The 975175-nt window shown below is 31.0% G+C and overlaps 3 protein-coding genes, 1 long non-coding RNA gene and 1 pseudogene across 7 annotated transcripts; 4 read left to right on the top strand and 1 right to left on the bottom strand.

Annotated features, from left to right (window-relative positions):
- The first annotated feature begins 380 nt into the window (after positions 1-380).
- Positions 381-499700, top strand: LOC142327038 (uncharacterized). 4 transcript variants are annotated; one of them, XM_075369804.1, is made up of 10 exons: positions 426-522; positions 69382-69473; positions 274354-274534; positions 358626-358994; positions 471831-471926; positions 476257-476484; positions 481801-482136; positions 489849-490025; positions 492550-492627; positions 496457-499700. In XM_075369804.1, exons 3-10 carry the CDS (start codon positions 274358-274360, stop codon positions 496508-496510), a joined length of 1515 nt encoding a protein of 504 aa, XP_075225919.1. In that variant the 5' UTR covers positions 426-522; positions 69382-69473; positions 274354-274357; the 3' UTR covers positions 496511-499700. The 4 variants fall into 4 exon arrangements, with proteins under 4 accessions (XP_075225920.1, XP_075225922.1, XP_075225918.1 ...); XM_075369805.1 differs by lacking the exon at positions 69382-69473 and having other exon boundaries at positions 381-522; positions 274357-274534; XM_075369807.1 differs by lacking the exon at positions 69382-69473 and having other exon boundaries at positions 383-522; positions 492550-492618.
- Positions 499701-522632: 22932 nt separating this feature from the next.
- Positions 522633-534779, bottom strand: LOC142326599 (uncharacterized). Its single transcript, XM_075369186.1, has 2 exons — positions 533997-534779; positions 522633-522909 (listed from the first exon to the last, which is right to left on the bottom strand). The coding sequence occupies exon 1, from the start codon at positions 534684-534686 to the stop codon at positions 534243-534245; it is 444 nt and encodes a 147-aa protein (XP_075225301.1). The 5' UTR covers positions 534687-534779; the 3' UTR covers positions 522633-522909; positions 533997-534242.
- Positions 534780-536673: 1894 nt separating this feature from the next.
- Positions 536674-593055, top strand: LOC142326855 (low-density lipoprotein receptor-related protein 2-like; annotated as a pseudogene).
- Positions 593056-599859: 6804 nt separating this feature from the next.
- LOC142325954 (uncharacterized) lies at positions 599860-618340 on the top strand. Its single transcript, XR_012756634.1, has 4 exons — positions 599860-599980; positions 602660-602760; positions 605906-606073; positions 618247-618340. It is a non-coding gene; the product is annotated as an uncharacterized LOC142325954 (long non-coding RNA).
- A 198659-nt stretch (positions 618341-816999) lies between these two features.
- On the top strand, positions 817000-818175 carry LOC142326624 (fork head domain transcription factor slp2-like). The gene is made up of 2 exons (XM_075369218.1): positions 817000-817221; positions 817297-818175. The coding sequence occupies exons 1-2, from the start codon at positions 817000-817002 to the stop codon at positions 818131-818133; spliced, it is 1059 nt and encodes a 352-aa protein (XP_075225333.1). The 3' UTR covers positions 818134-818175.
- The last annotated feature ends 157000 nt before the right edge of the window (positions 818176-975175 follow it).

The raw sequence follows: 975175 nt of genomic DNA, 5'->3' as shown, positions 1-975175 counted from the left end.
ATTCCTACTATTCGTTTATTTACGTTCCACGCACAATATGAGGTTATATTTACTCCAACATAACATTTGGTGTAACTTTTTAAAAGTAGTACCACACATGCATCGGTCCACGAAAACAGATGAAAAGAGAAAAATACATATAAAAAAAGATTTTGGCACTCTGAGTAAACCATCGACAAATTACAGTTCAATTAGTGTATTTATAATACTAGAATAGATCATTATCTGACAGAACCCCTATTCAAAAGGGTGGATGAACCACGCCCTGACAGAACTTTCATCAACTGTATTCAAAGTGTTACGTTGGCAGCAATGATGATGGCATTCGTTGTCTTATGTAAATTCTGCAATGAGATTGGTGGATGATATCACGTGACCGACTCCGTGTTGAGGTGGGGTTGTAGTTCCAAACAACGCATCAACCGACCGGCATAGTGAAGTTTGTGCAAGGTAGTGTATGCGTTGTGTTGTAGTGTTTTAAGGCTTTTTTAAAATAATATTCAGGATATTCTAACTTAACAGGTATGTTATTTTGTTTATAATTGATTTATTTTATTACGTTTTTTTAAATTTGTTTAATAAAATGTTCTAATTTCATGTACTTTTTGTGTAAATCGAGAAAACATGTTTTGGCTTTGTTTTCATGTGGCCCTCTGCTGTTACGTAGTCGGACATGCATCTTGTACACCATGATTTTATTTTATAATCATTTAAAATTTTATGTGATTCGGTGATTTCAATACGTTGATGCTAGTAGTTTTTACAATTCTGTAGGCAGTATTTTTGCTGATTTCTCCTTTTTTTGTATTAAATAATACCCTCTTCAGTACTAAAAATAAATGAAAATTAAGTTTGAAAAATTAAAAGTAACGAGTAAAGTATTTTAGGATTAAAATTCAGCGAAAGTATAATATTGTGACACAGATTTCTTATTTTTAACTATTTCACAAATAGTTGCAGGTTTTTATGTTAGATTATTCTTCAATTTAAATTTTTGAGTTGAAAGAAACACCAGAATGTTGGATAGGCTGATTTATTTATTATTGCATTAAATTATGAGATCACCAAAATCTTGGTTGTTTGTGATTAAATCTGTGTAAGTTTTAATTAATAATGATGTAAATTTTATGGGAAGATTTGCTTTATGGTAAAAATATAAAATGAATTTTTTACAGTTTTTCTCTGATGCCTGATGAAAGTTGGAATAATTTTACAGTAAAATTAGAGGTGCCCACGGATAGCAAGTTTGTTACTTATTTGATAGCTTTGCATTGTTATATTTACTATTTTTTGGTACTTCGGTCGTGTTTAACATGTGTCGCTGTAAACTGTTAATTTTCAGCGGGGTAATTATATTAACAGAGATATGCGTTCTTTTATCTATTATAAACTGATGTAGTTTATGCAATGTGTTATTCGTGGTCGCATATTTATTATAAAAAATTCTACTTTCATTTTCCGTATTTTTATTTTGAAATAATGTTATGTTACTTGTAATTTAAAATATCTCCTATTGTAAGCATTATTTTTTTATCTCCAAACGTATGGCAGCGTTTCATGTTTGGAAAATGAGAACAACCTGGAATAAGAATTCAGGCATTTGCTTAGATTTAAACTCAGGCTATAGGAGTGGCCAACTAAGCACTTAGGTGGTCTGCTCTTCAGTATTGTTATTTATAAAAGGAGTTTTGGGTTTTCATACTTTTCACTTAATTTTAACCAGCCTTCTTCCTTGCTTCCCCCACCACTTTATTACGGTAAAACTACCTCTATGAAATTGTAATTTATATACCCAATCCGTATTTATATATATATATATATATATATATATATATATATATATATATATATATATTCTCGTTATTTCATTAATTTTATCGAAATTCTTGTTTACATCCAGTAATAATTTTCAAGGTGTAAATGGAAAATGTTTTATAAATATTGTTTTTGTCGCTCATATATAATAAAGTACATTTTAATGCTTTTAAAAATATTAAAATTACGTTTAATTAAATGAAAGTGTTTATTTTATTTATATATTTTTAATTATTCTATTTGTTCTTTTTTAAAAGATAAAAATGACTCATGTAATTTTTGCGTCATCATTAGTAATTACTTTTATCTATAACATTGCGACATTGTTCTTTTCTGCTTAACCATATGTTTTGTATTTTTTATTGTTAAAGCAATATTTAATCGGTTTATAATTATCAGACAATAGTTTTTTATCAGTTAGTAACAAGCTAGATATTTATATTTTTATATGTATATGATTTTCTTTAAATAACTTCTGATCTCAATCGTTTGCTATATTTTAATAGTTTCAAACGATTTTTTTTGTATCGATTGAAATTGTCCTGCATACCAGTACTGGTTACAAGGCTCACACACAAACATGTCACTTCAACAACCGTTTCGATTGACAAAAAAAAAATTCAAAAAAACTTTTGTTTTTTAACAACATTGAATGAATAGAAGTTGTTTAGTAGAAGATTGTTATTTTTTTTAGACTACAAAAATAGAGTATTAATGAATTTAGTTACAGACTTTTTTTTCGCAATTACCCATTGGAATTTTTTTACAATTTTACTTCGATGTGGTATTTCAGTTGTTTCAGGATGTTTATCTGTTTTATATATTTATATAACACATATATAATAATCTTCCATGTATAGGTCATTACAAATTGCACGGCAATCTCTCGGGAGATGATTCTTTAGCCAAAAATAAGAAAAAAAGGTCATATAAAGATAGGTCAGAAAACTGTAACGTGTTTCGGCTCGCGAAACATTAGCTGTGCTTTCTGCCCCTTCTGTGAAATTAACCGTATTAAAATTATTGGGGTAAAAATGGAGGTGTAAATTTGGTGCTTCCTTATGATCTAAGAAATTGTCCCAGACCTCTATCTTACTTAGGTTTTAAGAAAAACGGGTTAAAACACGAAAAACTTTTGTCGAAAAATACACTTTTTTAGGGTTGGAATAAAGTAACTTTGTTAATTTACCAATATACAAATAAAAGTTTACGGTTAAACTTTGTAGAGAATTTAATTCTGAGAAAATTGATGTAAATAACGTCTATTATAATTAAACATAAATTTGAGAAGTTCAACTTAATAAAAAATAAAACACACAAAATGGAGGAAAAGTGATATGATTTTAAACAGAACATTTTCATCAGTTGTTGCACAACATGATGTAAATGAAACAAATAGAATACTTATCAATTACAGAAAAAATGAATAAAAAATAAAAATCGCTTACTTTTTGGTTTTTTTCTAGAAATTATTAAATATCAAAATGGTTTTAGTGTTAAAGCTGTGCAAACTCTTCTTCAAAGGAGTTGCTCAATGCGGCCGCTGTTCTGTAAGTCTGTAATCAGACTTCATTTCTTAGTTCATTTTTATATTCTTGTACTACTTCTGGCCACAAATTAATTACATCTTTAACTGTCTAGGTAAAGTTTCTTGCCAAACCCAACAACTAATTTGAAATTATGGTAGTTTTTAAGTTAACTTTGTTGCGAACGATTTTTTTTTTAATGTAATGCGATTAAACTATTTGTTTTATAAATTAAAATGTACTTAATACTTTTTTTTTCGATTGATATTTTAAAATTCCATTTAAATATTTTGGAACATGTTTATTGATATTTGGAATGCTTAATAATAAAGATCTCTTAGGATTGTTTATGCTAAGCTTTGTTAAATATTATGACTACATAATCTTAATATTTTATTTATGGTATGGTATTGCATTAAGTGTTAACGAATGAGTCATCAAAGATAATATTTATTAACAGTATATTAATATTATATGTTTATACTTTGATATGATTAATTACTTGTATATGATATTACTCATTTTACTGTTATTACCATAAAAATGTGATTATGTGTCACAAATGTTAGTTAAATTCTTTTACACGGCCTCAATAGTACCACTTCCCCACATTCGAGATTGGTTTTGTACGTTATTTAATTTGTTGTAGTGTCTCTAGAATGAATGAAGTATCGTTTTTTTTTGTTAATTTAATTTACGAAAAGCATCTCTGTTCGATTCACAAGATTAATTATTCATGTTATATTATTGAAATAATTAGCTTTGTAAATGTGATTAATTAGCGAGCGCACACGCACACATACGTATATATATATATATATATATATATATATATATATATATATATATATATATAGAGAGAGAGAGATTCACAAAGTATTTAACGATCTTTCAGGGTTTTTTGTGTTTTAAACATACATTGTGAGATATGTTTTTTTTTAATAAACTTATAATTTCTTGTTTGTTTTTAGTTGTGTGGACTTTATTCATACCATTTTAGTCTTAATCAAATTCTTTACAGGTTTCATTTTTAAAACTTTTATGTGTTAATTACCTTAACAAAGCTTTTGGTGCACCAAATGTAATATAGTGTGTTTTTCGACCCAAATCTTAAATTTGTTTACCTTCCAGATTTCCCAAATAATATTACAAAAGGTTTTAAAAACTTACTTTATACTTTGCGGAGCCGAGTGAATCGTCAGGAGCTGTGTTTCAACAAACTTACCGCCAAAAATTCTCTCTCTCTGTGTGTATATATATATATATATATATATATATGTGCGTGTGTGTGTGTGTGTGTGTATATATATATATATGAGTGATGACGGAATTTCTCAAATTCGAAACAGCAAAAATTCCCGTACCCAATTTTTGTCATTTTTTTTATGCCGACTGCTGTCGGATTGTCTGCGACCCCAAAACCCCGCCGTTTTGCAGATTTTACAATTTTTTACGCCCGTTCGGGTGATCTTTGAAAACGTAATGGTTGAATATTGTATTGTAAGCCGATCTTAGTAACTGTGCAAAATTTCATCAGCAATTTTAGGAAGTATGTTAATTTAAGGATGCAATATTTGAGGACAAACGTGAAAAAAAAAACATTGGGTGGTAAAGAAAAGTAAGTAAAAACTCTGAGATCTTTTCTTTCCTTTTTTATTTATTTTTTTAATTTTTCAGGTCAGATTTCCTTTAAAACAGTAAATTTACCCCTTAATTTGTATCTTAACCATCACAGTTTGGCTTACTTAATTTTACTGAAGGTGCAGAAATCAGGAAGAAATCTTTCGGCAGCCAACACTCGCTAACAAAGCTTTTCCAAATCTATGTTTGTATTAATTTTCTTATTTATTGTCACAGTAGAACATGTCCTTCTTTCTTTTTCTGTTTAGTCTCCGGAACCACCGTAACGTATTTCTTCAGATGATGAATAAGGAAGGATATGTATGAATATAAATGAAATGCAGTCTTGCACAATCTCAGGTCGACCAGTCCTGAGATGTGTGCTTAATTGAAACACAACCATCAAATAACACCGGCATTCACGGTCTATTATCGAATTTGTATAAAGGTAACTATTCATTATTAGTTCACACGACCAACCCGGTGAGTTGGCAGAACATGTCCTGAAAATTTGTTACGTTCTTCGTGCCTGTCTGTATATCCTGTGGGGTCAAATCGAACCCAAATCTTATGGAACATTTTTTGTTTTTTATTTAGCAGTTACGTGTCAAATCTACTTTCTGTACAGGTTCAGCCAAAACAATAAAAATCACTATTATTAATGTAATCATTAATAACTAAGTTTAATAATAATCATAATTTTTATTTTCATTTATTTAATAAAAGTATTAATTTTATGACATTAAATATAGTTAATTGTTGCATTCGTAAGAGGAATTTTTAATTACAATTAGTTGTAGCTTAAAAATTTAATTCTAATGTATTATTTCCAATTTTTAATTTTGTTCAACATAAGGTTCAACGGCAGGAAGGTTTTGCAATCCTTCGGCGTTTTTCATTTTATTATTTTTTTTAAATACTCAGTTGCTTATGCCATTAAAGAGAATTTATTAATAATTAATATTAGAAAGATGATTAAAAAAACAAACCAACATAACAGCATTTATAGACTTAGAAAATAACGTAGACTGGAATCAAATGTTAAGCAGTTAAAAAAATTAGGGTTCAAGTATAGAGAAAAATTGCTAACATTTACAGGAGCGAAACAGCAACAGTAATCGAAGAACATAAAAAAGAAGCCGTAATAAAAAAGGGAGTCCGACAAGGATGTTCCCTATCCCCGTTACATTTTAATTTTTACGTAGAACTAGTAGTTAATGGTGGTAAAGAACAGTTTATATCCGGATTAACAGTGCAAAGTGAAAAGATAAAGGTGCTACGATTTGCTGATAATATAGTAATTCTAGTTGAGAGTAAAAAGATTTAGAAGAAACAATGAACGGCATGGATGAAGTCCTACGCAAGAACTACTGCATGAAAATAAACAAGAACGAAACGAAAGTAATGAAATGTAGTAGAAATAATGTAGATGGACCGCTGAATATAAAAATAGGATCAGAAAAGATTATGGAGGTAGAAGAATTTTGTTATTTGGGAAGTAGAATTACTAAAGACGGACGAAGCAGGATCGATATAAATTGCCTAATAGTATAGGCGAAACGAGCTTTCAGTCACAAATATAATTTGCTTATATCAGAAATTAATTTAAACGTAGGAAAACGTTTTTGAAAGTGTATGTTTGGAGTGTAGCTTTATTTGGAAGTGAAACTTGAACAGTCGGATTACCTGAGAAGAAAAGATTAGAAGCTTTTGAAATGCGGTGCTATAGGTTAACGTTAAAAATCAGATTGGTGGATAAAGTCACAAATGAAGAGGTGTTGCGGCAAATAGATGAAGAAAGAAGCATTTGAAAAAATGTAGTTAAAAGAAGAGACAGACTTATAGGCCACATATTATGGCATCCTGGAATAATCGCTTTGATATTGGAGGGACAGGTAGATTGGAGAAATATTGCACGCAGACAACGTTTGGAATATGTAAACCAAATTGTTAGGTATATGGGATATAGAGGTTATACCGAAATGAAACGACTAGCACTAGATAGGGAATCTTGGAGAGCTGCATCAACCCAGTCAAATAATTGAAAACAAAAAAAATTAATGATTTTTGTATAAGGTATAATATTATTATTTATTATAAATTAATTTATATTTTGGGATGTCGTACATCTGAAACGTTTGTCGAAGGAATTGTTTGTATTTTTTTCCTCATAAAGAGTATATGAATAACAAAATGTGGGAGCAGGAGAGGGGTTATCGCATTTTTATCAACTGATAACATAAAATGAAACTTGTGATTCATAAAATATTTTAGTTTGTATATGACTTATTTGTGTTGTAAAACAACAACTTACGTTTTGCTGAGTAACAAAATAAAATTTTGTTTCATTATTAAAAAAAGATCTGTTGTGGACACCACATGACTTCCTTGTACGCCTATTAAATTACATGTAAACATTTTTAAAAAATTAAATTTACATTAAATTTTATTTCATTAATAACTTCTGATATTTTTTTATTTTTTTTATTTTTATTGTTATTGAATTATTTATTGTAAAAAAAGTTACTATCATAGGTTAATAATTGTTAAATAAATATATTTAATTTAAAAAAAAGATGAAGTCGGATTCACACCACTGTACCTTCCTCATGTAAGATCCAAATATTTCATTAATTAAAATTTAATTTGGCTATAACTCTGGAACCAATGAAAATAAGTATCACTTATGATAGATTATTGAAATCTGTCAATGAAGGCCTATTACTGCAGTTAAGAAAAAGTCCAAAATCCAAATATTTTGGATTTTGGTGTTTTTTGACACTTTTGATTCAGTTGATTGCAATCAAAAGGAGAGTTGCACAACTAGATGTTACAACAGTCCTATATCCAAAATTTGAACATTCTACGGCTAATCGTTTTGGAGGTACATACGTACGTACAGACGTCACGCCGAAACTAGTCAAAATGGATATTTCCGTTGAAATCTGAAAACCTAAATTTTTCGCGATCACAATACTTTCTTCAAGGAAAAAAAATACTTTCAATACTTCGTACAAGGAAGTAAAAAACAGGAATGGTTGTATAACTTTTCCGGCTTTCCCCTTGACAGATTTCAAATACTCCATAAGTTTTTAAATGTTAGTGACTTAATTATGCAATATTTTGATTGCAATTGCAAAAAAATATCAAAAAGTTCAATAATAAAATTTGGGTCGGATGTGATCCCTCATGATCATATTATATTGTGCATGTTAAAAATATAATTAAACAAAAATATCAAAATTCTTAGTAAAAAACTTTTGGGACTCGGTTGACCGTCTAGACCAAATTATGTTTTTATCAAAATTTTACTCTATTTAGATTAATTGGAGGTAAAAACAAAATTTTTAGTACAAAGTTTTCGGTTACATTTGAATCCCTGCTAAGCAGTTATATTACATTGCATTTTTAATAAACGGTTTTCTGATTTCAACGGAAATATTCATTTTCACCATCCCTGAATATCCAGTTTGATTAGTTTTTGGAGTGACGTACGTACGTATGTATCTCGCATAACTCAAAAACGATTAGCCGCCGTAGGATGTTCAAATTTTGGATTTAGAATTGTTGTAACATCTAGTTGTGCACCTTCCCTTTTCATTGCAATCAACGTGACCAAAAATCTCCAAAAAAGCTCAAAAGTAAAAAAAATTAGAATTTTGACGTTTTTCTTAACTGCAGTAATAAGCCTTCATCGAGAGCTTTTCAACGATATATCGTAAGTGGTACTTATTTTCTTCGGTTCCACAGTTATAGCCAAATAAAAATTTAATTAATGAAATATTTTGATCCTACAAGGGCAATCATGCACATCGGTTCGAATTCGACTTCATTTCCTTTTTTTTTAAATTAAATATACTGATTTATTAATGATAAATACCTGTGATTGCAAAAAAAAAATAATAATTCAATAATAACAATAAAAAAAATGGAAAAAATCAGAAGTTATTAGTGAAATAAAATTTTGTGTACTTTTAAAAATGTGTATATGTAACTTAATAGGGTACAAGGAAGTCTCACCTGGTGTCCACTTAGATTTTTTTTATTAATCTTAAATTTTAAATGTTTTGAAAAAAATGAAGCACGGGTCCCGTTCGGCTTGTTGTTTTTTTTGGGGCTTGAAGTTTATTTATCGAAATAATTTATTTACTTCAGTTAGTCGCCCCGATTTAGTGCATTGCTGTGCAATTTGGCTAAAAAAATTGTTTACTAAATATATACGTACAGTATGTATGGGTACAGTGATATATCGATAGGGTAAAACAGGTCGAAGTTGGATTATAAACCAGATATTAGTATAATGAAATTTGTGCCAAATTTTAACTTAATTAAAACAAATAGTTTTCGAGTTGTGAGGAAAACCCTGTTTACAAATAATGTCGAATGTCCCCCACCCCTATGTCCGATTGACTTAAACTTTGGAATTTTAGATAATTTAATAAGGACCACTTTCATTGTCCTGAGCTCAATTTTCTACGACTATCAAAAAAATTAGTAGCGAAATGACCCCTTCTGCTTTTTCTAATTTTATCAAAAATTTGTCGCTTTATATGGAAGTGAAACTTGGACAATCGGAGTATCTGAGCAGAAAAGATTAGAAGCTTTTGAAATGAAGTGCTATAGGAGAATGTTAAAAATCAGATGGGTGGATAAAGTGACAAATGAAGAGGTATTGCGGCAAATAGATGAAGAAAGAAGCATTTGGAAAAATATAGTTAAAAGAAGAGACAGACTTATATGCCACATACTAAGGCATCCTGGAATAGCCGCTTTAATATTGGAAGGACAGGTAGAAGGGAAAAATTGTGTAGGCAGGCCACGTTTGGAATATATAAAACAAATTGTTAGGGATGTAGGATGTAGGGGGTATACTGAAATGAAACGACTAGCACTAGGTAGGGAATCTTGGAGAGCTGCATCAAACCAGTCAAATAACTGAAGACAAAACAAAAAAAAAATCCAAAATTTAGTATTATTAATCCTTATATGTAGAAATTTTTTCAATAATTTTCGAATAATTTATGTTGAGCCAGAACAGGGATATTAATCAAAATACAGACCAACATATGTACGTACATATATACATCTAACGGAAATTTCGATTACTTTTTCTTATATATTTGAGCTGAGATATTTTCAAAAGCAATAAAGGTACAGCCGGGAAGGTTAAAAATTTTTTTTCTTTAGTTCTGCGTTTTGTTTCGTTATATATATTTTTTTGTTCATAAGAAGATATGAATTATTATATATTAATATACACGTTTAAGATTTCATATATGTAACATTTGACGCGTGAAAGTATCCCACACTAATATTAAAATAAAAAAACATTTTTAAATTTTTATATCTTAAAATATTTTTAAGTTTATTTAATGCTGTTAACGAAAAACAGGTAGTCAAATAGGCGAAAGAAACAACACATTAAGTGTTAATGGTTTGTCAGCAGCATTAACACTTTTCTCTCCCTTTCTCCCACTTTAAAGTTGTCACAAACGTAAACCCACTCTTTTGCTGTTTATTATCTTCAAGTTTTTTCCTTTGTTATGTTTTCCATATCGATGAGGTTCTCTTATTAATCATTATATATTTTATAATTATAGTTTCATTTTTTTTTTTTTTTTTGCTTGATTGTCAGTTAATATTATTTATATATATATATATATATATATATATATATATATATATATATATATATATATATATATATATATATATATATATACACACACACACAATTTAATTTATGTTGTTACATAATAATGTGTTGCACGATTTGAATTGCATATTTATAAAATCATTCAAATTTTTGTATATAATAAGATAAGTAAATTAGGTTACCTTCATGATTAATGCTTTTATTTTTCCGTATTATGTTTGAACGACTGAACCGATTTTAATGAAACTTATGTACACTGGCGGTTCGCGTACAGGCACTCTGGAACTGCATCACCTCCTATTTCCACTAGATGTTTTCGATAACATTTAATATAATTTCTTAATTCTTTCTTTATACTTGTACATTATATAATCCTTAAGCTTAATGTCAGAACGCATCCTCCAGTTTATGAAAAAGTGACTTGTATTGAACTGTGCTTCACGGTTCCAGCAGCGTGGTGTTTGGCTGTTGTGCGCAAGCGCACATTGGAAGCTGCACGCGAGGCTGCGTGGGAGAGAGAGGACTGTCGCTCCGGCAGTGCCAACCCTAGCGTGCAGGTGGTAGTTGTTTTTTTAACTCTGCGTGTGAATGAAACATATTATCCTTGATGAGAATTTTTTGTTGAAGGAACATCTACCGTATGTAGCAAAAAAGGCCGCTGATGCTTTTTATGGAATCCGTAGAGTCATTCATCCCGATTGGGGTTGAATTACCGTACCATGCGAATCCATTACAAAGGTTATTATGCTGTGTGCTGCGCCTGGTCTGGGATCACCGCATGGCTTTTAGGTATTGCGCGAACACTTTGCTGCGGGCCCAGCGACTCCACTTGCTGGCTGTTATAGGCGGTTATAGAACAGTCTCGCGGGAGGAAGTCTGTGTTATAGCCGGAGTCAAACCAATAGATATCTTAGCTAATGAGCCTAAGGAACGCTACATTTCCAAGGTAAATAACCGATTGACGTCAGAAAGAAAGCAGGAGATTGAAGACCGGAGCCTTGCGTCTTGGCAGGTCAGGTGGGACGAATCCCCCACAGGTCGGTACATGGTATATTTCCCATAGTGTCTGATTTAGGTGCGATTGGATGGGCACAGTTTCTCTCCGGGCATGGTACCTTTCGGGCGAGTTTGGCTAGGTTTCGTTTGGTCGATTCGAGTCAATGCCCGGATTGTGGGGCTGATGATACAGTGGACCATGTCCTCTAGGTTTGTCCCCGATATGAGGTCGAACGTTTACGAGCTGTTAGGGAACTTGAGAGAATAAATTCCTTTCCGGATCTCCTTATTAACTGGATGATCCGCGATGAGTGATCTACAGTGGCTGGTTTTCTTCGCGCCCTTGCAGTATGTAGGTCTGGAGAGGGAGTTTAATCGAGGTATCGATCGTGGTAGGATCCCGAGTGGCTAGGTTTTCAGCTTAGGCATTGGATTGGTTGGGGTAGACGCATCGGCATTATGCCATGGTTACATTGGTATTGTGATTCTAGCTACGAGCCGCCACTGCTTATATGATTTAAACTTTAATCGTGTCGTTAAATTATAATCCTGTATTTAGTAATACCTTGCCTTCATCCCTATGAATATGTTTGCTATGAAACGCTTTATAAGGTAAACGAGGGTTGCGTCCTCTTCAAGCAAACTTTTTTCAAATATTTTTTTTTTCGTGGAAGATTCGTTTTAATCGATAGTTTTTAGGAATAAAAAAAAAATGAAGTAATTTGCAGAAAGCGTTTGTATAAAACAATTTTTACTGTTTAGTATGTTGGATATGCAGCATATTATATAAGGAAGCATATGCTAATCGGGTCAAATTTTACATATTAGGGCTTTTGCAGATCCTGACGTTTCTGACTCTCTAAACCATAAAAAAATTAATTTAACATCGATAAAATCCGAACGAGTTTTTGTACGTACATGTGCATGTCAGTTTGTGTTGGTTGTTTTCGCAGAAGGGTTGACCGACTTAGATGAAATTTTGCATGATTTCTATATATATATATATATATGGATCATTAATGCCATTTATCTTTGGTCACAATCGATCAAGAGGCTGGAAGATAATTTTTTTCATATAATTTAATGACCCTTAGACAGCTAAGATTTTCTGATGGTATTAGATCTTATTCAAACCCCCATAAAGAGTTGGGGGCTTAATTCAAAATTACATTTTTGTATTAATTTGCTTTTTTTCGTCAGGTATCGTTTGGTTGATATCTTCAGCACGGTGAAACGAATTTATTAAATTTTGTACGATGACTTCTGCGTATAAATGCTGATGTTTAAATTTTGTTAGTCAACCGGGTGGAGAATGCTGTATTTCTTCGGAGGCTTATACCTTTTGGTTCGTTTGTGTCCTGTTCCAAGTAGTAATTTTGCTTCTGAATTATAGTCCTCTTCTGTGGCCACGATTGTATAACTTTTTAGAGTTATGTAACTGTTAATCAGTTAATTTTTTAATTTAAATAAAAGTTTTTTTTAATGATTTGTTCGCCGAAGTTGCGTTCAGGAAAAACAAAATTTCCATAGAAAGATAGGTTAAGCAAATAAAAATAAAAAAAACTTATAGGTGGAAAATGTTTTTTGAATCGGAACCCCTCGTGTTTATGAACTGGATATATACATTATGAGATCAGGAACGCCATTAATTTGAACGGGGGGGGGGGGATAAGTTTATTGTTACTTTCTTAATAAAAAATTTCTTCTTTTGCATGTTATAAGGACTTGTCGCTTCATGACAAAAAATGTTTGTCCTAATTAAAAATTACCTTTTCCACAATGTCATATTAGTTAAGTAAATATCGTCCGGCGCAATGTTTTATTAATTTATTTAATCTTATTGTTAAATAAAAACAACAATTGGATCAATTTTCTCGATGGATTTCCAACCTTTTGTGTGGTTGGTTAATTAATGACGCTTATTTTATCGTAGTACTGATTAGTTTCGGATAAGTCAAATGTATGAACATCTACTACAATATATATGCTCTCTTGTAATGTTAGAGTTTTAGTTTGTGCAGTCACAATGTAATACCGAGCTTTTGTAAGAGGTTGTTTATGATATTATTACAGTTTGGCTAGCAATGATTTGGATTATACGAACTTTTTCAGTTTACTATTAAATTCGTAGGAATAATACTGGTGATTGATGAAACGACCCGTATCATCATCCTTCAGCGGTTTCCAACCGTTTCAGTTCTACGGACCCCTTATAGCCTATAAGTTTTCTGACGGACCCCCCTCAAAAGTTTCCTACTTAACGTCGATCAACTTAATGTAAACTCATTAAATATCTGAATAATGCAATGAATTAAACATCTCAAGAAATGATAGCGAAATTACATTTCAATTTTAGGTTGTAAATGTGTCTGAGAACATAGCATAAAAATGAACATAATTTTATTTTGTCCCTGAAAAATATTTTTCGGGTTGTCGTAGGGACGGTTGATGTTTGCATCTGCCAGTTTTCCGAAGTCTAGTTCAATTGTAGATCCTCGAAGTCGGAAATCTGGTTCCACATTAAGGTTATTTCTATACTTTTTTTTAAGTAAGCAAATGGTAGTAAGTATTGTAATGAAGTCCGGGAAACATTTGTGTACATCGGTCGTGCATGCAACCAAAATTGCAACAGGGTCACGGTAGGAAAAACAATTTTCAAACTGGAATCTTACAATAACTTTTACAGCCTCTTTTTATTTTGACGGGAAGGCTATTTGCTGTCACCATGAAGGGGTTTTTCATCCAGTTATTATTTTCACTGCAGAAGGAAAATATTCCCTTAATTTCAATACAAATGACTCGGTTCGCTTTTAAAAACTACTTTTAAAATTTAAAGATTTTTAATATATTTTTTATTTATTGTTATTGAATTAATCTTAAAATTTGTTTAATATCGGAGGTTAATAATTATTAATAAATGGATATATTTAAATTAAAAAAAAAAGGAAATGAAGTGATTCGAACCGATGTGCTCTCCCCTTGTAAGATCGAAATATTTCATCAATAAACATGTTATCTGGCTATAACTCTGGAACCAGTGAAAATAAGTACTACTTTTAATTTATAGTTTGAAAGCTCTCAATGAGGGCTTATTACTGCAGTTAAGAAAAAGTCCAAAACCCAATTTTTTGGGGTTTTCGGCCTTTTTGGACATTTTGGTCCAGTCGATTGCAATTAAAAGGGAAGGTTGACAAGTAGATGTTATATCAGTCCTAAATCCAAAATTTCAACATTCTAAAACTAATCGTTTTTGGGTTTTGCGAGATACATACGTACGTAAAAGACGTCACGTTGAAACTAGTCAAAATGGATTCAGGGATGGTCAAAATGGATGTTTCCGTTGAAATCTCAATAATTCTTCCTGTACTTCGTACAAGGAAGTAAAAAATAATATTTGTTTCATGAAACTGGCTACAGGGAGTTTTGTTCTCGGCAGGCTATTACTTAGGAACCCACCGGGTTGGTCTAGTGGTTAACGCGTCTTCCCAAATCAGCTGATTTGGAAGTCGAGAGTTACAGCGTTCAAGTCCTAGTAAAGCCAGTTATTTTTACATGGATTTGAATACTAGATCGTGGATACCGGTGTTCTTTGGTGGTTGGGTTTCAATTAACCACACATCTCTGGAATGGTCGAACTGAGAATGTACAAGACTACACTTCATTTATACTCATACATATCATCCTCATTCATTCTCTGAAGAATTATCTAAACGGTAGTTACCGGAGGCTAAACAGGAAAAAGAGAAAGGCTATTACTTAGGGAAAAAATTAAGCAGAACCTCATCGTTCGCGTAAAAAAACGCGATTGATTCATGACACTGCATTTTCCCACCCTCTTCACTAATTGTAACCTAAATTAAATCGTATCAGTGACCTGTACACAGAAGTTATATAAATTTCATAAAAATCGGTTTATCCATTTTGAAAATATCAATTAAAATGATACTGACAAACAAAAACCAAAAATGGGCATTTTATCCCCCCATCCCGGAATGAAATTGCAAAATTAGTATAAAATGAGATTATAATGTAATGTAATTATCTAATTAATAAAAAAAGTAACTGTATCCAGAAACAATAAAACAAAAAAAAAAAATTTTTCCACACCATTTATTAGGGTTTGAATAAGGTAGCATACTATTAGAAAGTATCTGTTAGCTACCTAAGGAGTACAAAATTATTTACCCTTTGAGTACAATTTTTAAATACGGGAATAAAGGGTCCATAACTTCCTGCTCGCTTGACTGATTGTAATCAAAACTAAAAGGTATCAATGCTCCTTATGTATAGAAATATCATTGTGGCAAAGTTCATCCAAATCGGTAAATTTAGTCTGGATATATCGAGTAAAAAACATGCAAAAAAATAAAAAATATGTTTTTTTATTTGGAAAATTTTCCAATGTAAAAAATTGTTTTTCGGTAAGAGATCGTGAAACATTAAGATCTACAGACACCCCGATTTGCAAAATTGTAACAGATAGCATATTTTTTCTTACCTCTACGGCTAGATATATAACAGAGAAAGTAAAAACTGTAGAACCTTTGATAAAAAGTATATTAAAAAAATTTGTTTAGCAAGGATCCTCCTGACCCCGAAGGGGAAGTTCCCGCCATGTGACGATTCCGGTCGCCACGCCACTCCTTCGTAACTAGCCCTGACGGGCTTTACCGGAAGTCCTCTTGTGAACCCACAGAGTGAATAACAGCTTGGCCTCTGTCAGGATGCCACGTATTCATTTTTGGTACACCTACGTCTGTATACTTGAAATAAAGCAGAGACCACCACAGATTGTCAAATATCCCAGATATGTTAAGGAAAATCCCCAAGACATACCAAGAAGTACTATATTCTTGACGATGGTTAAAATTAGTAAAACAACATCTTCTATCCCCTTACCAGGGTGAAAGCCTTACTGATCTTCCATCAGTAAGGCTACCACAGATTGTTAAATACCCCAGATCTGTCAAGGAAAATCCCTAAGACATACCCAGAACTACTTTTCTTGATAATGTTGAAAACTGGTAAAATTCCGTTTCCTTACCAGGACGAAGCCATATTGATGCTCCATCAATAAGACCACCACAGATTGTTAAATACCTCAGATATGTCAAGGTAAATCCCCGACATACGACATACCCAGAACTACTATTCTTGACAACGCTTAAAACTCGTAAAGTAGCATCTTCTGTCCCCTTACCAGGACGAACGCCATACTGATCCGATATCAATAACCGTTGCTTTATCAACCTCTCATTGACATGCAAATATAGTATCTTCTCGAAGACCTTACTAATAACCTGCAATAACGTAAAAGGTCGATACAGATGTTTTGTTTTCCTCAGTAACTTAAAAGTTTTTTGTCCTGCATTTTATAAAAAAAAATATGCGAATTTTATGTACGCCACCTTTGCTTATAGTAAAAAATTCCATACAATTTAAATTCTATATAATTATCCTTTTTTCCGTAAGACTTATTTTGAATAAATTTCTGAAATTTCTTCAGTTTTTTTAAAGCTGTTGTTTAAACATTACAACGGAGCGAGTCTGGTTTCGTAAGGAAGATCAAAAGGTCATAAAAGATCAAAATGAAATATTTATTGTTACATATTGGTGTTGATTGTTTAAAAGTTGAACCTTTTTTTTAATTATTTTTATTTACAAATTATTTATTTTTTTATAATAATTTTACACCGAAAATTATGGAATACATTTAGAAATATAAGTGGCTTGTATCCATTATGTTTAAATAGATGAACATTATTATAACGATAATAATGGGTATTTTTTGTCTTTTAACTTATTTATAATTTACAAGAATTATATAGATGGAAAATAAAATTACATCGATTAAAAAAGTATCTAGTTTCTAAAGTTGCTATCGTAAATATTTAAGTTATTATCGTAAATAAATAACTAAAAAAGAATAACAACGTGATTTTTGAATTTTGAAAACTAATTTTGTTAATTATTTTTTAACACGACGTTCAGTATCATTCGGTAATCGCTTTACAATTACATATTCTTTTCACATAATTATTCTAGCGAGAGTCGGTGCATTTAAATGCAGTTTAATAAGTGCATTCTCCTCGTCCTTGAATTTAATGTAGGACTGGACGCCCTTAAAATATTTCTGTAATACCATATCTTGCCAACTGTTTTACATCCGACAATAGAGTCGCGCGGCTCGGCAAGGCCAAACTATAGGGTCGACGAAGCAAGAGGGGCGCATGCATGCGATTCAATACAATAGCCCGTGTCACCGGTTAGGGTCGGGTGTAGAGTAGCGGCCGAGTGAGGTTGAACGGGGTGGTATTCCGGTAGGGGAGACCGACGAAGGCTGTTCCCTACCCCTTGTCCCTTTAATGCCACTGCAACGCATGATTCACTACATCGCTCGCTTACTGGCTTACTCGTTCACTTGCTTCCGGTTATTCTGACTGCACTACCTTCACTTATTTTATTAATAAAATTTCTTACACTACTACGGTTTTCGTCGGGGTAAATTTAATGTTTGTTTATTTAGCTATTTTTGTTGCGTTTAAAAAAATATTCTTTCGTTTTTATCGTTGAAAGTTAATTACCCCTAAACTTCACGGGGAGTTTATCAAATTATCTAACGACAAAAGAATCACTTAAAAAAATTATTGCGGGTCGATGCCACATGGCGATACGTTATTTCTATGAAATAATGGAGGCTACCGGGTTCAATTCTCTTGGCCAAAGATTACCTGCCCGATTTAGTAATTATTACTTTATATTAATGAGCTGTAAAAACACAAACGTAAGAGGGGATTTAAATTTTAAATACATCAGTTTTGATTATGATATATTTCATTTCTTAAACCGTTAATTTAAAAAATTAAATTATTTTCCTATAATCTTAATCTTATATGTCGAAAATAATTCTTTCTTAAAAAAATATTAAATCCCTGACATTAGAGTGATTGTTTTATTTTACCTATGTTATTTTAGAAAGGCGGCTTTTATGAAAATGAATCTAATAGTTTCTTTCGATCCTACCAGTAAAACTGTATGTGAGATTACTATATAAGCAAACTAAAGCAAAAATTAAATCCCGTTTTTCCAAACTTGTTTGAAACTTATTAAGTTAAGAATACTGATTAAAAATAAAATCATATATTTGGTTTTGTTTTTATCCCTTTTCGTAATTACTCGTATATTAATTTTATTTAATATCACATTTATGTAAAAGTGTCCCGGAAGCTGTTGGCCAAACTTAATGAGCTGATTCAGTATATCAAACAAGTGCCTTTCTCGCTTCATTTTTAATAATTAATAGCTTAGTAAATATTATGTTTTATTAGATAAAATGTTACGCTGTTTATTGTAATCAAATGATTCTTTCTTTTATCAAATTTGTTGATTAACGGCTGAAATTTTTAAAATGGACGCAACTATTATGCAGTCTGACAATTTTGTAGGTTTTCGTTTACTAATAATACAAAATATTTTGACTTATTTTTAATTTAATTAGTGAAGGAAGTAAAAACAGTCACACATTTTTGTTACATGCATAAATTTCTGCAATTCACTTTATATATTTCAGCTGTTAATCAATCAATTTGAACCAATAAGGTATCATTTTGTTTTACAAAAAAAAAAACAATCGTTTTTAGTTGAAATATATACAAAAATACTTATTTTATATATGTATATATATTTAGAGAGAGAGATTACAGTTTTCATTCTAAGAAGAAAAAAAATAGTTCGAATAAGGTTGTTAGAAAATACCAAAAGTGTAGAAATCTCATTGTTGTTAAAAATTAAAAAAAGAAGATATGATTTGCAAAATATATTTTGGTTTATTTCAGCCTTTTAGTGATGCTTTAAAATTATTTAGTAAAGAGATTTATTTTCTTTCCAAACATAAAAATCTGATGTGGACACCACATGACTTCCTTGTACGCCTATTAAATTACATATAAACATTTTTTTTAAAATGAAATGTTCATTAAATTTTATTTCATTAATAACTTCTGATATTTTTTCATTTTTCTTTTTATTGTTATTGAATTATTATTTATTGTAAAAAAAAAATTTACTATCAGAGGTTAATAATTGTTAAATCAATATATTTAATTTAAAAAAAAAGATGAAGTCGGATTCAAACCAATGTGCCTTTCATGTAAGTTCCAAATATTTCATTAATTAAAATTTCATTTGGTTATAACTCTGGAACCAATGAAAATAACTATCACTTATGATAGATTATTGAAAATCTGTCAATGAAGGCCTATTACTGCAGTTAAGAAAAAGTCCAAAATTAATTTCGTTTTTGGATTTTGGGCTTTTTTGGACACTTCAGGTTCAGTAGATTGCAATCAAAAGGGAAGTTGCACAACTAGATGTTACAACAGTCCCAAATTTAAAATTTCAACATCGTACGGCTAATCGTTTTTGAGTTATACGTACGTACAGACGTCACGCCGAAACTAGTCAAATTGGATTCAGGAATGATAAAAATTTATATTTCCGTTGAAACCTGAAAACCGAAATTTTTCGCGATACTTCCCTTATTTCGTACAAGGAAGTAAAAATTGATTTTTTTTTGCGTAAGATTTCACACTACGTCTTGTGACTTTGGGTACAGGCCTATTTGAAAAAAATACTAAAAATTTGTTAATTCATTGTAAAATTATTTTACGGTCAGAAGATCCCATCGTAAATTTGATAATGTTTTCTTCCATTTTCGTAATTAAAAAATAATTTATTTACTCTTGGTTTGACGATACTTATGTGTAAATATGTTAGGTATTACAGTCATCGATTTTTAACACCGATCACTCTAGAAATGGTATAGCTATTCTCAGGTATAGTATAGCAAGGATCAGAATCGCTACATAAAATGAGAAATGAAGTTGTTTTTTCGTTGCTTAGGTTAATAATACACTTTTGCTTATCGGCATACCAGACTATGCAAAAATCCATGCGATATCGAGTTCTACAGGCAACACTTTTGATTACCATAGAAACTGGCCGTTTAGTGAACATGACTACTCTTAGGGACAATGACTTTTGACCGATCGATGCCTTTTGTATCTTAGATATTTATACGTGTCGCAGCTTTATTAAAGGCTGCGACAGGTATTGCAAAGTGGTAAATTAATGTTTTCGTTCTGTCGTAAAACGATATGTGCTGTTATATATTATACTGCTTCGACTCGGCAGGCGAAAGGATATTAAGTGTTATACAAACACTGCAGTGTTTATTTATTCACGTAGGCGTAATGAAAAAAAAAATAATATTTTTCAATCGGTTAATGATATTTCTTTTTATTTATTTTTCGATTTCATTATGTCTTGAATTAATATATTTCGAACGGATTTCCAACATTGTAATTTGTTGGCTGTCCGTTTTGTTTGCATTTAATCATCTTAAAGAACGAATTCAGTAAACCGTAGTTTGTCCAAAAAGTTCCGGAATGGGTTCTTTTTATGTTTAATAGGGTTTTAAAAAATTCTATATTGTAAAAGCGATGGAGATAAGTTGTATTGTTTTTGGGTGGAGATGGAATAATCGTAAAGGTAATCGGAGCACCGAGAGATCCTATCTTTGTACATATATTTTGACAGGCAGTTTTTTAAAAATCTTTTGTAGTTAACGTAAATATTTTACAAATTAAATTTTATTGGATCAACGGACGCCGTTTTGTACGTAATTTGTTTATCTTCAACCTATTAAAGCGCGTGTGATGTGAATAATAGGTAATATGTATTTATCTAGCACAGTTATGTTATTTACTCGGTTCAATAGAAATTTAACTCTTTACTCTTTAAAATAAGATCTAGCGGTATTTATGACAATAAGTTGCGGTAAATGTTACACTCTGTTTTTAGTTTATCGGTCTTCTTAGTCATCGTATGTAGAATAAGACACGTTCTTTGTCTTCAAAAATTCTTTTTTTTCCGCAAATGTTACATACTATTCTTAAAACATACAATTGCAGAATATTGTTTTATTATTTAAATATTCATTGAGTGTTTTATGACGTAGTTTTTTAAATTAGTATTTACAGTTAGTTTTTTTTACAATTCACAGTGCTTCAAAGCTTGTGATTGGGAATATGAAATAAAATTTTGTAGCTATGAATAATGCCATGCTTGATCGGGATTCGAACACGGGACCTTCGGATGATAGCTCGAGATGCTACTACTCCGCAACGGAGACAGGCAATTTTAAAGATATATTTTTCAGGAGTTTTCTTTTCATTCGATTTATCTTTCTTTTTTTATTTCAGCTTATGAGATCCTTGAGGATAACTTTTATTTATTACTAGCAGACCCGGCAATGCTTCGCTATTGCCGAAGAGTGGGAGAGAGAGAGTATAAATGAAAACAATTTAAAATTTGATAAAAAAATTTAAAAACTGAACTTAAGTAGTTAAAATTTTACCTTTCACTTATTCTCCTTCCCCTTTTCCCTTCTCTCTCAACCCTCTCCCAGTTTCTTTTTTACCCTTTCCCGTTTTCCCCTTTTCTCTTTCCACCTTTTGCCCGCGCGTAAATCGGTCCATTACTTTTTTGGTTTTTAGCGGACACACATACGAACATCCCTTTTATATATATATTTATATATAGAATAAAAAAAGTCTGTTTCGTAAATATCTCGACACCGGCCCCACCTAGCGGGTATAGTTTTTGCAAAAATATTTATTTTCACGTAACTAATATTCATATTCTGAATATGAACCAAATCGATCCATAAATATAATTTCTAAATATCTCAATCCCAGCGCCATCTAGCGGGTTCATTTTTTGCAGAGGTAATTCTTTCCATGTAAGTAACATGTATTCTGAATATGTGGCAAATCGGACTATAAATACAATTTTTCGAAATATTTCGACTCCAGCGCCACCTAGAGGATCCAAACTAATTCAGAAACCTTACCCGGCATGCCTCCAACCATTCCCCAAAGTTTCATCGCTATCGGATGAACAGTTTAGGAAGGCATAACATTCAGACAGACAAACATTCATTTTTATATATGTAGATTTTTAGAGCAATTAAGAAAAACGTGCATCTCGTACAGAGAACAGACTTGTTGAAATAAAACATTTTAAAAATCCACGACGAAAAAATACGTACAATCTTGAAATAATTAAATAACTGTATTTCTACTTTATGATCCTCTGTGACGTAATATTGCTTTTAAGACTGTAAAATTGAAGATTTTGATTAACTGTCCTGCGTGACTATGATGATAACTAAAGCTTACCTATGCAGTCCACGGATCTCGCACGACGGTCAATCTAAATATTAAATTTTATTGTCATTAAAACAAAATCACAGTGTCGCAGAGGATTATAAACTAAAAATAGAGTTATTTAATTGTTACACGTTTTTTAAATTTTATTTTTTATCTATTTTTAAAGGTTAATAGGCTTGTTGCCCAACAGTAAGACTTGTCTTACTGTTGGGCTGATGATGTTACCTGCTCTGAGATAATACCTAGCATACCTATGTAATGCAAAAAACCGCATCAAAATCGGCCCGACCGTTTTAGAGAAACACGTGTGCTGTAGTGCCCCCTGGTGGCCTATATCCGTTAAGCTAATCTAAGAACCTGCTCTGAGGTGATAACCTATGTAATGCAAAAAACCGCATCGAAATCGGTCCTGTAGAGGAAAATGATAACACACTCGCACACACACAAGCTCTTACCCCAAACGCATATACCGTCTCCGTTCCGTCATGGGTAAAAAATACTCAGGAGTTAAAATTCTATTCCTTTTAATTAGTATTCTTTTAAAATTTCAATAAATAAATCTAATTAATAAATCTTATACTGATTTAATCAGTTTTGGTGGAAAAACGAATTTACCAAGAAGAAAAATTATTATCATCTCATTTCTAGGTCTGATTTTAAAGTACACGCACCGGATAGGAAAATTAATTTCTGAAATATTGTTAAAATTACCAAGGCCATGGGTAACTTTATGGATCATCATTGTTTAGCGAATTGTGTGGGCATATACCTTGATCGACCGGGAAGAAGTTCAACGATCGGTTGCCATAACGGGAATTTTTAGTGTCGATCACGTTTATTTAAATCGCGGAATAAATCACTTTCACATTTCCTATGTTAAAAATGACACCCGAAAACAGTTCAGGTGTCTTCGCCAAAAACCATGTGCGATTTTACTCTTCGGCAGTTCATTTTTGAATACTGTTCCTGGACAAGTCCGTTAATTGAACACTAGCGATTTAATTATACCGATATATTGAATAATTATTACAAAAACATTTTCTAATAATTGATTTATAAACAAAACATTTGAATTATTAAAATATTAATTTTTCATTGTTTCTAACCCATCGATATGCAAATAGCGTCGTGGTCCCTTCAACTTTTATAACATTCGAATTTGAATTAGGGTATAGTTGTACACGAGGTCTGTTCAGAAAATAATCGAACATTTTTAATTACGCACCAACGGAGATATTTAGTGACGTGTGGATGGCAGCAATGTGTTCCTCCTTTGTAACCACATGTTCTTGGATTGTTTATATCTCGTTTAGTTTTCATTTTATTCTTATTAGACCCACCGGGTTGCTCTAGTGGTGAACGCGTCTTCCCAAATCAGCTGATTTGGAAGTCGAGAGTTCCAGCGTTCAAGTCCTAGTAAAGGCAGTTACTTCTATACGGATTTAATATTAGATCGTTGATACCGGTGTTCTTTGATGGTTCCGTTTCAATTAACCATACATCTCAGGAATGGTCGAACTGAGACTGTACAAGATTACACTCATGCATATCATCCTCTGAAGTAATACCTGAACGGTTATTCCCGGAGGCTAAACAGTATAGAGAAAAAGACGTTACGCCCAAACTTGTCAAAATGGATTCAGGGATAGTCAAAACAGATATTTCCGTTGAAATCTGAAAACGGAGATTTTTCGCGATCACAATACTTCCTTTACTTTGTACAAGGAAGTAAATAATGTATAATTATGAATAGTTAATACTGATACTTCAATAAAATAAGACTGTATATTTTTTTGTATAGAGGATAAACATGATTTTATTTTGTAATAATAAAAACATGTCCATTACGAATGATCCTCTTGAATTTATTATAAATCTGCCATCAAATAAGGAGAAAGGGAAATGTTAGTCGAAGATTTTACTTTCACCCTGATACATTTGCATGATTGTGTGTCCATCCGTCCACGTGTATTCACATTTATGTGCACTCCGTATATTAATCCCGTGCCTTACGTGTACGTGCATACGTTACTTTTAAAATCTTATTATTTTTAAGTGCCTTTATATCTTTACTGAATCTTTGTAGCTTAAATGCGTTTTCTAATATACGTATTATATTAACATTTATATTAATTTCTACAATGTAAATAAGAATTGTATATTCTATGTGGAGTCTTTACTACCATTTAAGAGGAAAATAGCAGTAAATACATTACTGTAATTTTATAATTTTTATTTACTAAAAATAAAAAATCGTATGTAGACCCAACACGTGAGTTCCTTGTATGCTTATTAAATTACATATACACAATTTTTTTTATTCATTGAAAAGTACGTAAAATTTTATTTCATTAATTAATAACTTATGATTTTTTTTTTACAATCAGAGGTTACTAATTATTAATAAGTCAATATATTTAAAAAAATAGGAGATAAAGTCGGATTCGAACCGATGTACCTTCCCTTCCTCTTGTAAGATAAAAATTTTCATTAATTAAAATTTTATTTGGCTATAACTCTGGAACCAATGAAAATAAGTACCATTTATGAGATATCGTTGAAAAGTTCTCAATAAAGGATTATTACTGAAGCCAAATATTTTTTGATTTTGGGCCGTTTTGGACATTTTTAGTTCAGTCGATTGCAGGCAAAAGGGGAAGTGTACAACTAGATGTTACAACAGTCCTAATTCCAAAATTTCAACATCCTACGGCTAATTGTTTTTGAGTTATGCGAGATACATACATACGTACGTATTTTAGACGTCAAGCCGAAACTTGTCAAAATGAATATTTTCGTTGAAATCTGAAAACGGAAATTTTTCGCGATCATAATACTTCCTTTACTTCATACAAGGAAGTAAAAATTTGTTAAAATAAAGTACTTACAGAGAATAAAAACGAATTGACGAGTTAGCAGTTACCCGACTGTTTTGGAATATTGCTAAGAACACATTCAGATGGCCAAAAAAAATCTTATTCTGATTATAATATTTTTGGACGTTTTGAGGTCTAGGTTCAAAATCTAAATTATAAAATTTAGTGATGTAATGCATATTTATTGGTGCCTCTTGTTGGCTTTAATTTAGGGAACAATTTAAACTGAAATCTTAAAATTTGCTATGTTCACTTTTGTATTAAGGGAATTGTTTCTAAAAATCATAACAGGTGTTAGCGGGGGAGAGAATTTGGGGAAGCTGTAATTAGAACATTTTTCTGGTACATTTTTTTTTAAACTTATAAGAAATAATTGTTTCATTAGATATATCTCCCCTTCAAAAAATAATATTGAATAATTTTTGGTTTATAAAAATTTGTTTTTATGAGCCAAATAAAATTTATAAGTAATTCTGTTACTAATAAATTGATTTTTATAAAGTTTTTGATCAATCCCTCACCTCTGTTCAGTCCTAGAAAATAGTCGCTTCAGAATTCAGGTTGTAGCTCTGTATTGCAGGATATGCGCTGTCAAACCACGGACGAATCGAAGATATCCGGAAAGAACTAAATGTAAAAAGCATATCGGAAGTGATGAGTTTCTCAGTCTTAGACGCGGCATTCTAAAATATGCCGTAAGAAAGATTTTTTAGAATATTGTGGGGAGTTTTAATGATATTAGAACGCCCGAGGAACAGAATGAAGGGCCGGTTCGTTGCACGATGACTATTTTTTTTTTTTTCATTTTAACTCATTACTTTTATAGCTTTGGAATAGGATAACAAGTATAAACCGGAATGCTCTTGTTAATGATAACGGTTTTTGCCGATCCAGCGAATCGAGATTTGTTAAAAGATTTTTTTCATTTTCTAAATGAGATGTAATAATGATTATGAGACGAATAATCGTCTCGTAAAGATAAAGATAATTATTTATTTGTATGAGAGAGTTAGGGGGAAGGAGTTACGTACTTGTACAAACAATTTTAAAAATAAGAGGTTCATCACTTTTCCAAGAGTTGTGGGAGAATCGCGCGCAACGAAAATTATTCGCACGTTGACATTTGTGACGATTCCGCACCTTAATAAAATAACAAAAAATAATATAAACAAAATAAATCTTAAACAAAAATCTTTATTAAATCTTAAATTTATTTTAAATTAATCTTAAATTTTATTAATTCTTAAACAAAATATTACTTTTGTTACTTTAATAAATTTAACGTTTTCTTTGGCTTAGTCTTATGGAATCTTTCAGCTGTACAGAATAGTCACTACGGTTGTAACTGTAAGCGGTGTGCCGTTTCATAACATTTTTTGCCGAATGAAGGTCTTATCTATATCAAGATTGATGGACGTAGATCTAAATTACCGAAGTAGTTGGTCTAGTGGTGAACGCGAACCCCCAAATCAGCTGATTTGGAAGTCGAGGGTTCCAGCGTTCAAGTCCTAGAAGCAGTTATTTTTTACATGGATTTGAATACTAGATCGTGGATACCGGTGTTCTTTGGTGGTTGGGTTTCAGTTAACCACACATCTCTGAAGTATTATCTGAACAGTAGTTACCGGAGGCTAAACAGGAAAAAGAAAGAAGAATAAATCTTTTCCAAATATTCTGAAATATTATCTTCTAATGATAGTGTTCTGAAGTACGTTTTATTACATCTAATAACTGAAAATTGTTATGATTTTCATAATATTGTATTTTGGTTTTAACATAATAAATGTGGGCAAACATTATTACGTAATTATTAGTGATAATTTTTTCCAAAATTTTAATAAATTTTTTACTTCGTTGTACAAAGTAAAGGAAGTATTGTGATCGCGAAAAATTTCGATTTTCAGATTTCAACAGAAATATCCATTTTGACGATCCCTGAATCCGTTTTGACTAGTTCCGGCGTGACGTCTGTACGTATGTATCTCGCATAATTCGAAAACGATTAGCCGTAGAATTTTGAAATTTTTGATTTAGGACTGTTGTAACATTAGTTGTGAACCTCCCCTTAATAAAACTTCATAAAACTTCATTGAGAGCTTTTCAACGGTATATCACAAGTGTAACCAATTTTCAATGGTTCCAGAGCCATAGCCAAATAGAATTTTAATTAATGAAATATTTGGATATTACAGTGGGTAGCATATCGGTTCATATCAGACTTCATCTTTTTTTTTTTTAACTTTTTATTTTTTTAATTTAAATATATTGATTTATTAATAATTATTAGCCTCTGATTGTAAAACAAAAAAATTCGATGAATAATAATTCAATAACAATAAAAAAAAAAAAATTAAAAAATATCAGAAGTTATTAATGAAAAAAAAGTTTAAAAAAAATGTGTATATGTAATTTAATTAAAGGCATAAAAGAAAGTAATCTTTGGTTGACATCAGATTTTTTCCCTTTTAATTCTATCACCAGAGAAACTGTTAGGTTTCAACCTTTTACTTGTACAGTAGTGTCGATTATTCGGATTGACCTTTGCAAGGCCGAATCCAGATAATTAGAAAATTTAAAAAAAATGTATAACATAGTGTTATATATTAATTTCTTAAAAATTACACAAAAAAAATTACGGTTCGGTTAATAGAATAAAACATGGTGACCAAAGTCCAGTTAATAATCAAAAAATTCGTTTAAAAGCACTGTTTACTCTTTGAAAAAATTTTAATTTGTAGTTGCTTTAATGTTTATCTTCGTTTATGAGTGCTAAATTGCGTAATCGTTTTAAACAAAAAAAAATCCTTGTTGAATCGGATACTTTCTGTCGCTCCAACCAGTCCATAGCGATTACTCATGAGCATTTTCGTATGACGGCCCTGGAGGCAAATCATTATATCGTAGTTCATGTTTGACCGATTAATCTGTTTCCTTCAATCTTTTTAGACGTTAATTTTATAATTAGTTTAATACAGGCATAAATCTACGTATGTTTTCTGCTGTACGAATTTTTACGTTAAGTCAATTAAAAATCCCACTAAAAAGAAAGATCGATAAAAATACATTCCTATTGAAGCGAAGTTGTTTTATTTGAATTCGGTGAGTAGTTTTTTTTTTTAGATGTAAGTGGTCCGGATAATTGGACATCCGGTAAAATTTGGTTCGGATAATCGATTTCCTATTGTATAAATTTCAAAATCATCGTTGTCAGAAAGTTATAATATATTTGTTACTTATAAAAATATATGGATATCGAAGCATTTCTCATCTTAGTATAACATTTATGTGTCCGATTTTTATTTGCGTGTAAATAATTATATACAAAATACTTTGTTTAGTTGTTAAACTATGTATTTTATTTTACACAACTTAGAAAATTCAAAAGTAAATTACCTGTAATAGATTATTATTTATTTATCTTTCGTTCTGTGGATGTTTTTATTTCTGTTTTCACGCTTTGTAAAAAAAAGTAATTATTCTTTTTTTTCATTTGAATTTTTTAATTTTATGTTCAACTAATTTACGGTTACTTGGAGAATCGATTGTCATTTTATTGATCGGTAATCTAATCTAGTTCGTAATGTTTTACTATTGAAATTCTTCTCTGTAGAAATTACGTGACCTTCTTTAAAAGATGTTTAATTTAGTTTATAATGCAACTAACAAGTTTATCGGAAGAAATTAAATTATTACTAATTCAGTTTTTTTTTAAGAAAAAGGTAAGCTAGTTTATTTGCATTTTAATACATAAAATTTAATCGGGTCGAAAATTAAAGAAAACAGGTTGTAACCGATATATAATTATATAAATTTCGTTTCTTTTATTTCGTATCACCTTTTTTTTTCTTATACTTGATACCTCTTCTTACACTTTAATTCGTGTTTTTTCTTACTGAGGGCTTCGGATGTTTATATTTTTTGTATATACAGAGTGTTAATAAAATATGGGAACATTTAAATAATTTTTCAACACAGTTAATGTAGAAAAATCAAGTTTAACAAATGTTCGTACCTAAGAAGATTTTTTAATATTTTTTTTTTATGAAATCATCGAACATTCAAGGCCAAACGAGAAAGGATAATTAACAATTTTTAGAAGAAAAAGATAGAGTTGCGATACATCTTTTTAAACAACATTTAAAAAATGTTGGGGGATTGGGTACCGAGCCGGGTCCTGCTGCAGTCCCGATAGGCGAGGACATTGCTTCAACTGTGGGATTGCGGGGCATCTACGTAAGGCTTGCCCAACGGAGGCCAAATTTACCCTTTGTAATTCTCAGCGGCATTCTCTCGGAGGACGCGGCTGCAGGACCAAGATCAAATAATGAGGTGCTTTTCCTGTGTTTTCGGGAAAACCTGTGATGGAACAGCCTTGTCCAGGAGGAGTGGGCCGCTTATGTGTCCCGCTGCTGGTGATTGGTCCCGTATTGTTCGACCGAACTTCGATGAGAGGGCAAAGAAGACCGTTTTCCCGGTGGGGAATCCCTTTGGGGTTCCTCATTTGAGACGTGGCATCAAGACGGGAGTCCCGGTGGGGAATCTCTACGAGGTCCCTTCATTAGATGCATTGGTTTGCTTGAAATTTCTCCGACCACCACCCCATTCGGTCGCCCTAAAGCATAAGACCGAATGTCTGTGTCACAAACGGCTACTGAGCCTCGAAACAGTTTAGCGACCAGTGTCCTAACTAGCTCCTAGAGCTAACCTAAAATTCATTAAAGGCATGGCGATTAATTAATACTGAGTCCCGGCTGTCTGTGGGGGAACGTCAGTTCTCGACTAGGCAGTTTGTGGCGATGGCACTCCCTGGAGCTGTGTTCATGCTTGGTTTCGGGTCTGGCTCCAGGGGAGGAATAAAAACTGATGAAATTAAAAAAAAAAACTTTTATCTAATAAAAGTTTTTCTACGACCATGCAAACCAAAATTGTGGGCATTTAATATTTTACTACGGCTGCTTTCGTAAGTAGATACTCAAGTAGCAATCTCAACCAAAAAATAGATTGTTTTGTGGTAGAAGTATTTTGTTAACAATACATTTAAGAGGTATGTTAACCATACTATTTAATCTATTTTAATCTAGGTGTGAAAAATATTAAACGGCTACCATTTAGAGTTTTTATATTATATTTACAACCTTTATATTTAAAACTAACTTCCCGGTTGGAATTTCTTACAGAAAGGACTATAGTAATCTGTTACTTATTGCGTACATAGCCTTTTTCTTTATGAATGACGAATGTAAAGGATCCCAGGTATTATCTTATGAATGATCCAACATCATTTATTTTCTCGAAAATGAATGATAATTATACAGTCATCACTGTAGTGAATGGATTGTAAAGTTCGCTTGTGTGAGATGGATTTCGGCGATCTTGGTTTGCAACGATAGCATATATTCAGCTCGGTTAATATCTTAATAATAGGAAATAACTTCACGCACGTGTTGCATGTACATGAAAATGAATGTGCAGTTATAGGAATAATTCTGTTTATTCACCTAAAAGATTACTGTTATGGTATCTGGTAATAATGGAAATTGCTGGAATATGATGGTAGCTTATGGCGTATTAAATTTTAATAATTTCTCGATAGACGATAAGAAGGGATTATCCGTCTCGACTCCATCAAAGTACAGGAGATCAAAGCCATCCAATAGATAGGTAGCTTAAGGTTTCCTTCCGGGATCTTTCTTTTTCTGTTAAGCCTCTGGAACCACCGTAAGGTGTAACTTCAGAGGATGAATGGGGATATGTATGAATGTAAATGAAGTGTAATCTTATACGGTCTCAGGTCGATCATTCCCAACCCACCGGGTTAGTCTAGTGGTGAACGCGTCTTCCCAAATCAGCTGACTTTGAAGCCGAGAGTTCCAGCGTTCAAGTCCTAGTAAGGCCAGTTATTTTTACACGAATTTGAATACTAGATCATGGATACCGGTGTTCTTTAGTGGTTGGGTTTTTCAATTAACCACACATCTCAGGAATAGTCGAACTGAGAATGTACAAGACTACACTTCATTTACACTCATACATATCATCCTCATTCATCCTCTCAAGTATTATCTAAACGGTAGTTACCGGAGGCTAAACAGGAAAAAGAGAGAGAGAGAGGTCGATCATTCCTGAGATGTGTAGTTAATTGAAACCCAACCACCAAAGAACACCGATATTCACGATCTAATATTCAAATCCGTATAAAAGTAAGTAACTGCCTTTACTAGGACTTGAATTTTATAACTCATCCAGGGATCAGGCATCATTTTCTGTCTCGAAATCGACAGTCGAGTTATTTTTACTCGGATGAAAGGAAACGTCTTTACGATCGATGATTTTAAATCGAATAGGTTAAATATAAGCCTCCACAAATATATATTTCTTCAGAAGTGAAAAAAATAATTAAGAGAAATACAAGATTTTATAAATCGACAACTCGCCCGTTCTCGAAATCGTGTGGCACGTGGAAGTATCCATCCGTAAACAAGAACAGATATTCGGATGCGATTGCCATTCGGTTACATCCTGATAACTACAAAGTTTTATTTGATCTTAAAAATTACTATTGCACATTATATATGTATATATATAATTTTTTTATAATATAAAAATGCCATGAGATCAAAAGTATTTTTCTACCGGTTTATATTAATAACGGGTAAATTTCATTCGACAGTATTTTTTGTTGAACTTTCAATACGAATTGACCGTTTAATATAACATGAAATGTTACTTGAACGATTCATTGTATTGCAAGTGATAGAGATATAAAAGTGCATTTTAAACGGGCGTACGGGATGTTACACAGTTTTAGGTTAAAGAAGGTGGGGAAGTGTGATGGCGGACTGGATTCGATTGGATGTCGGGTTCTTGTAGTGTATATTAATATTTGATAGTGGCGGTCGAGATGACGATCCGTGACCGGTTTCTCCTTCTGGCACGCAACCGGCCTGTTGCTGCAGCTGTAACGGGTCGTTCCATCTGTCTTTAGTTGTTGCATCGAATAGTGCTGCGATGCATTTGTAATAAAAATATTGATAACAGTATTACTTCGATCGTATGGTATTTAAGATATTGTCGATGTAGATAATTAGAACGAAAACCGGTTCGGCGATAATCGGCTACGATCGTTTTTTTTTGTTCTATTTGTTTATCTAACGGAGTTATACTGTGTTCAAATATGAGATGAATTTATTTTTGCTAGCTTCGAAAATAGTTGATCCAATAACAAGAGCAAAAACACTGAATATTTTCAGCAGAACGTAGTTGCTTTTGTTTTCTTAAATCGGTATCGTAGAACCGGTTATTTCTTTTTTTCACTGTACATTTTTGTTTTTGATATCATGTTTCATTTACGGTTCATGTGTACAATAGTAACGTAATATAATAGATTATTTTTAATATCGGATTAAACTTCATTGTTTATTTCGTAAACTAAATGCATTATTCGGTTTGATTTTGCGGTTATGCGTGTGTATTAGACCCGTGATTTTTTATTAACAAGAATAGTGTATAACTAGAATGAAGTTCACATATTCGAATTTTTCCAAGATGCTGCATGAGTCGCGTGCAACTAGAGAAAATATTTGTATATTCACTCCAGTATCCAAACATCACGAAACAATTTTAACAATAACGTACACTACGGTTTTATCTGTTACCGCTGATTTTTGTTTAACCTCCGGGTCCACTGTTAGGTATTGTTTTAGAGGATGAGATAAATAATTTGTAGCGTGTTTGAAAATGCCATGCCTGACCGGGATTCGAACCCGGGACCTCCGGATGAAAGGCCGAGACGCTACCACGGAGGCCGGCAAACCTCTGATTTATTTTTTCGGTACATCACAACTCAAAATATATTTACGTGTGATGTGGTTTTCTTTTAATTAAAAAATCAGATGTGTGGGCACCACATGATTTCTTTGTACGCCAGTTAAATTTCATATACACATTTTATTTTAAATGAAAAGTACATAAAATTTTATTTCATTAATAACTTCTGATATTTTTTCATATTTAAATTTTTTTTACAATCAGAGGTTAATAATTATTAATAATAATATATTTTAAAAAAAGTTAAAAAAAAATTATGTATATGAAGTCGGATTCGAACCGATGTGCCTTCCCTTGTAAGATTCAAATATTTCATTAATTAAAATTTTATTTGGCTGTAACTGTGGAACCAATCAAAATAATTACCACTTACGATATATCGTTGAAAAGCTTTCAATAAGGACTTACTACTGCAGTTAAGAACAAGTGGAAAATCCAAATTTGTTTGGATTTTCGATCCAGTTTTTGGTCCAATTTTGTTTGGATCGGTCAGTCGATTGTAACCAAAAGAGGAGGTGCACAACTAGATAGATGTTACAACAGCCCTAAATCCAAAATGTCAACATTTTACGGTTAATCGATTTTGAGTTACATGATACATACGTACGTACCGACGTCACGAAGAGACTAGTGATAATAGATTCAGGGATGGTCAAAATGGATATTTCCGTTGAAATTTAAAAACGGAAATTTTTCGTGATCACAATATTTTTTTGTACTCGTACAGGGAAGGAAAAATAGTCTGCTATTTTCCTGTATTGTATTAAGTAAGAATCGGAGGTCACGCTTTATCTTATAATTTACTCGGCTTCTGATCGGACTTTTCCCTTCGTATTTGATGTTACGTGATAAGATAGCGAGCTTCTCTCTACAGATACAAGGGATGTAATATCTACAGAAATTCCTTCTCGATTCGGAGTAAGAATAACGATATAGTTATGGTTTAGCTAAAATTTCCAAAACACCACCTAGGGAAACGGATAAAAAGTTAGAAACAATAAACCGAAGACAAATAATCCCCAATCTGAAAGTGTTCTTCAAATCATTTTCGAGCAGTAGACATCCATTTCGACCACAGCATCTCGGAAAATCGGAAACCTTACTCAGAATAGGAGTAGCACATTATTGAACGATCCTATATAAGCATAAAATGAACCTGTAACAAATAATTCAAATTTTTATTTGTGTGAAATGTTTATTATATATTTACTTTTAGACCTATATTTATATGAACTTTTTTTCATTGTTTGATGAACGGAATACGTCTATAAAATATGACAGAAATTTCCTACCGCGCGCGCGCACACATACACACACACACATAACCGATGCGCACACATACTACACAATATTCCAAAAAATCCCTTTTAAATTTTTAACAACTGAAGAGGAATATTTTAATCAAACTTTTTATAGCTCTTCTCCCCCATATCCAATCTTTCGATTTTGGAGGAAGCTGCAGTTGGGGAGAGATTCAAATTAATAAGTTTTTGTTCTATTTAATATTGTAACGCTCGTTTATTATATTTTTGTCTGGTTAAATGAAATATTTTTAAATTTGTTTGTTGTCTGTTGACTAAATTTATATAAATTTTCTCAGAATTTAATTTCTATAAAATTGGTTTTTATGAATTTAATTTAGTAAAATGTGTTTACATCAAATCTTAAAACGCATTTTGAATGGAATTTTTTGGACTTTGAAATAATTTTCTCGGAAGTTACAACAGATATAGTTTTATGACCTGGTATACTCAACGTTAAAAACCAGAAACCACATAACTTTATTCTTAATTTGAGTCCCAAGAATTTCAGTAAGTGTTTATTTTATTCTTGGAGTAGAAATTGGGGCGAAATATGTTGCTTAACTACAAAATCGTTCCGTGTTTATATATATACATATATACACAAATACATATTCATGCGCACGCGCACACACACACACACACAGAGAGAGAGAGAGAGAGGTGTTTTTTAAAGGTGAGCCCAAACTCTTTCTTTTTCCTGTTTTGCCACCGGTAATTACCGTTCAGATAATACTTCAGAGGATGAATGAGGATGATATGTATGAGTGTAAATGAAGTGTAGCCTTGTACTAAAGTCTCGGGTCGACGATTTCTGAGACATGTGGGTAATTGAAACCCAACCACCAAAGAACACCGGTATCCACGATCTAGTATTCAAATCCGTGTAAAAATAACTAACTTTTCTAGGATTTGAACGCTGGAACTCTCGACTTCCAAATCAGCTGATTTGGGAAGGCGCTTTCACTACTAGACCAACCCGGTGGGTTGAGCCCAAACTCTAGGAAGTGTTAAGTGAACTCAACATACTGAGAAAAAATGTCCAGTGAACGTTGTTCCGTAAACGAATATTTTTCTATTTGTCTGCCATTTTGTTTTTTTAAGAAAAAAATTATTTTTCTAGAACGGTTGAAGATATCGCAATAAAATTTTGTACTTATTTTAAACTAATATTTTTTTAATTTGAAAAAAGTAATGACACAATTCGATGACAAATTTCAAAATGGCTGTCCTAAGATATTTAAGATTTTTCAATCTTAAATATCTTAGGACTTATTAAATTTATCAAATTGAGTTGTATTATAAAAAATTATGAAGCATTTGATTGTGAACAGAACGATACCTTAGTCGTAAAAATCCGACAGCAAACAACAGAGTTACTGCAAAGATTAGGCCTCAATCGATATGGCGGCCATCTTGTTTTTTTATTATTGTGACTCACTTGACAAGTAAATCAAATTTTCTGATTAAAATTGCTAATAGAAACCACGATAATAAAAAAAACAAGATGGCCGCCATATCAGATTAGGCCTACTTTTTGCAGTAACTCTGTTGTTTATAATCGGATTTTTTCGAATAACGTGTCGTTTTGTTTCCAAAAGAATGCTTCATAATTTTTCTAATATAACACAGTTTGATTAATCTAATAATTCCTAAGATATTTAAGATTGAAAAATTGAAACGATTGTCATTTTGAAATTTGTCAACGAAGATTATCGTTATTTTCTTCCTATTAAAAAATTTTAGTTAAAAATAAAGTACAAAATTTTATTGCCTTATCTATAACCGTTCTGAAAATAATTTTTTTTCTTAAAAAACAAAATGGCGGAAAGAAAGAAATATATACGTTTCCGTACCTATATGTTCACTGAACATTTTTTCTTCAGAATGTTAAGTGAACTTAACATTTCCTAGAGTTTTGCCTCACTTTTAAAGAACTCTGTATATACATATATTCGCGCGCGCGCACACACACACACACACACACGAGTTCAGTATATGTATATTTATATAATTTTTTTGAAGAATGTACAGGTTAAGAAAAAGTAAAACTGATAATATTATTTCCATTTTTTTTTGGATGCAGTGATAAATGGGAAATGTGAAAATTAAAGTTGACGTCCAAGAGGAGGAAACAAATGTAAGAAGGGGTTATGCTGCAACATTCGAGTCGAATGGAATGAATAACTCGTTTGGTGGTACATCGTACGGTGTGTCATGCATTTTTTATGTAGCCCTTTATTATTATACTGAAATGGAAAAAGAGGATGTTGGAAAACCCTATGAGTTTTCCTGGCCTGACTTCAATTTAGGGAAAAAATCCCTTTATCATTCCAGTCAAATTTCGAATAACTTCTCATTTCATTTGTTTCCCCCATGACGTATTTTGGTGTGTTTGCATTTATTTATATATTTTTTTCTTTTTGTGAAAAATTCTATTACTGGTGAAAATTTGTATAAAAAATTTCTTCCTGCAGAATTATATTTCTGATAGAATTAAAGGAATAAAAATAGGTATTTCTTATTATTTATTTGTCTACTATAAAATTTAGAAAATTAATATTTTTACATTTTCCCCAATTTTGTTATTTTTTTCACTTTTTGATTATTATATACTAAATTGAATCGGAAAAGACGTATTTGAAATAACTCTATTTTATGGGTCCGGACATAAAGTGACATCCGCGGAACCGACTTTTTTCTCATAAACATTGTAGAATGAATTTTTCTTACGCGGTTATAAATTAAATATATTTTCTAATTAAAATAACTGATGGGGGCCCGTCCAGATCTTAACAAATATTTTTCATCGTGTGTTCGCTTAGAATGCGCTTTATCGTAATACTTAACAGGGATTTTGTAGAAGTGTTGTTTTTACTGGAAGTTTTGATCCTTTTCTTGTGATTTTGCTTTTCTATAAATTGAATTTAGGTAGAATTGCTCGTGAATTAATTACGTCTGATGAAGAAATATTTCTCGAAATTATGTTGAAAATGGTACTGGTATTCGATTGTCTACTTCAATTAATCAAAAAAACTAGAATTAATTCAATTCTCAATTGGAGATAGTAATTTTTATCTTGACGTACATTAAAATATGACGTAGTGGCATAACAATATAAAAAATGTGTGTTACGTACATTAAATATTTATTATGGATGAATTATACATAATATAAAAGACAAAATTATACGCAGTATATTTTATCTTGTTAACGCCGACCCTCTGTGGGTAGATCTTTTTTTTTATTATTGTACATCCTTTTTCTATCCCTTTTCCTTGTTGTTGATCCCTTCTTTTTCGGTGGTATCCTGTTGGGTTTTAGGTAGAGGGCACTGGATCCGTACTAAAATTATGCGTCTTTTGTATTTAATTTTAATGGACGCGTTCTTCCTATAAACCTTTTTTTTTGTTTTATTCGGATGTCGAACAAAATGCTTAACTAAGTACAAGACTGAGATACGTATCGGATAGAATAGGGTTTCCAAATATATATCCGTAGTATAAATTAATTTGATGAATAAGTCTGATGAGATCTCCTTTTAAGTTCTACGATACGCAGCGACGTGATCTTTCTTTTTCCTGTTTAGCCTCCGGGAATTACCGTTCAGGTATTACTTTAGAGGATGATATGTTTGAGTGTAAATGATGTCTTGTACAGTCTCAGTTCGACCATTCCTGAGATGTGTGGTTAATAGAAACCCAACCACCAAAGAACACCGGTATCCACGATCTAGTATTCAAATCCGTGTAAAAATAACCGATTTTACTAGGACTTGAACGCTAGAAATATCGACTTCTAAATCAGCTTATTTGGGAAGACGCGTTCACCACTAGACCAACCCGGTGGGTTTACAGCGACGTGATCTACTTTTCAAATTCTTAACTGATAGGCCTTGAACTTGATGGTAATAAACGATTTAGCCGAAAGTTGATAATCAAGTTTCATTATTTAAATTAAAATAACGATCGTCTTGTTTAATAAAAATAAAGAAATATTTTCTTCGGTGAAAACTTGACACACGAAATCACGTGTGTCGAGGACTCGGTCAAAGTTTTTGTACGATCCCCGAATAGGAAACTTCGACTTCTGATCGTTATACAGTGAGAGTCGCTCCTACCGGACCGCACTGATATCGAAATCGAATTATTACTACATCTAACTAATTCATTAGCAAGAATTCGTTGATCATCCGGTCACAACCGTAGAACACCATCGAAATAAGAAGGTTTATAATATCGGAAAGCGAAGGATGTCCATTGAAGAATCGTAAAATTATATAACTGAACTTCCTCTCAACGGTTGTATTAAAATCCTCTCTTGTTAGCAAATGATAGTGAATTTTCGATCAGAAATTCTGCCTTGAACACATCCAACGAATATTTGTTACAACGAATCGTTTTTCTTTCGATTGAACCAACCTAGAAAAAAATAAATAAAATTTTTTTTTTTTAAATATATATTTCTTATGTTCTACTTTTTAGTCCCATAAGTTTATTCTTATACGTTTACTTACTTATAAATTATACTTATAAGTTTATACTTAACTGCGCTAGCCCACAGTTTGAGCGTATTTAGCGACAGATTGGATCGGCACGTTTTATGGTGGGTGAGTGCAATCAAAACATAAGGGCTAAACGATTTAATTTCCATATAACCAAGATCCGGTCGATCAAGAGTGTAGCCGATCGTTAAACAGTTAGCTCTCCACCTACTGATACCTACGCCGTTTGAATCGTGAAAATCGGACGAGTGGTTGCCGAGATATGGTGGCATCCCCCTTTCCAATTTCCGAACGGCGCCCCGGGGCACTTGACAGTATTATCATACGTCGGGTATCACTGGGAACGGATGGGGCATCGTTGAGGGGGGTCAAAAAAAATTTTAAGAGCGCTAGGGCTGACCGTTTTTGAGTTATTTGCGATTTTCGTCCGAAAATTCGGTTAAAAAGTACTAAATTTTCCCATAGCTTCGGTCGCTACTGTACAGAATTTCGCTACGTGTGAGAATTTTAGAACCAAACTTACCGAAACAGGCTAGGTTACCTTTCATTAAGAAAATACGCATGTAAACAAGGTTGCATAAGTTTAAGTGGCATTTTTTCACTTAGCAACTTAGGGGCATCTTAGCGACTTGAAAATGTTGCTAAAATGTGTTGTCATCAGGAACAAATCTGTATGCAAAATTTCAGAGCGATTGGATAAGCGAAGTTCTTCAAAATTCGGCTGAAAGGTTCCGTACCATGAATCTCGCACGTAGTCTAAGAGCTATTTAATATAAGAGTGGTAATAAAAGGGTAATTTTAAAGAACCTTTACTCACACCTGTAATTGTTTGGTGGGTAAAAATATCAGACTGACTAATCATTTACTTAATCGGTTAGATCTATTGATATTTACCAATTTACTTTAAAAAGTAAATAATTTAAAAAAAAAAAATAATCAGGTTTAGTAAAAATAAACTTTTATCTGTGTTTTGATTTGCTTAATATTTACCTAATTCACTTTTTTTTGTGCATAATTGACTTAATTTTATATACGCTGTTTTCGCTACAGTACTTAATTTTGTACTAATCTTGAAGCGTTAAGTGATAACGGAACTCTTAAGTAATAAAACAAATGTTACGGTAGGTTAAGTATTAATGTAGGCTTAGTACCGTGAATAAGTACCTGCAAATTCAAATATCCGATTTTAAAGAGCTTTGGAAAGCGTAAATTTTTACGTTTTACAAATTGATTTAATATTTGATTTCCTAATAATTATTTTTCTATTAAAAAATATAAACAAATTCTTACGTGAAAGCGAATAATTTTATCAAGGCTGTATATTACTTCCAAACATGTATATTACTTCCTTTTAATATAATTTTTTTAATTTTATTCAACAGATTTTATTATAATTAAATCACCATCATGTACAAATCTTAATACGGCTAATTATAGTTTCCCTGTGGTGTAGAACGGGTGTATATAGTGTATTGTTTTTAGCGGAAACGGTTAAATTTATTTATTTTTATTTTATATAATTTTCTACATTTTTTTTTAATAGCTGTCACGCTTACAAAGCCATCGAGACAATACCTATTATCGTATATTTCTCTGCTAGTAATGATGTTCACTCATCATCATTACTACATATAGTGAACATCCAGGGTCGGTTATAACCGACCCTGGAGTGTAGAAAAAAACGTTATCACTTATAATGCTGAAAATGGCCTGTATTGTTTACGATTTACAGCTGTCCATTTGGCTCATTGAAGGAAATAAAGGAAGATTATTTTCACTTTTTAAATTTTGCTATTAAACTTGATGTGAGAATGCTTGATTATGTTTAGAACTGTGCCCGATCACAACTTAACAGATATTATAATGTACGATGTTATATAAATAAATAATAATGATAATAGTAATAAAATGTAATGAGTTAAACTTTAAGATAGGGAAACGCTATTTACCAAAAATTGGTCTAGCGGTTAACGCATCTTCGCAAATCAGCTGATTTCGAGAGTTCCAACGTTCAGATCCTAGTAAAGGCAGTTATTTTTATCCGGATTTGAACACTAGATCGTGGATACCGTGTTCTTTGGTGGTTGAGTTTCAGTTAACCACACATCTCAGAAATTGTCGACCTGAGACTGTACAAGACTGCATTCAACTTACACTCATACATATTATCCTCATTCATCCTCTGAAGTTAATACATGACGGTTATTCCCGGAGGCTAAACAGGAAAAAAAATTACCAAAACCGGAGAATTGTCTTATTTCGGTTGTAAGATTACAAACAACCGGCAGAGTATCGCAAGAAAGAGGAGGACTGACAAACACCTTCCTGTGTCAACTACACATCTATGACTTCCAAATGTAGCCTTAAAAACATCGGTTTGGAACAAAGCGTTTTTTAAAATGAAACGTGTTTATAATAATAGTAATCTAACATGTATTAAATATTTTTAGAATTATTTTTGCGTGTTTCTATAAGAAAAACAGAGGTAAAATGGTAAAAACCTTTGAAATGCCTTTCGAGACGAATTTGAAAAATTTATGTGAGTCGATAAAATAGAGCTAAAAAGATATAAATTCGAGTAGGAAAACAGAAATTTTTGGCAGAATTTTGTAAAGTGACGAACTAGTCGGTGGGCTATGTTAAAATTGTAACAAGTACGATTTTTGTTAATTTGGTAATGGAGAGCCGTGTAGAAAATAAAAACTGTAGATAAAGATAAAGATTAGAATATAAGAAATAAATAATTGAGGATATTCTTCTAGTAAATATAAGGAGGCTAACTGATTAGCATAGAAGAGAAAGGAAAGAAAGGAGAACATCAAATTAGTCAACTGGTTGAAGAAACAAAACACTTTTAAAATTCCATTTTATTTTAAGTACAACCTCGTGTAATATTATTCTTATTAATATCTTTAATTTTCAAGAATATATTGGTACTTAAAAAAAAGTGTGATGCTGAAATCGTCATTGCGAATTCTGAGGAATCCAAATGAGTTCATCGATTCTTTCAAAGAGGTTTTCTATGTGTGGTAATAAGACTAGTCATACATTACTATATTAAAAATCCTTCCGTTTAAAAATGATAAATTTATGGCAGATATTGTAAATGACTACATGTTAAAAATATTGTATTTTTAACAATAGACATATTATTTCCTGGTACAGTCAATTATTATTTTAAATTATATATATTGAATTATTAGCGTTTAAATAGTACTTTGCCTCGATAAACTATCGCTTAGTAGAAAAATTACTTTAAAAAATTATGTTTTTTGTCTTCAACCTTTTAATTTAGAATTCCTAAAAAAAATAGTACAGCCTCCCAATAGAAATATGAACTATGTAAATAAAACAATCCATTATTTGAATAAAAGTTTGAGGTACTGGATCAACGTTAACAGTTTCTCAAAATGGATGATGCTTTGGTGAACTTAAAAGAAGTTCATCAGTAGTCCGTATTCATAAATAAAATTTCATGAAAATCAAATAAAACTATAACATAACTGACTTTTTTTTGTCTTCAGTCATTTGACTGGTTTGATGCAGCTCTCCAAGATTCCCTATCTAGTGCTAGTCGTTTCATTTCAGTATACCCTCTACATCCTACATCCCTAACAATTTGTTTTACATATTCCAAACGTGGCCTGCCTACACAATTTTTTCCTTCTATCTGTCCTTCCAATATTAAAGCAACTATTCCAGGATGCCTTAAGATGTGGCTTATAAGTCTGTCTCTTCTTTTAGTTATATTTTTCCAAATCCTTCTTTCTTCATCAATTTGCCGCAATACCTCTTCATTTGTCACTTTATCCACCCATCTGATTTTTAACATTCTCCTATAGCACCGCATTTCAAAAGCTTCTAATCTTTTCTTCTCAGATACTCCGATCGTCCAAGTTTCACTTCCATATAAAGCCACACTCCAAACATATACTTTCAAAAATCTTTTTCTGACATTTAAATTAATTTTTGATGTTAACAAATTATATTTCTTACTGAAGGCTCGTTTCGCTTGTGCTATTCGGCATTTTATATTGCTCCTGCTTCGTCCATCTTTAGTACTTCTACTTCCCAAATAACAAAATTCTTCTACCTCCATAATCTTTACTCCTCCTATTTTCACATTCAGTGGAACAACTGACAAAAAAAAAGCAAAAAATACGTTTTTTATACCTATACTTCAATGTAATCGACAAATATATAACTGATGAGACATACTAAATTTAACAAGATCATCTCATTGGTACATGAATGTCTTCGAGTCCAGAAACTACAAAATATATATATATATATATATATATATATATATATATATTTTGATTCCATTCCTTTACGGGAGTTTTAATTTAACAAATAAAATAATTAAAATAAATTTTAATAAATTATATGAAAAATTTATCCACCTTTCGAGTAAAATTTCGAGTTTCTGGCCAATAACATCCCCGTATACTTCTGCTCCCTTGATCGATTATGACTAAAATTACGTGGCATCAGTGCTCCATATCCAGAAATCACTGCTAAACTTCATTCAAACCCGTCCATTCAGTTTGAAAATATCAAGCAAAAAATATGATGTGGATACCACATGAATTCCTTGTACGCCTATTAAATTACATACACACATTTTATGCTGCAATTCATTTAAACTTATTTTATTTGAAAGTGAGATACGATCCTCCAATTCTTTAATAAAATGGACAGTTACACAGTAGCATTGCGATGGACACCTCATTGCATCAATTTTGTTTTGAGGTGTCCGTATTAGCATTTTGTATTAATTTTGTTTCACGTCGCTCAAGTAGTTATGTGGTGTAAGTGAGAACGTGTCGGATCCGTAACCACGCACATCGGTGAATCCGACTTCATATACATTTCTTTTTTTTTTTTTTTGAATATACTGATTTATGTAAAAAAAATTGAATTTAACTGAAAAGTACATAGAATGCAATTATTTATTTAAAAGATTTTTTACAATCAGCGGTTAATAATGATTATAAATCAATATATTTAAATTAAAAATAAAAGTTAAAAAAGAAAAGGAGATGAAGTCGAATCCGAACGGATGTTCCTCTGTTCCTCCCCTTATAATATCCAAATACTTCATTAGTTAAAATTTCATTTGTCTATAACTCTGGAATCAATAAAAATAAGTATCACTTATGATATATCGTTGAAAACCTCTCAATGAGGGCTTATTATTGCAGTGAAGAAATAGCCCAAAATTCAAATTGTTTTGGATTTTGAGCTTTTTTTTGGACAGTTTCGGTCCAATTGATTGCAATAAAAAGGGGAGGTGCACAACTAGATATTATAACAGTCCGTAATCCAAAATTTCAACATCCACGGGTAGTCGTTTTCGAGTTATGATACGTACATACTTACAGACGTCACGCCGAAACTAGTCAAATGGATTCAGGGTGGTCAAAATTGATATTTCCGTTGAAATTTGAAAACCGAAATTTTTCGCGATCACAATACTTTCTTTATTTCGTACAAGGAAGTAAAAGATGCCAACTTAAGATACATCCTTGCGGTAATTTTTAGTACTAGAACTGTGTTTTTTTAGGGGGGGGGGGAGTTATGTCAAGATTTGCAGTAACCAGACTTAACAGAATTTCCCTTTATAGTACGTTACATGTACGGAAAATAAAATAATGAATGTACTTTATACATGATGATGTATGTATGCAGTATGTTAAACAATTCATTTTTGTAACTTTTCTTAAATTGACAAAACTCGTCTCATATTCGTCAAATTAGAGATCGTTAGCTGCACCCTTTTTATTTTATGTGATCGTTTTATTTTGTGAGCGGCGTATAGATTTTTATTCTATAGGAAGTCTATTCACAAGCGTTCCGTATACTTAAAGATAACAGCTTATATTAGTAAAATTACTAATATAAGCTGTTATCTTTTAAAAACCCTTTCTAATCCTTTAGCCGTATAGATACATGTAAGCGATACAGACCCGACTTATCCGAATTATACGTATTCCGATTGTGGACGCACCTTTAATATTATACCTATCGTACAGTCGATTCGACTAACTTTGTTTCCCTAAGTATTACAACACTTGTATCCAACGCTTGTGTAACATAAGTAATTGAGACCGCAAAGCTTTCTATATATAGTTTTTTGTTACGGTTTATTTGTCTGCCCTATAAATGAAATTGTTTTTATGGTTCTCGGTTTACGTTATGATTTATTTACGAGTATTTTTCCTTCGGTTAAAGATAGTTATTTCGATCTTTATTTAGATTAATTCAGTGTTCGTATCAGGTTTTATGTGGTTTTTATTATTTATGTCGTAAAGAAAATAGACTTCGGTTTTACAGTGTTCTGCGTTTATTATTTTGTGTGGCTCAAATATATATATATATATATATATAGTTACTTATAAAAGTAGAACGATCTCGGTTGGAATACGGTAGTTAGTTATCGTTTATATTACATTTTTCTATCAAGGTATAATGAAATTTATTAATTTTTTTCAATTTCCTTCATATTTGTCTTATAAAATAGGCTTTATATATATATGTGTGTGTGTGTGTGTGTGTGTGTGTGTGTGTGTGTGTGTGTGCGTGTGCGTGTGCGTGTGTGTATTATTTAAAGATCTGGTTGGAATTAATAGTACGAATGTTTATTAAATAATATTAAAATTTTTATCATTGGAGTTATTTTTTTTAGAATTTTTAATACTGCATAATGCCTTTTATGGTGCTGATAAATAAAAATTGATAAAAAACGAAAATTTGTTGAAATCATATATATATACACACATACACGTTTCTACACACGTACATACAGAATATTTCTAAGATGGTGGGCTGGCTATTCTTGTTCGGATAATATACATGTAAAACTAAACAAAAAATATCGTTGAGAAAAATGGCAATTTCTCCTTCGTTCTCCCGCTTGTCCACCATCTTTTTATTTTTATATAAAAAATTATATCTCAAGTTCGGATAGAGGAATTACATTAATATCTATCTGGTAAGCGTCTTTGTAATAAAATTTTAAAATTAGAAAAAAATCAGCTTTGAAATAACTTCACGAATTACAAAATGGCGGCCGTTTTTATCTTTCATTCCGTGATATCTCCATAAATATAAGTTTTATCAAAATGTATGTTAATACGTTAACAATAATACTAGAATTAACAATAAATAAAAACGATTAATATTTAATCGAATTGAACGTAAAGTGGAGGGCATGAATATAGATACAAAATTACATCAATTTTCTGCCACAGCTCGGCTATTTGTTAACCGAATTTAAAAATTAAAATGTCATTTTGTTCAAATTAAAAGGCTTAGTATTTTAGCAAATAACTAAAATTTTGATAAAACTTATATTTTTGTAGATATAACGGATCGAAAAATAAACGTGGCCGCCATTTTGTAATTTTCGAAGATATTTAAATCCTGATTTTTTGCTAATTTTAAAACTTTATTACAAAGACGCTTACTAAATATTAATGTGATTCCTTTATCTGAACTTGAGATATACATTTTTATATAAAAATAAAATGGCAGACAGTGGGAGAACGAAGAGAAATGCCATTTTTCCTAAGGATATTTTTTGTTTTACTTTACTAGTAGAATCCGAAAAAAATATAGCCAGCCGACCATTTTAGAAACACTGTATATATAAATGCGAAGTCCGTCTTGCCTGTTCTTACATCAACGTGAGAACCAGCCGACCGATTGCTTTCAGATCGTCAGGATACGTTAGTGTTATCCCAGGGCCCAGGGAAGGTTTTAAAGTCATAGATCGAGGCCCTACCCCTCTTGGGGGTTAAGATATAAAATATATTCGTTAAAGAAACCAAAATTAATCCTTTTACTTCATTATATTTTTGTCACGGTGGCAACAGAAATATAATGAAGTAAAATGATTATTTATTTATTTTTTTTAATGAGTATCTGAAAAATATTTAATATTCCCACAACAGTGAGGATAACGTACGCGTTGGAGTTGCAGGGGCGGAGCCCTCTGGCTATTTTTTTTTGTATAATAAAGTCAGAAAAAGTGATTGTATTAAATCGATTATTAGTTATGACATTTCTAAATTGGTATGACATTTTTTTTGAATGAAAAATATTTTTTTTAATTTATTAAATACAGAACCACGCATATATATATATATATATATGTATATATATATATATGTATATATATATATATATATATATAGAGAGAGAGAGAGAGAGAGAGAGATCGTCATAAATTACGGGAATCTTAATTCCCGTAATTTATGCGTTAAAATAGAAAATAGAAAAATTAAATTTTAAAAATCTTCCTATTTCGAAAGTTTGTTGGTATGAAATTATCACTTTTCAAACTTCTCAGCGGTAGCCTCCCATGGGAGCAACACAAAATTTTTAAATGGAAAAAAGTATGATTATGCCACATCATTTTAGAAAACGCTGAAAAACATAATGGACGTAAAAATCTTGCTAGTTACAACCCAACAAGAATGTTTGCTATTTAATATTTTTCATAGGTAATTTAGAAAAGATCTTCAGTACCTCTTAATTTACTGCTCTACTGCAATGAAATGTTGAAAAATAACAAAATTTAATAATTGCGGCCACAGAAAAACGGATCTGTTTTTCGATTAGTAACGGTATTCGAGACCATTACTTTCTGTGTAGTAAGCCCCTTTTAAAACTACCATCAAAAATATTAATTGACGGCTATCTCGGGTAGGGGTTTCGAAGCCCGATATTTTTGCGTGAAATTTTTTTGTATTTTACTGCCCTTTTATATGACGATGTTACAATCCTACATTTTTAATTCAAAAATTTTCAGTTTTCTCTGATCGGACCTCCGGGTTTTTGAATATAAGAATATCCTACTGATAGAAAATATCATTTCGAGGTTTTTTTCTGAATTTTATTTGTCTACATTTAATTGTTTAAGGGTAGCCATCATTTAATGAATGCATGTGAATGTTAATATCTTTAGATCAATGGATTGATGCAAATAGTAATACTATTTGCTTGATATATTATCATAATTTTTAATTGTTTTCTATCCTGACATAAAGTAAGTAAGCCTAACTGATTTAAAGAACTTAATTTAAATTTTAATTGAAAAATCTTAATTATACGTTTTAACCATTTTATTTGCCCCGTTTTCTAAATAATTAATTCATCATATAAACTCAAAGTTTGTCCGTGGGAATGTAGAGTGAATTTTTGTAGCGTGTGAAAAAATAAAAGCCGATATAGATTTGAACCCAAGATTTACCGGATGTAAGATAGACGCTACAAAAGCGGGCGAAACTTTTACAACCACCAACCATATAACCTTGATCGGTCAAATTTTAGTTCAACTTATTTTCAAGAGGCTTCCTTTGTTTGAGGTACAAAGATTTTTCTTCTTTTTTTGTAATTAGCCTATTGTCTTAATATAATACTGATAAATAATTAAATTTTTGTTATCATATGTAAATAATGTTTATTACACTTAAGCGTAAGTTTCAAATAACTAAAAGTTTTTTTTTCATATACCAATCGATTGTAGGGTATTAGATATGTTATGTAAATCGCTTCTGTTAATGACAATCGATCTATAAAGAAAACATTAACCATCTCATGTAGCCATACAATTAAGAATGAGGAGGTATGTGGTTTCCCTGTACTCTTAATTGATCTGAATGTACAATTGCTCATAATTATGTCTTGCGTACTGAAGTACAAGGAATATTTAGTTTTACATTATTTTAGTCTGTCTTACATGGACTGGATGTTTAACGAACTCTCAAAAAAATAACAAGTAACTGGTATCTCTTAACGATCTATTTATAAACGTCACATAGATAAAAGGAATGTTAACAAGATGCTGTAAAGCGATAAAAGGTGACTGTATACATATATTTAATCATTTGCCACAAATATTTAATATATATGTTGCGAGTAAAGCCCGAAATTGTACAATGCCGACGTTGTACAACATTTTTTGGACAATGCTAGCATTGCACACCTTGTTTACAAAGTCTTCTTCCTTGTACAATTACGACATCGTATAACGCCCTGTGTACAATGTGAAATTCACACATTTTTATGGACATTGTACAAACTCCATTGTAGATTGATGACATTGTACAACACTGTCTGTGCAAAGTTAGTTTTAATAACAAATGTTAGGTTAGGTTACTTGTGCCGATAAAAATTTGTAGGTTATGTTCGTTCGTAAAGTATTTTTGCGTGTTCGTATGGTTATCTTTTCTGTTTAAAAATGATTCCTGAGGAGTCATTTATGTTAAAAATGAATGATTTAGAAGGTAAAGTTAGCGGGTTTTCAATAAAAACAGAAGGATTATAAACTTATAAATGAAGTGATGGGCGCTAAAACTCGTGAAGGGAAAACACCAACGGACTGCGGGCGAATTAAAAGGACACGTTTGTTAAAAAAAGGAGATAATAATAAATTAATTGTACCCATCAATAAATCAAGTAACAATAATGCAAAATTTGTGTGTAATTTAAAACTGTTTGAAGCAATTAAGAATGCACACATTGAAACAGAACACGGAGTAATTTACAAGTTAAAATATAACTTAAAAAAGAAGTGTGTTAATATAACAAGAGAAAGTATAAAATAATATTCTAATTAATTGTCAGACTAGTTCAAAAAATCGTGTTAACTCTAAAAAGGAAATTGTTAACCCGATGGTTTTTCGACGAAGTTAACGCCAGATCTAACCAGATTAAGAACGCAGATTTATCTTTAATTATCAAAACCACTTAAGCAAATTTGTGAATCTTTGTGCACAGAAAAGTAATAGATAGAGCTGCTGAAGTTTCGTATCATCTAATAGATATATTTTGCATTACTCGGGCACTATCAGTTTTATAGTTCAAAAAATTACTGAGAATTTGTCAGAAGCATTATAAAAGAGTTGAAATCTATCTGACCAGAATTAAAAATTGTCCGTGTTAAGCTCAAGACATTTTGAGAGCCAAAGAAATGGTAGAGAGGGCAATCGCGATCTAGATGACCAACCACTGGTAAATGTTTGACCTGCCCATAGATTTTTAAGTAGCTGCAGTAATTTAACTTGCTAAAAAGTAATTTGCGATTTTGTTAACTAAAAAATAAAATGGGTTTCATGCCATTTGTCATACTGTTAGAAGAAAAGCTAAGCTATGACTTGCTTCAAGTAATTTGCCTAACACAATTGTTGAAAATTTAAAATAATGATGAAATTAAGAAAATTCATTGAATTAAATTGAAATTTTACATGAATGGCAGGATGCTACTGTAGTAAAGAGATTTATCTAACTTGATGGTAAAGGACAATGAAAATGACAGTTAAGTAACATAAAAGAAATTGAAAATCATGAGTGGAACGCGAACGTTGCTGCAGTTGAACAGCAAAACATAGATGATTATGCTAATAATAATTTTGCAGTAATTGAAAGAAGACAACTCAAAACTCGTTTCAGAAATCAGAATCAATATTTCGAGAAATCAAAATTTGATCGTTAATAGAGTAAACAAACGGACTAAAAGAGTCGAGTAAGAAAAAATGTCCTCCAATACACCAGTTGGAAACATTGTTACTGTACCCGTTCCTTCTTTAGACAAGCGTGATTATAGTAATTCTATTGGAGTATTTATGGAAATTTGTATAGATAATTATTATAGAATTGGGACGGCAACTGGAATTTTATCCTCAATTATTTTCTGGAAATCCAATACTGTTTAGCAAATAAAGTCATGTCTTGATTGAAGAAGTTCCACAACATAGCTCCGCTTTGTGGACAGCTAGCAACATGCAATTGAAATTTGGAGGTCAGGGGTTTACTAGATGTAATTATAAAATGAAATGTCTCAAAACTTTACAGTATACAAATAAATAATAACTAAATCGGAAGTCTAGTAATTAGAAAATGTTAAAAAAAATAATTTTTAACTTCTTAATAGATAATAATTAATAATAATAAAACATTTATTCATTACTTCATTTTGTGATATTTCACAGTTATACCATAAAGCGAAACCCATTTCGACTTTGTACAAGTGGGTACGTACATCGTTAACATGACACAGAGAATACTGTCCGAAGCCCGTAAAAATGAGTAATTTCGGACTTGTACAAACAGGGTATGCAATGCTTACATTCACCAAGAAATGTTCAATGTCTAGCTTTGCTTGTGAGTATGTTTATTTACGCGCGCGCGCACTTTCTCTCTCTCTCTCTCACATAGACACACACTGATAATGAGAGAGAGAGAGAGAGAGAGAGAATATGCATGTGTTTAGCTTTAATTGGAAGGGAAATTAACTGTTTTTTTGTCTGCCTGAAACGGATTACGTATCACTAATCGCCCGTATGGGATTGCGGAGAGAACTGGAGTGGTGAATAATGTTGCTATGTAAGTGATCGCATTTTTTCCAAGGTTGAAGTAAGATTTCCCGCCTTTTATCTTTATTATTTGGTATTTTCCCCTCCTATATATACTTCAGATTTGTTTTCATAAAATAATAATGTAAATTAAAATATATATATTTATGAAATAAATAAACGACATTGAATGTGTGCAGTTTTTATAGTTGGTTGGTAGGTTCGTGTTAATATAAAGCGTAGTTGTTAAATATATACATATATATTTATGGTTAATATTTGGCGCGTCTTCTTTTATATCTTGATTTCGTTTATAATGAAGTGTCTGTATATAGTTGCAGTGTTAGGTCGTCTATATGTAGTTCTCTATCTTTTTTTTTTTTTAATATTATGTTTTAAATTCATTTTCTATTTTTTGCAAACCGGTTTTAGCTTATGTATATACATTGTGGCATGAACCGAACCCGCGCAACAACTGGTCGCTACTTGTAAGAACAGAACGGAAATACTACTACATCCATATGCTATGCCTCTACACTGACGTTATCCCTTAACCCTTCTAGTTTTTTTTTTTCATTTTATACACGCACGCGGGTCCACGTTTAGAGAGCAAGCGAGTGAGCGTTACTGAACTATTTATTTGTTTCTACTCAGATTTTTAATCTTTCCAGCTGTCGAATTGACGTTTATTACTAAATTATTGTTAAATTTAACCGCACATACGCGTTTATCTTTTTCCAGTCGTGTATAAATTGTATTTCCATAGTTGTGATTAGTTTCGATAATGCGCTTCAAGTGTCTATAATTATTTACTTAATTCTATCTCTCCCTTCTACTTGAAGGTTTTACGAGGAGGTTGCCATCTTTTCATGTCTAGCCGTTTCAACCTGAACTCGATAACTTCGCTTCCCCACGTATTTAAACAACTTTCATATTAAAATTACTGACCTTCGCTAAAATAAGTTGCAAGTTACCCATTTTTTTTCCTCGGAGCGATTTGAACGTTCATCCGGTATTGGGATGAGGCGAATCCATTACCCTGGATAACCTTATGTCATATAGGACCGGATGACGTAAACAATCTACATCCCGGGTTACTATTTGATACAAATAATTCGGTATTATCTTCTAATTAAATCGATATCATAACGTAAAGTATTAAATAAAACAAAGGATCATCGCGGTACGTATTTTCATTGGTTCCAGAGTTATAGCCAAATAAAATGTTAATTAATGAAATATTTGGATCTGACAAGGGGAAGGCACATCGTTTCGAATCAGACTTTATCTCCTTTTTTTAACTTCTTTTTTAATTTAAACATATTGATTTATTAATAATTATTAATCTCCTTACCTTTGTTATGGAGATTATAAATTTAGTCATCCGTTGTTCCAGACCATTATCATCGGAGGGTTTTAAGTCGATTTAGAGAAAACAGAAAGCCTTGGAATAGGTATTTGATTACTGGACAAAGTAAAACTAAAAAATAAACTTAAAATGAGGTTTGGAGTGAGGAGTAAATGTTAAATTATTATTAAACGAAAAAGAGTTTATTTGAGTGGGACATCACGAGTCGGTAACATAGCATGTGGTGCATAAGTGAAACCCCGAAGGTTCTTCACCTGGGAAAGGCAAAACACTTTATCAAATCATCTATTTGATGAAACCGGGAAGTGGTAGAAGGAAGAATCAGCATGAAATGCGAAGAATGTTTGGAATCAAGAAGAGATTCACTACACCTCCGAAAGGTAACTCTTTGCTTCTCCAAGGTGAGTCTCTTTCTCACATGACGTCACAATAACTCTGGTAGTTTTTGAATATTTCTAACTTCGTTCTTTTGCGTGTTTCCCTTTAATTAGAACTCTAAATTAATTACCCTGAATCGAGCTTAGTTTTAAGTAAATAACAGGATTAAGTTCTTACATTTATTATGAAGTAAATCTTAATGTATCATTCTTAATTGTTAGATAAACACCTGGAGTAAATCGATAACTATTTTTCTTTCCTTGTACAAAGTAAAGGAAGTATTGTATTGTGAAAAATTTCAATGGAAATATTCATTTCGACTAGTTTCTGCGTGACGTATGTGTGTATGTGTGTATCTCGCATAACTCAAAAACGATTAGCCGTAGGATGTTGAAATTTTGGATTTAGGACTTTTGTAACATCTAGTTGTGCACCACCCCTTTTTATTGTAATCGACTGATAAAATAGCCCAAAATCCAAACAAATTTGTATTTTCAACTTTTTCTTAACTGCAGTTATAAGCCTTCATTGAGAGTTTTTCAACGTTATATCATCGCGGTACGTATTTTCATTGGTTCCAGAGTTATAGCCAAATAAAATGTTAATTAATGAAATATTTGGATCTGACAAGGGGAAGGCACATCGTTTCGAATCAGACTTTATCTCCTTTTTTTAACTTCTTTTTTAATTTAAACATATTGATTTATTAATAATTATTAACCTCTGATGTAAAAAAAATGTACGATAAATATCAATAATAACAATAAAAAAAATGAAAAAATATCAGAAGTTATTAATGATATAAAATTTTATGTAATTTTCATTTTAAAAAGACGCGTATATATAATTTAATAGACGTAAAGGAAGTCATGTGTTGTCCATATCACTTTTTTTTTTGCTTTTATGGAAAGGTTTCTTTTTATTTTATTTTCCGATTGTTTCGTACATTATGATTTTTTGGGATCGGTTCTCGTTAATATTTCTATTTTTTAAATCTTTGGATTTTCCAAAGTTTCAGTTTAACAAATTGTGTGCACTTTTTTATGTTTTTGATGAATTTAGTTTTTTAATCCGGTTCTTTCGCAATTCCTTGAAGGAAAGATTTAAGTTGAATTTCCGCCGTAGAAATCCAAATTATTCGCGAAAGGTAAACGGTTGATTCCTTTTCTCTCATTCCTAGAATTACGGGACAGATTTTCAATGTTTGTAAATGAAGATTTCAAAATTAATTATTTTTTCTAAAAGAGTTCTGAGAGTGATCGATGATTGTCCATTTTCTGTCTGACTTCGGTTTCGATCAGAAATGAGTGGGGCATTTTGCCGATAAAATTAATTTCCGAGTAGGTATATTGGTGATTTAAAAAAATAAAATGTAATTTTATTAAAAATAAAAGGCTTAATGTTTTAGGAAGAACATAAATATTGATAAAATTTATTTTTATGGAGATATAACGGATTGAAAATAAACCATTTTGTAATTTGCGAAGGTATTTAGTCCTGACTTTTTGCTAATTTTAAAACTTTCTTACAAAGACGCTTACCAGATATTAATGTGATTCCTTTATCCGAACTTGAGATATAAATTTTTGTATAAAAATAAAATGGCAGACAGTGGGAGAACGAAGAGAAATGCCATTTTACCTAACTAGAATCCGAAAAAGTATAGCCAGCTCACCATTTTAGAAACAATTATATATATATATATATATATATATATATATATATATATATATATATATATATATATATTCGAAAGGAGATATGTGTAAAAACCTTATCAGTTATGCCAAGAAACATGGGTAAAAATTTGTTTAAGATTGATGGAGTATTTTTTGTTTGTGCCGAACAAACAAAAACTTCCACTTTATTTAAAAGTATAGATATAATTTAAGGTTAATTAAATTGTATTACAATTAAATTAGATTAATTCGTAAAGTTATAATTGGTTAGTTGATCTTAATTTTTTATATTTATTATTTTTATAATTATTTAAATATTTCTTTATTCATTTATTGTTTATACTTTTCCTTTTAATATAATAAAAGCATTAATTTCCTTAATCGTTGTATAATTCCGTAATTTAACTATAAAAATTCTAATAATTGTAAATATAGATAGTTGATTACAACAGGATTGTGATTAAAATCTTATCGTTATATTTCTTTGAACTGTTTATTACGCGTTGGCCTATCTATAATTCGTAGGAAGTATCAAGTTTTAGTGGGATTTTAATTACTCTTATTGTAATGCAATTTAAATTTAATTATTCTACCGATATCAAAAAACTTGTCTTTCTTATTTCCTTATTTGTTATACGGTAATAAATTTGAATTTATGTATTCGATCAGTAAATACTTTCATTTTTTATATGTATATGTTATTACAAATCCTTTTTTTATGAACGTCTTGTATGATTCATGAAGCTTTCATTCTTTTTTAATCGGAGTGTAGGTCTCGTAGAATAAATTACTTGTAACTGTTTATGACACAGCTCTTTATTCTGAGAATTTTCTAAACTCACCATTATTAAAACTTTATATTCTTTTGTTAAAAATATATTTTTGCATATATTTATTTTACGGTTGTGCTTTTCAATATCAATCCCCCTTTATAATTATCGGTCGAAGCAGCATCCTATCTCTGGGTGGAAATTTCTTGCTACAACAATCCGTCTTTAAGTGGTTTGGCAACGAGTTGATATATTTTAGCGGCATTGAGAGTAGAATCTATGTTTGAAAATATTTTCCCTCGAAGCTGTTTTCATTTAAATGAAATATATCCAGGTTGTTCAATTTAAAATAATAAAACGTAAGTTAGTTAAGTCTGTATAAATTATAGCTTATTGTTAAACAATTTACAGAGGTATTGAAAATATGTCGATCCACTTTTATGTAATTGTCAACCAACACGCTTGACCACGTTCCTGGCTACTCGTGCAAGCTGTACCCTGTCTCTTTTCTGAATGGCATCGGTAATGTTTGTCTTCAATTATTACAGAGTGTATGGATCGCTTCTATAAACAATTTCTTTGAAGTAACCCCACCAAAAGAAGCCCGGACTAGTCAGATCAAGGAATCTTGGTGGCCACAATACTTTAGAAATGATTCTTCCACCGAAAAATCGTTTAGCATCTCTATAGTAGAGCGAGCTGTACGGCAAGTGGCACCGTTCTGTTGCAACCAGCGGTCACGCTCATCCTCTTGCAGTAAGTCTATGAATGTTGGATAACTTCTTCATAGATGGCAGCATCTACAATTTAAAAAAAAAGAGTCCTGTTATTTTCCGCCTTACAACCTCACACCATATGCCAATCTTTTGTGGGTGTAAGGGAGATTCAAAGAAAATGTGCGGATTTTTAGTACCCTAGATCTGGTAATTCTGTCGATTAACATACCCACCAAGGTTAAATCACGCTTCATCTGTGAAAGACACTATCTAAAATTCCAATGTTGCCTCTGACGTTCTTGAAGAGTTTACAGTAGAGAACCATTTAACTTAATCGGCATTAGTCAGCTCATGGAAAATCTGCGTTCGATACGGATAACATTTCAGCATTCTCGCCTCACTGCACGGCTGAACCTAGTGAAATGTGCTTTTCCTGCCTTAGTCTCCGCAAAAACTGATGAGGAAATCTTGTAACTGCCGCTTTAATGTCTTATACGACGAGTCGTTAAAGCTGATCTGTTTCTGTCTAAAACAGAACCTGTTTCACGAGATTTTTAACTATTGAATATTACTTTTCACTGGTGCTTCCTTTTCAAATTTCTCTTTGATTATTTGGACACACATGAGATTTCATCTTTAATGACGAATATATGTTCTTCAACAGATAACCGCATTTTAACAAACAACACGATTCGCAACCTTGTTTAAAAGTCAGTGCTCGACACAGACTGGCAAGACTCAGATGTGCAGACAATAAACAGTCCTCCCTACACCAGGTCCAGTCGTACCATCCTCTACATTATACCATATTATATCGTTAATAAATTAAAATTGGCTGATGTAACTGTTGCTATGGAAACGTCCTGCCTTCATACATACCTCATTGCGGTATTTACCCATTTCACACTGTTGTATGTATTTTAACAAAAACGTACATGTAGTGTAAACTACTGAGTGATGGGTTCTCAGTTGAAACACCTGTATTATTTAAGCGCTACATTTTTTTGGTTTTTCCTAGAACATCTAATTAAAAAGTCGAAAATGAAAAATTTCCCCGTCTCTTCTGAAAATATGCATTAAATTTTACCGCGATAAATGCTCTATATGTAGGTAGATACCTACTGACAAAGTTTGAATGAAATCGGTTCATTCTGGTTTGATGATATTTAGCTTTAAAATTTAAAAGCAGTGCGACGTGGTACGTACATCTATATATCTATTAGAAAAAGGGTTTGCGCGTTTTGTTTTTGTCTTAATGGATTCCTGAGGGTGTGAAAGATTTAGATTTGTTAAACATCCAGTAGGTGATTTTTTTATTTACTTTTCCTTATATATAACCGGGAAAGAAAATTCACCTCAAAATAGATCGCTTTTTGTAATAATTAAGTTTACATAGTGGTTTTTTTTTTGCACAAAAACGATGATTAGTTATCTCTTTTTTCCAATTTAGAAATGTTTTAAATCTAAAATAAGAAAGAAAAAACCTCATAAGGGACTTCTTAAATAGATATATTGATCAGTGATCAGGCGTATTATATTTCATAATATTGAATAGCGTATATTATTTTATACCAGTATTATATTGTTAATAAATTAAAGTTGGCGGGCGTAATTGTTGCTATGGGAACGTCTCTCATTTCCACAAATACCTCATTGCGGTACTTATTTCCATAGCAACAACCGTTCATAATAAACGTTCATAGCAACGAAATAATAGATTATTTACGATTTTTTCTTTTTTAAGAGCTTCATAACAATTGTTGAAAATAAATAATCGTGTATATATGAAACTATTATATAAATCTATAAAGATTTCAAAGTACGATAAAGAAATAATCAGAATATGTATAAAAGATCGATTCAATACCGATTTGAAAGACTTTGAAAAATCAGATTTTGTCTGAATCAGACTTTGAAGAATAAAAATATAGATTGCCTTTTGTCTTCAAAGTTCAAAATCATTTATGTCACATAAAGATGTTTCGGCTAGCCAAATCTTTCATTTCTTGTAATTGTAAATTTTGTATGATCTTGTTAAATGATTTTTGTGTCTAAATTTTTTGTGTAAATGTAAATTTATGGATTACAGTCCTAATGTAAATGCGTTACAGTTACGGTGACGAAAACTTAAACTTTTGAACTTAACTAAGTTTTTATTTATTAACAAAAAACAGACTAAAACGTGGCAGAAAGATATAATTTTTTACAAAAACAAAAATCATTTCAGTATTGGGAAATATTTAGAAACAAAATCAATTATTAAAATAAAAATAAAACGATAATCTAATAGTATTTCAATTTCTTTTGTTTTGTAATGAAAATCCTAACTCCCGTAGGGGAAGCACCCGTCTTTTGACGATCCCGGTCGCCACACTACCCCCTCCGTTCCTAGTTGTCTGGGGCTATACTGGAGGTCGTCTTTTAGACCTGCTAAACTGTTAACGCAACATAGTCATCAGTTTGGCTTCTTGTCAGGATGCCACCGATTTAAATACCTCTGCAGACTTTTCCATCAGTATATTTACGCAACTTTTCATACTTTTTATTATCTTTGTATAGCGTCTTTCAACCACGACGACCTACTTACTATAACTTACAACCCTCTACTATCAAATTAATTCATTCGTTCTCAAAGTGGGCGACAACTTCCCCTCGTGGGCGCTGGAGACCTTCGAGGGAGTTTTAGAAGGTCCACAGAAAATTGGGGGCGTTCAGGCGGTCTTGGAAGGCGATGGCTGGTTAAAAATAAAGGCCAATATTATGTTTTTTTGATATTTCTGAGTAAAATGCAAGTTTAAACTTAAATAGGATATGCCACGTTTAAAAACAATAATTGCAATTGTTTTAGGACACAATTTTAAAAACAGTAATTCAAATTATTTTTTTTAACAGATGGTAAGTTTAAACATTTTGGGGCGCTAAAAACTTTTTGATTCTCAATGTAGGCGGTGGGCGAACAAATTTGAGAATCAGCGAATTAATTGAGTGGTTCCCAATTTTTTCCGAGTCGAGGCGCCCTTTTTCAATTAATTTTTTTTCATGGCGCCTTACCCTAAGTAAAAGTATGACTACTCGAAAAAGATAAAAATAAATAAAATTCTTGTATCTTCGTTATTTTTTTACTTTATTAACATTAAATTAATAATTATAAAAGTCTTGGTTAATTAATTATGAAGCTTTTACAATATTTCGCGGCGCCCCTGTGAAGAGGCCGCAGCGCACAGTTTCGGAATCACTAAATTAACCGGTTCGCGGAACCGCAATCCCCGCGCCATCCTTTAACACCGAAGGACATTCCCATATCTTACTTAAATTAGAATATGCCCTCTGATCATTACTTGATTGAGGCTTTAAATATCAGAAATACTATCCTCATACCAACAAAAAAAATGTTGATCGCAACGACAATTTTTTCCTACAATTCTATTTAGTAGAAGTATTTCTGGATAAAGTTTTATTTTGTATTTTTTGTGATGACATCGACTATGAAGCTGCCCCGCTGTTGGAGTACTGTCCTCTCCATAAGATAATACGCCATCTAGCCATTTTCCTGCAAGAAATTTTGTTATATATCCATCTTATTAGCGAAATACATTATATCACATTTTATTTATTTTTTTTAATCAGTAATCAATTCAACGGTTCTACTGATTTACAGATTTTATTACTTTACAATATATATTTTGTTACTTACAGATTCTTACATCCAATATATCGGTTTATAATGTATATAAATGTAATAATTCAGGACTGAAATATTTTTTATAAAAAAGTGCATAACTGAAAAACTGTTCTTTCAAAAATACTCAAAATAGAGTGAGGGGATTTAGAAAATATCATTTACTGAAAATTTATTTTGAAATATTTATATTTTTTGAGGGGAATTTTTATTTTCATTAATGTAAATTAGAGTAAGGTTGAAAAATAATTAAACAAGTGTGCTTTTCTTCGATTAAAAAAAAATTTCAGGCATATGACAAGAAATTATAAATGTTTAGGTAAACAAAGCGATTGTCGAATCTCTTATTGTCTCATTTTTTTTTTATCACAAATAGGTGAAAAAATATATTAATCATCAAAATTATCGGTAAAAATATAAACTTCAATATATAGAAACAATTAAACGTGATTGTATGAAATTCACGAGTAAAACAATGAACATATTTTAAAAACGTATTGAAGAAGAAAAAAAGTTTAGTTAAAAATATACATTTATTTTTTGTTCACGCTTTGTCAACAATTTTAAGTTACTATTTTTACGTGTGTTCTGTGTAATATACTGAATATTTACACTACGTTTTAATACTCGGTGTGATGTGTTATTATCGCTGCATGTCACGTATATTTTTGTTTTATTCTCTTAGTTTTATGTACTTATTTTTTTGTTTTCGTTCAGAGGAAGTGATTATATTACTGAGTTGAATTTCAAATACTTAAGCCTTTTATTAAATTGTAAATATATGAATCATTACGATAATAATTACAATTTCCTTTTGCTTTTATACTAGAATAAATTAACATCTTGTTTTGTTAATTACATTCCTTTAATTAAGTCATTTATATAAATGAATTGTTGACACGCTTTGGGATTATATTATCGTATCTTATTCAATGAAATTTAGTAAGCTTTTAATTTTATTTCGTTAATTTTTTTATGTTTGCACAAACATTTCTGGTATTACCCGACTTGCCTGAAGATGAGTAGTATATCTTGATAGCGTGTTTATATTTTTCTTTGTAATATGACATAACACCACCAATTTTCACAAACATTAAATGTTTTTTTCTGTGTTTCATGCAAGACAGTTGTTAAAACTGGCTTAGGCCGACTGCTAAAGATATTTTCTTTGGTATGGAAGTATTATCATAAGTTTGGAATGTTTTAAGGATAAATTTATCAATGTTCGATTTAATAAAGCTGTAACCACATGCATTGCAGTATTTTTAGGTTACTCAGCATCTACAAGGATTTTTTTCACATGGTTGTTGAACAAAATCATATTAAAAGAACTACCTTATTGCCATTTAAATTCAACCATCCGCTCCAAAAAAAATACCTATAAATAATAAAATGTTTAATGACTGATTTTAGGTGTAAAGAATTCTGAATATTATATCTTTGTCACGGTTCAAAAAAAAAACTTGGTTTTCTGATAAAAATTAACAATGTCTATGTTGGTCGTTCCTTTCATGCAACGTTTTTATTGTTTATTTCAGCGTAATTGTTTATTTTAAATCTGGAATGTAAAATTATTGTGCGAAACTATCAGACTGATTTTGTTGAAATTGGGCGTGTTGCTTTATCATAACAAAAAGTTCTTTGAGGCAAAATCTGAAGGTCCTATGTATAAGTACTCGAAAAAATTCCAAAAAAAATCTTGTTTCTTTTTTCATGGTTTTGACAGTATTGCTATTTTTGAATCAATGTGTTTTTCGATTTGCAACCGATCATGTGTGTAAAATTTAATAAAATTTTTTTCTCTCTTGATCTTTCTATAAAATGAACAGTTAACTAGTTACCTAGGGAAATAGGAGGAAAAATGGATATTTTTGAGATTTTTTTACATTTTGTTTAATAAAAATTTAAGTACACCTTTTTTAACTGGCGCATAACGAAATAATCATTTCTGACGATATTCCGGAAGCATTAAAGCAAAAATTAGCGATCATATAGAAAATTTTCAACCCAAAACAGATACCGTCTGGACTGTAATGTTTCTGAGGTAAAATGGATCCCTATAATAATCGACTGTATCGATTATCAATCTTTTGATAATGCCACGGCCTTTCATGATAAATCTGAGGATTTTCTTATCTCCGTACTCTATTGTTTTGGCTGTTAATGTATTTAGAAAAATGAAATTTCGCTTCATATAAATAAAAAAAACATTGTCTAAAACGCACACGCCACCGCGAATAACGTTTGAACCATCTGCGGTTTCGAAGTCGCCAGCTAAAGTTAAATTTTTCGAGTATTACCCGAATTCAATTCGGGAATAATTCGAGGTTTATTTTGTAGCCTTGTGAAAACAACGCCGACCTAGTCCAGACTGTCAAAAAAATTTTCCTGTGTGACTTTCTTGAATTACGTAAAAGCGACTGAAGACTATCATGCAGACTGTCATCGTGTAACACTGAGGACGACCGCTGCTTTTACGATCGGCTACAATTCCTGTTTCACGAATTTTATAGTGTTTGTCGGCTTATTTGGTACCATATTTTCGGGAAAATTTGCAAAACAACAACATTCAGAATAATTAAATAATTTTCCATAATAAATATACGGTGGGTTTATTAAATATATGTTTGTTTAACTTTTATACTACTGACACAGACGGAAAGACTATTCGCGTGATCTATTCGTTTTGATCTCGTTAAGTACAATCTTTGAAAAATATCTTCCTCGTTAGCAACTCGACAAACTGCTTACAAGTGTAGGATCGATGTCCGTTTTTAGTTGCGTGACCTTTTGTACGCTTTGTATAAATCTATCGTTATCAAAAAAATAGATTAATTCAATCTCAGACTACCGTTATTTTAATTTACTTAATTTTTTTGTTTTAGAAATAATAGTCTTACCGTTGAACTAGTATTTAAAATAATATTAGGAGAATGTAATTATTAGAAACATTTTATACCGGAAGTACGATAATATATTAAGACAGTCTCGCCATAATGCCGGTGTCCAAGAACCAGTTGTCTTTTTCTTTATTTATGTTTTTAAGAGAATGTAGGGAACATTTATTTAGTATATACCGTTACAGCAATTTATTTGTTTTTCTTTTTAATTTTATCACCGTACGTTTAGTTGATTATCCTTTTAAATCTATAGATAGATGGATGGATAAATTATTTTAAAAAATTATAATAAAATGAAATAAAGGTTAGTAAAGCTGTATAAATTATTACTAAGCAATACAAGTTTCTTTGTTAATCGTTTCCTTTTATAGGTTCATTGATTTACACTTTAAATAATAATAAAAAATAATGTACGATGAAATATGTAAATAAGGTATATCGCGTAGGCCTAAGGCGTTTTACATTGATTACTCATTAAGTGTTATTTCGGTGGGTTTATTAAGGATGACACGCCTTAGCACCGTATTTTTATTTTCATTTCTTAACAAAAAAAGAAACAGGTGTCATTTTTGACTCTATTTAATTTATTTAAATCTAGTCAAAAATTTATTTCAATTGAAGCAAAAGGAGGGTAATTTTATTACGATTTTTGTATATACCTAGAGCCCCCTCTCACTTAAAGTTTTTACAATTCCTGGGATTATTTTGAAAAATCATTAATAAATTATACATGTACGTATTGTAATATCGCTTCGTTGGGGGTCCTGTATAAGCTGCTATATTTCATGCTTACCTTTTTTCCTATTGTTTCTGTTTAAAAAAAAAAAACCATGTCGTCAGTTAATTTGTTCTGCGACTTCCCATACAATATACGGTATATAATTACCGTCGTATATTGTAAGACCGAAATTATACATAACCCCATAAGGTGATACATGTATGGGTCATCTTGATATAACTTTCCCGGCTTCAACTGGAAAGTTATAAAAAACTTCCCGATTTTTTCCCAGTTTTTTTTTTTTAAAGTTTATTCCAAATTAAAATCAGATACTTATTCATAGTTTCGTGAATGTAAGTGTAACGACCTAAAAAAAAAGAAATAAAAAAACAATTAAATATTTATTTTTTGGTTATGAATTCGGTTACAGAAAAAATATCGTCTTTGTGGAAGAGAAAAATAATTTACTGGAGATATATAAGCTGAGTAAAGTTTCAGTAAAAATAAAGAGATTATTTTTGGATATTTATTCGTCTTTTCCTCCCATAAGAAGACCATTGGTCTTGCATAGAATAAATTAATTGACCATCTGAGGAACGTAACATAAAAAAAAAAGTCGAAACCTTTCCATTTCATAAGAGTGAAGCCTGAAAATTGATTTAAAAATATATTTGGATGGAATTTAGAATTTCCTTCGGTTTTGCAATGGATTAAAAAATTTTTTTTAAATTTTCACAGATGAGTATGATGGGGTTTAAATTGTTAGTTTCAGTCCAGGGTTGTCACAATGTATATAATGGTGATTTCAAAATAAACTTGTAAATTATTATTTAGTATTCTTGAAGCCCCTATAGTCGTTTCCGGTCCAGAGAGCCCGCCGTCGGAAATTATATGGTTTTCGTCTTCCTGTTGATTCATTTACTCGTTCAGTTTATTTGTGGATTCAGTTTTATAGTATAGGGATTCTTTTTAACCTGTTTTATTCTCTTCCTTTTATAACATTTAATTTCGTAAGGTTTTAAGTAAAATTTAAAATCAGGTATTACTATTTTTATTAAATTAAATTACTTATTATATTGATAAATTCTTATATTAGTCTTAGGTTTTTGTTATACCACCTTTCGGATGTTTAATGAGGAGTAGCTGGATGAAAATTCCCGATCCATATTTCTAATCTAATTTATCTAACGATTTTAAAATATTTAGTTTAACTTAAATCTTAGTTTTTTTTAATCTACGCCTTCGTTTACAGTTATTCTGTTTTTACTTCAGTTCGTTCCTCAATTGAATTGACCGATTTAGATTGCCTGTGTCAACTGTCCTTTTTGTAACATATTGCCAGAAACTTTTCTCTTTTCATGTTATTATTCTACATGATGCGTAGCATTTCTACGCTGGTATATGTTAAGACTATCGTAAACAGCTACAATTCTTATAAATATATTTTTTTCTTGATATGTAAATACAGTCGATTCTCCATATAATGAAATCGAAAATCCCGAGAAAAAATTAGTTTTTTCGACAAATTACAACCTCGTCCATGAGTTGCGCCACTTGTTACGTTTTCAATAGCCTTAGTATTGGAAGGTTTTCTACAGATATAACAATTATAAACAAAATCAGTTTTGTAGGTTGTGACTAAGACTTCATGAAAGTTTTACAACTTTTTGAGATCATTCAGATCTCAAAATGAAAAGCCAAAGACAAAGGAATGAAAAGCCAAAGACAAAACTTGAACTTTTAAATACCATTTTTCTTTTATTACATATGATTGAATTAATAATAAGAACGTGAAAGAATGTACCTGGTAATTAAACAAGTGAATTAGTAAATGAGTATTCTAGACGATTATAAAATTACTTTTTAAAAATCTGTTTTAAATAATACATAAATGTTTTCTAATGGATACGGTTTATTATTAAAATTCAGTATTCTTATTTATATTTTATATGGAAAGACAACTTATTTCTTTTTGAAAGAAAAAGGCAACTTTGTACACATCCTTATTACTTCCTTTGAAACCGGTTTGTGTATATATATATATATATATATATATATATATATATGTATATATAATCTTTTATCATATTCAGTCTAAAAAAGTGTATTTTATTTAGCTGTGTTATATTAATTTACATTAAATAACACAGTATTTCCTTTTCTCATGGGGGATTCAATTATGTATTTCAGATTATTATTTTTACCAACCCATTATTTGCGATTGCATTAATTTTATTCGTTAATCCCGTAAACAGGAATACTAGTCGATTAGAGGTTTTTTTTTTGTAATTAGTTGAATTCTTTGTCTTACCACAAGCAGTTTGATGCAACCCTTGACTCGTAACGTAACAGGGAAAATAAAAAGGATATTTACAGTTAAAGGATTTTTAATACGAAACTCATTTACGGTAAATTATTTTTAATTCCATTTATTATTACTATGTGTTTATTTTATATTTACGTTATCTTTTTTGCTATTTAATCCTTTTATTAATGGAGTTATCTAACCTACGGTAATTATATTATTCTAAACGACCCAGTCTTTATTAGTTAGAAGTATGAATGTGTTTTTAATATAGTAATTAGAATGATGTTTTGTTTAACATGAAGGTACGTCCTCGTTTATTTATTGCCAGTAATGATACGGTCCTAATCTTACATCGTAAAAAGATACTGGTATCTTATTATATAAGATAATGTATCGTTATTACATTACATAAACTTTCAATTTTCTAAAATAAACAAATTTTTCAAAAAAAAATTAAGAAAATACTTCTATAACGAAATGATTTGTTTTGCCTTATGAGGCTACCACACTCCCAAGAAAGACAGCTTTTAAAATGGCCGCCATTTTGTTTTAGGGTTATAGTAACCTTAAATTTTTTAAAAATAATTTGTCAGCCATAGCTTTGGCATTTAAAATTTTGGGGTTGCTCCTCTTTGGGCCGCTTGGGATGTGGGGGTTATAGTGATAAATGTATCGTTTCCAGGTAATAACATTTTCTAATTACATTTTTTAACTGTTGAAATTTTATTTAATGGCACAGTTTGTTAATTAATATCCTGTATTTATGTAATATTACATTATAAAAGAGTGCGTTAAAAAATTATACCCTAATAATGTATCACATAATATTGATTAAAAGTTAAAATATAATATGTGTATGCTTTTTTTGTGTTGAAATATTTATTATTTATTCTATACCATTGATTCTCAAACCTTTTCGTTTTTAAACGTGACATATCCTATTTGTGAGTTGAAACTTATATTTTATATGAGCCATTAAAACGCATATTTAATCGCACTTGTAAGTATTTTTATTTAAATTGCTTTCAAAAAAATTACAATTTTATCTGTGTAGTTATATTACAACAATAGTGATATTCAGTATAACAATTCGATAATTAAAAGAAATATTTTAGTTGAAAAATTACACTTACATTAATGTGAAGGATGAATCTGATGTGCTATAACGAGTATGTTAATATCAGGCTCGAATTTACTTAAAATCAGCTGTAAGTCCCCGCGTTCGGTAACATCAGCCGATTTATCTTTTTGGTTAGCAACGTTGCTCCAGCACTAAATCCACTTTCAGACAAATACAATAGGAATGCTGCCAGAAATCGTTGATCAGTAGATCATAATTCAGGGTACAGTTGCGGGATTGGCTTTCGCAGCCAAAATTCTTGGTAGCCATACATAATTTTTGTCTTTTTTTAATCAGCCATCGCCTTCCTAGACTGTCCCCAATTATCGGGCCTTTACCGCCTCCCTAAAGGCCTCCAGCGCCCACAAGGGGGCGTTATTGCCCACTTTGGGAACGAATACTCTATACCTTTACGAAAATCGTGGAAAATACGTGTATTCTATTTAATGATTGTAATGAAGTTAAAAAAATAGACACCAGGATTTTCGTACGACTCAGTATGCCAATAGTGCTTATAATTTCTACCTTGCTGGTAATGATACAGGTTTATTTGACATCTGTATGTGTCATATCATGACGGTGATACAGATTTCTGTGGAAGAAGATGTCGGCTTCTTGAGGAACTTTTTATCCTATTGTAGTATGTGTGTATATATATATATAAACTCACACACACAGTATGTGATTGGAATACAACGTTAATCTTCTGTAGTATGAAATGTGATTGAAAAGTTTTAAGATTGGGCTTTTTATTTCAAAATAGCAGTATTTACAGGCTATGTTAATGAACATATTTTTTGTCTTTCAAAGTAGTTCCCTTCTGACTGAATAGTCCACATCGACTCCAACGGTATTTCCACTTTTTGAAGCAGTCCTGGAAATTTTCTTTCTTTAGGGTAAATACCCCAGTACTTCTTAGGCGCATGGTTGTCTTTGTTGAGTCAAATCGGTTCCCTTTCAGAGAAAATTTCAATTTAGGAAACAGAAGTTGGCAGGATCTAAATCGGATAATAGAGAGTTTGCGACCGAGAACGCACAATGTACGTTGTCGTGGTGGAAGACCCAGTTCTTGTCTCGCCAAAGTGCAGGCCTTTTCTTCCGCATATTTTCGCGCAAATGTTGAAGGAGACTTTCACACTATTGCTAGTTGACTGTCTATCCCTTAGGGACAAGTTTGTGACGCACATTACTCTTAGAATCTAGTAAACCACCAACATTGTCATCACCATCGACCGACTTTGTCGCGTTTTTTTCGGTCGTGGCGAAGTTGGACCATTCTGCTGCGATGATTGTGCCTTTATTTCTGGGATCATACCCATAAACCCATGATTCGTCGCCTGTAATTACCCTGTTTAAAAACTTTGGGTCGATTTCGACTCGATTAATCAATTCTTGGGAAACTTCAAGTCGGTGTTATTTTCGCTGGTATGACAATTTCGGAAAGAATTTCGTGATCATGCACCGCATGATCAAATCTTCAGTTAAAATTGATTGAACCGCGAAGAAATGTAAAATCAGTTCATCAGTCATTTCCCTTAATTGTAAGTTTACAACCAGAGCGCATTAAATCGCGAATGTTTCACTATGTTTTCGTTGGGTTTAGTGGCGGATGGCCGGCCGGGCCGGGGATCACCGCGGTCATCTTTGATTATGTTAACCAGATAACATTCGACCGACTCAGACATTTATCCCCGAAAGTTGATTTTAAGATTTCTTTAGTCTCTGAAGCTGATTTCCCGGTTTTCAAACAGAATTTCACACAAACTCGGGTTTTTCATCCAGGATGTCGCTCCCTACTGAACAAAGATATCGCGGTGATCCTTTCAGGTAGTTTCAAGGACGAAACAAGCTTTCCTTTCCACACCCGCGAGCAAATCGACCACCTCCTATGGAGCAGTAGTGGCACCTGTCTTAAAACTTCTCAGTCACACCTCGTATACCCATCCGTTAATTTATCTGATATGGAGTAATTTTAGTTCTTGTATATTACTTTAATTTACAATGTAATTTATGATTTTTTTTATTTGTTACAGGTTTGTCTTGCATCACGATTTGAAGAACTTAAAGGATATTTTAATATTTCATATATAAGGAAATTAAGAATTGGCTGATACGTAGTTTAAAGGTGTGTTTGTTAACATTATTTTAAAAGAAGGTTTCGCCAATAAATTCCAGAAACTGTACAATTTAATTCCCGGAATGCACTTGTAAAATTTAATTAATGGAACTAAGTTACCGGTTACTGTAGTCTTCTAAGCAGCCCCTCTTCAGCAAATCTATATAGATTTGGACGGTAGACGAAGTCTAATTTTGTAGAATATTTTTTCGGCAATACTCTTTTAAGTTCTTTACCACATTATTCTGGTTGTCAGGAAACCTTCGTTCTTTTAGCCGAGTCTTTTATTTTTAGAACAATTAGAAATCACAGGAATCTAAGTCGGATGAATCCATATTTTGTCCAAAACATCTATCGTCTTGATGCATCCCAATGGGATACTTCATTTACCTGGCTAGAATTCAGTTCTTCCCTCCTGACGTGCGCGTGTAATTTTTTCATCAGCCGTTAAGCACCCAATTAATTTTCTGTCAGATCGTACTCGATTAATATTTGCGTGAATTTTTGTTTTTAGGCGCCAATTTACGTGGTCGTCTTCAATTCTTCTTGACCGTCTTTATCTCTCATTATATCATTCGAAGACCATCGACTTTTTTCAGGGCATCCACACCGTATCATTTTCAACATATCAAATCTGTTCCCCAACTTTTAAGGAAAATGTATTATTTGACAATTATTTTAAATTTTGATCACACGCTTTTTCGCCAGAGTCTGAACAAGTCAAACTCTGGCGAAAAAATTCAGAAAGTTTGTAAAACATTTTGGATTTTGATTTTTTTGGTCCACTCGATTGCAATCAAAAGGGGAGGTGTACAACTAGATGTTACTACAGTCCTAAATCCAAAATTTCAACATCCTACGGCTAATCGTTTTTTAGTTACGCGGGATACATTACTTTCTTTACTTTACAAAAGGAAATAATAAAAAAGGACCTTACTTATTACTAGGGACAGGGTTAAATTTTAAGCTCTGTCCGAATATCGGGAAAGTTTAATAATATCGTTTATAGTTTTTTTCTTCTACGTATGATACCAAAAAAAAAAAAAAACGCTAAATATTCTAAAACACATTTAAAAAATTATTTTCCCTACTTTCTTTTAGAGATTACGACCTGGAAGCGTATGATTAAAGTAAGAGAATTTTATATTTATAACGAAGCCATTTAAATTATCTCATTAAATTATCCTTTGCCAGTCGGTTTGCTGTTACAGAGGGTAACTGCCGTATTACTAAGGTGGTAATACGAGAAGGTAACAGGAAACGGCAGAGGGGTTAAGTAATGCTTCTAGAACACTTGTATCCGCTACATTTTAACGACCTATTTTCGTAGGTACATAGGTTTATGTTTCCATTACTATACGAAGAGACGTTCTCGCTATATTCTTCAGCTTTGCGTTAAATTTACCTACTTGTAATTACAAAGAATAAAAAAAGGTGTGTTAATGAATAGGCTCTTGTAATATAATTCTGCAATTTCTAGTATATTACAATTCCTTAACTTCGTATGATACCACGTTATTCACATTTATCCTAAATAATTTTCAATTTCGTCCTAAGAAAGAGTTACAGAATCTTATCATTTTCATTTTATCATAGGTAATATTTCGTGCGCGCAACTAAACTGATGATTAATTACGATGATATAATCAATCGATTATACTTTGAATATCGATTCATATTACATATTTTTACTTCCTTGTACGAAGTAAAGGAATTAATGTTTTCGCAAAAAATTCCGGTTTTCAGATTTCAACGGAAATATCCATTTTGAACCATTCCTGAATCCATTATGATTAGTTTCGGCGTGACGTCTATACGTACATATATATATGTCGTATAACTATTAGACGTAGGATGTTGGAATTTTGGATGTAGGATTATTATATGGTAATATCTAGTTGTGCACCTCCCCTTTTGATTGCAATCGACTGACCCAAAAATGTCCAAAATCCAAACAAATTTGAATTTTCGACTTTTTCTTAACTGCAGTGATAAGTCCTTATTGAGAGCTTTTCAACGATATATCATAGTGGTAATTATTTTCATTGGTTCCAGAGTTATAGCCAGATGAATTTTAATTAATGAAATATTTGGATATTACAAGGGGAAGGCACATCGGTTCGAATCGGACTTTATCTCCTATTTTTAACTTTTTTTTAATTTTAAATATATTGATTTATTAATAAATATTAACCTGTGATTGTAATATAAAACATATCACAATAAATAATAATTCAGTAATAATAATAATAATAATAATAATAATTTTTTTTTAAATAATAGAAAATATTAATGAAATTAGAATTTATGTACTTTTAATTTAAAAAAAAAATGTGTATGCGTAATTAATAGGCGATGTCATGTGGTGTTCACATCAGATTTTTTTTGTTACGTTGACCTAGGACACTAAAAGCATAGTTCACCGTGTTAGGAGTTCTGGCTTTAGTAGTATAAAGAAGGGCTGTTTTCCCTCGATGTTGTTGAACGGCTGTACTCTTGCCGTAGGGGGTTGACAGACACTCGGAGTTGGAGATACTTGATTGAATCCATTCTTGGAATCTTATGTGTGTGTGTGTAATCTCATCCCCCATTCTCTTGTATGAGTTGCCTTTGTGTGCTTTGATCGATACCAGATTAATATCAGCTGCGATTGTTCCCGAGAGAAGGAAAGAGGTTTTAGACGACTGTTCGGCGACCCCAGGGCACACATACGCCCTAACACACACATCCTACTTACATGTGGAATTGTATTCTACTGTAAAAATCATCCTATATTAAGTTTGTTAATCTGTTTAATGAGAATAAGTCATAGTTAATTAATTAAATTGCGGGTTGCAATTAATATCAGTATTTAACAGCAAGTCATATTTTCCACCAATTTTAAATGGTATTTTATTTTAAAATACCATTTAAATGAATTCCACCCTTCCCTGATCACGTGTTTTAAAAATTCCTGATAACTCTTGTTAGTAGTTTAATAACGTATTACTGTCTATTTTCTAGTAATGCTCTATATTTATAATTATACATCTTTGTATTTTAAACAAAAGTTATTAATTTAAATAGGATAACAATTAAAAAACAGAAATTCCTGTAAATGAATCACGAATAAATTACTGTTACATTAAATTATTATCTGTTGATGTGAAACAAATTTATCAAATATGCTATTATTGCAACAATATATGTAGATTTTCTTACTATGTTTAAATTTTGATTTATTCTCCAATTCTATTTAAGTACAGATATGACAGTAGCTTTTCTTTTAATATTATACGTATAAAAATTTAGTTTTATCACACTATTAGTACATCTAAATAACGAGCTTTACTAAACGGTTACTGAAATATATTGAAAATAAAACAAGATTCTCTCCAAAAATCGTATTATAATTTTCATTTTAAACCTGAACATAGTAACCGTTTCTATCGTCAGACAATCATCTTCAATAGGCACTACCGGTAAATTATATATGTACAAAAAATTTATTAAAAAAGTAAATTAAATAAACCACAAAAGAAACAATAAACAGTAATAATTGTCAAAGAGGGAGTACATATAAAATATAACACTATAAAATATTTTTCTCTGACTTAATAGGAATAATAAAAAATAAAAGTAAAAAAAATAACATACAAAGAAATATTTACATTTTAGGCAATCCCAACAGATATTGTAAATTTAGTTAAAAGTATATAACCATTTTATTTTTATTTGAAACATTTTCTAAAGTATATATTGATTTTTTCCTTATTTCGATTATTTTTCATAATAGTAGATATGGAGATGATTCCAGGTTTTTCATATTTTTACAACAAAAAAAAACTAGTATAAATTTCAAATAATTTACCATTATGACACTTCAGTCGTCTTAAGTGGATGAAAAATAATTTTCATCCACTTAACTGTTAATTTTCACTTATTCTAAAAAAAGTACTGCCCAAATTTTTTTTTTATTTAATAATTTTGAATTTTCATAACTATGTGATAGCGCTTAATTAATCCATTAATAAAAAAAACTTAAAGTACTGTAAAAAAAAGCAACGTAGTAAAATTTTAGTACAAATTTTTATCAATATCTTTAATTTCTCATTCTTTATTTCAACATTTATTTTACCAAATTTTAGATAATTGTAAATTAAAAACAATTTTAGAAAATGTTTTACAAAATTAATCAGCTACAAAAATTATAACTTCAATTTTTTAAATATACTTTAAACTATAATTATTATAAGTAACTTATATAACTGAAAATTGGGAACTTCACAAAATTTAACCTTTTACTTTAAAAAAAGTCAGAATGTAAATAAATCCAAATGGCAAAACAACAGCACTACATACCGGATTTAATTTACACCACTCTCTAATCACAGTATTCGGTGGAAAATAATTTTTTAAACACAAAAAGGGGTTGTGGTTGCAAAATCATTGCAATTAATACTGAACATTAAGAAACTTACAAAACATTACAGAACTTCATAAAATGTAACCTTTCACTTTGTAAAAGTCAGAATGTAAATAAATCCAATTGTCAGAAAAGCACTACCTATCGGATTTAATTCAAACTACTCTCTAAACACAGTAGTCCGTTAAAAATACTAATTTTAATGTAATAACAACACTAAGCTACGACGCAAGCAATTGATATGCAAAAAGCAACAAAATAAAAAAAAAATTCCTAGAATCCGATCGCAGCACCAACTACCGGGTCTGACTGATATGCCAAAAATTAAAAAAATCTAAACGCGATCGCAGCGCTGCCTACCGGATTCAGTTGTAAACCTTAATCATCCCAAGATCAACAACAACATATAAATAAATAAATTAAAAGAAAAAAAAACATTTTCTATCGGATCAAATTGTGAATCTAAACCATTTTGAATCCCCTTGAACGCACACAAAAATTTCATCAAAATCGGTCCAGCCGTTTAGGAGGAGTTCAGTGATATACACACGCACACAAGAAATATATATATATATAAAGATAAATTTATAAAAAAATGTAAGTCTTCTGTAATTTCTTCAGAGGAACAATTTGGTCAGTACAGCACCCGAAACTTTGAATGATTTGAAGAATACAGGTTCCAATACAAGGTTTGAAAACAGTCGGGCTCCACCTTGAAAATATTAGTTACAGTTGGTTAAACGACCTTGTTACGGGTAATGTATTTTGCCAGGTTTTTAGCGTTACCCGACAACACCGATACGAGGTGACCGTAACTTCGTTTCTATTTTCTTTTTTTTTAATTTTATGTTTTTTAGTCAAGCAATCGGAGGCAGATGCAGCTAGTCGCGTCGCACGTTCAATGTCAATGGGTGTGGTGGTTAAGCGGGATCAGGTCAAAAGATGAACTAGGATTAGAACCTTAGAATCTTGACTTCGAAGTCAGCTGATTAACCCGGTGATTAGCCAGCATACCGCATGATGATGATGTCTTACAGAATTTCTGATTAATTATCTTTTAATCTAAAGTGTCTTTTGGACTTTGGAGTTGTGAATTAGTCATTCGTTTTGCTAAACACATAAAAGTTTATAGAACGGATTTTTATTTTTAAATCTGTGTATTATTAATCTTTTAAAAATTATTTACTTTGTTAATTATATTATTAGGTTTCGATTACTTGTTATCTTGTTAATACTGTCACTGTTATTCTTTGTCAAAAAACTTTATTTATTTACTTATATAATTTTTATATTATCTTTTATTAAGTTCATTGACATTCGACCAATAAAAACACTTGAAAAATGTTACTTAAGTGTCTACTTATAAATATATATATCTTAATCTAGTTGTATTTTAATAATGTAATAATGAATTTATTTAAATTTCTGTAACTTGTGGAATGATAAATTGTAATTTTTACGTAGTTTTTAAATTTATGGAGCAATTTGAAAAAACACCATGTTTTGTTCTATGAGTGTAGAATTTTTCAAATAATTGAAGTTTTTTATTTTTTCATTATAGTTTTCCTTATTTTCGAATAAATAAGAAACATGTACGTGTTTGTGCGCGCTCGCGCGCATTGTGTGTGAGAAAGATGGGGGTTATTTTAGACCGTTCTTGTATTAATTTTGTCTTTGTTATTTAATTGCTATTAATTTCGAAGCGACTTGACTTCCCCTCGTTTATTTTCTACTACCTCCTAATTACTTGCAGCTTCTTATTTGAACGCCCCTCCTTCCGTTCATGTGTTTCTTTTCTCTCTCTCTCTCTCTCTCTCTCTTTTTTGTTAGTTTCCCCTTTTCATGTTAGCTGTCTGTTTGTATTGTTAATATATTAACATTCCTTTTTATACTCAATTATTGTTAGTTTATTTTTTGATGTATTGCTCTTTACATCGTTCATTATCGATTTACAAAATGTATGGAATGTTTGTTTTTTGTTGATTTTTTTGTGCCAGATTCTCCTCCAAATTTAATAATTTTATCATATAGAGTTTTTTTTTTACAAAAGCTTGGTTTTCTTTCATAAACTTTGTAAGTGTTTTAACTTATATTATAAAATTCAAATGAAATCAACATTATAATCTGCTATAAAAATCACAACTATTTCTTCGTAAAAATTATAATTTAAATATAGTTCTTGTTTCTTTTTCTGTTTAGCCTCCGGAACCACCATAAGGTATTATTTCAGGGGATGATATGTATGAATGTAATTGAAGTGGCCTTGTACAGTTTCAGGTCGACCATTCCTGAGATGTGTGGTTAATTGAAACCCAACTACCAAAGAACAGTACATAATCTAGTATTATCTAGTATCGGTATACGATCTAGTATTATAATCCGTATAAAAGTAATTGCCTTTACTAGGATATGAACCTTAGAATTCTCGAATTCGAAATTTCTAGTTCAAATCCTAGCTATAGTTCAGGATTTAGTTATCCTGAATGATAATCATTTATATTTATATTACGAAAAAATATTTTTTTATGGTTATAAAGTAAAAAATTAAATTATAAGACGGACAATTAATTTCGGTATGGACAAGTATATGGATTTAGTAGTGCTTGTTAGAGAGGGACAGACGGTTAGCGTTCGTTTTCATATACGGGATGTTCATTGATCGAAATCCGACCAAACTTGTTATATTTTAACACTAATGGCTTCTTGATAACTATCCCCGGCCATCATTCCAGTCGAGATATAATTAATCAAATTTCCTGGTTCAGCGATTCCTTCATGTAACAAGCTATACCGTCGTTCCAGAAACCGAGACCTCTTTACATGCCTTTATTAACAAAAACTGTATTAGATATTCGGATTATCGTACGAATGAAACGATTAGTAATTTAAACTTCCCCTCCTTCCAGAAAAAAAATGTACGTCTTGTATTAAGATTTGTTTTTTCCCGACGACCACTAGATTAGTATTTTGTCTTTGTGTATCCGCCAGATAGAAAACAAAAGTCTACGACAGATTTTAGGGACGCTTGCCCATTTAAATTAAAGGGATCCAGTGATCTACGAGTTTCCCGTATGTTTAACATGGAACCGACGGGCATCCGACAAAATCCTACCGGCGTGGTAAGGATACAGGATGAAGAACAGAAGTAGATGGTGTTAAAGGTGCGATCTACCCGCACAAAAACTTTGAAACAAGAATCGATCTCACACGAAGGAATACTCAGATCATAATGGATTATATTAGGTCCAGGGAATTAGACCGAAATTTTTCGGTAGATTGGGTTATTTTTTTACCCAGAATGGGAGTATCATATGTCATTTTATCAACGGTTTTGCGTAAACTTAAATTTAAATGCAACATTCTTAGATGCTGAACCGGTCGAAATTCGTATTGTATAAAGCAGGACGTATTCATATCTGGTAAACTTCAATCGTCGGAACCGCTAATTAGAAATTCTAAAAATCCGACCTTATTAAATTTTGTAAACTTTTTTTTGTTGTTTGTGTCTAGCGGATTACGTATTAAATAAAGCAATTTATATTTGTAACATGATGAATTTTTAACTTAATTTTTTTAAATAAAATAAGTTCGACAAGCTTTCGTTTTTTTTTATTCAGGCATTTCTATAGTACGGTAAGTTTATTTTTCATTTCGTTGAATTCAGCGTATTAGATTGTGATTATATTACGATTTGTGAGTCTAAAAGGGTGGAATGGAATTATTAGGTTACTTACACTTGGCGCTTTCATTTTTATGCTTGCACTTTATTCGTTCAAGTGTGTTTATATTCGTATAGCGCCGGGATGTGTGGGTGAAGAATTCATAGTCGTCGTCGTCTCGTCACGTTCACCTTTTCTACTGTCGCCCACAACCTATTACCTTAACCGCATCATCTCTCATCTATTATATTTTCCTTTCACTTTTTTCACTCTTTTGTTTGGTTCTTTATCAAATAATTTCATTTTATCTTTCGTTACTTTTATTTTAATATTTCTTGTTCGGTTTTTAAAAATTTATATCGTTCTAAAAAAAGTTAATTTTGTTGATGCCGTAATAGATTTCCGTCTAAATGAATAATACTGACATGTTTCTATTAAGTCATCGTAACGGATATTAAGTCATAATAGCGACTGGTGTCGAGTCACTATTTCCATCCGAATAAGGCATAACCGTTCTGAAAAATGTTTCTAGGCCGAGCGTACTGAAGATAACTAAAAATAATGTAGTTCTCCGCCCTTTAATTCATTGAAATATTCATATTTTGCCAAACCGACTAAGAAATGTAGGTGGTGTATTTAGCTCATTAGTCCACCGGGCTGGTCTAGTGGTTAACTCGTCATCGTAAATCAACTGATTTCGAAGTCGAGAGTTCTAAGGTTCAAATACTAGTAAAGGCGGTAAATCAGAAGGCGGAAGGAGGCTAAACAGAAAAAGATCATCAGAGAGGTGTTATATTACGAATATCGTTACTTTCAGAGAATGTATGATTAGAGCGTATTATACCTTAGATGATTTTCATCTGTCTTTCGTAATGCAGATGTTTTAACGAATTAATTAATGTATTTTGTAGTTAAACATTATATCTATAATTTAAATTAATAAGGGTGAATAAAATATAAAATAATAAAATAATATAAAATATAAGGGTGAATATAATTTAAAACTAATAAGGGTGAATAAAAAAATACATAATTTAGCATACTTTTTTGTGGCCGATTTGATAAGAAACCTCTCTAAAAAAAATGAATGAAAAATATCCCCAATTTCTTCGAAATATTTTCTTAAATAATTTTTTTTGAAATTTGCTTAGTGGTGCTAAAAATGTGAGCAGCAGTTTAGTATTTTACAATTTAAAAATAGTGTAGGTAATATAAGTCTAATTGATTTCCCTCTGCAAAGTTCGGAGTTTTTTCCTCACTCTCTTGGCTACATATACACGGGAAAGTAGGGTATCAGTCAAAAATCTCTCTTTTTTATTTATTTTTTACTTCGACGTTCGCACTCTAATGAGTTCGTCAGGAAAAATAAAAACATACATTTTTTCGGATGTATCTATATATAAACATAGATATAAGTCAGTGATTCCAAAACTGTGCGCTGCGGCCTCTTCACACGGTGCGCCGCGAAATATTGTAAAAGCTTCATAATTAATTGAACCAAGTTTAAAATTATTAATTTAATATTAATAATGTAAAAACGTAATGAAAATACACGAGTTTTATTTATTTTTATCTCTTACTTACTAATAGTCATACTTTTACTTAGGATAGTGCGCCATGGAAAAATTTTAATTGAAACAGGGTGCCGCGACTCGAAAAAGTTTGGGGATCACTGAGGTAAGTTTAGAACTCAACGTTGTGTGTTTTTCAAAAATGAATTTTATTACAAAATAAATATTACAATAATTATTAGATTGTCCACTCTGAATATTATTAACAGTATAAAGTATTGAATAAGAACTATAATTCAACTATACATGGATAAATACAGAATTTTACGTTAACGAAAGTCTTAGTTGTTATTTTACAGGACGATGTGTTGTTCATCGAACGAATTATATTTTAGAACTTTACACTTCGAAACCTACAGTAGAACTAAATAAAAATTGTATTATTTAGATAAAAGGCTGCAGCTAGCATACATTCCTAAACGTTACTAATAAATATAGGAATTAATTGATGACCAGGTGCTTGTGGCAATTGTTTTACCGATGTCAGCTACTTTTTTGTCTTCAGTCATTTGACTCGTTTGATGCAGATCTCTAAGATTCACTATGTAATGCCAGTCGTTTCATTTTTATATACCCTCTACATCTTACATCCCGAACAATTTGTACAGTTTTTCCCATCTACATGTCCCTTTCAGAATTAAAGCGACTATTCCAGGATGCCTTAATGTATGGCCTCCGTCTCTTCTTTTAAATATATTTTTCTAAATGCTTCTTTCTTCAATTTTCTTCTTCATTTGTCACTTATCCAAGCTTCTAATTTTTTTTTCTCATGTACTTCGATCTTCCATGTTTCACTTCCATAAAAAGCTACGCTCCAAACATATACTTTCAAAAACGTTTTCTTGACGTTTAAATTAATTTTTGATTTAAACAAGTTATATTTTTGACTGAAAACTCGTTTCGCTTGTGCTATTTGGCATTTTATATCGCTTCTGCCTCGTCCATCTAGTAATTCTGCTTTCCAAATAACAAAATTCTTCTACCTCCATAATCTTTTCGTATTTTTATATTCAGTGGTCCATCTATATTATTTCTACTACATTTCATTACTTTCGTTTTGTTCTTGTTTATTTTCATGCGGTAGTTCTTGCGTAGGACTTAATACATGCCATTCATTGTTTCTTCTAAATCCTTTTTACGCTCGCTAGAATTACTATGTTATCAGCAAATAGCGTTTTCATCTTTTCAGTTTGCGTTGTTACTCCGGATCTAAATTGTTCTTTAACATCATAGAACTGCTAGTTCTATGAAAAGATTAAAAAGTAACGAGAATAGGGAACATCCTTGTTGGACTCCCTTTTTTTATTTCGACTACTTTCTTATGCTCTTCTATTATTACTGTTACAGTTTGGTTCCTGTAAATCTTAACAATTGTTCTTCTATCTCTATACTTGAACCCTACATTTTTTAAATATTGAATATTTTATCCCAGTCTATATACTATCTTCAGCTAATTACCGTACTGTAACTTATATATATATATTTACGATCAATTTATCCTGTTAAAATTTATGAAAACTTTTGTAGTGGATTAGGGATATATGCAAATTTTTATTATCGACTTCTTACTTAGATGGTTTAGGAAAAAAACGTTTTTAGCGAAAACCGTACTACTTAAATATTTTAATTTATTTTCTTTGAATAATATTTATATCAAAATAGCTGTAAGAGTAAATCTTAAAATCGATCGAGAAACTAGTTTTCGAAATATAACTTCACTACGTCAGTCCTAGGAAAATAAAGCACAACTCCTTTCCCTTCTTTTTTAAATATATGTAGTAAGTATTTTCGGTTCGGGCAAAACGTTTTGGATGTTAAATGAATAATAAAATCTACTTTACCTCGTTTCGGGGAACTTAAAATATTCTTTAAAGATTCTAGATTTAACTTATATCCAATTTTTCAATCTATCTTCGTATATTGAACACAGATTGATAATAAGTATCGTTCTACCATTCTTGGTCAATACGTAGAAATAAGTAATAATCTTTTCGAGCCGAATGTAGAGGAAATATGAATTTTGTATTACGTGCTTATAAATATATAAAGGATTAATGCTTTGTATGCCGGCTTGTTTGAATAAACAGTAAACTAAAACCGTATTACTTCCAGTGAAAGCGGTCGTTTAGTTGTAACCGAACGGTGGTTGTATCTTACGACCGTTTATCGGTGTTCCAGTGTGTATCCGAATCGAACTAGAGTCCGGTTTCATTGCGGTAGAGAATCGTTTCGCCGAAGAGGGGACCGTCGAGGTATATTATAAGAAAGATAGGTGAATACGTTCGGCCTCAGCCGCACCACCACGCCCTATTCTGCTGTCCTGTTTCCCCGGCGTTACAAAGTAGAAGACTCGTTCGTATCGAGTCGGTCCGACCGACAGGCGGCCGCGTGACTCATCCTTCGTCCTCTTACCTCTCTATATCCTTGCTCTTCGAGTATACCGGTCACTGAACCTCCTCTCTACCCCTCGCGCTTACTTAACAGCGCACACTACACACTCCTACGTATACAGACCCGCATTCACAAACATAATAGACTATATATATTTATATTTTGTGTAAAGCTCGCTCCACTCCAGGTGAAACTGTGTTCCTGACGACGGTCTGTTGTTAAAAATGTCTGTTCAGTTAATCTCTTATTTATTCTTTTTAACTTAGCTTCATTTCGTTATTTATTTTACTTCAGTTGATAAACAAATAAATTTTAAGAGAACGTGCTCTTTTTTTAATAATTTTTTTCTGGAAATTTTGTGTGTAATATATATATATATATAAAACAAGTATTACCAATAAATCATTAAATTTGTTTTCAATTTTTAAATTTATTGTTTTTTACGATGAAAAATGAAGTCATTGTATTTAATAACCTGATAAAAAAACATTCTTATAGTAACATATGTTTTATCACTTTTATCAGTCATTTGACAGTTTTGACTTATTTCTCTGTTGTCTTTGTTCTGTATTCTACTTAATATTCACATTTGTTTAACATAACATTCTGTGTTCTGTTACCTTTTATTATCTTTATATTTGATACTTTGTAAATTTCCCAACTGTATACGTAAAAAAAATTGGGATTTATAATTTTTTTTATTTTGCTACGTTTTTAGGTCTTAAGAATTTTTATTGGCTATAAATTTCTTTGCGTATTCAATGTATTTATTTATTTAGGTGATTAATTCATTACATAAGTTCGAAGCTTGCAGATAAAACTACGATGTAGAAATGTATAGTGTGTAATAAATAACCAGGTTTCGAACTTGGATGAAAGGCTGTACCACATAGGTCAAACTACCAAAAATAGGTTAACTATGTTTAGATATATGAAATCTTTATTTCTGTATTTAATTTATCATGAGCGGTTTTAATATATAATTGTGATATTAGGTCGGTTGCTTTTTTATTTTTTTTATGGTCAACTCTGTTATGTTAAAATAAAATTCCAATGAATGAATATTGAGGAGGTATATCGAAGACGGTCGGTTGAACTTTGTAAAACAATTTCCTCGTGCTTTTTAGCCGCCTTAGCTGAGACGGATGTAGACCAAGTTTCTGATGAGTGAAAAGTTTATATATTTTCTAGCATTTTAAAATTAATTTGTTTATTTCCCACATCGTTTTTTATAAATCAGAGTTTTGGGTGAAAAAAGTTTTTATCCTTAATCGGGAAAGGGTAATATGTTTCCCGTTGATTAAAATACGAATTCTGTATTTTTTTTTGTTCTGTTCAAACTTTCTACTCGTCATATTTTTCTTAAAATTTTTTCGGTGATATAATTAGACAGTTATACAGTATATTATATATTAGGAAACGTATGGTAATTGGATGAAATTTTACATGTCGGGGATTTTATAAAACTTGGCGTTTTATGTCCATCCCCTCCTGTAAAAAAAAAGAAAAAACCCCATTTGTAGGACTTTCCCGTCAGGCGGCTTTTTTTCTGATGCATGGCTTACATACACAATTTAAAATATTTATAATTTTATTTAAATGTAATATCTTTTGTTTATTTAAATATTCATTTATTTTATTCTACCGGTCACATATGACGTCACAACATAACAGAAGTCTTTTTTTTTTTTAATCCTTTTTTTAACACCCCCGAAGTGACCGGTCCTCGCCGTTAAGCTTTAACACAATCACTTCAGGGTGTCGTGGCGGTCGTCTACCCCCCTGTCTTGCCCTCTCCTAGGGCTTCCCATCGGGGTCCCACAAGCCTCATCAAGATGCAGTAGCCATCCCTTCTGGACGGCCACTACACCCTTCAGCTAGTGGGCTGAACATAACAGAAGTCTACAGCAGCTGTACGTCACTGCTACACTAGCGCTCCTTGTGGTGAGAGGGAGTAATATTGTCACAGTACACTCCCTTAGCCACTAGGTTATTTAGAACATTTTTAGGGATGGAGGTGCGATTTTGCTAAAAAAATTGCAAATATTATTTTTTTAGAATTATGCGAATTTCGAGATATTGAGATGATCATACTTTACAGCCTAACCCCCTTAACCTTTAAAGTTGAAAATTAATGACATCAATGACCCTTATACAGAAGTAATCTGACCAAGATTGGTCAAAATCGGTTCAGTAGTTCTGAAGATATAAGGCAATTTAGAGAGCCACACCGAACATACACACGTTTATATCCGGAAAATTTCCATCCGGTTTTTGTTTTTTGGTTCCTTAGATATCAAAACTTCAAGATCCGCATATAGCCAATTGAACCGATTACAACACTTTATTTTCTAAACCTGTTTCTGTGCTATAACGCTAGAAGGGAAAGTAAAAAACACAATTTTAACATTAACAATTCTAGAAGGATATTTGTACCTATTATATGTGTCGTTTTTTCTTTGCTTGATATCTACAGACTGGCTGAACCGATTTAACGAAATTTTACACAATTTTTGTATGTGGGGCATTGATACGATTAAATTTTGATCACAATTTTCGTCAAGGGAACAGGGAGATGCGGCCTTATGGGTTCCTTATACCACAATTTTATTCAGAGTAGGTAAATTTTTTCATATAATTAATGGCTTTTAGTTATCATACTTTTTTGTTGGTATTTGATCTTATTCAAACCGGCATAAAGGGGTGGGATAAAAACCTTTTTTTAAATAATTTTTATGACTAGAAATATTACATTCATGTACTAATTAGATGATTCCATTATATTAGAATGTCACTTTGGATAACTTCATTCAGGAACGTGGATAACACTCATACATATCATCCTCATTCATCCTCTGAAGTATTATCTAAACGGTAGTTACCGGAGGCTAAACAGGAAAAGAAAGAAAGAAGGAACGTGGATAAACCTTTTATTTTTTCGGTCAGTTTTGCTCGGTATCTTCGGAGTGGTTTTTTAAAACTGTCAATAATGACTTTATTATTGTATGGTCATTGATGCCTCTTCATTTTGGTAACCAGATTTGTATTACTTTGATGATAGTTTTTTTTATATATTTTTTTCCTCTAGACGTACGGATGATATTATTCCCGGTAAACCGAGATGAATTTATTTATTACTTTTTTCAAGAAAATAAGTAACGTAACGTTAAAACTAATTTTTATTTCATTTTACATTTTATGCATCGACTACCAATTTTTGTGTTTTAATTTTGTTTGGTTTCATTTGAAATTTTGGAATTTATACATTCTTTTACAAGTAATAAAAATGCCTTTTATTCTGAATCACGCATACTTGTATGTGGTTTATATAAATTGTCTGATTTTATATTTAGCAGATATATATTAAAGATTTTACTAGAAAATATATTTTTTTAGCTTTAAATTTATTCGTAACTTATCCGTAATTTTTATCAGGAAAATTAACCGTTAAATGTCATGTAATGACTAAAATTTATAATTACATTTCTTTGCGTAATAATAATAATAGTAATAATGATTTATTGTTATGTATATCGATCGAATTACGCCTAATTGTCTTCGATTGGTATATTTACCGGTAAGGAAGTTTTGTAAAGAAAAAACATTTTTATTTAATTTAATTTTTATCGTATTTTTTTTTCAAATGAATTTTTTTGTAAAGTTTTACCCAGTTAAATAAAGTATGCGTTATAAAGTTAAGTAACTTTAAATATAAATAAATATTAACTTACCGTATTTTTAAATCTAAATTTCGAAAACTTATTTTTCCGCCAACAGAAGAATGGCTTTATCGCATTTAAAAAGGTCCTACTAGCTTTTACTACCGGTACACGAAAGCACCCGGTCACGAGTCGTTTTCTACTAGTGTTTATTACACGCCTCTCTTTGTGAACATCTGGGGTTTCAATTTCATGACCGATCGGTTTTGGTCGACCGGAAAAATGCCTTACTTCAAAATTATTAAATATACATAAATCCTTGGTAGTTTTTAAAATGGCGTTTTTTATTTATTTATATTTAAGTCAGTCGAATTCGGATTGAGATACGGTATTGAATGTCGAAAAAATGTTTATTTATTTGTAGTACGCCCTGTTATCACCGGTCAAAACATCTGATTTAGAGTAATTTCAGGAATTCCTGCTTAGTTCATTTTTTTTCTAATTTTTTTAGAAAATTAAACTAATCTATCGAGACATTTATATTTTTACTTTATTTCTGGGAAAAGGGAACTCAATTCTACCGCAAAAAAGGATAAATATTAAAGGTTTTTTCAATTTTTAAAAATTTAAACATTTATATATATATGTTTAAATTTTATACATTCCCTATAACGTAAAAATTCCAACGCGGGATCATACATCTAAATCGGTTCAACCGTTGAGCTACTACGGTGTAACATATAGATTTACACATTTAGATACATTCCACTCATTTCTGGGCGGTATTGTAAAAAAATCTCTTAGAGATGTTGGTACATTAATACTCTACCTTTCTTTCTTTCTTTTTTCCTGTTTAGCCTCCGGTAACTACAGTTTAGATAATTCTTCAGAGGATGAATGAGGATGATATGTATGAGTGTAAATGAAGTGTAGTCTTGTACATTCTCAGTTCGACCATTCCTGAGATGTGTGGTTAATTGAAAACCCAACCACTAAAGAACACCGGTATCCACGATCTAGTTATTCAAGTCCGTGTAAAAATAATTGGCTTTACTATGACTTGAAAACGCTGGAACTCTCGACTTCCAAATCAGCTGATTTGGGAAGACGCGTTCACCACTAGACCAACCCGGTGGGTCACATTAATACTACCTAACCCCCAAAAAAAGTATTGCTTTCGTAAATATATATATTTTATACGTTTAACCTAAAACTTTTTAATTACTTATCAAAAAATATGAAGTAATGTGATAACAAATTTTCAACGATTATTTATTTCAGATGCAGGAGCGTAAAGTTTTTACAACAAATATTGTTGGAATTAGTTTTTATTTATATATTATATTTATTATTAGTCTTACTTATTTTATTGCTGTTTATTAATCTACAAAGTAGAATAATAAATATTAAATTTTAAATTAATCCTTTATATTGAAATTGTAACAAGGATTATTATATTTTCTTTTGTGAGGCGCTGAAATAATGACCTAAGCTTTGTTTTGGTGATATTCTCATGACGATTGTCTTGGATTTGTAATATTGTAATATAAATATGTTTATAGTTACATCCGTTAACTTAATATTCTTATTATACTGTGTTCAATGTAAGAACTATCCTTACTGGTGATGGTAATAGTGAGATTTTACTGCAGCGTGTGCGATTGTGTTACGGCAGTAATTGAACGGGTAGCCCACCGGGCTGGTCTTTCCACTTGAGTTGATTACATGTATACAAAATGCTTTCTTGTAAACAATAACAATTCCTTAACCATTGACGACTAATGCTCTGATTGGCATTATGTACAGGCCTATAAAAATTTATAAATGCAGATAGAATTGAGGTCTTTCGTCACGATTATATTTAGATTAGTCATTGGTGTTACACTGTGTTATAAAGAAATAAACTTTAGTTCAGTTTATGTCGTATTCAGTGAAGCTATTCGGATAAGGTTTTTTTGCGGTATATTGTTTTATAATTACTCATTGTTTTTCGCAAATTTTTTTTAATATATTATTTTTGTTCGTGTGATATTGTGCGGTTTTATTATGGCAGAATTTAAATCTGTAATTAGGAAAAAACTTTGGATTCAAGACGCAAAGTTATCAATAAAGTTTATGATTTTATGAAAATAAAAATAAGCTCTAAAAGTAGGCAAATGAACAGACGACAAATCTATAATTGGCATTCAGATATGCGAAGAAAGAATCTGCTGCTTGTGGGATATCAAGAACACGGCTTCAAAAACTCAGAAGAGAAAAAAGACATGATTCTTCAATCAATATCCCAATCGTATTCTTCCAGCACGTCGAAAAAGTATAAACGACGTTCGAAACCTGTCAGTGGACTGGACAGTTTTGATTTAGGTTTACTTAAAAGAACAGTTCATGAATTTCATTCAAAGAAGAATGAATTACCTACTTTAAAAAAAATAAGTCAAGAACTTCAATCGTTTGTTGATTTTAAAGGCAGCGAATCAACTTAGCTATTATTTTGAGAGTTAGGTTTCAAACGGCATAAAACTGAAAATAACAGAAACTTTAATTGAGAAATTCCATATAAGGTGGAAGAGAATTGAATATTTGCAGGTGGCGGCTAAATACAGACGAAGGAATGGTACAGTTGTTTATTTGGAAGAAACGTACGTTTTAAGCTCGCATTGTTCGACAAAGTCGTGGTCTGATGGCATTGTTGAGGGACTTCATGTGCCAATTAATAAAAGTTATTAATAGAAATTCACGATGGAGGAGAAATCGGTTTCATTTCGAACGCATTACTAACTTGGAAAGCCAGTTCGAAAAGTGGCGACTACCATGGCAACATGAATATAGACAATTTCATGAAATGGGCGCGTGAAAAATTGATTCCAAATCTTCCACCAATGTCATTAGTAGTCGTTGATAACGCCCCTTATCACAGTACAGGTATTGATAAAGAGCCAAATTCTAACTCTAGAAGAAAAGATATGACCGATTGGCCGGAGAAACTCATATTCCGTATAGTTCAAAAATGCTGAAACCACAGAAAATTCAAGTAAGCTTTTGTTTTTTATTAAAAATGAAAATTTAGTACAAAAAAAGGCTATAAAAGAATTAAATACGTATTGTTTATAATTAGTAAATGTAAATATGATAGTTATTACCGGGTACAATATGATAATGAGGAATACTCGATTTGATACACGGAGTTGATGTTTTCAGGCCGAGTAGTAATACGCAGTTTGCTCGTGACGTCACAAGCTCGTACTACTTTTCTTTTTACCTCCGAAACCACCGTTACGTATTACGTCAGAGAATGAGATGAATGACAATTTTTGTAATAAACAAGATATTGTAATCCAAGATATCGTTAGATATTTTTTAATTTTTGTAGCGTGTGAAAATGTTACGTGTGACCGGGATTCGAATTGGGGACCTTCGGATGAAAGGCCGAGACGCTACCATTCGCGCCACGGAGGCCGACAAGCTCGTACTTTGGGCGGGCGTAGTATAACTCTTAAAAGTGAATCGAGTGTATTAAGATATGATAATAATTCCGAATACAGGTTCTCCTCAGGGATATTTATATTTTACAAGATTTGAGTAATATTTTTACAAATATTAAGTTTAATTATAATAATTTTTGTTTCATTCTATAAAACTGTTGATGTTGGAAAATAAAATGTAATTACTTGTTTTTCAAGGTACGTCTTACATCAGGTTGCCTATTGTAATCTTGATAGGATACGTAAATGTCATTTGGTAGATTTAAACGAATCATTTTTTGTTATCGGTTATATTGCAAAAAATCGGCATTTAATTATCTTTTTTATCAATGGAAATTACTATTTAAATGATAATATTAATATCTTCATCCAATCTGTGTAGTTCTACGGTAACATAAAGGTTCTAAAAATCAGTTTAATTAATCCTTTGTTGATTTTTTCAGTGGATTATTTTTAATTGTATTTTAATGATGAACATTTTTTTATACAAAACTGATCAATAAAAGGTTATTTTTTTATTATGATTTCATATTTAATTTTACACAGACATAGTGTGTAGTTTAACAGAGAATGATTGTGGAAAATTTTAAAAACCTTGGCATGAGATCGGCTGGTTTAAAAGCTAGGTGGATGACCGTTATAAAAACTAGTCAGTCGGTCTCTTTATGATTTCAGACGAAATCTTTCCTGAGATATTAAGCAAAGGAGAGGATAATTAAACTCCACCTAATAACTAAACTTAAAAGGTTTCCTGTGGTACAGAAAATAACATTTTTAAACTTAAACGGTTAAAATATTCTTTCGGAAAATTTTATTATGTCTTGCCTATACATAACTATCTATAACTGCGCCTTATAGATTTCTGATTATTATTTATGGATTTTTTTTGTTGAAATAATTCAGGGGGAAAAATAATATATAAACAGTTATTTGTTATTTAAGTAGAGTACGTACTTTCTTGGTAAAATAATGAGTAGAAAGCTTTTACGCAGTTAAGTTCATCGGGGCATGAAAGGAATTATAAATTATTAAAGGAAGTTATTTTAAAGATTTCTTTTCATAAATCATTTGGTATTTCTTAAGGTCTGTTTTTAATACCGAGGTAGTAAATAATGGTTAAATTTTTTACGAGCAGGTGCAAATAAGTTGTTTTTACCATGTTCGGTGAAGCGATGACTTGTTTATTGTTTTTTTTGTTTTTTTTTTTTTTTATGGTTTAACTATAAAGTCGAGTTTGATTTTATATTATCGTATTTTGATCTATTCTCGTATAGCTTATTAATAACGTTTTTTTGTTCCCGTGGAAATTTATAAGTACAGGGTACGGCAGCATAATTTGCTGATTTGAAAGGGTCAATAAAAACAAAGATGTTACAGTTATCGTAATTATTTTTCACCGCATGATACTACATTCGAAATTTACTTTTACTTTATTTTGAAAATTGTATCCAACAAGTGGCGCTCCCCATGTACAATAAACTGATCTACCGTACGGATTTATCCATAGGGAGCCTATCTACCAGATATTTTCACTAAATAGACTTGACTTTTGAAATCCTGCTTCCTCGGTACAAAGGACCTAGCAGAATCAGATCTCTACGCTTAGAACCGAAAAGAGATCAAAGGTAAGGAAAGAGACGTGTAGTAATAGAAACGTTCTGTCGACTAAGAAACCCACTCCTGGGGAGCTTTAGGAAGTCCTCTCCTGGCATCAGGTATCTTTCTCTTGGCGGATCGTGAATGAGAGTCGCACATTACCTTACTGGCTTTTCCTTGACCGATTTAAACTCGTGCTGCAACAAATTAATTTTCTTCCGGGAATTAAACAGCCGCCATATAGGTATAGGATTCTAAAAGTAACAACTCCTATTCTTGGAATTGTAACAGGCGGAAAGTATCCGATTAGAATATAAACCGTTCGGCCAGACCTTTTAAGTTGTCAGTTAGCTGATACCCGGCTTCAATCTTTCAATAAATCGGGTTACCAAGAATATGAACAAAGGTAATTTTAAAGATGACTAATCGACAAAAATTGTTATTGTAACAATTTTTTCCTTCTCATGCTAAAGACAAACCGTGAACAGTTATTGGTTTACTTGAGAAAAGTCCTCGCCGCTACTCAAATTTTTGCTGTTCGTATCCGACTTAATTGTATAAATAATTTTTTCAGACCGAAAGGATTTTGAGAAATCGAATAGTACTCTTAATAGCCTTAAATATCTACCCTGAAGAACAATAATTATCACGCCTCGTATGGCAAACGAAGCGGTTTCCGGTTACATGTGGATTGCTCATCGGCATCCCATCACCACCGAAATAGAAGCGCCTACCGCAAATGTAACGACTTACTGTTGTTTTTACAGGAAGTCATCGTATATTGAACATTATTACTTTCAAAGGAAATTACTGTAATTGATTTATGTTATTTCTCAGGTGCTTCAAATCACAGCCACGAGACAGATGCATTATTGTAAAGTAATAGATTGACCTATATTCCAGTCCGTTATAAAACATTTCATTTGATAAATTGCTTCGTCCCGGTCGAGAAAGATTATAGTATATTAATTTTTTTTAAATTTAAACCACCTGATTGGATAATTTGTACGTTTTTTTTTAAGTCTACGTCGTTTAATTTTATACTTATTTTATAGCTTCATCGAGTGACGTACAGGATAAAGATTTTATACGGTTTTTAATTATTATAAATTTTCTGCAAGTTAATTTATTACTAGATGAACGAACGGTATTATATGACGACCGTCGACAACAGATTGTTGTCGAATCGCAAGATCATCCGCATAACATACACCGTGATAAAGATGATCTCACCGTGTCCAAGCGGTCGGAACGGTTTACGATTTCACGCCGGTTTCGTATCGCAACGCCACGCCACCACTACTAGTTCTTTCGATTCGGCTCAATTAAAAGTGCTATGTGAAACGGTGTGCGCATTAAATACGTTCCGCTGATTGACATTTTTAACTTGCGGGTCTCTTTTTTATATGATGTATTTTTAATCATTATTACAGAATTTTAGTGGTGTTTTTTTTTAACTTACGTTTTAATGATATCAAGTGTCATTTAATATCATTAATTGATAGATATCTGGTTATGTTCTCCTGTTTATTAATAAAAATAATTGTTTTTTTTTGTTTTGTTTTTTTTTATTGTAAAATTTAATCTGCAAAGTAAAGAATTTCATCCGTCAGTTTTACATTGTAGATGCATCTTATAGATGGAATTTTTAGGAATTTATGCTTAACAAAACAAATTGAACATAAAATTTATATTTAATTAACTTTCTTAAAATGAATGTTTGGCTTAGCGGTGGAGAAGTTTCCCTTCTTACACGAGCTAGATCATTCGGGGCTCAGCGGGACCGGTTAAATTTTAATGTAAACGGCTTTCGATACCATCTCTCGGTCTAAAATTCTATTTAATAAACTAGAATAGGTGCTAAAATAACAGGAATAACATATTCCTATTTACAGATAAATGAGCTACAGGTATAATATAAGATATTGGGATGCAGCCGCCTACGGACTCAAAGGTACAGTAGATATCTTGGATTTCTGAATTACACCGATCGATCGACCGGTATTACATCGATGATATCTGGTAATACCATATCGATCGTTTAGAAAATGAAAATTAATAATGTATACAGATTACTATACTTTCCCGTCTGGCGCTATAGCTTTAGAAGACAAAGTATTGTAATCAGTCCAATTTGGGAATATGTGGTGTTCACCGCTGGATCATTATGTTTTGACACCTACGGAACCCATAACCCGGATGGAAATTTTATGGATGTTCGTGTGTGTTCGATGTCGCACCCTAAATCATGTTTGATTTCCAGAACCACTCGACCGATTTTGACCGATAATTGTTAGAAGCAGGATAATAATCTAATTCTACACATCACATTCAAGAATGTAGTATACGGTTTTTAAGCACATTGTTCTTAAAAACTATTCGGTTCAAACAAATAAATAATAAAATCAAATCAAATAGCCCTTGCTTTCCGCCATCTTCTGATCACTACTGAAAAAACCACTATACCGCTTTCATATTCCTTCCACCTACTAAACTAAAAAAGGGAATGAACAAGGAACGTTCCATACTCACGCGGATTAACTACTTTCCACCAGCACGCCAGGATCGGCACTACATGAGTGACAGTGCTGTCTCTCCCTCGCAGCCTCGCGTGCAGCTTCTTGAGTGCGCATGCGCACAACAGCCATCACCACGCCGCGGGAATTGTGAAGCGCACAGTTCCATACAAAGATTTTTGTATCGTTTTCATAAACTGGGGAATGGCTACTTATTAGGGGAATAGCTTAAGGATTATATATTGTACAAGTACAAAGAAAGAAAGAATTAAAGAATAAAGTACTCATGATATTTAAATGTTATCGATAATATCAAGTGTGAATAGGGGGTGCTGCAGTTCCTCAGTGCCTATATGCGAGCCGCCACTGTTTACGTATCCTTTTAATTCCTTCTTTTTCGAGTACAGTTGGTGTTGTTATCTCCCCAAAATACTTAATTTTGCTTACTTTGTTGTTTTTTCTCCCTTATCAAAGATTATGTCTTCTATACAGTTATTATCATTGGCTATAAATTCCTTTTTTTCATAGAAAATTTCTAATATTATTACGAGGGTTATTTTTTTTCAAGGTCCGTTCGGTCACGAAATTAAAACCACAGTGAAAATAAAAAATGTTTAATTGTAACAAGTACTTACATAGTTACGCTATTTCTCTACATAGTCGCCACTCCGATTTAGACATTTGTCGTAGCGTGGTACCAACTTTCCAATACCCTCGTCATAGAACGGAACCGCCTGTGTTTTCAGCCATGTTTCTACGCTGGTCTGCAGCTCTTGGTGGAATTCATGGAACCTGGCACGACAATCACTGCAGCCTCATACTGCGTGGCTCTTACAACGTCTACGAAGGGCAATTCAGAATAAGCGGAGAGGAATGTTGTCATCAGGTATTGTCTTTATCCATCACAATGCTCGGCCGCACACTGCAGCTGTAACAAAGAAGCTCCTGCAGCGTTTTCGTCGGGAAGTGTTAGATCACCCACCTTAGAGCCCGGACTTAACTCCATCCGATTTTCACCTCTTTGCTCACATGAAACTCTTGCTAGGAGGTTAACATTTTGGCACAGACATCGAGCTGCAGACCAGCGTAGAAACATGGCTGAAAACGCAGGCGGCTCCTTCTATGACGAGGGTATTGGAAAGTTGGTACCGCGCTACGATATATGTTTTCGTAAGTGTTGCTAATTAACTGATTCAATTTCGACTAGTGTTGTTTGTGTAAATGTTTTGTTTATAACTATTGTATTATTCACTTAAAAGTAGTACTTAAAAATGGATCTCAGGGAGGCTCCAAACACTTGTAATATAAAATAACCGAAACGTTATTTACGCGTTTAAAAACAAGTTATGGAAGAAAAATGTATGAAATATTAGTGAAATTAGTTTGAAAACTTTCAGTCTTTCGAAGATTAATGACATACCAACAAAATAAAAATCTTAAGAAACTAAACCCTGATGTTTGAACGTTTAGTTCAACATTTAAGAAGAGATTTTTTAGAAAATTAGGAAGAATAACCAAATTTCTATGAACATTTTTCTCTTTTTTTAAATATTTTGGGTTTATAAATGTAAATTGACTGAATTGAAAAATAATTTACTAAAAAATGCAGTACACGAAAATTAAGAAGATATTAAAAATTTCATTAGTTACTTTGTTTAAAAAATATTTTTATTAAGATCTTGAATTTTCAACACGGTGGCCCTCCACTATCATAGTTTTATTTCTGTTTTTATTTTATTTCTTTTTTTTTTTTACTTATGTCAGTTTATAAATAGCTTTCTTCTTACACTATTAGTGTTAACTGGTTTCTTTCCGTTTAGTACTTTTTTCCTTTGATTTTTAGTCTCTTTTTTAAATTTTTTTAGACTGTTGCCTTTTATTTATGAAATAGTTTAAGGTTATTTCTTAGTTTTCTTTTTGTAAAGGCTCTTTTGGTTCTTTAAATATTTATTTACAACTTGTAAAAAAAAAATCTTTAAAAAAAACATGATAATTTTTGGGATAGAGCCTCCACCCCATCACACTTAATACTACTGCTCCATGATCGTTATAGTTCTACCATTTCTGTTTTACTCTTCCTTTACGTGTTAGTTTTTTTGTTGTTTATAAATAGCTTTTTCCTTCGATTATAATAGTGTCAACTGTTTTAAGTTTTATTTTGACTTTTACTTGTTTAGTTTTTAGTTTATTCTTTAAGATTTTTTTAAACAACTACCTCTCTTTTAATTATGAAATATTTTAGTTTAATTTTAGAGGTGGGGGCCCATCTCCACCATTCCATTTTGTTACACCTCACAAAGTTGCCGATAAATTTTAGTTAGTTTGAGATTTTTTGGCAGTAAACACCTAATCGCTGAACGCACCTCACAACTCGCAGAATTTTCTATTGAAGCGCACATTTCAATAATTCACAACGATAAAAGTAGAAGAATCACAGCCCCCCACACGCTACGACAGCTTGATGCGTACTGAGTGTAAAAAAGTTTTGACGCCAAGATGGCGGCTGTATCCCCATTCATTTCCACGCTAGACGCAAAGGTAAGTTACTTTCTGGACCGCCATCGTATTTTACCAAGAAGATTATACATAGTCTTCTTTTCTTATTAGCGTAAGGTATTAATTGATTAACGTTTGTGTGTGTGTGTGTGTGTAATATATTGAGTATCAAAAAGAATAACCCGATTTCAAAGAGATATATTTCACTATTGAAAAATGTTTAAAATTTCACTTATGTTACAAATGTCCTCCTATTCTAACGGATAATATGAAGACGATAACTGAATTCTTCCGTAACGCGTTCCACACAGTCTTCCGTTACCAGAAGTTGCTGCGGCTGTAATCACGGTTTTCAGTTCATCCAAATCATCAGGTAATGAAGGAACGTAAAAACGTTTTTCGCATATCCCCACAAGAAAAGTGGCAAGGCGTAATTGTAGGGATCTCGGGGGCCAAGAGTTTAGTGCCAATTTTTGGGCTCCCGTACACTCTATCCGGTGTTGAGGCGATGTTTCTTTTATAAACCGACGAACTCTGTCGTGCCGATATTGCGGTTCCCAATTTTTCTAAAAAATGAATTCTTTGCAGTTTTCAGTTAGTTTTGAATAAAGCCAATCCTGCACCATCTCGAGATAAGAGGCTCCTTTTTACTGTATTTCATTCAAAAAAGAAAAATTCATAAACCTTTGTAAATGAAACCTTACAAAAAAAAAATAAATAAAAAACTTGATGAATCCTCGCTCCTGCTATACAGTCGTGCGGATTCTCAAGTCTCCGTATGTCAACATTGTGACGTGAATTTTTACCGTTTAAATGAAATGTTGCTTCATCACTAAAAATTAACCGCTATAAGAACCTATCTACTTCTGTATCGACTAAGAGAAAATCGCAGAAATCTTTACGTTTTTTGTCATTATCACGAAAAGTTTATACTTGTTATCGGTACGGCGTGAAACTCGAGCGTCATCTTAATACGCGCCAAACGGTCATATGAGGAATCGCAAGTTCTCGGTCCGGGTGACGGATAAATTTTTTCGGGTTTCGTTGAAAAGTTTCTTGAATTCGTTGTAAATTTTCCTCTGAATTGCGCGGTCGTTTTAGACACTCCGAGGTCCTAAACACCCCGATTCTTCAAATCGTTTATACTAGCGACGAATTTTTATTCCCGATGATGGATCATTTCTAAAACGCTGTCGAAACGTTCGACTAACTGTTATTACGGAATCTATTTTGTTAAATTATGTAATGAAAAACGCCTCTTTTGTATAGACGCCAATTTGTTTATGACTCCGGTCGGTGTACGTTTGTGCACTAGTATTGCAGCCTGGTGGCCGGTATTTGAAACTGCAGGATGCACACTTTCAACTATGCAAATTTTATTCACTGTCCGTGTGTGCTCACACGTGAATATATTGTTTTGAAGCCGGGTCATACTTTGTGTTACACTCTGTATAATACATTTTTTTTTTTTTTTAAATAAAATATTACGCCTCATTTTGTTAAGAGTTTTTTCTTTTTATTTATTTTCTTCGAGTCGTAATTTTTTGTTATTGTACTTTATGTAAATTGTACGCTTATTATTAAAACAATAATATAAAATATTATAATTTTGTAATTTTAATCACGTATGTTAAAAATATTTATTTGTTTTTTCTTATTATTTGTTTGTATTATTTGCAATTTAAAGTTGTTGGCAATATTATTAAAGGTTTTGTGTTTTATGCATCTTCTTTTTTTTCTTTTAACAAATTCTTTTCTTTTATAAAATTACCCTATTGTTCATGGACATACGCGTGCCCATTCTAACTTCCGCTTTTTTTTTTGTTTTGTTGTTTTTTTTTATTAAGTACTTATGTTATAAATACAGGTGTGCTGTGATGACAGATGTTGCCAATTATTATTTTTTTTAATGGACTCTACCCGTTGTTGGATACCTTTTTCTGATAATGTATGTCTTGTTTAATCTATCCTATATCCAGATCTCCTAGGGGAAGACACCCTCCAACCATCTTCTCCGTTTCTAGCCCTGATTGGCTTTACCAGAAGTCATCTTTTAAACCTCGGTATATGACATCTCTCAGTCGCCTCGGCTCAGGATGCCACCGACGTGAATGCTATGCCACAAGTGACACCCATAGGTGTAACTATTACAAAAAAAAAAAAAAAAGATCTCTACTCTCAAGCTCAAGCAAGACTGAAAATTATAGTCGTCGAAGGAGCTGATCACTACCTAACCGAAACGTAAAGTGAGTTCACATGCGGCACAAACGCAGAAAAACACAAAAATAAAACTAGTAACTAAACAAAGTAAGCAGGAACAAGACCGTGCAGCCCCATTGATTCCCTCCGCAATCCGTTCCCTAGCTAAATAGTGCAGAAATTCTGAAACCGCTGACCATTCGGCCCGCTCCTTTTAGTTTTGACTGATGTCAAGTGTTGCTCCAACGGTATCCAGTTCACAAATTATTGCGGTTCATTCCAGATCGTATTTGGTGGACTCGTAGAACACCTGGAAGGCGTCCAGCACCCTACACTGCGGGCACAGACCCGAACCCGGCCAGTCCCGAATACACCAGGCCAAACCCACCCATAATACCCCGTGATCGGTAAGAAACCGAGTTACGTACTTCCTAGGGGAAACTCAGGCGCCCTGCAAGCTTCTAATGTTTGGGAAGAGATTGTGCGTATACGGTTTGTAATCCAATAACCATGTTGCTGGATATCCCGAATCTTTTCGGAAGTTAACTCGCTCAGCTTCCTAGCAACATACCGTTCCTGTCTCTCAAGAACTAGAATATACATCCCAATCCCGTAGGGGAAAACCACTCGCCTTGTGACGCTTTCGCTATCGCCACCCCGTTTATAGCCCTGATGGGATTTAACGGGAAGCTAGAATATAGCAACAATGCTAGCGACAACTTATGTAATATTAAGAATAAACAACCGGATATCGTTTTGTTTATTCGAAATATTCAAAATAGACGCCATTTTTTTCTTTTTTGAAGACGAAAAATTATAATTGTTTTAAACCAATAAAGGAAACGTGTCAAATAATTTTGAAACCAGATAACAAATCCAGTTCGGAAATAATACACCTGAAATTTAATCAATAAAATTATATAAATACTTGATTTATTAGGTGTTTAGTATAATAAGATGTTATTTATTTGTTTTTATAATAAAAAGTAAGGCGTTGAATATTAAAAAAAAAAAAAAAATGTATAGTTGAAGATGTGAGCATTCGTTTATTATTAAGTAGTAGATATAATAAAAAGGTAGTAATTATATCGCATACATATTCATATATCACGACAGTATCATGCCTAAAAGACATGCTGCTGCTGTTCTCCGCTGCCTCCTTGATAGCTGCTACATTCAATGGCCCGTTGCTCGTTCGTTACGTTACTTTAAAGACATCGTCTTCATTTTAAGCCTCTATCTTTATCTCCCCTCGATTTTCTACCACCGTTTTTCTATAGTTTTTCTTCTTTTTAATCATTCTCTACAACATCACCCTTTTCATTATTCTTCATTTTTAACAGCACGCATATTACCATATTTCTGATATAGAGTTTTTATTATCCTTTATAAATTATTTTACTTTTTTTTCTATATAGCTATTTATGTGTAGAATTTTTTTTATAGTGTTATATAACTCAAGGCTTATGTTATTCTTATTTATTTATTTTTAATTGGCCGATAGATTGAAACGAGATCCTGTTTTATTGGACTCTTTTTTAACAGTTCGTCTGTTGATTTATGTGTTTTTATGAAATTTTCTAAGAACGTTTCTTTGGTTGTTAAGCAAAATTATTTTTTGTGTACCGTCAATATACAAAAAAAAAATTATAAATAGTCCGTTTATAAATTATAAACGAATTATTTATAATTTTTTTTTTGAGATTATATAATGGTAATAGAGAGACATTTTTTTAGCGTCTAGCCACTACTGATGCAAAATCAACATTCGGGTTTCCGTCTTCGTTTTAATACGGCCTCTTTACGTTCCACATTATTTCCAACTTCTCTCTTAGCGGTTGCAAGTTAGATAATTCTCTGTAATGTTTTATTATATCTTCTAAGTTTATCGTTTGTCTAACGAGACGTTCTATTATAATAAGGCATTATATATTTCTTAAAATTCTATTAAATATTAATTAATGTTACATTAGGTTGTGATAAATTTTTCCTATATAATAATCATTTTTCCCTCATATCTTATTTAAATATGAAGTCTATATATATCTGTCCTACTAAAGGACATTTGTATGTGGATGTGCATGTGTGTCCGTCCGTCCCTCTTTGCTTAGCACCGGAATGTATAATTACTAGCGGAAAATGTGTCATGGTGATCAGGTGTATACTTGTGATATTATTATATATCGATATATATGCGAAATATATATTAATAATATATTTTTACTTCCTTGTACGAAGTAAAGGAAATATTGTGATCGCGAAAAAGTTCGGTTTTTTAGATGTCAACGGAAATATCGATTTTGACCATCCCTGAATCTACTTTTACTAGTTTCTGCGTGACGTATGTATGCACGTATCTCGCATAACTCAAAAACGATTAGCCGTAGGTTGTTGGATTTTCAAAAAAAATACAAAATCAAAGACTGGATTTTGGATTTTTTTTAACTGCAGTAATAATTCCTCGTTGAGGTTTTCAAGATATGTAATAAGTGGTAATTATTTTCATTGGTTCCAGAGTTATAGCCAAATGAAATTTTAATTAATGAACTATTTTGATCTTATAAGGCACATCGGTTCGATTCAGACTTCATCTCCTTTTTTTTAGCTTTTTTAAATTTAAATATATTGATTTATTGATAATTATTAACTTTTGATTGTAAAAAAAATTTACGATTTATAATAATTCAATAATAACAATAAAAAACAAATATGAATAAATATCAGACCTTATTAATAAAATAAAATTTGATGCACTTTAAAAAATGTGTAAATGCAATTTAATTGGCGTACAAGGAAGTCATATGTTGTCCACATCAGATTTTTTATTTATGTGATTGTTTTTCTTCATAAAATAATGAACTATAATCAAAAAGTAGGCACCGGAATGTACCGATCACTAGCGGAAAATCCCGATTAGTTAGTATCATCAATTTCTAGAGTTAAATTTCTAATTTAAATTTCGTTATATCAATTTTCATCATTCAAAAAAGTAATCAATTTTGGACATCTAATAATCCCATTCCGACACGCCGCTCGCCCGGAGGGCGTGCCTGCGGCATGCCTCTGAAGCTAGTATATATATATTTATAAAAAATTAAAAAAAGCTACTAAAAAATAGTCACCTGTAAGATGCAGTTGTATCTACTCGAAAAATGAGTGACGTCTCGTCTTCAGTGACTTTTATTTAGATTTCAAAAGAAAGCTACCTATTGTAATGGGTACCATGATACGATTTCCGGAAAATTACGACATATCTTCGCATTTCACATCCCCCAGATCCCAAAATGACCGTCGTCGCAAAAGTTTATGTATATTTCACTTTCTTGTGGACATTATAATTGCCGAAATTTTGCGCCAATCACTTTCAAATTGTCCCTTAAAAATAACCCGTTCCATAATCTCGGTTGAGTTCGGTTAACGGGCAAAATCGAACCGTGGGGGTGGAAAGGGGGGACTTTTTCGAAAAAACCAAATAATGTTAAAACTTTCTTATTAAGTAAAATATCGAATTCGTTTAAAGTTCCTACTATTTCTTGGATAAGGGCCTAAAACTTTTATAAGTAATGTTTTTTCATATCACCAACCATTGTCCCAGGGGGTGGAAAAAATATGGTTTTGAAGACAAAAAATCATACCTTCCTTAATAGTCACAGTATTGATTGGGTTAACGTGGTCGTTAGTCCTCTGAAAATTACCTAAAACTTTTATCTGTAACAATTTTTGATTGATCTACCCTTACGGCAAGGGATGCCCAAAATATTGTTGAAATTGTAAGAAGATGGTACTTGTCGTACGCTAAACAAATTAAATATTTTTCACATGCAACCGTTGTTGTATTGAGTACATTTGAAGTTTTTCTTAATTTAAATGTGGAAATAGTTTTTATCCTCCTATTTTAGCACCGGTGAAATCTACTTCTGCCTTTCGGCGTCCCGAAAGGGATTTTTTTTTGCAATGGCTAAGTTCCAGAATAAATTTCATTCGGAACTATTCTGATTTGTCGCATTTCATTATTTCAATTTTATTATGTATATCTCTTTGTCTAATTAAATAAAATTGTCGAGCTAATGCTATTCATATTATAAGGGTATAGTTTTGATTTAGTCCCAAATAAATATTAGACGAAACTAAAGCTATTAATTTACCGGAGAATTAAGTAATAGTTTATTATCCATTCAAAAGTATAAAGTGAAATATCATTTGTAAAGTATAAATTAGGTAAAAAAAAATATATATATATAATTTATAAATTAATTAATCGATAGAATTTTTGAAAGGGTTTTTGTAACCGAAGGGATGCCGAATTATTAATCTAGGTTTATAGATATTTGTACAGCGTGAAAAACCTTGAAATGCTTTTGTCAAGCGTACATATTATGTTACGCGCGCGCGCTGGTGTATTTTGATTGTACCTTCTTTGGATAGAAATCAAGTATGTCAAGTGTAGTGTAATTTCCCACTTATTATTTTGCGTTTATTGTTAGACGAACGCGCGCTGTAAAACTAAACGACATTATTTGGCCCTCGTTAACATTTTAATATTCATTAAACGATAGTATTATCTTAAGCCTCCATCGTATCGGTAGTGGTAGCATGTTAATAACACGTCTTAAGTTATCGAGTCGGTTGTTGAATATTATTTGTAATCTATGTAAATTTCTTATTTACGAAATAATTTTTATTTTTAAGTTGTTGTTAAATTAAATTGATATATGTGAGCTCTCGTTAATGTGTTAACACGGTTCTTTAAGTATTATCTATTCATAGTTTTGTATAGTGTCCTTCATCGGTAAAATTTTTATTTATAAAAATATTAACGTAGTCTCCGAATTCCATTCTCCAATTTATATTCCTTAAAAGTAAACACGCTTTACACATACGTAATTGCATTCTATTTATTATTATTTTCTACGTCTTTATTTACCTATCTATAAAGAGAAACTCGTGTAAAAATTATTTTTTAAATTATTTCTTACACGGTAATGCCTACTGATTAAACCACCTCTCATATATTTGAGGTATAAGTCGCTTAATTTAGGTGTGGTCTACGGTTTTTTATGACTTCAAAATATCATGTCATAATAGAAATAGGTATAGGCCTATTAATTAGTTCTTTGTTATAGGTGTAGAATATGTGAAACACGTGAGGTATTAGGTGCACCGTTCGCTGTAGTTTTCTCTGAGAGTATGATATTCATTGTACAAAGTGAAGATATCATTTGTTTGACCTACACATTTTGATGTGCTCAATAAGTTGATATAGAACAGTACATTTGCCGCCGAACCCACCGGGTTGATCTAATGGGTGAACGCGTCTTCCCATATCAACTTATTTGGAGGTCGAGAGTTCCAGCGTTCAAGTCCTAGTAAAGTCGGTTATTTTTACACGGATTTTAATAGTAGATCGTGAATACAGGTTTTCTTAGGTTGTTGGCTTTCAATTAATCACACATCTCAGGAATGGTCGAACAGACTGTACAAGACTACACTTCATTTACACTCATACATATCATCCTCATTCATCCTCTGAAGAATTATCTAAACGGTAGTTACCGGAGGCTAAACAGGAAAAGAAAACGCAGTCGCCGTCACGTAACTGCGAGCTTGGAATGTCGACATTTACTACCCAGCGTATCATTAATTATGTTCATGCTACTAAGAGATGACTAATCATGGTACGCCTATGTTTCACAGAACAGTAAGTAGTACGGGCTGATCATCCAAGCTCGCCTTTACGTGGCGGTTACTGTTTATTTGGATATGGGATTACGCGTGGTATTTTTATTACTGGAGTTAAGATTGGATTCAGTCCCCCCCTCCCCTGTATTTTACCAGCGTAAAGGGGCTTACCTCAACAACGTTCAGCTCTTCGTTGCCATTCTTATTTTTACTTTCCCGGAATATAGCGATTTATACTGCTATAGCTGCAACGGGAAAGTATACAGTTCGGTAAAAAAAAAAAAATAAATAAATAATACTCTTTTTAAGTTTTATGCCTTAAGGAAACACAAAAAAAATATCTAAATAAATTGTAAGTAATCTGAGAAAACACAGTTTTATTCCAAGCTCTCAAGTCCAAACAAATCTATTTTTGCCAGATGGACGTTTGTGCGTATATGTTAGCCTGTGTTTCGTCTTATAACGCGGATCCTATGACGGTTTTCTTAATTTTTATTATGTATTTTTTTTTAAATTGTATAATTTAATAGGCGTACATGAAAGTTATGTGGTATGCATATCAGATTTTTTTAAACATCCCAAATTGCCAAAAAGTTTTTATTTAACATTCCTCCCTTCCATATTAATAATTTAATATTATCTCTTCATTAAAAAAAATACTATTTATTTTTCTTTAACTACGTACTTCCGAAAAGGAGGTAAGGGAATTTTTCATTTTTTCTACATCAATAAATCTTCAAACCATTATAAACATTTTGCGCTTTCCAATCCAATGATCTGTGGTAACAAAATATACTTTTTAATTATTATTTTTTTAATAACCCTTACTGTTTAATATTTCTTGAAAAACAAAAAACAAAAACATTTTTACTCCCTTCCTTAAAAATTACAACTTCTTTAATTTAGAATTATGGCTGTATCTTAATAATATTTTTTTAACAATTTTAAAAAATTATTATTTTTTATTTTTCTTACCACCGCTTATGAATTATTTTCTTAAAAATTAATTTCAACCGAATGCGCTCTCCCTTGAGTATGGAACCTCCAAAATGAATTTTTTTTTTTTACCCTTTTTCAAGTTCTAATTCTTTTTCTGTTACAGTCTCCATACCACCGTAAGACATTACTTCAGAGGATGAATAATATATATGAATGTAAATAAAGTGTAGTCTTGTACAGTCTCAGGTGCACCATTTCTCAAATCAGCTGATTTGGAAGTCGAGAGTTCCACCGTTCAAGTCCTAGAAAAGTCAGTTATTTTTACAAGGATATGAATACTAGATCGTGGATACCGGTGTTCTTTGGTGGTTGGTTTTCAATTAACCACACATCTCAGGAATGGTCGAACTGAGACTGTACAAGACTACACTCATACATATCATCCTGTGAAATATTATCTGAAAGATAATTACCGGAGGCTAAACAGGAAAAAGAAAAAGGTCCATCATTCCTGAGGTGTGGTTAATTTTTTTCAAATTAAAGAATGAATTGTATAAGTTGACCATCTTACCCGGAAAAGTTAAGAAATTTAATGCCGGTTTTTTTTTTATAAGTTCATTTACTTTTCTTTTTTGTCTTTAATGAACAAAATATTATTTTCATACTCATTACTGATCCTTAAAAAAATTTTTATCTTATTTTTGTAACTTAAAAACACCCCTTCTTTAGAAAAAAATAATTTTTTTTATAGTAAAAACATAATTAAGAGAAGGAAAAAATAAAATTATATATTAATTTAACTTTGCACGAAACATTTAAAAAAAATTTAATCTGGGTTCAATTCTAATCGTGCTAAAATAATCAAATGAACGATAGTTTAATGCTTGTGATTCTAAAATAAACATAAAATTCTTCAATGCATCATAATGCCTGAAAAATAAACTTAGAAATGATCAATAAAAAATACTAATTTTAACTGTATTTTCCAATAATAACAGTTATTAACTGTCGTTAATTATTACTTAAACAAATATGGGAAAGGTATATTTAATGATCCGGATTTATTGTTTTTAATTAATTATCTTATTCAGTACTTAACGAGTATTAATATTACTGTTTTAATTATATTTTTTAAACCGTTTATTATACAGTTATTTTAATTTCTATATATGTTCATCGAATTTAAACAGAAATGGAAAAATTTAATTAAAAATACGTTTTTAAAAATCCAGATTTATTATGAGATTAGATATTAGTTTAAGATCAATCCGTCAGTTTTTGTATTTAAAAATAATTACTAAGGAAATGTTCTTATTTACACATACACACATGTAGAGAGAGAGTAAAGTAGTGAGAGAAGATTAACAAAATATAGGAACCATTAAATAACTTTTCAGTCCTTAAACATGGAAAAATGAAATCTTACGAATCCTCGTACCTGAAAACGAACTATTTTTTCGAGACCGTCACATCTCTCAAGTATCTAGGAAGGAGGGGGAACTAAAAAATTTAAAGGAATTAAACATGTTTCAAAAGTGGCCTATAGGAAAGAGACTGCTGTACAGTGAAACTCTAAAAATATACAACTTAACAAATGCTCCTATTTCAAAACAATCTATTTTTATTTTCAATGACTTTTTAAATATATGTGTCTCAACCTTATTCTTACCATTAAAACGTTTTGAGTTGCTATGCCAGAGAGGTTTGGTAATGGGGTAATTTGATATCTCAAAAAAAAAGATCGTTTCAAGGGTTATATTTCATTTTTTGTGTTTAACTGTTGAAAAGTTAAAGCCATAGCTGTACTGGGTGAGCAACATAAAACCGAACCCATAACGTAATCGTTGAAGAATCGGTAGGTTATGGTGGAATGAAATTTTATGAATGATACGGATAAATTAAACAAAAAAAAAAACATAAAACGTAATTTAAATGTTGCATTTATTTACCTTATTACAAAAGACGTTCAAAATGATCACCCTGGGCATCGATGTACTTTGGTTCTCGACTGATCATATTGAGAGTCGTCTGGTGCAAAACGTTGTTGTCAATTGAGTTGATTTCTCGATGGATGTTCACCTTCAGTTCATCAATATTGTGGGGATTTAATGCATAAACTGTCTCCTTTTACTAGCCCCAAAGAAAAGAATCACAAGGAGACAACAATGGGGAACGTGGAAGTCACCGTCCTCTGCTGACAGCACGTTGTCTGTCTCCTTCAGTTATTGCACTTTTACGACAAAATGTGTATTTAACGCCAGATTGTTGGGATAACTTGCGTAGCGATTTTTTTTGGACTGGCTATAATTCTTTCAGTATCGACAATGGCCTGTGGAGTCCTAACGGAAGGTATTTCGTTTTGCATTTGAAACCGAACCTGTTGTATGCCGCTTTTTAACTAAAATCGTGTATGCTACTCTTCACTGGGATACAGGGATTCGGAAATTTTTCTACGAATACTTGACGTGATTCTTCAAACGATCCAGAACGAATATAGGCCTCAACTGTAGCTATAGCGCTGGAATGAATAAGGCATTTTACACAAACACAACTGCACTCACAATACTGCAGTGCAACAAAACGTATAATGCACTGACATGTAACAACCTGACAAACGGCAGCAACAATCTGTAATAATATATACGTACATTAGTCGCGCTAGTTGTGTGAGAGTCTTTCATAAATTGTGTTGGGTAGCGGTTTCATTTTGGGTTCATTTTTATATTGCTCACTTTGTATATGTATGTATGTATTTTGGTTTGCGGGAAAACAGTTCTAAAAAATGTACGGTACACGTTTGTTAAGTTTTGTAAAAAATAACAATTTTTTTTTTTTAAATTATATACACCTGAAAGCCTGGATTTTAATCTACAATTCTTCATAGTTTCTGCCTACATTAAAGCACTTTTATCGTGTAATCAGATTCTGCATTCCAGCGTCATAGAAATCTGCTGCCGGAGAGGATAACTAATTCTGAACGGCTATTTTGACGTCGTCATAGTTGTCCTGGCTCTGACCGCTGAGGTTCTGCTATAAATAGAGGAACAAGTGGTAGTCACTGGGCGCCAAGTTAGGACTATACGATAGGTGATCAATTTGTTCCAAGCCGAATGACGCAATGAGATCTTGGGTACGGTGAGGCAGTCACGTTTGGCCGAGCATTGTTGTGAAGCTAGTCGATTCCCGTGGTGAGCATGCCACCGTCTTATGTTCCGGATTACGCGACGCAGTTTAGTAAGCGTATTACAGTATCACGGCATATATCTTTTCACCCCGAAGCAAAAAATCAACAAGCAACGCCCAATAAAATCATGTGCACAGTTGACATTGCTGATGATTTTTTGAACCGACGTTGTTTGCCTTAACATCACTTTCCTGGGGAGATATTGAGTGTCTCCATTGCATGGCTGTTGTTTTGATTCTAGTGTAACGTGAGACACCGATGTATGGTCACCGCAAACAATTCGTCCTAAAAACTGATCGTCTTATTTCTATATTTCGTAATAAAAGTAACATAGCTAAACGTTTATTTTTGTGGATATTTAGTACCCAGTTTGAACACAGCTTCCGGCAATTTAAGATTATCGAAGCAATTTCATGGAGAACTCCTCATGGAATTAAAGGCATTATATATTGATGAAATTGTAAACTGTCTTATTATCACGGACTTTTCCATTAATTTTTTGCACAAGGTCATCAGTAATGACACACAGTCGCCTACTCTGTGACACCGTGTAAATTTGAACGGCCCTCTTTAAATGCCTTAACCCATTCTCACCATTTCATTAGACAAAGCTTTATCCCCATACACTTCGCTAATCTGTCGTTGATTTTCGGCCGCTTTCCTACCTCTTTCATTTAACAAACGAATTATAGTACATATTTCAATCTGTGGCACTGTATGTAGTCGTAGGCGTTTCAACAACGTACAGGAAACGTAAAAAAGACAATTTATTTTATGCGAATTTGAATATTAGATCGTGGATACCCGTGTTCTTTGGTGGTTGAGTTTCAATTAACCACACATCTCAGGAATGGTCGTACTGAGACTGTGCAAGACTATACTTCATTACATTCATACGTTTCATCCTGTGAAGTAATATCTTAGGGTGATTCCGGAGGCTCAACAGAAAATGAAAGAGACGGAAACATAAACAACGACTATCACTTAATGGCGCCTGTAACAAGCCAATACAAATAGTTACTCTTGCGCGAAATGGCGATTGCCGTGCTAGAACTGACCATATCAAAACTGTACTTAAAAAAAATTTACCTCGTAAGTACGTATTATGTTGACCTGTTTTTTTTTATTTTATTTTTTTTTAGACAGGACTAACCCGAAGGGTTATTCTATGGTGTTAAACTCGTCATCACAAAATCAGCTGATTTCTTAAGTCGACAGTTCTGAAGTTCGAGTCCTTGTAATAGCAGTTGCTATTATATGGGTTTGAATACTAGACCGCGATACCGATTTTCTTTGGCAGTCTGGTTTCAATTAACTTGTGTTATAGGAATTGTCGACCCGAGTCTGTTTCAAACTATATGTTTAACCGGTACATTTTTACACTTACACTGCACCACGTCAGGCCTGGCAAACCGGTAGCGGTAGTCGAATTTGCCATACACTTACACCCAAGCCCGGCAATGGCTGGAAACCGGGCAAAACAACGTGGTTAGACTAGAGGAACGATTTTGTTTTTTTATTCTTGTATCATAACTTCTGAAAATCGGTCATCGATTCCATTTAATTTCGGTAAGAATCTGTCATCCGAATAGGGTTTTATGTTCATCGCTGTAACATAATTTTTTAATTGCATACTCGAATACAATTATTTTCTTCCTAAAAAATAAAATAAATTTTCCTTTAATGCCGAAAAAATAGATTAATTTTTTCGGGCTTTTTTTTAGATCTTAAATTGTTTAAATTCGAAATTTCTAAACGCTGGACAAGTATGTTAAACCAGCTGTTTATGGGCTCAATAACGTTTTCATGTAGTTTTTTTTTGTTACTGCGTTCTGTTAACAGTAAAAAGATAAATTCTTCAGGAAAAACCTTAAAATATTCCTTTTTTGCAGTAAATAATAATTAAATCTTAGTAAATTGTTATTGTATATATTTTATTTTCTGTTACTTTTGATTTATATTGAATTTTATTACTTAATAGGTTATATTTTATGTGTAAAAATTCTAAAAACCTGTATTACTAGTTATACTTAGAACGGTGTAAACTTTGCATAAACTGTTTTATTTCTAAACGAATCTTTCTTTGTTGAACGATACACTTTACTAGTAATAAGGTCACAAAGAACAACAGTGTCTCAGTATAACAAGGTATATGACACACGAACAGTATTATTCTGTAAGAGAATAAAGTAATACGGTTCAGTTAGACGTGAGCGTGTTGTACATGCACGATTTTCTACTTGTACGGTTAACGATTAAAATACTGCATGCTGCATCTTTATGAAATCATCGCAATACATCAGCATCAGTACAACTAGCCGAATGATTTTTCCATCTTAAAATTGCATTGTAATCAGTGTAGCTCTTTCGTAATCGGTTGTCGGTTTAATTTTTTAATTTACCGTTATTTTTCTGTTTATATATTTTACCGCTTAATTTTCCTTTGCTGATTTATATTCTTTACTATTATTTATTTAGTGACTTACCTTACAGCATAAATTTTACTGCGTTTTTTAAATTTAAGTATAGACAGTTAAAATATTTTATATAGCCACATGAATAAATAAGACGTACGTTGTAATTCTATCGAATCCTTACGTTATCAACGTAAAGGAAGGAAAATTATTATTTTCCTTCCTTTACTATTCAAAAATGAATGATCATCCATCAAAGGAATGAAAAAAAAGAGTATTCTGAGGTTGTAAGAATATATTATAAATCTTTCACAATCTGCATCCATTCGGCCTATTTTCTCTCCGTAGATAACAGTATTTTTATACCCGGGTTAAAAATACACTTTCCCGGCAATAAAGTTATACTGTTAATTATTCTATAATTATGGTATTAGCATATTATATAGGAAAAAATGTATTGATCGAGTAAACCTTGGATTTACGTGTATCGGCCTGTTAGTTCCTTGATATCGATCCATGCCGTTTAATTTTCGTCATAATAGATCAAACAAGGAGATACGGACTTCACGGCTACTTTGTCAAAACTCCAAAAAAAGAGTACTTAAATTTTTTCACAGTTTAATATCCTTTAAATAGCAAAGATACTTTTATATATTGTTGGATTTCATAATAACCTCCAAATAAAGCTGGAGCGAAAAGTCTTTTTTTTCGTTTCTGGACTGAAATCATATTCCTGTAAAAATTAATTGATTCATTGATGTCATTTAATTTACGCCCCATCGGTCAAGAGGGTTGGAGATACAGTTCCCATGGGGGTGTTTCTTTTTTCAAAATTTCACTCAAAGATTAGAATAATATTTTAATATTAATTTTTTTTTGCATAGTTATTATGTACTTCAATGTTTTATTTCATTAATTCTCTCCTAAGTAGTTAGCACTAACTTGGCAGAGTTGCTGATTTTTTTACTTTATATTGATTAAAAAAGAACTATAAATTAACTTTAAATTGTTGGTTTATTTAATAACATACTTTCTCCCTTTTTCTGTTTAGCCTCCGGAAATATCGTATCATATTACTTCAGAGGATGATATGCATGACTGTAAATAAAGTTTAGTCTTGTACAGTCTCAGGTCGACCATTCCTTAGATGTGTGGTTAATTGAAAAACCCAACCAGCAAAGAACACCGGTATCCACGATCTAGTAATCAAATCCGTATAAAAGTAACTCTCTTTACTACGTTAAAGACTCTGAACTTTGACAAGTGTTTCTTACACTTGTAAATCAGTAGAAATAATAAAAGTTCAACTGATGTGTTATTTTTTATTCAATTATTCATAAAATGAATTATGTACCGAGTGAAACATGCCATGCCTAATCTGACCTCGAACCCGGAACCTCCAGATGAAAAAGGGAGAGGTTCCTACTCTGCCACGAAGATCGGTTATAATCAAATAAGCAGATTTGCGATGTCGAATTCACCACCAGACCAACCTGGTGGGTTATTTAATATAATAACATACTGGTTGTCAAATAAGAACTCCGCTATTTTTAATTAAATTTACCTTATTACATTTAGAATTTCAAATCTATGTATCATTAAATAAAGATACAAAGTCTAATTTTTTTTTACTTAACGTAACTAAATATGAACACCGTTTACATTCCTATAGACGTTAAACCGGTAATCCACTTCATTCCACTGTCAGGGAAGCACATCTGCAGTAATCGTTACTGTTGCTGCTATTTTTTTAACGCAGGTCGATGTCTTACGTATCCCCAGAAAAAGAAATCAACCGGTGTCAAATCGGGACTTCAGCGGTGGCCGGGCGATGGGAGGTTCTCTGCCTCTTCGGCCTTTTAGGAACCTGTCGTCGAGCGCACTCCGAACAACTTCTGCACGATGCATAGGTGCTCTATCTTTTTGGAAAATTTGGACCTTCCTATTTTCAAACTACAGAAACACAATAACTCGTCCAAAGCATTTGATAAAAATTCAGTTATGCAAGATATCACAGCTGACAGTTACTTTTGATTAATTGATGAATTCCACCGATTCGTATGAATTTTCTGAGCCTCATATTCGACAACTATGGCATTTCACGGTTTCTTTAATATAAAATCACGCTTACTCAGAAGATAAAACCCACCGGGTTGGTCTAGTGGTGAACGCGTCTTCGCAAATCAGCTTATTTCGAAGTCAATTGTTCTAAGGTTCAAATCCTAGTAAAGGCGGTTACTTTTATACGGATTTGATTACTAGATCGTGGATACCGTTTGTGTTCTTTGGTGGTTGGGTTTCAATTAACAACACATCTCAGAAATATTCGACATGAGACTGTACAAGACTACACTTCATTTACACTCGTACATATCATCCTCTGACGTAATCCTGACGGTGGATCCGGAGGCTAAACAGAAAAAGAAAAAAAAAAAGAAGATCTTTAATAAATTATTTTTAGTTACGTCTCAATATTATGATGAGCGTTTTGCAATTAAGGGTAGGATTTTGATATCGATATACTTAGCAGTATACAAATAAAGTTGCCCATCTTCATAAAAAGTTGCCGATAGGGCTACGCTAAACTTGTTCTTTTATGAATTTGATCGTGTAAGTCGAACTTTATTAACGTTCCGTGGGGGTGAGTTTTCTAGTCATTAATTACTGAAAAAGGAAGTATAAATATTTAGTTTCGTTTCCTTTTTGGTCGTTTTTGAGACGATATAATAAGTGCTGTTTACTAGATAAAAAAATTGTTCTTCGGGAAAGTTATTATTTTTGTTTGAGTTTAAGCTAAGGGGTTCAAGATTATCTGCGGGTAAAATGAGGAACTTTATAACTCCTTTATCCAGCCACTTAACGAATAGGTTATAATCGACAGTTAAGTAAAGAAAATGTGAAAGAAATTTCATAAGAGTTTTCTCTCTTTTAACGAAATTATAATAATAAATTTTTACTTCCCGTTTGTATAGCAGCTATAGCTGCTATACAGAAGGAAAAGTATGGTGATCGGTCAAAATAAAGGTTATCCGGTTTTCACCTAATCTACGGGGGAATTGATCCCCGGTCAATTCGGTCTAGGTGGAATTGATCCCTAAGGACCCTAAAAAATCGTAAAGTGACGACATACGTATGTATGTTGGCGTGTAAATCGCCTTGTATCTCAAGAACTACTTGACCTATTTTCACCAAACTTGGCTATAATATTTCTATAGTAGGGGCATTGATACTATTAAATTTTCAGTTCAAAAGTTCAGAGAGTGGAGGTATAGGGGGAGAAAACGAAATCGTCTCCAGATTTTGAAAAATTAAGGTTTTATATATATATATATATTTTTTTTTTAATAATTTTTTGAATATTAATAAACAACTTTTGTAAAAAAAACTTTGTTAAACTTCACCTCCACCCTTAAAAAAATGGTGTTCTGTTTTGACCTCTTAAATCACCTTACATCTCCAGAACTACTCCATCGATTTTGACCAAACTTGGTCAGATTACTTGTATATATGGGGCATTATTGCTATTAAATTTTAATTCTAAAGGTCAGTGGGTGGGGGATACAGGGGGAAACGAAATCGTCTCCAGATTTTGCATAATTAAGTTTATTTTTTATAATTTTAGGAATATATTAATAACGTAAACAACTTTTCTAAAAAAAAAAAAAAACATGTTTTGCGAAATTTCACCCCACCTCAAAAATAGTTTTAATTTTGAATAATTATTGCAGGCTGTACAAAGGGGTGATTTTCGATGCAGTTTTTTCTATTGGCTTCTCGTTGTGCCAAAAAATATTCCTTTACAAAATGGGAGCTCTAATACCCACCTATCGGCCCGGATCCTGAAAACCCCCATTTTGGGTTCGCACTGAAAGTTACGAAAATAGTGGTATGGGGTATCGATTTTCGCATTTTCTAAGGCCGCTAAACTTGTTTTTTTTAAATATTTTTGTAAAAAATGTTTTGCTAAATTGCACCCTCACTCCATAAAATAGTAATAATTTTGAAACGTTGTAGAATTTTGTTGCAGTTTTTTTTCTATTAGTATCTCGTTGGATCCACAAATTTGTTCCCCATCAAAGTGCGGTCTTAACCCAGCTACTCCACACCCCACTTAGCTGCTGTTCCCAACAGAATTTTTTTAACTATAACACCCACCTTACGGTCCGCAATAAAAGATACAAAGGAAGTCGTGTGAGTTACCAGTTTACACCATTTCAAGTCTGCTGAACTCGAATAGATTATTAATCTTTTTATTTCAAATCTAACCCCATTCCAAAAATTGTTAATATTTGAAGTGATGTGGAAAGGGGTCTAGTAGGTGGTTTTTCTTTTTGTATACATTCTAAAACTATAAATCTAAAATCAAAATCTACAATACCTAAAAATGTCCAATGTAATAAGATGAGAATTTTATTAAATTTAATTTCATGTTTTTCCAATTAGTTTTGACGTACTAACGTGTATATATATGTGAATAATTAAATTATCGTTAAAACACTTGTCTCTTTCCTGATTTTCACTGCGGAATAATAGGATTGGTATATAAAAAAATCTTACAATCTATTAAAAATAATTTAAAATTAAGAATTTTACATATTTTTAAATTACTACCCGTTCCTCTCCGAAAAGGTAGCTGCCGGGCCGGCCGGCCCGGTGGCTATTAATTGTAAAATTTCAAATAATTTTGAAATTATATAACAATTTAATCCAGATGCCTTTCATCTGGAGGTCCCAGGTTGGAATCCCGGTAAGACATGGCATTTTCACACCCGCTATAAATCATTCATCTTATTCTCAACCTAACGGTGGACCCGGAGGTTAAAAAAAAGCAAATATACGTGAACATATATTTATTTTATAAAATATTAAAAGTTTCAATAAAATTTAAATTGAAAAATAATGTTTGTGACATTATTCGTTTCGCTTTTTGCTATCAAACTTGTTCAATTTTCGGTCCATAAGCATTCTACAAACATTAAACTTTCCTTTCTTTTTCCTGTTTAGCCTCCGGTAACTACCGTTTAGATAATACTTCAGAGGACGAATGAGGATGATATGTATGAGTATAAATGAATTGTAGTCTTGTACATTTTCAGTTCGACCATTCCTGAGATGTGTGGTTAATTGAAACCCAACCACCAAAGAACACCGGTATCCACGATCTAGTATTACAAAAATTAAACTGGCAGATAGTACCGCCACGCTTCGCGAATGATATAGAGTATGCGCGCGCGCTTTAGTTAGAATCATTGAATTAAATAAACAAAAAATATTATATTTAATTAAAATGGTAAATATTTTAAATTAAGTTGTGCGTGTGAGCCGTGCATCAGAATAAAACCACGTGACGGGAAAGTCCTACAATTGTGTTGTCAGCTTTTTACAAGAATGCTTTCTCGGATCGTGAAATATAGTCTAGACCGTGATACTTTTTCTATTTTAATTTAATTTAATTAGGCTGTATTAAATAATTGCGTAGATAATTTTTGTAACGATTTCAATATCTCACCATAAGGCTGTTATTTATTTAAAGTTAACTGTTTTTCAAATTCCGTCTTATCTTATTATTTTTCGATAACCTTATGCGTATATATCATTTATATTAATAAATAATTTTTATCTTTAAGTAATATGTAACAAATAATTAATGATTTTTATTTATTTGTAATCTTTATAAATTAGTCTATTAATTCATTATTTATTTTTAGTACAGTATTTTATTATTGAATTTATATGGCTAATATTTTCCTTTTTTATCTACAACGTTAATCATAGACTTTGAATGTATATTGCGTAGCAATATTTTTTTAATAATTATTTCGTTTATTTTGTATTTAAAGGAATGAAAAATAACTCCATCCATTTTGTCTCTTGTTTCCCTTTGATACGTGTAAAATTTGCACTACATGTGTTATACAATATATTTTCTTTTCTTTTTCTATACCGGTTTATTATTTCTTTGCGAATTATGATAACAACATAACAAACACTATTCCCTTAATTATTATTATATATTAAATCTTTAAAGCCTTGACTCATTTTTGTTATTTTTTTAAATATTTTTTTATTGTTTATTATAAATAATTGTCTTTAACAGTTGTGTTAGCAGTTTGGAATAATAGTCATTACTTATGGTAACAACGGTTGGTTGTGTAAATATATATATATATATAGACACAGGTGTTAATAAAGAATGAGAACGCTAAAATAACTTTTAAACAGTTAAACAATAAAAAATGAAATTAAGAAAATATTTTTTGTTTCTTTATGTATGAAACCACCATACCTATGCCCCCGTGAGGGACTGACTACTCATTATGTGACATATTTTAAAGGCCGTTAAAAAACAATTTTTATATTAAAAAGATATAGGCTATAAAACTAATCAAATTTATGCCTAATTAATATTTTTCATAGCTGGTTCAACATTCCCGAATTATTGGACTCTTACCGAAAAATAAATCGTTTTCATGCAGATGTATTTATGAAATTTTATTTTCTCAGTGTTTTACTATCTAGTACTTATTTTAAAGAGATACTGTAGATCACCTTTGATACTAGCTGTAAAAGATATTAAATACCTACCATTTTGTTTAGGATTTTATATCAAAGTGTTGTTTTATAATGCCCCTTAAAATAATGGTAGCAATTTTATAGTTTCGATCTAAAATGGTTGAGTTACCTTAATGGGGACGCACTGGGGGTTTATAATTTGTTGGTCTTGTACCACAAACAAAATTCCCCAGGTAGAGGAATATTTTGTAAGTTTAATTTTAAATTAAATGTTTGAAAAGTTATTTAAGGGTACTATACTTCATTAACATATTAAGGGAAAAAAATATATATATATGTACACGAGGTGTGACTATTATTAAATAACGAGATTAATGCTGTAAAAATTTTATTTTTAATTTATACAAATTTAGTTATCATCCCCTTCAATATATACCTCTTTTCTATCCCTACAACGCTCCATGCGAATTTTCCATTGTTCGAAACAGTGGTGGAAGTCTTCTTCCGTGAGCTCTTTCATGACGCGTGCCGCTTTTTCTTTCATTGCTTTAACCGTCTCAAATTTTGTTCCTTTTAATGCAGATTTGACCTTGGAAAACAGATAAAAGTCACATGGTGCCAGGTCAGGCGAATAAGGCGGATGGTCTAACACTGGGATGTTATACTTGGCTGGAAACGTCTTGACAGATAATGCAGTTTGAGCCGGTCTGTTGTCCTGATGAAGAACCCATGACTTGTTCTTCCACAATTCGGGTCGTTGTTTTCTTATTTTTTCACGGGAGTTGAGCAAATACGTCAAGGTAGTGTTGATTAATATTTTGACCGTCACGAACCAAGTGAAGATACACAATCCCATGAATATCGAAAAAAACAATCATCATCGCTTTTAATTTTGATTGCTGATTTGCGGTCTTTTAGCTCTCGGTGAATTTGGAGCTTTCCAATGCATAGACTAACGTGTAGTTTCTGGATCATAAGTGAAAAACCAAGATTCATCACATGTTATCACTCTTTCCAAGAACTTTGGAACATTTTCAATGGCATTCAAAGTGTCAGAATTAACATTTTTTCGAGGAAACATCTTGACAGACAATGCAGTCTGAGCCGGTGCGTTGTCCTGATGAAGAACGTATGACTGACTTGTTTTTCCACAATTCGGATCGGTTTTTTTCTTATTTTTTCACGGAGTTGAGGAAGGATTTTGAATAAAGACAAGAATATTTAACCGATGGTCCGATCGGATCGGATTACCAATTTTTTCAATGTTTTTATCCGTTTTTGAGGTGGAAGGGCGACCCGGGCGAACATCATCTTCAACGTCTTCTCAGCCGTCTTGGAAACTCTTAAACTACTCAAAACCCTGCGCACGTGATAAACATTCATTGCCATATACGATTTTTTATTTTTAATAAAAGTTAAGTTTCAGTAGCGCTTTTTCCAAGTTTCATACGAAATTTCTCAATTCTTCGCTCTAATAAAACACTTGTTTTTTCGGCAAAACAAAAAAACAGATGTTATCTAAACGTAGACCACGGCCAGACTAATATATCTACAAAAACTGGAGTGGCAACAATCGAAAGCGAAGGCTTCACGCTACACAGCTGTCGGTCGTATGAATTTGGCGCGTGCGCAGTTCTGTTGCAGTATTAGTCTCGTTATTTAATAGGCACACCTCGTGAATTATTTAGAATAGTGTATTACATAACGGAATGGAAACGTCTCTACCTTACATCTTTAGGTGCCAAGTTCGAATCCCGACCAGACATGTCATCTTTCTTACGCTACAAAATTCCATTTCCATATCCCAAATAATTTTTTCCATATTCTAACGATTTTTTTTTTAGAGTACAATGCTTATAAAAGATTTTTATGTTCGTACATATACGAGGCTTTTTTTTAAACAAATTTATTCTCACTTGAAAGCTTGGATCGTAATCTACAATTCTACATAATTAACACCTATATTAAGGCACTTGTATCGTTTGATCAATATCTGCATTCCTTAGAGGATAACTATTTCTGTGCGGCTATTTTGATCGTCGTCGTCGTCCTGGTGCAGACCGCTGAGGTGCTTCTTTAAATGCAGGAACAAGTAATAGTCATTGGGTGCCAGGTCAAGACTAGACGGTGGGTGATCAAATTTGTTTCCAGCCGAATGACGCGAAGAGATCTTTAGATACGATGACCCACGTATGGCTAAGCGTTATCGTGAAGCAGGACGATTCCCTTAGTGAGCGTGCCACGCCTTATGTTTCGGATTACGCGATGCAGTTTAGTCATGGTCTCACAGTATCACGGCATTTAACTTTTCACCTCGAGGCAAAAAATCGGCAAAAAACGCTTCCTCTCTATTGCAAAACATGCATGATTTGCCACAGTGTGCGCTGTTAAGACAGTGTAAATGATTTTTTGGCCTGACGTTTGCTTGAACTTCACTTTTCAGGGAGATGATGAGCGTCTCCATTGCATGGATTTTGTTTTGGTTCCGGTGTAATATGACACCCGTATCTCGTTATCGGTAACAGTTCGACTTAAAAATTTATCGTCATTTCTGTGTTTTCTGATTTTTGATACCCAGCGTGAGCACAACTTCCGATAATTTAATTGTACAATTTCGTAAAGAATACTTTTTGAAATTAAAATATATGATAAAATCATAAACCATCTATTCTCACGGACTTTTCCATTAACGTTATGCACCAGATCATCAGTAATCACAGACGGTAGCCTGCTCTGTGCCACATTTTGTACATTTGTACGGCTCTCTTTAAATGCCCTAACCCATTTATTCACCGTTCCATCGGACATAGCGTTATCCCCTTACACTTCACTAATCTGTAGATGAATTTCGATCGCTTTCGTACCTCTTACATTTAAGAAACGAATTAAAACACGTATTTCACAATCGGCGGCATTATTTATACTCAAAGGCATTTTATTCACTCATAGTAAACTGTAAACGAAGACTGTCAATCATGTTCTCGTATCTCCAAACTGGATGGTCCGATTGGGATGAAATTTTGAACATTTCAGTTTATGGGGTATTGTTCCCAAACGGCTCCTTTATCTCAAAATTTTACTCGAAGGATAGGTAATTTTTTTTTACATAATTTAACACACCTTCGTTGACACATTTTCCCATAGTGTTCGATTTTATTTAAACTCGGTGAAAAGTGATGGGGGCTAAAACAGTATTTTTAATTACGATTTTACGTTTTTAAAACACCTTTAAATAATTACTTTTTTTTTAGTTAAGCAGCAGGACTGTTTGTATAGTTAGTAAACTAGACTTTCTTTCTTTCTTTTTCCTGTTTAGCCTCCGGTAATTACCGTTCAGATAATACTTCAGAGAATGATATGTATGAGTTAAAATGAAGTGTAGTCTTGTACACTCTCAGTTCAACCATTCCTGAGATGTGTGGTTAATTGAAACCCAACCACCAAAGAACACCGGTATCCACGATCTAGTATTCAAATCCAAATACTGACTTTACTATGACTTGAACGCTGGAACTCTCGACTTCCAAATCAGCTGATTTGGGAAGACGCGTTCACCAGTAGACCAACCCGGTGTGTAGTAAACTAAACTGTTCGTTTAAATCCCTCTTTTTCCGACTATCATTCATTCATATACTATGATTCCGTTTCATATGAATCAGAACCCGGCTTAACTTTCTCGGTGAAGTTGGGGAAGTTATTCTGCTAATTGCCGGCTATTCTTACTTTTTAGGAATTTATAATTGTTCCTTTTGCATTCTAATTTTAATATGTTTTCTATTCTTGAGAATGTTTGTTTATATTATGTATATGGTTACAAATTTTCCTGAAAACCGTTTATAAAGTTTCAGTTTGTCATTTTGATTTAACAATTTTTTACGATTTCGCTCTGCTCTATAATAATATTTATTTTTATTATTTTAATTTTTTTTTAATGATTTTATAATCTGTTAAGTATATAACTAACGTACGATTAATAGTATTATTGATATATAAATATGTTATCTCGGGTAGTAAGTTATGCCAAATGAAACAAACTTATCTCTCTCTCTCTCTCTCTCTCTCTCTCTCTCTATATATATATATATATATATATATATATATATATATATATATATTTGTGTGTGTGTGTGTGTGTGTGTGTGTGTGTGTAAACCTATTCTACTTTCACAGTCTTACGTAATCTTTTACAGCTTTAAGAATTCCGATCGGTGAATTAGAGATATTTTATTTAAAAAGTTAAAAATTTTACATCAGATTTTAATAAAATTTCTTTCTTTCTTATTATTCGCTATTGAAAACAGACGTTCTATAAGTCTTGAGGTAGAAGTTTTAGTGTTATGTATTTATTGTATATAAAGTTAATTTATTACGTCATTATATTGAATACGAACATATAAATAAAAGAATTAAGGTAAAAGAGAATTAGAATCTTTTTTTCTTTTTTTAAGTTAACCTTTATAAAATTAAATTCAATTTTTATCATTATTTTTATTTTTTTATTAGATAACACGCTTGGCTTTTTATTATTATATTCGGTAATTAATCAGGACGGTAATCTTTCTTTTTATGTTATTATTAACTAAATGTTACTATAATAGTTTTTTATAGTTTTGTTATTCTTGCCAAAGGTTTTTGTTTTGTCATTGTTAAAAGCCCATGACTATTTCTAACATCATAATGTTTATTATCGATACAAAATTTCATGCTGGTATTTTCGTATCTAAAAAACGGGGTGCGGTTTTTAACTTATACTTTTTACGTCACACGTTCTCCAAGTATTAATTCTATTCTAATCATTAAAGCAAAATTTTTTTAGTAGATATAATCGTGAAAAAAATTGAATTATACGATTTAAAAATAAAATTTTCAAAATTCCTTTTCGATTGTTTTTATTGTAGTATAAATTCTGTCCCGGTACATTGTTTCCAAATTTCGTGATCTTCCTAAATTTACATCCATTTATTACATTTAATATCGATAGTCTGGAAATAGTAAGGCGCTGCAGGAATTGATCGCACACGAACACCGCGTGTTTTGCCTTGTCCTCTCCGCAACAGCCGCATTTCGCCATCCGTCCTAACGTCCGCGGCGTAGGTATGTATTGAAGCATTCGTGACTGTGTTAACTGATCCCAAGGATAAGTTTAGTTGAAACTGTGTGTACTTGAATAAGAGAATTGCCGTTTAATCCGTGCTTTTTTTATTCATAAAATAAATTCAATTCTACGACCATCGAGCGTCTCCGTCATTTTATTTAGATTTCAAATTGTAATCGAATTCATTTTGTTCTACGGTCCCAAAGATAACAAATTTCTCACAAACACCTGTTAGTTCCTTGAACGCGCTTGTTTTATCTGTGTTGTTAAAATAAATAACACATTTTCATTTTTGTGAGATAAATTCAATTTGAACGTAAACAAGAGTTAAATGAAATACAGTAAAAAACCTGTTTTTGTCATCTCTGAAATGATTCGGCGTAATACAACTGTGAGCTTCTGCTGGATTCCCAACCATATTGGAATTTCAGGAAATGAGGCTTGTTTCCAGCTTCTTTTCATAAATCTTGTTGTTTCTGATGATCTTGTCTGTTTTCTGTAGAGGTTGATCCGTGATGAGTGACAAAGCGAATGGAATGTAACTTCGTCCTGTTAAGAATACTGTATCACCTTGGAGCACCTCATTCAGGAATAACTGTCGAAAGGAGGTTATTATTCGCCGTTTGCGTATACCGCATACTAGGCTGACTCGTGGATATGTCATGACTCAGACCGATGCACCCGTTTATATTCGCTGCGACTGCCAACTGACTCTACAACACATGTTTGTGGATTGTGTGATATATTGTGCGATATTGCGTCGGAAGTTTAAACTGGGGGCTAACTTCCGAAATATCTTAGCAAACAATTAGACGTCATTGTAGAATCTTTTACGATTCTTGAACCGTCTGTTTATATTCAAATATTTGATTTTTACACTCGTATCTTTAAGCTATTTGTGCCATTTATTTTGCTTTTAGAATACGGAATAGACGTTAACCTTCGTGTCTGTTTCTTTTCTTTTCTTTTCTTAAACGACACGCCTATATACGCATTTTGCTCTGTTTTCCTCTGGGTTATTTCGTTGTTGTATTATTCTTTTTTCCCCATAAATATTAATGTTTTTTTCTTCGAAGTAGTATTTTACATAAACTATCTAATAATTCAGACGGATGTAGTGAAACTGTTAACAGAATTTAGATTTAGGTCACTTGTCTGTCAAGAGTTAATTTGAATATCTACAAAACAATGATTGTTTTTTTATTTTTTACATTTCACAAAAATATCTCGTATACACACATTTAGTAAAATTTCACGTTTTTAGTTTATTATAAGCTACCTCTTTAAATTGTGTATTCTGATTTAAAAAAAAAAACAAAAAAAAAACCTTTAAAATACATCTCATATAAATGATAAATAAATAAAATTAAAATTTCGTATTTTTGAAATAAAATAGGTTTCATTAATGGTTTCCTAACATTTGTTCGATAACTATATTATTAAGATATATACTATATTTCAGTTTTTAATCAAATTTTATTTGGGATTGGAGGAGTGCTCGAAATAAAGTTCACTCGACTTCAAACTTTTTTACCCGTGCTTGTTTGCGACTACTTCTACTATCTTCAACTACTTTCTACTTATCGATTTCAACTTCTTTTTTTTTTCAAAATAATGAAGCATTTTAAAAGTGGAATCGGTTTTTCCATTTCCCTTCTTTTAAGAATAGAATGGAAATAATAGTTTTTTTAAATTATTAATTTAATTTACTTAAAACATTTTGTGAATAGGCTCGCGCCTATTCACACAAATGTGTGTGTATGGGTGTGTGTGTGTGTGTATGGAAGTTCCTAAATAAATTTTCAACTGTTAAAGATAAAAAATGAAATTTAATAATTACTTCATCCTCGAAACTATTTATTTCTCGATTTGAAACTCCGTACCCCAAGCATCCAGGAGGAGGCAGCTCAGCATTTTAAACGCTGCATTTAAAATTTTTGCATTTAAAATGGAAAAGATAAGATTTTTTCTGTTTAGCTTCCGGAACTACTGTAAGGTCAGGTAGTGCGCAGGAACATATACGCATCTAATAATCTCTTGCAGACCTGTTAGCGTGCCCGACACTGCCTAGACGCCCTTAAATGGGGTTCCTCCACCTCTATAAAAAAGTGGATCAGGAGATATAAGGTTTCCGTAACTAAACTTTTATTCAAAGAATATATACTTTTTTTTTCTTTTTAGCCTCCGAAACCACTCTAACGTATTACTTCAGAGGATGAATGACAATGATGATATATATGAATGTAAATGAAGTGTAGTCTTGTACAATCTCCAAGTCGACCATTCCTGAGAGATGTGTAGTTAATTGAAACCCAACCACCAAAGAACACCGGTATTCACGATCTAATATTCAAATCCGTATAAAAGTAAGTAACTGCCTTTAGTAGGATTTGAACCTTAGAACTCTCGACTTGAAATCAACTGATTTGCGATGACGAGTTCACCACTACACGAACCCGATGGGTTAAAAAAAAAGGGTAGGGTTGTAACACATTATCATAAAGGTTATTAAAAAACAAACATTTTTACGTTAAAAAATATAGGATTATACAAATCAAAATAAAATTGTAGACGTCTTAATATTTTACGTCACTTAGTTTTATAAGTGGAAATGTAATACCTCCTTAACAGTTTGGTGGGGGGGGGGGGGGGAATTAACCTAATACTCCTACCTAAAGACGATCTATTTACTGGTGTGAGATCACAACACGCATTCCGCAAGCATCCATGAGGTAACAACTCAAAAACTGTGGGTGGAAACGGTGGGATTGTTACAAATAATTTTAAACCGCATTAAAAAATAAAAGTTTTTCTTTAAAAACTTAATTTACGACAACCCTGATCAAATTAGCCACCATTTAATGTTTTAATCGTACAAAAAATAGATAGTTTTCAGATAGTAACATTTGTTAACTTTTTTTTTTTTTTTTAAGTGCTTGTTGAACAGTTATTTATAGGGGATTCTACGGATCTCTTTTGAAAATAACTGCGAAAAATAATTTTATTTTCGTAGCGTTATTATCGTAGTTTGGCCGGCTTTCTTGGCGCAAGTGGTAACGTCTCGGCCTTTCTTCCGGAATTACCGGGTCTAAATTCCGGTTTTTCATGGCATTTTAATACGTAACATAATTGCCATTTCATCATACCTTCTGAAGCATTTTTTTCTTCCTATGGTAGTCCTGGAGGCTAAAAAAAGTGATAGTCTGGAATATTTAGATTTTTACTTCTTTGCACGAAGTAAAGAAAATCGCAAAAAATTTCGGTTTTAGGATTTCAGCGGAAATATCAATTTTGACCTTCCTTGAATCCGTTCTGACTAGTTTCGACGTGACTTCTGTACGTTCGTATCTCGCTTAATACAAAAACGATTAGCCGTAGAATGTTGAAATTTTGGATTTAGGATTGTTGTAACATCTAGTTGTACACCTCCTCTTTTCATTGCAATCGACTGGACCAATCAAAAAAGTTCAAAACCCAAAAAGTACAAGGTGAATCATATCGGTTGTAATCAGACTTCTTCTCCTTTATTGTAATTTTTTTTTAATTTAAATATATTGATTTATTAATAATTTTTAACCTCTGATTGTAAGTTAAATTTTACGATAAATAATAATTCAATAACAACAATAAATACAGAAAAATCTGTAGTTATTAATGAAATAAAATTTTACGTACTAATCATTTTAATAAAAATGTGTATATGTAATTTAATAGGCGTACTAGGAAGTGATGTGGTGTCCACATCAGATTTTTTCAATCCTTTCTACGTTTGGTTTCCATCCCAATTGGAACCTTCTGTTTACACACACACACACACACGTATAATACACACCTACACGTCTAGAAAGGAGGGGTGAGTGATAGAGAGTTAGATAAATTTATATAACTGATAATGGTCGAATTTGAAAATAATGAGTAAGACATAGACGTAGACTGTTGTACAATAGTATTCACTAAAGCCTTTCACTGTCAATGAAGGGAATTCAGAAATAATTGCATATTACTGTCTGTTGTTTAGAGGTAGCAAGGTTTCGTTTTGAAAATGCCACGGTCGAATTTAATTTCCGTCTTATATTTAGAGCCTTCTTTCGTTTTCTGTTTAAGTACAAATTATAATTGTAAATAATGCCGACATTTATCGCAGAAATCAACGAAAAATTCTAATAAGAGATTATTTTATATAATAGCAACTTAAAAATGAATTGTTAATGCAGTTCTTTTTACGTATTTATTTATTTTTAATTTATAGTCGTTATTGTAAAATGGTTGTTGATTTTTTTTCTTACTGATTATGTTAATTTAGTCAGATTGAAAATGCAATTTTTTATTTAAATCACCGAAGTTTATTGTTTTATTTAAATTTTATTACTCTTCTCATTACAGATAATTAAAAACCCATTGTTATTTTTATTAAAGAGTACAATAATCTAATTAGAGAGTAATTAAATAAAATACTTTTAACACAAACTGTTTTGTTTTACAAATAGCTGTTTCACGGCAATGTAGTTATCGTATTCTCAAATCACGTATCAATTTTAAAATGAAATTTTTTCGATCAAAATATTTTATAATGAATTTTTAAATATTAATTATTTCACCTGAAAATCTAAATCTTTTTCTTAAAGAAAAAATCTATTATCTTTGTGTTAGTACTGACTATATTAGTCGTAACTAAAAAAAAGTACAGCTTATTCCAACTAATAATAGGCTAAATCGAGTTGTGGTTTTTTTTTTAGGAGGGTTGACAAATAAACATTTTGAGATGACATCCAATTATATTTGAATTGATTCTTATCGTATTATTTTTCACTGAAGCGCCCTTAATAAAACGCTACGCTTGTCATCATTATTAAGTATTTATGCTTACGTAAATTAATTTATAAAGTATATCAAAGTCTTTTGAACCTTCTTCGAAAAGTCACGAATTTTCTAGATGCGAATTAAATGCTATTTAATTTCATGCTTTCATGCTATTAGCATGAAAGAAGTTAATTAATATTTACAATAATTTTATGGCTCGTTGGTATGATAATATAATTAATAATTAAAAAAACCCACTTACCAATAATTTTATTATACGAGGGTTATTTTTTTCAAGGTCCGATCAGTCACGAAATTAAAACCACAGTGAAAATTAAAAAAAAAAATTATCTGTAACAAGTACTTACGTAGTTACGCTATTTCTCTACATAGTCGCTACTCCGATTTAGACATTTGTCTTAGCGTGGTACCAACTTTCCAATACCCTCGTCATAGAACGGAGCCGCCTGTGTTTTCAGCCATATTTCTACGCTGTTCTGCAGCTCGATGTCTGTGTCAAAGTTTTGTTCTCCTAGCCAGCGTTTCATGTGAGCAAAGAGGTGAAAATCGGATGGAGTCAAGACCGGGCTGAATGGTGGCTGATCAAACACTTCCCAATAAAAACGCTGCAGGAGTTTCTTTGTTACAGCTGCAGTGTGCGGCCGAGCATTGTCATGGAACAAGACAATGCCTGATCACAACATTCCTCTCCCCTTATTCTCATTTACCCACCATACAGCCCGGAATTGGCTCCATCCGATTTTCACCTCTTTGCTCACATGAAACGCTGGCTAGGAGGACGAAATTTTGGCACAGACATCAAGCTGCAGACCAGCGTAGAAACATAACCCACAGTATTCAAGCGCTTTCGGAATATAATTCCGAAAGCGAATTATATCAGGAAGCTTAAAATATTTATATTATATTCTTAATAAAACTAAAACTTCATTTACATATGTAAACTATACAAAATATAACAGTGGTCGTTTTGTGTTTAAAATTGCGTCTTCTTAACATCATCATTATTAATGTCTCTACCGTTATGGTGGAGTGTACTGGAAAAGGTATGGTCACCCGCCGGGTTGGTCTAGTGGTGGACGCGTCTTCCCAAATCAGCTAATTTGGAAGTCGAGAGTACCAGCGTTCAATTCCTAGTAAAGGCAGTTACTTTTATTCGGATTTGAATACTAGATCGTGAATACCGGTGTTCTTTGGTGGTTGGGTTTCAATTAACCACACATCTCAGGAATGGTCGACCTGAGACTGTATGTACTTCATTTACACTCATACATATCATCCTTTGAAGTAATACCTGAACGGTAATTACCGGAGGCCAAACAGGAAAAGAAACAAATAATTCTCTCTATTTGCCGGTTATGAATTTGGAATTATTTCGTGCGATTACGTTTTAGATAAACGATATGTTTTATTATCATATCTATTTTATATTTAGTTGTGTATTTTTTAATTCCACTCTGATAAACGTTTTACTACGATTTACAATGATCCACCCAAATAAATGCTGCGGTGATAAAGGTTCCTTTTTTATCCTTAGAGCTAGCATATCTACCTATTCTATATGTTCTGTAGATCACCCATGTGATCTATAGAATATATTATGTGTTGATCACAGTAAAATATTTATTTTTTTATATTAGACGTAGTCTGTACCCACATCCTAGTATTTTTACGAATTAAAATTCGTTATACGTATTATATTTGTCAGTTAAATATTTTTTTTAGAAAAAATAAAGCTCTAATTAACTATTTTACTCAAATTTACATAGGAATTTTTATAAGAATTGAAGGTATATATTTGAAAATAAAAAGTCTGATGTGGACACCACGTGACTTTCTTGTACGCCTATTAAATTACATATACACATCTTTTTTAAATGAGAAGTGCATAAAATTTTATTTCATTAATATCTTCTGATATTTTATCACATTTTTTTTAATGTTCTTATTCATGTACTATTAATAGTTAAAATTTTTTACAATTATGTTATATATTTATAAATAAATATATTTAAATTAAATTAAGAAAAGTTTAAAAAAAGTACATTAAGTCGGATTTGAATCGATGTGCCTTCCTCTTGTAAGATCCAAATATATCATTGATTAAAATTTTATTTGGTAATAATTCTGGAAGCTATGTATTATATTTTTGAAAAACTCTCAATGAGGGCAGTTAAGAAAAAGTCCATAATCCAAATCTTTTGGGCTTTTTTTGGACACTTTTTGTTCAGTCGATTGCAATCAAAAGGGGAGGTGCACAACTAGATGTTAAAACAGCCAAAACCCAAAATTTCAACATCCTACGGTTAATCGTTTTTGAGTTATGCGGGATACATATGTACGCATAGATGTCACGCCGAAACTAATTAAAATGTTTTCAGGGATGGTCAAAATGAATATATCAGTTGAAATCTGAAAACCGAAATTTTTCGTGTTCACAGTACTTCCTGTGCTTCGTACAAGGAAGTAAAAAGCTGACAACAGTGTTAGGACTTTCCTCTCACATGGCTTTTTATGATGCACGGCTTATACACACATTTTAGTTTACAATACTCGTATTTATAATTTTATTTAAATATAATATTTTTATGTTTATTTAATTCAATGATGGTAACTAAAGCACGCGCGTGCATGTCGTATTTCATTCGCCGGGCTGTGGCAGTACTAGCGATTATTTTAAATACTTTTTTACTTCCTTGTACGAAGTAATGGAATTATTGTGATCGCGAAAAATTCACTTTTCATTTTTCAACGGAAATTTCCATTTTGACCATCCCTGAATCGATTTTGACTAGTTTCGGGGTGACGTCTTAACGTATGCGAGTTTGTATGTACGTACATATGAATAACTCAAAAACGATTAGCCGTAGGATGTTGAAATTTTGGATTTAGGACTGTTGTAACATCCAGTTGTGCCCCTCCCTTTCTGATTGCAATCGACCGAACTAAAAGTGTCCCCAAAAAACCCAAAATCCAAAAAAATTGGTTTTTGGGCTCTTTCTTAACTGCAGTAATGAGCTCTTATTGAGAACTTTTGAACGATATATCATAAGTGGTATTTATTTTGATTGGTTCCAGAATTATAGCGTAATAAAACTTTAATGAATGAAATATTTGGATCTTACAAGGGCACATCGGTTCGAATCAGACTTCATCTCATTTTTTTTTTAACTTAAATATATTGATTTATTAATAATTATTAACCACCGATTGTAAAAAAAAAATTACAAGTAGTAATTCAGTAATAACAATAAAACTTGAAAAAATATCAGAAGTTAATAATGAAACAAAATTTAATAGACGTACAAAGAATTCATATGGTTTCCACATCAGATTTTTTACACATTAAATATTACTTATTTATTTATTTGATTCTACCGCTCACCTGTGATATCACAACATACAGGCGACTACAACAGCTGTACATCAGTGTTAACAATAGTGCTGCTTGTCGTGAGACGGTTTATTTAGTAATGACGCACTCTGGCTCACTTAGCTACTGATTTCTTTAGAGCATTTTTGGTGGCGGGGTGCGATTTTGCAAAATATTATTTTTTAATTTAAACAAATGTGCCTAAGAAAATTATTAAGCGAAACGAAGGTCACTGAGGATGACCTTGCTCTACAGTCTCATCCTTTTGATTTTTTGAACTGAAATTTTAATGGCATCAGTGCCCTATATATAGAAGTAATCTGATGTAGTTTGATCAAAATCGGTCCAGCAGTTTGATGTTATAAGGATTAGAAAACCTAACACACATACATACGAATATCCGGAAAATTTCCAACCGGTTTTTGTGTTCGTTAGTGTGAAAACGTGAAGATCCGGTGAAAACCGCATAAGCCCAAATTGGACCGATTACAATACTTTCCCCTCTTATGCTATAGCGCTAGACAGGAAAAAAGCTTTAATATGTTGAAATATGTATAAAAATAAACCTGAAGGTTTTCTTTCGGCAAATATGTATACAGGATGTGAATAAAGTATGCGCAGTCTTAAATAACTTTGCAATTGTTAATCATAGAAAATTTAGTAAATGGTCCTATCTCAAGATCGATCTATTTTTTGTAAGGGGTCACAGAACCCCCCCCCCCTAAACTAGTTTCAAGGGAGGCAAATCGAAACATTTTAATGAAATGGGTGGTGGGTTGTGATCCATCTTTTTTTAAAGGGCATTGAAAAAAGTTAATGTAAAATTTAGGGCCATGACGTCTGTTACTAAAATAGTGGTCATTTTAATATTTTTCTACACCTCTAGTAGTGGTCTCATACAAAAAAGAAAATAGATAGTTTCTGGAGTGGAGCGTATTAGATAAATTTAATTTTTCTATGTTTAACGGTTGTAAACTTACATAAGTATTCCCATATTTTGTTAAAATAACTTATAAAACTTGTGTTTGCAGTTGCTGTTTAAAGCTCTTCCGGTCGTCATCCTTGAAAGACTACTGATTAAAGATGAACCTTGGAAAGCTTCTGAATTTTTGGCTTAATTTTGGTAGTTTTAAGAGTTATTTTGTTATCACCAGTTTATATTTTTTTCTTCATATACTAACATCTCATTAATATACTATATTATAAAACCGTTAACTGTACCGTTCATGCACGGCGTTACATCGTATCGTATCGATCAACTAATACAGCTGTATAAAAGGTTTGACTCATTTTCTTATTCTTTTTATATCGTCTGTCTGTCTTATATTACGTATAGGACGGGACGTATTATTATACGGTTTATGTTGTAAAACTCAATATGGTTATTCATTGTACTCGTACATTTGAAACGGTACCTTTTATTCCATTGTATTATTTGATTAAGCGTGACCGGACGCACACATGCGCACACGTTACAAGACATTAGTAGTAGGCGAAATCGGTTTTTAATTAATAACAAAGAATGTAACGTTATTACCTTTAGGGGGTTGAACGTGTTTATTATATTATCTTCTTTGGGCTTGTTCTTTATTTACTTTTTTCTTTATACGATTTTTCTCTCGATTATTACGTACAGTTTTGGTTTTTAATTCATTTGTGTATTCGTAATGATAAAAACTACAGGTTTTGTGTTTATGTATTCATTGTATAAAAATTAAATCTTTAGAAGAGGTTTGATAATGAAAAATAAAATGAAAAGAGTTCGGTTATTAATTATTATTATCGCAAACATGTAGAGCCTTAGCAGCTGCTATATGTCTCCCAGTCATAGGGAAAAATGTTTGTATTTCTACTGATATATCGATTCTTAGAACACTATTAGGATGATTCATATCTGCTCATTGTATTCATTCCGAACAGCTGAATAAATAATAATACAAAAACACAACAATTTATTCCTATTAAAATTTTTAAAAATAACATTAAATTATTTTTCTTTCTTCTAAAACCGATGAGTTTTTTTGTGTGGTGTGTATGTAACAAAAACTTAATTTGTAATACGTAAATAAATTAAATTCTCCCTAATTATAAGCACTTCGGTTCCTCGTAAGACATTGAGACATCCGAGATTAATATCATACCGAATATCGCGGTACTCGGCTGTATATTATATAGCCTCTTATAACGGCGTGTAGGGAAGCTTACTTGTACCGGTGTATTGCCGGCGCCTAGAGAACAATTAAATAATTTACGTAAGGGGTCATTTACAAATTACCTTTGCTGCTTGAGGGAAAAGGGTATTTAAAGCTACATCTCGATCAAGGTGTTGGTTATATATACAGTTTTTGTAAGCAAAATTTTATGAATTGCGTATTTTTTTTTAATACTAATTTTATGAAAAAATTTATCTCTGTATTATGAGGTTTAAAATACGAAAAAATCTGTTGTTTTCCAATTATTTGACTTTTCTGTAGATATACGTCAATCCATTAGACACACAGTAATTTAAGCCTTCATAAAGAACGTAATAAGAAATTTTCTTCCGCTTACCTAATATCTGGTTTTTAATGTTATCGATATTCATATCTTTTTTCTTGATGAGTTCAAGAAACACATAAGCTTGAAGCTTGTGCGTGGAATATGGAAATGTAGCGCATGAAAAATGCCATACCTGACCGAAATTCGAACCCAGAACCTCCGGATGAAAGGCCGAGACGCTACCACTCCCCCCACGGAGACCGGCATATTTAGTTTTAAAATTAAGTGATATAAACAGCTATATATCCATCTCCAGTAGAAAATGGATTCTCATTTCAGAAATTAATTGTCGACAAACCGTGGAACTTGTTAAAACAAATTGTACATCTTTCATTGAAATATAGTAATCTCTTCGGATCATGGAATAAATTTTTTCTTTAAAAAAATTTTAACACCGGTGCAGGTATCGGAGAGAAAACAAATTTCTTGAGAATTGGCCTGAATCATCCTCACTGAACCTTATAAATTTTAAGTATACACTTATGCAAACAATTTTTTTTTCTGTTTAGCCTCCGGGAATCTCCGTCAGATATTACTTCGAGGATGATATGTACGAGTGTAAATGAAGTGTAGTCTTGTACAGTCTCAAGTTTACCATTTCTGAGATGTGTGGTTAATTGAAACCCAACCACCAAAGAACACCGGTATCTACGATCTAGTATTTAAATCCGTATGAAAGTCTACTTGGATTTGAACATTGGAACTCTCGACTTCGAAATCAGCTGATTTACGAAGACGCGTTCACTACTAGACCAACCCGGTGGGTTTATTCAAACAACTTTACCTTTGATCAAACTAACGTACAATCGAATATTACAGATTACGACCGATAAGGTTAGCATTGAAGAAACAGGAAACGGGTGATCGGTGAGAAAGTACCGGCCGAACCGCCTGCGCAGGTATTACGAATCGAGACAAAAAAGACAGAAGGGATACCTTAAAGATTTCGATAGGATAGTGGGAATCTATCCAGTCCTTAAATTACTTCGGAGATTTTTGGTTATCTCTTCTCGAAACGGAAGCATTCGATTAGCGATCAAAGATCGTGCTGAGACCGATTCGAATGTACGTCCCAGAATATATATATAAGTACTAATATAAAATAATTCCAGAATTTTCTGATGTTTGGAAGCGTCCAGCCGAAATATTGACCTCGGAGATCGATCCGATAATCGGGTATCCAGGTGACCGACCGGTGTGGGTAAAATGAGAAGAGGCATTACATTCCATTATATAGAAAATTGTAAGAGTGGATTAATTTGGACTGAATATAAATATAATAGGGGAAAAAACAATAGTTTCGGGTTGATGTCTCATTAGAAAAAATATAATAAATTAAGTACTCGGAAGGAAATATGTACTGAGGAAGTAAAACTAGCATAACTATTAGGAAAGAGCTCTTAAAAAACTGTAAAGATTACCGATCGGAGAAAGAACGAACCCAAGGAAAAAGATATTTGCTAATGTTTTGTTTATGTTTTAACATGAATCGTAGACAGTCAAAAAACTGGATAAGAAGTATTTTGAATAATTTGGTATGTATGTGGTTTTGGGAATGAATGGAGAGTAAATAGAATGATAAAAACGAACAAGTATCTAGGGGAACAGGACAGATGAAAATTTAATAAAGACAATAACGACGACCAAGAGTCTTGGTCGGAAATGTCCTACGTAGAAATCGCCGTCAGTGAAAAATATCATAGATAAAGAAGCGAAAGTGAGAGAAAGAAGACGAAGGATTAGGATGCTAGAAGAAATAATAATAAAGTAAGATAACACGGTGAATCACGAAGAAAATAGATAAGACATTAAGTAAACCTGTCAAAATATGTATTCATCAAAGGATAAGAAATCATGAACTTTACTCCGATAGAAAAAACAACGTTGTTTCTTAATGCCACGTGTAAAATCTTTTCTTTTTACGAACCAGTCTCACATTAATTCATCAAGGATATATACGATATAGATCGGGGTTCTTTTTCGAAAAATAGTCGTCATTTGTACGGTAGAATGTCTTTCACATTTCAGCGGTATTAATATATGTATTATTGGTATATTGAACTCTGTGAGGACGAAAAAGGAAAACCATGTTGTCCCCTAGCTTTTCTTATTGGTACCCGACATAGGAACCCATCAGGTCGGTGTTGTGGTTAGTTCGTCATCGCAAATCAGATGATCTCGAAGTCGAAAGTTCTGAGGTTTAAATCCTACTAAAAGCAGTTACTTTTATACTGATTTGAATACTATATCCGTATGTTGATAGATACCGGTGATCTTTGGTGGTTGGGTTTCAATTAACCACACGTCTAAGGAATGGTCGACCTGAGATTGTAAAAGGCAACATTTCAATTACCTTCATACATATCCTCATTCATCTTCTGAAGTTTTATGTGTAGCCTCCGGGACCACCTTAACGTTGGTTACACCCTAGAGTGAACAGAAAAAGAAGGATGTGCCCGACAAAGGGGCTTATAGTTTTTGTTCGAGTTTAATCCATTTTTTATTTTTTTTTGGAATGATTATTTTTTATATCGGATCGCAGTGTAATGGTACTGACAAAATAACTAGTTTTATAGTCATGCCATGCCATGTTTTTTTTTGTCATTTAAACAACTTTAAAAAAAAATATATTACTGTTTTGCTGTTTGTATATTAATAAACATCTCTCTTCTTTGTAGCTCTTCCTCTACCACCCTCTGTTTTTAGTTTTATTTTTATTTTTTTTTGTGAGTTATATTCGTATAAAATGAATATTATATCCGGTCATTGTTCGTAGAAAATAGTGTTATGTAAAGTACTTTAACATTCATTCATAGTAGAAGTTTTTTTTTTTAATTTTTTGTTTTGTTAAAAATAAAATCATAATGTACTCTCCTCTGTCATTACCATTATTGTGACTAAAAATCACTTTTAGATAACCTATCTATTTTATTGTAGAATTTTTTTTACTATATTATGCATTGTAAATAAACCGGTTTGAAATTACTGCTTTACATTTGATTTCCTCTCATTTTTTTTTAATATTACTTAAACGTGTCAAAATACATTCCCTTTATCATTAAATAAACCACAGCTACAGCTGATTTACGGAAGTGCACTCCAGTAATTATGAGATTATTATATCATTATTTAATAATAAATATCCTGCAAGTTTTGCTTGTTATGGTATACGAATTACAATGCCTAATTTTATTGTTACGTTGGCTATATTTAAATAGGTTTTAGGTAATTTCATAAGAAAGCTAAGCTACCTATTGTAATGGGTTCCATGATTCGACTTACGGAAAATTTCGATGTGTTTCACACCCCCTACATCCCCAGACAACCAAACCACCGTCAGTTCAAAAGTTTCTATATATATATATATATATACCACTGACGGTGGTTCAATATATATTTCACTTATGCATATAATATATTTCACTTGTGGACACGATAACTGGCGTAATTTTGCGCCAATCACTTTCAAATTGATACATAAAATATAACGACCCAAAATCTCGGTCGAGTTCGTTAATTGGCAAAATCGGACCATTTGGGTGGAAATGGAAAGACTTTTTCAAAAAAACAAAATATCACTATAACTACTTTATGTAAACTATCGAATTCGTTTATAGTTCGTACTATTCTTTGGATAAGGGCCTAAAACTTATATTTGTAAAAATTTTTGATATCACCAACCATTGGCCCAGGGAGGTGGAAAAAATGCGGATTCGAAGACAAAAAAAATCATACCTCCCTTAATAGGCACATTATAGAATCGGTTTAAAGTAGTCGTTAGTCCTCTAAACATTACCTAAAACTTTTGTCTGTGACATTTTTTTGATATGACTAACCCTTACGGCACGATATGACCAAAATGTTGATAGAATTGTAAGAAGATGGGGCTTGGCGTATGCTAAACATGTGAAACTTTTATTCACATGAAACCATTGTCGTATTGAGTAAATTTGAAATTTTTTTTAACTTTCAGGTGGAAATATTTTTTATCTCCTACTTTGCACCGATGAAATCTTCCTGTCTTCCGGCGTGCCGAAAGGGATTTTTTAATATGTTTGTAAGCTTTTAATAGGGTTTTCCCCACTTAAATAATAAAAATGAATATATTCAAATGATTTTTTATTTTTTTATTTTATTTTTTTTATTTAAATATATTGAAGCGTAATTACAAATTATTTTGTCTTGCATTTGCGTTTTATTTTCGCTTATCTTTAAATCTTTAAAGATAGATAAATAAAGGAAGTAGACTGCATCAAATTTTAATTTTAAAAATAGAATGATATTTATGATAATTTAATTAATTTCTGTGTTTTGTTAACATTTCTTTCACAATTATTTTTATTTTGTCTATCTTTATAATGCATATATATATATATATATATATATATATATATATATATATTTTTTTTTTTTTTTCTTCTTATAATTAAAGTTTACAATTATTTCTTTACTTATCTAATTAAAATTAAAACAGTTAAATTTATGAATATAGTTGATAACACATTTTATAGTTTTGCTGTTATATTTTGACTATTCATTTCTACTTTCCCGTCTGTTTTTAATTTGTATCAGACCGAAATTTGAGATATAGAATCCATAATTATCAATGTTATAAGCCTCCCCTCCTACTCACTCCCTCTCACTATCTCTATCTCCCCCCCCTCTCACTCACTCTCTGTGTATGTGGGTTATGGGTGGGTGGGTGTTTGCCTCAATTTAATTTGGGGTGATGATAGGTACTATGACAAGGAAAGAATCGATGAATTATTGAACTATATAAGATAAATCTGTATAATAATAATAATTTTCTTATACTGCGTGTACATAATGTGTTGTTTCCCATAGAAAGAGATACGTTACAGTATTTAATGTTTCTTATGGTCGGCTCTACTTTCGATTGCTTTCTCTGTGCATAATGATGCCTTCTGTACAGCTATTGGTCCCTTTGGTGAACTGAGTCAATTTTCGCTTGAATATCGTGTTTGTGAGCTCGCCATACTAAATTATACCGGTACATTTCGGTTGAAGATGAGATAACGTTAAACCTCATATCTCATTATTTTCCTAGTAAGAATCCGCGCGGAATGATCTTTATTCGTATTTTACATGTCTTAATGTGATTTACGACCGTTGTATTACGGCATGTAACATATATTATTAATGTTCATTATAATACCGCTTATCTCCGTGGCGGATCGGTAATTTTACTGGCTTTCAATCAGAGGGGTTCCGGGTCGGAGTCTCCGTCAGAGGAATTTTTCTGTAACTACAACATTCGTCACCAGTAACTGTTATATGGCCTATTTTTACTATATAGATAAATATTGTTAAGCTTATCGTTGAATAACGTCTTTTTAATTTGGAAAAATATCCTTAAATAGTGTGTTTTTTATTATGAAGATAATATATTGCTTTTATTATTTCCGAATTGTATTCTCTCTGGAATTTATACAGGATATCTCACTAAGGGAAATAATTCCAGAACATGTACTATACTTTAACCAAAAATAAAGAAAAAATATTATAAAACATAGAACCGAATACTTTTCGTTTTCGAGTTATAGGTTATAGATAATGTCACCACAATTTCTTCTCCAAGATTAAAATATAGCCGTACTGAAATTTAAGGAATTTCAGTTAATTAGTAAATTTGAATTTGATGATTTCATGTAATGTTTCAGTTATATAAAACCAGTCGTAGAAATGTGTCTACAATAATTAAAAAATAATAACTTATTTTTTTTAAAGTTATTGTACACTATTTTTTTTGCCATAATTCGGTCCTTTTTATTTATAATAAAATTCACAATTTTTTAAAACTTTTTTGATGTCGTTATTTAGATAATTTTTCTCAGAATTAAACGCTTTACATATTTTATTGCAAAATTTTATTTCTTTACTGGCATATTAACAAAGTTATTTTACATCTGATTTAAAAAATTATATTCTACAACCCTAATTTTTTGTGTTTTATATTAATTTTCTCCGTCGGGACAGAAATTGGGGCGAGATATAACTAGAAATTGAATCGTTCCTTTACCTATCTTTATACTAACGTTTGTGTTTATTTTTGGTCTTCTGTTTCTCCCGCACAATGATTTTTTTTAAGAATGATAATTTAAACTTATTAAGAAAATAATAATTGTTATTTTTTAGTACATTAATTAATCATCTTCATTAATACATCTAATTAAAAATTAGATGTAATAAATTTTTAACAAAACAATTTACGTTAGATTTAATGCAATATTCTGTGGTACTTTCTCGGAATCCGACAGCCACTTTTTTCAATTTCTTTCTTCCAAATCGGTGAATATTTTGAAATATATGAAGAGAAATTATAAATATAATCTAACTAAACTTAACCTACGGTCGCTAGTCAAGGTTAGCGACGGTAGGTTAAGTTTAGTTAGATTATAATTAATTACAATTTATAATTATAAGCTTAACGTTTATATTGGAACTTTGTCAGGTACGTCTGCAAGACCTAAGTTTGAATGATATCGACGAGTAGAAATAAAAAAATAGGTTATCCAGCGAAGGTTAAGTTTGGTTAGATTAAATTTATAATTTCTCTGCAAATACCCACTGATTTGGAAGAAAAAAGTATAATACGTAACGAAAAAAATCCATTGCCGTGGAAAACAGAAAAGACCCTTTATTTTCACTGTAGAATATGTGCTGAAATTGTTTCTGTTTCTTCGTTAGACATCCTGTATCTCTTTACTTTTATTTAAAAGATCTTTATATTTATTCTTAGTCATTTGTTAATTTATAATTACAAATTATAATATTTTTATTCAATTTAATTACTAATTATATTTATTTCTTTTGTTTTCAGGTAAATAGTGCTTTTTTCGTAAGTAAATTAATTAACTTTATTTTTATTATCTTAAAATAATTTTTTTATATTTATAAACACCGATACATCTGTATAATGTTTTGATATTTTTAACAAACAATTCTCATTTATGTAAGTATCAATTTTTTTATTTCCCGGACAAAAGTTTTATGCAGCTTTTGCATCGATTATAATACTCGGAACGTTTTGTAAATCTCTACGTTTCATGACCCCATCTAAACGGAAGAAAAAAAAACATTGAAAATTCCTGAAGGATGTAAGTATTTATATTGTTTGTATTTTGATAAACATCTCCGAACTGCCTGAATATTAAAACCTAAATATTCCTATATAAGGAACATTGCCATTAAATTTTGAACTTGATCACACAGTATTTTATATTTTTTCTAGGATTATAATTAATTGCGTTATTTTCTGCTCTTCCTAGCATTGTCACTCTTAAGATTTGTAGTTAACGCCTTTATTTTCAAATCTACGATTACCGCTGAGCTTTCATGAGTTGGGATCGTCGATTAAATAGCGATTTTAAGCTCTTTCCGCTCGCCACCGCCAAAGTTGTGTAACCGTTAGAGCGGGTAAGACAAAGCAAAAGAAGCCATGATAATATTGATGGAGAGTTGGAGGAGGTATTTATTCGACGATCCCAACTTGGGAAGTCTCGGTGTTAAAAATAGTTTTGAGAATGAAGGTACTCTGAATCCCGTCAACTACGAATGTTAAGAGTGGCAATGCTAGGAATGGCAGAAAATACACTCAAATCAATTAATATCTCATTTTTTAGTAGGGACATCGTAGAAACTTTAAATATTGTGGTAGTAATATACGAATTCGTTTGCTATACTGAAATTTTAAGTCGATTAAACTTTTAGGGTTAGGATATAATTAGCTTAATTGTTATAGTTTTTTTTTTTTTTTTTTTTTTTTTTACCGGATTACTAGAAACTTATGTAACATACAAAAAAATACTCTTCTACTTAAGTTCCAACAACTGTTAAAGTTTGGACTTGGTCCGACAACGACGTACGGCCGGACTCAAAATAACGATTCCTTTTTATTTTTTTCTAAATCAGTTCCAATCATTAAGGCCAGCGCACCCTTTTCTATGCATGAAATCTTAATCGGATTAGTTTTAGGGCCCTAGGGCCTTAAAACCGCTCATGTCTAGACATGAGCGGTTTAGGCGATATTAGATTTTTGGTTATATCATAAATCAGATTTTATATTGTCAAAGCGTAAAATGTTTTCTTAATAGTTAATTATACGACGACATATTAATTTTAAGGATTCTGGAGCACACCAGGAAAAAAGATAAAATCGGAATCCCCTTTTTTAAAAAATAAAAATAAATTAGAAATTGTTTTTGTTACGTAAAATTATATTGCTTTCTGTCAACTTTACATAATAATAGTACAGTGATTAACATTTAAAACTCCTATGGCGTATTTTAAATACAAATCTTAAAGGACGAAGCTGGGAAAGTTATTCGTTGTTTTTTTTACTATCTTTTACGAAGTAAACAAAGTATTGTGATCGCTAAAATTTCGGTTTTCAGATTGAAATATCCATTTTTACCATCCCTGAATCGATTTTGACCAGTTTCGGCTTGATGTATCCACGTCGCATAATTCAAAAACGATTGCCCGTAGGATATTTAAATTTTGGATTTAGGACTATTGTAACATCTAGTTGTGCACCTCCCCTTTTGATTGCAATCGACTGAACCAAAAGTGTCCTTAAAAAAGCCCAAGAGATTTGGATTTTGGACTTTTTCTTAACTGCAGTAATAATCCCTCGTTGAGGACTTTTTAACGATATATCATAAGTGGCACTTATTTTCACTGGTTCCAGAGTTATAGCCAAATAAAATCTTAATGAAATATTTGGATCTTACAAGAGGGTAGCACATCGGTTCATATCAGACTTCATCTGCTTCTTTTTTTTAGATTTCTTTTTTAATTTAAATATTTTTAAAAAACTTGTTTAAATACAATATAAAATATATTAATATTTATATATATATTTTTTATTTTTATATAAAAATATAAAATAAATAATAAAATATAAATGTTTAATATTAAATATAAAAATATTTTTATTTTTTATATATAAATATTTAATTTTATTTTTTATTTAAATATTATTTTAATAATTATTAACCTCGAATTGAAAAAAAAATTGCAGTATATATTAATTCAATAATAACAATAAAAAAAAGAAAAGATATCAAAAGTTATTAATGAAGTAAAATGTACTCTTCCTTTAAAAAAAGTATATATATATAATTTAATAGGCGTACAAAGAAGTCGTGTAGTCTCCACATCAGATTTTTGTTTTATAATTAGTTATAAAAATATTTTTCTATAAATTTCATTTAAAGTACTCTGGGTTATTAGAATTGTTGATATAATTATTGCATACAAAATTTAAACTGGTAGAAATCAAAAGATTTAAAAATCCTTTGATTCTAATCAAAGGAGTTAAGAATAAGTTTGGTCTGTGAAGGCACAGTAGTTATGTTTGAAAAGTGAGTTGTGATCGACAGTAGAAAGGTATTTTCCGTTTTGAAACAGAATTTTATTTTACTGTACAGTAATAAATGAATCTTCAGAAGTTTTCCTTCGAATCTAACTTCTCGATATCAGTTTTCTGAATCTATCCTTTCAAATATTAGTCTCCTTTAATGTTATTGCTATTGTTGAATCGGTTAACTTTCAGTTTTATTTCTCCATTTTTTTTTTTTATATATATTTTTTTCCTTAATGAGAATAAAAGTTACAGGAAGAGCGTTCCACATAGATTCCCCTCTATCAGTAAAGAAACTTTGTTAAGTCAATCCCTTCCGATTAAAAGGGGTTTCTTTATCGAGGTTTGGTTCGCGATAATTCAATAAACTTTCCTTCGTACTAAGAGGCAGTCTTTATTATTATTATTATTATTATTATTATTGTTAAGGTCGGCGTTTACTTTAGGGTGACACGTTTCTGTTACGATGAAGCCTTTTAAAAGGTAATTTTGTTAATTCATTATCCTTCGCTAGGCGAGATGGATATGTCAAGCCGGCGGGACAGCTTTGAAAATACAATCTGTGTAAAATTAAAAAAACATTTTTAAAAAAATGTTAAATTTTTTTCATTCGAGTTAAATTGTGATTTCTGCTCTTCATATTGGAACCGTTCGTAGTGCAGTTGTCTTTTTAACAAACCCTCGGTTTATTTATTTTTTTTTAATTTTCTCTCGTAAAATAAATTTCACGGTTGTATCGACAATCTCAAAGATGAAAACTCCGCCGTGAGAATGGCTTCAACAGTAAACGCTGACCAATATACGAGGCTCGGCTAATACATTTTGCACATATATGTAGCATGGGAATGAAAATAGATATTGGAATGAAATAAAAGTACAATACTTTAGCAAAAAAGTACAGTATTTATTTTTCAATATGATTCCCGTTTACACAGATACACTTTTCGCAACATGTGACAAGTTTTTGCATTCCGTCACTGAAAATTTCTGGCTGTCTTTATCGGATCTAAGAGCCACAGTTTCCTTCACCTCATCGTCGGTGGTATAATAATTATCTTTAAGATCCCTCTTGAGATGAGGGAAGAAATGGAAGTCGCACGGAGCCAAATCCAGCAAGTACGGTGGATGCGGAATAGGTTCAAACTTTACCTTGCGGAGACCCTCTGTAGTGACGTGCGATGTGTGAGGCTGGGTATTGTCGTGTTGTAAGATTATGGGCATGGTGGTCTCTCGAACGCGACATACTCGAATGAGTTGTCTTAACGTCGTCTCAACGTACCGTTCAGAGTTCATAATCGTCCCATGTTCCAGATACTCGGTCACATAAACGTGTTTGGCGTCCCAAAACACCGTCAAAATGAGTTTCTTCGCCGAAGCTTCAGTTTTGAATTTGTTTGGTTTTGGCGATTCGTAATGTCTGTATTCTACGCTTTACTTTTTTTCTTCCGGGTCGTAATGATATACCAAACTCACAATGTTGAAGTTGTGTCCTTCGATAGGATAGCGCTGTAAACGTTCTTCGCAACATTGGACACGACGCTGCTTGTGTTCTTCAATCATCTTGCGCGGTACCCATCGTGCACAGATTTTACGGTAACCCAATTGGTCAGTAATATGGGGTACTCGTTCTTTAGATATGCCTAACTGAATAGCGATGCGTTGCTGAACGATTCGCCGGTCACTTTGAGACAAATCGTCTACCTCCTTTGATGTTTCTCGTCAGTCACAGAAACCGGTCGTCCGCTGCTAGGTGCGTTCTCAATTGTCGCTTTACCAACTTCACATTCGCGAAATTTCAACGCCTACCTATTCACAGTACTCCTGTTAAACGTACACCGCTTTTAAACGATGAAGAATATTCGTAAGATTTACATTTTCTGCTGTTAAAAATTTCATCACTGCTCGCTGTTTTACCCTGTTGACATGTTGACCGTACTCGACTCCATTTTAACTGCTACTGAAAACAAACGGGTAAACGGATTTCAATGCATTATCACAGGTTTGTAAAAAGGGGGTTTTAGCTATCATGTGCTGCCACGCCCAATTCGATAATACCTTTTGTCTCCGTGTAGCACGCTAGTGTGTAAAATTTACCAGACGAGCCTCTTAATTACCGTGTCTGTTTATCGTATATTAATGCAGCGATCTTTCTTTTTGAAACATTTATTTTTTTTAAATCTTAATTCGTATAGGCCGGTTATTTTTTACCTAATGCTAGATATCACACGCGTCTGAAATTTATCCCCATAAGGTTGGAAAGACAGGAATGGATCCGGTTAGACTTGAACGGGATTTCCGATCGATTCCTACAATAAATTCGTAACTTCCCCGCGAATATTTTAAATGAATCGCTTCTAGTTAGGGACTTCATACAATCGCTAACTTAAAAAAGTGTGCAACAAATCGACAAATAACAATTAAAACCGAATGTGTCCGCAAAAAATTTCAATACTTGATCTTTGAAATCCCGACAGATTTTGAATGTTTATTTTTATTTAACGATATTCCTAGCCGCATGCGTATCTGGTGAACATATTCGGATGCAATCTTCGCGGATCTTTCTCTTGTGGAACGTTCAGAATACCATGATAAGCGTTATTAACACGATCCCCGCGTATCATCAACAGTTCTCATCTTCTCTATTTGTTTATAAAATTTCATTCGGCCTATCATTATTTGAGTCAACGAAAGGTTCATCGATCTTTTTTTTAAAAGTAATACTGCGATAAAGTATCTGACGAGGGCGATACCCCGATTTTCTTGCGGTAATTTTATTATTCTCTGCTTCTTACAGCGATAGCATATCATGTGACGACCTTGAAACCATTTCGGGGTTTATCTGTCAAAACGCGCATCGATTGAATCGTATGAAAGGATATAAAAACCCGAAATTAGATTCAGCGTTTACACTAAAATTTTACTATAATAGCGAATATATTTCCATCGACCGGAAAGGATACACCTTTCAACAGTGTGGTTCACAAAACCCGAATTCATTGTCCGTAGAATAAAGATACTTATACATCATTCCCTTTTTTTTAATGTAGCACTTTTTCTAAAAATTCAGAACTCTGTTGGTAGAAGATTACCGGAAATAAGGTTTAAATAACAATTTCTCAATTATACTCTGTGAACGGGTAAAAAAATACTACTAACAACATTTTGTAGTTTTTGCACTAATAAACATCATTTGTAATTATTAGCTCGATTGTTCCACATCACAGGCTTTATTTGCACGAAACTCCCTCACAATCAGCCCATCGAAATCACCCCTAATCGTTAACGAAACGCAAACTGCTTCCGGCCTGAATGGAGTCGTGAACGAAAAAAAATGTTTCGAACAAAACAATCTAATAAAAAATTACGGACACGCCTTAAGTTATTTTTAAAATCTTATTACAATGTATTTTTTAATTACGATTTTTTTTTTTTTTAACTATTATAGGAAAACGAGATCCAGAATTTTCATTACAGGATTAACATTTATTACAGAAACCCAGGCGGCGATTTTTTTAGATAGCGTATTCAACATTTAATCGTTACTTTTTTACTTAAAATTAAAATAATGAAAGTTTGAAAACGGGTTTTTTTTCTTTTTTTTTTATAAATGATACTACTTTAAGGTAAACTCTATATAAATAAAGGTATATATAAGGTAAACTTTATGTATATATATATATATACATATCTTTATTTTATTTTTTCTAGTTGACCTAGACCTAGTATTCAAATTTGTATAAAAGTAACTGCCTTTATTAGGATGAGATCTATCTCTATATTTTTTAAACTTGTAAGTAATGATCCGTTTAACTCCTTTATTCCTATTATCGCGGAAATTTGAATGTACTTTCAATTTATCCACTTACTTCAGAGTTGTACGAATATTTACCGTAATAATCGAAGCGAGTGATCGTCGGTCGATTAGAAAATGGACAGAATTAATATTATAATAATCGCATAATATTATTTGCAAATACATATTTTAAATAAAAGTGTAAGGCAAAAGATAATTGTTTAATTAAATGTAGTAACCGTATATTTTCCAATACTATACTAAATTCTACTTTTGTTAAATACTAGCTGTATATCATTACATAAATATACCTTTTGAATATAGAATTTTGCATAAAGATAATAAGAGTCGGTTAATTAATTATATAGCTGGCCTCATTGGCGCGAATGGTAGCGTCTTGGCCTTTCACTCGGAGGTCCTGGGTTCGAATCCCGGTCAGGCATGTCATTTTTCACACCCGCTAAGAAACATTCATCCTATCCTCTGCGGAATGAATCGCTTGACTGCGGACCAGGAGGTAAAACAAACAAAAAAATTATATAATGTAGATGCAATTAGACGTGGAAATTACTCATAATGCAATGCTGTAATTAACACGACGTTAACGTACGATATCGATTTTATTTGTTTGCAGTGTTCTACTTCATTTCAGTCATCGACTTGCTTATTTCATTGATATTTCGCAACTAGTTAATTGTTTCACGTTAAAATAATATACACACAATTTTATATATAAATATATATATATATATATATATATATATATATATTAACAACCTTGTCACGGTTTCACCCGCACTATATGGTTACTTGCATTTCCCGTCGCGAACAATTTTTTATTTTGTTTTATGTTTTTTAGTCAATCAAGCAACTAGAGACAGTTGCAGCCAATCACGTCACACGTGCGATAACAGTGGCAGTGACTGCTGTATTCATTTAACTAATGTTTGTAAGTATAATAATGATTAATAAAAGTTAAACCTTGCTCCGTTTATAAAAAACTATCGGTGTATTATAATTTCTTCAGAGCAAGAATTTGGTCAGTAGGGGACCGTAAAATTTTGAGTGATCTAAGAATGTGGGTTTCAAAACAGTCTGCTTCCTTAAAAATAATAATTTTAACTAGTTACCCGTACTTCGTACGAGTAAAAATGTATTTTGCCCTATTTTTAGCGTTACCCGACAAACACCACTAGGAGATGACCGTACTTCGTTTCTCATTTAAAAAAAAATTTAAATACTTTTATATTTTTAGTTACGTAACAACCGTTGGCAGAGATGCAGCAGGTCGCATCACAGCTGTTGGTTGAGCCGCCGCGCAGTATACTGTCGCAAAACGAAACTTAAAAAAATGAAATTAAAAAAACCGATAATGTTTTTAGATATTTATCTGAAGAGTTGTTTTTAAGCCCCAATCTAATGAATATCTCTTGTAATATAGTCGTAAATATGGAAAATTTACAATCATTGTTCAAATCTCTTTTTACCTTTCTTCACTTCTTTCAAAGTTGAATTTCGAAAAATATAGAAATTGGTTTTTAGATTCCACATGAAGATTACGAACATCAAAAAACAGGTTAATCATTTGTTGCGGAGAAATTAACAAAAAAAAAGTAAATTTCAATATTACTCCATTTTTACCCTTAAAATTTGGATTTTCAAAAAATCCTTTCCCATTGTGCACTTACACCGGAAGTAGAATGTGCTACAAATTTTCATCAATTTATCTTCAGTAGTTTTTGCTAGGCATTGCTTATGAATCATTCGCAATATGTTGTTTTATATATGTACTAACTGTGGAGGAGGGCTACCGGAGCTAGGCCCTCCTGGTGTGACGTCTCGAAATGGGATTATTAGGTGTCCAAAATTGATTACTTCTTGTGTAAAATTTTTTTTTTTTTTGAATGATGAAAATTGATATAATGAAAGTTAAATTTAACTTTAGAAATTGATACTAACGAATCGGGATTTTCCGCTAGTAATCGGTACATTCCGGTTCCTACTTTTTGTGTATAGTTATTTATTTTATGAAGAAAAACCATCACATAAATAAAAAAATATTAACGTATATATATATATATATATATATATATATATATATATATATATATGATATGTCGGTATGTATTTTTTTTTTTTTTTACCTCCGGGTCCACCGTTTAGTATTACTTCAGAGGATGAGATGAATGATTAGTAGCGTTGAAAATGCCATTCCTGATCGGGATTCCAACCCGGGACCTCCGGATGAAAGACATGTGTTATATAATAATGTAACAAGTATACACCTGACCACCACGAGACGTACTAACGAATCGGGATTTTCCGCTAGTGATCGGTACATTCCGGAGCTAAGTTAAGGGACACACACAGACCCACCTAAAATGCCCTTTAGTAGGGCAGGATACACACACACACACACACACACACACACACACACACACACACACACACATACACACACACACACACACACACACACACACACACACACACACACACACACACACACACACACACACGCGCGGACGAGTATATACAAATATATTCATATGTAGTGTATTTAGCCAAATTGCAACATTTTGGTCGACGAGATTTCGTTGTATGAGGCTTACCCCGTTTAGAAATAATGTTGAATATCCCTTACTCCTAAATCCGATCGAATTAAATAAACGAGACTTAACAAGTACTTCCAACGTTGTATTGCTGTTTTCTTCGATCGTTATAAAAAAATCAAACATTTTAAAATGCGAAAACTAACCCCTTTTCCAGATTTTATTACTATTGATGCGCCGCCATATATAGAAAGTTTTTTGATAAATTTTCGAAAAATTTACTTTAATCCATTGGGGGATACTTAAAATGCAGCCCTACAGTTACGTACATCTTAGCGAAATTTCTATAATTATTTGGGTTTATCAGACTAAGAACGTTTGAAGTGTCAAAATGTATTAAAAACCTCGATACCAATAATGTTGGCCGATCTGTGTTGTGTATTTTCCCCTTTATAGCTTTACTGTAGTAGCAGCAGCAATAGAGATCTGTAACCGGTTTAAGTAATAAATAAAAAAACTCTACGTGCATCTGTGATAAGTGGATGTACATTTCAATGTTATAGAAATTTTATATACTAATAATGTTGAGAAACTATAATAAAATTAAAAAACTATATATATATATATATATATATATATATATATATTATGATATTATTTGGTTGGACATTGAGGTTATTCGTGATATAACATAAACATTAACATTATTCCAGTATAGCCGCTGATGTAGAAGCAAAGCAGTAGAAAGAAATCTTAAGTCGTGATTCGTATGATGCCGTGCTCATCGTTTCTTCGATCTTCTTGCACTTTTACTTATTAGAAACAATACGAGTGCATCGTCATTACACGTTTCTTTTTTTTATATGTTATTAGTGAAAAGGTTTACTTATTTTTTTAAGACTATCTACAACTATAACCGCGTATCCAGGTGTTTCTTTTTATTATTTATTTTAACAGCGATTACACATGCGGATTTAATGTTGTAGAACTATAATTAAAGATCTCACGCGAAAGATTTAATTAACAGATTGTTGTATTATATTTAATTATTATAATAATAAATATAAACGTACAGATGTAGATGTATTTTTAAGTAGACAACATCGGTAGAGATATTTTATAAAAAGTATAGTTTTTTAGTTCCTAATTTTTATATACGAGCGGTAAAAGAAGATGCAACTGACCTTAATTTCTTTTTTGCTTTCTACTATCGGTATATTTTCCCGGTTTATTAAGCAAAGACATTACGGTTAATTGAATTTAAATGGCCGAGGTACTCTACAGCTCTTGAAATCCGTTATTCCTACAGCATAGCAATATTTAATTTGTTATCGTTTACTTAAACGTTTCGATCATATAATGTCATTATTAAAACCGGATTGGATTTAAATATCACGTTGTATAGTACATTGGATATGTGAATACAATTTATTACAACTATCTAGCCGGGGAACTCTGCGCCCTGGCCCCTCGACGCGTTCATGTCCTCTTGTTTGCGAGAATATTAAAGTATTTTACAGAAATATTTTAAGAAAATAAATATTAGTGCGTAGAGAACATTTTGGTGTTCTATATATAAAATAGGCTTAAGGAGTGAGTAAATATAGAATTTAATAGAAATATAATGTTAAACGCTAGCCATATTGGTAACAGCGAGTTGGCTTGGGGACGCCGTCTTCTTCGTTTAGTGTTGTGTGTTCATCTGAGGTTATATTAGTTGTCAGTCCAGCTGCTGTTATTGGCGCAGAGCGTACCACATGATGCGCCGGCCGGATGCGCGCCAACGATTCTCTCTCTCTCTAAATAAAGAATACTTGTTTTTTACTTATAAATATTTACTAATAATCTTTCTTTTAATAAAGTAAAAACATAATTAACATATAATAATAATAATAGTAACTAAATAAAAATACAAATATAAAATTAATTGACTAAGGACTGCTTCTAGTGGTAGAGAGTCGGCTGAGAGAGAGAGTCGCCGTACGCAACCGCCCGGCGCGCCACCATTGTTCCGCTCTGCGCCTATAGCAGCTAAAATAATAATGTGAGCATATACAACAAACAAACCCACGCATCATCTTTTTTTATGGAGAATGATATCCAGACTTGGTAAAATGATAAAATGCTTATTGAATTAAATTTTTTTTTAATTACAAACCCGGCAAAGGTTTTTTTTTATTCTTATACGCTGCAGGGTTTTTGAATACTAATGACTATATTTTTATTACGTAAGATGGATCAAATCATTTATAAAATACAAAATTGAAATGATTTTAGAAATAAAATTCTACAAAATTTTCCTAAAGGTTCTGATATTTCGGTGATCGATGGCGTCAAACTTATCAGTGTTTACCTAATGTATAAATTAATATCATGTTGTGTAATTCCCTTATAAGGAAATATTTTTTTAAATTTTGCGCTTTAATATAAAATTATTTATCCTACCGGGTCGGTCTCGTAGTGAAATCTGTCATTACAAATCCGCTGATTTCGAATTCGAGGGTTATCAGGCTCAAATCCTATTAAAGATAGTCGTTTTTATTCGGATTTGAATACTAGATCGTGGATACCGGTGTTCTGTGACGGTTGGGGTTCATTTAACCACACGTCTCAGGAACGGTCAGCCTGAGACTGTTTACACGTTTACCGGTAAATTTACAGTTACATTTCAGTCGCTGAGGATTTTAATTGTTGATGCGACAATTGTTGTACCTCAGTCATTTTAATTTTCCGTACTGTCTTTAAAAAAATCTGTTTAATGCTATTTGAAGAAAACTAATAAACTTTAATAAATCTGTTAACGCCTTACGCTTATCTGTAGGGGTTTAAAACGATTAAGATTTCGCGTACAGAATACTTCAGCGTAGTTCAGTAATTAACGGTTTACGCCGGTTTAGAAATTTTATTCCGCTGTGGGAATGTAAAAGCTCTGCCAGCCGCCTCCAGGAAAAAATCTCTCCCTCTTATGATACAGGGGCCGGATCTAAACCATATTGTATGGTATACACTGCATGATCACCCGGGTGCTCTACTATTCGAATCTAGATGAGTAGAAGGCGTCACCAGGGGGGGATTGACGAGCGACGACTCCGAGGAGCCCCCGCCACCCGCCCCCTAGAAGTTAGCCTGCCTTGATTACCCGTCATCGAACTCCATGTCCCTATCGATGCGCATCTCCTCAGCCTGTCATCGCCTCTCCTAATTGCCTTTTTTCCTATCATTGTTGCGATCGTAGTCGAAACACATTCCCATTTGTCGCTATTGTGAGCATCATCTCGATTATATTGTTGGCCCCCTCCACACCCTGTTCCTTGAGCATTACTCTTAAGTCGCGCCATTTAGGGTAAAAGAACACCACATACTCTGCTGTATCAAGCCCGCCACAATCATGACAGCGACTTGTATTGGTTCTGCCTATCCTGTACAGATATTCTCGGAAACGTCAATGTCCAGACAGGAACTGGGTTGGTTCGTAGCCTGTGTTACCTTGCTTTCGCTCCACCCAGTTCCTGACATCGCTTTTGAACCCGTAGGTCTACCTTCCTTTGTCTGAATCTCGCCATTTGTCAGACCAATCCATGTAGAGACCGTCAGTTGCTTCCTTTCTGTCCCGTCCGGCCACTGTTGACGCTCTAATTTTTGCTTGTAGGTCTATCGGCGGCATCCCAGCTATAACCGATGCCGCGTCGGCACTGATTGTTCGATACCCCGCGATAATACGTATATTTAGCCTACGTTGTTGCATAAGCAAATGCCTGTTTAGAAATATTGTAGCTATTAAAAAATATATATATTTTAGATATGGCCGTATAATCTCTTTTTCGGATCGAAAAGGAATTTATATTATCACCGAAGTTAGAACTTATATCGATGAATTGTTTTCCAAATCCATAAATTTGTAGTACTTCGTTTTGGAAATGTTTTACAAAAGGGCTTATACAAGCCCTTTTGTACAATTAACAAGCTTGTAAAACAAGCCTTTTTGAAGATGTACAATTAATTCTTTTAAAACAATGTTTAGTTGATCTTCTAAGTCAGATCAACTTAAAATTTGAATTCTGTAAATAGCTGATAGTTCTTGATTAAAGCAGTTAAAATTCTAAATGGCTTTAAAATAATTTTTTTTTATATAATTCAACTAAACATCTTATAATTAAGTTTAATTTATTTTAGTTGTTTTTACCTTATTGATTATAATTATATTTACTTAATTAGGTTTCTGTTAATGATTTTTGAGTTTGACGTGGCTTCATCTAAGTAGGAAATCATTTATTTGATGGTTGTGCTTTGGTTTAGACTTATTTTGTGGTAAATACTACTCCCTCTTGTCCGATTAATTTCAAATTGAGTGCCATCAATGCCTTAAGTATAAAGTTATTTGTGCTAAATTTCTAGTTTTAATGTTCAGTCAGTCCAGAGATATTTATTAAAATACAGGTGAACATACATCCTTCCGGAGTTTTCTGTAGTTTTTTTTTTTTGTGTAAAAAGGATCATGAAATGCCAAAATTTGAAGAAAAATAATCCTCCGCCCAAACCTTTATGATGTTCATAATTTTACTTAAAATGTTAGCTGCTGTAAGAGTTAAATTCCTGTTGCCATACCGGTAAAGTAAGAATATATTGCTAATAATTTGTGTAATATTAAAATACTCAAAAAAAAATCTAACTTCCTGAATAGATTGTTTGATGTCATTATGACATTGTGAGATCGTTTCCTTAATACTGTTTACAGAAAAAATATTTTAAATGTAAAACTTTAATATCACTAACTGGATGCTGGTCTTAAGATCATATTGTATGAAATTTTAAAATTAATTTTTTAACATTGTATGCAAGTTGATTGGTTGGCCATATTTTATTTAATTAATTAGTTTTTGTTCGTTGGTTAAACATGGCATACTTTGTTTCATTCATCAGCACACGTAGATGTTGATCTCTCTCTCGCTCTCTCTCTCTCTCTGTGTGTGTGTGTGTGTATATATATATATATATATATCTATATATATATATGCCATTTGTATTCATAGAATTTCACCAGACTCGACGGTAATTACAGAGTTGTATAATGTACATCTCTCTTTTTTGTCATGTTGTCATGTCGTGCACTCATTATAAGTGGTCGTAATAATTCCACTCGGTCAGCAGCGGCTTTTGTATGTATGACTCATATCCATTTACTACATTACTCGATCTGTATACTCTTTTTAAACCCCTTTTTGTTTTTTTTTTATTTCCTTCCTGAATTTATAACTATGCTGTGTTGTTGAATTATTTGAAGTCACGTGCCATTTTTTTGGTATATTTATCCAGGTTAATAATTATTTTACTTCTTTGTTCTTCGTTTTCTTTTATACAAATGAGTAAAGTATTAGTTATTACAGTATTTATATTAGACGAGTATCAAATCGGAGTATAATAAAAACAAATTCTGATATAAAAAAATAATATTGAAGTTACCATTATTTCTATTAGGCTAAAATAATCAATCTCGTTTTTTATATTTCTCAAAAGTTTTTATAACAGATCATTATAAGTTAAAGTTCGAAAAATCTACAAATTATTTTTTAAATATTGATATGAAGATTACACACACTGAAAGTCAAGTTGATATCTTCATTTGTTACAAAGAAATTTAAAAAAAATATATAACTGCGTTAAAAAATAATTCAAAAATACATTTTTATTGTTTAAATTTGGAATATAAAAAGAAATCTTGTAATTGGTTCTTAGCTAGATATTCATATGTAAAAAGCACACAATGTTTTCAGATTTCAACGGAAACATCCATTTTGATCATCCCTGAATCCGTTTTGACTAGTTCGGCGTGACGTCTGTATTTCGCAAACTCAAAAGCGATTAGCCGTAGGACGTTGAAATTTTGGATTTAGGACTGTTTTAACATCTAGTTGTGCACCTCCTCTTTTTATTGCAATCGACTGAATCAAAAAAGCCCAAAGTCCAAAAAATTTGGATTTTGGACTTTTTTTTAATTGTTGTAATCAGCCCTCACTAAGAACTTTTCAACGATATAGTGGTACTTATTTTCATTGGTTCCAGAGATACAGCCAAATAAAATTGTAGTTAATGAAATATTTGGATCGTACAAGGGGAAGGCACATCGGTTCGAATCAGACTTAATTTCCTTTTTTTCAAGTTCCATTTGTTTTTTTTTTTTTTTTTTAATTTAGATATATTGATTTAATAATTATTATTAACCTCTGATTGTAAAAAGGTGTGTATTCAATGTAATAGGCGTACGGGAAAGTCATGTGGTATCCACATCAGTTTTTTTTTTGTACTGGATTCAGCAAAATAATAATTTTACATACCGAAAATGAGTAATCTAAGATCCCCCTTCCCGGAAATAGATTATAAAATTATTTCTTTTATTATCAAGCCTTATAATGATATTTATTGTGGTAATTTTAACGTTTAATATTATTTTATTAAAAACCAAGTGTTTTTTTTTTGTTTTATTATGAAAGAGCTTTATGAAACCTGCTGTGGTTATTTACCTGATGGAAATTAATAACGTATGAAAAGATGCCGTGCTTGACCGGGAATCGAACCCGGGACCCTTCGCACGAAACGTCGAGACGCTACCTACTCAGCTACGGAGGTCGCCAAAAACAGCTGTTATTATTTTCATTTTCCATACATATAACAATTTCACTTATAATAATAATAAATCATTCCGTGGAATAAATCGGTTACACATAATTAAATTTTTATTATTAGTCAAGAACATGCATTTTAAATATTAAAAACCAAATTTTTAGTTACATATCTAAATTATGGATAGAACTGTAATTAAAACGGTTACTCTAATTGTGTTAGCAGTGGTTATATTTGCTACTATAACAGTGATTAATGGAATCCTCGTTCTTTTTGTAACTGAAACCGTTTTGAAACATATTTTAAGCTACGTACGTAAGTTTTGTTGACAAATATTGTTATATTTATTGTTCATTGACATAAATGTAATATTGTGTGTAGTTGAAGTTAAATATTATAACAATAATTAGTATTATGTGCAGACGTAAACAGTTATCCATTCGTTATGTTTATTATCTATCGTTCATGTCGTTGGATTTTAATTACGTTTTTCTTTTCATACGTATTATTTTGTTCTTTAACCGTAATGCGAAGTGAATTTGATAAGGTGAGAATGAAATTAAATTAAAAATTAAATTTTATTCGGATTAGGCTTTTGTGTATTGCACCAGAACGGTACATCATATATATACTAAGTTCTTTTGTATTTATTCAGTTAATTATGTACGGTATAATATAGTAACAATATTTACTTTTAATTTTTAAAAGTCCTTAAAGGCGTTGTCGCGTAAATCCTGTTTATTACTATTGTTCTTTAGTTTGTTTACTCGCAATAATATGTTTCTATTTATATTTCTTAACTTATCCGGTACAGTTACGTAATAGATTATTTAACATCGTTATAAGGTATCCAAAACTAAATAAATTTGTTATATATTCGGGAACTTATCGCCCTGAAGTATGTACATTGTATCGGTCGTTAAAATTTTAAATTACGGTCGTTTAAATTTTGTACGGCCTACATAAATGCTCAAGGAAAGTTGAAAAATTCATATATATCGTAAAGCTTGTCCATCGATGGCGTGTAATTTTTTTAATTAGTATAAGAGTATTTATTGTACAGTTAACGCATAATAATTATAATAATGAAATATTTAGATAACTATAGTTATAATTATCTGATAAATCCGTGTAAAAATAAAGATAACGCGGTTTTTCGGGAAAATTTTATTTTATTTCTCAACATAATCTCTTTCAAGTTTAAATACACATAGTCCAACGATCGACAAGTTTTTAGATTCCCTACTTATAATATTATATTTTGATATAACTTTATCGTTTCCCGTAAATCTCCTTTCCAACAAGCCGCTTCTTCATATTTGAAAACAAATAGGAAGGTAGGGAGAATACGGAGAGTTTCATAGCATAATTTTACTTTCGCAGGTCAAAATCCGTTATATGCTCATAACGCTTAAACATTTTTGTATAAACTTTTACTGTTAAGGCACGATTGCAAAAGGTTTTAAATGACTAAAAGAAAGTTTTGGTTAGTATTTGTATATTATAAAAATTGTACCAAAAAACATATATACAATTTAGACTATTCAGGTGGCCAATAACCAGCTATATCCTGAAGGATTATCTCAAACGGGTTTGTACCTGCTGGAAGTCGATTACGCCACATAAATTCACACGGATAACTATTTAGCATCTGTGAACGATTACTAAAACGGCGCCTACAACTTGATTTAGTCACATCCCACATCCTCTCCACTGTATTGGTGCGGACGCCTGTACCGGATCAGTAAAATTTTGACTATGGTTAACTGTTTGGAGATAATACTCTTTGTTAGCGTTTCTGATTCCGTTGTAGGATTTCCATAGATAGACATGATTAGTCATCCAGGTGAAATCCTTTCAATTATTACCGGCATAAGTGAAGCAAGAGATGTTTTTGATAGCGTACAAGAAACTCTTTAGTTTCCCGAAAAATTCCTCCAAATACTCATTGTTGTTTTGGTACTTCACCAACATTGTACTTATGTTTAGCAAATATAGATTCATCATCTCAAAAGTAAGACCAGGACCACCTATTACTAGTGGCGTTGCTAGTAATTTTGCGGCACATACCTCTCGCAAATAGTTATTTCAATCTGCAACTGTGTTGCGGTTAATTCCCGGTTCACGTTCGCAGAACTCTCGAGACGTAAGATTGAGGCTCAATCAATAGATAAACATGAAAATTCTATCATACCCTAACCTTGAATGGTCCAGTCTAGTTTTAGAACGCAGTTGAACTGCGTCCTAAAACTGTTCCAAAAAATTTGTGTCCGCACAAATTGTTTGCACTACGCCACATTTCACGACTGTCAGTAATGCTAAGAGTCATTTCGTGAACATTGTCACACTGTTTTTTGTTAAGTAAATTATTTATTCTTTGGAAAACTCAACACACTTTTCTTTAGATTTGCCCAACTCGTACAGTCCAAAATATTGATAGGCAAATCCACGATTAACACGGTAAGTACTAAGACAGAACTAAGTAATAGGCTTAAGACTGAATCGTTATCATTACTAAGGTTTACCAGTTACGACTGGCGACGATGCGAAGACCTACTGTTATCAATGAATAACTAAGATAAGATAACAACTCTAACCGAAATAGCTTAAAATTTTTATTCTTAAGTCAGTTAGAATAGTAACTAAAAAAACATTGTTTAACAAAGTATTTAGTTTATAGAAAAATGTTTAAGCGTTATGGGCATGTAACGGATTTTTACTCATTCGCAATCGCAGATGAGCGAGCCTGTGCGTTGTCTCTGTGAAAAAAGCCTTTTTTTCTTCAAATGCGGTCTGTTCTTTTAGAAGATTTCCTCGTTTAGACAATCCAGTAAAGTCGCATAATACTGCCCGGTTATCGCTTTACTTTTCTTCAGAAGTCTATGAATATTATGCTACTACCATCACAAAAGAGATCGGCAATCATCTTTCCCGTTGATGAAATGGTTTCAACTTCTTCGCACTTGTACCCCGACCCTGACTGATCTTCAGTTTCAGGTAGGTAGTGATATATCCTTGTCTTCATCAACTGTTGTGAAATGGCGCAAACATTCTTCGCGATTACCTTAAAACAGCCCAGAACTGTGCTTAAAAATGTTTGCTCGGTCGTGCATTTGATCGATGGTAAGCAAATAGGGCTCTAATATTGCGGAGATTTCGTATAGGTAAAATACGATATATTCCTGTAAAATACGATAGATCCGTTCATTTGAAATGTCTTAGTAGTCTTACTCCGCTTTCAGACTTTTATTCTCCATCATGCCTCATAACTTGAATTTTTTATAATTCTTTCTTTTCCTGTTTTGTCTCCGGGAATTACCGTTCAGATATTATTTAAGAGGATGATATGTATGAGTGTAAATGAAATGTAGTCTTTTAGAGTCTCAGGTCGACCGTTCCTGAGATGTGTGATTAATTGAAACCCAATCATCAGATATCACCGATATCCACGATATAGTATTCAGATCCGTATAAAAGTAACTTTAGTAGGACTTTAGCCTTTAGTAGGATTTGAACCTCAGAACTCTTAGAGTTTGAAATCATCTGATTTGTGATTACGAGTTCACCACTAGATCGGTGAGTTAATGAATATATACCTAAATATTTAAATGTTCTATTTCATTTTCTTCAATTTTTTCCTAAGTAGTAGACTATCGAGGGCGAAACCCTCTGTAACCAAAATTAAGTAACTGTTTGTAGATTTTTTAATATTTTATGTTCCTTTCTTACAACGAACCGCTGTCAAGATATTTTTCAGTAGCGATATTTTCAATAGAGTTCTTATTGAAATTGAAAACAAGCCAAATCAATTCCAAGCCAAATCTACTTAAAAATTCATGAAAATTAGTTTAAAGTTAACTGCACGCTAAGAAAGGATTTTTTGAAATTCCGACTTTAAAAAGGGAAAAATGGAGTAACGATGAAATTTACTTTTTTTTTATTTTATTTCTTGATAAAATTAATAAATCAGCCTGCTACTAGTGAGTGTAATCTTCATGTGAATAAACGGATTTCTAGATTTTTGAAATTCGAACAAAGAGGTGAACAAAGGGAAACAGATATATATTTATTTGAAAACATTTTTCGGGTTTTTTAGAATTGCGATTTTTTTAAGGGGTGGGAGGTATACGGCGGTGTGGCTTAACCATAAAAACCACTGCCACCGTTACTATATGTGTGACGGGCTACACCTGTCTCCAGTTACTTGACTAAAAAACATAAAATAAAAAGATTGACTGCTATTGGAACCGCAAGTAACCATATTGTACGGGCGAAACAGCGACGGGGAGCTAGTTCAGTTATATAACTGTAATTATTTAGAGTGCCTGAAGGCTCCCTCGGATTATTTTAACATTTTATAAACATTGTACAGATCTGGGCTAAACTTATTTGTTTACTAAATGTAATTTACTGGATTAGAGTGACGCCATGAAATGCATATTTTTATTGCAGTAATACACATCACTGTCCTTTCGTTTTAACGGTATAGGAAATCCTGCTGTCAAATACTCAATTTATGTTTACGTTTATAATAAAGGATAAAATAAAAATTGTTTCCGTAATAAGTTATGAAGTATTACAGAAATGATCAAAAGATAAATAACGGCTTAACGTCAAATTCATTACACAATAATTATTTGCAGATACAGCTGTAAGAAGAAAAACATAGTTTTTCGATTTATATTGAAGAAAAAACGAATGAATCTGACTTTAATTGGAGTTATAAGCAAAAATGTTTCTTTTTTATATCGGAAACCGGTTTTTATAATCCTCTGAATTACAGGTGCAAACGCATTTTACTGTCTGACAGGACAGATGTACTTTTTTCTCGTTCTTGATTTTATGGTTCTCTGGCAAACAATCCTGCTCGTATTTATATATATATATATATATATATATATATATATATATATAGTTTTTTATATTATTACGTAACTTCATCTTCGTTGTTTTCAGCGAGGTGTTTTGCATCCAAATTTTGATTCAGAATTGAGAAATGTATTTATTCAGGAATTTTTTTGTAAAAGATCTTTGTTATTTAAATACTTTTTTTTTTAATGCCGTCACATTTATATCGTGTCATTTATGACATTGATTTTTCTGTTCATGCATTTATGCGGACCGTACCGGTGCTTTGAAAAAAAGATTACGGATAATAACGGATATATTACTGATAACGGATTCGATATAGTTGTATGGATGTGCACTTGAAAAATTAATAAAAATTATGTGCGTCGATGAAAGATTATCCGTATTATAAATTACGTAGGTCTGTTTGTTACGAAACTTAGCATTAACTAGTATGTTTAGCGGGCAGCGTATTGCTGTACACAAGGCTGACGACTGGCTTACTTCGCTGTTAACTACCTTTAGACAATCCTAACTCTGACAATATATTGCGTACTATATAAGTACACGGAGCTATACGAAATGTTTTCGTAAAGGAATGACTATTTAGTCTTGTACAGTCTCAGTTCGACCATTCTTGAGATGTGTAGTTAATTGAAACCCAACCACCAAAGAACACCGGTATCTACAATCTAGTATTCAAATCCTTGTAAAAATAACTGACTTTACTAGGACTTAATAACACTGGAACTCTCGACTTCGAAATCAGCTGATTTGGGAAGACGCGTTCACCACTAGACCAACCCGGTGGGTTGTACTTGAATCTCCAGACCTGCTTGTATAAGCGCGCGACTGTTAGTAAATCATATATTTGGATGAATAATTGGGTCTCCCTCACCGAACCAGATGACGGGTGTAAACAGCAACAGTGCAATTCACGCGTCCTTCAGATGGATCCAAGGAGTTTACTGTTGCCGAGTACACAGTTAGGGAGGATGTAATCATGGAACTTGTAAAATTGGTTGGATAACGAGAGAAACGATATGCTCCAAAGGGCACTACGAAAATAGACTAACTATCAAAATAGAACAAGTTGTATTTCATGTTTCTTCCAAGCAGTAGGCATCCGTTACTTCTCTCCTTCATCCATTACTATGTCGTCGGAGTATATTTACTGGACACAGAAGCAGCGCGTTACCGATAATTTTAGCATAGACTGGCTCCAATACATGCTGTTATTAGATTTTCCTTCAAAAATTAAACTTAACATGGTCCGTTTACATACGTACATATCTTCGGCGTTTTGATCCATGTAGGGTCTTCGCTTTTCAACATTCCTTCCGAACGTCTCTTTATTCCGTTTCAAGTTTCCATTTTTTTATGTTCATCCTCTTTTCATTACCGTTTTTCCTCGCTTTGTTTTTTGTCTTCGATCACTCCGACATACCTCCGATTTACGAGCGACTTTACGGGGAACCCATCCCCCGAGGATGACCGGCCTATCGCAGTTTTTGGGTTTTTACTTAAAACCAGTTTTCAGGATAATCACAAAGCTGTTTTTAGTATCTTTCTGACTCGCGCTCTTCTCCGTACTCGTTTTCCAACAGTCTTCCATCTTTCCAGGTGTCTGTTCCTAACAGTCCACGTCTTATATTCCAGTCTTACTTACATCGTTATAATTTTTTTTAAATTTTAAATAAATAACTTTCTATTTAAACATCAGAATTTTTTTTTTGTTGTTGGGGAGGGGTCTTGATAACTTAGTATAAATGAGCCTCTTCAATGAATTGATCCTTACCGTTTGAATTTTCTTCTTTTTTGTTTAAGTCGTCATTATTTGGTTTACCGATTAGATAAATTTGGTATTTTTTTTGACGGACTTTCTTAGAACAGGACGTTATTGTACCTTGCTTAACCAGCGGGTCTGAAGCTTTATTATTATCTTTTTAAATAATAGCTGAGAGCATGTAAATTTTTATTTTATACAAATTTTGAGGATCACTAATATTAATGTCAAATTTTTTCGTTGGGAGTTGAAATTTTTTAAAGAAATTTGTGTACTTTGAATCCTCGTTTCATTTATCTATACTTATACGAGGGATATCTCAAAACTAAAAACCGCTGTGAAATTTTTCTCCTTAAGGTTGGCGAACCTGTGTCGTTCATGGCCACGCAGGTAAATATACATACTGCATTGTTATATGTAAGTTGTCGCGTTGTAGTATCTTCGATTATATGTGAGTTAATACGTTATAAAATGAAAGGAAAATCGATGTTGCTGCCGACAGTGAAATACGTGGAGTAATACGGGTTTTAAACCATCAAAACGTTAAGCCGGCTGAAATTCATAGGCGGTTGATTGCTGTGTACAGTGATAATGCAATGAAAGAAAGAAAGTTCGAAACTGGTGTGAAAGGTTTAGAAATAACAGAATTAATGTGTACGATGAAGAACGTTTGCTCTGGATATTCACCGAGGATTTTTTGAAACGCGTCGATAATAAAATCAGAAAAGATCGTCGCCCAACGATTTCCGACCTGGCCCTTCTTGATGTTTCAAGATCTGTTATCAGTCGCATTGTTCATGATCATTTAGGCTTCAGAAAGGTTTGTGCTCGTTGGGTGCCGCACGTCTTAACAGATCCTCACAAAAAAATCGGAGTGGGATCTGCTTTGGAATCTTTGATGCGCTACACAGAAAAAAGATGACGAGTTCCTTAATTCAGTTGTTATCGGCGATGAAACATATTCGTATTACATGCCAGAGAGAAAACGGCAGTCAAGTGAATGGCTGGTTCCTCAATCACCAACAAAGGTCAAGCCACAGCTATTTGAACGCAAACTGATGGCCACAGTCTTTCGGGATTCGGGATTTCATGCCACGTGGAACGACTATAAATCCAGAAGCCTACTGCGAAACTTCACGTAAGTGGGCATGACGCACCGTTCAATATCGGCGACGTGGGCGGCTGACTGACGGCGTCGTCCTGCTGCACGATAATGCACGTTCACATGTTGCATGTCCGTCAAGTTATTTACAGAGAACATTTGGATGAAAAATTTACGATCACCACCGTATAGTCCGGACTTAACTCCTTCTGATTACCATTTGTTTGGGAGATTGAAAGAATTTTTCAGCGATACGCAATTCGCGGGTGACGATGAACTTAAAAATGCTATTAATCAGTGGCTTAATGACTGGCGGCAGAAGAATACGACGAGGTTATATTAAAGCTGGTCTATCGCTACGATAAATGTCTTTCAAGTGGCGATTATATAGAGAAGTAGTAAAAGGTTTGTAGTTTAAGAGAAATAAAAAATATTTATAAAGTTTCCAGAATAAATTTTTTTACAATGAAACGGTCTTTACTTTAGAGATAACCTCTCGTAATTTACGATATAATTCATTCCGTCTTCTACTACATTTTGTTGAAACGTAATTCTTGTCTTAATAATTGTGCGGTGTATTAAAGCAGCGTTATATCTCATCTTACATTTAATTGGTGTGATTATCCTGTCTAAATCGTTAAGTTTAGTTATCCGATAAAATTTTAAGATGTATTCGAAGTGCTTTTTGTGTCAGTTGTAATGAGAAGGGCGTTTTAACCTTGACACTTTAATTTGTAATTCTGTCCGGCGACATTCGAGCAGCGAGCAATAGATAGAGAGACTATATCGGTAGGTTACCGGTGGAACGCATCAAGGACTTTTTCTTCAACTTATTATTTGTTTTACGAAACTAAGATAAATGAGAAGAAAAACGAAGGATAGCTGCATGATGGTGTTTCCGGTGCAATAAATGTCGCGTTAAAAATCTGTTAAATTTATACGTAATAATCGTATCTTGTTTGTCGCATAACTCTACCAATGTATTCGATTAGACCGAGATTTTTTTTTTAACGGTGAACTATCTGCATTCCTCTCAGGGAAATCTGTATTTCAATACTGTTTATATGGATATTATTTTTACTTCCTTGTACGAAGTAAAGGAACTAATTGTGATCGCAAAAAATTTCGGTTTTCAGATCTCAACGGAAATATCCATTTTGATCATCCCTGAATCCATTTTTACTAGTTTCTGCGTGACGTCTGTATGTATGTATATCGCATATCTCAAAAATTATTATCCGTAGGATGTTGAAATTTTGAATTTGTTGTAACATTTAGTTGTGCGCCTCCTCTTTTGGTTGCAATCGACTGAACCAAAAGTGTCCAAAAAAGCCCAAACTTCAAAACAAATTGGAATTTGGGATTTTTCTTAACTGCAGTAATAATCCCTGATTAAGTGCTTTTCAACGATATATCGGCATATATATATATATATATATATATATATATATATATATATATATATATATATATATATATATATATATATACAGCCAAATGAAATTTTAATTAATTAAATATTTGGATCTTACAAGTTAGGGGCATATCGGTTCGAATTCGACTTCATCTCCTCTTTCTCACTTGTTTTTTATCCTGATATATTAATTTATTAATAATTATTAACCTCCGATAAATAATAATTCAATTACAAATATATATATGAAAAAATATCAGAAGTTATTAATGAAATAAAATTTTATGTACTTTTCATTAAAAAAAAAAATGTGTAAATGTAATTTAATAGGCTTACAAGAAAGTCATGTGGATCCACATCACATTTTTTTGTCTTTGTTTCGTAACCGATCTTGTGATTTTAGATATCTGCTTTTAGGTTTCCTCCTCCTGTTGTAGTATTTGTTACTTAAAGAAATGTGTGGGATTTTGCGAAGAGGAACATTTATTCACAGAAATCTCGTTTGTGCTCGAATAACTGCGCCAAATGATACTCTCGCACGAGAGAGTTATTCAGGATAACTCTTTCGCATGAGACCTTCAAGGATTATGTTGTTAACGCGTACCCTCAAATTCTGAGATTTGAGGTCTTTTTTTATAGTAGAAACATTACGTCATTTCTCAATTATTTTGCGTTAACAGATTCTTAGGCTGATATCTTTTATGTAGCTGTTTCGATCGAATCATTTCGATAATCGAGTCGCTATTTTGTTCAATTATTCAGCAATACAACGAAATCTTTGTCTCATTTACGAAGATATATATAATTTTTCCTGTTTAGCTTCTGGGAATCATCGTCAGGTATTACTTCAGAGAATGATATATATGAATGATTGTAAGTGAAGTGTAGTCATGTACAGTCTCAAGTCGATCATTTCTGAGGTGTGTGGTTAATTGAAACCCAACCACCAAAGAACACCGGTATCCGCGATCTAGTATTCAAATCGGTATAAGTATAATCGGTAAAAGTAACTGCCTTTACTAGGACTTGAACGTTGGAACTCTCGACTTCGAAATCAGCTGATTTGCGAAAACCACTAGACCAATCCTATTCCATATCTCAGGAACGGTTGAACTGGGACTGTAGAAGACTACACTTCATACATATCACTCATACATATCATCCTCTGAAGTATTATCTGAAGCTACAGGAAAAAGATCGGATCAGATTACCAATTTTTTTCAATATCTTTATTTGTTTATGACGTGGAAGGGTGAACCGGGTGAACCTCATCTTCAACGTCTTCTCGGACATCTTGGAAACGCTTAAACCACTCAAAAATCCGCGCACGTGATAAACATTCATTACTATTTACATTCTTTTTTTTTTTTTTTTAATAAAAGATCATTTTCAGCAGCGGTTTTTCCAAGTTTCATGTTAAATTTCAGGACTATTCTTTTCTCCAATAAAACACTTATTATTTTTCCGGCAAAACAAAAAAGTCATCCAAACGAAGGCCACGGCCAGACAGAAACTAGAATTGCAACAATCGAAAGAGAAAGCTTAGCGTTACACAGCTGTCGGTCGTACGAATTTGGCGTATCCGAAGTTCTTCTGTAGCAGCATTAGTCTCGTTATTTAATAGGCACACCTCGTAATAGGATTGTTTTGACACTGTGGATTACCTCTTCAGAAAACTGATATCGTAGGCGCCGCGATCGTTTCGTTTAATTTGATGAAGGAATTGTAACTTATACGATTGCAAACGAAGCCGCTTATTAAAAATGTTGTGAATATTGAAACGAGGAATTTGCAGGTTGTGACTAGTCCTTCTGATTGATTAACTTTCCAGGAATTGCAGTGAATGCAATTGTATTCACGATTCAGTCTCGTTACCAACTGAAACTTTTGGACATGAGTTTTGGTTTCCACTTCACTACGCTTTGATCCGCATCCTTGGATTCCGTACACACTTCGTATCACACAATATTGTACCTCTTTTTTGAAACTATTCACCATCCCGTAGATGCCTTGAATTGATCATTTTCTAGAGATTTGGTTACAGCTAGAGCTTCGCTTTGTTACATCGGTTCAGATTAGTGCATATCCGTTGACCTTGTATTAGTGAACCATTCTCAAACGATTTCGTTAATTTCCTCGTTTCCTGTTTTCTTTGTTTTCCTCTTCATTAAACCATTTCCTTGTACCCATTCATTCATTATTTTATATTTCCGTTTTAGCGGTCATAAATTTTCGTTTACTCACAGCTAAATCGCTTCATTATTTCCCTTACAGTTTGCTTTTTTTTTTTTTTTTTAGGTTTGATCTGTTTAACTTTTTTTTCATTACGTGACAACGTTTACTGTTAAAAACTTGGCAACAAACTCGCTTGCTGACGTAAATATGTCAGTAGATTGTGTTGTAGTGTCAGTAGGCCTAACGAAAATATTTTTAGATTTTTCCTTTTGTTCTTCCCTCTAACTGTTGGTTTGGTGTATTATACACAAAGGTTCTCAGCCTTGACAATGCGAAAAGGAATGCCGTTTTTACTGTCTTACACCTTTTTCACTACCTGTCTAGTCACCGTTATTTGCACTTCTTTCAAAAGGTGTCTCGTAAGTAACCGTTAACTGCGCGGGGTAGGCGAACATGATGTAAGCTATGAATAATGTATTGTAATGCACTTAAAATAAATTTCTCTGTTGAGGATTATTCTCAAAATATTTCCGTATTATACACGTAGTTTCTAATGAATTCTTCAATTATTGGTTTCCGTTTCTAAGTTTTACAGATTCCGTATTATGCAAAATAATTAACGCTGTATAACTTTCTTTGCCGGGACCATGGAATTTGTCCACAATGGGCCAGTTTCCGCCATATCCACGTTTCCGGTTGGGTTAACTTTTACTATATATAGTAAATGATTACAGAAAAAAATGTTGGAGGCGGCTGTCTGTTCAGACATATTCTATTAATTTCATTTATTTTCTTACTGTTCTGTTGTAATTTATTTCATCTGTAAATATAATAAGAATTTTAAACAGTTTACCGACAGTAATACGTATATTTTTATGCATATTCGTTTATACATTTAATAAAATTCTCTATATCAATTAGAATTGAGTAAATCATATACGTATGGTATGGATTCGCTTTAAAAGAAATTACTTTCTTTCCTTTATTAAAATTATATTACATTGTATGTACGTAGTTTTAATTTAATTTATTAATTGCTCTTATCGAAGTTTATCTGCAGGCATTGAGGGTCATTTAATTTTGTTAATGTAACAAACAATAAGTAATAATTAAATCTGTATAATGTAATAAATATTTTTATATCAAATATTTTAAATAGAACAGGAAATAATTTTTCGAAGTTGTCGTATGCAATCGATGTAAGAAAAAAATAAAATCAGACATTTCTTTTTATATTATTGTCGCAATTGATTTTATCTGTATAAAATTGATAATTATATCGTTGGAAAGGAAATTGGTAAATGTAATTAGTTAAGTATAACGTAATTTAAAATTAATATCGTAATTAAATGGCTCAACTATTAACATTGTTATTCGTTCACATAGATTAGCTTTTTACAAATCGATGTAGAAGTATATTTATGCTGTTTTATTGTTTGGTAATGGTTGCCGTTGTAATGTTTTATGGAATATTCTGTCTATGATTGTTAGTATTTTTTCATATTCGTACCTCTTCATCCCTTAGTGATTTGGTAAAAATATTATTTTTGTCTACCAATTTACTCATTGAAAATGAAGTAAAAGAAACACGTGTGTGTGTGTGTGTGTGTGTGTGTGTGTGTGTGTGTGTGTGTGTGTGTGTGTGTGTGTGTGTGTGATATACATTTAAGTAAAAAATTGAACAATACATATTGCTATTTGAGTTATTTGAACAGAAAATTTATTTTTGACAATGTTTTATTTTATCCAAGCACTTCAGTGTATATATATATATAATATTGCGATTTATTCCCTAAATAATTAAGTAATAAAAAAACTTTTATTCGATAGAATGAAATCCTCAACGGGTAAGAAAAGTTAATAAAACTATAATAGTGTAGGTTTTTGTTTTTTTTCCTCCCGAAAAGTGTGTTAATAAAATTTCCATTGAAAATCTGATATTATTCACTTTTCATAGACTTCAGTAAGTATTTTTTTCCAATTGGATTTTTATTTTTTTGCCTAATCGTCCAGTCCCCCCGCTTCGATATATATATATATATATATATATATATATATATATATATATATATTAGGTGATTAATTTATCACGTAAGGTCAATACTTGTTTGAAATATTAAAAGAGATATATTTATAGTTTACGAGAAACGCCAATCCCGACCGGAATTCGAATTTAGAACTTTCCGGATGAAAGACAAAGACGGTTTTATTTTTATTAAATTTTTTTTTTACTTGGATTTAAAAATACTTGTATATATGATATCATTAACATATTGTAAGTAACCTTACCTATGACGCCAATCGCCCTTATAATCGGCATAACCATTCCCAAGAATTCGATGACAGCTTGCTATGTAAAGTGATGAGCGAAGTGGTTGTTCGTTTATTTATGGAATAAATTTATACAGCCCTCAAAAGTTATTCCACGATTTAATTTACCATAGGATTAGTAAAAAAAAAAAAACTGTTTTTTTTCTTCCAGACGTGTTCTTATTTTATTATCTGTTTGTGTAATATAAATCAACAAATTAACTTTTTTTTTTCCGTAGAAAAACGATGTACCGTTTACAATATTTTCAGTTCGTAAGGGAAAAATCAAAATTATAGAACGTTAAATTTGTAGTCGATAGTAATTTAAAAGCGTAGTTTTTTTTGAAAATGTTAAATATAGTTACAAATTGTGGAAATCGGGGCAAACTTTTAAGGCAGTTTGGAAGGTATCCATTAGTTATTAGCTATTACAGTTCAGAAACTGGGGTAGAAGGAAAGTTTTTCTTCAGAACTTTTTCCTCATTCCATATTGATGGCCTAAATTTTATTCACTTAAAAATAAATATTTCAAATAAAAGTACAAGTAAATAACAACAAAATAGTAATATAAAGGTTAAAATATATTTATACACGTATAATAAAAAGAAGTCCTAGATTGACTGTTAGGAGTCGTCTACAAAAACACTTCTCCTAGACATTGTGTATAGATAGAGCTCGTTGTAGTTTTTTTAAGGGGAGAATCTACCCAAAAAAGTTTTTTCTTTAGAACTGGGAATAGGAAGTTTATACTCGGTCAGGTTATTTAGCGTACAGTGTAGAGTACTCTTCTATATTTTTAGATAATTCACTACAACCCCTAAAATAGGGGTTGGGGTGAAAAAACAGTTTCCCACAAGAAATAACGTATCTCATTTGTTGCTTAAGTTAAAAACTTAGAAAAAATAAAGAGAAAAAATAATGTAGTGCTTTGTGTATAAACAAAAAAATTATATATTGTAGAATTTTTGTTACTAATTTCTTAAACAAAAAATAATTTTAATTTCAACCTCTTCTCGTAATTGTATATACAAGAGGATTATCACATGTGTACACATGCTCTAGACAAATATTTTCTGTACAATATAAAAAATAATCATGCAATTATCTCGATTACAACTGATATTATAATTTTTTTTTGGTGTTAAGAAAACAGAGAAATTAAAGTTTTCGGAAAAGAGAGGTTATGATTGCCCAAGATAATCAGTTGTACCGATTGTTTGTCCTATGAACTTCAAAGTGGCGTAACCTGTAGTATAAAATGCGAACTAAATAGAATAAAGATCCAGGTTTAAAATTGCGAAATATTCATATTACTATCATTTTTCGTTCGTGAGATGAATTTCGTATTTTACACGGAGAAAATACAAAATATTGCCATGGTAATAGGCTTATATTTTATTTTATTAAAAATTTTGCGGAGAAGAGAAAATAATTACACAGTTAAAAAGAGCACATCCTTAGAATATAAAAAAAACACTAAAAAAAATTCTACAAAATTTGTTTTATTGTATCAAGGGTAGCTCCCCTTTTTAAAATCTTTTACGCAAGCTTAAAAATTCTTTAGTTCGTTTTTTTTTTTTTTATCTGCTGTCCTGAGATAATTAATAATTAGTTCAATTCCAGGGGGATTTTTTCCCCAGGTTAAGCAGCTTGTAATGGAACGTTGTTGCTTGCTCTTTTATAATATTTTCCGCGTTTGATTTGTTAAATCGATCGATCGATCAATCAAACTTGGAGACTTTCCAACTTTCATTTCTTCTCTAAGTACGGTAATAATTCGTATTTATGGTATAAATTATTAATAAGGGAATAAATTATTCCCTTATTTCGTGGGAATTAATTATTAATAAGTTAATCGGTGCTTGATAGTCATTAAACGTAATAAAAATTAATTTGTAGCGACGATCACGTTATTTATAATATTATAATTTTAATAAAATGATAAAAAATTATTAGAAATTTATTTCGTCATGCCTTGAATAATTATTTCCATTATTGTATTCTTATTTATTCCTTTGTAAAATCATAAAAAATATATTTACATCTAATTATTATAAAAACGTTTCCTCGAATTTTTCGTATTTAAATTATATTTTATATATACGTATGTGTGTGTGTATACATATATATATATATATATATATATATATATATATATATATATATATATATACAATTACAAAACAATATTGTCTTGTTTTAACGATATAAGAGAAAGGAAATTTATACCCATGTAGATAAGTAAAAAGAAATAATAAAATAACGGAGCTTACAAATCAGTAGAATAAAAAGCGAATTGTAGTTTTTATTTACTACCACTAGGTAATATTTCCGGCTCGTTACACATCAAGTACAAGAAATAATATACGGTGAGGGGAGAGAACTTAAAAGCAAACTTAACATTACCTAGTTAACCGTTAAATGTAAGCATCGACCAACTTAACCTATTAGTATTACTGTAGTCGGAGTAATATTTGTGTTACATGGTTGTCAAACTTAAGTCTTTTCACTGATGGCTATTTCACTAATAAATTACCATTCGTTCAGTTTCTTACTGAACCTTAACACCGTTTATTATTAATTTTATGATTATTAAATTTTTAAAATAAAAACTTAATTTTAAATATTTATATAAGATAAACTTTCTCTTTTTGTACGGTTAATAAATTATGTATGTTAAGAGCCCTCCGGCGATGGATATTATTATAGTAAAATCTCCTTATTCGCGGGGGTTAGAGACCATAAAAATACCGCGAATGTTAAACGGAACTAATCTCATTTAAGGAGGAACGGTTAAGTTCTATGTAAAATTAAGAAAAATCATGCGTACTCCCTTAGCGCGATGTTATTGACGAAATACAGACGGCATCATTAATTATAAGCACCGATTTAGTACAGTAGGTAGGTACACTACATTCCAAAGGAATGTCACATTCGTGACCACTACATTCCAAAGGATTTGGTAGAAGTAATTGGAAGTGAAAATAATAATGTAGTTTTATAAGGCTTCAAAAAAGTCTTCTCCTGTCAGAAATTCTTTAAACCTAAGGAAGGTGAGATATGATTTTAGTCTGAATTTTGAAGTCTGAAAATAAAATCGGGAGTTCAGAATACAAAATGTCGCAGAAGTGGAAAGCCTCTCTAGGAGAAAAACTGAAAATTATCTCATTAAAATAAACATGGGCCAACCAGAGGACGTCTGGATGTGAGTGTGGCGTCCCAGAAGGAACAATTACAGGGTGGATGAAAGAGTAAGATAAACATAGAAATTTCGTAGGCACAGTTAAAAGTTGGTCTGTAAAGAAAAAACTAATTAGGCGTAAATAAAGATATCTTGATGATTGTTTTTAACAGGTGGTTCTTAATAAAACGAAGTGAAAGTGTACCATTATCTGGACCGGTCATCAGGGCTCAAGCTGTAAAGTTATAAATATTTGCATGGGATCGATGATTTTAATGTATTTGATGGGCTGGTTTTCTCGGGGAAAGCTCGGTCAAGTGATAGTGAATCTGCAGAACGCTTTTCTCAAGAATTAAACAAAGTTATATTGATAACAATTTAAACGAACGTACTGACTCCCGTAGGGGAAGACACCCGCTTTGTAACGATCATTTCACCCGCTCCGATTCACTCCCTTCCTGGGCTTTACCGAAGGTCGTCTTTTAGACCCTTTATAACTAAAACGCATCATAGTCATCGGTTTGGCCTTTTTTCAGGATGCAAATACCTAGGAAAACGTATCCATCAATGTATTTACACAACTTATTATCGCCTTCGTTTGACTTCTTCCAACCACGACCACCTACCATAACTTAAAATCCACGACTATCAAATTAACCGATTCGCGGAACCGCGATATTCGTACCTTTCTATAACACCGACGATATTAACGATTTGAATGACAAAGATTAACAGTGTAGATTAACAGTGAACCAAATTTCAGAGTGCACATCTGATAATGATGGATTAGATGCGATGCTGTCCACACAAAAAAATGACATTGAAAAAGAAGTAGAAAATGACATTTGAAAGTTGTAAAGAAGTGCTGAAAATGACTGTGGCCGATTAAAACGTACCGGATATTTGTGAAGTGTAACGCTGATAAAGAAGGTGATTTAGTGGATGGAACCGGAAACTGAATCTAACCGAATTCATCTCCTCCATCTTTCTTTCTTTTTCGTGTTTAGCCTCCGGGAATTACCTTTCAGGTATTATTTCAGAGGTTGAATGAGGATGATATGTACGAATATGAGTGTAAATGAAGTGTAGTCCTGTGCGGTCCAGTTCGACCATTCCTGAAATATGTGGTTAATTGAAACCCTACCACCAAAGAACACCGGTATCCACGAATCTGGTATTCAAATTCGTAAAAACGTTAAAAGGCCTTTACTAGAACTTTGCTGGTACTCTAGACTTATAAATCATCTGATTTGGGAAGACGTGTTCACCACTAGACCAACCCGGTGGGTTAATCTCCCTCCTCCATCTTACTGCAATCAAACAATACTCGGAGAAAAATCGTAGTGCATTTGTCCGTCAAACAAAAGTTACTGATTTTTTTTTAATATACTATGCAAAATTAATTATTGTAAATTGTGAGCACAGTTGCAGTACTGGAATAAATAGCATACCTGGTGTGTAATTTTTAAAAGACTGTATTTTTTATTACGGTAAGTGTATTGTGATCTATTAGTGCAGGAGTTTCTCCCTTCTTCACCACCGCGGGATCGATTTTATTCGTCACTTTTACGGTCACATTTCGATATAACGCGTTGGTAAAGCATGTCCCCCAACTACTGCGTTATATCAGGCTTATACTGTGTATATGTATAAAATTGGTATGTATGTATGTATGTATATATATATATATATATAACCGGATCAGTCCTTTACCTCGATCTGTATCATCTGTTTGTGTGTTTAATACGTTTCAACGAGTGGACCGATTTTTAGTGAAAATCATCAGACGAAATTATTGTATTATATGAATGGGTTCAACCTGTAGTCACTCGGACTATTAGATTTTTCCGGTCCGGTGACAGGATAAGTAACAATGCTCGAACAAGGTTTCAAAAGAACTGGTCTTCACTGTATTACAATAAAGATGCGGTGTCTTTACCGGTCACGGAATCCTGGATTTCAGTTAACCGGATCTGACGTACAACTACAGAATTGAGTATGAGGATGCAGGTATTACGGATAAGACAAGCAGTTCAACGAACATTAAAATCCGTTCGTTTTGTTTTGAATTGAGCTGAATTTTGAATTTTGTTTTGAAGAAATTGAGTTGTATAACAAAATTTAAACAAAATAAAAAAAACGATATCGTCGATCGTAAAAGATTACGGAAGGTTTAACTGGTGACAAAGTTAATCATCTGTAATAATATGCACCGATTGAAGGGACTGGTCATCGTTGATTTCCTTTATTTCATTAGTTCTCAAAGTAGGCGATAACGCCCCCTTGTGGGCGCTGGAAGCCTTCAGGAGGATCCACAGAAATTTGGGGACGTTCAGGCGGTCTAGAGAGGCGACAGCTTATTAAAAACAAGGCAAAAATTATGTTTTCCTGATATTTCAAAGTAAAATGTATGTTTCAACTCAGAAGTAGGATATTCCACGTTTAAAAACAATAATTGTAATTTCTGTTTTTAAGAGCGATTCTTAAAAATAGCAATTGCAATTATTATTTTTAACGGATGGTAAGATTATAAATTTTGGGCAGGCTAGAAAATTTTTGATTCTCAATGTGGTCGAAATGGTTATAGAATCAATGCTCTATTACTCGGTTTTTTCCACGTTAGAGGGTAAACGTTGAAATTATCTTAATCGAAAACCTTACCTAAGATTTACATATTTAATTATGAACCGGTAATAGGGCGATACTGTACAGTAAAAAGAGAACGGTCTCTGAGACAATCTAAAATTGTTGTAAAGAATGATTTACAACGGAGCCGCTCACAGACTGTTTGTAAACGATGTTCAATGTGTCCAGTAACGAAGGGGAGAACACACATTCAGCCGCGCACGCTCGGTGGTTCGATGACAGAAACTTCCCCTCCATTGGACTTCTCCGTCACCATTTGCCTTAAGAAAGATAACAGACTCCATTTTGAAATAGAAAATTCTTGAATATAATTTTTTGTTCTACTTTCATCCGATAGAAAGTTATTTTACTGAAAAAAAAAAAAACATTCCATTAAACATTTCTGGAATTGCATTTGGCCGTTACTGCATTATAAATAAACAAACGTAGTGGCGAAAGGTCGAGTTAATAAAACAATTTAAGATTGGCGTCGTTCGTTCAATTAAACATTTTGAAGGTAAAAAACAACGGTTTACTCGGGGAAGAAGTTTTTAACGATTTCAGTTCAGAGCATGTTGCAAGGCCTCTTCCGGGCAACATGCATCCAACCCACCCACAATTCATCGGAAGATGGATCCATCCGAAAATACGAACCGGCTGCTTTAGAAATATCCATGCCCGTTTTCGGAATCGAATAGGTTGTACCGACCGTAACTGAAAACCGTACCGCAAGAACTCCCTACTGGAATTAATCACTAAACTTAGTCTTAATCCTGATTAAAATTATATTTTTGTCTTTATTTTCACTAATAAGATAGTTTCCTTTTAAAAACGACGGCTTTATTTGAGAGTACTCAGATTTATATTAATGCCAGTCTCCTTGGCGCGAGTGATAGCATTTCGGCCTTTCATCTGGAGGTCCCGGGTTCGAATCCCGGTCAGGCAAGGTATTTTCACACGCAAAAAAAATTGTCATTCATCTTATCCTCTGAAGTAATACCTAACGGTGGTGCCGGAGGTTAAAAAAATGAGATTTATATAAATAGAACACGTTTAAATTTTACCATTTGTATTGGTGCAAAAACAAAATTGCGAAAAATCATAATTTCCATTTAAAAAAAAAAAATAATACATCCATATTATACTGTGAATATTAATGTTTTGAGGCAATCGCTTTACTATCAATGAATTGTTGTTGTACAGGGTACAGTCGGTTGATTTTCCCATAGATTAACCGTATATATTTTTAATGTCGTCACGGCAATGAACTTCATGTATATATATATATATTTCACCTTGTAAACGTTTGTCCTTGACGATAACAATTTATTCGTCTTCATAAAATTCACCGTGTGGATCCGTACAGTAGACAATTGTCTCATAAAAATTACATTATACAAATTAAACAACAATACTTGAAGGGAAATAGCCGCGGAAATTAATTAATTGTAGCCGAGAGTTTCCCATGAAAACACCTAAATTCAGATCGAGTAGTTGTGTAGCTCTTTGTATACACTCACCCACAGCGAGAGAGAGAGATGAGTGTTTGAGTTTATAAAATGGTGAGCTCTACTTTTTCGGATTCTACTTGTAAAATTAAAAAAAAATATCCTTAGGAAAAATAGCAATTTCTCCTTCTCCCCCTGTCCGCCATTTTGTTATTTTTATATAAAAATTTATATCTCAAGTTCGGATAGAGGAATCGCATTAATATTTGGTAAGCGTCTTTGTAAGAAAGTTTTAAAATTAGCAAAAAGTCAGGACAAATACCTTCGCAAATTACAGAATGGCGGTCATGTTTATTTCTCAAACCGTTATATGTCCATAAATATAAGTTTTATCAAAATGTATGTTTTTCTAAAATATTAAGCCTTTTATTTTGAACAAAATGACATTTTATTTTTTTAAATCGGTTGACAATAGCCGTGGCAGAAAATTGATGTAATTTTGTGTCTGTTTTCATGTCCACCACTTTACGTTCAATTCGATTAAATATTGTTATTATTTATTGTTAATAATTGTATTGTAAATTAGTATCAAATTAAATAATAATTTTTTCACAATAATAAACCTAATAATTAAAAACATTAAACAAACTACCTGTGATTATCTTACTTAATTGTTGTAGAACATTAGGTATCCTTTTTTTATATATATAATCAGTTAAGAATTATTAAAAGTTATAAGAGATATTCAAAATGTCCATAGTTAGAAATTACCCAAGTCTCCAGTCTGTTTCTGAAAGATTGTCTGATGGTTACTTTGGAAGGTACCTTGAGGATGCTTTTCGCTCCAGATACGCTGGTTGTGATAGTTTTAAACACCATCTCTATTGAAAAAAGCTTCATTTTTACATGATCAGCTTTCCAACCCCGTAGGGGAAGACACCCACCTTATGACGTTACCGGTCGCCACACCACCCCCTCCGTTCTTAGCCCTAAGGGGCATTACCGGAAACCCTCTAACTGATTGCATCTCGTACATGGTCAGCAGTAATAGTCGCTGTATAAAATATTTCAAAATTGAAAAATTAATATCAATTGTTTTATTATGTAATATTAAATTTTATTGTGGCCTTATCAATTTGTTGGATATGACAATTGCTTTTTACTTGTTTTTTATTTTCGAGATGTTCTACTATCTCCGGTTATTTTGCGGTGTAAAACGATTGATAACCACCTTTCTTACTCGGACTACGGACGTATCTACAGCACCGCATTAATTTAAATACTACCGTATAAGCTGGTCGCTTTCACGTTATTCGATTGCAGATTCTTACAAAAAGTAACGTAGAGATTAATGTACATTGTCGAATTACTCATAAACTTTTCTCTTTCGAAAATTTAACTAATAATTATGTAAGTGTTAGATCCTCCCCACTCATTTTGTACTTAACAAATTAGCTATACAATAAAACCGATTTTATAAAAAAAATAAATAAACATGAAGTAAAGAAAACTTTCTCTTTTCTAAATTTTCCGATCGATCTGAACATTTTAAGACATATTCCTTTGCTTCTATTATTTTCTACAGTTTTTTATAAGATTTAAAAAAAGAACTGACCAATTCGCTTATTATAACACGCATAGAAATGAGGAATAAAGAGCATAAAAATGAGTTTGGGGCACAGATCGGCCAAAACTGGCGCTCTAGCTCATTTTCATTCAGTGTAGCTCACGACTTAGACGTGATAACGCGGTGATTCATGTGTTTGTGTTTAGAGTTTGTCGAGATAGATCGATTTAAGTAATGACAAGTGTATTTTGGACAATGTTTATGTGCAAAAAATTAAAGTAAACATGTTAAAAAAGTGTAAAAATTCAATATGTCAGCCTCAGTCCGTGCAAAAGCCAACCGGAAATATAAATTACGTATATTTGGAAAGGGGAGGTTGTAGCCACACACAGGTACCCCAATGTCCGGTGCCGAGCGAGCGAGGCTTTCGGGAGCGGCGCGAGCACCTCTACAGCTGCTGTACCGGAACATACAGACGTATATCTAATGAAGATAACTCCCATGCATATCTCGAAGACGTCTTATTTCAATCTAATACACTAAAAGTGACTCGCCGACGTAAAGAATGACCAATTTTATCTGTAGATTTAGCCAAATGAAGGAACTAGAATTTTCCATTGGAGTCTCATTTTTGTTCAAAAAAAAGATGGTAGCTTTCCAATTTAACCACAGATAAGTTGGTTGGTCTGTAGCTTGGAGGAATTTCATCCAAGGTCTGTACGTTTCACGTTAATATGTCACGATGGATGGGGGGGGGGTTGTGTCGGATTCGTGCGCCCCGACACAACTGTACCCGTTTTTTTGTTTGGTAGAAACGACTAGCAGAAAGAAAACTTATATTAAGCACATTAGAGCTATCGTTCTCCAGTTAGATATCTTTCAGATCAACCTATTCCCGAAAACGTCTCGCAGCATATTTAACGAAATATCGGTGATGTGCCCAAGTTGCTCCATCTTGTTGGTAATAAACTCCAGCAGTTTCTTCCTCGTTTAATCGGCCCACCCGATAAAAGGTTAAATGACTATATCACAATGAGGTATTCTAAGTTTACTATTCTGGAAGTACTGAACGGTTATCCGCTTACCTGATCGAAGCACACTAAACTCCAGCTTTCTCGTCATCTTACAGTCAATCAAGATTTCACGACGATTATTTACAGTTCACACCCGATTGTTCTGACTGTCGTCTAAAAAAAAATGTTACATCGAAAATATCTTCCTTTTTATTTATAAAATTCAGAAACCGATGACAATATTCAACGTGTTTAGGAAAATCTGTATTCTATGAATGATGTTCTGCAGTTATTTTATGCGGATGTAGTTGTAAATATTAGTCGGTGCTCTTTGCGTTCTACTGCTTGAGATTTCTCATTGTTGTTTCTATTTTGTCATAGATTTTGAGCTTTGCTGTCAGAAATATCATTCAAAATTTGCTCTTATCAGGTAAATGGTCTTCTGGACTAGGTCGGTAGTTTTTTTGGGTACTTATCGATCAGATTTCGTAGAGCATAGTGAGTGATATGGGACATCGATGTCTGGTGACGTTAGATGAAACATTTCCTTTACGTAATTACCACTCCGATGAAGTATATTTTCAACCAAACAAATGCCAGAATGTAAGTCCGAAAAACTTGTAAATGGACGAAAATTTCACCCACTGGAAATATCGTAGGGGATGGCATCGGCTTTGTGGCGATTCCAGTTGCCAAATCACCTCCTCCGTTCCTAGTTCTGATGACGCACTGCAAAGAAGAGAGTAAGAATAAACGTAATATTCAACGGGTTGTGAAAATAAAAAAACTGTGTTTACAGTGAATCATGAAAATATGATGTGAACATAGTCGGTCGTTAGTTTCACTGCTTTCAGTATCAAAAATTAAGACCCACCGGGTTGGTCTAGTGGTGAATGCGTATTCCCAAATCAGCTGATTTGGAAGTCGAGAGTTCCAGCGTTCAAGTCCTAGTAAAGTCAGTTATTTTTACTCGGATTTGAGTACTAGATCGTGGATACCGGTGTTCTTTGGTGGTTGGGTTTCAATTAACCACACATCTTAGGAATGGTCAAACTGAGACTGTACAAGACTACACTCATACATATCATCCTCTGAAATATTATCTGAAAGATAATTACCGGAGGCGGAGGAGGATGACATGTATTTGTGTAACATGTCATCCTCCTTCATCCTCTGAAGTATTTCTAAGCGGTAATTACTGAAGACTAAACAGGAAAAGGAAAGTATAAAAAATTAAGTTGAATTGTATTCCATTATTTGAGATGTAGTTGCCTTTGTTTAGAATGCATAATTATAAGCTCGGATACCCTGCCGTATAATATTAGTTATATCACAATTAAAAGTTAGAATTTTATGATTAGGTAATCAATCAGCGATTCAATTTTTTTTTTAATTCATGATTTAGTATAAATGAAAATTCTGCAATTTCTCCATCCTAAAAACTGTCGGTGTTTATAATACACAGTAGATTTTTTTTTTTTAGACACCTTTCGTAACTATTTTATAAAATAATTTTTCTATATTATCATAATCACAATCATTGTTAAAAACTGTTAGGCCTGTTTGAATAATTTCCATCTTTAATGTTCGTGGAATGAATTGTAATGCTGTAGCAATACGATATGCACGTAACTATGATATCAATATTTTCAAGGTTATATTATTAATATAATAATAATAATAATAACGCAGTATTACAATTATAAGATAAATAACCGTTAAGAATTAATGTTTGGTCTTAATGCGTATTAGTGATTTCCTGTGTTCGTAACTTTTTACCTTGACGTAATTTAAACGGATCATTTATATGTTAACGCATTAATGTTAGAAAGCACCGCTTATTAATATACATTCATTAATGGTTATTTCATTTCAAAAAAATGTCTGGTATTTCAGTAAAGTAATAGTAGTCGTGATATTCGATAGACGAAGGTTATTATTTTATAAAGAATATTTTTGTAATGGCAGTTAATTATTTGTTGTTAATTCGCTATCGATTTATAATCGACAAGTAACTACTACCACCAGTTGAGTTTCTAGCTCGTGCCGTATATTTATGTCGCTTAAAATATTTTAGTGTAATATTTATTTACATTTCATTGTACTTTACACCTTATAACGGTTCTTTCATTGTCATTTCTTTTTCCAATGATAGTTGCAATTTTTTTATTATTATTAATTGATGTTCTACATAAGATATATTGTAAGCCGAAAGAGATTGTTAATTATAGGGATAACTAAAATAATGTAACTTTCCTTTTATGTGCGAGTTATATTTCTCCAGATAGCAGACTTCATTACCTAAATAGATTTCTATTAAAAATAAATCGTTTATACTACGATGATTTTTTACATTTTAAGTTCATTTAAAGCGTGTAAATCACAAAAACCTATTTCTGCGATTTCGAAGAATTAATCCCCACTTAAAATTTCAAAAACAAAAGTTCCTCTGAAAGATAAAAAATTTCATTCGGCACGCCGGAAGGCGGAGGTACATTTCACGGGTGCTGAGTAAGGGATAAAAAAGATTTCCATCTTAAAGTTAATAAGAACTTCAGCGTACGACAAGCCCCATCTTCTTACAACTATAGTAACCCTTTGGTCGTCCCTTGCCGTAAGGGTTGGTCATATCAAAAATTGATTCACACAAAAGTTTTAGAGGACTAACGACCACTTTAAACTGCTGATTCGATACTGTGTCAAAGGAGGTATGATTTTTTTTTGTCTTCGAAACACCATCTTTTCCATCCTCTGGGTCAGTGATTGGTGATATCAAAAAACATTACTTGATACGTTTTGGACCCTTATTTAAAGAATAGCAGGAACTTTAAAGGAATTCGATATTTTAGTTAATAAGAAAGTTATAGCGATATTTTTTTCCTAGAAAAGGTCCTCCGATTTCCATCCCCATAGTCCGACTTTGCCCATTAACGAATTCGACCTAAATTTTGGATCGTTATATTTTATGTATAAATTTGAAAATGATTTGCGAAAAATTACGGCAGTTATCGTATCCACAAGAAAGTGAAATATATATATATATATAAACTTTTGAACTGAAGATGGTTTTTTGGGGTCTGGGGATGTGAAACGCGAAGATATGTCGTGATTTTCTGGAAGTTGAATCATGTGCGACTCCGGAAGTCGGACCCATTTCAATAGGTAGGTAGCTTTCTTATGAAATCTACCTAAAAAAGTTAAAATGAGTTTATATATGCGACTCTGGCTACCAAGGTTTCGCTTTGTTATATTACCATTTACTCAGAAAATTGTTAGTAAAACTTTAGTTTTAATAACTTCCGGTAATTCACTTAATTTCGAATAATTATATTCTTGGGTATCGAATAACATTGTTAGCTGATTTTCTTACAAAGAATGTTAATCGGTGTCATTGAAATTTTTATTTTAAGTGGTAGCCGATATTATTAACTTTCCATCGTTTAAATAATTATATATAAATTAAATAAGTTATTTTTTTACAGTTTCTTGTTAAAATAAGTTACGTTATTAATGCCGCGTAAATCACGTACTAACAATAGAACAGGCATAGATTTAAGTAACTATTACCGTAAATAAAAATAAATAAAGTTATTAAAAGAAAAATTATTTTTTCTTTAGTTTGATATGAGATCCAAAAATAACTTTGAACAAAATGCAGCTTATCAATTAAAAAAAAAACTTTTATTTATATTGAAAAATTACGTCGAACGTCAACTTATGAAAATTATGATAGAACCCAAATATCTAATAAATAAATAATCAGCAACTCAAGAGTTATTAGATAAGAACTGATATGTAAAATTCAGTATATTTATTGGATGAATCTTAATTGTCTATTCTTTAATGGAGTTTTGTTAGATTTATGCATAACAGTGGCAACAAATCATTCAGCAAAATGGTTCTTCAGTGAACATTTTTCCGAACAAATAAACAAACATACATTTGTAAAGACTTCGATTTATTTTAGATGTATTATGACGTCCGTTTTTAATAGGGAAGTCTCTCGGTCTCGTCATTGTTTTGTACAGTCACAGAGTATAAAACAGAGGATCCCAGACTTCAATAAAAACACCCCTATGAACTTTACATAAACTCAGGACTCCAAAATAAAGTGTTTCAAGTAATTAATCCATATCCGGAGAATCTTTCATCTGGTGTTCTGTCTGGTGACAGGTCCCTTAACTCAGCTCTATCTTCATTGATTTCTGTCCCAAGCCTTCTCCTTCATCTCTTTGTATTTTCCGATCTTTACGTAATTTATTAATTTCGTCTTTTTTCCTTACTTATTTTCTCCTTCTGCTGACTCTTCCTCTGCAGTTGTGAAGATTCCACTTCCACTAACTACATATCCTAACTTGTTTCCTTTTCTTTTGTGTATTTCCCGCATAATTGCTATTTCTTCTTTAATCTTGTTTATTATTTCTTTGATGCGAACATCTTTCCAACTTTTTACATTCTTCTCCTTATCCACATCTCAAAAACCTCAAAAATCCCAGACCACCCTCTCTCTCTTCTTCATCGTTTATGCTCAAGTCCATACAATAATAGGACAGTACATATATAACATTTGAGTAACCTCTTCCTTAACTCTTAATGCATGGTAATTCCCTTTTCGTAAGGAAGGCTTTTTTGCCATCGCTGTCCTTTCTTTTCCAAACCATTGCGTTCTTCCAGTCATCCGTCACCACAGTATCCAAAAATCTGTAATTTTTTTACTTTTTCTATTCTTTCTACACTTATCCTTATTACTAAATCAAAAACCAGAACCTAAGAACATTCCCGAACCAGTAGTGAAGGAGTAACGCTCTGCCCGCAGAAACTTTATGCACATAGATAAATAAATCTTTCATTCCGATGGGTATATAATAATACATTACATAAATCACGACAGAAGCGGATAGATTTGCAAGTACACAGATAAAAACAGGAAATGCGCCAGCATTGACTTTGATCGGAAAACCGTGATAAAATCTTTTAACAGAAAACCATTGGAAAATAGGTATTAATTATAAAATTAAAAATACCTGCAGTAAAGTCCTATATTAATTATTTTAAATATAGACTTATGAAATAATATTAGGGTAAATAAATGAAGATACTAAATAAAAAAATTTTGGCACCACATGTATATCTTTGTACGCCTATTATTAAATTATATATACACATTTTTTTTGCTGCACTTCATTTAAATTTATTTCATTTGAAAGTGAGATACGATCCTCCAATTCTTTAATAAACTGGACAGTTACACAATTGCATTGTGGTGGACACCACATTGCATCACTTTTTTTTGGTGTCCGTATATTTTGTTTCGCGCTTAAATAGTTGTGTGGTGTGAGAATGTGTCGGATCCACCATGCAGACATCGGTTCGAATCGACTTCATATTCATATATTTTTTTTAAACTTTTATTTTTAATTTAAATATATTGATTTATTAATAGTCATTATTAACCTCTATAAAATTTTTCTATTAAAAAGTACATAAAATTTTATTTCACTCATAACTAAGGATTTTTTCTTTTTTTTATTGTTATTAATAAATCATATATTTAAATTTAAAAAAAACTTAAAAACAATATATACATGAAATCGTATTTGAACCGATCCCTTGTAAGATCGAAGTATTTCATTAAATAAAATTTTATTTGGCTATAAGTCTGGAACTATAAGTCAATGAAAATAAGTACCACTTATGGTATATCGTTGAAAAGCTCTCAATGAGGGCTTATTATTGCAATTAACAAAAGTCCAAAATTGAAATTGTTTGGATATTGGGCTTTTTGAGTATTTTTGGTCAAGTCGATTGCAATGAAAATGGGAGATGCACAACTAAATGTTATAACAGTCCTAAATCCAAATTTTCAACGTTCTACGGCTAATCGTTTTTGAGTGATAAGAGATATATACGTATGTACAGACGTCAAGCCAAAAGTACTCAAAATTGATATTTACATTGAAACCTGTAAACCAAATTTTTTTGCGGTTACAATACTTCTTTACTTCGTACAAGGAAGTGATTATTTCAAAATAATTCACAATTTAGGAGGCGCTGTTGGAAATTAGTTTGATCATATATTTATGTTTTCATAGAACAAAAAATTCAGCTTTTTTTAAAATGTTTAATGTTTAATATATATATATATATATATATATATATATATATATATATATATATATATATATATATATATATAACAGAAGCATAATAAGACACTTTCTTGTAGGACAAACTATTGTGTCGAATTATACGAAAATAGTTTCTGGTTTGACAGAGGTGGTGAATATTGTTATTTTTCTTTAGAATAAGAATATTTCTTTAGAATATTCTTTTTAACAAAGATACAACAAATCCAATGGATAGGTAGTGGTGGGAGTGCGCCGTACTGTAAGATTTCTTTTCGATAAAAATCTGTATATGTTGAGAGCTGAACGTTTCCTTGCGTACACTTTTACATCGGCGACTCATATTTATATCAAATTACTTTTCATTCAGATATTGGAAAACCTTTTGAGAATAAGCTCATGCTTTGTTAAATCCTTCGTCCATCCTCAACGTTTATTATGGTATAAGAAAATATCCGACTGAACTATAATATTTCATCAAGGTAGGTAAGATAAATTAACGAAAATATAAACGTTAGAAAAGTATAAGGCTAGAGTTTCCTATTTGAAATTTATAAGACTCAGGCTGGATTTAGATAAATTTCAACCTGCATATTTTAATAAAATCGTTTAAATCTGTCCTTTCATGTCGACCCATTTGTGAGATTTCTATGTATAAATGTACTCTGTTTGTTGTTAGTCGTTTAAGGAGCTTTCAGTCAGAAATACAGAAATATAATTTGCTTTCATCAAAAATTAATTTAAACGTCAGGAAAATATTTCTGAAAGTATAAGTTCGGAGAGTAGCTTTATTTGGAAGTGAAACTTGGACGATCGGAATACCTGTGAAGAAAAGATTAGCTTTTGAAATGCGGTGCTATAGTAGAATGTTAAAAAAAATCAAACGGTTGGATAAAGTGATAAATGAAGAACCTATTGCTGCAAATCGATGAAAAAGAAGAGTTTGGAAAAAAGAAGAGACAGCCTTATAGGCCACATATTAATGTATCTTGGAATAATCGCTTTGGTATTGGAGGGACAGGTAGATGGAAAAAATTCTGCAGGCAGGCAACGTTTGTAATAAGTAAAACAAATTGTTAGGGATTTAGGATGTAAGGAGTATACCGAAATTAAATGAGTGGCACTAGATAGGGAATCTTGGAGAGCTGCGTAAAACCAGTCAAATGACTGAAAACAAAAAAAAAAGTCGTTTAATATGTCTTCCGTTTTCTTTTGTTTTTATTTATGACGGCTTCACAACCCTGGATCCCTAATGTAGGCTTACAAACCAGCCGCGTGCTTATTTACGCAATATATTGCCACTAACGTTTCTCTTTTCTGTTCGTTAAAAAATTCTTTCCTCATCATTTAATGTTCTGTTTAATATCAATTGCAAACGTATATCATAAATTAAAGCTTGTCACCTATATATAAACTGAATCCAAGAATAAGTTTATTTTTTTATTTTCTCTAGTTTTAGGTATTGATCCGGCTGGTTTATTTGTACTACACTGTGAAGCAATATCTTCCAGGAATAAGTCATCGATTTCGTAGCCGGTGAATGACTCATTGTTATCATTTGGTAATATGCGGCAGTCATATCCGTTTGCGGAAACTTTTGACTATAGAAAGCAAGCAGTAGTAACCGCACATGTTTAGCCGAATGTTTTATTTATTTACGTTTTTTTAATTATGTGTTTTTTGTTGTTGTCGGGTATGTTTAAATTCACTTATACGGGTTTTTAGAAAAATATTTTAATGTTATGCGGTTGAATGAATGCTTAACAAATGTTAATTACTGTATTTGCGTGTCGTACTACATTTGTTTAGAGAAGGTCTTATATTTAATATATTGATATATCGAACTTGTTGGCTGATTAAATCGTCAATTCCTATAAAAATATGTTATGTACCTGTCACAGACCTTATTTTATTTATTTATTAATTTTTTTTTAAATTGGGGGATATCCAGTAAACATTTCTCATTCGTAACTCATGATAATGAAATGGAACATCTGTAACACGAAATATTATTACAGTTTGACTCCAAACAATTTTTGTGCGTGTATATATATACAGAGTGTCCCATATAAAACGCAACCCAACCTTATATTGGTAGGCATTGAAATAATAAAAAGGCATGTGTAAATGTAATTTTTATTATTACCATCCATTACCTTACATTTAGAGTAAATGTTGGAAATGGCCGCCATCTTCTTGAATACAAGTTTCAATTCTTTTTACAGCATTTCTTGCAACTTTTTTCAAAGTTTGTGGCTGGATATTTAATACAGCTTCTTCAATATTGACTTTCAATTGTTCAAGGTTTATTGCTGTAGCCTTTTTCTTTGAGGTAACCCCGTAGAAAAAAATGCGCCGCAGTCAAATTTGGAGATCGTGATGGCGACAAGCCTCGACCGATAACACGATTACCAAAGAATTCGTCAACGAAGTCAGAAGTTGAACCTGCGTAGTGCGATGTCGCACCGTCATGTTGTAGCCAGCAGTGTCTGTCTTCCTCTTCCAAGAGTGCGATGGACTGGAATAAAATATCCTGATATCGTTCTGCATTAATGGTGTACTCGGAAAAAATAAGACCGACTATTTTCTTCCGCGATATCGCGCACGTCCAACTTCTGCGGGTGTAATTGTTTTTCGTGATAAAGGTGGGGATTTTCAGCGCTCCAAATTCTACTGTTTTGGCTGTTTACGTAGCCATCCAAATGAAACCGTGCTTCATCTGTGAAAAATAACGAATCCATAACATTAATTCCCTTACGCAGAAATCGACGGAACCGTTGAAAATATTGTAGCCGTTTTTCTTTGTCGGCTCAAGAAGTCGATGAACCGTTTGAATGCGATAAGGTCGTAATTGTAATTGTTTGGTCGCCCGATGAACAATTGATTTAGACAAATTAATTTCAGCAGACAAACGTCTGATCGATTTATTTGGCGAGGCGAGTAATCGGTCTTTCATTTCAGTGACTGTATCTGTATTCAACACTGACGCACTGTTCTGTTATTAACAGAACCGGTCTCTCTAAATTTTGCGACTAACCTTAATACTGATGTTTTGTTAGGAGCTGGTTTATCCAGGTACTTATGGCCGGGAAAATTATCAAACTATTTTGTCACCTTTTATTGAAAGATTACTGTTTAAAAATCGATAAAATTATTTTAATATCTTCTATAAGATAACTACAGTCAAGAGATTAGTTTTCTTCGTTCGTAACCTGTAGAGTTCTTGTAAACATAAACGCTCCCTTTCAAACAGGTTTTTGTTTCATCATTACAAAACAATATTTTCCACCCTTCAGGTCGTATTTTATATATATTAACTTCTTTTACAATTCCTGTTAAAACAAACTGATAACCTTTCCTTCCCCAACAATTCCCTGTTTACAGTCACTATCTTTATAGGAAAATAATAATGTTATCGTATAAATTTATTTTAAGTTTTTTGACAATAGTTCATAAAATCAAGGAAATATTACAGAAATTAACTATATTATAATATTGTGTAATGAGCTAGAGTGGAATATTTTGATGTAAAAAAATTTACTTTTTTTCTGAGCAATTTCTCGTATGTGTATGACACATTAATTGTGTCAAATGTATGTGTGACACATACATTCCATTGTATAATTTATTAATGCCAACATCTGGCAAGTTTATCGTGCGACATCGTAAGAATTCTATGTAATGACTCGTTAAGTTACTAAAGGATCAGTTAACCCTACACTATATTCTGCTTGATGTAGTTAAAAACATTAAAATTAAAAGCGTTTATAGAAATGTTTCAACTACTATTATTGTATTAAAAATACTGTTTAATGATTAAATCGGATACGGTATCAACGATACTTGTCGGCTCGTTGTTGTACTTTTTAATATTTTGTATAGCGACCAGTGGCGACTCGTAGCTAAAATTAGTGAGGATGCTGCTGCGAAAAGGTTTTTTCTTTGCCCTTTTCAAGGTCATGGTTAAAGTTTACTGTAAAATAAAAAACAAACAAAAAGTGAATCAAGAATAGCTGGAAGCAGGATAATAATCTAGTTCTACACTTTATCACATTCAAGAATATGGTGGTACACATTCAGTAAGCACACAATGTGCTTAAAAATTATATTCGGTTTAATCGAAAATAAAATGTTAATGCAGATAATATTTTTTTGTGTTATTAGATAATAACTTAATAAAATGTCCGCTTAAAAACACTATAGTCCAATGGTACTTAATTTAAATTTCTATATACATAAACAAAATACATAATTAGTTTTTACTAATTTCCGTCTCTTTAGCTCTTCCAGCGTGTTTTTGGACAGATTTGGCAATCAATGAATCCTTGCCTTCCGCCATTTTCTGATCACTACTGAAAAAGACAACAAACAAAGTACATGAAAAAGCTTTCATATTGTTTCCTCCGACTTTACTAGAAAAGGGAACGAACAAGGAACGTTCCGTACACATGCGGAGTAAAAAAAAACTACATTCCACCACCACGCCAGGGTCGACACTGCGAGAGCGACAGTGCTATTTCTCCTTCGTAGCCTTGCGTGCAACTTCCTATGTGCGCACGCGCACAACAGCCAAACACCACTCCTCTGGAACTGTACAGTGTACAGTTCTATACAAAAATTTTGTACCTTTTTCATAAATTAGGGGACGGCTACTGACATTAAACTTAAGCACATCGGTTCGAATTCGACTTCATTTCCTTTTTTTTTTTTAACTTTTTTAATTTAAATATATTGTTTTATTAATAATTATTAACCTCTGATTGTAAAATACTTCTTACAATAAATAATAATGCAATGAAAATTATGATAAAATATATATATTTAAAAAATCAGAGGTTATAAGTGAAATAAAATTATATGTACTTTTAAATACGTGTGTATGTAATTTAATAGGCGAAAAATGTAATTTAATCACATTTTTTAAAAATTAGAATGAGCTGATACTTTTACAAAAGGAGACAATAAAATAACGAAAACTCGGTCTTCATTCGTAGAATTGCTCATGAATTAATTTTAAATTTAAATCCATCTTGCAATTTACAAATTCCATTTAAAATGTAAACATGTTAATTTTTTTTGATAACCTTACTCTTTAGTATTAATTGAAAACAAGACATTAGCCAAAAATGTTCATTTCTTAGAAAATTACAACTTTATCTTTTTTTTAAACAATGAAAATTTTTTTTTAAATTTATTATTACCGTTGGGATTATTTTCTTAAAAAGTAACCGAATGTTTCTTAAATATTGGGAGTCCCCATAAAAAAAAAATTCCCAGTTGCAAATTGTTAATGATCATAATGTATGATATTAAATAATAAGGTCACTAAAATATCTTAATTACCCTCCCCTGATGGAAGAGCTTAAAAATATTAAAAAATCAGAAAAATTTCGTAACCAAGAAGTTTTTTCAAAATGAATTTCATAACTTTCCCGGCTAAACCGGTCAAGTTTTGCAGTTCATCCCCGTTTTATATTGGTAAAATGTATAATTAATATTCTATTGAAAAACAAACCTAATATTCCACAAATAAAAATCATTTAGTTTTATTTGAAATCATCTCTAACGAACGCTATCTGAATGATAAAACCGATAAATAGGATTATCGAGGGAAGGAAAACTCGCCATGAGAAAACAGTTAATATGTCATGTCATTTGATATAAAATGTAACTTTGTTAGAAGAAGAGTGTAGAGGTTGTAATTTAATGGAAACTGTGGATATTTTTCATCGACGGTTAGGCAGCATGTTTAAAAATTTTATAAGTGTTGTTGAAAACACAAGCGCTTAATTAATTAATAACCCAATTCTTTATTCTTATCAGAATTTTTGTACTGTTGCTACTTTAATGTTTTTTACACGAGTGCAAATAAATGGCGTAAACAATAGATGTATAAAAATAACCTAAAAGAGATAAATTAGTTAAAAAAAAAAATAAATAAATAATATAATAAATTAATAAATCACTCCTACCAAGAGGAGTGTTATGATTTTTACATGAATCCCCCTAATTCTAAAACTTCTAAAGAAAATGAGATCCTATAATAAACTGTAGAAATCGCTGACTTACATATTTTACTATTCTGAATATATTGTTGTTTAAAAAAAAGGTGATTGACTTTATATAAATACTAGTGTATGCAATAAAACACTTGATAATACGGTATAATTATTTAATTTATAACATGTAAAAAAACATTTATCCTATCAATCAAGCGATATAATTTCTTCGCTCCGGAAAATCGAGAACGGGAATATTACATCACATGTGTTCGTAAATTATTTTGCGTTAACCGTCATAAATATATTCTGAAAAAAATTTCATTTCCTTTTATAAAGAAAAATACATTCAAGGCATGACTAAAAAAAATTAAGCATCTGGAGGAATTCGCCTTAAATGCGATTCTGTTCAAAACTTTTTCGGGAGTGAACCCGGATTTGTTTTTAACAGACTTCTATGTATGTTGATAGATAATTATTTTATCAGGTTGATAAATCTTAATGATTTTGGCATTTTTTAATAGGGAATGATCTTAAATAGGTCACTTAAAACGGGAATTTGATTGGGATCGGACCAATACTCGGCCATTACTGGACGAATAAAGAAAAAAATGCTCTTATTGGGTTTACATACATTCTTCCACTTATCTTCCTCAATTTTTCAGAAACGACTTGATGGGTTTTCATAATCTCCTTTTGATTTGTTATAAGACTATTTTTCGATCCGTTGCAGACTGTGTGAATATTTATCTTGCGTAATTTTACCTTTTACGAATGTGCACAGTTTATTCAGAATCGAATGCACCAAAATCGATATCAAATGAACCGATAGGAGCCCGCCTACTTGTCCAGGTACTACGCCCAGTATAGCTTTTATGATTTCCTTACTTGCATTTATCAATTTTTACAGTCCCTTTTAGTTTTTTCTACATAATGTTTTCTCAAAGTAGAAGCGGGTTTGATATTTTTTTATAATTAACATTTTAATACCTATATGAAAAAAATAATAACATCAAAAGTAATAAAACGTAAATGAAAAAAATAAAAAATAAAACAAAGCATCGAACCAAACAAGTTAAAGTTTCGAAAACTAACTAGTTTTACGGATAGATGATATTGATATGAAGTAATGTTTACTCTGTCACGCTTTGATACATGACGTTACATTTTACTTTTTACTTCCTTGTTCGAAATAAAGGAAGTCTGATCTCGAAAATATTCAGTTTTTAGATTTCAATGGAAATATCCATTTTGACGATCCCTGAATCCATTTTGACTACTTCGGGCGTGAAGTCTGTACGAATGCGTTTCTATTTCGCATGACTCAAAAACGAATAACCGTACGATGGTGAAATTTTGGATTTAGGACTGTTGTAACATGTAGTTGTTCACCTTCTCTTTCGATTGAATCAAGTGTCCAAAAAACCAAATCCAAAAAAAAATTGGATTTTGGATGTTTTCTTAACTGCAGTAATGAGCCCTCGTTGAGAGCTTTGTAACAATATATCATGAGTGGTACTTATTGTCATTGGTTTCACAGTTACAGCCAAATAAAATTTTAATTAATGAAATATTTGGATCTTACTGAAAGACACATCGGACTTAATCACATTTTTTTAACTATCTTTTTTAATTTAAATATATTGATTTAATAACAATTATTACCTTCACATTGTTAAACAACTTTTACGATGAATAATAATTCAGTAACAAAATAAAATTTTGGAATCAAATTTTATGTAATTTTCATTTTAAAAAATCTGATGTGGACAACTCATGACTTCCTTGTAAGCCTATTGAATTAAATTTACACTTTTTAAAAAAATGAAAAGTACATAAAATTTTATTTCATTAAAAACTTATATTTTTTTCATAATTTTTATTTATTTTTGGTTATTGAATTATTATTTATCGTAATTTTTTTTACAATGATTAAAAAAAAAGGATCTGATGTTTGATTCGTTCCGATGTGCCTTCCCCTAAGATCCAAATATTTTATTAATTAAAATTTTATTTGGCTATAACTATCTGGAACCAAATAAAAATAAGTACCACTTATATATCGTTAAAAAGTTTTCAAAGAACGGTTATCACTGCAGTTAAGAAAAAGTCAAAAATCCATTTTCTTTTTATTTTGGGCCTTTTTGGACACTTTTGGTTCAGTCGATTGTAATCAAAAGGGGAGGTGCACAACTACATGTTACAGCAATCCTAAATCCAAAATTTCAATATCCTACGGCTAATCGTTTTTGAGTTATGCGAGATACATTTGGACGTACGTACAGACGACACGCCGAACTAGTCAAAATGGATATTGCCGTTGAAATCTGGAAAACGAAATTTTTCGCGATACTTCCTTTGTTTCGTACAAGGAAGTAAAAATGTGTATATGTGACTTAATATGCGTACAAGGAAGTCATGTGGTGTCCACATCAGATTACTGCAGTTTGGCATTGATTTTTAAATTAATTATTTTTTACTTTTTTTGTGTATTTGAAGTGTTTTATTTTTAGGTACTTTTTCTGTAATATGAGATTTATTATTTCTTTGAGTAGATGTTGTGACATATTTTTGATCAAAATTTACTGTTATGTGAAAATTTATCTATCTAAATACTGGTTTTTCTCTACATATTTTTTTTGTATACTTTATGTTAATATTAATTATTTATTTTGAGATTTTAATGTAATTTCAATAAATGTGTGTGTGTGTTATTTTTAATCGCAGTTCTATATGTATATTAATCTTTTAGTCGGCTGTCGACCTGGCTTTTCGTTTATTCTTTTATTTTCACGTTCTATACTTCTCGCTCTTTTTTTCCGGTTTTAATTTTATGTATAATAAAGTGTAAGGTAAGAGAGAAAAAAAGCTGTTAGATGTCGCTTGTTGTCGGACCGGTTTTAAAGGGAGTATTACCATTTATGGTTATATTAAAATGTGTATATATACTTCTTTGTGTGTTGTAGTATATGTATAATGTTCATAAGTAATATCCTTGCAACCATTTTATTAATATTATCTTGATCGTGTTATCTGACTTCATATACAAAAAGCCTTCTAAATTTTTTATTTATTAAAAAATTATCGCCAATTTCGGTTTTTTTCTGTTTTATCTTTCTTTCTATTTGACATTGAATTTTGGCAATTATATTATTTAATATAATTGTAGACTTATAAAGGAAATTTTTCGGTTTTATTATGAATTTAGTGTTAGTGATAATTACATATAAAAAAAGTTTTGTAGATAAATTTTATTTTGTCGTACCTTGAAAACTTCTAGTGTTTACAATTAAGTTTTCATAAACTATATTTTTATAATTTTCTTGTTCACTCAACTGTACGTACGGTAATGCAGTATTGTTATGGGGAGAGGGAGAAGTTACGTTCTGAATGATACGCAGAATTTGTTTTTGTTTTATGATTAGTATTGTAATATTCGTATTAGTGCAGATTAATGTAAAATTTTATAAAAGTAAACAAAATTTTTCATATTTTCTTTCTACGTATTCATCATATTTTTTTTTTTACAATAATCAATCCTGCTTATTATATAAAATTTTATTTAACATATTATTGACCTAAAATTTTTCCGATGATTTCATTGCGTATGTCAAAACATATATAATGCTCCTTTTATTTGAAAATTGCATTGACAACAATTAGTTTCGAATTTAGAACCGTTGCTGTTTGAAGAAAATCTGTCCCGTCGGCGGGTCGTAGTTTCTTTATTCGGGCTACGAACGTATTATTTAATAAAGTACCTGGTTTACTTAGAGCTGGGGTAAGAATGTTACCGTTGTTCGACACGAACATGAGGTGTTGTGGATCCCGGAGCAATTCAATTATAACCGATCTCCGTGACTGAATGGTAGCTAACACTTCTTCCTTTTTCTTCCAGAGGTTCCGAGTTCGAGGTCAGCTCAGGGATTGCATTTTTCACTCTGTACATAATTAATTTTATAAATAATTGAATACAAAATAACTCATCGCTTGAAATTTTATTATTTTTTACTGATTTACATGTGTTAAAAAAAATTGTCAAGGTAAGAGTCTTCACCGTAGTTAAGATATAGTTATTTCTATAGGAATTTGAATAATAGATCGTGGATACCGGTGTTCTTTGGTGGTTGGGTTTCAATCAACACACATCTCAGGAATAGTCGATCTGAGACTGCACAAGACTACACTTAATTTATATATATATATATATATATAATTTATATTCATATATATTATATATATATTTATAATTTATATTTATATATATCATATATATATATATCATTCTCATTCATCCTCTGAAATAATACCTTACGGTGGTTCCTGAGGCTAAACAGAAAAAATTCTTCAACGTTATTTTAAATTGATGAATATCGTAATTTATAAAAATTACCGCCGGTAACTTGAATATTTTGTTTGTATTGATTCTAATGTGAGGAAATAATTCTTTTAAATTATCTGTACAAAGAGGAAAAAGTAGTAATAGTAGAGCGGCCAATCCTCAGTCTATCTCTCTCTCTCCGACTCTTTGCTTGTGGGTTCATGGTTGCCAAACTATTTCTGTAAGTTCAACATCACCAAATGTAGAATAAAATGATATAAAGTTTGATGAGACCAAAACTTGTTTTGAAATCAGGTTTTCAGTTTTTTTTTTATAGCGTTTTAAACTCTAGTGCATATAATTTTGCGTCGAGTAATTAAACTTTTCATAATTTTTGCACATTTAAATAATCTGTAATTATCGTCCTTTTGCTTTTAATTAATAAAAGAACTTGTTGATATTCGACATCTTTTTACAGTTTCCGTTCACACGTCATTCATATATGAGATTCTAATCTAGGGACGTTCTAGAGTGTATTGTCATTTTATGTTTCTTTTTAAATTTATTTGTCCTATATAAATAATAATTTTTATTAATCTACACCGATGTATTAATAAAATAAAAAAACACATTTCTTTTAATTTAAGAACTTTTTGTTCGAATTTTAGGTATTTTTAAGTGCTATGTTTTCTCTTGTGTTGAAAATTGCATTTGTAATGCCGTTACGAGGTATTATTAGAAAAAATTTACCAGAAATGGAATACTTTTTCATTTATTTACAATTTTTAATGTTTTGCTTTTCCGGCTAAATACACATTATAACAAAAATATATAACTATAATTACAAAGAAGGTATAGGCTAGTTGGGTCAAATTTTTCCCTCGTCAGGATTTTTTTAGATCTTGACATCCCTTACCAGTAATAAATACAATTTTAGCATTAAAAAATTAAATAACAAGCGTATGAATGTTGGTCTACTTTTTTCTTGATATTTCCAGTCTGGATGGACCGATTTGGTTAAAATTTGTTACGATGTTTTTTTTTATATGGGGAATTGATAGCGTGTAATTTTTATGTCAGTTGGTCAAGGGGGTAGGGAAATATGGTCCTTGGTGTCCCGAATATCAAAGTTTTTACGAGCAGTTAAATATTGAAAACCAGAATCAATCTCATTGACAACAGACATTCGCATGACCGCTAATCTTATCACTTTTAACTACTAGTCTTGCATTAACAACAACAGTACGATAGATAAGACAAGCATAACGTTTTTTCACTGCAAACACCTTTGCTGTTCACAAATAAACTACCCTAACTGTTTATGAATGAAATTCAGGACATTATTTCTTTCACTTACAGTCTTAACAGTAATTCACCGAAAATAGTCGTCACCGTAATAGCGTCGAACTTGTATGCACTAGAAATTCGCTCTTTCATTGACCTCCTCGCGGATATTTCCGCTTCAAACTCGCATAATAACTCCTCGCTTAGAACTCTCTCGCACACTACTCATAGACTGACAGTCAACTGGTCTTCCCCGGCGTATTTATACTCCTATCCTTTTTGCTTGCAGGACCGGATCCCAGTTGAACATGGGATCAACTGCCCTTTCATTCCCATGCATTGCTAACCTGAGTCCGGTAACTCTTCTCACGGACCAACATCTGTTTAGGTGTGTGTGTTAGTGGGCAATATTACAAAGAACGATTGTTAAACGGATCTGTTAGCTTTCTGAAAGAGTTTCTTTTCACCCCTTTCTGGATATCTTCCATTATGATATTTTCTACTACTTTCTTTTTAATCGGCAGGAATCCGTTACTCAGGTCCGTTATTCCGGTCTTGTTACAATATATTACGTTTTAATTTTCTTCCTAAGTAGTAGTTATCGAGAGCAAACTCCTCAATAAAGCCAGACTTGTAATTCCCTGACGTCTTATTTTTTATTCATTTATTTTTATGAACTACTTTTTACAATTTTTAAATTTATTCACAAAAGTTTTTTTTATGAATTCCGGTTCATGTTTTTCTGAAGCGTTTCGCTTTGTGACACACGTTTGCCCATATTGATACTGGTCAGCAAACGGGCTATACACATACGAACATGGTTGTCAAACATTGTTCGTTCGGACCAGATTTCCTTTTCCTCCCTCTCTGTTCGAATGCAGCGATCATAGTTCGTGAACTAACTCGGTCTTCAATCGAGTTGGATTAATTTTTATTCCGTGTTTCAATAATTTTTTTTGTCGGATTTATGTGGAGCGAATGAACCAGAATACTCCAGACCCCGAAACCAACGTTAGTTCAAAAGTTTATGTATATATATATATTCACTTTCAAATACATAAAATATATCGACCCAAAATTCTCGTTAGAGTTCGATTTGCCCATTGTCTATGGGGGTGATAATAGTGGGGGGGGGGGCTCTTTTTCCGAAAAAAAAACAAAACATCGCTATAACTTTCTTTATTAAGTAAAATACCGATTTCGTTTTAAGTTCTTACCATTCTTTGGATAAGTGCCTAAAACGTATCTAAATATTTTTTTTTTATATCAACAATCATTGGCGCAGGGGAGGAAAAAATGAGGTTTCGAAGACAAAAAAAAAAATCATACCTCCCTTAATAGGCACAGTATCAAATCTGTTAAAAGTGATCATTAGTCCTCTAAACAATATCCAAAACTTTTGTTGAAAACAATTTTTGATATGACCAACCCTTACGGCAAGGGATGACCAAAATATTGCTGGAATTGTAAGAAGTTGAAACTTGTCGTATGCTAAACATGTGATACTTTTTTCAAGGGCAACCGTTGTCGTGTTGACTAAATTTGAAGTTTTTCTTAACTTTAATAAGGTGGAAATCTTTTTTATCCCCTACTTAGCACCGGTGAAATCTACCTCCGCCTTTCGGCGTCCCGAAAGGGATTTTTTTTTTAATGTGTGAAGAAAATGGTACACTAACACGGTTCGCCGATCTAAGTTCGGCGAGGATCCCATGTGTATAGTCCGCTTTATATAATCACATCCTTAAAAATTTGTGGCTATGTTTTCGTGAGTTGTATTATGCAGTTAGGTCAACCAAACAGCCATTTATTATTATTATTATTATTATTTCGACGGTAACTTAATAACTATAACTGTAGTTTTATTGTAATGGAATTTAATGTAATTGAATTAGAGAGAATTACAAAGTGGGAGGGGATTAGAGCCAAATCATGTTCAGATCGTATATCATTACGTTATGGAATTGTAAACAGAATCTGTATGTCATATAACATTATTTTATTTCGAAAATGACAGTCCGTCCATTCTGTTTATTAGTTTATTATTATTTTATTTTTTGACAGTTCACTCTGCGGGGTGGCACATAAATTAGTTAATAGAAATTCAGTGAAAAGAAAAGAATAGGCAGTATTAAGAAGAGAAAAAAAGAAAGAATGATTTAGTACCGTAATGTTAAATTCATGTTTTTTTTTACTGGTGATGGACGGGCCTATTACATATCCGTATTTGAATTGACGTACGGTCATTCATGTACATTGATTAAAAAATATCTATTCTTTTTTACGTGACTTTTCGGACGGCTCTATGTAACTCTTTTTTTTTGAGATCCGATATCTTAACGTTCAAATATTTGTTTAAAATTATACTTAGATGTTACAAGAACAATTCTTTTAAATTTCCTTATATTTTTTATTTTTATCACGTGTGAAACACGTTATTTCTGTTATACCGTTTATGTCTTCTAAATGATATCTGTTGTTTATTAAATGTCTGTTGATTATACGTTGGGTTATGATGGTATTCTCTGATGTCTCGTTATTATTTAAAAAGATTGTCATAACAGAATTTATTTTAACCGAACGTTCTTATGACCCTTTCATGGATTTATTTTTTTATTAATCGTAGGTATCTTCTGATAAAATTAACGACGGACTGTTTCATTACTCTAAATAATATTTTTTTCTTATACGCGACGGAACGGGGTTAATTATTGTTTTATATAATAGCAGCAATTTATTCTAATACCCGTTTTAACCTAATTTTCCGATCGACGAATAAAAAGTACGTCTGAAGATAACCGTAAAAAAAACCGCATGTATAAAACACGACTTATTTCTTTTATTTAATCTCTTCCCAGTATAAATTTTTGTTTCTTATATGTTCAAAATTGGTTTGATGTTACGTTAAAACAACTATATTAATTAATATCAATTATGCTTCAATTATAATGGAGTGCCATGAAAGCGAACAACTAACTAAATGTACTAAATCTGCTATCCGACCGGTAGAACGATTTAACCCTATAGCAGTCCCGAATCAAAGATAATATATATTATCATGTAGGCAGCGTTAGGCACCGGAAGCAAGAAATAATAACCCTGAAATCCTGAAATATTTTCCGGACTGACGCGAAATATTGAATCGTTTATTTATAAATATAAATTCATGAGATCTTATTTTACAGGCTTTTCGAACAAAAGTACGGTGTTACTTTCGGTCTCACGATAGGAATTGGGGGATGAAATTAATTTTTTTTACGTTTTCAGGTACGAGGTGTACGAAAATACCATTCACTTGAAATTTATATATATATGCATTAAATTTATGGCTTGAAAATCTCCAAAACCTACTAGTCAATTTGAATAAAATTTAGATATCCTATAGTAGTGTATCTGATGTTCTTGCAAAAATTTGAGAAGATTTTTTGAGTCGTTCTTCAGTTACGCTCAATTTAAGGTCAACAACAAGCAATATTACTTAATATTTCGGTGTGTTATCTTTGTTCTTGGTTATTTTTCATACCGCACTTATGCAGTGAATCACAGTGGTTTAAACTGTGATTAAATCACCAAGTTTAAACACAGAGTTTAAACTTGGTGCTTGTATTTAGGGTCTTCTCGTTGTTTTTAATTATTTTATTAAATTATGGTTATAATAATTTAATTTCCTTACAAACTGAAAATATATTTTAATTGCAAATAAATAAAAAAATTATATCTCTTAGTTTTCTAATTTAATTAATTATTTAATATTTCTCGCAGACTTAACGCGATCTACAATTTTCTAGTAATCATAGGGCCTTGTACACCATCAGTTTAATTGCGCAGTACACTTACGTGTCATCGTAGCTCAATATATGTTTACTTCTTTTATTTTAGTGTCATTTTTGGTTATAGCGATTAATATTAACATGTAGGATAATAGAAAAGGGGTTCGGGAAATAAAATAAAACTATTACGTTATGATTTTTTTCTGTTATTATAATGCTGCGAATTATAAAACTTGTAACTGATTAGAAAAAAATATAATTAAACCTTATTTGCAGTTTTTTTTAGGCCGGGGTTTCATGAGCTGTAATTATTATGTGTAAAAGTGACACTTTGGCCGCTAAAAAGTGGCGGCTCTATACGCCGCATTATCTCAACGCTTAGATGCTAGGATTTCGAGTTGGTTGATTTTACAAGAAGTAATTTATTGCGTTGTGTAGACAATGTATAAAAATTAGTTATTTAATTAATAATAATAAGTTTTAATTTAATTTTGTGGTAATTATAATCTATTAAAAATATTTAAGATATTCTTTACAATTGACAATATGCTTACTCAAAAAAAAAAAAGGATTGTGTAGTAAATTACCGTACTAGTAGGCGAGAGTGCAGCGGTTGTAACTCGCAACTCTTGGAGCCAGGTCTCAACAACAAACTTTCTTAAGAAAAATTTATCTTGTTCTACACAGTGGCAGTATGATCTCGGTAATTATGCTGTGATTTTTACAGCCACTGTTATAAACGCAGAATGAAGCCGTTTCCATTTAACCGGTCGTCGGTGGATATTTTCCCGCGGATGCAAGTAAAGTAGAGCACGGTGGAGCCCATGATCTCCTATTGATATTAAAAGGAATGACATAACATTTAGCGATTTCTCATATACCCGTCAAACTGTAAAGAATGAGCGACAGCGTGCGCAGCGCACAGAGAATTCACATTCTGGAAATGGAAGATGCGTATGTATATTCGTTTATTGCGTATCAGAAGAACGAATCTGTTTTAATCTATGTAGACTGCAGTTCTACGAATTCATATTATATACAGAGGTTCTAGTTAAAACGCAATTCACCGATCAGCCTTCTATAATATTTGAATTGACTGGTCGATTCCCCTACTTTTTACTGGAATGGATTCATCCAACAAGTGAACATCGCGCCGAAGCTGTAGAATGCTACTGACAGCCGTAACAAAGCGATCGTAACCCTCAGTCCATTGTTAGAGAAAAGATGGTGGTTTCTCAAGACCTTTTTTTTTTCTTGAGTCGTATTTTAGCACGCGATCAGTGTTTGCAGTGCAAAATTTTTTTTGCCGTAACTACCGCGATAAACCTGCATCTAACATCTAACATCAGTTTTGAGATTAGCGGATAAATTTAGGGAGACAAGTTCCGTTAATAACAAGGAAACGTGTTTGAATGTAGACACAATCGTTGAAACCACCGGGTTTGTCTAGTAGTTAAAGTCGTCATCGCAATCAACTGATTTCGAAGTCGGGAGTTCTAAGGTTCAAATCCTAGTGAAGGCAGTTAACTTTTGTACAGGTTTGAATTCTAGATCGTGGAGACCAGTGTTATTTGGTGATTGGGTTTCAGTTAACCACACATCTCAGGAATGGGTGACCTGAGGCTGGTACAAGAACCTCATATACATTCATACCTATCATCCTCTGAAGTAATACCTTACAGCGTTTCCGAAGCTAAATACAAAAAGAAAAAAGGAAAGAAGACAGTTGCTGAAATCAAAGATCGATTACTTGTCTCGCCAAAAATTCAATTAGACGTTTGTTAGCTGAAATTACTTCCCTTACGACCATATCGAATTTTCAAAATTCATCGACTTCCTGATCTAGACAAAGGAAACCGGGTAGAAATATTATCATCGGTTTCGTCGATTCGTGCGTGAGAATATTCATTATACAAACTCGATTTTTTTTTCACAGTCGAGGTGTGGTGGTTTCCTTTGGACCGCTACTCCCGCAAGTGAGAGTATGATAATGTGCGATATCACGAAAAAAAAAAATCGGTCCTCTTTTCTTCAAGTACACTGTTACTGCAGAATATCAGAATATTTTATTGCGATTCAATTGCACTCTTCTAAGAGGAAGATCGATACTGCCCGTTCCAACACGACGGTGCAACATCACACTACGCGCATTCAATTTCTGATTTCGGTGACGAATTTTTTGGTGATCGCGTTTTTGATCGTGACTTATGGTCACAAAACTCTCGATGGTTTTGTTTCTTAGCGTATATACCAACCCCCAAACTTTGAAATCAGTTGCAAGAAATACAGTGAGAAGGATGGAAGCGTGTATTCATGAAGATGGCGGCCACTTCCAACATTTATTCTAAAACTTAAGGTATTGGAAAATTTGAAAATATTTTATTTAGTAACTTACAAAGGTCTTTATATATATATATATATCGGCTGACGTAAGTGGTTACGGTTTTATATAGGACGCTTTGTTTAAGAGGATGAAACTAAGAAAAAAAAAAAAAAAAAAAATTTGTGTAGGTTGGACGTACCTTAAAGGACTACGTAAGGGTATCTAAGGGTCTCTATTGAGTACTATCAAATTGAGAGTTCATCTTCACCACTTAGCCCGGCTTAAAATATTCCTGTAATTTTATTTATTAAAGTTTTTATTTCTGTTTTGATTTTTATTTAATGACACTTTTACACGCAGTAATAATTACGATTATATCTACATTCTTCGAAAATGTTGACAGATGTTTCGACATGATTGATTACTCTTAATTAGTATTCTTGAGGGTCTGTTTCTTTTAATTATAAGAGTATGTTCTTGCTGGAAATGAAAGTATTTTGTGTTTACAGTCGCCCTAAATTCCATACTACGGTGAAGGTTAAATCGTACATACATAATCTGTGATCTTATTAGGAAGTTGTGTAGTGTCGCTAATGTTTATTTAATGTTATATATATATAGAGTTAGTCGTCCTGGTTTTTCTCCCCCTTTTTTTTAACAACCACCTTAATATAATAGTCGAATAGTAATTTAATAAAACATTTGAAAAAGTTTCAAAAGTTGAAAAGATTTTTTTTTCATCCTCTTAAACAAAGCGTCCTGTATAAAACTTAAAATAAATGCAGAAGAGACATTTTCTCCCCCAAATTTATTAATTTATGTAATGAAATTTGGCGATAGATGCTGTTCCTTTAATGACGAACATAATTTTGAATAAAATCAGTTTTCGCAAAGAAATCTGTTATTATTTTAGGTAGATTTCATAAGAAAAGCTGCTACCTATTGTAATGGGTACCATGATTCGACTTCTGGAAAATTTCGACATATATTCGCGTTTCACATCCCCCAGACCCTAGAACCACCGTCAATTCAAAAATTTATATATATATATATATATATATATTTAACCTTCTTGTGAACACGATAACTGCCGTAATTTTTTGCCAGTCACTTTCAAATTTATACATGAAATATAACGACCCAAATTCTCGGTCGAGCTCGTTAATGGGCAAAATCGGACCATTGAGATGGAAATGCCGAGGGGAGGGGCCTTTTTCGAAAAAAAAAAACAAAATATCGCTATAACTTTGATATTAAGTAAAATATCGAATTCGTTTAAAGTTCTTATTATTTTCTGGATCAGGGCCTAAAACCTAAATAAGTCAATTTTTTTGATATCATTGACCATTGGCCCAGTAGATGGAAAAAATGGGGTTTCGAAGACAAAAAAGTCATACCTTCCTTAATAGGCAAATTATCGAATCTGTTTAAAGTGGTCGTTAGTCCTCTAAACATTACCTTAAAATTTTCTCTTACAAAAAAATGTATATGACCACCAACCCTTTCGACAAGGGATGAGCAAAATGTTGCTGGAATTGTTGTAATTGGCTTGTCGTATGTTAAAAATGTGAAACTTTTTTCACATGCAACCATTGTTGTTGTATTGAGTAAATTTGAAGTTTTTCTTAACATTAAGGTGGAAATCTTCTTTATTTCCTATTTACCACCAGTAAAATCTACCTCCGCCTTCCGGCATGCCGAAAGTGATTTTTTTTTTATTATAATCTTATTTCAGCATGTACTGAAAACTATATTTTTTAAATCGAAGTAGCTATCTGGCTAGGGGTTTGGATTAAACATATAGATGTGTTTGGGCGTAATATACGATAATTTTTTTTTATTCTGATTAGTACCTTATAATACTGGTGTACATAATTTATATACATAAATCATCGATGATTAAATATGCTACTTTTCCACAGATGGTATAAAAAGGAACTGGTTCAAGCATTTATTTGGATGGATCAACCAAGGGAAACATCGATTAGAGTAGCATCACAAAATATATACAGTTACATATAAAAAGCTACGTACAAAGTAATCCACCATTCAGAAGGCATTAATCAAAATTATTTAAACGTATATTTACGTATGTTTGAACAGAATGCGAAAATTTCATTTTTTGTAATATTATTTCTATAAAAGAAAATATTTTAATTGTATTTTAAACAAATAAGTGGAAACACGTTTTTTTTAAAATTATTAATAATTCATTAAAAATGAACATGGAAGCTTTACAAGCTCTTTCTGGTCAGTCGAAGTATTTTGTTGTTTCATGAAAAAAAAATGTGATGTGATATCACATCACATCCTTATACGCCTATTAAATTACATATACACATTAAAAAAAAAATGAAAAATATATACAATTCTATTTCATTAATATTTTTTCATTTATTTTTTAATTGTTATTATTGTATTATTATTTATCGTAAAAGTTTTTTACCATCAGAGATATTAATTATTAATAAATCATTGTATTTACATTAAAAAAAATATGTTAAAAAGAATAAAAAAAGAGATGATGTCGAACCGATGTGCCTTCCCCTTGTAAGATCGAAATATTTCGTTAATTAAAATTTTATTTGGCTATAACTCTGGAACAAACGAAATTAAGCGCCACTTACGATATATCGCTGAAAAGCTCTCAATAAGGGGGTATATTACTGCAGTTAAGAAACGTCCAAAATCTAATTTTTTGGGGATTTCCGGCTTTTTCGGACGCTTTTGTCCAGTCGATTGTAATCAAAAGAGAAGGTGCACAACTAGATATTACAACAGTTCTAAATTCAAAATTTCATAATCCTATGGCTAATCGTTTTGAGTTATGCTTGATAGATACGTATGTACAGACGTTACGCCGAAACTAGTTAAAGTGGATTCAGGGACGATCGTAATGGATATTTACGTTGAAATCAGAAAACCGAAATTTTTCGCGATCACAATTCTTCCTTTACTTCGTACAAGGAAGTAACAACAGCCAGTTTCGATGAAGTTTGATATTATTATTTTTAAGTTTGTAGAAGCATAAATATTAACACCTATAAGTTAATATTCTGAATTTTCAAAATATCGGCCCACACTATTCATATTTATGGGCACCAAACGATGTTTGACAGCCCAGTTTTTTATATCTCGAAAAATACTTGTTCCGATTTTATTTTCTTCAAATCTATAATGTGGGAGCTTTTGGAAAATATCCAACTAATTACGATAACGTATTTATAATAAATTATTGCCTTTTCATTTTGTATAATGACAATCGATGATGTCAAGCACGTATAATTGTCATTTGTGTATTTTTCATAATAAATGATATTCGATTCTTGATAGGATGTTTATTCAGAAACGTTATTTATTTATTAGTTTTACTTGTAACGTGAATTCTTATTGAACTAAGAAAAATGATACTATTGTGTATTTATGTCGTGTATATATATATATATATTTTTTTTAATAAACGTTTTGTAAGGAATCTAGTATTACTAATTACTGTAGAAGTTTTCTTTTAATCTAAGTTCATTAGTACAGCCTTTAAATTTATTTATTTTTTAATTACTTTTGAAAACAATGCATGTAATCATCCTTGTAATGTATTTACAGTGTACATTATTGTAATAATAACACTGAATACAGGTTATGTTACTTTGTAAGCGGTTTCTTCATGTTTTTATTTGTTTCAAGCGTTCATGTTTTTTAATTTTTATTTTATTTTTTTAATTTTATGTTTTGTTTTAACTCATCTTAAGTCCATTAACGCTCAGCAGGTTGCCGACCCCTGTGCCGGTTTTGTTCCTGTTACACACACTTCTCTAACGTTTAAGCTTAACACTATTCATACTTTTGATGAATTTTTGTCGTGGTCCTTTTTTCTCCTTTCCTCTTTAGTATTGCATGCCGTATCTCACATCACTATTATTTTCTTTTTTTACCAGCTGCAGGGCGTGCCTACGGCACGTCTCTGCAGCTCAGCCTTCCGGGCGGCGTCTCGGAATGGGATTATTAGGTATCCAAAATTGATTACCTTTTGTGTTTTGTGTAAAAATATTTTTTGTTTAATGATGAAAATTAATATAACTAAAGTTAAATTAGAAATTTAACTCTAGAAATTGTTAATAACAAATCGGGATTTTCCGCTAGTGATCGGTATATTCCGGTTTCTACTTTTGGGTTATAGTTTATTATTTTATGAAGAAAAAAATCCACGTAAATAAATAAAAAATATGTAAAAAAAATTTAAAACACCACTCTTAAATTAAACGCATTAAAAGGTAAAACTTAACTTTAGGGCGGTATCTCAGAATGGATTTGACAACAAACTTTGGTGGTGATATGTAAGATTATTTGAAATTCATAGGTCCAAATTAAAAATTTGATGTTTTTGTCAATTTTTCTTATGCGTGTTTGAACTCCACTCTTTATTTTTTTATAAGAAAAAATTAACAAAAATATCAAATTTTTAATTTGAAGCTGTGGCTTTTACGAAATGTGTGACATATCAAAGCTTGTTGTCAAATCCATTCTGAGATTTTTTTTTTTTGTCTTCAGTCATTTGACTGGTTTGATGCAGCTCTCCAAGATTCCCTTTCTAGTGCTAGTCGTTTCATTTCAGTATACCCTCTACATCCTACATCCCTAACAATTTGTTTTACATTTTCCAAACGTGGCCTGCATACACAATTTTTTCCTTCTACCTGTCCTTCCAATATCAAAGCGACTATTCCAGGGTGCCTTAGTATGTGGCCTATAAGTCTGTCTCTTCTTTTAACTATATTTTTCCAAATGCTTCTTTCTTCATCTATTTGCCGCAATACCTCTTCATTTGTCACTTTATCCACCCATCTGATTTTTAACATTCTCCTATAGCACCGCATTTCAAAAGCTTCTAATCTTTTCTTCTCAGATACTCCTATTGTCCAAGTTTCACTTCCATATAAAGCGACACTCCAAACATATACTTTCAAAAATCTTTTCTGACATTTAAATTAATTTTTGATGTAAACAAATTATATTTCTTACTGAAGGCTCGTTTCGCTTGTGCTATTCGGCATTTTATATCGCTCCTGCTTCGTCCATTTTTAGTAATTCTACTTCCCAAATAACAAAATTCTTCTACCTCCATAATCTTTTCTCCTCCTATTTTCACATTCAGTGGTCCATCTTTGTTATTTCTACTACATTTCATTACTTTTGTTCTGTTCTTGTTTATTTTCATGCGACAGTTCTTGCGTAGGACTTCATCTATGCCGTTCATTGTTTCTTCTAAATCCTTTTTACTCTCGGCTAGAATTACTATATCATCAGCAAATCGTAGCATCTTTATCTTTTCACCTTGTACTGTTACTCCGAATCTAAATTGTTCTTTAACACCATTAACTGCTAGTTCCATGTAAAGATTAACATTCTGAGATGCCAAACTAAAATTATTTTTTTTACATTTTAGTGTTGTCTTTCATTTAATCAATAGATAGAAAATATCAAAAATGTATAATTTTAATCGGTTGTTGATTTGTATGATTGTTTTTGTCAACCCACTCATTGATTTGCCATTTGATGAATTTAATGTAAGTTTAAAATCTGTACACAATGAATTCTTCTTTTACATTCAGGTTGTCTTACAAAACAACAGTAATGATTTCAAGATATGTTCTGCAATTTAATATTAAAAAATAAGTTCATATAAAATTGGATCCGATACGACTTCATTTTTGAGTTAGAGCTTGCAAAAAAACATTTTGCCCTGATTTTTATTTAAAAGATAAAATAAAATCATTTTAAAATGTTTAAAATTTTAGTTAAAGGTAAAATTAGATGGTTTCACGTGGTTTTGTTGAGCTGAAAAACTGTATAAATTATATCCCAGACGGATATCATTAGAAACCTACCGGGTTGTTCTAGTCGTGAACGCGTCTACCCAAATCAGCTGATTTGGAAGTCGAAAGATCCAGCCTTCAAGTTCTAGTAAAGGCAGTTACTTTTATACGGATTAGAATACTAGATCGAGGATACCTGTTGTCTTTGGTGGTTGGGTTTCAATTAACCACACATCTCAGAAATGATCGACCTGAGACTGTACAAGACTGCACTTATTTCACGCTCATATCATCCTCATTCATCCTGTGAAGTAATACGTGACGGTAATTCCCGAAGGCTAAACAGGAAAAAGAAATTTTTGCGAAAAATTATGAAAAACAAATTTTTTTAAATGTTTGATATAAAATAATCTTGTTAAATTGTTAATGTAGAAATAGAATCTTGCAAAGAACATTTGTAGAGAATCTAAACGCCGAGAAAATCTTAGAGACACAATGAAGAGAATAATAAATTTGACTTTAAAATCCCCTACTTTAAGGTAGTGGGGGGTTTGTTTGTCTCATACTGAATAAAGGAGTTTTTGCTCATTTTTATTTATTTCTTTTACTTTCTGAATTGTTATTTAATGGTTTTCATTACTTTCTGTATATTCAAATACCGGGTGATTCAAAAAGGACTTCACAAATTTAAAAGCAGATATCATTTTATTGAGGTAACTTACAGGTTCAGTTTAACTTTCATTTCATAGAAAAACACATAAAATTTGTCACCCAACATTTACTTTTGTTCGATCGATACGTCATTCGTTTGTAATGCTTCACACATCCCACATGAATTCGACTTCATTTCGGACTGTACCCAGCAAATCGGGCGTTAATTCGAAGTCTTGGCTGAACAAGATCGGCAGGCAAATGTGGTACATAAATCCGATCTTTAATAAAACCTCATAAAATCTAGCGGGGTCAAATCTAGGAGCCATCTATGAGTTTTGTTTTTTGTAATAAATGTTTGTCATCATGGAAAGACTTTACGGTCACCTTTATGTTATTATTTTTTCACTGGAAGGAAGCGTGTATATATTACTGGAAAGAATACACATTTTTTCCGTTTAAATAAATTAGATTGTTTTGACTGATTGATGGCACTTAAAAAAGAAAAGAATTTATTTTTTTAAAATTGTGAAGTACTCTAATTCTGATTGATATGTTTATCATTGTTGTACTTTTATGTAAATGAATTAATTCTTTAACTTTTGTTTATTTTTCTCTTTGATATTCAATGGGTTTACATTAAGTACCCTTTTTAAAATATGAGTAAGTTTGATAAATCCATCATTTGTTTTCGTTGTTTGTTTAATTTGTTAGTTCGTTAGTAATTAAAGATGTTTATAAAATTTTTAACAGGGTTTTTTAAATTTATATTCTTAATTAGTGGAATTATTGTGAATTAATCGATTCCATTTCTCGTTATCATTAATCCGAAAGAAGTCCGTATTCAAACTTCTGAAAAATTCATTCCTATTAAGTTAGCGAAAAATTTTATTTACTATAAATTTTTTTAACCAGTAAATGATCAAATGACGCGTTTCTTCGGTAATAGAGCCGTTTCCGTTTGAAGAAAATAAACTTTTGCTAAATTTCTGCCTGTTGGAAATTTTTCTTTTAAATATGTACGCGCTGATATATAAAATACAAATAAGAAGAAATTACTGTATCACAGTTAGTTGGAATTCTTTCTCTTTTCCCATTTAGTTATACGGTGTATTATAAAATACACCGTATAACTTATAATTTTGTAAATACAAAATTATAGAATGATCAACTGAAATGTCCACCATTGGGATCTCGAAAACCATAATTTTTTTAGAAACTTTAAACGGGGAAACTTCCCTAGTTTTTCCCCTACATTAAAAATACAGTATTATAATTTTTCAATTAACATCATTATTTCATTATTAGAAACCTTACGTTTCTATTACACGCCGCTGGAACTGTGAAGCGCACAGTTCCACAATAAGATTTTTGTATTTTCTTCATAAACTGGGCGTTGGCTACTGACATTAAGCTTAAGGATTATATATTGTAGACGTATTAAGAAAGAATTAAAGAAAAAAGAACTCATTATATTAAATGCTATCGATAATATAAAGTGGAAATAAAAAGGGGATTGCACTTCCACAGTGCCTGTACACGAGCCGCCACTGGTTTCCATACGTACATATTTTAATATTCCATTTAAGTTTCCTATTAAGCTGTAGACTTTCGAGTATTTGAGTTGCATAACTTTCCCGGTTTAGCTTTGGTAAACAGAAATGGAAAAAATGAATACTTTTGGATAAGTTTTTATATAAATGTGAGATTATAGTACCTGGTACTTTCAAATTGTATTATGTCATATTCATAACAGCTAAAAATTAATTTTTTTATGTGTGTGGAACGAGTAAAAAAAGAAAAGAAAAAACAATTATTTTAGATAATTTCGCAATCATTCTTGTACCACCATTGAATAACCCTTTTATTGTTAATATATTAAGACGTAAAGGTCAGTTCTTTGAAATATATCCTTCAAGAATTAGAATTAATATATTATACTACGGTAAACTATGTGGTGATATTGTCTGTTTATATATATAAATAATAGTAACGGGTTATAGTTGCGTATAAATCTTTTCCTTTGTAACATTTATTCCTAAAATAGTAGAGCGTAGACAAGGCCATCTTCTTTGGATACAAAAATAACGGCCAAGGTCGAAAGCTTCTACCACCATTCCCTAGCGGTCACCGGACGTTCCGTACGTCGCATGAATTATAATTATTATTACATCTGGTCGGATAAAGCGTCTAAATTAATCTTTTGTGTATGTATTAATAATAAAAATTATTTAAGCGTGTTTCAAAAATACTTTACGGGAACTTTCGTATGGTAATTATAAAAAATATTTAGATTACTAGCGATATGATCGACTCTTAATAAACAAACTGAAAAGTTGTACTGTAGCCGTGATTCTTATCTCTGTTAAAAACCGCTTGGCCAAGAAGGTTTCAGTTTTTCAGGTCGTTCACCCACCATTTAAAACGCGTGGGAAGTAAAAAATAAACGGATTATCCACGAAGAGTTGTCATTTTGAATTCTGCGATACTTTTCAACAATCTCGCATACAGATGTTATTTATTAACAGCTGCTGAGTGAAATAAATCTGATACAACAATCTTCAGTAAGACAAAAAAAAATTGATGAAAATTCTACAGATATAGTAAACATTTCGCCGAGACAATTCGTAAAGTTGTTTGTATTTTCAGTCATAATGAAACAGCCGCCTCGTGCAGCAGTATTCTTTAATTGCTAAATTTGAGAAAACTGGCCTGGTGATTTGTATGAAGAACACAACTCTGTCAACATAGAACCAGAATAGCTGAAGACATTACTGCTGTCGCTCTTACCGCGAACTTTGTACAAAGTGTTTGGGCCAAATGGTGCGGCTGTCGCAACAATTGCATCCATAAGACCGTACTCGGTGTCGTACGTTTGGCGATCGGTTTTTAAAATGCAGTCTGGTACCTTGAGTGGTTTTATCTTTTTCTTTTTTTTTTTAAATAAAAAATAATGACGAGACTCATTTTCAATTAAATGAATTCGAGAATCAACAAACAGTCTCGTGTTGGGCTCCCAAAACCATAGAATAGCGTAGATAGCGTCTCTTTGGTTCGTCGCGGCGATGTAATCGGGTCGTATTTTTGATGAAGGTACTGCGATTTCAAACGATACGGAGTGCTGCTTCATGATATTATTATGAAACAGCTTCATGGACTTGTCTGCTATTTTTTCCAACAGGATGGCACTACGAGCCGTCAAACGATCGCATTATCGTATGAGAAATTCCCAGGAGGATTACCTATATGCTGGACAAAACCCATAAACAAGGATTCAGTAAAACAATTCTTGTTACTGCTGCTCGTATGTTGCAACATACTTATTTTTCTTAAGAAGATAAAGCGCCTTTCTTGAAGATCTCAGTTTGTCCAGTATCGAATCGGCCGCCTAGATTGTGCTATATAACAGCTCGTGACTTTTTAATTCTAGGGGTTTTAAAAGGAAAAGTACGCCCGTAATCTACAAATAGTTCAAGCTCTTAAGAATAATGCTAAAGCTGCTAATCGCAGAATAATGGCGCAGTTATGTGAAAACGGGATGCAGAACTTTCATCGCAGAATTTGCAATTACTCGTACAGTTTACATCAGATATTTTGTTCCAGATTTAATCACTAATTTTGTACGGGTCTTTTCTGGGATCCCTTACTTTTTTTGTTATCCAATCACTCATATTTGCATGAAATATAATTATCAAAGTCAATTTCAGTGGAGAAACGCATTTTTAATTATAGAATTGACTTACGATCAGAAAAACAGGTACTTTTTCGTTTCCCCCCCCCCCCAAAGGTTTGCAAGTGTTTCATCAGGAATAAGTCGCAGTAAATATTGATGATTATAATAATAATAACCAGGTTGGAGAAATAACCCAATAATCTGATATAACCATTTATATTAACATTTATTTATTTTATAAATATAATGTAACCAAACTTAACCTTTGTTCGCCAACCTTGACTAATTAACAATAATGTTTTGATTATTTAAATAATAAATAACCGCAATAGTTACTGAAAGACCCCCCACACAAAATATAAACATTAATCTCAATACAAAAGAAATAAGAAAACAAACTTTTAGTAACAAGTGAAAAAACCTACGCAAATAATTCATTTTCAATAGCAACTCTTCATTCAATGGATAGAACGAAAAAATGTCTCAAAATTTGGTATTAAAAGTGTGGTGTCTACGACGCCACATGTATTCACACAAATATGAATCGATTATATAGTACGGTGGTGAGTACCCGATTCACGTTTGTTGTCTCTTCACATTTTTCCAAGGTTTCAGTCCGTCGGGTATGACCATCACCGGGTATGATCCGGATCATGAACAGGGAAATTACGTGGAAATTCCGGTTATGATCCACATTGAAATATTTATCCGACATTATTGTAGTGCCTTTTTCAATGCATGCGGTTCCGATTTTGCATAAAAAAGCACTCATTATCGTCGCGAAAAACTTCTCCGAAAATCCATCGCTGAGGATACAACCTTCCACGATTATATCCTCGAAAAATACGATTCATCAATTTCCACCGTTTTTCTTTTGACCACCTATTTTGCGAGGATTTTTCAATGAGGAATCGGCATAAACTTCACTCAGATCTGTAATAGCATCACAGCTCATTTCAAATTCTCGTTCAGCAAAACGAGTGGTAGCGTATTCCTGAGACCAAGCATAAATGTATAAAATAATCCTCACGAACGACAATTTGCTACCTTCCAACCAAGTTCTCTTTCAGATCCGTTTTTCTGGACGTTTTTCTAAACTTTCGTTTATTTATATACTCAAAAGAACATTTTTTGCATGGATTTTCATAGACGTTTCCTGTTTTATCTTACATATTCTGGTCTTATGAACGATTCTTCTATCTTGAAGAAACTAGATCGGTTTTTCTTTCGTATCAACGTTTATAATAATAGAAATGAATGTCAATTGAGACGACACGATGTGGACTAATCGACAACACTAATGTAAGTAATCGATGTTATAATATTTCGAATTGTAACTATACAGTAATCCGTATTTCAAAACAATGCCGGGTTGGTTTCTGTGATTCCCTCATAAAAAATGGTTTCTCCATTCCAATATGAAGTGAATATCATATTTTACGCATTTTTCAAAAGATTCTTAATGAAATAATAACAGTGAAGTACCTTTTATATTTACGATTGAAATAAAAATACAAGGCAGTTTTTCAAAATAATATACGTGTTTTTATTATTAATGTAAAATTATATTTCTTACTTGAAACACCATATTTCTTCCTAGTTCACAATGGAATTATTTGATAGGTCTTACCTTGGCTTTCGTTAAATAACATGAGAAAGCTTTCGGAACCGTTGATAAGATTAAATAATATAACTGTACTATTTACATTTTATCATTGCCAGTGCGTTTATAGCTTATGATTAAAAAAATCAAATCTATGAAAGTGTTACTTTATTTCTTTCATTAAATTACTGTTAAAACAATAAAATTTCTTTAAACTATTGATATTTCTTTTCAAAATTATGAAAAAATCTTAAAGCAAAGTTAATTTGCAAACATTAACAAGATTTATGCTTATGTGAAAAACGTATTTGAAGAAATAATTTTTTTTTGGAATAATTTACGAAAAGGAAAGTTTGTTAGAACTGTTAACAAAATAATTCTCTGTTATTGCTGCTCATTATTGTTATGACCGACTCATTTTTCTCGTGAAGATAAAGCGATTTCTTGAGAAGATCACAGCTTGTCCAACATCGAATGTTAATATCATTTTTATTTACAAATTCCATTTTATTTGCAACTTAATAACGATTATTTTTTGACGAGACAATTTTTCGAGAAAAATATTTTTTTATTTCTTAACATAATCTTGTTTAAAGTCTATACACTATATTCAGTTCAGTGATGCTTATTTTTTTTTTGATCCTGTACTTAACTGTATGATCTATCCTAGAATGCAAAGTAGGTAGATATTTCAGCCAATACGTTCCAGCAACAGCTTCTTCATATTTAGAAATGAAAACTTTTTGTCAATTTCGCAGAAGAGAAGATGATGTGCCCGTCTTGTTTTAATTATTATCTCAATTAGACGATCCAGGAAAAAAATTCATTATATTTCCCGGTATATTATTTTATCCTTTTCCAAAATTTTGATGAATATTTTATATGTCACATGCATCTCAAAAACATGGTGGAACGCCCTTTCTTTGCAGCGAGTTTCCCGACTTGAGCCCATTGTTATAATTGTTCCTTGGTTTCAGGTCTGTAATGATATGCATCCTTGTTTCTACTGTTATAAAATCAATTACTTGATGTTGGATGGACTTATCAAATACCCTTTATTATTTAGTTTATGTATTTGAGGGCATCTTTCATTACTTCCTTGTACGAAGTAAAGGAAATTTTGTAGTCGCGAAAATTTTCAGATTTCAACGGCAATATGCATTTGACCATTCCTGAATTCATTTTGACTAGTTTCGGCGTGACGTCTGTGCGTATGTATCTTATATAACTCAAAAACTATTAGCCGTAGGATGTTGAAATTTTGGATATAGGACTGTTGTAATATCTAGCTGTGCACCTCCCCTTTTGATTGCAATCGATTGGAACAAAACTGTCTAAAAAAGCTCAAAATCCATTTTTTTGGATTTTTTACTTTTTCTTAACTGCAGTAATAAGCCTTCATTGAGACCCTTTCAAAGATGTATCATACGTGGTACCTATTTTCATTGGTACAAGAGTTATAGCCAAATAAAATTTTAATGAAATATTTTATTACAAGGAGAAGGTACATCGGTTCAAATCAGACTTCATCTCCTTTTATTTTTTTTAACTTTTTTTTATTATTTTAATTCTTTCTTATTTTAATTCGATTTCTTATCGGGTTTTTGGTTTTGAGATTTCAACGGAAAATTCATTTTGACCAATTTCGGCGTGACGTCTGTACGTACATACGTACGTATGCACGTATATATCTCGCATAACTCAAAAACGATTAGCCGTAGGATGTTGAAATTTTGGCTGTAGGACTGTATAAAGTATAATTTATCCAAGAATGCAAAATAGGTAGATATTTTGGCCAATAATTTCATCATTTCGTGTAAATACATTCCAGCAAGTCGCTTCTTCATATTTAGAAAAAGAAAGTGTACCTTCTCGTCTGCAGACGAGTACATATGTCCGTTTTTTTTTGTTTTTTTTTTCATTATTACTTCATTTAGACTATCAAGGAAAAGATTCGTTATACAAGGGATAAATCATGCTTTATTCTTTATAATTTTTTTCCACCTTTTATGTAGGCTATATTAAAAAAGAAAAACTGGTAATTGGTTGCGATAAACCTGAACGTACGTTTTAGGAATGTTAAATAAACACTATTCTTATAAAAAATAATGAATGCTTATTTACACCGGTTACAGACAAATACGAATATTTCAGTCGCAAGGTAACAACAGTTGACAGATAACATCACACCAAGTTCCGATGAATAGCTCTACTCATCTCTGATTGTATTACGATAAATAATAATTCAATAATAACAAAAAAAAAATCAGAAATTATTAATGAAATAAAACTTTATGTGCTTTTCATTTTTTTTAAATGTGTATGTGTAATTTAGTAGACGTACAAGGAAGTTATGTGGCGTCCCCATCAGATTTTTTTTTCTTTTGTTTTAAACAGCTTTCACTTTCAAAGAAAAGTGTCGTGTAATCTAATGACTAAAACGGTTAATCCAAAAATTCCCGATTGACGAAGATGAGAAGAGACTGTTAATTTTTCCATCCTGCGTAAATTCGAATTGATTAAAAAAATTGCTAGTGAATTAATTTAAAGAAGCTATACTTTTTTTAATTCAGTAGTGAGGGAAATTATGTAATGAAAAGGAAAAACCATGTCTTTGTTTTTCTGTTATTACGTGTTTTTTTAGCGTGAGATAATTCGCTTTCAAAAACTAACGCATTTAGTGCCGTAAATAATTTTTTCCAACTTTTATGTAAACTACATTAAAAAATTAAAAAATAACCGATAATTGGTTGCGGTAAACCTGAACGCCCATTACGTCTTAGAAATATCTAATAAACACTATTCTTATAAAAAGTAATGAATGCTTATATGTACCGGTTACAGACAAATACGAATAATTCAGTCGCAAGGTAACAGTTGACAGATAATATCACACCAAGTTTCGATGAATAGGTGATTCATAATCACCTATGTATGTATGTATATAGTCGATTTCATGCGGGGAAAGGTGTTATGCAAGTAAATAAAGTTACCAGTCGTGTCAGTTGTAAATCGTATTCGTAATGGGAGCCGCTTATAAATATTGAAATATCACCGGAATAGAAGCGTCGGTGGCGATGCCTTAGCTTATCCAACAACTACCACCTTTTTAAAACATACCATTATCTTACTATTATTTTGTCCGCCGGTCACGCAACAAATTATAGAAAGAATACCGGAAGCCCATGTCCAGAATCAACTTAAAACAAACTCAACTAGGACACCGCCCATTTCATTTTATATACGTAAGATTTTAACAGAATAGATTTACAAACAATAATATTATTATTATTACTATTAATAAAACTTACATCAACTGATAGTTACAAAGATTGTCAGATTAAAGCGATTTAACTAATCTTCAAAAACAAAAAAAAAGAATTTTCCTTTTTTACTTAACACTATAAAGACTACACGATTAACAATATTTCAATCAAGATACATGCGACATAAACACTTATAAATGTGCTAACATAAGTGTTGTCTTTCATGACTTATCTATTTAAATAATGGTCACGTTATCGGTTCAGTGGTAGTTCACGAGTCACGAGAAGGAAGTTCACACCCAAAATTAAAAAAAAAGAAGGGAATTACATAATTGTGAGGAATTTAGAGGCTGGTGTTACTCGAGCAGTTCGTCAATTCCTGGTCGGTGTATAGACATCGGTCAGTATGGGCCGATCCATAAACGGAACTGACCCTCCTCCACAAATCATTGAAATGACAGACGCCATTACTCGACTGATTTCCATGCCGACAGTAATTATCTCTCCTGATAAGGTAGGATCAAAGACGATAATGAAATTTATCCGTAGGAATCATAAAACGATTCGCAAACTCTTATCTAAACTTTTCAGGAGGTGTGTTATCTTTCCCACATCTAAAATTACTGATCAATTTTACATGTACCAGCTTCTGGGAATATTTTTTTAAATATTATTTCTAATTTTACGGCATAACTTCAAAGACATTAATTGTAGAGGAGAATGTCCTCTACATTTGTTGGTTGAAAAACTTTTCTCTAAAATGCATAGTTTCAGAGAAAAACGTATTTCAAAAACTTTTTAAGTTTTTCAAAAATTTTTAGGAGGGGGGCGATGTTAAAAATCTGGAGTTACGCTTCCCTCATCACCCCTAACGCATGGACAAACGATCAATCGGTAGGTAAGGATTTTTAATTAAAAATACATATTGACTGCACTATTTATTTTCATTTTATAGTATCAATGGGTTTGTTTTTGTAATAAATCGATACGATTGATAAACATACAACCGTGTTTTGGCGTTGCTAATCCGTTTGTCATTTTACATCGGATGTATTCTTATTGTGATGATGATGGTGATTGTACCGTGAGTCGCCGTGTCATCATTCCGTTGTTATATAGTCTGCTCAGAATGTATTATTTGGTTGCAACATCACAGTCAAAGGTTATATATGCAACTGCTGCATATATGCATTGCGACTCTTACTTCTCGGTGTCATTGCCGTTCGATTTATACCGAATCCTGCTGTTTATTGGCGGTTTATTGTTGTATAACGGATGCTGTTTGTTATTATTATGTGAAACGGCTTTGTCTGACCACTGAATGAAATCGTGAATAGTCGGTCGTTCGTTGTCAATTTACAATTCCCGTATTGAACTCGATAAATGTTGTTTCCAGTTTTGATATTTGTCCGATTGTTAATCTGTTTTTCCATGGATAAAGAACACCTGAGGAGAACCGGGTATTTATTTTTTTAGATTTATTAAAACGTTTTTTTATCCTTAAATAAATAAATGTCCTCAAGTTATGTCCTCGACAGAAGGACTATTAAAGAATTAATTGTACAAGTAAAGAATTATGTAAAAAAAAATACTGTATATTATGGGGGTGTGAGGGAGTCAAGATCTCCAATATTTGACTCGATTAGCACACGGTTTGCTTATATAGTGTACTTTTTAGCTATATGATATAGTTTAAATTATTTAAAAAGTACGATTTAAATGAAATTTACTGTAAAAGAATTAAAAAAATTAAGTAAACGATGTAGGTGGGTTTTTGTACCCCGTTATTTGAAGAGTGGAATTTAAAATCATAAATCGATTGATGACGTACAAAAGGAAGAGGTAAAAAAATTGAAATTATTTAAGAATCGTACTTAGCAATGTTTGAAGACAAGAAAAATTTTTGAAATGGGTCGCTCTGGATGTCAAAATTCAGTTTTTTTACTTCCTTGTACGAAGTATTGTGATCGTGAAAAATTTCAGTTTTCAAATTTTAAGGGAAATATCCATTTTGACCATCCCTGAAAACATTTTCACTATTTGCGGCGTGACGTCTTTACGTTCGTGCATATGTACGTAACTCGCGTAACTCATAAACGTTTAGCCGTAGGATGTTGAAATTTTTGATTTAGGACTGTTGTAACATTTAGTTGCGCACCTCTCCCCTTTTGATTGCAATCGACTGAACCAAAAGTGACCAAAAAAGACAAAAATCTCCAAAATTTGGATTTTTTTTAACTGCAGTAATAAGCCACTAATAAGGTCACTTTCATTGGTTCAAGAGGATGCAGCAAAGACGCCTCCTTTGAAGTTTCAAGAAGTGCATCCAAGACGTGAAGTCGCTCCTCGGCCGGATTTCTTATTGATGGGAGAGTATCTTCTACTTATAATTCAATGATGATTCTTTATTAACCAAAATAACCCTCTTTCATTTTTATTTCTTGGAAATTGTTTTGACCGAAGTTTCTTGCTTTTTGAGTAAAAAAAAGGATTATGTAGAAAAGAATTACCCGAATTTTATCATTTAACCAATATGAAAAAAGGTTGCAAAAAAATTGATTTTAGGGAAGGAATTAACTATCTTCCATCATAGTTTTTCTTTAAAATTCTTTAAAATAAATCATCTATTCTGCATCTTTAGGAAAATTAATAATTTTCATTATTCATTTAGTCAATGTTTATCTTGTACCCTTTTTAGCGTTGAGCTTATTAAAAATATATCTGAGTGTTTTATGTTTGTATTACGTCTGCTAATAGATTTTTTTTTTTTAAATTAGTGAATGTTTCGATAATAGTATAATTTAAATTAAGAAAATTTCAGTATAGATGAATGTACAAATGATAATGTTAAATTTTAATTGTACCGCAAGTTGCATTTAAGATGTGTTTGGGTTATCAATTTTTGATGGCTAAATTAGTTAATTAAGGTTTATTATAAACTCTTTCCTCCCGTCTATTTCCCCACGCGTACGTACCATGTAGTTTGACGTTGTTGGACAATAATATTATTATTATAGTCGAGAATTCATGTCGTTACTTGTTCACTTGGCTGCGTTAGTTAATTTATTTTAAACAACTTTTTTGACTGCTTAAAAAAAAAAAATAAATAAAAATGGTTTAGACGAAATAATTTATTAAATTTATTTCAAATGTTTAAAATTCCAATAACTTTTATTAGTTTATTTTATTTTCTGAATTTTGTACAGAAACCGGATCTTTATTTATTGTAATGCAATGAAGTTTATCATTTCTGCAGCGGTCTTGAAAACTTGTATCGTAAAATAAAATGAAGTAAAAGTCTTTGATTTGATAATTTAAATAACCTAAGAAAACTTATTTTTTTCTTTTTTTTTTAAAAACACGTAAATTAAATAGTTTCTAATTATATTTTTTTATCATTTGTGATTGATCCATGTAAAATATCCGAGTTGCAAGTGGCTCTAATCGGAGCTGCTTTCTCTGAAAGTAATGAAATTAAGTCAAAACCTGTGTACAATAAATTCTAAATACAATAAAAGTGTCACTTTTGAATGTTACCTAGCGCGCTTCGCCTTCTTAGTAAGCATGGCAAGGGACACTTGTTATTCGTTTCTAGTTTTTTTCTTGTATCATTAGCCATTAAAACTCGGATAAATGATAAAAATGGCTATGCCATTTTTTGGAGCGACTTTTCTTACATCTGATTCCCTACAACGGTCACGGGATCTCTAACATTTAGTAATAATGGAATGCGTAAAATTATTAAAAACATAAATTTGTTTTTAAGGGCCGTCTTAAAAACGATGATTGGTACCTTACGGGAGAATGACTCTACTATTTGAAAATTTACAGGTGGGCCTAGATAAGATAATTTAGGAGATAAGATCATTTAGGTAAGATCTCCGTGGCGGGATGGGTAGCGTCTTAGTCTTTCATCTGGAGGTCCTGGATTCGAATCTTGGTCAGGCATGGCATTTTTCACACTCTAGAAATTTCCATTCTCATATGGTTAAATGACTTAAGCAGTCGCAGTCGATACCCGCATCTCAGAAAAAAAAGAAAAGAAAAAACAACTTCATCGGTTTGTTGTTTTATCATACAATTGGACAATATATACGAAAAAATACTGTTGAGGCGGAAAAGAAAATTAATCTTTAAATCAACGCGTGATAACTTCAACTTTTACGAACCAATAAGGATGTGACATTTTACTATCTGTTATAAACTAGGAACGTTGCAGCAACGGACTGTAGAACGAGGGGGAGGATAAAATAAAAAAATTCGTTCTTTATTATAAGAATTTAAGTACAGTATTAAATTTAAGAATTCAACATATTGAACCATTTTTTTCAGAAATAATTAAAAATAGAATTAGGTAATGCTTGGAACGATAAGTGAATTTTGTTTGTTAATCGATTTAAATGTTTCCTTTTAAATATAAATGGAAGTGATAGCGAGCTTATCTTATCGGCATATATATTGATATTTGGCAGCAGTTTTTACGATGAAATATTTTTACTGTTTCTTACTATGGGACAATAATTGTCATCTAAATTCCGGATTGCTAAATAAAAATTCATAATTTATCATTTAATTATAAAATTTATTAACGTTTTTTAAAGCATATTTATTTTACTAATAGAATTAGCAATTTTTTTTTCTGCTGAGGCTATATTATGTAGCGAAGTTGAATATCCATTATGACATGAACTTCAGTTGACCGTTTACGAGTTGATTAAAGGATTGTTCAATGGAAACTGCAACAGCAGCACATGTTTCCAACCGCGTTAACTTTCGCCCACTCCGCGGCCTATCTTTAATACTGCCCAATTCAAACGCAAATTTTTCCCAAGCCAACATAGTTGCTTTTCGTGGTGGCGACTTATTAAAGCGTTGCCGAAACATATCACTAATTAGTTTCATTGTTTGATTCGTAGAGTGTGTGACGTTGTAAAAAAACTGTTGTCAACCGACACAAACGAAAATACCGTATGTGTTAAACACATATCCTAACTCATATTTTTCGTTAACTTTAGAGGTGCGGCGACTTCATGGCCACGCCGTACATACGAGGTGTGGCTATTAAATAACGAGACTAATGCTGCTGCAGAAGAACTGCACATTCGCCAAAATCTTACGACCGACAGCTGTGTAGCGTGAAGTCTTTTCTTTCGGTTATTGCCACTCCAGTTTCTGAAGGTATATTAGTCTGGTTTCGTCAGCCTTCGTTTGGATAACATTTGTTTTTTTTGTTTTGCTGAAAAAATTATAAGTGTTTTATTAGGGAAAAGAATTGAGAAATTTCATTTGCAACTTGGAAAAACCGCTACTGAAATTTATCTTTAATTAAAAGACGTACATGTCAATGAATGTTTTATCACGTGCCCGGGTTTTGAGTTGTTTAAACGTTTCCAAGATCGCCGGGAAGACGTTGAAGATGTTTATAAAAATTGAAAGCGTTGATGATTGGTTTTTCGATATTTATGGGATTGTGTACCTTCAAGTTCCTGAAGGTCAAACTATTAATCAACATTACTACCTTGACGTCCTTGCTCAACTCTGTTAAAAAATAAGAAAAAAACGACCCGAATTGTGGAAGAACAAGTCATGAGTTCTTCATCTCAGGACAACGCACCGGCTCACACTGCATTCGGTCAAGACGTTTCTAGCCAATTATAACATCCCAGTGTTAGACCATCCGCCTTATTCGCCTGACTTTGCACCATGTAACTTTTATCTGTTCCCAAGGTTAAGTCTACATTAAAAGGATCAAGATTTCAGACCGTTGAAGCTGTGAAAGAAAAACCGGCACGTTCATGAAAGAGGTCGCAGATGAAGACCTTCAGCACGGTTTCGAATGATGGAAAATTCGCATGGAGTGTTGTAGAGATAGTGGAGGGGTATATATTATAGGAGATAATAACTGAATATGTAAAAATATTTTACATTAGTCTCGTTATTTAACAGCCACACCATGTATATCTTTACGTAATTTTTTAATACAAAAATTGTGTTTGGGAAGTAATGTCATGAATTACTAAAACCTCAGATATGTAGAATTTAACCCGAGTAGCAACTTTTTCCTGTATAATGTACTGTATATATAACCGGGAAAATATTAAATTCAGATTTTAGGATATTTTTAAATTAAAATATAGAAGGGCGAGTTGTTGATATGATTTACTTTTCGTTTAAGTGGTGTTAACCGTATTTGATGAAGGAGAATCTTTTATTTACGAACGACCATTAAAAATAAACGTAATATCGACTAAAATTTAACTCGCGGTACTTGTGTATTATAACTGCGCCAATATATTTGGAAGGTTATAACCAGCGCGACTGGTGGCGAGTAGTTTAACTACGTTCTACTTCCTATCAGTAAGATAAAATAAAAATATTTGTTAAAATTAACGGTGAACTTATATGTAAAATGTGTATTTTTATAATTTGGGATCTCCCACGTTTTGAAGAGAAAGCTGTTAGATTTTTGTAGGTTAGGTTAATCCACCGGGTTAGTCTAGTGGTGAACGCGTCTTCGCAAATAGCTAATTTCGAAGTCGAGAGTTCTAAGGTTGAAATTCTATTAACGGCGGTTACTGTTATACGGATTTGAATACTCAATCGTGGATACCGGTGTTCTTTGGTGGTAGGATTTCAATTAAACACACATCTCAGAAATGGTCGACGTGGAACTGTACAAAACTACACTTCCTTTACACTCATACATATCCTCTAAAAAAATACCTGACGGTGGTTCCGGAGGCTAAACAGAAAAAGAAAAAAGGGTTAGATTAATTTGATTAAATAATTCATTTTCTAGTTTTGTGTTTCTACTTCATTCCTAACATCATAAATTTACAGACATATTATGTATAAACTTCGAACCATAGTTGCGCCGTTATTATACATAAGTACCTTTAACTCCAAAAATTGGAATTTTGAAGCTGCAGTCTTTAAATTATTTATATACTTTCTTTTTACAAATTTATCTGTTGTGTTTATTGTTTAATTTAATAATAATTTGTTTAGAGTACGTAGAACGTAGTTACTGTGCATTCATTGTTAATAATGCGATGGTCGTGCGTGTAGTAAATGAATGAAAATTGTTGGAATGTCTTGCGTCTAGTTGAATCGTCTCGCTTTTTATTACAGAGACAGGCTACGTTGAATAATGTAATGTTAAGAATGGAACTCCGTTCGGGCGGCGAGTAGATTTACTTGCGCATCGCTCCAGTAGAATTGCTGGAATGTAACGCGATAGCTACGCACATCGTCGTCGATCGAATGACTGACTGACTCCGGCGAGGTTGACCTTGTCTTTTCATTAGTGCTACTACTACTTTTTACGTACCGTGTTCACTACTACATCTCGTGGTTTTTCTTCTCTTGTTATTCGTCGTGTATCTATTTAAAGTTTTTGTTTGTTCTTAGTTCTTTGTCCTTTCTGTTTTTTCACATCTGCTCGAACTTCTTTTCTGTTTTATTTCGTTTCATAACGCGCTTGTCATTTGCGTGCGTGCGGTGGCGGTAATGCTGCTGCGGTGTGCTGATCATCGGTCGACATTCGGCGCCATTCTGTCCGGATGTTCTTACTTTTCCAGTATATTCAGTCGACGACTGAATATACTGTATTAAAATCCAAGAGACATTGTCTACACTATTATCGACGTTCTTTCTTTCTCCCTTTTTTTTGTTATAATTTTGCTTTTAACAACATAATAACATGATATTCCACTTATTGAGAGGTTATATAGTTGTTGAGTATAGTTTTGTAATAGTTTCAGAAAGTAATGCACGTAGAAGCTAGAATATGTTCTTAACATGTTGATTCGATCGTCTTTTAAAGATTCTGTTTCTCAAGAAGAAATTTTAGGTCGAAGTATTAGATAAGTTTTGTTTGATTTATTTTTAATTTACTTAAATTTTCTCGATATGTTTTACAATATAGAATTGTTTTCGACGGAGCCCGTCATGTCTTATCGACAAACCAGTTATCAATGAAAAGTGTAGTAAGACTTTCCTGAACGAACATTATTATTATTATTATTTTCTCAATCATGGAGTACGTTAGAACTTCGTCGGTAAGAGGCGACGAAGCCAATGAACTGCGTTTACAATTCCAAACATGACCTAACCTAACAGTAAAATGAAAATGGGGGAAAAATAAGCGTGAAAACATTATATTTTAGTTCAGTTAGATTATTAATAAAGAATATTTTCAAAAAAATATCTCGAATTTTCTTAGACAACGTTTTTTTTTCTATTTGCTGAACCGCAGGACTCGAATATGTCATTTTATTCATTTTTTACGATGACTACGTCGCGATGATAGATATCAGTACTTGATAGCACTAGGTAGCATACAAAAACTTGATAATGTACTTGAAAAATAAAATTTAAAAGAATATATACTATTACTTGTTTTAATAGTAAATGCTGTTATGTAAATGAAAGTAATGAAGATGAAACAATTTCTTTAATTCCCGTCACTTCTTTAAAAGAAAATAAAAGTATTAGTTTACATGAGATTATACTACTTTTATTAAAAAAGGAATAAATAAAAAAGAAAGAAATTCGGTTGGTATAATCGAATTTAACGATAAAAATCGAGGGTTAACAGTTACAAATAAGTGCAATATTACATAACGGATTTTCGATTAGTAAATTTCATTATACAAGTTTTAGTAAAAAAGGAAAAATGTGGTATGAAGTGAATGATATGATTATCAACAAAAAAAATGGTTGTGAAATTCAATTTGTTTGTTCTTTTTTTTGTCTTCAGTCATTCATTTGACTGGTTTGATGCAGCTCTCCAAGATTCCCTTTCTAGTGCTAGTCGTTTCATTTCAGTATACCCTCTACATCCTACATCCCTAACAATTTGTTTTAAATTTTCCAAACGTGGCCTGCCTACACAATTTTTTCCTTCTACCTGTCCTTCCAATATCAAAGCGACTATTCCAGGGTGCCTTAGTATGTGGCCTATAAGTCTGTCTCTTCTTTTAACTATATTTTTCCAAATGCTTCTTTCTTCATCTATTTGCCGCAATACCTCTTCATTTGTCACTTTATCCACCCATCTGATTTTTAACATTCTCCTATAGCACCGCATTTCAAAAGCTTCTAATCTTTTCTTCTCAGATACTCCTATTGTCCAAGTTTCACTTCCATATAAAGCGACACTCCAAACATATACTTTCAAAAATCTTTTCTGACATTTAAATTAATTTTTGATGTAAACAAATTATATTTCTTACTGAAGGCTCGTTTCGCTTGTGCCATTCGGCATTTTATATCGCTCCTGCTTCGTCCATCTTTAGTAATTCTACTTCCCAAATAACAAAATTCTTCTACCTCCATAATCTTTTCTCCTCCTATTTTCACATTCAGTGTTCATCTTTGTTATTTCTACTACATTTCATTACTTTTGTTTTGTTCTTGTTTATTTTCATGCGATAGTTTTTGCGTAGGACTTCATCTATGCCGTTCATTGTTTCTTCTAAATCCTTTTTACTCTCGGCTAGAATTACTATATCATCAGCAAATCGTAGCATCTTTATCTTTTCACCTTGTACTGTTACTCCGAATCTAAATAGTTCTTTAACATCATTAACTGCTAGTTCCATGTAAAGATTAACATTCTGAGATGCCAAACTAAAATTATTTTTTTACATTTTAGTGTGTTTAATTTAAGAGTACTGTTTTAAATATATATTGTTTTATTTTCTACTTTTTAGTGGTTTTTAAAACTTTTTTTTATATATATTTTTTATTTTCTACATTTTTTCTTCATGCGTATATACTTTACAGCTGCGCTAGCGTGCAGGTTTGAGTGTATTTAGCGAAAGATCGGATATGTACGTTTTATGGTGAGCGACTACATTCAAAACATAGGATAGGGCTAAACTATTTAATTTCCGGATAATCAAGATCCGGTCGATCAAGAGTTAAACAGTTAGCGCTTGACCGGCTGCTACATACGCCCCACATCTGATGTGACTTCCTTGTACGCCTGTTAAATTAACTACACAATTTTTTTTTAATGAAAAGTATATAAAATTTTTTCTTTAATAACTTCTGATATTTTTTTGTTTTTTGGTGTTTTCACCGTAATAATTTTTTTACAATCAGAGGTTAATAGTTATTAATAACTCAAATTATATTTAAATTTTTTAAAAAAATTAAAAAAAGGAGATGAAGTCTGATTCGAACCGATGTACCTTCCCCTTACAAAATCCAAATATTTCATTGATTAAAATTTCTTTTGGTTATAAGTTGGTGAAAATAAGTACCTATTATGAAATCGTTGAAAAGCTCTTAATAAGGGCTTATTACTGCAGTTAAGAAAAAGTCAAAAATCCAAATTTTTTGACACTCTTGATTCAGTCGATTGCATTCAAAAGGGGCGGTACACAACTAGATTTTACAGTAATCCTAAATCTAAAATTTCAACATTCTACGGCTGATAATTTTTGAGTTATGCGAGATACATACATACGTATGTACGTACAGACGTCACGCCGAAACTAGACAAAATGGATTCAGGGATAATCAGAATTGATATTTTGGTTGAAATTTGAAAATTTCATGATAATACTTCCTTTACTTCGTGCAAGGAAGTAAAAATTTAATAAGAAATCATTACAAAGGTTCTTTATTATTTTTATAATAAAGAAAGTATTTTTAAAATTAAAAAAAAAATACAAAAAACTATTTGTCGATCTCAATATAAATAAAAATTTTAATTAAAAAAGCTAATAACAGAGTTTCAATACTTTCGTGGCATTGGTTATTTATTCTTACTTGAAAAAAAGCGGACCCGCAGTCCACCGCGATAATATTATATGGTTTATGTTTTATTAACCCACTGGGTTGGTCTAGTGGTGAACTAGTCTTCGTAAATTAGCTGATTTGGAAGTCGAGAGTTCCAGCGTTCAAGTTCTAGTAAAGTCAGTTATTTTCACATGGATTTGAGTACTAAATCGTGGATACTACCGGTGTTATTTGGCGGTTGGATTTCAATTAACCACACATCTCAGGAACGGTTGAACTGAGACTGTACAAGACTACACTTCATTTACACTCATACATATCATCCTCATTCATTTTCTGACGTATTATCTGAAAGGTAATTACCGGAGGCTAAACAGGTAAAAGAAACAAAAGGTTTTCTTTTTTATAAACCACTTAGCTTGCCTCTTACCAGTTGGAATGTATTTTTAGCAAACCGCGTTGGAAAGATTAAAAAATGTCAGACCCTGATTGAAATCATGTGAGAGGAGACGACAATCCTGCTGATATGGCTTCACGAGGAGTTTCAGCGATCACTTGTTAAAGTTAACATTATGGTGGCATGGGCCAACGTGGTTGTCAGATTCTTCCACATGGCAGCAACTATTGGATTTGGAGTTCTATGAAGATGACATACCTGAACGAAGGTCGACGTCTTCAGTTAATGTGATCACTTTAGATGATGAATATTCATCCTTTGTTAGGGTTAAGCGCGTATCAGCATATATTCTTCGTTTTATAAATAGTGCAAAACTGAAAGTTTACAGTTTAAGAATAAATGGATTATTAAAACGAATGAATTAGATCAAGCAACGATCACTCTTGTCAAGACAGTTCAAAAAAGAACATTCATTGATGAGTACAATCATCTAAAAAACGGCAAGGAATTGAGCACACATAGCAAGCTCTTATCCCTGTGCCCATTTACTAACAAAGATGTTATCAGAGTTGGTGGTCGAATATACAATTCAGATTCAAACTACTAACAAAACATCCTACTGTTCTTCCATAAAATCATCACTTTACAAAACTGGTTGCAAAACATGAGCGCATTAAACAGTTACATTTGAGACCACAAGCATTAGTTGCTTCCACTTCGGCAACAGTTTTGGCCTGTTAACGGACGAAAACTTGCAAAACAAATAGTTAATGAATGTTATACGCTTCAGAGTAAAACCAAGGTTCATTCAACAACAAATGGGAGATATGCCCACCAACTGTCTAGACCGTTTCTTAATATCATAGTGGACTACTGTGAACCATTTGAAATTCTGACATCATACACACGAGGATGTAAAACATCCAACAGATACATTTCATTATTTGTTTGCATGGCCACGAAATCTATTCACTTGGAGCTTGTTCAAGAATTAACCGCCAAATCCTTCTTGGCAGCGTTATAACGCTTTATTTCACGGAGAGGAAAATGTTCATGACAACGCAAAGAATTTCGTTCGAACCTCAAACGAATTAAACCAACTTTTATCATCAATAGCACATCTTGAAACGATACTTGATACCCTCGCTGAAGACAATATTACCTAGAAATTCATTCCTCTCAGATCTCCTCGTTTCAGTAAAATCTGTAAAGCATCTCTTGCTAAGAACATATAGTAAGGCATCACTGACATTTACGATTTTATGTAGAACAGAAAGTTGTTTAAACTCCCATCCGTTAACTTACCTTTCTGATTCTTCAGACGTGTCCCCTTTAACCCTGGGCATTTTCAAATAGGTCAGCCACTCACTATGATTCCAGAAGCACATGAAGGTCAGCATTAATTGCCTCAGTAGATGGCATCACATCAATCAACTAACCATGCAATACTAATAAAAACATCATGTAATTAAAGGTAAAAAAGAATTCTTAATATAATGCATCCAACGGAAGTTAACAATGAATTATTCTATCTACTTTTTTTATTATTCTGAAAGTCTGTTGCCGTGCAACAGAATTATTTTATATTTGAATTGTTTACTTTACCTAATTCATTATATTTTTGCTACTCATAGCTGTAAGAAGAATTTTTATAGCGGTTTAAAGAAAAATGTCGCAAAATAATCAAACTGAACCAAGTCAAATATTTAAAGGAATCATAGAAATTAATGGCGAGACTTACAATACAATTCAAGAGATATATATCAGAGACAACATTATAAAGAGGTTGAAAACTGAAATACTTGAATTAAATCACATTCAAGAATCGAAAACCAATATTTTAAAAGATTTAAATGAAAAAAATCGTCGGTTCCAAGAAGACATAAAAATACTAAAAACTGAATTATTTGAAGCAAATGAAAAATATGTTCTACAGGAAAAGGTCATGAAAACGAATAAAAAAAGAATGGACGAATTAAGTGAAGATTATGATGAAGTGAAGGCTAAACTAGAACATTTCAACGAATTATACAAAAAACAAGAATACACTAATGCATTTCTCAGAAGAGAAAATGAAAATCTGAAACGTGATCTACAGGTACAACATTTAGATTCTATTAGAGCAAATAACAAAACGAAGATAGATTTTGAAAAACAACTGGCTAGTTTTAAGCAGGAAATGGTCGTTCATGTCCAGACATCATCGAAAACAACAGATAACAGCAAAGAATCGTATTCTGATAGACCTGTTTCATCAGCCCTGAGTAACGACGTGACCATAGAGGTATTCGAAGATAATTCAGTTGAATTAAAGGAAGATAAATGCATTATGAAAACTTCTGAAAATAACAACAAATTTATAAGTTTACTGCATCATGTGCTTCTCAGAATCAGTTATCATTGGAATCAATGGACAAGGACATCTCCTAAAGTTTCGCATTTCGAAAATTATATTTAATTTAAAATTAATAGTGGCATATGTGACTTATAATACAAAATTCATCGTATTATCTTCAATATATACATCTTGAACTGTTAGAAAACTTCAAAATTGTAATCGTGAGCTACGAAGATATGTATATTACTACTGGATCTAGTGTTATTTTTATAATTTTATACCATGACACACTCAGATGTTTACTTAATTCAACAATTATTTCAAGGACTTCAATAATCTAAATGAAAGTGAAATATTTTTACTAAAATCAAGAAATATGTCTATTTAAGTTGTTCTATTATAATTTCTTGATGATGAAATAAATTGTTTCGTTTGATATTTAATTAATTGTAATGTCTTTTTTTGCGAATATTAATTTAAGATTCTAATTGCTACATGATAGTTGTTATTCAACGTCTTCTATGATAACTGTGTATTTACAATGTTACTTGATCTTACAAATATAAAAAATGAAATACATATACACACCCTAAAAACATTACACTCCTTTTTGGGCAGTCGTGTAAAAAATTGAGATATTACTTGGAAGATAATAATTTTACTTCCTTTTTATTGCAATTGACTGGTACCAAAAGTGACCGAAAAATCCCAAAATCAAAAAAAAAATTGAATTTTGGACTTTTTCTTAACTGCAGTAAGAAAAGAAGCCCTCATTGAGAGTTTTTCAACGATATATCATATGTGGTACTTTTCATTGGTTCCAGAGTTACATCCAAATGAACTTCTAATTAATGAAGTATTTGGATCTTACAAGGGGAAAAAATTGTAAATGTATTGAATTTACAAGATTTAGTGTTTCTTTTTATCAGTATAATTTCATGTGCTCCAAATCATTTGTAATGTTTTGTGCAATATCTTATTTATTGGATCTTATTTATTGGATCTTATCAACATAATTACATTGTTTTTCAGCTTATCACCTATCGCTTTTAGTCGTTTCAGTAATTTTTTATAAACTTACTATTTCAGTTTTACCAAATGAATTTACAGATTAGAAATTATTGAAGGTCTAAGAAAAAAAATCGTTTAATATTTTATAATTGTGATACACAGTTCTGAATAAATAAACTAGCAAAGCCTAATGGATGAAATATTTTCTTTCTGGGTGCCAACTGCTTAAATTTTTTCAAAGTTTGCTTATTAGTATTTTTTTTTTTTGTCTTCAGTCATTTGACTGGTTTGATGCAGCTCTCCAAGATTCCCTATCTAGTGCTAGTCGTTTCATTTCAGTCTACCCTCTACATCCTACATCCCCAACAATTTGTTTTACATTTTCCAAACGTGGCCTGCATACACAATTTTTTCCTTCTACCTGTCCTTCCAATATCAAAGCGACTATTCCAGGGTGCCTTAGTATGTGGCCTATAAGTCTGTCTCTTCTTTTAACTATATTTTTCCAAATGCTTCTTTCTTCATCTATTTGCCGCAATACCTCTTCATTTGTCACTTTATCCACCCATCTGATTTTTAACATTCTCCTATAGCACCGCATTTCAAAAGCTTCTAATCTTTTCTTCTCAGATACTCCTATTGTCCAAGTTTCACTTCCATATAAAGCGACACTCCAAACATATACTTTCAAAAATCTTTTCTGACATTTAAATTAATTTTTGATGTAAACAAATTATATTTCTTACTGAAGGCTCGTTTCGCTTGTGCCATTCGGCATTTTATATCGCTCCTGCTTCGTCCATCTTTAGTAATTCTACTTCCCAAATAACAAAATTCTTCTACCTCCATAATCTTTTCTCCTCCTATTTTCACATTCAGCGGTCTATCTTTGTTATTTCTACTACATTTCATTACTTTTGTTTTGTTCTTGTTTATTTTCATGCGGTAGTTCTTGCGTAGGACTTCATCTGTGCAGTTCATTGTTTCTTCTAAATCCTTTTTACTCTCGGCTAGAATTACTATATCATCAGCAAATCGTAGCATCTTTATCTTTTCACCTTGTACTGTTACTCCGAATCTAAATTGTTCTTTAACATTATTAACTGCTAGTTCCATGTAAAGATTAAAAAGTAACGGAGATAGGGAACATCCTTGTCGGACTCCCTTTCTTATTACGGCTTCTTTCTTATGTTCTTCAATTGTTACTGTTGCTGTTTGGTTCCTGTACATGTTAGCAATTGTTCTTCTATCTCTGTATTTGAACCCTAACTTTTTTAAAATGCTGAACATTTTATTCCAGTCTACATTATCGAATGCCTTTTCTAGGTCTATAAACGCCAAGTATGTTGGTTTGTTTTTCTTTGTTTCTTGTTTGTTCTAGAAAGGCAATAAACTTAAAAAATAAATCCATAAGTTAACCATTAGTAATTCATAAAAAAAAAAAATAATAAATGAATGAGCTAACAACCTGTAGTGATATAAAAAAAAATTACAATGAAATTGTAGACTGTACGGTAAGAGTCTTGCGGATATCATTTCTTCCGCTCAAAAAACAAAAATTTCTGTAGGATAAATAAAATTGTTTTTAACAAAACGATACTGATATCAAAAAAGGTAATGCACTACATTTCTATTATCAAAATATGTTATTAACTTTAACTATTAAATTTTCTTGTTCTTATTTAATCTCTTAACTTCATCCGCTTAACGCTACATACGCTAAGTTAATATATTTATCTGGTGTTTTGGGAGTTTTATAGCATATATATATATATATATATATGCTATACATATATATATATATATATTCATTAATTAATTTTTCCCCCATTGGGGGTCTTACACTTGTTTTAAAGCATTTATATTTATATTTTTTATACATTTAGTAAACCTTGTACCCTAAATACAGCATAATTTTGATTATAATAACATTATTTCTTGGTCAACCGGGACCCAACATTTCTTTCTCAATTATATTACATAATTTTAAGGTTAAAACTTCATTCAATCAAGAAGGTCAAATCGCACACAATTTTTTTTTTATTGAACATTTTTATCATTTTGGCAGTTGTGGGTCACCCACCGGTTTGGTGTAGTGGTGAACTCGTCATCGCATATCAGCTGATTTCGAAGTCGAGAGTTCTAAGGTTCAAATCCTAATAAAGGCAGTTACTTTTATACGGATTTGAATACTAGATCGTGGATACCGGTATTCTTTTGTGGTTGAATTTCAATTATCCACACATGACAGGAATGGTCAATATGAGACTGTACAAGACTATATACTTCATTTACAAATTTACACATCATCCTCTGAAGTAATTCTTTACGGTGGTTCCGGAGGCTACACAGAAAACAAAAGGTAGTTGTGACTCAAACAGTTCTTGTACCTGGTAAACCAAACCAATAAGAACAGTATTTTAAGAACTGTTAGGTATTCAAAATTTTTCTTCTTATTTATTTTATAAGATTGATTTCATGTCGCTAAATATTGTTGGATTTTTGAAGTTATAAAAGCAAAATTATATTTACAAGTTTTATTTAAAATTACATATATATTTTTTTTAATGTATTGTTTCCATTTACAATTTTATTGAACGTAAGGGACAACCCCGGTAAAGTTTTACAAACCTTACCCGGCTTCCTCTCCCTCTCATTAATTCAGATGAGATTTTTGATAATCCTTCACGTTTCTCCATGCAATACATTACTGGAAATTTATTTTTTAACTTACCTTGTTTTCCGTGTTACTTTTCATTACATATTTTCTTATGTTGATTTGATTTCAATTAAGTTCGTTGCAATCAATTCCCAAATCAGTTGATTAGGAATTCGAGAGTTCCAGCGTTCAAATCCTAGTAAAGTCAGTTATTTTTACACGGATTTGAATACTAGATTGTGGATACTGGTGTTCTTTGGTGGTTGGGTTTCAATTAACCACACATCTCAGGAATGGTCTAACTGAGACTGTACAAGACTATACTTCATTTACACTCATACGTATCATCCTCTGAAGTATTATCTGAAAGTTAATTATCCGAGGTTAAACAGGAAAAAGAAAGAAGGTTCGTTACAATCAGTTAATCGACTCTTCTGAACTTACTGGACCTCAACAACTCCTTCAAAATTCGCTTCTGTACCTTCTTCCAGCCGTTATCAACTTTCATAAATCTAGACAACTTGTGTTTGTTTTTTTCTGAATATACTACTTTTTATTACAACTTCCTGTCGAGTGGTCGTCTATCTATGATTTTAATTCATAAGTAATGTAATTTTTTATAATTATAACATAATTATTGTTTTTCATTAACGATTTTTTTAAAATATCAATCTGTTTAGAGTTAAAATTATTAATTATGAATGCCATTCAAATTGAAATTTTAATAATCGCATTTCTTTATTCCGTAATCGATACAAGATGTGACGTTGTTTACCGTAATTGATTTTATTATAATTGTCGTCTGCCTTTTCTAGAATTGTCACTCTAACATTCGTAGTTAAATGGATACGGGTACATCCATTCTCAAAAATTTAATTTTTAACAATAAGTGCTAAAAGTTCAAATTCAAGTACGAATGTTGAAAGTGTGTTCTGCTAAGAATGGTAGAAAATAACACTCAAATCAATAATGATAATCCTAGCGGAAATATAAAACGTAAAAATTTAATAAACTTCATTTACTGAAGTTAACGATGACGTACGCAAAATTGTGGTGTTACAACTGTGAAAGTAAAAGTATTTTGTTCAAAGTTATTTGTTACAAGGTCAAATTCGATCCTATTGTCTTCGCTACATATTATACAAGTTAAATCACAGAATGTAGGAAGTTCATTGATACCAGGAAACATTTTATAATAAACCGGTGTAAAATAGCAAAGGTCCCGAACATTATTAAAAAATTTCGAGAATTGATCGGCTTAACTGTTTTCAGTAAAATTTGTTGACTCGTTTACGGTACATTTTAGAATTTTGATTAACTTTCATAATGAAATATTTCTTAAAATTTCGAAACCGTTACGCCACCCGCCTATTATAGGAACTTTTTTGTGCTCATTGATCTGGGGTTGTAAGAAGAATAACATGTGTAACAGCTTCTGTTATAAACTTATAACCGTCGATTCTCTTCTGACCAATTCACTTAGAGATTACTTGGATAATCGACCGGTTATTTAAAAACGCTTTAAAAAATTTAACGTTAAAGAAAATTCATTTTAATTTCAGTTTAAGCCTAGATTAAACGTAAAATTAGTCTTCAATAGGATTAACATAACGTTTAACCTCGAGAATAGTCGACCTTGCTCGACTGTCTGTGCTTGTGTCTATGTTTCAGCTGCGCGAATTTTGACGTATGTTTTTACTGTCGTACGATACTGTTTTACTTGTATATACAATGATATATTATGCTTAATTTTAATTATTTTATTTAATATTTTATTGCCGGTCAAGGATATACGATGGAATTAATTTAACATTTCATTTATTTAATGCGTCACGAATTCCGTAACCGCTATCGTTAGTCTAATCTATTAATTCATTTTCCCCCAGCTGCATTTAAATATATATTTGTGTTTGTGGCGCACGCGCATTTAATAACCCTCAAGGAGCAGTTTTCGTACTTAAATTATGTTTTAATAAATTCAATTTATTTAAAATGTTAAATTCCTCAAATACTGTTGTTGCGGATTTTTTTTTTTTAAATTTTGAAATTGTTTTTATATCGAACTTTAAATGGGTTTTTGGAAGTTTTTTTTTATTCATGTTTTAATTATAACTGATTGGAGCATCCTTTATCTAATTTCTTTTGCCCCAATTTTGTCGTTTTTAAATATTATAAATCCCTGTCAAAACTCTCTTTAATTGTTGTTGACGATGTTAATATTTGAATAGTTTTTTGTCCAGACATAAAAAATTATTTCCAGATCCAGGAAATTAAAATCTGTGCGTTTTTTTGTTGTGTTATAATAGGAAATATCACGAAGCTCGATTTTATCCTGTAACAACTTTGTCCCAAGTCGGTCTTTTTTTTACCGGATAAGAATTAGAATTCCCTGCCAAGTCCCTTTCAAACGGACAAATACTTAGAACTAAGAAACGCAAAGAAATCGTTGCAGCTTCGTTGGATAGTCGTCGTCTAGCAAAAACCTACAGAAAAAACCGTAAAGAGAGAAGGATCAAGACCAAAGGATAATTGAAAAGATGCATAATAATAAACTGAGGAACTTAAACGAGACGAACAGCTCCGTTCAAACGAGTATCCTAAGTTTCTTTCTGGCAAGATACATTCATCCAGGCCTGTATCATTCCTTTGGAAAATTGGAAGTACGTAAATTGAATTGAACGGGAGCAATACTTAAGGACGATTTCGCTTAAGTATGCGTGACGAGAAAATAATTTTTCCTTCGTATAATAAATACGGAGGAAAAGGATTACATTCTTGGCTGTCAGTCAAATGAGGCGAGCGGTAGGTTTCTTTAACTAAACGCTCCTCAAACTATGTTACTGGAAAATCTCAATCCAATAAGGCTTGATTTTTCATGCAGGCCGTAATAAGACAGTCCCGGAATCGATGTTACAGGCATGTTTTTTTTTTTTTTACTCTGTGACATCAGAGCTGGATAAATGCCCGGTAGAGTAAGGCAGCTCCGATATATTTTTGAATTCATGATCCTTCAGCCTTTTAACGAAAACGGCCTGTGTGTGTATATAAACTCGATTCACCGGCGTCGTCAGTTGTGTCTATTGTACTAGTTTATGTGTAAACGTTTTATATGTTTATAACATTATAAAGTCATATTCATTCATCAATAACTAATTCATTAAAACTTTTACTTAATATAAAAGCAACGAATAACAAGGAAAAATTAATAGAAATTGTAAGGCAGAAGCGGTACACTTCACTCTGTACTCAGACATCCTCATCCTCCGTAAGGGAAGACATTCGCATGGTAATCTCGGTCGTTACACTACCCTTTCCTTTTATACCCATGATACCAGAATTCGTCTTGTAGACCTTTTAAATCTGATTATTATCAAAGTCATCAGTTTGACCTCTGTCAAAATAAGATGACGCCTCTGCAAATGCCTCGGAAGTCATTTCCAAATAGATACCAAAAAAAAAAATAATAAAAATAATAATTTAAATATAATTCTAAGTTTCATGATATCTTTTAGTTTTATACTAAAATGAAAGAAACTAGTTGCTCTATAATGGTAATTAATAATGAATAACATTTTTTTTTGGAGTACACGAATTTAGAGTTAAAGAATAACCCTTTTATTTTAGTTGTAGAAGAAAAGTTTGTTGGCAACGTTTATTTAGTGTTTAATAACATTACCGTTCCGGCTACTGGGACTTAAGTGTGTGTTGTTTTGTCGGAGCATAAAACACACGGGTGTTGTAAACTTTGTTGTCTCATTAGCAGCGAAGCTACATACAACAGTATAGCTCTCTCTTCTCTACCGTGGACGATTTAGTATCGTCAGGGCGCATTAATTTTCTGTTAGGTCGTGTTGTGTTTTTGTTTATTTTGTAGTGAAAAAAAAAAAGTTAGTCGTGGTAAGGTGAAAAAGTGATGTTTTAAATTACTTGTTATTCATTTGCTGTCACTGCCGCATGTTTTTGTTTTTTTAAATTAATTATCTGGCAGAAGTTAATTGTATAATTGTTTAATTAATTATTTTAATTAAAATTGAACATTCAAACGTTTTTCTTAGCCGTATTCGATTAATCGGATCGACAAAATTGTGGAAAGAAAATTTAATTCGTGTTAATCGCCGATCTCTCCCGAAAACGATGACAGTTCATTACAGTAACGAAATCTCACACCAGGCTTCTAAGGGGAACCCACCGGGTTGGTCTAGTGGTTAACGCGTCTTCCCAAATCGGCTGATTTGGAAGTCGAGAGTTACAGCGTTCAAGTCCTAGTAAAGCCAGTTATTTTTACACGGATTTCAATACTAGATCGTGGATACCGGTGTTCTTTGGCGGTTGGGTTTTCAATTAACCACACATCTCAGGAACGGTTGAACTGAGCATGTACAAGACTACACTTCATTTACACTCATACATATCATCCTCATTCAACCTCTGAAGAATTATCTAAACGGTAGTTACCGGAGGCTAAACAGGAAAAATAAAGAAAAAGGCTTCTACGGGAAGCAGTTTTTTGTGCCTTCTTCAGTGAACATAATATACGTCACCGAACCTATCGAAAAGCAAGTGATATTCGATACTAAAAGCGGCACCTTCATTGTGGCAATACAGGAACTGGTCGCGTAGTGAAAATCATTACTCTAAGAGAAAGAGGCTCTGACGAAATCCTCGTGTATCTCAATCGCTTTAACGTTTCACTGCCACATCGAACGAGACTAACAATATAAAACGTTAAATTGTTTCTCCTTTTCTGCGCTTAAATAATACATTATATTCACTAGTACTTTGACTCATCGAGAGGTGGAAACTTTATTTCAGAAGAAATGAATGAGAAACCCACCGGGTTGGTCTAGTGCCGAATTCGTCATCGCATTTCGAAATCGACAGTTTAAGGTTCAGATCCTAGTAAATACAGTTACTTTTATACGGATTTGCATACTAGATCGCGTATATCGGTGTTCTTTGGTGGTTGGGTTTCAATTAACACACATTTCAGGAATGGTCGACCTGAGACTGTTTAAGACTACAGTTCATTTTCATATATATCATTCTCTGAAGTAATACCTCACGGTTGTTCCGAAGGCTAAAAGAAATGAATGAGAGACCATTAATAGTTCTTTGAGATGAGGTTTTCTTTTGATCTTGTAATACTTATGTGTGGTAAGGAAATTAGGTATTATTGAGTTTTTTTTTTGTTGCACAGCTGTTCTTGTTAATCCTTGATAATGTTATTCAAACCTAATCGATGTGTTTTATTTATACGTTTTTAGAGCGTAGATTCCGTCTTTTGTCCATTTATTTTATCCTTTGAAGAATATTGTAGCCGCTGGACCGGTTTATTTTCGTTCACTATTTTACTATTTTCTATTCGTTTTCTATATAGTTTACTATTAATACTTATCGTTAGAAAAATTACGTTCTATTATTCAATTAAATTTTATTAATACAATTTATAATTTTGTTTTTCTTCTAGAGCTTACCTATAGCTAGGTGCTCTATTCAAATTGGATTAAACTTCACCTAAATTAACTCATGAGTATTTTTCTTTAGTCTTATAAATAAATAATTGAAAAGAAATATGAAATATTTTTTTTAACCACCTTGTCTTAAAATTAAATTTTATAAGTGAATGGGTTTAAGTTAGAATTTGGTTATTTCAGTTTGTAAATTTGAAATATTTTAATTATCATTCTTTTGTCATTATTAAAGGAGTTAGTTATAAGAAACACCTTATTCTGTTCTAATCGAATTACTTCAGAATTTTTAAAAAAGTACTTTTCTTCAAATGAGCTTATTAAGAACTGTGTGCGTGCTTATACTCAAGGCCACTGAAATTAATATTTTATTAGTCAGACAATATCTATCGTATATTAGTATTTTTATTTATTTATTCTCTTTTTTTTCTATTAATGTGTCTTTAATTTTTACACTGGGAGGTCAGTATGAACCGATTTGCGCCTCCTGCATCTCGCTAACGCTGTTAGGTTATTTCTAAGAACTTGGATATCAAGATAGCCAATCGGGAACAGCTTTCATTATTTATCTGTATTTTTTTAAATTTTATTTTAATATAAAAATAAGCGAGGTTGAAAGGGAATATTTTCAATTTTTGTGATAGATTTTAATTACTTTAAGCTTTATATAAAAATTTCGAGAAAGTTCGACGATGAGGTTGCCAAGATTTTCAATAATTTTGATTTATTTTTCCAATATTTTGTCACAGTTGTTTTCAATTACACCGTAATTCAGTCGCTTTGACTCCCAATCGGTTAAAATTTTACTGATACAGAAGTAAATATCTGTACGATTTAAAAGATTATATTTTTCTTCTTCAAAAATCTTGGGGGAAAAAAAATCTTGGAAACATTTTGGATTATTCCAAAATCCCTTCAAAATGGTACTTTTTATTTGTTGAATTTATAGTATTTTCTTTTTATAAAGAAGAATACACGTAATTGCATACAGTGTGGATCTTAATAAATGTATTCGTATTTATAGAATGTTTAGCGAACTTATAAACACAAAATTAATGTTACTAAATCGTAATTATTTTCTACTTTTACTTTGAACATATACACACGTAAATTCTGTGTTTTTCGAATCACAGTTGTCGAAATATTTCACCTGATTTTTTCTACCGTATTTAATTTATTATAATGTAAAAACATTTTTTGAAACTTTTTTGTGATGTGATTTGAAAATGATTAAAAAATGGTTCCCGGTACTGTACCTCTAATATTTTTTGCGAAACGTTTTGTAAAACTTAAAAAAAAAATAGGTATTCATTTCACTTTCTTTGTTGCTTCTTTTATGTAAAGGCTGAAAAGCAAACTGTAACAGACTACAGTTGATCAGGTTAAAAAAAAAATTGATGTGGACACCACATGACCTCCTTGTACGCATATTAAATTACATGGAGATATGTTTTTAAAATGACAAGTACAATAAATTTTATTTTATTAATAACTTCTGATTTTTTTTTTATTGTTACTATTGAATTATTATTTATTGTAAAAGTTTTTTTTACAATCAGAGGTTAATAATTATTAATAAATCAATATATTTAAATTAAAAAGAAAGAAAAAGGAGATGAAGTCGGATTCGAACCGATGTGCCTTCCTTTTGTAAGATCCAAATATTTTATTAATTGAAATTCTGTTTGGCTATAGCTGTGGAACCAATGAAAATAAGTACCACTTATGTATGATATATCGTTGAAAAGCTCTCGATTAGGACTCTTTACTGCAGTTAAGAAAAAGTAAAAATCCAAATTGCTTGGATTTTGGGATTTTTTTTGGCACTTTTGGTTCAGTCGATTGCAGACAAAAGGGGAGTTGCATAACTAAATGTTATGTCCTAATTTCAAAATTTCAACATCCTACGGGTAATTACAAATATGATATCATTTGGTCATAGTTGTGCAATCTGTGTATCGGCCCGGATTTTTCCGACCGACCCTAGTTATAATCATATTTTATAGAAAGTAGCTATAGGATACTTTTGTATGAATTTCCTTTTATTTAAAGGAATATTATCGATCGATTCATTTTTTAATAAAGTAATGTGTACCCGCATGATATTTACCGTGGAAAAAATGTAACATTTATTTTGAACAAGATTTAAACTGTGCCCTATACACATTCATTTAAAGAAAATTCTTAATATATATTTTAGTAGTAGAGTAGCAATAGATTATATTTAAATGTGTGTTTTGGCTTGAGAAATTTATAAATAAAAACTTTTTACGTTATGTCATTTCGCATAATATGAACGCACACCAATTTAACACACCAGGGAACGTAGAGTTATTATATTATGCTAAATCTTTATCCATGCACGGATCTTTCGTATGCACTCCTATAATTTATTTTTTGTAACACCGTTTTTTATAGCCCTATCTTTACCCGACGAAGTTATATATTTTGTGAAGGGTGACTTTTGATTTCCCAATGTTGTCGGTAGTAAAGAAAATTGTACCGCTGTATTTGTTTTGTAGGTTTCTATTAGGTTTTTCTTTAAAATCCCGTTTTTAAATTGGTCAAGGTTTTTTTACATGCCCTTAGTACTTTCAGCTAATCATTTTAAAATACACATTTTTTTTGTAATGAGGATCGGATTATTAATGCTGCCGAGGTTGAGCTAAGTATTCCCATTAAATAATATCAATCGAACTAATTTTATAAAATTTTGTATGTTATTTTATACCTTATGTATGTATAAAATATTAATCAGTAATATTGAGCTAAATGTTTTTTTTCTTTTTTGGGGAAACTTACAGGTAATTGACACTGTACAGGTCTTACAGGCAAACCTACCGGGTTGGTCTAGTGGTGATCGCGTCTTCGCAAATCGGCTGATTTCGAAGTCGAGTATTCTAAGGTTCATATCCTAATAAAGGCAGTTACTTTTATACGGAAATGTATACTAGATCGTGGATACCGGTGTTCTTTGGTGGTTGGGTTTCAATTAACCACACATCTTAGTAATGGTCGACCTGAGACTCTACAAGACTACACTTATATTCATACATATCATCCTCATTCATCCTCTGAAGTAATATCTGATGGTGATTCCCGGAGGCTAAAAAGGTCTTACAGGCAAAGTACAATTATACATATACGGGTCATATTCCACTCCATCACATGGCCTTCTGCGGATTCGATTTATAATACACCGGGAAATCAGGGGGTTCCTTTCTAGAAGAAAAAAAACATTAACATTATAGTTTTTGATGTCGTTGCAATGAATTGTATCTGCAAAAGATTTCTATATCTGCAAATATGTTTAAATGAAGAAAAAGAAAATTCAAGGCAAAACAGAAGGTGGGTGTCGTGTATATCATGTAAACTGAATGAGAATATTTTAAGATTTGATTGAGGATAAAAAAAGAAACGAAAATTCTATAAATATTTCCGTGTCGCGATGTACGGTCAATATATTGTCAGGCCTATAGAATTGCGTGTACTGCATTTACTTTACAATTAATATAAAATAAAATAAGTTAAAATTAATATTTATTCTATGAATAAATTTATGACTTCACATATATATATAACTTTTAACACAACTGAATTGATCAGCAGACACAATTTGCTGATGCTTGTGACTTTTTTCGTGTCTAGCCACCGGGTATCACCGTTAGGTATTAGGTATTACTTCAGAACATGATGATGTGTGTGAGTAGTAAGTGAAGTGTAGTCTTGTACAGTTTCAGATCGACCATTTCTGAGATATGTGGTTAATTGAAACTCAACCACCAAAGAACACCCCATACCAAATAGTATTCAAATCTGTATTAAGTTGGTATTTAATATTCAAATATGTATAAAAGTAACTGCCCTTACAAGGACTTGAACGTTGGAACTTTCAACTTCGAAATCAGGTGATTTGTGAAGACGCGTTCACCACTAGACCAACCCGGTGGGTTTGTTACTTGTGACTTAAGTTAATACAAACACGTGCCAGTTCCGTTAATTTCTGTGAATTCGAAAAACATCGGAGCAGCCGATCTACCGGGTATTTATCTCGTCCTGATCTACGGTAGTAATATAAATTGTTTTCTATAAAAACACGGCATTCCGGTGCTGGAGTGACACTGCTCGGTATATGTATAAATCAAGTCTGATGGATCGACTAGAAGAGTAGCTAAGCAGAAGATTGTCGCGAAACATGTCTAGGATGTAACCCAGGATTCTACGTGTCCATCAGTCTTCTGTTCACCTGTAATGAGAAAAACTGAATATCAGAATATTTTTTATCTTGGTAAATTTGTTGTTTTATGCGAATGAACTGACAACTTTTCTTCACATCTCGGTAAAGATAGAATACGTCCTCGTACATGGTATGCCGCGAGACTTAATATAACCTAACTGTTCTTAATATATGTGAAATTATTACTACAAATTATCTTTCTCAATTTTAGATATACTGTCTTTTGTAATTTTATTTGAATTTTGATTTTACAGAAGAATCTTTGACATTTAACGTACACTGTGGTTTTTCTACGGTTATTTTTCAGTTATCTTTTCCCTTCAATGTAATCAGAATTTTCTTAATTATTTACGTAGGCTTAAACTTCTTCTTATGTAGAATTCTTCATATTAAGTAGCATTTCACTTCTTCCTAAAAGAGGTGAAGACCCGTATGACGAAACTATTACAATGTTCTCTTTTAGGAGACGTCCTTTATGAGTGGGTTTTTCCCCTTTACTCTCTTGATATACAGGTAGATGAATAGTACTGCTATTTGAAGAATTCATTTAACAGCTACATCTCTTTCACCTTACACATTTCCTTTTAATCTTAAATTTCAGTTTGCTTTGAGGGTGATGAGAACAGTGAGTGGCTTCCGTTTTTTAAAATTATATTGCGTCGTACGATCATGATATTACTACTACTGCTCTGATCGGAGGTCTACCTCTATGATCGGCAGTAAGTGATTTATTTTTTTCCCTTAATGTGTATATTGGAATCTGTTCAACTGGCGAACAATAATCAATCTCCTTCCGTCCGCAGCTCAGTGAGATGAGGGTGATATATATGAATGTAAATGAAGTGTAGCCTTGTACAAACTCAGACCGACCATTCCTGAAACGTGTAGTTAATTGAACCCCAACCACCAAAGTAAACCGCTATCCAACTGTGTAGTATTTAAATCTGTATAATAGCAACTAACTTTCTCTAGTGTTTTATTTACCATTCATTGTCGCTGAAATTTTTGATAAGTTTATGATTTACCGTTACAAAAAATATAATGCTTAATAAAATGTTAGAAAAAAAAGAATTTTTAATATCCTGATGTGTTTCCAAAAGAAATAGTTCGATTTAAGAATCAAATTGTAATTTTCTGTTTACGATAAATATTTTAAAGCAAAACATCTATTATTGATATAGTATGACAATTTTGGGAAATCAGTGGTAGATGGCAATTTTCCAGTAATTATATGTTTGTATCTTAACACAACAAGATGCAAAAAGCAAAAGCAAAGTATTAAGTGCCATATCGATTGTCAGAGTTTCGCAAAATGATTTATAAGAACGCCTGATAAAAAAATAAAAATAAATAATCTTAAATCCTTGAAAAAGATCAATTGGAGAATCACATAAATTAGTGATTTTTGAGGTCGTTACAAATATTGTATTATCCCCTCCTTAATAAACTCTGGGACAACATCATTTAACACCAGGTTTATAGCACAGATAAGATGAATTATTTGTTTAACAATTTCAATCATTGTTATCAGCAAAGATGAAGTAGAACGGAGTGCGTTTACTTTGAAAGCTTTTTCGTTGTACGCGCGCGCGCACACACACGTACGCGCGCAACTCTATATTTATTTAATAAAATGAATCTACAAACTCTACGTCTGTAATATAGAGTTGACGGAAAAAACCTTTTAGAAAAAATGATATTATTATTACTATACTCAAAATTAATTAATGTTTGATTTAAGCCAATTTAATTTTTCTTTCATCGCAAATTTATAAAAGATGTTTATTTTTTATTTGATGACGGCGGTATCGCAACGAACAAATTAGACGTGTGTAATTTTAATTTATTTTCTTTGCTTCTGTATTCTAATTTTTAATTCTGAAAATACTCAGACGAGTGAAAAAGGGTTTCGAAATTGAAATCCTTTATTGTTAAAATATTCAAATGAAAAAAAAGAAAAGTGAAATGTAATAGAACTTTTTTTTAAATTGCTTTTAGGAGGAGATATTCGTACAAATATATATGTATATAAAATACGTGGAGAAGGCTCGCTAATATTTGCTGTTTTCCTTTATTCGTTTGAGTTAACGATTCGTTTGGACGTCGGACAGTTTCCTCTGATCAAACATCGATTTCGGTCGAACCTCTTTATCGCGTTCCCGTATTAGTCGATGCTTACTTTTCTCCCTTCATATTGAATTTCCTTTTTATCTTATTTTGTTTCATGGTCGTCTCTTTTTCGTCGTATTCTTTTATTTTATATTTATTTTGAAAAAATAACTTGCTTTATTCGAAAAAATATTTTTCTTCTTAATGCATCCTTAGTTGTCGAGTAGTAAACAAATTAAATGAAGAGGTAGATTTTAAATTATGTCTCTCTCTCACTCTCTTTCTATATATATATATATATATATATAGAAAGAGGACATTTGTGCAGTTTTATATATTATGTAATTTTTCGTCTTTAAGTGGGTCCAGATATTATAGTAAATGTATGACAAAATCGTTATATTTTATTGCAATTTATAAAAATAAATTATTAATTTAATTAAAATGCTGAATAATTTTTTATTCGGACCTTCACCTTCTCGTGGAAGAGAGGAGGCAACGATTATTACACGTACCGCTTATAGTAGTATGTGTGAGCCGTTAACGAAGGCCGGGACCCATTATCTCCCGAAGTAAAGAGATCCCCTTCTACAAATGCAAGGAGCCTCTATGGTGGGTGGAGGAGCGATAGAATGCAGGGCACCCTCTTGTCCTTGGAATGGGAAACCATTCCTAAAGGCGGATGAAACTTTCAACGACATAGGATGCGGAAGGTAAGAGTAATTAAAGACTTTTGTGGTATCTCTAGTTCCCTTGGATTACTCTAAGTATGGGAGTTCCTGAGAAGAAATTGTCCGGAGTATGAAGGATGTCGCTCAGGACCGAGAAAAGTGGAGAGCATCCAATTAATACCTTTTTGTATTCCCTCCCCTGGGCCTGACCCACAATTGAGTATAACTCAGCCCAAGGGAGCGTTCAATACTCTAACGGGCCTCCCCATCTATCGGCATGACAGGTCAGCCTGCCGGTCGGATCTTCTATTTATGTCGGCCTCAGGTGTAGGGCTCCAGGTCCAGCTACGCCAAACTTAGTCCTCACCCCTGAAGCCGGTCTTGGTTTTAATTCTGTCTTGCCTCTAGCGGGGAATCCCCAGAAGGAAACTTCCCACCGGAACTACGGTTTTAAATGTCTTTGCCTCAAATGAAGAGTTTCCAGAGAGGATGCTCACCACCGGGACTATGGTCGACTCACCCCAGAAGTTGTCGGGTGCTGATGTTAATCGTTGTAGCAACGAGCTTCCTACTTGGAGTACCCAGCTGTTCTTCGGAACCGGCATAACAAGGCATGTCGGCCTTCGCAGTTGGGGCTGCCTAACACTTCCAGCTAAAAGCCTCTCCTCCGCTCCTCGATATTCTTAGCCCGTAGAACAGACTCCGAGTAGCTACTAAACGCACTCCAACGAGCTGTAGTAATTACTATGTACGAAAGTAGTTACTAAGACTCTCCTGAGGAACGTCGCTGGTGTTAAGTTAGCGATCCCTCCCGCGAACCCCTCCCATTCAGGGCACTGGAACAGCGTATGTTCAACGAGTTCGTGTTCAGTACAATACATGAAGGTAGGGGACTCGCGCCTCCCGATACGGTGGAGGCAACCACGAAAGTTACCATGCCCCGGTGCGGTATAGTAATTAAGGTCACCGTACCTTCTCGAGCACCATAATCGCGGGTCCGGCATCCAAACCCCTCGTCCAGACAGCCTTTTCGTTGGCCTGTCACCGCTCTTGCCAGATGCTATATATCATGTCACGTGCCGAAGTCGCTGATGTCTCGGAATATCTTTCTATCCTCTTCTTGACTAGAAGATCTATAGGAGGAACATCTGTTAGCACGCAGGCAGCATCATAGGAGAATGTTCGATAGGCCGAAATGATCCCCGGTAACGATTGAAACCTGTCATAAGGCTGATCTACGAGAGAGAGCGAGTGAGAATCTTTTATTATAATTCAGAAAATAAATGTTATTAAAAAAAAAATAAATCAATGTAATAGTGATAATTTAATTATAATTAATGAAATTTATTCACAACTATCCTTGTAAGATCTCACTTTTAAGATTACGATGAAATAACAGAATATATTTAGGTAATCAACTGTCAAATTTTCAGTCGGAAGTTTCATAGTGTAATTTTTAACTTACAAAATTACATCATTTGTATATAATTCCATTCTTAAATAATAACTCCATTGAAATCATGTGCATATTTTTAATACATTAAAAAGGAGAAAACATTCCAGTATATATATATATATATATATATATATATATATATATATATATATTTATACTCGTAATATATTAACTGTATAGATAAGAATAAAGCGGTTTTCAAGGTGGGCTTTTATCATTCGTAACGCTGTTATACCCCAAAAATCGTTAATTATGCAAATAAAATTTATATTTTTTTTAAAGAAACAGAAGACAGTGCTATATAAGAAAATAAGATGTCTTCTTTTATCATAACATAATCTCCATAATAGTTTGCTGAAAAATCGAGCAAAACAGGACAGAAAGATCAAAATAATCGCATAAACAGAGGACATCGTAAACAAAAAATTGATATAACAGATTAAAATAATCTCTTGTCGTTTCATTCTTTTTTATATGACCTTCGTTTTCAGGGAATACGGGATAGATGTTTTTTCACCGGTTATTTTATTCTATATGTATTAAATGTTTATTTATATTGACTAAGAAAAAATAAATAAATAACTGTGGTTTTATTTTACCGATTATTATTTATTATATTTATTTATTTATTCTTTTTATTGTTTAACCTCTAAATTTTATCTATATCTGCGGTAAACCATTGCATTGTAAATGAATATGTTATATAAGTAAATGCATAAAAAATACAGACAGCGTATGTTTTATTAACACCACTTAAGTTTTTGTTATATCCATTAAAATACATAGGTTATTATGCGGTTTTACCTTTGTATATCTGCTGTTATATGTACACAATTATACATTATTTAATACGTAGAAATGTATATTATTTATTTGTTTTTACGATTATTTTTTTTAATTTTTTACTCAACGTATTATATTTTATTTACATTTAATTTTCGTTCGTACTACTTTGGTTTTTTTCTTTCTGTTGCAGGTAAGATTGCTTTAACTAACCGATAAATAATCTGCCTGATACAATTTCATTACTGAAACTTTATATTTTGGAATATTAATCTTCCGCAGTGACTATTTTTACATGTAAGTATTAAATTTATTTAAGATTATTTTTACGTAACAATCGTCTTAATAAAAACAATTCGATTCGTTTTATCTTTATTTTCGTAGATGAAAATTATAAATTACGTCATCTTAAAAAAGGATGGTCGTAAGTTAATGGTTTTTGACAGATGGCGAGTTTGGAGTCCGGCATTCTATACAGTTTTGACTATGACTTGAACACTGGAACTCTCGACTTTCAGATCAGCTGATCCGGGAAGACGTGTTCACCACTAGACCAACTCGGTGGGTTTTATACCGTTTTGACTGTACAAGTGCAGTATAAAATGATGGGTAACTACCGTATTAATGTATCATCAATAACAAACAGATTATTGAACATATTTAATTAGGCCATTAGGTATATAAATTTTTCTCTGCGTAAAATGTTTAGAAATGTACTTGAATGTTGTTTTCCATTTTTTTAAGGAAAAAATTAAAAAATAATGTTTTTTTAGTTTAAATTGGAAACATTTTATTGGACATTGATAAAAACAAGTGAAAAAATTAAAGATTTCAAATACCCACGAAGCCGTTTTGAAGAAACATATTTACTGCAGCGCTACCTGGCGGTTTATAACCGTAAAATTAATTAAGAACCTGCTCTGAGGTGATACCTATTTAATGCAGAAAACCGTATGTAAATCTGCCCAGCCATTTTAGAGGAACACATCTACTGCAGCGCCCCCTGGTGGCCCTATAACCGTAAAACATGTCTAAGAACCTGCTCTGAAGTGATATATGTATAATGCATAAAACCGCATTGAAATAGGTCCAGTAGGTTTTGAGGAAAATGGTAACACGAAATCTTCACATTATTTTGTGAAACTCACATTAATCTCACACCAATATATACATTTAGTATAAACTACTGAGTGATGGGGCTTTTTTAAGTTGAACACTTTGTATTTACAATAGAAAGTGATTACATATCTCCCGCTGCAAGTTGTAGAATATACAATTTTTTTTCGTATTGCTTTTGCAATTTTTTTTTTGAATTAAATTTACTAATCAATTTAAACCAATATGAAGGTTGCTTGGTAAGCAAACAAAAAAAGGTAATCTTTTCTACAAAATTGTTACAAGTATCTTAAAATAAGTTATATATTTTTATGAAAATTTGACTGCCGATTTTATGAAAATAGTCTTTAAAAATAGGGTAATTAAATTTAAAAATGTGTTATTAACAGGAAACCACTTTTATTCTCGAATTGTTTTTTACGAAAATTAAAATTTCCAAATTATTTTGGATGTTTAGAACATTTTCATAACTAAATCTGTGTTTCTGTAATATGTGTGACTGCATGTATCATTACATCATGAAGCGATAATGATTTTTGAAAATTTATTTTTGAATATATTGGGTGCGCAACATAAAACCGAACCCAAAACGTAACCGTTGCAGAATCGGTAGGTTATGTTGGAATGAAATTTTATGAATGACAACGGATAAATTAAATAAGAAAACATAAAACGTAATTTGAATGTTGCAGTTATTTACTTCTTTTAAGTTTTACTATTTATTTACTAAGATCATATTGAGAGTCGTCTGACGCAAAACGTTGTTGTCAATTGTATTGATTTCTCCTTGAATGTTCACCTTCAGTTCATAAATATTATGGGGATTAGATGCATAAATTCTCTCCTTTAAGTAGCCTCAAAGGAAAAAATCACAAGTAGACAGCTCTGGGAAACGTGAAGACTACCTACCGTCCCCTTCTGACTTCTCGTTCATTTACAAAGCTGCATCAACGCGATTCAGTGAAACGTTTGATGTGTGACCTGTTGCTACATCTTGTTGTCAGAAGCTGTATTCTTTTTCGTTTTCAGTTAATTGCGCATAGTATTCTTCGAAAACTATGGGGTAAAACTTGTGTATTGATAGTCCGGTCAAAAATTATTGGTCCCGCTATACCATACTGGAAACGGCACACCAAACACCAATTTTCTCACCGTGAAGTGGACGCTCGAATATCTCGTGAGGATTCCTATCTACTTCTGTTATTCTGCAAATTACGTGGCCGGATAAATGAAACTACGCCTCGTTTGACATGAAATACGATGCAGGGTCTATCTGTCCACCAACAATGTTTCTGAGAAGCCAGTTGCAATAATCAAGTCGTTTCGGTTTGTCTGTCTCCTCAGTTGTAACGCGGTACGGTTTCAATTTTAATTCATGAAGAATTTCACGACAAGATGTGTATTTAACATCAGACTGACGGGATAACTTGCGTATGATTTTGTGGACAGGCAGTAATTCTTTTTCAATATCGCCATTGGCCTGTGGAGTCTTAACGGACGGTTGTCTATTTCGTTTTGTATTTGAAACCGAACCTGTTAAAAAAACAAAACGATTGTACCGACACGAACCACCTGACAAACGGCAGTAACATTCGGTAGTAACATATACATCCACTTGTCGCGCTAGTTGTGCGAGAGTCTTTTTCATAAATAGTGTTGGGTAGCGGCTTTCATTATGGGTTCGGTTTTATGTTGCTCACCTTGTACAATCCGGTAGCACTAAAAGAAATTTGAAATTCTTTTGGGGAATATTCCTAAAATGGCAGCCGGTAATATAAAGTTTTTTAACTGGCAAAGTTATTTAATAGTTAGTTATTTTAAAATTGTCCGCACGTGTTAAAATTACGTGTCAAAATTTATTATTGCAAATTATCATAATTGGATAATTTTTTTAAAAATTATAAATACATATTCATAATTTACTGAGAATACGTTGATTCGCTGAAAATGTTAAGAAATGTATTATATTATGGTAATCAGCATATTCTGTTATTGTTTTGTAATCGGCCAGTTGTTGTTATTGTTACAGTACGGTCAGACCACAGGGAGATTGTATATTCCGCCTCTCACAGCCCGTTCAACAACTGTTAATCATGTCCTTATACTACCGCATGAATATCGTATTCCGTCTTCCAGGAACCACTTTCTCTACCAACCCTTTCGGTTAGATAAATTTTAAGACTGTTGGTAGCTTTCGCATACGACTTAAGCAGAATTACTGTAATTACTAAGAGAGAAATACAATGCATCGTCGTCAATAATTTAATCTAGTTTAGCTTAATACTTAGAATTTTTTTCTAATGAAACTGGGAAATGTAATTTTTTTTTTGCGATTATTTATATAGTATATAGTATTTATATACGATTTGTTTGCGGAAGTAAGACGTAGTTCAAAGGTAGCCACGTGCGAGGCATTCCATAATGAATATCTGTATATGTCGATTACAACAATAAAATGAATTCTATCTATTATGAGCTGTTTAAAAAAATTAAAAGTAAAAAATATATATATATAACTACCTAATATTCAGAGATACACGTACAAAATATAAGAAAAAAAAAAAAAAATTAATTTAATCGATCAAATAGAACTCATCGACGAAGTGGAACTAAAAACGGCCTTGTGTTTAAAATATATATGAAGTCTACGTAATTATTACTCTCGTTTCTGAATTTTTATTTACCTTAAATTTTTATATAAATTTGTATTACCTCGTTATCAAATACAGATTTAGATTCATACTTTTGTAAAACATGTTTTTTGTTACTTCTCACTGACGACTGTTTCGTGGCTTCAAAGGCAGGCTTCATCTTTCATTTAATTCGTATAAATATATTTATTGTCGGCTTTTAATTAACAACGCGGTAAACATTAAAGAACATGTTAACTGATTTTAAATACATTTAGGATAATTTTTAAAAGCTAAAAAAAGAAGAAAAACGCTCTTGAAGAACAACTCTTTTTCAAAACGTAGCATTCCGTTCCTATCGATTTCTGTCATAGGATGACAAACTAAATGCATTAAAAATTAATAAATATTTCATCCTAATTATATAATGATATATACTTTATAGATTATGTCAGGAGAGGATAGATATGCTTCTCGATGTTTAAAAAAGGAATTATTTACCTGGATGAATCAAGGGAATCGGTGTAAAACAATGGATCAATGCATCATCAAAATATATAAAACTCTAAAGCCAAATTTGATAAATATTAGCTGTAGAGGCGTGCCGTAGGCATGCCCTCTGGGCGGGCGCATACAAGTCCCATCTTACAATTCCAGCAATACTTTGATCATCCCATGCCGTAAGGGTTGGTCATATTCAAAGTTTTAGGAAATGTTTAGAGGACAAACGATCACTTTAAAAAGATTCCATACTGTGCCCATTAAGGATGGTATGTTTTTTTATCTACGAAACCCCATTTTTTCACCCTCTGGGCTAATCGTTAGTGATATCAAAATTTTTTTACTAGATAAGTTTTATGACCTTATCCAAAGAATAGTAGGAACTAAAACGAATTCGATATTTTACTTAATAGGAAAGTTATAGCGATATTTTGTTTTTTCGAAAAAGCTCTCCCATTTCCAGTCGTATGGTCCGATTTTGCCCGTTAACGAACTCGACCGAAATTTTGGGTTGTTATATTTTACGTATCAATTTGAAAGTGCTTGACGCAAAATTACGGCAGATATCGAGTCCACAAGAAAGTGAAATATATATATAAAATTTTGCACTGTCGGTGGTTTTGGGGTCTGGGGAATATGAAACTCGAAGACATGTCGAAAATTTCTGGAAGTCGAATCATGGTACCTATTACAATAGGTAGCTTTTTTATGCAGTCTACCTAATAATATACTTTTAATATATATTTTGCATATATATAACGATATATAATAATATTAGAAGTATACGCCTGACCACTACAAGACATGTACAAACGAATTGGGACTTTCCGCTAGTGATCGGTACATTCCGGTGCTAAGCTAAGGAGGACGGACACACACGCAGACCAACATACAAATGCCCTTTAGTAGGGTAGGATTACGGTTAGTCGGCCTCGTTGATTAGAAAAAAATTGTTAGCGGTTTGGTTGTTTTTCAGAGTGGTGTGCGTTTGTGGTGTATCGAGGTCACAGCTGCAGTGAATATAGAAAAACTCTATGTGGTTTGCTGTTTGAGGATAGAAAATTGAAAGCGCGTGAGATCACTATGATAACAGGCAACTCTCAAATGAATGGGTGTATCATATTTTACACGTGTATTTGTATAAACGAAAACTGTATGCAAATTGGGTGCCCGCGTTTGCTCACGATCGATGAAAAACATATACGAGTAAACATTTTGTTAACACTGTTCGAGGCGAATACAGAGAAGATATTTCGACTTTTCATAAAATTTGATGAAATTTACATCGTTATCCATGTAAACGATCGTTTGCAGTCGAGGAACTCGCTGAAAAGAAGACTTCAACCGTTTTATCAGAAGGAAAGGTTATTTTATTGACTTACTCTGGAGAATAGTTGAACGATCTTATGCGTGTTTACATCTTTACTGGAACGTCTAAATGAGGAAATAAAAAAAACACAGCATTTGACGAAAAAGAAGATCCTTTTTTCACAAAGGCAATACACCGGTTCACTTTTGTGTAATTGTGAAAGGAAAATTGTTTGAATTACGTTACGAAATTCTTCTCTTTGACGCCCCCTCCCCCAGTCATAGTATAAAATTATCTGATTCCAGATATATATAGAAAATCTTGCTGGAAAGTAATGAGAAAAAAGATTTTGACGTAGTTTGGACTGATTTCACAAATTTGAAAGAAAATTACTTTGAAGACTTTTTACCGAAAAATTGTGTCGTCTTTATTTTAATATGGAGTATCAAGCACTTCTCGCAGTCCCCCTATTTGTTGTGAGACATGTGTGTTTTATTCCGATTCAAATCACTAGATTTTGATTATGTATGATTTATTCAAATTCAAACTTTTGTGTAAGTTTGAATTATCTTTTTGTAGTTCCAACCACTCGTGAAAATATAGTTAAGTTTAAATATTTGAAATGTACTCGTATTATGTTAAATTGAAGCGGTGAATGACATTTTCTCTTTTATTATTTTTGTTGCGAAAATTAAGAACTAATTTAAAATTAACTATTTATTGATTCCTTTTTTCATGTCGGTGATAATTGTAAAGTGAATCAGATTAATTTGGCGGCCCCTTTCGTTTGTATATATATATAGATTGTTAGTGCGTGTCTGACTGCCTGTCTGCCTTGTATATCCCTAATATTGGTTCCATTGGGCTTATCTCTTAGTTCCGTCAGACCACCCTTACTGCCTCAATCCCCTACCCGATCGACTAACCAACCATGTTTTTCTTTTGTAGCTGACGTCATCATGCGGGTTAACAACAGCTGCCTTTATTTCCTTTTCTTACTTCCTCGTCTACGATTGTTTTTCTTTTTCATCTTTAAAGACCCTTTTAAAAGTCGCTCGTTTACTCGTGATTTCTTTCTCCCTCTTTTTCTGTTTTATATTTAATTACGGTTTTAGTTAATTCTGTTACTCTCTACTTAGACAGGAGTAGATTTACGAATCAGTTTTAATTTTGTAGCAACGGATGTAGTTTCGGTTATCAAGTAGGATTTCTTTCTTTATATTACTTTATACTCTTTATATACAGATTTATTATTTATATTAACATTTTTTGGCTATAAATTTTATCTTTTCATTTTGTGTTTTATAAAAAAGCTTTTTTTTTCAAACTGTCGTAAAATAAATGGTGACAGTTATTTTTTGCGTTTATTTAACATTCTTTTAACCTGTGGCAATTCTAATCTGGATTAAATTTAAATTAGATTAGTGCTGTTAATTGAACCCAAACGATTTGAGTAGATCAGTTACGATCGCTATAATTCTTTCGTTTCGTAGCTAAAGGGTATATAACTTTAATGGGATTTGAAAGAGGTCTTGCAGGACCCCAGTACAGATTACCAATGATAGGAGTGACGGGTGCAGTTGTAGATATTATCCACTAAACCAGCCCATCGGTCGGTTTCCGTGGTGCGAGTGATGACGTCTCGGTATTTCATCCGGAGGTCCCGGGTTCGAATCCCGGTCAGACATGGCATTTTTCACGCACACTACAGATCATTCGTCTCATCCTTTGGAGCAATACCTAACGGTAGTCCCGGAGGTTAAACAAGAAAAGTAAAAATAAACCGGCCCACCGAGTTGATCTAGTGGTGAAGTCGTCATCGCAAATCAACTCGTTTCGAAGTCGAGAGTTCTAAGGTTCAAATCCTGGTAAGACAGTTACTTTTATAAGGATTTTAATACTAGATCATGGATACTGGTGTTCTTTGGTGGTTGGGGTTCAATTAACCACATATCTCAGGAATAGTCGACCTGTGACTACAAGACTACGCTTCATTTATATTCATACGTATCATCCTCTGAAGTAAAACTTGACGGTGGTTCCGGAGACTAAAATAGAAAAAGAGACGGAGGTGTACATATTTTTGAATTTACATAAAACTTTTTTTTTTCAATTTACTATTTAGTACTGCCTGGTTAATAGGCAAAAGTTTTGAGTTGCCTATGACTACTTGGATTTTGGTGGTTCCATAACGAAGCAAATATTTTCGATTTAGGAGCATATTTTGAATTTAATTTTTTTTAAACTTTATTTAAAGGTGTTTATTATATTTACTCTTATACACACCTACCTGTTATAATTTATTATAATGAAGTAAAATATTCTATTCGTCTTGAAATGAATCCCTATTGGAATGGTGAATTTTTTAACGAGTTGAAACCTCTTGCAGAAATTCTTTTAAAAAAATCTCATTAAAGCATTTGCAGTGTGGAACTAATTTTTATTCGATCGCTGGATAAATTTTTAATTTAAAAAAAAAAGAATGTAATTTTACGTTTAAATACATCCAATAATTATTTACAGTTCTCATTTTTAATTGTTGATATATTATGTTAAAATTCCATGGCTTAGTTTTAAATTTGTAGACTTTTTTATAAGTTTTGTAAAGGTAATTTTTTAATTATACCAATAAAGGAGAAGTTAAAATTGAAACCTCTTTAGTAAATGCCGGAAAATTATGTGAGCGACTTTTTTTTAATGAAATTTTTTTGTTTAAAAAATTAATTTCTCTTCATTATAGACTGAATAGGGTGATATAAAATATTTTAAAAATTTACGCGATATAATCGATTTCAATGTGTATTACAATCCTGTGTGGGTTCTTTTGTTGCTTTAAGTTCGTTTATAACCAGACTAGCCGGCCGGTCAGGCCAGAATCTGGACCGTCGGCGCTCAGGTCAGCCTGAGCGAATCCCGGAGCCATCTCAGGGGTTCCTTGGGGTCGCTACTCCATGGCCGCAGAGCTCGCTTCGGTCGCTATTCCCATATATCCGGCAGAGTCCACCACGTGGATTCCCGCATTGTACGTTATCATCATGGTTGCGAGAATAATACTGATAAATAATAATTGCAGTATTCAGGCTTTATAGAAACCCGAAAAAGAAACTAAATTAAAAAAAAGATAGAATAAGAGTAACTATGATAAGTTCATAACTTATTTCTTTGCCGTGGTAACAGAAATATAATATTGAAGTAAAAAGATTAATCTATTTTTTCATAATGAATATCTTTAATTTACAACGTTACCCTCCTTGAGGACGAAGAAATAATCAATATTTTAAATATCAAGACCTGTAAATCTAAAAGTAGTCGGTTGGGTGGTTCTTGCGTGATTTGATGACAACCAGACAAACTGTGTGTGTGTGTGTGTGTGTGTGTGTGTGTGTGTGTGTGTGTTTGTGTGTGTGTGTGTGTGTGTGTGTGTGTGTATAAAATAATAACTAAACTCTATTCTTTAGTTAAACAAATATAAAAAAATAAATAAATTAGAAAATTATCCAAATTAATAGAACATTTTCTAATGCAATTCATTAGGTCCACAACGAAACAAAAGCGGAATCTGGTTTGTTTTTATCTTAGTCCTACATCTTGGACGAATCGTCAAGGTTTTCTGCTTTTGTTTTTGTTTATTTGGTTGTTGACCTGATGAATTGCATTAGAAAATTTTTTATTAATTTGAATAATTTTCTAACTTATTTAGTTTATATATACATATATAGATCATCACACATGGGTGATGCTCAATGCGCTAACATGTGTGCTGATACACTCGGGACTGAAAACCTATATACTAGCATTTTGCATGCGTTGACCTTTGTTAGCAAACTAAAGACATTAAGCAAACTAAAAACATTGTCATTTTTTTCTATATATCTTATATGGTATAGTAATACTTAAAAAAAACCAGTTTCTTAAACTTTCTGTAGCGTATGTAATTGAGTTTTTTTTAATTATATACCGATTTTGTGATATAGGCCTACTTCCTGTTGTATAGTAATTAATAATAATAGAATCATTCATGAATCATAGCACTAATGTGTTATTTATGAATTGTTGTAAACACAGCACGCAATTCTAAGAATTTATTTTCTTATTTTTAATCTACTCTCATTCCGCTGTGAAGAATCGTATGTCACACATCGCTTGTAATTATATTAGAAAGTTATTATAGAAACATTTATTGCTGTGTATATTTTACTTAATGAAGTGAACAGATGTGAGTGATTTATTTTTACTGTTTGTTGTGTTGTTTTCATTTAAGGTTTTGTCATAAATTCAGTCATTTAAATTTTTATTATTTCAACACGGTTATTTTCTTTTAAAATGCCCAAGTTAGGGGGAAAAGGTACGGTTGTTCGTAATCAGGTTGAGAGAAATTGTGTTCAATGTTTACAATTTCTTTTTACAAAACAATGCCGGAACTGGAGTAGTGAGGAAAACTGAAGTGCTAAATAAGCGATTAAAGTATCAAAACGAACGTTCAAATGAATTATAGCAGAAGGGAAATCAAATGAAACTGAGAAGCCACTCGTGTTCGTTTCGGCCGAGAAAACGTGTAAATCGCCCCAGTACTTGTCTAATTTAGATTCGTTTGACACGGATGCTTTAAGGCGTTTGATGAATAAATTTTATGTAACCGAAAAATATATTCCTCCCGTAAAGAGAATTATGCAACGAGCCCGCGAAAGTGAAATTATTTTCAAAGGGAGTGAAAGATCTTTAAGGAGAATATTACGTAAAATGGGATTTACAGGGTTATCATAAAAGAATGGTGCGGTTTTGAACATGGTTTAAATTAAAACAGAATTACATACAGTTCATGTTTTTTATTTTTCAAATTTGTCGTCTCAAACATTTTTTTACATAATTAATAAATTTCAATATGTGCGCCCTTAGTCGTTCTTCGTTAACGGATGTCATTGCTTCATTAATCCTGTTTTTTAAGCGGTTTAGGTCGCGCATTTTGTGTATAAACAACGCTTTTGATGTACCCCCACAAGAAAAAATCGCATGGTGTCAGGTCTGGACTCCTTGGAGGCCAAAGTACGGGTCCTTGCCGGCCTATCCATCGATCTCCAAATTTTTCGTTCAAAGCGTCCGTGACGCTTTATAGAAGTGCGGGGGAGCACCATCTTGTTGGAAGTCGTTCAATGTTTTCGAGTTCATCCGGCTGAGGAAAGCAATAATCGGTTAACATGTCAAGATACACAACTCCATTAATTGTTTTTTCAGCAAAAAATAATGGCTCAATTACACGATTTTTCATCGCACCACACCAAACATTAACTTTAGGCGAATCGCGTTGTTTTTCAATAATTGCGTGTGGGTTTTCAGAGCCCTATATTCGTGAATTGTGTCTGTTAACACATCCATTCGCATGGAATGTAGCTTCGTCTGTAAAAATTATATCGTCTAAAAATGATTCGTTTTCACTTATTCTGTCCAACATTTCAACAGCGAAGTTTTACACCATCATCGGGTTTCAATTCCTGCAGTATCTGGATTTTATAAGCGTGTAATTTCAGTTTTTTCCGTAAAACTTTGTGAACTGTTGATTTTGGAATACCTAATTCGACGCTTCGACGGGGGATGGACTTCCCAGGACTTCTAATTGCCGATCGTCTAATTAGTTCAACCGTTTCGTCTGGTACATTTGGTCTGCCGGTTGATTTCTGTTTTTTAACCGATCTAGTTTTTTCGAATCGTTTGAACCAACGGGTTATGTTATTTTTGTGTGGTGGATCTCTTCCGAATTCACGTTGAACTAAAATTACGGATTTTAATTCAGCCATAAATAAAACATACTTTGCTTTGTCTTTATCCGAGAACATAGTAACTCACTAAACTCACCGCAACAACAATACAAGAACTGACGTGGTTACAACTGCTAATAAACAAACTTTTGGGTTGGAGGCTTTCAGAGACACCAATATAACATCTAGAAATTTCCCTACAATCTTCCTATGAATTACTGAAACCGCACCATTCTTTTATGATAACTCTGTAGATGGAAAAAAACAGAAGATAACCGGACAGTACTGTTAGAACAGCGTGACATTAAATTGTAAAGAATGAAATTTTAACGACAAATTTCCCTGTTTGAAAAATAAACATGGCCGCCACTTTTTAATTTGCGAAGGTATTTGCTAATTTAAAAACTTTATTACCAAGATCTTACCAAATATTAATGTGATTCGTCTATACGAACTTGAGATGTAAATTATTATATAAAAATAACAAAATGGCGGACTGTGGGAGAATGAAGGAGAAATTGCCATTTTTCCTAAGGATATTTTTAGGTTTAATTTTACAAGTAGAGTCCGATAAAGTATAGCCAGCCCACCATTTTCGAGATGACATTTATCTAAAAACCTTCTTAGTTATGCCAAGAAATGGGTACACATTTGGCTGCGATTGATGGAGTGGTTTCTTTGTTTATCTTAGACTAAAACCCTCTTCCTCTTTTTATAATAGTGAAGATTGTAAGTTTTTCCTGATAAAATAAGCGAAAGGTTTTTTTTTTAATGAGTAATATATCATTTGAAAGAGACGAATAGAGAAATTTTTTTTATTTTTTGTACGTGATGAGCACTGGTTAATACTACTGGATTCTATTTTAATGTAATTTTGTTATTCAAAGTAATTTTCATTCGAAGTTTAAATAAATTTAGTTGGAAATATTGTGTAAAAACATGCATATGTCTTTAGTACACAATTCCTTAGCTTACGATTGGTAAATCTCTTTAATCCTTTTTTTTATTTTATTTTATTTTTTTTCATATAAAGTAAAAATTCAATCAATTCGTTTAATTTTGATCGTTTGAAGTCTGTCCCATTTTAAGTTTTAAGTTAATTACTCTTTGTAATAGTTTTTCATTTGACTTTAAGAATTCGAAAACTGAACAAGAATGTGAATCTATTCATTTTTTAATTTAAAATTATTCTTTTTTTGTAGTTGTTTCAACTTGTTGATTTAGTTCAGTCTATGTTCCGTCGAATAAAATTTCTTGTAATTCTGTTTGAGGTTATGATTACTTTAAGTTATGTATTTGTTAATATTATTTACTGAAGATAAGAAAAGAAAATACGTTATCGTTATTCGTATTACTTGTTTAAAGGCTACGATTTCAGTTATTGTACAGAAAAACTGTTTATGACAAGTAAATATTTGTAAATCAACTTTCGAGCATTAAACAAATAAGTAAATTTTGTCGGATAAGTAGTTGAATCATAAAGCTTTCTTCCAGTTATTGGTTGTATTGTGGTTACTCGTACCCATTATTAAAATACTACCGAAAATGCAACCAAGATAATAATAACATTAAACATTTCTAATAAATTTAATTTTTCATGGTGTTTTTTTTTGGGTGGGCTTGAATTTTTTTCTAAAGATTTATAAATTAATTAAAAACTTATAAATTAAATTAATTTATAATTTTTTTTTTCTAATTAAAACTTTATTAGGAGGCAACAGTTTTGTAATAGTATAACGGTAGTGTCGTTATTAGAAAAAAATGCCAAAAAATGTGAGGTAGTATAATTTCTATTTATCTACTTGTATATTGGCATTCTTTTTCAATTTTGGCAAAACACGGACGGTATCGTGCTTAGACCTAAACGAACTTTGGTCATAAGAATCTCATGATAACTTGTGATGCACGGGCTGGAGCATTATCGTGATATTTTTTCACATGCCGACAGTCTTTGTTGAATATCAAGGCATGGATTCAATAAAAATAAATTGTTCTTCGTCGGGTAAGAGATGCTGTTCTATGCAAGAGACCACAACTTTTGAAAAATTTATTACTACAATACTTCCGTCCACGTATCACAACTTATCCAGAGATTCTTGGCAAAATACGGGATCGAACAACTTCAGCAGGCTCCTTCGATTTTTTTGGCTCTTTTCTAAGTATAAAATTACGCTTAAAGGAACAAAATTTGAAGACTGAAAACAGATCAAAAGATATACGATAAGGAGACTTACAGTCTTCACTAAAGATGACTAAAAAATGCTTCCACCATCGGTAGGATAAGTATGTTATATAAGTTATTGAACTAAATGTTTTTTTTGCTTGTATTTTTTACTTTTGGAAAAAAAAATGTAGTCGATAAAGTTTTTAAATCATTAAATTGTTTTATCAATATTAGTTTATCGAATAATATTTTATTAGATGAAATGGTAGATTTTTATGGTGAACGAAATGATACATCACATTACTTTAAATCGGTTGTCAGTCAGTCGAGATATAACTGGAATTATTTGATAGAATTCGCAAAAATTATCCATGAAAACAGGCGCAAATTGTTAAAATGCATAACTTCCAATCTGGTTATCTCCTACCTATAAAATGGTAAGGTGGTACCCGATTTCATATTTTATTAAGTTTTTTTTTATATCTGAACAGATTCTGTATTATAACCCGAAATTTATTTAATATGAATCATCTTTTTTTTCTCTTTTTTTTATAACCCTGCCCCCTGGGCCGGATTCACAACAAAGCAAAGCACAGTCCAGGAGGTTGTCTACTCAAACGAGCCTCCCCGTCCGCCAGTCGTAATTCTACTCCGACAGGTCAGCCCGCCGATTAGATCTTTTCATTGCCTGCCTCTAACCCATAGGGCGGGGTATCCAGCCCCGACTATATCGTTCCTGGACTCCACCCTGGAAGCCGGGACTAGGTCTTGACGCCAATGCCTCTAGTGAGAGCACTCTGTGCAGGGCACTCACACCGGGTAATATGTTTCCTTATGTGGGAATCATCCTATGGATTATTAATATTTTGGATCTCTTCTACGAGGTGTGTGAGAAAAATAATGAGATTGGTAACATTGCGAGCAATCTGGCAACCCTGTGTCTACCGATCTGTGCTAGACGGGTTTATTCATCCCTACCACATGCTCAGTACGAGTTTCAACTCCGTTCAGCCAATTCATTATTATTGACAGCGCCATCAGTGAAGTTGTGTGTTACGAAAATGGAGCATCGGAATTTAGAGCGACGTTGTGCGATCAAGTTTTGTGTCAAACTTGGGGAATCCGCGTGTGTGACCTTTGAAAAGTTGAAACAGGCCTATGGGGAATATTGCTTATCAGTAGCACAAGTTTTTCGTTGACACAAATCATTTTTGGAAGGCCGAGAATACGTTGAAGATCAACCTCGCTCAGGGAGACCTTCAACTTCAAAATCTGACGAAAACGTTGAGCGTGTGAGGGTTCTTGTGAGATCAGACCGTTGTTTAACAATAAGGATGACAAATGAACAGTTAGATTTTCACCGTACATCAAATTTTGACAGATGATCTGGATATGCGAAAGGTTTGTGCGAAATTGGTGCCGAAAAACATCACAACGGAACAGAAGGACAATCGAAGAAGCGTGTGCGTTGATCTTCTTGAGAGGATTGACAATGACCAAGAATTCTTCAATCGTGTGATTACAGGTGATGAATCCTGGATATTTGAGAACGATCCTGAAACAAATCGGCAAAGCGAAGAGTGGCACACTCCGTCATCTCCTCGACCGAAAAAATGTCGAATGACCAAATCAAAGATCAAAACCGTGCTGATTTGCTTTTTTGACAGTAGGGGTATCGTGCATAAAAAATTTGTTCCTCCAGGACAAACTGTCAAGCAAGTGTTTTACAAAGGTATCCTTGAAGGGCTCAGGAAAAGAGGGATTCGCGTTAGACAGACACTGCAGCAAGTGGATGCTTCAGCATGACAATGCCCCGTGTCACACGGCCATTTCCATCGGGAAGTTTTGACCTCAAAACGAATTCCCACGGTTCCTCAACCCCTCTATTCACCTGATTTGAGTCCTTGTGACTTTTCCTTTTCCCGAAATTGAAACATGTCTTAAAAGGACGTCATTTTGGAACTCTGGAGAACATTCAAAAGACTGAATGATCAGTTATAAGCCCTACCAGTTGAAGCCTTCCAGAGCTTCTACCAGGAGTGGGAACAACGACTCCGCCGATGTATAGCTGGCTAAGGGAACTACTTTGAAGGGGATAATATTGTTGTTTGAAAAAAAATAAAAACTTTGGTAAGTAAAAAGTCAGTCTCATTATTTTTCTCAGACACCTCGTATGATTTGAGGTACTTTATCTATTTTTCAAGTTGTGGCTCTTATTAAAAATAATATGCGAGTATGGGGGGTCAGTTAGGAACCAAATAGTTTTACAAGTTTTTTTTAGAAATTTATTTTAATACAGTATAATTTTTATGATAAAAATGTCTTTTGGTCAAGGGGGTCAATCTGAGCAAAAACCTTTTGCTAAGAATTTTGATCTTTTTTTTTGTCAATTATATTTTAAATAGTGCTAATTATTTAGTTTATTTTGATAATTGTATCAAGGGGATCAAACCGGACCCAAATTTTTTTACCAATAATTTTGATTTTTTTCCGCAGTTTTGCTCTAAATATCCCATAATTAAATCATTATTATTTAAAAACCTTATTGCGTAATCGAAATAAAAATCTGTCTGGAATAAATCCGGATAAGTTAGGCATGTTTTGACAGGCTTTATTTTTTATCTTATTAATATTTGTATTAGGCAATCCTTCCTTTCTATTATGAAAAATAGAGATTCTTTGAAAGGATGTTTTAGAATTCCGACCGTAGTAAACCCTAACGAACACCAAACTCCGGCCGATATTTATTATTATATTAATGCGTTTAATTACCAGATTAAATTTTAAGATAAATAGAAACTAGATTGTTGTATAAATTGTGTTGACATGTTTTAAAGTCCATAATAATTGATTTTACTCCATTTACATTGTAATGTAAGATTTCTATTTGTACAGATTATTTTGTACGATAACTGTGTATTTATTAATATCGTATTTATTTTATTTAGTAATCGTTTGATTTTATGTATAGCTATACTGCTATATAAATGATAGTCGTCTACCGGATGTGATTTGTTCATGAGTCAATCTGTATTAATCGCTTACTGTTAACGGTATCGAATAGAACGCTCTGCGATACATATTTATTACTACTAATTATTCGTTAATTTGTTTTATTCCTTGTATTTTTTCACCCCGCCCGGTCGTAATATAATATTATTTTTTTAAAATAATGTTTTAAGCTTATTTTATGAACGTGAGTAATAATTTTAACGTTTGTAACTATCATAATTGTGAGTCACGCGTCTCTTTTAAATAATTATTAATGCATTTTATGAAATTTTATTCGTGTATCGCGTATTCTGTATTTTATTATATCGCTATCTTTTTAATGTTGTTGATCGTTTAATTATTCATTTACGTTGAACTGTTGTTATTTATTATATAAGTATCTTATGTGTTTTAAAAGATATATTACCCTATAGTATTCGTGTTCTTTCTTAGGTTAATGTTATTTTAATAAATTATATACATATAACTTCTGATCGAATCGGTGAAATCAAGTTTTAAATTAAACAGTTTTTCGTATTTTGATATATACATTTTTGAAGGTAAGTCTTTATTTGTTAAAACAGTAATACCAATTTTTTTTAATTCGATAATTAATTTTTGTTCTATGTTCTGCAAGTTTTAAATGTATTTATTTATATTTTCTTTTTTTTAATTATTTTGATAAATTTCCTTACTTATTGGAATTCTTATCAAATTACCAAATTAATTACCATACATATATACAGGTATTTACAAAGTATGGCAACTATTAAATAATTTTCCAACTGTAAAACGTAGAAAATAAAAATTTAGCAAATGTTCCTACCTCAAATCGGTACATTTTTCGGTATGCGACCACCACACCGCAAATTCTCTTTGGAAAGGAATTTAAAAGGTGTTAAATAAAACTGATAGAATTTTGGCACATCATTTTAAGGTAAATTAAAAACAAAAACCTTACTTTAGTCTTATTACAAAGTAACTATAAAGGAAGCCATATTCGATTTTTTTCACAGTTAATTTCAGATGTAATCACACTACGATTCATAATGTTTAACCGTAAAAAAAAAAATGCTTAGGAAATTCTCTTCCTTCAAAACGATCAATCTTTTCTTTTGTAGGAAGTAAAGGAAGTATTGTGATCGGTTTTCAGATTTCAGTGGAAATATTTATTTTGACTATCTCTGAATCCGTTTTGGCGTGACGTTTGTACGTACGTATGTATCTCGCATTACTGAAAAACGATTAGCCGTAGGATGTTGAAATTTTAGATTTAGGACTGCTGTAATATCTAGTTATCCACTTCCCCTTTTGATTGCAATCGACTTGACAAAAAATGTCCAAAAAAGCCTAAAATCCAAAAGAAGTTGGATTTTAGACTTTTCTTAACTGCTCTCATTTAGAGTTTTTCAGCGATATATCATAAATGGTACTTATTTTCATTGGTTCCACAGTTATAGCCAAATAAAATTTTAATTAATGAAATATTTTGATGTTACAACATCGGTTTGAATTCGACTCCATTTACTTTTAATTTTTTTTTCTAATTTAAATTTATTGATTTATTAATAATTATTAACCTCTCGTTGTAAAATAATTTTTACAATAAATAATTCAGTAATAAAAAAGAAAAAGTCAGAAGTTATTAGTGAAATAAATTTTATGTACGTTTCATTTAAAAAAAAAAATTATATGTAATTTAACAGGCGTACAAGGAAGTCATGTTGTGTCCATATCAGATTTTTCTATATGAGACCACTCTTTCAGGTACTGTAAGCCTACTTTTGAATCTAGCTATAAAAAACTTAAATAGCCATCATTGTGGTTTGAGTTATTAGTAACCTAATTTTTTTTTTACATAAAAAAATTCACAGAGATATTCTCATTTCTCTTTGTGAACCTTAGCAGTTTTCTTGCCTTTAGAGAAATAAAAAAATAAGATATGTCGAATATATTCGACTTTTTTTTGCACTGAAGTTAAAATTGATCATAAACTAACAGGTCCAAAGAAAATTACGCGCAATTTGCTTTTAAAGTACACTAAAAGAAAATGGTATCAAACGCCAAAAGAAAAAATTCATGACATCGATGGAAATCTTTCAAAACAACCATAAAGCCCTTTATATTTGTGAAAACCGAAATTACTTTCTTGCCAACCGCAATAGATGGTTTCGAATTGGAAACAATTGCTAAATTTAAATTTTCTACATTAAAAGGTTAATGGTTTAAGCTATTTTTCGTACTTAGCGCCGTCTGGAATCGAAAAAAATTTTGATTCTAATTGTGGGATTAATACAAACCAACTATTAATATAAATAAACCGATGCAATCTATCGCAACCAAATTTCTTTTTGAAAATTAACTTTTACGAATGTGGCCACAATTATAAAATCTTACCATAATTTTGAGACCATTCACAAAAATTAGTTCTCAAATTTTTATTTATATATTTGTTAATGAGTCGTTAGAGTGAAATTTCGTATTTACTCCCTGTAAATGTTTTAATTAAATTTTAAGATCTACACAATAGCCTGGGATCTTGTGCATTCTCGTTGCCAGCTTTTTTATTCGTGTATAGTTAGCTATTCGTAATTAAGCAAATGCTATTTGTAAACCTATTTCTAAAATTTGAACCACTTAGAATCGTAACAAAAACAAAAAAACTTTATTATGGGAATTTTGATAACGTTTCCTTAAATCTTCTTCGGTATGACTTCGTATTTAATGATTTATTTGTTTGTTTACGTACGTATACCTATTTGTAAAATTTATACCGCTGAAATAATAAGTATATAACTAATTTTTAAGGGTCAAACTTTAATGGGCTCTATGAAAGAAACAATTTTTTGTTTTTTTCTCCGAAAAAATTTCCAAAAAAATTACAATGAAATTGTAAACCGTACGGTAAGAGTCTCGCAGGTATTTTGCTCAACCCACGGGTTTGGTCTAGTGGTGAACGCGTCTTCCCAAATCAGCTGATTTGGAAGTCGAGAGTTCCAGCGTTCAAGTCCTAGTAAAGCCAGTTATTTTTATACGGATTTGAATACTAGATCGTGGATACCGGTGTTCTTCGGTGGTTGGGTTTTCAATTAACCACACATCTCAGGAATGGTCGAACTGAGACTGTACAAGACTACACTTCATTTGCACTCATACATATCATCCTCTGAAGTATCTGAAAGGTAATTACCGGAGGCTAAACAGGAAAAAGAAAATATATTCCGCTCAAAAAACAAAAATTTCTGTAATATAAATAAAACTGTTTTTAACTATACTGATATCAAAAAAGGTAAGACACTACTTTTCTATCAAAATCTGTTATTAATTTAGAATTTTGTTTAAAAAAAAATATATGTTAAATATATGTAATAGCTAATAATAGTTATACAATAATAGATAACAAACAATGTTTAAGCGTTGCATATAATAAAAAACAGAAAATTTTGTTTCAAAACTATACTGGCCCGATTTCATTTACATGTAATACATATCACGTTTACAGATATAATACAATTCTTATGATTATTCGTTGTTTAATATTCCCTTTCCTTTTTAATAAAATAATGACCTTCACGAATCGAAGATCCGTGATGTAATATTGCAATTATTACTTTGTAATTGTAACCCTCGATTCTTTTCGTATCCGTGGACAAACTTTTTATATTATTATTAAAAGAACCTTTTTTTATTTCTCTATCGATTAGTTCAAATAGTTCTAACTGTAGATTAAAAATTTTACCGATCGAATTTATTTCTGTTTTATGTAATAGATCTTTGTTGCCACATTTGCTTTGCGACACACTTTCCTGTTCCTGTTTTTGTGTTTTATTAGCAGCTATATCTCTTATAAAATATATATATATTTTTTTTTTTTTTTTTTTTTTAATAAAGTGATTGGAATTAAAAAAATTGTTTCACATTCAGTACTTTCATTTACATAAAGATAATTTTCTATTAAAACAAGCTGTAATATATTTTATTTTTTATTATTTGAAGTACGTTATCAAGTGTTTGTACGAGATAATTCGTACATTCAAAGACGCCGTTACGTACTGCTACCTAGCGCCGCGATTCGTCAACCCACCTTTTTTAAAGAAAAGTGACCTATTCGAGTCCCGCGATTCATCAAATGGAAGAAAAAAACGTTGTCTAACAAAATTCAGGTATTTTTTGAGTATTATTTATTACAAATCTAATTAAACTAAAATATAATGTTTTCATGCTTACTTTTTAATTTTTCTACTCATTTTCATTTCACTTTTAGGTCAGGTCATTTTTAGAACTGTAAACGTAGTTGGTTAACTTCTACGTGCCGTCCAGTTCGTGGACTCTTACCGGCGAAATTGTAACGAAGTTCTTGATAACTTCTTTTCTTATCTTAGTTGTAAAGTTAAATTTTAAGATATTTATTATTTTTAAAATCCTTTCTAAGTATCGTACGGTATGATAAACGTTAGTTTTATTAGTCTAGAATTACGTAAAGTTACCTTAATTGACCTGTTTTCTTGTCCGTTCTTGGTTTAATATTCTGATATATATATATCACAGTATCTTGTTTGTTATTTTGTAATTTTTATTATTACCGGTTTGATTTTTACCATTGCTAGCTAGCACGATCTGTTTTATACGAAGCCTGTGCAATACATTTCTACTGACGCTGACTTAGCCAAGATCTATGGAGTACGATGACTTCTTCTCCCCCAACCGTTAGAATATCATTCTCCTCCCTCCTGAAACAAACAGAAACCGCATAATGATTGATGTAGTCAAATGCAACCGTTTACGACAGTGTACACCATAAATCCAACACGTACAGAGTATATATTGTCTGCATACCGGTTCTATGTTGCTAGATCAGTTCAGGGTTTTTAATCGTTATGAATGATGTGTTGGTGGGGGTGGGTGGGTTATGAATTCATCGATAAATACCAAAAAAAATCGTACAGCGTTTTAAAAAAATTACTATGAATTTAAAAAAAATCTTAATCTTTTTATTATATTTCTCATCGAGTTAACTTTATTAAAATATTACAAAACTTTTTATCGAAAACAAAGTCGAGTTCAAGAAATGTCACTAAGCATTGTTTTTATTTATTGGTTGTTTATGAACTAATTTAGATGCTTGATTTTATTTCTAGTCTTGGATGTAAAATTTATCCGTTAACAGAATTTTGTTCCCCAATTAGGACATACGTGTATTTTCTTCGATCGGGGACCCGATTAATAACTGTTTCTTGATTTAGACGCAAAATTCAACCGGTTCATGAAGTTCCCTTTACATACTGATTAGAATCCAGTAGGGTATATGATCGTATATGGTGTTTAATAATATATGTTTTACTATATCTTATTTAATTCTGTTGCGTGCATACGAATATATATATATATATGAATAGTTGTTTAATAACTGAAACCGTAACTATTTAAAATTAACTTTTTCTGTGTTTTTTTTTTATCCTTAGAATTGCTATTTTTTTCTTGCTGTTAAAGGATGTGTATTTGTGTATGTTTAACTACCCCTTACCCCAAACATTAAAGGGGCATTTCCAAAATGGTAAGTAAAAAGGGTAGGGGTGTGACAATTATTTTAAAAGCCATGGAAAAATAAAAATTTTTATGTAAAAAACTTTAAGCTACCAAAACCGTAACTAACATGCGGGAAAAATTAAATACATTTCATAGCTACTTTCAACAATGGCCTTTTCAGTACACCCACGTAGTGAATTCATACCAAAAAATAGATTGTTTCGAGGTGAGCGTTTGCGAATTTTTATTTTTTTATATATTTAACAGTTGAAGAATTAATTATTTTAGGATTCTCCCGTACTTTGTCAATACTCAGAATATTCGTTTACTAAAAAAGAAAAAAGGCGGCGGGCTGTAGACATACCGCTAAAATGTACATCGTTATGTTTCATTACGTATGATTCTGTTTCTATGTTTATGTTTTATGTTTTTGTTAATTGTAACTAAATAACGTTCATTAAATTAGCGTATTAACAAAGAAAAAAAAAACTTTTACAACGAAAAGCTTCAAAATCCTTTCTTTCTGTGTAGTCTCCGGAACCAACGTAAGGTATTTCTTCAGAAGATTATATGTATGAATGTAATGAAGTGAAGTCTTGTATAGTCTCACGTCGACTATTCTTGAGATGTGTGGTTAATTGAAACTGAATCACCAAAGAACACCGGAATCCACAGATCTATTATTCAAATGCGTATAAAAATAACTACTGCCTTTACTAGGATTTGAACCTTAGAACTCTCAACATCGAAATCAAGTGATCTGCGATGACGAGTTCATCACTAGACTAACCTGGTAGGTTGGAGAATCTACCTCTGTGAAAGCAGCAGCTTCAAAATCCTGATTAGCTGTTTTTGAATTGCGATTTTTTAACACAGTTCTAACCCCAATGTTCTCCTTTTTTATCCGTACAACGCAAATATAATTTTAGATAAATCATTCGAGTTCTGCGCGCAGCAGGCCGGTGCCCCACGTGGTCCGCTCTGCGTCAATAACATCTAAAATAAAAATCTGATGTTGACACCACTTAACTTCCTTGTACGCCTATTAAATTACATATACACATTTTTTTTTTAATGAAAAGTACATCAAATTTTATATTATTATTGAATTATTAATGATTGTAAAACCTTTTAACAATCAGAGGTTAATAATTATTAATAAATTAAGTAAAAAAATGAAATAAAGTCTGATTCAAACCGATGTGCCTTCCCCTCGTAAGTTTCAAATATTTCATTAATTAAAGTTTTATTTGGTTATAATTCTGGAACCAATGATATATATATACACACCACTTATGATATATGTTTGAAAAGCTCTCAATGAGGGCTTATTATTGCAGTTAAGCAAAGGCTTTTATGGACACTTTTGGTTCAGTTGACTGCATTCAAAATGGAAGTTTACTGCACAACTAGATGTTAGTTTATATATTTTTTTTATTTGCTTATTCTCTGTTGAACCTAATATGTAAAACATAATTATTTATTTTCTCATTTGCATACACTGACTATTGTGATTATTTTAAAGTCATTCTTACTTCCTCGTAAAGGAGTATTGTGATCACGAAAAATTTCATTTTTCAGATTTCAACGGAAATATCCATTTTCACCATCCCTGAATCTATTTTGACTAGTTTGAACGTAACATCTGGTACGTACTTATGTATTTCGCATAACTAAAAAAAACGATTAGTCGTAGGATGTTGAAATTTTGTATTTAGGACTGCTGTAACATCTAGATGTGCACCTCCCCTTTTGATTGCAATCGACTGAAGCAAAAGTGTCCAAAAAACTCCAAAATCCAAAACAATTTGAACTTTTTCTTAATTTCAGTAATAAGCCCTCATTGAGAGCATTTCAACGCTATATCATAAGTGGTACTTATTTTCATTGGTTCCACAGTAATAGCGAAATAAAATTTTAATTGAGGAAATATTTGGATCTTACTAGGGAAGGCACATCGGTTCGAAACAGACTTCATCTCCTTTTTTCTTAACTTTTTTTAATTTAAATATATTGATTTACTAATAATTATTAACCTCTGATTTAAAAAAAAATAATAACAATTAAAAAAATTATATATATAAAAATAATCAGAGTTATTATTGAAATAAAATTTTATGTACTTTTAAAAATGTGTATATTTTTTAACGATGTGTTTAGAGTAGTATTGTATGTAGATGTATGTGATTATCACTTGTTACTTGGATGATTATTATTATTAATTAGTAAATTGTTTTGGTCGTGTGGTTTAACGTTCAAATAATTAACTAGTTAATTAATTGTGCTCTTTTTTTTTAAAAAAAAAGCATCATATTTTTATTTTGTTTGTTGGGAATTGCGGTTTTGACATATATTAAAATTTGTATAATAACCAAATAATGTAGGTATTATTTTTACCGTTGTCCTGGGTTAAATTGATTTACTTCTTATTTAAAATTTTTTTGTTTAAGTTTTTATTTTTTATTATTTATGCGGAAAAATTGATTCCGTATGCAGCATCCTCCGTGAATTTTGATATTTTTCTGAGTTGTTGAGGCCATCTGAATACAAAAATATGTAATCAAATCTTGGTCTAAAAAAATAGAAAAATTGCTTTTTCGTGCTCTGTTTGGTTTTATATATAATTGATTATCGTATAATTATGAAATTCTGTGCAGTAGTTTATTTACTTAATTCAGGAATTGATACATCAATTTATATCGGAAAGTATAACAGGATTCTGTAAAGTATGACAAGATGATGTTAGATGAGTAAAAATGTTACTTTTTTTACTATACAAATGTATTACAAAAACTGAAGGTAATAATAATAATAATGACGAGTTAACCACTAGACCAGCCCGGTGGGCTTTTGCAAGACGTTGAGGAACAACATCATACGCAGCATGTTTAGAAAACGTCCTCCGTTCACTGTCTTCAAAAAAGGGAATGGCCCATTACGCCATGCTTGAGATGAAGCATTACACCTTTTCATGAAGCACGTCTATTTTGCTTATTAAACCTCGTCTTGGTAAAATTGCCTATTCTTAAAACCAAACATTGTTGACAATTCCTTTTTTGTTCACTCTTTCAGCGAATGCCATTCTTTGTGAGGTTTATTATCAACCGTTAATTTAGGTAACACTGTTATTTTGTACGGATACAATTGCAAATCAATTTTTAAAGCTCTCTGATCAGACCGCCTAGAAATCCCAAGTGTTCCTTTTCTTGTTGATTTACCAGTGCTCCTCAGCAACGCTGCTCTAACAGCTTTGACATTCTGTGGAGGCGAACATCGGCAGGTCGTTCATGCTTACTCTCAAATACTGAACCGTCACTACTACATTTTTCGTAAAGTTTACGTACTGTTTTAAATGAGGGCGACCACAGATTTTGAAAATGTGCAAGAAAACGTCTTTTTGTAAGCACCACACGTCTCGCTTCATTAAAAAACAACAGTTTTTTCGCGGTGTTCAACTGTCAGTCTTCCTTTGTCAGCCATCTTTAAACGATACACCAACAACGTACTTGGAAAGAAAAAACTAATATTCATGAATTGCTGTCAGTTCCGCCAACATAAAACACATTAATAATTATTAACCGAAACAATTATTGCCAAAACAAGTGTTTGATCATTTCGAGGGCCACTCTGTATTTGCATTAGCTTAATAATACTTTTCCTGTAATAATAATTTGAATTCTAAATGTTAAATGTCATTGGGAAGGAATAATTTGAAATTTTTATAATTGGATTTTGACATTAGTGTGGTTAATATTTATTTATTTTTTTTTATTTTTAATGAAATTATAAATATATATATTTGTTATTGTGATATATATTATTAGTGAAATATTTTTTTTTAAATTTCAGTAGCATGGGAGCTAAACAAAGCAAAAGATCCGGGTCGGTGGATATCACAGGGACGCCGAAGAAGGGTGAAGTAGAAAACGGTGCTGCTGTAGAAGGTGGAAGGTTAGAAAGGATTGAAGACGATGACATATTACCCGGCAAAGTAGCGGCCAATGGTACCACACCTCACGTAGAAACACAGGTTAGAATTGAATTAATGCATGCAATAATCTTTTATTTATTTGTTGTTTTATTTTTATAATTATGTTTAAATTGTCTATGTTATTTTTTCTATGTATTTCTTTATATTATATGTGTCCATTTCCGGTATATCATTGTATCACACACTACTAGAAGATAAACAACTTTTATACAAAAAAACAGAGCAAAATAATAATAATTGTAACAATTATCGGGTAATTTTTCCTATATTTCTTTTATATCAGTCATCAATAGAAACAGTAATAGTAAAAATTAATAGAACCCAGAATATCAGCCTACAATAGAATCGTAACAAGCAGCTGATGGTTACAAAAAAATGCATTTGCAATCAAGAAAACTCGTTCTTGTCCATGTAATGACTATACTCACGTACATACACACATTAAAAATGACGTATATCTTATATCATATTACTTAAGCTATACGGATAACAATGAGACATAAAAAAAAAAAATACAAAGAGAAAAAAGGTTAATTCAGCAAAAGAATACAATTTCATAACCTTGAAAACAGCTACATAAAACATTTTAACAATATTATAAATGTCATTTAAGAAAAGAAAAAAAAATCCAAAATTAAAGTCACGGTTGCAAAATCTACGAAAAATGACATGCAATCTATTGTTCTTGTGTTCTATATTTCACGAATATCTCCCCCTTTTGTTTTCAATTTTTTCCCCTTTCATTATTTTTAATTTCTACTGTTTATTTTAAAATATATAATAAATACTATTAAAAAATATTACGAAACGATCAATCGAATTACCACAATATACTAATTTCGAAATATTTTAACCAAATATTCATTAAATTATTTAGAAATACAAGGCATCCAAAGCAAAACGTTTTGTCACGTGAAAATTGACAGAAGTAAAAAAAAAAAAACCGTGATTCAGTTACAATACAAGAAGAAATTTCGTTACGTGTTAACAGCTTGAATGAATAAATCTCTTTACACGCAAAAATAATTTAACAATAGAGGTTACTAAGAATAATTTTTTAAAAAATACTGACACATATTGCGTAGTGGAACGAACCTTCACCGATAAGAAAAAAAAAATCTAATATTTTACGACTGAGACAAGGTGTGGTACCTGCAAATTCTAACATCTAAAATTATTGAATTTTTAGTTACCCAAAGTTTCAACGAAGTTTGTATTAGGTATATGTCATAAGAAAGCTACCTACTGTAATGGGTACAATGATGTGTTTCTAGAATGGTGAGCTGATTATACTTTTTCGGATTCTACTTGTAAAACTAAACGAAAAATATCCGTAGGAAAAATGGCAATTTCTCCTTCGTTCTCTCTCTCTGTTTGCCATTTTGTCATTATTATATAAAAATTTATATCTCAAGTTCGGATAGACGAATCACATTAATATTTGGTAAGCATCTTGGTATTAAACTTTTAAAATTATCTAATAATCAGGACTTAAATACCTTCGCAAATTACAAAATGGCGGCCATGTTTATTTTTCAATCTGTTATATCTTCATAAATATTAGTTTTATAAAAATTTATGTTATTACTAAAATATTAGGTATTTTATTTTAAACAAAATGACATTTTATTTTTGAAAATCTGTTGAGACAAATAGCTGAGTTATGGCAGAAAATTGATGTTGCAATTGTGTGTCTTTTATCATGTCCTCCACTTTACGTTTAATTCGATGAAATATTAATTATTTTTATTTATCGTTAATTCTAGTATTCTAAATTAGTATCAAATTAAGTAATAATTTCTCACAGTGTGAAAATTAGTTATTAATTCCATCTTGCAAATTTTATTTAAATTGATCGGATCGTTATTTGCGTTATTCAACAAACAATCCTGCTAAAAAAAAGTGAGATGTGCTAATTTTCGAATTTAATGATATGAAAAAAATTACTTTAAGCAATATTCCGATTAATTTTTCAATACTCTTAATTAAGTTGTTTGTAGTAAAAATATCAATTTTTTTCTGATTTTCCACGACATTTTTTTCTTTTCTTTTTTTTTTCGTTGTTACCGAATAACAAGTAAGAGAGCATGAAAACTATGGTGAATTTAATATAAATCCCGTATCAATAAGTTCTTATATAATGAAGTTTGGACCAAGAACGAACGGGCTTTACGAGTACTGCCGTTCGGTTCGTTACGAGTTACGCTGATTCAGAAGATTCTCAACCTTTTTATATCTCCTTTTTATGAAATGTTTTACTGCTTCTTTGTAGAACGGTTTTTTAAGGTTGAAAAATTGGAGGAAAAAAATTCATACTACTTTTATAACAGATACTTAAAATCACGATAATTTCAGGTTTTAATTTTAATATTTATTAACTTTCATCTTTTATAGCGCAAGATTATAATTTTAAAGATTTTTATTTAATTGCAAACTGTGATTTCTTGTTTCTTTATGATGTGATTTCAGATGTAGCATTAGCATTAAAAACTTGTTCGGCCACTCGACTGACGTTTGTAGTAGAATTTTCAACTTAAATTTGGAGATGCCGGTTTCAAATCCTGGTGTTAGGGTTGGTAATTTTTCAACGATCTCTTTGCAGAATAACTGGGTAAAAAGGGCAGAAAAAGCAAATAAAATAAAAATTTAGAAGGAAAGTGGAATTAAAATTTTTGAAAGAGTAGGGCCAGAAGGTTTCCAGTTTGGTGAAATATTATATTCAGAATTACTGTTTTAAACATCAAAATTACGAGGTTCTTTTAATAATTAAAGAGACAAATGGCAACAGCGGAAAATCTATTTAAGCTGTTAGAAAATAATTTCTGCTATAGCGTTTTTTGTTTATATATACGTCGGCTCCGCTTAGAACTTAGTTCGTGTTTTGATAAAATTTTTATTTTCTGATGGTGTAGAACCGGTCGAAATTACTAGTGAAAGTTAAAACGGTATGGTAATAAGTCTATTAACCTTGCACATTTTTTAAACATTATCTAAATGGGACAGAATATGTGTCACCGATTTTCATTGTAGCGGAAGACCGGTGTAAGTTTTGACTAACGATTCGCAAAAGCTTATTCGCCAGATAAAACTTTGGAAAATGCCTGAAATTTGTAATGCGAATATCCATTTCATTATCCATAAGCTGAATTACCGCAAAATAAGTTCAAGGTGGGTTCCGAGCCGGTTAACTGAAAATCACATTTGTAGGAACTTAAATGACATCTGTAAGCGGAAAGTAATATGTTTTAATCGCATAATAATCCATGAAGAAACTTGTAAATTTAGATTCATCCATCATTTTGAACCGGAATTCGATCAGAGTATGAAACGGAAACTTCATCCTAGTTCTCCAGGAAAAATTCAAATCCTACGCGTCAGCCGGAAAATTGATGCTAACAGTGTTTTGGGGCTACAAAGGTCCAATTTATTCCGATTATTTTGAAGAACAGCTTTTCTTTTTTCTTTTAACCTCCGGAACCACCTTAAGGTATTACTTCAGAGGATGAATGAGGATGATATGTATGAATGTAAATGAAGTGCAAGTCTTGTACAGTCCCAGCTCGACCATTCCGGAGAAGATGTGTAGTTAATTGAAACCCAACAACCAAAGAACAACGGTATCTACGATGTAGTATTTAAATCTATATAAAAGTAATGTTTTTTATTAGGATTTGAACTCTCGACTTCGAAATCAGGTGATTTGCAATGAGTTCACCATTAGACCAATCCGGTGTGTTTATTTTGAAGAACAGCCATCAACAACAAGTACTATAATGACATTCTAGGAAATAAAGTGAAGTCCACCGGGCTGGTCTAGTGGTTAACTCGTTATCGCTAATCAACTGATTTCAAAGTCGAGAGTTCTAAGGTTCAATTCCTAGTAAAGGCAGTTACTTTGATGTGGATTTGAATATATATATAATATATTTTCGTATATATATAAACATCGTTCTGGAAACTGTTTTGTTTTCGAGTTATAGTAAGAAAAAATGTTGCTTAGTTTTCTGTTATAAAAGTAAAATAATAATGCTGTACTAAAGTTACTACGGACAAAAATTATTAAAGCAAAAATTAAAGGTTTAATATGCAATATTACATGAGAAATTGAAAAAGTGGTTCACAGAACTGTATCTCCAGTAATTTTCGAGAAAATTGTTAGAAACCCCCCTAAAAATACATCAGGCTATTTATTATTTTTTTTACCCACCATTACAAAATTCCAATTTTAAAGTTTTACCATCATTATTATGGAAGCATTACGGTAAAATTAGTTACAAACATTATTCTCTGTAAATTTTCTCTCAATATTTCACTGTTTCTCTCTGTGTACTTCCCAACAATTGTAAAGCGGGTTTACTTTTTTTTGCATGTATACTAAACATATATTTCTACTAAAATATCTTTGTTAATATATTATTATTATTTGTTTTAAATAAATGAAGTTTAAATGTTAACTTTTTTTGTTTATTTAAAATTATTTTTGGTCATAAATTAAGAATGTTTAAACGTGTTTATCAAGGAAGAATTTATCTACGATTTATATTGACCTAGAAAGATCTAGGCCTATTAACCGATAAGATGTTTAATATAAATCAATCTACAGTCACGTTATTAGTTTTGTTATTAATAAATAATTTAATTAAGTACTTAAATATATAGATAAAAGTTAAAAGGAATGTTAGAGTGTTTTGAATTAAATTTTGTAAACTGTTTTTGGTTTTTTTATTTATTAATTTTTGTTATTTATTGCTAATTTGTGATTTTGTGAAAATATATTAATTTACTATCACACAAATTTAAATCCTGCATTTGATGAATTTCATAACCGAGGTGTTCGTCATCGGATAGTCATTCTCATAAACGACAAGCATCTTGTAACTGAACTTAGCAGTGGAATGTTTCAGTAGAGTGTTTTTGTTTTATTAATGATTTATGTCCAGATTAAATAAATTGTGATGTAATATATTTGATGACGTATTGTTGTAAAATTTAGTGCTATTACATTTTTTTAATTATTATTATAGCTGAACAAATTGCGTAAATAATTGTTTTCGCTATCGTCCTCTATTAATAATAGGATAATTAATTATCCTATCGCACTCCAACACTAAACGAGGTAGAAAAAAATCTAACGATTTGTTTGCTCAATGTTGTTGCTGATGAAGAATTTTCTATTTGCTCTGGGAAAAACAACGGAAATACTGATTAAAGAAAATTCCTTTAAAAAAATTTGTACGCAGCTTTTATTTCTTACCGTATTTTTTTCTTTTTGTCTTTAGTCATTTGACTGGTTTGATGCAGCTCTCCAAGATTCCCTATCTAGTGCTAGTCGTTTCATTTCAGTATACCCTCTACATCCTACATCCCTAACAATTTGTTTTACATATTCCAAACGTGGGCTGCCTACACAATTTTTTCCTTCTACCTGTCCTTCCAATATTAAAGCGACTATTCCAGGATGCCTTAGTATGTGGCCTATAAGTCTGTCTCTTCTTTTAACTATATTTTTCCAAATGCTTCTTTCTTCATCTATTTGCCGCAATACCTCTTCATTTGTCACTTTATCCACCCATCTGATTTTTAACATTCTCCTATAGCACCGCATTTCAAAAGCTTCTAATCTTTTCTTCTCAGTTTCTCCGGTCGTCCAAGTTTCACTTCCATATAAAGCGACGCTCCAAACATAGACTTTCAAAAATCTTTTCCTGACATTTAAATTAATTTTTGATGTAAACAAATTATATTTCTTACTGAAGGCTCGTTTCGCTTGTGCTATTCGGCATTTTATATCGCTCCTGCTTCGTCCATCTTTAGTAATTCTACTTCCCAAATAACAAAATTCTTCTACCTCCATAATCTTTTCTCCTCCTATTTTCACATTCAGTGTCTTACCGTATGTACTGAGTGAAAAAAGAAGTAATCAAATCGGGAGCGCGATCCATCAGAATATTGTATGTTGTACGCGTATATAAGGTTAATTTACCATAATATCTTCAATAAGGGTTTTAATAAATTTATTCTTAAATTTTCCTTAACATCAAAGATCAATTTTTACTTCCTTGTGTGATCACTATGTATTCAGACTTCAACGGAAATACCCATTTTGACCATCCCTGAATCCATTTTGACTTAACTTCAGCGTGATGTGTGTATGTTCGTATATACCTCGCATCACTCATAAACGATTAGCCGTAGGATGTTGAAATTTTGGATTTAGGACTGTTGTAACATCTAGTAGTGCTCCTCCCCTTTTGATTGCAATCAACTGGAACAAAAGTGTCTGAAAAAGCCCAAAATAAAAAAAAAGAATTGGGTTTTGGACCTTTTCTTAATCGTAGTATTAAGCCCTTATTCAGAGCTTTTCAACTATGTATCCTAAGCGGTAGTTATTTTCATTGGTTTCAGAGTTATAGCCAAATAAAACGTTGATTAATGTAATATTTGAATCTTACATGGGAAGGCACATCAGTTCGAATCAGACTTCATCTCCTTTTTTTTATGTATTTTTAAAAAATTTAAATATATTAATTTTTAATAATTATTAACCTCTAATTGTAAAAAAAATTACGATAAATAATAATTCAATAATAACAATTAAAAAAAAAAAAATGAAAAAGAAGTTATTAATGAAATAAAATGTACTTTTCATTTTAAAATAATGGTGTATATGTAATTTAATAGGCGTACAAGGAAGTGATGTGGTGTTCACATCAGATTTTTTCACAGTTTAATGCTTCTAATACGTAGGTAAGTTACTTCTTGATCGGGTTTGATCACAATGTCTCCCTTAAAGGGGCATGCTAAAAGCATTTTCTTCTTTTCTGGTTTTTACAAAAGCCACATTTTTGTACTAATCAGATAGTTTGTGTTTGGGCACTTTCTTAGGATGGGGAATAATAAAGCTAATTTTTTTCTTCAATAGTTATATTTTTGCTTAATATCTTGATATTAACTGATTTATATGAAATTCTTTACGATGACTTCTGATTATGGGTTACTGATGCCGTTTCCTTTTTATTATAATTAGTAAAGGGAGTAGGGAGATATACGATCTTCATGATTTCCTTATCCCAAAACTTTATTCAAAGAGTGCAATAAAATTTGTTTACAAGCGTACTGTAATGTTTGCTTAATTTTCCTCCTAAGTAGTTATTAGTCGAGCTTGTAAGAAGTCAAAAGTTTCCCGTTTTTTAATGTTTTTTTATAGGATGTCTATAAAATTTTGGTAAGTGATTTTGTAGTATGCTATTAGGAGTATTTTTGGTGTGTTTATCATGTTTGGTGGGGGGTGGGGGGTGAAGTCTATAAATGTAATATTAAAGTTTATATTTATATTACTGACGATCGTAAAAATAAAAATCGGTATTTATTCGTATTTCGGCAAATTTCCCATTTCTATAGAATTGAAATAATTTTTACTTAAAGTTTTTTTTTTTTAAACTTTTGTTTAACTAATATTAAAATCGCTTTTACTCCCGATGGTTATTTAAAAATGTAAACTAAAGAACCTTTTCTAGATAGTTGTTTACAGGTTAGTCTGGTTAAAGTTTTCTGTGGATTTTTTATCTACAATGACAGATGTAATCATATTGGATTACGTAATACTGTTTTTTTATATGATACATTTTTCACATTGGTACTGTTCCTCATTTTGTTTTTATCTTTTTGTTTCTTCTTTTTTTTTATATTTTATTTGGGACAATAACCTCGTTCATCATTGATGAACGTGTATTCGATCGCGTGTTGTTGCATTTAAATAGCTTGTATGTATTTATGTTCGTGAGGTTTACATGGTTTCATATACATGAAACAGTATGTTATGCGAGCGACAAAACAAATAAGCGTTAGTGATCGAACGATCATGCGGATGACAATGACAATAATATATATTGGTGGTTTTCAGATCTTTACATGGACGTACGCAAACAACCTGACCGTTTATCACGTGTCTCATTTATTGTGCGGCCACAAAATTGATATATATAGTTATAGTTTTTTGTGTCCTCAATAACGTAATAATTTTTTTTTTTTGTACATAAATGTTATCGATTTTTATTCCATTAAGTCCGGCATACTGAAAACTGGAACTGTCTCAAGTTTTACCAAACATTTTGGAAAATTAATCACCTGCTAAACGAATTAATAATAATTTTTATAGAATAAATCAAAGTAATCGAAAATGAAAAAAATCAGATCAAATTTCATATACACATTTTTAAAAGTAAATAAAATTTGTCACTAATATTTACCGATTTTTTTTACATTGTTATTATTGAATTATTATTTATTGTAAATTTTTTTTACAATCACAGGTTAATAATTAATAATAAAAAAATATATTTAAATTAAAAAAATTAAAAAAAAAAGACCTAAATTAAGTCGAATTCGAACCGATGTGCCGCCTTCTTGTAAGATCCAAATATTTCATTAGTTAAAATTTTATTCGGCTATAACTCTGAAACCAATGAAAATAAGTTCCACTTATGATATAACGTTAAAAAGATCTCAATGAGAGTTTATTATTTCCGTAAAGAAAAAGTTGGGCGTTTTTGGTTCAGTCCATTGCAATCAAAGGGGAAGTCCACAACTAGATGTTACAACAGTCCTAAATCCAAAATTTCAACATCGCTAATCATTTTTGAGTTATGCGAGATATATACGTACATACAGACGTCACGCCGAAACTAATCAAAATGGATATTTCCGTTGAAATCTGAAAACAGAAATTTTTCGCGATCGCGAATACTTCCTTTATTTCGTACAAGGAAGTAAAAATGGATAATGAATGAAACTTATCATTTTTTTATTATCTAAGTATAAGCGGTCCTAATAAGGGTTGATTTTTCTGGAAGTAGTGATTTTTGCTGTATAGCTCGGTACCCTAAAAAAAAAAGAAACAAATTGTATAGATATTTTTCACTAAGTAGTTTATTATCGTATATTGTTATTAAAAAAAAAATCATAAACCCTGAGGTTGTTTATTTATTTACGGATTTCCTAAGGTGACCTTTAAATTATACTTAAATCATGAGCAGCTTTTTTTTTGCTTTTAAATCTCGTTACAGTAGGTTTGTAAGTGAGCTATTTTGGAATTATGAAATAATGTGTTAATTGGTACAGTAATTTTACGTAGTAGGGGTATTTTGTGAAATTTCTAAAAAGTTTGGTGAATTTATTTTAGCATATAAAATAATAATGTCATCAGAAATAACACCGTTTTAATATTATATTCGTTGCACATCGTTACCGTTCTGTTAACGTTCCATCGTTGCACAGTGATAGCGTTCTGACCGGGTTCGAATTCCGGTCAGATTATACATTTTTCATAATTTTTTCCATAACATACCTTTTATAAGGTGAATTAATCGTGTTAAAAGACAAGTAATTCCCCGAAAATAAAATAATAACTTCAGTATCTAAATACTTCGTGATTGATAAGTAACTTCCTGTTTTAAAATATTTATAAATTATTTATTTATGGTAATTTTTGTCTCTTGTAATTTTTTGTGTTTGACCTTTAATGTATGACAATATATTTGTAAATTTAATCTGAAGATTGCGACATTCGTATGGAGTTAAGGGAGAATGTGCTGGCTTGGTATGAAAATTGGTCAGATCTCTTTAAAAATATCCTTTGGATTTCACATCAGTAGGTATGTGAACCGTCACAACTGCTACTATTGGACAGAAGAAGATCCTGTCGTTAGCTCTGTAAATATGCAGAATCGACCTCCAAAGTAAAGTTGTAGGATGACTTCGAACAGGATTGTTGGTCCATTCATTCATTGCGGTACCATGAATGCGAAATGTATCTTTGGATTCTGCAAGATGAAATCTGGCCATTTACCAGTGTTTGGAAGAATATTGAAGATTTGATTTTCATGCAAGATGGCGTATCTCCGTCTACAAGTTGCTGTTGTCGTTCGTGAATGGCTGAATGCCCACTTTTCCGAAAGTTGGATGGGGTCGTCCTGATCCGTATGAGTGGCCAGCCAAGAGTCCTTACTTAATACCTTGCGATGTTTTTCTTTGGGATTGGTTAAAGGAGCATATCAACTGTATTAAACCCAAGAACTGGAAGTTCTGAGAAGTTGAAGTTATATGTTGACGCGATTTCTGGGAGGCTCAAGAAACTGGTAGGAAAATCTGTGGTGCCCATATCGAATTTTAAATAGAACTTCATGCTTAACGCTTTCCTCTTGCATCCATTTCTTGTTTATATTATACGTAGTTAATAAATAAGGTATAAGTATTTTGAAATTGTAGCATCCAGTCAGTCCTGTATACTGTTTTCTTTTAAAATTGTGGTATTAAAAATGCGATCGGTTTTCGAATCTTAATATTTGAGGATAAGGGAATTAACCCTCTAAGGATCTTTGGTTGAAAAAATGTCTGATCTTTCGTAGATAGTTTTTCCCCATTCTTAAAAATAATTATAAATTCATACAGATTCAACCTATCGACTTTTTAGAGTAGAAATTGTTTTTAACTCATCTGAATGATAGTGGTAAATTATTATTTTTAAAAGTTATTTTTTTTTGTTTAAAAGTGGTAAATCACTGTCGTCTAAAATAATTTTTATCACATTTTACGATATTTTAGACGCCTAAACTTAGGTATGAAATCGTTGAAAGATTTTTAAACCGGTAAATTCTTTTTTTTTTATATTACAACGATTTCATATTAATAAGTAAGAACATCAGTGAGATCGTAATGATAATAATAATTGGGTAGTATTATAGCGAGGGAAGGATTCTAAATTTTAAGCATAATGCAGATACTAGGAGTAACGTTAGCAACATCGTACACGGGTTTCCTTTATTACTTTCTGGCTACATCATTTTCTTAAAACAATGAATTCGGAGCTTTTGTTTCGTACTTGCCCTGACATATAATCAATACCTGTTTGTTCTTGTCGGAAGGTTTATACTTATATATGAACAAATAACCTTAGTCTCGAAAAAACCTTTTAAATTTTCATGAGAAATCGGAAAAAAGGGACGGTGATTTTTTTATATATATTTTTTAATAAAATTCAGTTTACTTTTTCCTTACTCTCGTCACCTTTTAAGTTTTTGAGTTAACAAAATTGAAATTATTATTCGGCTTCCATAAATTTAAATCGTGCTCAACCACCACATTTAGTAAATGAAATCCAAAAAAATTACATTGAAATTGTGAACCGTGTAGTAAGAGTCTCGCAGCTAAAACTTCTTGCGCTCAAAAAAAAAAAATTGTAATATAAATAAAACTTTTTTTAAAATAACTATATTGATAACAAAAAAGTAAGACATACGTCATTATTATTATCAAAATCTGTTATTAATTTAGAATTTTGTTTTTAAAAAAAATACATATTAAATATATGTAATAGACAATAGATATACAATAATAGATAATAAACAATGTTTAAGCGTTCCATATAATAAGCAAAAAAAAAAGAAAAAAATTGTTATAAAACTCTTACCGGCCCGGCCCGATTTCATTTATTAAACAACGAATAATCATACGAATTGTATTATTTCTGTAAATGTGATATATGTATTGTATTATGTATACATTTACATATGTATACATAATATGTATACTATATACGTATTATATATATACTATATATGTATTACTATATAACTATGTAAATGTATATAATACATCGTACATGTATTATGATACAATTACATATATGTAATATGTAATTACACATATGTACAATTACATATGTACTATATGTAATAGTACATATATTTGATATGTATTTTCTTTAAACAAAATTCCAAATTAATAACAGATTTTGATAGTAGCAATGTAGTGTCTTTTTTTTTATATCAGTATCGTTTTGTTAAAAACAGTTTTATTTATATTACAGAAATTTATGTTTTTTGAACGGAGGAAATGATATTTGCGAGGCTCTTACCGTACGGTTTACAATTTCATTGTAATTTTTTTTTTATCATTGCGTTTTATTAGATTATTCTTTCATTTATTTTATGAATTATTGCTTGTCTTATGGATTTATTATTAAAATTTGTTCCCTTAGAACAAACAAATTAAATCTCACGGCCAATTTTTTTTTGTTGATTAGTCATATCATTCACTTAATACCATATTTTACCTTTTTTAATAAAACTAGTATAATGACCTTTACGAATCTAAAATCCGTGACGTAATATTGCACTTATTACTTTGTAATTGTACTTCTCGAATTTACTTCTGTTTTATTTATTCCTTTTTTTAATATATCTAGTATAATCTCTAGTAAAGTATTAGTTTTTTTTTTTTTTTTTTTTAAGTGATGGGAATTAAAAAAATTGTTACATCTTCAGTACTTTCATTTACATAACAGCATTTACTATTAAAACAAGCAAGCTGTAGTTTATTTTCTTTTAAATTTTATTATTTCAAGTACATCATCAAGTATTTGTACGCTACCTAGTACTATCAAGTGCTGCTCTCTAGCGGCGCGACTTGTAAAGGAACATTAAAAATGAATATAAAATGACATATTCGAGTCCCGCGATTTATCAAATTGAAAAAAAAGTTGTCTAAGAAAATTCGAGGTATTTTTTGAAAGTATTCTTTATTATTAATCTAATTGAACTGAAATATAATGTTTTCACGTTTATTTTTTCCCGTTTTCATTTCACTGTTAGGTTAGGTCATGTTTAGAACTGTAAACGTAGTTCGTTGACTTCGTCACCTTTTACCGACGAAATTGTAACGAACTCCGTGATATTTATTAAAACATCACGGTATGAAAGATTTACTAAACATCCAGTTATGTAACGTAAATATTAGAATGTTATATTGGATGATTAATTATAAATGAATTAAGTCGCTCTATGTTTTCTTTGAACTAAGTGCGTACTTAATGTAAAACAGTTTTCCTTTCGCGGTGATGAATAAAATGCTAGTGCAAAAATTTAAACATAATTATCAAAAAATACAAAATTTCAAGAAAACGATACATTCTTAAATAAAAAAATGGGCCTATCTGTTATTTCCGTACAATAGTTAAAATATAAGCATTATTTCTTATATAATTAAAAATAACCAATCTTAACCTACGCTTGCTGGTCAAGGTCAGCGAGGGTAGGTTAAGTTTGGTTAGATTATATTTATAATTTCTGTGGAAAAATTCTTTAAAATCTTAAAAATTAAAATTATGTAGCGTACTTTAAAAAAAAAATTAATAAAAGGGTAGGTCCAATATGTGGGTTAGAGTTACCATTTTATCATTATCATTTATCATTTAGTTACCATTATCATTTTCTTATTGAGTTTAAATAGTTATTTTTAAAAAAAAAAAAAGCATTTTGGGGGAGAAACAGAAAAGACTCCCATAAATTATATATTTGTATTTCATTACGGTAATTTCTTATTATTCGTGATAAAAAAAATTGATCTTTTTAACAATAATTTTTTAACCCCCACAAATTTTTGACATTTCAGTGAATTCGTCTTTAATAACCGTTTTGCAGCGATAAAATAAAAACAAATAATAATAAATAAAATATAACAAATTAATGATTCTTTTTAAGATACCACCAAAGGGGCAACTTAAAAATTGTAAATAAAAAGAGCAGGGTTGTAAAAACATCATTATCATTTTCTTTACATTAATAAATAAAAATTTTGACGTAAAAAATTTCAGGGTTTGACAATGCTAAACAAAATTATCGAAATGTTATGATTTTCAATTGTAGTTTTCAAAAGCGAACCCACAGTACGGAAAAATAAATCGTTTGGAGTTAGGAGAAATTAATAAATTTCATTTTACTCTGTTTAGCTGTTGGAAGTATTAATTTAAGGATTCCCCGTACTGTGTTAACATTGTGTATATTGGCATACTTTTACCTCTGTTTCTCTTGGACATATCCAAATAAATGCGTTGCAGCAGTGTAATTTTTTCTTTATTCATGGAGCAGCATCACTCTGTAATCATTTCTGAGTAATCAGATTACTCAGAAATTTGATTACTGAGTAATCAAATTACTCAGAAATTTGATTACTCAGTAATAAAATTTCTGAGTAATTTCTCTGTAATCAATTAAATGTACAATTATGTGTTGGTAAAAGTTAAATTAATATTTAGTTATGCAAGTTTTTGTCGCATCGACAAAAATTAAATTAATTAAATAAAATTTAATTAAATTTAAAAAAAAATAAATTTAAATTAAATTAAATTAATTAAAATTAATTTAATCTTTCTTTTTTTAAGTTAATTTCTATTAAACATCTCATTCTAAAAATTAAATAGAGTTTAAAACATATCAGTAATCGGCAACTTTGTTTAATAATTACGCTTTGGTGTTTTCAAATTCTGATATTTCCATACTTTTGTACATTATACATTGGCATAATTTGCGGTTAATTCTGCTTCGCTTAACTTTACGCCATTCGGATATTAAATTATGGCGAATGATAATTTAATCTACGAGCACGATAAATGTTTTAGTAAGTGTCCGGTAGCTACGTAGTCCATTATATAACCACGATGCCTTTGGGACTCTTGTTTTAACAGCCGTTGAATCCAATTCTATAATGACACCCTGTCTGTAAAATGTCATATAAATTTAATGCTTTTAATTTCGATTCCTTTTCGTTTTGTTTATTTAAATTGAAAGTAATTAACATAATTACTATCTCGATTTGTATCTTTCTTTAATTGTTAACGTAACATGCAAAAAATGGTGAACTGATAACTGATTTTTAATGCAATTTGTAAATGATTTTTAGTCATTGATATATTCTTGCGTCTTTTAATTCAAATTATTTAATGATTGGTCGAATTATAGAAAAGCATTATCGAAATTTCATTTCTTAAAATGTATTTTAACAAAAAAATTAAAAGGGGAAAAAATAAAGCTTACGTAAATTTAAATAGTTTTCATTAGAAAATTTTATTTTTATTTTGTTCATTATAGGAAAACCATTTGAAAATTTTCTTCCTTTTGAAATTACAGTTAATAAAAGTAAATTTTCCCCGATTCATTTTTGAAAAGTATTAAACAATAATAATTAAAATATTAAATCTAGAATTCTAATTCTTGTACAAACGAAAACTGGTATTTTACAGCAAAGTTTTTTTTACGTGGTATCCGAATAAATTTATTTTTATTGATTTCAGTGTTTAATAATGTTTTTTTTTCTTTCTACGGCTTATTTTAACGTTTGAATTATGCGGCTGGAACCTGTATCTTATGAGGGTTGTATGAAACAGATTTTCATTATGATATAACAATTCAACCGATCAAATGCCTACTCATTTCAAACGCTCATCGATCAGAATCTGGTATTGTTTAATGTATCGGCTGATTTTACTTCCTTGTACGAAGTTACGGAAGCATTTTGATCGTGAATAAAGTCGGTTTTCAGATTTCAACGGAAATATCCATTTTGACAAGTTTCGACGCGCCGAAGCTAGTCAAAATGGTTTCACGCCGCGGCGTGACGTCTGTACGTAGGTATGTATCTCGCATAACTCAAAAATTATTAGCCGAAGGTTGTTGAAATTTTGGATTTAGGACTGTCGTAACATATAGTTGTACATCTCCCTTTATGATTGCGATCGACTGAACCAAAATTTTCCGAAAAAGCCCTCACCCCTAAAAAAAAATTTGATTTTAGACGTTTTCTTAACTCCACTAATAAGCTTTCATTGACAGATTTTCAACAGGATATAATAAGTGGTACTTATTTTCATTGGTTCCAGAGTTATAGCCAAATGAAATTTTAATTAATGAAATATTTGGATCTTACAAGGGAAAGACTCATCGATTCGAATCAGACATCTCCTTTTTTTTAGCTTTTTTTTATTTAAATATATTGATTTATTAATAATTATTAACCTCTGATTGTAAAAAAAGTTTTACAATAAATATTGATCTAATAATAATTTAAAAAAAAAAAAAATGTGTGTGTAATATATATATATATATATATATATGAACAAAATATAAGAAGTTATTAATGAAATAAAATTTATTTTTATTCAAAAAATTTTACGGAGATTAATAAATCAATATATTTTAATTAAAAAAAAAGGTTAAAAAAAATATTTGTATATAAATTCGGATTCGAACCGATGTGTCCATGGTTACGGATCCGACTCGTTCTCAACTTACACCACATAACTTCTTGATCAACATAAAACAAAATTAATATATAAACTAATATAAAATGCTGACTTACACCACAAAAAAATGTGTTGCAATGTAGTGCCACCACAATGCAATTGTGTAATTGTCCACTTTATTAAAGAATTTTGGAGGATCGTATCTCACTTTCAAATGAAATAAGTTTAAATGGACTGCAGCAAAAAATGTGTATCTGTAATTTAATAGGTGTACTAGGAAGTAATGTTGTGTCCACATCAGATTTTTTGGTAGATTTCATCATATGTGAGTTTTCTAACTATTGAAATCATTAGCAACTGTTTTATTTAACGGTTTTAAAAGATTTTTCCATTCATTTATTTGAAATTCATTTTGTAATACTTCCAAGTATATTTAATAATAAAATTTAAATTCATTACTTCTATTCATAAGTAAACGTGTGTGGAGAAAATAACGAGGATCCATTGTATAAACCAATACATACTGAAAACTGACGAAGCGATACATTTGAGGTTCCCTCCGGGTCGTGGGACGTATAGCAAGCAGGGCAGCCCTCCCCTAGTATGCGTCTGCTAATAGTGCGCCACAACCTTGGGGATTGTACTGTTATGCGGCATTGTGTCGTAAGTTTAACTTAGGGACTGACAGTTGAACTATTCTAGGGGATAATGAAATGTTATCTTAAGTTTTACGGGTTCATAGGGCCGTCCCTATTAATTCAAGTGTTTGAATTACTGTAGTGTGTTTTAGTTATTCTTGCTATTTGTCGTAAAGCAGATGCTAATTTCATTATTTTAATTGAGATATATATATCATCTGGGAGATGATAATGCAGAAGCGTTTTTCGCCTAGAAAAAAAACCCTAGTACGATGAAGTGTCTTTGTTTTCTAAGTTAAAATGTGGTTAAAATTCTCTGTATGTGGTGTTTTGGTTTTTTTTAAATATAATAACCCTTGCTCTTTATTTCGGGTTCCTAGTCGTGGTCACAAGACTTCCAAAACGATTTCTTTAAAAAATATAATATTTCATTAAAGTAAAAAAATAAGTTATCTTTTTAAATACATAGTACAGTAATTGCATTTTACGCTGTACTGTAATATAATAAACGAATTCGACTAAACCAAAAAAATTGCAGTGTAACGTCATTAGTCTAGAATTCAACAGTACAATTGTGGAGGGAAAATACGAGGTGTGGCTATTAAACAACTAGACTAATGTTGTAAACGATTTTATTTTAAATTTGTACATATTTAGTTATTATCCCTTTTAATATATACCCCTCCTGTATCCTTGCAACGCTCCATGCGAATTTTCCATTGTTTGAAACAGTGCTGGAAGTCTTCTTTTGTGAGCTCTTTCATGACGCGTGCCGCTTTTTCTTTCACAGCTTCAACGGTCTGAAATCTTATTCCTTTTAATGCAGATTTAACTTTGGGGAACAGATAAAAGTCAAATGATGCTAGGTCAGGCGAATAAGGCGGATGGTGGTATAACTCAGGGATGTATTACTTTGCTAGAAACGTCTTGACAGACAATGCAGTGTGAGCCGGTGTGTTTTCCTGATGTTGAACCCATGACTTCTTCTTTCAGAATTCGGGACGTTTATTTCTTATTTTTACGTAGTTGAGCAAGGATCTTGAATAAAGACAAGAATATTAACCGACGGTCCGATCGGATCAGATTACCAATTTTACAGATTACCCACGTGGAAGAATGATGATGATGATAACGGTGTTTCAGTGACGCTTATTAACCTCAAATCGCTGAATGAAATTTTTTGTTTAATCAGATAAATATACCTCAATTGATCCTTTACTAGAAAGTTTCATGAATTTTCGACGTCTACTTGTCATGGCATTGGTTGGTACCGTACCATGAAGAATTTAAAGAACTCGAGAAAAAACAGTACAAAGATAACGAACTATTTTAACAAAAAGTGAAACGATATTTTAGTTTAAAAAAAATTATATACAACATAAAAATATATTTACCGTTGTTGTATACGTAACAATACAGTTGTTTATGATTTAAGAACGTAATCCACTTTTTTCCACGAAGGTAAGGTTTCCATATTTTCGGAATGTAACCACCGCACCGCGAATAGCAAGAGATTGCTATATACCTAATTTGATGATCAAAGTAGAATTGATGTAATTTTTTATAATCGGTTATTATAAAGGTCAAACAATTTATTTTAACTTATTGTAAATTACTTTGTTAATGCGACGGTTTTATATTTTAAATATAATTTTAATACGTATACACTGTATTTTATCGGTAATTTTTATTTATTTATTATTGTTATTACTTCTTTTATGTATTTATATATTTTTTTTTTTCACGTAATAATACTGTAAATTGTTTTCATACCAAGAATTAAAAATATTAGTCGTGGAATCATTTTATTGTAGAGTAGTGTAAAAACGTACAACTGAATTGTAAGATCTTACAAAAAATAGTAATAATGAAATCATAGTTTTAATATAAAATAACATTTTTTAATATTACGATGATAAAATTTCTCCTCTTTTAACGAAAACATTTTGTACGTAGAAAATGGAATAAAGAATTTGCAGGAAATTTGAGGACGAGTAATTTATTAGAAGAGAAAAAAAATTGGAATTTGTTGATAAACTTGTTCTTTTGGCAGAAATCAAAATTGCAGTTAGAGAAAGTACTGAATGTCATGAATTTATCACTAGAAAATAAAATAAATAAAAGTAAAAATGGTAATAATGAAGTGTAATAAAAAAAGAAGATGATGAGGAATTAAATATTAAGATTAAGAAATTTTGTTTTTTAAATAAGAAAAATTATTATCGATAGACAAAGTAATGCAGTCAATAAAACAGAATTGTAAAAAGGTAGATGTTTGCTGCAGAAATTGATATTGGAATATATACAGGATTATCATAAAAGAATGGTTTGGTTTTGAACATGTTTTAAATTAAAACAGAATTTGTCGTCTCAAACATTTTTTTTTACATAATTAATAAATTTCAATATGTGCGCCCTTAGTCTGTCGACAAATGTCCAAACGATTCTCAACTTCTCTCCAAACATTAGTTAACATTTCTTCGTTAATGGTTGTCATTGCTTAATTAATCCTGTTTTTTTAAGTGGTTTACGTCGCGAATTTTTTTGTCTATAAACAACGCTTTTGATGTACCCACACAAGAAAAAAATCGCAAGGTGTCAGGTTTGGACTCCTTGGAGGCCAAAGTATGGTCCTTGGGGTGTTGGGCCTATACATCGATCTCCAAATTTTTCGTTCAAAGCGTCCGTGACCGATGTATTGAAGTGCGGGGTAGCACCATCTTGTTGGAAATGAAGTCGATGAATGTTTTCGAGTTCATCCGGCTGAGGAAAGCAATAATCGGTTAACATGTAAAGATACACGACTCAAGAAAGGCCGTATTACACGATTTTTCATCGTACCACACCAAACATTAACTTTAGGCGAATCCCGTTGTTTCTCAATAATTGCGTGTGGGTTTTCAGAGCCCCATATTCGTGAATTGTGTCTGTTAACGCATCCATTCACATGGAATGTAGATTCGTCTGTAAAAATTATATCATCTAAAAATGATTCGTTTTCACTTATTCTGTCCAGCATTTCAACAGCGAAATTGTAACGTTTTACACCATCATCGGGTTTCAATTCCTGCAGTATCTGGATTTTATAAGCGTGTAATTTCAGTTTTTTATGTAAAACTTTGTGAACTGTTGATTTTGGAATACCTAATTCGACGCTTCGACGGGGGATGGACTTCCCAGGACTTCTAATTGCCGATCGTCTAATTAGTTACAACCGTTTCGTCTGGTACATTTGGTCTGCCGGTTGATTTCTGTTTCTTAACCGATCCGGTTTCTTCGAATCGTTTGAACCAACGGGTTATGTTATTTTTGTGTGGCGGATCTCTTCCAAATTCACGTCGAAACGCACGTTGAACTATAATTACGGATTTTAATTCAGCCATCAATAAAACACACTTTGCTTTGTCTTTATCCGAGAACATAGTAACTCACTAAACTCACCGCAACAACAATACAAGAACTGACGTTGTGGTTACAACTGCTGATAAACAAACGTTTGGGTTGGAGGCTATCAGGGATACCAATATAACATCTAGAAATTTCCCTACGATCTTCCTATGAATTACTGAAACCGCACCATTCTTTTATGATAATCCTGTATTTATAGAATGCAGATTAGCAGGGAGAAAAAACAGAAGGGAAACGTTAAGAGGCTTTTGAAATGCAGGTTTCAAGAGAATTTAGATAATTTAGATGGGTTGATAAAATTCGAAATGAAGTGCTGTTAAAACGAATAATGCAAATAAATAATTTTTTCCCCTAGAAGTAAAGTGGCACTTCGATTATCTGAACGTCGATTTTTTTGGTTGTCCAATTATCCTGACTGGTTACATCCCTTATTAGGTAATTAAAAAAAAAATAAAAATGTTGATAGACAATTTATAAAATCCTAATTTCAAATTAAGTTGCTTTACTTGAACAGGAAGAGTATTTTTTATAGATCTTTGTGTCTTCTGTCTGGGTTTTTAATTGCAATTTGTGTAGCACAAAAATTATATAAATTTTCACCTGAGTTAAACTAATTATAAAATCAATCGTTTGAAAAGATCGATGGAAACACATTAATTATGCGACTAATAGAAGAGATTTAAGTCGACCGGTGAACATCGAAACAGCCCAATTTAGCCTAATCCATGAAGATGATGATGTCTATTGAAATACTTCAGTTGAAACTAAATTCATTTGAAAGATCTAAATGCATTCTCGAGGTATGAATTTTTATTGAAAAAAATACAAAATGGCAAACTATCGGAAAATGATGAGACTGAATAGGACGTAGAAATCGTTTTATTTTAGGTAACGTTTTACAGTGTTTGGAATCCTTCGTTCTGTGTACACCTCGTTATAGCGCATAATTATACTTAGAGAAGCTCATTCTGAAAAAATGCTGCCGATATATCTACAAAAATTATGGTTAACAAAATTTTCTATACAATATTTAATACCTTGTAAACAATTTGCCCGATTTTGAAAAACAATATACCATAATACGGCCTCCGTGGCACGAGTGGTAGCGTCTCGGCCTTTCATCACGGGTTCGAATCTCAGTCAGGCATGGCATTTTCTCACACGCTACAAATAATTCACCTCATCCTCTAAAGCAATACCTTAACGGTGGTCCCGGAGGTTAAACAGAAAAAGAAATGCCATAATATAAATTTTTAAAATTTAAAAAAAATTCCTTTCTTTAGCACAATCATATCTTAACAGCAGTGATTTGGTTGTAGACTCGTTTAACATTGTTAAAAAAATGTTTGTTTATTATAATCATTCATTAGGGTGTATTTTCAAATATAATGGATTCATTAATTCATGCATCATAAAAAATAAATAAAGGAAGAATAACTATAATTGGACACCGGTCTGCAGATGTTGGAACGAATGTATAAATAAATATGCTATTTGGATTCCGATGCGATACGGCGCCATATAAAATATTCAGGAGGAGAGGAATCCGGCCTTATCTAAAAAGTTGTAGATGAACACCTGCACACCTGCCACTGCCGATGTCAAATCGCTGAAAAGTTTAAAAAATATCTACAGGTGTTACGGAAACTGAAAATCCTTGTTTTTTTAAAGAAAAATAAAACGAGTTCGATCTTCCACTTCAGATTCATTAGCCAGTACTAAGTACTTAATTATCTGATTCTACTGATTTATCTGATTCGAATTAATTTTATAAATTAATTTTTTCTTCTTTAAATTTTTAGTGGATTTGCATTACCTTGAAGATTCATTCTAATTAATAGTCAGGTGGTCAGGACAGTAATTAATAAGTGTAAGATGAAGTACCTTGACCTTAGATCACGTAGTTCATAGTTGTTTTAATTTATATACGTCAAGCAGATTCTAATGGTGAAATTTCTTTTTGTTCTGTTTGTCAACTTAATAAAAACGTTTTTAAGTCATCCTTAAATATTTTCTTACAGTTCTGTACTTGTATTTGATTTTCAACCGAGTTTAATATTAGGGAGTAGGTTCTCGTTTCGACCCATCTTTATATATATATTCGAAAAATTTAAAATCTTTATACGTGTTTTGTATTTTGATGAGCCTTTATTTCATTCTTCATATCAGTTTTTACAATGCTTGTTTTAATATTCTTTTACTTATTTTTATTAAGACGCTGCTATAAAAAAAATTAATTAATGAGTACATATATAAAATATATTATTAATATATAATTAATATAAATTAGATATATAATTAATATCTAATTTATATATATATAAACTGGTCGAAATGAGAACTACTCTCTTATTATTAAATTCTGTTAAAAATCAAATTCTTATACAGAATTATAAGAATATATTTGAGTTTAGTGTCTGAGGGTGGCTGTAAAGATGAATTAAAAGCGTTTTGAAGTTTACAAACAGAACAAAAAGAAATTTCATTGTTACATCTGGTTTTGTGAACCAAAAAGTTTTACTTCCAAAAAAGTAAACGGTGTTTTATGAATTAAATAAACTCTTTTTTCCGTAAGTCTCTCAGAACTTAAAATACAAATAAAAGTAACAATATTCCAATAAAATAATTTATGCATTTCTAGGAAGATCTGGCCACCCGAGGATTACGTCATCGACGGACTGCTGCTTGGGTGGAAAATATAGTAGATTAAAGTATTTAAGAATAAGGCAATAAAGAAATAAATAAGAAAAAATGATTCTACTCTTTGAGTAAAATTGTGAGGCACCTGTTATGAGATACCATATTACCTTACCCCGTGACCGATTGTATCGTAAATTAAAAAACCCTCCTTACACAGAAATTATCGTTCCAAATTTAATCTAATCTGGTGATATCAAGTTAAAAAAAAAAAAAACAGGTCAGCATACAGACAGTAGGGAACAAATCAATCCGAGCAAAGGGAATTTTTGTTATGCTTTGGGGAATTTTCATTCTGTAGCAGACTGCTTGCTGTTTGGTGTTTTAGATTATGTTGTTCATATACAAACAGAATTATTGGTTTTTGTGCTTTTATAATTCATTCTCAATTAGTTTTTGGTAACCTTGTGAGTTTCTTATTATTCGTTTTCTAATTAATACAATGGATATAATCCCACGAAAGTGGTCAAAAATTGTTGTTCTGTTTCAACACACACAAATGACTCAAGACAGATAGCCAATGAGTGTAGTGTGGGGTTAGATACTGTAAATGAAATCGTGAAAAAATTTAGGGAAAAAGGTTCCGTCTCTCCAAAGAGAAAAGGAAGATATGGACGGAAAAAGAAATCCACGCCTACACAGTATCGATTACTAATAAGAAAAAGCAAAATTAATCCACGATTGTCAGCTGTTGACTTTAATATGGACTTGAGAGCCAGTTGGACTAATGTTTCTGTTATTGCAGTTCGTAGAAGATTGTTGGCAGTGAGAAGGATTACTCGTATACCTAAAGAAAAGCAATTACCGACACAGTTAATGAAGACAAAAAGACTTCAGTTGGCAAAGGAACCTAAAGAATGGACTATTGAGATGAGGAAAAAATATAATTTTTAAATTCTTTATCCAAGGGGAGAGATTAGATTACATTCGTAAGTCAACAGATGAGAAGACTACTACACCAGCACACCTGCAAGAAGCTCCCAAACGCCCAGCCAAAAAGATGTTTTACACGTGAAGGGCCAGGAGCAGTTACGCCTTATAAAGAAAAATAGTCCCACTTATGCAAAAGAACCCAGATCTCATTTTCCAACAGGACTTTGCACCATGTCACACGTCAAATAAAGCTAAAGATTTCTTCAAAACCCAAAAGCTCTCATATCCAGGGAACTTCCCGGACCTGAATCCCATTGAAAATTTATGGGCCATACCAAGAAGAAGACTTGGGAAAATGAATTGTAGGATAGAAACTGATTTTATTTCAGTAATACAGGTTTGGTTTCGAGATGAATGAAAATCATTGTTCTACCGTAGTGGAATCAATGCCAAAGAGGATTAATGAGATAATAAGAAACAAAGGAGACACCATAAACTATTACATTTGAGTAAGTTTGACTATTAAACATATTTTCTTTTAAAAATAAAATTTTCTGTTAAAAATGCTGTGTTCGGATTAATTTGTTCGCCACTGTACATACATACCACGTACGTATTTACATATTTACGTATTATTTATACGTATTTACCTTCCCCAATTTTTAAATGTTAAAATTGTTGTATTTTTATTAGAGGGTCATGAAAAACTCTGTTACTATCCTTTCCTTTACATAGTATACTGCCGGGAAAAAAGAAAAACTTTTTCCTCATTCTTAAACTTCCATTTGTTGAAGTCAGCGCTAATATAGTTAGATTGTAATTTATCGATTAATAATCGATATTTAAAGAAGAATCGATAGAGTATTGTTTATTAATGGTTTATTTTAAACTAAGTTGTTTATTCTTTATTATTCTTTTAAAGAAATTCTATTTTATGCACTACTTAATAATGAAATGGAATTTATGAATGATTTTTGAAGAAAAATAATCTTTATTATATTGATTTTAAACTGGTTACTGTTCTGGTATTATTTCGTTGCTGCTGTTTTATATAGACATTTGCAATAGCAATTTTTTTTTTTTAATCCTTCGTGGGAGTCGTGCCAGTGCGGGCTCGCTAAATACTTTTTGTTAAACGCGGGCACTCTTCTATTAAATTCAAAGTTATTATACCATCTGGTCTTAATTAATTTAATGAAAAATGGCAAATACACGAGCAAGCGCGTGGGAGTGAAAGAAGCAGAGAGAAACCGCTCGCTTTTCGTCTATGCTGAAAAAAATCGAAAGACATTCGGTGTTGAAAAGACAGCAAAGGGGTATTTTATATTCTCTGTATGTATTGTATTACTTAATAAAAATTTTATTGCCGTTTTTTTTGCAATTTAACAGAAGTTATGCATATTTCAAGAAAAAGTTTTTTTTTAATTTTCTTAAAAAAACTTGATGTATCAATTTCTTACTTTTAATTGTTTTTGCTGAAAGTATTGTTATATTTGTATGACGGTCGTTCAATAATTAAAGATATAAATGGCGATATCAGAAAAACTGTTTAGTAGAATAAATTGAACCTGTGTGACGGAGTTTTGGTTTCGGACATTAAGGCGTAATTAATCTGTATTATTTGTAAGAATCACGTACAGTAGAGAGCGAGCACTATTGTGACACGTTAGTTAATAAAGTTATTTGAATACTAGGTCATGGGTACTGATATTCTTTGGTGGTTGGGTTTCAATTAACTACACGTCTCAGGAATGGTCGAACTGAGACTGTACAGGACTACACTTCATTTACAGTTATACATATCATCCTCTGAAGTAATACCTGAACGTTAATTCCTGGAGGCTAAAAGAAAAAAGAAAAGTTAATAAAGTTAAACTCGCAATAAGTTGGAAACGTTTCGGTTTACTCTGAAAAGATCCAATTCTTTGGCATTTTAACGCCCCCTCCCGAATTGTTCAAAGGACTCTGGAAGCTATTTATAAATCGGGGCAAGAGGATTCACGAGATCCCTTTCACAGGTCCCCCCGATCTCGAGCCATCAGTTTATTTTTGGTCCTCAAATACAAAAATGAACGCGACAAGAACGGGGCAAGTGCTTATTAAATGTAGCCTAAAATTTTGTTGAAAAGACATTGTTATTGAATAAATAATAATTTTCGAAGGTCATTTGTCTCTGATGCATTACACAGACGATATGGTTCGTACTGAACCACAGAATTCACGAGTACGTGTGTTTGAAATATAAATACTCGATACTTTTACTGTCTGTTCGAGAGGAAGTTGATCGATTTGCAACTTAGTACAACATAAGACTTAACGACCACATAAACTGTCTAACTGTGATAATGGAGAAGATGCAAGGCGATTAAAGAGGGTTCATGTATTGGACCTAGGAACCTAAGTGATACTCAGGATACGTTTTCATACGATTGTTTATTCTTCTTAAATTGTACACCATCAAAGTATTTTTTTTTTCTTTTTAACCTCCGGGACAACCGATAGGTATTGCTTCGGAGGATGAGATAAATGATTTGTAGCACGTTAAAATGCCGTGCCTGACGGGATTCGAACCCGGGACTATGACCACGGAGGCCGGCTAAGTATTTATGTTAATCATCATTTATGTTGCTAACGTTTTTTTTTTCCTACGTTACTATTTTTCTTTTTATGTTGTGTTTCGTAGTACTGGACATTATTATGATTTTTAGTTCATTTCTGACTGGACTTTTATGTTATATTTGGTTTACTGTTGATTTCTAGAATGTAATTTGGGTCTTTTAGAGAAACTCCTTTATATGTTTTGTAATGTACGAAACCGATTATAAATGTAAGAGATACAAGAAAGAAAGAAAGAAAGAAAGAAAGAAAGAAAAATTGTCTTATTTAACGACTTTTCGTACTTTTAATATTAAATGTTTCAAAAATTCATCTTGGGATCGTTTCTGAATGACATCACCCACTTACTATTTGGATTTCAATATCTCGGGTGTAAGTATTTTTACGAAGCTTACGGTTTTAAATTAATCTCAATGTTTTTTTTTTTATATTATATTCTCGACGTCGAGTAACTGAAGGCGTTAGTGTGATTGGTATCCTAATATCTGTAGGGTTCAAAATCGATATTTTATTCTTCTAACCTTCTATCGCTTTGTTAATATAAGATACATGAAGTTAAAATCTTGTAAATCAAGTTTTTTATTTCCTTATACGAAGCATAGGAAGTATTGTGATCGCGAAAATTTAGGTTTTCAGATTTCAGAGGAAATATCCATTTTGACCATCCCTGAATCCATTTTGACTAGTTTCTACGTGACGTCTGTATGTACGTACGTATGCATAACTCAAAAACGATTAGCCGTATGATGTTGAAATTTTGGATTTAGGACTGTTGTTAACATCTAGTTGTGTACTTTCCCTTTTTATTGCAGACGACTGGTCCAAAACAGCCCAAAATCAAAAAGAAGTTGGATTTTAGACTTTTTCTTAACTGCAGTAATAAACCCTCATTGATAGCTTTTGAACGATATATTATAAGTGGTACTTATTACTAATTTCGGCGTACAAATAAGTTTGGATTTTGGACTTTTCTTAACTGAAATAATAAGCTTTCATTGAGTGCTGTTCAACGATATATCAAAAGTTGTAGTTATTTTCATTGGTTCCAGAGTTATAGCCAAATAAAATTGTAATTAATGAGAAATATTTGGATATTACAAGGGAATGTACCACATCGGTTTGAATCAGACTTCATCTCTTTTTTGTAACTTTTTTTTGTTTATTTTTTTAAATTTTTTTTAAATTTACATATATGATTTATTAACCCATGATTATAAAAAAATGTTTTGCAGTAACCAATAATTCAATAATTACAATAAAAAATTTAGAAGTTATTTTTGAAATAAAATTTTATGTACTTTTAAAAATGTGTATATGTACTTTAATAGGCATCATTACATATATCTTTATATAATAGATTGGTGAGATATCTGATTACTTAATATTAATTGAAAAGTATAATTTAGAATCGTATAATTTTTGGATTTTCTAGTTTAATTTTTGCTTAATTTTATTTAATTATTCTGGAATTTCAGTTTAATTTTATCTATATTAAAGTTAACTACTGAGTAACTGAAAAATATACCCTCACAAGAACAACATATACACTGAGGCACACATGGCCCGATCTTTAATAAATTGCAAAAAATTCTTATCTTTTACTTTATTACTCTTCTGATATATCGGGACAATTCCCTAAGTCTGAGTTTATCTTCATTTCGTTTATTTGTTTTTTGTTGTCAATTATTTATTCGCTCTTTTCTTTGATATGATTCTTCCGTTCTTAATTTGTATTCACGTTCTATAGTTTCAGCAATTGTATAACTGTCCACTTTATTAAAGATTTGAGGATTGTATCTCAGTTTCAAATGATATAAGTTTAAATGTAGTGCAGCAGAAAATTTGTATATGTCATTTAATAGGCGCACAAGGAAGTCATGTGACGTTCACGTCAGATTTTTTGAAATTGAGGTTATAGCTTTTTTATTAATGAATTTGTCAGAACGTCAGAGGTAGAAGGAATTAGTTGGAATCTGTCTCCTCGGTTTTTTCTAATATCAGACGTTTTCGGGTCTCTTGAATTATAAAACTTTGTGTTTGTGTTTTGCCGATCTCTGTGACGGAATGGTAGGGTTTCTGCTTTTCATCCGGAGGTCCCGGGTTCGAATCCCGTTAAGGCATGGCATTTTTCATACACTACAATTTTATATTTCATATTCCCATGCAGAAGCTTTGAAAGCTTATATGGTGACTAAAAATAAGTGTTCGGTTCGTTGTCTTTTGCGTTAAAAGGAAAAAAATCCGGCAAGTGACTGCTATATCTCGAATATGGTGGTGGAAGGGCGAGTGATTGGATATAATAAACTATAATTTTACTTGTATGCATGCAGATTTTATTAATTTATAAAAATACTTCGACCGTAAGTTTTTTTTAAATTTTGATCAATTGATTTCAAATATTTTATAGAGAATGTAAATGCCGTCGTTTCGGTTAAAGTTATTGTAGTCCTAGATTTTTTTACGTCGAAAGTTTTATTTTTCATTGTACAGCCCTACTACCTTTTCCGTTTAAAATTATTGAGATGTTTCTCCTGATGGGGCTCTGTTTGTAGTGATCTCATATCGAAAAAAAAGATCGTTAAGAGGTAGTAGCATTTGCTAAATTTAATTTTTCTTTAACCGTTTAAAAGTCATTTAAGAGGTCTTACTTTGTTAGGTAATATTTTTTTATTTTTAAACGTGTAATTTAAAAAGATTGATTTTTGTTTTTGTAAAATTTCTCCGTTATTACCTTTATAATTAAAGATTTATAAAATTAGTCTCTTTCTTTGTTTATTTGTTGTGGAACGCAAAATATTAATGTGAATTTACCACTTGTTGGTAGTCAGACTTATATATACCCCCCGTCCATTCATTGCTATTATTCAATGTTAGATCTGAATTAATTCGTGTTTATAATTCATACTTGTATGCGAGGTTATTTACGTACATACGTGCGCGCGCGTATGTATGTGAAATGCCAGTGATACAATTAACACGATAGGTCTATGTTGTGTATGTTTTCAATTGTTGGAAGTTCTATATTGAGCCGGTGTTAATGACCGTTAACCGAGTGTGTAGCTATTTAGCCTATTGTTATATTGTTGTTGTTGATTTTTCTTTTATGGAGTTAAAAGCTGTTCAACTAACTGCTTGCTAAGGCTAGTTAAGTCCGATTCATTAATGAAACAAGTTTATATTGATTTTTGTTTTTAATCCTTTTGTGAGCTAACACAATTTTCATTAACATAATTATCAGTTTTTTTCTCTTAAATTAAATAAATTTTCTCTGAACGTATGAGAAAACTTTTTGAAAGTTTTTTTGATTGTTTTTCAGGAAGGGAATTTTAATTTTGAAAAAATTCGTTTTTTATGATCGCCGGTATAAAATGATATTATTGAAAACCATAACCGAATTTTGTTTTTCAAAATTGGATTTTTATTTTACACGTAAGCTCAATTTTTCGCTTTACGATGAAACGTGGTATAATAATTTAAGCGGAAAAATGCTTATGTCGTCGAACGAAGAAGAGTTTTTATTGTTTTAATCTCTCGACTGTTATAAATAAAATCGGAACATAAGAACGGTGTTGCTGTAGATTTGAAAATGGTTCTCAAAGCGGCGGAGAGGGTGTTAGCAATATAAATGAAAATCTGCGATCTCCTTCAGGTCGCCGCTTCCCCTTGAGACCGTTGCAGTCACGTTAAACCCTTAAAAACGGTTAAAGAAAACGTGATAGGCTCAAGATCCACCTTTATGCCTTGACATTTTTTACCGGTTATTCTTTCTTGACACGTTTTAAAAGGTCCTTGAAATTATTTTTATCTGGATTACAGATATATTATTGTTATTTTACGAGTGTGTGTGTGTGTGTGTGTGTGTGTGTGTGTATATATATATATATATATATATATATATATATATATATATATATATATATATATAACAAGAGAAAGAACATGTTATCTACGTAAGGTTTTTTTATGTATATATTTTTTGTAACTTTTTATAAATTTTATTCTAATAAAAAAATATTATTTTGTAAATCTATCGCCAGAATAGAGGGAACGATTTTCAAAACTTTAAGTTTGATAGTTCGTTGATAGAAAAAAAATTACTAAAATAATTTTTGTAAAGCTCTCATAACGTTGGCATAGGAAAATTTGCTTATAAAGCGCATAATTTCGGTTTATAGCTATACTGCTTCAGACTGGAATAGAACCGTAACCAGAAATAGAACCGAAAAGTATAAATTTTAATATTGTCTAAATATTGAAAATTTATTACACTTTTTTCTTATATTTTAATAATTCTTGTAACTATAAAAATATTTTAGTTCGTATACTTCCGAAACAAAACGTATTGTTTTATTTTAACCATGAATTCATCCCACTGAACCGAAGCTACATTATATGTTTAAGAGACGGTGAAGAGGATGTTTGAGCTTTCCCATTTTGTATTCGACTGCATAGAAGAGGGTGGTGACGTGGAAAATTAACGACTGCATTTAAAATTTCTCTCTGTCTGACATCGATTTAAAGGTTATTATCAGAGTGGTCGTTAGGTTCTATGAATACGTTTACAAATTTTTAACCTATCCGAGCCGATTCAAATTTACAAATGTTATTTTTATTAATGCAGTGTTTTCCCATTGAATTCTATTTACTTCTTTAATTTCTTTAAAAAAGTTTATTCTGTTCTTAAATTTCATTCCCTTTTAGAGAAAAAAAGATAAATAAATATTTACCGTATGTAAACGAAGAAAAAAGACAGGTTTCGTAGAACACATCATTCTCCAAAAAGGGAGAATACAGGTTGTGACTACTGTGAACAAAATGAAACGTTTGGTTACGCCTTGGATTGCTTCTGTGGGCTGAAGAGGGACTGTAATGTATTAAAATAACAGGAAGGTTTTGTGCCGCAAACCTCCTGGATAAACTGATTGACAGTGATATAATCTCTTAGAAGGCATCATCTACACCGAGCCGGGCCATTTTTTAAGCAAAAATGGCCGAAGAGGGGTATGAACGATGTTTGGTACTGAGCTGGGTGGGGGATGAGACATCCTGGGTAGAGAGGTAGCCGGGGGGATCCTAGGGGTTGCCACTATTATTGAGATACCCGGGACTCACTGAACTATTCATTGAGTCCTGCAGGAAATAGTATGTCCCTGAGTAAGGCCGAAAGGCGGATATCGGGGCATGTTGTTCAGGAGGGGAGAGGTTTTAGTCGGTGCGAGCTCGACACTGCGACTGCTAGAACTTTCCCCTCTCATAAGGGTAAAAATAAAGGTTGTAATGGAATCGTAATGTTAATCCTTTCTTAGAAGTCGAAGTATTGGTTTTAGTTACCCGAAAATAGTTCCGTTATCCGGTTCGATAGATATGGATGTTGGTTTTTTATTACAATAATAAAGAATAAGCGACTGTTCGTTTTAGTTTAGATTCTAAATTCATAAATATAAATACGAGGGTAAGTGAAGACGTTTAATTCACTAAATATAGGTCTTCACGATTCATAATTGTGGGCGCAAACAGTAATCTGACGGCCTATTTTTAATTCTTGAAAAGTCTTCCGACTTCTTGACAGAGCTTCAAAGATTAATAGTAACTTAAACGGGATTATGCGTAAGCATAATAAATACTTCGAAGCAAAACAGTACAGTTTGATTTTATTATCGGAAAAGAAATCAGTTTGATGTAATCCCAAGATAATTTGTCATCTTAAAAACATTTTATGGGCGATTTTCTTTAGGATTATTAGATTTTTCTTTATGGGCGATAGAAAAACTATGGTTATCATTTATACGAATTACATTCATGCGGTACCTGAAAAGTATAACCCAACAATTTTTATTCTACTTAAAGTTAGACGACTACAATCAATTAGGTGAATAATTTTTTGAACAATTAACGTAGATTTAGAAAATACTAATTTTATACCAAAACATTTTTAAATAAAAAAAAAGAAGATTTCTTCAAAATTCATTAGGCGACTGGAAGCACCTACTTGATAACAAAATTCGATTTATCATAGATACTGTGCTGCCATGGAACTCCTCATGCAAATAAGTTCGCCGAGAGGAAGTGGTCCTTTGCCGATTGCGGTTGGGACATACGAAAGTTACTCGCGAGTTTTTGGTATAAAGACAAAACGCTCCATTATACAAACGATGCGACAACCACTTTGGACTGTACGCCACATCCGTGTAGATTGCTTAAGTTACGCGGTCTTGCATCTTAAATATAAATTACGCAGAAACATTCGACGAATCTTGGATAACGATAAGAAAGTTTTATACTACGTTATTATTTCTTAGGCCGTCATTTACTGTAATGTTTGTCGGCTGCTCGTGCTAATTGTCATGTAGCAGTTTAAGTTTTATTATTCTAATTAAAACTGAAAGTGTAATAACTGTTTATTCATTGCAACAAATGTGTCGTGTCCGGGCGATGATAACGCCGAAGCGTTTTTCGCCCAGAAAACAAAGAAAAAAAATCATTTGTAATTTTATAAACTTTTAATTTTTTTTATTAAAAAGAAGTTTTTTACTAGTAGGGTTTTCGGAATGTGATTATTATTTGACGTTAAACGCATATTCCAATTTTCAATCGCGCGATAAAAACGATATATTTAACATTTCTCCAGATTACAAGTATGCTTGATTTTTTTTTAAAGAGATATTTTAATTATCGTAGACGCATTACAAATTCGTTACCAGAGCTCAAAATTTATATTTTCAGATTCTTTTGTAAATTTTACTTCCTTGTATGAAGTAAAGGAAGTATTGTAGTCGCGAAAAATTTCGGTTTCCGATTTCTACGGAAATATCCATTTTGACCATCCCAGAATTGATTTTGACTAGTTTCGGCGTGACGTCTTTACGTACGTATGTATTATCTCTCATAACTCAAAAACGATTAGCCGTACGATGTTGAAATTTTGGATTTAGGATTGTTGTAACATTTTGTTGTGCACCTCCCTTTTTGATTGCAATCGACTGGACCAAAAGGCAAAAAATCCAAAATCCAAAAAATTAGAATTTTTTACTTTTTCTTAACTGCAGTAATAAGCCCTCATTGAGAGCTTTTCAACGATATATCGTAAGTTGTACTTATTTTCATTGGTTCCAGAGTTATAGCCAAATAAAATTTTAATTAATGAAATATTTGGATCTACAAGGGGAAGGCACATCGGTTTGAATCCAACTTCATTTCCTTTTTTTTAAAATTTAAATATCTAGAGTTATTAGTAACATTTGATTGTAACAAAAATTTTACAATAAATAATAATTCAATAATTACAAAAATGAAAAAAATATCAATAGTTAATGAAATAAAACTTTTATGTACTTTTCATTTAAAAAAAAAAACTGCGAGTGTAATTTAATAGGCGTACAAGTACAAGGAAGTCTGATGTGGTGTCCACATCAGATTTTTTTTTTAATGTTTATTGTTAAAAAGAGAAAAATACAAAAAATTGTTTACGTCCATTACATCTAATTTACGTACCCACAGTTTTATGATACACATATTTGGTTTTTTATGTTATTATTCTTGTGGGATGCTTTTAAGCCTTTAGTTTTTTTTTTTTAAGGAATGAGAAACATTTTTTCGTTTTTATACAAATCGAGCAGATGCGGACGGACCGCTTTTCATCTTTCTTTATCTTATTGTAGTACTTAATCGGCTTTAGTTTGTACCGCCCATCAGAATACGTTTTATCATCATATCTTCGTATTTTCTTTTCTTTGTGTATGTTTTTTTTATATTCTATATTGTCGACAGTCGCTGGTCTGAATGAATATTTTTCAACAAACTCATAATGAAGCCGAATAGCCCTTTCAATTTGAAGTAGTTTTTTCTGTAAATATTTTTTTATTTAGTTAATAAATGGATGAAGAAGTCTACTTAAAGCGTAAGGTTTTTGATTTTTTACATTTTGGACTGTGGTAAATATCAGGTTCAAAGTAATATCCTATTTGGATTTTTTTTTATCTGTTTACGTATTGAGATATCTTTTATAAAAATGTTTGTATATAAATATTGTTTACGTAAAGGATTACGTATCGATATTTGTTTTTCTTTATATCTACGAAGGAAAATTTCATTCTACAATTAATAAATTTTATTTGTTTTATTTATTATTTGGTATATTTATATTAATTTATTTTTTAAATCTGATAACGAGCCGAGGAGTTATTGAGCATGTGGTATATGTTTACAGGTTATAATACATGAAAATATTACGGAGGTATATTTTTTTTAGTTCACAAGAAAAGTATAAACGTCTTAAAAAAAATTTAGGGTAGAAAATGTTCAAAGATTTATTCCATCAGATTTCATGCAGGTTTAAAAAATTGAGAATTTTCGCGTCGCTCCATTTTAAGTGTGTACTATGCACACTTAAAATGGAGCGTTTTTCCATGATTGTTTTTTTTCCATGAGGTACTTTACTTTTCACCTAGTGGACCTATTTCCGTGTGTTTTTTTTTAGAGGAAAGTTTTTAATAGAAAATATATTATACGTTGACTGATTTTATTTTATTTCATATTTTTGTTAACCTCATTACTAGTTTAAGGATCTAATGAATGAATATATCTTTTCCTATGATCGGTACACAATGATAATGTTTTTTAGATCGCTTAAAAAATAGATGGATATGCTACTTCACGGGTAAAAAAAAGATCTTAGCATTTTCATGGATAAATTAAGGGAAACTGATAAAACCTTGGTCAGAGTAGCATCACAAAATGCACAGTTAATTATAAAATTAAACAAATTATATGATAAAGTCAATATTAATTATTACCAGTATAAATATGAATTAATATTATGGTAAAATTCATGAAGATATTAAACATAGAAATTATATAACAATTCAAAAGCAGTAATGAAAATTATTTAAGAAAGAACATAATATTAAAAATTAAAAAAATTAAGGGCTGTTAAATGTTTTAATTAATATTATCTAAAAAATTCATCGATAGTTTTTTTTTTTAAATAAATTTGTGGCATGATTTTTTAAATTATAATCTATTTTAAAAAAATGGTAACAGAAGATTCAGAAGGCCGTTTCTCGTAAGCCGTATTGTGTTGAGGTGGATATTTTCTTTTTTTAAACACGACTGTCCAAAAAGGAGCGTAAAATGTATTTAGGGTGTATGTTTGTTCCACCGCAGCAGCAAAACGGCTGCACCGATTTAGATATATAACCCCGCGTTGTAATCCTTATATTACCGGGAGTGTCATAAGATGTATATATATATAGTAGTGGAGATTTGCCGGTTGACGCACAAACTTTAATGAACTGTGAACTGAGAGCCTATATCACTGTGTAAGGTGGGTTTGAACTGAATGATTCGAAACAATGGAATGAATAATATTACAAAAATAATAGAATTAAATTTGCGTTAAATAAAATAAAATAATATTAAATGTAAGAAATTCTTTTAATAAAGATTTCTGTTTAATAATAAATGGGGGCTTCCCGTGAGGCTAGAGTTGATGCGATTACCTCGTGCGAGGCTGGGCCAATAATCACCATCAATTATCCAATCGTTCGATTTTCAAAATTCAAACGGGGGTATTTGTTAGTACAGAATGATTTTTTAGTCCTGTTACCCAATTTTAAATGCAATTTAAGAAAGGGAAATTTAGGTAAAATAAAATAATGTATTTGTTACTTCCAAAAGAGATTTAATAAAAAGCTATTACTTACATAATTGTTAACGAATATGCTCAAAATGCCAACCCCTAGCGGTTATACACGCACGGACTCTTTTCAGCATATTAGCAGAAACCTTTTTAAGAGTTGCATTGGAAATATTCGTGTTAAGTCTGTAATATTGACTTTTAAGTTGATCAATAGTGTGAGGATTAATTTTGAAGGCCTCGGACTTAATATAGCCCGACAAAAAGTAATCAGGAGATGTGAGGTCTGGAGACCTTGGAGGCTATAAGCCCTTGCTTATTATTCGATCAAAGAACTCTTGCAGAAAGTCCACGGTTTCTCGAGACGTGTGGCATGTAGCGCCGTCTTGTTGAAACCAGCAATACCGTTCTTGAGGTTCCAGGAGGGACACAAGTTGGCGCACAATATTCGTGTATACTTCACCATTTACTGTCTGTTCAAAGAATATGGTTACGACTATACGATGACGAGATATCACACACCACACATCAATTTTTTCAGGATGCAAAGATTTGTCTTGTAAAGCGTTAGGATTTTCAACCGCCCAAAATTCGACAGTTTTGACTGTTCACATAACCATCGAGATGGATCCAAGCTTCATCGCTAAAGAACACTGTGTTTAAAAATTCGATTCCGTTATCGTTTACGAGGGACCTAAACCGACGGCAATATTGCAATCGCTTGTTTAAATCTGGAGGCTGAACCTCTTGGACTAATCGTACGCGATGCGGATACAATTTCAATTTTTTAGCAGCTTTCTGAACACTCGAATACGACAAACCGACTTGCGTGGAAAGTTTTCGTAAACTTTTCCGTGGAGAATTGAGCAATCTTGTTTTCACATTCTCTAAAACGTCATCTGTCAAGCGAGTCGGTCGACCGCTACGTTTTCTGTCGCAAACACTACCTGTCTCTCTAAATCGATTTGCTAGCCTAGAAATTGACTTTTTTTTGGCGGAGGAACACCAATAAATTTAATTTGAAATGATTCTTTTACACTCGCGTACGATTTTGTAGCAAAATATTGTTCAAGAATGAAAACCTGTTCTATGGTAAAAGACATTCTGTTCGTAACACGACAGGAATGAGTACCGCTACCGGTTGAGTAGCGCTACCAACTTCGTGTCACAAAACAAAATTTCCCTTTCTTAGAAAAAAATTACCAGACATTAACAATTGGGTAACAGGGCTAAAAAATCACTCTGTATAATACAAAATCACGATGGAACCAAACCAGAAGAAAAAGAGCAATGTTTGTCGGCGATGTTTTTTTTTCGGCAATCGTGTTTTTTAATTTTTAGTATTTATCTCTTGTTTAACAAACATTTCACATTCATAAATATAAACAAAAAATAGGTTACAATTTTAATTAATAGTATATATATCATTCGTTATCTTATACACCCAAATGCTGTACGGCCTAAAGTAATTACGGCGCGAAAATTATAATGGAACGGAACGCAAGGATAGCGGGAGATTTATATCCCCCTACTAATCGCAAAACCTGAACAGCAGTCTTTTTCTGCTGCGTCTATGTTTTTATCGGGCTGGTATTTGTTTATTTTTATGTCGGGTGTATATTAGTTTTGTTTACGGACGAAATTGTGGATTGCATTCCGATTCTTAACGATCAAATTGAAAATTCGTTTCTTGTGCTGACCTTGGAAAACTAGCAATGTATTTTCTTCTTTCTTCCGGTATGATTCCTTTTCAGTCCGTTCACTGAAGTCCTGTCGGTGCTAGGCCTTTCGATTTACAAGAAACGCACCTGATGGGAGGGTGATATACTGTACTTCCTCAATGTTGGAGGATGCAATGCACTCCCTTTGCCGGAGGAAATCGCACGTGCTACCGGTAGGCCAAAATTTTAATGGACAGGAAAGAAGTACAGTTGGTGAATTAAGGTTTGGTAGAATCTTCTTTGTCCTGCATCGGCTGGACCGGGTTCGAATTTTGAGACGTAGTTACTTCTTTCTTCTATCCTGGCTTTCCGTTTTTCCGGTTGTAAATAATTTACAAACCGTAACCTGAAAAGACTTATCAGCCTTGAAAAGGACAGCACAAGGCAAAGTGCAGGTCCGTATGGAAAATTAGTTTGAAAACTTCCTTGCAGAAAATTATTTCATATTCTGGTAATCCAGATACCTAAGGTTCAATCGGTATCTTTCTGTTTACATTGTTTCTCTGAATTGTTTTCAAATTATTATGAATGAGTGTATTTTTTATCTTCTATTGGGGTTTTTTACTCTTGTACTATTTTCATAATAGTAGTGAGTTTCGCAGGCCTTTCCGTATTTTGAATGCAAGCAAAATAAAATCAACGAAACCAACCAAAAAACATGTGCTGCCTGAGGCAGCTCATGGCTACAATTTTTTGGCTGTTAGTGTAGCTGGCGTAATCGCCAGTTATACTAATAGCCGTAGTTCGGTGTGCAGTTCGGCGCCATGGGCGTTATATAGAAGCTGCTGGTGGTCATTTCGAACACATATTATAACCCTCTCTCAGTGCCAAAAATTGTCTCGTCAAGTTAAATTTGTCACGAGATATGGACTAGCAAACAGCGAGTACATTTTTTTTTTTACCCTTCTGTATGTATATATATATATAAGATTCCTGAAAGGTAAGAATGAATGGTGAAACCGCGTTACCTTGCCTTAAGTAACAAAGGTATTCGGTATTTAGGCCTTTTTTATAACGCTTTACATTATCATTATCATCATCATCATCCCAGAATCGGTAGCGAGAACAGCTTTGTGCCCTATTCGACTTATACTAATGGTGACAGTTATTGTAAAGATATGATTTGCGGCGTATTAAAGCTGTGTAGTTCTGTCTCGACCTTTCTTTTTATTTAATATTATTAAAGCGAGTCGTAATAAAATACAGTTTTATTCCGTCAAAGAGCGACTGTTTAATCCCTCACCCGCTATTCAAGTTATTCCAAAAATTGTTTGGAATATTCTTTCGGTAGTTATGTCTGCTAAGAAAGCAGGTAAAGTCGGAAGAAGGTGAACGATTTTATTTTTTATTTTTTGGAGGGAGTAGTTATTTATTACCATGGTTTTTTTAATATAGATTTTTCCGTATACATGACCTATTTTTTACAATCACTTCATTGATTCTTTGTTTTATGTAATCATTTTATTTTTCTCCCGCTTGTTTACGTGAATGACTATTATTGAAGAAAAAAATTTATAGTTATTCTTGTCCTTATTTTTTATTTTATTATTATTTCTTCTTTTAATAAATTATCCTAGAAACTTAGTAAATAATTTTACTTCCGGCGTATAAGTGGTGGATAATTGAATTTTAAATTAATTTTTTGTTTCGAAATTTCGACTTCTACGCCGGGATTTACATTATTTTAACATACTTATTTATTTATTTTATTTTTATTATTATTTTTATAATTATTATTTCAGTGGATTCAAGAAATCCCTTCTACACCACCATTGAAAAGGGTTGATGAAAAATACAATATTTTTCTTCTAGATCCTGCCGATGTTATTCCTGATGTTGTAAAGGTAATAAGTAGATACATTCTTCGTTGCTGAAGAATAATATGCTTATTCACGATGTACTGTTTTCAGTAGTAAATTGTATTTTATTCCAGTAGTAAATTGTATTTTATTCGAATCATATTATATCGCTTAGATCGCATCAAGAATTGAGTTGCTGTGTAAATTACATGGTTAAAAGAAATCGGTGCAGTTCCTTTTTTACTACGGATCAAACCGAGTAGCTTAATATTTCATGTAGTATTAGGACCTCGATTCGTCTAAATTAGAATAGCAAAACGCCTGTACTCTGAAAAAATTGCATAGTTATTATGAAGATATAAAATATAAACAATTCTAATAAATAGTTGGGCTTCAATTTGAAATAAATACGAGTATATTTACAAAAATTAAAAAAATGAAATAATACGAGTACTTTTTACAAAATGTCTATTTGGAAAAGTAAAAAATAATATTGGTCGTTCACAACTGTTGGAACCTCCAGCTGTATCACAAAGAAATTGAATCGCGCCTTCGGGATTACGAAACATTTCGGAAATTTGAATTCGTGCACCTTTAATTAATTAATTAGTTCCTTTTGTTTTCCTTTGACAGCAGCTTGTTTTATACAAGAATTTGAATCTGTTATCGTTAAACGATTGTTGCCAGCGTTTTAAGTAGAAATTTAGAGTAATTATCTTATTCGGATTAGAATACAGAGTCGTAGTGAACGATCAAAAAATTCAATACTATCATTAATCCTTCAATTTAAATTGTCCTAAATTTAGGGAGGGGGCATCTTCTAGGGGAAAAAATAAAAGGAAAAATTAATTTATATGTAAACTCATTTTTTATTATAAATAATTTTTTTTTTAATGAATTTTGTTTATTTTTTGGTAAAATTAAAAATTTTGAATCACCTTCTAATTCAACTTAAAAAAGGCCCATCACTTAGTTTATATTATAAATGTTAATTTATTGGCAGAAACTTAAATAATAATTTATAGAAGGTGCTGAAAGTAATTTCCATCCGATTCCAACATGTTTGACACCCTTGTCAACATGTTTGACTGTGTTCCTGGCTATTATTGTTAAGCTGTACCCTGTTTATTTCCTGTATGGCATCGGTAATGTTTATCTTCAATAATTCCTGCAAGGTATGTGGATTTTTCCTATAAACTATTTATTTTATGTAAACCCACAGAAAGAAGTCTGGACTAGTCAGATCAGAGAATCTTGGTGGCCACAATCCTTTAGAATTTATTCTTTTACCGAAAAAAACCATGTAACATCTCTTAGTAGAGCGAGCTGTATGGCATGTGGTGGCTGTCCAGTTGCTGCAAGCAGCTATCACGCTTATCCTCTTGCAGTAAGGCTATGAGCTATTCCATTATTTCTTGAAGATGGCAGTATCTACAGTTTTTTTTAAACAAGGGTCCTGTTATTTGTCGCCTTGAAACCGTACACCATACGTCTATTTTTTTGTGGGTGTCTGTTAGATTCAAAGAAAATGTGTGTTTTCGGTATCTCAGGGCCGGTAGTTACCCACCGGGTTGGTCTAGTGGTGAACGCATCTTCCCAAATCAGCCTATTTGGAAGTCGAGAGTCCCAGCGTTCAAGTCCTAGTAAAGGCGGTAACGGATTTATTATATATATATATATATATATATATGGAGAGAGAGAGAGAGAGTGATAGAGAGGAGTTTGAATCATTGCGTGTATATATTTCTTTTACTTATTCATGTGATCCGCGTATTTTAGTTCGTTCGCACGATAACACCATAAAATTCTATATTTTTCTGTTCGTCTGAAGACCTTTTCGTTTTCGAATTTTATCGATCCGTGTAGTTTTCCACATCCTTTGTTACACCACATTTCAAATTGACCTTTTACTTTTCATTTTTTTTTTGTTATCCGTTTTTTATTATCGTCAGAGCCCTATTATTCATCAATCAAACATTTTTCTTTCCAGTCTATGTTTGATATTCCTTTCCTGAAAGAAGAAGGTTCTCTTTTTTTATGCCCCCGTTGGATTTTTTTAAAATTTATAATACATATTAAAAAATAAAAAATAAATAAATTATAAAACCAGAAATTTATACAAATTAGAACAAAATATGTATTATTTAATCTGAATTTCTTCTATACCAAAATTGTTTAAATTTCAATTATTAAAAAAAAAAAAAAAAACAGGACTCGTATATAGGTAGACAGAGGTTAGGTGTTGCTAACCTCGAACTATTATTTATTTTAAAATTTTTTTATATGATAAGTTACCACGTAAGCTGGAAGCTTGTGCTGTGGAAATATGAAACTGATATTTTTTAGCGTTTGATAAATGCCATACATTACCGGGATTCTGACCCGGGACCTCCGGATTAAATGCCGAAACACTACCACCCTGCCATATAGATCAGTAACTGTTTGATTCAATTAGAGTATGTTAAAATATAGGAAATTCTATAATTAAAAAAAAGAGAAAAGTGTTATATTAATAATAATGATAACTGACTTCCCCTGTTGTGTAAATGATCTCACGACGCTCTCGGCCGTTTTATACTCTTTACACATTGTATAGTTATACCGTTTATAAATGATTAAAAATGATGAATCTGAACTACAACTCATTGCACTGTCGTCTTTTTGGAAACGTCCGAATCCTCCTGTAGTAAGCCGTTATTTAGACAGTTTTCAGAGTATTAGATTACGACGAAACTCTCGTAGAAAATTCTCTTACGCCTAATCATTTTTCCATTTAATTTCAATAATCTATTTTTAAAATCAGCGTTGATCAAAAACTGAATTTTTCCACTCGTCAACGAGAGAAGTATTATGTCAAAATTCCACGTTATCAGAAAAGTGAAATGTTGTCTTGGTTCCAAACTACTAGAGGTTATTATAATTTTTTTTTTTTTTTTTTTTGTAAAACTTGTAACTTTTACAAAAACTTGTGAAATTTCAAACGAGGGATTATTCATTCGACTTAAAGGAACGTTTTTTTTGAAGGGTTGATTTATACGCAGTAGAGAAATTTAGAAAAAAACATATGAGTGAAAAAAAATAAAGAAAGATAAAATTCGAAAAAAGTTTTTAAAAATATACTCGTTAAATCCTTTCTTTAATGTTAGAAATTAACTAAAACAAAAGACGCGTAAAATATGTGTACGGTTTATTTTGAGTCGGGATTTCACAGTGTAATATAATAAAAGCATCTCAGGAATTAAAAAAAGTGACACGACTATAATCCCAGTTCCACTCTTCTTCCCTTTGAATTTTTTTGCGAATGTAGCGTGGAATAGTTAAATGTAGATTACTGTTGCTGGGTTTTTTATGCGTGCGCGCCCGCGCGTGTATAGGCGACTTTGAGCTCGGTACCAACTACTACAGTATCAACATTACCACTGCCACCTTGTTTGTGTGCTTATAAATTGGATCATTTTCACAGATATAAGGGAGGATTCTACCGTACTATTATAATAGAGCTGTAGTGAACTAATGTAATGTATTATCCATGCTCTCTTTGTCATTGCGTTCAGGACTTAAGCAAAAACAAATATAATCACGTTTGTTTATTATGTTGGCTATTCCCTAATCCTTTCTACTAGCTTACGTGTAACTGAACTTTTTTCTTGTTTAATTGTCGGGTACACATAAATGTTAATATTTAAAAAAAAATTGTTTATTCGAGATTTATTATAATTTCAGTTCGTTTTAATTTTTATGGTCTGTTTTTACGGAAACGGTTATAGTTAAGTATTTTTAATTTATCCCATGATAACACTTTTTTTAGGACAAAGCGAAATTAAATTTAATTACTAATTGGTCTTTCATTTGTATTAAAATTCATATAGTAATAGTAGAATATAGAATCCGTAGACCGGTAAACCGAATTGCTTTTTCTTTACGGTACAATAGAGAGGCGGTCGACATAGCGGGCCGATTTGAAAATTTATCGTGCTCCATGATTTAAAATAAATGATAAAATCGCCCGATCTGTCGATTAATTTCCCTTAAATAAAACGAGGGAATCATTAATCAGTAAATAAGTAGTACAATGATTCTTACTTCCTTGTACGAACTAAAGGATGTATTGTCTGGATAAATTTCGGTTTTCAAATTTCAACGGAAATATCAATTTTGACTAGTTTCAGCGTGACATCTGTACGTACGTATGTATGTACGTACTCCCATAACTAAAAAACGATTAGCCGTAGGATCTTGAAATTTTGGATTTAGGACTGTTGTAACAGCTAATTGTGCTCCTCCCCTTATGATGCAGTTGACTGACCAAAAGTGTTCAAAAAAAAAACCAAAGTCCAAATTTTTGGATTTTTAACTTTTTCTTAACTTCAGTGATAAGCCCTCTTTGAGAGCTTTTCAACGATATAAGTGGTACTTATTTTCATTAGTTCCAGAGTTATAGCCAAATAAAATTTTAATTAATGAAATATTTTGATCTTAGAAGGGGAAGGCATATCGGTCAGAATCTGACTTCATTTCCTTTAATTTAAATAAATTGATTTATTAATAATTATTAACTTCTTATTGTAAAATTGTTTTACATTAAGTAATAATTTAATAATAACAATAAAAAAAATGAAAAATATCAGAATTATTAGTGAATAAAATTTTATGTACTTCTCATTTTAATTCAACATTTTTTACTGAGGTTAATAATTAATTATTAAGAAATCAATACATTTAAATTAAAAAAAGATATGTATATAAAGTCGGATTCGAACTGATGTGTGCATGGATACGGATCCTACTCGTTCTCACGACACCAGATAACTACTTGAGCGACCTGAGACAGAATTAATAAATAAACTAATATAAAATGTTGATACGGACACCACAAAAAAATGTGATGCAATGTGGTGTCTACTGCAATAAAATTGTGTAACTAACCACTTTATTAAAGAATTGGAGGATCGTATCTTACTTTCAAATGAAATATGTTTAAATGAAGTGCAGCAAAAAATGTGTATATGTAAAGGCGTTTTTTAAAGGCGTTTTTATAGGCGTACAAGGACGTCGTCATCTGGTTTCCAGATCAGAATTTTGAACTTTTATGAAGCGAAATCTCTAATAAGATTGGCGGCTACGATTACTTGGTGGAAACCTGCGAATACAAAAAAACTGCTCGGTAGTGTTTACCGAACGAAAAAAAATATTGTGCTTTCACAACATTGCATATTCAACATGCATAAAGAATTACTGAAAGATCCTTTGACCGAATGACTGATACCATCAAAACCGATCTTAAAAAGATTCGTTATTTATTTCGATTCGTGGTAAACCGTTATTTTCGATCAGTAGATTTGAACGGTACGCGTACGCAGAACATCGAAATGTGCAAAGTAGTTCCATTTAGATTTCGTATTAAGGTTTTATATCATTTTCAGGCAGGTTTTGTTCCATCTGGGACTTCTGCAAGTGCAATTCAATTTAGGTGGTAAAAATGTGGCGTCCGGAAGAAAAATTGTAAATCGAATTTACGTACTTAGATTCACAATTCATTTTTCTACGGAAATCTAGCTATAATTGGAACCTCGTCGGATGAAGAAGAAAATCAAAAGCAAAACTATTATGTTATTAAATATAATATTTAAATATGTCGTAGTATTCGGTCAACGTATTGACGGGATACATAGTGGGAGGTTTAATGCCTCTGCCTTACAGTTTTTATTAATTTATCGCCTTTATTTAGTTTTGCCCTTTATACGTGTAAATTAAAGTTAATAATTATTTTACGAATAATGTTTTGCCTTTATAATATTTCTAAAGTTCATATGTTCAACTATTCATCGACCCAGCCAACTCGTACAAAAGACAACTGAGATGTCGTAAGACGTGTATATACGGATCGGTTCTGGTGAAATTTTGATGGGTCTGAGACTGAGAGTTCACAAAAATATTGGAGGCGCCGATGTTTTACTCTGCATTTGTCCGGCCCTGACCTCACACGGTGGTAAATTAATTTTTTCTATATAAAATTTTGCTTGTAATATCGGTTACGGGACTGTCCGATAACGAAACTTACACTGCCCGGTAAGTGTATAAGTCGATCCTAAGTGGTTTTTTCAATACAGACACGCTGCCTATATCCAAATCCTTTTATTTTATCGGAACCATCTTTGTTATTGGATGTTCCGATCGACCGATAACCTTTTTAAACATCAAATAATACAATTAAATATATTCCTTATAGATTATAATACGATACGATTTAACGGGAGGGGGTTGAGAAATAATGTTACTCCTTCTTGGTAATGCGTTACGTTCTGTGAGTTAGATAAGGTCGGCCGGTATAACTTCGGTATTAGTTATAATTTCCATCGATTTTACAGTTAATATTTTCTGTTATATCTTAGGATAAATATTTTTCATTTGGAATTGTTTACCATAGTACTTTATGGAAATCGACGATTAATTTTGGAATAAATTATTGTATTTTAAATCGTTTTAATTTCTAATTAACATATAAATCACATTAAATTGATTGTCTCGTCATTGACCCATTCAGAAGAGATTGCATTGATGAAGGTCAACGTCAGACGCCGTCTGAATTCATTTTTAATTTATCCTATAATAATTTATTTTAGGAAGAAAAAATTTTCTTTTTTAAAAATGGATCGTTTAATTAATAAATAATAAATACAAAAATTCTATTTTGACGATCATTTGGTTTATTGTCTTTAGAAAAATTAATGAATATTTATAAATTGAAAAAAATCAATTTATATTCATTCTGTTTAGAACGGGAGACTTAAAACTGCGATCCGATGCTAACTATATGTATATTTAGCGTACATGAAAAATGTCATTGTAATTTACTCTACAATGATTTTTCGTGTTAAAAAATGATTCCTTTTTTATTTACCTGTCCTTCAACCGATTATATTCCAATTGATTTAAATTTAGTAGATAGTAATCGGTATGTATATAATTGTATTTTTGTTATCTAATTACCGATCCTTGTATATAAACTATCATCTGCTGTTCTGTCTGGCGGCAGGTCCCGTAAATCACCGATTTTTCCTTCCGTACCTGTCCCATTGTAGTTTTCTGATCCTCACCTCGCCTATTAATTTCATCCTTTCTCTTCCTCGCTTCCTTTCTCCAACTGATACTTCCGATGTGGTTGTCAAGATTCCACTTCTTGTAACGGATTTCTTTTTCTTTGTATACGTGCTATGCAATTACCCTTTCTTCTTTAATCCTGTTCATTACTTCCTCATGTTTCATTCTCTTCGTCGATATTACTATCTCCATCCTTTTTCGCATCGACATCTCAGAACTATAGCGACCCTTAAATAAATTGTCGATCGTTAAATACCGAAAAATTAAATTTAGCTGATGATTCACTCGTATCTCACTCGAAACATCTATTTTTCGATATGAGACCCCCAACTCAAAAATCCCCGTTTTCAGGACCCAACTCAAAAATTTTAAATGGAAAGAGTAAAATTGTGATAAATCATATAAACAAAGACTTTCTGACGTAAAATGCTTCGGATTATGACAACCGTAACTAAAAATTGTTGTCAGTTAGTATTTTTTATATTCTATTTCAAAAGTGATTTACATCCAAAAATTTGCTAAACGGTGAACACCAAGAAGAAAAAAAAACAAATTTTTCTACTTCAAAGCGATTTAATTTTCCGTACGAGACGGCTACGTGTAGTGTACTGTCTGTCACTTATAAAAGTAGCTTCGAAAATATTAAGTGACCGTTAATATTTAAATGACTGAATTTTTTTACGTCAACACTTGTTTTTCAATGCTCTTTAAACTGTTGACTCGTTAGTTCTATTCCTTTTCTATTTAAAATTTTTTAGTTGCTTTTACGCCTCTTTTGGTGTTAAATTGTACTTGCTGTCCGGATCTTGGCTTAATGAGGTTACAGTTTGAAGTGAATAGGCCAGGTAAAGAAGTGTAACCTACCGGGTTGGTCTAGTGGTGAGCGCGTCTTCGCAAATCAGCTGATGTCGAAGTCGAGAGTTCCAATGTTCAAATCCTAGTAAAGGCAGCTACTTTTATACGGATTTGAATACTAGATCGTGGATACCGGTGTTCTTTGTTGGTTGAGTTTCAATTAACTAAACATCTCAGAAATGATCGACCTAAGACTGTACAAGACTACACTTCACTTATATATCTTCCTCTGAAGTAATTCCTGACGGGTGATTACGGGATGCTAAACAGGAAAAAGAAAGGTAAAGAAGTGTGTGTTGTACTACCATTACAAGTACTATTCATCTAACAAAAATTAGTCGACTTTAGATTATAGTCGTTGATATAGTAGTACCATTTGTCATTATTACTACTACAAAAACAACTAGTATAATATTTTTATTTATAAATCGTTCATTATTAATATAAATATTACGACACAAAGTGATGAAATGTAACAGAAAGGCTAATAATAAGGAACCATGCACTAAATTAAAATAGCAGAACGCAGAATGCAAGAAGTTGTAGACTAGCACAAGCGAGTAGAGGTTACTTGTAGAAAAGAAGTTTGTAGTCAAAATTATTTGTAGATCTAAGAAATGCAAATATGTTTAAAATATATATACTACGCGTATAAAAGCGAATCGTGGACGATAAGAAAAAACAAAATGAAAAGATTACCGGCCTTTGAAGCATGTCGTTATATAAGTATGAATAAATCGATTAAATTTAACATGAATTGGTCTTAAAACGAAAAGACATTCGAGAAATTTGTTTCAAAATCTTATACAGAAACAAGGTAAGCAATCAATCGTCATATAGATATCATGGTTTAGTTAATTTGGTATAGAAGAATATTAAACAGGGTAAACCTGTTAAACACAGTGATTGAAATTTTTTAAACTGACAGGGCGTGTTTGGGATTTATTTTATCGAGCTTAAAAGATTAGCTGAGAATAGAAAGGGATGGTGACCAGGCTAAACTATTTAAACGTTTCTTTTAATAGTTTAAAACTTCAGAAAAAGCCACTCCTGTAATTTTTTACTAGTTATTACAATCTAGAACCGATCGGTTTATATTTACTACTATGTGACGCCTTTTGCTATCGATTATCCCTGATCCAGGTTTAATTTTATTCTTGTCGAACAGTATTCTATTCAGGATATTAATGTGGGTGTTTTATTAATCTATTTAAACGTTTTCGACGACTCAATAAAAAGCCACTGCTGTAATTTTTCCTAGTTATTACAACATGAAACCGATCGGTTGATGTCTGATACCTTTTGACGCACTCTGGATCGGATCGAGTATCATCGATTTAGGTTTAATTTTTTTTTGTCGGACTGTATTGTATTCAGGATATTAATACTGGCTGTATTAATCTATTTTTATATTATTTCACTTAAATATCTATCTAGTTAAATGTGTACGTTATTATGGAAAAATATGTTTTAAATTATCAATAATATTAAAAAGAAAAAAGTTTAAAGATTATTTATGTTCGTTTAAATATAGTGTAATATTATAACGAAATATATTATTTTCGGTTACCGATTGAATGATTTGTGCTCTGGCTAGACCCGTATTAGCTTGTGTAATTTATATATATAACTGGGGCCACGGGTTGAGATCATCGAATAGAGTGCAAAAGGTCAAATGGAAACCGATAACGCGGTTGTAAATCCGAGTGCTAACACAAAAAAAAATTTTATCGTGTCTTCCTTCCTATGTAATAATTTATAGGCGCTGAGATTGTATATATATATATAGGCTAATAAAATTTCTCTCGATGTTATCAATCAGTAGAATAAGTACATAGATATGTTTTTAAGGTCATTTAAATTGTGTCGATAGAATTAAAATTCTTTTTTATTTTAAATGTGCGATTAAACAATACTTCGGCATGTGATCCTTTGTAACACGGTGGTAGGTCACACATGCTTTCGTTGAACTAAAGTAAGAATTTAATATTGCTCCGTTAAAAAACCATTTACGATTGTCTCTATATACACGTAATAACATTACTATTGTAGTAAGTAGATACTAGTGCGTGCGTGCATTGTTTGTTAGTTTAGATGTACGTAGAAAAGCCAGAATTGTTTTAACATTTCAACAATCGATGTCGTAAAACGTTATTAGGCTCCATGTTCTTATTATAAAATGTTATCTCTTTTCATTATCTATTTCAGTTTTATTTAATTATTACTTCTATTTTATTTCTGCTATCAGTTACGCTGTTTTCTCTCTTTCTGTTTTTTTGTGGACCTTTTCTGTTCTCCCCCCCAAAATGGTTTATTTCACATTATGTATTAGTAATTGCTCATGTTCTTAAACTAAACTCGGTTCGCTCGCTAACTCTGACTATCGAGCGAAGCGAGCACAGGTTATGGGTGGTTAGATTATATTATAATTTCTCTATAAATACTTCCAAAATCCCACCGATTTGGAAGAAAAAATTGAAAAAAAGTGGCTATCGGATTCCCAAAAAGAATTTACTCATATGGGATGTATTTCATCTTAATTTTTAATCTCAGTATGTAAGTTAGTTACAAAAGAATAACGATTATTTTTTTAATGAGTTTAAGTAGTTATTCTTAAAAATATATATATATGTTTGGGGGAGAAACAGAAAAGACCCTATTTTTTCTGGTAGAATAGATACTCAATTTGTTGTTTTACATTGTCAGTTTCTTCAACCTCTCAGTTTCAACTACTCTCTCTTTTTCCTGTTTAGCCTCCGGTTACCGTTTAGATAATACTTCAGAGGATGATATGTATGAGTGTAAATGAAGTGTAGTCTTGTACATTCTCAGTTCGACTATTCCTATGGTTAATTGAAACCCAACCACCAAAGAACACCGGTATCCACGATCTAGTATTCAAATCCGTGAAAAATAACTGGCTCTACTAGGACTTGAACGCTGGAACTCTCGGCTTCCAAATCATCGCTTTCACTGAAATTGCTCACTGTACAACCTTTTCCTACGGTGAACAATTGAAGGCGTCGCTTGTAAACCTGAATACCTATTTCATTTCATTGTCGGCTTGACATGTCCTGATGAGTAACTAACTAGTATTATTCGGCTCGTTAAAAAAGTAAACGGAAAATTCCTTCATTCTCATTTTTCTTAGAAAATTCGACATGAAATCTTTGTTATCTTAAGAACGATTTCAGGAGCATTACGATCTTTGTCTGGGTTATTATGTAATATGTACAGAAGCCACGTAAAATAAACCCCGCCAAAATTTGGTGTTTTTTTTCTTATTTTAGTTTTATTGTTTTACTGCATATGTTTTGATATACAATCGGCTTCGCCCGTGGTCATACTTCATCCTCCGATTAGAAGAAATTATATATCTTCGCCGAATTTTCTGTGTAATTTATTAGAGATCACAATGATGATCTCTTTTTAAAAAATAACAGTTTTCTTCAACTGTGTACGGAACTTTTAATATTGTATTTAAAAGTAATAATATAACCAATGAAGAGAATACCTGTTTTACTTTTATCTTAATATATTAGCACCCCTACATAATACATGTGTTGTTGCTTTTAAATTTGTATTCTCAAATTGTAGTTTTTTTCTTTTTTAATATTATTATCGTCATGTGATAATGAAATTAATATACAGTAAAATTCCTATAACTCGAAAATTTCTACAACTCGAAATTTATTCTAATTTCCGGCCGTATACGTTGTACGGAAATATGATTCCTTTAAGTCGAACTAAAGAATTTCATTAGTTATTAGTATTAATAATGGCGATGATGATAATGAATGCCAATCGGTTACCGATGTTTTGCAAGTACCCAGCGACGTAACTTTTCGGGATTCCATTTCTATAGACGAAGATTTGGTAGTAGCCAAATACCCTACTGATGAAAATATTGTAATCGTTATGCTTAGCGCAAAGACAAATTAGAATGACACCATAGAGACTGATTTGGATAATGACAATGATGAATTACCTCGAGTACCGCCTCCAACTTTAATGGGATTTACGGATAACATTGATTATGTTCGACGATTCGTTGAGTCAAAAATGATGTACCAGAATCGATTTATTCCGCGGTAGCAGTGTAGATTGACTACATCAGAATCATCAGAATAAACGTCAGACAACTATCAACAGTTTTTTTAATCGTTTTTAATTAAATTCAGTTTTTTTACGAAAGAGCCAATTATTAGCTACTTTTTATTTTATTTTTTATAACTTTAATATTGTTTTTATTTTGCCTGAAAAACTTTTAAGAACACAATCCTTGAATTTAAAACTGAACCGTGTTTTATATACAACAATGATATGTTTTACTATTCATATTAAGTTATAGCCTTTTGTATTTTTCATTTATTAACGATTTTTGTGCAATAAATTGATTATCAGTAAGAAAAAATGTGATTAATGTACAGTATTTTCGAGTACATTTATTAGCAGCCTACATTTTGTTTAGCATCTTCCCCAGTAATGAATGCTCTTCAGGTAAGTTAACTTACTAGTTACTTAAGTACTTACTTAGTTAGTAATATGAATGTAGTTACATTCATACTATATATATACGTACTAACCAGTAGTACGTAGTGTGTACCGTATTTATAATGCTGAATCGTGTCATGTAATAATATTGCTTCGATATAATAAGACTGTATGGAAAAAATGCAATATTCTATTCATTAGCGCTCTACATTTTACGTGACTGAATTTACCGTGGGTAGTAATTTCGTAACATGTATATTTCTTTAACTCGAATTTTCCGTAAGTCGAATCTTTTATATTCCCTTGAATAGTCGAGTTGTAGGAGTTCCACTGTATTTATTGTTATTACATTTCCTAAATCGCTTTCCGTATTTTTATTGATAGGCTTTCCTTCGCTGATCCGTAGGCATTTATTGTATTTGTTTTGTCATGTGTAGAATAGCAGCGAGTGAGCGAGTACAGCTGGGGAAGATAATAATCACCGTTCTGTACGTAACACTCTATACTATTCTTTGAAGGTCATCGGAAGGTCACCTCTGTTCTTTCTCCTGCTGCTGTGTTTCGTTTTATTTTTTGTTGTATCTGGTTTGTTATCCTCCCTCTGTTATTTATTTTTTACATTTTTCTCGTCCTTTCGTTACCTTACCTTCCAACGGTTAAGATGTATTCTTGTTTACATTTTGATTTTACTCGCATCTTTTATCATGGTAAGCAGTTACACCCTTAGGATATCAGTTTACTTTTTCGTGTTTTTTTCTTTTCTTTTTTAAACATTTATTGTTATTTTAGTAGCTGATTTGTTTAATAATGTTTTCTTTAAATCTAAACTGTAGTGTTTTAGTGCTATTTACATTCTATTATTAAATTTAGTCTACGTTTTCTTTTATTCAATTTGTATTTATTTGAGTTACGTATTTTATGGTCTGTTAACGTTTAAATATTGAAAATGGAAATTTAAAATATCAAATTTGAATATTTACTTCCTTTTACGCGAAAAATTTCGGTTTTCAGATTTCAACGGAAATATAAATTTTGATCATCCCTAAATCCATTTTGACTAGTTTCGGCGTGACATCTGTGTGCACGAATGTATTATTTCGCCGTAGCATGTTGAATTTTTGGATTTAGGACTGTTGTAATATCTAGTTGAAATGAAAACAATTTGGATTTTTGACTTTTCCTTTACTGCAGTAATAAGCCCTCGTGCTTTTCAATGATATATCATGGTAAGTATTTTCATTGGTTTCAAAGTTATAGCCAAATAAAATTTTAATTAATGAAATATTTGGATCTTACAAGGGGAAGGTACATCGGTTCGAATCTGACTTCATTTTCTTTTTTAACTTTTTTTGTAGTTTTCATTTAAAAAAAATGTTTTTATGTAATTTAATAGGCGTACAAGGAAGTATTGTGGTGTCCATATAAGATTTTTTTATATCGCCTTAATATTTTTGTAACTTGAAGTATGTAAAAATTTTAATTCTCTTCCAGTATTAAAGTTAACCATTTTTCCATAGAAAAACACTCGCTTTGGCAGATAAACTTTAAAGAAAAGTCATGATTGTTAAAATCTAAACAAAAAAAAAATATACCGTGTTCAAAATATGACGAGCGTTAAATAATTTTTCCATAGTTAAACGAAAAAAATAATAGTTAGACTATTAGTTAGCAGATGCTCCCACCGTAAAACGATTTACGATTTTGTATGAGAATATCGTATCCTTAAGGACCCGTGACAACTCAAATTATCTTAAATGAAAATGTTAGAATTGCGACAAAAAATTTTAAAGGCCATTTATGATAAATAAAAACTTCGACGTAAAAAAACTAAGGTTTATGACAACCCTAATAAAATTAGCGGTCGTATATTAAGGATCACGAGTCCAGTACGTGCCGCCACGTCCAGAATGTATTCCCTCTGGATTCTGTATGCGCTATACCCCACTACACCATCCTGGAGTCGAATTTGTCAGTTACCACCACCCCACCGGCGGCAGCAAGGACACGGGTTATTTTTTATTTTTTGTTTTAAACCGAATAATTTCTGATAATATTGTACGAAAAAACAAAATTTTATATTTTTGAAATATCGTATAATTAAAATTCAGTTAGATTCCGTTATTTATGGTTCATATAAAACTGTTAATTTACCTTTTATTTAATTACTGATTGTTTTTTTATAAATAGAAAAACAATTTTTGCTACTTTTTTTATTAATGCTTTTTTAAACGTGATGGGAAATTAATCCGTTGTACGGTTCTTCTGTAAATTTGTTTTTCTTTTCACCATTCCATTATGTGTTATCCTAGATTCCTTCTTTTTTATTTTTTTATGTTCTATAACTATTGTTCCAATCCTGCTGAAGATGTTCGGATTTGTAGCGCTCATTAAGATTTGATGAGGGTGTTTCCAATGCATCAACCGACAGGATTTGTTTTACAATCTAAATGGAGGAAATACTAGTCTGATAAAGCTTGGTTTTCCTAATCGATTCTCTCATCCGTACAAACACGAAGATTTTAGAAAATTTCACCAAGAAGACCGATTGAAATATCAAAGGGAGATAACTTAGTTGTTGAAAAAATAAAACCGCGGTATCTTTCTCTTTTAAAATATAAACAGGCCATCTGAATGGAAAAAAAATTAATTTTCATAATATTTTCAATGAAATATGTATTGTCCCGTTATTTGTAATGATAATTTTATGTGGAACCGAATCCAGAAAAACTATTATTTACAACTGTTTATAATACATCAATACGTTCTCTGTAACACTTAGAAACTTATTATATATATTAAAAAGGTCTCATTGATAGTTCAATTCTGTTCGTTCTATCGAGCTGTTGAATTTATCATCGTTGCTGCTTTGTGTTCGAATCCTTTTGTATTTCAATTCAATTTGTATCCTTTATACTCATTTGTTACTGCTAATCATATGATTGTGTTCTCTTTGACCGACTTGTCCGTTCAATCCGATAAAATTCCCGCCCGATCTAGTGGTGGTCTGTTCTTAATCTACACAGACCTATTTGTAACAATTTTCTTTCTCTTTATATATATCTCCGTTGCATCACGTTGCCCTCAACAATCATATTTGTCATCAATATAGCAGTCAGCTTTATTATTATTATTATCTCATCGTTTAGCTTTTTAAACGGGTACCTTTTGTCATCTTTTATAATTCAATTTGATCCAATTTCAAGTTCATGGCCGCTGTTTAATATAACTAAAGTAGAATCGTTTTATGTTTTATTTATATTTATTTATACTTTTGTTATTGTTAATACGCGTAGTTGTTTGTTTATTTGTTTAGTACAAACTTCGACGATGTAAAAAAAAGAAGCCATTTTATCCGGATTTTTTAAACTTTTTTACCTGTGATAGATAAGCTAGTCTACTAAGACGTTTAGAGTAAATATTTTTTCATATCTTAAACGAATCGAGTTAATATATGTTTGTTCTTGATTAGACAGTATTTTTAGCCTTATCGATTTATCATTTTATTTATTTATTTACGAATTTTATTATGTATATTAGGTAGTTGTACTAAAATCCATGCCTGGGAACTTTTACAGCTACTCAATAGTTTAAAAGTGCCTCTCAAAACCTTATTCATTCCGAACCACCCGGAGAAGGACCTTTAAAGTTAATATACCACATCACCTAAAGGTGTGTTTCATGGCCCTTAGATGGAATTTATCAGCTTTTTTTTTGTTCAAGGGAATTGGATAAACGTACGATTTATTTTTTTTCCGATCGGAATCTTCCAAGGATCACAAATGCATAGTTCTGACTGCTTATATTTTCAAACTTTTTTCATTCTTTTCCTTAATTTTTCTCCGGTTTATTCATTATTGCTGCTTTCTTTTCGTTTATCTGTAAATTCAGATTCATCCACTGGTTTTTTCATAGCTTGCCTGTTAAAAATTACTTCTTCGGGAATATTTAATAATTTTATATCACTTTCACTTTCTTTAAACTAACTCATTTTGGTTTTCTTTTTTCTAAAAAAAAAAAGTAAATATTTATTTTATTAATATAGTTTCATCCATTTTATATAAATGACCATAAAATTTGAGTATTTTTACTTAGTTGTACGAAGTAAAGGAAGTATTGTAATCGCGAAGAATTTCGGTTTACGGATTTCAACGGAAATATCTATTTTGACCATTTCTGAATCCATTTTGAATAGTTTCTGCGTGACGTCTGTACGTACGTATGCTATGTGTCTCGCATAACTCAAAAACGATTTGCCGTCGGTTGTTAAAATTTTGGATTTAGGACTGTTGTAACTAGTTATGCACCTCTCCTTTTGGTTTGCAATCGACTGGACCAAAAGTGTCCTAAAAAGCCCAAACTCCAAAAATTGGATTTTGAACTTTTTCTTAACAGCAGTAATAAGCTTTCATTGAGAGCTTTGCAAAGATGTATTTTAAATCGTATTTATTTTCATTGGATCTAGAGTTATATTAAAATAAAATTTAAATTAATGAAATATTTTGATCTTACAAGGGGAAGGCACATCGGTTTGAATCCGCATCATCTTCTTATTTTTTACCTTTTTTTTTATTTATATATTGATTTAATAATAATTATTAAAATCTGATTGTAAAAATAAATTTCCAGTAAATAATAATAATTCAATAATAACAATAAAAAAAATATTAGAAGTTATTAATGAAATAAGATTTTTATGTACTTTTCATTAAAAAAAAAAAAAAAAAGTCAGTATATGTAATTTAATAGCCGTACAAGAAAGTCACATCTGATGTTTTCAAACTTTTGGTAAATTTCTTTTAACTTTCTAAGTTTAGAAATATTATTCGAGTTTTGGGTAGTCGATTTTTCTTAACTTACAACTTTTTTTCTACTTTTATTAGATTTTTCTGAGAAATTCTACAGGAGTTTCGCACCATCTAACTCTTCCGGTAAAACTACGGATTTATAATGTCTTAATTTCGCATTTTTTGATTAGGGTGTTTGTTGTATCGTAAATAGAAACAAGTCGCTTCCATTTTTGTTATTTTTTTATTCTTGCTTTTATTTATTTTATTTTCTAAAACATTCGGACTTTTTACCTATAAAATTAAAATTTTAAACAAAATTTTTGTACAAATAATTAAATTTCATGTACAAGAAAATATTAAACCGATAAAATTTGTGTATCATATTTGTTAGGTATGGTTTGAATTCATTTTTCGACTTAACATAAATTTTTTTGTCTAATTCAATGGCTTCTTACCGAGTAAGTAGTGTAGTAAAAAATATAAGCGTTATTTTTATTGTTCGGTAGTTCACCTTTCATTGAGATTTTTTTTAAAGGATTTGCTGAAAATAAAGATTTCACCAATATTTTTGTATATCAGGAAGTAAAACAAAATTAGAAAGAAAACCTTTTCGTTGCAATGAGAATTTGATAACAGACTTCAAAGAATGCGAAGGTAAGTAAGAACTGCTCCCTTGGAGGAACGTAGTGTTATTTCAGCATAAATTATATTAAAACGTGAATAATTCGATTTACCTGGTTGTATTATTATAGTAGTATGTATATATATGATCGCTTTAGTAAAAGGAAGCCCGTAAAATATTGTATACATCGTGTAAGGAGAAGGTTATAAGCCTATCTTTCAATTCGGTCGGATATAGTTTTTCATGGTATCACATCTCATTACAACGTGCGAAAGTGACGTATAAATTATTTGAAACGCAGTGAATTTTTATATTTAATACTTTATTTAAATATTGTATTACATTTATTTGTATTTATGCGGCTTGGTAGCCTGTTTCATATTATTGCCGGTCTTACAAATAAATAAAATTGTATAAGTTGACAATAAATATTGCGTGGTCGTTTTATTTACTTTTAGCGGAAATGTCAGCCTATCAAAGATTTATTTTTCAGTATTAATTAGCTTTTTTTCATTCATATTCTTCTCGTTGTTTAGGTTAAATGTAAATACGAATACGTCGTATGTATTTTATCCGTTCATGTGCATAGAATTAAGGTGGATTTATGGGGAGGGGGTTTCTTATTTTTTTATTTATTTTTCTACTCGGTATTAAAGTTTACTTTAAATAGAATAAACGATTTTTTTTTTCATAATTAATTAATCTATAAATATTTGGGAGAGATAATTTAAAAAATAATTAACTTCTGTAATTGAGCTGTTTGTTAGCCTTGAACGTTAAATATGAATGACACTGGTTGGTTATTAAGCCTATTGTATTTAAAATAGATAACTTTATTATTTTCGCTAAAAAAAAGAAAAGAAAAGAGATACGCGTGTTATAAATTCGCTTTTTTACAAATACGATTATTGATGTGTATCTGTTTTAGAAGAAATTAAAAGAAATCGTGGCCTTGTCTTATTCTATTACTTAATCGGAATATAGCCGTGCAGATACCGGATAGGAAACGGAATTACACGTCTCCGCATCCTCATTCCAGTAGCTCTGGCAGGGTCTCATTTTTATACCCGTAAGAGCCAAAGCCGAAAATAAATTATCAAAGTAAAGGGGAACGGGTGGACGGTTATAAGACGATCCGTCCACAGGATGAAACATGCAATCTCGTCTATAATGTTTAGTAATTTTAGTTTATATGAACGATATACTTTTTTTTTTTTTTGTTGACGGGATAATCCTAGAATAGGCGTAGACTATCTAAAGTTTTAAAGAACACCCTCGTCCGTCCCGGAATTTAGGAAATCTGACTGAGGTAAATTGGTTCGTCTGACTCCCGACGGAAAAAAAATATTTGGATATTTAACAACAATAAAAAAAAGTTGTCTTATTTGCTTCAATTGCCGGACGAGTTTGTTTTTTAAATTTAAAAAAAAAAATATATATATATATATATTTTATCAGTGAATAAATAAAATTCTTATTTTACGACTGTATTTACTTTAAATGTTATACTTCGAAGTGTTTGGCTAAGTAGATTTCCTTAGTGGTATGGTAGCGTCTCAGCCTTTCATGCGGAGGTCCCGGATCGGAATTCCGGTTTAATAATTTTTTCTATCCGATGAAATCTCCATTTCATATTCCTATACACAAGCTTCAAGCTTATATGTTAACGTAATCAAAGATTAGAAATAAAAAAACTTTCCAAATAAGAAAAGATATTTTCTTCGGATGGGATGAGACTGCAGAAATTTGAGATAAAAAATCTTTTTCTAAAAAAAAACGTTTTTATGGATTTTGGATTTAGGACTGTTACAGCTAAGTGTGCAAACCCTTCTAATTGCAATAGACTGAAACAAAATTGTCCAAAAAAAAACAAAATCCAAAACAAATTTGTATTTTAGACTTTTTCTTAACTGCAGTAATAATAAGCCTTCATTGAGAGCATTTCAATGATATATCGTAAGTGGTACTTATTTCCATTCGTTTTCAAGTTATACCCAAATGAAATTTTCATTAATGAAATATTTGGATCTTACAAGAAGAAGGCACATCGGTTCGAATCGACTTAATCTCCCTTTTTTTAAATTAAATTTATTGTTTTAGTAATAATTATTAACCTCTGATTGTAAAACAATGTTTACGATAAATAATAATTTAATAACAATAAAAAAAAAATGAAAAAAATATCAGAAGTTATTAATGAAATAAAATGTGTATATGTAATTTAATAGGCGTACAAGGAAGTCATGTAGTGTCCACATCAAATTTTTTCTTTTCATATCATTACTTTCAGTTAAATGAATCTTCAGAAAGTAAATAACACAATTATTTCCGCTGGAAAGGATTTTTTTGTGACATTCAAAATTTAGAAAAATAATTCGTACAAAAAATACGAATCTCGCTTAATTTTCTATAGTCTACCATTTTCGGATTCTTTTTTCTTAATGTGTATGTTGCAATCTGTTCAAAAGTGAACAATAAGCCAAACCTTCCCCCACCCTTCATTCCACCACGGGGGCTAATAAAATGAGGATGATATGTACGATGTGTAAATGAGGTGTACAGACTCATGCCGACCATTCGTGAGAAGAGTGATTAATTGAACCCCAGCCACCATAGTACACTGATATCGACTGTCTGATAATCAAATCCATATAAAAGTTACTAGCGTTTACTATTTGAACCTCAGATCCTTCGACTTCTAAAATCAGCTGTTAAATAACCGATTTGGGACAACGAGTTAACCAGTAGACCAGCCGGGTGGGCTAAAGCTATTAACCTATTTCGCCCGACAACACCGTCGGATCAGGTTATTTTACCCGTGATGAGATCTAAATTACAGATTACAAATTTTTTGTATTGACAAGGTCGATTATTTTTCAATAAAAATTGTTTTCTCAAGAAAGTAAAGAAGCTACCTTAAAATTAACTTCAATTGTTATGCTTATTTTGCACTCGCCGGACACGGAATCCTTTGGCATCCACCCCGTCCCAATAGGGTTGGCTGGCGTATCGGTATGGGTTTAGCCCATTCGAACGATATCCGTAATTGAAAGCGGGGAATAAAAGGTCAACCAGTAGCGAAAAGGGGTCTGTGATGGTTGAAGAACGATCGAAGGAAATGTTATACGGGATAAATAGTTCTCCCGGAATTTTATTATTTTTTTACGTCCTTATCATAATGATTTTTTTTTTGAGGCAAGTTAATGATGATGATTATATTTAAATGTATCTGTTGAAAACAAATACATATGCACTTCGTCATATTGATCATAACTTTTTAATTTTCAGTTCGATTGGTATTAGGATATGAATAGACTACGCAGTGCACTTTGATAAATAGTTGCGTAAGAAAAATACTTTTATTATCGAAGTTATTTTTAACGTCTAATGTAATATGTTTTATACATATATTTATTTATATTTTGTACTACGCAATATCTGCATACGCAATCTAAATTGTACTGAAAAATAATTGAATTTTTTTTTGAATTGGCTACTGCTAGTTTAGATTGTATGTACTGTTTTAGTTATTAATTTTAATACTCTTGATTGTTAACAGTGCATGAAATCTCAAAGGTTGTACTCCAAGCTCTTTCTGAGTTAACTAGAAAACTTTTCATGGAGATCGTTGAGTTTTAAGAAAATATTTTAAATGGTATTGATGAATAAAAAATTTGAGGTAAGCAAATTTGGGCTACGAAATCCCTAACCAAAATAGCAGTCATCAATGTTTTACTGCTTAGCAGTTATTCAATAGATAATGTAGCAGAGCCCTTGAATATAGTTAAAAAAAATTAAATGGCCCCCATTTTGTCGTAGCCCGATGTTGTTCGCCTCAAAATTTTTGTTTTTCAATAGCCTTTAAAATGATTTTGTCACAATCATACCAGTTTCATCTAAAAATTTTTCGTTATCCCCATCAAGGGCTCCTTCAGCATTTGGGATTGTGGTTGTCTCATACCGAAAAATTAGATCGTTTTGAGATATGTGCATATTCTAAGCGTATATCTATTAGGTAGATTTCACAAGAAAAATTGTAAGGGCACCATGATTCGACTTCCGGAAAATTTTGACATATCTTCGCGTTTCACATCTCCCAGGCCCCAAAACCACCGTCAGTTAAAAAGTTTATATATATATATATTTTTTTTTTTCACTTTCTTGTGGACACGATAACTGCCGTAATTTAGCGCCAATCACTTTCAAATTGTTTCCTAAAAATAACTAGACTCAAAATCTTCGTTCGTTAATGGGCAAAATCGCACCATTGGGGTGGAAATGGAAGACTTTTTCAAAAAATCAAAATATCCCTGTAACTTTCCTATTAAGTAAAATATCAAATTCGTTAAAAGTTCCTACTATTCTTTAGATAAGGGCTAAAATCTTATTAAGTAAATTTTTTTGATATCTCCAACCATTGGCTTAGGGGTTGGAAAAAATGGGGTTTCGAAGACAAAAAAATCATACCTTCCTTAATAGGCACTGTATCGAATCTGTTTAAAGTGGTCGTTAGTCCTCTAAACTTTACCTAAAACGTTTGTATGAAACAATTTTTGATATGATCAACCCTTACGGCAAGGGATGACCAAAATGTTGCTGGAATTGTTAAAAGATAAGACATATGCTAAACACGTGAAACTTTTTTCACATGTAACCATTGTCGTATTGAGTAAATTTGAAGTTTTTCTTAACTTTAAGGTGGAAATCTTTTTTATTCCTTACTTAGCACCGGTGAAATCTACCTTCGCTTTCCGGCGTACCGAAAGAGATTTTTTTTAATTGTTAAAAAAGTTATTACGGTTGCTATACTTTATTAATACAGACGCTGCCTTCTTCTGTTGTGAAACTGTTTACATATGCATGTATGTATAAGATTGGGCAAAAGTGCACATTCTAGATTATATGTTTTTCCTCAGTTCATGCAGGGAGGTGTTTGATACGACTTTGGAAAGTTCTTGCTTCTTAAAGCTATGTTCAACATGTGCTGATAATGCTCAACACTTTTCGGAAAATTAAAAAAAAAAATTATTTTTTTAAAACAGTTTTATAATTTCGAATTTTTTAAAAGTATATCGGTATTTATGTAATTTCAAACAGTTCTCATTACAACGGTTTTTACGATTATAATACAGAATGTTCAAATAGTGACGCAACCTTATGGGAAAATGAGTAAGTTACAATAGCTGTTGAAAGTGATATGCGATAAGTGATTATGCGATTCACATAATTGAATACGATGTTGCATCCTTTTAAATGCATTTTGTAACGTTTATTGAAGCAGTAATACATCATTCATTTTCGCTCTGCAATTCGGGAACGATGTGAGGATGAGTTTTTAAGTAGCATCCTTAAGATATCCCCAGAAGAAAACGTCAGGAGGGGATAAATCAGGAGACCGAGGGAGCCACATCCCTTCGAAATCACTTGTTTATGAAAACGCTGATCCAAGAAAGTCGTAGTATTTTTTCTGCTGAAACCACGTGTACTCCAACCGGTCTGTAGTCATAGTGTTTACAAATCGTTACACCATCTGTATGTAGCTCTTATTGTTCACTGTGCCAAGAAAGAATGTCATGAAGATTCTGCTACGTGAAATTGCATAACAAACACCCATTTTTTGTCCTTGCAGAGGAGACTCGTGAAGCTAATTTGGATTTTCCGAACACCAAATGCGTGAATTCTGTGCATTCACGTATCGATCGCGGTGAAACCGTGACTCGACAAACCGAAACCAACCGTCGAGGTTTTCCCCATCTGGCGTTACAGAGCATATGAACCGCTGACAGAAAGCTGCACGTTTTCCAGTGTCTGCAGATAACGACTGGTGAACAACACGAATTCTGTATTGATGCACCTTTGAACACTTGCGCGATACCGTGCGGGCACTACCGACGGAGAGACCAGTCTGGCAAGAGACGACGCACAGACTTCTTGGAACTAACAGATTATGCAGCTTGCACGTCGATCAACTTTTTCGGTGAAAGCACTTTCGGTCGACCACTTTTGGCTGCATCTGCCACGTTTCCTGTCCCTTGCAACTTGACATACTTGGAGCTTCATCGAAGACTTGTTTGGTGCATCCACACCATAGTTTTCTTTGTAGCCATTCTGGGTTTGGATATAACTAGCATATATAATGTATTTGGAGACAATTCTCTGCCGCATTGCGTAACCTTTTTATCCTCAATTAAACCAGCAAGTATAGTAGGAAACATTCTTCTATAAGGTTGCATCACTTTTTGAACCATATAATTATTATTTAATTTTAATTAAACACTTACAGTTTTGATTTCATGGTGTATTGCGCGATCTTGTTTCTTCATTCTGTAAATTAAAAATCTATTGACCTAATTTTTTAATAGAATAAAAAAATAAGGGCAAAAAGTATTTTATTGACCTTATCCTTACGGACCCTCTGAATTCTTACGGTGTTTTGGTGTCATACCGAAAAATAAATTGCTTCAAGGTAGCGGAATTTACTAATTCAATTTTTTTTACGTTTATCTGTTGAAATGTTCTTAAAGAGTTTCTATACTTTATTAACCCAACATAATATTTTACAACTACCGCTGCTTATGGGTCTAAAATTGCATTACGGTTTTAGTTAAAAATAAGATAAGATATTCCTTATCAAATTAATTTTTTTATCTCTTTGATAAGAAATAGCAATCGGAAATGGTTGTTGAAGCAATCCTTATTAGCGACATCTAAGAGAGTTTTAGTGTCACATATAACTTACGTCGATGAATAATTTTGATTATTTATTAATTTGTAATTTCCGTATTCTTATTTTATTATTTTTTCCTGTGATATTCTGTCTATTGAAACCTTTGTATGTGAAATGACCGATAGCAAAATCGTAACGAATTAAATGAAATTAAATGGGTTTTTTTCTTTCTTATTTTATTATTTAAATAACTTATTTAAGTATACTGGTTAATTTTTGTAGTTTTTTTTGTAATGTGAGTTTTTATAATGAGAGCATGATTCATCCGTATCTTTTTTTTTTGTAATATCTTCATTATTTTATTCATTTATACAAAAGTAATGAATTTTTAAATTGTAGCTGTGAATATATAATGATACCTGTCTATTAAATATTACTATACATGTTTAACTGGTTTAATTGTAGTAAAATTATATATCTTTAATTTTAAAAAATTCTCGTTTTCAAGTTTTTTTTTAACCTGTTTCGCTTTGGACTGACTAAGTACCCAACCTCATTTTTTTTCATTCTTTCACTATAACTTGTTTCATTTACATATTTTAATGAAGTGACACTTAGAAGGTCAAGTTTTACTACATATATGTTAATGAAATTATTTTGTAAATTTTTCCGACCGTAGTTTAATTTTACAAATTTTTAGATAGATTTTAATAAATGTGCAAATCTAACCAAACGATGTGCATACGATTATTCTTGTTGCTTTAGGTGTTATGCTAACTTAGCAACAAATACTGTTCTAAGTAATTAAAAAAAAGTAAATTTTTATTTTCACTACCAATTTGTTTTAAATAAAATTTTTATGTGATGCTTTTTTAATTTTTACTTCCGTGTACGAAGTAAAGGAAGTACTGTGATCGCGAAAAATTTCAGTTTCCAGATTTCAACGGAAATATCCATTTTTACCATCCCTGAATCCATTTTGACTAGTTTCGGCGTGACGTCTGTACGTACGTAGGCCACGTATTTCGCATAACTCAAAAACGATTAGCCGTAGGATATTGAAATTCTGGATTTAGAACTGTTGTAAACGACTAGTTGTGCATCTCCCCTTTTCATTGCAATCGAGTGAACCAAAAGTGTTCAAAAAAAGCTAAAAATTCAAAATAAATTAGGATTTTGGACTTCAACTGCAATAATAAGTCCTTATTGAGAGCTTTTCAACGATGTTTCATAAGAGGTACGTAATTTCATTCTTTCCACAGTTTATAGTCAAATAAAATTTTAATCACTGAAATATTTTGATCTTACAAGGGAAAGACACATCGGCGAGCCGACTTCATCTCCCTTTTTTTAACTTCTTTTTTTTAATTTGAATATATTAATTTATTGTCTCTGATTAAAACAAAAAATACAATAAATAATAATTCAATAACAAAATAAATAAATAAAAATGAATAAAATATGTAGTAAAAAATATATGTAATTTAATCGGCGTACAAAGGAAGTGATGTGATGTCGACATCAGATTTTTTTTTACCATATGATGTGATCTTTCCTATGGGTTGAGTTTTGTTTGGTCATTTATGATCAGCTTCTGACTGCGGTTGTTCCTCCTTTGACTAGAGTTCTTTTTAGTGTCCGTAATTCTCATTCTGTCTCTGTGTGTGGGTGTACGCGCGCAATATATAATAGTATAAAATTTCCAGTTAAATTAATAGTATTTTAATTCACTTAGCTGTTAAATACGTAAAACATTTATTGAAGGTTAATCCACTTTTTATTGTTAAAATGATTTACGGTCTTTTTATAATGAAATGACTTTCATGTTTATCCTTGAATATTCCCTTATTTTATTTATGACTTACTGTTTTAATTTGAGTTATATCCTTTAAACTAAATGGTCTAGGCGATCGGGATACGTACGGTTGGGTTGAAGCAGAAGATTTACTTTACTTGAAAACCAAGGGTAATTTTAGGATTTATGAGGATTGGAGTTTACTTTTTAATTTAACTTTTTGCATTAACTTGACTGAAGGTGATAACCGTTAAAGTTTGATACCCACTCGTTATTCTATCTGTTTTCACTCAAAATAAGAAAACAAAATAACCATCGTAGATTATTTACAGGAAGTCCCCATGAAGGGAATTCAAAATTATAAATAGAAAGGGTAGGATTGGGACCATCATGTTAAAGGGGAGTGAAATACAAAATTGATGTCACAAAGAAAAACATCTGGTAACGACACTTAATCAAAATTAAGTTGGAATTAAATGTGTTTCACCGTTAGTTTTAATAGTTATCTACAATACTTTTTAAATAACTGCTAAACCGTGAAACTGAAAATTAAAATTTATCAAAAGTCCACATCTCAGAACGATCGATGTTTCGGTAATAGTTCATTATTGTACTGTAGGCTACATTTGCCGCAGTTGTGAGAAATATATTAAACGTTATTTTTATTGTTATATTCCGTTTAAATCAATGTGCCACACAACTCTACCCTTTCCCTTTAAAATTTTTTAGTTGCACTCCCACGAGGACATTTGGGTTCTCTCGGGGATAGGAATGTAATAGAAAAACATAATTCGTCTCTTAAGTAGGAGCAACTGCTAAATTTTTCATTTTTGTCTGATTAATTGTTGAAAACTTTATTTAAGGGTTCCCATACTTAACGTATACGCATGTGATTTGTACGTCTGTCTGCTATAATACATGATTAATACAGAAAATCATTACGTAATTACAAATAAAAATATAAAAAAATCTGATATGGACGCCATGTGATTTCCTTGTACGCCTATTAAATTACATATACACATATATTTTGCTGCACTTCATTTGAAAGTGAGATACGATTCTCCAATTCTCTTTAATAAACTAGACAGTTACACAATTGCATTGCGGTGGACACCACATTGCATCACATTTTTTTTGTGGTGTCCGTATCAGCATTTTATATTAGTTTATATATTAATTTTGTTTCACGTCGCTCAAGTAGTTAACGTGGTGTAAGTGAGAACGTGTCGGATCCGTAACCAAGCATACTTCGGTTCGGATCCGACTTCATATTCATATATTTTTTTAACATTTTTTTATTTAATTTAAATATATTGATTTATTAATAATTATTAACTTCTGTAAAAATTGTTGAATTAAAAGGAAAAGTACATAAAATCTTATTTCACTAATACTTCTTTTTCATTTTTTTTCTCTTACAATCAGAGGTTATTAATTATTAATAAATCAATATATTTAAATTAAAAAAAAAAAATATGAATTCGGATTTGAACAGATGTGCCTTCTCCTTGTAAGACCTAAATATTTCATTAATTAAAATTTCATTTGGCTATAATTCTGGAACCAATGAAAATAAGTATCACTTATAATATATCGTTCAAAAGCTTTCAATGAGAGTTTATTACTGCAGTTAAGAAAAAGTCTAAAATCCAACTTTTTTTGATTTTTGGCATTTTTGGACGCTTTTGGTCCAGTCGTCTGCAATAAAAAGGTAAAGTTTTTTATTTATAATTATATATAAATATAGTTATATATATATAGCTATTATAGTTATAATATAACTATATTATAACTAGGTGTTAACAACAGTCTTAAATCCAAAATTTAAACATCCTACGGCTAATCGTTTTTGAGTTATGCGAGATACGTACGAACATACAGACCTCACGCAGAAACTAGTAAAAATGGATTAAGGGGTGGTCAAAATGAATATTTCCGTTGAAATCTGAAAACCGAAATTTTCGCGATCACAATATTTCCTTTACTTCGTACAAGGAAGTAAAAAATTATTTTGTAATTTCGTTTTTTTAAAAATATATGTATATTTTTTTTTTGTTTATTTTATTTCGGAAGTAACGTATTACGGGTGGGTATAAGTTGCATGCAGAATTTTCTTGGCTTTATCAAATTCCAAGTAAATCCCCAATGGAGGGTTATTTATTCATTATATATTGTTAGGCATCATGTGTTGGACACCTTGCTGTGTCTTTGTGTGTTTCAAAATATTATGCGTATTAATACGATGTAGATATTTTTATCTGCTGCTTATAAAAAAAGACAAAATATGAACGGAGTTTGAACCCGGATCCCTTCTTAATGAAAGGGCAGAGTTTATACCAGTTATCCACGGTAATTTTTGTTTTGCGCATTCTTTTCACGGTTTTAGATTTTTTGGTTTATACGCTTTTGTGACACGGTGAAGGTTATTTACCAAGAACTTTACGATCCGTTTTGGATATCGATATCTACTGGATTGAGGATGCCGGCAACATATGATTAAAATTAACGATCACAAATTTATTAATAATAAATATTATTAATATATTATTTAATAATTCATAACTTACTCAAACAAAATAAATGCATTCAATCACACCTAAACGTAATTATGTTAAATACAAATTTTATTTACGTAGTTTCACACAGATTTTATATTCAAAGAAATATAAATAATCCGTCCGTAGTTGATTTTGGAAAATTGTTTATTTTTTATTTTAACCCCGACCATAAAAACAAATTAATTTTGTGTAGGACAGTTATAGTACCCTTTTCGACGGGTTGAATTACGGTTTTTTTTTTCAGCTTACCTTTGAGATTTTAGAATCTCGCTGAAGTGATATTCATTTGTTTTTAGGGGTATTGCTTTCTCGTTGCTTACTTTTCTTATTATAAGCCATTCATTTAGATTTAAGGTCACGTACATTTTGTCTCCCTAAAGATTTCTTTTTTCTTCTTCTTCTTCGACCCTTTTTCTTGGAAAATGAAATAATTTTGTCGTAGTGGTACAAATACGTAACTTGGTCAATTTCTCTAACCTCATTTCGGTATGTTTATTTATTAAAAATTTAGTTAACTGTGTAAATATTTATCGGATAAAATAAATAATAAAAAAAATTTTCGTTTAACTAAATTTAAAACTTTAAATCGTCCGTTTAGACCCTTTAAAAATATGTTTTGAATATTAGATAATAAGGAATATTTGAATTGAATATTTAATTTAAAATTTTTGGATTATGCAGTGATAATGGTGATTATTGTATTGTTTATTTTTATTTCCGCTTTAAATCTGGCATGAGTTTATGTATTTGTATTTTTAATTAATTCTGGGAATATGATGTTTTATTTTTTGATGTTGGAGTACATCCGATTTCCGGAGGAAATGTTACATTTTATTCAAATAACCTTTAATTTACACAATTAAGGTCTAACCAGGTCGAAAGTAAAATTATTTTTTTATATAAACCTATCGTAAAATCTAGTAAACTATAAATATATATCAAACTTATTTTTAAAACGTAATTACATATCTAATTGATTGTTGTAAATGTCGGGATACATTTTTAAACGAGTGAATTAATTTTGAATCCGAAGTTAAGTGTCGAATACTGGATTGGTTTATTAATTTAATAACGGAACGGATTTATTTATTGCATTATTATACCGGCTGAGTAATTTATAACCAAAAGATTTATATAAAGTTTTACGAATGAAATGAAAAAAATAAATTTGTATTTACGTTAGCATAAGTTTACGTAATTACCATATATTTAAAAAAGATTTTTAGCGATCTGCGCATCGATTTACTTTTGTGCTCGAGTGATCAAATCGAGTCACCTGACGCAAACCGTTGTCAGTGTCGTCGATTTTCGGTTGAATGTTCGTTATCATCGAACATTCGTCGATGATATCGTTATCGTCGATAGCGAATTAACATGCCTAAATAAATTAAACCATGTCTCGTCTGACATGGAATACATCATCGGAGATATCTGTCTCATCGGCATCGTTTTTGGGAAGACAGTCGCAATAATTATTATTCACGTTTTGGTTTTTCTGTTCTCTTAAGATGTTTGTTACACGATACGGTTTCAGATTTAAAGTATAAAGAATATTACGGCAAGATGTGTAGTGCACACCCCGTTTGTTGCTATAACTTACGTATAGATTTTTTTGGACTCTGGATTCCTATCTACGGTCTCTGGATTCCTAACGGAAAATCACCTATTTAATTTTACGTTTGAAACTGACCCCATTATACGGCTATTGTGTGCTGGGATACGAAAAATTTTCTGCGATTATTTGACGCAATTTTTAAAAAGATCTAGAACGCACATAAACTTCCGCTAAAATAACCGTTTCCTCGATCGAATAAGGCATTTTAGAAAAACACAACTGCAAAGAATGAAACTATACTGCAATAAAGCACATATAGTTTACAACTAATGGAAGTAGACAAGAGTAGTAACAAACACAAGCGCCTAGTAGTAACATCGACGGTACCAGCGTTAAAGGAAACTCAAATATCTGCATTTCGGGCCGGCTCGGTTCGATTTTAAGTTGCTCACCCAGTGTGTGGGTCCGATCAACCGTAGATCGGGCTTTTTTGCAACCGTAGACCCCCCCCCCCGCCCACCTTAGTTTCTAGTTAGCTCTATCGGCAGTGCCGGCGTATTTTTGGAGGCACAAATACTAAAAACAGAATAGTCCGCCGTGTGGGTCCTCCCATTATCGGAAGTTGTTCGATATTGCTAACGATATATTAAGAACGATTTTTGGACTGGAACAGCTCAAATATATGCGACTACAATTTGTTTTCCTTTTATATCATTAAATGATACATGAAAACAGGATACCTGAAAACAGGCACGTCTTTTTTCTGTGAAAACTCTTTCTTGCACCTCCAATGATGTTATGTGGTGTAGTAGTAGTAGTAGTAGTAGTAGTAAGTGTGAACTTTGAGCCTTTCCGACAAATTTCCACTGGAGTTATTGGCAACCATTTGTTTTAAATGTAATATCTTTTTACGGATCTATCACAGATCCGTTTTGTTGTGTACTTAGGTAGACACGAAATGGGATCAAGAGGGCGAGAGATTTTCCCAGATAATTTAAAAAAAAATTGTTCTTCATATTCCACAGGAAATAATAAATATTGTGTGATATTTTCATACAGATCTATACGAACAGTAGGCATTTGCATCAGCCGAAATTCATTATTTAATACCAATAAACCGTTAACCGTGTTTGTTGATCCGTGAATAGATTTTTGAAATTTGTGATTTTTCGCTGTTTCAAGTTATTTCGCAGTAATATACAATTAAGCATTGTAATTTTATGTTAATTTAGATTAATTTCGGATTAGTAAAATAATATTCATTTTAAATTTTCCCATATTTAAGATGTCCCATATTTAATAATTTAGTACAAAAAGACTCATTCGATTATTACAAACGTTATGTTGCAATGTAATACGCAAATATGCGAGTGCTACGGTTCACGTATTTTATTAAAACATCGATTAATCATTTCGTTTCATAACTTATTTCGTCATTTATAATGCGATTATTAACAGATTATACATTTGTAAATATTTTTTTTATAGTTAGGAATTAATGATAAGATTGATGATTAAAAAAAATTCTTTTAAAAGAATGCATTACGATCGAGATAATTTGAAATTCAACAATTTTTTTTTGGTAACCAATCGATTTTCTAGCGATCGACTCGACGTTTAATGAAATGGAATTGGATAATTTTCATTTTATTAAAACAAATAGAATTAATTGTTTTATAAATACGATCATAACATCACATTTACTGTACGAATAAATACGAATCGTTAACTATTTTAAAAATAGTTAAAAAATAAGATATTTAAAAAAAATATTTACAGGTTATGATAAGTAAATTTTGTAGCATATGAAAAATGTTGAATCTGATCGAACAAAATGTAATAATTACTAAACTTTGAATTAATTACCGTACACAAAAAAAAAAATTGTAAACGTTATTTGTGACAGTAGATCGTAATCGAAAAATTAGTTTCATGAAAATGCTTAATCATATGTATACAATTCTATGTGGACATAAAAAGAAAAAATTGTTTTTCACATATTTCTATTTTATATATTAATATTTATTGGGCGTGTTTTATTGTGTCACCCGCCACGATGTCGTATTTAAATTTTATTTATTCGGTTACGAAAGAAATGTAGGTTACATTTAACCGTTAGAATTTATATATTTATTGCTTGTAATTAATTTTTATTAGTATAGCAATGTCGTTATTTATTTCATTAACATAGATAGCGCGATAGTTCTGAAAAGAAATAATCTGTTTTTATGAAATTCGTTACTAATTTCTTTCAAAATAGTGTTGTTCGAAACAATTTTTGAAACAATGTTATCTATATATATAAAAATGAATGTTTGTCTGTCTGTATGTCTCTTATGCCTTCCTAACCCGTTCATCCGATAGCGATGAAACTTTGGGGAACGGTTGGACGCATGCCAGGGAAGGTTTCTGAATTAGTTTGGACCCGCTAGGTGGCGCTGGCGTCGAAATATTTCGAAAAATTGTATCTATAGTCCGATTTGCCACATATTCAGAATACATGTTATTTACATGTAAAGAATTATCTCTGCAAAAATTGAACCCGCTAGATGGCGCTGGGGTAGAGATATTTAGAAAAATTATATTTATGGACCGATTTGGTACATATTGAGAATATGAATATTAGTTACGTGAAAAGAAATATTTTTGCAAAAACTATACCCGCTAGGTGGGGCCGGTATCGAGATATTTACGAAACAAAAAAACAAATATACAAACAGACTTTTATTCTATATATATATATATATATATATATATATATATGTAAAAAGGCATGTTCGTATGTGTGTCCGCTAAAGACCAAAAAAGATGGACCGATTTACGGGCGCGAAAAAGGGGGAAATGGAAAACGGGGAAAGGGTGGAAAGAGAAAAGGGGAAAACGGGAAAGGGTAAAAAGGAAACTGTGAGAGGGGCGGGGCGAAAGGGAGAAGTTGGAAAGAGAAAAGGGGAAGGAGAATAAGTGAAAGGTAAAATTTATGAAGTTCAGTTTTTTAATTTTTTTATCAAATTTTAAATTGTGTTCATTTATACTCTCTCTCTCTCTCCCACTCTTCGGCAATAGCGAAGCGTTTATATATATACATACATACAGAGTGTTCATAAAGTATGGTAACTTTGATTATAATCACCCGATAATGTAAAAATATATTAAAGTAAGCAACAAGTGGTAAAGTAATGACGCCCAACTCAATAATTTTAGACTGAGGATACTCATGGTATAGCATTTTAAAGGACATCGTAAGATAAACATTTTTAAGTAATACATTTTGGGCTAAGACAAGCCTAACCAAAATGACGGTCATTTAATTTTTTTTCCCCATCTGGTTTATACCGCTTCTTAAAACTGCTTGACGATGAGACACTAAAAAAAATTACTAAATGTGTTCCTACTTCAGAACATCCTATTTTTCAATTTGAGAACACTACATGTGTTGTAATGTAGAGCAGTTTTGTAACCGGTTACGAAACATATTGAATTGCCGGCATTTTTGTTAAAGTTTGTTGTAACCGGAATTTTTACGTCAAATATTTTTCAATACCCTTTACCTCACAACACCCAACCTTTACCTTTTCCATTTAAAAATTTTTATCGCTCCTGTGGTTGCTTGAGGGGAACAGTTTGATGGTCTCATCCCGAAAAATAGATCGTTCGAGGTACGAGCTATTTTCTGTATTTAACTATTCAAAGTTATTTAAGAGTTCCCATACATTATTAAGCGGTACTATATGCACGGGAACCTGGCTCGGCGAACCGTGTTCGTGTTCTATTTTCAACATACATTAAAATAAAAACGACAATCTTCGTCCTAGAAAATTCGACTTTTTTTCTAAATACGGTCCGATATAAATGACAGCATTCCATAATACCGCAATTAGAATTTATTTACGTACGCTTTCCTCAGGAGCACGGAATTTATTGGACTCTCCTTCCCTTTCTCGATTCCTTATGATAACTCTGTTTCAGTGCTTCAAAACTAGAATGAATAAATTTAATTTGCGATTTATTCGTGAGCCACGAGTAAAATAAAATTTATCCCCTGTCGCGGTTTGTTCTGTTCGTCAAATAATCGCTTTTATTTTTTCACAACCACGCGTATTGCCGATAGGGTTCGATAAAATCTGAGGTAAGGTGGATTCATGAAAAGTGCGTTGTACGATATTAATCGAGAGAAATACACCGTTCGAAAGGGAATCTGTGACGAATTACGGTTCATTCTCCACATACAGAGCGAACTCAACAAAAATGTCGACGAACTGAAAAAAAATTCATCAAATACGACGGAAGACCAAGTTCGTTCATTTCTGATATCTGATCGCCAGCGATCCGCATACGGGGGAACAAAAGGAAATTTTGTTCTAACGAACAAAATTCGGCGAACTAGAGTAACTCTACCCATATGTAAACCCGCGTAACTCTCTCTGTACGCGATTATGTACATACATTGTACCGTGTTAATGACAATCTATTTTACACACATAGGTTATAATACGACTGATACAATGAAGTGAATTTTTGGCAACACCCACTTTATATCAGACAAACAAAATTAATTGATTAATATATTATAGCAAACCAAAAAATGTTACAAGATGAAATTGATTTTTAAATCATTTTTTATATGTACAGCTGGGGAATTCAAAATAATAGAAAAAAGGTTTTATGCGAATGTTGTTTCCGGTGTGTTGGTCATTTTATTTAACATTTCTTGTTATGTATCATATGGAAGTAAAACGCAAATCATTATTTCACAGGTAGACGAAATAATAAAGTTCTTTCTGAAAGTGTCACCTAGTTATTTACACATCCACAGCAAGGTGACACAACCACTTTGATACTTCGTATTTTAATTTCCCTCCAGGTTTAAATATTGTGCCATTTTAATATTTTTCTAAGGGAGTTATAATATCTTTGGATCCGCTTTAGATCTCTTTAACGAGGGAAGAAATTCGGTATCTAGTTGTAGTGGACATATCTCGAAAAACGTAAAATGTTTCGAAGTATTTATTAATAATAATCTTTTCGATATTATTGACGTATAAATGGAACTTAGTATTGTGTAATTACGTTTCATTATTTTCCCTACCCTTTTTTTTTATTGACGATATTTTTTTATATCACTTAAAATCTTTTGTCTTACTATAATGCAATTATTTATTTTCATTCGTACGTTCACTTTCATTTACTTTCGTTTTGTTTTTCTTATCTCAATTTTTATTTTTTTTTAATAGTATTCTTACCCTCCCCCACCGTCACTATAATTCTTCTACTTATATCATTTATCTCTTTCTTATTCATCACCCGCATTGCATTGATCAGACCAAAAGAAAGAAAGAAAAAGAGTTCATCGTCCTTCTTTACGTTCTCGTACGTTCTGTGTAGAATGAAGGCCGTAATAATTGTACTGACACAAAAGAGTTTATTATTTATTATTTAGAACTGCGTACAACTCTTCTCTCCCCCCTCTCCATCTCTGTCTGTCTCTCACAATATCTTCTTTTTTTAACGTCTAACACACTGGTCCTTCAATTCTTAATATCTTCCAACTCAATGTCTTCTGTTACTTCAAAAAATATTTCGGTTTGCTTTTATTTAAGACGGATTCATTTTCAAAAGATTTTTATCACTTAAATCCATACATAAATGTGTACATATACGCAGGCTTTTGTAAATATACATATATATTTATTCCCGGCGTTTTGCAAAAGATGTTTCAAAACCTTTTAGCCAATAAACATAAAAAAAAAAAAACTGTATTTAGATTAATATCTCCCGATCGGCTCAACATAGATTATTCGAAAATAGTGAAAATAGTCTTAATAAGTAATAGATGGCATTAAGTTTGGACAACATTTTCTCTATTTAGAATTTCTGTATCGATCTTGCAATTTGTATTGAACTGAAAATTGATTTTTAGTACGTTCTTTACGTACGATCTTTATTTAGTATGTTGAATAAAATTTTACGTCATCGAATTTAGTGGTGGGGTATAATATTTATTCGCAGTTCTTAACTCATATCTCGAAAGTCGTTTTCCAAAAAAAAAGTTCTACAAATCTTGGGCTATTGGGCTATATATATCCCGGCTTTGGATTAATTTTTTTTTAAGCCTTATTGAATAACATTTCATCAAATCGGGTCGAATTATCGAAGTAAATAATTACTTCGATAAATTAACTTTCGAGCCCAAAAAAAGAATTAAGATAGAATATCCAACTATATCTAGTATTAATCTAGATGACGTGGGTAATTATTTTTTTAAATAATAGGATGTAGTGAATTTAAAAAAAGTTTTATAATTTTTTTATATTTTATGTTTAATATTTATGTTTTTGTTGATATTTAATAATGTTTTTTTATATATGAGTTGTAGCTATCAAGCAAGGGAATAAATTCAACATTTTTTAACTCATTCTAATTATTTTTTTAGCAATTTTTCGTTATAATAAAGTATTATTTTGATGTTAAAAATTCAATTTTATCAAGCTCATATCGGAACCAAAATTATTTTACTAAAGATTTTTACTTTTTCCCCAATTATAGTTTAAATAATTAATAATTAAATCATTAATATTAAAACACCTTACGTCCTGTTTGAAATAAAAATCTGTCGCAAAGCTGAGTAAATTAATTGAATCTCTTTGCCTACCAGCTTTTACTAATTAATATTTTTGAAATGAATGTAAAGTACGGATTAACTTTAGTAATTGGAGATATAACTAACCGATAACAGTTGATGATGACTGATTGTTAAATAAAATTTAAATTGTTAAATAAAATTTTTAGTTTCGACCGAGTAACTGACAGATCTTAGCCAGTTGATATAAAAAGATAAGTAAGAAAAAGGAAATAAAAGGAAAAAGATCTTAAGACTTATGTTTTCTCGTATTATTATTTTGTAACGAATTAAAAAAAAAATTCTGGATTTATGGGCGAGTGAAAGCGAGAAAAAGAGTGCGAATGCGTGTGCTCCTTTAATTAGTTTAACGTAATGAGATTAAAATTTTAAATTCCCTGTCATTTTAAAAGCGAACGAAAAATACGGAATGAAATGAGGGAGAAGTATTATTACTGAAGCGTTAAATGACAAAACAAGAAAATAATGTAAAATAACTAAAATAACGAGCAAAGTTTATTGATGAAAAGAACTAACGTAAAATAAGTATATTAACGAGCAAAACAAGAATGTTATATGTCCTTGAAAATTCTTTTCACAAGACATTGTAATAATGAGTATACGCAATTTGTGCGTGTTATTATTATACGTGTTTTGCTGTAGTAATTTATCCCGCACCTGGCGTTGCTGCCTCTTGAGTCACGCTGTATACAGAACGGTTATTACTATAGCTAATAGAGTGCTATGCCCAGTGGTTTTATTATTTTATATAACATAAGGTTGTTTCGTTAAAAAAAAAAGAAGGAAAGAATAAAGAAGATAACATTATTTTAATATCTTGTGTGTAAAGTAGAACATCTGTGACGCGGTACTCCAAAACTATTTAATTGATTTCAGAGCTTTTTCACCAATACAAAGAGTGGTGCAGAGGAAATGAATGTTTTTCACTACTGAATAACTTCGATTGTTTTAATTGTAAAAAAAAAAAAGTTTTACATCAAACAATAATATTTTTATTTCATGTTTGAAATCAATATACCCTAATTATGTTCGGAAAATAATATCAATAAGATGACGTTCTTCTTGTCGGCCGCAAATTCGGAGCCTCTCCTCAAAGCTTTTCACGGCTTTCTCCAACATTTCATTTCTTGCTATAGTTTCAGTTTCTTGCCGAATGGAAATTTTCAGGTCTTCCAGTATGTATGGGTTATTCACGTACATTCTTGATTTCAAGAAGTCCCACAAAAAGAAGTCGCAAATCGATAGATCGGGAGAGCGTGGAAGCCAATAAACATCGCCGAATCGTAAAATGAGATGTCCAGGAAACATTTGTCGAACTATTTCAACCAATGCTCCCGCCGTGTGAGTTGTGGTATCATCCTGTTGGAACCACAATTCTCTCATGTTCACCCGAAGCCTTTCCAGTTCTGGACGCAGGAAGTTGTTTAACAGATCGATCTAGCGCGCTGATTTCACTGTATATGCGGTTTCCCCTCTTCCAAAAATGTAAGGACCAACAATCCCTATCTTGGAGACACCGCACTACACTGTTACTTTTGAGCTGTGGAGAGGTCTTTAGTGTAGTACACGTGGGTTCTCCGACGCCCAGTACCGACATTTCTATACATTAACATAGCCATCCAGATGGAAATTGGCTTCATCTCTCATCAATATTAGGGCGTTTGCATCTTCCGTAAGAAAGGCATTCATTATACCACAAAGTTCTTTGCGTTGCGCAAAATTCCTTTCGGTTAGCTGTCAGATGATCATTATTTTTTTTACGGGTGAAATTTGAGATCACCGTGTAAGATGCGATGAAACGAACGAGAGCAGCGTTACAGCCTGTCGCCTAGCGGATCGTTTCGGACCAGCAAGAACTTGCCTTCTCCCTCTTGTCTACTTTCTCGAGTTCGGACTGAACGGGAAAGGCCAAGTGGTTTTTTCTTCATCATAGATCCAGTACTTTTAAACGCCTCAGCGGAGTATGGTGTTTCGATCTGGAACACCACCTCGACATTCGACATTAAAATTTCGACGGAAAAGACGTTGAACCGTGACCATAGAACCATCATTGTTTCTAAAATACTGTTCGACTGCAAACACACGATGTTCTACACTCCATAGGGACTGAAACTGCGTAGTCTGAGCTGTCCGCCAGAGGTCGCCGAAGTTCAATATCCCCACTCGTCGCTGAGTACGGGCGGTTTAAAAAACATGCGTTTCCTCTGCTCCACCTTGTATAAAGACATAATCACAAAAATAGTTGTGCTGTCAAAAAAAAATTTGAATAAAGCACAGTAATAAATCAAATCTGAGTAAATCGGTACCAGTATTTTGTAAACTAGTTTTCGTTTGCAAAACTCGGAGTTTTTAATTGCCCCAAGTTCACTCATGAAAAATCAATATAATTTTTAGTTAAGTCACTTTGCTTGCAATTTTTATACATTATTGTTTAATTATTTTTTTTTTTTTTACATAATTTATATTTATTTTATAATAATATTTACGGAATGGGTCGCTGGAATTATTCGATAAAAATGCGTTAACAGTTAGAGATAATAAAATGGGATTAGCTTTCCAACTAACGAAAACACATATAACAAACAGTTTTTAACATGGAACTCAAAATTTCGTTACCATAAAACTGTAATAAAGCCGGAAGCACTCTACGAGGAAAAATTCATAAAACTGTAACAAAGATCTACTAGAAAATCTATAAAAAAAAAGAAAGGAAAATTATAACAAAAATATAGGTCCTAAATTTCAAAATAATCGGGCAAAATTAATCCAATCGCTATTTGGATTAATCCAAAATAGCAAACTGTTTACGAATATATAGAAACTGTCGACACGATAGGAAAAAAATGAATTGCATTTTATTCCCATTTATTTAGAATAACAGTAGATTGACTAAACAAATTTTTAATTTCTTCCAGAGTAAAAAAAAAAATACTAAAGAAAAACGGTTCACAAAGTTCAAGAAGACCTTCTTTCTTTTTCCTGTTAGCCTCCGGGAATTACCATTCAGGTATTACTTCAGAGGATGATGAGTGTAGTTTGTACAGTCTCAGTTCGACCATTCCTGAGACATGTGGTTAATTGGATGGAGCCCAACCACCAAATAACACCGTTATCCACGATCTAGTATTCAAACTGGTATAAAAGTCGTTTCTAGGATTTGAACTTTGGAACTCTCGACTTCCAAATCAGTTGATTTGGGAAGACGCGTTCACCACTAGACCAACCTGCTGGGTTAAGTTGAAGAAGACCTGAAACTGAAAGAACTGAAATTAACCAAAGAAATTTTAAAGAGAATATTAAAGATGAAAATAAAATGTTCCAAGAAGCATCAAAACGCAAGAACAGCATAGCTGGGCAGATAGAAAAACAGAAAAAAGAAACAACCGTAAATAAATAAACGTGTTCCAAGGTGAACTATTCGGGGGAAAAAAAAATGTATGTACATCTTTTAGATAAAAACCTTATTCTATATTCTATATGTATTAATAATAATGGCTTAGAAAAGGAAAACTTCTCATTTAACTGTTGTGATGTGTTCTCATGCTTTGATACGGTATGTGTAGAATTATCGCATGACCATTTGAAATTTGTGTACGCATGCAATGTGTATCGATGTGTGGCCAAACATTTTCAATTGCTCTAAAAACTATTTTTCTGTCGAATATTATACGTAAAATTAATTTTTTTAATAAATTACAGACAGAAATCTGGTTCATGGTCGGTTAAATTTTTATCGATTAAATTATTTAGAATACATTTATTATTTTGATATTCATTTCTAAACTATTATTATTGTATTCTTTTGGGGCCAGAATCTGACAGCCACTAATCACGTGTTTCATAGACTCGTTTGTACTCCCACACAAACGGCAATTATCCACGTCGACCGTAGGGTCTTTGACTTTGTGCTTCCGATAATTGAGCGAGCTGACTACCGAATCCTGGATTACAAACGCAAATCCCTCAGTCTCAGAAAACAATGTGGCGTTCTTCAGTCACGCAAAGGTGGCAGCAAAGTCAATCCCCTTATACGGCACCGAGACGGCAAATCTCCCATGAAGCTCACCCGCGCGCCATGCATCCATCGTCTGTCTCTCATCAGGAACCTCGTTCAAGGGGAATACGCATTGTCGCTATGGCGGAGTGGGGTCAGACCTTCATCTCTTCTCACCACCTCCCGATGAAACACGCTGGATTCGCGTCGCCCTTGATAATAGTTTCTGAGGTCCTGCAGTTGTTTCGCATGAACCTCAAGGAAATCTGCGACACCTCTTCCACCCCTGCTTGCTTCTGGACAGATGGAAGCGAACTGTAGAACTGCGCGGGTGATGTGCTCAGTGCCCGGTGAACTCACTTCTAAGAAGCCGGTTAAGCCCCTCAAGCTCCGTTCGCGTCCATCTTAGAACTCCAAAACTGTAGGCAACCAGCGGTTCAGCGTAGGCATTGATACTATTCACTTTATCGTCCCCGCTCAATTGCGACTTCATGACAGCACGCACAGGAGCCTTGAGGCCAGATGTAAGAGCCTCCTTTGCTTGGCCGTGGCTGATTCCCTCATCCTGAATGAAGCTAAACCATTATTATTATTACTTTTTTAAATTTATTTCTAATGAAATAGTATTAGAAATTTTTTTCAACAGTCCTAATTTCATAATAATTAATGTCGGGTGAAAACGGATGGAAATTCCCTTAGGGTATTTAATTCTGTCTTTCAGATTTAAAAGTTAAATTATTTATAATGAAATAAATAGAATATTTACATATATTCTATTATATATTACATAATATTGTATATATATTTGTAAATTTTCTACATAGCATATAAATAATTGTGTTAGGGCTGTCTGTCTCTTATGTGTGTGGGTATAACATTTTATTGTGTTATAATAGTCGTATACGCCCAGGAAATTCTTTATTAAAACAGGTTGGCAGTTTATTTTCTATTTGCTGTTTAAGTTTATTATTACTATTATTGATAATAATAATAATAATAATAATAATAATAAAAATTATTATTTAAGTTACTGTTGACTTTTTTTAAATTTATTATGTTGCTCTTAAATAAAAATTAAAAAAAAACAACAATGTACTTAGTACGAGTACATTCTTTATTAACTTTCATTATTGTAATTGTATGCTAATCAGGTTGGTAACAATGGTTTTCGTTGAGGATGAATACAGTCGTATATTTAGTATTTTTACTTATTGTACACGTATTTATTTGTTCATTAAATCATGTTTTCTCCTCTTTATTTGAACCTTAAAGAAAATACTCAAACATCTGTTTTATCACAGTTATAAATGCCACAATTGATTTATTTGTAAGTAGATTTTTCCAACAATAGTTTTTAATATCCCTGGGTTTATTATTTGTATTTATCACATTTTAATACATAAAATAAAATCTCTTTGGCGATACGTGCGTTTATTAATATTAGTTAGATTTCATATGAAAGCTACTTATTGTAGTCGGTACCATTATTCGACTTCCAGACATATCTTTGCGTTTCACATCCCCCAGACCCTAAAACTACCGTCAGTTCAAAAGTGTATTTATATACTTACTTGTGAACACGATAACTGCCGTAATTTTGCGCCATCAATTTCAAATGGATACGTAAAATATAATGACCCAAAATCTCGGTCGCGTTCGTTAATGGCAAAATCGGACCGTGAGGATTGAAATGGTTTTTTTTTTCGAAAAAACAAAATATCGCTATAACTTTCATATTAAATAAACTATCGAATTCGTTTAGATTTTTTACTACTCTTTGGATAACGGCCTAAAACTGATGTAAGTAAAGTCTCTTGATATCACCAACCATTGGCCCAGAGGGTGGAAAAAATGGGGTTTCGAAGTCAACAGAAATTATACTTCCCCTAATAGGCACAGTATCGATTCGGTTTAAAGTGGTCGTTAGTCCTTTAAACATTACTTAAAACCTTTCTCTGAAACAACTTTTGATATGACCAACCCTTACGGCAAGAGATGACCAAAATGTTGCTGGAATTGTAAGATGATGGAGGCTTGTCGTATGATAAAAATGTGCAATTTTTTTCACGTGCAACCATTGTCGTATTGAGTAAATTTGAAGTTTTTCTTAACTTTAAGGTGGAAATATTTTTTATCCCTTACTTAGCACCGGTGAAATCTACCTCCGCCTTCCGGCGGCCCGAAAAGGATTTTTTTTTTTCTATTGCGAGTGTTTTTAATTTGATTGTATATCACATACGTTGAATGAATTTTTGATTCCGGTTTATAATGTTTGAGTAATTTGTGCTGTCTAATTTTTGCCGCACAATATTTTACTAGAAGCAACATAATTATTGTCTGCTATGCTGAATTGAAATTTAAAACAAAGTCCCTGAGTATAAACATATGCAAGGAGTTACTAACGATTTTATGAAATAATCTTACATATGTTTTCGTAGTATATTAACTGTACAATTTAAACATATTATTATGACGTTTTTTATCGACTGCGGGATTTTTAGACTTTACGGAAACCCTTTGAGGTTATGATTATAAAAAAATACTTTTTAACAGCTCCGCTACGACCTGTGGGACGACTCTAGCTTTCTTCCGTGTAGAGGACTAAATTCTTGAAACGCGCGCAGAGCTGTATGATCGCTCCTTAATCCGTATATCAACTATAAACAGAGTTTCGGTTACTATTAGCGGCTTTTAACTCTACTATGTGAAGATAATATAGGTTTCAATCGATTAAGATTTATACTGGTAATATGTCTCTTTCTAGAGTAGAATTTCTTTTTAGAGTATGGGTACATCTGTTTTCTCTTGTATCCTTACCCGGTCTACTGAGATGGCCTGTATCCCTCCTCAAGGGCTTCGATGTCTCATTGCGAATGAACCCAGACTGGTCCGCCCTCCGATAAAAATTCGTTGCTTTCGGTGAAGCCTTACTGAATACGAGTATATTAGTCTGAGTCTTCGTGGGGCGTGCTGGACTCCCAACTATTCGCAGTTCGAGAATGCCGGTTAGCGAACAATATCCTCTACTGCGGGTTACGATGACCCTTGAATTGTAAGAAGCTGTCTTAGATTGTGTTTGTAGTCAAAGTCGGATGCGGATGATAGCATTCAGCGGTAGGTAGAAGATTGCGTTGTTGACTTCAGGGCTTCGTTGTAATTCAGTAGAGCTCTCAGGGTTAGGTACTTCGGATCAGGTTATGTCGTTGCGCTGGGGAAGCCCGTAAGAACGGGCTTGTATTATGTTTCCTTTTTTCCTGCATTTTATAATTCATGCATTCATTTTTCCAAGAATGGAGAGATAGAATTTTTCATGAAATCTACTTTTAAAGTTTTATTCCAATATAATTTTTTAACAGCTTCCTTTGTAGAAAAGGGCTTAGTTATTTTGTGCTTGTTGGTTATATGTGCTTGGTTATATTGTGTGGTTATAAGTGCTATAGTTATAACTTATTTCACCGTCTGTCAATTTTGTTTTAAATGTTTTTATTCTTCAGTTAAACCGATATAGGAAAAAAGGAGAAAATTTTGTAAAAGAATGTAAAATGTTATCTTAATTAGAATTGTGGGATACTAATAGGGATAATTTTTTGCTTTGTTTTAGGAAACGTCGTTATTGAACGGAGAGCATTCACCAGAGACACCTGAAAAGAAGGAAGGTGAACAAGAAGAGGCGAAAACACCCGATACACCGGCGACAACGGAAGCGGCCGAACCGGAAACCCCGGTCAGCCCGTCGACAGATGAGGGCGCGGTTTCGACACCCGGTACAGATCAAGAATCTAATAAACGAGATACGGCTACACCGACCGATAAAGATGATAAATCAGATAAGAAGAGAAAAGAAAAAACAAAGAAAAAATGGTCGTTTAGGTCGATTAGTTTCTCTAAAAAGGACAAAAGTAAACCCACTGTAGCGAGAGAAGATTCCAGCAAAAACGGTGATCTCGTCAAAGAGGATATATTGGCCGAGGTATGTAAACGTATTTTATTAAGTGATTTTCTCTGTAACATTTTGATTGATCTTTTTCATGATATCTTTATCCGATTATCGATCGGATATTGTTCTCGATCGTTTGTTTTTTACATACTGAAACGGCTTAATCCGATTTTATTCCGTCGTATTTCTATTAAGCGTATACAACCAACCGTTTGTCAAAATTTTATTTTTGCTCTCTACGATCTTAGCAAATAAATCAGAGAAAAGTATTCCGACCTGTAAAAAAATATTATCCGTGCATAATACTTTTTTCTCGAATTTTTTGAGTTTTTTTTACATTTTTTAGTCCAAAAATGTTGTAAAAAAGCTTGCTTGAATACCAGTTTAACGTGTTTTTTTATCAGGCATTGTTCTGCTTATATTTTAGGAACGATTTTATTAGTAAATTAGATATTTGGTCTTGCGCAACAGAAAAACTTTTTAAGAACCTAAACTAATTATTTTAAGATTTTTACGTATAATCGGTTAACATATATCCGGAAGAGGATCGATTAACGAAATTTTATTCGTGCGATGTCCCGGAAATATTTATAAGAATATAAATAATACTATTAATAATTGTTTTTGAAAGGTCGTTTAGCCTTCCCTTTCTTAAAATTTTCTGTATTTACTATTCTGTATTATATTTTTAAACTTTATTAGTGTTTTCCCTTAATTTTTATATAAAATAATTAACAAATCGTCTTGAAACATAATTAAAAAAGACAGCTTTTTAATTATATGTAATTTTGTTTTTCAATGCCCTTTAAAATGATGTGTCACAATCATCTTTGCTATTTTCATTTTAAGTGTTTTCAATATGGGGGCTTGTGGTGGTGTCTCATACAGAAAAAAATGAATCGCCTCGAGATAGAATTTTCTGATTTAATTTTTTTTCGCGCTTCAATGTTGAAAAGTTAATTAAGGATTACCATACTTTATTAACACCCTGTAGTTGCGAATTTAATATTACGTTTAACCAGTTAAAAGAAAATAATCTATAAAAAGGTTGTTATTTTGACATTAAAACACAAGTTGACGCATCATGTTTTTAATTTTATGTTATACCACTGTATTTTATCGGTCATGGAAATCGAGATAATTCGTGGGTAGACGGATCGTCAGATAGGATGGGTAGACATAACATTTGATAATTTAAAAGTCATTATTTTATTTTAGCCTATTATTCTTCCAGACCATTGTTGTAAAAGAAAACGTGTAATTAATCACACAGTAGTACTGTTGTGTGTGTCCATGTGTGTATACACATATAAAAGGAACACGAGTAGTTTATATTATAATATCAACGTTTTAAATTTTGTAATTTCTAAGCGAGTAGTAGTTTCTGGAGAGAAAGATTATTACGAGGTTACCTTTCTTTAATATTCTTCGTGCACGAATTTATCGTTTGTTTATAAAATAATTCTTGTATTATACCTGTTACCCTATAATGATGATTATTAGTATTACATTATTATTATAACCTATTGTGTCTGTTTATTATTTTTTAATGTAATAACACTAATTTAATATATGCTAGAAATATTTGATATAATTTATTCTACTTGCTTTATTCGTAGAAGAATTTTGTTATTTGGGAAGTAGAATTATTAAAGATGAACGAAGCAGGAGCGATATAAAATACCGAATAGCACAGCCGAAACTAGCTTTCAGTCAGAATTATAATTTGCCTGGATCAAAAATTAATTTAATCGTCAGGAAAACAGTTCTGAAAGTATATGTTTGGAACGTATATGGAAATGAAACTTGGAAGAACGGAGTTCCTGAGAAGAAAAAATTAGCCATTGAAATTCTTTTAGAATGTTATAAATCAGATGGGTGGATTAAGTGACAAATGAAGAGGTGTTTCTTCGATGAAGAAAGAAGTATTTGTAAAATATAGTTAAAAGAAGAGACAGACATATAGGCCACATCTTAAGAAATCCTGGAATAGTCGCTTTGATATTGGAGGGACAGGTAGAAGCGAAAAATTGTGCAGGCAGTCAACGTTTGGAATATGTAAAACAAATTCTTAGGGATGTAGGATGTAGGGGGTACATCGAAATGAAACGACTAACACTTGATAAGGAATCTTGGATAGTTGAATCAAACCATTCAAATGACTGAAGACAAAATAGTCAACCGACGGTTAAATATATCGTATAAATTCTTTTTACAAACATTAGTGGCCTATAATCGTAAAACATGTCTTAAGACCCTCTTAAGTGATACCTATGTAATGCAAAAAACCGCATCGACATCGGTTCAGTAGTTTTTGAGGAAAATGGTAACAGACATACACACAAACACAACCTCTTACCCCAAACGCATGTACCGTCTCTGTTCTATTGTGGGTTAAAAAAGAAGTATTCAGTTATATTTGATTAGATCATATTTATCCATTTGGAGTGATTTGCTAAAGTGCTTCTACAGTTAATAAATATAGACACATGTTTCCAGGAAAAGGTTATTACTTCCTTGTACGAAGTAAAGGAAGTATTGTGACTGCGAAAAATTTCGGTTTTCAGATTTCAGCGGAAATATCCATTTTGACCATTCCTGAATTGATTTTGACTTGTTTCGTCTGTACGTATGTACTATGTATCTTGCATAACTCAAAAACGATTAGCCGTATAATGTTGAAATTTTGGATTTAGGACTGTGTTAATATCTAGTTGTGCATCTCCCCCTTTTGATTGCAGTCAGCTTGACCAAAAATGTCCGTAATTGCAGTAATACACTCTCATAGAGAAATTTTCAACGATATCTATGTCATAAGTGGTACTTATTTTCATTGGTTACAGAGTTATAGCCAAATAAAATTTTAATTAATGAAATATTCGGATCTTTGAAGGGGAAGGCACATCGGCTCGAATTCGACTTAATTTCCTTTTCTTTTTTTTTAATTTAAATATATTGATTTATTAATAATTAGTAACCTGCGATTGTAAAAAAAGTTTTACAATAAATAATTGTTAAATAATAACAATAAAAAAAAATCAGAAGTTATTAGTAAAATAAAATTTTATGTACTTTTAAAAATGTGTATATGTAATTTAATTGGTGTACAAGGAAGTCATGTTGTGTCTATATCAGATTTTAAAAAATTATATTATAATTTTATTATGAGGAAATAAAAAACTGAATTAAACGTTTAGAACTTAAGCCAAAATTTCATAGTTTTTTTTGTATAGCCATTACTTATAGAGTTTATCCATTTAGATAACCGTAAGACAGTCGGTCGATAGCAAATCGCTAAGGACACCCTACATGGAACAGGTTCCCACCAACTTAGTTCGGATGTATCGGGCGTCTAGCCAAAATCCGACACACGATTATACTACTAGATAGCTAGCGATCAAGTATGTAAGGAAAAAGGCAATGGGAAAGGTATGATATACCTGCAACGAGATCACGAAGCGACAGAAACTGATTCATCTGAACGGGTGTTGCAAGGTGTTTATCTTTCCACAATCCCTCGGGATAGAGTGGAAGAGTAGGACATATCTAATGATCGAATTTATACTATTGATCGGCTCAAACATAAAACGCAACGATTCTTTTATTCGTATAAAATCAAATCTGTAAAAGCGCTAAGGAAATATATCGACCGTCTCCGGAAATTCTGTGGGGTTATTCTAGCCGAATGATGTACTAGCCTTTTCAGATTCTTGTATGGATAAGAAGGAGGTCAAAGATTCTAGGTATTTTATTTTCAAGGTAATCCAAATTTTTATGAAATTTTAGGAAGGATTGCTTTTAATTGATATTATATCTATATCTAAATTTAACATTTTATATTACTCGAACTTGTAAAATATATTTTCCGAAATTTTTTTCTGTGACAAGATGGTGTGATTTTTATGTCACATCTTGTCACTAGTAATATTAAAATTTAATAAAAACAATAAAGCTTATAAAATTGCAGTCTTTTTTTAAAGATACTTTTTACTTCCTTCTACGAAGTAAAGGAAGTATTGTGATCGCGAAAAACTTCGGTCTTCAGATTTCACCGGAAATATCCATTTTGGCCACCCCTGAATCCATTTAGACTAGTTTCGGCGTGACGTATGTACGTATCCCGCATAACTCAAAAACGTTTAGCCGTATGATGTTGAAATTTTTGATTTAGGACTGTTGTAACATCTAGTTGTGCACCTCCCCTTTTGATTGCAATCGACTGGACCAAAAGTATCCAAAAAAGCCTAAAATAAAAAAAAAAAATGGATTTTAACTAATAAGCTCTCATTGAGAACTTTTCAACGATATGGTAAGTGGTACTTATTTTCATTGGTTCCAGAGTTACAGCCAAATAAATTTTAATTAATGAAATATTTGGATCGTAGGGGAATGCACATCGGTTCGAATCAGACTTCATCCCCTTTTTTTTTAACTTAAATTTCTTTTAAAATTTATATATATTTATTAATAATTATTAACCTGATTGTAAAAAACTTTTACGATAAATAATAATTCAACAACAAAAAACTTTTTATTTTTAAAATAGGTAAATGTAATTTAATAGGCATACAAGGAAGTCATGTGTTGTCAACATCAGATTTTTTTTCTATAGTATCATGATACGAGTTTCTCTTCTACCTGTATTAAGAGTTGAACATTTATTATATCAAACAAATTTATTATTTAATTTAGGATATTTGAATCTAAAAAGTCAATAATGAACTGCAGTTTTTTATGTTCGAGTTATTCGATCGTTTTTATGGCTGTCAAATGTGGACGGTTTGTTTATCTTAATTTCTGTAAGCTCAGGTGTCCGGATTGATTTTGGTTATCGTGTTGAAGATTTATCTCTAAATCGTTTTGATTTAATGGCTATTTATTTTAGGGCGACACTTATAAGTCTCTTAAAAATTGTACGTGGCGCCATGCGCTACCACTTAACTTACCTTGTGTATTATATTTACGGTCGTTCGTTTTTATACGATTGGAATATGATATAGATTTGGTCGACAATAACACTTGACTTAACAGTAACATTACGCATGATTGAATCGCTATCGAATTTTAAGGACGTTATATTTTTGTCCTAGATCTGTGTCTGTGTTTATATATATAAACCCACGTGTAACACTATATGTTGTTATTTATTTATAAATATTTTTCTTAATCGAATTTATATGTTTATAACAAGTACTGCTGTAGAGTCGAATAATATGTTAAGAGGTCATTTTTTCTATTCCTGGTTTGAAGTTAGCGTTTTATCATTTTGTCTTAATTTTATTTCATCTCTATAGGATAGCAAAAGCGTAAAGTTATTATTAAAGTTAGTATTTTAATTCGCAGTATTAAAATTCGTCTACAGCGATATCTCCGTTGTATTCGTTTCATGTCGTTTATAAAGTTTGTTATATGCGACGCCATAACATTTGTGCGAGCTCAGCATAAAATTTCAAAGTACTTGTAATGTTAATCATACTGAAGTAAGCGGGCAATCCGTTGTAATCAAACATGATTGATGGTAGTGATAGAATGATATTTAAAACAATCGTTTTTTGTCATTTTTATTTATTTAGCTGTAAATAACATAGCGGTAAAAATGATCGATCGATTCATGTAATCATTTTGCTAATTTGTGATTACAGAATAATGTATTACGGTCGTAATATTTAGAAAAGTGTAAACAATTTATATTCTGTTAAAAAAATTAGCCTTATCGTTAGCAAAAGTAAGTATAGTAATTATTACGTATATATTTGAAGGCACTAAAACATGAAGTCTGATGATGATTATACAGGTGGGCGAAAAGTCCTTTTACATGTTTATACCATAGTACAGTTAGAGATGTAGATAAACACTGTTGAATATAAAACAATACAAAAAACTGTATATTTTTTACTATTTTTGAGCACAGTGACTATTATTATTTCCCGTCATAAACTAAGTCCTACGCATGTCACTTCGGTTAATGTGGGAAGGACGAGGTAATCTCGATTTAAACCATGGTAGATACTGCTGTTTTCACTGTTGAGGAGCGTTTGGGTGCTTCCGTGTGGATTCACGAACCTTAGAACACAAAGAAGACAATGACAGATATTTTGAGGAACTTCGCAGTGCGGTTAGAAAAAAACTAACGCCATCACGACCAAACATCATTCGCATGGTAAAAGAAAACTTTTGCGATAGGAAATGTTCTCGATGACCACGTAGCGGATGGCCTACGACTCGCACGGAAACTTGTGTCGCTGTGGCGGAATCAATTGAACGATCGCCGATGAAGTCAATCCGTAAGCGATCTGCAGAATTAGACATTCCGAGATCGACTATACGAGACCACATGCGGAAAGACTTGAATGTTTCATGTTTTCGGCCTTCCTCATTGAATGAGTTGCGTGATCGTGATTTGGAACAACGTGTGAATGCTTGTGAATTGCACCTCGTACGCTTCCCATGTTTTCTGACGAGTGTTCGATTTATCGTGGCTCACGAAATCGTAACGTTTTTTTTGACAAAATACAATCCGCACTTTTATGAGGAAATCGAATGCAATCCGCTGATGTTATGATTTGGGCAAAGATTCCGGTAGACCATCTGCTTGGGACATGGTTCTGTGAACCAGCACAGATATGTTCACATGATAATACGTGGTTGCTTTCAGAATTAACGACAAGAGGTATAGTTGACATCGTTACACTTCAACAAGATGGCGCTCCACCACATTTTGCTGTAAATGTCCGTACACGGCTAATTGAACTGTTTTGAAACCAACAAATGAACCTTGAACTTTTGTAACAATGTTATTCACAATAAATTTTTATGTGAAACAGACATAAATGTTGAAATATACGGTTTTTTTGTATTTCATAACAATATTTATGTTCATATCTAACTGTACTGTGCTATTAACATGTAAAGATAATTTTCGCCCACTCTGTATGTGATGCGCGTTGTCCGTAGCAACGTATAAATGTAATCAGAAGCAACGACTGGTTTTCCGTTGTTATGTAGCTTTGTAATGCATTAATAACTATTGTTTACCATGGTTCTATACTCAGCGGCTACTCGTATTTACTTTAATCGCAGTAAATTATGCGAAAACAAAGACCTGATTTCATTGGATATAATACAATGAAATGTGATAATTTTTTACGCTGTCTGATATTATAATTAAACCAGACTGAAAAAAACCTACTTTGCATTTGACATCAGCATTCTTTTATTATTGACGTTGTATATATATATATATATATACACTCACACATATACACACTGTATTCATACCGTAAGGAAACGCACAAATAACTTTTCAACAGTTAAACATTGAAAAATTAAATTTTAAAAGATGCTTCTACCTTGAAGCGATCTATTTTCTGGTGTAAGATTTACATTCCTTTCAAGCACCCATCGGGGAGCAACCCAAAAAATTTAAATTGTAAAAGTAGGCTCGAGAGAGATTCTTTTAAAACGTATTGAAAAAAAGGTTTTATAAAAAAAACTTCTACGATAGAAAGTTCTACTATAACTCCGACCAAAATGACCCACAAAAAAGGTCCACAGTACATCCCAAGTAGTGAAAACAAAAATATTTTGAAATAGGAAAATTTTCTAAGTTTTTGTTCATATGTTTTATTTTGAGCAGTTACTTAGGAGGTACTATAGATAACTTTTGAAAGAAGCTATGAAAATCATGAAATCACTGCCAATTCGATTAAAGTTGTTATATGTTGAACATTTTTATTTTTTCAAATGCCCTTTAAAATGATATGTTACAATCCTAATCTTTCATTTTAAAATCTTAATTGCTCCCCATGTAGGTTTTTGAATGCTTGCGGTGAGGTGGTCACGTTACCGAGAAACGGAGATGGTTTTGAGCGTTTGATAAATTTCATTTTTCTATATTTAACTGTTTGAATGATTAAAGAATTCTCCAAAAGTAATATCTGTTATTATTATGAAACACATGTAATGAACAGTGTAAAGTGGATAGAATTATTAATTAATTGTGGTTAGCGATACTATTTTACGCCTTTTTTTTTTAATTGGATGTTATTGTATAATTTATTATTTAGTATATCACGAGTTGATGAATCACTTGCATTATTCTAGTCATACATTTATTTATTGGAATATTATGGCATAGCCTTTATCCTTCCAGCGCAAATTCTCCTCCCCCAATCTGGCACTTGGTCAAGTCCAATACAACTTTGTTATCTAGACTTTTCGAAGTGATGTCCAGTTAAGCTGATTCATGTTGGATTATCCCGCGCTCTATTAAACAACAGCACCAAAATGAACTGGAAATTTTGAATGTCGTGCTTTTATTGAAGTGAAAAAAGAAAAACTATTGAAAAATAAAATCTGAATATGACGTCCATTTATTTCTGATAATGTACATGGATTTGTAATTTATCAGGTACAAGTTGGCTTAATAAACCGTATTTTATCTTTCTGCTGAGTCAAGAGAGACAGTATATATAATTATTTTTCAACTGTTAATTTATCGCTTTAAAACTATCTCCGGTCCAGCCATTATATTTTCCGGGCCATTACGTTTTTAATGCGTGTAAAGGAGTTCAGGTACTAGACAAGTCGCTTTTATGTGACAGTATTGTTTTTTTCTATCCAATCAATTAAATGTGATTAACGGAGCGAAGGTAGACCGGATATTTTCATGCTTTTCGATAGGCTTGTACCGAAGCGCTCGGTTCGGTAAATAAGGGAGGGACACTTCATTCCTCAGTAAGCCTTATACGGGGTTCTTACTATTACGTTCATAATTGCCGTTCTGGTTTCAGGTATGATTATTTGCATTTCGTGTCGTGTCACCGTTTTTTTTCCTGTTTAGCCTCCGGTAATTACCTTTTAGATAATATTTCAGAGGATTAATGAGGATAATATATATGAGTGTAAATGAAGTGTAATCTTGTACAGTCTCAGTTCGACTATTCCTGAGATGTGTGGTTAATTGAAACCCAACAACCAAAGAACACCAGTATCCACGATCTAGTATTCAAATCCGTGTAAAAATAACTGGCTTTACTAGGATTTGAACGCTGGAACTCTCGACTTCCAAATCAGCTTATTTGTGAAGACGCGCTCACCACTAGACCAACCCAGTGGGTCAGTGTCGCGTCACCTACAACCTTTTTCGCTTACGGCACTTAAACGTACATATAACTTTATAAATATAACTTTATCGCTTTGATATTCAGATTCAGTGCTTTTTCTTTATGGAATTTCCGTCGATGTAAATTATATTTTAGATTTTTTTTCTCTTGTATCTTATGGTTTTTCATTATGTTATACGTGTTCGATCTAAAGTTTTCTCAGGATAAAGCTCTTTAGCAGTTATTATACAATGTTTTTCTTTATAGTTACAGCGTCGTATTTTATTTCTGAAAACGGTTCTATAGTAATGATCGGTTATTTTTTTCTTTTTTTTTAGACTTCAAAAATTAATGTCTGGAGAAAAAATCCCTGTCGGCATGCCGGAAGGCGGAGGTAGATTTCACCGGTGCTAAGTAGGGGATAAAAAAGATTTCCACCTCAAAGTTAAGAAAAAATTCAAATTTGCTCAAAACTACAATGGTTTCATGTGAAAAAATATTGCACATGTTTAGCATACCGCAAGTTCCATCTTCTTACAATTCCAGCAACATTTTGGTTATCCGTTCCCGTAAGGGTTGGTCATATCAAAAATTGTTTCAGAAAGGGTTTTATTATGATGTAATGTTTAGAGAGCTAACGACCACTTTAAACCGATTCGATATTGTGCCTATTAAGGGAGTTATGATTTCTTTTGTCTTCAAAACCCCATTTTTTCCACCCCCTGGGCCAATGGTTGGTGATATCAAAAAACTTTAATTAGATAAGTTTTAGGCCCTTATCCAATGAATAGTAGGAGTTTCAAACGAATTCGATATTTTACTTAATAAGAAAGTTATAGCGATATTTTGTTTTTTCGAAAAAGCCCCTCCCATTTCCATCCCCATCGTCCAATTTTGCCCATTAACGAACTACCAAATTTTGGGTCGTTATATTTTATGTATCAATTTGAAAGTGATTGGCGCAAAGTTACGGCAATTATCGTGTCCACATGAAAGTGAAATATATTTATTAACTTTTGAACCGACGGTGGTTTTTGGAGTCTGGGGGTTGTGAAACGCTAAGATATGTCGAAATTTTTGCGGAAGTCGAATCGTGGTACCCATTACAATAGGCAGCTTTCTTATGAATGCCTAAACTCCCCAACATAGTTGCGGAAAAATCATTTACACAACGTAACCTTCAGATATTTAAATTACTTTTTTATGATTAAATAACCTTTTTTTATTTAAAAGTTAAAATGCCACATTCTGTTATCCGATATCCTAAAATTATTTATTTAATTTTTAATACTTATATTACTCAATTTAGTTATTAATACGGGCGTGGTTTTTTTTTCTCCTATTTTGTTTACAGAAATAAAAAATCTAATTCAGTAATTATTACTATAATTATTTTTATATTGGCTACACAAAATATAGTTAAGTAGTATTGTATTCTCTTTCTATTTACTGATGAAATTTATTACATTTTATTCGTTCATATATTATTTATGTTCGTCTTATTTATTTACGATGACATTTATGTTTGTTTATTACTATATTTGGTATACTCGGTATTTATAATTTATTAAAATGCCCCTGTTATTTCTAGTACCCGTTTGCGAATAATAGTAATAGTAATAATAGCCGGTGAAAGGTTTCAACTTATTTAAATGCAAGAAGTTAGCCTACTGCAGCTAAACATATTTATGTCCGGATTATGTGACTTGTAGTGTGCGGTGTTTGTACGAGTATGTTTATTACACTAAAGGGGAATGGCTAATTATTAAAGTTTTCATCAGTTTAGAAAGTCGTAATATTTTATTGTTATTTCCCTGCTGTATTTTAAACCAAAAGGGCGAAGGGTGGAATTCTTAACATGTTGTTTATGTGCATACTGTTAGTTTTATAACTGCGGCACTAAATGTTCAGTTAAATGTCATTTTTAGCGCTCCTGCTTAAGTACTACGCGCCCGCGATTGTGTGTGTGTCGGATAAATGATTTTTTTTACTTCGGTAAAACTTTATTGCACATTGTATTATTGTTTTACATTTGCTAAGTATTTCAATAATATTGTTTACAAAATCTGCCTATTATTTTGTTTGTGTATATAAATTATACTTTTTACATTTATAAAAATCGATACCGGTAATCTACGTCATTTTTTATTTTGTAGTGCAGTAGCTACTGACCTGTTTTAATATAATTCAGTAGTTAAAAAACCGGCAAATGGTCCCATAACTTTCACGGCTTTGTCGTTAAAGATTTTTATTTCAAATACGCTATAGTTTTTTCAAAATAATTGTGCAATATGTAGATAACAGTTGCGAAAAAGATGAAAATGTTCAATGAAAAACTTTCGGTGTGATTTGAATGACCCCTTTGATTAAATGACGGTTTTACCTTATAAATTGTGCATTATTAAAAGTGTAATTGAGAAGAAATAAAAGTTATTGGTAAAACTAGGTCCCATTTCATTGACCCCCAGTCTCTTGCTCGATAGCTGTCTCATATAACAGTTTTATAACACTCATGACTTGAAAAACAGAATGTATCATCAGGCATTATAAAAAAACATTTTATTCAATAGACCCCCTTTTAAAAAAAAAAAAAAAAAAAAAGAAAAAAAGACGACAGTTTTCATGTCGTCTAGATTAATATTAGATACAGTTGGATTTTTAATCTTGAAAATTAAAGTTTAAAAAAAATTAATGTTTGAAGTTCAGGAGCTCAGCTCCTTGTTTTTTGGGGCTTAGAACTTTATTTATTGGAGTAATTATTGATTTCAATAAGTTGGCCCGATTTGATGCAATGTTATTCAAAAAGGATAAAAATATAGTATAGTTTTCCATAAAAAAAATTCGGTATGTACTGAGATGCCATGTTACTCTATGGAATCGAAAATCATTCCAAAGCTGATGGGATATATATATATATATATATATATATATATATATATATATATATACAGGTGTCCTTTAAAGGTGAGGCCAAACTCTAGGAAGTGATTATACTTAATATACTGAAAAAAAGTCAGTGAACATAGGTCCGAAAACGCATATTTTTCTCTGTGTCCGTTATTTTTTAATTTTTAAGAGAAAAAATATTTTTCAAGAACAGTTGAAGATAAAACAATAAAATTGTGTACTTTATTTTAAACTGACATTTTTCAATAGTAAGAAAAAAAATAACGATAGTCTTCGTTGACAAATTTAAAAATTACGGTCGTTTCAATTTTTCAATCTTAAATATCTTAGGAATTATTAGATTTATCAAATTGTGTTATAATAAAAATTATGAAGTATTTTTTTGTGGACAAAACGGCACATTAGTCGTAAAAATCCGACGACAAACAAGAGTTATTGCAAAAAGTAGGCCTCAAGCGATATGGCGGCCATCTTGATTTTTATTATTATTGTGACTCACTTGATAACTAAATCAAAACCACGCTAATAATAAAAAACAAGATGGCCGCTATATCGGTTTAGGCCTATTTTTTGCAATAACTCTGTTGTTTGTCGTCGGATTTTTACGACTAATGTGTCGTTTTGGTCACAAAAAAATGCTTCATAATTTTTGTAATACAACACAATTTGATAAATCTAATTATTCCTAAGATATTTTAGATTTGAAAAATTGAAACGACCGCCATTTTGAAATTTGTCAAGAAGAGTATCGTTATTTTTTTTCCTATTAAAAAATGTTAGTTTAAAATAAAGTACAAAAATTTTATTTCGTTACCTCCAACCATTCTTGAAAAATAATTTAAAAAAAAATACACCAAAATGGCGGACAGGCTGAAAAATATGCGTTTTCGTTTTCGTTTTGTTCACTGGACATTTTTTCTTCAATACGTTAGCAGAATCACTTCTTAGTGTTTGGCCTCCCCCTATGTATTCTTTAAAGAACACCCTTACATATTCTGTTTAGAAATATCACCCCCCAACTAAATCCGATTGAATTAAATTTTGGAATGTTAAATTATTTAAGCGCTTTCATTGTACTCAAGTCAATTTTCTACGACCGCTATATAAAAAAACGAAAGTTAAAAATGAGTGAAAATTACAGTTACCTTTTTTTAATTTTTTTCCAAAATTTCATGCCAATGATGCCCCTTATATAAATATTTTTTTGAGCCATTTTCGAAGAATTTATATCAAGCCTGTGCGGAGATATTAATCAAAATTCAGACCAACACATTTATATAAATTGTTCTGGAAATTTCTATAAGTTTTTTTTGAGCTTTTGGACTCGAAGGGGGCGCTGAAACGTCGATTTGAAAAAACCTGATATCCAAAATTTTAGCTGAACGCTTTACCTTTATGCAGCAGCAGCAGTAAATCTCTACAGTCTGGAAAGTAAAAATATTAAACCGTATCATTTAATAATTCTTTGTGTCTTTTTATATAGTTCGATTAGCTTTTTTATTGGAATGAAAATTGTGGGATTTGAGGTTCATTACGACTGCGGGAAAACGGGGTACATTTCAATTTTATGAATGGAGCAGAAATTCAGTTTGCCATAAACTTAAATTAATAAATTTATATAAATATTTTGTCAGCCCTGTGCTGCTAGATACTTCTCTCTAAGGAGGCTGCACCAAGGATGCAACTCTATTAGTTCCAGCATCCTCAACAAGGATCTACATCTTTATTATTTGTCATTTCTCGGCCGTTTCTGATAGATTTTTAATAAATAGTGTTTCAAATACCGAAGATAAGTTAGATCGTGTTCTATGAATGAAATTTAGGGAAAAGATCATAGTATTATTTTGTTTTTTTGGTTCATTAAAATCACACTTGTCAAGTTATGGGAAATAAATTTTTTTTCATGGTATCCGAAACCAGAAATTTACCAGCAGTTTCAAGTTTGTACTGCTAAGTAAGATTTAATACTGTAATGTTTAATCACCACCAAAATATTGAAATGATAATAGATTTAAATTTATACGTGAATTCATTATTAACAGTTAAAAAAAATGTACTTTCTGCATACGTTTTTTCTCATACTTCGGAATTTTTTCACCGATAAGTTACTGTAGATTTCATTCGTATGAAAACTATTAAATGTACGATTTACAGGATTTCTTAAACATAGATAGATGTTTTTTTTTTCAGAACCCCCATCCCGAATCATCATGTTATTACATTAAGGCTTTTGTGACGTAACAAGTCGATAGCGTGCGATGCTTTCTTAAATTTTAGATAGGTAGTACACTAAACCGTCGGAATGTTCTATTTATTCTCTTACTACGTGATGGGTAATCTCATTACGTTAACTTTTGTAGAACGTGTATAAGAAATATACTACCGCATTACTGAAAATTAAGTAACTTGAATTACATCTCTGTATTTATGTTAAAAAGTAAAAATGGAAGTACCCCGAAGGAGAGTTTGTACCGTTACAAACAAGGACGCAGAATGACATGTACATCTACTTTTAATATTTAATTATCGGTACGTGTACGTTTACTAAAGACATTTCACACACGCACCTGTGCGTGCGCTGTTTCTCCTTTTTTCTTTTTGTGATGTGATTAACCTGTGTCATGCACGTGGCCTGTGAGTAAAACTTAAATGTCATTTTGATTTTTACAACGCTTTCTTTTCATGCTTAAACAAAATTGTCTATTTCAATCGGACGGTAAACATAACGTTATAAAAAATAATTATTAGAAATGATGACCATTACTCAACATGTTTTTAGAACTTATTTTATACAACTTTAAGTTTTAAAAAATAACTTCGATAAACATATTCGATGCTGTTAAATTCAATAAAGCATTAAACATTAACATAAGCGTTTTATGATTCCTTTGTTTATGATGTTTATATCCGGACTACAGAATGTAAATCACACAGGCTATAAAGAATAGGAATATACAGAGTGAGCAACATAAAACCGAACCCATAACGTAACCGCTGCAGAATCGGTAAGTTATGTTGGAATGAAATTTTATGAATGATACGCATAAATTAAACAAAAAAAAAACATAAAAAGTAATTTAGATGTTGCATTTATTTACCTTTTTGTTAAAAAATATGTAAATCTTTTGTAATATGCTCGACTGATCATATTGAGAGTAGTCTGACGCAAAACGTTGTCAATTACGTTGATTTCTTGTTGAATGTTCACCTTCAGTTCATCAATATGGTGGGGATTACATGCGTAAACTCTCTCCTTTAAGTAGCCCTAAAGTAAAAAATCGCACGTAGACAACTCTGGAGAACGTGGAGGCCACCGTCCTATGCTGACAGCTCGTTCATTTGTGAAAGCTGATGAACGCGATTCAGTGAAACGTTTGATGTGTGACATGTTGATCCGTCTTGTTGGAAGAAACTGTATTGCTGTATTCGTTTTCATTATCATTTAATTGCGCAAAGAATTCTTCGAAAATGGTATCTTTTGGACTTGCAGCTATTCTCCTTTCAATATCGGCAATGATCTGTGTGTGTCTATCTAAAGGAGACTGCCTATTTCTTTTTGCATTTGAAACCGAGCCTGTTGTACGCAATTTGTTTTAATTAAATCGTGTATGCTACTCTTCGCTGGGATACAGACATACGGAAATTTTTCTACGAGTACTTGACGTGATTGTTCAAACTATACAAAACGAATATGGGTCTCAACTGTAGCTGTCCTCTCTGGGACTGAATAAAACATTTTTATCCTGTTTAACCTCCGGGAATTTCCGTTCAGGTGTTACTTCAGAGGATGAATGAGATTGTATGTATGATTGTAAATGAAGTGTAGTCTTGTATAGTCTCAGCTCGACCATTCCTCAGATGTGTGGTTAATTGAAACCCAACCTTCAAAGTACAACGGTATTCACGATCTAGTATTCAAATCAGTATAAAAGTAATAATTGCCTTTACTAAGAGTAGACTAGGATTTGGAATTCTCGACTTCCAAATCAGCTGATTTGGGAAGACGTGTTCACCACTAGACCAACCTGGTAGGTGAATAAGGCATTTTACACAAACACAACTTTTTTTCTTTTTTTTCCTGTTTAGCCTCCGGTAACTACCGTTTAGATAATTCTTCAGAGGATGAATGAGGATGATATGTATGAGTGTAAATGAAGTGTAGTCTCAGTAAGTACATTCTCAGTTCGACCATTCCTGAGATGTATGGTTAATTGAAAACCCAACCACCAATGAACACCGGTATCCACGACCTAGTATTCAAATCTGTGTAAAAATAACTGTCTTTACTAGGACTTGAACGCCGGAACTCTCGACTTCCAAATCAGCTGATTTGGGAAGACGCGTTCACCACTAGGTGGGTTACACAAACACAACTGCCCTCACAATACTGCACTGACACGTAACCACTTGTCAAACGGCAGCAACAATCAGTAGTAACTTATACATCCACTAGTCGCGCTAGTTGTGTGAAAGTCTTTCATATGTAGTGTTGGGTTGAGGTTTCATTATGGGTTCGGTTTTATGTTGCTCACCCTAACTTAACTGCACATGCAGTTATGCAGGTCTTCGTGGTCTTCTCATGTGGATGTCCCGGGTTCGAATCCCGGTCAGGCATGAAATTTTTACACGCTATAAAATTGCTATTTTCATTCATCTCATGCTCTGAAGCAATACCAAACTGTGTTCCCGGAGGCTAAACTATAAATAGTTAAAAAGTTTTTAAAAATTGAATCGAAATGTTTTTCTAGAAATATTGTTAAAATAATTTAATTTCATTTATATATTAGTAATAAATATTATTATATTTAAAGCGCTAACGTCTAAACTTTACAAATGGTAATAGAGAACGTGTTGATAAAGTTGGTTTTGTGCACACCCAGCTGTTGCGTAAATAAGACGCTGTTAGTTTTCACCAGTTGCAGGATAATATTTTTATTTTAAAAAGACTTAGTAAAAAGGGATTCGGTAAAACATAATAGTTGACCGAAGGTGGTACCCAGCTTGGGTTTAACATTCCACGTGGACCGGACCTTTTTGTGAGGACTGACTGTAATGTATTTTTTTACACCTGGGTTCCAGTCCCAGAATACGGTACCGGTGTTGCTGTGAATATACTCGTAGTTTACCGGCTTAAAGTTGTTTTTCCCTTATAATTTGTTTTTTATCAAATTCTGAAGTACTTAAATGATTATTTAATCTTTTTAAAACTTATCCAATTATGATTTTGGTTTTTTTTTGTTCGAAAATTACAAAGAAAAAAATTTTTTTTTCTTCTGTTAAAGTATTATACCTACGAATTAAATCGTTCGATTACGTTTCTTATTATATTTTTAATAAATATATTTGCATTTTATTTGAAATTACTTGATTAAATTTTTTTATAATAACATATTCTTGTTACAGGTAAGACATTCTTTCATAAACTGTCTTCTAAGTATTTTGTAAGTACATCATTGCATTATACAAAATTATTTATCTCGTACAATTTGTCTAATATCTAAAAATGCTTAATTTTTCTAATAGTTACTTCCAGTTGCAATGCTATTGTCGGATTATCAAAAGTGGAATGTTGATAATTCGTCCCTCATGACGTCCATTGAAAGAACAAATTATAACAGGCAGTTTTAAAATATATACCCCACCGGATTTAGTAGTGAACTCGTCATTGCAAATCAGCTGATTTCGAATTCGATAGTTCTAACTATTGTACAGATTTGAATACTAGATCGTGGATACCGCTGTTATGTGGTGGTTGGGTTTCAATTAACCACACATCTCGGGAACGGTCGACCTGAAACAGTATAAGACTACACTTCATACATATCATCCTCATTCATTCATTCATTCAAGTAATATATTGCGGTGGTTCCGGAAACTAAAAAGAAAAAAAAACAGTTTATATATATATATATATATATATATGTGTGTGTGTCTCCATAATTATTTCATAAAACTTAATTTTGTTTCATAAGAACCTTAAAAAAGCTTATAAGTATTGTTGTTAATAATCAAAGTGTGTATACATGTTTCCGGTACCTTTGAACCCATTGATGAAATCTGTTTCGGTAAAAATTCCTTTGAGTGTCATTTCACTCAAGACATCGTTGCCGGATTAGCATTTTCCACATATTCGAAATATTTTCCACGAATGGGTGTAAAGTTAACAGGAAATTTTTATGAGGAAGGAAACACTGTAGGGGATGTTGGGGCATCGCAGCCTATTCTATTTTGTCAATATTCTTTGAAGTCATCATTGAAATGGGATTATCATGATGTAATTGAACACTATCAAAGGTAACATCATACCTTTTTGTCCCTATAATTTCCTTTAGTTTCTTTTTTTTTTTTAATGTGTGCAAATACTGAACGTTGATTATTGTTGTACCTCGTTCGAGGAAATGAACATTAATGGTCCCGCCTGTTATCCAAAAGATTACCTTTCTTTCTTTCCAGTTTAGCCTGCGGTAACTACCGTTTAGATAATTCTTCAGAGGATGAATGAGGATGATATGTATGAGTGTAAATGAAGTGTAGTCTTGTACATTCTCAGTTCGACCATTCCTGAGATGTGTGGTTAATTGAAACCCAACCACCAAAGAACACCGGTATCCACGATCTAGTATTCAAATCCGTGTAAAAATAACTGGCTTTACTAGGACTTGAACGCTGGAACTCTTGACTTCCAAATCAGCTGATTTGGGAAGACGCGTTAACCACTAGACCAACCCGGTGGGTTATCCAAAAGATTACCACCATAATTTTTCCTAACTTCGAATTGTGTGTTTACTTCTTCGAGGCGATCGTGCCATTGACAAAGTTGTATTTTGGGGCTCACTCAGAACTCCCACATTTCACCTTCACTTTCGTAACAGTACAAGAGTTGTGGCACATGTTCATTCACCCTTTGATAACATTTTATGTCGGGTTAAGGTTTTGAGATCCATTTCAAAGAGATTTTTCTTTACCCAAATTTTGTAACGGTTCTTTTTTATAATAATTATTATAAATAAATAATTTTCCAGAACTATGGATTATTATTTAGTTACCTTTTTTTTTGTATATAGCATCTTCATACATTAATCTCAACATTATTTCACGCATGTATATTTTAAATACAGACTTGAATCAACTATTTTTTATGTTTTAATTTTGTATTTTGTGATGCTATTTAAGGTCAAGGTTTATTACGTTTTCCCATGAATTTATCCAGGCCATTGCTGAGGTAGTTCCTTTTTCTTTTTTGTCCACGGAGTAGCATATCTACCAATTTCTGGTGTAATGGTCTACTGTACGTGATGTGTATTATTTTCCGATCAGAATAAAAGATTTATTTCATAGCACTGGAAATTAATTACATTATACAGTTTTGGATCATTGCACACGTTCCTTTCAATCATTCATTCGGTGTCTTCAGATTTATCACTGCAATTGAGGGGATCTCCTACTCCATTATTTTTTATTGCACTTAACGTTCTCCGTTTGGAAACTTCTTCATTCTCTTTTATATTACTGATATCGATTGTGGTATCTTCGTACACTGCCAGAACTCTTCTGTTGGCTTTTTGGAGTCGTATATCATCTTTGTTTACCCATTAATTGGGTAAACAATTAATCCTCTATCGCTTTCCTCTATCACTCGTTCTACTCTTTTGTTTTTACGAATCACAAAATATATTAAGGAAGAGGAATTACTTTCAGGATAGCTTTTGTACATAAATACAAAAGAACTTAGTAACAGTTTTACCCATCCAGAAAATCATAACGAGCAAACATTCTTCAGAGCGGTAGCGAAACGAGATTCGCTCAAAAAAATGTGTTATCAGTTCAAAGAATGTTTTCCCCTGACGAGAATATTCATTTTTCGTTGACCAGATAAAAAGTTTGTTTATTTTCCGCCGTTTTAATAATTTCCCGAATCATCAAACGCCGTACTTAAGAAATCGAGATGAACAAATAATTATCTCTTGGCATAATCGTGATTAAAAAATGTACTGTCCAAGTGCATTCTTGTCCTCGTTTAGTAAAAGTTAATCAATTTTGAATTATGGCAATTTTGTATCTTTTTGAGGTATTTTTGGTTTGATAATTTTAAAAGGATTTGGTTTAATTTTAATAAGTAAAAGTTGTAAATTTTAACGTGTATTCGTTAACGGTTTCTTTTATTTAAAAGCTTATTCACTGTTAAAAACAAAAATCGGGTGAATTTTGTTTCTTTGGTAAATTTGTTATAAAAAAAAAAGTTACAATACCCAATATTTATTATGTTTTTGGTCTGTAATTAAGTAAATTGAATCTGTAATTAAGTTAAGGGTATATTGTTAATGCTATTTACATTGAATACTAAGTTTAAACTTCAGAAGCTATTATTATGTTGTATGTCGGGCGGATTACGTACTCGAAAGGGGGCGGGAAGAAAAGAAAAAGTTTCCTGAAATTCGATGACTAACAAGTTAAGAGTATATCACCCCTACTCAAATCTCTTCCCTCTCCAATTCGCTCGTTCTGTCATGAGTAATACGCCTCTCCTCTCTTCGCCGTCGATGAGTCCCCTAGTGTATTGAACCGAAAGTCGCCAGTAAAAGTCTATTATGATTTTCGTATGAATGGAATTTTTTGCGAATGAAATTTAAAATAAATAATCTGTGGCTTGATTTTTATTTATATTTATCAGTTATTATTTGCTTTTGTTACTTTTGTTTCAACATAAGTTTCGTTTTAGTCGGTAAATTTTGTTGTATATTTCCCATGAGTATTCCATAAAATGATGACCATGCGTCCTTAAAAATGATTGTTCTTGATGAAAAATGTTTCGAAAAATAAAAAATTCATAATACATTGTCGTTGTTGTACAGCTAATTGAATTTATAAAACAATCGTTACCCTTAGAATTCTATTTTAAAATTGATTCCTTACAATTAAACCGTTAACGTTCTTTAGGTAGATTTCATAAGAAAGCTACCTATTGTAATGGGTACCATGACTCGACTTCCGGAAGATTTTGACATATCTTCGCGTTACACGTATCCCATACCCCAAAACCACCGCCAGTTCAAAAGTTTATATATACATTTATATATATTCTACTTTCTTGTGGACACGATAACTGCCGTAATTTTGCGCCAATCAGTTTCAAATAGATATATAGAATATAACGACTAAAAATCCCGGTCGAGTTATTTAATGAGCAAAATCGGACCATGGAGGTTGAAATGGGGGTACTTTTTCGAAAAAAACAAAATATCGGTTTAACTACCTTAAGTAAAATATCGAATTTGTAGTTTGTACTATTCTTTGGATAAGGGCCTAATACTTATAAGTAAAGTTTTTTGATATCACCAACTATTGGCCCGGGGGGTAGAAAAAGTGGGGTTTTGAAGACAAAAAAAATATCATACCTCCCTTAATAGGCACAGTTTTGAATCGGTTTAAAGTTGTCGTTAGTCCTCTAAACATTACCTAAAACGTGTCTCAAAAAGTTTTTTATATGACCAACTTTTACGGCAAGGCATAACCAAAATGTTTCTGTAATTGTAAAAATATGAACTTGTATGCTAAACATGCGACAATTTTTTCCCATGTAATCATTGTCGTATTGAGTAAATTTGAAGTTTTTCTTAACTTTAAGGTGGTAATCTTTTTTAACCCCTACTTAGCACCGGTGAAATTTACCTCCGCCTTCTGGCGTGCCGAAAGGGATTTTTTGAAATTCCTTTTCGAAATTTAATATTGATTTGATAAGCCATTAAAAACTACTCTTCGCGTAAATTTCTTCTTTTAATAAAATATCGCTGTTTTGCTTTTCTAGCAAATTAACCTTAAAACCCTCGTTTTTGGGTGGGGGGGGGGCATAAATCATTTTTGAAAATTGAAATTCTTATTTTGCGTTTGAAAATGTTTTATTAAAAATCACCCAAAATTGGTAAATAACAATAAAATATATTAAAAAATATTTTATTTATATTATTACTACTTCTTTTTTATTCACGTTGTACGACCTTGCACAGCGTGATGAATGAACAATAGAAATGGGTATTACAGTTTTAAAATACTATTTTTTGGTTTTTCAGTGTTTTCCTGAAATAATTATCTACTCGTTTATAAAAATAATCTATTTTAAATACGAGTATATCATCCGTACCCCTTTTCATGTAGTGTCTTTATTACGAATCGCCTTTATTAGAACTACATTCGTTAAACAAAGAAAAAAAATTAACTGAGTATCTGCGGATATACAGGAATTTGTTATATAACCAACCAATAGTATAACATAAACGTAATAAAAGTTATATGGTATTTTCGAAGCTGTGGGGATGTATAGTTGTATAGTATAGGAAAGACATGATTGAAAGTCTTCACACACACACACACTCTCTCTCTGTGTGTGTGTGTGTGTGTGTGTGTATGTGTCTGTTTTTATATAAACCACAGGATATAATGTTATAAATTTACGGTAGAAAGTAATTACATTTTATGACTTTATATAATGCAATTTGTTACGTAAGGTGTACGTCGGCGGGCCATAAAGAAATTATAGCTATCAAGTTCAGTAGGACTTATCGCACACTTTAACATAACGGTAGGATAGAAGCGGGTAAGTGCTTAAGGGCAAAGAGCTTATCTTAAACTCTTGAACCGTTTTAACACGGACGGTCATAAAACGTCCTAAATTCTCTTCTCCCTCCTGATCTGTGGATGATGTGACGCCAGACAGCGCAGTAGACTAAGTTTCTGTATACAGTAGCCGTGTATATACCTCCCTCGTACTTTCAGTCTACACAGTTAGACGACAGTTTCTGGCTAGTGTCAAATATATCGGTGGCGTTGTAAGATTCGTAGTACTTGTAACACCGCACCCTTCTAGTTTATTCCACGTCGTCATTATTTGTCTACTCTTTTTCTTCTCTTCTTCACCTCTTTCTCCTATTCTGGCCCTTAGTTTTGTTACACTGTTAACTCTTGTTTACACTTCATTAAAGTGTCATGTCTATTTAACAACTGTAGTAGCTCCACCGGTTCAAACAGTCTCTTCACACAAGTCAAACTCAAGGATTAGAGACCACCTACTACTGTCCTATGTCTGTGTGTATTTGTGTACTTATACCGAAATAAAATAAAAACGATTTAACTAAAAACTACATCCTCTGCCTTTTTAAAACGTTATTAACGAAAAAAAAACTATCGTTATAGAGTACTTCATAAATTATGTTAACCTTTTAATTTCAAGTACGTTTTGTTAATATTATTATTTGTTGAAATATGACGTGAAAATGGTAGTGTTTTTCGTATGATGTTCTGAATCAGAGATATTGAAATAACAGTTAAAATGACATTTAAATTATTATTTGATATTATATTAGTTTATATGCGTCTTAATATTCCGACGCCTGGCTTTATTTGATTACCCCTTGTAGGGTATTTGCTAAAACCATCGGTAGTTCCCGGACTGTTCCATAGGTAAAGCCATCACTATCTTCCTCTACCGGGGTCCGATATAAGTGTATAAATGATTATATAAGGATTCTAAAGGCGCAGGATTATCCTTAACGGGATATCAGCAAACAACCCATATTAGAGGGATGGTAGCCGGGCTAAGAAAGAAGGATGGCTAACGAGAAAAAGAACGATCGTCTACCCTTTGAGGGACTTTAAACAAAGATTAGGAAAAAGTTGTGTGCTTTATGGCGACGTCAACTAGTAGGTAGTGGCCGTCCAGTCAAAAAATATTTACGGTTAGTTCATTTACATATTTACCCGCAATGTAGTCAACAGTGACGGCTCGTAGCTAAAATTAGTGGTGGTGCTGCTCCAGAAAATTATTAGCTGGTTTTTTCAAGGTCATTAAAGATTTCTGTAAAATAGAAGAACCGAAAAAAATGAATGAAATAGAATAGCTGGAAGCAGGATAATAATCTAATTCTACACTTTATTACATTCAAGAATGTGGTGTCGTACACAATTTTTAAGCACATTGTGCTTAAAAACCGTATTTCGTTTAACCGATTAATAATAAAATGTCAATACAGATAATATTTTCTATTATTATTAGATAATACCTTAATAAAATGTCCGCTTAAAAACACTATAGTCCAACGGTGTTAATTTAAATTTCTATGTACACAGAAACAATTACTTAATTAATTTTTACTAATCACCTTCTCTTTCGCCCTTCCAGCGTGTTTTTGGACAGATTTCACAATCAAAGAGCCGTTGGTTTTTGCCATCTTCTGATCACTGCTGAAAAAACAACTAAACCGATTTAATATTCCTTCAACCGACTAAACTAGAAAAGTGAGAAAGAGAACAAACAAGAAACGTTCCACACACACACACACGCGCGCGGAGTAAAAAAAAAAACTATCTTTCACCAGTACGCCAGGGTCGGCACTGCTATCTCTCCCTCGCAAGCTCGCGTGCAGCTTCAATGTGTATGCGCACAACAACCAAACACCACGCCACTGGAACTGTGAATCGTACAGTTCCGTACAAAGATTTTTGTATCTTTTTCTTAAATTGGGGGATGGCTACTGGCATTAAGCTTTAGGATTATATATTGTAGAAGTATAAAGAAAGAATTGAAGAAAAAAGGACTCAATCGATAATATCAAGTGGAATAGGGGGTGCCACAGTGCCTATACGGGAGCCGCTACTTGTAGTCAAGCTCATTACTGATCGACGATTTTTTATCGACTATTACTAATACGTCGTAACAAATACCTTTTTATCGATTGCTAAAGAGCCATCTAAGATACGTGTTTAGGCTGCCGGAAAAAAAAATCGCTAGCCCGTCCTTAGAATTGTATAGGGTATGTTTAATGTAGAATCGAAATATTAACTGTAAAATCAAATCTCAGCTGATCGAATCTATGCAGGGATAGTGTTGTAATATCCGGTACGGAATCTTCGATCAAAATTTGCTCGTAATTTCTTTTTTATTCTTACACAATTTTATGCAAAGAATAAAATTTGCTCGTTCTATGAAATCGAATGTATGAGTAAATCGTATACAGTTTTGCCCTCAAAGGGATGGAGTGCTGTTTCTAATTCACTTTTAGATTTTAACTTTGGTATTTTTTTTCTAAATATGTTCCGAGTGTGTAAAGAAAAGAAAATTTTTTTATCAATATACTGTACTCTGCCTCAATGTTATTATTTTACTTTCAGATAAACCTAAGAATTTTGTTCTTGTTTTCCCTAAATGTTTTTAAAATATTGGTTCGCATCTGTTACTTCCATTGCTGTGTACTGTGTACTCGTGTGTGTGTGTGTGTGTGTGTTTTATACAAAAGGTTTTTAAAGAATTTCTAAATTATACTTTTAGATAAATAATTAATTTATAAACTGATTATTTCAATAGTTAATAATTCAGTTGTATTGCATTTAAATTGTAATTATTAATCCAAATTACACATAAAAGTAGAAGTTATGTTATACGAGGTGTGGCTATTAAATAATGAGACTAATGCTGTAAAATATTTTATTTTTATATTTGATATATTTAGTTATTATCGCCTTCAGTAGACACCCCTCTTCTGTTCCTACAACGCTCCATACAAATTTTCTATAGTTCGTAACAGTTGCTGGAAGTTTTCTTCTGTAAGCTCTTTCATGACGCGTGCCGCTTTTTCTTACACGGCTTCAGCGGTCTGAAAATTTGTTCCTTTTAATGCAGATTTGACCTTGGGGGGCAGATAAAAGTCACATGGTACCAGATCAGGCGAATAAGACGGGTGGGTGGTCTAACACTGGGATGTTATACTTGGCTAGAAACGTCAAGACGTTTGTCTGTCAAGACAGACAATGCAGTGTGAGCCGGTGCGTTGTCCTGATGAAAAACCCATGACTTGTTCTTCCACAATTCGGGTAGTTTTTTCTTATTTTTTTCACGGAGTTGAGCAAGGACCTTGAATAAAGTAAAGAATAGTTAACCGACGGTCAGATTGGATCAGATTACCAATTTTTTCAATATTTTTATCAGTTTTTGACGTGGAAGGGTGAACATCATCTTCAAAGTCTCGGCCATCTTGGAAACTCTTAAACCATTCAAAAACCCGCGCACGTGATAAAAATTTATTGACATATACTTTTTTTTTTTTTTTAGTAAAAGGTAAGTTTCAGTAGCGGTTTTTATATTTCATTCACGTCAATTCTTTGCTCTAATAAATCACTTATTTTTTCGGAAAAAAAAACAGGTGTTATCCAAACAAAGGCCACGGTCAGACTTTTCTGTCTACAGAAACTGAAGTGCCAACAATCAAAAGAGAAGGCTTCATTCACGCTACACAGTTGTCGGTCGTACGAATTTGGCGCATGCGCAGTTCTTCTGTAGCAGTAATAGTCTCCTTATTTAATAACCACACCTCGTATATCATTAAACGTTAGGTACTTTACCTGTGGTATGTTTGTATCTGTTGTCACGCGAACAGTATTAATGTTTTAAATAGCATTGGTATTAAACGATTTTTAACAAGCAGAATTGTGGTTTGTCGATTTGTCATTCTGTCATCACAGATATGTTTTTTACGCGTTGAATATCCTATTTCCAGACATTTTAATCAACTTTCCGTTTGGAATATAACAGCTAAGGCTTCATTTATGGCTTAAAACTTCCCTACGGTAACACGAATGTATCCTGAAAATTTGAAAGCAATCGCTTGGTTGGTTCTCATAAGATGCTGTTGCAAACGGACTGTTAGAACTCCCCAGAAAAATTCATTTATTTATTAGATAAAGTAACTAATATGATTACAATGTGAAAAATGATAAAAGTACGTGTGTGTGTTTGTTTTAAATGTTAATTCGTTGTAGGTATCGAATTTGATGAATCGATTATGTGTATTATTGGAATCGTACGTTCTTATTTCTCGGGGTTATGCGGTTAGCATTTTATTTTACCTGTTTCATGATGAAATGGTGGAAAAATAATAGAGATTTATTTTATAGGATATCTGCGGTACAAAGAAGTAAATTCGGTGGATGAGTCGAAGGGGTGAAGAAACCCGTATTGCATGATGGAATGATAGTCGATAGTGTCGGAGGGCGGGTCGAGATGCTGTACGTAGGAAATAAAAGATTACTCCAGATTTTCAATGAAGGGGAAAGTAAAGACATTCGAAGGAGTGTTCAGCGGGGGGTGTTGGGTGGGAGAAGAGTTAGAGAGGGTCGGAATTTTGTCTTGAGATAGACGATGTCGCCTATATATAGTACAAAAGAAGGGGGATAGCTACGCGACTAGCCTGATAATAACGGATTCAAAAGGACGTGCGAAGTAAGATAAGAAGTTTACTCAGTCTATATATATATATATATATATATATTTGAGTGTCAAGTTTTATGCGAATTGCTGTTTTCATATTTATACGGTTTGTGTCATTTGATGTACACTGAAATAATTAATTATTGTTTCCTGTCGTCTTTAAGCGTCTGTGAACACGCGTTCGCATATTAAGATTATATTAATTATTGTAGAATATATTCGTACGACTTTACTAGTTAATATTAAACAATATAATACCGGTAACATGTGATATTTTACATGAAATATTTGATTGAGAAGTTATACAGTATAATTTAGGATACTTTGTGTATGTCACTATATTTAAAAAAAGTTTTAATGCACACAACTGTTTTTTTCGACATATTTTCCCTGTTATTTTAATTTTTTTTTAATATAGTCGCTCCGAATGTAATTCATTTATACCATTGTTTTGAAAGAAAGTTCCTGAATTCCTATCTTAAATAAGTCCTTGAGATCACTTTCTTGAAATAGATCTATGCTGTTTCATTGATCCATCCTGTTTGAATTTCACCTCATCGTTGAATTTTTCTAATATTAAAAATTCCTTCCTTGGTCTGAAGATTTATGATCGAATGCCGAATTAAAACCACGCCGGATAAGAGTGAACGTCCTGTATGAGTAAATAAAGCGATGTCGTAGTCGCTTTTGCCACAACGATACGAAGCAACTTTAAAAATGAGAGAATCTCGTCTTGCTTTTCATCTGGAGCGAAAAATTAAATTAAATAGATGCTCCTACCTGTATCCAGGAGGCCACTCGAGAGACAACTCAAAAGTTTTAAATGAAAAGGTAGGATTGCGGCGGACCATTTTAACGAGAATATAACAGAACTTTTGACGTAAAAAACTTCATAGTATGGCCGTTCTATCCAAATTGGCGGCTATTTAATATTTTTTACGACTAATTTGAAAAGTTTTCTATAGTACACCCCAAGTAGCGATATATCGTAAAATAAATTGTTTTGAGATAGAAGGATTTAACAAAAATTGATTTTTGTTACGTTACACCATCGATCAAAAGAGACTGTAGACCACTTTTGAAATTAGTTATGATAAATATTAAGTGCTCCCAATTTTGGTTAGAGTTGAGTAACCCAAAGTTTTTTACGATCAAATTTCTGTTTTTCAATGCCCTTTGAAATGTGTTACATATTTTATATATAACACGTGGGTCATATATTTATAACCCTACTCTTTCTATTTAATTATTTTAGTTAACTTACGGGCTTGAGGATTAGTGGTCTCATTCCAGAATAGTAGATCGTTTCGAATAAGGAGCATTTACACATGTTTTTCAATGTTTAACGATTGAAAAACTAATTAAGGGTTTAATTATTTAATTAACACTTTGTTTATTACATTTTTCCTATTTTTAATACTAGAATCTGTACAAAATATTTGAAATTTCATTTCATTCTTTTTAATGAATATTCTACTGAACAACTTTTATCGTTAGGTCGATATTAAGGATTTCCTATTAATGAGGAAGATTGTGTACCCTCGCGCGTGCGGATTTTTCTTATCTGTCTAATTGTTTACAGTTGGAAACTAATCGGAATAGAATGTTAATGACGTCCGGTGATAGTCTGTTATCTGTTTTTGCTTCCTTATAGAAAATGTTGTTCTGAAAATTGTTAATTGCCCTTTTAAATTTCAGTTAGTTTTCTGATTTTTTTGTTGTTAAATTTTTATAAAGTTTTTGAAAAATCCTGTTAAATAAATTTAAGGGATAATGTACGTAGACGCGCCCCTTCAATTTTTAAAAAAAATAGAAAAAAAAATACATGGAATCACACAGCAAAAATACATTGCTTAGTTTAAACTTTGTAAAACAGTAAAATATTTTTTAAATGTTTACCGTAATCTTTATTATTCGGGCAATAAAATTTTATATTTCCGCAAAGGATGTTAGATAAAATGAATCGATCATAAAAAAATTAAAATTACATTAATTTTGAAAGATGACAATTTTTATTTTTACATTGCGGTCAAATCGGTTCGCAGAATGGCTTTTTAAATGCGAAAACGAAGTTAGATATATTTTTCGGGGTGTATAAATAGTTTCTTTTGAGCTAACAGAAAGAAGCCTTTTAAATATAATAGCATTAATTACGGTATACATAATTTTATTTTGCGCGCCGAATGAAAAGTGTTAGGTAGTGGTCGATGGTTTGTCCGCAGTAGAAAGAGTTTTCTGAGGTGGGGGCACCGGTCGGGCACGTTGCGATTGTTTTAGTTGACGGTGAGGTGGGGTGGAAAAGACAGACTGCTTTTCGTTTATAGTGGTTTTCGTTGGTGGTGTTCGGTTGTATTGAAGAAGAGAGTTTTTGAATGCAGTAGCGTCGTGCAGTCTGCTGCAGGAATGCAGTCGGCGTAGGGTAGACCCTTCTTGTAATAATAATACTAATACGGTATTACTATGGTTCCTTTCTGTTGCGAACGGATCGGTCCGGTGTGTGCGTGCTAGCAATATTGTCTGCAGTCTTCCTGCCTTCCTTCCTCGTTTTCAAAGAAAGAGTGAGTCGAACCGAGAGAGAACGAATAAGAAAAAAATAAGGAAAGTTTCCTTCCCCTTCCATACTCGGGTGTTGTCTCCTTATGCCATCCCCGTGACTCACAACCCATATTGTGTCAACCTTGCCTCGACTTAGCTCCTGCGACCTGTGTACGCTTCACTTCCATCCCACCCCCATCCGTTCCATTTTGTCTCTCATTTTCTACAACAGTAGAACCAAACCTAAGTCATTTGTAGAAAATATCCTGAACTTTTTATCTTCCTCTGTATTTCTATTTTTTCCTTTTCCTTTTTATTTTTTTTTTTTATTTACTAGCTCCATAAAAATATTGTTAGTCGTTTAGTACATTGCAGTTATATCTTCCGATTTATAATAGTAGATATTATACGCAATTAAATAATTTTCTACATTTCTTATGACGTAGTAATTCATTCATAGTATTTATTAATTTCATTAAAAAAAAAATGTCCCATTAACAACGCAATTTGTGTCTAAATTTGTGCTTCTACCGTGCAAGAATTGCTTAATCTTTTTCAACCAAACTTTTATCGGATTCATTTATCCTTATCTATGTTCAGAGTTTGTTTACTTAAAATACCAGAGGTTCGCAACGATTGAATCGTTTTTAAAGTCTTTATTTTTTAATTCCTCTTGGGCCAATTTTAAATATAAATTTTTGTAATTCTCTAGAGAGATCTCCACTCCTTGTAATAAAAGCGAACAATTTAAAGGGATGAAATTGTTTGTGAGGAACAATACGTATTTGTTTAAACGAAATTTCCTTCCTGGTGTTAATAAGAAGTAATGACCAAAAAAAAAAAAAAATCGTGGTATTCACCAACAATTATTGTAAGGTATTAACAAAAAAAAAAAAAAAAAAACAAAAAAAAAATGTTTTTGATTGTTTAGTAATGGAGGTGGAAACAATTTCTAACGTTAAGGTACAAGTTTTGGTTCTATGACAGAACAGAACAGTGAAGGAACAAAACTATGAAAAAACAGAACATATCTTATTTACATTCGTCTAATTTCAATCGATTAAAGAAAATACATTATTTATTGTTTGACTATTGAAGGGAATAATTAGAGAAATACTTATTCATATAATATAATTTAATTATAATTAAATTTTCTAATGAAATTTGTTTAGAATTCCTGAGACAAAACAAAACGTGTTTAAATAAAGTAAAGAACATATAAGTAATATCATATTATCTGTTTATTATTAAAGTAATTTATTTAATAATTAATATTTATCCCATAATGGCAGAAAAGGGAAGTACAAATATCCATTGTTATTTTTATTTTGTCATTTTAGTTCGTTTTTGTATAAATACTAAATTAATGGTCTGATGTCTTAAAATATGATCAGTATTATCATTTCACCGAACCTGATAAAGTTATTCTATAAAAAAACATTTCCATTTACTATATAATTTCTAATGGATTTTAAGAAAGTTACCTGTATTTTATTGTATTATTTTTAAAAAACCAATCAAATATTTTAAAGAGTGTTATAGTGCCTGGTAGTGTTTAGATTTTGTAATTTTACTTATATATTTTGTAATTTATAACAGCGTTTTTGGATTTACAAGTAGTCTATTTGTATTGTATTTATATTAAAACTTAAATGCTTTTATCCCATTACTTAAACAATAAAATTAATAATAAACATTTTGTTTCTTCCCCTATTCTGCGATTATGGCGTAAAAATAAATGACTAAATACAAAATAATTTATTTGTTATCATTTGCGTCTGTTATTTTGTTTAAACACATGTTTTGTGTCAAGCATCCTAAATAAATTTCATTAGAAAATCTAATTGTAATTATATTATATGAATAAATATTTCTCTAATTATTCCCTTCAATAGTAGTGAAATAATAAATACTGTATTTTCAATAATCAATTGAAATTAGACGAATGTAAATATATGTTCTGTTTTTTCATAGTTCTGTTTCTTCATGTTCTGTTCTGTCGGGTCACGACAAGTTATTGTGATGTAACAACGTTGCCGCTATTTTCCACCTGTGCTAGAATAATTTAAAACTTATGTACTCTTTCGATATCTTATGAATTATTAAGTCTGGAGTAAAATTATGTTCGGATGTGAAACATGGACTGTAAAGAAAAATATAAAAAGAAAGACTGGAGACATTTGAAATGTGAACATGCATAAGATCGGAGATATTAAATAAATTTTATCGAAAGTGACTAATCGGATAATAGGTAATCGAAAAATTATCGGAGCTTTCAGAATCTAAAAGCTGGAAATATACTAGAATGGTGTGACGCACATGCTGCAAGGGATCTGTCTAAGAGCAGATAATAACGATCGGCCAAATTTTTATCCAGTAGTAAGATATTATTGCTTACTCTTTTCGTAAATAGTATCAAGTAGTGATGCTAAATTATAATTGCTTTTTTTTCTCTTAAAACTAATTTGTTCGACCTATTTCTTAATATCATTAATCGTCGGTTTGAATTTCGATCTGAAATATAATAATTGAAAATATTTTATTCATTTTTAAGTTTATCTGCTTTTATTTTACCAAGAGATTAATATTGTCTATCGCGTGGCAGTTAACCTATTAAAATACAATATATTAATTGTTTATCAAGGATAAATGAAGGAAGGAAGAGAGAACAAAACAGTCAAATTATATGTAAGAATATTATTTCTTCCAGAACAAAGTCATCTCTTCGTTAGATCATTTGCAATTTTATTATTCTAATAAGACTATTTTTAATAAGAATTGCCGGAAATGCAATTCGTAATAAAATTACGTTTTAGATATTAATAATGAATGAAATACTGCGGCGCCAGAACTTGTAACGTCGTATCGTAGGTAGCATTTAATATATGCCTGTCTGCTTGAATCGATTTTTTAAAAATATATATATGTAGTTATAATCTACAAATAGACCTTTTTTTCAGAGTAATAACCTTACATTACCTTTGAAAAATTATGATAATAATTTGGTTTAGGAGAGTTTGAATCGTAATAAAATAATAATTGGTTGTAATCGAATAAAAAAAAATAAATTCACCCGATTCATTGTAGAAAAATATATACTACGGTTAATTATTGTTCTGAATCAGAAATCGTCTTTCGTTTCTTTATTAAATATATATAAAACTAAGGATGGATTATGTTTTGTTTTTTAATTTTTAATAATAAAAAAAATGAATTTGATCAGCCGCTCAAATATGTTATCGTTCAAATAATAAATATAGTGCAGAAACAAATGATAATGCGATAGGAAGCCTCGGCTTTACCGGATATGCATCTTCTGTAGTCCTAGGTCGGAGGATTTTTGTGCAAGCACCAGAAATGGATCCATAGGCAAATCTGCTCGTGTAAGTACTAAGGGCGCTAAAAGATGCGTCATCAGTGATAGAGACCCGATGAGAAGCTAGGCTTAAATCCTGAGAACCGAAATTGAGGAAAGAAGGACGTGAAGATAAGGAGAAAGGGATAGGTTATGAGAAAGGGACGATTTATACATCGAGATAATCATGGAATGAGACCGACATTCCCATCTAAGGAAGTGATCCAGGTGCCGCTCCCTTAGTCCTAGTAAAGTCAGTTATTTTTATACGGATTTGAATACTAGATCGTGGATACCGATGTTCTTTGGTGGTTGGGTTTCAATTAACCACACATCTCAGGAATGGTCGAACTGAGACTGTACAAGACTACACTTCATTTACACCCATATTTACATATCATCATCATTCATCCTCTGAAGTAATATCTGAACGGAAATTACCGGATGCTAAACAGGAAAAAGAAGAAGTGCCGCTCCCTTGCGGCATTTGGCGTATCATTCATTCCGCCAAACATCGATGAGAGTGTGTGTATCCGGAATAGGATAGATTATTTATCTTCAGCTTTTTTTAATATTTATAAATGATTTTCCTCCGTTCATTGTTACTATTCTGAATAAGACTTTGGACGCAGTAATTATTATCAGACAATAATTAGCTAATAGATTAAGACAAATTCTGTTTACAAAAATCATTCATTCATTGTAATGATTTTATCTAATTTGATATATAAATAAAAATAAGTAATCCAGTGCGGTTGTCAGATAGACGTACCGTTGCTGTTCGCGTGATTAGTTATTCCCATTAATCATGAATATTACTGTTTCCTATAATGTAAATATTTGGACGTTTTTTCATTTAAGTAAATGATAAATTATCGTGGGATGATCGAATCGATATTTCCTTTGTAAAAAGATCAAACCATTTTTTACTTCCTTGTCCTTCGTACAAGTAAATCTGAAAACCGTAATTTTCGCGATTACAGTACTTCGTACAAGGAAGTAATGTAATCGCGAAAAATTTCGGTTTTCAGATTTCAAAGGAAATATCCATTTTGACCATCCCTGAATTCATTTTCACTAGTTCAGACGTGACGTCTGTACGTATGTATGTATGTATCTCGCATAACTCAAAAATGATTAGCCGTATATTGTTGAAATTTTGGATTTAGGACTGTTGTAACATCTAATTGTGCACTTCCCCTTTTGATTGCAATCAACTGAACCAAAAGTGTCCAAATCCAAAAAATTTGGATTTTGGATTTTACTTAACTGCAGTAATAAGCCCTCATGAGAGTTTTTTAACGATATATCATACATAAGTGGTACTTACTTTCATTGGTTCCAGAGTTATAGCCAAATAAAATTTTAATTAATAGAAATATTTGGATCTTACTGAAATCTTTGAATGAATGAAATCTTTGGACATTAATAAAATGATTTCACCACATCTATTTAAACGTAGAACAGGATGAGGGAAATTCAGGATTATTATTTTGCTTTAATTAATATTATATATAAATTCATCGACAAAGAAATATCGTTTCCATCCAAAGAGAATCTTTTGATTTATTTTTAAATAAATTTGTGTTGAAAGTTTTTAAATGGTTCGATAATTTATTAACAATGGTAACAAGAAATATATTAATGTTGTTTCCTGCAACGCGAAGTATTAGTTTGAGTTTAGCTTCCGGGAATTACCGTTCAGTTAATACTTCAGAGGATGATGTTTATGAGTGTAAATGAAGTGTAGTCTTGTACAGTCTCAGTTCGATTATTCCTGAGGTGTGTGGTTAATTGAAACCAACCACAAAAGGACACCGGTATCCGCAATCTATTATTCAAATGGACTAGGATTTGAACCTCAGAACTCTCGACTTCTTCGAAATCGGCTGGTGTGCGATGATGAATTTACCACAAGACCCACCAACCCGGTGGGTTCGGGTGAATTATATACTGATAAACATTCATTCTCTGAAGAGCCGCTTAACAATTTTTGTTCATTCATTCATTCACTGTGTTCTGCCAATAGGCAGATGTTATGATTTTTCTATTTCTTTGTCTTTCTTTTTGCCATAATTCCATTTAGCATTTAAGACCTTTTTCTTCTTCCTTCTTTTTCTTCATTTACCAAACTCTCCATTGCATCCATCACTAAATATTTTTTAGTGATACAATGTCCTAGCCGGTTCATTTTTCTGCTGTCGATTACGTTTAATATTTTGCTTTCTTTTATTTCTCTCTATCACTTTATCATTCATTAAACGATTTTATCATCTGACATTCATTCTACGTCACACCGGCGTCTCAAATGCTTTAAACGCCTTCTGTCTCTCCTTAATATGTACGTTTCAGCTCCATATAGGATGACATTTCAAATAAGCTTTTCATTTTTTTTTGTTAAGCGAACTAATGTAGAAGTAAACTTCTAGGCTTTGATCCCATTGGAAGTGATTTTATTTGTTAAATCGATCACTTAAAAGTGAATTTAAAAACATATTTTACGTGGATTTATGTTTGTTTTTTTTTAATATAATTTACTTAATTTTGATTCTATGTATTTGGCTACTTTTTAAAATTGTAGATTTATATTAAAATACCATCCAATTAAAATTAAATTTCAGCTAGCAAACAATAAAAAATAATCTTAAAAAATTACTACTGTGTAAACATTAAAAAAAAAATAAATAGACTGAACAGATAATGACAAAAGGGTATCAATTAATACAGACATTTAAGTAACTATAAAATGTTACGTCGTTGTTTACGATAAACATATTTTTGAAGTCAATAACCCAATTTTTAATAGTCTATTATTTCATTATCATATAATACGATGAAATAAAATTAAGTAGCCGTGATTCGGTAAACATAAGAAAAAAAAGCTAAATTTAACACGCGGCTTTCTTTTTCTTTCTCCCCCCCCCCCTCTAAAATTAAGCAGTTCGTATCAAAAAGCACTTTACAACGGATCTCCTATACACTTTTAAATTGCACACATACATACTCGCGCGTGTGTGTAATTTGATTTGTGTGTGAGTCTTTAATTACACTAATTAATTCACGTCTATGTATGCACAAATACAACTATGCATCCTCATGCAATATCTGTGTTTTGTATAGCAGTTAACCGAGCACGCTACATACTGCCGCTGCTGAATACGAGCATATTCTATGGTGATATATAACATATATTTAATAAACTTGTTAATGTTTATGTTTTTAAATTAGTGAATTTAAAACATTAAATTTACTAACTAATTGAAAAAGAAAGTGTTTTAATTATTTTAATATATTGACTGTAATAAATTATATTTAAGAAACGTTACAGGTTTACACGAAAACGAGGTACCATGTATAGTATCCAGTAAATGGAAAGTTAAATAAATGAAAAGTAATTAATTGGAAATTAATTTATTCATTAGGCTACTAATCTTATAACTATAAATGAACGTTTGTTTGTTCGTCCCGTTTGGCTTTTTATACCGTGCATCCGATTCCGATGAAAGTTCGGCGAGTTGTGCGCACACCCACGAAGGTTTCTGAATCAGGTTGGATCCGCTAGGTGGCGCTGGGGTCGAGATATTTCGAAAAATTGTATTTACAATCCGATATTTGGCTTATATTCAAAACGTATTGCTTAATTGGAAAAAAATACCTATGCAAAAAATGGACCCACTAGATGGCGCTGGGGTTGAGTTGTTTGGAAAACTTGCATTTATGGTCCGATTCGGCTTATATTTAGAATATATATTAGTTACATGAAAAGAAAAGTGTTTGCAAAATCTATACTCGCTAGGTGGCGTCAGTGTCAAGATATTTACGAAACAAACAAATATACATGCAAACTTTCTTCTTCTATATATATAAAAGGCAGTGTTCGTATGTATCTCCGCTGTAGACTGTTGGACCGATTTACGCGCGGGAAAATGGGAAAAGGAGAAAGAGGAGAAGGGGAAATGGGGAATGAAATAGGGAAACAGAGAAATAGGGTAAGAGTGAGAGGTTAAATTTTGTTAAGTTCAGTAAGTTGTTTTGTAAATCAGTTTTTGAATGTTTATCAAACTTTCAGATGTGTTGCATTTAATTTACTGAAATCTAGCAGTATTAGATTTGAGCATTTCTGGGTCTTCAGCTGTATTATGTAAGCAGTGATTTTCCCTGTTTTCAGTTCTTATTTACTAGTGTGGGGCACCCACAAATATATATGTTTGTCGTGACTTATCAACGCACAGCTGAAATCGCTTAACCTAGGTAGAGTTGAATTTTGGAGGGTAACATTTTTTTTATAATGTAGGCACCCACTTAAGAAGAATTTTGGAAAACTCTTCTTTATGTGTGACAGGGTGAAAACGAAAGGGGGCAAATTTTTTTAAAAAATCAATTGGGTTTTTTGAATTGAATTGAAAGTTCTAATCAAATTATATGAAGCTAAAGGTGTTACATTCGTGAAAATTGGTATTTAAATTTTGATTTGAAAATAAAAATACCGTGTTTTACCGTTTAAAAAAAAATCCAATTTGGGCGAGCAAGGGTAGCCGACCGAAATGCTGTTTATAAATTCGAAATCTCAACAATATGATTGTATTGTTGGAGGCGACTCCGGTCCTCTTTCTTTATGATTTTATAGTTCAAATTCGATGCGAAATATTGTTAATTTATGGCTTGATTAACTTTTACGTGCACACGAGTTTTGATTTATTATTTGCACGGTGCTTTCCGTTCAGTTATGTTTTTCCGTCGTCTGGGTAATTTCATGTTGCGATTCTAATTCGTACATATTATAAACGCCTGCGAAAACAAATTAGGCATATTCGATACGTTACATGTTTTGCCATCTATTGACGAATTGAAAAACTATAAAATCGTATGATAAAAGATAATTTATAGACAATTCACTTTTTTGTATACTGTTCTGTGTAATTTTTTTTTTTTTGTTCTAGTTTATAAAATCAATGATTCGATAAATTTATTGAATTTAATATCTATGCTAGATATTATTAGTATTCATGATTACATATTTTATTCATAATTGATTGATTTTATGTTATAATAAAGTTATATTTTAATTTTAAATTTAGAGGATGACGTTCCGTGTACGTGATACGACAGACGTTTTCGAAAACTCACGTAACTGTCAGCGAGCGCACCAGAAACCAAAATCATCGCCAAATTAAATAGACCAATTTGCCAACTAGAACATTAGCCTTTAATTTATGGGAGAATTAAAAAAAAATCGTAATATTTCTTTGGAAAACTTATTCTGAGTACACATGAAAAATTCATGCGATTGAAGCCGCGGCAAACAATTAAGTTAGTAATTCATATTTTGAAGACCACACATTTATTTATATCGGCAATGCATTATTAATTTTCCTTTTTTTATGAAATTTGTTAACGTAGAATGAGAATTTTTGTCTCTAGTACTTAATGGTATAAATTTGCCCTTGTATCTCTCAGCCTGTAGAAAGCAGTCGTTTTTGGTTTATCCGGTTTCTCCTTTGAATTACTGGTTTGTTCAAAAAGTGATTACTACCGTGTAAAACTTTCTGGTATAAACTCGTACTGAAACGGTTAGTTTTAGGTATTCTCAAAGTATTATCGTTCAATTATTCTCTCCTCCAATATTTCTAAAGAATATTGGTTATTTAAAAATAAAAGAAAAGTCTATGATTGTTTGCTGTAATACCTATAACTCCAAATTATTTCCTCGATAACTAATTCCGGGATGCATCTTGATGTTTTTTTTTTAAGTTATCTTTGCCTCTATCAGCGTTCAGACCTCTTATCTAAACAGCAGTACTGGAAATATGGCTGTTTAAATTTCTATTAGAGAGCGCTTTTCGGTAGTTTTCCTATAATTAACGCCGTTTTGACTTTTCCGGGATTCTTTGTACCATATAGTTAGTTAAGTAATATCTATGGAAGGGTGACTATTTAAAGAATCTTGTACCTGCTGTCAGTTGGATCTTTAATTTCCTGAGTATAATGAAATATTTGATATAACAAAATTGATTGACACTAATGCGCCGCTCCCATCCGCTTAAAAGTATCCCGACCTTCGGGCTAATTGTGGGGTATTGATAGTTGCCCGCTGCTTGTTCGGGACCTTATCTTCGGCTGTTTGGACTTGGGATATTTTTGTTTGTCTCTTACTGAGGCTTTCCCGATGGTAGATATTATTTTATTACAGAATATTAATATGAAATATTTTCAGAGAACATTTTTAGTAATCTGTGCATTTTTTCTGCCTAATTGTAGGAGCGCTGTGTGGTATAAAATATTGTCCAACTAAGACAAAAAAAATCTAAGCATTTTAAAAATATGCTTAGACTGTCGCTAATTTTGGTGTATAAATTATCATTAATGAAACGAAATGATGCTTTCGGGGAGTCGTTGGTATTTGTATTTTAGCAGATCTCTGCTTTACCGCGATAGGTAATGCAGATGGTAGAATTGCTGCGCCACTACCGAATAGAAAACAAAAGTCTCCCCGAAAAGATATACAAGCAGAATCTCCCAATCCTCACAAACGATTTCATCATCAAGGGTGCATAGATCTACAAATTGTAGATTGTATAAATGTAAATTTGTAGAACACATTATAGATGTGTAGATTTTCGTATCCTTTTTACTAATCTATTGGACCTGATACCAGTAAAGGATTGAACAAAAAGGAAAGGATTATATGGTGAAAAATAACTTAATCTATTGGAACCGCAAATAAATAAACCCTATTTGCAGATTAACCTAAAGCTACTATCCTGTCTACAATTCCTCACGAGATCGGTACAATTTTACGCAGTATTGAATCACCACCTTACTGAACCGCTCAGAAATATATTGTGACAGTAATTACCCTTTCCTCCAAAAACGAAAAAGAGAAGAGATACCTGACAATAGATTCAGGCTTCCGGAAAGTACACTATCGTTCATCCGCGAGGGGTTGAATGGATTGTAAAGGTGTAACCTGAATTATAAACAGTTCAGGTAACATTACATCAACAAAGAAAAGACAAATCGTAAAGCATCTGTTATGACTATCATTGTCGGCCAGAATACGAATTACATTGTTTTTCGTTTATGAAAAGATTCCAGTTATAAACTGAAATTATTTTTTAATTTATTAATGAATTTTAAGTTCATGTAATAAAGAAGATTCATTTTTATTTCCTTGTACGAAGTAAAGGAAGTATTGTGATCGCGAATAATTTCGATTTTCAGATTTCAACGGAAATATTCATTTTGACCATCCCTGAATGTATTTTGACTAGTTTCGGCGTAAGGTCTGTTACGTACATACGCATGTATCTCGCAAATCTCAAAAACGATTAGTCGTAGAATGTTGAAATTTTGAATTTAGGACTGTTGTAACATCTAGTTGTGCGCCTCCCCTTTTGATCGACTGGACCAAAAGCTCAAAATCCAAAAAATTGGATTTTGGGACTTTTTCTTAACTGCAGTAATAAACCCTCATTGAGAGCTTTTCAACGATGAATCATATGTGGTTCTTATTCTCATCGGTTCCAGAGTTATAGCAAAATAAAATTTTAATTAATGAAATATTTGGATGATCTTTCAAGGGGAAGGCACATCTGTTCGAATCGGACTTCATCTCCCTTTTTTTAAATTTTTTTTTAATTTAAATATATTGATTTATTAATAATTTCTGTAAGACCATTTTTACGTTAAATAATTCAGTAATACCAATAAAAAAAGAAATATTAAAAACTATCAGAATAATGAAATAAAATTTTATATACTTTTGAAAACGTGTAATTTAATAGTTGTACAAGGAAGTCATGTGATGTCCACATCAGATTTTTAATTTAATTAGAAGTATTATATATATATATATATATATATATATATATACATTCCTTAATTTTTCTATTGTATTAATGGTACAATAATACATTTTTATAGGTATCGGCAGATTCTGATAGGAATTGATGTTTGGCCTTTAAAATTTCTTAGTTTTTGCCCGACCAAGTTCGCTCCCAAAAAAATAGTACAGAAAAAAATAGGAACGCGTTATGTATCTTCGATAAAGGAATCGCAGGCTCTTTCTTATCTTGAACATAATATAATCGATTATCTACAAACAAAACCTTACAATTAAGATTATTGATATTCAGTTTTTTGTCGTTATCGATCATCATTAAAAAAGCTTACTATATACAAAGTAATTCTTCATAGTTAGCGTTTGTATTGATTACGAAAGCGTTTTGTAATCTTACAAACTTTCAAACCATTTTTACTTGTATTAGATCTAGGACTGTATGAATTATTAATTTATGTTATTGTAGTATTAAACGATTTAATTTATTTTAAACGTTTACAAGTTGAAGTAGTTGCTACGTTTATCGTCCTGCAAATTATATATTAATGATAATCAAAAACTAAATGGTTATATTATTCTAAACGAAATTACTTCTTTTTTTTTAACCATCTTAATTTAGTTGTAGCAGCAACAGGCCTCCCACGTTGTTTGTTATCGTACTGTCGACCGGCAATTCGGTATTAATGTTAGTAAACGAGCAGTGAGCGAGCGCTTTTAGTCGTTACTGGCCCGGCCGGGTGCCGGTATTATCCACCGGCTCGTGTGTTACAGCACGCGGCATGGCGCGGCTATGAGAACAGTCTATACCGGCCGCTCGAACGAGCGGGGGTGTTGTCGGGGGTTGGATGTTCGAAACGTCGCCATGGTTACCGTCGCTGGGGTGCGTCTGCCATCGATCCGGACCCGCGTCCGACCCGAAAACAACCCTCGGCCTCCCTCGCCCTCACTTCATTACAGACCTCTACTTTACCCTACCCCATTTTCTTCTCCAACTCATCCCCTTCATCGCCTAGACGATATTTCCCCTCTCGACTCCTACCGGTGTTCATACCACTTCTCCAAGTTCCTGTTGTTTCGAGCCGTAGAGCCTTAAATTGCCGTTGCAAGCGTTAAGGAGAACTCTTTAAGGGCTGCAACAGACCGTCTCGTCTCGTCCACGACCACTCTGCTAGATTACCTACTTACGATTTAAAAACGTACTTTTCTAACTTCGTTATCAAAGCTCTTGTTCTTTTGTACGCCGGGTTTAAGAGTATCTGTTTTACTTGAGGAATTGCGCCACGGATAGAGGTTTTTTGTTATTTCTTGTCGGATATGAAACACAGTCCCGGGCTGTTGAAGGCGGAATTACAGAAGTACCGAGGACACAGTGGCTCTCAGACGTTCTTCGGTTCCCGGAGATCCCTACACAAAATCCACAAGACATCTAGGATAAGAAACAATATCAAGGTTAAATGAAAGGAACGAAGGGTGTAAAGGGAAAATCTACCCGAAGAACGACTACAAGAAAAATTCCGATCGAAGGAGTTTTGTCTATAGGATTTGTAGTTCTTTTAGGTCGTGAATACCCATCCTATTTGGGAGATCGTAGCGGTGTATAAAAAGATTGATATGAACACCACATGACTTTCTTGTACGCCTATTAAATTACATATTCACTTCTTTTTTTTTAATGTGAAGTACATAAAATTTTATTTCATTAATAACTTCTGGTATCGTTACATTTTTTTTTTTTTTTAATTATTATTATTATTGAATTATTAATTACTGTAAAACGTTTTTACAACCAAGGGTTAATAATTATTATTAATGAATCAATATATTTAAATTAAAAAAATAGAAGCGGTTAAAAAAAGAAGTCTGATGTGCCTTCCCCTTGTAAGATCCAATATTTCGTTAATTAAAATTTTATATGGCTACAATTCTGGAACCAATGAAAATAAGTACCACTTATGAAATATCGTTGAAAAACTTTCAATGAAGGCTTATTACTGCAGTTACGAAACGTTTAAATTCCAATAAAAAATTGGTTTTTGGGCTTTTTTGGTTCAGTCGATTGTAATGAAAAGGGGAGGCGCACTACTACATGTTATAACTGTCCTAAATCCAAAATTTCAACATCCTACGGCTAATCGTTTGTGAGTTATGCGAGATACATAAGTACGTACGTGCAGACGTAATGCCGAAACTAGTCAAAATGGGTATTTCCGTTGAAATCTGAAAACCGAAATTTTTCGCGATCCACAGTACTTCATTTACTTCGTACAAGGAAGTAAATAAAACAATGTTGTTTATAAACAAAAAAAAAAAAAAAACAATAATTTGTAGAAAATATATATTTTCTACAAATTATTGTTATATGGTTTCATTAAAATTGAATCATATTAGTGGAATTTATTGTATTTATTTAATTAAGGTTATCTAAATGTGTAGTTTCGTTACCATTACTATTTTTAAAAAAATTAATAACTTTTGTTTAATAAATAGGTCTACATATCACGCAATATATTATTAGTATTTATGTATTACATATTTATATATATGACACACGAAACGTGTAAAAGTTGTAAATTACAATATAATTCTGCACGGAAAGTAATTTAACAATGGATTATTTATTAATTTTGTCACCAGATGATCTAATTAGTTATAAAAAAATATTAATAACAGTTTCGGTTATGAAATTTTCGATGTGATGACTTGAGATTAAGAAAATAGAAGATGGTGATGTTAACTATCTCGTCATTTGCATATAACTTCTCCGCTTATATTTGAACACTTCCGTAGTTATAAAGTTAGACATTTAAAAATTATCTGTAAATGTAATTCTTTTCATTAACAAAAGAAGACAATTTTTATGATTTGTTAAAACAATGAAAATTTATAAATATTTAGCGGAAATTCAAATTTAATCGAATAAATTTCAGACAAAGCTGATTATTTTGCGTTAAAATACGGGAATCTTTTCATAACTTATCAAGAATTTAAACGTAAAAATAAAAAATTTTAACAATTGCTCCTTATCTCTGAACAATACATTTTTTCGTATTAGACTGCCACACCCGTAAATGACAACTCAAAGGTTTTTGAATTAAAAGAGTAATAATCATGACAGCTATTTTAAAAGGCGTGGAAAAACAAAAATTATGACGTAAAAACATAGTTAAGATTGTGTCGTAGTTGAAAGTTTTTTAAGTAATAAAGTTAGTTCGTAACGGCCTTAAAAATAATTGTGTAACAATTTTACCTTGCCTATTTAAAATCTTTTAGCATGTAGGGGTTTGCGGTTTCATACCGAAAAATATACAGTTATGTGGAAGTAGGATTTGCTAAATTTCATTTTATATTTTTAAACTCTTAAAAAAAGTTATTTAAGAGTTACTATAGTTTTTATACCTGTATACACACACACACACACACACACACACACACACACACACACACACACACACACACACACACACAAAGAGAGAGAGAGAGAGAGAGAGAGAGAGAGAGAGACTGCCAGACAGACAGACAGACAGACACATCACATTGGAAAAATATAGATTTTTTTAAGAAAACCATTTTTATTTATTTTAGGTAGATTTCTTATGAAAGTTACCTATTGTTATGGTACCATGATTCGATTTCTAGAACATTTCGACATATTTTCGCGAGACCCCAAAACCACTGTCAGTTCAAAAGTTTATATATATATTTTTCACTTTCTTGTGGTAAAGATAACTGCCGTAAATTTGCCCCAATAACTTTCAAGTTTATACATAAAATATAACGACCCAAAATCTCGGTCGAATTAGTTAATGAGCAAAATCGGACCATGGAGGTTGCAATGGAGAGGGATTTTTCGAAAAAACAAAATATCGCTGTAACTTTCTTAAGTAAAATATCGAATTCGTTTAAAATGTCCTACTATTCTCTCGATAAGGGCCTAAAACTAACTACGTAAAGTTTTTTGATATCACCAACCATTGGCCTGCGGGGTGAAAAAAAATGGGATTTCGAAGACAAAAAAATCTTACCTCCCTTAATACGCACAGTATCAAATCGGTTTAAAGCGGTCATTAGTCCTCTAAACATTACCTAGAATTTTGTCTTAAACAATTTTTTATTAATCATCCATTACGGCAAGGTATGACTAAAATGTTACTGAAATTGTAAGAAGGCTTGTCGTATGCTAAATATTATGCCACATATATTGGAACACATGCCTAATACATAATCTTAAAAATCTGTGAACTTCGAAAATGGGAGGGATCATTTTTATTGACAACTATACTCTGCTTATTTTATACTGATAGTTCAGGGGAAAATTGGATTACGAAGAAATATTTCGCTGTATTTCAATGTCATTTTACCAAGAAAAAAATTATATTATTTGTTACATCCATAATGTATGAAAAAAAAAGTTTATATGAATTGTAATTTCATATTATTTATTAAATGAGTCATTTTCTTTTTGGTTAACAAGTTAATGTCATGAAACATTCTTGTTTTCTCATGATATTAATTATTTTTATTTTTATCATATTTTATTATCATAGATAAAAGGAAAATTATAAATATTTAGGGTATTTTATTTTAAATTAGGTGCAAACAGGTCTACAGTTTTAGGTTTTTTTTTTATGATTAATCATATTCAAATTATAATGTTCAAACGTTTGCGATTCTAAGAGTATATCAAAGGCTAATTAATCGATAATCGGGTTGAATTTAAAAAAAAAATAATTGAAAACGCTTTCTGGTTTTTGAGAAATTATGATTTATATGTACTGTATCGCTTCGCGAAAGAAGCAATGCCACCTATAGCTGGCGGCGTATTGCTGTGCACATAAGTTGACGGCTTGCCTATCGTGCTATAACTATCCTGAAAACTCGACATTGTGTACTGCATACTATGTAAGTACATACAGAGGTATACGAGATGTTTTCGTAAAGGAATGACTATCTGACTGTTCCATCCGTCCTATCAATTTATCTCCCTCGCACGCAGTGTGCACAGCTATACGCTGCCGGCTATACTTTCAAGTCTCTCCTAAATAAAACTGATATAGATATTTCAAAGAATTCTGATTATCGCAAGACTGGTACCCTATACATAACATTTGAATCTTTTCTTAAAAATTTACTTGAAAGTTATTAAAAGTAGTAAAGGACTTTTTTTTATTCACTTAACTTATTTAAGGATTATTTTGTCAGTTTATTAATAATGAACAGTGAACATTATTACGGGAAAATCCCAGTTTATTATGTTAAAAGTGGTAGTTGTGAGATAAGATTGAGGTTGTTTTATTTATATATATATATATATATATATATAGAATGATTTTGGAGGGGTTGATTTTTTAAGTAGTGGAGGGAAGGTTGTCTCGACTGGGTTCGGCCTGTCCTTGGTTCATTTTCAAGGTTGGATTATAACGGGGTTGTTCGTAGTCTTCTAACAGCATAACCGGAGGCATATTATATACAGTTTTTGCAGGGGAAGTAGTTGCGAGTACGGTGGGGGTGATCCCGAAGGGGAACGGTTGAGTGTTTCGTAGAGGGTGATTATTTAACTGCATGTCTGCCTGACCGTCTGTCATGTCTGTCTGTATGTCTAGTAGTCTAGTAATGTTGCAGTCGCCCTGATCCCCTCTCTTTTCCTCCGCTTCATATGGATACTTGTATATATTTCCCTGTGTATCCTCCATCGTATCTATTCCTCCAACCCTGATCCCGCTGACGCAGTCATTATCATACTGAGTCATCGGCGTTGTTTACTATCGTTCACCTGAAGTTCTTTCTCGTTCGTTCACTCCCTCTTTCTCTTTTAGCTGTGCACACCGTCTGATGGCTACCGCTGCGTGTTGAGGGTTATCGATGCAGGCCTTTTCCCCGTATAATTTAAAACGTACTGTTTATTAAAAATAATATTTACGGAGCCTTGTTAATTTACAGTTATAAGTAAGCTCGTATACTTAACATTAAAATCGTATGCATTTTTCCCCTCTTATTAAAATATTTTCATATAATCCTCTTCCATTAATTATTATTATAATAGCCTCTTTCAAAAATCTTGGAAAAAATTGACTTCGTTTAGTTTTGTTGTATTTATTTCATAATTTCTGTATAAATAATTAATTAATATTCGATATCTGGTCTGTCTGTACTACACTGACATCCTTGTAACAGTTTTCAAGGTTTCTTTTATACAATATGTATGTCATACAGATGGTTTTACTTATTTTAAAAAGCTGATGTGGACACCACATGACTTCCTTGTACGCCTATTAAATTACATATACACATTTCTTTAAAATGAAAAGTACATAAAAGTTTTGTTTCATTAATAACTTCTGTTAATTTTTCACTTTTTTTTTTTATTGTTATTATTTATCGTAAACATTTTTTTTTTAAATCGGAGGTTAATAATTATTATAAATCAGTATATTTAAATTAAAAAAAAAAGTTAAAAAAAAGATGAACTCCGATTAGAACCGTCTTCCCCTTGTAAGATCCTAAAATTTCATTTGACTATAACTCTGAAACCAATGAAAAGGCTGTCAACGAGGGATTATTACTGTAGTTAAGAAAAAATCTCATTTTTTTTGATTACGAGCTTTTTTGGTCGCTTTTGATTCAGTCGATTACAATCAAAAGGGAAGATGCACCACTAGATGTTACAACAGGCCTAAATTCAAAATTTTAACATTGTTTTTGAGTTACGCGAGATACATACCTATGTCCAGACGTCACGTCGAAACTAGTCAAATTGGATTTGGAGATTTGTAAAATGTATATATCCATTGAAATCTGAAAACAGAAATTTTTTCCGATAACAATTCTTCACTTCGTACAAGGAAGCAAAAATATTTATGAAGCGTCTTTTTAGTTTTACTGTATTTTAATAACCACTGATACGATTTTAATAAAATCATCACCGTTGAAAAACTTTAATATTCGCAAGCAATGATCGGCTTAAAACTTCTTTTTTTAAAAATAATTAAATAATAAATTTTCCCGGAAATTTTCACCCTATTTTGTATTATGTCAAAGATTTTTACAGAATGAAATTTTAATTACTTATAGTTTCCTACAACTTGATATTATATATTATTGTGTATAGGATATTACGGGAGTTGTTGACCAAACGTAAGGAACTGATTCAGGCCATCAAAATAAAGTTCATGCGGGCAAATGCCCTGTCTCACTTCACTTCTCCTTTCCCTTTCTCCGCCATTTTATGATTTTTCAGTAAAAATTTATACCTTAAGGTTAGATATTTTAACGAATTTTGGTGCATGTGTACCCGACTACATTTTTTATAAAATAAATAAGTTTGAAAATTACGAAATGGCGGCAATTAATTTTTTTTAATCATTAATAGCTTCATAAATATTAGTTTAGTAGATAAAATTTTAAGCGATAATAATCTTTGATTTCTTCAAATTTGTTGGTGTACGGCTGAGATGTGGCTGAAATTGTTAAAAATGGATCGCAAAAAATTGTGCGGTTGAACTATTTTGTGGCTTTGTTTTTCACTCCTTCATTTACTGAATTAAAATTAATTAATTATAATTTCTATTATCTTTTAAGATTAACAATTTATGTAATAAAACATATATAACGGAGATTTGTTATAAACTAGCATCGCAGTCGCGGCTTCGCCCGCACTATATCCTTACAAACGGTTGATTGTGTATTGACCAATAATTTGTCGTTTTAGACACACTGTTATTTTTAAATTATGAAAGTTTTATACTCTATATAAATAACAATATTATTAATAAGTTTTTTTCGATTTTTGTAACTTAATCAAACGTTTTTTTGGATACTTAACTGATTGACCATGGTTAGGGTATTTTGATTTATTTTATTGTAAGTTTAAGTGTGATTTTTTTTTTAAAGAGGACATTTCTTTGGTTTCTCGTAATATACTTTTTTTTTCTTATAAATGAATACATCATATTCTATTCTATCGTATTAAATGAGTTGAGATTTTATAATGTAAACTGTTTAATAAAACTTGATTTTAAATTCAAATCATTTTGTTTTAAGTCGCTTAAATTCCTTTCTTTCTTCTTATGATCCCCGGAATGTTACCACAGTTGAAACCTCACCAATTTCACTACTGTAAAATACATTAAAAAAAACCTGCACATAAATAACCTAAAACTTCTTTTACTAAATCTAATGTCGTTGTATACATCGAGAGATATTGTGAATACTGATTGTCATTGTCAATGTCGATCATGGTCTATGACATCGGCTTCTTATTATTTATTATATTATTAAATAGTATGGAACTAATAACATGTAAACATTACCAGGACAAATAATAATAAAAAACTGTGACATTTTCAGCAAAATCTGAAGTTAAGTAATTTTTGAGTTATTAGGGCATACACAAAATAAAGATAGACTTTTTTTTTTATGTAGATGATATTTACAGAGATTAATGATTAAAAAAAAAAGTTAGTTTTGTTTAAAATTCAGATTTCATTAAGCTATCTCAAACTGTTTTTAAGATAAATTTTTGTTTAAAAAATATAAAATGGTGGACGGGAAAAAATAAAGCGAGATGGGTGGGCATTTGTTCACATGGAAATTTGTTGTTTATTTTTATACCCTGAAACAGATTCTTAAGTTTGGGCCACATTTTCTGGGACACTGTATAATCTACGAGGTGTGTGTGTGTGTTTAAGGATGAACCTTAAAAAGACCTAGGTCATGTTTAACAAATTTACCAACGAAAGAAAGATTTTTGTCTCTGGAGAAGATGAAGATTTGTCTCTGGAGCTGGATCATACATATATCTTTGCCAACGAATGTCAACGAGTGATAGATGATACAATCGAAGAAGTTGTACGACGAGTTAAGCTTGGATGGCAGGCATTCGGGGGAGACTTAACATCGTTTTCAAAAATAAAAACTCACTTTTGTCTTAAAAAGAAAGTTTTCGTTCAATGTATTCTGTCAGTCCGTACCTATCGAAGGGAAACTTGGACATCAACCGTTCGTTCGATCATTGCAGAAGCTGCGAGTAGCACAAACAAATATGGAACTAAGTACGCTTGAAGTTTACTAGACGGGATAGGAAGACCTGTAGGTTGATCAGAGAACAGATGAAAAAACATATCATCATGAAAGTTAAATAATTAAAATGGCGGTGGATAGGCAATTTAGTAATAACTGATAGTAGATTGACTTTGCCACTTGAATGGGTACCACGTAATGTTGAACGCACACGAAAAAGACCTAAGGTTCGTTGGATTTATGTCAAATACATTGGATCGACTAGCAGAAGATCGCATTAGTTGGAGACTTGCTTAAGAGGCCTTTATTTTGCAACGGATCGAAAACGGTAATGATGTATGAAATTTTACTTACTGGTGACGTTTTAATCTTCGAATGGGGCAAATTTGCCCCATTCGTCTACTTCCAATAAGAAAAATTTTGAACAAATTATTTCCAACAAAAAAAAGTTTAAATTTAATTACCCATTGTTAGTGTGATTAACATTAATTTAGTATTTTTATATAATATTTAAAATTATTGTTTTTTTTTTTTTAATCTGTTTAACGACCTAACTAAGTGTACACTATCAGTTTTATTATCATTATTATTTTTACCTCATAACTAGTAAAGTGATAAAATCGGAATGTTTATGTGACATGTACTTTCGTAGTTGTTTTATTGAATGGATTTGATGAATGGACGGATGAACGAATGTATAATTAATTTTGTTTTAATAAATATTAATGTCGGTCAGATCGGTTGGAAAGCCGCCCCCCCCCTCTACAGTGATAATGTTGGTTGTTATGATATGAGTGTGTATCGCATCAGTTGAATAAAACAAAGGTAGATTTCACAGCTGTATTCCGTGCATCTACTCCTACACTATGTTATTGGCCTACCGGAAGGAAGTTTGGTTTATAGTCAATAGATTGTTATTTCAAATTAAAAGTGAATTTAAAAAGTAAAATTAAAAAAAAAGAAAGAAAAAGTGGTATTGTTATTCCATTTAAACACAGTGTATGTTGTCTTTGTCTGTGATTACATTTAATGTAGGTTTTATATTTTATTGATTATTATATTTCTTCTTAGTCCACAAAGATTTTGAAATAAAAATCCTGATTTATGTAATTCTGTTATTTCTATGGTTTTTTTATTTCCGGTTTCCTTGTATTAACTTCAGTATTCGTCGGCCTTTTTTTAGCTGTATATTTTACGAAAAATGTAACATACAGTGTGGGCGAAAAGTTCCTTTACATGTTAATAGCATATTATATGTAGGCATGTAGATTGGTTATGACTACAAAACAATACAAATAACGGTATATTTTTACTTTGTTGAGCAGATAGACTCCCTTATTTTTTTATTTCTCTCCATAAGCTGAGTCCTGCGCATATCACTTCGTTTACTGTGGGAAGGACGTAAGTCTCGAGTTAAACCATGGTGGATATTACTGTTTTCACTGTTGAGGAATGTTTGGTGGCTTCTTTGTGGGTTTACGAACGACAGAACACAAAGAAAATGACAGACATTTTGAGGGACTTCGCAGTGGGGTTTGGAAAACCCCCGCCACCACGACCAACGTTGTTCGCATGGTAAAAGAAAACCTTTGCGATGGGAAATATTCTCGATATACCACGTAGCGGAAGGCCTACGACTCGCACCGAAACTTGTATCGCTGTGGCGGAATCAGTCCAACGATCGCCGATGAAGTCAATCCGTAATTGATCTGCAGACTTAGGCATCCCGCGATCGACTATGCGAGACCACATGCGGAAAGACTTGAATGCTTCATGTTTCCGGCCTTCCTCAGTGAATAAGTTGCGTGATGGTGATTTGGAACAACGTGTGCATGCTTGTGAAATGCTGCTTGTACGCTTCCCACGGGCAAATGGTCAAAAAAACGTTATATTTTCTGACGCGTGAGCTTACGAAATCGCAAGGTCTTTTGTTGGCCAATAGACAATCCGCACTTATGTGAGGAAATCGAGTGCAACCGCTGGATGTTATGATTTGGGCAGGGATAACGGTAAATCTTTTGCTTGGACCTTATTTCTGCCGGTTTTGTGAACCACCTCAGCTATCTTCACATGATTACCACGTGGTTGCTTGCAGAACCACATTTTGCTGTGAGTGTCCGCACACGGCTAAATGAACTGTTTCCAAACCAGTTAACGAACCTTGTACCTTTGTAACATTGTTATTCACAATAAATGTTAATGTTAACCAGATATAAATGTTGAAATATATTGTTTTTTGTATTTATAACAATGTTAATCTAGATATCTAACTGTAATATGCTATTTACATGTAAAGGGAGTTTTCGCTCACACTGTAGGCTAATTAAATTTTTTTGTACGGTTATTTACAAACAATTTTATTGAATTACTGAACGGATAGGGGATGATATGGCGGATTGGTGGGGGTGAAGAATATTAAGAAGTTTTAAATTTTTTATTTTTATCTCGATGGGGTTTTAAGAGATTATGAAATTTTAATGCGTTGGTGTTTTAACTAATTAAAAATTATTTTATTAGAATCACCATTAAAAAGACGGTGGAATAGTTATCTTGTAGAGGGATTTTTTTAATGTAAAAACCTTTTTTTATTAAAATACAAGTATTTTTTAAACTATATTTCCATTAACATAGTTCAAACATTTCGAAGTTAGTTTTTTTTCACACTATTGAATTTTGGTTTATATAAATACAGATGGGATGTTAGCAACATATGGGAACCCTTAAATAACTGTTTTTCAATACATAAAGATCTGTAAATGAAATTAAGCAAATGTCTCTACCACGAAACTATTTATATTTTGGAAGCCCCTTATGGGCTTTTAAATGGAAAGGGAAAGGTTGTGATACTTTATTTTAAAGGGCTGTGATAAACAAACGTTTGATGCAAAAAAATGTTGGGCAACGACAACTCTAATCAAAATGATGGCGACCTAATATTTTTCACAGCTGGTTTCAAAAGTAGCCTACAGTACACACGATATGTAATTTTCAGCATGAAACTATTACTTGGGAAAGTATTGCCGTACCAAACAATAAATGATTTTGAAGTAAGAGCATTTTTAAAGTTTTTTTATGTTTCACTGTAGAACTATTATTTAAAAGGTAAAGTACAATAATTTTCAAACTAGGTGTTAAATTTATTAGATGGCAGCCATTTTGATTAGGGGTACCTTAATCTTTGTTTTTTTTTTACTTAAAATTTTTGTTATTCAGTGCCAATTAAAAACTTTAGCCCACCGGGTTGGTCTAGTAGGTAACTCATCGTTAAGTATTTTCTAGGATTTGAACATTCAGTATCAAATACTAGTAAAAATTAGTTGCTTTTATACGGATTTGAATACTAGAAAGTGGATACCGGTGTATTTAAATGGTTGGGGTTCAGTTAACGACACGTTTCAGGAATGATCTGTCCGAGTCTGTACAAGACTACAACTCATTTTCATGTTATACATATCATCCTTATCTCATCGGGCCACGGGGATTGCTTACTGTTCACTAGTTGAACAGATTGCAACGTACACATGACGGAAATAAAATATAATATTTAAAAATGTTGTATCACAACATACTCTTTATAACATACTCTTTAGGTTTTCCATTTTAAAAAATACTTCTCGGCACGCCGGAAGGCGGAGGTAGATTTCACCGGTGCTAAGTAGGGGGATAAAAAATACTTCCATCTTAATCTTAATTAAAACTTCAAATTTACTCAATACGACAATGGTTGCGTGTGAAAAAAGTTTCACATTTTTAGCATACGATAAGCCCCTTCTTGCAATTCTAGCAACATTTTGGTCATCCCTTGCAGTAAGGATTAGTCATATCAGAAATTGTTTCAGACAAAAGTTTTAGGTAATGTTTAGTGGATTAACGACCACTTTAAACCGGTTCGATCTGTGCTTATTAAGGGAGGTATGATTTTTTTATCTTAGAAACCCCGTTTTTTCCATTCCCTGGGCCAATGGATGGTGATATCAAAAGACTTTACTAAGATAAATTATAGGCCCTTATCCAAAGAATAGTAGGAACTTTAAACAAGTTCGATATTTTACTTAATACGAAAGTTATAGCGACATTTTGTTTTTTTGAAAAAGACTCCCCATTACCACCCCCGAGGTTTGTTGATTTTGCCCATAAACGAACACGACTGAGATTTTTGGACGAGTTATTTTTAAGGAATAATTTGTAAGTGATTGGCGCAAAATTACGGCAGTTATCTCGTCCTCAAGAAAGTGAAATATATATATGTATATAAAATTTTGAACTGACGATGGTTTTGGGGTCTGGGCGATGTGAAACGCGAAGATATGTCGAAATCTTCCGGATGTCGAATCATGGTACCCATTACAATAGGTAGCTTTCTTATGAAATCTGCCTAATTCTTTAACGGGCTTCCGAAAAATAGATCGTTTCGTGATAGGGTAAATTACATTTATGAATGAATGTTTAACTGTTGAAAAGTTATTTAAGGGGTTCCCAAACCTTACTACTTTTATAACATTTTGAAAGTTTATAATTTTAAGTTTTATGCAAATTTGAAGAGAGTTTTTAACTAGTTCAAATTTCGTTAATAGAGTGATTTATTACAATATTTATAGATATTAATCCGTTTCATAGCTTCTACTTAGGTGGATATATATATCGTTTGAAATTTGACTCAGATTAATAATATTTTAACATTAAGACCTATAAAGTATATTATTACGGTGACAATAAAGATTTATGTTACGTTCAATTGTATTTGTTAATACAGGGCAGCAGTGGAGGCAGGATATCGGCCAGAATAAATTTTATTCTGTATTTGGGTATTTGCCAATAGTTTTTTCTTTTCTTTTATTCGGTTAGGGTTGAAAGTATATATATATATCCCCTATTCAATTTAAACTGTGAATAGCTACCTAAATTTATTCTGGTATTCTGGTTTTTTTTTTACCTTTCTGCCTGTGATAGGATAATTTACACATATTGCTACTGTTTTGTGTTTTTATTTATGTATTGAATTTAATATCTAATCGTAAAGTTTTATATGACAATTAAATTGTTAGGTATAGTAATTTATAAATTCTTGTTTTTTTATTTTTAATAAAACGATTTTAGGTGTGTTCTTATATATATAAAATTAAATTGATCTAAAGCCGAATTCGATTTAATGAAAATTTTACTCAGAGAATTATTTATTAATTCATTTAAAAAATGAACAATATATCCCTTGCTTCTAACAGTTTGATTTTTATTAATTTAGATTATTGGTTTAAAATTTTTTTTATTACTTTTCTCTATCTTATATTATATAGTTACCCTTTAAAATTCCAATACTGATTCTTGAACCGGTTAACATCAATGTATTAAACGTAAAATTATTATGAAACATTATTTAAAATCCCCGACTAGAAACACTTTTTCTTTTAACGCATTTATAGAGAAAGAGGTGTTTGGTTTGATATATCTTTACGAAATCATGAGATGGTGTTGCTAGTACATAGTTGCAATCATTTTTAATTTTCCGATATCTCCGCTAGGCTCTGCAAGAAACTAAGTGATAATAAAACTGACGAATAGTGATTGAGAGAATAGAAGATTGAAAGTTTTACTCTGAAGTAATATCTTAACTGTGGTTAAACAGAAGAAAGAGAGAAGATTGAAAGCGCAGGAGATCAAATTAACGAACGATTCGTATTTGAAGTGAATATTTTGGTCTGCGAAATCTGTTCGCAAGACGATTGTCACATTTATTCATTAGTGATCAAAAGCATGAACGAGTAACCATTTCTTAAAAACGGTACGGGGCTGTTTTAACATAGTCGAGAGAAATTTTTTCTCCGTTTCATAATCTGTTAAACGTAGATACATTACAATCGGCCTGAAACCCAGGAACTCGTTTCAAAGAAGGCGAGGAAAGGAGTTAACCAGTCGTTTGGTATGCTCGTGGTTTAATCTTATTCGTCATTCTGGAGAAGTTATAATAACCGTTTATATAATTTTAATAACCGATGTGTAATACCGGGTGTCCAAAAAATAACTACCGGGTGTTTTTAAATTAAATTTACTTCATTACAATTTGAAATGTATTTGTTTTATTATATGAAAATATAAAATCTCTTAATCTATTTTATTGTAATTAGGATTTTTTTAGGGCTTAATGTTACTCAATATGAGCACCGTTTACAGTCCTGCAGATGTCAAACTGATAATTCATCTCGTTCCATAATCTGGAGACTATGTCTCTAGGAATCGCTTTCAGATCGCTGTCATTCTTTAGCACAGGCAATCAAGCGATTGGATTTTTTCTTGGTATACGATGTTTTTTTCGTATCCCCCAAAAGAAGAAATATATCGCGTTAGCCAAGGGATGGCAGCTTCTCTGCCTATCCAGCTTTCTAGGAACTTGCGTTGTCGTTGAGCTCAGTCCTCAGAACTTTATCCTGACGTGGAGGGGCTCCCGTTCTGTTGGAAAATTACGGCCTACATATTCTCAGTTTGCAGAAACGCAAAGTTTTCTAACATGTCTTAGTACACTATGTCCTTAACACTCTTTTCGTGGGGGGAAAAATGGCCCATAATTTTATTATGCATGATATCACACCAGACATCCACTTTCTGACAGGTGCAGGTGAATTCCACCGATTAATGTGGAGTTCCTCAGCCCCATACCCGATAATTTTTGCGATTTACCACTCCGTGAACATGAAATTTCGCTTCATTAGAAAATAAAATTCGCTGCAGTTAATTTTCGTCGGCAGAGATGAATTCTAACATGGTTGTTACAAATTGAAGTCTTCATGGCTTATCGTTAGGTTTGATTTCACGGAGTAGCTTGAGTTTATAAAACGAAGTTTCCCACATCACGATTAGTGCTTTTAGGAATGTCTAGTCTATGAATAACAGTACGAACTGACCCGTTTTGGTTTTGGTTGGAAAGACAATCGAATTCTTACTTTGTTTTCAACACCTGATTTAGGCCTATCCGGCGAGTGTCCTTTCAAAACGCTTTCCTGTTCCCAATAACTGTTCATACCATTTACATATGCTTTTGTAACTTGGAGAATTTTTACGATATACTTTTGTATAATTTCCTTGTACGACTGTCACTGATTTTGTATTTGTGAACCGGTACACGCACTGCACTTTCTCTTGAGGCGGCATCGTGGTACATAAGCCCGAGCTCATAACAGCTTGGCTTATGTTATAGTCTAATATAGGTGCTATCTGTTGGAAATTATGTAAACTAAAATTTAATTGTTATCGCTTCAAGATTACCTATAAAACACTACTGAGTACTGCAAAATAAAAACCATATTCGTTCTTGAAACCCTGGAGTTCTTTTTCGGACATCTGTATCATAACATCTTTCCTGGATAATGTAAATGAGGAAATGAAAAAAAAAAGATTGCATTTGTTTAAAAAGGAAGTTCTTTTTCGTCTCCAAGAAATGCCCCGGTTCATCGTTTTGCTATTGCTATGGCAAATTTGAGTTAACGCTACTGTGCGTTTTAATATCTTCGGACTTTCCAGATAGGAAGTGGCTTGCTGGAAACTGATTACGCAAAATTATGAAATTATTGCCGAAAAAAATCCATATTTTGATCGTACTACAAAAATTGGATCGAAAAGGTTGTGCGCCGTTGGACGACGCACAGTTTCAAGTGTGTATAAACTTGAAAGAGGAAATTTAAGAAATAAAAGAAATTTTTTCCCAAAAATTACGTTTTCTTTATTTTCGTATGGATTTGTGAAACACCCCAGATATTAATTTGTTTCCATCAATTAATCTGTCTCTGTATTTTTTATACCTGTGATGAAGGTAAAGAACCTGAAGTAAAAGAGGGTCAAGTGACCAGACAAGACCAAGACTGTCGATTTTCTTGTTAACTATTGTTTTCTGTACGATGAAAACCGACGGTAAGTCGAATAAAGATAGTCGTCGCTTAAATGGACTTTATTACATGTACATTCCGGACGGGTTGGCATGTCGATCTAAAACAAACTCTAAATTCGGCTCTATGAAAACTACAATAGAAAACTTGTTTCATTCCTAATTTTCTTGTATCGGTCTAGGTTTGGCCATTGGGTTTATTCATATTAGTTGGCTGGTTATTTATTTTTATCTCTGTGTTAGATCGTTTGGACAGATGTTCTTCCTGTTAGAAAAATGTTCATCTTTTAAATGCCGTCACTTAAATTTCGCTGTAGGTTTTCATAAATAAAAAAAAATAACTGTAATTTTGTTTATGTTAATTTTGAGATTATCCTCTTCCAGACGCACGATTGTGAGACAGTGCCATTAATTAAACAGGAAGAGTTGTTTTATATACGAGTAACTTTAAGGATCAAATAAAATTTTCGTTGCTTGTTAATTGATTTAGTTAAAATTAGTTAGAAAATTATTTTATTTAATTTTAATTTTATTATTATTATATTTAATATAATTATTAAATATTTATTATATTTAATACTAGCAGACCCGGCAATGCTTCGCTATTGCTAGATTTGAGTGTGAACACAATTTAAAGTTTAATAAAATATTTAAAAAATGAACATTACGGAACTTTACAAAATTTAACCTTTCACTTTTATCTGTTTTCCCTATTTCCCTTTTACCTTTTTCTCTTATTTCCCTTTTCTCTTCTTCTCTTTTTCCCCTTTTTCTTCCTCCCTTGTTTCCCGGTTTTCCTTTTTCCGCGTGTAAATCGGTCCAGTAATTTTTTAGCCTATAGCGGACACATGAACATTGCCTTTTTTATATATGTATATATATATAAAAGAGAGAGAGAGAGAGAGAGAAGAAGAAATTCTGTTTGTATATTTGTTTCGTAAATATCTCGACACCGGCGCCATCTGGCGAGTATAGTTTTTGAAAAAAAATTTTCTTTTCGCGTACCTAATATTCTGAACATGATGAGCCAAATCGGACCATAAATACAATTTTTCTAAATATGTCCAACTCCTGCGCCACCTAGCGGTTCCATTTTTCGCAAAAATATTTCTTTTCAGGTAACAATATACTTTCTGAATATATGACTCAAATCGGACCATAAATGCAATTTTTCCAAATATATCAACCCCAGCGTCATCTAGCGGGTCATTTTTTTTTTGCAAAAATATTTATTTTCACGTAACTAATATATATTCTGAATATGAGCCAAATTAGATCATAAATAGAGTTTTTTGAAAATCTTGATCCCTTCGCTACCTAGCGGGTCCAAACTAATTCAGAAACCTTTGTGAGCGTTCGCACAATAACTCACCAAAGTTTCATCGCAATTGGATGAATGTTACAGGAACACATACGGGACAAACAAATAAACATACAAATATTCACTTTTATATACGAGTATATATAAGATAATATTTATTAATTAAATAATTAATATTGATTAATTAATTAAAATTTAATTTAATTTTAGTTAAAATTATTTAATTATGAAGGTTGTTAAAAAAAATATTTTAATCGAAATCGATCGCAGATATATTAAATTTAGAAATGAAAAAATTACGTTAAAATAAATATGGAAAATTTAATATATATCGAAAACAGAAATGTTTTACTATTTTACGTCTACTTAATAATATTTATCTGTATGTCTTATGCCGGTGTATAAACGCCATACGTTTGAATAATGTGACAGGTTTTTTTTCCAAATTAATGCTCTTGTATCAGTGACAGAAATGAAGTTTAGCAACGCCATATTATATTGTGTACCGAACTGTTTTCGTATTTTACTACCGCATCATATATCACACATGTGGTACTCGAATCATATAAATGTATAGCTACGTTTCCCGCGCCCTTCAGTGCTTCTTCTTTCACCACCATCGTTACTGACTGAGTATGTATGTTTGCGTGCAGACACTGTTTCAGATTCTTTTTCAGTATTTTTTTTTTTTATTTATTTTTTATTACCCTTCACCACTACGACTAGAAACAGTGAACCCATGAACTTCAACGCTCCTGTAGCATAACGGGTCGGTAGATAGGTCTCGTTGTGTTCTGTCTGTTCGTGATCCAATAAATAATTCCGTTGTACTGATTGATTCCAGCTGCTTCCAGTGTATTTCCTCTGTCTATTTTTTAACTTCCTAGTTTAATCTCTCAACCCTACTTGTGTCTGCATTCATTTTTTTTTATACATATTAAAAATTATTGGCTTAATGGGATGAGATACATTTCTTGTCGCTGTTTTATAAGTTAAGTATTTTTATTCTGTTGTTATTAGAATTATCCTTAGTTCAAACTACCGATTTTTTGTTATCCTTGTTTTACCACGAATGAAATCGTTCATAAAAATAAGCTCTTATTTCTATTTGGATATACTGTAATATTTATTCTTTACTTGTCTCTTAATGTGCCAATATAGTAAAATATAAAAAAAATAAAAGAGAATACTATTAAGAAGGTAATTTTAAATTAAAAAATAAAAGTGTTTTGAAAAATTATCGTTGTCTTTATTTCACTTTAACGGTTAAATGTATTTGAATGCAATATATTATAAATGATTGCCACCACGGTTTCTGTTAAGAATTTTAATCCCGTAAAGGACGTGTATGCTTCACGTTTTCTCATAATTTCGGCATTATTCTGCGAGCAGTAGCTTTAATTTTTACTTTCTTGTAAGAAATAAAGGAAGTATTGTGATCGCGAAAAATTTCGATTTTCAGATTTCAACGGAAATATCCATTTGACCATCCCTGAATCCATTTTTACTAGTTTCGGTGTAACGATTTTACGTACGTATATAGTCTCGCATAACTCAAAAACATTTAGCCGTAGGATGTTGAAATTTTGGATTTTGGACTGTTGTAACATCTAGTTGTACACTTCCCCTTTTGATTGCAATCGATTTGACCAAAAAGTCCAAAAATACAAAAACTTTCAATTTTGGACTTTTTCTTAACTGCAGTAATAAGTCCTCATTGAGACCTTTTAAACAAATTGTATATAAGTGGTATACTGTATATACAATTATGTATACAGATTATATATATAAATTATATCATGAGTGGTACTTATTTTCATTGGGTTCTGAGTTATACCCAAATAAAATGTTTAATGAAATATTTTAATCTTACAAGGGAATTTCTAGTCGAATTTCACTTCATTTCCTTTTTTTTTAATTTAAATATAATGATTTATTAATAATTATTAACCTGTGATTGTAAAAAAAAATTACAATAAATAATAATTCAACAACAAAAACAAAAAAAAAGACATGAATAAAAATCAGAAGTTATTATTAGTGAAATAAAATTTTATGTACTTTTAAAAATGTGTATATGTAATTTAATAGGCGTAAAAGGAAGTCATATGGTGTCCACTTCACATTTTTCTTTTAACCGCTTGAACTGTTTATGAATTATCGGTTAGCATTGTTCCTTTATAAAGCTCCAAATGAAAACGTAAGAAATGTTAAATCGTACTATCTAGGCGGCCGATTGATGTCTACGTTTCGTTAGATAATTCGTCCTGGAATTTTCTTAACCAATAATGCACCCGTTTAACGGCTTGCAGCATAATCTTGCTGGAAATCATCGTCTTATCCGTTTCGCCTGATATGGACCACAATTCATTTAGCATCGTGTTGCAGCGCTCCGCTTCGACTGAACCGCAGCGTTCTCGAAAAAAAGTTTTGTTCCATCACATCGCTGGCCCAACGCGGCTCGTTTTGAAAAGAAATATCGCTCGATAATTATTCTAAATTTTTGGAGCCGTGCACGCAGCTCAGTTGGAAATGGACCTCGTTATTAAGGATAATTTTCTCGAACTAAAAATACGAGTTTACCTACTTGCATTTCCAATAACCAGTCAGTCGTATTGCTACCACTTTGTAAGTATGCGATCCAAAATCTACATAAAAAATAATATTTAGGTAATCTTTGAGATGGCTAATTGTTGTGAACGTCGTAAAAACGACAAATGTGAGTTTTCAGCGACACTTTCAGTAACAGTAATATTTAAAAAAAAAACAGTAATGTTTTTAACCGATCTGAAACTATGTTATGGACTTGATTTTTCACGATTAGTTTTCTCGAATTTAGCAATTAATTTTACGATTGTTGTATGAGACGGTGCTTCATTACGACCGTAAACGGAACGAATTTTTAAAATTGAGCGTTCCTCCATTTGAAGTTAGAAAAGAAATTCTGTTTTGTTTTATGAAAGCTGTTATATAATTTAATTATTATAACTTCCCTAAAACGTTTTCCTATGTAATTAAAAAATATTAAACCCTTAAGAAAATTGTTTTGCATTTAATTTTCATCCGTTAAAATCTTCCAAAATGAATTGTGAACATATTTACCACCAAAGAAAAACCGTTATGCGCTAAAATAAGGGCGAGAGTTTTCATTTAGATGTTAAGATAAACATGTTTCAGTTTTATACTAGAGTTATTCAAAAAGAAGGAGCAGGTTATAAATATTTATTTCTCTATCTATTGTCTTACATTAGAAATAAATATTTAATATCTGCTCCTCCTTTTTGAATAACCCGGTATATACGAGCTTTGTAAATAAAATAATGAGAGTGGTTCAGAAAAACTTTTTATTTACAATTCAATTATACATGGACTCTCTCATCTTCAAAATAGTTCCCTTGGGAAGCCACGCAACGCTTCAAACGGTTTTCCCATTCTTCATAGCAGTGTTGGAACTCAGAAACCGGAATTATCCTTCAGATGGTCGGTTACATTTTTTTCTGTTTTCTACAGTTCCAAAATGGTGTTCTTTGAGGTATTTTTAAAGTCGGGAACAGGAAAAAAGTCGCAGGGACTCAAGTCAGATGAATAAGGTGGTTGAGGAACTACAGGAATGTTTTTCTTTGCCAAAAACTCAATTAAGAGTGCAGTATGATAAGGTGCATTGTCGTCATGATGCACTTGTCTTTGATGGCTGGTCTCACGCGGGCAACTCTTTTCCGTAGTCTTTCAGGAATTTCTCGGTGAACATAATGATTTTACAGTCTGTCCTGTAGACAAAAACTATAAAAGTCTCTGATTCGCGCAACATTGTCATGACCTTTTTGACGTTAACGGTCTTCCAGAGCGTGGATCGTCCGCAATTGATTTCCGGCCATCTGAAAATGCTTTATACCACCTAAAAATTTTGGCTTGTGACAGTGTCATCTCCATACGCCCTTTTCAATTTTTAAAAAGTTTCAGTAGCATTCTCACCGAGTTAAACAAAACTTGATTGCGCAACGTTGCTCATAATTAGTATCACTGATTATCTAACGCACAACAAAAAGCTCGTTTAACGAAAAGTTTGTTTACGTCTCACGTGGCAACAGTAGACTAAAAATATTAATACCTAATATAAATCAGCTGTTCATATAACGATATATTCTTTAGTAACTTTACAGTGTTGCCACTTTGGCTACAAAGAAAAACTAGTCTCATTACTTTATTTACAGACCTCATATATATATATATATATATATATATATATATATATATATATATAATATTTTAACCAATTTTTATTACTAAGTATACATTAATACAGTATTAAAAAAGATAAAAAGAAGTCTTATGTCATTACTCCTTAAAAAACCCCAATTATAACGTTTCTTTATAAATGCATCATAAATTTAGATAAACTATCTATTATTATTGTTATTTAGGTAAATTTAAATTTAATTTTAACAAAAATACTTAAGAGTTTTTGTATTTAACTAATAATAACCTTTGTGTCACCTCTATCCTGATTAATTACATAAGAAAGAACGTACATTATAAGGTGTTAATAAAGATATCATATTCTCGAAAACGTAATTGTTTTCTTTTGCAGATTGTATATTATCATCTGTTTTACCGTATATTAAACCGCTAAAACCTATTTTAGAAATGCGGTTAAATATGAGATGCAAACCTTTAATTTCCTGAAAGGTTGTTTTAATAACCTTGTTTTATCCTATCAGTTTATTTTTATTTAAGTTAAAAATATATCTTAATTCATGTTGAAATAGATTAAACTGCAGTTTACAGAATACTTCAAGTATCGGTCTAATTTCGAAAAATAGGTTTTGAGGTAGGAGCATTTAGTAAATTAAATTTTTTTAACTGTTATACTGTCGAGAAATTATTTAAGAAGTACCATTTTTGAAACTAGCTGTGAAAAAGGAATTACGTTATCGTAGCCGGAAAAATGATTTAGGTTAAAATTTTGTGTTTTAAAACCCCTCTTTAAAATGGCTCTATTCTTTGCATTTGAAATTTTTGAACTGCCTCCCTCCAATTGGCACTTGTAGTGTGGAGGTTGTGTACCGAAAAAAATATCGTTTCGAGGTGATAGCATCTGATTAATTTAATTATTCTATGTTTAACTAATGAAAAATTATTTAAGGTTACTTATACAATGAGGAAACGGGATTTTTGTTTTATATAAATATATATATATATATATATTAATATTGGTTACTTATACATAGATGAAAATGACATTCATTATAAAGAATTGTGGTTTTTTCGTTGTTTCCTGTAATAAAAGAAGGGTTTTAGTATTTTTATGTTAGGTTCGTGCCCTAAATAACATTTTATTATTACATATAAAAAACCGGTATATGTCATAAAATATGCAAATTAGTTATTTTCCCCTTTTTAATATAATATACATAGTTGGTTGACGTCGATGTTATGGAGAGATGATGAAGTTTGTGGGTGTGAAAAAGAGGAGGAGGAGAGGTGATAAGAATGATAAGAGAGGTGGAGAAATGTAGAACGAGAGACAGAATTAAAATCGATTTTGTGATTGCTCTTTACTTGTTCCTTTAATCGTTAAGTATTAGAACAGATAAGCAGAGATTTTGCCGACTTCGGTTCGGTGGTGCTTCGCTTTTGTTCCTTTTACTACATGCGTCGTATCGGTCTCCGGTCGTTTTCTGTTCTTCAACAATTCCCCTCTATTCTACTCTTTTAACAAATCTCTCTCTTTCTCTTTCCTCTTTACTGTTTCAGTATGTGCTTCGCTTGTTTGCGACAACCTACCTTTGCCCAGGATTTGACTTGCGTTCTGTTCCTCTCACGCCTCTTTCCATCCGTTCACCCCATTATTCCAGCATTTGCAACACGTTTCCATACCGGTAGATTCAATGATGTCTGTCTTTACGCTCTAACATCATTTCATTATCCCCCTCCACTACTCTTTTATGTACGTAACACATTCAAGTCTTTCTCGTTTACACTATTATTTCCCTCAATTTTTTTTTGACAACAGAGCAACGTTTGCTATTAAAAAGATGAAATTGGGTTCCTCTCGTTTGCATAAAAAATAATTTGGTTTGATTTTTTTTTTGTTGTGTCCTCATTTGAAACAAAGATTTTCTGATATATTTAAGATATTACTTTTCTGGCTATAGTTCTGTTACTCCTGCACTAACATAAGGGGAAAGTCTAGCTGTGGGCGAAAACTTCAAATATTTTAATAAAATTATCTTGATTGTTATTACGTTTATTTTGTAATATACTCGTATGTTTAGCATAATTGGATTTATCTAAATGGTCTTTCTTTATATTATTAATGTGCTCTTTAGCTCTAATAGAAAAAGAACGGGTTGTCATACCTATCTATTTTAGATGGCAGTCTTCATATTTTAACATAATTTTTATGTAGGAGCTAAAAAAATATCAATAGTGGTAATGCAGAGGTCATTTTTTTACTTATTATGTATTATTTGGTGATACAATTAAAAAAATAAATTTTTTCTTAATTTTTAAATGAGTGAAACGCATGCTCTTAAAAGGTCGGCAGATGTTGCTATACCTCTGATAACCTTTTTAAATAAATTATATATTTTTAAAATATAATCTTTTTTGTTAAAAATTAATCGTGTGTTGTTGGGTAATCATTCTATTATAATACATGGAAATTAAAATACATAAATTCAATACGTAAGTGCTTATATTAAGATGTATCCCGCTTTTATAACTTTTTTTTCTTCAAAGAATAAGGTTGTGTACCTTTAGAAATCTTCTACATATTTTTGGGTGAGTTGTTAATTTCAACAGAAATATCAAATTTAGTTTTCGCGTAATGAGTAATGCGGTGTGTTCCCAATCAGGGTGGTAATTGTGCCGTATCACCCGGCATTTCTTGAGAACAAACAATTTCTCAGGCCTAGAACTGCCTTCGGGGCAGGGTTTTTTGTTTCGTGGTACGGTTTCTTCTTACGTTAGATTTTAAAACTCATCATTTCTTTGCTTATTTCTTCTTCTCCGTTTTGGACTCTGCGGGTGTAGATAATACACATGGATCTAGAATAAACACTAATCTTTTTTGGTGTTTACTGAAAATTACGGTGCCTATAATATAATAGAATAACTAAGTACTTGGTGTGATAAAGATGCGCCCCTTGACCGATCCGGGTTGTAGTTTATATATATATATATATATATATATATATATATATATATATATATATATATATATATATATATATATATATATATACACATTTTAATTACATAGTTGTAACATTTTTCTAGCCTGAGTTCACGAGAATATTAATTATAACTACAAATTAAATAATTGTAGAATGTAAAAATTAAACAAGAAATTATCAATTAACAGGAGACAATAAATAAAAATGATGCACGATCACATGTAAAATTGAAATTTTGGTACATTTAAAAAAATATAATAAAGTAACAAAACTAGAAAAAAATAGGGAATAAACAAACACAAATTTATTTAAAGAAAAAACTTAAGGAACTTCCTTACCATTATTTTGCAACCTCTTCTTTTTTTTTGTTTTACATAGTAGGAGGGAAATCTGCAACCAGACGCCAAGCAGCCCGTACTGCTGGGTGTGTGGGGTTTCCTACCGTACCAGTGACCCACTAAAAACCCTCCCCCTTCCACCACGTGGCAACGGTACTACCCCCAGGTATTTGTCGCCACCGCGCGTGTCTCAACGGGCACTTCTCGTGCTGTTTTTCCATGAGAGGGCATCCAGCGTCGGCGATGGACCTCCGTCGCCCACCTCCAAAGGGGCTGGCCTTCCGCCTCCACTTCAAGGCCAAGCACTACCTTGTGTTCAAACTTGTTCCTACTCAAATTTCTTTAAGCGCTCTTTGGAAAAAAGTCGAACATCTATTCCAACCATCCGATCCCATCTTCTTTGCCATCACCTCCTTAGGTGATGGCCTCCCCATCGAATGGGCTTTCTGCTTCCCATCTTGGATACCGCAGAAAGGTATGTTCAGAATCGTCCGTTTCCTCGCAATACTAGCACATCGTCGATGCACGTCTTGTTCTGGCATGTAAATAGACCCCAAACGATTTATGGCCCGAAAGTCGTCCAGAACCTCAGTTATTCATATAATTGTAGCCCTATTATCAATCACACGCTCATTAGAATATGTTCGTAACAAAGATTTGTTAAGTAGATTGTAATTTATTAAGAACTGGAAAACAAATATTTTATAATGAGAATACGTTATCGATCATTAACCATAATCGTAAGGATTTACTACTTGTAGAATTAAAAACTTAAATAATACATACAGCACGCACCAAGTTTGTATATGAGTAATAGTTCATTAAATAAACGGTCGAGATGCGTCCGAAAATTACAAAAATAAACAATAAAATAACTTGAAAAATAAATGAATTTCCGGAAACAAAAACGTTAAGCCGGCAAAAAAACTAAATATTAAATTGAGGAAAGGTTATCACGGGACAAAAAACAAGAATAGATAAAGAAGAAAAGAAAGAAATTGTAAAAAAGTAGAAGTAAACCAAGAGGAGTAAAGATGGGGCAATTTTCATACAAAAAAAGCATGCAACTGATAAGCAACGAACGGGAAGAAACTAGGCAGTTTCTCTTCTTTTTTTTCAATTCACCTCCACACTTCTTCAGATCGGTTCAGGAGGGAGTTGATCCCGAAATCCTTTTTCTATATTCACAGAAAATATGTTTAACATCGGAAATACGCACACAATAACGTGCGATTTATCCGGTTACATATATATTTTTGACTAAACTGATAAATATAAAGATTATCCTTTTCGAAGGCTACGATGATCGTAAAATGATTGTCAAATAAAAAGCAAAAGCATCGTCCTCCATTTCAAGTTAACAATTCTCACAAATGTTATCTTCCTTTAGTAGGGATCCATACATTAAACGTCACTATAACCGCTATAAGATATATTTTTACTTGCGTTTCTTTAACTCGGCAATGTTTTGTTTCACGTTTGTCCTCAAATATTGCATCCTTAATTAACCATACTTCCTGAAATTGCCGATTGATGAAATTTTGCACAGTTACTAAGGTCGGATGACATGCAATATTCCACCATTACTTTTGCAAACATTTTCTCGTACGGGGTTAAATTAAGGGTTCAGGTGTAATAATTTAACATACTTCTTGACATTGCCTATTGATGAAATTTTGCACAGTATAAAGCAAGTTTTTAAAAATTTTGAAAGATTTTTGTAATATTATTCAGTTTTTCGCTAAACCGTACCCATTAAATTAAAAAAAAAAATTAGTAGAATAAGGTTTTTATAAGTTATTTGCATTTCATAAACTGACTAAATAAACAAAACTGCCTTTTATATGGCTAGTTATATGAATTTAACTTTTTAGTCGGGCAGTCGGGCGCACTAGAACGAGTGAATAAAAATTTAATTATTTATTTAATTTTTTTGGGGAGAAAAAATATATAACAGACTTAAATTATAAAAGATATGAAGAATCGTTTATTTTTTCCGGCTATAGTTTTACTCCCGTTGTAGTAGCAAAACTATAAAAAAATATATAGCAATCGGACAAAATTTTGGGTTCAGAATTTTTGAAACTGTGGATTAAAGAAAGATCCCTTAGTCCAAAAATTACGAAAAAAATAATAGAAATATCCGAAAGATATTCGCAGGTACGTTGTACCGGTGGTATTTTGATTTGTGTATTGTCTTCGAAATTGTTAAACCAATATTTTCTGTGAAAATGGCTCAAAAAAATGTTATATATTTTCAAATTTATTTGATGCCATTAAATTTTGAACACAACTAAAAAAACGAATTGTTTTTACAATTTTGAACTTTTGACTTAGATAATCGACTTTTTTAATGTATGTACCCATTTAAAATTCCGAATTCCTTAATAAATCGGACTTAGTGCTAGGGGATGTGCATCATTATTGCTGAACAATTTTTGCCTCGTATCTTAAAAACCCGTCGACTAAAAAGGTTGATATTTGGGTCTATCCCAACTTGGCCTGATTTTCGACCCCATTGGACAAGGGGCCTTTATTTAAAATATCAATTTTAGGAATCCTTAAATAACTTTTCAACCGTTAAACAAAGCGAAATGAAATTCAGAAAATGTCCTCTACCTCGAAACGATCTTTTTTCGGTATGAGCCTACTACTTGCTGTAAAACTCTGTTTAACGCAAAATATAATAATTAAATAAAATGATTAGTTATTAAAATATCTGATGTATTCGTTTAACTCGGATTCCATATAATACTAAAATACTAGTCCAAATAGTTATGGACAGTTGAAATGGAGATTAGAGCATATCAGCTCTGTGAGATCAAATGATCATAGGTTTGATTCCCGGGAAGAGTCTTATTCATTGTTTTGTAATATTCCATTTAGATTATTTCATTACTACAATGTTAGTTTATTGTGATCGGTTGGCTAATTGAATTTGTTTACCTTTACCACATTTGTAAGCCACTTTTGTTATTTACGTGTTTGTTACCTTTTTTGTTACTGTTTTTTACTGAATTAATTTTTCTGTGCTACCTGCTAATATTGCTATCAACATTTCACTTAGTGAACAGGAAAGGGTCACACTTTTTAACGATGAGGGAGTTTGGTGATAATGAGTTGGGTCGTATAATCAAATATGTGAATTGTCCAATGCAACATGCAACATTTAATAATCGTAGTCCTTTTTCAAAAGGTGCAGTGTCAAAAAACCATAAAACGATTTTATGAAACAGGAAGTATTAATAATAGGGGGAAACCAGGGAGGCCTAAATCTGCTACAACTAATAACAAATCGTTAGAGATTGTGCAAGAATTTATTGAGAATCCTCATTGCTCGATTCGAACAGCGCACCACGAGAACATAACATAACCGTTCAGCGATTCGATCATTAAAGAGTAAAAATGAAATGTTATTTCTCGCGAAATACGAGTAGTTGACCAAATACCTCATCCTGAAAGTTACAGTATTGTATGTGGAATGGTTTTATTTTAAATATTTAGAATACCTTTAAGTATATATTTTTTATAATCTTTTATTTTTTTGTTGCAGGTGAGTTTTAATCTTGCATTCGTTGTGCACATACAGTGGTAAAATAATTCTCATCCTCTCGTAAGTAGCCTAGTTATAAATATTTATATATATATGAGTTAACAATTAATATGAAGCCATTTAAATATGCTGGATGATTTTTTCACCAATTATCTTTAATTTAATAAAAATCATCTGGGTAAAATTTATTTTATTTTCTTTTGTGCTAAATCGAAATTGGATAAATCGGTAACGTTTTCTTGTTATCTCATTATTTTATCTAATCCTAAATTTTAATCCTTAGTTCCTTAAGTTCAATTCGTTCCTTTATTATTACGTCCGATCAGTTATTTCCGGGTCTACTTTAATCATCTCCGGTTACTTCTCTTTGACTATTTTCTTTTTTTCTTCTTCCTTTAAGCGTATTCGTACGGCCTTATGCGACACAATCCCTTCTTGTATTTTTATGATTTTTGAAAAACTTTTTGTCATCTCAATTTTTTACTTCTTCATTCCTTCCATATTCATTCTCTACATATATTCTTGAATTTTATTATTCGCGAATACTGAGTATTTTTAGCACATTTCTTGTCATTACCCGAATCGAAGGTATAGCGTAAGATAGAATCCCTCGCTTAACTGTAAGGACTGAAAATATTTACAATCTGTATACAATAATAATTCATCTCTATTTGTGGAGTTTACTTTCCGCGAATACCGAAACCACAGATATTGAAACCACCTTATCTTAATGGAAAAACGTGGGTTATATTCTTAAATTATAAAGTACTTTATTGTTACATATAAAAAAGAAATCGAAATATCCAATTAATTCTTATTAAATATACATGCAGATTGAAATAAATATTTTTATTTCGATAACTTTTACGTCCAGTTTTTTGTGAAATTGAAATTATGTTTAGTAATACTAGCTTTTAACAAAATTTTATTTTAAAATATAAAAATATTAAAAAATCAAACTGTCATTTTTTTTTGGTGTTCGATCTCTGTAAACTCTTCATGTTACGGCGCCAATGCCGTATCAGGTTGATGTCTAAAATGTATAGAACGTTATAGAAAAGATCAATTTCTGAAACTTTAGTAGCTAACTATCTATTTAAACTAAATATTTCATTCAACGATTTGTGATTAATAAGCATCACTGTTCCTCTTTCGCGTGAGTAGTTGAGGGCATTGTTATTTCTTTAAATCTTTATTTTGTTAGTTTTTAATTTTCTTGAATAGGGTGTTTCAATTAAATCAAAATCTTCGTCTTTAATTTCATGTGATAGCGGTACAATTAACCGGAATAACAATTTAGGTATAATCGTAGATTTATCTATGCCAAAACACTATGTCCGCCTCTGTGGCGCGTGTGATAGAGTCTTGGCCTTTCATCCGGAGATCCCGGATTCTAATCCCGGTCAGGCATGGAATTTTCACAAACGCTACAAGTCATTCATCTCATCCTCTAAAGCAATACCCTACGGTGATTCCGGAGATATATCAAAAGAGCAATGTCGTATAATTTTCAGTCGGGCCATAATTTTCGCCAGCAAGTATTGTTAGAGGACTTTTTAATTTCATCTGCCGATTCCTTAATGTTGGCGGTGCATTCTGTGAAGTCCTAATTTTTCCGGAAATTGATAAGCGGCAAAGGTGTATTGAATTGTCTTCCATTGACCTTAACAATCTGCTGAAAGTACGCCGCACGTAATAAATTTTGAAAACTGCTATACTGTACTTGATGTAATGGCTGTAACAGGAATGCGGTGTTTGATGGCAGAAATAACACTTCTACATTATGATGTAAAACTTTTATCTGTTTTGGATGTCCAGGAACAATATATGTTACGAATAGCGCTTTAAAAGACAGTGATTTTGACTTCAAATAAACTTCTTCTAAAATTCTCAAACGTGGTTACCGCTGATATATTAATAAATTATTAACAATTATTAAAAAGTGCAAATCCACCTTACCAGCAATTAATTTTGACTTCTCGAGATCTTTCAGTCCTTTTATAAAAGAAGTTAAACTTCTTTTTTAAAAAATTAACCGCTCGATGAAAAGGGTTGCTGATGAAATCAAATTGTATGGTTTGATTTCCATAAAACTGACTCATAAAATTCCTTTGAACGCTCTTGATTTAAAGATTTATTAACAAGCGTCCAGAAAATGTAAATACTGTACGATATCTACAGTACATAATTAAAAAAAAGCCGACAACACAGTTGTTCCTGATGCACGGCACACACACATCTTAATTTAAAATATTCATAATTTTATTTAAATATACAATTTTTTCGTTTATTTAATTCAATGATTCTAACTAAAGCGCGCACGCATACCGTATTTAATTCGCGCGGTTGTGGCGTATCAACGGCGACGGTAGGCACTAACTAAACTAATGTAATTTCACATCTTACATAGAACAAATTTCGCTTGTACGGTCGGCAGACTGGTGTAACCGCGAGGCTTAACGTACCAGGTATCGAGTCAACCGGGCGATCTAGTTCGAGATCCAGCCAGACCGAGCAATTTTTTTCACTTCTAATATTATACATTTAATATGTGACGACACAACATATAACAGACGACACAATCAGCTATACGTCAGTGCTACTAACCTTTAAAATATTAACTAAATAAAATAAATGATTAATATTTAAAGTGTAAAAAATAATTTGGTCGGCAAACCTGTAGAATTTCAAAATTCCCGGTCCAAGAGGACGAGAAAAAAGGGAATTTCCCACAGGGAGAAAAGGAAATTTCAAGATGGCGGACTGCGACACTAACGCTTCTTGCGTGGAAATTCAGGGAACTCCACAGAAAAAAGTCACATTCAGGAAACTCCACAGGAAAAGTCTTTTTAAGGCTATCTTTTCCAATGAGAACTCAATCAGTTTGCCCACAAAAACTTTTCGTGATGACCCTCAACATCGCATACGGCAAGTCTCACAGAATTCGCCGGTACACCGGTTTCTCTCACCACCGACTACAGGTTGTGTTATTTCAGGGTAGTTCTCCTTACGATTGGTGTTAGCCTTCGGGATTCACCGTCAGGTATTACTTCAGACGATGAATGAGGATGATGTGAGTGTAACTGAAGTGTAGTCTTGTACAATCTCGGGTCGACGATTTCTGAGATGTGTAGTTAATTGAAACCCAACCACCAAAGAACACCGGTATCCACGATCTAGTATTCAAATCCATATAAATGTAAACTGCCTTTACTAAGATTTGAACGTTGGAAATCTCGACTTCGAAATCAGCTGATTTTCGAAGACGCGTTCACCACTAGACCAACCCGGTGGGTTACGATTGGTTATTCTGCAGCCAAGTAGCTGAAATCCAACATTTAAGCATATTTGCTTGAAGGTTTTGTTTAACATATTAGAAGAATTTGAAGTTGACAATAGAACGTTGAATTCAGTAAAAGAAACCCTTACAAGTACTTTCTCAAAAATATCTAAAAACAAAATTTCAAGGACTATGCTGTCTGAACCTTTTGAAATCAAAACAGGTGTGGGGCAGATGATGGTCCATCGCCCTTACCGTTTATTATAGTTTTGGAAAATTTAATTAGGGAATGGAACAAACAGATGGAAATTTTAAAATAAGAAAATATGAAACTAGGAATTTGAGCGTAAGAATCTCAAAATCAATTGGTTTGGCATTTGTAGATGATCTGGCAATTTTGACCGCGAATATTAAAACTGCAGAAATTCAAATTATTCTTTTGGAAATGTTAGCTGAAAAAACAGGTTTACAAATTTATTTTCAAAAAGCTGAATGTATAACAAATATTAAAAATGCTCCTGACTTTAAAAACCGAATATAGAAAAATGAATAAATCTAAATATCTAAGTGAAACAATTAAACCCAACTCTTTTGACAAAGAATCTAATGAAATTAGAACTAGTAAAATGGATCTTGCGTATCTCTTAACAAAGCATTTATACAATAAAAAATCAATTTCCAGAAAAACAAAATGATATATTTATTAGATCCCGGGTAGGTTCAGATTAAAAAAAAATAAATTAAATATATATGTATTTATTTAGCCTTATAAAGGAGGTCAAATTATTTATCTGCCGGTTGTTTCCTTACATTGTCATAATATTATCGTTTTTAAATTCATATTATTTCATTTATCATCGAGGTTATTTTCGTTCAATTTACATATGCTTATTTTATCTGCGGTTTTTTTTTTAGTGTCGGTAACCTTTTAATTAAATCCCGTATGTATGCTCTTATAAAAAATTAAACTGAGAAAAACGAGAGTCGAATTTAATGACGAAAATTTTGTGTAATAATAATGTGTCGGATTACAACCGACTTATTTTTGAAATAGTTCATGCGATATGTTTCTATCGATGTAGATAGACGATTGTTTTTTACGTAGCTTTATTTTTATGGCTTCAGATGGCGTCTTATTCGGATCATCTGTGTGCTCCGCTATAGATTACACATCGACTTAATTTCGTATAACTTTTATCTCGGAAATATTTCTATAGATATTATATATGTTTTCTTGTTTATCCGTATGTATTCTTTTATATAATCTTTGTTGTTTTAGGCTTACTGTGTATATTATTTAAAGACAGGAGACACGTCATTTGCGGCTTTGATCAGTTGGTTGTCGTCTTACACGTTCTGTACTACTGGGATGTGGTGCAGACTATTGACTGGTGATCTGGCGTCGCGGTTTTTCTCCTTTCTATATTAAATTTTTTATACAGTTAAAAACATTTACATTCGTTTACGCGGTTAATGTGTTTTTCAGAACACCGTGTAACGCTCCTAACTGCGAGCAACTTAAAAGATAGGCCTATACAAAGTACGTAAGATCGGTTATAAAAAGTTTTGTAAGTTTAATTTTAAAAAAATAAATAAATAAATTTTTGTGTTGTTTAACACAAAAATATTTTAAAATTGTATATATAAATTATAAATAAATAAAAATGTATGAAATACCTTTTTGGAATACTCCTCATTATCCTTTTTCTAAGGGACAAAACTTTTGCGGAGATGTTAACTTATTTAACGGTTTTGTCAGTCAAGCTAGATTAAGAAGATGCGCTTATAGAAATACCTCGAACGAATTTCGACCGCGTAATAAGTATGTATGTAATCCCTAAATTAGTTACATTACACGAAGATATGGTATTATTTTTTTTACTTTTGAAGGTACTAAAAAAACTAGCCAACCACTTGTTATATGCTATTTTCAAACTAACAAATATGAAGGATGAAGTAAAGATTTAAAAGCCGATTGAATTAAACGGGTTCAGTATACGAATCGCTTTACATTTTTTCTTTTTTTTTTTGATTGTGTTTAAAGTTTTTCCGTAAACATTATGGAAAAAATAAAAACATGTTTAATAAACCGATTAAGTAATCTCAGATGGGTTGTGAAGTTAATCGGTACAGTCACTGGAAGATTGATGGTAATTCCCCTTCAGACCGTCCGCTGAAGTCCTTTCGGTGCTAGCACTTCATAGGCTAGCGGGAATACGCCACAACAGGGCCCTAGTTGTTTGGAGGGAGCAATGCGTCCCCTTCTCCGGAGGGAGTCACATTGCTGATTTAATTAATTGTAAGTATTTAATTGCAAGGTGAAGATATTCATCTTCTTCTTCGGTGGCTGCCCTTCACGTTGCGTTGCTTCTCTGCTGGGCTCTTCTTCCAAACTCCATTCCGTGACGGCGGTTCGCGTAGGGGGTCTTCTTTCTTATTTTTCTTCTTCCGATGAGCTCTTCATTCTTCTTTAGCCTACATTTTCCGAGACTCGGCAGTAATCGAAATTACATGCCGATAACCTTGTTGTTCCCGTGGTCCTGAAGGGTTGAACGGTGGAAAGTACAGGTTTCATCTTTCTTCGTTCTTCTGTATGCTGTTGGTGGCTGCTTGGCTCGTTCCCTCTTCTTCTTTCTTCAAGGGAAAGGAAATAGGGAACTTACAGTGGGGTACCATGATTCGCGATCGCGGTTTGAGAGCGGCGATCACCTTTTGTCGTAAGAGCGGACTACTCAAATGCATAAGAATTAATCTTCCAGACACATGTGTGTCCGGGAAGGGGTTGGGGGACCCATGTTCTTATGCTAGAGGGGAGATACAAACATATCACCTTATAAATTCTCGGCGCGGTGTACTATTTTTTCAAAATTCGTTAAAAGAGGTGGGGGATATCACGAGAAAAAACAATTCGGTTTTCTTCAAATGCATTTTAGAGAAAAACTTTATTACAGCAAATTTGTTATGTACAATGTTATATTAAAATATTTATAATAAAAATTTTAAAAAATAAAAAATGTTTGAAATTCGTACATTTTAAATATTTAGAGAAGGAAGGATGATTTTCTGAAAACCTATTTTCCTTATTATTTTGTTAAAAAAAGGAAAGATTTATAATTTTTGTAAACTAACCAGATGAATTGTTAAAAGATCCTTCAATTTTCAAGGTTATCAGTTGTTATCTATTACCGGGAAGGAAATCCCGGTTGAAATTTATATTGAAAAACTTTTCCTTAAAATTTCTCCATAAAATATTGTTTCCTCAACCAAAACATCGTGAAATACAGTTTTATCGAGGTAAGTATATAAAACCGTGTTGATTTCGGGTAATAAAAATATCAGGGAAGAATTAAGAACATCGTTTGCAGCGTATCGATGAAAATGTTTAGCCAGAAACAGCTTATCTCTATAAACTCGAGAAATGCCGTGATCTTGTACAGCCAGTGATGAGATGAGATAAAGTGTAGGAATAAGGTGATAATGGTTTAACGGTTGTAACAAGAAGATAAAACATAATTTCTGTAAAATTTTAATTTTATAATACGTACATAGAAAACTTAATAAATGTGAATTAACAAAATTAATATTTTAATTGGTACTCCCATCTAAGTGGGGGTACCCACTTAGCCACTCGTTAATTTAGAGCATTGTTTTGGGGTCGGGGTGCGACTTCGCAGTAAAATATTTTTTGAAAATATTTTTTTTTTTGTTAACAAATGTGTCTAACAAAAATAAGCTCTTAATTAGGCGAAATCTCGAGATAGTGAGGGTGACCTTGCTCTACAGTTTCTCACCCCTTTGACCTTTTAAGTTTAAAATTTAATGACATCAATGTCCCATATGTAAAAGTAATCTGACCAAAGTCGGTCCAGTAGTTCTAGAGATATAAGGTGATTTAGAGTGCAACACCGAACATACGCACGTACGAGTACATATGGAGATTAAGAAAATTTTATCCGGTTTTTTTGGATTTCTTAGGTGTCAAAACGTAAAGATCCGGTGAGAACCGCATATGCCCAAATTGGACCGATTACAATACTTTCCCTTTTAAAGCTATAGCTCTGCTATAGCGCTAGACGGTAAAATAAAAAGGTGTCTTATTACTCGAGGTACTGTTATGATGCCTTCATACACACGCACACCGATTTGTAACATTTCTATTTATAATAATTTATCTATAATAAATAAAAAGTAATTTTTATAAATCAATAATTAGTTTCACTTATAAATAAAGCTTGTATCATCTAGTTTTATTATCGTTTGCAGATACGATAAAATTACACGATTATAAGTATTGATGAACATTTAAGGAAATCATATCCTATATTAGATGAAATTCAAATTCAAATGCATATAAAACTTTTTTCGACGAAAATTAATTAAATATACACACGCACACGGGCTTATATAAGCCCGGAAATAATTTATTTTCGAGTTTATATCTAATGAAAAATTTCGGCCTGATTCTGTCCCCAAGAGTAAAATGAAACCACACTGAAATTTTTGGAATTTAAACACGGATAAATTTAATTGGTTTCATATAGTTTCTGACCTAAAAAATTAAATAAAACATATCAAGTAATTTTCGAAAGAAATTATTGTCAAACAAAAAATTGGATGTCGCAATTTTTTTTTTAGATTTGACTGAATGGCTTCTTTAAATTGCCGGTAAACAAAAAAACAATTGTACAGAAAATTCTGAGAAGAGTTTTGTAAGTATCGTTAATTGAACATAAATATCTGTAGGAGTTGAAGATGTATGACATTTATTGGAAACAAAACATACTGAAATGCGGCAGAAAAAATTTCCGAACGCATGTTTATTCCTTTATTTTTCCTTTGGTTTTCTGGGCTCATAGAATACGTTCTTAAATTATTTCAGTTTCTTCCTAAGATGCTCTGTACGTATGTGTATATATAATTAAGCGATTAATTATAATTGTACGTCAAGATAATTTTCCTTTAATATTGTAATTAAACGATGAAAAACGTTTCTACAAGCACATCACGCTTGTAATTTTGTACATTATTGTAAATTAATACATCTTACACGGTGTATTAAACATTAGTCTTAATTAATGAATTTTTAGGTGATTAATACTGTCTTTTTTCGTAATATTTACAAATAGTTGCGTAATACGGTGTACGTATGTATCTGTTTACGTTTTTTGCAGGTACCGCATAATATCCAATTTTAAATACGGTCGGTCATTAATAAATAATATTTCATACGGAGTCGTAAGATATGGGATGGACTCGTGGTCGTAGAAGTGAGTTATAAGGTCGGATGTTTATTATATGGAGTGATGCCATCAGCTGTGCAGGGGGTAATATTGGGTGTGTGTATGTATGTATATACTGTATACGACCGGTGAAAGACAGCAGCTGGCGCGCAGCTGTGCAGCTGTATACGCTTACTCCCCCATACTGGCGCTTTAAATGCTCTCTCTCATTCACTCTCTCTCTTTTCACCACTATTCATGCCCTGCGCAGACGGTCGGTCAAAGTGTAAATTCTCCGACCGAACCTCGTAGCTCAAAATTAAGCCAATCTACAACCCTGTGTATCTGTAGCTCGTGTTGTTGCAGAGTGATTGTATTGAATATACATATATATATTTTTTTACTAGGTGATTACATTACTCTGGATTCCATTTTTATTTATACCTATCGAAACAAATTTTTTTCTTGTTCAAAATATATATAAAAATGTTATCTTCACAGGTTAAAAAAACCTGTGCAGGTTTTTTAGAGTTATTTTAATTCTTCTCCTGCGTAATCTTTATTTAAATTACATCCCAACAGAATAAATTGCAAAACTAAAGTGAGGCGCAATATCAGTTTGATATAAAAAAAATTGTCATTAGACTGGTTTGCTTTATTGTTTATTCCTTATTCTTCTATGTTAACCTTAACCTCGACATAAATATTATATCCTATAACCTCATTTGTCTTTTTTTTTATTTTTTATTATTGTAATCGTTGTCTTCCTTTACATATTACTTCTCCTCTGCACATCACTTTTTCTACAAATTAACTAAATTTGGTTGATGTATGTAAAGTATAGTCTGTCAGTTTATTTCATCTACAGGCACACGAAATGATCCAACTGATTTGGATCACATGTTCAAAATGACCACCATCACATCTAGCAACTTCTTCAACACGAACTTTTATGTTGTTAATAACTCGACGACGCATATCCTCGGTTATCTCGTTGCACGCCTCAATGACGAGGACTCGCTAATCGTTGATTTACGTACAAGGTTATATCAGTAAAATATGTAGGAGATGTTTAGGGAAGATCTTTTCCTTTAGAAATCCTCAAAGAAAATAATCAAATCAGGACGTTCGGGGGCCATCTCATTCCCTCACCCTCCTCCGTTCTTAGCCATTATTGGCTTAATCGGAGGACATCTTCTAGCCCTCGAACTGATCACATTCCACAGTCATCAGTCGGCCTCGGTACGTTTGGGAGCCAGTTCTGTTCACACGCAAAACGAATAGGAAATCTGTTTGAAATGACATTTGCATTAAAAATTTCACGCAGAAAGTCTACAACATTAGCTGTGTGCGGTCTGGCTCAATCCTGCATGAACCATTCGTTTTCTAATTGAAACCCTTTTTTAAGAAGTTGAGAAACAACAAAATTATTACGTAGTATGTTCAGATAACATTCACCGTTCACTGTCGTTCAAAAAAGAATAGCTCTACTATTACTCCACGACTTGAGATAACGGCCCGTACCGTAATTCAACTTCCTTTGTCAGCCATCTTTGAACTATGCACAAACAGCACACTCCGAAAGAGAACTAACTAATATTCATGAATTGCTGTCATTTCTGCCAACATAAAACACATTAATAATTATTAACCTATACAATTATTGCCAAAACAAATGTTGGATCATTTCGTGGATAATTTTTTATATATAAGATCTTGCCATCAGGCTTAGATCTCTTCATTTTGTATTTTATCGATTCACGTAATTTTCATATCACCACATTCTAAAGAGCATTCTTTTACCCCTGTCTGATTTTATTATTTATCCATGTTTCGTTAAACCCCGCTCTTCAAAAGAAAAAAAAAACTTTAATCGATAGAAGAAACATATTTGATAAACCTCTTGTTTGTGACAGTCTGCTTCTGATCTACTTAATCATATTTTGTAATTTTACTATCTGAATAACAAAATTCTCTTTCTACTAGTAATCATTGTTCTACTATTTTAATCCCTTAATATTATTATTATTATTCCTTTTTTCGTCACATTTTATTACTTTTGTTTTCTCTTATTTCCTTTCAAATTAAATTTTTTGTAACTGTCAATGTATCCCGTTCTGAATATGGTTTAACTCATTTTTCGTTTCTAACAAAGGAACAATACCGTTAGCAGATCTTAATATTTTTATTTTTTTCCTTGAGTAGGTACTCTGCACCTTCGAATTTGTTTTTAGATTCCTCCTTTTTTAGGTAGTTTTCATAAGAAAGCTACCTATTTTAATGGGTATCGTGATTCTATTTCCGGAAAAATTTGACATATCTTCGCTTTTCACATCCCTCCAGACCCCAAAACCACCATCAGCTCAAAAGTTTATATATTTATATATTTCACTTTGTTGTGGACACGATAACTGCCACTGCCGTAATTTTGCGCCAATCACTTTCAAATTGTTCCCTAAAAATAACTTGACCCAAAATCTCGGTCGAGTTTGTTAACGGCCAAAATCGGACCATGGGGGTGAAAATTGGGTGGGTGGCTTTTTCGAAAAAACAAAATATGGCTATAATTCTATTATTAAGTAGAATATCGAATTCGTTTAAAGTTCCTACTATTCTTTCGATAAGGGTCTAAAATTTTATATAACCAACCATTGGCCCAGACAATGGTAAAATAGGGTTTTGAAGACAAAAAAAAATCATATTCCCTTAATAGGCACAGTATCGAATCATTTTTAAAGTGGTCGTTAGTCCTCTAAACATTACCTAAAACTCTTTCTGAAACAATTTTTGATATGACCAACCCTTATGGCAAGGGAAGACCAAAATGTTGCTAGAATTGTAATATGGGGCTTGTGATATGCAAAACATGTGAAACTTTTTTCATATGGAACCATTGTCGTATTGAGTAAATTTGAAGTTTTTCTTAACCTTAAGGTGGACATTTTTTTATCTCCTCCTTAGCATCGGTGAAATCTACGTCCGCCTTCCGGCATGCCGAAAGGGATTTTTTTTTATTTATACAACTTGAAATGTAACTGAAGACGGACGGATATATTGAATACATCCTTTTTTATGCTATTTTATAAATTATACTCCAACTTAACTGATTTAAAATTTTATTTTCTTAAATTTTTATCGCTAATTTTATTTTTTGTCCGATTTTAAAATTTGGTTAAGTGTAACAATCAGAACGCGTGTGATTAATAAACGAAAACTTAAAAAAAAAGGAACGTATTTCTTTTTTCCCCTTAGAAAATTATTCTCTATAACATTTAGCTGTTCTTTAATAGATTCTCTTGGGAACAAACCTACTACCAAAAGGGGATGTACTCGACCAGTCAAAATTTTTAAATTAAATAACGGTATTTGAAAGCGTGTTCTTAGCGAGCGATGTCAGAAACTATTTTTCATCAATAAGGAGGTTATATACTGCGTATAAAATAATACTTAAAAGGTTTTAATCTAATTTTGGGTAGAAGTTACTTTTATAAATTTTGTTGAAATCAATTCGGCCATTCCTAGCCTGATTGTGATGCCCGTACAAACGGTGAAACTGATAAACTGACGAGTTAGTGTGGGGGTATATCGGAACTTTATCCGTTTGTTTCTTATTTGATCTCTATATATTTATAGAGCACTTAATCGTTTTTTTTTTATCGAACCATTAAATTACAATATTAGACACTGAAATAAACACAGCTAATTACATTAATGTATAACATATTATAGTAGCATAGTCGTAAACACACTACTTGGTGAAACTTAACGCACACATACACGTGCCTCCTTGTACATATATATATAATTTTTTTTTCTTCATATTCTGCTACAAAAATGAAGTCTGAGCGAGAAGTTTTGACGTGTAATTTCCTTTTATTAGAAGTTCCGTTCGGTCTGCGATCAAAGTTTTGTTTATACCTATTAATAGGTTTTCGGATATTAATTTCCTTGACGTCCCTGAAATTTATGTTTACTCTTTAACTCTGTATCACGTATGAGAGTTGGAATTTTCGGAACACCGCCAGATAATGTTTACATGTGTTTACGTTTGGTTTGGATTCGTTTATGATATATATTAGAAAATTCCTGCGTATGTTCGTTCGTTCGTGCGCACTCTTGTGTATAATATTTTGCAAAATTAAGCATTTCACTCGTTCCAAGTATTTTTTTTTATTTTTGGTTTTCATAACCCTCCTTCACGTATAATTCAATTTGTTAAAAAGATGGTGACCGTAGAGCGTCTCTTATTTTTTTCTTTCTAAATTTAAAATGTTATTTTAATAGCGACCAGGACTACTACTACGTCGTATAGGTGTTAAAATAGTTCAAAATGTGACGTTTTGTTTTCTTTTCGTTTTGGATTTGATAATAATTATTTATATTATACGTGAGTTCGTATGTATATGTTTAATCCCCTTAAAGTTTTTAGCCTTAACAATTTCCTTCTTAACAATAACTTAAAATAAATAATACACCATTACGGCGAAATTTTTAATCTTTTTGTAATATTTTTCCAAATTTTGTCTCATACTCTAATTAGATTTTAAATTTCTCTTTTATTTTCTCCTAATAATTAGCAGGTCCTACTGTAATAAACACCTCTGTTTCTGATTCAGATGAATTGTGTTCTTTTTTTACAACATTCCCTCCTTTTGTTTAAGCAAAAAAAAAAGTCCTTTGATAGGTTGACGTGCAGAACCACTCTTATTAAAAAATAAAAATACCGAAGCTAAACCCCACTTAATATTCTCGGTAGCAATCTGGAAAAAAAAAATGGAATCTACTACCCATAGATGAATCGCGAAATAATAAACAATCCCCGTATCAAAAAATTGCTTTATGAAGTTCCTTTTGTAGTTTAGCCGGGGACCTAGGTATATTTACTCTGGATCGAGTAACCGGTTGAACATAAAGAATTTTTGTGTCTAATATAAATTAGAAAAACCTTTTGTAATCTAGATGAGATACACTCGACCGAAAACAAATCCAGAGATTTTTAAAGAAAACTTCCACCGATTCCTGGAAGCGTCTAATAAATATCTAACCCGACCGTTATTGATTAGACCCTTAACCCCGCCAGAGAACAAAACCAGATTTTATTATTCTTCTTTTCTGTTTGTCTTCAGTCATTTGACTGGTTTGATGCAGCTCTCTAAGGTTCCCTATCTAGTACCAGTCGTTTCATGTCGGTATACCCTCTACATCCTTAAGAATTAGTTTTACGTATTCTAAACGTTACCTGCATGCACAGTTATTTCTTTCTGCCTGTCTCTCCAATATCAAAGCGACTATTCCAGGATGTCTTAAGATACGGCCTATAAGTCTATCTCTTCTTTCAACTAGGTCTTAAGACCTAGAGTGGCAGCAAATTGCTGTCCTTGACAGAATAAATTTTAATTTATTGACAGGTCATATATTTTAGTATGTAGACGGGGTGCGCCTACCCATTTTAGTAATATATGACAAGTGAGCGGTGGGGCACGCAGCCGAGTGGTATAGCGCACCACGCTTATTCCGCTCACGCAGTTAGTTAAGCTCTAGGAGCTAATTAAGGATATCGGTCGCTAAACCGTTTTGAGGAACAGTAGCCGTTTGTGGTACGGACATTCGGTCGTATGCGTTAGGGCTACCGAATGGGGTAACTATATTTTTCCAAATGATTCTTTCTTCATCAATTTGCCGTAAAATCTCTGCCGATTAGTCTTACGTCGTCCGTTTTTATTGTAAGCTAATTGAAAAAGTAATGGATCTAGCGAAGTAAAAAAAAAGGATGATCTACTCCAAAGAGGCCTCAAAAAAAGATAAAAAGGAACACTAAAAGGATGCTTCAGAGCCTCTCCAGGTAGCGGTGTCCGTTCTAATCTCAATTCATCCGGTATCTTTATCTAGAACGGTAGCAATATATTAATGATCGATGACTTTGTGACGGCCGGCTAAGCTTTATAATAAAACAAATTGCTTTTTTTACCCTTAGAATTTATAGTGTGGGATTTGGTAGCTAATTTGTAATAGAATTATAAGTCGTTCGATAATATAATAAAGGAAGGTTATTATCGGCTTAAGCTTTGTTAAAATATCGTAGAAAACACAACATCCTATACTAAGTACTAATCCTATAAACTGTATTAAATTACTACTACGTATTTACTCGTTGCTTAGCGATTAATGGTGAGTGAGTGACGAATTGTGAAAAACGGATAAAATTTCATAATATAAATGAAATCGTGGTGTTTAATTAATTGAACCTAATAATTGTTTGATTTTATATTTCAGTTTAAATTCCGAGCATAACTGTGCAAACCCGTTTGGATATTATGATTGATATTAATTGAACAGTAATGATAATAACAACAGGGTGTGTACATTTGTTGAAATTATATCTTTATGAATCGTATTTTTTGAGTATTTACGGTACTTATAATAAATTAATTAAATTATATGATATTGTATATTTGAAATTACTTCTTCCCATCTGTTTTATTTTCGCTCAAATAATTCGCAGGTACAAGCTTGTAGGCCGACCTTAATGTTGCCACATTTACTTTATTAAACTCGGCTTTATCTTGCTTTGTTTATTATCAAATAATATTTATAATTTCGGAAGTTTTTAAAGTCATTAAATTTTTAGTTTTATTAAAAGGAAGAATTTTATAAAAGAGTAGATATTCGTAATGAAATGTGTGTATATTTTTTTTGCCTCTGTTGACTTTATAAATGCACCGTGTAAGGTTGTGCTTGTGATGTTAGATGAAAGTTATAAAAAATGAAGTATGCAATTTGTTACTTATGTTTTTTCCTTTTTTTTGGTACGGAGTTATTTTCAGTTTTTAGCATTGAAGTAGATGTATTTGTGTGTATGGGAGGGTGTGTCTTTGTGCACGCTCACGCCCGAATGATATATCATCTGGTGATGTGGATCTTAGCTTTTTTTTCTTCTTAGAAAAAAGAAGTACAATCTGGTATTCCCGTAAGTGTGTTGTTTCTATTACGGTTTTAAATTTTCAAGTATACATTTATTTATTATTAATTGAATTTCTGTAAACTATTTGAGTGTGATTTTTATAAATTTTGTAATTTATTGGAATCTTTACTGTGGGGATCTTTGGACAGTTAATTTTCGGTATTTTTCTACGGTATCATAATTTATTATTATTCTCCTTTTTATTGTTTACTTTTCTCGGTTTTCTAACTTCTATAATTTGCTGTCATAAACAAACCTCATTTAAAATTGTAAAACATTAATAGTATATAGGGTGTCGACTTAGCATTCTTTACAGGATCAGAACAAGAAGCATTCAACCTATTAAACTAAGTGAAAGAAGTAGCTGAAATCAGGCTTGCAGATTTTCTTTTCAAAGACAGAAATGATGACAAGTGCCAGTAAATATCCCAAAAAGATATAGAAACAACGTACGGCAAAATTAAGATCACGGATAATTATAAATACCTTGAAAAAATATTAGAAACTGAACTGAAAAACTGGTGAGACCAAAAAACCCAGATTAGAACTATTAAATTCTTACACAAAAAAAAAAATATTTATAATAAAAAGAACTTTTCTATAGATACAAAAGTAACGCATTATAGCACAGTTGTAAGATCAGTCATCTTGTACCGCATGGAAACTAGAATATAAAATCTGGTCAAGATAGAAAGAAGAATTTTAAGAAGGTCCAATAAGAACACAAAAAGGCCGCAGACTGAGATCAAATAAAGAGATATACGATAAAATTGAAAACCTGGAAGTAACAATAAGAAAATTACGACCAAAATTCTATGGGCACATTGTCCGAGTGAATTAATCAAAGCTAAATGAACAGATTTTCAAAAAACTCTGGAAATTGTAGAGGTAAAGGTGGCTATGTTAAACAGATGATAGAAGAACTCTAAAAGTTGAAACATTACAAAAAATGATTGTCTAGATCGAAAAGAAAATAGAAAGAAAATTCAATTAAGGTTCCTGTAGGTGAAAAGAAAAACTCAGCAAAGGAAAATGTATTAAGAAAGAAGAGAAAAGAACTCTTTGCGTAAATAAACAGTCCGAAAGAATGGAGGACTACTAGAAGAAAATGAAAGAAACTACATATTTGGGTGATCATTGAAGGCTTATCCGCGGAGAAAAAGGTATAGGGTGTCTCACAAAGAAATGCAAATAATTTCAAGACATGTCCTATAAATAAAAATAAATAAAAAAATTTATATAAACTTGGCTCAGGAAACGCTTCTTCGTTTTGAAATTATAGATTGCGAAAAATTACGCCTTCATTTCTGCTTCAAGAAAGCCATCGGAACTTAATTTAAGGGATAAATTTCTATGTTTGATATGTTTTTTGGAATAAAAAATTGAAGAAAAAATAGTTCCTACAACTGAATTTCAAGTAATTTAAAAAAAAAATTGTAAAAACAAAAAAAAAGTATCGCAGAAATCAATTTTTTAGGTTTGAGGTACAATAACTTGCTAAATTTCCGGTAAAAAACATAATTTGGAAACGAACTTTGTAAAGAATTTAATTCTGACAAAATCTACGTAGGTACTCGCTAACTGATGGTGAAATGTTCAAGAAATTTGATTTTTTTTTAATTAATCATCCACATGACACAATAGAAAAGTGATCGGCAATATGAATTTGATGTTAATGTACGAAATGGTACGATTGACGAGCATATTATTGGACCGTTTATTATTAAAGATCATGTTATGGGAAAGATTTAAATATTTTCAGAAAGTAATTTGCTACTTCTTTTATAAAACGTTCCGCTACTAAAAACACAAGAAAAGATTTTTCAAAATAACGAGGCTTTTCATTTTTGTAAAAAAAAACCTGTGAATTTAAGATTTATGAACGACTGGATCGGGCTAGGCCTGCTAGGTCACCTGACCTAACGCCATTGTTTAGTAAGTACTGTGTGTGTAGGTATATGAAATCGTTTTACGTACAAAAGTAACGAGAATAGAAAATTGGTGACAAGAATTTTTGAAATTGTTGTTTCATGCGAGTAATGAGACAAGTTTTTTTTGGCATAGTGGCGACACTGTAAAGTTACTAGTGAAGATATGGTTATATGAACAGTATTTTTAGTCTATTGTCACGTGAGACGTAAACAAACTTTTCGTAAAACGAGTTTTTGTTGTACGTTACAAAAGTAAGTGATAGTAATTACTAGCAACGTTGTGCAATCAAATTTTATGTTAAAATTGATGAGAATGCTACTGAAACCTATTCATAATTGAAAAGGGTGTATGGAGATGACGCTCTGTCACGAGCCCAAGTTTTTAGATGGTTTAAAGCATTTTCAGATGGCTGGGTTTAAGTCCCAGACAACCCACGCTCTGGAAGACCGTTAACGTCAAAAAGTGACATAATGTTGAGCGAATCGGAGACTTGATACGGTACGACCGGCGATTAACTGTCAGATTGATTGCAGAACAATTGAATTTGAACCGTACCACAGTTCAACAAATTTTGACAAACAAATTGGACATGAAAAAAGTTTGTGCAAAATTGATCCCAAAAAAACCTCATTGTTGAATAGAAAAACAACAGGGTGGAAGTGTGCCGCGATCTTCTAGGGCGAATTGAAACTGATCCTGATTTTCTAAAAAAATGTTATTACTGGTGATGAATCTTAGATATTTGAGAACGAAAAAGCAAGAATGAGCAAATCAAAATCATGCTAATTTGTTTCTTCAGTAGTAATGGCATTGTGTGTAAGGAGTTTTTTCCTAAAGGATAGACTGTAAATCAATATGTTTAACGAGAAATTCAGCAGAAAGGAATTGCCCGCGTGAGACCAGCCTTCAAAGACAACTGGATGCTGCATCATGACAATGCACCTTGTCACGCTGCACTCTCAATTAATGAGTTTTTGGAAAAATATCCAAAATAAAAATAATCCCTGTAGTTCCTCAACCACCTTATACTCACCTGACTTTAGTCCCTGCGAATTTTTCCTCTTCCCGACTTTACACCTCAAAGGACACCATTTTGGAATAGTAGAAAACATAAAAAAAATGTAACCGACCATCTGAAGGATATTCCAGTTTTTGAGTTCCATATCTGCTTTGAAAAGTGGGAAAACCGTTTGAAGCGTGTGTTGCGTGGCTTCCCAAGGAAACTATTGAATGTGATAAGAGTCCATGTATATTGGATTGTAAATAAAACGTTTTTCTGAACCAGCCTCATTATTTTATAGACCTCATGTCTTTTTTCATATATTAAGAAGATTTACGCGAGGAATTTTAAATCGAGCGCAATTTTGTGTAAGTAGTAATGTAGAACATTTTGAACAGTATAAGTTTTTTATTTTTAGTAATTAATTTTTCAATAATAAAATTATTTTTGTTTTGGTTAAAATTACAATATAGAATTTTTCTCACGTTTCAGGATTTTTTTCAGTATAAATATCACAAAATTGCTGTTGATTAATAAGAAAATTGTCGCTTATTTAATCGTTAAAACGTACAATTTTTTGATAAATCGTAAAAACGTGGAATGCAATTAATATAATTGTCGGTAAGATCTGTTGGTTAGCATTCTAGGATTTAACGCTTTCCTTCGGTTCAACTGACACAGATATTACAATTTAATCTTTGTAAGTGGTGTAGGCAGTATAATAAAAAAAAACGTAGTGAATTATTGTTATCTGTGTCGTCTAAAGTTATAAGTCTATTGTAATTTACTGTAACGTCTTGCCTCCCGTACAGTTATAAAACAAGAATTATTATCACGATTAGTGGGTCTTTGTAGTTTGTAAGTTGTTCGTCGAGGACTATTAAAAAAACTTTACCTTGATCCTAAAGTTTTCGATCTTCTCTGTTTACTTTTGACTCTGGTTTTAACAGCTCTCGGTCGACCGCCGACTCCTATCGAGGATTATTATTAATTTTTATAGCTTAATAATTTCGGACCGTAATGACTGTAAAAAGTAAACCGGGAAACCCGTAACGGGGTTTTATTGCGCCTGTAAGAAAAATAATCGTAAATATTTCTTGTAGTAGAAGAAAAAATTAGTAACCATCTAAAATAGTAAAAGTTTATTTTATCTCTTATTAAATTGAATAAATATTTAGGTTCTCAGATTTCAACGGAAATTTCCATTTTGACCATCCCTGAATCCATTTTGACTAGTTTCGGCGTATAACTAGTATCTCGCATAACTCAAAAACGATTAGCCTTAGATTGTTAAAATTTAGAACTGCTGTAACATCTAGTTGTGCACCTCCCGTTTTGATTGCAATTGACTGGACCAAAAGTGTCCAAAAAACCAAAACATTTGGATTTTTTACTTTTTCTTAACTGCAGTAATAAGCCCTCATTGAGAGCTTTTCAATGATAAATCATAAGTGGTACTTATTTTCATTGGTTACTGAGTTATAGCCCAATAAAATTCAATGAAATATTTGGATCTTAAAAGGGGAAGGCACATCGGTTCGAATCCGACTTCATCTCCTTTTTTTAATGTAAATATATTGATTTATTAATAATTATTAACCTCTGATTGTAAAAAAAAATTACAATAAATAATAATTCAATAAGAAAAAAAAAGAAAATATGAAAAAATGTAATAAAAAACATGTGTAATTTAATAGGTATAAGGAAGTCATGTAATGTCCACATAAAATTTTTTATTTACTTGCTACTACGAATCGTTCGATCGTTTGTAGATAAGCCGGTTTAGAGATTTAGATGGTCGTGCCAAAGTATTTAGTTATTTATTTTCTTAGGGTCAGTTCACACGGTACGGTTTGGTAGTTTTTTCGCCATCTCTAGCAGTGGTGCATGTATTTAGCATGTATACGTTCAACAATTCGATTTTAACTGTATACGGTAAAATCAACGGTGAATTAACATTGGGTTTTGCCAACAGAAACCGTATTCACCGATTCGATGAAAAAACCGAAATAGTTGATAGTAGCGCTTGTCTCGTAATGGAGCCGTTCAGATGGTTCAGTTTTTGTACTGGACGGACCACTGTAGGCAGTGACAGACCAGTCTGTGTTTGCATTGCATTGATCCAATATTAATTACTCCTGTGAACGTGTTGCTCGAGTGCAGTTTTGAATAAAATGCATTATATGTTATGGCAGATATTAATATAAAAAAATTTTGATCGGTCTGGTACCAGAACGATCTGCAATATGGGATTAGTCTTTAGAATCCTATAAGGACAAACATACTAAAGAATTAGCGTGGAGGGAAATAAGTATTGTGTTAAATGAAGGATTCCAAGCTCTAGAGCAACAGCAAGTTATAGGTAAGCAAATGAAGTCTGAGACATTCGGAAATATTTGAAATATTCCGACTCGTTGTTTCTTAGTCTACACATCATTAATGTTCGGAAAGCGCCAAAGCTATAAATTTCCTTCAAAATAGAATTTATCCAGTATTTTTTATTTTTATTTCTTATCTTTCTTTGACGGCAACGGTAACCATACAAAATAAAATACGTGTTTATATTATTAACATCCATTTTTCAAGATCTTACAACCACGAGTGAAAGAAAACCGATCTGTGTGTGAACACAGCAGTTCGATTCGGTAAAATAAACGATACGGCAAAAAAACAAACCGAAACTTTATCTTGTGAACCGGGCCTTAGCGAGAAAAAATTGCGCCCGAATACCAGTCGTTTTATAATAGATGAATTTCTTTTACATAACAGCGCATGATAAACGGGGGCCAAGTTCACCGTGATTTGAACCCAGAACTTTCCGGATAAAAATCGAAGGTGTTACCAAAGCTGTACTGTGTTTGGCTGTATAAAATTTAAATGACTTGAAAATCATTGTCCTCGTGGAAAATTACTAGGCAGGCCTTGTTTTATAAAATTTTGGTCGCGTTCAAATAGTTCCGATTCAGTCCAATCGGTTGAAAAATGAATTTTAAATATGTACCTGTATAACAGTACGTAGTAGATAATTTTAAAATCGATGAAAAATATGACATATTTTTCGACGCCGAATTTGGAATTTTTTAGCCAAGAGCTTTTATTTGTTTTCTACCTCATAATATTGCTGGAGTTTGAAATAAATAGTTGAGTCCCCCATATTGATTATTTCTGACTTTTACCGTCACCTGTGTGTGTAACCCGCAATTTTTAGACGAATCTAACGATAACTTATTCGTCAAAATCGGTTCAGCTGTTTGGGCTCTAGAATGGAACTAATGAACACCAATATACTCGGCTTGTCTAAAAACGTACCGAGCCTTTGGAGACTAAAATTGAAAATACATTTATTATTATTGGAAAATAACATTATGAGACCCCTTATGTAACGTTTATTCGATGTCATTTTTCCGGCAACACCTAAATTTCGTCGCTGTGGAACTTCTGTGTTTTTGGTCAAAAAATTATGACATGTGGTTTTCACAGGCCTCTTTTGAAACTAATTTAACACTATTCTGGGATTTCTTCTAAGACCGATAGTCTGGCGGTGCCAAGTCCGGTCTTATACGGTTGATGCATTTGATCTTCCAATCAAGTTCTTTGAATTTCTGACGGCTCGCTAAGATATATGCCGTCTGGGGTTGAAAGCGTGTTAGTATACGATACCCTTTCTGTTCATCATTTCAGGCCGTTTCTTTTGAATTGCTATGGGCAGTCGCACTAATTGTCGACATTAGAGGTCTTGTGTCCACCGTTCTGCTTGGCGACAGCAGTTGGACGATGTCCATCAGATCCCACCAAACGCACAGCAATTCTTTCCGGGCGTCAGTGGCCTTTGCCATACACTATGGAGCTTCTCCACGCTTCGACCACGATCTTTTCCGCACATTTTTGTCGTAGTTTATCCATTTTTCATCGCCTGTGATCAATCGCTTCAAGAAATGGCTCGATTTCATTACGTTTCAGTAGAGATTCGCAGTTTGAAATTCGATCGAGTAAATCTTTCCGAGTCGAATCATGCGGCATTCAAACGTCAAACTTCTTTTCTAGCGGCTTTCTCCAATTGGTTTAAACTGTTTGGTGATGGATGTTTTTAGGTCATAGCGATGTCATGACTTTTGCCAAAATACGCTAAAGCGTATCTCGTGTGTAAAAGGCTTAATACTTTTTAAGACCACCTATACGTACAAACACTTGTAAAACATTATCCTTCTTTTTGTTTGATAAAGTCATTTTGGTGAAAATAGATGAATCTGTTCACATTATTTTTAGCCGTATTTGGTGAAATTCTTTTTTTCAATAATATTATTATTAATTAACTGATTGAGGAATAACAGTTAATTAACTGTTGGGGATATTTATTTTTTTTTTAAATTTTATTGAAGTGATAATAAGTATTTATACTACATATTTCTGATTCATACATTTTCTCTTTTGTGGTGACATAAGAGCTTCTGTTTATTTTCTCTATAGAAATAGGGAACGACGTAACTTCTGCAGGTTGGCTTTTTAATTGTATCTTATTCATATTTTTGTGTTTTGTTTCTCTTGAGATTCGGGAATTCAAGTATAAACGTGGGGATTACTTCAAAGCCTTTAAGTTCTGTACGGCGAATAATTTTCTTTATTTGTTCATTTTACGTTGTTTAAAGCGATACTATTTATTTCTTCATTTAGCTACTGGATTATGAATTTTCTAATTATAATTTATGATAAATTATATAATTTATTATAATGAATTGTTAACAAAACTTTAAAAGAAGTGGAATTTTTGTATTAAGTTTGAATTATATCTTTTTTTTTTTCATTATTTTTTTGGACTACCTTGATCACTTGATATTCCACGCTCGAGCGCGAGCGTGTGGGATTATGTTACCACGTAGAAAAATTGTTGATATTTATTTTATTATATGTTTTATTTACTTTAATTTTCCGACTATAGGTGCTGGGGAATAGAGCATAAAGAGAAAATATGGCGATCTGCCAAAGTTTTCGGCATGTCGACTTTTAAAGACGATCACTATTAGTTGAAAAAATACACGAAATATTAAAAATATTTCTGGAAGATATATGTATACTTGGTTAGTTAGCTTGAACTTAATTAATACATTCGGACTGTTTCGATAAAAATTCTTCGAAAATTACTCAAATAAATTTGTGTATAAGGGGCATTGATACCCCTTGGGCGAAATTAAAACGGGGGAGGGGCAGTTTTCGCCATTTTTTATTTTTTGTACAGAAGTTATAAACTATAGCATCAGTACGATGAAAGTAATTAATTATTTAAAATTCCAGAGTTTTAAGGAAATCGGATTTAGGTTGGGGGAATATTCAAAATTTAGATTTTTCCCTATATCTTGAAAACCGATTGACTAAAAGTCTTGAAATTTATTTCAACTAGCTAGCTTTGGCCTGATTTTTAATCTTATAAGAGAGGGCATCATCATTTCTATTATGATTATTTATTAATTTTTTTAATTATGTTTATTTAATATTGAATAATTTTCCGTCGGATTCATACGGATTTGAATACTAGATCGTGGATACCGGTGTTCTTTGGTGGTTGGGTTTCAATTAACCACACATCTCAGGAATAGTCGAACTGAGACTGTACAAGACTGCACTTCATTTACACTCATACATATCATCCTCATTCATCCTCTGAAGTATTATCTGAATGGTAATTACCGGAGGCTAAACAGGAAAAAAAAGAAAGAATTTTCCGTCAGATGAATTAATCGAAGTAAATAATTACTCCATACAGTTTGGAGATTAAACTTTTAATCTCCAAAAAATAAGGAAGTTAGAATTAAAACTTGTAATTAAAATATCAATTTTTTTTACCTTAATTTTCAAGATTTAGTAAAATCCAACTGTACCTTGTATTAATGTAGACGATATGAGGACTTTTTCTTAATAAAAGAGAAGGTTCTATAGACCCGATTTCTGAATTATTTTTAATAATTTCTTATTCTTTACTTATTTTTCAAGATGTTTCCTTTATTAAATATGTTATATTAGGCCAATGTCGAAGAAGGGTGTCAAAAGAGATCTAAATTTTTGACTTTTGTAGCAATTATACTTTCATCATCAGCGATCCTTCCTCTCCCATCTGAGAGCTGATGACCCGATTCATATCCTCCTAGCAATTTCTCTCCATAGCTCATGATCCTCTGTCGTTCGAATCGGTGTGCCTAACGATTCTCCAGTCGCCTCTTCAATTTTGTCCCGCCATCTTTTCGGCGGTCTTCCGCGTGACCTGCTGCCCTCGATTTTACCCTGTACGTCTAGCTTCTCAAGATTTTCGCCGGGCCTACATACTGTACGGCTGAAAAAACAGAGGATGCGCTGGAAGCATATCCACAATGATGCTTTACATACGGTATAATTTTGATGGTAATAACGTACTTCGTACAAGGAAAATAACCAGACTCAATATTTTTTACTATGATTTTGATTTTTTTGCAGTTAAGCGTTAAATACTTAATAATTGTAAGGTAAAAACGTCATTTGACAAAGGGAATCAAATCGGAGACAAATCATTTTCAGCAAAATTTTGATATTTTCGCAGTTGTACTCCAAATATTGGAAAGACATAAATATCTAAAAACGCTATTTTGTTTTACAAATAAAATACAATTATTTGACTGTACGAATGGAAGTTTGGTTCCTTAAATATAGGTTCGTATGATGTCAATTTTGAGGCATATATGAAAGTACATAACGCAACGAGCTTAGAATGATAGCCACCGATGCACGATTGCAAAGTAAGTTACGACACGACCCTCGGCGAGCGTCGTAAACGTCGCAAGATTGCATTAATGGCCATTGTAGAAAATTGCATATCTTATTTTTTGTACGGCTGAGAAAATATTGGAATTATTGATTTAAAACAGTAATAGAATACATTTATGAATGATTTTTTTAATTTAAAAAAAAAAAAACATTAAACAGTAAGTTTTTGCGATAATAAGTTGTTAGTCAGTCATAAATTTAACTTTTCTTTAATATCTACCGGTGTTACAGACATTTCTTCCTCAGAATCTGACATAATTAACAAATGGATAAACAGTGTAATATAAAAACTTAGTTAATTATCAGTGTACTTTCAAATTTACTTTGCTTGGTAACTACTAAATCGAATTAAAAAAAAAAACAGCTGTTACATTAAACAATCAATACCCGCTTCTGACTGGTCAGTGGTTGAAAAGAGTAGGCTTTTGATCGCTTGATCACCTGTATCATAATAAAATTCTGTTTCATAATGACCTTTATTATGATACATACAGGTTCCAGTAGGCGTCCGTGGCGCGAATGGTAGCGTTTCTGCTTTTCATCCGGAGGTCCCGGGTTCGAATCCCGGTCAGGCATAGAATTTTTTCACACGTGCTACAAATAATTTATCTCATCCTCTGAAGCAATACCTAACGGTGGTCCCGGAGGTTAAACAAAAAAAACAAAGGTTCCAGCCGCGTAATTCGAAGGTTTATAATACAACATTAGAAAAATACTTCCATTTGTAGTTATTAAACATAATTGTGAATTAAGTTATTATATTACTAACGCTAGGTTACATAAATAAGAATAGCTGTTGCCGAATAGTTGTGATAATCTATTTAGATCTTTTTTTTTCTTGCGTGATATCGCCACGTAAGCTTGAAGCTTGTGCGTGTGAACTTTTATTTCTGTTTATGAAGTATTTTTTATCTCTATTAAAAATTTTAAATGTGAAGTGCTGTATTTATAACATACATGTTATTTTTGTGGCGAACCAAAATCATCGCGATTCTTCAAACGAATCAAAAATCTATTTTGTAAGAGTATTTAGTTTCCGCATTCTGTTGACATTAGTTAAACAGTTTGTGTAACAAAAATTGGAATCGATTAAATTTTAAATTGTCTTGAAGTTTCTGATAAAAATCCGTTTTTAGTTTTAGACCGTTATTCTTGTATAACAAATCGTTCTGTGAATTATGTACAAATTATATTTTGTCGATCGAATGATTTGTACATCGTCGATGTACACTGAATACAGATTTACTAAAACTTAAAGTTTTGAACCGTTTAAAAACTTATACTTCCTGGTAAACAATTTTCGTTATTTAAAAATGTTATTGCATTTCTTAATCTAATGTCGTATTAACACTAAGAGGTTTTTAGGGTTAATACGAACTAAATTAAGCTTCCTTTGGGACTCCACACTATTCCGTTGATGGCCGAGAATTCTCGTTAAAGAAGCCCGGATATTTCGTCAGATGATCGACCTAATCCGGAGAAAAAAACAATATGTTTCGGTTTATATTTGAGCCGACTCGAATGTTCTGTTCTCTTCTCCAGTAAAAATGCCTTCTATTTCTTAAAATAATGTGGAGGGTGACAGACCCCTGCAGAAGAGCGCTTTAAAATATTCTTTCGGGAGAGTTTATCGATCTATATTTGTGAACTCTGTCCGTAGAGCGTCTTCTGTTTTAAATCCATCGTTTTCCTTTGTTACCGATTCCTTCTTCGATAGAGAGAGAGATTTTTGTTAAATGCGATGGATTTTTAATAAAATAAGTTTTAAAGATACCTAGTACCTTTTTTTTAGTAAACTCTGTAAACCTAGTAAACTTTTTCCGATGTTATTTATGCGGTTCGGTGGTACTGCCTATAGACCTATTCTCCATTGTTCCTATTCGATGATGGCATGAAAAGTCCGGTCCAGGGCTGAAGTCGGGTGAAGGGACCTCATAATAATCCTGTTTATTTCGTTCAAAACACAAAACTGTAGTTTATTCTCTCAGCACTTTTTCTAACATCGTTTTCGGAATTATTCGTGACCACCGGATGCTTCATTTTGTAACTTTAAACGTTGGTATTACATGAATTTTATGACGATCGAATATTTTAATATCGGTTATAAGAAAAATTTGTTCTTTTTTATAATTTAGTCTTTACAATGAAATTTTCGTATTATTATTCGGAATTGTACTCTAAATATTGAAAAATTAAGTCAACGTCTAAAAACCCTATTTCGTTTTTATTGTAGTTAAATAAATTACATTTTTGTAGTTATACATTTAATCGTGACAAATATATTACTATTAACGGGAGGTTAAGTATATAAAAATAGCTGGAGTCATCTTCTTTATGTATCGTACATCGTTATGGATTTAGCCTCGTAATTAGATATGTTCTTTAGGTTAAAAAACGACTGAACCTATTTTTAACGAAACTTGTTATTGGATATGTACATTATTTGTGCTTGGACTCCAGTAACGTGACTTTAAGCCGTTATTGACTTAAGTATTCTTTGAGGAAATTCCTCTTGAAAACGAAGGAACACGAATTTTTTTTATTCTAATCCTTGATAGATAATTAAAATATTTAAATGTAATGCAATCCTCATATATATGTATTTCCTTAAGGCGTTGTTCATTTTTTAATAGTAGATAAACAATTTAATGTCAGTATGTCATGTCGGTTTTTGTACAGACAGAGGACGCTGTGCGGTGTGCTTATATCCCCTTTTATATGTGCATTTACAGATAGCTTAACTTACACATATATATATACATATAATTTGTAATTTGAGATGTATCATTGATAGTTGTTTTTCATTTGCTGTACTTTTGTTACATTCGCCGTAAGGCGACTGTGTACATTTAATATTTGACCTTGTAAGTCGGTTTTTTTCTCATAGCCGCGAAACGAAGTTATTATTGGTTGTACAGTATTACTGTGGTATTTGTGTATACTGCATTTATTTTTTTATACGTATGTGTGTTCGTATCTTGTAAGATGTTACCGCACACCTTCCCCCGACGACGAATGCCGCACTCCCCTTCCGCCCTCACGGTGGTGGTGTATATGTCGAAGCCGCTCGACACTGTCCGTCAGTGTAACTATACTGTACTTAGGTATATAAATATCGCCGTCCATTTTACTGCACTTCCAGTGTTTATTCGTCCGTTATACAGATACTTCGGCGATCTTGATTTTATTCTACTTTTTTTTAAAATAATATTTTAGTGTTTGTAGACAATACGTCGTTTGTTTTAAATCGTCGTTATTATGGACCCTAAAGAAGAACAGGTATTTCAAAATTTTATTTTATTTTTCATTTTAATACTATTTAGATCATTTATAATTTTTTTTTTCTATTTCAGTCTATTTAGAAACTTACATAACATTTTTATTTGCGCATAATTTTAAACCGATCAAAATTTTAATTTATTTTTATTTAAAAAAAAAAAACGATATTTTGTGAGAAATGGTTTTTTCCCGTCGGTCCGGTGGGGAGGAGGACAGAACCGTTAATTGAATCCCAACGACGAAACTCAACATCAAACGTACCGTTAAAAACGTATTTATACCTGGATCTTGTACCACAGTACTGCCAGTTGTAACATTTTTTCGATCGGCTTTTTAATATGTAGTTAATTTGTCGATTAGACTTCAGTGTTAGTATCTTTAAAGAACATTTTCTTGCCATACGTCATCGGTATGATTCCACTTTCAAATCACACTACATTTCTAAACAATTAATTTTTCTTTTTGTATATTAAATTATATCAAATTGCAAATAAAATCTTTTTTTAATTGTTGTTAATTTTCTTCTTTTTTCCATTTATTTTTTATCAAGTTTAAAGCGATCTTTAATTTAAAAAATTCACATTGCTTTAAAAAAATAAAATACCACGTTTTGAATGTCATTTTATTTTTTTTATTTTTTTGTTCGCTTATTAACTTTTGAAGTAATTTTTAAGAACTGAATTTATTATTATTTTTGTTAAGATAAAATAATTAAATGGAATTTCCTCTCTACTCCAATATATATAAAATAGCAATTAGAATTTTGGTGTGAATGTATATTTATATTTTTCAACACATTTTTTTTTGTTGTTGAAAATATATTCAGTATTATATTCAATTTCGGTATATATTTATTTAGAATTACTCATCTGGTTTTATTTTAAAAAAATGTTTTTAAATTACAAACTGTAAATTTTATTCAGGATGAGCATTTAAAAAAAAATTTAACTAGTGTTCCAAACCCTATCGTTAAATGGACTTTAGCGATGTTTAAATTATATTTTATATATATATATATATATATATATATATATGTATATATATAAATAAATTGCATTTCGACGAGCAGAAATAAAAATTAAATGAAGCGACTGAAATTTATAAAAATTGCCTTCAAAAATGTTTTGTTTTTCTAAATTTCTTTTTTTCACTTCCACATAAGTAGTAGTATCCAGGGCTTTTAAAAATTTTTTAGAAATTTTTCTAAGCAAACATTTTGAACGGGACTGCTTTCAGCAACGTCTTTTTTATTACTTTTCACGTGCAGTGACGTTTTGAGTTTATTTTTTCGAAAGAAAACATTTAAAAGGAAATAGTATTTTTTAAGCAAAAATATATTGTTTTACAATCTTTCTATTGTTTGTGTGCGTTTTAATTACCATTGAATAGAAATAAATATATTAATTTTTGTTGTCTTATATCATTTTTCGCAGTCCGAAACGATTGTTAACACGTAAAGCATTTAAGGTAAAAATATATATTCTAGGTTTTTTTTCTCTGAAAGTAATGATGTATACTGTAATGTAAGACTTACGGTAAAGAATTAAAATATTGCTTATGTAACTAAATACCATCCGCATTTTTTTTAGTAGGTTTGTCGTAACGATATGCAGTAGCATGTTTACGTACGTGAAAAAATTGATGGGACTATTATTTTAATAAGCCTGGGACGCGATATTTTTTATTATTCAGAATGACCGTACGATGTTGGAGTAATTTTTACTCAATATGATTTGTCTTAAACTTATTTTGGCACATGATATAATAATTTTTTTCAGATTTTATACGCGGCACCATTCGTCTTTATTTACACACACACACACACACACACACAGGTGATTATTACACACACACACACATATATACAGGTGATTCCACTTGGCACGGCAATTTCTCGGGAGATAATTTTATAAACAAAAAAAAAAAAATTTCATACATACATAGGTCAGAAAACTGTTTCGGCCCTCGCGAAACATTTAGCCCTGCTTTCTCTGGCTCCCTCTGCGAAATTAAACCGTAAAAAAATTCTTTTGTGGTACAAACCGGAGGGGTAATTTCATCCGAACACAAATAAGAATTCCGCACTAGAGATTTACAAATAATTATCTTGTATAAACACCGATAAAAGGCAACAAGTACATATGAATTATTTTCCATCCTGAAAATAAACGGATCGATGTTTTCACTCCGCATAATACTACTTCCGATGTATGCATAAGGCGTAATAATTAGATTTTGTAACATCGGTGCCGATATCTGTATAATATGATGTATTTTATTAAATTATTATGTCGCTAATAATTTTATTTCCGCGCGCGCGTGTGTATCTTCGGTATTTGTTTTTTCGATGGGCTGTCTATCAACAGTATGTAATTTTTTCGAGTCGATTTCTTATTTTTTTCTTTTCTTCAACCCTTTCTTTATTCTTCTCCCTAAGGGTTAAAATGGGATTTCATCCATTTTTTCTGTTGCGGTAGTGGATCGCCTCCTCCCCTTTTTTATATAGCTCTCGCACTCTTTCGATTTTTCTTTACGTTTACCCTTCAACCACTTAACGATTGCTACTTGCTTTTCGACTTATTTCCTCCGGCAAATAGGTAACGGGACCCTTCACCGTACTTTTATATAAGTTACTTACTCTTGACGAGGTATTATTTTTTTCTTTTTATGTTACCGTATTACGGATCCGTAAGGCATTCACTCGTATAACTAATTTCAGATAAAATTGGAACTCGATCATTTTTCAGTCGAATTGTCGTTATCGCCCTTCAACTCCTTATCATTTCAAAAGAAAATCAAAATCTGTTTTCATTTTATAGTCGTATTTTATGATTTTGTTTCGTTGCTGTTTCATAATACAGATCGTACGTAATTTTATAAAAATTTATTTTTGATTTATTCTTTATTGTACCGCTAATAAATTTTTTCTTTGAATGTTTTCCGCATATCTTGCGTGCGTTTTATTTATTTCATTTTCATTGTTTTTTTTTTTTTTGTTTTTTTTTACTACGTTTCAATATTAAGCGAGTACGATTTATTTTAATAAAGCGAAAAATTGTTAAATTTAAATCTGGTCTCAACCACTTTAGCTCGTTAACAACAATGTAATAAGTACTCGTATTACGTTACTTAACTTCCCATCCGTCTATTAAACCGATTTCCTCCACAAATTATAATCTTTATTATGTTGTTGCATTTTACCATCGCAATATTTAAGTTGTGTCGATCATTAAAATTTATAATTATACTAATTTTAATCAAGAAAAAATCATTGTACCTGATTTTGAAAAAAAAATAAATTGAACGTGAAGCTTCCAAAAACGATGAAATTAAAAAATTTTGGAAAGTTATGCGAGTGGCTACCGACGGCCTCGCCTTCTAGACTACTGCTTAGAAGGAAAATGACTAATAAACCGTTAGTTTTAATAACTTCGTGATATTGCTACTTTCGACTAATTTTATATTACATATTCTTGCTTATTGTAATCCCGTTGATTCTTCTTTTTTTTAATTTTAATTGATGTCTGTGTTCAAAAAAAAGCTTTAGCTTTTTTGGGTCTTTTCTGTTTTACCCCACACTGGTTTTTTTTTACGTTATGTAGTATTAGTAGTAATTACTCATGTTTAAACCCATATAATGAAAAGACGCGTATAATGGCAAACCTAACCTATGCTCGCTAGACAAGATTAGCGCGTATAAGTTAAGTTTAGTTACATTATGTGTATAAATATAAAATATATTTATAGGTTTTTTGCGACACCTTCGTCTTACTAATACGTAACGTAAAAAAACTCAGTGTGGGGGGAAAACAGAAAAGACTCCCCCTTTTTTTAACGAAAAAGCTATGAGAAAATTTTTTGAAAAAGTTAGCTTAAAACATAAAGAAGTTTTTGAAAAATAATTCAAAAATTTTTTAATTCGTTTATCGGGTCCTGTGGAACCTCCTTTTTACTTTTTTGTACGAAGTAAAGGAAGTATTGTGATCGCGAAAAATTTCGGTTTTCAGATTTCAACGGAAATATCCGTTTTGACAATTCCTGAATCCATTTTGATTAGTTTCGGCGTTACGTATGTACGTACGTATATATCGCAGATAACTGAAAAACGATTAGCCCTAGGATGTTGAAATGTTGGATTTACGACTGCTGTAACCTCAAGTTGCGCACGTCCCCTTTTTTAGTTGCTTTTCTGAATCAAAAGCATCCAAAAAAATCCAATAATTTGGATTTTGGAATTTTTCTTAACTGCGTAATAAGCCCTGGTTGAGAGCTTTTTAACGATATATCATAACTGGTGCTTAGTTTCATTGGTTCCAGAGTTGCAGCCAAATGAAATTTTAATTAATGAAATATTGGGATCTTACAAGGGGAAAGCACGTCGGTTCGAAAGACTTTATCTCCTTTTTTTTATTTAAATATATTCATTTATTAATAATTATTAACCTCTGATTGTAAAAAAAAATTAAGCTATATAATAATTCAATAATAACAATAAAAAAAATAAATAAAAAATAAAATATTATTAATGAAATAAAATTTTATGTACTTTTCATTTTTTTTAAATGTGTTTATGTTATTAATAGACGTGGAAGGACGTCACGTGGTGACCACATCAGATTTATTAAAAATATTCTCTTGTGTACATTAATAAGACAGAAACAGTTGGATTTTAAGTCTTGAAAATTAAAGTTTAAAAAATTTATATTTTAAGTTCGGGTTCTGTTCAGCCTTGTAGTGTTTGGTGTTTAAAAATTTATCGGAGTAATTATTTACTTCGATAGATCGGTTATATTCGGTAGAATATAGTCAGTTAATTGTGCCAAATTTTATCGATTTAGTTCAATTTATTTTCGAGATATTATGTAAAAACTGTTAAGAATGATGTTGAATATCCTCCACCTATAAATTCAATCGATTTGAAATTTTAAATAACTTAAGAATTACTTTACGTCGTATTAAACCTTAATTTTTTACGACTACTGTACAAAAAGTCCAATATTAAAAATGCTGAAAACTACCCCTTCCTCTTTTTTAATTTTGTCTAAAAATTTTATGTCATGAATGTCCTATATGTAGAAACTTTTTGAGCCTATTTCTAAGAATTTATGTATAACCGATCCGGAGATATTAGTCAAAATACAGGCCAACGAACATACATTCCTACGTCTAATAATTTCTATAACTTTTTTGTGGTTTTTGGATTAAGGCGATCTTGAAAAGTCAACATTTATAAAACCAGATACCAAATTTTCGGCCGATCCTGTACTTTCTTTTTATAGGTATTTTGCTGCAGCAACGATAAAAGCTAGAAAGACAAAATTGTTAAAACCGATTTAATCATGCCGTTCCAGAGCTGGAAAATTTGAATTGTAGAAGAAATTATACGTAATAAAAACAGTAAAATGGAAGACAGAGATTATAAAATATGGAACTTGATAGCTTTTTTTGTTGTTAAGGTATATTTTGAAGTTAAAGGCTGCACAGAACAGGAAAAGAGGATACATGACAGATGACTAAAGCGATGTTAAGATCCTAAGGTTTTTCGACCGATTTCTAACTTATCGGTGAGAAAGGCGTTTAAATTTTACCTTCTACACGAATGCTGGGAAATTTATCGACATCGTGCAGAGTTTACTGTTAAATTAAAAATATTTTTCTCTTTATAATTTTTTATTGAAAACATCGATTTAATATAGAAATATTGAACGTCTATAAAATGTACCGCGATATTCGTGGCACGAACTCGAGAGGCTAGAAGCAACAATTGTTGTTTAATAGCCAGATAGACCCCCATCAATGGACTATGTCCATTAATTTAACTACAAGAATAGGAATGTATACTTACTTGTAGAATATACAATAATACTTAACGATACAACAATAACCCTACTATAATTATATATAGACCTAACTGTTTAAATGTACTACGTCTGGAATATATCCTGTTTATTTGTTAACTACAATTCACTCGCCCCTGAACGTAGCCCACATTGTGAACAGAATGTAAAAGGTATGTCTAAACGGAAATAATAAATTAAAAAATAATTCTCTAGTCATTAGAATTTAATATGGCTGTATATAACTTTTACGAGTTCATTCAGTGGATGTCATTCAATTTTGTTGATTTAAATAATTTGTTCGTTCAGATTATTTACGTAAACTCGCATTCATCGGTTTAAAATAAAAGGGTTGATCGATCAGTCGATACTTTCTATATCGAATAATGTAATTTTAAGTTCTAAATCATCCTTAAACTTTGTACTTGACCGTCTGTAGTTCTAATGCTGCTGAAGGAGCACGGCTAAAAAAGTAAAGTATTACGATCGGCCAAAATTTTGGGTATCCGGGTTTTGTAAGTGTTTGACGTTTTAAGATTTCCTTAGTTAAAAAACAATCTGATATAGAAACTACATGATGACTTCCTTGTACGCCTATTAAATTACATATACTCTTTTTTTTTTTAATGAAAAGCGCATACATTTTTTTCATTAATAACTTATGATATTTTTTCATATTTTTTTTTTTTATTGAATTATTTTATTTATTGTAAATTTTTTTACCATCAGAGGTTAATAATAATTATCAATAAATCAATATATTTAAATTAAAAAAAAGTTATAAAAATAAAAAAAGGAGATGAAATCTGATTCGAACCGATGTGTCTTCCCCATAAGATCCAAATATTTTATTAATTAAAATTTTATTTGGCTATAACTCTGGAACCAATGAAAGTATCACCTATTGTTAAAACAACTCTCAATAAAGGCTTATTACTGTAGTTAAGAGTATCATGTCACTCATGATATAATTGTTAACTATTTGTTACTATATTATAAAAATTTATAAATTGTCTTACGGATGATTAACGTTATGTAATAATCTTAAAAAATGACGTAAACTGTTACAGTTTTATGAAAAGAAGTTACTCGATAATATTACGTAACGTTGCTAATTATATTTGTTAATATTCGTTTTCGATTTAACTGGAATTTATTGCAAGAAATTTACTTAAAGTTTGTACCAGCTTCTCTCTCACCTCTCCCAAATACTGCTTCGAATTCATAAAAATCTTGTTAATTGGGTTGAAATCGGGTTGAAATCTGATGCTCGTTATATTAACATCACTTAGAATAGCCGATCGCGTTTGAATTATTTTTACGATCAAAAATCAAGTAATAATTGACATCGATGTCGCTTTCTCTCCCTCCCACCCTTAAAAAAATTGAATCGTTTAAATTTCTTTATCAGAAAATCGCTGTTGTTAAGTAAGCAGAAACTTGTTTTAATTTTTTTATTTGTTGAATAATTTAAAAACAAATGGTAGCATAGGAAAAACTACTTCATAAAATTAATTGAAACTGTCTGACGTTCGGGTTGATGACATCCCTTATACAAAAATATCTGCTGCGCAAAAACAATTTCTATTTGCTATAACGATATCTTTTTATTTCAAAATGTCGGCTCCGATCGCAACATGTAATGCGGAAGAACAGCTTGTTGTGAAAAGATTTCCATTTTCTGAAGGTGTAAAATCAGCTGAAATTCACTCGCATTTGTTAAAAGAGTATGGTTAAATGGTTATTAATCATGTATATTTTTATAATCACGTAAATTTTATTATCAATCGGAGTATTCTGACTACCCCAGGGTTTTTTCCCTATAATAACTTTATCTAAAGAGATACATAGTTGTAATTTCATGACTTTGGCCTAAAATGATTGAAATTTTATTCACATTTGTGACTTACCCATTTTTTTTTTATAGTTATTGGTGGGATTGTGAGACTACCCCACTTGGTATGAAATATCTTATCTTCTTATTTGTGAAAAACGAAGGTTTTACAAAATATTTTTCTCATTCATTCTTTGTTATTTAATTTTTCCATTGGTTGGTACTCTGCGTTCCAATAAGAAAGAAATTCTGAAGTAAATTTTGACCAACAGAAAGAAAGAAGTTCATACTTCAATGTTTGGTTTCACAAATGACAGACTGTAGTTTCCTATGTTCAAAAAAGGCACAAGTTGGTAATCTTACTCTCTACTCGGCATCATGAGAGGCAAGTGAATGGTGAAGAAAGTGAATACAAACCTGAAATAATACTTTATTATAACAAAACTAAAGGTGTCGTAGGTAATGGAGACAAAATGACAAGAGAATACAGCTGTGTTAGAGGAACCAGTTGGTGGCTGCTAAGACTTTTTATGGTTGTGGTAGATATTGCAGCACTAAATGTATATATTCTGTACACAAAGATTTTGAGTGGCTGGAGGATAATTGGAGCCTACAGAAACTATTCATGACTGAGCTGGCATTTGGACTTGGCAAAGGCTGCATGGGGGAAAGAACTAGAAATATCACCGGTCTTCATAAGGATATACAAGACGCACTGAAAGCATGTAGTATCGAAATTCCAACAGTAATAATCCAACTTCAGAGTTCCAAGTTACCAACACCACAGTGATGTCAAGATTGCAAGAGGAACGAAGATCGAAAAACCAAGATTTTGTTGTGTAATGTCAAGAAACCTGTTTGTAATATACACAGAGAAGAAACTGTTATTGAAAGTGCATATTGTGCAAAAATGTACCTGAATGAACAGTTCAAAAATGCTGTTTGTTATTTTGAGACCAATTACTAGTTTACTGCAATGGCAGAAGTAATGAATACATTTTTAATTTTACAGGTGTCCAATATTGAATTTCTCTTGTGAATGATATAAAATTTAATGTTCTTTGCAACTATCTTCAGTTTAAATACTTTTAATAAGTTGAAAAACTGTATTTCAACTCTAAATAAAGCTTTCATTGAAAATAACAGAATCTAAAAACAAATATTACTCTAAATCACAAAATTGCATCGGGGTAGTAAAAATAACCCGCTTGATAAAATAATGGTGTCAAAAAGCTTGGCAACAGGAGGGTTAAATGGAGTGGAACAAGTGCTGCAGATTTTTATCCTGGCGGAAGACCGGTGGAAGTTTCGATTGCCGCTTTAGAAAACCGAACTAATGATCTTATTTGCAAGGAGAGACGCACAAAAATTTGGAAAATACCTGAAATTTTTAGCGCAAGTCCATTCCATTCTATTATCCATGATAAGCTGAATTACCGCAAAACATGATTTGAGGTGGGTTCCGAGACGTTCGACTCAAAATTATAGACACCTGAATTCACATTCCTATTTGTAAATCGCATTCGATTATTTGAAATTTAAATGAAGTTTTTTAGTGAAAGGTAATGTTTTTAAATCTCATAATAACTTATGATGAAATATTGGTTCATCATTTTGACCCGGAATCTAAACGTCAGTGTATGATGTAGAAACTTCCCCAGAGTTCTCCTGCCAGGAAAAATTCTAAACCTAGTTCTCAGATAATAAAATGAGCTAATCGTGCTGTGGGACAAAGCCCTGGTTTATTGCGATTATTTGGAAGAATGTCGTACAATCAACAGTGTTGTGATGAAAGAAACCCACAATAAGGAGAAAATGAAAACTCAAAAGGCGTAATTCTTCTGCATGATAATGCCCGCCTCCCCCATACGGTTAAAAAAACGCAGAAAGCTATTCAAAAGTTGGTTTGGTAGGTTTTACCACCCCATCCACCTTATAATTCTGACCTTGCACCATCGCTGATCGTTCAGGAATGATCATAGTTGAACAATTCCTTACTATTGGAATAAGAAAGCTCACAGAAAGATGGAACAAGTCCCTAAATGTAGTCTGTCTGGGACTATGTTGAAAAGTTTCATTGTCAGTAAATAAATTAATAAGTTCTCAGTCATTTATCACTTTAATTTTTAAACTGCCTTCAAACATAAATTTATGAAAAACTGTATTCAGCTACTTAATTTATACATATCTCCTACCTTCTGCAAAAAGATATACTACATCTGTAGTCTTTTCACCTGGAGTAAAAATAAAACAGCTAGTGCTCTTCCAATTCTCCAACTCTCTTGAGCAGGAGATGTTTCTTTGATCATGGGGAAAAGTTGTTTTTTTTTTATACAGAGATATACCGTCCAGTAGTTTTTGAATTTTGTGCATTAGAGGGTTTGACTAGTTTGAATTGTAGGAATCAACAATTTAATTTAAATCTTTCTTAATATAACTCAAAGTGCAGTAATTTTTGCATTTTCCCCTTTTTTGGAGTTTCCTGGACAAATTTTTGAAATTTTATTGGCCTGACCGAAAACAAATACGGTCAAGCTGTTCACACATGATGGTCTAACAGACAGACAAACTGACTTTTTACCTTTTTCTATATTAATGTACATGAACTCATGTACTTTGATTAAAAAAAAAAATCACATATAAGTTGTTAGAAACCACACAAAGTCTTCCAATCCTTCATCTACAGGATGATATACTTGTATATTCTATTTTTGAGATATTAAACAGTAAAGATTTTTAAAATTTTTATGGTAACAGCAAATTTTAGATATTTTGTTGTTCTTTTTATAAATTACATACTTTTACTGTTATTTGTAATGTTAAAATTTTGGACTTCACACTCACTGACTATATGTTAGACAATTATTTTTGTATAATTGAAATTTTAATTTTTGGTTATTGAGTGGAAAGTGACGTACGTATGACATCTGGGAGATGTCATCCAACTTATGATGATATAAGTAAAGGAGTCCAGATTTTTTAAAAATCACAATTTAATTTTTGAATAAGCCTTAATTTTTTAGTTCTTTACTTTCAACTGTATCCAATGATATTTTTATTATTTTTTTTATTATAACTTTAACTTTAAATTTACTTGAATTTCTGATCTACAGTTATAAATTGTTGTTGGTTTGTTATTTTTTATAAAAGATTCTGTCTAAATGTGTACATCATTTTATTAAAATATATGATCACAAAAAATGTACATCATACGTGAATTAATCGGTTGTTTATGTCATGGTGTAGCTAGTGCTTCAATGTAACACTAGTTTCTTTTAGTTGTAGCAATTAGACCGTGTCGACCTTCTCATTTTAACACCTCTCCCTCCCTTGTGGAAGTGTTCTATTCTCTAATCTCGTTTCTTTCTTTACCCCCTTCACTTTTCAACTCACTTGAGTTAACAAATTATCTATCACACTTTTTACTCGTTTGTCCTTTGATTATAAAGGTAATTTTGTTTTTCTATTATTATTATTAGTTTTTATTTATCAATAAAAACAATTTTTGTTTGTTTTGTAGTAAAATATTGATTCATTGTGGAAAAAATTTACTGCATAATATCATTGTTGATGTGTTTGAAATTTTACAACTAGCTTCAAAATAATGATGATATCAAGGTTGTTGGTCGTAGCCAAAAAAAGCAACCCTTTTTTGAATAATTTAATTCTAAAGATATCTTTACACCAATTTAAAATGAAAAAAAAAATTCCTAAAACATGATTTCAACCAACTGCTTAATTAATTGCTATTTCCTCATTGTCCTCGTTCACTTTTGATGTATTTGAACCAATGGTTAATTTATTTATCTTATCAGCACATGTTTTTATCCAGAATGTTTATTTTAAAAGATTAAATAAAAAAGTAGTATGTTTTGATAAGCCAAATATCATTACATTGTGTAGTCTTCTGTTTGAAGACTTGGGATAAATCATACTGTATGATGGGATAAAAAACTTAAGCGTTTTTTTGGAATAAGTGGATAGACTTATTCCATAAACTAAGAGTTTATGTTGAGAAATAAAAAAATAATAAAAATAAATGATGGCTCTCATTACTAAAAAAAAAAAAAAAAAAAAAAAAAAAAACCAGCTAACTTATCATTCATTGAGAAATATTAATATTAGTACTGTTTTTGACAGTCTGATCGTTTTATTTTTTTACAAAAATATAAAAGTTTTTCTAAATAAAGAATGGTTATTAGCCAGGATTTAAACAATTAAATCTTATTAATTAAATTAATCTTATTTCTCTGACTTCATTATGATTAACTGTTACCTCCAAATTACTTCTAATTTGGAAAAATATAAGAGAACTTATAATTTGTTAAATTTGTAGTGTTAAGAGTGTTCACTATATGTTGACTGATGACTAAAGTAGGATCTATTTTTATTTCTCTCTCCCGTTGTGATTATACTTTCATTGAATTTATTGGCTCTTCTGTAGTCACAGTCTGTGAGTAACTGTTGTAAAATATTTACGGTGTTTCCCAAACTACTACTCAATGCTTGATAGTTAGCTTAGTTATATGGTGTATGTGTTTGACATATTTTAGTCTGTTTTGTTCATTTCACATTAATCACTCTTGCCCTAATTGTCTGTTTTAACTATATATATATATATATATATATATAGTTAAACTTCCCTTAACCGTACTTCCCAATAACGGACTCCTCTTAATACCCCAGACACTTTTAGATTCCCTGGCAGTTTTATAATGGTATTAGTGGATAAAAAACTTCTCAATAATGGACCTTCTAAATAAAGAACGTGAACAATGAAATTACCTATAAAAACTTGTTCAGTCAATTGTGAAAAACAGACAGCAGGAAGTAAAGTTGTAAATTTCCTTGTTTTATTTTATACTCTATGTTTGCTAATTTGTTTATTTGTTATGAATTGCATCACTTCCCATCCAGATGTTGATGTTTTGATTTCAATCAATAATTCATCATCTAGTGTGATTCATCAACAGTTGCTGTGCAAGTGTATACTGTACATTGAACACATGTAATATTTTTGTTACAGTATAGTACCATATTTTTTCTAATAGTACATTTTTGATACATACATTTACTGTACATTCAGTTATGTTTATTTTACAAAAATCGTTACAACCATCTTTACTGCAATTTAAAATATCTGAAGATCATAAATGCTTGACGTTAAAAGATAAAGTAGCAGTTAGAAATGTCTACGAAAAAGAAAAACTCAATGTGTGTGATATGGCAAAATGTTATTATGTTGGGAAAACTCAGAAAAGCAAACTTATCTTAAAAAGAGCAAACTTGATATCCTAAAGTCGTTGACTGAAAATGAATATTAGTCAAGCAAACGTGCATTTCCTAAAACTCCAAGCATACTGGTTGACAATTTGACTTATGAGTGGTTTTGTAAGGCTCGTGCTAATAACATTACGGTCTCTGGAAATTGGATACGTGAGAAAGCCCTAGAAATTGGTGAAGAACCAGGTTACGATGAGTTTAAAGCATCAGGGCTCGGTTAGATAAATTCCTAATCAGACATAATATTTCATTTAAAAATGTTTGTGGTGCTGCAAATGAGAATTTGGGGTCTGAGTAGGAGGAAATTCTCAGTTAGTAGTTAATTTTATTCTCTTTATTGGTCGATTACAATAGTGCAGTATTTTCTTTTTCTTATTGAAATATGAATTTAAAGAGGACAGTGTCTTATTTTCAGATAGCCATAAAAAAATACTTTGTAATTTGTTTTTAAATTTTAGTTTACATGAAATAAATACGTAATACTCTGTTCAGAGTGGTTTTTTTCATTACAATTACCGGGCATAATATTATAAATAGCTATTAATAATAATACTATTATTATTATAGCTATTTATAATATTAAAAATTTCTCATTGATACTTGCCCTTTTATGAGATTAAATATTAGTTTTTTATGACCATTAATATCTTCTTAATTTTATTGATAATTTTTATGTGATGAAATAGATTTTATTTTTTTGAATTGATAATTACTATGCACAATGTATTTATAATATTGTACTGGCTTTAAATTATTTGTATCAACTGTTTTTTTATCATAAATTTTACATTCACCTATAAGTAAATACATTAAATAAAATAGTATGTATTTTTTATCAAAAGTGAATTTTTTGTATTGCCTATAACTTAAAATTTATTTCATCATACCGATTGATATTGTTTTTAGTTGTTTAATATTGAGAAACTGCTGATTATTTGTAATGACAAAGACTTAAAATTGGTGAAGGAAGAAGTTGTTGAATTATGAAAAACTAAGTCCTCCAGTATCTCTGTATCAAATGTATTTTCATAGACTTTTCCAGAAAGAAACTGAATTTGATCTGGTCAATAGTTCTTTCTATCCATTAGTCATTTCAACAAAAAGAATTAATTTCCATATTTGTATATATTTTATGTATACTGCATATGATATATCAAATTTATATTTATTTTTATCATTTTAGGTGTCTGAAACAGCTGAGAATGTAGCAGCTGCTGCTGAAAAAGCGATCAATGAAGTCGTGAGCGGGAAAGTTATTCAGGAAGTTATTGAAGAATTAGTAAGTTGCATTTGTTTATTAATTTTAAGTTCTTTTATTATCTTTGGAAACCTTGGTTCACACAATCAAATGGTCTAATGAGAAAGTGTTGTTTGCTATAGATTTAAGCATATATAATCCAAATGTAGTAAATAATTCAAAACAAAACAGATTTTACCTTCTAAATTTTTTGGGTTTTAAATTAACTTAAAACACGACTGCTGTATAACAAAAAAAAAAATTAAAAATTATTGTAAATATAGAATATATTTTGAATCCACACATTTTACTCTCCTACATTTAATATTCATAATTTTTTATCGCTTTGTTATCAGCTTCATCGGGGTTGTCTATTGTTCAATAACATTTTGTCTTTTTGTTACATACTTTTAATAGTGATGATACAAAAACACAACTATTTTGTCACTGCTCCAACAAAAAGCAGATGTGTATTGGAGCTGCAATAAATTGTATTATTTATTTATTTATTATAAGTGTTCTAATTTTGATATAAGATCATTAATTTCCGTACTCGCCAATAGATCTTTCCAACAGACATTACTTTACAATTTTTAAAATAATCACTCATTTACTACATGCTCTCGATTCATAACACTGTTTTCCACCTTACAAATGACACACCTACATGTAGGATATATATTTATTTGGTGCAGATCCAAGACCCATCCCCCAAATTCCAAAGTATTTTTTTGAGTCACTTGCTCTACTAGTATGCCTAGGAAAACATTTTAAAAAATTTGGTTCAAAAATATGCAATAAATAAAAATAAATTTTTTCTGTTTTTGTCGAAGGGGGAATTTTGTGGAAAGATTTTTTAAAAAATGTTAAGAAAAGCATGCGTGCATGTTCTGAGCTTATTATAATGTGGAGTTTATTTTTTCAGAGTTTTGAGAAAATTGACCCCCCCCAACAACCAGGAAATATTGACCTCAAAATTTTACCAAAAATTGCCCCATATACGCAAGTCTGCACAAAATTTCATCAAAATCAGTTTATTCAGTAAAATGAAACATTGAGAAATTAAAAAAAAACCATCCCCATTTTTTGTCTGATAGCCGTATTTTCTTTCTTGCAGCATAGATTTAGAGCTATGATGCCAGTAAATTAATATTGGATGTCATTAATTCATAGAAATTGTAATTGTATGTCAGTTTCATAGAGATAACTTGACACATTTTAAAAAGACACGTTTTAAAAAGAATATTTATGCTGACCACAAATGGTATTGCTCACATTATTACAAAACTTCATTAAAATGAAAAAAAAATTAAATATAATAAAAGCTTCTGATTTTTTTTTAGCAGTAATATTGATAGGTATCAGAAGAATCAAGAGCCGTCTCCTGTATTTAATTACACAGTTTAATTTCTTTTGATTGTCATTTTATTCTGTTTGCATGTATTTTACTAATAGTATTAAAAAAAAAGCCAGCCAAGGGTTGCATAACTTTTTTTAGCCTTGCCTTTGACAGACATTTATTTTACGTATGCCATAGTGTTATTAATTTTTAATGTCTTAATTTTCCAGTATTTAGAATACAGTTGTGAAAAAGAGCGAAATGTTCAGTAAAAAATCTCAGTCCAATTTTGACGACCCCCCTTAATCAAATGATGTTATTTAAAAATTATGCAATTAAAAGCATAATTGACAAAAAAAACGAAATTCTTAATAAAAACTGTTTATTCCCATTTGTCTCCTGCCAATATGATGGTTCAGTATTCAAAATTAATACTGTATTTAGAATAGTATAATTACTCAAAATTAAAAAAAAAAATGGTTCCCATTTAGCCCATACATTTTTAATAACAGCCACTACTTAAAAATCAGATGAAATATCAGAAATTATAAAAATGAAAATTAGAAAAATGTTCAAGTCAGGACCTGTAAGACTCCTTTTTTTGGAAAGTTACCATGTCATCTTCATCTACATTAATTCTAGATATACTTGATTTTCAATTTTCAAAATCTAAGTTTAAACAATTATCGATGAAAAGTTTAGTAAAACTTTCTCGAACAAATATTATTATTACTGTTTTCCCAATTAATTAATTTCTAACAAAGTTATTAACTTTATTTTTACTTTGCTGTATTAATATAATTTATTTATCTCATGCTTTGGGAATTTTATGGCACATATTTTATATATATCATTTTTTGTTCAATTATTAAAAAGTTAGTTTTTCTATCGTTTTTGGGGTCTTATACTTGATTTACAAAATTGATATTTATGTATTTTAGTAAACTTTACATTAGGATGTGTGAACCAACTTGTTACCTTACACCATTATTGCATAATGATTATTATAAAATTTTAATTTTGGTAGCGATTTTGAGTGAACCCAGTTGCAGATCGTGGCAATTTGGTTATTTGTTTTATTTTTATAATCCTCTAAAGATTCTTAATCCGAATCTGAAATCAAAACCAAAATCTGTGACAAAAAGTGTTGTTCACACACATAACATATTGAATTATAATGAACTGTTGAAATTGATAATTAAATACCGGCCCCATTCAGATCCCTAGTTTTTGATAACCTTAGGTTTTTTATTAATTATTTTAGTACTTGACCATATCAATATTTTTCAACAAGACTAAAAAATTTGAGTACTGCTTTGGGGCCCCTTGTCCAATGGGATAAAATGAATGAATAAAAATCAGAATGTATATAGCCAAATGTTTGGGACAAATTTAGACTTTTTTGGTCGATGGACTTTTGCGATATGAAGCAATAACTGTTTAGAAATCATGTGTTGGACATCTCCTCACCACCAGATCCAGTCGACTTAAATTTGTTGATCGGAATTTTAAATAACTTAATAAGTATTTTCATTGTATTGAAGCTTAATTTTTTCAATCGCTATTCAAAAAGTCAAAAATTCAAAAGTAATTTAGTCCTCCATTATTTTTAATTTTGTTGAAAATTTAATCCCATCAATACTTCATATACAGAAATGGTATGATCAGTATTCAAAAAATGTATGTTGAGTCAGGTTCTAGAGTTATTAATCAAAATACAGGCTGAACATATGTACATTATCTGAAAATTTCCATAGCTTTTTTTTGTATTTTTTTGACTAAGGGATTGTGAAACATCAACCTTAATACCAAAAGATTTAGCAGATATATTTTCCCTTTACAATTATGATCTTCTACAGCAATAGAGCAATGGTCTGGAAAATGAATCTTTGCTTTAAAATAAAGAAAAGAATCAGATTAGCTGACTGTTAACTACTACTGCCTTCTATGTAGGGTTACAGAGTTTGTTTTATCGTTTTTGTTTCCTAGGTTTCGTGGCCACCATTGATTGTTAAAGACTAATCTACTGTACACATTTCTTGGCCTGGTGATCTTCTATTTTGCATCTATTGTTATTTCACTATAAGAGATACAAGTACATGTAATTAAATAAAACTCAGCAGGTGTCTTGAGACTTGAGGATGTCACTTGCTTGATGTGCCAAGTTTTTGACATGTCTCACTTGACTGAATATTAGGTGTCCTTAAAAGTAGTTAAATAATAAGATAAATCAAGTATCTATTAAGGTTTTTACCTGGTGGCTGTACTAACACAGAACTGACACGAAGCGATTGTAATATGTCTTATGTACATAATACATTGATTTTTTTTTAAGATTGTTCCAAACTATAAAGAACTTTTTTTTATAAAAAAAAATTTATAAATATAATAGATTTAAGTAAAAAACTTAGGTTTATTAATTGTGACAGATAAGATAAGATCTTGTCTCTTGTGACAGACTGTAATGGAAAAGTTTCCCTTTTTTTTTCTTTCATTGATGTTTAACTTAATAATTTTAGAATTCTAGAAACAGAGTCTAATCAGCCTGTATGTTATTGATCCTGTTTTTGTTATGATACTTTCGCAATTGTAAAAGTTTAATATTTTGTTAAGCACATTGAGAATAAGGTCTCTGATCTTGTAAGAATAATTTTTTTATTACTTAGTACACATGATTGTTCACTAAAACATGAAATATAATTTCATATTTATGTTTGAACATATTGAGAGGGTGGATGAGGAAAGATTACCAAACAAGATGAAGACCAAGAATGAAATGGATAAATACGGTGGTAGAGGATGTGCACAAGAGAGGGGATGTGGTGAGAGTAACAGAAAACAGATGGTTGATGGATCGAAAAGATGGAGAAATTTTGTAGAAGGCCCAACCTGAGGAAACTTGGATTAAAGGGGATAGAAAATGATGTTTTATGTTTATAGATTTTTTAAATTTATGAACCAAAAAAGTTTTATTGTTCATAGTTAAATGAAAATTTTGTTTTCTTTATTATTAATATTATTTTTTTTCTTTAGCCGAAACAGATTATAGGAGAAAACAAAGAAGCTGAGAAAGAAACAGCAAAAGAGGAAGCTGCTCCTTCAGAAGCAAAGCCGTCTGAAGAATCTAAAGAAACCTCAGATGCAGTGGTTCCACAAAGTGTACCAAAAGAAAAAGAAGAATCAAAAGAAATTGAGTTGACACAACCTGCTAAAGATCCTATTGTTGAGGAAGTAAAAGAACACCCTAAAGAACCTGAACTGGTTAGTATTGTATAAGTTTAATTGTACATGCATATTGTGCAAACAGTTTTTAGTATTAAACATATCATGTTATCCCAGTTCCTATTATGTTTTGTGCTAAGACTTCATTTACGTTGTCTAACTCGCTCACTATAAATTTTATATTCAATTCAATTTTCATTCAATTTTACACAAGCATAAAAATATTACCTATATATTAAAAATTTAACAATTTTGTATAATAAATTTGTCAGTATTGAAGTAGCTGCTATGTTATTGTATCAAAACTAGTTTAATATATTGTATTGTGATTCTACTGACAATAATTATGATGAATTTATTTCATAAATTCATAAAATACATAAATATTTGACTTTGCCCCCAAAAGCGGACAAGAGCAGAGAGAGATAGGGTATGTTTTTATTAGACGTTTATTAAATTTGTAAATCTCCCTTGATTTTTAAGTAAGTCAAGAGTACTTTGCGTAAATTGAATTGTAGGACAAAATTGTCGTTAATGTGACCAATACTTGTTTTTTTTTGTTGAGAATAGTATTTTTGGTGTCGAAAGACTCAGTCAAATAATGATGTGAATGCATAGTCTGAAGTTAGATGAAGGAAGAGTTTTTGTCTGAAACCTTTGGTGTTCAAGGAAGGCACAGGGATTGTGCTTCTGCAAATCAGTTAATTTGATAGTTGAGGGTTGTAAGTTATGATAGGTGGTCGTGGTTGGATGAGGCCATATGAAGGCGATAGTAAGTTGTGTAAATACACTGATGGAAATGTCTGCCAAGGCCTCTGCATTGGTGGGATCCTGACAGAGCCCAAACTGATGACTGTGATGTATTATCAGGTTTAGAGGGTTTAAAAGATGACCTCCAGTAAAGACCGTCAGGGCTAGGAACAGAGGGAATGGTGTGATGACCAGATCATTACAAATCTTCCCCTACAGGGGTCAGGATGATATTTTATAAGTATAAATTCTACAAAAGCTCTAAAATATCATTTTAAGTTTTATAATAAACTCTACTTAGGCTATTTTGAAAAATTCAAACTACTGTCATTATCAAAAGCTGGTTTAACTCCATATAAATAATTTAACTGTGACAGCTAAGATTTCATGCAGGATTTTCAATCATGCTCTCAAGTTTTTTAACGATTTGATTTAGCTGTTATTTTGTGATGCATAAACACACAGATAATTTGTTAATATATAGTTTGCTTCATTTGTATTTGATATAAAGTCATGTTAAGAATAATCTGTATAACCTGATAATAGAATGTCTATTTAAAGTGCGTGTATGTTATGTTATGTTATCCAAATAGCTGATGTGATGTAATAATTCAAGAGACAATGCAGAATATTTCAAAATACCAGATAGGCTAAAATTCAGTTACCCATTACTAAAAGAATAAAAAAAGTACAAAAAGGGCATTACATGTTTATCCATCAAAACAAGTGTTGGTCTTCTGCCTTTATGCACTTGTGGCAGAATACTGTATACACTGAATTGACACTTTTATTCCATTAAGTTCCTCTTCCCTCACCATTTAAAATCAACTGAATTTGCAATCAACAACTTGAGATGGTTTAGTCACTTGAATTTAAAGAAAACATAGAGTCTTTGATCATTTACTATGACAAAAAACCACACGGTGCAAATCACATGACATACTGTATTTTCTCAAATATAGGTCGACCTCCCCCCCCATTTTTACTTACTTGTACGAAGTAAAGGAATTATTGTGATAGTGAAAAGTTTTGGTTTTCAGATTTCAACGGAAATATCCATTTTGACCATCCCTGAATCCAATTTTGATTAGTTTCGGTATGACATCTGTTTGTACGTACCTCACATAACTCAAAGATGATTAGCCAAAGGATGTTGAAATTTTGGATTTAAGACTGTTGTAACATCTGGTAGTGCACCTCTCCTATTGGTTCCAATCGACCAAAACAAAAGTGTCCAAAAAAGCACAAAATCCAAAAAAATATGGATTTTGGACTTTTTCTTAACTGCAGTAATAAGCCCTCATTGAGAGCGTTTCAATGATATATCATTATTTTCATTGGTTCCAGAATTATAGCCAACTGAAATTTTAATTAATGAAATATTTGGATGTTATAAGGGGAAGACACATCAGTGGAGTCAGACTTCATCTCCCTTTTTTTTTTAATTTAAATATATTGATTTATTAATAATTATTAACCCCTGATTGTAAAAAAAAATTATGATAAATAATAATATTCAATAACAACAAAAAAAAGAATTATGAAAAAATTTATTAATGAAATAAAATTTTATGTACTATTCATTTAAAAAAAATGTGTATATATAATTTAATAGGTGTACAAGCAAATGATGTGGTGTCCACATCAGATTTTTTAATTTAATTTTCAAGAAAAAAGTTGGTAGAATTTTTTTCCACCAAAATAAAATTTTACCACATAAGAAATTAATTAAAAATGTATTATATATATCCCGTATTTATTAATATAAGCCCCGCAGCATATTTTATGATTTTCTTTATAAAATTTCAGGGTGTGGATCTTAATTAAATCATTGAAATGATTGAATGATTAGTACTGCGTGAACAATGTATATTGTATTTAATTAAGTACAATATAATATAATTAAATTTTATAGCTGAAATGTACACTGAGGAATTATGTGGATAAATACTTATGCGGATATGGATATATGTGTAGGATTATGTTATACATACTTTTTATTACACTACTATAATAGTATTTTATTACACACTTTTATAACATTATACACAGTTGCTTAAATTGTATATCTAAATAGAATCGTGTAGGATTATGTTATACATACTTTTTATTACACTACTATAATAGTATTTTATTACACACTTTTATAACATTATACACAGTTGCTTAAATTGTATATCTAAATAGAATCAAAAATTAAAAAAAAAAATTTTAAGACAGTAAAAAATATTGCAAAAGAAATAATGATTGCAATTTTTTAATTTCTATTTAAATTGATTTTTCTATATTTTCACAAAACAGAAATTTCGTTATAAAGCCTACTTCTCAAAAATTCACTCACAACTTATAAACCTTTGAATTGATGCTATCATTATCACTACTGTTATCTGAAATAAAATGTTGTTTTCAGTATTTGATTCTTCCTCCCACAGAATATCATTTTCTGTTCCATTTAACATATTGCTAATGCAGTGTTTTTAAACTTTGTCTAATACTATCTGGTGTTATTGAGTTCCATGACTTAGCTCACAGAAGGTTTCTTATTCTTCCAGTAGGAGCAGTTGATTACTGTTGCTTCACATCCAACAATTACAATTTTTTCAAAAATATCTAAAATGCTTGTTCACAACTACATCGAAAACCTGTTGCTGTGAAGTCATACCACCAGGGGTATATAACTAAATCTGTGTTTAGTTTTTACTTCAGATTTTATATTTTCGGTCAAACGATCCCTGAATTCATCTAATATTAACATAGATCACCAAGTTTTTGAACTTGACTTGTTTTAAGTCCATCCAACCTTTTTCATTTACTTGTACAATAATGTTTTTTGGCAACATTTTTCTTTTTAAAATCACAATAGTGACAATTTTGTTCCCTGTTCTAACACACAAAATTATAACAGTTATCTGTGCTTTTTCATTTCCACTTGTTTTAATTAACACAGATTTTTCACTCTTTGCATTTGACTGTTGCATTTGTAGACTTGTCAAAAAAACAGGAGTTTGTTCAGAATTACCATTTCTTTCTATGGATAATTGCTGTATTCTTAAATTAATAACGTGTATCTATTTCTTGAAAACGGCCTACCTGTGGTCCTCTGAAAGATTTCTGGGAACATAGTGTGGTCTTGGGAGAAGCTTTAAGCTTCTCCCAACGATGTACATTTTTTTTGTTGACATCATATTTTCTGGCTGCCCTAAAATTATTAGACTTTTCAGCTTCACTTATTACTTATAATTTAAATTTTATATCAAAATTTTAGCGAAAATCTTTTACAATTATACACTACTGGGGGAAAAATTACAGAAAATAACAATTTTAAAATGGGATAATAACTTCAAGCTAATAGCTTTTAACTAAAAGTTGAGAACGAAAACCAAATTTTGTAAAGAAAACAATAGAAAAACTGTCAGGAATTACAGTGAAACGGACACTTCTGTGTAAAGGACAATTTCAAAATTCCCAGATGTAAAGTATAGGATTTTAATATTTCAACTTTTATGAAAGTACACCTATCTTTATCTTGCTCATTCTAATCCTAACTATTCATAACTATTAACTGTACATGCAGGTAGATAATAATTCTGAAGAATAAAGCTTGTATTGAATCACTATATTAAGGTAGAAAAGAAGTTACCAAATACTCACCAAAAATAAATGTATAACTATTATTTGAAGAAAAAATTAAAATAAGTGAAATAAAAAACATGGTTTCACAGAAATGGGGAAAATTAAAACATTCACTGGTTAACTTGACTCATCCATTTTCTTTAAAAGTTTTAGAATGTAATTCTGAGTTTTAAATTTACCAATATTCTAATTTAAGAAGTCAGTATCTTTATGAGAATAAGAAATTCCTAATTAGGTACTTTTATTAATAATAATAATAAATAATAGATGATAATAATTGAACAGGACCCATGGTAACTGTATCTTCTAATCCCCTTAAGCAATTGCAACCATACTTAAATCACCCATATTCAGTAACCATAGTATAAAATTTCATAAAAATCCACTTTTAACAATTTTAGCGAAACGATAACTGATATTTAAGTAATTCGACATTTTAAAATTATGTTTTTTGGTTTGAGATGATAATGAAACATCAAAAACCCTGATATCCAAAATTTGACCGTATTAGCAGCGTATACTTCCTTTACGTGATAGTTTTTACTATTTAGTTTGGAAAGTAAAAATGAACCAAAAAGCAATTGCAATTATATCAGTTGATTACTACCCACAGCAGAATCAAAATCTACTTCTTTTTACAGAATTTAAATGTGAATTCGAATGAAAAGTGGAAAGTGACTTAGCTCACTAAAAAAATGATTTATAATATCATTTTTGAGTTGTCAAAATTCAATATCTTAGGATTAATCAGTAAAAACCACGTAACAGTTTTCCATTGGCGATACTGATGGTCAAAATTAGAACTATAAATGATATTATAATATTATATCATAATAATAAAACAAAAATAATATGCATATATTTTAAGTAATATTTACGTAGAGTATATATGTTGAAGAATTATTTTCAGTTTTATTGGGTGGGGTGGGGGGTATTGAAGTGATATAATATATTTAGTATAATTTATTTCAGATCTCATCTGTCACTCACAAGTCAGATGAGCCTGTTGCTGTTGAAAAGTTATCACCTGTCAAGGTCGAACCTCCTGTTGAAGAAAAACCAACACCTGTATCAGAACCAGAGCCAGAAATAAATGCTGCTTTACCACAAGTCATACTACAGGAAGTAATTCCACCATCAGAAGAAATACCTCCCCCGCTTCCAGCCAGTCCACCGCCGACTGAAGCTCCACCACCAACACCTGTCCAGGCAACTCCAACACCCGCTCCAGAGGTTGAAGAACATAAAACTGTAGAAGATAAACAATCAGTAGAAGAACCGACTAAAGAAGAAACACCTGAATGCGATGTAAGTTGTTAGGAATTTTGTTAAAAATTTATTTTTAATTACTGTTATTTTAATATTTTTTTAAGGGCTTATTAATTTTTTACCTGATTGATGTTCTCCATTTCTTTTTTGTTCTCTAAAAATGTTCTAACCTCAGCATAATTACTACTTTGCTCAAATGTATATTATATATACGTTAAGTTTTTGTCTTTCTCTATAGTTTTTAACCAATTACTAACTCACATTAATTATGGATTTCTAAATTCATCTCGAGCAGACTTATATTATTTGCATTTTTTAGTTCATCCTGCCTTCTGATGTTTATATTTTTTTAAATAAAAATTTACCATTATTAGAAATAAAAATAATACACACATGATCTGTTATCGACCTTACATAATAGGGGACAGCTGGGAAATTATGTTACTTGCATGCATTTTTTTTTATGAGCAGTTGAAAGTTTTGTCAAATAGCTTAACTTATTCTATGGTTTTACATATAAATTTTCTGTAGCTACATTATGGTAGGCTGCATATTAATAAAAAAATATTAGTCTCATAAAAGTAAAATATTTAGTTTCTAAAATATTAAAATATTACATGTAGCAGTTGTCATTGTTACATAGAAGTTTCTGTTACTTATAGATTTCATTATCAAAAAAAGTTTATAAACAGTTATTTTTTTTCTGGCTTTCCTGTTCATGTTTTACTTTGATTAAGCATTACACTGCAAACCCATATTTTAAAGAATCTCTTCTTAATCCATAAATCAATCTATGTTTGATACTAGCATTGTTTGTTTTTAATGTACTGCTTCTCAATCATGCCATGTGTTTTGGAAGTCTTACTTATTTCATTAGTTTGTTATAATTTTATATCCTAAATGCTGAATAAATGTTCAGTATTTAGATAATTATCTTGACAATCACAGACAAATTTTTTTTTGGGCTTAATGTTACAGAAAATGACTTGTTTGTTGGTTAAAGTTCAATAGTTAAACTTTTTCAGTACTTTAACTCGACTGATCCTGGAACTTTGACATCAACATCAGTTGCAGAATGTTTTTTTAATGTATATAATTTTTATACATTAAAGATCCTTTTATCCAGTATTTGCATTTTCACTGGTGCATTGCAGGTTATATAATAAGATTTAGAGGGTCTTAAAGACAATCTTCAGTAAACCCCATCAGTACTAGGAATGGAAGAGGTGGTGTAGCTACCAGGATCATCAAAAGGCAGATGTCTCACCCTATGGGAGTAGCTCAGGACAACTGTATCTTTTATGATTTAATCTCTTTTAATGCTGTTTGTTAGTCGCTGACAGAAGTATTTGTGAATTTTCTATTCAAATAGTTCATTAGCAATCATCCAAGTTCGGTATGGATTTAATCCTATATTAGAATTTAACCTTTAGAATTAGTCAGTTACAATATAAAAAAAATAAATGAGAAGGCTATCGAAAAATACCCCTGCTGTGCAGAAGGGAAATCGAGAGGAGAATAGGATGCCTCACTGTAAACAGTCATACAAGTTGTACTAAGTGTTACTACAGGTGATATATATGATTCAAGTACATATATAATAAAACTAATACAATTAAAGTACTTCGGGGTACCTTTGTCTGTCCACATCCTTGTAAATTCACATTCAAGTCATTTAAATGCAAAAATACATCAGCTAAGTAAGGCAACAGCAACAAATATCATTATTCTGTAAAAATATTGAGTATTTTGTTTGTTTATACTGGAAAAATATTATTAATTACTTAAGCAATTCCAATAACCGAGTTCAACACTTTCCCTTTTATAACCATCTGACTTCTGTATGGAAAAGCAGAAATTTTTTTCTTTTCATCTGTTTCATTGCATAATTTAGCAAACAACTTGTTATATAATGGTTGACATTTAATAGAATTAACTGTTTTTTACAGTTTTATTAAAAATTTGAGATTCTCCAGCGTATTTTTTATGGCAAGATCTGGGAAGGAAGCAAGGGTGCCATTTTACCCTTGGTATAAAACGATCTTTTAATTTTTTTATAAATCCACTGTTCTTTCCTGTTTATCTCTTGAATCATCACTACATACTGCAATACATTTTGTTTAATCTATGTTATTGTTTTTAGCACCTTCATAAAAAATATAAAAAACATTGTCTGTTGCGTGACCAGGTATTGACATGTCCGTGATTGATTTGTCTGTATTGTATTCATATCTCACAAAACATAAGAACTGAGATGTGTTTTTCTGCTATGTGTTGATTCATCAAATTGAATACTAAAAAATTCACTTGAACTCATTTGCTGAATTATCTGATTGTGAACATTAGCAGCCATGTCATTGATTTGCCTTGATACTTTGTCTTTAGAAAGTGGAATTTTTATCTATTTTTTTGCTTCTTCCATGCCTATTAAAGCACTTACTAAATCAATTGCAGCAGGCAATATGAGGTTTTTATGATTTTATTGAATTATGCATTTTTGACGTCTTAGCTATTCTTAGTGCTTAGTGCTTCTAGTGTACTTTTATCAGTATGACTTTACAAGTAGATGCTAACTTTCTTTAAAAAAATTCCAAGGGTTTGCTCTTTTGATCTGGATGTTTAGTTTACAAGTGTCGACTTAATTTTGATGGCTTTGCTTTCATCAGATAGGACTTTAAAGCAAACAAGGTGCTGTGATTTTCCATCCAATGAGGTAAAACCATAATTTAGATAACTGTTATTGTACAATCCTGCCTTTTAACCAGTCGATTCACTGGATGTAGATGGCTCTCGTTTTTTTTACATATTTATCCATTTTGCATATGAATCTAATTGAAAAAAAACACGTATCATTTTACCACAAACTAAAAAAGCGAAACCTCCATTATTATTTTCAATGAAACTATGCTTTAAAAAACATAAAAGACGGACGCTTTGCATTCAAAACCAAACTGATATTCTGCAATTCCTTGGACTTCTTCTTACTGCTGAGATCACGATATGTTCAAACATATCATATGCATTTTTGAATTTGACACTCATAGTGAATATTATAGAAGCAGATCAGTTTACAAGAAGTTTGTACATATCAAATTGGAACCTGTTAATTGCCCATGTTTCTATACTTCATACACTCATGTTTGACACATCAACACAGCTAAATAGTTTTAACTAGGTTTCACTGGGTAGGAGTTGGAGGAGTCGCAAAATATTCATTATACTTTTTTTTTACATTTTGGGGGTCTCTGAGCTAAAAAGGATAAGAATCACTGATATAGTGCATTAAATTCTTGTGTTTTCAATTGCATTAAATTTTGTGTTTTAAATTCTAGTGCATTCTTGTGTTTTGCTGACATTCTTAATCAAACATTTTCTTACATGTACTTTTTTCTTCTTTCTTTGTTTAGTAACAAAGTGATCATTTTTGTGTTTAATTCATGGTTGTTTTAGTTCCAGTAGTTATTGATTTTATTTTTTTCAATGTTAATAAAATAATTTGGTGTCTTATGTCTTTTAATGATTGAAACAAGAATAGAAGCGTAAAAAAAAAATTAAAATAAGAATTTTGTAAGTAAAATTGTACAAAATGTGATTTTCAATGGTTTAACTTTACTGCAGGTTACTCCAGTGTTTGTTTTTGTTCTTTTGTAACTCAAATGTCAGATGCTTTGACTTTAGTGATTCAGATAAGTCAATCTTGATAATTCATTAATGTGATATTTCTCTTTTCTAAAAAAAGAAACCTAAGTAGATAGTATTCTTGATGAAACGTGAAGCCTCCTAAAATCATTTCTAATCTGAAGAAATCCTGTCATGAGACCATACATTTTCCTTCTTTGTCTTGTTTCATTATTATTTTATTTATTCTTTTTATAAGCGAGCATATAAATATAAGGTATAAATCTAAAATGTAGGTTGCAATTCAGTACTTTTTCCTGATCTCATTTTGCTGTTGATTATAGCATTCTAGTTTTTAAGGCATAAGATCTCTTTAACTGTTTTTGGAATATTTTTACAAGAAAAAGCTTTTAAACATCTTTTTCCTAGATTTTGCATTTACTGCTACCTCATAAAAAGTGCTACTTTTCTTTATTAACTGCTGTTTATCATAAATGGTATTAATTCTGTTTGTACAAACAAGGTTGTAATGTATATAGAGTATATGCTTGACCTTGTGATTTGTGTATCTGTAAAATGTACATCATCTACAAAATTAATTTTTTTTTAACATTATAACCCTTTCATCCAGGCTATGTGGATTATCGTCAACAATCTGGATGAATGAAAGTCCAGATAAAAATTTTCAAATAATTTTTAATGTTATATTGTCAATATGTGTCTGATTATGGGTTTCCATTGCTGCATTCTGTCACATGAAGAGTGTTCCTACCACACTCCTAAAAAAAATATACTAAAGTCGTAAGAGCTCATAAGTTAGTTTACCGCAGCGTACTTTCCTGGTCATACTGATGACTCCAGTTGTTGAATGTTGATTCTGGTGTACAAACTTGCAAGTGCTTTTGAACTTACCCACAAATTCACAGAGCATATGGCAACCTGTTAAGGTTGATCTCCACTCACCTCAGCTACCAAAATTCAACCTACAAATCGCCCCCATTTCATGAAGGGCCAACGTTGAAGATGTTCCTTGCTGTTGTTATAATTATCTTCATGGTGCTGTTTCTAGTTATCATAGGGTGTAACTAATGACTATTAACATATAAAGTTATGATAACCGTACATTGAATTTTCATTTAAAAATACTAAAATATAAGATTCATACAAGTTTTTATTTGTAAATAGTTTAAAGAATTTTTAACCAATTGTAAAAAAATTGAATGAAAACAATACTTGTTTTAATTTTTTGTTAAAATTTATTACTTACATGTTTATAATTTTGTTATTCCATTAACAATAACCTAATAATAAATTGTAAAAAGTTTGATAAATTTCATTTAAGCAAGATAGTGGTGATATTGTTAAATAGACAAATTAATGAAACCCACCGGTTTGATCTAGTGGTGAACACGTCTTCCCAAATCGACTTATTTGGAAGTCGAGAGTTCCAGCGTTCAAGTCCTAGTAAAGTCAGTTATTTTTACATGGATCTGAATACTAGATCGTGGATACCGGTGTTCTTTGGCAGTTTGGTTTCAATTAACCACACATCTCAGGAATGGTTGAACTGAGACTGTACAAGACTACACTTCATTTATACTCATACATATCATCCTCATTCATTCTCTGAAGTATTATCTGAAAGGTAATTACCGGAGGCTAAACAGGAAAAATAAAGAAAGAAAGACAAAATAATGAGCACATGCAGTACCATTGATAAGGTGAAAGACATTGATATCAATTTATTTATTGAATCTGGTCATAAATATATAAAAGATAATAAACTTACATAAAAAGTTACATATATTTATCCTGCAGAGATTCACATGGGCATCTGTACATAACCTGATGTAAAATTAGAATTAAAACTTAATAAACATTACTAATAATTTAATTATTAATGATAGACTGATACATAACCTATATACAAAGTGAACTTATCAAAATATAGATTACGTAGTTGTATGTGAGAATTATTATCTACTATCTATTATTGTTCAGTTTTTAATAGCCAAGAATAAATAATTAGTGAAATTTTTAGAAAACATAAAATTGAGAGTAAAAATAGACCATACCAGGAACCTTGGGAAAATAAATATTTAATTGCGTATAATAATGGGAAGTTACAGTAAGTAGTGTGGCATACGTACACTTTTAGAAGTATATAAGGAAACTTTGAAAAGCTGCAATAGTTAATTTAAGGAAGAAACAAATTGGTTTATTTCATAAAGTATCCCAAACCCAGTCTTATGCTTTGCATGATTCTTATACCATCTTCTACTTGCTAAACCAAAGAAACCATTTTCTAATGACATTATAATAAAAAAATTTTGCTTTTGAAATGGCAAAGGTTTTCAGAGGTGCTAAGATGGCTGAGATATTTGAATTGGTGCTGCTTTTCAACCAAACTGCAACAAGAAGAGCTATTGATATAGAAGAACAATTAGAAAAGTTATTCATAAGTTTTACTGAAAAAAGCTCCTGCTCCTTGTTTTGTCTTGATGAAAGCTCTGATTTAACAGGTGTGTGTCAGTTATTGATATTTATTTGTGTTATGCAAGAGGATTTTTCTACAAAGAAGGAATTATTTGAAATATGTGCTCTTCATGGCACCATGAAAGGAAATATTATCTGACACCTTAAGAAACACAGTTGACAAAATAGGTGTGTTTAATAATTGTTCTGCAATCATAACTGCTGGTGCACCAGCGGGTAGGAGAGAAATCTGGGCAGTTTGGGTTGCATAGAGAAAATAATAATGTGACTTGTCCGACAATTCATTGTATTATCCACCAAGGAATCTTATGAGGGAAAAAAGTGAAACAAAATAGTTTTTGTAAGTTTTTAAACTTGTAATTAACATAATAGAGGTTGGAATTAGAGTTCTTTTGCATAGAGAGTTAAGACAGTTTTTGGATTTGGAGCAAGTGGAGGTTGCTTCTATATAACCATGTATGGTACAGGAAAGTGTCTGGAGTGATTCTTTGAAATAAGAAAAGAAATTCCATCATCCTCGCAGAATTTGTTTCATCTGACATGATCCAAATAGAAGAACAGATTTTCTTAAACAACCGGCCTTACTAACAGACATCAGTTTTCATCTCTTCAAACTGAACCTATATCTCCAAGGAAAAAAAACAGGTGATATCAGTTTTAATGGGACGTTAAACAAATTTAAGGATTTTCAAATTTTCTTTGCGGAAAATGTCTTGACACATTTTTCAAGCTGTTGCCAACTGCAGAAGAGTTTAAAAATGATGAAATTCATGATTTATCAGATTTTAATGTAAATATAGAAGAAATTATTGTAGACATTAACGAAAGATTTCAAAAATTTGAAATACTAAAAAGAAGTGTCAAGTTATTCAGTAATCTTCTTGCTGCTGATATATAGGAATAAGAAACTCACGTTCAGTTAGAATTATGTGATCTACAAGGTGATACGTCCCTACAAACCAGACAAGAAACAGAATCAAAATTTTTAAGCTGCTGTCAAAGGAGCAATTTCCAAATTGTGAAATTTGGGTAGAAAGTTAATTCAATGTTCGATAGCACTACAATTGTGGTATTCTCCATAATGAAATTCATCAAAAATGTAGCAAAAGTCACCTCACAATTCTTCTCTGCTTTCCCTTTGGAGAAGTAAGAACTATTGAGATGGAGATTGTTGACATTCAGTGTTTGGTGAATGCCGCTGATCAGCCACATTGTTCGCATTAAACTTATAAAATTTTCTTTTTGTTTGTTTATTTGTACTTATATATTGTTATATATTTTTATTTCACTTCTTTAAAAAATTATTACTATAGAAGATTTATAAGCAGCAGATTGTTTTTTTTTACTCAATTAAAAGTCTTAAAACTATGGTTCTTTTTTTTTCTCAATTGAATGCCTTTTTAATCATTGAGTAACATGAAAATGCTAACTTATTATTATGTGGCCTGCCACTGTACTTCTGATGTTGGTTGTTTTCTGTGAAGACTGAGAGATTAGCAGCAATCCCTGTTTGTGTTTTTAAAAATCCCAGTACTGATCAGCCCAAATAATTCAGATATTTGTATGAATAGGAACCAAACAAATGGTGTTACTGTATTTTATTGTCTTTATTATTTTTTTTTTAAAATTAATTAAAGGAGGTTGCTGGAGGTGGTGGAGAAAGTATGGCTGAACTCAATGTAGAAGATAATGCAGTAACTTCTCCAGTTGATACTATTATTAATGAGACTTCAGAGCTGAAATTCTCCGCAGTACCAGAACCACCACCAGTACCAATGGTGAATGGAATAGCAAATGATGATAGTGCACATAAGGTGAGAAAATTTAATAGTTTTTTAAATATAGTTTTTTTTTTAATAATTAAAAGTCGCTTTTATTGAGGATTCTTAGTCTTTCTAATTCATTGTTTATGCAAAAACAAGTACACTTATATCATAAAAAGTTAACATTTTATAGTTACATACTCTTATGCAAAGCACTCTTTAACAGTGTAAAACTTTTTCAATAGGAAGCAAAATAGGGAGTTTAAAAATAAGCGCTTGTTTAAAGTTTATTTTTTCAAGATTGTTCTGTTATTTTTAAAAGCATATGACTCTCTTATACGAAGTAGGTGAAGTAAATTTAAATATTCAGATTTAGTTGATTTGATAATAGGGAGTGTGTAAGGTAAAAACTATAGTGAAAGGCAAAGCTAATAATGTATAAAATTGATAACTAAGAAGATTGTAACTTAAGTAGGATCAGGATTAAAAGATACCCATAGAACAGAAAGGAATGGAGACTAACCAAAAAAAAGTAATGGAATAACAGGCGATTCTAGAAAAGAATTTGTACCTCTCATATTTAAATTACAAATCTTATACAAAAATTACATTTTATTTAAAATTAACCTATTTTTTATGTTTTAGTATTAAAATGTTAATTTTACGTATTTATTTTTACCTTGCATATTAAAGTTACTATATATAGAAAAAAATAAGAAAGGCTGTAAAATAGTAAAGGTGATCAAATTATACGATATGTCTAGTAATAAATTTTGTATTGCTGTTTGTTCAAATTTTGAATGTTTGTTTATTTGTAATTCAAGTTATAAATAATGGTTTGTACACATAACAGTTATCATAAGATATGCTGTCAATGAATTTCTTGTGCCTTGAACTTCTTATATTTCTTAATTTAACATCTTACCTACCATATACATGTATATATAAGTGATGTATAGTAGAAACCGATCAAATATTCATGTAATATAATATATACATAACAAAAAAAAGAATATATAGTTATCCTAAAAGGTTGCATCCTGAAAAGGTTGCAATTTAGCACAATTTAACTGATAAATATTGTTTTTTTATATTAGTAGAATTAGCCATAAAATGGTTAAACCTCTGCAACACAGAACTAGCCAAAAAGAACTTCTTTTAAAAATGTCTTATATGTATTTTTTATATAAGTTCTTTTTGGCTAGTTCTGTGTTGCAGAGGTTTAACCATTTTATGGCTAATTCTACTAATATAAAAAAACAATATTTATCAGTTAAATTGTGCTAAATTGCAACCTTTTCAGGATGACGACTTTTTTGTCAAACGTTTCATTAAAATTGAGTAAGGGACTGGCGTTGATGGCTTTTTATTTCCACTGTGGAATAAAATTGCTTTTATGCTCTATTTAGAAAAATGTTATAAATATGATTTATTTTATTTAGAAAAATGCACCATTTTGTAGGTTTATGGTCAGTTTCTAGTTCAATCATTAATCCATAGTAATTCATCTACCATATCGAAACATAACGAAAAGAACTCCCCATTTTATACAACGCTGAAAAGTGGCTTTTCTTTTTCTGAGGATGTAATGCTTATTCCATCAACCTACAGATTGCACTCTTGCAATAATCTAGACTCAAGAAGTTCTTCCTGGTATTTTGTTTAGCCTTGAGGCACGCACTGGATCATTTAGTTTGTTTTGATATCTGAGAACTATAAGTAGTATCATGATTTTTCTCATAAAGATTTTCATTTTCATTGTCACTAAGCTCTGAAATATTAATATAATCCTTCAGTGGTGGAATCTATACCTATAAGCCTTCATGAAGAATCAGTCTGGCACATTTGGTATTTTTTTTATTATTATTATTATTATATTATATATATATATATCCTTCATTATTAAAATAACTTCTGACAAAATTAGTTAGCCATCATTCAAATTTTCTGTTGCCTTTCATCCACTGAAGTATTTTTTAAATTCACTCTCGATTTTACAACCAAAATACAAAAAAAAAATTATTTATTTACCTTATGACTTTAATACAATATAACAAACATAACAAAATTTATATAATGAATCTTTACAAGATCTACAGTGAAAATTTAACATTTTGTGAAAATCCACTTAAAAACCTAATGATGTTATTGAACAAAGGCTATCTCTTTACCAAGTGTAAATACAGATAAAGGCAACATTCCAGCACCTCACCACTAACTTGTAGAGTTGCCGACTGTGATGTAGTGAAAATATTAAATTTTGGTAGAGGGTGGCAGTTAATGTTGCAGCAACATAAAAATATGATGAGCTGGAATCTTTTTAATAGTTATTGTATTTAAATTACAAGTAAAATGAATAATAAGAAAAACACAGGCAAAATTAATAATGAATTGGTACACACTGTTTCTACTTTCCTTTCTGAATCATAAGATTAGTCTCCTGGTAATCTGATTTTGATTATCAGGAGTCTGTTATATGTAAGTAAGACCTATGTAATAAACCTTTCTAATACAGTTGTATTTGAAAAATGGTTTTAATCTTATATATATTTTTTCTTGTTTTTCTTTGTTGTAGATTATTGATGATATTGTTGATAAGGTTGAGGTTAAATCATTGCCTATTGATCATAGTGATGTAAATGAAGTGAGTACAGTTGAGTATCACAACTAACTTATATTTTTTTTAGATTTTATGGTTGTTATGTCTGATGACTTACCAAGACTTATAGTGTCTATTGACTACTGTAGGTTTACTTAACATTTGCTTCATAACTTGGAGATTTTACAAATTTACATTTTAACACCTTTTTAGAGCCACCCAGGACCTTTATCTTAGAAATAGTTTCCACATTGTTAATTAGACATTAGATCCAATTTGTATTTTTTTTTTTGTTATTTCTTCAGTTTTGTCTTGATTAACTGGTCTATAAAAAAAAATTGAGTGGTATTAATGAAATTATGTACTTCTATTTTAAAATATTTGCAAAAAAGCTGTAATAATTTTTTTGTTATGAGCAATATAACAAAATATGACAAAAAATAATAATCTGAACATTTACTTTATTAAAAAGCCTTTCTAAATATCATTAAATACATGTTATTCAGCTACATAAGCATATGTCAGATAAAAATAAAATAATGATACATACACAAGATGCAATATCATATTCTTATTTCTTCCTTTTATGTGGAATCAAGTTTTTTTTTACAAATCAGCAATCAGTGAGTCATCTTCTATTTCTGAGTTCCAGCAGCTCTGATAATCAATCACCATAGAGTCCTGGTGGAATCTCTTCTTGTTCATCATTAACTACATCAAAATGTTTTAGAAAGATAACATATGTGACTGTAGAAAAAATATTTTTACAGCATGCAACATTTTTGGCTTTGTAGGACTAAGAACTATGAAGGTTATTCAAATATAAAGGGAATTTTTCTGTGTGGACTGAGGAAGAGCAGTGAACATGGTGGGGTTGTTCTGCAGGTAGATATTTGTGGAGGGGAGTAAATGGTCAGCCATGTCTGTAGGTCACATTCCTACGTCAAGTAACAGAATGACTGAGCAGTACCTCCTGCTTTGTCTGTTGTGCAACAAATTATAATCTGATTTCTCACCAATGAAGGTGTCAAATCCTCTGAAATTTTTACTTGACTCCAGGCACAGTTTGTAGATACTATCCTGTCAAAAATTCTAGTGTTTGATTAGGCCAAAAAAATTCAAACCTGTGATTCAGTAGAATAAAAGTCACGAATGTTGTCTGCAGACCAATGATGACAACATTCGGCCTCTTATGACCGTGTAGAAGGTGACTGTTGCATAACTGTCACTGAAATTGCATCAGAGGTGGATATAAGTCTTGGGAATGTGCTCCAATGTTATCAGATACTCTTGGATATAGCAAAGTATCGGCGAGGTGAGTTCATGTCTTCTCACTGAGGCACAGAATAATGTCCAGATAGACATCTGCCAGAAGCCTCTAAATTGCTTTGAGAAAGAAGGAGAGGCATTTTTGGACTGTATTATGACCTGCAACAAAATGTGGCTCCCTACTATACCCCAGAAAACAAGAGAGAAATACTACATAGTGGGAAAAGTGGGCAGGGAACACCTAACAAGACCAAAAAATTCTTGTCAGCTGGTAAAGTTCTGGCAACTATACATTGGGACCCAAAAAGTGTGTTGTTGATTGATTTCCTGCACTAATGGGCGGTAAATGCTGCATACTACTTCCACTTGTTGGGTGATGTTTATCGCAACAAACGATGCCAGCAACTCATTCACGACATTCTCCTCCATAGCAATGCACGGCCATATACAGCAGCTCAGAATTGTGAAAACTCACTAAAATACGTTGGGCCCTCTTGAACACCCACTATACAGTTCCAACTTGTCACCATGTGATTTAAACATGTTTGGTTTGCTGAAAGAAGCTCTAGGAAGGAAAGATTTGAAGGTGATGCCACAGTTGAGCTTCTTGTGTGCAATTTTTTATCGAGGCAGCAATCTTCTTTTTTGATGAAGGGAATAGGAAGCTACCCGTTTGGTAGAGAGAATGTATTTCTATTGAATAAAATCATGCAGATAAATAAGGTAATTTATCTTTAATTTTATCTAATATCAATAAAGCTATGTAAACAAACTATGGTTTATATTCGAATGATCATCATAATTGTTGTAATTTTAATGACTGTTATTAACTTTGTATGGTGAATTTATTAACCAGGTAAATTTTGAATATCAACCATTTTGATGTAGGCACACTGTTCATCAAAAATGAGTTGTGAACCCTGGTCCCGATTTAATTCTTTGTTCAGTAATAGATGACAACATTTTCCCACTTCTATGGCATTGTTAGATTATATTCATTCATACAAAAGAATGCAAAAAGTCAACACAATGGTGTTGACTTTAAAAACGGCCACTTTTTGCCGCAAAAATGTGCATGATGAAGGGCAGAGTGGCAAGCCCAGTATACAGACTGATGAAATCGTTGGAACAAGTGAACCGAAAATGGCGATGTGATTGGTGATTGATGATTAGTGCTCTGGCTGATGAATTTCCGCATGTTGGACACATCACTGTCTACAAAATTGTCGCAGAAAACCTTGGATATCACTAATTGTGTGCAAGGTGGGTACCGAAAATGCTCACCAACCAACACAAAGAGTAGAGAATGTGCAGTGGACGAGCATTTTTGGACCGCTTTGACAAGGTGGAGATGATATGTTTTCCCACATTTTTACTGGTGATGAGACATGGATATCCTATACCAATACAGAATGAAACAACAGTCAATGTAGTGGTGTCATTCAAGTTTTCCAAAAACTAAAAAGTTTAAGCAATTTCCCTACACGAGTCAAAAAATGATGGCTACCATTTTTTGGGATGAAAAGAGCGTCATTTTGGTTGATTTCATGGAATGTGGATCAACAATTAATTACAGCTGACGTGTACTGTGAAATGCTCACCAAACTGAGACGTGCATTTCAAAATCGACGATGTGGGAAGCTGTTGTTCGGTGTACTCCTCCTTCATGACAATGTGCGTCCTCACACCGCTCCCTTTACCAAGAAGAAGATTCAAGATTTTCATTCGGAACTTTTTCACCACCCTCCATATAGTCCTGACTTTGCACCTAGCACAACTACTTCCTCTTCTTGTATTTGAAAAAGTGGCTTGGTGGATAATGGTTTGAAAACGACGAGGAACTCAAGACTGCCGTTGTCAACTGGTTCAATTTCCAGGTGGTAAACTTCTATGCAGAGTGGTTAAAGATACTTGTGCAGCATTACAAAAAGTACTTGAAACTGAATGACAATTATGTGGAAAAGTGAAGTAGATATGTAGTAAACTAAAACTGTAAGTAAAAACCTTTTCTCACGAGTTAATTTTTTAAATTACCAAACGTCCCTTACTTTATGAATATGCCTTGTATATGGCCTGTCTTTTGTATCTTTAATTATAAATACTGTCTTTTCAAGAGAAATCTATAATCTGACTTAACCAGCTAATTCCTGTAATATTTCTACTTGTATTTTTATTGCTCTTTGTGTTCTACTAGATTGCAGTATCATCCTTGTTAGCTAGACAATTTGCTTCTATTCCTGATCTTCCTAACATTACTCAATTAATTCCTATTCTTTGTAATCTTTTTCATCGTCCTCTGATTACTTTCTCCAATACTATATAGTAATTAGTACCAGTGAAATTCCATCTCCTTGTCTGACTCCTGTCAATTTTAAATGGTTTTGAAATATTACCTCTAAACTTAACTGTAAAACTCTCCTTACCTCTATGAGACAAATCTGATTAAGAGTCACTTTAATCTATAAGAGTCTCTTTGATTACTCGTCTAGTTTTATTATGTATCCCTATTTCTTCTAAAATCCTGTTCAATGTTTCCTATTTATCGGATCATAATTTGTCATTATTTTTATTTTCTGAACGAAAAATTTATAATTCTGTTAATTATTTATTGCAGGTCTCTGAAGCGGTTGTAAATACTGCAACTCACACAGATTTACATGCAGAATAAAAGCTTGTATTATTTATTACTATGATAATAATTATTATTAATACGAAAGGCTATTGAAGAAAATAACTTCGAAGAACTGGATAACAACTGAAAAAAAAAGACTCTGAGGCCTATCATTATAATTGTGTTAATATATTGTATTATTTTTTTTTTTGGTCTCAATTAAAACAAAGAAAAGTGAAAATACCCAGAAATGGTGTAGATTATTATTATTATTATCTGTTCGTATATTATTATTATTATATAAATTTAATATTAGATTGTTGCAAATTTTAAAAAATAATAAATATGCTACTATTATAAATTAAATTTAAAAAAGTGTGAATGGTTGAGTTGATGTTGATGAAAAAAAAACTTTTTATATTCAAAATTATACATGAAGTGGTGTTTTTAAAAATGTTTATATATTATTATTATTATTAAGTTTTTTTATATTAGTAAAAAAAAAATAATAAAAATAAAATCCAGACTACTTTTTAGTGAATTTTTTATAGTACCATTAAATACATGAAAATAGTGTTGTGCCTTGGGAACAATTTTTAACACACTGCCCTAGGCTTTTTTCTATTACCGGCTACACCTACCGAATTTATATATAATTTTTTATATTTATATTTAATATATACTACCAGGCCTAAAAATTTGTTAAATTTTTTTTTATAATTTCATATTAATTCATGTATAATAATTTAGTTAAATGGATTATATAAATGAATACAGTGGGAAAAAAGAAGTGAATGGCAGTGGACCAAATAGCTGGTTTGTAATATTTATCCTTAAGATCCAGGCCACATTTTTACGCACATTTTTTCCTAATATCTGTTTATACTTTTTATAACTATATAAACATTTTGATGAAAATATTAAATTATTCTGTATGTTTTTATATAAAATAAACTATGTTATTAATATTTTAATTTATTAAATAAATAAAAACTATAGTATTTTATATGTTTGTTGTTTTTCATTTTATAAATTATTTTATATTAATAATAAAAATTTAATTATTTTTTTTAAGTATTGTGATATGCATATTGTATTTAATCGGAAATTTTGTTGCGGTTAATAATTTTTTTTTTGTTTTTGTTATAAATTTCTGTGTAAAATAAATTTTAAATCATTCAAATTGATTAATTACTCGCTTACTATTTGTATCATTATTATTTTGTAAATTGCAAGACTGGTAGTGAACAATTTATTACAATATTGTATGAAATAAAAAAAAAATAAAATATAAAATGAATAAAAAACAAATGTAAACTTGTATGTAGTTATTATAATTATTAAACATTTAATATTATTATTATTATTAATTTTATTTATCAATAAATAATTAAGTAAATATACATATATAGGTAAAAACAATCAAGCCTAATCATCACATTCGAAATATATATTTACAAATACATATTGAAATCTATATGAATATTAAAATTGTGATGCTTCTTTTTCATTTGGGGGCTTTTTTAGGGCGGGGCCGTTTTCTCTTTCAGAAATATTTTTTTTCTGTAGAATTTAGAATTTTATATATATGTATACATGCATACATGTTTTATACAAGATGTGTTCAAAGCTATACATATTTTGTTTATGGGTTGACAGCAGTATATCAGTGTAACAGTTTATGGTCGATCATTTTATTTTTCAGCGGTTAATTAACTGTATTCAAAGTGTCTGTAATTTATTTATCTGGTTTATACACCATTATAAGTATTAATGTCAGTTTTATTTGCACAGCATAAATATGAATCGCAGATTTCATTCCAGTCGATATAATGCATGAAGCTTTTTATCTTTACATGATCTGGGAATTTTAAGTTAGTAGTGACATGACTTTCTTTTATTAAATTGAATGTTTTTTTATCACTTTTCAAATATTTCAGGTAGCAATACTATAATGATTAAAATTAATAATTTTATATATTTCCATCAACATTGGTGGTATTAATTGGTAACTGTTACAGTCTCAGATAGTGAGTCATTATAACATTATAAGTTGACTCGGCGGTCCTTGAAAGTTTGTAAATTTATTTACAGACACATTAAAATGTATAAACTTCATTCAAGATTTCATTATAACCTGTTACTATTTATATATTTAATTTACTGTAGTATTGCAAAAAAAATCTTTCTGCTTATGTCCTATTTATAAAAATGAAATTTACAATATTACAGATATAGCTTTGAATCTAGTTAAAGGGTTAAATTGACCTCCAAGACAAGATAATGTAATATGCAGTAAAATCTACCGATGGTAGGCACCACTTGCCAAAAAAATAATACAGTATTAAGTAAATGCTGCACTATTTATGGAGGTTTTGTGATTTATTGAATACATTTTGTATATTTAAAATTACTCTTATAATTATGAATTTTATAGACTATCGCAGGGTTTGTTACAATGTTTTATAGTGAATGTGAAATGATATCGATAAATATCGAATGTAGTAAAGCAGAAAAGGGATATAGCTGAGTGTATATTATAGCAAAAGAATATGGATAATGTAAAGGAAGAACAAGCATGAAAAAGAAATAGATAAAACGATGAAATCGGCTGTAAAGAAGAACAGTTTTTATTATAATTATTATTTACATTATGCTATTATTATTATTACTTGATATATTTAATTATTAAGTATATAAAAGTTGCTGTAAAATGCTAGAAATTAAATAATTTTATTATAAGATCTCTGTTGTATTTAATAATTATTATTAAAAAAAAAAGTGATTGAGTGGGGATAAAATCGGCATTAGTATTGATGATTAACGTTGGTTTTAAATTATTTAGAGTAAAACATTTTTGACAGTAATTGAGTTTGGCAGCTTAGGTTTGTTATTTGCTGATGTAATGGCTATTAAAAAGCCATATGTTATGATCAATATAACAATAAATTAATGATCATAAGCTTTTTGTAATTGATTGCCAACAATTTTTTTTTTATATTAGTAAAAAAATTATATTTAATAAGAAAACTATGTATAATATTGCTTGGTATAGTTATTATTATTATTATTATAATTATTATGTATGTCAATTTTTGAAACCTTCCATTTTGTAATGAAATAAAAAATACATTGCATTTGATATACAGTATACAACCTATAAGTATCGTATGAAAATCCCCCTCTCAATCTTATATTGTCTTGTGAATGTGTTTATATTAAAATATATATAATGTTCAGATTTTCATAGAGATAGTTTTATTTTGTATGAAATTTTCCCTTACATAATATATGACTGGGGGGGGGGGGAGACAGTGTTATTCACTGCTTGTGCTGTGGTGAAAAGATGACTACAGTTGTTTGCTGCCAGCATACAGGCTTAAATAACACCGACCACTTGTTATACTACGTAATAAATAATCCTTCTTGTTTATACATTTTTTAAATCTCAAAGAATATTTTAATCGAGGAAGTAATATCACAAATCATTTTTTTGTGAAATTGTAACTCACAAGTCCATCTGCTTGGATTTGGTCTATATTAGTTTCTGTTCTCATTTTTTCCTCTGACTGATAAACAATTGGTTTTTTATAATTATTTTAAAAAATACCTATTAAATTTTAATTTATATGTGTAGTTGTCGTAAACCTATGATATTTTTATTTATTGTATCGTGTCAGTCCAATATAAGAGAAAATTAAAATGAAATATTTTCTGTAGAACATTAATTTTTTATCATTTTTTCAGTCAGGATTAGTTTTGTTCAAGAATGAATTTATATTACTTTATCGCTACTGTATGAAATTAGATCGCTCAGATAAACCGATTACAACCGCTGTTTAAATCCTTCATGTGTTCATCTTGTTTGAACATATTAACCAAAAAGTTAAGGTAAATGAATTAATTTTTGAATTAAATAATAAAATCTCTGAATAAAACTGTTAATTATAAAGTGCTAATTTATAATGTCCATGAAAAGCAAAGGAAACATATAATCGGTTGTTTAATTGGCATTTTATTTTATAATAAAAGAAACTATAATAAAAAAAGAACCATTTTAAGTTAATGTTTCGTACGATAATGATGTCATATGGTGACAGCAGTTATCCCATATTAATGTTGATTAACTATGCGGTAAATGGAATCAAGAAATGTACAGTATTAATAAACAGCTGGCTTGAACTAAACATGATTAACTTTTCATATTCAACTGTTCTTTATACCTTTTTACCTAGAAAAACTCATTGTATTGAAGAAGATTGTTATGGTCATCCATTCTATTTGTTCAAAATTAGATTTTTTCCTTAATATTGTATAAATGAATTTTCAAGGATAACATATCAAGTTGCTTTGTGTATTGTGTTTGGTTTTTCCATAAGATGATATTGTAACAAAAATGTTTTCATAGAATTTTATTTGTACAAAAAATATCAATTGCAATATATCATTTTTTTAATGATAAATTTGCAAAAATGACACATAAATGAACACTTTACACTAAGTGTACATATTGTTGCAGTGCACTTAAAATTGTTTTGCAGTTTTATGTGCAGTACATTAATGCTTATTAATAAGCATTAAAGTTTTACATTGAGCACCTCTAATTACGGTGTTTGTTAACATTTATTCTGATAAGTAATGTTAAGTAATAAACTTGTCGCAAACAACAGAAGCATTACCATTATGAAGTGTATATCTTCAACCAAACCAGCATAGCTACTGCTGCTAATTACTGAACATTAATTGACTTATAGCTATATGGAAATGTAATTTATTACTCTACACTTTTACATCTCACTTCTTTTTTTTTGGAAATAAAAAATTAACTTGATCTTGAAAAAATGTTGAAAAGTAGTTTTTAAAGCATTTTGCCATGAGATTAAAATTACATTACATGTGGGAAATATATTTTTACGGGCATAAAATTTTAACACAGTATGGATTTCTTGATGGGATAGCTAAATAATGTTGTTTATAAAATGGAAGAACATCAGAACTAGCAATACTGAAAACAATTTTTACTTGGTGTTTGTAAGATTAATTCTTTGCAGTTTCTGTTTCAACAGAATGTTTTTTATACATAATGTTGATGTAGTGTGATCCTTAAATGATTTTTAATCATTATAAATGTGTTTTTCAACGTAGAAAAATGATAGCACAATTCCTTGTACCTAAATGTTGGTGGAGGGGGGTGATTTCTCTCTGCTTAAGGCAGAGGTAAATCTGAGAGGGTGAAAAAACACACTGACTCGGGGAAATTGACAATGAGTGTACTATCTCATCTTGTTAAAGCTGTTCCAAGACATTTGATTAGGGTGATAGGAAAACTCAAGGAGACACCACACTTACCTGACTAGTCATTAGACTAATACAACCCACACTGGATCAATTTTTGAAATGTTCAGAGAATCAAAAAAAATTACTAAATAAAAAGATTTGGGAAGAAACAGAAAATCGTTTTTTGAACTTGAATGTTACTTCACTGGCTGATAAAAAATCTGAAATAGTGGAAGAGATTGAGATACATAGCTTAAAAGTGCAGTGCCTAAGTGATGAATGAATTATACTAGAAGTTTAGGTTGGTGAAGGAGGCACGACCATAGGGGAAAAGAAGGAGAAGGTTAGGGAAAGCGAGAGCTTGGGTAGTGTAGCAGGACTGTAAGAATGACTTAGTAAAAAAAGAGCCAAATGAAATTTAGATTACGGTACAGGAGCATAATAAATTCAAGAATTGCCAGAAAAAAACGAACACTTAAGAGCATCAAAGGAATGAAAAAGAAAAAAATAAGCAAAATTGAATTAATAGAGTTTTTTAAAACCTCGGGAATTAAAGTGAAGCCATAAACCGCAGAGCTCATGTTCAGATATTAAAAATCTTTACTTTTTCCTTGCTTCGAGTGTACTCTACTACTAGAATAATTGCATTTGTAGAACAAAACACTACATCATAAAAATCCTTTGCCAAGATTAATATCAATAGGGTAAAAGAGTTTCAAACAGATTGTCATTGTTGCATTACTAAAAGACAAACTTTATTTTTAATGTTTCTGGTTCAAAATTTTTCAAGTCTGTATGAAAAAAGTCTAATGTGTTAAAAAGTTTATGTGTTAGTGATTTATAGTTATGCAATGGATTATTTTATTTCAATATAATCTATATACTATTACACAAAGAGGAGGAAAAGGTTTTTGTTCGGAATAAACAAAAAAAACCCTGATCAATCGCAATCAAATTTTTACCCATGTTTGTTTGTATAACGAGAAGGTTTTTGGGAAAACCTTCATGTTGAAAAATTAAAAATATATATATATATATGTAATAGTGTAGATTTGCCGGTTGAAGCACAAAATTTAATGAACTGTGAATGGGATTTGAACTGATTATCAAGTCAATCATATGAATAATGTTATATAATAATAGCATTAAATTTACATTAAATAAATAAATCACATTAAATTTACATTAAGTCTATATCTATACTATTATATAAAGAGGAAGAGTGTTTTTGTTTATTCAGTATAAACAAAAAAGTACTGGATCATGAAAAATTTTTAAAAATATATATATATATATTTATTTATTTAGGTTAAAATTTTTATATTCAATTTTTTTTTCTTTGTATGTAAACTATATATACAATATAATATTCTTTCAAACTCTGCAAAACACAGAATTAGAGAAACATCTCTTACCTTTAATTTTTTTACTTCATCAAAATGTTTTCGAGCCTAAATCCCATCCTCAGTGATATCTTTTGTAAATTCTTAAACTGTTTACAATTTACACAAGAAAAAAATTTCTAGATTTTTGATATTTGACCTTGAAACGGGATGAAGAAAGGTAAAAAACATTTTGAGCAATGATTATTAATTTTCCTAATCCTGACTATAGTAAATGAGATATTCATTAGATCTGGGCTTGTAAATACTCTTCAAATAAATATTTTAAGATATTTTCAGGTTTTTTAATTCCAATTTTTTTAAGGGGTGTGAAGGTGGTATATGGTGCTGTGGATCAACTTACAGTCACTGCCAGTGTTACTGTACGTGTAACTGGCTGCATCTGCCTCTGGTTACTTGACTAAAGACCATAAAATGAAAAGATTGACCACTTTGGGAAACGCAAGTAACCATATAGCATGGGTGAAGCTAGTGTTTTATGAATAGTGTTACCATACATCAGCATTTGTGAGGACGTACGCATTTTGAGAGTAAAAATATTTGATCGCATAGATTTCCTGATTTCTCTGCATTTTCTAAGCTCAAGTTTATTGTCCTCTGAATGTGGTCTATCTTATTGGTAACAGCGCTGTATGTTACAGAGGGATCGGCTATTTTGGCATGACAATCGCTCTTGTAGCATGTCAAGTCAGCTTTCTTCATTCTATCTGTACCTATGCTTCCAATTTTTTTGCCGACCTTTGCTATGCTAGTGTTTTGTGAAAACATTTAAACGGTTAAATTTATGCACACTATGATTGTATTTATTATTATATGCTTTCATCGTATCAGCTAGGTAAGGACAAAAATTCTACATAGAAAATAGCATTATAAAATAAACAATTTATAAACATTTAATAAAATTAAATAAAATAACATTTTATACATTAAATTTAACATTTTAATAAAATTAATTATTCCACCGTTGCAATATTCAAGATCTTGTTACATAGCCCACAATTTAATTGAATTACAGATATAATTTTCGGTTTTGATATTTCAGATAACCTGCAAAAAAAATGTAAAAAAAAATGTTCATTTAGTGATAAAGAGTAAGGGTATAGTGAACGTGGTCACAGGTCGCATGTAAGTAGACGGTGCTGGTTCATGTGGGTGAGTGCGCATAGTGGAAGCTTGAATCTCATCAGATGTGATTATTTACTCGCATGAGATGAGTTCTAGTAGTAGCAGCAAAGATGATTTTTTTTTATACACAGCTGGTTTACAAAAAAAATTCATTTTCTGTAAACCATGAAATAAAAACAGAAAAGTACATGGAAAAAGAAAAGCACATCCTAAATTGAAAGAAAACCTAGAAAAGTTTTTTAAATTCATGCAAATATTTATGGAAATATTTGGCTATGTTAAACCTAAAATAGAACATCATATTCTAAAACAATGGTGCAGATTATATAAACAACTAATTTTACCTGAAGAAAGACTTTTAGGTACGTACCTTATTGAAATTTTCAGTATATGTATTTTTACTTACTTGTTATCAAGATACAGTGTAACAACTACCGCTGTAGTTCTTTGGACTATTTTTTGTAGGTTGTGAATTATTTGTAACAGTACAGTTACTGGCACTAATGTTGTTATTGCCATCCTACTCGTACTTTGACACCTGTTAAATGATATTTAATTGGTTTTACATCAGATAAATAAACTCTTGGGCATTCATGAGATTAATTTTATTCACACATTTAATTTTTTTAAATTAAAAGAACAGATTAATTTTTATATGCTATCATTTGGTAAAGCACTGGTTACTGTATTGTCATCACGATTAACAAGTAAAACATTAGTTATTGAAGTATCACCACAATTATTGGTTACAACACTGGTTATTGGAATGTAAACAAGTTTATATTTATTCAGGTTTTTGTGAGAGTTGTAGGATGAAGGACTTTCAACATAAGAGGTGGATGGATATGCAATATGTTCCACTACTTCCTGCATTCTACTTGAAAGACAATTTTTTGTAGTCAGGAATTTTTTTATGTGTAGTAATAGACTCTTAAGAAAATGTAAGTCGTCCTCAATGTTTCTTCATATTTCTGATTCTCTTCCTTTTCTCATGCAAGGTTTTACTTTCTGTTGTTTAGTTTCTAACATTGCATCTTTTACTGCACGTTTTGCCCAGTTTTTAATTAAAACATGAATGCTGTTTGCTGTCATAGTTGTTCTCTGACTGTGTTTTAGGCTGTGAATTATTTGTAACAGTAAAGTTAATGGCAATAGTGGATGTTACTGCCACGTTCATCTTCAACAGCTTCATCGCAATGTTCACATTGTTCCTCAATTCTTCAAGTATTGAAATGAATGTTAGAACCAAATCTGTGGATTCGTTGTTTCTAATAGTTCGATTTAAGCTCGACAAGCATGGCTTAACTATGTCTTTTAACAAATACAGAAGTTTAAAATAGGGCCAATTAGGTGTTTCAAATCAGGAGAACCATCTCCTGATTTTTGGTATTTTAATTTTTTATTGCAAATTGATCACGAAAATATTTCCATTTTTTTCTTCAGTTTTACTTTTATAGAATAACATAACCGCTTTACAAAATTACCGACGAGGTCAAGTTTATAATTTTAGAAAATACAATAAATATATGAGCAAGACATGTTGAATGTTTTTTTTATATTGGAAATGTGAGTAATCTCTATCCAAAATTCATTACTCTTAATTTTCGGATATTTGGTCATTGGATCATCATTTAAGATATTCGTATTTAGTTTTAGAATGAGGAACAATACAGTGGGGTGAACGAACAATTAATTGCATACGAGAAGAATTATAGGCTAAGCATATGATACCGGCTGATTGATTTTAAAAAAAATTGCTCGGCAATTTCTTGAAATGTGGAACTGTACTTACATACTTAACATGTGTGTAAGGAACTCAAGTACTTTGGATCCATGATTTTTAATTATAAAAAGTACATTTCTATGGTTTTGCAAGGGGTGATGGACGCACATTGTAGATTTATAGCTATCAAAGTCTGAGGGTTTGGAAAACTAAGTGATGGAATGTTTCATGTATCCCAGTTATACTGGCAAATTCAATAAAAGAGCTATCAATTCCTGAGACAGAAGCCCTTCCCAGCAGTAATGTCAAGGCCCCACTTGTTTTCAATGGAGATGAAGCCTACCTGCTTCTTCCTTTGCCCTGTTCCTTATGCCGGTGCTGTTTTACCCCTTGAAAATGACTTTTAAAAGGTTGTTCTAGCTAGAAAGCCTGTGAACGTGCATTTGGCATTGCTTTACTTAGTGGTGCCTACTTTCCAAATCTATTATCAAAGCTTTGTAAGAAATGTAGTGAAGTGTATTTCTGTCTTGAATAACATAATAATAAATAAAGAAGGAATTGACGACAATCTGCAAAAAGTTAATATAAACCCTTCCACTACACAAAGAATAGTTGTTAGGTCTTCAATTGATTCACAAGCTTCTGAACATGTGTTCAACAAACCTTTACCATTCAAAAAATCCTATTGTGCATAAACAGTAGGAAACTGCAAGTTCTCAATCGAATATTGAAAGCTTCTGATGGTTGACGATTAAAATTAGTTGTAATTATAAATATATTTTGCAAATGTAATTTTGTAAAACAAACACAAAGAAAATACTAATTTATAAAGTGCATACCTTCTACTTTCATTAACTTAGCTCTATGGAAATTGCTCAATATGTTATCCCACTGTGCAGCTCACTGAAATACTAAAGATATTAATAGTTCGGTATAAACTGTATCACAATTCGCCATTTCAAAATAATATTAAATGCTACAGAACTATGAACGTGACGGCTACCGATGAGCAGGAATAGAAAAATAATTACTAGCTGGTTTGCACGGCAAACCAGTGTGCAGGTTCCCCTTTAGTATCTATCATGAGAGGTCTGATTTAAGTGCAATGACACATTTCTGTTGACAGGTTGCGGATTGTCAATAATTTACTACTCTACATTTGTAAAACATTACTTAAATTTCAAAATTGTTTAATTTTTTTTTCAAAATTTATTGTATTAAGTAATTTAGAACTAAAATGATTTAACTTCAGTTATAAAAGTTTAAATTGTTCATTTTATATCACTTGACCTAGCCATTTAATTTGTAGTAGTGTTGCAAATTATTAATTATTGTGTATTATTATTTATTATCGTGAAGTGTTGTATTAGTTTACCATTAATTACAACATTAACTGTTATTAAGTAATTAAAGAAAAAACCGTATCAAGTTTGACTGAATTGAATAATCAACTAAATTACTGTAAATAAATACAATCAAAATTCATTTTAAGATACACTTTAAAGTTTTTTATTGGATGTAATTCTGAAGTTAATACGAAAAAATTTACCTCGTTTTGTTATCGCTGTTTTTCCGTTTTTACAACTATGATTGATTATAACTTAAAGACGAAGGTATTTATCAAGAAACAATTTTTGCCATCATTTTCTCTAAAGCTTTATATTAAAATTATGTATCACATGATCGCCTAAATGTTAAAAAGAAAAAAAATATTCTGTTGTGGATCCAAGATGGCGGACAGAAATTTCAAACGCACAATAACATAGAAATTTCGTAACTATGTTGATCTCCACTTGTTACCTTCTATTTTTTATCCCTCAGTTTTGAAATATGAAGCCGTTTCCATAGTTTAATATCATCCTGTATATGCCGGTCATTATAAAACAGTTGATCATTAATGTGCTGTTCCTAAGAGCGGGAAAAGTTACTCCGATCTCTCGAGAGATAGGGCGGGATATGAAGACCCTTAATCCAATCCTGTTAATGTTTCGTTTAGTTTTGTAATGCTTTCCCTTCGGCTATAGTAATGATTACGACACCAAATTTATCGTAAAATTCCTGTCAGATCCCAGAATGCTTTTCGTTTGCAGAAACCCATCACGGGCGTTTTAAAACGCGTTTAATCGAATTGATACACAGCAGAGTGATAAATATGGGTTGGATAACAATATGTTGGAATATCAAATTTTTATCGTCCTTGATTATTAATACCTAAATTTCAAAGATATTATAAATTTCAAAATATATTATTACCGGAAATATCCTTTTGACCATCTCTAAATGCATTTTGACTAGTTTCGGCGTGACGTCTGTAGGTTCGTACGTACATATGTATCTCGCATACATATAACTCAAAAACGATTAGCCGTAGGATGTTGAAATTTTAGATTTAGGACTGTTATAACATCTAGTTGTGCACCTTTTGACTGCAATCGACTGGACTGAAGTGTCCAAAAAAACACAAAATCCAAACTTTTTGAATTCTAGACTTTTTTTCACTGCAGTAATAGGCCCTCATTAAGAGCTTTTCAACGACATATCATAAGTGGTACTTATTTTTATTGGTTCCAGAGTTATAGCCAAATAAAATTTTAATTAATGAAATATTTGGATCTTAGAAGGGGAAGGCACATTGATTCGAATCAGACTTCATTTCCTTTTTTTAACTTTTTTTTAAATTTAAATATATAGATTTATTAATAATTATTTACCTCTGATTGTAATTTTTTTACAATAAATAATAATAAAAAACCAAAACAAAAAAAAAGAAAAAATGTCAGAAGTTATTAATGAAATAAAACTTTATGTAGTTATCATTTAAAAAAAATGTGTATATGTAATTTAATAGGCATACAAGGAAGTCATGTCGTGTCCACCCCATATTTTTTACTTTTTGTGTACTGTGCGTTAAAACTTGAACTTTACTACGATTGTTGTATCCTAACGTTCGATCTAGGATTAGAGTTATTATGATAACATTTTTTCAATATTCTTTTTAATATTGACTTTTGTAATTGTTTATTATGTTTTTAATTAATAAATATCGTTCTACAATATGAAAACGCATGTGTTTATTTAAATAGACATAACGATGAAAGTACTTATTATGTTATTTATATTCAAAAGCTGTAAATCATATTTGTCTAGGGGTGTGGGATATTCAACATTTTTGTCACATATCTTGAAAACCTGTTGACCAAAAAATTTGAAATTAGGTAGAAATACACGCCATATCCTAGTTTCGGCCTGATTTTCGACCTCACCAAACTAGTGGTCGTTTCGGTATCTACTTTTAATATTTTTCTACATGTTTTTCTTTAACTTAACAATGGTTCAACCGTGTCCTCAGACCTTGCATCCTTAATTAAACTAATTTCCCGACGTCATACAGTGGTGAAATTTTAAATAGCGACATTAAGTCGAGTAACAATAAAATATTCTACTGTTAATTTCATCTATTTCTATATTTTATTTATATATAATACATGGAGAATATCTTAAGGAAAAGAGCTGAATCGATGATGTAGCTATCGATCCGATTGATTTTGATGTAGATTCAGAATGAGTACATAAGGTGGGTGATGAAGCGGATTTTATTTCAGTATATCTAGTGTCATAAATAAACGATAGGCTATTCTTTAAGATAGTCGTGTGTTTGTGAATTCTATCTAAAATTTATTTTTGCGTTCTATTAAGTTATGTTCCGTTCTGTTTTACAAATGCGGTTGCGTTTTGGAAGTTAATTATCATTAGGTATAAGTTTTATTATTTTTTTCTTTCGAGTTATAATCTTGGAGGATAATTTCGTTCCACCGCTCCGTTGCTAAGGAATGTTCGTTCATTGTTTGTTTACTTTTTATGGCTTCTAGTTTCGTTTATGCTTATGTACGATGTGGATCAGCTGCCTTCAGCAGATATGGTAGACGAAGGGTCATCTGATATTGTAGGTTGTCATGTACCGTCCAGGAAACGTGGTCCACTACCGTCGTTGGATAGGGACCCAAGGAGGGCTGCGCGCAGGGAGCTTATTAGAGACCATCTGGCGAACAATCTCTCAGGTACTTCGAGTGATAACGAGAATGTAACCATGGAGTCCCAGCCTACTACTAGTCGGTGGAGGACGATACCCGTGCCAAGGAGGCAATCAGTGAATCGTAGTCCTAGCAGTGGCGACTTACCACTATCGAATAGGCTTAGTGGCCTTCCACTAGAGGATACGGAAGTTGTGAACCAACCTGAGCCAATCAAGCCTCCTCCGATTTTGCTTTACGGAATAAACGACGTTCTGAAGTTGTACGTGCTGCTGGAAGCGGTCGTGTGCCAGAGTGATGACAGCATTCGACTGGTTGGAGGTAAGCAGCTGAGAATAATCTCTAGGGACATCGAGGCGTACAAGAAGATTATACATGATGTTTGGGAGCACGGTCTGTAGGTCATACTTTCACAAGGAAGAATCAACGAGCCTTTCGTGTTGCAATCAGAAACCTGCACCACTCTTTTCCACTGCGGATGATAAAGGACGTAATCGAAGGCCACGGGCATCGGGTGAAGGACTTGATAAATAGACGCCACAGGATAACTAAGGGGCCCACATCGACTTTCTTCGTGTACCTGGAGCCACGGGAGAACAATAAGACCAATAACATCTTTGAATTGGACATTCAATAACATCTTTGAATTGGAGTACATTGCCGATCGCAGAGTGTCATTCGAGACGCCACGGAAGCCTACAGGACCGTGCAATGTATGAGGTGTCAGCAATATGGCATACTAAGAATAATTTGATGAGGCCTTTCCGCTGCGTGAAATGTGGGGTGGGCCATCGGACAGCTGACTGTCATAGAAAGGACAGGAGCATTCCTGCAACCTGCGCCTTGTGTCCGAGAGTCGAACTCGCTAGCCACAAGGTGGCTGATTCTGATTCGGAGTTCTCTGCGGCATCACCAACTTCCGGGCTTCTGCACTGACCAAATTCACGCAACCGCGGTTGAAATTACAGACTGGTTGGGGCCTGTTAGGCTGTCCGTTGTGTATTGCCCTCCGCGGTGTACTGTAACTGATGAGTTGTTTTCCGATTACTTTGCGACTCTGGGTTCTAGATTTATTGCCGGAGTAGACTGGAACGCGAAAGACCCGTTGCGGGATTCCCGGTTGACAAACAGCAGGGGTAGATCGCTGTGTGTTCAAAATCTGAGCCTGGACATGGTATCGGGATTCCAGCCGACATACTGGCCTACGGACCTGACGAAGAACCCGGATTTGCTTTACTTTTTTGTCACCTTGGGTGTATCATCTGCATACACTCTGGTGGAGAATAACTATGATTTATCGTCGGATCACTCGCCCGTCCTACTTACATTGAGCATGACGGTGCTAAGGAGGAAAGGGAGGCCTATTCTTCATACGAGACGAACGGATTGGGTTTCTTGAACGGATTGAGAAACTGACTGACCCGTTTCCACTCGATACCCCTGGGGATATTGATTACGCGACGTACTTTTTGGCGTCGGTCATGCAGGAGGGAGCATGGCTGTCTACACCTGATGATCGTGTAAGGCGACTCAGCCAGAGACAATACTTATCCGAGGGAAGTGGCAGAACTAATTTTCTCGAAGCGGCGTGTACGGCGGAATTGGCAGCGTTTTGGAAGACCAGAAGATAGGACTTTTCTTAATAGGACGGCGCGGAGGCTGAGGAGGTTGTTAAGGACTGTCAGGGACAAGATATTCAAGGAGTACATAGGAAATCTTTCTCACCTGAATGATGCACCTTATGGAAGGCTACAAAGGGACCGCAACGATCATCAGGAACACTTACTGTGTATTACTTATTTTGGGGGTTCCTTAAGGACTCCCTTATCACGTGCTTTTGTCAGGAAATTTACTAATGGCTCCGCAGGAGAACCGATTGTAATTATAATTGTTATCGAGAAAAAAAGTTATATCTATTGTAAATCTACGTAAATTAAAACAACTAAGAATAAAAACTTACTTGTTGGTTTAAATATTTATACAATTAAAAAAAATTGCGGTAAAATTAACATTTTACGAAGATATTAAAAGTATTTAAGTTTTCAAATATGACTTCAAACAACTCGGTTCTATGGAGAAAATAAAAACTAGAACGATAAAAATTCTCAGAAATTATTTTAAAAGAAGTGTGGAAAGATATAGAATCTCGGCAAACATGTAAGCAAGGAAACGAACAAAATTTTACAACGGTAAAGAGACAGCGATTCAGCGAAAGAGACGATTAGAGAATAAGCGTCAAAAATAGCAAGAAAAGAAAGCAAACGAAGTAACATTTTGATAGCAATTTCATTTAATTATGACTAAAAGTAGAAAATAAAAAAAACTTTAAAAAAATGCTTTTCTTAAAAAAAATAATAAATAAACAACAAAACAAATTCATAGTAAAATGTAAAAAATAATTTTGTTTTCAAGAAAATTACTTTTAAAAAAATGTTCTATGCAAGACTAAAAAATCGGATATGGACAACCATGACTTCCTTGTACGACCAAATTACATATATACACATTTAAAAAAAATTAAAATTACATAACATTTTTTATTTATTTATTTTTATTTCATTAATAACTTATTGAATTCTAATTTATCGTAGCACAATTTCAGTAACAATGTGAGCAGTTGTTGGATTTGTTGAAGGCAATCGGAGCGCCTCTCCAGCGGTTCGAAGACGAGTGATATCAAGGCTTAATGAGTTTAGGCAAATGTTCTCCGAACGGATTTAAGACGCTTGCCTCTAAACCAATTGAAGTCAAGGCGGCTGTAGTTAAAGGAAAGAGACAGTGTCTGTCCCGGTATCAGCGCCCAGCACCTGTGCTTATTAAGGCAAAGCGGAAACTCAACGCTGCTTTAAAGGCAGTGGCAGGCCAGCTTAGTCCGCAAGCAACCAGAAGTCATATTCATAAGCTGGAAAGGGGACTCAACAAGAATAATTAAGAAAATTAGAAAGGAATGTCAGGCTGCCCTCCAGACCAATTTGAAAATAAGAACATAAAGAACAGTGGGAAAGTTCTGGTCGTCATAGCGGATGACAAAGAGAGAGTTAAGAATCATTTCAGAATCTGTAGTTAGAAAAAGGCTGAAGGTCAAGGTGCATCAGAAATGTACAAGGAGTCCTCGAGTCAGTGACTATGATGTGGCATTGACCTCACTCCCGAATGCGGATCAGAGCAAAGAGAGAAGGGTATGTTTTTATTAGAGCTTATTAAATTTGTAAATCTGTTTCCTGATTTTTAAGTAAATCAAGAGGACTTACAGTAAATTGAATTGTAGGACAAAACTTTCGTTGTTGCAGTCAACACTAGTTTTGTTGGCGTGAGGATAGTATTTTTGGTGTTTAAGATATTTAACTTAATCAAATTTAAATTTAGATATTCAACTCAAATACAGCAGAATGAATGATATACATAAAATACCCATCAACTAAACTTAAATTAGTATAATAGTGTTAGTAAGTTAGTAAATGTTAGTATAAGAATTTTATGATAAAACAGTTATATTTCTAAGTTACATAAAAAGAACATGCAATTACAAGCTACATAAAAATACATGAAATGTATTTTTATGTAGCTATATAACAAGTGTATACAATTACAAGCTACCTAATTATTTCATGTATATTATTAAAAATTACTGTATATGAGCCAATAAAATCATGTAAATATAATTTGTATATGAAAACATTTATTTGTATATGCATAAAAAAAACATTTATCTCTCTCCAAAGTGGTTAAAGTTAAATATTTAATTATAAGGTTAGGAAAGTAATGCTTATTATTATTTTTGAAAAATTGTATTATTTACATTACATTAAAAAACCAAGAATTCAATAAAGAACAAAATTACAGCTTACTATTTGATTTTTATGAAAATAAATAGAACCTTTACAGTATATGGTCATTTGACTACTTGCTTAAAGGCATGAATATAAACTGGGATTGCATTTTTCTTCCTGTATGAAGTTTTACAAACGGCTATACATAATTAAATAACTTCAGTAAAATAATTGCAAACCCACCAGGTTGGTCTAGTGGTTAACGCGTCTTCCCAAATCAGCTGATTTGGAAGTCGAGAGTTACAGCGTTCAAGTCCTAGTAAAGCCAGTTATTTTTACACGGATTTGAATACTAGATCGTGGATACCGGTGTTCTTTGGTGGTTGGGTTTCAATTAACCACACATCTCAGGAATGATCGAACTGAGAATGTACAAGACTACACTTCATTTACACTCATACTTATCATCCTCTGAAGAATTATCTAAACGGTAGTTACCGGAGGCTAAGCAGGAAAAAAAAAGGAAAAAGAAAGTAAAATAATTGCAACTGAAAAGAAAAAGCAGAGTAAAAAATTGTAAATAATTTCAATGAAGAAATTATTTGAAATAATTGGCTGACTTTTTGATATGAATGTAGTGACAAGGCAGGTATAGGACATCAATACCTTAACCACCAAAATACTAAGTTAAGAATTACATAAAAAATATATTAAAGTATAGAATAAAATTCATTTAGAAAAAACCAGAAGAAAAATGAGTAATTAAAACAATTATGCCCTTATATTTTCTTTCTACCTAGTCACCTGTATAATCAGAGATAACTAAAAAAATTGTCACTTTCTTGAAAATAATTAAAAAATAATGATTAAACTTTTTTGATTGTATTACAGTATTCAGAAATTTGTGTGCCGGTTGTTAATTTGCTAAACATGGTAATGGATCAAAGTATTGAAAATGGATTCGAACAAGTTTTCTTTGGATTTGAATATTCTGTTAGTGTTTATTAGTGATCTAAATATCTAAATGTTTATTAGACAAAATATCTAAAACCGGATCGGTTGATTACACAATAAAACACTTTACACAGATTTCTTTTTCAGGTTACAATTAAGAGACCCAGAAATGAATGCAGTTAACTACAATTGATGTCCAGGAAAAATGTAGAAATATAGGAAACAAAAATAAATTTTAAATTATCTTTTATTAAAATAAAAGTAATTTCTTATTATTATAAACTCTTGAGAAATAAATGAATAATATATCTGCAATAATGGAAAATATTAGTACAAGTAATAATTGGCTTTTATTTCAAGAATTTTCTACAGAATTACAGAAAAAAGAAATTGAACAATGTAGATGTGGATGTCCAATAAAATTTCGTTCAATGATTTTGTATGAAAGAAGATTCAGATTGTTCTGCTGGGGAGATAACACAATTATTATGATCTGAAAAACTAAAAAAGAATAAGTGTATTTTAACTATGATACACAACTGCACATTATTGTTTTCCTAATTCAAAATGCAAACTTTTCTTTTATTACAGTTTCTAAGAAGTATTTTTTTTAGCAATAATAATTAAAGAATTTGACACATCAAACTATAAATAAAATGTTATAGTTCCTGTGAGATATTCATTGTACTAAGGTATTTGTACTTATTTTCAGTAGACAATGGTAGCAACGCGCAAGAAAAAAACATGTATATTCAGTGCATAAATTACATTTACTATGCAAATAATGCATCTAGATGCAATATAAAAATTAGCTAATTCCTATAAAATTTTTGAAAATATTAAGATGTTTTATACTTTTTTCCATTATAAAATTCATTTTAGTTTATACATAAAATTCATCAGTAATTAATTTTATAAAAATTTTGCCATATTGATGTATTCATTTCAAAAAAAGATTACAAAACCCCTCTTTTTTGAATAAAACAATTTTGTAAAATGGAAGATTATTATTTATCTAGAATAGATTTTAAATTTAAAAAAATCATTAAAAAACAAAATTCCATGTAAAAAAGAAAAATTATGTAACAAAACAAATTACGTCATCAGAATTGCCGATCTAGTTGAAAATTAAAAGAAATTTTTTTGAACAGTAATTTACAGAACTGAACTTTAGTTTTTGGAACCGGTATTTATTTTTTTAGTTTTGAAAAGAAAGAAAAAAAAATTTGTAATATTGTATTCTCTAAGACAGAAAAAGGTATTAGCTTGTTAATTAATATCAGTTAAAATTGTTAAATATAAATTGAACTTGGCCATAAATTAATTTCCAGACATAATATTTTTTTATTAAATGGGATATATCAGGTCCGCGCCTTCCCCAACACCAAAGGTTTCACACAAAAATTTTCCCTGTATCTTATTTCAATTAGACCGTGCACTAAAATTATTTTTGATTTTTTCTTTAATTTTCAAATTTAATCAATTTAATATAAATTGATTATCAAGTATTAAATTAGAAATGTGTCTTCAAAGAGGTTATATTAAAATATAATTGATTTTAAGGAAAAGGGAATATAAACGACTATTTATACAATTTCTCCAAATTTATTATTTTTACTGCAATTTTTTTTTAAATAAGGAGAAATTTGTGATTTGTTAATTCATAGTATTGGCTTTTTTCAATCGTATTTGATCTGTTTATGTAAAACAGCCTCACATCTTATTTTCTTTGTGGATTCGCTTTTATTTTATAATTACACTAAGTAATTTCTTAAATAATCATTTTTATGAACAAAATTAAATCCAAAATGTCCCTTTGATTATCTACATATAAACAAGTTTAAGGATACAACACTTCGTAAGATTTTTTTAGCTTCGATTTAAAAGAATCTTCTACCACACCCTAAGCAACTAATGTTACATAAATCTATTTTTGACACCATCACACAGTATTTGAACATAAACTGGTCATTTGCCCAGAAACATCAATGAACTATTACAGTATATCCATCAGGAATCATTTTAGTTCTATTCAAAAGGCCCATCACTATTACCGTTTATAACTCTTACAGGAATGTTAAACTTAAAAATACACTACATTAAACCTTTTGTATTAGCAAACTATATATATAAACCCCCTGATTTGGTCTTCTAGTGTATATGCCCTATCTTGCATGCTGATTGCCCACTGTAATTATTAGCTTATTTCTTTGAATATATTTGCTTTATAAATCATTTTCCCAATTCATGTTAAAGCGAAATCGAGCACTTTCTATTTTCTTATATGAGATTAGAATTTGTCAGTTAATCGGAACCTATCACCTGCTATTAATCATTCTGCACCTCCCACTGTTCACATGTATAATTTCTTTCTAATTATATTTTATAATGTTGATTAAAGAGGACCTCTTTATGGATTACTGAATAATAAGATTTAATTTTTTTCTACAATCCTGCCGATAAAGATAACTTCAATGTTACATTTAGTATTTGCATTGTTTAATACCCCATTTTCAGTTGGACTATCATCGATCACAACTTGAGTCCATTTGCTATTCATCAGTAACTTGCAATTTACAAAATTTCCATTTAAAAATTGAAAATCATTTTCATCAAACATTCTTTGTCTTTGCTTCAATAGTATAATTTATAGAGCTTTTTTTTTATTTCAATTTGTATTGGCCATATTATGCTGTGAAATGCATTCTTAAGAGAATTCTTAAGAGAAGAGGGTAATTAAAGTCTGGATAGTAATGCACAAGCACAAAAGTGAAAAAAAGAAATATGGAAAATACAAGTAAATTCATTATGTTTGAAAACTCTCTGAGTAATTTATTCATTTGAAAAATCTTCTATTTTTTAATATGAAAAAGAATAGAAAAATCGCAGAAGTTAAATTTCTTCAAATCCATAATATTTTTCTGTTGACATTATAAAACTAAAGAAATCTTCTGGATAATTCAAATATTTCCCTAGTTCAATGTTCTAATTTGATTTAATGTTTAGGATTACAGTTTTAAGTTATGTAATTGTAAAAATGCACGATTAGAGTATATTATACAGATAGCAAATTTAATATGCTTTGAAGCAGTTCAGGGTTGTTATTCAGATTCATTCTAGACAAGAAACAAATTTTATTCACTCTGTTGCAGTTCAGAGTGGATTATTTTAGATTCTTGCTTAACAGTAGAACATTTGATATGTCCTGACAGTTAAGATTGATTTATTTTAGATTCTTGCTTAACAGGTAGCAAATCTGATATGCTCTGACACAGTTCAGGGTGTATTATTTTAGATTGTTGTTCAACAATCTGCAGCCCCACTTTCAGACTACATACAGCAGCTGCAGGTTACACTGCTCACCACACATCTACACATCATAACACGCACTCTTCATACCCTCCATACTTACCAGCAACACACCACCACAAAAATTCTACGAATCTTAACACTTCTTACTCAGCTACACTACACATGGTAATGTCATGACACTTTCCTTAAGTTTCGTGGCTGAAACTTAAGGTGTAACCGACCGTGCCGAAAAGTGAATGTCTCTGTGGAGTGAGTCGTGAACGGTGGCCTCCGGGAAAAAGGGCTCACCCGGTTGTATCAAACCCTACCCCCACAAAGCGGTGCACTGCCAGGGTGGTCCATTTTTATCGCCGGTACTCGTGGGACACCTATGCAAGACCGATTTCAAACTCGCACTCGATGGTGATTGACGGTCCACCTAAATAAAACCGCCACCAATTCTGATGGAGATCAGAGTCGATCCAAAGAGGCAGTACAGAAGAAAACCACTGGTGGTGAGCAAGAACGTGAACTACAGAGTTCACCGGCTACACCCACGAAAACCGTGGAAAAAGACCGCCCGACCACCACAGACACTTTGGAACACCAAAGTCACGGAAGTACAGGTGACGTCACATAAACGGACAGTAACATCGTTCCCCGAATTGGAAAGGAAGACCGATAAAAGGATGGGTACACCTCCGCCGACCGAGGAGTCCTTATACAGGACTATGATCGCTGAATCTCTGATGTGCTGGAAAACAGCGACGAGAACGACCTCCGAGCAATTATAAAGCCGTGCAGAAAAGACGCAGACAAACACGTTAGGCTTCAAACCGGGCTACCGCATCCACATCAAGTACGATGGCCTTCTTCGCACCATGCGAACACCAACGACAGACGCCTAGAGATCAGGATCCGTGATAATAACAACCGGAGGGACGACGTACTGAAACGGCTAGGGTCCAGCCTTGGAGATACCACAGTCAGAGAACGCCCGGACGGCGGTCGACTAGTAACCTGCGTACTGAAAGATTTGGACATCGGCTACTGAGGTGGAGATAGCCGTTCGGCAGTGCCTGGATGAAGAGACCCCCGTGCGTGTCGTTTCTCTGCGACCTTCCTTCGGAGAGACCCAGAAAGCCACAATCCTCTTGCCATCAGCAGGTGTCCCGAGATTACTGAAGCGAGGCCGAATAAATTTCGGGTGGCACTCCTGCCGGGTAGAAGGCAAGGAGAAGACCACGAAATGCTTCAAATGGTGGAACACCGGGCATGTCGCCGCCTGATGCGCTGGCTCTGACCGTCGAAGTCTCTGTTTTAATTGTGATGGAGACGACCACCGAGTCGAGGGCTGCAACGCGCCTGGACTGCAAGACAACTGGACACCGGACCGGAGGTGGGGCTGCCCTCACCGCTCCCCATGGTGTAGTATTTTAGATTCTTGCTTAATAGGTAGCATATCTGATATACTCTGACACAGTTAGGGTCTATTACTTTAGATTTTTCCTTAACTGGTAGCAAATGCGATGTGCTCTTACACAGTTCAGGGTGTATTATTCATATCTTAGCTTATCAGGTACCAAATATGATATACAATTATTTTTAATTATAATTCTTGATTACATAGTGACATTGTAAATATCTATGTTGTATGCAATGAATAGTTCTCGCGAGTGGCGGGTACACAAAGCATTTGTACTGCGTCGCGGCCGTTTTCATCATCCCGATATCGTTCATCGGGTTTCGGTTGGGAGGTGCCGTGTATATAAATGTGTCTATATATTGGGGGGCTGATATATAAATATGTTAATGTTACAAATAGTTGTATTTATAATTATTCTATGTTTATTATGTTTCTTTGTCTTTTCAGCTAGCTCATCACTTCACTACCAGTAGCTGAGTCCTCCTTATAAATTAATTAACATTTTTTTTTTAGTATCCTTTTTGTAGTTTAAATTGTTTTATAAAATTTTATTTGAAATATTAATGAGCGGGTTTTTGAAATTACCCTTTTTATAAATTATTTAAATTTTATTCATTTCATTGACAAAATTAATCATTTAAATAAGTTTCAAGACATTTAAAAAATAAGTATATAGAGGCAATTTATTAATTAAATGTAGCTTTTAAATCCGGTTCACGTAGGATATAATATATATTTATTTTTATATATATATATATTTTATTTGATATTTATTATTTTACATAAGCTTTTTCTTAAATTTTTTGGTTGGTGTTAATCAAATTGAAGGTTAGAGCATATTTATATCCAATTACAGTTTTAAAATTTTAAACAATTTCTTTTATTTGAAATATTTTATATTCTGAATATCCCTCTGCTTTCCCCAATCAGCGTTCAGCCACCTGCTTCAAAGAAGATGCATGCTTGCATGTTTAATTTTTTCAAACCAGGGTCAGCTGATTTTAGAGGTGCCATAATAAATTATTTCATTTTATTCGCTAATCTTTTTATTAAAAAAATTAACTTACTTGCAACATTTATTATTTTTTTATTAAAAACATAAGTAGAATGATTATTTGAAAAACATCCATTTAGCATAACAGTAATCCAAATTACTTCAAAATTTAATCATTTTTATATGTAATATATTTGCCTTCCATATTAAAAAGGCATAAACTGATCCTGGTTTTTAGAGTGTAATTTATCTGTTACATATTTTGAAATTGTGGGGGAAATAAGTGATTGGTGTAAATGAAGTGTGAAATTGAAGTGCGATCAAGATCAAAGTGTGAAATTAACGTTATCTTACTCACTAAAAAAATTTACAAACTATAAATAAAAATGAGACTTATAATACAGATTACAATCCACATCTCATCAACTTTTCACTTCATGTTGCATGCTATTTCTTCAAAGTACCAGATCACCAATTCTTTCAGCTGCTCAATGGATTTGACCTTTGGATTAGCCTTGGCGATAAATGTAAAGCTGTGATGCCAAATGGTAAAATATTAAGGTACTACTAATTCTTTACTACATTTTATAATTTCATGATAATAATTCTATTTATTAAAAGACCCTATCCATTTATGTAATGTTTAGCTTCAGTTAGAGCAACCAAGTAGTGGAGCTACTCACTCTGTGGCTTCAACCAGCCATTATCACTTACCTTGTACCAGTGGCCAGGGTCAATGCTAGACTTCCCTGGCTAGTCTAGTGGTTAACTTGTCATCACAAATCAAATGATTTCAAAGTCAAGAGTTCTAAGGTTCAAATCCTAGTAACGACTTTTATATGGATTTGAATAGTAGATTGTAGATACCGGTGTTCTTTCGTGGTTGGATTTAGTACACATCTTAGGAATAGTTGACCTGAGACTGAATAAGGCTACACTCAATTTGCATTCATACACATCATCCTCTGAAGTAATACCTTATGGTGGTTCCAGAGGCTAAACAGAAAAAGAGAGGGTCAAGGCCCTAGTTCAGACCCCAGTTTACATCATCATTAGGTAACTTTCTCTTTCGATACTGCAGTTACTTTTATTTCTAACTTTTTAAAAATTTTAGGTAGATCTGGCATTAAATGTCATGCAAGACACAGAAATTTTGTGTGGCAAATTACAATATAAATGCAATAAAGGAAACATCAGTATAATAAAGAGAAGGAACTTAATAGCGTTATATACGTATCAAGAAATGCCAGTATCTGATCAATGTCTATTTTATCTCAAATATATATACTTTATATAAATATAAACCACCAAAACACAGAAATTAGAGAAGTTAATCTTTCCATATTAATTTCCACTGACTGTTTTTTTCAGTACCCTGCATCTTCAGTCTGTATTAAATTCTATATTTATTACATTGAAACTTATTCTTTTTAATGATTTCTCTTTTTCATCATAAATTATAATGTTACCTATTGTGAAATTTTAAATGATATTATGAACAAAAATTTAGTTTGAAAATATTTATAATTTAATAAAAACTAATACAAATCAATTATAAAAATAAGATAGAATTTGATAGGAACTGAAGGTGCAAGATACTGTGCAAACCGTTTATTGGAAATAAATAAGGTAAGTATAACTAATCTAATTACTGTGTTTAAGGTGTTTATATTTCACATAATGTTAAATTTTATATATATATATATATATATATATATATATATATATATATATACACAAATTTTTACGCATTTTGTCAGTTACAGCAATGAAAATTCATAAGCTTATCATGTATATTTCTTGGCATACGATATTTCAAGAAGACTGTTATTCATATTTTTAACCATTATAATAACATTTTGAGTAATTATCAGTTAACAGTTAACATCACTTGATTTTTTTTCATCATTGTTAATAAAATTGAAATGCAACATGTACTTATAATTTAACTCGATTATTCTTTCTGTAGATGACAATTATTCGTTTATAATGTAAAGAACAGCCATGATAAGCAACTGATTTTGTGAGACTTCATCACATAAAATAAATGAAATAAGAATCAAATGATGGGTGTGACAGTCATCTTTTCACCTACATACCCCCAAATTTTTTAATTATAATAAAAATGAATTTTATGTACGTTTACAGAAAGAGAATGGGTTTTGATAAATGAAAAAAAGCGATATCTTGATTTAACATATTATTAATAGAAGATATACTGTGTGAAAATTTACAAGTGGTTTCACAAGTTTTTTTTTCTTTTTGACATGGAAATTCTGTTTAGTCTTCTATTGTTTTGCTTACTTTGGTGATGAATCTCTTGCATGACAGCAGTTTGAAAATATAATGAATTCATGCTTGCACTTCTTAATCAAAAATTGTTGTAGAATATACTTACAAAGTAGATGGTAATAAATAGTTCATGAATTGTAAATACCAGAGCAAGGAAAGCAAGTGGAAACCTATAAAAAATTGTAAAAATAATAAAATACATGATGCAGTTCATACACTATATAAAACTTAAGTCTGATGTAAAATAACGAATAATATAGAATATTAGTAAAAGGAAGATCAGGTAGTGTACTGATATCCTGTATTGATTTTTGTTACGATTCAACATTATTCTTAGCTGAAAATTTTAGCTCGACCGTGTAGGTTTGTATAACACACATTCCTCGATGCAATGTAGATCTGTTACCACCTATATCAGTGTTTAGTAAGTAAAAATGGACCGCTTAAGCATTACTAATAAATATTTTTAAAAAAAAGTTAAATGCTATCATAAATGAAATGAATTTTATAATTAAAAAAAAAAATATTAATTTCACAAGCACTAATGGAATTTGTGTTATTTTCTTTTGTTTCAGGTAACTCAACGGTTCATTTAATAATCTAAGGGAGAGCTGCCATGTAAGTAACGCATGGAAGCTGTGAGGAAAAAAATGGTTCCTGATTACTCAAATGTAATGTTGAAAGTAGAAAATGATTATGGAAACTAAAGAAAATTTTAGTTAAAATGACTATCACTGTTGTTTCAAATCTAGATTGAAGAAAGGTAAGTACTGTAAATGACTAATACAATTTTTAAAATGTAGCAAAATGTGTATATCTAGAATCGTACATGGTGATTTTAACAAATTTTGGGTGCTGAATTCCAAAATTATAAAATTTTGTGTAATACATCGCACTTTTAGATACGTACGATTTATTTACCAATAAATGCATAATCAGTGTGATAACAATATTTCAAAAAAGTTATTATTTATGTGTATTCATTTATAATTTGTTTAAATCAGGTAAATTTTTGTTTATTCAAATACAGATAAATTGAAATATATTCAATACAGTTTTTAAACGTTTAAATCATTGAAACTGAATTTTTTAAATATGCAGACAAATGTTTTCACTTGCCCAAATTTTCGTGATAAAAGTCTAGGTGGGAGTGTAGGAAATGAATTTGTAATGACATCTTACATACTAAATGTTTGTAGTTTTTTAACAGTTTATTAACAAAGAAATATAGTTTTCATCTTTTCTGTTGCCTAAAAAACAACAACAATGTCTCTGAAGGACTTCCATGTAGCTAATGCACATTCACTAAGTTTATCTTCAAACGTTAAATCCTTAAACATTTTTTTTGATTTGTGGAATGATAAATGTACTCCCCTTGAACTTACCATCACTCAGTTTAGGAAAACTTATTGTTAAATGATTAAATCCTCATCCATCTTTGTCTAGTACCTTTACAAAATTTTTCATCTATCCAAGTTTTATGTGAAATTATGACTGTATGATCTTACCACTCTTAATTAATGATAAATTCTTTACATTTTTTCGCCAGGCATAAAGTTCTGCCAGAATGGCCAGTTCTTTACTTAGTAATGACTTTTTGTACCATGACTAGCCCAAAAACAAAGAAAAACAATATTTTGTAAACCCTCCTTGTAAAGCAGGAAGTAAAGCACAACTTTCAAATCACTGCAAACTTGCTACAAATGTTCTTTGTATTTTATCGCTTCTAATATTGATGCCACGTATTCGTATATTTCTTTCATGTAGACTGTATGAGCTAATGGAACGGATGTCTGTTAATAACCAGTACCTTATAAAACTGCTTTCATGCTAACTTAGTAGAGTCAGTAAACAGATGCCATTCTTCCCGGAATATGATGAAGCTCTTCCAAGCTTTTTCATTCTTCCAAGCTCTTTCATCAGGGCATTGACACCAGTACAAACGCACAATGAACTTCTCATAGTAAAATAAGTTTTATTTTGTGTTCCAAACACAGTAACGTTTGTTTTTTCCACAAAATGATTCCACTGTTTTAGTCTAGACGTCAGACGTTCAGCTTGCTGATTTAATAACTTTAAATCACAAACTATATCATTAAGTTCAAACTGTGAATTTAAGTGAGGAGATTTCTCATTTGACACAGGAAGAAATTTTTCAACATCCACTACATTTTCAGATTATTTTTCTAAAAATGTTGGATTAGATGGTGGTACAGGTACAGGTAACTCCTACCCCCCTTCTGGTACCAGCTTTGGACTGTGGATACATCTGCATATTTTATGAACTTTCTTTTTTTGAATGAAAATTCAAATATATTTGTAATACAAAAGTAGCAGTCTGTGAAGTGTGATCCTTAGGTTCACACCAAACCATCAGTACAGTAAATAGGAGGGCTTGTTGTTTCCCCTTCAACCATTCAGTTACTGAGCACGGTACAGAAATAACATGTGGCGTCCAGATTTTATATTGATCCCTGGGTGCGAAATCAAAATAAAAATTATAGGAAGTTTTTATCGATTCATAAATAAGTCTTTCTTTGAGATTTGTGCGTAAATTTACCTCTAATGTAACAATAATTGCATGGATGATTTGAGCATCATCCACAAACTTTTGCAGGGGCCATGTAGTAAATAAAAATGAGAAAAAAATCTCTTCAGTATTATAAAGGATTTTTGAAAATATAGCAAAACATTAATAACTGTGCGAACACAACACACAGTGTAGATAATTGAAGCTAGACTGAATAAAATTTTAAGTTCTGTAGTAGGCAACAACAGATATCTGTACGACATCATCATACATGTAAATACTTCTCATGATACAATGTATACATAATTTATTTATTTGCTCTTTAATAAGCATGTATGCATAGTGTTTAAAAGTAAAAATACAGAAACTATTCTGAACTGTAACAAGTAGTTGATCAAAATTAATTTATTATAAAAAAATTACAAATTTATGATTTATGTAACACCTTTACATAGTAACACAATTTCAATAGCATATTTGAGATCAGCACCCAAATTACAGTGAGTAAAGTTGTATAACATGTTAGATACAAAATATATCTACTATTTTCTCAAATCTGATCAGAAAAAAACATTTATTTATGGAGTAGCAAGTTAGGTTAAATAATTTGTTATAATATAAAAGTCAACCTTACCAACAATTTTTATTATATCCCTAGCGGTTTGGGTCATTTGCCTAACCTCACACTAGAGATTTTATTGTAATTTAAAACATTAAAATTGAAAACGTAAATAAATATATTAATACTGTAAGAACTGGTCGTCATTGCTGAATGAAATAATGTTACTATAAGTTAGGCAACTTGATAATTATTAATTTAAATAAAAAATCATCTTCAAATTGATATGTTCCTTTATTTTTTTATAAAAAAAATTTAAATAAAATTTTTATAAAACCTTGGTTTTATAAAATTTTTTTGGAAAAATCGAAATTTCAATAAAATGATCAGGGTTATGATTATGTTTATTTTGTAAAATGCGTTTAGCATAACTGGATTTATCTAAATAGCGTTTCTTAATACTATTAATATGTTCTTTAGCTCTAATAGAAAAAGGACGGTTGGTCGGTCATAACAATATATTCTAGACTGAGAATATCACGTTTTAAACTATAGCCACTTTGTCTATGTAAGATATTTATTTAGATTTATTATTATAGTAGAATCGCTGTGGTTTATAAAATTTATATAGTTTGAAAAAATTAACTTAAAAAGTAATAGAAATTTAAATACATCAATTTTTTTTTGAAATTGAAATTACACCACTGGTTGGTCTAATGGCGAACGCGCGTTTTAACAAATCAGCTGATTTCAAAGCCGCGAGTTCCAACGTTCAAATCCTAGTAAAGGCAGTTACTTTAATACAGATTTGAATACGAGATCGTGGATACCGGTGTTCTTTGGTGGTTGGGTTTCAATTACCCACACGTCTCAGAAATCGTCGACCCGAGGCTTTACAAGACTACACTTCATTTACACTCAAACATATCATACTCGGAGATTAAACAGACAAAATGTATATATCAAAGTTCTCCCGACATTTTCACGACCAATTCTACTCGTAAAATTAATGGAAAAAGTTCATATAAACATACGCCCTAAAATGTTTCGTTTGTGAGTAACGGCTAATGAGAAATTTAGCTCGGGTTTCAGTAACCCCGGTGAAAGAAGTCGTACTGAAATTTTTAAGACGTTAATTAAGGGGCAGAATTAGTGATTTCTATGGTGTTTGAACCTAAAAATCAAATAAAATAGCTACCAAAACTATCTGCTGAATTTTTAAGAAATCTTGTCTGAAAATCAATAAATTAGGGTAAAAACCCTGTTTTTATGTTTGACGTACAATAACTTTGTTAAATGGGTAATTAACTTGTAAAACCTTTAAACAAAACTTGTGGAGAATTTAATTCTGAACAGAATGGTGCAAGATAAATCGAATAAAACAAAGAAAGTTAAGAAAAATTAGAATTTTATTTAGAAACAGTACAGTAGATCGTTTGTAATAAATTATGTTTATAATAAATATTTTTAAAAAAATCGCCAGTTTCAAAACACTTCTTGGCTCGCTTCTATATGTTTTTGTAGCTCTTTATAGTTTTTCAGGGCTATCCTTAACTATGTCAACAGCATCCTTAATGCAAATAATTAATTCTAAAAATCATTTCTTGACAGATACCCCAACTGTCCAAGTTTCATTTCCATATAAAGCTATATTCCAAACATAGACTTTCAAAAATGTTTTTCTGACGTTTAATTTTTGATGTAAACAAATTATATTTTTGACTGAAGGCTTCTTTTGCGTGCGCTATTCGGTATTTTATGTCGCTCTTGCTTCGTCTATCTTTAGTAAATCTACTTCCCAAATAACATAATTCATCTACTTCTGTAATCTTTTCTCTTTCTATTTTTATATTTAGTGGTCCATCTACATTATTTCTACTACATTTCATTACTTTTGTTTTGTTCTTGTTTATTTTTATCTGGTAGTTCTTGTTTAGGACTTATCTATGCCGTTCATTGTTTCTTCTATATCTTTTTACTCTCGGCTAGAATTACTATATCATCAGATAATCGTAGCATCTTTATCTTTTCACCTTGCAATGTTACGCCAGATCTAAATTGTTCTTTAACATCATTAACTGCTAGTTCTATGTAAAGATTACAAAGTAATGGGCATAGGAAACATCCTTGTCATACACCCTTTCTTACTATTGCTTCTTTCTTATGTTCTTCAATTATTATTGTTGTTGTTTGGTTCCTGTAAATGTTAGGAATTGTTCTTCCATCTCTGTACTTGAACCCTAATTTTTTTTAAATGCTGAACATTTTATTCCAGTCTACATTATCAAATGCCTTTTCTGGGTTTCTTGGTTTGTTTTTCTTGAATCTTCCTTCTACTGTTAATCTGACTGCTAAAATTCCTTGTCCCTATACTTTTGTCTGAAACCAAATCTGTCTTCTCCTAACACTGCTTCCACTTTCCTCTCAATTCTTCTGTACAGAATTCTAGTTAAGATTTTTGATGCATGACTAGTTAAGCTAATTTTTCTGTATTCTTCACATTTATCTCTTCCTGCTTCTTTGGTATCATGACTAATACACTCTTTTTGAAGTCTTGATGGAACTTCCCCTTTTTTCGTAAATATTACACCCCTGTTTTGATAATCTATTGCTTCATTACCTACACTGTGCAGTAATTCTACAGGTATTCTGTCTATTCTAGGAGTCTTTTTGCCATTCAAATCTTTAATGCTCTCTTAAATTCAGATCCCAGTATTATTTCTCCCCTTTCATCCTCTTCGACTTGCTCTTCTTCCTTTATAACACCATTTTCTAATTCATTTCCTCAGTATAACTCTTCAATATATTCCACCCACCCATTGACCTTTCCTTTCATATTTTAGATCTGTATACCATCTTTGTTTAACAAATTATTTGATTTTAATTTATGTACCACAAAATTTTCCACAACTTTCCTGTATGCTCTGTCTCTTTTACCAATTCTGAACACTTCTTTTAATACACTCTTCTTTTGCTAGTTTGCACTTCCTGTATATACTATTTCTTAATTGTCGATAGTTCATTTTACTTTCTTCATCACTAGCGTTCTTATATTTTATACGTTCATCCATCAGTTGCAATATATAGTCTGAAATTCAAGGTTTTCTACCAGTTCTCTTTGTTCCACCTAAGTTTGGTTTTGCTGATATAAGAATTTCCTTTTTAACATTCTCTCATTCTTTTTCTACGTTTTCTACCTTATCTTTTTTACTCAGATCTCTGGCAATGTCCTCCTCAAAAATCTTCTTTATCTCCTCTTCCTCCAGATGAATCAGTGGTATTCTCAAAATACTGATTCATCTGACACCTTTACTTCAGGTTTTAAAGCTCCAATATACATGTCATTATCACTAAATTATGGTCGCTATCAATGTCTGCTCCATGGTAAGCTTTGCAGTTGACGAGTTGATTTCTAAATCTTTAGTTAACCTTTTTTAGACTTCTAAGATTTCATGCTCTGACTAGTAGAATGTTATTATTTAATATTCTGGTGATCCCTTTCTTAGTAGTCCCCACCCTGAGATCCGAACGGGGGATTAGTTTACCTCCTTGGTAAAATATTCCATTTTACCAAGGAAGGCGCCTCCATCTTTGTTATGAAAATGCAGACAGTTACATTTAATTGGAAAAAAAGCTGCTCTAGTTTTCCATTTCATTCAGCTGCGCAGTACTCAGAAGATTGAGTGATGATGTTATGGCCGTTTAAATCCTCCTGACCTATACCCTCAACATATTCTTAAGGAGCTGTTGACCTCTTTCAGGAATCATTCCTTAGTCTGGCTCTCAACAGATACCTCTCCGATATAGTTGCACCTTCGATTCAGCTACTCTGTACCACTGAGCATTCAAGCCTTGTAACCATCAGCAAGGTTTCATGATTCATAGAGGGATATTACTTAAAATAGCATTTACTGAAAAAGTTATGTTAATTACCAGTTTTTTAATCATTAATTACTGTTTAAAGTATTACTAGGTTCATATACTATTCCTTTAGTTGAACCTTTACAGGCGCTAATGCTTTTATTGCGTATTATTAAAAAAATTGATTGTAGATAACAAATTCATTTTAAATTAAACCCAAATGAAAGAAATATTTTCATTTTGTAATATTACAAAGATCAAATTAGTGCATGTGAATATATAATGCAGATTTTTACACCACCAGAAGCATGCCATATAAATTATGCTTTAAAATAAATACACAACATTACTACTTGAATCGCTCTATAACAAATTGTTTAACAACCCACTTATTTCATTTTGATCATAACTTCTAAACAATAAATACATGTAATACATTCTCGAAAACAAAAATTTATAAAATATATATATTTTCCATTAAAAAGGATGGTGCGTGGGTTTATTTGTTGTATGTCCTCGGATTTTGATTTTAGTAGCTAATGGCGCAGAGCAGTCACATGTGCGCCTTGCAGCTGCACGCAGCGCACGAACGATTCATTCGTTTGAACGTTTATACATCTTTACACGAACGATTTATCAAAAATTATATTTCTGTTTTGGTGATAAAAAAGAAAAAAATTTGGGTAGAACTGTGTTGAAAAATCACAACTTAGGAAACGGCCAAAAATGTTCAGGATTTTGAAGCTTTTCGTTGTAAAAGTTTTTATAGTTGTTGCTATTACGCTAAATTCATGAAGTTATTTAGTTACAGTTGGCAAAATCATGTGTAATGAAACATAAACCATGTAACATTTTCATGGCGGGAGATAGGCCTCTCTGTTTCCTAGTTACAGCTAATAACTGGTTTATATCATGTATTAATAGTAGAAAATCATTGTTTAGTAATGGTAATTAGACAAGGTGTAGTGAAAGTAACAGTCAGAGAATCAGAAAGAGAGTGATGGAGTGAAAGGTCATATCAGCCTATTCGCTCTCTATAAAACAGTATGGGCGTGGGTTTGTTTGTTTGATGTATATGCTGACATTTTTATTTTAGCTGCTACTGGCGTGGAGCGAACCAATGGTGGTGCGCCGGGCGGCTGCGCATGGCGACTCTCTACTTCTAGAAGCAGTCCTTTTTCAATTAATTTACAGATTATTTTAATTTTCTTAGCGTAAATTATTTTTATTTATTAATTTGATTAATAACAGAAAGGAAATTAATAGAAAAAGAAGAATTAAAAGATCTAATTTTATGAAAAAAAGATAAAATTATAAGTTAATATTTAGCAGTAAAAAGAACAATTCTTTATTTACCGGGAGAGGATCGTTGATGCGAATCACGTGGTCCACTCTGTGCCAATAGCAGATTATTTTCATATTAATTAATGCCTCCATGACACCAAATATATTTTCTAGTATTATTCAAACCCCTATAAAGAGATAAAAATCCATTTTCACTTTCTCAGCGGAGAGCGAAAGGACCCCTTAGTCTGTCATCTGTCAAAAAATGTTAATTGCCGAATTTACTTAATTTTGCATATTTACTTATAATTCTAACGTTGTATGTGATTGTTTACTTTATCTCTGACGTTTCCGATTACATTACCGCAGTTGTATTTTTCCTATCGTCTGTTGTTACGTAGTCTTTTAAATTGCGTACTCTGGGACTAGTTCATCTAACTGTGAATCTCTTAAAAAATCTCGTTGATCCTCAAACGTGATCACCCACACGAACAATTGAATGCACATGGAGATATTTGTAGGCAAAGAATCTAAATAAGAAGCAGTTCATTCGCATCTACAGTCAATTGATCGATTTGTACACGAGTGTGGATCACTTGGCGGCAACATGATTTGCATATTAAAATTTTCTAGGTATTGCCGCTTTCTGGCCACCTGAATGTTTTCTTTTCATTTTGGGGTTTGCTGCAAATAATATTAAAAAAAAAAAAAATGTGGTTTATTGTATAAACTACAATTTTGTTTCATGAACAATTTTAATGAAAAAAGTGTTGAAGAAATTTAAAAGGATGTAAATACACAAGGCTTTAAATAATTCTCTAATTATAAAAAAAAAAAAAAAATCATAAATAAAGTAAGTTAGATATGATGACTGACATATAATGGGAAAAGTACTCTGAATTATATTATTTGTTTGTTCCCTATTTCTAACCTTAACTTACTTTTACTTGTATTCCTTTCTATGAACTTTGTGCTTCTTTACTGTGTGTCAGTTTCACATAACCAGAAATAGTGGTCCTGTAGATTTCTATGAATTGTCACCAGAATTATTAGAATTTGTAAAAAAAAAAAAAAAACATAAATTGACAATAATACAATTCTTTTGTTCAAAGAGGCTAACATAATTATGCTTTAAGACCCAGTAACAATACATTAAGTAGATCATGTTAGGAATAAATAGGTATGCTACTTCATAGGTGAAAAAGGAACTGTTCAATCATTGCTCTGGGTGGATCCAGGTAAAACCTTGTTCAGAGCAGCATCACAAAATAAATACGTAATTATAAAATTAAAAATAGATTTGATTAAAGTTTATATTAATTGTTAAGTGTAAAAAAAATTGAAATAATATTAAGTTAAAATACATGATGAAGATGACACTAAATATGAAAAATACCTATAACAATGATTTTCTGCTGGATCCCTAGCCATGCAGATTCTGTTACTAAAGATCAAGTAGTTCATCACTCATGTTACTACTACCAATTTTATTAATTCTGTTAAACACACTCTTCAAGGAAAGTTGCAAGGTGACTGAACTGCTATAGTAGATAATTAACTCCGACCACCAGGTTGGTCTAGTGGTAAACTCGTCATTGTAAATCAGCTGACCTCAAAGTCAAGAGTTCTAAAACTTAAATCTTGTTACTTTTATATGAAATTGAATCCACAATCTAGTATTCTTTGGTGGTTGGGAATCTTGAATTCTGTGGTGGTTAATTAACCACCATGGTTGACCTTTCTTTACTTTTCTGTTTAGCCTCTGGAATCACCTCAAGGTACCATTTTAGAGGACGAACGAGGATGATAAGTATGAATGTAAATGAACCGTAATCTTTTACAGTTCTGGGTCGGCCTAAACTGAAATGTGTGTTAATTGAAACCTAATCGCCAAAGAACACTGGTATCCATAATCTCATATTCAAATCCGTATAAAAGTAACTGCCTTTACTAGAATTTCAACCCTACAACTCTTGACTTCAAAAAGAATGGTAAATCTTAGACTGTACAAGACTACACTTCATACATATCATCCTCTGAAGTAATAATTTATACAGTGGTTCTGGAGGCTAAACAGAAAAAGAAGATAAACTCTGATTCATCAAGGATTCTGTGCTGCCATGGAGCTCTTCAATCCAGAATAACCATCGAGAGGAGGTTATTATTTGCTGTTTGAGAATATGGCATACTGTTCTTACACATTGACACCTAATGAGTCAGACCAATGCACCTGTTTGTGTTTGCTATGACAGACAACTGTGATACACCGCATCCTTGAGGGCTGCATATTATGTGGCATTGCATCGGAAATTTAAATTAGGAGCTAACATCCAAGATATTCTAAGAAACAAAAAGAGGATATTGAAGATTTTGTTGTTTCTTGAAGCCACACATCTATATTCAATTATTTAATATTTATTGTAATACATTTTTTTAGTATTTTATATTGTACTTTACTTTTTTGTATTTTTCTACGTTATTGTGCATTTTGTTGGTTAATTTTATTTTTTGTTTTTCTGTTCTCAAGTTTATTTATCTTGCGCAACTTGATATAGAATTAGTTTATAAGCACTTTGCACAATATATTTTCTATTAACAAGTCAAATAAATCACTTTCGCCTTACGACGATAACCGTTACATATTAGAAAATAAAATAAACACAGTTCCATACGGACATTACAGTATAAACAAAAAGAAACGTAAAATCCCACCCAACAATGACGACAACACTCCGCAAAAGAGACCAAGAACCGTTAACGAAGTGCTCATAGCCCACGGTCATGACGATTGTAGTCCAAGAACCGTAAAGGAAACCCTAGTAGCTCAGGACCATGACTATTGTTAATTTTTTTTATCATGCGGATATATATTGCCTTTCTTTTATTTAAAATAAAACCATTATGTAATAAATTATTGTAAGTGAAAAAAAATTATATGTAAAAAAATATGAAATAAAGTTTATATCTAATAACATAAATGACTTTTAAAAAAAAAACACTAAAAAAAAATTATATTTACTTACATCAATAACTGTCGTCTCCCTCTCTAATGTGGCGGTAGCCCAATACATCTCGTCGACAGACGGGACAAACTCTGCTGTACCTTGCTAATTTTCGCACACAGTCTTCGCAGTATCGATGACTGCAAACCAAAAACTCGACAGTTACCGATTCTGTTAAACAGATTGGACATCTGTCGGTTGATGAGTTTCCATCATTGACCTCAAAAGACTGGCTTGAATTAGCGTCAACCTGTTGTAAAATTCTATTTAGAGTTCTACAATGAGGTCGACTGGGTGTCGAACTACATCCACGTCTGTGACCTCCGGACGACGACACACCCGAACACGCCGACGTCGACATTGATGTCCACGACGAACACGATGATTGGTACTACTACTGCTACTCTGGCCATTATCACCATCGATAATTTCGTGTATTATTTGCAGTTCATTATCTGGTAATGGCGATTGTGGTGGCTGATTGTCATTGTTATTGCTGTTGTTGTCGTCGTTGGTGTTCGGATTGAAATCCGTTGCGGACCCATCGGATTCTGCCTCTTCCTCTGGATGGTTAGATGGTGACGGTGATGATGGTGGTGGTGGAGCATCGTGGTTGAAACGAACAACTAATCTCATTGCCAGTCGTCTCGCCCTCAATATCCCATTCATCAAGTCATTCGACGCGTGTTCGACTTCATTGTGGTCATACATATTTCTCAATATGCGATCCTTAATCACAAGTTAAGTCTTGAAAGGCGCTCATCAACACATCTATCTCATGCTGTACTGTATAATATGCCATTGTGAACACTTCTTCAATACGTAATGTTGACATGTAAAATGTTGAAGTCAGAATGATACTTATATATACAAAAAGAAATATTAAGTAAACAATCTTATCAATTTAGTTTATGTACTGTTTTTAATTGCAGTGCCAGCGATAACAAGTACGCAGTTACCAATTAATTTTATTAAAATACAATTTTAACTGTAGTGTGAGCGATAACAACTATGCGGTTTGATAAAACTTCTTATAAAGAAATAATTATTGCACATAATAATAAAAAAAATTATTAAAATAAACTAAATTTAAAGAAATAATTATTAAATAAATTAAATTTTATACAACTTATCAGCGGAAATAAAACAGTTTGCATACGATAATTTAATCGCGGTTATAAAGTCAACTCTTTGCAAAAATTTTATTTTCGGAACTTGCATTCAGATAAAAAATAATTAGAAAATAAAACAAGTTAATTTTTTAAGAGATAAAAAATATTATTCGAAACTTTATTCATTCTTGCGTTAACACTCAATCATAATGGAACGTTTTTTTTAATGATAGAGTACATACATTTTACAGGGTTACTAGAAACGGCAACAAAAAGATATAACACCGTTATGGCCGCATATGGACAATCCGTTACTTTCCCCCCTGATCAAAGCTATGCATGGGTTCAGGTACGAGGGTATTCATGATATGGTCAGATGTGACCATTGTCGAATACGCTTGTGGAAGTGGGAAGAGACAGACAATCCATATGTGGAACATACACGGCGTATGCCGTCTTGTACGTTTTTCTGGTAACCGTTTAAAATTTAAAACGACCCTTTATGTAAAACAGCCCTTTTCAGGGCCACACTAAACCCCCCGAATCGATCACACATTAAATCTTTAACCGATCTACACATGTGTAGATCGATTAATGATTTATCATTGTTATCGATACGGCCGGTGCCAAGGCCGGGATATAAGAGTGGTAAGGCGGGTAAAAAAAACAATAAAGAAATAAAGATCCTTTTTCTTCCTATTCCTATCCAAACACACGAAATACGGTCAGTACAACAATGAACGTCAAGGCGTCAATAGCTAAAGAGCTTCACCGACAGGCTCGACGAAACTATCCTACAAGACGTGTCGAACTGAAGAATATTTCTGACCTTTTTCAAGCTGACCTTGTAGAAATGGGACCGTACTCTAGATCAAACAAAGGCTATCGATTCATATTGACGATGATAAATTGTTTTTCTAAACTAGCATTCGCCGTAACTGTTAAAACTAAAATCCGACGATTAAACGACTATTACAATCGTATAATATAAATCACTATTCCACACATTCGGATAAAAAAGCATCGATAGTCGAACGATTTAATCGAACACTGAAAACGATGATGTGGAAAAAATTTACCGAATAAGGAACCTACAAGTGGTTAGAATTACTACCGAAATTGATCGCAAAATACAACACCAGTCATCGCACTATCGGAATGAAACCGAAAGATGTAAACAAGCGAAACCAAGCCGCTGTTTTACGGCGATTGAATACGGTACTCTATCGAAAGTCTACGTCACTGAAATTCAATGTCGGCGATCGAGTGCGTATAAGCAAATTTTTTTAATTCGCCAAAGGATATTTACCGAATTGGACGAACGAAGTATTTATCGTACATAAGGTACACGATAATACGCGACCGTGTATTTACACGTTGATCGATGTTCACGGTGAGGTGGTGAGCGGTAAATTTTACGCTGAAGAGCTCACTAAAACTAACGTTACAAATAATGCGTATTTAGTCGAGAAAGTCTTACGAAGAAAAGGCGATAAGCTATTTGTAAAGTGGTAAGGGTTCGACGGTAAACACAACAGTTGGATACATAAGGGGGATTTAGTGCGGTAAACTGATCAGTCTGAAACATGAGGTTGGAACGTCAACAGGCTGGTAATATTACGCTTGAAAACTTCCGACGAATATACAGGGCCCGGGTGTGGAAAGCGAAAAAGGACTCGTCATGGCCCTCTTCTACCGAATACAATCAGATGTATTATCTGCGGACCGTCTTATTGCGGAAAAACAAAAGTTCTATTCAACTTGTTGTTCTCCCCGGACGGTTTAAGGTTGAAAAATATTTACGTGTTTTCGAAATCGCTGTACCAACCGAAATATAAGTTTCTAGAACAAGTCATGACTGGTGTGCCGGAGATCGGCTTTTTTGCATACTCAGAAAACGAACATGTGATGGCACCCGACGAAGCGGATCCGAACTCGATAATGATTTTCGTCGATGTAGCTTGCGAAAAGCAACATAATATTCGCAAGTACTTTGCGATGGGACGACACAACAACATCGACAGCTTTTATTTGACTCAGACATATTCCAGTGCCGGGAAGCACCTTGTACGGGACAACGCAAATCTCCTTCTTATATTCAAACAAGACGATCTCAACTTACGTCACATATATCAAGATCATGTAAATACCGATATTAAATTCGATCGGTTTAAAAGTCTGTGTGGTGTTGCTTGGAGAAAACCTCATGGATTTTTGGTTGTGGATAGGAGAGCGATATCGACGGTGGACGATATAGAGTAGGCTTTGATGTTTTTTTAAAAAAAATCAGTTGATAGTCGGTAACAATGGCAAGCATACACACCTACGAGGACGGTATACCGTACACTAACGCGATACGTTTTAGGCAAAAACCGCAAAACAACTTGTGTTCCAAATATTTTAGCGACCGTCAGATGTTTTGCGGTAACTACGTCTGTCGTAAAGTGAACTACTGTGAAAATAAAGACCCACGATGCTGGCGACATGTAAAAAGAATGAATCGTGATTATCCGTTGGTCGTTCTCTTGATGATTACTAGCGAAGGCAAGATTTTCAATAAGCGTATATGGTTAACATTTTTAGAAGAATGCGACAAGTACGAGATGCCTATCGAACAGGTGATCTACGATAAAAACACATTCAACACAACGGTCCGACACGGATGGAACTTTATTTCAAGATTTAGACCCTCTCCGCTCGTGTACAAAGAGCCTTTATTGGAACTTCGAAACCGTCATGCATCTATGGACTACACAAACGTTTACATGCACATGTTGGAATACGGTAGTCGTCTAGAAGGAGCAAGATGTTGTATAGTGATCACGGAACGAACTATTCCGATCAGATCGCCCAATACGTTGTACCGCTTAGCGTTATCATACAGTAGAAAATGTTTTGTGGACACGGCTTACGGAGTACAATTTACCGACGACGTACCGGAAACATTACCGATAAGACGAGGAGGATTACCGTTCGACATCGTGAACAACAGGGCGCAGGCGCTCTTTCCGGCGAGTTTCTAAACGAAGCGCTACCTACGTTGCGATTATACGGAGAGAGAGAGGCAGTGAGAGAGAGAATAAGAAAGAAACAGACAGACACACACACACACACACACACACACACACACACAGAGAGAGAGAGAGAGAGAGAGAGAGAGAGAGAGAGAGAGAGAGAGAGAAACAGACAGACACACACACACACACACACACACACAGAGTGAGAAAGAAAGAGAGAGAGCGTGTGAGAAAGAAATTGAAACAAACACACACACACACAGAATGAGAGAGGGAGAGCGAGAGAAACAGACAAAAACAGACAAAAACACACACTTACACACACAGACACACAGAAACAGGGAGAGAGATTGAGACAGAAAGACAGGAAGACAGACACACACACAGAGGGGAGAAAGAGAGGGAGTGAGAGACAGAATAAGAAACAGACAGACAGACACACATATACACACACACACGGAGAAAGGGAGAAAAACAGAAATAGACACACACACAAACATACACACAGAGAGAGGAGAGAGAGAGAGTGAGCGAGCGAGAGAGAAACAGACATACACACACACACACAGAGAGAGAGTGAAACAGACAGAGAGAGAGAGAGAGAAACAGAAACAGGCTTAAAAACACACAGAAACACACACAGAGAGAGAGAGAGAGAGAGTGGGAGAAAGAGAGAGAAAAATAAAGACAGACACACACAAAACGCAGAGAGTGAGAGAGGGAGAATGAGAAACAGACTTAAAGACACACACACATAGAGAGAGAGAGAGAGAGAGAGAGAGAGAGAGAGAGAGTGAGCGAGAGAGAACAGAATAACAGACACACACATGCACACAGAGAGTAAGAGGGGGGAGTGAGAGAGAAAAAAAGAAGACACACACACTTTCTGTTTCATTCTCACACACTCTCTTTCTTTCTCTCCTGTGTGTGTGTTTGTCTGTTTTTCTGTCTGTTTCTGTCTCATTCACTCTCTCTGTTTCTGAGTATGTCTGTGTGTGTGTGTGTGTGTGTTTCTGTCTGTCTGTTTCTCTTTCATTCTCTCTCTCTCTCTCTCTGTGTGGGTGTGTGTGTGTTTGTTACTCTTTCTTTCTCACACACTCTCTCTCTCTCTCTGTGTTTGTGTGTGTCTGTCTGTTTGTTTTTAATTCTATCTCTCACTCTCTCTCTTTCTCTTCCTCTGTGTGTGTGTCTGTCTAATTCCCTCTGTGTGTGTGTATATTTGTCTGTTTCTCTCTCTTTCTCTCAGTGTGTGTTTGTGTTTCTATCATTTTCTCTCTGTATGTGTATGAAATTGTTTCTATTTCTTTCACACACACTCTCTCTCTCTCTCTGTGTAGGTGAGTTCGTCAGTGTCTTTCTTTTGGTTTCTGTTCCTCTCTCATTCTCTCTCTGTCTCTCACTCACTCTATGTGTGTGTGTGTGTGTTGTGTGTCTGTCTGTTTCTCTTTCTTTCTCTAACTCTCTCTCTCTCTGTATGTATGTTTCTGTTTCTCTCTCACTCACTCTCTCTCTCTGTGTGTGAGTGTGTGTTTCTGTGTGTCTTTAAGTCTGTACCTGTTTCTCTCTCTCTCTCTGTGTGTGTGTGTGTCTGTTTCTATCTCACTCTCTCTCAATGTGTGTGATTGTGTGCCTGTTTCTTTCTTTTTATCTCTGTTTCTCCCTCTTTCTTACACACTCGCTCTCTCTCTCTCTCTCTCTCTCTGTGTTTTGTGTGTGTGTGTCTGTTGGTCTGTTTCACTCTCATTCTTTATCTCTCTCTCTCTCTCTCTCTGTGTGTGTGTGTGTGTGTGTGTGTGTCTGTATCTAATTCTATCTCTCAATCTCTCTCTTTCTCTCCTCTGTGTGTTTTTCTACTTTCTGTCTGTTTCTGTTTCATTCACTCCCTCTGTTTCTGAGTGTCTGTGTGTGTATGTGTCTGTCTGTTTCTCTCTTATTCTCTAACTCTCCCTTGCTCACTCTCTCTCTCTCTCTCTCTGTGTGTGTGTGTCTTTCTATTTCTCTTTGTGTGTGTGTGTGTGTGTGTGTTTGTTTCTCTTTCTTTCTCACACACTCTCTCTCTCTCTGTGTGTGTGAGTGTGTGTTTGTCGGTTGGTCTGTTTCTGTGTCTCCCTCACTATCTCTCTCTGTGTGTGTATCTCGCTGTTTCTCTCTCTCTCTCTCAGTGTGTGTATGTGTGTGTTTCTATATGTTTCTCTATGAGTGTGTTTGTTTCTATTTCTTTCTCACACACTCTTTCTCTTTCTTTCTCTCTCTCTGTGTGTGTAGGTGAGTTTGTGTTATACACACACTCTCACAGAGAGAGAGAGAGAGAGTGAGTGAGTGAGAGAAACAGAGAGAAACAGACAGACAGAAACACACACACACACACATACACAGTGAGAGAGAGAGAGTAGAGAAAGAGACAGAAACAGACAGACAGACACACACAAACACATAAAGAGAGAGAGAGAAAAAGACAGACACACACACACATACAAAGAGTGAGGGAGATAAAAACAGACAGACAGGCACACAACACACACACATGTGAAAGAGAGAGAGCGAGAGAGAATGAGAGAGGAACAGAAACAGACAGAAAGGCAACAGAAAGGCAACACAAACGCACGTACACACACAGAGAGAGAGAGAAAGAAAGAGAGAGTGTGTGAGATAGAAATAGAAACAAACACACACACTGAGAGAGAGAGAGAGAATGAAAGAGAGAGAAACAGATAGATACACACACACAGAGTGATAGAGTGGGAGATGCAGAAACAGACAGACCGACAAACACAAACACACACAGAGAGAGAGAGAGAGGCTGAGAGAGAGTGAATAAGTAAGAAACAGACAGAAAGACAGACACCCACACTGAGGAGAGAAAGAGAGAGAGTGAGAGATAAAATTAGAAACAGACAGACAGACAGATACACACACAGAGAGAGAGAGTGTGTGAGAAAGAAAGAGAAACAAACACACACACACAGAGGGAGTAACAGATAGACATACACACAGAGAGAGAGAGAGAGAGAGAGAGAATGAGAGAGAAACAGACACACACACACACACACACACACAGAAACAGAGAGAGAGAATGAGACAGAAACAGACACGAAGACAGACACACACAGAGAGTAGAGAAAGAGAGAGAGTTAAAGATAAATTAGAAACAGACAGACAGGCACACACACACACACACACACACACACACAGAGAGATTGAGAGGGAAACAGAGAAACAGGCACACACACACAGAGTGGAAGAAAGAGAAAAAGAAAGAATGACACACACACACACACAGAAACAGCGAGAGATAGAGAGAGCGAGTAAGTGAGAGAATCAGAGAGAAACTGACAGACGGACACACTCACACAGAAAAAGACAGACAGAGAAAAAGACAGACAGACACACACACAAACCACAGAAAGAGAGGGAGAGAGAGAGAAATACACAGCCACACACACACACAGAGAATGAGAGAAAAACATAAACAGGCAGACAGACACACACAAACACATACAGAGAGAGAGATAAACACACACACACATAGAGTGAAAGAGATAGAGATAGTAAGAGAAACCGACAGAAAGACACACACAAACTCACCTACACACACAGAGAGAGAAAGAAAGAGAGAGTGTGTGAGAAAGAAATAGAAACAAACACACATACACACACACAGAGACAAAGTTAGAAACACACACACACTGAGGGAAAGAGAGATTTAAAGAGAGAGAAACAGACAAACATACACACACAGAGGGAATTAGACAGACCCATACACAGAGGAGAGAAAGAGAGAGAGTGAGAGATAGAATTAAAAACAGACAGACAGACACACACACATAGAGAGAGAGAGAGAGAGAGAGAGAGAGTGAGTGAGAGAGAACAGAAACAGACAGAAAGACAGACACAAACACACCCACAGAGACACAGAGAGAGTGAGAGAGAGAGTGTGTGAGAAGGAAAGAGAAACAAACACACACACAGAGAGAAACACACACACACACACCCACACAGAGAGAGAGGGAGATTGATTGAGAGGGAAACAGAGAGACAGGCACACACACACAGAGGGAGATAGAGAAAAAGAAAGACAGACACACACAGAGGGAGACAGAGAAACAGACAGACACTTTCACACACACACACACACACACACACACACACACACACACACACACACAGAGAGAGAGAGAGAGATAGAGAGAGAGTGAGAAATACAGACAGGCAGACACTTTCACACACACACACACACACACACACACACACACAGAGAGTGAGAGAGCGAGAGAGAGTGAGAAATTCAGACAGGCAGACACACACACACAGAGAGAGAAACAGAAAGAAAGAAAAACACAGAGAGAGAGAGAGAGAGAAACAGCCTTTTTCTGTGTGTGTGGGTTCACACACACAGAAAAAGCGAGAGATAGATAGAGCGAGTAAGTGAGAGAAACTGACAGACAGACACACTCACACAGAAAAAGACAGACAGACACAGACACAAAACACAGAAAGAGAGAGAGAGAGAGAGAGAGAGAGAAACACACAGCCACACACACACACAAAAGAATGAGAGAAAGACAGACAAACACACACAGAGAATGAGAGAAAAACATAAACAGGCAGACAGACACACACAAACACATACAGAAAGAGAGAATAAGACAGAAACAGACAGAAAGTCACACAACAAACAGAGGAGAGAAAGTGAGAGAGTGAGAGATAGAATAAGAAACAGACAAACACACAGAGATAGAGAGAGAGTGTTTGTGAGAAAGAAAGAGAAACAAACACACACATAGAGAGAGAGAAAAATATAGACAAACACACACACACACATACACACAGAGAATGAGAGAGAAACAGACAGACAGAAACACATTCACACACACACACACACACAGAAACAGTGAGAGACAATGAAACAGACAGGAAGACAGACACACACCCAGAGGAGAGAAATAGTGAGAGTTAAAATAAAAAACAGACAAACAGGCACACACACACACACACACACACAGAGAGAGAGAGAGAGAGAGAGAGAGAGAGAGAGAGAGAGAGAGAGAGAAAGGGAGAAAAACAGAAACAAAGACACACACACACATAGAGAGAGAGAGTGAGAGAGAAACAAAGAGACACACAGAGAGAGAGAGAGAGTGTGTGTGTGTGAGGAAGAGGGAGATAAAGAGAGAAAGAGAAAGAAACAGACACACAATCAGACACAGACAGACAGAAAGAAACAGACAGACAGACAGATACACACACAGAGAGAGAGAGTGTGTGAGAAAGAAAGAGAAACAAACACACACACACAGAGGGAGTAACAGATAGACATACACACACACACAGAGAGAGAGAGAGAGAGAGAGAGAGAGAGAGAGAGAGAGAGAGAGAGAGAGAGAGAGAGAGAGAGAGAGAGAGAGAGAGAGAGAGAGAGAGAATGAGAGAGAAACAGACAGAGAGACACACAAACACACAGAAACACTAAGAAACAGCGAGAGTGTATGAGGCAGCAACAGACAGAAAGACAGACACACACACAGAGGAGAGAAAGAGAGAGAGTGAGAGATAGAATTGGAAACAGACAGACAGACACAGACACAGACACACACACACACACACACACACACACACACACACACACAGAGAGAGAATGAGAGAGAAACAGACAGACACACACATCTTTTATCTTCTTTTAACACACTTTTTATAGTGCCATTTATACATAATTCTTTTTTTGTAATATTATCAGTATTAGTAGAATACATTTAATCTCACCTATGAAATATTTAGAATTTCTTTTATTAGTATATGTTATGTAAAATATGAAGATACTTAATAACATTTGATTCTTAATGTGCATTTCTTTATATTTTCATAGATCACAGATCGGTAATTCACAACATCGTGAACCTGTTATAAGACATGACAATCATGGTTTAGAAGGGATTGCAATAGATTGGATTGGTGGGAAAATGTACTGGCTTGATAGGCATAGTAAACATCTTGATGTTGCTGAACTTGATAGTAGGAATCGTAAAACACTGAAAGCTGGAATTTCAGATCCAAGAGGACTTGCTGTACATCCTGGTACTGGTTACTTGTATTTTACAAGTTGGCATTTACAGGTAATATGTCACTTTTTTTTATGTAAGTTAGTTCATACTAATTTCATTTTTGTAAAATTTAATGCACTCTTCAACCTTTTTATAGACATTTTTAATTATATTTAATGATAGATGTTTATTTTATAGTTGTGACTAGTACTATTGCTAATTTTATTTATTCAGAGACTTTATATTTCAGTTTAATATTTTGTTTTGTGAAGAATATGCTTAAAAAACATTTTTTTTTTAACTTTATATCAAGATCCTTGTTTATAGAATTTCTATAATAAAAACTTCCAAATATAACAGCGTGATATAAGATTTATTATATTGCAACTAATATTATTAGGTTGAGTTTGAACTTGCCTGCCTATTTCTAAATAAAACAATATCATGTTTTATATTTCATAACATATATATATTATTAGAAATAAATCTGATTGACATTTTTCCCTATCTAATCATTTTTAGTCCTCACAATTATCCTGGCACCGAGTGATCCCACTAGCAGTTGACACTTAATGTCAACAACACATCCATGCTTTAGCCATCAGTCAGTTTATTTAACATATTTGTTTTACTTAATGTTCAGTTATGACAAGGTGTAAATTGACAACTGAAGATTCACTGTGGAAAATATATTTTAGAGAAATAATGCTACAAGAACCGACATAAAAGTAACATTATAAAATGTTTTAGATCTGAGTTTCTTGAATTGGGAATTCTCACTGTCCCTTTTATTCATATTTTTTATTAGAAAAAAATGTATTTTCTAATAAATTTTTTTATTGCCTTTAAAAGAAATTTCTATGAATTTAAGGCTTCATTTAATTCACAAATTTTATTTAAAAATCTGTGCTAAAATTAGTTATAAATCTAAATTGGCTATACATATTAAACTTGCAGCATCTTCAGAACGTAAGAAAACTGCAAATATAGCTACACTGTTATTATCTGTTGTTTTAGGTTTACATGTTGCATTTCTTTCCTCCCTTTTTCACAACAGATCCCTGCAACAAGCTTTTGTGCTATAAAGGCCTAATTTATCATATTGAAAATGTTTAATGGTTAATGAGATATTATTTTAATTAAACATTTTTATTTTTGCAGGCATTTATAGCAAAGATGGGTATGGATGGCAGCAACATGACACGTTTATTTAAACATGATGATGATATAGCTTGGCCAAATGCATTAACAATAGATTACTTCACTGACCGTATTTACTGGGCTGATTCTCATCTTGATTACATTGCATCAGCTGATTTAGAAGGTCGTCATAGACATACTGTACTTAAGGGTGATAAGTTCCTCATGTATTTGCTATTACATTATTTGAAGATTTCATTTACTGGACAGATTGGAATTTGAAAGCAATCAGTCGAGCTAATAAATTTACAGGTATTTATTTATTTAAAATTTTTAATTAATAAAATCTAAATAATGTAATCAGTTTCACAGTTGATTGCTTGGATTTTTCAACTCAACTCCTTTGGAATTCAGCTTTTTTTATCCAGGAAGGAAGCAGTTCATTAATGATCAATTATTTAATAGTAAACAGATAAAATATATATTACTACAAATTACTGTTGCTTCCAGACTCTTAAGAGCTTCCTGAAAACAGATTTTGACTTTCTTGGAAAACCTTTTCATCTCTTCCCAAATTAGTGAAGTGTGTAAAATACAAGGCAGATGCTTACTGAAGTATAGAAAAAGTGTTAAAAATATTTCTTTTAATAACACATTTTTTAAACTTCATAGATTGATTTATAAGTAGAATACAAATAAACATTTAGTTTACATTTTTGTAATATTTGCTGACTATTCAGTATCCATTCTTGTATCCACCTTGAAGGTATTTAATAGATATTCCATATCCATAAGCCTAAGATTACTGATTTTGTTATAAAATAAAATAACTTTAATATATTTTACTTATTGATTGCAGGAGCTGATCTGAAGATTATAAGAAATGCAACACATAGACCTTATGATATTCATGTTCATCATCGTCTAAGACAGTTACATTATCCTAACCCATGTGGTGGAGATAATGGTGGTTGCTCCCATTTATGTCTGCTTAGTCCTGTACCTGGTGTTGATGCAAGTCCTGATGGTTATGATCTTCATACAACTTCACCCAATGGGCCTAATGTAGTTGATATAGTATCTTACTAAAAGTCCTGTTAGTTATATTTGTGCCTGTCCCAATCAGTTCTATCTCTCAAATGATAATAAAACATGTCTTGCTAATTGTACAAAAGGACAACATCGTTGTGGTGGTGGTGATGATAGATGCATTCCTTGGTTCTGGAAGTAAGTAAATTATTATGTCTTTTTTTCAAAGTTCTTGTCCATGATGGTCAGTGATGACATTAATTTAGAATTTAAATTTAACGCAATGATAAACTGAATCAAATCTTATAATAAAACATTTTTTTAAATTTATTTCATAAAATTTTCACTTGTGTTAGTCACCATCCTCAGTGACCAAAGTATATCACTCGATGAGCATGGATGTAAAGGTTACTGGAAATGTTTATGAGCAGATTTTTAAAAACATTTTATTACAAAATTTATTGTTAAAAAAGTTTCAATTTAAAATAAGTTAGTTTTTATTTTTCATTCTTTGTTATTAGTTTTTACTTTTAATTATTACAATTTTCTTGATAAACAGACGTTATTTCTGACCAGAGAGCAATATAAATATCATTTATTCTTTCTTGTAAAATTTGTAAAAAAAATTGATTTAAGTTCAATTAGGTACTTCTTGATAATAAAAAAAAACTTGTCACAGTAATTGTGTCAGAAGGGCGGATTTCTGATTTTACTTAACATTGAAAACACAGCCAAAAATCCTGTTTTTTGGTTCTAACTCTGGTTCTTGTCAACTGATTTGCTTGAAAATCAATAGGGGGCTCATTCCCAATAGGTTTACATCACCCACCAAGTTTTGTCAAAATCTTTAAGATTTGCATCTAGTAGAGCAGACAATAAAATGTTATTATATAGATATAAAATTGAATAAACCAAGTTAATAATTAGTCATAACCATGACCACCTAATTATCTAACTATTTTTAATTATCTAACTAATTATTATCTGTTTTTAATCATTTTACCAGCAATGTGGTTTATCTAAAATTGATGTTTTTATTTAAAAGCTGTCATTTTGTTTCTGTAAATCCTAGAAGGTTAAAATTTTCATAGAACATTTTTAGAACCTCTGTTTAAAGGTCTGTAAAGTTTCGATAGAATTGGTGGAGGAATGGGCAAGTGATACAAAATCGAAAGCGTATACCTCTTGGTGAGACACATTATAAACATTGCATAATTGTGTTCAGGAGACTCCAAAACATAAAGAAGAAAACTTGATACCCACTCCCACCCACCAACTCCTTATAAAATCTGACCAGACACAGTAGAAATTTCAACATATTGTGTGGAAATCCCCCCCAAAAAAATAATATTTACTGTATTATTATTTAAGTATTTCAGTCTCTCAATTAGGATATCAAAACTTAATCATCTAGTGGCTTATAATTAAACATTTAATTTAGTATATATTATTTATTCAAATATTACAAGGGCTGTCTGAAAAGTTTTGGGCCTAATGTAGAAAGACATATTTTTTTTGTCAAATATAGTTTTATTTTTCAACAAAGTCTCTTTACAAGTTGATATATTTTTTCCAGTAATGCTCTAACCTCTTTAACCCTTCCAAATAGTAGCTGGTGTCTTTCTCTGCAAAATAGGCATTTACATGTGCGATGACTTCCTCATCCGATGAAAATCTCTTTCTTCCGTACGAAACTTTAAGGTTAGGAAACATGAAAAAGTTGCTTAGGGCTAGATCTGGTGAATATGGTGAGTGATCAACCAATTTAAAGTTCAATTCATGAATTTTAATCATGGCGACCATTTAAGTGTGAGTAGGTGCATTATCCTGATGGAAAAGTACTTTGTTTTTCTTCAAATGTGGTTGTTTTTTTTTTAATTTCTGCCTTCAGCTTGTCAATTAATTATATGCAATACTGTCATGTTGTTGTTTTACCTTTGTGAAGATAATCGATAAATGAAATTCTGTTACTATCCCAAAAAACAGTTACCATCACTTTCCCGGCTGATGGAACTGCCTTCGTCTTTTTCAGAGCAGGTTCATCCTTCGCAGTCCACTGTTTTGACTGGTATTTCATCTCAGGAGAGTAGTGGTGGATCCATCCATGTTTCATCTCGTTATGAATCTATGCAAAAAATCTGACTTGTTTTGCTTAAACTGCTCCAGCAGGGACTTGAAAATGTTCATTCGAATGAGTTTTTGGTCCAAAGTGAGCAAACGCGGCACCCAATGAGTGGATAGCTTACGCATATCAAATTCTTCAGTTAATATATGACATGTTCTTTCGATATACCCTTAGCCTCTGCTACCTCTCTAACCTTAATTCGTCAGTTGTCCATTACCATTTGGTAAACTTTTTCCATGATGAAGGTGGTGGTTGCAGTTTTTGGCCATCCCGAACACAAGTTTTGAAATTCAAAACTTTTCAGACAACCCTCATACCTAAGATAGTATAAAGAAAAGTATTTTGTATCCTTCACCAGTGTTACATAGGCTGTGTATAGAAAAACTGATAAGCATCAAACCAATCTTATCTCTTAAAATAATTTATTTTGAAAAAAATAGAAGGAAATGTAAAAAAAATTGCACCAGTAGATTGAAAAGAAAGCCGAAAATGTGCCCAAAAACCTCATTTTTGGCTCTAACTCTGGTTTCTGCAAACTGAGTTTCTTGAAAATCATTAGGGTTCTATTCCCAGTAGGTTTACAAAACCCCACCAAGTTTTTGTCATAATCGGTTGAGATTTTTTGTCCAGTAGAGGAGACAAAACAGTTTTATATATATATAAAACATGACTGGATGCAAAAGCAATTTCCAAATTCTGCTAAAAAATATTATAAAGGTAATTTTATTGTCAGGCTTCATCTTATATTGAAGCTAGACTTTTCCTGAGAATAGTGAAATTCTAGTGTTTTTATTTATTTATTTTGTAATTTATTGGCAATTTTAAAAAGAAATTACCTGGTAATATCATTTTTTTTTATTACTTTTAAGACCATAATGGATCACTTTAGTTCTTTTTTTTTTTTTTTTTTTTGGCAAGTTCTTTCTTTTCTTGCTGATTTGTTGTTTTTCAGCTATTCTTTTTTGCCAGTAATTTCTAAGGGTTTCAGATCTTCTTGCCCTTTCTTGTTCAGAGTACACCCGGCTAATTGTATTCTTGGGTTTTGATAGGAATCTTGTTTCTTTATTTTTTAATTTCTCATAGTTGCCGGTTTTCGTTTTTAGGTTTTCACGGGTTATGTCTAATTCCTCCATGTCTTTCTGTACTTCGTATAACCAGTTCGGTCTGCTTTTCTTGTTCCAGAAAAGTTCGATTATCCGTCTGGTCTCTTCCATTCTGAAAATATGTCCTAGAAAGGAAATTCTCTTCTTTCTAAATTTATTAGTTATCGGGATGATAGTTTATAAATCTCTTCGTTTGGAATAATTTTCCAAACCCCGTCTTTTTTAATGTTTTTCCCGATGCATCGTCGTAGAATCTGTCTTTCAATCTTTTCCAGTTTGTCGGTAAACCTTGTCTGGTACGGTCCAAATATGGTTTCGCATCCGTAAAGTATTTCTGGTTGGATAACTGAGTTATAATGTCTTATTTTTGTGTTTATGGACATGCATTTTTTGTTATAGATGTTTTGCGTTTTTATTGTGGCTTTGATGAGTTTATTTATTCTTTCATTCCAGTTTGGAATTTCTTGGAGGTTGTGCGTGATGTTTTCCCCCAAATATTTAAAGTTTTCTACTAGTTCTATGTCATTATTGTTTATTTTTACTTTGCTTATGCATAGTGGGTCTCTCACCATAATTTTGGTTTTTTCGTATGAAATTTTTAGACCGATTTTTCATGCAATCTCTTCCAGTGTTGACAGTTGGTATCTGGCCTCTTCTATATTTTGGGATAGTAGGGCTAAATCGTCCGCAAAGCCTAGGCAATTTACTGAGATACCTTTTCCAATTTTAACGTTGTCTTTATTTAATTTTTTCCAATCACGTATTATAAATTCAAGGGCACAGTTGCATAAAAGCGGTGACAGTCCATCTCCTTGTCTCAGTCCTGTTTTGATGTCGAATGGATCAAAGTACACAATCATATGCTTTCTTGAAATCAATAAAAGTCAATATCATATTTATTATATATAGCAAATCTTTTTATAATTCTCAACATTAAAATTGTTCAAATTCAGATGCTTTAGTCATATGTAATGAACTTAACAAGAGACTGTACAATAATTCTGGCTGATGTGATAGCAGTGGCAAATGGTAGCAAACATATTTATAACAGTTTCATAATTATTTAGTAAAACTTAAAACTTATAAAAAAAACAGACTGGAATGCTTTAGGTATGTGTAAACCTTTATCTAGATAACTGTTTAATTTGTTTGCATAAAGTTTAAGACATTGCAAAAGGAATTTGTGGAGATTTTATCCATATAGACCATACTACCTACATTTTTATATAAATTACAAGTTGGCAATAGTGTCCTCAGAGAAGCCATTGAACTTCACAACTCCCATATATTTCACAATAATTCATCCATAAGTATTCTTCAAATTGCTTAATTTATCATATATATTAATTCAGTTCACTAGTTCATAATGCATGTTTTTGCTGCTACAAATAAAAAAAGATTTGCTCTACTCATACCAGTTTAGGCGCCACAGTTTCAGTATGGAAATTTTGTTTATTAGTGTATCTATATTTGGATGCTTTCTTTGAACTTCTTACTTGTCTTAGGCGCCACAGTTTCAGTATGGAAATTTTGTTTATTAGTGTATCTATATTTGGATGCTTTCTTTGAACTTCTTACTTGTCATCAGTCAATTGCTGTACTTCTTCTTTCTTTCTTTTTCCTGTTTAGCCTCTGGTAACTACCGTTTAGATAATTCTTCAGAGGATGAATGAAGATGATATGTATGAGTGTAAATGAAGTGTGTAGTCTTGTACATTCTCAGTTCGACCATTCCTGAGATGTGTGGTTAATTGAAACCCAACCACCAAAGAACACCGGTATCCACGATCTAGTATTCAAATCCGTGTAAAAATAACTGGCTTTACTAGGACTTGAACGCTGTAACTCTCGACTTCCAAATCAGCTGATTTGGGAAGACGCGTTAACCACTAGACCAACCCGGTGGGTAATTGCTGTACTTCTGGATTCTTTGTATTTTCCATTACTTTTTAACTCATTATATCTAATATATTGTAAATAATCGGTAATGTCTCCAATTTTTTCCTTATTTATTTAAATCATATCCATTCACAGTTTTCTTCTAAACTTTGATTATATAATTAACAGTAGGTGTCAAATGTGTGATCCACCAAATAAGCTCTTCTCATTAGAATTACTAGAGTTTAACTCTTCAACCTATATCTTTATATTTATCTGTAATATTACATTTCAAAAGCTTGTCTACCTTGCCTTTCAAGCTAATATATTTTCCTTCAGCATTCATTTAAATTTGAAGTTATGATATGTTCAATATCGTTTTTTTATTTTTGAAAATCTGAAAATAGTAACCTTGAAAAAATGAAAAACAATATAGAATACTTATTTAAGATATAGAATACATTTGTGGTGTGTGTTGATAATTGAAGTTAATATAAAGTGGACTGTAGAATAAAAACATTTGAATTAAACATACTATGATATTAATAACTTTACTAATAAAAGAATATTGATACATTAAGTGGCGACTCGGCCGTATAGTATGGTTGCTCGTAGCTCACTAACTTATTACTATATGATACAAGAATAGTTCACTCTTCTGCCGCAAGGAAGCGACGCAACATACCGCCCACCAGAAATCGATATGATTTCTCAACTAAATAAAATGTTCGATAATTAATTCACTTAACAAAAATAGTATAAAGACTTAAAAGAGCACAATAATACAATAAACATAAGTAACATAATAATAAACTTATGTATTCTTAAAAAGAATGATAATGAGAAAATTATTAAGGAATAAGAACAAAATATATAAGAAATAAACAATAATAATGTAGAACAAGATGATTATTTTCACATAGGTAATACGGTTATACTGTTTAATTAACATAACATTAGTCACTGGTGGGTAATGGGCATAATTTTGTCACTGGCCTTTTAAACACTCCTAAGGAGTTTCGAACTGTTACCACACGAACTAGATTGTCTGGACCAGGATGAACGTTCTCAACTATTCCCAGCTTCCATTGAAGAGGAGGAATGTTGTCTTCCTTCATTAGCACCAAATTTCCAGGTTTCAGAGATGGTGATTCGGATTTCCATCTAGGGCGTTGCTGGAGCTGAGATAAGTAATCAGCGGACCATCGATGCCAAACATGTTGAACGCATCGCTGAACTAACTGCCACCTGTTAAGCCTGTTTATAGGGATGTCAGTTAGGTTATGATCTGGCAAGGAAGTAAGTGGGCCGCCTACAAGAAAATGTCCAGGTGTCAAAGGTTTTGGGTCGGATGGGTTGCAAGATAAGGCACATAAAGGTCGAGAGTTAAGACAAGCTTCAATCTGAGTCAGAATAGTATTGAGCTCTTCAAACGTAAAGGCTACATTTCCTGTCACACGTCGGAGGTGAAATTTTACTGACTTTACAGCTGCCTCCCAAAGGCCTCCAAAATGAGGGGAATTGGGAGGTATAAAGTGCCACTGGATGCCATTTTCAGATGCAGAGTTTACTATTTTTTGTCTCACGTGGCTAGTATTTAAAAATGAGTACATCGAGCGAAGCAAATTATTTGCGCCCACGAAGTTCGTTCCATTATCGCTATAAATGTTTGAACATTCTCTTCTTGAAGTAAATCTCCTCAGTGCTGCTAAGAACGCATGAGTTGATAAATCGCTGACTAATTCCAAATGTATCGCCTTTGTAGAAAGACAAATAAATAGAGCGACATAACATTTTGTTTTTATCTTTGAATTACGCCCACCATGCCGAATTGTCAGAGGTCCGGCGTAATCTATACCAGAGTTCATAAATGGTTTGTATGTTACCCGAGTGCGATGGCTCGGCAATTGACCCATTAATTGTTGTGACTGTTTTGCCTTAAACCGGAAGCATAATAGGCACTTGTGCAAAATTGATCTGATGACATTTTTACCATTTATTATCCAGTACCTCTCACGTAATTGAGAATGAACCAATTGAGGTCCTGCATGTAACATTCTCAAATGCTCGTTTATGACTATTAATTTAGTTAGATTGGATTTGGGTGGAAGAATAATCGGATGCTTGCCATCAAAATTCAATTGAGATAGTTGCAATCTTTCTCCTACTCTTAAGCAGTTCGTGCTGTCTAGGAATGGATGTAACGAATACAATTTACTATCTTTGGAGATGCTTGACTTGGTGGTCAATTTCTTGATTTCAGTTTGAAAATTAATGTTTTGGGTATGTATGATACAACGTAACAAAGTAGATTCCTTTTCCTTAACTGATAAGACATCTCTATTAATACTATTATCTTTAGTTTTCACAATTTTTTAAAATCTTATACAATAAGAAAGCGTATTTATCATTTTTTGTAAAGACGAAAATGAGTCTGATAAATCTGACAAATTTGTGGTTACCGCAAATGAAGTAGATACATAGCGAAGTTCACTTGAACAATCAGCTTGTAAGTTAGTTTCATCAAAAGGTTTATGATTCCAGTATTCTGACGGTTTGTTCTGGCATTCTGGCGATGCACCCCATCTGCTACTATTTGTGATGGAAATAATGACTGTGGGGATAATTCAGATGAAAAATTCTGTAATTTAACTTGCCCTGAATTAGAATTCAAATGTAAATCTAACGGTCGTTGTATACTTAATGCTTGGAAGTGTGATGGCGATCCTGATTGTAAAGACGGTTCTGATGAAGACCCTGAAATTTGCTGTAAGTATATTATATATAATTACAAAATTATTTTTTGAGTTTTGTAGATATTGATCTCAAACTCTATCTCCTATTTTTGCATGTCAAACTCAGTCACAGGATTAAATATTGTGTTCTATGCTAATCAATCAACTAAAAATCGTATATATAAGCCAACAAATTACAACTTGTTAATATTCAATTAGTAGGGTTGGAATTAATATATTCTAAGAACAATTCACCAGCACTTTTAATTTAAATTAAATATTTAGAGATTTTCTTTATATATTGACAAGCTATTTTAAAATTCTACTTAAATATGTTAATTGTTAATATAAAAATATATTACTCAATGTTGTCTTAAGTTTTTTTTATATTTATCTATAACTAAAGTACTCTATTTGTTTTATATTTTGCAGACAATAGGGCATGTGATACAGAAACAGAATTCTCATGTAAGAATGGCCGTTGCATTCCTAAATTGTGGATGTGTGATTTTGATAATGACTGTGGAGATGATTCTGATGAACCAGCATATATGTGTCGGTAAGTTGTTTTTTTGCATATTATAACAGGCATTTTTGTATTTAATCATATTATATATAATTTATATAATAAAATACATAAATTATATTTGTATTTTATTGCAACTATATATATATTGATTTTTAAGAATTAGTTAAGTAATACACAGAATGGACTGTGCACCTAAAAAAATAAAAAAATAGAGATATTCATTAAAATGAAGCAATTTTCATATCAAACTACAATTATATTCAATTTTTGATACTACAAATATTGAATGTATTTTTATTATATTAAGCATAAATTTTTTTGTAGATTATTTTTAACTTAAATTTTGATATTTTTCCATTTTATTTCAATGATCATTATTATGTATGTTTTCTTTTTCAGACAACGGAATTGTACAAATGGCTGGCAGAGATGTCCTGGCAGATCGAACTATCGTTGTATACCAAAATGGTTGTTCTGTGATGGTAAAGATGATTGTAGAGATGCAAGTGATGAACTACCTGAAAACTGTCCTAAATGTTTAGATACTGATTTCAAATGTAATAATAATAGATGCATACCGAAGTAAGTATTACGATTTACCTTTAAGTGGGTATTAAGTTTTACATTTTTTTAAAAAAACATAAAACTAAGCTATTTAAAAAATAGTTATGTTGTTCTACCAGAAAAAAGCAAAAATAAAATAATATTTTTTGCCATTTATAATTATAAAAAAAGTATAATAACCAATAATAATAATAATAACTTATAAAATATGAGAATGACAAAAGAATGCATAGAATAAAAATAAATATTTACTAAATTATTGATTACCAAAAAATGAGCAAAGAAACAAAGCGGCTGACTAAATAACTAGTCTACTCTTAAAGTAATAGAAAAACTGACAAATTAAAATAATGAACATTGGTTTATCCAATTGAAATTAAAATAAAACTGGACAAAATTTAAAAACATTATTTTACAACAAAGTCCCGAAAAGGTTTAAATAATATTTTGTACATTTAAAAAAAAAATAATTTTGACTTAAATATCATTATTTGCGTAACTATAATTCTAAAACAATCATAAAGAGTGTTAATCATTTTTTTTTTGTTTGCAGGAGGTGGTTATGTGATTTTGAAAATGATTGTGGTGATTTCTCTGATGAACAAGAAGAAATGTGTAGTAAACTTGGTTACAGATCATGTTCTGAATCTGAATTTCAGTGCAGATCATGTTCTGAATCTGAATTTCAGTGTAATAATTCTAAATGCATTCCAAATCACTGGCGTTGTGATCATGATGATGATTGTGGTGACAATTCTGATGAAAAGAACTGTGGCAATTTCAAATGCAAAGTGAGTGCTCTTTATTTTAGTTTCTTTAATAAAGTAATGGAATTATTAAATTTGTATTTGTTTTTTTCAGTCAGTTTGTTGTACATAACATATTTTATTGAAGCATAATATTTTGTTTTAGTCGCAGTTTTTACTACAGTATACAAAATATCAGCTGTGTTAAAGTTATCAATTTCATTGCGTATACAGTTATTTTGCTAACTAAAGTATCTCTGATATAGATTTTTGTTTGGGCTGGTCTGAAATTTGCTATTAATGACAGTTTTTTTATATCTAGTTTCTTATTTGAATTTAAGAAAAATTTTTTTTTTCTATAAGTTTGACACATTTTAAAATCAAAAAAGTATTAATTTTATGTGTCAACAGAATAGTGCTACACTTACTTAGTTATTTATTAAACTGTTTTCTTTATAATTTTTGTTATAATAACATATTTTATTGAAGCATAATATTTTGTTTTAGTCTCAGTTTTTACTACAGTATACAAAATATCAGCTGTGTTAAAGTTAACAATTTCATTGCGTATACAGTTATTTTGCTAACTAAAGTAGCTCTGATATAGATTTTTGTTTGGGCTGGTCTGAAATTTGCTATTAATGACAGTTTTTTATATCTAGTTTCTTATTTGAATTTAAGAAACAATTTTTTTTTTATAAGTTTGACACATTTTAAAATCAAAAAAGTATTAATTTTATGTGTCAACAGAATAGTGCTACACTTACTTAGTTATTTATTAAACTGTTTTCTTTATAATTTTTGTTATAATATATACATTTTTTGCAGAATGGAACATTCCAATGTAACAGTGGTCATTTGTATTGCATCTTACTTCCGTTGTGATGGAGATGTTGATTGTCGTGATATGAGTGATGAAATGAAATGTCCACCAAGATTCCCTAATGGCAGATACTGTCCAGAAAATAAATTTGAGTGCGCTAATAAAATATGTATTGAACATGAAGATAAATGTGATGGAATGGATGATTGTGGTGATGATTCTGATGAAAATTCTGCTATATGCTGTAAGAGAGATTTTTATTTATTGAAATATTTATTTATTCCTAAAGTAACAATAACATTTACTATAATTATTTATTTATTTTTTTTACTTTTCCTTGGTTCATAACCAACTTCAAAAAACAAGTTTTTTAGGTTCACCTCTGTATATATTTATATTGTCACTAACATCTTGAGAACAGATGATATGTCTGTTGAGAATAAACTAAAAATTCATTTAAACTGCATATTACAATCTAAAAGTGATCTAGAAGTGAATTAAATATTACAAATTTGTTAAATAAAAGTGAAATTTGCTTTAAATATCGCATTAAAAAGCACAAAATAATATTAACACCAATATCCAATTGTATGGAATTAACTCAAAACTTTCTCCCTTATTATTTCTTACTTAAAATAATTACTTATACATAATAAAATAATTTTTAATTTTAGTTTGTTTCAAAAACTCCATTTTTTAGATTATTTAAAATGTAGTATTAATATTTCAGACTAATAATAACTAAATGCAAAAATCTCCACTTACATTCAAAATATATGTGAACTTAAAAAACAAAAAAAAAAATCATTAAAAACCTAAACTGGATGTTTTTAATTAGTTAATTAATATTAATGTCAATGTCAACAATTAATTATAAAATGTTAAACAATAGATTATTAATTTAAAAAATTGTATTAGTAGAAAATGTTGTCATTACAAAACAAAAGTGTAGGTATGACATGGCAATTAACTTCAACTTTTGGAATAAATCCTTTTTTATATACGTTAAACAATACATCTTTGAAAAAAAATTGTGTTATTTTATTGCGAGTATTGCTTTTTATATTATCTTCAGATTCTCTTTTCACATGATTCTTTCCTCCACTTCAAGAAACTTTAACCAAGAGAATACTTTTGCTATTGTTGTCTAGGAAGAAATTGTAAAAATATTTGGAATAATACCTATAATCACTTCACCATTATTAATTTAAAAAAACATTTTCCCAATGTATTGTGTTATTGTAGGGGAAAACAAAGGAATTTTCATTTACTATACTGATACCACTTCAGCTCCACCATTCCTCCAAAAGAGTACCTTGGAGAAAAGTAGTTTGAAGGATATCTTTGAAAATTGAATGGTGGGATCATTAATTCTCGCATCTTGAATTCTTAATTCAGTAACACAACAATGTGCATATTATATAATTAATTTAGTTTTTGTAGGAAGGGGTAAAAATTGGGTTAAAGGGTGGAACCAACTTGAAAAAAAATGAATTTTCACCAGATGAAATTCTTTTGCTAAATTAAATAAAAATGACAGTTTTAATTAAATTAAAAAAAATTAACATATTTAATAAAAATGTATGCTTAATTATAATGAAAATTAAAATAAAAAGCTCTAGTAGACAAAACTGCAAAACACAAAAGATGCTTATTTATGCTTCAAAGTGTAATAAAAATTGTTTATAAGAAAATATGCATGTGTGTGATTTTAAACAGCTCTTGGTTTATGAAAAAATTGTATATTTTAGAGGTGAAAAAACCTCAGTTGTACAAATAAAATAAGTATGACCCTAAACCTTACTATCTTAATGATGCAAACTACAAAATAAAATATTAACTAGAAATCACATTTATATCTGTAAATAGGTACATAAAATTATTAAACATAATTAAATTTTTGATTAAAAAAACAATGATTTTTATCAAAATATCTTGCAAAAATCTATAAATTTTTCATTATAGACTCATTTGTTCAAAAACTGATGTAAAAATTTAATTGCATTTTCATTAAATACAATAATATTGGAAAACAATTATTATATATCAGAAAATTTAATCAGTTTTTACTTGAAAAGATACATTAGTTTAAAAAATAATCTGTTATAACTATGAAAATATAATTAATATATAATTACATTTTATAGAACTCAAAATTATGTTATACTGTACCAATATTTGTAGATATTTTTTTTTGAAACAAAAAGTCTTAATTGTTTTTAAAAATAGATTATATGATAATTAACTTGTATTTTTTTTTTTTAGCAACTGTTGTCAGCTGTTCAGCTTGAGGTAGATATCAGTGTGAAAATGGTCATTGTGTATCATTAGAAGTTATTTGTGATGGTAAAGATGATTGTGGTGGTGCTAGTGATGAAAATAATCATACGCTTTGCCAATTACCAGTTCAGATACCAGTATGTGCTGAAAATCAATTCCAGTGTGATAATGGTAAATGCATTCCTGATAATCTTGTTTGTAACTATGCTGATAATTGTGCTGATAATTCTGATGAGAAAGGATGTCGTAAGTATTATTTACTGAACTGTTATTATTATTTGCCTTATCACAATTTATTTAATTTCTGTTACATTTCACTTGAATTAAGAAAATTAGTTATAAAGTCCAATCCCCTAATTACATATTTTTTAATAAAAATCTTCCCATTAATATGCATGGTTAACTTTACCACTATTAAAACACTACTGTACGGTATGTATTACATATTGCTCTATTGATATGTTCTTTACTGTTGGATACTTATTCATACTTTTTAACATTACTAAAAACCATAGAAAACATGTTAAAAAAACTAAAAAAAACATATTAGTCGTATTATAATTTGTATTCTGTAAAATAAGCTGTATAATTTTACTGTCAAAATTCTTTAATCTTTACCAACAGAAGTTTTTAGTAAGTTATAAATGTGTACTACTGTTCAAATGTCTTCCCAACTACTTAATTTAACACTTTTACTAATTTATTGTAGATAGCAGTTTTTCATAGATCAGTTCTTCATAGAAACACGTATTGATTCTTATGAAGTATTAATATGCATGTTATAAAATAACTATAGCATTGGAATGTGCATTTCAATGGATATAATGTTAGCTTTGGTGTTAATTTGTCAATAAAACATTGGAAACAAATTTTAAAACCACCTGAAATGTATTATTCAGAGTGGGAATAAACTGTATAGTAATTTTGGAAAATATTTGAGGTAGTTATTCATAAATAATTACCGAATGTACATTTTTAAATCCCACAGAAAAATAACAATATTATTTTTTACTTGAAATCCTATTTCTGTGCAGGTTATTTTTTAATTTATTGTTAGCTATGTTAAATTCTACTTGTTCACCATTTTTAATTTACTTTTGAATTTTATTTACAGATTATGGAGAGGTATGTCCAAGCGATGGAACATATGGTGGTTGTGAGCATTATTGTAGAAATGTAACCAAAGGTTTTATTTGTGGTTGTTATCGTGGTTTTACTATCCATCCATTAGATTGGATAAAATGCGATGGTAAATAAAAAATATATTATTTATTTATATTTTTTCTACTACTTTTAGACCTATACTGTGTTGAACATTGGGAATGCTAGCATAGAAAACAAACCTTTGACTGTTTGGTAGTGTCAAGATTTGTCATCAATGCTATTACAGCAAAATAATTGTAGTAATACTATACAAAACTTTTGGTGTCTAAAATTATGTGTTTTTAATACCGTTTAAATTATAAATTAATTATAACTGTAATAAAGAAAAAGTGTACTTTGATCAGTAAGCAGTCTACTATTAATACTGATATCCTGAATACCCATAACCTAGAGTAGAGATCTTTCAAGTTTTACAGATAATACTTATGGTGTATCGTAATCGTGTTTATTGGATTATTAAAATTGACAATTTATATTTAGGCCACCAATTTTATGTTCTAGACTCTGCTATTTCTGGCTGTAACATTGTAAAAAATATATTAATATTTAGTTCACATACTTGGTGTTTGAAAAAGAATGTTGCGGTTTTAAATTAAATTTACTTTATTACACTTAGAATTACATGTGCATGTGTTCTACTATATATTTATTACAAGAACAAAGTACAAAGTTTTTACCTCTTAATGTAGCTTGACCTGTATTTACCTTGAATACCATACTCGACAATTATGGTAATTCATGAATCCATCAACATGAAATGTTTTCGGTACTTTCTTTAGACCTACCTGGTGAATGTCCTTTCAAACTGCCTCTGGTTTCCAAAAACTGTTCACACCACATATACAGTGTTTCTAAAATGGTGGGCTGCCTATATGGCTATACTTTTTTGGATTCTACTTGTAAAACTAAACAAAAGATATTAGGAAAAATGCCAATTTCTCCTTCGTTCTCCCACTGTCCGCCATTTTGTTACTGTTATATAATAATGTATATCTCAAGTTCAGATAGATGAATCAGATTAATATGTGGTAAGTGTCTTGGGAATAAAGTTTTAAAATTAGCAAAAAATCAGGACTTTGCAAATTACAAAATGGCAGCCATGTTTATTTTTCAATCTGTTATATCTACACAAATATTAGTTTTATCTAAATTTATGTTATCCTAAAATATTAAGCCTTTTATTTTGAACAAAATAAGATTTTATTTTTGAAAATCGGTTCACAAATAGTCAAATTATGGGAGAAAATTAATGTTATAATTTTGTGTCATAATTATTAGGTCTATTATTGGGAGAAAATTGTTACTTAATTCGATACTAATTTACAAACTAGAATTAAGAATAAATAAAAACAATTAATATTTCATGAAATTGAACATAAAGTGGAGGACACAAAAATAGACACATAATAACATCAATTTTCTGCCATAATTCAGCTATTTGTTAACCGACTTTCAAAAATAAAAGGCTTAATATTTTAGGGAATAACATAAATTTTGATAAAACTATTATTTATAGAGATATAACGGATTGAAAAATAAACATGGCTGCCATTTTGTAATTTGCAAAGGTATTTAAGTCCTGATTTTTTGCTAATTTTAAAACTTTATTAACAAGATACTTACCAAATATTAATGTGATTCATCTATTCATTCGAACTTGAGATATAAATTATTATATAAAAATAACAAAATGGCGGACAGTGGAAGAACAAAGGAGAAATTGTCATTCTTTCTAAGAATATTTTTAGTAATCAGACCATCAGTAATTTTGTTTCTGTGAACCACTATACATAGTGTGCTTTCTCTTATGGTCATATATTCGTACTGAAGCCTGAGTTCAGTACAGCTTAGCCTGTGCAACAATATAATGCAGTTGCTATCTGATGGAGAATGGGCAAACTAGAACATTGTTATCACTTTAAGATTATATATAAAAATGTATTGAGTGCTAGAAAATAAAAATTATTTCATTCTTATAACCCCAAAGTCCTTTTTCAGACACCCATTATTTAGCAGTAATTCAGATAAGAAGTTTCTTCTAATGTGGAAGTTCTACAGTTATCTGCTTCTGTTTTCTTTGACAAAGTAAAAATAATGCTTTATTTGAGATCTGTGATTACTAGTCCAGTCTCATAAATTTTCTATACAATCCTCTGTATTTCTTTCATCTATTAACTATTTATTCTTTCTGTAACGTAGTCTTTTATCTAGACCTTTGATATAACATTTTAGTTTAATTTGAGCAAAATTTTTATGGTAACTACAACTATGTTACCTGCTATTCTCATTTAGCTAGATTTCATAAGAAAGCTACCTATTGAAATAGGTACCATAATTTGACTTCTGAAAAATTTTGACTATCTTCACGTTTCACATCCCCCAGACCTCAATTCTTCATCAGCTCAAAGGTTTATATATACATTTATATATATAAAATTTTGGTTGAATGTGTTAATGAGCAAAATCGGATTATGGTAGTGGAGTTGGAGGCTTTTTAAAAAAACAAAATATCACTATAACTTTCTTAAAGTTCCTATTATTCTTTGGATAAGTTCCTAAAACTTATCTAAGTAAAGTTTTTTGATATCACCAAGCATTGGCCCAGGGGGTGGAAAAAATAGGGGTTTGAAGACAAAGAATCATATCTCCCTTAATAGGCACAGTATCAAATCAGTTTAAAGTGTTTCTTAATCCTCTCAACATTACCTAAAACTTTTGTCTGAAACAATGTTTAATATTTCTAACCCTTACAGCAAGGGATGACCGAAATGTTGCTGGAATTCTAAGGCGATGGGACTTGTATGCTAAACATGTGAACCTTTTTTCACATGCAACTATTGTTGTATTGAGTAAATTTGAAGTTTTTCTTAACTTTAAGGTGGAAACTTTTTTATCCCTTACTTAGCACTGGTGATATCTACCTCTGCCTTCCGATTTGCCAAAAGGGATTTTTTTTTACATCATTTCTTTTGCGTTTAATCAGTCTTCCTTTTTACTTAGCATTTTTAATTTCTTATATGTTATTCCATCTCTTTTTTTCCCAGTTTTTTCTTTAGTTTCTTAAAATTTAATGGACATTTTATAATTTCTAAATCTTGGGCTGAATAATAATAGTCTACACTTTTTTATTTGGTGTATGTAATGGAATCGTTTAAAGAAATTTGCTCTCATTGATTTCAGATTATGATGAATGTGCTCATGGAGCTCATCACTGTTTGCACCTATGTACAAATCTAAATGATACATTTAGCTGTTCATGTAGACCAGGTTTCACATTAGTAGATGGAATCAGTGGTGTCTGCTTTCACTGAATTTTATACAATGTGGACTGAATAACCAATTCCTAACATAGGTCTATCTAAATCATTTTGAACTTTTCAGAACACATTTTCATTTCCTCTTCTCTTCAGACCACCAAAATCACTTTTAGTGTTATCAGCTGTATAACTAACCAACTTTTCCTCAACACACATTTTCTTTTGCTCATTGCTAAGTGATGAGACAAAAACGAATAGAAGTAAAATGATCAAAAACATGTAGACGACTTACTTCACACACAGAAACAACATAAACACCTTGCCCCTGTTGTATTGCCAAATGACTAAGTAAAATAGGTGAGACCGGTAGCCACACCTCCATCAAAATCGACGTCAGCGCTTGCTCCAAGGTCAGCTGAGAGATGCACAGTCGTAAGACAATGTTTAAAAACACAATGTTGAACATATAGGCCTAAAATTTAAAAAAACCCTTCCCAGTCATAAAATTCTCAAACCCCAGACATTATTCTGGACAGAACTAATAAACCAGGACTGTCCGGGCTTATCCGTGCATGTGGTAAGTCTATTTTTGGCCATACAAGGTGGTTAGTTATCATACACCAAATATCTTCAAAATCAAAAATAGTGATTAACTGATCATTTGTTGAATTAAAATGGAATTCCCTATACTTTCTGCGTTCATCCATCATCTGCAATACATTCTCTGATATCCAATGTTTTCTACCAGTTTGCTTTGTTCCGCCTAAGTTTACTTCTGCTGATTTAAGAAATTCCTTTTTAACATTCTCCCTCTATATTCTTCTTCTATATTTCTACTTTATCGTTTTTACTCAGACCTATTGTGATATCCTCTTCAAAAATCTTCTTTACATCATATTCCTCAAGTTTCTCTAAATTCCACCGATTCACCTGACATTTTTTTCTTCAGGTTTTTAAACCCCAGTCTACAATTCATTATCACTAAATTATGGTCATTATTAATGTCTGCTCCAGAATATGCTTTGCAGTCGAGTTGATTTATAAATCTTTGTTTAACCATGATATAATCTATCTGATAACTTGCAGTAGCACCAGGGTTTTTCCATGAGTGTATTCTTCTATTATGATTTTTAAATTGGGTGTTGGCAATTACTTAATCATACTTCAGGCAAAACTCAATAATTTGGTGCTCTCTTTCATTCCTTTTGCCCAGTCCATATTCATCCACAATATTTCCTTCCTTGCCTTTTCCGATGATTGCATTCCAATCTCCAACTATTATTAAATTTTCATTCCCTTTTATGTGTTTAATTGCTTCATCAATTTCTTCGTACACACACACTACCTCATCATCATCATCATCATCATGGGCACTTGTACGCATATAGACATCAACAATCGGGGCTTAGGTTTTGATTTAATCGTTATTTTAATGATTCTATCCTAAGCTTTTTGAAATAGTCTACTCCCTTCCCTGGCTTCTTGTTCATTACAAAACCCACTTCTGCTTACCCTTTATTTGATGCTGAGTTGTTATTCTAAACCTGACCAAAGTTGTTGTTTTCCTCTTCCTACCGAACCTTACTAATTGTAATTCCTACTACATTTGCTTGGAAGCTAAAACAGCTGTAGTTTTCCATTGCTTTCAACTGTGCAGTACTCAAAAAATTTAGTGATTTTGTTGATATGGCCATTTAAGTCCTTCTGAACAACACCTTTTCAACTACTGCAACTACTGCCCTCTTACAGGAATCATTGATTAGTCTGGCTCTCAACAGATACCTCTCCAATGTGGTTGCATCTTCAGTCCAGTTACTGTATATCACTGAGCACTCAAGTCCCCTTACAATCAGCAAGGTCTCATGATTAATAGAGGGAGAGCTTGCTAAAATATATGAGCACATTCATGGTCAAGGTGCAATTAATTAACAATTATTTATTAAGAATTTCTGTCATTCCTTCTAAATTTACTATTTTCTCACATAAAACTATTTCAATAGTATATTAAATTTTGTTTAAATTTAAAAAATTTTCAAAACTGAAGGATACCGGAATACTTTTTATAATTCAAAACTGAGGTATACTAGGAGGTAGAAGCAAGTGTAGGTTTACATATGAGGTCTGTTCATAAAATAAGTGAACTTTATTTTTTTTAATCTATTCTTAATTTTACAGATTATTGGTCCTTGTCCCTTTCAAAGTATGCCCCTCCCCTATTCGCTTTTCCCAGCAGTATTTCCACTTCACAAAGCAGTTCTTTGTAGCCTCATTTGAAATGGCCTTTAAGATCTGTGACAAATTTGCTTTGTCATCAATAGTTTAAAATGGCATCCTTTCATTGCTGATTTTAATTTCAAAAATAAGAAATAAATCATAAGGAGCCAGGCCTGCCGAGTAGGGAAGCTGAGGAAGGACAATTGTCTGATTCTTGGCACAAAGCTGACAAATTGACAAAGCTGAGTATGCAAGCTCATTGTCATGGTAAAGGTAACATGAGTTGTGTCACCATAACTCTGGTCTCTTTTTGTGGATTTTTTCATGTAACCATTGTAAAATGCGTTGGTAGTACACACCCATGCACGGTTCACTGTTTCAACTTGAGGCAAGAATTCAAATGCACAATTCCATTAAAATCAAGAAAAACAGAAAGCATCACTTTGACATCAGATCAAGACTGCATGCTTTCGTGGGGCGTGGAGATCGTTTGGCGACCGTTGTGATTATAGAACTTTTGTCTTGGTCATAGTCGTAAACCCAGCTTTTGTCTCCCATTATGATCCTTTCATGAACGTTTGATCATCATCGGCTTGTCCAAGAAGTCCACCAACAAACATCCACTCAATGTTCTTTCTGCTGTCGGCCATCAAACAAGGAACAAACTTTGCTGCAAGTTCTCCGACACTCGAGCGGCTATTTGCACGCACCAGATCATTGATTTTCTGAACGCGGGTGTTATCAGGTGAATTTGAAGGCCTTTCTGGTTGAGGGTCATCTTCAATCGACTGACAACACTTTTAAATTGTGAAAACCATTTGTAACATTGTGTACAAACCAATGCAGTATCTTCATAAGCTTGTTTCAAAAGTTAAAACATTTCTGTGAAAGAAAAATTAAAAATTTTAATTTAATTTAATTTAAATAAATAAAATTTAATTTTAATTTTAATTTCAAGTCATTTTAATTTTATCAGTATGCAATTTTATTTATAACTTATTTAAACATTTTTATTACAGAAAAACTTCATCATCCATTGTCGTTAGATGTGTTTGAAAACAACTTGTACTGGACAAATAGAGACCTAGGAGAAGTAGGTTAACAGGATAAATTTGGTCAAGGTTTAGCAGTTGTATTAGTTAGAAACCTTATTAATCCTACAGGTGTTAAAAGTAAGAATATTATTAAACGTGTTAAGATCTTATCAAAAAAAAATCTGTGTTGTTTGTCTTTAGATATCTATAAATGTTGACCAGGGAATTTTATAGAGTATAATAGTGATTATTTACAGAAATAGTAGTATTTTCATTTCTAAAAATATAAAAATAATTACTCAAGTAGTGAAGTACTCAAGTAGTGAGTACAATTTATAACCTGCTGCCAATTGATATTTACTTTCGTTTTCTGCAAATGCTCAGGCTATTCACTTTATGAGCATTTGATGGTCGATTATAATGATAAACAAAACAAAAGTGCATATAAAGTGCTTTTAAAATAATTAGTTCAAAGTGTTTTTGTAACTTTCTTTCATAATAAGTTAATCTGTTTTAAAAAAAGTTTTTTTTAGAAATTTTTTTTATGTAATTTGCTTCTGTTTGTCATTACAATTGTTTAAACTTTTTATTAATTGATGAGCAGTTTTAATATATAAAAGATCTGTTGAAAAATTATAATACAGCCTTATGTTGTTTTTATTTGGAAGAAAGTAACATCAAAATGTCAAGCCGCTCTACTCATTAGGTTTCATGTTAATTTTTATTTTTTTACTTTTTTTATTTTTTAAGACAGTAATGATCATACAATTAAATAAATTAAACATAAACAATAAGCTTTATTATTGTTTTCACTGCCACATCTCAGTGAAAAATTATTAAATGGTTGAATTTTGATAACAAGACAATTATTTTCTGCTCAGTAATGTATTTTCAATAATATTAATTATATTCACTCAATATTTTTTTACATGTAAATAGTATGTCTTGGTGGTTAATCAAAATTTTGAGAAATATATGCTGCTGGTTTTACAACCATAGAACCAACAATGCTAACTAACAACTGATGATATGTTATTATTGATAATAAGCAACAAGAATTGATAAACTAAATGGACTTAAATCTCTGGCTTATTAAATATTACTTAAAAAATAGTTATATCTGTAGTTAAACCACAGTATACCACAGAAATCATTACAATACTTCACTGAGTGACCCGTGTTTTAATAGTCCATGTACCCATTTATGTTTGATTGTACCTGGAGGTCATAGATGCAGTTGTCCTGATACACAGAACAGTCAACTTCTATCAGAGTGTGATGCTCGTAAGAATTTTTAGTTTAATTGTTTCCTATAATAATATATTTCTACTTATTTCATTTTTAATTTTATGACAACCTTTTCAGGACACTGTCTTTGTTATTATAATCATAATTTTGTTAAACATTTAACGAAAACTACCGTTGTGAAATTTTATATTTAATATCTTTTTAATCTGTATAACATTAAGAAATTTAATTTTAAAATGGAAAAAATTTCAATTGTTTTATAAAATGTTAAATATTTTTGTAAACAGGAAAAAATAAATTACTCTTATATTAGTTTTTATTCTTATTCAGTACTACTTATATAATTTTTCACCTATTTTTAATGCACGGTCAGAAATGTTAATAAATTTTTTTTTTCTAATTGGTACAAGATATTATTATAAAGATAACACAGGAATGTGTTGGGTGCTACTTGATGAATAAAAATGGAAACATTAGCATTTGTCTGTATAAATTACATAAATCACCTACACAAATCACAAAATAAAATTAACTGGTTAAAATGCAAATGCATCAAAATATTAAATATATTGGAAAGTAATTTAATAATAAGTAAAGATATTAAATAATCTGTTAAATTCAAAACATAGCAATTTAGAAGATATTAATAAAAATTATTGAACTCATTTATTAAATGCATAATAAAGATGCAGAAAATTCACATTTTTTAACTGAGTGAGAGGTAAAAACTATGGTTATGAGAAATAAAATATTTTAGTTTATATTAAATTGGTGGGAGGATCCTTTCCTTTAAATAGATCAGCAGTATATTAAGAATGACAATTGAAGTGTAATAGCCTATTTTTAATAAACTGAGGTATTTTTCTGATTTACATTAAAACAGTATTATAATTTTAACAAAGGTAATAAATAATACAACTACACATCCATCTTTACAGTTTTCATTTCAATTTCACTTTAGAAAAACAGTTTTTTTTGTCTTAATGTGTCACTTCTTACCAAATTGTTTTATCTACTTCTGAAATTATTTTCTCAGTATTTCTCACGTTAATGTCTATATTAGTTAATCTACAGTATGCAGCATTATTTTGTTGTTAAATAACTTCTGGTTGTTAACCCACCAAAAGTGCTTAAGAATGAAAAAGATTGAAAGGAAAGGTAGCAAATTGGAGTGATTAAATTTCCTCTAATTACTTTAGTTGTTCCTTAATTTTAAAAAATTTTTTTTATTGTTTTTCCTTTCTAGTTATTACTTTCAGTAATATATGTATTAGTATTTTATATAAAATATTAATGTATTTATGGGAACAAGTAAGTAATGTTCAAACATTAATGGACGAACAGTTAGTATTACTATTACTCATCAAAATTTAGAGATCTCTGTTAATGCACAGGGTAGAAATGGATGCTGGACAATCCATTATAATACCATTATAATACAAAAAAGTATTATTAATACACTATCTAAACTTTGATAAGTAATTATGAAATTAGAGTATGAAATAATATAAACTCTATCCTTTACAAACTGATGATTTTGCAACACCTGGGATGTTTCATTGAAACTGAAGATTATTTAAGTATAAGGTTTAAGTTCTATCACAGATATTTAATTTCTTGATGTACTTACTAGTGGCTAATGACCATATGTGCTGATTGCAGCTGTGAATATTTATTACAATTAAAGAAATAAATGAGAGTTAAAAAAAAATTTTTATAAATAGAGGGTTTCTTAAGTAGTAATAATAAAATGTGATGAAGATCTGCTAATCTATTAACAAAAATAAAAAAATTATCTTTATTTCTTTTGAATCTTTCTTTATTAGATTGTAATGTTATAAATAGCTAAGTAATGATAACGTGTTTATAGTGTTTCAGCAGCTAATTTGTTTTAATTTTTTCAGCTTCAGAGCCACCATTACATGCACCACGTATATGCAAGTGTCAAAATGGTTATTGTGAAGAAGATAAAAATGGAGATTTGTATTGTAACTGCTTTCCAGAATTCAGAGGACAGTTTTGTGATATTTATATACAGCGTGCCAGAGTACCTACACTTGGAAATATGGCTGCTCTTCTAATACCTTTAACATTGCTGTTAGTTGTTCTTGCTGCAGCTGCTATTTATATTGTTATAAGAAAGAGGCCGTTGTAAGTTTTCATTAATTTTTATTTTAACTATTAGTAAATAACTATTTAGTGTTTCCTACAATTTATATTAATAATAATTTTCATTCTGTCTTAGTTTTCCATCTCAGTTTTTTTTTAATCTGTAAATATACATCGCTAATTAAAACTACAAATAAAATCGTTTACCCCTCTACTTTTCAGAGTACATATTTATGTAAATAAATTATTAAAAAGTAAGGGATGAGGTGGCTGTATTTCTGCATACTCTATGGATGCGCCAAGGGGCAGCAGGTTCTGAAAGTGGCAAGATAAGATTTTAATATCACGTTCCTAAAATAAATTAGATTTGCTGTTGAACCAAAAAAAAAAGGCATTTGAGGACACAATTTAATTAATTTAATAGTAAACACGCCTGTGTCAAAAAACGTTTTTATAAAAATAGTCAACATTCTGGAGATTTTTAAGGTATCTTGAAATAGGGCTTACCAAAAAGAAAATATAAACTTGTTTGGTTTTCCTTACTCAATCCATTTGAAATACATCAAATGTATTACTGTAGTATGAAACTTAATAATCAGTCAGGTTAGCTACATAAATCACGATACAAATGATAGCTGAATGGCTCACCTACCAAGTAAAAGGTAATACTTTCAAAATGTGTTACTTGACTTTAGCATTTTAAAGAATTGCAAAAAATTATTACAACAGTGAAAGGAACTTATTTTTCGGAGTGTTATATGCATTAAACTATGTGTACATAAAATTAAACACTGTATTCAATAAATTTTATTTAACTGAAATTGAGTTACTGGTTTAATTATGTATTATATAATGCGGAATTATATTTTTAAAAATGAAGTACTTTTATTTCTTTATTTTGTGATTACTCTACTTTGTAACAAGTCATTAATGTAAAATGCAGGTAATTAGTTGTTCTTTTCCAATTACAGACCAGTCATTCTACAAGGAGTGATGTTAATTAAACTGAATTTTTTTTTGTCTTTTTTGTCTTCAGTCATTTGACTGGTTTGATGCAGCTCTCCATGATTCCCTATCTAGTGCTAGTCGTTTCATTTCAGTATACCCTCTACATCCTACATCCCTAACAATTTGTTTTACATATTCCAAACGTGGCCTGCGTACACAATTTTTCCCTTTTACCTGTCCTTCCAATATTAAAGGGACTATTCCAGGATGCCTTATTATATGGCCTATAAGTCTGTCTCTTCTTTTAACTATATTTTTCCAAATGCTTCTTTCTTCATCTATTTGCCGCAATACCTCTTCATTTGTCACTTTATCCACCCATCCTGAATACAACCAAATTATAAATAATATGGACATCAAGCCCTGTAAGAAGACAATTGTAACAGTGTAAATATATTCTATGTAATTTATCTTCTGAGAGATGGATTTTAACTATTAGTTTTCAAAACTTTTCTCATTAATGAGAAAGTCTCCTCGCTACTACTCTTTCATTATATACTTGTCTGATGTATGCATTACAATTTACAAAGGTATTTTAATATATCTGGTTCATTATTATTGCTGTAAAAGTTGGGTGTTATTTGAGTACGTTAGGAAACATTTGTTTTGTTGTTTATTTCCTTTACAGCATTTCCTCAATATTCTGTAAGTGTTCAATATTTTGAAAAAGTGCTACTTTCTATTTCTCATATTTTCTCAATCAATAAAAACACTTTTAGCTTAAAAAAAAAACAAATATTAGAATACCTGTTAGAGTAGATGATCAACAAAATGCTAACTTCTTTACCAACTGACCAGTGATGTATCTAGATTATTTTAGGATGTCTATACTGAAATATTTTAAATATTTTTAATAAGTAAGATGGCAGCAGAAATTATTAAGAAGTAATAAAAGTAAGAAGTCAGAAGTCAGTAAGAAGTTAGTTGTTATTTGTGCATTAATAGTTGTCTAATATATGCATTACAGTTTACAAAGGTATTTAAATTTATCTGGTTACTTGCTTTTAAATTTTAAATTGCTTCAATAGTTGTGTTATTTGAGTACAATGTTCAAAAAGTACAATGATCTAGAATGGAGAAGTAATTTTCTTTCATGTAACAAAGCTAGTAAAGAATATTTTAATTATTTTATCTGGAATTAATATTTTTTGTTGTATTCAATATTTAACTTTGGTTATTACTGAGAATAACATACTCTATGTAAAAAATAATGCCATAGTCACAGGTGTTATTCTGATGTAGTTGTTACAAAAAAATTAGTAACTTAAGAAATTGTTTCAACAAAAATTAATTTCATCAATAGCACGCATAGCATTTTTTTCTACAATTAACAATTATTTTCTGTTTACAGTGGGAAAGGAACTGGCTTAGGCGGCCTAACTAATTCACAAAGCGTTTCCTTTAGACAAGGTACAAATGTAGAATTTGGTTCTCCTACTTTCTCTAGCAATGGTCCTGTCCAATTGGAGTAAGTATATATTTATGGATTATAAATGCAATGTTTTTTCTTAAATTACTGACTCGTATCTATAAAATAGTTAAAAATTAATTTTTGTATGATGAAAAGATTTTTTTTAAATATCCATGAAACTTATTTGTCCTCTGATGGTATGAAACTGGTATATGATTTTTACTCTTTTTTTTGTTAATATGAATTTTTTCTTTTTAAAAGTTATAACAGGTGAGATGTAGCATGACATGAAACTATAGCACAATCATTGCAGAGGGGGGAAATTATCCTCTTATCCAAGGAACAGTATAGAAGTTGTTCCAGCACCAAGAATTTGTTGATAATCTTCACATTTCAGATGTCCATCAGGAAATTGACCATGAAGTTTAATATACTAGAGAGAATTTTAACAGTAACACAGCAGCAGGTCATGGATGCTTAACCTGTTTTGAGTTTTCAGTAAAATACATTCCACCATCCTTTTATCTGAGAAACTTGCCTCTGTAGATTTTTTCACTTTTACAAAATTGAATCAGTTTTGAAAGACTGCCATTTTTAAACAATCAGAGAAATCTTGGTACACAGAGTACCAGGAAGATTATCACAGTGGAAAAAAGTGCAGGGAAGCGCTTTGATGGAGGTATGCTACAGTAACATGTATATTACCAAAAAATATTTTTTTAAAAATAATGCTTGATTTCTTTATAGAAAGCTCTAGGAGAAGGTAAAAACTCTAAACAAACACTAAGTTTGGAGTATTTAAAAACAAATACTCCATTAGCAGCGCAGAATAGACTGAAATAGGGGAAAAGCATTAAACAAGGTTAAATATAAATAATAGATGATCTAAAAAATATATTTCATATAGCTTAAAAAACTTATAAAAATTTGGTTATGAAATAAAAACAAAATACATATGAGGTCAGTAAATTAAGTAATGGGACTGGTTCAGAAAAACTTTTTATTTACAATCCAGTTAGTTGTACACGGACTATTTTGAAGGTGATCAAAATAGCTCCCTTGGGAAGCCATTTCAAACGGTTTTCCCGCTCATCATAGCAGTGTTGGGAACTCAGAAACCAGAATATTCTTCAGATGGTCGGTTACATATTTTTTTGTTTTCTACTGTTCCAAAATTGTGTCCATTGAGGTGTTTTTTTAAAGTCAGGAACAGGAAAAAGTCGCAGGGACTCAAGTCAGGTTAATAAGGTAGTCGAGGAACTAACTACAGGAATATGTTTCTTTGCCAAAATCTCATTAATTCAGAGTGCAGTGTGACAAGGTGCATTGTCATGATGTAGCATCCAGTTGTCTTTGATGGTTGGTGTCAACTCTTTTCTGCAATCTTTTAAGAATTTCTCAGTAAACATTTTGATTTACAGTCTGTCATGTAAGCAAAAACTCCTTATGGACAATGCCATTACTATCAAAATAAATTAAAATGATTTTGATTTTTGATTTACTCATTTTTGCTTTTTTGGGATGTGGTGAGTTTGAAGTGTGCCACTCCTTGCTCTGGTGTTTTGTTTCTGGGTCATAATCAAATATCAGAGATTCATCACCATAATAACATTTTTTAGAAAATCTGGATCAGTTTCAATTCGCCCTAGAAGATGGCGGCACACTTCCACTCTGTTATTTTTCAGTTCAACAGTGAGTCTTCTTGGGACCAAATTGCATAAATTTTTTCATGTGTAATTCGTTTGTGAAAATTTGATGGACTATGGTATGGTTCAAATTCAATTGTTCTGGAATCATTCTGACAGTTAATCATCGGTCGTACCGTATCAAGTCACTGATTTGCTCAACATTGTCGTCACTTTTTGACTTGAAGAACAATCTTTGTTCTTCCAGAACAAAGATCGTCCGCAATTGATTCCCGGTCATCTGAAAATGCTATAACTACCTAAAATCTTGGGCTTGTGACAGAGCGTCATCTCCATACGCCCTTTGCAATTTTGAAAAAGTTTTAAGACTATTCTCACAGAGTTTAGTACAAAACTTGTTTGCACAATGTTGCACATAATTAGTATCACTCATTTCTGTAACACACAACAGAAAGTCGTTTCACGAAAAGTTTGTTTACGTTTCACATACCAACAATGGTCTAAAAATCCCCGACGGGGAGTCTTATTTTTTAAGACTTTGGGGGTTGGCGTCCCCACGGGCCTGCCTCTGCAGCTTTTCTTCCCACTATACAGTGAGCTCCAGAACACTTTACATTATACACATATAATACGCCAAGAACACTACATAAATTACAACATACACACCTACACAATTACACAACAACATCCTACACTGATATTTCTTACATTTATACTCGGTGATGTTGCGACATCTTACGAAAAGCAACCGTAACCCAAGGTGGGAACAAATCGTGCCTATGGGTGAATGGCTCCACGTAGTGAGTCTTGAACGATGTCCTCTGGGCATCAGGGCGAACCCAGTTGTACTTAGCTCTAGCTCCAGTACGCGTGCACTCTGCTGGAGTGGTCCATTTTTCACCGGTACTCATGGGACCAAAATTTCCGTTTCAATATTGAAAAAACCACCAAATCTAGCCTTGTGAAGAAACCTCGATCAGCTTTGTCTGACGAGGATAAAAGTCCTACTGGAGAGAACTGCAAATCTTTAGACTTGAATTCCAAAAATATTAGATTCGTTGTTCTCTGAAATAGTCAGGAAGATGACTCCCTCCAACAGGTTTCACCTTTCTTAATAAACAAAACTATAACAGGTGCAAGTGGCTCCCCGAAGAATATCAGGAAATTACGTGACGGATCGATTCTGTTCGAAACATTCAACGATGAACAGAGTCGATCTATCTTACGTCTCCGTAATATGGGTGGTATAAATATAAGTGCAGAAAGCCACAAAACGTTAAATATGAGCCGGGGTGTAGTTTTTTGTCGAGACCTTTTAGATATAGATATCACTGAAATAGTTGATGAGCTTTGCCACCATTGATTGAAGTGAAACGTATAATGAAACCGCAGAACGGAACGGAAGAACCGACACTGTCTCTTATACCAACATTCAATCTCCCCTGTTCCACCAGAGAAGATTAAAGTGGGTTACCTCTCGGATCGCGATGTAAATAATGTAAACAGAAAACATATAAAATTTTAATCATGTCGACTTTTATTAATAACAAAACAGATTAATTAAATAAAATATTTTATTAAAAAATACCATTCATAAAAGATAAATATTAATGCAACACAACCTCCTGGTTGTTCCATCCAATAAACAAAAATATTGTAAAATATAGTAACACTGTTGCAATGGTAATTTTAAAAGACTAATTATTATTATTATTATAAAATTATTTTGCTCATACAAAAAAGGTGTAATACAACATTATTTTAAGGACATTCAACAAAAATTTACAAAGAATGAAAAAATATAATTTCCTCAGAAGTAATATTATCTACTGTACAATAAAAATTCACAAAACATTGAAAATTAATAATAAAAAATGATAAAATAGCAGAAAAGTATTCTAAACTAAATTTTTCATTAAAAATAATTACTTGTGTTTTGAATAACATTTTGAATTATTTCCTCTGGTGTTTTCATAGCAGGTGTATGCCATCCTCTTTGTTAAACTATAATAACAAGAATTTTCTTTTGGTTTTGTACCATCCATACCTATACATCTTTTTATAGTCTTACTTCAATATAGAATGCAGTGATCTCTGTTTTTAAGTTGTGACCCTTTTTTGAATCCCAGTAAGCCTTCCGTTGTAATTCAGTAATTTTTTTATAACGGTTCATTTTACACATATACGGAGACTTAATTTCTTTTGCAGCCACTTCTTTGCCTTTTTTATTTGATTGCTTTCACAAGCTAAGTATTTCTGTTTGCTAATATTGCAAGTCTACTGTTCAATTTTCTCTATCATTTTTGACCTTGCTGTTCAATAACTGTTTTAATTAATACCTTTCTCTTATACCTTATCAAATCTTACATTTGAAGATGGTACATAATCTTCATCCTCTTAAGTATTTCAGTCACAAATACATGTCTTTTCTAACAAATGTGGCTCTGTAATTTGTTCATTTTGAGAGCAATTGGGAGAAGCTGAGGTTCCCTCATGGACTTGTTCATTTGAAAATAAACGATTTATTTATCATTTACATTAATTTTCTACAGCAAAAGTTTTTTACCTATTTTTGCACAATTACATTCTGAATAAACCGAAACCTTTATAATTGTGCAGCTAGTCAAAAAATGGAATATTTTACCGTGTTTGTTAATTAAAATTAACAATTTCAAAATACAAAATATTGAAAGCCATCAAAAAACAAGAATAATTAGCGTAAGATCGATACAAAGCATTTGCAGTAAGATTTTCCCAAATGCCAGGATAGAATTACCCACATTTAAGCACGGATATATATTATTATAACCAGCTGTGACCACAACATGGATAATGTGAATTTTATAGGTAATTTAATTTCTATAAAAAAAATTTTCCCTGATTTCTTTATTTACTTATTAATGATTCTTAACATATATTTAATCTTTTGTTTAAAAGCTGATGTTTCAATTTCAATTACTCAACAATCAGTTTCATGATAAGCTGCATATTACTGGCCTAACAACTATTACTGGCAGAATAGGGGACCTAAAGGAAGTGGCACTAAGATTTTCATAATCTTTGAGTGTAAGCGGAAATACAATTGCAAGGGCATAACTGTTTCAGCGCGTGATGTTACAACTGTTTTAACTTTTTTAACATATTTTAAACGTAAATTAAAAACTATTATTTTAACAGTACATATCCCATTCAAGAGAATAAATTATAAATAATAATAATAATAATAATAATGAAATGTTTATTATTTATTTACTGATATCCTAATAAAAAAGACAGTTGGAAACACCATTTTACTATTAATTTTCCTTAGTAAGCCAGACATGGGAAGTTTCTTATTCTTGAGAGAAAAAAAATTGTAGCAAATAACTGTCTATGCTGTTTTTGTAGTCCTGTCAGCTCACCAACATACTACAATTATGCTTATGAGATCTAACAGACCAAGTTTTTTATCTTAATATACTATATTATAGAATATAGTATAATAATAATAATATAGTATATTGAGGGGTTTGTTGCTAAATGACAGAGCAAATAGTTTCAAAGGAAGTATCCGAGTTAATAACTGAATTCAGAGATATTCCATTTCCAGTTAGCCATTTCATACTAATGTTTCTAAATGTCCTCCACAAATATTCAATTTAAATGATTGTTCTTTATATCCTATATTATGATACAACAGAATTGTTTAATATTTCAGTAACTATTAAATTTTATTGTAAAATTCTAACAGTTTTCTTTTCAATATTTCAAGACAGGATTGCCCAATTCAGTTTTATCTGACAGAGTTAAAAGTAATTCTTCTTGATGTTCAAATTTTTATTGAATTCCATAATTCTTTATTTCTCTCTCTCACTCTCTCTCTCTCTATATATATATCTCACACTCTCTCTCTGTGTGTATGTGTGTGTGTGTGTGCATGTTTGGGTGTGTGTGTGTGTGTGTGTGTGTGTGTGTGTGTGTGTGTGTGTGTGTGTGTGTGTGTGTTTAGTTTTAATTGGTCAGGTGTAAATGTAATATTTTTATCCATAGTAAGAAGTTTGTGTTTGGTTTTCAGTAACATTGGACCTGATAAATCAACATTAACTGGTTTGCATAGATCACTACAAGTCAAACTATGTTGGATCATATTTCCCTTCGGATGCTTAATAAATTGCATATTGCTGGCATTTAATGGCATTTTGTCAGCCATTATGATTCGGTTGGTTGAGATACCAGTAATGATATTTTGGGTTAAGGTTTGGCTCCTGTTATGGCTTTTTTGTATAGTATTGTATAAAGCCTCATAAAAACAACTGTAGCAGTTGATAACAGCAAATATAAAAATAAAATGAAGCGCCTCTGCAGCAGTTCGCAGATAAGTCATCCCACGGCTTAATGAGTTTAAGGCAATGTTCTCTGCTTTGGTGTTAGATTTGAGGCACTTACTTCTAAGCCAACTGAAGTTAAGGAGGTTAAGAGGCAGTTTTCATCTTTGTATCAGCACCTGTGCCTATTAGGGCGGAGCAGAAACGCTACACTGAGGTGCTTAAAGGCAAGCAGGAGGCTAGCTCAGCCCGTAAGCAGCCAGAGGTCATCTTCCTAAACAGGAAAGAGGGCTCCACAAAAACAGTTAAAGAAATTTTAGAGGAAATTTAGGCTGCTCTTCAGGATAAAAGGTCAAATTTAAAAATTATGAACATAAAGGACAGTAGGAAAGGTCTGGTTGTCGTAGCGGATGACAGGCGGTTATTCGTTTCAGAATCTATCGTTAGTAAATAGTTGGAGGTCAAGGTAGATCAGAAAAGGTTGATCAGGCCTTGAGTCATTGCCTATGATATAGATTGTTGCCTGTCTGAGGAAGTTGTGTCTTATACGGGAGCAAATCACAGACTTGGTTGAGGTGACATTCAAATCTGAATGCAAGTTTTTGTTCAAAACTGGTAGACATGATGCCCAAAGATATCATAGTGTATTCAAATTTGGGTGTACTCTATTTAAAAAGTTTGTCGCCACTCTCTCTTGTTGTTGTTTATGCATCTCTTTTCATGGAGAGTCAAGGAATACATTGATGCTCAGAGATGTTTTAAGTGTTGTAGATTTTGTCAAAGGGCTAAATTATGTCAATGCACTTCACTCTGTGTGCATTGTAGTGATGATTCTTACAAGTGTGAAGAAAGGTGTCCTAAAAAGTCTGAGGCTCTTACTTGTGCAAATTGCAGAAGGTTGTGCAAGAATTGCAAGCACTCAGGCAATAGTAAGGACTGTGGTTGTTGTTTGAGAGCAGTTGAGATGTATTTTAATTCATCGCATGGTTAAGTTTGGACAGATAAATTCTCAAGATGTTTACATTGTTCAGTTTGAGTTAGGTGATTTTGTTAAAAGAACAAAACATCCATGTATGGTACAGAGTGATCTGTCAGGTTTTATTGGTTGGCAAAAATTTTATTCTGGAAGTAACAGTATGTCCACAGTTCTGTGTAGGAGAAAATTAGATTGTGTCTTTTTGAGGCAAGTTTCTGATACTCTTCATTTAAGTTATTCAAACATGGTGTCTGATAGTTGTGTTACCTTCTGGCATTCCCCAAGGAGTTGGGAAATAGTTGTTTTATTTCTATGTTTTTAGTCACTTGTAATGATAAACATCAGGTTTCTTAAATTTACACATGAACAATTGCAATTATTAATCCTACATAAAGTTATTAAATTATTAATAACTTGATATAGGAATAATAATAATAATCAACTGTTAGTCTATTTTGGAAAATTTATTATTTTTTGTGCCTAAGTTAATTAGATGTAGATGTTTTTCGTTTTTTATTCATAGATCTGTACCTTGCAGTGTGCCAATTTCTCATTAAAATTTGTTCTTTAATTATTCAGTATTGTGAGCCTATGAGGAATATTAATCTGTTTAATGATAGTTTAAGTATTGACATGAATGTTTAGAAGAATTGGTGTTGCTAATTGTTTGTTTTCTTCAAGTGGACCATCCTGACTTTTTATTTTTTATTTTTATATTTTCATTTATTTTCGTAATCCATTTTTTATCTTAGTTTTTATGTGTATTTTTTTTTTTTTCTATAAGTACATTACAGAGATGTATTCGTTTAATGTTAAGTTGGTATATTTGGGCTAATCCTTGTTACCTTCATCTGTAATTATTTGTAAAAAAATAAATTATCTGCCCTTCGCTGATCCGTTTCTATTCTTTTCTAGTTCCAATTAAATCTTTTAGCTTTTATTTCCATTTCCTTTAAATTATTTGTGGCTTTTCTCTTTTGTCTCCTTTGTGCCTTCTACTAATCTGTTTCAGTGTTTTGATCAGTAGTTCTTTTCTCATAATTCAGTCTCATCAGTTGGCTGATATTCACAATTTTTTTGATTCTTAAGCTTCTGTTCTCATTATTTCTGATTATTACTTCAAGTAAGGAGAAGAAGAAATTACAAAAAGGAGTTTCACTCTAGTATTTTTTATTTTGTCTGTCCTCCGTAACATTTTCTAATCTTCTTTATTGCAACGTTAAAATTTTTCTAGTGTATCTTAGTAATTTTTATAAATTTGAATGTTTTTATTCAGAATGAAATGCAGGACAAACATAAATTAACGTTCCTAAAAGAGTCTTCTTTGGTTGAAACTTCACCTTATTAGATAATAAATGTGTTTTTTCCCTCTTAAATGAATGCTTTTTTGACTTAAATTGCATTAAAATTGGAGTAGCATTTAATTGCTATCTGAATTTTATTTTATTTTCACCTTTGAAACCTTCTGTTAGCATTATCTGTAATATCTGTCGTACCTCAAAATTAAATTTTCCTTCCTCTATGTAGAAATTCATTGGTTTATTGTCTTCTGTCCTCTAGTTTTGTTTTTATAATATTAATTTTGATCCGATTCTTTGTCATAATATCTTTATTTTTAAATCATCTGTTTCATTACATAAAACATTGATTCTCAAACATTTTCGTCCACCTCTCAATTGAGAATCAAAAATTTTCTAGCGCACCTCCAGCATTTTTAAACTTACCGTGTGTTAAAAATAATAATTGCAGTTGTTGTTTTTAAGATTTGTTCTTTAAAACGGTAATTGCAGTTACTGCTTTTAAATGTAGCATATATTTCTGAGTTAAAATTTATATTTTACTTTACATTTTAGTTTGGAATATCAGAAAACATAATTTTCACCTTTTTTTTAATCAGCCATTGCCTTCCTAGACCGCCTGAACACTCCGAATTTTCTGTGGGCCTTCTACCACCCCCCCCCCTTGAAGGCCTCCAGTGCCCACAAAGGGATATTATTGCCCACTTTGAGAATAACATAAAATATAACTTTACCTGTGAAATTTATGCAAATTATTTTTCTTGCTCCTATTTGACTTCTTATTTGTTTTACATCTCTATTTTGTTAATAAGATGTTGGTAGCTTGTTTCATTCTGTTTAGAAAACAGGTCAAGAGGTTTAGAAAACGGGTTAAGAGGTACTGAAAAAAAATTGTATATATATATATAATAAAAAATATATCATTGTTAATTTAATCGCTAAGCAACATATTATACCACTTTTAATTTTTATATTAAAACACTTATATCACTTTTACTTCAACCTAAAGAGAGATAATTGTTTTATCTGTCTGCAAGTGAAGAAAAGAATACGTTTTAATATAATATAAAAGAAAGAGAGAACAAAGAAGATTAATAAGTAAATAAAACAGAAATTTTATTAATTGTAACTGCTAAAATCTTATATTTGATTTCTTAAAAAATGTTCAAGATTTTGAAATTCATTCTTTTATTACTACTCCTTAAATTATTGGTGGAAGCTATCTGCGGTGTAATAAGAGCATTACTCATCTATTTACTAGTCATCCTGCTGGTTCGTCGTTCATATCAAATTTTACTCAAGTTCGCCAAAAAATTAAAAGTATAAAATATTTTTAAATGACAACAAAATTTGAAGTATAAATCAAAATTCAAATAAGTTTATCTACAAATGTTATCTGCAAATTGATCAAAATTATTAAATCTTTTATGGAATCTACATTGTTAAAAATTATGTGATTTTTCAAGCTTTTACATCAAAATTGCTACTGAAATCTTCAGGTTGAATGTACGTTGTTAAAAGTTGTAATGTTTTTTAATCCTTCAGATCAAAATTTCTACTGAAATCTTCGTTGATGGTGAAAATTAATAGTAAAGATTCATAACTTATAAAATCAAAAATAAACAGTTTTATGGATTAACATCGATGATAATTTACAAGTTATAAATCAAAATTCTTATAAGTTTATCTACAAATTTTATCTGCAAATTGATTAAAATTATTAAATATTTTATCGAATCTACATTGTTAAAAATTGTGTGATTTTTTTTCAAGCGTTTACATTAAAATTCCTACTAAAATCTGTGTTGAATCTACGTTGTTAAAAATTGTAATTTTTCAACTCTTCAGATTAAAATTGCTACTAAAATCTTCGTATTGAATCTACGTTGTTTAAAACTGTGATTTTTCAAGCTTTTACATCAAAATTGCTACTGAAATCTTCGTGTTGAATGTACGTTGTTAAAAGTTGTAATTTTTCAAGTCTTCAGATTAAAATTGCTACTAAAATCTTCGTGTTGAATCTACGTTGTTAAAAACTGTGATTTTTCAAGCCTTCAGATTAAAATTACTACTGAATTCTTCATTCATTAATATTTATTGTAAAAATTCAGAAGTTCAGAATAAAAAATAAACTATTTTTTGGGATTTACTTTCATGATTACATCAATTTAATCAGGATTTACAAGCTATAACATTTTATTTCTATGTGTCTTAAATAAATAATTTTTTTTAATAAAATTAATTTTTTTTAAATTTTTGATCTTTTCTTTTGTATTTTATAGTAATTCATTTTAATAACCTTGAACATTTTTTATACATGTTATACAAGAAATTCTTTAAAAAAACACAGTTGTGGCATAAGAAATGGGTTAAAAGGATGTAAAGAGCACATTGCTCTAAATAAGTGATGATGAGCTTTTGTTGGTTAAAGGAGATTTGAGGAATGAGATTTAATTCAGGGCAGCTCGATCTTGCTAGATACTCCCTCCAGAGCAGACTAGCTGTTACACAACGGCCTCGTCTATCAATGGCAGGTCATCAAATTAGGTATATCCTGCTGTAGAAGTATCTAGGTGTTATCCTTGATTAAAGAAGCACTTTAAATATGCTTCCAAAAATGCTTGTTCTGCTTTCTTTGGTGTGAAGAGAGCCGTTCACCCTGACTGGGAGCATAATTTCAGAACCATACATGTTCTATATTAGAATGTATGCGAAGGTGTAATGCTGTATGCTGCACCTGTCTGGGCTCATCAAATGAGGTAAAAATATTATAGGAATATTTCATTGAGAGCCCAGCATCTCCTGTTATCTGTGATTAGTGCCTATAGGGCTGTCTCTCAAGAGGTGGTCCTTGTTATTTCTGGTACTAAACTCATTGATATCCTTGTAATTTAGCACCAATAACATTGATGTTAAGAAAATAGGTCAACTTATCTCTGGGCACATGAAAGAAATAGACGACCAAGGTTTCCATTATGGCACGTCAGGTGGACTGAATCATTCGATGGCTGTTGTACAGATGGTAGTTTTACTAATGTGAAAAGCACATAGGTAGTTACGTGGATTTCCCCCAATTGGCATATTACACAGTTTCTTTCTGGACATGGTGCTTTTTGAGATAGGTTGCCATATTTAGCTTGATTAATTTAGGCTTTTATTTGGAGTGTAGGACCATTCATGATGTGTGTTATTTCTTATATAACTTGTTTATTTATCTGCAGATTAATTGGAAAACCGAAAGGGAATGGCGTAGTTGCTGGCTTTCTTAGATTCTGAGCCCTGGGATGGATGGCTTGGGGGGGGGGGGGGGGGGTCTGATGCTATAGATAGAATTACAACCCGGGTGGCTAGGAGCCGCCTGGGTAGTTAAAAGATAAGCATTTTGGCATTGAGCCCCGATTAGCTGAGATATTTGCTGTTAGGATGAAAATGGATGTGTGGAGAACCATGTGATGTGGGCGGGTACAGGCATTGACCTCGCTTCTGAAAGTGGACCAGAACAGAGAGAAATAGGATATTTTCATTAGAGGCTTATTAGATTTGTATATCTGTTTCTTGATTTTTAAGTAAATCAAGAGGACTTTGAATAAACTAAATTGAGGACAAAATTGTTGTAGTTGCAAACAACACTTAGTTTTGTTGGTATGAAGATAGTATTTTTGGTGTTTAAAGACTCAGTCAAATAATGATTTGAGTGCATAATCTAATTGAAGTTAGTTAAAACTTTTCAACAGTTTTTGTGTGAAACCTTCAGTGTTAGAAGAAGACATATGGATCACCAAATTGGTTAATTTGGTAGTAGCGAGTTGTGAGTTACGGTAGGTGGTCATAGTTGGAAGAGACCATAGAAAGGCAATATGTCTAAATACATGATGGAAAAATCTGCAGAGACATTTGCATCAGTGGCATCCTGAAAGAGGCTGATGACTGTGTTGCGTTATCAAGTTTAGAGGGTCTAAAAGATAACTTCCAATAAAACCCAGCAGAGCTAGGAACAGAGTGGCTTAGCAGATGACTGGGAAACTCTCTTCGGAAACAACTGGAACACAATTAAAATGTAGTGCAGTCTAATATTAAAATGCTATTTTATAAAAAGAATGTTTGGTAGATTGATTGAATCAAATTCATATTTTTATAAATATATATTTACTAAATAATAATAATTGCTGTTTTAAACAGGTTTAGATTTCCCAACATCAGTGGCAGTAGATCCACAAAATGGTAAATTGTTCTGGGCCGATGCTGGAATTTCACCAAAGATAGAAATTGCTTGGATGGATGGTTCTAAACGTAAACCTCTTGTAACTGAACAGATACGTCATCCTTCTGGACTTACTATTGATTATGACCGTGATCATTCATTATATTGGGTTGATACTAAACTAAACAACATTGAAGTGATTAGACAAGATGGATCAAATAGAGCTACTATCCTTCGTGGAGGTATTTAAAATAGTTTTTTCTTTTTTAATTAAAATTTATTTAATGTGTACTTAATTCTATTTAAATTTTAATATTTATTAAGTTATATCATAATTAAATTAAGATTTTGTAAATTAACACTTTTATTATATTTAAGAAAAGGTTTGTATTATAAAATGAAATTTTTAGTGTAAAAGTCTTGTAAATTTTTAATTATGCAATTTTATTTAAACGTGTGTTTTTATTTATAACTTATTTAAACATTTTTATTACAGAAAAACTTCATCATCCATTGTCGTTAGATGTGTTTGAAAACAACTTGTACTGGACAAATAGAGACCTAGGAGAAGTAGTTAAACAGGATAAATTTGGTCGAGGTTTAGCAGTTGTATTAGTTAGAAACCTTATTAATCCTACAGGTGTTAAAAGTAAGAATATTATTAAACGTGTTAATATCTCATCAAAAAAAAAATCTGTGTTGTTTGTCTTTAGATATTTATAAATGTTGACCAGGGAATTTTGTAGAGTATAATAGTGATTATTTACAGAAATAGTAGTATTTTCATTTCTAAAAATATAAAAATAATTACTCAATAGTGAGTGAGTACAATTAAGCAAGTAGTGAGTACAATTTATAACCTGCTGCCAATTGATATTTACTTTCGTTTTCTGCAAATGGTCAGGCACTTTATGAGCATTTGATGGTCGATTATAATTATAAACAAAACAAAATTGCATATAAAGTGCTTTTAAAAAAATTAGTTCAAAGTGTTTTTGTAACTTTCTTTCATAATAAGTTAATCTGTTTTAAAGAAAGTTTTTTTTTAGAATTTTTTTTATGTAATTTGCGTCTGTTTGTCATTACAATTGTTTAAATTTTTTTTATTAATTGATGAGCAGTTTTAATACATAAAAGATAAGTTGAAAAATTATACAGCCTTATGTTGTTTTTATTTGGAAGAAACTATAATCAAAATGTCAAGCAGCTGAACTCATTAAGTTTTCTGTTAATTTTTATTTTTTTACTTTTTTTATTTTTTAAGACAGTAATGATCATACAATTAAATAAATTAAACATAAACAGTAAGCTTTATTATTGTTTTCACTGCCACATCTCAGTGAAAAATTATTAAATGGTTGAATTTTGATAACAAGACAATTATTTTCTGCTCAGTAATGTATTTTCAATAACATTAATTATATTCACTCAATATTTTTTTACATGTAAATAGTATGTCTTGTTGGTTAATCAAAATTTTGAGAAATATATGCTGCTGGTTTTACAACCATAGAACAAACAATGCTAACTAACAACTGATGATATGTTATTATTGATAATAAGCAACAAGAATTGATAAACTAAATGGACTTAAATCTCTGGCTTATTAAATATTACTTAAAAAATAGTTATATCTGTAGTTAAACCACAGTATACCACAGAAATCATTACAATACTTCACTGAGTGACCCGTGTTTTAATAGTCCATGTACCCATTTATGTTTGATTGTACCTGGTGGTCATAGATGCAGTTGTCCTGATACACAGAAAAGTCGACTTCTATCAGACATTCATTGTGATGCTCGTAAGAATTTTTATTTTAATTGTTTCCTATAATAATATATTTCTACTTATTTCATTTTTAATTTTATGACAACCTTTTCAGGACACTTGTCTTTGTTTTTATAATCATAATTTTGTTAAACATTTAACGAAACCTGCCGTTGTGAAATTTTATATTTAATATCTTTTTAATCTGTAAAACATTAAGAAATTTAATTTTAAAATGGAAAAAATTTCAATTGTTTTATAAAATGTTAAATATTTTTGTAAGCAGGAAAAAATAAATTAGTCTTATATTAGTTTTTATTCTTATTCAGTACTACTTATATAATTTTTCACCTATTTTTAATGCACGGTCAGAAATGTTAATAAATTTTTTTTTTCTAATTGGTACAAGATATTATTATAAAGATAACACAGGAATGTGTTGGGTGCTACTTGATGAATGAAAATGGAACTTATTAGCATTTGTCTGTATAAATTACATAAATCACCTACACAAATCACACAATAAAATTAACTGGTTAAAATAAAATATAACTGGTTAAAATGCAAATGCATCAAAATATTAAATATATTGGAAAGTAATTTAGTAATAAGTAAAGATATTAAATAATCTGTTAAATTCAAAACATAGCAATTTAGAAGATATTAATAAAAATTATTGAACTCATTTATTAAATGCATAATAAAGATGCAGAAAATTCACATTTTTTAACTGAGTGAGAGGTAAAAACAATGGTTATGAGAAATAAAATATTTTAGTTTATATTAAATTGGTGGGAGGATCCTTTCCTTTAAATAGATCAGCAGTATATTAAGAATGACAATTGAAGTGTAATAGCCTATTTTTAATAAACTGAGGTATTTTTCTGATTTACATTAAAACAGTATTATAATTTTAACAAAGGTAATAAATAATACAACTACACATCCATCTTTACAGTTTTCATTTCAATTTCACTTTAGAAAAACAGTTTTTTTTGTCTTAATGTGTCACTTCTTACCAAATTGTTTTATCTACTTCTGAAATTATTTTCTCAGTATTTCTCACGTTAATGTCTATATTAGTTAATCTACAGTATGCAGCATTATTTTGTTGTTAAATAACTTCTGGTTGTTAACCCACCAAAAGTGCTTAAGAATGAAAAAGATTGAAAGGAAAGGTAGCAAATTGGAGTGATTAAATTTCCTCTAATTACTTTAGTTGTTCCTTAATTTTAAAAAATTTTTTTTATTGTTTTTCCTTTCTAGTTATTACTTTCAGTAATATATGTATTAGTATTTTATATAAAATATTAATGTATTTATGGGAACAAGTAAGTAATGTTCAAACATTAATGGACGAACAGTTAGTATTACTATTACTCATCAAAATTTAGAGATCTCTGTTAATGCACAGGGTAGAAATGGATGCTGGACAATCCATTATAATACCATTATAATACAAAAAAGTATTATTAATACACTATCTAAACTTTGATAAGTAATTATGAAATTAGAGTATGAAATAATATAAACTCTATCCTTTACAAACTGATGATTTTGCAACACCTGGGATGTTTCATTGAAACTGAAGATTATTTAAGTATAAGGTTTAAGTTCTATCACAGATATTTAATTTCTTGATGTACTTACTAGTGGCTAATGACCATATGTGCTGATTGCAGCTGTGAATATTTATTACAATTAAAGAAATAAATGAGAGTTAAAAAAAAATTTTTATAAATAGAGGGTTTCTTAAGTAGTAATAATAAAATGTGATGAAGATCTGCTAATCTATTAACAAAAATAAAAAAATTATCTTTATTTCTTTTGAATCTTTCTTTATTAGATTGTAATGTTATAAATAGCTAAGTAATGATAACGTGTTTATAGTGTTTCAGCAGCTAATTTGTTTTAATTTTTTCAGCTTCAGAGCCACCATTACATGCACCACGTATATGGAAGTGTCAAAATGGTTATTGTGAAGAAGATAAAAATGGAGATTTGTATTGTAACTGCTTCCCAGAATTCAGAGGACAGTTTTGTGATATTTATATACAGCGTGCCAGAGTACCTACACTTGGAAATATGGCTGCTCTTCTAATACCTTTAACATTGCTGTTAGTTGTTCTTGGTGCAGCTGCTATTTATATTGTTATAAGAAAGAGGCCGTTGTAAGTTTTCATTAATTTTTATTTTAACTATTAGTAAATATCTATTTAGTGTTTCCTACAATTTATATTAATAATAATTTTTTCATTCTGTCTTAGTTTTCCATCTCAGTTTTTTTTTAATCTGTAAATATACATCGCTAATTAAAACTACAAATAAAATCGTTTACCCCTCTAATCCTTCTCAAAGTACATATTTATATAAATAAATTATTAAAAAGTAAGGGATGAGGTGGCTATATTTCTGCATACTCTATGGATGCGCCAAGGGGCAGCAGGTTCTGAAAGTGGCAAAATAAGATTTTAATATCACGTTCCTAAAATAAATTAGATTTGCTGTTGGAACAAAAAAAAAAGCATTTGAGGACACAATTTAATTAATTTAATAGTAAACACGCCTGTGTCAAAAAAAGTTTTTATAAAAATAGTCAACATTCTGGAGATTTTTAGGGTATCTTGAAATAGGGCTTACCAAAAAGAAAATATAAGCTTGTTTGGTTTTCCTTACTCAGTCCATTTGAAATGAATCAAATGTATTACTGTAGTATGAAACTTAATAATCAGTCAGGTTAGCTACATAAATCAATTACCTTTTTCAAGCTATGCACAACTGATTTAATTTTTATTGTTTTTAAATGGAAATATATTAATTCATAAATGGATATAACTGTAATTCAGATTTATTTTGATGAACTAATTTTCACTATGTAGGAAACAAAATTATATAATTTTATATTAGTGTTCAATAACAGAGATGAGATTAGTTATTGATGCTGGGGGAGGAACAGTGCTTAGGTGGCACTATTTAATCTAGTACATAAAGTAATCAAAATATGTGTTAACAATAAAGAAAAAAACAAGCAACTTAATATTTTGAATTGTAAGATGTTTTCTTAATGTAACTTAACCAAAAATGAACAATAAGATAAATAAAAATGTTAAGATTTATTAAATAAAATTTGAATTTTCTGCCACTAAAGCATCTATAAACAAACCCAATAAAATTGAGAAAAAAGAATTTGAATTAGTCTTTTATAACGATACAAATGATAGCTGAATGGCTCACCTACCAAGTAAAAGGTGATACTTTCAAAATGTGTTACTTGACTTTAGCATTTTAAAGAATTGCAAAAAATTATTACACCAGTGAAAGGAACTTATTTTTCAGAGTGTTATATGCATTAAACTATGTGTACATAAAATTAAACACTGTATTCAATAAATTTTATTTAACTGAAATTGAGTTACTGGTTTAATTATGTATTATATAATGCGGAATTATATTTTTAAAAATGAAGTACTTTTATTTCTTTATTTTGTGATTACTCTACTTTGTAACAAGCCATTAGTGTAAATTGCAGGTAATTAGTTGTTCTTGTCAAATTACAGATCAGTCATTCTAAAAGGAGTGATGTTAATTAAACCTGAATTTTTTTTTTGCCTTTTTTGTCTTCAGTCATTTGACTGGTTTGATGCAGCTGTCCAAGATTCCCTATCTAGTGCTAGTCGTTTCATTTCAGTATACATCCTACATCCCTAACAATTTTTTTTACATATTCCAAACGTGGCCTGCCTACACAATTCTTCCCTTTTACCTGTCCTTCCAATATTAAAGCGACTATTCCAGGATGCCTTAGTATATGGCCTATAAGTCTGTCTTTTCTTTTAACTATATTTTTCCAAATGCTTCTTTCTTCATCTATTTGCCGCAATACCTCTTCATTTGTCACTTTATCCACCCATCCTGAATAACCAACCAAATTATAAATAATATGGACATCAAGCCCTGTAAGAAGACATTTGTAACAGTGTAAATATATTCTATGTAATTTATCTTCTGAGAGATGGGTTTTAACTATTAGTTTTCAAAACTTTTCTCATTAATGAGAAAGTCTCCTCCCTACTACTCTTTCATTATATACTTGTCTGATGTATGCATTACAATTTACAAAGGTATTTTAATATATCTGGTTCATTATTGCTGTAAAAGTTGGGTGTTATTTGAGTACGTTAGGAAACATTTGTTTTGTTGTTTATTTCCTTTACAGCATTTCCTCAATATTCTGTAAGTTTTCAATATTTTTAAAAAGTGCTACTTTCTATTTCTCATATTTTCTCAATCAATAAAAACACTTTTAGCTTTAAAAAAAAACAGAAATATTAGAATACCTGTTAGAGTAGATGATCAACAAAATGCTAACTTCTTTACCAACTGACCAGTGATGTATCTAGATTATTTTAGGATGTCTATACTGAAATATTTTAAATATTTTTAATAAGTAAGATGGCAGCAGAAATAATAAAGAAGTAATAAAAGTAAGAAGTCAGAAGTCAGTAAGAAGTTAGTTATTTGTGCATTAATAGTTGTCTAATGTATGCATTACAGTTTACAAAGGTATTTAAATTTATCTGGTTACTTGCTTTTAAATTTTAAATTGCTTCAAAAGTTGTGTTATTTGAGTACAATGTTCAAAAAGTACAATGATCTAGAATGGAGAAGTAATTATCTTTCATGTAACAAAGCTAGTGAAGAATATTTTAATTATTTTATCTGGAATTGATATTTTTTGTTGTATTCAATATTTAACTTTGGTTATTACTGAGAATAACATACTCTACGTAAAAAATAATGCCATAGTCACAGGTGTTATTCTAATGTAATTGTTACAAAAAAATTAGTAACTTAAGAAATTGTTATCAATTTCATCAATAGCATGCATAGAATTTTTTTCTACAATTAATAGTTATTTCCTGTTTACAGTGGGAAAGGAACTGGCTTAGGAGGCCTAACTAATTCACAAAGCGTTTCCTTTAGACAATGTACAAATGTAGAATTTGGTTCTCCTACTTTCTCTAGCAATGGTCCTCCAATTGGAGTAAGTATATATTTATGGATTATAAATGCAATGTTTTTTCTTAAATTACTGACTCGTATCTATAAAATAGTTAAAAATTAATTTTTGTATGATGAAAAGATTTTTTTTAAATATCCATGAAACTTATTTGTCCTCTGATGGTATGAAACTGGTATATGATTTTTACTCTTTTTTTTGTTAATATGCTCAATGCAAAAATAGATTTGTTGATTTAAATGTGATATTTTCAAAGGAAAAATATTGAAGTAGAGAACATTAAACATCTTCAGAGGTTACCAGAGAGAATTTAGTCGGCTTACTTTGTAGAACATCATTGGGACTATTATGCAGACCTAACAAATCCACAATGTTGGTTAAGAAAATCCAAACAAAGATGGCGGAAAAAGTGCAGGTGAGAGAAATTCCTCCTGAATATCTATCTACCTTGGAGCTGTGTTCATATTAAAGCAGGTCTAGCCCCAAGACGGAGTAACAGCCAAAAAAATGTTAGCAATACGCAAGGTCAAAGAAAGCTTTTTTATAGTTGCTATAAGACAATTCTTTCTCTTACTTATTTATATTAATCATCATCATAATATTTTAAATTATTATTTTGTAGATGCTAATCGTTTATTTTGATGTTTTTTATATATATATATATATATATACACACACACACACACACGTGTAATTTTTTTTATCAGGTTGGATATTTAAAGAGAACACTTCTCTCTTTGTTTTAAAATGAAAAGAGATTCATTTAATTTTAATTACACTATTTTATAAACACTGAACAGTCTTTATCAAATATAATACAACAGATTGTTTTTGTAATTTCAAATTTTTCATAACTTATAATAAGTATTTATATTTCACAAGTAAACTAGTATTTTTTTAATATAACTCATAAAAATATGTATTTTACAAGTTAGCATGTTCTGGTAACTTTTTTATGACTTAATTTTTTTTTTTTTTTGCAGGAACCAATGGATGTAGAATACAATATGGCTGATATCAGCAGTAAAAACCGTGATTTTAGTAATCCAATGTATGATGCTTTAGGCAACATCGAAGCCACTGATAATGGCAGTATGGGAGGTGGTATATATGAAGTACCTTCTGACGTGACCAAAAACAAAATTGTACCAGAACCTGCATCAGCAGTGCTTGCACCATCCAGTATTATTCAAAGAGCATCGCCTCAGATACATGTAAGGCATCGAGACCTTGATCCTACGTCAACAGACACAGGGAAAGACACACAAAAACTTGTAGAAGAGAATAAATCTGAGTGTTGATGTTGATAAATTTTGTGTGCTTAGAACTGAAACACACTTTATTAAATTTTTGACATAATTCCATGAGTCATTTATGACAGACCTCAACTTAATTAAATTTATTTATTACTTTTTAAATGAATTTTATTAAATTTAAAAACAGGATTCTGTTACATGTTATGATTTAATTTTCTAATGAGTTGTTAATAAAAAATAATAATAACAAATGATGGTAGATTTTTTATTAATGAATGGGGAGTTCTCAGGTGATGTTTAGTACAAAATATGTTTTAGTACAAAAAAATGCTTTACCATTGGCAGTATTTAAATTCGTTAAGGAAATAAAATAATACCATTGACTGCAACTTTGCTAATATGGTTATGGATTTTGTTAAAAGGTTTAGGAGTGTTTTTTCTATGATAATGTTACCTTACCGACAAGTTTTTTGAATTCTAAAATAATTTTACTAAAAAATATTTTATATTAAAGTAGTAGTAGTAGTAATAATAATAATAATAATAATAAGAATTATAATTTCTGCTACCATTAAAAATAATCAGATCTGTAGATTTGACAAGATGGCTAAAATATTGAATTAAAAAATTTATTTATGTTTGTATTACTTTACAATTGGCAGCATCTTCATAATAAAATAATAAATAATCTTCATAATAATAATAAAATTATTTTATTTCCTTATAATGCAAGTAATTTATTTAACAATGTTAGCAACTTGCTTATATTAAATATTAACCTTTACTATTTATTTATTGAAGCTAAAATATTTACTACTAATTCTCTATTAATTATTTTTTTACCTTAGAATGATTTTTTTATAAATTGTCCATCTTAGGTAGTAAAATTTAAATTGTAATTACATATGATTCAGTATTAAACAAAAACAATGGCATACAATAACAAAGTAAACTGGAATAATATATTTATATTTACGAAGTATTACTTTTTTTTATACTCATAATACAGTTATAATTAGAATGTAAATATAATAATACGTAATACTTGTATTTCATTTGTAATGTAAAAATATCAACAGTTTGGTGACCGTAATTATAATAAACAATATTCTAGTAATTTTATTACAAATATGAGACTGGTTGTTTTTAACTACTTTTATAAAATGTTAAAATAGATATAATATATTGTTTTATCGTAAATTAAAATAAGCATTGAATTTATGTGAATAATTTTAATAAGAAGAAAAATTAAGAGTTATAAAAAAAATGTTTGATATGGTTGAGGTGTGTCAAGTGGCATCTTAGAAAAGAGTGAAACTTAAAAAAGTTTTTTATTGTGAAATAAGAAAGAACATTTCTATATAGAATTAATAAATAAATATTGTACAGTATATTATAGTTATTATTAACGTAAAAAAACAAATGAATTATATTATAAACAAAACTATTTTGATAAATTGTATATTTTGTGATTTCAACCTTAATTTTCCTTTACTTATCGTACCTTATTGAAAATAATTTGGCATTCAACAAGAAGATTGTAGTATACTTTTCTGGTTAGCCTGTATAGTCAGCTAACCACCACTCATTAGCAAAACTTGTTGCTTACTAATTCCATATATTTTTATGAAATACACCATTTATAGTTTACCTTTTCAATAAAGAAGGAGAATAAGTATCTAACCTCTAGAAAATGAATTCACTTTTTATGCACATTGGAATGTAATAATTGATTCTGAATCAAACTCTTGACAATAGTACGTTGTGACTAATGAACTTTTTTGTTTATTTCTGCATTGTGGCTATACTGCTTGACCACACCTATTGTCTGTGTAATCTGAGGTTATTTTTCTTTGGTTGTTTAGTAATTTCTATGTTACAAATACTGTTTTCTGAAAATTTATTCCATTTTTTAAAAATCATATTTTTGTATTTTTTTCTGCCTTGAATATATAATAATGGATATAACTCCAAGAAAGCGTTCAAAAATTATTTCACTTTCTATGCATACCAGTGTGACACAGTGACAAATAGCTTCTGAATGTGGTGTTGGACTAGTGAATACTAGGCAAATATGGCTGTACAATAAAAAATATTCCAACACAGGATCGGTTATTATTATCTTAGTGAGAAAAAGTAAACTTGATCCAAAATTATCTGCTGTGGATTTAATCAAGAATTAGCAGCCAATGGAACAGATTTACACATGACAACTGTTAGACAGATGACAACTTCTTGCAGCCAGATGGAAAGCTCATTGACCAGCTAAAAGGCAGCTTTTGACACTAGCAATATGAAAAAGGACCTTTTGGGACATGCAGCACATGCTAACTGGATCAAAGAAGACTGGAAATATGTTATGTTTTCTGAGTTACATTTTTATGTTCAAGGTAAACGGACTCCATATTTTTATTGTTACGGCCTAATTTTCTATTTTTACCCTAAAGCAAAGGCTGCACAATTGGTATTTGGTAAGTAATTATTCTTTGAACCTAACCTCCATCTTCAGGTTCTTATTTGGACTGGATTTTTTCAGCCACCTTCAGATGACGTACTTTTTTAAACGTTTTTGGAAATGGACTCATACTATCTTTAAAGCTGGCGACGTGGCGGCCAGGGTTGAAGTGATTGCAGGTATAACAGAAACCCTTTGGTTATCCACACGCTCCAAGTGGTGGCAAGTACGTAGCTAAGGTGCTCATGTATGTCGGGGCATGGGGGCCCTGAAAGCTTCAATAGGTAAGAGCCTGGGGCCTACAGTGATTACACATCTGCTCTCTGCCAGGACATAGCTGACTCCACCAGACTACCGGGTCGAATCTCCAAGGTTAGTAGTCCTGGAATGGAGGTGTACACTGATGGCGAGCCTTGTTACAGGAGGGGTCAACTTCCATGCAGAACCTTGAACAACTAAACTTGGCAGAGGGTGCACCATGCAAACAATCTCTTTCAGGAGGTTTTTAATCCTACAAAAAATAAGCTATCCTGAAGTAAGGAAAATTGTTAGCAGTCAAACCATGACTAATGAGTTATGCAGAGGCAGCTGCTGTCCCTTTTTCATCTAACATTAACGTAAGCAGTTGCTTTCTGCTCTTGCACCCAGCCTTGCTACTATAATTGAAAGAATTATAGATACTATGGTAATCTCCTTAGCAAAAGGAACCAGTAAAGGCAGTGAAGATGCACATCGTGCATATGGATGTTAAGGAGACAGGTGAAAAAACCAAAAACTCCAGTCATACAGGGAAGGAAGGTGTGGCAAGGGCACAAAAGAAGTCTGAGCTCGGCATGATGCAGGTGAAAGTTGTGACAGAGAAAACCTCTATCTTGAATACAGAGACTGTGCAACATGCAGCTGTGGAACCTCCAAAAACCCAGAGGGCAAATTCTTTAGCCACCCCAAAATGTCATTGGAAAGTACATCAAGTTTGGACTCTGACAACCATGCTAAATGCTCAATCTAGGTTGGTATCACCTAATGCCGACCACAGAAATCCCTGCTATCGGCAAAGGAAGAAAATATCTTGTTAAATTAAAATTAATTTTAATGGTTGTGATACCCAAGGTATACCCATAACTAACAGCAGCTTTAAATATAAATTGAACCTGAAACAGATAATTATTTACTTATTTAATAATCATCAATAAATGTATATAAACAGTTATATTTATGAATAATTTAAGTATCATAAAATATGTAACAGTTAATTATTGTTAGGGATAACTAAAATCCAAATCAAACTAACGTGAGAAAGTAAAGGATTAAGCGATTTCCCAATGTTTCGTTGAATGGAAGATGGTGTTTGCTATCAGTATCCCAAACCACTGAAATGCAGGTGATATTTAGTTTTACAAATGACACCTTGATTCTTTTCATTAGAAGGACTGGTGCTTCTTGTAGTCAGGTGATTTACAGCATCCGAAGACTGGGGCAGCTCATATAAAGCAAAAGGATAATATACCCCGTCCTTTATAAAAAAAATATTATATACATTGCTTTATCTCTGTATAGTTGTTACACAGAGTGATCAAATCAAGATGGCCAAAGTAGGGATCTCAGAAACTGTAAGTTTTATGAGAAACTTTAAATGGGAAACCTACCCCAGATTTTTCCCTTCATTAAAAATACAATATTACCATTTTTTAAATCATTGTCCTTTTTCCAGTATGGTGGTAAACTTATTATTTTTAATGTAAACCCCATGTTTTTATTGCATTTTTGGATGGAAAAATTATTTTAAAACATCTTTATTTTTTGGTATTTTTCTCTAAATGCAGTCGTTGCAGAGCTATGAGCTGACAGTTATAAACTAATAAATACAATTTTAATGGTAAATAATTATGAGATGTTTTTCATCAAAATCTGTAAATGCATTTCTAATCCTACTTGGTTTTTTAATTTCAGGATAACAGGACTTGATTAGTCAGTGCATCATTGTGTGTGTATTTTAGGCAATTTTAATCATTTTTTGATTTTCTGTTAATTTATTTTATCAAAATAAATAAATATTGATAGTAATTGTATGTTAAAAACATTACGTGTATCTTTAATCTTGATCTAAAAATCACTTCTTGGAAAAATAATTCTGGTAAACTTATATTTTTTAATTTCTGTAATTTTTTTGTAGTATATGTAATGGAACTGGTCAGATAATATGTTGCATATTTCTTAGGTTATTTTTCATGTACACAATAAGTGTAATAATAATTTGTGTTAGTAGTGAACCAATGCTTTGGCTGGGCTTGTTTGTCTTGTTTTGTGGTTTCACTAAAGTCAGGTTATTTGTTTTTCATTATTTAATTATCTTACTTCTTTTTTTTTCTCTTATCTTTGATCTCTCCTTTACTTATGGAGTTCTGTAGGTTTTCCTGCCTCATTGTCTCTATGCTAAGGACATAGGGATCTTTATAGTAACTACATTCTTGGTACTTGTACAGATTGTGGGGCATCTCTGTTCAGGAACCTTTCTGAAGTTTTGTTTCCTTTATGGTGGCTTTATAAAAAGCCCTAAGAGTAAAATCAGATTTCCTAATTTTATGTATATATAAGGCCAAATATTTTGTGTTCTTGTGTATGTGTCTGTGTGTGTGTTTCTGAAACACAAAATATCCAGATTCCAAACAAGTAACTATCCAAATAATAGAAATAAATATAAATACGTAGATAAAATATTTAGATCACAATCTTATTTCGGATCTGAATATTTTGTATTATTTATCATCATTATATAAATGCATATTTATTTCTCAAATCAGTTTTCCAGCTACTGTTAGGTCTGTGTGTGTGTGTATGCATGTATGTAAACAAATGCAATTAACGCTACTGACTTGCCAGCCCTGACATAGCTGTAGAAGCTTGTAAATGTATGAGTAAACATGTAGTGTTTAACAGACTCTGGTTGAAACCTAAATAAATTTCCTAATTATTACTAATCCAGTACACTATAAAAAAAATATTTCTTAAACGTAAATTCGTTATGAATAGGATTTTGTTAAACACATTTTATAATTTGAAAAAATTATTCACCTAATTAAAAGTATCTATTTTTTTTTTTGCAGGTAACTCAGTAGTTCACTTACGTACCTAAAGGGAGTGCTACCATGTAAGTGGCCCTCCTTACATTACGGTATTTCCTTTTACAATAGTTTGAGTTTATAATAAAGACATTTATTTTTGTCATTATGTTGTATATTGTAAGATTGCATCTTAGAGTTAAGTTTTATCATGTTATGGTAAAATTGTGTTCCCACCAGGTTGGTCTAGTGGTGAATGCGTCTTCCCAAATCAGCTGACTTGGAAGGCGAGAGTTCCAGCGTTCAAGTCCTAATAAAGACAGTTACTTTTATACGGATTTAGATAATAGATACTGGTGTTCTTTGGTGGTTGGGTTTCAATTAACCACATATTTCAGGAATGATCGAACTGAAACTGTAGAAGACTACACTCATACATTTTATCTTCTTTCATCATCTGAAGTAGTACCTGAACGGTACCCAATCTGGTAGGTAATTCCCAGATGCTGAATAGGATAAAAGAAAAAAGGTAAAATTTCATTAGGGTCCCCATTCTCTGTAGAGCCTCCTGATAGGAATTACCCAGTAGGGTTTATTTTATTTATTGTTTTGTATATGCCTCTGTTTTAGGTTCAGCATGAATTTTATATTAGTATTTAAATTAAATGCTCTAGATTAAGCTTTATATCAATCATTTTTGTTTTTTTATATCCTTTTCAGGTTCAATATTGATTTTATGTTAAAAATTGTTAGGTAATTTTGTTTATGGTCCTAATTCTGCACATATGTATAATACATAGGTATTAGAAGGTTCCCTGCTAGCTTGTGTCTTATGAATGTATGTTGTATGTTTTTTCAGGTTCATCAGTACTTATATGTTAAAAATTCTTAGATTAAGTCGTGTTCGCTTTCCCCAAATCCCATTAGACTATTAGTTTGTGTTTCGTTAAAAATTTTTGTATATATTCAAGTTTCTAAGTAGTCTGTAATTTGGGTGATTCATCCGTTGGGAGGATAAATAATTTTTATAACAATGTGGGGGTTGAAAAGCATTATAATTTAGAACATAATTGAATATACATAACGTTCATAAAAAAAAAACAGAATAAAAGAATACGCAAATAAACAGAAATAAAACTACAATCGTTACAACTAATGCGAATTCCTACCGTTCGAGTAGAGTAATTGATACGGCTATCGGTCGACACACACGACACGGATCACTCGCCAGCCCGAATTGCGCCGAACAAGAAGAGAGACAAACTCACCCCACCAAGTGGCCATACTAAAAACTAATTAATTGCTTACGTCAAAACAGTGTAGAAATATACCAAACAGGTTGTGATTTATATGCGTATTTTGTACTTTTCTTTTCAGGTTCAACATTTATTTCTATGCTAAGAATTCTAAGGTTAAGTCACGTTCGAGATCCGAATCCTAATAGGATGCCCACTAGGTTGTATTTTATATATATACATTTTTATTAATTTTTTGTGTGTTTTTCAAATTCAACAATTATTTTATCTTAAGAATTCTTAATTTAGGTTATATACGTTTAAAATGTTTTAGCTTTTTATTGTGGTTTAAGTATTTGCATATTATGTATTATACTTATTTGAATTCTTTGTATATTAAGGATTAGAATTTCACATTACTGTAAGATATTAGTACTTAGCCGCATTCATCAGATATAAGTTACTAATCTTTTTTTGTTGAGTGATTACGTTTTCATTCAGCACATTTTCAGATGCATTTTTGACGATATTTGGATTATAATGAGTATAGATATTCAGAAAATGATGAAAAAACTAAAAAATGTTTTCCAAATATTCTCATACGATGACCAGAGTAAAAGTGACTGAGGATATTGTAGAAAACCATTGGATAGAAAGGCTTTATTATAAGAATTGTTTAAAATTTGAATTAAGTATTGAGTATTTTATGATTCAATATTTATCTGTAAAGCAAATTGTAACAACGGGTTTTTTATTTTTGTCATAATTATTTGTGTATTAGACATTTGATGAGGTTGTGTACATGTTAAAATAATCTTTACAAGTTATTTAAGAAAAAATAAAAATTTAGTTAAAAATTCTAGAACTATTTTAATGGCACAGTTAGAAAATAATTAATGACCAATTTTAATTTTTTAATTATGGAGTACTTAACTGAAAAACCAAAAATTTTTAACAATAACATCTGAATTTCTCTTTGCTCATTTTGCATTAAGAAAACTATGTAACAACAATTTAAAGCTCACATGTTAATACTGCCAAGTAATATGATAATTTTTCACAAATTTTTTTTATAAAAGGTCCAAAATATTTAGATTTAAAAAAATTCAAAATTAAATTCATATTTGTTACATACTGTCAGTTATGCTAATACATATTGATAGAGAATATTTTAGTATCCTCTATTTTTAATCTCTTTTGAATACATACAGCTATTTATATCGGTCGTACTGATAAAATTTGGTAGAAATTTTAATGGAAAAATCATTACAGTATTTGCAATTTTTCGATGCGTAATTTCTCAAAAGAAGAAATGAAAAAAATTTGAAGATGGTTTTGAAATAAGACATTATAAATAGCAGAAGTTGTAATAATTTTATGATTCCATTAGTTTTTAGAATTTGATTATCTTAGATAGCTTACACTCAGGATGAAAGACTTCTACTCTGCCAAGTATGGGCTGAGGAAGGCCATATAAATGTTAATCTTCTTTTAAAGACTATAATAGTGATCATTGTTTTATACTTGCTTTGTCAACTTAATTGATCAGATTACAAAAACACCACCTGCAATCACTGGATTTGAACTTACTTCATTGTTTACTACAGAGAGCAGCAAATCAAAGGGTGTAACAACTGACTAAGCAGATTAAGACTGGTCCCCTTTTATAATGCACCATATCCTGCACTACAAAAAGAAGTTCAAAAAATTGATTGTATTACTTTAAGAATTTTATTAATTGAATATTCATTGAATAAAATTTTAATATTCTGTTTTCTTGAATCTAATAGAATAAAACGTAATCCTACTTTAGTCACATTCTTAAAGGTGTTGAATGGTTTGCAAATGGAAAGGATAAAACTTGATTTGTTGCATTCTCTATGCTTGATATATCTGCTTGAAGTGAAATTTATTTAGTACTGAGTTGAGAACTGCATATCATTTGAAAAATAATGATATGCAGTTCTCTGATAATAATATTCCCTACAGAATATTCAGTAAATAAGGAATGTGTGGAAATGTTACCCTTAGAATGTAATTGATGAAGGATATAAGACATCTTAATGATTAGGAGCCCTTGTGTCTGGGAATACTTTTTATATTTACCTGTTGCAGCCTAAGAATTTCTTTTATAAAAATAATATTTGCAAGCTGTTCAGCATATAGTTAGTTAATGACAATTAATATGGTTATTGTGTTATGAACAAAATTAATGGTTAAACAATAGCTTTGCTTAACTAAAGATAATTTAGTTACATTGATTGTAATACCAAAAGTAGATTATCATTATTTTTGGCAAAATTTGTAAAATAAATTTCAGAGAGTATATTACATACAATAAGCTAGAAAGTAAATCTAGAGTAAAGCTAGAGTAAATCAATAAGCTGCCTTTCTTTAATTAATCACAGATAGCTTCAACTATTGTATTTTATCCTTATTTTACACCTTTTAATTTCCAGATGGTATTCTTGGACTAGTATCCAGACTTGCAGTCTTGTCTGCAAAGCTGAGGAATGAGTAGCCATTAAAGCGTGTACTCTGCTGGTGTTTGGTTGGGTAACCCTACCTATAGATTTAACCAAAAACTTTGATTGTTATCTGGGGTACTGAACAAAAACTTCACAATTGTTTCGGGTATCTTAATGGTTGACTTCAGAACTTATACCACTTGGCCCTGTAAACCTAACCTTCTGAATGACTTTATTACACAATCTTAGAAAAATACATTTTAATGTTTATTTGTATTATTACATCATGTTTTATTTATTGCATTTGTGTATTTACATATTCCGATGTCAATGTCTATTGCAACTTATATTAATTTAAGATATTTATGAATTATATTTTTTTCTTTGCGTGTTACTTAATTACAATTTTTTAACATGTTGAATTTATGTTAGATAAATACTCAAGAATCACTGCTAAGAAGAGTTTTGTTGTAAAGAACCTAATAGACCAAAAAGGAGTTCTTCAGCTTTTCGTTAAATTAAATCTGAATAAGGTAAAATAATTAGTGAATCTTAAGTTTCTTTTTTATTATTATTGTACAAATTACAATATGATAAATATTTATTTAAACATTAAGTAAAAAACAAAATCCTACAAATTATGAAACCTTTTAACCAGTATACTTTTCATTTAAAAAGTGAAAAGACTTTTACATCTATCCTGTAGTTTTGGGAATGACCAAATCAACCACAGTAAAAATATCTTGAACTATGCAAGGCACAACAGCTTGCTGAACACGTAGAGGATACCACATGTACCCTCCCAGCCTGGGATCACTTTGTTGAATAAAAAAAAAGATTAAAATAAGAATCGATGCCAAATTTAAAAATACAGTCTTTCCATCTGCCCTAAATAATAATAGCACCACTGACTTCATAAATCCAAATAAATCTTAATTAATTTACACAGTGATTGGAAATATTTCAATGCCAGTAATGATTAACTCATGTTCATTGGACTGATCTAATGACCAAGTATATGATTAAGTGTCTGGACACTTAATCAAAATTCATATGTGATCAACAGTTCCCTGAATTTAGCCCCTGCATGGACTCTGGCCTTGGAATGGTTAGGTTAGTGATGATGCTTCTTTCTAATTTCTTCAGCACGTACTCTTACATGCGTAACGATAAAAAATTAACTATATTTAAGTTTTTTAAAATCATCTTTACATTACTAAGGAATATCTACAGTTCTACCCGAATTGGAAATCTGGATAAATATCAACAACAGAAATTGTTTATCAAAAGCTGAAATTAATTTCTAAGAAAAATGTATGAGGAAATATAGACTTAAAATGATAAGGGGATAGGTAAGAAGACTTGCGGAAATTGTTGTAAAAACTTTGGGATACAATCAGCTAAAAGAATTTGCTCATGTAGTTAGAATAGACAACACAAGACTTCATAAGGCTTATGGAACAGCATATGGAATAACAATTTTCATTAATTTGTTTACTTATGCAATATTTTATTAATCAGTTTTTATTAATCAGTAAATAAGGCAAAAAGTATGTATCAATATTCAGAAGTAATAGTTGGGTTATCAGATGAAATACTAGGAAATGATTTCAGTTTTCTTTAATAAGTGCGTGAAATTTAACTTTGATATTACCCTTATATAACAAAATTGCTACATTCTTCTTGAAAACTCCATCTAGGCACCTTTCTGTATGTACTTCTTGGTCTATTTTCTACTTGAAAACAAGTTTTGTCAATCTTCGATTTTCTCTTGCATAGAATTGCTCGATCTTTTAAGTTTATTTTGTGTTCAATATTCTCCTTTAGATTCTAAAGTTTAAGTCTCCTTAATTTTTTCATTTCTTATCCTGTCCCTCCTTACCTTTATTAATACGATCCAGATAAATTTCATTTCACTAGCCAGAATTTTCACTCATGTTCTTTTCATATATAGAGATCAATAAATTGAAAAATATTGATATGAAATGAAATAATCTGTCTTTAGTTTAAAGAATGATATATATATTTTAGCACATGCTATTTGTTTCCAGTTTTTATATTAGTATATTTGGATTATCGAATTGAGAGGTACATGTAACTGTCAATACATCAAGTGATAGAAAAACTTACTTTTTAACGTACGAGTTGTACCTTCTTGAAGGTGGTAGTTTTTAATCCTACTAGATTATTACAAATACTATTCAATCAATCTCACACTTATTCAGCGGTCATTTGCTTAACTATTCATTGGCATCCTACATCTGCACTCATTAAATTTTTCATTATATAAGCTTAAAGATTCATATTTTTATCTGTTGGTCTTGAATTTTGTAATAAATTTCAATTTCTTTTGGATTTTTTCTTTATTTTTAGTTTACCTGAGTGTCTTGTTCTTATGCAAGTTTGACTCATTTCACTGCTGATGTAGCTTAACTTACTTGTTTTTGTTGTTTATATTATCTTAAATTTACATATTTTACTTACAAGTACTGAATTTTAAAAAATAATTTTCCATTGTATTTTGTGAACTTGAATTATATAGATTTTATATATTTATGTTGAGTTTACAGAGGCTAATTTTTTCCAGCTTAAGTTTTACACACAAATAAATTAAAATAAATACAAATAATATTATACACAAATAAAATAACAAAATAAATTTCAAATTAAAATAAAACCTTAATTACTAATAAACATAATTACTATTATAAAATCATATCCATTCAATTAAAAGCGCCTTATTATGAAAAATTTAAGGAAGTCTATGAATGTAAAGTAAACATTTTATGTGAAGGGTTCACTTGTAATTTTAATGGAAAAATTATCCATATTTTATGTTTTCCTTGATCATTTGTTACCTCTAGAGTAATGATAAACAATAACACACCTATTATGTTTTTCTTGTTGAATAAGTCTTTTACTTGGTTATATAAAACATGATATCAATTACATGTAAATAGTTTAATTTATTTACAGTAAATGTAAGTATGTTTATAAATAACACTTTGTATAATGATAATTTTTCTTTGTGTATTTAAAGTAACATATCATTTTCATTGCACATATTTTGTATAATTTAGAAAATTTTACTAAATGCAAGGGGACTCAGTGGAAAAATGTGACTCATCTAATATTTCTGCAAAGTCAGAAACCGCAAATCTTGCTGCCCAATTCACTATAGCTCTTTTCGCTGTAAGTATCAAGATTAACCTGATGTAGTTAATAATAGTAATATTTTAATAAATTTTTTATAAGAATTTATTTTTTTGTATAAAATCAGATACAAAGAAATCTCAAATTATTTTTATCAGTGAAACTGACAGAATCAGTCAGGATTTAAAAATATATTCTAAAGAAAAGATTCTTTAAATTATAGACGGTTTAAATTTTTTTGAAACCATGCTCTCTAAAGAAGAAAATATGAAAGAGGTGGTGAAGCCTCCATTCAGAATTTTTTACATTTGTTGATAAATTGTTATATTCTATCCATTTGATGATTATAAAACATATTTTGATTAAATATCTACAGTAACGTTTACATTTTCAGATCTCTACTTTCTATAACCAAAAATCCTACTCATTTTTTCATTACATTTATTATTTAATTAGATATAATTACATTAATATATTTTATGTTATTATTTTTTACGAATCTATTAAAAGAAGTTATTGTTGTAGATAAAACAAGAATTGACAACTCTGACGTCAATAAAAGAAAAATTTTTAATGGAAAACTTTTTATAAAAAGAAAAGAAGACCAATGTAATAAATATATATGTAAAATTATTGCAGAAGGAAAGTGACAATTTCTGTAAAATATGCAGTGATGTAAAAAATGTTAGACAGGTAAGTAAACTTTTAATTACAACATTAACCTAAAAATAATTTAATGAATTATTTTTCAGTGCAAAGCATAAGTTAAAATTTTACAAAATTCCTTATACCTATAAGGATTAATTAAAATACAGAAAAAATTATGTAATACTTTTCATAAATAAATAAAAACAATTTTATTTCGGTAAGACTGAACAAAATGATTAAATATGATAAAAATTATTAAATGTACGAGTCATAAGTCACATTCAAAAATGACAGTTGTTCTCAGTAATAACCAAATACATGTCTCAGTATATTTAAAATGAAAATAAAGAATTGTTTAATTTTTCCCCTGCTAAGACAGTAGAAAACTTCACTATTGTATACAATGACTACATTTTTTTGTAACAAAGTTCATCAATTTACCCATTGCATAAGTAATTAATTAACCTCAGGTAGTCTCAACCTGTAACTTGTATTTGTGTTGCAAAAGACACTAGTCAGAGAAGCTTTCTCTGTAAGAATTGATGTATCGTATTCAAGCAGTCCCTGTTGTCGATAAAGAGGTGTCACTTGTATGGATGAATGTCACATATTTTGTGGGAATAGTAAGATAATGTGGAAAAGTATGCTAGACTCAGAGAAAGACAACTACAAAGAAAGACAGACAAGACAGAGAAAGGAAAAACTACTTCTATCATCTCTTTCCTTAGTAGTCCTGGTAAGGGAAGTTTGTTAATCTAAAGAGGTGATTCTCAACCTTTTTAGCTCCATGACCCCTAAAAAGTAAAAAAAAAATATACAATGAATTTTTCGTGATTCCAACCCCCAACACAGTGAAATCTACTTAAGACTATTTATAGTAATGGGTGCATGTACTGTATGAAGTGTACAAACAGTTTCCAACTTGATGTGTATGTGCTCCTTGTAATTTGATTTGCTTTCATAATATTCATATTTTCCATGAGAGTGTCATGTTCAAACATGCATACGATATACTTGTACACATTGGCTCTCAGCAGTATGTAAGAGGCGTAAGGGATTGGAAAACGTCAATTTAGTTTCGAATATGAAGCATGCGTGTATTTTATTTTTTTGGTTTATTTAATTTTATTTGCTTCTTTTACCAAAAGTGCTCAATTTCCATTTTCCTTTTGGTTGCCTGGTGCCTTTATCTAAGTCTTTAAAAGCATAGTTTCATTGAAAATAATAATAATTGAGGTTTCGGTTTTTTAATGTATTGTCAATACACTAGTGTAACTATTTTATGCATTTTTTTTTAATTTGATTCTTATGAAAAATGGATGAATTTGTGAAAAAACCAAGTGAGCCATCTACATCCAAGTGAATCAGTTGTTAAAATATGACCAGATTTTACTATGATAGTTACTTAAGTTTTGGTTTTACCTCATTGGATGGAAAGCCACAGTGCATTGTTTGCTTTCAAGTTCTCTTCGCTGAAAGCATGAAGCCATCAAGATTAATTCAACGCTTTGAAACTAAACATCCAGATCATAAAAGCAAAATCTATGGATTTTTCAAAAGAAAATAACATACTTTGTGTGAAATCAACTAGCTTCAATTTGTAAATTAAGCTATACTAATAAATCTACTCTTGAAGATCTTATCTCATAGCATTAAGATATCCAAACCCCATATCATTTATTTTATTTTATTTATTTATTTGTTTGTATTTTTTGTGCAATAGAACAGCTAACTATAGCCTTTGTGTATTACACAATAGTACATAAAAAAATATGTATATACATTAAATATAAATTAAAAATTTCAATATAAATTAAAAATACAAAATTTAATCATTAGTTCATAATAATTATTAGTCATTGGTTCATAATCATAGCTCATATAATTATTAGTTCATAAAAATAAGAGTAATACTGGTGTTTTAATTATGTTACACAATTATATTATTATATGTCTTTGCATAAATACAAGATTACAGATAAACATGTACACATAATTCAGGAAACAGAATTAAATAATATAGTTTAATAACAATAATAACATTAGTTATAAATTCAAAAATTTACATCTTATCTCCTTCATCCAATTACATTTAATTAGAATTTCAGTTACTTATACAGCACTGTCAATATATATATATATATATATATATATATATATATATATATATACGCATACATACACATATACATACATACATACATATACATACACACCCACACATATATATATATATATGTGCAGGTAAAATAGACACAAAAGAAATTTACGTCATTGTTATACAATATAATTGATTTTAATTATTAAAATATTTATTTATTTATTAATAGAAAATTGTTTTAATTTATATAACTTAACTACGGTCAAGCAGAAGAGGGTTAGTGAAGTTCTGTAGTAATCCAGTATATGGGTTTTTATACTTTTAATATCTATATTATATCGGAGTAAAACCTACTCAGTTCAAAAACAAAATTCTTCCTCGGTTTAAAAAAAGTCTATTTTATCATATTTTTTACAGCAGTTAAAGCGCATCTCTCTGTGGGTGAGATAAGTTGTGTAGAGTATGCAAGAGGACAAAAGTTTCGAATATTGCGTCCGGGTGTACGTAACTGTATTTCGTTTTCCGTAGGATTACACCCGTGTAATGCTTTATGAAAAAAACAGTAAATCAAAGTATTCTCTTCGACATACAAGAGATGGTAAATTATGTAGTAATTGAAGCTGTTGTTTTCCAAGATGGTGAAGTTTAAATTTGTGAGTCAGCCAAGATAGAAAGTTGTTCTGAATGGATTCAATGTTAATCGATGTATAGTTTCTTAGAGAATTCCAGGTTGAGGTGGAATATTCAAGCTGGCTTCTAACAAGTGACTTGAAGAGTAAGACACAAGTTCGAGGATTAACAAAAGGTCTCGCAATCCATTTCAACAGACCAAGATTTCTCTTCGCTCGGCTCACAATCATGTCTGCGTTTTTTTAATATAAAAATAAGTATTTATTATAATAATTAGGGTTCTGCCCAAAGGCAGGTTTTCACATGGCCGCCCTCCATTCTGCTCAATTCTATGCCATCTGTTTCATTTTATAGTAACTTCCAAATTTATATTGTCTATCATTTTCATTCGTCTCTGACCTCTTGCTTTCCTTCCCGTTACAAATCTTTCCAATGCCATCACTAACAGGCAGTCACATCTCAGCCAGGTGGTTGGTTAGTGTCCCAACCAACTACATTTCCTTCTTTTTATTATTTCAATAATTGCCCTCTCTTCTCCTACTCTATGAAGCACCTCATCATTCCGAACTCTCTCCGTCCAGCTGATCTTTCCCACCCTCCTCCACACCCACATTTCAAGGACCTCCAATCTTAATATAATCCACATTATATAATTATAATATTCAACATCGGCAGGGACTAATAATTCTACAGACGTGCATCGCATTACTTGGACTTAATGTCAGTTTCATTTTTTTTTTTTTTAATAATTATTCAATCAATGCGTAGCTACTGATATCATTTTTATTATTTTGGTAGTTTAGTAGAGATCTGTAATATTTGAAAAATGAAGTCGTGAAAAAAACATTCTATATTTTTTAACTTATAAAATTTTATTTGCTTTTCAAACCCATATGTTCATAAAAATTGAAATTTATAAAAATGTTTTCACTGTAGATTCTATTAATTTTTATTACTTTTTAATAATTTCAATACTACGTTAAAACGTTGTATATAATGTTTTGGTTTACTGTAGAAACCAACTTAAGACAAAATTAAATAACTATTTCTTTTGAATAACATGGACAGCCAGTAAGTATTTTGCAATCTTTTAACGAGTTTCTTAAATATATAAATATTTTAGTATCCTAATTTATTAGAATTGTGGTTATTAGGTACAGTTGATGGAAATTGGTAGCGTATGAAAATACGCCATGCTTGACCGGGAAACGAACACGGGACCCCTGCACAAAATGCCAAGAAGCACCTACTCAACCAAAGAGTTCGGCATCTTAAAGTAAATATTAAAGAAGAGTATAAAAAAACTACAGCTGTTTTTACCCATATTATTTTTCATATGTTCCACAAATTAAAAAAAAAAAAAAACAATATTTTAGTTTCAAGCAATTCATATTTAAAATGAAAGCTTATACAGTATATGTATAAACTGGGTTGTATATACTTATATAAATACTGAATCATAAATGGATCTAGATTAATTAACAAACAGTTTTGTTATTCTAATCGTATAAAATAACGGTGTTGATAATTTTGTCACATGTTTGGTCAAAATAATTGTAGTAGTGTTGATGTTTCTCAGATTTGTTTCTGAAAAAATGTAAGTGTTAAAATCATTAACGGATTCTATCATTCAGAATTTGTTTTATTCCAATTCAGAAGTATTACTCTCACCATATGACTAGTAAAAAAAACAACGAATACGATCGGTTGGAATTTACTGCCTCATAACAAATAAGTGCCTAATACTGTTGTGATTGGTGGAATGTAGTGCTTTTTAATTGTTCAGTCGAATTCGTACGCGTGATAGGTTGAAAAAATACGATATTTTGATTACGCAGTTCCTGAAGTAATCTCTGGGGCGGAGAATTATAAGTGCGATCTGCGATATGGTTCGATGAATGTCATTTGCCATTAGTTTAATATTATCGGCTTGTATTTGGGAGGATTAGAAAAGTATTTGTGTCAATTTCATTTTTTTACGCACGTTATGTGATTGTTATGAAGGTCCAAACGTTATACAGATTTTCATCAAATTCATTATCATTAAAAATTAATGAACGTATTTTAATCTTTTACATTCTAATGTTAGTCTCGTTTACTGTAAAATTTAACCCAAAAATTATTTTCTTTATATGCTTGAATTTTTACCTTTGCCCGTTAAAATGTATTTCCATTTGGAAATGCTATAAATTAACGTGAAAATTTACCCGTTTGAAAATTTTATAAGGCTTGAATATTTACTGTGGAATTTTAGGCGAATATATTTCAAATTATAATTTTGAATATTTCGACAACTAGTTATCACGCTTGCTTAGAATTTAAAAACCATAAAAATTGAAATATGAATTGTTGTTCTTTATATGAATTTTCGGGGTAATGTATAAAATATAAATTTTTCACATTATTTTGCATTAATATACGAAAACAATCTTTTGTACGCTATTCTTTAAATGCATACAGAAGTGATGGCTTAAATTTTCTGCAATGTGACAATTTCTTGAAAGTAATTCAACACCATATACTTCGCGATGCATTTACTCATTAAATTATTAATGTTTCTGCTTTAAAATGCGCTTAATAAAACAGCAACCGAAAAAGATTGGTATATTTCATGTATATTGTCTTAATAAAAAAATGATCAATTCCAAATGCAAATGAGATTATTAAATCCAATAACCATAGAAATTTAGATTTAATATAAATCTTTTCGTGTGACAAAATATAAACAATAACATTTATTATCCTGAAATGGTTACAATTTACATTAATTGTGAATTCTAAAATTACACAACTCACAAAGCTTTACAGATTTTTATCTCAATCTTTTACATATTTTTACGTTATAAAATTTATATAAAATATATTTATATTATAAATATATATATATATATATATATATATATATATATATATATATATATTTATTTATTTATAAATATATTTATATTTATATTTCCGCCATTATAAAATTTATATAAAAATTATTTACTATATACGCATGTATTTTTACGATTGCTCAATAAAACATACTTGCATTTGAATGAAAAGTAATATAAATTTACCCTTTCCTGGTACGGGGAAAAAAGCTTGGTATTTTGATGTTTTTCCTTCAGAGCAAAATGTATGGTATGACTCCGCTTACTTTCGATAAATTTCAATGAAGAAGACACTATTATTTACCACAGTTTGAATAGCATTGTACAATTTCATGTATCTTTTCCTCCTTATAAAAATTTATTGTCTCGTCTCCTTTTTCTTCATTGTGTAAAATAAAATATTTAACTTTAAGAATTTTATAGTACACGTTTATTTACTATCTACCGTAGTGTACCTACGTGTAGTTACTGCCTTAATAACTAAGCGGAGGTATCTTATAATACAGTAATGTTTTAGTGTAGAAAATATTATGTACGATACAGTTCTCGTCAATTTACAAAGCAATCCTTAAAAAAATGTTTATAATAATAATAATTCCCCGAATGTCCGTGCCATAACATCTACGCACACGTCCGAGGCGGGGAACAGCATAGTACTTCGATTTCTTCACCTATGTCGGCCAACGGGACAGTGATCTTGCTCACGAGCTCCTCTGTAGAGAACGAAATTGTTGGCGGCCGAGCTGGTTGCAGTTTTGCTTCCCGGTTTTGCTGTTTGCAGCAGCAATGGCGGGAGGCAAGACTTATCTGGTTTTTCCGATGCCGAGCGGAGTGCGGTCGGGGAGTGGTCATCCCTCTTCTCGGTTGTGGAGCCGGGTTGAGCGGAGGCTGCTGTGAAATCTTTCGCCGCTCAGCGTGAGTCAGTAACTTCAGCCTTTGGCAGGGATTATCCTGTGGGTCAGAATATCGAAGCCCTTACTGCTACGTGCGAGCCCTGTGATATCGGATCGTGGGTCAGGGAGTACCTGATTTCCTGGCCCGGGTTAAATTTGTGAGAGGCGGTTGACTGGGGGAACCCAGGCAGGATCTGTGGTCCGGGGCACGCCCAACCGTCTCTCCACCCGCACCTTGTGACAAATTGACTGGCATATTTTACAGGTTATGGAAACAATAACATCCATAACGTCCGTGGCAGAGGGTTCACGTAAAAACCATCGTCTTGTCTTCGCAGGCGAAGAGGAGGAAGAGTGTGGAGCTCTTGGACAGTGAGTTGTCTACTTCTAAACTGCACAGAAGAAGAGATCGTCGTGGAGCTTCAGAAACAAGGGATTGTGGCATGTTAAATTTGAACACTCGATGTAACGGAGAAGTTGTACTCTTCCCGTTACATGTTTTAACAATTAGCAGACAAGTGTCCTGAGAAAATAAAGATTGGGTTTTTTAGACTGGAAGTCTGTCCTTTTATCCCGACTCCATTGCGGTATTTTGGGTATCAGAAATTCGGACATACCGCGGCGAGATCCACTAGAAAACAGATCTGCCCCTTTAGTGAACCATCACATCCGGATGCCCCCGGCAAGGTACCGCCGGTTTGTGTTAACTGCCACGGACACCATTCTGCTAAATCGAGAAACTGTCCGATCAATAAGGAGGAATTAGCAATACAGGAGACAGAGACCATTCAGAAGGTCAACTACTTCGAAGCCAGAAAAATTGTCTTCAGCGGATCACCGAAGCGCGTCCTATGCTCAAGTTGCTGCGGCTCCTGCATCTTCTTTTAAACCAAATGACGTAATTTCGGAACTAACACCAGCATTGGCAAACACGGTTGAACGTATTACCGTTTATAAATTGAAGTGTCAACCGATTACAGAATGTAATGCAAAGCCGACGAAGAAAGAAGGGATGTCACAAAAAATTGTTACACAAATTACGAATGAACCTTCGACCAGTCAAAAGGCGAAGGAAGGTAAAACCTAACTGAAGAAGACTGAAGGTAAAGTACAGATCGAAAAATTCCCCACCCAGGGACCTGCGAAATCTGAAGTAAAGATTTTGGATAAGGAAGATTTCGAAAAACCGATAATGGAGCTACCAAAATCACGGAGGCTTTTAAACGAGAGGGCGGGCATTTCGGCCGCCCCGCACGCTCTAGCGAGGAGTTCATCGAGTCTCGAATTCTGACGTGCTGTGCTGACCGCACCGTCCTAGCCGGTGTCATCTGATGCCGGGAGCAGGAGAGTCCTCCCTTATTTACTGTGGAAGATAGGAAGACTACATCTCCGAGGTTTCAGATACCTTGGAATTCAACATCGAGGCCTTCAGGAAGATGGAAGAAGAAAGGATTGAAAACTAGGTTTACGTAAGGGTAAACCTAGGCGATAAAATTCAAGGAAAAGTTTCGCATGTGTTTATAAATTAATTTTGTGTTTTTGATATAAATTACGTGAATTGATTTTTGATAGTTATTTTTGACATTTCGATAGAAATGGTTAAGTGTTTTAAGTATTTTTAACGTGTTTTTGAAATGTTTTTAATGTATTAGTTTTATTGGCTAGGCCCTTTACACTCTTGTCTTCATGTGTTTCTTTTAAGTTTTTAAAACCTTTGACAAGTCTATTTATTGCATTATCTGCATTGACAAGAGTAGTATTCTGACTATGTCGCTAAAAATTTTGTCAGGGAGAGAGAAATATTCTCATTTTTATATGTGGAAACGGGCTAATGACCACAGTAGTCGATGCTCCAAAAACCTAAAAAAAAAAAAAAAAAAAATTATTTTGTTACTGTTACATAAATGGAAGTCAAACACACATACACTTTCAATATTATCTTTCATTTTATTATTTAGGTTAACAATCACATAAAATTTAATTACGAAAAAATACACCAATTGAAAGTTTAAATTATATAAAAAATAATTTATATTTTTTGTAAATGTATTTAAAAACTAATTTGGATAATTAATTTTTTTTGAGTATTTTGGTATTGTATTTTTTACGGTAGATCGAAAAATATAATTAAAAATACTACCGAAAAAAGTACTTTTTGATTTTATAAATATAAAAAACAAAAAAAAAAATATCAAGTTCAGTTATTAATATCTAAGCCTACACATAGCCTGTATAATACAATGCAAACAGGAAGGGAAGATGTATTTTTAAATAACTTTCCCAGGGTTGATATTTAGTTGCCTACTAAATATTTGTTTGTGATTAGTTAAAATTATTGACGTGGGACAATCACTTAACTATGTATATATCAGGATGGTAGAAAATACATAATACAAGCGAGTGAGTACTCATGTGTAAACGTGTTACTGTAGTTTGTAGTAGAGTATTAATAACGTTTACAATAACACGTGCGTGACAATACGACTATACTACATTAATTATTTTGTCCGTTCTGCAATCTGGATGGGGTGCGGGTGTAGTGATAGTCAAAGTCAGTTATATGTCGGTTAGTGGCTTAACTTCTATCAAATCATTCCATATATATTATCTCTTGCTTTCTCTTCTGTCAAACAAGTACTACTATTAGAGGTTTGTGTTATAGACAACGCGGTGTCAAACCGTTGGACTCAGAACGTTATTTTCAATGACCACCGAGCTGAATCCCTCTTTAGGCACACAGTGATACATGTTGCTGACAGTTTACTACATAGTTATTGCCACAATCGTTGTATAGAATTTGATTATTATTCGACATAACAGTTGATACATTAGTAAATTTAATTATAAACTTTTCAATACAATCTACATCTGTAATCGAATTAACAGTAATATTGTAACTAATAAGAACTACATTTTAAAAATAAGAGTGACAACATTAAATAATAGATGTAATTAGTAGACAGACTTCTTTAGCTGTTTGCTAATCTAGGTAGTATCCTCAATACATTTCCACGTTCCCTTCTGAAGAAATCATTTTTCCTCGAGTAGACTTTCAAGGTCACATATTCTACCCGCTCCCTTCTAGACTGAATTCATCCAACGTTCTTGCTCTAATTCCAGTTTCCTTTAGTTCTCACTTTTTTGTGATACTTGTTTCTTGTTCATCCCATGCAAAAAAGGCCGCTGATGCTTTTTATGGAATCCGTAGAGTCATTCATCTCGTTTGGGGATTGAGTTTCCGTACCATGCGTATCCTTTACAAAGGTGTCAGCGAAGTTATTATATGTATGCTGCGCCTGTCTGGTATCCCCGCATGGCTTTTAGGTACTGCGCGGAGATTTTGCTGGACATTTTGCTCTTGTGGCTGTTATAGGCGGTTATAGAACAGTCTCGCGGGAAGCAGTCTGTGTTATAGCCGGAGTCAAACCAATAGATATCTTGGCTACTGAGCGTAGGGAACGCTACATTTCCAAGGTAAACAATCTGTTGACGTTAGAAATAAAAAGCAGAAGATTGAAGACCGGGGCCTTGCGTCTTGGCAGGTCAGGTAGGACGAATCTCCCGCAGGTCGCTACACGCATGGTATATTTCCTATAATGTCTGATTTAGGTGCGATTGGATGAGTTTCCCCCAATCGGTATATCACACCGTTTCTCTCCGGGCATGGTGCCTTTCGGGCGAGTTTGGTTAGGTATCGTTTGGTAGATTCGAGTTAATGCCCGGATTGTGGGACAGAAGATATAGCGGACCACGTCCTCTACGTTTGTCCCGGATACGAGGTCGAACGTTGACGAGCTGTTAGGAAACTTGAGAGAATACATTCCTTTCTGGATCTCCGTATTAACTGGATGATCCGCTAGGAGTGGTCAATAGTTGCTGGTTTTCTTCGCACCCTTGCGGTGTGTAGGTCTGCAGAGGGAGTTTAATCGAGGTACTCGATCGTGGTAGGATCCCGGGTGGCTAAGGTTCTGGCTTAGATATTGGTTTGGTTGGAGATAGGCGCATTGGCATCGTGCCACGGTTATATTGGTGTTGTTTGTGATTCGCTTTGGGACTTCCGCTGGTGGGGGTGGCCGCGCCTCCGGGGTATGTTAACCCGTGCGATCGGGGGCATGGCTTCTCTCCGCCGGTGGCGGTCGTGATCGTGACTTGGTAATACCACGCAAGACACCACGATGGGATCGGGTGGGGATGTGGGGTTTGTCCCCGGCTCCTACCCGGACCGGAATGAGGATGCGTTCCCCTTATTAGGCGACCTAAATTGGTCGACTTAGGTCTGAATCTCTATGTTGCGTAAAACATAATTTTGATTAGTATGAGTGTAGCACTGATTTAACTTTAAAATCCTTCGTTTTCTTAGGCATTCAAAGTCACGAACGATGCTGTCAAATCTGGACTTGGCGCGGAGTTCGCTCTTCCGTGGTTTCGGTCAGTTAGTTTGAGGGAATCATGTTAGGTTGGATGTGAAGATGTCCGTTTGAGGCCCACGTGAAGGCGAAATTTGATTTGTATTTTACCGATGCAAATGTCTGCCGAGGCATTTACATCGGTGACTTCCCGACCGAGGCCTGGCTGATGACTGTGAGATGTAATCAGTTAGAGGGTCTAAAGACGACCTCCCCTCAGGGCTTGGAACGGAGGGGGTGGTGTGGCGACCGGTAACGTCACCATGTGAGTGTCTTCCCCCTACGGGGTTGGGATGTCCATCCTATGTAGATGCTTTAACATACTTAAATTCTATCTATCTCTTCATTTTTTTCTGTTCTTTATAATTTCCCATGTACCAAAGATCTCCATTACTTGGAATCTGTTCTCTTGATTCATATGTCAAGGTAGATAAATAATGTGTCTTAAAGCTGTATGCACTTTAAAGCCACATCTGTGTCCCACGGAGAGCCTTTTACAGAATTTCTGCACGGATCTTATTTAATTATCCCAATTTTTAAATCATTATTCCCAAGAATGTAAATTTTTTAATCTGATTTATTACTTTCCTTTCTAGCTAATATCTCACAAAATCATATTAGGATCTCGTTTTCTGTGTCGTGGTCTTCATTCCTTCATTCTAAACGTCTTTCATCCTTTGAATTTCCTTTTGATTTATCTCAAGTATATAGATTATATAGAAGAAACTGCTTCATACTTTTATATCCTTGTCTAAACAGATTTTAATCTGCAACCATTCTATTTGTGCAGATTTTATATTATTATTGTTGGTATATACAACAGTTGTTGGTGAATATACAATGATAAAACAGTCCTGTATAATATTCCCTTCTTCACTGTAAAGAGTCAAGAAGCCATATTTGTTCGCTTATGTAAGTCAGTTTAGATGGGAAACTCATTCGATTACGTATAAGTTTATAAATAATTTATCATTAGACTGAAATATCTTATTAAGACCTTATTAAAATTTCTTTAATGATGAGATAAATCATGTTGATAAACTCAGTTGTTGGTTCAAGTCATCAATCAATCAATTTTCTTCAGAAAATATTTTCTTTAGTGTTACTTTGGCTTATACTGAGTAATGTAATTTAATGTATGGTTAAGTTTATTTTAAAAAATAAAAAATTATATATATATATATATATATAGATTTTTTTAAGTTTTGTGAGCATTAATAACGTAAATCTGTTTAAATTATACATAGAAGTAAATAAATAATCATTGAAAATTGTGACGTATACTAGTTAAGAATATATATGTTTCTTGCAGTTAAATCAAGAGATGAATAGGTCAAGAAGAAAGAGATGGATGGAATGAGCTACATGAAAGGACCTTTAAAAGATCTCCTTCTTCTTCTTCTCTGGTGCATAGGTATATTGTTTGTCACTTGTTTTAAAGTTATTGTTAAAACCTTTTCATAACGTTATCAGTAAGTGTTAATTTGTTTAATACGTATTTTTTTCCAAATATATGGTTTGTAACTTCATTAAGCTAATTAAACTACGTTAAAATCGTGACCTTTACGTGCTATATGTAAAATTTGCATATTGTGGTTAATGTCTTTGTACATGTGTTCAATTTTGGTAACAAGATTTTTATATATGGATTCTAATATTACGTATAGTGGTTGTATTTTTTGTATCCGTGAATAAATATGCGTCCAGTTTGCCCAATATAGTATCCATTACGTTCATTTCTATTTAATTTGAATTTTCTATGTTCTGATATTTAAAAAATTAGACGTATTAATTTATAATTTGATAAACTGTTAAGAGTTATTTTGTCAGGCTAATTTACGGATAAAATATTGTGCTATGGAAAAGATATCCTCAGAAATGTTTCCGAGTACGATAGAAAAGTTTTAGCCTTCTAGTTCAACGCGCTCAGGAGTACATTAGTTGTAAAAATCGTACTTCCATTCTTGAGAGACAATAAAATATTTAAAATTTTCTTTCTTATATTAATAAGCGAGAAAAGGAAATTAAGGAAAATTAAAATTTTCCCATTAATATTCGAATTATTGAAAAAAAAAAAATAGACTAATAATGTTGTGTCATGGTAGTAGACACAGAACTGTGTAAAGTACAGTCTTTGAATGGTTTCAAGCTTTCAAACTCTAATTTTATATTAAAATATGCGATTTTACTATAAGATACAAAAAATATTGCATTCATAAATTAAAAACATTAATTATGCATTTTATTTTACATTTTATAAATTTCTCGGCAAATGAGATTGGTATAGTTTAGTAATAAATAGTTCAACAACAAAGAGTCATAAATCTTTTGAACATAATTTATTGTTAAAATTGTATAATTTTTTTAAATAGCCAAAATAATTTGCATTATTTTAAACCGTTTTTTTTTGTTCTCATTTTTTTATAAATTGCGCAACAGTATCTTTTCATATTGTGCATATTTTATTAATTTTACTAGTTTAATACTTTCCGGAAAATTCTTTAGGCGGAGGTTTTATTCTCAATTACACCCAGTATGAAGACCGTTACCTCCACGTGTTGCTGCTGGATAGCGCAAAGCTCCTCTTTGTTTCGGTGAACTGAACAAGAGAATTCTACAGCTTGCATATGTAGTCTTATTTTGGAAATCACAAGATTTTCATGCATCTGCTAACAATCATAATAAAGATGGAAAATTCTTATCTAAAAAATCAATCCGCAGGCGGTAAAAACTCGTCACACCAAAAAAGTGAGCAGCTGGCCATCTCGAATTCTGCGGGACAGATGAAGAAAAGACAGATCGATCTTGGAGAAACCGCCCTCGGAGTACTCTTTATAGAGTCCTCCGAGAGCGGTTTTAACGAGATAGAAATAAATCTAAAAACTTTAAACATTTCTATGGATCTGTATAAAGACGGAGATAAATTTAGAAAAATTATTCCAGAATCTTAAGTTTCCAGAGAGAGAAAAAGATGGTGTAAACATGAGTAGTTGGACGGAAGACGAAAATAACAGAGCAAAAGAATTAAAACCTTTTGGGAAGAGTAGAAGAAGTCAAAGCTATGAAAACGTGATCCATTGTGGAAAAGAAAAAAAACGATCTGTAAAACATTTTCTTTTTTCAATATTTTTTTTAATGAAAAAATTAAATAAAATTACAAAATAAACAAAAAACCCGATTTCAAAAACTACACTAAAATATATGAAATGATATTCAGTCTAAATTAGGTTTTAGGCTTTATATTTTTATTACATACATAATATTAAATTGAATTGTATTAGTGTCGTTCAAATAATTAAAGAAACAAATTGTAACAGCGCTAAAACTAAATTATAAAATAAATCAAAACTATCTGGTTTTAAAATTGGCACCATTTACTTCTAAAATAACAGCTGTTTGAAAAGAGTTTCATCGTAGCTGAAGATCGGTGCAAGTTTAATTTGACGCTTTACAAAATCTAATTGATGATATTATTCTCAAGGACAGACGCATACAAATTTAGGAAATTGATGAAATTTATAGTGCGAGTATTGTCCATTCCGTAATGAGATGAATTACTGTAAAACGTGTTCAAAATGGCGAGTTACAAGACTTTCGACTCAACATCACAAAGACACCCTAATTCACATTTGTATAGAGCTTAAATAGTGGTTTGTAGCGGATGGTAATGCTTTTTTTTTTAGATCGCATAAAAGCTCTGATGAAGCTTGGTTTCATCATTTTGAGCCGGAATTCAAACTTCAGAATATGAAATGGAAACATCCGAGTTAGGCTCCAGGAAAAATTCAAAACCTAAGCATCAGCCGGTAAAGGGATGCTAACAGTGTTTTGGGACTATAAAGGTCCATCATTTTATTGAAATTATCTGGAAGAACAATGTATAATCAACAGTGAGAACTTTTGTGACATGCTTAAAAAATGAAGTGAAACCCGCAAATAAGAACAGTCTCCTTAGAAACGTTCTGGTTCTCCGTCAAAAGGAGTAATTCTTCTGGATAGTAATACGGTTACCGTTCAAAAGGCACGGGAAGCTAATCAAAAGTTGGTTTGGAAGGGATAATCACATCCACCTTACATCTTACACCCCCTATCTCTCACCATCTGATTTTCTTTTGTGTGGTTCTCTAAAGGAACTCATAGCACCGAGTTCAGTAACAATGAATAGTCGGTCAAGAATGACTCAGACGCCAAGGTGAACTTTTCTTTATTACTGGTATAAGAAAGCTCACAGAAGGAAAGAACATTAGAAAGTGACCAACTATAGACAGGTATTATGTTGAAAAAAAAAAATGTTAAGAAAATTGATGTAATTATGTGTCTGTTTTCATGTCCTCCACTTTTCGTTCAATTCGATGAAATATTAATTGTTAATTTTAGTATTCTGAATTAGTATCAAGTAATAATTTTCTAACAATAATAGACACAAAATTACAGCATCAATTTTCTGCCATAACTCAACTATTTTTTAACCGATTTAAAAAAATAAAATGTCATTTTGTTCAAAATAAAAGGCTTAATATTTTAGCAAATAACACGTAAATTTTTATAAAAGTAATATTTATGGAGATGTAACGGATTGAAAAATAAACATGGCCGCCATTTTTTTAATTTGCGAAGTATTTAAGTCCTGATTTTTTCATAATTGTGAACTTTATTACAAAGACGTTTACCAAATATTAATGCGATTCGCTTATCCGAACTTGAGATATACATTTTTACATAAAAACCAAATTTTCTACGTTTTAATAAAATAATAAAATTTACTCATTAATCATTTAACAACGTTTCGGTATTTCAAACCTAAAAAAAAAATATTTTTCGTTACCGAATTTTTCTGTTTTACGTTGGATATCATGAAAACTACGAGATATACAGTTTTTGGACATTGTCAAAAAACATAAGAAAACCATCAAGTTTACCCCTAATATAATGAAATTTCACCGGGGGAACTGAAATACGCTCGAAATATTTCACTAGCCGTAACTCGATAATAAAGCGTTTTCGGACGTGTATGAACTTTTTTCCTTATTTCAAGCTCTAGAATCAGTTTTCAGGTTATTTCCCTTTTCTTTGGAATCACCTCCACATATATATATATATATACAGGGTGATTCAGGAGGATAGGGCAATACTTTGAAAACTCATTCTAGAGGCTAAAAATAAGAAAAAAGTGTTCATATAAACATCGGACCGATGTTTATATGAACTGAAGGTTCATGGAACCTTCAGGAACTGAAACTCGGGCGAAATCTTTCACCCTGTATAACTCGCTAACGAAGCGTTTTCGGACCTATGTTTATATGAACTTTTTTCTTATTTTTAGCCTCTAGAATGAGTTGTCAAAGTATTGCCCTATCTTCCTGAATCACTCTGTATATAGCACGTATTTTTATATAACCTATGACACTCCGTATAACGTAAAGATTCCAACTCGAGGTAATACATCTAAATCAGTTCAGCCATGGAAAAACAAACATACATACATGCATACACCCTAAATACATTACACTTCTTTTTGGGCAGTCGTGTAATTAATTTAATAGCGGTACGTTTATATAAATATGAATAATCCTACAAAAATCCACTGAATACAAAGCCGTTTGCAATAGATGTAAAAGGCAAAATACCTGGATATTGTTAAAAAAATTAGAATGAGAATGCAGAGAAATGACAGTAAATATGAGTAATTAATGACATTTAGTTGAGACTGTGAATAACGTGAATATGGCATTTTTTCCTCAAGTTTTACAGTTAATTTCTTTCATATAGCAGTGCTTAGTAAATAAAAAACTCTAGGTTTGCCATAAATAACAATCCAACATTAAATAATCATTATAGTAAAAACTAAAAAAAATATTTTGAAATTTTCTACATGACCTGTTTTTTGCTTAATAAAATTAAAAAAATGTTATTCGGAAGAAATCTAATGCGAGACTCTTAGAGAAATTCCCTCCAAAAAATAAAATAATCATCGAAGTTCGTTCAACTAGCCGTGAATAAATCTAATAATAAAAACACACTAATGGTTTGAAATGCGACGTAATCTTTTATAAAGTTGGTTAAAAAATAAATAAGAAAAACATCTGATGTGGACGACAGATGCCTTCCTTTACGCCTATTAAATTACATTTACACCTTTTTTTAAAATCAAAAATACATAAAATTTTATTTCATTAAAAACTTCTGATATTTTTTCATAATTTTTTTTATCGAACTATTAATCATCGTAACTTTTTTTTTACAATGAGAGGTTAATAATTATTATTAAATCAATATATTTAAATTTAAAAAAAACTTACAAAGAAAAGGAGAAGTCTGATTCGAACCGATGTGCCTTCCTCTAACATCCAAATATTTCATTAACTAAAATTTTATTTGGCTATATCTTTGGAACCGATGAAAATAAGTACCACTTATGATATATCGTTGAAAATCTCTCGATGAGGGCTTATTACTGCAGTTAAGAAAAAGACCAAACTACCAATTTTTTGGAATTTTTTACAGCTTTTTTGGACACTTCTGGTTCAATCGATTGCAATCAAAATAAGAGGTGCACATCTAGGTGTTATAACAGTCCTAAATACAAAATTTCAACATCCTACAGTTAATCGTTTTTGAGATATACGAGACACATACGTACAAACATACATACTGTAATTATATAATAATTTCCACTTACCAACTATTTTTATTATTATGTCCGAGCGCTTTCGAATCCATCATCAGGAACATTTATGTGTTATGGATTATAATTATTTTCTTCACAAAATTAATATATTAGATTGATTTTGAATGTTTTAACACAAAAATTATAATTGATCCTCAAAATGCAAAAATAATGTCGACGTTGTCCGTCGTGTCAGTATGACGTTCTCAATTGTTATATAACAATTATATTATTTTTGTTATATAACAGTTGAGAACTTTTGTAATTTTTGTTTTTAAAAAATTAAAAATTCGTCTAATATATTAATTTGTGATGGAAATTAATATACAGTTGGTAAGTGGACATTATTATATAATTAATTTATATCAGTACCAACGGGCTATGATTAATAATAGAATACATACGTACAGACGTACAGACGTCAACATTTAATTTTGTTTTGAGGCGAAATTTAATTTTTGGTGTTAGTTTTGATCGGTGGCTTCTCTTGTTGAGATGCAATAATTTATTTATAATTTCATTTAAGAAGGTTCGTTTGGTTGATACAAATTATTACATTGCGATTCGTTTTTGAACTAACAAATATTTATCGTCGGAAAAAATGTACAAGCAAGTGATGATTAATATACAACCTCATTATATCACGTGAGATTCACGTAATGAATTGAACAAATTGTATTTAAAAATAGAATTTGTTAATTTTAGTTTAATATAATATTTGATCCGTAATCTTTTTTTAGAATACAGATATTTCATATCTCATAACCCTTGAATTTTATAAAATAACTAGTTGTATTGATTTATTATGTTGGAAAATATCCTCCGTTAAAAAATTCACAGTGGAGGATTGTTCTGTTTTGTGAAGGATCCTTGATTACCGAAAAGGTCTTCAGACCACTGCCCGGGTCCAAATCATATGTACCTTGCTATTTAAAAATAATATCACCTTTTCCTCCGAGAAAAATTAAACTAATTTTTTAGCCTGTTTATTTAATTATAAATATTTCAACGATCGATTTTAGCCTAACGATTTTATTACAGAGTAAACTATTTTTTTAATATTTTTAATATTTTTATAAAAATATGTGAACGGTTAATCCTGTTTTTATACTTTTTATACAACATAATAATAGCATGTATGTATGTATATAATAGATTACAAGTAGCCCTGTGTATTAAAGGGGTGGAAGAAGATAATAAGAGGGTTAGTGAATTTTGAAGAGTAGATACACACACTCGCATATACATAGTGACATCCTGATCTTGAGTTTACCTTTGTTTAAAGTACAAGTCGATTGTATTATGTACACAATATAATACAATGCATATGACAATGGAGGAGGGAAAAAACGAAGGAAGAAGAAGTATAAGAAGAAAAAAAAGAAGATCACAAGACAAGGCAAAGAGGGAAGGAAAAAAAGGGTATTTGTGGGTATTGTATACTACGTTTTATATTTTAGATAATACAGGCCGGTGTAATATAAAGTAAAAAAAAATTATAAAAAGAAAAACTCATCCCTGACAAGCAGTAAACCACCCCGACCGATGTATCTCTTTCTATTCCTTATTCCTTATTCCTTACCCAGAAGTTATAAAATTCTGAAGTGTTGCGTCATTGTTAAAATCCCTTAGCTCCTTAGATGAAGTCATTCCTCTTTATATCTGTGCCACCATCTTAAGTTTATCCGGTCATATTATTTTGTTGTGTGCACAATAAGTAGTTTCTTACTTAACTTTTGAAATACCCGTTTCTAATAAATAAAGCCACGTAAGAGTCGATAAGTATGCAGACATACGTAATAATTGTGTAGGTAAGAGTTTTAATATTTTTGGACTAGCAGGATAAGAAATTAAAAAAAAAAAAAAATCAGGGGAACATTTTTATTGATATTATTTTTCTTATTTTATATTCTATATTGTATTGGACGCGAGAATCAAAATATAACATTATTAATCAGTAAATAATGAATTCTCTAATTATTTAGTAATTTAGATATTAAGTTAACATTTTACGATATTATACCCAGCTTCCTTGGTGAGTCTTTTCCCCCGTACGATTGAAGGAGGAAATAAAAATTTCATATAAAAATGTCAATAAAATTTCATAAAATTCTTAATACTTTTAAAAAAAGAGATCAACTAAATAAAAAATATTTATATTTATTTTGATGATCTGGTCAGCTATTTAAAAAAAATCAGTAAATTTCATTTTTTTTTTTAATATACACATATTGGAGGTCATAAGATAATTAAATAAATAGTTACAATAAAAAAATCTTTTTATTAAGGAATCACGGTTGTGTATTAGCAATTGAAGGCGTTTATCCTACAGTTATATTCAATTTTAAAGATATAAACAAGAGGACATAACTGCTCACAAGCAGAATCAACCGGTAACATTCAGTAACTTTTCGTTTTAGATTAAGGAAAGTAAACCTTGGACAAAATATTGTTCTTTTTTATATAAGAGTTAGTCACTTAATAATTTTAACGTAAAATAGGGAGAGAATGCTTTTTCTTTATCCCGGATAATGACTAATACTTACAGTAATTCATAATTAACCATATACAAAGTATTTTATTCACATGAATGTTTTACGGTCTCTCATTGTCATAGTATAAATTTAAAGTTGTGTGTGTGTGTGTATTAGTATGTATATATTTCTACCTCCCTCACTCAATTTAACTTTCTTTTACTTCTTCCTTAGACACAATTTGGTTTGATCAAGTGACTGTGTGCACACAACACAATAGTCAATTGGATAATAAGGGCCCGCATCTCAAACCTCTATTTTCAATCTCCCTCCTACTATAGTTGTAATGTCTAGAGAAGGGTACTTACCGAGTACCTCTTGAAGATTATATGTGAATGATACATTAAACATCTAAAAAAATATTTAATGGTTATTTTTTCATCTGCTAACATAATTAGCAGATTTTTAATATGAAAACTTACGATGTTGATTATAATCCCTTACTGAATTTGAAAATGTACTTTTCGATCATTCTTATTATTGTTACAGACATTGGATGCAATGAAACAATAAATAAAACAAAATACTCACGAACATAAGAACGAATTAAAATTAAATCACTAGAAAATAAACCATGCTAAGTAATAGAAAGAATATTATTTTATAATAAGCAGAAAAATTAAATGAAAAAAAAGATTTTTATCTTAAAATAGAAATTACTAAACAAACTTTAGAAAAAAAAAATTATTCTAGGACAGGATGTATTCGTTACACTGGGTTTATTTATTTTGAATTGCATTTCTAAAAAATTATTGAAATATAAAATTAAACTGATATTTTCTAGTTTATTATGATCAGTCTATAAAAGGGTTCCTCGTTAATTAATTTCTATAGATCAAATATTCTGTTATTGCAGGAATAGAAATTCATTAATTTAATATATATATATATATATATATATATATATATATATGAAATTGTATATAAAAATATATATAAATAATTTAAAAAAAATTAAAATAGATAAAAACTTTTTATAAAATTAAAATTAAGTTATATATATAATTTTTTTTAAATACACACACACACACACACATGTTCTCTATTCTGTGCTAATCTTCAAATAAAAAAGATTTCTTACATTTTCACCCAGAATTATCGGATTTGTGTAGACTTACTCTAATATTTCTCCTTCATTACACTTACTATCTTCTAATACCGATTAAAATAAATCTGGATATCACCAGTACAGTGTATAGTATTTAAAATTTGCATTTTTTTAATGTTCTGCTACTGTATATTTTCTTCTTAAGTTAAGGTGATGTTTTGTTAGTTGCCGTGTAACATTACACACTGTAAAACCGTTTTTGAAAAGCGTTTCTATGGTTGACGACTGTACAAACTAAAAGTCATGTTGCTTTACTGTAAATTCGGAGGGTCCGAGTGATAAGTGAGTAGGCTTGTATTCAGATAGTCGTAGGTCCTAAACTCAGCGAAGTTGTGTAAACAACAATAATAATTCATAAATAATCCATTAAAACGAGTGCGTGGGTATAATAGAAAAGATCTAAAGATAATTAAATATGTAGGTTACTAAATTCAATATATTCTAAGAAAGTAATTGGTTTTTGGGAAAGAGGTTTGTGAGGTAGCAATTCATACATTACACAATACTGCCAGCAAGATAAGCGGATAGAAAGGAACTGAGTTAAGAGCCAAAAGACTTCTTTTTAATTCTATAATGCGTTTATTTTACTCATAGTAAACTGTGTTGAACCCGGAGGTCTCGGTTTCGAATCCCGGTCAGGCATGGCATTTTCACACACGCTACAAATCATTCATTTTATTCTCTGAACCAATACTTATCGGTGGTCCCGGATACGATTTATCTTGATCTAGCACTGATCTAACAGTCCAGGGTGGCAGTGGCAACCTTTAATTATAACCGTGGTAACGTATCAGCTAATAAGAATTAATATTTTTTTCCGTTTCCACTTCGTCCAATCATAAATGTCGATCAAATTTTTGTGATAATAAAATTATAATCACTTTCTTATTAGAATAATACTATTTGGACGGAATATTTATTTTTTTTTTAGAAACGTTATCAGGTATTACTACATTTATTTACTCGGTCGGTCATTCTTTAACAGGATTACAAATAGTTAAGGAAATTAATCTACTGGTGGACTTTGCGTAATAAGCATTTATATTTACCAAATAATCTGTACGGATAAAACAAGATGTCTTGTTTGACTCACAATCAACGCCCAGCAAAAACTATTGAAAATAAATTTATGAAAATTTGCATATACGTTCTTCTTAGGTGTAAGTGCACATTAAAAAAGATTTTTTTTTTAAATTCCGAATTTAGAGAGTTAAAGTGGGGTAAGATTATGTTTTACCTTATTTCTTTAATTTCTCAGTAAAAAATGAAGATACAAATTTGATTTTTAGTGTATGTAATCTTCATGTGACTATCTGAAAACCAATTTATAGATTTTGTTTTTGAAATTCGACCTTGAAAAGGCTGACAAAAGGTAAATAAATGTTGAACAATTATTGCAAGTTTTCCCCACTTCCGACAGTACTATATATGAGATGTTCACTCGATTTGGGCTTAAAAATATTCTTCAGATAAATACCTAAAAATTCGGCTTTTTTTCGATTTTTTAAGGGGTACGTTGGTATACGGCGCAGCGGCTTAACCAATACAGCTATTGCCACGTTGTTGTTTGTGCGACGCGACTGGCTGCAATCTGCCTCCGGTTACTTGAATAAAAAATAAAATAAAAATTTTTTTTTTAAAAATGAGAAAGGAAGTTCGTTTCTCATTTTCCTCAGTTCCTAGTGGCGTTTGCCGTGTAACGCCAAGAACCGTGTAAAATACATATTTACCCTACGAAGGACGGGTAACCGTCTTACTGCTATTAGGTAGATTTCATAAGAAAGCTACCTATTGTAATGGGTAAAATGATTTGACTTCCGGAAAATCTCGACATATCTTCGCGTTTCACATCTTCCAGACCCCAAAACCAGCGTCAGCTCAAACGTTTATATATATATTTATTTATTTCACTTTCTTGTGAACACGATAACTCCCGTAATTTTGCGCCAATCACTTTCAAATTGTTTCATAAAAATAACTCTACCCAAAATCTCGGTTGAATTCGTTAACAGCCAAAATTGGACCATATGGTGGAAATGGGGTGGCTTTTTTGAAAAAAAAACAAAATATTGCTATAACCTTTTTATTAAGTAAAATATCGAACTCGTTTTAAGTTCCTACTTACTATTCTTCAGATAAGTGCCTAAAACTTATCTAAGTAAAGATTTTTTATGTAACCAACCTCTGGCCCAGGGAAAAAATGGGGGTTTGAAGACAAGAAAACCATACCTACCTTAATAAGCACAGTATCGAATCGGTTTAATGTTAAGTAAAGTCCTCTAAACATTATCTAAAACTTTTATCTGAAGCAATTTTTTATATGACCAACCCTTATGGTTAAGAGATGACCAAAATGTTGCTGGAATTGTAAGATGTGACTTGTCGTATGCTAAACATATAAAACTTTTTTTCACACGCAACCATTATCGTATTGAGTAAATTTTAAGTTTTTCTTAATTTTTAGGTGGAAAATTTTTTATCCCCTACTTAGCACTAGTGAAATCTACCTCCGCCTTCAGGCGTGCCGAAAGGGATTTTTTTTACAGTTTACTTTTTTTTTAGCCGTATAACTACTATTTTTTAAGATTGAGGTCGACTATTTCCAAACTCAAATTCTTCAGATCTCTCAAATTTTCGGGTCTCTTTACTTACCAAACTGTTGCCCAGAAGAAATTATAATACGCTGATAGTTTTTTTATAAATTGAACAGGTTTTAAATTTTATTTATTATTATTATTCTAACAAGCATGAGTTTAATGGACACAGGGGGCAGAGCTCCTGGCTAGACGATAAGGGCTGCTTGCTTCGCTCGCCCTGACCGGCTAGTTTATGTATGTATGTGTATACAGTAATATATATACATATATCAGAATACTCGTGACACTTCTCTAGATATTACGAGTTTATTCACCGTACGTCCCATCCATCATAACGTTTGAACCACTGTCATATCGCCGACACAACAAACACGTAACACTTATACAATCCACTACAGTGTTTTATATATATATATATATATATATATATATATATATATAATGTACATCATTTTGTATTGTACCGCAATATCGCTGTGTTGTTGTGAGAACGTCTGTAAATAAACTTTATAAAATGACGACTATACATAGACGCTTTTGTAAAAAAAAAGTGTACTGAACTATAAAGTAGTACTCCAACGATTATTTCATTAGATTCCACTTAAAATATATATCTAATGTTTTTATACACAATAATTGTAGAAGACACTTGCCGTTATAACTAATAATAAACCCCTACACTCTTTGTACCATCAATCATAAATAAGATGCACTGTTACTTGTTTAAAAAGATATACGCACGCACAAACACAACCGCTTTCAACCACTAGTATACTACCGAGCATTAATAGTTCTATCTACCAGTAAAAACTAAATACAACTAGTATATCGGGCTTTATTACGAATGAACGGGTTAAGTGTGTAGTAACTCAATTATAAACTAATAAACGACAACAATACAATTTAGACTAATAATAATTACAATTAAAATATTATTAGGGTGATGATAAATAATAAAGATAATAGGTTAAATAAAAAGTTTAATATAAATGACATCGTCTAACATAAGTTATACTTCGGCCTAATAAACAACTTAAAGTCGATTATACGCGTATTAGTTTATCTCGCATCGCGGTACATAAGCGACTTCAAGACTTTATAAAAAACAATTTAAGAAATAATTATAACAAACTGCAAAAGTTAAAATTCTTTTTAGATGTAATAATTATTTAATAATGGGCTTATCTTTAATTTTCATAATACATGGAAAAAAATATTTCTATATTAATAGGCATAAAATAAAATTATGTATTAGATATTTTTTAAATAATTTGATTATTTATATATATATTTTAATATAGATCAATATAAATAAAAAAGTTTTGACTTAATTGAAACGATTTCATGTAATACACTGCAAAAAGTTTTAAAATATAAATTAATAACACATTTCACTTGTAAGATATATATAAACATAAAAATAAATAAGATTGAGTGTATTTTGAAAATACCAATAATAATTATTAACGTATAAATAGATTTCGTATTTGCCAAAAAATATCTGATGTGGACACTACATAACTTCCTTGAACGACAAATTATACACGTTTTATTTGTTTTTTTTTTTTAATGAAAAGTACATCAAATTTTATTTCATTAATAACTTCTGATATTTTTTAATTTTTTTTTTTAATTGTTATTATTGAATTATTATTTATCGTGAAAATGTTTTTACAATGAGGTTAATAATTATTAATAAATCAATATATTTAATTAAAAAAAAATATATTAATATTAACATAATATTAATAGATATTAAATTAAAAAAAAGTTAAAAAAAGAAATCGGAAGTCGGATTTGAACCGGTGTGCCGGGGTTTATTATTAAGACCCAGATATTTCATTAATTAAAATCTTCATTGCCTATAACCCTGGAACAAATGAAAATAAGTATCACTTCTGATACATCGTTGAAAAGCTTTCAATTAAGGCTTATTACTGCAGTTAAGAAAAAATCCAAATTGTTTGGATTTTTGATACTTTTGGTCGAGTCGATTGCAATCAAAAGGTAAGGTGCACAGCTAGATGTTGCAACAGTCCTAAAACAAAAATTTCAAAATTCTATGGCCAATCGTTTTTGAGTTATGCGAGATACATAGGTACGTACAAACGTCACGCCGAAACTAGTCGAAAATGGATTCAGGGTTGGTCAAAATGGATATTTCCGTTGAAATCTGAAAACAGAAATGTTTCGCGTTTACAATACTTTCTTGTACGAGTACAAGGAAGTAAAAATAATAAATCTCATTGTTACTTTATTTTATCCCTTTATACTCGGAATTTCAAAAGTCTCTTTTTTGTGTGTACTTACACCGATAAATTTCCATCAATTTATCTTCAGTGCTGGGCGTTTATGAACAAGTCAGTCAGGAAAACTTGTTTTATTGGTAAAGAAGTTATTTCAAAGAACGGTGGAAACCATTAAACATATTTGGCCAGTAAACAGGCCAAATATTTAAATTTACATTTCCATTCCAGTTGTATATCATCTAATATAATTGTAAATAAATTAATCACATTCCATTAAAAAAATCTGTATAAAATTCTTAAAAGAAGTTTTGGATTATCCAGGATTATTTCTGGTTTATTTTTGTTTTTATTTTCTTTTATATGATAATTTTGAAAAACTGTCAAACACGTGATTTCAATTTTTGTTAGTTTTTCCGGTACTTACGTATTAACGCCACCTTAGCTAGAGCTTTATTTAAAATTGAGTATTTATTTTATTAAGTCTCCTTATTCATTTTAAGAAATGGTTATTGGTCTTTATAAATGGTCTTTATCTATTTTATAAATATAATTTAACCAAACTTAACCTACGCTCGCTTCGCTCGCTAACCTTGACTAATTAACACCGTAATTTTTACGGTGTAAATAATTATTGTTATTTAAATAATTGCAATAATTACTGAATTTATTAAATAAATACTCAAAAAATTACGGTGTTAATTAGTCAAGGTTAGCGAGCGAAGCGAGCGTAGGTTAAGTTTGGTTAAATTATAAAATAAATAATTTTTTATCAAAATTACTAAAAAGACTGTTTTGAATCTATGTTAAACTCTATATCGGCCCATTTTCCACTGAAATCCGATTGACTTGTTTGTTTTTAAATAAAGCTGTAGCTGCGGTGGGTCAATATGTAAGTACCTCCTTTACGGTCATGCCTAAAAACTTGAAACGACTAAATTGATAATTTTAAGAAAATGAATTATTATAATATGGGGAAAAAATAATGTGATGTGACATTAAAGTTAGGAGGTTAGATTTATGTTTTATAAAAAGGCAACAAAATATAGGGTGATATGATTTAACTCGAAAGCTGAATTTCTACTTTTTTTACACGTATAAATATATATAACATTACGTAAATATTCTGTACATGTAACAACTTCTTTATATTTCAGTTTTCGTTGAAATGATTTCAATAGATTGAAAGAGAACGTAAAATATTTAACATATCGGTATACAATAGATTTAGTTATAAATATTTTATGATGGTAAGTTTATTCTGCGCAACATAAGGCTTGCATCCAGTATAACAGCCGAATAACAGCGCATTATTTAACAATTAAGATAAGGTCTCGCTTTCTTCCCTTTTGTTATACGTAGAGACGACATATACACTGACGATGTTAGACTATTCGCCTATTCTTTCTACATCATCGAGTCGTTTCCCAGGGAATAATAGTACAGTATAACTCGAACCACCCTATTGCTTCTTTTTAAAATTAAAATGTGAATCTAATGTAATATAGAGGGCGTTAAAAAACTGGTTTATTACTGCATTACAAATTCCTTCATGTCGTTTATGTTCTGTATGAACCTACTAATTTATGTATTTATGTAGGCATTCTATTGTACGTGTAATGTATATTGCAATTGCATTTAAAAGTAAACGGTCTGATAAAACTTCCAAACAAATTTTTCGTTTATAAACTAAAAAAATTATTTAATAAACATTAAAATTATTATGTAAATAGTAACAGGAATAATATAACTTGTTCCTGAATTTTCCAGTATAATTCCTATCCTTATTAATGTATTTGAAAAATATGTTTATCGCTATTTTTTTTTATCCGATGAAAAATAATAAAATTTTAGTTGAACTGGTAAAAGATTAATAAAATTCGTAAAATTTAAACCGTATACTTAAGTTATTTGTACTAAATCATAATAAAACGGACCGAAAATCAATTCATAATACTTATATTTTTAAAATATTGTTTTTTTTCCAAAATCGTAATAAAATTTAGCTGAATATATTAAGTTTTAAAAAGTACTCCCCCATCTGATATTACTGTACTTGGGGATTAAAAACGCTAATAAATAAGTCGATTTAAATATTAAATTTATAAAAACAAATTACAGAATTACTATTTTTAAGTATAGTGCAAAACTTTTAATAAAACATTTCACTCAGCTTAATTAAAAAAAAAAACAAACTCAGCTTAGTAATTAAAACTAAGATAATTTGTAAAACTTGGGTACTTACGTATTAACGCCACCGCAGCTACAGCTTTATTTAAAAACAAAGTAGTCAATCGGATTTCGGTGGAAAATGAACAGTCTCTTTATTAATTTTAATAAATGGTTATTTATTTATTTTATAAATATAATTTAACCAAACTTAACCTACACTCGCTTCGCTCGCTAACCTTGACTAATTAACACCGTAATTTTTTGAGTATTTATTTAATAAATTCAGTAATTATTGCAATTATTTATTTTTTAAATAATCAAAACACTCATGTTAATTAGTCAAGGTTAGCGAGCGAAGCGAGCGTAGTTGGATAAATTATATTCATAAAATAAATAAATATAAATAACCATTTATTAAAATTAATAGAGACTGTTTCGAATCTATGTTAAACTCTATATCGGCCCATTTTCCACCGAAATCCGATTGACTACTTTGTTTTTAAATAAAGCTGTAACTGCGGTGGCGTTAATACGTAAGTATTGTTGCTATCTTTTAGAACGAAGTTCTTTTTTTTAAATTATTAAATATTCCTTTTCGGCGAATATAGTTAGAATTATTGAACTGTATCAAAGGGAAAATTTTATGGATCATATAAAAAAATAGGGTGCAGAGTTTGCGCGAATCCTTAGGTTTTTGGGCCCAATTAGTTAATCTAGACAAAAAACACATCTTTGTATGTGCGTATGTAAGAGATTCGCACTGATTTTTTGTATTTCAGAATTGACCGAACCGATTTTCTTCAAATTCGGCTCAAATATTTTTATTTATAAGGCATTGATCATATTAATTTTTTTTTTTAAATTCTGTAAGTTGATATCTCGAAAAAATAAAACAATTTTATTTTCTTCAGAGGAATTTTAGAGGAAATTTTATTAAAGAAAATGTGTTACCGACAATGTATATACTATAAATAATCCAAAAAAGTTTTTTTTTCAAAAATTCAACCCCACACCTCTTAAAATTTAAATGTATGTTTTTTATTCTTTTTCCAAAAAACATTCTTCCAAGAGTTTTAAAAGTTTATATTTCATGTATAGAGCGTTCAAGAAATGTCTAAAATTGTTTTACATAATACATCGCACAGTAATAATCATAAAGAATCATTTTTTCTCATTTTCAACGAGGTTAGTAGTAATATATTATATTTTATGCCACAATTTATTTTAAATGTTTTCCTATAAGTTTATTAAGTTTGTAAATTATAAAAAAACAAAATGAAAATGGAATAAAAAAATATATTTTCTATAATGGCTAAAATAGTCTCGCTAAAATATTTCATTATTTTTAATATACAGTATTGAAGAAATAAAAGTAGAGATCTGAAAACTACTGAGATACGTACAAATTGCTATCTTTCGGGGTTTCTAAATCTTGTTGCGCGTTAAGCAAATAATATGTCTAGTAGAGATATATTCTCGTGTGCGCGCCCGCGTGTGTGTATATAAATATATAAAGAGATAGAGAGAGAGAGAGAGAGAGAGATAAAATAAGCAACACCCAATTTAATCGTACATTAGACATAAATTTAGTCTGGTTTTGATGAAAGGTATCTTATGTTTGATTTGATACTTATTAAAATGAGAGTGCTTTTCCAGTTACGATTTGCAAACTTTCAAAAATCATTTTATTTTTTGTAAAAATTGTACATATTATATTGATTATAAAGTGAGACTATCTGTAATGCAAACGAGCAGGAAATTCTGAATATATTTTTAAATTAACCGTTTTATATGGCTTTGAGACTATTATATTTTAAATACTAATATTTAAATTACAACTGAAATGAGAATGAAGATATTTTAGAGAAATTTTATGCAAGTCTCCTACAACAGCTGATTTTATGTATAATTATACTGTTAACTTGTTTATAACTTATGTTTTATTTTCAATCATTAGAATATTTAATTTTTATTAAATAATGTTATTTTTATGACGTGAGTTTAACAATACGTACTCCACTTTTTGATATTTACAATAACGAAATGAACTTGTCATTTTACATTTAATTGGTTAATGTTGTTTATCTAGTTGGACACTATTACTTTAAGTTATCAGATGTTTTCATGATTTGGTTTCTTACTTTTACATCTTTTATTTACTTATAACGTTCGTAAAAGGCTTGTTCGATACATTGAAATGTTTTTTTTTCATCAATTATAGTACGCAACTCTTTTGTATGAGATTATTGTGTACAAAATATTCAATAAATAAATATTGAAAGCCTAGAATTAAAGAAATAAAAGATATTGTTAAAATAATAAATTTTTAATCATTTCCTTGAGTGCTTCCTCAGCTTAGTAAATTAAACGAATACAAAAATTCTCAAAATAAATTTGTACCTAATTTTTTTTCTTATTAATTTGTTTTATAAATTTCCCTGTCGGGCGATTATTACGTAAACGATTGCACTTGAAGCCATACAAACTAATCACAGTTCAACACATTGCAGATGACGAAAATGTTACTCAGCTGAAATTTTGTACGGAAATTGCATACAACGATATATATTTTTAGACAATGTAATTTTTCAGATTGATTTTGTTTAACATGGCTCGTCGGTATATTATAGAATTATAATAAATATAAACCGCTTACCAATAATTATATATGTAACAAGTCCAAGCGCTTTCAAAAAGTAATTTCCATCATCAGGAACACACTAAGTTATTAAGTATGTAATAATAAATAAAATTTTACATATTAAATTTATACATTTTTTTGTATATAACATTTGATCGTCATGTATGTTAAAATTACGTCAACGTTGTATGTCTTGTTCGTATGGTGGTCTCAATTCTTATGTGTAGTTGAGGGAGGAACGTCACGTAATTAATATGTGACGTTTTATTTATTATTACATACATAATAACTTAGTGTGTTCCTGATGATGGAAATTACTTTTTGAAAGCGCTTGGATTTGTTACATATATAATTGTTAGTAAGCGGTTTATATATTTATTATAATGTAATATTTAGTGATGAGTCAACGTTTCACATCATCGACAAGGTAAACACCCGTAACTACTGAATATGGGGTAGCGAAAATTCTCATGGAACTTTTGAGTACATTCGTGATAGCCCCAAGGCCAATGCTTTTTGTGCCCTAAGCAAAGACAGAACGGCCCGTTCTTCTTCCACGAAGCAACCGTAAATAGTGTCGTTCATCTAGACGTGCTTTAAAATTTTCTAATTCCTCAGTTAGACTATGATGACCAAGATGGACGTCATTAATATCAGCGAGACGGGACACCACCTCATTACCACCTAGAAGTCCGAGATTTTCATGATACTCGATTCTCAGGTCGACGGGTTGATCGTGAAGGTCAAATTGTATGGCCACCTTGCTCCCCCAGATTTGACTCCTATAGACTTTTTCTTTTGGGGTTTCATTAAAGATCGGGTTTATGTACCACCTTTGCCTGCTGATCTTGTTGAGCTAAAACTTTGAAGTAACGCCGCAGCTGCAGCGGAACTTTTGGACTTCTTGGCTACAGTCTGGAATGAAATCGACTTCAGGTGGAATGTATTTTGCAGTATTAAATGAAAGCCGCCATGTCGAACCAAAGTAAATGTTCGATGAAAAACTTAATATGAAATAAGATCTCAACCGAATCTCTAAGTTATTTCAGTCAATTTTTATATGCTTTTAAAGTTGTGAAGTCCGTTTTAAACCGCCCTATACCTAATCGAGAAAAATAAAAAAAATTGTTTTTTCATAAAGAAGATCTTAAAATATTTATCGAGATATATATGTACTTAACATTATTTTTAATTATATTTAAAAATAAGCTCGTCTTGGAATATAATTATAATGTGTTGGATCGCTATTTTTATTGATTCTTAAAAAACATATAGATATAAATCTAAATAAAAGCTTTTTTTAAAATTAAAAGTAAATGTAATTTGAAATAAATGTTTTAACAGTCTACTAATAAAATTGCAGTACATTGTGCAAATTTAAAAAAAAATTAAGACTTATAAAATATTATTTCTACAATCAGACATATTTTAGCATTCATTTAAACAATTTATTATAATAATTTGTTTCTACTGCTTCAAAAAAGTAAAAGGTATTGAGTGATCGTTTTATAAATTATAATATTGCCGTTTTAAATAATATGATTACACAGTGAAAGACCTACATAATCTAAAGGTTATAATATTAAATGAAGCAGCACTGTAAAATTTGTTTTGTATATTTTACTTGTTACCAACTGTAGGAAGCTAATATTAAAAAATTACTTTACTTTTTTAATTAATTTACTTTTTTTTATAATAAAAAAAGTAAACGTAGAATTTTTATTCAAAAGCTTTGTGTATTGTATTTTTTAAATTTATTTTCTTTCTAAAAAATTATTATGTCTTATCCAGAATTTTACGCTGGGATGATCCTAAGCCCGTTAAAGAAGTCTACAAAAGACGAAAAATTTTATCCTGATGTGCCATCTTTCATTGTTTTTCCAGCTTTATTATAATAATTAAGTTAAAACAGCAATTGCGATCCCTCCGGAGAAGGGGGCGCATTGCTCCCTCCATACTGTTAGTGTCCCGTTGTGGCGTATTCCTGCTAGCCTATGAAGCGTTACCACCGAAAGGACTTCAGTGGACGGTCTGAAGGGGAATTTTTCGGGAGGACAGGTTTCACAAGCCTAGCCTTCCGCGGTCGGCCCGTAAAATGGGTTTGATAACGCTGGTTTAACAACGGATTGGAATGCAATTAAATCCGTCCTTAAAAATACAAAATATAAAATAAGACAAAAATTAGAAAATTAGACCCGTCATAAACCTTTAAAAACACGCCCGATAGAATCATCCAGCAGCAAGGGACACTGTCCAGGTTCTGCGATCCGTAGGGAGAATATAAACTCCCGCCAACTTTGCATTCCATTCCATTCCTTATAATATAAACCTTCTGTTGACTAGCTTGTGATATTTTGCTGCTATCAGAAAAATTACCATTTTTTCCGTTACTTTAAAAGATTCAGGTATATTTTAATTTCTATTCATTCGTAATTAAGTTATATTATTTTTTTATTTACAAAAAAAACAACCGGTAGTGTAAAGAAAAACTGAAAAAATATTTTTATTTATTTTTTTCCAAATCAATTGATTTCTATAAAGAATAAGTTAACAATGAACAGAAATAACAACAAATATTATACTAGGATTTATCAAAACACAACGATAAAACACGGCTTGGCTTCTATTCTATATATAAGATTCGATAATATAAAAAAGGGTTTCAATACGTCATTGTTGTATTAAAATGTTTCAGTAACAGAACTGTCATTATGATTGTTTTGATTTTGCCGTCAAAATTTTAACCGACACGTCAAAAATATTTTTTTATTATACTGAAAAAAAAAACATATAAGTGAACGGCATGGAAAATCCTAAATCAACAAACCTTTGAATTAAAAGGGGGATTAAATAAGCCGGGTGCCCTTTTGTGACCCAGTACTAGTCGCCTATCTTCATGGCAAACCCTATATCAATTAGATCGAGCACAGGTTAGTTGTGTATTATACGCAACCTACTTTAACTAGGGTATAAGTGAGAAATAAACCCCGTCGTTTGCCCTGAATCTATTTTTCTATTGTAACAAAAATCAAAGCGTGAAATTAAACGCAAACATTTATGTTTATTTAAATATTAATTTATTCTGTTTTTAAATTGAATCTCTTGAAACTATTCAAGTGTAGGTCTACTTATAATATAGCGTATTGCTCGTACCTAGATGGATGAAAATAGGAATGAAAGTAATAATTTTATACGCACTCGAATCTAAAACCCTAAACCTTTTTTTTTTTATTTAACCTCACCTATAACGGTTAGTGAGCCCCTATTTTTTAAATGGCCGTGAAAATGAAGTTTTACGTGTCATACGTCCTTCACGATTTCTATTAGTCATGCATACATGTATTTTGTACGTACATCAATATGACAGCTGTATCTAAAATCTTTCCATAATCAATTAACCCTAATTGAATAATTTATTTGGAAATATTATATGTACGCATGCAGGCAAGTAATTTTTTATTTCATTTTACAAAATAAATATTGAAAAATAACATAAAATTAATTTAAAAAACTGCAATAAAAATAATATATATATATAAACGTTACGGTAAATTTGATTAATCCGATGACTATGCATAATTATAGTTGAATTAGATTAATTGCCTCCAATGTTGGAGAATTTAATAAATATGTAGCAATTTATTAAATATACATTATTTTACATATTAAAATAACAACTAGATTGTAAGTAGTAATTACTTTATTATTTAAATAATACGTTATGTTAAAGATTTTTTTTAACGTCCGGGACCACCGTTAGGTATTCAGAGGATGACATGAATGGATTTGTAGTGTGTGTGAAAATCCCATGCCTGTTTGTGATTCGAACCCGGAAGCTCCTGATGAAAGGCCGAGACGTTACCACTCGCGCCACGGAAGCCGGCAGATTATGTTTGATTAGACTAAAATAATCTTTGATTTTTCCTGTTTAGCCTCCGGGAATTACCGTTCAGGTATTACTTCAGAGGATGATTCAGGATATATATGAGTGAAAATAAAGTGTAGTCTTGTACAGTCTCAGTTCGACTATTCCTGAGATGTGTGGTTAATTGAAACACAACCACCAAAGAACACCGTTATCCACGATCTAATATTCAAATCCGTTTAAAATTAACTGCCTAACGCTGGAACTCTCGACTTCCAAATCAACTGATTTGGGAAGACGTGTTCACCACTAGGCCAACCAGGTGGGTTAGATCAACATAATCTAACTAAACATAACGTAGCTTGCTAAACTTGCCTAATTAGCTTTAAATATACAAATTATGTTTTTTATTGTCGATTAATTAATTTCTTATTGGAGATGATTAATCAAATTCACCCGTAATTATGCGTAATCAACTGAATAATCAAATTTAACATTTATATATATATATATATATAAAAATCAGTTTTTAAATTCTTTTTAAAAACTTGTATGTTGTTGACGGAGGAACATACTCGTATACCAATAATTTACTAACACTTGGCTGACGATTTCAAAAATTAGTGATGATCATTCTTTTTTCTTTTTTTTTTACAAAAAAGTTGTTAACGAACAAGTATGACTTTATCTACATGGAATTCTATGGATAATTCCACCTTCAACTCTTAAGCAGAAATTGAAACGAAAACATATTCTGTCAAGCTTACATTTTCATTTGATCATTTTCCTACTGCATGAAGTTTCTTTAATATTTCAGTTGAAGATCTTGTTTTCTATATACAACTCTACGCCTACACGTATTTATGTTGAGCTAATATTTTTTTCAAACCATTTTTATATGAGATCTCAACGTAAGAGGTGATGAACAAAATGTACCACGACTTATTTATAAATAGTGTTTCGTATCTTACTGACTTCATGCTGTAGAATTCGTTGCAGGATAAAAACAACATGTCTTGTTTTAAAATTGGATCCCTATAGAAAAAAGTGGAATCGACCAAGTAATCCACATCGTCACTCGATTTATTTTTAGTCGAAAACAAAGAGACTTTGACCACACTTGACCGAATGTGTTTTGATTTCATTTTTTGCATAAAGTTGATAATGGAATTTTTCATAGAGTTTCATGTAGAAGTAATAAAATTGTTTTGTATTGAAATGAAAAATAAATTTTATATATTCGCAAAGTTTTATATATATTATATATTACATATATATATATATTACATATATTATATACATTATATACATTATATACATATACATTATACATTATATATTATATTATATATTACATATTATTATTACATATATTACATATTATATATTATTATATTATACATATACATTATACATTATATACATTATTATATATATATGTAATATATATTACATATATATTCGTAAAGTTCTACTTGCCATAAATAATCTTTTTTGTAAAAATAAATGATCTCTTATTTCGAAAATAAGTTTAGAGACAAATTTCTGTTTTTGAAAAGCGTGATTGTATGCTTGAACTATTTTCAATATCAATATTAAATAAATCATGAAAAATACTTGACGGGATGTGTTTTATACTCGTTTATATACACCTATATAAAAAATTTACTTGCGTAATTCATGACCTGAATTTTTAAACAATATAATTTTTAAATATTCGGTCGAATAAATATAATTTCAACACTGATTATTACATTTTAATTTTATTACAAACTTACTTAAAATCGTTTCCTCGCATAAATAACGCTTCTAATTTTAGATATAAAAATGTTGTTCAAAAAAGTGCGTGAATTAAGCACCATACATAGAAAACATTGGAAGGAACCATCAAATCTCTTGTTCAAATATAAAATTAGTTCATTTTGTGGAGTAAGACTTAATCATACTTAAAAAAAAAGTGCGTACATATCTAATTGAAAATTATCTCCATTTTTTAGTCTGTTAAAATTTATAAAGATTTGTTCTACCGACAATAGGTTTAGAGACAATTCGAATCGTTTATCAAACATATATTATTGAAAAAAAAAAAAATGTTATAAGTTTTAGTAGAAATTTCTAATAACGTAAAATATAAATTAAATATATATATATGTAAACTTAAATTTCTGTGTTTTCTTAAACCAAGATTCGATACTTACCGCTAGGTTCGATACTAACGTCTAGGCCTTCTTCCGTATTCGTTTACAGAAGATAAAAGATGTTTACTTAATTGTTAATAATAATATCAAATATATTCGTCTGTATAGTTAAAACAAATGAAAACATTTCTGATAAATGATAAGTTACACTTAATCTTTAGGAAGTTTTAATAATATAGAAGAGGAATGGAAACGTTTAATTAATTTGTATAGTTTATAAAAGAGGAAAAATATTAGAAGTGTGGTTTTACATTATGAACAGATTTCAAAAAACATCTATCTGTATTTTTACTATCTTTATAATGTACCAGTATATTCACTTATAGTTTTTAGTTTGCCATTATAATTACGTAATTACAAGTTAAATTTTTTATTTAATTTTATTTTTTTTATGAAACAACGAAGTATACTGTATGATTTTTGGTGGTGTATAACTTATGTCCACGCGTAATATTGTTATGGAACTCGGTAATATAGTACTAGCATTCATTTTTCAAGAAATTTTTTTGACAACTTACTTGATGATTTTTTAAAAGTTTTTAGGTTTTCGGTTTGTAAGATCTTTTACTTAAAATTCAGCTGAATTTAATTAAAATAATTCAACGAAATTATTCCTATTTTAAGGGATCTGGTTGGAGCCAGAATATGAATCCCACATACGGAGATATAGGTAGTTTTAGACGAACCTAGTACAGTGTTTGAATAGTCCAGTTGATTAACAACCAGTAAATATATATTATAAAAAATGTGTTATTTTTTTTTCTTTCAAGTAATTATATTATTTTACTAGCACACCCGGCAATGCTTCGCAGTTCCTAGATTTAAGTGTGTATATATATATATATATGTAGATTAAATGAACACAATTGAAAGTTTGATAAAGCATTAACAAAATGAGCATTACGGAACTTCACAAAATTTAACCTTTCTCTGTTCCCCTTTTCATTTCCCCCTTTCTTTTTAATTTTTCCATTTCTCTTCCCTTTTTCCCTTCCTCTTTTCTCCTTTCCCTTTTCTCTTTTCCCCTCTCCATTTCCTTTTCTTTTCCATTTTCCTCTTCTTCCCTTTTCCATTTGTCGATTTTCCCTATTTTCCTTTTTCGATTTTTCCCTTTCTCCCTTCCTCCCCCCTCGCATAAATCGGTCCATTAGTTTTTTTTAGTCTGTAGCGGACGCACATATCGGAAACATTGAAATGGAATCGTAAAATATTTAGTATAGCGTGTGTTGCTTTTACGTCCAACAGACAGCGCTGTTTTTCAAAAAAAGCATGTTTTTACCTGTCATAGGTGTGACAGCTTTGATATATAAATAGTTGTATATAAAAACACGCGCGTATCCGAATGCAACGTTGTGTCAAAATTTCAAAGCAATCGGTGAAGAACTTCCGGAGGTTTAAGATTTAGAACAAACGAACATTTACATTTTTATTTATATAGATAGATTATTGTAGTATGTAAATCCAATTTCACTTTTACAAAGATTATTTTAATAAAAGAAGATTATTTTTTAATTTTAATCATTCGTATAATGGCAATAATTTTTTTATGGATTTTAATTCTATTTTTAATCATGTTTATTTAATTATTTTTAGATTTATTTATTTTACTTGTTAAATCTTTTACGGTACTAAAGTGAAAAAGCGAGGAATTTAATGCTTCTATTACGGTATTTAGCAGTTGTATCTCAAAAAAATACGAGTAAATACAACATTTAAAGGCTATCATTGTTATAATTACCTATTAACATCCTAAAAATATCATTGGAATTAATAACTACCTAGTACTGTTTCTAGTGATAGTTCATCAAATTAATTGACCGAACTTTAATATTTTGATGACAGCTTTTGAATTGAGCTATAGGTCTGTAGTCGTGTAAGTTGTCTAATATTAAAATTTAGCAAAGAAGAATTTTTCTATTTTTATATCTTTACCGATAAGTATAAAATTATTAACAACTCGCTTCATAATACCGGTAAAAACCCGAGGGTGGTTTTATTTTATTTCCAAATAACTTCGTGTTATACTTAAAACATCATTTAATTTTTCGAAATTTTTTGTCAAAAATTGAAAAAAGTTAAAGAAAAGAAAGCGCCCATTTTTTTTTATAGATTTATTATTTAATTCGAATTTACGCTAAAATTAGGTAAAAAATTATATCTAATAAACTTCGCCAATCTCAGTGGTAGAGCAGTAGCTTCTCGGCCTTTCATTCGGAAATCTAGGTTCGGATCCCCGGTAGGCTAAAATTTTCATACGCTACAAATTTCCATTTTTAGATTCACACATACTTGTGTGAATCTTTGTAGGCTCTGTGTAAGTTAATTCATCAGTAAAAAAAAAAAAATTGTTGACTATCTAATAAGAAGTAATCTTTTTTTAAACTGTTCTCTGCCAGTAATAACATTTTTCAATTAAAAATATTTTGGATAATCTATCTTTTTTCAAGTAGTTGATTAAAAAGAAATGATTAGAAATTTAAATTAAAATATTATTATTATGACGAAGTTGAAGTGATATTTGAAAAAAATAGAACCGATACATTATTTTAGTACAGTACATTATTTTTAACAGTACAAGGTGAAAAGATAAAGATGCTACTATTTGCTGATGATATAGTAATTCTAGCGAGAGTAAAAAGGATTTAGAAGAAACAATGAACGGCATAGATGAATTCCTACGCAAGAACTATCGCATGAAAATAAACAACAACGAAACAAAAGTAATGAAATGTAGTGGAAATAACAAAGATGGAACACTGAATGTGAAAATAGGAGGAGAAAAGATTATGGAGGTAGAAGAATTTTGTTATTTGGGAAGTAGAATTACTAAAGATGGACGAAGCAGGAGCGATATAAAATGCCGAATAGCACAAGCTAAACGAGCCTTCAGTCAGAAATATAATTTGTTTACATCAAAAATTAATTTAAATGCCAGGAAAAGAATTTTGAAAGTGTATGTTTGGAGCGTCGCTTTATATGGAAGTGAAACTTGGACGATCGGAGTATCTGAGAAGAAAAGATTAGAAGCTTTTGAAATGCGGTGCTATAGGAGAATGTTAAAAATCAGATGGGTGGATAAAGTGACAAATGAAGAGGTATTGCGGCAATGAAGAAAGAAGCATTTGGAAAAATATAGTTAAAAGAAGAGACAGACTTATAGGCCACATACTAAGGCATCCTGGAATAGTCGCTTTAATATTGGAAGGACAGGTAGAAGGGAAAAATTGTGTAGGCAGGCCACGTTTGGAATATGTAAAATAAATTGTTAGGGATGTAGGATGTAGAGGGTATACTGAAATGAAACGACTAGCACTAGATAGGGAATCTTGAAGAGCTGCATCAAACCAGTCAAATGACTGAAGACAAAAAAAAAACATTATTTTACTAATGTGTGAGGGAAAAGTATGGAAATACTTATGTGTTAATTAAAAAGTTTATGAGTGATACTATAAGTCATTAATCATAACGTGTAATATTTAATTACTTGTTTATTTTAAATTATTAATTTCTTAGTGACTAATTGTAACATATTTTCCAATATTAGTGCGTATTGAGATAAAATTGTTAAGAAATCTTATGGTTTCTAATAAGGATATAGGAATTAGAAGAAAAAATCCATCTAATACAGTTTCCTATATGAAGTGCTCCGTTTTTATTTAACTACGTTCCCCAAAATATTACACATATCGAAATAAAACAAAATTTAAATTAAAGTCTGTCTTGTCAAGTTATAATGAAAAATCACATCACTTCCACGTATACTCCACTAGTCACACGAAGAATATAGAGCCGACAGGCGATTTCTTGCCATGTTCTTTGAAGCATTTCTGGTGTGATGGTTGAAATTGCACTCTGTATGCTTTAACGCGGCTCCTGAATGTTTGGAGTTTTGTTTCATACGTGTTTTAATCATAAGTGATTAAAAGTATGACGAAAAATAAGAATTGGAATTTACAAAGCAAATAACTTGAAAACTAGCTTAGAAAATTTTGAGAATAAAATATTAGAACCGAACAAATAGTGAGGTATGCATTAAATCAGTCGAATTATCGATGAAAAACGAATGTGTTATTAAATTTTTAAATGATTGATAATTAAATAAGTTATTAGATTATTATATTGTCGCTCGACAACAACTCTAAGATGTTTGGTAAAAATAAAAATATGTAGCCGATTTAATTCTGAACAAAAACATATTTAGTATCAATAAAAAATATGAGCAGGAACGAATGCATTTATTCACTCTGATAAAACTGGGAACCACATCATTCATAAAACTTACAACGTACTTTATTACCCACAAACCATTAACATTAAATTTTTTTATAATTTAAATTAGAAAGAAAACTTTTTCCCACAATTCGATAAAAATTAAAAGTGGAATAACGGGTTTTAAACTAGTAAGGTTATATTACGGGTTAATAAAGTTCACAATAATAATAATAATAATAAAGATAAATAACAGTGATAAAAAAGTATTAACTAAATATCTCTGTTTTTATGTTATTAAAAAATAAAAAATAAGCTACTTTATAAGTTGAAAACTTTGCTTTAATACGAGTACCAAAATATGCGTGCAAAATGATGATAAAATGGAGAATACATTAAGTTTTTGTTTTATTTTAATTTAAGTATTCTTTTATATTAATTTTTAATTTGATGTAACGCTTTAATTGTTTTGGGGACGTAAAAAAATCACTTTAATAAAGCAACAACATTATTTTATATTTCAGTAAATTTTATCTCATCTAAATTAATTAAATTAAAATTTAATTTTTAAGTTAAGAGTCGGTAAAAAATGTATATGAATATGTTTTAATTCATATTACTGATGTATTGGAGATTTTTGAACCTCAAAATTTGGTACATAAAACACACGCCGTCAAGTATTTTTCATGATTTATTTAATATTTATATTGAACACTTTTTATGCATATAACCACCCTTTTTCAAAACAAAATTTTGTATCCGAATTTATTTTCAAACTACGAGATCATTTTATTTTTTTTATTTTTTACAAAAAATATCATTTAGGAGCGTATAATTTTATCTTCTGGAAATCTATGGACATTTCTGTCTTCAACTCTATGCAAAAAAATCAAATCAAAACACTTTCAGTCAAGCGTAAAATTTCATTAGATATTTTTCCTACTACATGAAGTTTCTTTTATATTTCAATATAAGACTTTTTATCTACGTAAAACTTCTATGTCTGAACATATTTATGTTCAGATAATGTTTTTTTTCAAACCATATATATACTAGATCTCAAAGATAGTACAAAATCATGTATAAAATTAATAGTGCTTCGTGTCTTACTTAATTCATCCTGTGGAATTCGTTGTAGGATAAAAGCAATAAGTTTTGTATTAAAATAGGATTCCTATAGAAAAAATGGAATCGACCAAGTAATCCACACCGTTACTCGAAATTACTTTCAATCGAAAGCACACGGGATTTTGTCTATATTTGAACGGTCCGCCAAATTGTCTTATTGAAATATAAAAGAAATTTCATCTAGCAGGAGAATTAAATTTAAAGCTTAAAAGAATGTGTTCTGATTTCATTTTTTTTGCATAGAATTATAGATCTATGTGGAGTTAATAAAAATTATCTTATATTGAAATAAAAATGAAACTCTCTAGAAGGAAATTGATCGAATGAAAGTTTAAGCTTGACTGAATGTGTTTTGATTAGATTTTTTGCGTAGAGATGAAATTGTCCATAGATCTCCATGTAGATAAAGTCTATTTGCTCCTAAATAATCTTTTTTGTAAAAAAAAGAATGATTACTTATTTTGAAAATTAATTCGGAGATAAATTTCTGTTTTGAAAAATCGTAGTTGTATTCATGAACAGTGTTCAATGTAAGTAATTAATAAATCATGAAAAATAATTGACGGGATGTGTTATATATATATATATGCCTATTTATAAAATATTGAGGCTAAAAAATCCCCAAACTACTACATATGTTTCATTGAAATTTAGATATGCATGTTAAAATCTGATGAAATTTGGTTGAGTTGTTCCTATGTTATAAACTATTTCTGGGTTTGTAGAAAAAAAACTGATGTAATGTGTTTTCTTTCAGAAATTTATTAAAAAAAAAAAATGAAATTATGATAGTTTTTTAATGAATTAATATTATAATTATTTATCGTTGCTTAACTGTTGATCTGATTGTAATTGTTCAAAGCCATTTTATTTGCTGTGATATAAATCACGTTCTTTTGTATTACAAAATTTATTTTCACTATAATATTAAAATTATTGTGTATTCAGAAAATAAAGAATTAAAATTGTAAAAAACCTTCAGATTTTATGTTCACAAAACACTAGAAAAATGAAGAAAAAAAAAAGCTTAGAAACAATTATATATAGTAGGATGGAAATAGACATCTTGTAAATTTTACATTTCAATTTTACTTTTGTATGGATGTGAAACGTAGACTCTAAAAAAGGGAAAAGGGTAGTTCGGAAGCCTTTTGAAATATGGGACACGAAAAGATTAAATAAATACACGGAGTGAAAAATGAAGTAGTGAGAAAGTAAATGCGATAAGAAGCTTTATCAGAACAATTCAGTATAGGAAAGATAACATTTTGTTATATCATGACAGGATAAGGGCTGATTAAAATGGTAATAAGGATTAGTAAAGGTTATAGTAAAAAAAAAGGCCACAAAAGTAAAACTTGTTGGTGATCTAAAATAAATGTGACTTATCAGAAATCAAAAACTAACTGAAATAACGGAAAATGAATATGTAAATGATGGAAGAAGCCTTTGGAAAGGTATGATAATGCTGAGGAAAATCTATAGTTTATGTTAAGAGTCGGGTTTCATTTCTTCCTTTTTTATTTGTAAAAATAAAAATGTTCACTTCTTTTCTTACTCTTTCTTAATTTTCACTCTTTCTTTTACTCGTTATAAATTCTCACTTTTTTTTTACCCTTATTAAATGAATTTGTCTAAAGCTCTATTCTTAGTCAGTCTTGTTCCATCCTTCAAAGACTCACCATGGTTTATTACGAATTTATAAGTAATTAACACAATAATATTATATATATATTATGAATTACAGGTTCAATGGTTTTATTTATTTGTATGAACCAGTGAATAATAATATATTTAGAATAATTAAACCTAACCGAGGTATTGAACCAAGACGGCATATTCGAAATATATTTGGTCCTCCGGGTCACACTTTTTAAAAATAATATAAGTGAAAAAATTGGCATCAGTTGAAAGAAATTTAAAAATTAATCAATCGGTTATTTTATCTAAATCAATATTTAATTTATAATTCATTTATCTTGTTCGGAATTACTTTAAAAAAATTATTATCTTTTATTTTTCATTCATGACGACTCGAGACTTCAGTTGTTAGTAAAAGAACTTTACTAATAAACCTAGTGAAGTAGAATACTTAAGAAAAATTCAAAATTACCAGATAATATTTTTCTTTTTATTGAAACTAAAAAAAACAACATAATTTTACTAATTATATTATGATGAATTTTTAGGTTATTTTTAAGTTATTTTTAGGTTTACCCAAAAATTTGAAACCAAACCTGGGCTGAATACCTCGATCTTACAGCATTGTGTATATATATTGTAATGATACAAAATTTTAACAGTTAAGATTCATTACAATTTTTTTTTCAAAATCATCTTTTACAATTTTATTAATAACAGCTATATACTGGCCTTTTATCTCACGGTGTATAAAATGGGGAGTACCAATGTTTGCTCGTATCTCGACTCAGAGTTGAGGAAAAATTTTCGGTGAGACCTCATTAGGAGTGACTTGATTCTCCAAATGTTTCAAGCTGTTGCTCGTTGCAATGGATCAATTAGGTTTCGAGTTATTAAAATTTTCATGTTTTCAGCATTTTCTTGCCATTTTATAACACAGGGAAAATTATTTATAACTGTCCATCAATTTTAATTGTGGACAGTCTACAGCCCTTAGTTATATTTATGAAAAGATTAAACTAACGTATTTTGTGGTGAAAAGTTCATAAAAGAACAACCAAAAATTTATCCTGAGTTTGTATGAAAGAATATTATTAATATTTTGCCAAAACATTCTGACGGTGGAAGAGTAAAATTCGATTTTGGAAAAAAAGAGATCTTTTATCTCGTTTTACTGAAAACTAGAAACAGAGCGTTGAAGTCTTCTTTTTAAAAAGCTAAAGAATTAAAATACGTGGAATGAAGTTTAGATTTATACTGAATTATAAAAAGATTTGAAAATGTACTTGAAGGTTTTGAACACACTCTTTAGGGTATTACTTGAAATAAATAAAAAAATCCCTTTCGGAAGGCCGAAGATAGATTTCACCGGTGCTAAGGGGGATAAAAAAGATTTCCACCTTATAATTAAGAAAAATTTCAAATTTAAGCAATACGACAATGGTTGCATGTGAAAAAAGTTTCACATGTTTAGCATACGATTTTGGTTATCCCTTGCCGTAAAGGTTGGTCACATCAAAAATTGTTGCAGACAAAAGTTTTAGATTATGTTTACAGGACTATCGACCGCTTTAAACCGATTTGATGCTGTAACTGTTAAGGGAGGTATGATTCTTTTTTGTCTTCGAAACCTCATTTTTTCAATTCCTTGGGCTAATGGTTGGTGATAAAAAAATATTTACTTAAATAAGTTTTAGGCCCTTATCCAAAGAATAGTAGGAACTTAAAACGTATTTGATATTTTACTTAATAAGAAAGTTATAATGATATTTTGTTTTTTTTTTTAAAAAGCCTCCTCCATTTCCACCCCCATGGTCTGATTTTGGCCGTTAACGAACTCGACCGAGATTTTGGAACGAGTTGTTTTTAAGAAACAATTTGAAAGTGATTGGCGCAAAATTACGGCAGTTATCTTGTTCAAAATAAAGTAATATATATATATATATAAAATTTCAGCTGACGGTGGTTTTGGGGGTCTGAGGGATGTGAAACGCGAAGATATGTTGAAATTTTCCGGAAGTGGAATCATGGTACGCATTATAATAGGTAACTTTCTTATAAAATCTATCTAAAAGCATTAAGTTATGTTTATAAATTGGAATAAATTACGAATTCAACTCTATTTTCATTATTTAACTTTTACCGAAATCTATAAAATTATTATTGCTATTGTAGATTTATTAAATTACACTTTTACTTTGAACTTTAAAAAAAACATATAAACTTTAAAATTTTTATAATTAAACTAGCTGTACCCGCCACGCTTCGCTGTAGCACATTGTGGTTGCATGGATGAGAAATGAGAAACAAAACAAAGCATACGTTTCATAGAAGTTTAATTTTGCAATACTTGTGGACATACAATATTTTTTTGTTTTTCTACTGTCTGCGTAGATATGAAGGCTATCTGGTTTGCCGACTCGGGAACACGCAACATACAGTTGCCCATGTGAGAAGCAATCCGCATCTAAATCTAAACCACACAATTCTAAAAATTGACCATTAGCTTTATTGATTGTGATTGCAAATGCCAATCGAATTGGGAATAGCAATCTTATAAATTAAAATGGTGTATCGGAAGGGATTATGGGTATTCGAGGAATGAGGACATCTTCACCTTTGAAAGGTTCCACTACGTTATTCATCAATTTCTTAACTGCAAGTCTCGTGTCGTTGCAGAGTTTTGGCTGATTAATATTCCCCAACAGGATAATTGTTATTTTTTGATCGAACAGTTTGCTAGAATCAATCTAATGAGGAATGTTTTTCCAGTTCCTCCTGGCGCATCCAAGAAGAAGGTCCCTCAACTCCGTCATTTATCATTTGCATTATGCGATCATAAATGCCTTTCTGTTCACGCGTTAATTTGGGAATGTTTGATTGGACATATGACTGAAGATCACCAATGTTGTAATTCTGTTCACGGCGTAAATGCACATCAAATGAAGCAATCGCAGCTCGGGTGGCTGCTGGCATTCCTAATTGACTAAGAACTTTATTTGCAATAGCTAAGCACTTGATTTCAATATTTATCAATGCTTCGTTGTAAATGCCTTCTGTAAATTCCATGGTCATATTGGTATTTTCTGGGCGTACTCTATGCAAAATATCCTCAGCCATATGCGATCGATATCTTTCCCATAATTTTGTGGGTGGTAAAGGGAAGCAAACGGTCAATATAATTGCGAATAATGCGCGAATTTGGTTTGGATGTGCAGTGTTGCACGCGTCATTAATACATATATCCCACTGTTGGTCGTTTTCTAATAAATTCAGAGCTTGGTGAAAGACGCAGCTCAATCACGACACGATCACACAAAAGTACCTCGATTAAAGTGAATATTTAATTCAGATTGTATAATAGTCTGAATCAGATGCAAATGGATACGTTTTTTTTTTGTTAATAAACAATGTAATTGGGAACAAGTATTGTTTCACATGTGACTGCGGTTGTCGTTAGCTAGTATGGCGAGTGTTCCCCTCGCTTCCGGCAGATGGCGCGGTCACTGGTACACAGCTGACCGTTAAAAAAACTGTTTTCTCGCGGTCGCGGGTATGTGACTGATGCGAAAAATAGATAAAAACAATCTTTGATGCGGGTTATATATCGTGCTAAAATTTGAGCTCAATCGGTGCAGAACATTTTGAGTTTTTGAAGCGTACACAAACGAACGTAACTTTTTTATATATAAAGATTTGTGGGCTGCGAAAAAAACCTTAAGTCGTGCGAAAAAACACATCATTTTAAATGCTTACAAAAGCAGAGTAATGCTTACAAATTACAGAATAATCAAACGGCGTTGATTTCTGATGTTAATAAACTGCTAACGTAAGTAGAAGTTGTGCTACTTCAGTGTACAACGTGATTCTCGAGTATGAATCTACTAATGAATTACGGTCTCCAAAGAAAACAAAACCCCGCAGGTCAATTGAGAAAAAGGTGAGATTTTGATAAAAACGCGATTCGTAAAAAAATTACACGAATTTGAATTATTTTGAAATAGTTTAGCGGTGTATTATGTCCTTTGGAAGAGAATTCGGTTATTGTCTTCGACAACGCTTCTTATCATTAAACGAAAAGAATTCCAGCCGTGTTATAGAAAAACAATGATATCAAAATGTGTCTTCGTTCAAAAGGAATAATTTTTGAAGAGGTTTAAGATAATGTTGAATCATTGCAAAGGGTTTCGCGTATTAAAAGTAATTATAGTCCGTGTAAAATTGGTTTTGACACACAACGCCATATTGGTAAGTCGTAGTTTTATTCGGCTCCTAACGAATATGTTTGCCGGCCTCCGTGGCGCGAGTGGTAACGGCTCAGACTTTAATCCGGTGGTTCCGAGTTGGAATCCCGGTCAGGCATTGCATTTTCATACGCTATAAATCATTCATATCATCATCTGAAGCAATGCATAACGGTGGTTAGAAAAAACAAAAAAAAACGAATACTTAGTTGTGTGGTTTCAGTGTTACTGTTTGTGAATCTTGTTCTTTGCTTTTACATAGCAAAGAACGCTAAATGACCAAAAAACGATTGTTTGGTCATATATATGTAAAAAATAGCCTAACAAAGGATTTTTTGGTCATTATGTAGGGATATTATTTTCTGTTTATTTGGTTATTTCGACTTTTTTGTTTGCATAGTCTTAAGTCTATCTGGGCTATAAGAAAGTTGGGTGTTTTAATTTATTTACTGTTAGTCATCCTTCTTGGTGGCTTTTCTTTTTGTTTTGGTGTTTTTTTTAATAAAATACAGATGTTTTAGCTGTTAAATATAATTCAAAGAAATTTGTTACTTAATCAGTTGTGATTTTGTTTACATTGGCAACGGCCATACGGGCTCTTTGTGATTGACAGCGGCCATCTTGCAATGATCTGATTGGTTTTCCTTTGTTTACATTTCCATTTGATTTATTAGCCTCTTATTTATTAAAAAACTGTACAAATTAAAAATAGATAGATAGATTTATTAAAAATAGATGAAAACAATCTTTGATGCGGGTTATATATCGTGCTAAAATTTGAGCTCAATCGGTGCAGAACATTTTGAGTTTTAAAGCGTACACAAACGAACGTAACTTTTTTATATATAACGATTTGTGGGCTGCGAAAAAAACCTTAAGTCGTGCGAAAAAACACATCATTTTAAATGCTTACAAAAGCAGAGTAATGCTTACAAATTACAGAATAATCAAACGGCGTTGATTTCTGATGTTAATAAACTGCTAACGTAAGTAGAAGTTGTGCTACTTCAGTGTACAACGTGATTCTCGAGTATGAATCTACTAATGAATTACGGTCTCCAAAGAAAACAAAACCCCGCAGGTCAATTGAGAAAAAGGTGAGATTTTGATAAAAACGCGATTCGTAAAAAAATTACACGAATTTGAATTATTTTGAAATAGTTTAGCGGTGTATTATGTCCTTTGGAAGAGAATTCGGTTATTGTCTTCGACAACGCTTCTTATCATTAAACGAAAAGAATTCCAGCCGTGTTATAGAAAAACAATGATATCAAAATGTGTCTTCGTTCAAAAGGAATAATTTTTGAAGAGGTTTAAGATAATGTTGAATCATTGCAAAGGGTTTCGCGTATTAAAAGTAATTATAGTCCGTGTAAAATTGGTTTTGACACACAACGCCATATTGGTAAGTCGTAGTTTTATTCGGCTCCTAACGAATATGTTTGCCGGCCTCCGTGGCGCGAGTGGTAACGGCTCAGACTTTAATCCGGTGGTTCCGAGTTGGAATCCCGGTCAGGCATTGCATTTTCATACGCTATAAATCATTCATATCATCATCTGAAGCAATGCATAACGGTGGTTAGAAAAAACAAAAAAAAACGAATACTTAGTTGTGTGGTTTCAGTGTTACTGTTTGTGAATCTTGTTCTTTGCTTTTACATAGCAAAGAACGCTAAATGACCAAAAAACGATTGTTTGGTCATATATATGTAAAAAATAGCCTAACAAAGGATTTTTTGGTCATTATGTAGGGATATTATTTTCTGTTTATTTGGTTATTTCGACTTTTTTGTTTGCATAGTCTTAAGTCTATCTGGGCTATAAGAAAGTTGGGTGTTTTAATTTATTTACTGTTAGTCATCCTTCTTGGTGGCTTTTCTTTTTGTTTTGGTGTTTTTTTTAATAAAATACAGATGTTTTAGCTGTTAAATATAATTCAAAGAAATTTGTTACTTAATCAGTTGTGATTTTGTTTACATTGGCAACGGCCATACGGGCTCTTTGTGATTGACAGCGGCCATCTTGCAATGATCTGATTGGTTTTCCTTTGTTTACATTTCCATTTGATTTATTAGCCTCTTATTTATTAAAAAACTGTACAAATTAAAAATAGATAGATAGATTTATTAAAAATAGATGAAAACAATCTTTGATGCGGGTTATATATCGTGCTAAAATTTGAGCTCAATCGGTGCAGAACATTTTGAGTTTTAAAGCGTACACAAACGAACTTAACATTTTTATATATATATATAGATTATCGAAAAAAAAAATTTTTTTTATTTTTACTGTGATAGATAAGAGAGGGGTCCGTATCAGTTTTTATAATTGCGTTCCAATAATTTGATCACCCAGAGTACTCATACTGTTTATCTTACAGCTTAAAACTTGATTTTAAAAATTTTGGATGAGACCTCACGTAGTGTGACTTGATTCTCCGAGTGTTTTAAGCTATTGCCCGTATTAATAGATCAATTACGTCTTGAGTTACTGTAATTTTCAATGAAACGCAACGTTTTCATCAATGCCCAACTATGGATAAATTCTGACATTACTCGTAGACATGTTTTAATTAAAATCTTTTAAAAATTTTATCACTTGGTAAGGAATTTTTAACACAGTATTTTTATTTCAAATTTTTTGTCATTGAATTGTTATTTATTTATCATAATTTATTACCACAACATTGAACCTAAAACACAAGAAAATTACAAAAAAAGAAACTTTTTCTGATGGACAACTATTAAGAGTGCATAACTTGAAGAACACACGGTATACAACTAAGTTTAGTTGTACGGTACTACATCATGAATTAGCATTATAACGTTCAAATCCATTTCCTAGATTTTCCCATAATTCAGGTGTAACAGAACCAGATTTTAAAAATTAAAAAAATAGTGAAGTGAAATTTTACCCTCGTACACCCCACTAGCGTACCTATACTAGTAAGGTAAAGAGCGAATCAGACTGAAAAGGGGGAGGAAGGAGGTGTAAGGGAAGAAATAGACTAGGAGGGCGGAGAGTTTGACAAGGGTTGTTTAATACGATGTAAACTGTCGTTGATTGAAAGAGAAGGTTTTTTCTTTATGTTTAAACGTTAGCTAACAAAAGTCAATAGATTTTGGGGCAGAAATATTTTGAAAAACAATAGGCTAAGTTGTATGTGCACCCCGCGGAAACTTTCATATAAACGGCAGAATGAGTAACTAATCAAATAGAAAATACGTTTTACTATTATATTTATTTATCTATCTTATTATAAATACCACTCTAACGTTTGATATTTCACTATTTTTACAACAAAAACGCTGTGGTATCCAAGTGAGCTTAAATTCAATTTAGCTATACTACTTTATTATGAATTCGGTTCATGTCCAAAAATCACTAAAGGAATCATTGTATGAATATTTTTGAAAACTATTCGATCAAACTTTTAAAAATAATAGTTGTGTACTTCAACGCAAAACAAAAGTTCAGAAAATATTATGAAAAATGATTTTTATATTAGTTATGATTCTTGGTTTTTAAGGTAACAAGAGAATCTGAAAGTATATACGAGTATAAACACCTTTTTTTTTTCAACAGACACTAAAACTGTTAGAATTAGGTGGTTTTCAATTTGACCAGTATGTATTTTTTAAATTATGCTAAAACTTACGTTAACTAACTGGATTGATTTTAATAATTTTATTTTTGTTTTACATAATCTCTATTGGTCCCATCGTATTTATTTTTTTCAGATAACAACGGATGACATTTGAAACGAAAAATTAAATCTCCTAAATAGAAGTTAGATTTATATTTCTGTATTGTAGGGATCGTTACCTCGCGCTCTGTAGTTGCATATTTACGTCCTTTGTATGCATTCCTTTTCATATTGTTACCAAAACGAAGGGTTTTTGTCTTTGCTTCTTTTGAAAACAGCTTTTTTTTAGACATATTTGCAATAGAAATATAACTAAACAATTTAATATAAGTTAACTTCTTATCGTTTTTTTTTTTTTTTGAGAAATTTATTTTAATAATCGGTCCCCAAAAGAATTGCGACTATAAGTAGAATCTTTGGTTTAAGAGTAATATATCAAAAGACCATCCAAAGATAGCCCACCTGAAATACAATATTAATAATATATATCATGTTATAAACGAAGCAGTTAGTTAAAAAAAACAAAGGTAACAAATAATAAAGGCAGATGATTATTAGTCACAAAACATTAAAGCCATCCAAGTATAGTTACAGATATTAAAGTTAGATAAAGGCAGATGAAAATAGTTCATATTCAAAAAATTTGAAACTGTCTTTTAACATAATAATCGTTGTATTATTCCACTGGTGATGCACTCCAATATCATCTTCCATATTCTCGAAGATCATGAAGGTTCAGCATTCACATGTAGCACCCTCAATTGTCTTATTTCCTCACCACTGTCAAATAAATTCAGTGACAAATAATTTACATGCTTCTCCCTACTGGTATATGTATTCCCTACTGGTCACCGTATCTACTCATGAATTCGTAGCACCCCAAAATACCCGTAAAGTAAAAAAAAGTAAATATTAAAAAAAAGTTAAAGTGATAAAAAATGTTACTTTTTCAGTGTTTTTAATATCGGTATTTTGATCAAATCGTCAAACTGAGGGCTTGTTCGTACATTGTTGTTTGACTTTAATTTGGTATTTACTTCAAAAAAAAAACTGAAGTAAAAAGTAGTATACTCTTTATTTTACTGTTTTTAAAGTAAGACTTTTATTATTATTATTATTATTTTAAAGCTTCCGAACGCTTAAAAATTAATAGTATATCCGGGGGGGGGGGGTACTGGTGTCGCTTTTTGGGAGAAATAATATATTATCCTTTCAGATAAAATTTATTTGAACTTACAGCCGATAAAAAATGTAAATTAATTTATAAAAATCAGATCGCACGAAATAGATTGTAGCTTTCGGATATCAGTAGACAAACGACGACAAAGTAAATTGCTAAAAGTTTATTTCAAAAGAAGTTAAACATTTGACATGAAAAAGATGTTTTGTCTGTTATTAATGTAAATATCGAAATGAATGTACATTTTTCATAACATTGTCATGCAGCCGCCTATGGTTGTAAACCAAATTCGTACGATCTGCTATAATACAAAAACAAACGTTCCGGTACTGGAAAATGTACGCGTGTATCCATAAATTGGATAGAAAAATACTCCTAAAAATTAATGTTTATAAATTTTTCTGATATTTTTTTTCAATCTTCTGACGTCAAAATATTTTTGATATTATTTTTCTAAATTAAACCGTATCTTGCAGATACGATAATTAACTGAAGTTTTACAATAAAAAAAATTCTAGAAATAAGTTCATTGTCTTAAAATTTCGCTACAAACGTCTCTTTTTTCTATTTTTTTAAAACCTCCATTTCATAATCTATCGGAGTATCTAATTTTTTATATTTTCCAAATAAATATATTTTATTTGATTTTATTTACTTTCCTATTATCCGTGTTTCGTTCCCCTAAAGCGGTAGGTTCAGTACAAATATTTTTATGATTTTTTTCCAAATTCTCTCAAAACCTCCTAAACCTCTCATCAGTCTTATTTTGATATATTCTTTAGTTCGTTAATCATTTGTAATTTTTATCGATTAAACTATACTATATTATAAAACAATAAAGCACAACAAATAAACCGTAAAAATTAAATAAAAACAATAAAATCATATTCCTTTCTGTTGCATTTCATTATTTTCTTTTATTTTAATTTATTTTCGAAGTAAACTTTTCGTTCAAAAATAAATATATACTGCACGAAAATCGTTAATGAATAATTTACAAAGTTTTTAATTTTTTAAAAAGAATTACACTAAATTTTTACTTGATAGTACATTTAATTAATGAATGTTACACCTTATCCAACTTTGATATTGTTATATTTAAGTAATTATAACATGTAATATCTGGACTGGTTTTTTTAATATACAAAGTGATTCACGAAGAATGTAGCAAACTTTCAGTTCATGTTCTACTGATTAAAAGAAAGAAAAAAGTGTATAGAAACATAAGTTCGAAAACGCTTCGTTAGGGAATGTCGGTTGGCGAAAGATTTCGTCTTGATTTCTGCATCTTCGGTAAAATTAAGCCAAACTGAAATTTTTGGAACCCAAATTAAGGTGTAACTTTAGTGGTTTTATTTAATATATATATATATATATATATGTATGTAGGTATGTGTATCTATTATAACATCATAGCAAATTTACAATCTGTTCAGTAAGATAATTGAACAATAAGTAATTAACATCTACTTGAACCAGCATTGAGTAGCCACAAACCCAGTAGTTTGTGACTTAATAATAGCGAAACAAAAGAGCGAAATCTAATTTATCATCAGATAACCGGTTAGCATTCCAGATTGGTAGTCTGAAAGTTGTTCATTTTTTCTCAACATGACTCAGAAAAAGTCCGACTATCCTTGTTTATCATAATTCCCATCATTAGCTCAAATCTATCAAATATATGGTTTACGATATGCACGAGCCCATGAAAATTCTGGTTATCAGTAGTTTGCTGACCATAGTAACCACTCATCTTAACTCGTTCAGCGTAGGTAGGACCGGAAGTATTCAGCCTACTTATACTTACTATCATCGTTATCAGACACATTGTAACTTTCTCAGCGTAGGTAGGACCAGAAATATCCAGCCTATTAACAAAGTCAGTATTATTGTTATCATTAATATTATTACTATTACAAACATAGAATCATTGTCACTGGAGCCAGTTTCCCGGACATATCCTCATTTGGCACGCGGATTGTTATTATTGACAGTAGCATTAGTATTATTGTCGTTAGAATTGCTAGTAGTTGTAACTCTGGAAGATAGGGTAAGTTTAGATGGATAGACCTTAGTCTTGTATTGTTGATAAATTTTATACTCTTTGTAACTCGATGGTTAAAAAAAAAAAAACAAACAAAACTCAGGAAGCTGGGACTTGTGGTGCCTTAGAACAGTTTATAGTCTCATGATGTACACCAAATTTTACACAACGGTGTAGGCGATTGCATTGATTTTTGTTATGTCCAAAGCGTTGGTAACGTTTGTATTGAATCACTTCCCTTTTGACATACGGAGTCTCAAAGCGTTCAATTGTACGCTTAATTCAGAGATTTCACGTTAAAAATTTCCTTATTATTAGACTTCGACTCTAAATCTACGAAATAAAGTGGCAGAGGTTTCTTCGTTTGACAATGAAGAACGTTAGTAACATTTCTAACCTCGTGGCATAATTTAATGGATTCATCAATGAATACCGTCTTCCGAGTGACGCATGCCTCTCATGAGCGCTCTATACGCTCTTTCATACTTAAGCTTTTATGTATAATGACTGACATTGTCCTCAAGCATTTCTGACCTGACGATTTTATATGTTTTAATGTCCACCGGTAGAACTTATACCGTGTGACCCTATCTCATTGTCGTCAAAGTGTATTTCTTATCATTATTATTAGGAAATAAGCGTGCTAAGAAACTCTTCAATTCAGTTATAGAGTTAATTCCTATCATGAAAATAGGCTCTGCTTCAATGTTGTCGCTTGAAAACCTTCATTTTCTGCAAATTTTTCAAGTTGTTAGGTGTAGGAACTGGTACACAGATTGACCGGCTGATTGAACGCGAGTAGTAGGTCCTGCATAATGTATTCGTTGACGTTTTTCGCCACCGGAACTTCATCGGTCTGCCGATTGACTATTCCGGTTTGCATGCGAGGTACTGAAATATAAACTGAAAAATTGAAAAAAGTATTCTTTTGTTTTGTAATATTGCAAATTTTGTTTCGTTTAATAGTCTAGTTGAAATCTGTCGCATTTTAATATGTTTTGTCTTTAATAAAATTCAAAATTTTAATGTTTGTATCTAGTTTCTGTGGATTTTATTAATACCATTTTTTTAGAATCAAATTCTCTACAAACTGTTTAAAATGTTTATATGCTTATTACTCATTTATCAAATTTATTTTACGCCAAACATAACATAATGTGTTTTTCGCCCCGATCTTTTGTCTTTTAACCATGATTTCTCAAAAGCTTTAAAAATACAGTTTCACGACCTATTTTTTAAAAGTTCTTTAGGTCATATTTGGTATAAATCCCTTCATTTTATAACTTAATTTAGGTCCGAAGAATTTCAATCTGGCTTAATTTTATTGAAAGCGAAATCTTTCGCTAGCTGACACTCGCTAATGAAACGTTTTCGAACCTATATTCATATGATCTTTCTTGTTATTTTCACCAGTAGAACATGTTCTGAAAGTGTTATATTCTTCATGAATCCCTCATATATATGTAATTTCGTATTCTTATTTGAATAATAACCGTACGAAATTTAAGATCTTTTCGAAAAATTAAAAATTACTTAAAAAAGGATATAAATTTAATTATTACAATAATTCACAGTTGAAGTAAGTATATTTTTCAGCCGTTTTTATTCCTCCAAGTCACATATAATCGGTAAAAGAATAAAATTTAATTTCAAAAAAGATGAAACATACTCGATCATAATAAATAATTTATAATTTAGCGCAGAATAACACAGCATTTTATTCCTAGTAATTTTTTCCATTAAGTAGTTTAAAAAAAAAATTAATAATAATAATGTGAAGGGTGAATTACAGTTTTTTCTTTGTTTTTATTAATTTCACTCTTACTAGTGTGATTGGAGGGTGGTATGTTGGGACCAGCAGTTCAAAGTTCACACAATAAGATCACCCTCTCTGTAGCTTGCTGGTACGTATACGTTTTACAGTTGAATAAGCTAATTGTAAGTGGGCTCAATGTGGTGCTTACAGGACGTAATGTGTGTGTATTAGATCTCGGTTTAGATTTAGGCACAGTCGAGTTGAGCTTTGAAGCCGCGATTGTTTTGCCAAATGAACAGCTTTGCGGGCCACGCCAGGGGGAGGTCTGTTGTTATATACGTCAAGCGGCGTTTGAATAAATGTCTTTTTTTAACAGAAAAAAATATAATTGAACGTGATAATTTAGCGGCATAACAAACAGAAATTTAAAAAAAAAATATTAAAATCGTATAAATTTGTACGGTTTTGTACCGATGAGTAAAAATGAAATTTTGTCGATATATAAATTTTTTAGGGCATTAATTTACGATTTTTATATTTTAAATGAAACACGAAGTCTTCGTCCGTATTTAAAATTCGACTGTTTATTATTTTAAATGTATGCCTAGAGGCGGGTACCAACCTCTCTTCGTTAGAAATTATTTTAAATTAGGTAAGAAAGCCGTTTCAGTTTCATATCTACAGAAGCATAATTTCATCTTTAAATATTTTGAAAACCTCTTGTCTAAAATTTTTTGGGATTATTTATTGATGATAATATGCTTATTAATGAAAAAACCTGCATTATTGGTTTCAATTATAATGAATCCATCGAAGTAATTAAGAACTTATTGAATTGAAAACCGTTATTGCTTGTGCTCTAAATTATTCCTGCTAAATACGTATTCCTTTAATCACTGTCCTGATGCAATACGCCCACTATTCTTTTTTTAAAGTTGAAAACATTCAACCGATAAGCTTTTTAAAACAAACAATAATAGTTTTTGTATAAATTAACGTTCCATTTACCAACAATTTTCAAATATATTTCCAAGTACTTTCGGAGCTGCTTCACCATCTTCAGGGATTTATTATAAGATGTTAATTCAAAATTCATATGTCACATGTATAATTATATTTAAAAGAAAATTGTTACGTTCATAAAAGTCGGTAGTCAAGAAATAAAAAATAATTTATCGTCAATTAGACTGTAACGTCATGCCTGTAAGATTTTACGACTATTATGAATTATAAATGAAATAGTACCAACCTATTAATAATTAATTGTATAATTTTTTTATATAGAATATCATTATCGAATTTGACTTGTTCGTTCATTAATTTATTATTATTCAAACATAAAAGACGTTTGACGAATGTATTTTTTAGTATTATAATTACGTCCAGTTTCTAAAATGTGTTTAGCGAAATTAGATTTTGCTTTATTATTTTTAATTATACAGTTAATATGTTCTTTAATTCTTATGGCGAATGATGGATATATCATTCCAATATATTTTAAGTCACAGTTTTTGCAATTAAGACTATACACTTGTTATTTTTCTAAATTATAATTATTATCTTGATTTATTGTTATAGAAGGGCGTTAATTTATTTATGTATTTTATTTTTTGTTGTATACGCTGTTTTTAATTTAAAAGTTTTAAATATTGTATTTAAGTTTAGCGTATTTATTAATATATTATTATTCGTTAGCTTTATTTTTTTCTTTATGTGTATTTTATTTTTATTCTGGTGTATAATTTACTTATTAATTTAGTATCATATCCATTATTTATATTTATATATTTCATATTACTTATTTTTTTAAATTTATTTATTTATTTTTTTGTTGCTTTTACAACCTCATAGGATCACTTTAGTTCAATTTTTGGGCCAATCCATTTTGTAATCGGTCTTTATTTCCGAATCGTGTGAGTTGTTTTATTCCTGCTTCTTTTCTTTTTACCCGCATCCTTTTGAGGCATTCTGATCTTTGGCGCCTGTCCCCGTCTGTATACACCCTGTTGGATTTCTTTTTGGTATTAGGTTCAAATGTTATCATATTAGTTTTAATTAGTTTCTCGTATTTTCCAGATTTTGTGATTAGATCTTCTTTGGAGATTCTCAACTCTTCCATATCTTTTCGGAGTTTCTTTATCCATTTCGGTTTTTTTTGTTCTTTCCCAGTATAAGTTAATTATTTGGTTTGCAAGTCTGGTGTTTTCTGCTCTAAGTAGGTGCCCCAAGAATGAAATTCATTTTTTCCTGAAGAAATTTGTTGATGGGTTGTTATTTTATATACTTCTTCATTTGGGATTATCCTCTACTGATCTTCTACTATGTTTTTTCTTGTTTATGCGTTTTCTGACTATCTTCCTTTCTTTATTTTCGATCCTTTCTACTTCTCCAATTTTGTATGGTCCGAAAAGAGTCTCACTGGCGTATTGTATTTCTGAAAAAATTACTGTTTGGTAATGTTTGATTTTAGTTTTTATCGATAGGCATTTTTTATTGTATATGTTTTGGGTAATTATTAATGATTTTTTAAGTTTCTCAGTTCTTTCTTACCAGTTTATTTTCAGTTTTTTTATGTGTTATGGTATCTCCTAGGTATTTAAATTTTCCCACTAGTTCCACTTTATTTCCGTTTACGTTTACATGATTAATGCATAGTGGATTTAATTTTATATTATTATATTTTAAGTATTTTAAAGGCCTATAAATTAATGAATTAAAGGTTGCCATTTTTTAATTCCAAGGATGAAAAGATTTGAAATGTATTGTAGTATTGTGTTTGGTTGGCTTTCTAAAAATATCTATATCGATTTTATTAGTGATAAAAGTTTTGTTAAATTTTATGTCCAATTAATCAATGCTGTTATTATTTTATCTGTTTAAAGTGAATTTAATATTATTATTATTTAAATAATTCATTTCTTATTGTATTTTCTTCGTTGTTAAATTGCTGGCTAGCAACTCCGAAAATGCGTTGAAATATATTTGAAAATTGTTGGTAAGTGGAACTTTAATTTATACGTTTGTATTCATAACAACGGTGCCAAGTGCTTAGAAAGTTAAAGTTAAATTTAAGTTTAAAGTTTTTTAAGAAGCCTGCATTTTTCTGTAATCATTATTATTACTACATAACCCCTGTTTAATGGGCATACATATATTTTACGAAGTATTTTCTGCGTGTACGCGTATTTTATGGATGTACATTATGTATACAATGTACATTACGGATGTACATGGATGTATATACAGTATATTAAAAAATTTTCAGTTTTTATTATCCAGATTTATGCACTCTCATTCATAGGACTGAAAATGAATGAATTTGCTACTTTATTTATAGAAATAAAAAATTAAGCAAGTTTTAAATCTGTTAAAAATTAAAAATACGAAAAAAAGAAAAAAAAAGAAAATAGGATGTTCGGCCAGTACAGATTATTATTAATCGACAGTGTAATGCAGAAGTGCGGAGCCTCCAAATTTCAGACCAATGCCGTTCGATCCGTGAAAGCTTTATGTCAATATGACCAGTTAAACTTGGTTAAAATGGCTACGTACTAAAACTTTCCGTTGCCTATATCTTGGAAATAACATTGTTCATTTCATTAGAGGTATTGATTTTGCTGCGTTATTTGTATATACTATTTTTTTTTTCTTCAGTGTATTTATACATAAATATATTTATATATCCTATGACACACCTCATAACGTAAGAATTTCAAAGCAAGGTCATACATCTAAATCGGTTCAGCTGTTGAGCTGCTATAGTAAAACAAACATACATATATACATAGATACATAAATACATACATTCTCCCTAAATACGTTAAACTCCTTTTTTTGGCAATTGTGTAAAAAATGTATTTAATACTTTTATAAATAATATAAAATATTTGTTTTTCCAAACTTTTAAGGTTTATCAGGAAAAAATTAGTAGAAATTTTATGACCAAATATACCATTCCTGTGAATTAACTAATCAGGTAAAGAGATTTCGTAAACAAAGATTTCGTAACATTTACTTCGAATGAAAATTAGCTGCGTGTAATGAAATATTTTGCGATTAGTGAAATTTGAACTCAAAATAGATAAAAGGTTAGTTTATTTTTATATACTGTCGCTTTATTTATTATTTATTTATTTATTTTTGTGTTTATTTATTTTTAATTTATAACGTATTTGTTTAATAAATACTGATTGAATTTAAATTTATATTAAATTATGTATATAAATATTTTCAGTTTTATAGATGATTACATGATCTGTAAACAGTTATTTTAATTATTTTTGACAAAATTTTCATTATATTTATAATCTATTCTAAACTTCTTGGTGTACAGATTACACAGAAATACTGATGATTTTATGTTTTTTACTTTAAAATGTTTTCTAAAAAATTGTTCCCAGAACTAAGATAAACCCCCGAAAAAACTTTTGAAAAAACCCAAAAAGTTGGAGAAAAAAATTTTTTTTTCGGTTTCGTGTAAATTTATAATTTTTTCGTGTAAATTTATAATCGTGTAAATTTATAATTTATACGGTTTAGTATAAATTTATAATCATGCAGAAGGCGGAGGTACATTTCACCGGTGCTAAGTAGCGGATAAAAAAGATTTCCACCTTAAAATTAAAAAAAAATTCAAATCTACTCAATACGACAATGGTTGCATGAGAAAAAATGTTTCGTATGTTTAGTAAATGACAAGCCCCATTCTCTTACAATTCCAGCAATATTTTGGTCGTCCCTTGCCGGAAGGGTTGGTCATATCAAAATTTATTTCAGACAAAAATTTTAAGTAATGTTTAGAGGACTAGCGACCACTTTAAACCGATTCAATTCTGTGCATATTAAGGGAGGTATAATTCTTTTTTGTCTTCGAAACCCCATTTTGTTCACCCTGGATCAATGGTTAGTGATATCATAAAACTTTACTTAGATAATTTTTAGGCCCTTATTCAAAGAATAGCAGGAACTTTAAACGAATTCAATATTTAATTAATAAGAAAGTTATAGCGATATTTTGGTTTTTCGAAAAAGCCTCCTCATTCCCACCCACCATGATCCGATTTTGGCCGTCTACGTACTCCACCTAGATTTTGGAACGAGTTATTTTAAGGAATAATTTTAAAGTGATTGGCGCAAAATTATGACAGTGTCCACAAGAAAGGTAAATATACATATAAATGTATATTTTAACTTTTGAGCTGACTGTGGCTTTGGGATCTGGAGGCTGTGAAACGCAAAGATATGTTTAAATTTTTTGGAAGTCGAATCATTTATATCCCTTTACAATAGGTAGTTTTCTTATGAAATCTACCTGAAAGTATAGATAAAATTAACTACTCCAATTGCAGTTCCCGAATTGCAGAGCGAAATTGAACGATGCGTTTCTAAAATTCTTCAACAAACGTTTCAACATGGGTTAAGAGCTTACAACTCGTATTCGGTTATGTGAATCGCATAATGGAGGTCACTGTCAACAACTATTGTAACTTACCCATTTTCCCATTAGCTTGCGTCACTTTTTGAACACTCTGTTGAAGATATTGCACGTATTATACCAGATTTCATCAAAATAGAATTCCCTCAATCTGTTCTTAAGATATTCCTCTTTTTTATTGAAAATAACATGAAAGGAGGGACATAGGAAAAATGAAGTTAGATGGAAGATTTGTCACATGAACTTTTTTTATTTATTTTGATGTCCTCGATCAGTTCCCTTAAGTTTGGCCCGCGACATCCGTATACCCTGCATTACATGAAAATGAAGAAATAACTAAATATTTGGATAATTTTTTTTTCAGTTCTATAAAGAAAGTAGATATTAGAAATGTCTATAACAAAACCATGAATTTGTTTCATAAATCTAAACAATTTTTTGTCAAGAAATCAATTTATTTTATGAAATTTAAAATTTTATAATTTTATTAAATAGATTAAATCTTCCCCCGAAAGAAAAACAGTAAAGGCTAAAAATTTCTTATCGCTTTTAAATTCAATTTTCTTTTAAAATGAAATCTTATGATGCACATTACGTCATTGCAAGGTACTTGGAATTATTAGTACTGGATTCTCGAATATTAAAATTATATAAATGATGTGTAATAAATAAATACCATTAGACGTAAAATGATGACATCGAAAAATCTAAATCTGATCCGTCTTAAGTTGAATATTTAATCTTATCTGAGTCTAAGTTTTCTTAAAAATACTTTAACCTTAATTTTCAAACGAAATATTTAAATTAAAATTTATTTAATGTTATATTTAGCTTAGGTCTTTTCTCTACTTTTTTTCTCTTATTATAATTTATGAATTATTAGGATAAAACACGAAAGAAAGAAAAAACTGAAACTAAAAATAATTTTTTTTTTTACTTTTAGTAGCTGTTGTAAGCTATGCTTATAAAGAGAACAGATGTGCCACAAAAAACTACTACACACCGCCGCCGCAGCACAATACAATGATAATAGAAAATAAAGAAAGGCTCGACGAACGAATAAACCAGACTAAAGTATAGTTGTGTAGTACTACATAGCATTTTATATTTGTACTAGTGAATATAATTCCCTCTTTAACGAAAACAAAATCATACTCTTTCTTTATTTCACTCATTCACAGTTGATACGAGGGCCAAACAAATCAGTAATGTTTGATAAAAGAGTTCTAGTCTTTCCCATTTATATCTAATTCATGCCCCACGGCGGGGAACCCCATGGGGCGAATGGGCGCTGCCCTCTTCACGTGTGGCACTGCGTTGTTACCCGCTAAAAAACTAAAGAGAAGAGCATATATATATACATACACACATTATGTCTGCTCTATTCCATATCAAAATACACCACTCCTGCCGGCCAGTCAAACAAATAAGCTCACAGCGGGACACCTCTTCTGTAATAACATGTACATTTTCATCAATCTATTTTTTGTGTGTGTGTACGTATGTGTATGGTGTGTGTATTTCAGTAAAGATCCAACCCTCTACTCTTTTTTTTTTTTAATTTTACATATCATTATTATTTGTAAGCTAAATCAGGTAATGAGAAATACAATGTTTATTGTGTCTCATGTGTATACAAATGCGCCGCGCGTGCCAACTAAAAAAAAAAAGTACTGAGCTATATATTATAAATAAACACTACAATAACAATCGGGACATCGTTATATACCGTATAATGTTATACATATATACATGGACAATAGACGGTTTTTGATGTGCAAAGCTGACTGACATAAGGCCACATTGATGGGGGTGGTAAAAGGGTCATAGCCCCTATAATACAGTAAACAACTGACACAATATATGTATATATATATATATATATATATATATATATATATATATATATATATATGTATATAAAATTACATCTATTAATACTTAAATTTATATAAAAAAAGAGTTAAATATCCGCAAATTATTTTTATAAAAATAAAATTTATATAATTTCACGAAAAAAGGAACACATGTTAAAAGGTAGAAGTATGATTTCGTTGAATTTCAGAGCTATGAATTTCTGTTTTTTCTTCTTTTTTTTACGTGACTGCGTGATTTTCCAGTAAAGATCTGAATGAATGATTTATTCTTAATTCCATACTTTTACATTCCACACAATTCAGGTGATGAAAATTGTCTTTAAAGAACCAAGATATTATTTTCGATGGCTCTTTAATATCTTGAGGAAAAACAATTTGTGGAAGATATGGATTCAGTGTTGAGTAAGAACAATCCAGACCCGTTTAAAAATATCTTAACACCAAAAACTGTTGAAGTAGTTAGAACTATATTACTATACACTCTCAGCTGATTGTACATATATCCTTGTCGTTAAGGCTTATTCGATGTTCAACCTCACAAGAGGTGGTGATAAAAAATAATTCAAATCGTATCTTAATTCTGATGGATATATTTTAGAAAAATGAGACAAAAAAAATTTATAAAATGTTTTGGATTTATGATTTAGCTCATTTTCATCTAAGTGTAATAACATACGGAACTTTCGCTACGGGGTTGAAATAAATCCTCGTAAGATATGAATTATACGACCGTATTTTGTTTCAAAAATGACCGATGTCCGTGCGGTTATTTTAACTTTAGAATGCATAGCAACATTATTATTCTAATGTTCCTCAGCGATGAACGGAACTATTCAGTGGATGATATCAGAAGTTTACAGACTTCCAGACCACTATGCGGGATTATTGATTATTATATCTTGAGATCTTTTTGGAAATCACATCTGTTTCGGAACAAAAAAATAATTTGGCCTTCATAATCATTAGATTTTTGTTTTTTTATGGATTTTATATCGTTTCATAGTCCTGATAGCTATAATGAACTGAAGATATACAAATTGTGTTAGATAGGGACAGTTACATAACTTTTTTTACATGGATTTACAAATGCGTAAAAAGATTGAAGCGGTCTTTGTTGAGATAATGTAACAAGTTTCTATAAATCTGCAATTGTCATTGTAAGAATAGGTAACCATGAATTGTCGTCAACTACAGAATCTTACCTGTATAAAATTATTATGTGTAAAATGCATGATGAATGACATAATTTTAGCTAAGCTATAATTATGTAATTATAAAAATAAAAAATAAGTTTAAATTTTATTATATACATTTAAATCTCCCATTCGATTGCACCACTTTTTATTTGAGTTGATCAAATTGTTGATCAGTGTAATGTGATATTTACATTCTGATTGTAGATTATTCCATATCCTGAGAGATTTGAACTGGATGAACATCCATTACATAGAAGGATTCTGGAGAATCTATTTCTCGCTACCCATATCTTTTTATCATTATGGTACGGAATATTTTGTATATTTTTCTTAGATAACTATTTGGTTCGTGCTAATGACGTAGGGAGACCATATCCTTGGAATTTGTGTTCTTTGATGCAGGTGTTCTATGTACGGACATAGGCGTTTTATTTCCTATACAAATACTATATAAATCCTATTCCGGAGGTCAGGTGATTATTTAGTAAAACCGACTCTTATTATAATACAACTCTGCAGCATTCTATTATGCTGCTAAATATGTAGCACCTTGACAACTTGACAATACATTATAAAGACTAATTTTTAAGTTCGTGTAGTCCAACTTTTAAGAAATTAATGAGTCTTCCGGTTTTGTTAAGTCGGGGTATCAAGAGCTGGATAAATTAAATAAAATCATTAAAATATGATCCGTAGACTCGAAAAAGGTTTTAAAACAATAATGCTTACAATTGTTGTAGTTCTTTATTTAAACTTTTGATCGATGTACAACTTAAACGACTAAACCGTTAATGATGAGTAATTTTGTTTGTTTTTACAAGATATTAATGATTTTGTAAAAAAAAACATAATTTTTTGTTAATATTAAAAAAAATCGGTTTTCTCTGAAAAAAATTTTGTGTTCTATTAAAATAACAAAAATTCAAATGTGGACACCACATGACTTTCTAGCATATTAAATTACATATACACTTTTTTTTTTAAATGAAAAGTACATAAAATTTTATTTCATTAATAACTTCTGATATTTTTTCATAATTTTTTTTTTATTACTATTATTAAATTATTATTTATCGTAAAAATGGTTTTACAATCAGAGGTTAATAATTATAAATAAATCAATATTTTTAAATTAAAAAAAAAGTTAAAAAAAGATGTAGTCTGATTGGAACCGATGTGCCTTCTTGTTAGAACCGAATATTTCATTTATTAAAATTTTATTTGGCTATAACTCTGGAACCATTGAAAATAATTACCACTTCTGATATATCGGTGAAAAACTGTCAATGAGGCCTTATTACTACAGTTAAGAAAAAGTCCAAAATCCCAATATTTTTTGGATACTTTTGGTTCAGTCGATTGCAATCAAAAGAGGAGGAGCACAACTAGATGTTACAACAGTCCTAAATTCAAAATTTCAACATTTGATGACTAATAATTTTTTAGTTATGCGAGATACTTACGTAGGTACATACAGATGTCACGCCGAAATTAGTCAATCGATTCAGGGATGGTCAGAGTGGATATTTTCGTTGAAATTTGAAAACCGAAATTTTTCGCGATAATAATACTTCCTTTACTTCGTTCAAGGAAGTAAAAATAAGTTGTAGATTAAAATTGACTAAAAAAACAAAAACCCACCGGGTTGTTCTAGTGGTAAAATCAGCTGTTTAATAACTGATTTTTGAAGTCCAAGGTTCTGAGATTCAAATCCTAGAAAAAGTTACTTTTATACGCTCTGTTACAAGGCAGTGGATACCGGTCTACTTTGGGGGTTGGGGTTCAATTAACCACACATCTCAGAATTGGTCGGCCTAAGTTTGCACAAAACTAAACATTATTTACATGTTATATATATCATCCTATTCTCAGTGCACTAAGGGATTACTTATTGATCACAAATTGAACAGACTGCAACGTACATTAGGAATAGAGAATAAAACAAGAAAATCTACTTAACATACTGCTAGGAACGATTAGAATGTCCTTGCAATCTTTGAATCATCAAAAGTGGAAATTTCTTTAAACTTTTTATGATTTTAGAAAATTAATGATAAATAGGGGAATTCTACCTCTCTTGTGTTGTGTTACGGGATTGTATCCATTCATGTACTAGTTTAACTAATTAAATTAAGACACGAGAAAATCAGTTAGGCTAATTATAGTAAAATAAAGTAAATTTATAATTTTTAAATATAAATTGCTTAAAATATTATCAGAATGTTAATTATATATATATATATATATATGTGTGTGTGTGTGTGTGTGTGTGTGTGTGTGTGTATGTGTGTGTGTAATTATAAATAAAATATGGAAATAATGTTTTCATGAGTATAATAAAAACTAAATTGTCGGGACTGAATATTCTGTTTACAGATTTATTATATATTGTATTGTAAAATAATGCAAGAAGATATCGCAATATTAAAGTAATAATAAAAATAATAATAATAATACTAAGATATAAAGTTTAGGTTAACGCAGTTTTATAGCGGCAGCATCCTGTAATACTGGAGTACAGTATATAAATTCATTCGCCCCGTAGCATAAAGACCGCAAAGCACGAAGCGAAGGAATATTTTAGAACCGAGAGTGGGTTGTGATAGTGATGGGTTTTGGATACTGTAAATTGTAGGTATACAGCAGTAGCAACAGACACAATGAGAGACAAGAGTTTGTTTTGAATAATGTTTCACGATGGAAACAAATAGAGGAGAACAGTTGAATTGTTGAAACGAAGGCAGGACCATTTCAAGAAGAAGAAAGGAGAAGAAGAAGATAGAGCGTGTTTTTCATTCGATTGAATCAATTAAAATGTACGACAGCAAAGGGCGGCGACGGAAGCGGGTATAGCGGGTGGCTTAGCTTCTCCTCACTTCGCTCCCCTTTCCTTTACAACGCTGTAAACACACTTCCTATTCTGTTCTAAAACATCATATAATGTAATGTACTGTGGATAAAGAGAGATACCGGATTTATTTTACAATATAAAACATTTTCTCAAAATATTATATATACAATATATCGCAGCCATTGTAGCGTATATTATTTTACCTTGCCGCAAGCCTGAGGCGAACTGAACACCGGTTCTCAATCCTATCTACAATTTACTGTAACCTCTAAATGGTACAGCCTACAAATCATTAACATTCAGAAAGTTCCTATGTAAATTATAAGGGAAGAGGATCTTCCTCACCACCGGAATCATAGGTTACATTTGAACATTTTGTTAAAGCTTATTGCATTTGAATGATGAGCTGGGAAATACAAGAAAAAGTTTTTAAAATTATTAGTGAAATCAAATAAAATAAAAATTTGGCAAATTTTAAAAAATTCTAGCGAGTATTAAGCAATCAATTACCGTCCAATCTTTTTATAAGAGCAAATCACATCTTGATAAAATTACTCGTGAACTAAATTGTTTGCAATTTATTTTTTGATCTTAGCAGACTTTTTAATATAATGTATTCTTTTATCATTATGCTACAGTTTTAAATGAAGTTTGGAAGGAGAAATTTTGTAGTAGATTAGCATAAAAAGAGTTAACTTACTGAAGGAGAAAAGCATATTTAGTGTGTGCGTGTGTGTATGTGTATGTGCCCGCGCGCGACATAATTACGACCCAGTGCACTTTACAATTTTTAAGAAATTTTGTATATAGTTGCTTTGTTATTAGACGGAAAAACATATATATTATTTATTAACATTGTATTTGAAAATGGCGAGTGCTATTTTTCTTTGGAAGATGATGAAGTACAGGAAAAGGGAAGTTTCTGTCGCCTAGGTCTGAAATTAATTCCCACCGAGTTGGTCTAATGGTAAACGCGTCTTCCCAAATTAACTGATTTGGAAATCGAGAGTTCCGGCGTTCAAGCCGTAGTAAAGTCAGTTAGTTATTTTTACATGGTGTTCTTTGGTGGTTGGGTTTCACTTAACCACACATCTTAGGAATGGTCGAACTGAGACTGTACAAGATTACACTTCATTTACACTCATGCATATCATCCTCATTCATCCTCTGAAGTATTATCTGAAAGGTAATTACCGGAGGCTAAACAGGAAAAAGATCTTTATTTTTCCTGTTTATATCAGACCTCTTGGTCAGACATTAATTTAGTCTGACATTAATATCAGACCTCAGACCTCTTGGTCTGATATTAATGTCAGCCATGACAATTTTTCCAGTTATTTTCATCGTATTGGGAGGCGTGACATCCCCAATTGTATGTAGTGCACGGAATATGACACCGTCGAACACATCCTGTTTCAATGCCCTGAATGGGAGAAAGAAAGGACTCGTGCGGAGATTACTGGCTTGTAACCTGCCTCCACCATTACACCATTAACCTTACACCATTACTTCTGCAGATTGCAGGGATGCGTTCAGCCTCTTTTTTCGGACGGTGCTTTGAGCCAACGATGATGAAGAACGGAGGAAGGGTTTCTAGCGGGAGGTGTTGGACAGCCCTAACTGTACGGGCCGGTATGCACTGGTATGTTGGGTCCAATGACGAGCTGAGGACTCCATGTACGATGTGTGACGCTTTCTGCTGTGACGACGATCATCTGGGCCTGCCGTCTTTTAGGTGGGAGTCTAGACCAGAATCCCGGCGGGGGATTTCCTTGGGGACTCCCCATTTGAGGCATAAGGCACTCAAAAGACCGAGACCCGGCCTCTGGGGTGGGTATGAAGGATACGGCATTGCTGGATCTGGATTCTCCTCGCTGGGGGTTAGAGGCAGGCATAAACATAAAGATCCTACCGGCGGACCGACCTGCCTTACCAGATGTTCAGCTGTTGGGGGGGGGGAAGGCTCGTTAGAGTTAAAGGACACTCCCCTCTTTTTTTTTCCTGTTTAGCCTCCGGTAATTACCGTTCAGGTATTACATCAGAGGATGAATGAAGATGATGTGTATGAGTGTAAATGAAGTGTGTATGAGTGTAAATGAGTCTTGTACAGTCTCATTTCGACCGTTCCTGAGATGTGTGGTTAATTGAAACCCAACCACCAAAGAACACCAGTATTCACGATTTAGTATTCAAATCCGTATAAAAGTAACAGCCTTTACTAGAACTTGAACGCTGGAACTCTCGACTTCCAAATCAGTTAATTTGGGAAGACGCGTTCACCACTAGAGCAGCTCGATGGGTTAAAGGATACTCCCCTGGGCTGGGTTATATTTAACTGTGGGTCCGACTCAGTGGAGGGTGATAGTAATGAGATAAAAAAAGGTCTGTTATTATTAGACTGACCGCGTGGTCATCCTTCCACATCTTACGCTATTTACTCCTGCAATCACTATTAATCTCCAGCTTAAAACTCGGCGATTACGCAGTAGATACTTTACTATGTTAGGTTTTACTCCATCTTTAAGCTAATCATTTACATTTAGTCTTTTATGAGTAGAAAAGCCTATTTTATTTTTTTAACTATTCATTAATTAAAATTTCTTTTTGAAATTCATATTATTAAATACAAAACAATCGAGCTGTGGTCACACAACTACTTAATTATTATAAAAAATTCACATGTCGTGTCTTTTATTGTTGAAAATGTTACGAAAAAGTGGCAATTTATAAAACAAATCCTAATGAAGAATGTAAAAACCTTGCACCCTTCCTGCCGATTGATGGGGCTAAAATCGTATAAATTTGCCATATCCACTACAGTTGGAAGTAGACATTTAGAAATTGTGCTATCGAATTTGGAATGCTATATCTCTCATTCAACACGTCGAAAGTGTCCATGTGTGTACGCGCATACATAAACACAGACACACACACAGGCGCACGCAAAATAGAACCTACCTGTGTTTTCACTGCTGTTGGAAGTTATGAAAAAAATTATCTTAAGTGGTCATTGTATGGAAGATATGCAGTATAAATTATTGTTAAAGAAATATGTTTTTTTTTAAATATTTTCTTTTATTATCTTTATATTTACACGATTCATACATTACATTCATACTTAATACAAATATTTTTATTTTTTTGTCTTCAGTCATTTGACTGGTTTGATGCAGCTCTCCAAGATTCCCTATCTAGTGCTAGTCGTTTCATTACAGTATACTCTCTACATCCTACATCCCTAACAATTTGTTTTACATATTCCAAACGTGGCCTGCCTACACAGTTTTTTCCTTCTACCTGTCCTTCCAATATTAAAGCGATTATTCCAGGATGCCTTAGTTAGTATGTGACCTATAAGTCTGTTTCTTCTTTTAACTATATTTTTCCAAATGCTTCTTTCTTCATCTATTTGCCGCAATACCTCTTCATTTGTCACTTTATCCACCCATCTGATTTTTAACATTCTCCTGTAGCACCACATTTCAGAAGCTTCTAATCTTTTCTTCTCAGATACTCTCACTCCAAACATATACTTTCAAAAATCTTTTCCTGACATTTAAATTAATTATTGATGTAGACAAATTATATTTCTTACTGAAGGGTCGTTTCGCTTGTGCTGTTCGGCATTTTATATCGCTCCTGCTTCGTCCATCTTTAGTAATTCTACCTCCCAAATAACAAAATTCTTCTACCTCCATAATCTTTTCTCCTCCTATTTTCACATTCAGTGGTCCATCTTTGGTATTTCTACTACATTTCATTACTTTTGTTTTGTTCCTGTTTATTTTCACGCGATAGTTCTTGCGTAGAACTTCATCTATGCCATTCATTGTTTCTTCTAAATCCTTTTTACTCTCGGCTAGAATTACTATATCATCAGCAAATCGTAGCATCTTTATCTTTTCACCTTGTACTGTTACTCCGAATCTAAATTGTTCTTTAACATCATTAACTGCTAGTTCCATATAAAGATTAAAAAGTAACGGAGATAGGGAATATCCTTGTCAGACTCCCTTTCTTATTACGGCTTCTTTCTTATGTTCTTCAATTATTACTGTTGCTGTTTGGTTCCTGTACATGTTAGCAATTGTTCTTCTATCTCTGTATTTGAACCCTAATTTTTTTAAAATGCTGAACATTTTATTCCAGTCTACGTTATCGAATGCCTTTTCTAGGTCTATAAACGCCAAGTATGTCGGTTGTTTTTCTTTAATCTCCCTTCTACTATTAATCTTAGGCCTAAAATTGCTTCCCTTGTCCCTATACTTTTCCTGAAACCAAATTGGTCTTCTCCTAACACTTCTTCCACTCTCCTCTCAATTCTTCTGTATAGAATTCTAGTTAAGATTTTTGGTGCATGACTAGTTAAACTAATTGTTCTGTATTCTTCACATTTATCTGCCCCTGCTTTCTTTGGTATCATGACTATAACACTTTTTTTGAAGTCTGACGGAAATTTCCCTTTTTCATAAATATTACACACCAGTTTGTATAGTCTATCAATCGCTTCCTCACCTTCACTGCGCAGTAATTCTACAGATATTCCGTCTATTCCAGGATCCTTTCTGCCATTTAAATCTTTTAATGCTCTCTTAAATTCAGATCTCAGTATTGTTTCTGCCATTTCATCCTCACCAACTTCTTCTTCTTCCTCTATAACACCATTTTCTAATTCATTTCCTCCGTATAACTCTTCAATATATTCCACCCATCTATCGACTTTACCTTTCGTATTATATGTTGGTGTACCATCTTTGTTTAACACATTATTAGATGTTAATTTATGTACCCAAAAATTTGGATACAAAATATAAATATTAAATATACTGTACAAATTGTTAAGTCTGCTAACAATTTGTAAACAAAAGATATGTTATTTTTTCAGCCCGAACCAAATAGTGGTCATATCTTTTACTACATGGAAATATTACAAATGAAAATATAAATATATAATAAAATATTTAATATATGTACATGCATATAGTATATTGAATTTTTAACATACAATCTCTTCTTTTTTTTTTTGTCGTCAATAACTTGATTGGTTTGATTCATTTACTTATGCCTTTCAATTCTTTTTTTTTGGCTTGATAATTTCGCCACATAAGCTTAAAGCTTGTGCAATTCCAAGAAAAAATCTTTTAACTTAATATTTTTAAATCCCACGTGCTTAGCTTTATTTGCTTAATGCATACCTTTAAAGCTCCTTTTTTTCTCCCGAAAAATGTTTATCATCTTCGTTTCTTTTTGTTAAACTAGTTTAGAACATATTACCTACCGATTGAGATTATCCGGTAAAAATCTGCAAAAGATTTATTTTTCCGATTATCATAAATAAAACCTCTTCATTTTATTTCTGAAAATTTATCAAACTTAATTTTCATAATTCTTCTACAATTTTTTTTTTGTTAAGTTATTTTTCGTTTTACATGTTTATTGCTCGTGATTGCTCTAAATCCCAGAAAAATAATAAAAAGATAAAATAATAGCTATAATATGAAACAAATTAACTTTTATTAAATTCGTTCAATAGGAAGAAATAGTTATCATATCATAGTTAATGAGTGAGTGAAAAATACGTTATTAGCTTTAGCATCATCTCTGATCTCTAGCATAAATTAATGTTCTTAGTAGTTGGTAATCAACACATATTTTTATGGCTAATCACTCTGAAATTTGGTAAGATTATACACTAAATATGAGTTATATGTATGACTATACGATTTAGGAACATTTGGTATTCTATTTCTAGAGATTATTAAGAAATTACACAGATTTTGAAAAATTATAAAATATGATTCCAAGCCACTTACTATGCTTAGAAAGAAAAACGCTTTCTACAAAGGTATTATTCATCTTATAAATAATACTTGTTACTATTCGTTATTTTTATGCTAAATGGGTTTGATTGACTTCATCTGTGAGATGCCAGATAAACAACGTGCTGTTCGTTTTTACAAGCCGAAGAAGTTTTCACAATCCGAAATTTTGTGTACAATGTCTCTTTCGTTAAGGGATAGAGAAGATAAGATAAATGGTATGCAAAGGCGAGTTGATGCAATTCTGCTCGTTTAAGAAGCAGTATGTGCCTGAAAGCTAGCAAACTGAGACTGGATGTTGATATTTATTTCCTGAAATCATGGTATAGGGAATATGCTGGCACGGGTAATGCCGCTGTAATTGATTGGAAAATTTTTATATGGGAGGTTTCTGTAGACATGTTACTTCGTAACCCAGTAATAATTGACGGTAACGTTCTGAACATGGAAATGAATGAATCTCTTTTTTCAAGGCGAAAGTACAATTTAGTGATGGTTTATCCTCAGTAGTAGGTGTTTTTCGGGAATTTGCAAAGAACAAAAAGAATGTTACATGTATGCGGTCACCGATCGAACAAAATACACATTACTAAGTGATATAAGGGTGTGTATTAGACCTGGAATGAACATAATTCTGGTTTTTAGCACAATTATGGTGCTATAGCTAAACTATAAGGTTAAAATTTTACATATCAAACTGTTTATCACTCGGTTAACTTTCGAAATTCGATTACCGGGGCGCATACAATCACAGTGGAGAGTTTACGGGTAGCAGCGAAAAGACGGAAGAAGTGTCTAGCAAGGAGTGTGGTACACTCCTTGCATTAGAATCTACATTAGAATCTATTTTTTTTTTTTGTGGAGAGTTTACGGGTAGCAGCGAAAAGACGGAAGAAGTGTCTAGCAAGGAGTGTGGTACACTCCTTGCATTAGAATCTACATTAGAATCTATTATTTTTTTTTGTGTTCATGTAGTACCAACGTAACATAGACAGGAATTCATTTGATCAAATTTTGTGGGGTATCGCAACAACAATGAAAATAAGTAAGATTTATTGGTACTTACGTATTAACGCCACCGCAGCAAAGTAGTCAATCGAATTTCGGTGGAAAATGAACAGTCTCTTTATTAATTTTAATAAATGGTTATTTATATTTATTTTATAAATATAATTTAACCAAACAACCTACGCTCGCTTCGCTCGCTAACCTTGACTAATTAACACCGTAATTTTTTGAGTATTTATTTAATATTCAGTAATTATTGCAATTATTTATTATTTAAATAATCAAAACACTCCTGTTAATTAGTCAAGGTTAGCGAGCGTAGGTTATTTATAAAATAAATAAATGTAAATAACCATTTATTAAAATTAATAAAGAGACTGTTTTGAATCTATGTTAAACTCTTTATCGGCCCATTTTCCACAGAAATCCGATTGACTACTTTGTTTTTAAATAAAGCTGTAGCTGCGGTGGCGTTAATACGTAAGTACCGATTTATTTTTTATTATTATAATATCAATTTAAGAAATGTTCCGCTTTCAAAATAAGACCTCTCAAAAGCTTAAAAATTTAATGCAAAAATAAAATATCTCATGAAGCACATTGAAGCTTGACACGGCATACCTGGGTTTTAAATACTTGAATGAGGTAAGGTATATATATATTTTTTTAACATTCTGAAAATATGGAGTATTAGAATAACTGTGTGGGGTTATTAAAATGATTACAATTTAATTCTTTTTACGAAAAAAAAAGATGCATACAAATAACAATCTCTGGTAACAAACTGAAATAATATTTCGCAATAATAAACGAAAATAAATTAAATGAAAAACTTTGCTCGTTGTAATGTAGAATATCACATCAATTTGTGTTGTCAATATAAAAGCAGTTGATTTACTTTTTATTGTTATTTTCCACCCTTTTTAATGGAGTGAAATTTTGCTATATACCATATTAAAAATAAAATAAAAAAAAGAAAGAACAAATAACAGTTTTGATGTAGGATATAGAAGGAGGGTTTCGGTAGTTATGGTTTTGTAAAAATGTTGGTTGTTTCATTACTGATTATTACGGTTGTAATAGAAAGATAAAAACCGAGTTAGAGACATTGTGGATGGGAGGCTGGAGAGAGGGTTTGAGAGTGTGTATGTATCATGAGATAATAATGGCTGTAAAAAAGTGTCAATTTATAAAACTGAGTCGTCCAAAGGATAGACGAGCGGTGCGGCGTAGAGAAAATTGTTGAACGCTGAATGTAAAAGAGGGGGGGGGGGATTAAAACAGGGGCTTATGATGTACAGAGCCCGACCGAGTTAAGGCTGCTGAGCGAGGTGGTTGTCACAGTTGTCAATTAACGAGAGGCGTCGCGGCGCTGTATATAGTACGGTCCCTTTTATAAACAGGGACGCCGCGTCAATTTGCGGCTTTAAAACTGTAGTACGAGCTCGCTCTGTGTGCGTTTATGCTGACGGTGGGATTTTTATAAACTGTCGACCTATCACGTTAAACCCCTCTCCCTGTCCCATCACCGACAACGTTCAGCCACGATAGTACGGCACTGTATGAAAATTGGTGTTCGTGTTTATCAGTTAAGTGGGGCGTTAGGGGATGTCAACCACTTATATTTCCCCGATACCAATAGAAAAGAACAGAAAACCGAAGAAAGAAAAACGTGTTCAATAATTTTTCATTTTATTATTACACTTGCATTATCCATAAAAATATGTCTTTATAAAAACAAATTTTTAGTTATTTCGGATGACATTAATAGTAATAATATTCATTATGTACTACTTCAAATATAATCTAAAAGAAATAATACTTCTTTCTTAAACATTTTTAGAACCTTAAAGTGATTAAATGAAATATCCCCATCTTCCTTCGTTTTGTTATTTATCCCTAAATCCTTGATCAAAATTAAACATTTTTACAACGAAAGATATTTGAAATGCTATTTGATTTAATTTGTCCGTGTTAATTTTTTTTACTAAAATTCATACTCATAATAGTATTCTATTGATAAGCATTAAATTATTCTGGAGCCGGTAAAATTTTTCAATACTTTTTTTCCATCTTACAACTCTACATCAACCTTCAGTTAATCTACTACATTAACCTTTCAGTCCTTCTGACTTGATTTTACTAAATTTTTTTATTTAGACATAAATATTTATTTATTTATTTACCCTAACAACAGGCTAACATCCAATTACAGCTGCCCACCACTCTTTTTATAAGTGAGTTTTGAATCTTTTGAAAAATGCAAAGCCTGAACAAGACCCAAAGCTACAACCCTTCCAGGTTGAAGGTTTCTACCTTCTAATGAAGAGTCATTACTATTCCACAAAATAGATGCATGTTCTGTTAAAATCTTACACCCAAATCCTGCAGATTTCATCATTTCTTAGTTATCATTTCTCATACAATCACACATCAACCTTAAAATCTAATCTCTACAATTTGAATCAATTTGTGGTCATTACTACAGATAATCAGGTAGTGGGTAGGTACTCTTTCACGATCCTGGTGAAGGATAGACCTACTTCAGGGATCTAGCAACCCTGCCCACACGAGCTCTTGCTTCTTCTTATCTCCTGCTACCATGAAGGATCATGTACTGAGCCTTTTATCCTTATTATACCTTTACCTCCTAAATTTATCTTATCATTTCCTCTTTAAGGATAAATTTGACTTTATAAAGGAAATCCAACCTTAAACAGATTTGGAGGTAGTAATGTATAGTGTTTCAATCAGGCTACTCATTGCAGCAACTGTTATATCCATGTGAACAGGAGATATTTTGTTATTGCAAGTGTCAGAATAAAAATTCAGATTTGAAAAAAAAACCGGTTTTGCCAAGGTGGAGAAGGAGTACAAGTTTATAATTAAAGTAAGTACTTCCCATTAAAAAAATGTAGCCATGTTTTATTTAATTGTTATTTATTAGTGTTGCTTTGAATATTTTAGCTAAAGCTGTGTCTTCTGAAAGAGATTAAATCTTTTATTCAGAATTGAAATAAGTTTTTATGTAGGTTATTATAAATTTGGTCTCTATAATAAAAATATACTTTTTACAGCCTGCTAGCTGTAGTACACATGGTATTTTTCCTGATGTGAAAAGTATGCAGGTAGTTAGGTGGATTTCCCCCAGTCGGTATATTCTGGACACGGTTCTTTTTGAGATAAGATGACCAGATTTGTTTTAATTAATTCAGATTTGTGTCCAGAGAGTAGGACACTGATGATGGGTGCCATATCTTGTGTGTCTACCCCAGATATAACTCTGAACATACCAAAGTAGCCAGAGAGCTTGCAAAAATCAATTGTAGTTTTGATATGCAAGTTAATTGGAAAACTGAAAGGGAATGCAGCATAGTTGCAAAGTTCCTTAGATTCTTAGGCCTGTGGATGATGTCAGAGGGGACCTGATGCTGTTGTAGATCTATAGATAGAATAGAACCCAGGTCTGGTTGTTTGCTTCGCCAAGGTAGGGGTTTGAGCATCGAGCCTCCGGTTAGCTTAGATATTCACTGACAAGATGAGATGGATGTGTGGAGAACTCTGTGATGGAGTTGCAATGTGGGAGGGTTTAACCGCTGACCTCACTTCTGAAAGTGAACCAAAGCGAGGTAGGACCAAAGAGAGGTAGGACATGTTTTCATTAGAAAGTTATTAAATTTATGTATTTGTTTTTTGATTTTTGAATAAATTAAGAGGACTTTGAGTAAATTGAATTGTAGAATAAAATTGTCATTGTTCAATTAGCACTTGTTTTGGTGTTTAAAAGACTCAGTCAAGTAATGATCCAAGTGCATAGTTTAAATAAAGTTATATATGGAAGATTTTTGTGTAAAACCTATGGTGTTAGAAGAGGGTGCAGGGATCGCATTTCTGCGAATTGGTTAATTTGATAGTTAAGGGTTTTAAGTTATGGTAAGTTGTTGTGGTTGGAATAAGCTTATAAAAGCAATAGAAGTTGTATAAATACACTGATGGAAATGTGTGCCGAGGCATTTCCTTTGATGGCATCCTGAGAGAGGCCAAACTGATTACTGTAATGTGTTTTCGGGTTTAGAGGGTCTAAAAGGTGCACCAGTGGGTAAAGCTCATTAATGCTAGGAATGGAGGGATTGGTGTAGGTGACTGGGATCATCACAAGGCAGGTGTGTTATCCTTCTGGGGTCAGGATGTAAATTTGTTAAGTTTGATATTTTCTTTTTTGTGCTTCGTTTTAAATATTTTTAAAATAGTATTTCAGAGTGAATAAACTTCAAATGATTTAGTCTATCATTAAAATTGGATGGTATTTTACTATAATTAGTCATTATAGTCTTGTTGCGTTGTGTTTTACCACACAACACAAATTTCAAATATTTTTATGACCTTCTTCAAGAAATAATGCTACTCTTCTGACAAGCAGCAGTTGATATTACTACTACTGACAATGTTTGTGTATTAGGCAGAAACATGTTTAGAATATAATAAAAAATTGTGTTGGAAGTTGAATTCATAATTTTAATTTAGTGTGTTTATATGTTTCACAATGCCCAAGTATGTTAAAATGTAGTCTTATTTTTGTTATTTAGAATAAAAAAGTTGTTGTCAATTTTGGTGGATTTGTAATTTGTGTCTATGAAATAGTTGGAAAATTTTTTATTCTTGTCGCTGTGTAATGCTATGTAGGTTTTTAAGAGCTCATTCAATTTTTGGAAAGCTGAGTCTCTTTTGGCTAAGAATAGATATTGAATATTATGTATAATATTGTGTAATTAGAACAGTTTAGTTTACTACAACATAATGTCAATAGTTAACAAGATATTGTACTTCAAGGTTTTCTGTGCATAATGATTTGTTTTGTTGTGATGAAGGCTACATTGTATCCAGATTTTTTTAAAATGATTGTGCAGTTTGATCCAGTCTTTGCTTATATATGCTAATGTGATGTCTGTTTTCATTTTTATATATTTTATGTAGGATTGTGTGTATTTGTATTTCTTAATGGATGCTTAGTATTTTGTACAATTGAATTTTCTATGTGCTTTTCTATTAAGAATTACATTATGTTTGATGTTTTATATAGTCTTTAAATACACCAAAAGCAGGTAATTTAGATGAGGTTGGTTGATTTGAGGTTTTAAATTTAAAGAGTGTTTGTCATTTTTTGTTCCTATGTACTTTGAAAATGTAGTTTTGTTGTTTTTTATTGCAATAGTCAAGAAAATTTATTAATTTATTGCGTTCATACTTGGCAGTAAAATTTCATTTTACAGAGTACTTAGTTTATATATGTTAATAGTTCATAGTGTCTTCTTTTGTCTTGACAATAAATTCCATCATTTTGTCTTTGGCAGCGTAATATTTTATTAATATGTTTGTTATTAATGGATATGACGTACACTCACTTGTGTTTTAAAAACATACTTTCATAGTTAATTATAAGGCCTCTTCATTCCAAATTTATCCCTAGCAATAATGGATTTAGATAGAAGTTGACGTCTGTCTTAAAGTAGTTAGAAAACCCTTTTTATAACTTCTGAAACTTTGATGTACGATGTGTTTTTTTAATACTGATCAATGTGATGAGATTATCAGAGAAATCTAATTTTTGTATTTCTTGTTTGTTGTGCCTATCATTTTATGTCCTGTTTATTGTTATTATGATCTTGTGTATTTTTTGTGGTTTTAGATAGTAATCTTCTCTTCTAGTCAATTTTTACTTGTCAAAGTCCTCCAAAAATATTACAGCTAAGATATTAAAAATGAGAGAATTCAATTGTAAGCATAAGTAAAATATTAACTTTCTTGTTTAACAGTAGTATTGAAATCCACTTTATGTATTACAATACAAGTGCATTTCAGTATATATACTTTGTACTACTAATTAAGTAGTTGGATAAACAATGGATTAAAATATACTAAGGAATAAAATATACATTGTACAACTAAGTAGTTGTACAGAGTTCAATTATTTTAGTCCTGCTCTGTTACAGCTTGTGGAAAGGTTATGATTTCAAAACTGTGTTTTACTGTTTGACATATTTTGGCTTTGAAAAGATTTACTAGAAGCTTATTTCCATATATTTAATTAGTGAATCATTTTAATGAAATTATATCATGTAAATATTTATATTTAAATGTTATAATATTCTATTAATAACTTAATTTATTAGAAGTATTTTAACATTAAGGTAGTAAAATTACAAACAATTACTTAGGCAATACATAAAAAGTAGATAGCATTAATAATAGGAGAGCCTTTATGCAGAAAAGAAATCTGTTGTTATATATTTAATTAGTGAATCATTTTAATGAAATAATATAATTTAAATATTTATGTTTAAATGTTATAATATTCTATTAATAACTTAATTTATTAGAAGTATTTTAACATTAAGGTAGTAAAATTACAAACAATTACTTAGGCAACACATAAAAAGTAGATAGCATTAATAATAGGAGAGCCTTTATGCAGAAAAGAAATCTGTTGTTATGAAACAGATTCAGAAATCTGAATAAATCTCTTGAATTATTTCAATTCAGTCTGCAAATTCTTAATGATAGAGTCAATAGGAAAGCCAGGAGGCAAATTATGTTTTTTGATGTAGAAAAATGATAAAAAATTATTTTAATGATTTTAAAATGGGAACAAGAGAGAAGGAAGGAGATACCATAACATTCTTTTTACAGCCATAAAAAACTTGGTTTATGGGGCATAGTTAATGTTTACTAATGGAAATGTAAAAAATAAGAACTGTAAGAGATGTATAGAAAGTATTAAGAAAATCCGCTGGGTTGGTCTAGTAGTTAAAATCGTCATCGCAAATCAGCTGATTTTGAAATTGGGAATTCTAACATTCAAATACTAGTACAGGCTAGTTATATGGATACTAGTTATATGGTACTTTTATATGGATTTGAATACTAGATCGTGGATACCGGTGTTCTTTCTTGGTTGGCTTTTCAATTAACACACATCTTAGGAATAGTCAACTTTAGATTGTACAAGAATATACTTCATTTACATTCATACATATCATCCTCTGAAGTAATACCTTACGGTGGTTCTGGAGGCTAAACAGAAAAAGAGAGAAAGTATTAAGAAAATAATTGACAGTAGAGGATGAAGATAAATATATTGAGATTAAAAAAAAAACTAGAACAAAATTTAGAACTATATCAATTCAGTCTAATGACTGGACTGTGTAATATTAATTTGCAGTTTAATAGTTTTCAGGAAACCCGTATTAGTTTAAATATTATTATATTTGATCAGAGATAATGCACGGTACATTAACAAGATGTTTTGTTATTTTGTTTGCTTTTTTTAAACGGTGATCTATGAATCTGATTTATAGATCTTTGATTCAAAGACCTAGTCATTTTTTTAAAATTTTAATTAGCAAAATATTCTGGCTCAGCGAGCACTAACCCAATTAACAAAATACTTCACAAACAAAGGACAAGGCATTAGTGATTTCTGACTAAAGTTGTAGAGATATCCAAGAGAATTCCAGATTACCATTATGAACCATATATTACTTTTGTTATAATTCAGAGGAAGTGAAATCTGCGTTAGATGACAAATTATATGATTGTTTTTGATTGATATAATTAGAACGGTTACGATTAAATTTTATAAGGAATAGAAGGAAACCTATTAACCCAAAAGGCATTTAAGCTGCTATGTTGAATTTATTTTTTTGCAATCTGGGCAAGTAAACCGAGACCTTGGTAAGTTAAACTAACATAGAAAAGAGTATTGCTGCTATCCTACTGAGTCCCATTAAATTAGTGGCTACCTTGTTGGCTATTAGAAAGTAAGAGCATAATTGTAACAAGGGATAGTGGCTGACCCAGTCTTATAACTTTCATTCATGATAGAAATAATGAAAGATAATTAAATAGGAGGGAAGAGAAAAAGGGGTGATAACCCAAAAGAGGGACTTCCATTGATCAGAGTCTATCATAGTTGATAATTTATTATATTCTCAAATCCCATGAAACGTAGCCAACAAATACCCAGTAATTTTCAAAACTTAAAGCTCTTTTTTCTCTCAGTAAAAAGTAATAATAGTGTACTGAGGATCATTTGCATCCAAATTCTAGAGAATGCAGATAATTATAAGTTTCTTTCGCATGACACTTTTACCACAAGTACTGGCTGAATAGTGAACATAATTATTTCTTTAAAAAAAAAATACATAAAAAATAACAACTAAAGCCTCCAGTCTCTACTGGTGTCTTTGACTCTGCCAGTTGGAGTCATAAGAAAGACTAGAGGAGATAATGTGGAACAACAAATTAAGCTAACACTTATTAACCTTAAATAATGCATTATTTATTTACTTCTTCATAATAATGGAAAAAATTAATTATTATTTACTGCATGTTTATGTAAGCTATAAGTTTCCAGGCTAATTTTCATATTAATTTATATATAATATTTATTAATTTGTCATCATCTGTTATGGAAAGAACACTGAATAAAAATGTATGAGAACAAATGAAAAAAATAAGTAGGAAATGAAGTAATGTAGGTAGAAGTAGGTAATGGCAAGTTCCTTTTCTAATATTTATTATTTTTTTTTTTTGTGTGAATGAAAGAAATGGTTTCTGTAAATAATGAAATAAAAATAAACTAAAACACAAGGGCGCTGACTATATATAAAATTCTATCTTACAATGGTATGCCTTTATATATATGTGTAATGCTATGTTTAAGCTCTGCACTTGAATATATTTGTGGTTGTAGCATCGTGTAGATACAGATTGCACACACAGTGCTGATTCTAGTAAAGAAGAAGATGAAATAAAGACATCGTTCTTATAATACATAATAGTAACAACAATACAAGAACAACATATTGTGTGTTGTTGTGAGTCATGAAAATTTTGAAATTGTGTTTAATATGTTGACGAGGCATGAGGACATAATGGCGTGCTCTATCATCATTCGATCCCCCTAACTACTTCAGAAAACAACTGCTGCAGCTTCTGCTTCTAACTGCTTTATTGCTCCCCCAATACATTCATCACCTTCTCCTAAACCGCTAAAATTATGGCCCCTCATCTTCTTACTAAGCTATTCTACCTGCTAAATATCCTTTACACACCTTCTACCCCCCCCCCCTTGTTTTTATTGTTATTAATGCTGATCGCCTTACTATTTATCCCGTACTTATTTTTTCAGTTTTATTTATTTGTCTCTCATTTCCTTTCAAACTTATCATCTTATTTGTTTCCCTAAAGTAATTTTGAAACCCAATAGAATTAATCGTTAAGTTAATTTTGTTCGTAATAGTTTCTAAAATAAAATTGTGAATTAATAATTCATCTAAATATTAACTAATGATAAATGATTTTACTAATTTGACAAAATGTTTGCAATAGATTTTCCTTGTTTTGGAGTCCACTACATTAGTTTGTGAGTACATGAAAGGAGGTTTCTGGTTCATAATTCATGCTCTTCTCTGTAGTTCTTGTTCATGTTACTGATATTTATGGACAGTTTTTTAGAAAGATTTCTTATTGTAACTGAGGTATACAATTTTTTTTTAACAACGTCTTTTGTTATATCTGAATGATTAATGCTGTGTTGTACCGTAATTACTTTAATAGTATAGGAAAAAAATATTGTTTGCTAGCAATCTGCATGTTTAATTAAGTAAATAATTTAAGTTCATTTTAGTTTCATTAATTCATATTCAACTTGTTATTTTCATTCGTGCAGAAATAAACTTTAATGTAAGTATAAATTTTTTTTCTAGTTTATTAATAATTATATAATTTTTATTGATAAGAATCTACTTTACCTACTATTATTATAATAGTAATTGATTATAATTACAATTTTTATTTGTACCAATTATGCACCGTGAAATTAAACCAGTTAATTATAATTAATTTATTCAAACAGTAATTATATTATAATTAAAACAATCAATTTAATCTTTTTAACCACTTTTAGTATAAACATCAGTTAAGCAGAAAGCTGGACAAATATATATATATATATATATGCATATTACAGTATAAAAAAACTTTTTTATATTGTTGCTGCTAACATGGATGTGTATTAATGAATTAAAATACAGAGCCCATCATTTGAATGATAGGCTCATCAATTAATGTAGCGTATAAGAACTTAGTATAAAAAAGTGTCTCTGTTGTAGCTATAGCTGTACTGTTAAAATTTTAATTTGTTATGGATGGCAACACAAAAAAATCTCCTTTTAAAGATTCAGGTCATTTTTCCATTCTTTAACTATCATATTTTGTTTTATTTTTATGACATTGAAATTCTCCATTCCAATGTATTAATAATTAAATAATATTCCAGCAAACCAGAGAGCATAAGGAATATTTTTTACTTATTTTATAACTATAAAGTGCTACTTGATACAATTTTCAAAATTATTTATATATAATTTTTCTGGAATTTGTTTTTGGAGCATCCAGAATCATCTATTATTACACGACTGCCAGAAAGGAGTGTAATGTATTTAGGATGTATATATATGTATGTATATTTAAAAAAAAATTCCACCGTAGCAGCCCAATGGCCAAACCAATTTAGATGTAGCACCCTGCGTTGAAATCCTTATGTTACTGGGAGTGTCAAAGGCTATATAAATATGTATATATATACTAGCTGAAGGGCGTGCCTCTGGCACGCCACCGCAGCTAGGCCCTCCGGGCGGGCGGCGTCTCGGAATAGGATTATTAGGTTTCCAAAATTGATTACCTCTTGTGTAAAAATGTTTTTTTTTAGTGTTGAAAATTGATCAAGGAAAAGCGAAAAAAATCAGCAAATCTTCACAATTAAATTTGGTTTAGATCGGTTTAGGCATCTTTTAAAGATTGAACACTCAACATTTTCAACAAGCTCCATAATATCCAAATGCAAATTCACTCAATACGAAACTTGGAAGCTTAAATATAAATAAAATTATTTAATTTTATTATTTATATATTACATTTAATTAACGAAATAAATTATCGTAATACGAAAGTAACTTACCTTGAGACAATAACAAAACAGAAGTTGGCTTCAAAACCAATAAATCGCTAAGGAGGATATATAGGATTCAACATTCTTCTAATTACTTCCTTGTACGAAATAAAGGAAGTATTGCCATCGCAAAAAATTTCGGTTTTCAGATTTCAACGGAAATATCCATTTTGATCATCCCTGAGTCTATTTTGATTAGTTTCGGCGTGACATCTGTACGTACGTATGTCGCATTGTATATATGTCGCATAACTCAAAAACGAACTACCGTAGGATGTTGAAATTTTGGATTTAGTACTATTGTAAAGTCTATTTGTGCAGCTCCTCGTTAAAGTCTTGCAATCGACTGTATCAAAAATATCCAAAAAAGCCCAAAATCCAAAAAAAATTGAATTTGGACTTTTTTCTTAACAGCAGTAATAATCCCTCATTGAGAGCTTTTCAACGATATATCATAAGTGGTACTTATTTTCATTGGTTCCAGAGTTATAGCCAAATGAAATCTTAATTAATGAAATGTTTGGATTTTATAAGAGGAAAGCACATTGGTTCGAATCAGACTTCATCTCCCTTTTTTAACTTTATTATTTTTTAAATATAAATACATTGATTTATTAATAATTATTAACTTCTGATTGTAAAAACATTTTTACGATAAATAATATTTCAATAATAACAATAAAAAAAAAATTATGACAAAATATCAGAAGTTATTAATGAAATAAAATTTTATGTACTTTTTATTTTAAGAAAATGTATATATGTAATTTAATAGGCGTACAAGGAAGTCATATGGTGTCCACATCACACTTTTTTAGTTGTTTACAATTTGATTTGACCCACATTATTTGTCTGCCCTATATGTATGCAACTACAAGGCCAAAAAAAAAATCATATATACGATTATAAATGGATAATCGATAGTATTTTTAGTATCGATTTATTTGTGTCGTAAATAGATCTTCTTTCTTTCTTTCTTTTTCCTGTTTAGCCTCGGTAACTACCGTTTAGATAATACTTCAGAGGAATGAGAATGATATTGTATGAGTGTGAATGAAGTGTAGTCTTGTACATTCTCAGTTCGACCATACCTGAGATGTGTGGTTAATTGAAACCCAACCACCAAAGAACACCGGTATCCACGATCTAGTATTCAAGTCCGTGTAAAAATAGCTGGCTTTACTAGGGCTTGAACGCTGGAACTCTCGACTTCCAAATCAGCTGATTTGAGAAGACGCGTTCACCACTAGACCAACCCGGTGGGTTGTCGTAAATAGATCTGCTACGATGTTGAATGAATGAATTAGGCTAGTAAAATTTATTTTATAATTATTATTACTATTCTTATTTATTATTGTTTATAAACATTTAAGAAAAAAGTCTTACGATTTTTTTACGGACAATATTTTCAAACTTGTAAGCATGTTCTTTCTTTTTGCTCTTATTTGTTGGAGCTGCTTCTTCTTACTTATTGTTTATAAATATTTAAAAAAAAAAATCATGATTTTTTAACGGGTAGTATGTTCGATCATGTAAGCATGTTCTCAGCTTAGGTGGATGGATACACAGAGACACATTCAAATACCCTTTAATAGAGTAGGATATATATATATGTGTGTGTGTGTGTGTGTGTGTGTGTGTGTGTGTGTGTGTGTGTGTGTGTGTGTGTGTGTGTGTGTGTGTGTGTGTGTGTAGTAATAGACATTTGCTGGTTGAAGCATAAACTTTAATGAATTGAATTATGAACTGTGAGTCACTATTAGTGTGTTAGCTGGGTTTGAACTGAGTGCTTCGAATCAATCGAATGAATTATATTACAAAAATAATATAGTATTAAATAAATTAAAAAAATTTCTGTTTAATAAAAATGTTTGTTTAATAATAATGGGCTTCCCGTGGGAACTGCGTTTGAGGCCAGAGTAGTGAATTGATGCGAGCTCCACTGCGAGGCTAGACCGATCATCACCATCAACAAACGGGGTGTCCCTGGAGCGCTGTTTTGGGTGGTTGAAGGGTATGTTCTTATAATATATCTGCAAACAATCGTCTGATTTTTAAAATTCAAATAGGCTATTTGTTAGTAGGTTGAAGGTTAAGTTTTGCAAGCATCAGATACACTCTCGATTTAACAGATCACGGTTATTCGGAAATGTTGTTATATCTCCGCAGCCAATCTTCCGATTTTCAAAATTCAAACCGGGTATTTGTTAGTGTAATACAAAATCACGATGGAAGCAAACCGGAACAAAAATTAACTGATATTCTTCGTTGCGTAGCCTACGAATGTACTGCTTACAAACTACATTTGTTACTAGAAATTAATGTGCAACCATATTCTTAGTTAAAACTATATCCATAGATTTAGTGACGACAAAAAAACACGTATTCAGCAAATTATAATAATATTTATAATTATACCGATTTAAATGATGTTCTTCGATCATGTCACACGGTAGTTTTTATTAATAGAAATTCTTACAAATATAAAATTCATTATCATAAAATATAAATTTCTAAATTATTATTATTAATAATTTATTACACGGTTGGCCAAAAAGGAGTGTATGTATGTTTGTTCCACCGTAGCATCTCAACGGCTGAACCGATTTAGATGTATGATCCCGCGTTGGAATTCTTACATTACTGAGAGTGTCAAAGGCTGTATATATATTATATTATATATAATATAATATATATATATATTATATATATATATATATATATATAATATATATATATTTTAATCAATTAAAAATTTTGAAAAAAAAATTGTAGTGTATACAAAACTTTCACCTGCACTGTCTTTAATTTATCGCATATTAAACAGCAATGATTTTTTTTGACAGTAGTGTTTTTTAATTTTTAATATTTATTCTTTTAATATTCATCTGATTAAGTAGCAATCACTAAGAAAGCACTTATGAGCTTATAAATAAAATAGTTGAAGTGTAGGTAGATTTTTTTAATTCAAAATAACAATTGTAGTATTTTTTTCTTTTTGCCTGTCTTCTAGAATGTTTTTAAAAAATTATTTATAACAAATGTAGGTTTTTCCAATAAAAACGGAATCTGCATAATTAATTATCCACGTGAAACTTAACGGTTTTTCCAAATGTAAATAAATTTCCACGTTATTACATTACGGAACAAACTGCCTGGAATTTTAAAATAATAATAAAGTGATTACAGTAGATTCTTTTTTATTTTAATGAAATACACAATACGTAAAAAATAAAAAAAAAAAAAACGTTATAAAGATGTAGTTTTTATTTAATGAAAACATTTACTTTTTTTGTTTCTTCTATGATAAATCACACAATATTTTACTATTTTACTAGCACGTTTTATTTATGATATAAAGATCACTAAAACCATCGAGTACTATCTATTTATTTCCTTGTACAAAGTAAAAGAAATATTGTGATCGCGAAAAATTTCGGTTTTCAAATTTCAACGGAAATATCCATTTGACCATCCCTGAATCCATTTTAACTAGTTTCGGCGGCGAGACGTCCCTTCGTATGTATGTATGTACATACATATATATGTCGCATAACTAAAAAATGATTAGCCGTAGACTATTGAAATTTTGAAATTAGGGGTGTTGTTATATCTAGTTGTGCACCTCCCTTTTGATTGCAATCGACTGAACCAAAAGTATCTAAACAAATACAAACAAATTTGGATTTTTGACTTTTTCTTACCTGCGGTAATAAGCCCTCAATGAGAGCTTTTCAACGATATATCATACATAAGTGGTACTTATTATCATTGGTTCCAGAGTTTTAGCTAAATAAAATTTTAATTAATGAAATATTTGGATCTTACAAGGGAAGCAAACACATCGGTTCGAATCAGAATTCATTTCCTTTTTTTTAACTTTTTTTTTAATTTAAATATATGGATTTATTAATAATTATTAACCGGTGATTGTAGATAAACTTTTACAATAAATAATTCAATAACAATAAAAACAAAATATTGAAAAAAATTCGATGTTGCTAGTGAAATAAAATTTTATGTACTTTTAAAAATACGTATAGCTAATTTAACAGGCATTATTATGTATGTGTATATGTAATAGATTTGGTGAAACATCTGATTATTTAATATTAATTGAGAATTATAATTTAGAATGAAACAAAAGTAATGAAATGTAGTAGAAATAACAAAGATGGACCGCTGAATGTGAAAATAGGAGGAGAAAAGATTATGGAGGTAGAAGAATTTTGTTATTTGGGAAGTAAAATTACTAAAGATGGACGAAGCAGGAGCGATATAAAATGCCGAATAGCACAAGCTAAACGAGTCTTCAGTAAGAAATATAATTTGTTTACATCAAAAATTAATTTAAATCTCAGGAAAAGATTTTTGAAAGTGTATGTTTGGAGTGTCGCTTTATATGGAAGTGAAACTTGGACAATCGGAGTATCTGAGAAAAAAAGATTAGAAGCTTTTGAAATGTGGTGCTATAGGAGAATGTTAAAAATCAGATGGGTGGATAAAGTGACAAATGAAGAGGTATAGCGGCAAATAGATGAAGAAAGAAGCATTTGGAAAAATATAGTTAAAAGAAGAGACAGACTTATAGGCCACATACTAAGGCATCCTGGAATAGTCGCTTTAATATTGGAAGGACAGGTGGAAGGGAAAAATTGTGTAGGCAGGCCACGTTTGGAGTATGTAAAACAAATTGTTGGGGATGTAGGATGTAGAGGGTATACTGAAATGAAACGACTAGCACTAGATAGGGAATCTTGGAGAGCTGCATCAAACCAGTCAAATGACTGAAGACACAAAAAAAAATTTAGAATGGTATTATTTTTGGATTTTCCAGTTTAATTTCTGTTTAATTTTATCTACATTTAGTTAACTACAGAGTGACTGAAAAATAGACTCCCTCACAAGAATAGCATATACATTGAGGCATACATTCCGATCTTTAATAAATTGCAGAAAATTCTGCAATGTATTATCGGATAATATTATCCCTAAATCGGAGTTGATCATTACTTCGTTTATTTGTTTTTTGTTGCCAATCAATTAATCGCTTTTTGGTTTGATATAATTCTTTTGATCTTAATTTGTGATCACGTTCTCTAGTTTTCATATTTTCTCTCTCTTTATATTCATCATCTTCTCTTAATCTTTTTATTTTTACTTTGGTTTAACATTTTCTTCCTCTTTATCATCTTCTCTTAATCTTTTTATTCTTCCCTTGTTCTTAACATATTCTTCCTCTTCGTATTCATATTCCTCTCGTTTTTTTTCATGTTATTTTTCTTTATCTTGTATGATTGTTTCTTTTTCATTTTTGATTATTCGTCAAGTAATCCAATAATAAAAACAGAATATTTTACACCGTAAGGTCGAAATTAACATTTGTAACCAATAATAACTTTTATTTATACGACACACCAGAAATCTGAAGCTTTTATTAAACAGCAACTCAGAAAGATACGAATAATACTGATCTAGCAATACGAGTAATAAAGGGACTTTTACTATATTCTAATATTTCATGTAAGGTTGTTGAATTAATAATTTTATAAATATTTGATGTTAATAAAAACTAATATTTCACCATTTGTGTAACTGTATACTTTATTAAAGAATTGGATTATCGTATCTAAGTATCAAATGAAATAAGTTTAAATGAAGTGCAACAAAAAAATGTGAATATGTAATTTAATAGGCGAATGTTCCGATTCTCTAAGTGCACTTTTTGCAATTCGGAACAAAAAAATTAAGGTTGTCCTAATTTCAAACATCCTGTCCATTTTTTATGTTCTAAACCAACGAGGACAGCGATGCGTATTTGTATGGACTCTAGGGCATGCTGGTATTACAGGTAATGAAAGCGCAGACGAAGCTGCCAGAATGGCAACAGTCTGCGATGATTTGGATGCATTTCCTGTAAAAGTGGCAGATCTTAAAAACTGTCTAACGAACATAGTAAGAAACAAATAGAATACTGATTGGAGGAGTTTAAATACAAAATTAAACTCTGTGAAAACTTCTCCAAATAAATGGAAAAGCGACTTTAAGTTGACTCGCCGTGAACAAGTAGCTGTGACCAGACTTAGAATCGGTCACACGCTATTGACAAATTCATATTTGTTAACCGGCGAAGAGAGACCAATGTGCGGTGTTTGTAAAAAAAAGCTTTTATAGACATAAGTTTTTTTTGAAATTTTATAAAAATAGATAAATATAGAATAAATGTGAATGTAAACAATGTACTGTTTGTGATAAACAATACAATTTATTATACAGTTGTTAGTTCAATTTTTTGTGATTATTTTTCTTCATTTTGATTTTTTTAGTATTGTAACGTTTTTATTATTTAATTTTTGTTTATAAATATTTATCTGAAATTATATTTGTTTTAGGGGTAAGAAAAGAGAACATTGGTGTTAGAGCTTTGTTAACTCAAGAAACAGCTAAAAATATTCAGAACTTTGAATCTCTCGTAAAAGTTACAACGATTAGCACGTTGTAAAATTTTTTGATATTGTTAGTACGCTAAATTTATGAACGTTATTTAGTAACAATTGGCAAAAATATTTAACAAAATCATGTGTAATGAAACATAAACCATGTAACACTTTCGCGGTAGGCCATAGCCCGCCTTTTTTCTAGTAGTGAATATTTATTGTACTTATTCGTGACTGAAAGAAAATAAGTAAATTATCAATCTTTTTTCATATTTTAAGAAAAATTATATAGATAATCGAAAAAATTATATTAAAATAATAATGACAATTCATAAAATTTTACATTAAAGCGTAACGTACATATATTTCATAGACAGCGCCACCACCTGTACATCATATAAAACTGTCATTCAACCTCACATCATACGTGGCATGACATAGTTTTTCAATTATTTTGTATGAAAATTTCTTAAAAGTTTTTATCGCAAAAATTTTTTGTTATATCCTTGATAAATCGTATGTGTGGTTAGGAGGCGGGACATTTACTGGTGTGAGAGGTAGAAAACTGAATCGGGGATAACAGGAAGAATCGGTGTGTTGGGGGGGGACGGGTACGAGGATATCCAACACGGTGGCGACCGGTGAGGTGTGGCTGTATGGATTATTACCGGACCCTCAGTTTCTACTTATACCGGTACGGATAGTGGAGAATAAGTGAGGAAAGCAGTGTAAGCCTTGTGTCTCTTGTTTCAATAATTGGATGAAGCAAACAATGTCTCCCGTGTTGTATAACAAGCTTCTACGCTGTGTTATAACAAGACACCGACCGGACGAAACGACAAATCTGTACCCTTTCGCCCTTCACCATTACCGTTCTTACCTTAACAAACACCTCCTTTCACTTACTACATCTCGACATCGTTATCATCATCATGGTCATGATTTCATGATTGTACTCAATCTCTTCTGCGGCAGTCGTCGTCGGACAACACTAACGATTACCGATGCTCTCTCTCTTTGTCGGTCGTTCTCCGTCAAACTATCTTTGTTTCTAGCGCAACGAACTCACTTAATAAATCGATTTACTTCCTCATTCAGAGGAATAATTCTTGATTTGAAGTAAATCATTTTTAACGTTACATACCTCAAATTAAGATTTATTAAGGACGAAAATATTATTATTCTAATTAAAAAAAAAACGGTTTCAAAGATGTGAATTTTTTTTTAATCTTGAATTTCATTTGAGTTATAAAAACTTTCAAATAAAAATATATTATAAAGGAAGAATATGGTATAAATAATATAGTGTAAAACATTATGTTAAGAAAATCTCGAAATATTTAACTATAATAGTATAAAAATTAAATAAACTGTATACAATGGTTTCGATATTTCCGACTCGGAAAGCCCTTTTCTTTTATCATTTGAATTCTCCTCTCTTAATTAATTAAAATATTTACCTTTTATTTATTTTTGTATAAATTTGATTAGATTTTTATCTTTCATGGTTGAATGGTATGTGCCCGTAATAGAATGGCTGTACCGATTTTCCCATAACAGTTATCAAACTATCCGTCTCAATTTTTGTGACTGGTACATTAACATTTTTGCCATAAATGGCAGAAAATTACATCATTTTTGTTCAATTTAAAATACCAAAATTGTTTGTTACAAATCAGATAGGGTATCAAATAAAAGGGTATTTAAAAATATTATTTATAAATTTTTATTTTTAATAAATATTTTTAAAAACGAGTACATTTACAAATAATTTAATTATTACAAATTAAACAGTATATTATAAATAATAATTTTCTATTATATCTGTATAATATATACTAAAATATAATAAAATATTATAATATTTATATAATATTATAGTTCTATTATTTATAAATTATTATTAAAATAGGCTAAAATATATTGTAGACTTCTTTACTAATATTATAGATAAATACTCGTAATTTATTCGCTTTGATTTAAAATGAAGACGTTAAAGAATATTATGTAATTTAGGAGTATTAATCAATCGTACGATAAATATAATAAAAACAATCGTGAAGACAAAGCAAATTTGTCAATTAATATGAGTAAGTAATTTAAAATATATTTAAATTTAAACTACGTAACTCTTTAAAGAAACATTTCAAATTGGTTGTTATAATTATATAACTATCAAGAGATGATATAAATAAATGATGATATAAATATATGATGATGATATAAATATACTTGGGAACTGATTCTAGAGCTTCATACAAACATATGTCCGAAAACGCTTTCGGGCTAACGAAAAATTTCGCCCGGATTTCAGTTTCTCCCGGTGAAATGAGATCATATTGAAATTTTTAAGGCGTTATATAAGGGGTACAGTTGATGTTATTTTTTTTGTTTTCAGACATGAAAAACCTAATAAATAGGTCCCAGGACAATTCACACACCTTTCATGATATCCAGCGTAAAACAAAAAAATTTGATGACTAAAAATTCGTTTTTTTAGGATTAAAATATAGAAAACCTTATTAATAAATGCATAAATTGTATTATAAAAACCGTAGAGAATGTAGTTCTGAGAAAAGTTATGTAATAAAGTCCATGAAAAACAAAAAAAAATTCAACTTTTATTATAAAAACCAACAGCACGAAACTTTCTATTTTTACTTTCGTAATATGTCCGTTGCAATCTATTCAGGTAATGAACAATAAACAACCCCCCCACCCATCCAAATGAGATGAGGATGATATGTATGACATATAAATTACATGTCGTACGTATCGCAATTTTGCTCTCATATTTTGGTCCTTCCTTTTGTAGAACCAAAAATGTCGAATAATATACCGCCTTCCTTTAATACCTTCGTTTAGGTTAAAATTATTCTAAGTATTATTTTATTCGCTGGTTCATTGAAATAAATAAGTCTTTGTTTTGATTATATCGCAAATTACTTTTACTATAATATTCAGACTTACGCTTCATATATGTAACGTTGTTATAAATTAATTATATATGACTGTCAAATACATGTTGAGTCTCTGATGACTGATACTAGACTGACTATCCTAGTGGGAACCAGTGTAAAGTAAAGCCTTGCTCTTAGCTTGTAGGGAACCGAGTGCAGCCGCCCGGAGCAGTGTGCAGTCGTCCGAAGGACTTTTAAAATTGAACCCCAACCACCAGAGTACATCGGTATCCTCTGTTTAATATTCAAATCTGTAAAAAAATCAACTAGCTTTTACTAGGGCCTGAACCTCAGAACCTTCGACTTCGAAATTCACCTCCGGATGAAAGGCCGAGATTCTACCACTCGCGCTACGGAGGCCGATAACAGAGAAATGTTATATTAATTTAAAAATTAAAAACAGCTGTTTTTAATACAATAAATTTGACCTTTGAAAAATTAGGTTGGCAGTTTCAACAGTATGCTTCGAAATTAACTTGAATATTACTCACTACTATTATAAAATTTTGTTTATGAGTAAATAATAAACGTTATTGGGTTTAGATTTTTTTTTAAAATAATTATGATTGAGTTAATTATTTTTGAGAATCAGTTTATTTAGTGTTTTTTGTTTGGTTTTTTCTAAACTGTATCTACATTTTTTCCAATTGAAACTAAATTTAAAAAAGTGAAATTCCGTTTGGAATTGTTTGTTTTCAAAAATACCGCGTCTCTTCATTCATGCAGAATATACTGACATGTTTTTTGTGTGCGACTTTGTGCTCCAGCTGCGGTGGAAGAATACAGACTTCTGTATCCTGGACGAGTAGTTTCAAACCGCCTAGTATTTTGTAGAATTTTTAATAATCTTCATGAGAATGTAACGCTCCCCAGTTCTTATGTTTCATTCAACATCAACTTGTAAACGGTGATGAAAAGGAAAAACATTTAACATTTACGGATTTATTTACTTATTAAACAAAGTTATCGTACTTTAAACCTAAAATGACGAGTTTTCCGCAGCAGAATTTTTCTGTTTCAATGTTACATATCATGAAATTACATGAGAATGGAATCTGATTTATTAAATTTTTCAGGATAAAAAACATAAGAAACGCTCCAGTTTATCCCATTTAATAAGGGCTTTAAAAATTTCAGTACGACCTCATTTCCGGGGAAGTGAATTCCAGGTAAAAGTGTTCGCTAGCTCGATAACGTTTTCGAACATATATTTCTATGGACCTTTTTACTTCCTTGTACGAAGTAAAGGAGTATTGATTGTGATCGTAAAAAATTTCGGTTTTCAGATTTCAGTGGAAATGTCCATTTTGACCATACCAGAATCCATTTTGAATAGTTTCGGCGTGCGTATTTATCTTGCATAACTCAAAAACGATTCGCCGTAGGATGCTGAAATTTTGGGTTTAGGACTATTTTTCAAATTTTCTCTCTCTTTATATCCATCATCTTCTCTTAATCTTTTTATTCTTTCTTTGGTTTTAACATTTTCTTCCTCTTTATATTTATCGTCTTCTCTTAATCTTTTTATTCTTCCCTTGTTCTTAACATATTCTTCCTCTTCGTATTCATATTCCTCTCGGATGAAAGGCCGAGACGCTACCACTCGTGCCACGAAAGCCGATAAGATGGCGGCTTTATCCCCATTCATCTCCATGCTAGGTACAAACGTAAATTACTTTCTGGACCGCCGTCGTATATGTAATTTAATAGGGTACAAGGAAGTAATATGGTGTCCACATCAGATTTCTTCTAGAAAAACTTTTATATTGTAACTAACTATTCTTTGGAAGTTATCTCTATTACAACAGTCTTCTCTTTCAACTGTTTTATTTTGGAGGTCTTCTTTCATCTATTTCAAGTAATTTGATATGCTTTTCTTATTCCACAGCTTGTCAAAGACTTGTTTTTTTAATCTTTTTAGGTCCATCCTAATCATATGCCTCAAGATATTAACTTTCTTTATCGCATTTTCTTGATTTTGGTAGATCTCCTTGTTAAATTTCAGTCTGTTCCTTCCTCTGGGCCATGGATTTTCTTTAGTAAGCTTCTTTTAATCTTGAGCAATTTTTTGAGGTCGGTTTAGTAAATTGTTACAGTGCCATATACGATTACCGGTCTTTCTACAGTTGTATAATGTCCTAATTTTCGTGATGTAAAATATATTTTTTTATTGTTGATGATTTTGGTGATAAATCTAATCTTCTCCAGTTTTAATATTCTATTTTCAATTGACGCTATATCTATTCCTCTTCCGCTTATCATCTCTCCTAGGGACTTAATTTAGTCGTTGACATTTATCTTTCCGGATTTCGTCCTTATTTTCTTTTGTGTGAATTATTTGGTATCATTTATTAAAAAAAGATTTACTTAATTTTTGCAGGAAAACGTTCAGCAAACCTAATAAACATTTCTAAAAATTGTAAGAGAAATCAGATGTAATAAAATGGTAAAATAGCTCAGTATTATCATAAACGATCGAGTTGAAAAAAATTATTTAACGATATCGGTTAGATATAAATCTCGTAAGAGGAAAGAGATATTTACTCATAAATCGTATCGGTATGCAATTGTAAGAGTGACATATAAAAGCTTGTAGGAACATATTAAAGGTTACGGTCAAGTGATGAATATTCTGTTCGTAGTATTAACAATTATTGTTGTTATTATTATCACCTGCGTTTATTTTATTTAGGTTATATCTAAGTTATATTATACAAGAGATGTTAAAGGGAAACGAACAGAAATAAATGTTTGATTATGATTAATATTTTATGCGGAATTGTGAGGTATTCTCATTATTTAAACGGTTAAAAAGTTTATTATTATTATTGTTACTGCTTGTACAACGATTCTCACAATAACGTACATAAAAGAAAACAAAACTACTCGTATAAAAAAAGAACTTCCACAATAATGACCACAATTTTATTTTTATAGCGCATTTTTCAGAAGTTTTGTCTGAGTTTTATTGCGTGTCTGGTTCGGGTTTTATTTGTTGCAAGTATTCTGGGACATGTTGTAAACTAACATCGATACAAACACATACACACAAGCCCACCATTTATATATATATGAATGTAGTAAACCTTTACTATAAAGCTGTGGGCTAAAAGGACAATCGTTAAAAATTAATCTCTCCTTGTAAATTATTCCACCTGGACTAAAATAAACATTAGATTTAATCTTTTTATTTAATTTTATTTTATATCCCTTTAGATATAACCTACCTATGTCAAAAGTTATTCGGTTTCCAACTCTGCTTTGTTGCTTTCTTGTTGCTTTATTTTGTTGACAGACTGTTTTATTTAATAAATTATTCGTTTACTCTTATACGTTCTTAAAGTTGTCTATTCCTGTCGCTAAGGCATGCATAAATTATTATACGTAGGATATAGCCTACGCATTAACAAATAAATCTAATATTATTGCTTCAACTCTTCGTTATCGTTAGCTTTTGTTACTTGTTTTATATCATTATGGGTTCATTACAGGTCGTCCGTTGTTACTAACTTATTGTTTACCGATGGTTGTATGCAAGCCCTAGATAATATGATAAACGTAGATGTTATTTATACCGACTTAATTAAAGTTTTTTTACTGTTGATCGTGTTGTATTATTAAATAAAATTAGCTTGTTCGGAGTCTTTAACAAGTTATTGTAGTTGATTGGATTATATCTAATAAACAGAGGCAGTATTTAAGTAATTCAAATTCAGTGGTATCTGATAGTTACTGTGTCACCTCTGGGCTCCCCAAGCATTTAATTTCGGGCCATTGTTTTTTATATTGTTTGTCGATGACATACCTGATAAATGTTCTATTTATGCCGATGATGTTAAAATTATCATGCGAGAAAAAAATTTGACTTCGATTTATTCGTGCAAACTTGAGTAATTTATTAGTCTGGTGTGATACAAGTATTTAAATCGGAAAAAAATGAAAAGTGTTGATTGCGTCTAGGTAGAGATCTTTAGTACCTGTAACTTCTTATTCATCGGTAATTACATGTTACTTGTGGTTGAATCTGTTAGATTCAACCACACGTTGAGAAGTCGTCTTGAGTTCGCTGTATTGATATGGACTCCGTTCATCAACCGATTGTCGGATACAGTTAGAGTTAATATAAAACAGGTTTTTAACTCGGAAGACAACTGGAGAGCGGTTGAGAAATTCGCTAGGGCGACACTTCGGGCTAAGGAAGCAGAGGAAAGGAGGAGGGGTTTTTAGTGGAATATGTGGAATCATGACCGTCAGGTATGTGAACGACTGGTGGGGCCGCTGAGTGTCGGGAACATCATAAGAAAGATGATGACGAGCGAGCGTTGGTACACGCTGATCTCGCTATACTTAGCAGGGGGGATTCTGGTCTCTTTTCATGAACAGAGGTTTGCGTTGTATGAAGTCTTTTTCAGTGCTATTTTTGAGGTGATGGTAGAGTGTGAGGGGTGATTCAGCAGAAAGCTCGTGGGGCGAGGGGGTGAAGATAAGCCCTCTGTGGAGTCGTCGTTAGTCAGGGCTTGCTCGGATGGGTGGTGGTGAGGAAGCAAGGGGACTCCTGACTCCCTAAGCTGAAAATATCAAGTCCGGACGGGGAAACCCCTGTTAGAGACCAGACATCAAAGGACCTAGTCCTGGATACTGAGTTGGGCATAGTCGGGCATGGCACTGCTCCTTCCCAGTGGTTAGAATCGATGGCACCTCCCAGGGCTGTGTTTATGCTTAATACGGGTCAGGCCCTGGGAGGCAGGGAAAAAAAGATTTTGAAGGTATTTTTATTTTAACGTTAATGATGATGAATTTTGTTCCTATAGTTTTTTTTTATTTCCTAGTTACATACAATGTTAAACATCAGGCCTCATAAATGTAGACATGAGTTATTGCAATTATTAAGCCTGTATAAGGTTATTTATAATTTAATCGATTGTCAGTCTATTTTACAAAGGTTAGTGTTTTACGAGTGGTAGATGTTTTTTGTATTTTATTCCTGTATCCGTACCTTGCAGTGTGCCAATTCCTCATTATATTCTGCTCTTAAATTATTCTATACTGTGAGCTTAAGAGGAATATTGATCTATTTAATAATAGTTTGTCTAATTACAGCCATAGATGTTTTAAAGAATTGATGTTGCTTTTTTCTTCAAGTGGAACATCCTGACATTTTTATTTATTATACTTTCATTTATTTTTTAATTCACATTTTTATCTATTGTTTTTACTTTTTTTTCTATAAGTACTTTACAGAGAAAATATGTATTCGTTTAACGTTAAAGAAGGTATATTTGGAATGCTGCTTGTTACCATCATCTGTAATTATATGTAAAAAAATAAATTATCTGCCCTTTGGCCGATCCGTTTTCTATTCTTCTATATCTATTCTTTTCTATTTCCAACTCAATATTTTATCTGTTATTTCCATTTTCTTTAAATTATTCTTATCATTTTTAACTCTTTTTCGTCTTCCCTTCTTTGCGCTTTTTACTGATTTGAGTAGCAGTATTTTAATCAGTATTTATTATGTTATGATTAAGTTTCAACCAGTTAGCTGATATTCGCATTTTTTTTTTTTTTTAATTTTTACGTTTCTGTCTCATTATTTCTGATTATTATTTCAAGTAAGGAGAAGAATAAATTACAAAAAGAAAGTTTCACTCTATTATTTTTCATTTTTTGTTCTATCTGTCCTCTGTAATATTTTACAATCTTCTTTATTGCAACGATCAAAAGTTTCTAGTGCGTCTTTGTAATTTTTCTTAAATTTTAATTTTTTTTTATTAAGAATGAAATACAGAACAAACATAAATAAATTAACGTTCCTAAAGAATTTTCTTTATATGAAACTTCATCTTATCTAGATAACAAATGTGTTTTTTACCTCTTAAATACTTATTTTGACTTAAATTGCATTAAAATTGGAGTAGCATTTAATTGCTACCTTAATTTTATATTATTTTCACTTTTGAAACCTTCTGTTAGCATTATTGTAGTATCTGTCTTATCTCATAAATTAAATTTTCCTTCCTAAATGTAGAAATTCATTGGTTTATTCTTTTCTATTCTCTTTAATTTTGTTATTATATTAATTTTTATCCGATTCTCCGTCATAATATTTTACAATATTTAAATCATCTGTTTCATTACATAAAACATTCTCAAACTTTTTCGCCCACCGTCCCCACATTGAGAATCAAAAGTTTTTTAGCGCACCCCCAAAATTTTTAAACTTACCATCTGTTAAAAAATAATAATTGCAGTTGCTGTTTTTAAGATGTGTTCTTAGAAACAGTAATTGCAGTTATTGATTTTAAACGCGGCATACATTTCTGAGTTGAAACTTACATTTTAATTTATATTTAGTTTGAAATATCAGGAAAACATTATCTTCCTAGACCGTCTGAACATCCCCAGTTTTCTGTGGACCTTCTACCCTCCCTCCTAAAGGTCTCCAGCGCCCGCAAAGGGGCGTTATCGCTCAGTTTGAGAAAGAATGACATAAAACATCATTTTACCTGCGAAATTTACACAAATTTACACAAGGGGACATTATTGCCCACTTTGAGAATAACGTAAAATATAATTTTACCTGTGAAATTTATACAAATTATTTTTCTTGCTCCTATTTGACTTCTTTATATGTTTTATATCTCTATTTTGTTAATAAGATGTTGGTAGCTTGTTTCATTCCGTTTAGAAAACAGGTTAAGAGGTTTAGAAAACGGGTTAAGAGGTACTGAAAAAAAATTGTATATATATAATAAAAAATGTATCATTGTTAATTTAATCGCTAAGCAACATATTATACCACTTTTAATTTTTATATTAAAACACTTATATCACTTTTACTTCAACCTAAAGAGAGATAATTGTTTTATCTGTCTGCAAGTGAAGAAAAGAATACGTTTTAATATAATATAAAAGAAAGAGAGAACAAAGAAGATTGATTAATAAGTAAATAAAACAGAAATTTTATTAATTGTAACTGCTAAAATCTTATATTTGATTTCTTAAAAAATGTTCAAGATTTTGAAATTCATTCTTTTATTACTACTCCTTAAATTATTGGTGGAAGCTATCTGCGGTGTAATAAGAGCATTACTCATCTATTTACTAGTCATCCTGCTGGTTCGTCGTTCATATCAAATTTTACTCAAGTTCGCCAAAAAATTAAAAGTATAAAATATTTTTAAATGACATCAAAATTTGAAGTATAAATCAAAATTCAAATAAGTTTATCTACAAATGTTATCTGCAAATTGATCAAAATTATTAAATCTTTTATGGAATCTACATTGTTAAAAATTATGTGATTTTTCAAGCTTTTACATCAAAATTGCTACTGAAATCTTCGTGTTGAATGTACGTTGTTAAAAGTTGTAATGTTTTTTAATCCTTCAGATCAAAATTTCTACTGAAATCTTCGTTGATGGTGAAAATTAATAGTAAAGATTCATAACTTATAAAATCAAAAATAAACAGTTTTATGGGTTAACATCGATGATAATTTACAAGTTATAAATCAAAATTCTTATAAGTTTAGCTACAAATTTTATCTGCAAATTGATTAAAATTATTAAATATTTATCGAATCTACATTGTTAAAAATTGTGTGATTTTTTTTCAAGCGTTAAATTAAAATTCCTACTAAAATCTTTGCGTTGAATCTACGTTGTTAAAAACTGTGATTTTTCAAGCCTTCAGATTAAAATTGCTACTAAAATCTTCGTGTTGAATCTACGTTGTTAAAAACTGTGATTTTTCAAGCCTTCAGATGAAAATTGCTACTGAAATCTTTGTGTTGAATCAACGTTGTTAAAAATTGTAATTTTTCAAGTCTTCAGATTAAAATTGCTACTAAAATCTTCGTGTTGAATCTACGTTGTTAAAAACTGTGATTTTTCAAGCCTTCAGATTAAAATTCCTACTAAAATCTTTGTGTTGAATCTACGTTGTTAAAAGTTGTAATGTTTTTTAATCCTTCAGATCGAAATTTCTACTGAAATCTTCGTTGATGGTGAAAATTAATAGTGAAGTGAAAATAATAATTAATAGTGAATAGTGAAAATTAATAGTAATAAGTTATAAAATCAAAAATAAACAGTTTTATGGGTTAACATCGATGATAATTTACAAGTTATAACATCAGAAAAATTGTGTGATTTTTCCAGCTTTCAAATCAAAATTACTAATGAAATCATCAATCTTGACTGTAAAAATTCAGAGGTTTAGAATCAAAAACAAACAATTTTTTGGAATTTACTTTCATGATTACATCAGTTTAATTAAGATTTTTACAAGCAATTACATTTTATTTTGTATCTCTTAAAATATTTTTTTAATAAAATTATATATTTTTAAATTTTTAATCTTTTCTTTTGTATTTTACAGTAGTTGAAAATTTACTAACTTACATTTTAATAAATTTCAGAACTTTACACATTTTTTGTACATGTTACATCAGAAATTCTGTGAAAAAAAAAATTTGTAGCATAAGAAATGGGTAAATAGGAGATAAAGATTGCTTAAGTAAAGTGTTACTTTAAAGAAGTGAAATATCCTGTTGAGAATCAGTTGTACGTTTCTGATAATTGCATTTTGTTACTATCATGTCATGTTTTAAATAATAAAAATTATTTTTGTATGACACGTACTCTTCGAACCCTGGAGTAGATATATAAAAATCGGAAAAACAAATAAGCTATATGCATATATGTGTTAATTTGTAATATATACGTGACTTACACGTTTAGTAAAAGAAAAAATGTATAGCTTATTCCATAAGGAAATATATTTGCCGATGAGTTTAAAATTAAATAGCTGGTTTCATACAGTGAAAATCGTGCGAAGTTTTTTTTCCTGATAACTTTTTCGTCAATTTATATTTAAATTTATTTTATCATGAAATTATATCTGCAAAAAAATAACTGAAGAAAAATAAAATTCCAATTTTTTATGCTAGTGTAAAACGCAGGAAAATAACTCGTAATGTCTCTTTACTAATAAAGTAATCGTTTCTCTATTCTCCTCGTTCAGTTCGATTTACATATTTTAATCTATATATACTTTTTTCTTTTTCTGTTTAGCCTCCGGAACCACGGTAAGGTGTTACTTCAGAAAATGATATGTTTGAATGTAAATGAAATGTAGTCGTGTACAGTGTCAGGCCTGCCATTCCTGAAATGTGTGGTTAATTGAAACCCAGCCACCAAAGAACACCGGTATCCACGATCTAGTTTTCAAATCCGTTTAAAATTAACTCTGCCTTTACTACGATTTGAAACTTAGAACTCTCGACTTCGAAGTATTTTAATCTATAAAAATAAAGGGCAATCTTCGTTTGTATGTACCCTAATAACTTAAAAATCACTTAACCGATTTCGCTGAAGATTTTATAATTTATTATTATTTTCCCTGGGGGTGTTTACAGGTTATTAATTCCATAATATAATAATTTAATAACATAATATTTAGTCACATAATAACTGTCTGAGAAAGTCGATATTGACAAAGAAAACGATCGATATAGACGATATTTCTCGATACATACGACATTAAATTTAGTAAAAGAGGTTTTAGGTTATTTATTCATAGGTTTTTTTTTTTAGATTTATATAGTAGTGAGATTGGCGAGGTTTGAACTCTCGAAAAAATTCTGACAATAGCGAATAATTTCCGGGTCCACTAGTAATATGTAAGGTTAAATTATATTATATAATATACATAAAACGATGTTTTACTTATCTTTTAAATAAAAACTGTTCACTTTAGAATTATATATATATTTTTTTAATTATTAAAAATACAAGGCTATTTTAATTTTGATAAGCTGAATATTTAAATATGAATAGTGACGAATAATAACCATTATAACATCGCGAATGAACTTGTATATATATAAATATATATATATATAAATAAAAATGTAAATATTCGTTTGTTCAAAATTTTAAATCTCGGAAAGTTCTTTACCGATTGTTTTGAAATTTTGACACAACGTTGCATTCGAATTCGCGCGTGTTTTTATATACCAATTATTTATATACCTAAGATGTCACACCTGTGACAGGTAAAAACATCCTTTTTTTTTAAAAACAGCATTCTCTGTTGGAAGTAAAAGCAACACATGCTGTACTAAATATTTTACGATTTCATTTCAGTGTTTCCGATATGAGTCCGCTATAGACTAAAAAAAAACTACTGGACCGATTTACGCGCGGGGAAAAAGAAAGAAAGGGAAAAACCGAAAAAGAAAAACGGGGAAAAATCGTAAAATGGAAAAATTGGAAAAGGGAATAAGGAGAAGATGGAAAAAAGAAAAAAGTGAAAACAGGGAAAAGGAAACTGAAAGGGGAAAGGAGAGAAAATAGGAGGGGAAAAGGGAGAGAGTGAGAAAAAGGAAATGAGGTCAAGAGAAATGGGAAAAGGAAAGAAAAGGGGAAAATCGGGAAAGGGAATGTGTTAAAAATTAAAATGGGAAAAAGGAAAATGCAAAAATGAAAATAGGAAACGGGGAGAAAGGAAAGGGGCGAAGGGAAAGGTTAAATTTTGTGATGTTCTGTAATGTTCATTATGTTAATGTTTTATCCTACTTTCAATTATTAATCTATATATATACTCAGATCTAGCAAACATATATATATATATATATATATATATATATATAGATGTTTGTGAGACTGTTTCTCTTCCACGTAAAAACTACTCAACCGATTCAGCTGAAATTTTGCATGAACATAACTTTTATACGTAAAATGAAAATAGGACTATTATCGTTAATGTAAGAAATTGTGACCATTTTAATGGCTTGCGTAACAATCGGATTATGTTCCTTCACTATATTTAACTTTATTACGTCCAAACCATTGGTCAAATCGATTTTAAAGCACTTTCAGTATTTGTATTTAAATTTTCTACAAAAAAAAAGGTCTGCTTTATATTTTCCATTATCTCTTTTGATTATCGAAAAAACGAGCTTTAAAGATGCGACGGTGTACGGCAAGGCGGGTCAGCCAACACAGCCACTAGTACTGTTTCTGTGTTAGTGACGTGAGGCGCCGTGACTGGCTGCAAGTAGCCAGTCAGTCAGTTTTTTAATCAAGTAGCCGAAGCTACTTGATATAAAACAAAGGAATAAAATAAAAAATGAGAAACGAATTACTCTTGGTGTTTCTCGGGTAACACTAAGAACCGAGTATAACAACTAATTTTAAAATGGGAGGCCGAATATTTTGAAACACATATAATTCAGATCACTCAAATTTTCGAAACCTATATTAACCAAACTGTTGCTGTGAAGAAATTACAATACACTGATTGTTTTTTTAAAAATTGAACTGGCTTTAATTGTTATTTATCAGTATTATTCTTACAAGCATGAGTTAAATGAACATACTGGGATCCAGTATGAGCGGTGGACCCTGTCCGGCTACTTTTAAATAAAAATGTGAGTGAGTAATCCTTGCAAATAAAGGTTATTAAATTTTGGTTTTAAACTGTTTTTCTTATTGCTATCAAGCACATAAAATAGTCTTTCCAGTTTTGTGCCTCCAATAAATACTAAAAATACTAGATCCTTACACCCGATCTCCATGGTGGAGTGGTAGTATCCCGGCATTCAATCCCGAGTTCGAATTCCGGTTTGGCATAGCATTTTTTGTAACCGTAATTTTTTTTCCATATTTCCCCACACAAGATTGGAGCTTATAGGTGAATTAATTCTTAAAGAAAAACGAAATATTTATTCACATAAAGATGGCCACCAAATATGCGATAATTATTTCAGTTCATTGGAATGTCTGACCGGTAGTTTTTGAGAACTGACCAAAATTTGGAATAAAAATTGGTAAGAAAATTGGAATTTTCTTACCACAAATTGGAATAAACTCTTAATGCAAAGCTGCCATCAAATTTCTCCAAACCAGTGATGAAAAATGAGATCCTTCTAAACTACTCCCTGTAATTAATATAGTGTAATTAAGAGAAGAGAAACTAAGTTTGAAAATTTGTATCTTCCTCTGATTTTCGTTGGATTTTTCAAGTAAATATGCTAGCTTAAAAACTACGGTTCTAAACACAGCCAGGTTAATAAATATTGCGTATCCCAGAGCCCAATGCGATTTTATTTTGTTGTTGCATGCTGAAAGAGTAACGAATGGCCTGTCAACACTTCAATGCTAACGAAGAAGTTGAAACGATGTGTTAATTTTTAACACATTCCCTTTCCCAATTTTCCCCTTACTCTCCCCCCTTTCCCCTTTCAGTTTTCTTTTCACTGTTGTCTCTTTTTTCTTTCCATATTCCCCTTCTTCCCTTATACCTTTAACGACTTTTCCCTTTTTTCCTTTTCCGGTTTTTCCCTCTTTTCCTTTTCCGGTTTTCCCTTTCTTCCTTTTTCCCCGCGCGTAAATCGGTCCAGTAGTTTTTTTTTGGTCTATAGCAGACACACATATCGTAAACACTGAAATGAAATCGTAAAATATTTAGTAATTATTTAAGAGCTACCAGACTATCAGTACTATCAGAGAAATGAGGGCAATTTGTTTCTATAATTCATCTAAATTTATCGGCTGATCCAAGATAAAATTATGTTAAGAATTGGAATGGATTTTGGCCCCGAAAACCACTGCGTACTTATCAAGGTTAAATTAAAAAAAAAAAACCACCATTTATAATGCTTTGCTAATGCTTGTTAATTTATCCTAGAATACAAGACTATTTCTGGTTATCCGTATCGTGTAGTGTTTTATCAAACAGATCATCTTTCTGTTCCTAATTATCATTCATAAATTGATGAAGCCATAAATCATAAGGCACGTCTTTTCAAGATATAATATCAAGAGGAAACTCAATAAATATCAGTTATAGGAGTCCCAGCATTAGTTAACCTACTTTGTCAATAACCTGCAACCATAACCTGAACTGCTCCCCTTGTTTGACCTTAAGTATTCATTGGTTTGCTATCACTTTAACCTACTTGTGAAAAGTAATTTCACAACCTTCAAATTGGCAGTAATCCTAGAACAATATTTAATATAGTGGAGCGATTTCTACCAGAAATGTATAAATATATCTTCTGAAGAATTAAGAATATATTCTGGGGAATAAGCAATAGCTGCTGGGTAATTGAGGACTACAGATGATCTGCGGGTTACCGGAAATTCTTGCTGACTACACGGAAGTCGTACTATAGGTTTTAATTAAAAAATGCGCGAAAATCATTAGAGAATATAAACGATAAAAAACCTGGCTTTTTAACATTTTTGTTCATAGTGTATAAGTGAGTTTTCTATTCAGGATACTTCTAGATGCACCTAGATTATATCTAGGGGACTCCTATACGTTTATATATAAATACGTGAAAGTTCATAAAAATGAACTTCTTTTTTTTTTTTAAATATCAGCTTTTTTCCAAGTCTTGTTTTCAATCGCTATCTCATTGGTTTTTTTAGAGTACCTTTTGCCGATCCATTTATTAATCTTTTTTATACAGTTTTATGCATTTCAAGTTTGATTCACGTTCGATTTGTTTGATTTATAAACGTAAGTACCCATATTTCATTACTACGAAACGTTTACTTCTATTTATTTCAAGTTATAGAGATTTACAACCTTATATATATATATATATATATTAGTAAATTGGGTGAAGAAATATTTAAAAAATTAAACGTGACCTGAAATTCAGTTTATAGAAATTTCAATTAGATTAATTTAGCAACACTAGTTTCTCTCTCAATTTAGCATTGAATTTTATTTAATGTAATATGAATCATGACTAATAAATTGTTTAATTTCTGTATCCTGCAATTATTTAATTTAATGATGTTTAATTGATACGTTCACAGTTCACCTTTCTGTACAGTAATTGATCTTCCTCCGTTAGGTGCCTAATGTCTGTAGCCTCTTAACCGCTTCCTCTCCTCTCTTTGAGCCTTTGAGGCGGGAACCAGCTATAATATCTACGGCGTTAATTACAACCCTACTGTTAATTAATCAATTACTCATACCAGAGAATAATTGCCATTGCCCACTCTATATTTTAGGATACCTATTTGCAACTTGAATCTCACACAATCTGCAGTGGATCGGAAACTTCATGTTACCAACAATTAAATGTTTAAACGTTTCTTTATACAAACACGCCAGGCTTTTCTTTAGGTATTGGTATATAAGTATATGTTTTTTTTTGTCTTCAGTCATTTGACTGGTTTGATGCAGCTCTCCAAGATTCCCTAGCTAGTGCTAGTCGTTTCATTACAGTATACTCTCTACATCCTACATCCCTAACAATTTGTTTTACATATTCCAAACGTGGCCTGCCTACACAGTTTTTTCCTTCTACCTGTCCTTCCAATATTAAAGCGATTATTCCAGGATGCCTTAGTTATGTGACCTATAAGTCTGTCTCTTCTTTTAACTATATTTTTCCAAATGCTTCTTTCTTCATATATTTGCCGCAATACCTCTTCATTTGTCACTTTATCCACCCATCTGATTTTTAACATTCTCCTGTAGCACCACATTTCAAAAGCTTCTAATCTTTTCTTCTCAGATACTCTCACTCCAAACATATACTTTCAAAAATCTTTTCCTGACATTTAAATTAATTATTGATGTAGACAAATTATATTTCTTACTGAAGGGTCGTTTCGCTTGTGCTGTTCGGCATTTTATATCGTTCCTGCTTCGTCCATCTTTAGTAATTCTACTTCCCAAATAACAAAATTCTTCTACCTCCATAATCTTTTCTCCTCCTATTTTCACATTCAGTGAAATCTTTGTTATTTCTACTACATTTCATTACTTTACGTATTTCATTTACATTTCATTTATACGTATATATATATGTGTGTATATATATATATATTCTTTTAAGTATTAAAGCATCAAAGCACTAATAATTAAAAATTTGTAGAGAAAAATTTTAAACAGTTAAGGGAAAATGGGAACAAAGAACAAATTATACAACACAGTCGTATGTATACGTACATATGTATTTGACTGATTTATTGGTGGTCTGGAGCACTTAATACTTAAAAATTCTGTATCTCTTAATTAATATTCATTACAGAAGTTATCCAATAATGTAAAATACGATACTAAAGTTTTTTTTAACACTTCCATTATCGTCATATAACAACGTATTCTGTTTAGAACAGCCAATTACAAAGTATGATAAGAACTGTTTATTTATTGTAAACTATTATTTTTAACATTATTTTATCACGTTTAATTGTGAAAAACAAGACTACTTTCCTTTCTTCTGTTTAGTCTCTGGAACCACCGTAAGGTATTACTTCAGAGGATGAATGTAAATGATGTATAGTCTTGTATTGTCTCAGTTCGATCATTCCTGGTATGTGTGGTTGATTGAAACCCTACCACCAAAGAATACCGGCATCCACGATCTAGTATTTATATATAGAACGGAGTATTCAAAAAAAAAATTATATACTCAAAAATTTAAACTGTTAAGGGCACCTTATTTTTGTTGCTTCTCTGTAGAGTTCAAACCGTACTGGATAAAATATGTCAAAGAATGTGATTTTCTCAGTTTTCAAACTCAAAAGTTGTTCATCAGACAAGAATAAAATTTAATTACGATGCATTTCATAGTATTTTGTTGAGGACAGGTTTTCGGGACCTCTGATTTTTAGAAATTATTATATTCTTTTAGTTTTATCCCTTATCAGTAACTTTTTGGTGGTTTCTACTTATGTTGAATTTTTACTGTAGCATAATTCATGTAAGTAAAATGTTTTTATATAAATTTTAAATTGTAGTCTTTCTTTAAATTTCTTTTACTTTTACTTTTTACTTTTATTAAGTATTTGTAAAATAAAAATGAAAACTATTTATAGGAATATTAAATATTACTCTACAGTGTGGGAAAACCTTTTAATACGAGGTAAAATTTAAATAAATTGATGTGAATATAAAACCTTTGAAATAATTAGTTTCTCACTACAAATTATTAATTTTTCACTTTATTATTTTAACAACAATGAACCCATTATTAAAATAATATTACTTATTATTGAAGTGCGGGTAATAACAGCGAAGATACAAGTGAAATTGACAATGTTTGTGCTACCATACCTGGAGTCGAATGGCTAAAAATAATTGATGTTAATTTGTAGCTATAGTGAAATTTGTAATTCTACCTATGTAAATATTATGTATACAACTGCTATTATAATCGTATGAATGATTAGTTTTAACATCATGGACTCAGCACATATATGTACCGTACGATAAATAAATAATTGTTAAAATGCGCTCAAAATCTTTGCAGTGAAAGAATTCATTAGCAGGTCAAAATTCAAATTTCATATAAAATCGCTAAATTTATCTCTTTACTTGGATCCCAAGAATTAGTCTGGCTTAATTTTACCGAAGGTGCAGAAATCAGGACGAAGTAAAAGAAGTATTGCGATCGCGAAAAATTTCGGTTTTCAGATTTCAACGGAAATATCCATTTTAACTATTACTGAATCCATTTTGACTAGTTTCAGCGTGACGTCTGTACGTACGTATGTATCTCGCATAACTCAAAAACGATTAGCCGTAGGATGTTGAAATTTTAGATTTAGAACTGTTGTAATATCTAATTGTGCCCTCCCCTTTTAATTGCAATCGACTGAACCAAAAGTGTCCAAAACAGCCCAAAATCCAAATAAACTGGAATTTGAACTGTTTTAACTGCAGTAATAAGCCCTCATTGAGAGCTTTTCAACGATATATCATAAGTGGTACTTACTTTCAATGATTCCAAAGTTATAGCCAAATGAAATTTTAATTAATGTAATATTTGGATCTTAAAATACGAATTCGACTTCATTTCCTTTTTCTTTTCTTTAAATATATTGATTTTATTAATAATTATTAACCTGTGAATGTAAAAAAAATCTTTACAATAAATAATAATTCAATAATAACAATAAATAAAAATGAAAAAAATGAGAAGTTATTAATGAATTAAAATTTTATATACTTTTGAAAATCTGTATATGTAATTTAATAGGCGTACAAGGAAGTCATGTGATGTCCACATCAGATTTTTCAATTTAAAAAGCATAATTAAAGGGAAAAATTAGACATAAATATCGTATTGCTACATACTTTTTTTTAAACAAATAAGGATGAAAAGGAAACAATGCGCATAGGGTGAATTTTGTGAAGTTATTAAGAAAAGGAGGGTTCGTATGAATTTTGTGTTTGTACGTGTAATATAACACATGTAAGGGAATCAAAATCTGTGAGAAAACCAAGAATAACAATTACTATACTTAATCTATATTAGTGTAGCTTTAGTAGGGTTTGCTTTTAAATATGATGCGGGGGTGTTATGTTCAGAAAAGACGGGGGATATACGAATGATTGTGCTGTTGCGTACAAGCTGTATGCGATGCGACCCTCATATTCTCTGTGAGTGCAAAGAGATGCACCCCACTGAGAGATAAGGGTCGCCGTGCCGCTTTAATAGTCTCGTTAAATCAACAAGTTGCCCTTACACTCATTATTGCCACGTTTCGGAACCCCCAAAAACCCTTCTTCCTCAGTCTCTTGCTTTATTTCTAGCTCTTTCTCTCTCTCTATTTCTAGCTCTCTCTTTGAATCCTATAATTTTGTATCCCTCTTCTCTATAATCTTAACTATATTCGTATGTGTACATATATATACACACGCGAACAATGAATGTAATGCGTGCTACAATCAGATGATTTTGATGCGGGATGGTGGCGGCTTAAAAGCTTCTATTGCCCATGGCCTGTGTCTTTATTATATTGTAATATATTTGCACGCACGCTTCTTGTCTACATAACCAGATAAAACTTGTATCTTTCAATCAATGACGGCAATTTTTATCGTATTCAACTAAGTTGTTTCTACTACACAGAAACATTTAAATTTAATGAATAGGATTCTCAGAAAAAGCGCATTGTAAGAACATTTTTCACCAATCATTGACTGGTTTGTTACTCTACTTTATATTTTTATTATTATTGTTAGTATTAAAACGGTACTACACTTTCGGAAGTATAAACTTATAACTGCTTCGGATATTAACCTCTTTTAACCATAAAAAACAGTTCCTCCAATAAACATCTAAAAATTATAATGAATTGTCACCTTACATGGACGGATTCCTGTCAATTAAGAAGAAAGTAGTAGAAAATATAATAACGGTAGAAATCCAGAAAGGGGCTAAAAGAAACCTTTTTAGTAAAGGTAACAAACAGATCCGTTTTACAATCATTTTTATAATATTGACAGATTAAACAGATGTTGTTCCATGAGAAGAGTTACCGGATCAAGATTTGGAATTTCATGGGAAAATGTGAAAGCTGTTGACAATTCTCTCGCTTCGAGTTGGGACAGGTCCGGCAGCTAAAAAGGATAGGAATATAAATACTCCGGGGAAGACCAGTTAAAAATCAGTTCTGCGAATCAGTCTGAGTGAGACGTTTGATGTCAGTTTGCGAGATGAAAGTGACACGATAGAGGAGTTATTATGCGAATTTGACGCGATTAAGGTGATGTCTCGAGTAATTCCAGTACACGAAAACAAGATATGGTTCGGTGAGTTTCTGTAAGCCTACAAGTAAAAGAGTTATGTACAAAATTTCATTCATAAATTGTTAGAGTAGTTTTATTTGTGAACAGCAAAGGTATTTGCAGTAAAAGAACTTTATACTTGTCTTATATATTATACTATTGTTGTTAATACAAAAATAGTGGTTAAAAGTCTTTAGACTAGCGGTCATACTAAAATGTCTTTTTTTAATGGGATAGAATTCCGCTTTTCCATTATCTATCTACCTGTGAATAAATCCTGACGATTACTTTAAATTATGTTTTGTATGTAATCACTGTTTATTATTATTATTGTTACGTTCCACTTTTGCCGTCGGGTGCTGCTACCTAGCGAGGACTAGAGCTCTCTAGCAAGCTATGGTCATACGTCATAATACCGCAAGGAGTGGTTATTGTGATGTAGCGACTTATATGCATTTGGCGCCAGAATCTGACCCAGAGCGATCGTGTTATACCTTCAGTCTGGATGTACATGCATACTAATGTTCGGATGAACGCTAATTTTCTTTGTATACTTATATTTTATTAAGTGCAATTATATGTGTTACGTTATACGTTAGATGTTCAACTATATGTTATTGAAATGTCAAGACGACAAGAAATTAAATAACAATTCGAATAGCAACAAGGCGTTGTTTCAATTCATCACTTGTGCATCTACAGTTCATACTCGCTCTTTCACATCGCAAAGGATCTAACAAATATTATTATTATTATTATTATTACCATTATTATTATTATTGCTGTTGTGGTTGTCATTGCTACGATCATAATTTACCTATTTATTATTGTCATTATTCTAATTATTATTGTGAGTTGTTTATTATTGTCACTTATTATTATTATTACTACTACTATTGCCATTATTATTGATTTGTCTTGTTCTACTTGTGTTTTTAAACCAATAAATTATAATTATATAAAAATTTTCAATTGTCAGTCTTTCAATATCGTGATCGAGCCGCGAACACGCACCAAAATGTATTTATAGGTTTAAAAAAAATTATCTAATTTATTGATTCCCTATAAAAAATATTTCATTCTGTATTTAATGACAAGAACCATTACTTGCGGCCGAGTTTTTAGCAATCATCTAAAATCTTTGCAGATTACTCAAACTAATCCTAAAATGAATACTTGGAATATCTCCCGATCGCCGAACCTGAGCTTCAGGAAAACAGATATAACTGGTAAAAAATAGTAAACTAATTCCAATTTCTCGTATTAATAGTACAAGATTTAACGCTTTGATTATGAATGTATCTAAACAAAACTTAATGCTTTGCATATTAAAGAAATTTAATGTTTAGAACCAAATCTTTACAACACAGTACGTGATAGAATGAAGGATACAGAATGTACCCGGCAGACAACAATATTAATCGAGATTACGTCTAATAACCTCACTTTTGATAAATTTCGGGATTAGACAAACGCAATGTTTAACCATTTAAACACATTAGATCACTAATACAACCATGTTATAACATTATATTACATATATGACAGTTAATGCTTAAATTTACACCGTACAGATAGCCTTAAAAATTATAATAATGTTGCTAAATTCTAATATATGAATAATGTAGAATATATATAAATGACTCCTTTTTAATCCATGAGTTTTTATTTTTTTTTTTTTTAGAAGTAATATTCCAGAAATATAAAGTTTAAAATGAAGTAAGAAAAAGATCTTTAATTAACTTATACAGTTACTATATTAATTATATAATAGTTAATATGCGATGTCTTATATAGCTGTTTCTGAAATAAGCTTACTTCAGAATTTGAATTGTTAGTTTCAGACTAAACATAAATTTTTAGCTGTGCTATTTTTAATAAAAATAGTTTCAAAATTTTCTATGAACAAAACTACTTCTCAGTTTATGTATTGTCGGAATAACGTTGTCATTCGTATCACATTCAATAGATTTGATTACTTCCAGTACAAATAGATTACCTATGTTTTTTTTTTTTTAAGTCTACAATATAATGTGATATAAGTTCATTAGTGTTGGTCCAGTTTTATCCTGAAAAAGGATGGATTCTTTTTAAGATATTCATTCATTATCTACAAATTTAGAATAAAAGTAAGAGAAATTATTTTAAAATTTTTTCTGGTTGAACAGCTGAAGAGTTTAATCACTAAAAGCCATGAAAAAATATCCTCCCTTAAATAATAAAAATAATAATAAATAAAAACTAAAAAATTACATATGAAACAGTTGATAAAACAATTGAGTGTTCATAAAAGATATTTTCCTAATATCGGCAGTCAAAATAAAAACTAACAAAAAAATTAAAAGAAAAACACAGTAGGGTATGATAAAACTGAAAAAAAAATTAAAACTGGTATAAAAATTTATTATTAAAAAAAATTATCTTATCATTTTCAGCTTATTAGATATTTTTTTTGAATATATGTTTATAAAATATATATTCAATTCATTTAAATATGATAATTTTATTTTTTTTTGTCTTTTTTTTGTCTTCAGTCATTTGACTGGTTTGATGCAGCTCGCCAAGATTCCCTATCTAGTGCTAGTCGTTTCATTTCAGTATACCCTCTACATCCTACATCCCTAACAATTTGTTTTACATATTCCAAACGTGGCCTGCCTATACAATTTTTCCCTTCTACCTGTCCTTCCAATATTAAAGCGACTATTCCAGGATGCCTTAGTATGTAGCCTATAAGTCTGTCTCTTCTTTTAACTATATTTTTCCAAATGCTTCTTTCTTCATCTATTTGCCGCAATACCTCTTCATTTGTCACTTTATCCACCCATCTGACTTTTAACATTCTTCTATAGCACCACATTTCAAAAGCTTCTAATCTTTTCTTCTCAGATACTCCGATCGTCCAAGTTTCACTTCCATATAAAGCGACACTCCGAACATACACTTTCAAAAATCTTTTTCTGACATTTAAATTAATTTTTGATGTAAACAAATTATATTTCTTACTGAAGGCTCGTTTCGCTTGTGCTATTCGGCATTTTATATCGCTCCTGCTTCGTCCATCTTTAGTAATTCTACTTCCCAAATAACAAAATTCTTCTACCTCCGTAATTTTTTCTCCTCCTATTTTCACATTCAGTGGTCCATCTTTGTTATTTCTACTACATTTCATTACTTTTGTTTTCTTCTTGTTTATTTTCACGCGATAGTTCTTGCGTAGAACTTCATCTATGCCGTTCATTGTTTCTTCTAAATCCTTTTTACTCTCGGCTAGAATTACTATATCATCAGCAAATAGTAGCATCTTTATCTTTTCACCTTGTACTGTTACTCCGAATATAAATTGTTCTTTAACATCATTAACTGCTAGTTCCATGTAAAGATTAAAAAGTAACGGAGATAGGGAATAACCTTGTCAGATTCCCTTTCTTATTACGGCTTCTTTCTTATGTTCTTCAATTATTACTGTTGCTGTTTGGTTCCTGTACATGTTAGCAATTGTTCTTCTATCTCTGTATTTGAACCCTAATTTTTTTAAAATGCTGAACATTTTATTCCAGTCTACGTTATCGAATGCCTTTTCTAGGTCTATAAACGCCAAGTATGTCGGTTTGTTTTTCTTTAATCTTCCTTCTACTATTAATCTGAGGCCTAAAATTGCTTCCCTTGTCCCTATACTTTTCCTGAAACCAAATTGGTCTTCTCCTAACACTTCCTCCACTCTCCTCTCAATTCTTCTGTATAGAATTCTAGTTAAGATTTTTGATGTATGACTAGTTAAACTAGATAATTTTATAAAATATATGTAAAAATAAAACAAAACAATATTTAAAGTAAATAAAAATTATGTATTTAATTATATAATAATTTTCGCTTACCACCTATATTATATCCGAACGCTTTCGGATATTAATCTATGATCAGGTACATTTATTTGTTATGCATTATAATTATTTCCTTCACAAATTATACTACATGAATTTTGAATTTTTGTTTTTAAAAAACTCAAAATTCATCTAATATATTATTTGTGAAGGAAATAATTATAATGCATAACACACAAATGTTCCTGACGATGGATTAATATCCAAAAGCGCTCTGACATAATAATAAAAGTAGTTGGTAAGTGGAAATATTATATAATTAATTTATATCAATACCAACGAACCATGATTAATATTAAAATTAATAATGTATTTGTATATAAGTATTTTGTTAATATTTTGGGTATTTTTTAGTAGGTTGAAAAAACCTTTTGCATGCATCAGGTACACTCTTCATCTAACAGATCACGGTTATTCGGAAATGTATGTGTATATGAATATATATATATATATAAACTTTGTCTGTTTGTTATCGCATCACGCGAGAACCAACCGACCGATTACTTTCAGATTTGCAGGATACATTCCTGTAATCCCAGGGAAGGTTTTAAGCCATCGACCGAGGCCCTAGATCCCTTGAAGGTTAAGATATTAAAAATATTTATTATTTTTTCGCTCCCGTGGAGGGTGAAATTGTGATTTAAAAATATTCATTAAGGAACTTCATTACTATGTTTCTGCCACCATGGAAAAGAAATAAGTTATGAATTTTCCATCGTCAAATGTGTGTGTACTTTTGTTACCATAGTTATTATTGTTCTATCTTTTGTAATTTACTTGTGTTTTTTTTCAGGTTTCTATAAAGCCTGAATATTATAATTATTATTCACCAGTATTATTTTCGCAACCATATGAGGATAACGTACAGTACGGGGGACAAGGAATGGTGCCCTCTGGGTAGATGGGAATGGCGACCAAGCAAGCTCTGCGGGTGTCCAGGGTGCCAGTTCCCCTGAATAATTGGAAATAGCGATCTCGAAGCAAGCTCTGCAGCCATATGGTAAGTGCCATGGCTCCGGCAGGCTCCGAGGAGCTCCTGAATTGGCTCCGGGATTCGCCTGGGCTGATCTGAGCCTCGAAGGTTCTGGTTCAGCCTAGACGGGCCGGCTATTAATAAATAAAAATGACAGCTTAAGAATTCTGTAAGGAAGGGAAGTTTTGGTTTAAAAACCGAACCCAATGCTAGTTATTAGTCGGGAGTAATTACGAAGGTAATTTTTTGTTAAAGTTCTTTTCCACAAACGAGTAAGATCTCAAATTATTTCATTAATATCTTTGATAATTTTCTTGTCTTACAGTTCAACTGTATATATAATATATTTTTTTTGTTCTTTTAATATTTTCATATTTGTAATTACATTTTCTGCTAGTAGTTACGATTTAAGGTGATCGTGAAATAAATGATTTAGTAGCATGAACTTAAGTAGAATTGAAAGGATTTGTAAAAATTTAGGCTATAATTTAGCTACCTACTACTGACCGGTGATTCTTCAACAGTTAAAAATCGATCTTCTCGACAATGTGTTTCAGATAAAGGAACGCACGTCACCAAAAGAGCAGTTTCTATAAGCACAATAACTTATATGTTTATACATTTGTTATGTACATACGTGTTGAATACTGAACATTCTATACATTTAGATAAATAAGATGTACACTGGGCCGACTGTTTAATGGTTTGGGCACGCGGTCACAAAAAAAAGTCGTGCACGTTAAAATAGTACAAGAAGTAAGCCCATAAGATTTAGGTTAATTACTTGTATTGTGGTTCGGTGACAGACGGCAGGTGTCGTTAGTTGTTAGTGTTTGTTACAAAGCAAGTCGGCAGCTGTGTGCCTGTGCCTTTGAGCTCTTTTGCTATACGGTTTCAAAACTGACTCCTCGACCGGTTGAGTTGTTTCCGATGTCAGTTTTAACATAAATTCGTACACACACTATGTGTCCTCTTTTTATACCGTTGTCAAAATTACAATATCATCCCCAAAACTAACCAAAATTCTTCTTTTAGATTCCCTTTAGTTTATTGTGTTCATTTAAGAAACACTCGTACTTCACAGAATCTCCTTTACATGAATTTTTTCTCTCGTTTCCTCCAAATTAAATTTATCTATAATTTTCTTTTCCATTTTCTGTTTTCTGTTTACGGGCTTGATATTTTACTCACATCAACATCTACGCTTGTATAGTCATTTGTATTACTGAACGAAAAATGAAAATTACAATTCCCAGTTTTTTGTTGTTTTTTATTATTATTATTATTATTATTATTATTATTATTATTATTATTATTAATTTTATTTAAGATAAATTAATGCCAGAAATATGATACATAAATTTTTTAGATAATAAATATATAAAGCATAAGAAGGATTCGAAACCAGAAATTTTCCAGGATGAATAATAAAGCTGGTACCTTTCCACCGAACTCCAAAGGGAAGTTAATATGTAAATTAAAGGTTTCAACCTCGGGTATTCAAGCCCTTCATATTGCATTTGCCAAGATGGTATGAGTTATGAGAAGAAATAAATACTGTATGAACGGTAACTCTAAAAGATAGTTGATAGAAGTAAATTTAAATTATCATAAAAATAGGCATATCAAAGTTGAAATTGTTATTAACAAATTAAATGAGTTGACTTAATCCTTTCTTTTAAAGGAGAAACTTTTTTTTTTAAAGTGCCCAGTTTTTACCGTGCTTCTACCAAATAAATTCAGTGTGTGAACACTGATAATGGTAAATAGCTCTTTATTATTATCATTATACTATTAGTACAATTTATTTATTTATTAAGTAAAAAAAAATATGCGATTTTACAATAAAAATAAATATTTGAAGTCCATAGATGTAAGTACTACATATCATTATGAGTAGTTGTTAATAAAACTGATTGTAATCGTATATATATTTGTGAAGCGGTATCCAATGTTTATATTTTTATTCAAATCAAATAGAATTAATTATAAATTTAATAAATATAGTAATAAAAAAATTAGGTAATTAAAATCATAAATATGTTATTTATTGTTTCTAACGGAAAAAAACAGCATTAATTCGTTGTTTTTCCAGTTGATATATCTATAAAGCATCTAAAGTGCAAGTAACACTTGCCAGAACTGCTTTCAAAGAAAGTAATAATGAACACAATACATAATGGAATAGAGTGAAGGTGTCAGTTGTAAAGATAAGTATCAAAATTAATTTTTTTTTGAGATTTACACACTTATATGCTGCATTATATTCGGCTAAATGAAGTAGGCAAAGGAAATTTACTTCTTTCCACGTATGACGTGAAATTCTTTAAATATCACACCGAAACATATGGATATCAGAAAAGAAATTTGTAGCGTGACGAATAGTTCTATTATGGTCGTACCTTAATAACTCCCTAACTATTAGTTTCAGAGACGTAAATGTAGTGTCATATTATAACTTACGACTTTCAGTTTGCGTCACTGGAGCGGGTTAGCGGGGAAGGGACAGCGCAGATTGGCTAAAACTGGCGCTCTCGCTCAATTCCAGGCAGTGCAGCTTAGACGTGATAGCGCGGTGATTCGTCTGTTTGTGTTTAGAGTTTGTCGAGATAGATCGATTTAAATAATAATAGGTTTATTTTATTTATTTTTTTATTTTTTATTTATTTATTTTAGATATTCTCATCTAAAACGTCATTCTGATTATGTCGCATTCAAAACAGGTGAGATTCAAGAGCAGCAGTAAGGAGTTACTTTCTCTGAAAGTAATTTTTTTTTTTTTTGGTTGTTTGTGGGCGAAAAACACCTGGGCGTTATCATCGCCCAGTGGTTATAATTAAAAGGGTAATATAACTCCAAAATAATACGCTATACAAGGTGTAAACGTAATATTAATCATATAATAAAAATTTACTAAAACAAGACAAGAAGGCAAAATAAAACCCAAAACTAATATCGCAGCCAAAGTTGATAAAATATTAATGATAAAGTAATAGAATAATGAAATTATAAAAACTTACCTAACTCTGATGGGTTGTGCAAAAATCCCCACCCCGCATAGTAAAATTAAACACATAGAACTAAAAAATCAAATCGAAAATAAAGATTAAAATTATCAAAAAACTCTCCTTACAGAAAAACATATATAAGGATATTAAATCCTTTACAGTAACCCAGTACTATGCAAAAAGAGAAACATTCGCTCCAAAACCTTGCCATCATTGCCCAAGACATCACGAATGCTGCTGGGTATATTAAACTGACGACGCAACGCCGCATAACATACGCAGTCCACGAGAATGTGGTGCACAGTCATGCGGCAGTTGCATCGTGTGCACAGGGGTGGGTCTCCTCCTGACATTAGATATTCGTGTGTGATCCTCGTAAAGAATCATCTACAGCTCAGTAAGGAAAGGGAAACCGCTTTAGTCCTAATTTCTATAGTAAACAAAGTATGGAATGTTTGTTAACTTTATAATAGTTACGCCAGTTTCAGGAATGAAGTGTATATACTTCAATAGATGAAATATACAATGAATTTTATAAACTCATTTCAGTGAATCCGTAAGACGCATTTAAAGTACAATTCACACGAAAATTTTTCCTGCTGAAATCGAATAAATTTTCAACTTTTTTTTTCGTTTTTTTTTTTTCTGAATTTAAATCTTTTTGTGGAAATGTTTACTAGTAATTCATTAAATATTGTAGGAATTTTTAATATCATTATTATTTTTTGTGATTTTTATTCTTGTTGAATTCATTATACAAGATTTCGATCATGTATAATCGCATACCGTAATTTTATTATTTTTCCTTCGTTCAATACCGTGCGGCGAAAGAAGATATTTGTCGTAAAAATTCAAGAAAATTTATTTGTTCTTTTAATATAGTTATTTTAACTCCAAAAAAGTGCACGAATTTCTTTATGAATGTGCTACGAGACGTTTTGTTTAAATCCTGCAAAATGACATTGCATAAATCTGTTCAAATAAAATATCAGAATAAGTTATTAATTTATTTTGTTTTGTAATTAAAGGGATCAGAAACTCCAGTAGAGGAAAAAAGGTGTCGCAACTAGTCAATAGAAAGCAGATTTCCTGAGTTGGTCAAAAGACAGGCCATTGCTGATCGAATCAAATGAAGAATGATCGGTTCTTGACAGGTCTTAACATTTCTTAATACGGAAAGTAGGAATTAAAGATAAGAAAAACGGTTAAATTTAAAAAAAAAAACCATGGGTTACCGGAGAAACAATCTCTCCTTTTTTTTGGGGGGGGGGGGATAATTCAATTCCTTCTCAGGCAGTATGTTCACCTGTAACTTCTTAGAAGTACAAGAAATTTATAATCAGAATAGGAACAACTCATAATTGTGCATTGAACAGTTTAAGTATACTATAATAAATTTGAGTTTTCTTCAAAAAACCTTTAAAAACGTCCCCCACAAATCATGATTACATAAAGAAAATCTTCACCCGTTGCCGAAGTCTTGTGGTAAATGCTTGAAATATTGTGAAAAGTGAAATATGAATCGTTTAAAAAGTTTTCATAGTAGGGGAGTTTGTGAATTGTTATCTCCTTCACTGTTACAAAATCTTTTAAATCAGTTGAGTCTAGATAATCCTTGAAATTCCCACTGAGTTTATTGTAGGTTTTTTTTTTTAATTTTCATTCAGATTGTTCATAAATCATTTTAATGAATGATTTATATTAAATAAGACTCCTCTTTTCTCGTATAACAGTATTTGGAAAACATATATTAAAATGAACGTCAATTATTTGTTAAAACTATGACCGGGTGTGCTAAAAATAACTGTTTATTTTAGAAGAAGTTTATAACCTACTATTGATTAATTTAAACATTTGTTGTCACCTGTTTAAAAACAGTTTGTGTTATGTCTTGTACATACTTAACGTACTTGTCAGTGTTTTGTATTGGTGTTTTAGAGCAGTAAATTAGGAGGGATACACAAGATATTTATGACAGAACGGTGTTATGTGTCACAAAGTTTTATTAGTAGATGTGGCAACAGTTCCGGTAGCGGATTAGTTCTGTTGCCGGAGCTTATCCTTTGATTTATTGTTATTATATAATATTCCAGCTTGTAGTTTTTGAAGGAACGTGTAGGAAACACAAAACATTTGTCTCGCTGCACGCTATTTGCTACCGCTACCAGAACCCCACCCGGTACTTCTTTTTACCTTTCTTTCACAATTTTATCATTTTTTCTCATCTACACCCTTAAATATTTTATTTTGCTTTCCTTTCTACTTTAATCTTACTACTCCGTTAAATGTGCGTGTATGTACTCATTCGCGCATACACGCACACACACTAAAAAGCTTTTACGAGTATAATTAACCGTAATAGTAATAGTTAACTGTATATTTAATCATAAATCCATCTTACGATCCTTATTCCACATCCTGTGTGTATTTTTTTTTAAACAAACAAAAAGAAATATGTGGGAGCACACTTCATTATTTAATATATTTTTAATTTTTATACAGGACCTGTGGTAAGATTTTTTTCCTGTTTAGCCTCCGGGAATTACCGTTCAGGTACTACTTTACAGGATAAATGAGGATGATATAAAATGTATAAGTGTAAATGAAGTGTAGTCTTGTACAGTCTCAAGTTGACCATTTCTGAGTTGTGTGGTTAATTGAAATCCAACCACCAAAGAACACCGGTATGCACGATCTAGTATTCATATCCGTATTAAAGTAACTTTTACCTTTACTAGGATTTGAAGGCTGGAACTCTCGACTTCAAAATCAGTTGATTTGGGAAGACGCGTTCACCACTAGACTAAACCGGTGGGTTGTGGTACAATCTATTTGGTTAAAAACTCCTGTTTTGAAGAACAAAAAAATTATCTTTTAATACAAATTAAAAGTAAAGGTTTTGTAATCTAATTATTTTTTTTTATTCTTGAAGAAAATTCCATTGGATTTCATGGTCTAAATAAAATACAAATGCAAATAACACTCACGTCCTAAATAATATATACGTAATAATTTCACTCTCTATTTAAAACCAAAAATCCATAAAAAAAACTTGCATTTAACATACATTAAATCAATAGCAAATCAAAAGATTGTTATAAAATAATTATAAACTATGAAACGAGTTACGGTATTTTTGTTTTTTTTTTTAACCTCCGGGTCCACCGTTAGGTATTAGTTCAGAGGATGAGATGAATAATATGTAGCGTGTGTGAAAATGCCATGCCTGACCAGGATTCGAACCTGGGACTTCCGGATGAAAGGCCGTGACGCTACCACTCGCGCCATGGTGGCCGGCCTAGTTGCGGCTTACCAGTTAGTTGTTGAATTTTAGTTAAGTTAGTTTGTTGAATTTTAGTTGTTGAATTCGACTTCATTTCCTTTTTTTTTTTTATTTAAATATATTGATTTATTAATAATTATTAACCTCTAATTGTAAAAAATAAAAATTGCGATAAATAATAATTAAAAAATAACAAAAAAAAAATATGAAAAATTATCATAACTTATTAATGAAATAAAATTTTATGTACTTTTCATTAAAAAAAAAATGTCTATATATAACTTAATAGGTGTACAAGGAAGTCATGTGTTTATTTATAAATAACATTCACTTAAGAAATAGTGGTGATGCTTTTCATTCTTACACAAATTTTCTTCTTCGCTCATCAAAAGGAATAAACTAATTTTTTTTTTTTTGATAAAAAAAAAGAATTATTCTTGATACATCTAATTTTTTGAAAATTGGTTGTTAACTGATAAACTGCTGTCCCATAAGGTCAAAATCGAGCAAGGATACAAAAACAAAAATATTTATTAAGGGAATAGTTTTTGAACATTTTTCGGTTGTTTTACGTGGGTGTATAGTCTAGTAAGGTTAAAAATTAGCCAACATTGGTACTTCCTTATTTTATTTCAGTTAATTGAAGAAAAGTCTCAATAAAAATGTGAAATTTTGTAGATTAAAAAAAACTAATAATTAGGGAATAAAATTATTAGCTTCCTCTAAATATTTTATCATCAAATTATAAAGCATATCGACAAATATATAAAGAGATTCGTAAATAGAAAAAAGTAGATCTTTAACAACACACAACATTACGAATAAAATTATTTATTTAGCTTATTATAAAATATTTTTCTAATTTTCATAGAATATAACTGACAAAAATAATTATAATTATATTATATCCTTAATATATTATGATTATTATATCTTTAAAATCGGAAATGATATAATCAAAAGATTACTAGAAGATATTTTAAATCAAAATGATAATAGACGGATAAAACATTTATTTATGATTATGTAAATAGAAAATGCAACTTGGAGATAAAAATCACCAAAATTAAAAGTAATACGATTCGAACATGGTTGAATACACTATTTGAATTTTCATGAATGAAATATTCTTTGTCCACATTTAAATATTATAATTTAACTTGTTTAATACATTTCTTTATTCATGTCTACTCTCAATTTATATTTTAAAATAAACAACCTCAATTTTCCAATATTTATTTAATATGTTTCTTTTTTGTAAAGTTAAATAAAGTGAATTTAAATCCATTCCTAAATTAACCTGGGAATAGCAGTGATGGAATGATTACTTATAAATTATTCTGATTCATTTCCGGTTAGTCTGGTAGTGTTTGATTTGTCATTTCTCTAATTATTCATTCCTTATTAACAGCATCATACATCGCTAAAAACATGATCACAGTCTACATAATGTAGATATCAATAAATAAAGTAAAACCTTTCTGTAAAATGTTTTTTGTCTTCAATTTCCTTCCTTTTTAAAATTTATCGATTTGCTTAATTTATCCAATATATATATATTATGAGTGTTTATAAAATGGTGGCCTGGCTATACTTTTTCGTATTATATTTGTAAAACTAAATAAAAAATATCCTTAGGAAAAATGGTAATTTCTCCTTCGTTCTCTCACTGTCCTCCATTTTGTTATAGTTAAATAAACATTTATATCTCGAGTTCGGATAGACGAATCACATTAATATTTGGTAAGCGTCTTGATAATAAAGTTTTAAAATTATAAAAAGCTGTTAAATACTATTGCTAATTACAAAATGGCGGCCACGTTTATTTTTCAATCCTTTATATCTCCTTAAATATTAGTTATTTAAAATTAAATTTATGCTATTTTCTAAAATATTAAGCCTTTTATTTTGAACAAAATGATATTTTGTTTTTGAAAATCGGTTAACAAATAGCTGAGTTATGGCAGAAAATTGATGTAATTATGTGTCTGTTTTCATGTCCACTTTACATTCAGTTCTATTAAATATTAATTGTTAATTCTAGTACGTATCAAATTAAGTAATAATTTTTTTCACAATAATAGACTTAATAATTATGACACAAATTTACATCAATCTTCTTCCATAACTCGACTATTTGTTAATCGATTCCAAAAAAAATATAATGCATTTTGTTCAAAATAAAAAGCTTAATATTTTAGTCAACATAAATTTCTGTAAAACTAATATTTATGGAGATATAACGGATTGAAATATAAACATGGCCGCCATTTTGTAATTTGCAATGGTATTTAAGTCCTTATTTTTTGATAATTTTAAACTTTATTACCAAGATGCTTACTAAATATTAATCTGATTCCTCTATCCGAACTTGAGATATAAATTATTATATAAAAATAACAAAATGGCGGACAGTGGGAGAACGAAGGAGAAATTGCAGCTTTTCTTAACGATATTTTTTGTTTAGTTTTACAAGTAGAATCCGAAAAATTGTAGCCAACCCACCATTTTAGAAACACTCTGTATATATTTATCAGAAGTCAAATTATTATTCTAAAGTAAAATTTCTTTCTATTGTTTTAATAAAAGAAAAATGTTATTAAATTTTTTCTTTTCGTGCAAAGCAGGTAACGTCTCTCACAAAGTTGACGCAATATTTTATACGTTTAATATTTAAGGTAATATAAAGATTAAAGTCGCTCACAATAAGTAATAATTTTGTTTGTAGTTTAAAAATATTTAAAGAGTTAAATTCCCAAGTCTACTTTCATTATTAAGTTATTTTTAAAATTATTTTACTTATTTTTATAACGAGTAATTTTTTCATCTTACAATTTTCATATTTTTAATATATTTTATGCCAAAATAAGTTATATCTTGGTTTGACATTTGTAAATACATTGTTGTTAATTTTTTCCGGTTAAACCCGTGGGAAGCGATGTCCACCACGATGGTTTTATTGTTCGGTGGTGAGGGGTTGTGCGGGAGGTTGCTATTTATCTTTCTTTGCTCTTTGAGCGCGGCGGTGTTTCTTTTGAGAAGATGATACCGGGTCGTTAAGTAGAATTGGTCACGCAGTCCTTCCTATATTGCCTATTGCCTACTAACTTATTTTGTGCGATGCGATAGAATACTAAATGACATAAGCAACGTTTGACATGACATCTTTGTTTCCTTTTTTACTTCCTTTCCTTTCTCTTGTTGTCATTGTTGTTGTTGATAGCTCTATAATTACGTAGGTTAAAATTAATACGAGCTGTTAGTGCTCCAGTCACCAGGTTTTGAAAAAGAAAATTATAGTCATTTTTTTAATAATTAAACTGTATTACACGGTTCTAATCAATTCAATTAAAATACTGCAGTTTAGTAAGTATTTTTTTTTTTTATCATCAGTGTAATCTGTCGAAATAAAAAAAAAAAACATTAAAAAAACATATGTGTTTTTTATAAGCTCAAGAACTTTTAAAAGAAATAGAAATCTATAACCAGTACACAGTAGAATTTATTTTAGACGAATTGAGGTCTACATAAAACTGAATAATAAAGTGAAAATTAAACTACAAAACGGAATATTTATCATAATTAATTATAGATTGTTTAACCACTGCCAAAAATGATCTTACTAAATTAAAAATAACGTAAGTATTCTTTTCATTAATAACGAAAATTACTGGTTGATGTCGTGGAGGTACTGCTATCAGATCTCTTTTTTTTTGTTTTATGCATTATTTTTTGTGTATTTTTTTTTGACAGGAAAGTAGGTTTATTGAAAACCAACATAAAATTACGTGCAAATTAGGTGTCATTGGGAAATACATGTTCCGTAATACACGTAGTACTGCAGTTCTTTATTCATTGTTAATTTATCTCATACTATATTATTTCAATTTAACATTTTCCGGCGACCAGATGTTCCTTATTACATCGAGTATTTTTTGGAACGGATTCTCGTCCCCTATTATGCGATGCCACAAGAATTCTGGGAAGCAAGGGATTTCTCGTGGTGCCTAGCAGTTCTCCTATGATTTTTATTCCACCAATTCAGCGAACTCCACAAGCGTTCAACGATTTGAATCTGAGCACCGCTGTGATGATCAACAAAATGGTACCGATGATTCAGAGTATAATGGCGAAAGCCTTCCATTTCCAGTACATGGCTTTGCTTCGCACGCCAGGAATCCGAGGACGATGAACTCCTATCAATAATGTTGTCTTTGATAGCATTCAACAGTTTGAATCAACGGTAATATCAGTAATATTTGTACTACAGAAACATCTGCCGTTTTCACGATAAATACCATCGAAACCCCATTTTTGTTGGTACAACATGATGTTTCACCTCGAAAACCGTGTATTTTCGATTTCGATCATACCATTTCGTCCTATTTTACCTTGCCTGTGCTCACAATATATTTAACGCAGTCATTTCTAATGAAATTATTCCAGTTGACTACAGTATTCGGACTCATTGCTCGGTATAATCGTAAATCGGGATTCACGATTATATGAGCAACACTTGGTATTTCGAACGCCCAACTATACAGAAAATGTATGACGATCAAGAAGCTGAAGTTCGAATTTTTCAGCATCGTAATGCATATTAATTTTCAATATGTCCTGGTTCTCGCTAGAATACTGTCATTTGTAGGACCCTCAATGGCATAGTGTTCGATAGTCGGCGAATTGCAAACGTTCATGTTAAACGTCGGTAGCTAAATAAACTGCTATCACGATAAATGGCAGAACTAACTCTAACTAACCGGCTACAATATAGGTTATATCAGATCCAGAGCTAAATTTACGTTATTGTGGTAAGGAAATTTATCTTATCATTTCCGTTCGAGACATTTAATCAAATATCATTCCTATGTTGTTAAAAATAAATAACTTGGCCATTTAAACAAACAATCGGTGGCGCCAGAGTTTAATAAAAGTACCAAAAAAAAAGATAAAGCAAAATTTTCTTTTTTATTATTTTTTTTATTTAACCCGACTTTACACCATTGTAAAATGCAAAAAAAATTAATATTATACTATTAACTGCTTTATAATTAATTAATAACTAATTGTTTCTCATTGCCTTTATCCATTTTGGACCAGCTACTTTCCAATAATTGTCCATTATCCATTACACGTAAAATGGACAGTAACCGGCACATTTAAGTATTAGGTCAGGAACGTTTAATATAAGAAATTGTAATTTTTCTTGGTATATTCATTTTGATTAGCTAAGAAAATTTATATAGTGTTTAATAACAATTATTATTGTGTTACGGATAAAGTGATATTTGTAAATAAAAATATGATTAAATCCAATTAAATTCATAACTTTCGCGACCGTCTTGTTTAACACTAGTAGTTATTAGTTAGTTATTAACTCTCAACAATAGTAGTTAATAAGTTATAATTATTTTCCACAATGCATCAGTTAATTACAAAACACGACACATATTTAAATCCCGTATTCTTGTCATAAATATAATTAATTACTTTTAATTATTACTTTACACGTTTTTTTATTCAATTTATCAAAACGAACATATTAGTTTTTCCAAAAATTAAAATTTTTATTCAAAATTTCTTAAAAATTGTCTGATAACCGGAAAACCGGTTATAAGTTAAAATTGAAAGAGCACAATAAAAAAAAGAGGTTACTTACTAGTCAAGTTTCTATATTTTTAGAATTTTTTTACGCGTTTCTTACGGATGAATAGTAGAATTAGGCTAAAACACAATCGGACAACGGCATTTTTCTTTTGATCTTTTTCAATTTTTTGAAGGAAAATTACAATAATGAAAAAGAAATTGCGAAAATTAGTAGGAAAGTGATAAAATCAGAGTAGATCTTTCAATTTTTATCGATAGTTTGTACGTTTTTTATGTATATCTGAAAAAAATATATAACGTGATTAACAGCAAAATTTCTCAATTTTTCATCATTTTAATATTTTGATTCGTGGTGAATTCTAAAAATATATCCTACTTTTAGAATTTTTTGTTTTAAAATAAATTTGAGATAATTTAAAAAGTAATAGTAACTACTTACTGATACCCTTTGTTTCTTTTTTACGAGAAATTTTAGAAATGGGGAATTTCTTATAATTTCAGAAAAGGTATAAGAGAACACAGTTAGGCAATCCTGGATTTTTCCATAATTACGAAGCAAGTTATTAAAATTCAAGGTCATTTGAAAAAATAAACTGCGAAGTGTATAAATTTGTGCGTATGCTGTTAAACAATTATAATCGTATACATAATTTAAAAAAAAGAAATAAAAAACACTCGGTTTGAACCATGGCACTGCAAAAATAAGAAAAAATAAACAGTTAATTTTGCCGGTGATACCAACCAATGAATGGGCTGGGTAAATAATTTCCAAACGGAGAGCTTTTTTTAATTGTATTATGCACTGTGAATTATATCTTCATTAGTTAAGAAAGCGGTTGATACTTCTTACTATGTAATTTTAAGGTATATAAATTCTATGTAATTCTTATGAAAATTATGAAAAAATTATTGTAATTACTTACATTTTTTTATTTTTACAGATTAATGATTTAATTGTGATCGCGAAAAATTTCGGTTTTTGATTTCAACAAAATATCCATTTTTACTAGTTTCAACGTGACGTCTCTATGTACGTATGTACCTCACATAACTCAAAAACGATTAGCCATATAATGTTGAAATTTTGGATTTAGGATTAGACTGTCATAACATCTAGTTATGCACATCCCCTTATGATTGTAATCGACTTGACCAAAAAAGCCCAAAATCCAAAAACATTTGGATTTTGGATTTAACTGCAATAATAAGCCCTCATTGAGACCTTTTCAACGATTTATCACAAGTGGTACCTTTTTTGCATTGGTTCCAGAGTTATAGCCAAAAAAAATTTTATTAATTAAATATTTGATTCTTACTGAGGATTGCACATCGGTTCGAATCCGATTTCCGATTTTTTTTTGTAACTTTTTTTTAAATTTAAATATATTGATTTATTAATAATTATTAACCTGCGATTGTAAAAAGTTTTTACGATCATAATAATAATTTAATAATAATAAAATATGAAAAAGATCAAAAGTTCTGAATGAAATAAAAATTATGTACTTTTCATTTTAAAAAATGTGTATATATAATTTAATAGGCGTACAAGGAAGTCATGTAGTGTCCATTTCAGATTTTTTGCAACTGTTTACAAAAAATTGATATAAACGCCAGGTAAGTAAAACATTACAATCGTGTTTATTTATTCCTTCAGTTGCATTATTCTTTAGTTGTAAAAAAAAAAAAAAGTTATACTGCTCGCCCAATATTCTTTTGCCAGCTGAGCTAATAGGTAACCTGAATCCTATATGACCCCCAAGAGAGCATTTTAAAAAGTGACAATCGGGAACAAGGGTGAAATCTTCAACGGAGGTATTGTTGAAAAATGAAAGAGAAAAATGTATCTCATCATCGGCTTATATTTTTTCCTCTTTTTGTAATTCCGATTGCCATCCTCTCATCTTCTACTGTTCAAAGACTGACACCTTTTTTCATTTAAAAGTCGACCGACTGTCGTGGTACTAATGTACACAAATTCCCACCTTGCTTTACATTTCAACCAAACCTCATTTTAAAAGTGACAGCAGTACGTAATGGAATAATATAAAAGACATGTTTTGTCATACATGTAAAACATAAATAAAATCTTTGGCAAACTTAATTAGAAATGAAGTTGCAACTTGAAGAATAATTGATTATTATAACGCATGATTAAAAAAAACTTTTATATAAATAAAATATTTGCAGGTACTTCACCACTATCCATCTAGACAAAAATAATCATTCGGTATTTCTTTCTCGGTTATATATATTTGACATTATAAATATCTCAAATTTGCTCCCTCCAAACAATGAATAGTCCTATTGAATATTCATTATTGACTTGAACAACCTTTTTTTTTTGTTTAGCCTCCGGAACTATCGTAAGGTATTACTTCAGAGGATAAATGAGGAGATATGTAAGAATGTAAATGAAGTGTAGTCTTGTATAGTCTCAGGTGAATCATTCCTAAGATATGGTGTTGATTGAAACCCAACCATCAAAGAACACCGATATGTACGATCTAATATTCAAATCCGTTTAAAAGTAACTGCCTTTAGTAGGATTTGAACGTTAGAATTCTCGAAATCAGTTGATTTGCAGTTACAAGCTCACCACTAGACCAACCCGGTGGTCTTATTGACTTGAACAGCAGCAATTAACTCCTATATATTCTGTTTTATTCTGGCTGCCCCACTTTACAACAGCAGCCGATGAATGATAATGAAATAAATTTTGTAGCGTGCGAAATAATACCTAGGATTCAAATCCAGAACAAAAACAAATTTCGTTTTGGATATATTTATTCAAATTTTGTTTTGATTTTTAGATCTCTTGAACGTAAAGTTAATGTTGTGACTTAATAAAATCTACTAAAAAAAAGAAACAAATTAAAAATTATGAACAGAAAATCGAATCCCTCTTATAAAGATAATAATTTATAATTTTTTGTGCATTTTAGCAAAACAATTCAAACTAACACAGTTAAAACAGCAAAGATATTAAAAAATATTTCTAGCAAATATTTATTGAAAATTTTGCTTACCAAATATTTTATTGAAAGAAAAGTACCTCTCTTTCTTGTTGAAAATAGAATAATATGTAAAATATATGGATGAATTCCTGATAATTTTATATTTTTTAAAGTGTGTTGATGTGTGCGTGTGTGTGTGTGCTAACAACAATGTAATACATTCTTGACATTGATTTTTATATATTGAAAAAATAGTGATGCATGAAAAAGGTTACCTAGGATTTTGTTTTGGTTCTGGGGGGAGGGTAATTTATTATAAAATTTTATTGTAAAATTTTCGTAAAAAAAAAAAGTAAATCAAAAAATTTTTTAAATTAAAAAAAATCAGTATTTTTTATTTATTTCTGTTCCCCGCCTCCAAAATCACCTTCCAAGAAAATGTCTTGATTTTTCTGTTTACAGTGTTAAGTGAAAGACACTAAAATAGATTTCATTGAACAATGTATAATCAATAAAAAGTTATCTTAGATTCATTTTTTGGGAGAGGGTAAATTATGATGAAATTTTATTGTAATATTTCTAAAAGTTTAAATAAACAATTAATATTTTTGAAAATCTAGAAAATCGATATTTTTAAACTTCGATCTGCTCCTCTACAACCGATATTCTTCCAAAGTACTTTTTTTGCATCACTTTTACTACTACTATATCTAGGAAGACATAAAAAATGAGTCATTTAAAATATATGCAATAACTAAAAATGATAACTTTTTCGAATTTTGGGTAAATATTTTTTTATTGATAAAATAAGTATGCACGCATTTACTGAACTTAATATAAAGCGAGGTTAAATTTACAAAATTATGAAAAAATTTACTGGAAAAACTATCACCTCTGGAGATATTGACCCGAAAATTTTACCAACGAATTGCCCCATGTACGCGAGTTTCTGTACAACTTTCATCAATATCGGTTCATCCACTTAATCAGTAAGCTTGAAACACAACGCACTTACAATACTATCCTTCCTTTTACAAAGTAAAGAAAGTATTGTGATCGCGAAAAATTTCGGTTTCCAGATTTCAACGGAAATATTCATCTTGACCATTCCCGAATCCATTTTGACTAGTTTCAGCGTGACATCTGTACGTACCTATGTATCTCGCATAACTCAACAACAATTAGCCGTAGAATGTTGAAATTTTGAATTTAGGACTGTTGAAACATCTTTTTGTGAACCTCCCCCTTTGATTGCAATCGACTAAACCAAAAGTGTCCAAAAAAGATCAAAATCGAAAAAAAATTTGGATTTTGGACTTTTTCTTACCTGCAGTAATTAGCTTTTCAACGATATGCCATAAGTGGTTCTTATTTTCATTGATTCCAGAGTTATAGCCAAATTAAATTTTAATTAATGAATTATTTGGATCTTACAAGGGGAAGACACATAGGTTCGAATTCGACTTAATTTTCTTTTTTTTAACGTTTTTTTTCTTATTTAAATATATTTGTTATTATTAATTATTAACCTGTGAATGTAAAAAAAATATTTACAATAAGTAATAATTCAATAATAATAAAAAAAATATCAGAAGTTTTTAACGAAATAGAATTTTATGTACTTTTCATTTAAAAAAAAAAAGTGTAAATGTAATTTAATAGGCATACAATGAAGTCATGTGTTGTTCACATCAGATTTTTATTTTTGGCCCCTGGTTCATGAAACGTTGAGATATGAAAAAAGAAATAGAAGAAAAAGAAGAATAACGTCAATAAAAGCGGAAAGAAAAGCTTTTAATACATTCTCCTTATTTAAAGCAAAGTTTATTAACTTTATAATTTTGTATCCTATTTTTTTTTTAATGTAAAATATAAACTTTGTATTTGAGAAAATTATATTAAATTTATTTCAGAATAAAAGAAAAAAATATTTTTACCATAATCTAAGACTGATTTTTGAAAACGATCGTTGGTGTTGAGTGCTTCCGCTTTAAAAAAAATTCTATCAACAATTTGATTATTGTCCAAATCTGTTAATATGTAATTGCGTAATTTCAGAAATAAAAATAAATTCAATCCCTAGATGATTACTACAAAAATCTGGGGAATACAATAATAAAATGATTCTTATTATACGTAAAATAAAATTACACTTTAATGTTTTATTTTTTCTACTCTGGTTACAGTTAAATGCGTTAGTAAAAACCCTTCTAAAATCATTGTGGTATAACTTAAGTCCTTTCGCATGATTACCTTTCTTTGTAATATTCTGTAAATACAAAAGAGTAAAATTTAATAAAATAAAAACTATACTTTTTTTTTATTTTACAGATCAGTAATTTTTAAGTGAATTATCGGTTATTATTGTTCAACAATATAGGCTGTTACAGCTTTACTTTACAATACGTAACAGTACTGTATTTTAATATAAAACAATTTTCTTTTGTATTATAATAAATACAGTCTATAAGTTAGTGTTACCGTATGAACTGTTATTCATGTTCTATACCCTGTATTATTACTGCTTTTTAATATACAATAATGTATTTATTGATTGCTATATGAGGGTGCTTTCGGGTTTCTGGAATTACTGGACCGTAATGAAGAGACTCGCTATAGTAGGTCTGCAGTAAATGAAAGTGTCCCTTGTAATACGATATAATGAAACGAAATAAGTATGTGATAACACTCGTATAAACGATTGGTGTATAGAATCAAAGTTGTGAAATGCAAATGGGAAAAATTAACCGTATTATAAAATTATGAATGAATTTAATACGTGGTTTTTAATGAACAATTAAGCTCTAGGCTTCTTTCTAAATGATAAAGTGAATTAAATGATAAAGTGAATAAAGTGAACTAAATGATAAAGTGAATAATGTGAATTAATTTTAAATATAAAGTAAATTAATTTTAGTGCAGGTTATACGTTTTATTGTCAGCGCAAAACTTAATTTTTTACGTATCTTAACGAAAGAAAATTATAATTTTTTTAAAAATTTGATTAGTTTTTAATGAGAAAACAATAAATTAAGGTATTATTACCCAAAAATATACAAATAAACGAAAAAAAAAATCCCTTTCAGCCCGTCGGAAGTAGGAGATAAAAAATATTTCCACCTTAAAGTTAAGAAAAATTAAAAATACGACAATTGTTGCGTGTGAAAAAAATTTTCAGATGTTTAGCTTACTACAAGTCCCATCTTACAATTCCAGCAACATTTTGGTCATCCCTTGCCGTAAATGTTGGTCATATCAAAAATTGTTTTAGACAAAAGTTTTAGGTAATGTTTAGAGGACTAACGACACATTAAACCGATTCGATACTGTGCCTATTAAGGGAGGTATGATTTTTTGTCTTTGAAATCCCATTTTTCCACCCTCTGGGCCAACGGTTAGGAATATCAAAAGACTTTACTTAGATAAGTTTTAGGGCATTATCCAAAGAATAGTAGGAACTTTAAACTAATTCGATATTTTACTTAAGAAAGTTATAGCGGTATTTTGTTTTTTTCAAAAAAGCCCTCCCATTTCTACCTTCATAGTTTGATTTTGCCCACAAACTCGATCTCGATCCCACAAACTCGAGATTTTGGGTCGTTATATTTTATGTATCAATTTGAAAGTGATTGGCGGAAAATTACGGCAGTATCGTATCCACAAGAAAGTGAAATATATATAAATGTATATATAAACTTTTGTACTGACGATGGTTTTGGGATTTGGAGGATGTGAAACGCAAAGATACGTCAAAATTTTCCGGAAGTCGAATCATGGTACCCATTACAATAGGTAGCTTTCTTATGAAATCCGCTTAAAATACTAGCAAACTGTATGTACCGTAGTTTTTTTTCTGAAAACCTAAAAAAGAAATTAAGCATAGTATGTTCACTGTTAAAATTTTATAAGTTGGGTCATATACTACTATAAAAGAAATAATATTACCGTTTCCGTGGTCGATTGGCAACGTCTCAGTCTTTCATCTGGAGGTCCTGGTCAGGCATGGCATTTTTTATATCCTATAAAATTCCATTTCCTTATTCCACGTACAAACTTTAAAGATTGTGAGTGATTTTAATAAGACAAAAGATTAAATAAATAAATATCAGGTTATGCAGAGACCCTGCATCCCGGAATAATAAAATCACAAGGAAAAATAAAAATAACATAAATAAATAAAATAAACAAATTATAATAAAAAAAATCTTAATTTAACTACTAAGTGCACTGGGATAACAGACGCACTATATAGTTACTGATCATCTGTATTTCTCTCCGTCACTTTATCATCGGTATCATCCGTGTGTATTAAAAATAGACTATCCAAATAAATTCACGGAGTGTATATGCATTAACGCATACATTTTGATACTGCTACATATAATACTAGAATTAATTTATTTTGTGTAACCTTTAATCTCTTCCATAATAACCCATTATTATAAATTCATATTTATTGGGTAGATTCCTATACCAAAATATAAACAAAATATTTTAATATTGGTATTTTTATTTTAGGTTATAAATTTTTTTTTAATGTTTTCTTATTTATTTATGTTTTTATTATTATTATTATTCATTGCATTATTTATAACGTAATGCATAAACAAATCATAAAAATAACTCAGACTTTCATAATATTAAAATATTGTTTTCAACAAATCGGTGACTAAAAATTGAAATCATACACACATATAATTCATACTTAGAAAACAACTTGCATCTAAAAACTAATACTCAATCTATTTATGCATTAACTTTTTTTTTTAATAACCAACTTAAATACAGTTAGAGCACGTTGTACATTCGACATGTTTGCCTATACGTTCGATTGTCAATAAAAAAAAGCTGACAACACACAACACACAACACACTTGTAGGACTTTCCCATCACGCGGCTTTTTTCGGATCCACGGCTTACACACACACACACACACACACACACACACACACACACACACACACACACACACACACACACACACACACACACACACACACACACACACACACACACACACACACACACACACACACACACACACACACACACACACACACACACACACACACACACAACTTAATTAAAAATATTTATCATTTTATTTAAATATAATATTTTTTATTTATTTCATTCAATAATTCTAACTAAAGCGTACGCGGATACCGTACTTCATTCGCGCGGGTGTGACAGTACTAGTGGCCACTTTAAATAATTTTTTACACTTTAAATATTATTTATTTATTTAATTCTACCGCTCACCTGTGTGACATCACAATATAACAAAAGACTATAGGATTTGTACGTCAGTGCTAAACTAACGCTCCTTGTGGTGAGAGAGGGTACTATTGACGCAGTATACCCACTTAGCCACTAGTTTATTTAGAGTATTTTTTTCGGTGGGGTTTTTGCAGATATTGTTATTTTTTAATTGTTTACAAATTTGTCTAAGAAAAATAAGACCCTAATTAGATGAAATCTCGAGATACTGAGGGTGACCTGGTTCTAGAGCCTCACCCCCTTGATCTTTTAACTTGAAAATTTAACGGGATCAGTGCCCCTTATGTAGAAGTAATTTGATCAAGTTTGGTCAAAATCGGTTTAGTAGTTCTGGAAATATAAGGTGATTTAGAGGGCAACACCGAACATACACACGTACATACGAGCATCCGGAAAATTTCCATCTGCTTTTTTGGGTTCCTTAGGTGTTAAAACGTACCACACATCTCAGGAATGGTCGAACTGAGAATATACAAGACTACACTTCATTTACACTCATACGTATCATCCTCATTCATCCTCTGAAGAATTATCTAAACGGTAGTTCCCGGAGGCTAAACTGGAAAAAGAGAGAGAGGTGTTAAAACGTAAAGATCGGGTAAAAACCGCATATTCCCAAACTGGACCTATTATAATACTTCTAATGCTATAGCTCTGCTACAGCACTATACGGGAAAGTAAAAAAAAATCGTTGAGTAGATATTAGCAGACAATATTAATTTTAAGAGGATAGTGTAATTTTATTATGTATAACTTAACTTGTGTTTAATATTTATGTTAATTTATTTGCATACTTTAATTTTTTTTTAAATTTACTTATATACTTAATTACTAAAAATTCGGTAGGCATATAATACAGTCAAATTTTGTGAAGTGATTTCCTTCCTGTTTATTTATAAAAACAAAAATATCTTCAACTGTGGACCATAAATATCATAACGTCCGGTTTCTTTTTTTTCCCAATGTTCTTTCATTCTTTCCCCGTGTTTGGTCTTTCTCTCTTCCGATCATTTCAATTCGGTGTGATTTTTTCCTTCCTCACCGTTTCAAACCCAACCTCGTGTATTTTTTGTCTGAGTAGCTTTCTATTTTTCATTTTCTGTTCTTGGACCCCTAGATTTGGTAATCCTTTCTTCATTTGTTATAGGTACTCATGCTAGCTCTTTCTTACTCAGTTTCTTTCTGATCGCTTTATCGATATCATATCCTTTATTTCTTCATACTGTTCTTTTTTCCCCATAACTATTACATTTACAATCCGCTTCTTAAGTGTACCCGAAAGTAAATTGTCCGATTATATATACATAATAGGGGGTTCTAAAGGAACCCTTAAGTCAGTCTATAACATAAGTTATACAGTTCTTGATTGGATTTCAGGCTTTATCATTCTGATATTTTCTTTTGGCATAGGATTGTTCTCAGTGTTCATCTCTTTATTTCCTTAAACGGTTTCGACGTCATTAAGGCGTAACGTTTCTCTTCCGTATAGTAATCCTTTTTTTTTGTTTAGCCTCCGGAACCACCTAAGGTATTACTTCAGAGGATGATATGTATAAATGTAAATGAAATGTAGTCTTGTATAGTCTCAGGTCGACGATTCCTGAGATATGTGGTTAATTGAAACCCAACCACCAAATAACACCAGTATTCACGATGTAGTATTCAAATTCGTATAAAAGTAATTGCCTTTACTAGGATTTGAACCGTAGAACTGGTTTATTTAAACCAGTTCGTCTTTGAGGCTTGTTTATAAAGAAATTATATACTTGTTTGGTCACACTTTGGTCATTCATTCAACATAAATGTCCATAAAACTGTAATCTTATTTTCCGGATTAAGTCCTCTATTTTTTCTGTATATTTGTAAATTTCTGTTTCACTTTTCATTTTTATAAAATTCCATCTTCATATATTGGTCAATAAATTTTTCTTAAAATTAATTTTCCCGTTTACTATTTTTTTAATGAAAAAAATTGTAGACATTCTACCCCACACAGTGGTTCTAGTAGGACTACAGTTTTATAGTCCTCAATTTGGAGTTATATTACTGGAATTGTTTACTATAAATGTTCTTCGTGAGATGATATGCAGTTTCTATATTTCGTATTCTTCATCCCTTTTTTCAGTTATATTCGGTGTTATGATTTCTACCAAATATTTAATTTTTTGAACACTACTTATTTCCATGCTGTCAGAAATTTTAAGGGTTTGAGTTCTCTTCTCTTTGTCATTGGAAAACCAGTCAGTTTATCCATAAGAAATTTGAAGACCAATATTTTCTTGCATATTTGCTTAAGTTTTTGAATTTTGCCCCGCCTATAACTCTTGCGAAAATGCAATATCATCTGCGAAGACCAGAATATTTGTATTTATAAAAAGCATTGTATTTATTAATTTAGATTTAGTGCCCATTTTTTCTGTTTTCGTGTATGTTTAACTTTTTAAGTTCTTTCTTCCATTCATTTATAACTTTTTCAAGGGCATAATTAAAGAAGATTGGATACAGTCCATCTCCATGCGCCTTACTCCAGTTTTAATTTTGAATGGTTCTGAAAATATTATTATTAAATTATGTATATCATTTTTTTACGTACTATATTTCTTTTCTTTTATTATTTTTTTCCGTTGGTTTTTAAGAGCGATTTCTACTAATTATATTAGTTGATCTTCTTAAGTACGAGTATTTTTAAAATATATAAATAAAATGTAATTATGGGTTTCTCCATTTATTAATTTCTTTCGCTAAATAAATCATTATCAATTTAAATTTCTGAGATTACTCGGCCTAATCACTTTCTTTGAAAATCGTCATAATAGTTGGAATTTATTTTTTAACATTTCCCATTTGAAACATTTTCTTACATACATCTAATATTTATTTTTTCATAAAGTAACATTAATTTACATACATCGAAGAAAACATGAAACTCTTGCAGACATCAGTCTATAGAATCTTATCACACAGTTTTATTTTTACATCCTTGTACGAAGTAAAGGAAGTATTGTGATTGTGAAAAATTTCAGTTTTCAAATTTCAACAGAAACATCCGTTTTGACCATCCCTGAATCCATTTTGACTAGTTTCGACGTGACGTCTGTATGTACGTATGTATCTCGCATTCAAAAACGATTAGCCGTAGGATGTTGAAATTTTGAATTTAGTACTGCTGTAACATCTAGTTTTGCACCTCCCATTTTCATTGCGATCGATTGAACCAAACGTGTCCAAAAAAAAACAAACGAAAATCCAAAAATATATTTGGATTTTTTTACTTTTTCTTAACTGCAGTAATCAGCTCTCATTAAGAGCTTTCTAACGATATATCATAAGTGGTACTTATTTTCATTGGTTCCAGAGTTATAGCCAAATAAAATGTTAATTAATGAAATATTTGGATCTTACAGGGCAAGGGCACATCGGTTTAAATCAGATTTCATCCCCTTTTTCTTAACTTTTTTTTTAAATTTAAATATATTGATTTATTAATAATTATAACAAAATAATTTATTATTAAAAATTAATAATAAAAATTCATTATTAATATACTAATTTATTAATATTTTATTTCATAAAAATTTTATGTCCTTTTAAAAATATGTATGTTTAATTTAATACGCGTACAAGGAAGTCATGTGGTGTCCACATCAGGTTTTTTTATTAATTTTTTCGTAATAAATTATATCGTATAGGTAAAAATTGTTTTCATTGACATCAGCTGATGGGCGTTAAATTTGAAAGAACTATGAAAATGCTGAAACTCTATGAAAATATTCAGCCAAGCTTTTTAGAGTAACTTTCTTTACTATTAGAGAAAGAATTTTATTCCGTTTAACGTAAATTACAATTCAGATGTATTGACGAAGGGTAATAGTAAAATGCGATTCGTAGTTTAGACCTGAGTGGAGGGTAGTTTTAGGTTATATTATGTTATAGGGTGTTATAAGCCATCTCTGTGGTATACCTGTCAGTGGGTGGCCGTCCGCATGTATAGAGGTCTTTCGTTGCAAACCGATGCCTCTGTATATAACAAAATATTTAACACACTTGGATTTTGGGGTCGGGAACGGATGAAAAGATTCGGGGCATTACAAATCTAGCCTCCTCCACCCTATCTAAATCTGTGGCTTCCTTATGGAATCTTTCTCTCTCTCTCTCTCGACCTCATCTAGTGTTGATGGTCAGCCGCTTAATAACAAGAAGAGTTTTTAATGGAAAGCCGTTTTAAAAAGCCTCAATGCCTGTTCGCATCCCTCTATGATGATGTTTATAATATCATCTGTCAGTAGCCAGTCTGTCATTTTCACTTTCCACTTTTGACTGCCGGTCGGTGTGTGTGGTTGTTTGCAGATAATCCCTACCCGATAAACAAACTGTCATATAAGACGAGGGCCAGACCCATTCTGTACTGTTACTGATATTAATTAACAAGAGGACCCTAAAAACACTCAGAAACTTATATGACCGACTCTTAAACTTTACAAAATATAACTCAGTTTTTTTCTTCCATCAATCATTCCGCAACTGTTCGAAAATATCAATATTATGTTTAATGAAGTATAGATGGATTTACATATCACCTACTGATTCAAAATACTAACAACTGAGAAACAGAAAAGAAAAAAATTAAATATATGGGGAAAATTACTTTCGGTAGATAATATTAAAACTGTTCTCAAAATTTTCCTTTGGTTTATATGGCGACCACACATTCCATTAAATAATGCATAATACATTAAAAAACAAAAAATATGATCTTTTAAGTTATTATTATAGAGATTGATGTTTTTATAAACCTGCAAACTATTGGAAAAATCATGAGGGTCTACGTAAGAGATAATGTACAAAATTCCACAAGAGAAAAAAGTAGTAATGTACTCATTTAACATTAACTTATAACTTTTTCAGCATTTATACAATCAACATACAACGGACATCAGGGTGAGCTGCTTTCTCTGAAGTTGATGATGGTTGCAATTCAATACCCAGTTTCTGTACGGAAAGAAGTGATAGTATCACATATAAGTCTGAATATTATCATTCCTATAAGCTTGTAATGAATGAACAATAATGAATTCGGCTTAATGAAAAAGAGAGTGAAATACCTAATTCTTTTCTAACTTTCCGTTATAAGATTATTTATTTGAGAAGGTTCTTTTAACGATTAGACAGTTTTTATAAAAAATTTATTTATTAATTCACAACAGAAGCTTTGAAGCTTTTACATTGCTGTATGGAGATGGAATTTTTTAGCATATGAAAATGGTATGGTTAAACGGGATTCGAACCCGGATCCCAGGATGAAAATCGAAGACGCTACCTCTCCTCCACGGAGATCGGTAATACGTATATTATTCGTCGTTTCCCATTAAAAAAATGACTAAGTTTTTGTTTTGAATTATTTGTCCTAATTTTATGAAAATAAAGGTAATCTAAAGTAGAAATAATAATTGTCAATGTTAGTTTTCCTGAAAGTAATAAATTTGTATAATATAGCCGCTTACGGTGATGAACTGAGTAAAAAGTGTTATCATTACTTCTAATTTTGAATATCAACTGAATTTCAAAAGGCTTGACAGGTTGATATACGAAAATATATTGGCTGAATGAAGAAATCGACAGGAAACCAGTTCACTCCTCATTTTCCCTCGTAAGCCTGGTATAGGATGTCAGTTATCCTTAGAAATAGGTATGATAAACAGTGATTGGTGTCTAATGTTAGATCGCATTTGATAGTTATGTTTACAGAATTTAACCTGAAAATAAGGTTTATTCCATTTTTAGGAATAATTTTTGTCATATCAGATCGCTCAATGGTGTTATGGTTGTGATGTGTTTCAGATGTATTATACTACTCTAAAATAATACTTATATAATACTAATATTAGTATAAGCGATTTAAATAATTTTTAATATTAAAACGCTGTATCGTTTATTTACTTAATTTAGATATTCGTAAAGCTTATTTTGAGTTTGTAGTTGCGGTAACAGTCTAATCTTGTTTAAGACTATTACTGTTAATATTAAAAGCTATCTAAGTCTGTTTACATTCTTTACATTTATCTGTGTTCTCTGTTTACATTATTTACTCTGGTGGTAATAATTACTAAATTTCCTTTATTTTTCCCCTTTCTTTTATATAGAGTTATTGATAATAACACTAATAACATTTTTTTTAAAATTATGTACCGAATTTAACTTTTGTAGAGGAATTTTTTTCTGCACTAAACTACTTGTATAAAATACTAACGAATCTACTACTACAGAGGCATAATCAGAGATCTCATTGTGAGCTCTAATTTTCAACCGACGTTCTTCCAATACCACTGGTAGTCTAGTAATAATAGGCTACTTGTCTGCTATTTATAAATCATTAATACGCAAAAACAGATCCTTGTAAAAAAAAAAAAAATTCGGTACCATTATGAGCCAACAGTGGGGATATATCTATCGTATAAGATATTAATCACGTAACTTTTCAGGGAGTGAGTAAAATTAAAAACTATTTTACACTTTTTACTTCCTTGTACGAAGTAAAGGAAGCATTGTAATCGTGAAAAATTTCGTTTTTCAGATTTCAACGGAAATATCCATTTTGGCCATCCCTGAATCCATTTTGACTAGTTTCGGCATGACGTCTATATGTGAGTATGTACCTCGGATAACTCAAAAACGATTAGCCGTAGGATGTTGAAATTTTGGATTTAGGACTATTGTAACATCTGGTTATGCACCTCCCCATTTGATTGCAATCCACTGAACCAAAAGTGTTTAAAAACGCCCAAAATCCAAAAAAATTTGGATTTTGGACTTTTTCTTAACTGCAGTAATAAGCTCTCATTGAGAGTTCATAATTAAAAAACCCACTTACCAACAATTCTTTTTTATATGCATTCAAGCGATTTCAGAATAAATTTCCATCATCAGAAACTTAAAAAATGTATGTTATAATCTTAATAAAACTAAAACTTTGTCATGTAAATTTGTTTATGTACGTATGTCTCTCATTGAGACATTCAAAAATCTCTCATTGAAAAATTTTCAACGACATATCTTAAGTTGTACTTAGTTTCATCGGTTCAAGAGTTATAGACAAATAAAATTTTAATTAATGAAATATTTGGATCTTACAAGGGGAATACACATAGGTTTGAATCAGACTTCATCTCCATTTTTTTTTTTTTAACTTTTTGTGTTTTAATTTAATTACGTTGATTTATTAATGATTATTAACGTCTGATTGTAAAAAAAAATTCGATTAATAATAATTCAATAAAGTATGAAAAAATATCAGAAGTTATAATGAAATAAAATTTTATGTATTTTTTATTTAAAAACAGGTTTATATGTTATTTAATAGGCGTACAAGGAAGTCATGTGGTGTCCACATCATATTTTTTTATTGGAGCTTATATTGATTACAATTTTTTAATACTAAAACTCTATGTCCCGTTACTTATCAAAGAACTTTTCTTATTGATTCTTTAGCTTTTTATTGATTAGAGCAAGCGCAATCAATCATTTTTCTAATTTTTGTAAGATTAAAAACTTTTAAAATTAATAAATAATCAACAAATATTATATTAATTTTTTTATTTTTTATAATTTTGGTTTAAATAAACAGTACATTTGTTTAAAAAGTGTATATATATATATATTGTAAAACCATGCAATATATAAACATCTCACATTGAATTACTATTTTTTGTTTAATAGTAAATGTTAATATGATGTAAATTAACTACTCTTTTTTAATCAGAAATTTGAAAGAAGTTTTCAAATTAAAATTCCATTTCTTGAACACCTTAAATTATTTTATTTATTGCCTCTGTATAACCGAACTAAGTGTTTGTAGTGTCGTTAATTTCAAACTGACTTCATACAATATACCTTTAAAAATAGATGGAATGAAAATGAACTTTATAAAAAAGAAGGTAACTTATGAGTAATGTGTTATATAAAAGTATTCTAAAGACAATTATTGTAAACAAAACATGTAAACAACGAACTTTATCATTTCAGGTATACATAGATCAAGATTTGAGGATCGTCTAGATCGTTATAGATAGTTCTAATGATGGATTTAAAGATTAATGATTTTTTTTTAAAACAATTTTTCATTAATTTAAATCATTTTTTTCCTAATATATATTTATGATTTTTCAGTTAACTGAAATAACTAATCTTTGATATTATTAATGGCTACATAAAATTTTTTTGTACGACTTCTTTAGCAAAATCGTATATTTATTCATTTCTTATTAAAAAAAAGATAAAAATAATGATTTTTCGTCATAATTGTCATTATCAGTTAATAAAAATGTAAAAAAAAGCATTAAATGATTGTTTAAAAAAATTTATGAACTATATAAAATAAAATAAAATTGAAAATCTATAATTGCATAATAGTTAAACTTTTTTCTTGGTAAATATGAGGAAATAGATTAATTTGATGCCAATACTAAGTAGTATTGTTTCTAAAAAGTATCTTTTTTAGAAATTTACGTAATTTGTAGAACAATTAAATGAAAACAACAAACAAAAAATCTTTTTAATATAAAATCATGATGCGTGAGGGAAATGAATAATAATAATAATTATTATTATTTACTCATTTACACAGTAATAATAGGCTTACGACCTCCTACCAGTTACTAGATGACAAATGAATTTTGTAGCGTGTGAAAAATGCCATGCCTGACCGGGGTTCAAATCGTGTAACTGTCCACTTTATTAAAGATTTGGAGGATCGTATCTCACTTTCAAATGAAATAAATTTAAATGAAGCGAAGCAAAAAGTATGTCTATGTAATTTAATAGGCGTACAAGGTAGGAAAGTTGTATGAACGGCTGATATCGGAGAGAATAAGAATGGAACTGTTGGCTAAGGGTGGTTTTTCACAGCGCCAATACGGATTCACGAAGGGAAAGTTGAGATCGAAGCAGTCAAATATATGGTAGACTGAACACGGAACACGGTGAGTGGTACGTGGCGAACAAGGAGGATACCTCTGATCATCCTTCTTGATATACGAAATGCATTCAATAGCATTCCTTGAGCGGTGGTAATGAATTCGCAGAGAGCTAAGGGACTCGGTGAGTACATTGTCGCCGTTTTCAATGACTACCTCTACGAACGATGGGTAAGAGCTGATACGGAGGAGGGACAGGTAGAATTTGGAATGTAGGGGGGTGTGCCACGGGGTTCCTTGGCCCACAATCGTGGAACATTGTATATGACGGCCTATTGGAGTTCCTAGGGGACACCTAGGCGGTCGCCTACGCTGACTATCTTGCGCTCCAGGTAGCCGGACAGACAAAGGAAGAGGTTGAAGGTACAGCAAATGAGGCGATCGACATGGTAAGCGGCTGGATGGAGGAGCAAGGACAGAGTCTGGCCTCCCAGAAAACAACTACGGTGGCGATGGTTGGCCGCAGACGAATCAGGGAGATGGAAATATCGGTCAAGGATACAAGCGTTCTCACGTCGAGAAATGTTAAGTACCTCGCCATGTGGTTGGACAAGTCAGGTCTCTTTACTCATCATCTTAAGGAGGTGACTGGCAAAGCAGAAAGGATGCTCTTACGAGACTAATGAGTAAGAAGCAGGAAACCCGGACCGGAAAGAGACGGCTCATCCTCACGGTGGCCACCTCGGTTCTGCTATATGTGGTGCCGATGTGGGCGGGGGCACTGGAAGGGTAAGGAACGAGAGGTTCCTCTGCTCACTCCAGAGGGCAGTGATCAAGGTGGCCTCTGCGTATCGTACGATTTCGGGCGATGCGGTAGAGGTCATCGCTGGAGTCCTCCCGATTCGTCTGTGGGCAACACAGCTAACGAGAAGGTACGACGGGATGCCGAAGGCTGCGACGTGGGGAATTCTACTGGAGGAGGGGCAGACCAGGTAGGATGCCACCACTAAGGGCCCCTGGACGAAGAATCTAAAAAAAAAATATTTTGCTATGTCATCATTTAAATGTTTTGCCATCTATCATTTAAATATTTTAAAACCTTTTTTTTAAATTTAAAATCTGATTAAATATTATACTATTTTGTTAATACTAATTTAAAAAATATTTACAAATAAATAATATTTTATCTTTTAAGTAATTAGTTAACTTACTTTTGTAACAAAAAAGTAATCTTGCCAACAGCATGTTTTGTACTACGAATACATTTACACATTTAAAGGTTAGGATTTTAAGGCTTATTGGTTTTCAGTATGACAGGAAAGTTACCGTTCAACTGTAAATCTCATTCTAATTTTTAATTTTACTGTAATATTAAGGATATAATTAATTTGATATTTTTATAAATATATATTCTGAACCTTAAATACAACTTGAAAGCTTGTTTAATTGTTTATTTTAATATTTTTATTTAAGTAAATATAATTGATATGCCTTCAGCAAATTTTCTTTTTCTAATGTTTAGGATATTTTTTTAACAACATTAAAACATTCCTTAATCATGTTAAAACTTGTAAACTGAAATAAATATATTAAACATGTTTTTTTAATAGTTTTTTTAAAACTAAATTAAACAGAAATACGTGAAAAAAATTTATTACTTTTTTTTTTAAAGAAGGGACACACTAACACCTGTTATGTTTGGTTTGGGTTTGGATAGAGAAATATTGTCTGAAGATAGTATTTCGTCATAAAAAACGAAACCGGCTATTATAAAAGTAATAAAAGTGAGCTATAACGTATAAAAAGGTATTTGAGAAAGAATCTTGCAATTAATTTTAAAAATTTAGTTTCTTTATTATTAAAGAATAATCATTATTATTATCATCTTTGAAAAATTACGTAATAAAATCGTAAAACGTTAAAATGCTACCTGAAATAAAAGTACATAATACGTGGTTTTGATTATATCTTCCCTTATTTATTAGTTTAATGAAGTTTAGAATTTTTAATTGATATTTTGAACAAACGAAAGATTCATATTAAAAGTAAAAGAAATACCTTTGAATTTTCTTTTGCAAATTTTTAATAAAAGTTTTATATTTTTAATAAATACATTAGTAAAAAATGAATAATAAATATCTTTCTCTTACCAAACAAAAAATCTGCAACAGATACTAGCTAATAAAATAAAATAAATTAATAAAAGAATTTTACTCTTTCATACAGACTAAATAAATAAATAACTCTAATTTATTTATGTAGTACTAGGCCTAGGCGTATGGATATTAAATTAATAACGTCAGGATTAACAACGGGTTACTCCATTAGACACTAAGTGTGTTACTTTGGATTTATTTGGAAGGATAAAAAAACCATGAATAAAAATAGATCAGAATAGCACCAAAAAATACAAAATTAATTTAATAAAGGGAAGAAATAAGAGATTGTGAACAATATTTAATAAATAAATAATATTGATTATTGATTCGATTGCCCATGAGTATTTATTTAAATCTTATTGATTATTTTAGTTTTATTACAATTGTTGCTACTAGAAACGTTTTATTTAATGGCGTGTTCTCACCGTACTGTATGTTATTTTTGAGTCTAATTTCGAAAGCGGACACATTTCTTAAATTGCTATTATTATAATAAACAATAAGATCCTTGTCGATTTTAGGTTAGCACCACGTGAATTCATGAAAGTAGGACCCTATCATAGATCTCGATGTGCCACATTCCGACATTGCATTTCCGTCTTTTCGCTGCTGTCAATAGACTCTCCACTGTATTTTTAAGCACTCCGGTAACTGAATTTCAAAAGTTAACAGAGTGATAACAGTTTGATGTGTAAAATTGTAACCTTGTAAATTAGATAAATCATCATAACGTTCCAAAAATCAGAAATTATATTCGTACCAGGTCTAATACACTCGTTTATAAGACTTAATGATTACTTCGTTCGATCGGGGATCGCATACTTGAAACATATTTTTGTCTCTCTACAAATTTTCACAAACACCCATTGCTGAGGGTAAACTGTCCCAGATTTGTATTTTCGTCTTGAAAAAATAAATTCTTCTGTTTCCAGGTTCAGACCATTTCCGCCTATTATTATGGGATTCAGACTAACATGTTCGTGGAGACTTCCCTTACAAATTTTTTTCAATCAGTTATAGCGGTACTACCCGTACTAAATTCTACGGGTACAAAATTATATAACTCAAAACTGGTATGTACCCTACTCCACCCGTACAGGAAATAACGAACAACTTTCAATTTCAGTTTTCTGTATTGCAGCCACGTACCTCTCCTTAAACGAGCAGAATTGCAACAACTCGCTTCTGTACAATACCATTCATTTATGACGTGGTGCTGAACCCAAAACTAAAGATTTTATAAAATCGCTTCGGCTTGTAAAAACACGAACAGCGTGTTGTTTATCTGGCACTTCACAGATTAAGTCAATCAAACCCATGTCGGATGAAAATAATAATTAGAGACAAGCACAGCAAACATACGTAGTGCACGATTGATATAACTGGCTGCACCGATTAGTACACAGCCAGCTGGAAATATAACTACGATAAGACAAAAGGTACGATAAACAGTGCGTTCGAAAAGTCTTTGTGCATTATGCTTTAGAATTATATGGTGCATTCTGTTCTTTTAGCGTTAGGTTGGTTGTCCTGTAAATCCGTTGTAAGAGCAAGCTATCGTAAATAAAACTGTAAGAAAAAACTGAAACTGTTCCCCTACAAAGAATTGTATATTTAAGAACTGAAATCTACAGATTATGCCAAAAGATTAGTCAATGATTTAAACGTTTTATTGATCAAAATTCCGTAGGTATCCTCTACATTACGTTTTTATACGTGAAGCATGTTTCATTTGGGAGGGTATATTAATTCAAAAAATATAATACTGTGGGCGTAAACTTACCCCCCCCCCCCCATGAATTACACGAACAATCTTTACATGAAGCGAAGATTGGAGTCTGGGTCGCTGTGAGTAGAACGCGCATTGTGGAGCTAATCTTTTTTGAAAATACATTTAATAGTGATCGTTATTGTGCTGTTTTAACAAAGGTCATTAGTCAGTTAACAGAAGTGTAAATCAATAACGGTTGGTTCCAACAACAAACTATTGTATATTTCGTAAAAAAGTAACTAACCTGTTAATGATCAGGTTAATTACTTTTTAGAAATTTCTTCGATGAATGAATAATTTTGAGGGGTTTGTGACCTGTACGATCGTTCTATCTGCGTCTTCCACACTACTTTCTAGGGCATCGAAACATACAGTGTATCGCAACAGACCACGCACGATTGACGAAATAAAAACTGCGATAACGGCATACGTTCGAGACACTCCATTACATCAGCCGGTTAAAGTATTTGGATACAAATTGAAACGTGTGCACTGTTGTATTGATGTTGGAGGAAGTCACTTTCAACACCGTTTATAAACTATTCCAGTTATTGTAATATCCGTTTCTATAAAATAATGAAATAAAAATGCAAGTAATCATTAAGAAAGTATAGTCATTACATTTCCATTGTTCCAGTGTACAGCAACTTTCCGAACGCGCTGTATTAAGGAAAAGGGAACATGAACACATTTTAATTTCAGTTAATTTGTTATTCTGTTGTCTAATATGAAAACGTAAGTCAGACTATAATAACGTTATTTTTAAGGTTAAAGTTACATTATGAAAAATTTTAATTATTTTGCATTTGTTTTTTTTTTATTAAGAATTTTATTTAGCTTTTTCAATATTTATTTTGTTTTTTTTACAACAGCTTTTTACATTTTTAAAAATCTTTTTTCGGACAAGATATCTATGTAATTCCCAAAAATTGTACTTGCGTTAGGTAGAACCGTGACTTCAATTATATTTAAAGACACTGCTTTTTTTCGCTGCTCTCCAGCAGCTGTTGTATCACAACAGATCACGCACGATTGACGAACTAAAAACCACAATAACGGATACCTACAAGATATTCCAGTACTTCAGCTGGTTAAAGTGTTTGAAAACAAACTGAAAAGAGTGCAGTGTTACATTGATGTTTGAAGAGATCATTTTCAACACATTATATATACTATTTCAGTTATTGTAATATCCGTTTCTATAAAATAATTAAATAGAAATACAAAGTAATAGTTAATAAAATTTTGTCATTATACTTCCCTAATTCTAATGAACTGCAACTTTCCGAACGTACTGGATAATTACTACAATGACAGATAAAACAAACATTAGCAATCTAATATTGTATATTATTACTTAATCCGTAAATAATTTACAAAACGATATTAAATATTCAGAAAATGGAAATAAAGGAATTGTCCGCTTTCGAAATAAGAATCGTTTTTATATGTAATTCAAAAATGTTAAAAACACATTAATGATGGATTAGAATATGTGAAAGAGCCGTGGAATAAAATTGTTATTAATTTATTATAATTTTTATTAATTGAGTAGTTACTTAAAATTTAAGCGTGGTACGTTAATCCAGGATGAAAAGTAATTGATCTTTAATTTATTTTTTTTTAATTTTTCAACGAAACAATTTTTTTTTTTATTGTAAACTCTTTTAATTAAATTATTTTTAATAAGTTAACCACAAGATATTTTGGATGGGTACATAAATTATGAAAAACAGCCTCAGAAAAAGCCTCAAAAATTTTTTTTTTTTAAATTCGATTGAATTTTTAAAAAAATTATTTTTTAGAGTTGCTATACCTATTAATAGTGCCAATATTGTATGTTAATACCAATGTTAACTCTCTTTTTATTTTTTTATTTTTCCTGTTTATTCTTCGGGAATCAGGAATCACCGTCAGGGATTACTTCAGAGGATTAATGAGAATGATATGTATGAGAGTAAATGAAGTAGTCTTGTACAGTCTCAGTTCGACCATTCCTAAGATGTGTGATTAATTGAAACCCAACCACCAAAGAAAACCGATATCCACGGTCTAGTAATTAAGTCCGTATAAAAGTAACTCCCTTTGTTAAGATTTGAACGTTGGAACTCTCGACTTCAAAATCAGCTGATTTGCAAAGACGAATATTAACTCCCTACAATTTCCTAAGGCAACCGATTCTTAAGAATCTATTTTGAATCAGTAGTATTTTTTATTTTATAATTTATAATTAATACAAATGCTGTAATTAACCAGCACGAAAGAACATTATTTGGAAAGAACATTATTTGATTAGTTTCGCTATTTAATGACAAGTTTTTACCTCATTCTACTGTAGTTTTAATGATCGAACAACTAATTCATTTAGTTGGAAATAAAGAGGTTGTAATTATTACGTTGAAATACGAGGTGTGGTGTCTAGTTTATGAAAGATTAATCTGATGTAAAACATCAAAAAATAGTTTTAAAAAGCTCAAAATATAATTGTATAATTTGTATAGCTTTTTCAGAATTTTCTAAAAACAAGTTTGTTTGTATAATACTTACATTGAAAAAAAAAAATTAGTTAGATGTATGTTTAACAAAATTCTTAGAACATGCTTCTTACTCTGGAAGGTTTATATACAAATATTTGTTTTTGGATACTTACATATAATATAAATTGATTGTTTAAAAACATAAGAAGAGAAGCCGTGTCAAAGAATGTCAAGTGTTTGTAATATGTGTTTGTGTGTGAATCTCTCTTCGTTAGTAGAGTGAGTGTTATTAAGAGTTGGTTATAATATATATATATATATATATATATATATATAGTTTTACAGACTAAAATTTAACGGTAAATATATTATCATAACAGAATCTGCTCGGTCTCTTCTCCATCTGTATAAGTGCGAGTGTTTTGATTATATGTAAGTTTATACGCGTGGTTTAGTGAGGGCAACAGATGACCGACCAGGGGTCGACTAAAAACATAGGGGATAGAATAGGCGATAGTATAAGGGTGGGTGGGCCGAGCGGGGAACGGGTATACAATAATCAAATGAATCCTTTGAGTGTTAATTGTTTACCCTCGGTGCTTCTGTAGTTGTTTTGGTGTGTGTTTGATGCTCGCTGTCTGCCATCGATCAACTCAACGTTGTTTGCGTCAATCACCGCGGGTACCATAAGATGAGAGATTTTTAATGTATATATATCTATATAACAACAAGAGCTTTCAGTCAAACAAGAAGAAAACATCAAAACCACGCCACCTCTTTGATCCGGTCACTATGATAAGAAACAGGCCTCATCTCGCTTCTACATTCTCTAAATCAAGGACACACACACACATACTACACGTAAACCGAGGAAAAGACAGACTAGCAACATTTTGATCGGCTGCCTCCTTCTTTTAACTACATCTTTATTTTAACTCCAGCTTATTTGTGTTTTTTGTTTATTTATTTGTTTGTTTTCGTCTTCCACTCGTTTCCTATTTATTTACTTGAATCTTTGTTTATTTATTTACTTTCGTATTTATTCGCTACGTACGCCGTTACTTACTACGTTGTGATCATTTTTGACCTCGTCTTTAGGGCTATCCTGCTGCGAGCTAATCCCGCGTTTTAACTCATTCTTATATCAACACAAGACCAAATAACCAATGACGGATATTTTTATTACCGTATCAGACTTTTTTTGTTTATTTATTTTTAATAACATAAGTTCGAAAAAGATCGTTCCGACGCATTTATACCAAACTTAGTACAGTGTATTTAAATTTTATTATAATCCGTTTGATTAATATGTAAAGATGCGTCCAAAATTTAAATTATTAATTAAAAATCATAATAATATTTTACATTTATGTATTGCTAAAACCCCAGGAAAAGGCTAAATAAAATTAATTTACATATTAAGTGAAATATATGAATAGAAATATAAAAAAAATATATTTTTATACAAATTATACTATCTGTTATTGTTCAGAACAGATTTTATTTATTACCTAAAAGAAAATCCAAAATTTTTATTTTCTATAATTTCTCTCCTCTTGAAATCTTTTTAAAACTCAACCATACGCGTAAAATCCATGTAACTGAACTCGATAAACGGAAAAAATTCCTGTTTGAAATTTCAATAATTGTGAAAATTGTATGGACTTCCGTTTGGCTTAATTTTCACGCTTAAATTTTTGCTGATATAAATCCAGGTAATGGTAAATTACTTTTTTAAATGTTCCAGACATTTAATTTTTAGTTTTATTATTAATAATCTAGACGGTGCTATTTTTGGTTGGACTTTTTCTGTTTGATCGCTAATTTTTGCTTTACACCTCGGGGATATCATCAGAAATGATTAATTTGTTATGCGCCAGTTGAAAAAGGTGTGTTTAAATTTTTATTAAACAAAATGTAAAAAAGTGGCAAAAATATCCCTATTTGTTTCTCTTATTTCCTTAGATAACTCGATAACTGTTCATTTTAGAGAAAAGATCGACAGATAGAAAAGGTTTTTATGAAATTATACAAACAATATCATCGGTTGCAAATCGAAAAATACGTTATTATTTATGCAAAAATTGCAGTAACTGTGAAAAAAAAATCAACATATTTTTTGACATATTTAAGACAGAAATCTTAAGGTATCTAATGTAAGATTTTTTATCGTGAGATGTATGGACAAAGGTAAATCTTTCTCTAAGATTTCCCCCTTTTTAATAAACAAAAGCATAGTAACAGCTTTTGGCTTACCGAAATCAATAAAAAAAGCTTAGGAATGGCGCTCTGTTGATTGAGGTGAATAATGATGAACAGAGCCGGAAACTCGTAGCCCTTAGGTATATAGGGAAAGAGGAGGTGATTGTAGAGCCACATAACACAATAAACTCCAGAAGAGGATCATGAGAAAGAAGAATGGTGTTGACGTACCTTATATACTCGCTTATCCTAACCTATTCTGCACCAACTGTTCCTGAGAAAATAAGAATTGGCTAACTCTCCGGTCATGTACGATCATACGTACCTAACCCTTGACACCGCGTTCAGTTTCAGGGTTTTGTGTACCAAAAAATTGGTTGCACCAAGGAGCAAATTTGTACGCGTTGTAGCCAGCCATACAGGACATGACGATAGCGCATGTACAAAAACTGAAAGGTGTATAAGCTATAAGGGTTTACATTCGGCGAGATCTCGAGAATGCCATGTTTATAAAGAGGAACAGACTATATTGAGGATTTGTGTTGAGCAAAAAGAATCCTTTCCTGTGGGTCGTCGAGAATATAAAAAATCCCTCAATATGAGGAATCCAGCACAACCCGGTGTTAGTTTTGTACAAGCTCTCAAGTACAGAAAGAGAACGAGTAACAAGTGCGCATCGTGCAAGGAACTAACTAAATTGGTCCAACCTTTGTCAAACCAAGTAAAAGCCCTCACTTCTTCTATTGCATCGTTGAGTGCAAGTAGGAAGAAAGATATTTTTGGTGAAAAGGCCGAGAGTGGTTCACCGAAATCACCGTCCTCACCGTGAGGATATTGAAATTCTAATAAAGGAAGGTACTCCTTTAATACTGTGTCTGCAGGAGAGTCACCTCCGTCCTCAGGATGATCTGTCCTTTCGCGGATACGTCTGCGAAAAATGCGACCATCAAACTGATGGTTGTAGAGTGAGATTGTAGCTGTTTTCCTGAAGGAAATCGTAATAGTCGCCCGTATTCCGCTAGCAACAAACATCCATGCATTCGCAGTGAAGATATTGGTGTCATTCAAAATGAATATCTGCAACTTATTTTTTCCTTCAAACTCTGATATCAGTGAGGATGATCTGTCCAGTCTGTTTTCCCAGATTCTTTTACCATCCTAATAATTGGCGATTTCAACGCCCGTCACCATTCTTTGGGCTCATCGTCATGTTCTTCCCGAGTCAATGTAATCGACTGAGGCAGAATTTAGATCTTTGTTTGTTGAACGATGGATCGTACACGTTTATGGGGCACATTTTCGTACATCGATCTATCAGTGTGTTCAGAAACCTTACTCCCACGTCCTACCTGGTGCGTTTCCAAAAACTTCTTTGGAAGCGATCATAGTCCGGTTGCAATCTCAGTTAATAATAGTGATTTGCTTTAGAGTCAGCCAAAAGTATTATAATCGCGAAAAATTTCGGTTTCCAGATGTCAACGGAATTATCGATTTTGACCATCCCTGAATCCATTTCGACTAGTTTCGTCTGTACGTACGTACGTATGTATCTCGCGTAACTCAAAAACGATTAGCTGTAGGATGTCTGAATTTTGGATTTAGAACTGTTATAACATCTAATTGTGCTCCTCCCATTTTGATTGCAATCGACTGAACCAAAAGTGTCCAAAAAGTCCAAAATTCAAATAATTGAATTTCGGACTTTTTCTTAACTGCAGTAATAAACCCTCATTGAGATATTTTCAACGATATATCATAAGTGGTACTTATTTTCATTGGTTCCAGAGTTATAGCCAAATAACATTTTAATTAATGAAATATTTGGATCTTACAAGGGGAAGGAACATCGGTTCGCATCATACTTCAGCTCCTTTTTTTACATTTTTTTTAGTTTAAATATAGTGATTTATTAATAATTACTAACCTCTGTAAAAAAAAAAAATTACGATAAATATTAATTTAATAATAATAGTAATAAAAAAAAGATGAAAAAATATCAGAAGTTACCAATAAAATAAAATTTTATGTACTTTTAATTTTAAAAAAATGTGTATATGTAATTTATTAGGCGTATAAGGATGTCTGTGGTGTCCAAATCAGATTTTTTTTATCAGGGAAGCAATAACAAAAAAAAATAAATACAAAATATACTATTACTGTTAGCATAAATATATTTATATACATTATATACATTATATATATATATATATATATATATATATATATATATATATATATATATATACACTCGTATATTAGCATAAATATTTGTATTAGTTTCAGTATAATGATGCTAATTTTTAATGTAAAAAATACTTTATTAAAAAACCAACGACTTAGCGTAATTCCAAAATTAATCACATTATAATATTACACCATTTCCAAATTGGTTTTATAATTAACTTTCCCTAAATTTACTAAATTAACACTACGTAACATATTTAATTTCTTCCTAGTTATACTATTTCTTAAACTACACTCAGCACGTCCTCCTCTTTGTTATCGTTGTCGTCCCTGGAACTATTGAAACTGAAATCAGTTTCGTGTCATTTTACAATAAAACGCTCGGAAATTTCGTCTAAGATCGGATAAAATTTTAAATAATCTGTGTTACAATTTTTCCACAGTTTTGCAAACTGCCTTCCAGAAGTTTACACTTATTTACCTAAATTTTTCTTTCGCCAGTTCTATTATGACTTCTAAATTGAATGTTGTTGACATTCAAAATTGACATTCTTTTGGACAATGTCATTATTAGCAAATATCCGAACATTCTCAATAGCATTTAAGTCGGGATGATAAGATGGTAAATTGACAAAAGTATGTCCTTTTTCAACACACAATGAATATATTTTGGACGTTTTAAATCGCGGTTTATGTAGTTTTATAAAATTCAGGTTTGATCATTTCATTTGAAAATGGTATCTTGTTTTTAATGAACCAGTCGATCACGTCATGTTATTTTTTTTTTGAATTCGAATTAGGTGCTGGATTTATTTTAATTTTATCGTATGGTGCGTTTACCATGATTGTTGCAGATCTCGGTGACAGATCTTTAACTCACCGGGTTCGTCTAGTGATGAACTCGACATCGCAAATCAACTGATTTCGAAGTCGAGAGTTCTAAGGTTCAAATCCTAGTAAAGGGAGTTACTTTTATACGGATTTGAAAACTAGATCATGGTTACCGGTGTTCTTTGGCGGTTGGGTTTCAATTAACCACACATCTCAGGAATATAGTCTGGAACAGTCTCAGGTCGACCCTGAGACTTTTTCAGACTATACATCATTCAGATATATCATCCTCATTCATCATCTGAAGTAATATCTTACGGTTGTTACGGAGACTAAACAGAAAAAGAAAGAAGCTGATCTCTGTGATAGATTGGATAGCATAACCCATTACTGAGAATTATTAAAATTCATATCGTCATGGTAATCGCCCGTTTTTTGACTCAACTTCAATATCGTAGAACATTTTTAATAAAATCCATCCTCCCGCGTTAACTATTATTGTTTGACTTCCTTTAGAAACGGGAGCTTTCAGCCCTTCAGATGAGCCATCGGTTCGTGCTTGATCCTTCGTGTGGAAGAATGTTTATAGGTTTCATCAACGTATATAATTAAACGAAATTAAAAAATCCAAATCAGAAAAAACGGGAATTCAAACCCGGGACCTGCGGATGAAAGGCTGAGACGCTATCATTCTGCTACAGAGATGGACAGTATTTAATATATTTTTAAATTATTATATAAACTATTATTTAACTATTAGTATGCCCGTTTAGGCGCATAGGTTGGATATGAATAGAGCACTTGTTCAAAATTTAAGGAGTGCCCAGCGCAGAGCCTTAATTGTATGCACTCCCAACCTCATAGGGGAAGACTTTCCCCTTGCGACGTTACCGGTCGTCACACCACCATCTCTGTTCCGAGGAGCCCTGAGAGGCTTTACCAGATGTCATCTTTAGACACCCTCTAACTGATTACATCTCACAGTCATCAGCCAGGCCTCGGTCGGGATGCACCGATGTAAATGCCTCGGCAGACATTTGCATCAGTAAAATACAAATAAAATTTTGCCTTCACGTAGGCCTCAAACGGACATCTTCACATTCAACCTAAAATGATTCCCTCAAACTAACTGACCGAAACCGCGGAAGCGCGAACCCCGCGCCTAGTCCAGATTTGACAGCACAGATCTTCATGACAGTCCAGATTTGTTCGTGACTATGAATGCCTCAGAAAACGAACGAGTTCAAAGTTAAATCAGTACTACAATCATACCAATCAAAATTACGTCTTATGCAACATAGAGATTCAGACCTACACCCCCTAATTGTATGCACTGGTGTATTTAAAACAAACTCCTACGAGTCTATCGCCGTATTGGGAAAGGCTCTCCCAATCGATTTAGTGGTAAAAGTTTAGTGGTAAAAGTTCGGGCAGCCATGTAGAGATTGAGAAAAGGTCGGGAGGCCAAGATATTTGGGATGCGATTTTGAATCGGGCCAGTACCGGAGCGGAACGGTGATCACAATGCACCGGTTCTAAATATCGTTCAGTTACACACACACACACACACACACACACACACACACACACACACACACACACACACACACACACACACGCGCGCGCATATATATATATATATATATATATATGTATATGTGTACATATACATTCTCGTGTTCAAATGAATGTTCCATTTTATTACTCAAGGTGTAATCGTATATGGTGAATTTAAATCATAATAAATACACATACATAGGCATATTTTGCATTATCAAATAATTGAAAATGAGGAAGACACCTCAATTGTAAATACGAATTCCTAACAACGATGTTGACATCCGGAAATAAAGTTGACATACTTTTACCTTTACAATCTTTCTTCTTTGTTTATTTATTTTGTTATCTGAAAAAACGGATTGAAATTATATTTTAGACTGCTCTTTTGAATCCATAAAAGTTTTTGTAGAAATTTAACCGTACTTATAATACTGTAGACTAGAGTAACGTATTTTAAAATGTACTTTAGAGTCATTTTTGTATTTATTAAAATAATCATTTTACACTATTATTAATTTACAGTTAATCTTCAAGTAAACTTTTAAAAATATTTCTGAGCGTGCTTAACAAATATAACTGAAAGGAACTGGTAATAATATATCGTTAAAAAATGCTTGTCGTGGATGTTTATTACTTTCGTTTCGCAGATTTCTGAAATAAAAGACTTTTAAATGGTGAAATTACTCGTAATTAATTACTTTATTTTGTTAAATTTAGCCTAAAATACTATTAGAAATGTGTCTAAGTCTTTAAAGTACATTGCTCTAAAGTATTATAAGATTTAGATAATTCTCTAATAACAGTTGTTTTTTATTTTCATAGGGGGAGGAAAAAGCTCTTCCAGCCGCCGCCAGGCCCTCCCGCTCTGACGGCAAGTGCGGGGCTCTCACCCGGTAAAAAACCTCCCCCTCTAGTCGCGCAGGGGCCGGACCTAATCCTTATACTATGCATACAGCCCTTGCGCGATTATTCGGACGCTCTTATTGCCGTCTTGGGAGAGCCCAGGCAGCGTCCCCGAGGGGCCATTGACGGACAACGACTCCGGAGAGCCCCCCCGCTGCCCACCGTCCGCGGCTGGCCTCCTACAATCATCCGGAAACGGCTATTATGCCTCGGATTGACTACCTAATAACAGTTTAGGCTAAATTTAACTTACAAGTAATTGCTTTCAAAATTAAAAAAAAAAAAAAAAACAAAAGTTATTTATTTTTGATGTCTGTGGAATGAAAATAACAAAAGATTCAAAAACCTTATAAGGCATTTTTTAATGGTATTTTATTAATAGATTTTCTCTTTTATATGTTAAATACGCCCGTAAATATATTTTTTTAAATTTTGAATTAAAATGATCGTTAAGTAATATTTGTGTAAATAAATTATTATAATAAATAAAAAAATGAAATTCAACAGCTGTTAACTTTAGTAGATTTTTTTAGGTTTAGCTTAATTTATTAGTTCAGTTTTTGAATTGTAGATGCTATAAATAATTTTTAAACGTACACAAAAACCAAACATTTTTATCATAACTTGGTGTACATTGTTTTTTTTTTCTTTTTTTTGTTTTCATAATTAATTTTTATCATATTTATTACTAACTACTAAAGGAAGATATCTGAATATACATAAAAGGAATAAAAGAATTTTGCAAGTATTTAAAAAAACCGGTTTTATTATATATTATGTAAATGAAAGCCATTAGAGTTCAAACCCCCTACAAACTTAATGAAATATACAAGTTCCATACAAAGTTATACGTTTTAATATACACCGCGTTTGAATTTTAAAATATACCTCGTTTGAAAATGTTGATCGTGAGAGGTTTACCTAAAGCATCTCTTTAAATTTAAATGTTCGTAGATTAGAAATTTTATTTATTATTGATTAGCCTATAAATTTTTCACGGAATCACAGTAGATCTTCCTCCATTTTCCTATTATATATGGTGTTGTTTTAATACAAAAAAGGAAGAAATACCAATAGAAAGATTTACTGTTCCCTTAAGAACAACTATTTTTATTTTTTTTGTGTTTTCTTATAACGTTTTAAGTTATAACGTTTTCTTATAACGTAATGAAAGTGAAAGACGACTACAAAAAATGGTATTTCAATGACCATCAACTAAAACTTTTTGTAGTTTTTTCTGTTATCAGAAATTTAATATCTCACAGTAATCTCTTCATCCTTCAACCTACATCATACACCCTAAATATCAGTAAAATAGTTTATGTGTTTTATAAATAAAAATTTTATCTCTATCTGTTTTTGTACAGTTCATCAACTATTATTTCCTTCTTTCTATTGCGTTCAAAAAGCTACTGTGCACCGGAATTATGGAAGTGAAATGACGAAACTTTCTTAATTATTTCTTTGTATTTTTATTTCATTATTTAACAGAAACGGATATTACAATAACTAGAATAGTTTATAAAAGGTGTTGAAAATAAACTTTTACAACGCTGCACCTGTTTGAATATGTTTTCAAACGCTTTAACCAACTGATGTACTGGAATGTCTCGTACAAATGCCTTTATTGCGGTTTTTATTTCGTCAATCGTTCGTGGTCTGTTGCGATACACTGCTTGTTTCGCTGCCCCCTCCCATAGAAAGTAATTTGGAGAATAAGATCGGACGATCGTGCGGGCCATAAACTCCTCAAAATAATTCGTTCACCAAAGACATTTTGTAAAAAGTCATCGATGTGTGCGCTGTGGCGCCATCTTGTTGGAATCGACTGTGATTAATATCCACTTCTGTTAACTGACGAATGGATTTTGTTAAAACAGAACATTAACGATCACTATTAACTGTATTTTCAAAAACATAGTTTGTGTTTTCAAAAATGATTGGACCAACAGTGCGCGTTCTACTTGCACTGACACAGACTCCAGTTTTCGCTTCGTGTAAAGATTATTCGTGCAATTAATCCATGGGGTTATTTGTCTACCACAGTCGTGTATTTTGTAAATTAATATACCCTACCAGATGAAATCACGCTCCACCTATAAAAAACGTAATGTCGAGGACATTACGGAATTTTGATCGATAAAACGTTTAAATCGTTGATAATAATTTAGTTTCTTAGCATGATCTATAGGTCTCACTTCTTGAACACACATTACTTTGTAGGGGAAAAGTTTGGTTACAGCTCTAGGTCCGGTAGCCTATCAGATATCATGCTGCTGTGCCAATTTACTCGTTGACTTTGATGGACTTTCGGCCATAGCATCCGAAATATCAAGCAGCATCGGTCCATTTAGTTTAGGTTGTCTTCCACTTCAATCAACGACTTCAACAAAGCTTTTTACGATATCTTTCGATAAGAGTTCGAACTCCCTTGCGGTGAGAAACAGGAGTATTTTATAACTTTTCAGAAAACTTGTGCTTCACTAAGTCTACTTGCCACGTTCAACAAAGACGTGTTCAACGAGAAAAATACGTTTTTGTACCGAAAGCATCATTACTTTTCTCGCAACTACTGATTCCGATAAACGAAACACGCAACGAACGAAGCACGTTCAGTCAAAACTCAAAAACTGATGTCTTGGTTTTTGCAACGCCCAACGAACCCATAGGACAACCAAATTAACGCCAAAAGCACAAATGCACCACATAATTCAAAGTTTACTGCACAGCGACTTTCCGAACGTACCGTATAAATTAAAAAGCTTAATGATTCTTTGTCTATTTAAACAAATATATTTTTAAGTCTAATTCTTACAATTTATGTTTTACACTAGTAATTTATTTTCTGTATAATACTTTTTGACTTGCTGTGTCAGAATATTTTGTTATCTTCCTTACTATATTCATAATTTTTAGTTTTTGTAAACTTGTTTTACTATTAATTTTATTTACAATCAGTTAAGTACAAAGCTATAAATAAATATGGCGCAAAAAACTAACTTGAAGAATGCAACATAATGCAATATGAATTTCAATAAACAAAATTGTTTTAAAGATTTTTGAAATTAAATTAAAAATTGAATAAAATGTAATACGATAAACAACCTTAAAATAAAAAGTAACGTTTAATCTTGTTAATAATAAATAAGAAAACAAAAACGTCATTAATATAATAAAGTTATACATATCCAAAAAGAAAGAAAAACTATTTTTTTAAATGAAGAATGCATGAGATGTTTAATTAAATATATAAACGTGAAATAAATGTGTTATGTTATTAATAGTTAACGGATAGTTAAGTAAATCGATTTTATCCATCCTTGCCTAAGTTTCACTGTTGTCTAATAGAGTGTGCGCAAAACTGGAATCGGATGATTTTTCACTACGTTTTGGTATTTCATGCAGAAAAGTCATATTTTTTCATTTAGCGTTTTACGTGTAAGTAACTATGAGCGAATCGTTTGTAACATGTCAAGGGATGTTCGTATTAATTGTCGATACGTTTAATTCGAACCCCTGTATATTTCAAGTGACTTTCTCACCCTCAAAGTTGTATTTCATGTTCAAAGAGTTCTTAACACGGTTTGATGCATCAGTAGTTTGTTCTCTCGTAATGCACGTGATCTTTTACCCGTTAATCAGTAATTTAATTTAAATCCCAATCCCTTTTGTAGATTCCAAAAATGTTTACCCAGTGTCAGCCGATATTCTAAATGAACTTCCAAATATTTCGCTTCATTAGATTAACGTATTAGTCTGTTATTTAGACGAACTAAGGGCATGTTTCTTTCCTTAAAAGTAAAAGGAAAATATTTTGATATGTTGTCGTTAATTTTAAATTTAAATTAATTTTTTTTCTGTATATTTTTATGAGATAATTCTGAAGTTTTTTGAAGCCTTTAAATGGATAAGGAATATATAGCTTGCAATGTTATCTCAGAACGTTATGAAGATGGTGTTACTTTTTGAAAAATCAAACCTAAATTGCAAAATTCTTTAATTTATAATGTATGCCAATTTTATTCTGTTAATTTTATTCAGAATAAAATTGACATACTTTTCCATTTTATTCAAAATTATTTTCTTTTATGAATCATTACATTACCATTGATTTACTTCTGTTTATTCTAAAAATCTGATGTGGATACACATGACTTCTTTGTACGCATATTAAATTATATATATACATTTTTTTTACAATTAGAGGTTAATAAATCAATATATTTAAAAAAAAAAAAGAAAAAGGAAATGAAGTCGGATTCTAACCGATGTGCTTTCCCCTTGTACGATCCAAATATTTCATTAATTAAAATTTCATTTGGCTATAACTCTGGATCCAATGAAAGTAAGTCCCACTTATGATATATCGTTGAAAAGCTCTCAATGAGAGCTGATTACTGGAGTTAAGAAAAATTCCAATATTTTTTTTGATTTTGGCTTTTTTGGAGGCTTTTTGTCCAGTCGATTTCAATGGAAAGGGGAGGTGTACAACTAGATGTTAAAGCAGTACTAAATACAAAACTTCAACATCCTACGGCTAATCGTTTTTGTGTTATATGAAATACATACGTACATATACATATATGTATATGTATCTAGTTTATACCTAAACTAGTCAAAATGGTTCAGGAATTGTCAAAAAGGATATTTCCGTTGAAATCTGAAAACCGATATTTTTCGCGATCACAATACTTCCTTTACTTCGTACAAGGAAGTAAAAAATAATAAAAATCGTTTGATGAGTTTTACATCAATAAAAAAGTAGTTAATTTTCTGCAATTTCCGTACTACGCATATTAAAAAAAATGAATCCCTTCAAATATTTTTATTTTATTTTGTAATTATGGCGACTTATTTTATTTGTTTTTTCCCCGTATTTCGATCGGATAACTAATATATTACTTTAAAATAAATATATTGACAATAAAATTAGTACATAGTGTAATTACATAGACAGGAAAGTAAAAACAAATATTTCTAACTGTGTTTTAAGAATTTTGATTTTTTTATAAATAAGTGTTTGGTTAAAAATACCTTAACTAATTAAGCTAAATTTAAGCTTTCGATTGGGATTCCCTTAAACGATGACAATTATATGTATTTTTTAAACTTATAAAAACACTGTTAGAAATACTATAAATAATTGTTTTGTCTGTTTGGAACATAAAAATACATAATATAGGTCAGTTCAATATAAATTAGATTATAAATATAAAACAAACTAATTATAAGATAAATAATATGATGTGGACATCACATGACTTCCTTGTACGCCTCTCACCAATTTATTTAAAATATATTAAAATAAGTTTTTTATTGTAGGAAAAATATTATTCTGTTGATAACTTTAAATAATACTAATTAAAAACAAAACAAAAAATTCATTTTCTCTGCATCCCATTCAAGAAGTGCTCAAAATAATTTTCAATAACGGCTTCTGAATTGTGAATTATTTTGTAGTAATTTTTTATACTTAATGTATCATTTAAATTAGAATTCCTTGTTCTTTTTCCTGTTTAGCCTCCGGTAACTACCGTTTAGATAATTCTTCAGAGGATGAATGAGGATGATATGTATGAGTGTAAATGAAGTGTCTTGTACATTCTCAGTTCAACCATTCGTGAGATGTGTGGTTAATTGAAACCCAACCACCAAAGAACACCGGTATCCACGATTTAGTATTCAAACCCGTGTAAAAATGACTGGCTTTAATAGGACTTGAACGCTGTAACTCTCGACTTCCAAATCAGCTGATTTGGGAAGACGCGTTAACCACTAGACCAACCCGGTGGGTTTCCTTGTACGCCTATTAAATTTCAAACACACATTATTTTTAAATGAAAAGTACATAAAATTTTATTTCATTAATAACTTCTGGTATTTTTTCTTTTTTATTGTTATTTTTGAATTATTATTTATAGGATTTTTTTTACAATCAAAGGTTAATAATTATTAATAAATAAATTAATATACTTAAATTAAAAAAAAAAAAAAAGTTAAAAACGGAGATGAAGTCCGATTTGAATCTATATGCCTTCCCCTAGTAAGATCCAAATATTTCATTAAATAAAATTTTACTTAGTTATAACTCTGGAACCAATTATAATAAATACCACTTATGATATATCATTAAAAAGCTCTCAATGAGGGCTTATTACTGCAGTTAAGAAAAAGTTCAAAATCGAAAATTTTTGGACACTTTTGGTCCAATCGATTGTAATCGAAATGCACAACTAGATGTTACAACAGTCCTAAATGCAAAATTTCAACATCCTACGGCTAATAGTTTTTGAGTTATGCGAGATACATACTTATCTATATACATACGTAGAGACATCACGCCGAAACATGTCAAAATGAATTCAAGGATGGTCAAAATAGATATTTCTGTTGAAATCTGATACCGAAATTTTTCGCGATCATTTTCCTTTTCTTCCTACAAGGAAGTAAAAGTAGATGTGTTTAAAGTCCATAGTAATTATTTTTACATAATCATGTGAAATAATGTTAAGGTAAATTGTACTTTAAATATAAAAAATTACTACAAAATAATTCACAATTCAGAAGCCGTTATTGAAAATTATTTAGAGCACTTGAACGGGATGCAGAGAAAATGAATTTTTAGTTTTGTTTTTAATTAGTATTATTTAAAAAGTCATCAACATTTTTCTTGCAATAAGAATATATTTTAAATAAATTGGTGAGAAAACTTTTCAAATTTATTAAGAATGGTAACAGTAATAAGGCCCTTTTCTCGTTTTATGTTGAGATATATGAAAACAATTCCGTTTTGTGTTTTGTTAAATTTAGATAATTTTCTTTTTTAAGGATAAGTAACCATTCTTTTTAGCAAAGATTGTAAATTCATAAAAATATAAACAGAAGGATAATTTTAATTTAATTTTCTAATTATTTAAATTTCTAAATTTACTCACTTTTTAATATTTTGTAGGTTTTAATTAATATTTACTTATCTATTCAGTTATTTATATTAATTATATACTTTAGAAATATTGCAATATTTCTAAACTATTTATTAATGATTAATTGTTTGACAATCAAATTTGACGTATAATTTTAAGTAAAACTTATTTGTATACAGTTTTGAAGGTTTTTCTATTTCCTATATATTTTGATAACCTTTTAGCATTGTTATTTCTTTGTATTTGTTTATTTTTACAATATTTATCGTAAATATTCAGACAAAGAATTTAATTATTCATTCATAAGTTAAAGCTCTATCTGCGTAAAAATCGCTATTCAGTCGAATACTGCATTTTTTTATCTGTATACAACCAGTCGTTTTTTTGTATTTTTCATTATTTTAATTAAAATCTTCTGATTTTAACTTCATTTTTTGAAAATATTTGAAAGTAGTTTCTTTTGTGATATTTCATCTAGTTCTTTAGTAGATACTACAAAATTTACAGATTATCATTTGATTCTCCTTTACTTATTACATTTTTTTTTTTTTTTAGTTCCAAATTTTATTTATAATCTGTTGCATCTTAGAGAAACCTAAGTATATCTGATTATACACAAACACTTGACAGAAAGTTCCCATCAAAACTCCACAATAATTAAAACTATTATCAAAACTTGTGAGGAGAGTTCATACAGTGTAAAGTCCAATACACCAACATAGGCCAAACAACAACAAGCAGCAACCAAAAATAGAAGGAAGAGATGAATACTGAGAAAGAAAAAATGAAATACAGAGTAAACGAAAAAACAGCGAAGAATAAATAAAAATATAGCACTGAACAGGGTGCATTAACATAAATAAATCATAAAATAGCCAATATTATAATAATAATGTTTTAATAATAATATCATAAATCACATGCAGTTACTATGGTCAGTACGTGGAGGCTTTAAGCCTCCTAACTTCCCCACCATCGTCCAAGAAATGTTAGAAACGATAACGGTTAAGTGATTCATGAGGTTATTTAGGCGCAGTTCATATCTAGAACTGAAGAGTTTTATCTATTTCCGTACACAAAGTTAACCCAAATATTCATTTATGACAATATTTTTCGTAAACTACGCCGCCTCTGTGATACACCTCGCCAACTTGTCCTGGAACCGCTGTATACCTCGACTTTTTAAAATTAATAACGTGAAGTTTAAAAATTTAATACGAATTGTAATTAATTGTATTTCGAAATGAATTAACATAGCTAACTTATCATTACCCAGTTATAAATTATTATAATGGTTGTCTAAAATTAAGTACGTAAGCTCACTAAATAGTCTGTAGTAGTCGCATTACATCATTTCCTGTAACTTTAAATTTTATCATCTTACTTCATAATAAAGATAAGAAATGTCGTAGGTGAGTTTACTTTATTCTCAAAACATTTGTCTGTTAACGTATACAATTTTATATCAGAAATTTATCTTAAAAAAAAAAATTGAAATAAATTAATTGTTTCTGCTTTATTATTTTTACTTCCTTGTACGAAGTAAAGGAGTATTCTATTCACGAAAAATTTCGGTTTTCAGATTTCAACGGAAAATATCCATTTTGACTAGTTTCGGTGTGACGTCTGTACGTACATAGATACGTATGCATCTCGCATAACTCAAAAAGATTAGCCGTAGAATGTTGAAATTTTGGATTTAGGACTGTTGTAACATTTCATTGTGCACCTCCCCTTTAGATTGTAACCGACTGGACCAAAATAGCCCGAAATCCAAAAAATTTGGATTTTGGAGATTTTCTTAACTGCAGTAATCAGCCCTCATTGAAAGTTTTTCAACAATAAATCGTAAGTGTACGTATTTTCATTGGTTCTAGTGTTATAGGGAAATCAAATTGTTAATGAAATATTTTAATATATTTTTTATTATATATATTTTTATTAAAAAAATACCTGTAGAATTACTGCGCAGTGCAGGTGAGGAAGCGATTGATAGATTATACAAACTGGTGTGTAATATTTATGAAAAAGGGGGAATTTCCCTCAGACTTCAAAAAAAGTGTTATAGTCATGATACCAAAAAAAGAAGGGGCAGATAAATGTGAAGAATACAGAACAATTAGTTTAACTAGTCATGCATCAAAAATCTTAACTAGAATTCTATACAGAAGAATTGAGAGGAGAGTGGAAGAAGTGTTAGGAGAAGACCAATTTGGTTTCAGGAAAAGTATAGGGACAAGAGAAGCAATTTTAGGCCCCAGATTAATAGTAGAAGGAAGATTAAAGAAAAACAAACCAACATATTTGGCGTTTATAGACCTAGAAAAGGCATTCGATAACGTAGACTGGAATAAAATGTTCAGCATTTTAAAAAAAATTAGGGTTCAAATACAGAGATAGAAGAACAATTGCTAACATGTACAGGAACCAAACAGCAACAGTAATAATTGAAGAACATAAGAAAGAAGCCGTAATAAGAAAGGGAGTTCGACAAGGATGTTCCCTATCTCCGTTACTTTTTAATCTTTACATGGAACTAGCAGTTAATGATGATAAAGAACAATTTAGATTCGGAGTAACAGTACAAGGTGAAAAGATGAAGATGCTACGATTTGCTGATGATATAGTAATTCTAGCCGAGAGTAAAAAGGATTTAGAAGAAACAATGAACGGCATAGATGAAGTCCTACGCAAGAACTATCGCGTGAAAATAAACAAGAACAAAACAAAAGTAATGAAATGCAGTAGAAATATCAAAGATGGACCACTGAATGTGAAAATAAGAGGAGAAAAGATTATGGAGGTAGAAGAATTGTGTTATTTGGGAAGTAGAATTACTAAAGATGGACGAAGCAGGAGCGATATAAAATGCCGAATAGCACAAGCTAAACGAGCCTTCAGTAAGAAATATAATTTGTTTACATCAAAAATTAATTTAAATGTCAGGAAAAGATTTTTGAAAGTATACGTTTGGAGTGTCGCTTTATATGGAAGTGAAACTTGGACGGTCGGAATATCTGAGTAGAAAAGATTAGAAGCTTTTGAAATGTGGTGCTATAGGAAAATGTTAAAAATCAGATGGGTGGATAAAGTGACAAATGAAGAGGTATTGCGGCTAATAGATGAAGAAAGAAGCATTTGGAAAAATATAATTAAAAGAAGAGACAGACTTATAGGCCACATACTAAGGCATCCTGGAATAGTCGCTTTAATATTGGAAGGACAGGTAGAAGGAAAAAATTGTGTAGGCAGGCCACGTTTGGAATATGTAAAACAAATTGTTAGGGATGTAGGATGTAGAGGGTATACTGAAATGAAACGACTAGCACTAGAAAGGGAATCTTGGAGAGCTGCATCAAACCAGTCAAATGACTGAAGACAAAAAAAAAAAAAATATTTTTATTATATTTAATATAAGGGGAAGGCACATCGGTTCCAATCAGAGTTCATCTTCCTTTTATTTAACTTTTTTTTTTTTTTAATATAAATATATGAATTTATTAATAATTATTAACCTCTCAATGTAAAAAAATTCTTACGATGAATAACAATTCAATAAAAATAAAAAAAACAAAAATGAAAAAATATCAGAAGTTAACATTTTATGTATTTTTCATTTAAAAATAATGTGTAATTTAATAGACTTACAAGGAAGTCATGTAGTGTCCACATCAGATTTTTTTAACCTCACATAACCTGCGTAAATTTTCATATGCGAAAAATTATGTTATCAATTAATCACATAGTAGTTTAGTTTTTCATATTGTCCTTGTTCTTTTTAGTTGAATACAGTTTTTCTTATAATCAAACATTTTCAGGAAAATTCTATTTTACATAAATAAAACACAATAATAAAAATGTGTAATTTAAGAAAATTATATTTCGTTTTGATGAACTCTTATTTAAAAACAACAATTGAGACGGGGATGTTGATCATATTAAAACACAACTGATACATTGAAGGAAAAAGTTCTGTAATTATCAAGTATTAATGTTGATCACAAACTGTTATTGCTACATGGTTCATAATGCCATGTGATATTGTAGTCTTTCTCATGCTAGAATTACTGTAAATTGCTTGCTCTGACTTTTAAATCACGAAATAATTATCACATATTTGTTTACAGATCTACTCGTTCATCCTTAATGTAATAACTTCAGGTTGCTAATCAAAAGTTGATAACTCAATTTTGAGCAGAAGGTATATGTTACTCTTCAAGTCTTTGACAACGCTCTGGCGTAGGGCTCAAGTTTTCTACCGTCATAAATTCTAGTAGAAATTCTTCTTCTTATCTGTATATTCGCCGACCTAGGCATTATGAAAATATTAATACCAAAGTATAAGTCGAATCTATAACGATCATGAGTGTAGCTTCAGGATATAAAAATCTTGAGTTTTACTTTACTCGGGTGAGGATGAGTTATCGCGAATCACGGCCAGGTTAGACAATATCATTAAATTTAATTAAAACACATAACTTTCTGAAGAAGACGATATTGATATTGAAATTTAATATTTTTCAAACCATCAGAACTTTGTTAATTATGAAAATAGTCGTCATTCCCTTTAATTTCATTTTCAAACTATTTTGTTTTTACGTATAATTATGAATTAATACAAATTGATCTTTTATAGACGATGACATTAAATTTAATAAACCACATAACTTCCTCGAGAAGTCGATATTGACGTACATAATGATCGATATAGACGATATCTATCGATATAACAGACATTAAATTTAGTAAAAGAAGTTTTAGTTTTGTATTTATATTTTTTTTTTATTTATAATTTTTTGGAATTCATTTAGGTGAGGGTTACTACCCGCCAGCTGAACATGTATGGTATTTAGGTATTCATTTAGATTGTCGTCTTATATGGAACGTTCGTATTAAAAAAAAGAGGAGGCAGCTAGATATCAAATTTAAGGAGTTTTTCTGGTTAATATACAGGAAATCGCAATTGTCCGTATCTAACAAGCTACTATTGTACAAAGGGATCCTAAAACCGATTTGGCAAATTCCAGTGATATAGCGACTATTATGGATTGCCAGAATACATTTTCGAGACGTAAAACGCAGGAGCCGTAGTCGTTAGAAACACCAAAATCCATGATTACTTACTATGTTCGAAAGAAGTCAATCGATTGTCAACCAAGAACATAATAAAATTTAATGACCACGGAACGGAACGCAAGAATGGCGGTAGCTTCAATATTTCTCCCTACACATCGCAGAACCTGGACAATGTCCCTTGCTGCTGTATCTTTCTATAATCGGGCGTGTTTAATTGGTTTTATTTAGTGGCGGTTATAAGTTTTAAGTTTTATTTATTTATGGACGGATTTAGTGATTTGCGTTCCGATCCGTGTGGACCAGCGTTTTGAATTTATTACTGGGACTGACCGTGGAAGATCAAGCATTTTGAGCCTGGTGCTCCCGGCGTGATTCCCCTTTAGTCCGTCCGCTGAAGTCCTTTAAGATACTAGCACCTTATGGGAGAGCTCGAATACCCTAGGTTTTTGGAGGGAGCAATGCGCCCCCTTCTTCTGAGGGAGACGCATCTGCTGATTGAATTAATTTGAACATTTTAAGGTTGATGGGTAAAAGAATGACCACGTGAACCATCTAGCTCTTAATCTCTTGGACGATGGTGATGATATTATGCGGTTAAAGCGGCTACATGTATATTAAACCTAGGAATTTAATAGTGATACTCAGGACGTAGCTTCTATTCTTAAGTTATGCATCACCTAAGTATTTATGTTTATGATTGTAAATATTTCTGGTTGTTACTTTTTCTTTTACCATGTGATTTTTATTCATATTACTGAACTTTTTATGAATTTTAGTGCCTAGTTATATAGATTTTATCATTGCATATGTTATCATTGGTTTACTATTGGTATTTTTAGAATGTATTCAATTAAGGTGTTTCAAAGAAACTCATTTTCACTTGCTTATTGTGATGACATTTATGTACAATTCCTACCACGAAACTGATTTTAAATATAATTTGAGATATAAAAAAACGTTTCTGATTATAAGTGATTGGTGAGTTTTGAACTATTTTAAACATTCCGGATTCATAAGAAAGCTATAATTAATATTTCATAAAAATTCGTTTAGTAGTTATCGCAATTATTGTGAACAAACGAAAAAGGCGTCTCTTTATGCAGTTTATACGTAGTTTGTGACGCATATTTTTAAAGTTTCTTTGTATAAAATTAAAAAAGGTAGTTTTCTTTAGTTTAATTTTTATTGAAAATCGTTTATATAATGAAATAAAATTACAAGAGGATTACTTTCCGACTATTCTCGGAAAGGAAAGAGAATGCGGCGCTCCTTGACTGTGCGCATCTCTAAATATTGAATTTTTACCGTCTGAAAGACATAAACGGGACTCACATTACCGATCTGCTAGGGACCAATTTAGCGAGCTGACTAAGAAGTACAACAGTAACACACATTTCTATTCAGACGGTTCAGTTTCGGTCGGCGGGTGAGGCTGTTCAATAACACTCCCTGATTACAAGATAATATAAGGCTTAGTGCCTTTTCCTCTGTGTTCTTTTGCGAGGCCTATGCAATTTACTATCCCTTGAAAGTTGTTGAGGCCTGTAGTGACGACAGCTTCCTGATAATAATTGACTATGAGTATATTTCAGAGCTTGAGTTGCAGACGATCTGAACCCATGATTCAAATAATCTATGACACCCTCTTAAGAGTAAACCAGACAGTGGTATTCATACGGATCACGGGCCAAACGGATCCTCGGAGACGAACACGCTGATGAGGCTGCCAAGAGAGCTGCAACAAATGGACTGCGATTAGAATTAACGGTGAGGGCGACTCCACGAAGGCAGTCCGTGTCACACTACAGTACTTACTCAATGGAATAAGTGTTGGTAGTCGAATCCTGCCACGGCCTTATTTGGCATCCAGGAGAACGTCTTCGAGAGACCTTTTTTCCTCAGCAGCAGAAGAGACCAAGTCCCTTACTCGGCTGAAGATTGAACACACAAATCTAACCTACGCCGATCTACTTTTTTCCTTTCTTTTTTTTATAACTCTGCCTCCTGGAACCAGACCCCCAATTAAGCATGAACACAGTTCCGGAAGGTGCCTTTACCTCTAGCCGCCAGATGAGGGAAACGCGAGGCTCGGCTATGCCGTTCCCGCTCTCTATCACCCAGCAACCGGGGCTCGGTGTGCCCGCCTCTAAGGGGGACACCCCCGAAGGGACGGCCCCGCCGGGACTCAGTCTTTTAGCTCAGGGGGCTCGAGAGTCCCCGCACTTCATCATCACCGCCCACCCGTGCAAGCACGGGCAAACGGCGTGTCCGTACGAAGCGAGGGGGTGTCTCTCATCCCCTCGCTTCTCGATATTTCATTTGAAGTATTCCCGACACAAAACCCGTCACATAGTCGAAGTGCACCGGACTGCGTAACATCGTTCCAACGATGGTCCCTACTTCGAGATGCTCAGTTACGGCAGTACAATCGCGGCGTTCCTCGTCCCATCGTGGGCACTGGAATATCATGTGCTCCGGCGCGTCTAAGTCCTGACAGTAGGAGCAGAAGGGATCTTCAGCTCTTCTTCGTTCACACAGGTATGAACAAAAGACCCCGTGGCCGGTCAGGAATTGCGTCAACCAGAATTCCAGTTCGCCAAACTTCCTCCCGGCCAACGGCCCACGCTGATCTATTTGGCTCTCCTCAACGCATGTGAGGCGTGCAATGTAAAATGGTCCATTGTCCGTAAAACACTTACTCATAGATTGCCCAGTTGCCGGGTCTGTTCGTCGACAATTAAACCTGGGTTCAGTTGTGAAGGGTTTACTTACTCAACCGGACGAAATACATCAAAAGACTGTTGCTGTTTCTCTATGATAGAAAGATGAAGAAATTAATTTAGCGGTTTTGTTAACGTGAGTTCCTGTATGGAGCCTCTGTGCCGTGAAAATAGCCTAGCGATCGTGTTACAGTATATGTTACTCATTAGTTTTTCATATTCCAGTTCATTATCCAATGTTTCGTGTTTATTGTCAATTATTTACGATCACTTTGTTTTATTAAAGTCGCTAATGACTGTTATCGTTGATACGACTACAAAAAAACAACGAAAAAATATTGCAATTTTAAAAGAAAAGTGAATTAAAATAAGTTTTAAACTATATTATAAAGCAAATTATTAAGTTGAATCGCAAACAAAAAATTGAATTTAGTACATAAAAACTAAATTTTGTCTGCAATATAATTATCTATTTTTACTTAATTTTGTGCCAAAAAAAAAACTTTATTCAGGGCCAGTTACGTCACTAAACTAAAAGAAAATTATTTTTAATTCTAAATTGATTGATTTATTAGTTTACTGACCGTTTCACTTTACCTTTTAAAATAAATAACGATGACTAAGCTATTATTTAATGAATATAATATTATTATTATAACTAACGTTTTAAATTAGATTTGGTGACAAATTATAATAATAATTATGATTAATATTACACTAACAATTAAATATTAATAAATTTATTTGACATTTGGAAAGTAGATTAATATAATTGTAATGATAATAATTACCATTATAATTTAACTGTTTACTTATTTCAATTTCCATCAGTAAATATAATTTACCCTAAAGTTAAAACATTAATAATTTCTTATACATTTATTTAAATGAAAGATTCTCATAATTACAAAAATCATAATGAAATAAGCTATTTCAGGTGAGCTATGAGTTTAATAAAAATTATTATTTTTAGTTTATTTAAAAATGTAAGATGATATTTGTGGTTTTATAAATAAAATATCTTAGTTATTTTTAATTCACAAATCCGCGGCTGTCACTAATGATTAATTCAAAATTAATTTCTCTATACTTTGTAGACTATTTGTTTCGTTTACATTTAATCCATAGTAATGCGAATAATTATTTTAATAACAATCTGACAATCTCCTAGAAACTACTGATGTACTATTTATATAAGTGTTATATTCTAGACTCTAGGACAAGAATATATTGCTAATCAACAAGGGTGCAGTCGTAAATTTTCCAGAACCTAAACGTTTGATTTTTGTATTATAGCAAACCGCAAGAATATGGTCCATACCACAGGAGGTGTGATTTGTTATCTTGTCACGTCGAATAATACTCCTTCATTACGATATTTACATTGATAAGAAGCAAAATTATCCATGTTAAATGTTAACTTTTTTCGTCAATTAAATGTTTTTAGCGACTTATTTTTGTTTACATATGTTTAGGGAAGGAGTAGTGTCTTTCGTCACGCACCATTCAAGGAGGTTATAATAACTTTCATTAAAATAAACATAGGCCGGAATTTAAGTAAAATCAAATTTTAAGTGAAAAGACAATCTTTTATTTCTCCCAAAAAGCAGTAATGAACGACGTTCCGGCACCAGTGTACTGTGTTAGCTAAACATTATTATTTAACCGATACAGTTAGAGGTTGAGATGTCCTTTAACTTGAAAAATTCTTCCACAAAAATCTTACGGCCAAAACGTTTTTTTTATACGGCTTTATATCAATCCGAATATTTAGCAGAATATTGGGAAAGAAACGTTCCGAGTACTTCAAACGCATAAGTAAAGATCTATATATCTATTAATTCGGTTTTAATTTTAGGGTAAATTAAGAAAATGATCTTCATAATTTCAGCTCTTTCTGATAGCTGGTTTATTAAAAAAAAAAAAAAAAAAAATCGGGTTTTTGTTAATAAAAAGTGATTATTAAGAATGTTTTAATTCAAAATACAAAAGATTCAAACTCTTATTTTTTATAATATCAGTACATTTAAAAAAAAGCGATTTTAAAGTAAAATAAAAATAAAGCTTGTCAAATTACAATGGTAATCAACACAATATAATATCAGTCTTGAGGCATTGCGTCATTTGCATTTCCATTCTTTTCTGTTTTCAGCAAAATTTTGAATCGTTGAAAATTACCATTTTTTTTTTTTTATATTATCAATCATTTTTAATCTTCTTCGTTCTCTCTTCTTTGTATACATCTTTCACCGATACGTATAGAACTATTATAATCAATCTTCTGATGATATGGCTTAGCTAATTAGCTTTTCTATTCGGAAACGTTCTTATTAAACTTCTATTCTGATTCACTCTCCTCATTACTTCAGTTTTCACTTTTTCCATTAGTTTAATCTTCTCAAATCGCCTCCATGGCAACATTTCAAATTCTTTTTCCCTTTTTACTTCTTCGTACGAAGTAAAGGAAGTATTGCGATTGCGAAAAATTTCGTTTTTCAGATTTCAACGGAAATATCCATTTTGACCTTCCCTGTATCCATTTTGATTAGTTACGGCGTGACATCTGTACGTACGTATGTATGTACGTATCGTTTTCATTTAGGACTCTTATAACATCTAGTTGTGTACCTTCCCTTTTGATTGCAATCGACGAAACCAAAAACATTTGTCCTTTTTTTTTTTTGATTTTGGACTTTTTCTTAACTGCAGTAATAAGCCTTCATTGAGAACTTTTGAACGATATATCGTAAGTGGTACTTATTTTCATTGGTTCCAGAGTTATAGCCAAATAGAATTTTAATTAATGAAATATTTGGATATTGCAAGGGAAGGCACATCGGTTCAAATCAGACTTCATATCCCTTCTTTTTTTGAATTTTCCTTATTTTTTTAACTTTCTTTTTATTCAAATATATTAATTTATTAATAATTATTAACCCGTGATTGTAAAAAAAATGTTTACAATAAATAATTATTCAATAATAACAATAACAAAAAAAAATATATTAAAAAAATATCCGATGTTATTACTGAAATAAAATTTTACTTATTTTTTAAAATGTGTATATATAATTAATTAGGTATATATGTAACACATTTGGTGAAACATCCGATTATTCAATATTAATTGAAAATTATAATTTAAAATCGTATTATTTTTGGATTTTCAAGTTTAATTTTATTTAATTATTCTGGATTTCTGTTTAATTTTATCTACATTAAAGCTAATTACAGAGACTGAAAAATAGACCCTCACAAGAATAACATATACATTGAGACATACGTGTCCGATCTTTCATAAATTGCAAAAAATTCTTATGTTTTAGTTCATTACCCCTCTGATATTGTCATTCAATATTCTCCCTAAGTCGGAGTTGATCATCTCGTTTGTTTGTTGTTTTTTGTTGCCAATCAATTAATCGCTATTTGGTTTGAAGTAATTCTTCTGATCTTAATTTGTATACACGAGATCTAGTTTTCAAATTTTCTCTCTTTATATTCATCATCTTCTGTTATTCTTTTTCTTCTTTCTTTGGTTTTAACACTTTCTTCCTCTTAATGTTTTTATTTTTTTTTTATTTGCAACATTTTCTTCCTTTTTATTCTTTCTTTGGTTTTAACATTTTTTTCCTCTTTTTTGAAATATATTTATTCATTTTATCTTTCTTTTTCCTGTATGATTGTTCTTTTTTCCAATTTTTAATTATTCACCAAATAACCCAATAATAAAACCTTAATATTTTACACCGTAATGTGGAAATTAACATTTATAACCAGTATACAGGAGTTCAGTAAATGGAATAGTTAAATTGTCATTAACTTTTATTTATACGAGATACCAAAAACCTCAAACTTTTGTTAATTAGCGACTCACAAGATACGAATAATATTGATCTAGTAATACGAATAATAAAGAGTCCTTTATTTTATCCTAATATTTCATGTAAGATTGTTGAATTAATAATTGTATAAATATTTAATGTTATTAAAAACTAATATTTCAGAAATTGTGTATCTGTCCACTTTATTAAAGAATTGAAGGATCACATCTCACTTTTAAATAAAATTAGTTTAAATGAAGTGCAGCAAAAAATATGTATATGTAATTTAATAGGCGTATAAAGAAGTAATGTGGTGTCCACATTAGATTTTTTTAATTCTCCTTTACATCAATACAAAAGTATTCTCCAAATGAATTACTTCACAAGACGTTTCTTCAAATCTATTTCCATATTATTATATAAACAAATCAATTACATAAATGTTTGTTTCTATTAAACATTTCCTAACAATTCTTTTTTTTACTTTTACACTGTTGTAATTATCACTCTCTGGAATTTGTTGAAAAATAGTGATCAGACCTAACTTTGCTCCCCTCCGCGAAGTTCCCTCTTTCCTTTGCAAACAGAAACTTACTTCTATTCTAATAGCCGTTATAAACTTTATGGAGTTGTTTTCTTTATTTATTTATACGAAATTAACTCGTTTCTTTCTAGTACATATACGAGTATCTTTAACCGATTTTGTAAATCAACTTTTTACCATTCCGAAAGTTCCATCTCCCATACATATTTTGTTTGTAACTCTCTGTATTTATCTTTCATTTTAACTAATCAAACTGATTAGATTAAACTGTTAAAATGTATCTCTTCTAGCATATTTCCTTCCAGAATGATAATATTACCTACCATCATTTACAGTTTGCCAATTTTTACCTTAAACCTTAAATTTGTATCTATTCTTTGATGAAACTTCCTTAAGTTCCATGATTTCTCTCTTTCTCTCTCCTGAAAAATAGTTATTCCAATTCTATGGACATTACTTGGTCATCCAAAAATTTGATATCTTTTTAATTTTTTTACACTTCTTTTTCTTTTCCTGTTTAGCCTCCGGTAACTACCGTTTAGGTAATTCTTCAGAGGATGAATGAGGATGATATGTATGAGTGTAAATGAAGTGTAGTCTTGTAAATTCTCAGTTCGACCATTCCTGAGATGTGTGGTTAATTGAAACCCAACCACCAAAGAACACCGGTATCCACGATCTAGTATTCAAATCCGTGTTTTACACTTCTTAAAATCATTAATGTATACTTAATATTTGTTTACTTTCCCGTCTAGATAGCGCTATAGCAGAGCTATACCTTTAGAAGGGAAAGTATTTTAATCGGTCCAATTTGGACGTATGCGGTTTTCACCGGACCTTGACGTTTTGACACCTAAGGAACCCAAAAAACCGGGTGGAAATTTTCCGAATGTTAATGTTCATATGTACGTGTGTTTGGTGTTGGCCTGTAAATCACCTTATACTCCTCGAACTACTGCACTGATTTCGACCAAACTTGGTCAGATTACTTCTATATATGGGGCATTGATGCCATTAAATTTTCAACTTAAAAGGTCAAAAAGCCGAGTATGTACAGCAAAGTCACCTCAGCGCATCTCTTTATTAAGCGCATCTTTAAGCGTATCTCAGCGCATCTTTATGACCAATAAAAATTTTAAGCTTTTACTGTGGACCACACAGACTGTTGCCTACCAAACTGAAGAAAGTGTCGGTTTTTTATTTTTTTTTAGTAATTCGCGGACTGATTACCTTCCTTTATCCTGTTTAATCTCAGGGAATTACCGTCAAGTAATACTTCAGAGGATGAATGAAGATGATACATATGAGTATAAGTGAAGTGTAGTCACTCCGCTCCCGGTGCCTGAGGGTGTTGTTCACGTTTTTAGTGATTATGGCTGACGGTCGTGTGGGTAAGTAATAAGTTGGTAAGCAGTTGAGGTGTGTGTGTGTGTGTAGTTGGTGTGTGTGTGTGTGTGTGTGTGTTTGTGTACCGTGGTTGAGATTCTGGAAATTTAATTAACTCTTGAGTGTGTTTTGGTGAATAAGTTATGTCTTGTGGCCATATGTCTTTATGATTGTTGTGCGCTTGTCTTGTTTTGGCTTGATTGTATGAATGTATAAATGTGTATGATACGTCTTAATACCTGTCAGGTGTGCTATTTTTCTGGATGTTTTCCTCCTTTAGGTATTTGTAGTTTGCAATGTGTGCGTGTAGGGATCTAATATGGATGATGTTTGCTTGTGGAGACCGAATATGTGTGTGTTTGGGCGCTTACACTCCTTCATGAAGTAATGCTTTATTAGCGGTTTCCCAGATGGTGGGGTCGCCAGAGGTAGAGGTTTAATCGGTAGTGCGCAGGAGTACATACGCATTTTCTGTAACAACTTTTAGAACCTGTTAACGAGTCCGACACTGCTTTGGAACCCGTAAATGGGGTTCCTTCATCTCAAAAAAAAAAATCTTTTACAGTTTCAGGTCGACCATTTTTGAAATGGTTTGGTGGTTGAAACCCAACCACCAAAGAACACCGGTATCTAGTATTCTAATCCGTATAAAAGTAACTCTCTTTACTAGGATTTGAACCCTGGAAATCTCGACTTCCAAATCAGCTGATTTGCAAAAACGCCTTCTCCACTAGACCAACCCGATAGGTGCGGACTAATTACCTAAAAAATTCAAACATTACTGTAAACTCGCAGTTGTACGGTAAGCAAGTGTTCGGTTTTCTCAGTTGTATGAATTAATATTTCCATTAAAAAAATGAGTGATAATGCATTTAAAGGTTGTAAAACTATGTAATAAATATAAATAAGTTCATGGACCACTAAAATTTTCCTGCAGACCATCAATGGCCCTCGGAACACCGGATGAGTAACAGTGATGTAGACGTCAGAGGTAAGCGATAGAATTAAATAAATGAATAGTATTTAAAGTGTAAAAATGTTTTTGTGTAAAAATGGTTTGGCTGGGTCTCAAACTTGATCGCCCGGTTGACTCGGTGCCTAGTGCGTTAAGCCTCGTGGCTACATCAGTCTGCCGACCGTAAAAGCGAAATTTGTTCTATGTAAGTTGTGAAATTACATTAGTTTAGTTAGTGAAGAACTTCCCCGGAACGCGGCTTTAGCCGCGTGACGGGAAAGTCCTACAACTATGTTGTTAGCTTTTTTAATCGTTTCTTACACTTTTTTCTTTCTTTTTGTTATATTTCATCTTTCCGACTTCCATACTCAAAAACAAACATCCCCTTATTAAATAATACCCGGTTTATTTATTTTTTTATTATTTTTTCCATGATCTATCTTTTAGTATCTTTTCTTTCTTCATCTATTCATAATTCACTCCTCCATTCTTCATATCTATACCTCAGATTTTCTATAATATTCCTCGGTCTCATCGTTAAAGTTTCCACTGTACATACTTGTCCATGTGGATTGGTTGATTTAAAGAAGAGCTCTCTTTTATGATTTTATATAATAGTATTTCAACTCTGCCGTTTATTTAAAAGACTGCTTACTAAAATTATTTCTTGTTTTTATCTTTTTTGAGTAAAGTAAAAGTTAAGATGTTTTAAAGTACCTTATTAACCTATTAATAAAAAAACATCCATTACCTATAAATTATAAAATTTTATTTTAATTATTACGACGTATAATCTGTAATTACAACATTTTATTACTCAATTTGTTTATAATACTAGTAGTAAATTAAAATAAAATAATAATAATTCTCAATATCAATCATTACATTAATTTTATTGGCCAACTGATTGTTCCTCCCCTTCTAGTTAAGTCACTGAATCAGTAGGCTATGGTAGAAATAAGATAACCATTTGGTAGGGGAGATTCATACTCTTTACTACATAGAAATAAACAGGACATACTGTATATTATATTCTCTAGTGAATTTCAACCGGCAACTAGACACGTCATTATATTTAATAAATAAAAGCCAAAAAAAAGAATCGAATGGAACATAAGCATTACACATTATGAACATAGAGTTAGTGAGCTTAAGGGATGAATTCATATTTCTTGTCTCAGTCAAATTTTATCCCATAAATAATATTAGGGCCTTTTTTTATTTTATTTTGAACATAAAACTGCTACATGATTACGATGATCTTACTACACAGTCGAGAGAGTGGAGATTGCTTGTTATTGAACCTTGTTTCGATATCCGATAAGGGGAGGGTAAAGTAACGAAGTGATATCTGATATCCGATACACCGACGGTATAAGTTAGTACACTCCATATTTACTGCTTACAAATAATATATGTTATGTGTAACTACGAATATGAATACACAAATTTAATTGGACGGTCAATAAATCGTAAACTTTCAAATGTCTTATTTATTATTTTTATTTTACTTATTATTAACTTTTTATCGTTTTCATTCACACACGCGTGCGCGCACATACACCTTTTTGCTTCCTTGTACGAAGGAAAGGAAGTATTGTAATGACGAAAAATTTCGGTTTTCAGATTTCAACAGAAATATCCATTTTGACCACCTCTGAATAGGATGTTGAAATTATCGATTTAGAAGTGCTGTAACATCTAGTTGTGTGCCTCAAACTTTGATTGAAATCGGCTTGACCAAAAATGTCTAAAAGAGCTCAAAATCCAAATTTTTCGGATTAAATGCAATAATAAGCCCTCATAAAGAGCTTTTCAACGATATAAAGTACTTATTTTAATTCGTTCCATAGTTACAGCCAAATAAAATTTTAATTAATGAAATATTTGGACTTACAAGGGGAAGGCACGTCGGTTAGAATCCAACTTCATTTCCTTTTTCTAACTCTTTTTTTTTTAATTTAAATACATTGATTTATTAATAATTACTAACCTGTGATTTTAAAAAGGTTTTACAAAAAATAATAATTCAACAATAACAATAAAAAAGAGAAATATGAAAAAATCTGATGTTAAAAAATCTGATCTGTTGTTATCTGATGTATTAGTGAAATTAATTTTTATGTACTTTTAAAAATGTGTATATGTAATTTAATAGGCGTAACAGGAAGTCATGTGGTGTCCACATCAGATTTTTAACTTTTTTTATATTCATTTACATCTGTAGTATTATAATTATTTATTTTACTCTTGGTTTTTCTTTCGTTTTTTCGTATTGTTTTTCATTATCCAAATAATTTTTAAAAAGTTACATGATTATATTTATGATCTATTTTTTCAAGATTATTTTGATTTACAATTTTTTTTATTATTTCAGTTGTGTCCTATTTTTTTCTCTGTAATTGGTCTTTTTACGATGTATTTCATAAAATATAATATAGTTACATTTTTTATTTATTTATTTTAATAATCTTTAAATAATTTTGTCTGTGATACAAAAAATATCTATTTAAACTGTTAAAACTGGAAAACCCAGTTTAAACCGTTTATCAAAAATTTTTCGTTTTTTTTTTTTATCTTCAGTCATTTGACTGGTTTGATGCAGCACACCAAGATTCCCTCTCTAGTGCTAGTCGTTTCATTTCGGTAAACCCCTTACATCCTACATCCCTAACAATTCGTTTTACATATTCCAAACGTTGCCTGCCTACACAATCTTTTCCTTCTACCTGTCCCTCCAATATTATAGCGATTATTCCAGGATGCCTCAATATTTGGCCTATAAGTCTGTTTATTCTTTTAACTATATTTTTCCAAATGCTTCTTTCTTCATCTATTTGCCTCTACACCTCAAATCTTCTAATCTTTTCTTCTCAGATACTCCGATCGTCCAAGTTTCACTTCCATATAAAGCGACAATCCAAACGTATACTTTCAAAAATCTTTTCCTGACATTTAAATTAATTTTTGATGTAAACAAATTATATTTCTCACTAAAAGCTCGTTTCGCCTGTGCTATTCGGCATTTTATGTCGCTCCTGCTTCGTCCATCTTTAGTAATTCTACTTCCCAAATAACAAAATTCTTCTACCTCCATAATCTTTTCTCCTCCTATTTTCACATTCAGTGGTTCATCTTTGATATTTCTACTACATTTCATTACTTTCGTTTTGTTCTTGTTTATTTTCATGGGGTAGTTCTTGTGTAGGACTTCATCCATGTCATTCATTGTTTTTTTTCTAAATCCTTTTTACTTTCAGCTAAAATGACTATATCATCAGCAAATCGTAGCATCTTTATCTTTTCACCGTGTACTGTTACTCCGAATCTAAATTGTTCTTTAACATCATTGACAGCTAGTTCCATGTAAAGATTAAAAATAACGGGAATAGGGAGTCCTTGTCGGACTTCCATTCTTATTACGGTTTCTTTCTTATGTTCTTCAATTATTACTGTTGCTCTTTGGTTCCTGTACATGTTAGTATTTTTTCTTCAATCTCTGTATTTGAACCTTAACTTTTTTTAAATGCTGAACATTTTATTACAGTTACGTTATCGAATGCCTTTTCTAGGTTTATAAACGCCAAGTATGTTGGTTTGTTTTTCTTTAATCTTCCTTCTACTATTAATCTGAGGCCTAAAATTGCTTCCCTTGTCCCTATACTTTTCCTGAAACCAAATTGGTTTTCTCCTAACACTTCTTCCACTCTCCTCTCAATTCTTCTGTATAGAATTCTAGTTAAGATTTTTGATGCATGAGTAGTTAAACTGTTCTATATTCTTCACATTTATCTGCCCCTGCTTTCTTTGGTATCATGACTATAAAACTTTTTTGAAGTTTGATGGAACTTCCCCTTTTTCATAAATATTACACACCAGTTTATATAATCTATCAATCGCTTCCTCACCTGCACTCCGCAGCAATTCTACAGGTATTCCGTCTATTCCATTTTACTTAAAAATTTATTTATATATTTTTTACCTAGATTTACTGTTACACTAAATTTTATCTCTGTTTTTTTTCTGATTTGATGGTTTTTTTTTAAACAGAATATAATTCAAAAATGTATATTTTTATTGTAAGAAATGTATATTACTATAATTGTAATGATTTAATGATCTTGTTATGAGTTGATCTTGTACCAGTTAAAACTTCTTATGTTTGTAGAACACTTCGACAAAAAATGATTACACTTAAAGATTATTTACTATTAGATTACTCACTTTTAAATTAATGGAAATTTTTCTTCCATAGGACCTTTCGAACCTAATTATCAGCATTTTCTTTTATGGAATTACAGGTAATTTGGTCGATAACGTTTTGAAGTGAGTCGTTTAATAGTTAATAAATATTTATGGACGAAATAAAAAGTTATTTTTATGTAATTCTCATTTTCATCTCAATATTTGAATACTTTTCCAGAGCATTGGAAAGATTGCTGTGCACTGGAATTATAGAAGTGTTATGGAGAGAATTTCTTAATTATTACTTTGTATTTTTATTTCGTTTTTTTATACAAATGGATATTACAAAAACGGGAATGGTTTATAAAAGGCAGTGATGGCTCGTGTATAGGCACTGTGGAACTACAGCACCCCCTTTTTACACTTGATGTTATCGATAATATGTAATATAATGTATCCTTTTTTCTTTCATTTTTTCTGTATACTTGTACAAAATATAATCCTTAAGCTTAATGTCAGTAGCCATCCCGCAGTTTATGAAAAATATACAAAAGTCTTTGTATGGAACTGTACACTTCACAGTTCCAGCGGCGTGGTATTTGACTGTTGTGTGCGTGTGCACATAGGAAGCTGCATTCGAGGGATAAAGAGAAAGCACTGTCGCTTCCGCAGTGCCGACCTTGGCGTTCTGGTGGAAGGTTATTTTCTTTACTTCGCGTGTGCATGGAACGTTTCTTGTTCGTTCCCTTTTATAGTTTAGTTTAGTTTAGTGAAAGGAATATGAAAGCGGTTTACTTGTTTTTTCAGCAGTGATCAGAAGAAGGCGGAAAGCAAGGGCTCTTTGATTGCCAAAACTGTCCAAAAACACACTGGAAGGGCGAAAGAGAAGGTGAGTAGTAAAAACTAATTATATATTTGTTTCTGTGTACGTAGAAATTTAAATGAAGTACTATTGGATTGTAGTATTTTTAAGCGGACATTTTATTAGGTTATTATCTAATAATACTAAAAAATATTATCTATATTGGCATTTATTATTCATTCGGTTAAACCGAATACCATATTCTTGAATGTGATAAAGTGTAGAATTAGATTATTATCCTGCTTCCAGCTATTGCATTTGATTCATTTTTTTGGGTTCTTTTATGTTACAGAAAACTTTAAGCATGACCTTGAAAAGGCCAGAAAAAATTTTTTTGGAGCAGCACCTCCACTAATTTTTGCTACGAGCCACCACTGATAAAAGGTGTTAAAAATTACCTCTTCTCCAACATCAATACAACACTGCATACGTTTCAATTTGTTTTCAAACACTTTAACCGACTGATGTACTGAAATCTCTCGTACGTATGCCGTTATTGCGTTTTGTAGTTCGTCAATCGTTTTTAGTTGTCAATCGTGTTGTATATAACACGTATTTTCAAAAGAAATTAAACCCGCAATACGCGTTCTACTCACACCGACCCAGACTTCAATTTCCCCTCGTGTAAAAAGTGTTCGTGTGATTCATGGAGTCACGCTTCATTTATAAAAAACACGCTTCATTTATTAAAAAAACACGCTTCATTTATAAAAAAACGAGGATACCTACAGAATTTTGGTCGATAAAACGTTTAAACTGTTGGCAATAATTTTGTTTTTTCGCTTCATCTGTAGCTTTCAATCCTTGAAAACGCATTACTTTGCAGGAGAAAAGTTTCACTTCTTTTCTTACAGCTTTATTTGCGATAGCAAGTCCGATAACGTCCTGCTGTGCTAACTTACGCGTTGACTTTGATGGACTTTCCGTCACAGCATCCGAAATATCAATCACCTATTCGTTTATTTTAATTTTGCTTCCACTTCGAGCAGCATCTTCAACAGAGAATGTTGCCCGAAACTTCCAACTGCATTGCGATTAGGAACAGGATTATTTGGAAACTTTTCAGAAAACTTGTGTTTCATTAAATCAGTATACTTGTCTCCTTCATAAAAGACATGTTCGACGAGAAAAATGCGTTCCTCTACCGTAAAAACTATTACGTTTCTGTCAATAATTGATTCCTATAATCGAAACGAAGCGCGTTCAATCGCAACTCAACAACTGTCGTGTTGGTTTATTACTGAGCAGCGCCCAACGAACCCACAGCGCAACTAAACTAACGCCGAAAGAACAGAATGCAACACGTAATTCTAAAGCATACTGTACAGCGACTTTCCGAATTCTCTTTATAATTAACTTAAATTTAAAACTGATAAGTTTGGGAAAAATGTTGCTGAGATTCTAAAAACTTGTGTAAAATTTAACCCTTTTCTGGTTGCTGTTTAGTTATTTAAAGTATTATCTTTATTTTTTATTTATCATATTACACCTTATATTATTTACCTATCCATTCTATTTACATATGTAAAGAAAACTTAATTGTTCTCATTTGATATTTTACACCATTAAAAAGTTATGAAAATTCGGATAATCCAATATTCTGTAAATATTCTCCGATATAAAATAGCAAAGTTGTAAATAAATAAAGCTGAATAAGAATTTTGTTGTTTTTTTTCTTTTCAGGTAATCAAAATTACTTAAATTTCTATATAAATTCTTAATCCCTGATAGATAAATTCAAAAATAATGTTGATGATGTTTTGAATGAATTAATTCGAATATTGATGGTTATCCTTTTTCGTTCATGTTTTATTAAGTTGGACTGCTATCATTTATTTACTTAGCTCAATAATAAATACTCTGTTTAGTTCTATTTCGTTATTATTATTGAACAAATTATAGCCAATAGCTTTATAGTGTTATTAATCATTCCATTACTCTATAATTCTTATGTATTTGTTTGTAACAGTTGTTATAAACAGGCAGTCAAAACCGCTCAAGGCATTTCATTAAGAATTTCACTATTAGATCGTTAATGATAGCAAGATTTATTATGGAAATTCCCTTTTCAGAATAACAATCATCTGAAATATACAGGTAACCTTAATTTAGTGTTTTCCTTGTTTATAAATTTAAATTATATTCCACGATTTCATTTTGTTTTCCGTTAAAAAGCTGAGTATTAATTTAAATTAATAGTTTTATTACGGGCCTGTTGATGGATCGTGTTTAATATTACCTGTTACTTCAACTCGGACTTGCTAAGGCTAGCCAATAATTTGTATAGTGATTTACGATTAGATGATGTCTCATCGCTTAAATTATCTGGTTTTCACTTTTACGTAATCAGACTTCAAACAATCTCTATCGTATTTGTTCATCTCTTATATTATTGTAATTTTAAAATTAATCAGAAATGTTTAAATTAATATCGGTGCGGAATAGTTATTAATCTTTTTCTGGATGTTTCGCGTTTGAATTCCCGGTAAGTGAAGGCATTTTTCATTGCTATCAAAAATCCATTCCGTAACTCCGTGCACAAGTTTTGAACCGATTGGTAAATTATGTTTAGAAAAATTAACATACTCGTATTGTAAATTTTTCCCGATATTTCTTTTTATTGATGGACACCTAAGATACTTACAAAGAAGCCTGTGGGGGGAATATGAAAATGGGAATTTGTAACATTGGAAAATGTTTGCTTAAACGAGATTCAAACCCGGGATCTCGGGATGAAAGGCCGAAACACTCGCCCAACGAGATCGGTGGAATGGTATTTCAAAATAACTAAGTAATTTCCTTTCTGGATTTCCTAATATTCGTCTTTTATTCATTAAAAATTTATGTGTAGTGATGCATAATTTTTTTTTAAACATCAGCTTTTTTTATATATAAAACCTTCCTTTAAATGTTTCCTTCCTTACCGTCTGTAAATGAATAATATATATAAGTTTTAATTTTTTTTTCCTTTAAGCCATGATACTGTTCTGGTTTCTATTGGTATATTCATTTTTTTTGCTGATTTAATATGAATGTTGGTTTATTTTAATATATATCAATTCTTGCTAAAACAGTGTTACCATTAATGAATACTTGAATAAATTTGTAAACCTTTTCTTCAGCTATTACAGTATGTAATATTAATCGAATAATCATTAAAAAAATGACACGAAATTTTTATATTTCTCGTCTTTTACGTTCTTTTTTCCAAAAGTATATTTATAAAATTTGTATAAACAGTATTTCGTGTCAGCATATTCATTTAAATTTTGATTGCAGTTTTTGTGTAAGAAGGATTAATTGTATATATTTTTTTTCTTTTAATTTGGATTAAAAAATAAGATAATATTGAGGGATGAATGCTTTATTTTTTTGAGATTTAAAAATATTATTGCAACTACATTTGTGTAGTTAACAATTGCATTTGTATGATTTTAAAATTATTTAAAAAGCTGGCAAATTTCTGTATGACTTGAGCGGCGTAGCCGGTTTCTTGATAGCTTTAAAGACGGTTTCTCGATTAACTTTAAGTTAAACGTTCAAAAAATGTTTAAAAACTATTTAAGTCAAAGGGCAAACGCGCACTTACGCGACTACGGCCTCGGCCAGGAAAGCAACAAGCGACAATTTATACGGAACTCGTATAAATGAACGCGCACCTGGCGGCTAACTGGCCGCTACGGCCAGAGGTTTGTGGTTTTGGCCTCTACGACCAACCTGGCGGCGAAAATTTGTATTAATTGTAATAGACAACGCGAACGCCAGACGGCCAGTATATGATTGGACCAGCGACCTGTTCAGTTTTGTGCAAATTATGTAAAATTGTATTAAATTGTAATTTTAGTAGGTAATTTAACAAAAAAGTGCAAACGTATATTATTTTTCAAATTCTTTTTTTTCTTTTGACTCTTTTTTTTAAATATTGGTATAATGTCGGCGGCAATTGATTTCAATAAAGAAAAACTTTATTTCCAAAGTTAAAGAAACACCAAGTTTATGGGATTTATCTTCCGATGAATATTCCAACAAATATTTCCTATGCAGAAACGCAATATGTATCTATCTATACTTCTTATTTTGCCTGCAATTTTATTTAATAAATCTTCAAAACTCTTGATTGAAATTCATGTGAAATTGAAAAATTTATTTTTTATGTTGACGCAGATCAGAAAAAAAATTACAAAGAAGGCCTTTTGAAAAACGACTTCGTAAAAGATGTAACCAACACTTTTTTCTTTACCGTTTCGAGCAGTTATATAAACACAGAACTGCAACTATCTCGGTGACATCCATCTTGCGAGTGGACGGCCGAGACACGGCCACGACCGGTCGCTGGCCGTGGCCGCATTGTATACTGTTGAACTAGCGGCCTCAGTGCACGTTTGCCCCAAAGGAAATAGTGCAAATGAACAAAGATCATTATTTCAATTTTAAGAAGTGGAGGTTGATTTTTTGCAAAAACGTTTTTTAGAGTATTTATATATATACACGGTAGGTTATAAAATTACTTTAATAATTTTCTTTAAAACGCTTCTGAAGATAGTCGAAATTGGATTTTTCGTGATATCCCCCACCATCTTAACAAATTTTGAAAAAAAAATAATAATATGATCAGTACTTCGTATATAGAAATAGTTGAGCAAAATATCGGTTATATAAAGCCAAAACCACACTTACGTACGCACATACATACATTTTTTTTATCTACATGAAGTAGTTACACCCTAAAACTAAAAATTTGCCAAAATAAAAACGCAGTACCTCATTTTTTGACATGGTCACCATTCTTTAACCTTTAATACAGACAGCTATTCTAGATACGATAAGTAAAAATAATATTCTCGATCGGAAAATGCTATAGGAATTTTTTTTAATATTTATTAATAATTTAATCCTAAAATTCTTTTTTAAATTATCTTCCTGAAACTTTCATATGTTGGTTCGATATCATTGAATGTTTTACACTGAAAATCTTTGCTTTCTGTCTTTATCAGTCTTTTAAGGGCATAATACATCTTCCATTTTCCACCCAAAAAAAAAAAAAAATGGTTAGAAATGTTTTTAAACTTTAGTAGCAATGTTAATGAATCTTTACTTTTAAAGATAGTTTACAAATAATGATTATTGATAAGTTATTACAATAAGTTTCAACTTATATGATTGAAACTTTATTACTTTCCATGAACCACTAATTAACAAGATAGAAACATTAGTGCAGGGAAAAGAAATGGGTAAATAATTATTTAATTAACTTGTTTCTACCGAGTTTTCGAAGAAAAGTACGGTTTTACTTTCGGTCGCACAGTAGGATTGGGGATTATATATATATATATATATATATATATATATAATCTTAATATAAATCATAATATAAATAATCTAATATATATAATCTTAATATAAATCTGTGGTATATATATATATATATATATATATATATATATATTATATATATATATATAGAGAGAGAGAGAGAGAGAGAGAACTTGAGCACTTATGTATTAAACTTTTGGCTCGAAAATCCTCAAAACTACTCGATCAATTTCTTTGAAATTTAGTTATGCTATAGTAGTATATCTGAAGTTGTGCATCTTAACACTTGATTAAAGACTGATTGAGTCTATTCCGAGTTATGCTCAATTTAAGATCTCAATTTGAGGTTATTTTGACTTCGTATTAGTGTATTTTTCATACGTGCTTATGCAGTGAATCACAGTGTGAGTGAATTTAAACCTGATGTTTGTGTGTCTACCTGTTATTTTTAATTATTTCATCAAATTACGGTTATTATAATTTAATTTCTTACAAATTGAAAATATATTGTGATTATCAAATTTTTAAAAATATACTTATTTTAGTTTTCTCACTTAATGTATAATTTTTATATTTCTTAGACAAAAAATATTATACACAATAAAATAAAGAAAAGTTGGTCTTTTTGGTGACAGAAATGCGCAGGAATGGTTTTTTTTAATCACTTTAAATATTGATTTTTTTATGTTCCGAACTACCGTTTTAAACAAATTAATGTAGCACGCGATTTAATCAATGCTAATTTTATAACGTTTTATTGATTTAAGTTACTAATAGAACTTTTTTCAATTATTTTTTTCTTTTCATAAGAAATAATTAATAACTAAGATCTTTATGGGAATAATAACTTTTAAGTTTATTACCAAAAAACGTGTTAAATTTTAAAACATATGAAAATACTCGGTAATTTAAGATACGTCTCTTGAACTAAACATTTTCGACAAAATCTCTCGGAAAAGAATTAATAATTGGATGGTTAGCTAAATTTCTTTCATTTCACATAGGTCGTTATTAAGGTCTTAAAACTGTTTGTTCAGTTCTTTTGTACGGTTATTTTTTCACGTACAAGTTTGAAGGGTCACAATACTGATTACAATAATAGCCTATTATTTTTAAATATCTTTGACATGTTAAATGTACACATGCTATACCTAAAGTTTATTGCCTTAGGGGTTTGTGACATTGACATTGTAAAAGAGAAAGAATATGTTCATTATTCATTCTCTTTTACAAAGTTAAAAATACTGAAAAAAAGCGTTAGAAATACGATTCTCCAGTATAACAGAGAAAGTTTATTGTACTGACATAACATAAGAAATAAAGCGTACTTGCAGTAATGTATGTAAAGAAACAACGGTTGCGAACACTTTATAACTGAAAATAGTTCTCATTAAGAGTTGGTCGTTAAAGAAAGAATAAACATTATTTGTTTTTGTTATTATTAATAGAGCTAAAAGAATTTATATTTTACTTTTTTGGTTAAAAAAAAGAAAATAATTTCGGAAATGAAGCTGAAAAATCCCTTAAATTTTTATTCAATTTTTTTAAATTTTTTTATCTTCAGTCATTTGACTGGTTTGATGCAGCTCTCCAAGATTCCCTATCTAGTGCTAGTAGTTTCATTTCAGTATACCCTCTACATCCTATATCCCTAACAATTTGTTTTACATATTCCAAACGTGGCCTGTCTATACAATTTTTCCCTTCTACCTGTCCTTCCAATATTAAAGCGATTATTCCAGGATGCCTTAGTATGTGGCCTATAAGTCTGTCTCTTCTTTTAACTATATTTTTCCAAATGCTTCTTTCTTCATCTATTTGCCGCAATACCTCTTCATTTGTCACTTTATCCACCCATCTGATTTTTAAGATTCTCCTATAGCAACACAATTCAAAAGCTTCTAATCTTTTCTTCTCAGATACTCCGATCGTCCAAGTTTCACTTCCATATTAAGCGACACTCCAAACATACACTTTCAAAAATCTTTTCCTGACATTTGTTTTTTTGTTTACAATTTTTGGGAATTTACATAGATATCTTGTCAAAAAATGATTTAAAAAAATATAAAATAGCTGTTCTAAAAAAACAAGAAAAATATTGAAAAAACGAAATAAAATTCTTAATAAGATAAACAAAAGCGTAATAATGTAAATTTTTCTTAATGTAACTTTAATTTTAAAAATAACGTTACTGTAGACTGACTTACGTTCTCATATTAGACAACTGAATAATAAATTAATTGAAATTAAAATATGTTCCTGTTCACTTTTCCTTAATGCAGTGCGTTCGGAAAGATGCTATGCACTGGAATTATTGAAATGTAATGATGAAACTTTCTTAATTTTTAATTTGTATTTTTATTTAGTTATTTTATAGAAATGGATATTACGCTAACTGGAATAGTTTATAAAATATGTTAAGAATGACTCCTCCAACATCAATAAAACACTGCACACTTCAATTTGTTTTCTAACACTTTAACCAGTTGATGTACTGGAATGTCTCGTAAGTATGCCGTTATTGCGGTTTTTAATTCGTCAATCGTGCGTGGTTTGTTACGATACACTGCTTGTTACGCTGCCACCAATAGAAAGTAATGTAGGGGAGTCAGATCGGGCGATCGTGCAGTCCACAAACCCCTCGAAAGGATTCTTTCACCGAAGACATTTCCTAAAAAAGTCATTGGCCTGTTACCTGTGTGCGCAGTGGCGCCGTCTTGTTGGAACCGACCGTGATTGATTTCCATTTCTGTTAACCGACTAATAAAGTTTGTTAAAACAACACAGTAACGATTTTATTAATTATATTTTCAAAAAAAGATTAACCCAAAATGTGCTCACACTAAATTAAACTTCAATTTTCGCTTCATGTAATTCATGAGGGTTAGTTGTGACCACAGTCGTGCATTTTGCGAATTAATATACCCTTCCAGATGAAACCACGCTTCATCTGTAAAAAACGTATTATCGAGGATACCAACAGAATTTTGGTCAATAAAACTTTTAAACTATTGAAAATAATTTGGTCTAGTTTTGGCACGATCTGTAGGTTTCAGTTCTTAAACACGTATTACTTTGTATGGGAAAAGTTTCAGTTTATTCTTACAGCTCTATATGCGGTAGCAAGTCCGATATCTTGCTGCTGTGCTAACTTAAGCAGGTTCGTTTAGTTTAGTTTGTCTTCATCCGCTTCGATCGTCATCTTCAACAGAGCATGTTGCCCCAAAATTTCGATTAAAGAGTTCGAACTGCATTGCGGTGACGAACAGGAGTATTTGCAAACTTTTCAGAAAATTAGTATATTTGTCACCTTTACGAAAGAGTGTTCAACTAGAAAAATGCGTTCCTCTACCGAAAGAACCATTACTTTTCTCGCGAGTATTGATTCCTATAAACAAAACAACGCGAAACAAAATTAAGCACGTTCAACCGTGCTCAACAACTCACGTTATGGTTTATTCCTAAGTAACGGCCAACGAACCCACAGGGCAACCAATATAACGCGAAAGAATGCACCACGTAATTCTGAAGCATACTGCACAGCGACTTTCCAAACGCGCTTTATAAATTTTACTTTACTTTACTTTACCCGTCAAATATAGCTAAATATTATATTTTAATAAAGGGAAACGTCTAGTAATCATGTCAAAAATGTGGATCAGAATTTTTGCAAATATGTCACACTGCTTCTGGCCTAATATCTCAGGATTGACATAACCGATTTTCTTCAAATTTAGCTCAAATATTTCCATATATGGGGCATTGATCATACAAACGTTTTTCAAAATTTATTTACGGGATGAGGGTTATCGCGGAAAAACCAATCTCGATTTTCTTCATAGGAATTTTAAAGTAAACTTTATTAAAGAAGATTTGTTATCTACAATGCATTTATAAATTATCCATCATTAAATGTATCTTTTTTAATTAATTTTGAACATTTTATATGTTTAGAAATTTATTACTTATTTAGATATACTCAATATTTTATTGTTTGTGTTTCTGCTAGAATTCTTCTTTTTTTCTTTTTTATTTTCATGTTAAAATACACAAAATTATAAAAAAGTAGATTTTAATCTCGGTTTAAACTAATTAGGAAATTCTTTAAAGCAGATAAAGATGTATTCTTTAAATATCTTGTATAAGATGTACCAAGTTTTAAAATTTCCGGCTTTCAATTTGCCGATAGAAAAAGATTTAATCAAACCTATTTGTATAGATTTAAATGAAAAAATATATAATTACTTATCCACTTATCTATCTAAAAATTTACATTTAAATTGAAAAATATAAGGTAAATTGAAAATGTTCTATTTTAATTGAATTCTAATTAATTATTAACACTTATCTACAAATTTTCTTACGTATAAATTAATCTAATCGCTACGTTGTATCGGGACTAAAACTTATAAATCAAGATACGTCTCTTGAAGGTAGATGTCCCCCATTATAATTAGCTCTAATGACTATGTAAGAAAGATTTTTAACTGGATATATCAAAAAATTTCCGCTGGATATAATTTGACAAAAACATTTACTAACAATTTTTTGACGTTCCTAAACTACACGTGGTTCTGCTACTTACATTTAAAGTATAAATCACAACCTGAAAGATTTCGAATAAAACTTTTTATGGCTTCAATATAGGGTATGCATCTAACAAATCAAAATGAAATAACTTATTACATATAGCTTATATAAAAAAATGAATTTTCACATTTTAAGCAAAACTTACTTAAAATGCCATTATTAATCTGAGCAATGTATATAATTATTTCTTTTGTAACACAAATTCCTACATTTAGTAAAATAATAATGTTGCTTTACATTATTTCCCCAATCTATATTATGACTATGATAAATGTAAAAGATCTGTTATAGAAAAGCGATCAGAGTTGATTTCTCTGAAAGTAATTTTGTATATTATAGTAATGTTGTGATGAACAGAATGAAAGTATCGCTTTTAGGATTGTTTCAGTCGGCTCGGCATGCTGATGTCCATATCAACCTCTGTATGAGAAGTAGAATCAGATCTGTGATTAACGAAAAAGAAAAAAACATTTTTCTGCTCGTATTTTAGGATTGATTTCTATTTCATGTCACGTCATCAATAATCGTTACTTTAAAGATAATTATTTATTATGTACTACTGGACACATATTTACAAAATAAAACCAACTTTTCTATTAAAATTATTACCAGTAAACTTACTGGTGATGATTACCAGTATTTTTGGTTGTACGTAATTTTAGTCAGTTTCCCTTATTACTTGTGATTCTTGCATAAGTAGATTTGTTTTAATTACTTCATTTAATATGAATTAAACAGTCAACAGTATTTATTATGCCCAGTACTTTAAGTAAACACAAAGTACAAATTCACAGTATTTTATTTAATTGCTCAGTAAAATACTAGACATACAGTAGAAAAAAATAATGAAAAAAATAAAGAACATTTAGTTTCTAAGTCGAAAAATGTTCAGTAAAATACTAAACGCTCGGTAAATTTATTAAACACCTGTATAAATGCTAAACGCTCAAAAAGGATGTTAAAAATTTAGTAAAAAAAAATGAATATATTCAGGAAAGAATAAACTAAACTATATGGGAATTTAATAAATATTTATTTATTTAATATTATTAAGTACAAATTTACTTCGTTAAACTTACATAAATTTAAATAAAAAGAAAAGTTTAATACTGAACATAAACTCAATAAATATTTAATACTTAACATAATAAAATGAATTCTAAGTAATTTAGTATATTTGAAAAAATTGTAATAATTAATCTATCTATTGCACTGAAATCCAGTTTTTTACTAAGTTGAGTTAGGACAATTACAAGCTTACCCGATTCCTGACTATCCAAGGGTACTTCAGATATTACCTCTTCTCAAGAGGTCGAGCAGAAGACGACCTGCATTCATACTGCAATGGAGTCGACAATTCAGAGCATGTAGTCATTCGCTGCAGTAAATGAGGGACGTAAGGAACGATGTTGCACGACGACAGGTCCCCTAGAAATATATAATATCGTACCCAAAATGCTGACAACAGAGAAAGACAGGGAAGAAATCTCCGGCTTAATTAGGAGATTATCAGTCAGAAGGAACCGCGGAGTCATACACTACTGGGACAGCCTGAGCGTGGAGGAAGCGTTAGTCGGCGGTTCGGCGTGGGTGGACTCCAGACAATGATACGCGTGGGACTCCATGGGGTCTGTGCATGCCGTTTTTTAAATGCCGCTTCCAAAAATTCGCCGGAAATTGAGTAATGCTTAGCATTACTCAAGCATTGGGTTAGCATTGGGTTCGGTTCTCTTAAATTCAGCAAGGAGAGGAGTTTTTACTCGGCGAGATCCCAACACTGCACCTTTACAGGTGGCCTCTGGTAGAGATTTTTTCTCTTCCTACGAAAAAAAGATAAATTAAATTTTTCCTAGATCCATTCGGTTTAATCCTATGCACTGTTTACTTAACAATTTGAATATTTTGCTGTGAAAATTTTTTTATAAATAAAATATTGAACGTTTAGTTTTTTTACTGAGCAATATGTTATTAAAATACCTAACATTTAAATTTTGTATTTTATTAATGAAGTTCTAAAAACGAAAATGCGTAAATGAAACAAATTCATACGTTTTTCTCAGGGTTAAATTTCAATTTAAGGTTTACTATTTTACAGTTAAATATTTAAACTAAAAACGGTGAAACCGTTTTAAATTTTATTCATTTTTTTCTTAATTTTTAGTGATTCATTTGTAAAGTTTTAAGCTCATATTTCATGATTTAATGTGCTTCATAGTGATATTCGTTGAATTAAGTTGACTTCTAAGTTAGATGCTTAAATCATTTATTCTTAAAAAATTTAAACAGTTTTTTTTTAGAATTGGGATAAATAAATTAAGGTAATATATATAGTATTCTCTTTCCAGACCAATTTTTTTTTTTTTTTTTTAATAATTAAATTTTATTATAAATAAATTGATTTTTTTATAAAGTATTACTTGACGGAATTAATTTCAATTAAAAGAGATAAATGAAATAGCTATATATTTTAAGGAGATTATTTCTTCTAAAGTTTTAAGATACACTAATTCATATGTTATTATAATATAAATTAATTAGATTTTTTTTTACAGTTACACGAAAGCACGAAGAAAAATGGCCTTGGAAATGATATATAAAGATCATCCCTCATCAATTAATCCCACTTCTTTAAAATGTCAGGCCTGAAGGTAAGTTTGTCATACGGGTACCAACAATATTAATAATAAACATAACCTATATAATAAATTATTGAATAATATACTGTGTAGTAAAGAATTTAAGTCAAGCAATTTACACTCTAGCAATTTTAAGTCAAGTTATACGTAATATGTGAAGTGTTTATCCAGATATACATCTATATATCTGACGGTACTTATCTGTCAAATTTACGCTTCGTTGAAGGGTACTGGTAGGCAGGTGTTTTTTTTTTGTTTTTTTTTTTTAATTAATTGTTTAGAAGTAATAAATAATAAATAATATTTGTTATTTTTTTTTTATAATTTGTTTTTATTTCTATTAATAATATTATCTGATGTCCGTTTCAGTAAAAGCAATTTTAGTCTAAATTCTTTAACATTAGTTTAATAATTCTAATTATTTTATAATCTAGAAAAATTTATTTATTTATATTATAGCCTATAATTTTTATGTCTTTATCATCATTAACCTGTCCAATACAAAACTCTTTCCTACCTTTTTCTTTTCACTATCTAATTGTAATAATAGTAATAATTATACTTTAAAGACCAGCCTATTTAGTATCCGATTACAGTTATTGATTTTTTTTTTAATTTTTATTTATTTATTAATAAAATCATATATATATATATATATAAAACATAAAATTATAATCCTACAATACTTTCCCGGAAAATAAAGCTAGAAGAAGTTTTTTGCAATTTTTATGTTTTAGAGTCCAACAACTTCATCTACACCAAAAAAATATATGTATGTATGTAGGTACGTATGTGTGTTGCCCTTTTGGCCTTTATATCTCAGGATTGACAAATAATTTACATGAACTCATAGAAGCTTTTTTTTTTATTTTCCTCAGATAAGATTTGTTACTTGATTTATTATAAGTGTGTTAGTATCTCTATATAGAATCCTGCTTGTAGTGTTCCAAATTACGTTCCTGTTTTAGTAAAAACTTTTGATGAAACAGAAATGACATTTCTGTTTCCGGCTGTCGACGTTCCTCGTGACTCTCCTCTGTAAGTCCAAACGTTTTGAAGACCAGTAGAATTGTTTAAATTTTAAGTCAAGTTATACGTAACATGTGAAATGTTTGTCCAGATATTCATCTAGATATCTGACTGTACTTATTTTTAAAATTTACGCATCGTTGAACTGTACTGGTAGGCAGGTGTTTTTTTTTAAATTAATTATTTAGATATAATAAATTATATTTTTTAACGCTTAAAAATTCTCACATGGGGTAAATTAAAATAGCCTACATTCTGCAACTGCGAATATATATATATTATTTATTTATTTATATTATTTACTATTTTTAATTGGAATTTTATTTTTCTTTTGTTGAGTATTAAGGGGAAATAATCTCACAGTTATATTCCATAAAAAAACTCTTCTCATCCACTACCATTTTCTGGTAATATTGATATTTTAGAAATCCGCTTAAAATTTTAAAGCACTTACAAAAAGTAAAGTTAAGATACTTAAAGAGAGATATGTTGAATAAGGTTCCTAGATAAAAAAAAAAAAAAAAAAAAATGTTGATGGATCTGAAAATGTTCTTATCAGTTTATAAATTTGTCTGCGAGATATCTTTGTTTGATAATTCTATTTTTTTTGTTTATTTATGTTTTTAAATATTTAATGTAAGTAATCTTAGTTACACACACATGCGTGCGCACACACACACACACAAATATATATTATTTATTTAAAAGGATGACGTAGTATTAAAAGATGGTATAGCATATCTACAAGGAATTAAACAAATATTTAAAAAATTTTTCTGTCATATCAGAAAAATTGTTTTAAAATGGCTCAATAATACACATTTTTTTCTCTCTTTTTCTTCTTCTCCCCGGGCCGGATCCTGCACACAGCCAAGCGGAGTGTCCTTTATTCTAACTGCCCTCCACGTCACGGCCCGCCGGTCGGATCTCACTTTGCGCCCGCCACAAACCCCCAGAGTAGGATCCACCAGGTCCGGCTATGTCGTCCCTGGGTCCCCACACCGGAGCCGGGACTCGGTCTTTTTCGCTCGAGAGTCCCCGTGCCTCATCGCTACCGCCCACTCGTGCAAACACGTGCGAACGGCAGCTCCGCAGAGGTCTGTTCGTCATCCCCGTGCCACCCGATCCTTCTCCTGAAGAACCCTCGCCACGAATCCTGCAATGGTGTTAAAACTCTTTGGGCTCCGCAACATGGTGGCGATGATGTTCTCCGGGCTGAGCGGTCCGGTAGAGCAAGCTAGGCGGTATTCATCCCACTGCGGGCACCAGAACAGCACGTGTTCTGCGGTATCCGGGTCGCCGCAGTAAGGGCAGTAGGGGTCAATAGTATACATTAAATTTTGCCATTATTACATAAAATACTGAATTCTTCGCTAGTTTTACTACCAATAATTTTACCTCTAATTTTGACCAATAATTTTATGCCAAAAAACTCCAAAATAATAATCAATGGGTATTATAACGATTTTGCATATTTTTTTCAATTTAAAATTCAAAAGTTTTCGTTACGATAAAATTTAAAATAGTAAATTATCTTCATTTGTTAGATATAATTGGTTATTTTTATATAACAAAAGCATTTCTTTTAAAAGCATTGGTTCTATGCGAGGTCAGTTAAAATTTTACACAATTTCAAGAGTCACCACTTATTTAATCTTGCATTATGCTCTTCTCTTTAAACTATAATAGTACGTGGTTTAAAACAAATAAAAGACAATATTTTTGGTTGTTGAATGAAACATTGGTTTACAAATTAAGATTATAAAAACGTTCCTCCTCTAATTTTATGGTAAAGACTGAAAATTATTTTTATCCTGATAATACCTTATTTACAGAAAAATAATCGTTCCTTAAATTTCACTTTGATAAGTTGAAAAAATATAAACTAATAGAAACGTTTATTGAAATACGAGTACATGCATAAATTATTTAAATATGGGAAGATATAACTTTTTAATAAATTTTCTCCAAAGATTATTGATTATATTATTTTTAAGTAGATTATATCAATAAAAAATATGAGTAAAATTTTCATAAAATCTATTACGTATTGAAATATCAGGTACCTATTCGATTTTTTCGAATTTTAACGGAATCAATTCTTTTAGTAAGATATGTTACATCAAAGTTCATTATTGTTGGTTAAACCATCCCCAGTGTAATGATTTACAAGTAAATTTAAACCCGAACATTTTTGTCATCAAGATTTATACTTGGGACTTTAAAATCCGGGATGACAATCCCGGATATTTCATTGCAGTCCCCTAAATATTTCATTATTTACTGACCGATACTTACCCTCGTATTATTTATATAAAAATCACGAAACTAAGAATTATTTTATTCTTTCATTAATATCACAGATAAAACAGTATTTGAAAATAATATCACACGTGACCGACCCACTTTTTACTTCCTTATACGAAGTAAAGGAAGTACTGCGATCGCGAAAAATTTCGGTTTTCAGATTTCAACGGAAATATTCATTTTGACTATCCTATAATTGTAACGTCTAGTTATGCTCTTCCCTTTTGATTGCGATTGACTGGACTAAAAGTGCCCAAAAAAGCCGAACATCTAAAACAATTTTGATTTTGGACTTTTTCTTAACTGCAGTAATAACCCCTCATTGAGAGCTTATCAACGATATATCATAAGCGTTTCTTATTTACATTGGTTCCAGAGTTATAACAAAATAAACGTTTAATTAATGAAATATTTGGATCTTACAGGAGAATACACATCGGTTCGAATCGGACTTCATCTCTTTTTTTTATTTATTTTTTTATTTTATTTAAATTATTGATTTATTAGTAATAACTAACCTTTAATTATAAAAAAAAGGTTTTACGATGAATTATAATTCAATAACAAAAAAACAAAATTGAAAAAATATCATATGTTATTAATGAAATAAAATTGTATGTACTTTTCATTTTAAAAAAACGTGTAAATGTTATTTAACAGGCTTACAAGGAAATCATGTGTTGCCCACATCCGAATTTTTTTATTTTTATTATTGTGTAATGTTTGTTCGGTTCAAATCAGACTTAATCTTCTTCTTTTTTTTACATTTAAATATATTGATTTTTTAATAATTTATTAACCTCTGTTGTAAAAAAAATGTACGATAAATAATAATTCAATAATAACAATAAAAAAAAAGTATATACTTATATATATATCAGAAGTTATTAATGAAATAAAATTTTATGTAGCTATAAAAATGTGTATATGTAATTTATTAGGTGTAGAAGGATGTCATGTGGTGTCCACAATAGAATTTTTGTTTTAACACTTAGTTTGGTAAGACAAAAATTAATGTAATCGACAGATAACCTATTAAATACACTTTCAAGTTGAACGTGATTAAGTAGGTTTAGTTTTTTCAGTATAACATGAAACAATGTATAATTAATTATGACTTCTCCATTTTATTGATAGTGAACGGAGTTTTCTAGGTGAATCTATTTTGATAATATAAATAAATTTAAAACTTCAATATGACTTCTTGATTTATAGGCTAGGTTAATTAACTGACAGTATTTTTTGTCTTACCTTTTTGGTATTTAAGTAAACTTAATTTTAGTTAGGAAGTCTATATTTAAATAGGCTTTATAAGTGTTAAATTTAAATTATATACTATCATTTCTGGTAGTATTACTTAATAATCTAGTTGAAAAGCATCCTTAAGTTCAGCAACTAATCAGATTTTAAAGATCTATCTGTAAAATAAAGTCAAAAAAATCGCACATGGCTAGATCGGAGAGATCAAGTAATGTTTCTATAATTTGAAATGAGTCCAGAAATGAATTTCCTGTGACTATATCCATAGTCTTGTCGTATAAATGAAATAATTATTTATTCATCAGGTGTCATCTTCTTAGAACCGTATTATTTGATCTCGTGATTCCTCAAATTTTATTTATAAAATATCTCACAGTAAATCGATTTCGAGTTTGTTTTACTGTTTGATTTTTTAATAGTATGTACGGATTTATTATTCCGAACTATGAAACTGCATGTCATATTATTTTCTTTAAGATATTTCAAAGACAATGTGTTAAAAAACTGTCGAACTTAAGAATATAGTCTATTAAAATAAAAGTCTGATGTGGACTCATATGACTTCCTTGTACGTCTATTAAATTACATATATACATTTTATTTTTTGCAGCACTTCATTTAAACTTATTTCATTTGAAAGTGAGATACAATCCTCCAATTCTTTAATAAAGTAGACAGTTACACAATTGTATTGTGGTGGACACCACATCACATTTTTTGTGGTTTCCGTAGCAGCATTTTATATTAGTTTATATATGAATTTTGTTTCACATCGTCGAAGAAGTTATGTGGTGTAAGTGAGAACGTGTCGGAACCGTAACCATGGACACATCGATTCGAATCCAACTTCATATAATATTTTTTTAACTTTTTTTCTTTAATTTAGATATGCTGGTTTATTAATAAATATTTGCCTCTAAAAGTTTTTGAAGTAAATGAAAAGTACATAAAATTTTATTTCAATAATAACTTCTCATTTTTTTAATATTTGTTTTATTGTTATGATTGAATTATTATTTAGTGTAGAAGTTATTTTACAATTACTGGTTAATAATTATTAATAAGTCAATATATTTAAATTAAAAAAAAGTAAAAAAAAGGAGACGATGAAGTCTGATTCGAACCGATATGCCTTCCCCTTGTACGATCCAAATATTTCATTAATTAAACTTTTATTTGGCTATAACTCTGGAACCAATGAAAATAAGTACCATTAATGATATATCGCTGAAAAGATCTTAACGAGGGCTTATTACTGCTGTTAAGAAAATGTACAAAATCCAAATCTTTTGAATTCTGGGGTTTTTTGGACACTTTTGGTCCAGTCGATTGAAATCGAAAGGGAGGTGCACAACTAGATGTTACATCAGTCCTAAATCCAAAATTTCAACATTCCACGGCTAATCATTTTTTTGAGTTATGCCAGATAAATACGTACATACGTACTTACAGACGTCAACCGAAACTAGTCAAAATGGATTCAGGGATGGTCAAAATGGATATTTCCGTTGAAATATAAAAACCGAAATTTTTCGCGATCATAATACTTCATGCAAGGAAGTAAAAATGCAGGAATTTCTTGAGAAATGATTCATCGAGCCGTGAGAGAATTTATAAGAATGAAGATAAGTGAACAGATCATCATCTTAAGTAAAAGTCAGGTTCTTAATTTTCAAATCTTGCAACATTTCTATTTAAGTAAAACTTACTTAATTTTATTATTATTATTATTATTTTTTTTTTAATAACCAAATCTAAAGTAATTTTTTTAAGTAAATAAGCGGATGTGGTTTCGTTTTAATATGGCCAAGCGTTATCAGCCTTTTTGATACGAAATCGGGGGTTCCACAGGATTCATTCTGGGGCCCAGTTTTATGCTCTGGGCGTAAAGCTGGGCCCAATTTGAAACGAATTCGATATTTTACTTAATAAGAAAGTTATAATGATATTTTGTTTTTTTCGAAAAAGCCCCACATTTCCACCTCCATGGTCCGATTTTGCCGATTAACGAATTCTATGAAGATTTTGGATCGAGTTATTTTTAGGGAACAATTTGAAAGTGATTGGCGCAAAATTACGGCAGTTACTGTGTCCACAGGAAATTGAAATATATAATAATAAACTTTGGAATTGACGGTGGGTCTGGGGATTTGAAACGTGAAGATATTTCGAAATTTTCCGGGAGTCGAATCATGGTACCCATTACAATAGGTAGCTTTCTTATGAAATCTATCTAAAGACGTTCTCCCCAACGTTATATAAATAAACCAAAATAAATAAGATTTATATTGTTCGATTTTATTAAAAATTTATATTTTTCCAGATGTCCTGTGTCCCGATTATTGGATTCCGTGAAGAATATTAAACAGAAAAGTAATATTTACCTCTTAAAAAAAAAATTATTTATTTATTTAAACTGTGTATTGTTCCTCTAATTTATAAATATATAAATCCTCTAAGGGTTTTATCATATTACCTGCTGCTATCTAATCGGCTTTATTTTTACTGGAATTCTATTATTATAAAACAAACACGTGTTGTAAATATATTTCTACATTATACCTAGCCTGCAGTGCAAAACTATTATTCAAATTCTGGGAATTAATTGTTAAGTAAATGTTATTAAATTCGATATTTATCAGAAACGTTAAATCAGTACTAGCTACAAAAATTTATTAAGTATCTTTAGTAAAAAAAAATTATTTTATATTATAGAAATATTTTTAATAAAATACTGTAATTGATTCTTGTTGGACGAGTTTTTTTCTACGAAATGAACTATGGTGTATTTTTTAGTGTCATAATAGCCAAAAAAACGTTGTAAGCGACCTGGCGTTGCAAAAATTTTACTCCTGAATCTCGTGTAAGCATTTTAAAAATAATAAGAACCAATTGCTGGCTTACAAAGTAAAACGAGAAAAAATTTTCTCCTTTTGTCTTCTTTTTTTTTAATCTTACATACCGACAAGAACATTAAAATTCATGAGATATTCATTTCTACAAGTTACATCACACGTTTCACTATAGTTGGCTGTATACTAAGCTCCATTACTCTTAGAAAGTTCTCTGATTGATGCATCTTTGCATTACAGATATATGAATAAACATCCCAAAGAAATATTGGGGTAGTTTTAAATAAAATTTGAGAAACGGTTTTACTATATACGTTGCTCTGCTAGAAAAAAAATACAGAACGATTCCATTTTCCTAAGATCAAAATTTTAAATGTTTATTTTATATCAAGCTTCAATTATATTAGAGAAAATTAATTATATACCGTTCAATCTTACGCTTCCTCAAATAGCCCAATTTTGATAACTTATTATTTTATAGAAGTTTCTTTCACGTTGACGTTTTAAGGTTTTTTCATATAACTTAAGAATATCTATTTTTAAGGAAAAATTATACTATCTACATAGATAGTTTTAAGTTTTTTTTCATCACCATTACTAGTACATCTATGAAGAATAGACCTGGTTCGTTATTTGTCGAATCTAACAAACTAGGTTCTACAAAAAATTGAATTAATAGAGTGAAAATTAAAACAAACTGCAAACCATCATTTTTGAACGAATTAATTAATGAACGTTTAACTAAAGCCAAAAATAATCTTACTGTATCACCGAAATCGTAGATACTGTCTCCAGGGATGGTGGACATCATCGACCGTGTTGTCGAAAAAGTACTTTTAAAATCTTAGTGTTTTTAATTTTCCACAATTTTTAATTATCGTATGTAAAATAAATTTATTTATAAAGCAATCTGTTTAACTGGATAGTGTCATTTATTCTAAAGGTTAACGATTGGCACTACCCCCTTCCTCAACAATTATACCGGTCAATATTTTGAAAGGGAAAATTTTTATTCATTAGTTGTCTCACCAAATTGCAAAGAACATTTTTGCTGAATTGAATAAAACGTATTTGACTGTTATTATATTATATACAAATCAGAAGAAATGCTTAAAAGTCAAATTAAAAACTGGATATCGAGTCACTAGGCCAATAGCAGTACATAAAATGATGTAATCTTTATATTTAAAGTATTTCAGATGCTCAAGAAAATTAGTCGCAAAACTTTTGTCAAAAATAATATATATTCCTGCATTTTCCATAATTTTTTTCTTATATTTATCAAGTTCTTCGTTTCTTATCTTTATGAGGTTTTTTATTCCTTATAAGGTCAGCTGTTTTTGTAGACCTATCCCGATGATAAATAATAATCATTAAAGTAAATAAAATGAAATTCTTTTTTTTTAATTTCGTATTTTTTCAATCTGTGTCAAATAAAGGATTGATAAATTGTTCGTAATTAATTTCAACTTCTAAAAAGTTGACATCTTGTAAAATGTACAAGTGTAACATAATTTTTAGTTTAATTTATAATTAATTTTATTATTATGCATTGATTTAAGTCTGAATTATTTTTTTCCTTGCGCTACGCAAGGAAAACCCTTTTTTTACTTGTTTTTCTTTTTTCTGCGTTATGTGGACATTTTTGTAAGTTGGATAATTCTGAACTAGAATATTAAAAGAAATTAGTATACAGTTAAGTAACAGTAATTAAATAATTCCTAGGTGGGGAAAAAATGTACAAAATATATGATGAAATATTTATGAGTACCATTAAACTGATGTATTATAAATTGTTATATTGTTACAAACAATAGTAAAATATATAGTAGGTATCATTTTTAACAAGAAAAGTCACGGGAACATATTTTTTTGTTAACTATTGTAAATCTCAGGAAACACAAATAAATAAAATTTTAATAACAATTATAATACGACAGAACCTTTTGTTTATTAATAAGAATACTTTTGCGTTATTTCATTTTTAAAAAAAAACCTGAGGCTATTAAAATAATAATTTCATGTAGCAACTTACACTAACAAGTACATTGTAATGGTTGATATATATATATATATAAAGTGTATCGTTTTGTTAAGGTCGCTGTTTGATGAAAGGTTTCTGTAGATATATACATATATGTGTAATATATAATATAATAGTATATAGTACAGTGGTAGGGTAAATATTTTGTGTGGTAGGGGATATACAAGCTGGGTGGAGCTAAACATTGTAAAACAGTAATCCTATTGGTCGATATGGTGGGGGCAGCTGTTTGGGTCACATAAAGCAAGTTTTATGTGTCCGTCTCAGTTCGTATCTAGAATTGAAACGAGAGTGTCGTGTGAGAAGCAAAATATTTTCTTCGTGGCCGATAAACTGTATTGCAAAACTGTTTTATTGTGTTGTTTCATGGAAGTTATGTAGTCTAACTGTTTTATTTATTATTTTATAATTATAAAAACTTTTTTATTATAGTTTTTTCTTCTTTTGAATTATTAATTCGACGAACTTTATTTTATATACATACGTATGTATTTTATGTGTTAATGTTACGGTATAAAATATTTTTTTTAAATATTTATTTTTAATGAAAATATGGTTAAAATAGAAGGACCATTACCGCATCCGATTATGGCTCGTACGCCTCTTAAATCATCGTTTAGTATAAGTTCGATTCTACCAGAAACAGCCAGCCGTCCACCAAGTCCTGTATGCAGCGCTATCGAATCGGAAGACATTAGCGACGTCGAATCGGATTTAGATGTGACCGGCACAGGTACTCCACCGCCGTTAGATTGTACTAGTAGAACTTTAAATGTCGATCATAATATGGACGACGATGAAGATATCGATGAGAGGTGTGAAGACAATGCGAATAGTGATAATAATAAGGATAGTAGTAATAATAAATCTAATAGTAATACGGAAGAGAAAAAGAAAAATGAAAAACCACCGTACAGTTATAACGCTTTAATAATGATGGCGATCAGACAAAGTCCTGAAAAGAGGTTAACTTTGAACGGTATTTACGAATATATTATGAGGAACTTTCCGTATTACAGGGAGAATAAACAAGGTTGGCAAAATTCAATACGACATAATTTAAGTTTAAATAAGTGTTTCGTAAAAGTTCCAAGACATTACGACGATCCCGGTAAAGGAAATTATTGGATGTTAGATCCAAGCAGTGAAGACGTCTTTATCGGCGGAACGACTGGAAAATTGAGAAGAAGATCTACGGCGGCGTCCAGAAGTCGGTTAGCGGCGTTTAAAAGGACTGTAGTGTTGGGTGCAGCCGGTTTATATCCGGCCGCACCCGGACCTTTCCCGGGTACTCCTGCAGGATGGAGTTTATCGCCTTTAGGCCAACTTTATTGTAATCCGACATCGTTATATCATCGTTATCCTGGATACCCGGCGTACCCTGCCGGATTATTACAACCTTTACCGAAACCGACACCTTTACCTGCACACGGATTTTCAGTAGAACGTCTATTAGCCGAATCTTCATCGGCGTCGTTTAGACCGGCAGTTTATCCGTCGGGTTATCAAGATTTGTATACTACATTGAGACATCATCATCAGCAGCTGGTAGCCGCGACTTTAGCGCCACCTACAACGCCTACGACGGCATCTTCCAGCAGTTGTTCCAGTAGTCCAGAACCTCCAAGGCCTCCGCCACCGCCGATCTATAAACCGGTAACTGTTATCACTAGACCGCCAAGCTAAAAATTTTAGTTATGTATGTTTTAATGTAAACAGTATTTAAATTTAATTTTTTTATAATAGTTTATTTATATAAAACAGAATTTTCCTGAATTTAGCATATGAAATTATTAAAAAATAATCGTTTTGACGTCATAGACCAAAGTGTTATTGTCTTTTGTCAAATATTTTACGTTTGTAAATATAAATTCAATAAAGGTTGTTATTATTAAAAAATGAAGTGATTAGCAAAAGATAAAGAATTAATTTATATGAAAGTTTTATTTATATTTCAATATTATGAAATAGATAAATTAATCTGAACAAAAACAGGTAAAGTCTAAATAAATCGTAGGCTCTGATACAGATAAATAATTTCAAATTCACTTTTAATTGAAAGACGAAGCAAGAAAATTATATGGATATTATTGTTTATAATAGCTATATTTATGACTTTATCTATTTACTTTTTTATAGTTAGAATTACTTCAAAGAAAAATGCCCTGATTTTGTTATTGATTATGGCAGTGATCATACAGATTTAGGCTGTTAAATTTGTTGAAATAAAACTAATTTTTTAATAATTTCATATATTAACATAATACTGGAAATAGTGTTTAATATTATATCATTATTTTTAAACTGTGATCTCTCTTGTATTATAATTAAATTATATTATTTAGTAATAATAATAAACTAATAAATAAAATTGTATTTGTTTATTATTATACCAATTGTATTATTAATAATAATCATATTGGTTAGATAAGATTATATATATATATATATATTCTAGTTGGTTTTACATATCTTTTGTTAATTAATTTGTTTATTGTTACTTTTAAGTTTCTCATAAATTATTAAAAAAATTTCTTCAAAATCGTACGCTTTTTTATGAAATTTGTAATCTGGCGACAACATTTTTATTGATTTCTATTTCTTAAAAGTTATTTTCAGTACAATAATTAACTTTTTATGATAATAAAATTAAAATAATTTTATTTTAAGAGTGTGAAAACCTAACCTAAAGGCTTAAGACTTAAGTGGATTTAATTGCTGCAACTTATTTCATTGAAAAATTAATTCATAAATTCAGATTCAATTAATTTCAAATAATAATAAATAAAATAGATAAGTTATATTAAATCTTATTTAATTAATTATTCATGTATATTTACTTTTAAGAAAGGTCCTTTTTTAAATTAAAATTTTAGTATTGTGTTTAAAATATTATTATGTTTTTTGACTTTGAATTGTTTTAATTTTTATGAACAAGATGAAACAGGAAGACTATTTTTATTTGAGATTATACCAATAATCACATTTTAGGTAAAATTTAAAACGCTCAATTTTTTTTTTATATGTATATATTGAAAAATACTCATCACATATTTAAAAAGTATATCACACATTTTAAAAATGTAATTAAAAATTTTTCTTTTGAACCATAACTTTACTAGTTCATTGGATAAATTTAGCCGTAATTTTGGATAATGAATACATTAAAATTTTTATGGACAGGTCTTCATAAAAATGAAATTATTAATTTTGTGATTATTTTGTTGTGAAATCATATACTGGAATTTATTAAAATTAAAGTAATTCTTTCTTATGATTGTGTTTTTACCGGCATATTTAATTAGATCAGTATCAGGAAAGAGATAAATTTATCGGTAGTAATGTTTTTGGTCATCTTTGATGAACTAATAATTAGGCCTATTCCATGAAATTCAATACAAAAGAGTTCTTGTGAGCTTCATAATTTAATATGAATTTACCAATATTATTATCGCGTTAACATAAAATCTAACATTAATTTGTTATTCTATTGTAAAAAGGTACTGCCAACCGCTGGAAAATTTCGTTAATAATTTGTACTAAAATTCAGTAGTATATGTATTCTGAAAAATATTAAACTCTTTAATGTTAGAATAAAGTAGGTTAATTCTCATTAAATTAATATTAACAGTAATATTTACCAATCCTTAATTTAAAACCATTAATATTTACGTTGTAATTAATTAAAATATTTTTCCTGTTAATAAATACTGTATTTTCACGGATACATAATTTAACTTCTTAGTCGGTTGACAGATATGATGCAACTCTTTAATTCCTTTCATTACCGTTATTCTTGTGGAATGAAAATTTGAATACATTCTAATTTGTTTGTTTTTTAACAATTTTATTTTCTTGATTATTTCAGTTCCATATATTCTAATCTTTAATTTCTTTTATATTTTTATCATTTTCCTTTTCATATTAAATTAGTAATTAAACTTGAGTGTCTTTTTATAAACGGCCTATCAGAGTCGGTTAAATATTTCTTTACTGTAAATTCTAGCTAAAACCTGTTCATTTCAACTTTATCCAGCCGCCTAATACTTAACATTTTAAAAACGTTTATTTTTATCCGTAGGTGTGATTTTTTTATACGTTTGTTTTTTTTTATATTTTTAAAACTTAATTTCTCAATAGTGATTAGGGTCTTATTTTTAAATACATTATTATTTAAATAAAACGCTAATTCATACTTTACTGATTTGAATTGATAGTTTATTACGTGATCTCAAATTATTTCTTCAGTTCCTTTTATAATAATACTTCTTTTCTTCAAGAAATTATAATAATATTATATAAATAATTTTATATTTATTAATAAGTATCACTTCTGTAAGAATAATACATAATTAATTTTTTAATGTGCTTTGCATTGAATTTATGAAAATGATAACTATATATATAAATTTGTAATAGCAATGCTGTGGTTATTATGATTATTATTGTTAGTTTCAAGAAAATCATCAAGTTTTATTGTACGTATAAGGTGACCCGGGAGGATTCTGCTAAACTTCATAGGCTTATTTCTTTCTTTAAAATAATTAAAAAAGTTCATATAAACATGAGTCCGAAAACGTTTCGTTAGCGAGTTACGACTAGAGAAAAATTTTGCCCGATTTCTGCTGTTTCATTGAAATGAAGCCCTACTAATGTTCTGGGTTGGTAAATTAAAAGACTAATTTAGCGGGTTTTTTTTATGATTTTTGACCTGAAAAGTTTTTTAAAAATGACCAAAAAAATTGAGTTGAAAAAAACAATTTTTTGACATAAATTTTCTATCAATTTAACCAATAAAGTTTTATTTGTTTATTGACAATTTAACAACATTATTTTACTCCAAAGTCATAAAACTGTTTTTCAATTTATTATATTTTTTTATTACACTTATTTCGTAGAAAATAAGATCCAGCCCATTTGTAAAAGATCTTTCAGGTCAAAAACCATATGAAACCACTAAATTCGTTTTTTAATCTACCTTCCTATAATTTCAGTAGGGCTTAATTTCAACGGAGGAGCAGAAATCAGAACGTAATCTTTCACTAGCCGTAATTCGCTAATGAAGAGATTTCGAACACATGTTTGTATGAACTTTGATTCATTAGTTTAATGAGAAAAATAGGCCTATGAAGTTTAGCAGAACTGGCTACACCTGTGTAGGTCTATATATATTTTTAATTTTACGGTTTTCTCTAATTAATTTTATTTTTTAATTAAGCAATTACTCTTTTTGATTTATAAATACCGTGTAGTACCATTATGTAAGTGATTTTAACTTTTCAAGTAATATATGGTAATAGTAAACTTTTTCAGGTTTTAGAATTTTTCATACAGATTTAAATATCCTGAAAATAAAAAAAAATATTTGTTATCGGTATTTAACTAAAAGCATTAATTAAAAAAATAAATAATAACAAAACTATTAAATTAAAGAAAGAACCAACACGTTGCATAATAACAGTATTGAAATAAAAAAATAAAGTTTTTTATAAATATTTATAATAACTTATAAAAAGTAAAAAAATAACTCTAACAAACATATAATTAATATAATTATTTTTTTAATAGCCGTTTATTAACTTTTTCCTTGAAAAGCATTACTTTTATCTTAACTTCAAATAGTTATTATAAAACTAATTTTCTTATGTAGGCGAGTTTTTTTTTACGGTTTTATGAAAATATGTAATCTAAGTTTTAACTTAAGAAATGTAACCCGCTTTTGATAACTTATAAATTTAATTGAAAGATTTCCTATTAATGCAAGGAACATTGAGAATTTAATTTTAATCAATTAGCTAAACAGTGATTTAAATGGTAATGATTTTAAATTTGATTTACGGTATAAAAATGAAATGAGATTTAAAAGTTACATTAGACTACGGTGAAAAAAATTACATAATAAAGTAATGTAAACTAAACATAATTATTAAATATAAGATGTTTTTCGTGGTTTAAAAACTCGAATAGGAAGAATGCTAAATCATCTTAATAACGAATCAATCGATCATCAACCAAACGTTATGTAAACCATAATTCGAAAGCTTTTTCATTAAAAAATATACAGAAAATTTTTTTTTAAACTTATTTATATACAAGTAAATCCTACTTAAATATAGAAGAGAAATAGATCTAAAAATAACTAGTTGACTCAGCTTAATATAAATAAATGTGAATTTAAAAAAAAATCAGGGTTAACTGAAGATTTGATTTACATTGTTATCTTTTAGTTTGAAAAATAAAAAAAAATGAAGATTTTATTATGTTTACTGTCAAACTATTAGCAATAAACCAGGCGTTCTTGTGCATGTTTTTATTACACAATAGCGTTTACTACTACTAATTTTGCTTATTTTTCTTTGGTCTGAAACTGCGGGATGCTTCCTTTTAAACAGTGATATTTTAGACTAATGATAAATTACATACACACGATATCCTTTTTTTCTTTGTTTTTTACAAACTAAATCACGTTTAATATTACAGAATAATTTATTAAATAAAATATGTTGTAGGATAATACATTTTTAATTTTAAAATAATATACAAAAAAATAATTTTAATTTTTTATTATAAAAATATTTACTGAAAAGAGATAAATTCACTTTATATTTGGTACTACAAGTTGATATTTTAATATAAAAACACTAAGCGTTGTAAATTTTTATATTAAAATTGAAATAATAAAATTAAGTAAGGTTACTTTTTTCCCGTGCAAAAATATTTTAACTAAGATTGTTCGTAAAGGTTGGCGGTGGTAATGATTTGCAAATAATTTTAATTACTTATGATCGACTGTTGCGAAATATGTTATTTTAGGTTATTTAGTAATGGAAATTTTAGCATTAACTAAATTATAATTATTTTAGTATTAACTGCTTAACAACAAAATTGAAATTATATAAAAATAAATTTTATTTTTATTATATATTTTTTTTTTAATAAACTAATATTTATGGGATAATGTTGCTTAATAACGCAGAATTTTTAAATAATATCTGTAACATATTAGTCTCCGTATTAAATATTTTATTTATTTTTTATTACAAACGTAAATTCATCACTACAAATTGTTTTAACTTAAAAGTCTTTACTTCTATTAAAAATAAATTGCGTATTAACTAAATTGTCACGTCGTCGCTAAATAAATGTAAATAATTTATGATTTTAATTTTCTAGTATTAAGTTATAGCTAATCTAAAAGTTGTTTTAATGCAACGAATCTCATAAAAAAAACGCGAGTATTTTTTTTAATCAGGAATTCGTTAATTTTTAATTAAATCGTTTCAAAATACCTCAATTGAATCTGTTATTTTAAAATTCAGGATCGTGCTAATTAATTCATATTAAATATTTTATATTTGTTTTAAAATATAATATGGAATTTGTTTGTTTCATTACAGATTTCATTTGTTATCATAAAAGGTAATACTTCCATTCTCAAAATAAAGAACTAAATAATAAAAAAATTAAAAAAAAAAACAATTTAATCAATTAATAATTCAGGATGAATTTACATTAATCAAAATCTATATACAGAAAAATGTTCAGTAACTTTTTGTTTTTAATTTTTACATAGGCGTCTGTCACTTCCCTTAACATGAAACACTTCGTTGTAGTTACTTGTTAAATCTCCTATTGGCTGCTGCAATTAATATGATCAATGTTTTAATAGGCAAAAATAAAAGAAAAGCAAAAATATTGAAAAAAATTCCGCTGTCTTATAACGCAGTATCAAGGCGAATCGATGTCATAGCTGCCGATGTTCGCGATCAGATAATTCAGCGAGTTCAAGTGAATTTTTTAGTATTCAAAATGTATTGATTATTGAAGAGAAGAACAACAAAATTTTCAATATAGTTTGCTTATAATATATTTTAAAGGTTCTTCTTTACGAAAATTTATTTTTAATGAAAATAATTATAATAACCTAACGCATTAAAAATAAATTAAATTATAACACGAAGTTTAAGGTAATTAATATCATCTGTAGTAATATCACCTTTATTAAGGTAATAATTATCTGTATTGACTTAAAAACAAGTTCCGCTTACTAAACTTTTGTTGTACGAAATTATATTTGAATAGAAAATGCTTCCTAAAGTCACCTTAATATATTTATAATTCAATTATCTATTGAAACTTACGTATATCGACCGTAAAAAAAGCATTGATCGATTTTCGACCCCATAACGAAATAAAATTTTTTTAAATCATCAAAATTATTTAGCATTAAACCTGTTTATTGTGTTTTCATGTAACCGATGATAACAACCAATCTGTTTTAAAAGAAACAAAAAATACATAAAAAAATATAGAATTTCAAATTCCTTCATTAAGACACTGCAGTAGGAAACTGTTTACGAAGTAAGAAATCACGATTTTATTTAACAAATTAGATGTTATTAGGTTTATAGATAAACTAAATTAAATAAAATACGAAATAACAAACTTCCAGAAGCACGTATTTTTTTCATAATTTTGTTTATTAATTCTTTGTTTTATTATTATAACATAAATAACGCTAATTATTAAATTCTGTTACTTTTTTTATGATAAAGAAGAATGTTGCTAGCTGCTGCATTTTCTTCTACCCCAGTACTGAAATCATTAAACGGGGGATTGTTATGAACATCATTTCTCGTCGTTAAATACGATTTTACATATTACGTTTCTATGTAATATGTCTTACCATCAGATTTATTTAATATTGCGTAATCCATTTTTAGTAATGTTTTATTGTTAATAAAACATTACTAAAAATATTTACGTAAATAAAATTTATTAATAAATAAAATTTATTAATATTATATTAGCTTGTTGTTTGTAAATATACTCTCTCTTTCTGCCATTAAATTAATTGAAGGCTATGTGCTGAAAATTATATTTTATTGATATTTAAAAGAATAAGATTATTTTTTTAATATAAAATTTATTGAACTGAATAACTTATTATAAACCCCTATGACAGTATTAATAAATAAAATTCGGTTTGAGTATTAATTTTTATCTCAGTTATTTAAAACTTTACATTTTAAAAAAAGAAACGTGACTAGTTCGTGTTTTTTTTTGTTTGTATTTGTTAATTAATTAGTTGTACTAGAATATTACTGATGAGATTTTTATGTACCTTTAATAAATTTTGATTTGTAATCGACTCTAAAGATAATTTTTTTAAATTCATATACACGATTTTTTTTTTAAATTTAATAAGTGATTTTTTGTTTTGTGACTGTTAAAAATTATTATTTTATGAATGACAATTTTTTTCTTTTATTCTTCAATCATTAAAATTGATTAGATAATAATGATATTTAAACTTAAATATGTAAAAGGTTACAATTTTTTGTTTATTTACATAACAACGTTAAAAATAACTTTTGATTTTTTGTAATGATATTACAATGTTTGAATAATTAAGGATTTTTTTAAAAAAATAATTAATTTTGCTTCGTGACATTAATTTGCTATATATTAAAATATCTTTATAGAAAAAAGTGAGTTTTTAATCATCTTGTTCATATAAATATTGATTGCGTGTATCTTAAAAATAATAGTTCGATTTTAATTAAAGAAATTAATTTTTTTTAAATAAGAATATAATATTTCTTAAAATGTGATTATTTATTTTTAGAATTATTGGATCTATTGGGCTCAAATAAATTGGAATCCTTTAAAAAAAAAATTGTTTAGCGTTTTAAATATTTTGTGATGTTTTTTAACGATTCATTCAATAATAATTGGATATATATTTAAATGTATCATTTTGCAGTTCGATTTCATGCACGCGAAAGAAAATTTCTGAATTAAAATATCCACTTTTTATTGATTACGTAAATAAAAAAACTTAAATTCCCAAAAAAACATTTTTACGGTCAGTCCTTTTTTTTTGTTCAGCGACATTTAGGCTACTTATGTATAGATTTTTTTTAAAGAGACCGATAAAGTTCGTTCTAAAATTAAGTTAGCATAATTTGTTTATGAAATTTTGACATGAAAGACCATTTGCATATGTTATTTATCTTTTTAGTATAATAATTTTCTTAGAAATAATGATAATTACCGTTAAAACTTCAGTAGGCAAAAATTAATTATTGAATAATAATTATAGTGTAGAAAAATGGTGTTTTCAGACGATTAATTTTATTTTTAATACAAAAATAAAATTAAATCCCGTATTACTCGATAATAAAAACAAGAAAATAAGTAAGCTATATTAAACAAATTTTAAATAAATAATCGTTAATAAAATATATAGATACAGTAAATTTAAATAAAAACAACTTTAAAATATTATCGTTAGATTAATAAACAACAATAGTAAATTTATCAGGTATTTATTTGTTCATGGATATTAAATAGGTCTTATCTATAAACCACCAGTAAATAACAAATAAATACGAGTATAGATTAATCATACTGAAGTTTTGTTTGGGTTATTTATATTTATATATAGATACCATATTGTTTATTAAATATTTATTCGTTTGTTAGATAACTACTAATGCTGTGTTGTTATTATTCTCTACACCACTAATAAGCAAATTTTTACTATTTCTAGAAAAGAATGTCCGAAAATAAAATTATAATAAAAATAACTTATCGCATTAAGTTTAATTTTATTTTTTAACATGTTCATGTAGACAAAAATATTTTTTTTCGTCTAACACTAACAAAATTAACATTCTAAATTACTGTTAATTAAACTTTAGCGTTTTGTAAGAGTTACATGAAAAATTTAAAGTATTAAATAATTTTAATCTGGTTTAATTTTGTACTGAACGCGAAAATACGAGTAATTTTGTTACGTGCGAATAATAGGAATGTTGTAACTTGTAATTTAAACCTATATTATTTACAAATTTATTACTTTTATTAACAAATTAAAATAATTAATATATTTCTTTGTATTCAAGCAAGATATTTTGCTACAAGAAATTGTTTAACTTTGTCTACAATTTGAATATTTTTTTCATTAATATTTACTTTTTAAAGTAATTATTTTGAAATATTATAAAAACCTAAAATATTATATGTGCCTATATATCAGTTTTTCTCAAAAGTATTGTTATATTTTGAAAATTATTTCATTTTTTTGTTTTTTTAAAGTAATAATCAGAAGGCTCGGAGGGTTACTAAGTAGTGCTTCATTAAAATTATACAGAACTGTAGACTTTTTTTATTCTACGCGTAGTCATATATTCATAAATAATATACTACTCGTACGTAAATGTAAAATTAAAAAAAATGGTCGCTTTTTACTTTATAACGAGTATTTGCAGTTATTTGTGTAAAATATATTATTTATTAAAAAAAATAAGTTACAAGTTACGGATGAATTAAGGTAGAAATAAAAATAAACTGGGATAAATAAGAATATTCCTACGGAAAAAAATCTTACTATCAAATAGGAATCTAATAATAATAAAATTGATATGAACACCAAGTCACTTCTTGTACTCCTTTAAATTACATATACACATTTTTCCTGCATTTCATTTAAAATTATTTCATTTGAAAGCGAGGTACGATATTACTGTAGATACATATTAGTGTAGCGAACAAGTGGCTTCGGGTCACCGATTTGACCCTTATTGCGTATATGAATACTGTTTATATGTATTCATCACAAAATACTAATACGGAATATTCAATTCCGTTGATTTCAAATCAAGAAAAACGGTTCTAAAAATTTCCCTAGCATTTTTTTATTATTAAATATATTAATTTTGTTTCACAAGTAAATAATTGGTGTAAGTGAGAACTGTGTCGGATCCGTAAATCATACACACATCCATCGGTTCGAATCCGACTTCATATTCATATATTTTTTTAATTAAAATAGAATGATTTATTAATAATTGTTAACCTCTGATTGTAAAACTTTTTGAATTAAAATTGAAAGTACGTAAATTAAAAGTACGTTATTAGTGAAATAAGATTTTATTTTCACTAATAACTTCTGATTTTTTTAAATATTGTTATTATTAAATTAGTATTTATTGTTAAAAGTGTTTTACAATCAGAGGTTAATAATTATTAATAAAGCAATATATTTAAAGTAAAAAAAAAATAAATATATGCATATGAAGTCGGTTTCGAATCGATGTGCCTTCCCCTTGTAATATCGAAATATTTCATTAATTAAAAATTTTATTTGGCCGTAATTCTGGAACCAATGAAAATAAGTACCACTTATGATATATATCGTTGAAAAGCTCTTAACAAGGGCTTAATACTGCAAAGTTAAGAAAAAATTCAAAATTGAAACCCCCGCTTTATTTAGAGGTCTGACTATACACATTTTTGGCCCAGTCGATTGCAGTCAAAAGGGGAGGTGCACAACCAGATGTTACAACAGTTCTAAATCCAAATTTTCAACTTTCCACGGCTAATCGGTCTCGAGTTATGCGAGATACAGACGTCACGCCGAAACTAGTCAGAATAGATTCACGGATGTTCAAGATGTATATTTGTTAAGGCCGGGAAATTATGTTGACTTATAAAACGTGAATTGAAATATTAATTAAAATAAAGTAGGATAGGAGAGAAGCTGGCTAAGTTATTTAAGTATACAACCTACGAGTTGTAGTAATTGTTTTAGAGGTTAAAAGTTTATCAGAAGGAATTGATAATTGTTTCAAATCAGACAACTGACGTGATTACTAGAGAAATAAAAAACGATCCAAGCTAACGTAAAACATTGCTAAAAAATAAATTATTTATAAAAATTAATAATCAATTTTTATTTGCTGTTGATCCACAATTGATGAAACGCAGGGGAAAAAGTTATTGACTGTCGTACTATCAAACTAATACGTTCAGATTTTATGTATATATATATATATAATTATTTACATTATTTTTTAATAGATATTGTATTTAGATAGTGAAGAGCTTTTATAAAAACAACTTTTAAAACAAAACAACAATTTTTGGTTTTACTATGCGAAACACAATCGTAAACCGTTTCACCAATTGAGTAGTCATTTATTTGACCTTCGTTAAAATGCAGTTTTTTCTATATTAATATTACATTATTATCAAAATAAAAATTATATTTATTTATTTTTAAAATAATAACGAAACTTTTGTTTTATAAACTATAGATATGGCAGTTAATTAGACCGATTCATAAATTAAAATAACTGGCAGTACTTCGAGACCAATTAATATTTAATTGTTAGATCATAATATTTATTTAAAGATTCTGTGTAAATTAATAACAGATGTTTGTTTTAGCGTCATATAAAATGAATATAATTCTTCGAAATTATTTTATTCTTTTAATAAAATCATTTCCGTTTAATCAATAAATAATTATTAATCACAATTTTTATTTTGGTTAACAAGAAGAATGATGTTTTTTAATCGTAATTAAAATTTTGAAAATAGTTAAATGATAGATTCATCTTACACGCCAGTGTAATTTAATTCTCAATTAATTAAAAGTACTAAATATTATTCACCAAAAGGTTTTTATTTCTTTTATTATGAATCATGTAAATGATTCATTTTACTTATATGTTGTCTATATAACGATTTAGACTTGAAAAATCTATAATATAAAAAAATGAAAATTATTTTTTTCTTATTTGGATAAATCTTTAATTATTAAATTAAAAATAATTATTTATTTGTAAAAAATAAAAATATTTTTCAATAAATATAAAAAATAATAAATATTTTAAATCCTATGCGGTTATTTTTAATGGAGGAATTTTTCAAAATGGATCCAAAACTATTATTTTAGTATTTATTAACTTTATCAAAGCAACCATTTTTTTTTAATAGGGTAGTGACTATTTTAAAGCAGCATTTCAAAACCTTTTTAAATACCGGTAAAATGTCTCAAAAATTCTACGGACCTGTAAAGTTATTCTGACTTACCTTTTATACCCATTAACGGTTTTACAAAAAAATATGACACTGTGTCATTTATAATAAAATAAATCTAAAACCATGTTTTGAACATAAATTACAAATAATTTATTAAATACTAAGTAAACAGTAATAATGAGTCATCATTGAAGAACGATTTTTATCTTTGTTAAATAAATAAATCTTAGGTTATTTTTACTTTTAATGGGGTGTTTTGGCTTGTCTGCCCTTGCAAATTTCCTGGATATCTGGCTCTCTTTATTTTATTTTCTTGAATAATTATCATTTTAACTAAAATCTACTTATGGAGTATCTCTCCCACCATCGCTAACCGCAGATAGTGAAAACAGTGTTTTATTGTAATACTAATAAAAATTAAAATCTTTTCCGTACGAATTATTTCATCGAATTAATTATTATTGTCACTAAGTTTATTTAAACATCACTATATCAATAATTTTTGTTAGTAAAATTCTTCGAGTATTAAAATTATTTATTTCATATAATTTATCTTTTTTTATGTAATCAATTTTCACTGGAATAATTAATTTAAAAAAGGACCTTTTTTAATATTATAAGCTCTATTTTGTATCATTTTTACAAATTTTTTTCTGGCGATGATAAATTATCACATAAAATAAATTGTATTTTGAAAGAAATCTTAAGTTCCAGAGAATTAATTTAAAGAGTTTACTAGTAAATTTATTTTTCACAATTTTGGTTTTATTTTTATTATTTTATTACTAAATCCTCTTTATTTTAACTAAAAACAAAAAAAAACCTTCACTTGGAGAATAGATGTCGTTTTCAGTAAATTTGTCGTCCATTTATTTTTAGTGTTATTTGAAGAGTTAGAATTCTTAACTAAAAAAAAACAAAAAAAAAAAATAATAAAGATAGTCTTATTTGTATAAATTTAGATAAGCTAAGAAACTAATAAAACTAATGGTCTTATAACATTCGACTTTCAGATAGTATTTAATAATTTAATAAATACCAATAGTAAATATTATTTAAATATTAATTCTATCACGTTACTTTAGCGATTCGTTAATATATAGTTCCTATATAAATCATTTAAATAAAAATTTAGTTTGCTAGAAAAAAGGGGGCCTACGGTCCACCGCGAAAACGTTACATGATTTATGTTTAATTACACGTGATTCTGTTAAATGTTTTTGCCAACTGTAACTAAATAACGTTCATGAATTTATCGTACTAACAAAAACTGTGACAATGAAAAGTGACAAATTATTGAACATTTTCGACTGTTTCTTGAGTTGTCAATTTTTAACTCGGCTCTAATCTTATGTTTTCCTTTTTTATCCCCAAAACAGAAATAAAATTTTGAGATAAATTGTTCGTGTACAGAAGTATATAACGTTCGTGCGCTGCGCGCAGTTCCCAGTTGCCTGGCGCACCACGTGGTCCACTCTGCGCCAGTAGCAGCTAAAATAAAAATGTGCACATTCATCAAACACATCCACGTACCATCTTTTTTTATGGGAAAGGATACTATTAATATAAAATATCAATTAATTATATTTGTTAAAAATTTAATAAAATTTTTAACAAATATAATTTTGTTTTTAATTTTTTTTTTATGTTTTCGTCGATGTACTGCTAATATGGCAAACCTATGAGTCAGTTACAAATAAATTGTATACCGTTTCCAGTCCAAATAAAATATAAAATTTTATTTAATCTGTATATAAGTAGGAAAATAATTTCCTTACCTGTCCATTTTTAACATTAAACGGGTATATATTAATAAGTATCTAGATTTTTCGTAAAAATTGGAATTTTAATTTTCCATCACCTTTTTTAATATATTTTATATATTTTCATTAACTTTTAACCGTAAACTAAACATCTTATGATTCTTAAAAATATAAGCTTATTTCAAGATAAAAGTTATTAAATTTTTTATTATACTTTAATTACAATAACTTTCTTAACTAAAAAGGATTTGTATCGGAGAAAAAAATTATAGGAGCCCTTTTATCGGTAATCGTGGTATATTATAAAATAAAATATTTTCTTGAAAAAAACATCGAATGAGTCTCTTTATTCTTTAATAAAAAGCTGTACAACGTAACTTAACTATAACGCATCGTTATTCTAAATAAAAACGGATTTAAGTTTTGTTTATTTATCTTAAATTGTATTTATTTAAATTAAACATTTTTATTTCTATTTAAATAATGAGTATATTTGTTTATTGTACGCGTAAATAGATTGTTTATTATTGATAAATACTGAAATATTAGTTATATGTTGTAAGTATTAAATAACTTAATGTGTTTAATGTTTAATTTTGTTATCGGCGCCAGACAATCCCTACGTAGGTTATATTCTGACTAATGTTTCTGTTTTTATTCTAATATTTGTTTGCTTTCCCCCTGTTATTTTAGTTTAATATAAATATATATAATATTTTATTAATTTAAACGTAACTAATTATTTGTTTTTTAGCAAATGATAAAAATAAAATATTGAAATCTAAATATCTTTTATTGAAATAGTATTTTTACTTCCCACGTTTTAATAAATCACATCTAAAAGAAAATTAATTGAAACACCTTGTGACAAACTTCAACAAATTTACAACAGGAAACTTTATTTAAAAAATAAATAAATGGATTTTTTACTCCAATAAAATTATATGTTTGCTTTGTATTTTGGTTATGAGTCATTAATATAAGGGTACACGCGTAAAATAAAAAAATTCTTTAAAGCTGCGTAATTATTTTTTAAATGTATTATATAGCCGTCCTCATAGCTCGAGTGGTAGCGTCTCGGCCTTCCATCCGGAGGTCTCGGGTTCGAATCCCGGTCAGGCATGAGATTTTCACATGTTGCAAATCATTCATCTCATCCTCTTAAGCAATACCTAACGGTGGACCCGGAAATTAAAAAAAAGTATTATGTAATATTATAAACAAATCCGTTTAAATTCAATACGACAGCTTGACAATTTAGTAAATATTTTCAACAAAATAGATAATTTATTTAAATTCAATTTCAGTTTGGTTTGAGTAAAGTTTTAATAATTTTTTATAAATTTAAAATAATGTAAAAAACTTACTTGTAATTAACATGTGGTAAATCAAATTAGGATTGAAGAAAACTTATTTTATTTTAACGAATTACATAAATTAAATAAACATATCATTTAATTAATAGTTCATCTTAAGAGATATAGAAAGAATTTAATAGAATTATGTACATTATTATTTGTTAATTTAATATTAATTGAATCTGTAAAAAGAAATCACAAATATAAAATTAAATAGAGAAATTGTATTTTTTTTTTTTTTTTAATTATTATTAACGTAAAAATATATAGAATTGAATTTTTGATAATAACTTTTTTTTATGAAAGATTAAATTCGACTATTTAAAAATAAATAAGTAAACGTCATTTATATGCCAAAATTTATAACAGAATGTAACGGAAAAATACATCTAACTTGGTAAATTAGACAAAGTAGTAACAAATATTAATTTGTTATCTTATGTTTTTGGTATATATTTTTTTCAAAACAGCATAATTATTTTAATTTATAAAATAATATAATTCATAACGATATAATAATAATATAAACCAAAGAAATAAACATTTCTGTTAATTTTATTTCTCTATATTATAATAATTAAGCGTTATATATATATATATATTTTTTTTTTGCGAATATTTCAAAATTGAATTAACCTTTTTTTATCAGTATTTGATTATTTAGGTTAAACTTTCTTTTTTTTTAATATAATATTAAGCATAAAAATATTTATTATTTACTAGTCTATAATTTAAAATATCTTGTAGTAATATAACTGAAAAGTTTAGAAAAAAATGGACTTATTTAAAATTATTATTAATATAAAAAATAAATCTAAATGAATCGTTCATTACATTTTATATATGTATATATATAATTTAGCATAATTCTTAGAATAAAAATTATTATTGTAATATACTTATGTACATAATCATATTAAGAAGCATAAATAATTTTGTATTAATAATTTTAAGTTAACAGTTACCTGGCATTGCACAGTGTATATATGTATGTATGTATTTATGTATGTATGTTATTATATTATATTTATTAAATTGTATTATTTATATTAATGTAAAAAGCAATTAAATATGTACATTAATTAATGTTAATAAATTATTATTATTATGTGATTTAAACCAATGTAATTTTAGTTATTTATATTTTATAAAATAAATTTATGTTACATCATTACAATACATAATCTCGTACACTAAAATTATAAATTTAAAAAAATGTAATTAAAAGAAATAAACGAATGTTGTATTTTAAAAATTGTAACTGTTATTCTATTTATGTTATGCTATTTCATTTGAACCTCTATCTGTTTTTAAATAGTACATCTTACTACTAGACCTTTTTATAATTAAAAGGTCACACATAATTAGATATTAATGTGATTAAATGTACGATTAAAAAAAATTTAAGTATCACCTTATATTTTGTCAACATTTTCGTTAATATATCTATAAATACATCTTATAACATACATTAGCGTTGTAAGCAACACATGTCTACTTTAAATTTTTGTTGAGTTATAAAAATACCATAAAACGATTGTGTAAATGTAATATACTGTATGCAATACAAACTGGTATAATAGACATTTTCTTTTGTTGTAGATTTCCAGTCTAGAATTTCTTACTTACAAAAATGTCCTTCTTATTAAGTTGCAATTTAAAAAAATGTTTTATTTATTTTTTTGCAAATACAATGAATAAATTATGCATTTATATAGGAAATATTAAAGGTTACATATTAAATTAATAATATTAACTGAAAATAAAACTATATAAACTTAACAACATAAAGGTTACGTATCTTATTTAAACGATTTCAAAAAAATCTGTTAGCGTTATCAAAATCGTCTGGATCGGAATCCAAATTATATGGCAATTAATTTTTTATTAGATAATACTATAAGCGATTTTTCATGATTAATGAGAAACAATTTTTATTGATGTGACATATTGATACAATTAAGTGATTTTGTAAACCGGCTTTACTGAATCCTCTTCAATTTCTTTTCTTTTCGTTGTTAACTTTTAAGTTACTAACCACTGGGTCAGTAGCTTGTTAATGTTTATTCCAAATTTAGATTATTTACTTATTTTTTAATTTTAATTCTGAACAAATTGTAAAGTAACTAACGTTAAACGTAAAAAAAAAACTTCAAGAAAGAAGTTTATCAATTCGACAATTTTTTTTATTAATATATGTTACGCAATATTTCCGACGTTAGTAAACCGATTTTGATAATCGTTTTAATCGAAAGAGTATACTTCAGGAATGTTTTCATATAAATCTCAACCAAATCCGATGACATATCTTAGGAAAAATACCAAAAAAAAAAAAAACGAACGACTCGATACTCTTAGCCGCTGGCTGTTCGCACTGTAGAAAACAAATAGGAGGTTTTACAAAATAATTTATAAAAAATAAAAACCGATTTCAAAATTAATAATTCTAAAAGTTACAAATAATTATATTTTCATTTATCAGTTAAAGTAAAAGTATTTACAACAACTATTTTTGCAAAAATTAAACAATTATTAAAAATTATATAGCCGGGTCAGCTGACCACGATCAAATACACATGAAAATCCCTCACTTTACATTGTATTAAAACAACTAGCCCACCGGGTTAATCTAGTGGTGAACAAATCAGCTTATTTCGAAGTCGAGAGTTCTAAGGTTCAAATCCTAGTAAAAGCAAGGCTTTACTAGGATTTACTTTACTTACTTTTATATGGATTTGAATACACTAGATCGTGGATACCGGTGTTCTTTGGCGTTTGAGTTTCAATTAACCGCACATCTCAGGAATGGTAGACCCGAAACTGTACAAGACTACACATCATTTACATTCATATACATATCATGAAGTAATACCTTACGGTAGTTCATAAGGCTGAACAGAAAAAAGAAAAGAAACATCTTGCGTTATCTATCATTGCAGAGTACTACTATTAAAAAATAAATAAATAAATAAAACTGCGAAATATTATGACAGAGAACGAATTAAAACCGGACAAAAAGTTGACGTCGAATATTTTGACAAGTTGTCGTTGAATATTACAACAAAGGCCCTAATCATGCACATCGGCCATATAGAGGAATATTCCGTCAAAGACTAGTAAGGCGTTAAATATATATATATATAAATATATATATATATATTTATATAATAAAAATAATAAAAACCTACTTCTAAAATAATAGTACTAAGAAGTTACAAATAATTATATTTTTATTACAAGAGAAATTTGTAAATCAATTATATATATATGTATTTTATAAGATATACATATATATATATATATATATATATATATTCATAATAATACAATACAAAATTTTTATAATACATGCATATAAAATATAAATATAATATATTTCCTCTGTCAAAGTGATTAGTCGTTTTGAATACCATATAAATAAATAGACAAAGAATAAAATTAAAAACAATTACTTTTAAGAATATGACTAACTATTAGATCAAACATTTAGAACATGAGTCAAAAACTTAAAATAACTTTAATTTTTTAATAATGCTCGATTTACGAATAGAAAATTCGAATACTGAAATTATTGCTCCATAATACGTTAAATAATTTTTTTTTTATTTTGATCTGTAACGTGAAAATATACGTCAATTGTGAAACCTACGTCACACATAAAGAATAAAAGGAATTACCACAACCTCTACCTGAATGAATCAAGGAATCCATGCGTAGTAAAACATTGATTAGAGCAGCGCTATAAAATACATACTTGATTACTTTTAAAAAATATGATTTAAATTCATTATAATTTTTTTTAAATATTAACATATTAAGTAAAATGCGTGAAGGTACTAAAGATAAAAAATAAATCACAATTCAGAAGCGGTTTATGAAATTTATTTGAAAGCACATATTTATGTACTGAAAATAAATTTTCTGGACGCAGAAAATTTAGAGGTTTTTTTATTTCACTAACTTTATGACTATTTTTTACTCAAATTCATACCGGCGTAAAATAAAGTGTACTAGTATATAATGATAACATGTATGCCTATTCTGTACATTGTATTATTTTATTATATACTATTTTGTTGCACTATTGGAACGAAACGGAACGCAAATATATCGGGGATACATAACCCCCTATGCATCGACAGCCTGGATATAAATTCCTTTGTGGTGGGTCTTTCCTTTCATCGGGCGGGTATTTGTTTATTTAATAGAAGTTTTATATTTGTTTGTTTTTTTTTTATGGACGGAATTGTAGATTGCGAGGTTCCGATCTTTACAGATCAACTTGAAATATCTGTTCTTGGGTGAATAGCAAGCTACTTGCTATTACTTCTTTCTCCCGACGCGATTTCCCTTCAGTCCGATCACTGAAGCGGCCTTTCGGTCTAGCAGGAATGTGGCAGATGGGACCTTAGTTATTGAAAAGTACAACGCATTCCCTTTGGAGGAGGGAGTCGCTTGAGGTAGCGATAGGCCAAAATTGTAAGTTGAAGTAAGGAAGGATGGTTGGTGAATGAGTTTTTCGTACTGTTCGTCTTGCACTAAATGGTTAACATTTCCAATACTTATTTCTCTCCGTTTTAAATAACATGCGAACGAATTTTTAGAATTAGTATAGTTATACTGGACAAATTAAACTGTATTTTTTATTAGTTGCAGTAATATTATTTACGATCTGATTTGAATGAAATTTTTACAAGATCACAAATATTTAGAAAAAATGTACAATAAAATATTAGCTTTCTATTGCTTACAAATGTTATGGCAGTTTTTTAAATCAGTGTTATGTTTTAGATAGAAAATTTATTTTGCTGTGAAACATTCCATTAGAATTAAATGAAATTACTAATATCTATAATTGAGATTTTTCCATATTTGTAAAAAAAAAATGGATTAAGATGACTGCTCAATTGAATTTCACCTAAAGGTACATACATATTGCTTCAAAAATGATGTACTTGCACATCAGGAAGAAGTTCTTGAGACTTGACGAATTTCTTCTTCATGAACCTCTTTAAGTCCTCGTCAGTATTACTATGGTAAAATTACCCATTTCATCTAAAAAAAATATTTGGATTTGTTCCTATAAAATCAAAAAATCAAAGTTATTCCGTACATACCATCGACATCGTAATTCATCATTAAACAGTCGTTTTCAGTATTTGAAGGATGAGCCGAAGTTACATCTTTTTGGAAAATAATTGATTTGTATAATATCAAAAATATCAACAAATTTAGTTATCTAACGATCAACTTAGTGTTGTTTCAAACATCTTTTATAAGATAAAATACCACTAACAGTAATCCTTTGTGATTTAAACGTGTTCTGCTTCGTTACATGAAATTTTTAATTATTATAATTAAGTCATTATTGTAGCAGTAAACCTATATTGATTTACCGATACAAAGCTAAGTAATAGGTAGACTTATCCAAATATAGAGATCTCAATTAGGGTAACTTTATGAACTCCAGAAATTTCATATTTTTTTTTTGTCTTCAGTCATTTGACCGGTTTGATGCAGGTTTCCAAGATTCCTATCCAGTGCTAGTCGTTTCATTTCAGTATACCCTCTACATTCTACATCCCTAACAATTTGTTTTACATACTCCAAACGTGGCCTGCCTACACAATTTTTCCCTTCTACCTGTCCTTCCAATATCAAAGCGACTATTCCAGGATGCCTTAGTATGTGGCCTATAAGTCTGTCTCTTCTTTTAACTATATCTTTCCAAATGCTTCTTTCATCATCTATTTGCCGCAATACCTCTTCATTTGTCACTTTATCCACCCATCTGATTTTTAACATTCTCCTATAGCACCGCATTTCAAAAGCTTCTAATCTTTTCTTCTCAGATACTCCGATCGTCCAAGTTTCACTTCCATATAAAGCGACACTCCAAACATACACTTTCAAAAATCTTTTCCTGACATTTAAATTAATTTTTGATGTAAACAAATTATATTTCTTACTGAAGGCTCGTTTAGCTTGTGCTATTCGGCATTTTATATCGCTCCTGCTTCGTCCATCTTTAGTAATTCTACTTCCCAAATAACAAAATTCTTCTACCTCCATAATCTTTTCTATACGGATTTTTCAATACAAATTTCATCTATACGGATCATTTTCCAGAAGATATAAATTGATTTTTACCTCGAACGTATGCATGTTTTTGGTTCAGAAATCGCGGTTTTGGTTTTATTTTTAAATGAATTGAACGATTCAAAGCGGTTTTCTGATTATTTGTTATTATTCGCTAAATAAGATTAAAGCTATTTAAATATTCGAAATTGTGTGCGGCTTTTGAATTAGTTTTACAAGTGGCAGTTAAATGTGAGCTCTCATTCGAACGTGGCAGTACTCATGTCATGTCGCCAGCGCTAGTGAGCATTATTTCTTAAATGCGGGCCAGCTCTGACCCGGCCGATGCAAATAGTTGAGGGCGATAGTGAACAACAGTACAAAATCGAAATTCACCAACCATCTTTCTATCCTTTAGCTTAAAATTTTCGCCTATCACTAACACATTCGACTCCCTCCGGAGAAGGAGTGCATTGGACCATCCAATAAGTAGGCTACTTTCGCAAGAATAGCCGAGTTACTGATATTTAAAATTGATCTGTAAGGATTGGAACGCAATCCGCAATTTCTTCCATAAATAAAACAAATATATCGTCATTAAATAAATAAATATCGGCCCGATAATAAGAATAACCCAGCGCAAGGGAGTGATGTTCTGGCTCTGCGATGAGTAATGGGTTATGTATATTCTTTTATCTTTCAGTTCCGTTCCGTTTCTTAACATGCACGTAAACCAACTTGTATTAACATTTTTGTCATATGTTTTTACATTTTATTGTAATTCTTTACAACGCCATTCTAAATGGATTTTAGTAAGTATCTAAAGATTTTAATACCTATCAATGGATCCGTTTCTTAACGAATGTAGTTCGGGGAAAAGGAAAGCGCAGTATGTAGTTTTTTCTTTCTTCCTGAAAGCAAATTGTTTTTTTTTTTTTAGCAAGATCTGAATAGTTTTATCCAGCTGTTGGAAATATATTTATAGCCTGAGTATTTGTATACTTCATTTCTTGTTTAAGTTAACTGAAATTGAACTTTTTTTTTCCGTAGATAGAGGAAAAAGCTCTGCCAGGCCCGCTCTGACGGCAGGTGCGGGGGTCTCACCCGCTAAAAAACCTCCTCCTCTAGTCGCGCAGGGGCCGGACCTAATCCGTATGGTATTCACACAGCCCATGCGCGATCATCCGGCCGCCTTGGAATAGCCCCGAGAGGCCATTGACGGACGGCGACTCCGGAAAGCCCCCGCGACTGGCCGCCCACAGCCAACCGGCAACGGCTATTCTGCCTCGGATTGACTGAATAGTCGTTGCCGAAATTGAACTTGTAATGTATGAAGATAATTGACTGTGCGAATTAATATACGCTAATTAACTAAATTTTACATAAATTCTGATATTCTGTATTTCTTTTTTTTTAGTACGAAATAGCTTCTCAACAAAACATGAATGGCTACAACTAGAATCCCAAATAACATTGCAATAAAGACAAATGTTTCTGGTAACTTAACAAAAATGATTAAAAACGATTTATTTCGAAATATCAAACGAAAGATATGTAACATTTTTTTTGTGATTTGTTATGGCGTCCAAGAAATTTCAGCCAAATCTCTTAAATAAATTCCTTTTCCCATTTACGTATAGTTAAACCTTTTATACGATTGTTAAAAAAGGAGTATAATGAATTTAGGAGTATGTATGTTTGTTCCACCTTAGCAGCTCAACGGCTGAACTGATTTAGATGTATGACCCCGCGTTGGAATTTTTCGTTACCGGAAGTGTCATAGGCTATATAAATATGAATAAGTTTAAATAAATTGAAAAAAAAAAATTATATTATTTACAAATAACGCAGCAAAATCAATACGTCGAACGAAATGAACAATACCATTTTCAATATAGGCAACAGGAAGTTTACATAGTACGCGGACATTTTAACCAAGTTAAGTATTTTAACAAGGTCATATTGGCAGAAAGCCTTCACGGATCTAATGACAATGGTCCGAAATTTAGGGGCTCCGCACTTCTACATTACATTATCGTTTAATGATCTGCACTGGCCGAATATCCTACTTTTTTTTAGTATTTTTTGGTACTTGCATTTTTTTAATTTTTAACAGATTTAAAACTCGTTTATCACTATACTGAATCTTGTTTACACAATACTAAACATTTATACTTAATATTCTTTTATCTTCTTTTCTACAATACAATAATATAATTTTTTGGTAAAAATAGCTAGATTAGAGCTGAACAGATTAGGGTTTCGTTTTAATAAAATAGTGAAAATCTCAGAAAATTATTTTATTGACGAAATATGTCTAAAATAATATGAAAAAATCAATTTTTTACAACAATATATTGTTCAAAATATATATATATATATGTAAATCAATATATATGCGGCTACACTAATGTAGATTATCAAAAGAAAAATTTACTCTTCTTTTCTTACATCAAAAACTGGGAATTATATCCCAGGTTTTATTTATTAAATTAGTACATTAGATCAAAAGGTTTTTAAAAATCTAATGTGGACTACATGGTTTCTTTTTTCGCTTATTAAATTACATATACACATTTTTTGTAAATGAAAAGTAGATAAAATTTTATTTCATTAAAAACTTCTGATATTTTTTCAATTTTTTTTTTGATTGTTATTGAATTATTATTTATTATAAACATTTTTTTTTATAATCAGAGGTTAATAGTTGTTAATAAATCAATATATTTAAATTTAAAAAAAGTTAAAAAGAATAATAAAAGGAGATGAAGCCTGATTCGAGCAGATGTGCCTTCCTCTGAAAGATCCAAATATTCATTTATTAAAATTTTACTTGGCTATAACTCTAGAACCAATCAAAATAAATCCCGCTTATGATATATCGTTGAAAAGCTCTCAATGAGGGCTTATTACTACAGTTAAAAATAGTCCAAAATCCAATTTTATTTTGGATTTTGGGCTTATTTTGGACACTTTGTTCAGTCGATTGCAATTAAAAGGGGAGGTTCACAACTAGACGTTACAACAGTCCTAAATCCAAAATTTCATTTGCTAATTGTTTTTGAGTTATGCGATGCATACTTACGTACGTACAGACGTCATGCCGAAACTAGTCAAAATGGATTCAGAGATGGTCAAAATGGATATTTCCGTTGAAATCTGAAAACCGAAATTTTTCACGATTACAATACTTCATACAAGGAAAAAAAAGGACAGTAAATAGAATCAGTATTTGATTTTTTGTAAAAAAAAGAACACGTTTTATGGTAAAAAATTAAATGAGACTAATTATGTTCTTTGTATTGCTCGTCAAAATTTTCAAAATGAACAACATATAGATCCGCAGTAGTAATACTTGGTGTTTGAGATAATACTGTGGAGAGGATAGTTGTAAATACCGCGATGCTAGTTTCGTCCGTCTAACAATCCATCCTCATCCTAATCACTTACACTGAGCTTTCCAAACTTTGACGATTAATTTCTAATTACACATTCGTCATTATTCAAAAAGCGTAGCACTTGAAATTATTTTTTAATATTCTTTTTCTAGTGTTTCATAATAGAAAAAAAAATGAAGAGAGAAATTTTTTTGAGCTAAACTTTGGCTTGAATCGGATTCTTGTTATAATTTTAGTACAGTGGTTCATAAGGTAGGCCTTATGAACCACTGTACTTAATAAGATCCATTATTATCTCATTAAAGATAATAATGGATCTTTCGTGATCTTAATTTAGATATGATTTTCTTAAGTTATTGGATGGATCTTTGTGCGGTCCTGTGTAAAGATTCTACAGAATCCAAAGCCTAAAATTTATTGAACTTCCAAAAAACCTTGATTGAGTGGGAAAAATTCTTTGGAGTATACATTTTTTATTCACAAGCAGTTCTCAAATTTTTTTGGAAGGATTTTGGCTGGATATTTTACGGATTAGGTAAATGAGTGCAATCATTTCGGATTACTTAGGTAGGCAGGATTTCTTCCTTTCCTTTTAGGATCAACACGTTGATTGTTTTATGTCGTAAAACGGGTTAATACCTTTAACATGATTAGAAGGAAAGACCTATGGCTTTTACCTATTAAAAAAGAATAAAATTATTTCTCTAGAGACTTTAAATTAATTGAAATTGATTGATTGAATAACATTTAAATTGGTTATTATTGTTTATCTAGGCCCGTGTCATCCAATGTCATACTTCAGTAATCCTACCAGCAGTATTAATAATCGTTATTATTTTATCAGTAGGTTAAATTCATAATATATTATATACAACTCATGCTACTTATATTAATTGAACAGGAGTGTAATAACACTACCGTAATGTAATACGGTGTTTAAATATTGAAATCAATTGAAAACTAATTTATTCTGTTTATTTGAATTAGGTAAATATGTGAGATCGTTTTTTATTTATTATTAGTATACCGATTATCATAAACAAAGTACAGGACAGTATTATTACTTACTACTTTAGCTAAGTATTGATGATTTATTATTACTTTTTAAATAAATTATTTCATTAAGAAAATAAGTAGCATAATTTTACGTGAGAGATATAATCACATGTATCAACTTACTGAATATATATAGGCTATATCATTTTTATCAAAAAGATTAGAGAAAAGCAAAATTACACCATTATTTGCAATTTGGAATTTTTTCTAAATACTTCGGTGGTAATGGGAATTTTACGGCAGAAAGTTGTTATCTCATGATAAGATTCTGAGTATTATGGATATCTATAAGCCTATTTATAATTTTTCATTGTTTCCTTTAATTTATAGAATTCTAATTTATGTTCAAATAAAAATTAAAAGTATTAATAATAATATTCCTAATAAAGAAGATAACGAAAAAATTAATCGATAAACTAAGTAATAACGCTTTCTTTTACTTTAAGAAAATTTTACTTTTAATATTTACCCACGTCAAAATGGAGACGGTATATGATGCGTTTGGAGTAAAAGGTTGTATGTGTATGTTTGTTACCATTTTCTTCGAAAACTATTGGATTGATTTTGATGCGGATTTTGCATTACGTAGGTATCATCTCAGAGCAAGTTCATTCTATAATTTTACGGTTATACGCCGCCAGGAGGCGCTGCAGTAGATGTGTTTATTCAAAACGGCTTTTGAATGATTGCAACTCTTTCTAACTCCAGCAAGACTGCTTTATTATGTGGATTATTAAATAATTTGCGCTGGTCAAGTATACTATGCTTAAAAAATTCTTAAAAAAAGTGAAATAATCTAATAACTGTATTTTTACCTTTTAATCCTCTGTGAAATTGTGATGTTTTTAAGACAATGTTATAGAGAATTATAAGGTAAAATATTTAATTATTTCACGTTTTTCGTAGTGGATTTTTAAAAATTTATATATGTATGTTAATATATATATATATATATATATATATATATATATATAATATAATCATTTTGAATTTATGATATAGACATATTCGGAAAACGTTTTTCATACAAATTTAAGATAAAAAATGTTTAACCAACTTTTTGAATTAAAGTATGGTATTATTTTTGGTCACGTGGTGGAACTTAGGGATGAAAATAAATTTTCTTTTCGTTTTGAGGAGTGTGAAAATACCATTTACTTATAAAAACTTGAGATTCTAAATTTTTCAAAACTACTACATCAATTTCATAGAAATTTAGGTATGCTGTGGTAATGTATCTAAAATTGTTCTTGAGTCACACTCGATTTAAGGTCTTTATTTTTTCTGTTGTTTCCTGTTTAGCCTCCGGAACCACAGTCAGATATTACTTCGGAGTATGAATGAGGATGATATATATGACTGTAAGTGAAGTGTAGTCTTGTACAGTTTCAGGTCGACCATTCCTGAGATGTGTGTGGTTAATTGAAACCCAGCCATCAAAGAAGAACGTTTATGTCCTAGTAAATGCAGATACTTTTATACGGATTTGAATACTAAATTGTGGATACCAATGTTCTTTGATGGTTGGGTTTTAATTAACCACACATCTCAGGAATGGTCGACCTAAGACTGTACAAGACTACACTTCACTCCACACTCATACATATCATTCTCATTCATCCTCTGAAGTAATACCTGACGGTAATTCCCGAAGAATAAACAGGATAACAGGAAGGAAGAACCACCAAACAATAAATCCGCGATCTAGAACTCAAATTCGCATAAACTCAATTTCAGGTTGATAACAGACAAAATAACCTCAATTTGAAGTTATGGTGACTGTATTGTATTTTTCATACGCTCTTATGCAGTGAGTCACAGTGGTGAATGAGTTTAAACTTGATGCTTGTGTCTAGGGTCTATTCGTTGATCGAAAGTATGCAGTGCGCTGCAATCTGAAAATCAGTGCGTTTTTAGAGTACAGAGATTGTAAAATTGTGAGGACATTGGAAACGAAAAGTCGGTCGTTTTGCCATGAACTGCGTAAAGGTTTATGATATTTATGAGTTTATCATATTTTCATACTGAAGATGTAATAAAAAAGTTTACCTTTAAGTAAATCGGAGGATGTATTTTATTTAAGAGATTTGACTGAAATTTCATGGATGCCATTTTTACATTTCTTCTTTTGTTGAGTTGAGCTTATTGCGATATCTTAATAAATAGAATAATAAAAAAGAACAAATATTAACAAGTAATACTGATATTTATTTATTTTTTTATTCTTTAAATAATTAAAATTGTCTTATTAAATTTTTCATTATTTAATGGTAGGTTATGTTTATTTTTTTTATTATTATTATTTATTTTTATTATTAAATTTTTGCACGAAAAAAAAATTTCTGAATAAAAACAATTTTTGAAGTTGGGAAAATGGTAATTTATGAAATATAAAAAATTGTTTAATTTTAAATTAATGTATTACTTAAAATTTTGCAATAAATAAATTGATTGCAAAACGTTTTTACCGTTATAAAAACAAACTACTGTTTATATATAAACAGAACTTGTTTTTTCTTTTCCTTCCTTTTACGATTTACATATTATTTTTGAATAATTTTTTTAACTTTAAAAACAACTATGTTAAAAGTAAATATTCCAGTTTAATAATTCAACTTTTATTATAATTTTGTTAAATTTAAAAAAAAACATATAACAGCATCTAACACATCAGCATATAACACATCTTATTCGGATGGAGTTCATTTAAAAATTCAAATTAAAGAAAAACTCATTTTTTAAAAATCCCTTTCGGCACGACGAAAGGCGGAGGTAGATTTCACCGGTGCTAAGTACGTACGGGTCAATAAAGATTTCCACCTTAAAGTTAAGAAAAACTTCCAAATGTTAACACGATAATGGTTGCATTAGAAAAACGTTTCACACGTTTAGCATACGACAAGCCCAATGTTCTTAACAATTCTAGCAACATTTTGGTCATCCCTTGCCGTAAGGGTTGGTCATATCAAAAATTGTTATAGACAAAACTTTTTGGTAATGTTTAGAGGACTAACGACCACTTTAAACCGATTCGATACTGTGCCTTAAGGGAGGTACGATTTTTTTTTTGTCTTCGAAACCCTATTTTTTTTTTTTTTCCACCCTCTGGGCCAGTGGTTGGTGATATCAAAAAACTTTACCTTCATAAGTTTTAGGCCCTTATCTGAGCAATGGTATGAACTTTAAACGAATTCGATATTTTACTTAATAAGAAGGTTATAGCGATATTTTGTTTTTCTAAAAAGCCCCCACCCATATCCACCCTAATGATCCAACTTTGACCATTAACGAACTTGACTGAGATTTTGGGACGAGTTATTTTTAAGGAACAATTTGAAAGTGATTGGCGCAAAATTACGGCAGTTATCGAATCTACAAGAAAGTGAAATATATATACATAAATGTATATATAAACTTTTGAGCTTACGGTGGTTTTTGGATCTGGGGTATGTGAAACGCAAAGATATGTTGTAATTTTCCGGAAGTCGACCTTGGTAACCATTACAATAGGAGTAGGTTTCTTATGAAATCTACCTAAAAGAAAAAAATTTATAGTTCTATGCCGTAAATAATAACTGTACTGTGTAGTTGATTTACGTTTTCTTTGTATTTTATATATTCTTTTACAGCTTTATTTTTTTCTTTAATATTCGGAAAATAAAGAGTTTGAAAAGAAGGAATTTGTGTTTTTTTGTACTGATTAGTTTCCCAGTGTTATCGAAGGAAAATACAAGTATGATAAATAATTTTAATTCGTCTACTGTTGGTAGAGCGGCTTATAACTATTGTTTACTGCGTTGAATAAGTAATCTAGCTGCAAATAACCTTCAGAAATTATCACTATTATTAGCAATTGATTTGTGTCAATGATATATATCAATAATTGATTTACGATTTTCATTACGTTGTTTAGATTGTTTTTTACTTAAACTTACTTAAGCCAAATGATAAGCAATGTAAAAGAGTATTTTTTTTAGGATGCGATAAACAAAATTTATTCAATTTCATATTTTTTTTGTTGTATAAATATGTAGTATTTTCTTAAATTTTCCTTGTCTTATAAGTAATCTGTACTTCAATAAAATTAAAATAACTACTAATAAATATGTTTATTTTATTGTGATTGCATTTTAAATATATTCAATTAATTTGAAATTTACGTACCAAAATATTTACAAAGCCCATTATAAAAAAGGTGGAAAAACCGGGAAATATGACTTTCCTGGCTACGACGGTCAGTTACAATTAATTGATAAAAGTATATCTTTTATGAAAATAAAGTAGATAAATTTGATGAAACTAATGAAAAAAATTACTTCTCATTACGGGTTCAGAGTATAATGTAGGTGCCAAAGGCACTTTAATTTTAATAGCCCTTCAAATGATTAAAAAAAAATAATAATAATAATAATAAAAATTAAAAGTGATGGAGCAAAAAAAGAATATATATTTTTTAGAGGCGAGGGATAAATTTTAAGCAAAATTTTTAAAAAAGATTATGATACATAGTTTAACCTTAACAAATTTTCAACTTAAGTAAAGTTTTCTTAAATCTAACTCTTCCAACAATTAACAAAAGTTAAAATAAGAGAAAGAAATTTAAAAAAAAAACTGTTTTCAATTTTATAAGGTCCATAATTAAAAAAAAAAAAAAAATTCCTAATATTTCTTGATAGTTCTATATATACGGTATTAAGAGATTTTTGAAAAATATTTAAATCGAAGGAAGGTAGAACAAAAGAACAAAAAAAAAATTTTTCATTCTTAAATGGTGGTAATTGATTTTTCGGGAAAAAACTTTTTTTATTATTTATATATGCATTATAGGTAACAAAATTGCTTTAATAAATTTTTCTCTAAAATGTCTCTGAAAAAAATCGGAATTGGTTATTTGCAAAACCCCTACCCACCTTAAAGAATTTAAAATAAAAATTATTTTTTTTTTAAATGTGTCAAATTTGAATCAAATCGGTTTGGTCAATCCTGAGATATAAGGCCAAAAGCAGTGTGACTACATATCGTAATTTGTATATATATATATTTTTTTTGTCTTCAGTCATTTGACTGGTTTGATGCAGCTCTCCAAGATTCCCTATCCAGTGCCACTCGTTTCATTTCGGTATACCCCCCACAACCAACATCGCTAACAATTTGTTTTACATATTCCAAACCTTGCCTGCACAATTTTTTCCTTCTACCTGTCCCTCAAATATTAAAGCGACTATTCCAGGATGCCTTAATATGTGGCCTATAAGTCTGTTCCTTCTTTTAACTATATTTTTTTAAAATGCTTCTTTCTTCATCTATTTACCGCAACACCTCTTCATTTGTCACTTTATCCACCCGTCTGATTTTTAACATTCTCCTATAACACTTCATTTCAAAAGTTTCTAATGTTTTCTTCTCAGATACTCCGATCGTCCAAGTTTCAGTTCCATATAAAGCTACGCTCCAAACATATACTTTCAAAAGTATTTTCCTGACGTTAAATTAATTTTTGATGTAAACAAATTATATTTCTGACTGAAGGCTCGTTTCGCTTGTGCTATTCGGCATTTTATATCGCTCCTGCTTCGTCCATCTTTAGAAATTCTCTCTTCCCAAATAACAAACTTCTACCTCCATAAATATTTCTCTTCCTATTATTACATTCAGCGGTTCATCTTCGTTATTTCTACTACATTTCATTACTTTCGTTTTGTTCTTGTTTATTTTCATGGGATAGTTCTTGCGTGGGACATCATTCATGCCGTTCATTATTCCTTCTAAATCCTTTTTACTCTCAGCTAGAATTACTATATCATATACAGTATTACTATAACACATATATATATGTTTTATTTTGGTTTAGATGAACTAGTTGGACCCTAAAACTTAAATATTTTCAGTAAACCCGATGCCATATTTTTGATATGGTCACCATATTTCTCGTTTAATAAAGATGTTTATATATTTGCCGGGTAAGTAAAAATTACCAAAAGAAAATATTTTCTTTTAGTATTTAATATTATCCTGATATCCTGAAAACTGCTTTAAGGTGCTCCTTAAAAAATAATATTATTATAAGACTATTTGGTATTAATATCATTTAACATATCATAGGTTACTCAAATTAGATTTTAAAACTTTTTTTTACTTTAAAATGACATTTGACTCTCAGTCTTATGCTTATTTGGTAGGAATATATTAGGTTCTAAATTAAGATTGTTTGTACAACATACTAATTTGTTAAAAAATGAATATAGTCCTGCATCCTTTTTAAGTTAGTGCCAAAGCTGTAAATTATAATTTCAACCTAATTACTTTGTTGTTTAGTTTCTTCAATTGTTTGGGAATATCTGTGCCTATAAAATTATAAATGCGGAAATTATTCAACGTATAAGTTATGTCATCTGGAGTATACTAAGTCAATTTTTACCTTGACTTGGTTGTTGCTTTGGCTTACCAGTTTTCCCTAGTATATATATATATATATATATATATATATATATATATATATATACAGCATATCTCACGAAGAGGTATACGCTTTTGATTTAGTATCACTTGCCCATTATTCCTCCACCGATTCAACTAAAAGTTTACAAACCTTTTAACAAAGGTTCTAAAAATATTCTGTGAAAATTTCAATCTTTAAGGATTTATAGAATCAAAATGGCGGCTTTCAAATAAAAATATCAATTTCAGATAAACTACATTTTTTATTACATATTTATTACAAAATAGCTGGTAAAAATCATTAAAACCAGATGATGTAAATAGCTGATAAAATTGAATAAAACATGTTAATAATTAGTCGTGATCATGAATAACTAACTGTTTTTAATTATTCTAGTTCTAATGATCAACAGTTTTAATAATTTTTACCAGCTAATTTGTAATGAATAAAAATGTGGTTTGTCTGAAATTGATGTATATGCAATACGACCCTGCTATAGCGCGGTTCAAAATAACGTGCATAGAAGGATGTTCCCCAAAAAGAGGACTGTTAACAGACAAAAAAATTTCTATTTTTTAGTTAATAATATAGAAAGGCATTTTAAGTACGAATACGTATTTAGTAATAAATTGCACAGATTAAATAAATTCGCTAATAGATTTAGCTCTGTGAAATTATACGTAGTTGTAAAAAAAATATGAACTTCAAGACAATATTTTGGTATTTTGAATTAAAAATCATTTGCTAAGTATTGTATTTTCAATTAGGCTGTAACGTAAAGTGTTTAAAAGACTATACAATTACTGTAGTTTACGTATCCGAAAATACAATATAAAAATGAAATCCAGCTAAAAAAAAAAAAAAAAAAAAAAAAAAAAAAATATTGCTCAACACATACTCATTACTGTATTTTTATTTTTTACATCTTATTTTGTTCCATAATATTCTCATTTTTAATTGTAACATCCAGCAACATTTTAATTTTGTTACAATATTAACTAAATTGGCATTGTTTTTACTTCCTTGTACGAAGTAAAAAAGGAAATATTGTAATCGCGAAAAAATTTGTTTTTCAGATTTCAACGGAACTATCCATCCATTTTGACCATCCCTGAATCAATTTTGACTAGTTTTGGCGTGACGTCTTTACGTACGTATGTATCTCGCATAACTCAAAAAAGTTTAGCTGTAGAATGTTGAAATTTTGGATTTAGGACTGTTGTTAACATCAAGTTGTGCATCTCGCTTTTTGATTGGAATTGACTGGAACAAAAGTGTCCAAAAAAAGCCCAAAATAAAAAAAATAGGATTTTGGACTTTTTTAAACTGCAGTAATAAGCCGTCATTGAGAGCTTATGTCATAAGTAGTACTTATTCTCAATGGTTCAAGAGTTATAGTCAAATAAAAGTTTAATTAATGAAGTATATGAATCTTCATCTCCTTTTTCTCTTTATTTTAACTTTTTTTAATTTAAATATATTCATTTATTTATAATTATTAACCTCTGATTATAAAGAAAAATTTACGATAAATAATAATTCAATAATAACAGTAAAAAAAATATATGAAAACATATCAGAGATTATTAATGAAATAAAATTTTTTGTACTTTTCAATTTTTTTTTTTAAATGTGTATATGTAATTTAATAGGCGTACAAGGAAGTCATGTGATGCCCACATCAGATTTTTTCATTTTATCTTCGAAATAACACAGGCTTATAACAATTCTCTCCAGATACCCGCGTTGTAGTGAGGTCGTACTCACACACATAGAAGTTTTTATTATATGTATTTTTTTTACGTGTATTGTATTTTATAAACTGCATGTATGTAATTGAAATAACTATATTACAAAAGATGATAATTTATTAGTATTATTTTTTTAATTTAATGTTTTGATGAAATTTCTTTCATAAACAACATGGGAAATCCGTAAATAATTGTTTAATTATTAGGTAGCACAAGAGGAGGTGTCCCTCCGATTAATGTCGATAAAAACCTCCCTTCTTTCTAACTCTTTCCTATAAGCTAAGTACATACGCATAATTAGAGGTTTCTATTATTGTTATATTTTCAATGTAATTTAATTAATATATGATTTGAAGCGGTTATAATATAATTATTACTTTAAATTCTCAAAGAAATTGAGAGGACAGTTTCCAGAACATAACACTGTTAGCAAGGCATTTTTATTTTCTGAAATGATTGTAAAAGTTTCTAAACAATAAAATTAAATGCTACTGCCAGGATTCTTGTTATTGCATTCTATATTAACGAGTTTTTATCATTAAAATACTTATTAAATTTTATGAGTCGTTAAATTAAACTTGCAGAATAATTAAAGAATACAAAAACAAATTATTACCTTATATTTACGATCACCTTATTATAATATTTCTTTGTATTATTCCACTTGTGACTAGTTCTGTTAGTATCGGTTACTTGTCCTGTGAGTATGGATGCACGTATATTACAAGAAACGGACAAAAATAAAATATCTATTAAATTTTTACATTTACTAAGGATCGTCAGGTTTTGATAAATAATAAAACCAAAAGTATTTATAAATTTCACTTCTGAAAGCCAAGCAGTCATCTGTAATAGAAAACAACTCAATATTATTAAGTAAAAAAAATTTATGTGAACACCACATGATTTCCTTGTACGCTTATTAAATTACATAAATACAATTTTTTAAATGAAAAGTACTAAAATTTTATTTCATTAATAACTTCTAATATTTTTACATATTTTTTTCTTTTTTAAAAAAAAAGAAAAAATTAAATTTGGTACGAAGGAAGTTTTGTGAAAAATTTCGGTTTTCGGATTTCAACGGAAATATCCATTTTGATCATCCCTGAGTCCATTTTCACTAGTTTCTGCGTGACGTCTGTACGTACGTATCTCGCATAACTCAAAAACGATTAGCTATAGGATCTTGAAATTTTGGATTTAGAACTGTTGTAACATCTAGTTTGAACCTACCCTTTTGATTACAATCGACTGAAGCAAGAGTGACCAAAAAAGCACAAAATCCAAAAAATCTGAATTTTGGAGTTTTTCTTAGCTGCAGTAATTCATTGAGAGCTTTTCAACGATATATCATAAGTGGTACTTATTTTCATTTGTTTCAGAGTTATAATCAAATAAAATTTTAATTAATGAAATATTTTGATCTTGCAACGGGAAGGCACATCGGTTCGAATCCGACTACATCTCCTTTTTTAAACTTTTTTTTTAAGTTAAATAAATTGATTTATTAATAATTATTAACCTCTGAATTTTTTACAATAAATAATAATTCAATAATAATAAAAAAAAGTATCTGACGTTATTAATGAAATAAAATTTTATGTACTTTTAAAAATGTGTATATGTAATTTAATAGGCATGCAAGGAAGTTATTTGGTGTCCACATCAGATTTTTGGGAACGGAACAGAAATCGGGGTAATTTTTTGTTAGCCATAATTTGAAAATAAAGCGTTTCTCAACCTATTATTTCTTCGACAGATATTCTGAATATACATAGTACGAGTAAATATTTATCGGCTTACTCCGGCAACCAAAGGTTTTTTTTTAACCTCCGAATCCACAGTTTGGGTATTGCTTCAGAGGATGAGATGAATGATTTGTAGCGTGTGTGAAAATGCCATGCCTGACCGGGATTCGAACCCGAAACCTCCGGGTGAAAGGCTGAGACGCTACCACTCGCGCCACGGAGGCAGGCCAACCGTAACGTTACTTATCCGTTCTTATTTATAATGTGTAATGAATTTATTCGCGGGTGAAATATGCCAAACTTTCTTTTGAAAAATGCCAGGATTCGAACCCACAACCTTCCAATTGAAAATCAGAGACGTTACCACTTGAAATTGGAGGTCGACGATATATAATTAGACGCAATATAATATTACTCGGTATTAGTAAACACCAACAGAATCAGAAGCTGATACCTATTTTTGCGAACAAGTAAAATGGACGCGCACTTTCTTACGTGTAAAGCAACCAGTATCGTTCACAATAATGACAAGAAAAGCATGAGTATTATTTAAATGTGAATTATTATTATGTTCTATTCGTGTGTCCATTATGTTGGCAAGTTGAATAGACTAGAAAATTATATAGCGCATGTGTGTGTATAAGTTTAGGCAACCGTGTGTTTGTACTGATAGAAGGCGCCCTTTCACAATTATTATTTTTGTGATATACTTTACTTTTACTACACAGAAAAGATAGTTAATTTGGTTTGTTGTACTGAACCGACCGGGGCTTTATGTCAGTTGACTTGTCTGTTTGATATGAAATAAAACGAAATAAACTTAATGTGTTCGTTACTAAAATGTAACACCTGAATATATATATATATATATATATATATATATATATATATATATATATATATAAATAACGTTGAATATCAAACAAATGTAAAGGTGAGGTACAGGGGAACATTATTCTGTTTGATATTATTATTGAATGAGTGACTAGCCTGGACGTACGTCCTTCTAAAGTAAATCGTAATGAGTTACAGTGCATACGTTACCCGTTAAATTTCACATTGAAACACAATGCGGACAATTTATACTAGTATGTACACAATAGCGTATTAACATCAAACATGTCATTGAAGCCTTCACTTTCTTAAATATACAATTACATATCCGACTTACATGTATCTTGTACACAATACATAATATATTGTACATACAAAATAGGAGGAATGATAGCAATAACTGCTTATCGTTACTTTTATTTTATTTTCAAATTAATTAGTGTACCTAATAGATTTACTTCTAATCAAATAAAATATTTTTATTTCAGAATAAAATCGTTTTACATCCAGTTGTTACATTTGAGAGTCTTTTAATTAGAATTGCATTAAATTATAATATTCCATAAAATAATATAAAACAGAGAATTAATCATTATTTCCTTTTCATTATCTTCATTACGTTTCAAATATTACAATTATTATTGTTGTTCTTAACGTGTAAGTTGCAATGTGTTCAACTAGTGAACAATACGCAACCCCCCACTCCAGAGGTCCTATTAAATGATGATGATGTAATGTATGACGTGTCAATGAGAAGTTATATCGTATAGACTCAGGCCGACCATTCCTGAGATGTGTGGTTAATTAAATTCCAACCAGAAAAGCACCACCGTCTAGTATTAATAGTGAATCCGTAGGTATCGATTGCCTGAAAATTGCCAATGTTAATTTTGTTAGACATGCGCAATGCGTTTGGGTCACTAACATGCGCCGGTAGCGAAAGGGATTAGCGCTTATATCAGGAGACAGATCGTCAAATACTTGCCCGACAGGTGGTTTGTTACGAATACATAACAAACCACCTTTGTTACGTGCCGCAGGAGTCGGTTTTGGGGCCCTTGCTCTGGCTTCCAGTGTATGATGGTGTGCTCAGTCTACCCTTACTGACGGAAACTGAAATTTTAATGTACGTCGATGACCTCGCCATCCTGGTCAGCGGCAAAACGGAGGCTGAGCTAGAAGAAAGAGGCAACGAGACTTTAGATACAGTTGGCGATTGGATGCGGAGGCATGGATTAGAGCTATACCCACAAATATGCCGTTATATCACATTAACGAGGAGAAGTTCAATTGGCAGAATAAATCTCATGGTAGGGGACAGCTATTGCATAGCAGAAATGAGGTTAAGTATCCGGGCGTACATATTGACAAAGCATGCAAGTTCAGTCAACACATAGCAGAGAGCTGCTGAAAAGCAGAGAAGACCTTGCAGTCGTTGAATATGTTGATTACTAACCAGGCGGCCCCACGGGAATCCAAACGTAGTCTAATAATGTCGTCTAATACTTCGGTTCTGCTATACGCTGCCCCGGTTTGGGTTGTAGCAGTGAGCGTCAGAAAAAACCAGGTACGTCTGCAGAGTGTTCATCATATAGATATATACATATATATCAATGATTTGGAAGTTAAGGAAGTTAAGGAAAATTTTGGGGTACATAAATTAAAATGTAATAATGTGTTAAACAAAGATGGTACACCAATATATAATACGAAAGGTAAAGTCGATAGATGGGTGGAATATATTGAAGAGTTATACGGAGGAAATGAATTAGAAAATGGTGTTATAGAGGAAGAAGAGGAAGTTGAGGAGGATGAAATGGGAGAAACAATACTGAGATCTGAATTTAAGAGAGCATTAAAAGATTTAAATGGCAGAAAGGCTCCTGGAATAGACGGAATACCTGTAGAATTACTGCGCAGTGCAGGTGAGGAAGCGATTGATAGATTATACAAACTGGTGTGTAATATTTATGAAAATGGGGAATTTCCATCAGACTTCAAAAAAAGTGTTATAGTTATGATACCAAAGAAAGCAGGGGCAGATAAATGTGAAGAATACAGAACAATTAGTTTAACTAGTCATGCATCAAAAATCTTAACTAGAATTTTATACAGAAGAATTGAGAGGAGAGTGGAAGAAGTGTTAGGAGAAGACCAATTTGGTTTCAGGAAAAGTATAGGGACAAGGGAAGCAATTTTAGGCCTCAGATTAATAGTAGAAGGAAGATTAAAGAAAAACAAACCAACATACTTGGCGTTTATAGACCTAGAAAAGGCTTTCGATAACGTAGACTGGAATAAAATGTTCAGCATTTTAAAAAAATTAGGGTTCAAATACAGAGATAGAAGAACAATTGCTAACATGTACAGGAACCAAACAGCAACAATAACAATTGAAGAACATAAGAAAGAAGCCCTAATAAGAAAGGGAGTCCGACAAGGATGTTCCCTATCGCCGTTACTTTTTAATCTTTACATGGAACTAGCAGTTAATGATGTTAAAGAACAATTTAGATTCGGAGTAACAGTACAAGGTGAAAAGATAAAGATGCTACGATTTGCTGATGATATAGTAATTCTAGCCGAGAGTAAAAAGGATTTAGAAGAAACAATGAACGGCATAGATGAAGTCCTACGCAAAAACTATCGCATGAAAATAAACAAGAACAAAACAAAAGTAATGAAATGTAGTAGAAATAACAATGATGGACCACTGAATGTGAAAATAGGAGGAGAAAAGATTATGGAGGTAGAAGAATTTTGTTATTTGGGAAGTAAAATTACTAAAGATGGACGAAGCAGGAGCGATATAAAATGCCGAATAGCACAAGCTAAACGAGCCTTCAGTAAGAAATATAATTTGTTTACATCAAAAATTAATTTAAATGTCAGGAAAAGATTTTTGAAAGTGTATGTTTGGAGTGTCGCTTTATATGGAAGTGAAACTTGGACAATCGGAGTATCTGAGAAGAAAAGATTAGAAGCTTTTGAAATGCGGTGCTATAGGAGAATGTTAAAAATCAGATGGGTGGATAAAGTGACAAATGAAGAGGTATTGCGGCAAATAGATGAAGAAAGTAGCATTTGGAAAAATATAGTTAAAAGAAGAAACAGACTTATAGGCCACATACTAAGGCATCCTGGAATAGTCGCTTTAATATTGGAAGGACAGGTAGAAGGGAAAAATTGTGTAGGCAGGCCACGTTTGGAGTATGTAAAACAAATTGTTGGGGATGTAGGATGTAGAGGGTATACTGAAATGAATCGACTAGCACTAGATAGGGAATCTTGGAGAGCTGCATCAAACCAGTCGAATGACTGAAGACAAAAAAAAAAAAAAAAAAAAAATCAATGATATATAGATCAACCATATCAAGGATATAGATGAATGTCATGCAGTTCAGCGCGTGTGTTGGCCTCAGTTTTGCCAATCCATCTTCAGGTTAGGGAGCGTGAGCTTCGTTATGAGAGCATGGGGAAGAACGAGGCATAGACAGATGTGGGAGAAGCATGGCATGGACGACAGGAAATGACGCTGCTTGGACTGAGAGATTAATTACTGATTTAGATACTTGGACGAAAATAATACACGGGAAGATGAACTTCTTTACTACACAAATGCTTACTGGGCAGGGGACATTTGAACATGACCTCAACAGAAATGGTAGACGTGATTCTCCCTGTTGCATGTTTTGCAACAGCGAGAATCACGTCTAAAATAAGTATCCACAGTCTATTATTCAATTCCGAATAAAAGCAATTAACTTTTAGGATTTAAACCTCACAAACTTCGACTTCGAACATACAAATAAATTAAAAAAAAAATTGTATTATTTATTTCATTTGAACCATCTACGGATAATATTAAAAAACAACTTTACTTTGAACTTTGTTCCTTTTTAGCCAGTATTCATTCATTTTTACTTACTTGTACGAATCGAAGTATTGTGATGTAGAAAAATTTCGGATTTCACATTTCAACGGAAGTATCCATTTTGACCATCCCTTAATCCATTTTGACTAGTTTCGGCGTGACGTCTGTACGTACGTAGGAATGTATCTCGCGTAACTCAAAAACTATTAGCTGTAGGATGTTGTAATTTTGGATTTAAGATTGTTGTAACATCTAGTTGTGAACCTTCCCTTTTGATTGCTATCTACTTAACCAAAAATGTTCAAAAAAGCAAAAATCCAATTTTTTTGGGGGTTTTGGACTTTTTCATAACTGCAGTAATAATCCCACTTTGAGAGCTTTTCAACGGTATATCATAATTTATTCTTATTTTCATTAGTTCCAGAGTTATAGCCATATAAAATTTTAATTAATGAAATATTTTGATTTTACAAGTGAAGGCACATCGATTGGAATTTGACTGCATTTCCTTTTTTTTAATTTTTTTTTTTTGTTAATTTAAATGTATTGATTTATTAATTATTAACCTGTGACTGCAAAAAAAATTACAATAAATAATAATTCAATAATAACAATAAAAAAAATCAGAATTTACTAGCGAAATAAAGTCATTAATAAAATTACTTCATCCTCTGAAGTAATACCTTACGGTGGTTCCGTAGGCTAAACAGAAAAATAAAGGCGTACAAGGAAGTCGTGTGGTATCCACATCAGACTTTTTTAATTTTCTCTCTGTTTTTTAAAAAAAGTATGTCATCCTCTTGGTTTTTCCTAAAAAATGTGAAATATTTTATTTTATTCCTGAAATTATTTCGGTTCAATATTTCTTCTTTAATATTTAACTCTTTTAGATACTTTTTGATTTATTGAGACCAATTATTTTTAGTTTTTAATTTAGAAGGATATAATTAAAGATTTTTTTTTGTTAATCTTTTGTCTTCCGTTCTTTTTAAATTTCTGTAAAATCCTAAACTTATTTTCATCATGAAGTCCTTTTTTTCAAGTTTCTGGTAAATTTCTTCATTTGATTTTAGATATTTTGATTACTTTTTATATTTAGGATTTAAAATCTCTCTTGAAATTTTCCTTTTTTTATAATTTTTCAGTCTCGATTCTTTGAATTAGATCAACGTTTCTTGCATTATATAAGCATTCTGGTTTAATGATTATGTTATGGTGTATAAATTACACGTTAAAAGAATAAGGATTTTTTGTAAGAAAGAAATATTTTATGTATATATCTTTTTACTCCCGTTTTTTTCACCAGAAAATTGTTTTCTGAAGTTAAGCGAACGGGTTATTCTAAGTCAGAAAACTAATAGGATTATGGTTTCGTTAAAATACTATGAAAAATTGCTAAGCTTGCCAGTATTCAAATCCTGGAATCTTCCGTTGAAGGTGAAAAACACTGCCGTTCTGACAAGAAGCTGGTGAAGTTTATAATAAAACAAATAGACAAGAAAAAAGTTCTTATATTTGGTATTTACTTGTGGTTGGAGTTAAATAAATAGAAAATGTTTATACATCAGATGTACATGTAATTACCATAAGAATAAAAGATGAAGAATATAGATGTGCAAGAAAATAAAATAATCTGTCTATATGTAAGAAATTGCCCATCGGACTGATCCAGTGGTAAACTCGTCGTCGCAAAATGTTTTGTTTAACAGCTGATTTACGAAGTCAAAGGTTCTGAGGTTCGTATCCTAGCCAAAGTTAATTGATTTTATACGGATTAATACTAGACAGTTGATACCGGTGTACTTTTTTGTTGGGATTCAATTAACCACACATCTCAGGTACGCTTGCCTGAGTCTGTACAATACTACACCTCATTTACACGTTCTTCATATCATTTTCATAATTGGACCACGGTGGGTTGCTTATTGCTCACAAGTTTTGCAACGTACGCATTACAGATTGTAACAGATTGCAACGTATGCATTAGGAATGAATATAATACGTAAGAAATAACAAAGAAAGTAATTGTGAGCCTGAACGTCCTCAACCTTAATCTTTTTCAAATTGAATTATGTTGATAAATGTGTTATAATTAATAAAAATACAAGTTTCAAAAATCGGAAATATGAAATAACCTTTTTATTCTTCCTCAGAAGCTCTAGTTGCACTAGCGTTGTTATCAGCTGTTTTGAGCAAATGTGTGAGCTCCCGTGTTGGTAGTCATCGTGTTGCAAACAATTGTATGTCTTCCAGCAATCGCTAATAATTATTGTACCGGGAAGAATATACTTTTGTATGATAGGCAGTAAAGTGGCGTGTGTGATAGCTGGTGTAGCTAACTCTACAACGTATTATATTGTTAAAAGTAAAAATTGTTAAAATTGATTTGGGAGAAAAAATCTGAAACAGTAATTTGGATTTACAAGGTGTATAAAAAAGAATATCGGTACTTATTGATTATACGGGACCCCTACTGAAATCCAGTTGTTTGCGTATATAGATATAAAATTACCTATAAGTGTAACTTATTGCATATAATTTTTATTTTTAAAAATCAGACGAAGTTAGCGAGCGAAGCGAACGTAGGTTATGTTTGATTAAATTATGTTGATTCCGTGTAATGACGTATCGCGCATTGTATCAATATAATCTAACTAAACCTAACCTATGCTTGCTAACTTCGTTTTATCTTTCTTTTTCCTGTTTAGCCTCCGGTAATTACCTTTCATATAATACTTCAGAGGATGATATGTGGGTGTAAATGAAGTGCAGTCTTGTACAGTCTCAGTTCGACCATTCCTGAGATGTGTAGTTAATTGAAACCCAACCACCAAAGAATACCGATATCCACCACTTAGTGTTCAAATCCGTGTAAAATAACTGACTTTACTAGGACTTGAACGCTGGAACTCTCGACTCCCAAATCAGCTGATTTGGGAAGACGCGTTCATCACTAGACCAACCCGGTGGACTTTGCTAACTTCGTCTAATTAATGTTAAATATACAAATTATATATATATATATATATATATATATATATATATTACCTATTTAGGTGACCAGTAGACAGCTTCATTGTATCCTGACTATATGATGGAGTTGCCCAACAACGCTACTGCCATTATAGATTCTGAGGAAGAATACTAAGAAGTAATTTCACTCTTCCGACTTTTGAAATTTGTATTTTTGTAAATTATATAACATATTTTTCAGCGTACTTCAATTTGAAAAAGATTAAGTTTGAGGACGTTCAAGCTCATAATTACTCAAAGAATTTAAAAGAATAACATTTAATCCAAATAAAATTAAAAAAAAAAACCTAAGAAATAAAGTCGTTAAAATTTCCGGAGAATATTTTACTTTTACTGCGATAACTAGAAATGATTACAGTGAAATATTGAACGCCATTTCCTCAAGAGGATCCATTTTAAAAATAAGTTAGAAAAGAATTATTGAAATGTTACAGAGTAGAGAATAAATATTATCAAAGGAGTTCACAGGTTACCAACATTTTTTTTTTGTTTTTAAAGTAAAATTATAATGGATGGAAAAAACAAAACAGATATAAAATGTTTTTTTTTGTGTTTTTTTTATGGCTGTATTATACGGCTGTGCGTTTGAATTACACGAACCTGTATCATAATGAGGGTTATTATGAAACAGATTTTCATTATGATACAGGTGCTCAACCGATCAAAAGCCTACTCTTTTCAACCACTGACCAATCAGATGCGGGTAGTTTTTATTATATAAGCAATTTTTTTTTACTCTGATTTTAATCCGATTTAGTAGTTAGCAAGCAGAGATTAGTTTGAAAGTAAACCGATGGGTAACTAAGTTTCTATATTACACTATCTATCCTTTTCTTAATTATATCGGATTCTTCGGAAGAAATGTTTTTAACAGCGATTGATATTAAAGAAAAGGTAGAAGTTATGACTAATAACCTATTGCCTCCGACATGTATTGTTTAATGTATTTTTTGAAGAATTAAAAAAATATTCCGTAAACAATGTATTCTATCACTGATCTAAATAAAAAATTCCAATATTTTTTCAGCCGTAGAAAAAAATACGGTATACAACTCTCTATAATAGTCATTAATGTGTTCTTGCAAAGTTTCCGACATTTGCCAAAGGTCGTGTCGTAAGTTATATAAGTTTCGAAGTTACAAATAAATTCTAACAAAAAAACAATATTTCTAATAAACAAAGTATCACTTTCATTGATTTACAGTTGGATATTTGAAAATAAAAGTAAAAAATATTGATGATTTTTTGAAATGTTTATTCCAAACATTCACTAGAACACAATATTTTTTTTTTTAAACATATTGGTGGATTATCTTGAAATTAAGTGTTTTTTATTCTTATTGTAAAAGAAGAATTTGTGATACTAAAAAAAAGCAATGAAATGATGGATGAGATTTTTAGGTGTAGCGGTTAATTAATTTAAAAATAGAAGGAAGTTTAAAACCCACCGGGTTGGTCTAGTGGTGAATGCGTTTTCCCAAATCAGTTGATTTGGAAGTCGAGAGTTCCAGCGTTCAAATCCTAGTAAATGAGTTATTTTTACACGGATTTGAATACTAAATGGTGGATATCAGTGTTCTTTGGTTGTTGAGTTTCAATTAACAACACATCTCAGGAGTGGTCGAACTGAGACTGTACAAGACTACACTTCATTTACACTCATACATATCATCCTCTGAAGTATTATATGAAAGGTAGTTACCGGAGGCTAAACAGGAAAAAGAAAGAAGGAAGTTTAACGAATTCAAATTTTAATTGAAAGATAAAGTTTGAATACGTTGCATAAATAATTTTTTAATGTGTCATACACGTTAAAATAATTATAAGTAATTTTATTTTATTTCTACTGGGTGTGGTAAAATAGAGTGAAATATAGCGTTAAATTACTTAATTACTTAAATAATCAGCAAAAATAAACCTTGATTTACCTAACTTATTAGGTATATTAACTTGTTTTCCCTAGCGTCTTAATTAGAAGTAAATCGCTTTTACAAATGATATGTTTTCTCTTTTAAAAACAGCAAAAGTTTAAATAATTACAATTATCTATGTCAGGATTTTTGCTCTTCATAAAGAATTATATTTCTAGCAATACAGTAGCGATTGCAGATATATATTAACAGGTTTGTGTCCTAATGTCTTGTCTAGTAAACAAAATTTCAAAAGCAGAGTAGCAAAAGCCAGGAAAGATTTTGAAAAACAAAAGGGCATCAGATAGCATTACATAATCAAATTAAAAATTAATCCTGAAACAGGAATGCATACCACTTCATTACAGAGATTCATGGACAACAGGAAAGCCAAAAGTCAAAAGAATAAAGGATTTTGACGTGCGGTATAACAGAAAAGCGTTGAGATTTAGGCAAGTTGAGATAGATTACGATATGAAGAGGTTTTAAGAAAAACTATTGAAAATTGCGGCAGAATCTTTTAAAAAAATTAAGATTGGTGGGCCATACGAAATATAAAGTGCTCATAAAAAATTTATCTAGGTTTCATTATTGCATTACATGTTAAAAAAAAAAAATAATCAAAAAATTCTCCACATTTTTTAATGAAAATGCGGTTATGATAACGTTTTGAATTGAGTAGCTTCTAATCGAATAAACCTTTAAGTAAAATTAAATTTTTTAACAGGAACTAAACTAAATAGTTTTTAATTGAGCAAATGAAGTCAAAAATTAAAGACATAATAATGTAATTAGTAGTGTTTTTTAAGTATTTTAATGGAATAGAAAAAAATTATTATTTCAGTCTTCTGAAAACAAACTGTTCCACCGCAAGGTTGGTTAGTAAGTCAATTTTTCATGTGATCGGATATCTACATCCACAGTTAATAATTTTACAGAATCTACAGTTAATGAATTCTTGAAGAAAGAATTATGAATGTAAACAGTAAAGGTGATTAAAGTTTAAAGTATCTGAAACAGATAATTGACAATGAAAATGTAGAAAATAAATTGAACCTAAGAAATGAAAACAAGAGAGAAAATGGAGAAATACATCAAATGTGCTGCTGAAGATCGTCTGTTTGCAATCAAACACGTAGCCTAGAATTTGCTACTAAATTTTTGGTTTGCAGTTTGCTTGGTATGGAATTGATATAACCAGTGCTCCACGGTTAATGGTGAGCTATGTCCTTGAGTTCACTGAAAGTGCATTATGTGAGACATCCCATCATTAATTATGCATGTAATATTAATACTAACATAACATATTATTTATTTATGTATAAATGGGTTATTTCTACTTCTTATCTCGGTGCTGTTTCCTGATTTACATATGATGGATGATTCAGAAGAGTTTGGCGACTTCTGTAGAAATGGATTTACTAACCAACCTTGCGGTGGATCAGTTTGTTTTCATAAGACAGAGGTAACTTTTTTTTTCTATTGAATTAAAATATTTTAAAAAACACAACAAATTACATTCTTAGTCTTTAAATTTTGGCTTCATAAGCTTAATTAAAAACTATTTATATTTAGTTCCTATTAAGAACTTTAATTTTATTTAAAGATTTATTCGGTTACAAGTATTCAATTCAAAACGTTATTATTTTATCGTAACCGAATTTCCATTAAAAATTTTGAAGGATTTTTATTTATTTTTTTATATATAATGCAATAATGAAACCTGGATAAATTGTTTATGAGCAATTTATTTTCCCCTGTGAACGAAACAATTTTCTTGTATTATATTGTGGTAAGTTTTATTTATGTTAGAGTATGGAATAAATTTTAAATTACTTAATTATATGGAGGCGTTTAAATCTATCGTTTTATTTATAAAGCGGCATTCCACATCTACCCACAATAACTGTATTGTGGGTCCACAGCATTCATTTTTCTTCCTTGTATGAAATAAAGAAAGTATTGTGATATCACGAATAATTTCGGTTTTTAGATTTCAACGGAAATAAACATTTTGACCATCCCTGAATCCATTTCGACTAGTTTCGGCGTGACGTCTGTACGTATGTATTTCGCATAGCTCAAAAACGATTAGCCGTAGGATGTTGAAATTTTGGATTCAGGACTGTTGTAACATCTAGTTGTGCACCTTCTATTTTGATTGCAATCGACAACCAAAAGTGTCCAAAAAAGCCGAAAATCAAAAGAATTTGGATTTTGGTATTTTTGTTATTGCATTAGCCCTCATTGAGATCATTGGGAACTTTCCAACGATATATTATAAGTGGTTCTTATTTTCATTGATTCCAGAGTCATAGCCAAATAAAATTTTAATTAATGAAATATTTGGATCTTAGGAGAAGGCACATCGGTTCGATTCAGACTTCATCTCCTTTTCTTCTTTTAACTATTTTTTTTTTTAATTTAAATATATTGATCTATAAATTATTAACCTCTGATTGTAAAAAAAAAGTTTTACAGTAGTTAATAATTCAATAATAGCAATAAAAAAAATATGACAAAATATCAGAAGTTATTAATGAGATAAAATGTTATGTATTTTTCATTTTAAAATAAATGTGTGTATGTAATTTAATAGGCGTACAAGGAAGTCATATGGTGTCCACATCATTTTTTAATGTATTATATGAAGAGCTAATCTACTGATTCTTTATAAAAAATCATTTTTCTTTTCTCCTGCTACATTGTGGTGTTAATTTTGTAAAATTTTAATTTTTAATGAAATATCAAGAATATTTACTTTCTAAGAAAATGAGATTATTAAATACAATTTATAAAGTAAACCTTTCCATAATCTGAAAAACATTCAGTAATTCTAGTCCGGTATTTACCTTAATTATTCACTTCTTAACTTTCTATCAGTTGTTCTCATAATTTACGTAGTTTATGTAGAGATTTAAGTATCCAGTAAATACAACGTTTTATGGTTATCTGAAAACACCCATTCGACTAAAAAACTCTGAAAAAAATTTTTTGTCGAATAATACTTACGCATTTTACTGATATTTCAATAACTTAAAAACCTGTGTTTGATAATCTTATTACATAGAATTTTAATATATTTCTATAAACAATTAAAGTAGAAAACCTAATTAGGTGAAATTGACAGCGTGAATCCACTAGTCACAAAGAAGAAAAAAAAACTCTAAACGTACCGAAGATCTATATTTAAGATGAACTTTTTTGGAGGACGTGTAATTTACTCCTCATTCTTAAAAAGTAATATTTTGTTGACTCTTCAGTTTTGCGCTAAGAGAAAGTGAGAGAGAAGGCTTTACATTACCTATTAAAAGGTGAAAGATCAAAAATCACTTGTATAGAGTAAAAAAATATTATTTAAAACTTCATTCAACACTATAGGTCTGTTCATTAGGTGGGATCATTGGATCATAACTGGGTACTGGATACTGGATCATAACTTCTGATATTTTTTCAATTTTTTTTTTGTTATTATTGAATTATTATTTATTGTAAACATTTTTTTTTACAATCAGAGGTTAATAATTATTAATAAATCAATATATTTCAATTAAAAGAAAAGTTAAAAAAAAAATAAAAGAAGATGAAGTCTGATTCGAACATATGTGCCTTGCCCTGTAAGATCCAAATATTTCATTAATTAAAACTTTATTTGGCTATACCTCTGAAACCAAAGAAAATAAGTACCATTTATGATATATCGTTGAAAAGCTCTCAATGAGGGCTTATTACTGCAGTTAAGAAAAAGTGCAAAATCCAGATGTTTTTTTGATTTTGGTCTTTTTTTGACACTTTTGGTTCAGTTGATTGCAATCAAAAGGAAAGGTTTACAACTAGATGTTACAACAGTTCTAAATCAAAAATTTCAACATCCTACGGCTAATAGTTTTTGAGTTATGCGAAATACATACGTACAGACATTACGCCGAATTTAGTCAAAATGGATTCAGGGATGGTCAAAATGGTTATTTCCGTTGAAATCTGAAAACCGAAATTTTTCATGATCACAATACTTACTTTACTTCGTACAAGAAAGTTAAAATTATAAATAATAATGCATTTGACTCATTACTCATTTCATGATATAGCTTTCTAAAACCTTCCGCTTACTATATATCTCCGCGTACAATACGGCTTCTATAAGCCATTACGTACAATAAAAATATTCGCTACAGCTGTTTTTAGGCGATTACGTGATTGGTAGACGTAAACTTAGTTTGAATTCCCGTTAATCTGGAGCGATCAAGAGTTACTCTAAATATATCACAACAGTCTGCAATACAAAATTTTCTTCATCAGTTTGCCCTGAACTGGATTGAATAGTACAGTGTGGTTTCTGAAATCGCATGATTTGCTTTTCTTCGGATTTTAATGTAAGATGAGACTAGCGTTATACTATGACTGAGGAAATGCTGTTTGAATATTTTGTTTAACAAATGCGATGAATTTGTCAAGTCCCGTTTTTTTTTTTTTTTTTTTTTTTTTTTACTGTTATTGATATAAATAATATTTTACTTCATTAATGTAAGTGAAATTTTTTGTACTTTTAATGATTCTTCCAGTGCCAGGCTACTTAAATTATGTAATTTATATCTCTAAAATTATTCAGCGTAGGAAAGTGTGCGAGAAGCTGAACAAAAATTCCTACAAAAATCTTGACAATGTCATCATCTGGAGGCGTGTAAATTTTAATTTGGGTGTTTTTCCAAAGTCCAGTTGTTGAAACAGCTTATAGTTCTTAGTTCTTAGTTACCTGTATTCAGTTGAAGTAGGTAAAAGTTTGATTTCCAAGTTTCATTCGATGGATTTAAAAATAGCATCGAGACTAGGTGATGAGGATTAGTTGCATCACTACCTTTGATATTGATTTGTTTAGAGAGGTGACATTTCCTAGGAAATATCCGAGAGTCCTATCCGTAGAATTAAAAAAACTCAGCCTACGGCTGATGTACTTATCGTGTAAGCCCTCGCCTACTGCTAAACATAAATGTGACAAGTACCTCTTTTCTCATGTTATTTCGTTACTTTGGGAATAATTTCTTTCAAAAACGGAAGAATTTTACCCTATCAATCCATATTTTACCGAAAGGAATACAGTAACAAAACAGATAACAATAAAAAAAACGAGTCTTGACAAATTTATTGCATTTGTTAAAAAAATTATTCGAACAGCTTACATTTCCTCAGTACAGTATGACGATAGTTTGATATTGACAGTTTGATAGTAAAATCGAAAAATACAAGTCATTTTATTCCAGTTTCTCTGCTGTATTTTTTGTTTAGGCCTAAATTTATCTGAAATCACTATTGGTTGATATGAAAAGGAAATTCATTACTGATTTGAATAGGAAATACTGTAAAGGAAACAATCTTTTTTCTGGGCGTTAAAAAGTAATATTCCTTAATCAGTATTGTACACTCAAATAGATAAAACCGATACTGTAACAGATAAACCAGAATTCTTTGAATATCTAGAACGGCTTTATTTAATTAGGCTTTATTTTATTATATTTAGTTAAATATATTCTTATTTTTCTTTTTTAATTTTACATACTTTCGGTTCATTTGATTCCAAAAAAAGAAATGTGGGCTAACTTTGACAAATCAAAAAACGGTTAGCATTTGATCTTGGTACCTTCCTTCCGTTCACTACACAATTTTTTATTTATTTATTTTTTTATTATTTTAAGGTAACGAGCATCGACTGCTTTGGTCATTTTGCCCTATAAAGATTGAAATTTGTAACTTATTACACTATACTATTACTAATTGGATAAATCATTTCAATTTTTTAAATTTTGTATGTTACAAACAAAACCGGGTGAAATGTGTATACTGTATAGAAAAAAATACAAATCTAATGCAGTTAACGGCCTAATTTAGAAATATTGTTGGCATGTAAAGGTTAATTTATTCATGAATATCATCTTCTTCATCATCTTCATGTGACTCACTGACAAAGGAGAAGAAATAGACTTATAAAATAGTGACTAAGAGAGAGAGAGAGAGAGAGAGAGAGAGTGATTGAGAGAAAGTGTGTGATAATGATAAGTTCAATAGAAGTAACAAACAAGAAGCGGTTATAACCAGCTGAGCGCTTTGAGTACCGGAGCATCAACAAAACAACCTACGCCTAATCAAGAAATCCTACGTACGCGCGCGTGTGTGTGTGTGCGCGCGCGCGCATACACACACACACATATAACATTTATACATTCAGTACTGTTGAAGGAGCTGTATCACAGTTCACAATCATATATTGTTTTTGTTTTTTTTTTTTTATTTTTATAAACCGAATGAGGTTGTCAACAGAGTCGAAATGAAATGAAGACATGGGCCGGTGGGTCGGTGTCTCTTTGATAGGATATATACCTTGTAACCAAAATACACACACAGACACACACCAACACTGCATATAAGTCCAAGAACTGGATACCACTCACTCATTATGTTATATTATTTAGTATAATAGATGCAACACCGCTTCTCCAGCTCAGCTAACATATTACTTAACTTATTCACTCAATAATGGATGAGAGTTGACAGCTGGTTATTCTTAATTCCAGATAAATATTATAAAAATAAAGTAAAAAAATGAAAATATCATTTTAAAATAATAATAATAAAAAAAAGTTAATAAATACATTACATTAGCTTTCCTGTTTCTTATTTATATATATATATATAGATTATTATTATTTAATAAAAATAACAATATTATTATTTTATATCTTTATTTAAAACCAAGTTTTTTGTTTATAAAATAAATAAAATGATCTGTAAATGTTTTTACTTTTATTTTCTTTGAGTAGAGTATTAATGTATTCAATGCAATGCATACAAGTATTTCTTTATGAAGTAAATTTTTATTAAAAGTTTTTTTTTTTTTTTTGTCTTCAGTCATTTGACTGGTTTGATGCAGCTCTCCAAGATTCCCTATCTAGTGCTAGTCGTTTCATTTCAGTATACCCTCTACATCCTACATCCCCAACAATTTGTTTTACATACTCCAAACGTGGCCTGCCTACACAATTTTTCCCTTCTACCTGTCCTTCCAATATTAAAGCGACTATTCCAGGATGCCTTAGTATGTGGCCTATAAGTCTGTCTCTTCTTTTAACTATATTTTTCCAAATGCTTCTTTCTTCATCTATTTGCCGCAATACCTCTTCATTTGTCACTTTATCCACCCATCTGATTTTTAACATTCTCCTATAGCACCGCATTTCAAAAGCTTCTAATCTTTTCTTCTCAGATACTCCGATTGTCCAAGTTTCACTTCCATATAAAGCGACACTCCAAACATACACTTTCAAAAATCTTTTCCTGACATTTAAATTAATTTTTGATGTAAACAAATTATATTTCTTACTGAAGGCTCGTTTAGCTTGTGCTATTCGGCATTTTATATCGCTCCTGCTTCGTCCATCTTTAGTAATTTTACTTCCCAAATAACAAAATTCTTCTACCTCCATAATCTTTTCTCCTACTATTTTCACATTCAGCGGTCCATCTTTGTTATTTCTACTACATTTCATTACTTTTGTTTTGTTCTTGTTTATTTTCATGCGATAGTTCTTGCGTAGGACTTCATCTATGCCGTTCATTGTTTCTTCTAAATCCTTTTTACTCTCGGCTAGAATTACTATATCATCAGCAAATCGTAGCATCTTTATCTTTTCACCTTGTACTGTTACTCCGAATCTAAATTGTTCTTTAACATCATTAACTGCTAGTTCCATGTAAAGATTAAAAAGTAACGGAGATAGGGAACATCCTTGTCGGACTCCCTTTCTTATTAGGGCTTCTTTCTTATGTTCTTCAATTGTTATTGTTGCTGTTTGGTTCCTGTACATGTTAGCAATTGTTCTTCTATCTCTGTATTTGAACCCTAATTTTTTTAAAATGCTGAACATTTTATTCCAGTCTACGTTATCGAAAGCCTTTTCTAGGTCTGTAAACGCCAAGTATGTTGGTTTGTTTTTCTTTAATCTTCCTTCTACTATTAATCTGAGGCCTAAAATTGCTTCCCTTGTCCCTATACTTTTCCTGAAACCAAATTGGTCTTCTCCTAACACTTCCTCCACTCTCCTCTCAATTCTTCTGTATAAAATTCTAGTTAAGATTTTTGATGCATGACTAGTTAAACTAATTGTTCTCTATTCTTCACATTTATCTGCCCCTGCTTTCTTTGGTATCATAACTATAACACTTTTTTTGAAGTCTGATGGAAATTCCCCATTTTCATAAATATTACACACCATTTTGTATAATCTATCAATCGCTTCCTCACCTGCACTGCGCAGTAATTCTACAGGTATTCCGTCTATTCCAGGAGCCTTTCTGCCATTTAAATCTTTTAATGCTCTCTTAAATTCAGATAGTATTGTTTCTCCCATTTAAAAGTTAATTTTTTTAATTAATGACCCTTTTAACGTTAATACTTAAGAGTAATAGTAATACTTATTGTTATCATTATTATATCGAGCTGTTTTTATATACTTACAAATACTTAACTAATGTACAATTATTTTACAATCAGCCATGCTTAAACGAGTGACTTGATCTAAATTACATTTTTAATTATCATTTTAATTTCTGAAATTAATATTTAATCGCTTAGGGTGTAGAGTTTTCGAAAATTATTACTTTTGATAAAACTTTATTTATCTACTAATATTATAAATGTGCGGAAATCCATCCTTTTTTTATAAAATAAATTAAATAAATAAATATATATATATATATATATTTCTACTTCCTTGTACGAAGTAAAAGAAGTATTGTGATTACGAAAAATTTCGATTTTCAGATTTCAACGGAACTATCCATTTTGACCATCCCTGAATCAATTTTGACTAGTTTCGGTGTGACGTCGAACGTATATATCTTACATAACTCAAAAATGATTAGCCGTAGGATATTGAAATTTTGAATTTAGGATTAATATCTAGTTGTGCACCGTCCCTTTTGATTGCAATCGACTACACCAAAAGTGTCCAAAAAAGCCAAAAATTTGAATTTTTTTTTTTTTTTTAACTGCAGTAATAAGCCCTCATTGATAACTTTTCAACGGTATATCATAAGTAGTACTTATTTTCATCGGTTCCAGAGTTATAGCCAAATGAAATTTTAATTAATGAAATATTTGGATCTTAGAAGAGGAAGGCACATCAGTTCGAATCAGAATTAAGTTCAAATTAATTAAGAATTAACCTCTGATCGTACAAATTTTTACAATAAATAATAATTCAATAATAACAATAAAAAAATATGTAAAAATTTCAGAAGTTATTAATGAAATAAAATTTTACCTACTTTTGATTTTAATTCTAAAAATTTTTACAGAAGTTAGAATTATTAATAAATCAATATATTTAGATTATAAAAAAAGATTTTAAAAAAATACGTATATGAAGTCGGATTCGAACAGATGTGTGCATAGTTACGGATCCGCCACGTTCTCACCACATTACTTAAGCGATGTGAAACAATATTAATATATAAACTAGTATAAAATGCTGATACGGACACCATAAAAAATGTGATTCAATCTGGTGTCCACCACAATGCATTTGTGTAACTGTTCACTTTATTAAAGAATTGGAGGATCGTATCTCACTTTCAAATGAAATAAGCTTAAATGAAGTGCAACAAAAAATGTGTATATGTAATTTAATAGGCATACAAGGAAGTCACGTGGTATCCTTATTAGATTTCTTTTATAAAGAAAATTTATATATATTTTTGATCTAAATTAAAATCTTATGATCTAAAAATGTTATTTTATTTTATAATTTTTAGCGTAATTTCTGTCTTAATCATTTTCTTGCTTCACAATTCCTTCAAAAAATTGAAGGATTTTCTATGAAACGCATTGTTCCATAAAATAAACGATTTTTCGTAATTTATTTGATTTATTAAAGGGATCGGATCTTAAAGGGAGTATTATATTGTTTTACCCTATCTTTTAAAAATATTTCTTCCAATTTCGATGTATGTAAAATATCTGAGACAAGCTGTCTTTGAAATTAATGATGTTTATTGTACACTCTGTCCTTATAATTGACAGAATTAATGTATCACTTAAAAGACTGAATATCACCTGAATTTTCAGTGAGCCTGGCGAATAGTGAGATATGTAAACTTATATTTGACTCAATTTAAACGCCAATGAAAAATCATGACAAATATTACTCACTAATTATTTTCCCTAGTTAGCCTACCATGAGGTATTTTATTTTTTTATTTCTTTTATTTCTTTCACTTTTACAGAATTAATAATTAATGGAGTAATCCTAATACTAATTATAATATTACTTAACTTCTTATATTAACTTATTATAATCGTACTTAATTTAACATTGTTTTATAATACAATTTAATATTTATTACTTAACTTAATTATACTTAATTTATATTATTTGTAAAAGATGGAAGATTAGGTGTCCATAAGGGTCTTGCCCGTTTTGTGGCTCCATCCCTTTTCTATTAATCTTTTTAGTTTGAGTAAGGGAAAAAGTAAACAGTTTTATCTTATATAGGAGGATTAGTTTTGGTTCAATTCATGATTTACTCTGGTGGAAACTTTTCTGCAGTTAAGTATAGAGAAGATCAATCTTCGCCAAATATTTATGTTTACTAATAAACCTTTCATCCAGTGCTACCCGTTAAGTTACATATGTAAAAATCCTATTACTATGTTAAGACCAATAGTATAAAGCATTATAATTAATTATATATGTAATCATAAATCATGTAATTACATGGAACATACTTTCAGCGTCATCAATATTAATTAGCCATCGTCTTAGTAGCTTTAAGAATGTGGTTAGGTTGCTACTGGTCTTTATATGATTAGGAAGTATGTTATACAATCTAGCAGTACTTGAAAAGAACTTCATATAACTCGTTTTATTTGCTCTGAGTACATATACATTCCTTTTACTTCTAAGTTCGTACTCGGTTATCGTACTATCTCTATTTTGACCACTTCTGATAAAGAAAATTTTCATTACTTTATAAACATATAAATAATTTTTAATGTTTAGATAATTTTAATTTTTAGATTAATCTTTTCTAGTAATAATTTTGCGATTCACGTCAGTTCTCTTGCCACTATTATATTAAAGGACACGTAACATACATACACAACTTCTATTCTTCTATAAATTCCATTCAATTGTTCTCCATTTTTATTACATTTTATATTATTTTTTTATTTTGGATATCTTTTATTGATAATCTCAATATCTTTGATTCTCCATTAGTTTTAGTCGTGTAGTGATGTTACATAAAAATTACTTTGTTTTATTATTTAGAACAATTTTTATACAATAAGCACTTCTTTCTGAGGTTGGATCTATCTTATAGTAAATCATGAGTTCTTAGACAAGTTTATAAGCAGAGAAGCAATCACAAAATCTCATGAGCTCTAACTACTAAGAACTACTAATCTACTAAGAAATCAAATAGATCCCTACGATCTTAGTATGGATCTGTGGTATCTATTCAAAACGAACGGAATACCATCGGGATGAAAAATAAGGAAAAGGTTTGATTGGTGGGAAACTTTTTTACTCATGCGGAATCTCAGAAACAAGACTAATAACCTCACCTTAAGGAGTAGGCCGACTTCAAGGCCGTTTAACTGTTGGTAGACAACTATATCGTATTTCTCAGTAAGCATAATATCATTATTCAGGATATTAATTGAACCGTTCCTCATTCCAATACAGAAGTATCACCTGAAAACGGCTAACACTTCTTAAATAAAAACTGTCGCTCGCCCTCAACAACAAGTGATCTGTAGAAGTATCAAAACTGAATATAGACTAAACTATTTTGCCAGACTTCTAATATTAGTTTTTGGCTCGTAGTAAGTTGTATTTGTTCTACAATTTTGGTTAAATATTTAATGATTATTTTTTAAAGTTAATACTACGAATGGAACTAAACTGATTTGGTTAATAATAAGTAAATAATTCAGGCGATGCAATGTCATGTGGTATACTTCCAACAAAGTGAGTTAAGCTGCAGTCTATCTAAGGGTGACAATTAGTGATTGTTAGGTTAACATGTTAATTTGTTTTAATGTTAAAGGTCGAACACAACGTCGATTATCTCATAAAAGGGTCGAGAGTATATATAATACGTGCGCGTCGGTGAGTATGTGTGCGTACTGTTCAGTTGTTTATTAATAAGATAGGGGGTTTAAGCTTACGAAGGAGTCTGATCTAAAGTAACTAAGCCTAGCCCTCTAGTCCTGTATCCAGCAGCAGGAGGCGTAATACAGCAGCTGTTACTTTAAACTATGCCTTCTTACTCTTAATAACACTCTAATTATTATTTTTATTATTATTATTGTTTGAGTGGAAGCTTACACTTGATGCTTCTGTTTCTCTTCATCCATTCATCTTTTCATTCATTAATTTCATTCATAATTTCTTCTTCTTTTTGTTATTATTATTATTTTTATATATACTCATTCGCTTGATTCATTCATATATACATTTAGTTATTTCGTCGAGTACTCTACAATTTATTCTAAGAAGTTGCCGACGTTAAAGGGAAATGTGTTATAGACGTCTGCATGCCATATTAAATCAATTATTATATCATTACTGTTTTGTAAATTCTGTTCTTATCAGTATGGCATCTAGGTTCAGTCTTTTTTAAATCATTTTCAGGATCGGGGGGGATTTTGTCTTTGTACTCCAATTTAAAATAATTTTTACTTCTCTCTAGCATTTTAGATTACTTCAATTAACATTTTGACCTAAAATATATTAATTATGAAAAAAAGAACCGGGTATATTCACTTTTTTCAGCTTTATGATACTGTTCTTTATATGAAAAATTGTATTTGGGAGGTTAATTTTAAAGAACAGATTCATGGAAAGTCAGATTGTAATGAATATTACAATTTAAACCTTTTAAATAAACATTCATGGTTAAAAAATATATATATTCATCTCATTTTATTTATTAAGTTACGTAGAGCTAGGTTTTAATTAAAATGAAAGTGATTTTCTAATTTAGATATGATTTGTATAGTTTTATAATAAATAATTATTCCTTTTTTATAGACTTATAAATGTGGATTGCATTTATTTATCTAATAAAGAACTCTCTCCTAGAAATTAACTATAAACATGATGTATGGATAAATTAAAGATCAATGTGAGTGTGTGTGTGTGTGTGTGTGGGCACGTTCGCACACACACACACACACACACACACACACACACACACACACACACACACACACACACACACACACACACACATAACGAATGAACGCTGAGACACTTTTCAGTTCTCAAGTCATTTTTGAGAGAGGTAAGAAAAAAAGCCTCAAGCAAAAAATACAAAAGTTTATATACAAAATCCGAAATTAAATAACAGTAAGCACGCTTAATTAAATAAAATAAGTAAACCTCTGTTATTTTAACTTTGTTGTTGCTAGAAGATCCTCGTTTAATTAATTTTTAACAAAAGAAAAAACCCAGCTTAAATCTTGTTGATGTGTCAAATCGATTGGTATAAATAATTCACCGTTTGTGCGGAAATATAATGGATCCACCATCTGGATGATTTTGTAAAAGAAATTTTCATTGGTATAAAAATTATAATTTTTCTAAAATATTTCATAGATGGCAAATCATCTTCTAATAATATTAAGAATAATATAAAGCAGATTCATCAAAATTTATTCCATACAGAATCAGAATGGTATCGTAACATTTGTATATCCGAATTAATTTATTCCAGAATAATTTAGATAAGTCGTGCAGGTCGAAATAATTAAAAAAAATAATTAGCAATTATTACAATTCAAAAAGGTTAAAATTAGTTTTGTTTAAAGAAAATGCAATATAACTGAGGTTAAGCAAGATTTTAATGCAATATACTAAATTTTATTTTAAAATTACATTAAACGAGTAGCTAATTAAAACGATTAATTTATTTTTTATTCCTGGATTAATAACTATTAAAAAATCCCTTTTGGCATGCCGAAAGATGAAGGTAGATTTTACCGGTGGTAAGTAGGAGATAAAAAAGATTTCCACCTTAAAGTTAAGAAACATTTCAAGTTTACTCAATACGACAATGGTTGCATGTGAAAAAAGTTTCACATATTTAGCACACAAGTCCGATCTTCTTACAATTCCAGCAATATTTTGGTCATCCCTTGCCGTAAGAGTTAATCATATCAAAAATTGTTTCAGACAAAAGTTTTAGGTAATGTTTAGAGGACTAACGACCACTCAAACCGATTCGATATTATGCCTATTAAGGGAGTATGATTTTTTTTGTCTTGAAACCTAATTTTTTTCATCCCCTGGGCCAATGGTTGGTGATATAAAAAAACTTTACTTAGATAAGTTTTAGACTCTTATCAAAACAATAGTAGGACTTTAAACGAATTCGATATTTTACTTAATAAGAAAGTTATAGCGATATTTTGGTTTTTTCGAAAAAGCACTCCATTTCCGCCCGCGTAGTCTGATTTTGTCTATTAACAAACTCAACCGAGATTTTGGTTCGATATATTTTATGTATCAATTTGAAAGTGATTGGCGAAAAATTACGGCAGTTATTGTGTCCACAAGAAAGAAAAAAATATAAATGTTTATATAAATGAATATATAAACTTTTGAACTGAAGGTGGTTTTGATGTCTAGAGGATGTGAAACGCGAAGATATGTCGAAATTTTCCGGAAGTCGAATCACGGTACCCATTACAACAGGTAGTTTTATTATGAAATCTACCTAAAGTATGATGATCATGTCAAAAATGGGGTATCTGTTTATTGAAAATCTTTATCTCTTAGGGTCCAACTAGTTCATCTAGACCACAAAAAAAAAAACAACAGCAACAGCATCTCTCAGGGTTACCAGAAAAAATTAGTGAAAATATTTCCTTTTTTATCTTTACTAATCCGATTATACTACTGTAAATCGATACCCAAACAAGCTGAAAAGTTCATCTTCATTTTCTTCATTATAAGCTTTTGATCATCCTAGAGAAAGCATCTTTAATTGGTATCGGTTATACCTTAGAAAGACATACTTTAACACAGCCTTAAGAAAGGTAAAGTTTTATAAATAATATATTATGAGCATTGTTTGAATCCATTAATAAGAATTTGTATAGATTTATAATAAATGAATTTGTTATAAGATTTCATCATTTTTCTACTACAAATTTCCGTTTTGATTATATTGTTAATTTTTTTAAATTTATAATTGCCGAGAGGAAGTTCAGTTCATTATGTTTTATAACTAACGTTAAAAGGGTCATCGGTCATCGGGTACAAGTCGGGCAGCCGGCACGAGGCGTTCTCGACAAGATTATAGCCCAATGTATCCATGTGTTCGATGACCCTTATTAACATCGCGCTGAATTTTACTGACTTCATCGCCGGTCGAATTACTCGTATCGAAGAGAGACAACGGCAGATGCTAGCCAGTGAAAACGTCAACGACTGCACTCTAAGAACATAACTGTGACTGTGACGAGTACGGTTAAGATTTCAAGTAGGAAACCATTAATTTAAGTTTAACTCACACTATTACCGCTAACTCGAATGACCAAAACACTGACATTGCTTCCTTTAAACAATAACTTAACACTCACCACGTCTTCCCTCCTCTTTTACAGTAATAATGTAATATAGTGGCTTGCGACAACAGACAACAGATGTATACAACAACATTAATTAACTATGACACAAAGAAAATCAACATAACACGCTCGAACGTGCGCGTTCATTCTAACTTGTCGATGTGGCCTTAACATGCGATGTAACTTAACGAACGCGTGATCTGTAAGGTTATTTATATAAATAATTTTTTTTCACCTTTTAAGATAATAACTTTACATGTTACATTTTAAAAATATTTTTCCGTCAACTTTTCATTTAGTCAATCACTTGTTTAGTTTAGTTTATACTCTCGTAGTTAGTTTCCAGTTAACGTGCAAATTAGCTTCCTTATAACCTTATAATTCTGAGATTTTGATTTATTGGTGAAATTTAATTTAAATGTTTATTCTAAAATCGTAATGGAAGATCATGATAATTTTCACTCTGTGTAATTTGGTTAAAAAGAATTGAATAACACCTGATTCCGAAACGTTATACTCGTAGTTATGCAAAATACTAAGAAAAAAATATTTTATACCAAATTAAACCCTGTTCTTTTTACATTATGTTATTAAGTATTTTTATAAAAAATCATTAAAAACATATGAATAAAACAATTGAAAACAGATTTAATTATTAATATAAATTAAAATATAGACTTTTATTTGCTCTGTAAATTTCATGTTATTAAACCTCGATTTTGGGTTTAGCGAATGAGTTTTTGAACAGAAATTTAAAAAGAAATCTATAAATTTTTAACTGCTTTTTCGGAGCAGTATCATTTATAATATAGAAAGTTTTTTTTAAATATTCGTATTTAAGTATAGTAATCGCCAAAAATTACGGTTTTCCGATTTCATTTTGAGCATCCTTGAATCCATTTTGACTAGTTTCAGCGTGAGGTTTGTACGTACGTATATATCTCACAATTCTCAAAAACGATTAGCCGTAGAATGTTGAAATTTTGGATTTAGGACTGTTGTAAAATCTAATTAGATGTTTACATCTAATTAGGGGAGGTTTACAATTGTAAACCTCCCCTTTTGATTGCAATCGACTGGACCAAAAGTGTATAACAAAGCCAAAAATTTAAAAACATTTGGATTTTGGACTTTTTCTTAACTGTAATAATAAGCTCTCATTGAGAACCTTTCAACGATATATCATAAGTGGTACTTATTTTCATTGGTTTCAGAGTTATAGCCCAATAACAATTTAATTAATTAAATATTTGGATCTTACAATGGGAAGGCCTTTTATCCCAAACGACAAAAGAGAACAACAGAAGAGTTATTTTTTTCCGTAGGGAAGGAAAAAGTTCTGCCAGCCGCCGCCAGACTCGTTCTAACGGAAAATGAGGGTCTCTCACCCGCTAAAAACCTCCTCCTCTAGTCGCGCAGGCGCCGGACCTAATCCGTATGGTATGCATACAGCCTCTGCACATCACCCGGGCGCTCTTATTGCTGCTTTGGGGTAGTCTTCCCGACTTTCGGGCAGCGTTCCCGTCGAGCCATTGACGGATGACGACCCCGGAGAGCCCACGCCGCCCGCCTCTCGCAGCTGGCCGCGAGGCAGAATAGCCGTTCCCATCCGGCAACGGCTGTTCTGCCTCGGATTGACTACCTCCTTCGGGCTTGCCTTCTTCGTTCTTCTACTGCCTTAGATCTAACTATGGCAGTTACCGCAGTGGCTATTCCACTCCAAGAAATCCTGTATCTTAACATTATTCTGATGATGTTATCTGCATTTATTAGATCTTGCTGCAGTTTATAGGCCCTAAGGCCCCTCCATCATATGCACGAGAATATTACATGATCAGCGGTATCCCGCTCACCACAGTCGTAGCAGGTCCCTGTATTACTCCTGTTTATTCTTTGTAAATAGTCTCGAAAGCATCCATATCCTGAGGGGAACTGGGTGAGCTCATGATTGACATTCTCATGCTTCATCTCCACCCACCTTCTCACATCGCGGATGAGTCTTGTATCCATCTTCCTGTAGCTGCCTCCTTCCATCTGTTATTCCAGACTCTGAACATCGCGTCAACAGCCGTTTTCCTACCACATCCCATAGCGATCGAATGTCTCATTTTCGTTAGCAGATCTATTGGGGGCATCCCGACTATTACTGTCACCGCCTCTGTACTTGTCATCCTGTATTCGGCGGTAATCCTTAAATTAAGTCTCCTCTGCAGAAGAGATAGGGGAAGTCATCCTAACTCGGCTGAGAACTAGACACACAAAGCGAACCCGCGCCCATCTATTTTTTTTTTTTTTGGTTTGTTTTAGCTCCAGGTTCGCACTCATGCAATTCATTCCGCAGAGGATGAGATGAATGTTTTGTAGCGTGTGTGAAAAATGACATGCCCCCATCTATTTGGATCTCCTCATCAGAACTGTGGCGTGCAATGTAAAATGATCCGTAAACCACTTATTCATAGATTGCCCAATGTTCAAGTCAGTTCGACAGGGTTCCGATGTGAAGGGTTTACTCAACCGGGAGAACCGGGAGAAATACATCAAAAGACTGATGCGGTTTCTGTGTGATAGTAGTGGGATGAAGAACTTACTTTAGCGATTTTTCTTACGTGAGATCCTTACGAAATACTGTATGTGCAGTGAAAATAGTCTAGTGGTGTTCCAATATTTATTACCCGTTTGTTATTCGTGTGCCATTTTATTATCCAAGGTTTGGTGTTTGTTGTCTAATTATTTTGTGGTCATTTAGGTTTATTTAAGTCGCTAATGACTATTATTGTTGATGCGACTATAAATAAACGATGAAAAAAAATGAGAACAATTAATATTTATTGAGGTGGTGGAAAACTGTTTTCCTGAAAAAGAAAACAACAAAATGTCAGTTTGACTAGTTGTATTATAGCAATTTGGTTTTGGAGCTGTTGGAAGAAGCAGGTAAGATTTTCTTTTCATAGATATTTCATTATTTAATTCTTATTAAAACAGTTGTTCTCAATTTTCAATATTTTGATTAAATGCGTAACAAAACACCTTATTTTTTTTGAAGATAATTCCTTAATTTTAAAACTGCAGTATCGTTTTACTGATAGAAATTCATTAACCAATTACAATCATTTTAACATTTGTAAATGGTACAATAATTATTATCGGATATAATTCTTATTAATTTTAGAAATTAATTGTTTACGCATTATACTGATAACCACCATTAGTACCATTAATTATGTGTTATTTCGTGTACCATTAACGTAATAATGTTTTCCATAATACACATAATACATATAATTTACTACATACTAACAAATGTTACTTAATTACCTTCATTAACTTGTATTTTATTGTATTATTTTATTGTATTTATTGTATATATTATTCATATTCTACAAATTTAATACCTGATAGCGCACAAATAAACCGTGGATTTCCTGCCCCCTTTATGTATTGCAGAAAAAACGATTGTTCGTTGTTAGACATTTCTAATAAATGACTGATTCGTACATTGAAGAAAATTTAAATAAATGAATGGACCCTTTCCCCTTCTACACCAAAAAAGCAATGCGTTCCAATATTTGTAATACATAAATATTTTTTATATCTTATTCAGTAAGCTTGTTGCGAATTTTTTAATTTTTTTTATCGATATTGCAGAGAAATATCATTTACGTACCACCCGGTAGGTGTGGGAGTGTCGGACTCGCACGGGTTCGGCTAGATGTTATTATAGAACCTATGTGTGCTCGGACCCTACCGACTAAAACTCCGGTTTCACCATTCCTCTCCAGCCGGGTCCGATTTTGCAATTAAGTTTATCACAACCCCGGGGGTGACAAGGCAGGGGGCTTAGGAGTCCCACAGCTTTATCACCGCCGTCCACCCGTGCAAGCACGGACAGACGGCGACTCCACTGAAGGCTGTCCCTCCCCCCTCTCCTTCCGACTCGACGCTACTTCTGACAGCTACATTATTCTGACTGTTTCTTCTCGGACTGTTGTAGTTCACTACTTCAACTAATTAAGTATACTTTAATCAGTAATCTAGATAACATAATGACTTACCGACTGTACTTACTTTGGCTAATATTCACACCCTACGTCGCTATTCTCCTTCCTTTTTGACATTGGTATCACTCGCTACTTGCTCAAAGGATACCTGAGACCCCTCGCTTCATCACTACCACCCCAGCATGTAAAGGTTTGTTGCGAATTGGTTATTATTAACTTTACTCTTATTGATGAATTTATTTTTCAGTCCATTTTCTGAAAGTCATATAATTATTAGTACCGAAATAAATCAAGCAGTATTTGGTTATGCGGTCCTGAGATCTATTTGTGTACTTCCTTCCATGCGAGGAAAGATATTTTGGTTTTGTCGATTGTAAATGTCTAAGTTAGTCAGGATTGATAAATTGGGGCGATGAAGAATAAGAGTCTTTGTAAAAGTGTATTTCTCTTATTTTCTAAATAATTTAAATATAAGTTTCTACTTATCATGCTTTTTGTCGATCATCGCACCTTATTATTGACAATCGAATATATTATTGCTATCCTTAATTCTCATTGAATGTCGACGTATTCAGTAGAAAGAATTGGAGTGACGTGTAACTTAATTAAATTGTAAATCCATCCTTAACATTCAATAAATAAAGTTTCTAAGGTACTTCTTAATTTTGTTATCGTGGTACTGAATAATGTAATGTAGTATGTCGGAAGGGCATACAACTATTCCCTTAACCGACTAGCGTTAACCAACATTAACGGTAGCCTTTCCACGAACCTTGATGCTCTGAGATGCAGTAGCAGTAGTTATAATTTAGTGTTACCGGATTTGCTCCTCAGTACTATCCTGGATACAGTTCGATTTCTGGGCTCTAATTACGAGGTTCATTCAATAATTGAAAGGCACAAAAACGGTTTTTTTTTAATTAAAGTGATATTTTTTCACTTTTCAACATAATTTCCAGCAACATTCGTACACTTTTTCCATCTCTGAATCATCTTATTTATGCCTACTGCAAAGAAGCTTTTGACTTTATATAGCAGCCAATTTAACACATTCTTTTTGACGTCGTCATTGCCATTTAACATTGCCTCTTTGACTGTAACGCCTTCTTGAGTGGACTATACTACTAGTGGAATCCGATGAGGCCAAATCAAGTCCGTATGATGGTGAGGTAGTACTTCCCCATGTAATCTGTCGATGGTTTCTCGAGTTATTTGATTTGTGTAAGGCCGGGCGTAAACGTAAGTCAGAATGATGCCATTGCGCTGAGATCCAGGGGTTTTTTCATCACTTCACTTCGTTGATAAGCATGTCACAGAAGTACAAGCTGTTTATTCTTTGTTGATCTTCTTGGAAATAGAATAATCCTCAAACTTTTGGGATGCAAAAGGCCCTTTTGGGTCTTTTACATCCCAAAAGATTATCATGATTTTTCCTGCGATAGTCGGGTTCGAAATTTTTTCTTGACCCGTGAACTTCCACTCTATATTCTGTCCTTTTAACTCCGGTTAATAATGGTGAATTCATATCCCAACACAGATTAGAATACTGTGAAAAATTCATCAATTACCTGCTGATACCGATGTTTCAGTTCTGTGCAAATGGGTAATCTTGTTTCCTAACGGTGATGTATTAACTCTCTTGGAACCCATCTTGCGATTTTATTACTTTACTTGAGCTTGTTGGTGATAATGTTATGAATTGTACGGACATTTAATTTTAATTCTTCATGTATAATCTCACCTGTAATCCATCAGTCTTTTTGAATGAGAAAATCTATACGAGGTTGAAGTGCTGGAAACTTCAGTTAGACGTCCAGAACGGTGTCGTCAGTTACTAAAGTTCGACACTCTTTAAATTTTTCTACTAATCGTAAAAATATTTTGGGTTCATACAAATTTGTCCGTATTGTTTGGTCATATGAGAGTATATTTTAACCGGTTTTTCATCTTGAAAAACCAAAATCGGATCATTGCGCCTTCAATTTGCAAACTTCAAGAGGACTCGCTATCGTAAAATGAAATTTTAAGGTTATAAACAATACTATTTTATCCAAAGAGCTGATTAAAAGTCGACACAGGGCTACCAAATTACTGTTCTGAAAGTATTATAACCTGCTCACCAACTGTTTTGCTTTCACAGCTATCTGTGTCTTATTGAATTACAATCGTAGCAACATATTCTGACTTAGTGACACATGTACAAGCAATTCAACTGCCTACGAATCAAGAAAGTCTCAGAGATATGTGAAAACTTCCTAAATATTATACGAATCACTCGCTCAGCAGGTTATAGACTTTTAATAATTAAAAAATAAAGATAATATTCTGAAAAATATGAGGACATTTATTGTAAAAAAGATAATCATCGATTTAAATGAAGTAGCTTACATTACTTACAATGGGAGTGGTTAAGGCTAATGTTGTGAGTGGTGAGTGATAGATGTTTATAGGCAAGGGTTGGTCGTTCAGTATTTTATTGAATGTATATATATATATATATATATATATATATATCTTGTTGTTCGAACCGGAAGATATACTTCCGTTTTTACCGTTCATGGCTGCAGCTCTAGTAAAAACACATAAAGAGAAGGGAGGGCCTTACCAGAGCATGGGCATGGCAGAGACCAAATAAAATGAGACACTCCCGCTTCACACTATTTTACCCTTTCTTTCATTTTGCTCTCTCTCTCTCTATTTTATTTATTCCTCTTTAGGTTACACACACTCTAATAATGTATATTATTATTTATTATTCCGTGCGTCTGATTTTATTTGATTTGTATGGATTAGATTTTGAATAAATGATAAGAGAAATTTTCTCTTATCTAATTTGGGAACATAACATTATTATTCACTTTAATTCTTAAGTGGTGATAATATGAAAATTTTAAATTTCTTACAGTCGTTAAGGATTATATATAGTCTACGTGTTACATAAGATATAATATGCATCTTTGAAAATAACCAATTTTCAAAACTTTCTCAAGCGGAAACAATCTATTTTGCCTTTTCTCGTTACTATTGTTAAATTTTAATTTTTACGATATACAAAATCTTTGATTATATATATCTAGGAAAGTAAAGGAATAAAATCACACTTCAGTTAGTTAAGTTTTAAAGAAATTATTATTAATCATTATTAGTTTTTTTATTAACAGAAGGAATGAAAGTGCGTATAAAATAATACAAATTATGATGTTAATGAGCTAAGTAAATAATTTTATAATTTTTTTCTAAAAGGTAGTAGAACTTTTGAATTACAATTCTGAAATATTCCAAGAACTTGATAGGATCTTTTTTTAGATCAAAAAGGTATTCTCCGTATACTCCTCTAGCCTTAGTATCATGAACCCCTAATTTCTGTCGTTTTAATTTTTATACTAATGGTATCAAGGTAGCTTCCTCTCAAATTTACTCCATGATTATAAAACAGCGAGTAAATAAATAATTTTATCACGATGACGAACTTGTAAATCTGACTCTACACTGCGCACCCATGTCGACTGTCGGCGCCGGTAATCAGAATCTGACTTCCTGCTTTTATTAAGCGCGTACCCTTACGGTGGTTCCTGAGGTTAAACAGTAAAAAAAAGGAAGAAGACTAAGGCTGGCAAAAAGGTAATAATATATATAATAAGATAAGAAAATAGAGCACAATGTTTCCATACGTCATACACTTGTACTATCTTGTACAAAAAAAACAATCATTTATTTAAATTAAAAAGAAATATTCAGTTCTAGTAGAACATTTTTCATGTTACTAAACACAATATACTGTCCATTTTTAATAAATTATCGAATTATTTAAAAACTACTACAATTTGTTTAAAAAACGTTTAAGTTAATTTCATTTACTAAAACAATATTATCAGTGAATATTTAAATAATATTTACAATCTTTTTAAATACTTTGCATCCAGTAAGGTATTCTTATTCTTATTCATTCTTATATACATCCAGTTCAAACAGTATATAATAAATATTGAATAAAATAATTTGCATTAAACGCCTTCTGAATTAATTGTAGTTCTTTTTTTACATTTAGTACTTTCATATATACTGTATAACAAATCATTATTTTACGTGTTCATAATTTAAATAATTAATATAGAATTTAATCACACCTGCATTTTTAGTCCTTGTACGAAGTAAAGGAAGTTCTGTGGTCACGAAAAATTTCGGTTTTCACATTTCAACGGAAATATCCATTCTGACCATCCCTGATGCCATTTTGACTAGTTTCGGCGTGACGTCTATACGTACGTATGTACGTATGTATCTCGCATAACACAAAAACGTTTAGCCGTAGGATGTTGAAATTTTGAATTTAGGACTGTTGTAACATTTAGTTGTGAACTTCCTCTTTTGATTGCAATCGACTTGACAAAAAATATCCAAACAAAGCGCAAAATTAAAAAAAAATTGGATTTTAAATCTTTTTTTAACTGCAGTAATAAGCCTTCATTGAGAGCTCTTCAACGATATATATTTTCATTGGTTCCAGAGTTATAGCCAAATAAAATTTTAATTAATGAAATATTTTGATCTTACAAAGGGAAGACACATCAGTTCGAATCAAACTTCATCTCCTTTTTTTAACCTTTTTTTTTTTAATTTAAATATATTGATTTATTAATTAACCTATGATTGTAAAAAAAAATTAAATATATAATATTTCAATAATAGCAATAAAAAAAAGGAAAAAATATCAGAATTTATTAGTGAAATAAAATTTTATATATTTTTAAAAATGTGTATATGTAATTTAATTGGCCTACAAGGAAGTCATATGGTCTCCATATCAGATTTTTTCGTTTAATTAATTTCATATGTTATAATGCTGCTCTGTAAAAGATTTTATCCCGGTTTCCATTGATACATCCATTCAGTTCCCTATTTTACCTGTGAAGTAGCATATCTGACTATTTTTGATGTGATCTATAAATGTGTTATTATGTACCGATCAGAATAAAAGATTTATTTTTTTATTTGGTTTTTATTTTTTGTACTAGCAGAATAATATTAATCGTATACAGTAAAAAAAAAATTTCCAATGTTGGACACGGCTCGGGAACAACAATCTGTCCGTTATTTAGAGGCATCCGATATTCAGAAAAATGCGAATACAGTATTACGTTCAGTTATTGTACAGAAAAAAAAAACACTCTGAATAGAACAACAGTATTGCGTATTTATTTAATGTAAATTAAAATTAAAAAAAAAAAATTAGTTGTCAATTAAAACAACTTTGTAAAAATTAACGTTGTTTTTATTGTTTTTCTGAATATATAACACTCCTCTATGTTCATACTTTAATACCAAAATAATAATGTACTACTGTAATGGACCTATAAAATAGAAAATAAAATTACTGTACTATACTAAAGTTGAATAAAAAACAATGTACGCTACAAAAATATTAAGCAAGAAAGTTACAAGAATCAAAACACATGTACAAAAAATAATGTAAAAATCAATATAAAAAATCGAATACGGATACGTACAATTTTTTACACGTAGATGATTTAAAATAGTTTTCTATTTTACTTTGAACTAAGTCCTGGTACATATTTTTTTCATTAAGCGACTGCACTTCTGATATTAAAAAAAATAACGCTTTCTGGTAATTTTTTTTATAAGAATATAGCTTTAATTTTCTAACCTCTTTTGTCGCTTCCTTACACATGATGGTAAATCCGGTTTCATCGTCGTTATTATCAGACGAAACAATTTCTCACTGTCGTAACAGTAACCTGCTTTACTGCCATGCGATTCCATAAAACTGCATCCAACACATTAATACTTTTAGAAAGCTCATCATCATCTGTAACATTAATCGTTGTTTAAAATAAGTACCGTAACCGCTTTTTTTGTACTGAATTTTAAATTTCTGAATGATCCCTTTATCAATCGGTCGACATACTGCAATAGTATTTCGGGAAAAAATATCAATTTTATATTTCTAAGCTAATATTAGGGTGGGATTTTGCATTATCTAAGAATAGTATGAGTTTCCTATTTTGCTTTTCATTCTACGATCAAATCTTAACAACCAGTTCATCATTATGTTCCTAGTCATCCGACATTTTTTATTTGAATACCATTTAATTTCTAATGAATTTATGTTTACCGTGATTTTACAGCTTTACCGATTATTAATAGTTTTTCAAATTCATCTGACATATTTTAAGCCAACATAGCCAACATTTTTCCTCTTTCAACATATTGTTTTACTGGGCAAAGCCCTGAAAAAAGACCAGTCTCATCACAATTAAAAAAGTTTCTTTCATTACAACTCACGTATATTTCACTTAACTTTCCCACCACTTAGACATCAAGTTCTTATCTACAACCCCAGACATTTCACTAAAAATATTTTCAAAAAGCCTCCTGAAGCTTTAAACTCATCGTAATGGACTTCTTAAGCAATTCCTAGGGTTTTGTCACGTGTCAAAGTTCCAGAGACCAGAATTTTATTAGAACAAGCCCTGCAAAATCATTAATAACTCAAATTGTCAACCGCTAGGCCTTCCTTTTTCCTGTTTATCCTCCGGGAACCACCGTCAGGTATTACTTCAGAGGATGAATGAGAATGATATGTATGAGTGTAAGTGAAGTGTAGTCTTGTACAGCGTTTCAGTTTGACCATTTCTGAGATGTGTGGTTAATTGAAACCCAACCACCAAAGAACATCGGTATTCACATCTAGTATTTACGAGCGTTACCGCTAGACCAACCCGGCGGGTCAACTGCTAGGCCTGGAGTTTTAGGAAATTCATATTTGCTTACCTGATTGTTATTTTCAGTCCATGAGTTTAGGATGACATATCTGATTTTTAAGATATCGTTTATTTGAGTTTTCCCGACATCAAAAAGTTTTTCCACGACACGCACACTTAAGTTTTTCTTTTTCGTAGATATTTGTTAGTGCTAATCTTTTTGTTATTATCAAAGTTTCCTGACAATAACAGTTTATTTTTTGTTTCTGAGACATTTTAAGTTGCGGTAACGATGGTTGTAACGTTTGTATAGAACGTATGTGTAGAAAATATACTACAATAAAAATTAATATATTTTTTCTTAACAAAAATAATACACGTGTTCAGTGTAGAAGTATATACTTCACATGACTTTATCACGCTGGATGATGAATTGATTGAAATCATAACATCAGAGTTTAGTTAAGAAATGATGCGATTCACAACAGATAAACAAACTGTCACGTAAGTAAAAAATAAGACAAGAAAAATTATAATTTTTATTCCTGTGCGGTCCGTTTTTCAAAACTGATTGAACAGTTTTTACAGGTAATTCATTATCCGTGTCGTTATTTAGAAGGTCCGTTATTGAGAAGTATTTTATTTCCCTGTACGCCGGAAAAATTAAATTGTCCGTTATTAAGAGAAGTCCGTTATTGGGAAGCGTTTGTTAAGGGAAGTTTCACTATATTACGTACTTTAGTATACCACTCACATATTTTTCTCTTTTGATCATTTTCTCTTACCAAGATTATCGGCGCGTTTCAATTTCTTTGCTGACTGGATTACGTTTTATCAAAATATAATGAGTAAAAAGCAAAATCATTAAAGGCAACATTCGATATATTTTATGTTTTTTCGTGTGTTAATGAATTTATTTGTTGTATAGCGTTAACTAATTACATTTTAATAGGTTTAATACTTGAATATTTTTTGTTTACATGAATTATAAATAGCTAATTAATTCGTTGATATTTATTCGTAAATATTTACATTTTTTTTTTGTTAAGATACTAAATCCACCGGTAGAAAAATAAATATTTGTTTCATATTTATAGCTTGTTTAATGTCATTATAGATATTATAACTGAAAGTTGAGAATTATTTTTGCAAAGTATTGTTTTGTTAAACAATGGCCGGATTTGTTAGCGTAATAATTATGTTATTTGTTGTTATTAACTAGTTTTGGAAAAATCGAATACTACTATTTTTAATAAGGTCAACTGTTTTAGTGAGATTTTTATTACATTTCCGTCCTACATTAATATCTCAGATTTCTTGTCTAAATTTTCATATAATATTATGTATACCTATTATAATACATATGTACACAAATTTTTATTTTGTATGATGGGAAATAAATTCAGCTTAATAAAATTAAAAGAAAAAAAGAAAAAAAAAATTTTACTCTTGATACAGTGAGCTATTTAAATAAATCTAAATCAGAACTGAAATTAGGCGCGAATACCATTCTGTATAGCATACTAAAGTGAATCATTCTGAAAAATAATTTTGTTAGAATTTTTTCTCATACAATGTGTATTACATTATATAGTACAGTCGATTTTTATTTTTATTTGAAAATCCTTACCTACCGATTGATGTTTTTTTCCATATGTTAGGGGTGATGAGAGAAGCTTAACTCCAGATTTTTAACATCACCTCTCCCATAGATTTTTTAAAAACTCAAAAAGTTTTGAAATGTGTTTTTCTCTGAATCTATGCATTTTAGAGAAAAGTTTTTCAAACAAAAAATATAGTGGGCATTCTCCTCTACAATTAATGTTTGTGAAGTTATGCCGTATACTTTGAAATTGAAATACTAGGTGGCGCTGAAGTTGTAAAAAACGTGTTTTTTTCGGTTTTTTCACCGGAAAAAATTGTTTTTCATCTGCATTGCATTTCAAAAAGTTGTTAATCTCAAAAAAACAGACAACTTTTATTTGAAAAATTTTCTTGTACGACTTACCGTAGCTTGTGAAAGTGTGAAAATGTTGTGAATTGGGCACGTGTTCGAAACCGGTCTACTCGTTTACAACGTTTTTTACAACTTCAGCGCCACCTACTATTTCAATTTCAAATTATACGGCATAACTTTACAAACATTAAATGTAGAGGAGAATGTCCTCTACATTTTTTGTTTGAAAAACTTTTCTCTAAAATGGATAGATTCAGCGAAAAACGCATTTCAAAAACTTTTTCGAGTTTTTCAAAAATCTATGGGAGGGGGATGTTGAAAATCTGGAGTTAAGCTTCCCTCATCATCCCTAACCCACGGACAAAAGATCAATCGGTAGGTAAGGATTTTCAAATACAGCCTATTTTGATGACAAATTTCCTATACTAATATGCATTATATAAATAATGAAAGTTCAGCTTACCAACAATTATTAAATGTTTAAATATATTTTAGCGCTTTCGGACCTTCATCCATCCTCAGGAATATTCATATAATTAAGTATAAAAATAAAAAAGTACACAAATTTTTTTTTTTTACTACTCACTTAAAGTAGTATAAAAGAGAATAAAATAAATTAAAATAAAATAAACAATTATTTTATATATACATAACAAGTGATTGTCATTGTATTAAAAGTACAGTAAGTTGTACGTTAAAGTAAAAACATGTCCTGCCAGTAAAAAAAAAACCTCAATTGGTGTAAAAGTTTTATACTTTTTTATTTTTATACTTAATTATATGGATATTCCTGAGGATGGATGAAGGTCCGAAAGCGCTAGAATTTAAACATTTTATAATTATTGGTAAGCTGAACATTCTTTGTTATATATTATATATAAACTAAAATTAGCAACGGTGTCATGTTACGTAAATTGAATCTGTATTTTATATGCATACATTTTTCTTTTATCAAATTTCGTGTGCAAAAATCATATGGGGCCTAAATTACTGAAACTAGTCTGCCGTTTATTGTCAACTTATCCATTTAGGAAAATTAATGTTTAGGAAATTTGAAACATTAAATTATGCAGTACTGAAGAAATATGAAATATTTACGCCAAACTGGCTACAAAGTGTCTCATCTTTTTTTTAATAAAAAAAAATATATATAAATATACATAATTTTTTTACCTTTTCATAATTTCCATTGTGAAAATATTTTTTCAGAGCAATTTATTTCTGAACGAAAAATAACCAACGGAAGTCTAAATCGAGATTTTTAGTCACTTTATCATGACCGCTGGTGGATTGGAACGCGAAAGTTATACAACAAATTATTAAATAATATTTTCTTAAAATCTTTTTGGTTTGCTAGTATTTTATCATTTCATACAATATTCTATAAATTTAGAGTTACTAGTCTGTTCTACCAAATAACTTTAAATATTTGTTCTTGTTGAAATATGATTAAGATGAAAAAAAGGCGTTTAACCTTTATCGTTGGGTCTTGGTTAATTTGATTCATTATTTTAAAAATAAATAATATTTAAAAAAAAGGAAACACTATATAATTTTATTTTCACAAGTTTAATTTAAACATGTCAGCTGTTTCGATACATAGTACCTTCTTCAGTTGTTAAGTACAAAATACTAAAGTTTAAAAGTTATATATAAACAAGGTAAATGCGTTAAAACAGTAGAGATAATGTAAAAAATAAAGATTCAGATTAAAAGAATTGTTCTGATTTTAGGAGAGTGATTGTCTCACTTTAATAATAATGAATCCACAACTACCCAAATAATACGCTCTGATTAAATTACGTAAAGATGAACATCCAATTAGACCAGTAGTACCATATATTAATGCTTTTGCTGTTAAATTGTCCGGAAGGATGATAAATATTATCCACTCTTATTGCAGTTTCAACCAAAATTTACTATTAAAAACTCAACTGAACTTCTTGAAAATATTAAACTGAATTCTTTATCTTTAGTAGAGATAAAGTGCAACAGTTGGGACTGTACACATTTATTAGTTATATATAAATATAAATAAATTATCAGTTAATACTATTGGTCTATTTCAGAAAATGGGCGGTACTTAACATTTAGATTCGAAACTTACCTCTCTAAATTTATAAGTTAAATAACGGTGAATTATTCAAGTCGTTGATCATTTCAAAGTAAATTAGAAATTTTTAATTTGTTAATTTCCAGTGACTCTAAAAAGTTAGTTTTAAACCTTTATTCTCAACATGTAGTACTTTGAAATTATAATTAAAAACATTGTTTTCATCAATCAAGAATGAATTTGACAACAAGCTTTGATGGTGATATATAAGATTTTGTGAACGTCATAGCTTCAAATTAAAAATTTCATGTTTTTGCCATTTTTTTCGTATGCATGATGAATGGTCTAAAGAGTGGAAAGCAAATATTTATACTTTGACATGAGCTCCCCACTCTTTAGGTCATTATCACGCATATGAAAAAATTGGCAAAAACATCAAATTTTTAATTTGATGCTATGACGTTCACATAATCTATATATATAAAAATGTTAAGTTCGTTTGTGTACGGCTTCAAAAACTCAAAATGTTCTGCACCGATTGAGCTCAAATTTTAGCACGATATATAACCCGCATCAAAGATTGTTTCATCTATTTTTAATAAATCTATCTATCTATTTTTAATTTGTACATTTATAATTTGGAAATGTAAACAAAGGAAAACCAATCAGATCAATGCAAGATGGCCGCTGTCAAACACAACGACCAATCACAAAGAGTCCGTATGGCCGTTGTCAATGTAAACAAAATCACAACTGATTAGGTAACAAATTTCTTTGAATTATATTTAACAGCTAAAACATCTGTATTTTATTAAAAAAAATAATAATAAAAAGAAAAGCCACCAAGAAGGATGACCAACAGTAAATAAATTAAAACACCCAACTTTCTTGTAGCCCAGATAGACTTAAGACTATGCAAACAAAAAAAGTCGAAATAACCAAATACACAGAAAATAATATCCCTACATAATGACCAAAAAATCCTTTGTTAGGTTATTTTTTTACATATATATGACCAAACAATCGTTTTTTGGTCATTCAGCGTTCTGTGCTATGTAAAAGCAAAGAACAAAATTCACAAATCATAACACTGAAACCACACAACTAAGTAATCGTTTTTTTTTGTTTTTTCTAACCTCCGAAACCACCGTTATGCATTGCTTCAGATGATGATATGAATGATTTATAGCGTATGAAAATGCCATGCCTGACCGGGATTCCAATCCGGTATATATGTTTGCCGGCCTCCGTGGCGCGAGTGGTAACTCGCGCCACGGAGGCCGGCAAACATATTCGTTAGGAGCCGAATAAAACCACGAGTTACCAATATGGCGTTGTGTGTCAAAACCAATTTTATACGGACTATAATTACTTTTAATACGCGAAACCCTTTGCAATGATTGAACATTAACTTAAACCTCTTCAAAAATTATTCCTTTTGAACTAAGCCGCATTTTGATATCATTGTTTTTCTATAACACGGCTGGAATTCTTTTCGTTTAATGATAAGAAGCGTTTCTGAAGACAATAACCGAATTCTCTCTTCCAGAGGACATAATACACCGCTAAACTATTTCAAAATAATTCAAATTCGTGTAATTTTTTTACGAATCGCGTTTTTATCAAAATCTTACCTTTTTCTCAATTGACCTGCGGGATTTTGATTTCTTTGGTGACCGTAATTCATTAGTAGATTCATACTCTAGAATCACGTTGTACACTGAAGCTCCACAACTTCTACTTACGTTAGCAGTTTATTAACATCTGAAATCAAAGCCGTTTGATTATTCTGTAATTTGTAAGCATTACTCTGCTTTTGTAAGCATTTAAAATGATGTGTTTTTCGCACGCTTAGGGCTTTATTCGCAGCCCACAAATCTTTATATATAAAATGTTAAGTTCGTTTGTGTACGCTTCAAAAACTCAAAATGTTCTGCACCGATTGAGCTCAAATTTTAGCACTATATATAACCCCCATCCAAGATTGTTTTTATCTATTTTTCGCATTAGTCACATACCCGCGACCGCGAGAAAACAGTTTTTTTAACTGTCAGCTGTGTACCAGTGACCGCGCCATCTGCCGGAAGCGAGGGGAACACTCGCCATACTAGCTAACGACAACCGCAGTCACATGTGAAACAATACCTGTTCGCAATTACATTGTTTATTAACAAAAAAAAAAAACGTATCCACTTGCATCTGATTCAGATTATTAAACAATCTTAATTAAATATTCACTTTAATCGAGGTACTTTTGTGTGATCGTGTCGTGATTGAGCTGCGCCTTTCACCAAGCTCTGAATTTATTACAAAACTACCAACAGTGGGATATATGTATTAAGGACGCGTGCAACACTGCACATTCAAACCAAATTCGCCCATTATTCGCAATTATATTGACCGCTTGCTTCCCTTCATCTCCCACAGAGTTATGGTAAAGATATCGATCGCACATGGCTGAGGATATTTTGCATAGCGTACGCCTAGAAAATACCAATATGACCATGGAATTTACAGAAGGCATTTACAACGAAGCATTAATAAATATTGAAGACAAGTGCTTAGCTATTGCAAATAAAGTTCTTAGTCAATCGGGAATGCCAGCACCCACCCGAGCTGCGATTGCTTCATTTGATGTGGATTTACGCCGTGAACTGAGTTACAACATTGGTGATCTTCAGTCATATGTCCAATCAAACATTCCCAAATTAACGCGTGAACAGAAAGGCATTTATGATCGCATAATGCAAATGATAAATGACGGAGTTGGGGGGACCTTCTTCTTGGATGCGCCAGGAGGAACTGGGAAAACATTCCTCATTAGATTGATTCTAGCAACGGTTCGATCAAAAAATGACAATTTTCCTGTTGCGGAATATTAATCAGCCAAAACTCTGCAACGGCACGCGACTTGCAGTTAAGAAATTGATGAATAACGTAGTGGAACCTTTCAAAGGTGAAGATGTCCTCATTCCTTGAATACCCATAATCCGGACCGATACACCATTTTAATTTAAAAGATTGCAATTCCCAATTCGATTGGGATTTGCAATCACAATCAATAAAGCTCAAGGTCAATCTTTAGAATTGTGTGGTTTAGATTTAAATGCGGATTGCTTTTCACATGGGCAACTGTATGTTGCGTGTTCCCGAGTCGGCAAACCAGATAGCCTTTATATCTACGCAGACAGTGGAAAAACAAAAAATATTGTATATACACAAGTATTGGAAAATTAAACTTCTATGAAATGTATGCTTTGTTTTGTTTCTCATTTCTCATCCATGCAACCACAATGTGCCACAGCGAAGCGTGGCGGGTAGAGCTAGTCTTATATATTACCATCAAAGCTTTTTGTCAAATCCATTTTGAGATATCATCCTAAAATTATTTTTTACCTTTTAGTGCACTTACTTAAAGAGTGGTGTTTTAAAAACGTTTTTTAAATATTTTTTTTATTTTCTACTTTTTAGACTTCATAAGTTTATATTTTACAGCTGCGCTAGCGCACAGGTTTGAGCGTATTTAGCGAAAGATCGGATCGGTATGTTTTATGGTGGGTAAGTGCAATCAAAACATAGGACTAAACGATTTAATTTCCGGATAACCAAGACCTAGTCGATCAAGAGTGTACCCGATGCATTAAACAATTAGCGCTCGACCTGCTGATACATACGATATTTGAATTGTGAGAATCGGACGAGCAGCTGCTGAGATATAACGGTGGCACCCTATCACACCTCCTCCCCAATTTCCAAACGGCGCCCCGGGGCACTTGAAAATATTGTCATTTGACGGGAACTACTGGGAGCGGAAGCGGTATCAGATATATTCTAGCGGATACCGCTAGAACCGACCGTTTTCGAGATATTTTTGATTTTCGTCCAAAAATTCCCGTTAAAAAGTACTAAATTTTCCTAAAACTTCGGTTGCTACTTTATAGAATTTCTAGTAGCAACTCAACACGCTAATACTTATCTCACTTGTTTATAAAACTCATTTAGCTACATTCGATTGTTATATTATGAAGACCCTTACGTTTTGATACAATGATGTATTTTAAACGTGCGAATTTTAGATCCAAACTTACCAAAACAGGCTAGGTTACCTTTCGCTAAGAAAATATGCAAGTAAACGAGGTTGCATAAGTTCAAAGGGCGTTATTTTCACTTAGCAACTTAGGGGCATCTTAGCGACTTGAAAATGTTGCTAAAATGAATTGTCATCAGAGCAAATCTGTATGAAAAATTTCAGAGCGAGTGGATAAGCGGAAGCGCTTCAAAATTTGACTGAATTCTCCTTACCATGAATCTCATATGTATAGTCCAAGAGCGAATTGATATAATAGTGGTAAAAACTCGTCAGAGCTTTTATCAAATAATCAATAGACGATGCTTTTACTTGGTGAAGATCCATAAAAAAAAAGTTTATATTAATTTCTATGGATTTTATTCATAAATTTTGTTAAAAATGTTATGTGTTTTACCCATTTAATAAAGTTATTTTACTCCAAATAGAGAATAGTGTGTTTTAATCCCAATCTTATGTTTCTGACCCAGATTTCTCAAAAACTACTAAAAATACAGTTCGGGAACCTATTTTTTCAATATTTAAGGTTAGATTTCATTAAAATCACTAAATTGACCCCTTATTCTGAGTCCCAAGAATTAGTCTGGTTTAATTTTACCGGAGGCGCAGAAATCAGAGTGAAATATTTCGCCAGCCGATTCTCGCTAACGAATTATCGATTTTAGCACCTTTATATTTTATTTTCACCAGTAGAACATGTCCTGAAAGTTTATTACATTCTTCTTGAATCAGTCTGTTTATCAGCTTTTGAAGCTTTTTTCCTGTTTAGTCTTCGGGAATCACCGTTAGGTATTACTTCAGAGGATGAATGAGGATGATATGTATGTCTGTAAGTGAAGAGTAGTCTTGTACAGTCTCACGTCGACCATTTTTGATTTGTGTGGTTAATTGAAACTCAACCACCAAAGAACACCGGTATCCACAATCTAGTATTTAAATCCGTATAAAAGTAAATGCCTTTTGAACTAGGATTTGAACGTTGGAACTCTCGACTTTGAATTCAGTTGATTTGCGAAGACGCGTTCACCACTCTAGACCAACCCGGTGGGTTAGCTTTTCAAGGCTACTATAAGGCAGGTGTTATTCACGCTTACAAATGACACTATTATGCTGTTTACACAAGAAATATCTGTATAGCTAATATCATTTATTTCAGAGAAAACAACTGTGATAAGTTTTCATCATTTATACCTTATACGTCACCATCATGTTATTTCCTTTTTATAAATATGTTTTTACTATTATTAAATTTGTTATATAATTTTATGCCTGGCAATAATTATTTACTGAAGTTTGAACATTGATTATGAATAATTGTAATAAACAATATTAATGACAAAATAACATCCTCAGAAATTTTTTTTTATGTTGTGAAAAGATTATATTAAACATCGCAAAATGTTTTTTTTTTTATGGGATTAACTTTTTAATGAAATATTGATGATGACAATGCTAGTGCATTGAAAGACGTACTGGAGTTAGAAAATTACACAGATATTATTATTATTATTTTTAATATGAGTTGCTTATTCTGGTTGTTACTGGAACTAGAAAATTTCTTTTTACAACCAGTTTCTGATACAAACGCGCATACACACAAATTATGGGTTGGGAATTACCTATAATATGTTGGCAAAGCACTTGCATATAAATATATAATTTATTTGTTTATATCATATTTGTTATTAAAAAAAACAATATCGTTAACATTATATATATATATATATATATAGTGTTATTATTATTATTATTATTATTATTATTATTATTATTATTATTATTATTATTATTATTATTATTATTATTTTAGAACAGTAGCCTGCAACCGATAAACTAGATTTTATAAAAACCAGTGAGAAATTATTTTATATATTATGTTGACATGCTTTTTATATTTTATTACTTTGTATTTTAATAAAAATTGCGTAAATGTTCTGATTTATAATAATATTTTTATGTTATTTGGTGATATCGCCTTATTTTGTCGTGACTCTAGGTAGTTACAGCAATGTTCATAAAATAATATTGTGTGCATGTTGCATATTAATAATATAATAGTGTGTGCATAGTTTATATCTTATGTTGTCTGTACAGAATAATCTTATTCAGAATCTAACAAAAAGTAGACATATATTTTGCATCATCCTCTGAAATAGTTTAGGCTAAATGGAGAATATTTGAAAGTATTTCATATATCTTATAAAAGATTTAAAAAAAAGATTTTCTAACTTTAATTCATAAATCACCAAATCTTATTGCACCAGAAAAAGTTAGAGGCACCAGCTTAAAATTTTAAATAAGTCTTTGAAGAAGAATCTATATTTCGTAGTTTAGTTTTACTTTTTTTTTTAAATATTATTTCCGTAAGTAAATGCTAAAATACTATTTTTCAAAGAAAGTGAAGCCGTTTAAATAATTTATAGAAACAGATAAAAATATTTCAACCCTGATTTCCATTAATTCTCTATCAATTAAAAACAAAAATTGATTTGGTCATTGTATATATTTATTACAGTTTATTTTATCTGCACACGTACGACTATAGATTTACTAAATAAATAAATAACATGTATCTTACAGTACATATGACGTAGTATATGCGAGTATTTTTAAGAATTTTATCACTTATGACGCATTATTACTGAACTGCATATTACATTTCTTGGAATCCAGAAATCAGAAATATTATACGGCACAATGAATAAACGTTAGTATATTTTATAATAATGTTTATGAATAATATTTTTAACAATACAGTAATTAATTATACAATAGAAGATAAAATAATAATGAAACAAAAATTTAGAAAATTTAATATTATGAAAAACTAAACGTTATGTAGTATGTATCACCTTAATTATAATATTTTCTGGTATGTAATATCTAGATTTCATTTGATAATTCATAAGTCACGTTATAAGGTTTTTAAATTAATTTCTTTTTAATAATATTTTTAGATTTCAATTAGTTTAAATGTTTTAATTTTGGAGATAAATTAATTACACTGTTTTTCAATGGATGGGCTTGAGAATTGTCAGAACCAACTTTTATTCTTTAAATTTCTATGTTATTTTGTTGTCGGGTATTATAAAAAAAAATGTTCATTTTCTTCTGGCGACATAAGAAATGTTTGTTAAGAGGTCATGATCGTAAAAATATACCTCTTTTTTCCAATCAAATTTCTTTCTACTTCAAGTCTTTGATTTTACTTTTCTTGTGAAATATACTGGAGTAAGTAAAATCTGCTTTGTTTTTAGGAACAACGGTGTTATATACTTCCTTTTCTTTGTTTATCTTCTAGCAAAAAAAACGTTATTCATATATTTACTTAATTATTCCACAACTTTTCCCTTGTATTTTGGATGAATCATGTATGGTAGATCCAATAACCGTAACACACCGGGTTGGTCTAGTGTGAACGCGTCCCCACAAATCAGCTGATTTGGAAGTCGAAAGTTCCAGCGTTCAAGTTGTAGTAAAGGCAGTTACTTTTATACGGATTTGAATACTAGATAGTGGATACCGGTGTACTTTGGTGGTTGGATTTCAATTAACCACACATCTCAGGAATGGTCGAACTGAGACTGTACAAGACTACATACAGTTCATTTACACTCATACATATCATCCTCATTCATCCTCTGAAGTAATACCTGAACGTTAATTCCCGGAGGTTAAACAGTAAAAAAAAGAAAAGATAACAAACCCGTAATAGTTGTAGGTGACCTGAAATATGATAACAGTATTGGAAGACAACTAAGGAAATGAGGAGTGAAGTGGTTTCCTTTATTATTTCTTCATTGATCTGAATATAGTATTATTTTGAAAGAATATCACCATATTTAACCATGCATATGAATTATTCACCCTGTTGACTTTATTAACCACAGAGGCTAGCAGTATAATGAAAGTTACGATTTCAAAGAAAACAACTATGAGTAGTGTCAATTGTACCTTAATATTTCGCATACATAAGATTGACTGAAAATAACAAGTTATTGTACTATTTTCTGGAGAAAACAATTCATTATACATATTGTCCCCATTTAACTGGGAAATTTAAAGAATTTCATACGATGTTCATATAAATTTTCTATAATTAATTTAAAAACTTAATGTGGACAACACATGACTTCCTTGTACGCCTAATAAATTATATATACACATTTTTTTTTAATGAAAAGTACATAAAACTTTATTTCATTAATAACTTTTGATATTTTTCATTTTTCTTTTTTTTTATTGTTTTTATTGAATTATTATTTATTGTAATTATTAATAAACAAATATATTATATTAAAAAAACAATGTAAAAAAAGGAGATGAAGTCTTATTAGATCAAAATATGTCATTAATTAAAATTTTATTGGGTTATAAGTCTGTAACTAAGGAAAATAAGTACCTACGTATGAAATATCGTTGAAAAGCTCTCAATAAGGGCTTATTACTGCAGTTTAGAAAAATTTCAAAATTCAAATTTTGGACTTTTTTGGACATTTTTGGTCCAGTCGATTGCAATCAGAATGGAAGGTGCATAACTAGATGTTACAAAAGTTCTAAATTCAAAATTTCAACATTCAGCTAATCGTTTTTATACGAGATACATACGCACATACGTACGTACAGATGTCACGCCGAAACTAATCAAAATTAATTCAGGGATGGTCAAAATGGATATTTCCGTTGAAAACTGAAAACCGAAATTTTTTGCGATGGCAATACTTCTTTTACTTCGTACAAGGAATTAAGATATTAATTTAAAATCTTCCTTCAAACTTTTCAGTTCATGGCTCAAACGAGCTTTAGTAGACAACTGATTAAAATCGAAGGTTAATTTTATTATTTCTGAATGGAAGGCAAACCATTTCATTCAATTTCAGAGTTATTAAGTAACAAAATCTGAAGTAAAATTTCAAAGTAAAAATTTCATTTCTTAGTGAAGAATCTTACGACTTCGATAAAATTTGTATTTATCAGTTATTATCTACAGTTACATTTTATTTAAACAAGATTTTTATTTAATTTATATAAATAATTGTTTCCTTTTATTATTTAAAAAAATGTTTGAGTTAAACTTTTTTTTAAGGTTTGTGTGATTTTGATCATAATTTAATAAATTTATGGTCGTTGTACAGAATTTTGTGTATTTTTTTAATAAGTTTATCCAGTTTGTGTATGTTTTATTTAATTAAAGTTGACATTTTCAAATTTATTTTTTAATTTTAATAAACGTTATTTACATCAATTTTCTCAGAATTAAATTCTGCACAGATTTAACTGGATATTTTTCTTTGTTTATTGGTAAATTAAAAAAGTTATTTCATTCCAAACCTAAAAACGTCTATTTTTCGACAAAACTCTATCGTTTTATCCTATTTTTCTTAAAACCTAAACGAGATAGAGGTCGGGAACAATTATATTCAATTTCTTAGATCAAAAACCATAAGAAACCATCAAATTTACCCCTTGATTTGTACTCCAAGTATTTTAGTAAAGTTTAATTTCACAGAGGGAGCAGAAGGCCGGGCAAAATGTTTCGCGAGCTTAAATTCGCTAACGAACCGTTTTCATACGAAAACGGTCATGTTTATATGGATATTTTTTCTTATTTTTGTTTATAAAACCACCTCCCGAGTGATTTCCGTGCAATTGGAATCATTCTGTATATATATATATATATATATATATATATATATATATATATATATATTTAGTTTTTGATTTATGAATTAATTTACCACATCAAGAAGCTTACAAAGAAGAGCGTGGAAATGTAAAAATGGACATTTTTAACGTATGAAAGATGCCATGCCTTTTCGAATTCGGATTCGAAAAAGATTCGAATTCGGGACCTCCGGCTGAAAGGCCAAGACGCTGACACTCCGCCGTGGAGATCAGCAATATTTGAAATTTCATAACAAATAAATCAGTGTTTTCACTTGTTCTAAAATTATTAACGGACAATAGTAGCAATAATACTGTGAACAGATTGATTAGGTAAAATATTTTTTATAACTTTTAAAAATTAGACTTTTCTTTACTTTTAAACATTTTACGTGGATCTTTTTTCAAAAAATCAAGTTTAAAATTACTTTGCTGTTTAATTTTTTTTTTACATATTTGAGATTTTTTAAGACGTTTTCCATTGATTTTTCAACAGGAAAAAGCTAATTTAAAATATTTCTCAAAAATCGTATCTACCATTTAAAATTAAACTTTAGCCAACGTTGAGATTAAGAGTGTTACTCTATTGTGGCCGTCAATAACGAAATTATGTCATTACTCTTTGCATATTTGTAGCGTCTTTGAATAATATAAATGAACTTAAATAACCTTTTTCCATGTTATGCCGAGTAATCTACTAATTCAGTTTGTGATAATCCAGACTATTCGCTCACTGGGTTTTCAAAGCTGATTCGGATTTTCCATAAAAAAATTAGGAGTAACGTCTTTCGGAAAATTTTAGTTGAAACATCGGGGACACTCCAGACGGGGTCGAAGTTTAAAATGGCATATTTAACGCCGTAAATAGTACAAGAACACTACAAGCTCTTTGTAAGGGGCTCGAGTTCTATCGATTGAAAAACTTGAGAAAGCGAGAGCCGAGTGAGCGAGAGGGAGAAATGGAAAAGGATGAAAGACAGTGGTAGAGAAAGAGTTAAAAATACGCCTGTCTGAATTGGTAGATTACTTCATCACCCATCCACTTGTTTATTTAATTTTTTTTCCAATTTAAGAGTAATTCAGGCAAAATATAAAAGTAGGATCGGTTTATTTCCTTAACAGTGATAACATGATTTGTTTTGTGTTACCATTTTATTTTATGCGGGTAGTAGTTGACCTAACCTTCGTAAATGTTTTACGGGTGGTACACGTCATACGTGTTTACCGTAAGAACTTTTATCATTTATTTTCATCATAACTCATCCATCATTGTCATCAGCATTAAATACACCGAATGGGAAAAAAATTTACTCTTACTTTCATTTTTATCATCGGACATATCTTGACAAAAAAGGAAAACAAGATTGTATTTATTAATATTAATATTATTATTTTCACTTAATTATTCTTGTACATTCAAATTTATTTTAATGTTTAAAAGCCATTGCCGGTCTGACATAATTTTTTTTCTTGTATCAATTTTTTTAGATCGAGTTTGTTGAAGTTCATGTCACATCAATTGCCACTTCTTTTCGATGTTAAAATATTATGATATTATCGCTATTTACGAGGATTTTGTAAATCCATTGAATAATTTGCTTCTACGTTATCTCTTTTTTATTCTTATGATACTTTTAAATCTCTTGGGAACATTAACCATCGTATTGAAGACTTTAGACTTTATATCTTTTTATTCCGTGGTCTTTCACGTTTCCTCATTCCATTTCTTTTACTGGTCATTCAATACTTTGAACAAGGTGATTAAAAAATGAAAGCTTAATCAAATCCTTGACTTATTTTTATTATTTAGTCGCTTATTGTTGGGGAAGAATTCTTATTATTAACAAATTTAAAGTTCTAAAATCATTCTCGACAGGTTTGGGAATTTAAAACAATAACTGTATTATAAATGTTTCACATTGTTCATTTTATTAAATTAAACAGTAAGAATACATAACAGAAGCATATAATTATGTATTTAGTTTATGGGAAGGTAAAAAAAAAGCGACGGGTGGTGGTAAGAAATTTCATTGGTCGAACACCTTGTTCTTCCACTTATATGCTTACTATTTCTTTTTATTTTATTCTTGTTGTTCACGCGTCAACTACGATTCAAGTGAACGTAACTAACTTGATGACTGATGACTAGTCGGTCTACTAAATGAATGTTAGTTACGGTACATGATTTCCCTACCTCTTTTAGACTACTTGTTAAAACTATAAGAAATATAGAATAGGAAGAAGAAGAAAGAAATAATAAAGAAAATTAAAAAAAAAATCGTTTGAAGTACCTTTACTTTTCAAAATAATAGTTGAAAGAATTATAACCTGCACTGATGTGGAATAAAATTAACTTTTTTGGTCTTCAACCAAGTAAACTAATTCGTTTATCCAACTTTGCCACGGGAAAATAAATAGTATTTTACAGTTCATACTTTCAATGTTGATGATATGGATCGAAGCATGTTCTTTTTATAGGCGTTAATTATTACCAGTTGAATTACTCTGTGTTCATTCGGATATCAGTTATTATTCATCACCTGGATAAATAAAATCTTGAAAAAAGTTTTCGAATTTGATTTATTTTATTTCTTTCTTGTCCTCTTATATAATTTACTGATATGCAAAGTTCCCTTTAATTTTTTTTCAGAGCTGCGTTTGCAAAAATCAACTGTGGCAAAAAAAAAATTAGTCAAAAATTTATAAAAATTTTGATAGGCATAGCCCGTTGGTATAAGTATATAATTATAATTAATATACAAAAAACCGCTTACCAAAAATTGAATCCGATGAGTTCAAGCGCTTTCGAAATTAAATTCCATCGTCAGGAACTCTCACATTCGTCCTATTTATACCATTAATTAAAACTTCACGTGTAAAATTATAAAAAAAACGTGATATTTGCTTAAAACATAACAGTTGGTTATCTGTTTTAAAATTTAGGGAGAATATTGTCCGACAATATCAGAGGAGTAATGAACTAAAAGATAAGAATTTTTTGCAGTTTATTAAAGATCGGGCATGTATGCCTCAGTGTATATTTTTTTCTTGTAAGGGTCTGCTTTTCAGTCACTCTGCAGTTAACTTTAATGTAGAAATTCCAGAAAAATTAAATAAAATTAAACAGAAATTAAACTAGAAAATCAATACATAAATGATTCTAGATTATAATTTTCAGTTAATATTAAATAATCAAATGTTTCCCCAATTTTATTACATATGCACATATGTAATAATGCCTATTAAATTACATATACACATTTTTAAAAGTATATAAAATTCTATTTCACAAATAACTTCTGATTTTTTTTATATTGTTTTTTTCTTATTATTACTGAATTATTAGTTATTATAAAAATGTTTTTACAATCACGTGTTAATAATTATTAATAAATCAATATACTTAAATTAAGAAAAAAAATTAATTAAAAAAAAGTTAAAAAAAAAGGAGATGAAGTCTTGTAAGATCCAAATATTAATTACGAGTAAAGTTTTATTTGGCTATAACTCTGGAACCAATGAAAATAAGTACCACTTGATATATCGTTGAAAAGCTCTCAATGAGGGCATGTTACGAAAAAGTCCAAAATCCAATTCTTTTTGGATTTTGGGCTTTTTGAACCCTTTTGGTTCAGGCGATGGCAATCAAAAGGGGAGGTGCACAAAACTAGATGTTACGACAGTCCTAAATCACAAATTTCAATATCCTACGGCTAATCGTCAACGGCGAGATCTGTACATACAAGCAAATTAAAAAATAATTAGTATAAATTAACCTTTTTTAGTTTATTTAAATTCAAATTAAAAATATATTTTTTTTGTGATGGTTTTTTATCTCAACACACAATTATAATTATAATTACTATTATAGTAAAAACCAAATAAATTCAACTTGAGAAACAATATTTTCAGTTAGCTTTATTTGCTGTAGTTATATTTTAATTATAATAATATTCAACTAAAATTTTATAAAATTTAAACAATTTTTTTTTTATATTTCTAAAATATTCAAAATAGAAAAAGAAAAAAAAACTGGTTTTAATTAATAAAAACCAAATAAAAATTTATATTATTTTAAAATTTCAATTACGGAAGCAATTTTCATTCATGCAGATTACGTGATCATAAAATCTATGAAAGTGTATTTATGTATAAATATGAAAAATAAATTTAAAATTTCAACACTTTCTCGTTTTAAGTCACACTGCTCACGAAACTATGTTTTCTAGTTACATTTATTCATAACATCTTTCATAAAATTCTATATAAACATTGGTAAATAAAGTGCTCTGATCAAACCAGCAGTTTTTGTGTTTTAAGCTAATATCTCAATACATGTAAAACCATCAAACACATAGATGTGCAATCTGCGTAATGCTCTGATTCATTAGTAATCAGTAATTCCTAATATAATTTTATGTTGATGTATTATTGTAATTCATTAAAGATTATTTGATTGAAGATACTATTAAAAATGGCGTAATTTCTAATCATGATGGTTATATGTTAATTAAAATTCTTTAATATGTTGTCTGGTTAAGTCAAACACCTTTAGTGGTATACAATTGTTTTGTATAATCTTTTAATACGAAAAGTTATTAAGAGGTATATGAAGATTGGACCTGAAACCAACTTGGATACTCAAGTCAACACAAATACGATTTTAAGTGCTGGTACCAGTTATAAAAACGTATTAATTTATTTAAATCTCAGTAGAACGATTACGTGAGATTATTCATCTATACCACACATCACGTTACACATTTTTTTGTTTTAATTTTCTCTGTATTTTTTTTTTTAAGATTGGGTTGCCCAGCTTTAGAAGATAGAAGTTTCAGCTGTACAGTTATAGACGTTTCTATAACTAAGGTCTACAGTCAGTTGCCTTATCCAGGTCCTAGAACGCATTAGTTCTTGGTATTCTTATATCGATCTAGCGAGGTTTGGCCTACACTAACAGAAATCAAAATGACGTGGGTGAACGATAAGGAAATAGTATGATTGGGAAAAAGGCAATTCCGTGGAGGAATCACCAAAATTAGGAGGTAAGCAATCCAACCAAGGTAAGTCTATTTCAGCTAGTGATTGCCCAACGTATCTGTAACCCTTTCGAAAATCAAAATATTTTTATTCAGGATTGGAACAATATATTCCTATTTACAATTTTTTATTGAGTGGTTACAAATAAAACTGTTTTTCCGTAAGAAATTTATGAACTACTCAAGAATAGGCTTTCTAAAGGAAAATCTTTGTATATTATTTGACATATGGAAGTACCAACTGAATTACAGAGCGTTTTGAAATCAAAAAGCAGTGTGCATTTGACATTGTAGATTTATAAATATTTATAGATTAATAATTTTATTACAGATATCATATTAATAGAAAAACTTATGAGTTTAAGTTATATTTTCTTGTTTGGTTATTAAGTCCTGAACTCAATTCGGTTTTTTCGAATTACTTTAGTCATTTGGTTTTAAGGAATTCTTCATATGTAGCAATCTGAAAATTCACTTATTGGAGCTCGCTTGATCAATTGAGGCATTTTTTTTTCTTATCCCTATGGAAAGGAATTCACTAGAAAAACGCCATTTGACATGATCTTTTCTTTAGACACTACATGAATATCTTTGTGTTATGTCACGTGCAGGACTATGATAAGCTTTTTTACCAAGGATATTTAATGCTTGGTTGTATGAATTAATTGTAGAAATCGACTTCAAAATTACAAATAAATGAACAACTATTAACATATTCTTCAAAGAAAATAAATCCCTTAATACGATTTCTGTAACGTCTAATTCATACTCTTATTTATGATCGAGCGAGCCTCGATGAAATCGAGGAGAGTCAAAAGCTAAAATTGTTTGTTTATAAAACTTTGAAAGGGATTTCAGACAATCACAATCGTGTATTTTAGAAATAATATAAGATCTTCAACCGTAAATTATGTACATCAAACATGTTTTTGAAATTTTATTAAAAACAAAATCCCACTTTTTTAGACGAGTAATGTGTTTACTAATAAACTCAATGAATAGTGAGTTTTCTCTTTAGATTTACCAAAGGTTTATTCGGTAATATATTCAATAATTTAGTAAAGCAGGATTCTGTATTTAAGTATAGGGTACAGTAGACACGAGTATGTGAATTTAATTCACTATTCATCTGATTGTAGAATAAGCTTAGGTATTAAACATGGGAATTATGTGTGGGGACAAATACTAGTGTATTGGTTGACATGACATGGTAGTTAAGTACAGTAGAATAAATTGATGCACCTATTGAAGTAGACTGACCCGCGACCCTCAACTTTATTATTAAATACCAACTCTCTAACAGATTGAGACGGAGACATAAATGGAGGCCATCTTGAATGCCACCATGATATTGTATATGGCTATATAAAAGAAAGAATATGTATTATAATGCTCTTATATTATATATATATATATATATATATATATATATATATAAATGTGAAAGAGAGAGTATGTGAGAGGGGTAGAAGTACTCTCTTAGATCCTCTACTACATATAATAAGTTAATATAAATAATATAATGTGTATGGAGCCTATATTATGCTACAGCAACTATTCTGTTATATACCAATTTAACCGTAACTATTTGATACTATGTTAAACTGATTGTATACTTCCGCACCAACTTCTTCAGTTCTTTTATTTGTCTCACTGTAATGGTCATGTATAATTTGTAATACACTCAGATAGAATCAGTTAGCATTTATGTACCTAAGGATTATCGAAGAAGAAAAATTTTAATTCCATGTTATTCTAATTTGCCAAATTAGTTCTCATTTACTTAGCTAGCTGTTAATTATAAAGTGTATGTACAATTATGTGCAATTTCGGCATGGTATATCATTATTTGTAATTAAAATTCTGTAGGGCTGTTAGCCCCCCCCCCCCCCCAAGTTTATCATCTTAGTTAATGGGATCTAAATTTATTATACAGATAAGATTTTACCATATTTACAAATTAAATCCGTGATACATTTTCCTCGCTTGGATTGCTCTTCTGTGAGAAACTACTTTTGTCATCATATAGCTTTCAGGGAATCCTTTTAAATCGAATGCAGTATGAAATTGTATATGTTTATTAAACGGTTACTTCAACCTTTGGTATATTCCACCGTTTTATTTACTCTGATCGGTATTTGAAATGAACCTACTTTCAGTAGACTTGTTCTGAAAACGTGTTGTTTTTATAAATTAAGTCTACATCTCGTTAACCAACCGGGTTGATCTAGTGGTGAACGCGTCTTCCCAAATCGGCTGATTTGGAAGTCGAGAGTTCCAGCGTTCAAGTCCTAGTAAAGGCAGTTACTTTTATACAAATTTGAATTCTAGATCGTGGATACCGGTGTTCTTTGGTGGTTAGATTTCAATTAACTACACATCTCAGGAACGGTCGAACTGCGACTGTACAAGACTACACTTCATTTACACTCATACATATCATCCTCATTCATCCTCTAAAGTAATACCTGAACGGTAATTCCCGGAGACTAAACAGGAAAAAGAAAAAGCGGAAGTCTACATCTTGTTAAAAATGACTAAATTTCTTCAATTACATAACTGTTCCATTAAGATAAGATGGGACAGTTAATTTTCTTTTACCTTCGAAATCATAATAATTGAACTGTAGTTCTTATGGGTCGTTAATTAATTACGCAAGGTCCTTTATTCGGCAAGTGTACGGATATTTAAACACCTTGTGATTTCTTATAGTCCTTGGTATGGGAGATTATTTATAAAATCTATATAAATAAAAGACAATATTCGTTTTTTGTATGCATTAATAACTCAAAAACTACTTAACCGATTTCGTTAAAAATTTCGCAATTTATTATTTGTTCCGGGAGCATTTACATGTTATTAGTTCGATAATATTAAATAATGTAATAATTTAATAACGTAATATTTAATCACGTAATAACTAACTGTCTTTCTTTCTTTTCCTGTTTAGTCTCCGGTAACTACCGTTTAGATAATACTTCAGAGGTGAAATGTATGAGTGTAAATGAAGTGTAGTCTTGTACATTCTCAGTTCGACCGTTCCTGAGATGTGTGGTTAATTCAAACCCAACCACCAAAGAACACCGGTATCCACGATCTAGCATTCAAATCCGTGTAAAAATAACTGGCTTTACTAGGACCTGAGCGCTGGAACTCTCGGCTTCCAAATCAGCTGATTTGGGAAGACGCGTTCACCACTAAACCAACCCGGTGGATCACGTAATAACTGTCTGAGGTAGTGGATATTAACGTCGACAACGATCGGTATAAACAATGACAATCGATATTTCTCGATATATACAACGACATTAAATGTAGTAAGAGAAGTTTTAGGTTAGTTATTTACACGTTTTTTTTAATGATTTATATAGTAGTGAAATTGAAGAGGCTTAAATTGGATAAACATTCTGTCCATAGCGAAGCTTTGCCGTGTCCACAAGTAATTTATAATGGTAAAATAATATGATTGCTATTTTTTCAATGTTCTTTAAATTACTTTTATTTAAAAATTGTATACTAAACTATTGATAGTATAATAGACGAAAGACTGTCTTAAATATAAAAAATAAACATTTATTTTAAATATTAATTATGTGTGGACCTGGATTTGAACCAGGGACCTCCGGGTGATAGGTCGAGACGCTACCGTTCTGCCACGAAGATCATCAACGTTAAGACTTACAATTAAAAGTTAGGATCTATAATCACTTGATTCAAGACAACATTTTAGGAAAGTGATTCTTGAAGGCCAAATTTACGAAATCGGAATTTATATCTTAAAAATTAAATCATTTTCAAAATAATTTGAATTTTTTTAGTTATAACTTTTTTTTTAATTTTATAAAAAATAAAATTAAGTGGTTTTTATTTATTATTCAGAATACATTTCAAAGAAAGTAGAATTACACTTTACTAAAATAAATAATTCCTTTGTATGCTATAGTTTGTTGATCATAAATCAAAGTAATGCAGAACTTTCACATTTTCATGTGAAAGTCTTTTTTATTGACAGCTCCCATTACATTATCCAACAAATTCAAAATATTCCGCTCAATCTTCTACAGAAAATTTTTATGTTAGGTTATTTTCTTATCTCAGAATTATTGATATGTTTTTCATGCATAATAATAAGACAAGGTTAAAATAAATAGGTTCAGCAGCATTATAAAGTAATTGTCTTGACATTTATTTTGTAAAAATATTAATGATTAGTCACACATCTGTGGTAAGATATTAGAAGTTTTTGTTAGAAAATTATTTATTAGTTAATATCACATTTTTTCTTTTAATTTAATTTATTTGTTGTTTTTTCTATCTGAAAGAAACTACTTGAATTCGTACTCCTATCTGACTGGAATTCATCATTAAAAAAATCTCTAATTCTTCTCACAAACGTGACTAAATCACGAAATCTAATCTTAATATTTTTTTTTTGTCTTCAGTCATTTGACTGGTTTGATGCAGCTCTCCAAGATTCCCTATCTAGTGCTAGTCGTTTCATTTCAGTATACCCTCTACATCCTACATCCCTAACAATTTGTTTTACATATTCCAAACGTGGCCTGCCTACACAATTTTTCCCTTCTACCTGTCCTTCCAATATCAAAGCGACTATTCCAGGATGCCTTAGTATGTGGCCTATAAGTCTGTCTCTTCTTTTAACTATATTTTTCCAAATGCTTCTTTCTTCATCTATTTGCCGCAATACCTCTTCATTTGTCACTTTATCCACCCATCTGATTTTTAACATTCTCCTATAGCACCACATTTCAAAAGCTTCTAATCTTTTCTTCTCAGATACTCCGATCGTCCAAGTTTCACTTCCATATAAAGCGACGATCCAAACATACACTTTCAAAATTCTTTTCCTGACATTTAAATTAATTTTTGATGTAAACAAATTATATTTCTTACTGAAGGCTCGTTTAGCTTGTGCTATTCGGCATTTTATATCGCTCCTGCTTCGTCCATCTTTAGTATTTTGACTTCCCAAATAACAAAATTCTTCTACCTCCATAATCTTTTCTCCTCCTATTTTCACATTCAGCGGTCCATCTTTGTTATTTCTACTACATTTCATTACTTTTAATTTGTTCTTGTTTATTTTCATGCGATAGTTCTTGCGTAGGACTTCATCTATGCCGTTCATTGTTTCTTCTAAATCCTTTTTACTCTCGGCTAGAATTACTATATCATCAGCAAATCGTAGCATCTTAATCTTTTCACCTTGTACTGTTACTCCGAATCTAAATTGTTCTTTAACATCATTAACTGCTAGTTCCATGTAAAGATTATAAAGTAACGGAGATAGGAAACATCCTTGTCGGACTCCCTTTCTTATTACGGCTTCTTTCTTATGTTCTTCAATTGTTACTATTGCTGTTTGGTTTCTGTACATGTTAGCAATTGTTCTTCTATCTCTGTATTTGAAACCTAATTTTTTTAAAATGCTGAACATTTTATTCCAGTCTACGTTATCGAATGCCTTTTCTAGGTCTATAAACGCCAAGTATGTCGGTTATTTTTCTTTAATCTTCCTTCTACTATTAATCTGAGGCCTAAAATTGCTTCCCTTGTCCCTATACTTTTCCTGAAACCAAATTGGTCTTCTCCTAACACTTCCTCCACTCTCCTCTCAATTCTTCTGTATAGAATTCTAGTTAAGATTTTTGATGCATGACTGGTTAAACTAATTGTTCTGTATTCTTCACATTTACCTGCCCCTGCTTTCTTTGGTATCATTACTATAACACTTTTTTTGAAGTCTGACGGAAATTCCCCTTTTTTATAAATATTACACACCAGTTTGTATAATTTATCAATCGCTTCCTCACCTGCACTGCGCAGTAATTCTACAGGTATTCCGTCTATTCCAGGAGCCTTTCTGCCATTTAAATCTTTTAATGCTCTCTTAAATTCAGATCTCAGTATTGTTTCTCCCATTTCATCCTCCTCAACTTCCTCTTCTTCCTCTATAACACCATTTTCTAATTCATTTCCTTCGTATAATCCTAATATGGAAAATAAAATAAAAATTATTATTTTGTTTATTTTTTGATGAATATATTGAGTAAGCTAAAGGATGTGATTCATAAATGTTTGTTTTCTTCTAAATTCTTCAAAGATAACTTTTGCAGTATTCCAACTTAATAATAAATATCTAAAGTTGGATTATTCCTATGAGCTAAATATTTTAATATTCTATCAACTTTCAGTTCCTAACTGAAAAAAAAAAAAAAAAAAAAAAAAAAATCTCATACCACATTCATGATAAGTATTTTCCTGAAAGATTTCCTTAAATTACGTTTCAGTTATTCTTTTTTGTTGAAATAAAACCAAAATATCAGCAGTGTGGTTTTCCGTACGTCACACAAAGGGTTGTGATAATGTATCGTATGGGTAGATGCTAACCCGTATCATAACGTGATACGTTATTGTATGGTCAGTCGAAATGGTATATCTATCCGCCGGCCTCCGTGTCGCGAGTGGTAGCGTCTCGGCCTTTCATCTGGAGGTCCTGGGTTTGAATCCCGGTCAGACATGACATTTTTACACGCTACACATTCTGCTAAAGCAAACGATGATGCCCCAGAGGCTAAAAAAAAAAAATACACTGGGTAAAAATAGTGTCTCATTTTCTTAGAAGGATTTATTCGTAATTAAGTACTTTACAGTTTTCAATAAAAAAAAATTTCACTAAAATTTGAAAAAGTATATTTTTTGCCTAGCATTAACGATATCTCATAGGGATTTTGCAATTTACGACTTTGGGACTTTTTTCTTCTTAAATCCTTCATATAATATTCCTTGATAACATATGGTCACATTCTTTTATCTTTACAATCACAAAAAGGGGAAAACATTTTGATTAGTTTTAATTCAAAATGAAGCGTTTCTTTTAGTACAAGATCCAGCAGCTGATTTCTGCAGGTATATATTTTTTAATGAAACTCGATTTAAATGAACGATTGATGATAATTTAATACATTACTGCCGGGTTGCCTAGTAAAGATTAGCCGTAATTACCTTTAATTAAATATATTGTAATTAATTTAATTTGAAGAATTGCAACTATACTTTTTATAAGTGAATTAAACATCATTTGAAAGAAAATGATGTGAAGAATATAAAAAAAAAAATGGTTGTCAGTTCTCAGTCAGCCGCAACCTCCAAGTTACCAGGTGTAAACAGGTATGTTATTGTTAATTATCTACGCTCATCGTGTTTTAAAAAAAAAAAAAAAATATATATATATATATATATATATATGTACTAAACTGAAGTTTAATTTTTTCTGTACACGATAACACATGATTGTCTGTAAAAAAATGGCCGCAAGTAGTGTTTACCAGAATTTGAACTAATATAATTACTAATTAATTATTATAGTAATTATATAATTACTTTCAGTGTGCATGAGTGAGAACGAGAGAGAAGAATGCGCGCGCTGCTTCATGTTGTAAACAAGAACGCAGCGCGACTAACCTGTACTAAAAAAATTAAACTTCAGTTTTTTTGAAAAACACGAGCATAAATAATTAACAATACATATCTGGTTTACACTTGGCAACTTGGAGGTTGCGACTGACAGAGCTAGCAATGATTTTTTTTTACATTCTTCACATAATTTTCTTTCAAATGATGTTTAATTCGCTTAAAAAAGTATAGTTGCAATTCTTCAAAATAAATTAATTACAATATATTTAATTAAAGGTAATTACGGCTAATCTTTGCTAGGCAACCCGGCAGTAATGTATTTATCATCAATCATTCATTTAAATCGAGTTTCATTAAAAAAAATATACCCGCAGAAATCAGCTACCGGATTTTAGACTATTTAGCCATGTTTATAATGAATCTTTTTTTCCATTATTTAAATCAGAGAAATACTTTTGAAATGTTTTAATAAAGGAACCTCCTTAAAATCTTACGTATTGCAGGTTTAATCTTTTTCCTACGTGTTTTATTTATGCATCCTTAACAAGAAAATACAGAAAAAAATATTTCCTAATCGTTTCGAAACGAGTTAGGAAATTATTTTATGAGGGGACATATTTTATATTTTAATCATGCACATGATAAATATTTTTCCGAAAGATTATCTGAAAATCGGTTCACTTATTCTTGTTTCATGGAATAGTAGACATAAATACAGAATAATCTTTAACTAATTAATCTTTATTTAGTATTACATAAGAGCAAACATGTGATGAAACTGATTGTTTTTTTTTTTTAAAGAAATATACAAAATGTATATAGCAGTGCTTATCTTATTTAAATATTACATAAATTTTTTTACATATTTTACTTACTGGATATCTCAGAATTATGTATATTATTAAGCGTGCATACAAGTCTTCAGAAAAAATATCAACGTAAGAAGTTAATTTAATAGTCCAAGAAAGCAATTCCATTACATCATATGTTTGTATTATAAAATTTTTATAACGTAGCCTATATATTAGTATTATTATAATAATTCACTTATTACTGTATTTAAGTTTATAGAGGTTATTTTGAAACCGGTAATTTTCAAAGTAGCTTTCTCATACAGTATATAAAACATACATATGTATATTTAGTAGTTTGTCACGTATGGAATTTTTAATAAAATTATAAATAGAAATTGTAGTTAACTCGCGGATTAAGTTTATTTTCTCTACTTTTTTTTATGTATACTTTCAATAATATGTCTGTTATAATTCTTTTCATGAATCTCTTGACTGGTTTGATGCATTTTATTATTCCTTCTGTTCGATAATTATATTTTTAATTCAAGACATGTAGACTAACTGTTCATTCTTTGGTATTATATAAAGATCAAAAAGGTTATTTTTTAATGTGATAGATGAATGAAATCATACAAATATATTCTGGCTGAAATCAACGTTAACAAAAAAAAAAAGTATTCTGGTGTTATTCAGTAGTTAAACTTAAAAATTTTAGTCTTTCAAACTTAAATTCTGTACAGTTGAGTTTATTTTTATTTTTAGAAAATTAAGCTATTTTAAGATACATCTTAAATAATCAAAAAAGACATTATTCGTAGTAGAAAATTCATGTAAATTAAAAAAAAAAATTAATTTATTAAATAATGATCTCCGTAGCGTAGTGGTGACATCTTATTTTCAGCCGGAGTCCCGGCTTCGAAACCCGGTCAGCACGCTACAAATTTCCATTTTCACATTCCCATGTAAACCTTATCTGTTCCTTTTCAAATACTTGGTCGTAAATTTTTTTTTTTCTTAACCCTGCCTTCCGGAACCAGACCCCCCAATTAAGCATGAACACGGTTCCAGGAGATGCCTTTGCTTCTAGCCGCCAGATAACGGAAACGCCAGGCCCGGCTATGCCATTCCCGGCCTCCATCGCCCAGCAGCCGGGACTCGGTCCTTTGTGCTTCGTCTCTAACGTGGACACCCTCGAAGGGATGGTCCCACCAGTACTCAGTCTTTATGGATATCAATTTGGCCATGAACAAGTCTCCGCAAACATATCAGAGTTTGTATGCTTAATTTTACTGTTTAATTAATTGTAGTGTAAGATATGGTTGTTTGATACTGAGGACGCATGCTCACAGAACCTTTTTTTTTTAATTTTTATAATTGGTTTCTTCAATCTTTACGCTACTTCCCACATCCCAATGTACGAATAAGCCTTTCTGGTGTCGTTTGGATTTCCAAAATCCATGCTTCTCCACGGCCTCAATCATATCTACTTTCTACACTTTCCGTGGTCTTCCTCTTTTTCATGAAGTCACTTTGAAATATTTTAATTCATCGCAATATTTATGTTGCGATTCCAGTTCTCTTTTTTCCACCAACTACCCGTATAATATGTGTTATCTATGTTGACTAACATGTTCTATGTCCTATGTCTTAAACACCGCTATGAAGCTCTTAATTATATGCAATACTTTCTCTTCATCCTTAGCCATAAGCTGATTATCTAGAAAGAACAAAAAACGTTTTTTTTTCTAAGTTTTACAATAAAATTTATAGGTAGATTCCAGTAAAAAAAAGTCCATAGCTTAACAAATGTAATCCACCGGGTTGGTCTAGTGGTTAACGCGTCTTCCCAAATCAGCTGATTTGGAAGTCGAGAGTTACAGCGTTCAAGTCCTAGTAAAGCCAGATATTTTAACGTGGATTTGAATACTAGATCGTGGATACCGGTGTTCTTTGGTGGTTGGGTTTCAATTAACCACCCATCACAGGTATGGTCGAAATGAGAATGTACAAGACTACACTTCATTTACACTCATACATATCATCCTCATTCATCCTCTGAAGAATTATCTAAACGGTAGTTGCCGGAGGCTAAACAGGAAAAAGGAAACAAAGCTTAACAAATGTAGATTTAAATTGTTGTTACTAATTTAAAAAAAATTGATTTTATAGGAATTGCTTTTTTGACGTGAAACATCTTTAAAAATTACACCAAAACATACGGGTACCAGAACAGAAATTTATACCGTAATGAAAAGATCTATATCGTCTTGTCTTAATAACTCCCTAACTATTGGTCTCAGAGACGTAAATGCGGTTTCATTTTATAATTTACATGGTCAGTTCGCCGATACGACTTTGAGTTAACGTTATTAGTGAGCGGGGAGGGGGCACAGATCAACCTAAACTGGCGCTCTCGCTCATTTCCATTTAGTGTAGCTCACGACTCAGACGTGATAGAGCGGTGATTCGTGTGTTTGTGTTCAGACTTTGTCGAGGTAGATCGAGTTAAGAAAATAATAACTGGCCCAACGGGTTGGTCTAGTGGTGAACGCGTCTTCGTAAATCAGCTGATTTCAAAGACGAGAATTCCAACGTTCAAATCCTAGTAAAGTCAGTTACTTTTATACGGATTTGAATACTAGATCGTGGATACCGATGTTCTTTGGTGGTTGGGTTTTAATTAACTAAACATCTCAGAAATAGTTTAACTGGAAGCAGTACAAGACTACACTTCTTTTATTCTCATACATACATACTCAGAAGTAATACCTGATGGTGATTCCCGGAGGCTAAACAGCTGTATTTTGGAAATATTTATGCGTAAAAAATTAAAATAAACGTGTAAAAAAGTATAAAATTCAATATATCAGCCTCAGCCCGCGCAAAGGCAGCCGGAAATATAAATTACGGATATAGATGGAAATGGGAGGTTATGGGCCATGCACAGGTACCCCAATGTTCGGTGCCGAGCGAGCGAGATTGTTCCGGTAGTTTCGCAAAGCTAGCATGCCGCGCTCAGTGAACAACGCCGACGGCGCGAGCACCTCTACCGCTGTTTATTATTCTTTATGTCTCTTCCCTTCTCATCACTTGTCTTCAACTCACAGACCAGTGTTGAACAGAGTTATCGTCGAATATTAGTCGAAATAAATATCATGCACCATTTAGTATCTGTTTTATGTTAAAATTAAATTCAGTACGCAGTCAATGTCTCGTTTTTATTTCAATCCAATACACTAAAAGTGACTCGCTGACATACAGACCGACCAATTTATCTGTAGAGTTGGCCAAATGAAGGAAGTAAAATTTTCTATTAAAGACTTTGAGTTTTGTTCAAAAAAGATACGATTGTGGCTTCCCCATTTAACTCTACAAATAAGCTGGTCAGTCTGTCGGAGGAACTAACTAGTAATGTAACATTTTATGTTAAACTAACCGCTGTGCGCTCCGACACGTCACACCCAGTTTTTTTCTCAAGAATATAGATTATTAAATCATACAAATATAATATATATAAATAAATACTAAAAATAACTTCAATTATTATTGACAAAAGGGTGGAATTTTTTGTACTATACAAATGTGATAGCGTTACAAACTTACTTTCAATTACTGGTGTAGATTATTTTTAAATCCTTAGAATTTTTGTAAAATATCGACTGACGTAAGTTATATCGTTTTTCTTTTCTTTTAATTAAAATTGATTAAAGTTTTAAAAAATATAAGAGGCATTGTGAAGATTACAGTGTGAAGTAATCGTGAACACGTACGCGTTGATCTATTAGTAGGTATAATACTGTTACTGTATATAATATACACACACATAATACGCGATTGTTACTATTATTCTTCCTTGTTAGTACAATTGAGAGACTGGATTGACCCGCGACCCAACAATGGCTTCATGAGACTACAATTTATACTGTACAATTTACATTCGAGGCACGTACTACCTCTATAGATAGAGCGCTATAGCTACGCACCACCCTAAATATATTAATATTTCAATCCAATCTAGTATCTGTCCAGATGTCTCCCGTCTCTGTCTTTTTTGTCTATGCCCGGCTCTATTGTCATTTATATTTGAGAACCGATTTTCGTTGTAGTATCTGTACTCTTGGAATAAAATCGATATTTTCAAGTATTCTTGTAATTAAGGAAAAATAAAAATATATTGATTATCGTTTATTGAAAACATATTAATTTCTATTAGAATCGCATAGTTTTTTAAACATTTCCTGCAATTATTTCGTTAATAATATTAAAATTTGTGTTAATTTTTTTTTCTATTTCTTTCTATTCTGTGCAAGTATCTTAACCACACTGTAGCTATTATTCTCTATATCTTCAGTTATCTGTTTATAAATTCCAATCTTTATCTGTTTCCATAGTTTAATTTTAATTATCATGTACAACCTACATGCATCCTTCACGCATCCCTCTAATACAAAATTAGCTAAACCTGGTTGTCTTAATATATATGTGTTCTGGTTAATATATATATATATAATAATAATAATGTGGCTTCGTCCACGATACATGTTTACTTGCGTTTCCCGTCGCTGTCAATTTTTTATTTTGTTTATGTTTTTTAGTCAAATAACCGGAGACAGGAACGGAACGGAACGCAAAAGTGGCGGGAGTTTCACAAATTTCTCCCTTCGAATCGCAGAGCCTGAACAGTGTCCCTTGCTGCTGTATGATTCTGTTAATCGAGCGTGTTTATTTTAATGTCGGGTCTAAGTTTAAAGTTTTGTTATAATTTTATGGACGGATTTGTGAATACCGTTCCATATCCGTTTGAACCAGCGTTCTCAAACCCATTTCTGGGTCCGACCGCGGGAGACTAGGCTTTTTAAAATCTGTGCTCCCGACGTAATTCCCCTTCAGACCGTCCACTGAAGTCCTTTCGGTGCTAGCGCTTCATAGGTAAGCAGGAATACGCCACAACGGGGCACTAATTGATTGGAGGGAACAATGCGCGCCCCCTTCTCCGGAGGGAGTCGCAATTGCTGATTTAATTTAATTAATTGTAAGTATTAAGATATTTTAAGGAATGGATAAGGAGAAGATCCTCATCCACTTCTTCAATGGCTGCCCATCACGGTGCTTCTCTGCTGGACTCTTTTTCCGGACTCCTATCTGTGACTTCGGGTCGCGTAGTGGGTCTTCTTTCTTCTTTTTCTTCTTCTTCAAATGACCTCTTCGTTCTTCTTTGTCCTACACTTTCCGATACTCGGCAGTAATTGAAATTCCAATTTTTTTTTTTTTGGGGGGGCGAATACGCATGAGCGTTATCATCACCCTTAATATTTATTAGTAAAACGGTAAAATAACTCCAAAATAATAAAACTTATATGGTGTAAAATTGAAATAAAACTCAAAACTAATATCGCAGACGAAGTCTTTTAAATATAAAAGTTAAAATAATACAATAAAAAAACTATATAAAACTTACCTAATTCCGATAGGTTGTGCAAAAGGCTCCCTTCTCGGATAATAAAATTAAAGACATAGAACCAAAAAAATCAAAATTGAAAGTAAAGGTTAAAAATGATAAAAAACTCTTTTAGCGTAAAAATATAAATGATAATATTAAATTTTTTGCAGTAACCTGGTACTATGCAAACACAGAAACATGTGTTGGTTGAGCCGCCGCGCTCTACACCGTGGCAGAGCTTAAAAAAAAAAAAATTCAAAAAATTGTTTTTAGATATTTATCTGAAAAGTATTTGAAAGCCCAAATCTACTGAATATCTCGTTTATAATATAGTCGGAAATGTGAAAAATTTGCATTCATTGTTCAAAATATTTTTATTTCCTATTCTCTTGTTTCATGCCCTGTTGTTCTAGTTTTACTGCTACAAAGCGTTACATATCTTAAAAATCTTTTAAATAGCTTTTTAAATTTTAGGTCTATATTTGATACTTGCAAATACTTTTTTTAGCAAAAATTCAACTTTGTTTAGGCCAGTCTGTTTTAAGTTTCACTCTTAACTAATTATCCTATGTAATTTTACTTCCTAAACCTACCATGTTTAGCTCTCACCTTTTCATATCATGTTTTTAAATTATCTTGCCCCTCTTTCTCTACATTTCTCTCTCGCTCTTTTCTTGTGCCTTATTCGCTCAGCGAGCTAGCATCGTAATTTATTTACAGCTATCCAGAAAAAAATATACTCGACATTGTCTTAAGTCTTTTATTCATCACGCTTCTGCGTGCCTTTATCAAGATATCTGTAGCTTTCCCTGGATAAGGATAATTTGCGGATTTTGTCTGTTCGCTCGTTCTCTAGTTACTTTTTTATCGGGCTTAGAATCGTTTTATTGTTACGTTTAATTACCGTTACGTTTAATTACTCGTTTAATTACCTCGGTGTTTGTCCAGGATTCCATCTCATACAACAAGATAGAGAAAACGTATCGATTGAGCATTCTTGTACGCAGGCGTGATGAAAGGTTGAAACATGAGCACGTTCTTAAGTAGGAATAAGTATAATCTCCCCTTCTCAATTCTAAACTTTATTTCCAGACTGTATTCCTATCATTCATTAATACTACTACCCAAGTACGCACGCTTTTTCTCCCTTTCTGGCGTCACACCCGCTGCCTGTAAAATGACTCCACTCGCCCGATCCTTGCTGATGACCATGTTCTTAGTATTTTGGTGTTCAGATTTAAGCCATTCTTCTCACATGCCATAGCAATTTATCTTTTATCATTTATCATTTTTATTTAAGCTTCTAATAACCGCATTCCAACATGAATAATTCATTAATTTTTTTGTACTATCTGATGCTGACATCCTCTTGAGAAATCATTCTTGGTTCAGATTTGGGGATCTCGAGTTAATATCCATGAGGACCTCCATCATATGGATTTACTAAAATAAATAAAAAGAACAATAAAATAATTTTTCGCCGTACTAAAATCATAGAATTAGTTACAATCACGCTTGTTCTTGAGGCAGTATCAATACTGTAAGTTAATTGATACCCTCACCAATACCGAAATGGTTGTTGGCTTAATGATTGTTTTCTTAGTCTCTCTCCTGGATGCCCACGCGTTTAGTTCGACCTAAAATACGGTTATTCCTTCGGAGTATATGTAAAGGCATAGGAGTTATGATAAATAAACGGCTGATACTCACCTGAGCAATTACACTATTAACAGCTTTGTACATTTGTTGGTGTACTGTTTCTCCCTATCCTTAAAAAGCTTTCTATAACTTTTCAGATACTGCTGCTACATACATGTTCCAGACTTATTATTTTGATTGCTTATTTGCAGGTAATTATGATGCAATTGATCTTTGACTAATTAATGATAATTATGTAAGTCGGAGAGAAGGTTGACATTAAATCATTATAGCTCCCAGGAGCTATATGCCTCCGATCCATAGAGGGCAAGAGTTATTCATATAACCATCATAATTTACTAAAACAGTCATAAAATTCCTTCTGCACTATATATCTCTCCTAGTCTCTTCGTTTCGTCACCTCCTATACCGTTTCATCCTCCTATATTTTTTTTTAAATTTGTTGTTCTTTGATTCTACTATTTCAAAACATTTTGTTCTCCTTTTACCCTCCAATTTCCTTATCGAGAACATTTTTTTAATGAAATCTACAAATTTTATGGTTCAGCTATTTTATATTGACCATTGCTTACTTCTGTCGCTCTATCTGGTTTAATTTATTAGTATTTCATTTGATATCTGTTTCTAAAATATATTATAAATTGTTTATAGGTACAGCAATTTGTGCAAGGTTTGTTTAATATAATTTAGAATCAAATGAAAGCTTTATTTAGCATTTTAAACCGGAGGTAGTAACGCTTTACTATGAATACAAATTATACGTAGCTTACTTTAAGTGTTTACAAATTTCACTTGAAAATGTTCAGTATATAACGTATACAAAAATCATAATATTAAAACATATATTTATTTATTTACTTTCCTCAACGTCAATAAAACTACAAGAAAGATCTAAACAGGAGATAATTACCGAAATTTTACCATACTTTACGACAAATCGGACTAACTTCAACCAATAAAGTGAACAGAATTTATTACTTTGTGTATGTTTTATGTATATACAATTCTATGTCAACATAGATTCGAAAGAGATTTGTTTTTACACAAACAATTTGTTTGTGTAACAGGACTAGGGAAATATTCTGTATTGATTTCTGTTCTAATGGTAAAATAAAGCTTTATTGAAATTCTTGAAACAAATACACTTGAGGGTTATACGTTGTTTAACCTAATAAATAAGAAATAACGATCTCAGAACTGTTGTATCTCCAGTAGTTTCCAAAAAGATGTATTCAAAACCCTAAAAATTGAAACCGAAGAACTCATTTTCTAGTTTTAGAGAAAAAATTATTTTGTTAAATACAAATTATACTTGTCAAACATTGTACTGTAATTTTGGAAAAAATTAACAAGTAAAATTAACTTTAAAAAAATGAAAGAGATCCAAATTTATTTGAAACGGACCAAACAGTGGTAGAATACGTTAGAAATAGTTTCGGTTTCTTCGTGAGACACTGTGTAATACAACATTTTATACAAATATTACAATATTACTGCAAATGTTTAATTGTTACAACTTTATTCCACAGAAGTTGTAAGTATTCTCAGATAGATTTATTTAAATAAATAGCGATGTAGTCATATTACGAAAATTTGGAAGTGTAAACTTATACCATTTTTTGATTGTATTTAAATTTAATATTTACATAATTTTTCTTAAGTTATACTGCATTATTAAGATATAATTTACCAGTACTTCAGGTTACTTCTAAAAGAAAAATTAAAACGGTTAAGTTCCCTCACTGAATATTATAGTAAATAAAAATAATTTACATTTAAAAATTTTAAAGATTACAATGGAAATTGTACATTTAAATAATTTACTAATGCAGTGGGTCACAAATTATTAACACAATTATTAATTCGGCCGTATTTTAAGGATGGCTGAGGTTTAATAAGTAGGTAACTCTTCTGTTCTCCGTTTCGTTAAGACATTGGTGGAATAGTTATTGTTGGTTGCCGTCCGCCATCACAGTTATACGCTGCCCATTGTTCTTCATGTCTTCACTACAAAATGAAAAAAAAACCAAATAACAAAAGCAACAATCGCTTTTCATTGTTTTACCTATCGCGCACAATATCTTCACTTATGAGTTAGAAGCTTAATAACTTGCATCGTAATAATGGTAAAAGATATGGTCTTATAATTATTTCCAAAACGCTTTTCTAAAAACCAAAGATATTTAATTTAGTAACTGAAATTTTATCATTAAAAAATTAAGAAGATTTAAAAGTACCTCTTTTGGATAAATTTCATAAGAAAGTTACTTATTGTAATGGATACCATGATTCGACTTCCGGAAAATTTCGACATATCTTCGCGTTTCACATCCCCCAGAACCCAAAACCACCGTCAGTTCCAAAGTTTATATACACAGTTTGTATATATATATATATATTTCACTTTCTTGTGAACACGATAACTGCCGTAATTTCGGGTCAATCACTTTCAAATTGATACGTAAATTATAACGACCCAAAATCGTGGTTGAGTTCGTTAATGGGAAAAATCGGGCCATGGGGATGGAAATGAGGGGGAGGCTTTTTCGGAAAAAAAATTGCTGTAACTTTCTTATTACGTGAAATACCGAATCCGTTTAAAGTTCCTACTATTCTTTTGATAAGAGCATAAAACTTATGTAAAAAAAGTTTTTTTATAAAATTTTATATTGGCCACGGGGTGGAAAAAAATGTGGTTTCAAAGACAAACAAAATCATACCTCCCTTAATAGGAACAATATCGAATCGGTTTACAGTGGTCGTTAGTCCTCTAAACATTACCTAAAACGTTTGTGTGAAACAATTTTTGATGTGACAAAACCTTACGGCAAGGCGTAACCAAGATGTTACTGGAATTGTAAGATGATGGGGCTTGTCGTGTGCTAAACATGTGAAACCTTTTTCACATGTAACCATTATCGTATTGAGTAAATTTGAAGTTTTTCTTAACTTTAAGGTGGAAATCTTTTTTATCTCCTACATAGCACCGGTGAAATCTACCTCCGCCTTCCGGCGTGCCGAAAGGGATTTTTTGTTATACTTTTGACCTTTATTTTTATATTCATCTAAAATGCTCAAAAAATTTTAAAAAAATCCGTTGATCTGTGTTAGGTACCGTTTAACTAAAAAAGTATTTAGAATTTATTCCTATAACTTGCATAGCCAGTCTTAAATTACTAACACCCAGTAACAGACAAATAAAAGTGAGGAATGTAGCAGCCTGCTATTTTCTTTTTAATAAATCGTTTAAATTTCTGAATTTTTTTTTCTCATTTTTCCTATCTAATTTGGATGTTTTTGACCGGTAGTTTTTAGAATTTGTTTTCCAGATAAAATATCTGTTGTAATAAGAAAGGTTATTAAAATATATAAATGTATAATATATATAAATGTATATATTCTTTTTGATATGTTGTATTTGTATTTTCCATTAGTGAATGAAAAACGACACGGAGATAAAAAAAATCACCCTTGTTTTTTTTTATGAATCTAGTGGTTTTAAAGGTTTCAAACTCATCGTCAATTCTTTATTTCATATAACGGAATACGGTGTAGAACGTTTAATTTTAATAGTTACTTAAATTTGCAAAGAACGTTCGTCTACATAGAAAATAAGTCTGTATATTATTTTCTTACAGAATATGACAAAAAACCTTTTGAATACAGTTATTTTTTAATATAATTATTAAAAAAATATATTTTAATAAAATTCAAATCCTTTGAATCTTTACAGGTAACAAAATTTTGCTTGGAAAGGAAATATTTTGACATGTAACCTGGTATGTGAAAAACGAAATATTATACAATAATATTAAAACCAAACTTATAAAAAATAAATTGCTCTAACAAGTGAAAAATCTCCAAAATTTAAAAATGCATTAATACCTTATACTAAACAAATTTTTGGAAAATTCGATAGAAATTAAAAAAATTAATCATATAAAAATTATTAATTTACCACTTAGATTAAGTTAAAATTAAATACTCGTGATTTTTATAATATTGCATAAAAATTATCAAATTTAAGTGTTTAAATGTGAGTGATTATGAATAATCACTAATGGCAGTTGAATTAAAAAAATTCAAACGATTTATGACACTTGCTGGAAGTTAATTGTAATTAAAAGAAATAGTTGAAAAATAAATTTATAAATCTATGCTTATTCAAAAACTAAACTAGTAAAAATTACACTAAAAAAAGTAATTGTTGGTTTATGAATAAGTATCTCACGAATTGGAGCGTACACTAAGAGAAGCAGAATTTATACAAGGATATAAACCTACAATTAATAATCGATAAAAAAAACTTAAAAAATAAATAAATATTTAATATTTTTAAATTACAATTATATCTTTATTGTAATTTAATTTATAACAGTCGGAAAGCGTCGCTGTCAATTACAAAATTACCTTCTCCCTCGGAACGTTTTTACTTTTTCGACATCTTGAGATTTTCACTGTTGTGGTTTTACAAATTTCTACATGTATAAATTTGCGCCTGCGTGAATTTACTTTGATATAATTCTATACTTCTATATTAGGAATTTATTTTTTATTTTTTTCACGTACCGATATGAGAAGTGGATATAGACTGCTAGTTATCTATCTACAAAGGTTGGACTTCCAAGTAAATATTACACCAATGAGTTTTTATCGTCTTTTCGAAGAAAAATACGGTACTATTTTCGATGCACGTTGTGGTAGGGGATGAAAATGAATTTTCTTTACGTTTAGAGTTGTGAAGAGTACGAAAATACCATTCACTTCAATTGGGGTTTTCTTATATGTCTATAAATATGAACTTAAATGTAATTTATTTAAGCTTATTTTCCTCTTGATTGCATATAATTAAATATAATAACAAGACATATTTTACTTAAAAATATTATCTTCATTAATCTCTTGGGTTAACCAATCAGCTATACAAACTTATAAATTAAATTCAATATATTATAAACAATATAATAATATATCAGTTAACAATCCTAATAAAAATAATAAGAGTGAGAATTATGTTGCATTACCATGCAACATAATTGTCGCAGGTCTGTCTGAAAAGATTAAAAAATTGCTACAAAAGGATTTCGCAACAGTCCACCAAATTACCGTATGTTGTAGTATGTTTTCTAAATTAAAATCGCCGATAGAAAATCAAGCCAACGTATACGACATTCCGTGTAAAGATTGTAACGCTGTGTACGTTGGACAAACATCTCAACACCTTAAAAAAAGAATAGAAGCCCATAAATATAGAAAAAGGGAAGTGACAGAGCTCACAAAACATACAATAGAACATGAACATTCGTTTGATTTCAACAACACCAAAATATAAGACAAAGAACAAAATACTATAAAAGGATCACTCTAGAAATGATATACATCAAGAAAATCACAAACGCTTTCAACAATAGAACGGAGATAGTCGGATTAAGCAACATATATGTTAATTAAATTAAAAATTAAAAAAAATATATCATGTATTTATATTATAAATCTAGTTTTACAGAAAATAATGTGTCATGTTTGTAATTTTTGAGAAAAATATGTGCATTGTAAAGGTTTCAATAAACAGGAAATAGTAATCAGGTTATATAAAGAGATAAATATAATTATCTAAAGATAAGATGAGTTAAGTGTGAATAGGGGATCTATTGCAATAATGGTGGGGAGAAAACATAGTTGTTATCTAGGATGAGTAGACCAGTTAATTTCTTAGTATGCAAGAGAATTCTGTATAATGTTGTGTATGAATGTGTTTTGTCACCTGGAGAAGCCTTAGATAATTCTAAGTAAGACGTGATGAATTAAATTTATAAGTTTGTATAGTTGACAACATACATACAATCATAGAAACATACATAGAATCTGGCAGGAGAGATGGGCGGAGGCTGGAGTGGCTGGATGGACAAGAACCTTAATTCCAGAATTAACAGGATGGATAAACAGGCGGCATGGAGAAACTGACTATTGGATCACCCAGTTCCTGACGGGACATGGGTGTTTCAATGGTTATCTCCATAAGGTGGGAAGAAGGAATGAACCCACGTGCATGTACTGCGAACAGGACGATGATTCTGAGCATACGTTTTTAGTATGTAATAAATGGATAAGACTAAAACACGACGCGGGTATTCATGGTAAAACGCCGAAGGAAACCATGGATTTCATGCTCAGCAGTAAGGAGAACTGGAGGAAGGTCGCTGATTATATAAAGACAGTACTAAAACAGAAAAATGAAGATGAAAGAAGTATGGGTTTCTAGTATGTTAGGTTGGGTGGACAGCCTCAGCGGTGAGAGCCAGCATGCTTAGGTGTGCTGGTTTCAATGATCCGCTGAGGACTCCTTGGGGTGTACTGTAGGGACAAGAGAGTATTATGAAATATCCGGGGGTCACATCACGATTTGTACCTACAAGTCACATCATACCTATGATGAACCACATCATACCTATGATGTGGTTCCATAGAGGACATAATAGAGAATAAAAAATCTCAAAAGAGCCACCGGTAGGCCTGACCTGCCATGCCGGTATATAGCCGGTAGGCGGGGAGAGCTTATTAGAGTAACGGACACTCCCCTGGGTGGCGTAATACCATCAAGTCGGTCCGGCCCAGGGGAGTAGAGAAAAAAAAAAAAGTTTGTATAGTTGATTGCTTAACCCAAGAGATTATTAAAAATAGTATTTTTAAGTAAAATATGTCTTTTTATTATATATATATATATATATATATGTATTTAGGTCTGTATATAAAATTTGTGGTATGAAAATCTCCAAAACTACTCTATAAATTTCAATGGAATTTAGATATGCTGTTGTGGTGTAACCAAAGTTGTGCATATGCAAATTTTATGAAGACTGGTTGAGTCATAAGTTATGCTTAATCTAATTTCGAAAAAATTTGAGCAGAGCAATTTAGAAGTGTAATTAGTTATGATGCTCCAAGTTTAAACGTTGACTTTGTTTTATTTGCGGTATCTGTTGTTAGCAATATTATATGAAATTAAAAAAAAAAGAAGAAATTAAAATATTCAAACCAAATTAAATTAACAAAAATGTGGGTTTCTTGCGCAGAATTTCGGAAGTGTATTTTTTTAAATTTATTAAAAAAGTATAATGTTTAATACGATTTGAAATGATACCAATGAACATCTTTTTTGAAGATAAATATAATAAATAAAAAGCGTTTTACAAATAAAAATTATGATTTTACTAATATTTTACTTTTTTCTGTTTCAAACTATTTACAAAACTTTTTTATTTTTTCATAATGATTTATTATCAGAGGTGGAATGTAGGGAATTGTTGAAAAGAAGAACTATTTTTTAAAAAAGTAATTATTTGGTAGTTTAAATAGACCAAATTATTATTAGAGTTTTTCTTTTCTTTTTTATTACATTTTGTCATATCTAAATATAAGTTTAATTTGTGTGAATTTTTTTGACGTTTATATGAATCTGCAGTGAATTCTATGCAATATTTAATCGTCAAATTTACCACTTGTATTTAAAAATAGACAAAAGTGGATACTAATTGTTATATTAAAAAAATTTAAATGCTTATTTCATATACATCTTTGAATAGATTTAAAAAATTTGGTGTTTTGAAATGAATGATCTCTTGATGAAGTTAACACATTATTTAATCGTTAGATGGCGTTAAAATTGTGCTGTGCACAGTGAATACAAAATCCATCATCTTTTTCATCCGACAGGATTCTTTCGAACGCTGATGTGTAAAATGATGAAAAAGTAACCGTAAAAGATGGAAATGCGTCGTGAAGTAAAATCAGTCAAATAAATGACGGAATTTGATGGATATAGATAACCCGACGGGTCAAGTCATGGTAGCCAAAGAAACAGGTGCTTATGTTATAAGTGGAAAAAGAAAGAGTGAGAATATGATGGAATGAAAAGAGCAGGATCGAAGAAGAACGGTCACGTATTTTCATATCGACAGGTGAAATATAAGCAACCAAAAAGATGAGCGATGAGCGACGAGCAATATATGTTATATTGATAGCACAGGCGGGATATGTGACCTTTATTGTTATACTCCTCAAAAGTTCGTACACAAATGTTCTTCTATTCTAAATAACTTACAACACAGATGCACACGTACCGACCATCTTAAACATTTTTTCTCTCATCAATCTTTGCACTTTTGACATCATCTTTATATTTACCTTTTAACTGACATTTCCACACACCACTGCCTACAACAGTTCACTATACTTCTATAGTGAGCCAATTTATTTATACTTTCAAAAATAAACTTTAATCAGAATCTGAATATGTTTTTTTTTTTACGTAACTTATTAATTCATCTGACTAAGCGTTTTAATGTTTAATTGTTGTTAAGGAATGGATATTCTGTATTCATACTTTGGGACGTCAACTTTTCTTTTAGAACCAGTCAACGTAAGCTATATGAAATTAAAAGGTTATCTGCAATTTTCCAAAATAAGTTTTTCAATGATACGTTTGGGTTTCATAGAAAACGATAGTAAGTTAACTTATTACTATAATTTTTAGTTTGTTTGCCTGTTTGTCCAGGGATCATACGACTAAACCGACTTTAGTTAAAATCCTAAATTGAAATATTTACAGGCATAGTACCAAAATTTTGGACGCATCCTGACCAAACAAAAAAAAAAGAAAAAGAAGTTTACCAGTATTTACTCATTCAGGGTAACCTTTCAACCATCTTTGGCTGATTCAGTTAAATACTTCAATAAATCACAGAATTTTAATGATAGTCGTCATTTATTTACGAATACTATACGTATTCTTTGGCAGTTATTTATATAATTTCTGGAATAAAAGCGATTTTTGTTGGAGGATTAATTTAAGCTGATCGAAATAAAAACGTTGATAAACAAAATCATTATTTCCGTCCTTCGTAAAAGTGGCATGATCTTTCGAAGGATTGTGGATGAGATGAGTGTCTAATCGTAGGAAATAGATGATTTCAGTCTTCTTCTGAGTGGTTTTAGTTTGCTCAACTTGAAATAAAACAACCTTTGGATGGTGAGATGGTTTTTATCAGAAAAAGTAACATTCCCTTAATGCCTTTTCCCTATTTTGAGTTATCTGGTTCCTAATATAAAAGATTCAGGTAAGTATATGCTGAGAAACCTATAGAGTCAGTACGTCTTTAATGTGTCCTGATACTAGGAAGCTTCTCTCTTGCACCAGTCCGCGAATATTTATTTTCAATCTGATCGATAAATTTAATTTCTGAAGGATACGGAGCGACTAATCACTCATACAAGAAGAAAAATAATTTATATATATATATTCATGATGCAAGTAACAAAAAATTGAAGTTTATTTTTGAATTCATGTTATTGCAAAAAGTCAGTTCTAGTACTAAAATCGGCAAATTAAAATATATAAAATAAAAATTAAAAACAATTGTTTAAGAAAATATTTTTATGAATTTTCAGGCAGGACGCGCTCTCTCGAAGAGATTCTTTTATTATGTATATTGCATGGGTTTTAGAAAATTATTTAAGTAAAGAAAAATTGAACAAAATATGTACTATTTGATGTAGATTCTCTGTGGAATAGTAATATACAGACTGAACCACGAAAAAGTAGCCCTCGGCAGAAAACTGACGGGTGGAGAATGAAATTGCGGAGAGGGATGGTTGATCACGTGACTCATGGGAGTTCTTACGAAAGAATGTATTTTCCCCTTCCCTTATTTTCCAATATTGCATACTAATGTCCTGTGCGCGAATTTATTATGTTACTTTATGAATTTATTATGTTACTGTTCTGTTTAATAATCCATATTCTGGAGAGGCTAATTTTTCGTGGCCCATCTTTTGTTATATTTAATTTACTAATATATTTAACTTTGATTTTCCGCATCGTCTCTAACCCCTTTTTTAACAGCACATAACATTTTTTTAACAATCTACACACTGAAACTACATTTTAGAAAAAAATTTCAACAAGAATAAATTAGCTCAAACACGATTTTTTATTTATTTTAAAACTAGCAGACCTGGCAATGCTTCGCTATTGCTAGATTTGAGTATATTACTTTTTCTTCATTTTAAATTTTCCAATCAACATTATTACGTTTCATTATTCACTAAAATTTCCGACAAATATTATTATATAATTATTACCTTATATTTACATAAAAATCGTGTAACAATGTCTCTGCAGATATACGGTCAACAGAAATATTTGTGAGAGTTACAAAAATGAAAACTAGAAAATTCAAACTAGATTATAATTTTATAAATGGTGATTAGCAGGGCCTGCCTCCGTGGTGCAAGTGGTAGCGAGCTATTCAGTTAAGAAAATTATGGCAAAAATAAATATTTTCTGAATGAGTGAAATCGTTCGAATTGAAATTGTAAGAAATTATGTTCACATAGAAAGAGCATTGTATTTTTATTTATTTATTTATTTAGCACTGCATCGTTTTGTTTGGATACTGATTTGAGTCAATCAGTTACGTTCGGCTGATTGAAATCCCCAACAGTGAATCATTTCACTACCCTTTTTTTTTCCAAATAAGATGCTTAGGCACCTCCTGGGCCCGCGCAGTGCTTAAACTGCTGGAACGACCCCGGAGGAGGAGAAACGATGAGATGAGGTTTTAGTCGTTAGGGTGCGGGTACACATAGGCTCTTAATAACATCTAGCCGAACCCGTGCGAGTCCGACACTCCCCCATTTACGGTTTGGGAGGGGGAAGTGCGTAAACGGCATTTCTCAGTCTCATCTATAACAAAAAAAAAGTATAAGATGCTTATTCTTCTTAAGAATGGTTTTGCTGTTCTAAAAAGCTACTTTTATCTCATATCAGATGATCTGAAATCGTTTGGTAATAATGATACATTATTAACAAAGTTTTTTATCAATGAAAAAACTACGAATTCTTATTCTTTTTAGCAAAATGTGTTGCTATTTTTAAGTAATTTTAATATTAACTTGACTAGAATAAAAACGTTAATTTTTATTTACTTGTCTTTAAAAACGAAATAAAATAATTGAAAAGATTTTTTTTTACTAATAGATTATATCTATTTAAAAGTAATTATAATATCTATCAAAATTTCCAATCTAGGACATATAATTTTGTAGATTAGCCTTTAAAAGTAAGCAAATTAAAGAATAAATTAACAGTAAAAAAGATAAATTAAAAAGAATTTCATCTTTCAAATAAGAAATTAGTTTTTCCAGTTTTCATACAAACTTTTACCTGATGTACCTTTCTGTTTGATTTTAAAATAAAAAAAAATATTAAGTTGAGTAGAATTTAAAACCTCTGGGAAAAAAAATTAAATTTTTTAAAATTCAAATTTTTTATTACATATTCTTGGTATTTGAAAATAAATTTCAAGATTTCTTTTTTATCTACTTACATTAAAATAATGTGTTCTTTTTTCGGAAAGAAAACTAACTTTTTGGAATGATAACTCTCTTTTTTACAATAATAAATTGATATATTAGATTAAGAGATATTAAAATAGCATAAGAGTAATAACAGCATTTTTTTTCATTTCAAATCGTTTTATGAAACACATGATACTGTTAAATAAAAACATATAAAAATGCAACCGTAAAAGAAATCATAATTTAATCCATTTAGTTTTATATACCAAAAATATTTTTATTTTATTTATAAAATATTATAAATTATTTATTATAATTTTATTTTTTAAATCTTTCTTATGAGTAAAACAGTAATAATTTAGTATTGTATGATCGGTTCATATATAATATATACGCTAAAGCATAAATTATACTTATCCCATATTAGAATAATTTCTAGTCATTTTAATTGAGAATTTTTTATTTTATTTTATTTATATTATTGTCGGTAGACACGTAAAATATCACTAATCCTTATATTTATTTCTTATTCTCGTTCCAAAATAATAATTTTAGGTTTAAAATTTATTTATTTTTTAGAATTTTTTATTGAGCAATCAATTTTATATTATTATTTAACATGTTTCACTTGTCTGTAACATAAATTAGTCATATTTCTCTCTTAAAATGCCTTATTAGTAATTACAATATTATAGTCCATTATATATTCAATAAAAGAAGTTCATTTTATCAGACTGCGGGCACAGTATATTTAATTTCAATGAATTTTATTTGTTTTGTTACAAAAAAAAAAAAAATTACATCCTCGTAGCCAATATAATTTTTTATTAAGACTCTTAAGTCTTGTGCACAGTTTTTTCGTTCATAAGCACGCTACACTTATTAAACTTATCTATCGTATTTTTTAATCATGTTCTGACTTTATAGACTTCCTTTTCTTATTACTGTCAATTTACGCATTATTTTATTGTCATAATTTAAAATTAATAAAAAGTATTGGTTAAAGTAAAATGTAAGAAGTAGTAATATACAGAATGATATTAAAGTTTATATCTAAAACGTGAGGGATTCATAGAGGTAGAAACAAGTGCGGATTTACTTATTTACAAAATTATTACTTTATGGTGTTTTGACTTTTTTTTTCACCAACATGGATCCGTCATATTGAATGAAATTTTGTTTTTAAATAGGTAGGTTGACATTCAATACATGATTGCGATGAAATGTTACGAGAAAAATGGTGGTGTAAACCGTTTCTCGGCAAATATTTTCTTTTTTTTTTGAGGTATAAGCAATAAAATTTTCACAAACGGAAAAATCGCAGAAGTAATAAAACGCGGTGAAAGGCCCAGTAGTAACTTTTTTTATTCTGTGTTATTTTTATAATTACATCCCAATTAATTTTAAACAGTTAATGTTGGAATTAATGATTCAGAAACCCAAAATGATAAATAACACTTTATATTAAATGAAGAAAAATTATTGATTTAGACCTGGTTGGTCTAGTAGTAAACTCGTCGTTGTAAATCAGTTGATTTCGAAGTCGAGGTTCTCAGGTTCAAATCCTGATGAAGGCAGCTTTTATTTGGATTTCAGTACTAGATCGTTGATAACGGTATTATTTGGTGGTTTTTTCCCCTACTCCCCTGAGCCGGACATACAATCAAGTAAAACTCGGCTCAGGAGAGTGTCCTTAAACTCAAAGGGAGCCTCCCCACCCTACCGCTGTAAATCCGACACGGCAGTTCGGCCCCCCTCGCAGTTGGATCTTTTGCGCCTGCCTCAAATCCCCAGAAGGGATTCCCCGGATCCCCAGAAGCGGCTAACCGGGTCCGACTACGTTGTTCCCGGGCCCCCTCTCCAGAAACCGGGTCTCGGTCTTTTGTATTACCAGCCTCTAATCGCCGGGGGAAGGGATCCAGGCTCGAATACGTCGTTCCCAAACCCCCGACAACCGGGTCTCGATCTTTTCAACTGGTCTTTTCAAGTTTTGGTGGTTGGGTTTAAATTAGCCATACGTCTCAGGAATGATCAGCCTGAGTTTGTTCAAGACTATACAATTAATGGTACAGTTACATTACACTGATAAGTCCCTAATGACTTTAATTTTTGATGCGACTATAAACAAAAATATTTTTAAAAAAACTATAATTAATAGTAAAATTACAAAAGAATAATTACTTCATTAATATTGGAACACATTATTACTCTTTATATTGATTATACAAGGTGTCCCATACAAAACGCAACTCATCAATCACTCATCCATGAAATTTCAAAAGTCAAGCTTACTCCCTTACTCGTTACTGAAATGGACTCCTCCAACATCTGAACATCGCGGCGACGCAGTAGAACACTACCGATAGTAACAACAATGCAATCATAACGTTCAGTGTATTGCTAGAGACAAGATGGTGTTTTCGCTAGATCGTGTTTTCATTGTTGAGTCGTACTTCAGTACGAAATTAGTCGTTGCAGTGCAAGATTTGTTTCGCCATAAGTACACCCAGATAAACCAGCTCCTAACAAAACATCAGTATTAAGGTTAGTCGCAAAATTTAGAGAGACCGGTTCTGTTAATAACAAGGAACACAAAAGATCTGCGTCAGTGTTGAATACGGATACAGTCACTGAAATCAAAGACCGATTACTCGCTTCGCCAAATAAATCGATCAGACGTTTGCCTGCTGAAATTAATTTGTCTAAATCAACCGTTCATCGGGCGACCAAACAATTACAATTACGACCTTATCGCATTCAAACGGTTCATCGACATCTTGAGCCCGACAAAGAAAAATGGCTACAATATTGTCAACGGTTCCGTCGATTTCTGCGTGAGGGAATTAATGTTATGGATTCGTTATTTTTAACAGATGAAGCACGGTTTCATTTGGATGGTTACGTAAGCAGCCAAAACAGTAGAATTTGGAGTGCTGAAAATCCCCACGTATATCACGAAAAACAATTACACCCGCAGAAGTTGGGCGCGTGGTGCGCGATATCAAGGAAGAAAATAATCGGTCCTATTTTTTTCGAGTACACCATTAATGCAGAACGATATTGCCTTGTTACTCTTTTACAGCATCTCCATAGAATTTGGTTATTTTCTAGCTGGATTCAGTGTTCCAAATACAGAATTATGATTTCATGGTAGAAAAACAGAAATATCGAGGCATTCAAACCTTTAATATTTTACGTTTATTTAAACATATGTAAATACGTATTTTTGTATTAATAAACGTAAAAAAGTTTAAAAAAATTATACTATATACAAATACTATAAACAAAAATTGTCAGCAATTTTTGTTTATAGTTTATGTTGTTTTTTTTTTTGGCAATCGTGTTTTTTAATATTTATGTCTATATAAAGACATAAATTATGTTATATAAAGCAATACCTCCCCCCCCCCCAGATCAACCATGGCCCAATGAGATGAGGATTATATGTATGACAAGTATACGAGATATAGTCTTGTACAGACTCAGGGGAGATTCCCGGGATGTACGGTTAATTGAAACAGTAATTTAAAAGTAAGTAACATTTACTAGTATTTGAACCTCAGAACTTTCTAATTTGAAAATCAGCTGTTAAACGAGTGATTTGCGACGACGAATTTACCACTAGATCAGCCAGGGAGGATATTATTAAGTAATTATGTAATTATATACAGAGGGGTCCAAAAAAATGTACTCACTAAAATTAATAAAAAGACTAAGACTCACTAATCTAATGTGTAGTGTAAGGTATTAAATTTGTCGTGATAGACAGAGCTGGCAATTTATGCCGCTCATGCGCGGGTTGTTGGTGGTGGAACGAGCCAGTCATATTAGCCAGTGCGAGCAGATGACAGTCGAGTAGCAACAATGGCTGAGGTTCGCTTATCGTTTGTTGAACGTAAGGCTGTACTGAAGTGGTACTGAAAGTACGAGGTACAACGGCAGCGGCAGAGAGAGTTTGGAACTAGGAAAGATCCGGCCCGCTACGAACAGCTACAAGGACGACCCAGATCGAAGGATGGAGTACTGTGAATGATTTCAGCACTTGGTTGTCGAGGATGACGAATTATCAGGGAAGTGCGTGGTCTGACGAGGCGTAATTCACACTTAAAGGTTATGTGAACCTCCACAATTGTGTTCATTGGGCTCCTAAAAATCCTTATACTCATGTGGACAAGGCAGTGAATCTACCGGAGGTTGCTGTGTGGTGTGGTCTATTAGTGCGTGGTTTGATTAGCCCCTTCTTCTAGGGTACCGTAACTGGTGAGACGTAATTGGATTTTTTCTGCATTTATGATATTTTACTTTTCATAAAATAAATTTTGAATGATCTTTAGTTTCAAAAAAAGAACACAATATTAAGATTAGAAAAAATATTAACTTAAGGCTTATTATAAGAGTGTTCAAAAAGTGACACAACCTTATGGAAAAATGAGAAAGTTACAATAACATAATGTAACATTATTGAATACGATGTTGCATGCTCTTTGAACACATGTTGTAAAATTTTTTTTGAGGTTTGCAGCGATACATCGTTCAATTTCGCTCTGCAATTCGGAAACGATTTGAAGATAAGCAGCATCCATAAGGTGCTCCCACAAGAAAAAGTCAGGAGGGAATAAATCAGGAGACCGAGAGGGCCACAACCCCTTCGAAATCACTTGTCCGTGAAAACACCGATCGAATAGTCATATTGTAGTTGGCTACATGAGCCGTAGCATTGTCCTGCTAGCCGGTCTGCAGATATAGTGTTTACAAATTGTTGTACCATCTGTCTGATGCGCTCACAGTTCACTGTGCCGTGAAAGAATGTCCTGAAAATTCGCTTCATTGACATTGCACACTAAACACCCACTTTTCGGCCGTGCAGTTGATGTAGATTTTTTCGTACACCAAATGCGTGAATTCTGTGTATTCATCTATCCATCAAGGTGCAACCATGGCTTGTCAGACCAAATCCAGTCATCGAGTTCTTCCTCGTCTGGTGTTACAGATGACATGAATCGCTGATAGAAAGCTACATGTTTTCCAGTGATTGCGAGTAATAACTCGTGACTAAAATGAATTTTGTACGGATGCATCTTCAAACACTTGCGCGATGCCGTGGGTGCTCTATCAACGGAGAGATCAGACCTGGCTAGATAGGCGTCGCACAGACTTCTAGGGACTAACAGATTATGCAGGTTGTACGTCGATCAACTTTTCCGGTGTAAGCATTTTCGGTCGATCTCTTTTGTCTACATCTGCCGCATTCCATGTCTCGTGGAACTTGTCGTACAGCCGCTTTGATGGAAGACTTTCGTGCATCCAAACTAAACTTTTCTGTGAAGACATTCTGGGTCTGGGCATAACTTAATAGATGAGCAGCTGATACTTAATAGCATAACTGACCCAATAGATGTGGGTCAGCACATCTATTGTATTGTGAGAAAATGAATATTCTGTGCTGCATTGTGCAACCATTTCATCTCAATTAAACGTGCAACAAAAGAAGGAAACTTTCTTCCATAAAGTTGCGTCACTTTTTGAACACTCTGTATAACAAAATATATAGAGAGGAAGGGAGTTTATAATGAACTAAAAATTATTAGAATACATTCGGGTAAACCTGACCAACCATTATCGTACGTTTATTCGAAAACTGTTATAAATGGTTTATCCAGGACATTACTTCTTCCTTGATCCTTTAATTAAAAAACAATTATAAAAATATTGATATGTTTTTCAACCACTCGTTTTAAAAAAATACTTTACTTAATCTAAATCAGGAGTCTTATCTCAGTTTATTTGAATTTCTTTTTCGTCTTAGTAATAAACAGCGCGCACGCGGATTCACACATACATACGCACGCGCGCACGCACACTTACACACGCATGCAAATAATTTAAATGATCTAATTCAAATAACATTACATAAAGTTAGTTCTTATCCTTTTTTTTAATCTGTGACCTTAGATGACGCTTTAATAGAAATATGAAAGGTTTGTAAGTTAACAGGTTTTTAAATTTAATCAAGTTCTTTGAATTAGGCTCAGAAAAAGAAATATTTTATTTATTTATTTTTTATTTTTTAAAGATATTTATTAATAATAGATAAAAACATTAATGTTATACCTTTATAATTTATTTATTTACTCCAGAAACAACAGGCTGACGCCCAGTTACACTTTTCTTGATGTTAAACGGTTATAACACTTATAATATAGCTTACTGCTAACTGTTATTGCTTGTTGTTATTCTAATACATATATTTAAATAAACTTGCATTTCTAATGCACTGACAAGAAGTTGATTTTAATGCAAAAAGTATTAAAAGTACTATTTCATACCGGCTTTCTTCTTCTAGGATGATTTTTATTATTTATTTGCAACCTTGTTTTTTATTATAATACTTATTAGTATATACTTAAATAGGTATTTAGATAAAGTGATTAGTAGAATAAGTTAAAGTCATTTAAAATAAAACCAAAAAAATAATAATAAAAAAATATTGTTAGTGAGCGTTATAATCCACGAACTTTAAAAGCGCCAATTAATAAATCGGACAGCGAAGAGATATTTTGTTTTAGTTTTGACAAGTGGTAGTAACAGTATTGATGCGTTGACCGGACACGATGGCTGCTGCGGTATGAGAGGGGATACAGGGATAAAAGGTGGGGCGTGGGAAACACCGGTGACATCAAAAGATATATATATATATATATACTTGTAGTATACAGTATTATAATATATAATATTTTATGATAAATAAGAGCGGCTCGTGTGTTATTTAATGCGATGTTCATCGGACTGATAATATCTCCTATGCCACAGCGAAGTCTCTCACTCCTTCACTACCACCCTCCCGTTCGAAGGTACGGCAATCTTCTCTATATCACCGGAGGATGCCGTGATGTGGCACTAAACAACACAAAACGTCGACATAAGTATTTATAAAATAAAATAGAATGTAAGTTACTTCTCTAATACATTATTATATCTATCTATCTATATGTATTAATAAGACATGAAGAAGACGTCTATCAGTTCCATCCCTTCTTAGCTGGTTTTTTTATTTTTTATTCGTTTTTTTAACCGTCTTAATGGATCTGATAGATTCTATCCTGTTGAGTATATAAATGTAATTAATATTTAAAAATCACTCTGAGATAGATATGTTTTACACCCTTCTTTCCATTGATGGTGTTACATTCTATTGGCTATTCAGTATCAAAGTAACCTTTTTGACAATATCTGTCTTGTACTACTTCCGGAACACTAAAACATTCGTAAACATACAATTGAATTGTATATAAATTTGAATCTAAATGATTATAATTATTTTATTAATATTTATAATATTTTTTTAATTATTGAATAATTATTAATAAGAGTACTTATATAATTTTGGGACAACCAAAAATAAATGTTTTTTGATGTGTTAATCTAGAAAAAAAAAGTACATTAGGGTTCTTTAGTGGATAATATGAAGATGTGTTTTTCTTTTTGAGTAAAAGTATTTATCCATTGGTGAAGCAATTCTGTCGAAAACTTTAATCTGGAAGATTCTGTGTTCAATCTCGGAACGGCGGTTCTAGTCGTCCCGAGGGTGCTTAAATAAATAAGTGAGACAGGTACAAGGAGGTAATGGTATTTTCCATTTATGTACTTTGTGTTATTTTTCTCAAATTTTAAGATCGGGGCCCTTTACACCCCATAAGTGTTGTTTATTGTTGTGGATTAATGTTTTGTGTATTTTGTACTTCTAAATAAAAATTTAAGGACCCTTTACACCCTTACATATGACGACCCTGATGGTGATACTAACCTCCTTTCAAGAGTGTGACGAGGGCTAATGACCTTAGCAGTCGATGCCCGTAAAACACAATAAAAAAAAAAAATTATTATTATTAATAATAATATATGTAGGGCCCTACTATAATATGAGCCAGCCTCCTTTTTGGAGAACAACAACGCAAAAATGTTCTGGAACTAGGGAATTGTAACAGCAAAACCCATCGACTGTAATAAGCCAGATATAGTAGTAGTTGATAAAATGGAAAAAGTAACTTATCTAATAGACGTAGCCATTCCATCGAGTAACAACATCAACACTAAATACAATGAGAAGCTGCAGAAATATACAGATCTTGCTTTTGAAATTATAGAAATGTGGAATCAAAAAGAAGTTTTTATAATTCCGATAATTATATCTGTGGAGGGAATAATACCATCTACTTTGCACAGCAGTCTTGAAAAACTGAAGATCCAGTGGAAGACCCACACGATAATGCAAATGAGTGTGATAATTGACGCTTGCCATGTTGCCCGGAAGGCACTTAGTCAACAATAACAAGCCTAATCTCGTTGGTATAAATTATTCCGAGTTTAAGTAATGTCACCGGCAAAAGTAAAAGGTGTGAAAGTGTGGGATAATAATAATAATAAAATGTGAAGTGGTTCTCTAACAATAATAATATCTTTGTATATCTCTCCTAAAGATAGTGGTAGAGGCCTCACTTCCTCCCTGACCTGAAGTCGCTTTGTAACAGATAGATTGCATCAATGAAGAGATATTTCTCTCCAGGTCTGAAATATCGTCATTGCCCAACCGATAATTACATCTGACAAGGGCTACTCGCCTCTAAAACTGAATGATGACAATTTCTACCCCAGTGTTATTACAACCAATGATAGCATCCAAGCATGGAAATCTAAGGCATTCCACGCCTCGTATTTGTATTTAAACGCTTCGTATATATACTATAACTACGTATCAGTTTTGGTTTTTATTTTATACTCGTATTTAATATTAATCTAATATTTCTGAAGTCTTTACAATCATTTGTGAGCTAGTGACTTATCATCATTAGAAATAAATTTTTTATTTTATTTTGATCGCGAAAAATTTCGGTTTTCAGATTTCAACGGAAATATCCATTTTGACCAACCCTGAATCCATTTTGACTAGTTACAGCGTGACGTCTGTACGTATGTATGTATGTACGCACGTACGTATGTATCTCGCATAATTCAAAAACGGTTAGGCATCGAAAGATGAAATTTTGGATTTGGAACTGTTATGTACCTCCATTCTTGATATTGCAATTTATTTGACCAAAAATGTCCAAAATAGCCGAAAATCCAAAAAAAAATTGGATTTTGGAGTTTTTCCTAATTGCAGTAATAAGCCTTCATTGAGAGTTTCAACGATATATCATATAAGTGGTACTTATTTTCATTGGTTCCAAAGTTTTAGCCCAATTAAATTTTAAATAATGAAATATTTGGATCTTACAAGAGGAATACACATCGATTCAAAGGAGGAAGACTTCATCTCCTTTTTTTTTAATTTTTTTTTTTAATTACGATATTTTGATTTATTAATAATTATTAACTTCTATTTGTAAAAAACGTTTTACGATAATTCAATAACAGTAAAAAAAAAAAAAAAATTGAAAAAAATTATAAGGTATTTTTTTTTTTTGTATTCAGTCATTTGACTGGTTTGATCCAGCTCTTCAAGATTCCCTATCTAGTGCTAGTCTTTTCATTTCAGTATACCCTCTACATCCTACATCCCCAACAATTTGTTTTACATACTCCAAACGTGGCCTGCCTACACAATTTTTCCCTTCTACCTGTCCTTCCAATATTAAAGCGACTATTCCAGGATGCCTTAGTATGTGGCCTATAAGTCTGTCTCTTCTTTTAACTATATATTTTCCAAATGCTTCTTTCATCATCTATTTGCCGCAATACCTCTTCATTTGTCACTTTATCCACCCATCTGATTTTTAACATTCTCCTATAGCACCACATTTCAAAAGCTTCTAATCTTTTCTTCTCAGATACTCCGATCGTCCAAGTTTCACTTCCATATAAAGCGACACTCCAAACATACACTTTCAAAAATCTTTTCCTGATATTTAAATTAATTTTTGATGTAAACAAATTATATTTCTTACTGAAGGCTCGTTTAGCTTGTGCTATTCGGCATTTTATATCGCTCCTGCTTCGTCCATCTTTAGTAATTCTACTTCCCAAATAACAAAATTCTTCTACCTCCATAATCCTTTTTCCTCCTATTTTCACATAAGGCATTAGTGTAACATAATTTTATGCACTTTTCACTTTAAAAAAAATGTGTATATGTAATTTAATAGGTGTACAAGGAAGTCACGTGGTGTACACATCAGATTTTTCTAAAATCTAACATTCCTACATAAAGGTTAAGAGAAAAATAAAATGAAAAATACTTCCTTCATTTTGGATCAGGAGACTATAATTTAAAAAACAATTGTAGTAAGTTCTTGATAGCTTTACACATGAAGTATAAACCTATAAAAATTAATTATTTTAAAATTTTAATTAATCTTTTTTAATTATTTAAAGGGTGGTTGAGTAAAAAAACAAAAAACTTATTTTCAATTTTAAGAGTTGAGAGTTGATTTAGAAAAAAAAAATTATGTATCCATTGTAGGTAACAAATTTGCTTTATTAAAGGTTTTTGTAAAATGCCTCTGAAGAAATACGAAATTGGTTTTTTGCGATATCCTCCCAACCCCTTAACAAATTAAAAAAAAATAAACTAACTGATCAATGTTCCATGAATAGAAACTTGAGCCAAATTTGAAGAAAATTGGTTTTCAAAACTCCAGTAACTCATTTTCGACATGATCATCATATTTTGCTATTTAAAATAGGTATTAAGTTATGTGGTATTTTTTCATATAGTTAGGTATTTTTTTTTTAAAATTAATGTTGTTTATCGTTTTGTTTTATACGCTGCCTCGCATTATAGATCCCACAAAAAATTAAAAACAAACAATGAAATTAGTATTTCACATTTGGGGTTTTTCTCGAGGCCCACATAAATGAAAGTAATGACCTTTGGCGTTCTGTGAAGTTTTCGTGCGAGCTGCTACTCATATACTTATTCAAATATGTATATGTATTTATCTATGTATTAAATAACATAAAAATAACGATTCTAGACGAACTGACTTGAGCCGCATGCCATTCCTGAAAATCATACAATAATTCCAAAAATAACAAGCATCAAAATTTAAATACATAAATTTCTATGTAAGGCGTCGTTTTTCAGATTCTTACGTTTGCTATATAATAGTTTCTATCTGTATGAAAATTTCATTGTCCGACAACGATCTTTAAAGTTCATTGAATATTTAAAAAAATTATGAAATAAAGTCTATAAAAATTTAAGAGGGTCCCGGATTTGAATCCCGGTCAGGCATGGCATTTTTTCATACGCTAACAATTTCAACCGGGCTAAAAACCATATATGTTGAAGCCCAGTCATTCATAAAAAAAAAGCTACCAAATTTAACAAATATTTGTTTTTTTAAATATTTCTTAATAATTCGTATGGTTGAGCTTTTCACTTCAATAAGACGCAGTAATATGTTAATTATTTTCCTGAAAAATTATATATCTATGTAATCTTGTTTTTCGCGTTAAAAAACTTTTCCCTTAATTTTTTTATTTATTTATCCTGAAGCCATCCTTTAAAATAGTGTTACATAAAGTATTTACTCAACAAAAATAGAATACCATGTTTCAGTTAATTATATGTACCATCATAGTAAGCCTTTCCTGTCCATTATAGTATGAAACTCTAGATATAAACCTATATCTCTTTTTCACTTCTTCTTATCTTACCTAAGGTTAAAAAAATGAAAACATACAAGTGGAATTAAAATCCCTTTTCAATCAATTTCCGCATAACAAAACACCACTTAGACCTCTAGTAAAGATTGGCCCACCCCACATTAAACCAAAATGCGGCACCTTTTCCTTTCCTTTTCATATATTTTTTATCGTTTGCTTTTATTTTGTACGTTTTAAAATGTAACCTTATCGATAAAGGTGATGAATGAAGCGTTTCATGAAAGCCTAATTTTTCAGTAATCTATTGACTATCAGTAATGTTATTTTTTGATTGTATTATTAATATTAACTAATTATTTTAAGTTTTAGGTATTTTATTATTGATATTTTATTTGATAATAAGTTATTTTATTAATATTTTTAATTCTACATTACTTTTTTTTAGAGAAAATTCTTTTTAGCTATCCAGAGTAAAATATTAAATAAAACATTTTCTAATTAAAAGTTTAAAGCATACGTAATTAATATTTGATCCGTTATCACAATATTAGTTACCGTATTTTATAATTGTAATGTTAGGGAAATTCACTCTTTCTTTTTGGAAACGATTAAGCATTAGTTTTTTCTTTTAATTTATGACAAAATAAATAATATATATTCTGTATTAGTAATATTAAAATGAGATAATAAATTAAAAAATCTGATGTGGACACCGCATGACTTCCTTGTAGGCCTATTAGATTACATATACACTTTTTTTTTTAAATGTACTTATTTTATTTCATTAATAACTTACGATATTTTTTCATATTTTTTTTATTTTTATTGTTATTAATGAATTATTATTTATCGTAAAAATTAAAACAGGTTAAAAGTTTTATCAGAGGTTAATAATTATTAATAAATCAATATATTTAAATTATAAAAAGAAATTTAAAAAAAGAAGATGAAGTCTGATTCGAACTGATGTATCTTCCTATTGTACTATACAAATATTTCATTCATTAAAATTTAATTTGGCCATAACTCTAGAACCAATAAAAATAAGTACCATTTATTATATATCGTTGAAAAGCTCTAAATGAGGGCTTATTATTTCAGTTAAGAAAAAGTTCAAAATCAAAATTGTTTGGATTTTGAGCTTTTTTGAACACTTTTGGTTCAGTGGATTGCAATCAAAAGGGGAGGTGCACAACTAGATGTTACAACAGTTCTAAATCCAAAATTTCAACATCCTACGGCTAATCATTTTTTGAATTATGCTGAATTATGATTCATACAGACGTTACACCGAAATTAGTCAAAATGAATTTAGGGGTGGTCGTAAGGGATATTTTCGTTAAAATCTGAAAACCGAAATTTTTCGCGATCACAATACTTCCTTTACTTCGTACGAGAAAGTAAAAAGAGATTAGTTATAAAAGATAACAAAAAACTATTTTCTAAAGTATATCAGTTACCAAATCTGTAATTTTCTTAGTACGTGCTTCTTTTCATTTTCATTTAATAATTGTAGATTTGCGAAATTCATACGATATAAAGTTCAATTATATTTTATTATAAAGTAATATTTATAGGATGTGTTGGTATATGACATCGAGATCCAGTCTGACTAGTTAGTATTAGTAGATACTGTTAGTACAACAATACTATTGTTGTAAAAATTTGTGTCAGTATATTGTCAATTGTTATAAAAATTTATGTGCCATTAATACCTGGTTTATAAATCACCATGGGTTTAAATAAACTATTACTCTTTTGTTTATCAATTATTTGTTTTTTAATTAAACTGAATGTTGGAAATTTGTTCTTATTGTTTGTAGAAATCACGTCCTTTAAATTATGTCAATTACTAGCCTCGCAAAGACGACGTCTTTTAACAGCAGCTTTTTTTTTGTTTGCTTGATGATATCGCCATATAAGTTTGAAGATTGTGCGTGGGATATGGAAATGGAATTTTGTAGCGTATAAAAATGCCATGCCTAATCGGGATTCAAACCCGGGAACTCCAGTTCACTTGCGCCACGGAGACCGGAATTTTCTACAACAACCGTAAGTGTTGCTGGTAGTAGTACCCTAGTTTCTTCAAGAATAGTTTCCTTCAATTACAAGATTACCTGCGGTTTATTTACACATACAGGTGTCACATCAGGGAAGCATGGGGTCCAATTGTTTGCAGATCTCTTCGAAATTAATCGCTTCCCAAAAATGTCTCTTAGAAGTCAAATTGTGGCTTCATTTGCCTGAAACCACATTTCAGGTTTATTTTTGCCCGATATCATGGGCCAGTGATTGTGACTGCAGCACTGTTTGCATCTTCGAAAAAGCATCCAGTAATTTCTGTTGAGATAACTACGCGCCAAACCGTATACTTAACAGAATGCAACTTATGGTTGTGCATGGTTACGGATCCGACACGTTCTCACTTACACCAAATAACTACTTGAGCGACATCCCGGCCAGGCATGGCATTTTCACACGCTAATTGTCATTCATTTCATCCTCTGAAGCAATACGGTGATCCCGCAGATTAAAAAAAAACTCATGGTTGTGTATAGCTCGTGGATTTTTTATGCCCCAAATTTTGCAATTCTGCCTGTTAGCAAACATGTTCAGATGAAAATACGCTTCATCAGACATGATCAATTTGTTAGTAAATTCATGTTCTTCCCTAACCAATTGTTGAAATCGGATTGCGTAGTTTAATCTTTCTTAATAACAATGGTCTATAATGGTATAACTTTATATGGAAAAATGCAAAACGTGTAAAATGCTCTACAATGACGTACGACCTGGACCGAATTGAGTGGATCGTCTTTGAGTCGCCATTCCCTGTGTCTCCACAATGTTTTCTTACACATGTACAACGTTTTAACTTGTCCTGGCTGAACGTACTCTATTGGTCCGTGTAAGATCACTTAAACCATTCTGTTGTTTAAAACTTTGGAAAACATGACGAATCATTGTTTCCGAAGTATCTTTTCTTATTCTGAAATGACGATAGGATCCATGTTGCGTCTCGATTATTGAATGGTGATAGAATTCAACTATTTTGGCTTGCTGTGCGGTTGCAAATTTCTCCATAGTAAATTCCCCAATTACGGACTACAATTTCTGAAAAGAAAAAAACAAAAGAAAAAATTATATATAAAAAAATTAAACTTTTAAACCCCGTATGTGCCAACCCGTATAAGATATTATACGTTATATTTTTTTTAATTCATTTTTTATATTTCCTTATTTTCTTCAGTTATTCAGTTCAATCTAATCATTTAAATTAGTCGTAAAATCTGAATAAAATATTCAGACATCAAATTTTTTAGTATACAAATAAAAGAAAACGAAAATGAAATGTATTCGTATTAAATGTATTGTTAATTAAATGTATTGGAAAACTTATTTTGTACATCGTAAAAATTTCAATATTTTTTTTTTTTTTTTTGAGTGACTGATTCATCGTATAAGCTTGAAGCTTTGCATCGAAAAATGAAATGGAAATTTTGTAGCGTATTAAAAAATGACATGCGTGATCGAGATTCGAATCCGAGACCTCACATTTCGTCTCTGCTTAATTAATAGGCCGAGACGCTACCACTTCGCTGCGGAGATCGGAATTTGGCATTTTTTATTTTTAATTATTGTCTAGCTTTAATTTTTCAGCTTCGGAAATATTAATAACGAATTTTAATGGATTTTTCATTTTATTTTTTGTTTATTCAATGTTTTTATAACTAGGTTTTTATACGTACATCTTTTTTCCTGAAGTTTTTTATTTATAATAACGTATTTGATACCTTCAAATGATAAATTCTTGACTAAGGATTTTCAGACGATGGTTTATTTTTATTTGTAAAAATATGTAGGCCTATATAACAAATATATTAGTATAATTGTTAAAATCCCAAAAATTAATTGGGATAATTTAATTTTTGCGTTAATTTTCTTCTCTCTACTTTTCGAGATTATTCTAACCGCTGTTTTTTCCTCTGCACTTCTCCTTTATTATTACACACTTTGATCTTAGCCAAGAGGCCGAGAAGGAATTCTTTATTATTTACCGTACAAGAATAGTTTAATGTAATGTATTGTTTACAAAAACAGTGAGTAATAGACCAGGAAGGCCCGGCAGGAATTAAATTTGACGGCCGCATCCAAACGGCAAGACACCCAATACGGTCTTACCGGTTTTCAAGGAGGTAAGCTCTGAGGAGTGTTCCTATAGATGTTGGGGGATTGGGGAGCGGGCTGGGTCCTGCGGCGGTACCGATTGACGAGGAAATTGTTTCAACTGCGGGATTGCGGGGCATCTACGTAAGGACTGTCAAAACAACGGAGGCCAAATATACTCTTTGTAATTTTCGGGGGACGCGGCTGCAGGACCAAGACCAAATAATGAGGTGCTATTCCTGTGTTCTGGGGAAGCCCTGCGTTGATACAGCCCTGGCAAGGAGGGTTGGACAGCTTAGGTGCCCCGCTGCCGGTGATTGGACAGGGACTCCCTTAGTGTTCCGATCGGACTTTGTAGAGTGAGTCAAAGTAAGACCGTTGTCCCGGGGGGGGATCTCTTCGGAGTTCCTAATTTGAGGCGTAGCGTCAATATCGGGGTCCCGGTAGGGGGATCTCTACGAGGTCCCCTCATTAGAAGCGTGACGTCTAATTAAAGACCGAGTCCCGGCTATCTGAGGGGAACGTCGGTTCTTGACTAGGGAATATGAGGCGATGACACCCCCTGGAGCTGTGTTCATGCTTGGTTTCGGGTCTGGCTCCAAGGGATAACAACTGATGTACTCAAAAAAAAAAAAAGAATTAAATTTGAACATAACACACCGGATTGGTCTAATGGTAAACTTGTCGTCGTAAATCAAATTTGAAGCCGAGAGTTCTCAGGTTCAAATCCTAATATAGCTAGTTGCTTTTATTCGGATTTGAATACTGATTAGAATTTTATCGCCCCCAAAGTGCCGCCCTGCACTTTTTGGGGGCGGCAAAAATTTACAATAAATATAATAACATCTTGTAATCTGAACTAAAAATTTGAACCATTTCTTTTCATATTTTTGTCGCACCTATAATTCGGAACGATTAAAAATGAATATGGAACTTTTTATTATTTAATCTGTGACGGAACTGGGGAATCCCCTTTCTTTAAGTGAGTGTAGTCATCTCGCTCGCTCTAGTAACTGGCAACACCGTCTGTACTAACCAGTTGCCTTGCGGTAGTAATTCTCCGTGTTTTATTTTGTGCTCAGATTGTTCACGACGAATATTCAGCGAGTATTAATTCTTTCGTATAAAGAGTAGAGTTCAATATCGTCTAATAACACCTTTACAACATTAGTCGTCCATTTCACATTGACTCAATTAACCTCAATTCATGATTTTTCTTTGTGCGTGTTGTAATTTATGATTGTTAAATTTGTGAACTTTGTAGAAAAATTGTATGTAAACTATAAATCGATGGTCTACATGATTTACATATCTATTGAGCAAGAAGTATGTGATGCTACAGACATTGATAGCGCAATAGAAGACTGCTCTTAGAAAATGTAGACGAATAAAGTTTTAGTTAAAGAGTTTTATTTTTAATCCTATTAATTTTTCAATAAAAATCTATATCGTAACAGTATCATTCTAGTTCTAATTGGAAGTTGATTTGTGTTTTATATTCTATTCACTGTTATTTGTTGTGTTCTTAATTTTATGTAATAATTACTTAATCTTGTCGACGCATATAATAAATGTGTGTATATCAATAAGTGGCATACGTTTAAGAACTTTTATAACAAATGTGTTTATTGTATTACAAAAAAATATATTCATGACTTCTTTATTTGTATCCTGTACAATAAAAAATATATTCTTATCGAAAAGTTCTTTAGAATTTCTTTAAATTTTGGAGCCTTTTGGATTTAAATACCTAAACAAGGGAGCGGTGAATTTTGCCCACGCCCCAAGCGGCTGAAACCCACACTACGCCACGGTCATGGATACCGGTGTTTTTTGGTGGTTGGATTTCAATTAACCATATAAATTTTGGAGCCTTTTGGATTTAAATACCTAAACAAGGGAGCGGTGAATTTTGCCCACGCTCCAAGCGGCTGAAACCCACACTACGCCACGGTCATGGATACCGGTGTTTTTTGGTGGTTGGATTTCAATTAACCATACGACTTAGGGATGGTCGATCTGAGTTTGTTCGAGACTACACATTTATCCGTATTTATATTACACTGATAAATCGCTGCTAATGGTGTTTAATTGTTGATGCGGCTATAAATAAAAGAAAAGGATTTGAACATTCAAAAACATTTTTAAAATCATTTTAGTTTTAATTAGTAACAAATAAAATAATAATAATAATAAAATGATTGACAGTAATGATAATTTTAAACTTTATTAGACAAGAATTACGTTTTAAAACTTTATTTGCAAATGGTGGGAGATTTCAGTAAAATCATTTTTAGTTTTTTTAAGCAATGACGATATTTGTGGAACAGCCGTTATAATAGCAGTACGAGTGTATGATTTGTTTTTTTGTTTTTCAGATATAAAACTCGGTTTATTGAATATCTTTACAGAATTGAATATTTCCTAACTTTTTATATAATTTTGATGTAAAACATTTTTTCTTTTTTTTTAAAATAATAAGTTGAGAAATGAATAAAGAAATAAGTATATTTATTAAAGTAGAAACAATTTTTAACTTTATGATTAAAAAAAGGACAAATACCGCGAAAGTTTATATATGATTGTTATTTTTATTAAAGTGTAATAAGATGTGATAAGCGAAACAAATTTTTAATGATTCTTGTAATTGTACTTTAAAATTCGAAAATTCGGTTTAGAAATGATTTGATTAAATACTATATGAAATAGTGTCAATTGAATAGTTTGATCGGAATGTGAAAACTCCGATCGAAGTTGTTAGAAGTAAAGAGATAAAAGAATAAAAAAAAAAAATAGTTATAAGGAATGGTATTAAGAACAAATGTAGAATGAGACAGAGATTACCGCTTTTGTAAGATGCCGCGTATGTCATGCGTTCCAGAACCATCTTAACGTGAACGAATGCAGTACGTATACACATGTACTGTATATGATGTGTATAGAGAATATTCGGGTTGTGTTACAGCACCTAACTGAATGATGACGTATCATTTTGTCAGTGGCCTTAATTAATTGCCGATACCTTAAACTTGAGCTACAACTGAGCCGGGATAGCCAGATGGCAACTCCCCATACCTTAGTTGCTGGTTAGGCCTACTGTTCAGCAATAGTAGAGACAATACAATCCAACCTTGTCTGTCTTGTCATGTAATTTCTTAACATCAAAATAATACATAGTAACCCATCATGTATTTTATAACAGCTTTGAATTTTTTTTTTTTTTTTGTTGTATTGTTACAAAATTATCTATCCGTCTTTCTTAATTTGTCTAGTAATACTGCATTCGTCATAATTATTAATTGATTCGAGTTGATAGTGCGAAATAAAAGATGAAATTAAATAATCATGTAATTGGTATAAAATAAGTCAATTATTTTTTTTTAATCTTTATTCAATGTGCTGTTGCTGATCTATGTTATCCAGTAAAAAAAGTTTCTTAATTATTTCAGTAAACGAGATATTCGATTAAGTTGTCAAATTATTTTCTGATAATATTGATCGTTTATCAATAAAAAGCGTAATATCTATCAGTATGCTTGTACTTATATATATATATATATATATATATATATATATATATATATGTACGGTACCGTGAATGAGCGAAATTAGAGAATGTCATCCATATTCTCCAGTGAATGTTGACACATATCAAATACGTCAGTGAAATACCGAAATATTTGCTTATTTTGGACCTTCGCCGGTATATGTTGACAAATACGGATAAGCTCTGGTAGAGATTGAAACGATAACTAGAAATTAAAAAAAACAAAATCACCCAATAGCAATCGGTAAGGTAAATAGACTACGAACAACCCTCGTAAAAAAAGTAAATTTAAATTTAAGCCAAACAACCTACGCTCGCTTCGCTTACTAACTTCGTCTAATTAAAGTTAAATACACAGATAAAATATGTTATTCTCCAACACTAGAGGTGATTAATAAATTCACTGCATTCAGTATGCACTGATGGTGAAAATTGAAAAAAAAAATTAAAAAAAAAATTGAAAACAGGAAAAACCATCTGACCATTTTTTAGTATTGTAATCGTTCATTCACCCGGTTAACATATTTTGTATATCCTGATTGGCCCTTTCAATTTATAAAATGCTGAAAATTTGATTAAACTTTTTTTATCGGGGAATTTGATTAATTGCCTCCAATGTTAGAGAATAACATAGACAATTTGTATTTGGCTGAAATTTAAACTTTCTTTTTGCTTCCTTGTACGAAGTAAAGGAAGTATTGTAATCGTGAAAAATGCCAGTTTTCAGATTTTAATGGAAATATCCATTTTGACCATCCCTGAATCCACTTTGACTAGTTTCGGCGTAACGTCTGTACGTGCGTATGTATCTCGCATAACTTAAAAAGGATTAGCCTTAGAATGTTGAAATTTTGGATTTAGGACTGTTGTAATATCTAGTTGTGCACCCCCCTTTTGATTGCAGTAGACTTGACCAAAAATATCCAAAAAACCTGATATTCAAAACATTTGAATTTTGGACTTTTTTTAAATGCAGTAATTGCATTGAGAACTTTTCAACGATATATCATAAGTGTTACTTATTTTCATTAGTTCCAGAGTTACAGCCAAATAAAATTTTAATTAATAGAATATTTGGATCTTACAAGAGGAAAGCACATCGGTTCAAATCCAACTTCATTTCCTTTTTTTAACCTTTTTTTCTAATTTAAATATATTGATTTATTGATAAACATTAATCTCTGATTGTAAAAATAAATCACAATTAATAATAATTCAATAACAATAAAAGAAAAAAAAATCGGAAGTTATTAGTGATATAAAATTTTACGTACTTTTCATTTTAAAATAAATGTCTATATGTAATTTAATAGGCATACAAGGAAGTTATGTGATATTCACATCAATTTTTTTTACGAGAGTTTTTCGTTATCTATTTACCTTAGAAATTGGTTTTGAACGATTTTTTTTTAATTTATAGATATTGTTTCGACCACCTGTTATCTGTTTGTCGACATATATCAGCACAAATAATCAAATATTTCACCGGAGAATATCGACATTTTCCAGATATAGGTCTTTCACGATAACATAAATATGCTCATTATAATCTAAAGAACTGTTTTATCTTGACTGATTTTTATACTGTAATCTGTGATTTTATACATTTAAAAAAGCGTTTTGAAAAAAAAATTGAATCAAATAATTCTGTAATTTGAGGATCAGTGTAACTTAAAGAGTTTACAGTTCTTTTCTATGAAAAACATATTTTTAATCGCTGAGAAAATTATACGTTAACTAGTTATAATTTTTTTCGAAATTTAAAAGGTAATCAGAATGCTTGCTTGTTTTTTTATTTACCTTGTATCTAGAAAACCATACTGCGCAGACATTAAATTTATAATTGTTATTTTAGTTTTATATTAGCGAGGACGTAATTTTTCTTACCATGAATCATCTATATACAAAAACCAAATCTGAGGATTTGCCTGACTAAGAAAGAATAAATTTTTCATATTATTTTTCGTTTTTCTATAGAATTGAAGGAATGGACATTCCCGTAATTTGTAAGTATTGGTGTTTTAATCTACTGTACAAATTTCTTCCCTTCCAAATAAAACATAAAAAATGGGTCCAGACAAAACACCGGTTTAACATGTATTAAAACAGCTATTAAGTTTATTAAATAACAATTGAATTTATATATAAGGGGAATTTATATATAAGGTTTTATATAAACCTCTATAAAAAATTGTTCATTCTTACCTTTATTTAATAATTAAATAAGCTCAAATTTATTTAGGCTTTGATATTTTCACTGAAACTCTTTTTAGGCAAAGGAAATAAGTTACAATTAAAATGGTTTGCCTAAATCAGGGAACATTATTTTGAAATAAGAAAAAAATAATAATTTATATAATATTTAATTAAAATCTCTTATTGTACGATGATATCGTATAATTTATGGTATTTTTATCTTAAACTCGTGATTTTTGTAATCTTTATACGAAAAATAATATTTTCCTTAAGTCAGGGACGATGACAACATTAGATTTTAAAAGATTTTTATCCCAGTTTATTTCAAATTTAATTTTATTACATTTAATGGATATATAGATTTTTATTTTAGGTAGATTTCATAAGAAGCTATTTACAGTAATGGGTACCATAATTCGACTTTCGGAAAATTTCGACATATCTTCGCGTTTCATATCCCCCAGACCCCAAAACCAGCATCAGTTCAAAAGTTTATATATATATTTCACTTTCTTGTGGACAAGATAACTGCCGTAATTTTGCGCCAGTCACTTTTAAATTGATACATAAAATATAAAGACCCAAAATTTCAGTCAAATTCGATAATGGGCAAAAATTGGACCATAGGGGTAGAAAAGGGGGAAGACTTTTTTGAAAAAATAAATATCGCTATAACTTTCTTATTAAGTAAGGTACCAAATTTGTTTAAAATTCCTACTATTCTTTGGATAAGGGCCTAAAACTTATCTTAGTAAAGTTTTTTTATATCACCAACTATTGGCCCAAGAAGTGAAAAAATTGGGTTTTGGAAAAAAAAATCATACCTCCCTTAATAGACACAGTATCTAATCGGTTTAAAGTGGTTATTAGTCCTCTAAACATTACCTAAAACCTTTGTCTGGAAGAATTTTTGGTATGACCAACCCTTACGGCAAGGGATGACCAGAATCTTTCTGGAATTGTAAGAAGATGGGCTTGTCGTATGCTAAATATGTGAAACTTTTTTTCACATGCAACCATTGTCGTATTGATTAAATTTGAAATTTTTCTTAACTGTAAGGTGGAAATGTTTTTTATCCCCCTACTTAGCAGTAGCGGGTAGACGGTAGTAAAAAGGTCATCTACAATCGTACGGTTATATCAAAGATTTGTAACAGCATTTGATATCATCCTGCGGTGCAGGTGTCTCAAACTTTCTTCAATTCTAGCAATTTTTAAAATATTAGTTATCTGGACAAAAATTTACTAATTATAACTTGGTTAGTAACTTAGACAAAAATTAAGTTCTTTTCATTTAGGTCCACAGGTTAGGACTGTACTTCTTTTACATTAAATGTCAGTGTGCTTGGACCTTTAGATCCTAAAATTATCACCTATAATCTATAAAAAGATTTTAATTCCTTAAAATATTTTAGTAAAACCATTAGAGGATGATGTGTATACATAACAAAACTGTTTTACTTTGAGGTGGATGGCGTGATTGAAATCAAATACGTAAAATTTTTTAAATAAAAATTCTGTGGCAGGTTTCCTAAATATTAATTTCTGGTATTTACATTTTTAATACTGAGAAATGCTGTCTGAAAAGATGATATTGATTCTCATGTGAACCTTTTAAGCTATCAGTTAGCATTGATTTAAATAAATTTGTATATTAGACAGTTTTATTTTCGGTCTTTTCTTTCAATTTTATATATTATATATATATAAATAATAAAGTGTGTTTTAATGAACTGTTTCAAAGTACATTAAAAATTAACACATATAAATAGAAATTGCAATTCACATACCCAAAATAATAGTTCTGTAATCTCAATAAGATAAACCAAAGAATGAGCTGAATTTTTCTACACATAAAAATCATGTTTAATCCCACGCAAAGTTTTGTACATATTTAAAATTTAATCACAAACATAAAAGCAGTTCAAGAAATGGATAACATTTTGTAAATACTGAATAACTCTCTTTTTAACTTTGAAATCCACTGTAATTTAACAATACAGCAAAATCTAAACAACTCTGCGTTCTTATAAATTCTTTTGAATAATTGCATAACTGTAATCGTAAATAAAATAGAAACATCTGGACTCTTTTTATTTTTTTCCACTGGCATTTATATGTATTAAATGTAGTTTGTGTTGAACTTCATCAGAACATCAATTACGGAAAATATAATTTGTTATTATTATTATTTTAATTATTATTATTAAAATCAGTTTTATATGCAAACTGGTTATTTATTATCATCGATAAAGAATACTGATCGATCATTTGCGGACTATAAATATGTAGCCTAGCCTGGATGTAAGTAAATGTATAAAAATGTTTGACGATCCAGAGTTCCATTAGTAGTTTAGATAGTCGATAGTGGTCGAAGAATATACAGACATACATATTGGATTGATTCGCTTATTTGGTTTGACGTGATCAAAACCACTTCGATAAGCAGCAGCGCGGCAGCGATGCACCGCCGCCTCTTTGATCACGCCGCTGTCTCATTTCGTTACAACCTTCTTGCCGCTTACCGACCTTCTCTACACCCTTTTACACTACACATACTATTGAAATATAACCCCTTCTCATTCCAACATTATGTTGACTCAAATTTACTTATTTATATGTATTAATTTAACTCACTTCGAATAGAAATTCTATCGGAAATCAGTTGAGTTCATTTACATCTATTTAATATATTTTTTGTAGAAAATTATTATGCCAGATTAACTTCAGAAGTAATTCTAATCTTCAAATGTTGAAAATAATTCTTTTAATTATCTAAACGTTTCTTACCCGAGAAAAACAGGATTAAGTAAGCTATATTTTTATCATAAAACCTTGACTGAAACGTTAGTAACTTTAAGAAAGTAGTTTTTGTTATATCCTCGTATTTGCAAATTTGTTGCTTACTGGTCTTTGCTTCCTAATATTATTAGTTAAAATTCATTATTAACGATTTCAATGGATAATCATAGTGTCTGAATAAATAAACTCAACCAACTTAAAAAAACAAAGGTTATATTAGTATATTTGTAAGTATAGAAACTACAAGAATTGTACGCGACCTGACATGAGATACAATCTTTCCTAAATATCATAATTACAGCAATAAGTATAATAGTCCTCCATGCAATACTTTCCTAGATTTCATGTCAGAAAATTTCTTGTTGCTTCTACATTATATAGAATCTACATATCAAGATGCTAAGCTAATCAAAATTCACCTGATATTAAGTCCTACAAATAACATTTTCATTATATTTACCATTGATACTTGCCTATAGTTGTGGAGAATATAGTAAATGTAATAAGGATATATATAACACCGTACATAGAACATCATTACTACCACAGAAAGCAGCTATTGGATTGCATTTTGTTCCTCATCTGTTTTTATGTATATAATAAATAATATTGGACAAGTTTTTATTTGTTTTCAGTCATTTGACTGGTTTGATGCAACTCTCCAAGATTTCCTATCTAGTGCCAGTCGTTTCATTATGGTATACTCCCTGCATCCTACATCCCTAACAATTTGTTTTACATATTCCAAACGTTACCTACCTGCAAAATTTCTCCCATATGCATGTCCCTCCAACATTAAAGCGGCTATTCCAAGATGCCTTAATATGTGGCCTATAAGGTTGTCTCTACTTTAACTATATTTTTCCAAATGATTCTCTCTTCATCAATTTGACGTAACACTTCTTCATTTGTCACTTTATTGACCCATCTCATTTTTAACATTCTCCTGCAGCACCACATTTCAAAAGGTTCTAATCTTTTCTTATCAGGTACTTCGATCGTCCAAGTTTCATTATCGTGTAAAGCTAATCTTCAAACATATACGTTCAAAAATATTTTCCTGACATTTAAATTAATTTTTAATGTAAGCAAATTATATTTCTAACTGAAAGCACATTTAGCCGGTGCTATTTAGCATTTTATGTAGCTCCTGCTTCGTCCATCTTTAGTAACTCTACTTCCCAAATAACAGCATTCTTCTACCTCCGTAATCTTTTCTCTTCCTGTTTTTATATTCAGTGGTCCTTCTACATTATTTCTACTAAGTTTCATTACTTTCGTTTTGTTCTTGTTTATTTCCATGCGGTAGTTCTTGAGTAGTACTTCATCCATGACATTCATTGTTTCTTCTAGATCTTTTATACCCCCGGCAAGAATTACCGTTTCATCAGCAAATCGTAAAATCTTTATCTTTTCACCTTGCACTCTTACTCCGTATCTAAATTGTCCTTTAAGATCATTAACTCCAAGTTCTATATAAAAATTAAAAAGTAACGTGGATAGGTTACTTACGTGGATAGATCCTTGTCGGACTCCCTTTTTTTTACGGCTGCTTTCTTATATTTTTCGATTATTACTCGTGCAGTTTGGTTCCTGTAAATTTTTGCTATTGTTCTTCTATCTCTGTATTTGAATCCTAATTTTTTTTAAAATGCTGAACATTTTATTCCAGTCAACGTTATCAAATGCCTTTTCTAAGTTTATAAATACCAAGTATGTTGGTTTGTTTTTCTTTAATCTTCCTTCTACTATTAACCATAGTACTAAAATAGCTTCCCTTGTTCCTATGCTTTTTCTGAAACCACATTGGTCTTCCTCTAACACTTCTTCCACTCTCCTCTCAGTTCTTCTGTGCAGAATTCTAATTAAGATTTTTTTATGCATGAATAATTAAGCTAATTGTTCTGTATTCATTACATTTATCTGCTCCTGCTTTCTTTGGTACCATGATTAAACACTCTTTTTGAATTCTGACGGAACTTCCCCGTTTTCGTAAATATTACACTCCAGTTTGTGCAATCTATCTATCGCTTCCTCATCTGCACTGATGGAATTCTGCAGATATTCCATCTATTCCAGGAACCTTTCTGCCATTCATACCTTTTAATGCTCTCTTAAAGTCAGATCTCAGTATTGTTTCTCCCCTTTCATCCTCTTCGATTTCCTCTTATTCCTCTATAACACCATTTTCTAATTCATTTTCTCCGTATAACTCTTCAATATATTCCACCCACCTAACGACCTTTCCTTTCGTTTTATAAATCAGTGTACCATCTTTGTTTTAGTAGATTATTAGATTTTAATTTATGTACCACAAAATTTTCCTTACTTTCCTATACGCTCCGTCTATTTTACCAGTATTCATTTCTCTTTCCACTTCTGAACACTTTTCTTTAATCCTGTCTTCTTTAGCTAATTTTCACTTCCTGTTTATAGTATTTCTTAATCTTCGACAGTTCCTTCTACTTTCTTCATCACTAGCATTCATGTGCTTTCTACATTTATTCATATCAGTTCCAATATATATTCTTTGGTATCTAAGGTTTTCTATCAATTCTCTTTGCTCCACCTAAGTTCGCTTCTACTGATTTAAGAATGTGTTTTTTAACATTCTCCCATTTTTCTTCCATATTTTCTACCTTATCTTTTTTACTCTGACCTTTTGTCCCCCTCAAAAATCTTCTTTACCTCCTCCTACTCCTCAAGCTTCTCTAAATTCTACCGATTCATCTGACATCTTGTCTTTAGGTTTTTAAACCCCAATCTGGATTTCATTATCACTAAATTATGGTCGCTATCGATGTCTGCTCCAGGATAAGCTTTACAGTCGACGAGTTGATTTCTAAATCTTTGTTTAACCATGATATAATCTATCTGTTGGCTTGCAGTATCACTTGGTTTTTTCCATGTGTATATTATTTTATTATAATTTTTATACTGGGTGTTGGCAATTACTAAATTATACTTTGTGCAAAACTCAATACGTTGCTAATTTTTTGTCTTTTTTTTGACAAAAATTTAATAATAGTCGAAGATTGGAATCTATCTCCAGCTATTATTAAATTTTCATCCCCTTTTATGTATTTAATTGCTTCATAAATTTTTAATATACACACTCTACCTCACCATCATCATGGGCACTTGTAGTAATATCATTTGTTTGGGTAATATCAAGGTTAACAATCTTTGTTAGCTTAGGTTTTGATTTTATCTTGATTAAAATGATTCTATTGCTATGCATTTTGAAATATTCTGCTCTCTTCCATATCTTCTTCTTCATTAGGAAGCCTACTCCTACCTGCCTTTTATTTGAAGCTGAGTTAATTATTCTAAAATTACTTGATCAAAATTAATTTTCCTCTTCCCAGCGAACCTCGCTAATTTCTACTACATTTACATTTAACCTATCCATTTTCCTTTTTAAATTTTCTAACCTACCAACCTTTTTTAGACTTCTAACATTCCAGTCGTAGAATGTTATTTTTTAATTTTCTGGTGGCCCCTTCCTTAGTAGTGCCCACCTGGAGATTCGAACGGGAGACTAGTTTACCTACGGAATATTTTATCAAGGAAGGCGCCTCCATCTTTGTTACATGCAAAAACAGAGAGCTACATTTGCTCGGAATAAACAAACAGCTGTAGTTTTCCATTGCTTTCAGCTGCGCAGTACTCAGAAGATTGAGTGATGTTGATATGGCCGTTAAGTCCTCCTGACCTACCACCAAAACCTGCCACCGAAGTTAAGGGCGAAACGCCCTTAACTACCACCGAAAGAACTGCTGCCCTCTTTCAGGAATCATTCCTTAGTCTGGCTTTCAACAGATACCTCTCCGATATGATTGCACCTTTGATTCAGCTACTCTCTATCACTGAACACTCAACCCCCTCACCATCGGCAAGGTCTAATGATTCATAGAGGGAGATTGGACATATCACATAAAAAAACAGATTAATGTGCGTAAAAAAAACACGCAAGTTTTCTTTTCCAGCTATTAATTTATTAAATACAATATATTTCCATTAAAGGAATATAGTCAGGTTAAAATGCTGAATACCTGTTCTTTTTTTTAATTTTCAAGATTTGAAGTCCTTGAGTCCAGAAATGTAAAATAATGCTGGCGCCAATTCTGTATTTAAGAACATGTGTGCGTGTTGACGTCTATTTTGCTTAATATAACTAGAACGGGTGAGAATAATAATTATAAAACTCATGTAAATGGGACAGAGCTAAATGAAATTAAATTTTTATGAAAATAAGAAAAGGTTGGTTGGTGTATCCCCTGTTACATACAATTATTCTTTAAAAATAGCTAAATTTTGTTAAAAACATAAGCGGGAAAATTTTAAAGACCTTATTAACTGTGTGAAACATTATTTAAATCTTCCCTATATCCTATCCGATTTCAATCACCAAGATATCATCCAAACGATCGAGAGTTTTACATTTTTTGTCGTGTTACAGTAAAGGTACATATGAAAGAATGGTTTCAGAATAACATGGGGTGACAATCACCACTTTGAATCTGAGCAAGAAAGACAAATATTTCTGTGAAAATCGAAAAAAGGACGGGTACCGATTTTGATTATTACCTCGACCAGATCCTACCTGATGAAAACTTTACTGTACATTTCTATAGACTACAAAAATTGACAAAAACGTTATCCAGCTCCTACTAATAAAATAATAATAAACTAATTGTTAAAGTTTCTAAGTTTTTTGAAATTTTTAAGTAGGAATACATATGAAGGTTGAGTACAAACAGGAGTACAGCTTCCTTTTGGCTCTGATGGAAAGAGAGGGTAATTTTAATAAATTTCTTTATGCTGATGGTAACTGTGGTAGATGAATTCTTGAATTCGTGTAAACTTTAAAATCTTTCTTGATTTGTTTCTGTATCTTCTTAAATCCTTTCATCATTTATAATTTTAATTTTTTAGGAATGGTTTAGTTCATTTCTGATAATTTACGTTCTCGTTTCTTAAAATTTTGATCACAATAATTTTCTAATCTAATCTGTACACGTATAATCTATTCTTAATTATTTTCAAAATAATTATAATTATTTTTTAAACATTCGAACCAGTTGTTAAAAATGTTGAGGATATTTTACCTTTAACCGAAATCTTATGTACATGTCTTAATTTAAAATATTAACTATGATGAAAAATAATATTTTTTAGAGCTTATTTATTTCAGATTTCAATTTCTTACAAAAAAAAAACTAATAAAAAAAATAAACCCGATAAAATCTCCATCTTTTGTAGAAAAAATGTTTTGAAATTTTGAACAAGGACTCTAAGATACTTCTGGCTGAAGAATTTTTATGATTCTGTTATTTATTAGCTAAGAAAACATTTTAAGTAAACAAAGGATAATGAGAATAAAATTTGGAGACAAACGTGTTTTAAATATTTTACGGGAAATTTGGATTCATATCAGCAAAACATTTTACTCGTATTAGATAATAGAGGAATACACGAAAACATTTCTTTATTTGAACATTTTGAGATTTACCTTCTACGATTTTAATAATACAATAAATTCAGTTAATTTGTTTAGATTTTGGCATGATTTAATTTCAACACGTTTTTATTAGTATAAAAATTAGTTCACATTCAGTTGTCTTGCTCGTAAATTATGACATAACAGATGTTTATTTTAACGTCTTGTGATAGCTTGAATGTGTTCGAGTACGAGTGTGTATTACGAAGCATACATACCACATATGTGTGTTTTGTAAAAGTAATAAATAAAATTTATACAGAATAGAATATGCTAGTCATATAGGAAGAATAAGGAAGGTGTCTGAAAGCTGAACGCGGCCCGGTCTGAAATAATGTTATATTGGAGTGGCAGGCAAGAGAGAAGATATAGCTGTATGTATAGCCTTCATAGTATAACACAGCCCTGCTGCTGAAAATTATGCCAATAAACCAGCCATTGACATAAGATTACAAACAAGCCGCGCGTCTCGTCTAGTCTTGTCTTTCGTATCTTTTTTTTTTGATTTGATGCTTTGATCCACGCCCTTCCTTCCTATCTTGTTTGATCCCTCAGCACGTCTTAAACATCTTTTTCTCTAGTTGCCTATGCTTTACTTATCCTTGTGCCTACCGACAACTACAACAACTAACTATTCGGCACGTCTCTCCTTTACAAAATACAAAACCGATTATTAAATTGTCCCGGCAAACGACAACTGAAAAGGAGCGGTTCGTTTGACTTCTTCTTATAGTATTACTCTGAAACGATTCAGGATGAAATGAAATTGGACAAAGAAGTGGGGGAAAGGAAAAAGGATCGCTTCCTTTTTATTGATAACAAACATTTAATAGCGGTTTTATATGTTTCTGTGTGTGTGAAACGGTAAGGAAGGGTTGCTTAGTTCTGTAATAAGAACCTTCCAGCGTTGATGATTTAATAAGTATGAATGAAAGAGCAGTCATAACCCCTTTTTGGTGATAAAAAAGTGGAGGTGTGCGACTAGTGGTGTGTTTTATATCTCTTTTGTGCGTATAACATTTCCCCGTCATAGAATTTGTGCTCTGATTACAAACTTCAACTAGGCTATTCACACAAAATCAGCTAGCTCTGTATTTAATATAATTTGCCGACCTTTATTTGTTATTATTTCTACCTTACCTCTACCTCATTCTAAGGCAAAATATTTAGGATATCCTTAAACACTATGTAAAGGAAATGTTTAATGATTATTTCTAGAAAAAATTCTTTTAGAATTATCTTCTCTTCTCTTTCTTTTTTTATTCCTTTTTATTAATCCCATTTTAAATTCTTTCTTTGTAAATAAATATCTTACCGCTTTCAAAAAAATATGAAGATATTTATAAGCTGAAGAAATAGAAAAAAATGTTTTAACCCTTTCCGTTGTCTAAGCTATTGTCTTTTCCGTTGTCAATTTCGCATTGTCTAAGATATTTTATTATTTTGCTAAACCTTATTAAAGCAGTCTAATACGGCAGATTACCATGTAATAATAGTATTATATAATACCATAATAGTATTAATAGTTCATAATAGTATTATGAACACAACAGTTTAATTAATAAAAACGATTATTGATTTAAATTTAAATTTAAATTATTATCTTTTAAAAAATCCTGGAAGATGGAGTAACTGCTCCTAAGATTTATACTTTTTAAATTTAAATTTGTAAGTGGAAATTTAATTTTTACAGTTATATAATTTTTTTATTTCTTCTTCTTTCTTTCTGACCTCTAAGGATTACGTTTACATTACTCAGACTTATTTATTTTCCAAAAACGTTTCATCTCCTCTCTCATTTACGATTTTGTTCTTTCTTTTACTCTTTTGAAAATCAGATTCCTATACTCTTTTTCTGAAAATGTGAATGTACTGAATTCTGCTTTTTAATATAATAAGTATTTAAACATTTTCTTCTGCTTTTCAAAACCAGTTTTTTTTTTTTAATTATTTATTATTCTCATTCTTGTTTACAGATATCCGTAAAATTTTAATATTTTTTTCTACATTGAATGTTCTATGTTTTCAAAATTTTTATAAATTTCCTCAGTTTTTCTTAATATATAAATATTTTTTTCGTATTTTGTACCGAATATTTATCTTACAATTTCATTTTCTATTTATTAGTTGTTTTTTTTTCAACAGCAGAAACAATAAATTTAGCTCGTTATTTTGATATCATTCACCAGCCGAAGAGCTAACTGCGAACGAAATTGATAATGCTTGGATTCAAACAACGTCGGCGCAAACACCTAAGGGCTTGTGGCTACCTAATTCTTCGAACTTAGGATCACTGCATTTTTTACTTCTGGGATTATGCAAAAAGTAAGGTTTGCAGAGGAAACCCCTGTAACCTTTAGGAATTTCAAGCTGCTATTCATGATTTCACCAAGTACATTCCACATGAACAACTTCTGAAAGTCTTGGAGAATAAGAAGAAATGCGTGCAGATATGTCTGGAAGATCATAGAAACCATTTACAACTACTTTAAGGTAAATCGCTGTTACGTGTTGTTGTACTAGTGTGTAGTTATTTTTCGAACGCATTGTATAAATGTTTAATTAATATTTCTTTCAGACAGAAACTTTATATTCTTCAAAATTAAATTTAACTGGAAATACCCTTTTATATGTTTGCAAAATTGAACATAACGTCTTCCGCTTTTATTTATTTATAAGTATTATATTTAATCACGTAATTAGTTAAACTGTTATAATATTCTTGATTTTGTATGCATTAAAATAGTATTTACTTGTTCTCTAGGGAAGTACAGAATTACCTCCGATCACTGTCACTTTAAATATTATGAATTTCTTAGCGTATGAAAATTACCTAGCTTGTTGGGGAGTTGAACCCAGAACGTATCGGATTAAGGCAGAGACTCTACTATTCCGCCACGGAGATCGACCTTTTTAGTAGCATTTCGCTAATATTACTAATAAAAAATAAACATAAAATCATTACTCATTTAAATTAATAGATCGTTGTTATATGTAAAAATTAATAGAAATTTCATATTTTATCACAATACAATTCTCATTTCATTATTAAAATTTTTTAATTGTCTACGGACCAATTGTTGTCATAACCAATATTTTTGTATAAATACAATCTTCTAATTATAAATTTTCTCTAAAATGTTTAACTTATAAACTTGTAATTGATAATAAAAAAAATTGCTTACTGTTCTTAAAAAATAAAATATATATTGTTATAAATAGCTTTTGTAACTTAGCTACAGTTTAACTATAATCAGCTTTAAAAAGTTGTTTCTATTAATCAGCGGGAAATATATTTACATTTTTAACAATGTTTTGCAACATTTAAGCTGTTTCTCAGACGGAATAAATAATGTAATAAACAAGTGATTTTTCTTTAATCAAATAGAGCCGATTTAAAACGCACTAAAAATGAAAAGAAAACTATTTAATTATTTTAACTTTTCTATTTTGAAATCGGCAACAAATTAAAATATATCATAGCCGTTAATTTTGTGTTTTTTTAAGGTCATTTTTTATTTAAAGTATTCTAAAAAAATAGCGGTCTTAAGAAATAAAAAAATAATACACAATAAATGGAGATTTCTGTCATATAAAAAAAAATTATTTTCTTTTAAGGTATTATTGTTGCCATCTTTATTTAAAACGAGAGTAAATAAATAGTAAATGTATTTTGGTTTTTTTTAACCACCGGACCCCCGTTATATATTTCAGAGGATGAGATGAATGATAATATTTGTTTTAGCGTGTGAAAATGCCATGTTTAACCAGGATTCGAACCCGGGACCTCCGGCTGAAAGGCCGAGACGCTACCACTCGCGCCATGGAGGCCGGTATATATATTACTTACTTTTTACTTCCTTGTACGAAGCAAAAGAAGTATTGTGATCGCGAAAAATTTCAGTTTTCAGATTTCGACGAAAATATTTATTTTGACTAGTTTCAGCGCGATGACTCTTTTTTCCTGTTTAGCCTCCGGTAACTACCGTTTAATAATTCTTCAGAGGCTGAATGAGGATGATATGTATGAGTGTAAATGATGTAGTCTTGTACATTCTCAGTTCGACCATTCCTGAGATGTGTGGTTAATTGAAACCCAACCACCACCAAAGAACACGATATATCCACAATCTAGTATTCAAATCCGTGTAAAAATAACTGGCTTTACTAGGACTTGAACGCTGTAACTCTCGACTTTCCAAATCAGCTGATTTGGGAAGACGCGTTAACCACTAGACCAACCCGATGGGTTTCGGCGCGATGACTGTACGTACGTATGTATATGTATGAATGTACGTACGTTTGCATCTTGCATAACTCAAAAGCCATTAGCCGTAGGATGTTGAAATTTTGGATTTAGGATTGTTATAACATCTAGTTATGCATTTCCCCTTTTAACTGAATCGACTGAACCAAAAGTGTCCAAAAAAGCCCAAAATAATAAAAAAAAAAAAAAAATTGGATATTGGACTTTTCTTAACTGCAGTAATAGCCCTCATTGAGAACTTTTCATCGATGTATCATAAGAGGTACTTATTTTCATTGGTTGCAGAGTTATAGCCAAATAAAATTTTAATTAATGAAATATTTGGTTCTTACAAGGTGAAGGCACATCGGTTCGAATCAGACTTCATCTACCTTTTTTTTTTTAATTTAAATATATTGGTTTATTAATAATTATTAATCGTAAAAATTGTTATGATAAATTATAATTGAATAATAAAAATAAAAAATGAAAAAAGTTATTAATGAAATAAAATTTTATATACTTTTCATTTAAAAAAAAAGTGTGTGAATGTAATTTAATAGGCGTACATGGAAGTTATGTGGTGTTCACATCAGATTTTTTATGTTTTCTTAGAAATTATTGAAAGTTTCTCAGAAAATATTTTCAATAAATCATTATTTATTAATGATGTTGATTATAAAGAATTAAAATGTGGATCTGTACATCGTCAATCTAGTTCTTGAAAAATCTTCCATTTAATTTATTTTGATTAAATTCAATTACAAGACCATCCGGGAAACTTTCTATACAACTTACAAAAAGAATAATCAAAATCGTTTTGTCTGATAAATAATTATGCTTGCATACACATTTCTCTTTAAATACATGTGGTTCAAATTCAGAAGGACCTCCAATCTTTAATTTATTCCAAATTTGGGGTTGTAAAATCGTTTTTTTAAATAGATTTTTGTATTTGTAAAATCTATTGATTTAACAGTCGGATGGTTTGTTTTGTTGATAAGAGTAAAACTTGAGTATAGAACGGTATATATAAAATACAAATCGATAACTTTCACCTTTTTTGAAATTTGTTAACAAACAGGATTTTTGTTTAATGAAAGCTTTATAATTAAAGAGTTTTAATTAAAAATTCTTATTCCAAACATCAAATCAGAAAACAGGATATTTTATTTTGGTATAAAAGGTCAATAGTTTTTGTTAAATTCAGCTAATATTCTTTAAATCACATATTTTAATATTTAATCGTGAAATTTAAAAATTGCCTAAATAATAAATTATATTTTAGAATAATAAATTGTTGAATCTTCAATTAAAAATGTTGTTTCGAAATTTTCGAACGTTAATTAGTGTTAAAATTTAATTTTTAAAATTTTCTTATTGCTGCAACTTTGTTAAAGAAAATTGGGAGATATATCGAACCAATAATGACAATAAAGAAATCTTCCCTTTTTTATTCCGTTAATTATTAAAAATTAACGGCATTTGTACATTATTCTTAAATTGACACGGTTAAGAAGGATTTAAGAAATTCTATTTTTCACCTCTCAAAATATCTTTCTTATATCTTGTCTACTTGTATATGGATACAAGAAGTACATTATAATACTGTACAATCACATTCAAAATTATAACTGTCAAAAATTTTAAATAATCCCTTTCTTATTGGTAGAATAAATCGTGACCGTAATGAAAAATATAACAGTCGGGAGCCGTCAAAACAGTATTAGATGTGTCGGGCATTAGCATTAGCGTCTGAAGATTAAACGGGTATGCTTTGTTGATCAAAAGTTCAAGCACATTGTTTTCGAATATTGAAATTAACGTTTAAAAAATTTTACATTATCATTACTGTAATAATTATTAGTATTTCTTTTTATATGAAATTGGAAAAAAATTCTATAAATGCAAGAATTGTGGATAAAATTAGTTAAAATTACTTTAATCCATAAATAAAATGTTACTTTTATTTTTTTTAATGTTTTTTATTAGTTAATAAATAGGAAAATTATATTAAATTAATTTTATAACCATAACAGATAGAAATTATTATCTTTTTAACTATACAAAAATTTGGTCTTTTCTAAGCATCTTTAAATTAAATTAATTTTCTCTCATATTTCGTAATTTAATATAAGAAAATATTAATTTTTTATTTAATTTTTACTTTCCCGTGAATATAATTAGAATAGATATATTGAAGGAAGAAGTATGATGATCGTGTCAAAAATGGGGTTTTGGGTTTTTTTTGCAAATCGTTATGTTTTAGGGTCCAACTAGTTCATCTAGACCAAAAAACATTTATATGTATGTATGAGCGTACGTTTGTGTGTCGCACTTCTTTTGGCATTATATCTCAGGATTGATCTAACCAATTTTCTTCAAATTTGGCTCAAATATTTCTATATACGAGGCATTGATCATATTAATTTTTTTTTCCAAAATTTTTTAAGTTTATGGGGATTCGCAAAAAAACTAATTTCGATTCTTCAAAGATATTTTAGAGAATACTTTAGTAAAAAAAAATTGTTTTGCCTGCAATAACCTAAAATTAATAGATCCAATTTTGTTTTTCAGAAAATCAACTCCCACCTCTTAAAGTTGAAATATATGTTTTTTGTTCTACCTCCTTACGGTTTAAATATTTTTCAAACATTTTTTGAAAGTTTATACGTCATATATAGAACTATCAAGAACTGTCTATAATTTTTTTTTAAATTATACATCCTGGATCTAAAATAATAGTTGTAATTTAGAATACTTAGTTTTTACTAAACGAAAGATTAAAACTAGAATAAAGGAGTTTGTGTTTCATTAATAGGTTGTATTCCAGGTTTTACTGAAAACTGATTACAATCACTTTGTTAGAATGATAGTTTTTTTTTTTTAAATGTAATGACAAACAGGAATTAGATATTTCGGAAATTGCTTTAACAATAGTGTAGCAGCACAAATAATATTATACAGAATCTATCACGAAGTTCTGCCGGGTCTTTCGTAATTTATTCTACTTGTATAAATAATTGAAAAAATTCATACAAACATATGTTCTAAAATGCTTCTTTTGCGAGTTACGGCTAATGGAAGATTTCACTAGGATTTCAGCTACCCGGTGAAATAAGGTCGTATTGGAATTTTCAGGACGTTAATTAAAGGGCAGAATTAGTGATTTCTTATGATTTTTTGCACTGAAAAATCGAATAAAATTGGTCCAAAAACCGTAGTATTGTTTGAGAAATCTGGAGTGAAAACCAGTAAACTGAAAAATAGCCGATTTTTTTTTTTTTACTTTTCTTTGTTTTATTCAACTTATCTTTTACGATTTTGTTCCGAATTAAATTATCTACAAGTTTTGTTTAAAATTTTATTTCCTATTTAACAAAGTTATTGTACGTCAAAAATAAAAAAACATGGATTTTTACACGAATCTATTAATTTTCACCTCAGATTTCTCAAAAACTATTGCAGATATGTTTAGGGCCTATTTTATTCGATTTTTCAAGTAAAACCCCATAAGAAATCAATGATTCAGCTCCTTCATTAACGACGTAAAATTTCAATATGACCTCATTTCACCGGAGTAGATATCCGAGCGATATCTTGTACCAGCTATAACTCGCAAACGAAGCTTTTTAGGACGTATGTTTATATGAACTTTTCCATTATTTTCACGAGTAAATTCGGGTACGAAAGTCCCAGGAAAATTTCGCGATAAATTCTGTGTAATCTAATAATCTCATTAAGAGTTTTTATATCGTTAACACATTATCGTTTATCCTTTCCTTTAAATGTTTTTCATGGGCAATGATATCTCTTTGGTTGGTTTCTAGGTTTGTGGTATCTTTATCTTGAGATAAGTTCTATTTATCCAACCTATTTAAGACATACCCAGCAAAATTTTGTTTTTAAGCTAAATTTACGCTTTGGTTTTAGATCATCTGAAACGGCAAAAGTTGTTTTTCATTTTTGTACTATTATTTCTTATTATACGAGGCATATTATTTTTTCAAGGTCCGATCGGTCGCAAAATAAAAACCCACGCAAAAATTGGATGAACCTTTGCGCATATGTGTTGCGCAGATCTCTAGTATGGCCTTCAATCACTCCACGTCACTTCGTTTAGTTCTGAACACGTAGCTAGCATGTAAACATGTCTACAACAATAACATCTCCCGCCAAGTGTGAAGCGCGTGAAGCGCGTAATTCGATTTCTTCAGGCTGAGGGGTGTAACGCAGCTGAAATTCATCGACGATTAAGTAATATCTACGGTGAAACTTCAATGAGTGTCAGCAAAGTGCGACAATGGTGCAGGAACTTTAAAGCAGGACGTTCATGATGCAGGCGGTCAGGGAAGAAAGCGAGTGTCAACCGATGATCCCGTTGAGCGAGTGAATGAGGCAATTCGAGAAAATCGTCGGCTTACAATTTCTGTATTAAGAGATTCGTTTCCTGAAATGTTGGCTAGGAAGACAACATTTTGACACAGATATCGAGCTGTACACCAGCGTAGAAACATGGTTGAAAACACAGGCGGCTCCGTTCTATGACGAGGGTATTGAAAAGTTGGTACCACGCTACTACAAATGCCTAAATCGGAGTGGCGACTATGTAGAGAAATAGCGTAACTATGTAAGTACTTGTTACAGATAATTTTTTTTTATTTTCACTGTGGTTTTAATTTCGTGACCGATCGGACCTTGAAAAAAATAACCCTCGTATTTTTCGTAAATAGCTTTCCGCAATGATGACGATTGTTATCATTGGTAGTGGTCATTTAAGTTTAGATTTTAAATAGACATTTCTATAAATGGTTTTTAGAGCTCAATATTTTTTTCAATTTCCGATTAGACTATCTCTTTGTATGAGAAAAAAAATTGTTTCTCAACTCTTCATTACTTCCTTAAGAAACCGTCTTTTTATTTTATAAAAAAAACAACATATTTGACCAGAACTGGACGAGATTGTATTGAACTGAATTTCCTTCAGGATTCTTTCATTAATGAGTGGTGCTTTCTTTCAATGTAATCCAACGCATGTTAAAAACTGTAATATATTAACAAGAAAATTATGCTTGTCGTTTATTTATACAATTTCAAGAATCGACCAATTAAGTTGAATATTGATTTGTTTTAATAAAAGTATGCACTAGCTTTAATACATAATTGTTTATTAAAAATTCATTAAACTGAATAAGATTATTGAAATAAATAAAAATTATACTTTTTTTTTGGTTTTGATTGATCATTCATAGATAGTCCTTTATTTTAACATTTCGTGTTGAATTTTTTTTTATTGCCGCAGTGTTTAATTTGCAATCGGTTCCAATTTACCGAAACCACAAATAAGTTTATATACTAAAAAAATAACGTGGAGAGACGGGTTTCCATTGAAATCCCCCAAAAAACTATATATGAATACATATCTTATACCTTATAAATAAATATATATTAAACGTAAATAAGTACGTACAAATATGAGCCCCAAAAACATTCATTAAAGTTCAAAAAAGAAAACACAAAAAAATAGTCTTATTGTCAAAATTCTTTATCTCGTTTCGACACTTTTGTTGGTTCTTTGATTTGTTTTACTGTTCCTATGTTTGATAAGTTGAATTTAAAAAAAAAAAAAATTGTAGACTCTAAAACCGTATGACAAAATTTTAATAACTTATCCACGTGTTAAAAAATATCTTAATGAATGGTTTTGACTGTGTGGAACTTTGTATTTATATATAATAGATCG

This window comes from Lycorma delicatula, chromosome 6, assembly GCF_047948215.1.
Source record: "Lycorma delicatula isolate Av1 chromosome 6, ASM4794821v1, whole genome shotgun sequence".
In the NCBI taxonomy this organism is placed as follows: domain Eukaryota; kingdom Metazoa; phylum Arthropoda; class Insecta; order Hemiptera; family Fulgoridae; genus Lycorma; species Lycorma delicatula.
The sequence above is the reverse complement of the archived record's forward strand: the minus strand, read 5'-3'. Positions and strand labels throughout refer to the sequence as shown.

Bases quoted from the DNA above. Each gene is read 5' to 3' on its own strand.
- LOC142327038 (XM_075369805.1), top strand. From the start codon at position 274,358: ATGGGAGCTAAACAAAGCAAAAGATCCGGGTCGGTGGATATCACAGGG. The intron at 274,535-358,625 runs GTTAGAATTGAA...GCTTTGTTTTAG, and splicing joins CACCTCACGTAGAAACACAG to GAAACGTCGTTATTGAACGG. The intron at 490,026-492,549 runs GTGAGAAAATTT...TCTTTGTTGTAG, and splicing joins ATGATGATAGTGCACATAAG to ATTATTGATGATATTGTTGA.
- LOC142326599 (XM_075369186.1), bottom strand. From the start codon at position 534,686: ATGTATGACCACAATGAAGTCGAACACGCGTCGAATGACTTGATGAAT.
- LOC142326624 (XM_075369218.1), top strand. From the start codon at position 817,000: ATGGTTAAAATAGAAGGACCATTACCGCATCCGATTATGGCTCGTACG. The intron at 817,222-817,296 runs GTCGATCATAAT...GATAATAATAAG, and splicing joins GTACTAGTAGAACTTTAAAT to GATAGTAGTAATAATAAATC.